The 1,045,116-nt window shown below is 38.6% G+C and overlaps 8 protein-coding genes and 5 pseudogenes across 25 annotated transcripts; 7 read left to right on the plus strand and 6 right to left on the minus strand.

Moving 5' to 3' along the window:
• Positions 1–3,152: 3,152 nt before the first annotated feature.
• LOC306644741 (mediator of RNA polymerase II transcription subunit 7-like) lies at positions 3,153–4,030 on the minus strand (annotated as a pseudogene). The gene has a single exon. The product of its transcript is annotated as a mediator of RNA polymerase II transcription subunit 7-like (transcript).
• Positions 4,031–120,784: 116,754 nt separating this feature from the next.
• ADAMTSL1 (ADAMTS like 1) lies at positions 120,785–501,842 on the plus strand. 3 transcript variants are annotated; one of them, XM_079113153.1, is made up of 29 exons: positions 120,785–120,982; positions 151,796–151,923; positions 172,400–172,445; positions 207,622–207,858; positions 246,018–246,144; positions 259,476–259,550; positions 262,969–263,126; positions 276,017–276,128; positions 279,574–279,712; positions 292,921–292,971; positions 297,445–297,649; positions 298,872–299,019; positions 301,570–301,654; positions 319,790–320,091; positions 326,152–326,281; positions 358,616–358,826; positions 382,865–383,044; positions 387,923–388,076; positions 388,904–390,026; positions 406,868–406,995; positions 425,493–425,621; positions 435,653–435,832; positions 439,349–439,483; positions 471,661–471,873; positions 473,538–473,718; positions 476,734–476,941; positions 496,787–496,896; positions 497,644–497,864; positions 499,338–501,842. In XM_079113153.1, exons 1-29 carry the CDS (start codon positions 120,920–120,922, stop codon positions 499,442–499,444), a joined length of 5,286 nt encoding a protein of 1,761 aa, XP_078969279.1. In that variant the 5' UTR covers positions 120,785–120,919; the 3' UTR covers positions 499,445–501,842. The 3 variants fall into 3 exon arrangements, with proteins under 3 accessions (XP_078969279.1, XP_078969280.1, XP_078969278.1); XM_079113154.1 differs by lacking the exon at positions 292,921–292,971; XM_079113152.1 differs by lacking the exon at positions 499,338–501,842 and having other exon boundaries at positions 497,644–499,327.
• A 16,117-nt stretch (positions 501,843–517,959) lies between these two features.
• SAXO1 (stabilizer of axonemal microtubules 1) lies at positions 517,960–612,818 on the minus strand (the record flags this gene model as incomplete). Its single annotated transcript, XM_079111958.1, has 4 exons — positions 517,960–518,963; positions 533,478–533,680; positions 541,923–542,102; positions 612,772–612,818. 4 exons carry the CDS (start codon positions 612,816–612,818, stop codon positions 517,960–517,962), a joined length of 1,434 nt encoding a protein of 477 aa, XP_078968084.1.
• On the plus strand, positions 529,369–530,081 carry LOC306644730 (small ribosomal subunit protein eS6-like; annotated as a pseudogene). The gene has a single exon. The product of its transcript is annotated as a small ribosomal subunit protein eS6-like (transcript).
• LOC306644729 (heterogeneous nuclear ribonucleoproteins C1/C2-like) lies at positions 561,567–562,616 on the plus strand (annotated as a pseudogene). The gene has a single exon. The product of its transcript is annotated as a heterogeneous nuclear ribonucleoproteins C1/C2-like (transcript).
• On the minus strand, positions 595,528–595,992 carry LOC306645220 (large ribosomal subunit protein eL29-like; annotated as a pseudogene). The gene has a single exon. The product of its transcript is annotated as a large ribosomal subunit protein eL29-like (transcript).
• An 8,183-nt stretch (positions 612,819–621,001) lies between the features above and the next one.
• RRAGA (Ras related GTP binding A) lies at positions 621,002–622,561 on the plus strand. Its single transcript, XM_079113220.1, has one exon. The coding sequence runs from the start codon at positions 621,250–621,252 to the stop codon at positions 622,189–622,191; it is 942 nt and encodes a 313-aa protein (XP_078969346.1). The 5' UTR covers positions 621,002–621,249; the 3' UTR covers positions 622,192–622,561.
• On the minus strand, positions 622,156–666,368 carry HAUS6 (HAUS augmin like complex subunit 6). Of its 3 annotated transcripts, XR_013759644.1 has the most exons (18): positions 665,957–666,368; positions 662,519–662,614; positions 660,471–660,549; positions 659,339–659,471; positions 653,141–653,288; positions 651,913–651,978; positions 651,522–651,570; positions 648,756–648,926; positions 646,635–646,828; positions 645,360–645,486; positions 644,124–644,226; positions 641,268–641,349; positions 635,719–635,785; positions 635,186–635,371; positions 632,485–632,620; positions 630,149–631,168; positions 626,694–627,956; positions 622,156–625,924 (listed from the first exon to the last, which is right to left on the minus strand). XR_013759644.1 is itself a non-coding variant. In XM_079113189.1 (17 exons), the coding sequence occupies exons 1-17, from the start codon at positions 666,082–666,084 to the stop codon at positions 625,893–625,895; spliced, it is 2,817 nt and encodes a 938-aa protein (XP_078969315.1). In that variant the 5' UTR covers positions 666,085–666,368; the 3' UTR covers positions 622,156–625,892. The 3 variants fall into 3 exon arrangements, 2 of the variants coding, with proteins under 2 accessions (XP_078969315.1, XP_078969314.1); XM_079113189.1 differs by lacking the exon at positions 626,694–627,956; XM_079113188.1 differs by having other exon boundaries at positions 622,156–627,956.
• Positions 666,369–668,526: 2,158 nt separating this feature from the next.
• Positions 668,527–690,538, minus strand: PLIN2 (perilipin 2). 2 transcript variants are annotated; one of them, XM_079113195.1, is made up of 9 exons: positions 690,475–690,538; positions 688,935–688,991; positions 688,653–688,848; positions 687,077–687,159; positions 682,130–682,415; positions 680,863–681,044; positions 679,777–679,911; positions 678,636–678,926; positions 668,527–668,914 (listed from the first exon to the last, which is right to left on the minus strand). In XM_079113195.1, exons 2-9 carry the CDS (start codon positions 688,962–688,964, stop codon positions 668,786–668,788), a joined length of 1,332 nt encoding a protein of 443 aa, XP_078969321.1. In that variant the 5' UTR covers positions 688,965–688,991; positions 690,475–690,538; the 3' UTR covers positions 668,527–668,785. The 2 variants fall into 2 exon arrangements, with proteins under 2 accessions (XP_078969321.1, XP_078969322.1); XM_079113196.1 differs by having other exon boundaries at positions 690,471–690,489.
• Positions 690,539–780,051: 89,513 nt separating this feature from the next.
• Positions 780,052–910,796, plus strand: DENND4C (DENN domain containing 4C). Of its 7 annotated transcripts, XM_079113145.1 has the most exons (34): positions 780,085–780,176; positions 790,867–790,902; positions 809,141–809,462; positions 814,523–814,775; positions 816,543–816,612; positions 818,770–818,939; positions 826,857–827,095; positions 828,225–828,291; positions 829,432–829,490; positions 830,811–830,955; positions 834,944–835,119; positions 848,133–848,233; positions 848,742–848,960; positions 853,480–853,625; positions 854,768–854,803; positions 854,888–855,018; positions 856,880–857,012; positions 859,218–859,424; positions 861,288–861,416; positions 862,734–862,878; positions 863,157–863,303; positions 868,630–868,752; positions 869,691–869,837; positions 873,507–874,672; positions 875,561–875,738; positions 876,583–876,692; positions 876,968–877,143; positions 885,735–885,917; positions 886,785–886,980; positions 889,456–889,701; positions 890,836–890,953; positions 906,024–906,174; positions 908,845–908,909; positions 909,198–910,796. In XM_079113145.1, the coding sequence occupies exons 2-34, from the start codon at positions 790,896–790,898 to the stop codon at positions 909,332–909,334; spliced, it is 5,898 nt and encodes a 1,965-aa protein (XP_078969271.1). In that variant the 5' UTR covers positions 780,085–780,176; positions 790,867–790,895; the 3' UTR covers positions 909,335–910,796. The 7 variants fall into 7 exon arrangements, with proteins under 7 accessions (XP_078969272.1, XP_078969271.1, XP_078969274.1 ...); XM_079113146.1 differs by lacking the exon at positions 790,867–790,902 and having other exon boundaries at positions 780,052–780,176; XM_079113148.1 differs by lacking the exon at positions 863,157–863,303.
• A 2,324-nt stretch (positions 910,797–913,120) lies between these two features.
• LOC306645411 (small ribosomal subunit protein eS6) lies at positions 913,121–916,482 on the minus strand. Its single transcript, XM_079113223.1, has 6 exons — positions 916,344–916,482; positions 915,683–915,814; positions 915,125–915,335; positions 914,859–915,005; positions 913,379–913,536; positions 913,121–913,275 (listed from the first exon to the last, which is right to left on the minus strand). Exons 1-6 carry the CDS (start codon positions 916,347–916,349, stop codon positions 913,180–913,182), a joined length of 750 nt encoding a protein of 249 aa, XP_078969349.1. The 5' UTR covers positions 916,350–916,482; the 3' UTR covers positions 913,121–913,179.
• A 52,119-nt stretch (positions 916,483–968,601) lies between these two features.
• On the plus strand, positions 968,602–1,007,028 carry ACER2 (alkaline ceramidase 2). 2 transcript variants are annotated; one of them, XM_079113221.1, is made up of 6 exons: positions 968,607–968,853; positions 978,517–978,631; positions 979,365–979,506; positions 986,671–986,808; positions 997,755–997,892; positions 1,002,651–1,007,028. In XM_079113221.1, exons 1-6 carry the CDS (start codon positions 968,746–968,748, stop codon positions 1,002,835–1,002,837), a joined length of 828 nt encoding a protein of 275 aa, XP_078969347.1. In that variant the 5' UTR covers positions 968,607–968,745; the 3' UTR covers positions 1,002,838–1,007,028. The 2 variants fall into 2 exon arrangements, with proteins under 2 accessions (XP_078969348.1, XP_078969347.1); XM_079113222.1 differs by lacking the exon at positions 986,671–986,808 and having other exon boundaries at positions 968,602–968,853.
• Positions 1,007,029–1,019,461: 12,433 nt separating this feature from the next.
• Positions 1,019,462–1,020,426, plus strand: LOC306644731 (oxidative stress-responsive serine-rich protein 1-like; annotated as a pseudogene). Its single transcript has one exon. The product of its transcript is annotated as an oxidative stress-responsive serine-rich protein 1-like (transcript).
• Positions 1,020,427–1,045,116: the final 24,690 nt, after the last annotated feature.

Genomic DNA, 1,045,116 nt, shown 5'->3' on the forward strand with positions numbered 1-1,045,116 from the left:
CTTCCCTGAATGAATTCTGTATTAGAAGCTAAGTTAACTAAAATGCTGAGACTGGAGTTTCTTGGTAGTTAGATATAACCTGAAATTGCCCTAGTTACTACATTGTCAATAATTGAAACAAATAATGGAAACTGACAAAATGCTGATTGCTGTGATAGAGCAAAATGGAAAAAAAAATTCAAGTAACCAAAAGAAAATAAATCAAATAAGCATAATATTGACATTTTAACCTCTTACTCCAAGAAGGAGTTGGGATAGATGCTAAACAGATTAATGTTCCACATATCAAAGGTCTCAAGCTAGCCAGGTGGTATCTGGTTGGCTCAGAGTCTCAACCATCTCCTCCCTAGGGAAGCCAGTACTTTTCTGTCAAACTGAGCTGCTGAGGGACCACAGCACTCCCACCTACTCACACATCAGGCATCCTGCCTCAAAGTGTTGGCTACAGCTCATGAGAGTCTTCTGAGGTCTCTCCTAAGTAAACAATCATAAACTCAGTTGTGTTTGAAATCCAATTTCTTATTTGCCTATTATAAGCTGACCAACATAACATATACAGGATATAATTAATTCTTTGGGAGGCAGCATGGGAAGAACCCAGGTTTAGAAGTCAGATTGATGTTCAGTTTTTCCTTCTTCTAAACTGTATGACCTTCAATTAAATGACCTAACTTTTTGTGGTTTGGTTTACTCATTCTTAAAATAGGAATAGGCAATGCTTCGCATTTTAAGGAAGAAATGCTTGTTAACCACTTGCCATAGAACTTGGCACCTAACGGCAGACAATATGGATGACCTTTAAAGTCTTGCTATGGTGCTTATGGGAGTCATACTGGTAAGGTGGCACATAGACCCCGTTCTGATTAGTGCTTGAGGAAGGAGAAAATCAGAGCTGACAACTCCTCCTTTCTAACGTGTTACATACCCTTAAGTAATATCTAGCAGCTTTGGTTCAAGAACAGATGAGAGATGAAAATTAAAGAAGGAAAAGGTGAAGGAAGGCAAAAAGCAAGGTAAAGAGGGTACAGAGGTGGCCTCTGGGAAACACTGATAGAGGAGAAGAGAATTAGGGCGGGGTGGAGAAAGGGGAACACAATTTCCAGCAACATGGTCCAAATGTCTGAGGTAGAAAATACCTGAAGATGTTGACTAAAATATTAAAATCATATTTTTAATTCATGTCTAAGTTGGAAATGAAAGAGGTCAGAAATGAAGTGAAAGCATGAATCCATGGGCAGGAGCCATCTTTGAAGCTCTGATGGCCTTCTGCTGACCAGGAGAAGAGACAAAGTCAAAGAGGAGAGGTCTGAATGGAGCCTCAGAAAGCTGGGGGACCCTGTCCTCCCAAATATCAGCCCTGTCCCTGGGGAAATCCATGTGGCAGAGGAACTCCTTACTTTGTCTTCACTTTGACTCTGAACAGAATAATTCTAAGATACCTCCTCATAAACTGAGACATGGGCCCCAAATTAAAGCTCAGATGACAGTTTAGGTTAAAGTGAGTGAATATTTTTAATGCCCTAAGGGTGGTAGAAATCCCAGTCCTCTCTGGAGCAATACAATTTAATCTCTGATCTTAAATAATCTCAAAGATAAAACTCCCAGGGACTTGAGTCACAATCAAAACTCACTAAATCTATGTAAGCCATCATGAAATGTAATCAGCAAAAGTAAAAACATAAAAAGACCCTCAGTGCAGATATTAGAATTATTAGATACAGAATAACATGCCCACATTCTATCCAAATATGTGCCCTTTGATAGACCGTGATATGCGCTCCTGGAGATGTAGAATAATATTCATATAGCAATTTTCTTAGTAACTCTAAACTCTAAGCAACTTCAGTTTCCATCAACAGTAAACTAGATAAGTAAGTTGTGGTATATTTATAAAATGCAATATTTACCATCAGAACCCACTCATAAAAATTAATGGATTATAGGTATACTTATCAATATGGTTTTATCTCAGAAACATTGAGGGAAAAGAGGGAAGTCATAGAAAGCTTTTATTAATTGTATATCATTAATTTCAAGTTTGAAAACTCACGTTGTTTAGGGATGCATTTATGTGTAGAAAAACTGTGTAAAAAAATCCCAACTATTGATTGACATAAAATTCAATATAATGCATTTCACAGATTGCAGAGGAAAATAGCGTTAGAGGAAAATATGAAGCCCAGCGAAGATACACAGGTGTTTGTTTTTAAAACCTTATTCAAATCATGCATGGATGTTGTATTCATTATTTGGATGTATGATGATTTCACAACAATAAAAAAAATGAAAGTAGGAATGAGAAGAAAGAGGTAAGAGGAATAAGAGTGATTGTTTAGGCTAGGCTGAGTTAGAGGGCAGAGTTGGGATTCTTAGAGTAGAAAGAAAAAAGTTTGAAAGAAAAATGGGGGAAGTGCTAGAGTTGGGACTCAGTGGTAGAGCGCTTCCCTAGCACATCTGAGGCCCTGGGTTTGATCCTCAGCACCACATATAAATAAATGAATAAAATAAAGGTATTGTGTCCATCCACAACTAAAAAGAAAAAAAAAGAAAATGTGGGAAGATGATATAAATTATTTCTGTGTGTTTTGAATATGGAGTTATTTTGAGAGATAGTAATAATGATATAATCTACTCTGTATTTATTTTTGCATACCAGAGTGAAGTTTCTTTGCAACCAAGAAGCAAGGGAGTTTAAATTTATATGAGTTACCCAGACTCTCTTTTCGCATTTGTGTGTGTGTGTTTGTATAAATTTTTCATAACAGAATTTGAGCCTCTCAGCTTGCTGATATGCCAGTGGTGCAAGTCGGCACCCAGCTTCTCGGTTCTTCGGGTGCCCCCCAACTTTAAATTGCAGTTCTGTTCTCTCCCCTCTTGGGTTATGAGTGCAATAACCCTTATTTATATGTGCATTTCTAAGAACCATCAGGTACCATTTCCTCCTTTCTGAGACACAGGTTTTTATATTGTAACACTTCAAAAAGTTTGTGGCATTTGATAATCAGCATGTATATTAATTATGGTATATTCTTTTTTTTTTTTTTTTACTAAGGATATCTTCAAACTTTTATTGCTACTCCAAAGATCAGAATATCCCGCGCAACAGCAAACCCTTTACGTTTTAAGGTGTTTATTCTTATGTAGGTTGGATTCATTTGCCTAAGCTTGTTACACAGTGAAATTACTGCCTAAGGCATCTCACCATTGAAAAACTGGAGTCAAGAAAAACAAATTCCTTTATATTTTTAGTTATACCTCTTCTAAGACTGTCCAAAAGAGATGAATATCTGATATTATTTATCAACATGAAAAAAGAAGAGAAATATCTTTCATGGTCTTTCATTCACTTCATCAATTAGAACACACAAAGCAGTGTCTTTCTGTATAATCTGGTTCCTTCTATGATGTGAATTTTCTCTTTGTTGTTCATTCTGTCCAGTCCAATTATTGTATCATCAGCATCCATTGGCTCAGTTTTTGCTCTCATCCCTGCTTCGGAATGAGGCAAATCATCAGGCAAGGAAGCCAAACAATTTTGAATCATCTCGATTACTCGTTCCAGGTGCTTCTGAAACCTCTCAGCTCTTTGAAGCCATTGATGTTTCTGTACCTCCATCATGACTCTCAAGGTCTCTCTTACTTGGTGGGGCCAGTATTCATTTATAAGATGATGCACATGTACAAATAGCAGCTTAAGATCTCCTAGCTTCTCTTCCTCTTTTATATTCCCAGGGCTCCTTATCAAGATATCTAAAAGGTCTGAAAACTTAATAAGGAGAGACATATTGAGTTTTCTCAGTTCCTTCTTGTGATCAAACAGCATAGGATGAAGCTGTGCAATGCCCTGACTTTCCAAAGGGAGGATGATAAGGTCATCACACTGGAACTGGTTGCCAAACATCATATAATTGTCTTTAATTGGAGGAGGCGGCTTGGGAGCTAAGCCTTCCTGAGTATTTTCATCTGCATATTCCTTGATGTACTGCATCGGAGGTGGTGGAAGTGCACTCACTTGTTGTGGTTCACACATTAAGTAAAAGGTCAAGAACCTCAACTCTCGGTTTACTCAGGCAGCAGCCTTTGCCACTGCAGCCAAAAAAAAGGTATAGTCTTTCCTCAGAGAAAAAAATTTGTTATTGATGGATGATGTCTCGTTAATCACCAACCACTTAGAGTGGGAAAAATATGAAAGTAAATCACTAATTCTTATTTTGTCTCACTCATGTGTAGGCAAATACACTGCCTCGTCCCTCAGTTCACTAAGTACTAAACTAGGAACATCTTCTCCCTTGTTCTTTTACTTCTTCCTCTTTAACCATCTGTGCATTCTACTCAGAAATCTGTATTTCTCCACCTACCAAAGCATTCTGTTCATTTAAAGATTTCTACCAATGTTCAAACTGTCAAAGGTAATAGCCAAATAATAATACTTGGAATAAAACACATGCAAATATAAGATTTTGAAACAGGCCTGAGATTGTTCACAGTTGCACAGTTCAAGCTTTTCCATTTGTGATGCCATAATAATTTAGTTAGGGGAGTTAAAGTATTTTGGGTAAGTGAATCTTTCAGATAACAGAAGATGAGTGTTGTTTTTTTTTTTTCCCCCTTTTCAGGGAGATTGCATGATATAATGGAAAGAACTGAAACTTGGTATGCAGCAACCTGCTTGAGTCCAAGCTCGTGGGTTGCCATTAACTGACTGTGAAATAGGGGTAGCCATAATCTCCAAGTCTGTTTCTTAATCTTTAATAATAATTTTAAAACATTAATAATATAAATACCTTAATGAACAGCTACAAGATACTAGCACCGTTATTCTAATCACATTACATAGTTACTCTTAATCCTTAAAATAACCCCATGAACCGGATATTCTGATTATCTTTATTTGGAACAACAGTGGAAACTGAGGCACCAAGAGAGTGAATGACATTCTTAGGACCAGAGTTACTCATTTAGTGTCAGAGCCAGGTTTTCAATCCAAGTGATGGATGGCTAGATGGATGAGCAGGTGGGCAGGCATGCAGACACTCCTCGAGATGAAGGGCCACCTTCCACATGTAAAAACAAGGTGGTCTTTCCAAAATGCATCACAAATGTTCCTTTCTCATGATAAGAAATCTCATGAACATCACTTGCTTATGTGAGCACAGGTTACTACTTACTGCTATCCCATAGAGATGTCCCAGTGGGGAGCAGATGGAAAGGGCCTCTTGTTCCCAGGCTGAATGCTGGTACAAGAGTATGTCTTTGCAGACCTTGACCAGGGCAAAGGGCAATGAAACTCATACTCCTTGCACCAGTACAACATGTTTCTGGCTGTGTGTCTACTTTTCTGCCTGTTTTATTTTTACAGGTTCTATTTCACTGTTTTGTAAGAAGGCTATTGAAACTCATACGGGTTAAGGAATCTGTCCAGTGTCTTAACTCTGGTAGAAGAGATAGAATTGGAGGGCAGAATCATCTGCCTCCAAAGTCTTTCTAGATTTTTATGCTTACATGCTACCTTCTTTAAAAAAAAAAAGTATTATTTGTAATTGGCAAATCATAATTTCATAATTGTATCACATGTTGCCTTCTGTGGTGAGGCCAGGCCCCTTTATTCTGGATTTGATTCTATTAAAGACCAGTGTATAAGTCCATGTGCTGTGATCATTTCAGTAACATTCATGTAGTGCAGATAGGGTGAAATTGTAGGTGTCAGGTACTAACAAGTTTCTACTGCTTGGTTCAGGATTTTATTAAGGAAAGCACAAAGCATAGTATTTCCCTGATGGTTCAAACTGATATATGGTCTTTAGATTTTGTCCCTTGATTAACTTTGTTTACACTCCAAACAAGAATTCCACTCTAGAGTTATTCTTCAGCTGCAAAATATGTCTAAATATGGCAATAGAAGATAGGAAACTAAGTGATGTTATAGGGTAAAACAGAATCTGATCCATTAACTTGTTTATATATAAAAGGGATTTGCCAAATTTAGTATCTTTAAAGGAGAGTTTGTGTTGTAGAAAAGGCTTATACTTGATTTACTAACTATAGCATAGGTTCTTGAGTCAGACAGTCTTGGTTGAACTATCAACTGCCACTTGCCATTGATGGGATCTCAAGCAAATTAATTAGCCTAAGCTTTAGTTTTCCTCACCCATAAAATGTTTATAATTGTTTCTGTGTCATAAGATTGTTGTATAAATGACATAACCCATATAAAGAACTTAGCCAGCTGCCTCAGGCATGCTAAGGGCTCAATAAATGATCGTTGCTCATAGTCATTAGTAACAGAATTTATGTTAGTACCAGAATTACTATACACTATTGTATTTATTATTACTTTATCTATAAGCAATATTTTCTCTTTTGAGTTGTGTTTGTATTTCATAATAAATTAGGTATACTATAGAGCATTTTATTTAAAAATGACTACAGCATATTTCCACAATCAATCCAACAATGTTAGTGAAGAACTGGGCATAGTTTTCTAGTTAGTTGGATGTAGATGAAGACCAAGGTATCACTCTTGCTTTTTTTAAAGGTAGAAAATTGAGGTATGTCAATCTCAAGTGATAATCTTAAATCATATATTTAGCATATGAGTTGAAGAAAATATTTACATGTAAATATTCCAGATAGAGCCAATTTTATTTATATCTGATTGTTACAAATGTCTACCTTGAGTGTCATAGTTTAAATGTGTTAGTTCTTAGTGAACCTCAAGTCCAGTTCTTTATTTACTGTACTTGGGTAGCAACATATCTATATTTAGAATATAAATTATTATTTAAGCATCACATGGCTTCAGCAGAATAAGGTTCTTAGTTTTGCAGCTCTCATACAATTTTTATTCAGGTTCTGATGCTTTGTATTTTGAGACATGTATGTGTATATGTGTTATCCACTCTGACCTTGTTTAGAGATCTTGATTTATGTTTGCTTTCTGATATAAAGTTCAGCATAGCTATCATGCATTCCATCATTAGAATAATACTTTATGATTATGCACCAAATGTCTGTCTCCTGCAGCTGGTATTTTAATAAGGGTGGAGTGCATCTGAAATGTATATCACATTGCAAGCTGCATATTTTGCCAAACCTTAAAAACACACTAAGCTCAAGAGGGAGCTTTTTCTTTTTAGTGGAATCTGATATTATCTGAGTTGTTACTCTTAGGTTTACTCGGTATTTTTATTTGCTTTATAAATATATGTTTGCTAAAGCATAATAGTTTTATTATTGTGATAGGTTTATGTAATTCTTTGAACATATATTGTTAAACACAAAAGGATAATAAAGTTATATATTAAACAGGGTTTTAGAATCATGAAATACATGCCACTATAAAATTTATCAACTTTTTTTTATGATGTCCTGAATTTTGGAAAATGTATTTCACAATCACAAATAAATGTGGGTATTAGGATGTGAGGAGGCAAAGCTTATTCTAGTTTAGAATCTCTCTTTGGAGCCAGATGTGGTTTTGATGAAACCCAGAACTTGCAGGGTAGATATGTTATATAAATAAAGCTGTTTCTCCCCTACAAGGGCTCTGGGCTCAGCTATGATATTATATCTCTGAGCACATATGATGTGTTCTTACCACTAAGGCACCACAGTAGGAATGAGGTTCCAGGTATTTCTGAAATAGGCGAAATTTTCTATACTTACTGACAACAGGAATTTTTAATTAACACAAGAATAGGATTGGACAATAAAGCATCTGGAAAGTCAAAGGGAATCCCTTAACTGCATTTCTCTGAGGACTGATTTAGAAAAATATGGGAACTTAGAAGTAGCCAAATAAGATTTGTCTTTTATTCAGCACTTAAAAAAAGAGGGAATGCATAATAAAGAAGACTGACTTAGAAATAGCACTCTAAAGACTAGTAGTACCTGCAATAAAATCACCGAATATCATCATTAGGATTTGGAGATGGAGACAAGAGGCATGGGAAGGACAGTATCTCTGAGAAGTGTAAACAACATGTCATGACTTGGGTTCTTTTTATGAGAAGAACAGGGACCACCTGATGAGAAAAAAAAGAAAAACAGAGGAAGAAAGAGGGGATACAGACTGGCCCAAGGTCTTAAAAATGGACTTGAACTGAGGTCTTCACACTCCTAGTCCAGGGCCCTTTCCACTACCACACGACCAAATTCCAAGTTTCACAAGTCTCATTTTTCCATATTAATTGTGTGTTCACCAACACTGTAAAAACATCCTCACGAAGCTCTATCATCAAGGTCTTTTGGTTTGGCTCTTAATGGAAGGCTTGCTCCCATCTATCATAGATATAATTCTGAATGGAAGGGTCTGGTTACATGTAGTGCCTCTAAAATATGTGTTTTCTCTACACATAGCCACTTCCTGATTTCAGATTGAAATCATAATAATCATAATAAAATCATAACCATCATAAAAATAATACTAAAATGGGAAAAAACAGCAAACTATGGAACTATCTCACCTACTCACTTTTTCACAATGCTTGGCCAGGAAACACATAAGTAAGATTCTGTCCTGAGGGTGGGATAACTCCTAAAATCAGAGTGGGGTTGGTGGGCAGAGAATCCTTTATCTTCTGAAACTTGCTGCTATAATTTCTAAAATCATAGGATTAGGTTAGATTATTTCTAGATTTTCTTCCCCATTCAATTTTAGTATTCAGTTACTTTTAGTTAAGATTCCCAGTCTCCAAAATTTTGAGCATTAATCCTTATGTCACAAAATGGCCTCTGAATCAACTGTCACTGCTGGCATTTATTGAAAATTTATTGTTGGCTGGACATTAGTCAAAGAGCTTCCCATTTTTCTTTGGGGGTTATCTGAGATTTTACATAGGATAAACATGCAAAAAAGTGTCATCATTTTATTAAGTTATCTGATCTTATTCATAAGCCTCCTATTCAGTTAGATAGATAATGATTGAGCTTTTATTTGCTTTATATTATTCCAGTCATTTTCAGTTTGTAACAGTCCTTTCAGATATTCTCTCCTTTTTTTTCCCCCCAAGATGCCATCTGAGTGCAGGGTGCTTTTGCTCTGTCTTTGGAGTTTGCAAGAGATCAGAAATTTGCAAGCTGTTTGTCCTCTATTACAATGGTATCTTTCATTATCCACCTTAGCATTGTCAACAGGGGCTCTCTTAGAACCAAGAGAGAATCTGGAGATCTAAATTTAGCATCCCTGCCAATTTCAGCAGCTTGACAATACCACACCAAAGATCTTCCTCTGGTGCAAGTGCCCGGGGCTAGAGCAAGGAAAACACAGCAAGGCAGTTCCTTTTGAGAGTGCCAACTTACAAACAGGGCAAACCCCCTCTTTTTTGGCCTCTCCTGCAGCCTAGGACATTCTCCCTCAGGATTTTCACCAGGGTTCTAGGAATAGTAGGACATGTGTGAGGCAATGACACACACTCCTCTCTCCTTGTATCCCCTGCCTCTGTCTTGAGCTCCAGGTCCTGAAGGGATGATAGCAGCCAACATATGTTGGGCAGTTTTCATAGACAAGAAATTGGGCTAACTGCTTTCCATCTGAGCAGTTTTCTACTCCATTTTGGAATTTTCCCATTCTTCCTCCTCTGACATGGACTTCTCAACCTTGGCTACAACTTGGAATCACTCATGGAATTTTAAAAATCGTAGATGACCTGTCCCATCCAAGGAGACTCTTTTTTAAACTGAACTTGAGTACAGCCTGAGCATCAGGAGTTTCAAAAATTCTTCACATGAATTTAATATGCAGCTTAAGTTTGGAACCACTGCCATTTGATATTGCCTTCTCCTCTTTGGGATAGCATTTACCCTGGTTCTTCCTTAGAGCAGTAATGAAAGATGGGATTCTGGAAAAGAGACACTGGCTTACTGATAAGGACTGTAAGCTGACAGATTTCACTTATATAAGACACTTATTCCTCAAAGGGAATCCGTTTTACAAATAAATGGAGTTATAATCATCCTAGTCCATCTGCATGATGTAGTAAAATAGGAATAATAAGTAGTAAGTTCCTAGAAGGATTTCAAATGTTTTTACCATGAAAAAAATGATAGACATTTGCAGATAGGTATGTTTAACCTGATTTAAACATTATACAGTGTGTGTGTGTGTGTGTGTGTGTGTGTGTGTGTGTGTGTGTGTGTATGAAAACAATACATGGTAAACTGTTAATATTTATAATTTAATATATACATATGCTTTTATGCCTAAGTTAAAAAATAAACAACAAATATTCTTTCAGTAAAAGAAGTCTTACACAGAAAGCAAAATAAAAAAAAAAATAGCCTTGCCCATACATTCAATACATTTTAATTAAAGAAGAAAATGGTACCAAAGGAACCAACCACCTATAAGTGACCCCCTTCCATTTTCCTATCACTCTTCCCAAGGTCATTTAACTCTTTGGGGAATTATCCCCCTTAGATGGATGGAACTGAAAATGGGGCCATGATTTAGATATTTTGGACATTTCTCAATGCTCCTGTCCAAGGAAAGTGGAGGAATCAGCCTGGGTCACCAAACATCCCTCAACTAAACAGGAAGAATGTGGCAACCATAGTTGCCTTACCCCTGACCAGTACAGAGACTTCTTGTGGTATTCCTCTCCGGTACCCCAATATGGCCGTTCTGTATCACAACAGCCCTCACTGCTTCCTTTTTCCTAAGGTCATTATATTAGAAGGAAGAGGCAGTGCTTAATTCTCACTAGATTATTATCTAAATCAGTTATTAGAAATAACTGATGAGTATAGACTAAATACTATTGGTTTTATTGCTTTACTTTGTCAAGAAGACAAAATATAGAGGTACATAGTTCAGTAATTTTATGCCTACTTTGTGCTGTCAAATAAAAGCTTTCTCTGATTCATTATACATTATCAATCTTAATATACTAACTATATGACATGTTTAGTATGACTTTTTCCTTGTCTTCTGTAGGAATAATATTCTGTAAAAATTTCCAGTGTAGTTAATGATACATATTCTTTGTTCTTTCCTTATTTCTCGTAGTAAATGGTCAAAAACAGAATTTTGAGAATTTTCTATGAATCTGAGTTTATGAGAATTCATTCATTTAAACATTTATTAAGGTCATGATAGTCTAATAGGAAAGATATCAAAACAAATATCTATAATGTCAGAAAGAAAATGGCAAGATTATAAAAAAGTTATTGGAAACAGGGATAGAGGTAGATTGGGAGGTAATGCCTGAAATCAGTGGATTAGAATATGGACAAAGGGGATCAACTTCAGAGGTATTGAAGAGAAAGAAACAGAAATGCCAACAGCTATTGACTTTAGTACAGCAAATATATGTAGTGGAAATAAAAGTTTAATGCTAAAGATTGTTTTGAGAGTCAACAGGACCTTTACCATTGGTTGATGATATGTCATGTCATTTTAAGTATGCTTTACAAATAATTAGTTAAAATAAAAATACATGTATTTATGACTTTATTTTACGCTTGCGACTTATCAAACATTATTGTAGAAATTTCATTTTGTTGCAAGAACATAACTAGTTTGTGAAAATAAATTTTCAAAATTCTCACATAGAGCATGATAGACTTTAATTTTGTAAAACTGAAATATAGACTGAGATAAAAATGAGACAGTGATTGAGACCATGGGCTCTGATATTGCATTATAGGGGTTCCAATATCCTCATATATCATTTATTAGCTGTGTGAACTTGAAAAAAAATTCATTTTTATAAAAGTTTCTGGTCTGGAAAATGAGAATAATAATTATAATTGTACCTATGTCTTAAGGTTATTGTGAGAACAACATGAGTTAACATGTCAAGCACATGGAATAGTGCCTGGCCACATTAGGCACTCGGTAAATATTAGTTTATTTCTCTAAGTCTTTTCTGATAGTATCATTATTATCTCCATCCAGATTTTGAGGTCTCTATTTTATTAAAAAGTGATTTTATAAAAACTTAAATTATTAGTTTGTATTCATTAAATCCAGTGTGGACACTGAAGTTTCTAAGTATAAATTCTCCAGGCAAGAGTTTGAGTTTGGGGGCAGTACTGTGTTTGAACTGTAGGGGAGTGATTGTCTTTTAGGAGTACATGTGGAAAGGCCTACTGTTCATAGACACCCTAGCGACAGGTCCATCCTGTGCCCCTGAGATGGGGTGGATGAGATGCTTCTCAGCACCCTGGAGGCTGCTAGGGGACCCTGCCAACGTCTTGGCACTCAGCCTTCAACAGCCCCCTGTGATGAAAACATGACTGTTCTCCCCACTGGGAAGTGAACTTTTCCCTCCCCGTCTTTGTCTTCTGAGTTGAAAGAGTGGCGAGAAAACACAGGAAAGATTGCCTTTGTTTCCTTCCATCTGCTGTCTCTACAGTATTCCTGCAAATCCACTCAACTAAAGAAGGGACCTTATTTTAGTTCTACCTTGAACTAGGAAATGAGTCTTCAACCAAATTAAAATGCAAGGATTGTTACTTGAGTAGTAAAGGAAATAGTGTGTGTGAAGCTCTTGTGTCCAGTACACAGTAAGCTCAATAAATGGTAGCAATTTTGAACCATTTTTCAAAAGTGTAATAAGAGTGAGCAAATAGAAATTCAGAAAAAGAAAGCCTTTCAAGAATTTTGGCATTATTATAACCAAAGAAGATATAGGATTAAAGGAGCTTGATAAATTTTATTTTTTCTATTTTTAGTTAACCATGGGAGACATCAATAGAAGCACAACTTCATGGAAGCCACGTCTCACACAGCAACAGTTTTCTTCTTTGGTGTCACATAAAAGGAGCACATTTAAATAGTAAAAATTGTCCTTATTGACATTTCTTATATGATAGTAAAGCAGGTCCAGTTTATTCCCTGGCAGTTTCCCATTTCTTACACTCCTTCCTCTCCAAAATAATCCACAATCCCTTCTTTACCTCTTCACTTTGGGCTTTCCAACCTCTTCCTCCTTTCTTCTAATTTCCCTCTCTCCACTCTAGTTCTTTGTTATGATCATTAATTTCAACTTTTGTGGGGGGGGGGTGCTACCAGGGATTGAACTTAGGGGCCCTTGACAACTGAACCACATCCCCAGCCCTATTTTGTATTTTATTTAGAGACAGGGTCTCACTGAATTGCTTAGTGCCTCACCATAGTTGAGGCTGGCTTTGAACTCAAGATCCTTCTGTCTCCGCCTCCCGAGCCACTGGGATTACAGGCATGTGCTACAGCACCTAGCTCAACTCTTTTTTAAAGTTTTATTGACATAATAATTGAACAAATTTACAAGGCATACATCTATAGGGGACATGTATACAGTATGTAGTAATCCAATCAGAGTCCTTGTCCTTAAGCATAATTTTGTGTGTGTGTTATTGGGAATTGAACCCAGGGTGTGCGGCCACTGAGTTATATTCCCAGCCTTTATTTTGAGACACAGTTTCACTAAGTTGCTAAGACTGACCTTGAATTTGCAATCCTGCTGCCTTAGTCTCCCTAGTAGCTGGAATTATGCCTGGTTATTTATTATTTCTTTGTGATGAAATATTCAGAATAAATTGTCTCTTCTAGATATTTTGAAATTCACAATCGAATCTCTTTTTCTTCAAGTCCTTTGCTTCCTCTTTCTCTCTGATCATTCTCTGACTAGTCCCATACTCATAATTTTTTTTTTAGTCATGAATTCTAATGAGATCAAGTCGGAGTTAGGGGTAAAAAAAATTATAGAGCAAGGTCCTTGGAAAGGATGGGATCCAAGAATCCAGGTAAAGGAACTAGCTTTGGACTTAGGATACTTCATCATGTGAGACCCAAGAGACCCAGGTGGGATGGCAGAGGCTCATGAAGGGTCAGGAACTTGAGGAAGCTCCTGACCAGTGCCTCTAGCTTTTTCTGTAAAGAAAGGGGTATTGTAATCTTCTGGGAGAAAAGAGGGTTATCACTGAGGTGAAAGACTTAAACAAAATGTTGTTAAGAAAAGCTGTATTAAAAATTATTGTAGGCCACTATTTGGACTGAGCTCCTGCAGTAGGAGCCAATGGCCCAGTCTACTTCAAAATGGAGTCACTTTTGCTAAGTGCTACATATGCAAACTGAAACTCTAAGGAAGCAGATGGATCCTGAACAGACCAACTTTTTCTTGAAAATATGAGATTCCAGTCTACCTGAGTCATCAAAATAAAGAAGTATTTTTTAACACTTACCACTAACCTAACATTAATCAATCAACTTTTTTCTGTAGTTGCCTCTTTGTTCCCACCTCATAAAACCCACTGTTCTGCCACTGCCGGGTGGGAGTTCTCATTCTTGTTTGTAAAATGAATTACAAATAATAGCCAATTAGACCTAGAAGTCGCTTGTTGTGATTTTCTCTTTGGACAGTGGGGATGAATAGAAGTCCCAGGACAACCATGTGTAGTGGAGGAGATAAAGCCCAAGGGGTGCAAAAGGATCTCAGCTGTCTGGAAAGTCCAGGAATGGGAAGAGGGAAATTGACTTTATCAGGGATGAGAGGATAAGAAAACATGAAAATGACAAATATGGCTTAAGCCAGGAACCATGTCATGTCATAGAACCAAAAGGAAAAACTCCATCACTACCAGGAGGTGTAGAGGAGTAGGAAAATCAGGAAAGGACAGCATCCCCTTTTTGGCATTCTTGGCCATCTCCTCTACTCCATCATCCCATTGGGGATTAAGGGCTTTCATTAAAATCCCTTTCTGTTTCCCCATTCTGTGGGCATAAAGCAATAAAGCACCTGCTGAACGAGATAGCTGGATCTGGGGAGTACCCATGGGCTGTTAAAACAGGAACTGTTAATAATACACTATTATACGATGAATGGATAACAGAAGACATCAGGAGGGAAATTAAAAAATTTTTAGAAGTAAATGAGAACAAAGAAACATCATATCAAAATCTCTGGGACACTATGAAAGCAGTACTTAGAGGAAGATTTATTTCATGGGGCACATTCAACAAAAGAAGTAGAAATCAACATTAAAGCTCAAAGCCCTAGAAAAAGAAGAGCAGACCAATATCAAAAGTAGTAGAAGACAGGAAATAGTTAAAACCAGAGCCGAAATCAACGAAATGGAAACAAAAGAAACAATTGGAAAAATTTACAAGATAAATAGTTGGTTCTTTGAAAAAACAAACAAAATTGATAAACCCTTAGCCACACTAACAAAGAGAAAGAGGGAGAAAACTCAAATTACTAAAATTCAGAATGAACAAGGAAATATCACAACAGACACGAGTGAAATACAAAACATAATTAGAAGCTATTTTGAAAATCTATACTCCAACAAAACAAAAAACCTCGAAGACATCAACAAGTTTCTAGAGACATATGAATTACCTAAACTGAACGAGGAGGACATACACAACTTAAATAAATCAAATTCAAGCAATGAAATAGAAGAGGTCATCAAAAGCCTACCAACAAAGAAAAGTCCGGGACCAGATGGGTTCTCAGGCGAGTTCTACAAAACCTTTAAAGAAGAGCTCATTCCAATACTCCTCAAAGTATTCCATGAAATAGAAGAGGAGGGAACCCTCCCAAACTCATTCTATGAAGCCAATATCACCCTGATACCTAAGCCAGACAGAGATACATCGAGGAAAGAAAATTTCAGACCAATATCCTTAATGAACATCGATGCAAAAATTCTCAACAAAATTGTAGCAAATCGCATCCAAAAATATATTAAAAAGATAGTGCACCACGATCAACTGGGTTTTATCCCAGGGATACAAGGTTGGTTCAACATCTGGAAATCAATAAAAATCAATCACCATATCAACAGACTAAAAGTTAAGAATCACATGATTATTTCAATAGATGCAGAAAAAGCATTCGATAAAATACAGCATCCCTTCATGCTCAAAACACTAGAAAAAATTGGGGTAGTGGGATCATTCCTTAACATTGTGAAGGCCATCTACACTAAGCCCATGGCCAATATCATTCTAAATGGTGAAAAACTGAAAGCATTCCCCCTAAAAACTGGAACAAGGCAGGGATGCCCTCTTTCACCACTTCTATTCAACATTGTCCTTGAGACTCTAGTCAGAGCAATTAGACAGACCAAAGAAATTAAAGGGATACGAATTGGAAAAGAGGAACTCAAACTATCCCTGTTTGCTGATGACATGATTATATATTTAAAGGAACCTGGAAATTCCACCAGAAAATTCTTAGAACTCATAAGTGAATTCAGTAAAGTAGCAGGTTACAAGATCAATGCTCATAAATCCAATGCATTTTTTTACATAAGTGATGAATCTTCAGAAAGAGAAATTAGGAAAACTACCCCATTCACAATAGCATCAAAAAAAATAAAATACTTGGGAATCAATCTCACCAAAGAGGTGAAAGACCTCGACAATGAGAACTACAGAACACTAAAGAAAGAAATTAAAGAAAACCTTGGAAGATGGAAAGCTCTTCCATGTTCAGGGATAGGAAGAATTAATATTGTCAAAATGGCCATACTACCAAAAGTGCTATATAGATTCAATGCAATTCCAATTAAAATCCCAACGATGTACCTTACAGAAATAGAGCAAGCAATTATGAAATTCATCTGGAAGAATAAGAAACCCAGAATAGTTAAAGCAATCCTCAGTAGAAAGAGCGAAGCAGGGGGTATCGCAATACCAGATCTTCAACTCTATTACAAAGCAATAGTAACAAAAACGGCATGGTATTGGTACCAAAATAGACAGGTAGATCAATGGTACAGAATAGAGGACATGGACACAAACCCAAATAAATACAATTTTCTCATACTAGACAAAGGTTCCAAAAATATGCAGTGGAGAAAAGATAGCCTCTTCAACAAATGGTGCTGGGAAAACTGGAAAACCATATGCAACAGAATGAAACTAAACCCCTATCTCTCACCCTGCACAAAACTCAACTCAAAATGGATCAAGGACCTCATAATCAGACCAGAGACCCTGCATCTTATAGAAGAAAAAGTAGGTCCAAACCTTCAACTTGTTGGCTTAGGATCAGACTTCCTTCCTTAAAGGAACTTCCTTCCTTTCTTCCATAGCACAAGAAATAAAAGCAAGAATCAACCACTGGGATAGATTCAAACTAAAAAGCTTTCTCTCAGCAAAGGAAACTATCAGTAATGTGAAGAGAGAGCCTACAGAGTGGGAGAATATCTTTGCCACTCATACTTCACATAGAGCGCTAATATTCCGAATCTATAAAGAACTCAAAAAACTCTACACCAAGAATATAAATAATCCCAGTCAACAAATGGGCTAAGGAAATGAACAGACACTTCACAGAAGAAGATGTACAAGCAATCAACAGATATATGAAAAAATGTTCAACATCACTAGTAATAAGAGAAATGCAAATCAAAACTACCCTAAGATTTCATCTCGCCCCAATTAGAATGGCGATTATCAAGAACACAAGCAACAATAGGTGTTGGTCAGGATGTGGGGAAAAAGGTACACTCATACATTGCTGGTGGGGTTGCAAATTAGTGCAGCCACTCTGGAAAGCAGTATGGAGATTCCTCAGAAAGCTTGGAATGGAACCACCATTTGACCCAGCTATCCCACTCCTTGGCCTATACCCAAAGGACTTAAAATCAGCATACTACAGAGATACAGCCACATCAATGTTCATAACTGCTCAGTTCACCATAGCCAGATTGTGGAACCAACCTAGATGCCCTTCAGTTGATGAATGGATAAAGAAACTGTGAAAATGGATTAAGGACCTCGGAATCAGACCAGAGACCCTGCAGATTATAGAAGAAAAAGTAGGTCCAAATCTTCATCTTGTTGGTCTAGGACCAGACTTCCTTAACAGGACTCCCATAGCACAAGAAATAAAAGCTAGAATCAACCACTGGGATAGATTCAAACTAAAAAGCTTTCTCTCAGCAAAGGAAACTATCAGCAATGCGAAGAAAGAGCCTACAGAGTGGGAGAATATCTTTGCCAATCATACTTCAGATAGAGCACTAATCTCCAGAATCTATAAAGAACTCAAAAAACTCTACTCCAAGAATTCAAATAATCCAATCAACAAATGGGCTAAGGAAATGAATAGACACTTCACAGAAGAAGATCTACAAGCAATCAACAAACATATGGAAAAATGTTCAACATCTCTAGTAATAAGAGAAATGCAAATCAAAACCACCCTAAGGTTCCATCTCACCCCAATTAGAATGGCGATTATCAAGAATACGAGCAACAACAGGTGTTGGCGAGGATGTGGGGAGAAAGGTACACTCATACACTGCTGGTGGGGCTGCAAATTAGTGCAGCCGCTATGGAAAGCAGTGTGGAGATTCCTTAGAAAACTTGGAATGGAACCACCATTTGACCCAGCTATCCCACTCCTTGGCCTATACCCAAAGGACTTAAAATCTGCATACTACAGAAATACAGCCACATCAATGTTCATAGCTGCTCAATTCACAATAGCCAGACTGTGGAACCAACCTAGATGCCCTTCAATTGATGAGTGGATAAAGAAACTGTGGTATATATATACTATGGAATATTACTCAGCCATAAAGAATGATAAAATTATGACATTTGCAGGCAAATGGATGAAATTGGAGAATATCATGCTAAGTGAGATAAGCCAATCTCAAAAAGCCAAAGGACGAATGATATCGCTAATAAGTGGAGGTTGACACATAATGGGGGGGAGGGAAGGGTTAGAGTTAGGGTTAGGGAGGGGGGCAAGTATGGAGGAAGGAACTACTGTATAGAGGGTAAAGAGGGGTGGGAGGGGTGGGGGGAAGGGAAAAAAATAACAGAATGAATCAAACAACATTGCTCTATGTAAATTTATGATTACACAAATGGTATGCCTTTACGCCATGTACAAACAGAGAAACAACATGTATCCCATTTGTTTACAATAAAAAAAAAAAAAAAAAAAAAAAAAAACTGTGGCATATATATACAATGGAATATTACTCTGCCATGAAGAATGACAAAATTATGGCATTTGCAGGCAAATGGATGAAATTGGAGGATATCATGCTAAGTGAGATAAGCCAATCTCAAAAAACTAAAGGACGAATGATCTGGCTGATAAGTGGATGAGGACATATAAGGGGGGGTAGTAGGGGTTAGGGTTAGGTTTAGGGTTAGGGATAAGGAGGGTGGTAAGAATGGAGGAAGGAAGGACTGTATAGAGGGAAAAGAGGGGTGGGAGGGGAGGGGGGAAGGGAAAAAAAATAGCAGAATGAATCAAACAACATTGCCCTATGTAAATTTATGATTTTTAATTTTAAAAAAAGCCTTAAAAAAAAAAAAACAGGAACTGTTGACCCCTTTCCTACTCTCTCATTTTTCTCATTCTTGATCTTTACTAGCCTTGTTTCCTTTCTGTTTCATTTCTTCACCTTTTTTTTTAATGGTTTCAAGATTTCTCGTTACTTATTTCAATCACCCCTCCTACGCTTATCATTCCCTATACTCTCTCTTTTTTTTTGTAATTGTAAACAAATGGGGTACAATTTTTTTCTCTGGTTGTACATGAAGTAGAGGCATACCATTTGTGTAATCATACATTTACATAGGGTCATGGTGTTTGATTCATTCTGTTATATTTTCCTTCCCCCCACCCCTCCCACCCCTCTTATCCCTCTATACAGTCCCTCCTTCCTCCATTCTTACCTCTCTCCCACCCCCCATTATGTATCATCATCCGCTTATCAGCAAGATCATTCATCCTTTGGTTTTTGAGATAGGCTTATCTCACTTAGCATGATATTCTCCAATTTCAACCATTTGCCTGCAAATACCATAATTTTATTATTCTTTATGGCTGAGTAATATTCCATTGTGTGTGTGTGTGTGTGTGTGTGTGTATCACAGTTTCTTTATCCATTGTGATATATTCTTATCCATTGTGATATATATATATATATATCACAGTTTCTTTATCCATTCATCAATTGAAGGGCATCTAAGTTAGTTCCACAATCTGGCTATTGTGAATTGAGCAGCCATGAATATTGATGTGGCTGCATCATTGTAGTATGCCGATTTTAAGTCCTTTGGGTATAAACTTAGGAGTGGGATAGCTGGGTCAAATGGTGATTCCATTCCAAGTTTTCCGAGGAATCTTCACACTGCTTTCCAGAGTGGCTGCACTAATTTGCAACCCCACCATCAATGTGTGAGTATACCTTTTTCCCCACATCCTCTCCAACACCTATTGTTGCTTGTATTCTTGATAATCGCCTTTCTAATTGGGGTGAGATGGAATCTTAGGGTAATTTTGATTTGCATTTCTCTTATTACTAGTGATGTTGAACATTTTTTCATATATCTGTTGATTGCTTGTAGGTCTTCTTCTGTGAAGTGTCTATTCATTTTCTTAGCCCATTTGTTGATTGGATTATTTGTATTCTTGGAGTAGAGTTTTTTGAGTTCTTTATAGATTCTGGAAATTAGTGCTCTATCTGTAGTATGAGTGGCAAAGATTTTCTCCCACTCTGTAGGCTCTCTCTTCACATTGCTGATAGTTTCCTTTGGTGAGAGAAAGCCTTTTAGTCTCTGGTCTGATTCCAAGGTCCTCTTTTTTTACTTAAATTTGTTGAATAAGAATTCAGAAAGACACCTGTAATCCCAGCACCTCTGGAGGCTGAGGCAGGGGGATTACAGTGTGAGGCCAGCCTGGGCAACTTATCAAGAACTTGTCTCAAAAAAAATTTTTTTTTTAAAGCTGGGGAAGTGGTAGGCAGAGGATGTAGCTCTGGGTAAAATGCCCTGAGTTTCAATCTTCAGTACTGATGAAATAATTCAGAAAGATGAGTATGGGGAAAGATAAGGTATAAAAGTTAGAGCATTAGAAGAAGTTAGCTAAATGAGAAATTGGAAGTTTTAGAATAAATGCATAATTGATAAAACAGAGGGTACAAAATGAGAAGGAAAACAAAAGATATGGAATAAGGGAAGACATAAGTATTAAGGAGTTAAGGGAATGATAAAATTAAGAATCATATACACTTTAAATGAACATTGTAAAACAATTTTAAATTTATATTTCTTCCCTCTCTTCCCCCACCAACCACCTTAATGGTTATTTTTAAGTTATAAATAATTTTTTACATGTTGATTTTACTTTTGTGGTCATCCCATCTGGGAAGAGAACATAAAGTGTTGCTGCCCACTCATGAGGCAAAGAGCAGTTTAATGAAAAACTTGGGGAAGGAAGAAAGTGCACATTTTCATAAATAAGCTTCCAAGTGACTCAGTCGATCTGGAGAGTTCACATTTTATATATTAGAGCTTCTTTTTTTTTTTTTTTTTTTTTTTAAGCATTCTCATGTTTTTCTCATTAAGGCTGAATTCACGTTCATTTCTCTCCATCCTCCTTCCCTCATTTACGACAGCCCTTCAGGTGAAAACCAGCGGCAGATCAAGGCAGCAGGAGCCGTGAGATAGCCGAGGGAGAGGAGCTGATCTTTCCCCACGCAGAACCCTTTATCTGGAAACAGCCATTGGCATCTAATAGGACTTGAAGGGAAGCCCATGTGGGCAGCATGTGGCTCCTCCAGTCCTTCTCCTTTGTCCCCCACAGTGTGCTAGCATATTCAAAAATTTATTGGGTCTTCCCTTGTTTTCTCTAGATCATTCAGTTCTCTTCCTGGCTGAAATCATGCAAAGGGAATGCACTTGAGTGGGTGGAAATAACCTGGGAGAAATGATAATGTCCTTACATTTGCTTAAATAATGAAATTCTCATTGAGCTTGAAGTGGTTCAACTCATTTTAGAACTTGACCCTCAGACCACCCCTTGACCCAATGTAAATTAGACTTTGTTCATATAAGTGGTTCTAATATTCAAAGAGATTGTTATTTGGTTTTTCCATTCGCCTTTTCCCTGGAGTTTGTAAAGATTGTTCCTGATGTGGAAAGAAATAATAGTTCTTGTTGTTTTTTTTTGAAGTATGATAGTAATATCAACAATAGCTACCATTTATTGAGTAGCTACTTTGTGCCAGGTATTATTTAGATAGTTAATCTTTAGTCTTTTTGGAAACTCTTTGATGTAGATATTGTTAATCCTTTTTTATGAATTATAAAGCTGAAACTTAGAAAAGTTAGGCTTCTTCCCTAGATCTCATGCCTACGCAGAATAAGGACTTACTTGAACCCAGGACATTCTGCCTTCTCCTTCATACTGGTGATTTGGGGGAAATAAAGCAGAGGGAAGAAAACAGTTTCTTATCTTTCAGAGAATGAGACATTCCCTTTAATGAGACATGAACAGAAATCTGGTACTTATTCTTGATGAAGGTTCATGATCTCATTGACTTTGTAAGGAACAAGGGAAAGAAAACTGAGCCCATTTAAAAAACTGTATCACTGAAATCTTATTTGAAACAGAGGAGGGATAATCATACTTTGATTCCCCTGGTAACGTATTTCTCCATAATTAGTAAGGAACTTTTTAAAGATGGTCAAAAGGGATGGGGATGTAGCTCAGTGGGAGAGTGTTTTCCTACCATGTATGAGGTGCTGGGTTTAATCACTAGCACTGCAATCCATCAATAAAACAAAAGATTAAAGAAAAAACATCAATGTTTGTACCTTTTATCTTAAGTGGAATGGTTTAAATGTTTCCTTTTTTCCTTCTATAACCTATGAAATACTGTTTCTAAGCTCATGAAATATTTCCCCTAAACTACATCTTGACTACTTTCTAAGGGCTTCTGCTTTTCCAGTGACTCCTGGCATACAAAGCTGATAAGCAGGACTTATACAGTGATTGTGTAGATCACAACCTGCTGACAGAGAATTTTGATAGGTGGCAGGTAGTCAATTGCTGTAAAAAAAAATGACCCCCTTTTCAAACTAAACACTTGCACAAATAAGGATGTGCTTTCTAGATTGGCAAACACAAAACAAGGCTCAAGGTCAAAGGTACATGAAATCTTTAGGAAGGTGATGAAGAACACATCTTCCTACTGTGGACTCTGGCAATGCTCATATTACCAATTGCCAAGCATACTGCCCAATGTCACAGTCTTACCTCCAGGGACTTTCCAGTTCAGAATTGTTTAATTTTGCCAGAAGCCTAGCAGGACAGATAACTCCAAAATGCATGTCTAAATTTAGACATTTGCCCTTTTAACCTTTTTGCTTTTTTAATAGTGAAAACTGCTTGAGATTGGGACAAGCGGGAGGCATGTTTGTTTTGCAGAACCTCTGTAGACACATAGAGTCTTATGGTAGAGCAAGGAAGGAGACATCAGTATTGCCAGAGAAACAAAGTCATAAAATTCAGAACCTGTTTAGGGATATGTTAATGGCAGGAAGGAGACCAGGGCTTCAGGATATGTCCCGAATATGTGCGAGACTGCATTATGAACAAGATCACCATGTACTACTTGTGGTTTTCTTGAAATTACCTCTCAGCCCTGCTGAACACCTACTGGAAAAAGATCCTTACTAACAATGTTCAAATCATCATTAACTATGCTCATTATAACAGTTCTGCAAGGCTGGCTCTCTTTACAGGATGGATTTCCAAAAGGCTGTCCAATGTCAATTAAAGGATGGCAAATATTCTGAAGGAGCATATAAACAGTGCAAGAGGGAGGTGTTGAGACAGAACATTAAGCTATGTCCTTAGACATTTCCTTAAATGAGGTACATACTGTCTTTTGGGGAATTACTTAAACATGCTACAACTGTCTTAATTTCTTAATCCTAAATTATAGGACTGTGGGGTTTTGTGTGTGGCTGGAGGTAGAAGAATATTAACAAAATTTACATGCAATTGTAGTGGGATGTTTTATTTTTTTTTCACAGTTCTTTTCATATTTTTTTTATTATTATTATTTAAACAAGTGCGATACATGTTGTTTCTATATTTGTACATGGAGTCAAGGCATACCATTTGTGTAATCATAAATTTACATAGGGCAGTGTTGTTTGATTCATTCTGTTATCTTTTTTCCCTTCCCCCCACCCCTCCCACCCCTCTTTTCCCTCTATACAGTCCTTCCTTCCTCCATTCTTACCACCCTCCATATCCCTAACACTAACCTAACCCTAACCCTAACTCTAACCCCTCCTACCCCCCATTATATCCCTCATCCACTTATCAGCAAGATCATTCGTCCTTTAGTTTTTTGAGATTGGCTTATCTCACTTAGCATGATATTCTCCAGGTTCATCCATTTGCCTGCAAATGCCATAATTTTGTCATTCTTTATGGCGGAGTAATGTTCCATTGTATATATATATGTCACAGTTCCTTTATCCATTCATCAACTGAAGGGCATCTAGGTTGGTTCCACAATCTAGCTATGGTGAATTGAGCAGCTATGAACATTGATGTGGTTGTATCTCTGTAGTATGCTGATTTTAAGTACTTTGGATATAGGCCGAGGAGTGGGATAGCTGGGTCAAATGGTAGGTCCATTCCAAGCTTTCTGAGGAATCTCCATACTGCTTTCTAGAGTGGCTGCACTAATTTGCAACCCCACCAGCAATGTATGAGTGTACCTTTTCCCCCACATCCTGACCAACACCTATTGTTGCTTGTGTCCTTGATAATCGCCATTCTAAATGGAGTGAGATGGAATCTTAGGGTAGTTTTGATTTGCATTTCTCTTATCATTAGAGGTGTTGAACATTTTTTCATATATCTGTTGATTGCTTGTACATCTTCTTCTGTGAAGTGTCTATTCATTTCCTTAGCCCATTTGTTGATTGGGTTATTTGTATTCTTGGTGTAGAGTTTTTTGAGTTCTTTATAGATTCGGGATATTAGCGCTCTATCTGAAGTATGAGTGGCAAAGATATTCTCCCACTCTGTAGGCTCTCTCTTCACATTACTGATGGTTTCCTTTGCTGAGAGAAAGCTTTTTAGTTTGAATCTATCCCAGTGGTTGATTCTTGCTTTTATTTCTTGTGCTATGGGAGTCCCGTTAAGGAAGTCTGATCCTAAGCCAACAAGTTGAAGGTTTGGACCTACTTTTTCTTCTATAAGATGCAGGGTCTCTGGTCTGATTATGAGGTCCTTGATCCATTTTGAGTTGAGTTTTGTGCAGGGTGAGAGATAGGGGTTTCATTTCATTCTGTTGCATATGGTTTTCCAGTTTTCCCAGCACCATTTGTTGAAGAGGCTATCTTTTCTCCATTGCATATTTTTGGAACCTTTGTCTAGTATGAGAAAATTGTATTTATTTGGGTTTGTGTCCATGTCCTCTATTCTGTACCATTGATCTACCTGTCTATTTTGGTACCAATACCATGGTGTTTTTGTTACTATTGCTTTGTAATAGAGTTGAAGATCTGGTATTGCGATACCCCCTGCTTCGCTCTTTCTACTGAGGATTGCTTTAACTATTCTGGGTTTCTTATTCTTCCAGATGAATTTCATAATTGCTTGCTCTATTTCTGTAAGGTACATCATTGGGATTTTAATTGGAATTGCATTGAATCTATATAGCACTTTTGGTAGTATGGCCATTTTGACAATATTAATTCTTCCTATCCATGAACACGGGAGAGCTTTCCATCTTCCAAGGTTTTCTTTAATTTCTTTCTTTAGTGTTCTGTAGTTCTCATTGTCGAGGTCTTTCACCTCTTTGGTGAGATTGATTCCCAAGTATTTTATTTTTTTTGATGCTATTGTGAATGGGGTAGTTTTCCTAATTTCTCTTTCTGAAGATTCATCACATGTATAAAAATCATTGGATTTATGAGCATTGATCTTGTAACCTGCTACTTTACTGAATTCACTTATGAGTTCTAAGAGTTTTCTGGTGGAATTTCCAGGTTCCTTTAAATATATAATCATGTCATCAGCAAACAGGGATAGTTTGAGTTCCTCTTTTCCAATTCGTATCCCTTTAATTTCTTTGGTTTGTCTAATTGCTGTGGCTGGAATCTCAAGAACAATGTTGAATAGAAGTGGTGAAAGAGGGCATCCCTGCCTTGTTCCAGTTTTGAGGGGGAATGCTTTTAGTTCTTCACCATTTAGAATGATATTGGCCATGGGCTTAGCATAGATGGCCTTTACAATGGTAAGGAATGATCCCACTGCCCCATTTTTTTCTAGTGTTTTGAGCATGAAGGAATGCTGTATTTTATTGAATGCTTTTTCTGCATCTATTGAAATAATCATGCGATTCTTAACTTTTAGTCTGTTGATATGGTGAATGACATTTATTGATTTCTGGATGTTGAACCAACCTTGCATCCCTGGGATAAAACCAACTTGATCATGGTGCACTATCTTTTTAATATGTTTTTGTATGCGATTTGCTAAAATTTTGTTGAGAATTTTTGTGTCGATGTTCGTTAAGGATATTGGTCTGAAATTTTCTCTCCTCGATGTGTCTCCGTCTGGTTTAGGTATCAGGGTGATATTGGCTTCATAGAATGAGTTTGGGAGGGTTCCCTCCTCTTCTATTTCATGGAATACTTTGAGGAGTATTGGAACGAGCTCTTCCTTAAAGGTTTTGTAGAACTCGCCTGAGAACCCATCTGGTCCCGGACTTTTCTTTGTTGGTAGGCTTTTGATGACCTCTTCTATTTCATTGCTTGAAATTGATTTATTTAAGTTGTGTATGTCCTCCTCGTTCAGTTTAGGTAATTCTTATATCTCTAGAAACTTGTTGATGTCTTCAAGGTTTACTGTTTTGTTGGGGTATAGATTTTCAAAATAGCTTCTAATTATGTTTTGTATTTCACTCGTGTCTGTTGTGATATTTCCTTGTTCATTCTGAATTTTAGTAATTTGAGTTTTCTCCCTCTTTCTCTTTGTTAGTGTGGCTAAGGGTTTATCAATTTTGTTTATTTTTTCAAAGAACCAACTCTTTATTTTGTTAATTTTTCTAATTGTTTCTTTTGTTTCAATTTCGTTGATTTCAGCTCTGATTTTAACTATTTCCTGTCTTCTACTACTTTTGGTGTTGGTCTGCTCTTCTTTATCTAGAGCTTTGAGCTGTAGTGTTAAGTCATTTAATTGTTGATTTCTACTTCTTTTGTTGAATGCGCCCCATGAAATAAATCTTCCTCTAAGTACTGCTTTCATAGTGTCCCAGAGATTTTGATATGATGTGTCTTTGTTCTCGTTTACTTCTAAAAATTTTTTTTATTTCCCTCCTGATGTCTTCTGTTAACCATTCATCATATAATAGTGTATTATTTAATCTCCAGGTATTGGAGAAGTTTTTGTTTTTTATTCTGTCATTTATTTCTAATTTCAATCCATTATGATCTGATAGAGTACAAAGTAGTATCTCTATCTTCTTGTATTTGCTAACAGTAGCTTTGTGGCATAAGACATGGTCTATTTTAGAGAAAGATCCATGTGCTGCTGAGAAGAAAGTGTATTCGTTCTTTGTTGGATGGTTTATTCTATATAAGTCAGTTAAGTCTAAATTGTTCATTGTGTTATTAAGATCTATGGTTTCTTTATTCAATTTTTGTTTGGAAGATCTATCCAGCGGTGAGAGAGATGTGTTAAAATTGCCTAGTATTATTGTGTTGTGGTCTATTTGATTTCTGGAATTGAGAAGGATTTGTTTGACGTACATGGATGAGCCAATGTTCGGGGCATAGATGTTTATGATTGTTATGTCTTGCTGATTTATGCTTCCCTTAAGCAGTATGTAATGTCCTTCTTTATCCCTTCTGACTAGTTTTGGCTTGAAGTTCACATTATCTGAAATGAGGATGGATACTCCAGCTTTTTTGCTGTATTCGTGTGCATGGTATGTTTTTTCCCATCCTTTTACCTTTAGTCTATGGGTATCTCTTACTATGAGATGAGTCTCTTGCAGGCAGCATATTGTTGGATTTTTCTTTTTAATCCAATCTGCCAGTCTATGTCTTTTGATTGATGAGTTCAGGCCATTAACATTCAGGGTTATTATTGTGATATGATTTGTATTCCCAGTCATTTGACTCATTTTTGTTTTGACATGATTTGGTTTCTCCTTTATTTGGCTATTCCTTTAGGGTAGTTCCTCCCGTTGCTGATTTGCATCGTTATTTTTCATCTCTTCCTCTTGGAATATTTTGCTAACAATGTTCTGTAATGCCGACTTTCTTTTTGTAAATTCCTTTAGCTTTTGTTTATCATGGAAGGATCTTATTTCATCATCAAATCTGAAAGTAAGTTTTGCTGGGTATAAGATTCTTGGTTGGCATCCGTTTTCTTTCAGGGCTTGGTAAATGTTGTTCCAGGCCCTTCTAGCTTTTAGGGTCTGGATTGAAAAATCTGCTGATATTCTTATTGGTTTCCCCCTGAATGTAATTTGATTCTTTTCTCTTGCGGCCTTTAAAATTCTGTCTTTATTTTGTATGTTAGGTATTTTCATAATAATATGCCTTGGTGTGGGTCTGTTGTAATTTTGTATATTTGGAGTCTTATAAGCCTCTTGTACTTGGTTTTCCATTTCATTCTTCATATGTGGGAAATTTTCTGATATTATTTCATTGAATAGATTGTTCATTCCTTTGGTTTGTTTCTCTAAGCCTTCCTCAATCCCAATAATTCTTAAATTTGTCCTTTTCATGATATCCCATAATTCTTATAGATTCTGTTCATGTTTTCTTACCATCTTCTCTGTTTGTTCAACTTTGTTTTCAAGATTAAATATTTTGTCTGCAGTGTCTGAGGTTCTGTCTTCCAGGTGTTCTATCCTATTGGTTATGCTTTCTATGGAGTTTTTAACTTGGTTTATTGTTTCCTTCATTTCAAGGATTTCTGTTTGTTTTTTTTTTCAATATCTCTAACTCTTTATTGAAATGATCTCTTGCTTCCCATATTTGCTCTTTTAACTGTTGATTGGTGCGATCATTTAATGCCTGCATTTGCTCTTTCATCTTTTCCTTCAATGCCTGCATTTGCTCTTTCATCTCCTCGTTTGCTTCCCTGATTGTTTTAATTATGTACATTCTGAACTCCATTTCTTACATTTCTTCTGCTGTGCTGTCATTGGGTTTTATTGATATAGTATCTAGGTTTGTTTGGGACATTTTCTTCCCTTGTTTTCTCATATTGGTCAGATGTCAGTGGGACTCTGTGATATTGCAGATTTCCTCTATTGGCTTATAGTGTCCCTGTAGATTTCCAGTGTATCACCTCCCAGCCTTCAGTAGCCTGAAGTCTTGGAGTAACTTGATAATGCAGTGCTTCTGAAGAAAGCTGCCCCTAGCCCGCTACTGGTTCCTGGGCTTGGAGCTGGTTCTGTGTGGAAAGGCACTCACTGGGGTGCCTGCTCCGAGAAGCTAGCCGTGTGGGAGGAGCCCACCACCGGAGTGCTCAGGGCTTCCTGGGGGAGACTCTAACTGCCCTGCCCTACTGTGATAAGCTGCCCCAACCCGACCTGCCGCCCGGACTGAGCTTCACCGGTTGGGTTGACTTACCCCGTGGCTCTATTTTAGTCCGAGTCTCTCAATGCCTCCCCTTCTTGACTCCTGGGTTCTGGAACGACTGGAGATGCAGTCACCCTCTAGTCCGCCATCTTGGATCACCCCGTGGGATGTTTTCAAACATGAAAAAAATATTTTTCTCCTATATGGTAACTTTCTTTAAATACTGTTTCGGGCTATGGACAGGGTGTTAAGGGGATGAAGACACCCTAGAATGATGACTTTTTTTTTTTCTCTGAGTACATTAAAGCCTTGAAATCCTGAATTTCATTTGCAAAAGGTAGACCCAGGATAGGGGACAATTTTTATGATTATGGAAAGATCAGCTGACCATAGAAATCAGTGAAGCCTGCTCAGATCAGAACTGCCCAGCAGATCCAAGAACTGTTTAAAATATTTTTTATTAAAAAGCAATAATTGGGACTGGGGAGATAGCTCAGTTGGTAGAGTGCTTGTCTTACAAGCACAAGGCCCTGAGTTAAATCCCCAGCGCTCAAAAAAAAAAAAAACAATAATTTTTTTGGCTACTGCACTCGAAGTCATTTGTCACTGAGCAATAAGTAACAGACGTGAGATTTCTGAAAGGACAGATCTGTCTGGTTAATTGTCCCCTTTGAGTAAAGTTAGATATTGATTTAATCAAAATGTTGTCCTAGCAAGACTGCTTGAAACTGAAACGGACTGCTCTGCCTGAAGGTGACAAATATAAAGAAGCTTTTGTTCCCACCAGAAGAAACTTGAGGGTTTCTAAATGAGGCAAGTTCAGGTCTGGAGAAATAAAGTTACAGTCCTATATTTCTCAATATCTATCCATGTAAGTTGAAAACAGTGCCCCTCAAATGTCACTGTGTGTTTAAATCACCTGGGGTCTGATTAAAGGCAGACTGATTCAGGAGTTCCTGCCTGACATTCTGCAGTTCTCACAAGCCCTCAGGCCCTGCTTCTCACCTCACTGCCCTGTGGATCACACTTTGAGTAGCAAGTAGCAAATGCTTGGTGCCTGGGCATGGTAGATGATCTGCAGCAAATGTTAGCTTGCTCCTTCTCCAATGCCCTCCTCTCACTTTTTCACAGTTACCCAGGAATTCTTATGTTAAGAGTTCTGAATCCATAAATGCCTTCACATCAATGGAGAATGAATTGTTCCCATGACTATAAAATATACATTTCCTTCCTTCATCTCCTGTAACCTCATGGGCCTGCTTGCCATTCACTGAACTGTGCTTGACTGTCTGAGGTTCTCCTGGTCAAATCCAATAGGATTATTGTTCCCTTTCCTGAACATTTCTGCTCTGTCACTGTTAATCACTTCTTTTATTTTTTATTTTTATTTTTTTTTACTTTTTACAGACCGCTCTTTGATTCATTGTACACAAATGGGGTACATCATTTCCTTTCTGTGGTTGTGCACAATGTAGATTAATATAATTCGTGTAATCATACATGTACCTAGGATAATGATGTCTGTCTCATTCCACCATCTTGCATACTCCCCTCCGTCTCATTTCCTTTTATGTAATCTAAAGTTCCTCCATTCTTCTCTCACCCGCCACCCCCCACCCCCATTATATATCATCTTCCACTTATCAGGGAAAGCATTCGGTCTTTGGATTTTAGGGATTGGTTTATTTCACTTAACAAGATATTCTCCAATTCCATCCATTTATCTGCAAATGCCATAATATTATTATTCTTTATGACTGAATAATATTCCATTGTGTGTGTGTGCATATATATATGATATATATATATATATATCATATATATATCACAGTTTCTTTATCCATTCATTTGTTGAAGGGCATCTAGTTAACCACTTCTTTACTCTAAAAATGTTCTCTTCTTCTTGTTGTGTTTACTGCATTCTCTTGGTTCTACTGACACATCTTCTGGAATCTTTCCTGATCTTTCTCCTTCCCTCTCTCTTCCTACGTGCCTTGTAAATGTCTTAAAGAGAACCATCTCCATGTAAATCTAAATCTGTGCTCTGGGCTTTTATTTCTCAATCTTTTTTCCTACTCAGTAGAAAAATTAATTGAACTCCTCTTGTAGTGCCAGTCTCCCCAAGAAAATAAACATAAATACTGCCTTTCTTCCCTCTGGAAGCACTCAGCCTTATTGGGGCAGGTTACAGGCAAAGTTTGAATGGGCAGGGGCATTTAAATGATGCTATGATGGACAACCTTATGCTATTTTTCTTTTACCCAACATGTAGAAAATGTGACCCATTAACTTCTCCACCTAAATCCTTCTCATACAGAACTTTTGTCCATTTCTTGGACATTTCCCTGGTCCTCTGGTTTTATCATCTATCCATATTCCCAGATTAGCTTCCGAGATCCAGTGTTGCCAATTCTTAGTCACCGATTGAGGGCAAGGGATGGTGTTACTCATTCTATGGTGAAATGAAAAGTGTCTCCATGGAAAATGAGGAATTTGATTCTCTGTAGCTTTAAAATATTTCCTCTTTTGCTCCTGAAATTATTTTGAAAAATATATTAGCAAAAGTGAATTTTTTTTTTTTTTTACAAAATATGCTGCATGCATGCTTATTGACTTTTAATTTGAAGAGTATGTGATAATGAAGGACCAAAGTTCCTGAGCCCTTCCTTTTACAATACCTTTTCCAACAGGAATCCCTAAAGCATTCAGTAATGTTAGCAGTAAAATGCATATTAAGTTTTAATCTCACTTAAGAAAAGAATAATTACCCACCTTTAAAATTTTGTCCCTCTTTTTAAAAAGCTCAAAATTAATTTTAACTCACTGATACATGTTGAATTGTGGTTTTCCCCCCTCCGGTAGTGTTTTCCTGACATTTTACTTTATGCCTATCACACTTATAGTCCCAAACTAGTAACACGTGTTACAGGAAGGGAGTTATAGGCTGTGGGTGGCAGGATTTGTTCTAAATGATGTGAGAATGTCGATTATTCACTCTTTTTTTTTTTTTTTCCAGGTAGCTTTCTCCCACTTGAATCCTCTCTATTCTGAGTTAAAATGATAATGATAATTTTATGGCAACATACAGATGTCAGCAAATTAAAAGAAAATATAATAAAATGTTCCCAAACTATTAATGCACAATATCTGTTATTAACTGTTTTTTTTTTTAATCAGCAAAAATATTATTTTAGTTCTAACTGCTTTCTTCTTTGTTATAGGAATATTTTTCTTTTAGGATTCACTAACAGTTATTTGATAAAGAGTATCCCCAAAAATGCTATTTTTGAAAAAGTTAAAAATACACTGTTGTTTCATGGAAAATGATCACTAGTTCTACCATTTCAAAATAAAGGCAGCAGAATGACAAATAGCTGAGTGTTGAACCTTCGATTTGATATGGTTCAGCTTTTTAGCCCTCTGATTTCTTAACCACAGTGGTTAGTGGTGAGATAATTACTGGAACCAGCATAATTAGGGACTATATCACATTAAAGACACTGGGACACAAGGGCTGAGAATTATTTATCTGTTCCAAGATAACAGCGTGCTTCCCCACAAATTTGCTATCGGGTTTCTTCAAGCAAAATTTTAAAATATTTATCTCCTTTCCGAGAATCTTGAGTTGACTTGTTTAATAAGGGGCCTCTGCTTTCCCTTTTCTTTCTTTGTTCCTTTTCTTCCTTCTTCCTTCTTTTTTAGAGTGGGATCTTTCCATAATTTTGCCTAGCTGTATCTAAAATTGCCTTTATTGCTTATAGACTTAACTAATAATCTGATCTAGCTTCCTTCATTTTGTAGAAGTAATTGTTTTACTTGGAACTGTGGTGTATTCCACCTGCACTTATTATTATATCCTTCTCTATTTCCATCTTCAACATTTTAGTATCCTGTAGACCAACTTGATAGGATTTTTTTCCTCTTTTGAATTTCTTCTCAGCAATCATTCTCGCTCACTCTTGAGTATTATGAGCTGAATTGCTCTAAAACAACATCATTTTAATAGTCATCTTCCTTTCTTTGCCCAAACTTCTTCCACAACTTAGTTACCCAAATTTTCTATGCACCCATCAACCAGTCAAGGTATCCAAAAGAGCAATGCGTTAGTATATATCAGAGGTCTCATAAACGACGTGGTAGATTTATTGATGTGGAAGAGTTGGTTTCAGGAAATATTGATCAGTAAAGAAATCATTTTAAAAATCAATATATATGATGGGATCCTATTTTCCATATATTTATATAGGACATTAAATATTTTAAATTCATAATATTAAAATAAAAACCTATAAACATGGAAATAAAATAATTTTTTAAAGGATAAGGGGTACACTTTTTAAAAACTTTTGTAGTTGTAGATGGACAGCATGTCTTTATTTGTTTGTTTTTATGTGGTGCTGAGGATTGAACAGTGCCTCACACATGCCAGACAAGCACTCTGCCACTGAGCTACAGCCCCAACCCCATTGTGTGAAGTATTTTAAACTTACATAATGTATAGAAAACATATAATATAAATAAGTTACGTAATGGTCACACATCTCTATAACCATTGCCAAGTTTTTCCATTCTTAACTATTTCACCACATTTGTTGAAAATGTATTTGTAGAACATGGTGAGGACGTCAATGGCGCCTCCTGTGTAGCATTTCTGTGTGTCATTCCCTCCCTCACCAACCATATCATGATCCTGAAGTTGGTCTTCATCATCCCGACATGCAATTCAAAACTAATACTAAATTTATAGTCAGTTTATAGACCATATATGATACTCCATTACCTTTACAATTTTTATTTCCTTAGTACCTAACATTACACAACTTGCTTTTATCTGTTAAAAATATATTGTTGAGATTTATTCATATTGACACAAACTTGTAGTCCATTTATATTCATTGTAGTATAATATTCTAATATATGGATATGCATTAATGACTTAGCAGTTCTACTATTAGTAAGCATTTGGGTTGTTTCCTGTGTTGTTGTTGGCTGTATTCACTGCAAATAAAGTGTTCTAAATCTTCCATACATGTTTTTATCTTCCTGTTCTTGGTTTTGGATTTTGTTGCTGTATACTCAATGAACATCATCTATGTGATATTGATTCTTTAGATTTTCTTTGAGCCCTATTTCAGGGTCACACAAGCACTTTTTGTAATTCTTCAGTGTAAGGTTGAAAAGTGTATTCAGAATCTAGAAGTTGGTTGGAGGAGTGTAAACAATTATTTGCATTCTCTTTGTTCTATATTTTTATCTTTTTGATATATTGATTAATGACATAGGTTTTTAAAATACTCCTCTAAAATTATCAACTTCTATAAATTCTGAAAACTTTGCTTATGTATTTTGAGGATGTAATATTAGGTACATAAACATTCAGAATTGCTGTATCTTTCTGATAAAGAATTTGTACCTTTTTTCATGTAACTTTTCTCCTTGTGCCTATGAATATTTTTTGCTTCAGCTCATTTTATCTGGCATTTAACATACTTAGGCCTGTTTTATTTTGGATAATACTTGCCAGCTCCCAGCTTTTCATCCCTGTATTTCAACCTTTCTATGTCCTTGAGTTGCACTCATTATTTTTTATAAATAAATTTCTGGATTTTGTTATTTATATGTAACACGGTAGTCTCTATTCATTTTTGAGGGGAAGTGGTACCAGGGATTGAACTTGGGGGCACTTGACCACTGAACCACATCCCCAGCCCTATTTTTTATTTTATTTAGAGACAGGGTCTTACTGAGTTGCTTAGTGTCTCACTTTTGCTGAGACTGGCTTTGAACTTGAGATCCTCCTGACTCAGACTCTAGAGCTGCTGGGATTACAGGCGTGGGCCACCACACCCAGCAGTAGTCTTTATTTTAAACAAAAAAAAAGCTTATTCTGCTTACATTTCTCTTTATTAATTATTTGTGGCTATCTGCACATTCTTTTTTTTTTTTTTTTACTTTTTTTTACTGTAAACAAATGGGATACATCTTGTTTCTCTGTACATGAAATAGAGGCGTACCATTTGTGTAATCATACATTTACATAGGGTAATAGTTTTTGACTCATTCTGTTATTTTTCACCTTTCCCCCACACCTCCCACCCCTCTTATCCCTCTATACAGTCCCTCCTTCCTCCATTCTTACCTCTCTCCCACCCCCCATTATGTATCATCATCCGTTTATCTTATCCGCTCATCATCATCTTATCAGCAAGATCATTTGTCTTTTGGTTTTTTTGAGATAGGCTTATCTCACTTAGCATGATATTCTCCAATTTCATCCATTTGCCTGCAAATACTATAATTTTATTATTCTTTATGGCTGAGTAATATTCCATTGTGTATATATACCACAGTTTCTTTATCCATTCATGAATTGAAGGGCATCTATGTTAGTTCCACAATCTGGCTATGGTGAATTGAGCAGCTATGAACATTGATGTGGCTGTATCTCTGTAGTATGCTGATTTTAAGTCCTTTGGGGATAGGCCGAGGAGTGGGATAGCTGGGTCAAATGGTAGGTCCATTCCAAGTTTTCTAAGGAATCTCCATACTGCTTTCCAGAGTGGCTGCACTAATTTGCAGTCCCACCAGCAATGTGTGAGTGTACCTTTTTCCCCACATCCTCGCCAACACCTATTGTTGATTTTATTCTTGATAATCGCCATTCTAATTGGGGTGAAATGGAATCTTAGTGTAGTTTTGATTTGCATTTCTCTTATCATTAGAGGTGTTGAACATTTTTTCATATATCTGTTGATTGCTTGTACATCTTCTTCTGTGAAGTGTCTATTCATTTCCTTAGCCCATTTGTTGATTGGGTTATTTGTATTCTTGGTGTAGAATTTTTTGAGTTCTTTATAGATTCTGGAGATTAGTGCTCTATCTGAAGTATGAATGGCAAAGATTTTCTCCCACTCTGTAGGCTCTCTCTTCAAATTACCGATGGTTGCCTTTGCTGAGAGAAAGCTATTTAGTTTGAATCTATCCCAGTTGTTGATTCTTGCTTTTATTTCTTGTGCTACGGGAGTCCTGTTAAGGAAGTCTGATCCGAAGGCAACAATTTGAAGGTTTGGACCTACTTTTTCTTCTGTAAGATGCAGGGTCTCTGGTCTGATTCCGAGGTCCTTGATCCGTTTTGAGTTGAGTTTTGTGCAGGGTGAGAGATAGGGGTTTAGTTTCATTCTGCTGCATATGGATTTCCAGTTTCCCCAGCACCCTTTGTTGAAGAGGCTATCTTTTCTCCATTGCATATTTTTGGCACCTTTGTCTAGTATGAGAAAATTGTATTTATTTGGGTTTGTGTTCGTGTCCTCTATTCTGTACCATTGAGCTACTTGTCTATTTTGGTACCAATACCATGCCATTTTTGTTAGTATTGCTTTGTAGTATAGTTGAAGTTCTGGTATTGCGATATCCCCTGCTTCACTCTTCCTGCTAAGAACTGCTTTAGTTATTCTGGGTTTCTTATTCTTTCAGATGAATTTCGTGATTGCTTGCTCTATTTCTGTGAAGTGTGTCATTGGGATTTTAATTGGAATTGCATTGAATCTGTATAGCACTTTTGGTAGTATGGCCATTTTGACAATATTATTTCTGCCTATCCAAGAACATGGGAGATCTTTCCATCTCCTAAGGTTTTCTTTAATTTATTTCTTTAGTGTTCTGTAGTTCTCATTGTCGAGGTCTTTCACCTCTTTTGTGAGAGTGATTCCCAAGTATTTTATTTTTTCGAGGCTATTGTGAATGGGTGGTTTTTCTAACTTCTCTTTCTGAGGATTCATCACTTATGAATAAAAAAGCATTAGATTTATGAGCATTGATTTTATATCCTGCTCTTTGTTCTCATTTACCTCTAAGAATTTTTTATTTCCCTTCTGATGTCTTCTGTTATCCATTCATCATACAATAGCATATTATTTAATCTCCAGGTGTTGGAATAGTTTGTTTTTTATTCTGTCATTTATTTCTAATTTCAATCCATTATGATCTGATACAATACAAGGTAGTATCTCTATCTTCTTATGTTTGCTAACATTAGCTCTGTGGCATAGAATATGGTCTATTTTAGAGAAGGATCCATGTGCTGCTGAGAAGAAAGTGTATTCGTTCTTTGTTGGATGGTATATTCTATATATGTCCAGTAAGTCTAAATTATTGTGTTGTTGAGATCTGTGGTTTCTTTATTCAATTTTTGTTTGGAAGATCTGTCCAGTGGTGAGAGAGGTGTGTTAAAATCACCTGTTATTATTGTGCTGTGATCTATTTGATTTCTGAAATTGAGAAGGATTTGTTTGACATACATGGATGAGCCACTGTTTGGGGCATAGATATTTATGATTGCTATGTCTTACTGATTTATGCTTCCCTTAAGCAGTATGAAATGTCCTTCTTTATCCCTTCCGACTAACTTTGACTTGAAGTCCACATTATCTGAAATGAGGATGGATACTCCGATTTTTTTGCTGAGTCCCTGGGCAGGGTATGTTTTTCCCCATCCTTTCACCTTTAGTCTATGGGTATCTCTTTCTATGAGATGAGTCTCTTGCAGGCAGCATATTGTTGGATCTTTCTTTTTAATCCAATCTGCCAGTCTATGTCTTTTGATTGATGAGTTCAGGCCATTAATATTCAGGGTTATTATTGAGATATGATTTGTATTCCCTGTCATTTGACTCATTTTTGTTTTTTGACACGACTTGTTTTCTCCTTTATTTGGCTACTCTTTTAGGGTAGTTCCTCCCTTTGCTGATTTACATCATTATATTTCATCTCTTACTCATGGAATATTTTGCTGAGAATATTCTGTAGTGCCAGCTTTCTGTTTGTAAATTCTTTTAGTTTTTGTTTATCATGGAAAGATTTAATTTCGTTGTCAAATCTGAAAGTAAGTTTTGCTGGGTATAAGATTCTTGGTTGGCATCCATTTTCTTCCAGAGCTTGAAAAATGTTGTTCCAGGTCCTTCTAGTTTTTAGGGTCTGGGTTGAAAGATCTGCTGATATCCATATTGATTTCCCCCTGAAAGTAATTTGATTCTTTTCTCTCACAGTCTTTAAAATTCTATCTTTATTTTGTATGTTAGATATTTTCATTATAATGTGCCTTGGTGTGGGTCTGTTGTAATTTTGTATATTTGGAGTCCTATAAGCCTCTTGAACTTGATTTTCCATTTCATTCTTCATATGTGGGAAATTTTCTGATATTATTTCATTGAATAGATTGTTCATTCCTTTGGTTTGTTTCTCTAAGCCTTCCTCAATCCCAATAATTCTTAAATTTGTCCTTTTCATGATATCCCATAATTCTTATAGATTCTGTTCATGTTTTCTTACCATCTTCTCTGTTTGTTCAACTTTGTTTTCAAGATTAAATATTTTGTCTGCAGTGTCTGAGGTTCTGTCTTCCAGGTGTTCTATCCTATTGGTTATGCTTTCTATGGAGTTTTTAATTTGGTTTATTGTTTCCTTCATTTCAAGGATTTCTGTCTGGTTATTTTTTAGTATCTCTCACTCTTTATTGAAATGATCTTTTGCTTCCTGTATTTGCTCTTTTAACTGTCGATTGGTGTGATCATTCAAAGCCTGCATTTGCTCTTTCAAGTCATCGTTTGTTTCTCGGATCATTTTAATTATGTACATTCTGAACTCCCTTTCTGACATTTCTTCTGCCATGTTGTCATTGAATTTTATTGATGTAGCATCTAGGTTTGTTTGGGACATTTTCTTCCCTTGTTTCCTCATATTGGTCAGATATCTACCCCTCTAGTAGTGAAACTCTATTGACTTATAGTGTCCCTATAGATTTCCAATAACTTGCCTCCTAGCCTTCAGTAGCCTGAAGTCTTGGAGGAAGTTGATAATGCAGCGATACACAAGGAAGCTGCCCCTCTATGAGTAGTGGCCTTGAGGTGGGGTATATTTCTTGCTGGAGGGAAGAGGCACCTCCACTTGTTGACTGGTGGTCAGTCAAAAGGGGGACTAAACTCCGGGCTGGGGCAAGGCTGGTCTGGGCCTGTGTCTCTGGTTTTACCACCCTGGTGGAAAAGCTTTGCCCGGCAGGGAAGACTCACCCGGTGGGGACTTCTCGCTGGGCAGCCCTCCTCTGCGACGTTCCCAGGGATCTGGACCTACTTTCTGGGCCAGGAAGCCTCACTCTGAGATTGAGACTCTAGATGGACAGCCCTCCTCTGTGACGTTCCCTGGGGCATGGAACTACCACCTTGTCTGGGGTCCTGGCCCTGCGAGGGACTCTCTCTCTGAGCAGCCCTCCTCTACGATGTTCCCTGGGAACTGGACCTACTGCCCAGGCCTGGGACCCTTGCTCTGCACTGAAGCCTCTCTCTGGGCAGCCCTCCTCTACAATGCTACCGGTTGTCTGGATTCACGGCTCCAGTGGGGGAGTCTCAGTGGGCCTCTCTACTCTACGAAGTTCACTGCATTCCGGGACTACTGACCTGTCGAGGGAGCCTCGCCCAGTGGGAGAGACTCACCCGGCTGCTCTGAGTTGGTCCTGAGTCTCTCAATACCTCCTCTCCTTGATTCCTGGGTCCTGTCAAAGGTCTTCCAGTCTCCTGGAGGTATCTTAGGAAGGGAGCCGCCCTTCCAAGGATGATGGCCACGCCCTCAGGAATAATTCAAATTGCCTGCACCAGCCTCCAAAGAAGCTGGGGAGCCCCAGCGAGGGTGTGCTGAGTCAGCACAGAGGCCATTGCAGAGTCCCTCAGCAGTAGGGGGGCAGGCAGGCAGGCTCAGCAGTGGTGTCCGACCTCCGTGTGGGGTCGGGCGGGCCAGCTAGCTCTGCAATGGCATTCTACCTCAGCTTGGGGAAGGCAAACAGGTTAGTTCCACCCGATGGCGTCCGACCTCTGCACATTCTTAATTTATGCTTTATAGTTGAGTCCTGGTTGCTTTTTTATTTTGCTTCCTTTCTAGTCTCTTTTTCCATATATTCACTCTTCTTTTTTCTTCTCTAATACTTTGAAAGTTAAATATTTAATTTCATATTTTTGCTAAATACCATTACATTCTAACACTTTTATTTGGCTTCAATAAATTTAAAATTAATAGGACTGGGGAGATAGCTCAGTTGGTAGAGTGCTTGCCTTGCAAGCACAAGGCCCTGGGTTCAATTTCCAGCACCAAAAAAAAAAAAAAAAAAAAAAAAAAAAAAAAAGGAAAGAAAGAAAGAAAAAGAAAAAAATCACTATTTCCATTTTTTTCAAATGATACAAATACTTCAGGTTTCTTTTTGTTTTAGTCATCCCCATTTCTATTTCTTTTTTAATTGAATAGAGATTAAAATTTTTTGCTTAATTATTAAAGCACAAAGACCTCTTCAGGGCTACATATCGGTCATGTCAATAAATTTCTATAATAACTGCTTTTTTTATCTTCTTGAAGATATAAAGTGATTAATGTACATAACCCAAGTCTCATCGCCAATTTTAAAATTGGTGCTAAAAATCAAGTATTTCCATAGTTGTATAAGTGTACTGAGAAATATAAGGGAGATTCCCACCCCATTCCCTCTCAAAATGGCTATTCTGTATCCTAACTATTGAAATCATTTCTTCCAGACATAGGTGGATTGCACTGTAGTTCTTAAGAATTGAATGCCATAACTCTCAGAGCTAGACCTGCATCATAGACCCAAAGAGTGGGGAGTTCCCATGCGATATGAGGAGATAAAACCTCATAACAAATCAAAGAGAAAAAAGATTTCAAATCACATGTTCTTCTCATTTGCATATTAGTTTTTGAATACAAAAGTTAATTTTTGGTGAGTACTTTACAAATAAAGACACAAATGACCACCATGTTATTATTAAAAGTTAAATGCCATTAACAGAAAAATAATTGAAATTATAATCATGTTAAATAATTTTTAGGAGCCTATCTTTAGAGACAATGGTTGAGGACTCTCCACAGAGAGGCAAAAATTGTATTCTCCTGGTCATAGCTCTGATTTTCTGTGTTCAAATTGCATTTTCCAGAAAAGAGAATAAAGAAGAACAACTATGATAAAAAAAATCTTAAATAACTACACAACAAAGTTTGAGCTATTGAAAATCAAAATTAGAATATTTAATTTAAGCAGGCATTTGCAAAATATCTGTCATGAGGTTCTGTATATTTATTATAAAAGAGAAGTAAATTTAACTCTATATTAGCAGCTAATGCAACGGAAGGTGAGACAAGAGATGGTTACATAGTAACTCTTAATCTCATGTATCCATGAGATTAAGAAAAAAAATGTTCAGGGCAAACATACCATTTCTGGTACAGAGACCAGGAAATGGTTTGTCTCCTGGATAATGACGAAACACTGAAAGAGGGATTGGTTACCTCACCAATGAGGCACAGTTTTGCAATGAGATGCACAGCATCTTCAGGGCACACAAGTGGCACTGTAGATCAACAAAGGCAGTCTGTGGTATTGAGTTCTAAATTGATCTGTATTGGATGGATTCTCTTTCATGCTGTCACCCCTTGTTTATGTCCAGTATGGCAATAAACATGAGATACCTTACTGGTGGTAAACATCTGGAGTGTGGCAGAATGCAGACCACATGCTGGAACAATCAACTGCACCAGGACTAACTAGCATCCTCTGGGGAGTACTGACAAACTCCCAGCAGGAATACACCAGGAGTAATCCTCCCCAGAACCCCAAGGAGGAAAACCAGAGTGCCTGTGTTCAGGACACAACTCAGGGACCACTGGAGCACACAGATAAAATGTATAAAACCGTGAGCCACTCACAATGGAGCATCAACAGAGCTTGAACTTTTACTTATGTAAGCAAGGCTGTCCAAGGGAGAACTCCAAGATAAACAGAGCTTGATAATAGTGTATGCTGAGATACCGGAGGTGTTAATTTGTTTATGGAGGTTAACTATAGGCTGAATGTTGAGGGTCATCTAACAGAAATGATTGCTTTGGCTGTAAGATGAATGATCTACATGAGCCCTTCATCCTGGCAGTCATGAGTGAGTTGGGTCTCTTGTCGATTCACACCATTGCTGTTTAATAACAGTAAAACCATGCCTTGTGCCTGGAGGTGAGGAACTCATTTATTTTGTTTGACCTGAAATATGGGGGGCACTTTTGATACCTGCCTTGGGTCTTTTTCATACCTTGAACCTGTCAAGACTCTTTATGTTTTCAAATCTATTTCCTTGGCCTTTTCAGATTTTAAAAATATTTTCAAAGTAATGACGAGATAAATTTTTAGTGTGAATTATATCCTTGCTAAGATAGTTTGACAAATTTTGTAAAATCATGTTTATTTAGAATAAATAGCTAGAATTCTGCAATTGAAATTATAAATACCAGGCAAAATGTTACAAAGCATAGTTGGTCCGTGTTTTAGACAGACATCCTGAATTTGTTTTTCATAACTCCCAAGAGAAATTACTCTAGCTCATTATTTTTGCATGATTCATTGTTAACATTTCATTTACACTTAAATGAACAAAATGGTTCTAATGAGATACTTCTTCCTTTCAAAGATCACTGTTATGATTAATGGAACCTAGTAGAGGAAACTCAGAAGATGAATAGAAATAAATTTGTTGTGTGCATGCTGGGACTGGCCACAGAAAATTTTCATCATTCCAGGTTTACTAGAAATCTTGGTTTGATGGTTCTTAGTGAAGGGCATAGTCTCTTCATGACAAAAGTTTAAAACTCCAGCTCTGGTTTCCTTTAGCAAAAGTAGAAATGTTTTCTTAGAAATATTTTAATTCCTACCCAAACATAAATACTAAAAGGATATTACTCAAGTTTAAAAAAAAAAAAAAAAACCACCAACTTTGTATGAAGAATATTTGAAAATTTTTTGCAAGAAAACAGTATTAAAATGTCAGATATAAGGAACTGAAATGTGAGCTTCTCTGGCCATCATATGCATTGGCACAAGAATTATTTTCATCCTTAATACTTCATGCCTCTTCCAAAATCAATGTTTGGGAGTACATTTCTGTCTTAAAAATCAACTTTCTTTTTGTTCTTAAGGATCTTTTAATTAGAGAATGTAGATCAGCAGAAAAGACAGTGACCAAGACTCAGATGATTTGTGTTCAAGTTCTGGATTGACTTTGGACAAGTCATTTAAATTCTCTGTGTTAAGTTTCTTTACTTGTTGCAAACATAATTAGCAATATCAGTACCACTACCTCACAGTTTATTGTAAAGACCAAAATGATATAATGTGTATAAAAACATTTAAACTATATAGTGTTATCAACATGGTGCTCCTAGTAATGTTTTCACTAAGGGGGCATTCACCGGCCTAGTTTTGTGGTATTGGAAAAAAGAACAGGGTGGTAAGATGTTTAACAAGCTTTCTGTGGTCCAGAGCTTGTCATGCACACAGTGGTACCTTCTGACCTGCCCTCAAACAAACTCTGCTTTCCTTAACACTATCTATGCTATGCCTTGGCTTGGTCCGCCCTGCAAACACCCTCCTTATTCTACTTTCCTGAATTTTCCTTGGTATTCTGACATTTTTCTTCTGCTGCTGGAAGCCCTTGTCTTCATCTCTGTTATTTGCTAGTTTTGAAACTTGGATCACTGGTTTTGGCATCCTAGACTTTCGTTCCAGTATACATGTTAAGACAACATTCCAAGGGGAAAATACTCTCTTAATTATGATCCAGAGTAGGAAATACCAGTCTTCTTTGCTTTTCTTCGCCTACCTACACTCTGGTACCTCTTTTCCTTTCCCACCTGAAAACCAGTCTTTGTCTCTGCTAATCTTAGGCTACACCAGAGGATGCTTTACCTTTTTCTACATTTGACTGCTCAATTCAGGACAATACTTACTGAGCACATGTCATATTCCAGACATACTGCTATGTGCAGGGGACACATAACTTCCCTCTTAGCGTGCTTATAGTCTACTTTTAGAAAGGATTTCTGCTTTGAGTATCCCATTCTGTTGAGTGAATGAGTGAATGAATGAGTAGGAGATTAAACAAGGAACCTGTAAAGTTCACTCCAACTCACAAAGTCTATGAACCTACAGTATACATATATGATAAAATTATTATTACAGATGACATATACATAGCATGTTTTTTAAATTTTTTTATTAGAATTTTCATTTGACTATTAAAAGTACTATTGCATTTCACTTAATTGCCTGGGAAGTGTTACTTATTCTACTTATTCAGGAGAGTGCATGGTAGCTTGGATCTGGGATGGAAGGAAAGGGCACCTCAGGTAATAACCTTCCCAGTTTGCTCAGGACTCACCAAGCTTAAGCATGAAAAGTCTCATGTCCTGGGAAACCCTCAGTTCTGGGCAAACTGGTATAATGGATACCCCATGATAATCAAATTTGTCCCATTTCCCTCTATTTCCCCCTGTATCTTGCATTCATCTAAATTAGTAAAATATCAGGGAAGACAGTATGACAAGCATTGAGGTTGACTTCTCACATCCTAACATCCCTTTGCTGGTGTCTGGTAGGAAGTGGGAGGAGCTGAGCCAACAGGGGTTGGGGAGATGTGGGGAGAAGCTTGCTAGGGGCTTCTGGAAATGGCAATTTCTTGTAAGAGAGAAATGCAGAAAGGTAGCTTTCCTCTCTTGTTAAATATCCCAGTATTCCTGGAAGTTATGCTACAAACCTTGAAAAGAACTAGGCTTGGAAGGAAATCAAGAACCAACAATGTAGACAGAGAAAAGAAGCAAGTCCCTTGGATGCATTTTTAATCTGTGAAATAAATGGACTCTGAAGCCCCTGAGCCTTAGACTCCTGGTTAGTAAACAGGTATTCTCCTGTGTAAGCCAACGTGAATCCGATTTCTACTGTGTTTCTTTGTTCCAGCTAAAGGCATTGCAGATGATGAACATGGAAAGTAATAAAGCCTTTAATTATTGGCTGTCCTGCTTGGGTGGAAAATGTAGCCTGATATAAAAAGAGGATTACATGGGGGCAGCAGAGCTCTATAGAGACAATTGCTTCAGCTTTAAAAGTGCCACTAGAACAAGAAATTTTAAAATAAGAAGGAGAAGATGCAAAACTATTGAATGGACTATTGAACAATATAAATCAGCTGGGGGCTGCAGCGTCTTAAATCCTGAAATTGATTGGTGAAAAGAATAAAAAGCTTTTAAAATCTTTGTGCTTTGTACAGGAGCCAAGATCCCCAATTCCAATAGCAAACTATCTGCAGCATAATTTTTTTGGTTCTTTATCCCACTAAATTCTTTACTGTTTTTTAGATGTTGTTTGTTGAATGAATGTAATATTCCTGACATTAGAATGTGGAAAGAAGAAAAAAGTATAGAGATGTTTTCGAAGGGACCCATTCTGTGAGAAAGACAGAAGTTGTTATGAACTATTCTGCTTTAAATTTATCACAAAAAGTCCATTTTTACATTACCAAACTCTAGAGACAATGAGCTAAAATAATGGCCTTAAGTGTAGATAAAAGAAAATTGATTGAAAATTCACCATGAAATCAATTATTCATTGTGTCTTGAGATTGCATTCACCGCAAAGGCACATCAGTCCAGAAAATAGTTGCAAAATCCCCATTTTAAACAGCATAGGACAGTAAGAAAACAGCAGATCTGAAGCAAAAGAAAGCATTCTTTGCATTACACTATTAAATGGAACACTTAATCAGCTTTTTTGCCAAGAGAAAACGTCCCATTATGCTTAGTTATAAATAGGGCTGTGGGAAAAGCTGAACCGCTGCAGAACAGGTCTGCATCTCTTGTCTTTGGTTGTTTCATAGAGTGTTAGCAAGTCAGCATTTGTCAGAGGGTAGCTCACAAAGACTCTTGGAAAGCTTGGTTCCAAGTCATTGTTTATCACGTACTCTGAGGTTTGATATCCCAGCTTGGTAAATAGTGCGTTTTCCAGAACAGATCTGTCAGAAGATTCTGAGCTCCCCTCTTCATTCCTGCTTTGTCTTTAATCTGTTTCTAGGCATGTGAGTATGATTACCACTTTCCTGCATTATGTCATGGAAAAGGAACACTAAGATTTGTAAACTGCATTTCAAAACCTGCCACACACTTAGACAGAGTTTACTCAGTTTTTTTAGAAATGAGGCAAGTGACCACTTGTGGCTTTAAACCTTTTTTTTTTTTTTTTTTTTTTTTTTCTTCCTTCTAGAGACAAAGAAATGAAAAACATGAGTATTGGTTGTTGCTAGGCAAGATTTTGACCTAAGCATACAGCATTTGGGGTAGAATTAAATTCTTGTGCTTTATTCAGAATCTCATCCATTGAGGAATGAGATCATTTAGAGGCAAAGTGGTTAGGCTACACCTTTTCTCCAAAAGAAGACTTTGGAATTTGTAGTTGTTTTTTTTTTTTTTTTTTTCCATTTTTAGTGACATAATGGAAGTTGACCCACTTGCTGACAGAGCATTAATTTGACAAAATTAAGTGACTGGATGGTTGAAAAGTCAATGCCAAATCAATTCTGACACCTCTCAAGCAGCCCTAGACCAATGTACATCCTGAACTGGGTCAGTTCAGACCTGTACTTCTCAATCAGTGCAAGAGCTCTGAGTCTGTGCACTTAAATTGAACAATGGTGGAGAGCATGGTATAACTAGTCTTGATTCAGTGAGGTTTAAGTGGACACATTTTAGTTTCTTAGGGTCTATGGCACAGATGACTATTGGGTGAGTGCTATGCTAGAAGCTAAACTAAAATTTACAAGTGTTCCGTTTCTCTGTATAGGTGATATGCACATCAAAGAGGAAATGCAAGATTCCTGTGTGCTGTCTTCTGCTCTCCAGATGTCCCTGGTTACTTACTCTTTTTCAGGCTGGCCTTTCTCTGGAAGAAAATCTCCAGTGCTGCTCAGCATTTGAATTAGACCACCATGGCCCGGAATTCTTGAGGCTGTATCTTGCCTCCAAGGAGGACTTTGATGGGTTATCTCCTGTAACCCATGAGGCAGACAGGATCTTCCTTCCAGCTGCCTCAAGAACACTCCACTCCTTTTCATTAAACTGTCAGCCTGCTTCTGAGGCGTTACTGCCCTTCCACCATTCCAGCTGATGCTAAGCCAAATGGTGCCCATGGCTGCAGATATTTAGAGCAGTATGGAATTAGTGAGAAGTTTGATTGCAGCATTCAGTCTGGGTGTTGGGTTTTTTTGTTTGTTTGTTCACATCTTTTGTTTTTGTGCTGCTGAAGATAGAATCCTGGAATGTCTGAATCCTCCTCCAGGACTAATCCAATACAAAATTAGATTCTGATTTCATTCAGAGGAAGTTCACAATTTATCCATAAAACCTGAATCTCTTGTGTTACAGATTTTAGTTTGATATTAACATTGCTTCATGCAAATAGTGTGTCAGTCTTCCTGTGTTTAAAAAAATTCTGTCCCTTGCACAAAATAGACCCTTGCTGTGCTGTGATGATCTTAATCATCAAGGTTAATCACTTACATGTTTTAAAGACTTCAAAAAAGAGTCTTTAAAAGTTCATTTTGTCACTTTTAAATTATAAGCATCAGAACTCCGCACATTCCTGAAGAAGTGTCCTAAGCACTGTGGGTTGTGCCTATTTGTATTTTAACACTGATCAGGTTTGTTGACTCTCTAGCAAAATCCCTGATGAAAACTTTTGTTTTCCATGCCAGCCATTCACAGTGATCCAGGGATCTGTTATTTTTCAAACCAAATGCATAAATTAGACATTATCACTAAATGTGGGTTTATTTAGATTCCTTATCCAACTTTTATTTCCTCTCCTTCCTCACTCTTTTACCAGGTGGTGTTCTTGAAATGATTTCCCAATAGTCTGTGAAATTAAGTTATGAACTTAATCTGAATTGCAAGTGCCGTACTTCCTTCTCAATGTGATATTATCATCCCAGAAGGATATTTTGCATTTTGGTGTTGCCCTTTCCAGGAGGAGAAAGGGGCAAAGTCTCTGAATTTTATCAGTATCATATTTCTTGAGCCCACGATGCCACTGGATCCATGAGGTCTTGATGCACGATGTCTCATTATAATAGGTGCCCTCCAATACAGAATATAAAAGCTCAAAATGATGAATCTAATAATAGACTTGTATCCAATAGTGCTAAACCTTTATGTGCGAGTAAACAAAGCAAATAAGAAAACCACTGTGTACAAAGGAACAGCAAGGAAACACGTTTCTCAACATTGGCACTAGTAGAGGAAAGGGAAAAAATTCTTCCATAATAATTTGAACCAAAACCCAATAAAGGTACAGACAGATTTTTGGTCTGAATTTATGAAAGTTATTGTTAGATGCCAATGGATTATAAGATATATCTCAATTTCAGATGCTGAGATATGTGAAGAAAAAAAAGCTTAATGAAATACATTCATTTAAATAGTTTAGAGTTTAATGTTTGCCTGTATTTTCTTAACTTCCAAAACATTTGGGTAAGCATGTATACCCCATTGTCCTCCTCCAAACTGGATTTCCAGATGTCTTGAGGTCATTCATCACTGAATAAACCTCTCTGGATTGAACTTGATGCTTTCTTCCAGCCTCCATAAAGATGGAACATTTTAGAGGCTAATGTCCATAATGAGGTGTGTACGTTTTAAAGACCCCTGGAGCAATGCAGTATTGTCTTGCTCAGGGCAGTGTACATCAAGATGCAATTGCAAATGTAAAATGACACTGAAAATATATTCAATCTAACAGCTGGCTTTATGGTATTGGTTTTCAACACCCTCCATCAGATTCACAATAGACTATCATCTTACTAAATTTCTCAAATTAAGTGGAATCAGACTGCTCATTCACATTAAATGGTAGACTCTCAACGCATACCCTGATGCTTCATGTAACATATGTGCGATTGAATTACTTTGCTACTGACCCATATGTCCTCCCACAGTGTCAGAAAAAAATAATGTTGTCATTATGATACAATAAAAGTATGAGATCATATCAAGTTAAAATAACTTAAAGTGGTTTTCTTCACACTAAGAATGACCTTTATATGTTCATCACATAGTAGATGTATGCAGGCTTTTCTCTACTTTGCTCTATATCAGGTTTTTTCTCTTTGGGCCATCAGTACAATGATTAATATTAATTAAATTTGGAAAATTCTGCATAGTCTGTTACCCCTCTTAAAAAGTCATAATATACATTTGAATATTAAATGCTCTGAGATTGATTTAACTTTTCAGTCATTTTACCATGAAACCATGTCTTTCATATAAAACTTATTCTTACTATGTTTTACACAGGTTTAGACAATGATAGACGTCCTGATTTTAAATTTTCACTCCATTAGCACTGATTAGAGGTACAGGCATAGTCAGATTGGTGAGAGCTAAAAGGCTATCTTACTGGGAAGCTATTGAAGGACTTACTTAAGGTATGATCTAATGTGGTGTACAGTAAGAGAAAAGAAACCAAATCCCCTTTTTCTACAGAAAGTTCATTCATCATTTGTACATTCAACAAATATGAATGAATGCTCATTATATGTGAAGTAATGTGTTAGACACCACAGAGTGAAATTCAAGTTATAAAGTAAATGATACAATGTAAAATGATAAAATGATAAGCCATCTCCAGGATTAGAATCTGAAGATAAAATGTTGAAGAAGTTTTCAGAATGAGGAAATTCAGTTTAATACCATTCACTATAGGACCATTTTTGTGCTAGAGAGAGTGTTCCTTCCTGGAGTTACAGAGATGGTTCTGGTACACTCTGGGCTGCTGGAAAGCAGATAGGTTTGCAGAACAAGAGCTGAAGAAAGCAGAGCAACCTTTGCCCTGAGACAATTCGTTAGCTTAAGTATTGAAGGAGATTATAACTGTCTCTAGTTCTATCCACTTTCAACAGTTGATCTAATATTTAAGTTCCCATTTTAGAATATTCTATGTGCTAGATTTTAGAAAGGATGTAGTTAATGATCGACATTTATATAAAAACATAAAAAAGAAAATTTGAGGAACCTGTTGCCATGGAGCTGACTTGCTCCAAGAGAGGGAAACCAAAGTTTCATAAGGTTGCCTTGGCTCCTAATAGATTTCCTAGTTTGGTTTCCAGCCCATAGAATAAACTCCCTTATTTAGGATGTAACTCTGCATATGCATCAATAAGTGCAATAACAACAAAATAATTATATACACTGCAGCACTATAAGTAGTGATAGTTGCTAAGAATGCTGTACTCTGAGATAAAATGTGATTTTTAACTGTTAAGTGCTAGATGGTGTCTTCCACTACGCCTTATATTTATCCTCAGTACCTCCATCATTTCAAAGCCCTTATGTTGTGGCACAAAAGCAACTTTTTAAATTAGTGTTGACCTGCCTCTATCAGACTTGTTCTAAGTATGTGGGTTGTATGTTCATTGATCACCCTGTAATAGTTCAACAAGTTGGTAATATATTTTAAAGCAAACATAGAAATGTAATTCGATCTTTTCTCCTGTATTGATAATCAAAACAATTTTATTTGTATTTTTTGATGTGCCTTTTATCTTTAGTACTCAGTGTTGGTAATGTCATGTAAATTTTTAGGATTGCTGTCAAATTTAGAAAGCCTTTATCATGATCTTTCATGAGCAGGATGCAGTGGTACAAGCCTCTAATCCCAGCAACTTGAGAGGCTGAGGCAGGAGGATCACAGGTTCAAGGCCAGCCTCAGCAACTTAGTGAGTCCCTCAGCAACATAGGGAAACCCTGTTTCAAAATAAAAAATAAAAAGAATTGGGATGTAGCTCTGTGGTATAGCATCCTTGAGTTCAATTCCTGGGACCAAAAAGAAAAAAGAAACAAGAAAGAAAGGTCTTTTATGACATGCTCTTACAGAATAGTTGCTTTTTTGCAGTACTATAATTTTATGCCTTAGAGGAATTCAAATAAATTTTATTTTGTACTTACCATTAAAACGTATGATGTGTTTGTAATTGTATATAGAATATGCTTCTAACAGTAGCAAATTTCCATTTTGACTTGGTGTCAGTGAAAACCAAATCCTCAGCTTTAAAATTTTTATATGCCTCATGAATGGAAGAATTTTCCAGTCTAGTATCTGGTTCTATACATTCCAAACCTTCTCTCTGTTCATTTCCCACATACTTCTGGTGTTCAGTGTCCCCTACATCAGGGTTAATCCCAATAAGATCTCTGGCCCTACACATTGTTATCATGAAGTATGAATCAGTATAGTGGGTAGCTAGAGAACTTCTAGAAACCCAGGACAGATGGGAATTACTGAACGATATCCTAAATAACTGTGAAGAACATAAATATACCTCACCAGATCCAAACTAAATCTACCTTCCCTAACTGAATATCAAAAAAATACTCATGATCCACTACGTGGAATTTGACCAGGGATAAAATAGAATGAAGAAAAAACTGAAACAAAGGGAGATAGAAGATTTAACTAATTGTGATATAAATATTTTATTTCTTCAATGGATAAGTAATAGTTTTCCTAAAACTCATGCTCGGTGAACACATTGCTAGGGTTGAGGAATAGCACCTTGGGAAATGCTCATAGAGTTGAGGGGTCAGGAACCTAAAACTTCATTAGCTCATCACTGGGTTTCAACTTCCTCCTGTTTCTAGATGACTTAAGCCTTTCCTATTCACACTATACCTACCTTATGTTGCATAGCTTCTGGTTACTTACAGTCTCTGTTAACTCCCATGGAATCCTTTCTACATCCAAATGTTTTTTACTGCATCTTTCAGCTTACTCTGTCCCAGCTTATTCCTTTTCCCTCTAGAAGTGTTGCTCTTGGTTTAAGCACCAATGCCTGCAACATTCACCTATCATCAGGGTATGGGATGGTTGGAGACAGTGTCATATGATCTAAATAGAACTGCTCCAAGGCACCATTATGTCTTAACATCTGCAAAGCAGGAATGTGAGTGAAGGAACAAGAACACCTGGGATAGTGAAATCTGCCACCCTTATTAATGATGAAGAGATTATATTTACAGTAATAGCACCTCTTGCTGACTGTGTTCCTCACAGTCTTTCCATCACAATGAATCCTTTTCATCAGAATATTAGTAACTGTCATATTGATATATTACCTTTAAAATGGTTATAAATGTATCATTGTGGGAGAATGTGTTTTGGGAGAGGAACCTGTTCCCCTGACCCTGTCAGCTCTGCTTCCAAGGGACTGTCACTCACTCTCACCCAATGGGACATGGGGGCAGACAGGATCCATGACTTCCCTTACTAGTGTAAATATATACTCAATTTGCTTGTATCATGTCAGATTTCTCATCTTGCAAAGTTGTTTGTATCTAAGGGAAAACATTATGAGCTATCTAGAGTTATGTGAACATCTATCTTCTCCTTCTGGGGTCATCACTGAAATTTCTGCCTCCACCCAGATCTTCCTCCTCTGAATTTCCCATGAAACTATCCAAGACTCATTAGTCTAAAGTCACTCTTATTCCAGATCTGCTTTTGCTCTCTTATTAATTTTCCCAGTGAATACCACCACTCTTTCTCCACTTCTGCTTTCTAATATACAAAGCTTGACTTGAACTTTCTCTTCTTGTTGAGTTGGTCAGTAATATTTATCGGTTCAAAGTCTGAATATCTCTTGAATCCATCTGTTCCTCTCCATCACACTGCCACTATCATTAGGATGACCATTAGCAGTGAATGATGAATTAAGGCATCAACTCTCCAGCTGGTCACTCTTCCACCCATTCTACCCCACCCTCATTTCTGTTGAAATAATTTTAAATTGCTACCAAATCATCTCTCTAAATCACTAATCTCTTCTTGTTATTCCTCTGCTTATAATTTTTTAATAACTCCCAAGAACTTTTAGGATGATGTCCAGTATTTTTAGCATTCCTTCCATACCCATTGGTCCTTTCTTACTGTTTTTTTCTACCATTCTTAAGACATTTCAGTCCATTAGAAAGTCTCTTAACTCCAGATCATTCTAGCTCCTGAAACACTCTCTTGCCATTACTTAGGTGCCTTCCTTTTCAATCCCAACAAGCAGTCTGACATAAGAACTCTCAGAACATACCTATACCTATGGCTGCCCATTGGGCAATAATCAGCATTAGAATTATGTCATTATCGTTAGTATTAATTAGACATTTACTGAATGCTGGATTCTCTTTCACTTAATCTTCACAAAATCTTATAAGGTTGAGTTCTTTAATTTTCCCAGGGTTTTGTGATATTAATTTGCCCAAGATGACACTGCTAGTAAGTTGCAGGGCTATGATTTAGTTCTGGGTTGACTTAATAGATTCCAAAGCTATTTCTGTTTAGTCTAACTCCTATCCATTTATCACATTTTCTTTTAAAGCTTTATTTTGTTATTTAGTTGTAAGTGGGCACACTACTTTTATTGATTTATTTTTTTGTGGTGCTGAGGATCAAACCCAGTGCCTCACACATGCTAGGTGAATACTCTACCACTGAACCACAACCTCAGCCCTATTTATCACATTTTTTTGATACAATCTTTTTCCTCATTCTTTCCTATCAAACTTTGAGATATTCCTCAAGGAGGCAATAGACCAAGCCTGATTTCTCTGTGTGAGCACCACCCAACATGTACACTAACACATGGAAAACTGTCACTTAAAAGTCTTTATTGCCTGAGTAACAAATAAACAATGAATTTATTAATAACTTTTAATAACTTTGGTGTTCTTTTCAAAAATGCATTTATTTTATTTATTTTATGTGGTGCTGAGGATCGAACCCAGTACCTCACATGTACAAGGCAAATGCTCTACCACTGAGCCATAACCCCAGCCCCCAACTTTGGCATTCTTAATGACATTGTTTAATTAGATTTAGAGATCTGTGGCAGGTACAGTTTGTCTCTCCTTACTATACTGTTTCCTCCATCTCAGGTTTCTGTTTCCCAGTTAATTGACACAATCTTGTCTTTAGTTCCTTCTGAAAATTTTCTATCTTTAAGTCTAAGAACATTTGTTATGATGCTCAAAAATATTTTAACCAATGTTGTGCTTTTCTACATTATTAACTTTGAGAATTTTTTACAGGAGAGAAAGGATGATGCTGATAACATGAGTCTTTCATGTAAAAAATAAACTTCCAAGGAATTTTTCAAGTGTAGCTTCATGGGAAAAGATAATAGAAATAATGAGGTTATGGCCTCCTGTTCTATCATTTTATGGCTTACAGTAAAATAATGCTATAATTTTTATAAGGGTAAGATTATATATTACATCTTTTTTCCTCATAGGAACCTCTCTCATGAATTCTGTTCTGCTCCATCACATTTTAGCTTCTCTGTCCATAAATCAACTTATGTCAATCATCTGAAATGAGCTTATGCTTTTAAAAAAATTGTTATTTTACCAAAATATTTTATCTTCTTACTTCATCTTCAATTTATCTCTTAGTTTGCATGATTAACTCTTGAACACTTTAAAGCCTTTTTCCTCTTATATTTCCAACTAATAAAATGTAATTATGGCAGATAATGGTTGTGAGGAATTTTACTAATATTTTATGACCTCATGGTCCCATAGCTGGAAGAATGCAGGTCTAACATTTCTGCAGCTGTCTTGAACCTACAGGAGCACAGTTCTAAAACACATGAGGGTTTTATCACCAGGTTCATATCAGCCTCTGAAGTGGTGCCCTGTTGATCTGGATCTTTCTCAGTTGCCAGATGATGAATTTATTCAGGCCTTCCTTTACAGCCACAATTCTCTCAACCCACCTAAGCATCTTTCAACAAACAGTCTGAGTATCTTAATCAGTTCTTCTTCTCTCTCATCACCTCTTCTGTCAGGACCCTGGCCTTATGCCCAGTGGCGTAATAAACAAAATATTTCCACTAAAGCTCATCAGTGAAATTTCCACTAGATTTCTAGGTGCCACCATTGAGAGCTGCAAAAATTCCCATTACAGGAGCTGGACAAACGAAGTATTTTCAATATTCCTGGCTCACTGAAATGGCAAACCAATGCTCACGCTTTTATCCATGCCCCCTTTTCCAAATTGTCTCCCTTGCTTCCTATCTCCTTTGATTCAACTCTTTCTTCTTCTCCCTTCACACCTTTCTTGATTAGAATTTCCCTGATATTCCCTCTTATTTCCAGAGCTAGACCTCCCTAAGGGACCCACCATGTTTGTTTCCTCCAACCTCATGAGGTAAAGGTTAAGGCTCTAGTATATATAGCTGCATCTTTTTCTCCTTGGTACTCTATAGTTCCAGCTACATTCAAAAATTAACAGAAAGTAGAAATCATTTCCCTCCTGTTATGGTTTAGATATGAGGTGTCCCACAAAAGCTCTTGTGTGAGACAATGCAAAAAAGTTAATGATGTGTATTAATTGGGCAGTAACTATAGGCAGGTAGGGTATGGTTGGAGGAGGAAGGTCACTGGGAGTGTGCCTTTGGGGTTTATACTTTTTCCCTGGTGAGCAGAGCTCTCTTTTCTTCCTGCCTGTCATAGTCTGAGCTGTTTTCCTACCATGATGTTCTGTCTTGCTTCAGGCCCAGAATTATGAAATTGGCCATTTATGGACTTAGACTTCTGAAACTGTGAGCACCAAATGGACTTTTCCTCCTCTATATTGTTCTTGTCCAGACCTTGGATAACAGTGATGAAAAAGCTGACTAAAACAGAAACTGCTATTGATATTTAGGGTCATTTGCTGTGACTGACCTAACCATGTGGTTTGGAAGCATTTGGAGCTGCTTTGTGGAGGAAGAATTTTGAAAAACTTAGAGATGCAAGTTGGAAAATCTTTAGAATGTTGTAAGTGGAGGTTACTGAAAGGTTCTGCTAGAACTTAGAGACCTGAATGTTGATAGAATTGTGGACAGTAAAGGCTGGGCTCATAAGGTGCCAGAGGAGGAGGACTTTATTGGAAATTAGACTAGAAATCATTCATGTTATATTTTGGCCTAGAAGTTATCTACATTTCTTTTCATGTCCTGAGACTTTCTGTGAGGCCAAATTTAAAGAAGATGGGCTAATTAGTGTGGTAGAGGAAATTTCAAGGCAGCACAGCATTGAGACCATGGCATGGATATTGCTGTCAGTTGTGAGCAAAGTTCACTATTATAATCAGGAGCAGAGCCATAAAGAAGAATAAAATTATGGCATTTGCAGGTAAATGGATGGAGTTGAGAATATCATGCTAAGTGAAAGAAACCATTTCCAAAAAACCAAAAGCCAAATGTTTTCTCTGATAAATGGATGCTGATAAATAATGGACTGGAGGGGAGGGTAAGGGAAGAATGGAGGAACATTGAATTGTGTAGAAGGAAATGAGGGGTTTGTGGGGGAAAGAAAAGGTGGTGGAATGAGACAAACATCATTACCCTATGTATATGTATGATTACATGAATGGTATGACTCTATATCAAGTACAACCAGAGAAATCAAAAGTTGTACTCTATTTGTGTGCAGTGAATCAAAATGCATTCTGCTGTCATGTATAACTAAATAGAACAAACAATAAAAAATAAATAAAAATAAAATAAAAATAATCAGAAGCTGAAAGCAGAGAAGAAACATATGAAAAATGTGAGTTACGCTGGGGCTAAGGAAGATGTAGTTGTTGAAGATATTATAGCCACTAAACAAATGGTAAGCTCTTTAAAAAGACACAATAGGAAAGATGTCTTGAGGGCAACTCAAGAATTGTCAAGACCCCACCCAGATTAGGCTCAAGGGTGTAAAAGTAAAAATTCCTTTGAGAAGAGACCACAGGGACACCCTGTTTGCACAGGGGTCCCTAGGATGCTCTATCACTCTGCTTAGCTGCCTAGGAATGCAGAGATTACTTCAGTCATGGTCCCAGGCATCTTGGCTACTGCTCAGGATGGTGTCAGACCTTGGCATCAACAATGTGGTACTGGTTCTGTAGGAACAGAGGATACTGGAGTTAGGGGATCATGGAAGCTTCCACCAAGATTTTAAAGGAAGATCTGAGAGGTCAGGCAAAGTGTGGCAGTTTCAGAGCCTCTGTGGGCTACCCCTGAGAGGATGATGTGTAAAGATGTGAGAAGGAAAGTGAAGTTGCAGTGGATACAACCAAGATTAAGGGATGCCAGTACCACAGGATGTCTGCTAAGGAAAACTGCAGGAAACATGCAGAAACAAACCAAGAGAGATGTCATGTTGGTTACAACTAGCAAGGCCCTAGGGACAACACTACATCAGCCCTTTGGAGAGAACATTACAATGCCATATGTCCCAGATACTGGATGTGGAGCTACAGGACTTTGCCTAACTGGATTTCGATCTTTCTTTGGTCCCATCCCTTCTTTTGATGCCCCTATTAGAATGGAAATGTTTACTCTGTGCCTTTGTATGTTGGATGTATGTAGCTTTCTTTTGATATTTACAGGAGTCATTCTGGGTTTGCCCAGAGTCTCAGAGAGAATTTTGGACTTGAACTTTTGGGTAATTCTAGAACTGTTAAGGCTATGGATATGCTTGAAAATAAACTAAATTCATTTTGCATTATGAGATGGGCATGAGTTTTGGGACCCAAGGGCAGAATTTTATGGTTTGGATATATAGTATCCCCAAAAGCTCAAGTGTGAGACAATGCAAGAGTTTTCAGACTTGAAATGATTGGGTTATGAGAGCCTTAATCTATTTAGGGATTAACTGGGCAGTAACTTTAGGCAAGTGGAGTGTGGCTGGAGAAGGTAAGTCACTGGTGGGGTTTATATTTTGTCCCTGGTGAGAAGAGGTCTCTCTACTTCCTTTTTGTCATTTTCTGAACTGCTTTTCTCTGACACATCAATCTGCCATGATGATCTCTCTCACCTTGGACCCGGAGCTATTGAGTCAGCCATTTATGGACTGATACCATTTCCTCCTCTATGTTGTTCCTATCAGGTCTTTTGGTCACAGTGGTGAAAAAAATGGACTAAAACACCCTTTAAGAGCAAAGAATCTTGTAACTTAAAAATCATGCCAACTACAGTAAATGCCTCTTGTTTACTACCCTTTGGCATCTACCACACACCTCAACACAGGTGTTTCCTTCTTTTACTTAGATAAAAAGTACCAAGTTGTCACCAAACCCACATGCAAAGGTAGGAATGAAGGACAGTAGCGATCACACAGAAGCATTTGGCACCAAGTGACAGGGGTACTTTTCTAAACCTCTGTGCACATCTATAGTTTAAGTCACAGAATCAACTTTACAGGTTTGATCTTGGACCACCCTGTGTGCTGGATTGTAAATTCCAGTCAGGCCAAGCAACAGTTGAGTTGGGAGGAGAGGCTCCTTTTCAGATGAGGGAAGAAAGTATGCCACCCTTGAGTTTCAGTACATTTTCCCTTTGTAGAAAAGAAAGGGGAGACTTGGGAAAAATAGAATAGAAAAAAGAGTTCTATATGGCTCAAGTTAATTTAAAACTAGTGTTGTACTACTGTAAAGATCACTTCTAGCAGTGACCAAGATTTTACACAATAGTGTATTATGTTTAGACGTAGGAGACCTTTTGAAAAGCAGAGAACACAGCACCACTCGTGTCAATTAATGTAATCTGGGGTTGTTCCTTGCCTGACAATTTCATGGCCCTGAATAGTGTGGTTTGGCTTTATTCCTTTTTGAAAAACAACTACTTTTGGAAAATATTTCTGCTTTCTCTAAAGGGTCTTAAGCAGAGAAAGTTACAGAGAAGTTACTGAACTAATTTATCATACGTAGCTTTGCATTGGGTTGTTTAGCTTTTGTTGAGAATATATAGTTTTGAACAAATTATATATCTAGTACCAATTTGCAAGACATGCAGGTTGAAAACAATTCAATCATGTTTTAGTTAGTTCTTCTAAACACATATTCTCTTCACCAATTTATGAAGGTTTGGGTTTACAGAGCAATCCTGTGTTCTCTTTTTATGAATGTGTGATAGAAGAGAGAAATCATTCAACTTTTGGTGAAGAATATCCTATTCAAAGAACATGTCCAATAATGTAAAAATTATATGACTTTTTGCTGTGAGTAACTTACTTTCTTCAATGAAAAGCTCCTGTTTTTGGTAGAAGCATTTAGCTAATTCAAATAAGCAAAAGTTATTATTCAGTGTCTGTTATAGTCTACTCACTTGTATTTTGCTCCACTACAGTGACTAGAACCCTATAGATATAGAATGAAGTTTTGAGTACATGTTCTTGATTTGCCACTTAATATATGTATGTTCATGGGAATGATTTGGTTTTCCTCATTTGTAAAATGGGGGTCACAATAATACGTTCTTCCCAGAATGTATTAATCAGGTTCACATTACTAATGAAATACCCAAGGCAATTAATTTGTAAGGAGAAAAGATTTATTTAGCTTGTGGTACTGGAGCCTCTAGTCCAAAATCAGGCAACCTTATTCATCCCTTTGAACCCACTTTGAGGGTACCAGTTGGCCATATGTGGAATACATGGCAGAACAAACCACTCACATCATCAATCAGGAAGCAGAAAGCTAAAGGATTGGTTGGGGTCTTACAGTCCCTTTTGGAGGCATATCCTCAAAGAGAAGTCTCACCTTCTAAAGGTCCATTGCACTACTCTGTGGACCAAGTTTTTAACACATATATTTTGAGCGACAATACCAATATTCATACCACCCACATCAGGAAGACTGTGGGGTTTGAATTTGAGAATGTATGTGAAATGTTTTATAACCAAAAATGTTTTATAACCAAAAAAGATTTATTTACTCATCCAAAAAACATATTTACCAAGTTCCTACTAGGTACAAAGTATTACCCTAAGTACTGGGATGGTAAGTGGAAATCAAATTCCATATTTATGGCACTTTGCCAAAAAGGAGAAGCCATATTTAAAGCTAAACAATGAAATAACTGTTATAATTAAAGTATACATGAAATGCAGGGAATGCAGAGGAAAGCACTCAACCCTGCCTGGGGTTGTCATAAAAGCTTCACAGAGAACATAGGCATTTGAGCTAAATTGAAGGATGAGTGAAATTTTGCCAAATAATCAAGGAGTGGGAATTGATCCAGAAAGAAGAAAGAGAATGTGTGCAGACCCGAAGGCATAAGGGAACACACTAAGGAGGGGTAAAGATGACTTCAGAGAAATGATGGGGAAGAAAAATGAGACACCCATGAAGAAGAATGAGAAGTAGCTGTCTGAGAAGTAAATGGGAAAACAATGTTTTTGAAATTAGAGAAGACAGTTCCAAGAAAAGAGTGGCAAGGGTGACAAATACAACTGAGAGATCATACAAGAAAAAGCCTGAAATATCTTCACTGGATTTAAAAAACTGGAGGTTTTGATAATATTAGTAAGTATCAATTAAGAGATGAAAGAAGTGTTACCACATTGTTGTGAAGGGTGAACAGGAAGTCAGAAAGTGAGAACATTTAAGTATTTGTTTGCCTTCGATTGAGAATGTATAGAAAAACTGGATCATGGCAGAGAAGTATAAGAAGTATTAGGGAAGGATGATTCTTACCTTCAGCAGCTTAGCTAGATGGAACCACATAGGACTATAACTAGAGAATGCAGAACTATTGTAAGGAATGTTTAAATTTGAATAGAAAAGACTGGAACATGTTTTATATTTTCACATATAACAAATTATAGTATTTAGAGAATTTTGAGTCCCTACAAAGGACATCTTGGTGGTTTTACAGATTAAGAAGTGAGTGTGCTTATCATAGAGTATAACTGAAAATAAATTCCAGAAACATGGGCCATTTTCTTTAAATGGGAGGGATTCAGTATTTCACTTAAGTATATTGAGCACCTACATGTGTGAGTCACTGAACTAGTTCCTGGTGATACATTGTGTTCAGGGGAGTCGTGGTCCCTGCCATTCTAGAGCTTATAGTCCAATGAATGAGGTAGACACCAAGGAAAAAATAAAAACAATTATTGAAACAAAATTATTTTCAGTTTCACCTTGTTTAAAGACTCTCACTTCCATCTTTCTTTCAAATTTTTCATATCACAGCTATTAACTAAATATCCCATATTGCCATCCACAAAGCTTTCTCACTTTATTTCAACAGATATGTAATGAAGCCTTAGAATAGCATAAGGCAATTGGCTAGGCATAGAAGGAAGTAAGGATTCCTAAGACACAGGTTCTGCCATGATGAAATTTAGAAGTAATTGTAAAAGTTGGGCATAAACCCTTGAAGGGTAAAATACAACATAGGATCACATATAAGAAGTTTAAATGAGAGGCAGATAAAACATTTTTATAGAAGTTCTACAGGTTTACTATGATATACATAAATGTAAATTTTATTTTTGTCATTTTTGGATTGACAAAGTACATATTGGATACAAATGATATTTCTAATTTATTGTATAATAATCAAATTAGAGTAATTAGCATATCTATCACCTCTATCACCTTAAACTATTATCATTTGCTTATTATTAATACATTAAGAATCCTCTCTCAAGTATTTTCAAATATACAATGCATTATTGTTAACTGTATTCTATCCTACTGTACAATACGACACCAGAAATTCTTGTTCCTAACTGTAACATTTTACTTATTGACCAATCTCTTCCCATTTCTTCTCCCTCTAACTGTCCCTGGCCTCTGGTAACTACTGTTCTCAACTTCTATTAATTCAAGTTTTTTAGTTACCCCATCTGAGAAATGATCTTTTAATTTATTAAGATGATAGAAAGTTAAAACTACAAGGATTCTTAATGATTGTGTAATCTGTGAAGCAAGAAGTATATGTATAAAATATAAAACAACACACAAATACTACCATTTGCTTGTTATACAACCATTAAAATCTAACGTGCAGATATTAATGAAACAGGAAGATGTTTATGATGCAGGATTTAAATTTTTGATTACTATTTTTCTGAAGTAGTACCAGTCATAACATGTTTTTTCCATTATTCTTGCTACTATGCATACTAAATGGTTCAGGGTGTAGTATGCATAGTAGTCAATTTGTGAGTTTTCAAAATAGACAGCTATAGTATATATTCATATGTGTGTGTGTGTGTGTGTGTGTGTGTGTGTGTGTGTGTGTGTAAAGTTATCATCACTTTCAAAAATTATCCTTTGTTATTCTTGCTTCATCTCCTCTTTTCCCAATTTCCCAATTTGTTTTTTAGAGTGATATATTTAAAACAAATCTCAGACATCAGGTCATTTTCCCTATAAATATTACAATATGCATCATTAACTGGTAGGTATTTTTGTAATACATTATTATACCCAAAAGGATAGATGGAAATTTCTTAATATAATCTAGTATCTATTTTATTTTGTTTTTCAATTTTTTGGTACCAGGGATTGAATTCAGGGGCACTTAACCACTGAACCACATTCCCAATCAGTTTCCTTTATTCTATAGAAATCTCTTATATACCCCCCACATACACACAGACTTCCTTTTCTTCCTTACAATTGACTTGTTAGGAAAAATGAGTCATTAGTTTATTCTGTATTTAGCCCAATGCTTATTCATGGTGTCATTTAACTTCATTTTCTAGTCTTCACTTTTCCTGGTAACTCAAATTCAGCTCTAAAAGCATTACTGAATTTAGGTTCAAGTTTCAGGCAAGAATATGTCATAGGTATTTCTTTGTACTTCCTAGTGCATCACATTATGAGGTAGCAAATATTTGACTGTCTCACACTTAGTGATGTTACGACTGATCAGTGAACTCAGGTGGGGTCAGCCTAACTCCATTGTAAAGTTCCTCTTTACCTAATGGTGTGAGCATCCATCCATGATTATTGCATACATGCATTACATGCATTATTTCATTATAAATTTCAGGTTGTAAAGTGGTGGTTTTCTAACCTGTCATTAATTTCATATGTGTTAACTAAATTCTTTTTCATGGAACTTTTTCTCATCAACCTAGTAGGTGTAAGAAAATAGAGCTCATTACAGGAAAGACAGGGTAAGTTCTTCATTTTTTCCTTATATATCAGTTTTCAGACTATGAGGTTTTGTCCTGTGGATGGCCAGTGGTAGCTAATGAGGTAATTTTGTTTTTGTTTTTGTATTTACATTTTCAGTGTTAGTATGGACTTAATGGATTTTGAAATTTTTGATGTGTTTCACTCCAATAGGATTGATTATTCTTTATGACTCTCAAATTGTCCTATATTGGACCCGTGGGAGTTCCTGTACAGTTTTTTCTGTTTTTTTATTGTTGTTTTTGCTTTTTTTTTTTTTAAACCTGATTTCATTCATGTTTAAAAATTTCCCTTCTTTCTGACACAACAAGATGTCCCAGGATAATGGAAGTACTGTTAACTTCTGTTATTGATTGGGTATAGTTTGATAATACTTTGTACATGATTTTTGCATTTAGGTTCAAGATTGAAATTGGAAATATACATATAGTCTTGTCATGAAGAATTTAGTAGCCTTGCAGAAAATTAAAGAGTGGTTCCTCTCTTTCTATGCTCTTAAAATAATTTGTGTGGCATTACCTATTCCCGAACTCTTTATTTACTTACTTATCAAACTTCTCAGGATAATGTTTTCTTTGTGAGACCATGTCTATCTATTGATTCCATAGCTCCTAAAATTATTTTAACACCAAATTAGGTATTATTTAAACAAAAGAAATAGTTTTGATTTTTTCCACAGCATCTTTAGATGTTTTCTCTTTGGAAAGTTATCTCAACCCATTTGGTGCAATATATTGATGCTTGGTTTTTGTTTTATTTTGTTTTTAAGTGAAAGAAAAGTGGAAGAAAAAGACCAATTACCCCAGAGCCTAACTCTCCATTCTCTTTTATTGAATTGCTGTGGCTTCAAAGTCTTGGTTGTAAAGTCTCTTTTCTCATACAACTTCCCGTCCCATTTTTCTTGCTTTCCATCATGGTAGAATTATTCAAGGCATGTTTATGGGATTTCCAACAGAGCTTTAAAATAAAAGATTGGCCACAGTATGATATCCTGGCTAAATTTTCTGTTTCTTAGATACTCAGAAGGCAAGGGGAACATAATGCCATCTAAACTGCTAAATCTTCTGGAAAATTAGAGAATCTGAATTTGTGGAGCATTAACAGTAAGTGTCAAAAAAGCAAAAATGTTACCAAGTGATCCAGGGCACTGAAATAGTAGGTATGGTTGGTATTTTTTAATTGGTTTTACAAAGATATTTTCTTTGCCATTGACTATTCAAATATGAGTGTAATAAAGTCCTTAAAGCTCTTATAGGATTCTGTCACTTCATTAATTTTAAATTCTAATTCCTCAAAAGAGGTTTATGCCACAAAGAAAATAAATCTGTGATGTCATGTGAAATATGCTGATTAATGCACTTATCAGCATCCGAAATATACAGAATGTTCTCCCTATTGATTGATTCAAAGAGTTAACTATTATGGAAACGAGCTCTCAACAAAATGAGAAATTTCTTAATTATATTCTAATGCAAAACTATTTTTATAATATTAAGCAGTTTTAAAAGGAAATGAAGGCTTGCACTTCTGGCCAAGATGGACTAAAAGAGAACAATTTACTCTCATACTTGAAGCAACCAAAAAAAAAAACAATAGTTTACAAGACACTGGATACTAGGCAGTGAAAGGCAGTGCTCTCAGGATGGTAAACCAATTAGACAAGCCCTGTGACTGTGCCAGCTTACCTCCTTGGGAGAGTTTCCAGGCTGTGGTGCAGGGAGGCAGAAAACTGTGCCGAGTCTGGCAGGTTCCCCCAAGTTAAACAGATGAGCTCTTAATTGGGAAGACCAAGACAGAGCTCACACAACACAGTGCTGACACAGAGAAAACTGCAGAGAAAGAACAGAAACCTGTAGAAGATCCCAATTTGAGTATCCAGTGGAGGACCAATCACTATCCACATGCCAAAAACCAAAAAATGCCCATTGCCAGGAAAATTTCCTAAAAGGATTATAGAAAAAAGTACCCAGCACTAAATAATAGGGAACCGTGCCTGCTCCCACAAACCATGCTGGGAAGCTTCACAATTTGCTGGCCTTTGAGTAGAGAGCTAGGAGAGGCTTGCCTCAGTAATGGAGAATAATTAGCCCTCATCTAAACATGGACTTTGGTCCTGCTTAAGAAATCCTCAAGTCAAGACCCAGAAAGATTAAACTGTTTCCAAGTAATTTAAATGCAACCTAGAGCAAAACTTCAGAATATTTACATGAATATAAAAATTTCCAGTACCCAATAAGGTAAAATTTACAATGTCTGGCATCCAATCAAAAATTAACAGCCATGCAAAGAGGAAAATACAACCCATAAAAAGGGCAAAATTATCAATCAAAACCATCCCAGAATTGTCACAGATATTAGAATCAGCACACAAAGACGTTAAAGCAGTTTTTTATAATTGTATTTTATGTGTTCAAAAAGTAAAACAAAGCATGAAAAATACAAAGAAAAAAGAACCAAATCAAACTTCTAAAGATTAAAAACTATAATATCCAAGATAATTTCCTAAATGGGAATAGAAACAGATTAGCTATTGCAGAAGAAAATAATATTCAACTAAAAGATATTCCAGTGGAAAGATATAAAATGAAATACAGAGAGGTACAATTTAAAAATTAAAAAAAAAAAACAGGTTTCAGTTAATTGTGATGCAAAATCAAGTGGTCTAATATGAGTTCCTGAAGATGGGAGAGTAGAGGGGAAATATTACTTGCAGAATTAACAACCATACATTTTCCAAATTTGAGTTTAAACAAAAAGAAATATAGAATCCCCAGGTCCAATAATCTCAAAAACTCTAAACACAAGAAACAAAGCAGGATACATCAAGGCACATCATATCAATGACTCAAAGCCTGTAACACAAAATCTTAAATACAGCTAGATAAAATGATATGATTTGTATGAAAGAGCAACGGTAACTATGTTAGCAGAATTCTCATTAGAATCAAGATATACAAGAAGAAGTGGAGCAATATTTTTAAAGTACTGAAAAAAGTCAATCTAATACTCCATCTACCCAGAAGAATATTTTTCATGTATGCAGGTGAAATAAAAACTTTTCAGACATACAAAAGCTAAAAGAATTCATCATTAGCTGATTCATAGTACAAGAAATATTAAAGAAAATTCTTCAAGCAGATTAAAAATTATATCAAGTAGAAATAGGAAATTACACAATAAAGAGCATTGGAAATGGTATTTACATGGGTTAAAACAAAATATTTTTATTACTTTAATGTCCATAGAAGATAATTGACTAAACAAAAACTCATGTAATGTGATAGTTATAACATAGGTAAGTAGTTACCCGTGAGAGCTAGTACCCCTTCTTTTAAAACAGACTGTGATTAGTTTAAGATATATACTATATACCCTAAAGCAACCCTAAAATAACCAGAGAGTTATAGATGATAGACTAATAAAAGAGATGAAATGGAATTATGAAAAAATTGTCAAAAAGGAAACAGAAAAAGAAGAAAATGTTAACTAAGAACAAATAGCACAAATAAAACAAGTAGCAAGACTATAGGTTTAAACACAGCCATAATTATGTTAAATATAAAGTTTATATACCAAATTAAAAGGCAGAGATTGTCAAATTGGATAAAGAAAGCATAACCCAACTATATGCTACCATAAGAAGTACCCTTTAAATAAAAAGATACAAATAGGTTCAAAGTAAAAGAATAGAAAAAGTTATACCATGACAATGTTCATCAAATGAAGCTGCAGTAGATGTAGTAATATCAGGCAATATGGACTTTATAGAAAAGAATATTACCAAGAATAAAGAATGTCATGTTTAAATGATAAAAAAAAAAAATCATAATAGCCCAGCTAAACTATGGAACCAACCTAGATACCTGTCAAGAGATGAATGGATAAAGAAAATGTGGTACATACACACAATGGAATATTATTCAACCTTAAAGAAGAATGAATATGGCATTTGCTGGTAAATGGATGGAACTAGAGAATAACATGTTAAGTGAAATAAGCCAATCCCAAAACCAAAGGCTGAATGTTTTCTCTGATAAGTGCATGCTGATCCATAGTGGTGGGGTAGGGAAGAAGGAAGGAACTTTGGATGTGCAGAGGGGAGAAGGGGACAGTGGGGCAGTGGGGATGGGAAGGATGGTAGAATGAGAGACATTCTTACCCTACAAACGTGTATGATTACATGACCATTGTGACTCTGCACCTTGTGCAGCTAGAAGAATGAGAAGTTATGCTCCATTTGTGTACAACGTGTCAAAATGCATTCTACTTTCATGTATAACTAATTAGAACAAATTTTTCAAAATACACAAAACATTATAACTCAGTGGTAGAGTGCTTTCCTAGCATGTACAAAGCCCTGGATTCAATTCCCAGTGCCTAAAAGAAAAAAAAAAAAAAAAAAATATATATATATATATATATAACTGGATAAATCTGTATGAGAAATAGATCCTCAAAAAAAATTTAAATACCTCTTTGTCAATAATCAATAGAAAATTAGCAAGATCTGAAAGACTTAAGTAACATAGTCAACTAATTAAATCAACACATAAAATGTTCTGGATATTTATAGAACACTCTGTTAGAAGACACATTCTTTTGAAGTATAAATGGAAATTACCATGAGAGACAATATTCTGGGTCATGAAGCAAGTTTTAATAAAGGTAAAAACTATCCAAGTCAACAAAGTATGTTTTCTAATTAGAAGTAAATTAGAGATGAATAACAAAAAGATCTCTATAACATTCCCAAAATATTTGGAAATGAAATAACCATTGCTAAATAAGCCATGACTCAAAGAGAAAAATAAAAGGGAAATTATGAAGTATTTTGAATTAAATGAAAAAGAACACAGAACATATTAAAATTTGTGAAATCCCACTAGAACATTACTTAGGAGGGGGAATTTAGAGCACCAAGAAGAAGGGCCACAAAATAATGAACTTAGCTTTAGAAAATTAAGGCTGGAATGAGATCTAAAGTAAGAAAAAGAAAGGAAATAATAAAGATTTGAACAGAAATTAATTTAAATCGAAAACAGAGAAACAATAGAGACCATCAATAAAAGTGAAAAGTAGTTCTTAGAGGGGAAAAACAATAAAATGGACAAACATCTAGCAAGATCAATACGGAAAAAGAAGAGTTAAATTGCTATGACAATAATAAAGGGAATATTCCAGACTGTGCCCAAATTAAAAGGATAAGGGGACACTAAAAAACCCTTGTCTAAATTCAACAACATAGATAAAATGGACTAAATCCGAGAAAACCACAATCGAAGTTCACCCAAGATAAAATAGATAACCTGAGTAGTTCTGTAATTATTAAAGGAGTTGAATTTGTAGTAGTCCTGCCAAAAAAGCAATTTACAGGTCCAGATCATTTTACTGGAATTTTCCATCAATCATTTAAAGAAGAAATAACATCAATTCTACACCATCTCATCCAGTAGTTAGAATAGGAGATAGATTTTCTCAAATCATTTTCTGAAGCCAGAGTGAACCTGATACAAAAAACAGACAAAAAAGATAAAAAATTTAAAAGGAATACTACAGAACACAAAATTTCTTATCAAAATGTTATCAAATCAATATGAGCAATAAAGAAAAAGAATAATATATAATACAACCAAGTGCGGTTTATCCTGAAAATGCTGAGATGATTATTTTGTTAATCAATCAATGCAACCCTCCACCTAAATTGTTTAAAGAAGAATAATGTTATCAACTGATGCAGAGAAAGCATTTAACAAAATTTAATATTATTCATGATAAAATTGCTCAGCAAACTAGGAATGAAAGGAAACAACTTCTACTTAATAAAGGACACCTACAAAATACCTATAGTTAACATCAATCTTAGTATGAAAAAGTAAATGCTTTCTTCCTAACATTGGGAAGACAGTAAAGATGTTCATTCTCCCCACTCAAATACAATCTTGTACTGAAATTTCTAGCCAATGCAATAAAGTAGGAAAAAGTAATGAAAATCACACAGATTGGAAAGGAAGGAATGAAACTATTCCTATCTGTAGAATACATGATTATGATTGTCTGTGTAGAAAATCTCAAAGGACCTAAGGAAGAAAGAAAAGAAGGAAGGAAAAACTCCTGGATGTTTATGTGATTTTATCAAGGTAACAGGATAGAAGATAGTCACACAAAAAGATGTAATAGTATTTCTGTATAGTAGCCATGTAAATTTTGAAATTGAAATTAAAAACTAGCACTAGTTAAGAATGGGGTTAAAATGGAGGGGAAATGACATAGGGCTAAATCTATCAAAGCATGTATAGGACCTGTCGGGTAAAATCCTAAAAACTAATGAATAAGATCAAAGAAGAACTAAATTAATGGAAAGGCATATGTAGTCATGAATTGGACTATTTAGTAATGACACTAATTCTCCTCAAATTGATCTATAGATTTTATGTTATTCTAATCACAATCCAAGGAAGGTATCTTGTATACAGAGATAAGTTGATTCTAAATGTATATGGAAAGGAAAATGAATTAGAATGGTTTTGAAAAGAAAGTTGGAGGAATTCCATTACTCAGTTTTAAGGTTTATTGTAAAGCTGTAGAATTCAAAACAGTGTAGTATTGACATACAGAGAAATGTATCCATTAATGGAACAGAATAAAGAACCCAGAAATAAATCCATACAAATATGACTGATTGACTTTTGACAAAGTTGCAAAGTAGTTCAATGAATAAAGAATAGTCTTTTTAATAAGCCCTGTTTTTTTAAAAAAATTAGATGTTTAGTGCAAAAACCAAAACAAAACAAAAAATGCGACAAAAACTTCAACCTAAACCTTGGTGCCTTATACAAAAATTAACTCAAAATGATCATTTATCTAAGTGTAAAATATGAACTAGAAAGCTTTTAAAGGGAAATGTAGGAGGAAATCTTTGAGACCTAGAATCAGGCAGAGTTCTTAGACATGACAGCTAAAGCACATCCATAAAACAAAAGATTACTAAATTGACTTAATCAAAATTAATATTTTTCCTCATAAAGTTCTACATATACTTACTCAATAACCCAGTATTCCTACTGCTGGGTATTTACAGAAATAAAAGCTTACATTTACACAAAAATGTTTCATAATTGCCCCTAAATTCACCAATATACCATGGAATACTACTGAGGAATTAAAAATGAACAACTTATAACATGTAATGACTTAGATAAATCTGAAAGGCATTATACTGAATGAAAGAAAACAGTTTCAAACTTTACATACAGTATAATCTCTTCTATTTGACATCATTTTAAAAAAATGTGTTGTAGAACAGATCAGTGGTTACCAGGTATTGGGGTAAGGGCCAAAACTAACTATAACTGGATAGCATAAGGAAGTTTTTGGAGGGACAAGGGAATTATTCTGTATCCTTAGTGTGGTGGTGGTTATACCAATCTATGTATGAATTAATATTCATAGACCTCCACTTCAAAATGTCATCTTTACTGTATAACTAAAAAATATCTTTAAATAAAAATTAATAGATAAATATCAACACTCAGAAATAACCTCCATTAATAGATTTCCCCTAAGATGGTATACACGTTTTTAACAAAAGTTAAATGGGATCATAAAGTACAGATTATTTGTAATTTATGTTTAAAGAAACATTTTTTTTTTAAGAAACATTTTTTAAAATCAGGGTCTTACTAAGTTGCTTAGGACCTTGCTAAGTTGCTGAGGCTGACATCGAACTTGTGATCCTCCCGCCTCAGCCTCCAGGATTATAGGCATGCACCACTGCACCTGGTAAGGCAACAAATTATTTTTTTAAAGTTTTAAAATTTGTTTTAATTAGTTATACATGACAATAGGCAACAAATTATTTTTAAGGCAACAATTGATTTTGAACATCTTTGTTTATATATACACATCTTTACCAAAAAATAGTTGTGCATTTTTAAAATGTATATGTCAATTATATTTATATAAAGCTATTATAAAAAAGTAAATGGCTGAATACCACAGACATGCTTGCTAGAAATATATGCATAATGTTTCAATAATGGAATATCATCCTCCCCAAACAAATGGTTCAGATGCAACAGGCAGAGAGGCATCTATAGTACTTTCCAGCAGTTGGGGAGGTCTTATAACTCAAGGCAAGGTGGCCAGTATCTGCATGGTGTGTGTGCATATGTACAGGTGTGGTTGGAGGTGCAAAGAGCAGGAAAGGAAGGTAGAAAGGATCATTCAGAAACTGTACTCATTGCATCTGAGAACTAAGGAAGAACAGAAGATGGATTATCATGAATAAATTGTATCAAGATTTTTGAAAGTCAAATTTTAAATGATAAAATTTGAACTCCTTGCCAGAAAACCATCCACTGGGGGCAAAGAACATGCATTACAAAAGGGGTGTTTCAAGGTTAATATCTAACTGTACAGCTATCCATTTGTTCTACAATAAATGTCGAGTGACTAACCTATGACCATTGTGGAATGAAGTGGAGAGGAGAGTTTACTACAGTTGTCTCTATGTGGTAATAAGGACTTTGTACTATGACCAGAACCACCATAGACCTGGGATCAGCACCAGGAAATAGAAGCAGGTGGGGTTGGCAAGGAACCCCTTGTCTACTGCTGGAGGCATCCTGCATACCACTCCAGTCTCTCCTCAGCCCTATGTAAGAAAGGCAGCAAGTCTACAGCCCAGGTTTCTCTGACCTGGTGGCTTTCTCCTTTCTCTCAGGCTGTCACTACCTCTAAACAGTGGGCATACCTCTGTGAGCAACTAGGGAGGCACTGGGGAGCTGTGTCACTGCAGATCAGCGTGGACCTGGGTGTGGGAGAGGGCTTGCAAAGGCAGGATCCCACCCCAGTGCCACAGATGCTCTTCACTTTGCTGAATGCATGAAGGAGTAAAATCCTTTGAGTTACTTGCAAAAGTGTGTTCCTTAAAATGCTTCAGATGAAAGAATTAGATGCCAAAAAAGCAACTCTCATGTCAAATGTTACCTAAGCAGATTGTTAATGACTGCCTGGGGCTCTGTGCTGAGTGGGAAATTGAGGCTGTGTTTGAGTCCCTGAAAAAATGTGCTGTGTGTAACCATCAATGTCTACTTAGATCATGGGAGGAGGAATGGAGAACAGGAGGCTAAGCAGAGTCTCAGCACAAGGTCAGACCCAGACTGAGACCTCAGCAGAGGGAGGAGTTGAAGCACTGAACATAGATGAGCAAATAAAGGAGACAATACAGCCAGCGAGGTCACATATTGCTGTAATATCTTTCCTGATCACTTTTCTCCCAGTTCCCAACTGCCATTAAAATGGGCAGGGTGGGAAATGTGGCTGTAGCTATTTTCTTTAGGCACATTTAATATTATAAGACTGATTACCAAGGATTACGTTGAGAGTGCCAACTTTGCAGCCGAGGTTTGAATTCTGGTTCTACCACTTACTAGCTCTGTGATATTGGCCAGGATTTTTATATTTATGAGCTAGGTTTCCTTATCTGAAAATGAAGTCTGTTATAAAATGGTATTCAATAAATAGTAGTTATTTCAAAGTTATTCAAATGCAATACTGTATTTAGCAATGGTATATTACTTTCCTATGGAAGTAGATCTTCACAAATGGTGAAGTATTAAGAACATGTTTGCCAGGCACGGTGGTACATGCCTGTAGTCCCAGCTGAGGCAGGAAGATCACTGAAGACCAGCCTGAACAACATAATGAGATCCTGTTTCAAAAAAAAAAAAAAAAAAAAAAAAAAAAAGATTTTCAAGATTTTTCTTTCATCAGTCTATCCTAGGAAAGTAATTTTAATCTTATTAGTGGTGTGCTGCTGAAACTGGTGATAGCATTGTGATATAGGATCAATTAAAATAATGGTAGCCATTTATACATTATACTACCTTTATCAGTTAAATATGTAATAAAATTGGCAGCTTGTCACTGCATCCAGCTCATCTCCATTTCATCTCTCCTTTGTCTCCTGTAAAATCTCCCTGGCAATTTTCTTGTTAAAAGTGTAGTGTGATCTGCCTGCTGAATAATGTCTTACACATCAAGCAACATTAAACATGGAAACTGTGTTTCAGATGTTTGCAATTTTCCAAGTTCTTAAAATCTCTAGTCATATCCAAAAGGGTCCCTTCTTTCTGATTTGATTCTCTAGCACCTCCTTTGAGTTCTTCATACATCTCACTGAATCCTCTCTGTCTGGATCAGGACATGGCCATTGACCCCTCTTTGGACAGTGTTCAACTGTCTTTGTGTGGCATTCAGACACATCCTTCCCATGGGTTGGGTGTGGTTTCTTCCTCATCCCTTTCTTTTAATAATACAGACCATGATCAGGCCCCTCTCTTCCTGAGCCTCATTTCTCACCCACAGATGTCCTATCTCCTGCTACTCCAACCATGCAGCCTGCTCCCTCATTTCTCCATCCCACTTGCCATTTTGCCCTCAGCACCCAAAATGCCTTTGATGGTTCTCATGAAAAGCTCACCCTTCAACGCCACATGAGGCATTCTCTTAGAAGCTTCCTGGGTGTTCACTGAAGGATGCGGGTCTTTCCTCTTCTCTGCCCCTATAGTGCCTAATATCTCCTCTTTCCTGGCCTTTATCACATTATTTCATAACTGGTTGCTTTTTTGTCCCTCCTCCCACCCCTAAATATAAGCTCCTCATGGATAAAGACTTATCTTGCTTCTTCCTGTATCCCTAACACCCAGGACAGGGTCTTCAACTAAATAAAAAACATTAAATGCTATTGAGCAACTAAATATAATATCTTGCCCACCCATGTTCTTCTCATGGTGGACAATGGCACTGAGTTATTAAATAGCATTAATTGTTGAGGCTTATGGAAGATCCCACTTGCCTTCCAGGCTTTGGTGCGTCCTGTGTGTAAGAGCTTTGTATAGGATGTGAAAACTCCCTCATGTTGCATTGGCCAATTTCTTTAATTTCTTTCCCCTTCCTGGAAATCTCTTTAATTAAATTTTCCAAGGCCTTTTGCTAGTGACCTAAAGGCCTCAAGGGATTACATGTGTAGGAACTAACCTGGCTCTGAGCCTAAAAATAGTTTATTGCTTTGGAGAGAGAAATTACTTTCTGGACAATTTAAACTAGATTTTTCTTTCTGTATATGCTTTAGATAATAATGGAAAAAAATCATAAATTAACCAGAACCTAGGAAAGAGGGCTTTAAACTTGTTATAAGGTATAGGTCACCTGGATAGGAAATGATCATTTTAAGATATGCCAACAAAGAACTGATTGCCCTGGAGTCTCTAGTTCAATTGATTCCCCCTTAAAGCCAAGCTCTTATGCCCACTAATAATCAAATGGGTAAATGTGTACTCACTCCATCTCTCTTTCTTTGATATTTCCTTAGCTTACATGAACACATTATTCATTAAAGAAACCTTTCTTAAGAAACTTTTAGAGCCAAGGAACTCTTCTAGGCACTTGGAGGAAAACATTTTCTTGAGGACAATACAGGCCCAATAGACAAAGTTAGGAAGCACATCTCAGAGTAAAGATGGCATTATGCCTGAGGAGAAGCACAAGATGTCTTGTGGAGGTCAAGGGAAGAAAAGGCCACATTTGCCTGAGCTACATTATAGAAGATTGGATGTCGAAGCCAAATCTACTGGTAAAATGTGTAAGAAAGCTATGTCTTATTTGCAATGTAAGGACAAAATCTGATCGTTTCCATGACCTTTTAAAAGAATTTGAAGATTTTTCATGTATACATATCTTCAACCATTAATATCTTATCTTCAGTTTTCCAGTCTGAGATTAAGATATATATGTGTGTGTGTGTGTGTATACACACACATATATCCTTTAATGGCATTCACCCTTCATGCTTTTATCCCACAAGCATTAATGGATAGGGTTTTGGTATGTTAATAATGTTTCTGAGTGAAGAGCAAAAATGTAACTGAGAACATTTGAGTTACTTATTCAAAGATATGCTAAAATTAACCTCAAAGAAATTATTACTTCAGTGGTATCACTGAATGTCTTCTAAAATAAGATCAATTTCCCTCTGTCTAGGATGTTTTAGATATGGCCTGACCTAATGGTGAGGGAGTAAACAAGAAGCTAGACATTAATGTTTCTTCCATTTCCAAGACTCTCTGATGACCTTCTCAGCCAATCAAAGCACAAGAGACAGTGGGGCTGGAAAATAATTGCCCTGTTGAACTCATGCTATGAAAAAATTCATGCAGTGCCCAGTGAACACATTCAGTGGACACTCTCTACTAAATACCATGCTTAGCTGGGAAGATGAATCCTGCACATTCTCTTTAAGATCTCTCACTGCTTAGTGGGACCATGATGAGCATACATTACCATAAATCAAGACAAAATAAACACACAATTAAAATGAAATAAGAACTGCAACCACAGGAAACCTACAGTAAGTAACCACAGGAAAGCCTACACAGAAATCATGGAATTTGATTGTATTGAACACTGAACCTCCATATTGGAAAAAGAGAACAATCAACACACCAAGCATACACAAGGGGAGGAAAGCCCTACTCACATGACCCTGTTTATTGCACGGAACCAAAACGATCTACCCACTCACAGTGTAGGGAAAGGTGCTCTGCTTTATCTTTCTGCTGGTGGTTTCCATTGAGCCATTCAAACACACCTACCCATTCTCATTTATTGTCAGGATGGGCCCTATTTTCCAGCAGAATCTTATGGTTTTGTGAGGAGTATTCTAGATCCACCCTTTTCTGACCCACATACTATTTCACACCACCATAGTTCTTAATACCTCATCATTAAAAAAAAGTTTGTGCTTTGGAATTTTGAAGGTTTTTGGTCTTCAGATGAATTCTTATTCAAATATCCATTCAGAAACTATTGGGACAACCATCGTGACTTGGGTATTAGTTGGCAGAAAACAAGGTTAAACTATTAAAGGAGTGACAACATTTAGAATGTTTAGACATACAACTAAAGGTGCTGAGAGGAAGGATACTGCTGAAATTTGGAGCTGATATCTGCTTTGCAGTTTTACTGTAGAGTCTCCCTCTCCTCTCCTCCCCTCCCCTCTCTCCTCTCTTTTTCTCTCTCTCTCTCTCTCTCTCTCTCTCTCTCTCTCTCTCTCTCTCTCTCCATTGCAAATTGCAAATGATTGGAGTTACAGCATTCCCCTTAGAAGGCAAAGCAACCTGGGCAATATGGGTATAAAATTCACACATGCCATCTTATCACCACCATTCCTTAATCAAATTTGCTACCCTAAGAATTCTCTTTGGCTGACACCCCATCCCTCCCAAACATACACCCTTAGCTAAGCACCAGAAATTCATTAATCCCCAAAGACTGCTAAAATATTCAGGACAACTTCAAATGCCTGAGACTCTGGCTGAGTAAAAAATTGTTAGTTTTTCAGCAACACTTCTATGTGAATTTAGAAAGAAAAGTTTATAGACTCTAAGAAAAAAGAGAGAAGTGAGGGACAGAGTGTTGTTTCTGAAAGATGAAACCATCAAATAAAATTTTTCCAGAATGTTCTTGGTCCTTTGAGTTAGCTCAAGCTTCAGTATCAACCATGGGGTGCTTATATTTTTCTCCTCATATACTCACCTTATTCTGTCAAAGTTGTGGTGACAGACATCCATCTTTGGTGGAGGGGTACCACCAAAGTTCTGAGAATGATTAAGAGATCAGATGAGGCAGCCTAATTCATGCAAGTATGTGGTTAAAAACAAAACCTCAGAGATGGGAGGGAGTCCACTGGCCAACTATGAAACACCCAGGAAATCTTCATGACCCAAGAGAGTGGGAGGCTGCAGCAGAAGAGAGTTGCTTTTTAAATAGCAACTCTTCATTTTATATTCAAGTTATTTCCCTTCCCTAAAGGAACACCTGCATATTCAACTTTCCTTAAGTTAAATTGGCAAATAATTCCCTAAGTATAAGAGAAGATGATGAAGTATCAAAGTGCTATAAACATTCAGTATTTCTTCTTACTTTGGTACTCAGCCTTTTAACATCCTTGTGGAAGTTTTCTACTAATAATAGCTATTATTAGTTCGTTGCTTGCTACAGATAGGAGTTTCTCTAATCATCATAAACACATTTTTTTCCTTCTAAAATCTCAAGTGATGAGAGTTTAGGTAACTTTCCTAGGGTCACAGAATTGTTACTATAGCTACATAGCTTGAGCCAAGGAGGTTCTGTACTCAATCCCAAAACCACACTCTCTCCTGTGACCCAGGAGAAACTGAGGCCCAGAGTTTTTCAATTGCCCAAGATTTCTTGGCTAGCTGGGTTCAAAGCCAAGCCTGAATTCAGAGTCTGAATTCTAAAATCTCTGTGCTGGTAGTCCAAAATCAGTAGCCCCAGTCACTAACCAAATAAAGAATAGGGAACAGTTTGCCCCTTTATTTTTCCAATGAAGGCTATTCCTTAAAGAATCAGATCAACATTACAAAATGTTTTATTACTGGGCTTGGAGAATCACAGTGTCTTGGAAGCATTTTTATCACTTGACGTATACATCTCATATAACACCTTGCTCTGAAATCACAGCTCTCTTAAAGGACTTTAAGCAGAAACACTATTTGGATGCTTCCAGGATTACCTTTCCCAAGTGGCTTTTTCTTCCAACTGCCAGTCTCGTCATTTAAGATAGATTTTGAAACAAAGTGAAAAAACTTGGAATTAAATATAATCTAGCTAAAACCCAGTTCACATTTCTTAATTGCTTAAATATAGATATGGTAATTATTAGCTTTGGTTAGTAAGAATTCCAGTTTAATTTTGTATTACTTAAGTTACTGAATATTGATACTCAGAATTGCTTTTAATGGATGCTCCCATGTATGTCATGGGTGTGTCATGTTTAGATATAAGGTGTCCCCTTAAAACTCATGTATGAGACAATGCAAGAAATTTCAGAGGTGACCCAATTGGGGTATGAATGCCTTAACCTAATCAGTGCACTTGAATGGATTAACTGGGTGGTAACTATAGGCAAGTAGGGTATGGTTGGAGGAGGCAGGTCATGGGGAGGTGTTCTTTTGGGGTATTTATTTTATTTCTGGTGAGCAGAGTTCCTGTTTTCTTTCTTGCTTACCATGTCCTGAGCCACATTCCTCCACCACATCTTTCCACCATGATGTCCTGCCTTCCTTAGGTGCTGAGGAATGCAGTTGGCCATCTATGGACTGGGATCTCTGAAACCATGAGCCCCCAAATAAACTTTTCCTCCTCTATATTGTTCTTGTCCAGTCTTTTGGTCACAGCAGTGAAAAAGCTAACCAAAACAGTGTGATTATTTTATTTTTGGCAGAGAGCAACCTGATGGGCTAAAAAAAAAAAAAAAGTAATCCACATATTTAATAATAAAACATTAGATAGGTGACTATTAAAGCAAATTATAAAAGTTCCCATAAATAGATATTAAATTATAAAATGTAGACAGAGTGGTGTATTGCAGAGAGAAGTATGATTTTTAAAAGATCTCAACCATTTTGCTCCTGTTGTCTAACCAATCTGCTTCTTTTACTGCAATTGAACTTACACTAGCATAGCTGCCTGGCTCTGCCTGCATTCTTTTCTTGCTCTCTTAAGATCTCAAGAGATGTTCATGCTTAGGCAGGCGCCCAGACCTGCCATGAGGCTGGAAGTTTCAAGAGGTTGAGTACAAAGCCCTCCAGGTTACATTTTCCTAAACCTTTCAATTAGGTAAAAAATTTTACTTAAGGCTTGTGGCTAAGGGTTGGCTTTCTATACTAAAATAGGGGCAGAGCTTGTTTTGCCATTCGAAATGAATTCAGAGATGATGAAACGCTCAGCCTCCACTCCTTTCCCATGACTGTGTTCAAATGGATGCATTTCGCACTGAGAACGTGGTAGAGTGGAGCGCCTCTTCCTTTTCCTTGCTAGTCCAGGTCTTTGATGTCTGATGTCTCCAAAGTTCTGCTCCACTAGAGCTGTCAGGCAATTTGCCACCCTCCTTATCCACCTATCCTGTACCACCACCCCCCCCACACACACAAGGTTATTTTTTGAGAGTTACCTTTTGTTTTAAACATCGCCCAGTCAACCAAGCATGGTAAAGCAATTTTAGATCATTATATAATTTTCCACAAAATTCTCTGAGCTTTCGTAAAATTTTTTATGTATCTGGCATTGTACCTGGCATTAAAGACAATACAAGAGATAGGCTACATGCTCCCTGATGGTTGCAAGGATTCTGTTATTTTTGAAGAAGGAGGAAGAAGAGGTGGGGGAGGAGGTAGGAGAAGAAGGAGAAGTTATACGTATATAATTGGCACACATCATAACTGGCAGCACACTCAAACAGCAATATGTAAATAGGAAAAGGTAAATTGTGCTATATATAAGAATGAGGCAATATACATGATTTTTGAACATTTTAGCTGTATATTTCTTTAATGTGCATAAATAAAAAGGCTCAGTTCTTTTGAATGCCTTCTTTCTTACTCATTCTGATCTTTAGTGTGTAATCCATAAAAGGCCATCGCTCCCTTCATAAATCTTCTTTAATTCAAAGCATAACTCTCCAAGTTCAAAAACTGAGCAGATTAGCTATTGCTGCTCCTCACCAAAATTGTCGGTATATAAACATCTCCCTGGAGTCACAACTACAGTCGGTGTAAAAATAAATCAAAAGTCAGCTATAAGTTCCAATGATTTATCAATGAGTTTTTTAATGGTGTGTGTCTGAATTATAGCATTTAACAAGCCCCACCACCAATTTCTATTTTCATTAGTTCACAGCATTTTTAGAGTTTATGTATGTACAGAAATATACATACATACACGTATGTGTATTTGCATCTATAAATTTTGTATTTCATGACATATTCCTTGCCACTAGATCAGCTGTACTATTTTTGGAAACATTACTCTCTCTACTTGGAAATCGTAACCTCTTAGTCAATCTAAATATGACTTCATAACTTTTACAGCTTTCACCCCATACTTTTGCAAAACCTTACTGTGACTGCAAAGTAGCTCTTTATGGTTAAAGAAAAAAAGAAGAGCTTCTCATGATGTACCCTAAAACTACTTTGGGTTTCTGTTTGGGATCCCGATGTGTCTAATGTGTTTGTGTAAACAAAATCTTTAAGGTTACATTAGGGAGTGTTTTGTTTTGTTTTGATTTGTTTTTTTAAAGCAAATCTTTGACTCTATTACTTCTCCAGTTGCTAATTAAATTAAAGTTGAATCACCCAGAACAATGCTTTCAACGTTCTCTGGAACCTGGAAAGAAGATTAACACTAATTTAAATGCTGAACATCATTAATTTTATTCATTAGACATAAGTAATTCACTTACTAATTCATCATTACCCTTTGGAGGTGGTCTAAAAAGTTTTGTTTCTGTTTTTTTAAGCACTCAAATTTTTTTCATGAAAAGAAATTTTATTTTGTTGTAATTCTTCACTGATCTAATGGAATAAAATTTAGAAACAGGGCTTCTTTAAGTTTTATATGTGTAGGAATCACCTGGGGATCTTGTTGAACTGCACACACTGAATGAGAGAGTTTGAAATGGGGCTTGGGATTCTGCATTCCTAATAAGTACCAGGTGATGTTCCGCTGTTGTTGGTCCATAAACAACACTTTGCACAGCAGAATTTTAATGTATCATAATCATGTATTGCAAGCCTTCACCAATAGCATTATTTGTCTATGAACTGCAATGGCTTCCTGGGGTGTCTGCCTGAATTAGCCTTCTAATGCTAAGTTCAGCATTTCTTTTTTTCTTTTTTCTTTTTTCTTTTTGCCTTGCTGAGATTAGAGGTTGCCAAGCTGGATGACTGTTTCAGTAAACCTTCTGTGGACTTGAAACTGATCTGATTCTAACTTTCCTCCAGGTGTGTGTTATACAGACTTTGAAAATGTTCTATGTAGAAAACTAAAGCATGCTGTAGACACATATTTTATGCATCTTAGTGGGTTTCAGGTAACTTAGTCTTAGGATTTCATTCCAAAATGACCACCTGTGCTGCGACTTTGACCCACGAGCAACACAGAAATAAAAGAAGTTCTACAATCTCATCTATACCAGAGAGAGTGAGAAAAGGTCAGTTCATTCTCTTTCAACTTCCCAGAAAACCCCTTGCCCTTGGCATACACCCCTTGAGCAGGAATGCAAATGGTTCATCTCAAGGGGATTGGTAAGTGTTTGCTTAATGAGAGTGAGTATAAGAGGCAGGAAGTGGATGTCACTGACGCTATTAACCAATACTCACATGTACTAAATAAAGAGTTAAATAAAATGTAACTTTTATTTATTTGTTTTTATGTGGTACTGAGGATTGAACCTAGGTAGGACCTCACCTGTCAAGGCAAGCTCTTTACCACTTAGCTACAACCCCAGTTCTTATATATGTACTTTTATATGTACTTTTTAATTGAGGCAGAAAGTAGGTTTGAATGGTCAGACCCATAGGATTAAGCCATGACCTACCTATACAGACATTAAACAGCAGGCTGAATGGGTCATGTGATATCATGTATATTAGGTCCCCACAGAAATGGTAGGGAAATGGTGTCAAGATGCCTGCTCTAATCAATGAATGACAAACTGACTACAGGGGCCAGATATGTAGAACAAGTGTAACGTGTCCTCCACTGGGAGAACACACTACTCCTGTGCCAAACTGACTGCCAGTCCTCAGTTACCGACTAGTCAGTATCAAAAGAGTAGATTTCACTCAAGATAGACCTGGGGGACCAACCCAAGTTCAGAAGTGCCTCAGATATGTTTTATTGGTTGGGATAGTGAATCTTTAAGTCCAGAATGCAAACAGAAATGAGCATTTTTAAATAACTTTTGAGAGTCTGGCACTGTCAGAGGCAAATCCCATTAAATATCCCATCGCTGGAAGAAGCTAAAAGTGTATCAGTGTGGTTCATTATTCACAAGTCTCTTTTGGACTAAGCTTGTGCATATCCATTCAGAGACAATTATGAAAAGCCTCTGTGATGTTTAAAGACTCTAGAGATTTGGAAGAAATTGCAATGGGGATGAGAATTTATCTATAGGATGCTATACCAGAAACTTCAAATCTTAGAGTTGGAAGCAACACAAAGGTCATTAGTACAAACTGCCACTCAAAACCAGAGTCCGCTGTGCCTCATTTCTTGGCAGATGGTCACCTAGCCTCTCTGCTTGAACATTTCCAAGGATGGGAAACAGAACTTTTTGAGATAATCCATACCCTAAAGACAACTCCAAATATTGTAACATCCTCCTTATTATAGAGCCCAAATATACCTTTCCTAAATTGCTACTCATTGATTCTAGTTCTGTTATCTTGTCTTGGCCTTTTTCAACCTTGGTGAAAAAATACCTTTCAGCTGTCCCAAATTCTCCACTTCAAATCAGTAGCCCCAGTTCTTCCAGCTTCTCTTCCCTTGACCACTCTTACATACCTAATGAGCTGCTGATTATTGAGATTCTTCTAAAAATCTGATTCCCAGGACTGGATATAGTGCTAAGATATGCTCTAACCAGAGCAAACCCAGCAGAACTATTGTCTACATTAGCTGTTATTTTTATTCAGGTAGCATAAAATTACCATTTTTTTTCACCAGCAATAAGCACTTCTGACTTTTGTAGTAAGTTTATAGGAAACTGAAAATCCATAGCATTTTCTCATAACACTGCTCTTCCATGTTGCATATTGGTGATAGATTTCTCTTTTTAACCTAAATCTAGAATCTGATATATCCTTTTAAAGAGGTCAGCTGATTGACTTTGATGTGTTCCTCAAGATTTTTTTTTTTTTTTTTTGTGGTCACTCTTCTCAGTTGGATACTTGCTTACTGCAAATGACATAAAAACTATCGCCCATGTTTTTAACCAAATTATTGATGAAAATGCTAACCGGACCAAGTATAGGGTCTTTCACATTTAACTTTATATTGGTATTGATTTACTAGCTTTGTCAACTTAGAGATCCCAGCACATAGTAAGTGTTCAATAAATGTTTGTTGACTTTAGTGTACATTTTTCACCTGTGTATGCTCAACGGAGTCTCATGTAGCTTACATTACTCAATTTTGCCCATAGAAAAATCACCAAGTGTTATCAAATGCTTTGCTAAAATCAAGCATAGTCATAAAGTAAAAATGAGCACTAGACTGAACCAATAGACCCAGATTCTTTTGTTGTTGTTCTTTTTAGATATACGTGATCGTAGAGTGTACTTTGACGTGTCATACATAAATGAAGTATAAATTTTCCTAACTGGGATCCCATTCTTGTAGTCATACACACGTGAAGTTTCACTGGTCATGTATGCACATAGGAAAATCATGTCTGATTCATTCTACTGTCTTTCCTATTCCCATCCCCCTTCCCTTCCATTCATTCCTCTTCGTCTAATCCAATGAACTTCTATCCTTCCCTTCCCCACCCTTATTATAGGTTAGCAGCCACATATCAGAAAGAACATTTGGCCTTTGATTTTTTGGGGGATTGGCTTATTTCACTTAGCAAGATAGTCTCCAGTTCCATCCATTCACTAGCAAATGCTATAATTCCATTCTTCTTTATGGCTGAGTAATATTCCATTGTGTATATATACCACATTTTCTTTATCCATTCATCTGTTGAAGGGCACCTAGACCCAGATTCTAATACCTGCTTGCTGAGGTCCTCAAATAATCTCTCTTAAAGTCTTTGTTTCCATTTTATTTTTAAAGCTAATTATCATTATCTGCTCTGACATTCATACATTGTGCAGAGCAAATGTGATAATGTATGTGAATTGGATCTCTGACTACACAAACATTGAGGCTTGTTAGGTTTATCTGCTGATCTGCTATCTACTATCATTTGTTCTTAATGAAGCCATCCTGATGCTAATGTTGTTCACTTTATTTTTCTCTATGCTCCCAAAAGACACTCAAATATGATAATTCTGATTCTGGAAATAGCTGTTATTTTGTTCTCAAGTTCAATTCTAATTCTAAAGCATGTCTTCTCTTGACCCCACTAAATTCATCCTGTTATTTCCAAGCAGATGATGAAGCTGGCAATGGATGTGTGTGAAATTGCTGCAGTACAGACAAGACTGCCTGATTTCACGTCTCTGATAGAGCTCAAAATTTTCAGTATTTTCAATATCAAACTCTTCTATGAGTTACAATTTATTCTAATACCTTTAGTTGTGGGCTTTGGTTTCCTCACATATTAATAGATGTCCGTAACTTTCTTTGTTTCCTGTTTTGGCTTACCTTTTGAAACCAGATGCTGGAAAATTTAGAAAACAGGAGGTTTCTCTTGGTATTTACTTAAAATGTGCCACATTATCAGTAGATAACGGGATTCAAGAGAGCACATTTTCACCATTCTCCTCTAATGTGGGCACTATTTTAAGTCTCTGAGATGATTTTGGCTACATTTTTTAAAACTGACAAAATTTCACATTTATTTTGTTTTAAAAAGAAGGGGAAAGCAGCAGCATGCACAACGAGGACAGATGAGCAGACTTTGGAGCTCTTTGCCTTGCCAATTAGAACTAAAACAAATGAGAAACTTCACTTGTAGAACTTCATCCCTCAAAGGTTGTGCACAATAGTAATGACTATAAATGCAGATTCTGTTGAAAGCCCATAATAACCAAAATGGTATCGATGTTTGTTTCTCTTTCCCCTAAAAGGACAAATACCTTTTTGAAATTATATTTAACAGAATTATTCCATATTCCCTCTGGCCTGGACTAGAGAATTTTGTTTATGAACTATAATAGAAATTATGGGACTTTCTCAGGGACTGCAAAGGATTGATTGCATTTAATACTGTCATTCTTTAAAAAACAATTTTGTACTTCTCTGATGAGCTTAAATTGGGGAAGCCAAATTGCTTTTAATAGGCCTGATCTGGATATATTTAAAAATGGTGATACACCTCAGAACCAACTGGGCAACTATTCAGAAAGGTCAAATTAAAGGCACAATTTGAAAAGGAAGCCATGATTTTATAACCAGTTTTATATTAATCCCAGAGATCTGAGCAGAAAACTCAGTTTATTCACACAAACCTAATTAAGCCTCAATACTGGCTAGAATCTAAACTACACACTTAACAGTAGACTAGGAGAATTTTCAAATAGTTCCACAAGTTTCAACAAAATGACTCATAAAACTCTAACAGACCTAGACCATAACGTGCATATGTCCTGACATATAGAACATGGAATTTCCACTGGATTCAACATAGACTATGTCTACATAGTGCTTTGCTGTTTAGGGGAATGTTAATTGCAATTCTCATATCTTTCCATCAATCCAAGGAGCTGTTAGGAACTATAAATTTTAGTGTTTCACACAGGTGGGTTATGATAACAAGTTGTCTGGCAGGGAAACGCTGAACCTTTGTGCAGCTTTTCCAATGGAGGAAAGGTAGTTGGTGGATCACACCTCCAGCAGGGCAATCACGGGAAGAGGCCACGTTTACATTTAACCTTGCTCTTAGTTCCTCAAGAGTCTGGGAGACTCTTTAAGTTCTCAAAGTCCTCTCTTTTGAGAGAATTCAGTGTCATAAAAGCTTTTGATAAGGACTTAGAAATCCCACTGTCATGAAAAGACAGTTCCAGAAGCACATCTCTTCTATTTCTCAAGAACAGAAATTAAAACTCAGTGTTGGCCAACTTGTGTGAATACCTACTTTGTGCCAAGAGCTGGTCTACATCCCCTATAGCAAAGAACATAATGGATTCCTGGTCTTCACGAAGCTAACTTTCTACTAGAACTGGAGAGTGGGACAGGTGAAAACAGAAAGTTAGGAGAGAAAATGTTCATTAGCCGCAAAGATTTTAGAGATCATAAAGCAGGTATAATGGAGTATCAGGGCAGTTCCTATAGATTTGGGAAGTCAGTAAAAAAAAATTCTCTGATAGGTGCCCTGTCTCCAAACCATACCCACCCTGAAGACAGTGATATTTGAGGAGTGTGGTTGGTTGGTGCCATTTCCAGTGTGATTGAAATGCTGAAGGAGATTTTACAGTCCCACTCATGACCCACTTGCACCACTCCACCTACCTCTCCCCTCTCATCTAATACCCTCCCCCAGCCTGCTATCATCACTGCAGTCAATATCGAACCCTATGAGTCTCAAGTTCATCACCAAGGTTGAACTTTTTCATATACCTAGTTCCTTGGTGTCTGAGTCCACTACTAGGCTAGGAATCCCTGAGACAGGGACCGTGTCTGGGGTTGCAGGTGGAAGTCTGATCTTGGTTAGCTAAGAGAATTGAAGTCCTAGGGTTCTGACAGAGTGTCCCAGGCAGAAATGAACGTGACTTGACTTTGACCTTTAAAGAGGTCTGTAAGGACAGAACAGAAAGCAAAGGAGAATGTAGTTAGATAATAGCTTACATTTTTATTTTCAAGAACAAGTAAACATGTTTAAACAGGCAACTCTGTATAAAAGCCAGAGGATAGGTCAAATAAATGGCAAAACAGGGTCCAGCAGTAATAGAATTGGGGGCCTCTTTGGGGATTGGTTTGAGGATTATATGCATGAAAGAGATTAGTGGGAGATAAAGGTTGAAATTCAGGTTGAAGAAAATCACACAGGATCTTCAGTGTTAAGAGAGGGGATCTGGGGCCAGATCAGGAAAACCTTGTCTAGCCTCTCACTTCTTCAATCCCCTTCACACCTCTCTGCAGCCAGTGTAAGAGAAAGACATGGCCCTGGATGGCTTCCCACCCTAACCTCCTCAAGTCTTCCTTTCATAATCTGCTCCTTCCTCAGGACCATCATCCTCTTTCTTACCCTTGACTCTCCGTCCTCAGCTCAGCTCTTTTCTGGTCAACAGGCCCTTGATCCTGCATTTTCCTTTATCTACCTCCTCTCTCTCTCTCAAGAGACAGGCTTAACGGTCGTCTACATCAGCTCTTCACCTCCCCTTACTCATTGTGATGAAGTCTCGCTGTCTTCTTCCCCATGGATCCTCTAAACAGCTCTTGTCAAGGTCACCCGTGAACACCTCTTTATTAGTCAGCAGATGCTGTCCCTCCCCTGTGTCACTTTACGACTCTATGGTGCTTGATACTGTGGACTCCTCCCTCAACTTGGAAAATCCCTCTTCAGTTTCCAGAGACACATCTTTTGTTTTTTTCTCAGTCTTCCTCATGGAATCCTTTTTCTCTGTGTTATCTTGTACAATGTTCCTTGAAGCAGACTCCGAGATGGAAGGTTGCCTGCTAAAAGTTTGTTGGGGAATACCCTTGGGAGACAGACCCATAAGGAAGTAAGGAAAGAGGAGAACTATAGGCCCACAGAGAGGTTTTAACCAGCCCAAACGGAAGCCCTGGAGCTTCAATAACCCTTCAGATTTGTCCCAAATTGAAGCCAGGAGGGGACTTGGCCATTGTGTCTGGACATCTGCCAGTCATTGGTTGTGGGCCACCATCTAGGAGGGTTGCTGTCTTGGGCCAGGCAGTTTCCTGTGACTGAGAGGGCTTCCCACGGAGGGGCAATGACTATGCATTTTGCACCTCAAATCTGAATTCACTACTTCCACTCCAGTCCTCCTGCAAATCTACTCTTGAGTTCCCAACTTCCTTAATGATAGCGGCAGCATCGCATAGCTAAGCTGCTGAAGCCAGAAACCAACTTGCTCATCTTCTCTTCATGTCCCTTTTTCAGATAGTCACCAACCATGTCCTATCAATTTTATAGCATTTTTATCCCATGCATCTAACCCTTTCTCTCCATTTCTAATGCTGCTGCTTTGCTTCAGACTCCCATTTTTCCATCCAGTTTCTCCCAAACTTCTTCTAGTTATGACAGACCGCCTTTTATTACTCTTTTGTACAGTGCTTAAAATCCTTCACTGCCTTCTCACAGCTACAGGGTCAAGTGTGAACTCTTAGGCCTTCACAGAAGTTCTTCCTGATCTGCCTCCTTGCCCTGTCCTTACCACTCTGAATTCTCTTTGAATAGTTGCTCCTAGTTAACTGATTTTCTAGTGACTGATTTATAGAGACAACTTTTTGATAGTATAGGAAGGCAGCCCACACCACTAGATCATATTCTATTTGGAAGCAATTTCTTCTCAGTGAGAAACAGAGCCCTTGACCCGGGGCAGTGATAAGCAAGGCATTTCATTAAATAGCAATATTAATCCCAGGAGATCACATGACCTTTTGAGCTGCCCAGCCTTGGCAAGAAGACAGCACAGCCCCTGCCTGCTAGCTGGGCTAATCTGAGCCTGAATGTTGCCACTAAATCCTTACTGAGCATGACTTATGCACCCAGCTGTTAACACCGATACATTCTCAGTGCCAAGACCAGGCGCCATTCCCCAGACACTTATACATCCCTGCCTGCTAATCCCCCTGCCTGCTGGGATGGCCAGAAGAGGAACAAGGTCACCCCCAAGTCAGTCAGGGGCAGGGGGACTCTTGCCACCGTGTGCTTGGTGGTGGTATGCTGTATGTTTTATTTATTCTGTACATCAGGCTAGAATAGAATATAAATTTTTCTTCATTGGCTTTATGTGATAGGAAAGCATTCATTGCACATTTCTGGTCTTAATCACAGAAAGAGAAAGGGGAGAGAGAGAAGTAGAGAAAGGAATTATAGGAGGAACAGAGGGAGAGAATCAACCAAACTTGTTATTCTTGAAAAATAACTGCTGGTGAAAACAGAGCCCCTCTGAAAAGCGCAACCACATTTTGCGTCCAGAGTAGGGAGCTCACCTTTTAATCTTTTGTGAGGAACCAACACCGCCAGGACAGCCACCCCCACGGACGACTGGACTGAGCCTCCCAGCCCCTTGGGTGGCAAGGGATGTTTGTGCTTTGGTGTCAGCGGGACCTGAAGGCAGTACTTTGGAACCACGGTTGGCTTCCACCTCCTCTCTCCGGCCCCATCTCCTCGCTCGGGTTTCAAGCGTGTCCCTTCCGCACTGCCCTCTTGCATTCGCTTTCTTCTTGAGCTCGTGAATGTTACCCTAGAGGGGGCTGCAGCACCGCAGGCTTCCTCCTCCCCGCCACCCTTTGCTGTTGTTGGCTGCAAGTCCTGTGCCCGGCGCCAGCTCCTCGGCAGCGAGCAAGGACCCTGCGCTCAGCTTACCCAAACAGACAGCCGGCACAGAGTCTGCACACGCCGGGCAGCCTTCTCCCGCCCCTGCCCCGGTGCTCTGAACGGCCGGGCGCTCCTCTCTGCTCATTGCATCAAATGTGCATTTCACCAGTGCACGGTCCATGGCACCAGGCATGTGCAGCTGTGATTCACACCGCGCAGGTGGCTCAGGTCCCAGCAGAGCCTTTGTACCCAACACACGCGTGTGCACACACCCCCACTGCACGTGATGAGCAGTTAGCAGGGTCTTTCTCTCTTTTTTTTCCACTGGATCCAGACTGGTTTTCTGCAAAATCCCTTTGGAAGTTCCCTGGACGTTGCATCCTAAAAACATCTTATAAAACAAAATGTCAGTGTCATTTTCACTAGGTCATGACTTGCATGACCCCCATTCGCAAATTCCACATCCCTGGAGCAACATGGTCTAGAAACAAATCATCCCTGGTGCCTTTGCCTTTGTTTTCCTTTAATGTGTTCCTGCAAGGCAGTGAAGAGTAATAGCTAACACTCTCACCACTGAATCTGCTCATTGTTATGCCTTCCTGGGAGTACTCAGTGTTTAGAATACATGGTGGATGTAAGTAAATGAGAAATGCCATCACAATAGCTAACTCTCTAAAAACTGAAGACTTACACTAAGACTGTAAAGCAGTGCTCGGCTCTTAGACACTGAACCGGTACTGACTGAACAAATGCAATGTGCTAAGCACTTTATGTTATTACCCCATCTCATCTTCACAGTCATTTGATAGATGACACAGTGGAAGCCTAGGGAGGCTAATTGTGTGTTCAGAGTCTTGTGTGTTCAGGGTCACGCATTCAGAAAGCAGTGAATCCCTCGATGTCTGGGCTTTGGTTTTTAATCATGACTACACTACTTCATATCATCCAGGAATTTGTGATTTCTATTAAATTTTAAACATTCCTCAAGTGTTTTTACTCTAGCATGAGCTAACTCACCACTGCAGATCATGAGTAGAGTTCTCTTTCTACAATATTCTCAGGCAGCCTTGCATTGTACTTGTTATTATGCTGTTTCTTAGCCAGGCTGTTCTGCTATAGTACAATGTGCATTTCTGGAAAACCTTGCATCCTGGGAAACATTCCCTGAAATAAGCAGGACTCATGAGAAAATCAGATGGAGGCAGACCCCTCAAAACCCATGCAAATTCATGAATAGAACACCCACAAAAATAACAGTGAATCTCTAAAAGCTCTGCCATGGTTTAAAAAGTGTGTTAAATTCCTAATAAATATTACTATTGAATATAGGACTTTACCTAAAAAAAAAAAAAAAAAAAAAAAAAAAAGCAAAAGTAGTTTAATGAAAGGGGAGATAAGGATGGGTTGAGATTGCTGAGTAATAAAGGAAAAGTCAAATGTACAAAGATGGCAGCACTATCAACAGGCACATGGTCTAATAGAGGTAGATGATGGGGTATGGGTATGTGGGCACAGTGTACAGCCCTCCCTCCACAGGTGGCTGAGTGCAGGTCTGTTAGTGCACCTGTCTAGGTCGAGGCCTGGGAAATTGTATACCAACCAGACCATCTGCTGTGGTGCTAATATGGTTCCACCAACTGGTTAGGTACCATTCTGCAGGAACATGATGTAGCAGGTCTCTTTCCCCCTAATAGAGGGTGCCTTATCATAAGGGCAGGGACCATATCATATTCTTTCTGCATCATCAGCACTTTTAACACTTTGCATATTCCCAATGCCTGGAACTCACTAGCTTTTCAAACCATGTTGCTTTGCATTTTCTTCTTTCATCAAAGAACATCTTCATGAACATGCACAGATTACTTTTATGTTATAATAAAGAAGCAGATATGTTCTACCATATATAATTTACATAATTGTCCTTAAAATATATTTGGGTCCATGTTCCAGAAGCTATACAGGAATTATTAGTAGTATCTTTTCCCTAGATACACTTTCACTTCATATTTTATGTGAAGTATTGTTTAAAATAAGTATTTCAAACCATGACAGGATATATTCCAAGTCAACACTACAGATTACTTTTATTGAAGGATGTAGTTTGATTTTGAACAGTTATCCATCTGTCCATCAATATATTCATTCAACAAGCCCCAGGAACCACAGTGAGCATTTAGAAGACAGCATTCTAACAGGCTGACTTCCTGGAAAATGTTTTAGATACAATTTTTAAGTAAATAAAGACAATATTTAGTAAGCAGTAAACAGTATCAAATATATTTCTTTAAAGTCAAGTGCTTCTTACTCTTCTTAAAAAATCAGGTTTTCCTAAAATTGTCCAAAATTTAACATTATTCATATCACCTTGAAGAGATATTTAAATCAATTACTTTTTCTAATGGTTATCATTGAGAAGTGAAAGCAGAAAAGGAGAAAATAGAAAAGTTTTGTTTTGTTTTTAAATATCAGACTGCTAGAAATTTATTTACTTAAAATCTATTTGGCCAAGCTATTAATATTTTAGCATATAGTTTTATGTCCCCTTGAGGCCATTCAAGACCCACATTTGCTACTTGCCCAAGAAGAGCAATAATTTATGATGGGCAATTAGAAAAGAAAATTTAGGAATATTGTTCAGCCATAAAAAGGAACAAAGTACTGATTATGCTATAATACAGATGAACCCTGAAAACAGGCTGAGAGAAGGAAGCCAGACATAAAAAGAAACAAATAATTCCATCTATATTTAATGTCCAGAATAAGTAAATCCTTAGGGAGATAAAGTAGATTAGCGGGTGTCCAGGAACTGGGAGCAGCAGGGGCAGAGAGGAATGGGGAGTAACTGAATTTATACAGGGTTTCTTTTTAGTATGAACAAACTGTTCTGGAATTAGGTGATGATCATAGTTGCACAACCTTATAAATAACCAAAACCACTGAATTCTATACTTTAAAAGAATGAATTTTATAGTATGTGAATTATATCTCAATTTTTAAAAAAGAAAAGAAAATGCTGATTCCATTCATTCTTCTATTAACTGAATCTCTGTGGGGAAATCCAGACTCATGGGAGATTTGTGCAAGCTGGTAAATATTAGTTCTTGGTCACAAAGCTGCTATACATTTCTTAACTTCTAATCAGTTTTAAAATAAGGCAGGATGTCAGATCTTAGTGCTTTCTTTCTGTTGGGGATAAAAAGGAAGATCTGGGAAATTCACTGTGGACTGGCTTGGGAAAGAAAAGAATTCACTACAGAAAATACAAACAAAGTTAAAGCCTCATGTGTAATGTCAGAAGATGAAGAATGGCATGATGCCTCTTCAAAGTCCTGCTGAGTTGGAAAAAGGAATCCACGCTCTTTGTATAATAGGAGATGCAAAGAAGACAAAACTTTAAATGTGTGTGTCCCAGGAGGCACAGACATAATGATCTCAGTCTGGGGGGGATAACATTTTGAAATACATTCTCTCCAAAAGGTTGAACGTAAAGTTTTGAGCTATGTTACCTGGAACAAAAGGTCTTCGGTTCAATTTTTAACTAAGTTTTGGTGCTGCACAAGTACACAAATATCTAAAAGGCAGAAAATATAGTAATAAATTTTGATGCCAAATAAAAAACTAAATCCAGTAAATGGCTACTTTGGAGTGGCCAGATGACAATGGATATTTTGCTAACATGCATACCAGTTATGAATAAATTTTGGCTATTGGAGAAAAACAGCTTTTCATTGTAGCCTTGAATATTAAAAGTTTTCCCTTCTTTAACACAATTGATATGTGGAACTCAAAATATCTTCTGAAGACACAAGCTAGGGTCTTATTCTAAAAGAACCATTGTATCAAAGAGTTTGGTTTAAATTTTAAAGGTACAGTTATACCACAAACTAGCTTAGGATGTACCATAATTGTGTATTTTTTATCTAGTAGCAGACTCCAAGCTTCTTCTTGTGGTAAGATTTCCAAAATGTGAGGAAAATATTACATATGGAGAAAACATATATAATCTGCCATTCTCTGAAAAATTGCCAAGTGTTTATTAAGGAGATTAATATGAACATCTAAGGGTTTGAGCCATATCTTCCATGTAGATTTTCAAAGGAAGTTATTATAAAAGTTCAAAGTTGGTAGCATCATGTTTTTAAAATGACTAAAGAAATTAGCAGAATGTATGTTTTGCTTTCTCCCAAAAGGAAGAGAGGGAAAAAAAATCCCTGTGCTCTCCATTCAGACCTTTTTATTTAATATTTATCAAATATCTTAAATGTGCTGGATATTTTTCTTTAAAGTCTTAAAGGAGGAGCTTACCTTCAAGATTTCAAAATGAATTTAACAGCTTACCTCCACCTGCTGTGATAAGGAGGAGATCCTGACACCTTACTCTTCAAACTTTTTGAGAGAATGGAGCTCCTGACAGGTGACTTGGCCATCTTCTATCAACGGGACGGTAAAAAGAGCGCCTCCTAGTGGCAAACAAATCTTTCGTTGGTGCTGCCCATGAGGGGAGAGAAGGGCCAAGGAAAAGCAAATCAGAATTGAGTTTAAATTCTGCCTTCTGTACCTGCAGCAAGGCTGCCCAGTCCCTAGTTTTATGGAACTGAATGACGGTTCCGGCTCCCTCCATGCCAGCCCCTCCCTAGTCAGGGCTGGTGTTAAACTGTACCTTTACAAGCCCTTGCTAGTAATTTCTAGCCTTGCCATTGCCATTGCCATCTGCTTAAAATGAAGGATTTGGGGGCCTGGATATACCTCTTTCCAAATGGCCAGTCATGCAAGACTTTGAAAATCTGGCCTTTGATGTATTTTATTGGGATAAGGAAACATATATTAAAGTCAGCTCTGCTCTACACACTGGGCCACATAACTGGGTCAATACTGAAGTTGTAATTTCATCTTCAGTTCATGGAGCTTAACTGTTCTAGCTTTCCTCTTGTTGATGACATCATAGGAAGTCACTGATGAGCTGACAACCTTTTATTATCTAGCTGAGGATACATTACTTTTTGTCTTTCTCCTTCAGTGTGTAATGAATACCAGCACTTATATAAATGTTAAAGAATTATCTGCAAGAGAAAACTGAAACTTCTCAGTTAGCCAGAGGAGGATTAAAAGGCAAAGCCAGTGAGGTATTCTTCCCAGGGTTTTATCTTCTGCTCCATAGTAAGCCATGGAGGTTATAGGGATAGAACTCGCTCAAAGTTGGAAGGTAGAGTGGGAGGAGTGTTTGTAAGAAGATGACGGTTAGAGATTATAGGATAGAAAACAACTTCATAAATCAGTTCGGGGTGAATCAAAGGTCTGGTTACTTTGTAGTCCTTTTTCATCTAGGTGTGTACTGATTTTTTTTCCCAATAGGGTATGGAGGAATCTGCTGAATACTTATAGCCCAACTCAAGAATTCAGTGTGCATGGCATATAGTCATGTATTATTAGAGAGGGGGAATTTCTATCTTAGTAGAGAAAAGCTAGAATGTTCTCTGTACATGGAATATAAAATATTACCAACATGCATTTAAATATATTATCTATGTATGCCATAAGCAGAAATGGATCTAAAGTATAAAGTAGCAAAGACTTTTTTTCATTAATGGATGAAATTGTGAAGTATAAATAAGTAGTTGTGAAAGGAAAGTCATTCTGTGTACTAAGAAGAGATGTAGATTATTTTCACATTCGAAAAAGAACAATTGTGCTTTTAGCATCTACATAAAAATAATGCTGATGTCAATGTGTGTCAAAGCCATTTTACTTGGATGGTAAGAGAACTGAAGACAGCTTGCAGAGGTTTACCATGGTATCAAGTATACACAAGAATGGCCTCATGGTTTTAGAGAATTCTTAGATGCTTTAGTTTCTGTAGTGAATAAGGAAAAAAAATTACTGAGACCTCCTAAGGGCCAGGCACTGTGCCAGGACCTTTATAAATGCCATTTTATTTAATCTTCACATTGATCTTGTGAGCTGCTGGGTAATATTTCCCTTTTATCGATGAGGAAATTAGAGCTTCCCGAGACTAATGCACTTGCACAAGTTCATGCAGTTACTAAGTGGTAGAGATGGATTGAACTTACATCTTCCTAATTCCAAAATATTTGCTCCTCCAACATTGACTGACATGTGAATAAAAGAAAAAACAATGTATTTGTATACATGTAAAATTCTACTAGTCTTCACTATTTTGAATTTTGGCCTTAAATGTCAAAGATGCAAACCTCAAGGACTGGCCACAACCAAATCCTTGATATTTTACCTGTGCATGCCTTTTCTGTGTTATAAGAATATTCACTTCTTGTGGGCAAGATTGTGTGTTTTGCCTTAATCTTAAATAACTGGTAAAAGGAGAACAGATGTAGGTAGTAATGGTAGCAAGAGTGAAGACCAGATTGATAGAACATAGACAGGAGGATAGGAAAACATCCTTAAAATTTTTGTGTAAGTGCAAAAATGCCATATTCAACGTTTTTCCTTCTACCAACAACAACAAAAAAAATGATCATGAATTTTATGAAAGGACTAATATCAGCTCTAGCTAAAGCAACGGAATGCTTCCTCTTCGTGCCAGGCACCTCTATACGTCATTGACATATTTAGTTTCTCCAAGTGATTCCCTATGAAAGGTACTATGAGGAACCTCATTTCACATGTGAGGTAACTGTGAGGTACAGAGTTTCTGTACCTTGCCTAAAATCAGATAGAAGGTTATAGATTCAGTATTAAAACCCAGTCACTTGAACTCCAATGCTCAACTTCTTAAACACCGATATTCTTCAACAGAATAAATGTATGTATCCATTTTCCTTGATAGGGGACAATTCTTTCTCAAGATGATTGATATTCTTTGGGATTGTTCTGGAAGTGATAACCAGATTCTCTTTTCACTAGCTTCATGGTGGTCTCCAAAAGTACAAAGTTTGGTTCCAGAACTGAACATCTATTACTACCATTAAGCACCAAGTATGTTTTATGCTCAGGAAAAAAATTAAGATCATTGATAGTAATTGCTTTAACTTTTCTTATTTAATTCACAAAAATAAATTGAACATTAGACTTAATAAGATGAAATTTTCTTAGTTCACCTAAATATAAAAGTGATATCCTTGTGGTGTATCTTTTAACCACAGTACATTTTAAAGAGTTCTTCAATATCCCATTATTTTTTTTAAATGAGAAGTTAATAGTGTGATCTTTGGCATTAGCTTTATGCTAAGGTTTCAAAGTTTTGTCATTCCATTGTATTGATGGAGAAACTGAAGACAAATATATTTGGTACAAACAAGGAATTAACAAATGTATAACAAAGAAGAAAATATTAACCAAGATGACTGTTGAAAATACTGAAAGCATTTGACTCCCTACCTAATTGGAGATATTTTGAAGTTTTTTGCATGAATTGAATTGGTATAAAACAATTTTAATTGACTTTTATTTGCATGGATGTAGAATATAGTATTTTTTAAAAGCTACTTTTATACTTTTAATAATAAAGAGCCAATACTTTTGTCAAATGCTGCTGCATTGAATTCTTATGGTAACCTTATGTAGCTCCCCACTCCCCTGTTTTATAGAAGAAACTGTGCTTCAAAGGTCAGTAACTTACTTAAGATCACACAGCCAGGAAGTGACACAGCTAGGGTTTGATTCCAGATCTGATCCTAGAACCTAAGACTTTTTCCTCTATTGCACAACACTCACATTATCCCAATTGTTGATTGCCTCCAGGAGGAAGGGAAAAGTTTAATAAACGTCCTATAGAGTAGAGAAAGGAAAAAAGCAACTCCACTATGATCTTTCAGGATTAGAGTTGCAGAAACTCTACATGTGGGCTGAAGTCTAAGATGGAAACTAAATCTCACTCCCAAATTCTCAGTGGGAAGGTATGTCCGAGGAGGAAAATGTTGACATAAATATTGTCTGAATTTGTGCTGGCATGTGTGCATGGTTTTCTCTAAGCATTTAAAGAGATGAACTAAAACTGCTCTGCTACTCTGGATTTATTTTTCTTTCTTTAAAATGCAAAAATAAGCAGGTATGGGTTTTATAGGCAGGATTTTAAATCGGTCAGAAGTCTACCAAATTATAAAAAATAGTCATCATAAAAAGTCAATGAGCAAGGATGCTGGCACAGAGTTTGGGCTGACATGTTTATTGTGATGTGAATATGCTGAAATTGCACCCTGCAGAAGGCTCAGTGGATCCGAGGCTGGACGATCTTAAAGGCAATTGAGGTACCCAGGGCAGGGTTGGTTCCTGAACTAAATGGAATCAGCAAAGCCAGGGGCATATATCTTCATATAGATAAAATGCATTTGGGTGCAAACACATTTTACTCAACACAGCTCTTAATGATATCTTCTTAAAACAGTCCTTTTGAACTTTGGGATAATAATGTTTGTTTTAGTGCAAAATTAGTTCCAATTTGCACCTTATCTAGAGAGGCTTTGGTTCCAAAAGTACCTTGCAAAGAATTGACTATGAGGTCTCTCTAAAAGGCAGGCACTGGTAGGGACTGAAGACAGTCCTAAGGGTGAAATTTGCTTTTTAAAATTTCAAATTGACTTCAACTAGCTTCCTCCCGCTCTCCCTCCCTCTCTTCTGCTCTTTCTCCCTTCTTTTCTCTCTCTGCCACCACCCCCCACCCTCTTTTAAACCAAGCTCCTTTTGCTGGAAGGGGAGGTGAGGCAATCACAAGATCTGGACCACACAATCCCTAGGCTGATTGTTTACATAGTTTTTGACTAGTTTGGAACAATGACAGTAGAGAGTGTTTTGAATTCTGTTTACCACGAGTAACAAAAATCAAAATAAATATTCAATTGGCTTCATAATGAAGCAAATATTTTCTGTATTATGTAGTAATGAAAGTCAGTGTACACTGTAAATAAAGTTTGCTCAGGGCTCTGTGAAAAAAAGGCCAAATGTGGAATGACAGCCAGAATTCTACTGCAGAGCAAAGCAAGCTTGGAAATTCGTCACGATCCCTGAAGCCCAAAGTTGCAGTGTGTTTGGTTTGGTGCTTTTTTATTTTGTAGAAAGGGGAAAGTGTAAAGCGCCCGGTAGGATTGGCGTCATGCCCTTGGTGTCGTTACTCACTGAAATAATGGGGAAAGCGAGTGCCAAACCTGAGGGGAGGAGGGAGGGAGGCAGACTCCACAAGACCTCGGTTTGGTATTTAAAAGAAAGGGAAGAAAGAGAGCCACCAAGGGAAAGAAAAGCAACAGCATTGTCTTGAGGGCAATTGGGCTGTTGGATTCAGTGGATGCAAAACAAAATTCCTCACAATCTTAAAGAGTGGGTTTGGAGACTTAGCAGGACATGGGGTGGATGTGCCCTTCTTTGCTAGACCCTTCCCGAATGTCCACTTGTGTTCACTCTATCATGAAATACAGCGTCTTCTTCCAGAGAGTCTGACAAATCTCTCTGCCCAGTGAATTTGCTTCCCGTCTCTACCTGCCTGCTCCTCAGGGGCCTGATGACTGGAGCTCTCCAAATGCAGAAGAGCCCAAACTTTGATGTATAAAAGTTGCAGCTGTCAAATACACACAGTTGTGCATTTGTGGGATGAGAGCAGTTCAGTTTGACTTGCCAGGTTCAGTCCAAAGCTTTGAAAACTTTGGAAAACACTTTTCAGGACCCCACCAAGACAAGCAGTGTGTGTGCTTTCTATCACTCACTTAATTGACCCGAAAACACGAGAGGACAAAAATTAACAAATAAAACTCCAAGCCTCAATAATGAATGCTTTTATAAATTTCTTACCCAGTTAAGAATCACTTGTGTGTTTTATTCTTTTATGATGCTCAGGAATAGCGTCAAGAGGGTCCTTGGAGAAAGAACTTTGGCAAGGAGAGCCAAGGGTCTGCTGCCAGGCAGCCAGAGTGGGAAAGACACAGGACACTGGATGAGCTAGTCAGGCACTTGGGAAAATTATTGCTATTGTAATCACAAACTGAGAAGCTTGAAAACTAGAACAATGAGATAAGGGCCAAATGTCACAACTGCTAGGGAGAAAAGGAGAAGAATTCTAAAGGTCGTGACCTACCTTTCAAAATTTTACTTTCAAATCCCTGAAAGAATTTAGAAAAATTATCTACCATAGGCACATTTTTAAACAGTGGATGTTTAAAATTGGTCATTGTAAGTTAAAATAGCTACAAAAGGTATAATATCAGGAGGATTATAGATCTTAATTCTAGATATTTCTACTGGACTCTAGATACCATACCAATTAGAGACTCATGATTATCCTTTAAATAAATGCACTGAATATTAATTCCATTCTTTTTTCTCTTTGGTTTTATATTATTATAATATGTAATGTAATGTAATACAATGTAATTTATTCTATGATTGAAGGTTTTCTCCTTTCTGCAAATAAAAAAGTATGATCACCCAATCATATATATATTTATATACATATATACATACATGTTTTCAATTTTTTCAATGATTACAAGTCTCTAAGATTTAAAAAAATCATTCTGGATAATGATATTTCAATTATTAGTATCAAGCAAATTATTAGTATCAAGTAATATAAATTTTAATAAGTAATATACTTTATTGAAAATATTTCTCTGAATAAAATATATAGAAACTTTCCTTTTTTCTCTAGGTGTCTATCATTAAAGTGAATAACATTACTTACTGCCAGAATGAGACATGGTTGCTTGTAAGCTCTATTTTAACTTTTGCATTTATTCATGTGAGTGCTAAAGAACACTGATTACATAAAAGAATAAAATATGGGTTTCAAGGAGGAATTCTATAATAATATAACTCAGTTCTTTGAAATCCTTTTGAGTTATATGCCAGAAGTCACTTAGCCATCAGACATCAAAATTATATTTAACAGTATATCAGCTAACAATTATATAATTTAAAAATAAAGGATTACAAGTAGTTTGGCTTATAAAATGATTTGTAGCACCATCATTAGAGCCATTTATGTTTTCAGTTTCTGGAATGTATGGTAAAAGTCTTTACCAAGACTTATCAAAAACTTAATCATATTTGCTGCTTTTCCTCTTAAAGACAGTCGTTTAATTTAAGGTATTCAGGAATAATTAGAAAAATCTAAGTACAGTTAATTTCCAATATAATACATTTTAATATATGTTATTATAAATCCTATGTTTTAAATATGTTATTGTCGAACTTTGTAAGGACATTTGTCCAGAATGTGTAAAAACACAACTCAGTAATAACAAAACAAGCAACTCAATAAATACTGAACAAAAGATCTAAACAAACGAAGAACAGATATGGGGGCAAATTAGCACACAAGATGATTTACAAACTTCTCAGTGATTCAGAATATACACATCAAAACCCACAGTGATACACACTATTACATACCCAGTAGTATGGTTGACATTTTTAAAACTTACTGCTGGCAAGGGTGCAGGAAAACTGGGACTCTCTTCCACTGTGGTGAGAAGGCAAAATGAGAGAGCCACTTTGGAAAATAGCTTAGTAGTTGCTAAGTTAAATATACACTTGTTAGTAGTAGTTAAGTTAAATATACACTTGCCATATAACCCAGCAACCCCATTCCTAGGTATTTATATAAGAGGAACTGAAAATATAGCTCCATGCAAATACATGTACAGGAATGTTTACAGCAGCTTTATTTATAACCACCAAAAACTGGAAGAAACCCACATGTCCATTAACCAATAAATGGACAAACAACCATGGAATGTCCATGCAGCATATGTATATTTAGTGATTAAAAGTGAAGAGAGTTATCAAAGGACACAAGGAAACTTCATGGGGTGGTGGAAATATACTGTGTCTTGATTGTTTGGGTGGTTACATGATTACATGTATCTACCAAAACTCATAGAATCACAAGCCTACAACAGGTGGATTTTACTCTATTCTATTATACCTCAATAAACCCAATGTTTAAAATGTATATTTTGTAGCTTCAGCTTTAACTCACTCAATTAAAGGAAAAATATTTGTCATATAGATTCATCAACAAGGTCAGAAAAAAAGCCAACTTCATTTTTCAGTTGAAATGGATGTGTCAATACTTAGCTACATGGAACACTCTATCTTTTTTAATTCTAGGAATACAGATGCAAACATATATATACATTTATACATATATATATTTATGTATGCACACATGTGCTGATTAGCTTTCCATCACTGTGAAAATTATCTGAGATAATCAACTCAGAAGGGGGAAATGTTTATATTGACTCACAGTTTCAAAGGTTTCAGTTCCTTGACCCTGTTGCTTGGACCTGTGTTAAGGCAGAACATTGAGGTGGGAACACAAGGTGGAGGAGGACTGTTCATGTGACTGGGAAGCAAAAAGAAGGAGAAGGAGGCACCAGTATCCTCACAGCCCCTTCAAGGGTATGCCCCCAATGACCTCATCTAGGCCCAATGTCTTAAATGTTCTACCAAGTCTCCATAGTATCACAGGCTGGGGACCAAGCCTTCAGCACATAGGCTTCAGGAGAACTCAGGATCTAAACTATAGCAATAAATATATACCACAAAGAGTTTTCTGTGATCTAGATAGAATAAGTTGATGAACTTTACCAAACTCATGAAAATCTCTTGACCTTGGTCTCACTGGATGTCCTCAGAAGTGATTCATGTTTTTGACAATATGCAGTTGGGTGAGTGGAAGAGAAAATACAGTTCAATAAAAATTGTTTTCATGCCTATTGTCCACTTTTCCAAAGTACATCCAAATTCAGAATATCCTTCCATAGACCCAAATACCCTATTCTTAAAAGCCATGCTTTGTTATTACAAAAAAAAAATTGTATAAAACAAGAAAAGACAAAAACCTTATATGGGTTTATGGGACTTTAATTAAAAGAGGCTTCACTGAAACTGATATTTGAATCATTCTTTTATTTGGTGTCCTGAGTCTTTTGCCCTCAGGTCATATGCTAAGGTAGATTCAGATACTTTTGAAAAGTCAAGGAACTATGTTTTACAAAGCAGCACTGCAATAAGAAGCCATGAAAACACACAATTGTATGTACTTTCTCTTGCAGTTTGGTTTTAGGAAAAAGTATATAGTTTTGAAAATATGGAAAATCTTCCCCTTAAAAAGACCATTTTTACACTCACCTTGGAAAAGCATTAGGTATTCTCATGCAGATCTTAATGTGAAGACCACATTGGAGTGTTAATTTTTGTGGAAGGAGAGTCATACTTACCAATAGCCTACTGTCATTATTATTTTTTACTTAGCTGAGCATTAGTTTAGAAATGATTTTACATCTATGATTTTCATAAAAATGAAGTACAACTTTGTCTCTATGAAGTTCTTTCTATGTACCGACATAATTACAATCATGTGAATTGGTAGAAAAGAGAATTATGTTACTGAAGTTATTATTCGAACAACCTTTAGCAAAGCTATTGCCATGTAACCTAAGTTCTGACTTCAATTTGTATGATTTAAATAGCTCTTGTATGTTTATCTGGCTACCCTGGAAATGAAATCTTAAAAATTTTAACTGTGTAACTAATTTACACCATCTAAACTCGCAAGCAGTTCTTCAGGTCTGAAAAGAGTGGAGACTAGGAACCTGATGCAAGATGTCTCAAATATGTCTCCGCATACACCTATCCCTCTCAGTATTTTCACAACACAGGCTTGTGCTTTGGGCTGTGAAATCAAGATTCTAGAGAGCAGAGTTCAAATTTCACTTTTTCTCCCCTTATTTCTGGTTCCCAATTTTTCTAGAAGTTGATATTTTTCCCCTTTCCTTTTAATAAGGGACCCAGGATTAAAGAAAATTTGAGATTTCATTGTATCTTATATAATAATTATTTGATTTAAAAATGAACTTATTGGGGCTGGGGTTGTGACTCAGTGGTGGAGCACTTGCCTAGCATGTGTGAGGCACTGGATTTGATTCTCAGCACCACATATAAATAAATTAAATAAAGGTCCATTGACAACTAAAAATTTTTTTAAATGAAATTATTACTCTTAGCAAATATGAAAAATGATTGCAAGCATATGCAAAACCAACTCCCTTTACCAAAAGTTACGCTTTTTAGGTTTCAAATATTGAGAGGAGGACAAAATAGAATTTTGTGCTTCACCTCTTTCACTAATACTGCAGATTCTCCTACCTTTGCATAATTTGTGGAGGGTGAATACTATCTACATGCCTAATCAATAATGATTTTTATTACATCGTTTCCTGTGGATCTCCTAAACTTATATTTATTGAAAACTGTTTAATCCATCAAGTTAAAATTACTGTTCATTGCAAAGTAAGCTTTAGGTATAAGAAATTTAATATGGAACCTGATAGCCTCCCACTTATTAACATTATGATTTCTTTCAGCATTTTACTGCTTGCTTATAAATACATTTTTTGTTAAAACAGAATAGTGCATTCATACTCATGATTGTATACAGGTACAAGTTGTTCACTTTCTCAAACATTTGGAAGAAATACAAACAAAAAACATGTGTTTTAAATATTCTACAGAATACCTTTCTCCATTTGCTCATATGTTGCAAATGTTTTTTAAGCTGGTACTATTCCAGAGAAGTACCACTTACCCCAGGTTTTATGGCAAGTATTCCTAAATATATGCATAAATGCCTTTTTCACTTAAATGTAATTTTTAAAATCTAGCATTAGACTACTAATCTCTCCCTCTCCTCTTTATTCCTCCCTCTCACTCTCTCTCCCTCCTCTCTCTCTCTCTCTCTCTCTCTCTCTCTCCCTCCCTCTCTCTCTCCCTCTCTCCCTCTCTCCCTCTCTCCCTCTCCCCCTCTCTCCCTCACACACACACACACACACACACACACACACACACACACACACACACACACACATTTTTATGGCAGCAGTATGTTCAGGTCTCAAAGTCTTCGAAGTAGTTCATAAGATGCCAGGCAAACTTGAAGAGTTATTGTGTCTACTGACCGAATGCTCTTCCACTGATTCAAACACGTGAGAATATAAGTTGGCCAGACTCATCAACTCTATGTGGAAGGAGTTCAAAGATCTTAGGTTAACAGCCACTGATTAAAAGTTTAATGAGGAAGACCCAAAATGTTTGCTAGGCAATCACTGTATTTTGAATGCTTTATAATAAGAATTCTTATCTCTAACCTAAAGTCCTCCCATTTCAACTTGTTCTTTCTGTTGAGGTCAACTTGTTCTTTTTGTTGTGTTAGTCACAATTACCTTCCATATTCTTGAGGGCCATATTAAGCCACACCTTGGATGTGTCCTCACCAAGATAAATAATCCTAGCTAAGTAGTTCCACTTTGGCTATACCTTTTCTCAGAGGCCCCATTATTCAATTCTTAATCATCTTCGTTGACTTCCTCTGAATAGTCTTCAAGTTTTCCATACTCCTCTGAGGTTAGTGGGGCTATAATTATTTCTTATACTCAAGAAAGGGTATACATAAATGGACTTGGTGCTTAACAAGCCTTACATAATCCACCAACCTGAGTGCGACCCCATGCAACCTTCTCTTGCCATGGTGGAAATCCCAAGCCAACAGGTGGCTGTGAATTTCATCATATATAAAACCTTTTAACCAGGCTGTCAAGTTTGTGAACTGCACTATCCAGGAGTACCAATTCCCATAATTCCAGGGCCATTACATGCAACTTGAAAGAGAGTGAGCAAAGGACCTTCCCTTAGTGCATGATGGAGCCATTTAAAATAAACTTTTGTGAGAGTCTTTAACTATCTAGATTTCTTTCTATTTTTGAAGTTAGCACATTTTGATTTCATTTTTTAAGTTAGAATATTTGAAATTAAGGGCTAATTAAATACTAGTGCTCATTTTTATTTGTCCTAATCACTCTAGAAACTCTGAGTACCTCCTTGTTCATTGAGACTTTGACTCAAAGATCACCCCTCAGTGACGACCTTGCTCTCCTTTGCTCCCCAACTCCTCCATGAGGTTACCCTGGCTTTCTCTTTATCATAGAACTTACCATTATCTGAAATTACCTGTTTATGTTTTTTTTTTTTTTTTCATTCTTTACTGACTACCATGTAAATACCACAAACAAAATCAGGAGTCATTTATGCCTGTCTCATTCATTTCTGCAGCATCTGCAACATTCTCTGTAAAAGTATACTGGGTTTTTTGTGTATATTTTTGAAAGAAACTGTTTCTTCCCCACTTACCATTTTGTCACCTCATTCTTCAAAATCTTTAAATTCCATGTCTGTATAAAAACCCCTCTATTTTTACTATGCACTTTATGCAAATCATCACTTAATATACCAGAATGGTGTGGACTTCCAAGTTATTGAGCTAATACTGAGGTTTTCCTCTTAAAAACACCAAAACCTGTTTTGATAAATATGAGGGAAATAGTTAAGACATCAGTTAAAATAAAATCAAATTACAGAAAAAGTTTTATAGGCATATAAAACTTACATAGACCTAGAACAAATAAATATACACTGAGAATTTCTATGCAAAGTATTTCTGATTCTAGAACATCCTTTCCTGTCTTCAAAAAGCCAGTACAGATGCTGAGAAATTCCTCAGACACACATGCAGGATGCTAAAGAAAGAGGGGTTGGAGAAAGCTAGGGTAACTTTTCTCTCCCCTCAGAATGGAGGAAAAAATTTCCTAGTTATAATTTACTCTATGCACATTGTGCTTCAATAAAAAGTTTTTAAAAATCCCTCAGCTAGCCTCTCTTCTGTCTTAGCTCTGACACAATCACCTTTAGGCATAGTTGACATCTACCTTCCACCAGGGACAGAATAGAAAATGTGCCTGTGTCTCCAGTCAAATCCATTAGATGGAGGAAGTGGGGGGTCAGTGATCCCAGTTTCTGGCATTCAGAATCCCTGGGTTCATACAGTGTTTCTTTCCTTTGAAGAATGAGCCTTTCCATTCCTGCCCTTCCTCTTGTCTGCCATTGCAGAGGATGCCCATGGGATCTTCAGGATTTTGTAAAAAGTAATTGAAATTTGAAGGAGCTTTGGAAAGCTATTTTCATCGAAATCAATAGTTTTCCATTTTTTTCAATGTGTCTATAGAAATACATGGTAACTCCATATGTATATCCCTCCTTGGAAACACACATACGCATACCCACTGACTTAGATTTCACCAATCAACAACACCCTTGTTGCCCAGTGCTTTCTGTCCTACCCTGAACAGAAAATGGAAAGAAATTCTTTCCATTTTGTTTTTAAAGCTGATGGTAACATACTAAGTTGTTTCATGCCCTAGTAGTGAAATCACTACCCACAGCTGAAAAATAAGGATTTCATCATTCCACAGAGAAATGTGTGTGAGATCAGAGCACATTTGCCTAGTTTTGCCCTGACCTTCAAGGACGTGAAGTATCTTTCCTCTTTTGGGTGTCAGATTCACAGACTCACTCATGGTTCATGATAGCTTCTCCTTGGCTTATTTCATAAGATTTCTAGAGCATTCTGAACAGAAAACAGCTTTATTAAGGCTTTATATATGATGAACAAGATTTGGGCCAGAAAATGCTGACTCAGTGAGGTGTTTCTGTCCAATGATGATGAAAAATCTGCGTGACTTACAAAGGTCTACTTCCCCATGGGAATTATTTTTTAAGCCAGAGTCATAAAATTTTAGAGCTAGAAAGGACGTTAGAAAATCTAGTCCAGCCCTTTGATTTTATGACAAAATCATGTTCTGAAGAGTGCAGAGTATAAGTCTTGTTCCATTATCAACAGTGACAGCATTTGCAGCCATGAGCAGATATATTTTAAACAAACAGAATCTTATAAAAATAAGTTTTCTAGCCTTAAAGTTTAAGAGGGGAAAAGTTGGTATCTTACTTCTATTTTTAAGTTACCTAATGACTGAGTTTTAGAAAATCTGGACTCATACCTCACACATCTGCTTGAGATAGTAGTCCTATGTGCTTGGATTTTTCCATTATTTAAACATTCAACAAATATTAATTGAGAACATATCTGATCTCAAGCAGCTTATAATGAAATATACATTTATGTTAAAAATTATGTTATCTAAGAAATAATACATCATAAACAATGTGTCCTTTGTATTTCATTGGTCAGACTTTTTTATTTTAACAAACTGCATTTTGACTCTTTGTACACAAATGGGGTACAACTTTTCATTTCTATGGTTGTACACAATATAGATTCATACCATTTGTGTAATCATACATGTACATAGGGTAATGATGTCTGTCTCGTTCTTAGTATTTTATTGGGTATATTTGATGTACCACTCTGGGTCTTAGTTTATTGGCATGGACTTAACCTTTTCATTTCAAGTCATTTCTTGAGACCTTACCTCATGTCTTATTTTATTCATTAATTCAGTATTAATAATATTTACTGAATATCTTAGAACAGTCAAGCACTGTTCTAGATGCTGGGGCTACAGAAGTGAGCTGAGAATGCTGTCTCTGCACTCAGGGAACTTACTCACAAAAGGGGTAATCAAGTTAATTAATCAAGTTGTTTAATCAAATAAGTTATCTAAGCCTGTCTGGCTTAATGGGATTCTTTGGGAATGTATTAAACTGTGTTAAATTTTGTAAAAATTGATTCCTATTATCTCCAGCAGAACTAAGGAAACCAGTGATTAAGAATGAACTCCTTAGATTATTTAGAAGTTGAGAGCAACATTATTAGGTGTTTTGGAGAGCAATCCCTAAGTATGGCTCTTCCCATTTAGTTTTAACCAATAATTGACAAAGAAACAGGGAAGAAAGAAAGGGAGGATGATATCTTCAGAATGAGGAGGCAAATAAGTACAAAATGAAAAGTACCAAGAATGCTATCTCAGTCACAAATGGACATAGTAATGAGAAAACCTACTCATGTTTCCCACTTGAGTAGAGTTGAACCGAGCAGAAGCGGTGGGAAAATCGTTGGCACTCTTTTTCCAGAATTGCATTGTTTTGATGTTCTGACTCAAGCCTTAAGCATGACATTTCATGATCAGCTAAGCCGCTGAGCAACCACACCCTATTCTTGGCAAAAATATATATCATATTACATTACAAAGGAAAGCACAATGGAAAGTTTTCTTAAAATAATAAATAAACACTGTATCTTATTTATAAATCTTGTCAAGATTTTCAAGGACTTGCCCAGCTCCCTGGCAAAACCCCTGTTTGTTTGCTATAGAAGATGCAGTGTGCAGAGTAGCTGCCTGAACAGCTAGCTCCTTTTCAATTTCAACTTCTGCAACCCTAACCAAGGGGGACTGTCTTCTTTAGTGGTAAAAGTAGATCCAGGTTTTATGGCTGGAGAGAGTCCAGGGCACTCAAAAGTGAAGCAGACGGTTGTGAAGAATTATTTATGGCAGATTGTGTGATGCCTATGTTGTTCTCTGATTTAATGGGGGAGAAAATGAAATCTGAAGCAGAGTGAATCCAATTTCCAGATTTTACTAGGTGTACACGTAGGTTTTACACCGGGATACCATGGTGACTCCCAGCTTCTTTACATGGTTTTCATACTTTGCAAAAGTAAGCTCTTTCTTAAACAGACCCTTGAAAATACTTCACTGGGTTGTCCACAAGAAGTCTCCAGACAATACTTTTGACTTTCTCCTGTAAGCAAAATAAATCTATTTCCTTTCTAAGAAATATAACACATAAATGCATATATTTGGGTAAATATCAGCATCAGATGTTATTATGCATCCTATTTTCATGTATTTGTTAATCAAGATATATAATTATTGATAAGAATACTTCATGTGCATCCTATTTTTCTCTTTAGTTTGGTGAGCAAATTAAGTCCTTACATTATTATACTTTTGTTTTCTGAATTTTTATTTATTATTTTTAAACACTTATTTTAGTTGACAAAAATTTTATTTATATACATTTACTGTTGTACCACATGTTCTTTAAAATATATATGTATTGTGAATTGATAAATCAAACTAATTAGCATACCTCACACACATCATCACTGTGGCCCTTATATCATTACAAATGCATATATTTAAAATATCACTTTTATTCATATGTAAGGTATGTGTCGAGGAATTTCTTGTGCCTTTTTATTTAACTTATCAATTTCTTTCATTATTAAGCTTGTATCCCAGAATAAGATTTACAAGAGAGAAGGGAATAGCACTTACTGGCAAAGCAATATCTCGTGCAAGCCTCATCTAGCCTAACACAGACCTCAAGTGTAAGAGAAGGGAGGGACAGAACAAGATGCTGAGCCACAGTAGGGGGTCTTTGGGGGAATAAGTAGGAAAAGGAGTAGGCAAGAGGAAATACCATTTTGTTTCATTAGTACCTTAACAGTTAAATGATAAATATATTTATAAAGATACATATACAAATATTTGTATGAAATCTGTGTGTTTAAAGTATCCATAATAAATGTAAAAATTTTGTATTTGTATGCATTTGTGTAAAGTACTAAATAATTTTTACATTTATTATGTAAGTCCACAAGTTTTTAACAAAACTGATCCATTTCAGTTTTGTTAATACTCTATCCTAGTATCCAGCACAGGGCTTAGCATATCGTGAGAGCTTAACAAATATTTGTTGAATGAATCAGTATTTGTTGAAAGAATGAATCCACTTCTACAAAGCAGTACTCAAAGACCATTATCCATTATGTACTTTAAGAAATTAAATGTCACTAAGATCTTTGAATACTGCTTTGTACAAATGGGTTTATTCCTCAACAAATACTTACTCGTTCAACAAATATTTGTTGAGCTCTCACAATATGCTAAGGCCTGTGCTGGATACTAGGATAGAGTGTTAAGAAAACTGAAGTCTCTCCCTCATGGAACTTACAGTCTAATGAGGGGGAGAGACATTAAATATGTCATCACACAAATATAAATACAAATGGAAATATAAAAATAACAATAAGCCATGATAAGTCCTGTGCGAGAAAGCATTGAAGTTGTAAACAATGCGAAAGCCAATCTAGAAGGCTGATCCAGAAAGGCCTCTCCAGAGCAAACCTGACTGTGAAGGCCCCCTGGAACACAGTTCGTACAGACTTCCGTTCACAGAACCAAATCCAGTGTACATGCATGAATACTCAATCCAAGACACACATGCCTAATTCCTGCTTTTCCTTTGACTCTGGGTAGCACTGCTGACATAGCATTGGTAAAACTTGTGATTTTTTAAAAAAAATTATAATAAATTTAATAATTAGACATGGTTATTTGGCCCAAGATTTAGGAGTTTACTTCAGGAGATTTAATTAAGATACGAGGATTGCTTTTTTTCTTCTTTTATATTCCTTTTTCTCTTCCTCAGAAAACAGTTGCATTATAGTAAATGTACACAACATAAAATTTACCATTCTATCACCACCAGCTGTGTTCAGAACCTCCTCATCTTCCTCAGCTGAATCTCTGTACCCCTTAACTTCCCATTTCTCCTCCCCCCATTCCCTAGCAAACACCTCTCTACTTTTTGTCTCTATGAATTTATTTCTAGGTACCTCAATAAGCAAAATCATACCTGCCTTCAGAGTTCATCCATATTGTAGCATGGGTCAGAATTCCCTCCCTTCTTCAGGCTGTGTAATATTCCATTGTATATAAATGACAAATTTCCCTATTCATTCATTTGTCAATGAACATTTGGGTTGTTTCCATCTTTGGCTAGTGTAACTCATGCTGCAGTGAACATGTGTGTACAAATATCTGTTTGCATCTCTGTTTTCATTTCTTTTGGGTTTATTCTCAGAAATAGAATTGCTGGATAATATGGTGATTCTATGTTTAATTGTTTTTGAGCTTGTGATTTTTAAATTTATGCATTTTCATCAAATGTTTATTAGATCCCTATTTCATGAAAGGCATCTGTGCCAAAAATTGGAAAAGAACAAGGCTCACTGCCTTTGAGGCCAAAGTGCAATGTTTAAGTAGTTCTCTCTTATTCTTTCTTTTGATGGTGATAATGATTTGCAGTACAGTTCTAATTCCCTTTCCCAGGATTCCTGCGACTAAATATAATAGCATACTTACATCTAAGTAATAAAGTAACATATTAATATTTGTATCAGTGAATGCAAGAGTGCCATCATAAGTCATGTTGGGCAAGAATTTTAGTTTAGTCACTGTGAGTATGAAGAAAAAAACTACTCATCATGAGTATAAAGAAAAACAGTTTAGTCACCATGGATTATAAAAAAAAACAATGTTTTTAGCACCATGAAATTACTCTGTAAAAAAAAAAATTCCACCATTTCCTTAAGAGGTCATCATGGCCAGCTTCCTTTTCATAATCACACCATTTTATTTGTATGTTTGTATTTCACTGTCTTCCAAACAAATTGAAAGATTGTTTAGAGTAAAAACTACAGTGAAAACGATTGAACTATTTACATGGAAGAACAGATTATAAAACTCAAGGGAGAACTGGTGAGGGGATTTTAAAACTATAGACTAAAGAAAGATTTGGCCACAGATTTTGTTCTGAGCTTCCTAGTAGCCAAAAGAAAGATGGCAACTTAGAGAATTACATAGCGCCTATCATCTAAGAAATAAAACATACCAGCCAATCAGAGTCACACTTTTTATATTTGACCATTATGTTTTGGGAATTTGCCATACAGGGGTTCTTATATTATTGAACTACATAAACAACATTATCCTAGATAATTTTATAAAGTCTCAAGTCCATTACATATATACATATCTCCAAATTGGCCAAGATGGCTGCTCTAGACTTCACATCATTATTCCAGCTACAAAAGGAGGAAAGAATGAAGCAGGGTATGCCTCTTCTTGATGGACATTACTGGAACTGCTGTTACTTCTTCCACTTACATCTCATGGTCACACAGAGCTGCCAAAAGGAAATGTTTTCAGTCTGGGTGGCCATGTATGTTGTTACCAAAGCAGAAAAAGAGTTAATATTTCTGCCACAGATAACTTATTTAAATGAACATTTTTTTTTTTAATCTAAAATGCAGACTGGAATTTAAAATCCAAGCTTTTGAGAGCAAAAGTAAATGCAAATGATCACAGTAAACATCCTTACAAGGCCATTCTGTGTCAGACAAGAGCACTTGCATCTTAGTCCAAGCGATAGAAAAGTTGGAACAGTGGAAGGGGTGGGAGAAACAAAGGGGAGATGCAGTAAGCAAAACCCAAAGCGAGGCCTATAGGACCCTTTGCACAAGGACGCGCATCCCTCTTTAAAACAGACTGTGGAAAAGCATCACTCTCGTGGTTGTGCCTAGAAACTTGCTGCTGCTTTATTTCGCCCATCTGGACATACCTCCAGTGGTCCTCTTAGGAATGCTCAGGAGGAAAGCAGGCAGGCACACAGCACATGGCCCTCCTTTGCCTGCCTGCCTCAAGTTCAAGGAACCTCCAGGCTGGGACCTGTGTCCCATCAAGCAGCTTCCCACTGGGTCCTGGGATCAGGTAACATCTTGCACTCATATCCTGGGATGAGGGTTTCTCCACTTTGTCCTTGGAACTCTGTTCTCTTTCCATAGTTGCTAGTTTCTGTGCTTTGAAACAGTTTTGGATTTTAACTCCCAGGAAATGCACATGTAAGAGATAGATCTCTAGATTGTTTTACCTAAGTTTCTTCCAGCTTTACCCTGTATCTGTCCCTCAGGACACCTACATAGCTGGTAATGTTTTGCTGTTGGCTTGTATTCAGTTCCCTATGTTTTTACCTTATTCCCCCCCCCCCCCTTTTTGCCATACTTACCAAGTTTCACATTCCTACATGAAAGTTTTTTTTCAAAAGAAAGGCCCACCACAGTTTCTAATAGGAACCATGTAATATCCAGTTTTCCTTACAAACTCCATCTCCTTTCTGGAAATGTGAGAAATAAGCTCTCTGCAAAATAGTCACAGTATGTAGGGCAATGAATATGTTAACTAACTTGATTTGGCCATTCCACAATGTAAATATGTATGAGTGTGTATATGCTTATATATATATATGCAAATATATATAAATGTAAATATATATATTTGCATATAAATATGTATATACACATATATATGTTTCAGATCATATTATATACCACAAATATGTCATTTTTATCAATTTAAAAAAGTAAATAACCTCAAAGGTAAACTATACTGCAAATTAATCTTATAAGTTCTTTCTCATGGTTTCATTACTTGATAGGTTTTGCTACTCCTTTGTGAGTGTATTTACAATAGTGATATCAGATAATCTTTTTAACTTCACATAAAAAATATAAACCTAGTTAGTGTTGGCAAATATAACAAACATGTAACAGGAATGAAATTGAAGATCACACAATGATCTGTTTTATTTCAGAGGAAAAGTATTCTGATTTTCCATGATTTAATTGCTTTTCCGAAATTCAACTTTATTTCAATCTTAACTTACATTTTTCTTGGTTTTCAGAGACCATCTTGGCTTTTGTAATTCTGTTTTTTTTTTTTTTCCCCCCTGTGGACATACCATATGTTAATTAATTCGCACATTAACAATTTATCTACCAATTTTATGTGTAAGATGCTGTGCTCTGTTCTGTGGGTGAGCACAAGACTGCATAATCTTAATATTTGTCCTCACAGAGAGGGAAGGAGAGAAGGAGACAGAGATTGATTGAGACTTTACTCACAAATAGTGGTGTGTGAAAAGTCAATCTGTGTGGAAGCAAATCTGTGGAGGTATGAAACAGAAGCAATCACTACCTGCTATTTAGACAAGTAAATATTATAATTCCAAACTAGAAAATAGAAAAAATGTTTACCACCAGTTAGGGGGAGGGGTGGGCCATTTAAAGACTGAAACAGTAAAAGAAATCAGAAATAAAAATCAATGGGCTGGGGATATAGCTCAGCTGGTAGAGTGCTTGCCTCACAAGTACTAAGGCCCTGGGTTCAATCCCCAGCACCGCAAAAAAAAAAGATCAATAACTTGCCGACAAGCTTAAAACTTCTACCCAAGAAAAACATCTACAAATAGTATTAATAAAACAACAAAGAAGATTTTTTCTGTTAAAAGAAGGGTCCTATGTGTGATGGCAAAAGAATGTATCCAAATATATAAAAACATTCCAGCAACAAAATGAGCAAAAGTTTAAAAAAAAAAAAAAAACAACAACAGTAAGGTTTCTGAATTTGAATTACATCTTAAAGGGTAGAAAAGACATTAGTAGGCAATGATAGGAAGAAGGACCATCCAGACAGAAGAGATATCCAGGATGAACAAACACACAGGACTCCAAGTACCTGGGGTATTCGGTGATGTAAGGAATTTCAGTTGGGCTGGTGCATGGCTTTCTGTTGTCCTGGGATTGGAATCAGATCAGGGAAGTCCTTGAATGCCAAGCTGAGGAATTTGGCTTTTGCATTTCAATCCCACTCTCTCTATATTGTCTATAAATCTGTTAACAGCCCTTCACCTTATTGTCTGGCTCTGGTATAATTATTTTATCTGTGGAGGATGATGTCATGGAAATAGCACAGAACTAGGAATCAAGGACCTTGGATTTATATATTACACTTGGGTTTAGTATATGAATATTACAACCATAATTCAAACCTCAGCAATTACATTGATAAGTCTCTCTATGTCAAAAAGGCTACAAAAGAGTTTCTCTGTTGCTAAAATTCTCTGTAGTGACCTGTCCTGCACACAGTAGGTACTTACGAAGCATTTGTTGAATCTAGTTGAATCTAATTCAGTAACAAACCTTTGGCATCCATAACATAATCCCACGCTATGTAGACAAAGGAAGAATGAAGACTGCAAATTTAAGGGTGGTAAGCAATTCTATTATCCCAATTCAATTTAGTGATCTGGTATGAGTTTGTTTGTTGGGAGGGGGGTTCCCAGGGTTAGAATCTAAATTGTGATAGTAACTTTCCCCAGAATTTATTAGTATTTTTAATAACACAGAAAAGTTGAAAAACAAGTACAATGAGCATTCATGTCCCATCCAGCTAGACAGGTAATGCTATAGTGGTCTCTCTGTAAACCACTCACTCTACTGCCCAACAGTGCTATGGTGTATCACTCTCATGACTCAAAAAATTAACCAACCAACCAAACAAACAACAACAACAAAATAACCCTTGGGCTCAGAAAGTTTTAGCCATTTACTTCCTGAAAGTCCTCTTGGTAACAAGTGAAACTACTCAAAAATCTGAGTTCTTTTCACTATCCCAAAGCAGTCTCCAGAATTCTTTTCTGCTGCTGACTGGAGTCACAGATTATAACCAAGTGCCTGCAACATGAGAAGCCCAGCAAATAGCATTTTAGGCCATAGGAAGAGAGAGAAACTGGGGACACAGGTGCTTTAGGAAGTGAGAGAGGAATCAAATCAAATTTTAAAAGTTGTTGAGCTCCTGCCATAAGTAATGTCAATTGCTGGACACTATGAGGAAAGAAGGAGATGATGGGGCAAAAAAACTTAAAATCATGCTCATTAGCCATTAAGCACCCTGTAGTAGTGAGTGAGGCAGGGTGAGCACCAGCAGGAGTCCCATGCTTGGTCTTTGGCTTCCTCTGTTCTCCAACACTTTCTAAGCCTTTCCTGGCTTCTTTTCATTTCTAGAAGCCTCTGTACATCTCAGGTCTTCTTCAGTTTCCACTTCTTCCATCTGGATCTCCTCACTGAGTTCTCCAACCATTGGTGACCTCTCCCTGCTCTGAACTCCTGTGGATCTTTGCTCCACAGACCAAGTATAGATTAATGGTTTGGGCACAGATTGCTTGGGCTCATATTTTGACCCTTCTTCTCTCTGTGTATGTGATCTTGGACAGGTTCTCTCATTTTTTTGTGCCTCAGTATTTCCCTCTCTTAAAGGGGGCGTATCAGTAAGAATTCTGTTACAGAGAATGGAATCTACTCTTGGGAACGTGAACAGAAAGCAATAAATTACAGGGTATTACATAACTTAGAGAATATTTGAATTGCCAAAGAAAGACTCTGAAGTTTGCTTTCTGAAGAGTCTTCTGGTGCTTTGCAGAAACAGACCACCACAGGGACTCCTGCCTCTTCTACACTCAGAAAGTTACCTGCTGAATGCCAAATTTGAATGGAAATGCTCCCCTTCTCCAATTCAACTACTAAAATGCACATCTCATGCTGGCTTCTTGATGCCCACAAAGTATGGGTGCAGGCAAATCATATCACTCTATAGATTTTCATATGCAGAGAGCAAAGTGTGGGCTCTGCCTCACTTCCTCCTTCCAAATCTTGTAGCAGTGCTTCACAGGGGCAAAATCTAAATCCCATCCATTACCTTAGCTGCAAGGGAGTCTGGAAATGTAGTATTGGGGTTTCTGGCCTCTGCATGTCATGGAGGCCCTGGTTGGGATGAATGTGGACTGCTAATCTACCATAAATAACACCCACACAAGGACAATAAGTTTACCTATCCTATAGGGTTGTGGAAAGGATTACATAAAATGATAAATATGAAGTACTTATAACAGTGCCTGACATATGGAGACTATCAATAAATAGAGCTATTTTTCAGTGAGTTCCTAAAACAGTGGTCTAGGGAAAATCAAACAGCCTTTGCTAGATCCCCAAAAGTTCCACCTGCTAATAAGTAACTTTAATGAACCTACTTATTATATAAGGAACCCTGTTCCCTCATCAGAACATTGAGGCAGAGAGTTTCTGCACATATATCATGTTAGATCATGTGCAAATGGCAGTTTGAGGATTATAATGAGTGCTCTGGTGGCTTCATTGTTAAGAGACAAGGGGGATGAAGGGAAGGGGGGAGGGGATAGGAAAGAGTAGAATGAATCAGACATGACTTTCCTATGTTCATATATGTATACACAACCAGTGTCAATCCACATCATGTACAACCACAAGAATGGGAAGTTATCCTCCGGGTATATATGATACGTCAAAATCCACTCTACTGTCATGTAAATCTAAAAAGGAGGAGGAGGAGGAGGAGGAGGAGGAGAAAAGGGGGCAAGGATAAAAAGAGGGTCCTAGGTGAATTGGAAAGTTAGAGTTGTATTCAAACAACTCTGTGTTCCACTTCTGCCCCTAAGAACAGCAGTCTACTTCCTGAGCTTTTTTCTTATCCACTCTTCCATCATTTCTCTCCCTTTGAATTTCAAAATTAGCCAGAGACAGCACAGAATTTCACCAGGTCCCCATGAAGGAAACAAGGCTCACATGCTGCTCTTGCCACCTCCTGATAGAGAGGATGCCCTCCCCAGGTCTCCAAAGCTCCTGAGCTCTTTTCAAGAGAACCTCTGTGCCCTCTACACCAGTTCCTGGAACTGAAGGGCCAAAGAGGCTCAACCTCAAGGAAGAGACAGGTGGCTCTGGAGCAAAACTTGTAAGGCATTCTCCCCAGGGAGAGAAATTCCGAAAGTTGAGCTCACTCTTTCCTGCCATAAAGCACACTGAATGTTAACAGCTTGCTGCTGTCCAAGCTGGTGTTTTTTAAATTAAGTATTGTTAAATCCATACCATTTGGAATGATGCTTCAGACAGCCCTGACACTCGCTCTTGCTGCTGCTTTCATTTCACCTAATATATTGTGCGTGGAGCCGGGAACCAGGATTACGGCTGCCACGGCTTCTGCTGCTGCCACTGCTGCTCCACAGACACTTGCAGACGGCTTTAATTTAGATACCTGAAGAGGAAAAAAGGAACTGGGCCAACGCCCTGCTCACATGCCATAAGGGGCCTTTCCCCAGCGGCCGTTAGCATGGGTCTAGATTACCTGGAGTTTTATGTTATTTTTCCCTTGGCACTGAAAAAGCTCTTAGAAATGACAAAGTTGGGAGACAGAGACACTGTAGGCTAAAATAAGCTACTTTCCATCATCAAGTAATGTACGCCAACTAAACCCTGGTCGCATGCCTTCTGCTCCTCTGCCCCCCTTTCAACACACCTCCCTTTGGCCAGACAGCCAACATCTGAATCTGTATTTATGTACAAATATACAGATACATATATGTGAAAATGAGATAAGAGTGAATTTCAAGTCAGAAAACTCTGTACAAAGGCCAGTTTTAGCCAGTGAGGCCTTAGGCAAGTCTCTTAGCTTCACTGAGCCTCACTTTCACATTTATAAAAAGGCACTGGCACATAACCAGCTGCACCAACTAGTCCAAAAGGTCAAACGAGATTGTAGATGTAAAAATCATTTTATAAACCTTAACAAGATCACATATACTTTGGAAAGTATCAAAATTAGCTCATCTTTAAAATATTCCCCATCACCCTTATCCAACTTGATTTTTTTCTCCTTCTAGTATTTTAAGCAAACTCAGAATTCCCCCTGCACTGTGTTAATTCTGGACCGTGCAATTGCTTGTGCAAGTGTCTCCGGATACACTTAACAGAAAAGATGGTGCTGTGAACATAGAGATCAGAAGCGTGAGACACTGGGGAGCGCTTCCTTTAGGTGTTCAACCAGTGATGGAGGTCTGGATTTTAAAGTACTATATTATTTGAGGACTTCATTGAAGGTACCATCTTGTTATACATTGGCATGCACCAAAAAACTCAGAAGATAGTATTGATTTCCAAAGCAGAAGAATCTAGCATAGAAGTGGCTACCAGTTGTTTTCTGACCTTGCCAATTTTTCTTCTCTACAAACGGGTATCTTATTATTAGTATACTAATGCTACTATTCTTTCTCCCACACCTGTTCTTCTCTTCAGAACCGCTTAATGAGTGGTGTTTATGTGTGAAGAGGTGCTGCATTTTGTAGAATTAGTTTTAGCTAATGATCCTGATTGGAGGAAAAACACCTATTAGGAAGCTCCAGGGCATAAGGACATGGGGGATGGGGGGGGGGGCGCTAAATGAACAGATAACAGTCTCAGACTGAAAGTTCATTTCAGTCAAGTTTTTTTTTTTTTTAAATGTGATGAGGATCTCAGATAGCAATCCAGTATTTTCACATCTACTTGTGAATATTCTTTAGCTTTTGAGAGTTAGCTAGTTTTTGAGAGATTAGTAAAACTAATCTTTCTGAAAGGGAAAAGCGTATTTCAAAAATGGGACCTCTTGGTGTGTATGTGAATTTGTACTGTCATTTTCCTGGTTCCACACATTTGGTAGTGAGGAGAAAGGTGAATCCTTGGATGCCCTTGACTTTTGTGACAGGTTAACAGGGGGAGTTTTAAAGATCCTCTCTCTTTAATTGATATGCCATAAGAAGTAAATAGCTGAAGTTGAACAACCTGCTTTTCTTCACCTTTTTGCAAAGCAACACTGCAGGTATGCGTATTGGCAGACCTGCCTGTATTCACTTGTCTATGGTGGCTAGATCAGGTTTTCCATATTCGTGTGTTTCAGACCTCTCATCCGTATTTTTTAATAATGAAAGGAAAGAACATTAAGTGCCTTCTCCCTCCACCACATGTATTTCTGGGCTATCAGATCTGCAGAGAAAAGCCTCCTGGTAATACACTATGAAAATGTATAGCTGGGTTTGCTATTTCATGCTTTGAAAACTCAATGATTTCCCTAGCAGATAAGGGGAAATATGTCCTTATTTGACACTTAACACTTTCCTAAAACTAATAATCTCCTCTGGTAGAGTCGAACCTTGCTTGCTGGTAGATTAAGTGGCCTCTGCGCTTCCCTTTGCTGCTGCCGACCTTGTCTCTCTTGAATGCTCATTAGTACTTCCTTCAGAGCTGGGCTGCACCTATGAGGTCAACCTGTCCAGCCCTCTGGTCAGCAAAGGTTTGCCCTCCGAGTACAGTAGCTCTGTGAAAGGATGAGTGTCAGGTGAAGAGGAGGTTGTAATTCTTGGTTAAAAGGTTTGGGGATTAATTGAGGATTTAATTCATCCTTTCTTTCCCTCCCCCTGGAAAGCAGATAGTTGAGAGCTGGCAAGGTGTCAAAACCAGGCAGTTCCTCAACCCCAAATTTCAGCCCCACTCTGTCTGGAGTCTTTGTTCAGGGCTTCTTTTTAAACCAGGGGTTCTCAATTTCTAATTGTGCCTTTAGAATCAGTAAACTTGGATGTTTCAAATTGTCACTTTACAAAGAAACAACTTGCTCCCCGCCCCCCATCAAGTCCTTAATACACAAAATAACTTATGCCGCTGTTAGGTTTAGTGAGGAGTTTTCGTGAACTTCTGTAGTATGCCTTTTCCTAGTCAAAGGGGAAAATAAAGAGGAACCTTCTGAAGAGGAGAAAAGCAGTTGCCCAGAATACGTTTAAAGGGCACATTAAGTCAGTTTTTGACTATGGTTCTCTCCCTTTATGGCATATGTTATATATTGACAGGGATTAAGTTTCTCTCCTGAATGGAACAATACATGGACACAGGGAGCTACTGTACTTTACAAAGCAGCAGACATCAGCACAGGCAAATGGCAAACAGAAACACATCTCACAAAGAACTGACCAGGTTAGGGAAAAGCCCAGTGCTTTGCTTCATCTTGTGCACTCTGCATCTCTGGCATTTCTCTTCTCGCTCTGCGCTCGCTCTCCTTTCTTTTTCGTCCTTTTCCCCCTTTTTTTACTCACACTGTTACACTTTCTCTGTCCCCCTGGCTTTGTTATTCAGCATGTCTGATTAGCAGGAGCCTGATTGGCTGGCTGCCTGCTCCGAGAGAGATTCCATTCAGCTTACCCCCCACCCATCCACCCACCCACCCCTTGGTCAGGAAATGTGAGCGGGGCTGATGGAAGCTGATAGGCAGGGCTGGAGTGTTAGCACCAGGACTGGATGTGACAGCAGGCAGAAGAGCACTTAGCAGCTTATTCAGTGTCCGATTCAGATTCCGGCAAGGATCCAAGCATGGAATGCTGCCGTCGGGCAACTCCTGGCATACCGCTCCTCTTTCTGGCTTTCCTGCTGCTGGTAAATGCCTTTTCATTTCAATATGTTACTATTGCCATTTAGTCTGGGTGCTTTTGGGGTGTTTGTGTGTGTGTGTGTGTGTGTGTGTGTGTGTGTGTGTGTGTGTGTTCATCTTAAAACTCCAGGTGAATTTATTTACATAATAGAAAAAATAGCCCAACTCCTTCCAAAACTTTAACCCCAACTTCCCAAGCTGAATAAAGTCTACAAAACTTACAGGAATTAGTTACAGGTATATGAAAATATTGTTACTGAGACACAAACTTTAGGATATACTGCATAGAGTTTGTGAGCTGAGGACTGCATAAATGGTTGTGTATATGCTTGGAATTTGGATAAGATGTCCTGAAATCAAACTCACTTACTGTGCTGTTCCTGGTATTTTTTGAAGAATAAGCTGTGAGGGGCTTCCCCCCCAGTGCCTTCTATGGATTACTTTTCTTCTGTACACATGTACTGTGGAACCAGGTAAAAGAGGGAGGGAGAGCCTTCTGTGCAGCCAACCCAGATTATAGCTCTTAATTACTGCACATCATTTATGGATACAAGTTAATGCTAGTATTTAGGAATTGAGGATTATAGTCTTTGATCTCAGATCTTCTTTTGAAGAAGAAGAAAAAAAATGGTGACTTTTTGTACGGTTGATTTCTACAGTTATAGTGATAAGATGCTCTGTTCTTGAACATCAGCACATACTGCATTTTTGACTCAAAGTAAATGTTCCGTTGTGACTCATACTTGGTTTTATGGGCAGAAAATGAACATTTACTGTCCAAAAACAATCTACACTCAAAATATTAATAGCAATGCACATTTTTTTTTAAACCAGAGTGTTCTGGGCAGGCAGTTTAGTAAACCTCATCTGAAGGTTTGATTCCAAAATTTGCACGCACTGATTCCAAACAAACGTGATCGTAGCTCTCCTTGTCACATTTATGACATGCCAGAACTTCCTCAGATGGTAACAAGGCAAGAAGGGAACAAGGTAAAAATGCAACCAGAATATAGGTTGCATTGCTTTGTTGATGCAGAAGGAATATTTTGTCCTGCTTTGATTCTGACAAATTTGATCTGCACTATAATTTTGAAGAAAGGAAGCAAGCCATTTGGTGATATCGAAAAGCTCCAGGAAGATTCATTGGCTAGCGTAATCAGACAGTGATTAAATATTTTATGCATTCCTATATCTTAATAATTTGCATCATTGTATGTAAAAATTACAATGCTGCCTTGCAAATCAAAATATATTTTCAATTTTTCATTGAAACTTAAAGGCAAGTGAAATTTTAATCACAAATAGACTTTAAGTTTTAGTTATGCTGAAGAATATAAAGAGCAGAATGTTTAGGTGTGCTTTATGACTTGGAGAGCAAGCAATTTATGAAAGGTGTCTCATTTTTTCCATATGGGATGTGTTACTTATATACATCATTAGTTTGTCTCGTCTTTCCTTCTTTGTGATTTTTTTAAAGTGTGTGTTATTTCCCCAGTAAATTGCATCATAAAGCAAATTACCAGTACACATTACTTTTTTTGATATTTTTGTATGGAAGTATGATCTCATTATACTTTAGTAATACTAGCCTACACAGGAATAGATTGTTTTCCTACCCATTTGGTAAATGCATTATATTCTCTTTGATATCTTAAAATCATATATGTATTTGACCATATAATTAGACTTACTTGGAAAAAAGGAGTGTTTGCTTATTTCAGAAGGACTTAACACATTTGGATTATAATAATTGTATTATGAAGTTGAAATGAAATCAAACCCAGGTTTATTTTATATCTGTGTTTAAATGAATTGCGATTCTGAAAGTTATGCTAGGAAGAAAAAAAAAAAAAAAAAAAAAAAAAAACAAGAAGTAGCTGTTGAGTGCCTAGATACATCCCATGCTGAGCAAGAACAGCATTAATAAGAGTTGTTGTGTGTTGTGTCTCAAGGTGGCAAATACTAGACTAGTTGTTTGAAAAACATTTCAGTGAACCCTCACAGTAATCTTGTAAGAAACTACTTTCAAACCCATCCTACAGATAAGGAAACCAGCTTACATATGAACCCAAAGGTCAAATAAGGGAGAGAACATAAATTGCTTTGCACTATGGTCATAAAAATGTCTGGCAATGATGAAGCAAGGGTGAGGGTTGGTCTGTGCTTTTTGTTGGAGACAAGCAGTCTTTTTGCATCACCTTGGCTGTTAAAGATATGTACAGTGTGGTGGATACTTGTTATACCTTCTCATTAACTGCCTCCGTTAGGTTTGCAGCCAAAATTAATTATTGGCTTAAGAGAAAGTGAACTTCAGTCTGACCCGTAGTTGACTTAGAACCAGAGGAAGTGTGACTTCATCGGCTTAACCTCAGGCTTGATAGAGACACTGAATTGGAGGACCATTTTTCCTATGAGTCTTTTACATGACACAAGAGTTCATCTAATCTTAGAATTAATTTAAGTAATTTCTAAAGGTCTTTTTAACTTAATTGGAAAACATCCTGTCTGTCTAGTGGCAGGTCCAGTTTTTACCACATCAAAATAGCCTTCATTTCATTGACAGCTAACTCACCTGTATCATGACTTGGTTCCTCGGTGTGTACACCTATTGAATACTATTGAGCCTTGGTTTTATTGAAATCTTTTCCTTCTGGAACATCATTCCCTAAAGAATTAGGTCCCAATGCCTTTCTTATCTATTTTAGATTGCCACCATATTTTCATGCACAGTGCACCCTTTGGAGACTTCTTTTTAACTGTGGACACAGTTGCACAGTAGTACCAAACAAGAGACTTCATCTTGATATTCAGGTCAAATTAAGCCACATAACACAACTTTCCCAATCTTCTCACCCTGTTCCCTCTTTTCATTCTCCCTCCTTTGTCTCCATTGTTTAACTCAAAAGAAATGTGGCAAAAACCATGACCGGCCATTGACACGTGTGTCCATCTACGCTTGAAGTCAAATCCCTTCTTGTCAGAAAGGCATTTAATCAAATTTGCATTTGCTTTTTGTTTCTTTTCAGTGGGTTTTAAACTCTTTTTGCCTGCTATTGTGAGAGTTGCAAGACTAACACTAGGAATTATAATAAAGTACATGTGTTTTTCTGTTGAATTTCTTTTTCTTTTCTGTATTAATTTATACATGGAAACTAGTCAAACACAATAGCCCGTTCCCTCCAGTTCCCCTGGCACTGTCTTCCACTATTATCTAAGTGGATCTATCTTGGATGGCGAGAAGCTCCATTAGCTTGTGGAATGAATGTTAAATCCCTTATTTACAGCAGATTGTGGCCTGTTCCAACAATGAGGGAGCATGTGTGTGCGTGCGTGCGTGTGTGTGCGTGTGCACACATGCACAAGCACTTCTCTATAACTTTCCACTCTGCATCTATTTCTTATTCTCTACCTATGCTGTCTTTAAATCAAGCTTAAGGATTTTCTCATTCATCTGTAGAGCACAGCAAGGCATTTATTTAAAGAGGATTTTCTTGATGTTTTTTGTGAAGTTTCTTGTATTTTGTTGTCATTGTTATTTTCTTGGGCTCCTGTTTATAGAGTTTCAGTCTGTTCAGGACCTCTTCCTGGCTCCCTTATTACTTTCATATGAACCAGTTCTGTCCCTTCATATAAGTTGAGGGAAGAATGTCCAATAGTGGTCACTAGTGAACCACAGAAGAATCCTGTTACAGGGGAAGTTTTCCTTGAATGATTCTATGGACGGTGAAGACTTGTAAGAGAGAGAATGAATAAATGAATGTGTGTGTTCATGTCTTATAAGATTCTTAGTCCATGTTCATGCCCCAAGTGGAAAGGGATGAGGAGATGCCCTAACACCCTGGGGTAGTCTTTTGCTCTAATTTGGAGTGGCACAAAGTTCATTCTTGCAGGCTAATATCAAAATTAAAGTCCGAGATTGTGGAAAGTTTTAATCAGTGAAGTGCACAAGCTACTCATCTGAAAACTCAGTTGATTTTAGCATGTTATGCATAAGAATTATATCAGGATGAGATATGGCCTGGTATTGGGGTCCTCTCTATTACTGTGGCTTTATCAAAATATAATTTTAAACTCTTCCAGGAAAATAAAGTGTCTTGTGAATTTCTGCATTTCCTGCAGCACCTAGTAGAGTGCATCAGAAATGTTTGTGAACTAAATTAAGAAAGGAAAGGACTCACAGAGACAATCGCATGGTGCCCTTACTCTTCACAGTTTTCTGTGTTTTCAGACTTCATTTGTTTAGTCCACTTTCTTCGGTCAAATGACAGTTCTGCTTTAAATTTGTGTGCATCTTTCAGGTTCCAGGAATGACACTTTCTCAGGTTCAGTTATCTAAGTTTCATCCTGCCCTTCCTCTGTAAGCATAGTCTACTGTTCTGTGGTCTCATGAGTAGGTAACCCAGGAGTGACCTCTTCTAGCATAGGGACTGGAGTCTTCTTGAGTGAGAGCATTGCTTGAATTCTCACAAATAACCTACTGGTTAAGTGTGTTGAGATAATCACAGGAAAATGGGTCTAAATTGAGTTTTACAGTCTTGCCATTGTTACTAATTTTCTTCTTCTAGAGGGCTGGCTTCAAACTGTGTTTTCACCAGAATGAGACAAATTCATGTCATTTTCTGTCTACATCATAAAAATCATACCATGTGGTTGAATTTTGGCTTGATTGGCAGTACTGGCTCATGAGCGGCTTAGGACTGGCATACCAAAGGTGATGTAAGTCCTAAAGGATCCTAATTGAATAGGCCAGCACAGCTGTGTGGGGAGCCTGCCTGCTAACTGGGGTGAGCTGTTGCTATCAACTCCTTCTTTCCATGAGCTCAAAATTAAATGACTAAATCTCCCCAATTCCCGAACTTCAAGATTAAAACCTACATTGAATAAAGCTTAACTGTTCTGCTTTGTAACTGGGGCACCCAGCATGGAAGGCAGTTAGTTAGTTAAAACTTTTCTGGCCATGAAGATGCCCCAATAGACGTAGTCTTAGTCTGCAGCCAACAGTGACCTCTAGTTTTTCACTTGTTTGATTTCCAAGAAGCTCAGAATTTATAAATTGACTCTAGCCTCCCTATAAAGCTGTGGAAGACAGCAGAAAGAATAACATGTTCCTCCTATTTCTATAAGAATATCTGATCATTAGATCTCAATAAATATTGTTGAATTAATGCATAAGTGGATAAAGAAGAATGACTCAGCAAGAAAACATAAGACGAGAGGAAAGCACAAGCAGGAAGGGAATGGGAACGTTCATTTCCAATGTAAAGCTTTTTTACTATTTCTAGTTTTGATAAGACCAAGTCAAAAGTACTGATAAATTCAAAAGAGCATATATTTTGTGTGTCTCTTTCTCTCTCTCTCTCTCTCTCTGAAATATATATGGTCACATAGTGAAGAGTCCCTTTTACTATTGTCAATTAGAAGAAATCAATATGCATGTTTTGTATATTTTTTATCCATTAAGTTCTCAAGTGTTTTTCCTTTCATAAAACTTGTCCTCAGGAAGAACATGATATTTACTTTAGCTACGGTTTTATAGAACTTGAAAGTATTTATAAACTCTCATTTGAGCAGAGACAGTGTTGTGGATTCACCGAAACGCCTTTCTTTTTACTACTGGGCACAAAGATAAACTATATTTCTCACCCCTCTCTGTGACTGGATGGTGCTATGTGACCCAGTTCTGGCCAGTGGAATATAGTTAGGCATGACATATGGCACTGCTCCGCCTGACCCCTCCGCATGATCCTACAAGCAACAAGTACTCTTGATCAGAATTTCAAAACTCTAAGGATTGGCAGAGACACCAAGTGCAAGGCCCAGGTCCCCGAAAAGCTACATGGAGCTCAGCCCCTCACCTTTGCCTCTCACAGACTTCACTGTGAATGTTCATTTAACCATAAGCAGAAAATAAATGTTTGTTATAGGAAAATACTGAAATCTCTGGAAATGTGTTATACTGGAAACTTAAAATAACATGAGCTTCTAATATACATGCTATGAACACTAGTACTTAAAGTACTAATACTAGTTTCCTTTTATTATATGGAAAAAGAGAAATAAGAAGATGCCACATCATCCTAATGGTAGCTGAATCTTTGCAATTGCAATTTATTGCATATTTAGTGTGTGCAAAGTAGTTGAGTGTCTGTTGGTACTGCAGGAAAAATGGGAACATGGGCCAGTTTTTCAAACACAGAATACACGAGTAGAGCAGGAGTAAGTAATGAAGAAAAAACAAAAGCAAAAAAGAGGCAGGGCTACAATAAGCCAGTTGGAATCTCTGGGAACAAAGCAAGACCATATAACCAGGCTAAGGGCACAGAACCACATGGATACAAGGGGAAGACAAAGGCAGGAGAAAAATGCACTGAGAAGCAGACACTAAGGTGTTCTTCTGAAGCTGCTCCAAGACAGAATATCAGAAAATCAAGGAATGGACAAGTGACAGAGAGAACAACAGACAGGCAAAGAAATATTTTTCACAGCAGCAGAGAAAGTAAAACAGGTTTTTTCAATATAACCAGTCTTGGACTATCTTTGACATATTTGGCTTGGCGGTGTCTCTATTTGTCAGCTTTTTGTCATGATAATAAAATACCTGAGGCAGCAGACTTAATAAGAGGTTTATCTAGCTCACAGTTTTGGAGGCTGAAAGTCCAAAATGGCATAGTATAGGCTTTGTGGGGAGGCCTCTCCTTGGCTTCATTACCTCATGGCTATGGAGGGTCATGGTGAGAGTGTGCAGGAAGCAAGCAAAATTGTGTCTTGAACTGGGAGCAGAAAGAGCCTGGCATCCCCCATCCCTTCTGAGGGCACGCCCCAGTGACCTAAGCACCTCCCACTTGGCCCCACCTCTTAAAGGCTCCACCTTCCATTAGCACCACCAGGGGTCCAGGCCTCCAATCACACTGCACCCTTGGGAGACACTCAAATCACATGTAGACCATAGCAGTGTCCAAGTATCATGAAAAAGCTTTGGGTTTAGAATGTAACTATCTGGGCTGAGCACTGAGACCAGCTCCATGCTCTTGACCCATTACAAAATTCCCTTCTGCTTCTATCTGTGTATTCATATACTATACCCATTGCATCCAACTCCCCATGGGTCTGGAACAGGTAAAGCCACCATTAAATGTGGAACTATTTTATAAACTCAAAAGACCAATAATGCTTCAAGTAATTAGTTTCATTCATGTGAAAAATCATTTGTCCATCACCAACTGTCTACACAATACAAAACAAAGATCCCCTGGAGACAGATAAAGCCTCTATGGAAGATAAAGACAGAGTACTTATAAGGAGGAGCTAGGTAGTTTTTCAGATATTTTCTTGTTTTATTTATTTATTTTTTTTAATATTCAGAAAAGCACCTCTTCTGTAGGCAACAGTTCTGTGCTGGACATTATTATTTTCAATTGTCCTATAAACTGCTTCATCCTATAAACAAACCTCTCTACCTACTTTGATGCTATTTGTTTAATGCTCTATCTATTTGTGAATATAAATTATGGCTTCCCACAGATTATGAAGGTTATTCCATGGATATTATTAGTCACTATGTGACTTCAAACATTAAAAATTACTTTTATAATCTCTATAGTTGAGAATACCAATTTGTACAACAAAACACACTGGGATGGTCTCTTAGTTAAGATTATTCCACAGGGGAAAATTTTTATCAGAGCAAATTGTTATCATCCTGAGAATTATCCTTATGTGTGACTATTATCTAGGAAGTTTTCACCTGTCCACGATTATGGGGTATCATGACAGATTTCAATCTTACATTTTTACTACATTGTGTTAACTTTTCAATATCCAAAATCCATGCAAAAAAAATTGCCTTTGGAATTTTATTTCTGTAAGTGCAATTACTATAGCAGGTTGCCTCTCCTTCATTAGAGTTTTACTTAAAGTTCTTATAAAATAATTTAATTATGATAAAACCAAAGATAGTTGAGAGAAAGGGAATAGCAGAAAAATCACGTGTATGAGACATATGCCATTTATAATGCAGATTTATTCCACTTCTGAGGCAAGAAATTTCAGGACTCTAATAGTTTCACCACCTGTGAATTATTTGGGTGCACCTCATGAGCGGGTTCTTTTTTCTATTTGTTTAAAGAAATAAGTGGTATGTTCGCCAATTCTACACTACATTAATTTTCACAGAGTTTCCATTTTCATCTTCATTGCTTTTTCAGATTTTTTTCCAAAGCTTCTGCCATTCTCCAACTAAAGCTTTGGGTATTTTCCCCTTCAATTTTTGTCCGGGGACTTTCTCTAAGTCAATTCAGTCTATTGGCATAAATGTTGGGACAAAAGAGTGTGATAACCTAAGACATCCTGACATAAATTCCATGAGCACTAAAGAAATGAGACAGGAAATTGTGAGCAATCTATAATAAATTCAAACTGTCCAATAAAATAAATATCCTTTACTTTGTTCTCATAGTAAAGTATGGCCGGGTGTCCGATTTCTCAACCTACTTGCCGACTGTAATCTCAAGTCACCATTTGAAGTCTGCACACGTACTATTCATATATTGTACTTCATCAGTAGAACCAGAAATGAAAAAGGGTTATGGAAACAATAAGATCTCCTACTGTTCAGGTGCTGAAGTGAGATTTGGAAGGAAAGTTTTCAGAAATTGCCTGTTCTTTCATTACAGTTGTTATAGCCATTGGTCACTGAGATCTAATAAAGTTCCCTGATGTGCCACACACTTTTACTTTTCATCTGGGGCTTGTAGCTGCTCTGAGATAACAAACATGCTTTGAATTTACTGTCAAAGAGTTAGCTTAATAGCATTGAGATTGCCAGGTTATACATGCAGGGTACTTTAGAATTAAAAGGAATCTAGTCAATTGACTAGGGTCTCTTACAAGGCAGGAGTTGGGTGTTACTTTGTCTTGGAAATCTTTGTATCTCTGGAAGTAAGTAGAATTTCAGTGCACAAGGTGCTTAATGTAAGTTTGTTGTTTGAGTAAATGAATTAATTGCCTCTTCTAGCCCTTTCATTTTGCAGATAATTGAATTTAAAATATAAATGTTTGCAAAAGATTTGAGTCAGATTTGCCAGGAACACCTACCAGGATCCTGATCATGGAATCTGGATCTTTTTCCTTTCAGTTCATTCTCTTTCCACTAAGTTCATTCTCTTTTTACTATACTGTGTGTCCTCTAAGGACCTGGAAACAAGAGCCATCAAACAGGTCTTGGTAGAAAGGGACTGGAATGTTGCAATATCATGCAGAAGGAGTAAACGAAGCTGCTGGAAAACAATCCTGAGCTAAAAATCAAGGATCATTGCTGGTTTGTAAGCCTCAAGGTGACCTGGCAAGAAGAGGAGACTAAAATCTGTAGAGCTTCTCTCTCTCCCTACACCTGTGTCATAGTAATAGGGTATCCTTACTCTTTTATCTACATCAGTGAAAAGTATGAATAATTTGGCAATATATATGAGCAAATAAGAAAACTTCATAAGAAAACTTGCATACAGTAGGTCTATGAGAAGTGTTAGCTTCCTTCTTGTCCCTCAGCACTAAACAGCATATTCCTTGAGGGCCTGTTGTATACCAGGCACTGTGCTGGGTGCTGCATATACTGTGTCAAACAAAACAGACATGGTTCTAAAGATGACTCCTCCTACATATAATATCACAAAGAATTTAGGACGGGGTGGGGAAGACAGGAATTAGTTGGCCAGCACTTTCCATTGGTTTTAAGTTGCTGTCATGATATTATTTTTTTTAAACTGTATATTTAACTATTGCTGATGTAAGGGGGTCTCTGCCTAAAGAAATAGACAAATTAATTCATTATTTATAGTGATTCAAGAAAGAATGTGTTAGAAAAACTCTGAAGATTTATATTTAAGGTCATTTTTTTGAGCTGTGCTTTTTTTTTCCCCCTGAAATTCTCTTTTTCAGTAATTCTGAAACCTAAGCTTAATGAGTGTATTGCTCTGTGTCTGTGTTTATTTGATACATAAACACCTGTCTTTTCAATCTTAGAGCTATGCTTCAGCACGGAAACCTTTAAACCAGCCCCTCATTCAATCGAACAAAAGGCCAATTGGCCAAATACAGAATGCTAATGACAATGGTTTGTTAACTTCAACTTGGTAGAGACTACTTACAATAGCATTGCTGTGGCTACAGTCTCCAGGATGTTAAGAAACTCATCCAGTAGTTTATGCTCATGTTAGAGTTGTAAATAACTTAAAGAAGCTAATCTCAGACTTTTGCATTTTATAGATTATTAAAATTTCAAAAACACATAAGGAATAATTTCCAGTTAGAAGTTATAGAAAACAAGTATAAAATTTCAAAATTTTATTTCTGTTACCTTTGGCCATTAATAAAATTTAAAGAGCTTAAGTTTTCTATCACTTATAATTTTATATATATATATACTTTTTAGTTGGCAATGGACCTTTATTTTATTTATTTATATGTGGTGCTGAGAATCGAACCCAGTGCCTCACACATGATAGGCAAGCACTCTGCCACTGAGCCACAACCCCAGCCCGTATCATTTATAGTTTTGCAAGTGAAATCAAAATAGTTAATACTAAAGAGAGTGCTTGCTTCAACATAAGAAACATTTTCCGTATATTAAATTATCTAATTATCATAACAACCCTATGAAGTAGTTACAATTATTTCTCCATCTTCGAGATGAGAAAATGGAGGCAAGGAGAGGTTATATAATGTGCCTAAAGTCTCTTAGCTAGCTGCAGCAAGATGCAGATTCAAACACACACAGAGTTCACTCTTGTCCCAACTCCACCACTGTGTCACTCATGCAAGAAATTAAAGGTCATTTGAAAAACCAAAAGTTCCAGGTGCATAGTTTTGGAAGAAAGAATTAAATATACAGAAGTATGGAAAACTAACCAGTGTTGTTAGTTTTCTCTTATTCTATGTATCAGTGAAAACTCTCGCAGACTGGTCTGTTCTATGTTAGTCAGTTTCTTTGAGATATAAAGATGAACAGGACCCAGGAAGCTCCCAGTCACTCAAGTTTAAGGAGATCATGCAGAGTGAGGCCACGTGCAGTTGCTGCAGCAGCACAAAGACGGAAGCAGGGAACCTGAAGGATGCTGGCATTTGCTCTATCGAGGACAGGAGGCAGAGGTGATGGAAGAGGGGACATCCCAGGTAGAGGACAGAAAGTGCAGAGAGGAGACTGCAGGGAACAGTGAGGAAGACCTGACAGCTGGAACATAGCCAGGTCATACAGGGCCATGCAGGCCACATCCAGAAACTTTGACGTGGTTGACCTGTTTTAGAAAGACAGCTGTGGGGGCCACGTGGAGTAGAAAGGTCTGGGAGAAGGAGGCTAGATCCAGCGCTAGACTCCCAGGAGGTGCTCAATAAAGGTTTTTGGAATGAAGGAAGGGATGAGTGAACTTTTTCTTTTTTTTGTATTTGGGGTTGAACTCAGGGCACTCTACCACTGAACTACATCCCCGACCCCCGACCCCCCCACACCGTCTTTTTTTCCCCTTTGAGACAGGGTCTCACTAAGTTCCTGAGGCTGGCCTTGAAATTGTGATCCTCCTGCGTCAACCTCCCAAGTTGCTGTGATTACAGACAAAGAGTGAATAATTTTACTTAAGCATCCTTGTTAAAAATTGTGATCTTGTGTCGGGATTATGTTTTCCAAACTGTGGAACGTCTTTGGGAGAAACAAATGCGTCTGGTATCCTAAAAAGTGAAGACTTTCTGTTACTCAGCAGAGTATGAATTTCAGGCCCAACCCTTCTGAAGAGATCAGCACACTGTTAGCCTTAACCCTTTATTCACAGTGAACCTTTCAAAATAAAGGGAGGGTATATCAAAGAGGCTGTCCTGTGTCTTCTAAAGGTTTTTAGACCCTCATATGACACAAAACTGATAACATGGAGTCATTTCTGCACCTTCACGTGATTACTGGAGTTTGAAGCTCCAGTCTTTTCTGGTGTGTGGTCATTTATCTGTTCTCTCATCAAACAGTGCCCCGTTCAACTCTTCAGATTCATGTTACAATTTGGATCTCTTTTGGGGACACCAGAAAATACCCTTGCCCTAATTCTTACAGGTGCTGCATTGTCTAATAAGGGCTCCACGTGTGCTGCTCACTTGGAAAGCAGCTGAAACTACCAAAAAAGATGTAGAATTAAAGGGTATACATGTATCTGCCCTGATTAAATATTCATTGTGGGCTTCAGAAAAAAAATCAAGCTATTTTAGTATAAAATGACTAATTTAAAATTTCAGATATGTCTGAAATTGCCAAATCATTTGCTATGAAAAACATATTTTGACCAAAAAAGCAAACTCAAGTTTTATTTAAAAAGTGTGAGTTAACGTCACATAAATTCTTCACAAATCCAATTGCTAGGGAGTCAGATTTTAAACTAGCCATAGAATCCTTGGTATATATAATTTCTGCTTTATGAACAAATTGTCTCCATTTGCATGTGACTCTTCATGCAGCATTAATATGAATCTGTTTATAGGTTGGTCTCACCTCATAACAGATTTACTTTGGAACAGCATCAAACAAGTACTTATGTTTTAAATCATATGGTCCTGCTTTCTTAATAATTTTGGACCTTTACCACTTTGAGTTTCCTTCACTCTCCCTAAAAATTAAGTAGAGCAGCATAAAAATCTCTTTATACTTAGCAAAGGTATACAATGTGATTTTCAGTTTCCTCCTGTGTGCCAAGGACTGTGCTGTTTGTTTATATGTTAGACAAGCTTCACCACAGCCCACTGTACTGATAAAAAAACTAGAGTATTAAAATCTAAAAGGTAGGGTGAATTTGTCTAGTTTTTGTCTGTGTGTATTCAATTGTTATAGCAAACAAATCATATTAAAGTATGCAGTGCAGATTATTTTCCATGTTGTTTGAACTATGTTTTTGGCCTCTTCTGGCAGGAGCTTCCCCAGTGTGCTGAGTGATTTCCACAATTTTAGAACCAAGTTCATGAGAGTTCACAGCTTGTACCGTATTTCATCGATCCTAGGATACACATGTTTTTTTTTTTTTTTTTTTTTTTTCCAACTTTAAAACTTGGATGCATCTTATAATTGATAGCAGGTCATAGTTTAGTGGGTGGCATTTTTAAAAACCTTACAATGGCACACAAAATAATAATGTGATTCAAACAATGGCATCTTAGATTTGATGGAATACTATATCAGGATATTTCCAATATCTAACAGATGGGAGCAAATCTAGGCTTAAGATTCCAATGCAGAAATGTGATTGGGGAATCCTCCCATTTGACACCCTTTGATGCAAATGGTTCCCACCTTTGTCAGCCTCTCCTGGTCTGAAACACTGGAGAGAGTTTGTACATTGAGCTTACCTTAGTTCTCTTCTGTTCCCTGTCAGGCTCAAAGCCCTTTGCTTTGGATCTCCTTTCTTAGACAATGTGTGCCTCAGTTTCCTTATCTCTAAGCAAGTGTAGTGTAAGGTAATACAATCATTCCTGATATTTTCCAAGTGTCAGAATTAACTGGGCATTTGTTAAAATGTAAAGACCCAGATCACTCCTATTTCAGGAAGCCTAGGCCTATTATATTAGCTCTCCAGATGATTCTGATCTACACCAACACCTGGGAACCTCTAGAGTAGTGGTTCAGAGCAATGTCTCTTGATCTAGACTGCCTGGTTTCATATTTTGACTCTGCCAGCATAACATTTCTATAATTTTCTGTGCCTCTACTTCCTTGCCTTTAAATAGGTGTCAACCATAGTGTCTATCTCCAGGGATTGTTGTGAAGTTTGTTAAAATAATTCGTGCAACCTACTTAGTACAGTAATTACTTAGCAAGTGCCTATTAACATCAGCAATTGTTATTACTCCCTCCCTATAAGGTTGAAATTTCTCTATCTCATTCCCATAAACCAATCTCTTATCTTTTCCTGGATTTAAGAGAGCTGATAGCTTTGCCTCACAACTACATCCTTATGTAAACTCAAAGAAAGGACTGAGAAGAAAAGCTGGGATTCCTTTTCAATTTTGGGGGGGTGGTTGTCTTGAGCCCACTGAAACCAGGAAGTATAAGCAGAATAAAGATGGAGGTCAGCTCAAAAGGGTCATTCATTCTCTGAATTTATTCATTCAGGGTTCTCAACCCTCCTCTGCATCGAAATCACCATGAGAACTCAGTACTAAAAATGTGAGGCAGCCACCAGCTTCCCTATCCTCCCCAAGAGGTTCAGGTACAATTGGTCTGAGTAGGGAAACGGACATTGGCAATTTTTCTGAAGTTCCCTGGTCATTTGAATGTGTACAAAGTTGATACCCACTGCTCTAGTTCTAAAATCCTTTCACCTGTTAGGGGATTTGTCTTATCTTTGAAGATGCTTGATAACCCCTTCCTAAAATATCCACAAAGCTTAGGGGCCCTTTCCCCTAGAATAGGGATCATGTTCAAGTTCCAATAACTCATCTAGTTGATAGAATGCACTTTGTAAATTGTAAATATGTATATGTGAGAGAGGGAGAAATAAGATGCATAATGTGAAGGTGATTGTCCTATCATGTAACAGGGGGCACAAAGAGTTCCAAAACTCTTCCAGTTAGTAGGATGTAATATAATCTATAGTATAATCTACAGTGTAATCTTACAGTAGATTATACTATAGTCCATTTAAATGTATAAACTTTTTATTTGAAAATGGTGACCATGAGCATATTAAATCATGGACAAGAAAGAAATTAGAACTTTTCTATGACTGATTTGAAAGAACAAAATAAAACATACTGGGGTTGTCCAGGCTTCTTCATTTACTAGTCTTCTAATCTTTATTTTTCTTTGTCTAGATTTCCTTTTTTCAGATTAAGTATTTGGTCTCTCTTCCCACTGCTCTCCTCAGACAGCCAAATTTAATTCCTGTCTGGATGACTTATCCTTACCCTTCCATATCCCACTTACTTAATTAGAACATGGAGAGATTCTAAATTTTGTCTTATCTGTTGGGGAAATAGTTGTAAGATGGATTTCTCCCTTATCCTTTTTACAGCAACTCTCCATTCCCCTTCTTTGTCTAAAATGCCCATAAACCTGCCATGCCTCATAGGAGCATTATGAGGATCAAATGAATATGTGGAAGTACTCTGAAAACTGTAAAACCTCAATCATATCACACCCAGCTCAAAACCCTTCATTGGCTCCAGCTGTCAGTCTATTCAAGGACCAATCCCTCAGCCCAAACTCAAGGCACTACCCCAGCCCACCATTCCAACCTTATCTGCAGCTGTTTTGCTGAGTTTGGCACACAGAGAGCCATGCTGCAGAGGAACTGACCTGGCCAGGGCTGGAAGACCAATTGTGTATCACGTCCACGACAACAGGAAGATTCTGCATTAGGGTACTAGCAGAAGAAATGGAAAAGAGGCAACAGAAAGGCAGTACATTACAGAAACAGAATATACGGTACAGGAAATTGTTCCCGTGCACATGTGAGGATGGGCAGGTGAATGTATGGGGGACAGGGTAGAGGAAGAAGGAGACCTGAGCGAAGGGAAATGTTTCTTAGCAACATTGTTATGTTTGTAACTGGTAGGGAGAAGGACTGCTAAAGAGTTTAAGCTCCAAACATTGAGTTTGGTTTTAGAAATGTTGAGTTTAAAGTTCTAACAAAGCGCTCAGGTGAATGGAAATAGTCTCCTGAAGATTGGAAAAGCAAAAGAGAAGAAGAGTGCAAGGGAGATACAGTGGATAAGGTCAACAGGATTGTAGGAGGAAGAGAGCAGTGGCTCAGAGAAAGAACCCCAAGGGATTCCAGCATTTACTAGTCAAGATGAGTAAGAAAGGGCTGCGGGTAGGACTGGCAAGTTCTCACTGCCAGCGAAGCCAGGGGAGCATATTCTGCAGCGAGATGTGAGGGAAGGTCATAGGATGTGGTGAGTTACAGGATCTGGATGAATTTCAGAGGAGCCACGTCAGTCAAATAGCGGGCAGAAGCCAGGTTGCAAAACGTTCAGGAATTTGGGGGTGTCAAGGAAGTGGGTTCAGTGGATGTGGATTAGCCTTTCAAGAAGCTCAGAAGTGAAAGGAAGACAGCTGACCGCTCACCCCCCACAGAGTGGAAAGGCAAGGCAGGAAAGCAGAGCAGGAGCTAGGAGATAAAAGTGAGCTTGGTTTTAATAAAAAGAGGAGAAAGTGCTTTCGTCTTAATAGCTCAAAGAACGCTGATAGCAGCCACGTGTGAAATTGATTTCTGAGGCCCAGCACCAGAGACAGGGAGGCTGTGAGGCAAATGGGGTAGTAAACCATGATTTAGCACCTTCGCTTACTCTGCTTATTACAAAACAAGCTTTAAAAAAGATGCCTGGGGTGTGCCTCTGCAATCTTGGTATTGTCTGTGGCCAAGATCCATTTTAATATATTCCTGAGGCATTTTAGGGACTATCACGCTGCTTCAGACATGAATCTATTAACGTTTCATATTGCTAAGCACAGTTAATGCAATGCACATAAATATTATTCCTCCATTAAGTAATATTGAATGATGCTGAAGGAAAAGGAATTCTTCTTGCTGAAAACAGAAAAATGACAGACTCAAAATTTTTTTACTCATTATTTATATATACAGAAATATATAAAATATAAAAATATTTTTAAATTGGTACATATTATTCATACAGAATGATGGGTTTCATTGTAGTATATTCATATAGTCATAAAAACATAATTTGATCAATTTCATTACTCCTGCCTCTCCTCCTCAATCCCTGGGTCCCCTTCCTAATGGTCTCATGGTGTTCCCCACACCCCATTTTTTCCTCTGTATTTTTCCCTAGCTTCCACATATGAGAGAAAACATGATACTTTTCTCTCTGAGTCTGACTTATTTCACTCAAAAGTATAGTCTCTAGTTCCATCCATTTTCCTGCAAATGGCATAATTTTGCTCTTTATGGCTGAATAAAACTCCTTCGTGTATATGCCACATTTTCTTTATCCATTCATCTGTTGACAGATACCTAGGCTGATTTCACAACTCGGCTATTGTGAATTATACTGCGATAAACATGGGAATGCACGTAATTTCTATGCAGACTTTGATTCTTTTGGATAAGTACCAAGGAGTGTTATTGCTGGATCATATGGTGGTTATTTTTAGCTTTCTGAGAAACCTCCACATTGACTTCCATAGTGTCTATACCAGTTGACATTCCCACCAACAGCACGTAAGAGTTCCTTTTTTCCTGCATCCTTTCCAAAGGTTTATTGTTATTTGTATTCTTGATGATTGCCATTCTATCTGAATGAGATGAAATCTCAGTGTAGTTTCAGTTTTCATTTTTCTGATGACTAGAGATGTAGGACTTTTTTTTCATATAATTGTTGGCCATTTGTAGTTCTCTTGAGAAGTGTCCAGTTTATTTGCCCATTTATTGAGTTTTTCTTTTTTTGAGTTCTTTACATATTCTGGATATTAATCCTCTATAGGAAGAGTAGCTAGCAAAGATTTTCTCTCCTTTTGGTAGGTTGTTTCTTTACACTGTTAATTGATTCCTTTGCAGGAAAAATAGAAGCTTTTTATTTTGAAACCATCCCTTTTATTGATTCTTGCTCTTATTTCCTGAGCTATAGGGATCCTATTCAGGGAGTCTTTGCCTGTGCCTATATATTGAAGTGTTTCTCTACTTTTTCTTATAACAGTTTCAAAGTTTCTGATCCATTTAGGACTTTGATCCATTTCAAGTTGACATTTGTACAGCGTGAAAGATAAGGATCAAGATTCATTCTTCCATGGATATCTAGTTTTTCTCAACACCATTTGTTGAAAGAGACTATCTTTTCTCCAATGTATGTTTTTGATACTTTTGTCAAGAATTGGGTGACTATAGCTGTGTGGGTTCGTTTCTGTGTCTTTTGTTCTATTAGTCTATGTCAGATACAGAATTCTCACATGTTGAAAATAAAAATTAAGCTTCATAAATTCTCAAAGTATTTCCTTCTGCTTTTTGAACACTGATAGGGAGAGCACACAAGAATCACAAATACCATACTATGTTTCATATGCTAATAAACATTTAATAAATGGTTTGACTAAGGACTCTGACATTGTCATTTAATTTACAGATGACAGAATATTGTGTTACTTTCCATATATATAATACTTAATGATTTTTCAGTTATGATTTTTAAAATGCTAACAGTGCATGGAATGAAGCCAGCTCAAAAACAAAAGTACTTCTGTTGAATGTCACAGGAAAAACAGGAAGAGATGACTGGTATATTTGTCCTTACTTATCATTATTTTTTCCCATCTTAGTATAACTAGCTTTGTACTGTTTACAGAGAATGAAGACAAATCATAATGGAATAAGAAAGACACATCCTCCTAGAGAACCCAAATCTTTCTTACAATGATCTAAAAGTAGGGACTTACACTACAATCTGCTGTGCATAAGATTAAAGAAAAAAATGTAGACTGTTACATTTGTGAAATAAATGCTCTTACAGGTAGAGAATGCATAGCCTGATTGCTATAGTTTCAATAAAAGCTATCCTGAGGCAGTAGTACTGGACCGTCAATTGCTACTGACATAGGATAATATGTGAAATATGTGGGGAAATATATGTATAAACATATATATATTTATTATATATTTATTTATATTTTATTATATATTTATATATATATACATATATATAATAATCACTATAATTTGTTGTAGAGAACCACAATAACAGAGTTTCTGTTCTGATATAAAAGAAGTATGTCATGAAAATTTTTGAAAGAGTCATTACAAAGAAACATCCTGAGAAGACATTGTGTGCTAAAACTAGGATGGGAATTAAGTCAATACAGAAACTGAAAACCTCCAAACAAGCTCACTTTTAGTTCATCATTTGGTAAACTTTTGCTTACAAGTACTTATTTGTTTCCATAGAAATAGTACACATTAATAAAAAGTACAGAGTATAATTAGCATTTCTTTTATTATTCAGAAGTTACTTCAGGTTTTGCAGTAAGTTCTGTGTGACGGTAGTCCCATAAGTAAAGGAAGGGTATCCTCAGTATAGAGTCTGTTTCAAGATTTACTTTTTAACTGTTTTGTTTTTAGGACTTTTAGCAATTGTACAGCTCGATACTATTTCAAATGTTAACACTTTCATTAAAAAAAAAAATCTTTATAGCAATTTTGTGAGTTAAACCAAACAAATGTTCATACACTCGTTTACAAGATTGGAAAACTGATCTGGAAATCAGGTGCAGGGTGCTTGCCTGAAATCTCAGTGACTGGAAAGATGAGGCAGAAGACCAGCCTGGGCAATTCTGAGACACTATCTCAAACATAAATTAATTAATTAAATTAATAAATAAAGGGCTGGAGAAATAACTCAGTGTAGAGTGTCCCTGGTACCACCACTACCACACACACACACACACACATAATTCTGATTTGGAAATGTGGTTCAATAGTTTAATTTACAATCTGAAATATTATTAAGGTTAGAGTTTTCTTAGAAATTATGTGGCCAAAATTCCTTCTTATGGAGTTGAGTAAACTGAGGCATAGATAATTAAGTTACTTAAAATGTAACAGTAGCAAAGCCAGGTTAAAGCAAAAATAGCTAAAACCAAATCCGGTTTCTCAGTCTGTGTCCTTGTTTAAGTTTTTGCTATCATCATCATCCATGTACACTCTCTGAAACATTTTAAAATGAAAAATGTTCACAAAAAATTATTAAGTACTAAACATCCATTGAATATTAATGTCTGTGTCTGGTCCTGTGCCTGAATATAAAGCTGACTTAGTTTTGTATCTTCTAGGGCTTTGTATTAATGTCACTGAATTTCCTTTAACATCAAACAAAGCTCTACCATTTGAATTTTTAGATTTTTTTCATGCAATTTTTTGTTCCCAGTCCAGAACCATTACTTTAAAACTCATCAAAATTTACTTCTATTTTTCCTAATTAATTCTGTTGAACTTCTATCATCTACGCTGCACTCATTTTTGCATTCATCAAAATACAATTTAATGAGCGTTCTTCATTCTTGTCTTGGTAGTGACCTGTGCCTTTACTTAAGTCAGGACTCTTACCCACCCACAGTCATTCCCATTCTGAGCTGCCCCTCCAAATCCCAGTACACTCAACTCCTAAAAGCAGGCTGCACAAGTGCTGCTTAAGGATGGATGGTTGTTTACTCAGTGACGAGGGCACTTTGGCAGACAGGCATCTAGGACTTGGATTAGACTAGATTAAGGCAAGATGTGGCAGGTGAAGCATCTTTCAACTTTAAACATTTTGCATAAATTTAGAGTTGGCATAAAAAGAAATGTGAATAAGCAGAAATGTGATCACCTCCCCATGATGGGTCAGATTTATTTTTGTCCTGTTCGTTTGCTTATCTGAAGCTGCTGCGTGTAGTTTTCCCCTCTGCCTTGAAGAATCTAAGTATACATGAACAAGAGCAAAAGCTGACAACCATTATGAATTAGGTACTCAACGCAACTTGTCCTAGCCTGCCTAGACTTCATTATTCATTCAATGAATATTCACTGAATCTGATTACATATTGTTCTACAAGGCACCAGGGATAACAAAAGCACATTTATCTTTATCGTGCCCTTAAGAAATGCACAGTGCATTTCTGGACCTAGGTGTGTAAATAAGTAACTACAGTGCAGTGACTAACAAATGCCAAGCCAGCCGTACGTATCAAATCCTAGCAATGTGTTCAAAACACAGTAGAGGTGGTGACTGATTCTACCTGGAGATTAGAGACAGTTTCACTAGAAGAGGGCGTGTCAGATGCATCTTAAAGCAGGAGCAGGAGCACACAAGTTGAAGACAATAAAAGGATGTGCTGAAGATGAGGGGGAGGGGAATCTAGACAAGATCACAAACAAAATACCAGCGAGCCTCGCAGGACCTCGTGCAGCCAAGAAGCCCTGACCTGTTTCTGCAGTGCAGAGGGCAAGTATGATCAGAAGCAGCAGAAATGAATCTAGAACATTGATTTAGGGCTCAGGTTAGAAAGGGTCTTGTCTGCCACTCTAACTAATTTGGGCTTTATCCTATAACCAATGGTTCTTTGCCTTTCTTGAAAATCCTGATGAAAGCTATGAATACTCTTTCCAGAAGTATAATAATAATGCACACATGCCCAAAATGTTACGTAAAGTTTCTGAGCCTTTGCAGCCCACCTGAAATCCATTACTAGAACCTACCAGCTGTAGGCAGTGGATCCACACACACTGTTTCTTACCAAGGAGTGAACAGTTCAACTGTGTTTAGAAAGATAAGGGGCAACCCTGCAGTGGACAGGCTGGTGGGAGGAGAGGCTGGCTGTGGAAAGATCAGATAGGGAATCTGTTGTAAAATACTGGGCATTAATAGGAGAACCAGAATTCAGGCTGTGAAAGTGAATTTGGAGGGGTGGGAGTGGAAGAAAGAGGAATTTCTGAAATGGAATTGATGAGACTTGGTGCTGAACAAATATCTTGTTGTTTATCTTCTCACTAAATTATAAATCTTCTAAAACACATCCATGCGCCAGTCTGGACTCCAAGAAGTGAGCCAAAGTGATAACAAGTATGTAGGATTAGAACTTCATATCCATGCAAAAGAACCGGGTCTCTCTAAAAGCCAAGCTGCAGAGGGCTATGGATTAGTGAGTGTGTTGTGGCTGATAGAGGTTGCTGGTAGACAGAAACTAATCAGGAGCTGTTGCAAATGGCCAAACTGAGTGGGAAGTAATCATTTCAAGGCAACAAGCAACTTGATGATTGCCATCCCTGGGCTTCCTGGGCCCAGACCATGTTCTGGATCTCTGGACCCCTGAATTGGTTTGCTTTATATTTATAATGAGAAAGTATTGCCAAGACCATAAGTAGACCCTCAGAATGATTCACTGCCTAGACTGGTAAAATGGTTTTAAGTATCCAAGTTGCTACCAAGTAACAGTTTTAAGTTAGAACTAGAGGAAAATGCTGTCTATTAAAAGTACAAAAATATAGCAATTGAGACAACTTCTGCTTTCTAAAACAAACTCATCTGAGTTAACAGGAGCAGAAATTTTGATGGGATTTATCTTGTGGTGTGAATGAGAGAGGTTTTAATTGAGCTGGAGAGCAGAAAACCAGTTGGAAATTTTAAGTAACTAGATATTTCTCATGCACTTTTGCCTCTGCCTTTCCTTGGGCTATGTACCTTTTTTTAATGTACATTTTTGAAAGATGAGTAACAAGTAAAGATTTAAAACAAAGCGTACTTACAAAACATTTCTTTATCTACTAAATATTTGTCAAAATCTGTATTTTCTTCAAAGTGGCATTCATAATATTATTTCAATTTTAAATGTAGGTAACTCCAAAATAAAAAGCATAACACCTGCTGTGAAAGGGTTTAAGGTCTAATTTGAAAGATAATTGTTATGCAGAATGATATTCCAGGACTTGGGGTGTAGCTCAGTGGTAGAGCACTTGCCTAGCATGCACAAAGCCTGGAGCTCAATCCCAAGTAATAAAAAAAAAAAAAAAAAAAAAAAAAAAAAAAAAAAAAAAAAAAAAAAAAGGCAGGATGATAATCCCGAGGAGCCACAGTCTTGTTTTAATGTTTTTTATACTAATTAATTGCAAATTGATAATCCATGAATAGAACATCAAAGAATTGCAGAATTGCAGGGTAAGCAGAGTTGTTGCAGTATTAAGAACTCACCATTCTGTGTTTTCTGAGAAAAGAGAATCTAATGTGAACAAAAGTAGAAGCAAAAACATAGAAAAGAAAAATAACATTGAGTCACTGAGAATACTTTAGATTTCAGTTCCAAACATTGATCCCACGACTTCTTAGAGGTGCTTGAGAAAGTAATTGATCGTGAGTACAAGACTGGAACCTAAATTACATTCAAAGTCCTACGGAGTTTTATTCAGAACCATTTCACCAATTTTTTTTTTTTTTCTTGACTCTGATCGCACAATGGTCAACCAAAGCAGAGTTGAGATAGTTCTGCTAAAACCCAAAACTGACTTGCCTGATAGTGACACAAAGCTAGTGAGTCATTTCTTCCTGCTTTTTTTTAATCATCAATTACAATTTGGACTTTTAAGCCATCAAAACCTAAGCCATATTAATTTATTAACTTTGCAGTTCCTCAACGAATCACAAAATGAGATTTTTTTTTCTTCACCAGAAATTCTTTCTCCATGATTCCAAACCCCAACATGTGCTTTCCAGAGCCTCAGATGTTTCCTTCGTTCTACAGATGTTTTGTAAATTCATTTCAGCAAAATTTGCCAATGCTGCAGAAAAGATCTGTGGCTGATTGGACTCACAGTTTGGACAGAGCTCGGAGTTAGATTAGATGGGAATGGAAACTGAAACTTCTCACTGGCTCACCAGGAAGTCAGGAATTCACAAAAAGCAGAGAAGGAATTTTGTTGGAAGGGGAGTTTCAAACATGTCTCTTTCAGGGAGTGGAGGGGTGTGGAAGCCCAGGGAGGTGACTCTTCACTGTTTTTCTTGGTGTTGGGCCTACATATTATTTTCCATTGGAGATTTCTTTTCCTTTTTAAGTATAGGGAAGAAACAACAGCAGCAGCAGCCAGTGGCCAGGGAGAAAAGCTTCAGTTTCAGAAGTCCAGGTAAAATAGCTAACAGTGAACACCTGAGGCCAACCAGTACAAAGATGTCAAAATAGCCCCACAGGGCAAAGGGCCATGAAGGTGATGACTGTCATTGCTAGTATGAGAGTAGCATGAGTTTTTGAAATGACCATACAGTTCTCTTACTGTCTTCCTTTGTAAAAGAAATGAAATTACTAACTTTAGCTTTCTATTTATAATTGAGCAGTGTCTAGATTCAGCAGTTAGGCAGTATTGTTGTTATAAGCAAATGTTACAGTGGAAAAAGAAAACCAGACTGACCATGTCTAGTAAAAATCTCTTTAAGTCCTCCAGACCATATATATCTATACACATACATATATAAAAACACATGTGTATGAATATAAAACCAAAACTAGAATTTGAAATTTCTTTCACAAAAACATGCCTAATACAACTTCTATTAATATTCTATCAGTATCATGGCAAAGAAAAGTGTTTCTATTTATCAAGTTCATGCTTCAGAAGAAACAGTGATAGAATATTTTAATCTATGACTTCCCGTGAGATAAACTGATCCAAAATATTCTGTGGCAGATCACAAATTTCCTGACTACTAATCTTTGTGCATATCAGCAATTACGGATTTTAATTCAACTGGCTGTGAAATTGCGTTCTGGTGGAGCTTTCCAAAATGCCCAGAGGTTTCTCAGCTAGAGAGCTGTAATCTAGCCTTGTCTTTGGATAGAATACAAAAAAATCAAGTTACCATAGTTCTGAAATGAAAATCTTGCTGAAGCACTTGACATTGAGCAGAGTCAGGTTTTTGTTTCCTAAAAAGTAACAGAGCTGTCTTAATTCTGTTTCCAAGTTGTATTCAAGGGTTCAGGAAGAGCACTGAGGACAAAATAATTTTTAAAATTTTTATAAAATAACTACATTAGTTTTTGTCACTTAATAATGAATTTGTATGCTGATAAATGCTGTTTGAATGGGAAAGAAAAGTCAAAACTTCAAATGAGAACAGCATAAAAGATGGTGAGGTATGGATATAAAACCTGGCTCTACCATGTATTAACTGTATGACTGCGAGTCGGGGGAGGTTTGTGTATTTGCGGCATGAAGATGGAGATAAAGTAATTAGAATATGCCAGAATCACACTAGGTACTTCACATTCATTCTCTTATTTATCTTCACAGTCTCCCTAGCAAGAGAAGGATCAGTGTTCCCACTTTGCAAAGGAAGAAACTATGTCTCAGAGAGATCTGGCAACAAGCCTAAGTCAAGTTTACTTGTGTATGATTAGTCAAGCCTATCTGACTCCAGAGCCTGCAATCTTTTCTTCGTACCATGATGCAAATTGTTCTCTCTCTCTCAGCCTCAGTTTTCTTTTTCATAAAATGAGGGGGGTGGGATTCCCACCTGACTGACTTATCGTGAGGATTAAATACAGTAATTTGTGTAAATCCTGGTACACTGCCTGGCACACAGGGACTTAATAAGTTACAGCTTTACCCCTCACCTCTACTAACGCTTCAGGCCTAGGGGCCCTTGTAGAAATATGCCAAGGGTGTGCTTGGTGTGCACAGAATCAGAGTGAAGGAAAATGGAAGATGGGTACCAAAAGTCCCCTTGACCTGAATAGCTTTTACACCCTGTTACAGAATCAACTTCTCTCTTCAGTAGCAAGGGACAGGCTTCATGCAGTGGCCTCTGAAAGACCATGCACTGTGTCACTGGCAGTTCATCATATCCCCCAACAGTGCAGCTGTGATAAGAACCAGATGATCCGAATTTCCTAAGCAAAACTAGCAGCAAATATCATCTGGGAAGGCGCATGCCTCAGTATCCATATGCCATGCCCTTTAAGAAAGTACATCAAAAACCTAATGGGCTTTTACAAGAGCCCAGTTACTGCTTAATGTCTGTAAGCGTTCAGGAGCAGGGACTCACCATTCCTACCACGCACAGTTGGCAGCAGAACCAGTATTCCAAGTTGTTAAAGGAGCCAAGGATTAGATAAGATTTATAGAGACCTGATGTATGTAGGAGAGCTAAAAATGGAATCTGCAGATTTGTCTCCAAAGCTTCATATGTACATGGGCAGGATGTTCCTGTGTATAGATTGCTCTACTTTGCATGGGCACACCACAGGAAAAATGGTTCTTTCATCATTGGAAGGGTTGCTCCCTCTTTTTAATTTAGAAGTGTGTGATATTCATTTTGTACAGCCACATGCACAGCCCCAGATGACTTATGCTAAATGCCGTCTGTCTGGGAGGAGAGGAAAACCAGAGGTTCAGGTACCTTCTTGCAAACACTGCTCTTTGCTTCATCTTGTAACCTATTTTGTTGCTTTTGAGGGTCTGTTGATTTCTAAAGAACACTTCTCTTATAATATAACTTCATCTGTTATATGACTTCAATTTTACAAATACCTATCAACCATTTCCTCAGCACCTACTTCTATTTTCATTTAGTTCTGCACAGCTTGACCTCTTGTTATAACATTTGCAAAAAATTTTTCCAAGTACTCTGTGTATGTGTACCTCTGAGCAAATATAACTCTAGAGACTTATTGCTAATTTGTACTTCATCCTCCGATCCCATAAGTCTTTGATAACCTGTCTAGGTTCCAGTGAAAGAGGTTTCTGGATAAAGTGGTACACAGGAGGTCATTCCAAGGTTAAGTGTCTATGGGACAGTGAAAGGCAGGGAAAAATATTACTTCATGTGATTGCTCAAAGCATTTAACTACCTGTAGCTGTCTACCTTGGATCTTTCACCTGAGACTTTGTTGGTGCAGTTGGGTCTGAAATCAGCCATTAAGTCAGTAATGGTGAGAAAGTGACACCATTCTAAGGCAGTGGAGGTCAGGAAGCTCTTCTAATATGTGTAGAATATATATAAAAATCTGCAGCCACAATCCATATTTCATGCAGTTGGCATTTGTGGAACTTTAATGCCTTTTGACTGGCCTGGAGCAATGGTTCAATGGCCTTGTGGCATTTGTTGAAGACTTAAATAGAGTCTTAAGTAGAGTCTACGTTTAAAGATCAATATGTGGCATCAAAGATCTAGAAATGACTATAATGTTTCTAAGTTGGATATCTCAAGATACACAATTTTCATAGAACCAAGACCCAGGCCTTTCTTCTCTTAGTGTTTGCTAGTTTCTTAAATGCTAGTTCAAAAATGCCCATTGTCCATTCTTACCCATCCAATAACTGTTATACTAACTATTATACTATTATTAATCCAATAAATATTATACTAAGACAGGACTTTTCCCTCAAATTCAATATCAGATCTGTTTTTGACTTTTAATGATAGATCTACTGGTGAAACACTGGCTTGCACAAAGAATTCAAAAACATCATCTCACACAATATGCTGCTGAAATTTCTGACTGTAGGGTTAGTGTTGATCTATTGATTGCTATGCTTAATAGCACCCATAATTTTCTTTTTGAGGCATTTAAATTAAAATATTCCACTCATGCGATAAAAATAATATTAATAAATATTGTCTCATTTATATAGAAAAGCTTAGAATTTGGGTTTCAGAAGCAATCAATATTGCTTTTAGGTAGCCCATTGCCTATTCCTTTTTTTTTCTTCAAGCCTCAGTTTCCCAAAATTGATACCATTTAAAGTTTATACTTGAAAAAAAATGCTTTTATAAAGTCAAAAAGACTGCACGTTCAAAAGTAAGAGGGAAATAAACATGAGTTCTACCCAGGCCAGACACAAAAGTTGTTTATGTTGAAGATCGTCTTATAGACTGAAATAAGCAAATACTCCTAGTTTTTAAATGAACTGAAAGACATTGTTAAAATGTTGATTCTGGTTTTAGATATAAAAGTCTGGCACAGTTAAAGAAGAGGAAAATCACTTTCTCTAACATTAAACATGGATTCAGTTGAAATGAATTATGTTTATTCCACTTACTAAAAGAAAACTTGGAATTTGTTCACTTTGAGAAGGAGGCCCTTTCTTTGTTTCTAGGATAATGTGAGATCTCTTTCAAAGAAATGGGGTTACTTACTAATTGTGCTAAATTTGTAACTTGTGATGAGGTGAGATATTTACTTAGCAAAACATCATCTTAGAGCTCTTTAGACAAGACATATGAAAAACACCAAGCAACTTTAGCAAAGAGTTTGAAACAATCCACTTTTGTAGAAAAACAAAATCACAACCATACATCATTTCCTAAAGATTTTACCCAGAGAACAGCCAGGAGAAACTTCCCCAAAGTTTTGGCATCCTGGTATTCCTATTTCATAGGGAAGTGCAGTTCATATGGAAATGCTCCTTGTAGAATTGTTTTTATACAGTTATAATTGTATAGCGTCAAAGTTTGTATTCATTTATCTCATTTCAATCACTGCACAAATCTAGCTTTCATGATACTGGTTTCATTTAAGTCATATTGAATTTGGATAAATAAGGAGAATTGCATTATACAAATATATGTTTGTCATATATTTAATAGTAACTTCATCAGGAAAATACTGAACCTCTGCCAACAGTTCCATCTTCCAGTCACACAGAGAAAACACAAAGGGTGTCAGGACATGTACAGTATACTTTTGTAAATCTGAGGAGTGATTTTAATGAGCTTCAGGAGAAGAGACTTGAGTACATGTATTTCAATGGCATAAGGACTTTTCACTAGTTAAACTCTTAAACCAGGGTACCTTACATTATAATGATAACAGATTACAGATTGGTTTGATTATTCCTAAAATTCAGGCTTTGAAGCTCAATATGTAATTCCTATACAAAGGATAGATTTTTTTATAGTAACCCAATACTACTGGCAACTCACAGGACCCTGGAGATGGAACACTGAAGGTGGCTGCAAGGTACCATGGTAGGAAAGTGAGGGATTTCAACAAGATGACACCTTAAGAGTGCAATGGCTCAGATACATTCAACAGAAGAAATCCAAGTGCCTTATCAGTGTACTTCCTGTAACCTTCCAGAGCATATGCCTGTTTACAAATACTGTTAATAGCACATCATAAATAATGTTGAATAATAATAATAGCAACACGTGTATGCAGTGCTTTTCAAAATGTATTTTTGTTGTAGTAAAATATACATAAAATAATAAACAAAATTTACTCTTTTTACCCATTTTTAAGTGCACAATTTAGTATCATTAAGCATTCACATTGTTCTACAACCATCACCACCCACGTTCATCTCCAGAACTTTTCATCTTCCCTTTAAACACCAACTCGTCATGCCTCATTCCCCAGCCCCCTGGTAACCATCATTCTATTTTCTTAGTCTATGAATGTGGCCATTCTAGCCACCTCATGTGAGGGGAATCACATAGTATGTGTCTGATGTGTCTGTTTTGTGTCTGACTTTCTGGCTTACTTCACTTAGTGTAATGTCTTCAAGGTCCATTCCCGTTGTAGCATAGGCCAATCTCCTCTTCTCTCTCTCTGTCTCTCTCTCTCTCTCTCTCTCTCTCTGTCTCTCTCTCTCTTTGGCACATGGGAGTAAACCCAGGAGTGCTTTACCACTGAGCCACATCCCCAGCCCTTTTTTACTTTTTTTGAAATAGGGTGTCACTAAGTTGCTTAGGGCTTCACTAAATTGCTAAAGCTGACCTTGAACTTGCAATACTCCTGCCTCAGCCATCCAAGTCACTGGGGATTACAGGTGTGTGCCACTACATCCAGCATCTCCTTCCTCTTTTAAGGTTTAGTAATATTTCATTGAATGTATATACTACATTTTGTTTATGTATTCATCTATCCATGAATGTTTGGGTTGTTTCTACCTTATATACTTTTAAACTCTTTTAATCCTCACAAGGATTCGGCATTATAGTTACCTTTATTATCCCTATTTTATAAGAAAACAAGAATAAAGAGGTTATGTGGGTGCCCAAGTTTAGGTAACTAGGAAGCTCTGGAGTCACCCCACCTGGCCCACCCCAGGCTGAGTTGATCCTCAGTTCATATTCCCATCTACCCTTTCAAATGATTTATGAATCTAAATAAAACATGTATCAGCTAGAAAACCATTTATATAAAACTTGGAGGCCAGGTTTCTGATTTCACTTGTATAGCTCTTAAAATATCCAAGAAGTCAATTGAACAACTGAGCCCCATAGCAACTATGTTACAAAGAGTTACATTAATGCAAAATAAAAAAATCAGTGCCTTGCTCTGGCAGTAGTTTGAGGCTAAGTTCATTTAGCTAATCCTCCTACATAAGTCATGCTTATAATATTACTCCCATTTTATAGAAGGTAAAAATGAGGCACAAGGGGTCGGTAAGTTACTTGGTTCGAGGACGCATAGTAAAAATCAGAATCCATACCCAAACTCAGTTTCTAACTCCAGAGCTTGTTCTAACTAGCTGTAGCACAAATGCAATTATTTTCTCATCTTTATGAGAAACATTAAGTGCAACATTGAGACCTGTGTATAACAATAATTATCCTTACAGTAGATGCAGATTTTTCTAGGAAGCCTATAAATAATAAGCACTTCCTGTATTTCTAAAATTATCTCAAAACAATTATTCCATTTAACAATCTGAAAAGAATGAATTGCTTCACAAAAAAAGTGAATTTTAGAACATATGGTTAGATTTTAGAAAGCAGTGCAGGTATGCACATGTTAAGCTTCTCAAAGCAGGAATACCTTGAGAGCAGATGCTTTTCACAAAGATAGGAAGAGTAAATGCATGAACCCAGGGGGAATTTGTGACTTTCCTACAATCAATCTTCCTTTAGCCCAGATTCCTATTTATGGCTTTCTTTTCCCTTTGCGTCATTAGTGCAATCTCTTGTTCCCTTCTGTCATGGCCCAGGATATTTAAATATTCCGCTCCCCAAACATAAACATATTATAAAATTGTTAAGAATTGGATGCAGAGCCAGGCGCAGTGGTGCATGCCTTGGGGCGCTGAGGCAGGTGGATGGCAAGTTCAAAGTCAGCCTCAGCAACATAGCGAGGCCCTAAGCAACTCAGCGAGACCCCGTCTCTAAATAAAATACAAAAAAAGATGGAGATGTGGCTTACTGGTTAAGTGCCCCTTAGTTCAATCCTTGGTACCAAGAGGGAAAAAAAAAAAAAGAATTGGATACTGGTTTTCAGTTCCAGTATGGCCACTATTTACAGACATACAGCCACCCACATTTCAGGATGCGTGTTTCGGGATTCGATGCGGACAAGATGCTGACCATCCTCTCATTTCTGGCAGAGTTCCAGGGCAGCACGCTCCGAGGAGGACCGGGATGGCCTATGGGACGCCTGGGGCCCGTGGAGCGAGTGCTCACGCACCTGCGGCGGAGGGGCCTCCTACTCCCTGAGACGCTGCCTCAGCAGCAAGTAAGTCCTTTACCCACTGCTGGCTTTGCGAGAGCCCGCGGTAGCCCGTTAAGGCACATTTTCGTGGTCGGGATGATACAGAGCATTCTGTTGCTCACAAGTCTAGATGAATGAAGGGAAGGTGCAAAGAATTAAGTTTTTGATTCGTTCTTATGTTCCTCTCCACTCATGTGAAGAGCAATATGCAATTTATCTCATTTGCCCAGCAAAATTTATGGTTTTCCTGTTAGAATTGGAAGGAAAACTTATTTGAAATGAATCATTAGCTCCATAATATACAGTATTTTTTTAACATCATTTTAACAATTACAGTGACGATAGCATTAATATTGGCATTAGTAACAAACTGAACTAATGTTCAGTTTCCAATATTACCTAGTACTTTGCAGATGAATGATATATTGGTTTAGTTTTATAAATGTTTTAAGTAGCTAGAAGTCAATCAGTTCAACTGGTGGAGGGCTGGAAGAACATAAATGTCTGTAGAAATTGTAGCATGAAGACAGAGGCATGAAGAAGACCAGTGGACATGCTACTGGCCTCTGAAAGGAAAAGTCCAGAGGCCTTAGAGTGGAAAGTTTTGGCTAAGAGTAAGAGTAATTCAAAACTGCTTCTTGAGCTGTATGGTCTATGACTAGGTTTGTCTCAGAACTATAAATATAAAGTACCATAGTAATATATTTTAATGAAATATATTATTTAAGTGAAAAGTGTTAAAGGCAGCAAAAAGGAGGCTTGATCAAAATCACTATGTGTTATAAAACATGAAACAGAAGAAGAACAAAAGCATCTTCTGATTCTCCTAGACTTACTATACACAAACAGCAGAAAGTAGTGGGATGCAGGTTCAGGAAGGTGCCAACTTACTTTAATAACAATGGGAATTGCTTCAAAGCTGAGTCTGAGTCCTCCTCTTTTCTGTTCTCTGCCCAAGGTCTGTGGAGTCTAACAGATATTAGGAGCTTAATAGATGGTTCTTCACTGAACCTGTTGAGAGCTAGAGATAATTTTGGTTCCAAACAGGTCTCATTGTAAATGTTCCTTGAGAAACATGGCCAAAAGGCTTATCCTGAAGAGACCAGATCAGTTCCAGTATTTGGGTGTGCATTGAAGATAGGTCTGTCAGCTTGTTGTCACTAGCAAGTTTGTCTTCTTTTGACACCAGCTTCATATCAACCAGGCTCTAGAGTTAAGAGAGGCTAGATGGTTTTTCCTTATAATTCACTTGTTTTCTTAATCCTAGGCATAAAAACTTTTTAAATCTGCAATATGTGATGCTACATGATGATAATGTAACTGACAATAATCATACAGAATAAAGCCAAATGTTCAAATTTGGAATGTTTCTGTTGTCCAGTTTTCTCAAATTAGCATCCTTGAATATTCTGTAGGAATGAGCAAAACATGTCTCCCAGATTAGTAAGAAATGTAGAGAAAGTTGCATATTATCTCAGTGATATGGGTATTACATTATGTTGGACTCTTTTACTGAGTGAGACATCAAAAATCAGTTTAAGGATTAAGCTAAAATCACAAAATTCTGTCATTCCACAAATAATAAAATATGTGTGGAATGCAATGTGTATGTGAGAATCAGAAATACCAATTTTGCCACCTAGTAAATTAAGGATCTAGTTGTTAGGATTTTATTAAAATACCATAGAAGATACCAGTTATCCATGTTCATAATGTATTCCAAATACATTATAATGATTGAATAAGTAGAATATAAATTCTTAAATTATACACACATAGAAGATATAGCTCTATTTCATTTTTAATTATGAGAAAATATATTCAGTAAACTCATACTAAACTGCACAAGAAGTAAAAAAAATAAAAAGTGTGGGGGAAAAGGGTGGGCCTCCCATTCTTTAAGAATCTGAAGAAGAAAAAATCTGCCAAATAGACGACATTTCCAACTTTTGCAAGAATATAAAGAACTATTAATGTGTGTCTTTATTTCCAGACAGCTGGTACTTAATGTGGACCAATACATTACACCAATGGATACTTTCATACTCTTAAAAGAATTCTAGTCATTCTTTAGCAAATTACAACTTGTTACCATCATTAAACTCTGGAACAATCTCCAGAGAAGAATGAAATGTACATTTTTTTAAATCATAAAAGGACTGTTTATATGTGCTTTATTGCATATTTCAATGCCATTGCTCAGTAGGGTTTATGTTGTTAGGTTTAGTCTGAGCTGTGCTGATTCCAATCATCTTTAGACAAATGACATGTAGGTTGACTCAGCCATTCAGTCCATGATTATAGTGGGTTTTCTGGGAAGAGCATCACAAGATAGGACTTCATTAGCTCATTGTGCCTTAATGACAAATCTCACAGCTGCAGCTTTTAAAATGAGCAAAACTAAGACTGAGTTATTGCTTCTGTAGGTGCAGCAATTCTAGAAAATCTGCACCTCCAAACAGTTAAAAGATTCACAGTGATAACATAAATGCCCTTGTGATAATACTATGTAAGTGTATTGTACCATTAAATGTTTAGAGATGTTGCAATGCTGACTTTTAGAATAACTTGGCTCTTATGTAAAGTGTGCTTATTTTTAGAAAGCACTTGATCATTTAGTCACAAAATAGGCTATCCTTAGACAACTTGTATAGTTTCTGCTATAAGTCAAGAAGCTTGTGTGTGTTGTGTTTTCAAAATGAGGCATTCATATACACATACAAATGTGTGTGTGTGTGTGTGTGTGTGTGTGTGCGCGCTGGGCCATGATAGAAAATACATATCATTTTTGAAAATCTGAAAACTGCTGTTGCAGAGAACTTACTCTGGTAGGGACTCTCTGTGGATACTGGTCAGGCCCACTCACCCAGAAGCAGCCCTCCCAATCAAAATTCAGTTTTCTTTGCTGTGGGATTATTATGTTTGAAATCAGAGATTCCTGAATGTTTGTGTGTTTGCTTGGCTTTCTCTCTCTGACATTCCATATCACTTCACAGGTTTTATAAATAGAATTTTCACCTCTCTATTTTCTATTTTTATGTGGAATGAACACGTGGAATAAGGCTCCTCTGGTACCTAAAGATAATCAAATATTCATTTGTCATGAATTCTAGTCTTTTGCCTACTTTGTTTAAATGTACTTAGGATCTGGGGAGGAAGTGTAATAATCTTCATCATATCCCAAGTTGTCAAGCACCTAAGAAACTATTTGTTTTCTTGGATTTTTTTTTTTTTTTTTTGCAGTCACAATCTTCTTTCACTGTAACAGCAATTCCTGAGATTCCAGCCTCATGTTCCAAAAAGTTAAATTTTCAGCAGTTCGTTTGTGGAGAGAGCATCAAACTTTTCAGTCACATATTTTATTACAAAATTTAATTTTCCTTAAAATATATAATCCTAAGCAGTAAGAAAGATTAAATAAGTATACTTGTGAAACAAAATGAAAAACATTCTAATATTTTCTTGTTAATACTTAACTGTAATTAAATTGTTGCTTAAATATGGCCCCAGATCTATCCCTCTACTGAATAGAATATATTTTACTCTTGTAACTTAGAAATAGTTTTGTTCTGAGGTCTGTGTTCAGCTTCCAGACTTAAAACCAATTTGATATAAAGTTTTCTTATTTTTTTCTCAGTAACCAGTACCATTGACTTTAGTTCCAGCTAGAGTCTTCTTTTACTCTCCCTAGATCCCTTGATCCTTAGTGCTAATGGAAGCTCTAATTGCTGTGCCCTTTATCCAGTAGCACAAGACTGTTGTATGACAGGGCTCCACATTGCTTGGCTAGGTGGTTGTATGATCTTGGATGGGTTGGATCACATATCACTGGCTGTAGCTGATCTGGGCTGACTTCATGTGAGATGACGTGGGGAACTGGGTTCTGCTCCATTTGTTCATCATCCTCCAGCAAGCTAGCCTAGGCCAGTTCTGCTGGTGATAGCATAGGTGCAAGAGAGAGCAAGTTCCAATGCCCATTCCAAGCTTGTTACAGCTATTCTATTGGCTAACTAAACCATCTGCCTATCAGAAAGAGAGAGTGGGAAAGCAAACTTGTTACATGAACAAGTATGAGAAATGGGGGAAGTAAAGAATTGAAATGATGGTTGCAGTTTAGCTTGAATAATTTTCTATTGTTTTCTTATTCATTTTTTAAATGGGCTTAATGAAAATAATGGGTTCTCTGTCATCTCTCCATTCCAGATTTAGGCATCTGAATTCAATTCATATACCTTACACCTTTGGGAATGATCAGAGGTTATGAATGTATATATCCCGAGAGACCCAGCAGTTAGCTAGAATGAGCAGAGTAGTCTAATGGTAAACATTCAAATTCAGTCCAAATAAATCCCATCCACCTGGCGAATTAACCTGCCAGGTCAATTTTCCAGCCGTGGTCATATGATCTCTTAGGTCACTTTCCAGTCTGAGTTTTTAAGTCTATCAATAATATTCTATTCCCAATATGCTAGTACTGTAAAGGGAACTAGATTGCCCTCATATTACAGAACAGATGACAACTTCTCAGCTTCTGGAGTTAATTGTGTTCTCTGGTGGATTCTTCTCCCCCATCCTTTTTTGGAGACTTGCATTTAAAAGTAGGCAATGTGTGATTTCCCCAGTGCTTATCATGAGAGCATTGATAATTGCCTTTGTTTGCAACCCTGGTTTAAGCAACAAAATAAGACACTATATAAACCCCTTCTATGAACTTTACTGATTTCTGTAAGAATATATTCAGTTTCATTCAGTAACTCGGATAATGCAGCTGTTGCTAATCATCTTTTTGTTTTATGTTAATTACAAAAGAGACTATGCCTACTTGCACTTGATGATGGTCCTTTATTTTATTCCGAGAAAATGAAATAATAGACCAACTATCTTGACAAGCTACTGCTTCTCTTTCTAGTTCTTCACCATTCCCACTAACTATTCTGAAAAAATACTTAGAGAAAACTCATTTGTCTAACCTTTTTGTTTAAATTTGATGTCAAAGAGCTATCTGTGAGAACTCTAGGTTTGTCTTTAGCTGGTTAATTTAGCTTTACACCCATAAGGAGTTCCAGATGCATAAGCACTTCATACTGTGAGTAACATGGTCTGTACCACTGTAGTAGGTGGATGCCAAGACGGAGGTCAAGAGGGCAACTGCAGCTCATTTGAGGTGGCAATGAGTCTGATAGCTGGATGCTCTTAAGTACAGTGTTAACCTTTGCACTGATGGCTAAGAAAGTTTTAAATGTCTTTTTACTTTCTCAACTGCCAAATTAATCTAGTTGATTAATCCAGGGAGGAGCAACTTAATACTATAAATTAATTGATTAAGTATATGACTATTTTATTAGTGGACTTGGCTGCTTATGTTTCCAAATAGGAATAAAAATAGTCCACTTACAAAGAATGACAGCATTTTTGAAAAGTTAATAATTTTTGAACTGAAAATTTGAGATGAATAAAATTATCAGATGAACAAGAGATCATTGCACTGTGGGGAGTGCCTAAAAACAGTAAGATCATGGAATTACTCCCAAGAGGTGAAACTGCCAGAGTGGTATCAACATAAGCACAGAAAAAATAACATAAATAACTGCAAGGAGTCTTATTCCCCAGGAATGGGGAAGATCATCCTAAAAACCTCATTTCATAATAATTGTGTGAGGGAAAGTATGCTAACTTCTCTGATTTTTAATTGGAACACAAATTTTTTTCCTATGTAAATATTGATACTTAGTCATATAGAAGTTAACAACTGATCTCTATGTCATGTAATAATAAATGCCAAAAGAAAATTGTCAATGGTGAGATTTGGCTTCTTAAGCACATATTTTTCTTCTTTGTAAGGCATCTCATCTCTCTCATAACAGCAAATTAAGGTTCACAGGCTTTATTTTAAAAGATTTATAATTTTTCAGCTCAAGTGAGCACCAAAGCAAGATTTATCTGTTTTTCTCCATCTAGTGTTGTATATTATCAGTTTTTTATTTTATTTTATTTTATTTTTGCAAATGCTTTAGTTTTTGTTTAAAAGAAAGATATACAAGTTTGGCATAAGTCTGACTACTCATGTCATTTATGTGAGGGGGTCTTTTCATTGTGTTAGAGGAGAGTGCTCATTTTGTTTAAGAGTTTGAGGTTGCCTTCCTTTTACTTTTTGAGTCAAAGCCTAGTGTAAATGTATTACCAGGTAATATTCCAGGCCATATATCTTAGCAGGGTGTTATTGTTCCAAGGTCCGATCTACTTTCAGAAGGACAATGCACTAAGGCCAATGACCAGACGTTTAGGAACAATTTGTAGTCTGGTTTATCTGATAAACCAATTTGTGGGAATAAAATATAGTTGGAAATGTGTTTGGTGTTCATAACCTTTACTTCCCCCATTGAGAATTTATAACTTAATTTTTTTCTGTGCACTTAAAAATTCCTTTTTTGGTTGTTCAATACACCCCTTCTAAAGTTTTTATTTCTTCTCAATTTTAATTCATTCAATAAATATTTCTTGTACTGCTACTATGTATTAGGAAAGTTGGTAGGTATAACTAAGAATATAAATGCCAAGGGACAGGAGTGGAATGGTTTGAAATTTACTAAATTATTAATTTGCCACTGAGTTTCTACTGATTGTAGTTGCAAGATATTTTGAGAAATAAGCGAATTTCCCAAGATTTACAAATAATATATCTGTAGAATTGGGGTTATTAATTGGTATTCTTATATATACTTCTATTCTGGTAGCATCATCTTTTACATCAATTAGGGGGATCCTTATTATTCTAATTAAGCCATAAAATTCCTCTTCTTTTGCATTTACAGTGTTCAGTACAGAGCAAACACTCAAATGCTTGCTTGATAATTTGCCTTTAAATTACATATGCAGTTTTGAAAGTATATGCATTTCTTTAATCTGTACTTCAAGGGGAAGAAGAAAAATGTAAACTATTGAACATGTCTGTTAAAATATCAGGAACCTTATCTTTATGCCACAGAACCAAGGTTGGTGAAAGTAACTGTGCCTTTGCAGAATTGAGAAAATATTCCATATTTGGACCTAGACTGAGCTGGCCTCTTTGATATAATACCTCCTCTTTTTTTTTTTTCTTTTAATCGTATGAAGAATTTAACAGGAGATCTATACTCAACAGATCTATAAGTATTATTAAGTATACTGACAACATTGTAACAGCAGATGTCTAGAACTTATTCATACTGCATATCTAAGACTGTATTCATTGAATAGCAACTCCCCATTTCCCAGAAACCTTTTCCTACTGTCTGTTTCTATGAGTTTGACTTTTCTAGATTCCTTGTATAAGTGGAATCATGCAGTATTTGTGCTTTGTGACTGCGTTATTTCATAACATGATGCCCTTAAATTTCCTCTGTATTGTTGCATATAACAGGATTTCCTTGTTTTTTTAAAGCAGACTAATATTCTGTTGTATGAATTTACCACATTTTCTTAATCCATTCACCTATAAGTGGACATTTTTAGGTTGTCTCCACATCTTAGTTCTTGTGGATAATGCTGCAAGAACATGAAATTCATGTTATTCAGATATATCTTTGAGATTCCAATTTCAATTCTTATGGATAAGAATCCAGATGTAGGATTGCCAGATCATATAATATTTCTATCTTTAATACTTTGAGGGACCTCCATGCTGTTCTCCACATTGGCTGCACTGTTTTACATTCCCACCAACAGTGTGCAAGGGTTCCCTCTTTTCCACATCCTCACCAACACTGATCTTTTCTCTTTTTGATAACAGCCATCCTAACAGGTATGAGGTGATATCTCATAGTGGTTTAATCAAATTCCCTGATGACCAGTGATGTTGAGTATCTTTGCATATACCTGTTGTCCATTTGTATGTCTTCTTTTAATAAATGTCTATTCGGAAATCATATCTATATTTAAATTGTGTTGTATTTCTGCTCCTGAGATTAAAGAGTTCCTTACATATTTTGGATATTAACCCCTTGTTAGGTATATAGTTTGCAAACATTCTCTCCCATTCCATGGGTTGTCTTTTTACTCCCTTTGTTATTTTCTTTATGGTGCAGGATCTTTGTAGTTTGATATAATACCACTTGCCTATTTTTGTTCTTGCGGCCTTTGGTTTTTAGTGTCATATCTGAGATATCATGGTCAAAACCAATGTCATGGAGATTTTCTTCTGTGTTTTACAGTTTCAGGTCTTTTGTTCATGTCTTTAATAGGTTTGAATTGATTTTTGTATGTGGTGAAAGATAAGAGTGAAAATTTTATTCTTTTGCATGTGAGTGTCCAGTTTCACCAACAGCGTTTATTAAAGAGACTGTTCTTTCCCCATTGTGTACCCTTGGCACCCTTGTCAAAGATCAATTGAAAAAATGTATATGTTTACTTCTGAATGTTCTATTCTGTTCCACTAGTCTAAAGATAGATGTTTTTATGCTGATACCATTGTGTTATAATTATAATAGGTTTGTCAGATATTTTGAAATCAGGAAATATGATGCCTCCAGCTTTGTTCTTCCTCCTCAAGATTGCTTTGACTGTCCAGAGGACTTCATGGTTCCATATGGATTTTAGGATTAGTTTTTCTATTTCTGAAAAACACTGCCATTGGGATTTTGAGAGGCAATGCATTGGATCCATAGATCATTTGGGCAAGTGTGGACATTTTAACAATATTAAGTCTTTCACTCTACAAAGAGAATACTTTTTCACTTATTTGTTTCATCTTTAATTTCTTTCATCAATGTTTTGTCATTTCCAGTATAAAGTCTTTCACCTAATTATTTCAGTTTATTTTTTTTTATTGATGTTATTGTATATGGAACTGTTCTCCTGAATACCTTTCTGTTAAGTTCATTGTTAACCTATAGAAACACATATGACTTTATGTTAATTTTGTTTCCTATAATTTGATCAAAGTTTTTATTCTAATAGAATTTTTGTTTTGTTTTTAGAGATTTCTATAATATAATATCATACCATCTTCAAAAAAGAGATAATTTTACTTTTTTCTTTCTTGCCTCACTGTCCTACTAGGAGTTCTATTACCCTGTTGAACAGAAGTGACAAGAATAGATGTCCTTATGTTATTCTTGATCTTAGAGGAAAAAACAATGAGTAAGATGTTATCTGTGGGCTTGTCACATATGGTCTTTATTTTCTTAAGGAAATTTTCTTCTATTCCTAGTTTTTTGAGAGTTGTTTTTTGTTTTTGTTTTTGTAATCATGAAATGTGTTGAATTTTGCCAAATATCTATTGGCATGATCATGTGATTTTATTCCTCTTTCTGTTAAGGAAGTAGTTCTTATTCTTAGCTGCACTTTAGGATCACTTGGGAAATTTAAATATAATTGAAAAACATGCATATACATAAATGTGGGAGTAGACTCCTCAATCAGAAATATTATAAAAACTCTTTAAATGAATTTTAATTTGTATCCAGGGTTAGAAGTGCTATTCTATTGATGGGGTTCATTGTGAAAAGATGAGGTTTGTCTCTAGTTCCCTGTGAATTTTGAATTGGATAATGAAGAAAAGAAGGAGTTTTCTGATAAAGAGACTTATGTGTGTCAAAATTCTTCATTCAACTTTCTATGAAATGATCCTGTCTGTTATGTGGGAGTGACAGCCTGGGTGCCAGCATCAAGATAAAAAAGTGGTGACTGCATCAGGTTCTACTGTGAGCCACAGGAATAACTTTTCTGAGCAGTTACATAGTTGACCAGTGTTAATCACCCTCAGCCTTGCCCAATGTATTAAATGCACTAAGCACTTCCTGAGATTTCCTTTCATTCCATTGTCAACTAAGCCTATAAAAATGATCCCAGTTTCCAGGGTTTCCAAGTTGGTAGTGATTGACCAAATGAATGTCTCAAAATCCTAAACCTTCCTATCCATAGAGTTGAGTTTAACTTTCCACCTTCCATTCAGCATCCATTCCAGTGGACCGTCTCTCCTCTGACAGCCAAAAAAAAAGAAAGCCTTCCTAAGGCTACCAAATTCTGTCATTTCCTTTGTTAGGGCCTTATTTGTAGGAAATAGAAGATATAATTGTTTTTCTTAGTTTTAATCAGAGAGGAAGAGAGGTGGGGGTGGAAATCATAGGCAGAGACTGAGACAGACACTGAATGTTAAGAACAACAAAGAAGGATATCAGAATTGTGTGCCTGGGGGGATGAACCTTTACCTGGTGGAGGGAGGAATAGCTGTAGAACACTAGGAGACATCAGACTCATGCACCATCATTACCAAAAACCATTAACTACATAGCTACCAACCTCAGATAGCTGTAGAGGTAGGCCCCATCTCTGGGCTGGGGATAGGGCTTCAGGTCAGGGAAGAATCGTATACGGGTGAGAGAGTCATGTTGTGGGGAGCAGAACTAACAATGAGTTTCATTGCTTCTGAGAACATTTTTATCTTACTTTGTAGATTATCACTTTTATTTTGAATCTTGTCCCCACTGCTTTCCAGTTGTGTGACATTGAACTGGATTTTAATTTCTCTGGGTTTTAATTTGCTCATCTATGAAGTTCAGTGGGCAGTGCCTGGAACAGAGTAAGAATTTAATAAATATTTGTTGAGTGAACACCCAAAATGCTCTTCAACCCTAAAAGTGAAATGTGTGACCCTGAAAAAGAGGCACTTTCTTATTCAGATAAACAATTGAAGCCCATTTTGCTGCTAGATAGGAAAAGGAGCAAAGGTTGCTCTTAATATAAATGGTTTTAAAGAAAAATGCTGTGATTCTCCAGAACCCCATTTTGCAATGGACATCTGGGTGACATGGAAGGATGAGAGAACTTTTGTCTCTAGCCAAAATAACTCATACATTTCCAACTCAAGGTTTGTATCGGGTGAGGTTGTTAGAGTCCTAGCGTTTCATAATATACATTTTCCTCCTGGGGAAGATGGAAAAGTTGGACTTGATATTGCAAAAACACATTTGTTTTTATTCTCATTCTTTGCCTCTTTTGGCTACTGAGCAAATATATGATCATTTGCAAACCTTATGGCATGTGTGTATGTATTATAAAGTGCACGTCCTTCCTGCTTGTGGATCGCAAGCCAAAGGCAGCAATCACCCGGCCCCCACCCCAGCCATCTTTCAGAGGGAGCAAATGCATTTCAGTGACAAACACAACTAGAATAAATAGATGAAAATAAACACATCCCTAGCAAGATGTGTTTAGAGCCAAGCATTTCTTCACTTTGGTAGCTATTTAGTTTCATTTTAAGCTTTTCCTCTTTAGCTTATTATAGGAAGATTTTAAACAGGTTTCAGGGTCCAAAAATTGGAACAAATATGAGGCCGAAAGTTCTTCCTGGCCTGAAATTACCTTGACAGCATTTCCTTCTGCTGTATCCTTTCCCTCTTCCTTTAGCCATTACTTCCTTGTTCCTTCCCTCCCTTCCTGTTCTTGTGAAACGCTGGTAGAGTGCTCCTTGCTAGGCACTGTGGCTCGATGCTCCTCCCTGCCCATGTTCACCAGTTAAATTCCTCAATGTTAATTAAAGCTACCCTCAGGCTCACGGGGGCTACCTTTGTAAGGTTTTTGTTCACACCCCTGGAGTCATCTTTGCATGACTGTGCTGACACTGTCCTCACTGGACTATCAGTGTTGTGGTGACAGGTGGTATCTTGCTTTTCTCTGTACTTCCCACCTTGCACATACTTAGTCTATGTTGGATGAATTTACTGAACAGCATATAGGAGGTATAAAAAAATATATATATAAACTATATATATAATATAGTATATTTTTATATATTAAATATTTATTATATATATAAACTTTTATATATATAATAGTATAATCGTTTGGGCAGCAGGGGGAGGGAGGGAGGGCTGATTCTCCAATTCTCTTTTTTCCATTCACATTCTTGGAACTCCTGCAACCTGTATAGAACATCCTACCTAAGAATCTCCTTTGAAAGTTATTTCCTTCTCATCTACCTCTCTCTTTCAAATCCCTTCTGTATTCAGTGTCCACACCATACCTATCCGTTGTTGACCAGCTTTTGCTGTGTTCTGTGTTCTGTGTTCTCTGATTAATGTGGATTGGCTCCAAACAAATTAGAGCTTTGATAAGAGTCAAGAGATGTCCTCATTTTTTTATCTTTCACAATGCCTTGCTTCATATTGGTTTAGACTGGATGTTCAATAAACGTGTTAAGGGCCTGTAAATCAGAAAGCATTGCACAACAGCTCGTTTACCAGGAAGCAGCGCCCAGGGGCTCCTTCTCACGGTGGGAGCTTATTGTACATTGTTTCATTGGATGGTCAAAGCCGTGTTCTCAGAGCAGGTTCTGGCCTCGTTAGAAGTGGTTTACGATGTCATGCTTTCTTTTTTTGATGACATGAACATACTCCCCATTTTCATAACCCTAACCCATATTTGTGAATACTTGATGCTTTGTTAGAACATGTCAGCCTTTGAAGAAGAGGCAGAGATACATAAAATCGTACTTGTTTGGAAAAAAAAAATTGGCTATGATTTTTCTAGTTGTAATTTAGAACATACCAAACACTCATAACAGCAAATAAACCAGCTTGAAACTCACAGAACAAACCCCAAAATTCATTGTATAAAATTCCTGTATGATCTAAAATTTAATTTAATAGCTCTAAAACCACCTAACTATTGCTCAACAATCTGTGAAAGTCCAAGACAGGTGTAGTGATACACGTTTATAATCCCAGCTACTCCGGGAGTGGAGGCAGGAGAATTGCAAGTTGAAGGTCAGTCTGGATGACTTAGTGAGACCCTATCTCAAAATAAAATAAAAAGAGCTAGAGATGTCGCTCAGTGGTAGAGCATTTGTCTTGCATGTGCAAGGCCTTGAGTTCAATCTCTAGTACTAAAGAAAAAAAAAAAAAAAAAAAAAAAACACTATGAAAAGTCCAGAGAACCTTTCTTAATTCCCTGTGGTTGAAAGGAGATCAAACAACTACAGGGGATGTTGTCTTAGAATATTTTCCCCAAATCTACATAATTTCCATTGAGATCAAATTTAGTTTCCACATTAGGTTTTAGTAACTCTCTATACAAAAGCCAGGGTCTCCAAGTTGGCAGTGCATTCAGTACATTTTATAATAAGAGATTATTATAGAGCAGAAGTGTTGAAATATAAAACTGAGGTCACAAAAATGTTATCTGTGCCGAAGAAGCACTTTCAAGTCTACTCCACAATTTATGGCACTATTTTTCAATCTGGGCCTTCACTATTCCTGAGTTGACTTTAAAGCTGACTCTTCTGTTGGCTCATTAGGCTACATTGGAGTCTCTGGCAGGTTGTGAAGGATCAGTGTGGCCCCTGGCTGTGTCTGTTCCCAGCCAGTTCCTGACAGATGAAGCCTGGCAGCACGCCTCCTTGTTGTTGGTTGTATTATTACAGCAGAAAGCATTTGCAAAAGCTACATTTATCAGGTTGTCATAATAGTTTGGCATGTGTATCTATCTGTTCAGAAAAAAAAATAAATCTCTCCCTTATCCCTAATCTGTTTGAGCCTTGTGATGTATCACATGCCATAGAAGCAGTGAGAAATAAACAGAGATTCTACATGGGATTCAGGGACCTTTCAACCAAATGCTTAAGGGAAAGGTATTTAAAAAAATTTTTTTTATTTGTTCTTTTTAGTTACACATGACAGTAGACTATATTTTGATATATCATACATATGTGGAGTATAACTTCCCGTTCTTGTGGTTGTACATGGTGTGGAGTTACACTGGTCATGTATTAATATATGAACATAGGAAAGTTATGTCTGATTCATTCTACTGTCTTTCCCATTCTCATCTCCTCTCCCTTCCCCCATTCTCCCTTATCCAATCTGGTGAACCTCCACTCCCTGCCCCTATTGAGTCAGCATCCACATATCAGAGAAAATGTTTAGCCTTTTTTTTTTTTTTTTTTTTGAGATTGACTTATTTCACTTAGTATAATAGTCTCCAGTTCCATCCATTTACTGGCAAATGCCATAATTTCATTCTTTTTTATGGCTGAGTAATAGTTCATTGTATATATGTATCGCATAGAAAGAGGTATTTTTTTCTGTGTGCTTTGGAAGTCCCAGAGCACCAAGGAACTCTCTCCTGTTCTAAAGCTACTTTTCTGCTATTGGGTATATTTTGGAGATGCATTATTTTCCCAGAATGTTAGTGGCTTTGTCTGATGAAGGAGCTTTAAACTCAAATGAGAAAAAGAATTAAGTGTGCCTACGAAGAAGTTCAAAGATACTTTTTTAACTATTTAAGATAAGTTTTTCATAGATACATATTACCACATTGTATATTACTTGTTATAGAGAACTTTATAAGTAAAACTGCTATTATTTGAGGTAAGTGGCTGAAAGTATATGGTGGCGTGGAGAGAGGCGGGCTCAAAGTCATTGTCTCAAGTAAATATACATTCATTTAATGTGTGTTAAAAACAAATTAAAATCTATTAAATATTAGTAGTACTCACTAGAGGCGCATACTAGGACATCTCCAGTTATTTAGAAACATGCTATATAAGAAAGATACAGTATAAATGTAGTTGTCTGTAGATATTTTTTGAAGAAACAGTGCAGAATGTATTCCTGTTGTTAGGATCAAGCTTCCCCCAAATGATGTTTCCATGTGAACAAGGTTTGTTTTGTTTTAAGACATGATAAATCAGAATTAACTATTGACTATGTTATATACGGGGTACAATATAAGTATAGGAATGACCTTTTAAGCCTGAGAGTGAACCAGAGCAAGGGAAAGATTAGAAGGTGGACTTGTAGAAGCCCCAAGGATGGCATGTCATTGAACTCCCTTTCTCCTCACTCCAGGTAAGACCTCAGCTACCCCTCGGTCACACAGACTCCAGCTGGATCTCCAGGTGTCCAGCATCCATTTTGAGCCATAGATGAGGACAGTGAGCATCTGAGGATAACTTTATATATGGGGTCCAAAGGTTCACATGGCTTCCTTTGTAGCAGCTAAATTGACTGGTAGCAGGTGTTGTTTCCTGAAAGAACCTCTTGCAATAATGTATCAACAACAAAAGAAAAGAAACCAGGGCTGCCCTTGTTCTTGGTCCTCTCAAGTGTTCGGAGAATTTGCAATTCCTCTTGAAGTCTTTGTAAAAAGTGCCCAAATGTATAAGTGTTTGGACTGGCTCCGGAGGGATAGCCTCCCTCTGGGTAACTCCAGCGAATACTAAAATGCCCATTCAAAATGAAGAACAATGGTGCCCCAGGATCCCGTGAAGTCGATCCTGCTGTAGTTGTGATCTGTTGGTCCTGTCTAATCCAGGTCCCACGGTCTAAGTGTCCCATGGTCTCTCTGGCTTGGTTTGTTCTCTTAAAAAGGGCTCATAGTTTTCTTTTGGATGACTGGAAGAAGAGAGATATGTAAGCAGATGGACTGTCCTATTTGGAAATTCTTTGCCTATGGCCACAATTGAAAGGTAGGTGCTGTTCAGCAAAATAATGTCATCTGCTCTTCTGCAGCAGCTTTCTTGGGTTTGAAAAGTCAGAGATAAAGCCTGAGTTTCATGAGGCTAAAACAAGTTCAGTTGTGCTTAAGGACTCTGAAGTTTTAAATGCAGTTACGAAATTTTCTTGAAACCGTCCAATAATGTCACCAGAAGGATCTGTTTGCTCAGAGAGGAAATGAGAAAAATTTTAAGATAAAAAAAAAAAAAAAAAAAAAGAAAGAAAGAAAGAAAGAAAAAAAACGAGAAATCAAATACAGCTCTCTTTCTCTTAATAAAGACTTATATGAGCAGGGAAAAAAAAAGAAAGAAGAGACCAACAAATTGCTGAAGCAATTAGAAAAAAAAAGTTTTAATTTTCTATGGCAATTCATCTCTTAAGGTTTCTAAATTATGATAATCAAAAACAAGATAGCACGAAGACTTTGGGAGTTGAAAGAGTCTAGATGGTTTTGTTATTTGTTAATGAGAGACAAAGTACATATACCTCAAGTCTACATTAATCTCATTTTAGTAGAGTCACAGTCTGAATAATTCACAAATAATGATCGTGATGGAGATAATCATTCTTTGAGAGAAGAAATTAAGTTCAAATTAATCTGTGACTGGTTAAGAGTGAAGTACTGAAATAAACAAGGAAATTTCTCAACAGATTTGGATTGGGATATATTTTGATATTTATGTTGTGCTCTTTCACATTTGAGGCAGTCCATAACTGGTACAGTACTTGACTCACTAAACACTGTCCTGTGTCTGTTGTGTAGTTTGCACTGGGAGAGGGCATCAACTTCAATCCTGTGTTATCAGTGCTTTGTTATTTTTCTCAGAAACCATTTTGGATTAAAGTTTCTGGTGCTTGTTTTTATCTCCAGAGGTGAATTTTTAAAATTTGTTTAAAATGCAGGAACCCACTCAGCTGTTTTATATTAGCAAACTTAAAAAAGAGAGAGCTTTCGTACTACTTGATTCTCAGATAAGGCTTTTGTGCCCAGATAAATATCTTGAATAAAGAAACTCACAGTTGGCAGGAACTAAAATCCTTGCAGTGGAATAGTCACTTTGCTACTTATATAAAATTTATATTCAAGTTTAATAAATTTGATTTTTAAAATGAGCTTCTCTACACTGAAATTCTTCCACATTGCAACTTACTGATGAGTATTTCTCTTGGAGATATTCCAGTGCATGTTTAGGTTTGCTTTACTGGAGGTGGATTTACCAGAATTAAGAAGCAGCTGATAAATTGATATAGTATCAATAAGATGCAGTTATACCCCAGGTCCCTCCCTGATCATCTTCCCAGATTTCTAGTCTCCAGTTCATCTTCAGGATATCTTGCTCCTTCACTTATTATTTTATCTACTTTCAAGTTGCCCAAACCAGATTCAAAATCTCTGGTGTTTTCTGTTTATGGAGTTTTAAGCCTCGGTTTCCTTAGCTTCAGTTTTCTTATTTGTTAAATAGGATTATTAATTTTTTTCAGAATTATTGGAAATATTTTAGTTAGATTTAATTAGAGTTAATGTAATAACACTGGGTTAGAGACCAATAGCCAGTGCTGAATATATAATAGAAGCTAATATTCTGTTAGTATTCACAATTGGATAATGTTTTTCAATAATGAGTGTTAGCCAAATGTAAGCACTAGCAATTTAATATTATATTTCAGTTAAATTAAATAAGCTGTCAATTAAAAATTAATATGATATAGTAAAGGGAAGATAGTTTAGAAATATAAAGAAATTATTTACAAATCAGTGTTAGGTGCTAGACAATTATAAAATATTCTTTGGAAAATATAGCAAGCATTTTTTTCTTTGCTTTCTTTTTTTGTTTGTTTTTACTAAGTAAGAAGTGTTTAAGTCGATCTTTTACATTCTATGCTATGTCTCCTGTTCCCAAGGATGCTTGTAAAATCCGTGTAGGTATTTAAGATTTAAAATATCTGGGGAAAAAGCACATTTAAATTAATGAAAAAGCATTTTTCTATTCTCTTTTGTTCTATTTTGTAAGTGACATCTCTATAATAATCCTTTGGCATTTGAACAGAGCTCCTGTATATTATCTCAGTTGGTGTTCACAACTTCATGCAAAAATGTTCCCAGATCCATTTGAGAAATGAGGAAGTTAAGACACTGAGATCCAAATGGCTTATGCAAGTACAGATGCATAATCTATAGCCCTGGTCTTCAAACTTCTATTCAGAATTAATTCCATTATTCATTTCATAGATATGATTTTAGGAAAAGAAGTTTTTTTTAAAGGATTAAAAAATAGAGTAGTATTTTCAGTAATAAATATGAGTTCATTTTTTTAAAATCAAGAAGTCATAATTAAAATTTTCCTATTTTAAAACCTTCAGTGAGTGGGTCCTCTTTGCCTATTATGAAATTCAAAATTGAAAGGTATTTCTCTCTACTGCAATTCCCCACACAAACTCTAAGTTCCAAAGACACAGATCTATTTGAAAATTTGCAAACATACCAAATCTCTTCCTGCTGCTTTGCCTTTCTTACAAATATATATATTTAGCCTCTATTTAATATCTATCATATTTTTATTTATTATGTAAATAATTAATATGTCACCTGGTTTCATAATGCTTACTATGACTTAGGCACTGTGTAAAATGACTTGCAGTTATTGACTTATCCTCATAATAATCTCAGGATCTAAGTAATATTATCCCATTTTGCAGATGAAAACAGTGAGGTATAGAATCTGAGGTATAGAGTCATGAGTCCAGAAAGAGAGTCTGTTTCAAAGTGAGTAATCTTATCTACTGCGTAGTGTTACATATGCACTAGCGATTTCAATACCATTGTCTATAATGGCAAGCTATCAAAGGCCCTGCAGTTGTAAACTTCATTATTTCAACAATTTACCACCATCCCCAGCCTAACTCTCAGGTTAAGACTCAGGAGCTTGATATTTTTTCAGTATTAACACCAAGCATAGATCCTTCTTTTGGGGATGGACTCACAATGACTTGACCCATAAGATTAATGTTTCAAACTGAGGTGCCAGTTTGTTTAAGCACAGCAAGGAATAGCATTATCTATCACCTGGACCATATCCTTGTCAACATGGCCAGCAGTAATGAAAATCAGATCATTCTTGGCTAGCAGCTTGGTCCACATGGCATCATGGTGGGGAACATTCCTCATTTGAGCTGAGCCCTGTTGGCATCAGCTAGATTTCCATGAGCCATCTGTTATCAACATAACGACCTTTCCAATGGGTCATGGAAGACTCGAAGTTCATTGGCCTTTGACTACGGCATCTTGGTCCTGGGCACTGACAACTGTGCATTTCTGTCAGTTCTTTTTTCTGTGATTTTAATGCCTTACTCGTCCTTTCATTTCCAACTTTAATGGGAATTAATACCATCAACCTAATTAAAGTCTTTAGACCTAAGATGGCCTTCATGTAATTGTGTTTTCAGATAACCTTTCCTTTTGTTAACATTCTCAAGACCTAACACAATTAGTAATAGCATTTTTATACTGAATTATAATTATGTGATTGATTTTCTTAATAGCAGAGACCAAGTGATATTCATTATTCTTTGTATTCCCCTAAGTAAGCTTATTGCCCAGCACATAACAGCAGTTCTATGGATGTTTGCTGAACAAAAAATAAATTAGGAGGCATTAAAGCATTGTGATTATGAGTGTAAGCTCTGAGACCAGATGGCCTAGTTTCAAATCTCAGCTGTGCAACTTAACAGTTGTGTGATCTGGGCAAGATACATAACCTCTCTAAGCTTTAGTTTTTTCATCTGTAAAATGTATGTGATGACAGTATCCCCCCTCTCAAGATTTTTGATATTAAATAAAATAACGCATTTAACAAATTTAAAATTATACCTGGACTTCTTTAACTATTAGCTATTCACGTGGTCGTTAAGAGTTCCACAGTATAGTTTTACTTTTTCTTTGTAAAGTGTGACTTAGTTTGAAAAGAGCAAAATACTGCTGTTCATGAATTGTAATTATTGGACGTTTCACCAAATATCGATTGTTTTTGTTCACAAGAATTCAGTAAAATGGAAACTCCCATGTATTGCCGGTGGGAGTATGTAATGGTACAACCTTTATGGAATGCAATTTGGCAATAGTTTTCCAGAGCTTTGCAAAAATTCATTCCCTCTAGTTCAGTAATTCCCCTTCTAGAAATTTATCAATTTTAAATACATAGTCAGAAACTTGGATAAAGACATATGCTTAGGGGTGGTTTATTACACCCTCATTTAGCAAACCCTGTGGAAATTAATTAAAGGATAATTAACAGAATAATGATTATACAAATTATGTTATACCATTTGATGGAATATTATGTAGCTCTCAATATAGTGTGGAAAATACTTCCAAAAAATTGTAAGTGGGAAAAAAGCAATTTGCAAAATTGTATAATTGATAAGATCTCATCTGCACTGGAAAGAGATAAATAAGTCAAAATCATAGTGATTATCTTTAGAGGAGGCCATTACAGGGAACTTTTTTTTTTTTTTTTTTCATTTTGGTAATCTATTCTAAAACCACTACAATGAGGATGTATTTTAGAAATAAAGAAAATTGTTTAACAATTATGTCTTTTCATAACCTTAGAAGACAGGCTGAATACCACGTTCACTTTTTATCATATTCAAGTTCTAAAGTTTTTCACCAAAATGTTTCTTTAGTTTTCTACCAGAAATAATGAAGATAACAGGAGTAATGTAATATAAACATTTTTCAGAAAACTTTTCCCTAAGATTTATTTGGTTAAATTCATACTAAGTACTTATTTTGAAAAATATTGAAGCAAGATGATTGCTTAATTTCAGCCCTTATAGAGAAATTGATTTATATATACATCTTCCTTAGATCTGCTCCATTTGTATTTATTGGCAACATCTCTATGAATCTACTTAGAAGAAAAGACTCTTCCACTACTATTAAGAGGAAATTGATTTTTTATGAACTAGTTCAAACTTTGATCCTTTTGTAGGTAGTAATGAGATTTCTCTTTTCTTTTTATGACTAGGAGCTGTGAAGGAAGAAATATCCGATATAGAACATGCAGTAACGTGGTGAGTCTGTGGCTTTTTGATTGCAATCTTGTATTTTTTTTTTTTTTTTTAAGCACTGAATAGCATTAAGAGGTTTTACTGCTGAGCACTATGGTGTACACCTGTAATCCCAGCAACTCAGAAGTGTGAGACAGGAAGATCACAAGTTCAAATCCAGCCTCAGCAATTTAGCAAGACCTAAGTAACAAAGTGAGACCTTACCTCAAAATAAAAGATAAAAAGGGCTGGGGTTGTGGCTCAGTGGTTAAATACCTCTAAGTTAAAGCCCCAGTACCAAAAAATAAAAAGAAGTTTTATGTATCCTGAGCAGAAAATCAATCAATTAGTATCTCACTAAGAATTATTTATCTCATACTCTACAGATTACTCAGTCATGTTTATTGTTTCTCAATATAAACTTAATCATTTGACCAGATTGAAACTAACTAGACTGTTTCAAAACAAGGACTCTGCATTTCCTCTCTGCTTTCTGCCTTTTCACAAAGGTCTCATGAGAAACCAGCAAGAGCAATGATAAAAGGGAAACATCACGAAATAAATATTAGTTAATCAAATTCAGATTTGACAAACTCATTCATTTGTTCAACAAATATTATTCAGTGCCAACTATGTGTGAGGCAATGCACTAGAACAAGGATAAGTAACATGTGGTCATTGTCTTAAAACATCTGTAATATAGTAAGGGGTGTAGAGCAAAAATAGATGTGCACATGACCACAATCCAGGACAAAACATGAAAAATGCTGGTAGAAAGCAATAAAGTTGATACAAAATTTTATTTTTTATCAACTTCATTCTGAAGAGAATTCTGAGGGGGTCTTACATGGGAAAGTGCCCTGAGGTAGGTAGGGCTTGCAGGGCTCTGGCTGGCCATCTTGGATGTGAGGGCATAAGAGACCAAAGGGAAGGGACGGACACATGGGCCACCTTGGAGGCAGGAATGTGTAAGGTGTGTTCTGCACACTAGTTTCAGCAGATTGTGCACAGACTATGCAAGGAAAGAACGGAAAGATATTTTAAGGTTACATCATGAAAAGATTTGAATGTCAGGCTTCCAAGTTCATATTAGCTCAGTGAATAGTGGGAGTCACTAGAGGTTTTGGAGTGAGAGTATGATGCAGAGTTTCCAAAGGTTAATTCTGTAGTGAGACAAGGGTTACACTGGAACAGGGAACAGATGGGGAGCAAGAAGTACTGAGCGCTTCAACCAGGAGGAAATGGGTTCAAGAGGAATCAAAATGAAAATCACGCTGCATGACTTGAAAGACATTTGAAATTAGAGCAATGGGGTGAAGTGAAAATAAAGGAAATAGGCATATACATATCTGGATCTCCTGTACTCCTTAATCCCTTTATTCAAAAAACTCTTTCCTCTGTATTTTGGCATTTTTGTCATTCGGTCTCAGCTCAATGTGTCCCTCTCAGAGTGTTCTCCTTGACCTCGTTGTCTAATGTTGTCCTGCTGCCCAACCCCATTCCTCAGAATAGCCATTCACTCTTTTTTTTTTTTTTTTTTTTTTTATTTTACTTACTGCATTTTGATTCACTGTACATAAATGGGGTATGACTTTTCATTTCTATGGTTGTGCACAATGTATATTCACACCATTCATGTACTCACACATGTACGTAGGGTACTGTCTCACTCCACCATCTTTCCTTCCCCCCATGCTTGCCCTCCTCTCATTTTCCTCTACACAAAACCATCCTTCCTCCATTCTTCTCTTACCCCCCCCCCATTTATGCATCATCATCCATTTATCAGAGAAAATGTTCGGCCTTTGCTTTTGGGGTATTGGCTTATTTCACTTAGCATGATATTCTCCAACTCCATCCATTTACTTGCAAATGCCATACTTTTATTCTTCTTTATGACTGAATAATAACCATTCACTCTTTACTCTCTTTACAGCACTTCTATCAAAATGTATCCTATTTGATAATTTTGCTGCCTGACTCCCCACTCTAGAACATAAGCTCCCCAAGGGCAAGCGCCTCATTCATCTTGCTTGCTTTTTATGCTCAGGGCCTGGAACTGTTGACCAACATTTATGAAACACACAGTGGATATTCGCTGGATGTAAAATGAGGATTCAGGCTTCTAGAAGGGTGGTGAATGACATATCAGAAATAATATAGTTGGGAGGAGTTTTTTGGAGAGAAAAATAATAAACTTGATTTAGGGGCACTATTGAGTTTGAATTCTAGGTTTGAGTTGTAAACAATATATTTAACTAGGCACTGGGGATTTTGATCAGGGAAAAAGGACAGGGTTGAAGCCATAAAAACACAAAATTAGAAGCATAAAGTTTGAAGATTTGGAAGCAGCTTGTTAGGCAGAGAGTATAGAATGATCAGAGAAAGGAACTTTGGACCTTTCTTGATTATCTGCATTCAGATAGAAGAAGGATGTGGAATCAGTTATGCCACAAAACACATCAAAAGGGAGGTAGAAAACAAAGTTGAGGGTTCCTAAAAGATACTCAGTAGGGAAAATGTGACCTTGAGGTTGAAGACTAAAGCAAAAAGGCCAATAGAAATCCATAGTGTATAAGAAACCAAAACAAGATCAGAGGGAGTAAGGAGGTGTGTTAATGAGGAATGGGGTGGATGACTGAGCTATTTGTCTTGGTGCCAGCAGCAGGAGACCTCTGTGCTACATTATCAAATGGCAGAGGGGAGAGTATGGCTGAGACACAAAAACTGGGTGGAACCCATCCATTTTGTCAGGAATCTACTCCTGCAATCACTCATCCACTCCCATTAACAGCCTGAATTCATTTCTTGAAAGCAGAGCCCTCAGAACCTGTCACCTCTTAGAGGTCCCACCTCCATACTGCAAAAATGGCAATCAAATTTCAGCATGAGTTTTGCAGAGGACATTCAGATCATAGCACTATTTATATAAAGTGTTTAACAGAGAGAATTCATTTGCAGAGTCATAGAAGGGTTGCTGGATTGTTGGTTGAGACCCCTGGGAGATAAGTCAATGTAGAGAGAGGACCTGATGGTGTGAAGAGGTAAGAGTACCTTAACACCAAGCCACAGGCCCCTGGGAGGCGAAGGTGATAAGAGGAGTAATCTTATAAAGGAAAGGTGACAGAAACAATATGAATGTCAGAAAGGGAGCTCAAATGACTGGAATGACCACTGAGGAAACTGGGTAAATGCTAGTAAAAACAAAATGGAAGAAGTATGGGGCAGTGAAGTGCCTGGCTGAGGTTAGGAAGGCTGATCTCACAGAGCATGGATGGGCAGGGCTTTACAACTTGGCAGAAATACTGAGAAACATTGAAATAGAAATAGAGCAAAAGCACATTGGAGGTGACCAAAGACCAGAATACAGATGAGACCAGAGAGACTGCAACTGATAAGAAGTCCTATTACATTTTCGAATGCCTAACTTGGGAGAGTACAAGGAACCAGAAGGCACAGTCATTGTGTAATTGTTCAGTGGAACATTCTGCCTAGTTTATTTGTCTATTTCTAGTTAGTATTCTTGATACCAGATACTACAACTTGTGTCATAGTATTCTCCACCCTCCTTCCCAAACATATCTCATTCTATTGTTGACTCATTTAAAAATGAAATAGCTTATATTTTAAAAAAAAATTTTAAATGGATATTGACAGAGTCTATCTTAGAAATGCTATGAAAATAAATATACTTTAGCTCATTGGTTTTTCTTACTATCCTTTTCATAATGATACCTTAGATATCAATGTTTTAAAAAGAAACCAGGCTGTCCAAGACCTTACAGACACTGCTGAACTTCCAATCCTTTTCTTTGCAGTTTTTAGATGAAAGATCTGAACCATCCTATATTAAATGAATATCTAAGGCATCATGAGGAAAAGTTTGGCTGCTCCCCATCCTCAGAATTCTTCAGAAACTGCCCAGAACTTCCTCACTGTTGTTATGCGCATTCCCAAGGACAGATACAGACTAAGACTCTGACCTAATATTACTTATGACCTCCAGCATTATCCAAGCCAAACCTTTAGAGCTTGTAGAATGAACCCAACACATTTTTTTTATGAGAATCTAGAGTTTTCACTTAGTTTGGAGATTTTTCTCCCCCTGGTTTTTTTGGCCCTGACAGAAGCAATAGTGCCAAAAAAATAAACAAAAAATCTCCTAAGAAAGGATCTTTTCATAATCACATTCCAATTTTTCAAACCAAGAAGTTCAGAACAGTTCAGTTAAATATTCCTCCTCAGTTGCTTGATTTGGAAAAAAAACTTGAAAGTCTTCTAGTTAAGCCCCCAGGGTCACTCCTAATCCCTGGACAGCTTCCTGGGATACTTCTGAACCACTTTGCCTCCAAAGATTCAATCTCTTTTTCTATATTTTGTAGAGTTGCTTTGGAGTACATTTCTTTGGATTCTTATTCCCCAAGACAAGCTGAAGAGTAGAAAATATCTCTCTTTTTTTTTTTTTTCTTTTCTTCCTTTCTTTCTTTTGCTTTCTTGGAAAATCAACCCACAGACTTTTTAAGCATTTGTTGCCAGTCCTCTGCAGATACAATGTATCAATACAAGAAAGTCAGAGTTCCCAGAATGTTTGCATAGTTCTTATAGTCTTGGTTCTTCCTCTCTTTCTAACTGGATCGAGAAGGCTATTTTCATTCCTAAAGATATAGTTCATCAAATCGTTTCCATTTTATAGTTCCCTGTTCTTTTCTAAAGAAGCAGCAAGGTCTTCTGCCTTTGGAAGGAAAGACCATTTTGGAAGGACACTACTGAGAGAAACAACAGATGTAACTAGCAAACCAATCGAGCAGGTCATTTAGGTCTCAGATTTCGTGCAACTGAATGATTTCAGGAGGCCCTCAAAAAGGTTCCCATAGGTCACATCTTCATGTTTACTCAAACTAAACTTCAGATCTGAACCCTTGGAACTTAATTTACATTCTAAATTGACTTCAAAAGTTTCTAGACCATGTACAAACAGAGAAACAACATGTATCCCATTTGTTTACAATAAAAAAAAAAAAAAAAAAAAAGAAAACCCAAAAAAAAAAAAAAAAAAAGAAGAGGAAAGGGTGCTGGACCAGTGAAGTGGAACTCTATTCAAAAAAAAAAAAAAAAAAAAAAAAAAGTATCTAGAGAACTGTTTTTATTACTTATGTACTTTTTTCTTCACTATCCTTCAACTTTCATGTGAGTTGGTGTTTAGGAGACACAGTGACCATAATTAGCAACATAATGGGCTAAGGGACTATGGTAGCCGTTGGTGTTCTTAGATTCTTTATTAAGATTGTGTTGACCACATCTCTAGTAATAAGAGAAATGCAAATCAAAACTACCCTAAGATTCCATCTCACCCCAATTAGAATGGCGATTATCAAGAATACAAGCAACAACAGGTGTTGGCGAGGATGTGGGGAGAAAGGTACACTCTTACATTGCTGGTGGGGCTGCAAATTAGTGCAGCCACTCTGGAAAGCAGTGTGGAGATTCCTTAGAAAACTCGGAATGGACCCTCCATTTGACCCAGCTATCCCACTCCTTGGCCTATACCCAAAGGACTTAAAATCAGCATACTACAGAGATACAGCCACATCAATGTTCATAGCTGCTCAATTCACAATAGCCAGACTGTGGAACCAACCTAGATGCCCTTCAATTGATGAGTGGATAAAGAAACTGTGGTATATATATACAATGGAATATTACTCAGCCATAAAGAATGATAAAATTATGGCATTTGCCGGCAAATGGATGAAATTAGAGAATATCATGCTAAGTGAGATAAGCCAATCTCAAAAAGCCAAGGGACAAATGATATCGCTAATAAGTGGAGGATGACACATAATGGGGGGGAGGGAAGGGTTAGTGTTAGGGTTAGAGTTAGGGTTAGGGAGGGGGGCAAGTATGGAGGAAGGAAGGACTGTATAGAGGGTAAAGAGGGGTGGGAGGGGTGGGGGGAAGGGAAAAAAGAAAAAAAAAAAAAAAAAAGATTGTGTTGACCAGGCATAGTGGTGTACACCTGGAGTCCCGTAGTAACCCTGGAAGCTGAGGCAGGAGGATCACAGGTTCAAGACCATCTTCGACAACTTAGAAAGGCCCTAAGTAATTTATCAAGACCCTGTCTCAAAATAAAACATTAAAATTAAAAAAGGGTTGAGAAGTCTCAGTGGCAAGACACCCTTGGAGGTCAATCCCTAGTACCAAAATTAAAAAAAAAAAAAAAAAAAAACAAAACTGTTCCACTGCAACATTTTACTGTTCTTAAAATAAACATAGTTATTGAGCAAGAGAATTGTTTTCTGCCTCAAATATTTTGGTAAACAAGACACATTTCTGAGGCTTTTGTTCTAATGAAAGAAGAGATTACAAACATGCAAACAAATTATTTAAAGGAAAAAATATTGAGTGGTGATCAGGGCTATGCAAAATATTAAGGAATTGGTGGCCACTTTAGAACTGGATGATGGGGGAAGTCCCCTGGAGCAGTGACATTTGATTGATGGGAAGAAACCAGCTATATAGATATCTACAGAAGAGCAATCTGGATAGAATCACAGACTCTGAGGTCTGAAAGAGCATGCGTGGTGTGTTCAAAGAAGAAAACCAGAGTATCTAGAATCTACCAAGAAAGGGGGAGAGTGTTGGAAGCTAAGAAAAAAATAAAACCAAAGGTGGACAGGAGCTAGATCGTACAGGACATTTCAAAGCGTTTAGATTATATTTTAAGTACAAAGTGAAGCTACTGGGGAATTTTGAGCAAGGGACAATAAAATTGGATTTATGGTTTAAAGAGATAGGTTTAGCTGCAGCTCACTCTGGAGAGTGAATGGAAACAGGGGGGAAACATAAATGCCAATGAGAAGTCTGCTGCATTAGTTCAGGTGAGCTAATGGCGGCTTGGACTAGAGTGGTACTGGTAGGAAGATTTGGGATATATTTTAGAGATGGATTATCTTTTCCTGAGCCACTTTGCCTCATCCTCAACTTGATACAATTCCCTTTGATGGTCTCCAACATCGCTGCTATGGAACATCTTACATGCAGCATAAAAGGAAACAGAGGCAGCAGCTACTCGGGCCACAGAGACCAGAAGGATCCTGACAAGTTTGTAACTATATTTGGGCCTCTGTTTACACCCAAACAATGGGAGGGTTGAACAGAATAATCTCAAAGTTCCCTTCTAGCTCTAAAATTATATAGTTTTTAAAAAACCTATGTGGGCTCTACCGAATTTGGATCTGAATACAGATCAGGTAAGATATCCATATTAGTGAGTGACCAGCCAAAATCTGGAAAGGAGTGAGGAGAGCCAGTGTGGACAGCAGCAGCAGAGTTCTCATCCTTGTGACATACCTTGAGCATCCATCTTGACTAGTAATTCTTGTCTTAGAGACTGCAAGTCCATGGCGTCCATAGAATTGTTCGCGTGGTTATTAATGGTAGACGTAAGGTGAATCCCCCTTTGGCCCATATATCCATTTTTCTCATTGGTCCTTTGGACAGCATGAGGTCAGGCTACATTGGCTGGTTTCTGTCAGGGGCAAATAGTAACATATAGAAGGAATGATGACTCAGCTACAGGTTTCCCTTGGTCATAACTTGAATAAAGGGTGGAACAACATCCAGAACAGGGACATAGCCCTGTAGTCTAGACAGATGCTGTATTAAATAATAACAACTGCAGTGTTCAGTCAGTGAGCCTGCACACTGGGCCCTTTCCAGAACCAGTAAGTGCTCAAAGGTGGGAAGGAGGTCAACTTTCTCATAATCTAGTCTTTGTTCTAGTGGCTGACAGGCGCATAGGGCAGCATCAGGACAGTTTAAATACTCAAGGAAGACACAGCAATGCTTGACATCCTGTGAGCGCTGCAGGGCCCTGCTGTATTCTTTTTGATGATGTTTCATCTTAGCAAAGTTGAGTTGGATAAGCAGTAACTGTGAGCTGAGCAGCGTGGGATGGGAAACCATGGCATTGTCCAGTCCGATTTTAGGCTTTGAGAAGTTGTGCAGAGCCAACAGTGCACATATCCCATTGATAAGTAAAGCTGGCTATTGAGGAAGGAGATTAGGTATTATTTTTCTTCCAAGTTACGTGTGTGGTTTCTTCAAAAGGATACTAAGTTGTTAGGGCATAAATACTTAAGTTGTGTAGACCTACCTACTTGTTTTTATTTTTTATCTATTACTTCTTTTGCCTTTTAGATCTTTTTCCCTCTTTTTTATTGGTTCTTTTTAGTTATACATGACAAGAGAATTCATTTTGACATAATTATAAAAGCACGGAATATAATTTGTTCTAATTCAGTCCCCAGTACTTCCCCCTTCCCTCCCCTTCTCCTTCCCCCTCCTTCCCTCCTTCTTTTCCCTTATCCCTTCCCTCTACTCTACTGATCTTTCTGCTATTTACTTATAGATTTTATTTTTTTTTAATTAGCATCCTGTGGATGTGCATGATGGTGAGATTCACTGTGGTGTATTCATATATGTACATAAGAATGTCAGGTCAGATTCATTCCACTCTCTTTCCCTATCCCAACTCTCCTCCCTTCCCTTCATTCTTCCTTGTCTACTCCACTGATCTTCTTTTCTTTTCTTTCCGTTTTTTTAACCCCCACCCCCCCATCTTGAATTAGCTTCTGTTTGTCAGAGAAAAAACTAGAATTTTGACTTTTTGGGACTGGCTTATCACTTAGCATGATTTTCACCAGTTCCATCCATTTATCAGCAAATGCCATAAAGGCGTTCTTCTTTATGGCCAAGTAATACTCCACAATTTCTTTATCTATTCATCTGTTGAAGGGCACCTACGTTGACTCCATATTGGACCTACCTACTAAATAATGGAACTAGTAGGTATTCTTTTTGGCATAAGGGGTCCATTTTTTTTTTTTTTTTTTTAAAGAAAAGAACAACAACATCCCCCCCCCCCCAAAAAAAAAAAAAAAAAAAAAAAAGATGAACAAGACATTTATGGTGCCATGAACAAAGTTTGGGAACTGGAGACTCTGATCTGATATGTCGCAGGCATTCAGCACATATAATGAATGAATGACAGCCTACATAGGGTGACATCTGAGCTGAGTCTTCAGAAATCAGATGGATTATTTTTTTAAGACCATGAAAGAAAGACTGTTTTGAGAAGTAGGGAATGGAATTCACTTAGCAGTAAAGCAGGACAATGTCTAGAGAGTGACAGAGGGGAGGTTCCTGGGCATGAAGAGGTGAGGAGATTCTGAGGTGGCATCAAACCTGGCTAGCATGTATGAAGTGTGAGGCATAAAGGAGCCAGGCCTGTTTTAGGCCCTGACATGTCTGTTTATGAGATGCAGTACAAGGTCTATTATGGGGAAAGAGGTAAGATGTTTATCTGAGCTGAAGAGTCTGAGCTCACCCTGAATGTTATTTTATAGGTCATTCCTAGTCCCTCCCTCAGGGTGATGGGCTTTGTTTGGAAAAACAGAAGGCTGACAGAAAACCGGGTGGTTCTACTACCCCTTCTGTGCACTTCTCTTCTCCCACACCTGAAGGCAGCCAATCTCAGACAAAATACATTAAAGGCAATGAGGGATTTCTTAACCTCAAGTAGGAAGTCTCTTAAGTAGCAAAGAAATTCTGAGTGAAAGAATGTTGTTTTCTTCCCAATAAATGTTCAGAATCCTCCGCCTACTAGAGGGGGCTTCCAAGGGCACCCTAGCATCCTGGCTGCCCCCCTGCCGCTGACGCACTGCCCTCAGCTCTGGACCAAAGAAATATGCTCCTTTCCAGATTCATCCCTGCTTCACTTCTTATTGTCCTGTCCAGCTGACAAATGGGAATTTTCTTTATACTGCAATTTTAACCAAGAAAGGGATTGCTCTCATTTTCAAGTCACCTAGGACATGTCTTCTGCAAGTAGCTTTATTATGCCTCATTTGTACTCTGATAGAACAAAGTTAGGCTCAAACTCTCTTATCCTTTAGATTCCGTATGCATTTTTGCATTTGTGCAGTCTCTGGGAGGCCATCAAGATACATGGTTGGGAGAAGAGGGAGAGCGATTTAAAGGACAAATTCCTCACTTTTTAATTCCTTGGACACTAAGGATTGAAAGTAGCATGTGTAACAGAAAAATCTTAGCCTTTCCTGAGTTCAGGAGCTGCCACTTACTGGTTCTGTGCTTTGGACTAAGTTCACTAACTTTCATACCTATAAAAATACATTTCATATATATATATATATAAACAAAGAATACGAATGCAGTATTTATGGTAGTTTAAAACTTGGAAACAAATGGAAGTATGCTAGTTAAAGAAATTGTGATATGTAAATAAAATGGAATACTATTTAACCATTTAAAAGAATGAAGCCTCTCTGTAAGTATTCTAATTTATCTTGTTAAATGTAAAAAGACTACAATAAAAATAAATTTTTAAAAAATGTAAAAAGACAAGTTGTGCATTAATGTCTATAATGATCTCAGCTTTTGGAAATCTCTGAACTGAAGTGTATGACGTGGTCACAAGGTCTTGGAGGACACACATCGTGTCAGTCACAGTGATTACCTAATACAGAGCTGACAGGGACTAAATGAGTGAGAGGATCATGATTTTTTAATTCTATATGACATTGTGATCTTTTCAGTTTTTTATGATGAGTGCATATTCCTGTATTAGTAGTATAATTTTTAAAATAAAGTGTAAAAAAGAAAGCTAGATTGGAAGAAAGCATCTTAAAAGTTATTCAGTGACTTTTGTTTTTATTTTTAATACACTGAAAAAAATCCTACCTCGTAGGTTTTTATGAGGAGTATAAGAGAAAATTCCAGAAACATCTACTCACATGGCGTGGGACTTGGTGACGTTGGCGCTACTCTTCCTTACTCCCTGTTATGGTTTGAATGGTGTCCTCCTGGTTTTATGGTGACGTCTTATCCCCCAGCAGGTCAAAATGTGACTGTGTTTGGCTTTACAGAGGAAATTAAGTTCAAAAAAGATCATTAGTTTGGGTTCTAATACAACAAGCCTAGTGTTGTCATCAGAAAAGATCAGGATGCAGACTCGTGCACTCAGAGGAGACCACGTGAAGGCGGGGGCTGGGGGTACAGCCATCCCCCAGCCAAGGAGAGAGGACTCAGAAGAAACCAACCCTGCCAACGCCTTAGTCTTGGACTTCTAGCCTCCAGAATTGTATGTAAACATATTTCTGTTGTTTAAACCCAAGTCTATGGTACTGTGTAAAGGAAGCCCTCGCAAACTAAGATACTACCTTTCTTCAAATCCTTCCCTCTTCTATTCTTTCTGGGAGATTACATTGCTTTCAAAAAGTGAAAATTAGATTGCTTTAAATTCTGAAGACCAGCCTACTCCATGGCATCATGAGGAACTTATGAGTGTTTTGCCAAATGACAAGTTCCAGGTATTCTAGAACAAGAGCACAGGACCTCATCTCTGACTGACCTGCAGACATCTAGTGCACCTTTCTTTGGAGGAATTATAGAAAAATAAACTTTCCATACCAGGTCCAGTTCTTGGGCTGGCATTACACCTTCGACCTATACTAGTTAATTCTTCTTGGCCAGATAAACACTTGTTGAGAATTGCTGTAGAGTCTCAGAATCATATCCCAGGGGACTGATCAATATCTACCATAAGAAGTCCACTTTAGCACAAACCTAGGACAGATATAGAATGGAAACTAAACTAGCCATAGGAAGGTGGTCCTTGTGCGTTTCTCCTTTTTGTCATTGAGAAGAATTTCTGTACTTGGAAGAAAGAAAAAATCTTCTTTAGGGAAAAATTTATTAAAACATGCTAATTTTCTGTATTTGGCCCACAGGGTTTTTTTGATATTACTATTTATGAGGAAATTAGGTAACAAATGAGAACAATTTTTCAAGAAAGAAACAATGAATGACTTTTATTTCTGAGGACAGAGTCCCTGTAGAACCTAGGAATAGCATCAGTACTAAGTAAGCATTGAGTATCTTGCAAATACATTAATCTCTGAATGTACACCCACAGCATGCCGTGTGGACAACTGGAGGCTGATGTGGTTCAAAACACATCATTTCTTTTTTACTAGTTAAACACTGAGCATTTAGAATAATGGTTGAAAATATTCACAGCAATTACTCTGGGAAAAAAATCCTCGTATTTTATGACTAACTGTTTTATCATTTGTGGCATAAAGAAATAAACATTTTTTAATGATTCACAGATTCCTCCATTTGGTGGACCTGGTGGCTGCAGATCTCTCTGCAGTGCTTGGTCAGGCAGTTAGCCAAGTTTATTGGGTGTCCCCCCACCCACCCCAGTAGGCCAGGCCTTCTGCTTTTCTTCTCCCCTCAGCCTTCTCCTGACTGCCGTCCACGTTTCTTTCCTTTCTTAATGCTTTTCCTGACATGTCTTTATTGAACTCTTCCTAATTTCCCCTACTTTTCCTTTCTCCTTAATGTGTTCTCAATTTCTTATCCTTTGCCTCAACCCTTCCTCTCCCTGGAGAGGTCTGGTATGAGCACAATTTAGTGGAAAGAACACAGGCTCAGGAGCTCTGAGATATACTAACTTTGTGGTCTGAGGCAAGCTCTTTAACTTCTTGTAGCCTCAGTTTCCTCAGACATAAAGTGGAAATCATAGTAATGTTCACTTTACACTACTCCTTTACAGAAATGGCAATAATGGGTTCTTTTTTCCATGTTACCTTGACAAAGATAAGTAAGTGGCAGCCTTATAGAAATAGGGACCAGTGAAGCAAAGCCCAGAGTATCCCATCAGCATTAACATTAGTTCATATTAAACATGTCCTTCCGGAAGCGCTAAATTCCCTAGCCAAAGACAATTTTGCTCTTCTCTGTGACACTGTCATAACGTAATATGAAACTTCAAATTGTTGGGAAAGATAAAAAGAAAATATATTGACATGACTGGCTTCTGCTTGATGGCAGCCTTCTTATGTATTTCCCCCTAAATTGATGATGCTTTGTTCTAATCCAGTGTCAATCCAGTGTTGACCTTCAGAGGGAGAATTGGCAATAGTTGAAAATGGCCTTTGAGTGACAGGAGCTGACTTTCCTGGACAGAAGAGTCATATCTTCCAGCTCACTCACGTGATGCTGACTGACAAGAAATCAAAGAGCCTCACATAACAACCATGTTCTTTTCATGTGGATGGATGGCTAATGTCAAGTGTGTTCTTTCCTAAGGCTCTCAGTACGAACAGGAAGGCCTATGTGGTTGACCCAGGATGCGTTTCCTATGATATTGCCGTGATCAGTTGCCACACTGAGACACTCTAAAGTGAATATTAATCTAGATCCTTAAGGCATGTATCTCTTATTATTAATGATACCAAGTTGACTTGATGGATTTTTGATGAAAAAAAAATCATTTCTCAGTTAAACTTTCAACTGATGAAGAGAATTGAAGGGCCAGTCCATCACTTTCTAGGGAGATGGGATAATTAAATTGAGAAAAGCTGATATGCACCCCATCTCCCAGCTAGCTTCCTGACCTTGTGCATATAACCTCTCTGCACCATGGTCCTCCTTACTGAAAGTGACAGATAAAGACCAAGCATGTCCATGAAAGGCTCCCAGCAGAGTCATAGACTTAGAGGATATTAGAACGAGAGAGGAGTTAGTATACTTTGAGTGTTTGACATTTGAGAGCCTTGGTGCCTAATGACTTTTCACCTCCTAACTCATTGAATTCTCATGACCGCCTTGCAAAACCAGTACACCCCCAATTTTACAGATAAAGAAATTTGTACATTTTAAGAGAAAACCAAAACTAAAAAAAAAAAAAAAAAAGTAACAGAGCTAAATTTCACCATAATGCAAGAGGGTATATAAGTAGGTGGTCTAGACTCCCATTCAGCAAAAAAACAAAACTAAGACAGAAAAAGATGAAGGCACATTTTTAAAATGAATGCTTTTTTAACAAAAAGAGATACTCAAACAAGTTTACTGTAGCAATTCTAATTCTACAAGAGTAGAAGTATGTGAACTGCTAAGAATTACAAATATGTAAATTAAATTCTGCAGAAAAAGCAATCCAAGAATCTTTGTGGAAAACACCCCAGATTCCCTCCCGTTTGAGTCTGTCTTCCTGTCAAGAGGATATAAATTTAAGCCCTGCTCCTCAGAATCTACTTTCCCAACATCTAGTTTCTGAATTTCTTAAGACTTACGCCGGCCTCTAGTGAACCAGATAGATGCTTGAAGCAGCGGGTTTGACAGTGATTTAGAAAGAAATGACTACTGCAGTTCATCCCTTGGCAGAGCGCCCTGTGGAATGAAACCAAACCAGCTGCCATGCACAGGTTGCTAACGGGTAAATACCTGCCTCTGCTCAGCCTGGCTTCCACGAGCCTAGAAATGATAAGCAGCATCAAATCTTCTGATTACACCAAAATGTGTTGAAACTCAAAGGATAGAAACACTTGGGATCTTCCCTCGGAGAGGCCACTCGCAGACTTCTGTGCTGACTGACTACTCTGAGCCAGGGCCATTTAGTTAGTTAACTAGCTTTAGTACTATACTGTGATTCTAGGAATCTTGTCCTTCCTGTGTTTTGCTTTGTGCTTAAAAATTCTTTTCCTTTTCAGACCATTTGCAAAATTTTAAGAGGGTGTCTTTGAGGTTTGGCTGTATTTTCCAGTATGATCTTGCTATGAGCAGCAGCCATCATGGCTTTTGGGGAGTGTTGAATTCAAATTTCCAAAGCAATTTAGGGTTTCCAGTGAAATATGGTCATCACAGAGGGTCAAGAAGCATTTTTTCGCTTCCTTTTTCTCTGAATTTTCACTGAGTAAATAAGCTTTACAGCTCTTGGACATTTATATCCAATAATGTATCAGCCTCCTTTCCCCTCGGTAGTATTTTATTACCAAAAAAACCGCTTGTTCCTTCCCCTGATAGAATGTTTTTAGTGATATATTAGTATATGTCATACAGTATCCATTTATAAGCATCTTAATTTTTCATTTTCTTCCTTAAGATTTTGCTAGGAATTATTTACTTTGAATTCTTTTAGATAGCGAAAGTAATTTAGATAAACTTCTGAATTCTTATAGAACTATAGTTTGAAAAGCACTTTTAAACTACTTTCTGGGCTTCCGCCATGATATGCTACCTGGGTGATGAAGGCCAAGCATCCAGGTTTCTAGCACGCCACTCCTGCTTCATCCAAAAAGCTCTGATTTTTCCCCTGCTTTGCTTATTAGCCTCCTGTATAAGATTTTGGCAGGAGAATAGTTCTGCAACAATGAAGAAATCTTCTAGTTTTCTGCCCGTTTTTTTTTTTTCCCCCTAGGGAAGAAACTATCTATCTTAAGTATTTTTGTACAATTCTAGTAGCCAGGAAAGTGTTTCTTACAATAAACTGATGTGTACTTTCGTATTCCTATCTGACTGAATTGCATTGAACTGAATTGACTGGGTACAAGGCATTGCCCTAGGAATAAATGAACACTTAAAGTTTATGTAGGATTTTCTACTCTCAAATGTTTTGAAATTGGAATAAGGAAGAGAAGAATAACAAAAATAAAGTTATAATCCAATACAGAATAAGATAAGCCATAAAAGAAAACAGAAGGGGAAAACTCAGAGGGCTTTCAGACTATTAATCCTCCCTTTTCTAAACAACTGGCAATCTCAGATAAAATATAAAATGATAAAATCAATGACATAGCCAGGTTCAAAAGCAAGATAAAAGTGTCCATGGACCAAAACTGGAGCATGAATACAAGCTGAACAGTGCTAATGTCACAGCTTTGGGGCTCTAAGATTGGAAATATGCTAAGATTGGCAGTAACTGGACCCCTGTAGGATGAACAGAAGCAGGACATGAGCTGGGTAGAGAACTCAGTATGAGAAGCTTAGACAAGGCTCTTTGTTGAGAAGAAAAAAACTGAAGAATCAGGAGGTGGAGGAGTAACCTGTTGCTTAGAGTGAAAGCATTATCTGCAATTGTGGGTCTAAAAAAGGCTGCTTGGTGGATGTAAATATCACACCATGAACTGAAACTCCACCAAGCCACCCTTCCCCTCTGGGTCTGTACTCGATGTTTCCTCCTTATGGATTAAAACTCAAAGTTCCAGTATAGTATTTGATTTTAGATTCGGGGCTGTGTGAACCACATGGAGATAATCATAAAACCATTAGAATAGGTAAGGGCAGAGAAGGAAGAAAACAAAAAAATCTGTCCACTTAAATGAGCATGGAAATAAAATTTCCAAGACACATGAAAGAAATATGATGCCAAGAAAGTCAGCAAAATTCATATTCATTCCAGATAAAATTGTGTGAAACAGTTTGACAAAGACACTAAAACTGATTGATCCATGAATTCTGATAATTGTGAATTTGTTACTCTCTAACATATATTTGTAACCCCCAAATCAATACCTGTGTGTACATTTGTGGTCATTCATGGACAAGCAAAGGGCAGTGAAAAACCTGAGTAGCCCAATGTGCATGTTCCCAGCTGTGGTTGGTCACACTCAGCCTTCTTGTTTCAGCCCTCATAGTGTAAAAAAAAAGTGTCCTTTTGTGGTCTAGTTAGTGTCAGGATTTCCACATCTATTTTTGTACTCTTTGGGTATTTTGTTACTTAAAATAGTATCCAAGCACAGTGCTGAAGTGTTGTCTCTAGAGTTTCTTAGCTATTATGTGCCTTACAGAGAAAAAAATACATTAGACAATTTTCCTCCTGGAGTAAATTACAGTGCTATTGGGCCTGAATTCAATGTCAGTGAATCAACACTATCTATTCAATAAGGTATCTTTAAATATAAGCACACATCAAACAAGGTTATTAATTGATAAGTTGACTAAAAGGTTGTCAACATTTTAAGGACCTGTAATTCTTCTAGGAGCAGTGGTTCAGGATTTACTGATTTAGTGTTCATGGCAACTGTATCGAATATAATTACCACAAATATTGAGAATTGACTAAGTAACAAAGATGAAAAATAAGGAATACATTGGGGGAGGCAAAATATAAGCAATAAGTTGATGAATAAAGAAAAGAAAGTACTAGAAATTTGTCATAAAATAATGTAGTAATTGAAATAAAAATCTCCCTAGATAATGTTCAATTGAGATCAGAAACAAGGAGAGAACTAGGGAACATTTGAAAATAGCAATTAGAAACTTTACGTAAAATTCTGGAATATATAATAAGAAAGAGCCTTTAGGAGGTAAAGAGAGTGAAGGAAAAGTTCCAATATGCATCTAGTAGAACTTTCTCAAGAGGATGGAGGGAATGACATTTAGCATATTCCAGAAAAGGAAAACAAGATTCCTCAGATGCTGAACAGGAAAAATAAAAATAGATTCCCAGACCTATATTAAGACAGTTCGATATTAAGAATAAGAGGGAAATTTAAAGATAATCCAAGAAAAGACAGATTAGTCACAAAAGAATGAAAATGAGACTAAAGGTGAAGCTTCTGAGTTATACTAGTCTAAAGATAATGAGTTAATGTTTTCAAAGCACTGATAGCATTACTGTCAGTATAGAATTTTGGACCCTCACAAATAAGGCAGAGTATAGGCCCAAAATATGTCCTGATATACAAAGATGAGAGTTTAGTACCCACAGGCCTTTGCTAAAGTAATTGGGCTACCCCCAGATGTTTGAAGAAGGAAAGGGAAAATCATAGGAAATGTAGATACAGAAGAAAATGGTGATAAGCCTAAAAGGGGTGGGAGAGTGTGCATGCATGTGCATTGCTGCTCCTCACTAACACTTCTGATCCTCTTGTCCTACTGAGTGTCTGGGATACGGAACTTTTCCAGCCCCGTGAAGTTAGGCATAAGCCACACTGGCCACAGAAATCTGAGTTGCAGTGATGGAAGTTACTTTCAGAGAGAAACAGTCCAGGGCCTGTGTGACTGTCTCCCAGCTCTTTTCCTTGCCCTCCTGACCAAGAGGGCTGTGTGTCCTAAAACCTTGCTTTTCAAGGGATATTTGAGGTCCAGCACCAGCCACACATCAGCTTGATTCCAGTGAGAAATGGAGAATCTTGGGTTCCATTCCAGACCTGAAGAATTGGAATCTGGAGTTTAACAAGATCCCCAGACATACAAGATGACTTTGTATGTGCATTGGAGTCTGAGAAGCACCATTCTATCAGATGGTGGTACATCCTCTTCCTGCCTGGACCACCAAGTTACCCATAGATGACAGATAATGTGGAAAGTCAGACATCACATGAGTGAAAACTAAATCTTTGCTGTGTTAAACCAAGGAGATTTTGGAGATTGCATTTTCAGAAACACCTTATTCTGATAGCTATGGTCAAGGGTGGTAGGCAGAATGGTACCCCAAATATATCTATGCCCTAATCTCTGGAACTTGGGGAGCTATATTATGTTACATAATAAAGAGGAATTTGCTGATATAATTAAGGTTACAGACCTTAAGACAGGGAGAATGTTCTAAATCATCCAGATGGGTTTAATCTAAGCACATGAAAACTTAAAAATAAAGAACATCCCCTCAACTGGAGGCAGAAAAATTGTGAGCAAAACAAATCAGAAATTCTAAGCACCAGAAGGCATTCATGGAGTACCTCTGACTCTGAGACGGAAGGGACAGAGGAAAGAATCACAGAGTGGCTTCTGGGAGCTTATGGTGACCCTTCCAAATGGCCAGCAGTAGAAAAGGGATGTCTGTCCCATAGCCCCAGAGAACTAATTTAGTCAACAAGCTAAATAAATTTGGAAGCAGATTTATCTCCAGAACCTTCAAAATGTAACTTGGCCCTTCCAACACTTAGATGTGAGCTTTGTGAAACTCTAAACAGACAACCCACTGAGCTGTGTTCTACCTAGTCTTGCATCCTACAGAATTGTGAGATAATAAATGTGTGTTGTTTGGAGTGCCCAAGTTTATCCCTTGTTATTTCAGCAGTGGAAAACTAATAATAAATCAACTGTTAACCATAATTTTGTTTTTATATAACATTTGTGTATTAAATATTGTCACATTGGGAGGAAGAAAGAAAAATAAAATAAATTTAGACTTCAAAAGAATTTTAGGAGCAAGGAATATTTAAAATTTTAAAGAATCCACAAACAGAGAAACAAGATATATCCCATTTGTTTACAATAAAATAAATTAAAAATAAAAAATAAAAGAATAGAAATATAATCTCTTGCTTCTAAACTAGCTGAAAAAATACTAGAAAAATAAAGAAAATCTTTGCAGTTTAATAGAAGCTAGGAAAGGAGAAAAAGAACCAAAGAAAAGGATGGTGAACAAAAACATACAGAACAAGACAGTGCTGGTTCAAGCCTAACACAGTAGTACAGAAGATTTCTGAAGGGAGTTCTTCGGCTCACTCCCCTAGAATCCTGTATGTCCTCTCTGCTCCATATCCTTGCCAATGCTTGATAGTATAAGACTTTTTAATTTTCGTCCAATCTTGTGGGTGCATTCTTGGAATATACCCAACTTGCTCATAATACATTTTATTGCTTACATACTTGTGATTTTGTTTTCTAATATTTTGTTTAGAACATTTCATCTGCATTTATGAGTTATTTTCTTTCTTGTACAGACCTAATCTGGTTTTGATAGAATGAATTGGGAAGTGTTCCCTCTTTTTCTGACCTCTGGAAGCATTTTCTTTAGGTTAAGATTGTCTATTCCTTTCACGTTTAGTAGACCTTGCTTGTAAATTCAAGAGCAAAGTATTTTCTTTATGGGGAGATTTTTAATTACTGGTTGAAGTTCTTTGAAAGATACGAGAAGCATAGTGTAGTAGTCAGGAGAATGAACTTAGGAAAACTTCTAGGTTGCAATCTCAGCTCCCATTTACCGTGTACATTTATGTGACCTCACTGTACCTCAGTTTATTCTTCTGTAAAGGGGCTAATTGGGTTGTAAGGATGATGTGAATTGACATGTATGAGCGTGTAGAGTACTGTCTGCATAATAAATTCTATATGAGCATTTACTTTTGTTGTTTCTCTTTCTTTAATAGAAAGAAATTTTTTCTCATGTCTAAGACTGGTTTCAAATCAAATGGCTTAAAATGGGGCATAGTTTTCAATTACTATCTCTTTGACCATATTTGCATTTCTCTCCCTGTTTTCATCCCCAATAGTGTTTGAGATTTCTTTTTTGTTAACATTATCATTTAATGAAGTTTGTCACCAGTTTGAGTATTTTTTTAGTCTTTTCAAGTAACAACCCTTGCCTTTGTTGAGGCTGTAAGTTCTATATTTTTGGTTTCTTTGATATTTATAGTGTTTTCTTTCATCTACTTTCTTTAAACTTATTTTACTTTTTGCAATTTTTTGTTCTTTTTCTTTTCCATCTTATTTGTTTTGCAGTGCTGGGGATCAAACCCAGGGCTTCATGCACGCCAGGCAAGAGCTCTACCAACTAATCTACACCCCCAGTCTACTTTTTCCAATTTCTTAAGTTTGATGCTTAGTGTTTTAATGTTTAACTAAATATTGTTTTGGTTGCATTCAGCTACGTGATAAGGAGAATTTTTATTATCATTCAGTTCTAGATATTTAAAAATTTCTATATGTTCTTCAAGTCATAAGTTATTTACAAGTCTGTTCGCTAAATTCTAAACATATAGGGGTTTTAATAATATCTCTGTTAATCTTTAGTAATTGCATTATAATTGTTTTTTGGTATGGGGGATTAAACTCAGGAGGATTTAACCACTGAGCTACATCTCCAGCCCTTTTTTGTATTTTATTTACAGACAGGGTATCACTGAGTTGCTTAGAGCCTTGCCAAGTTGCTGAGGCTGACTTTGAACTCACAATCCTCCTTCCTCAGCCTCCCAAGCTGCTAGGATTGCAGGTGTGTGCTACTGCGCCCATCTTACTCTGTCATTTTTAAAAAGTGGTCTTTTAATTCTATTTGAAATTTGCTAAGACTTTGGTGTATGTTCTCATAGCCGGGTGTTCTTAGAGAACATGTATTCTATGATCTGGAGGTATGGGCTTCTGTATGTGTGCACATCAAGCATTTCATGAGGTTTTTAGATGTCTTACTTGTTCCCTGATTTTTTTAAAAATTTACTTGGAAGGCTAATTTTTCAAATCTATTTCATTAATTTGCTAATTTCTCCTTGTGTTCTGTTTGAACTGATTTGAACTAGTCTCAGATAAACATTAAATCTCATCCAATCTTCCTGGGAAAGTTAACCTTTTTTCATAATTTAGTGACTGTCTTTCTCAGTATTAATAAGTTTGCCCTAATGTCTATTTTGTCTGATACCAATATAGCAAATACACCTTTCATTTGATTAGGTTTGCCTCTTACTCTTTTTCTATTTCACTTTTGATCTTTCTCTTGCTTTAGGCTAATGAGTATCTAGCATAAGCATATTGTTTTTAATTGCAATCTGATGATCTTTGCTTTCTTCAGTTTATTTGCACACAGTATGATTACTGATAAAGTAATTTATTTCTAACATCTTATTCTGTGTTCTCTAATCTGTTTTCCGTTTTTTATTGCCTGCTTTGAATTAGTGACAATCTATTTTGTTCTTATTACGATTTTTTCTCTTCTGGTTGAAAAGGTATATATTTATTTCTGTTCTTTGAGTGGTTACTCTGAATTCTAATTTATATCTTAAAGACTAAAGTTAGGTAGTTTCTATACCTTCCTATCAAATAATTCACTTTTCTTAGGACATTTTAACTCTGATTACTGTCTTTATGTGCTATTGTTCCCAAGTGTTTTAGGTTTATTTTTATTAAGCCCATGGGTTAGATATTTTAGATATTTTATATAGTGAAGATTTTATTTAGTCAGCAGTTCATCTTTATTAACCCCATAGATTAGACACATTTTATAGTCAATGTTTACTTAGATATACTTGAAAACACTCCATTTTCTTTGACCCCATTTTTTTTTTAGATCATAGATCTTCAAGAATCATTTTCTCTTTTAGTGAGGGGTCACTGGAAGTAATTGCTTTTGGCTTTTTATATTTTTTATTTTGTACACTAATATCTGTATTTGGTGTTTTTTATTAAAAAATCTTTTTCTTACTGTGAAACTAACTATGTTAACATTGCTCAACACTGCAGATGATCACTCAATGTCTTCTCACTTTCATTGTTGCTCTTGATAAACTTCTGTCATTCCAATTGTCTTTTCTCATTGATTAATTTATCATTAACTTTATCCTGCTAGCTGTGATCTGTGTAGTGGTAGATCACTTTTTTATCCTATTTGACTCTCATTAGTATTCTGACTCTGAAGATTTGTATTTTTGACTATTTCTAGAAAATTCTACAAATTATTTCCTTTATATAATCCATATCTAATTTTGTTCATATTTTCTGTGTCTTTGTTTCTACGTGCTGCATTTATATAATTTGCTTGATATTTTCTTCAATAATTTCCCTCCCATCTATAATATGTTTTTTATTCTACCTATGAGTTTCTAAAGTCATTTATATGTTCATACATGTGAATTGAATTCTATTTGGTTTTTGTTAAAACTCTTCATAATGACATTTGATCTGTGGTTATTATTTGAACTTTCTTTTGTTAAACTATTCATAAATATATTAAATTTTCTTATTTTATATAGTGTTGATAATTTCACTACCAAAATTCTTTGTAGATCTGATTTTCTTGTTTCTGCTGTCTCCTTTTTATACTACTTTATTTACTTATATGTTTTATGACATTCCTGTGTGCTTTTATGATTGTTGAAATTTAAGAGGGAGTTCCCTGTAATCTGGATTAAGATGTGTGCTTCCTGGGAGAATTTACATTTGGTTTTGAGAAAACTGATGTTGGATAGGGCGGTGTTCCAATACTAACCCAAGACCATTTTAAAGTAATCATATACTGTCCACGTGGAGTGAATTGTGTCCCAGACCCTCAGGACTCCTGTTGTTAGAAACTCTGAAGGAGTTTATCCAAAGCCAAGATGAGAAAGAGAAGCATCTTCACTGCTTCTCTATGTGGATCCAATTTGGATTTTGTTTGTTTGTTTGTTCATTTGTTTGTTTATTTGATTGTTTGTGTCATTGATATCGCCATTTACTGGTGACGAGTTCTGCTCCTTCTAATGTTGAAGATTGAACATCAGAGAAGCACGCCAAGGCAAGCATATTAAGCAGGTTTTATTTAAAGGTAATAGTACAGACTTCTCCCGGCAGGAAGAAGGGGGCCATGGCTGATGTTCTAAAGTCCCAAGAAGTGAGCAAACCCTACATCCTTTATAGGTTAAATTCTCTTTTGTTCTCCAGTTCTCTCCCCCCTTATCTCTCCTTCCTGCCTACGTGACTAGGCCTGGTTTTGCATTAAGTGAAAAGCCATGGACAGGGGGAGGGCCAAGGTGATTCAGGCAGGTAAGGGCCCAGGGGGCATTAATTAGCAGCTCCTTGCTTGCAGTCCTTGATAAAGGCAGGTAAATTTGGTAATCAATTGGCTCCTGAGATCCTTGACATTCCATTCTTCCAGGGGCAGTCTCCAACTTCCGGAGGCAGATGGCTTCATGGCTTCATTTCCTCGAATTGACCCAATTCCCTATTTCTACACTAACTACCTGTTCTTAATTCTGGCTTCATCATCCCCCTCTTTTATTCTTGATGCTGGGGCCTCCTGTACACTGGGTGGGTAAGTGATCTACCACTGAACTCTAACCCCAGCCTCCCCGCCCCTTTTTTTAAAGAAACTATTTTTAGAGCAACAAAATTGAACACAAAGTGCAAAAAGTTCCCAAATACCCATTGTCTACTGCATGCACAGCCCTCATTAGCATTATCCCCCTCCAGAGTAGTATAATTGCTATCATCAATGAACCTACGTTGACACATCATTATTACCTAAAGTGCAGAGTTTATATTAGGGTTCACTCTTCTGTTTTATATTCTGTAGGTTTAGACAAATGTATAATGATATGTAGTCACCATTGTAGTATCATACACAAGAGTTCTACTGCCCTGAAAATCCTCTGCACGCCTCCTGTTCGTCCACATCTTCCCCTTAATTCCTGTCAACCACCAATCTTTTTACTGTCTCCATAGTTTGGACTTTTCGAGTTGAGTGTTTTTTCTTTTCCTACTTCACTTCTTTTCCTAAGGATTTTGCCTTAGAATATTCACATTATGAGAAGATCTCAAACCTCTTCCAGAACTAGAAGATAGACTTCACTCCTTCTTCCCTGCTCTTGCTATTAAAATGGAAAATTCTAAGCCTCCAGGAACCAGCAGATGTCTGTAGAATCAACTTCTATCCACCTCCTCTCTAGATTTGTGCACTTAACAATTTTTAAGGTTTTGATTTTTTACTGAAATCTCGTTCTTTTTAGTTTTCTGTAGTTGGATGTTTCCTCAGAGTATCTAGACCTACATATTGTCACAAATGCAAGTCCCTTAATTCATTCTTTGACAGATGTTATTTAGTATCCATTTCATGTCAGGCTTAGGATATGACACAGTCTTTCATGTTTTCATGGTTTTGGAAGGGAAAGAAAACCACAAAATGTACTAAGTCCACAAAGGTATGCACAGGGTGTTATGGTATCTCAAAGAGAGTTTCTTCATATGCTCTACAAATAGGGAATTTTCAGAGAAAACCAAGTAGTGACACTAGAACAGTGAAGGAGTCAGGTGAATAAGAGAAGTCACAACAGATAATTCAGCCAGAAAAGGAAAGCATTGAGGGAAAGACAAATGTCCCCACAGAAAGCATGGGATGGATAAAGAGAAAATTGGAGAAGTGAGGTTAGAAAATGGGCAAAACTGGGTTAGCTCGCCACAGAAACTCCCTGAGATATTTGTGGTGTCGAACACAATATATAAAGGAGAAAATAAACAGAGGCTGCTCAAGTCTCAGGATCTGAAGGTAATAATACTGATGACTTGCAGGATGATAATAGTTTTTGCATTCCTTTTCCTTTCCTTGTCCAGCTTCCACCTTAAAAGGAGGCAAAATAGGAAGGAAAAAAGCCTTCGTTCAAAGCTAATCCTCCAAATTTGAGTTGTCTGCCACTTTGTCTATAATTATGTCATTAAAATCAAGCTTGGCTTTTATTGGTCTCAGCATCTTTCTTCATCCTTTAAATTTTAGGCATCATGTGAAGGCAAGGATGGTCATTGACTTTTTACTATAGCCTAGAACTTGATAAGAGTCTCTGAGGTTTTTGAACATATGCAAAATGTTAAGTTATTGAGCAGGATTAAGTGGAAAGCATTATTAATCACACAAACCTTACTCTAGATGTGTTTAATCAGTTTGCTTTACCTAAGTGCAGACTACTCAAGGAAATGGAACTTTTATAGGAAAAGGAAAGGAAAATTAACTGTGGAGCATAATATTCTTCAAGATGAGGCTGGTGGTGCTAAGAAGCCATGCTTTAAGTTTCAAAGGACAACCTAAAAACACTGGATTTTAGAGGTCATAAAATATATTTCCCTAATTCATTTTAGTTTCTTAAAATATGTCCACACTCCAAGATCAACAAACTAAGAAGTATGAGCACATATGAACAAAGTTGAATGTTGTCATCCATTAAACTTATAACCCGGTAAATTTGGCACATGATATTGTTTGATTAGACTCATATGTTAAGACATGCATATAAGTCACTTTAATTAAACATATTTAAACAACAAAATTAAGTAGTTCTTCAGGCAGCAAGGCATGGTTTCTAACATTTAGTTTGGAAAGTGGTTGTTATCATACCTATGATGAAGCTTTCAGAAATGTGAGGATTCTTCTTTTACAGGATGATTTCATGTGGTATTAACCATAAGGTTGGGTGTTTACAGTAGGAATTCTGACCTAGAAATTGGAAGGGGACCAGGGAAGGAAGAGAGAGCAGATCATTAAACTCTTTGTCATTTGGCCCACAGTAATCCTACCTCTTTCCTTCTTCCAAAGACAGTAAGGAAAGACCCAGTTAATCTTCACTGGTGTCCTGTAACAGTGTGAGAACACCTTGCTTCCTCTCTTTAGAAAGTATCATACAAAAGAGCACCTGACTCTTGCCAGGAACACTTGTGTTAAACACCAAGCATAATCTACTACCTGGAGAGGAATTTAGGCAAGAGGGAGACCCTGTTTCATTCCACTGATTGAAGAATAGATATCTTTCTCCATAGATTAAGGCCTTCTTCAGTGAACTGATTTAAAAGTGATAGTGATTTAAATGGTCTTGCAGAAATTGACCCAGGTTAGCCAGACATGGTGGCACACACCTGTAATCCCAAGCAGCTCAGGAGACTGAGACAGGAGAATTGTAAATTCAAAGTCAGCCTCAGCAACTTAATAAGACCCTGTCTCAAAATAAAAAGGGCTGGGTATGTGGCTGGCTCAGTGGTTAAGCACCCTGTTGAAAGAAAGAAAGAAAGAAAGAAAGAAAGAAAGAAAGAAAGAAGGAAGGAAGGAAGGAAGGAAGGAAGGAAGGAAGGAAGGAAGGAAGGAAGGAAGGAAGGAAGGAAGGAAGGAAGGAAGGAAGGAAGGAAGGAAGGAAGGAAGGAAAGAAAATAAAAGAAAGAAAGAGAAAGAAAGAAAGAAAATAAAAGAAAGAACGAAAAAAGAATTTGACCCAGATTAACATTAAATTATGTGCTACAAAAATGTTACCAAAGGTGTGCACAGAGGTATTACAAGTCATTCATAGTGCTGTTACATGCCTCCAAAAAAGAAACATCGTATATACAGGGCCAGGGAAAGAGATTGTCAAGATTCAGCAAGAGCCAAAAAGAAGCCTTCAGTCCACATCAGGTGGCTCGTTAAAAATTAGGAAGGAGAGAAAGTGATGAGAGAATTTTGGAGTCATCTCCAAATTGTCCAACATGGCATTTATCTTTGTTTTTGTTTTTTACTTCAAAGAAATCTTTTTATTTGATCCTTACAAAGTCAACAATTCTACTCTTAAGTTAAAAATATACACTAGCTAATATAGCTAATGGCTTTTCAGTATTTATCTGGATCGGGCTAGACCATGCCTTTTTCTGTTTTCTCTTTTAAGTGACTGACATAAGAACTACATGTTCTTCGGTTTCCATATTTGTGTTCCTTAATAAATCTCTAAAGCCTGTCATTTCCCACTTGGGCACAAACATAAAGAACTTGTTTTGTAACACCACTGAGCAGCAGTGACAGTGTTCATATGCTAACTTGTCTCACTCTACCTTCCCTTCCTGGGACCTGACTCTCCACTGCAAATATTTTGTTAAATGCAGTCTGAGAACACAATGCTGTATAATTGTGTGCTTATAAAATGAAATGTAACAAAAAGACTACAAATTATCCCTTCAAATATGCTAATGTGGAGGATAGAAGAACACTTTAGACTGTAATAAAAAATAGGAAAAAGTCAGAAATGCTGATTTAGGAAAAGATATTGCTAAATTGGAGCAAATTCAAAGAAAGGAACTAAAAATAATAAAAAGCCTCAAGGAATGAATATTTTCAAAATTGAGAGAATTTAAGAGTCTAACATGACAAACTATAACCAGTCTTACAAATACCTCTAGGGAATTAGATTCCAAAAGTCTGCATTGTTCAAAGGAGAAAAAATAAAAGCTCTGAAATAAAAACTACCCAAAGGAAAAAAAGTGAACTTTTAAAACTAAATGTTTTCAATATTTTTACTTAGATCAGCCCTCAAATGCCTGGAGACATTAAAAACTAGCCAGGCAAAGCATTTATTTTCAGATAACAAGCTATATGGATCAAGTAGGGTGGGGTTTCTGATTTATTATATCATACATTTTGTATCTCTAATGTCTGGACCTGAATGAACACATTGCAACAGTATTAAAGCTGTTGAATATACCTGTAACCAGTGCTCACTGAATTAGGCGCACAGTAGGGCACACCCAAACTTGAATAAATTAGAGTTCTATACTATTTTACAGGATCACAAAATTGTGAAGATATGTTATTGAGCATGAACTTGATTCATAGTGAGGCATGAAGATGGTTCATGATTCGTTTTCACAGGCACTCATTTCCCTTGAATATGCTACTCCCTCAAAGTATTAAGAGTTGGGAAGTGGGGGATTGGATAATGAAAACAAAATCTGTAAACGTTTTGTACCAGGAAAAAAAAAAGAAAGAACAAAAACAAGGAATTTTAAACTATAATATTCATGAAAGCATAGTGCACTGGGCCATTTAATATTGGCTTTGTAAAAAGTCTGTGAGTCTTTTCAAAAAGGAAAAAGGAGTCTTTACCTAGCATGGTACCACCCTCCAAACTCTACCACATTTTCTGTTCTTTGCACTCGTAGTGATGTATTAGAGATTTAAATATTATGCTCTTGAAATATAATAGAATTGTATCCATACAGACTGTCTAGACAGGGCAGGGACTATGTCTGTTTAATTTCATTTTACATAGCAGTGAGCAGTCTTGCACAAATAAATGCTTTTGATGATGATGTTGATGTTAGCATAAGCAGGTGGCCAAAATTTGGGGAATAAAGCTTGTTACCTTAACATTAGCACTTTATAGTGTATGCATATAACACTAAGTGTTTAATAAAACTTAAAAATGTCTGGCTATTTTTTGAGTAATAAATGATTTCAGCACACTTTATGTTTCTTAATATTGCCCAGTTGAATTTGTTTACATGGGTGAGGAAATATCAATCTGGCTATTCAGAAAGTAGGCAAAACTCCCTACCAAATTTTCCTAGTGTCTTAAATGTGTAAGTATTCTTGCAGCTTTATTTTTTTAAAAAGAAAGAATTAGACATTCCATAAATTAGAAAACTATCAAGATTTAAATTCCTGCAAGATTTAAGAAAACACAATTTGAGTTTACACAATGAAAAGTGTGACCTCTATTTCATTTATTCAATGTGTTAGTCATTATTTCAACACATATTTGAGTACTTGACATATAATAGCTAAGGTTGAAGTCCCTTGCCCTCCTGGAGATTATATTTTAGTGGGAGACTGACAATTAAAAAAAAAAAAAAAAAAGATTGTGAGCTCAAAGCCAGCCTCAGCAACTTAGCAAGGCCCTATACATCTCAGTGAGACCCTGTCTCTAAATAAACAACAACAACAACAACAAAAACAAGCATACTAATAAGTAAATTAAATGGCATAGTTGAAGGTGTTTCAGTGTTATGGGGTGGGGGACTGAGCAGGATAAAGAGGAATCGGTAGTGGGAGTGAGTTGCAGTATTACATAGATCAGGATAGGATGCAATGAGAAGGTGATATTTGAGCAGAGACTTGAGGTGAGGTAATTAGTTACTCAGAATCTGGGCAAAGAGAATTCTAGAGGAGAAAGATAATGCATGTGTCCTAAAGTAACAGTGTTCAGGAGGTGGCACGGAATCCAGTGTGATGGCTGCCAAGTGAGTAAGGACAGTGGGAAGTGGTAGACCAGAGGCAAAATGCGAGCCAGATCTTCACCTCTGACAGGAGGAGTTGAGCTTTAAATCTGAGTAAAGTGTGGAGTCGCCCACATGAGTTATAGCAGGAAGGTGACAAGATCTGCTTTAATAAGATTATTCTGGCTGCTATGTTGACAGAAGTCTCCAGAGATCAGTTATGATCAGATTCTGTACTTTAGGAAATGGAATCAACACTTCTGGAAGGCCGTGTACTCAATGTGTGGATACCAGTCAACATCACTGGCATGGCCTGGGAACTTGCCTGGGACCAGTACCAGTACCCCTGGTCTACTGAACACCAGCTTGTGTTTAAGGAGCCTTCCAGGTGATTTTGATACACATTCAAACTTGAGAACCACTGCTCTAAGGTTTGGGGACCTGAAAACAATGGAGTTGTCATTGACTGGAATGGGGAAGGCTGCAGGGGGATCAGATTTGGTGGGGCTCAGGGTTGAGTCTGGGGTCTAGGTGAGTATATGAGGCCTTAGACAAACAGATGGCAAATAAACAATTGTAGATAGAAGTCTAGAATACAGGAGAGGAGTCTCAGCTAGAAGCAGAAGTGGAAATCTTGGTTATGTTTCTAAAAACAAAATATTATACTAGATTGGGTTGTGTAAATGGTAATTTACTATTTAGTGGTTTCATTTTAACTTTCAATGTAAGAAACAGATAGTCAAGTAATAGAACACAGGAAAGAGGCAGCCCAGCATTTATTTAAATATTCTAAGAAACCAAGAGCTTTAGAGAGCACTGTTCCATAGCCTCTATCCTCTTACTGTAGAAGAACTTTTTATGGTAAACTTTTCCTGTTTTACTATCATTAATTTGAAGATTCTAATATTTTAGGTGAAAATTTAGAACCAATAAGATTTTTCCAGTATCACCAAATACGTGGTAAATATCTACTTGTTTTATCATAAATCCTGATCCAGCCTTATTGCAGGGTAGTATATATACCTTACTAAGCAATTCTAATTTTGTTTTTGTTCATACTAATGTTTATGGAGGGTGAGTGATTAGCACAGTGTGCACAGTGGTATTACATTGAGTAGAACAATTTTAGCAGGGGGAAATGCAGTGAAAAGGTAGATTTTTTTTTTTTTTTTTTTTTTTCCCAGTGACTACATTGCATATGTTTGGTCATCTGGATATAATTTCCAGTGTTTTCTTGATACTATCAGGCATTAATATTGACTATAAATAAAAGCATAGAATCAGAATATGACCTTTATACCATGACACTCATTTAAGATGTTAAATGAAGCAGCAAAATTAATAGACTACACCAGTTGTAGAATATTTAAGTACAGCGGTAAAGCAGAGGGATGTCCCTCTGAAAGAAAAATGTCTTCTTTAAAAAACAATGACAATTTTTAAACAGTCATGTTTCTCCTGACCCTGAATCCACATTCTGTATATTTTTTCAAAGCCATTTAAAGGTCTCTCATATGCTGCCACCTTAGCTGCTGAGACATAATCTTTTACATCTTGCCCAGTGAGTAAGTTCTGAGAAGCCTGACCCTCCTTTGTCCCACGGTGTAATACGATCTACCTATCATCATCAGGGTACATCTGGGATCCATCTTATCTTTCCCACTAGCTAGCTGATTAACCAGAAAATGTTTTGAATTAGATTCATATATGGCAGAACTCCACTGACTGTATGAATTATAATGGGAGCAAATAAAAGGTCAGGTTTTATTTTTGTGTTTTTAAAGAAGAAAGCTCAGACACAGTTAAGATTAAGTGCTTAAAAATTGGAGAGAAAAGCTGTTATATTAAATTGCTGAATGGTAATTCATGGGATCATCTATTACAAAGAAAACACATCTCCACAGAGTAAGGAAGTCCTAGCCCAGTGACCTGATGAGAGCTGTCAAGCCACAGGCGTGTGACAGCATATAAGTCCAGAGGGGAAATGCCTTCGATTGCTTTCTCTTGCTACATTTCTCCTTCAGGTCTTTCTGGAGATGTGTGAGAGGCTGGAAGCCAGGATCTTCAGTTCAGTTTCCCCTTCCTGCACCCTGTTTTTGCCAGGTTCGAGGTGAGGGGCAGGATGTTTTCAGTAGCTTTGTCTTTGTCATTATGTACCAAGTTCAATGTAAGAATATATAAATCATAATTCATTTATTTTCTTCTTCATTTTAGCCATCTCAGTTGAAAGCTTATTATTCCCACCATTAACATTATATGAGAGCAGAAATCTCACATTGTATATATTCGGTATCTTCTGCATTCGCTAAACCCAAAGGACAGTCATTATTCTGTGGCAGAACTGTGACTTGTGCTATAAAGCATCTCCAGAAGCTAATGTTTCAAAGATGATATCCAGAAAAAAGTATCAAGTATTTTTCACAGTAGTTAGAGCATTCATTTCTAGACCTGACTTTTAGAAGGTTCTGGGATTATGCTGGTTTAATGGACCAAATTATAATTAAAAACTAAAAACTTCATAGATGGTAAGTCTCTACAAATAACAATTATTCTGCTGCTGCTGTTGTTGTTGTTGTTGTTTTATTAGGACACTTGTGGGACAAGAAGCTACAATGTCTCTTCTTGAGTTTCCATTCCTACACCTGGAAAATCTCAGATTATTAGGGGTTCAATAAATGTCTTGAACTATGCTTGAGAAGTTTTGGGCTCAAACAGAGAATGTTTTGCCAAATTCTTCTTCCCTTAATTTTTAAGCACGTGTATTTCAAGGGAAATTCGATTCATATGTTTCTGATTCATTTACACTTAAATCATCAAAATGTTATTTTGTAAGAGCAATTTGATGTCCAAGAAGCTTTCTGAACCTGTTTTATAAGTTCTGTTAAGTCCTTTGCTTTAACACAGGAAGTTGCATTTTGCAGAGTACAAATAAACTCATTACAGAGGTTCAAGTTCAGGTTTCAACTATGAACTCCAGGTTTCAAGTGCATTTATAATTTAGCAAACTATATCTTCCCAGCCCTATAAATATATGAGCAAAAGGAGACACAGTAGTGATAAAAGTAATAGTGTTCTTGAGCATTATTATTCTCAGAGAGATTTTCTATTTATGAAAAATCATAAAACCTATCATAGGTATTCTTATTAACATTATGAGCAAGTGAATTGCAAACAGGAACACTTCTCTGCAAGCCAATTCTCTGTATGTTTAAATATGTTTACTGATTTGGTCACAGAAAAGAAAACAAAGGTCTTAACATTTTTACTTTTTTTTTTTTTTAAACAGTTTTACCTTTGACTGCCTTTGAGTCTTCTTTAGGAAAGTCATCAATTAAAAGCTCAATTTGTACACTTTTTTTGGAATTGTAAAAATGCAGAAAATTACCTGTAGCTCATACTAATACATCACTTAATTATATCTTATCCTTCTTACTTTAAGGCAAAAGTGATTCAGCCTGACCCTGGAATTCCTTTTTAACTGGTTCACTTGTATTTATAGAAAAAAAAAAAAAGAAGCAAAGATAATTATGAAAGGGATTGTTTGAGACTATTTCAAACAATTTCTTCAATGTTTATTGAATGCACTTCAGTATTTCTTCTACACAATTATTGAATGACTCCTAGGATGACAGGTATTATGCAAAAGAAAAGACTTGATTTAAACACTATTAATTAAATTATCAGTTTAACTGTGGAAGTTCCAATGTAGCGACCACCAGGGAAACTTGTGGACCCGGTAAAAGCTAGGTGTATTAATCCTGCTTAGCAAAGTGAAGACTCTGTTATTGTCTCAGATGGGATTTAGAGAAGTGCATATGAATAGTTTGGGGGCTATGGTTAGTAATAGGGCTGTTTTAGGGTAGAAGTTAGTAAGTGAAGTCTAGGCAGATTTTGGTAGAATTTGTAAACTAAGTGATTGTAATCTTTTTTTTTTTTTTTTTTTTAATATGAATCCACAAAGAGTTCGTGTTAATTCAAGTTTGTGCTTTTATCTTGGCACGTATGGTCTGAAAGGAGCTGATATCAAAACACTGAAATTTAGTTTGTGCTCCCTGCCATGGTTTGATGTGATTGCCCTGTTTTGTGTTTCCTAGCTTAATTTTGAAGATTTTTTGGTTTTTGTTTCATCTTTCACAATAAACAAGTAAATATCTTGTATAATACATGCATATCTACTATTTATTTATTTCTGGGTCTTTAAAAAATTTAAGTATCATTTAAGAAATTCATAAGCAGTGAATTCTAATTAAACTTTTCAATTAATATTCAAAATCACTAAAGCCTTATTGAGTACCTATGCATCTATACCTTTATTGTTTAGATTGTTCTTTTCCTTTACTACTATGTTTTATTCACTTTAAGAACACATACAACACTAACAGTAGAATATCTTTGAGATTCTATATTGTATTTTGAACCATTTCATGTTCATCCTAAATAAGTATCTAATTGTTTATATCCTACCTATTCTTGCCTGGAAAGAATTTGTGCTTCCCGGACTATCAGAACCTTATGTGCTACTTAATAAGTTTTGGAAGAGTCAAAAAATTCCATTTTATAAAATAAAGAACAATGTTGTTCTCTGAATGCTGATACGAATGTAAAGAGATTTGCAGAGAAAGAGACCTTGTTAAGAGAACTGTAGCTCAGTGATAGAGCACTTGCCTATCATGTGTGAGGCACTGAGTTTGATTCTCAGCACCACATATAAATAAATGAATAAAATAAAAGTTCATCAACATCTGAAAAATATTTTTAAAAATGATAATGTAGTGACTGGGAAGTATGAACCATCACATGCAAATCCTTTAGAACAAAAAATTATTTAAGAAGCTTCTCTATGCCTGGATAGTCTAAAATCTTTACAATAAGTATCATTCTGGAAACATATAGAATAAAATATAGTTGTTAAAAAAATCTTTCCAAAAGGATACACAATCTTTGCCTTTTTAAGACAAAAATCTTATCTGCTTTCACTGAGGTTTATCATTTATCAGATAATAGCCATTGTTACTCATGGTTTCACATTTTCAATTGCCCTCTATGAAATATATATTTAGGAGATTCTTATTTTCCATTGATCCCTGCCAATATAATTTAAAATTTAAATTGAGAGACTCTCTAAATTCTCTCTTTCTTTCCTGTGGCTTCATTGAATAATCATAGGACTTGGTAGGCCAGCATAAACTCATGAGCTTCTCACAGTGACCTTGAGAGCTCAGTAGTACTATTGACTCTGCTCTGGGCATGGGCAAAACCAGTCAGGGAGACCCACCTTATTGCTGCCATCTGAACAGGAAGTCCATGCTCTTACCCCTCTGATATACTGCCTGAACCTAAAGCAATTTATGTATAAATGACCATCTCTATTGTGTTCCCCAAGATTCATTCTAGATATTAGGTAGCTTCAATTCTAGAATAAAATGCCAAGCAACACCCAAAAAAAATTTTGAATGAAATTATCATAAATTTTTGCTGCTAGGTATTACAATAAAGAATCATCCTAGCTTTCAGTGTCTGGACCAAAGGGGACAAAGACGCTTTCAGCTAATTCCAGGTTCCACTTAAGGCACAAGGAAATCAAAATGCTATTGATGTGGAAGCATTCATGGACCAATGGACTTTTGTCAGAAAATGCATCTTGAGATGTTTACTTTCCCAACCAATATCAACCAAAATACCTATTTCAAACTGGTTGCTTTCTCATTTAACTTTAATTAGAAAATATATTTCCAGTAGATTTTTTTCTCAGGTTTCTTTATTTTGATCACCAAATAATCATAACCTGATATGGGCGGGACTATGTGTAATGACAAGGGCATTTGCTTTGTTTTCTACGACTTCAACAAACCACATAGTTGTTCCAGTTATCTGTTTGGGGTCATCCCCTTTACTTGTGTTTGCTCCTCTCCTTCTTTTGCAGGACTGCCCACCAGAAGCAGGTGATTTCCGAGCTCAGCAATGTTCTGCTCATAATGATGTCAAGCATCATGGTCAGTTTTATGAATGGCTTCCTGTGTCTAATGACCCTGACAACCCCTGTTCACTGAAGTGTCAAGCCAAAGGAACAGCCCTGGTTGTTGAACTAGCACCAAAGGTGTTAGATGGAACTCGTTGCTATACTGAATCTTTGGATATGTGCATCAGTGGTTTATGTCAGGTAAGTGCTGAATTCTTTCCATTTAATTTGTGTGAATGATTCTGGTGTCTTTGTTCTTGCATGGTTCCACTATCTGAATCATTTAATATTACCCTCTAGAGTTTATATATCTCTCTTTAGAAAATGGAGATTTAATTTCAGTGAAAAGTTCAAGTGTTATATTTTGTATTGGTTATCCCCAAAGTTGTGTGTGTGTGTGTGTGTGTGTCTGTGTCTGTGTCTGTGTATGTGTATTCAGAAGCATCATCTTTGCTTTATTTCGAGCTTCAGAACAGCTCTAATTTTTTAAAGTTACTCTAAAACTCCAAGTCAAATGTAAGAGAACTTGTAGCTTCTTCACTATAATTCCAAATGTATTAAGAAGTCAGATTCCAGGGAAATTCCAGGAAAGACATGATAGTGTAAGCTAGGTTGAGTTTCAGCCAGGTTACTCTTTATAACAGGATATCAAGAAGTTCTATTTCCTGGTATCAGTTCATCAGTGTCTACTCTGGAGAGTGAGACCGCAAAGGATTAGTAAGTTTGTACATACTAACCATCTTTATTTTAAGGTCTACCCTTTAGATTGTGATGATACATCTAGTTTTTGGAGCAAGCAGTTTTTCTCTGTGCTATTATTGACCGAATACTTTTATATTTCACAAAGTAGACATTTTAAAGAATATTTGCCTTTCCCAAGACTATATTGATTAAAATTTTCTCTTCAGAATCTGTAATATCACAACTAGCAATATAAAAAAATGTAAAATATGTTTCAGTAATTTGTTTTAAATTCTGTTTATTTAAAACTGAAATCCACATTCTGATATAAAACAACAACAACAAAAAAAACTAGTACAAATTACTCAAAAGATGTGAGACATCATGTACATTGTATATATGAGGGGAACAGATATACTAAGTCATTGTAATAATCAGAAGACAGGGAAACTAGCAAGTCCAAGGATTTATAAGCTATGAGAATAGAGACGATGTATATATATCTGAAGTTTTCTTTATGTATAAAATATTTGAATTTCAAGTATAAATTTGAATATAGAACTTTACTACTTTAAAACTAGAGAGGGCTTTAGAGATTATCTAATCAATACCTTAAAATATATTTGAACAATACTATTTGTGATCTTTTACAAATATTTGTAAGAATTATCTGTGATTATTTATAAATATCCTCCTTTAGGATCCTTGGTGAGATTAAAATGGACTGATGGCATCTGCAAAAGGTTCACCACAGGATAGAATTATAAAGCACATAGATACAGAAAAAGGACTATGTTTTAGGAAATGAAAAATAAAAGAATAACAATTCCTACGTGTATGCACTCTGAGTAAAGCAAGGAAGATTTTCATTTTGTAAGTGGAAAAAAAAAAAAAAAAACAAGGATGAGAAATTTGCATGATCCTCTGAAAGTTATATGGTTGGTCATGGCAGGAATAGAACTAAATTCCAGGTCTTCTAATACCCAGTTCAATGTTGTTTCTATTATATTACATTGTCGAATGAACCAAAATAAATAAGACAGGTCAGCAAATTAGGTTTCATTTGTTTCTGTTGCGTGGGAACTCAACGTGGCATGTTTTTTTTCCCGAACTACTCCTGCCAGCTGGCCACATGTGCCTTGGCAAGTGAAGGAAAGTCCTTTCTCAGCAGCTAAAAAATAAATTTTATACATAGTAAATATGAGGCAGGCGATGGTGCTAGACTTTGGATTACAAGTATAAGGATGCCTCTTTAACTTAGATTTGTGAGGTAGTGACTGGTTAGATTTGGGGGCAAATGTAAATTATACTATATTAAAAGAGAATTGTGACTTATGCAGAGAAATTATGCCTGGGTATTTATTTTCTTCATTTATTTGTCTTGTAAGAGACAATAGTATGGGAAGGTGATGGAAAAACTCAGGCTGCATTTGAATGCTAACAGGTAATTTAATTTTGCTGGAGACCACACTAACCCCCAGGTTCACCGTGAAGAGAGTGGTAGTTTGGGAGAAAATCATGGGGGATTGAGTTGCAAAAGGACTATAGTAAACAGTGGGAGGCCAAGGAAGGGTGTTAGTGGTGTAAAGATACAATCAGGTCTCTTTAGAAAGATGACTACATCCAAAAATGTATGAACCCAGGATGCAAGGAGACTCACTGAAACAGAGACTCTTATAGCAACCTAGGTGAGGAGAAGTACCAGCCCAGCCCAGGGCAAGACAGCAGGAACAGAAAGGAAACTGAGTCTAAAACTGAAGCTTTCAGTTTGATTATAACTAGAGCAGAGGGTACTCAAGGCATCAAAAACTATAACTTAGTATCAATTTATAGAGGTATTATTTTGGATCCTTCCTACCCTGAGCACCACAGCCTGTGTTTTCTTGATTAAATTCTACCAGAATTTTCCAAAATGAGTGGAAGGATAGAGGAGAACAAGATAACAGAAAAGTAAAGAAGGAATATATAAAGGCAGTAGTACTTCAGAATTATAAGGGTGAAGTTAATAAAAAAGAAAAAAAAAAAAAAACAGCATTCGCAGCTACTGCAAAGAGTTTAAATGTATAAATTCCAGTCTACTCATAGAATAATCTTTAATTTATGTTGCATCTCTTTATTGATTATCAGTATTTCAGACTTTGGTAAGAAACATTAAGAAATAAATTTTCACCTTTTAAAAAATATAGTCAGGAATCTTAATACTGATGCAATGATGCAGTTTTTATAAACCAGTTCTTCCAGTTTCCTGAAAAAAAAAAATTGTTTCCCAGCACCATTTTCCCTTATCTTCTTTTTCTGCCCTATTGATTAATGATTATTAACTTTTTCCTCTGGTTTTATTTTTGTCTTATTATAATTTGTTAAAAGCTGTTTTAAATACTTTTAATCCTAGGCAGATACAAATTATAAACTGTAAAGAAGCAAATATTTGGATTTAGACATAATCTTACCTTGATAGAAAATGACAGTGTAGCTATAGAGTTGTCATTCATAAATACAAATTTATTTCAATTATATCTGTTTAATACCCTTTTTTTTTATGGGGGAGGGTACCAGGGTCAGGGGCACTCGACCACTGAGCCACATCCCCAGCCCTATTTTGTATTTTATTTAGAGATAGGGTCTCACTGAGTTGCTTAGCACCTCGCTTTTGTTGAAGCTGACTTTGAACTTTCTATCCTCCTGCCTCAGCCTCCTGAGTCATTGGTGCACCACCACATCTGGCTGTTTAATACTCTTCTAACACTACTTCCTCAATACATCCTTTTTCAACTCTTTAATACAAGTATGCAGTTCCAAGCTTCTTAGAGCCAAATGATTCCCCAGCACATTAACAGATGTAGATATTTCATGAAGGAGAAAACTGAGACTATCACAAATAAATTATCTGTATTTGCTGTAAATTTGTGTAAGGAAAATTCTAGAATCTTTGCTATTTATAATATGTACCTATTTCTTAGTAATAATAGAACATCATTCTAGATAGTAACTCCATAGTAGCAGCAGTATTGATAGCTTCCATTTTTTAGAGACTACCAGATCTAGGTACTAGACGTATTATTTTTCAAATATTTACAATCTACATGTCAGATATCACTGTCTTTATTTCACAGATGCAGAAATTGAAGCTCAGGTGATCATATGACTTGCCCAGGGATACCCAGTTCTGTCTAAACCCCTCCCTTCATATGAGTACAGGTAGACAGAGGCAAGTACCATTGATAGTGGTACCCATATTTGCCTATAGACCAGAATCACCCAGAGAATTCTTATAAGACAAAACTCTTAGGCCCTGTTCTCCAGAATTCAAACTTATTTGTTCTATATATTTAAAACACTTATGATTCTATTGTGAGGCCCAATTCTTGAACTGCTTATAGATGGAAAACAGGTAGGATTCAAAGTCAAAAGACACGAGGTGGAATCTGACTCTTTAACAAACAGTATAATCTTGGTTAAGTTGCCTAATTACCTTAAACTCTATTTTTTTTTTAATCTGTGGAAAACGAGGTTGTTTTGCAGATCATAGAGCTTCAAAGTGATAAAGTTAACATGAAAATGTTTAACAAATTATAAAGATCTGTTGAAATGTAGAAGATCCTGAAACTTTTGAGTTGGAAAATAGAATAGTGGTTCTTTGTACAGTCTATCATAACCCTGTAACATTTCCCCTCCAAAATGTTTATAATTGAGATAACATAACCAACTTTTAACTGGTTAGGTGAGGACATTAAAAAATAAAGAAAGAAAGAACGGGGCAGGAGTGTAGTTCAGTGGTAGGGCATCTGCCTACCACGCACAAAGTCCTGAACTTGACCCCCAGAACCACCCTAACACAAACACACAGATGGAAAGAGATCTTCTACCATTTCACTATCATTATTTTACAATTGAAATGTTAAAATGTTAATAACAAAAAGATAATAAGACCCTAATTTCAGACTAACGAACACTTCTTTAACTGAATATGGTTTGCCTTGTGAGAAAGTTACTACCCTATACTTTACTTTTTCTCCAGGACACAGATGTTGTTCCCAACAGTGCTTCACAGACAGATTTTGGAAAGCACTGTCTTTGGGAGCCTCTTGCCCAGTCCCGAGAAATATGGCTGCACTCAGTTGTGTGATTTTTCCAGGAGTTCATGGCTAGCCAATAGCAGACTGGAAGTCAGGGAGTGGTAATGTTTATCAACATTTTAAAAATATGCTCCCAACTTTTTTCCTTCAGCATGTCCCACAGGTTAAGATTTTGTCCAGGTTTAATTCTGTCATTAATAACTTGAAAACCCTAGGTTTAGTGACTATCTTTTCAAACCACATTCTCCCTTTTCCCTCCCTCCCTCCTACAATTTAACAGTCATTGCCATGGGTTTATTGTGTTGGTGTCTCTTCTCATCTTACAGCTTAGTGTGGGAAACACTGGGATTTTTATTTGCTCATCATTTTAAACTAGATGAAGTTGGAGATAAGGTAGAAATAGGAGGCAATTGTCATAGTATAAATAGTTAAGGACAGAAGCATTGGAGTTATGCCCCCTCAATTGGAATCTAAGCTCCATCACACATTGGTGTATTGGAGCAAATTTCTAAGTCTCAGTTCCCTCACATAATGAGGATAGTAATCATAACTACCTGATAGATTGCTTTGAAGATTAAGTACTCAAATGCATTGAAAGTGCTTACAATGAGCTTTATAAATAATAGCTATTCATATTAATAGTACTGAAATTATGTCTTGTCCTTGTCTTTTTCCTCCTTGTGGTCTTTTTGAGTGTGTGGTTTAATATGGATATGCATATAAAAGGGAATACTGACTTCCCAATGAATGAGCAGACCTATTAATTTCCTATTGCAACCATTTTTAGCTAATAGCTCCAGATTGTAACATTATCAACTCCTGATCCAGGGCAGTGAATTGCATCCTGTATGAAGTTAATGAGCCATCACAAATAGGATCAGCTCTATTAGTACTGCTGTTATTCATTTATTTTCATTATCCAAATTACCTCGTTTATATTTGTTGTAAAGCACAAAGCTGGTTTCTGTTTTAAATATTTTTTTTAAAATGTGGATTAAAAACACAGATAGAACATGTGCTGCCTTTAAAAATAATGTTGAGGTTATTTTGAAAACAAATAAAGAAAAGTACATTTTATTTTCATAATTAATGGAATCCATCAGTTGATACCTAATATATGTGTATCAAAAGCAAATTGTGATTATAAATGAGCCTTTTCATAATGAATCAGCATATTTATAATATTGCTTATTGCTATTTCAGAAAATAAAGCATTTCAAACAGGAAAAGGAGAACTCCTTTTAAGTAATGCCTTATATAATGTTCTTAAATGGATAATACAGTAATGAAATAAACAACTGGGGTAAAGGAGTTTTGATATCTATACTTCACTCTGGCAACATTAAAATGAACCATACTCCCAACAAAGAAGTACTTTTCATTTTTAATAATTCCTGTGGTGAGTAGTTTGAAATGAATGGAATGGAATGATTATTTCTCCATCTCTGTCTGTGACCTGAGTCACTAGTATCAAATGTCCACCAGTTATTCCAGAGGTGATGATGTCAGAAACAAGGAGTTGGCCGTTTTTTCTTCTGTGTTTTATAATCTCATTCCATGTGGAAGCATTGTGCTGCTTAAAATATTTCATGCATAGTCTCTTTTTCTCCCATCTACGTGATACATTAAAGATAAAAGTAACTTCTCATTGAATTCACTTATTTTCTGAATTTTTATTTTTTTGGCTTTTTTTTTTTTTAGCTATCTGCTCTATGTTGTATAGTGATGATTCTAATTTTAATAAGCTCTCTTCCTTCAGGGATGATATGTTTGGAAGGCTTATCATGAAAAGTTCACTCACTTGTTTTTTTATTTATTCATTTAACCGATTTTTGCTTAGGAATTAATGGTATCTTATATACTGGAAATACACAAATGGACAGAAAAATAAAACAGTCCCTTCTGCCCCAGAATTTATACTCAGAGGGGAGATATGACATGTACACAGGAAAGTATACTATAGTCACTGTATTATATTTTCCTCACTGTAAATGGGATTCTCTTTAAAAGTGCAGATTTGACTTTTTTTTTTTTTTTTTTTTTTCATCTACTCAAATCATTTCAATGAAGGCATTATTTTGCCTTCAGGGTCAAATAAAACCCAAATTTCTTTACATAGTAGCTTTTGTTCCTGGGCGATTTAAGACAATAGAAATTTGTTCTCTCCCAATTCTGATAAAGTCCAAAATTTGAGTATCACCAGACCATACATCCTCTGAGCTCTGGGTAGAATCTCTGCTTGCCTCTTCCTTGGTTCTGTTACTGGCCCTTGATCCATGGAGTTCCTTGACTTCCTTGACTTCAGTCCCTGCCTCTGTGGCTACTTGGCTTTCTTCACTCTATGTCTCCCCTTTCTCCTTTAAGGACAGCAGATGGGATTGGATTAGAAGAATTCACCTTAAGAGACATTAAGACATTTGTTACGTCTGTAAAACTTCATTACATCCGTAAAGATTCTATTTCTAAATATCATACTCACAAGTATCAGAGTTTCAGACTTTAACCTATCAGTTTTTGGGGAGAAGGACACAATTCCACCCATATCCTGCCCTTTTGTCCCCCAAATTCACATCCTTCTCATGTGTAAAATATTCACCTGATCCTAACACACACCCTTGCAAAATTCTTAATTCATTCCAGCATCAACTCTAGTCCTAAAATACCATCTAAATATCATCAACTCCAAAAGTCCGAAATTTCATCATCTAAACCAGTTACTGGTAAGACTCGGGTGTAGTCCTCTTGGTACACCAGTCCTCCCCATCTGTGGACCTGTGAAACCAGAAAACAAGCTCTCAACTTCCAAAATACATTGATGAGACAGGCATAGGAAACGTTCCCACTCCAAAAGGAAGAAATAGGAAAGAAAAGGAGATCACAGGTCCCAAGCATAGCAGAACCCAGTTTGGCACATTCCATTTGATTCCAAGCCTTGAGAATAATTCTTGTGGCTGAATACTCTGTACTCTGTGCCTGCCAGGAAGTCAACCCTGCCCTCTCAGCCTGAGGAGGTCCTGGAAGCCCAGGGCTCTGCATCCATGCCTCTGTCCTCAGAGTCATTTGTCTTTCATTTTTGTCCTTTCTCTATTCATTTAATCCAAACTGGAAGCATTTCTCCTGTATAAAAGCCTCAGATATCATGTCAGTCTATCATGCAATTCACCAGGGTCCAAGTTATTAGACAAAAGGGTTCTCTGCAGATCTTTCCTGAATAAGGATCTCTATTCATGTCTCCTGCTGAGATGGTTGATTTGGATCCATGAGTCACCACATAACTCATTTTTTTTTTTTAGCAAATGATTGTCTAGCACCACACTTGGCCCTGTTACCAGAGCACACTAACTGGATAAGTTGAAGATTTTTGAAATCAACAAGTACTGGGAATTTTGTTTTGCTTAAAGTTCACTCCTCAATTTATCTCTTTCCTATACATTTGCCATTCCTACACATTTCTATAATGAAGAGAAATCAGGCTGTACCTTCTATACTTTGCTTGTAAATCTATTCAGGTAAATGTTCAAGTGTATTGCTATAAATTCTACTTTCCACTCAATAGTGGAACATATTTCAGCCAGGTTCTCTGTCATTTTACAAAAAGGAAACACCTTTCCTCTAATGTCCAATAGCATAGTTCATAACTTCCTTCTAAGGTCTGTGATGGTTAATTTTCTGTGTCAACTTGACTAAATCAAGGGATGTCTTGATATCTGGTGAAGCGTTGCTTCCGGATAAGTCTGTGAGGAAATTTTCAGAGAAGATTAGAATGTGATTTGGTGGCCTGAGTAGAAGAGGTCTGCCCTCAATTTGTCTGATCAGCTGGTGCTATATTGAACAAAAAGTTGAAAGAAGGGTGATGTCCCCCAGTCTCTGTCTTTGTTTTGACTTATAGCAGCATAACGCCAATCTCTGCCCCCCATTCACCTGGACTCTTCGCTCCCTGTCTGTGCATCTTTGTGTCTTTACATGGAATTCTCCTCCTGATGTCTTTTTCCTTTTTTTAGAAATGTAAGTGATGTTGGACTAAGACCATCCAAATCAAATATAACCTTATCTTATTTTGATTACATCTCGTGTCCCTCTTTGCAAGTAAGGTCAGATTCATAGATACTAGTGACTGGTCCTTCAACATATATTTTACAGGAACACAGTCCAACCCACAATAGCACACATCCCTGTTTATATGTGTATAGTAAAAATATGTACATATAGCCAGGCACAGCAGTGCATGCCTGTAGTCCCAGCAACTTGGAGGTTGAGGCAGGAGGATCACAGCTTCAAAGCCAGCCTCAGCAACTTAGTGAGGGCCTAAGGAACTCAGCGAGACCCTGTCTCAAAATAATAAAATAAAATAAAATAAAATAAAATAGGGCTAGGGATGTGGCTCAGTGGTTAAGTGCCCCTTGGTTCAATCCCAGTCCAAAACACACACACACACATACACACCATATATATATATACCATGTACACACATATATATACATACATATATGTACATGCAATGTACATATATTCAAATATATCCGTATTTGTATACTATGCAGGAGCCACAGTGAGAGCAGTATAGATGTATGATAAATAGGGAGAGATCTTTAACTGAGACATGGGTTCAGGGAATGCTCAGAGAAAGAGATGACTGAAAAGACAAAACTAGTGCCTAGAATTGAAGAAGGTGAAGAGATAGAGGGTTAAAGAGGTTGTCAGGGCTTATTGTCATGGAAACATATGTAATTTATATTACAAAGACTAGGGTTTTGTTGCATTGGGAGCAACATAGTACCATTGGAATAATTAAGCAGATGAACAATAAGGTAAGATGTATATTTTAGGAAGAATACCCTATCTGCATTGAGGGCAGTGGATTGGAAGGGAGGAAATTAGTAGCATGATAAAGAGAAAAGGAATGATTTTGAGAACAGATTAGGAGATAAAATTCATAGACTTGGTGATAGGTAAATGTAGAACAAGAGAAAGAATTGAGAGTTGAAAATGATGCCAAAGTTTCTATTTTGTGCAAAGTATGTTGCTACTATTCATTGGGATGTAAAACACGGGAAAAGAATCGGATATTGATTTTGGGCAATGAGAGAGGATGAGAAGATAATGCATGTACAGTGTAACATCTGCCATATAATATTCAGTAAATTTATATCCTTTATTCTTCCTTCTTAACTGTTTTAGTCAGCTTTTTTGCTGCTAAAAGATCTGACTTTTTTTGTGACTAAAAGATCTGACCAGAACAATTTTAGGAGGAGAAATTTATTTGAAGGCTCAGGGTTTCAGAGATCTTAGTCCATAGGCTGCTGGCTTCATTCCTTTGGGCTCAAGGTAAGGCAGAATATCATGGTGGACGAGTGTGGCAGAGGGAAGCAGCTCATATGAGATCAGGACGCAGAGAGACTCTACTCACCAGATACAAATATATACCCACAACCACACCCCAATTCCCACCTCCTCTAGGCACACCCTACCACTTCAGTTACCACTCAGTTAATTCCTATCAGGGGATTAAATCACTGATTGGGTTAAGACTCTTACAACCCAATCATTTCTCCTCTGAACCTCCTTACACTTCTGGGGGACACCTCACATCCAAACCATAATGTTAACTCTGTCTTCCCAGTTGGAAAGTTTGTTTCCACTAAGATTACATAATCACTGGTACATCGTGTACAACCATAGAAACAAAACAATGTACCCCATTTGTGTACAATGAATCAAAATGCAGTAGGTACAAAATAAATAACTAAATAATTAATTTTTAAAAAATGTGTGTTGGGTTAGTCTTTCCTATGACCAGTTAGGTAACAAGTCAACTTAAATGTTTGTGTTTTTTTCATGAAAAACTGAAGTCCAAGTAGTGTAGAATGTTTTGAAGATCCTAAAAATATCTTCTCTATTTGAATAATTAATGGATATAGAAAGTGGCATTCAGTAAAGACTCATTCATCACATAATAGTCCCTTCCTCTGTTCTCAGATGTCCTTTGCATATTCAGATATCAGCACTATTCATGGAAAGGATTCCTCTGCTGTATCACAAATTTTTTCAATCTTTATATTCAATTTGTGAAGTGGGAGAGTTTCTATGTCTTCCACAGAAAAACTTTTTAAAAAGTTATATCTATTTAATTTTTTTTCTTTCAAATTTAGCATAGACTGGGAAAAATAAAATCACTGATTTTGTTTTCAAAAAAGATTCAATAAAATAAACAAAACAAAGCAATCTGATTTATAAAAATATTTCAAACTTTATTATTTTTCGTGTTGTGTGGTTCATAGAGTATACTCACACATAAAACCTTGGGGTTTTTGTGTCAATTCTGTATAAATTTATTTCCATTTTATAAATAAGATTGAGGCTGATAGAACGTCTTACAACTAGAAAGAGGCAAAGCTACAATTCAAATCCTATTACTTCTGTTTATATGACACTCTTTCTCCAGGTAAAAAGATAATAATAAAGCATAGTATTAGTAAGCACATCTCTGTGTTAACAGAAGTATGAGTCTGCACCTTAGGTAGGGAACCAATGGTCTATGAATTCTGCATTCATTTTAGTTAATTAATACTCTTTTTAAACTCATTTTAATTAATACTCTTGCCAAGATCTAGCAGCTTTCTTGGTTCATCCCAATAATGCTTTCTTTCATTTATAGTCATTTGGGCCACTTGTTTTTAGAAACACTGAATATACTCAAAATTATCTAATCCCCTTTAAGAGTTGGCAACTGTACCATCTACATGCTTGGTATTTTCTAAGACCACTCTCACTTCTCAACACCAACTTCAAGTTTTAGAATCCCTAAAACCATCTTCAGGTTTGATAATTCCAGAGATTGATGAAGCTCATGGAAAGTTGTTGTACTAATGTTATACTCATATTAATCAGTCAAAAGATAGTGATTACACTCAGCCAAGGAAGAGGTGCGTAGGCCAGGATCTAGGAGAGTTCCAAGTGCACGGCTCCCAGTTGTCCTCTCCTAGAAGAGCTGTTGCATAATACTTCTCCCAGTTACAATCTGTAGCAGTATGCATGGGGTATTGCCAACCAGGGAAACTCACCTGAGTATTGGTATCCAGAGTTTTTATTGATGTTTGGTCACATAGACATGGTTGATCACCTACATGGGTGACTTTAGTCTACAGCATTTCCAGAGGTCACACTGGTAGCGTGTGGTCCAAAACTCCCACCACAAATCACTTTGTTAGAATAAGACTATTTGGCATGGTCCAAGACCCTGACAAAGACATTCTTATTGATCACAATATGACAAAGGCTCGAGATTACCTCTCAAGGACTGAGGGCAAAGTTCAAACCATTCTTTGAGGAAGTTAATAATTTACTGCATAGTGACTTTTTAGAACTATTCATTCATTTAAAAAAATACTTGGGTCTTAGTATTTGTCACCAGGCTATGTGCTAGGGTATGGATAACAGTAAAAGGACTCAACCCCTACCCATTATACCCTTAACTTTCTCTAGCAAAAGGAAATTTTTCTGATTCCCCACCCCCAACTTACTATTTCTAACTTTGGAGAATCATCTTATTACTGACAGGATATCATAAGGGTTAATGCAACATTCACCGCAAATAGCCTTTATGGGAATGTGTGTGGAGTGACTCTTGAATTGTGGTGCAGAATGATACAGCTGCTTTGGGAAGCAGTCCGGTAGTTCTGCAGAAAGTTGCATATAGTGTTACCCTATGAACCAGAAAAGCTACTCCTAGATATGTACCCAAGAGAATGAAATGTAAAAAAATTAAAAAACTACTTGTACTCAAATATGTATAACAGCAGTAATCATAATAGCAAAAAAAATTGGAAACAACCCAAATATGTATCAACCGACGAATGGACAATTAAAATGTAGCCTGACCATACAAAGGAATATTATTTCTAAATAAAAAAGAATGAAGTACATGAAGTTTCATTAAGTACAATGATGAAACTTCAAACATACTAAGTGAAAGAAGTCAGCAACAAAGGCCACTGTCTTGGTCTGGTTTTGTTGCTATAATTAGATATCTGAGATTGCGTAATTTATAAGAATAGAGGTTTATTTAGCTTGTGGTTCTAGAAGCCAGGAAGCCCAAAAGTATAATGTTGGCATCTACTCAGCTTCTGGTGAAGGCCATCTTGCTGCATTGTAATGTGGCAAAAGGCATCCATCACATGATGAGACAGAGCAAACATGGTAGCTCAGGTTTCTCTTCCATATATATGAAGCCACTAATACTGTTATGGGAACCCCCACCGCCATGACTTTATCTAATCCAAATTACATACCAAAGACCCCACCTCCAAATACCAACAATATGTGAATTTGGGGATTAAGTTTTCCAACACATGAACTTTGGGGGAACACATTCAAACCATACAAACCACATATTCTTTCATTCCACTTATAGAAAATCTTCAGAATAGATAAATCTATAGAGACAAAAAGTAAATTAATGGTTGCCCAGGGCTAAGAATTAGAAGGTAATAGGGAGTGACTGCTAATGGGCAGGGTTTTCTTTGGGGATGTGATAAAAATATTCCAAATAAATTTTGATGATGGTTCCAAAATTCTATGAAATTCTATACTGAAACCATTGAAATATATTTTCAATGGGTGGATTTTATGATATATGAATTATATCTCAAGAAGCACATTTTAAAAATGTAGTATAGTCACTCAAATCTGTGGACTAAATCTAAAGACTATTAACTGTGACAGTGACCTGTTCTCACTCTTTGGAGTTACATGAGACTACTAATCCATTAGTCTATCAGGTGTCTCCTTCCATTCATCCTTGCTCCTAGGAGTCATTTCTCTGATACTATTCTATGTATTAAAATTATTTGGAAATTGGCACAAAACAGATCTTAAATGAGCGTATGCTGAATAAATAGTGATATCAGGCCACAGGTTGAACATCTTAATATGTTTTTTTATTTGTTCTTTCTAGATATACATGACAATAGAGTGCATTTTGACATTTTATATATACATAGAATAAGTATAACTTGTTCCAATTAGGATCCCATTATTGTGGTTTTGTATGATGTGGAGTTACTGTATAAAGATAGGAAAGATATGTCCAATTCATTCTACTTCTTTTCTACTCCCATCCCTTCTCCCTTCCCTTCATTCTCCTTTGTCTAGTCCAATGAACTTCTAATCTTCCCCTCCCTTGTAATGGAAACTCTTTTTTTTCTTTTAAGGAACTGGGTTTGGATTTGAGAAAGTCTTGCTCTAGGGCAGTGAATTCTCAATAAAGCAGCATTATCTGCATAGCTATCTTGTATATTAATTAACTCCATTCACTTAATGATTTCTGAGAGGACAGTTTTGAAACTGAAAGAAATTTGAAATTTTGTAGTTTAATTTTGCATATTACCCCTAAGAAATTTGAAGCCCAAGTAGGTTTAACCAATTTCTAAAATAGGTCTGCTCTGTGGGTTCAATGGGGGATATAAAAGTAATCACCATGATATCCTGCCTGTAAGGATCTTATAATCTTACAGTAATAAGGCTCAAACTAATACCTATAATTAGCAGTGCATAAGTATGGGCTTAAGTTTTAGACTCAATCAGACATGAGTCTGAGGTTTACATTCTGAATTTACTATCTGTGATCAAGGACTAATTTATAATGTTCTTTACACCTCAGTTTTCTTGTTTGTAAATATAGAGGTAAGAGCATCTAATGTTGATAAGAGCTGATATTTGCTAAGCACGTTTGTGCCAGGCACTGTGCTATAAAGGACTTTACTTGTGTTTTTACTTCAGTCCTCAGATGAACCTCTATGTGGGGTGATATTGTTACACTTTTACAGAAGAGGAGGATGAGGTTTAGAGAGAGATTAAATACCATGAATTTATCCATTCAAAAAATATTTATCGAGCATCCACTAATGATGTTATGCTAAAATACTGGGAATGCAACTCTACATGCAGGACCCTATGGGAACTATAAGAAGAGCACTATAATTCAGTTTACTGTCTTGCTCTAAGGTGATTCTCTTCCTCAGACACTCAAGTTAAGTCCTTGAGTGAAACTCCCTGAGGAGCTAATATTCATCTCTCCAATTGGCCCTTGTTATTCTCCTGTCTCTTTTGTTTTATAATAAAGTCATGACCATCTAGCCAGTTATACTGAGACCTTCTCATTGGCAAAGAGCACAGTCAACTCATCTTCAGTTTCTTTTTTTTTTTTTTTTAATTTTTTCAGACTGCATTTTGATTCATTGTACACAAATGGGGTACATCATTTCATTTCTGTGCACGATGAAGATTCATACCATTCATGTAATCATACGTGTACATAGGATAATGATGCCTGTCTCATTCCACCATTTTTCATACCCCACTCCCTCTCATTTCCCTCTATGTAATCTAAAGTTCTTCCTTTCTTCTCTCACCCCCCATCCCCCACCCCTATTATATATCATCATCCACTTATCAGGGAAAACATTTGGCCTTTGGTTTTTGGGGTTGGCTTATTTCACTTAGCATGATATTCTCCAATTCCAGCAAAGGATACAATCAATAATGTGAAAAGAGAGCCTACAGAGTGGGAGAAAATCTTTTCCACATGCACTTCAGATAGAGCACTCATCTTCAAAATTTATAAAGAATTTACAAAACTCTACACCAAAAATACAAAGAACCCAATCAATAAATGGGTCAAGGAACTAGACAGACACTTTACAGAAGAAGACATACAGGTGATTAATAAATATATGAAAAAATGTTCAACATCTCTAGTAATTAGAGAAATGCAAATTAAAACAAGTCTAAGATTTCATCTTACTCCAATTAGAATGGCTATTATCAAGAATACAAACAATAATAGATGTCGGCATGGATGTGGGGGAAAAGGCACACTTTTACATTGCTGGTAGAATTGCAAATTGGTGCAACCACTCTAGAAAGCAGGGTGGAGAAGCCTCAGAAAAGTTGGAATGGACCTACCTTTATCCCACTCCTTGCTTTATACCCAAAGGACTTAAAATTAGCATACTACAGTAACGCAGCCACATCAACGTTTATAGCAGCTCAATGCACAATAGCTAGATTGTGGAACTAATCTTCAGTTTCTATATTGCCTTGTTCAATGTGACTATTGCACACATACATGGATCAACAAGTCAATAAATTTCAGTTGGTTATTTTTGTCCCTTCTTGACCAAACTTTTCCTAAGTCATTACAGAAATTATTCATCTTATATGTCTTTTTTAATCTTTTAATATATTTGGGTCTTGTTCTCATTTCTTTTAGTCTGTTAAAGTCTGTTTATGTGAGCTTGATGTTTTTGATATGTACTAACCTAGAAGTAATTTAGAATTTGGGGGCTCCTGCCATTCACTCCCTGTGTACCATGGCTTAGGAGATAGTCCAGAACTACCCAGAACCTTCTCCACCACAATAATGGCTCATTTGTTTAGTATATCTAGATCATTCCTGAGAATAAATGTACAAAATGTAAGGTTTCCAAAGGCCGTGAGTATTAATCAGTATGCTAGTGTGATATAGTTTCTTTCCCCACTGTATAAGAAAATGGATCTGGAAATTGTCTGCTCTTGCAGGATGTTCCATGATTAAATTTGATGATATTCCATCATATTTATTTCAATTAGTTCAACTCTCTCTATAATTTAATGTCACTATCAAGTTTTTGGTCATAAAATACTAGTCTTCCCAGAAATTTGAAGTACAAAGTTTAAGTATGTGAGAAATTTGAAACATTTGACAGTTTATCCTTGGCATTAACAACAAAAAAGGCAGGTCTACTAAAAACAGGCAAAATAGAATCAAGAAAGACTATGGGTATCTATGACACTTCTTTAAAAATGTTAAAAATGAAAATAAAAATAAAAATTAACAAAGAAAGGCAATTAATTGGTAATTATACAATTATATCTGGCTGTTAAATTACAAGGAAGATGAAGAGATGATTTTTTTTTTTTTTTTTTTTTCCCACACTGGAGATGTAGCTCTACCAACTGAGCAAAATTCCCAGTCCTTTTATTTTGTGACAAGGTCTTGCTAAGTTACTCAGGCTGGCCTCAAATTTGTTATCCTCCTGCCTCAGCCTCCTGAGTCTGTGGGATTACAGGTGTGCACCACTGCATCCAGCTGTCAACATCCTTTATAAAACAATTTAAAGCATCAGGTACTATCCAGATTTTGAGCCATGAACATTATTTTACCCAAGTATATTCGAGGCTGCCAGAGATTCCGCTGGAACAATCCTAATAAATGCTCTTTGCCAGAGTCAAGAAAATCCACCCAAGCACCTAAAATTAGTATAATAATACCCACCTGCCCTCTCCAGTACCTCTGGTTAGACTGCCCTGAGGAGCCCAAATCAAGACGGAACAGAGTGTTTTCACTGTATGCTGACTACTTGTGATCCAAGAAAACACTTAAGAATCTGAGAAATCTAGGGAGAATGGCAAGAAATTATCTCTGTGGTTAATAGAACAAAGAAGCCAAGACAAATTTAGAGGCTTTGGAAGATATTTTGAACCTCTCTGCAAAGCTAATCATGAACAGTGGCTCCAAAGGGACCTTAGGGAAATCACCAGCCAAGTCTCCTTATTTTTTTGATCAAGACATGGAACTTTGCAGCAGGAATGTGACTAACTCTAGGCCTCTCAATTAGCAAGTGACAAAGCCATGAAGACTCAAAACCAGGTCTAAATGCAGGGCTCTTTAATGTATAGTAAGTGAATATGTGTTTTTGTGTATGCATTTTTAAGAACCTTTAAACGCAAAGTTTAAAGTGTTTTCTTTTGGTTTGGATCATTTATTCATTTTCATTAGTCCCTTTCACTATTACTAAGTGCATTTCAGTCCCTGACTGAATTTCCCTCTCTTGTGGCCAAATTATCACAGGAACATTCCATTCACTTAAAAATAGTTGCATTATAAAAGAAAATTCAAGTGGAAAAGCTTGATAGCAATGCAACATTCTAAAAACATAATGCTCACCATTTTCATTTCTGTAGAAAGGCCAAGTGCAAACTTAGCGCACCTGTAGGCTGAAGCCATTCACAGTGGCCAGGAACTGGTGGCTGGCTTGTCTCGTGTGCTCTTGAGTTTCTTATTGTACTAAGTGAACTAAGTACAATAATGTAAACATTGTACTTCAACAAAACAAGTTTAGTTTCTTGGCCAGCATAATTAAAGGTGGTCTAAAGAAAGAGACATTTCAGGAGAGGGGAAGAGATACAATGGGGAGGGAAGCTTAGGAAGAAAGGGGCTGAAGTCACATGAGAATGAAGGCATATTCCCAGTGTTTTGTTCTTTCAAGTTTTCAACCATGCTTGATTGTTGTCTCTCTTTCTGCTCACAATAATTTAATGATGGGGGAGGATTTCTGCCTCCTCCTAACCCTGAGGCAGAAATGTCAGCATTAGTGTTGATTGATGGGTTTATTAATTTGTTCATCCATCCACCCAAGTCTTTTATTGAGCAACTCATATCATGTCTGCAGTCATTTCTGCTCTACATTTTCATGTGACCTAACTAAGGATAAAAGTTTTTTCTTTTTTCTTTTTTTCTTCTGTATTTCTTTCTTTCGTTTTTAAATAGGGGTAATAGGGATTTACTTACTGGAAGTAAAGGGTGTATTCTGGCTAATTAAGGAGGCAAAACCTCACTTAGTGGTGAAGCAGTATAGGTTTTCTGGTACCTATTTTATTTATTTATTTATTTATTTTAAAAGAAAGTACCTTGAGACAGGCATATGTGTAAGGTGCCAAGGAGTTGGGTTCTGCCAGGTTGGAGAACCACTGAGTCTTCTCATGCACTGCTTTTTTTTTTTTTTTTTTTTTTTTAATTCAAAGAAATATTCTTATGTTCATTTAAAAATCCTTTCTTAGGTAAAGGGTTGGTTGTAGGGTTTTGTCAAGGTTATTTTCTCCCATTTTTTCGTAGAATTTCCCTAGTTTAAAATTCAAAGTATAGGTATTTTACTTTCATCCCTGGATGATTTTAATGGTGTTAAAACAGAAGTTGCAAACTAATAGCCCTCCAGCCAAATACAGCCCATTGACATACTTAGTGAGGTTTTATAAAGTTTTGAACTAGTTATGAGTATTTGAGTATAATAGTTCCAAAACCATGTTAAAATATATCTTTTAAAAACTCAGATCTGGACATTTGGTCTGCATAACAAACCAGCCATCACATAATAGATGTAAGAACTATGACTGCCTTGAACTGTGCTCACACTCGGGGACTTCACCCTTGGCATAGCCTGTCCTGCATGCAGTATTTGTATTCTGATGCTTCCCCAAAGGAAGTGCAAGTTAGTTATTTCTAAAGGGAAGGAGAAAGAACGAGCACCATTTTCATGGCAATGATACCTTGTCCTTGTCCCCAGTGCTAATTCAATAATAAGGACAGGGTTTTGAGAAAAAGGAAAAATAAGTTTTATTGATTTGCTAGCAAAGGAGAAAAGCAGTAGACTGAAGCCTCTAAGCCTGTGATTCTAACTGACTAAGGGAACAGAGGGCTTTAAAAAAGGAGGGATTCAAGGACTGTTTTTCAAGTATTATTATCAGTAAATAAAATTAGCGTTCAACTTGTACCCTTGAGAGAGCTGTTGTTCCAGTTTCCGGGTCCAGAGTGTTTTTGTTCTTGGGGGCAGTGAACTGATGGACTGATAACTTAGTTTAGGACAGGAAGAAGGCGAATCTTGCTCTTTTTCCATGGTTAGGGAAGGGAAGAGAAAGAGAAAGACGGGTGGTGGGGGAATGTCAGTTTTAAAATAAGTCATCAGTGGTTGACCAACAAGATTTGTAGTTCATGCATGAAGAAGACCCATTACAGTAATGATTAGAATTATAAAATAGCCCTCCTCGTGTATGAGCACAAACCATGCCAGACACGATGTAGAGTACTTTACATACCAACTGAACTTAAACAGGAACCTCATCAACAGCCCAAAGTGTTCATTAGTTTGCTCAGTCATATCCTTGTAAGTGACTGAGGTAGGATTTGAATACAGACCTTCTGACCCTAAAGCCTGTGCTTTTTATTTTACCATATTGCTTCTCAACATCACATCTCCTTCACACATAACCCTGCCTGAATTGTATCTCTGTCTGGATACCAAGAACTGGGGGTCCTACTGGCTTCAGGTTTTCCAAATTCTATCAGGAAGAAGAGCAAGGAAAAACTTGGTTGTCAGTGGGGAGTCCCCTCTGTTTTGATATTAACCTGCAGCAGAGGAATAGCTCCTGATACTAAAGCATATGACTGTTCTCCTGGGTGAAAGGAACACTTGAGGAAATTTGTTCTGCTAAGTCAATGTGAAGGCACGTTAAAGGCTTTAAAAAGAGCATTATGTGATAAGAAGCAACTACTCAACGTTTTAGAATATTAAGACTTGAAAATTTAATTCTTAACCTAAGAACATGGTTATTTCCAAAGGGAAAATTCTCCTTATTCTTGCAATTATGTATCTTATTTATTTTATCTCTTCTCCCTTGATTCCTGTCTTGCTTCATCTTGAAAGCCTACTGCTTTTCAAATCTAGGACTTTATAGATTTTCTATTGATTTCCTTTGGCAGTTTTTTTTTTTTTTTCCCTTCTATTTCTTTTTCCTTTCTGATTTCTCAAAATCTTAAACTTATTCTTGGTTTTTCTCTCTCTTGTTTTAAAAACTTTGGGAACTCCTTAACAAAGTTTCCTTCACCTCCAGTGTAGGAAAATAAATGCCCTTCCTAGCAAAATGTTTTCTATTTTGTTCTGTTTTAGAACTCTTTAGATTATAAGGAACAGACATTTTGTTCTGCTTAGACTGATCTTGAAAGGATGGATTATTGAAAGAACAGGAATCAGTGACAGGAACATCAACTATTTTGAAAAATACTTACTGTGTGACTAGAATCAAAGAGAAAAACCTGATCAGGAAGCATGCACAGGACAGCTGTGAGATATTCATAGACCTGGAAAAAGGTAACTTAGCTCCATCCATAGTCTGTCTATTTGTTCTCTCTCTCTCTCTCTTTCTTTCTCTCTTTCTCCCTCTCCCTTTCTCCCTCCCTCTCTCCCTCCCTCCCTCCCTCCTTCCCCCTCTCTCTGGCCTAGTCTAGGAGTCCTATTATTGAATTGGTTAGCCACGGCCATGGGATGGAGCAACTAACATTCACCACCACTGGGGATTTCTTGGAGATGCATGGCATGGTTTTCTTGTGTATTTATAAATATATCTGAGCTTCGGTGTATACAAAGGTAGGTTTTAATGAGTGTGTGTAGTTTATAATCTAGCTCTGTATGTACATGGAGAGAGGAATTTATAGTTTCTGAAATACAGAACAATTATTTGACAGAACAAATAACAGAATTTGACAGAACAGAAAAGTTCTAAGAACTTTTAAAGATCCAAATTTTTGATGCTTAGAGATTAAGTCTGAGAAATACCCCATCTCTTTTTCTGTAATAGGAAAGAAGCATAATACAATAGTTGTGCACATGACATGAAAGTTCTACCATCTTCATGGTTGTTAGCAATGGAAACAGGGTAATACAGCACAGTCTCCTGCATAGGAAATGTCTTCCTGGTTCATAAATGGATATGATCAAGCTGCTGCCCGCTGCTGTGTATAACTCAAGTTATACCTTGAATCTTTTTCTCTGGCAGTGACTTACATCTTCCCTGCTTTGGTGAGTAAATGTGACAGCGCGAACAAGCTCAGAAGTTAATGTCGGTAGACAGGCCATGGAAAACCTCTGTCTTGGTTCATGCTAAAATCCTTTTGTACTAGGACAAGATGAACCTTCTGCTGCAAACATGAGCTTCTTCTCTTCTTCAGCCAAAAGTTCACCAAGGTTCAAACAATCTCTTAATGGATTCCAGCAAAATTTTTGTGGGGCTATAAGAAAGAAGTTTCTGGTGTGCAGCCTAGGAGAATGTGTCTAGCACAGTACCAGCACTGAAATCAGGACCCACCTGGATTCAGGCTCCAGACCAGGCTTTTAGTCTTGTTCCGATTTGTAGGGGGGACTTGGCAGTCTGCCTTTATTGTTCCAAAGTATTCCTGCCATTCTTTAATTCACAGTTCACATCTCACCTCCTCTATCAATATTCCCAAGTTGATGAGAAATTAGCCCCATCTGTACCCCAAATCTAATTCATAAGATCTTTATATTCTCCCACTCAAATAAGTATGCCAGACACAGGTAATTCTCAGTTGTCCATAGTGATAAAGGAGTATGTTCTACAGATAATCTGTTGTTAGAGCAAGTCTGTTGAGACTTTCCTTCCTTGTTGGGGGTTCTGGGGAGTAGTGCATGACACATGAAGATAAGTTGGTCAGACATTGAAAAGTGGCAGGACAGGAAGGCCGCTTGGGGCCATAATTAATGTGTTTGTCTTGATTTTTCTCTGAATTTTTGTACCTAGTCTCTGAAAATTTCCATTTTTCTTTTTTGTCTTAGATCAGTGGGCATCTTCTGAAATGACAAATTAAGCCACCTGCATAATGACTAATAATATTTTCATGCAAAATGAGAACTCAATTTTTGATATTTGAAGAATATCAGAGAATAATTTTTAGAAACACATACTACCTTGTTTTTCATTTCTTCAACTCTCAGAGTTTCATTTGTTGTCGTTATATTATAGTTAATAGTAATCATAGCTGCTCCCATTATTAAGCTCCAAGAGCTTTAAGTTCTTTCAGTGAATCCTCACAACTTTTGGAGGTGTGACTGGTACTATTTTATAGACAAAGAAGTCAAGGCATGGAGAGATGAATTAATATGGACAGAACCATGCAACCAATAAGGAACAGAACTTAGGTTTACATTTATATATATCTGGCTCCAAAGCTACATGCTATACCTACATTATACTACACTATGCTATGCGATGCTGTAACATATCACATGCCATGTACGATATTTGGATCCCTATAAATCTTGCTCAGTGAAAGAACAGCAAGTGCAAACACACGGAGCTTTGTCCATATCTAGATAGAAGGAAGCCATAGGACCAGCTGGTAGCAGAGTAAAAACATCACTACAGAGCTCCACACGAACAAACGAACATGACAGCATGTTTACTTTTATGTGTGTCTTTAATTACACAGTTCCGTCTGTATTCTTTGTGTGAATTATTTGTATGCCTATTGCTTTTGTGTCTCCTACTCTTTTTATTGTAGTAAGATATACATAACATAAAATTTACAGTTTGCACCACACTAAGTATATAGCTTGGTGGTATTAAGTACATTCTCATTTTGTATAGCCATCACCATCATCCAGCTCTGGAACTTTTTCATCTTCCAGACTGAAACTTGATACCCATTAAATACTAACTACACTCCCCTTTTCTCCCAGCTCCTGATAACCCCCATTCTACTTTCTGGGTCTATGAATTTAGCTACTCTAAGTACTTCATACAAAATTTGACCTTAGGTGTCCTGTTTATTTCACTTATTATAATATCTTCAAGGTTCATCCATATTGTAGCACATGTCAGACTGTTATTTTTTATAGTTGAATAATATTACATTGTATGCATATGTATTTTGTTTATCTGTTCATCTGTGGGTGAACATTTGGGATGTTTTCCTCTTTTGGCTACTGTGAATAATGCTGCCATGAACATGGGCATACAAATATCTATTTAAGGCCTTGCTTTCAGTGATTTTAGGGCTATACACAGAAGTGGAATTGCTAAATCACTGGGCATTCTATGTTTAACATTTTGAGGAATTCCCATACTTTTTCCACAGTGGACGCACCATATGACATCTCTACCAGCTCTGCCTCCCACTCTTATTCCCATACTTCTGGCTTATAAAGTCCTCTAAAGCACAGATGTGATTTTTGAGTCTTTTACCCTTTAACAGTTAGTACGATACCATTTCCATAAAGGGTGTTGGAGCAAAGGACTTGTCTTTTGTGATGGAGATCATGATGTTTAGACTTCTCCTTTTCCAGACAGATTCACAAATTTTTGAGCTTGGAACTTCTCTGCTCTGTATTCTTCCCCACTTCCCCCGACCTTCTGCTCCCAAACTCAGAAAATAACCATGAAAATTGTGAGATGCCTGTCTGCAAGGAAGAAATAAAAGAGTGACAGTACCTCTTTGCATACCAATGAGGTGTTTCAGAAAGTGGCAGCCTACTTATCCATGCAGATGTTGATTTATGATTGCAAGTGAAGGTTTGGCCAGCTGAAGTCACATCTGCAATTTAAATGACTACTTACAAAAAGGAGGCTTTTCCCCCTTAATATCTAATTAGACCCAACAACTAGCAATATAGTTGAGAAAGCAGTACGTCTAAAACAAAGTTCTAATCACTTTGGAACTGTCAGCTAAGCACTTGGCCCAAAAAGACAACCTTGATGCTATATGTATGTTAAAGCAGAAACATGTTTGTACTCAGCAACAGATTCTGTGCTTCACGTTGAAAAATTAGAACAGAAAGGATACACTGCTTTGATTCAATCCTTTGAGTAATTTTTAAATTTTACCTTTACTCTGGATCTTGCCCTCGACTGTGAGGGATCAGAGCTGCTGGTAACTGTTGGATGGTGGAACACACTGACACTGGAGACAGACCCAGGCCTTGCGTACATGTGGGATGAGCTTCTCACATAACTCTTCCTGGCTCATTCTGTACTTGCATGACTCCTGCTACTGTAATCGTGAACGCTTTGGAAGCTAACACTGCCAATTTTCCTGCTTTTGTGGAATCTTGCGAGATTCCCCAATAGAACCTAGTGTTAAAATACTCAGCTCAAGTGGTTTCCATGTGCTTGTAGTTTACCTTTGACTGAGAGGGGTCAGAACAGAAGGGAAGGTGGATGGATATTGGGATGCAAGCTCCTTGCCTTAGTCCTTGGGCCTTGACCCAGGCTGGGAGGTAGAAACAGAGATGTGTTCAAGCTAGCAAGCTTGAAATTAACAATGTGTTATTCTGGGTTTATTCTCCTTCCTTACACTGCGTGGTACAAATGAAAAGTGGGGTCATGATCCCTGGGTTTTGGCAGGGCCTGGCAAGATCTCTGCATGGGTAGGCCGCCCAGATGTGAGCCACATCTGGGCTCAGTTCATTTTGTTTCCTTTCTCTGGTCCATCACTCCTCCCTTCTCCTTCCTCAGCCAGACCCACTGCTGCTGGGGAGGTTTTTCCCTCTGTTTCAGGTAGGACAAGAAGTCAGTGCTGAAGCCAAGCTTTAGGCAAGCAGTGAGAATAAATTTGCAGGGGCATTATTTTTGTATCATTATTTTAAAAAAAGGAGAAGCAACTTTGGACTCTTTTTGATAGTTTTGGTCCTCTGGGAAACTCTCCTTTGGGAGCAATTTCTTTTTCAGAATGCCTTGGTTGGTGATGAGAGACAAGCTAAGTCAACATTATTGAGATGTTAAAGGTGAGCTAGGCTTTTAAACAAAATGCCCAAAACTTTCCCTCAAAATCATTTCTTTAAGCAGCAGCTGACTAAACCCTGTGGCGCTCCACATGCCAAAGACCTGGAGCATGCCCACTGTTGGCTTCAGAAGCCTTTGGTGGATCAGGTATAATGGAAAGGGTAATTCCAGTTGTGACATTTTCTAGGAAGCTGGCTTAGGAAGTTGATTAGTTTTGTCATATCTATAGTTGAAGGATTTGTTGTACAGGCCTCATGAACTCAGTAAAATACTTCACAGGTCTGACCTGTAGAAGGTGCCTCAGAAGCCCCACCTTCCTTTTGCTTCTCATTCATTTGTTGTTTCTTCTTGTCACCAGGTTTGATAAGGGAAAATTATGCATTGCATAGTCCAAATTTCCTAGCATAGTTTCCAATACTTCAAAATAACTTTGACGGCCAGTATTTATTTTCTACTTTTCTGCCAACTCAGATACAGCTACCATCCACAAGCCACAGAACAGGGCACTTCACAGACTTCATTGGGAAAGACCCCCCTTGCCAAGTCAAGCAACTACTTTTATCTTAGCGAGAAAGAAAAACAAGCAAACAATGAGCAGTCCATAAATGGTTTGCTCTTTACACACTTGTTGGAAAGAATTAAAAAATTGAAGCTGCAAATCATCCAAAACTTAATACCCAAATGTTCTAGGGAATACCATGTTCATAAAAATTTTCATACTGATATTAACAAATGTTTTTACCTACTCTTTGACAGATACTTCACTGAGTGGTTCTTGTAACATGCATGCAACTATATAAAACAGTTTGACTTCCAATTGTAGAATTTTAACATTGAAAAATGGCCAGAAGATTGGTCAACACTAAGCCAATAATCAGTTTGAAATAATAACACTTGAAAAAAATCTTAAATAGTTAAAAAAAAAATCTCGATGGTTAAGTTGTGTTTTTCCATTAATTGTGGCATTTCACAGACCCAGTCTTATAGAATTTGAGGACATTTCTATTTAGATTCCCATAGATGAATTGAAAAGGATAATTGCCTACTTTTAAAAACATAATATGATTATCTCAAATTATATGTTTTATATATAATACTTGTAGAAGAAATATGACATTTTATAGTATAGCTAAATGTGATTATTGTATGAGCCTTACTCATTTGAAATGCTTCTCTTCTTTGAAGCAGTAATTTGGGGCACAAAAACTGACAATTTGGAAACATTAAGAAGAATTAGAAAGTAGTATATATGTAAGCTTCTCATGTTAAGAAATAATTTGGGAAAAATAGGTAAAAATTATTATAACTATTATAAAAACTTAAGTTTTAAAATATTTCTAAATTTGAACATTCCTGTTACTGTGTGATTTAATTTCATACTCAAATTAGACATGGGCTGAGTGTTGCATTCTGTCAGATTTTAAATTTAGAGTTTTGGCTGAATTTAAATTAGAACCACAATAAGAAAGAATGAGAATTCATTTCTATGTATTTGAGTAGGTAGTTAGTGGTATTTTCTTTATCTTTCTGAATGGGAAAAATGTATGCAGTCATTGCTTTTTCTTTCAGGACCTTTGAGTGAATTTGCTTTTGTCTAATATGAGAAAAGAAACATTTCATTTTGCCATTATCATAATACTGCAGTGATTCAGCAAAACACAAGTGATTATCCAGAGTTCACAAGCCTAGAGCATGAAAGGGTGACCAAATTAGTAAATGTCAGCCTTTGTCCAACCCAATCTAATCACCACACCCAGCAGTGAACTTTTTATTTAGTTCAGGGAATGTGAAGTCCATTGAATCAGCCAGTCCACTTTTCTGTTAGGATTTACGACTCCTGTTATTGCTTTGTTATGAATTAATAAGCAAATCAAATTCAGTTTTAGGAATGCCACTGTAGAATGAAACAGACAGTATTACCCTATGTACATGTATGATTACATGAATGATGTGAGTCTACATTGTGTACAACCATAGAAATGAATAGTTGTACCCCATTTGTGTACAATGAATCAAAATGCAGTCTGTAAAAATAAAAGAGATCTTAATAAAAAAAAAAAGTAAAAAAAAAAAAAAGAATTCCACTGTACCTTTTAAAATTTTTAACTCATTTTTAACTTGCACTTTCATATTCATGAATTCTTCCCCATTAAATGCATTGTGAATATTCTCTACACCAAGATGGATCCCTTGAGAACCCATTTTGTTTCATTACAGTGAGTTATCATCTCAACACATATCATTGGCCACACCAGTAGAGGAAATAAGACCCTAAGCTTTTGTCCCAGCCTCTGAAAATATGACTTTCCCAGGAGCTCAGAATTTAAAAGAGCAAATTTGAGACATCTCTTTTTTATGTAAACAATACATTTACTGTTGTTACTTGCTTGGACATATTTGAAAATGGTCCCTGAATTAACTCTTCAGCAGTCCTGAAATTGGGTAACTAAAGAAGGAAAGTTTCAGTCTCAAGCATTCCTCTCTCATTCAGTTGGTCTTCAGAAGAGATGAATTGCTACTTCACAGCAATTCCAAAGTTTTCTTTTTTTTCTTTCATTTTATCTTTTCCTTAAAATTTCTCAGAGGCCCAATCATAATGTACCAATACAAATATGGGAAAAAATTAAAAATACAAGTTCTCAGACATCATCCTCCAAACCAGCAGCAAAGGTTCTTGCTCTTTCATTGACTACTTTAGCTGGGTAGAGAAAAGTTAAAAATAAATTCTCCAATGAAGCTCCATCCACTCTGAATTCTAAGGGAGAGTGCATTACTTCTGTAGGATCAGAATTGTGATCTTACTTCACATCTGTTGTCAAATTCAGAGTAGTTGAAATGTACATGAGCATTTGCAAACTTTACCTGTATCTAGAGCTATAGGGCAACTATCCTAGAGTGGCTCAGATTACAAAGGCACCCAGCTTCAGGTACACTTCACAGAGGTGTGATAAACACCTCCATTTGCACAAAGACTGCGTATCCCCCAAGATAATCAGCATGCATGGTTTGAAATTATGGGTACTATGAAACAGAAGACTTGTAACTAGAATTATCCCAGAAGTTCCAGAATATATGGTCAGAGTTTTTTTGGTTCTACGTAGTATATTAGATCTTTTTTATAAGTTATATTAAATTCTTACAAGTATATAAAATAGAAATGATTTTCTGATAATTCATAAGAAAACCAGATCTCATATTGAGAGTGTGTGATACCTTCAAGCAAGTGGTAATAAACATTCCATCCAAGTTGAGTCCTTTGTTGCCCTCAAAATGCCTTGTTCATGTCAAAATGGGTTATACAACATATAGATTTTTTAGGACTATAAAATACATAGATTCTTGGAAGAAGTAATGATATTCCAGGGAAGAAGGGGCCAGGAAAGTGAAAATATTGACAAAACACAGAGATGTACAAGGTCTTGTTAGTAATAAATGTAACATCTCTGGGGCTGGAGGGGCAAATGCTTTAGTCACTGTAAGTCTTTATGGTAGAACTAAGAATCACGCCATGACTCTATTTGTTCTGTGACAGAGTAAAAAAAAAAAAAAAAAAAAACTTTTTCTTAATAAAAGAAGCTTACCACCCCATTCAAATGTTCTGTTCTATGACTTATTCCTTAGGGAAAACTCTTAAATTAACCACCTTTGGCTTCTCAAACTGATTTGAAAATATAATACCTGGTACATGCATTTGAGCAGCGCAGAGGGAAGTTTAAAGTTATTTTGCAGATGATGTTTTTGCTTAACTCTGCTTTTGATCAATTTTCTTCAGGCTTTACCCTAAAGAGATCCAATGTGGCCAAACAAAAATGGCAATAGAGAATCCAAGAAGGGAAAACAATGTGAATGTATGGATGAGGTGTCGGGGGGTGCATCTTTGACAGACTTTGAAGCAGAATACTCATACTGCTATCCAAGAAGCTTCAAATTAGTATGAAATAATACATTGGGGGAAGTAACCAGGAATAGACTTGAGACCAAGGAATAGCAACAAGCCCTCCTAAATTGGATATCTGGGATACCAAAATAATTATTATAAGGTAATTGTTTGGGGACATAATCTCTCTTTTTTTCCTTTTTCTTTATCTATTGCCTTGACGCGCAAATACAGTCAGCATACTACTGCTTTTGGATTATTGACTTTAGAACATGTCCAAACATGTCAATGAGAGTTTTATTATGAGCAGAATTTTGTTCAATTGTGGCCCACATTTAGAATTTTGAACTCTTTAGATTTAAATGTTCACACAGTATCTCAGAGGTGTTGGGTGAGCGAGTCCCAATCCTCACAGCAGAATGGCAGCTTTGTGGTAACTTACTGAACAGACACGTTCCACTAAGATCCACATTTGTACCAAGGCAGAAGACCAGCTGCTATCCTTCCTTCTCAACAAAGAACTCTGTGTTTGAACAAAAACTATGTACTGTGTGCCCAGCAGCAGAAGGGAGTCTGAACAGTGATGTCAAAGTATACCATGATGTCACCACAACTCACAAAGAATTACAGTTAATGCCATGTGAAGTGAGGCCAAATTCAACACGTTCCCTCTTGGGTACTTCACAGTCTGAGAGACAGAAGCAAGGCCGGAGGTCAGGCCTTTGTATAATTTTGTTTCGCATTCTCCAGACACCCTAATTTTGGAAGCAGGGGAGGGAGAAGACAGCCAGTTCAAGAAAAGTCCCCTGACCATCCGCCGAGAATGAATTCTAGTGTCTCTATGTACAAATGTCTGTGCTAGGTTAATTCTTAGGATTTCTGCTGAAGACTACTAGATAAACACATTTAACTAAAAACAATATGCAAAAAAATAATTCCAGATGTGTTTACCAATAAAGTTACCCAAGAATTTGGCCTGGACCCTTAAATAAATAGAAAAGGAGAAAACTAAATCAGACTGGAAGAGCACCTGAAAGCTTTAATACATGTTGGAAATAAGATTTCCTCATCCTCTTTTTCCCTCTTTGTGTGTTTATCTAGCTATCAGATGGATTTGATTCCTGACCTCTACAAGGCAGTATAAGAAAATTTTTTTAAAATGTGTACAATCTAATAAATTTATCCCCCTTTCTCCTTTCATCTCAGGTCCCTAACATTGACATCTCCCTTTTATACCATTTGCTTTGTAATGTGAAAAGTTAAGCACTCCAGGGCCACTTTTCTCTAGAACTGCATGGTGAGCTTGCTAACAAAGAGTTTATTATAAACAGGATAGCTAGGATCCTATAAAAACAGCACTGTAAAATCGCATTCCTAAGCAACCGGTCCTCCTTTAGAATTTAACCACAGAGGTTTCTGAAGTTCTTTCCTTTTGGTGGAGGTAGGAATAGTTGACACTGGGCCAGGCAGATGATGAGCCAAAGGACTAGATCACATAGAATGATGGAGAGAGTCGGACCAGGGGTTGCCCAAACTGAAGTCCATTGGAAAGAGCCAAGAATCAAGTGCTCACAAGAGCAAGTGTGAGGAGAATCTCTAGACTCAGAGTTGTCAGAGCTAAGACATGAAACCCAGAGCACTATGCCCCATGGGAAAAGTCAAAGAGAGACCCACTTGGAAAAAAAATGAACATTTATACACTAAGGCAATTATGGAAGAGTGGACAGTAGACTGAGACAGAGCAGGAAAAGTAAGAGAAAATTAAACTCTCAGATTACAATACTTTAACATGATGCATGAGATATCCTTAGAGATATCTTTCCCCCTTTCCAGTTTTGGAACATGTTTTAGTTAGCTTTTTCATTCCTGTGACCAAAAGACATAACAAGAACAACATAGAGGAGCAAAAGTTTATTTGGGCTTACAGTTTCAGAGGTTTAGTCCATGATTGGCCTACTGCATAGTTCTGAGCCCGAGGTGAGGCAGAACCTCACAGCAGAAGGGCAAGGTGGAGTAAAACAACTCAGAACATGGCAACCAGGAAGCAGAGAACAAGCTCTGGTCATTAGGGACAAAACATAAACTCTGAAGGCACACCCCCAGCAACCTACTTCCTCCAGCCTTATCCTACCTGCCTATAGTTAATCCATTTTAGTGGATTAATAAACTGATTATGTTACACATCTTATGATCAAATCTGAGGAATCCCATTCACCTAGGTGGCAACCATGCCTACAACCAGTATATATTCCCCACGGCACCATAACACCAGCATAACGCCTTATATTCAGTTCATTTCATTTAATTTAAGTATAATCAACAGCTTTATGTGTTGCTATTCCCAAGGGTAAACAAACAAAGGACTGCATGAGTGGTTCTCAACTTTTTAACACAAAGCCATCTTTGTTATTTTTTTTCATATGGACTTTGTTTTGGAAATTTCCATCTACTCAAAACAGCATTATTAAGTAATAATTTGTTTTCCTATTTTATGATTTAAAGACCCGAGCAATTAAAATATAAATGTGGCAAAGATCAGGATTCAGCTTATTTGTATAATGAGATGGTTGGTGTTTTATGACCTTATGTGGTTTTATTTCAGGTAAATAAATTTCCATTAGGCTTTTGGAAAGAGTAAACATAGCTCATGGACCACTGTTAACACCTTTGTGAATGACAAAGGGATCCTACTTTTTTATATTGTAAACGAAACAAGTGGGTAAAGGAGGAAATTTGGGCACCTGAAACAAATCATGAGGGAGAGAGAGAGGTTTAGTGTATGTGTATGTGTGTGTGTGTATGCATGGGATGAGGAGGTGGTAGGTTTAGACTGGAAGTGACACCTTCCCTTTCACTTCCCTTATGTGCTTACAGATGAAACCACCTATTCATCCCTGGGCATACATTTAGCTCTGGCCATGGTGATCTTGATAAAAATGTTCAACCCAGTTATCACCACTCCATTGTCATACAAATATTATATAGTATGCTTTTTCATGGTTAATAGACACGCTAGGAAATGAAATTTTGGTATTGTTACTTACCAGTAATTTGATCTTAGGGAAGTTTTCTCTGAACTTCAGGGTTACAATCAGTACTTGAAATCATTCAAATCTTGAGATAAATAATATTTGTGGAGAATTGTCTGAAAGGGAGGCAGCCAATTCATTTCCCTGACTCTGGAGTGGTAAATTGGTTTAGTCTCCTCATATGACAACCATAGTCTATTGGATTTGGCTTCTAGAGTACAATGGCATAAAGGATCTGGGGCCACATAAAAGTTCAGTGGCCAAAAATGCTATAGTTGATTAGCAATGTCTGCTGTGGGTCTTGGCAGGAGAAACAGCTGCACATGTGCCTCATTTTTGCCAGCCTAGCCCAAAGTGCACGAAGATCTACCCTTGAACTAGGTCAGACTGTCACAGTGCTTTGTACCTGGCTGATTTGTTTTGAATTCTTAAAATTTGCTTTTACCAAAAGTTCTCTGAGCATTAGACTTTATCAGAGGTTATTGAAAGTCACTTCTTCAAAACTTGTTTTTATTTGCTCACACTGGAACATTCTTATATGGCACTGTCTTTCAGAAGACTCAAGATTTGGGTACTTTGAGTAAGTATGGTTCTTCTGAGCCAGTTTTTCATTCAGTCATTCCACTGATATTTATGATATATGCTACAAGGAACATATTACCTGTACATTTTTGGAAAGATTTGATAGATGCCTTTTTTTTTTTTTTTTCAATTCTTAAAATTGCTCATGTTTTCCTCTATTCTAAGAAGCTCAAATACAGATATGTGACACCCCCTTCCCACCTCTAGCAAATGAATAGAAACTTGTGGTGTGAGTTGTATGTAGTTCTCATGTCTGGCATTATCTTTATCCGTCTTTGATTTTCTCTTTGATCCATTTACCCATTTTTAGAATTTTTATTATATCCAAGATATATACCATAAATCTTTATAGAAAGGTTATGCATGAACAAATTAATATCTAAATCTTTGAAGAATAAGATTAGGTGTGTACAATCACCCTTATTTATTTATTTAAAAATGAGGTATAATGTGTGTAAGTACACACTGTCACCCACAAAGTTTTGTCTGAATTAAATAATTATAAGTAAGAGCAGCTGTGATCAGATTTGTAGAGTTTAGTTTTCCATATTTGTCTTTCCCAGTGCTGAAAATAGAGGGATTTAAAAGTATCTTACCTCATGGTGTTGGATCCAGAAAAGCTTGACATCATTGGCTCAGTATTTGATGCTAGAAGTTGAGGTCTTTATGGAAAACCATTTGAAATGCGGCCAGCATGAACCCATCTAAGAATGTTAGTCCAGGGTCTGGTATCTGCTTATGAATTATGTTTATTTACATTCTCCAAATTATTAGTGTGTGACTACTACTTTCTTCAGTGACTACTAGTGAAGATTTTTTTTTTTTTAACACGTATTTTGGTGTCTCAAGAATTTCAGTCTTGGCTTCTGCCTGTTCACTTGCCATGAGTTCTATAATGTGAAGGAAGAAACCCCTGTCAGCATCTACTGCAGGCCCAAGGCCTCCAATATGCACAACATGTTGAAAGGTTGTCAGCCAAGTTGGGTTGTATGCCGCGGTTCTCATTTTTGTTTGGGGAAGATTCTCCATTACCTTTTGTAAATCCTGAATATTAAAGAAAAATCAACAGTGTTAAATGCATGCATTCTACTCAAAAATAAGACAAAGGACTACAAGTCTCTGTACATGTATGTATATAAGAGAAGACACAAAAACCATTCATTTAAGATATAAAAGCAAAACTTCCTGAACTACTAATGGTGTCTGACAACAAAAATATTAATCTTGGAAAGTCACAGAGTGCTATTTTGTCTTTATCTAAATTGTTCTTAGAGCTTCTCACTTTTTATGGCACCTGAGATTAAAAAAAACAAAAACAAAAAAAACATGTAAAATAAGCATGATCTTTTGGATGGGAATGGAGTTAGATCTTGTATCCGGCTGACATCTAGTAGCAGAATACTAATAAGCCACATTAGGTAAAAACAGTTTTTTACCCTTTGAAAAAAGATTCCATGTAGTTGCCAAAGTCATGAGTGATTATTATTTCACTTTAATGTTTTGTCCAGAATGGGTGAGTCTGGGGACTCAGGGGCCTGAAAATTGCCTTTCATGACATTTTGCTAATGATGAATGTAGGTGCCTTTTGGAAATGGTCTCTAAAAAAACATTAGCCCTCTACAATAATTTTTGTTCATACTTCAGGACAGATGTTTAGATTTGGCCAATATTGTCACTTTGCATACGTGTATGTCATCAGTGACTGCAGCCTAAATATGACTATCTATAATCTACGTTTGAAATGTTAGCCAACCCTTATACTTGATATTTGTGTTTCATTGATTCATTAGCATTCATTGTGTATCTCAAATGTCAAACACTGTGCTAAGCCACAGTGATACAAAATTCAGTAAAACACAGGCTCTCAACTAGCTCATTTTCTGGGGTAAAGACAAACATGTTGATTGAATTCAGTATCAATTATATAGCAATTTGAATTGGGTATATATCAAAGAAACTCCAAACTAATAGACCAAATGTGATTCAAGAACAGAGTTCTGTCTCTTTCTGCTCGCGCTCGCTCTCCCTCTCTCTCTCTCTCTCTCTCTCTCTCTCTCTCTCTCTCTCTCTCTCTCTCTCTCTCTCTCTCTCTCTCTCCACCTCCCCACCCCCGGCCCCATCATCAGTGCAAAGCTCTCATTCTCAGGCTTGTCTTGTTTTTCCAAATGGCTGCTGGAGCCAGCTGGAAGGAAAGAAGCTAGTGGCAGAAGGGGGTCAGGGGGTCTTCTCCAGCTCTCAGCTTCTTTTAAGTAGCCTTCCCAGAACAAAAAACACGTTCACATTTATTTCACCAACTTCAACTTGGTCGCATGGCCAATAACTGGATATATTGCCATCTCAGGTAAAACTGGAGTCCTGCTACAGAGGAAAGTAGGAGAAGGTAGGTATTGGGTGGTAACCAGTGATCTCTGCAACTTGGAAGCATGACCAAAAGGCTGAGGAAGCATACAGCAATAAAGCAGTTAGCTCTGGAATCTAGAAAAGACTTTTTGGAGAAAGAGATACTTAATTTAGGGTTTGAAAGATAAATAGAATTTTTCCAAATAAAGAATTGGTCAAGAGAATTCTTGATAGAAATAACAGCATGTGCAAAGGCACAGAGGGTTCTGGCATTATATCTGCCAATTCTGCCCATTTCTGCATTCCTAGTTATTTTTATGTTATTAATAATTGGTCTTAAAGTAACAGTTTAATTTTTAATTAATCTAAGTTACTCAAGATCAACAGATTAAGATATGTGGAAAATGACTACCCTGGTATAATTGCAAACAATTTTCCACTTGGACCAAAACAAGAACATTTTATCTGATGATAAAGTCTTCCACATTTTAAAAATAATTGAGTTAGAATATTTTGGCATCTTAAAGAGGAATTGATACAGAGAAAAGAAAAAACAGTCGTGTCAGGGAGATGTTTGTCTTTTAAACACCAGAGTTAAACAACGTCCATTTAGAATTGTCTTGGTTCACATCCTGAGGTACATATACGCACACTGAGAGTGCTAATTCAGGGATCTGGAAAAGTTAGCCTTAAAGTATGTCACCTCCTATTTAGCTATTCTTAATATGACTGTTACTTTGGATCTGTGAAGTTGAATTGTTCTTTTCTTAAAATGGTTTTGGAACCCTAAGAAATCTTTAGGATTAGAGAGGGATTTTCATGATTATCTCCTTTGGCTCTGTTAGAGACGTCAGAGTCTGCAAAAAATTTTCCAGAGAAACTTAAATCTTTTAAGAAACCTGAAATTCCTATAATTTATGGAGTAAATCCCATTAGGTTTGAGATGACTGGGAATATAAATTCCCATGCCCATGGCCCAGCTTGTCCTTCCACATAGCTAAGGATCTTGTAAGATTAAACCCATCTCCCTTCAGTCTTGAGCAGCAGAACTGGAGGGTCAGTACTTCTTTGCTGACTAAATTAGGACTGTCGTGCTTCTTGAAAGGAGTCCACCCAATAAGGCAATCCAACGATTTTAGTCTTGTGACATTCTTTTATTTTTGCCAACTTTGGTTTTTCCTTCCTCTCCAATTAGCTAGTATCTAGGCATTTCTAAAAGATATGGCAAACCTCACAGCAACACCTCCCTCCAGCTGGTAACTCTTGACTTCTCGTTCACTTCTCAGCTCCAAAAATCTTTCCCTCTGTCAATTCCTCTTTGGTCTCTCTAACTAAATAAATTCTCCATATTTTATCCTCAGTGTACCATGTGCCTGTGTTTTATAGCTTTTCTCATCATTCTTGTTTTACTTTTATTGTGTGTGATGTTTGAGTAATAGCTGCCTCCTCCACTAGACTGTAAGTCTCAAGAGGATGGGCCCATATGTGCTTAAATCCCCGTTGAAATTTGCTCCCAGTACAGTGCCTGGCCCATAGCAGGTCTTCAGAAAATGTTGTTTAAATAATTTTTTTTTTTTAAATAGGTACTTCTACAATCCCATTTCACATTTACTCAAATACAGAGGGAATACAGTTCATATGTGGGTTCATCTACACATAAGAATTTTCAGAATAATTTCGCTATAGCTACATAGAAGCATACCAAACAATTCTTAAGCAGCATGTTCTTGGTTTTGCATGGATGAAACTTCATTGAATTCTGACGCAGCCTCCTTGCAACCTCTGAGTAGACCGAGGTGAACTGTGACTTGACCACCTCAAACCCACAGGATGGAGCCAACTTTCCTTTGCACCTCACTTCAGGATTCAGTACTATATTTTTCTGATATCTCTGCTTTCCAAAAAAAGTATTTATTGAAGGAGTTGTTGCTTTGTCATCTATTTTAAGACATGTTTGGATTTTTAAATGAAAACAATATGCATTACCACATTTTAAAAATAGAGTCTGTATATAACACAATGCTAATTAATTACATTTTTAAAACATTGGCTTAAATATATGCTTATAATTACTAATTAAAGGTACAAAAAGGAAAATCAAACCTCAAGGAAAGGCCAGATTTTTGAAAGAAGGATGAATTGTGAAAACTTTTTGGAGATAGACCCCTTCAAATATCACTCCAGTTCTCAGTAATTTAAATAGTTTGGAGTAGAATAAGTCTGGGTACTAACTCCAACTAGAACTAGAAGATGTATAACCTGGTATAATTTGGAGTTGATTCTTGTTTGTTTGTTTGTTTGTGGTGGTACTGGGAATTGAACCCAGAGATGCTCTACCACTGAGCTATATTCCCAGTCCTTTATAATTTTTCATTTTGAGACAGGGTATTACTAAGTTTCCATAGCTGGACCTCCTATATAACTGAGATTATAACCATGCACCACTTCTCCTGGCTGTATTTGATAGTTTTAAAAATCAAACATTGGAAAGAAAAGAGTAAAGATACAAATAAGTTTGCCCACTCATTTTGTAAAGGCTTGTGACTTTATCAAGTCTAAGTTTGACTAAGCATAAATCATTATGAGAAGCTTTTAGAACCTGGCTGCTTACTAGCCAAATGACCTTGAGCAAGATTAATGTCCTCAAGTATAAGATGGGGATATCTTAAACAATCACTGTGAGAATAAATGACATATTTTTATCGTGTTTGGTACAGGAGCAGCCCAGGCAAGGAACAGGCTCTGTCACCCTCTATACCAACCCTCCAGTTTCTCCATAAAAATTCACGGACTTTGTGTCTGATAGCTGGTTCTGTCTCTTTTTTCTTAGCTGAAATGCTAGCTAGAAAAGAAAGTATCTTCATTCTCATTCAGCAACACTTTATTAATCTACAGTCCACTAAACACTGTTCCAATTGCTTGGAATATATCACTACGCCCTACATAGGACCCCTACCCTTATGTAACTTACATTCTAAGGGACAGAGAACATGCAGATTATTCAGAAAGTGCTTCTTGCTGCTTACCCCGTGACTGGATATTTTGCCATTTCAGCCGATCATAATTATTGACACTGGGAAATATTTTTTAATTAAGTTTGTCATATAAATAGTTCTTCTTTACTTTCTCCCAATCCCTTTCTTTTCCCATCTCTTCCTTCTACCTTCTTTCTCTTTATATACTTGAACTATAAAAATATCTTTACCCATGTTACATTTTTTTTCTTTCTTAGCTTGGTTCAAACTGTTTCATCTCAGTTCCCTTCACAGAAAGTATGTTTTGGGCCCTCTAGAGATAAAGGGAGGGTCACTTGATGATGATTGACCTTACGTGGATCCCAGCATTGGGAGCAGCCTGGTTGAATGACATCTCTCTCTCTCTTGTTAGATCGTTGGCTGTGACCACCAGCTGGGAAGCACTGTCAAGGAAGATAACTGTGGGGTCTGCAATGGAGATGGGTCCACCTGCCGGCTGGTCCGAGGGCAATATAAATCCCAGCTGTCTGCAACTAAATGTAAGACACTACAGAGATGGGACAGTCTTTGGATTTGCTATCTTGGCTGGTTGTTCCCTGAGCAACCAGGGAAATAACACCCCCACTAAAGTGGAGAAGAATTTGAAAATGCTGAGGATAGCTTCATATTCTCACTTTGTGGATCATTTTAAATGGGTCCAAGTTAGGTCACTGTTTGCAACCTCAGGGAGGAACTCTTTCCTTCTGAGGTTCAACAGGAGTGAATTAGACATGCATCTAAAGACACTCACTGTGCAAACATGGAATCTTTCACTCAGTGCAAGGATGGGCTACATTTCAGCTCCTGCCTGGCATATAGCAGAGTGGGAAGACAGGCACCCCTCCACTGCCAAGACTGTGAAATCACATGATCTTCATCTACCAAGTGACCTTGGGTCAGTGCTAACACAGGGCCTTTCAGAATTAATACCTGGCAGTAATTATGTGAAGCCCTTTATTGATCTTTATGCCCTGAATTCTCTCCACCAGCAAATATGGGCTTAATACATATGCATGTGCTGAGAATTTTACCTGATCATCTCAGTTAATCTTTATAACAACCAGAAGAGCAAGGTAGTATTAATTTCCATGGGGTGGATAAGATGACTGAAGCCTAACTAGATTATGTGACTTTCTTAGAGTCACAGAGCTATAAAGATCCAGATAAGACCACTCTGATAACTCAAGGACATACATGTTCAGTATTATTTTATCCTTGTTTGGCCTACTGTCTCCAGATATTATCTTTATCCAGAATCCTTCAATAGATCTGCGATTCAGGATCTCTTTCCACATGTCTTCTCTAGCTCAGGAAATGAGAATGAATATCTTTGTGCTCAGTATGGTTTTGTTCTCCTTACTTGTCGATTTGTTGGAGGAGAACAATTGGCTTAAGGTGAGTTTGTGGCTTTAAATGGACTTGGAGGTCAAGAAGGAAGGTAAATGCAATTGTTCTGGGATGCACTGGAGAGCTATTCAGAGAAGTCCTAAGGCGACTTGCCAAAAAGGGTGGGCCTGGTGGAGACGGAGCAAGAAGACAGACCAGGGACCTTCAACACAGGAAAAAAAATCGGAAGCACCAGTTTCAGGAACTCTCCACCTTTCAACTCCCCAGAAGTAGTGAAAAATATAATTCTATAAAACATTAAAAATTAAAAAGACTGGCAGGCAGAAAGGAGGATGAGGTAACTTAGACCTTATTACAGTACATTCAGGTCAGATTTTTCTCTGGTAATGTGTTGTAACTTTTATAAGATGAAAAATTAAAGAAGTTTGAAGATAGAAACCAGAAATGAATAAAGGCATAATTCTTGGATTCATCTCTGAAGCTGTGGTTGGATATTTAATGAAACAATTACATTGAAAAGGTGACCCTTTTGACCAAGTAGCTCAGTGGTAGAGCACTTGCCTAGCATGTGTGAGACACTGGGTTCAATTTTCAGCACCTCATATAAATAATAAATAAATAAAATAAAAGTCCATCAACAGAAGAAGAAGGAGGAGGAGGAGGAGGAGGAGAAAGAAAGAAAGAGAAAGATAGAGAGAAAGAAAGAAAGAAAGAAAGAAAGAAAGAAAGAAAGAAAGAAAGAAAGAAAGAAAGAAAGAAAGGAAGGAAGGAAGGAAGAAGTGACTTACAGAATGCTGGAAAAATTAAAATCTATTCTTCACAAAATAGAGTCAGTGCTCATTTTCTAGGAATAACCACAGGCACAGAGGGGAATGACACGTATGTGTAGTAACTACTGTCTGGTGACCTCTGACTGTGTGTTTTCCTGGTGGGGATCCTTCTGTACTCTCATGCCCCCTTCTACCTTTCTGTTTTCACAGAAGAGCCAGAACATTGATCCAGTTGACATTCTTCTTGTCTTCCTATTAGGGAGTGACTTGTGACCCCTGGGCCCTGAATCACAAAGGTGTAACAAAGGTGGAGAAATTCTTAAAGAAAAACATGAAACAAATTGGGGAGCCATATGTCAAGTTCAGGTCTGCAAACAAATACATCAATGAAAAGTGCTCTATTCAAGACCGACAGTGGATAAATTATATAACACACAATCTGATGATTGCACATAATGACAAAATGCAATTGATTCTTTTACCTTAGCACTGATGATGCCTCATGACAAAATGATTTATATCAATAAAGCCCAGCCTGTGCATACACCTCACCACAATCTATAGCAGATGCTGACCAAACCACCTCACTTATGTTTTCTCCACCCCAGAAGAATCTTCTACCCTGTATTTACAGACTGCGAGACAGCCCACAGGCAGGGAAGATTAGGCTGCTCTGCAGGACCCAGTGTGCTGGCCAGGTGAGCTGTGCTCCACCCCTGAGGGTCTGGAGGAGTTCTGCCAGGTCTCTCCTCAAGTTCTGCCAAAAGGAGCCATAAGCCAGCCACATGCTCTTTTCAAATTCCTAGTGTTTGGATTCCCCACATTGAACTCATTTTCTTTCTAAATTTATATCCAAGGATTCTTTTTTTTTTTTTTTTTTTTTTCTTATGTTATCAAGATTCATGGGAAGAAAGAAAAAACAGAAGAGTGAAGAAAGACTAAGGTAGAAAATACCAGAAGGAAAAAGAAAAGTCAAAGGGACTTATCAAATGACTACCATTTACTGGTGAAGAAAAAAGAAACCATCTTTGTATGAAAGGACATTACAGTTGCTTATCACAAATACAGATCATGGAAATAAAGAAAAATCAAGGCTCTTCCCCCTTTTTTAAAGTACAAGACTATCTTTACATTTTTTTTTTCTGGTTACTTCTAGACTACCCAGCCTAATTACAAAAAAGAATCAATTTGTTAACATGACCTTGCTTTTGCTTCTTAAAATTTAAACATTTATTTTCCCACAAGTTTTATTAACTTTTACCATATTATGTCTTCCAAATACACTTAGAAAGTACTCAGTTCTAGAGTCAGCCTATTTGCTATCAATTTGCTTACAACTTTGCAGACCTCTCTTAATGTTTTGAAACCACCTGGAAATCCTAAAACTCTCTCTTTCTACCTTTCTTAAGTGGCAAAGGCAGGATAAACAAATTTATATCCAGATATAATGAATCTCTAATAATCAAGGATATGCTACTCAGACTGTAACTCATGCTGATTTATAATGGCTATGGGCTAACATATTCCTGGGCTATTACTCTGGTAGTTATTAATAATAAAACAGGTCCCTGTAAGTACAAAATACATATGATTTTTTTAAGACAGCACAAAGCAGTAAAGAAATTTCTACCATGTACCTGGATGCTTCAGGCCATAACCACAAGCCACTCAAGGATATATATTCGTTTGTTCAAAAGCAAGTACTTACTGGGTACCTGCTATGTGCTTAGGAACTGTTCTAGGTGCTGGAAACTCAGTAAAAAACAAAATGGACAAAAATCCTTTTGTGCATGTACTAGTATGAGGGGCCGAATGATGAAACATAAATAAAACGCATATGGTGTAGGAAATGTCACAAGGTGTAGGAACTACAGAAAAAGTAAAGCAGGGAGAAGCACATGAAATGGGGATGGGCTGCTAGCCAGGAGTGTTGGAGTGGAGTTGCCATTTTAATAGGCTACTAAGGAAATGACTCATTGATAAGAAAGCATTTGAACAGGATTTGATGGAGGATGAGGAGGTTATAATGCAAAAGTCATGGGGAAGAGAAAAAGCAAATACAAAGGTCCTGCATATGTACATTTGTGACATGTTTCACAAAGAACAAAGAAGCTGATGTGATTACAGTGAAGGTTGAGTTTCAAAAAGACTAAAGGAAATTATGAAGACAAGAAGGTCGTGAGGTGGGTGAAGAGTAGCCTGGGCATTGCAGAGTCGTATAAGGACTTTGACTTTTATTCTGAATGAGAGAAGTCATGGAGGATTTTGAGCAAGGGATTGAGTCCTCTTGATTTATTTTTTTAAGGGCTCACTCCACCCATGTTGAGAGTAGACCATAGTGGAGATAGGAAGCTACTATGGCAGGTCAGGGCACCAATGATGATGGCTGGACCAGTAACTGTGGAAGGGATTAAAAGTGGTCTAGTGGATATACTGTATTTCTTTGAATCTAAGACATCACTGATTGCAAGATGAACCATTATTTTATGTGCCACAGGAGATAAAAAGCTACCATGGAAACTAAGAAACTATGACTCAGTGCTTTCTGATCACTTAGGATTTTTACTTCAAAGTTTTTAGAAGATCTATTTTAAATTTAGAAACATTTTTAATCGTCTGTTACCCTTGCACACACAAAAAGTAAAATACAACTGAAATAAGTTGAGAAGTAAAACTAAGGCTTTTTCTCAAACAACTCTTTTAAATCACTTTTGATTTTGAACATCATCAGGAGCTCTGGTGATAGAGAATTTTGAAAAGAATCCACAAAAGAAATCAAATGTTTTGATACTGGCCCCTTTAAAAAAAAAAATACAATTTATTGAGCTATACTTAACATTTAATGAACAGCATATTTAAAATGTATAATGTGGTAAGTGGTAAGTTTTTTTTTTCCGTTTTTTCCCTGAACCCTATGAGGGACTTTTTTTTTTAAATTTTTATTTTTACAAACTGCATTTTGATTCATTGTACACAGATGGGTTACAACTTGTCATTTCTATGGTTGTACACGATGTAGATTCACAACATTCATGTAATCATATATATACATAGGGTTGTATGGTCTGTCACATTCTACTATTTTTCCTTCCCCACCCACTCCCATCCCATTTTCCCCTCTACACCATCCAAAGTTCCTCCATTCTTCTCTTGCCCCCCTAGAAACACCCCCCCCCCGTTATGTATCATCATCCACTTATCAGAGAAAAAATTCAGCCTTTGGTTTTTTGAGCTTGACTTATTTCACTTAGCATGATTTTCTCCAACTTCATCCATTTACCTGCAAATGCCATAATTTTATAGTGAGGTAAGTTTTGATACATGTCCACACCTGTGCAACCATCCCCATGACCAAGGTCATAAACATATCCATCATCTAAAAATTTTCTTGTGTTCCTTGTAATCCTTCCTGCTTCTTTCTCCACCAGCCCCATGGTAACCACAGATGTTCTTCTGTCACTACAGATCTGATTGCATTTCTGGAGTTTGCTATAATTGAATTTATACAGTACACACTTGTTTCTGGCTGGTTTCTTTTATTTCTTAATAATTATTTTGAGATTCATTAATATTTCAGTATGTATCAATAGTTCATTTTATTTTATTGCTGAGCAATAATTCCCATCAGGTAGACATACCACAATTTGTTTTCCCATCTGTTGATGGACAGTTGGGTTGTTTCCACATTGAGGCTTTTTTATAAATAAAGCCCTTATGAGCATTCACATATGGACATACACTTTGATTTCTCTAGGATAAATTCCTAGGAGTAGGATGGCCAGATCATACGGTAGGTGTATATTTCACATTTTAAGAAATTGCCAATTTTTTTCCAGAGTGGCTTACTATTTTTCATTTCCAACAGCAGTGCATAAGAATTTCACTTGTTCTGCATTCTTGCCATCACTTGATATTGTTGGTATTTTTCATTTTTAGCCATTATAATTGGTATGTAGTGGTATCTCACCATTGTTTTAATTTGCATTTTCCTGAGGTCTAATGATACTGAGTATCTTTCATGTTTTACTGGGTTTACAATTACTACTGTAGCAAATTAGCATAAACCTAATGACTTAAAGCAACACAAATTTATTCTTTTATAATACTTGAGAGTCAGAAGTTCAAAAGGGGATTCATTGTGCTAAAGTCAAGCTGTTAGCAGTCCTGTGTTCCTTCTAGAAGCCTTGAGGAAGAATCCATTTTCTTCTATTTTGATTTTCCACCTTCTGAAGACCATATGTGCACCAAGGTATCTTCAAACCAGCAACATAGCATCTTAAGGTTTCTCTCTGACTCTAATGTCTTCTTCCGCTTCCCTCTTCTATATTGAGAATGTTTTGATTCCATCAAGTCCATTCAGATAGTCCAGGACACTCATTTTATTTCAGAGTTATCTGGTAAGAAATCTTAATTCCATCAGCAACCTTAATACCTTGGCATGTGACATAGCATGCTCATTAAATCATGGTCATCTCTGATGGAAGACGTATTATTCAATCTAGCATACATGGGCTTATTTACTCTTTGGTATAGTGTCAATTCAAGTCTTTTGGATTTCATTTTGTTTTGGTACTGGAGACTAAACCCAGGAGTGCTCTACCAATGAGCTACATCCCCAGTCCCTTTTATTTTATTTTATTTTGAAACAGATCTCACTTAAGTGCCCAGGCTGGCTTCAAACTTTAGATTCTCTTGCCTCAGCCTCCCAAGTAGCTGAGATTACAAGTGTGCACCACCATGCCCAGCCTTTTGCTCCCTTAAAAAAAACAAGCTGTTTGCTTTAAAAATAGGTTGTACTGTTGAGTTTTGAGACTTCTTTATATATTCTAGGTATAAGTTCTTTGTTTTGTATGTGATTTCAAAATACTCTCAGTCTGTAGCTTTCTTCCCCCAAATTACTTATCATCTTCCATAGAATAAAAAGGCTTTATTTAGATGAAGACCAAGCTATCAAATTTTTCTTTCATGGATTAGGCTATTAATGTCATGTCCAGTAACTTCTTGACTAACCTGAGGTCACAAAGACTTTCTCCTATGTTTTCTTCTGAAAGTATCATAGTTTAACATTTTTACCTTTAGATCTATGACCTATTTTCAGTTCTTTTTATGTAAGGTATAAGGTTTATATCTAGGTTGATTGCATGTGTGTGTGTGTATGTGTGAGAGAGAGAGATGCCCAATTCTTCCAGCACCATTTGTTGAAAAGACCTCCTTTCTTCCCCCTGAATTACCTTGAAATCTTTGTCTAAATTCCATTGGTCATTTCTGTGCATCTATATCTGGACTCTCTATTTTGGTATATATGTATCTGTCTTTTCACCAATGCTGCATTTTGTTGGTTACTATATTTTAAAGTAAATCTTCAAATCAGGTGTAGAATTTCTAAAACTTCATTTTTGTTTTTGAACTAATTTTTGGTATTCAATTCTGCTTCTTTGCCTTTTTGTATAAATCCTATAGTCTGCTTACCCATAGTCACACAAAAAAATCTCTTCAGAATTTTGATTAGGATTCTACAGATTGATTTGGCAGGGAGGGGAATAATTGACTTCTTTACTATGTTAAGTCATTCAACCTATGAGGACTTCTTGTCTGTCCATTTACATAGGTCATCTTTGATTTCCTTCATTATCCCCCATTACTTTTCAGCATACAGATCCTTTATACTTTAGTTAGACTTATACCTCTTATACTTTTTTTTAGCTGTTGCAAATGTCATTATATTTCTTATTTCCATTCTGATTATATATTGCTGGTTTATAAAAACTTGATTGATTTTTGTGTGTGGGCTATGTACTTTGCAAATTTGCTAAACTCACATAATAGTTCTAAGAGATTTTTGTAGGTTTCTGTGAGTTTCTACTTAAACAATCATATTGTTCACAAATAAGGACCATTTTGCTTCTTTTTTTTTTTTTTTTTTCAATTTTTAAGTCACTAATTTCTTTTTTTTTTTCTGGCATTATTGTACTGGCAGGGCATGGAATACAATAGTGAACAGGATAGTTGGAATGGCATATTGATTCAATCCTAAAAGGAAAGCATTTCATTTCTCAACAGTGAATATGATGTTGATTGCAAGTTTTTGTAAATACTCTTTAGGGATTGAGGAAGTTCACCTCTTGTCCTAGTTTACTGAGTTATTATCATGATGTTGAATTTTATCAAATTCTCTCTTTGCCTCAAGTGATGATCATGTGATTCTCTTTTTCAGTTTTTTATTTTGATGTATTGCATTAGTTGGTTTTCAAATAAAGGAACAACCTTCCATTCCAGGGATAAACCCCATTTGGTCATAGTGATAAACTGGGATAAATGAGTCCTGAGATAAACTCTTCTTAGTCATTGCTGTTCTGTATCTAGATTGCTGTCTTAATTTGCCCACATTTTTGGAGAGGGTTTTTCATACCTATAATCATGAGATATACTGGCCTGTAGTATTCTTTTTTTGTACTGTTTTTGTTTGGTTTTGGTACAAGCGTAATACTAGCCTTATCCAATGAGTGGGTAAACAATATCTCATCTCCTGTATTCTGGATAAGATTGTATGAAAACAATGTTATTTCTTCTTTAAATGTTTGGTAGCATTTGCCAGCAAAATCTTGTGGACCTAAAGATTTATTTTGCAGCACTTAACTTATTTAACACATGGAATATAGTCATAATGACTATTTTAATGTCCCATTCTGTGTTTTGATTGATTGACTTTTCACTTTAGTCTCTATATATACACATACATACAACACATACATACATATATGTTTATTTGTTTCTTTATATGCCTGATAATTTTTGACTGGATACCAATCACCATGAATTTTTTTTTTTTTTTTTTGGGGTACTAGATATTTTTGTATTCCTATAAATAGTTTTGAACTTTGTTCTGGGAACAGTCAACTTGAACTTGATCATTTGGGTTCTTAAAAATTTGGTAGGTAGAACCAAAGCCATGTTTGGCCTAGACTTACTTCTGTCCTTCCACTGAGATAAAGTCCTTCTAGGTACTCAGTGCTCCATGATATATGGAGTTTTTAAGTCTGGCTGGTAGGGCAAGATGCTAGTCTCAGGCCTGTGTGAGCACCGTGTCCTCCTTTTATATTTCTATTGCCAGCCGAAAGCAGTTGCTTCATATCCATGGATTGAACAGTATGCTGCTAAATATATAAAGGGGATCATCTTCAATCTTCAAGTTCTCTCTTGTATACTCTCTCCTCTGGTACTTCATTCCACAAAGTCTAATTGGACTCTTAGTTTTGTCTCAAGTCATGGAATCTATCAGCCTCTACTATAGAACTTCTAAAGTCACAGCCAGGAAATTCTCAAGGCAATAATCTAGGACAATATTAGGACTTCATTTGTTCCCTGAATCTCAGTAATTGCTGTCCTTTTTGCCTGATGTCCGGGATCATAAAATCCTTGCTTTCATGTAATCTTGTCTTGACTTTTTGGTTGTTTCAGGCAGAATGGTAAATCTGGTCCTTGTTACTTCACAGAGGCAGAAGTCTTGGTGCTGAGCTCTTAACTCGCCTTTGAAATCAGGTAGCACTAAACAGCTTTCGACTCCATCTGTGGAAATGTTAAGCTCTTCTGATTTCTCATCTCCCTACAACCACCACAATCATTTGATTCCTGAGAGTAAAATGAGTATATTCTGTTGTTTTTGAATTTTCTTCTGAGCTGCCCCATTTCACAAGTTTGATACTAGTTGTTTTGATGTTAGCACCTGTGTAGGCAGAAAACCATAACCAATTACTGTCTGTGTGAGAGGAAATTTAAGCACTACATTGTGAGATATATTCTGATTTTATGTTTGTTAAAATATGAGCTGTTGTTCCTCTCAGAATCAATAAAATGTTTTTTTTTTTTTTTTTTTTTTGTGGTACCAGCGATCGAACTCAGGGCCTTGTGCTTGCAAGGCAAGCACTCTACCAGCTGAGCTATCTCCCCAGCCCAAAATGGGGTGTTTTGATAATAGGATTCTCTAAAGAATTAATTGGAATGAAATGAAATGAAAGTTTTTGGATTAGGCAGCTAAAAGTATAAAATTTCAGTTGGGGAAGGAGAGATCATCTTTTGGCCTGTGCAGCATACATACTCCATTATGCAATTACTGATAAACTGGATGAGGAATTGAAAGGCTGGAATGTTTAGCCTCTCTTCATTTTATTGGACACACACACACACACACACACACACACACACACACACACACACAGCACTGGGGATTGAACCCAGGAGGGCTCTACCACTGAGCCACATAGTCACAGGCCTTTTATTTATTTATTTTTTTTGGGGGGGGTGGTGAGAAGCATTTATTTACTATTGTGTATATTTAAGATGCACAACATGATGTTTTGATGTACATATACAGGGTGAAAAAATCACTATGGTCACATAAATTAACATATCCATCATCTCACATAGTTGCCTCTCCTTTTTATTTTTATTTTGAGATAGGGTCTTAGTAAGTTGCCCAGGCTGGCCTTCAGCTTGTGATACTCCTGTCTCAGCCTCCCAAGTTGCTAGTTAGAGGTGTGTGCCGCCACACCTGACTATTGGTATTTCAGGGGTAGTAAATTGACATGTAGATTTAAAATATATCATTAAATCCTGCCTCATTAACTTCAGAATTTTTTATATGTAACCAATTATATTAGCAACAATGGCCCTTTCATTTTAAAAAATGAAATTAAGGATTAGCCCCAAGGTTGAGAGAGAAGATTCTTTAAAAACATGAATTTATCAATATCCAAAAATAAGATAAACTCAGACATTAGGATAGGAAATCCTGTCTTTTCAAAATTTTAGCATTATCACCTTTCTCTGATATTCACATAGAACATCCACATATTGCAAAATATAAAAACTAATAGAAAATGTTCTATATAGAAAAGTATAACCTGGTCAATATAGTTTTTTAAAGAGCTGTGTCCCCAGCCTTTTCATTTTTTTAATTTTGAGACAAGGTCTCACTAAGTTCCCCAAGGTAGCCTCAAACTTTCGATCCTCCTTCCTTGGCCTCCCAAACAGTCTGGGATCTCTTAAACACCTCTTTGTATACAACACTGAAGTAGAAACCAAGTAGAAGAATTCCCCCACCCTGTCCCAAATCACCAAGAATTTATCAGCGAAGATGACAATTTTAATACAAATACAACTCAAAAAGAACAGCTTTTTGTCCGCATACAGAAAATGAAAATTTTAACTTTCTTTCCTATTTTGCTTTTTCTCAAATTAAGAGCATCATTTCCTAAATTATGCTTGGAGATATATCCAGTGATATTAGCAGCTGATATATAAGAAAGATTATCTGGATTAACATACGGGATATACCCTAGGTTAAACAGAGTGAAATAGTTTCAGGACTCCTAAGAAACTTTTGGAATTTTCCTGAGCAGGGTATAGCACGCAGGATTTCCCCACATATTTTTCCTCAGATTCCTTTTTCAGGGACCACCTTGCAGGGCTAATGGGTTTTCTTGTTTGTTTTGTTTTGTTGTCTTCTTTAAATCCATATTTCCTAAGATGGAGCATAACACAATTTAAAACTATTTGTAGAATAAAGTAATGAATTTATTAATTTTCTAATGGTCTGCCAGGAGTCCATCAGATCTTTTCTCAATAGAAGAGTAGGCTGTGAGTCTTCCTCCTTCTGTGCTGTGTTCCAACAGAAGCTCAAGTGTGCACCAGCCTGAGTTACTCCATTTTTCTCTGACTAGGCAAGTGCAGAGGGCAGCAGAAGATATTCTGTTTTTTTCCTGATCTACTTCCTCCTTCCTACCCTCTTCCCTGCGCGAACTTCTCGGTTCCTAACCCTATCATCTTCCTGGATCATACAAATGTTACCACAACAGCCAAAAACCAGGGTTAATGCCTTAGTGTGTGGAATGTGTTCCTTCTCAGCAAAGCAAGAATGAGGCCGCCCGAGTTGTGTGGGGTTCAGAAGACTGCCGCTGAGCATTGCGGGCCAGACAGCTTCCCATTTACTTGCACTTTATTTGACCTGTGGATAAACAAAGACTTTCTATTTCTAGAAATCCCATTGTTTTCACTGCTTTGAATCTCTTTTGCAAACTTAAAAATTCATGTCTTTATGCAAGGCATTTAAGGCTCTGTGGGCCCAGTTTGAACATTTTTGAGTTCCTCATCTATATTCCCCCCTTACATTTTTTGTTTTTATATACCAAAAATCTTAGCTCTCTGGAATTCAGCCTTTTCTTCAACAATGCATGACATTAAAAACAGCTATAAGGTTGTATTGTGAGTAGAATATTCAATATTGCAGCGAACTCAATAAATGTAACTTCTTTAGGGCAGGAATTAAGACCTGATTCTTTTTCTTCAATCAGTGGGTTATATGCTTGGGTCCTCCGTGTATTTAAAAAACACCCTAAATTCTTTCAGTCTCTATTTTGGAAGAGATTTGCAAAAGAGGGAGGAAAATAAAATGTACCGAATACTTACTATATTCCAGGCATTGCATCTATGTAGCTCTATCTGTCTTTATATCTTTTTGTGACAGTATTATAAAGTAATCGTTGCATTCTTTGTTTTACAAACAAGGAAACCAAGAATCAGGGAAGTTAGATAACTTCTAAGATTCACTATGTAAATTCTCCCCAAAATAAGATGATAATGTTAAGGTTTAGAGGAATTGGGTCACTCTGGGGATTCTTTTATTTAAACTAAATTGTTCCCATGAAAGCATGATAATTTAAAATATTGGAAAGTTTCATTAAGAACAGAAAATCCCATAGAGTTTCTGCATGTGCTGGTGAGTTTCTAAGAATAGGCCCTTCTTCTCCTCTGAAATACCTTTCTATCCATTTGACCTTGGACTTCATTGTGCTTCTCAGAGGCTGCATTTCTTCATCCTAGAATGGCGTGATTTAAGTGAAAGTGCAGCTCTGAAGTGACATGCAAATATGTCATTGCCACAAATGGAGTTCTGAATGATAGTGCCTGGGGTATAATTGGGGAACTTGTAATGTACCTCTAATCTTTTTTTAAAAATCTGCTTCTATAAATAATTTAGGCTCAATTGTTAAAGAAACTGAGAATTAATCTATTATAAAGATGATCTGTGATTCAGCCAACTGTAAAAAATATTTCAAAATAGAGAGGTTTTATGTCAAAAAATGCTAACCACCATTTAAGGAGTTCTCACAATATGCAGTATTCGGTGCGGAGAGTATGAAGAACTAGGTGGAACAACTAGAGGCATGGCTTCTGCCCTTGAGGGGTTTAAAGCACATGATCATATTTTCACCTCCTTTTATCTTTCCTGTTCCTCCAGAACACTGCCAGTGAGAAGTCCAGATTCTGACATAATAAATTCATCCTTCAAACTTTAGAATTCACTTATATTTTTAAATCCAACACAAATGCTTTAATCCAGGGAAATTTGATGGTCCAAGACCAAATTCCAAAATCAAAAAGGAAAATGTTCAAATCAATATGTTAACATATCAAAACTCACACTTTCTTTAAAAAGCCAAATTCCCACTATGTTAACCAGTGACTGGTTTCTCTGGCATATTTTATTTTGAAGAAGGTAAAATTTTTAATGCCCAAATATTGTATTTCTCATTTCAAACACAAAACAACTGTTAATTTTTTAAAAGTCACGTTAAGTCACTGCCTTTGTACAAGAGACAGTCAATAATTTTGTGTCAAATTATGTGCCTTTAAGATTTTTCTTTGTTTCTCTTTAGTGGATGATACCGTGGTGGCCATTCCCTATGGAAGTAGACACATTCGCCTTGTCCTCAAAGGACCTGATCACTTGTGTAAGTAAACCCAATGTTTTCCTTTGGGGACTGGGAATGTTTGCCATTATTATTTATTTTTGTTCCAGAAAGGATTAAAACTCAGGAGTACAAATCTCTCCACTCTATCAGAATATGATATTTTGAGTACTTTTATCTCTTGGCTACCTGATGAGATGACAGAAACCTCTGTGGTAATTATTTGTAGCTACAGTCATCCTGAAAAATACAAAATAGATGGTCCCAATGAGTTGTTCATGGGTTAGGCGCATACTTATGCTCTTCTTTCTGTTTAATCCATCTCATTCTTTTTTTTATCTCCTATCTTCTTCCTCCTTCCAACTCTTCCTTTCTCTCCTTCATTCCTTTTTTTCCTAACCTTAAATTCCATTACTTAATCAATCCAGAAAAATACAGAACTATCAAACAAGCTTAACAGTGTGGCATGTAAAGAAAACCATTGTGGGATAATTAACTCTCTTTTTTATTAAACCAGGGCCTTTTTGTATTGGAATTCAGGCTTAGAAGATAATTAGAACACCAAGGGTCAAATGATAGTTTGGCCCTTCCAAGGTTTGAGCAAAAATTGATCTCTAGTCATGCCAGGGCAGCAATGCACAGCCACATTATTTTCTTTATTACTGCTTAGTTCTTTTTAGATGTACATCTATACATTATAAGCAGAAAATTATAGACTATAAACAAAGGTGAAGGTGGGAGAGATTATGCTAGTATTTTCTAAGAAATTTGGTTTCACTTGAAGGCTTTCTCCTAACTTGGTCCCTTGAGTCCCCTAATCTCTAGTCTGATTGTTCCTAGAGTCCCACAAAGACATCTATCATCTTCTCTCCTTCTCTTCTCCCACACACATCTATGAAGCCAATTTAGGTAGTAAGCATTTTTTAGCAATTGGACAAAATCATACTATAAAGATCAATAAGAGGAAGACAAATCAGGGCCTGTGAAAGTTAATATAGCATACTCTAGTATTCTAAAAATAAAAATAAATACTTTTCATCAAAGAGGTAGGATATGAAGGGTCATGTGAAAAGAATAAATGAGGTACAGTTTGAGCAAAACCAAGAAGCACTGATAAGTCACCTTATATTGATCCAAATTCTTTTCTAATTCTAATTCAAATACTACAGATATAGCATTTGCATGCCAAAGAGAATATACTCATGTACACTATTCGCAATCAAATGATTTGTTTTTCCTCTTGAGAACAGGACAGTGATAATTGATGGTATAACAACCCCACTCAGAAACAGCATTTTTGTGAGCAGTGAACAAAGACTGAAACAAAATATTCAGACTGACATCACTCTTAAATGGGGGAATGACTCCTCATTGCAGAAAAAGATTTAAAAGAAAATTGATTTTTATAAATGTGTTAATCTCCCAAGTTTCCTGATTACATAATCACCAAGAAATTGAAGAATTGTCCTTGTTTGGTTTCATTGTCTTGAAGACTTGATAGTAAAGCCTCAGATAATATTCATAAATGATGAAAAGCAGAATGTGATCTGTTTTCATTTTTTCACCCAACAAATATGCTGTTGGCGAATGTAGCTGTTTTTTTGTTTTGTTTCATTTTATTGTTTGTTTGTTTGTTTGCACTTGGCATGTAACTCAGCAGAATATCTCTCCTGCATAGCTCTTTTGCCCTTCACTCCCAGAAGCTGGTTCAGTATATGAGGCTAACCTTAAATATTTAGTGCCAGATCAGAACAAGACTAGGTGATCTGGTCCAGCCCCAGCTCATCTTTAATCAAAAGTACATGGAGAAGAACAGCTGGGAGACCTCTTCATAAAATTGAATCAGATGTTCAGATTCAGGCCTAGACCTCCAGGATTTTTCCAAAACTATGTTAATTCATGTTCTGGAGCTATTTCTGCAACTGCACGTAAGGCAGCTTGAGGAATAAAGACTGGAGGAAGGAGATTGAGCACGGTTGCTCTCCTCTGTTGATGGCTCTGATTCCCCATTCCAGCATCCCCTTGATGTTCTCCTGTGGGGTCCTATGTCCCGTGGGGTTCTCTCCACCCTGGGGCAGGGTGGTCAAGCCTGACATGCTCTGTGAGAAAGACTCCACAGACTCCATCAGAGAGTCACTGTGCATTTAGTTGAACACCAACATTTTCCATGTTTGGTATTCCTTAGAGAATGTGAAGAAGACCATGTCTCTAATAATACAGTACAAATACTTTCGGTACTTGAGTACCTCCAGAACCCTTAAAATTGTTTTTAACTCAGAACCATCAGTAAAATATAGAAGAGTGGAGCCATTCTGATCCAAGCTGGGGTAGCTCCACACAAATCTTGTGACTTTCAGTTGAAGAGTCACTGCCAAAGCCAAGGGTTCTTGTGTGAGTTTTGGAAACCATTAGACTTAATCCATCTATCTTTCTCCATATACCAGACAATTACTGTAGATCCCTTGTCAGTCAGAGGAGAACAGAGTCTTCTCTGGCATACACATCACAAGCAACAGCATCCTAGCATGCTCTGATTTCCTACAACAAATGATGTTTCATAGACTGTATCATTGGCAAATTTCAGATTTAAATGCAACAGGAATCAAGCTTTCTTTTTGTATTATGTACTTATAAAATATCACCTGTGTGTTTAACACAGAATTAAGTTATCAGAAATGGTTTTTAAAAGAGAAAATATAAAATGATAGCCCCTGTCCTGAAGCCACTACTGTTTTGTTTTGTTTGTTTCTTATTTTTGGTAACAGGAATTGAACCCAGGGGAGCTTAAGTACTAAGCCACATCCCCAACCTTTTCTATTTATTTATTTTTTTAAATGTTGAGACAGGGTCTTGCTAAGTTGCTTAGGACCTCATTAAGTTGTTGAAGCTGGCTTTGAATTTGTGATCCTCCTGCCTTAGCCTCCCAAGCCCCTGGGATTACAGGTGTGTGCCACTTCTCCTGGCCAGTGTAGTGTCTTCATCCTGAGCGATAGCATATATGAATTAAGCACCCAGAAGGAATAAAGAAACTCAAGTTAAGGCCTGAATATAAAGCCACACAGATGCTGAGGCAACTGTGAGATGTACCTGCAATCTCATAGGACAAAAAGAAAAGTGGAGGCTGTCCCAAGCTGAGGGACATCCAAACCGAAATCACTAAGATGTGTATGGAAGATGGTTTAGTCAAAGAAAAAGGGTTGCAATAGAGTGGCATGCCCACAGGAGGTCATCTGGGAAAATTGAAGTATTTTTGTGACAAGAGCCTTGAATGCTTGGCTAACGAGTTTTAAAATGATTTTATTTGCAGTGTAAACTCCTATATGATCCAGAAATGCCTATACATTTTATTTGTATCACAATTTCCATAACTCAAAACTTTGTTATGTGAACTGTGCTTGCATGTGGTCTGTGGTAGCCCTGGGAACATCTCTCTCTCCTCTTCATGTGTCTGATTACATAGATTTGGAAACTAAAACCCTCCAAGGGGCTAAAGGTGAAAACAGCCTCAGCTCTACAGGCACATTTCTTGTGGACAATTCTACTGTGGACTTCCAGAAATTTCCGGACAAAGAGATTCTAAGAATGGCTGGACCACTGACAGCAGATTTCATTGTCAAGGTGAGCCCACTTAGGTATCTCATTTTCGAGCTACATCCAAGGAGAGAGAAAGACTTTAAGTTTTGGTATATATTTGGAAAGCCTGTTTGTTATTCAGGAAATGTTTAATTCAAAGTTATTGAGCTAGCTACATCTTAGACTTAATAAGAATATATTATTTTTAGGAATATATATATTTTTTTAGCTTTCAATTTTTTACAGACTGCATTTTGATTCATTGTACACAAATGGGGTACATCATTTCATTTCTGTTTGTGCATGACGCAGATTCATACCATTTGTGTAATCATACATGTACATAGGGTAATGATGTCTGTCTCATTCCACCATTTTTCATACCCCCCCCTCTCATTTTCTTCTACATATTCTAAAGTTCCTCCATTATTCTCTCATTCCCCACCCCTACCCCCATTATATATCATCCTCCACTTATCAGGGAAAACATTTGGCCTTTGGTTTTTTGGGCTTGGCTTTCACTTAGCATGATATTCTCCAATTCCATCCATTTATTTGCAAATGCCATAATATTATTCTTCTTTATGGCTGAATAGTATTCCAGTATATATATATATATATATATATATATACACCAGAGTTTTTTTTATCCATTCATCTGTTGAAGGGCATCTAGGTTGGTTCCACAATCTAGCTATTGTGAACTGAGCTGCTATAAACATTGATGTGGCTATGTTACTGTAGTTTGCTGATTTTAGGTCAGCGAGGAGTGGGATAACTGGGTCAAAAGGTGGGTCCGTTCCAAGTTTTCTTAGGATTCTCCATACTGCTTTCCAGAGTGGCTGCACCAATTTGCAACTCCACCAGCAATGTAAAAGGGTGCCTTTTTCCCCACATCCACGCCAACATCTATTATTATTTGTGTTCTTGTAGGAATATCTTTTATGTGTGTATATATATATATATATATATATACACACACACACATATATATGTATACATACATATACATACATGTATATGTGTGTTTAGTTTACTATTCACATATATATATATATATATATGTATATTATCAATAAAAATGACCCCACCTAAGAAGCCCAGTGTGTCATTGGTTGGAAGATATAAACTTTCTAAACAATTAGGATAGGGTCATTGACTCATAAGGTATCCTCAGCAGAAGAGAAATTCAAACAGATTATCCCAGGCATAGGTTTGGTCCACTAATCATGCTTGCAATGGCAAGTTCTGTTTTCTCTTTTCCTGGCAATAAGACTAACTTGTTTCCTTCTATCAGAGCTTCCCTGCTCTTCAAGGTAATATAAAACACATTGCTGGAAGCAACATACGCATTCTGTTGGAAAAATGCACACACTGGGAGAACATTTGGGAATCACAATAAAATAAAACATATTTTTTGCTTCAGTAGGTCAGGAGGACCTGAAGGATTTCAGCTGTAAAGCTGTAAAACTTGTAATGTGTCCAGGACTCCATAAATTTTTTTTCATCATGGGACTTGGAGCCAGAGGACATTTGATTTAAGCTAAGACTTGATGACCCCATGGCAGCTGGAAGTAAAAATGCATACAGGAAAATGTGATAGGCAGTGAGACCAGAATGGAAGAAGAGTTGCAGAATTCTGTCCTCTGTGCCTAAATGCATGGTAGCTCTTTTTAATCTAGTCCAGATGCCAACCACATGGACATGGACAAGAAGCTACAAACCATTAGAGACAGCTCATAATAGAAATTATGCTTTAGGAATTAAATTATTTCTGTTAAGCAAGCAAATTCAGAAAAGAAGTGAGATATATCTTTATTCTTTGCAGTCCTTAGAGTACTGTTGAACAGACCATGTATACCATAGTAATTTCCCCAATGGCCTTGAAGGGTTCATACAGAATTGAATTTGAATAATATTATACATTTTTTAATAGTTCATAGCACTGTCAAGTGCATTTCATGTATCGAGTTGTCTTCTGCATACTATTACTTGGATATCCTATAGACCCAATGAGCACAACATATTTAAAATTGAACTTGTCTAGCTCTTATAGATAAGAAATGCATTATCTATCCAGGCAAGTCAAAACCTTTGATTCACTCTGATATCTCCTTCTTTTATATCAAACATTAAACCTTGTGTGGTTTGCCTCCATACCATCTCTCAGGATTATTCTTTCTTCTTCATTCTTACTGTCTCTTAGTCAGGCCTTCCCATGTTCTCACCTGAGCTAATACCATGGACTCTGAATAATTTTCCAGCCTCTGATCTGTTATGTATGTTGCCTTCGGAATGAGTTTTCTAAAGTCATAATTCCCCTTTTCATAATCCTTCATAGTCCCTCACCTCTACTCACTGCTCTGAAGTTAAATGCAAATGCATAGCATAGCACCTGTTGGTTTAGATATCTGGATTCTGCCTACTCTTCCACCCTCACCTTTGATGTTGTCCTGTTTCAGCTAGCAGCTTCATGTCCCACACCCTCCTTCTCACAACTCAATGGCTTTGTAAAATGCAGTGTTCTCTACCTGGAATGCTCTTCTCTTTTCCTCTTGCATTCTCTTCCATAATTCCTGTTTTGTTCTTTAGGATTTCTTCTTCCAAAAGCATTCTAGAACTTCACCCCAAATTTCTGTTTACATTGAATATCCTCTATTCTGTGTTCTGTATGTGTATTCATATCTCCATAAGAAGAGACCAGTGAGCTCTAGCAAGCGCTGGGTGGATAAGGAATTTTGCACACGAAAATTGTTTGAGAACAGCAGATGCTGACATCTGTTTTACCCACCAGAAAACTTAGCTTCAGGGAGGTTGAGCGACTGGCCCAAGTTCACACCCATGGTAAGCCAGTGCTAGAAATCACATCTTCTTTTCTTCTGGCCCAGAGCTCTTTTCAGTATTCGATGTTGCTTCAGTATTCTATATTTTCTCTTAAGAGTTCACTAGAAATCATCAGGAGTCAAAAAAAAAAAAATGTAACCTTATTTTAAGATAAATTATGTAAAATTAAAGTGAATTCATGTCTTTGAAAAAGAGATGGATGATTTCAGAAAATAAGAAGAAAAACTTAGAAATTTTAATTTATTAGTTCCTTCTTTAATAAGAAGGAACTTGGGATGCTTCTGTCTCAGCCTCCCGAGTTACTGGGCTTACAGGTGTGCACCACTGTGCCTGGCTTTGGTGATTGTTTCATTTGCTGTATAGAAACTTTTTCATTTGACATAATCCCATGTTTTCTATTTTTGCTGCTTTTGAGGTCTTATCCAAAAAATCATTGTTCAGATCAGTGTCATGAAGCTTTTCCCAATGCTTTCTTCTCGTATTTTTATAGTTTCAGGGCCTATACTTCAGGTCCTGAGTTTTGTGTATGAGTTGATTTTTGTGTAGAGTGTGGGAGAAGAGTCTGATTTCATTCTTCTGCCTACAGATAGCCAGTTGTCCAGACACCATTTATTAAAGAGATTGTCCTTCCTCCATTGTGTGTTCTTGGCATCTTTATCAAATATTAATTGACCATAAAGGCTTGTATTAATTTCTGGGTTCTCTATGCTGTACTTTTGTTCTATTTTTATGCCAGTCCCATGCTGGTATGATTACCATAGGTTTGTAGTAGAATTTGAAAATAGCGTGATATCTTCAGCTTTGTTGATTTTGGATTAAGACAGCTTTGGCCATTCAGGGTTAAATAGTGAATAGTGCAAGTGTTCTTTTTTCTCTCTATTCTTGCCAACACTTTTTCTTTCTATTTCTGTAAAAAAAAAAAAAAAAAAAAAAAAAGTCATTGGATAGAAATTACATTGAATCTGTAGATTGCTTTAGGTAGTATGGACATTTTAAAAAAATTTTTTTTAGTTGTCAATGGACCTTTATTTTATTTATTTATTTATATGCGGAGCTAAGAATCAAACTCAGTGCCTCATGCATGCTAGGCAAGCACTCTACCACTGAGCCACAACTCTAGCCCAGTATGGACATTTTAATGATATTACTTCTTCTGATCCATAAACATGGGATATCTTTCCATTTATTGGTGGTCTTGTTCAATTTCTTTCATTGGTATTTTAGTTTTCAGTGTATAGACCTTTCACCTCCTTGGTTAAATTTATTCCTGTTTTTTTATTTATTTATTTTTTTAGTAACTTTTGTAAATGGAAATTATTTTTATTTATTTTTTGAATAGTTTGTTTTTAGTGTATAGAAATACAACTGATTTTTGTATGTCATTTTTGTATCCTACAACTTGACTGAATTCACTTATAAATTTAAATAGTGTTTTTAGTGGATGCATTGTGTGTTAAAGTAAGTAGTATCTTCTTTTTTAATATGATACACAGGAATCTGAAGGACTACTTGTCTATCTCTTCATGGAACTTTATTGCCAAAATACCATTCATGATTTTTTAAAAGGAAACCATTTTATTTTTTTCATAAAAGGGAGATTTTCTCACAACAAAATAAGTGTTACTTATTACCATTGGTTCCAAAATAATGTTTTAGAATCTCCTTTTCCAACTACCTTTAAATCTGGACCAAATTCTCATATTGCTTCCTATGGGAGCATTTCTTCCGAAAATTTAAACTTGATACATCGGCTGAGCAAACATTTTTGGCAATGCCAGTGTAGTGTGGTCAAATAGATAAGCACTCTAGAATTTGATATATTCTGCTGCTTACAGGTGTGTGACCTTGAGTATGTTGCTTTACTTTCTTGAGCCTGCTTACTCATTTATAAGATGGTACTATAATACTGCCCCTCTCAACAGAGCATTTGTGAGGGACTAAATGAGATTATATGTGTAAAAGTATATAGAATCAAATTTCTTCCTTCCTGTCTTTTTGAAATGCTTTAACCCCCAGTCTAACCAATCATAATATCCTGTCTACATAATAGAAGAAAGTTCTTTGAAGATGATCAGAGACCGATCAATTTACAACTGGTTTTCTCAGGAACAATTTGGCAGGTCTAGCCATTAGTATAAGTGGATATGAAAGATGATGAGCTGTGACATCTACCAGTGTATTGATCATTAGGGGTCATCAGGCTATTTGCTGGCTGATTGGCTGACTTAGTAGCCCCTTTCTTTTCTGCCATGCTCTGTGCATCTTTTCTGAAGTTGTAAGCTCAATGAAAGATCTTTCCTGGTAGAAAAGGGTCTTTCTCAGTCAGAAGTCCTTCCCTCATTAGCACTTCCAGCTTAGTTCTACTTGTGAAAACAGTTAAGATAATTTGTATGTGTTCTGTTTTTGTCCATTTGAAAAACTGAGTTGATCTAACTCAGTTAGATCAACTGAGTTAATCGAACCAGATTAGAATATGATCAAAGTATGTTACATGCTGTATGATATGCCCCAAGGAAACCCATTACCTGTATAATTAATACACTACTAAAAACAAATATGTATATGAAAAAAAGAATACCAGATTAGATAGAGAAGAAAGTGATGAGAATCCAAGTTACTGATGTAGTAGAGATATACAGTCAGAGAGAAAACAATAAGCATATGCAGAGTTAAGAACACTGACCCACAATTCATGCACTGGATGCTGGAGAACAGTTATTTCCTGAAGAGGACAATTTAAAAAATGCATTACATTTTTATAACTGGAGGATTTGGTTAGGAATATTGGCATCATCCCAACTGTCCCCAAAGAAGCATTTTGTATGTCTCTGTGTGTGTTTTATAAATAAGCAGATAACATTGTAGGTTTTTATCATGTACAACGTGATGTTTCAAAGATAAGCTGACCTAATTAACAAATGTGTTAGTTCACATAGTTATCATTTCTGTAGTGATAGTACTAGAAAAGGAGTATTCTAAGGGAATAAAAAGTTCATGGCTTCAGTTTGTATCAGTTCAAGTATTAGGCAGAGATAATATCCTTGGATTTTGTCTTGAACAGCCTTTAGCATAGCCCCGAAAGTTGTTTTTTTTGTTTTGTTTTGTTTTGTTTTGGTACCGAGGATTGAACTCAGGGCACTTAACCACTGAGCCACATCTTCAGCTCTTTTTTATTTTTTATTTTGAGACAGGGTCTTGCTAACTTGCTTAGGGCCTCTCTAAGTTGCTGAGGCTGGCTTTGAACTGATGATTCTCCAACCTCAGCCTCAGGAACCACTAGATTGCTCCTGACTCCAAAAGTTCTTTTTATTATTATTATGAGGAGAAGCCTTGAAAGAAATAACATTGGTAAAGTAATGAGAGTTCAGAGTTCACTTTTTCAGTAAGTTTATGGAATTTCTGTGTGAGTGTATATGTATGTGTGTCTCTCCATCCTTTTTAAAGAACTTTAATACACAGGACAGATTGACTGTCATATACGATATCTTCCCTCTCCTAGTTTACAATGTCATTTGGGAAATAAACACTGAATAGAGAAGCTTGAAATAATGATATATGTATTTGAGTGCTAAAGTAAAAAGGACAGGTGGTAAAAGCTACAGATATTCAGATATTCACTATGGGCTAAGGTGATTAAGAAAGCTTTTCTGAGAAACGGCAGCCTGTGAATCTTGAGCAAAATTAAAATAACCATTTCTTTTCTCCAGTGGAGGCTGAGCTTTGGCAAATTTTTAAGCCCTGATTTGTTTTGCCCCCACCACCCAGCCTATTCCAAATGGTCTCCCCATACCATGTAACCCATGCTCACAGAAGGAAAAATCATTGTCCTAGGGCAAGGGTTCTTGAGAGTAAAAGTTGAAATCAGCAGTAGGAAAGCAAAGAAGTAAATGGCAAGTAGTGATTCATTTTCCTACATAACTTTTACATGTAGTGATTCCCCCATTCAGGATTCTCCTTTTTGATGATAGGTTCCAATAGTTTTGAACTGAGAGTAGAGGATCTTGCATTTATTTTTGGCAATTTACTTGGGTAACACACTGTTTGGCCAATCACAAAGCAAGCTTTGAGATACAGAGCCAGAGAGATGATTTCTTGGGTTTTTCCTTATGACAGTGCAGACCCCTCTGCTATCCTACCACTTGGCTTTCTCTGGTCATTGCACTTCCTTACCCCTTCATCTGAACACTAGGATAGTCTTTCCAGGATCTGGTCTGCTCTGTTTCTCAGCATTTCATTCCTGTCCAATCTTTTCCACCCTCTTAGCTCCTTAGCCAACAGCACATCTGTTGTTTCCAGAGAGATATCTCTGGTCCACTGCCTATTGCCCAGGGTCCTGGGCACCTTCAGCCCTAACCAGCATCTCTCATGAGACCCTGAGCTATAGGACTATGGGCTGAACTAGTATGTTCCTAACTGAGGTCTGGAGTTCCAGGAGGACTAGAAAATTCTGTAAGAAGTACAAAGATGAAATTGAGTACTAACAACTTTTTTTTAATCTAATAATCTCTAATCTTATTATGTCCAACTGCTAAAATTATCAGGTATTCCAAAGAGTGTGATGATTGAATCTACGCTTCATTCCAGTAATAACTGGCATTTTTACAAGCCCTTTCCAGTAGACTAGACTAAACCAGACTAGACTAGACAAGACCATCCATTACCCTTAGAGCACTGTCACCAAGTCAATTAGCACTGTGGTACCAGCTCAGATGCATGGTAGTGGGTCACCTCTGCTCCCTTTTGCCCACCTGCTCTCATCAGAGCAGCAACTGAACTACAGCCATGGTGGATTAGGGGCACCCTTGCCACCTGCCTGTCTGGGCCAGAAGTTTCTACAATATCAGTGAGAGAAGGCAATTTACTTAGCTAACCAGAAGCTCACAAACTGCCCTTTACTCAATAGAAAAGAAAAATGCTTTTGCTGACCTTTATCTGGGAAAGCCATTGTGTACCTGCTGATGTCCTCACGTTTATTTTCCTTGGTTCCTTTGATTGAACTTGCCCACACACACATTCCCACTGCCCTCTAGCTCTCCCTTGACACTGCAATCAATTGCTGTGGACGGGGGCCAGTTTTCGTCTTCTCATCTGCTTTTAGGTGAGACGTCATTATATTGCATTAAAACACTGAGACATTGTAATTATAGGAAGAGCTTGGTTCAGAACATTCTTTATTCTTATTAGCATAGGGAGGTCAAAATTACATATGCCAGATGTGTTCAGCTCCTTACATCAACATTCTAAGGTGTCAAACTGAAGCTTTCAGCATGCTCTAGAGAATTAGCACGTGATGATTGAGGATTCAGGGTTTATGAAGCTACAAAACTAATGATAACAAGGGGCCAAACTGGCCAGAATTAAGAAAACCAGAGGAAAGGGCCATGGCAGGCTCACTGACATGAATAATATTTAGCCATCAGAATCAGCATCAGGTTAGCCTCATCTTTGTTATTTTAAGCATTTGTTTCTACTTTAAAATGAAAAATTAAGAAGATACTATGAAGACAGGTGCAAGGATACAACTAATGATAAATGCATGTATACATCTATCATCATAACACCACTGCAGAGATCGCATGATACTATGGAAAGCATGGCAGCTTTAGAGCTCTGTAGAACCATCCTGCTATCCCTTAGCTGTGTGACCTTTAACAAGTCACTGAAACTCTCTGAGCCTCATGTTTCCCATTCTAACTCAAATGTGGAAAATAATGTTGTTTTAGGATTAGATTTAATGTAAATAAAATATCCCTTACATGTGGTAGGCATAGAATAAGTGCTGGTTGTCACTGTTATCGTTAAAGAAAGAATGTGATTGTAGAGAAGGGGAAAGCAGGAATGTTATCCATGTGACCAAAACCAAGCAAGATTATGTGACCAGTGATTCAGATGCCTCCTAACTGGTTTTATCTATTTAAAGTAAAGAGATCCCAAGCCAACCAAGGTGGTGTGTGTCTGTAATTCCAGCAACCTGGGAGGCTGAGGCAAGAGGATTCCAAGTTCAAGACCAGCCTCCACAACTTAACTAGACCCATCTCAAAATAAGATATAAAGAGTTGGGGGTGCAACTCAGTGGTAGATGGCCTCTAATTCAATCCTCAGTACCACAAAAATAAATAAAGAGATCTTTTTTCATTTCTAATCTCTTCAAATGCAAGTATACAGCCTCAAAATTTATGGTCATTTCACAGAACTCACTAAGAGCAATATTCTTCCAAAGCAGCCTGTTTTCTTTCCTTCTACATGGTGTTTGCTAGCCCCGCCTTGAAACCAAGACTCCTCATTATCATCCCTTCCTTCCTTTTGGAGCTTTTCTTGGTAACCTCTAGGGAGATGAAAAAATACTTGCTCCACCTTTTTATCTTTTAACCAGACCAAAAGGCAAGTACTGGCCCCAATACGAGGCTTCTCCAAATATGGTGATGTTCCATCCTCCCGGCTTTGACCATAAGAAGCTGTGATCTCTCCCCAACACATACAATCTCAGGATTCAGTTTCTAGCATTGCAAAAAGAACCCATAGTGCAGAATAGTATCTCTGGGTTTAAATGAATTTTCTGACCCTTCCATTTTTTTCCAGAGAATGAACAGCTTCCCAAGTGTGATGACCACACATATCAAGAGAGCGAGAGGTTTTTGTGAGATGAAAAAGAAGAAAGCTTTCCAAAGAGTGTTATTAATTCTACAATTCTATATCCCTAAGACAGCAGAAATTAGGTACCCTTTTTTTAGGTATGCGGTTTTTGTTTTAAAGGAGGGAATGGATCATTGTCTATTCTCATTAGGAAAGACTTGAGTGCTCCATGAATCAGTTGCAGTGTTATATGATCTGTAAGTTTTCTTCTCTCTCTCTCTCTCTCTCTCTCTCTCTCTCTCTCTCTCTCTCTTTTCCTAACTAGCAGTCCTAGGCTTTCTGAGGAATATTTCCATATTCCCATCCAAACTCTAAAAGCTGACCTAGAGTTTGGCATTTACCAATTGTTCTTGGCCCTGTTTCCCTTACATCCTAGGTGTTTAGTCCACATGTCAAGATCAGTAGCAGAGAAGTGGGCTATCTTAAAATAACCTGAGGGCAAGATCCATCAGTTTACCCTTCATAAAAGGAGTTGGAACACTGAGCAAGCTTAGAAATGTTTAACAAAGACAGGCCCTGTGATTCAGTTGCACTTGATACTTCTTTATTTATAATGTAGCTGGAGTAAAGAGTAAGCCTCTCAATTGTCCGTGGAACTCCCTTTAATATAATAAATAGTCCACGTCTTGCCCAACAGTCTAAATATTGTATGGCGCGTCACTCTGTCTTCATGAGATTAATTGTTCATGTTAGGTACTTTTTCCTTCTCTTTCAGTTTTAGAATGTTTTCTCAACCTTATACTTTTAAGAGTCATTAAAGAATTATTGTCTCACATTACCCCTTTTTAAAAAGAGAAGTTGTAATTTCCGTAAGCACCCATTTCACTTGAAAGTAATTGTTTTTATAATATAAATTGGGGTTTTTAAAGTTTGGTTCTTGAACTACCTATATTTGAATTGCCTGGTTATCTGGACTTGTGATACCACCGTTTACCGGTGACTAGTCCTGCTTCTTCAGGTGTTGAAGTATAACGCCAGAGAAGCACACGGAGGCAAGCAGAGAGTAGAAAGTAAGCTTTATTAAAGAAAAGTAAAAGCAGACTTCTCCCGGGTGGAAGAAGGGGGCCCAAAGGTGGAATCCATAGGATGAGCAAATCTTGTCCTTTTTATAGGTTTTATTCTCCTGTTCTTTTCTCTTTCCTTCCTGCCTACACGATTAGACCCGGTTCTGCATAAAGTGAGAAGGGATGGGAAGGGGGAGGGCCAAGGTGATTCAGGCAGGTAAGGGCCCAGGGGGCATCAATTAGCATCTCCTTGTCTGCAGTCCCTGACAAGGGCAGGTAAGTTTGGTAATCAATAGGCTCTGCAGGTCCTTGACATTCCATTCTCCCAGGACTGTCTCCAACTTCCCGAGGCAGATGGCTTTCATGGCCCCCATTTCGTCCATCTGACCCGATTCCCTATTTCTACACTAACTGCCTGTCCCTAGTTTTGGCTTCACTTGGGCCCAGAAATTTGCATTTTAGCAAGTTTCCAACTGGTAGCTTTGTACATTCAAATATATAAATCACTAAATTGCTAAGAAGCCTCCTGAATGTGTCTAAATTAATTCTTGAGTTTTGTTTTGTTTTTTTCTTAACCACAGACATTATCTTTCATTTTGGGCAGTGTCTAGAATTTATAATTTTGTTAGAACAAATTGTCTATTTTCAGCCTACATTTTATTTATTTTAATTTTTAATTTTTTGTCCTAATTAGTTGTACATGACAGTAGAATGCATTTATACATTTTGATAGATCATACATAAATGGAGTATAAGCTCTCATTTTTCTGATTATACATATTGTAGGATCACATCTGTCATGCAGTCATATATGTACATGAGGTAATAATGTCTGCTTCACTCTACTGTTCTTCCTACCTCCATACCCATTTTCCTCCCTTCCCTGCCCTCTACCTAATATAAAGTAACTCTATTCTTCCCTATCCGCCCCCTGCCTTATTGTGAGTTAGCATCTGCATATCAGAGAAAATATTTGGTCTTTGGTGTTTGGGGTTTGGCTTATTTCACTTAGCATGATATTCTCTAACTCTGTCCATTTACCAACAAATGCCAGAATTTCATTCTTCTTTAAAGCTGGGTAATATTCCACTGTATATATACATATCACATTTTCTTTATTCATTAATTTATTGAAGGACATCTAGGTTGGTTCCATAGTTTAGCTATTGTTAATTGAGCTGCTATAAACATTGATGTGTTTGTGTCACTATAGTATGTTGACTTTAGGTCAGTTGGGTATAAACCAAGGAGTGGGATTACTGGGTCAAATGGTGGTTGCATTCCAAGTTTTCTGAGGAATCTTCATACTGCTTTCCATAAACGGTTGCACCAATTTGCATTCCCACCAGGAATGAATGAGTGGACCTTTTTCCCCACATCCTTGCCAACATTTATTGTTGTTTGTATCCTTGATAATTGCCATTCTGATTGGAGTGAGATGAAATCTTAGTTTTGATTTGCATTTCTCTAATTACTAGATAGAGATGTTGAACATTTTTCATATATTTGTTAATTGATTGTATATATTCTATGAAGTGCCTGTTCAGTTCCCTAGCCCATTTATTGATGGGGTTATTTGTTTTTTTGGTGTTAAGTTTTTTGAGTTCTTTATATATCCTAGAGATTCATGCTTTATCTGAGATGCATGTGGTAAAGATTTTCTCCCAATCTATAGGCTCTCTCTTCACATTACTGATCATTTCTTTGGCCAAAAAGAAGTTTTTTAGTTTGGGTTCATCCCATTTATTGATTCTTGGTTTAACTTCCTGTGCTTTAGGGGTCTTCTTAAGGAAGTCAGATCCTAGGCTGACATGGTGAAGATTTGGGCCTACTTTTTCTTCTAGTAGTCAAAGTGTCTCTGTTCTAGTGCCTGAGTCTTTGATCCGCAATGAGTTGAGTTTCATGCAGGGTGAGAAATAAGGGTTTAATTTCATTTTGTTGCATGTGACTTTCCATTTTTCCCAGCGCCTTTTGTTGAATAAGCTATCTTTTCTCCAGTGAATGTTTTTGGCACCCTTGTCTAGTATAAGATACCTGTGTTTATGTGGGTTTGTCTCTTTGTCTTCTATTCCTTACCATTGATCTGCATGTCTCAGCCTACATTCTAAAATGCACATGATTTTATCTGCTACATACCAGAAAGATTAGAAATAAGGAGGGAATGGAAATGCTGGCTTGGGATAAGATGGTACAGAATCACAAATTGAAATGTTACTGTTACCGTCCTTTATTTTTGTGGCAATAGAACTAAGGTGAGCACAGTGGTGACCCGGGCAAGGGCCGTTTGCTGGTCGTGTGGTAAGATAAACCAAGTTACCACTGCCACTTCTATCTGGAGGCAGAGTCCCTCACACAGCCCAGGTCCTTCAGTCCCTCCTCCTCCAAAGTTGTACTGGCATCCAGGAAGCACCATATAGTACACTAGTTCTTCAACTTTCCTGTTGTTTCCTGCAGATCCATGACTCAGGGCCTGCAGATAGCATGGTCCAGTTCATCTTCTACCAGCCTATCATCCACCGGTGGAGGGAGACGGATTTCTTCCCCTGCTCAGCAACCTGTGGAGGAGGTAATGGTGTTGATTTAACCTAGACACTGTGGGCTTCTGTGAGGAACCGTTGGCTATTATAAGAGTGGAATAACTTCTGCATGGAAGAAATGGACTGTTGTGTAGATCCAGTCCCTTCTTCTCCATGGAGCCAAATCCTGAAGTCTTCCCGTAATGCAGACCTCAGGGGAAATGCCACAGACACATCTCCTCCTAGAGACACCCATGAAGGGGAGCAATCTCTGCTTCTTTCCTTGATTTCATGGAAAGCCCATGATAATTTGGCAGCAGTATTGCCCTAAGGCATTTCTGGTTGAGGTGATGTCATTCATTCAGTTATCAGGTGAAGAGTTTGTCAGGCTGACTTGAGTAAAGGAAATAGTCTATTACTAGAACAAAAAAATCACTACATTGCAGACTTAAGGCCAGTTATTTTTTGGTTTCACCCCATCATCAATGCATTAAAGGGAATGCCATGACTTTATATGTTCATTAAAATGCATTTCTCCTAAAAGCTCATGAAATGAATTCCTGTCTCCACTTATCACATGGATGGTATTTTGTGTTACTGGAAAAGATTTTGTTTTTCTCTTCCATTTTCTGTTCTTTATATTTTTCCTGACTACATAACAATTGCTTTGAATATTTTTTACAATAATTTATGTTGTCATTTCCCTGTAACAGATCACTTAGGTCATTTAAATCTTTCTACTATTGTAACATAATGAATAACCTCATTCCTCAGTATTTTTCTTTTTTTTAGATGATTTACTTGGGATAAATACTCAATAGAAAGAACACTAGATGAAGGAGTTTCTGAAATTTTGTGGCCATTGGCATATATTGCCAAGCAGTATGTGAATATTTTATGAAAACTAACAAGCAGTATGTGAATATTTTAGATCAATTGCCAACTCTTATAGATTATCTTGTAAGTTTTTCTAATATAATGGGCATGAAATTGTGAATATATGTATATGTATATTCCTTTGAAAATTAGCATATCAAATACATTCTACCCTAGCTCCAATTGACTAAATAGTTTATCAACATAAGTATCACTAAATTATTTTGGCAAGAGATAAAAGGATGATACTGCAAAACAGAGACAAGTGATAATTCACCAATTTTTTGAGACAGTAAGAATATATGAAGTAGTTCACCTGTAGCTGTCTTATCTCTGTGCCTACCATGTGAATGAACCACTAGAAATGTGGTTCTACAGAACAGTGTTGGATTTTAGCTTAACAGTAGTAAGTCAAAATAGCATCAAGTGCTTTTACTCACTTGTTCAATAACTACTAATTCAACATTTTAAGCACTTCAGTAGAATAGCTTTTCTGGTTGCCCTATCTGTCCTGAATAGAAAATTGCTTTGTTTAAAAATAAACTGCCAATTACTTTGATGCTTCATAGGAAGCCATTATTTTGATATATTTATTAATAACTACCATAGAAAATAGTTTTAAAGAAAGCAATCCAAGGAAAGAATTTCTTTTTTTTTCTTTCTAAACAAATATCATGCTTTGTGAGAGAGAGCAATTCAATTATATGCACACTACACCAGGTTCACATAGAGATGCTGTGAGAGTATAGTTTTCATAAACCTGACAATAACTCACTATAAATAAGGCAATTAGTGTTAGATTCATATATATCCAACCCCTTTGGCCTCATTTTGCTCACATTTAAGGGAAGAAGCAGAACTGTGTTTTCAAATGTTTTCAGATATTGAACTCTTTGTTCAAAGGAAATCTTACTCAGGAAACCCAGATAAAAGGAAAACTTCTCTCAGTGAAGTTATGTGGGATGTGGAGACCTGCATTTATCTCACTTCATGGGTCAGGTTTGAAAATTACTAAAGAAATGATCTCTAAGATCCCTTTTCCACTTCTGGCTCCAGATTCAACTGGTTGTTCATTTTATCCAGTGTAAAGAATTTCTATTCCAAAGTACTTGTGAAACTTCAGAAAACATAATCATCTGACCACTCTGGTAATTGACTTCATGTTCATTCTAACTTTTCACGTCATATGCACTATAATGTATTCAAAGCAATGGGTTTAGGTTGGTAAATTATGGTTTTGAAAATCATCATCTCAGGTTTATAATTTTATTATCTGTATCCACATTTTTCTGCATGATAAATTCTGTCCTTGAGTATAAATTGTCAGGTGTATAAATTATAATGTGTTTTACTTGTCATAAAATTAGCTGCTTTGTAGTACAATGAATTTTAAAATAAAAATTACATTTACTCATCTAAAATATCATTTTGCTACTTGATTTTCTTATAAAGCAAAAAGTTTGATGGAACATGTGTTCTTACCCATTGCTTTCATTACTTTCCATGCTTTTCATCTTTCCAATAGAATTTTAAAAGGCCTTTTTTTAGGTCTTTAATGAACAATTAATTTTTGTGGGTGGTCTGAGAACACTGCCTCAAGCCAGGAAATCTGGCTTAAAAGTCTCCTTCTGATTTCCTAAAATTTTTTGCAAGTCCCTTAACAATTTAAATTCTTGCTTCCTAATATATATTTAGCAATAACAGTATTCAACTACTGGCCAGGGAGAATATACTTGAAGGATTGGTTAGGGTTAGAATGATACAATTTTTTTTTTAAGTCTGTGTGCACTTATTTTTCACCCCAGGAATCTAAGTCTTGATCACCACCCACCAGGGATGTACAGGACATTACAGAAGCAGGTAGAAAAGATAAAACACATGATAATAAAACTATTACTCAGCAACTTTTAAAAAGAGGCTTCTCTACAATGATTTCCATTATTAAATGTAATTATAATGTACCAATAAAATGTTGTTAAAAATAGGATTCTCTAAACAGTGCAGATTTGCAGATAGAGACTAATAAACAAGGGCTAGAGGCTTAATTTAAAGAGAAACGGCAAAAGATTTTGGAGAAGGCAAAAATTAAGCAGAGAGGGGATTTTCATTTGTTGTTTTTTTTAGTTTAAAGAAATGGGATTCATGGTGGCTATTGCTGGGATCTTAATTGTCCATTTACTCACATCAATCCATTTAGGTTGAATTTAGGCCAAAAAAAAAAAAAAGTTCCCTGGCACCTGGCAGAACTGACCCTATACCAATGGTCTTTTTTGGATATAAAATCTGTGTTCAATTTTTATATTACGCCAAAGAAATAAAAAGAATAGTTCTTCTCTTTTTACAAAGTCTTATAATCTGGCTATGCCCTCATGTAATTCAAGCTCTGTAATATAATTTAATTATTACAGTGAGTGGATTACTTGAAACAACAAAAAAAAAACACACAGTATTTGAGGCCTGCAAAAATTAATGAGCCTTCCAATTATGTGTCTTTTTTCCTGGAAATGACTGGGGCATTGGGGAATAATTTCCACTAATGTGAGATGGCCAAAACACATAAAGCAATATATTGCCTTGGTATGTGCCTTTAAACTTGCCTGGTTGGTTTGATCCTTGCAGGCTACCAGCTGACATCGGCTGAGTGTTATGATCTCCGAAGCAACCGCGTGGTTGCCGATCAGTACTGTCACTATTACCCAGAGAACATCAAACCCAAACCCAAGCTTCAGGAGTGCAACTTGGATCCTTGTCCAGCCAGGTCAGTCCTATCTACTAGTTGATTTATCATAAACATAAATCAGATCTCAAGTAAGCTTCTCAAATTCAAATGAAGTTTTAAATCAAAAATAAAATGACAAGTGCTGCTGTCAAGTGTCCCTTCCTAGTTTTGTGTCATTAATCCCTGGGCTCCTGCTGCTGTGTGAAGTCATCTCAGGGCCTGAGGACTTTCCTTTTGTAAGGTAGTATGTGAAGCACTTTCAGAGTCATTTTCTCTTCTGACTTCTTTGCATTCCACTTCATTGTTTCTCAGACAAGATCCAGGCCAGTGAACTGTTGGATGTTCTTAACCAATGTGATGGCACAATGCTGGTAGGATCTTTCCATTTTCTCTCTGTCCCTGATCAGGGACATGATCATCACAGACCATGTTTCAGGGTCAGAGCTGGCCCCTTCTCACTTGTAGGTAGATGGTTCATACTGATTAATTAGAGTCAGAACCAACCTTAGAAGAGTTCAGCTACCTTTGAACAAATTCAGCCTTTGCTGAATGGAAAGCAGGATATATTTCCAAGGTCATATTTTTTAAAGGTCTTTTTAATTAGAAGCTTTAAAAATTTAAGCACTTATCACTTTCACACATCATTGTTTGCTTTTTTGGAAATCCCAATTGGCCTTCAGATTATTTTCTGGATCAAAATTCAGCCTGGCCAATGAAATATCTCAAACAATGAGAAATCATGGAAAGGCAGATCAAGAATCCTGTCCTGACTGGAGCACTTGCTTTAACAACTACAACACTTTCTAGTGATTCTCTTTAGTAACAGTTCACTCACCCTTGATTTATGAGAGAGGACATAGAAAATTCTTCCCTATGAAAGTAATCGCAAAGACCAAAAGATAAAATATCCTTTTTCAAACTCCTTGGATTTCTGAGAAACACTGCAATGTGAATTTTAAAATCAGAGTTTAATAATTATAATGCATAAAAAGAAAATTTTGAAGAGTTACTAGTATATGAGCAATGCCAATGCTGATCACTCTATCTTGAGGTTATAAGTAAGGCAATTTTAATTTTTGTTTTCTGCTGTTACCTTTTCAAACTTTATGTTCTTGTCTTCTCTCTACCTTATATTCATGAATTCTAAATTCTCTAAGTGATATGAAATTGCTATTATTAATTAACTTATAGGAACCATATTACTGGCCTCATAAAAGTGAACCCATTAAAGAAACAAAAAGAATAGATATTTTATAATTTAGGTGAAGTTTAATTTCATATTATACCAGAATACTATATATTAAAAAGTTGAATATGATATAAAAACTAAATAAAGTATTAAAATTTGCCTGGATTTCATTATTTTGGAAACAGTTAAGCATTTGATATATTTTTAGCTCTGATAATTATAACCCATGCAATTGAAGCCTATGTGAAAATCATCCTGTTTTACATTTTTAACCATATCTGTACATAGGAAAACTAGTGTGTAGAAAGCATATATATCTCAGCTCAGACAGGCCAATTCAGCCGTAGACTGACATTGGAAGTCTTATCAACATATTTCCATTAAAATTTGTATGTATATTTCTGGGAGAAATGAAGAATTAATTCCCTCCTACTACGTAAAGTTTTCCCCACTAGGGAAAAAAAAACTTCAGCAAAGAAATTACTACAGAAGAAAATTGTGAATTAAAAACATTTTGGTAATAATTTGAAGAAAATGTTTATAATTAGAAATATTTACTCATTCTTTCTGGCCTCTGATTTTCACCCACTCTTCTCTGTGGGAGTAACATTTTTGGCCCATTTCTTATTACCCAAAAGCAAAAGGCTACATTCAAAGACGTCTGCGTGTGCAATTTATGCTTTTTCCTGTGTTATTTTAAAATATCTAATACAGCACATGTATAAATGTTGGGACAGGTGGCTACTTAAAAAAGAAGAAGTAGAAAGAAAAGTGAGAAAAGGAAAATGAAAAAGTAAGTCATAGGCAAATGTCAGGAAGCTGCTTTTTTACTGAAGAAGTAATTAGACAAAGCTGTAAAAATTAAGACTTACCAGTGGGAGAGGCTTAAGGGAAAACTCTTTTGGAAAATGGAAATGTACTACCCCAAGGTTGAGATATTTCAGGAATTGCTATGGAACTCATGGAACTCTTTTGAATACCTGAAGCAAAGGGAGAGTCTGAGAAAAGTAGGTAGAAGAGATTCTTTAATAGGTCTGCTTTCCCATCAGATGGAGAAAATCAGACCCTTAAAGTAACTGTTTGCTACCTACAGATGCAACTGTCTGATAGTAACATCAAGGGTGACACAGTGACATTAAAACCAACAACAACCATTTTTGTGTCCAAAATTAGAAACTCCCCAAAGGAAAAACATAGACATTCTGAGTACGAAGCTACATATTTTTGAACTTCATAAAAAATTTATTATTGAGATATTTACTCATTTTCTGTACTCACTGAGATTTTTTATCTCTTCTAGTATTTAGAAGGAAAATGCTATTCAGAGAGTCAAGCTTATTACCTTTCAAGATCAAGAAGCTTGTGAATAGCAAAAAATGACACTAAGTAATTAAGCCTAGAACTTCAGTTGTATCACTTTACCCTTCTGGACCTCAGTTTTCTTAGCCACACCAAGTTGGGAGTGAGAGGGATAGGATTGTTTAGTACATTTAATTATTGGTTTTCAAATACTGCCCACAGAATCTGTTGTTTCACAGGGTTGCTTCATTAAGTTTCATTTTATGTATTTTAAAACAATAATTCACAAAAGATAAATTCAAACATACTGAACAAGTGATTTTCACTGATTCAAGGTAAGTTAAATTATAAAAATCTTCATAGCAACTGCAAAAATATACTAGCAAAACAAATATTTTTTGTCCTCATCAAGTTCTTTCATTGTCCATTTAATTAAAAAATTAAGTATTCTAAGATTACAAAAGGAGCTATAAAAACTGTTACTGTTAGCAACTACTTCTCTGTGATAATAAAAATCTTCTTGTTATATATATCTAAAACCAAAGAAAGCAGAAATAAACTGGATATGACCACCAGTAGCATATCCCTGATACCCACCTTTTGGCGTTTACCAAAATAGCATCACCATTCTCATTATTTTGCTTTATAATAAGTAAAAGTTATACATTTGAACCAATTATCAAATTTTATGAGTATATACCATAGTGTCAGGTGTCAGGTCTTATGCATAATTTAAAGCCTTTCAATGACAGAATTCCAAAATATTTTTAATTCACTGCTTGTTCTTATGTCCATGGCCCCTTCCAACTTCCAACTGAATGTTCATTAAGTATCAGTCAATATTTTAGTTTTAGGAAGTTCACAAATCTCTTAAATAGGTGAACAACTGGAAATTGTCCTAAGTCCATAGAGATCTGGGATAGGCACAGATCACCATAGGCATGAAGAATCTCCAGAATAGAGAGAGGCATCTATCCATCCCTCCATTTACCATTTGTCAGGTTTGGGTTCTCATTATTTTCCTTTTTTCTTTGCTTTCCCATCTTGTTTTTTGTTCCTTTCCCCTGCCCCCATTGCTTCTCTTTCTTACACTTACAATGACATCCAAAGGCCACCATGGTTGTAGTTTAGTTCATTCAGTGATTCTTGAGGTGAAAGAGATTGTTGATATCTGGTCTATTCTTATCAAATTAACTTTTATGTTTTTCTGGCTTTTTTTCTGATTCTAAATGCTAACTTGGAAACACTGATGAGTTCAAACAATAGAACTCACTAATAATCACAGATGGCCATGTTAGTTCTTTTGCTGTGTTTCTTTCCAGTCTTACCTCTAGCTCATAGTCCATACAGTAGACACCTGGAATTCCAAGATCTGGCATAAACTGTTTCCACTCTTTGTAAGACTAGTTGGAATGGCCTTGACATGTTATAACTTGACCTTTTTCTGAGGCAGGGATTTGAGTCAGTTGCCCTGCAATACCAACACTGAGCTTAGCTAACTGCCCAGGAGTTTCATCCCAAGAGGACATTGTGGCTCTTGCTGGTGACATTTATGCAGTTATTTTTATGAAGTAATAAAAATACTTAGTTTCCTAGCCAAAAGTAGTCTCAAAAAGGGAGCCAATACTCGAAGCTTATAAGGGAAGTTAAGAGAAAATGAAGTATAACGATTTAATGACTTTTTGCTAAAATTACTAATACTTTTTCACTGGCAACCCAGAGCTGTGACATGACTAAGGCTGCCATACTCCCTAGGCATGATTATCATAGCTTCAAGTGGTTGTCCACACTGGAGCATTCTCGGAAGCCAAGAGACATATGCTTCGGGTTTATCAGAGTTCTGGTGCAAATTTAGTTTTCTGTTTTGTACTTTTAACACTATGTTAATGGGTCCTTTCCCATGTAACTAGGGGATCTAAAGTGAATTCCTCTCATATGCCTGCCATGCTATAATCATGGCTTCTAAGTTATACCAAGAGAAGTTTGTTTTGAAATTTGTGCAGTAGTCTGTGCCATTTCTATGTCTTGGGTGAAAGATCTAGTCTATCGTGTAGCCAGAAATCTTCACAGTGTGTCTATGCTTCAATAACAACTAAAAAGGCATCATTTTAATGCAGCTAATAAGCATGTTTTCAGAGCAGCTTCAAATGTGGAACATGCAACATTTGGCCTTATGTATTGTAGTCCATGAGACAGGTAGGACTGTTAAATCTGTTGGAGGAGGGGGGCATTGTGTAAGACTCTGGGAGAGGATCAGAGAACCACCTTTGCAGGTTTGTTTGGCACAGACCTTTAGTTTTCCCTCCAAGGCAGTAATGAAGGGGACTTAAAGTGGCAAGGCTTGGACAAGTCAATAAGCTCTCATTCATCACACTACCATGGTCGCAGCCTCTAACAAACAGATCCTTTCTTTGCTGGAGCTGCATCCAGATTCATCCTTCCTTCAAAGAATTTAGACCAACAGTCCTAAGCAAATGTCCAAACTTGTATGTTGCAGTGGTAGCTTTGATGGGTTCAAATGGATTACAGGGAGGGGATGCAGTTCCATTTAGTTTGATAGTAAATTGCATAAATTATTTCTGGCTAGGGACCCAATTGCAAAAAACAAGTCTCAGAACTGAATACCATTGTAACTATAAAGAAATATTCTGCATCAGGAGAGGTGGTTCATGCAGTAGGCATGTAAAAACCTGAATCTTCATGCTAACTTGATGACCAGCCAGTCAACAGTAATATAGCCAGATGGTCAGGAGTGGGAACTCTGGAATAAAACAGCCTGGCTTAAGATCCTGGCTCTGCCACTTACTAGTTGAGTAGCCTTTGGCAAATTATATATTCTCACTAAGCCTCAGTTTTTCATCCTGTGAAGTGAGGATAATAACCATACTTACCTCACAAAGTTGTCATGGCATAACACATTTAAAGAGCTTAGTGGAGTGCCTGACACATGATAAGCACTCAATAAATGGTTGCTGCAGCTATTATGACTTACGATCATGGCTATGATGATGTTGATGTTACCTCAGAGAAACTCCTAAACTCTCCAGAAATCAGCTTCCTCAACCATGAAAGAAATAGATGGAATTCTAATTCTCTGAGTCCCAGAAGGGTAGTTCTCTATTTGTTGTAACAAGAGACAAAATTCCTAGGAAAATATCATCTTGAAAGTAAATGAGATTTTTTAAATGTAATCATGAGAAATTAGGATAATTAGCAACTCCTAAAATCTCGGTTCACAAGTGTCTGATAACCCCACTTAACAAGCTGTGAGACATTGCCATGTAACTCACATGGGACCTACGCCATATATGTCTTCGAAAAGGAAAACTCAATATATGAACTAGAAAATGGCTGACTTATTTAGCAATTAATGTGTTATAAAATGATTTCATCATGGAGGTCATGTAATACCTAATTTTATTACAGCAGGTAAATGACTTAGAAAAGTATCACCTTCCTTCCTTCTGGTGAGTCTCATTTAAATATACTGTTCTGAGCAGCAAATGAGTAAGCAATAAGAAAAACCACCATGAAATCTTATTCCCACTTTCATGCATTATTTATAACAAGATAAATGAAGCAGTTCTGGTTCTTTTTAGAATGCATGAGCATTCCCTTCCCAAACTTATTGATACGTAACAATAATTTAGTTATCAGGGCAATCTAATTTTTCTACTAAGCCAGCTCATCAGTGGGAGTAAGTTCACATCTTATATTACATTTTGAAGTCTTAAAAAGTATAATTATTTGTGTGATTATTTTAATGAGCTTGTGAGTTAATTGAATAGGTATGGTCCTCATCCTCATTTTTAATCTCAGTCTTTTAGTTTTTAGCTATGTGACTTAACTAGCTAAGTAACCTCTCTGCTTAATGTCTCTAGGCCTGATTTTTGCCATATGTGAGATGAATATAATATTCCTATCAAAGAGTAACAGTGACAATTCTGTGAAATAATGCATATAAAGCTTTCAAGGTGCCAAGCCCTCAACACATCTCCAGCTATCATTACTAAATCGAGTCTCAAACTGGTAAAAGGACTTGTATAATGTCACTCCTACTGAAGTTTATAAGGTGCTTCCATCTGTTGTCTCCTGTTAGTTTTACAATCCCAAGAAAGTTAATGAGCTGGAGATTGTCATCTGTCTTACGGAATCTGAAACTCAGAAAGGTAAAGTGAGCTGTACCAAGTTGGGGTGGGCAAAAGCAAGCTGGAATATGGACGTAAGTGCTCCCAGTCCACAGGGGGAACCTGACCACCCCAAGTGTAGCACTCATGCTTTCATATCCCACAGTCGCCACTGCTCTGCACAGTGCCTTCGGCAACCTGTGAATTTGGTTCCATCACAACACAGACCTCCACAGCCAGCACAGAACCGCAGACAGTTTCAATGTGAAGTGTGGGTATTTGAATTGACTTCATATCTAGGTTAAGCAAACTATCTAGGTTAAGCAAGCTTCTTTCATATCAAAATGAATACTGGTATCTACTCATATCAAACAATGTCCAAATCACTCCGTAAAGGAAGAGGTAAACAAAATTTAAGGAAATATTAGTCCCAACTATTTAAAAGCAATTCAGACATTGCATGCATTAATACCAAGAATGTTGAAATCCAGAAATGGAGAGGTGAGGACAATTTTTATCACTTGCTCCAAAATAATACACTCAGGAGATTTTTTTTTTTTTTTTCTTGTCTTGTTTTTTGGTACCAGGGATTGAACCCTGGGGTGCTTAACCACTGAGTCACATCCCCAGACCTTTCTTCATTTTTTTATTTTGAGACAGGATCTTGCTAAATTACTTAGGGCCTTGCTAAGTTGCTGAGGATGGCTCTGAACTTGTGATCTTCCTACCTCAGCTTGGATAACAGGTGTGTGCTACCACACCCAGCCACGAGTTGGTTTTCTAGCAGAAAATGAATTTGTGTCTAAGAAAATGCTTAAAGATCTTGATAAATGAAGCAGACTCCTTTGGGTCCAGATCCAGGGCAGTCCAGGTAAATGAATATTGCTTGCCAGTTACAGGGCTTGAAAAAATTGGAACCTGTTCATAAAACCTTTTCTCATTTGCTGGATTCCAAGTTACCACTATAAATAGTGGGGAAATTCATTCCGTTTCAGGAAGTGTTAGAGGAGGAGGGATTCTGAGATAATCATTTCAGTTCAGTGGTTTTTGAGCTGTGGACCATAGAACTCTTGAGTTCTGCCCTCAGAACCACTAAAAAAGGAAAAGTAAAATGGAATCCAACAACTGGAGTTCCCAGGCAACTGTTCTTACATCATCTTAAAACTTCTCACTTCATCCAACACTTGGATTTTGTGGAAGACCAAAGAAAAAGTTCAGATGTGAGCAGAAGTCCAAATGTAAGGTCTTCAAGGTTCCAGGAAAGCAGCAGAGTACTGACCTTTCATCTTCTAGCTTCTCAGGTGTCCTTTCCCTCTTTGTGCCACGATCCTTTGTGCTCATAAAAAGGCAGAGTGCTTGTGTTCCTTTCCATGCTTTCTTAACTCTCCCTTATCCCATTCTGAAGTATTGCTTAGGAAGAAGTTGGTTTCTATTGCCCTGGAGTCACCTAGAGAAGATGAAATTCCCTTGTCTGTGCCAAAACTCCCTCTTTCACCCGTGATTTTATTCTTTAGAAAAAACATATTCCCTATCCTGTTTTGTGCCAGGTTTTTGCTTGGTGCCTTGGCAAAGGCAAAGGTGGATCAACTAGAGTCTGGCCCCAGGGAGACTGCCTGCCACAGGGAGTTGAGTTACACTGTTAGACAGCAGCATGATATCTGCAAGTCACAGGAGGAAAAAAGGGAAGAGGTTTTTATAAAGCTTCCAGTAGTTACTTCTGGGAGATCCCCAGAGGGAAGATTCAGAGTTAGGTGAGCAGGCTGAAGCACAGATGGCAGTGCTTGGTGCTTTCTCTGCCTCAGGTCAACCTATGTTTTAACCTTGTTTATGATCTTTGTTTTGCTGTAGTTTTAATTCTGGGTAGTAACCATATTGCCTGCCTTTGCATCTCCACACCAATGACACGGTGTCCTTCAGTGAATGCTTGCTTCTTGCCTGTGTGCACAGCTCTATCCAGAGAGTTATGAATTCTGTCCCATGGCATTAAATGAACAAAAGACTTATGCATAGTTTGAAGTTAATAGATAGTTAAAAATGATGAGCCAATTGAGTGTTATGGGTATTTGGAAGAGGGAGAGAGAATTTCTGACTAGATGTTGAGAGTGAATAAGGCAAGGTTTTTAGAAAAGATAGCATTTGACTAAGAAATTTCACTGTGTCTTATGAAAGCAATTAAGCCTTTTGAGTTGGAAGTAAAATATCAACTAGTAGTCCAGCCATGAGTCAACTGGAAGGGACTCACTACAGATAGAGAGATGTCAAGAGGCTGCTGTGAAAGGGTACAGCTGTCATAAAAAATGGACTTGGCAAATGTTGCTGAGTACTTATAGGCAACACAGGAAAGAAAAGAAGCAAAGGTGTCGCAGAGTATGTGGGATGATGGGAGAGGGGCAGTGCCCTGAACAGAATAGGAATGGCAGGAAGAGGACACAGTTTGCAGAGGAAGATAATGAACTGTCTGGGACACACTGATCTCAAAAAGCCTGGAACACATGAGGAGGCCAGAGAGTCTGGGGTGATGGATGCAATGCAGGGGAAGACCCAAGAGCTTGCTGTCTCTGAAAGGGTCTCCTTATGGTTCATTTCCATGATAAAAGCTCCCTCCCATAAATTAGGTGCTTATGTGATTAGTTACATTAAGATTTTTCTCAAAGAAAGAAGATTTATCACAATATGTAAATTCCACAAATGAGTACATTGACCTAATTTTGCTTTGATTTTGTTCTAAAGGAGCTTCTTAGGTCATTTCTGTGCAGACTCAATAATCTTTAAGTGTGTGTGGAATTTGAGGCGATGGTCTCATAATTCCAGATGTTCCTTTCTTATACCTCTTTTTTAATTTGAATTTTATCATACTTGAATATTCTAATTGCTGTAATCATTAAAGGTATTACTGTATTGGAAAACTTGGTAAACAGAAAAACATAAAAAAAAAAAAACAAGCAAAAATTACCCATAATCCTACCACCACACACAACTCCTATTAGGTGTTTTTCTGCTATATGTGCAGGAGTGCATATGTGTACATATGTACCTGTGTGTATACACATAGTGCATATACACAAAATTATTTATAAAAATAATTAGATGATATGTGAACATAAATTTTCTAATATCGTAAGTGGTATTTTATACTTTATTTCATATCCAATTTTTTTCAGTTGCCATTATATCTGAGCATTTCCCATGTCATTAAAAATGTTTCAAAAATGTTATGTTTATGTGCTACGTAATTTTGCATTATATACATCTCTAACACCATGAAAGCATCCTCCTGTCATCTGACAATTCAGTGGGGCACGTACTTGGAGAGGATGAGCTGAGATGTATTTTGCAATCACATTCCTCTACAGTGATGGCCTACTCATCATTACCTTCTCTTCTTACCAGTACTTCCCCTGATGCTGGAAGTTTTAGATGGAGTCAGGCCAGTGCTCACTGCACAAGCCCATGAGTGGTCAAGTAGTTAAGGACCCAGGAGTTCCACCCCGAAGCCAACTATTTCTTATATCCTCCTTTTGTGAACATTCTTAAACATAATTTGCCTGCTTCACCATTCCTCACTCATTCAGACATGTCTGGATGCCAGCATACAAACACACACACACAATCAAAACCTAAACACAGGGAGAATTTCTTCAAGTTCCTAAATTGATATTTTTGTCATTCTTTGTGATGTGCACTTTCCCTAAAGAAAAAGTGTCTTGACGGTAAGCAATAGGAAGTTTAGACAAGATTGCCTCCTCTGCTGTGCTAGTGTAGTGAAAGGCCAGGGCTGTGGCACCAGCCCCAGGAGAGAGCAGAGCCCATGCACACGAATATGCATTAGTAGGACTGGACAGAGCACCATTGTTTTGATATCTTTCTGTTTTCACAGGTGCCATGGAGTCATTTTATGAGTCTTCACTATGACCCATGCCATAGAAAGACAAATATAGCTACAGTTTTGCTGAATCCAGGTTGAAAGTTCCTTTTTCAAACAAAAACATAGTTTCTAAATCAGTCCAAAGCGAAGCTCAACATCTTGAATTCAGTGAACTCCCCCATTATTCCCTTCCTTCAGTTCAACTTGTTTCCTTCGATGTTACTGTCTCCATTTGAAATATCATCAGCTGATAAATCAATTGACAGTAATCTGCAGCAGTTCATTTTAATATTGAAGATGACAAATTATAGCCATAAATATTTTCAGGAGAGAAGGTAATGGTATGTACTTATGCATTTAGAAATTGATATAGACATGAATAGATACTAGGGTCAGGCAAAATATAACTTCAATTTGATTTATTCCTTGATTGACTGTCTTTAGATAACAGCATATGCCCAAGATTCTCAGAAGAACTTTGAGAAGTTGGTATTCTTTAAAATATAGTTTTTTAGAAAGAAAACTCCCTTAATTACTAGATGTAGCATTATTAGAAAGTAATCACATGATTCTAACAAAAGGCAGGAATAGGCTTTCATCTAATTTCTTGTCTGTCAGAAGAAAGAAGAAAAGAATGGGATGCTTAACTCCAGAAACAGAAACAAAAGTTTAATGTGGTATTCATTTCATGCTTGCATTAGAGTTCCATAGGGCATGCCCAAAGGCAGCATCCGGTTTCATGAACATTGCTATGTAAGGATAATATACATATACGTGTGTAGGCATGCATGCGTGCACACACACGAATTTCATTGTACAAAAGAATACACTATTGGTCATATAAATAAATACAGAAAATTTAGTCATGTCAAATAAATAAAATGAACTAGTGCTCCAATGATTTCCTTTCTTGGGAATAGATGTCTGCCTTCACAACTTGTTTTCTATTTTCTCTCATATCTCTTTGAGTTCTGACAATGTCTTCAGAGTCTGTGCAGGCTCTGTATCCCTCTTTATTCCCTCCTTACCTTTTATGATTTCCAGCCAGTGATAGTTTTTATCCTTTGGATCCAGTATGCCCAGCCCATTGTTTGTACTCACACACTTAGGTTTGTGAACCATATGAAAAGAACATACTGTAGTATCCTATATCAGAGGATGGGGTCAGAATGAAAGGCTTAACTGATTTAAATAAAAGTATAAACATCTATGTTGAATATATGAAATACATATATGTTTATATGTGAATTCAGCAAATTCCCCCATTCTCTTTCTTCCTTCAGTTCACCTTGTCTCCTTCAATGTTACTTTCTCCATTTTAAATGTCATCAGCTGATAAACAAATTGACAGAGATCTGTAGCAGTTCATTCTAATATTGAAAATGACAATAAGATAGATAGATAAAAGGTAGATAGATAGATAGATAGATAGATAGATAGATAGATAGATAGATAGATAGATAGATAGATAGCGCTATCTCCATCCATTCCAAGGACATAGACAGAATGCATGGATTCCTTCAATAGTCATTAGAGGAGCTTCCTGGCATTTTTCAGTTGGAAAGAAGCATCTCCTGCTTATGTTCTACCAAGCTCTGTGTCTGTATTGAGTTCTTTTCATCTTCTACTTTTGACAGAGGCTTTGTCACACTAACACTCTTATCCAAATCCCACAAGTCATAAATCCTCCACAAGCTAGGGAACAGGCCTCAGCCAGGACCCAGTCTCACCAACTGGAGGTTTTATTTGAATTGGATTTTAAAATATCTAATAATACTAGTCTCTGTGTCCATTGGATTTTTAAAATACCTAAAAATACTAATTCTGTGTCCATGCTTTCTCTTTGTTATGTAGATTAACATAATTTTGGAGTCCTGCAAACCTTCAGGGACTTCCACACAGCCTGTAATGTCGTGTACATCCTTTAACCTCACAGCATATAATGTCATTTTTTGTGGCTCCTTTAGCCATATTCTATTCTAGAATAGAATAGAATTCTAAACCTCACAGGTTTCCAAGGGTGCTAGTTATATACTAACAACAGTCACAACTGCCATAACCACTACCATAAAACTACTATATAACATTTTATAGACCCCCCCCCTTAAAGAACCCTTTCATATGTATGAAATTTTCTTAGCTTTATTTTAGTAGGGAATTTGCTTTTGCTGATAATTGCCTACTCCATTTGGTAGTTCCTCTCTCCCTTTTATAAAATATCCCAGTGGCTATTTCCCAGGTCTTAGGAAAATCTTTACATCTGCCAAGAGAAGAAACTTAGTTGCTCATGCATGCTGCAGTGTTGTCAATTCTGAGGTACATACTCTCATGCTTCAGTGACTTTCTCTTTCATCAGAAGTGAGACAGTAACTCTAATTGCTTGCTGAGCATCTGGAAGTAACATTAATAATGATGATAATAATAATGACCTCATAGGACATATAATTTGGGGGATTAAAGAACATTTACAAGCTTATTGTGTCATAGTTAATGATGAGGTGCCAAGTTTTCTTGCCACCACCCTTTCAAATGGTATTTCCTGCTTGGATCAGAGAACTAATTTAGTAAACGGTATCCTTTTGAAGAAGTTGCCCCATCTAAAAGCATATGCTAGCACAAAGATATTGAACTGTTTTAGTGTTGTTTTTCAGAGATGATTTATTAATGTTGTTTTGCATTTGTATAAAAATTGTATAATGTAATCATTTAGTGTTTATTTATTGTGTGTACCTTCTACTCAGAGGGTTGGCATTATTGTTCCTAACAGTGACGGATACAAGCAGATCATGCCTTATGACCTCTACCATCCCCTTCCTCGGTACGTAAATCTATCATCCTGATGTTAGAATTAGCAAATCAGTCTTCTGATGCTTTTATATATTTGTATATATAGACAATATAGAGAGAGATTCTGTGCTTTTCTATAAAAATAAGATGGTAGATGGTATATTTTGTAGTCCTTCCTGAACTCTGCTTTTGAGTAACACTGGCCTGCTCAGACTGTAAGCTTGTCATTCAAACACTGTTTTAAAATAGGCTTGATCATATTACATTGGAGTGGACATGGTAATTCACTCTGATTACATGCAGCGTATGGGCTTATGTTATGCCTTTCTGTCACTTGCCTTGTCTTTTTCTGTCTCCTCTGCAGTAGGACTCTAGTTATTAAAGCACTGTTGCTAACTATTAAACAAACCCTGCCCAAAGTATTATCACAAACCACCAATGTGCAAATTGCAGATGTGGTATTTTTCCATATACTGACTTTAAATGTCCTCTTTCTATTTTAGAGAACTAAGTACAAAAGGCAGTTTTTCTTAAACCTTATATTGTTCAGAACAATTTGTGGGGCTTTTTTTTCTTAAACATAAAATGTAATGTGCTGTTGTTTTAAAAATACGATCTTTTTTCAAAAATAGGAAAAATAATGAAAGTAATTAAAAAACCTTAAAAAGAACTTCTCATCTTTATATTTATTAGAAAACTGGAGATGCTGAAAAATATACTGAGTATATTACTTGATGCATTGGAAACAGCATTTTTGGTATCCACAGATACCAAAAATTAGAATTGGGTTTAAATAGATCTTTACTCTATTTTCTTTGCTTATTTGACCCTGCTATTTAGAAGCAAGAGTTCAAATCAGATCAGAAGTAGTTAGAATAATGTACAGTAGTTTTCTAAGTCCCAAACCTAGAAAATAATTGCATTTTGAACTGTAAAATAAAGCAAAGTTTAATTGAAAGTCTCCAAATCCCTAGTGAGTTAGTATCCAAATAGTGATGCCTAGAGATCATCTAGTTTTACTCCCCAGTGATGCTACATTCTTCTATTTTTTTCCCCCAACAATCACACCCAAATACCACAGATACATAAAAACATATATTTACACAAATCTTCATTCATATACATTTAATGCATATGTATCCACACATAACTCTACACACATATAGATATTTATATAATACTTATATACCAGGGCAAGTTGTCATCCAGTGTCTACTTACATACTTCAGTGACTGGCAGGATACTCACTTTTCACCCTCCAAATAGTAGCATCTAGGAATGGGGGATTTGATTTAGACTAGCTATAGTACTTGTTGCTAAGTCCTTCTACTAAACAGCCACCTCATTAGTTAGTTCTCTCACACTTCCCTCTGACTATATTGATAAAGACAATGAATGACTTTAAAATGCTCCTTGATGTATCATTTTGCTGATTTGATCCGGAATTCCTCCTCTCCTTGATAATTTAATGAAAATATCAAAAGATCAATTTAATGGAACCAAGATTTCATTTGATGATAATTTCCATATCTGTAAAACAAGCATTCATAGGACACATGCTTCTGTTTGTGTGAAGGTCATACATTTCAAAATAAAGGCAAAGTTGGGTGTCAAGAGTGAGTAACATCAAGTTTATGTTTTTCCTGTAATGGCAGTTCCTAGATTTCTGTCATATCTTCTGTGGTCTCTCTTGTTTATATTTCTCTGGCATAGCTAATGCCTCTCTTAAGTTAGACTTGATCTCTTAGAGAACTGTCCTTTCCCCAAAATGCCTTAAGGCCAGTGATACATAGAAATGGTCCTCCATGTTTGTTTGTACCATGTCCTGTGATATACATTTGGCAGGTCCATGTATCACAGTGGGAAAGGATAATTAGCAAATAAAATATACAGACTATTTCTTACCCCTTTAATTCCTGTTACTGATCTAGTTCTGAAGTTAGAAATTCTGTTTCCTGGCAAAGTACTAGTAATCGGAAGCTATTTCTACAAATGTGTTTTCATTTCATAAAAATAACTTAAGGCTCAAAACCGGTTCTCAAATAGCAGCTACCCACTAATCAAGTCAGAAAGCTTTAGTAATTTGAAGTATTTAAGTGGATTTAAGACCACAAGTGTAGGTACAAAACATTATGAATTTTTAGATTGTTATTTCCTACTTTCAGTCTTTGACTTTATATGTATCTGAACGTAAAAGTGTAGTCTGATAAATTATCCTGATTCATAATTGATATGTGTCACTTCTTAAATACCTTTTAATTTTGAGAATTTCTTACACTAAACACATTGTGTGTTTAAAAGAATTAAAGGCTGAAGGAGTTAAGGTACATGGTATACAAACTCATTTAATGTCTTACAGGACAGGATCCCAGGATGCCCCCTCTCAACTTTTATTATTTTTTAAAGCAGCCAAACATGTTTTGCTTTAGAAGACCATATAACCCTATTATTATACAAGGATTCATATGATAATATTTCACATGCAGAACTGTTGTTATATGCTGAAACCATACTATTAATTCTTAGAATAATATTAGCCTCATTTGTCTTTTTGGGATCACCGACATTGAAAAGGACACTTAATTCTATTTGTAAAGTTACACCATGATCACGCGTCCAAGTGTGAGACAGAAATTAATCACTCTCCCTTTAGAAGGATCAAATTTAGGGATTTTAGAGTACCAATTAGAAAATGTGCTCTTTTATGTCAACTTAACACCCTAAGAAATTAAATGTATATTAAAAAGCACATTCTGGATTGTCAGAGCAAATATGTACTTATATATTCAACCTGACTTCAGTCTGACAGGCCTTCTATCCACCACCAAAAGGAAGCCCTTCAAGAACATACATGAGAACTGGTCTTACCCTTTTAAAAGAGAAACTTTCTGCAGAGCTACTTTATTTTCTTAGAGGACATATTTTAAAGTCTCCCAAGGGGTAAACAAAGGGCCTTAGTGTCCCATAATGACATTTCTTGTGTGCCTTCTGGAGAAAAACACATATGAAAATATTATATGACAGCATCTCTTGACTCTTGGCAATGGAAATAACAATTGCTGCCTAAACTTGAACAGCACAGAGAAAAGGTGATGGAAAACTCTCTTAACTGAAAAAAACACATTATTCTGTCTCCTTCGGAAGAGAAATCAAGTTCACAACATACATGAAATCCTACTTACAGAGTAATTAAAATTTCCATGGAATAAATTTAGCTATTCAAGTGAAACAAGTGGGTGACATTTTGTTTCTCTCTCATTAAAATTCTCTTTCCTATTTCTAAGAGAAATTTTAAAGATCTGTAGCAATCATCATCAACTAGCAGAACACATGTAAGAAAGACAAGTCCAACTCATTCAGTCCTGATGTTTCTGTGGTAAGAAATTCCACATTCTGTAAATCTACAGGAGAAAAGAAAAGAATTAGGTAAAGACATCTCTCTGTCTCTGGTCCCAGTACTTCAATGGAATTCTCTTTAAAGTTATTGGCAATGTTGTTGTTTTCTGCCTTAGTTAACTATTTCTTAGATTCAGACACCATAAGCCTTTCAACCCAACTATTTCACTGTTCTCGGAGTTCTTTCCCTGAGGAACTCTAGCTGCCAGTACCCCGTAACAGTGAAAGACTAACTTGATGATGTTTATATGAGCAGTTTCCTCCTCAGCTTGATGATGGCTCAATCTGATCATCGAAATTGTGCTGAATCTCTGTAGTCCCTAAACTGATACAGACAGAGGCAAGAGGGAAAGAGCTTTTGCTTATGTTGATCTGTTATGAGTTTCTCCTATCCAAAGTGTCCAGAAGTAAAGTAATAAAATATTATCTTGAAAATAAAATTATTTTAGCTAGGCACAGTGCTTATAATCCCAGCTACTCAGGAGTCTAAGATAGGAGAATTGCAAATTCAAGGCCAGTCTCTGCAACTTGGCGACACCTGTCTCAAAGTAATAAATAAGAAGAGCTGAGGATGTAGCTCAGTGGTAGAGCCCACCTGGGTTCAATCCCCAGCACCACAAAATAAATAAGTGAAATATAATAAAAGCATCTTGCCCATGAGTTAAGCTATTAACTTTGTTATCCATCTTTAGTCTTGACATATATACTTTATGAGATTTGGTGAAAAATGAATAAGTTATAATATATAATTTATGAATAATACATATGTATATGTATAAAAATCTTGAAACTGTGGGAAGGACTGAGGACTGAACTTCATCTCTTGAGTAGGTTACAGACAGCACAGATATCCAGGAATCAGCTCCCTAAACAGTGATTTCTTACATGAGTGTCAAGTTCCATGGTGTATGGAGCGCTTTTGGCAACTTGGAATCCTTGTCTCCTACTCCTCAGATTGTAGGCAAGAGATATCTTTTGGTTCTCTGGACCATAGCCTCTGAGAACCTGATGATCCCGATAGGCCCAGGGAATGGGGTTGGTGTGACAGGTCACTGAGGAGCTTAGGCAATGTGCATGTCTGCCCTGATGACTCCCCTTGCTTCTGTAGGTGGGAGGCCACCCCGTGGACCGCCTGCTCCTCCTCGTGTGGGGGGGGCATCCAGAGCCGGGCAGTTTCCTGTGTGGAGGAGGACATCCAGGGGCATGTGACTTCAGTGGAAGAGTGGAAATGCATGTACACCCCTAAGATGCCCATCGTGCAGCCCTGCAACATTTTTGACTGCCCTAAATGGCTGGCACAGGAGTGGTCTCCGGTAACTGTGCCCTCTTTCTTTGTTCATTAGGAGAGTAAGTCCACTCTTCCCTCTCGCCATCATGCCTCACTGGGTACCCCGTGCGGCTCTACCCTTCTCCTCTTGGGGTGTCTAGAAGCCCATAAGCTTAGCTTCTGGAGTAGAAATGTCACCGATTCAGCATGGCCAAAAGCACATTAATTTTCAGTGTCTTTGTTTTTTTTGAGTTACTTCACGGAAGCCTCCTCTGCTCCCCTCTGTTGGGGAAACAAGTGCCTTTCAAGAGTCACTGAGGCTGAATGACTGATCCTAAATCTGCAAAAGCTTCTCTGATGGTAGAGCTCTGTAGACTAGAGTTTGATTTTAATCTTTATTTATTATACTCTATCCAAAAAGAGGCTAGTGGATTAAATTAAAAATGTGTCTAATATTCATTGGAGGGTGGATAAAGTGTAAACAACACAAAAATGCGTATAAAGTTGAATATTAAAACCCCAAAAATTGCAAACATTAGGAAACCTGCAATAATTAAGCCTCAAATGTTGTTCTGGGTTTCCTGTCTGCTCATAGAAAAGGGAAATGATACGCGATAGAAAGATGTGGAAGTAAATCATTGTTCCCTTATCCATAGAAATGAACAGAACTCCTCACTCAGCCTCGTGGCTTTGTGGGAACAGAGTAGAGCTGTGATGTCTTCTGATATCTAGACATGCTACTGGACATGCAGAACCATTGGGGGTGCTATCTACATCTGGCCATTGAATCTGTTCCTATAAACATTTTTTTCACTTTAATATAATCAATTAGATTGACCATACTGCAATATAAATTAGCCATGATGGCAGTTTAAGCTCATTTTATATCCACATGGGAGCTAACATTTCCCATATTTGGGGACATTGCAGTCACTTGCAAAATAATTAATTAAAAAGCAGTGTTGGTAATTAAACTTGAAAATACTGTATTCTAGTTTCTTTTCTCCTTTTTGGTGCTCCATTTGAGACTTTGCACACACCGGGTGCCTCAGGGTTGCTGACAGATGAATTCAAGCCTAAGCAATCCAAAGTGATGTAATTTTCAACCAGCTTCATCTCAAATAGCCAAACAGAACAAAGGTCCCATGACCAGTAAAAGTGTTCTAACTTCTTGGGGAGTTCTCACATAAAAAGTCTTAGTTGGGAAGTGAAGAAAGGGAAACAAGGCTTTGCCTATGAGTCTCTTCTCTCTTGCCATCTCTTTGCAGTGCACAGTGACATGTGGCCAGGGTCTCAGGTACCGTGTGGTCCTCTGCATTGACCACCGAGGAATGCACACAGGAGGCTGCAGCCCGAAAACAAAGCCCCACATCAAAGAGGAATGCATCATACCCACTCCCTGCTACAAGCCCAAAGGTAACTGGCTCTTTACTGGCCTAATCCTTGTGTGTATTCAGATGCAATTTTATATGGCTTTGAGTATCCCAAGTATTCTTACCAATGATTTTTTTTTAAAACTTTACTAAATGGGTTTGATTCTTTTTTTTTTTAATCTTTCAAATTGTTTTGATTTTAAATTTTATTAAGGACTACATATAGCAATTTGTTTATACAATGATCTCCCAAGTCATAAAGTTGTTTGAAGACTGTTGCCAAAAAATATCAGATATGTCTGCTTAAAGGGAGATCAGATTGTATGGAGAGATATGTGTAATTTACTGTCCACATTTCTTGCTGTTAAGAGCAAAGGAGGGAATCTAGTTGTGTACAAAATTCACTGGGAAGTCTCATACTTCAAACTGATGAAACAGAAAACTGTTGCTTTTATATTGGAAATTAAAACTTTAAAATGAGACTAAATTCCAGAAATATATTTTGGAGTGAAAATTTGACATATATCAAAATTCGATAGATACTAGAAATAATTTATTTTAAAAAGAAATTTTAGAAAGGTTCTTCTTAGTGAGCAAGTGGGTTATAATCCTACTGGACCTCTCAGATTAGCATGAATACTAATCTGATTTCTGTGCTAGTATTGTTACTAGTCTGTCAACGAAGCAGGGAAACCCCAAGTCACAAACCATTTACATGTAAAGAATTCTTCATTATAAAACTCTTCCAATTTTGAATGCTAAGTATGTTTTTCCATTCCTTTCTTAATTTATTTCTTAAGCCACTAAATATCTATGAAAATCAGCTACACCCTAGCTCTTTATAATACCTTTCATGTGAATGCATAGCATCAAGAAATCTAAATTAATGATGTAAAAGGAAACCCAAAGCCAAAAATATAGCAGAAATCCTGATTACTTTTAATAAATGCATCTCTCTCAGAGTCTCAGTTTTTTCATCTGTAAAATGGGGAAGGTCTCATTTACTCTCACTTAGAGCTCATGCAAGAGTAAATGAGATGTAATGTAATTATGATGCTCAGCCTGATGCCTGACATAAAATAAATGTTACCTTCAACTCTTGACCATCATTAGTGTCCTCAAATATCAGAGGAAGTCACCCTACATGAACTGATGGGACTCAGGTCAAGTGAACAGTAAAGTATTTCAAGTCCACTCTTTGTTCCAGAGTGAACCCTTGGTCAGGGAAAGACAGGATGTTTGTGCTGTCAGAGATGGCTTAGTTGACCAGTCAGAGATGGCTTAGTTGGCATTTATTAAAAGTAATCAGGATTTCTGCTATATTTTTGGCTTTGGGTTTCCTTTTACATCATTAATTTAGATTTCTTGATGCTATGCATTCACATGAAAGGTATTATAAAGAGCTAGGGTGTAGCTGATTTTCAACCATCTATCACTGGGATAGATGGGAGTTGTAAAATGATGTGTGTATAGGTTCTGTGTTGCTGGGTTTCACATATTAGCAAATCCTTTTGACTTTGGCAGTTTTTTGTTTCTCACTTTATTTTCTAACTATAAGCTATAGATGCACATAGAGGGCAAGTAGTGATGCTTTTACTCAAAACAAGCATTTACTAGTTCTGTCTTTAGCAAGTTACTCCAGGAAAAGAAAAGCAGTTTGTGGTTAACTATCAGGAAAAAAATATGGATTTTCACAACTAACTAGTGAGTCTGGCTCTCTAAATATTGTTAAAATACCATGTAATTCTATGGTGTGTGCATATACGGACATATTTCTTTCATCTTTATAATTATATGTTATAAAATAGTGGATAGAACTTGACTGGTTCATACTATAAAGGCAAATATGCCCATAAATGACCCTAATGAATATGTCAGGTTGGGAATCTTGGCAGTTACTTCTGTAAGAGCAGTTATAACCTCCCTATTTCTTTTTTTCCCTCCACATTTTCTCCCAGGAAGTAGTTAGGAAGCTTGTTCTGAGTCGTTTGGCCAAAGCTACATAAACAGGTGAAACAAGTCAAATTACAGGTTATGGGCCCAAAGTTCTATGTAGTCTAATTGTCAGTGAGCCTTGGTGGGGTATTGAACAAATCAGATAACTAAAGCAATGTTTTGTGAATTTCAGAGGCAGAGTTTGTTAGCTTTTGATGACTGGCATAGATAACACATAGTCAAAAGGAAAAAAAAATTAATGAAAATATTACAACCTAGTTTTTTTTTTTTTGCTTTGTGTTAGCATTTTTAAAGGTATGAAAAGAAGCTTTGATGATTCTTTATATGCATATTGAACTAGTGTTCCTAAAGCTGTGACTTTCATAATAAAAGGACTTTCCTTTGCTATTCAATGTAATAAAGGGGAAACATGTACACAGAGACTAACATTATTAATATTTTGAAAATCCAATTTCATTTTTCTTGATATAACCATCATCAGAAATAGCAATTTACCTAAAAGCATTATTTGCTATTGTCAACATAGTCACTTTGAGGTATAACATAAAACTGAAAACTGGTGAGAACAAGGAACTTGCCTGAAACCCCAGATTGGTTCTGACCGCCTCTCTTTTATGTGCATGCACTTGATTCTCAGAGAAACTTCCAGTAGAGGCCAAGCTGCCGTGGTACAAGCAAGCTCAAGAGTTAGAAGAGGGAGCTGCCGTCTCAGAAGAACCCTCGTAAGTTCTAAAGCACAAATAGTTCTTTTTTTTGAAAAGAAAGCAGTGTCCCACTGTCTGTGGCTTTCATGGGTGCTGAACCAAGCGTCAACATCTTCTCAAAGGTGAAGGGATGTTTCATGTTTGAACAATCAGAGATGTTTCAATTTCAAAGCATTGGTCAAAACCTTGAATTGAAATGCAATTTAGAAATTTCTAGATCCATCCTGTCTGAACCTAAATATTTTTTCAGTTTTGCCTGAAATAGAAAAATGCAGTGGATTGTTTGTTCTTGTCTCCAAAATCTGAGCTCTCTTCTCTTGGCAAGAGGCCAAATGTGAGGAAGCCCAGGCTGCATCTGATGATGCAACATAGATTAGATGTGCAAGTCCGGGCAGCATTTCAAGCTTCTTATCTTTATTTCCAGCTTTGCAGTATATCCACTCCAAGAAAAGAAAGGATGTGTGAAATATAGATGAGGGCAAGGAGAGTTTAGTAGCTTCCTTTTCCCTTTCTTGCTAGGTTTGGTATCAGAAGGAGACCCTGATCTTCGTTCCACTTGTTCATGGTCTCATAGCTGCTCAGTCTTATCAAAGCCAGGATGTTTAATAAGACCATTAGGCACAGATTTGCCTGTAGCATCAGAAGGAGAGATAAGGAAGAAGAAGGATAAAAGCAAAGTGGTTGATTGACTGATAAGTACATATTGATTCCACCAGAAAATACCAGTAGGCATATCTGCTGCCTTATTTTTACAGAAAAGGGAATATATTTTATTGAAAAATTTCATCTCTACCAAACAATTTCTTAGGTTGAAGATTTTCTAGATTAATTCATTTAATGTAAGTACTGGGTTCTGTGTTAGTCATGAGAACATAAGACATGTTATCCAACCTCCAAGTGTTCACAGTATCACATGCAGGATAGGAAATGGTTTTCAAGTCAACCCGTAGTTTAAATTTACCAGAGATATAAATGAACACTGTATCTATATCATTAAATACAATTTATGATGTTTTTTCAGATTAATCTTGTTTGAATCTAAGCCTGGTGTGGTTTTTCCAGATCACAAAATTGTAGTCTTTAAATCTCATCCAAAATAACAAGAGATTCAACAAGAAATTCAAAATGCAGATTTGTTCAAAAACTAAAGGTCATTTTAAAATAAATTATATTAAGTCACTTGATTTCACAGAAAAAAACAGTACTCATATTAAATAACACATTTTTAATTTAAAAGGACAGCTAAGCAAAACAAATTGTTCCTGTTCTATAAAGTTACTACAGCAACATTTTCTATTCTTTGAGAAAAGCAACTAACCAGGACAGAACTTCGGAGGAAAGACAGTGGTTAAAGATCACACAGTACAATCTTCAAATTTATTTTTCTTGCTCCTGCCTTTACCTAGTTTGACAGACCTTCCTGTTCCTGGGAGGAATTAAGCAGCTCATTTTGGAAGGGCATTAATTCCTTCATCCACTAAGGTCCTATTTAAGACACTGAAAGATGCTGTAGTATTTGGAGCTGATTACTCCTTGCATGTATTTTTTTGGTTAAATATATTTAAAACCAAACATGTATTATTTTTCTTAAACTATCTGCTCTCCTTTTACTTTATAATTTGGCATTCCCTCTGAAGCATGATATTATCTATAACATAGTATTCTGACCAACATTAAATAGTAGAACAATGCTGAAAATAAATGAAAACATCTTGCATCTATAATTGTACTCCTTTAACATTAGTATACACATCTCAGATGAAAGCTATAACTGGAGTTTAATACTTTTGCAGAAGCATTCTATAGACATCAGTCACCCATACTTTGTAATGAGTGTTTTCCACTGGTGTTCTGATTAAGATGATTTATGCTTAATTTTAATCTTAATAAAATCATTAAAGTAGTTAAACACATAGTTTTAGCTGTTGAACTATAGCCATATATTAGATCATTTAACTTTACTCTTGGTGTAATAGAACTGCCATTGTGGTATGATTGATCTGAGTTGAAGTAGATTGTAGTTGGAGAGCTAGTTCAGCGTAAAGGAACTGTACACAGTTATGCTCAGAACAACTATTATTTTTATACCAATGAAATAAATACCATCTGTAGAATAATGTCACGAAAGGTATATATTTCTGCATTTTAATACTTTTTACTGTTTAGTCTACTGAACCCTAGGAAGTGTCCTAAGTGTTATATTTTTAATTGATTCTGAATTTAAAAAACATAATTTTGCATGGTCTTTATTTCTTCTTTTTAAAAAACACAGACCACTCTCTATAGTATGTAGAAGCCTTTAATTACTCTCCAAAGTATAATGAAAAAAATGATATATTGTCAGCAAGTTGTTCCTCTCACCCCCCACCAAAGAGACTCACATTGCTTAAATTAAATTGTAATGTTTAGAAGCTGTGGCTGTCATTTCTGAACTGCTGCACTGAAGCAGTGTGTAGTGGTCCAGAACTATTATTTCTTGCATTAGCTCCAGCAAACATTGAAGGGTTCTGTAGAAAAGCAGCAAACATCTTCTGTTTGCCCATATGGAAAGTGAAAATATTATCAACAGCCTGTCTCATTAAAGAGCACAGGAAAATCACTATGTTTAAGTCTTTAGCATATGGAGATACCCTTATTGAGTGTTAGATACTTTTAGCAACCCCAAAATGTAAGAAAAAGATTAGTTAGCATTCCAGCCAAAAATATGTTAGAAAGAAACCTCTCTAAGATATGTTTAGAAGAAAACTATGATAAAGGACTAAACACAGACTTGCCAAGAAATAACTGAAATCTTTATAGAAAAGAAGAATACATAGACATTATGGTTCCCCTAAACTAAACACCACGCAGAACGTAAGAATACAGATATCAATCTCCTAGAATCACTGAAATAATGGTGCAGGTTGGGTCACATGGTGGTGAAATGCTTCTAGATTTATTATAGGAAGCTGCAGTTTCAATTCAGAAATACCTTAAGATATTACTTGTTCATTCAACAACATAATGGCTTACTTATGATGTATCTGATGCATGTGGTACAAAGATAGAAACATTTGATGAATATATTTTCTTGGTATGCAAAAATGAATTCCTACCCAGTTATGGGAGTCAAGCCCTCTGAACTGGTTTTTCACTGATGATCCTGGTTTGCCTGATTCGGGCACACAATTTTATCAAATTTTCCCAAAAACCAGCAGCAAGAATCATCAAGCAAGATTTTTTTTTCAAGTTGTTATCTCTACCATTGACTGGGACAATGCAAACAAGATCCAAACCCCAAACTGAGACAGCCAGGGAAAGGGGTTTAGCCAGGAAGCTCATCAAACACAGGCAATCTTATAAATAAATTAAATATAGTAAATTTGCTTCAGCAATTGTCAACTAGAGAATCCATAGAAATCCTTGTTACCCAGTTAACACAGAAGGAATTGTGGTTCAGAGACAGGCTTCATATTTTTCTGAGGGTAATAACAGTACTCTTAGCCCTAGAAAAGAGAAATAGGGAAAATGCTAATGGAATTTTTTTCTTACAATTCAAACTATGTTTCTGAATTTGCCTCTAACCTAGTCGATGAGAGTGTTGTTAGATTTAGGATACATCATTTATATGTCAGATTGAGCCCATCTGGTTCTTTCTACTGAAAAATACATGGGAATAGCTTTTAAACCCTCAAAGGTTCCTTTTATTTCCTGGTGGATTGAAACCGCAATGTGGTAGTACATTTATATTAGTTAGTTGGAAGCTAAAAGAATCGTTGACAGAGTTCCCATCTCTTATTTTTATATCTTATTTTCAGTCTTGTTTGAGAAGTGGGCACAAACGTCATTGTCACTTGGAGGTCAGTACACATTTATGACCTCTTTAAAAGGTTAATTTCTTGAGGAAAAATGATATAATGGTGATCTCTATGACATTTAAGGAAATGTTATTGAACAGGAAACCATTTAGCTGGTCTTCTTAAGAAGCCTGATCTGATGTGGAATTGGAAGGAAATTGTTCATTTCCTAACTCCTTCAGGCCACTAACACACCACCAGATGCCATGGAGGGTAATTTGGTAAAAGAGCCAGGCTAAGGAAAAAGGTATTGCCTGGACACTCCAGGTACTCTGCCTTTCTCTTTCCAGCTAGTAGCTAAAGCAACACATCCCAGTTAGAGGAAGTGAGAACTACCTGGGCACTCAGGGAAGCCAGGATCTTCCCAGGTATATTTCAGTTGCTGGAGTTCTTCAATAGTTCAGACTAAGCAATAGCATATAGCAGTTTCACTGGGGACTGTGTAGCCAACACAACTATTTTAACCAGCATCCCCTCACCAAATAGCTGACATTCACCAGATAGAAGTCCTTACAGATGCCATCCTCTCAAAGGTAAGATTGAGTAGCTCTTGTGCCTTGATCTTGCATTGTTAGCAATCTTGAGTTATCTTAGTAGATTTTCAGTCAACAGATTTGTATGGTTAAGAAGCCATTTGAACTTCAACATAATATTCAGGTCTTCAATGTAAGCCATGAAGGAAGAAGAAGATGAAGGAGGAGGAGGAGGAAAAGGAGAAAAGCAAAGCAGACAGACGGCAGCAATAATATCTGGATGCCAGATGGCATCAGGTTAGCAATGGGGCTGATGCAGTAAGGAGCAAAGGGAAGTTTCTGTCATGTGTCTGTGTGAACAGAACCCACTAGGATTTAGATGCAGAGAGAAGGACAAATAAGAGTCACCATAGTGATCTTACAGTCATTAAGTGTTCTGTTTTCCTTGGTGAAAATAGTATTTAAATATATAATATATAATTATATGTTTACATTAGTTCATATTTATACCTTGTAAATTGTCTGAGAATGTGGATGGCTTAACTCAGTGGTTAAGAATGTGAATTCATATATTTTTTAAAAAGTGATTAGAAATATTATCTGTGTGACATACATTTGTATTTCCCCCAAAGAATATGGAGATCAAACATCAGTGATGAACCCAGATAGTGTGGCTGCTTATATTCTTAATATAAGTTACCTGACTGTCATTCTCTTCATGAATCTCAAAATGGAAAATAACAAGGAATATCTCATATATGCATAGAAACATGTTTCTTCAGAATCAAGATTCATCTAAGATCAAGAAATTTAAAGTGTTTTCAGATCATTAAACCAACAAAAAAGATGTTCAAGCAGCACATTTTGAGCAAAGGAAATCTAAGACAAAAACTCACAAATGCATTCGAGTTCAAGAAATGACCCAGAGCAGAATAAAAACCTCCCATTGGCCAGACAGAATCAGCCCTTATCCTCACAATCCTCAGAGTCTTGACCTCTCTTGACTTCCAGTTCCTGACTTCCTGACCTTTTCCCCATCTATAAAAATCATTCTCATTCTTTATATTCTCTGCAACAGCAAATAGTGTGTTTAGTATAAATTATCTGGCTAATTATGTACTTTAGATGACTTTGGAGACGTACTGGACCTACCAATTTTTTATACCTAAATTCACCCACTCCATCTTATGGCACTGTGGCAGGTATTATGAAACCAGTACTCTTTGCCCTCAAAAAATCTTTAGTGCTTTCTTACCACAGAAGCAACAGGATGGTGACCTAAATCTTGAGTATTGATCATCAATCTGCAGATGGAGTAAATAAGCTACCTCTTTTTTAGAAAGGCCATTTGACATTGGGGCATGCACAGTGCGATTTTTAATGGAGTATAAGAGACTAATTGAATCCCCAAGTTCTTTATCACCATATTTTAGAATCGCATCTACCTCGGAGATAAAACACAGAATAGTTAAGCTAGTATGTGGCAGTGAACAAATAAAAGAAATAAGTGAAAGAAGAATGAAATATACATACTGAAAGAGTTTGAGGGGGATGTTGATGTGAACTGGTGTTTAGAAGATGATGGAGTTTATTTGAAACTGGCTTTGGCTCCAAAACTAGTAGTGGAGGAAAGATTATTAGATCTTCTTACATAATAAATAATCAAATTTTTATACCACTATTTGTTTCTCTGTGATTCCTACCTATATGTTGAAAACAGGCTTCAGATGATTTCAGATGATTTCCTAAAGTGATTTTTTAAATTCATTTTTATTGTAAACAAATGGGGCACATCTTGTTTCTCTGTACATGAAGTAGAGGCATACCATTTGTATAATCATACATTTACCTAGGGTAATAGTTTTTGATTCATTCTGTTATTTTTTTTCTTACCCCACCCCTCCCACCCCTCTTATCCCTCTATACAGTCCCTCCTTCCCCCATTCTTGCCCCCCTAAAGTGATTTCTTTCCAGCTACATCAAGTTACCAACTATGTAAGTTGGCAAGGAGTTAGACTATGATTTGTATGCCCCCAACAAGGATATAACCCTGCTAGGATCAAAGTAAAAACTCAACTTAATCTTCCCTCCATGCAGAACAGCTGTGTGCCCAGTGGTTAAGTGTGGGCTTCAGTGACAGACCATGTGTGAATCCTGGATCCCCATTAGCAACAGTGGACCCTGGGCAAGTCACTTCATTTCCTCATTTGTGAAATGAGCATAATAATACTCTCTATGTCCTTGGGTTACTGTGAGAATTGAGTTAGTGTATGTGCAGCGCCTGGTCTGCAGGTAGTTCTGCGTATGTAAGAACAGCTGTTAGGATTAGGCTTTCCTAGCATCATGTATCTACCAGGGAATCTTTAAGGCAGTTAAAATGAATAATAATCACTCAATATGAGAAGCTGAGGCAGATATTGTGTGTATCTACCGTACACATCATGTCTCTAATGGCATTTGAGCAAGAACCAAACTACTTAACCCAAAGCTCAGCTAGTGGTTCCCCACTAATGTAGTCTTACTGCCTCTCTTCTAGGCTTCTGAAACTCTTGGAAGGCTCATTAATTTAGCCCGAGTTTATTCCAAGGGACAAAGATTAGTTGTCTTTATTTAAGTAAAAATTGCTCTTCAGTAGATGAATGGATAAAGAAACTGTGGTATATATACACAATGGAATTGTGGTGTATATACTCAGCCTTAAAGAAAGGTAAAATTATGGCATTTGCAGGTAAATGGATGGAGTTGGAGAATATCATGCTAAGCGAGAGCTTAAGCCAGTCCCAAAAAACCAAAGGCCAAATGTTTTCTCTGATAAGTGAATGCTGATATATAACAGGATTGGGGTGGGGGGATTTGGGTAAGGGAAGAATGGAGGAACTTTGGATTGTGCAGAAGGGTATGAGGGGAGGGAAGTGGGAAGGGGTTCGGAAAGATGGTGGAATGAGGCAGACATCATTACCCTATGTACATGTATGATTGCACGAACGGTGTGACTCTACATTGTGTACAACCAGAGAAATGAAAAGTTGTACGCCATTTGTGTACAATGAATCAAAATGCATTCTGCTGGCATGTATAACTAAATAGAACAAATTTAAGAATATAATAAGATTTGAAATAAAATTCAAAGATGAGATTTTTTTTAAAAGTAAAATTTTATTATAAGACTCAAAAAAAGAGATTTATGGAAAATTGCAAATGTTGAGTGAGGAAAGTTCAGAAACTGCTTAGGTGGAAAAGCAACTCTGGTTTAAATACATTTGATTCCCATAGATTGCTTCCAGCATGCACAGAGACAGCACAATCAGTAATAAACCCAAGCAAGCAGATAGAGCCATTTTTATGTAGTCACTGGAAAAGCCTGTATTACAATCCAAGACGTTCTAAATTTGTCAGCCCCTCCCACCATTACTGCTGTTGCTCATTCCGTAGCTACTTTCAGAAAGCTAAATCTGAACTGTTGCTCAGCTGAGCCCTAGAGAGTGACAAAGACAAATTAATAGGATCCTTGTGTGCCAAAATAAAGTATGGACCTTGTCACCACCAATATATGTTAAGTCCATTAAGGTCATTTTTAATGAACTGAACTTTTCATTGGAAAGCTTTGCCAAACTTGTTGAATTAAGGGAAAGAAACCTTTACAAAATTGCAAGATAAACTAATTCCACTCTGTATGAAGAAGAAATGGTTCGTGAAAAGTATTTGAGTTTATACTATTTTTGATTTTCATCAAAGTCAGGGAAATAATCTGGATTTAAAATATGGAAATATTTTGGAAATAATATAGAAAATAATATGGCATTAAACTTACAACTATAAGTGTACTGATAGGATGTCAGTTCTAACCCATCTGGAGTCCCTTTGGGACTCGTCTTTTTAAATAGGCTACCCTCAAGGAAAAGCAAACTTTCAAATCATGTTCTCTTCCAGAAAGGTCAGAAAAGCACAGGGAAAGAAAGACATTCAAACAAATCTCATCCCTTTATTTTTCATTTGTAAGATTCATTTGGCTCCATCTGTATCTGCTAGATGCAATTAAGAGTCTATCTTCCTTTTTTCCAAAAACTTTGTATATGTTGAATTTTAAAGAGTAGATAAAAATGTAAGAGCACTCTCGAGTCCCTTTAACCTAGAAACAACTCAAAAATGCTCCAGAGCCTTTTCTGTTGAGTAGCTAGTAATAAGATAAGGCAATGTTTGACTGGAGTCATATACAAATTACTGAGGTCAGCATCTGTCTAAAAATTCTTGTTCTATAAAATAGCATTTCTATTGAGATTTTAACTAAATTATGATGGGAACAGGGCTTAAACTTGCCCCAAACTATTTGAGTACCCAACAACCCATCACAATGAAATGAGGCCAACACATACTGCCCAAGTTTAGCTATAAGAAATATAAATGAGTGTCTATCATAGCTACTAAATTTTGGTATGAGAGCTTTAAAAGACCAAAAGAAACTTCAAGAACCAAAAAAGTGTTTCCTAATGCCAGTGTCTGAATCAAAGAAGTATGATTTGATTTCTTAAGAGATTTTTAGTCCGTTGCTTCTTTTTCTAGTTTGGTTTCAGACTTTGAGCCCAAGAATAATCTGAATACCAAGTCACTCATAATAGCAATTATTGGTTTCCTAATTAGAATTCATTGAAAAAATTTATCAAGCACTCATGTTAAGTTCTGCCTTCACAGAGATTTGGTCTAATGAGAAGGTTATTGCATAGCGATCACACTGTGATTATCAAAGACTGGTAGCAATATGAGAAAATGAAGAGGCACTCTCAGAGAGTCTAACAAGAACCCAGCAGCTCTAGGGACTGGGAAAGTCCTCTCTGAGAAGGGACACAGAAGCTGAGACCTGGGGATGAGTGGGAGTTACTCTAAACCAAGAACCAGGAAGAGGGTCCTGCAGGGAGTGACCCACATATGTCCAAATATTGAGTCAGGAAAGAACTACACACTTTTGAGGAAGTAAAAGAAGACAGGTATGAGAAATGATACTCCTGATGTGGTACTCCTGACTTCAAGTGACACAGCCTATTGCTCTTGCCCTTGATGCAGGGCTGGCCTCAAAACTTGCTTTGACCAGTAGAATGCAATGGAAGTAATTAATGTCTTGGAACTTTCAAGAATAGGCCTTAATAGGACTTGAAATTTTGTTTTGTTTTTTTGATTCATTGTACAAAAATGGGGTACAACTTATCATTTCTCTGGTTGTGCACAATGAAGAGTCACACCATTCATGTAACCATACATGTATATAGAATAATAATGTTTGTCTCATTCCACCATCTTTCTCTCCCCCATCTCCCTCTATACAATTCAATGTACCTCCATCCTTCCTTCCCCCTATCAACTTATCAGAGAAAATATTTGGCCTTTGATTTTTTTGGGATTGGCTTATTTCACTTAGCAGGATATTCTCCAACTCCACTTACCTACAAATGCCATAATTTTGTTCTTCTTTATGACTGAATAATATTCCATTGTGTATATATACCACAGTTCCTTTATCCATTCATCTTTAGCATGGGAACAAATTAATGGGAGTTATTCATAGAGGTTAGGTACCACAGCATATATTTATTGAGTTCTTAGTGTAAGGAAGAAGGAGAGGGTGGGCAGAAAAAATTCACAAGTAATAAATTGGAAAATCCCTAGGATTTTAAACTTTGTAACCTTTCTGATGAAACAAAATAATCTAAAAACAAATATAAATCTAAATCCATTTGGAGGAAAATAGTTTCCTAGTGATGTTTTCTCACTAAAGACATTCTTTTTGAAAGACTAAAGAATGAGTCTTTTGCTTTTAACCAACCATTATTTAAAAACATTTCTGAGAAAAAAGATATGTTTTGAGATTGTTAAAAAAATATGATTTCAGGCTTTCTGGAATTAAAATTTATGTAAATTAAAAAAAAGAAGACAAGACAGGTATGACTAGAAGGTAGTGATGGGGGGGAACAGTGGAAGATGAAGGTGGAGAATGACTTAGTGTGACCGTGGACTGCGGGGGGGGGGGGCGTCTTCTTCTCTCAGCACAGCAGGAAACAACTAAAAGCTTTCCATTTTAAAATCCCCCTGGTTACACTGTGAAGAACAGACTGGAAAAAGGAACAGAGGAAGAAGACAGATTAGTGGCTGTTGTGGTTGTGTAGGGGACAGCGTTAGCCCAGTGGTCCTGGTTGACATGGCAAAGCAAGACACAGTGCCCGGAGGGGTGAAGAGCATGGATGGAGAAGCAACCCCCTCTTTCGATCCTGCCACTGCCATTTACTGAGCAGCATGACCTTGCAAATCTTGTGGGTCTCGATCTTATCAAAATTGGGATGAAGATTGTACTATAAAATACAGTTTTCCCAAAGGTGAAACCATGACTCTCATGCAAATATAAAATGGACACATGTCAAAATTTTTCTTTATGAATTATTCAGCAAACTAGTTAAGACACTAAAACTAATTCAAATGAAAATTGGATTTAGAAAAGTTTATATTTTCTAACAGACAAGATCATTTGCATTGACAGAAACAGGAAAAAATTTCCATCATATGGACAAGAACATCTGTATCATCACCAGCCTTTTACAGGAAATGTCTGTTTCTGTGAAGTTGCAAAAGAGACTAACCAAAGATAATATAAGCCTCATAATTCATAGAATTAGACCACCCTTAGAAGAGAACCAGACAATGCTGACATTTCATTGAAAAGACAACCAGAAATATCTTTTGTCTCTTTCATAGTGTATCCAATAGTACCCATCTCCCAACAATGTTATCTATGGATGCATGTGTACATATAGCATATATACACACATATACAATATTATATATAAATATACATAGATATAATGTTACATAGACATATATAATGTTATATGTCTGTACATGTATATATAATGAGTAATATGTGTGAAATACATTAAACAACAAGTGTAATTGTTAGCTATTATTATCATTGTTGTATCAATGATAGGTGGTGGCAGTGGAGATGGAGAGAAGTAAATGCGGTTAAGACACATTCCCAAGAAAGAACTGATGACTTTGGCAATCAGTTGCAAGTGAGGAGTGAGGGAAATCCATGGTTCATGAATAACTCCTGAGTTTTGACTTAGGAGGGTAGCTAGTGGAAACATTTGCTGTGATGGAGAAGATTTGAAGATGCATGGGTTGCTGAGGGAGTAAATCAAGAGTTCCATTTTGAATATTTTACATTGAAGATGGCTTTGAAACATAAAGAGAAAATGGCAAGAAGAGGTAGCAACCTGTAGTAGAGAGTGTGAAAGCTCGGCAGCTCTGTGGCTTGTTTCGACTTCCCCATCTGTGTACCAAGTGAGGATTCCAGTCCTTGTCTCATCAGGTTCCCATTAGGATTCAACAGCTTTGATTTATGAAGTACTTAGGATAGTGTCTGGCACATTAGAAGCCCTAAAGTTTTGATAAATAGACTAATTAGTATTTATTCATTTTCAAAGATAAAAGTTCTGAGATTAGAAATTTCTTGCACAATGTTGGTATTTGAAACTGAGAATCCTTGACAAACACATTGGAAAGCAGTGCAGAACTGAGCCTGGCACCTGGCAATATGTAGAGACTGAGAACAGAAGACGGACTGAGAAAAGGAGACTGAGAAGGCAGTGACCAGGGAAGAAAACAGAGAGCATGATGTCAGGTAGTTCAGGAGCAAAAAGAACTTTGAGAAGGAAGCTATGATCGAGTGTGTTGAGTACCACTGGGACATGGTAGATTGGATCTGTCAGGAATAGCAGAGAATATGAAGCTGATATTCTTAAAAACTGATCATTACTTTCCTGCTGGCTCTTCTCTTACAGTTAGAAAAGTGCAGCCTCATGCTCAACAGGTCCCTCCTATGTTGTCTGAACCAGATTGGAGGAAGACAGGCAGAACTGTGAGATGACTTTAACAAAACACTCAAAGATCTGACCTTCCTGGATTTGAAAGAGCCCAGTCATCTCTGGTCTCATTGGAACTTTCAGCAAATTCATCCCCCGCAACATTGTCTTCTAGTATAAAGTCCCTTTGAAAGGAGAATGTGCTCTTTGATGCAGTCAGCTTTTCTTCTACTTCTAGCATTAAGCATTTTCTACAAGAGGAACATTGAGGCATTCTTGCAGAGAGACCAGCTGTCTCTCAAAGAACCCAAAATGAATGTCATCATTATGATGAGAAAATGAAATTGCCACATGGAAAATGGCTCTAAATACAGTTCTCCTAACACTGTCATATGTGTTTTTGAATTCATTCCTTCCTTCAAGTTATTACTGCATAGTGGTGTTAGAAAGGCAGTCACTGATTTGTTGTTGTTGTTTTTTTCTTTTCAAATAGTTGGTGACTCTTATCAAAATTGTCATCTGCTATTTTAATTTCTAAGATCATTCTATTCTTGGTTCTACTATTGGGTTACTTTGCAGTGCCAAAGGTCCTCACAGACCCTAGTGCTTAAGCATTTAAGGAACCTGTGAAAAGAAGTGGTGCTCTCAGAGGTTTGTGGAGAGGTATCCTCGACACCTATGAAGAATTTTGCCTGGAGACCTCAATAAGTTGCATAACTAGTATAAATTATTTGCAGCTCCAGAGGGTTGCAAATAGCAATTGAGAAATATTTTCATAATTTCACATTCAGATCAAGTATCCTTAGCTGATGATCTTTCATAAGTTAGATACTCATTTATTTAGAATGATTCAGGGACAGTCCTAAGGGAATGTAGAGTGACATTTTGGGTAGATGTTGTCCTAAAACCTTAATGCTCCAGCTATACTTTTAAATAATGATTTTTAAAGTTACCTTAGAATTGTGGATTTTACAAGTAATTTTAAAAAATTCCTAAAGTCATTCAGTTGAAGAGTTACCTTCCCTTTGTAGCATTCCAAAGGTTTCTTGTATACTTACTCTGAAAGATTTTTAAGTTTTCCCTTTTAATTTCATTGAGAGATGTTAAATAATCAAAAATTTTTGAGACCTTCTGGTTGCATATGAAAGTGGGAAGCACATGAAGGTACAGGTAGAGAGAAGAATTGCCCTTCCCTATTCAAGTTTCTTTTCTTAGTCAGCATCAATGTTTCTTAGGTATCCAGATGCCTCTTCCAATGCTAATCTGCCTATCCTGGGTTGAAGTAACTGCCCCTGTCCTGAAAATTTTACTCTGTTATAGTTTCAAGTATTGCCCAGAATCAGAAGAACCAAATGTTCAGACTTTAAAAGATTAATAAAAAAGGAGATTGGTTTAAAAGGCAATATGGAATAACATTATTATCAACAAAGACCATGAGTTCTTTGCCCCCAAATGATAATTTGTGTAAAAGAGTTTTTGTTTAATTCAACATAGAATTACTTATATAACATTTTATTTTCTAGTTTCTTTTGTGGTCACTAGTTTAAAAAATTTTCATAAGGGGAAAACCCATAATTCTCATGCAAATATAAAATGAACATTTGTCAAAATTCTTATTTGCAATAGTCCCACCTTATCCACAGAAATACATTCTAAGACCCTCAGCGAATGCCTAAAAGTATACTACTGAATCCTATATATACTACATTGTGTTTCCTTATACATACATACCTATGATAAAGCTTAACTTATAAATTAAGTGTGGTGAGAGATTAACAACAATAGCTAATATTAAATAGAACAATTGTAGCAATATGCTCTAATAAAAAGTTGTTTCACACTTATGGATTATTTATTTCTGGAACATTCCATTTAATATTTTTGGACCATGGTTGACTGTGGTTAACTGAAACTGTGGAAAGTAAAACCTAGAATAAGGGAGACTACTGTGACTCATTGACTAACAAGGGAACCAGTAAAATGTTACAACCAATTCAAAGGGAATTTTTTAAAACCATGTATATTTAGGTAAATAAGAATGCTAAAATGAATTTAGAAATAGATACAAAATGGTTCTATCTGCAGGACAACAATCAATTGTGTTCCAGGAGACAGAGTTAATCCACACTTTTATGAGTAAGAATCATTTGCATTATCAGTGTTCAGCAACTGTAAGTGATAAAATGGCTCAAAATCAATGAAAAGCTAATATAACCAGGAAGGATGCACTTAATAGGATGGCCAATAATCTTTTGGGTCTGTTTTAAAGTTTTTCATAGTTTTTCCCTAAATTGTTCAATGTATTCCTCCTCTCTCCTCACTGTAATATCATGCCCCCACTTTCATACCTAAATATACACAAAGGAAAGAGGTAAATAGAAATCACCAACCCCTCTAGTTTCAAAATTTTAATAATACTGAAATTTACTAAAATCCAGTATTTCTAATCTGATTCCCTGCAAATCTGAATTTTGAAACCAGACCATGAGATTGTCATGCATCAAAATAACATACCTGCTAAGCTATTCTGATTTTGTATAATTCCCCCATTTAAAAAAAAAAAAAAAACATATAATATGGGAAAGCGAAAGGGAGGAAAGTAATGAGAGAAAAAAGGAAAGTTAATTGTTAATGTCTTTATAGACCATAAATCTATAAAATAGGGGCCTTGCTGTGGCTCCTATCTGTGGTGACATGAGACTAATTAACCAAGAGTACATTGTTTCTGTTTAGCATCTTTTTAAACAAAGTAATTGTTTTTGTTATTTCATTGAATGCTTCTGTCCATAATAGCCACTAATAAACTACTAGGAACTTGACAAGTGAATTTGATTGTTACTGTTTTCTATTTCATAAATGAGATTGTGGTAATAACTAAGTAAAACAAGCTTTGTGTTCATGAAATGAACAATTAAGCTTTCAAATAGATGACCAGAACAAAACATAGATCATTTGCCAGGTACTTTTTTTTTTTTTTTTTTTTAATTTCCTAGAGATGGGAAAACTAAATGTCAGAATCATATCATCCCTTCTGAAGCTTATACCCATCTTTTAAAGAACTCACTTGACCAGTCAGTTTTTAGCCATCTGGCAGTATAAGTGCTAGCAAAAAGAACTTTTAAATTACCCAAATTGAACTTCAGTAATAAAAATCTTTTATTGTATATTTTCACATCAAAATGATTAATATACTGATTTAAGAAAACAAAACAAAAATGATTGCATTCCATTTTACATGATCCACTTTAAAGGTTCTAGCCCAGCAAGTACTATTCAAGATGAAACTTCTGAATATTACATTTAAGCCTTGTAACTTGCCTGCCCTCTCAATGACCTTGCTCCCTCCCACTTGTGACCAGAAAATCCAAGATAGTAAATGCAGAGTTGAGAGACCTAGGGACATGGGGGAAAGCTTCATAAGAAAAACAGTTATTATTCATTTAGCCATTTGCACTATCAGATATTTTTCTTTTGAAATATAATCTCCTGCCTTCAACAAGAGAGAATATATTATATCATACAGTGTATGCACTAGAGAAATTAAGATGACTGCCAAAAGACAGCACCACTTAAAAATCAAATTGTTTTTAATTGGTGTGAACCTGACAAAGACCTACAGATAGTGGGTTGGGCAAAATGCCAGTGAAGCTGTTTTACATTTGATAAGACTCTCATTTTGGGAAACATAAAGCAGATGTTTATTGTTTTTTGCTCTTAACCCTAAATGTCCACATAGTCAAACTGCACATACACATAGATGCACGTATACATTATGTGTGTGTGTATACGTATATATACACATATACATATATATGTGACATATATAAGACATATCTTACAGATGTTGCTTTAAAATTAACATTTCACCTACTGCAACAAGTGCATGGGACTTCCGTAGCAGGTCTTTTCTACTTTGTGTGCTTTTGGTGCATCATCCTGGTTCTGGAAAGAGATCAAATGCAAAGTCATTCATATTGTAGACAAGGAGAGCTGAGGGTGCAGTTTACATATCAGTTTGTATCCTAGATTTCATCTGGGTTCTAGATTTCACTGGGACTTTGGAAGATAAAGCACAAATAAAGTTAACTACTTATAATTCTATAAGCTTATATATGTAGAAAGAGAGGGACCCTAAGACCTAAAATAAGTTTGGGGATTATCTTTAAATTTCAATGTGTTTGGCAATCCTACCAAATGTTCTTTTCTATAGCAGGGGTAGGAAAACCACATCCCACAGACAAGATCCAGACCCTTCCCTCATCTCTCCTGACTGCCCCATTTTAATAAGTAAAGTTTTATTGGAAGATAACCCCATTCATCTGTGTGCTTCTTTCATGCAACAGTTCTTGCAATGGAGACAGCATGGCCGAAATAATCTAAATTATTTTTTGTATAGCTCTTTACAGGAAAGGCTTGCTGATCCTTGTTCCAATGGTCATTAAAGAGGGCTATTACAAGTGATAGAGCAATATTCCTCAGGTAGCATTATTTAAGGAGAGAAGACCTTTTAATCCTTTAGGATACTATTTCTCCCCCAAGTTCTCTACATACCAGAAGATAAAGAGGTCAAAAACGGAAGGGGGAGGTGAAATTGTGATGACAATTTCTTGGGAACAGTTCTGGGTGGCCATTCCATTCTCACCCACCCTTCTGACAGGCCATGATAACCTTTGTTCTCTCTCCTAGTGGATTCCTCTTCAAAGGTAGCTGGGGTCAAGTCCTTCCTGAAGGGTCTCTTGCTAAGCCTCAGGGCACTGTGTAAGCTTTGGGAAAGATCATCTCTCCTAGCCAGACCACCTCTGTTGCACATAAAGCCCAGGTTCAGGCCAGCAAACATTTTTGTTGTATTCTTTGTAGTGTGAAAAGTTGGATTGGTTTGCTGTTAGAATTTCAATTTCCTTGAACTAGATATAAACCATTTGCACTTGTTAGGATTTCATGCTGTAACCATCTTATCAGTCTTTTCCGCCAAAGTCAAGGTTAAACCAGGTTTGCATGCCTTCCCAGCATGACTCCCCTGTGCAAAAGCATTAGAATCATGGGGAAAAAATTATCCCAAAGTTTTCTCCCCAGATTATTATACTAACTTTTTGGAAATGTTGTGGTTCTTTCTGGATTTTTTCCTGTAGGCCCCTCTCAAGGTCATTACAGTTATGGCCATGGCTGATTAATGGGGAGGAAAAACTTTTCTCTCTTTTTTTTTTTTTTTTTTGAATTTGGATAGTTTCCTACATTCTGGAGAAACTCAGAGAAAAACCAAATTCTTCCAAATGTAGCTTTTTTTCAGGGTGGAGGGAGGAGGATGTTGAACAAACTTGTATGAATGCAGATCCTCTCGTTTACTGACACATGCCTTTGGATTTAAATTTGTAGCATGGCTTTTCACTATGATATAAAAAGAATTGGAGATCAGACTAATTCAAAGAATGTGTGAGGAAGAAGACTGCACCATTCTTGGAAACTTACAAAAAAAATCTTTTTTATAAATATAAATAAATCTTAAGAAGCACAATGAATAAAAAGCAAAGAAAGTTACAGAATATGAGATCCAGGCTTTAAAAAAAAACCTTCCTTAAATATCTTGCAGGGCTTATTTTGTTATAGTTTTTAGTATCAGTATTAGTCTGCTTTAAGAATAGCCAGCATCATCGTGCAGGAAGCACAAGTGCTGGGATTTAGAGTGAGGAAAAGAATCACCAATTCCCTGCTCTGAAGAGCTACCACTGTGGGCAGAGCCCTGAGTAAGCAGGTGGTCTGGGGCAGGAATGTCTTGCAGCTGGGAGTTCACATGACATGAAGCAAGCAATCCAGAATCAGTAGCCAATGAGCTCATGAACTAAACTGAAGCTCCCATCACAGGACAGGGTGGAGGAGCCCTGAGCACATCCCGAGCCAGCCCTGGGCAGCAGAAGCAGGTGCCATGCATCCCCTCACAACCCCAGCGCTGTTCTGCTTGGAGCTTCTCATCCTGTCCTCTTGTTTGCTTGCTGACTGCAGGTTCATCCCAGAGGCCTGGTCGGCCTGCACAGTCACCTGTGGTATGGGAACCCAGGTGCGAGTAGTCAGGTGCCAAGTGCTCCTGTCTTTCTCTCAGTCCGTGGCTGACCTGCCAGTTGATGAGTGCGAAGGGCCCAAGCCAGCCTCCCAGCGTGCCTGTTATGCAGGACCATGCAATGGGGAAATTCCTGAGTTTAACCCGGACTCCACAGATGGGCTCTTGGGTGGCCTGCAGGATCTGGATGAACTGTATGACTGGGAGTATGAAGGGTTCACCAAGTGCTCCGAATCGTGTGGAGGAGGTAAGGAGAGAGCCCCTGGCTCAGACCCTGGTCCTTTTTCTGTCTCTTCTCTCCCTGCATGCAACTGTGTCACGTGATTGCCCCTATATCAAGAATGATAAGTGGGGGCAGGAAAGGAAGCAGACATTCTAAAGGTAAAGAAAGTTTAAACTGAATGAATGGATTTGATTTCTGTTTCTGCTCAGTGGCCCCAGGTTCTCAGCTGTGAGTGGCCTGTAACTGATGCCTTTGCTTTCAGTTGTCCTTCTGATGTTTTGTACTCAACATTGTCTTGTTTATCTGCACCCTTGCCTCAGTGCGTGTGGTGTGAACCAAGACCCAAAGTACAACAACACATTCTGCTGTTCTCAAGAATAGGTTAGGGTCTTTCTAGTTTATTCAGCTGGTTTTCCAAAGGGGAAGGGAGTGTAAAGGGTATTCAGCACAGTCCTTACCTGGAGCTGTAAAGGATTTTAATGATCAAAGTCGAACCTCACTCCATTGTGCATTGATATGCAAAAGAGCAAAGTGACTTGTTCAAGACCTCACAGCTAGAGAGTGACTGAGCTGGGTCTAGGCCAAGGCTGCTGCTCTCTGTCTACAACCTTTACATCCTACCACTCTTCAAGCACGTAGAGAATTCCTGGAGCTTTCTTATTATGAATATTCAACTAATGGCAAACATTTTCATGTACATTCATCTGGTTCTCTTGGGTATAATATATAGTGGTCTACAAATAGGTTATATGGTGAGTTTTTAATTATTAACCACTCAGTTACATTTGTGGGTACAATATGTTTCAATGTATGTATACATTGTAAAAATATTAAACCCAGGGGATTACCATCTCTCTTCAGTTAATTTTTTATTCCAGGTGTTATAAACAGAATTGTGGCCAAAAAAATTCAATTCTTCAAGATTGTGGTCTTTCTCATCACTGTAGAAAATGCATTAGATTCATGTTGTCACTCACTATCTCCCACATCTACTCCCAAGAGAGATTTTGATAGGTGAGGAAGTGCCACTGAGTTCCTATCACATCCCTCTTGCTGGCCATCAGTAACCCCTTTGGGCATGTTGAGGTTCTACATTCCCAGAAAATTTCTTCCTTCACTGGTGAAATAAAGTCTGAAAATCGGTTCCCAAAACTGTTTTCTAAACCATGACATTTGAGAAACTCTTCTAAAGGGCATCTTTTGTCATAACTGAGAATGTAAGAATAAATGTGCCCACATTGTTCACCTGTAGTTGAAAAGGAATGAACAGTGAAACAAGTACTAGCAAAGAATCAGTTTTCTCCAGCAGGTCTTTTTAAACTTTTAGTAGTCCTGACCTTGAAGTTCTTGCTTGTTTCTGCGTCTTCCATTTTCCAACCCTGGAATTGTGGAGTGTTTTAATGGAGAGCCCTGGTATCTTAAAACCTAAATTCTTCTACATAGTTCTGGAAGACAGTTTCTCAGAACTCAGCTGATGTAGCTGTATTCATGTGGTGTCCTTCACTCATTTTCAGGACATTGTTTCTTTCATGCCTAATGACAGAGTAGTGTGTTAAATAAGCTTTGGTGCTCTCTAAACCCCAGCAGGAGCTGAGAGTCTGGAGGAAAGGCTGTGGCTGTGGCCCTGGCCTGAAGGGGAGGCTGCAATTGTTCCTTTCTACTCTGAGCAATAACTCAGAGTTCAGATGGTTGTGTTTTTATCCCCAATTTCCAAGATCACCTGAATTGAACGATCATTATTTCTAGTCAAAAACAAATGTGCTTTGAAAAAAATTTTATTTATGGTCTCTCAGTTATGGCTCTCAGTTACAAGTCAAGCCTGGAACTTTATGAGCAGGTGGAAAAAATACATGCAGTAATGGAATATATAAATAACCGGATGCCTTTATCTTTAAGAGTCTATCCATTCTGCTGACCAACCAGGGGTTTAAAATTGAAAGTCTGGAGTGGAATGTATTAAATTAAGTGTTTTCAGAAGAATCTGATTTAGAAATAAGATTTAGATATTTGATATGCAATTGATCTCTACCTGTAGGATCTGAGTGTCTTGGTATAACAAAAATTGTACATCTTTTATATCCAAGGAAGGGTAATGTTACTAAAATTCCGTAGGTCTTTAACTGTCATCAATTGATCACACCTACCTACAGTTATGTCACTGTGCCAAGGTAATATATTTACACCTGAAATGTTAAGAGTTGGGAAAATTCCAAAGTGGTGAAAATATGCTTGGGTTATATGGTTGATGCAGTGCCCATATACACTAACAAATTATTTTAGTATATGGGTCATGTATATTCACGCCATTGTTTGGCAGTTAACATTTTATTGTATTATCAACTTTGATCTTTCACCAAAATATAGCCCACAAGATTATATATATATATATATATATATATATTCTTAAATCATTCTTGCTGAAACCAACCAAAACTGTACAGGATTAACAAATAGATATTAAATTACTTTGGGTTGTAAAGCCAGTCAGTTTTATTGTATTGTTTCTGTAATCTTGAAGAGATGAAACTGGCTAGACACAAATGTAACCTTTCACCTAGCAGAGGTAGCAACCAGAAGGAACTAGTTAGTGATTTACTCTGTAGTTGGTGGCTGCGTTTCCTAAGCTGTCATCAAATATCAAATATCATGTAACAATTATGCTGTTCTGGGGATGTAAACACAGAAAATCCCATTTTCTGGAAAACTGAAAGTGAGCCTAACCTGCTCAGATCTGTGTTCTTTGTCCTACCATTATCTCTTTTTTATATTTTAATTTCCCACATGTGAATTGATAGATGTGGTCAAGGGCAGCAGTTATGAACCAGAGCAGAGTTCAGAGTTGAACTTATAGATGCTGAAACTCAAATTAAAATCTAGCTGGGGGAACACTTGAAACTGACTTTAGCAAAACTGGAAGGTGAAGTCTTGGACCTGTTGCTCCTTTTTCCTTATGAATCTCCTCTCCTTTTGTTGTCAAGAAAGGAAAACCCATGTTGTGTGCACGTACAAGTATATAACAACAAATCCCATCATTATGTGCAACTATAATGCACCAATAAAAGGCATAGAAGCAACAAAAGAAAGGAAGGAAAGTCCAAAGGTGTAAGGAACTATATTTAAGCATGGGTTGTCTGTTCAGTTTCAAATGTCAGTTTCAAGGCATATGTTAACCCTTCTGGAAAGAACACAAACTTTGTGAGCTAAGCTCTCCCATCCTTGCCTGCCTCTCCTGTGCCAGCATAGGTGAACCCAAAGGTGTGCTCCTCCCCATTCTTCCCCCCCACATGCCCTTTTTCCAGGGCAGCTCCCTCACTCCAGGCTCCTCCCCTCCAAGATCCCTTTGCCTCAACCGTCTACTTGCTTAGAATGCCCTGCTCTTTATCCGTTGCATTTTTTTTCATCCTACAAAAATTTACTGGGTGCTGGCTACAGAACTGGTCCCAGATACTCCTTAATTATGACAAAACTTTTCTGGGTTCCCCCACACCTCAGGCCCCACCTAAGAATGCAGAGGCAGCTGGCCCGTGGCAAGAGATTTAACGCACAGTGTTGCAGGGGCCTCATACATTGTTTTATAATACCTTGGATTAGAATTTAGTAACTCTGGAATGCCTCTTAATCTCAGCACTTAGCCACCCCGCGGTGATCTTTATCTGTGACTATGATTAATGGTTGGCAGTAATGTAAGTTTGTGTTTTAGATATCTAAGAGAGGAGATTATTGATGCCCTTTTAGAAACAGCCCTTACCCACATCCCTTGCAGTCTTAGAAGAATCTAAATTCTATAACCAAAGAGTCCATCGCATGAAACAGTACCTCCCTCAGCCACCTGCCCTCATTCCTACAGTAGGCGTGTGACAAGCCCCATGGTCCCTTCCTGCCACAGCTGAATAAAGTCAAACTATATCTTATTTTAGAGCAGCATTTCAAATCTCTTAAACACTGGCAAGTAAGCAAATGAATAGAAAACTTCATTTCTAACAGCCACAGCTCTAGATTCCGTTTGGAATAGTAAGCTATATTCAGTGGCTAGTCATCATGACCTTGATACTGTACTGGTCCAATGGGAAATCAGTGATGATAGCAACAGTTTCTTGGGAGCTGTTTTGCTCCATCATCATACCATGAATTCCAAATGGTTCACCCAGTCACCGAAACCATCACATAGTCAGCATTACAGAATATGGTGGAGTAATTTGAATATCTAGTGTGAAACTCAAATGCTCCACCCTAAACTGTCTATCACATAGGCAATTTAATTTTCTTTGAAGTTGTAGGCATCAAAGCCAGGATCCAATTAAATTTTGAAACTATAAAAATTTAGGGAAAAGAAAATGTAAAGATCCCATCAATGCCATGAATAAATACTATGATTAAGACCAAAAACATGATTATTAGAAAAAAGAAAGTAAATTGATTTGGATCCTCGCTTTAGAATGCCATTTTTTAAATGATGGTGTTGCTGAGCAACCTAGATCAATTTAGCATCAATCTTGGAAGCATTATCCTGTCGAGTGGGGTGAGAATGACTTGGAGAAACCTAAGGCATAAAGCGAGAGGGCAGCAATACAGCTCACAAGCTTTGGGACAGTTGTATTGTGTTAGCTACTATTGGATGAAGAAATGCAGAATATAAAAAGAGATTGAGTGTGTATATAAATAACTACATGAATAGTCACACACTATGTTATATCGCTATATATGAGTGTCTAACTATAGATAGATAATCTTTAGATGTGTCTTTATATACATAACTGTGTATGGATGAAAGCAAATTAGCAGGAATGTCTTGTCTCGCCTCTTAAACTGAACTCTGCTGAAATGATTCCAGACAGATGTCTAGGTTATTTCTGAAGATCTCTAGGGAATCAGATATGGCAGCCTCTTAGTATTTTTAAATGATAATGTTCTCGGGCATTACTAAGGGCACAGTCAACCTCCACTTCAACATTTAGCAGCTCTGTGACATCAGACAAGTCTTTTTACCCTTCTAAGCATCAGTTTCCATTTCTGTAAAATGGGTATAAAAATAACACCTTGTGGAATCGCTGAGAGAGTTGAATGAAGTGTTCCAAGCCCTCAGCTGTGATACCCGACTAGTAAGGGGCACTCTGTAGATGTTAGCTATTGTTGTTATGACTGTAGGTAGCAGAATGAAATATTCCATCAATCCATGAATTATTTGTTTCTCTGCTCCATGAAAGTCTCCACAAGGGATCTGACAGACCACCTTGAAAGACTTGTGCCAGTCATTACTCAAAGTTCTATTTGACTACTGCCAATTCAGGTGTGCAGGTATGAGTGGAAAGATTGTTGACCATGGCTATACTTATTATGCATCTTATTCTTTTGTTCTAGCTTCCTAAGCTGCCTAGTTCTCTACATAAATGAACCAGAATCAAAAGGAAACCAGTAGAGGCTGATGTCCTGGATACAAGATCCTAAGAGCACAGTAGTTTACAAAAAGTTTAGATGTTAAGACATGGCCTTTGGCCTCCCTTCCATACAACAATCTCCTGTTGATTGAAATATAATGTGTGAAGATCTTAGAGCTTTGCAGTTTTTTGTTTGTTTGATTTGGGTTTCTGTCACCCTGTGCTCCTTCTACAATAAATTATCACATTTCACCATGGGTGGTTGCATAGATTGGGGGCATATTTTTAAGCACTTCAACGGTGTTTGTAGCCGTCTGTCTTTGGGGAGGAATTGCCTTTCTCAAGGGGCATACTTATAGAGGCCACAAACTCATGAGTTCCTACTTTCCGATCATCTGATACTTTTGTATGTGTGTGTATGTGTGTGTGGGTACATGCATGCCCATGCACGCGTGGGTGTGTTTTGCAGGAGATTGAACCTGGGACCTGTGCATGCTAGGCAAATGCTCTACCACTGAGCTACATTCCCAACCCTGGACAGAGTGATGGATGACAAGATTGGCAGTCCTGGGCTTTTAACTACTACCTCTCACATGCAGTGAGAGTCCTACTGATCACAGAGACCTCCCACCAGCTGCCTTGTCTACACTTCATCACCCCCACACACACCCCCTCTGCACTATGGCCTGACAGTGTGATCTGTACACAGGTGTCCAGGAGGCTGTGGTGAGCTGCCTAAACAAACAGACTCGGGAGCTCGCTGACGAGAACCTGTGCGTGACCAGCCGCCGGCCCCCACAGCTCCTGAAATCCTGCAATTTGGATCCTTGCCCAGCAAGGTAAGAGACACATTGCCTGCCCTGCCAGCCAGGAGTGTGTGCAGAACTGGGTGCATCTTTCCATGGGCAAGACTGGAATGCTTATTGTTACCCAATGTTTTGAAAACCAATTAGCATCAGTTCAAACTTTCAGTCAAATCCACTTAAATTTAATTGAAACCAGGGCTTTGGAATTCCAGCCCAATCAATGGTCATGCACAGCATCCAGAAGGCTCCATGCACTGAAGTGAGCCTTATGGCATGGCTGGTATGTGCACGTGCCACATTGTTGCTTTCCCCTAAAGGGAAAATGAACTGACCACAGACTTCGTGGACTCTGTCACCTTTTAGCCTGTGTTCCAAGCACTCATACCATAGTAATGAATTGACTTGTGAATTACAGGGTCTAAGAAACTGAAGCATCTGGGTGGTATAATTGACCCACTGTGAAATCTGTAGGCACACAGCATGCAGATTCATTACAGCACGCTCTGGGGTGTGTGTGTATCATTCCACATGCGTAAAATCAATTAGAGCATTTCATTGTTCAGCCCTGCCTGGGTCTCATTATTGCCCAACTTTGAGTCTTAGTTAATCAATCCAATCACTGCTTCAGTCCACACAATTTTATGGTGTCTGGAGAAATTTGCCTTTTAGATACTTCTTTTTGAGCAACTATCCTCTATGATTCTGGTTTGGAGACATTTAAAGAACCAAAGCCAGACTTTTGAATCTGCTGATGGAATGAAGAATGTGACTAGATGAGCTCATCTCCTAGATATGAAAGGCATGCTGTTTCTGAGTGATGTGTCTCCTCTTTCTTCAAGGTATATAAGAAGCAGAATTTGCTTTCAGGCATTAACAGTAGTTTGTTGGTCAAGCCTGTGTGCTTCTTGTCTTATTTCTCATCCCAGCTTGATCTCTTTCTTTGTGACTTCAAGGAGACAGATCACAGGCCTTTTCTAATCATATGGAGACATGCTCCCATAGTGAAACTTCTGCTCCTCATCAGAGTTGTTCAGTATATTCATCAGAATGGTGGTCCTGGACTTTCCCTTTCAAATACAGAAGTGGAGAGAGCCATTCTTGCCACACTGTCCATGGCAACCAGAAAACAGCCGGTTCTTTGAGCAGTAGCCCCACCCCACCATAAGGACAGCAGCCCGTGAAATAGAGTCAGGGACCCAAGCAAAACTCAGATCAGTACTTGGAATTCTAAGTGATCTTTTCTCTGTCATTGCCCTTATGTGGTCCTATGTCTCTATCCTAACCTCACGGTTCTCAAGGTCAGTGAGCACAAGACCTAAGTGCTTGAGCAAAGGGTGCAGACTTTTCCATTTGACTACAGTGGAGTGGATTCAGCATGGACAGCCTGCAAGGCCCTTGGCTAGAAGGTCAGAAGGCCTGGCTTATCACCCTACTTCTGTCACCAACTAGCCATGAGGCCTTGGAAAAGGTGACTTCTCTCTCTGTTTCCACATTTATATTATAAAAATGATCTGAGGTCACCATGTCCAGCTCAAGTATTCGGAGTCTTCATTTTTCTATAGGCAGAAGCATCAGATTGCTACTCCTGCTTCATTGTGCTGTTAATTGCTGTCATTTCTGTTCTTTTTATTTATCGTCACTTGAAAAACAAGAAGGGATCTTTTCTAACCTTATTCCAGTGTCATGGTAACATCCAAATACTGTGATGAGCTGAGATGTTGCCAAGGAGTTGGTACCAAGGACTTGTTGAAAACCTCTGGGTTTTGTGAGCCCTAATCTGCTCCTTCCTCAATTAATAAAAGGAATATGACAGAAGGGTTATTTCCCATCCTCAAAGTACTAACTGTGGTTAAATTAGATAAGCTAATTCACTTTGTGACCTTTTCATTGACTCATAGACAAGGACCATTGTTGGATTAGCAGGGTTGTGTTTGTTCCAGATAATCCAGTTCTTTGATTTCCCATCAGCCAACTATGGACACATAAGACCTCTCACAGCCAGATATTTCTTGGATCAACTTTGCACAGACCAGTATTTATAGAATGATGCTAATTAAAACATTAAGGAGGCCAAAGTAGAACAGTCTGATATGACTCACTGCCTTCATTTCCCACCTGAGAGCCAAAGTTGACTTTCATCTTAAAAGTGAGAAATGTAGAGTGGCATCTTTCCTGTGGAAAATTTTAGTCTAATATCAGGGGGAACGCTCTCTTTCTATTCTGCAAGATGTATGCAGAAAGGGAATTGTTTTATGTAGAGGCATAATAGACATTTTTCCATGTACCTTCCATCTAGAATGGAGTGATTTAGGTCTTTAATTCACAGTTTTTGTTCCACATGGTTCAGTGTTTCCTCTGTGTTTTGGTGTGTCTTCTAGGGGTCCCAACTTTACATACATGATCTTTTGGGCTCTTGGTCTGTGCTGATATCCATATGTTTTAAAAAGAAAGCATAACATTTTCTTTGGGACATTTAGAAATGTTGCAAGTCTTTTTTTTTTTTTTTTTTTTTTTTTTTTTCTTTTTCTTTTTGCAGTGCTGGGGATTGAACCCAGGGCCTTGTGCTTGTGAGGCAAGCACTCTACCAACTGAGCTACATCCCCAGCCCCTGCAAGTCTTTTTCTTAAAATTTATTCTCATTATTTAAACAGGAGAATGCATTTCAACTCATTGTACACAAATGGAGCACAACTTCTCATCCTGACTGTACACTGTGCAGTCATACATGTACACTGGGTAAAAATGTCCATCTCACTCCCCCATCCTGCCCACCACCACGTCCCCTCCCTCCTCTCACTTCCCTCTGCACAATCCAAAGTTCCTCCATTCTTCCCTAGCTCCCCCACTTTTGGATCAGCACCCACATATCAGAGAAAACATTTGGACTTTGGTTTTGGGGGACTGGCTTATTTCTCTTAGCATGATATTCTCTAACTTCATCTATTTACCTGCAAATACCATAACTTCATTCTTCTTTCAGGCAAGTCTTGGCTTTTGTCTCTGAGGTGGCCCTGAGTTAAGATAAGACCCTTTCTAGGCATTTATCAGTCCTACTGAGCACTATTGAGGAAGCCACTTTACCTCTTACATATGGCCAGAGTTATCTGATCACAAGGAGTGTATCAAGGTCTGGAGGGTGAGATCTGTGTTTTGGAGCTGTCTTTCCAAGATTAAACTTGACTTCTCCTGACTTACTCTGTGTGGTCAAAGCTTGTATCAGAAGCACATGTCTGATTTTTACCAGGTTTAGGCAGCAACATTCTCATAGGTAGTTATTCACAGCAGGAAGAGTGTGTTCTCAAGCTGGAAGGATTCTACTTTTTCCAGTCTGTGAGTATGTATATATGGGCCATGTGGGTGCATGTAAGTAAGGCTTACATTTTTAGGGTAATTTTAAAAATAGTGGTTTTCTACTGAAGAAGACTAGATTTTTTAAGACCTTGGTATCATCTTTATGTCTTGTTCCTCCTATATCCTGAGCATCTGGGAATTGACATATAGCAGGTGTTCATTAAGTATTTATTTAACAAGTGTATATGAAGGACTCAGGCCATATTTATAAGTAGCGATGATTATAGGCTCTATTATTGATAGCTGGAAGACCTCAGTGCTATCTCTTCTCTCCATCCTCTTTTTCTCCTCTTTTCCACTTTCCACTTGATGCTGAAAATTCCATTTTTTGCCTCCTTTCCTTAAGTGTGTGCCTTTAAATATCAAAACATAAGCTTTTATGTTACCAACCATGTACAGAAAGTATTCTCAAAGTAAGCATACAAGAACAATGGGGGAGGAGAGCATTGGAGGTTGAGGAAATTGCTAGCATTACCCAGGGAGGAGTGTGATTGTTAGGAAGGATGGATGGTGCTGGGTGAAGGATAGATATTAACCTCTTCACAACCTTGCCTAAAATTGGTCATAAGAAATCAGGACCACTTTGCCTGTGAATCACCAATGAGAAAGTTCCTTCAAAGTTGATGGCAAAGGAGTTAACAATACAAGGAGAAAAAAAAAATATGTGTACCTTTACCACTGTCTGAGGACTTTGTATCAGAAGCCACACCACTTTGCCAACCCCTTAGTGGTGACTTAGATGGGCTCAAGGGAGAAATACCCCCAAACAAATTAATATCCAAACAAATTGAGATCCATCATTGAGAAAGAAGCCACCTCCTATTCCTAATCAAAAAGTTGGCTAGTATTCTGATTATACAGGTAACACATGAAGAGTCTCATTGGTTAAAACTCAGAGCAGAAGTAATTGAAAAAAAAAAAAAAAAAAGGAAGGTGTATGTTCCCCTTTTACCTCCATACTCTACGTTCCAGTCCTTTCTTCTTTAGAGATAGCTGCTGCTAACAGCTTGGTGCATGTACATCCAGAGAGTCTCTATGAATACATACATGAGTATACACAAATACATAAAGTTTTATCCTTGTATCAATGAGACTTTTATAAATGAGATCTCATCGCATGTATTGTTCAGCAACTTGATTTTTTTTTTACTTAATAATGTGCGTGAAAGATTTTTCACGTCCTTAGGATTCTCAAAATACAAAAGACTAGAACCTAGATGTAGACACACAGTCAAGCCCTGCTCTGTCACTTTTACTGTCTAACCTTTGAGAGGTCATATATATCTTTTTGGATCCTCACTTTCCTTATCTTTAAAATAGGATCATAGCTGTATCTCAGGGAAAAAAAAATCCTTGTCTTCTCCTTTTCTTTAGTTTTTTTGGTGAAACACTTCTAGTTTAAAAAGAAACCATGATTTTTTTAAAGCTTTTAAGACTTAAATTTGATGATTTTTTTATTAACTAACTTTTATAAATTAAGTTTGTTAACTATCTCCCTGGTTTATAACAGCAGTGACATGAGCAGCCCAAGGAAAACCAGAAAGCACTACCTTTAAAAAAAAAAAAAAAAGTGCATGACTGTTATTAATTATAAGCATTTGATAGCTTGGCCAGCGTGTGTTGAAAAGATTTGGTAAATGTATGTGGAGGAGGGGAGCGGAGTAAGCAATGAGAGCCAGATGGCTGAAAATGAAGGAAATTCCAGGCAATTTCTACAGCTTTGTTCTAACATACTTTTTAAACTAAACTTTTATTTCTGTGCAACAGAGAACAGCTGAGTGGTACAGAATAGATAAACAGTCAGGAGGGACGAAAAGCCCCTAATTCCAGGAACAGTGCTGGGTTTCTGCCCTCTTCCCCACCTCACCTCAGTCTCTTCACTCAGACTTAGGATGGTTCTTACAACCAGCAAGAACCATAAAAGAAGCCTGAGAATCCCTATTTGGAGAAAATAAAAAGAGTTCAGAAAAACTTCTTAAAGGTCAGAGTCTCCTCTTTAAAAGCATTCTTCAAAATGCCCACTTTATTGTACACTAACAAAAGCCATGCACACTAGCAGCACATGATTTCCAATTTCAAATTTTCTTTTATATTAACTTAAAATGGCCAGAGCAGAAGGTGTTGCCTTTTAACACAAACACATTTTCATTTGGTTGGTGGAGCTTTTAAAGCTTTGTGGGCACCCTTGCCTTTGACAACTTGTTTTAAGGGTTGCTGTTTCAGCATGATCTCTGAAGATTGGTTTGTCTTCTGCTGTGCTCCCAGAGTTTCCATATGCTGCTCTTTGGCACTATTCATACTAACTTTTAAGTGCTTACAGCAAAAGCACACCAAAGCTCCCTAGCATCCACAAAAATTGAGTCCAGATTTGGAGGACATGTTCAGGCACCTTTGGCGGGTTACTGCTGTTCCTACTATCCTCCTCCTTGATAAATCCAGATGTGTTATACACTCTTTCCCTTTTCTTCTACTGATGTGTCTGTTTTAAAAGAAGAAGCTGCTTCTTAACTATGGGGATTCACTGAGCCAGTGGGAGCCTGTGTCGTTCCCCTACCAGGAATGTGTGGACCCAGAGATCAGAACTGTCCCAGCAGCATTTTGACATCAACAAGGATAAAAGTCTCATGTGCATTTGCCTCAGGAATAAAATTACTTTGCATGCTTAGAATTAGTTGTTGCATGAATGTAGAGTAAAAATCAAGGGATTGGATCTACCAGGTACCTTAAAGCATGTATGAGTCATTCTAAAAAGATAGGAACATCAGCTTTGGGAAAATCCTTTCCATTGAGTTCAGAGAAGAAAGCTTTTCTGGTTTCTCATGATGAAAATGGGCATCTTCATGTCCAGCAGTCTGCTTGTATTTGGTCTTCAGAAATAACAAGAAGACATAATCCTGTCATAAAAGAGTTACCAGTTAAGGACAGATTTCAAAACAACTTCTTTAAATAAGGTACACATAAGGTTGGGAGGGGGCTTGAGGCTGACAAGCAGCTTCCTGGAATAGGTGATGCCTATGTCGAGTGGTAAGGGGTCACTAGGATCATGCAGGTGAAGAAAAGAGGAGATGTGTCAGGAAGGACAGAAAGCATGAGCATAGAAGAAAGGTCAGGAGATAGAAGCCAATGGCAGAGGATGCGCAGAGGCCAGGTCTCAGGGAGCCCAGGGCTCTAAATTAAGTTGCTTGGACTATATTTCCCTCAGGCAATGGGGAGCCCATGAAGAAGGATAAGCAAAGGTGTGAAAAGACCACATTTGTTTGGAGAAAGATGATGCTGGTCACTCATTCACAACAGCTAAAGTGATCGTGATGGTTAGCTTTTATTACTTATAGGCATTTTTTTTTCTCATGTAGTCACAAAAAGTATGCTCAGTGATCTGTTCCTGGAAACCCAGTGACCTCTTATCCAAGGGATGTGACCAATACGTTTGCTTCCTCTGCCAACCCAGTATTTGTTGACTCGGCCTACTCCCCTGACAGGAGGATAGAGCTGTGGGTAAGGACGTCAGAAAGGAAGTTATGAATGTGCACCTGCCTGACCCCTGAGGCCACCCCAGCTCTAATGTCTGCGATTCTTTGAAAAAGAGTCTTTTTGTCCACAGAATCAAAGCTTTTCAATCAATAAAGAAGAGGTGAATTCTATTAGAAAAATGCCTTAAATTAAATCTAAGATGCTTTTATGGTTTAGTTATGAGGTGTCTCTCAAAAGATCATGTGTGAAACAATGTAAAAATGTTCTAAGGTGAAGTGATTACAGCTGTAATATAATCAGTGAATTAATCCACTTAAGCGGATTGACTGGGTAGTAACTACAGGCAGGAAGGGTGTGACTGGAGAAGTAGATCACGGGGGGGTATACCTTTGGGGTTTATATTTGTCCCTGGTGAGCAGAGCTCCTTCTCTGCTTCCTGGTGCCATGTTCTGAGCTATTTTCCTCTGCCACACTCTTCCGCCATGATATTCTGCCTCACCTCAGACCCAGAGCTATGGAGTCGCCAACCATGAACTAAACCATGAGCCAAAATAAACTTTTCCTCCTCTGACTGGTTCTTGTCAGGTCTTTAGGTCACAGCAATGCAAAAGTTGACTAAAAGAGATGCAGAACTTATGTGTTCATCATAAAACAGGAGCTGATTTTAACTATAAATTTAACAACTATGAAAAGTCTACAGGGGGAAAGACTTAAGTTTGCATAAGAAAGGTAAAAGCATTCAGACAGCAAGGATGGTTAAACATCAAAATGGTAAATATTTTTACAAGACCTTAATGGTGTTTGTTCATGTGAAGAGAATATGAAATATTCTACATTCCTCTACTTAAAATTTTATGATGCACTTAAACAATTTCTCTTTATTCAGTCTCCATTGAACAAATATTTATTGAATGCCTCCTTCGTGCCAGGCATTGTGCTGGGGATAAAACAATGAACAATAAGCTACATTGTGCTCTGAAGCAGGGAAAGCCAGAGTGGTCTTGGCTTTGTATTTTCTATATGACCATTGTTTTTGTTTGGGGTGTTTGTGGGGGAATTGAACTCAAGACCTTGTGCGTACTAAGCATACTCTGTGCCCCTGAGCTGTAGTTCCCTACCCATAAAACTTTCTTAAATCTTGAGTGTTTTATATGCTACTTTTTTCAAGATAGCTCTTAAACTAAGCACCTTACTGCCGTCCTCACTGCAATAAGAGCTGACATATCTGTACAAGTCATCAATCCCTTTGCTCATAAGCTCCCTGGAGACAAAGTACCACCACCAGATAGCTTTCTCCTGTGGAGATAGTGATGAAACATTGGAGTTTTACAGTTCAAAAATCAACAGCTTACAAATCAATCAACAGATGTGGAGTGGTGTCTCCCAAAATAAATCTTTTCTACTTTTTGAATTGTTTGTCTTTCCCGACTATCTAGTATCTCTAAAATCCTCAAGTAACAATATAAGAGCAGGCAAGGATTTGGCCCAAGCTTTAAAAGGATTATTATTGTTGCCTAAGCATACACAGTGCCTTCTTAGGAAATTTTGAGTGGGCCTATGCACAATTTGAGTTGAAGAACTTTTATACTGGCCTTAGGGTTGGAATCATGCTCTGCTCTGTTACTTAAATTTGGAAAACAAAGAAATAGGGAAAAGACTTGAGAAAGAGATACTTAAGAACATAGAAAGGAGGGAGTAAAAAGAGAAATCCCTTATTTTTGCCCAATCACCTGGGGAATATAGTTCATGAACAGTTCACCCTCTAAAAATATTATTCCTATCATGGCACTAGCGCTAGGCTGGGCAGTTCTTAGGTTATCTGCAGCAGTTAAAGAGAGGCCCATCACAAAGCGGAGCCCAGCCAACCACTTCCTTCCCCATGGGGAATCTGATTCTTCCTTCCCTCATATCTTTACCACCACATCTCTTTAGTCATTTGGTTAGTTGTCTTCACCTGGGGCTACTGTGGATTTTGGTGTTTGTGTTGATGACAGAAGGAAACCTAAGGCAAAGATGATTGTTACAGGGTTGGCACAGGTCCCCAGGATTAGCTGCTCATTGCTTTCTCATAGGGCTTTGAATTCTACTTGGGTAGTTACAGGCCTTGAGACCTAGCCAGATACATGGACTGCGTGCTGGAACACATTCTCTGTACCTTCAGGTTATTGACTCTGGTCTCTGAGTATGTGGACATAGACACCTTTTTGGCTGCCAGAGGAAGCTAGCCATATGAGTCAGAGAGCCAGGTAGCATCCTCTGTGCTGGTTGGCTATAACGTGATTACTTACTCCAGCATCAGTGAGGGTGTTAAATACAGAGGCCATAAATTGCTTTGCTGATGCACTTGCCTCTGGGAGAGACAGCACATCGTCATCTCAGCATGTCTTTTTCTTTTATTAGACAATGTATTTTCCTAATAGGAGGAATACTGGCAACCCTTGATCATGGGGAAACTCCAGGAGGACCAGAACCAAGAGACGCGGCAATGCCAAAGCTCTGTATTCCCCCGTCAGGAAGAGGGAGGCTGCTTGAATTAAGAGGGAAGTAATCAGGTTTGGAGGTTAGACAGATGTGGGGACTCTCTTATTTCCTTTGTGTCCTTGGACTGGCTACTTAAACCTCTTTAAGACTCTGTTATTCTTATCTGTAAAATAAAGATAATTATCCCATCCACAGAGGATATATTTTAAGGATGATCACATTTGTAAAGCACTCAGCTGGTTCCTACCTCATATGGTAAATGCTCAAAGAGATGGGGATCTGCCAGCTCTCTTAGTTTCCTATGCAGGAAGCCCTATGATATAAGACCCTGATGTTTATTTTATACTTATTGCAGTTTGTTCCTAACTGTCTTAACCAGCTAGTGTGAGAACACAGTGAAGGAAGCTAAGGATAAAACCTAGCTACAAGCCAGCTTTCTGCCTGGAAAGTTCTGGCTTTGTGCTAGATGTCTTGTGCTAGAACAGGAAGTAGGTCAGCTGCTCCTCATGGGGTTCACCAAGCCTTCAAAAGACTGGGCTTGGGGGACATTCCACTGGATCTTGACACCTAATCCAATAAGGTATATTTTTTAAGTCCTCTAAAGAGATGATTAAATGAGGACAAAGGAGCAAGTATCCAAATAGTCCTTAAAAAGTTAATATCCTGTGTGACATGACTGAAGGAAGAAAGGTCCTTGGGTAAGTGAAGTGTGTGCCTAAAAATGAGTAACACTGTCCGGGTAGTCAGAAAAACCTGTGATAAATCAGAAAGAAATCAGAAAACTTACAAAAAGTTGTTATGCCTAGCCAGTGTCTCCCCAAATACTTGTGAGAAAGAAGAGGGAAGGGAGGAACAATAACAGGGAAGAAATTTTTTTAAAAATTCAACTAAGGTATAGGGCATCTTGCCCCCATATTCCTGAAAACCATCACAGTACACCTTTGAGCAAAATATGGTTTCCATAATAGCCGGCATTTGTTTGCAGCTTATGATATGCCAGGCACCAGGGATGGTGCCTATCACTTTATTTACATAAGGTTGTCTAATCTTCCCATGGTTTTATAAGGATGATGCTCTTCCTATCCTAACTTTACAGCTAAGCAAGTTAAGTCTTAGAGAGATTGCCAGTGGTAGGTCCAAATTTGGCACAAAGTATGTTTAATTCCAAAGTAGTTATTAAGAGCTGGGGGCTCAGCTCCCTCCTTTTATCAATGATGTCTATAGATCTATCCATCACTCTCTCTCTCTCGCCTCCCCTGCTCTTGGCACTTTGCTCTAGGCAGAGGAATTACCACAGTGAAAAGAACCAATCCAGGCCGGGGTTGTGGCTCAGTGGTAGAGCACTTGCCTGGCACATGTGAGGTACTGGGTTCAATCCTCAGCACCACATAAAAATAAATAAGATGAAGGTATTGTGTCCATCTATAACTAAATAATAATAATAATAATAATAATATATATATATATTACCAATCCTAGTCTCCTCCTAGCTTATAGTCTTGTAAAGATCACAAACAAGTTAGCAAGGCCTTCTTTCTTCATCTCTAGCAGAGAACCTTTTTCTCATACTCTCAGTTACCAAGAGTAGAACTTGGCTTTTGGTGAAAGCTAGCACTTAGAGGACAGAGTCAAAAATTCATTATAGCACACACTTCTCAGGGCTGGGAAATGAAGCATGCTGAAAGAGGGATCAAATAAACCTAAATGGATATCTTAAATCCCAACACTGGGTCATTAGATGAAGAACTCATTTCCAAAAGAAAACCACATTTCTTATAAAGAAATACTAAGTCATCCAGAGAGAGGGAATCTGGAAGACATTGAAAGCTGTGTTAGAGTTTTGGATCTTTACTCTGTCACTACCAACAACTACTGGCCTGGTTTATGCTCATCTGTTCAGGTTATAAATTACCAACACTCTTTCTCATCCCCTCACCCCTTCCCACCACCCTGCAGCGCAGACCTGGTCCCTACTCTTCTGTGTCATTCTCTCTTCTGACTTCCCTATTACCTCCCTGTCTCTCCCAGAGGCTTACTCTCAATCACTCTGCCTTCTTACTTCCCAAATTCCTAGCAGTCCCTTCTCTGCCTTATACTACCTTCCTAGTTCTTTTAACCCTTATTCTCCCATCTACTCCATGTTCATTTAGTTCATTTCAACTAAGAATTAGGAAGACAAAACTACCTGAGCGAATTCATAAGGTGTTAAGTGTCTGACTTGTAGCCTTTTATTCTAATCTTAAGAGCATGAACTTGGAATTCACACAAATCAGGGTTAAAATACAGTTTATATAATTTATTAGCTCCTTGACTGGGACAGGCTATTTAAATCTTCAGAACTTCATCTTTTTTTTTTTCTTTAATTCTTTAATTTGTTGTGAGGATGTGTATGCTTAGCCCAGTACCTAGCACATACTAGGTAAATAGAAACGGGTGTTAGTTTGGGTGTTGGTAGGATCTTTTATATGTCTGTAAGAAGTTGTTCCTCATTGGAGGATGTGGGTAGTTTTCGTACATTTTAGAAAATTGTGTTTACCATCTCTGCCTGAGGAAAGAGGCACAGGCTCTGTTACAGAGAAAAGGGAGTACCCAAACTAAACCAAACTGCCTGGATGCTGATTGTGCCTTTCTCTTCGCTCTAGCCTTTGGAAGGATGGGCATCTTCTGCTGGTTAAGGAAAAATCCAGCTCAGTTCAAGTAACATTCTTATAGTGTTATAGACTCTTAACAAGTAGTGGATCAGCCTCTAATAGCTTATTTGGAGGCCTGTATACAAACAGATCATTACAGTGCAAGTCATAAGAGCCACATTAGAGACACGAATCAGTGTCTTATGAGAACATTATAAGAAGTTATCTAATCTAGATCAGAGAAAGTGACCATTCAGCTCAGTCTTTTGTTCTTAAACAGCACATTTCATCAAATAATCGGCACAGATTTTATGAAATTTTATTTTGCCAAAAAAAAGGTGGGGTACAACCATTATGTAAAGCTTTTTTAAAAAATTGTATTAATATGATATTACTTTAAAATTACTTATTACCAACCTGTGTTTGGTGCCAGATCAGAATGCCTAAAATGCTCATGAGTATACTTAAATGCAGTGGTGATGATTACACAGTGAAATGCAGTATGTTAAAATATTTTTTTCCTAAAATTCTAATAAGCATGTTATTAGTATATCTCTTAAATATTCCCCAAGAATCCAAATCCAGATTTTTCAAAAGCCCTCAGAGAAGTTTCCTGCCTTGCCTTCTGTCCCCTTTCATTCTCTCAGATGAACCTAAAAATACTTGATTCCTCTGTGTAAGTCTCTCTGGTTACTCTCAGTGACTAAGGAATAGATAACTTTTTGTCTGTAACCATCTAACACAATAACAATTATTCCAACATGTAAAAACGAATCAAATTAACTTACTAGAATTTTCACTGGACTTCTGTCCCTATGAATAACATGGATCATTGATCTGTAACTTCCATGTACCCTCCAAGATACTCTGTTGCCTTAGCTCTGATGATTTGAGAGAGACATGGGAGACCTCGAAGATAGAGCAACATGTTTGTGTTTCATCTTTTGGTAATGGTGGAAAACTATGGAAGACAGAAGGCCACTTGGCTCCTGCAATCCCAGTACCTTACCATCTTCCTCTGCTGTAAACTCTAGGATTGTGAGCTCTTGGATTAGAGATTTTGGCAAAGTTCTCCATGGTCTATGAAATTCAGTGTTTTGTAAACACAAGGTACTGAATTATTATTCTCTTCTTATTTCTTCTTTGAAATGATCCCTTCATCCCTTGCCACCTGAGATATTTGAGAGGGTTTGTTTTCAGGACCCTGCTATCTGATCAGTCTTCCAAATGCTTGCTTATTGTGCAGATGTCATTGAAAGATTTGCTTAACAGAGAGACAGCAATGTTACAGAGAAATCTTAGTTCAGAAACTGACATTCAAATTGTTTTGAAGTTTAAGAAAAAAAAGAATGCCAGGAAATTTATGCCCTGGCCTTAGTAAAATGCCACATGGATTGCTCCTTTATTAGTGTCTTAAGCGTATATGGGAGGATTCTGTAGATCATTCCTGAATATGCCCAGAATGGTCTTCAAGAAATTGCATCAAAGTTCTTAATGATACAAATGAAGCCTATGTTATAGATGTACTTACAGGGGAAATTTGCTGAAATTTAAAAAGCCATCTCTGTGGGCAACATATACCCCCCCAACACACACACGCACGTAGACACATACATGACCATTTATCACACTTTTTCTACCTCAACTCCTTCTATGAGAGAGTAAGCCTCATAGAAGGAAATTGAAGAAAGCGAAGCCCTAGCTTACAGTTTTAAGCTCCATCAAGCTATGGAAAATCACAGAAGGAAGCTGTTATGATCACAGTGTTTATGGATGTAAAATTCACCACAACTAGACAGATATCGTTTATCAATGTTCTTTTTGTGAGAAAAAAATGATGCCAGAATTCTAATATGGAGGAGAGGTTGTTACACAGCCAGATCTTCCCAAATGGGCCCCACGGTCAAGTTCAACTTTGCAGCTTTTTTATGGGTATAGGTAGCTTGAATGACAGGTCATTTGTTTGCAATTGTGGGGACAGTTTTGGGGCCAGGAAAGCCTCCATTCCTCTCTTTTTTCTTCCTTTTTCACCTGCTAAGGCACTTCCACAGGCCCGAAGTCACATCTCAAGCACACCTAGAAATACTTCATGTGAAAATGGGTACTGTCGTGCACTTTATCTTTAATTTAATGGAGGTTGAAGATAGAACTGACCCATGGCAGAGTGACTAAAACCACATGTGGGCTGGATTGACCCTCCCTTGATCTAGGAAAGAGTAAGTGCTGCTTTCCAGCTCACCCTGTATACTTAACTCCTCTGGGAGGGTAGTTCTGCAGAGCAAGTCTGGTAAAAAGTGGTCTGCTTTTTACCACACAAGTCCTTGCTGCAGCTGTGTGTTAGGCAGACAGAGAAATTGTTGGCTGGGTTGTGTTTCTATCTCTTGACATAAAGAAAAATAGTATGTTGAAGTCTGATATTCTTGGTGATAATATCTTGGTACATTTTTTTCTTCCTCAAATTTGTAAAATTCTCTTTCCATTGTGTCTTTGTGATAGGTAAACTCTACATGAAGCCTACCCCAACATTTATGGGGTAGTTCCATAAATACTTGTTTGCCACCTAACCCATTTGGAGAGCCCCAAAACCTTCCTTTGTGAAGAGATTAGTGTCTACAATGGATGGATATTCTGAATATTGAATGCGCCTATTTTTATTCAGATAATACTTTCTTTACATGAAGGTGAATTTAAAAGCTGGTTTTTATTCCAAAGCCCATACCAGACCATATTGATGGATCAAATCACATTACCAGTGAGTCCGCATTCCTCAAGTAACATTGGGTAACCTTGGTTCCAGCAGTTCTAGAAGCTGGATCCATTGATTTCTGGTGTTTGGGAGGTCAACTTAGTGAACATCAAATTTGCATTACTTTCCAATGGACTGCACCAGCACTATTAGTACTGTCAATACTAAAAGGCATAGGACTTTATTCTTTGTGCTCTAAGGAGCCAGAGAGTGGCAAGTTTTGGCTGATAGACTTATTTAGAATCTAAAAATTTGACAAATGAGTCTTCCTCAGTGACTGAGGTTGTAGAGTCACAGATCATAATTTGGTATAATTTTCTCATTTTTTTTATCTGCGAGGAAAGAGAAGCCAAAGGAATTAAGTGACTTGCCACTGGCTGGCAGATTTCAAACTAAAAGCCTGAAGGTCAATGTTTCTTAACTGTGAACTAAGTATTTATCATATACAGGAAAACCCCAGAAACTATTGAAATCAAAATATAGTCCCAAGAGTCAGACGTTTTATGTTCAAATCCTGGCTCAGCCACTTACAGACTGTGTTCTTGAGCAAGTCCTTGAACCCCACTCTGTCTTCATTTCCTTATCAGCAAGATAAGGATGAAATGCTGCTGGCAGCAGAGGACACAGGTCAGGACTAAAGAGGCAGACCACTTAGCTCAGCTCCTGGACCCCTTACTGACTCACTGTGTGGCATTGGTCAAGCTATTTCAGTTGCTCCATATGTAAAATGATACAATAATAGTACCTGTATGGTTGCCATGAAGACTAAGTAAATTAGTACATATGGAGTTCTTACAGAAGTGTTTGTATATAGCAAGCACCCAGTAATACTGGAAGCTGTTGTCATTCCTGTTGTTATTGTTACTGTCCCTATTTAATAAGCAAGTTGACATTCAGAGAGGATAACTTGATCAGAATTATAAAACACAAATAGAAGCTAATTCTAAGCATGGAATGTTGTAATCCAAATTTCAGGGCCAGTCTCGGTCTTTGACGTTATGCTTATGTGACCCATGTTAGTAAACATGGCTTGGGGATTAGGCATCTATCAAATCAAAGTGTGTTTAAAAATAGTATTCCAGGAATAGAAGTCCTACCAATAAATGAGCTTCAAAGAAAATAAAAAACAAACAAGAGATTTAATAAGCCAATATAAATCCTGATGTGAAGTTTTCAATTTATTCAGACATTACCCTAATAATAATCCTTTAACTTGTCCTAAAATCACTAAATATCAAAGAGTAAAACAGGTTCTATTTAGAGATCTTTGAACCTAACTGAAAAAATAATTTTAGGTTATTTTTGCATGATCAGATAAAAAAAAAGCATTTGAGAAAGTCCTCACTCTCAGTCCCCACATCAACATCCTTCAGGGCTGGAAAGAGCATGTGCTGCTGTTCCCACACTGTAAGCAGAACACCTGTGGGAAGAGAGGCACCCTGCTCTGCAGAGATTTGTGTGTGTCTGTGTCGATGTCTCTGTGTACATGTGTGTCAGTGTCTAACATCAGCGTGTGTGCGGGTCTCAATCTGTGTGTGTCTATTTCCCCATATTCCTAGATAGCTGTGTCCATGTCTGTTTGTGTGTATCTATGCCTCTATGTACATGTGTGTCTAATATCTGTGTTTGTGTGCATGTGTATGCTATGTGTGTGCATCTACTTCTCTATGTATGTGACCGAGTCTAATATCTGTGTGTGTGTGTGTGTGTGTGTGTGTGTGTGTGTGTTTGTCCCAGCACTGATGGAATTAATTACTCTGCATCATTAGCTAGCTGCTTCCTGTCCTGTCTCCTCACATATCAAACTCTTAGAACAGAGGCAGGGGCATCTCTCCAGGGAAAATTACTCTTTTGCTTTTCTCTGTAAGGCAGGCTTGAACTGGATTTATATTCTGATCAAAGAAGGTGAAGAGCCTAGATGAAGCACCGTGTCACCCTGTGCCGTGGTCCTGTTGGAATTCCCACTAAACTGACAACTCTTAGGAAAGGAGCATGTTGGCCATCTCCACCATTGGCTGATGGATTGGTCATATTCCATTCAAGAGTGTCCCAGGAGTTTGAAGTGCAGTGGTCTTAAGCCACCTTTGTCATAGGGGTTTGTCTGCACAATGTACCTCTGCTTCCCAGTCTCCCTTACACGCCCACATAATTCAATCAAAGCACACAGTTGAGTGAGAACCAGAGTTTTCCAAGGATCTTCTAGATTTTCTATTCAATATTCTTTCCAGCACTGAGTATGAAAACTTAAAAATGTAAGACCCCAAATGCCTGGTGCTTCTGCACACCTCATTCTGCCTGCAGAACTCTTTACTTCTACCTGGGCCTGGCTGCCTCTTCCTCACCCTTCCAGACTCACTGAACATATCACAGACCCCAGGAAGCCTTCCATGACTCTAATGCTCCCTCTTCCCTCTGAACTCCCACTCTATATTTTTTGTGCTTCTCTAACATCTCAAACTTATCTGTCTCATGGACCATGAGCCCCCAGGAAATAGGGTATATGCCTGTTTCACTTATTACTCTGTTTCCTCACTCAAGATTGGTTCACTAAATACTAGTTGAATGAATAAGTACATGAATAGCACTTATTGCAGTGTCTTATTGTTGTCTCTGGAAGTCCATAAGATCAAGAATATTTTTCAGGGCCTGTGCCTCAGTCCTCCTGATATTTTGGTACACATAGTACTAGATTTTCAACACATAGGTACAAGCACACATATGTATGTGACTGGCCAAATAGATGGGGGAAAAAAAAGGTAAGGTCCTGCATGACTGCAAAATACTTAGGATGAAAGGAAAGAGGAGGTAACTCTTGTAGAAGATAATAGAATAAACTCTGTGGATTCTGACATAAAGGACTGAACTTACTAGGCAATCCACTTGTAGAGAAAACTCATAAGTGTCCAGAAAGGTTTCTGTTTACAGGGTAAATGGACATGTTAAAAACTGCTCATGAGGGCTGGGGATATAGCTCAGTTGGTAGAGTGCTTGCCTCTCAAGCACAAGGCCCTGGATTCAATTCAATCCCCAGCACAGCAAAAAAAAAAAAAAAAAAAAAAAAAAAAAAAACTGCTCATGAGAACTGACTCAAGGAGGTATATTAGTTTGCCAGAGTTACTAACAAAGTATGAGCAACTTGGTGGTTTATAATAACAAAATTCATTCCAACATTCATTTCAGGTCTGGAAATCTGAAATCAAGGTGTGGAAAAGGATGTGCTGCTCCTAATTCTGCAGAGGAGGACACTTTTGTGCCTCTTCCTCTGATGGTGCCAGCTGTCTTCTGCATTTGTTGACTTGCAAATGCAGTCCTCTAATCTTCCTTGCATGGCCTTCTTCTCTCTGTGCATGTCTGTCTCAGTGTCTGGATTTACCCTTTCCCGAAGGACACCATTCATATTGGGTTACATTTTAAATTTTTTTTTTTTTTTTTTGGTACTGGGGATTGAATCCAAGGGCACTTAACCACTGAGCCACATGCCCAGCCCTTTTTATTTAGAAAGAGGGTCTCACTAGGTTGCATACAGCCTAGTGAAGTTGTTGAGTCTGGATTTGAACCTGCAATTTTCCTGCCTCAGCCTCCCAAGCCGCTGGGATTACAGATGTGTGCCACAGTTTCTGGCCTCATTTGCAACTATTGTTGTAAAGACCTTATTTCTAAATAAGATCACATTCTAATGTACTGAAATTAGGACTTAAGCTTCTTTTGTGTTGTTGTGTGTTTGTTTGTTTGTAGGAAGTATACAATTCAGTCCTTCACAGGGAGAAATACTCAGATTTGTAGGTTTTTAGTGAACAACATCAACTGCAAATCAATATATTGATAGAGATATTTATGTCCTGATTTGATGGATGTCAGTGGACTTTCTTAACATTAAAACACTTAATCTCAAATCTTAAAAGTCTTATAGTCTCCATGGAATGATAACTAGAGAAAAATGTCTAGGCAAATAGAATTGGTCAGATAAGATGCTCTAGCACTTGACTCAGAACAGCTAGGTTGTAAGTGTTGCAGAATATAAACAATAGCAAATATAATATAAACAGAAAATCCAACAAGCCTGCAGAGAGGGTAGGTACAGTTGATGCAAGCTGGATTATGAGAGGAAACTTCCTGAAGAGGAATGGCTTGAATCAGATATTCCAGTAGGAACAGGGAGAACATTTATGCAGGAAATGTTGGAAGAAAATTCACAGATGTGAAAAAGAAAATGATATATTTGGAAGCCAAGAAGCCACTAAGCCCAACAGAAGCTCTCTCTATGTGAGAGCAATAATTCTGGAAAAGGAAGGGGTTTCAATTAACAGAAGACCTTCAGTGTGAAGACATTGATCAATTAAGATAAAATGAAATAAACTGAAATAAAAATTTTAAAATGTTGTTAGAGAAGAAAAATAACAACAGATGACACTGTTTATGATTCAAAAAATTTGTGACTTTGACTACAACCCAAGTACTATTTTTAAAAAGAAATTTCTACCTAGAATTCTAGGCAAGCCAACTAAAATGTCAAACTCCTCAGAATAAAAGTAATAAAAGTAATTTTGCATATAATCTACCCTACTAATCTGTTTATGAGAAAACTCATCTCTGAATTATAACAGCCAATAGGAATTATCATTTCTAAATGTTTAATTGGCACATAATACTTGTACATATTTGTGGGGTTCAGCATGATATTTCAATACATGTGTGCAATGTGCAATGATTAAATGAGGGTAATTGGCATTTCTGTCACCTCAAACATTTCTCATTTCTTTGTATTGAGAATATGCAAAATCCTCTTTACTAGTTATTTTGAAATATGTATTTAATTGTTATCAATCATAGTTATCCTATTGTGCTATAGAACCTTTAAAGGTATTCCTCCTATCCAACTGCAAACCTGTGTCCATGAATCATCTTTTCTTTATTCCTCCCCCCCACCCAGTCTTTCAGTGTCTGGGATCCACCATTATACTCTTCATCTCTATGAAATCAACTTATTTAACCTAACATAATGTTCTCAAGACTCATCCATGTTACTGCAGATGATAGGCTTTCATTATTTTCTATGGTTGAAGAGTAAGGAATTCTACCTCCTTCTAATTGACCATCACCTAGAAGTTGGTGATCAGAGCTTGAAAGATTTCACTTAATGAAGCTATGTGTAGGTGAATGAGCATATGAGTATTTTCAGACAGAGAAATGTGTAGAGGTGAGAGAAGACTGAAGAGACTTTGTATAATTGGCCCTCATCTTGATACTTGTGTTAGCTTTTAAGTGCTGTGATCAAAATTCTTGACAAGAACAACTTAGAGGAGCAAAAGTTCATTTGGGTTCATGGTTTCAGGGATCTGAGTTCATGGTTGGCTGATGCCATTACTCTGGACCTTAGGTGAAACAGAACATCATGGTAAAAGGGCATGACAGAGGAAAGCTGCTCAGCTCATGGCAACAGGAAGCAAAAAGAGTGAGAGAAAGGAGCCATGGACTGATAATAGTGGCCTACTTCCTCCAGCATATCCCACCTGCCCACCCAGTAGTTCATTCAAACTGTTAATACATTAAATGGATTAATCTACTGATGTGGTTATATCTCTCATAATCTAATAATTTCAACTCTGAATATCCCTGAGTTGCCTAACACATGAGTTCTGTGGGAGACATCTTTAGATCCAAACCATAGCAATACTAGTCTACCCTTTGACATGCTCCAAGAAGGAAATAAGTTTAGAAACAAATGACATGCTAGTAATGATATGGCACTGTGTATCTTGCTACAAGTATCACTTTCTTGTTGAGATATTCATTAATTTAAAAAACTCAAGCTTGACAAGAGACATTTGTATTGTTAATAACCTTGGTTTATTTTATTTTTAGCAACAATTTGGATGGTGTGGTTAGTTGGCCTGAGTAACATGTTCACTTGACCCATGCTGTTCACAGGTGGGATGAGTGCCTTGCCACCTCAGGTGTTTGATAATCTTGGCTATAACTATTTTTGTGGAGCTAAAACCTCATGCCAAGCAGGCTCACTCTCAAGGGAAGCATGACTATCTCCTATTTCCTTGCTGTTTCATATAGACAGCCCTGTTTCACCTGGTGCTATTTATCATACATACTTTTGGTTGAGTTTTTGGTCTTCAAACACATCTTTAGTCTCTAATATCTAAACATCTCCTTTGATTTTATTTATTTATTCATTTGACCACATGAAGAATAGTGGTTGTAATGCCAGGTAGCACATCTGTTGCTGTAGCTGTGTGTTAGCTTTTCATCTCATCTTGTCTGTAGTCTGCTCTCTGGAGCCCTTCATGATTCAATCCACTGGTTCTTAGTGACTGAGGAGGGTAGAAGGAGTAACTGAGTCCCCATCCCTACTTTGGGGAAATGACCTCAGCTTGCTGATTCACACATCCAGGCTGACACACCTACTTTCTTACCTCAGAGTTAGGATGACTAGGTGAGACAACCTAGGCGGAGGGGCTTTGGAAAGCAATGGGTCACACGGATGCAGTGAAAATGAGTACCACACTGTGTGTCTGCTGACCTCCTGCATTCCCATGGTTCAGCCAAATAGTGCAGTGATTAGCTCATTACTATTACCTAACGCTTTCACTATGTCTCCTGGGTTTTTGTCAGTTCTCCCCTCTTTGCTGAAAGCTTTTTGACTGTGTTGAGCACCATTCCCACTTTTGGCAGTGAACGCTAAATAAGTTACATTCAGAAGGTCACAGATACCTTTTCCCTCAGCCTCTGACTCACTCCAGGAAGCCTTCTCACTCTGCTCATTTAGTCCCTGTCCTCACAATAATTATTTCTGCACTGAGCACTCAGTAACAGCAGTTCGTGTGAGCTCATGTTTATAGAGCCTTTTATCTGTGCCAGGCACCACGTTTAGCCCTTAACATAGAAGTTCTCACTTACTCTTCCTAACAACCCTGTGAAGTAGGTGTTGCTATTATTTCTGAGTAAATTGTTAAATAACTTCCCCAAGACTCTTCAACCAGAGAGTGGCAGGGCACAATTCATTCATGAACAATCTGATCCCAGAAGCATGGTCTACGTTCTGCCATCATACACCTTGCTGAGCATCTGCAATATACCAGGTGTTGTATTAGTTGCTGCACACACTGAGATAGATAAGGGTCCCCTAAGGGTCCCTAGTGCCCTTGTGGAGCTTAGTTTAGGGAGGGAGACAGGCCTGGAAACAAATGCCTTCAGCAGAATGGAAGTGAGCCTGAGGGGAGAAGAAGGTGCTACCACAAGGAGGAAACAGATGTTGGTATGCTGTGGAGGAAAAGGTCTGCCTCTGCCGGGTGGGAAGGGAGATCAGAGAAGTGTTAAGACTGGAGGGGATGTTCAGAATCCAACGGAGAGGACTGGACTCTACTGGAATTTGCCAGTACAGAGGAGGATGCAAAACTGAGTAGTGGAGCAACCTGAGACTAAACTAGAATGGCATTTCAAATTTGTGAAGCAGCTTACAAGACAGCCAAGGAGTTGACACATGAGTGATAGGGAGCCAAACTGATATATTTTTATAACCTCAGTAATTTTAAAATAATTTCAGTTTTTTTAAGTTGCAAAAATAATATACAGTGTTCCCCTGTGCCCGGTATCTCATTTCCTTATTTTTTAAAAATAATTTCAAACCATTGGAGAATAATTTGCGATGATACTCCATTGTATCTTAACGATTTGGAATATTTTTCCTAAATACAAGAATACTATCTTACATAACCACAGTATAACCATCAAAGTCAAGAAATGACATTGATTCAACATTTTACCATCTAATCCACAGACTCCATTCAAATTTTGCCATTTGTCCCATCATGTCCTTTATAGGTCCAAGATTCAATATAGAATCAACACAGGTTGCATTGATCATTTCTTTTTCAACTCCTCCATAATGGGATAGTTCCTTAGATTTTTTCTTATCTTTCATATCCTTCAACATTTTTGAAGAGTACAGGCCAGTTACTTTGTAAAATGTCCCTCAGTTTGGATTTGCTTGATGTTTTCTCAGGATTTTGAATTTATGACAGAAACAACCCACAAGTATGCTATTTTCTTCTTCATGCATTGGTATTAGTCAGCTTTTCATTGCAGTGACAAAAATACCTGACAAGAATAATAGAAAAGGAAAGTTTATTGGGGCTCACAATTGCAGAGGTTCAGTCCATGCTTGGCTGATTCTCACTTTGGACTCAAGGTGAAGGAGAACATCATAACTGAAGGGCCCTGAGGAGGAAAGCTGCTTATCTCTTGGCAGGGTCAGGAACCAGAGAAGGGGAAGAGGAGGGGTTGTAGGGAAGAGGCACCCTTCCAGGGCACACCCCAGTGACCCACCTCCTCCACCCATACCCCATTTTCCTACATTACCACCCAATCAGTCCACTCAAACTAGGCTGGATTCATCAGTTACAGCTCTCATAAACCAATCTTTTCACTTCTGAATATTCCTGCATAAGCACAGGAGTTTTGGGGAGATACTTCATCTCCATACCATAACAGTGTCATGTCAGGAGAAAGACAGTGGTCATATATCCTATTACTAGTGATGTTAAATCTTATTGCTTGATTAAAATTAGGTCTACAAGGTTTTTGTACTACAAAATTAATAAGTACATCACACCTATTAATAGTAACAAGTATTTTATGGAGAATATCTTAGTCCATTTGTGCTGCTCTAATAGAATAACAGAGACTGAGTGATTTTTAAAAACAGAAATATTTTCTCAAACTTCTGGAGGCTAAGAAGCTCAAGATTCAGCCACTGGCATCTTGGGAGGGCTGCTTTCTGCTTCCAGGGTGCTACTTGGATTGCTGTGTCCTCACGTGGCAGCAGACGGAAGGGCGATAAGGGAATGCATTTCCTTTGTCAAACCCTTTATAAATGGCATCAGTTTATTCTTATGACCTAAACACCTCAAAGGCCATGCTTCCAAACACTGTTGCGTTGGGGATCAAGTTTTCAACACATGAGTTTAAGGGGACACATTAAGACCATAGTAAGGAACGAATCTGATCCTAAATAAGTATCCTATTCCTTTTTGGCCTTTCACCCACCACATTTAATACCCACTGACTATTCTTACCTGAGTTCATTATCATGATGGCTGCTGAATGGTAGCTTTCCAAATTCCCTATTCCTTCTAGATTATTAATAGGCTTTCCACTGCCGTGGAACGTGCTTGCATTTATTTATTTATTTATGGATTTCTATTTTACTAAAAGGGATAAAATCTATTACTATCCATTCGTTCCACACATAGCAAATAGGAGTCCTTTTCAAACTGGCCCCCTCTGTCCTTTTGACACACAGTTCATCATTCTTTGAGCACTTCCCAGTTTTCTGGTATAACAAGATGTTCCAGGTCCCTTTTTTCTTCTCCCAGACCCTGACCTGGTGTCAGCCACTTCTACGGGAACTGGTTACTTTTAGTAGAGAACTAAATTCTCTACTAAAGGGATTCCAGGATGTGGACACATGATGTATTTAATGCTTCTAGGATGCCATTGCTTTTAGGCCTTTCAGTGGAGAGAGCTAGGAAGTACCACATATTATGGTTATATCATCTATAGCTGTTGTTATGTCTTTGTCTATCCATGTGTCTATGTATTAAAAACCATGAGTTCAATACCAATCCAATCTAGTCTTTTGATTTTCCGTATTTGTAACTCCCTTTACTGACAATAAGAAATCTGGCTCACATTATTTTTTAGATATCTATGTATTTTTTCAGTCCTCCCTGAATGTTTGACTCCCAGCTACCCTGGCCCAGTGTTGAACCCTGTCATGTGCCAAGGGGCCACTCCCAACCAAGCCACATGCTAAAGTTCATCCCCCACAAAGGGGAAGAAATAAGGAGGAGGAAGGAGGAAAAAAGCCAGTTTGAAAGTTCGGCTCCAGAACTATAGTGCCCCCCTCTCCTACTGGATCAAAGCTGAACCCCGCACATACTGGCTCCTTCCCCTACTGAAACTCAGCTCTGACTTTGAACGATGTTTTAGTCAGAGCAAGTAAAATGATCACATTTGCATTTGGACTGACACCTGTAGCTGTGAGCTGGGAATAGATTGGATACTAGCAGATGTGGAGATAAACTGGGAGACACTAGTAAGAAAGTCAAAAAACTGGAAGTGTGATGGGTCCCCTGCTGTGTCTATTTGCCTACCTTAAATTTTCTAGATTTGGCCATAGTCAGTGGTGTCCTATTTATTACTATTAAATTGTTCTCCACCTACTGACCTCAGAGGCATTCTAAAGTAAATAAGTATCTTTGGGGGACTCTTGTTTTTTAAATCACAGGATAGAAATGGTGTGGAGAAATGTCAAATTGGAGAGTTACATACAAGTTTAAGAAATGCTTTTAACAAAAAAACTAAAGTTAACGATGTTCAAACTGTACTTTAAATTACTGAATTAAAAAAAAAAAAAACAGGCAAACAAACAACAACAACAAAAAACAGCCTACTTTGCTGCAAAGGCCGAGGTAAGAGAAGGTTCTGAGGGCATAATAGCTTGGAGTGGGGAGAGTCTGCCATTAAAAATTAGGTGCCTTTATGCCAGGAACAATCAGTTGCTGGGAGGCAAAGGTCATTACCTTCTCTGAAAGACTAGGGAAGAGAAACCCTGGCAACTCACATAATGAGCCCTGTGCAAAGGAATGCAAAAATTCTTCCTTTTGAATAGCTAATACAAACACAAGCTGCTAAGAAGGGCCAGTCACCATGGACTCTTGATTGCCCACATTACCTCTGATGGCCACATTTAAAAGCAAACACCTCTCTGGGGGGACCACACACTGCCTTTGCCCGTATCACTGCCAAGGAGCACTGTTGCCTCATTGAAATCACAACTGCAAGTGGATGCATGGATGGCGTCCGTGTTTTTGTTTCTGTTATTAAGAAAGAGATCTGTCAATTTTGTCATTTGTCACTTTCTGAAGCTCAGCACGCTAGGGTGCCTCGCCTTGACCACTTAGTCACCCTGGCGTTAAGAGACAAGTAATGGTTAAGCATGCAGGAGCCAAGCTCCTGTGTTTGAATCTTGGTCTCTTGTTTACTTGCTGCATGACCTTGGACAGTTTACTTAAAGCCTCCTTCTGTTAGTGCACCTGTAAAATGGGGAAACTTAGAGTATCTTCTTCAGAGGATTGACATAAGTTGTAAATAAGTTCTTTTTTACCCCTATTTTTTATTGGAGCAATATAGTTGTACACAGGTTGGGATTTGTTGTTACATATTCACACACACAGAGCATAACAAAATAATTTGGCCAATATCATTCCCCAGTATTTCCCCTTTCCACATCTTGGGTGGGCTTGGTCCTGGGTTCTGCTGGGAACTCAGCAAAAGAAGAAGGGATACTGCAGAGCTGAAACTGACAAATCTGCTGTGCTGGCCCCTGTGATGGGGAACAGCTCCATTCTCAGTGCCCTGTGTCCACATCAGGGTAGACTTGGGTATGATGCAAGGTGACATTGAGCATCTGCCTACAGCAGACATTTGGGACCATGATTTGACCTCTCCATGTCTCAACTCTTCATTGTTAAATCCAGATGATAGTCATATCTATCTCATGGGGCTCTGAAGAGGATTAAAGGAAAGAATGCACATAAAGCAGCTAGCACAATCTGGCTCACAGTAAATGCTATGTAAGTGTTGGTTTGACTATTACTATCGCTAATCATGTGCAAGGTCATAGATTGCTCTCACATCCTGGCTTCTGACTAATGGCTAAAAGTTCTCTGCTCACCCATGGCCTGTGACTGGCCAGATCCAGGTAGAGTGACAGGACCAGTCTAGTTGGCTAGACTTTGGACAGATCTCCAATGCTATCAGGGAAATAAAGTGGGAATCAGGAAGCCCACTCTAATGTCTCAAATCCAGTTACAGTAACAAGTCAACTCTGGCACACCGCTTGCTGGGCAGAGGCAGCAGGCTGATTCCAATCATGGAGGAATAGGGTCACCCCCTGGCTCCTGCCTGCCCTTGGTCGGGAGTCAGTTGTTCTGGAAGTGGACAGAGTCAGGTCTGGCAGTACAGAGCACCAACTCCAACCCATCAATTCACAGAACCTCTCCTGCAGAAATGTTTTGACAAAAGGGACAGTAATATGAAGACGGGTTCAGAGGAAAGAAAAAGTATAGAAAAGAATGTGAGGGAAACTAGAGTCTGTCTAACATTTTGGCTGAGCTCCCAACCATGATTGAAACACCTAAAGCCTAGAAGTGCAAGAACCCTACCAATCAGCTTTACCGCCCTCCTGGTGCATAACCACAGGCCTCCAGCCAAAACCACGGAGGCAGATGTGTTTCAGAATTCACAAGTTTTTGTATTTTAGAAAGACGTTAGATGACTAAGACATAAATTATATAACCCCTCGCAGTTTCTGAAGGAAAATGCCATACTCCAACAGGCTAAAATTGCTGCAGTCAAATGTATAAATATTTACACAAAGTGGGATGCAGCCTATCAAAGCATGTCACATTAGGCACAGCTTTGTCACCAAAAGAGTTTATACCACACTGAAGAAAAATTTATGGTGTTCAGAGCTTTTGAGACTTTGAAATTGGGAGCAAGCAATTGGGTAGAGGACACTGCTGAGATGCTGACCAGCCAAGTGACTAAATCCAAAGGTGCACACAGTTCACCGCAAATTCAATTCCGTTTAAATGACCACACAGTTAACTATGCATCTGCTATGTTCCAGGCACTCTGTGAGGTGCTGAGGTTAAAGTGATTTAGTTTCCTAGGGCTACTGTAACAAAGTACCACACTGGGTGGCTTAACAAAATAGAAATTATTGTCTCACAGTTCTAGAAGCCAAAATCAAGTCCAGAATACAAGACCCACAGCCCATAATGGCAGCCTCCATGCAGGACAGAAATAGGGGAAAGTCCCTGCTTTCCCTTTTTTGGCCTAAGTTGATTAAAATATTTTTGACCCAGAATCAGCAAAAGTGCTTAATGTGCAGATAGTTTCTACTGACCTCCTTCCTTGAGAATGTAAAATGTACTTTTATCAGGGTAGGCGGAGAGGTCTGTTTTGTGAGTTTCTCTGTGCAGTGTTTAAGAGGCCTGATAACTGTCAAAATGCCTCTGCTTCAAGGTCCTGGTAACTGAGTTTCTAACAGGTGGGGGCAGGGTCCCAGGGAATGAGCATAAATCCTGTGCCCTGGCACACTGGAACCTCAGGGCAGCATTATCCATGCAGGCAGCTGCCTTATGAGACACACACAGAGCAGTCATCAGTATTGGGGTTTTTGCTGGACTTTGGCACCCACGACATTTTAGGATTTCACTTAAATTTTTTGAAACAGACAAACAGAAAAAATATACAAATCCTATACATAAGGCTTGGAGGTTTTCCATGAACTGGACCCAGACCAGTACCCAGATCTAGACAACATCCGGGAAAGACCTCCTCACCATGCCCTTCTTCTAGTTCCTACCTGCCAAGTGCAATCACCACCCTAATGCCTAACACCATGGATTGGTTTTGGTTTTTGAGCTTATATAATTGAAATAAAACATATCAATTTTTGTGTTTATGGCTTTGTTCACTCAGTTTCATGTTTAATAAGATTCATCCACATTGTTGCTTATTGCTATGGTTTATGCTCAATGCTTTATATAGTTTTATATGAATACATCATAATTTTTTATTCATTCACCTGTTAATGAACATTTATGTTTTTCTTCGTGTGGGGTGTTACGACTTGTGCTTTCTATGAATATTCTTATGTCTTTGGATGAATGACTATACATTGGAGAGGAGCGTATACTTGAATTAATTGTCTATTGCTGCAAAACAAATTTCCCTCTAAACCTAGTGGCTTATAACAACAATGAATGTTATTGAAAGTTTATCCTTTCCCACAATTTATTGAGTAAGGAGTTTGGAAGCAGTATGGGTAGACAGGTCTGGAAGAAGGCCTTTCCTGAGACTGCAATCATCTGAAGGCTAGCCTGGTCTGGAGGATATGGTTTGTTTGCTTGTTTTCTCCTAAATTATATTTTAATTTCTATTTAGTTTTTCAACATTTTAACAATGCATTGCATTACCCAAGTTGTTATTAGGCATGCAGTCCTGCCCTAGATATTGAGAATACTACAATGAGAGCAAATCATGGCTGCTCCCAAGGATGAAAACCTTCTTCATTTGCCCATTTGGATAGGTGTACTTGTGTTCACCTACATACAAGAAATGACATACTACCCACGAGTTTTGTAGCAATATGAGGTGCTTGCACTTTATATTTTGCATTAATTTTTTGCATTTTTTGCATTCTTTTTATTTGTTCTAATTAGTTATACACAACAGTAGGATGCATATTGACACATCTTACATAAATGGAATATAACTTCTCATTCTTCTGGTTGTACATGATGTAGAGTTACACTGGTCCTGATATATACACACATAGGATGATAATGTCCAATTCCTTCTACCATCATTCCTACTATCATTCCTATACCCCTTTCTTTCCCTTCACTCCCCTCTGTCTAATCTAAAGTACCTCTATTCTTCCTTAGTTTCCACCCACACTTATTGTGGATTATCATCAACATATCAGAGAAAATATTTGGCCTTTGGTTCTTTGGGATTGGCTTATTTTGCTTTGCATGATATTGTCCAACTCCATTCATTACCTGCAAATGCCATAATTTCATTCTTTAAGACTGATTGATATTCCATTGTGTATATGTACTACATTTTCTTTATCCACTCATCTGTTGAAGGGCATCTAGGTTGATTCCATAATTTAGCTACTGTGAATTGAGCTGCTATAAGCATTGATGTGACTGCATCACTGTAATATGCTGATTTTAAGTCCTTTGTGTACAAACTGAGGTGTGGGATAGCTGGGTCAAATGGTGGCTCCTTTCCAAGTTTTATGAGAAATCTCCATACTGCTTTCCAGAGTGGTTGCGCCAATTTGCAGTCCCACCAGCAATGTGTGAGTGTTCCTTTTCCTCCACATCCTTGCCAACATTTACTGTTGCTTGTATTCTTGATAATCACCATTCTGACTGGAATGAGGTGGAATCTCAGTGTAGTTTTAATTTGCATTTTTCTAATTGCTAGGAATGTTGAACATTTTTTCAAGTGTTTGTTGATCGATTGTATTTCTTCTATGAAGTGTTTCTTCAGTTCCTTAGCCCATTTATTGATTGGATTATTTTTTTTTTTAGTTCTTTATATATCTTGGAGATTAGAAATGCTTTTGATTTATGGGTATTGGTTTTATTGATTTTATATCCTTCTACTTTGCTGAATTCATTCATTAGTTCTAGAAGTTTCTGGTAGAATTTTTTTTTTTTTTTTTGGATCTTCTATATATAGAATCATGTTGTCAGCAAATAGTGATAGTTTGAGTTTTTCTTTTCCTGTTCGTATCCCTTTCTTTATTCTAATTTCTCTGTCTAGAGTTTCAAGGATGATCTTGAATAGAAGTGGTGAAAGAGGACATCTTTATCTTGTTCTAGTTCTTAGAGGGAATGCTTCCACTTTTTTTGGAGGATGTGCTTCTAAGGTACCTTATGCACATTAATGGCAAGTTGGGCTGACAGTGGTACAATTCTTCTGCAGGTGGACTTTCCTTAAGACCATCTAAGTGTCTTCATGATGTTTTGGCTAGCTTCTCCCCATGGATAAGCCATCAGAGAGAGCCCCATATCCTTTATGGTCCAACCTTGGAAATCTCAGGGCATCACTTCTGCCTCATGGTAGTCATTGCAAGGGTGCCTCTATGTCCAGTCCAGACTCAAGTTTCCACCTTTAGAAGGAAGGAGTAGGAAATGATATTTGGACAAATCTTAAAACCTTTCTAACACCACAACATTTTATAACTTGAAAACAATCCTGCTAGGGGATTAAAAATAAGAGAATTTTATAGAAATTCACACAAGGATCAAAAAGAAATATATTCCATCCAGACTCTCTTCTTCTAATCATTTGAAATTTTGTAATGATGATAGGAGGGTGTTCAAGGTATTGCCAGGAGATAGCATGGTACAATAGGAAGAACACAGGCTTTGGATTCAGATGCATACAAGTCCAAATCCTGGCTTCACTATTTGCAATTGATGGGTACTTGAACATGTCAGCATCTTGGACTCTCAGATTCCCTCAACTGTAACATGATCTAAAATCAATGAAGCCTGTCTCCCTGGAGAAAACCCAATAAGCTAATACATTCACATGCCCTGTGCAATGGAAGACCCTCTATTTGCTCATTTGTCAAGAATTTATTATCTACAATAACTGTCTACAAGGTAACCTGACGGACACTGTGAGTGTTACAAAACTGACTCAGACACAGGCCCAACCTCAGAAGGTCTGTACTCTAGCTGGACCATGGACAGACAGAACAACTATAATGCAATTGAGAAAGTGACCAGAGTCTGGAGCAAGTATGAATGCAGCCTTTAAAAAATGGGTCAAATCTGGATATGTAGAAATGTAAAAAGTTTTGGGGGATAGTGGAAAGACAAAAGGTATTCCAAATTAGGAATATGGCTTACATAAAGATGGAGCTAGAAAACTATGGGGCATAAGTGGATGTACCGAATAGTTCATTACAGGTATAAACAGTGTAGATGAAAGGAGGCAGTACAAATACGGATGGGACAGAAGGTACCTATTAGAAGAGCAAGAAAGATGAGAGTAGACACTTACTTGAACAGTCTGATGAAAATCATTAAGGCCAAAGATTTTTAAACCAATTTTCTGAGCTGGCTATGAAAATCAGGCAGACTAACTATTCTGGGATCTACTGCCATGCTTTTCTTGGCTAACTCCCATTTGTAGAATCTTTGTGTCTCCAACTGTAAACAGAACTTTCTAAAACTGATCATTAGAGAACGCTCTGACTCAGAGCCCAAGGAACTGAGCTTTGTACTTATCATTCCCATTTTGGAGGCTGCAACAACAGAGAAGTGCAGTTGGCTGTTTTTATAGGCCCTTAGCTCACTATAAATGTACTTCTCAAAACTCAGCCATTTAGAACTGGCCAATTCATGCACTCAACTCATCTGTGTGTTTGACTTCTATGTCCAGATAATGAGCCGCTCACTCCACTTACTTCCCTTCAGGAAGACTGATCTATTTAGCAGCCTCCACTTCTGTTACATTATCCAGTCCCAGGCAGTGATGATATTTATACATAAGACAGAGATGTTTCTGTGCTGTGATGGAAGTTTGAAGGAAGTTGGAACCAATGACCTTTCACTTTGAAGCCAAAGAATAATAAGCACAATTTTTTTTCAATCTCACTAAGAATGGGGGCTGAAGAAATTAGCACAAAGTCTTTTTCTAAACCCACCATTCAATATGTGATACCCAAACTTTTTATGTATGTACACAACTGATGTCTAACATAGCACCTTTATTTTGATGAAGCTTGCGTGTTCCATCAAAATAGACATAGTGGTAATCATTACTGGAGATTTTATAGGTGAACCTTGGCTGTTGCACTCTGTCACCCTCTTTGCTTTATTCTAAGGGAATACTAGAGCTTGAAGAGGAAGGATGGGTTCTAGGCTTAGATAGAATTCCTAGCCAATCTTTGGCTAGAACTTCCCACATTCCCAGTTGGAGGATTTTAATCAATTAACAACCCTTGAGTCATGGGAAATGTTTCGTGCATAGGAACTAAGGCAGTCTTTGTCCTCTCTAATTTCTTCTCAGGTGGGAAATTGGCAAGTGGAGTCCATGTAGTCTCACCTGTGGTGTTGGCCTACAGACCAGAGATGTCTTCTGCTCTCACCTGCTTTCCAGAGAAATGAATGAAATGGTAGTCTTGGCTGATGATCTATGTCGACACCCTAAGCCCAGCACAGTGCAAGCTTGCAACCGCTTCAATTGCCCCCCAGCATGGTACCCTGCACAGTGGCAACCGGTGAGTTCTGATATTACTCAATATTGGACCGTATGTTTGCAAGAGTTATTCAAGACAAAGGATTCTTGTCCCACTAAAGGAACGGTCAAGTGCTGCTCATCCCTCCCTTCTTAGAACTTCCCCACCTTATTCAAATCTAAAGTTGTTAATTATGAATACCATGTTCTTTCTACTGTACCACACCCCTCTTCTCTCCAAAAGCAACTCATATGACCCCTCTGTTAATCTGCCAAAATTGGAATCAAGCTAAGGAAAAATTTCTAAAATATAGATAATATGGTAGGTTTTTCATAAAGCTAAATTGTTTCTGAATCCAGGCCCTTTCTATTTTTTGCTATTTAAATATTCTAAGAAATAAGGCCATTAACATACCTCAACATTGTAAAAAGCAAGAACTCAAATTATCACTCTTTGCCGATGACATGGTTCTATATTTAGAAGATCCAAAAATTTCCACCAGAAAACTTCTAGAACTAACAAATGAATTCAGCAGCATAGAAGGATATAAAATCAATACCCATAAATCAAATGCATTTCTATATACCAGTGATGAATCCACTAGAAAAGAAATTAGTAAAACTGCCCCATTAACAAGAGCCTCAATAAATAAATAAATAAATAAAATACTTGCTAATCAATCTAACAAAAGAGGTGAAAGACCTCTATAATGAAAACTACAGAACACTAAAGAAAGAACTTGAAGAAAAAGTCCTTAGAAGATGGAAAGATCTCCTATGCTCTTGGATAGGCAGAATTAATATTGACAAAATAGTCATACTACCAAAAACATTATACAGATTTGATGAAATTCTTATTAAAATCCCAATGACATTCTTCATAGAAATAGAAAAGCAATCATGAAATTCATTTGGAAAAAGAAGAGACCCAGAATAGACAAAGGAATCCTTAGCAAGAAGAGTGAAGCAGGTGGTATCACAATACCAGACCTTAAATTATACTACAGAGCAATAGTAATGAAACAGCATGGAACTGGCACCAAAATAGACATTTAGACCAATGGTACAGAATAGAAGACAGAAACAAACCCACATAAATACAGTCATCTCATACTAGACAAAGGCACCAAAAACATACATTGAACTGATAGCCTCTTCAACAAATGGTGCTGAGAAAACTTGAAATCCACATGTAGCAAAATGAAATTAAACCTGTACCTCTCACCCTGCACAAAAATCAACTCAAAGTAGATCAAAGACTTAGGCACTAGAACAGAGACCCTGTGCCTAATAGAAAAAAAAAGTAGGCCCAAATCTTTACCATGTTAGCTTAGGACCTGACTTCCTTAACAAGATTCCTAAAGTACAAGAAGTAAAATCAAGAATGAAAAACTGGGATGGAATCAAACTAAAAAGCTTCTTCTCAGCAAAGGAAACAATTAGTAATGTGAAGACAGAGCCTACAGAATGGGAGAAAATCTTTACCACATGCACATCAGATAGAGTACTAATCTCCAGGATATATAAAGAACTCAAAAAAAAAAAAAACCCAATCAATAAATGGGCTAAGGAACTGAAGAAACACTTCATAGAAGAAATACAATTGATCAACAAACACTTGAAAAAATGTTCAACATTCCTAGCAATTAGAAAAATGCAAATTAAAACTACACTGAGATTCTATCTTATTCCAGTCAGAATGGCGATTATCAGGAATACAAGCAACAATAAATGTTGGCAACGATGTGGGGAAAAAGGAACACTCACACATTGCTGGTGGGACTGCAAATTAGCACAACCACTCTGGAAAGCAGTATGGAGATTTCTCATAAAACTTGGAATGGAGCCACCATTTGACCCAGTTATCCCACTCCTCAGTTTATACCCAAAAGACTTAAAATCAGCATATTACAGTGATGCAGCCACATCAATATTTATAGCAGCTCAATTCACAGTAGCTAAATTGTAGAACCAACCTAGATGCCGTTCAACAGATGAGTAGACAAAGAAAATGTGGTACATATACACAATGGAATATCACTCAGCCTTAAAGAAGAATGAAATTGTGGCATTTGCAGGTAAATGGATGGAGTTGGAGAATATCATGCTAAATGAAATAAGCCAACCCCAGAAAACAAAGAGCCAATATTTTCTCTGATAAGCAGATGCTGATCCTTAATGGGGATGGGGATTGGGGGTAGGGAAGAATGAAGGAGCTTTGGATAGTACAGAGGAGAGTGAGGGGAGGAGATGTGGTGATGGTAAGGAGAGTGGAATGAGACAGACATTATTATCCTATATACATGTATGATTACGCTACAGGTGTGACTCTGCACCGGGTACAGCCAGAGGAATGAGAAGTTGTGCTCCATTTGTGTACATACGATGTGTCAAAATGCATTCTATTGTCATGTATAACTAATTAGAACAAATTAAAAAGTAAAATAAAAAAAGAAATTAGACCATTAGGTAATGATTTTTTTTAGCTTCACTACTTAGCAAAGTAAGTTAGAAATCCTTAAGTCAATTTCAGATATCCATTTTCATTTTCTTGGGCCTATGAACTCTGAAAGTCTGGGAACCATTGTTTTAAAACCAGGATAGACAAACTGCAGCCCAGAAGCTAAGGCCTAGCCTGCAGTCCTTTTTTTAAATAAAGCTTTACTCAAACATACCCACACCCCTTCTTTTACTTAGCATCTGTGACTGCTTTTGCACTACACAGGCAGAATCAGAGCAAATGACTCACAAAACCTTTACTCTCCGACCCTTTACAAAAATGTTGATCCTGCACCAAAATATTACATCGTAATAATAAAAACACAACTATTCTATTGTAGTCATCTATCTAAAATTACTGTATATTTCTCAAGCTTGTTAAATTGACTTCTTGTATGCCTTTAAAGAATACAGAAGGATTTTTAACTGATCACTTGCATATCTCATTTTGCAATGTGCCCATCATCAGGATATCAGACTGAGCTTTAAAGTGACAAGAAATGTCACAAAAAGTAAGCCTGAAAGGTGGCAGGGACATACATCCTTGTCTGAGACAGTTTTAAACTTTCAGAAGTGTCCTAGTTTGAATGATAAGTTATATGGTCACCACCTGAGTAGCAAGGAAGGCCCCTTACAAACGCTTGCCTCAGTGCTGAGAAGGGGCTGCTACTTCCAGGCAGCCAAATGTCCTCCAGGCCCTTCCTTTCTTCCTTCCTTCTCCCTCTCCGTCTTGGAGTTGTGGGATAGTAAAGTACTCCAAGAATCAAGTAAGCAAAGCCCCAAAGTACAGTCAGCCCTCCGTATCCAGATTGTCCACATCTGTAGGTTTAAGCAACCACACATTGTATACAATCTGGTTAAGCCTGCAATGGTTGCCTTTGAGCTAAACATGTTAGATTTTTTTTCCTTGTCATTATCCCCTGAACAATACAGTATAACAACTGTTTACATAACATTTACATTATATTGGGCATTATTAGATGATTTAAAGCGTACAGGAGGATGTATGCATACATAGGTTGTATGCAAATACCAGCCATTTTTCATAGAGAACTGGAACTAAATCAGAAGAAGATCATGGAAGCAATCCCTTGCACACACTGAGGGACGACTACAAAGCAGCTAAAAACAAACTATGACTATATATTTTCTTTTCAAGCTTAAATGTATTATGGCTGATTTCATAAATTCTGTACCACTGTGTGATGGTTCATGGAAGTAAAGAGAATGCAATATAGCTTGAGTACTGATGTACCAGGATTTTACTAAGAAATATATATATATATAATATATATAAAATATATATATATATATTATTCCACATCTACCTGAAGTTAATTCTCACAACTATCCAGTGAAGATTAGGCTTTATTTTCCTCATTGCAAAACCTGGGGTTCACGCCGCTAGCAAATTTAGGGGTGGCCATCAATCTAATTGTACTGGGTACTTTCCACAATACCAAACCCCATCGTTGCAAGGCTGAAAGGGGTCTTGAGGGTTGTATATGAGCATTCTTGTTCTATGGATGATGTGCCCATGGCCTTCATGTGGCCTTGCTCAGGATTATGCAGTCTGAACCAGAACCAGTTTCCTGGTTTCTAGTGCATTTATCCTGAGCTGCCTCTAATTAGCATAAATTAACGACTATAAACTGTGCTACTAGCTCTAAGAAAAGGTGACGAGTAAGTTCAAATCATTTTCCACTGTCAGAACTACCAAGTCCCTGTATTACTAGTAGCTTATGCAGTCTTTAGGTCCAGAGTCGGTTGTGGATCAAATGTTTATTATATGACAAAATGAATGAGGAGATAAGTGTATCTCCCATGGGCCCTGAATTTCTGACTTTATGTCCCCCAGGTCAGACTCTCTCTAAACCGGAGTAAACAATAGACTATTCTTCTTATTTCCTAGATTCCTACTCCTTTAGTTAAGCTTTGTTAGGCAAAAATCAATCATTCCTAACCTCTACCAAAAAGGAAGTCATCTGTGCTGGAAGGAGGAGTAATTTCAAGCCTCTGAGCTGATTGGCTGTGGTCTTAGGACAGACACCTCCAGTTAGGATACCAACTGTTGATGCTATTTGCCTGCTTAGCCCACTGATTCTTCAGCAGGCCTTGGTAGGGTAAGGTACCTGGTGTGCACCCATGTGCTCTTTCCCATTTAGTTATGTGGTTCTGCCTGAGGTCTTTCTCATACCTCAACTGGCACACAGCCTTTGTTCACATAAAAGAAAAGGAGATGGGATCAAATCCTTCATTTAAGAAAAGACAGTCTGATGGGCATTCATCTGTTGGAGTAGAGATCTTTTCCTCTTTGCTGTTTGAACACAGAGTCGCCACAGATTTCGTGGCGACTTTTCTTTTCCTGAATAAAAAGCACAAATTACATGAATTGTCCCCTGCTAGACAGGAACACAACCTCCTTTATTCTTTGTAAAGCACTTGCCTGACAAATGGCAAAAAATCAATATTTATACATTCTGCAGGTCTGGCAGGAACCAAGTGTTCAGTCCAAGTACTTAAAACATTAAAATTTTGTCTTAGAAACAATTAAACAGAAATACAGCAGAAATCTAATTCTGGCTTTGGTTGTTAGAGGACCATTTTAGTTTCATTTCTACCTCATGTTCAATACTTCATCTCTTGGTTTTGATCTCTGGTCTTGTATGAAGAATTTATTTAATATTTGTCAATCTAACTTTAATATTTTGTTAGTTTGTATTTAGATGACTTCTGAATACTTACATTTTTCATGTATCATTCCTCGGCCTTTTTTCTAGTTTATTAAGCTCCTGCTCTTCCTTTCCGTCTTCATCTCCTCCCCTTCCTTCTCTATCTTTGGTGCCAGCTATAAATGAATTCTCAGACAGCACACCCTTGTATCACACTGGAGAATTACCACAGCATGATTGAAAGTCACTGCCTCAAAAGCCACAGATTAGTCTGAAACACTGATCACAACTGCCTTCTGCTAGGATATTTTCAGGGATTCTCTATAGCCATATCATAAAACCACCATGTGAAAGTCTGAAGCCTTCACCACTGCAGATCTGCCCCTGCCCCCTGCGTTCCTTTACCTGCTCCGCTCCCTGCCCACCTGCACTTTCCCTCCCCTCTGCCTCTCAGGGCTGAACCTGAGCCCTCCCTCCTCTGCCAGGATTCCTCTAACAACCCCCCACACTGAAACTACAGGATGTCCAGGATCAGGCCTGCTCACTGAACTTACACAGGCACTTTCTTGTGGCTTCTGAATTAGATCATAAGGTCAATGAAGGCAGAGACCAGGTCTCAGCGGAACCCATAATGCCCAGTGTAGGTAGACTAGGCCTAGAAGATGCTGCAGAAGAGGCACATGCCAGGTATGTCAGACTCATTTATTGATCATGTGCAACATCTTGGGAAGTTGCTTCTTTTTTTTTTTTTTTTTTTTTAATTTATTTTTATTGTAAACAAATGGGATACATGTTGTTTCAGTTTGTACATGGAGTAACAGCATACCATTTGCATATTCATATATTTACATAGAGTAATGATGTTTGATTCATGCCGTTATTTTTTTCCTTCCCCCCCACCCCTCCCACCTCGCTTTTCCCTCTATACAGTCCCTCCTTCCTCCATTCTTCTCCCCCTCCTACCCCCCATTAAGTGTCATCATCCGCTTATCAGTGAGATCATTCGTCTTTTGGTTTTTTGAGATTGGCTTATATCACTTAGCATGATGGTCTCCAATTTCATCCATTTGCCTGCAAATGCCATAATTTTATTATTCTTTTTTATTTTATTTTATTTTTTTATTGTAAACAAATGGGATACATGTTGTTTCTCTGTACATGGCGTAAAGGCATACCATTTGTGTAATCATAAATTTACATAGAGCAATGTTGTTTGATTCATTCTGTTATTTTTTCCCTTCCCCCAACCCCTCCCACCCCTCTTTACCCTCTATACAGTACTTCCTTCCTCCATACTTGCCCCCCTCCCTAACCCTAACTCTAACCCTAACACTAACCCTTCCCTCCCCCCCCATTATGTGTCATCATCCACTTATTAGCGATATCATTCGTCCTTTGGCTTTTTGAGATTGGCTTATCTCACTTAGCATGATATTCTCCAATTTCATCCATTTGCCTGCAAATGCCATAATTTTATCATTCTTTATGGCTGAGTAATATTCCATTGTATATATATACCACAGTTTCTTTATCCACTCATCAATTGAAGGGCATCTAGGTTGGTTCCACAGTCTGGCTATTGTGAATTGAGCTGCTATGAACATTGATGTGGCTGTATCTCTGTAGTGTGCTAATTTTAAGTCCTTTGGGTATAGGCCGAGGAGTGGGATAGCTGGGTCAAATGGTAGGTCCATTCCAAGTTTTCTAAGGAATCTCCACACTGCTTTCCAGAGTGGCTGCACTAATTTGCAGTCCCACCAGCAATGTATGAGTGTACCTTTCTTCCCACATCCTCTCCAACACCTATTGTTGCTTGTATTCTTCATAATCGCCATTCTAATTGGGGTGAGATGGAATCTTAGTGTAGTTTTGATTTGCATTTCTCTTATTACTAAAGATGTTGAATAATTTTTCATATATCTGTTGTTTGCTTGTACATCTTCTTCTGTGAAGTGTCTGTTCATTTCCTTAGCCCATTTGTTGATTGGGTTATTTGTATTCTTAGTGTAGAGTTTTTTGAGTTCTTTATATATTCTGGAAATTAGTGCTCTATCTGAAGTATGAGTGGCAAAGATATTCTCCCACTCTGTAGGCTCTCTCTTCGCATTGCTGATAGTTTCCTTTGCTGAGAGAAAGCTATTTAGTTTGAATCTATCCCAGTTATTGATTCTTGCTTTTATTTCTTGTGCTATGGGAGTCCTGTTAAGGAAGTCTGATCCTAAGCCAACAGGGTGAAGATTTGGACCTACTTTTTCTTCTATAAGATGCAGGGTCTCTGGTCTGATTTCAAAGTCCTTGATCCATTGTGAGTTGAGTTTTGTGCAGGGTGAGAGATAGGGGTTTAGTTTCATTCTGTTGCATATGGATTTCCAGTTTTCCCAGCACCATTTGTTGAAGAGGCTATCTTTTCTCCATTGCATATTTTTGGCCCCTTTGTCTAGTATGAGAAAATTGTATTTATTTGGGTTTGTGTCCGTGTCCTCTATTCTGTACCATTGATCTACCTGTCTATTTTGGTGCCAATACCATGCTGTTTTTGTTACTATTGCTTTGTAGTATAGTTGAAGTTCTGGTATTGCGATACCCCCTGTTTCATTCTTCCTGCTAAGGATTGCTTTAGCTATTCTGGGTTTCTTATTCTTCCAGATGAATTTCATGATTGCTTGCTCTATTTCTGTGAGGTACGTCATTGGGATTTTAATTGGAATTGCATTGAATCTGTATAGCACTTTTGGTAGTATGGCCATTTTGACAATATTAATTCTGCCTATCCAAGAACATGGGAGATCTTTCCATCTTCTAAGGTCTTCCTTAATTTCTTTCTTTAGTGTTTTGTACTTTTCATTGTAGAGATCTTTTACCTCTTTGGTTAGATTGATTCCCAAGTATTTTATTTTTTTTGAGGCTATCGCAAACGAAGTTGTTTTCCTCATTTCCCTTTCAGCTGTTTCATTGCTTGTGTATAAAAATGCTGTAGATTTATGCGTGTTGATTTTATAGCCTGCTATTTTGCTGAATTCATTGATGAGGTCTAGAAGTTTTCTGGAGGAGGTTTTTGGATCCTCTAAATATAGAATCATGTCATCCGCAAATAGTGACAGCTTAAGTTCCTCTTTTCCTATTCGTATCCCTTTAATTTCTTTAGTCTGCCTAATTGCTCTGGCTAGAGTTTTGAGGACAATGTTGAATAGAAGTGGTGAAAGAGGACATCCCTGTCTTGTTCCCGTTTTTAAAGGGAATGGTTTCAGTTTTTCTCCATTAAGAATGATGTTGGCCATGGGCTTAGCATAAATAGCCTTTACAATGTTCAGGTATGTTCCTACTATCCCTATTTTTTCTAGTGTTTTCAGCATGAAGGGGTGTTGTATTTTGTCAAATGCTTTTTCTGCGCCAATTGAAATAACCATATGATTCTTATCCTTAAGTCTATTGATATGATGGATTACGTTTATTGATTTACGAATGTTGAACCATCCTTGCATTCCAGGAATGAACCCCACTTGATCATGGTGCACAATTTTCTTAATATGTTTTTGGATACGGTTTGCCAATATTTTGTTAAGGATCTTTGCATCTATATTCATCAAGGATATTGGTCTAAAATTTTCTTTCCTTGATGTGTCTTTTCCTGGTTTGGGTATGAGGGTGATATTAGCTTCACAGAATGAGTTCGGTAGGGTACCCTCCTTTTCTATTTCCTGGAATACTTTGAGAAGTATTGGAATGAGTTCTTCTTTGAAGGTCTTGTAGAACTCGGCTGAGAATCCATCTGGTCCTGGGCTTTTCTTGGATGGTAGATTTTTAATAGCTTCTTCTATTTCATTGCTTGATATTGATCTGTTTAAATCATGTATGTCCTCCTGGTTCAGTTTGGGAGGAGCATATGCCTCTAGAAATTTGTCAATGTCTTTGGTACTTTCTATTTTGTTGGAATACAGATTTTCAAAGTAGCTTCTCATTATGTTCTGTATCTCAGTGGTGTCTGTTGTGATATTTCCTTTTGCATCATGTATTTTAGTAATTTGAGTCTTCTCTCTCCTTCTCTTTGTTAGTGTGGCTAAAGGTTTGTCTATTTTGTTTACTTTCTCAAAGAACCAACTTTTTGTTATGTCAATTTTTTGAATAGTTTCTTTTGTTTCAATTTCATTGATTTCAGCTCTGATTTTAATTATTTCCTGTCTTCTACTACTTTTGCTGTTATTCTGTTCTTCTTTTTCTAGGGCTTTAAGCTGTAATGTTAGGTCATTTAATTGTTGACTTTTCATTCTTTTCTGGAATGCACTCCATGCAATGAATTTTCCTCTTAGTACTGCTTTCATAGTGTCCCAGAGATTTTGATATGTTGTATCATCATTCTCATTGACCTCTAAGAATTTTTTAATCTCCTCCCTGATGTTTTTTTGTTATCTATGTTTCATTCAATAGCATATTATTTAGTCTCCATGTGTTGGAGTAATTTCCTTTTTTTACTTTGTCATTGATTTCTACTCTCAGTCCATTATGATCTGATAGAACACAAGGTAGTATCTCTAATTTTTTGCATTTCCTAAGGGCTGCTTTGTGGCATAACAAATGGTCTGTTTTCAAGAAGGTTCCATGTGCTGCTGAGAAGAAAGTGTATCCGCTCGTTGATGGATGGAATATTCTATATATGTCTATTAAGTCTAGGTTATTGATTGTGTTATTGAGTTCTGTGGTTTCTTTGGTTGGATTTTGTTTGGAAGATCTATCTAGTGGTGACAGCGGTGCGTTAAAGTCGCCCAGAATTATTGTGTTGTGGTCTATGTGATTCTTGAAATTGAGAAGGATTTGTTTGATGTATGGGGATGCACCATTGTCTGGGGCATAAATATTTACTATCGTTATGTCTTCCTGATTTATGGTTCTGTTAAGCAGTATGAAATGTCCTTCTTTATCCCTTCTGACTAACTTTGGCTTGAAGTCCACTTTATCTGATATAAGGATGGAAACCCCCGCTTTTTTATTGAGTCCATGTGCATGGTAGGTTTTTTCCCATCCTTTCACCTTTAGTCTGTGGATGTCTTTTTCTATGAGATGAGTCTCTTGCAGGCAGCATATTGTTGGGTCTTTCTTTTTAATCCATTCTGCCAGTCTATGTCTTTTGATTGATAAGTTTAGGCCATTAACGTTCAGGGTTATTATTGAGAAATGATTTGTATTCCCAGTCATTTGGCTTATTTTTGGTTTTTAAGTTGGCTTGGTTTCTCCTTTGAGTGGTTTTTCTCTAAGGTAGTTCCTCCCCTTGCTGACCTACATTGTTGTTTTTCATTTCCTCCTCATGGAATATTTTGTTGAGAACATTCTGTAATGCAGGCTTTCTATTTGTAAATTCTTTTAACTTTTGTTTATCATGGAAGGATTTTATTTCATCTTCAAATCTGAAGGTTAGTTTTGCTGGGTATAGGATTCTTGGTTGGAAACCATGTTCTTTCAGAGCTTGAAATATGTTGTTCCAGCCCCTTCTAGCTTTTAGAGTCTGGGTTGAGAAGTTGGCTGCTATCCGTATTGGTCTTCCCCTAAATGTAATCTGATGCTTTTCTCTTGCAGCCTTCAAAATCCTATCTTTATTTTGAATGTTAGGCATTTTCATTATAATGTGCCTTGGTGTGGATCTGTTGTGATTCTGTGCATTTGGTGTTCTGTAAGCCTCTTGTATTTGATTTTCCATTTCATTCTTCAGGTTTGGGAAATTTTCTGCTATTATTTCATTGAATAGGTTGTTCATTCTTTTGGTTTGTATCTCTGTGCCTTCCTCAATCCCAATAATTCTTAAATTTGGTCTTTTCATGATGTCCCATAGTTCTTGGAGATTCTGTTCATGATTTCTTACCATCTTCTCTGTTTGAGCGACTTTATTTTCAAGATTAAATATTTTGTCTTCATTGTCTGAGGTTCTGTCTTCCAAGTGGTCTAGTCTGTTGGTGATGCTTTCCATTGAGTTTTTTCTTTGGTTTATTGTCTCCTTCATTTCAAGGATTTCCGTTTGTTTTTTTTTTTTTTTTTTTTTTTTTTGAGAATCTCTATCTCTTTGTTGAAATGATCTTTTGCTTCCTGCAGGTGCTCTTTCAGCTTATTGGTATTATCATTCATTGCCTGCATTTGCTCTCTTATCTCATCCTTTGCTTCGCGAATCATCTTAATCATGTATAATCTGAAGGCCTTTTCTGACATTTCTTCTAACATACAGTCATTGGATTCTGTTACTATAGAATCTGGATTTGTTTGGATCATTTTCTTCCCTTGTTTTTTCATGTTGTTCACGTATCTTCCCCTCTAGTGCTGCAGATCTGGGGTATTGCAGATTTCCCCGTATAGGATTATAGTGGCCATATGGGTTTCCAAAACCCTTTCTTTAATGGGAGATCAATATTAGCAGTGCCCAAATCAGACATTATGCAATCCTAGACCAAATAGCCCCTATGGGGACAATAACAAAATTGTCATAATAAACAAAATGAGTTCAAATGTTATCTTCGGTAAAATAAACAGGTTTACAATAATGTCTGCAGTTTCTAATGGAGGACAAAGAGGATGCAGAGGGATGAAGAATATGGCTGTTAATGGGATAATAAAAGAATATACAGAAGTTCTAGAAAATAGAAAGGGTGAGAGTGTAATCAAAAGAAATCAGATGTTAGCATGTAAATAAGGGAGAAAGCTACTCTGAGGGAACAGGTAAACAAAAGGAAAAGAAAGCAAGAAACATAAAGAAATAAAAAAACTTAAATTTTTTTTTAAAAAGGAGAAAAAAGAAAATCTACTGTATAACAGTCATATACTAATGAAACCCCCCAGTGATCAGTAGCCTGATGTATGAGAGGTACCTGACAATGAGCTTCATGCCTCCAGCAGGCGTCTCAGGATGGGATTTGCCCCACCTGAAGATCGGAGCTATAGCTTCCAGAATTATCCAAGATGGCTGCTCTGGCTTCCAAATGTGTTGGCAAATGGGAGCTGCAGCTCAGGGGTGGACGTGGTCAGCTGGAGGTCCTGGAGACAGGATGCAGTTGGTCAGGCAGGGGTCCTGGAGGTCGGGTGTGTTTGGTGTGGTTGTGGGATCCAGGAGGCCGGGTGCAATCAGTCAGTCTGGGTTCCCAGTGATATGGCGCAGTCAGTTGGTCTGGGGGTCCTGGCGGCAGGGAGCAGTCAGTTGATGTAAGGGCCCCAGAGGCAGGGAGTGATTGGTCGGGCTGAGGGATCCTGGAGACAGGACTCAGTCAGTCCGGCCAGGGGTCCTACAGGGCCTGGCTGTTGTCTCAAAATCCACTTTTTAAATTTTGAGACACAGTCTCAGTAGGATGCTAAGGCTGGCCTCAAACTTGCAGTCCTCAAGTTGCTTCTTTTTTTAATAAGAGCAGTGCTCACGATGCATCACCTGCAGCTCTAGACACCTGACATCCTTGACTCCTTGATCTCACTCTCCGTGTGATGGTTACTAATAGTATCTCCATGTTGCAGATGAGAAGCCTGGAACACTGTGAGGTCAACATGAATTCCAGCTTCACGTAGAACTTGTCCTGTGGCTCTTGCATTTTCTGTTTTATTCCTCACAGCACCCTTGAGAGCAAACAAGGCTTATGGGGCCTGGGGGAGATGTCCCAACTCGGATAGCTAGCCATGGATAGCTAGCTTCTCATGCCCACTCTGCATGCAACCTATCTTTGCTCTGAAGTAGTAAAAGGAAAATTGAAAGCATAATAGCCTGAAAATTAGCAGTTTACATAAAAATCAGTATTTGATGCTTGTATCCAGGGCAGTTCATCTGTGTGTTAACTTTCTATGGATGTTGTAGCAAATTCCACAAATTTAGTGGCTTACAACAGGAATTTACTCTCATGTAGCTCTGGAGGACAGAAGTCAGAAATCAGTTTCACTGGGCTAAAATCAAGGGGTCAGCACACTCCAGGGGAGAATCTATTACATTTCCTTTTCCATCTGCTGGAGGCCACATGTTTCTTGGCTCCCTTATGGTCCATTCCTCTGTCTTCAAAGCCTACACTCCAGTCTCTGACTCTGTCCGCATATCCTCTCTCTCTGACTGACTCCTGCCGACCAACCTCTTATCAGGACCGTTGTAACCACATAGCTCACCAGGATCATCTCCCTATCTCCAGATCCTGAACTTAATTGCATCAGCAAATTCCATTTCACTCTGTCAGGTGCCGTGTTCACAGGTACTAGGGATTAAGACGTAGATGTCTTTGGGGTCATTATTCAGCCTTCTTCAGTCTGCTCCATTGTAGGCTAAGCACTTGGTCTCTACCAGCACAAATTCCACTACCTCTCCCCACCACTGTCTATGGCAGCTGCAACAGTATTCCTTTACTTTTCATTCTAAAAATTAGCTTTAAAAATGAACTAAGAAAACTAAAAGGAACCGAGCACAGTGGCACAATCCTGTAATCCCAGCAGCTCGGGAGCCTGAGACAGAAGGATCATGAGTTCAAAGTCAGTCTCAGCAAAAGCGAGGCACTAAGCAACTCAGTGAGACCCTGTCTCTAAATAAAATACAAAATAGGACTACGGACATGGCTCAGTGGTCAAGTGCCTAAGTTCAATTCCCAGCCCCCAAAAAGAGAAAGATGCTGGAAGGTTAAACTGAAATGCATTAACCCACTCTGAAGCATGATTTATATTTCTCTACACCGTGTATGTTTTATGTTCAGGATTGTGTCCTCCCAACTGCGCATACACATTGCACACATCTGTGCTGAGACAAGAGCAATCTCCACAGCTCCCAGCCCTCTCCACCAGCTGAAAACTATGATTAGATTGCCTTTCCCTTTCCCCATAAACCTTTTTTCATCAGAATCACAGTTCAGACTGCATATAGTTTAGCTGTATAAAAAAGCAACACAAGAGAGGAATATCTACTGGCAATATTAAGGAAAAAATTTTAATGGTAACTATAAATGCTTGAGAAATAAAATTTTCATGTTCTAGATTAAAACACGTGTGTATGCACACACACAGAACTATCTTGGTTTGAATTGGAGAGCTGCATTCTGTTAGAAAGTGACATTATAGTCATCTGTTTTGTTGTGTCCCAGTGACTAACATATAAATCTATGGAACTCTAACTTAGAAGCCACATTTATTTGAAATGTTGTATCTTGAGAGAAAAAAAAAAAATCCTCTTAGTATATTTGTGTATTTCTCTGCCCACACTGCTCTCTGCCCACCTGCAATTTTCCCTCCCTTCTGCCTCTCAGAGTCAACCAGGAAGCCTCCCTCCTCTGCCAGGATTTATTTTCAAGGATGTATTTCCTAAGAAAATGAACACTTGATTCTATCTTTAGACTCAACAATAAATATAGCAAAACAGATCAAAGGTCAAATTTCACATGTGGGTAGGGTTTTTAAAAATTTATTAGCAGAATGATCCTTGTCATAATTGCTCAGAATTTTAGTGGGTCTGTACTTTACAACACAACAGGAATACTAACCAGAAGGTACGTGGTGCAGGCCTTGTACTTCTGGGATTAAGAAAACTTAATTAATAATAGTGGAACAAAGTAAAGCTAATCCACAGACAGGTTGGAGTAAAAGTTCTATCTTCGTTCTAATAATTTCGTTTAGGAAGTGAGATCACAGTCCTCATTTTTCTTTCTCTGAGCCCTAATTTAGTTTGACTCAGTGGTGACTTCTGTTATATACCAAGCACTGTCTCCACCTGCCTTTGGGGCCTCTCAGTCTCCTATGTTGCCAAAATGCCTCTATCTCCAAAAGTCTGACGCCAAACTTGGTACACCCTGCCCGTGCCCTTCCTTAGCAGACCTGGTCTCCCTGCATAGATCTTTTTTTTTTAATTTATTTTTATTGTAAACAAATGGATACATGTTGATTCTCTGTACATGGAGTAGAGGCATACCATTTGTGTAATCATACATTTACATAGGGTAATGGTGTTTGACTCATTCTGTTATTTTTTCCCTTCCCCCCCACTCCTCCCACCCCTCTTTTCCCTCTATACAGTCCCTACATAGATCTTTATGGCAGGTTGTCACCACTCTCTGTCCTGTTCCCTACGGTAGTGGAGACATTCTCAGCCTCAGGTATCTGTCATACTCAACACCCATATCCTTTTTGTTCCAGTTTCTACATTCACCCCCCAGTGCTCTCTTGCTTTCTAATCCTCTTCCTGCAGCTTTGCCCACGTCCTTACCATCAAGTACCAACTATTAAACACAGCCTCTGGCTGAATGTCCCCCTGTTGTCCTGTGTAACTCTCATCCAGAGTTTCCAACTTGATAGGGTGGTTCTTTACTCCAGGCCCTTTCCTGAGCCTTGAAAATACTAATATGTGGTGAGAACCCCTCAAAAGGGGTATAATATGCAGCATTATCTAAATGTATCTAACCAAAATCCCTTTCTCCATGGCACATGTTAACGCCTCACAGGGCCGTATTCTTTGAAACTCTTTGGCCTATACTGAGTCATTTTCTACAAATTGGATCGTACTATCCCTGCTTTAAAACCACTTTTGATGCCCCATGATTTTAAGATTGGGTTAAAAGGCCTTTTATCATTTGCCCTTCTAATGTCTCAGTCTGGTTTCCTGACCTCTCTTCCTCATTAGTCCCCCCTCTCAGAACAGCTGAGTTCCATGAACATACATGTTCTTTCATACCTTGGATGTGTGCACACATGACTCTGCTGCCACTCCTGTGTCCCTGTCCAGTCACTCACCATTACCTCCTCTATAGCACTGCCCTAACTCTTCCATAAAGATTTAGTATCATTCTCCATTGTATCTACCTTTTGTAAAGCTTGTCACATTTTGCGGTAAATATTTCTCCCCCGCTGGACTGCAAATACCTGCAGCTTAGTAACCATTTTATTCATCCTAATTCTCCAGCACTTAATACAGGGCTTGGAACTCAGCAGGTACTCAATAACTGTTTGCTGAAAGAATGAATGAGTGAGTGAAGAAATGAGTGAAATGAGTTAGATACTATAAACAGAGTAGATTATGTTAAACCTGGAAAGTTGACCTTAGAAACAGAAAATAAGTTGCACTTTGTGTTAGATTCAATAATATGATTTGAAGTACTAAGGAAATGAACTCAGCTCTCCGTAAATTAAACAACTGAGATGAAACCAAAAGCATCAATACAGGCAGAATTTATTAACATGCTGATTATGGGAAAAATTTTTAAAAATATAGGTCACTTGAGCCATTGTATTTCTGTATAGGAACATAACTTTTAAGTGTTTTTCTTATTGCATATTTCTTACTTTTCTTATAAAAATAATGAACCCATGACCTTATATCATGAAACACATGTGGCAGTTAGTATATGCAATATAAATACTATTTTTGTTATTTATTTTTATTGCATATATTTAAAATAATACCCCTTACCAGAAATTTACCTCTTCATACCAGAATATTATTTAAATGATGATTCATAAGGCAAACATTTTTTCTTTAATTTTGTTAACTTTTCTCTTGCTGTTGCTCCTTTTGAAACATTTTCTTCTCTGCCTTCTGCCTTTGGCTGTCAGCCTCACCAGGTAATCTTAGCATGTTTACCAAGTTTTTACAGAATTTGGAGCCCTTGCTAATTTGAAATTTTATCTTCCATAATTTTTGAAGATTGACAAAAACATCTTTTCATCCATATAAGTACACTGGGGAAGATTTTTGAGCAAAGACAAGACAAGCAGTTAAGAGCAAGATCCCTGCCAGTATTCCCTCAGCTAGAAAGTTGTCTCCCATACTTGGAGGGTCAGAAGAGGCAACAGAGCATTCACTGCCACTGGCTCAGATCCACTGCTGACGTCCAGAGAGGCAGCTTCTGACTAACGATAAAACAGCCTCATAAAAGATGGATGATCAGCCCATCAGCTGGATGTTTGTTTTACATCTTTGAAACATCTGGATTTGGGGCTCTTTCATCCATCCAATCATCAATTCAGCAAACATTTATGAAGTGCATATTCTTTGCCAGACACTGCACTAGGCACTGGGGAGTATAAAAATGAATAAATTCCCTTTCCTCAAAAGGCTCCTAATCCTGTGTGCACAGAGGGAGGCAGAGGAAATTATCAGATGTGCACAGAGTCCTTGCTGAAGAGATACAGTACCCTTCCAGGCAAGGGTCAGATTCAGGTGGAGATGCAGGAGGATAGAAAAACTTTGCTGAGGGAGTAGCTTGTGAGCTTGGCCTTCAAGAATGTTTTGTAAGTTTTAGAATGAGCCAAGAGCTGAGAGGCATTGCTCACAGAGTGGACAACCTGGTCAGAGGCCTGAGCAGAGAAAGTATCTGCATGCTCAGGGAAGGGCAAATTGTCTATTATAACTAAAGTCCTGGCGCATGGCAGAATCTCAAGCAATGTTCCAGAAAACTCATTGCTGGTTAGGGTGTGAGGGCCCTGAAGGACATTCTCGGGAGTCTGGACTTTTATCTCTGGGCACTGAGAATCTCCCAGAAGCTATTTGTACAGGTCAAACTTCAAAACAAGATGATTTTTAAAATTTTTCCTTACAACTGTTTTGTCATCATGTTGTTACTGATTTCTGTATAAGACTGAGGGGAATTGTCTGAGATCTGTCCCTTAAATTAGGTCCTAGCTGCAAAGTGACAACCCAGCTGTGTTATCATGAGTGGTCACTCTATGGTATAATTTTATTACATTTCCATTCTTAAAACATCACAAATTATTTTCATCACCTACTACCTCAGTTTGAAAGAGAGAAAATTAACCTATATTTTTCCTTATTCAGTTACTTGTTTATTTTCAGAGGATTTATTCAAACTGAACAAAAACCCATATGCTTCATAAAATATTTAGAAAAAGAATTTTTCAGTCATCAAACATTGAAGCAATCTGTACTCCTGTAAAACCAACATCAATAGTGAAGTATCTAAAATTTCAGACCCCAAGTAGCAAACTTAGAATGTTCTTTATGACTGATGAACTCAGTAGGACTCATGGGGAATTTGTGAATTATAAACAAATGATTAAAAGAAAAGATGGCATTTTGAGGCTCAGAGGATAATAGTTTTATGAACCACCCATCACTTCTTTCAAAAATATACTACACTTTCAACAGTGTAAATATTATGGATCATATCAAAATGTCACATATCTCCAGAATTCATTATAAAATGTCACTCTACCATTTTACTTATACCCTGACCACTTCTTTATGACAAAACAAGCAAATCATTAGTTTTTTATTAAAAAATAGAAAAGAAAAAAAGATGTGGAAAGATGAAAATGAGTGATTGTGTTCTGAATGCACACTTAATAAGCTTTTAATATGAACAATCAGAGAAGCATAATCCCTTCCTTCATATACTTGATAGGAGAGAGGGTGGTAATTTCTGAAAGAACAAGCATTATTTAAAAGTGCTGTTAAAAATAATCTGAATAATGGAATAGAGACTGGCTTAACTACTCTGGTTAGGAAGATTTGAGATGACCTCTCCATGCAAGGGAGAATGGAATTAAACTTGAATGACTAGAAAGTCTTAGCCACTTGCAGACCTAAGAGAAGAATGATCCAGGTAGAAAGAAGAGAAAACACAATAGCCATGTGGGAAAACATGCTTGGCATGTCTGAGGAACAAACAGAAACAAGTGCAGGAATAAAGAGAGATGTAAGAAATGAGATTGCAGAAGTGTATGTGGATTCTGCCATATCATCAGGTAGCTGGAACCAGGCTTATTCCATGATTGGCATTTAATAAATGTATGTGGAATGAGTGAGTGAAGTTGGAGGGATTTTACTTCAGTGGAAGTACCATCAGGTCAGGACCAAAAAACATGCAGGACTTCACAGGGCAGGATTAAAGGAATTTAGATTTTAATTTTAATTGCAAGGGGAAACCATTAGGTTTTAAATGGGGGGATTTTGTGATCTGATTCATGCTTTAATTGAAATATTATTCTTTTTGTGTGTTCAAAATGTTGGTAGCAATAAATATGATTCCAGTGTACTAAATGTGGCCCCAAAATAAGTCAATAGGAAGACTCCCTGCATGCTATTATGTCTGAATTAAGATTATTCTATTTTGAAAGAATGTTGGAAAGAAATTAAAAACCTGCTGTGGCTCACTTCCAAGCCCACTGTGAACTGCAGAAATAACGACGTGCCTTAGCTTATCATCAGGAGCTTTACCAGTTGATCTCCCAGCTGGAGCTGCAAGATCCTTATTATCACCGTAGCATGCAGTCACAAGATCTGCAAACTGATAAGTGACAGGCTGGGCAGAAGCAACTGCAAAACAACCAACACAGAATGATAAGTACAAAAGGAAAGAGAAAAGCAATACCGCCTACCGTCAACACAAAGAGTTCATAGTCACAATTCTAAAATGTGAATGAATAGGACATTAGGAAAGGTAAAAAACATTAAATAGAATACTAAATCACTCCAGATGCTTGATTGTTTACAATTATTGAGCATATAGATGAGAAAATGACTCATCAAATAGAACACTAAGTGTTAAATGTCAAAAACAAATGAACCAAGAATGGTTGACATGATGCACTACCACATTAGAAACCCAGAAATTGAAAAGAAAGAAAGAAAAAAAGAAATAGAGGTCATAATTTTAGTATTCTAGAATGTGATAGAATATAGGTAAAATATAGTTGAAAAGAAATACTTGGTTAGTTATTATCTTAGTGTGTTTTGTGCTTCTAAAATAGAACATCACAGACTGGGTGTTTCATAAGGAAATTTGTTTCTCATAGTCCTGGAGGCTGGGAATGCCAGGATCAGGGTGCCTTTAGATCTGTATCTGTGTGCAGGGAGGACCTTCTTCCTGTTTCATGAATGACACCTTCTACCTGTGACCTCCCACAGTGGAAGGGATAAGGCAGCTCTCTGGGGCCTCCTTTATAAGAGCCCTAATCCCATCCACGAGGGCTTCATCACCCTCATGGCCTAATCACCTCTCCCAAAGCCTCCAGACTCACTTCCTAATAGCATCATCGTGGGAGTTAGGATTTCAACATATGAATGGGGAAGGGGGTCACAAACATTCAGACCATAGCACTGGGAAGCTAATTAGAAAGATTGCAGTAGTCCAGACAGGAGATGATGGTATCTTGACTTATTATGTATTTCAAAGCTACGACTTATTGCTTTGTAGTAAACCTGACAGCATTTGCTCATGAGTTGGGTGTTAGGGGACGGTGGTAAGGAAAGGGTTCTCCGGGGTACTGCCTAAGTCTAACCTTGGACATGGCACCTTTATGTGATTGGGGAAGACTGAGAGGGAAACAATTTGGGATGAAATTGGAGAAGTACCCACAGTTCCACTTTGAACATATATAAACACTTCCATTTAAGTGGACATGTGGAGTAGACATAGGGGAGAACCTACGACTAAAATTTTTGATTTGCCACAATAAATTTGTTTCTTTCTGGCAATTGTGGCTTCAAAAAAATTACATTAAGTTTGTGGAAAAATTTTAGTAATTCACAGAATGGAAAGTATTGTGAAGAATGCAGTCCCTCAGTTTGGCACATCCTTAAGAGTCAATAATCCACATGGTTAGTTGTCTAGTTATAGAAGAATGCTGAAAAAGACTGAACAATCAAAGGTTATAACTAATCTGATTATAGCATAACTGGCTGGTTAAAACACAGAATTTGACAGAAATAAGAGAAGGTTGAACCTAAGAAATCATGCAAAAGACTATAAAACTAAATTTAAAACCTTAGTTATCCAGAGTAACAAGGATTATTCTAAAAAAATTGGAATTCTTAGCCACGCTAATTTAAATTTCTCCTAAATACCAACTTCAATTCAAGGCCACAAATATTTGTTGAAACTTAAATTCGCAGATGGTACCATTCTAAGCAGGATGGGTACAATTGGAGTTAAAGTGATATTCTTTAATATTTTTTTATTACATTTAAATAAGAAAATTTTAAAAATTTGCTTCTGTAATAAATGAAAAATTCCAGGTAGTCACTGAAATAAGCCACAATGAAGTCACAGGTCTGATAGTATAGATTTTTCTTCTTAAGGGAAAAAGCCAGTAGAAAAGTCCTTGGAAGGAATCATTTGTCTCTATGATGAGTAATAGGGGCTCTGTAGATTCCCATGTATGGTCTAGTTTCAACACATTGCTTAGGAGTTATGTTTAATTATAGCCTTTCCACTCAAAAATCAAAGAATTTAGGGAAAACAAGTTTTCAGGATCACCAAAATGTAGATGAACTATTGTAGAATGTTGGTCCCTAACCTGGATCCTGAGTTATGGTTCTAAGAGTAGAAGATAAAACTTAAAAGTGTATAGCACCATCCCTCCAGTGGGATGAGAGAATAAGACCCCACTCTCCGCAGGCCTAGGCTCTTGATATGAATAATAGTATCTTCTATTGGTTCTGCAGGCAGAGAGGAGTTACAATCATAGGGGAGAGAAGTCAAATTTGGAATTGTTCTCCGGGTGTATCCAGGGCATGATGCTCAGTAGGAACTTAGTAAATGTTACACTGAAAGAAAATAAACCCGTTTCAGCACTTGTACAATCTCAGTCAGGCAATTTCATCTCTCTGAGCCTTTTTGTCTCTATCTGTAATGTAGAAATAAGATCTACATCATAGGGTGGTCTCACCTTTTTTGTTATACTTCAATGGTTAAGTAGGTATCTTAACCAGAGGAAAATGTACTTTTTTCCTAAGAGATTTAGTAAGGTGGTTTTTGTTTTGAAATTTTTTAAGTTTCACATACAAAAAGTTGTTTATCATATGTCTGGATCATTTGAAACACTCTAGAATTAAAAGGCTAGACCAAATTGCTGGCTTGTCTAATGTCATTGTCCAATAACTCTGTGGTCTCAAACCATTTACAACTGCAAACAAATGACATTTTTGTTTGGGTGTGGCCCAAACAACTATTGAGCCTAACACAGGTCCTTCTGGGTCCCAGATTTTTCTTCCCATGTTTATTTTATCCCATTGAGAATAGTGAAGAGTCATTTATCTGGAGAGATGGTTCTCAGCTCTGAGTGCACAATAGAATTATCTGGGTAGATTGAGTTAGAAAGTCCTTCCAAAAAAAAAAAAAAAAAATGGTACTTGAGATTCACCTTCCACAATTTCTGATTTGTTAAGTTTGGGTTTTTGCCTGCACATCAGTACTTTCCAAAATCTCTCCAGGTGATTTCAACGTGCATCCAGGGTTGACATCACCAAGTAAGAGAGTGAAATCTGGGCCCCAGCAGCGTTTTGACTATACCCTAGCACACTGTTGTCCCCACTGCAGCCTTAATGGTAAGCAAAAATACCCATTGCAATTAATTCTAAGTACAGCTGACCAGGCACAGCCTACCTCAAACTAGCAGTCACTGCTACAGCAGGGATGACTTCTTCAGTGCACACTTTCTGACTTTTTAAACCCATGCCTAATTTCTCAACAAGCCCATGGGCAGTGAGTCAAAGACAAGAGACTCTCCTGAAGAAAATAAAGCACTCCCTAAATTTTTGTTTTCGTTTTTTTCTTTTTTGGTACCAGGGATTAAACCCAGGGGCACCTAATCAGTGAAACACATCACCAGCCCTTTTTATTTTTCATTTTGAGACAGGGTCTCAGTAAGTCACGGGGGCTGGCTTTGAACTTGCCATCCTTCTATCTCAACCTCTGGAACTTCTGGGATTACAGGCATGCGCCGCTGCACCAGGTTCCCTAAAATTTTTTAAGTAAATTAGCCCTAAAACAGAATAGTGATAGGTTGATGTATTAACTAGGGTTATGTCTGACAATAGAAAACTCAAAATAACAATGGCTTCTATGAGTTAGAAAGTATTTCTTTCTCACAAACAGGTAGCCCAGGGCTGGTGTGGTGACTTCACAGTCAGGAGGCATGCTTCTTTCATCTTGCCTATCACTGCCCAATATGAAAGCTGAAATTTCAGACATTGTGTGAACAATCTAGCCCACAAGGAGGAGAGAGGGAAGGTGCCATGCTCTCTTTACACGCAAGTCCCTGACAGTGCATACAGCCCATCTGTTTGTATCCCATGGACATGCATTTAGTCAAATGGCCATGTTAATCTTCCAAGGAAGTTGCCCCATATAGCCTATGCTGAAAGCCATACACCCAGCTGAGGATGGGGGCTCTTTTGCTCTTAAAATGGAGGGAATAGATACTTGGAATCAACCAACAGTCTGTGCCTCAGGGGTCCCTCTCCTGCCTCATGCAGCTGGATTAGAACTATTAAGTTACATGTAGACAATGTGTTTTATTGGGGTCCCCCGAAAACCACTGACATGAGGCTATTTTTCTTATATTCTGAATTTCAACAGCTCTGGCTCCCACTGCCCTAAGAAATCACCAATCCAACAAGAAAAGGAGTTGTGCAGAAAACCAGCCCCTAAATCCAATGCCTGACCAATGTGGTAGAGTGAGTGCTCACACTCAGGGAAAGCACTATCCTCCCTGCACATTTTTGCAAATTGATACTGATGGCAGGAGCTTGCTCTTATTCATTCTGGAAGCAGCACAAATTATTTTCACTGGGTCATAAATATGTTGAACACTCTGTTATACTAACCTCTTAAACCAGTTGTTTTGAGCAGCTACAAATCATAGTTCAGGAGCAACTTTCTAAGATTCCAAGGCCCCTGACATTCCTGGATGCTCAAGTTAAATACCGGGGTTAATAAGTTAAGGGTATATAGATTTTGCTACAAAATTCATTTCAAAGAGAGGGGGAAAAATCCTTTGGCCTGATGCCTGGTTTGTCATAGTCATTTTTTTGTTGTTACCATTTTTGTTTGGTTTGGTTTTTTTTTTCTTTTTTTCAATTTTAATTTTTTAAATTTTTTAATTTTTATACTCTTTACTCAGCCAAGGTTACAGTGAGAATTGGCAGTCAAACTACCGTCCTACGTTGAAAGTCTCTTTCTTCCCTCCCCAGTGCTCCAGGACCTGTGGTGGCGGTATTCAGAAACGTGAGGTTCTTTGTAAGCAGCGCATGGCTGATGGCAGCTTCCTGGAGCTTCCTGAGACCTTCTGTTCAGCTTCCAAACCAGCCTCCCAGCAAGCCTGCAAGAAAGATGACTGCCCCAGTGAATGGCTTCTCTCGGACTGGACAGAGGTAGGATGTCCCCTAGATGGAGAGAGCAAGAAGCATGAGTAGGAAAAGTGACCCCAAACACACACACAGGAAAGAGAAAAAAAAACAATTCTCTGAACATTACAAGGCAGTATTTTGTAACCATTTATTCCACAGTATATAACTAGCTTTTAACTAGGCTGCAGGGACCTGTGCTATGTGGCCAGCCCTTACCCGACATTCGGAAGCTGAGGATTGTAAATGGGCTCCTCTTGGAACAAGACCAGAACTCGGGGTTCTTCTCCCTGAGCTCCACTCCCTCCCCCTCCTCCTGACCTCCCGGCACCTCCTACTCCCAGATGTTTCTAGTCTGCTCAGGGAGGGCAAAGCCTCTCTAGTTCTTCTCTTCCAAGTTACTGGACAATAAAGGATATGATTTATTAGGAAAAGAAGGCCAAGGAAATCCTGCCTCTTTACTGTGAGTTTCCTGGCTCTAAAACTTCAACAACTTCCCAGCAAGAGAACTTGATTTCCCCTGTTGCCCTGCATTTGGGGCAGCCATTGCCTCCGTATCACCACTCCCAACTTCCCCTCCCACCTCAGCATATACCTCCAACTCACCTGTTTTTCTAAATAATTATTGTTCTAACATCAGCATGGATTAATTCATTTAGACCCAGGTTCCGCACATTTGTCCTCAGCTCCTGTGGCTTCTTTGAGTTGCCTTGACTCCTGCAGTTCCCTAGCTCTGTCTTCCCTAGTGATTTCCTGACATTATGGGCTCACAGGCAAATTAAACCAAGACCAGGATCACTAGGCTGGCTGGAAGTAAGAAAACTCTCAGTGAAAAGCAGATTCAAGACCTTCTCCTTTCTCCCATATAAGCATTTGAATTGGCCTTCCTGACCCTTGGCCTTTTTTTATGTGGAGCTGCTAATAGTTGATATATATCACAGAGACACTTGCTTTCAGAGGGGAAAGCTGCTTATGAGAATTAAGATGCCAGCTCAATATAGGTCCTGAGAATTCTTACCCCACACAATATCAGCCTGTTCAGAGTCTAAGGATGTCACAATTGAAAGCAAACCTACATTACCACAAGTTTTATTGCTTGAAAGAAAAAGGATTTCTGGCAGTGTCACACTCCAGGTGTCCCAGAACAATAAACAATAAAACAAATAAATGATTAGTTTTTGTATTTTAGAAACAATTTGATTTCAGCAGGATAAAGGCTTAAAAGTGTAGAGAAGATGGACTTGTATATACTCAAGTATGTGTCGGTGCTCACACATGGACATCTGAGTGACCATTCTTCCATGGGAATATTGATTTGGGGTGTGACATATGCATGAAAAAAATAATAATAGCTAATCAGGAAAGAACCCTGATATATTTGCCAAGTGGCTCTAGGCGAGGACACGGTAAAGGTACTCCTCTCCTAAGTCTATAGGAAAATAGCCTGTTGTGAGTGGTACGCCAAGGAAGGGATTCATGTGTATTATCATTGTCCTCTCATCTTCCTGAGTTGGTGGCCTTTAGAAGATACAGTGCACAGAGAATTCAGAAAAGGAGTTCTTTTCTATCTGTAGCTTTGAAAGAGAGACACTCATGATCAGGCACTAAAGGAAGATCTGAAGTGAGGTCCCCTTTAGTAATGCAGGTCTTCAGAAAGGTGTCAGTATATTTAGGAGTTCAGACTCAAGAAAAGCAAACCAAGCTTCAAATCCTGAGTGATGGTTACTGGTTGTAAAACCTTGAGCTAATTATCCTTCTGGGTCTTCATTTCCTTGCCTGTAAATTAGAGATATAGTAGTGTCCACCATACAGGTGGGAGGCCTAAATTAACTGATGCATATAAAGAACATCATGCCTAGTAAAAGTTACCCCTCATTATGATGATGATTCTCTTCCATCTGGGCTCATTGTCAGCAGAGGAAGTCATAGGAAGCACCAGCCTTGACTGGCTAGACTCAGGGCCACAGCCCAGGTCTCCCACAGGCTTTGCTGGTTTCCACAGGAGGAAAAGATCATGCTTGGAGAACCAGAAGGAATTAACCCTTATCCAGAGAGTCTAATTATGTTCTATGCTATCTGAGTTCTGAATATTGGGGAGGGACCTGCAATGGGGGGAAGCAATCACCAAATCACTGGGGTTACTCTCGAGTCGTGCCAGGGAACAGTGCCCCTGGAGGCACTCACAAAGGCCCATGTTCACTCTGCCATCCAGAGGGCCGTCCACGGTCCCCTGGCTGAGATGAGATGTGCATTCCAAATGCGCCCCCCAACACATACACACAAGACTCCTTTGGGAGAAAAGAGAACCTGGATGATCTATGGGTGTTTTCATCCTCAGTTCTCTGGGCTCGATCTCATGGTTACTGCACAGAATTCCTCAGAGACAGAAGTAAGCCAAAGTTTTAGACGTTTCAAAAAAACATTACTTACAGATTCTATTCTGAAAGGAAGACCTCTCAAAAGGCTATCCCTCTCTTTAAAAGAACCCCTTCAATCTCCTGAAAGAGTTAGCTGCTAAATATTTTTAAATCATATTTTTATGGAAGTTGTCCTGCATCCCCTAAAATAAATTAAAGTCAGGGCAGTCCATTTGAGAATTAAAAGGAGCTTGGAAGATCCTGTAGTCTAATATCTCTCTTTTTAAATTAAAGCCGCAGGACCCTTTACACAAGTGAAATGTTACTATGAAGTCAAAATTCTACAGCAGATAAAATGAGAGCCCTTTCAGTTCTTCTGAAGCATAGATGGAGCCTTCAGATTTCCAATGGTTGGGTCTCCCCATCCCCTGAGAAGCAGTCCCTGAATCACTTCATCAACGTAGTTATGCAACACCGTTGGACAATCCCTGCTGTGGTTTAGCTTCCCTGTTTCAGAGATGTGGCGATTGAAGCTAGAGAAAGCACTAGACTTGACCCAAGCCATCACCCAATCTTCTGATCTGCAGAACTACTTGTCTGTTTTTTTACTTGGCAGCACTAAAATGACCAGGATTTAAAAATATTCAGCCTCTTTCTCCCATCCCCCTTCACCCCTGAGCTCAGTACTGTCATTTACAGTGAAATAAGTGATGGGTGGAATCTGGAACCCACAATCGTTAGGTAGCAAAAGCAACATGCTCGGTTGTCCTCTCTGTCTTTTGCCTCTTAAATTTCTTTTATAGCGTCCTATGTCGCAGTCCATTGCACAGATTAGTGTCATTTCAGCGTGCTAGCATATAAAACTTGAAAATAAAAGGTAACCCTGTTGGTTTTTACTCTCATTTTTCAAGTTAACATGGCCCGCTGCCACAACCCTAAGTTCAGGCCTTCATCATCTCAGCCTGGACCGTGTGTGACTCCTTCACTGACATCCCAGCCTCCCATCCTTCTGTAGCTGTTGCCAGATTCACCTTCTCAAAACACCTCTTTCATCATGTCACTCCCCTCCTCAATGGCTTCCCATTCCCCTGTGGACCAATTCCAAACCTTCTGCCTGAAAATTAAATAAGTCTCCAAAGTCTGGCCCTTAACTGCCTGTCAAGTTCCTCAGCACTCTTGGGGTAGCTCCTCTGTTCAAGCAGGTTTGGTTCTGTCCCCAAACCTGCCTTGGCCATCTACCCTGAATTCTTCTGCCTTTATTCTGGAAACTTCCCTGCCTCCCATGCTTATCCACATTGTGTTTCACCCATCCTCAAGTTCTAGGTCAGAACATCCTTAGTGGACCATAAGCATTCAATAATTGTTAGCATTCATTTCATAATACTTCGTTTGTTTTCTAATTGTATATTCTTACCAAATTCTTTACTTTCTATTTAGTCCTATAGACAGCTTTATTGAGATATAATTTATGTATTGTAAAATTACCTTAAGGTTTATCCTTGTTGTAGCACATGTGCGAGAACTGCATTCCTTTTTATGACTGAATAATATTTCATAGTATAAAGTACCAAATTTTATTCATTCATTTACCAATTGATTGACTTTGGGTTGTTTCCACTTTCTGGCTATTATGAATACTGATAGGCACATTTGCATAAGTTTTATGTGAATATATGTTTTTACTTTTCTTGGTTAGATACCTAGGAGCAAAATTTCTGGGTCCTATGGCAAATCATATTTTCGATAAACTGTTAAACTGCTTTCTAAGGGGGCTGTAGGAAGCTGTATCATCTTATGTTCCCACCAGCAACTTCATTTGTTTTCTAATGAAGAGGGTTCTCATTTTTCTACCACTTGCCAAAAATTAATATTTTCTATCATTTTTGATGTGGCCATCCTAGTGGATACAAAGTGATATTACATTGTCATTTTGATGCATATTTCCCTAATATACTCTTTCTTTTCAACAATGCATTTGACCCCAGCCCTTTCATTTAATGACATCTCCTTGAAACTAGCAACTATCTTTCTCCTCCTTCAAACAAAGCAGATTAGTAACACTTGTGTGACAGTAGGCATTAAATATTTATCTGTGAAGGATGGAGAAAGGGATCAGTATTAACTATTATTTTGTGTATGGCATTTTAAAATGCATTATCTCATTTAATTTCCAGGCTTCTAAATTAAATGTGAGCAATAGAAACAAACTTAGGAGATGTTAAATCCCTTGCTTTCTAATAAAATGCTGAGCTGGGGTTTGAACATGGTACTTTATACTTGTTACTCTAAAGCCCAAGTGATATAAATAAAAACAGGTAAAAATACTTAAAGGAAACTTTAGGATAGAAAAGCTTAGAGTAGAATGTGCCTCCAAGATGACATGTATTCCACATTGTTATATTATAATTAATATTTCTCTCTCTTTCAGTGGCTGTTGCTTTTCCAAGCCACTTTTCTCATGTTTTGGTGAGTTGGAGAGTCCATACAAAAAGCATTAGCTATAGTTCCCTGAATTTTTATGCATTTGGCCTCTTTCTTTCCCCACCAGTGTTCCACGAGCTGCGGGGAGGGTACCCAGACTCGAAGTGCCATTTGCCGGAAGGTGCTGAAAACCGGGGTCTCCACAGTTGTCAATTCCACCCTGTGCCCTCCCCTGCCTTTCTCTTCCTCCATCAGGCCCTGCATGCTGGCGACCTGTGCAAGTGAGTATGTCAGAGCTCTGGGGATGGAGATAGAACCCCACTGAACAGCAGCCACCATGCAGAGGCCTTCCCTAAACCAAGATCAGTGGCAGATTGTTGGGCAGCAGAGCCTTTGCAGGGCTGCAGGCTGGGGAGCTCAGCTGGAGGTGGAAAAGGAATCTTAATCACATGTGGCCAGGCTGAATTCTGTTCTCTGCAGGAAAAAGTTTGCAGGGGTAAAGTTCACTCACTGGCATACAGATCTGGAAGTTGGAGGCAGCATATTACTAATGAAGTCTAATGTTATCCACTCTGGGGTTTTAAACTACTCTGAACAGATTTGTTCTGTTCAATATTAATCCCTAGAGTTGTAACACTTCTGGGCTCTCCTCACTGTAATTTAGGGCGCTGGGGCTTTGCAGGACCTTAAGTAGACATTTAGTGCAGAATATTCTCCTCCTCTGTCCTCTGCCTCTTTTTATGATGCTGATTTCTTCTTTTAAATGCTTTTAATGAGAGGAACTGCCTTTCCCCTGGGCTCTGCTCCACCTAGAACCCCCGCACCTCAGCTTCCAGGACAGGAAGACCCAGCAGGTTGCTGCTTGGGTTGCCATAATGCCCCTCATTAGTTCTCTGTTTTGGGGTGATGGTGGTAACTTGATGGCCCACAGCTGGTAGCCAGCTTCTCCTCTAAGCCATGAGGTGTTAATGACAGCCCTGGTCGAAATCACTGCCTAAGAGCTCTTTCCTTTTTGTCCCATTTGTCCCCTCTCACGGCTGCATCTCACGGCGGTTCCTCTCTGCCCTTGCCTTCTCTTCCTCGGTCTCTGGCATTCCTCTCATGCCAGGGCCTGGGCGGCCATCCACAAAGCACAGCCCCCACATCGCAGCTGCGCGGAATGTTTACATCCAGACCCGCAGGCAGAGGAAGCTGCACTTCATCGTGGGTGGGTTTGCTTACCTGCTTCCCAAGACGGCTGTGGTGCTCCGGTGTCCCACACGCAGGTTCCGCAAGCCCCTCATCACCTGGGAGAAAGATGGCCAGCACCTCATCAGCTCCGCTCACGTCACAGTGGCACCTTTTGGCTACCTGAAGATCCATCGTCTCAGGCCCTCAGACGCGGGCATCTACACTTGCTCTGCAGGACCCGCCCGGGAGCAGTTTGTGATTAAGCTCATTGGAGGCAACCATAAGCTCGTGGCCCGGCCCCTGAACCTGCGGAGTGAGGAGGAGGCCCTGGCAGTGAGGAAGGGCAGCCCGAAGGAGGCCCTGCAGACCCATAAACACCAGAATGGTATCTTCTCCAATGGCAGCAAGGCCGAGAAGCGGGGCCTCCCTGCTGACCCAGGGAGCCGCTATGATGACATTGTCTCGCGGCTGCTAGAGCAGGGGGGCTGGCCTGGAGAGCTCCTGACTTCCTGGGAGGTGCAGGACTCCATGGAAAGAAACACGTCCTCAGAGGAGGACCCGAATGCTGAGCAGGCCCTTCTGCACCTGCCGTTCACCATGGTGACAGAGCAGAAGCGCCTGGATGACATCCTCAGGAACCTCTCCCAGCAGCCTGAGGAGCTGCGTGACCTCTACAGCAAGCATCTCGTGGCCCAACTGGCCCAGGACATCTTCCGTAGCCACCTCGAACACCAGGACATGCTCCTCAAGCCCTCCGAGCAGAGATTTCCCCCTGTGGCTGTCCCTCCTCATAAACACGTGTCTAGCTTCAGCAGCTCCTTAAGGACCTCCTCTGGGGAGGCTGGGGGTGGCTCTCGCAGGCCACACCGCAAGCCCACCATCTTACGGAAGATCTCAGCTGCCCAGCAGCTTTCCGCCTCTGAGGTGGTCACCCACCTTGGGCAGACCGTGGCCCTGGCCAGCGGGACACTGAGTGTGCTGCTGCACTGTGAGGCCATAGGCAATCCGAGGCCTACCATCAGCTGGGCCAGGAATGGGGAAGAGGTTCAGTTCAGTGACAGGTGAGCTGCTTGGAGGGAGAAGGGATGGGAAAAAGGGAGGGGGGCAAGGGGCCACATCTTGCCCAAACCAGGCTGTTCACTCATCCTTCGAGGTATTTCCAAGGGTAGAGCTAGAGCACTGGCCTTGGGAGCAACCTCCTGGGTTTCAGGCCTTCTCTCAGCACTGATGGACTGTTGGAGCAAAGACAAGGTATTTAATTTCTCTAAACAGTATGTTCTTATCTTTATAAGGCAAAAGCAACACTGCCTATTCACCCCTATCCCCATAGGATCCCAAAGATGAATGAGATACTCTGGATGATTTTGAAATTTTGGCAGAAAGATACCATTCGAGGCCAAGGCATATTATGTTTCTTTTCAGTGAGATGAACCACTGAAAAGCTTCAGCACCAGGATACTGTCTCCATGTGTGGTCACAGAGGGCTGGGGAGTGTGCAGCCAGCATCCGCTGCTCCCCATGAGGGAGCCTATCCTCTCTCCAGACTGGACAAGGCTATCTGTATCAGAAAGTTTTTATTCCCAGTTGGACCTTTGATCAATTATCTTAATATCTCTTGGTGTCATTGTTTTGATGTGTCCTTATTGGGAAGACAGAATCGTACCATTTTACTGGTCTCCCTGGGCCATGGCCATTCATATTGTTAAAACCAACAGTGGTAGTAGAAAAATAATAGCAATATATTTTAGCACAACTTGTACCAAGCACTGTGTCACACTTTCTAAATACTTTTTTTCTTTTACTGTCTGCAAGGACCTTGAGAACAACAGTAGCAGCTCCTACTATAACAGTCATTACTATCTACCAGGCAACCGCCAAGGTCCCTTCTGCCTCTGCCACCTGTTTACAGAGGGCTAAAACCCACGTGTTGATGGGAATGAGGGAGAGTCTTCAGCACAGTAACTTCAAAATTTGCTGCACAAATCGCTTCTGAGTACTCCACAAACCAGGGGTCCAAGGATCACATGAGTTCAAGAAGTGCTCAGTTAAAGCTAAACAGATGTATTTACTGCTGTATTTCATGTCTATTTTTAATATAGCACTTTATTTTTATTATAAAGGTAATAAAAGGGCTAAAGACCAATTCAAACGATATCCAAATCTATAAAGTAAAAACTGCAAGTCTCCCACATCCCTCCAATCCTATTCCTCAGAGGCGATCACTCTTAATAATTTGATATATGTCCTTTTAGAATTTTTATGTATTTTATTGTATGATATAAAAACATGCACACATAGGATTTGGATTTTTTTAATGGCATATTAGTCGTGTTCAGAAATTTGACTCGATTTTTATTTCACATGTCTAGGAGACGTCATCATAGTACGTCATCACTAGAGATCTCTGTCACCTTTTTAAACCCTGATTACTGTTCCTGAATGCATTTAACTATCCCCTACCTGAAAATTATTTTGGTTTTTCCATTTTTTTAAATTCTTTTAAGCATTCCAATGTGTGTTGTGACTTTCTAAGTGGACAATGGAGAATGCAGCGTTTCCAAACTTATCCTTTGATCACTGAACAATTTTTTGGCTTAATAATCTCAAAAACACCAATAATTCCAGAAGCACTTAGAAAACACTACCTTAGCCTTTTAGTTTGCACCTTAATGGGCATTGAGAGTCTAACCCTAACCCTAAGGTAGAGAATGTACAGCAGCATCTTTCTGGGAAAAGCAACACGGCAGCCAGCTGCTAAGGATATTAAAGTGTTGAACCTAAAATAATAGAGGACTCATTTTGGATGCCTGGTCACCCAGGACTTTGGTTGGGTGGTGGTGTAGCATTAAGAGAGAAGGCACCAGGGGACCAGGGACAAATAGTTTTTGACACCATCAAGATTTCATTTTCTAGATTTAGCCTTGAAAACACTTTTTAACATATGTTAATTGCTTGCAGTTAGGAAAAATAAGAGATTTCTGTTCTGATCTTTGGTATTATATTTTTCCATTTTCACTTGGCTGGCTAGTAAGAAATGTGACTGAAGCTTGGATTTCTATGCACTTTTCCAAATTCTGTTTGAGAAAAGAGAGCAAGCAGATCTGCTGAGACCATGCTGAAGGCACAGGCTGCCTTGGGAATGCCTTGCTGTGGGCTCTTGGTGACCTGCTCTGTGTTGGGTTTCATTGCTTGTCATTACTGCATCTGGTAGCAGTTCAGAATTACTGATTTATTTTCAAACAGAAAAGTGCCAAAATTCCCAGTTTTATGATTCAATTAGACTTTTTTTTTTCTTAGTGCCCAAGTCTACCTTTCTGTGAATCTGCAAGATTCAGCTGCCTGTTGGTCTGTAAGCCTTTGTACTTTATTAAGCCAGACTATAAGTAGCCTGAACTAGCAAGAACAGGTCAAGGTAGAAGGAGAGTGACTGAGAGAAGCCTACCATTTCTCTGACTTTTAAATATGCCAAAGCTTCATTTAAAAGAAATTGGGTTTACAAAAGGATCACTAACAATTTAGATACAACTATGTCTCATCATATGTATAATTTACTAGTTGAAATGAATTCACATGATTCTCAGAAGCATATGCCAACTTCTCAAGCACTAGTTTCTTGAGTATCCCTGAGTGTATTGACAGGCTGTTTCATCATAATCCCTACTTTCTTCTTCCTTTATTCCACAAATATACCAGTATCAGACCCTTTGTTTGATTCTGAGGAGAGAGGAAAAGAAGACTAAATTCCCTATTGATGAAATTCAACATCTAGTTGGGAAGCCAAAAAAACAAAGGCTATATTAGAAGTGCTGAAAGAGAGGCATGCATAATTATTTATTCCATAAGTATTTATTAAAATTCCTCCTATATGCCAGCTATTCATCAACTTACTGGGAACCTTGTGGTGAGTGAAACAGGAGAGAGTATTTTCTTGTAGTTGGATGCATTTTAAGTTCTGCTCAAATAATACATCAGAGAGAGCTTCCCTGATCATTGAAGAAGAGTACCCCTCATCACTCTTTATCCCTTTAACTCTGCTACTTTATTAGTAGAATTTATCATCATCTAATGTATTATGTATTTGCTGATTGCCTGCCCACAAGGACAGAGACTTTCTTCATCACTGTATCCCCTGTGCTTGGGGATCAAACCAGTCATAAGTAGTGAATGAACTAATTCATTAATGGAACAAACAACAAACAGAAAAATAAACAAGAAAATATCAGATTGTTGTAAGTGTTTGGGGAGAAATTTGGAACAGTGGAGTATAACTTGGTGACCACTTTGGACAGGTACTCTGCAAAGGTTACATGTAAATCAAGTTCTGAATGATGACCAGTTTCCAGAATGTGATGTCAGGAGGAAAAGCCTGCCTGGACAAGGAAAAAGCATTGCGGAAACCTTAAAGGGAAAGGAGTTTTGTGTGTGGAAGGAGCCTGAAAGAAGGTCACCTGACTCAAGTGTGGAATGGGATGAGACTATGAGGCTAACCAGAGTCCCAGAGAAGGAGTTAGGGTTTTAGTCTGAGTTCCAAGAGAAGATTTTGGAGGAAGTTAGGCAGAAAAATAACATGATCTAATTTTCATCTTTACAGATGGCAGGTGGATTGTAGAGGAGTATAAGTGGAAAGGGGGAGGCTGCTAGGGCTCCAGTGTGGAGTTCCCTTCAATGCCATAAATATTTGCTGGTCAACAGAGTGATAAGCACCAGGCAGTGAGATGCAAAATAAGAACATAGCTCTCCAGAAACTAAAAAACACTTTGAAGTGCTGGTGTAGAATCAAATCTGTGTGAAACTCTGGTTTGTAAATACTCCATCTGGCAGAATGCTTTCTTTAAACTTCTGAGCTTTTAACAACTGAACAGAGGGTGTTCCCAAATTCAATGCATATAATAATGACCAGGAACCTTTAGAATGCAGACTTTTCTGGCCCCAGAAAATCTTTCTGTCATAGAAACCCATAATGTACATTTAGACAGGTGCATCTGACAGTTCTGAAGCCAGCACTCCCAGGACCACCTCTAGGAAGTATTGAAAGAGAAAGGAGAGGCTGGTGAATCTCCAAGTAGAACTGTATGCTAGATTTTAGTCTTGTTTGAAGACTCTGGTGCAGGTAGCAAGTTTTGCTGCTGAAATGACACTTGGGAGCTGTAGGGCTCACTTTTCCAAGAACTCTCCTGTCCTTTACCTTCCCTCCCAATTGACTCAGGGCCTTGAATTGGGGAGAGACCTGACAGTGAATATGAAGTGTGTAAAGGAATCAGATAGGGTCAAAGTGAGGCTCCAAATCTACTGCCAGTTCTGTAAAAGTTCTAGGCTGGATGAGGTTAAGCTAGCTCTGTGTGGCCACTTGGTTCATCTGAGAACAAAGCAGCAGAACTGGGCTTCCTCAGCATAGCCATCGCTTTGAGTTGATAGTTCTCTTCAGAGGACCTGTGCCATCTGGTTTTGCAAACAAGAGAATGTGGCCTCGTTTTCTCTTTGCTGTCATTGCTGAATCCTCCCAGCTGTGTGGATCTGTAATTGACAGCTGTCACCATGTTGCTCCCTGCAAAGTCCACAAGAAGAGAATGTGCTAGACTCACGCCATGGGCCTCATGCACTGACAGTACCCACATAGTTTGAACCATTAATATTCCAGCCCTGAAGTAACCAACTTATATGCCCAAAATGGTTTACATGTAAAATTCTATTTTCTGTTAAACTCCCCAAGATTATTGATCATGGATGTTTTAAGTTCTTCTTAATATTTCTACTTGCCCCCCTCATGGTCTAAGGCTGCATGTACATACACTTCTCTTGGAAAAGTGCCTTCCCTCCCCAACAAAAGTGATTTCTTGTTTATTAAGAAGGAAGAAATTTGTCTCTGTATAAAACATCCCTTATCTGATTGGACCTCTCGGCATCATTCTGTACCAGCTAAGCCCCTCTTCTTAAAAACACTTCTTTTGCCACTTTGAAAACCACATGCACTTGGTTTTCTTCCTCTTTGCTTTCTTGTTTTTATGACCACTCTTCCTCTGCTTACCTCTTATCTAGAGTCTCACTCAACATGCAATAGTGATTTTACTAGCTGCTGTGCTCCCCTTTATGCTAATGATTCTCACATATTTAGCACCAGACCAAACCTCTCTTCTGATGGAATATACCACTGCCTATTGTCCCCACCCAGGTGCTCCACAAATAGGTCTGCTCAATATATCTAAAACTAAGCTCCTGAATCCCTGTCTCAGTAAGGAATACCCACATCCATCTCCCAGCCTGGACTCTCTGGATCCTCAGTAACCCTCTTGTCCTCTGCTTCCCTCTCATCTGGCCACCTGTGCTCAGGTTTGCCTGTGTCAACTCTGATTATTGCAACAACTACTTAGCTCCAGGGCTGCCTTCTTTAGAGCAGGGGATGGCAAATTACAGCCAGTGACTTTTATATCTTTTAAAAAATTAGTAAAAGAACCAATGAAATTGAGCACAGAGCTGTTAAGTTCACTTGCTCAAGATCTCACACTTAATAAGTGATGGAGCTGGGATTCGAACCTGGGTTATACAAAGGGTTATTAAAAGAATAGCTTTTGCATTTTAAAGGGGTTACTAAAAACAAACAAAAATTAGAATATAGAACAAGGACTGCAGGTGGCCCTCTATGAAGCCTGATGTGTTTGTTCTTGAATCCCTTTACTGCCCCATGTCCTAAACCATTCACCATGAGACCCCAGAAGACCTTTCCAGCAAACCTGTTCATATTGTCCCCAAGCCTAAACCTCTTTAAATGACTTGCCATCACCTGAAGATAAGGCCCAAATGCCTTGTGTGATATATAAGACCTTTTATCTTCTGACCTGTGCTTCTCTGGCTTCATCTCTTACCATATCCCCCACCTGTGACACTGAGCTCTGCCCTCCAGCAGTGCCCCATTACTTGCTATTTGTGAATTTGCCTGGGACCTTCCAACCCACTCTGTCTGCTAATTCTTCCCCTTCCTCACAGGAAACCTACCTCCACGGACCCCAAGGGTCCTGATGACCCCTCTGTGTCCCACATAGCACCCTGCTCTGTACTCCATCTTAGCCCTTACCACTGTGCATTTGAATTAGCTGTTTAGTTTTTTTAAATTACCTTCTGGATTATGTCAGTCTTCCTCCAGGGCAGATGTTTAAGAATATGTCTTAATCATATTTTCTTCAGAATTCTAAAAACAGCCACTCAACAGATGAAAAACCCAGGAATGAATAAACAAAGGAATGGATAGATGAATGCCAGTGTTTAGGAAAAAAGTTTCCTAATTACTGGGAGGCTGTGGTCTGCATGGCTTTGCAGACTTCCAGCATCTAATATGCAACCATGTCAGAGTTCCAGAGTAATACTCTTAAATAAGCATTTCTGCCTTGCCTATATGTTCTCCACTAGAGAAGTTTCAGGAAACGCCCAGATTCTATCAAAGTTGTACATTTTGAAAAGCATTGCCATAGAGTGAATAAGTATAAAGAGCAAATGCCTTACGGCATCCAGACCATATCTCCATCACAGCCAAACCCATGGAGAAATCTTCATGGTCATCACCATTATAGCTAACATTTATTGAGCACTAATATTGAGTTTCAGGTGTGCATATATTCTTACAATAATCCTTTAAGGTAACTATCCCAATTTTACAGATGTTGAAATTGAGGCACAGAGGTATTAGATTAACTTACTCAAGTTTTCAGTCAATAAATGTAGGGCTAGAGTTTGAACCCAAAACAGTATGACTCTAAGAAGTACTTCTTTTCATTGTTAGCTTAGTTGGATACATAGACTTGCCATCATTTTATAACAAAAGCTTTGGTGTCAAGTAAGCCTAGCATAAATTAACATTCAATATTCCAGTCAGATGGCTTCCAGCATATGAGGCTCTTATTTTCATTTCTGCATATTTGTTTTAGGGATGGTCTTTTCTTCTACTGGCAGTTCTACCTTAACATAACATCTAACCAGCTATAAATACACACAATATAAGGCACTTTGGGCACTCAGTTAACCTTTCAGTGGTCACAACTCTCTGTGTGTTTACAGTGTTGACAGTCTATGCATGTGTGTTTACAGACCAAGACCATAAGCAAAATGAAGCTTAAATTACTCCTTGCTTTCCAGTTTGGATAAATACTAAACTCATCACCACTTTTTGAGATTCAAGTAAAAGCTATCTCCAATTTGCATTTGGATACAACATATCCCACGACTCTAGCTAAAAATATCTGGTAAATAACCCTTCCCCATTCTACTACGATGAGACTTACATAATATGGACAAACACGTTCAGTATTCCTAAATCAAAACTCAACTCTAGAAAAAAATCCCTGTAAGGACAATGCTGACTATAGAAAAGAAAAGCCAAAATTGGCACCCTAGGTTGTATTACCACATTGGGGTGTAGATTGATCTTTTCCTCTAAAAAAGGTCTAAATATTGCTGATAGTATTTTGCTGGCAAGTGAGTCCTTGCTCAGTATGTATCAGGCCAAGACTGAACTGACAGTCATGGAATCACCATAGTTCAGTGATCAAGTCGTAAAGCATTTGCACAAAACTTTCCTTGAGCTTGTGAGATTTTTCAAAAGGAATACAGGTGAACATAAAAAATAATATGAAACTAGATACTGTGAAAAATACTTATTTCTTCTTAAGGATAGGATATAACTCATAGATGATGTTCTACTTACATGGAATGGCAAAAGGGCTAATACCAAGGATTTTCTGCCTTTTAATTCCTAAGCCTGGGCCTGTTTTCTTCCCTTTTTTTGAGTTTAGATGTTTCCACCTTATTTTCCCCTGCCCTCTTCACCTGGAGGAGCACCTGATGACATATCAGTTAACATAGAGGCCCACAGCAGTAGAAAACAGTAAAGCTGAATCAGAGCAACTTAGACATAGATCCTAGTTCTGTCACTTCATATTAGAGTTCACCTGAATCTTTTAGAACCTTGGTTTTCTTACTAGTTAAATGATATTAACAAAGTCAGTTGCCAAGTTTTATTCTTCCCTTCAAAATAACAAAGATGTGGATGTATTAGTCAGCTTTCCATCACTGTGACAAGATACCTAAGATGATGAAATTAAAAAGAGAAAAGGTATATTCTGGTTTACAGTTTTGAAGATTTCATTCTATGGTCACTTACTGCTGTTGCTTTAGGCCTGAGGCAGCACAGTATATCATGGCAGGACCACGTGGCAGAGGAATTTGCTCACTTCCTGACAGCTGAGAAGCAGAGAGAGAGAGGGATTCCAGTATTCACTTCAAATGTACACCCCAGTGACCTAACTTCCTCTCACTCGACTCCACTGCTTAAAGGTTCTGCCACCTCCCAGTAGTGCCACAGGCTGATGATCAAGCCTTTAACACATGGACCTTTGGGGGATTCTTATCCAAATCACAGCAGTAGAGAATAGAAATAGTGTTATAATGGATACTCATTTGTCAGTATTCATAATCATTATCAGTTCGACATAGGGCCATTGTATCACACCATCTTCCAAGACGTCACAAAGAAAGAGCTTTGCTATTGTTACAAGGAATGTTGGGCAGTTGTTTAAAGAGTTGGGGTAGAAAGGTATTGAGGGGAAACAATGTGAGGGGGATCGTCAACCAAATCTAGGCATTGGAAGAGGATGTGCACATCCTACTGATATTCTTTGCTATCATTTCTGATCCAGCAAGAAAGAGAAATCTGTAGCCTCTAAAGACTTATACTAGCCAGAAAGCTTTGGATAGGATTCCAAAATGGTGTTGAATAGGAGATGAATTAAGAACTATTTGGAAAGCATTAACTTGGTCAACTCAGAGTGTGCACAGATGGAAACTTCTCAGAATGGAAGAGAGAATCAAATGGGAAATTCCTCCAGGGTCAATTTCAGAGCCACAGTTGTGAATAATGCTATATGTAAAAGTCATAAGCCTCTGAAATGCAGTTTCCAAGTTTGCAGATAATATAAAAACTGGAGGCAGGGAAGATAGGGAGGGAAAAATAAACCAGTTTTAATTTGGTTTGGCTTGTTTCCTGTACAGAACTAAAGGAAATGGAGATGACAAATGTTTTTCCCAGTTGAAAAGTGTAAGAAAAGCAAGGCAGGGAAAAGGAACCATCTCAATAAATATATAAGCCTAGCACAAGGAAAGTGTTGAACTCAATGCAAAGGTCACAGAAATGGCCATCAGGCATGAGGTAGGTAGGAGCCTCAGAGGATACTAAACAATTCATGACAACCAACAGCACAAGTAAGGCTTGAAGTCAACACTGTCTAATCCCTGAAGGATTTGAGGATCTGCAGAGATCCCACTAGCAGTGTGCTTATTCTTCTAGAAGGGTGGTCTTAGCAAATGGCAGAGGTCTGATAAAATGGTTAAGTTGGGTGGGTATTTATTTTTTGTTGTTTTGTTTTTTGTTTTTCTTTGTCTAAATAAAGAAATTACTGGGACAAACAAAGTGAAAATTCTTTCCTGTTGAGGTCAGAAGTCAACAAGATGTTCTTATAAAGGGTCAACTAGTAAACATTTTTGGATTTGCAGGCCATGCTGTTTCTGTCCCAGTTCTGCCTTTACAGTGTGAGAACAACCATAGACAGTACTTAACTTGTATGGCAGAGTTCCAATAAAACTTTATTTACAAAAGCAGGAGACTGCTAGAGTTTGAAGATCCCCTATTCTAGGTGAATAGGAATTCCAGCCACAGTCATTTCACGCAGAGGTTTGGAGCTTGAAATGAATTACCAGCAGGCAGAAAAAACTACACACATTAGCAAATTCAAGATTTCATGAATTTCTAAAAAGAAAGAAGCTAAAAATGTTGGCAAAAAACATGAGGACAGGGTTAAGAATGTGTGGTCAGGTGGCCTTTTCCATTCCAAAAATATTTTCTATACTTCCATCTGAGCAATAGTGAAGCTTCCAGCATTAAATAACTTTTAGTTGGCAAGTACATTAAAAATAGCAAAGGTTAAAAAAAAAAAGTTGCCTTAGCCAAACAGTGATATGAAACTCTTCATGAACCTCAGATCAGTTCCCCAAAGTATCTGCATGAAATAAAACTTCCTTGCAAGCCTCTGGGCTACTATAATTTTTGGTTTCAGAAAAAAATATTCTTGCTCATAGAGGAGGTCTCACAGCATTCCTTTTACCTCATGCTTCAAACCATTTAAAATCCAGACTTTAGTGATTGTCCATTTCCTTGAGTAACTACATACCTTGGCACAAATTACCCCCCACCAAAAGTGAGGCCAAACCACATGTCTTCCTATTAGGCCCCAGTGGATGCCGGGATGTGGTCAGTTTAAGAAAAGGTCAAAGGTCATTCCCCCTGCCTGATTCCCCTCATGCACCAGCTGTGCAAATTACTTGTGTGAGCCTCCTCTCTAAAATGGGAAAATATCAATCTAGTAACTTGATAGTGAGAATATAAATGATATAAAGCATATATATAAGTATACATATATATATACTTATATATTTGGTTCCCATTCCCCCTTTGTGGTGGGTTTTAGCCTAATCTAAGGAATCTCTAAGCAGAAAAAGAAATCTTCATTTCAAGATAAGGAAAAGACATCTCTTCCTATAAGCAGGAGTTCTGAGCCAACGGTCTTTACTCAGACTGCTTTAAATTTGCTTATTTGCTTATGAGTTCACTGTTTTCCAACTCTCATTCTTTTGCTCTTGTTATTTATGTACTTTTCTGAAATTGCAGGATTCTGGCTACTTTTTTCGTGTCTAAAATTTCAGAATTTAGTTAATAGTGTTAAAACAGTTATAGAATAACTAGTAGTCCTTATTCAGGCATTCCTGAATCAAGAATAGAATTAAGGCAGTTGGCAATCCAATGTGCCCTGCGGCCTTTGTTCTCAGCAGATCTTTTCCTTGCTTTGGTTTCTCAAGCAGAAAACCCCTTGCACCTTCCCTGTATCCCTGATCTATATTGTTTCCCTGAAATCCCTACATTTCTCAGTCATTTACCTATGCCAAAACAGCTCCTCACCACATCCAGAATATGTAGGCTCCAGCACAAAGAATGAATTGTAATGATGGCAGTGATGTCAACAACAGCTGCAGTAACAAAATAATACCCTACACATCAGCAGCCTCAATTTTCCTATGTGCCTTAAATACATTAACTTGTGGAATCTTCATAACATCCCTAGGTAGTTGCTACAGTTTTCATTTTACAGATGAGAAGACTTTGTCACTGGGAAGTTTAATAATTACTGGCCCAAGGCATTAAAGCTACTAAGTAGTAGGCCTATGAACCCAGTTAGTATGGCTCTCAAATTTGAGCTCTGATCCACTATCCATTATGCTACCTTGTGAAAATGGTCACTTTCAGCCCCATTGCTTTGAAGGTAACTAAACAAGTACTGATTAAGTATTTAGTGGGCCAGCATCATACTGAACACTTAAGATGGAACTATGAAAGAAGTGAGAGAGTACCCACCTTTGAGGTAATAACTTATTCTCTAACTGAGGAAATGAGACGTTATATTTGGAAAGGGCTTTGTAGAGTAGCTTAGAACAACTGGAAGATCAGGAAAGGGATGGAGTTTTGTGGATCGTGGTGGCACAGAGAAATAGAATTTGAGTTAGTTCTTAATGGATAGGGATATTTTGGAAAGGTACACAGGATAAAGGACTGCCTGTCTTTTGCCCAAAGCTACTGACAAGGAGAATCGAAGAGACTGTTTTTACTAAAGTAAGAGATTTGTGCAAGGATGTGGAGCAGGTTAAGTTTGAAAACACATGGAAGCTACTGTTCTAAAGAGAAAGAATATACCTATGATTCCCAGCTTACAGTCTTATGTTGAGCCCTAAAATGTTTTTTAAAATGCTTACTTGTTAGGATAAGATGCCTAACGTGGCACAATATCATGGGCCATATAGTAGATGGCAATTCTGATGAGAAATTCCAAGGAAGCTACTTGGTTATCTCTGCCTATACCATTAAGAAACAATTAACAAACAATCAAAAAAAAAAAAAAAGCCAGTTTACTAAATCTGATATTTAAACAAGCCTTTTTCCTTGCAAAACAGTAAGAATGAGTCTATATATTCTTCACAGAAGCTCTCTGAAGTCAGTACTATCTCCAGTTTATACAGGAACTTAGAGGTTCACACAGTTGAATAGCTTGCCTGAAACCACAGAACTTCAGACCGGAGTCTGAGTCTCTTGATTCCAACTTTGGAAGTTTTTCTCTTTACACAGCAGTGTCTCATGGTTGGTCAGGGAGGTCAGTTTAAAAAGAGGGACTTGCATATGGCAGTGGTGTTCACACTTTAGCCAAGGATCAAAAAGACATCATGATGCCACTCCACTCACAGAAAGAAGTAAGATCCTTTAATTACTGCACATTGTAGATACAGAGGTGACTTAACCTCATGGAGATTGTATTTGGCCATGAATATCTCATCCATACCTTAACCCCATGTATGACAAGGATTTTTATTTATATAATGAAAACAATTTTTTGCACTCTCTCAAGTGGTCCTTACTTGACTGTAGAATGCTTTAAAAGACATGCTGCCACAGAGAAGCTTACATGTAAAAGACCCAGAAAAGCAAACTGCTCCTTTACTTTCTGGCAAAAGTATGGGCAAAGAAATAAAGCAATTGGGTTTAGCCCAGTAAACCAGAAGGGAAGCGAGATGAGGGGGTGGAAGGAAAGCAGGGAGTATTAGTATACCTAATATGACCACAGTACCATTTGCTACATAGGTCTTAATTATGCCCATCCCATGTCCCCTCATCTTCTGATTTCTTAAATTCCAAAACAACCCTAGAGAAATTTTTCTGGTTTTGCTTGGAAAGCAGTGCAATGCTTTTGTGCCTACACATTCTAAAACAGGCCCATCAAATTTGAAACCTAAATACAAAATGACAGAAATCAGCTACTAACAAATTAAGTTAAATTAATAAAGTAGACGCCTGGAATACAAGGAAAACATTTTTTTTCAGTAATCTTTCTCCTTTGATGCCAGGCTAGCTTCAGAGACTGAAGAAAACCTCCATTTCCACAGTAGGCTCTGCTTTTCTTTGCCTTGCTTCCTAGAGAGCCCAACATGGAAACATTCCAGAATTACTGCTCCCCCTAGTGGCAGCCTCCAAACCCCCATCTTCCAATTTAATGGGCATATTGCCACAACACAAGGAGTCAAATCCTCCCCTAGGCTTAAAAGGATGTATGCCTTCATAGATTGTTGGGAAAGGGACAGAATATTTGAATGGGCCAAATGTGCATAGGGTATACTTATGGACAGCATTCTGATGACAAGAAAGCTGTTCAACTAAACAGTTGAACATTATGGTAGTAGTCCCAAAGGTATTTGGCAAGAGGGAGGGGGCCAGGTGGTGCCAAGATCAAGAACGCCTATTTCAACTCCTGACTCTGACTCCACCTCCAGATAGCTATGTACACTTGAACTAAAGAACTCAGTTTTACAAATATAATTTATAGGCTTTATTCCTTGAATATTTTATCTTAAGACAATACTTAAGACTTTTATGAAGGCCAATATTATAGCCTCTTTATCTTTGCATACACAATTTATAAAATAAGAGCAAAACTGAATGCAAAAATCTCATGACTTATATTCCTTGCCTTCCATTTTCACTATTCGTAGTTAAATCCTTATGGTTTTGTGCCCAGTAGGCTGAATCACCTCCTTCTTTTCACCAACTCTGTAGTAATCCTTCTCCAGGCCTCAGTCCTGGGCAGAAAACACTGTGATTTACTCAGCAGTGCCATTGCCCAGAGGAACTAATGTAGTTATAAAAGCTGCTAACCCTACATAAGAAAAGGGGGAAGAAAAAAAAAAGAAGAATGAGTTAGGCCAAGTATAGGAAAGGGGTATATCTTCTGCTAGAAGTCAGACAGTTGCAGTAATTTTATGTAAAAAAACCATAATCTGAATATACATATCTAATAAATTAAGGGAGATGGGCCAGTATCATGTGCCCCTCCCTCTTCCCCAGGCTCCTTGCCTTCTCCCTCACACTCACCATCCAGGACCCCAGCATCACTAACAAAGGGCATTGGAAGTACCAGAGTGTAGTGTGGAAGTTCTCTACCTATTTATTTTAACAATTCCTTCGGCTCAATAGGAAAATATACTGGGTTTTAGAAGTTGATAAACTGAAATTTGGGAAGTGAAGAGATTTACTAATGACCATTACTTAAATCATGGCAGAACCAAAATAAAGTTCAAAAGAACTCTCTTCAAGTATCCTGCTCAAAGCGTTCATTTAAGAATGCTTTTTTCTAGGAAAAAGAGAGATGTTAGCTGGGCACATTGGTGCATACCTATAATCCCAGTAACTCAGAAGTCTGAGGTAGGAGGATTGCAAGTTCAAGACCAGCCTTAGCAATTTAGTGAAGCCCTAAGCAACTTAGTGAAACCCTATGTCAAAATAAAAAATAAATAAATAGAAAGGGCTAGAGATGTAGCTCAATGGTAAAGCACCCCAAGTTAAACCCCCAATAATCCCCTCCCCGAAAAAGTGAGATGTTGCTATTTGAAGGCAGGCAACTATCCTAATGGGTTTGGGGATTTAGCAAGTTTTAATCCCTGTCTTTTTAATGTGATGAAACTGAATAGTGATCTGTTAAGTTCAATCATCCTAAGTAATCAGTTCAATTGAAATTTGATTAAGCCCACTTTCATTATTCTTATTTGGTAATTATTATGGAAGCATACAGATTCTTGAGATATCATGAAGCTCTAAATCATAGTTTATTTTTTTTTAATATAAAACAGCTTGAACACCTGCAGAGGCTCAGAATGATATTGCATTATGTTGCATCTGATAAGATTTCTTTAGAAGTATTACATGACCTATCAACAAAAAGTTAGTAGTGTAATATAGTCTCTTTCTTTTATTAGCTTCTTTGAAATAAACTAACACATAAGTGTTTGCTTTTGGGGAAAACACAACTCTTGTTTGATGGATGAGTGAATGAACGCATGGGGGAGTTCCATCACGATCTCACACAGCTTTCCTTTCATCACGTGCTCAGTTCCAACCCTTACTCAATGCCACAGAAGCTCGACTGTCCCCTGTAATACTGATGGCTTAGAATGGTACTGAATCAAGCACAAATCCTCCAAAAGCTTCCCTTTAGCTGAGGTGTTCTATTTCCTTCCCCATCTTTACCAGCACTGCCTTACATAACTAGATTGATGGGATGTAAGCCTTGCTTCCCCTGCTGCCTGCCTTTCCTCTGGCAGGAGGTAGAAGTAAGCCATGCAGTAGGCCCAAGGCCAAAAGCAGAGCAGGGAAGGCCTGAGTCAGTGCCAGATCGGCTGCCCACTTCAGGATGATTGAGAGGTGACCAGAGGTGCTGCTGAACTGCAAATGCCAGAGAGTCTCAAGAGACCCAGCAAGATAAATAGAAAAGAAAGGAAAGAATTGTCTAGTGGGAGAATGTTGTGGGGCAGGAGATCTGACTAGTAGTCTTAAATTCACCACCCCGTCTTATGAGCTCCCCTGATTTGACTGTTTTCCTTTCTTTCTTGAAAAACAACCCCTATTGCCTGCTTGCCTCCTAGCCTCCTAGGGATGGATGTTAACATGATATTGGGTAACCAGTTCTTTGAGCTTTTTGAAACTAGGGAAATGGAAAGAATCACTAAGATGGAAATGATTGACTTCAGGAGCCCAGAAATCTCCACAAAACGTCTCTGTGCTGTGAATGCTCTGTCAACTTAATGCCCTGTGCACTGGCCCAGGCCCTGGATCTCCAACCCTGTCCTTACCACCCTCCTAGGTTCCCACCTTCATGTATACATTCCAGTTATTGTCAGTCTTACCAAGTCACCAGGACATCAGCTTCGAGCCATCATTAGTCATTAATCTGCTTAATTGCCATGATGAAGTAGGTAGTTCCTAGAAATGGAAAAAAAAAAAAAAATCTAGAAAAGGAAAATTGGTAGACTGAGATTGGAGTGCTTTTTGTTTTGTTTTGTTTTTGGTGGTGGTGCTGGGTATTGAACCCAGGGCCTTATTCATGCCAGACAAGCACTCTACCAACTGAGCTATATCCTTAGCCCTAGAGTGGGTTTTGAAGTTTATTTTAGGCACTTATGATTTGATTCTTATAATTCTTTTTGGGTAAAAAACAGTATCTGATCTAGCCTCTAAGTTTCTGGAATTGTTTCTTCCTGACACAAAAGGGCAAGTTTTGCTTTCATTCTGCTGGACACGTTTGTTACAGAAGGCCCTGTGTATGGGAAATCAAAGCAGCAAATAAGACCTGAGTTTTGTGCCTCATAGTATTTATAGGCTAATGAAGCTCGTGTGTGTGTGTCTGTGTGTGTGTGTGTGTGTGTGTACAGGGACACAAATATATATGCATACACACACACACATATATACATATATTGAGAATTGAGAGGTACTTATACAATTTCTTTCAAATGCGTGCATCAGATCCTTTTGTCAAGATCCCACCCCAAACATTAACAGATGTCTCTTCCATATTTGGAACCCCTGCCTTCTTTCTACCCCTGAACCAAGCCCACTCTTCCTTCATAACTTTGCATTGTCCTGAGTAAGCCTTCCATAAATCTCTCTGCACCATCTTTTTCTACCATACTCTCTCATCCCTGATGTTATGTGGGTTATATGTATTCAGCACACATGTCATCTGCTTCAACTATTAGCATTTAGATAAAGTAATTAATAAGCTACAAAAGCAATCAAAAGCCTCCTGATTTGAGACTGCAATCAAAATTACACCAATTGAAGTAGCAAGAGTGCCTGGTTTCCTGAATGTTCCAAATGGTCATTTAGTAGTTTAAACAGAGTTCTAAAATACCTCGAGGTTCCTTCCTATCCTTCCAATGTTGAATACCAAAAGGAGTCTGCTGACTTGATATTTCTTTTCTCTTACTCCAGGATTCTTCTACAGCCAGATGATTCCTTACAGATCTTGGCACCAGTGGAAGCTGATGTGGGTTTCTATACTTGCAATGCCACGAATGCCCTAGGATACGACTCTGTCTCCATTGCTGTCACATTAGCAGGTAACCTGAAAATCCCCATTCAGTTCTGTTCAAAAGACTGCTGAGTGAGTGCTTACAATATGTCACACAGGCCCAGGGACACAAAGGTAAATAATGTGACCCAGACTCTGCCCTCAGGGAGTTTCTAATCCATAATCATAATAGAAGGGAAATGTGAGGTGGAATGAAGTGGGTGCTGTAACTGATAACTGAAAAGCATGCAGACAGTTCCTCCCAGCTGGGGGTCTTCAAGTTGGGGTGGGTAGAATTTTGATAAGCAGAAATGAGGAATATTTATTTATTTATTTATAATATTTATTCTGGACAAAGAAAACCATGAGCAACGGTGATATGTGCAAAGTACCTAGTGTGTCAGGAACACTAATTGTGAACTATGATCATTAAATGCTGTTTAGGGATCCTGTCATTTCTCCTTGTTCTGCTTGTTGCAAAAATGACTTTGAGACCTACAGATTGCTGGAATTCTGTGGTCATGGCTTGGAGCAGGAATGTTATTCCAGAGAACTTCACTCTGATTCTGCTTTACTTCACCCTCTGGCCCTAATGCACCTGCCAACACTTGTTCTTTATCTGTAGAGTTTAAACAAAACATTCTACACACAGGAACTAAAAAGCACTACAGCTCAAGACAGTGATCCCAAGTCTGTGGTCTCGTAGCAATGTACTTTAGTAAAATCTCTTTACATGGGACAAATCCATGCCCTTGAAACTAAAAGAGACTTTAAATACCAGCTGGACCAATGCCCTCATTTCTCAGAAGCCAGCCAACCCGAGGTCACACAGCTGCCCAGCTAGTGCTGGAGACAAGAGGGGAGCTGAGGTCTCCTAATGCTAGCCTATTTTTCTCTTCACTGCCTCACTGATCCTATCAAAATAGGATCCTTTCTCTTAGATCTGGGCCATACAGTCCTTGTGGCAGTGTGTCGCATGTGTTCATATTTATTCTTTTCAATCACTGCTCCCAGCAGATGATTCAGTAGATGCTAAAACAGTCAACATCACCCTACACTGACCTCATCCGTCTGTGCTGGGATTATGCTGTCACACTGTACTCCAATCACACATGCTACTCCCTTGCATATCTGTTTAGCAACAGTATTTCTGCCCCCATGACCTAAGGCTGATCTGGGAAGGGACCTTTAGCAGGCAGCTTTGCAGGGAAGATGAAAGTCAACAGTGAAGAAGGCAAGCTAAGGGGCTCTGGGGCGGATTAAAGACTGATATTATTAATGCCTGTTTTTTGGTGGATAAAACATTTGCTTTCCTTCTAATGTATTCCAGTTGCAATCTTTATTCTCCTCTTTATACAGAGTCCAGATGCTCAGCACTAATTTTGTTAAACCTCTTCTGCCATCCACCCTCCACCCTCCCACCTGCCTTAGCGAGGGCACTGCTGACTTCCTTCCAATTGCTGGCAAATAGTGGCCTTGCAGAATTAACTCTCTTGTTTATATTTATCCAGATACGGTTCAGCTCTGTCATAGACTAAATACCCTTTGTTCACCCGAATTTAATACAATTAATGGGAACCTGTCTGGAATTAAGCAAGGCAATTGTAACATCAGGCTTGTCTTCAGTTCTTTGAAGAAGAGCAATTGAAGCTGCCAACAGGTTCAAAGCCAGCAAAGAGAAACAGAGCGGCCAAAGAGGCACCAGGGAAGGGGAGGAGAGGGGCCAGCTGATGAAGTATGATCACCAACACCACACCCAGGACTTAGGGAGCCACATCCCTGTACTTGAGCTGCTGGGGTTTGTTCAGGTCTGCTGGCAAATCTGTCCAACAGCCCCTCTGATGGAAAGCTCAAAATGCATGCACAGCCTAAAGATCAGGTTTGTGTCTTTATCTGGGATTATCTTCCACACCTGCATGATGTTTACACTCACAGTGGGAAGTGACTCATCAGTTACTGTTCTGATAATACCCTCTGCCAAGTATTGTGGGACACACAGAAAAGAAATACAAAAAACCTGAGTTTTGTGTTCTGTGATGCTTACAGACTAGTAAAGGCAATTGATGGACACGTGACTACCTAACACTGAAAAATCTCTACAGTTTACTTTAAATGCATGCATCTGGATCCTGCTCAGTAATATGTAAGATAGAACCTAAATTTAGGGTGGGCAGGTGAATGTCAAGCATTTCTGGATTGATTACCAGTTAGACTGCTTATTAGCTTTGTGATCTCGAATAAAGTGCATAACCCCATTGTATCTCTGATCTCATCTGTAAAAATGAAAATACAATTTTGTAAGGTTGCTGCAAGGTTAAAGAAGATCATGGCTGTGAAAAAGTGCTAGCCAGTCACATCATTCTTAATAAATGTAGCTTCCTATTCTTTTTGTAGCTCTTCTAGAATGAAAGATGTTGAAAGCAGTTCTAAGACGTGAGAAACTTAAGTCCAAATCTGCTGCCATGTATTTTGCAGTTTAAATATTAACACTGATATATTCCAAACATAGATTTAGTTTGCTTGCAATCAAATCCTCATGGTAAATTTCAATTTTAAAGAAATCACTAAGCTTTTGCCTTGACTTTAGTATAAATATAGACCAAAGAGAAAAAAGTATTTTTGAGGCTCAAGATAATCAGGTGTCCCCATGATTTCATAAGGAAAGTATGGTCTTCGGTCTTCCAGTGCACCTGACCAGATTCAGGGATATTTGTTAATAAGATTCACAAGAGCAGGCATAGCATGGCAGTTAAGCCTGTAGGATCTGGAGCGGTGGGATGCAGGTATGAATCATGGCTCTGTCACTTCCTAAGCTGCGTAACCCTGAGCAACTTCTTTAAACTTTCTGACTTAGTTTCTTCATCTGTTAAATGTACCAGATCAGAGGGTTCTTATGGGGACTGATTGTACTCATTCATAAAAAATGCTGAGACTTCTGCCTGACATGTAGCAAACACTCCATATTCTTTAGATATTATTATTAGGAGAATGCATAAAGCCAAAGTCAACTTACAGCAGGAGAGAACAGTGCTTCAGAACAGCTTTCTCTCCATGTCCCAGTGGCAACTAGGAAAGCTGACTTAGCCATCTGGAAAGTACTTGGAGCACTTGGATTCAAAGCAAGGGAGTTGACTTGTGATGAGAGCCACAGGGAGAGAGGCCTCATGAACTCTCACTGGCCCACAGTGAGACCTTTCCCATTGGGTTTGCCCATCAGGCCCCAGCTGCAATGTGCTGCAGATTCTGCCTCTCAGACTCATTTTACTTTCAGCACTTACTCACTACACAATTTAACTTTAAACACAAAAATACTATTTAGTTTCAGACACACTAATCCCATCAAACCTTCCTTGCTCTGCATTGTTTGGGCCTGCAAAATATTGTCTTTAGTATCTTTTGCTTCTCTCCAAATTCATCCACTGTGTGTTGAGTTTCTTTTCTGAGTCTCAGATTCAAGACCCCTTGCTGGAGATGGTACAGCCATCTATCTACCTCCGTGGTACAGCCCAGGAAATGCACAGCACACGTGTAGCCCCTGTGGCACACAATGCCTCTCTCCTGAGTGTACTTAAGTGAATGTCTGTTTCACTGCTCAGAGTGTAGTTGAGAGGGCCTACAGTGGAGGGCAGGAATTATAAAACTATCACCAATATGTCACAGACCTAACATTTTGAGTATGGATTATTGTGTCCAGACATAAATCTGGCTGAGTAAAGAGGAGTTTCTGATGTGTTCAGAGATTGGAGTGCCATCTTAGCCAGTTATATGTAGTACTCAGCCATGTTGCTCAGAAACCTTCCAAATCCGAATGGCATAGGCAGTGTTTTGAAGCAAAGCAGTAGTTTCCTGGTAAATTGCTTCAGCCTGGATCAGAGGTTAGCTCCACTTACCAGTGCAGACGAGGGCCTCTCCAGGTGTAGACTACTGATGAAGTCATAGCCAGAAGGGAAATGCTTTCGGTCGTAACTGATTTTATAAGATCACAAAAGAGATACTGTAAGGCCTGCCTGACATCATCAATGGAAAATGAGAAGAAGATGAGGGCTGAGTGTATCTTTCATTGAAAGGAGAGAACACAGATGAGCTCATCTGAGCTTTTAACAGGAAGGGAGAGAGAGAAGACTTCTTTCCTGGAATGTTTTTCTTTTCTTTTCTTTTCTTTTCTCTCCTTCCCCTCCCCTCCTCCCCTCCCCTTCCTCCTCTTCCTCCCCCTTCCCCTCCTCCCCTCCCCTCCTCCTCTTCCTCCCCCTCCTCCCCTCCCCCTCCTCCTCTTCCTCTTTCTCCTCCTCCTCCTCATCCTCCTCCTCTTCTTCCTCCTCTTCTTCTTCTCTTCCTCCTCCTTCTCCTCCTCCTCCTCCTTCTTCTTCTTCTCCTGTGTGTGTGCGTGTGTGTGTGTATGTGTGTGTGAGAAAGAGAGAGAGAGAGAGAGAGAGAGAGATATGAATAGTTAATACTTTAGCAATTAACAAAGAGATCAAAGACCTCATTGGGAACATATAAAGAAAAGGTGTTTTTTGAAATTCTTCCTATCTGCCACTCTCCATCATGATTTAGTAAGCAATAAAAGGCAAACCATTGTGTATGCTTTTCATAATATGTCATTTCAAATTGGCATTTCTGAATTTTTCATCCAGCATTCTATTAACAAGAGGTGAGTTTTCTTCATAGAGGGCTAGTTTCAGAGAGGGCCCTGGTACCAGTGGCAAAGGCTAACAAAAGAAAATTGTTCCAGTGCATTAGATAAAAGGGAAACATCGAGAGGTTTGACTGCATTCCTGATGTTACTCTGAGTCATGTGGTAATCATCATTGACTGAATGAAGCTACCATCCAGGGGACCTCATTACTGATATTATATTGAATAGCCAAAGGCCCATAAGTCTTCCTCAAGTACTGAAGTTTGGAATGTCCACCAGTGACCCCAAGCATTTAGAGAACTTACATAAATAGATGCGAGTACAGCAGGAAAGTCAAACTTACTCAGCTCCCCAGTGGACTGGAGGACATGAGGGAGTACAGTGGCCCAAGCAAACCCCTCTCAATCCCAGAAAAGAAGCTCCTACATATACCCAAGGGGATACAGAGAGGCTGGATGGTCAGACAGGTAGTGGGATGTGTGCCCTGGTTAGTGGTTTCTAAAGAAGACTGCAGCATCATATGACTGTACCCAAGCATGGGGCCCTGGTCTAGAACTCCACAAGAACACACAAAAGAAGTCATGAGACAAACACTTGCTGCCTTGTTCTGCTGGGGGATCATCTACTTCAACTAATAATTACAAGAGGTAATGGCAGAAAACTGAGTAACCTGACACACTGGCACCAAAAAAAAAAAAAAAAAAAAAAAAAAAAAAAAAAAATATATATATATATATATATATATATATATGGAGAGAAAGAGAGAGAGAGGGGAGAGGTGTCTCAGGCATTCTTATATATATAAAAGTCCTATGGCCAGGAATGTTCAGGAAAAGGCTAAACCCTACTCATTTCTTTAGGTCCTAAGGGTCCTGCAGTATTTACACTGAAGACACACTAGCTAAACAGAATTTCAAAGAAATTCTAACAACTCCTCATTTTTTGTGCAAGATAATCAGAGAATTTCAAAGAAATTCTAACAACTCCTCATTTTTTGTGCAAGATTATCAGAGGTCACAATATTGACCCTGAATGACCAACAAAATATTAAAACTGTTTTTTCATCTGTCTTGAGATATAATTTGTATATCATAAAAGCTGCCCATTGTGAGTGTGCAATTCAAAGATTTATTTAACATATTTATGTGACTTTGTCAGCATCACTACAACCTAGTGTTTTTTGACAGCTTCATTGAGTATAATTTATGTAACTTACTATGCCCCCACTTAGAGGACACAGTGCAATGCCTTTTAGTATATTCAGGGTTGCACATCTGTTCATCACCACACTTAATTTTAGAACACATTGTTATTATCCCCCAAACAAATGCTACACCACTTAGCTATGATTCCCCAGTCAGCTATGACCCCCTCATCTCCCCCAGCCCTAAGCAAACACTAATATACCAGTATCTCTATAAATCTCCCTATTCTGAATATTTCATTTCATATAGTACATGGTCCTTTACTACTGACATATTTCACTTAATGTTTTCAAGATTCATCCATGTTGTAGCTTGTATGCTACAATTCTTATAGAATAGTGTTTCTCTTTAGGGTAGAATAATGGTCCATTTTTTGGATGCACCATCTTTTCTTCATCTCTTCATTGGATGATAGATACTTGAATTATTTTCTACTTTTTGGTTATTATGAGTAATGGTGCTATAAAGATTCATGTACAAGTTCTTGTGTGGACATAAGCTTCCTTTCTTTTTGGTATATGTACCTAAGGGTAGAATTACTCAGTTGTGTGGTACGTTCACGTTTAACTTTTTAAGAAACTGCTGGCTCTTCCAAAATGGACACACCCTTTTACATTTCCATCAGCAATGTGTGAGGGTCCCAGTATCCCTACCTCCTCACCAACATTTATTATCTATCACTTTTGTTACCACTATCCTCATGATTGTGAAGTGATTTTCATGGTGATTTCTAACTTATATTTCCATAATGGCTAGTGACCTGGCAAATCATATGATCATTTATATATCTTCTTTATTGTTGTGATAACTTTGGTGATATAGACAGTGTATATGGTCTGTATATTAGTTTTCTATTGTTGCCATAACAGATTACCACATACTTAAGCTTAAAACAATACAAATATATTATCTTACTTTTCTATATATCAGAAGACTGGTACTGGCTGAAATCAAGATGTTGACTGGTTGTATTCCTTTCTAAAGGCTATAGTGGAGAATCCTTTTCTTACTCATTCAAGTTGTTGGCACAACTTGGTTCCCTGAAACCTAAGTTGGTGATCCTGTTTTCTTGCTGGCTATAAACTAAGTGCCATTCCCAGCTTCTGGAAGCCACTGAATTCTTTGGCTCTTAGTCCCTTTCCTCCATTTTTAAGTCAGCAATGGTGAATTGAGTCCTTCTCATGTTCCCTCTTCTGACATTCTTTTTCTCCGTCTTCTGCTTAAAATAGCTCAAGTGATAAGACTGAGCCCTCTAGATAGCTGAGGATAATCTCTTTATTCTTAGTTCAACTGATTAGCAACCTTAATTTCATCCACAACTTTAATTCCCTTTCAGCATTTAACAGGTTCCAGGATTAAGAAGAACATGGACATCTTTGTGAGGTCATATTCTATCTGTCATACCCTGTCAAAAGGACACAGTTCATTTTCATCTCACTGGTGCCAAAGGAAAAAAAAACAACAACAAATCAATGTTGCTAGACCTTCCAGTTTTTCCAGAGAAGCCAAAACCAAAAATATTTTTTAAACAATTTGTTTTTTTTAATCTTCCTATTTTTAACTGAACCCAACCAATTCAAATTTTTAAAAGATTTTTGGTGTAAACTATGTCTGTGCTCTGAACAAAGCCTGGAACCTACCAGTACCCTCTAGGCTTTCTACTTTCTATATCTCTGCTTATATAACACTTTATTTCTTAGAGATTAAGTATTACTGGAGAATTATCTCAATTTATTCAATTAGATTACACCAAATGAAACCATGCAATGGTTTGGATAAGAGAAAAACATTTATTTTTTACTATTACTAAAAAAGGAAGCTTACTATAATAATAGAATAAGATTCTAGGGAATGTATTTGCCTCTTACCAAATTTAGGAAGGATTCAGAACTATAAACCTATTTCCTGATTGTAAACAGAGAAGATTTAAATAGATGCACTCTTGGGTCTCTGTTAGACCTAAGAGTTCTATGAGTCTCTTACATACAAAGGACAACCATGCCACCTACCAGTACCAACTATAAACTCCTCTTACCTGAAATTCTAACATTGAAAATTGGCTCCATTTATCATTTGGGAAACAGAAGCCTAGATAACAAAGGAAAAGTACAGCTTTTGGAAAAAAACTGATGAGAGGAAGAGTTCTCTGAGGACCGAAGTTAAAAGAGTTGACTGAAAACTCCAATGCTAGCTCAGGGAACAGAAAATGGAAGTGAAAGATATTTTCTAAGAAAGGTAGCAGGACAACAAGGAGTTAAGTCCTGAGCTACTCAATGTGAAAGGCACTTGGAAGGAGAATCAGACTATTATTCCAGATTATTATCCTTGACAAAGCAACACTTGTTGAAATTGCCAAGTAGCAAGATCCTGAAAAGTTTCTGGCCAGTAAGGCATGGTAACTGGACATGAATAAGAAGTATTGATTATTATGAATGTCAGGTGTGTAAGATGTTGTTGATAAGGACTGATCTTGGTCCCTCTACCTTAATTCACAAGTCTTAAATTCTTCAACTGAGAATTCTCTTTTCAGGGAGTTTTGAAGGTTTAATTCCAGTGGTTCTTGCAAAAGACCTCTGAGGGCTGCAGTGAAAACTGAGGCTAGCATTTCTTAAGACAGGACTTTGACATACTCATTACAAGTTGGTAATTATTCATTTGTTAAATCTGGAGTAAACATAATTTGCTTAATTTTAGGTGTTGAAAGTATGTGAAATTTATAACACTTTGTTGCTCTGTCTAAATTCTGCTGTAAACTCAAATATTTAAATTAGAAGGCCCCACTATCTTCTTCACCTTTCCCTTGAATTGAGACTTGGCTCTGCCATGGATATCACAGCTGTCTTCCCAAATGGTCTCACAGGTGTACCAGAGAGGCAGCCTAGCATCTGTAGGTAAGTAGCTTCTGTGTAAATAGGGATTCTTTGACATCTCCAATCTGGCCAGCTCCAGTGACTTCCAAGCTTTTGACATTGTTCAGGTACTGATGCCACTTTAGGGAGAATCCATCATGTTTAAGTCATATCTTTGAATTTTACTGAAACCCTTAGAGTTCTTCAGAATAGAAGCAGGCTAGTTCCTTCTCACTGACAGACTTGTCCTCTCTCATCTGTCCTCTTCCTTTCTTTCCCTTAAACTTTTCCTTTCTGTGTGTTTTCTCATTTGACCAAAAGTTCCCAGCTCTGCTCTTCATACTGTCTTCTTTGTATTATAGTAGAGATAATGCTGATGATGGCAATATTTAGTGGAACTTTGTGCTGTTCCAAGGCACTTTTCCAATAGCTTTACATTGACCTAGCATTTATTAACATATTCTTCTCAGCAACCATAGATGTAGAAAACTAAGGTGCAGTGAGATGAAATGCCTTGCCTAAGTGTATAACTAAAGGATTAGTTATACACTGATGGAATCCAGACTCCTGAGGTGCAGGCTGTCACTTCTTATGCCTGTGTCTACTGCAGGCATCAGTAGTAGTTCATTTTGCATTTTTTCTACTCATTCCTGATGCACATAACCAAAATCCATATCCAAAGAGTACTCTAGAAAGATTTTACCCATTACCAGATTTGGTTTCAGATCTCCAACTGACTTGCCATTGATTTGGCCTCTCTGGAGCACTCAGTCTTCAAACCTCTCCTGCAGTTCTTGTTTCTGTCATTGTTTATTTTCCCAATCATCTGTAACAAGTCTCTTTTCTCAAAAATGAACACACGTGCACACTTCCTGGCCCAAGCTGCCGCTAGATGAAAAGTAAGAGTCTGAAGTCTTTGAAGTATAATTCACTTTTGATGCAAAGGATAGGGGAAAATCACTTTCAAATGACATTTGTGACCCATAATGTTGAAAGAAGACACATTTGATTCATTCAGTGAGTCAACAAATATTAATTGGCACTTGCCAACAGCTGTAACAAACAAGCCTATAAATATATGATAGCTGATACTGTTTATTTCTTGCTCATACAAAAATCTAAACCAGAGATTTGCACAAGAGAGTTTTGTAGTTTGGGCCAAAAAGTGGCATTCTCCACTTCTATTCCTATTGCATCTGCTAGAACTCAGTCCTGTGCTGCTGTCTAACTGCAGAGAGACTGGGAAATGATCTATCTGTGTACCCAGGAAGAAGAGGAAAAGGCTTTGGTTCATAGCAACTCAGTCTCTGTCATAAGTTTGAAAATGGAAGGCAAACAGTTTATTAGAGAGGCCTGGAACACAGCTCTGAGGGAAAAAAAAGTTACTTACAATTCTCTCTGCCATTGGCTTCACTTAAAAAACAAACCTTCCATCTCCTCTGGCTCCTCTCTCAGTCACCTTTACACTGGGCCAAGCAGATTTTCAAGCACATATGTCCATCTTTTTTTCCCAGTGGATTTAATTTGAACCGGAATTGCACGTAAGGGAAAGTGGCCTGAGCTGGATCCTAGTCCATGCAGAGGAAAATGTTTCTGGGCTGTAACTCCCAGGGCTGCCCATCTGTCCTTGCCTGTCTCCAGAGGCCCTGTTCCTTGGAAGCAGGGCATGCCTGCTTTGCAGACTCCTCTGTTTTAATGGGATCATGAGTTTGCTGTCCTTCCTGGGTAGTCTTCACATCCATGGATGCTGACACACACCTAGGCTTGCTCTTTGTGCAGAGGATGTCCTTGCACACCTGGAAGCCCCCATTTCCCCTTTTTTTACTTCTATGGAGAACCTCAGTCCAAAAGCCAAGGGTCATGCTGTGATCTAGAGGAATTGAGCAAGGATTCTCCCAATGCTTCTGTTTCTGTGTCTAACTCTCTCAAAGGAGTTGATTCCTCAGACTAGGCCTGACAAATTGAAATGTTTGCCTTTATCTCCATTTTTTACATTTTTTTCTTAAATTGATGCAGATGTAAAACTTGGCCTATTCTTCTGTGGATAGCTCTCATCCAACTATAAAATAAGTAATTTTACAGATTAAATGAAGGAATAATCTGTCAACTCTATCAATATTCCATAAATTATCACAAATTTAATCCTTAGCCCAATGCCAACTTGCTAAAACTGAATGGCTACTTGCAGCATGTCCATGGCACTGACCTATGAGGAGCAGTCTTGCTCCTGAGGACTCTGCCATGGTGACTTTGCTCCTGTGGCACTTTTTCTGTTTTGGCTACTCTGAAGGACTTTTTGGTACAGTGTACCATGATTATTTTTTAGTGTTCTCTTAGCACAGACATATGGCTTATCATTTCACTTCTTTTCCAACTCTTCACTCTTTTCTGCTTAAATTCTATAATTAAACTAGTTCTTGTTCATATCAACATGATCATAATCACACACACACAGGTGCTGGCATCCATGGCAGTCCTCATAAACCAATCCTCAATTGCCAGGTGATCATGTGACCTCGAATGGGCTGATGTTGAAATTTATTTTTTCAGTTGAACTTTGGATTAAGAGTTCCAACTTGAAGAAGAATTCTAATAGAGAACTAGTGATATCTCAGAAGAAATTCCTTGCCAGGAAACAAAAGAACCAGTTAAACAAAATTGAGATAGAGCCATGCACAGAACTGGAAACCTGGCCATGTATCAGCATCACCCAGGAGCTTGTTCCAAACAGAGACTGCAGATTCCACCTCCACCTGAGATTCAGATGTAGTATATCTAGATTGAAACTGAAAAACATATATAAATATTTCTCTAAAAGATGTGAGAGGATTGATTGGAAGCAATGTTTCCATTATAAATTTTTTTGATTGTAAATACCTGAGTAATCTCATGCTTTGTCTTAACAATGGCTCATGGAGGGCACAGGAACATATAAGTGGGCTGTGCTAACGACGACACCTCTACTGACAGGAAAGAAGGCCATTACTTTTCAGCAAAAGCGCAACATAATTAATTAAGGGCTGGATTTAATTCAGGGACATTTGAATTTTATAGCTATACACTTGCAGCTATAAAAACCACCTTTATTATTAAAATTCCTGTAGGAAAAATAACTTGGTAATTGTGAGTCTAAAACTCTGGTCCCTAACCTCATTTCCCCATTGGTGCAGTTGTTTTTACAACGCAATGAGGCGACTCTTGTGTTGGTGAAGGACAGGTTATGTTTTTAACAAGTGCCCTGGGGATTCAGAGGCAGCCAGTCTGCAGACAAGGATCTGGGACCCGCTGTAGCAAGCACTAGCTTCTAGGTCAAAGATCTGGTGTCCAGTTCAGGCTTATTATTTACTAGCTCTGTGGTTTTGGACAACCCATGGAGACTTTTTGAGCTTAAGTTGCTCATCGATATAGAAGATAATGTTTTACCTGCCTCTCCTCAGCATTGCCATGGGGCAAGGGATGGGGGGAATCCAGAAAATGCCCATCACACACCATATACATTCTTTCATTGAATAGATATTCATTAAGAACCTAGCATGTTCTAGGACTAGATAGCAGGCATGACGAAGAGGGCAAGATCATGTAATCTCCCTGCTCTTCTGAAGATTACATGATGAGGTACAGTGGGGGAAGAGGGTGTAGAGGACACACAGTGACATTTCTGATACATGTAGTCTTATCAAAAAAAGTAAGTTGTCATTGACATACATCTGTGCCAGAGCAGGGAGCATGCATTAAGGGGAGCAGTTGGGAAAAGTCATCAAAGATCTGAATGATCAGAAGAAGAGAGCCATGTAGACATCTGTAGGTGGAGGATGTCAGAGACAGGAAAGAAAAACAAGCTGCTGGGTTGGAGAAGAGGAGGAAGGCTGGAGTGCCTGGGCACAGTGGTTAACAGGGAGTGTGGTCTCAGTGAGATAGGGAGGCAGGTTGCGGGACCATATTGTGTAGGGGATGGTTGGTCATAGAAAGGAACTAGAAATTTTGTTCTGATGGCCCTGAGAAACACTGGAAAATTTGAGCAGAAAAGCAATGTAACGTGATTCACAATTCAGGATGCCACTCTGGCTGTCACAGGAAAAGGCTATAGCGCAGCCAGAATGGGAACCAAGAAGACCAGGCAGGCCATGCAGTTGTCCCACCAGAGCTGATGGTGGCATTAAATTATATCCCAGAGATGCAGCTTAGATATAGTGTAGATTTGAAGGTAAAGTTGGGTATCTTCCTAAGGTAGAGCTGGGAGGGAAGGTAAGTATGCCAATAGAAACTCAGTGCTACTCCATCTGCTTTCTCCCGTTATTGTCCTGCATTTGACACAGCATAGTAGTACTGAATTCCTCATCCTCCCTTCACATCATATATAATCTCATATGTGTGGAAGATGGGCAAAGTGAGGGAATAGGCCCCAGACAGCCATCGTGGACATGGGGAGCCCATGAACACCCACAGGTGAGCACTCTTATGCAAGTTTCCACCTTAAACACAGTTCTGATGAGTTTGGTGACCTACACCTGCAAGATAATAAAAAATGGGCAAAGAGGAGAAAGAGGGACAGCTTCTAACAGGAGGCTATATGGCCACACAGGAGAAATAAAGAATGCATAGATAAGGGAGACAACAAAAAGTATTAAAAGCAGGTGTAAGACTCCAAAGCGCATTTCTAAGTTTATGTTTCCTCCCACATTGAAAGAAGGCAGAGAAGAGTGGATACCATTGTAGAACGTCCCACCTAGAAAATCGTTAAAACAAAATTAAATCCATTTGACTTACAAAAGATTAAACTTGAGCTATATGAAATGATCTCATGTGGACCCTGATTTCCCCAAAGTGCTCAGTAAATGAATCTTTTCATTGTATTTTATGGTTGTGTGTGTGAAGTGCTGTATTTTCTACCCAGTTGATAAAAGCCTATTAAAACGTAACGTGCACAGAACTTCTACTTTTGGGAAGATAACCTAGATGGCTTAATTGTACTTTTTCCTATTCTTCCCATTAAGTACAACGAAAAACCCTGAACATTACATACAAAACACACATAAGAAGATTGCAAAGTAGAGAGAAGAAAGCAGATTGGCTAGGGACACTAGAAACTAAGTAACAGTTCACACAACTCACATAATTGCAAATTTGTTGAGCTTTCTTTTTGCCTCATAAATCCCAAATCTGGAGCTGAAGAAGCTGGCCAGTGTGTACTAGAAAGCCCTGACTGAAAAAAAGCTCAATGTTTCCAACTAAAGGATCAGGAAAGGGGCAGCATGGCAACACAGAAAATGCTTAGAAAATACTGGTCTTCTCTGGTCAAGCACCAGGGAAAACACTGAGACCCACCAGCATACACTAGCAAAGGCTAAGTAGGGAGCCTCAACCTCCCCTTTGGACAGACTGAAATAGGAACACCCATGGAGGTGGTGGCAGGAAGGGGAAAGATGCTCATCAAGGTGTAATGTGAACCCCACATGGGGAACCTGGAGTTCCACCTTTGCTCTCCAGTACCCTCTTTCCCAGGTCAACTGGATAGTGATAGAGAACCCTACTGGGGAATCAGGGCTTTTACCACATCCCAGGGGGTGTCAGTGAAGACCAGTGGGAAGCCAGAGCTCCCACTTCTGCCCTGCAGTAATGAGAAGCCCCTCACTTGAGTAACAAAGGAAGTTAATTGGAGAACCCGGACTTCTACCTCCTCTGGATGGTAATGAGGTAGTACCTTCCTGTTGCCATGCCTAAGTGGTTTCAGAAAAGGCCAGTTGAAACAGGCTTAAATAAGACCCAGAGTCATGTAACATAATACAGAAATCCCCAGGTTACAAGTGAAAATCACTCAGCATTCAAAAACCTACTTTCATTACCCTTGTTCAACACAGTGCCAGAAGATCTATCCAGTGCAATAATGCAAGAAAAGGAAATAAGAGGCAAACTGATTGGAAAGGAAAAAAATTAAACTTGACCCTATTGGCAGATGAAAGGGTTGTCTACATACAAAATCTCTAGGAACCTACACATACACACACAGAATGTTCTAGAACTAATATGTAAATTCAACAAAGTCACAGGTTATACAAAAAGCATTAGCTCAGTGGTAAAACACTTGCCTGGTATGTGTGAGGCATTGGGTTCAATCCTCAGCACCACATAAAAAAATAAACAAAATAAAGGCATTCTGTCCATCTTAAACTCCAAAAAAATTTTTTTAAAAGGCAACTTTACTTCTAAACATCAGTAATTGACATTGAAATTACAATACAATGCCATTTACCATCCCTCAAAAGAAAAACAATTAGATATAAATCTGACAAAAAATTAAAAAAAAACTTATTCCTAGAAATTGCAAAGCACCAATAAAAGAAACTAAAAAGATCTAAATTAAAGGAGAAATATAGATATACAGTGTTCTGCAGAATGGAAAATTTAACAAAGGTCAGTTTTTCCCTAATTTATATACTGGCTTAATAGAACTCCTCTCAAAATCCTAGTAAGATTTTATAGATGAGGACAAGATTTTATCAATGAGGACAATGTATATAAAAGGACAAAGGAACTAGAATAGTAGAGAAGAATAAAGAACATATAAAGAACTAAAAAAACTCAACACCATAACCCAGTTAATAAATGGGCAAATGAATTAAACATACTTCTCCAAAGAAGAATTATAAATGACTAACAAATACATGAAAAAAATGTTCAACATCATTAGCAATTAAGGAAATGCATGTCAAAACTACATTGAGATTTCATCTCACACGAGTCAGAAAGGCAGTCATCAAGAATACAAATAATACTCTCTTGCTTTTCTCTCCTACACACTTGCTTACCTTCTCCTCCTCGCTTTTCACACTCTCTCTAGCATGCGCCTTTTCTCTTTCCATTTCTTTTCCTCTCATTTTCTCTCTTACCCTGCAGGGAGACACTCTGTTTGCTTAATATACCCTCTTATGTGATTTCCTGTGTCCAGCGTGGTTTTCGTGGGATTCCTTACATTGGTGCCGCCACTCTGGATGGGTCCTTCCACTGTCTCTTAAGAGAGTGGAACCCCATCTGAGCCCCAGTGCCCCCGGACACAGCTCTGTCTTCCATTCTGCCCAGACGCTCTGCTCTGCATCCATCACAGGACTTCAGATTGAAGCACCCATCCCCAGATGCCTTTACAACCTGCTCTTCCCCAACCAGACTTCTACCACAGACCCCTCGATTGACTGGATTTCTAAAAAAGGAACTCTGAACTGCTTGCCCCACGCTGCCCCCTTCCAGCTCAAAGAAGCCAGAGCAGTCATCAACCCCCTTTCCTACAGCAGTAAAGGAGTTCCTAAAATTATAGGGGTGAATGAAGCCAGACTTGGGGACAGGGAATTAGTGTAGAAATAGGGGATCAGTCAAATCGAGGAAATGAAGTCCTTGAAAACCATCTGCCTTTGGAAGTCTGGAAGGAGAATGAACTTTTTACATCTCACCTGCAAAACCAGCCCCAGTCACTTCGGCAGGAAGGAGAGAGAAGCCTTCAGAAAGAACTGGAGAACAGAAGATTTTCTTATAAAAACGGAAACAGGGGGAATGTAATGTACAAAGCTGCTCTCCCCACCCTTTCCATTGCAGCCATTGCCCCACCTCCCAACTACTTGTCAGTCTGTGAACATCCTAGCTAGCTATTGGTTCATCAGTCAGCTTGCAAGTATCCTTCTCCATTATTGGTCCCCTGTTAGCCCAGTAGAATTCAACTGCTTCACAGTAGCTACCCTGCCATCTTTTCTCTCCTACACACTTGCTTACTTTCTCCTCCTCACTTTTCACGCTCTCTAGCATGCACCCTTTCTCTTTCCCTTTCTTTTCCTCTCATTTTCTCTCTTACCCTGCAGGGAGACACTCTGTTTGCTTAATAAACCCTCTTATGTGGGAAAAAAAAAAAAAGAATACAAATAATAAATGCTGGGGAGAATATGGAGCAAAAGGAACACTTTACACTGTTGGTGAGACTGTAAATTAATACAACTGATATGGAAATCAATATGAAGGTCCCTTAAAAACTAGGAATGGAACCACCATATGACCCAGCTATACTGCTCCCCAGTATCCTAAAGAATTAAAATCATCATACTGTAATGATACAGGCATACCCATGTTTATAGCAGCACAATTCACACTAGCCAAACTCTGAAACCAACCTAGATGTCTATCAACAGATGAATGGATAAGGAAATTGTGTGTGTCTGTATGTACAGAGACACACAAGGGAGTTTTATTCAGCCATAAAGAACAATGAAATTATATCATTTGCAGGAAAATGGATGGAACTAGAGACATTATGTTGAGTAAAATAAGCCAAACTCAGAAGGTCAAGGGTCACATGTTTTCCCTCATATATGGAACCTAGAGAGGAAAAAGGAAAAGAAAGGCAGGGCAATCTCGTGGAAGTCAAAGATCGGTCAGTAGAAGAAAGGGACCAGAGGGGGAGGGAGAGGAGAGAGGGGAGGAGCGATGGGGAGTGATGTAGGCCAATCATATTGTTATGTTGTATGCATGGGAAATATGTAACAGATCTCATCATTATGTACAACTATAATGCACCCATAAAAGTGGGAAAAAATAATAACAAAAGGGAAAAACTACAAATTGGGAGAATGTGCTTGCAAGCCACATATCTGATAAAGGAATATTATCTAGATTATAAAAACCTTTAAAATCCAACAGTAAAACTCTAATTAGAAAATGTTTAAATGACATTAATACACATTTCAGCAGAGGACATACATATGACAAATAAGAACATAAAATATATTCTGTGGCACAAACCATTAGGGAAATGCAAATTAAGACTACAATCGATATCAGCATATACATTTCAGAATGAATGAAGTTAAAAACTAGTGACAGCATCAACTGCTATCAAGGAAGTAGAGAAATTGAATAACTAGCACATTGCTTGTGGTAGGTGAAGTGGCATAGCCACTCTGACAAATGATTCAGCAATTTCTTTAAAAAGATGGATTATGTAATTGCCATTTGACCTAGAAATTTCAGTCCTTCCTAAGCCTTTATGCCAGAGAAATGAAAACCTGTTCCCACAGAAACCTGTACCAGAATGTTTATAGCAGCTTTATTAGTAACAGTCAAAAACTGGAAGCAACCCAGAAGTCCTTCAGCAGATGAATGATAACTAACTGTAGTGCATCCATGTCGTGGACTATTACTCGGCAATAAAAAGGAACAAAACATTGGTGCATTACAACCACGATACCACGTGAGACCTAGATGAATTTTCAGAGAATTTTTCTGACTAAAAAAAAAATTCAATCACAATAATTACATACTATACAATTCCATTTATATAACCCTATTGAAATGATAAAATTATGGACTAGAGACCATATTAATGTATGCCAAAGAATTAAAGAGGGACTGGAGACATCATGAGGGATCCTTGTAAATGATGGGTATGCTCTATAGATTAACCTTATCAATACAATATTGAGATCGTGATATTATACTCTGGTTTTGTAAGATGTTCGTATTAGGGGAAGCTGGGCAAGGCGGCACAGGATTGCCCTGTATTATTTCTTATAACTGCATATGATTTGACAATTTTCTCAAAAAGTTTTAAAAAATAAGCCCTAAAAATGTAACTTACAGGGTCATTTATTAATTTAATGATTAAAATGCATAAATCATCCCAACTTTTGTACCATGCTCTATCTTTAGACTCTTCAACCTTTGTTCTTTTTCTGACAGCTCCGTGGAAGGCTGGTCAGTGGGGGGGTTGATGGTTTATCTTGTGCAAAGACAATTTTCATCGTTGGTTAGCTTGTGTTTCAAGGAAATGCCCCACGGCCACACCCGTCATGTGACACCTCACACTCTTTCCCATCTTCAGGAAAGCCGCTGGTGAAAGCATCACGAATGACCGTGGTCAACACAGAGAAGCCTGCAGTCACCGTGGACATAGGAAGCACCGTCAAAACAGTGAGGGGAGCAAACGTGACAATTAACTGCCAAGTCGCAGGTGAGAAATTCATTCCTGTACTCAATCATTCAAATTAACGGCGTCCTGTGGAAGGCTGGGGAATACGGAGACAAATGAGACACAAATCCTGCTGTGGGGACTCAATCCTGGTAGGAAAGCCAAAGCAGGAACCTCAGTTACTCAGAAAGTGCAAAGTGCTATGGATGTTTAGGGAAGAGAAGGATAATTCTGTCTGGGACAGACAAGGTAAAAGAGATGGTAGGGGTTTTTATTAATATTATTTTAAGACACATCATATACATTTATGGGGTACAGAGTGATGCTTATAGTCCTAGGCGATTGAATCGAGCTAATTAACATGCTCATCAGCTTGCTGACCTCTCATTTGAGGCGATTTGGTTTTGGTTTTCACTCTTCAACTGATGGGACACAAACATGTGAAGATGAGGCCAAAGGTGCGGGGCAGGCAAGACTGTAGAACATCCATGGCCCTCAGGAAGCCTCCAGGCTGTACAGACACGTCGTGAGCTTCAGTCTGGTGGAGTCCCGAGGGTAACAGTAGCATGGAGGCTTTGAAGCTTGGCCAGGTGAGCTGGGACTTAACTGTGGGAGTCCATGAATGTCTGGCCAGGGAGGCAAAGGCAGAGAGGGCCTCTGAGGCACTGCGCCTCCACGAGAGTACGCCACCAGCAAGGCACGGAATGGCCTGAGGAAGAGGACTGGGAGGGAGAGGCCAGGTAAGACTGAGGGATGATTTTTTTGAAGGACCTTCTTTTTTTTTTTTTGTTTTTTAATTGTAATCATAAATTTACATACAGTAATGTTGTTTGATTCATTCTGTTATTTTTCCCTTCCCCCCACCCCTCCCACCCTTCTTTACCCTCTATACAGTACTTTCTTCCTCCATACTTGCCCCCCTCCCTAACCCTAACTCTAACCCTAACATTAACCCTTCCCTCCCCCCCTTTATGTGTCATCCTCCACTTATTAACGATATCATTCGTCCTTTGGCTTTTTGAGATTGGCTTATCTCACTTAGCATGATATTCTCCAATTTCATCCATTTGCCTGCAAATGCCATAATTTTGTCATTCTTTATGGCTGAGTAATATTCCATTGTGTATATATACCACAGTTTCTTTATCCACTCATCAATTGAAGGGCATCTAGGTTGGTTCCACAGTCTGGCTATTGTGAATTGAGCAGCTATGAACATTGATGTGGCTGTATCTCTGTAGTATGCTGATTTTAAGTCCTTTGGGTATAGGCCAAGGAGTGGGATAGCTGGGTCAAATGGAGGGTCCATTCCAAGTTTTCTAAGGAATCTCCACACTGCTTTCCAGAGTGGCTGCACTAATTTGCAGCCCCACCAGCAATGGATGAGTGTACCTTTCTCCCCACATCCTCGCCAACACCTGTTGCTTGTATTTTTGATAATCGCCATTCTAATTGGGGTGAGATGGAATCTTAGGGTGGTTTTGATTTGCATTTCTCTTATTACTAGAGATGTTGAACATTTTTTCATATGTTTATTGATTGCTTGTACATCTTCTTCTGTGAAGTGTCTGTTCATTTCCTTAGCCCATTTGTCGATTGGATTATTTGTATTCTTGGAGTAGAGTTTTTTGAGTTCTTTATAGATTCTGGAGATTAGTGCTCTATCTGAAGTATGATTGGCAAAGATATTCTCCCACTCTGTAGGCTCTTTCTTCACATTACTGATAGTTTCCTTTGCTGAGAGAAAGCTTTTTAGTTTGAATCTATCCCAGTTATTGATTCTTGCTTTTATTTCTTGTGCTATGGGAGTCCTGTTGAGGAAGTCTGGTCCTAGGCTGACATGTTGAAGATCGGGACCTACTTTTTCTTCTATAATCTGCAGAGTCTCTGGTCTGATTCCAAGGTCCTTAATCCATTTTGAGTTGAGTTTTGTGCAGGGTGAGAGATATGGGTTTAGTTTCATTCTGTTGCATATGGATTTCCAATTCTCCCAGCACCATTTGTTGAAGAGGCTATCTTTCCTCCATTGCATATTTTTGGCGCCTTTGTCTAGTATTAGAAAGTTGTATTTATTTGGGTTTGTGTCCGTGTCCTCTATTCTGTACCATTGATCTACCTGTCTATTTTGGTACCAGTACCATGCCGTCTTTGTTACTATTGCTTTGTAATAAAGTTGAAGTTCGGATATTGCGATACCCCCTGCTTCATTTTTCCTGCGAAGGATTGCTTAGCTATTCTGGGTTTCTTATTCTTCCAGATGAATTTCATGATTGCTTGCTCTATTTCTGTAAGGTACGTCATTGGGATTTTAATTGGGATTGCATTGAATCTGTATAGCACTTTTGGTAATATGACCATTTTGACAATATTAATTCGGCCTATTGAAGGACCTTCTTAAGAGATGAAATGCTTAGCTGTTTACTGGCCTCTCTAGTAAAGATCAGATGAGCACAAGAGAGAGAAGAGGTCACAGTAAGAGGAAACTAGAGCTTAGTCAAATCAGAAGTGGGCAGGAGTGGCTGACGACAGCCAATGTGTTAGGAGCTGTGATGCAGGCCTCGCCCTCCAGGAGGCCTTCCGCAGGCCACCCAGACCAGGAAGTCGCGGGACAGAAGGGCAGAGATTGTGCATAGTTATCCCACAGTGGACTGGCGCTAGGAAGGGCTCTTGTGCCAGGAGCAGCTCCGGTCCCCCTGTCACTCTGCTCCTCAGCTATGTCTCATGGGCCACCCACACCCAAATTCAAGCTCCCTAGTTACCTCCTGTCACCAAGGGACAAGCAGTGACATCCCCTGCTCTGGGGGTTTCTTCATCTTAGGTCTCATTTCCATCATCTACCTCCGATTGTAATTTGTAATGCCAGAAAACCCATTTCACAGTAAGTAGAAGGAAGATCTTACTCTGAGACATGTTGTTTCCAAAGAACAGCCAGGTCCGATTGTCTCTGAAATGTCCGGAGAGCTTTAACCAATCTGAAATAGAAATCTATCTTTGTAGCTGTGCATTAGTGCTTTGTAAAGCTTCCCTTGGCCTGTGCATTCAGCCTCATCAGGGAAGCTTCTAGAGCTAACCCTTTCAGGTTCTGTTATTCCCAGGTGGAGAGTAAGACAGTCTGTGACAGGGCTTGGCATGAATGAGCTGCCCCTCTGCAGGCATGAGCTGTGCCCACAGAGAGCATCACACCCACTGACCCCTGTGAACAGGCACCTTCAGCACAAACACTGTCCTAAGGCACAGGGACCTTGTATGTCTCCTTCTGAGACCTCTCAGAGAAAACAGGGAGCAAAACAAGGAAATGGACATTTTTTTTTTTTTTTTTTAGTTGTAGAGAGATCCAATTCCTTTAATTTAACCGGACATTTGAAGGACATTGAGAGAATCAGACCTCAGGTGAGGAGGTATTTCCACAGGGAATCTAGAACATTAAAAGCAGCTTTGACCCATTCTTGCATTCTGTCTGGGGCTCCATCCCCTGGATTTCATCCAGAGGCTCACTTGGTGATCCAGAACCTAGATTGTTTATATACAGTTTTTGCCTAACTATGATATTAAAGTATTTTTTTATTATTTTTATCCATAAAATGATTTGTTTGTAATAATCCTGATTAACTAAAAATAAATCTTTGTGTCTCTGTCATTTTGCCTGTTGTTCAACAAGATATTTATTCAGAGTGGGTGGGAAGAAGCCTGCTTTTGGTTAGACAGTGAACTTGCTAAACAAGGAAATCATCTTGGAGCTGAATCTCCAGTCACAATCCTGACAGCGCTACTAAATGCCAAATGGCAGGAGGAGCTACTTACACTTTCCTGCCATAATTGGCTTTTGCGGTCCTCTCCCTACGCTTGATCATCTCTACCAGGAGCTTAGGGACCTCCCAACTACTTGGATAAAATTCTCTAAGCCCCAGTAACATTTGCCAGGGGCTGACAATGAACTAGCTAGAGAATGAGCAAGCCCAGCCCTGGTTTTAGGCCGGAAAGGGACTTCACATGGGCCTGCTTAAAGGCTTCATGTCAAATTCGCTTGTGTTATTCCTTGGCAGTTTTTCATTGAATATCTAATCCAGGTTAGATTGGATGTCTTCTAATCCAAGAAGACAGAGATGAAGAAGGTAGAAATTTCAGGAAGCTCACTAGAAGGAGAAATATTAATAAATCCATAATTACCCAATGTGATATATACCTATATGTAGTTGTTGCTTTCTTATAAAATACTGAAGTATTGCAGGAACTATAGAAAACAGAAAAATAAAGAAAGGGTCAAAAAGGAAAGAAAATAACTTGTTCAAAGTCACACTGGCCAAACTCAACCACAGAGGACTTTGAAGCATATTTCCTTAATCATTACATTTCATCCTGCTTCCTTTTCACACAATAATAAACATTTGTCTGTGCCATGAATCCAATTTTAATGGATATATAATAGTCTAAGAATATTGCATGATCTATCTAGACTGAATTGTGTCCTTACATTTTTGCATTAACAGTTTTTCATTAAACAATGTTTTGCACACATGTGCTCTCAATTTATAAACTACAACTTCACAAATTCATCCCAACCCTCAAGCATTAAAAAAAAAGTGTTAAGCAATGAGTATGGTGGGGCTTATCCTTGAGGATGTTCCCTCCTACTGTACCACTTTCATCCTTGTTCTCTACTTGATAAGGGTTCAGAACCTGAGTAGGAAACAAAAGATCAAGGGAGGAAGGCACATTTCTATCAGTGGGAACAGAATGTGCAAAGGGCCTGAGGCAGAAAGAGAATGCCATGTTTAAAGAAGTGAAATATGGCTGGTGTGCAAAGTAGAGCTGGTAGTCTGGAGGGCAGAAAAGAAAGTGGCATAGGAGGCTGGGAAGTAGAGACCAACAAGAGCCACATCTTTCATAGATTATGGTACCGTTCAGTTTTTTTTTTTTTTTTTTTTTTATCTGAGGAGTGAGGGATACTTTTGAAGGATTTAAGGGATAAGATTAGCAGGACTAGTGGTGGAGACAAATGGTTCAGGAGCCAATTATTAGGTGGTATATTACTTAGAGGAAGTTGGATGGTGGAATCCCACAGTGTTATTCATGTCACGCTGATCCTGATGGTTCTCTTACCTTGAACACATGCCAGCAAGGTTATCTCTATCCTGTGAACCAGAGAGGGCAGAAACAGAGTAGAGGATGGTTGGGCAGGGTTTCAAGGACCGCACGTGGAAGTAGCACACATTCCTACTTCTCGCTTTCCTTAGCCACATGGTAATGACATGGGATGCTGGGAAATGTAGCCACACTGGGTAAAACAGAAGAGGACTGGTCTATGAATGGCCATGAGCGTCTGCCAGTCAGGCTAGAGGACTGCGAAAGGCCAAAGAAAACTTTCCTGACAGCCATGGTTCTGTAAAATCATTGCCAGAGCTGACATTTGAATGACTCCCTTTTCTTGCACCAAGCCACCCCCTGACACACACACATACCTAAGAAGCTTCTAGAACTTATCATGTAAAAGTACACTTTGGGATGCCCCACCTCAAGATGCTGACAAGCTGCCATGGTGCATGCGGCCTTCCAAATATAACAAATGGTCCAGTTAGCAAGAATATCCTGTCTGGGATGCTACCAAAAAAAAAAAAAAAAAAAAGAAGGAGAAGAAAAAAAAAAGAAAAATGGGGAGGGGGGGGCGGCATATTATAGCATCATGCTTCCTGGCAGCTCAGTGGAGATTAAAGGCACTAATCCTCATAATCGTATCCAGTTACAGCCCATTCAGACGAGACCCATTTATTGATCCTTTCAAGCAAGCAACAGGGAGAACATTGTGTTGTTGGAAAGATATGCCACAAGGGGAAAAAGCAAACACACATTCTTTTGGTTTCCTCTTTTTTTTTTTTTTTTTTGACACAAATAATACCAGGGAATCCAGTGTGGAGCCAGACCAAGTAGCTGGTCCAGAGCTTTAGACTTTGTTCTGTGATGGAGTGCATTTTCTACCATTTTTAAGGTGTTTCTTTCTATAGAGTGTACTGTCACCTTACAATTTAGATGACGACAAAAAGAAAGAAGAACGCTGCAGGACCTGACCAAGTTTTCTAGCAAGGGCAAACCAAGAAAACCAGCGCTTATGGATTCTGGAACCCTCTTCCTAACAAAAATAGTATTGTTACAATGACAGCAGAAAGACTAATTTTGAAATCAAAAAGTATTTAAAAGAATTTCACAGTTCGGAAATAACAACACAGGAGTTGGGATTTTCTCTAAAGAGGCTGTCTGATGTCATGGCGGGCTGTGCTGTAATCTGCTGAGATGGGGATCCTCTCAAAATCATCTTCTCTCTTTGGACCCCCCGCACTGCCATTATGAGTAATGGATGGGAAATAGGAGGACAGGGATTCTGCCCTGCTCTGATCCCTTAGAAATCCAAACTAATGTGACTTTAGGCAGATTTCTTAATCTCTTTAAGCCCTACTTTTCTCATCTATAAAATGGAGGGAATAATAGTACCTGCTTCATGGGATCATTGTCTATAAAATGTTTGGCTTATAGCAAATCTTTTAGTCAATATTATTTCCCCCCAGTGTGTTCAAGATACTTTTCCATAGCTCGGCACACTCACTACCTCAAGGGATTCTGAACATTAGTATTAGGCAAGTGTATCTGATTCCTTTTCAAGGGATTCCGTGGCACATCCAAGGCATAGTGAAGTTTCCTAAAGCATCATGTTTACCTTCCCTCCCTCCCCTTTTCCCTCCCTCCTCTTCCCCCCTCCTCCTCCCCCTCTTTTTCTCCCTCCCTCTCTCCCTCCCTCCCCTCCTCCTCCTTTTTCTTTTTCTCTCTCTCACAGGGGGAAGAGTGTACTGGGGTTTGAACCCAAGGGCACTCTACTCTTCAACTGCATTCCCAGCCCTTTTTATTTTATTTGGAGACAGGGTAGTCCTCAACTTGTCTCCTCCTTCCTGTTCCTTCCAAGTCACTGGGATGGCAGGAGTGTGCCCCTGAACCCAGCTCATCAATATTAGCTCTTAAGATTAAAAGGAAAATGAGCTCTATCATGCCTCAGCTGCTCTTTCTCTTTCCTTATTCCGTGTTCGCAATGTCAGGCAAATGTGTCCAAATGTCTTTTAAGTGTCATTTGCTGCCTAAGGCCCACCATCCCAGGTAGGAAATCCCCAAATGTGGCACTAGCACCAGTCCCTCATCAAACTCATGATGCAGGTCTGTGCTTGAGTGAGCCTGGGAGAAGTTTGCCAATAAAGACCCTGGGATTCCCGTCAGTCTGTGGTTCCAGTTTTACAGAGACTGCAGGTGTCTTCCTTCCATCGTTTTCTATCCTGAACATTTTCATTTCTGCCATGAACACCCCTGCTGTCCCTCCAGAGTTTAACCTTTTTGGTATATACTTAGTCGTCCTCTCAAACAAGCCTGATTTTATGGGTTCATGAGGCAAAGGGTAAAGCAGAGAAGGGAAGAGGTACCCAGCCAGTTCCTGAGGAAGTTGAGAAACAGCTCCCAGGTTTTTCTCCATCCCTGGGTTCCCTGGCTCCTTCCGCTCTCCCTCCTCCCTCAGTCTCACTTGTTCTTATTTTCTCTCTCCCCTGCATCTCTCTGCCTCTCAGGCCCAGGCCCAGACCCAAGGAGGACTCTGTGGTGAGCAGCAGGGAGTCCTGCTTCAGGACACTTCAATGCCACACCCAGAGGGAGCCGGGGTGTTGCCTGTGGAGACCCTCAGTCCTGCCCTGGGGGAGGAGTTTGCCCCCCTTTGCCATGGGAAACCCCCTTATGTTGAGAGAACTAAAAGCTCATTTCATTCAGTTCTCTCCTCTGCCTGCTTGCTCTAGAACCTGACTAGAGCCCTCCTCAAAAGAAGATGCCAGCAGGAAGTCCTACATCTGACAATTTCAAGGGAAAGGAGATGAATACTTGCAGAAAATGATTTGAAGGATCTCATTTCCCCCCTGTACTTTCAGGAGAGACATGACTGGGACTCTTTCTTTTTGACCTACTTTTCAGAGGCTTTCTTATAGATGCTGTAGTTTTGTTTTTGTTTTTTTTTTTTTTGTTTGTTTTGTTTTTTTTTTTTAATTGTAAAATCTGAGCTCAGGGTCTGGGGTCCAAGCTGTCATGGTCAAGTATCATGATGCTCTTGCTCTCCCTAGTGGTGCTACATTGAAAACTCAGCCTTTCTGCCCCTGATCACCTTTAGAGATGATGCCAGCCTGGCCCCTCTCACACATGTAAGCACCAGGCATCCCATTTTGAGCTGAGTTAGTCTCTGACTCTCCCTGATGTGATGAGGCTACAATATCTAAGTCTCCACCCCTTTTCATTAGTCTTCCAGCCATTTCTGAGGACAAGTATCAGGTACACAGGTAACTACTTGAAGACTTCAGTATCCCCAACATCAGACTGGCCAGTAAAGGCAACACTGCCCTTTGCCCCAGCGGCAAAGTCCGGCCCCATCTCAGGGAAAATACTGGACTAAAAGGTCTGCCTCTTTGGTTTTTCTTGGCATTGACCCCATTTTCCAGGATTTGACATTCTAAAAGTGCTCTGGAGACATGCCCAAGAGTTCTAGGAGTAAACTTCATGAACTGGATCAGCAAGCTGGGTGGTGTAAGGGATGAAGCTTTCTTCCCCTGGGAGACCTGTGAATCAATGCCATAGACTTTGAGTCTCCTAACTCACTCAGAGCCCAGCCTCCTACAGAGCCTCCTACAAGGACCATCTAGGAGGACTTACCTTCAACTGAGGCCTGCCTACCAACTCATCAACCACAAGGAAACTTCCTGAGGCATTCAGGCTATCCCAGAGCAGAGCCTGACTCCCAAAGACAGGCAGCTATCCCACCTAAGCACAGCCTAGCAGCTCTCACAGGCCATAGATGTGGATCGCAGTGGGGGCACAGTCCTCTCTGTTGGTCTATTTCCTCTTAGTGGCACTGATGCTCCATCTCTGTTCTCTCATTCTGAGAAGATAATATGTAGGCTTCCGTGTTAATCACCTCCCTGTCACTATAACAAAGCGTCTGTAATCGGCAACTTTTGAAGACAAAAATTGTAATTTTAGCTCACAGTTTTGGAAGTACTAGTCCATGATCGTTTGGACTTGTTGTTTTGGGCCTGTGGTGAGGCAGCACAGCATGGTGGGAGCATGTAGCAGAGATAAACCCATTCACCTCAGGACTAGGAAGCAGAAAAGAGTGAGGATGGGCCCAGGGTCCCCCCAATAATTAAAGACCTCCCACTAGGCCTCATTTCTTAAATAGCACCACACGGAGGCAAGCCTCTAATAGATGGCCCTTTAGAGAGTAGTTAAGATCCAAACTATAGTGGCTTCCAAAAATAGAAGCTTGTTTTGTCACCAAGTGTTGACTCTAGTAGGGATCTAGCAGCTTTTATTTGGGTCAGACATATATTTTAATGTTTTATAGCCTTTAACTTTTTTTTTTTTTTTTTAAATATATGTCTATGTAGGAAAATACACATATCATAAAGATACCGAGTAAACACTCCCCACCCCACCAACCAGGTCAAGAAACATTTCCAGTAGCCCAGCCCCTGTCCCCTTTCTCAGTCACAACCCCTCTGCCTCCATCCCACTTCCTTACTGGAATCACCACCTTGACTACTGACAATGTAGATTAGGGTTACCAGTTTGGGGGTTTTACTTAGAGAAACGAAATCATACTAGATATATATTCTTGTTTGTGGCTTTTCTTAATACTGTGTTGTCTCGTGTAGTCGTTGAGCCTTCTTTTCATGGATATGTAGATTTGGGTTTTTTTATTTTTACAAAGTCTTCTCCAAAGAATTTGGGCATTCTTCTACCGTAGCAAGTGCCCTTTACCAGCTGCCTGTTTCCTCTTCTTTTAATTGACCTCTCTCTTCCTGCCTCATCAGTGTAGGATTTAAAAGGCAAAAGATCTGGAGACAACTCAGAGGTCCAAGGTGTTATTTAGTTTGGCCAAAGGATACAGAAGACGCCCAGGCAGATGCTTCCTCAAGCAGCCATCAGAGGACCAGCCAAGAGGCTATAAACGCCTCTGTGTTCACCTGAATATGTTTGGCTGATGGATGTATTTTTTTTCTTCTTAGGTGTGCCTGAAGCTGAAGTCACTTGGTTCAGGAATAAAAGCAAACTGGGCTCCTCTCACCATCTGCATGAGGGCTCCTTGCTGCTCACAAATGTGTCCTCCTTGGATCAGGGCCTGTACTCCTGCAGGGCAGCTAATCTTCATGGAGAGCTTACTGAAAACACCCAACTCCTGATCCTAGGTAAAAACCTCAAAGCTCACTGCCTCAGTGGACCCCGGGGGTGACTATCCAACCCACTCTCTATCTTCAGTTTTTCCTAACTCAGTTAAAAAGGCAAATTCAGTATCTCTTCATTTCTCCCCACTTTCAGGCTTTCCAATAGAAAGCACACAGACCAGGGGCCAGGCAAACATGAACTTGAACCCTGGATCTGCCTCTTACTTACTTTGTGGCCTTGAGCAAGCCCCTGCCCCTTGCTGGTCTTAGTTGCTGGCCTCTACGTGGAGGCCTGCCAAACAAGGACCGCCCACATTGTAGGGGAAGCAGGGGTGTCAAAAAAGATAGCAGATGTATAGCAACTCGTCTGAATTCCTGTGCTGAAGATTTCTTAGAGAACCAGATGAAAACTGTGAAGTCCCCTCCAAAGAAATATTCATATAAGATTTTTGACACAGTTCCAAGAAGTTCGTAATCTAGTCTACATAGCCTCCCCACATGCATGTCCCAAATACAGGAACCCCTGACTAAAGAGTCTAGCATGGTTCCCGGCATAAAATAGGTATTTAAAAATAAGAACAAGTGCTAGGGCACCATCCACCAGCTGCTGTTGCCCAAAGCCAAGCACTGCCATCTTGCAAGTCTTTGCTTTTTTGGTTCTCTAGACTAGGAACTTCTCTTCTTCCCACTGAGTCTGGGGGTTAATGAGATAGAGAGGGAAAAAACTTTGGGCGGGGGGGGGGGGGGGTGTCTTACTCTTTAAAAAACAAATTATTAGAGCATTTGTGCTTGCTTTCTCACCAAGAAAAGCGAAAATATGAAAAATAGTTACTTGCCACACATACATATGTAAATATACCTTATGAACTTCCTCAGGGGAAAATAATTAAACTTTAGACTTCTGCTTTCATATCCAAAGTTGATGATATACCAAAGCACCGGTTCTCTAGCCCCCACCCACTCAGCTTTCATACCCCAAATGGGGTTTCATCTCACTAGTGGCTGCATAAACCTCCAGCCATCATAGGAAGCCACAGAAAATTGGCTCAGAGAAAGAAGGATGTCATTTGTTTTTCGTTGGGTTTCATCCAGCTGAGCTGCTAATGTGGAGCCTGGAGGCCAGGGACTATTGCCCCACACTGAGTTATGGTGCTTGTTGATGGTTTTTTTCTCCCTAGTAACCCTTCCATGCTATTTCTGCTAACAGATGAAAGTGTGAGATGGTGGCCGCTACTGTGGCATTGCCAATGAAGTATGTGCAGTGTGAGCCAGCTGCTTAGTTTCTACTGCATTCCAACCCTAACACAGTGTGACCATGAATATGGTGTTCAAAAGGCATGAAGTCTTCCCCATTTTACTCAAACTGGGTGGGGAAAAATCACTGTGAAAACTTTAGGACTTTTCTTGATCCAAGTCTTGATTTCTTTTTTTTTTTTTTTTTTCTTTTAGATGTTGATGTACCTTTATTTTATTCATTAATTTATATTTTATTCTTTAATTTATATGCAGTGCTGAGAATCGAACCCAGTGCCTCACACTTGTTAGGCAAGCTCTCTACAACTGAGCCACGACCCCAGCCCCAAGTCTTGGTTTCTTAATCAAAGATTATCAGTTTTTATAGGTACATTAGAAACACAGAAGACATGATTTGTAATCCACAAAAATATGGCTTAATTTTTAAAAGGGGAGTGATGGATAAAGCTGAAACTTCATGGCAAGTCCTGTGATTTAACCTGTAACATAAAGTATGCAGAATAATGAGACAAACTTTCATTCATTCATCTAGATGAAGTCATTGGATGAATATTCACTGAGTGTTACCTCTAAGTCCATGTCAGCTGGACTCTTGTAGAGCTTTAGGAGAAATGCAAGAAGTGTCCTCCACCCCTGAAGAATTTAGTTTCCCTGGAAAGATAAAACGTGCATGCACCAAAGAAGAGAAATACAGTAGAAGCCACAAAGAGGGGCTGATGTTTGACCCAAGGAGATCAGATTATTTTTCAGATAGGAAACAGACTCCCCTTTTTGCTTTCACTAAATAAACAAAGACTTCTTGAGTTTTAAACCTGAATATTAAGGAAAAAGGGAGGAAAAGAGACTAGCACTGAGTAAACAGCTACCATTAGTTCCAAAGATCTTGGTATTCCAGAGTAGAAAACCAATCTTGGAAAGGAACCCATATTACTGATGAGGAAACTAAGGGTAAGTGGGATTAAGTGACTTCCCAAGGTACTGAATGACAGAGCTATGTCTCAAACTGAGGATTCCTGAATCCAAGCATGGTGTTTTCCCTATACCTTTTGAAGAGGGTTTTTAAGAGTTCTATTTCATATAGGGATAAATAATCTCAGGTTCACTATTATTTTCTCTGTCTGATGGTTTTGGCAATCAAAGATGGAAAGACAGAAGGGATGTTTCTGAAGTAGACTTAGACACCACCAGGGAGTAAAATGGAAGTCTTATTTATTTACCATCCCGGGCAAGTACCTAACAAGGGGCCAAGCACGTGGTAGGGACCTTGCCAATCCCTGTTGAAATGACCATCAATTACAAGAGCAATACTTGTGCTTCTCATTCCACTCCACCAAGTGCTCTGGAGAAAAGAGAGTCATTTGGCCTTGGGAGTGGGAACAGCAGTGCTTCAAGAGATACAGGGAGAAGGACAAAGGGATTCTGCTGTTTCCCAGCAGAATCCAGATCATTCCACTACTAGGTTCAGTATGTAGTTGCCTTTTTATTTGTCTAGTAGAAATGATAAGCTACTATGTCTCCTATTTCTGTCACTTTTAGCTCTGGTTAGCTGTGACTTCTGATGGCTTTAGCCCTAACTCCATGTAAGGTTTTGAATGATAAGGCATTCAATGGAAACCTCCTCCTATCTTATTTATCTGGGTTCTACTTGGGCATAAAATTGAGACCACAAACAAATCAATTTTCCAAATGGATATTTTTCTTCATAGAAAAGCGACTCAGGTTCTTTTAAATAAGAAATTCCTGTGGCATATTTCTGTCTGTTGGGACAATAACAAAGTGCCTCTCTCTAAGAATGTTATAAGAATTAAATGAAAAACGGAATGAAAACTATTATCTCACAACTTGGCATATATCGAATGCTAATGTTATCTTTAAAAAATTTTTTTTATAATATGGTTTAACTTATCTGCAAAGTTATATGGACCCAGTGGTGATGTGACATAAAGTAAGGAACCCCTGAAGTTAACATGCCTGTTTTTTATTACCTCATTACTTCAGGCATCAAATATCAATTGTTTGAAATTCAGACTCACCTTGATAAGTATACCTCCTCCAAGGTAAAAATGATATTAAGAGTCAATATTAATAATACCTGGGGATGTGGCTTAGTGGTAGAGTGCTTGGCTAACATGCACAAGACCCTGGGTTTGATCCCCAGCACTGCAAAAAATGATAATTATAATAATAGTAATATCTGTCTTATACACACATGCCTACCACCTCTCTCTGTCCCTTAATACAGGCTATATGCTTCAACCTCTTGACTCACCATCTGTCTTCTTGCAGATCCCCCCCATGTCCCCACACAGTTGGAAGATATCAAGGCCTTACTCTCAGCCACTGGACCGAACCTGCCTTCAGTGCTGACATCTCCAATGGGAACACAGCTGGTCCTGGATCCTGGGAATTCCGCTCTCCTTGGTGAGCCCAACCCTCTGAAACATTGGGCAAAAATCCAGGGCTGGACAGGATTTATGGATGGGTGACTACTTGCAGGTGGGAGGAGGCAGCAGTGGGGGGTGGCCAACAGGAAATCACTAAATTGCCTACAGAATCCAGACTCACCAGTGGAAACTTGGCTGAGGTTCCATATGGAGTGAGTGCTGTTCTCAGTCTGGACTCTATAGCTTGTCTAGATTCCAATATGGCTCCTTTCTGAGTTATCTTGGGCTGATGCCGCAGCCCAGATCTTCTTGATCTGGGTGATTCAGTGAACTTTGAGAAAGATACAGGAGTAAAGGACTGCTGTCTCTTTTCCCATTCCCCAATAGCCCCATGGCCTCCTCCTACCTAAACAGAGCAATAATCAGCTTTCAAGGACAAAGCTGCAATGTCAGCACCTTTCTACAGCCAGTGATTCTGTTTGGGCCAGCCTTCTACAACAGCGTCTAAAGTTAGCCCAGTTGGACTCCTCAAGGCAAAACCTTCCCAGCACTTAGCATTGGGAACCTTCACCAAATTATTGCCTCTCAGACAGGTGCCCTCTGATAGCAGAGAATTGTGCAAAGGCATCTCAGTCCTCACACCAGAAACACGGAAATGCCAAAAGGACCTTCACACATGACTTCTGGAAATAATCAAGGTGGAGAAAAGAGTTCTTTTCTCTACCAAAGTGTTACAGGGAAAAATAAGCCTGTGCACATTAGGGGCAGGGTGCGTATGGGAAAGCTCTGTGCCTTCCTTTTGATTGTGCTGTGAATCCAAAACCTAACACTGCTTAGGAAGGAAAAGGAAAGAAAAGTTTTTCACTACTTTCTAAAAACAGTAAACAGTAACAACAAAGCCTGCAAAGTGTGGGAAATCTTCACACTAACTCTCTGTGACCCCAAATGTTGATAATTATAACTAGAATTATTCCCTTGGCTCAAAGTTTAAAGTTTTGCTACTCTTCTACCCACCAACTAACAAGTAACAAAGTCAAATGAATTCCTGATTATATTGGTGATGACTTATCAAGATGGCCAAGGAAGGACTTCACGAGTTTAGAATTAGAGCTCAGAGAGAGTGCTTTTAATTTTCATTTTCTGAAATTAACAGAGTCCTCATATTTATCAGCACATGAAAAAGACTTCTGATTTCTCTATTTCTGATGTGGATAAAAATAAGACCCAAATACAGTTAACAAGTAGCCATATTCTGTTTCTCATAACTTAGAAAAGCTTGGCGTTGAGTTTTTCCATATCACAACAATCAAAATTCATAGAAGTTTCAAATTGCATAGTTTCTTTGGCTTACAATTGATAAACTTTTTCCAAATTAAGTATGTGTATTATGAATTTCTTTTTAGTGGTGAGTCTAAAACTCATCACTAAAAGGAAACAGTCTAAAACTCATCGCTATAAAAAATTATCATCACTGTTCATCACAGCCCAGTCACTAGCAGGACAGGCAGCAACTGTTTAGTTTCAAGTTGTTTAACTCTTTTGGGTCACTCAGGTGCCATTCAACATGCTGGAAAAGTTAATCTGCTCATATTTTTCCATGATAGCTTTACTTTCTTTCTCCTTTATTCTGGAATAATATTTTGTCTCATTTTAGCCACGGGCAATAAGAATTTATTGTGTTTTATGCTCCTGCATTCCACTGCTAGTTTATGGTGCTTTGTTACCTAAGACTGGTATTTAAATTTAACAGTTAAAAGACACCTTAATATCCTAGTCCATATCCAGACTGCTCTATCTGAATGAGACAGTGAGTCAGTACCCATAAAGTCCCTGATCATAACCGCCTGGGAAAAATGGACTCTAGCAGTCAATGTCAGCATCATGTCAACACTATTACAGAACCAGGGAGATCTGCATGGGGTTGTGGAAACAAACTAGGGACTGATGTCAAATATCAGGACTTTGAAAAAAAAAAAAAAAGGTCATTTGAGACAGAATTTCTATGATGTTTTGGAACTGAGCACTAAAGGATGAATGAGATTGAAATAGGCAAGAAGGAAGTGAAATGGCATTCATGGTTTTTAAAAAAAAAAAAAAAAAAAAAAAGTCTTATGTCCTGGGATGAAAATGTGCAAAATACTTACCAGTGTTTGTTCAGAATCAGCTGTATACCTCCACTGCTTCAAGGCTGAGAACAGGCAGCTAAACTGTGGTAGAAACTACTCCATCAACACCAGCAAGCCTCAGCCAGAGTCGATCCACTCAGATTTGTCCCAAACCCTCACCTCAGCAGTTCTCACGCCCTCTCTCCACCTTGAACTTCCTAGCTAGTGACTCATTCTGGTCCGCTAGTCCAGTTGTTCCCAGTCAGACAGGCTACCATCCCTGGCTCCTAAAGATAGCCCTTTCAGACCAGAGTGTGTTCTAGGAACAAGAAATTGGCCAGCAAGACCCAAGAGGTGATTTTGTGCAGGGTCGCTGAGAAATAGAAATCATAAGTGGCATCAAATTGTGGAGGGCCTTGATTAGCAGACTAACGAAGTAGATTTACCTCTGTGGGAAATAGGGACAGATGTTGAGATGGTTTTTAAATAAGAAAATGATGTAGCAAAACTAACATGCAAGAATGCATCTGACTTTCCACGGGAATAATCAATGGGGGTGGGGGGGCATTAATGAAGAAATCCTCTGTTGAGGGTAACAAGTATTCTAGATCAAAGTGGAAATATGTGGCAAAGATACTGTTAATCACTCCTCCCACAGCCTAGGCATCCCTAATTATGATATTCTTCTTCACTCAGTCCAGGTACAGCCTTGAGATTCATTTTAACATTCCCACCAAGCCCAGTGGCAGTTGATATACAGGATGAAAATCATGTGCTCACTCTGTTGTGGCCAGTGAGTGGTGAGATTCTGGTGTATGTATTTCTCCCATGTGCAAGGGTAGCCAGCTGTGAAAGATTCATGTTCTGTAATGCTGCATGGTTCTGTGGCAGAGATGGCAGGCAACTCACGGACCTTAATTTTCCTGTTTCATGGGAGGAGGGGGAGAAAGGAGATTTGGGGGTCTTTAAAGCCAAGTCTCAGAGCTAACTCTTCTTCATTGAGACTTGAGTATTCAGATTCCAGTAGGTAACTTGATTCAAGAAATAGCTACTTCACTTATCAGACACACTGGCCTTGATTCCCCTTTAAGTCACAGCTAAAGCAAGAAGGAATGTTGACTGAGCAACACAGGCCTGGGCCCTTCTGGGCCTCATGCTCCATGACCATAAAATGGAAATTTGTGGCTCAAGTCCCTTTTACTCTCACACTCTGGACTACCTGACTTAGACATGGAAGATGCCCAATGGGGCCTTAGCCACATTGAGCAGATCTCTGGATCCATTGTCCTAAGCAAGATATGTGCTATTGTTTCCCTCAGAGAGGTCAAAACTGTCAGCTGCTCTGGAGGGCAAGTCCTATGCTATTACCTTTGGTGGTCGAGACCTAAAGCAACACTGCCCAGGGCTCCATTTTTAGAAGAGCAGCTTCTCCTGCCTCACTGAAGCACCCAAACCTTTTTTCAGCCTTCAGTTAAATGTTGGTTTTGGCTACCAAGGTCTAAGACTATTATTTCTTATAGTATTCATTTATAGGGTATTAGCATTGATTTTTAAAAATAACTTTTATTGAAGTTTTTATTATAAGTAATACATCTTTATTATACAGCAATTAAAAATAGAAGTGAAAAAAATAAAATGAAAATTATCTATAATTAACTAACTCTGAGATAAGCAGCGCAAATACCTTTTTCCTAGACATTAATATACACATTTTATATTTTTATCTAAAACAAAATATATTCTATATACTGCTTGTAACTTTTTTCACTTAATGATATATAACAAAACTTTCCATGTTGCTTCATATTTTTCTGTGGTTTAGCATTTAATGGCTGCATTGGCAGGAGATACCATGTTTTATTCAACCAGTTCTCTAAAATTGGGCTTTTAGGTTGTTTGCAATCTTTTGCTATTATTTAAAAAATAGATATGGTAAAGATTCTTATTTCTAAGTCCTGTTTACTCAAGATCAATCCCCAAAGGTAGGATTACTGTGTCAAGTGCTTTGTGTATTTTGGAGCTTATTATATGTTATCAAATTGCCTTCTCTTAAAGTTTTTTTGTTGTTGTTTTTGTTTTGGTACTGGGGGGTTGAACTCAGGGGCGCATCCCCAGCCTTTTTTATTTTTATTTTTGAGACAGATTCTTGCTAAGTTGCTTAGAGCCTCACTAAGTTGCTGAGCCTGACTTTGAACTCATAATCCTCCTGGCTCATCCTCCTGAACCACTGGGATTACAGGCATGCACCACCACACCCTGATCCAACAAAGTTTTATCCATTTATATGGCCCCCAAAACCAAATGAGAGATCTCATTCCTCCAAGGGTTATCAACTCTAAATATGGCCAAGAGTTGTTACATGTACCATTTTAACTGGTGAATACACAATAGTATAAAATACAATTGAAAAATGTTATAAAAACATTTTTATTTCTTTCTGTGATTTTAAATGATTTGGATTTTAAATATTTAGCAATCATCTATATTCATTTATGAATTGCTCATTCAGGTCTTTTGTTCATTTTTTTTTTTTCCAAATTCAAATGTGAATTTATTGACTCTGATAAGCACTTTAAAACTGCTTATAATAATTATATCAAGTAAAGAGATACAATTTAAGATAGTAATTGTATCAGTCTGAGATTACAGAATGATGATATTCCAATCATGCACAAGTAGGAAACAATGTCTATGGAATTATGGAATCATAATTATGTAAATATATTGTAGAATATAGGCTTAATGTAAAATATTAAATATTTAACAAACAATGCTTTATGTAGGACAAATTAAACAATGAATAAATATGATAAAATGTTTAAAAAAATTTTTTTAAAAACCAATATTTCCTGTTTGGCCTACCAAGTATATTAAGTATTTCCAAAGAGAAGAGTTATTCTCCTAGTTGTAAAAAAAAATTGATAATGATTTAACAGGATAAAATCTTAAACTTGAGTCTCCTAAACAAGATCCAGAAAATGGGTCTTTATTAGTCCTTGATTGGTAAACTGTTCTTTGATAAATGCCAGGCATGGTGGCACATGCCTATAATCCCAGCAACTCTGGAGGATGAGGCAGGAGGATCACAGGTCTGAGGCCAGTCTGGGCAACTTAGACTCTGATCACAGAGATGAGCAGCCCCGAAGGGTCTTTGCTTTTGCTGACTGTGCTTCTGTACTTCCCACCAGCTGCTTCTGCCGCCATCTTGGCACGGAGGGCCTTTTGTTCATTTTTAATAGATTTCTTTTTGTTGATTTATAAGATACAAATACATGTTTAATGTACATCTGACAATTTGATATTTGACATGCAATAAATAAGACATATTTAAAGTCTAAAGTTTTGTTTTGATATAGGTATATACTTGTGAAACCATCACCACAATCAACATGGTGAGCATATTCATCCCCCCGCAGAAGCTACCTCAGACCCCTTTGTAATTGTTCCGTGACACTCTTGCCCCCACCACCGCTCCTACCCAATCACTGATCTGCTTCTGATCAGTATAGAGTAGACTGCATTTCCTAGAATGTTATATAAAATGAACCAGACTATTAGGGTTGTTACTCCTTTCAGTCAGGATAACTATTTTGAGACTCATCTATATTGTAACATGTATCAATGAAATATTTTATTGCTGACTAATGTTCCATTTTATAAAACTACAGTTTTTTTTTTTAATCATTCACCAGTTGAGGAACTGAATGATCACTTGTAGCTTCTAGTTATTACAGAGAAAGCTGCTATAAAAATTCACATCCTAACCTTCACTTGATTAAACACATCTCACTTTTCTTGATTAAACACATAGGAATACCATGGCTGAATTATATGGCAGGTGTATGATTAACATTTTAATAAACAGCCATCCTGTCTTACTATGTGGTTGCATTACTTGGCATTGCCAACGGCAGTGTATGAAATTCTAGCCTCCACATCTTCACCAAAGCTTGCTCTGGTTAGTCTTTTTAGTCTTAGACTTTCTACTGCATGTATGGTGATGTTTCCTGGTTTTCAATTTTATTTTCCTAACTAATACTGTTGAACATCTTTTCATGTACTTCTTTACCACTTTAATTTCTTGAGTGAAATGTCTGTTTCATAATATTTCGCCGGGTTTCTTTTAAATTAGGTTGTTTACCTGTTATTGAATTTGAAGTGTTCATTGTATGCTTTGAAGACTGATCTTTTATCAGATATCTGATTTTCAGATATTTTGCCCATATCAGAGGCTGTCTTTTCATTCTCGTAACACTGTCTTTCAAAGGAAGAATATTTGTATTTTGGTGAAATTCTGGTTATTAATTATTTTCTATTATTGATAGTTCTCTTGTTGTGTTTAAGGAATTTTTGCCTAACCCAAGGTCTCAAAGATTTTCTTCCATGTTTTCTTCTAGTAGTTTTGTATTTTGGGGTTTTATAGTCAAGTCTATGATTTATTTTGAGTTATTTTTGTATACAGTGAGAAGTACATTTTGAAGTTTGTTTTTAAGCATGTGGATAGCCCATTTCTATACTACCGTTGTTGAAAGGATTATCCTTCCTCCAATGAGTTCCTTTTGTAGAATATCAATTATCTCTATTTCATTGATATATTTGTGACTTTACACCAAAACCACATTCTACTCAATGTCCTACGAATCATGAGGTTTCCCAGTCTGACTGGTGGCAACAGGAACTATATCCTACCCTGAGTAACAAGCACTGGTGCCATGTAGCCAGTATAGCACCAACCTTTTCTTAAGCTGTGTGACCACCAATTAACTTTCTAGGGTAATATTTTACCCTGCCTCAGGTAGTTTTTACTTGCATACACTGATCTCAAGTCAGCTGAATATTCAAGGGGGATCCTGCGTAGTTTTATAAAAACCACTTGTGTTTGTAAACAAAATGTTTTCATAACACAACCACACCATTCTATGTCTTGTCCATGGTTGCTTGCACACCAAGGAACAGAGTTAAATATTGCCACAAGCCTAATGCATTTTCTGTCTGGCCCTACACAGAAAAATGTTTGCCAACCCATGATCTGATTTCTCCACAATATTTTTTAGAAAGGATGCTGAGGTCTACAATGGTGATCACACATCCTGTTTCCACGGGTCATATTCTTTCCACTGTATCATTCTGCCTCATCACTGAGTTAGGCATTCTCCATGGGGTCGAAGACCTGGAAAGACAAAAATAAAAATTAAAATTTAAAAAAAAAAAAAACCTGCAAGAGTAGAAATTGTCCTTAGGAAGGCCAGGAAAGAAGGAAAGTCTATATGTTAAAGGCCCCAAATTTTTATTAGAATTAAATGACCTCAGGTGAGTCCAGCAACAAAATACATAATTTCATGTGGCTTAATTAAAGCAAATCAGCCAGGTGTGGTGGCTTAGGTGTGTAATCCCAGCAGTTCAGGAGGATGAGACAGGAGGATTGTGAGTTCAAAGCCAGCCTCAGCAACTTAGTGAGGCCCTAAGTAATTCAGTGAGACCCTGTCTCTAAATAAAATACAAAAAGGGGCTGTGGATGTAAAGTGTTCCTGGATTCAATCCCCAGTTAAAAAAAAAAAAAAAAAAAAAAAAGGAAGAAGGAAGGAAGGGAGGGAGGAAGAAAGGAAGAAAGAAAGGAAGAAAAGCAATTTAGTACTTTTTTCATCATGTCTTATATAGACCTTGAACCTAAGTAAGAGTCTCCTATAGAATATTCACCTAGGGTTTGGCGGCCCCCGCTCTTTTGCAACACACTCTCCTTTGTGAGTGTTTTAGTTGTTTTTTTGGTTGCTGTGACCAGAAGACCTGGCAAGAACACTCTTGGAGAAGGAAAAGTTTATTTGGCAGTCACCATTTCAGAGGTCTCAGTCCATAGGGAGGTGACTTCATTGTTCTAGGCCTGAGTGAGGCAGAACACCATGGCAGAAGAGCATGTTGGAGGAAAGCAACTCCAGATGTGGCAATCATGAAGCTGAGAGCTGCTCACCAGGGACACAACATATACCCCAAAGGCATATGCCCCATGACCCATCTCCTCCAGCCACACACTACCTGCCTAGAGTTACCACCCAGTTACCCACTATCCATGGATTAATCCACTGGTTAGGTTACAGGGCTCATAACCCATTCATTTCACCTCTGAATGTTCTTACTGGTCTCACACATGAGCTTTCGGGGGGTACCTCAGATCTAAATCAGAGCAGTAAGTGAGCAAGTTCCAACTCCCCAATGCAGGCACACCTTATAACATCGCTGCTTGGAGACATGTCACTCAGCCCCAGAGTCAAATGGCACCAACCTTTTCTCATGCTGTGTGATTTACCAAGAGCAGGGAGAGTCAAGTAGTCATTCAAACCTGAATTTGCAAAGTGAAACATTTCCATGAAATATATGTAGTCTGGCCCAGGACACAGACACACAGGGCACCCAGCCCATCAAATGCAGGGCCTCCCCTCAGCATAGCTGCTCCACTTCCAAAGCCTCTCCAAGTTCAAGAGATCAGGCAGCAAGGCCAACGCGCATACTGCACTCAGGCAGTACTGTTTCTGTTCTGACAAGCAGAGACAGGCACTTGCACAGTTTTGTCTCTGTTCATTTCTCTGCTGAGAATTGCAGAACCTGTCTGTCTCTGATAAGAACAATGATTTCTGATAGATCCAAAATCTCATGCTAAAAGATTGAAAATTATTTACTTCTCCAACACTGAAGTTAAGGCCAGGACATGCCTACTGATAATGTCACACTGGTGATGGAACTGTGGCTGGACTATACAAGACTCAGGTCTGGAGTCCAAAGGTGAAATTAACAGTGTTCATGCATAGACCTCCAACGTAGAAGGGTATATTAGAAAACAGTTCGACAAATATTAATATTTTATGTTGAAATTCCTAATAAAGGGTCTGACAAGGTCATGTCTTAAATATAGGTTCATTTATGTGTACACCAAAAATTTATTGAGTACCTACTATGTGCTGGTGACTGTACTAGGGTCAAGGATACAAGATAAGATAAACACAAACACAACCTTCATTCATTCAAGAAAAGTGTGTGGAGCATTTATTTACTGTGCACCAGGCACCATTCTTGATACTGAAGATACAGGAAAGGACAAAATTGACAAATGAACATTTCCTTGTGTAGTTTGGTTATAGAGGAGGCACATTGGTGAGATGACAGAAAAGGGAAGAACTTTCTAGCTAGGTGCTCTGAGGGCATATGACAGGACAAAGTCCATTGTCCGAGCTTTGGTCAAGCTTTTTCTGAGGAAGAAATGCTTGAGCAAGACTGGAAAAAGAGTAGAAGTAAACCAGATGAAAGATGCCTGACTCCAGGCAGAGGAAGCAGCAGAGATTCGAAGCAGGAAAACATACACATGGGAGGACCATTATAGGGAGAACTAAGGGGCACTAACTTGAGACAAAGCTTAAGAGGGACCCGGGAGCAAATTGCTGGTACTCTGCACATTGTAAGCCTTGCTTTTTGTTCAAAGTCCACTGGGAAGTCTATGCATGTTTTAAAGGCAGGAGAAAGATATCGTCTTATTTGTGTTCTTAAAGTCTTATTCTGGTTGGTTTCTAGAGGAAGAGACTCGATAGAGTACACTACTTGGGAAGCTTTCACAGTATTCCAGGTCAGAGATATCCATGGCTTAGAGGAGAGTGGGGGAGGAAATGGAAAGAAGTGGAGGGACTCAGGGATCCATCAGAGGTAGCATCGACAGGACTTGGTACATATTTCAAGTGAGAGGGAAAACATCATTAACCACAGAACCAACAGATTCTCAAAGGCATCACAGTTTTTAGGTTTTTCTCGTGTACCTCCTATGGGGCAATGACACATCCCATGCTGCTCCAGCCAAGTGTCATAGGAAATGGAGCTGCTCAGGTGCACCCCTGCAGGAAGGATCTTATGAGACAATGAATCATCCAGCCACAGCTTCTGCTGCTAAATTCCAGCTCACTCCCTGACACACCCCTGCTCAGCCTCTCCTGGATGCTAGTCTTTTGAGACCCTCCCCAACCTTTGAGGTGCTCGGAAGTAACCAGAGAGCCACAAAAGTCAATGAGTATGAGAAAACTCCAGAGAATTGCAGAGGAGGAAGGGTGACTTCCTTTGGTGAAGGGAGAAGTAGAGAGGGTTTAACAAGAGGTGCTGGAGCTCAATCTCAAAGGATGAGTGGCAGCAGTCCAAGCATTGCGGGCACACCGCATGGAGGTCCGGGCAGCACTGTTCTGCACACTGTTGAAGGTGGCAGAGAAGAAGCAGACAAAATCCCTCCTGTCTTAGAACTTAATCATAGTAAGAGACGTAGAAAATTAACAAAGCAGAAAATAGGATCCCATGTTAGAAGGTAGTAAATGCTATGAAGAACAACAAAAAGATAAGAGGGATGCATGATGTCTGTGGAAAGGAGGTTGCAAACTAAAATTAGACGGCCAGGGAGGACTCCCTTGATCAAGGATGCAAAGTGTGCTATTGAGTGCTCACTTTGATGTGTCTGAAGGAAGAGAAGCAAAGAACATCCTAGGTGCAGGAGAGGACAAGTCTAGTGTGTTTCCAGGAATCACAAAGAGACCAGTGTGGTTGTAATGGAGTCCCAGAGACACAACAAGGGGCTGTTGGGGGTGGGGGAGACTACAGAGGTAACAAGGCAGAGGGCAAATTGCGTAAGGCCTTGTAAACAGTCACATTAAAACAACAGTGAGAGAGAAATCTATAAATGCCCAAATATATAAACAGACTCAATATTGCATTGAGCATCATGAGCTTTTCCAGGATTAGCCAAAGGCAGGCAAAAGTGATTTCTTTTATTGGAAACCATGTGGCCAACTGAATGCTGTATAGCTGACTCTAGTAAAACAGAGGCTTATCAGGCTGGCTCTGGTACAAGCCAATATTGCTGACTTAATTTGACTCACATGTGTTGGGCACCTGCTATGTCTACCTGGCCCTGAGCTTCTGCAGGCACGAGTCTGGCCATTTCCTTCATCTAGCAACAGGATCCCAATTGGATAATCGAGCCACCTGGGAAGTTTTTTAAAAAAAATTCCAATTGAGACCAATTAAGTCAAAATCCCTGGAGTTGGAGCTAAACTTTAGCACTTTTAGAAATTGATTTTCAAGGTTTGAGTGGACTTTAAAAGTCACTTCCCTATCTCCTACTAATCATGTGGAATGGAAAAGTGGTATGCTTTATCATTTAAAATATTTTGGCTTAGCTCTCAAAGCTGTTTGCTATTCAGTCCTGCCCTTTCCATCCATTTGTCATCCCACTCCTACCTCTCCATACCAAACTTCTCCCTAGCCTTTGCCATGGCCTTGAGCCTTCTTTGGCTTCCTTGCCTGGAATAGTATCCTCTCCCCATCCTCCATAGCTAAATCCTATAGGTCTTCAAGGTGTCCATAAAGTTTTCTTGGAGACCTCCAGCCTGGAGGTCTGACCTCCTAAAACACTTGCCCTGGACCAGGTTTGATCAAACTTCTTATCTGAAGAACCAGATAGGGAATATTTGGGGCATTTTGTGCCATTAGGCTTCTGTTGCAGCTACTCAACTGTGTGATTACAGAGTGAAAATATCCCTAGACAATAAGTAAATGCATGTGGTTGTGTCCTAATGAAACTTCATTTGAAGAAACAGGGTCCTCGGCCCATAGTTGGTCAAACCCTGCTCTAGGTCAGGGTGACACTTAGCTTAGCTCACCTTGCATTATTGGAGATATTCTTATCTATGTCGTATCGCACAGCTATGTTCTAGGTCTTGGGAAAGAAGAGGTTGAATAAATCTTCTCAAGTTTTTTTAAAACAAGAGTTGGTAGCAGGACCTTGACTTAGGAGTCCTCGTGGATTATTTCCATCTCTCATTGCTATTGTAATTACAGCTTTATCATCTGTCCCCTCCACCCTCTCCCCACAAAAGCACATTTCCTGATCCTCCCAGTACAGACTGGATCAGGCACTTCCTGAATCAAGTTATGAGGAAATGCCCACAGTGACAGTCAGTGAGTCCTCAGGCTGTATTTTTGGAGAAGCCAATTTTCATCATGATCCTTTGGAAGACTAAGCTCATCACCACTTCCTCTCCAAAGATAGTTGTGGGAAAGCAAGTCCCAACGGTCAAAGGTTAGGTAAAAATTAATCCACAAAGGGGACCCAGCCCATAGGTGACAAGGAAAGTGATGCAGAGGAAGGGCAAGGCAACTGTGAGGGGAGGACCAGCATCCTTGATGAGAGGGAAAGGAAGAAGGTATTTATTCTGACTTTTTCAAAGGGACATGAGTTGGCATCTGTTTCCTCATTTATACTGGGAGGCTGAGGTTTTATGTCATAAGGAAAGTGCTTTTGATTTCCTAAAGCTTTGCCCACAAAGAGAATATGCTTTGCTATTAAGAAGAAAGGTCAGCATTTTGTGGTTGTTCATGGCACATGTTTATGTACTTTTGTATTTAAAAAAAAATATAAAGTAAAATCCAAAGTGGAGAATAGAGACCCCATAGGGACTAAAGTAGCCCATAGCACATGCAATGTAAAACTAAATCAGTATTTCAGAGGGCATTTATGAGGAAGCCACAGGAAGAAGTACAGCAGTTCTTTGGACTGGAGTGCACATCCATAAATATAAAAAGACACCAGAGCATAAGTGACACTTAAAATAGTTGGACAGAGAGAACAAGGTAGTAAATCTCCCTGCCTAGCCACTGTTCCAAGCCATAGCAAGCTTCCAGGCATGGGCTTATTTTAAGACTCCAGATAGTCAGGAAATGGGGACCTTGAGAAAACTCACTCACACTTGCCCCTGCCCTTTCCTGGCACCAGGACACAATTCCCAGGCCCATGTGCCCTCCCCACCACCACTAACAGGAATGACGTGAATGAGTTTCATGTCCCTGAAATAGACAGGTATTGAAAGTCCATCAGTGGGAAAATGAGGAACTCTACACTTTCCCTAATAAATCCTTCCTCAATCCTGAAATGGCTCTTGGAAATATCTGCTCTTATTCTGTGCCCCCTTGTGTTTGTGTGGTGCTAGAGTGGCAGTTTTACAGCTATCTCAGAGCCCAGAGACAGATGGTAGAAGAGAAGGCAGGATTACGGCCCAAGGCCTTGCTGTGATCAGCAAAAGGAAAAACAGTCCCTCTTGCCTCTGTTCCCAGGCAACTTTGTAGAGATGAGAGGGCCTCAAGTAGAGCACCATCTATGAATCCTTAGTATCTGGTTCCTCATTTATAAATAACATCCCTCTCTCAAAATCTGTTATCGTGAGGGTTCAATGAGAGGCCATATGCAGGGTGACTGACTTGTGCTTAATACCAAGTGAATGCTTGTGATAGCTTTTCATTGCTGCAACCAAAATACCTGACATGAACAACTTAAAAGAGGAGGAAAGATTTCTTTTGGCTCACGGTCTCAGACATTTTAGTCCATGGTCAGCTGGCTTTGGGCCTGAGGCAAGGCAGAACATCATGGCAGAAAGACAAGGCAGAGGAAAGCTGCTCACTTTATGGCAGCCAGGAAACAGATTGAGAACATGTGAGGAAGGGGATGGGCAAAAGATATACCCTTTGGGGGCATGCCCCCAGTTACCTGCTTCCTCCAAGCAGACCCCACTACCTACAGTTTCTCTCACCTACCACTAATGTCATCAAACCCATCAGTGAATTAATTCACTTTTGTGGTCATGGTGCTCATAATCCAATCACTTCCAAAGCGCTCTACCTCTGAACATTCCTGCACTGGGAACCAAACCTTCAACACAGGCTTTGGGGGACATTCCAAATCCAAATCATAACAATGCTAATATATGTTAATTTTTGCCTGGATCTAAATCTAGGAAGTCCATACTCCTCTTCACTGTGATCTACCACAAATTCCTCTTTAGATTATCTCTAGGATCAGACCCCAATTGCCACTGTGAATATAAATTACTAGTTAAGAAGGCATTTAGGAAACCGCTGACTAATTGGAGGGTTCATTCTATGGTGAGTTCTGGGTAAGAACAGAAATGTACTTATACAAGTGTGCCCCAGACATCAAGGAATTTCTTATTTGGAGGGAAAAGATCAATAGAGAAAGCAGTATAAGTAGTTGAGGAAGGGAAATAATGTCAGTACTAAACAGCTCCTCTGAATTTGTAACAAAAGACCAAGGCTCAGTTCTCTTCCCATCTACCCATCTAACCCCCATGCTATCTATTGGGGTCCGTTACACACATCCTAGGCTTTGCACAGCCTAGTGATCAGGAGCAATCTCTGGAGCCAGCATACCTGACTCTGCCACTTCCTAACAGTTGCATGACCTTCCGCAAGTTCTCTCTACTTTCAATTACAAAACAGAAGTAATGGTTGCATAAACATCCAGAGTTTTTGAAAGTAATAAACACAATAATATATTAAAACTGTTAGAATGGTACATTTGCACAAAGTACATGTCAGTTAACGTGAGTCACTATTATTCTGGCAGTACATGCTCTTACCCTATCCCTTCTCTTCTTGAAGTAGAGGAAGCTTATTATACTTGGGGGCCAGGTACTGAAGTCAAGGATAAAGAAGATGGGTATATTCAGGTCTCAGTTAGTCTGTCTTTTCATTAACTTGCCCATTTTATGCTATTCTTTTTTTTTTAATTATTGTTATGTAAATTAATTTTTTATATGTTTCCTTTGACAGTGTCAACCTATCTCAGATAAATTAAGCAAGAAAAGTGAATCTATTTTTCTCGCTACTGAATGAAAAGGATGAAATGAGTATGAACTTTGGCATAGTTCTATGGTCAACCTCATATCCTTTATGAGTCTTCCTTTCCCATTGGTAAAATGGGATGGTAACAAGCCTCTCAGGACTGATTCGAGAATCAAGTAAGATTAAGCATACAGAACATTTTGTAAACTCTAAAGCACTCTCTAAAACTCAGTAGCTACCTTATTGCTAGAGCTAGAAGAAAGAATGGCCATTTTTATTTCTAGGTCCCCAAGAAGCCAAAACTCTCAGGGAGATTCTGGACTACTTATGAATCCATCCCTCTAGCTGAGAGCAGTTTCCCTACTTGTTCTTTGCTACACACTGGAATACAGGTTGTTCTATTTCTTTTAGGGACCTTGGGATGGAGTCATGTTGACTGTTCTGGAGAGGATTGCTCATAAAATTCAGAGACCTCAAGGCATCTGAGTACACTTCCTGGGGAAATGAGACCTATGCAGCACTAGGAAGAACATGTGGGATTTAGACAGGCCAAGAAAGGGACCTCGTTGGGAATTAGACACCCCTGCTTGAGTGAATGGGAAGAACATAAGCAAAAGGACAAGAGTCTGTTCTAAGTCCAACACTTGGTCTATAGATTCCCAGTAGATTGGATCTACTTTTTTGTGGGTACAAAGAGTGGACTATAAGGGAATCAAAATTTAGCAAGACCTTGTCTCCAGTTACCTATTAGCACTGCTGGGGGTTTGCAATCCTCCACCTTTATATGTGCTCTATCTTACAATGTCTTGTTTAAGTTTGGAAACATTGAGTTTGCCTAATTGTAGAAATCTAGTGAATTTTGTCTCCTTCCATAATTAGCTGTGGTTTTGTCTACATTTTATGAAGCAGAAGAAGAAGCATTACATAGCTTCTGCTTTAGCATACCTTTGTGCCTTCTGAACAAGAGTGTCAAAATCACACCCACCACACACATAGCTTAACCTCCTCTCCTTGCTGTGCGCAAGGTATTCTAACCTGGGGATCTAGAAGATTCCTTAGACCGTAAGGCCCCAAAGTTAAAAAGCAGCCAAATATTTAATTGTGATTTTCCCTTGCAAGTAAAAAATGAAAAAGAGGAAGGTATGGTTTTCTTTGGGACATCAGTTTACATATGCTCTTTTTTCTCCCCAAAAAAAGCGCCTTCATGATACATAGGAAACTTGCAACTGTGTCTTGCCTGTAAGGAAAGGAACCAGGTAGTTGAGGGAAAGTGGTATGAAAAAGAATTCTCACAACATTCCCTTTTGGTATCTTTCTAATTTTGAACCAAGTATATGTATTAACTATTCAAGGATAAATGAATAAAATTGAGATTGGAACTCTAGATCAATTTCACTAGGATCTCTTGCACATCTACCATGTGCCAAGAAAGCAACCCTCAGAGTTTACAGATGGAGTCTCAGAGAAGAGCTAGAGGCTGGGAAAACACCCACCCTGTGATAGTAGAAAGAAGGCCAGAGAGAATGAGCCAGAATCACATTTTAACATCATTAAACCCCAGCAAGAAATGCACTGCAATGACTGTGTTTTGTTTTCATGTTTTATTCTGGGAGAGATTTTGCCAGCCTATCACCATGTGAGGGTTGTGGGTAACATGCATGAAAATAGAAAAGGACTTTCATTCTCTAAAAAACTATACAATTTTTAAAGGGTTTTTCTGATTCTCTGCTGTTCCCCACCCACTCTAGCCTGTCAAAACACATCATAGAAATTAGATCAGGCCAGAGGTAGGTTAGGCCAAGGAAAAGAATGATGATGATAATAATTGTTCTGTTCTCTTATTCATGAAATATGACCTAGTAATTGTCTATCTGCTTAAGAGTTCAAACTCTCATTCCTCGCCTTTAACCCCTTATCTCTGAAACGTATGTAGAAAGACAAGTTTAACTCTACAGCATCATTCTATCAAGAATCTTTTTATGTGAAAATCCATTATGATTATGAAATTCTTCATTTCTCTGCTGGCAGTGCCGTTCAGAAATAATGAGTTCCCTGTACATTTTGTTGCCAAGGAGATAAGACCAAAAATCCATTCACGGCCCTCCTGGAACCTGGCAGGGACCATTGTGCATAATGTGTGCCTCTTTGAAGTGGTATCAGAGAGATAAACCAGTTCAAGCCTGTGTGTCTGTTGTCCTGCCAGCTTCCTGAGCCCAGAGAACTTAGGCCCAGAAGAAAATGACCGTGGCATTCCTACATGCACAGTAAAGACTCTACGTCCCCATAATTCCTTCCTTGTAATCCTGTTGTTCTCCACCTTAATGAACTTTCCTGGCATCTCAGATTCTTACTCAAGGCCACAATTCAGGGACTGGCTTTTCAGTTCTCAGGGAGATTCAGAGCACCATGAGATTTTACTGAAGAGTTTCTTCATTTTAGGACATCACTCCTAAAATGGTACAACTGCATAGAGAAAAGGCATCATAAAAAGTTAAATTGTAGGCAGCACAGAAATGAACTCCGTCAGTCCAATTTTTATATTAATCAAATATTTTTATATTAATCAAATTCCTCTTAATACTTAAAATGGTAAAATGGTTTTACTTTTGTAATTACTGTACAGAAAATTTCAGGAGTGCTTGAATGCTTGTCATAATCAGGCCTTTTCCTTAATAAGTAGAGACATGATCATTTCCAGGAATTTTACATGAAAAAAATTTAAAAACATGTTTTGTGATTTGCAGTATGGACAGGGAACAAAATTTAATTTTCAAACATTCGTGTCTAAACTTTGTACAATGTAACATGCTCAACTTTCTTAATTTTTTGCTAATTTTTCTAAGATATATTAAAGGTGTTTTAAGGGCTGGGGAGATAGCTCAGCTGGTAGAGTGCTTGCCTCGCAAGCACAAGGCCTTGAGTTTGATCCCCAGTACCGCCAAAACCAAAAAAAAAAAAAAAAAAAGGTGTTTTATATATATATTTTTTGTAGTAAAATGGACCCAGCAAAAAAAATTAAAATGTCAGAACATCGTACGTTTTGAACTGTCTGGTTTAATAAAACAATGGGGTACAAAAAAAAAAAAAGTTAAATTGTGGGTCTGGGTGGCAGCTCAGTGGTAGAGCACTTGCCTAGCACGTGTGAGGCTCTGGGTTTGATCCTCAGCACCACATAAAAATAAGTGAATAAAATAAAGGCATTGTGTCCATCTACAACTAAATATATATTTTTTTTAAAAGTTGTGAAAAAGTCAAGTAAAACAAAGTTTCGTTCAGTGATCTTTGCAAAACTTTTTTTCAAGGATCTGATATATTCTACATAAAATTTGATTATAAAATGATGTTGTTTGATCTCTTAAAATAGACTATGCCCTCTATATTCATGAATTCCACCTCCAAGGATCCAGTCAACTGTGGATCAAAAATATCAGGGAAAAAAAGTCTATGTGTACTAAATTTCTACAGGCTTTTTTCCGTGTCATTATTCCTTAAAACATACAGCAAAACAACTGTTAAATAGCATTTACATTGTATTAAGTGTTATAAGTAATTTAGAGAGGAGGTAAAGTACACTAGGGGATGTACATAGGTTTATGTGCAGTTACCCTGTCATTTTAAGGGACTGAGCAGTCACTGCTTTCTGTATTCAGGGAGATCCTGGGATCAGTTCCCCATGGATACCAACAGACAACTGTTTGAGTATTGCTTATTCAGGCAATTACAGTTGGCCAATTCAACTTCATTTTGGAGAGCTTTTAGGTTTGTGATTAACAGAGCAATCAAATGACAAACTAGTTGCCAAATTTTAAGAACGATTTTTTTAATTAGAGAAGAAACCATCAGCCTTCACAGAAAATGAAGTTGTCGTGTTTCAGACTTTGAGTTGCCTGCAGTATTTAGTGACTAGAGAGGACACTTACTTTCAGAGCAGGAACAGGTAGAGAAAAGACTAGGAAGCTGTTCAGAAGTCATGGGGCCTGTGTGAGATGAAACTGAATAACAACCCCATTTTCTGAGCCCTCAACAACTTTGTCTCCTTGCTCATGTTTATCAGTTGCCGGATCCTCCAGATCCCTAGGTCTTGGTAGATACAGCAGTCTTTTCTCTCTCCTTTCCTATGTTGTTTTATTTCTTGATTTGGTATAAGATTTTTTGCATTTAATGTATTCTTATCTTGAAATAATCTCGACTTTACATAAAAAGTTGGAATTATAGTACAAAGAACTTTTGATGCCAAGGTGCTGACATATCACCCCATCCCCCAGAGTCTGATCCTTCAAGGGTTGTCAGTTATTCTAATAGTATTCTTATAGTAAAATTCAATCACACATTGCATTTGGTTGTCTCTTAATTCCTCCTCAATCTGAAATAGCTCCTTGGACTTCCCTTGATTTTTATGACCTTAGCATTTTCGAAGATTACAGCCCTGTTATTTTAAAAAATATGTCCCTCGATTTGGATGTGTCTGATGTCTTCTTATGATTAGATTCAAGTAGTGTATCTTTCACAGGAACATCACAAAGGTGTTCTCCTGGGCTCTTTTCATTGCACCCAATTGCATGACCATGATTTCTCTTGTACTGTTACTGCTAATGTAAATGTTCATCACTTAATTAAAATGCTAGGCTTTTCCACTGTAAAATTCTTCTTCTTCTCTTGTACTCAGTATTTTATGGGGAGGTGCTTTGAGAGATAGTAATATTCAGTTCCTTGTTGAACTTAAAATTTGTTTATATACACATGGACTCCAGTCTTCTTGCTGTCCTTTTATTTGATGTAAAAAAAAAAAAATGTTCCCATCACAGTGGCTCAGGAGGCCAGGAGGCTGAGGCAGGAGGATTGCAAAGTTCAAAACCAGCCTCAGCCACTTAGAGAGGCCCTAAGCAACTTAATGAGAACCTGTCCCCAAATAAAAAATAAAAAGGTCTGGGGATGTGGCTCAGTGATTAAGTACCTCTGGGTTCAATCCCCCGTATCAGAAAGGAAAAAAAAATTCCCAGATGCAACCAACAAGACTTTAAAATAATTCCTGAATCATGTCAAAACATGTCCATATCCTTCCTTGAGAACTTCATTACTTTCTGGGACAAGAAGATATTTTAGGCTCATCTTGAACTTTCCCTCCACTAGCCCTGGAGAATACTATTTAGAAATTAAGATCTCAATGTCCTGTCAGTTCATTGCTGTTGGAATGTCACAGTTCTTAGGGCACAAAAGTAAAGATCTATGTTTATCTGTAGATATATGCATGTACACACAAGCACCAATATAATCATTATTTATCTGTATGCTGAACCATGAGCCCTCCCTTATACCTCCACTTTTTATCCTATACCATAGGTTTGGTTCTATTTGTCCTTTTTCCATATTTGGAACCCTATGGCTCCCACTATTCTCAATATGTTTACTTTTTTGATTAAGCCCGCTGTACATAAACAGTCTCCTATCACTGCTATCACCAACACTTAGTCCATTTTATGTTGCTATAACAAAACATCTAAGACTTGTTAATTTATAAAGAAAAGAGGTTTATTTTGGCTCATGGTTCTGGAAGCTGAAATTCCAAGAGCACAGCACTGCATCTGGTCAGCTTCTGGTGAGAGCCTCTTGCTGCTTCAACTCGTGGTGAAAAACAGAAGCCCAAACAGGTACCTGTGGAAGAGAGGAAAGGTAGCCAAACTGGCATGGTATGTAGCCCATTCTCATAGGAAAGGCATTAATCTATTCATGGGATCTCTGTTCCCATGACCCAAACACCTCCAACTAGATCAGACCTCCTAATACTGCCTCATTGAGGAATTAAGGTTCCAACACATGAATTTTGGGGGATACACTCAAACCATAACAACAACTTTATGTAGATGTCCTCTTACCTCTTCACAGACTCAGTACCCAACTCTGGACTACTCTGGCTCCTTCCTCCCTGTGAACACAGCCTTCTTTAGTCTTACCCAGTGAGCTTGGACTGAATTGTTTAAGAAAGAAAGGGAAATGGATGAGAAACTTCTGGTGCAGGACTTTCTAAACAGGAATCACACTGCTTCAAGTCTTAGAAGCTGGAGGATGAAATAAGTAGAGAGCCCAAGGAGTGGGTGGTGGGCAACACCCAACCTTCGCGTGGGCTCCCTGTATCTAGAAGGAGCTGCTAGGTGCTCTGATTACTGCGGCTAAGCCAGGCCATTGTTCATCAGGTCTTACCTGGTTCCAACTGGAAAACACTCACATTTTAGGTTTATGACTTTGAATAAGAGAAAGTCATTACTAGCACCCTTTCCACTCTTGCTGTCTAGCTCCAGAGTTCTTAACCTGGTTCTGTGAGCTTTGGGGACTGTATAGGCACCTAGTAGATTGAAGATATGCTTTTATCTGATGCAAGTATCCAGATCTTTCTTCAGATTCTCAAAGAGATCTATGATTCAGCAATATTAACTACTTGCTTTGTGCAAAAGGTTGAAAACAGATTCAATATTATTGTAATGAAAGAAAAGCAAATTAAAACGAGATATTATTTGCTATATAGGAAATTGGTAAAGATGATAAGCATTTATGAAATCTGTATTGATTTCCAATTGCTGCCATAACAAATTACCACAATCTTGGTGGCTTAAAGCAATACAGATCTATTCTTTTTCTGTTTTCGAGGTCAGAACTCTAAAACAGGTCTTACTGGGCTAATGTCACATTGGACAAGCTGTGCTCCCTCTGGAGGCTCAAGGGGAAATTCATTCCCTTGTATTTGCCAAGAAAATGCAAGAAAGTCCTCTCTACTCCTTGACTGCAGCTCTTCCTCCCCTCAGGGATGAGAGCAGAGCACCTCCACATCTTTCTCCAATTCTATCATCTATTTTCCCTATTATAAGGACCCCTTTGGTTATACAGCAGATATATCAAAGATACATCAAGGATTAGGATGTGGGGAGGGGACAGCCTTCTGCCTACCAACCGTAGTATCTTAGAATTTAATAATATATGCTATCACGCATTGTTGCCCAAGACATAAATGAGTATAACACCTCCAGAAGGCAATTTGGCAATACATGCTAATATTTTTAAAATGATACTTCTTGACCCAAATATGCCACTTCAGTAATGTAATCCAAGGAGCGTTTGTACACAAAGATATATGTAATAAGAAATTCACCACAGCAGAGTCTATATTAATGAAAAATCAGAAATAATGTAATTATCTTATAGAGATGTGATTAAATAAAAGATTCTGGTGCATTCACATACAGAATCTTAAGCAACAATTTGAAAGGATATAGTAGATCTATATCTATGGATGAGAAGACTGCCCAAGATTTACTAATATATCTAGTGAAATTTACTAATATATCTAGTGACTTATGTGCATTTGTGTGATTGGAAGGAACAACACAGCAGTTATCTCTGAGTGGTAGGACCCGGGGGGAGGTTAATTGTTATGTTTTTCTGAACTTTTAATCTATAAGGAACATGCATTGCTATTTTTTAAAGCAGAAAGTTGAATCTTTCAACTAGGGAAGGAAGTATTGAACTTCCTTCTCTTGTGAAAATGTTCTCTTTGGAGGTAGAAATCTATCCTGTCCAGGTTTTTAGTGGTTTTACTGTATCATTTGTTCTCTGTAGACAGCAACCCTTATGATCTAATACATTAGACCAGAGGTTGGCTCTGGGGCAAAGTCTAGACTACCACCTCTTTATAAAGGGCTCCTACTCTCCAATGCCATTCACTTACATATTATCTATGGCTGCTTTCATGTTGCTATGGCAGAGGTTAGTAGTTGTAACAAAGACCATATGATTACAAAAACGGTATGCCTCTACTTCATGTACAAACAGAGAAACAAGATGTATCCCATTTGTTTACAATAAAAATGAATTCTTTAAAAAAAGACCATATGGCCCATAGAGACTAAAATATTTACTTTATAGCCCTTCACCCAAAAAAGTTCACCAATTCCTGCTTTGTGCTTTTACCAACAGTGACAAAAATCTTTCTAGTACTGAGTTTTTAATGAAATTTTAGACAGTCAGATATTAATATGTGAGCACCTTATAAACACGTTTCATTCAACCTCTGTCCCCCCTCTTCCCCACACATCATAATCCAAAAATGCATTTTGAGGGGGAAAACAATCTTATTACTATAGGAAAAAGTTGGTTTTTCCTCTCTATTTTCTAGTATTTCCCAACTTTACTCTTTAGAAAGATCTAAGAACAAAACTCTAATAAAATACTAGTTCCACATATTAAGGTGAAGTATAGATACCAAATAAGGTTGCTGAAAAACAAGCATTATCTTTCCCCCAAGTGAGTGTCCTTGCTCTGCCCAAGCCTGGACCTCTGGGCTTCCATTTCCTGCTGTCTTTGGAATGCCTTTGAGAAGCTCATTGGGAACTCCATCAGTTACACACAGGTCAGGTATGTATCTGTTTTTTAACATGCATCTTCCGCTCTAGCCTCTCAACCTTCCTGATGTGAGTGCTAGGGGGAATGGGGGCCCCAAAAAGAACAAACTCAGTTGAACAGCATGTGCTTTCCCTCATGCAGGTCTAGAATGCTCCAAATCCCAGGTTACCTGGGGAGGCTGTCTTGGTTTAGAATAGCTAAATCCAAGTATTTTTTTCAAAGATCACAGTTGGTCCAGAGATTTGAACCATGCCACGTTTCCTTTAAACCTTCAAGGAGCCCACTAAATGCTCCAGGGAAATCTCTGTGTATATAGTTCCAAGGCACATCTGGGAATTACACCCAAAGGAAATTAGGAGCCCAAAACAAATCAACACGAGAAATGTAGATGGTAAAACAAAGATCAGCCATTTGGATAGCTACTGTCTGCTCTTTAGATGCACGTCCCATTGTAACCATGGCCTTCCAGTCCAGGCTGTGGATTTCTGACCTCCTCCTCAGAGGACATCTCTATTTATGGGTCCTTAGAAAACCACACACTCTATGGGCTTCGCTGCAAAAAAGTCAGACATCACCTGCCAGATGTATTATTGTCCCAGCAAAGTCAGCCAGCAGCATCCTTATGCACATACCACAGACCACCTCTGCCCTCGCTCTTCATGATCCTCAACATGGCTCTCAGCCCTACTCCAGTTAGCCTGCAAAATTCTCTCCCTTATTCTCCTCACTCTCAGTGTTTATTATTTTCTTCACTTTGTTGAGAAGTTTCTGGAGCCTCAAGACCCAGGAGACTTATGTGGGAATAATAAATTCAGGAAAGGTCTTCATGTTGCCCCAGCAGCTCCACCCCTATAGCTCACTCTGGAATTCCTAGTCAGCAGTTGCTCCTTCCTGTGACTTGCCGCTGAACCCTGGGCCATGCCCCAGTGAGGCCTCTCAGGATACCTGCTATGGATATTAGCCATTCTTCATCTCTGCTGCTGTTCTGTGGCTTTGGTTCAGCAGAAGAGAACTGAAATGGGGCCTATACGGGGCTGGGAGTGAAGTCTCTTTCTTTGTGCATATAGGTTTTCATTTCTTTTGCAAAGGCTTTCACCCATAAACAGAACCAAACTTAGCCTGAGTTCATAAAGGCATGTTGGCTCTGAGCTACTGCTGGCCTGTTTCTTTTTCCCAACCTAATCTGGATATTTTCTAGCTTGCCTCCCCATTGGCTAGAGAGAGGGAGTGAGAACAGATATGTTACTCTAGGGAAGAATATGCACAGAGCCCCAGAGCTTTTACCCTGAAACTGCTGTTTCTTTCTCAGAGGAGTAGCACCTTGATTATTACAGAGTACCTATTGGAAGTCTTGAAGTAACGATTCCTTTCAGACCAAATGCAAAACATCAATCTCATTCCTTACTGAATCTAGACTCAGTGGATGTGACATAAATATGCACAAAGAGGGGAGATCTGACTTGGGCCCTTCTCAGCAGTATGGTATGGCCCAAGTATAGTCTACATTCTGGGATTCATTAAAACCCCATCTCATCAGTGGATTAAAACTCCTTCCTTAGTTCCAGGGAGCCTGCAGTAAGGCCTCCTGGGACCATCCTGGTCTTCTCTCCTGCAGGACAGGTAGCACCTGCCAGCAACCTGAGAATTCAATCAGGAACTTATAAACCCAGAAAGTTGGAAACTTTTTAAAAATGCTCATGTGTTTTTAAAAGATGTTTTTATGCCAAGATCCTACTGGCAGAACTCTTCATTATCTACTCGTGATAAGTTAAATCCCAAGCAAATTTTACTGTGAATTTTTAAAATTGGACCAGTTTCCTAGAGCCTACCTCCCTTCTCCCCCTCCCATGGTGTCCCAGTCAACCCTGGATAAGCATGCTGTTAAATGCCATCAAACTCTAGATTGACAATGCTATCATATTTTCATAGCCAAGACCACATGTGTATGTATCAGATGTGGGCATCTCACCTTCCTTCCCTGCAAAATAACCAGGTACTAGGGTATGGGTAAGGGCAGTCAACAAGCAGTAACTAAATCATTTTGGAGACGGTAAGGCCTTAATCAAGTCATAAATTTGGATGGAGCTACTTTTCATGCTGAGAAATATATCAAGTTCTTCCACCAGATGCCCAGGAACATGGGAGACATTACTATACCCCCTGCCAATGGAAACCCAAAGCTTGCCCTAGGGGCAAAAAGACATTTGGGGAATGGAAAATGGGCTTGTATAGCTCCATTTTTCCTGGAATGTTTTAAAGTTAGTTTTCTTTGGGCAAATGTACATGGGAATAGTCTTGGCCTGGTTATTTGACCAGCTTATTGGGAGGTCCCAGAAATCAGAGTAAAAATTAAAGTTGCTTGTCTTCTTCCACTGCCTTCTGGGGTCCAGCTGACAAATGGGGAGTAAGGAACTGAGTTTTTCCAATATAAATTAATCATTTCTCTCAGCCTACTGCCTGGTGCCAGCTCCCGCTCATTCTAAGCAGCTTTAAAGACCATCTCTGTTGCCCCAGGGGACACCAAACCTGAAAAGAGCAGGCACCAAAAAAACACCCTGAAGAAGCATCCCTTCTTTCCACAGTCACTCTGTGGCCTCAGAGAGAGCCCTGTGCACCCCCTTAGACCACTAGCACAACAGAGAGCCTTCCATAAATTTTAAAGGACTGAGTGTTTTCCAGTTTTATAAAATTAAATTAAGGAAAGGACTCCCAGACTGACTACACCAAGAGCCAAGTTTCATCCCAGCACACATCATTTTTATAGAAAGTTTTAACTCCGTGAAAAATACAGGATTATAATGAAAATGCTGACAGGCCTGGAGCCAGCTCATGAAGTAATCATGCCACGTCTTTAATATTTTTACACAGCGTGTCCTAATCTGCCACAGCTTTCTTTTCCTTTAGATAGCAGTTAAATAAGTGAAAATTCCCTGCATACTACTTTTTTCCTTCTCCCTTTCTGGGTTATATATTCCCACTTTTCAAACCTTTCTTCTTTGTGAATCTCTTTCAGTTCAGTTACAGGTATCATTGATTTATCAAAATTTAGCTGCCTTTGTTTAGCTATTTGGTCGGAAAGTGGAGAGAAGGGAGAGGATATGTACTCAGAAACCTTGTTTCTGCTCATTACGGCTAAGAACTTAGGAAAATCAACTATGAAGGTGTGGCTCACACAAGTGATAGACAGCTAATGAATGCCAGAGTTGACTTAATCTGTCCTCCAAAAAAACCCACAAGTCAAGCTGCTTGCAAAAAGTCCCGGTGATTTTCAGCCCTTTAAATAACAAAATAAATAAAAAGCTAAAAACTAAGTAGTGATTCTCCTGAGTTCAGAACTTCTTTTGAGACAAGTGTGCCAAATACTGCTCTATCCTACCACCTTTCAGGTTAACCAGCACTGTCTGTGAGGGTGCAAAGATGCTGGAGGTCAGGGCTGCCAAGTCTCCAGTTTTCTACCCCATGTTTCTCTCATCTGTCAAAACTTAACACTAGTTCCCTGAACCAGATTATTTTAGTTACAGAAACCAATGTAAAATCTGGAGAGAAGAGTAAAGAAAGTCCGTGAGGTCAATTTGATGTAAGCAAAGATGTCAACTGTGGCACATTACATGGTACAGCTAGGTAGATGACTTGTCCTTGCTAGGCTTGCTAGGGCCATTGGCTCTGCAAGGGCAAACAATGTTTGGGGCAAATAATAATGTGGAAATCCTTGCTTGGTCTTTGGACTCATATTTTCTTCAGTGTGAAAGCCCTGCTTCCTCTCCCCTGTTTTATATCAGTGCATTTGGGATGTGAGAACCACAAGGAGAGATGTTTCTGACGTTTAAGATAAATCAATCACAAATAAAAAGAGGAGGAGACTTCTTATATAATTTGATTTTCTCATTGGGTACATCTCCTCCATTCTAAACTTTTCTCACTCTCCAGTCAATGTGTGTTAAAAAAAAAAAAAAAAAAGTAAAGTAAATGAAACTAGGGAGAAAAAAAAAAGCCTCACATATGTGAATCACACCTGGCTTTGGCTCAATTTAGAACCACAGTGGGCCTAGGAATGGAGGCCTAAAGGCAATATTTTCTTTCACTGGTTAAGAAGGGTTGATGGAGAGAAGCTTTTTGCTGCCAGAACGCTCATTAGCTAGGCAGCCTTCCCAAGCCCGCTTCCTCCTCAGCCACCTCACCAACGTGAAACCTTTACTAGCTGAGACCCAAGGAGCAAGCACTGTCATCCTGCCGATTGTCCATTTCCTGGGGAAGGCCTTGAGGTTTGGAGGATGGAAATGGTTGGCACTCATGTAGCTGGGAGGAAATCAGAAGAAAGAGATGTTAGTCCCTCCATGAAACACTGTTAACTTCCTCACCAAAGCAAAAGTGGGGCGGGGAGTGGTTTATTATTTGGCCTCTTAGGAGGTGTGGAATACATTAGCACACAGTTTTTGGATGGCCTTATAAATGGCACACAGAGAGATTGCTCAGCTTCAAAAAATGATTGATACTTCTTTTACTTTAACAAATGAGAAATGTCCGTGACAGAAAGAAACCCTGCTACAAGCCAGGTTTTCTCATTAACAGTGAAACACGGATAATTATTCACTGGGAACATACACAGAGGGAATTCATGTTAGATTCCTTATTTTGACTATTGCTGCTGGCAATCTCAGAGACCACAGTATACACACAAAGACACACACATAAATATGTACATAAAAGCTCAGGGGTCTGCAGTACATGTGCACAAAGAAGCCACCAATTTTGAGTACAAAGGAAGTTTTTTAGAATAACCCATGTGGTCAGATAGAAGTCCAGAAAGAAAGATAAGCAATGGAAAAGGCAGACGATCAGTCAATTTTGTTCATTGACTTTAGTCGTATGTTGTTTATCTTGGTCTTTGGTTTCCTTTTGAAAGATATGAAAGTAGACTTTCCTAAAGCATTTTCAACCCAAGATGCATGATCACACATGTATTCTGGATGGTCACTCTCCTAACCTAAAGGAAAATATGATGAACTACACAGCAGATAGACATGGCCTCAGGAGTGACAGGGTATTTTAGGATTGTTGTAGTTAGTATATACATTCAGCAACTTGTAATAAAGACATCAAACAACAGGAACGTAAGGCAGAAGTGTATTTCTGTTTGAGTTAGCTTTTTGTCATTGTAAGCAACAAGAACAACTCAGAGGAAAAAAGGTTTATTCAGGGCTAACAGTTTCATAGGTCTTAGTCCACGTTCATCTGACTCGGCTGCTCTGGGCTTCAGGAGCCAGAACAGCATGGTGGAAGGACATGGCGGAGGAAAGCTGCTCTGATCACAGAAGCCAAGAAGCAGAAAGTGGAGCCAGTGACAAGATACAGTCCCCAAGGGCATGCTTCCAGTGACCTACTTCCTCCAGTCACACATCCCACCTGCCTATGAGTAGCACTCAGTAGTCTATTTAAATGGATTAATCCACTGATTAGGTTATAGACCTCGTGATCTTATCATTTCACCTTTGAACACTGCTGCTTTGCCACGTGAGCTTTTCAGGGGATACCTCATATCCAAACCAAAGCACTGCTTCAAGTCATGGTCTAGAGGAAGATATTCCAAGCTTGAGCTGTCAACATAGCATATCAATTAGGTCAGGTGGAATTTCTTCTAACCCCCATGACTCTGACATCCCTGAGTGTTGCCCTTCCTCTCCCGGGCCAGGATGGCTGGCTATACATACACATTCGTCACAGAAGGTTGGAGAAGGCAGAAAAAGAACCAGTTCTTTTCTTTTAAAGATATACTTCATAAGGTGTACACATCACTTTTCCTCTAGTTGCCCTGAATATAACCACATGCTTAACACCTTACAACAAGGGAAGGTGGGAAAAACCTCTATGCCAAGCAGCTACGTATCTAAAATTCAGGGGGTTTCTGCCTGGAGAACAACCAAATTAAAGTTGTTGGAATCAAGGGTGACAAAGTGCAAATAAAAGTCATCTCTGACTTCAGAGATGAATGAATGAAGGTGAGCCAGCAATAAATTTTTAAGTTTAATAAATTACAAAATATTTGGAAAATATTTGCAAATAGCAAGCAGGAATCACTCATTTTTTAAGCTTGTTAAAACAGTAAAGCAAAAGTATGGAGATGAATAAACAGAATAAATGAAAATCAATTAGACAATGAAGATCAATGATTTAAACAATGCAAACATGTTTTTATTATGATAACATCACACATAAACAAAGTAAACAGAGTAGTACATACAATGAATCTCCACGCCCTCATTCAGCTTCAGTAAACATTCTGCCATTCTTATCTGGTTGTATTTCTGCCCACTCTCCCCTCTCTCCCCTCTCTCCCTTCTCAGTGTTCTTGTGGGTAAATTTTATATCCTTTGAAATGTATAGACCTAAGTGTAAATTTTAATACCCATGTAACCACATTCTTATCTAACATACCTTTGATGGTATAAATTTTTTTGGTCTTTTAGCTCTTTTTCTTCACTTTGGCTTATTTCTATTACTATATCTTCAATTTCACAGATCCTTTTCTCTAATGTTTAATCTTGAACTGATCCTATTCAGTGGACTTTTCATTTCAAAAAACATATGTTGGGACTGGGGATGTAGTTCAATGGTAGAGGGTTTACCTAGCATGCATGAGGCCCTGAGCTAAATCCCTAGCACCACAGAAAAATCTATCTGTATAAACATATATATGTGTGTATGTATTTTATTTGTAGAAGTTCATTTATAATTTCCATTTTTTTTCTCCATGTATGCCTGTTTTCCTTTAAATACTTAAAATATTGTAATACTCTGTTTAATATCCTTATTTATAATTCATTATTATCTCTGCATTTCAGGATCTGTTTCCATTGACTTTTTTTTTTTTTTTCTAGTTAGAGGTCACATTTTCTTCCTGACAAGTCAAGAAATATTCAGTTATAGATTTTATATCATTAGATGTATATTTTACATCATTAAATGTCTGGATTTTATTTATCTTCCTCTAGAGATTGTTGGGTTTTCTTCTGTTAATCACCTATTTAAAGTTCAATTTGACCTTCTTAAGCTTAGTTAAGACAAGTCTCGAGCAGCCTTTACTCTAGAACCTTTTTAAATTTTCCATTGAATGCCCCAGGTGATCAATAATGACCTACTCTAGCTTGTCAGAACTTGAAGGCTTTCCGGCCTTATTTGGGCTCTGGAAAATGTTAAGCTCACAGTTCCCTGGTTACTCTTAGCTCAACCTTGTAGAATTTAGCCCTACATATGCATATACATCTTGGGTTGGACAAAGACTCAAGAGGAATTTATGTAGATTTCTAGGGCTTCTTTCTATCTGACACCCCCATTTCCAGAATTCTGCTCAAGAACTTCCAACTGCCTTAGTGTCTTTGAACTCTATCCTGAGCTTCATCACATTGCTTAGACTGTTGTGCTTTGCTTGGGATAGTTCTTAGAGTTGAATTGTGCTTCCACAAAAGATGTTGAAATCCTAACACCCAGTATCTGTGAAATGCCCTTATTTGGACTTGTGTCTTTGCAGATGATCAAGTTAAAATGAGGTTAGTAAGGTGGGCCCAATTCAATGTGACTGATGTTCTTATGAAAAAGTAAAATCTAGATGCAGAGACCAACTTGCACATAAGGAAGAACACCATGTGAATGTGAAATAAGAGAGCTCTGCCTCTTTTCATCTTACGTAACCTCCACGCATAACATCTCTCCCCTGAGCCCCTCAGTGGATATGACTCTTTTGCACTATGCATTGATCCAAGCCATGTGGATTAAAGAGGTCCACTTGGCTCCTATCACTTGACTGCATGGGGAAGGAAAGGAGGGGGTGAGGATGATGAGTTTGAGTTGATGTTGAGAAATCTTGGGACTTAAAAGCACTTTAGAGATCATTTCATTGGAACCTAAATGTACCTCAAAGATCATCACATGTTCTTGTCTACAAATTTGAAAACTGAAGGCATAGAACCCTATCAAAACCTAGAATTCACCTTGAGAATTGTGAGTCAGTGTAACTGAAAATAAAAGTAACAAAATTGGGTTTCTTACTTTCTGAAAAACTGAGCTTCACCCTGAGAAGTTTCAGAGAGGCTTTAGTGTGGCTTTTTAAAAATCCTACCTTAGCTGGGATCTCCTTGATAGTCTTAACTATCTTAACTGTCCCCAGAGCAGTAGGTAGAAAATAGACATTTTTCTAACCAAACTGAGAGAAGACCTCCAGTATCTTTAATTTTTAATGATTTCTCAGATATTTTAAACTTCCAATAAGTATACTATGGAGGATAAGTCACTGTGGTCCCAACTGTGAATTTGTCAAGCACTCTAAATTTAGACGAAATGTGTTTTCTCTCACAGCGGCAATCTGTCTTACCAATTCTGTGCTACAAATGGGTGGACCCAATGTCTCAGCTTAATACTTTGGAATTTTAGTGTATCTAAATATGTTTTGACTACATAACTGTAATATTGTACATATCCAATTGTGGAATGATAAAAGTTACCCAAAAACCAAAGTTCTTTACTTTATGGAAAAATGAGATCAATGTTTAAAATGTTTTTTCTAGTCTCAGGTAAAGATTTTTTTACTTTGAAAATCATATAAAGAGTAAAATGAAAGCAGATATTAGACTTCTACCAATTAACACTTGATTCTTAACTTTTACCATCTAGGATGTTATTTTCCAATGTATTACATTTGAAGAAGCAAACTTCTTTGAAAAATCAACATAGAAGCTAATTTGAAAAACTGTGCAATGATGAATGCTCATTTTATCTTTTTTTTTTTTTTTTTTTTTTTTTGCCAGTTAGTATAAGGGCATAAACACAAATAGGTACTTTATGTTCTCTAAGAATTTTTATAAAATTTAATGAATAATACTCACTCTTATAGAAGCCTAGATAATAAAAATATCACCTATTTGTTAGGAATGGCTAACAAGAAAAATGCCATGAGTAGGGCCACAGTATGTATATGCTTCTAGAGCCATGAAGATACTACAACAGCTCATCAGAATTGTGTCTCCTTTAGACTTTGCCAACGTCTTATTTCTCTTCTCCTCTCTTCTTCCAGGCTGCCCCATCACAGGCTATCCCACCCCCAATATCACCTGGTTCCATGGTGGTCAACCAATTGCCACCACCACTGGACTGACCCATCACATCCTGGCAGCTGGACAGATCCTTCAGGTTGCAAATCTCAGTGGTGGTTCTCAAGGGGAATTCAGCTGCCTTGCACAGAATGAGGCAGGGATGCTCGTGCAGAAAGCGTCTTTAGTGATCCAAGGTGAGAACTCTGACCAGGCTTTAGGGTGTCAACAAGAAAGCCCACTTGGGAGTAAAATTCACTAAGAACAATGTGATTTCTGATCTCCCGTGGTACCTAGACCATGAAAACCAAAGCCGAACTCTGTTTCAGTGCAATGAGATGCTACTTCTGCCAACGTAGCCCTTTAGAAGAGCCACCAGGTCCCACCGCAGGAGAACCTGGACATCTCAGCATCAGTGCCTCCCTAAATTGGTCCTTCTGATCAAATATTGCTGTTGCTCAAGACCAAGAAAACTTTATCAGAGTTAGTTCTCTTTTCTGTGTGCTGGTTTAACTAGAAGATATATCTCACACACACACGCACACCACACAGAGTAGCCTACTTAAAACTTCATCTTCCCTGTTGATTTGGTTAAAAAATACTTCTTGAGTGGAACAATTTGGTCGTTGTCTCCTGCTAGAGGAGGGGCTGGTGCCGTGCCAGCTGCACATTCTGAAGAGTCTTGGGCTGCAATCACATGCTGAGGGCTTTCCAGGCACCATTCCTTTGACCCTGGCAAAGAAGAGACTGAGAAGCCTGTGTGGCTGGTCTGTGAGCTTTCCAGGAATACAGGCAGGTCAGAAAGCCCATGGGTGGGGCCTGGCATTCACTGCACCAGGAGGGTTGTGAATGAGTCCAAATGGTGGGAAGAGAGCCCAAACTAGCCTTTTTATAGAAACTATGGGAGGCTTTGAGTTTTCCATAGGCTAGTTCTACCTGTGACCTTATGTGATATGCTTAAGGAAAGCAAAATTCTACTGCATGTATTCCAAAATGGAGGATTTTGTGGAAAGGGTTAGAGTTTTGTGCCAACATAGCACAAGAGGAGGGAGGAAGGAGAAGGAAGATTTTTTTGAGCACATAGGTTTTCCTCTTAAAAAGTTTCCTCTCCCATTTTGCTTTCCAGGCTCGAAAACAAACTTTCCATTTTCTTGCCAGCCAACTATTCTCTGCTAAAAACCAGAATTCAGTGCCTATCTGCAATTTTCCTAATACATGAGAACTTGCAAATAAGCACTCAGAGTTTACCAGCCCACATGTATTTTTAACAGCTTTCCTACCATTGAGTCCCAGACCACCAAATAGAAAAACCAGAGAAATAGGCTTTTTCACTGACATCATTGTCTCATGGAAATGAGAACTCTCTAAATAGGCTGTTCTTTATAACATTTACAAAAATAAAAAATAATTACAAAATCCAACTCGAATCTCTACTTTTAAATATGATTATCTCTGATATATTTTTATTTCTCTGTAGAAAAAAAAAGTCACTTTCTCATAAACCAATAAGAGTACTTTAGCCAGTATTTTAAGGGCAATGGCTGTTGAATAAGTCCTCTCTGTGTGCCCGGCACTGAGCCTGGCCCTTTACTTTCATTATATCCAACCCTCACGGTAATGTGATCAGGTGAGAGTTATGGTACTCATTTTTTGGAGGAATCATCTGAGGTTCCTGGAGAGAACGGGGCTTGCTCAATAGGTTGGGAATGGTGCCCACCCAGAGGCAGAGCCTCATTTATAATAACTTAGCCTACATGCCACCCCCAGCCCCTTCACATCTTCCCCTAACCCTGCTCAGAAGAAATGGAGTGAGGGCAATAACATTCCCTTCTCTTCACCTCTGATCCTCCTCTTGTGACAGATTACTGGTGGTCTGTGGACAGACTGGTGACCTGCTCAGCATCTTGTGGGAACAGGGGTGTTCAGCAGCCCCGCCTGAGGTGTCTATTGAACAACACGGAGGTGAATCCTGCTCACTGTGCAGGGAAGGTTCGCCCTGCTGTGCAGCCCATTGCCTGCAACCGGAGAGACTGCCCTTCCCGGTGAGTGAAGCTCCCACTCCCAGGATGAGTCCAGACTTACAGCCAAGTTGATGGCCTGCCCTTGTCTAGCAATGTGCTGGGAGAGAGGCAATCCAAGGTGCTATTCCTTCCTTTAGGCATGGGTTCATCAGGCCTCTCTGCCTTGCTGACAGTATACTCAAATGAGCCCACTCTCTCAGCTCTGTTTATTCCCTCACCTGTCCACCAGCTAATGACTACCTCTCAAGGACCTACAAGGCTCTGATCTGTTCAGGGAGCAAGTGTCTCCCAGGCCCTGGTTAGAGACATCTCCCATCCTGCAGTGATACACTAATTCTCTGGGCTTTTTGTAAGAGAAAGAAGTATCTTTCATTGACATGCTGAGGGGACAGAGGTTACTGGGCTCTACCCAAGCTCTCTTTTTGTCTGACTTTAGATACCTGTGCTAACCTGGTTTAGTTACAGAAATCTTCTTTTCTACAAATAGTTGCATCTCCCTAAAGTTGAAATAAATCTCTATTTTCTATAGTTGCCTTAACTTTGAATTTACATTCTCTACATTTAGGCCCCTTATATAGCCCAAGATAACAAAGAATCTCTGCCTCTTATAACATCTTCTTCACACTTCAAGAAACTGTGACTCCCACTGAGCACCCAACCCCTAGTCTTAAGAAAGTAGCTGAAGGTATGATGGCTAGACTTGGAGTTGGCACCCGCATGGCGCTCTGGGCCTACAGGGACTTGGCTTGGCCCTAAAATGCCAGTTTACGACCTATCTATAGGACTTTCATACGGTGCTCAGGGAACCGCTTTGTGTTTTGCCAGCTGAGTCATAAGGAGCAGCTGAAACCAGGAGAGACTCCATGAAATATGAAACACACTCATTAATATCAGCAGTTTGACTTGCTGACGGGAAGGTTTCCACAGGAATGATTAATGTCCTTTTATACCCTTCCTGAATGGGTAACATAGCCCATACCTCTCCTTTCTCAAAACCCCCACCCCAGCTCCCGAAAAAATCGCTGAAATGTATATTTAGAAATAAAAGTTGATTGAAATACAGGCCTGACATTCACCAGGGATCTAGAGGGCTGGAAGGCTGCCCCTGCCAAGCTGTGTGAAATGAAGAAGAGATCTTTGACGTGCCAGGAACTTTTTGATTTGATTTGGTGATGGTCAGAGTCAATCAGCCTAATTTACTTCTGCAAATGAAATAATAATGGCTATGTCTTCTTCGGTTTCAATGCCCCCAGGAGTTTTAAAACACCTCATGCCTGCTTCCTAAGTGGCTCTGCTCCTGTGGGCTGGAAATCTGCGTGCAGTCATCCCTCTCCAGGGCAAAGGAACAGGGAAATTGCCACAAAACTAAATAAGTCACAGATCCGGACTCAGGAGGAATTTGCTCCCCTTTCCCACTACACGCCTCTCCTGAAAGCCAGATGTAGCGTCACTTGGCTAGAAAGTACCATGGGTTCACCCTCCACTGGTCTTCCTACCAGGCTATTTGGGCACATTAGTTAGCATCCTTCTTTGCACACAAACAAGTATTGTTGCCCTGATCATCTTTCTGAGCAGAACTAGGAAATCCTCCTTTGTCCCAGGAAGCTATTTCAATCATTTCATGTTAGATAACACCCCCCAACCCCTGCAATCAGGCAATAAGAGGGATTTTTGCTGGGGGTGGGGGAGTTGTCCCCCCCCCCCAGATTGCATGAAGTGGCTGAACAACACCATGTCTTTCCTCATTTTTACAAACTCTCCCTATTCCCTTCTCTCTGAGAATTATCCTGGGGTATCCTCAAAGAGCACCCAAGTTCATTTATATATGGATCAAGGACTTCAAAATGTCCCCAGATTATACTTTGGCTTTATGAGAAAAGTCTTGGTCAGTCTCATTTCTAGGGAATCAAATTGTAGTTGGAGCCTAACATTCTGAAAACAAATATTTCTAGCACATGTGCAATCCTTTAAGATACATAAGACTTATAGTCTGCATCATGGTGATGGAAAATTGCCCCAGAAAGCTATTATCTTTGTTTCTGAAAGATTAAACAAATTAAATGGGATAGGGGTTAAGTTAAGATAGAAAGTACAGATGCTACCAAACAAAACCTTCACTCAAGTGAGACCCAGATTGCCTCCTGGGTCAAAAGGCAACAGGTTTGGCTCTGACTTCCCAGGAAACCATTCCTGCTCACACTAGGAAGTACCAAAACCACAGTATAGTTTAAGTAGCTAAAGGACTATCTCTCGGCCTTTTGGGCAGCTGAGGCAACTGACTCTCTAAATACTCTTTCAAGCTGCACATTTCTGGTCAGTGTCCCAGGTTTATCAGTGTCCTGAGGCTACCATAACAAATTACTACCACAAACTGTGACTTATTTAGTTTTGTGCCAATTTCCCTGTTCCTTTGCCCTGGAGAAGGATGACTGCATGCAGATTTCCAGCCCACAGGAGCAGAGCCACCACAAACAGTAGCTTAGAGCAACAAAAATTGATTCTCTCACTGTTTTAAAAGCCAGCAGTCAAAAAAAAAAAAAAAAAAAAAAAAAATTAAAGGTGTCAGCAGGGCCATACTCCCTGCAGAAGCCCCCTGCAAAGGCACTATGGTTGAACCATTCCCAGCCCTCCTGTCCCCTGGTGCCTTCCTTGTTTGTGGCTGCATGACTCCACCTCCTGCCTCCCTGGGTATACCACTTTCAAGGTCACTGCCTTCTCCTCTTTCCTGTGTATAATCTCCTCTGCCTTTCTCTTAGAACACCTGTGGTGGAATTTAAGGCCTAGCCAGATAATCTTTTCTCAAAATTCTTAATTATGTCAAGTCAAGATCTTCCCCGCCCCCCCCCCCCCCCCAATAAGATAATATTCACGGTTTCTAGGGATTTGACATGGATATCTTCCTCAGGATCATTTTTCCAAGTAAATACTGTGAAGAGGGTATGGCCCTCTAATTAGCATCTGTGTGGTGATGGGTACAAGGCTCCTTCCCCAAGGCCTGACCTTTGGGGCTCCTCTGATGCTCCTTCCTCTCCCCAGGTGGATGGTGACTTCCTGGTCTGCCTGTACCCGGAGCTGCGGCGGAGGCATCCAGACCCGCAGAGTGACTTGTCAGAAGCTGAAAGCCTCTGGGATCTCCACCCCAGTGTCTAATGACATGTGTACCCAGCTCGCCAAACGGCCTGTGGACACCCAGGCCTGTAACCAACAGCTGTGTGTGGAGTGGGCCTTCTCCAACTGGGGCCAGGTGAGGGCCAGACAGGCTTTTATTTGGAAGGTCATTCTAAAGGTATAACCCTGCCACAATGGGAAATGCCACCACTGCCATATTCTCTGTGACATCCCAGTTGTCCCTAACTAACCCCACCCTGTATCATTCCTAACACCCAGGGCTTCTGAATCCTTCTCTAACATGAACACACCTGTCCTGGAGCCCTCAGGCCACCTCTTGTCCCTGGTTGTGCTGGGATGACATAAAGGTCAGAGGAGGCTCCTCTGAGGACTATAGTGTTGCCCTTGGCCAGGGTTCTCCACTGGTCATGTAGCTATAAACAACCTGTTTAAACCACCATTGTCCCACCATACCTCCCAGAGTCTAAGTCACTTCCTCTGGGGTGTGATCAGGCTTATGTGATTTTTAGAAACTCCTCAGGTGATTCTGAAATACAACCAGGGTAGAGAACCATTGTTCTGAGCCCAGAAGATTTGATCACTCTGAAACAATCAACTTTCTTAATTCTCTGCCTAGAGGTGACTTAAGTCCCAGGTAAGCTTAATGGATAGCAGCAGCGGGGGCTTGTTTGACCCCATAAGCTCAATGATGGATTTCCTCTAGGTACAGTGGAGGGACCATGAGGACTCTACCCATTTGGAGTCAGAATTTTATGTGATTTAAAAAGGAGATTGACACAAACTGAGGACTCCCAGGGACTTAGGGAGCCATGCTGAGCAATGGCAGACATTGCACCATGACAGCAAGAATCCAGGGCACAAGGTCCTTGTTTGCTCATTGTTTCTATGCCAGGTAGGACTGAACCCCAGTCAAGAACTCTGATAGTCACTAGAGAGAGAGGTTTTCCCCAGTCCAGGTAGATAAGGCCTCTTTTAGGCATAGAATAGTTGTCCTACTCATCTTGAACTCTACAGTTTTGCAATATTATTGGCACCAAAGAAAATCAGGTGTGGAGGGGCTTAAGGGAAATGACATAATAGTACATACCATTTCTCCAAAAGTCTGTGTTCAAACCCTTCTGGAGAATTAGCAGGCATGAAGAACTGCCTACCGGGGTTGATATTCAGATTTGTCTGGACTGGTACTAATTAGCAGAGGGACTATTCTGACTGTTGAGGCATAGTTTCTGGCTGACCAACTGGGACACTCCCCAAATAATAGGCTTTACTGTAGGACCAAGGTAACAATGTTCTTGGACAATTAGCAACTTGAAACTTGTTGGAATTGGTTTATTCATGTTCCTCCACTGCCAGACTTCGGAAAACAATCACTTGCAACTTCCTGTTACACTAACATGCTATGTCAATCTCTAATGAAAATCAATCATTCCTGGCCACAGAGTAAAATTTGCAACTTAGCCAGTTGTACCTCAGGTAAGCCAGGGGCTAATGCTTAACTTGGCCAGTCAATGCATCTGGCCAGCCCCTCCTTATTTCCAGGGACATAATATATGTGCTTCGTATTCAAAGCTACATGAGCTCCATCTTGCTCCTACACCAGAGCAAGGGATGGTGGGGAGGTATCTTTCTCTTACCTGGAAAAGCCCACTTCTGACATTTCTCAGCACAACATAGCTCTGCTTCAAAGCCCTCAAGGCTTACTTGCAGTTTGTGAAGTTAGGATTGGGAACAGCTCTGGGGACACATGGGAGATGTCTCTGCATTTTTATCAAGGTCACTCAAGGGGACATTGAGTACGTACTTACTCATTCTCAGTGACTCCTTTTCCCAACAGAGAGAAGAAAGGATAGATCTTTTCTACATTCTTTTCCCTCAAACTCTTCATTCCTTTCTTCTAAAGTCCTCTAGGCCAGTGTATATAGAGATTTAATGTGAATCACCAGAGAATCTTAATGCAAATTCTGATATGATAGGCCTGGGTTAGAGTCTGAGATACTGAATCCACATTTTTTTACGAAAATAAAGATCTATTTTATTTTTTTACTTATTTTTATTATTTTTATAGACTGCATTTTGATTCATTGTGCACAAATGGGATACAGCTTTTCATGTCTATGGCTGTGCACGATGTAGATTCATACCATTTGTATAATCATATATGTACATAGGGTAATGATGTCTGTCTCATTCCACCATCATTCACATCCCCACCCCCTCCTCCCTCTGATTTCCCTCTACATAATCTAAAGTTCCTCCATTCTTCTTTCAACCCCCACCCAACCATCCCCATTATGTATCATCATTCACTTATCAGGGAAAACATTCTACCTTCGTTTTTTTGGGATTGGTTTATTTCATTTAGCATGATATTCTCCAATCCCATCCATTTATCTGCAAAGTCATAATATTATTATTATTTATGGATGAATACTATTCCATTGTGTATATATACCACAGTTTCTTTAGCCATTCATTTGTTGAAAGGCATCTAGGTTGGTTCCACAATCTAGCTATTGTGAATTGAGCTGCTGTAAACATTGGTGTAGCTGCATTACCAATATGCTAAATTTTAAATCCTTTGGATATAAACCAAGTAGTTGGATAACTGGTTCAAAAGATGGGTCCCTTTCAAGTTTTCTGAGGAATCTCCCTCCATACTGCTTTCCAGAATGGCTGCACCAATTTGCAACTCCACCAGCAATGTAAAAGTGTGCCTTTTCCCCACATCCATGCCAACATCTATTATTGCTTGTGTTTTTGATAATAGCTATTCTAATTGGAATAAGATGAAATCTTAGAGTTGTTTTAATTTGCATTTCTCTAATTACCAGAGACAAACACTTTTTCATATACTTATTATTTCATTTATTTATTAATATTTATGTCTTCTTCTATAAAGTGTCTATCCAGTTCCTTGGCCCATTTATTGATTAGTTCTTTATATTTTTGGTGTTAAGTTTTTTAATTTCTTTATAAATTTTGGAGATTAGTGCTCTATCTGAAGTGTGTGTGGAAACGATTTTTCTCCCGCTCTGTAGGCTCTCTTTTCACATTATTGATTGTATCCTTTGCTGAGAAAAAGCTTCTAATTTGAATCCATCCCATTTATTGATACTTTCTTTGATTTCTTGTGTTTGGGAGTCTTGTTAAGGAAACCTGATCCTAAGTCAATATGATGAAGATTTGAAGATTTGGGCTTACTTTTTCTTCTATTCGGTGCAGGGTCTCTGGTCTAATTCCTAAGTCCTTGATTCATTTTGAGTCGAGTTTTGTGCAGGGTGAGAGATAGGGATTTAATTTCATTTTACTACATTTGGATTTCCAGTTTTCCCACCACCATTTGTTGAACAAGCTATCTTTTCTCCATTATGTTTTTTGGCTCCTTTGTCTAGTATGAAGTAACTATATTTTTGTGGGTTTGTCTCTGTGTCTTCTATTCTGTAACATTGGTCTGCCTGTCTATTTTGATGCCAATACCATGCTATTTTGTTACTATTGCTCTGTAGTGTAGTTTAAGGTCTGGTATTGTGATACCTCCTGCTTTACTCTTTCTGTTCAGGATTGCTTTGGCTATTCGAGGTCTCTTATTCTTCCAGATGAAGTTCATGATTGCTTTCTCTATTTCTATGAGGAATGTCATTGAGATTTTAATTGGAATTGCATTGACTCTATATAGTGCCTTTGGTAGAATGACCATTTTGACAATATTAATTCTGCCTATCCTAGAACATGGGAGATCTTTCCATCTTCTAAGGTTTTTTCAATTTCTTTCTTTAGTGTTCTGTATAGTTGTATATAATGATGGGACTTTTTGTTACATATTCATTCATGTACACAAAGTAACTATCATTTGACCAATATCACTCCATTTTCCTGAAAATGACATAATTCCATTTTCTTTATGACTGAAAAAACTGCATTGTGTATATATGCCACATTTTCTTTATCCATTCATCTGTTGATGGACACCTAGACTGATTTCGTAGTTTGGCTATTGTGAATTGTGCTGCTATAAACATAGGTATGCATGTATCACTGTAGTATGCCAACTTTAATTCTTTAGGACAAATACTAAGGAGTGGTCTAGCTGGGTCATTTGGTGGTTCCATGTCTAGTCTTTTCTTGTTTGTTTCTTTGTTTCTAAAAATACTATTGTTTAATAGTGCACTTCATTAATGCTACAGAATGAGCAGGATCAGGGAAACACAATGGAAGATCATTCCTGGGGCCAGGAAAACTCAAGGAGCACTATCCTAACCAGCAAGGAGCACTCCACCGGGCTCAGGCCACAACCTTCCTTCTCTGGGTCTTTCTCTTTATTTGCATTAATCCTCCACTGCTGAAGTCAGAGGTGGAGTCAGGAGAAGTCGATTGCTGGGGCCAGATATTAGAGATGACAGAAGGCAGGACAGGTTGGCTGAGTGAGCTCCTCAAAAGCATCCTTAATAACTAGAGGGTGGGATTAAGTCACTTTTCATCACAGAAGTAGGAAGAGGGAGAGAGGACAGGAATCAGAGGCCATGTTATATGCTTCTGATCCATTCTCAAGTTATTCACTGCTTAGATAGACTTCCCATTCAGTCCCATTACAACAGGGAGGACCACAAGGGGTCTGCCCATTGCCACACAGCTCTTGGATTTGTGGTCTTACTGCTCCAAGAGCCTTGGAAGATACAAGCATTAAATAAATTCTTTTATCCCCCTCCTCAATAAAATAACAAATCCCTCAAAACCTAATTTCTGCAAGTAATCAAGAAACAACACAAATCTTAAAGCTGAACTGGGAAGCGTGGCTTTGAAATACAGCCCTCTTTTCCCTTCCCAGCGAATAAGAGGACCCAGAACATTCTTTCAGCTGCCTTCTGTGCTCATCATACTGACTCCAACTACTGGAATCCTTGGAATTTTGTTCCTACTAATCTTCCACCCCCTCCTTGGAAAGAAAGGCTCCTCTGATGCAAGAAGAATGGTTTAGTGCAATCTCCTTTCCAAAAAAGAGTGACTGGTCCCCAGGCTTTCTTCTATTCCCTGCACTTTTATCTGTTGCTTGCCTTAGTTTCAAGGCTGGTATCACTGCTGAGAAATCTGCTAGGTTACTGATCACCATGCCAGGATAACTTGTTCAATCTGCCCCATTCTCTAAAGTGAAAGGTCTCAGGTGGAAGGGACACATCCCAAGTTGTCCATACTTATCCAGTAAGGCAAGAGCTCTGTGACTCGGGGGAAGTGAGGAAAATAGTGTGTAGCTCCCTTTCATGTAGACTCTCTGATATTTCCATGTCTAGTCTTTTGAGGAGCCTCTGTACTGATTGCCATAGTGGTTGTACTAATACACAGTTCCACCAACAGCATAAAAGTGTTTCTTTTTTTCCTGAATCCTCTCTGGCATTTATTATTTGTACTCTTGATGATTGCCATTGTGACTGGTGTGAGATAAAAATCTGTTTTGATTTGCATTTCCTCATTGTTAATGATTTTGAACATTTTGTCACATACTTATTGACCAGTTGTATTTTTTCTTTTGAGAGGTATGTCTGCCATTTCTTTTTTTGTTTTAATTTTTATTTTTTACAGACTGCATTTTGATTCATTGTACACAAATGGGGTACATCATTTCTTTTCTATGGTTGTACACCATGTAGATTCATTTGTGTAATCATACACGTACCTAGGGTAATGATGTCTGTCTCATTCCACCATTTTTCATACCCCATTCCCTCTAATTTCCCTCTATGTAATCTAAAGTTCCTCCATTCTTCTCTCACCTCCCACCCCCACCCCCATTATATATCATCATCCACTTATCAGGAAAAACATTCGACCTTTGGTTTTTTGGGATTGGTTTACTTAGCATTTCTCAGTTGGGCTATTTGATTTTTTGGTGTAAAGTTTTTTGAGTTCTTTATATATTCTGAATGTTAATCCTCTATCAAAAGAGTAGTTAGCAAAGATTTTCTCCCATTCTCTAGATTCTACCTTCACATTCCTAATTGTGTCCTTTGCTATGCAGAAGCTTTTTTAATTTAATACCATCCCATCTATTAACTCTTGGCATTATTTCCTGAGCTTTAGGAGTCTGAATGAGAAAGTTGTTGCCTGTGCCTAAAAGCTGAAGTGCTGACCCTATATTTTCTTCTAGGAGTTGCTTGGTTTCTGGCATAATTCCTAGCTCTTTGATCTATTTTGAGTTGATTTATGTGCAGGGGGAGAGATAAGGTTCTAGCTTCATCCTTCTACATATGAATAACCAGTTTCGCCTGCACCATTTGTTAAAAAGGCTGTCTTTTTCTCTGAAGTATTTTTTTGACACCTTTGTCAAGGATCAGATGACAGATGTGTGGGTTTTCTTTGTCTTCTATTCTGTACCATTGATCTATGTGTCTTTTTGTGCCTGTACTATGCAGATTTTGTTATTATAGCTCATAGTATAAAGTCAGGTTGCTTTTTTTGGCTTAGAATTGCTTTGGCTATTCTGGGTCTTTTGTTCTTCCAAATAAATTTTAGGACTGTTTTTTCTAGTTCTATGAAGAATGTCATTGGTGTTTTGATGGGGATTGCATTGAATCTTATTGCTTTTGGTAGTATAGTCATTTTAACAATATTAATTCTGCCTATCTGTGAACATGGGAGTCTTTCCATCTTCGTATGACTTCTTTAATTTTTTCTTCAGTGCTCTGTAGTTTTTCATGGTAGAGGTCTTTCACCTCCTTAAATTTATTCCTGGGTGGTTTGGGGTTTTTTTGTTTGTTTGAGGCTATTGTGAATGAAATTGTTTTCCTGATTTCTCAGCAGATTTATTTTTAGTATATAGAAACGTTATTGATTTTTGTGTGTTGATTTTGTAACTTCCTTCTGAATTTATTAGCCCTAACAATCTTTAGATGGCATTTTTCTAGATAGAAGATCAGATAATCTGCAAACAATAATAATTTGGTTTCTTCCTTTCCTTTTTTTTATCCTTTTATTTTCTTCTCTTACCTAGAATGTCTAGCATATATTAAATAGGAATAGAGAGAATGGACAACCTTTTCTTGTCCAAAATTTTAAAGGAAATGCTTTCCATATTTCCCCATTTACCATGAGGTTGGCTTTGGACTTTTCATATATATCCTTTAGGATGTTCAGATAGGTTCCTTCTATGGGATGCAGAATTTCTAACAGCTCCCAGGTTATGCCAAGGCTACTGGTCCACCAGACTTAAGAATGTAGAAAGTTTACAACATTATGAATTACAATGAGTTGTTTGATGTCAGTCTTGTTGATGTTTTTCTGTAAATGATATTGTTAAAATGTGCTTCAAACTGTAGATTCCCCACTTCCAAACCTCCACAATGAAAATGATCTTTCTGACAAGAAAATCCTTTGGAATAGTGTCATATAAATCATTTGCTTACCTCCTTGAAGTCTGTGAAAACCATGCTGATTTTAGTCCACATGAAATAGAAACACCTTGTTAGCTCCAATAACCTGACTTGGTGTAATAATTCAGCTTCTTTTAATCCAACATACACCCACCTGTCTCAGATGGGAATGTATTCCATATAAGCACTTGTGAGGGAATAAAGGCAAAAACAGCTCCAGAATCTTTACAGGAAAAGTGGGTGAAAGGACAGAAATAGAAATATAGTGGAAACATAGCACCAAATTATGAAAGACCTTGTGGACTATAATAAGAGCTTGGATTTTATTATGACTGCCACTAGATTTTTTATTGTTATTTTATTTGCCATTTTAACATATATCAATTGTGCACATTAACAGGATTCAGTGTAATATTTCCATACATGCATACATGAGGCACTGATCAAATCCAGTAAACCCTTTCCCTACCAACCCACCCTCCCCAACCCCTAGTAATCTCTATTCTATTTTCAAATTGACATTTTTTTGAATTTCCACATATGAAAACATGAGATACTTGTTCTGTATCTGGCTTAATTCAGTTAACATCATGTCCTCCTGTTCCATCCATCCGTTTTGCTACAAGTGACAGAATTTCTTTCTGGCTTAATACTACTCCACTGTGTATATAATACCACCTTTTCTTTATCCCTTCATCTGTTGGTGGGCACCCAAGGCCCATTTCATGTCTTAACTATTGCGAATAGTGCCGCAATATACATGGGCACTCGGGTATCTCTTTTGTATGCCAATTCCATTTCCTTTGGATATGTACCCAGGCGTGGGATAGCTGGACCACATGGTAGTTCCAGTTTTTGTTTTTGAGGAACCTCTTTGCTGTTCTCCATAATGGCTTTACATTTCCACTAATAGTGTGTGAGAATTCCCTTTTCTCCAGGTCCTCATCAGCATTTGTTTCTTTTTCTTTTTTTCTTTCTTTCTTCAATAGCTGTCCTTAGGCTTTGACTGTATCTCAGTGGTACAGCATGTTCTTAGCACAGCATGGTCAGGGTCCTATGTTCAATCCTCCACAAAAAAAAGAAAAAAAAAAAAAACTGGTGTGAAATTTTATCTCATTGTCCTTTTTTTTGGTTTGTTTTGTTATGTTTTGTTTTGTTTTGTTTTGTTTTTGGTGCTGGGGATTGAACCCTGGGCCTTGTGCTTGCAAGGAACACACTCTACCAACTGAGCAATAGCCCCAGCCCTCTCATTGTACTTTTGATTTGCATTTTTCCTGATGGCTGATGATAACATTTTTTCCATATCTTCATGGGTCACTTGTGTTTCTTCCTTTGAGAATCTGTTTAGATCATTTGCCCATTTTGTAATTAATGTTTTATGGTTTTCTGAGTTCTTCATGTATTCTGGATATTAACCCTCTGTTGCATAAAGAGTCGGCAAATATAGTCTCCCTTTCTGGGGGTTGGCTCTTCAATCTGTTTCTTGTTTACTTTGCTATGTGGAGACTTTGGGGTTTGATATAAACCCATTTGTCAACTTTTGCTTTTGTTCCCTGTACTTTTGGGGTTTTATCCACAAAACCATTTTCTGCACCAATGTCTTGAAGTGTTTCCCCTGTTTTCTTACATAGTTTCAGAGTTCCATTCTTAAGTTTGGGTTTGACCTATTTTATTTTTGTTCAGGGTTATAGATAAGGGTACTATCCCAGTCTTCTGCATGTGGATATCCAGTTTTTCCAGGACCATTTGTTGAAGAGGTTTCTGGCACCTTTGTCCACATATGCTGGCTGTGGTTGCATGGGTTTATTGCTAGGAATTCTAACTTATTCCACTGTTCTGTGTGTCAATTTTTATGCCACTATCATGCTATTTTTGTTACTCTGGCTCTGAAACATGTCTTGAAATCAGGTGTTCTCATGCCCCTAGCTCTGTTCTTTTTGTTCAAGAGTGCTTTGGCTATTTGGGATCTTCTGTGCTTCCATATGAACTTTAGGACTGTTTTTTCTAGTTCTGTAAAGAATGTCATTCATCTTTTGATGGAGACTGCATTGAATCTGTAGATTACTTTGAGTGGTATGAAAATTTTAACAATATTCTTCCAATTCATGAACATGGAAGTGTTTCTCAGCCTCTGTAGGTCTTCAATTTCTTTCATTAGTACTTTATAATTTTCATTGCAGAGGTCTTTCTTTCCTTGGTTAAGTCTATTCCTAGACATTTTGTTTTTTGTAACTATAGGGAATGAAATTGCTTTGATGATTTCTTTCTCACCAAATTTGTAATTGGTGTATAGAAAACTTTTTTATTTTCGTATGTTGATTCTGTATGCTGTTACTTTAGTGAATTATTTTATCAGTTCTAAGAGTTTTCTATGGGATTCTTTAGGTTTTACTATGCATAGAGCCTTAGAATTTGAAAACAGGAATTATTTGGCTCCCCCTGGCTGAAACTTCTAATACTATAAGTATAAAAGTGAACCCCTTTGTCATATTCCTGCTTTTAAGAAAATGCTTTCAGTTTTTCCCCATTTGACATGATGTTGTACTATAGTTTAGATCTGGAATATCTCCCATAGCCCATATGTTAAAGACTCAGTCACCAGCCTGTGGCAGTATTAGAAGGTGGTGGAACCTTTGTAAAGTAGGGTCTAGTAGCAGAAAATGAGTCAATGTGGTATGACCTTGAAAGGGATATTAGACCTTGAGTCTCTCTCTCTCTCTGCTTCCCAGCCACCACAGGATGAACAGCTTTGTTTCACCATGCACTCCTTGCCATGATGTCCCGCTTTGCCGCAGTCCAAAGTAAAGTGTCAAAATAAATCGTTCCTGTTTTTAAATTGTCTCTGGTATTTTGTTGCAGCAACAGAAAGCTGACTAGCACAGTTACAGGGCTTTTCTCATGAAATGTTGAATTTGATCAAATATGTTTTCCTGCATCTATTGAGGTAATCGTTTTATTCTCATTCTGCTGTATTGTTAAACTACCCTTGCATCTTTTGAGATAAAGCCAACTTGAACATGGTGCATGATCTTTTAGATGTGCTGTTGAATTTCATTTACTATCTTTTGTTGAGAATTTTTGTATCTGTGTACATCAGGGATATTCATCTATAGTTTTATTTTTGTTGTTGTACCTAGTCTGGCTTTGGTTGCCTCATAAAATGTGTTGGAATGGTCTCTTCTCTTTCAATATTTTGGAGTAGGTTGAGAAGACTTGTCATTAGTTCTGTAAAAGTTTGGTAAAGTTCAGTAACAAAGCCATCAAGTCCCAAGATTTTTTTTTCTTTTTGGAGATACCTTTTATTATTCGGTCTCATTAGCCAGTATTAGACTCTTCAAGTTTTTCATGCCCTCATGGTTCAATTTTGGTAGGTCAGATGTGTCCAGAAATTTCTCCATTTTCTCTAGCTTCTCCAATTTGTTAATGTACCACTTTTCATAATAATTCCTAATAATCTTTTATATTTGTGGTATTGGATGTAATTCTCCCTTTTCATCCTAATTTTATTTATTTGGGTCTTTTTTCTTGGTTAGTATAGCTAAAGAATTGTCAATTTTGTTTCTCTTTTCAAAGAACCAACTGTATTTCTTTTCTGATCTTTGTTATTAAATTGTGGGTTTGGTTTGTTCTTGCTTTTCTGCATCCTTGAGATGCATTGTTAGGTTGTTTATTTGAAATAGTTCTATTTTTTATGTAGAAACTCATGGCTATAAACATCCCTCTTAGTATTGCTTTTGCTACATCCCACATTTTTATTTTTACATATTTATTGGTGCATTATAATTGAACATAATGGTAGGATCTGTTGTTACATATTTGTACAAGTATACAATATATAATTTGGCCAATATCATTCCCCAGTATTTCCCCTTTTGCATCTCACAAAGTTTGATATGTTGTGTTTCCATTTCTGTTTGAGACATTTTTAAATTTTCCTCTAGCTTCCACAGTGATCCACTGATCATTAAAAAGTGTGCCGTTTGGTCTCCATGCATTCTTAGTTTCTAAAGTTTCTTTTGTTGTCGGCTTCTAGTTTTATTCCATTATAATTAGAAAAAAATTACATGATTTCAATTTTTTTAGTATAAGACATTTTGTGAACTCATGTTTAGTCTATTCCATGTGTTGATGAAAAGAGTGTATATTCTGCAGCTGTTAGACAGAATATTCTGTAAATGTCTGTCAAGTCCAAATGAGCTACAGTATAGTTGAACTCAGAGGTTTCTTCGCTGACATTTTGTTCTGATGATCTTTCCATTGATGAAAGTAAAGTGTCGTCATGTTGGAGGACGTCTCTCCGTTTAGGTCTAATAGTGTTTGTCCTATAAAACTGGGTGCTTCAACATTAGGTCTTCTTGGTAAATTGATCCCTTGGTCATTATACAGTGACTCTCATAATTTGTCCTGAAGCTTATTTTGTCAGGTATTTTTCTCAGTTCCCATTTACTTGGAACATCATTTTCCATCCTTTTGCTTTTCATTTGTGTCTTTACTGGTAAAAATAAGGTTTTTTAGGCAGCTTATGGTTGGGTCTTGTTTTTTCTTATCCATTCGTCCAGCCTGTATATTTCAATTTGAGAAGTTAGTTCATTTGCATTCAAGCTGATTAGCAATAGATAGGAACTTGTTCTTCTGTTGATTTTCTTATTCTTTTTTTTTTTTTTTTTTTTTTTTTTTTTTTGGGTGCTGGGGATCGAACCCAGGGCCTTCTGCTTGCAAGGCAAGCACTCTACCGACTGAGCTATCTCCCCAGCCCCTATTTTCTTATTCTTGAATATTGTTTGTTCTTCCTTTCATTCATCTTTGTAATTTGATGGTTTACTGTCTGTGTACCTACTCTTCTGGTAGGATTTATATTTTCACATGCTTTCATGATGGTAGTTATCTTTCACTTCTGAATGTAGGACTCCCTTAAGCATCTTTTGTTAAGGCTGGTCTGGTGGTCACGACTTCCCTCAGTTTTTGCTTACCTTGGAAGGCCTTTATTTCTTCTTAATTTCTGAAGGATAACTTGCTGGGTACTGTAATCTTGGTTGGCCATTATTTTCTTTCTAGGACTTTACTCTGTTCTCTCCTAGGATTTCAGCTAAGAAATGTTAGTGTGAAATGACTCAGTGCTTTTCTCCTATAGATTTTTTAAATTTTTTTGTCTTGTACTTTGGGTGTGTGGTGCTGGGAATTGAACCTAGGGCTTTGTGCATGCTAAGCAAGCACTCTACCAAATGAGCTATATCCCCAGCCCTGTCTTGTATTTTTGATAGTTTGATAACACCATGGTGAAGATCTTTTTGTCATATCTATTGGAGTCTAAAAATCTCGTGTGTGGATGGCTGAACCTTTCCCAAGATTAGGGAAGTTTTCTGCTAGTATTTCATAGAATAGGCTATGTTCTTAACCTGTTTCTCCTTGCCTTCAGGTATTTGTTTAGTGGTGTCCCAAAGATCTTAAAAATTGTCTTCAAGTTCAGATGTCCGTTTTCTTCCACTTGATCTAGTCTATGGCTGAGGCACCAGCTGAAGTTTTTATTTGGTTTATAGAGCTCTTCATTTCCAAGATTTCTTTTTATCGCTGCTGAAGTTGCCATTCATACCCTGCATTTTCTTTCTAATTTCATATAACTTTATTCTCTTGGACCTCATTGAGCCTTATGATAGTTATTTTTTTTTTAAATGATTAGGCGTTTCATCCAATTTCTTCAGAACCTGTTGCTAGAAATTTTTGTTCTTTTAGAGGTACCCTATTACCTTATTGGTTTGTTTTTTGTTTTCATTTTCCCTGTGCTTCTACATTTAGATTTAGTGGATCAGACATCTCCAATGCCTTCTTGGGGTGACCTTATTAATAAGCAGCTTTCTCCTAAAAATGTGTCTGGGGTGTTGGTTTGTTATGCAATGTTGGCTTTGACTCTAGCTGAGCACTGTGATCTCCCTATGGTGTCTTTCAACTGAGGTTGGGCACAGCACATACTATGTCAGAGTCAGAGACTTACTGTCTCTGCAGACCACCTAAGAGTGGGGACACTGGCAATTCAGGCAGGGAGCTTCCTAGGTGGCTTCTCCTATAATGACAATGGTGGCCTTATCTGGTGATGGGGACTTTCTCAGACACTGTTAATGCTCGTTTTGCTACTAACAAGGCACTGGCAGCACCAGCAGTGGTGAAAGGCCTGAAGCACTTGTCCTCCAGTCAGTCAGTGGTGCAGGCTGCACAGGGAGAGGCAATAGCAGTAACTTGAACACCCTTGGTGTGGTGCTCACACCCAGCCCTGTTAGCAGTATGTGATCAGACAGTATGGGGGCAGCCAGCAGCAGGAACCATGTAGGTGCTGTGGTAATGTCCACCAGGGCACAGGACCTCAGTTGGAGCTGCACAAAGTTATACTCCACCTACAACATACATATATGCCTGGGTGGAGAAGACATGGCTGGAGTCATGGATTTGCTCCAAACTCCCTCAGCAAGCCCCTGCGGGGGTAGGCAACAGCGGTGACTACAGTGGGGAGTGTTCTCTCCCCAACCCCTCACTAACTGGCATCTGAGCTCAGTGCAGTGGGAACCTCATGGACACCTGCATTCAGTCCTTAGCACTGGCAGCACTTAGCACATGCAGCTGGTCATGACCTTGGGCTCAGATCTCCTGTATTTTTACAATGCCCTGCATTCCTGTCTGTTGCAACACCCATCCCAGGGTACCCTTGGATCAGAATCACTCTGCTGGGGCAAGTTGGTTGTGAGGGACCTTCCCCTCCAGCCAGTGAAATAGAATGTATGTGGAGCCCCAGAGATGGAAAGATGCAGGGGTTGCTGACTTCTACAGCAGCCCAAACTTTTCAAGATGATTAGCTGTAGCACCCTGAGGGTTGGCTGGTAGATTCTTTTCCAAATCAAGGGTACCCTGCAGGTTACTCACCTAAGTGGGCTACAAGCCCATAAGGATTATGAAACTTTCTGATAGCCAGAATTGACCAGCTTCTGCACTGATTTAGTTTGCTATGACTCTATCTTGCACCTTACCCCTGCAAAGAGGAGGCACCCTCTCCTTCCAGGAGTTGGGGTGTGACAGATGCCAGAGTAATTTGTTTCTTTATTATGCTGTTGTCCCAGGTCTCTGAATCTTACAAGTCTAGTTTCTCTCTTGCTGATTTCCAGTGTTCTCCATGGTCGCTCACTTAAAAATGTACCTGTACACCTGTTACTTTTGTCCATCTTTATGGAGAAAGAGGCAAGTGCTAGGCACATCTCTTCAGCCATCTTGTCCTTCTCCCCCACTAGAAAGATTTTAAACAGAAGTTACAAGCTCAGATTCTACTCTTAAGAGATTACCTCATCAGCAGTGTAGTGACTGAATTGGAAAGTAATAAGATTGGAGAAAGAGAAACCTAATGTAGGTAAGAAATTATGGTGATCAGAATGTATGCTTTGGTCAGTGGAAATGGACAAGAGATACTATGACAGTGTGATTCATATGGATTCAGTGAGCCATTGGAGATCAGAGAGAGGGAGGAAGCTAGGATAAATCTCAGATTTCTGGTGGAACAATTAGGAATATAGGAAAATGAAAATGGGTGTGATAAATTGTTTTGCACATATGTAATATGTTTACAAAATAGCCCAGTAGAGATATTCATTAGGCAGTTGGATGTTTGAATATGGAACTTAGAGATGTGCTGACCACAGTGTATTTGAATGTCATCAGCATCAAGCAATAACTAGGTGTCATGGGTGGTATCACCTTGGAGGAAGGAAGGATGATCTGAAGAAAGGACACAAAACAGAAACCTGGGCAACCCTAATCAAACTGGGCGAAGAAGGAGGTACAAAACTTAAGAACTAAGGTTTAGTATATTAAGAGCATGATCCAACTCTTTTGTCCACAAGAGACTCACTCTATTTAGATCTAAGGGGGAAAAGTAGAAATGAAAGAATGAAAAAGTCCATGTAAATTCTAACCAAAAGAGAGTTGGGGGTGTCTATACTAATATCTGACAAAGTAGACTATGTATTGAAAATAGGGTCAATGCACCAAGAATATCTAACAATTATAAACATGTGCACTAAATATCAGAACTCTAAAATATATGAATCAAACTTTGAATGGACTAAAAGAATATATAAATAGTTCTAAATAGTCAAGAAACTTTGCTACCTGCTTTCAGTAATAGAACAACTAAAAGGAAGATCATTTAAAAAAAATTTAACCAATAACCCAATGACCTCATCTAATCCTAATTATGTCCCAAAGATCTTACCTCCAAATGTCATCAACATATGAATTTGGGGATTAAGTTTTTGTTGCTGCCCGCAGCAACAATCCCGCGGTAATTTATCGGAGGTGGACTGGAACTGAACTACTTCTATTATCTTTATCTGGGCTACTTCCTTGCTTGTTTGTTTTCTAGTTTATAGAGGAAGAGAGGCTTTGCTTACTTTTAGTTTTAGAGGAAGAGAGGCTTTGCTTAAGAGGAAGAAAGACTTTGCTTAGAGGAAGAAAGACTGCTTAATTTTAGAGGTGCTACTTCTTAGAGTTCTGCTGCTTCTTCTTAGAGGCGCATCCTGCATCCTGCATCCTAAAGGTGCGTGCTAGAGGTGCGTGCTATCAGAGGTGCTTCTTAGTGGTGCGTCCTGTGACCTACGACCTAGAGTTGTCTTAAGCAGACTTAGTAATGTCATAGCCATCTTAGTGTTAGTACACTCTATGAAGTTTGCACGACAGGGAAATCCCCCAACAACTTTCTTAGATTGTATCCCCATCACTCAACAATAGATGACTATATACATGATGAAATATTATTCAGCCTTAAAAGAGAAAAGAAATTCTAATACATGCTGCAACATGTATTAGAAACACTGGACTAAGTGAAATAAGCCAAACACAAAAGGACAAATATATAATTCTACTTATGAGCTACTCAGAATAGTCAAATTCATACAGTGTAGTAATTGGAAGAAGTGGGAATTGGAGTTTCAATTTAGGATGATGAAAAAGTTCTGGAGATGGGTAGTAGCAATAGCTGTACCACAATGTGAGTGTACTTAATGCCACTGCATTGTACATTTAAATGGCATTGAGATGGACAGATTTATTAAAGATAACAGAAAGCAATCTGTTTAAAAATCAAAATGTGATTGGGTCTAATAGTGGAAAAATGTATGTTCACATCTAAGAAACTTCTAAGATTAATAACAAAGGTAACACAATAGTGAAGTGGGAAAATTTGAGTAGGCACTTCACTAAAGAAGCTGTCCAAATAAGAAATAACCCAACTAGAAGATGTTAAGCTTCATTAGTAACCAGGAGTATGTAAAATGAGATACAGCTCACAAGAATGCTTAAGATTTAAAATATATGACCGTGGCCATTCCAAAGTTTATCAAGGATTTAAAGTGGAAATCTTATACACCACTGGCAGGAGAAGAAATTGGCAACCTGTTGAATAGAATCTCTTAAATTTAAATATATCCACACCTATTTCTACTTCTATTTTTATACCCAACAAAAATGCAAGCATGTGAGTACCAAGGGACATACACAAAGATCTTTATAGCAATATAAATTTGTATCATTAAGTATAAAAACTATAAACAAATCAAGCATTAATCAAAAGTAGATGGAAAATTATGGTCTACTCATAAAATAAAGTGTTGAACAACAACAAAAATGAACACACTTTAATAATATACCTAATTCTCCATGAGAAAAAGAAGCCAGATGCAAAAGTAGACATGAAATATGGTTCCTTTATGTAAATTTCAAAATCAAGCATAAAATTGTGTTGAACGTTAAGTCTTGACAGTGGGTACGTTTGGAGAGGGGGAAAGAGTGAAGGGAGAGGCCCTCAAGGGACTTCCGAGTTGCCAACAGTGTTCTCTTTCTTCACCCGTATTTAGGACGGCCACATAATTTGTGGGGCTCAGTGCAAAATGAAACTGTGGGGCCCTCTCCACAACTACAAGGAATGAAAAGATTGTCAATAGAGCACTGAAGCAAGCAAAGCCCCCTTCTTTTCTAAAAATTTATTTATTTTGATTCATTGTAAACAAATGGGGTAAAACTTATTTCTCTGGTTGTACATGAAGTAGAGTCATACCATTTGTGTAATCATGCATGTACATAGGGTGATGATGTTTGTCTCAATCTGTCATTTTTCCCTTCCCCCCTACCCCTCCCACTCCTCTTTCCTCTATACAATCCATCCTTGCTCCATTCTTGCCTCCCTCCCACCCCCCCATCATGTATTATCATCCGCTTATCAGAGAGATCATTCGGCCTTTGGTTTTTTGAAATTGGCTTATCTTACTTAGCATGATATTCTCCAACTTCATCCATTTGCCTGTAAATGACATAATTTTATCATTCTTTATGGTGGAGTAATATTCCATTGTATTTATATGCCACAGTTTCTTTATCCATTCATCAACTGAAGGGCATCTAGGTTGGTTCCACAATCTAGCTATTGTGAATTGAGCAGCTATGAACATTGATGTGGCAAAGCCCCCTAACTGAGGGTGTGGCCATGCCATGCAGCTGGCCTTGCTGCTGCATTCACTTTGTAAGACCTCACTAAGATGTTCTTTGCCTGACTCACATTTCTCCATGCACGCTGTCCTTCACAGTAAGAAGTTATTTTCTAACATAGTTAAAACAAATTTTGTAATGTGTATTTTATCACAAAACAAAAAATAATTCTGATTCGTTGGTATCAAGGGACATTCTTTACATTTCCTCCAACCCCCATGTCTTTGTGAACAACCTTCACAAACTGAACCCTTCAGAGCCAGAAAGAGCAATCACTGGCCTGGACAGAGGTGTCAGCCCAGGAGGGATGCTTTTACCTTGAGTCCCTTTCCTTCAGTGGTTCTTCATCTCTGAGGTCCTGGATTCCTCTGAGCATCTAGTAAAAACCAGAAGAAACCTCTTGCTAGAAAATTTCAAAGCAAATGTTAAGAGTTAATATCCCTGTGCATCCCTAGAGATCTAAAGACTCCCAAGTTAAGATCCTATGTTCCAAAGTGATCATCTTCCACTCTCATAAAATAGAAAGGGACTGGTGCAGTGGAGGAAGGGGATGGAGGAGAGAAGGGCAAGGGGAGATACTGGGAAATGAAATGAACCAAATTACATTATGTGCATGTACAAATATGTAACAATCCCACTATTATGTATAATGAACCAATAAAAAATTAATGCTTCCTAGTTTATACCTAAAGGACTTAAAATCAGCATACTACAGTGATGCAGCCACATCAATGTTTATAGCCACTCAACTCACAATAGCTGAACTATGGAACCAACCTAGGTGCCCTTCAAAGAAGAAGAAAATGATGACATTTTCCAGTAAATGGATGGAGTTGGAGAATATCATGCTAAGCGAAATAAGCCAAACCCAAAAAACCAAAGACTGAATGTTTTCTCTAATATGCGGACACTAGTTCCCAATAATGGGGTGGGGAAAGGCACTAGGGAAGAATCCAGTTACTTTATATTAGGTAGAGGGAAGTGAAGGGAAGGGAAGAGGTACAGAGGTAGGAAGGATAGTAGAGTGAAACAGACATTATTACCTCATGTACATACATGACTGTGTGACTGATGTGATCCTGTAATATGCATGATCAGAAAATGAGGTATTATACTTATGTATGATTTATCAAAATCTATAAATGTAGTCTACTGTCACGTACAACTAATCAAAATAAAAAATCAATTTAAAAAATTAATGCTGGGACATAAATATCCTGGAGGAGTCCTCTCCAGTGTCCCCAGACATCATGAAACGTGATGGGACGGCATCTCCTCTCGTGTATCTTGTCTGCGCATTGGTTTTCTGGTTCCTTGCTCCCTTTATAGCACAATGTCTTAAATAGTCAGCTATTAATAAACTTCTCCCTAAACTTGAAAGAAAAGAAAGAAAGAGAGAGAGAGAGAGAGAGAGAGAGAGCGAGAGAAAGAAAGAAAGAAAGAAAAAGTTACCCCCCAGCAATGTGCATCCCCCTTGTGCTAACAGGGCGGGTGTTGGCTCAGGGTCTGCTGCTTTTGTATTTTACAGACATTTGCTGGGTTAGGGCCGGGCTTTGCCATCTCTGGGGAAAGCTTAACTATCTCCACAGGCACATGGCAAGAGAATAGAAGGAGGGACTGTACATACCTAAGTCTGTCTTTGTTCAGTCCTCCAGAAAACACCAAGGAAAGGAAAGAAAGGGTGGACATGGTTACTTGGATGAATTTAGCAAGAAAATAATAAGCCAAATTATCCTCCACACTGAAGGGGACACGGACTTATTTGGCTGCTCTAAATGTATTCCTAGCACATAATGCCAAGCTCTTTCATCTGGTTAATCTGGAAGTGGGTTGGCGTTTCGGACTGGCTCTACACGTCCTCTGACCTTTGCTAGCAAAATGCCCACAGACCACAGGAAAGCTAACTGTCCCACTGTGGCATAAAGAAAACAAGCCAGTGAATGTCCTTTAGTTGGTCCAAAGAGGGGTAAGATGAATGATCTGATGGCCTCCAACAAGACCTTGCAAAAGGATCCTGCATCCCCCGGGACCTGAAGATTGAACACCCTGCTAACATGACATGTATTCCTTTTCCTGCTTTGCAGTGCAACGGGCCTTGCATCGGGCCTCGCCTCGCTGTGCAACACAGACAAGTCTTCTGCCAGACACGGGATGGCATCACCCTTCCATCAGAGCAGTGCAGCGCCCTTCCCAGGTAAGATGCAGCCCGGGCCTCCTCTCTCAGCCCCTACGTCAGTAGCACAGAAACAAGTTGTGAAAGACGTTTCTTCTCCAACCTCCCACAGTGCCAAGGGTCAGATGCCCTGTCTGCTCCCTTCTATCACCCCAGGCCACAGTCACCCACCCAGAGACCCATGGGCCATCTTGTGCTTGCTAAAGGGTCCAGGTTGGGCTTTCCTCTCAAGAGGATGAAACATGCAGGGGTGTTTTTCCTCAGGGGTGGGGGGCACTGCACTAATCCCAAGGTGGGCAAGGAGCCAAGGTCTACATGGTGGCCCCACCAGCTCCTCATTCTTGTGGACCTCTCTCTAGATCTTAGGTTGAGATGAGGTGCCTTATCCCTGGATATCAACTTTTCATTCCTATCCAACCCCCAAACCCTATTGTATCTCTTCCTAGATGTCCCCTGAGAAGAGAGCTTATGGCCTAAGACTCCAGCCCCTGAGAACAGGCTTCAAGTTCTGCCTCTACCAGCCTCCACATGGCCTAGAGTTCATTCTTGAGCCTTGCATAGACATAGACATTGTAGAGAAGAGCAGATGGAGGCCCAGTCAGGGGAAGAAGTATTTGTGGCCATTCAGTAACAGAACAGAGATCAGAACCTAGGTCTGGTGATAATGGAAGTTCTTGAGGAGTTGACTGACATTCCAGGTTTGGGAGCATTATTTTCATATTTGGCCCCGTAGAGAAAGACCTTAACTCTGGCACCCTCTTCCTACAGGCCCGTGAGCACCCAGAACTGCTGGTCAGATGCCTGCAGTGTACACTGGAGGGTTAGCCTGTGGACCCTGTGCACAGCAACCTGTGGTAACTATGGCTTCCAGTCCCGGCGCGTGGAGTGTGTACATGCCCGCACCAACAAGGCTGTGCCCGAGCACCTGTGTTCCTGGGGGCCCCGGCCCGCCAACTGGCAGCGCTGCAACATCACTCCATGTGAAAACAGTACGTTCCAATCCCAAAGATCTTTCTGCAATTTCCCCACAGGGCATCGAGTGCAGAGGGCAATCCCTAGGACTGAGCCCGAACACAGGGCACTGGATCAGGTACCCCAAGAACTGTGAGCATTTTCAGGCAGGTGCATAGGTGTGTAAAGATGTGTGTATTCATGTTCTGGCCACAAAAATGGCAGGGTGTGTCCCAAGGTCTACCACCATCACCATCCTGGTCCAGAGAAGGCCAGGTATTATTGTACAAGATCTGGGTAAAATTGGCCTCTCGCTCACCTGCAGACTGGCTGGTGCCCAAAATGAATGACTAACAATGGCAATCAGGAGCCTGGCCACTAGAGAAAGAACTGTGAACTCTAAAACAGCTCGCAGAGTGCTTGCCACTCGGCCAGCTCCCCACCCGTCGCTGCTTTGCTTCTCAAGGAACAAGGGCTGCTGATCACCTCTCTCCTCTCCCACCCTGGGCATCCCTGAAACTGAGCAGAGCCCACATCCTTGGGATTTGACACTCATTTCACTCCCTCCTCTCTCAAGTCTGGAGTCTCCTCAACCCAGCATCAGCATTTGTGTCCCAGTTGGGTAGGGATCTGTTTTGTTTTTTCTTCCTCTGAATCCAAATCCCAAATTGGAGATGTTTCCTGACAAGGACAAAAAAAAAAAAAAAAAAAGGACATAAATAAATGTGGCAATGCAGTTTTCCCCAAACTAACCTTCGCTGAGCTGTGGATTCCCAACACTAAGGCAGATGCCCTGAAAGCACACATGCCTTTCCTTTTGATGCACTGGGGATGCATGATCTTTGGTGAAGTGCTGACCCATGTTGGTACCATTTGCTCACCGTGTGCAGAGAATACCATTGTGGAATGCAAGTAATTAAGACTGGCTGACCAAGTCAAATAGCACCAATGATTAAGAACCAACTAGTCTGCACCAGTACTGAGCTGGAATGCTATGGTGTTGTGGCTAATGCCTGGCAGGTAGAAGGAACAAGAAGCTTAGACAGAGAATACAAGAAAATAAACTTAACAGAGAAAGTAAGGCCTTAGGGAAAAAGGCAACCAGCCAGAGGCTCACTTCTATCTCCTTCCACATGGGCAGCACTGAGTCCTTCTGGGAACCATCTCAAGGAGGAGAGTCACTCACTAAAATACCAAAAGCCCATGGGAAAAAGCAAGCAAGGAAGTGAGGTAGTCCAAAGAGGAGGGAAGACGCAGGCAACATCAGGAAGTAGAGGCAACTATGAGGCAATGAGGGCCCAGAGATGGGTCCCGTCACTCAGCCAGAGGACTGCAGGCTGGTGCTGCCCCTGTTATTGGCAGCCTGGGAGGCAAGTGGCTAAGCTCTGCCAGAGTGACAGCCACCCAGAGGGGCAGGAGCACAGTGGCCAAGGCAGACCCCAGCAGCCAAATGCCGGTCAGCCTCTGTTTCACATCTCCCTTCTGTCCCCTCCCCACCCCTCCTTTCCCAGTGGAGTGCAGAGACACCACCAGGTACTGCGAGAAGGTGAAGCAGCTGAAGCTCTGCCAACTCAGTCAGTTCAAATCCCGCTGCTGCGGAACCTGTGGCAAGGCGTGAAGACGGGGCGCGGGGAAGAACACTACCCTGGCCACACAAAGGACTCACGCAACCACCTGGGACGGAACTTACGCTTTCTTTGTTTTATTTATTTATTTCCCCCTCCCTCCCACCACACCCCCACTCCTGAGGACCTCAGCATGCTTTCTCTTTCAGTTAGCTGGAGGATAGAATGTTGGGAAAGGAAGAGGACAGATGTCAAAAGGAGGTTGCAGAGCAGGCCAGGCAGATAGCAGCCAACCAGAGAGGCCTAGGAAGAGAAAGCCAGGGCCCCCGGAGACAGCAGGGAGCCAGAGGGTTTAAAAAGGATTGGTGCAAACATCAGACAACCAGCTGGTCTTTCCAGGAAGCGCTGTTGATATGGGTGTTGCTTGTTTGTCTCCTCCTCTACCCACCCCCGTCCCCCAGTGGTGGTAAGGACAAGGGCAGCGACACCATGCCAGAACTGGCTCTTCTCCTCCCATGTGGGACATGGAGAACTCAAACACAGGGATAGGTAGCAGTGAAGGAGACAATCAGAGTCAGCCTGTTACACACACAGATGCAGAAATTGACCCAGAAAGGGAAGGGACAGCAGTGAACAGAAGCCTGTGTCTGCTCATATGACAGGTGCTGAACCCCAGTGCACCTGACAGGTTCAATGATGGTGCTGGAGGATGGTCAGAGCTCTGCTGCCCTCAGAGTGCCCTTGCTGCATGGTAGAAGACATGTCCCTTACTGGGAGAAGGTAGGGACAGTGTGCACTCCCCATACTACCTGAGTGAACTGTCCACCTGTGCAGCAAAGCCAGCCAGAGGTCAGCACCTGACTGGGGAGTAAATCTGTCCAGCATCTCCTCTTTGAAATCAAGAGCCCCCAGCCCTGAACTACCTGCTGCTGTGGGCCCAGGGCATTTGATCAGGAGTAGGCCAGGTTTTCTGCCTACGTGGTCTTTGCTGCTCCACTTAAAAGGGCCAAGGACGGGGTTCCCTTGGTCAAAGTCAGTTCATTCATTAATTTGCCAGAGAGTAAGTATCAGGCTGAAGCAACCACTTCCTTCCAGAGCTGACTAGGGAACAGGGTGGGACAGTGGATTTGCAGGTACCTGCAGTGCACCCTGCCTAATTCAGCAGCCACCCCCAGGGGCTGTGGGTCCCTCACAGAGCACAAGAGCTGCTATAGGTAGTATTTATGTGGTAGGTCGGGGTGGCGTGATGAAGAGCTATGGCAAAGCCAAAGGATAGATCTAGACTCCAAGATGGTCCTGGAAGGCTTTTCAATCCACCCGCCCCACAAGGTGAACACTCCAAACCCCAAGGTAATTAACACACGCCAGCTGGGTCAGCTCACACACTGCGGCCACACCTATCAGCTGTGTTGAAATGGCCACAGCAAAAACACTTCGGGACTATTCAGCCAATTGCTCATTCAGCAGAAGAGCTTTGGGCGAGTGATTTTTTTTTTTTTTTTTCCTTCTCCCCGCTGAAGGGCCCTAGTTTAGTTGGCTGGGCAGCCTCCCATAAGCCACACCTCACACACTTGTGAGATGCCACTCACCCTGGGGCCACCATGACATCAGGGCTGCATTTCCAGTCCAGCCTGGAAGTAAAACTGGGGAGGAAAACAATATTAATCTGTATCCTCTCTAGGTGAGCTGTGGACAGTTAGGGTGGGTCTTTTTCTCCTCACCACAAACATAGGCTCTAAGAAATCATGTTACTAAAGATCAATGTAATGTTTATTTAAAATAAAGAGAATGTTTTCTATGTATATCTTTTGTGAATATTTATTAGGATATTGTATAAAAAAGTGCAATATTAATAATTGTACATTGTCATCCAGAAAAAAATATTGGGGGATCTTTTTTTATTAACTTCCTACAGCTGTGTTCCTATAAACTCAGTGGTGATCATTGTATTTTTCCTATTTTTAATAGAAGCTGGTGTTTAACTCTGGATCCATTATTCTCTTTGTACAGAACTTTGTAAAAGCTAACATGGCATGCGGGGGCAATAGGTGATCCATTTGTGTCACCATGGTGTTGCATGGACTGATAGACATCTTCTATAGTAGTCACGTGGTTAATTCTGTCTAGTTCAACAGCTATTGAAAATTGGCCAAAATTTACATTTCCTTAAAAAAAAAAAAAATGGCTGTCTTCCAGCTCCATCACTTGTCAGGGTGAGGAGTTGGAAGTGGGTTTCAGAGCAAGTTGGAGAGCCGAGGTAGGTGTGAGGTGGGAGGAGTGTGCTCCTTGCATGAGATGAATGTACATTTACTGTTTGTTCTGTGAATTGTGACTCAGCAGTACCGCAGATTATTAGGGCTGCTGGATAATGTGGAAGGAGGCATTTCCTCCTCTAAAACACAAAACTGTATTTATATTTTTTGTACAGATAATACAGCTTATTTATTTAAATCTTGTTGTCCGAGTCTCTCTTAAGCTCAGCCTTCCCATCATGTTTTATACTGGTGGTGGGGAGGGTTGTTGAAGAAAAGTCCCTGTCTGTTTGGTGGTTCCCTGCCACTTTTGTGTATCTGGCTGAAACCGAAGGATTGCAGTCTTCAGCTTCGCACGGGAAGCTCAGGGCCTGCCTCTGGAGGGCCAGCTCTCTGAATGAACCCAGAGCAGCTACACAGGTATACACACACACATTTAGGCTGAGCCAGTCATCTCATTTACAGCCATCTGTGGTGTCCTGGGACAGATGCAGACTTGGGTGTGGAAGTCCCCTCTCTTCAGGTCAGACTTCCTGTCAACAGGGGTGTGTGTGGTGTGAAGCATCTGCATGATGAAATTGTGAATACAGACTATTAATCAAGGCTAACTTTTATGGAGTACTGCATTTAATCTTCACATCAAACCTGTGATTATCCCCCTGTGCAGAGGGGTAAAAATAAAATCCCAGAGAAACCCAAGGTCACCCAACTGGTGGGAGCAGGATTCTCATCCAGGCAGTGTAACTCTAGCCAAAGCCTTGCTCCTCCCCACGGTGCTGCCTCCCATCCCTCTGGGCTACAACTGTCCGTGCTATTGAAGCCAGAACTGAGGACAGGCAGTTAGCGTAGAATAGGAAATCTGGTCAAATTGAGGAATGGAGGCCACTGGAGTCTGGGAAGTCGGAGGCCCCTGGGAGATTGGAATGTCAGTGTCTCCAGAGCCCTTTTGATCACCAAGGTCACCTGCATAACTACCCCCACACACACGCGCAAAATGCTGCACACAGGAAATTGCTAATTAATGTCTCCTGGGCCCCTACTTCAATCTCTAGTTGGCCCTTCCCCCTGCCATCTGCTGCTCACCTTTTTTGCTATGTCACCGGCAACTCCTGGGCCTAGTCACTAGGCAGGAAGGAGAGAGATAAGGAAGGAAGCGAACAGAACAAAGAAGACCCTAATCTATAAAAGATGTAGGGTACGCTCATTTCTTGGGATTTGAGAACATCAGCCATAGCCCCCTTCTCCCTCCCAGGAGAAGTCTGTATTATTACCTTTAAATAAAACCTGCTTAATATGCTTGCTTTGGCGTGCTTCTCTAATGTTCAAACTTTAACATTTGAGGAAGCAGAACTTGTCACTGGTAAACGGTGGTATCACCACGGCCACCGCAACACACAACTATCCTTCGCCCACTGATTTCAGGTTGTAGATGATGACAGTGGGGCATTTTACAGGAACTCTTGCTTTCTTCTGTCCTAAAATTAATTTCTTTGGTTTATAGGGCTCCTACCTTCCTATTTTTAAAGCATTTTAAATATAGAAATAAGGCAGAAAGATAGCTGCTGTAGGAAGTGCAGAAAAATCAAAAGTACCTTGGTAGAGTTCTTTACAAACAGGCTCTACAGACGGCATGTCCCCAGAGCCCATGTGATAATCCACACAGGAACTGATAGAGATACTCCTGAGCACCCAAACCCGAAAGCCAAGCTCTGGCCTGTTTTTCAGAAACTCACCCAACACCTCACACTCTCATTTAGCAGCATGAAAACTTACCCAATAGCTCTTCCTGAAATTCTAGTCATTTTCTAAGAAGTTTTACATTTTGCTTTAAAGAAATTCCAATGCTAGAACCATAAACATATGCCAGTGACCAAACAATATCCTACAGTGATCCCAGGGCAGGGGCGAGAACCCAGAGGTGCCAGAGCAAAAACTCAAGATTGCTCAAGTAGTGGGAACACACAGAAGTTTTTCCAGCCCAAATCATAGAACTCCACAGGGAGGAAAAAAAGATTCCTACCAAGATGCTACCAATCACAGTATAAATGTTTGGAATTTTTGGAATTTTAGTCACAGGTCAGTCCTGGGGTTGTAATTCTTTTATTTTTTTATTTATTTTTTTTTTTAAGTTGTACATGGACACAATACCTTTATTTTATTTATTTATTTTTATGTAGTACTGAAGATCAAACCCAGTGCCTCACATGTACTAGGTAAGTGCTTTACCACTGAGTTACAACCCCAGCCCACTGGGCAGTGGGGGATAGGGGTGTAATTTTTCATGTTAGCCAGTGATTAACCTCTTCAGTTTATAGGACTCTAGTAAGATGAATCCAGGAAATCTGAAAGACCAGAAGGACCAGAATAGTCTACAGTCAAAAAAGCCCATTCATGCCTCAGCTTCCTCATCTGTACAAGTAGAATACTACATAGGGTTGTTGTAAGAAAAATATTAATTCATGTTGAGAAAACATAAGGGTACAGGCATATCATCAATGTATGCATTGAATGTTCATTGCTATTATCATGATCCAAAATACCCTGATAGAGATGGGAGAGAAAGGGCAGGGCTGACACGTTAGCTAATTCATGCTATTTCCCCTTTGTTATCTTTGAAAGACTCTCTCTTGTATTTCTAGTTTTGGATGAGAAGGAAACCAGTCATTCTTTCAAAGCATAATACTATACAATAGCATCAATAACAGAGATTTTAATGAATCAAGTTCTATGTCTTGGAAAACACAGATCAGTCCACATATCCAACTCAAGACTCACCAGAATACCAGTATACCTCCAGGAAAGCTTCCCAGGACAAATGTTCTCTTATAACATATAACATATAACATCAGAGACACACACCTAATCCCAAGTCAAAACCCAACTGCCATTTCCTTTGAGTTAGTATAAAAAATGGAAAAGTACTCATTTCATGAGAAAATATACAAGAAAAAGCTAAAGTCAAGGGCATCTCATTTGCCAAGGGCTAGAGTTTCTCATAAATGATACACTATTATCCCTTTACTTCATCCTGCAAATAAACCCAAAGGAAATAATCCAATTTTGTTAATGGTTCTGAGCTAACAAGAGACAAGTTTCACCTCAGTAATCAATCTGTGAGGCTCCCAAAAGTAGTCAAAGTCACCAACAAAGGGCAGAGACAATGATGGGGTAGACAAAGAGATGGAGTTCTTGGGAAACAGTTCCATGAAAATAACCTGTCGGGTGAATTAACCAAGGAAGACTGAAATTCGGAAGCAAAATAAAACACAACACCCTTGGTTTTGTCTCTGCCCCTCATTTTGTTCAGAGAACCAACTATGAACTAAAGATTTCATGATTCAGACTCAGTATCCACGTGAGTTATGGTAGGAAAGTTATCTACCCATGTCACACACTACTGATTAGGAAAATATCAGTGATGATATAAGCCTTGAAGTAACACTAAAGAACTTGAATGCATGATAAATGCTACCAATTCTCAGAGTTTAACCCAAAAAGGTCTCTCCCTCCCACCCAGCCATCCTGTTCACTTAGAAATAAATGATGCTTTTACAGGTCAAATGTAATAACGCCTGTTGGAGACTAGTATCTCTAGCTAAACCTCAGCTTCTTATTCATAGCACCCTGAAACCTTCAACTGTTTTTTTGCTACCCCTGAATTGGAAGACAAATATTGGCAATCAAGCCTTTGCTAATAAGAACTGAGCTGTCCCCTTGTCCACTAGACATTTATAACTTCACTCATTTGGTTTCCGTGAAGCACCTGGTCCCAATCAACCACGTGTCACGCCTCTGATAACACAATATACAGATGTCACTCACCTCTCTGTTTTCAAAGGGCAAAACCCAACTTTGACCAAATATTTCCCAAGCTGCTCCTAAAGATATAGTTTATATATATGTAAACAGAAGTTAAATGTGCAGTTTTATGTGAGTGAAGAGAAAGCAGACAGAGAGGAATGGTTCTCCTGCCGAACATAAATAATATTTGTTTAAGCACAATGCTCAGGGCCTGAGACATTGCACGGTCAGCATTCTGAATGCCGTCAGCATGCCTGGGGAATCCGCTTTCTCCACGGGGAGTTTGTGATGGCCAGGTTGACCTCGTTACAAATTTCAGGTAGGTCAGTGGACAAATTGTGAACAACTCAGTTACTGGGTTAGCAACTCCAGAAAATGTTTGATGGTCAAGGTCAGGAGTGAGGTGATGAAGTGTGTCCTGGGCTTGGTTTTCTTCCCCTCCACCCTCAACATCACTTTTAAAATAACAATGAAAAGACCAAGAAATAACTTTGAGGTCAGTCAGTGAAGGATGTCAAAATTGTTCAGTCACCCATCTAGTTCTGCCCCATGGCTAGAGCTCACCGTGTCACAATGCCAGTGCATAGGAGAGATGCCAGCTCCAAGAATTCCCATGCTGACTTTCTTCAGCCTGCCCAGGCCCCTCCCAACCAGAGTAGAGAGACTCAAGGTGCCCACCTGAGAGTAGGGTCCCAAGATTGGAATCTGCCACCCCCTTGCACAATGAGGTTTGCTTTTGCATATGAGTCTATCTGGAAAACAACTCAAGTCCTCATCTGGTTCTAGTGATCCTTGCCTGCCAGGTGGGCAACCATCCCTGCTCAACTTCTCTTTTCTGTTTTTTTCTCATCACGAAACTTTCCTTTCCCTCAGAGCTAGACACACTCTTGCTAAGCACCAACTCTGGGTCCTGAGAACCTACTGCCTTGTCTTCAGGGAGCTTGAGGGTCCTGTATGTTCTGCCGCAATTGTGAAGTGCAGTTCTAGGACTCTCCAGCTCTTCCTCCTTATTTGGTTCCTTCCATAGTCAGTACCCAACAATTTCTCACTTTAGTCCTAATTCTCTCTCTGGAGCTTTTTCTCCTGACTAGTCTTCTTAAATCCATTCTGGTCTCTGCCAATCCTCTCTCCATGTAGAAGCTAGAATTGTTGTTATATTGCCTGTGAATACTTCAATATTAACTGATGTGTATTGTGTGAAATTAACTTAAATTTACATCCTAACGAGCTACATTTAATATACCCAATCATGAATCTACACTTCAGAAATGGCATAGTAAGCATCTCAGATACTTTTATCTAAATCTGCACAAGAGGGTTTATTAGTTACACAGAGTTCTTTACTTACACACAGGTGAAATGTGCAATGCTGGAGGATTAGGAAGAGTACACAGCACCCCTGTCCTTGCACGAATAATCTAAAATTCTAGCCTCCGTGGCTTGAATGTGTCCCTCTCCATCACAGATGCTACCAATGGGGTGATATTAAGAGATGATAATAAGGGTCCCTCTCCTCATGAATGGAATTAGGTCTCTCATAAAAAAGAGTTCCGTCTCTTTTTGCCCTTTCACCTTGTGCCATATGAGGACACAGTATTCCTTCCCTTCGAAGGTTGCAGTGTTCAAAGTCCCATCCTGGAAGCAGAGAATAGCCCGCATGTTCATGCCTTGATCTTGAACTTCCTGATCTCCAAAATTATGAAAAATTAAATTTCTATTCTTTATAAGTCACCCAGTCTGTAGTACTCTGAGTAATAGTATTACAGCACAAACAGACTAAGATGTCCCAAAACCCAGCAGCCTGAAACTCCCAATCCAGCTAGGGCTGTGTGCCCCACTCTGTTTGCTTGATCTGACCAGAGAAGTTTTGGGTTGATCTTACTATGGGAACGTTCACCTTGGAGAACTGTTTGCCAGTGTCCAGGGTGGGACAACAGAATTTATTCAAGTTCAAGAGGCAGGTTATACAATTGCTTTAGGTCATTTTGCTCACATTTCTGCATTTGTTGGACTTTGTCTCACTGCAATACACCCTGTCAGTGATCAGAAAAATGGCATACATCAGTTTTCAAAGATATTTTCTCAAAGGATGGTTGACTTGTTTTAAAACCTTCTACATCTTCCCACTGTTATTAAGAACCAGACTGCTTAAAATATCCTCAGGCACCCTGTGATGGCTTGGCCTCCTCTCTGGGTGACTCACATCAGTCCTGAGGGCTCCATTCCCTCCCTTCTTCACCTTCCCATCATCCATGACATGCCAACCACCATACCCACTACCATCTACTTTTCTCTGGTTAAGTCAGGGCAAGGTAAAAATGGAAGCTCTCAAATGTCTGTTACATGAAGCTTTTTCAATATTGCCCAATTTACAACCACTTTCCCAGCTGCTTTACAGCAGAGGTGGATAGCTGGGCCTCTCAGCTCTTTGATGGCATTCAGACTTGGATGCAAACTAAGATGCAAAGTCACTGTAGAGGGTAGGGAATCCTGTTTTCATAAAATTGTCTCCCTCCTTCCTTCTCTCTCTCTCTTCCCTTGCCCCACTGCACCTGTCCATTTATTTTTAGACCAGGTTTGTATTTGTGACTGAAAATTAAATTGCAATTATTTATAACTTTCCCTCTTCCAACTTAGGTGGATACCCGCCCCCCCCCAAAAAAATGATCTTTTACTTTGCTGAAAAGATGGTGGATAGAAATACTAAAAGTGTTCAAGAGAAGACTAAATTGCACTACATAATGAAAGGATGGGAAAATCCAGAAGGATAGCTCTAGGTAACCGGAGAGGCCAGGGGAGAGAAGATGGAGGAGGGAAGGAAAAGTGAGGTGGATCTCAGCTGACAGTCACAACCTCAGAGAAGACATCCCTGCCCTCTGAGCTAACTTGTGTCCTCTTCCCTCAAAGTACCCAGGACAATCACAGCTGCTTGTCCAACCCTGGCGCCTGACTTCAGAAAAGGCCTTTCTCCCTCAGGACCACGGGGAGAGAGGAGAAACAGAACAAGGTAGGGCTTACAGAAATCATAGTAGTGCAGTCACTCTTTATTGGGGACCACAGTGGGAGGCAGAAGGGACATGACTGGTTCTACAAAAGCAGCATGCAGGCTGCCCAGCATCCAGATGTCCTCCCCAGCGCTCCCCAATGTCAACAGATGGCAACTCCATCCTTTCTGTCCCTCCAGCCCCCAAATTCTAGAGTCATGCTCAATTCCCTCTCGTGTTCACCCCACATCCAATCAGCAACCACATGTGGCCTACCTTTTTGAAACATACCCAGGATCAACTCTTTTCATGCCCCACTTTTACTCCCCAGGCAGAAAGCCTACAGGGCCCTGCTTCCACCCAGACTACCTATGGCTTCCTCAATCAGTCAGGGGACCACAGTGATGATTTTCACTTAAACCCAATTATGGCACTCTCCAGTTCCAAGCATCATGTTTGCTCCCCTTGACTGACCTCCTTACTGTTCCCCGAACACGCCTATTCAGAAACCCTTTGCTCTAGCTGTTCCCTGATATCCTCTTGGCTACCTCCTTCAGCACCTCCTTTCTCAGTGACCCTTGCTGAGCACATTTCAACCTATAAAATTAACTACCATCTGTCCTTCCTAAGCTCCTGAGCCACTTCATCTCGATTACATTCCCCTTACACTTATTGCCTTCTGACATATCATATACTTTTTGGCTTTAATATGTATTTATTATTTTAATTATTTATTATATGCAACTGTTCATTGTTTATCATGCTCTTTATTATAAATGAAGGTCTATCTCCCTTGCTAGACTATGAGCTCCACAAGGGCAGGGTGTAAGTCTGGGTTGTTTTTGGTTTGGTTTGGTTTGGCTTGGTTGGTTTTTTTACTGGTGTAACTCCAAAGCACCCAGAACAGAGCCTGGCATCCAATATACATTTTCTGAAGGAACAAATGAATAAATCTATGTATTTATGTATGTGTGGATGGATGGATGAAGGAAAGAAAGAGGCAGAAGTGTGGTCAGTGCTTGATAGTGCATTCTGTCATCCCAGTGACCAGAGCTAAGACAGCCGTTTGGGGCTGTGGAGAAGGAGAGGAGGCATTGTGAGAGGAGGAGGAGGCAGCAGGGGTTCTGAATCACCGCCCATCACACAGGGAACTCACCTGACAAGCAGAAAGTAGATGCCAGGAAGAAGCTGGAGAGCACCTGAGGGCCACCTGGGAGAAGTCCCTAGGGCAAGAATGTGTTGAGGAGTGCCCCTGACCCAGACCCCAAAAGACGACTTACACAGCCAGAAAAGGGCACCATGACAGCCTCAAGTCGGGGCCTCTTGGGCCCACTGAAAGCTAAGGTGAGAGAATCATGGAGTCTCCATGAGCTCGTTACCCAAGAAGTCAAAACCTCCCTCAACACCATCGTGTAGGGTTTTATAATGAAACAAACAGTAGGTGCAACTGTGTGTTAGCAAGTCACAAGATGAAAATACCTTTTCTGTAAATCTCAAGGGACCATTTTCCAGAGTAAAAAGAATCCAGTCTAAAGTAATTAATGGTTTCAAACCAAGAGCTTGAAAATTTAAAGAGCCTTTTAAATAACCTTCAGCTCCTGGATGTAATCATAACCTTTTACGTGTTAGACTTGCAAGTAAACAAGTGTTGTATAAAGGAGCCTTACTGCAATCTCTTCAACGCTGTATTTGTGTGAGTGTGTGAGTGTGTGTGTGTGTGTGTGTGTGTGTGTGTCCAGAAAGGATTGTGGAGTAGGTTAGTAAGCTAACCTGCACTGGGCACAGTGGAGACTCACACACCACTGCCATGCCCAGAGTTCTCTCAGCTTCTTTACTTGAGTCATACACCTGCAAACTGCATGCCCTTTAAAAGCATCCCAGAACTTGTTCTTTTCTCTTAGTGTGAACACCTCTTGCTTCTCTCTAGCACTCTCCTTCCTCCATGGTGCCATTCAAAAACCTCTTTACTGTCCATGCGGTTTGTTTTACAGACTTCATTTCCTCTAACCTCCTGAGCAACCCTGTGAGGAATCTGCCTCATTATTTAACCTCTCTGAGCCTCAACTGCCTCCCCACCCCAGGGAGCAGGCAGGGGTCTCAGCAACAGAAATGGGTCATGCCGATTAAACAAGATGGTTATGTGCTGGGGCTTCCGTTCTTTCAAGGGCTCTACACTGGCAATATCCAAGTGGTTGTCCACTATAAGTGAACTTTCCCAGGACCCCTACATCCTGCCCTCTAGCTGTACCATAACCTCTCATTCATCAAGAAGCCACACCAATCTCAATGGTCAATGTTCAGGCTATGTCAACACTCAGAGGTGACCTTGAGGCCCTGCAGGATCCAGTGAAGTCTTTGAATCACCAAAGAAAGACTGAACCACGTTTGTATGGTTTGTGTATTTTACTGTATTCCAAACTATTTGAAAAAATTTGTGCTGAGTACTGAACAGTAATTCTCAAAGTGTGTTCAATAGGTTTTACACAATAAAAGGACTCTACTGTCTCCATTTTAAAATGTTGTTTCTGCCTGCTCAGCATTCATTCTTCCTTTCCCTGGAAGCTAAACTTGTGTTTTCTTTTGGGGAACCACCCTCCAGGCCTCCCGCTTTTTGTGCCATTCACATGGGTCCACCACACATACACAAGATTTGGTTCAGGGGTGGACCCCAGTTCAGGCCTGGGCAATAAGTATTTTCTATTGCCACAATGATCAGCTCTGGGATCTGCATGAGACTCAAGCCAGCAGCAAAAGACAATTCAGGGATTTTTACTGGAACCACTGGAAATGGGAGGCCCTTTTCCACTAAGATTGCTAGATAAGAGAATGTTATAAGCCTAGAATCACTCGAAATTACTATATGGCCACGGCCTGCCTTAGAAAGCAATATGGAGAAAGCAAAGCCAAAAGATGGCGACCAGGACCTCATTACATCATTGGAGTCCTTGGATCCAATGATGTCTAAAGCCAACAGATAACGGCGTCCTGGAGTGTTCCATTGCCTGAGCCAATAAATTATATTTTTTGCTTGAGCACTTGTGATTGCAAGAATGCTGGTTCTTACACTGAGTTTCACAACATTAAATAAGGTTTCTTTACTGTAGGGCTTCATAGAGACTTCAAAATATTAACATTCATTATGAATCTGCATCAGAGGATATAATATGAAGCATTTCCCAAACTTGTCTAATGAACTTCTTTTGGAAGACCCTACCATAGGACTTGTATTCCACAGAAAGCTCCTTAGTAAAGACCCATACATGTTACCTATAGGTTCACCTAATATTAAAATAGTGCAAATCCCCATTCGCTTATTATTCTGAGTAAATGAGACAAATGGGAATTCATTTATCCAACACTGTTGATGCATTTTTCTAGCCCTTAAAAATGCATGTGTATATTTTTTTATTCTTTTTACTAAATTGGGGTCATAAGCACAAACCATAATATATTTTTCCAGACTTAATAAAATGTGTGCGTGCATGTGTATATGGAGGGAGGGAGGGAGGGAGGGGGAGGGGGGGAGAGAGAGAGAGAGAGAGAGAGATTTCTTTATTATATTGGGGTCATAATTCCTGAGCTGCTTTATTTTCGAGTTCTGTGTTTTAAAATAGTGTTAGCTTCTCATCTCACTGCCAAGCTATCAGCTGTCACTCCTTTTTTTCTAAATGTGTCTGCCTCTAGCAATAGCCCCTCATACTCTTCTGTGGGCACAAACCAGAGAAGAGAAACTCATTGGAATTGTGTATTTTTTAAAAAGTTGGGGCAGGGCCAATATGCCCAGCACTCTAGCCAGGGTAGGTGGTATGCACTGAGTTCTGTTCATGAAATTCATGTCCATGGTGATCGTGGCACCTTCAGGCTGCTTTCTTTCCAGGTTGCTGCCTTAGTTTTATACAGCTAAACTTTCCAAATAACTGACCTTCAAATATGGGAAGTACTATCATACTTAGCCAAGAAAAGAACCACTCCAGCTTGAGAGTAAGCCCTGAACTTTGCTTAGAAACTGCAAAATGAAAAGTTTTTTTTTTTTTTTTTTAAACCAGGAGAACTCACAGTCCAAAAATTTCCAATTCTAAGTTTGTAAGTCATCCATTGGCACAGAAGTCAAATTTCAGACATTTTGTCCACCTATAACTCTCAAGTTGTTGTTTGCTCTTCCAGGGTATTTGTGGGCTTCCCTGTTTTATGATCCTATAATGGAATGGATGAGGATTTGGTAATACAGGGAGGTAAACATTCTCCCCCTTGTCACCGAGAGTGTAGCCTTGGCCCTGAGCAGGTAGGTAAGCAGGGGCACACACAGGCAGGCTGGTATGGGCAGAAAAAAATCACCAAAATCAGTGCTAGACTCAACTGGATGAGTGGGAACTTTATGAATACTTTTGATTAGAATCAAAGATGGTTTTCAGCCACACTTTGAGGCATGACAAGGAAAAGGCATTAGGACTTCTCCTGTCTGTGTCTGAAGATCCTGAGGCATGGACTGGAGGCACCTGTGGTCCAGTATATGGTGTACAGAGGAGCCCTGATGCCTTTTCCAGAATACACAGCAAATGTTCTGGAAGGTTCATAGGCTCCTGGGTTCCCCTTGCATCCCCACAGTGGGGAGAAGCCAGGCACCTGCTCAGACAGCCATGTGCGAATTTTGTGTCCGCTCTGCCAAAGAAAACACCCCTGCCTAACCCCCGCCCCAGAATTTAGACTCAGAAGGGCCTCTGTCTTCCCACTTAGAGGCCTGCTGACCAGATGTGGGCTTGGGTGATGGCCGGAGGGTCCAGGGGGCCCATTAATCTGCAATTAGGACTGTTCATGCCCTGACCTACCCCTCCTGCTTCCTCTTGACAAGTACACAGCTGAAAAGCACTTTTAGAGGAAATAGATCCTTCAGTTCATCTCCAAGATGTGTCACTTTGGAAATCATTGCCCTGAGGTCATTAGCTCCACTCCTGCCTTAGAAGCAGAAGCTTAGGCTGGGGAATAGTCATTCTTACTGTGTGTTTTATTTCAAACAATCTTGAGACAGTAAGACTATAACAAAAAGAAATTTAAAGGTCACCACATGAAAGAAAGGCCCAAAGTAACAGGGACTGCCTGCCCCACCAGCCACCCACAAAACAGGCCCACCCAGCACTGCCCTGATGTCAGAACTAGGCTGTGGTCTCTGCTCAGCTGAAGCTGCCCCTGAGTCCCTGGTGGTATTTAACAGGGATAGAGAAGATGACAGTGATAATAAGGATGGGGGGACAAGACAGCACTGTCTAACGCAGGCTGTGGGGAACTAGGGAATGGCCCTGGGGTTCAGATGTTAGTGACCCCCACCAGGACTCCCTTCACCTACAAACACTCCTTGGCCCAGTCCTGATTCTACACTGGTTCAGGTTTGCCCATCTGCTTGGCCAGGTGATGAAGTCATCCTCCAAGTATGTTGTGCATTTGAAAAACTAATGAAACTGCTTCAACTGGCTCCATGCAGGTGGAGGTGGGGAATGCCAACCTGCAATTATCTCCTTCCAACCCCACTCGCATATTTAAAAAATAATGAAATTATAAAATGCTTAAATGAAGAAAATAGGAGGAAGGTTCTCAATGGACAAGAGACTTCAAGAAGTACGATGATGGAATTAAGACTTACGTATATAGAAGAAGCCATAGGCTAGAAGAGACAGGTGCAAGAGAGCAGCAGGTCTTCAAGGCAGAATCCAGTAGGGACTCAGAGTTGAAAATACTAGGCACCCAGTAGGTGGCAAATGGTGGAATACACAAGAGAATCACTAGCAATGGACACATCTTTCCCAGCCTCTCATCACTGCTTGGCCAAAGAGCATGAAGCCAGACCATAAAAGGAAAATGATACAAAAGAGAAAATAATACAAAAGCAGTAGAGTGGAGAGTCCTTGAAGCTATTCTTAGTGCTATAATAAAGTTTAATTCGGAGAGGAGTTGAGGAACAAGTTCTTGATCCCACAGAACTGAGGGCAAAGTACTAGGATCTTCACTCTGGAGGTAGACCCACTGTAATGTGAATCAGAGAAAGTTCTGCTCTGTCCTCTTAGCCTACTGACCTCGTGGCAAACCTGCCCACAGCCCTCAGTAAGCAGACATCACCATCCCGTGAGGGATCTCCTACCCAGCAGATGCCACATCCCCTAAAACCAGCAGACCACTTCCACCTATCCCAACGTTTCCACACCAGTAAAGCCCACCTTCTCCTACCAATCAGACTCACTTGGAGACTGCTTTCCTCTGACAGTTTGCCATCTTTCAGCTTAGAAAGCTCTGCCCCATTTTCCTCCCCAGAACATCATCCCCAAGAATCTCCTGGATTAGTACCAGAGAAGATTTTCTGCACAGTCATAAAACTTTTCTATCTTTGATCTCTAATAATTTTTAATTTTTTAGCATATCTATGCTAGGCTACCATCGGTGACAGCTCCCACTTCATACTCATAAGTGAAAAATATACAGTAAAAATAAGTATGTACATAGTTTTAAGAGAAAACAATGTGTTTGAAGACTTCTACCACCAGGACTTGAAGAGGACTCCATCAGGTGTTAGAACATTGTGTGCACACACACACATGTGAGCTTTCAAAGCAGAACATTTTCCCAACAAACTCAACATGGACACCCAAATGAAAAAGAAGCTGCACTGATCAGAGCAGAAAGCTAAAACCATCTGCTCAGCTCTTTTCCTCCTCTTTCTAAAATCAAATTTCCAGGGAGTACAGTTAGCAGCTCCAACTCTGAACAATTAAAAAGTAATTTAGCAATATAGAAAAAAGTTAATATTTCATTTTGTAAAATGTACAAAATAAAAAACATGAGTGGTAACCCTTACCTGCATACTTGTGTCTACTAACCAAAGAAATCATAAGTAGATTCCACCAGTCAGAACTCAGCAATCTTTACCCCCACTTGCACTTCTGAGTGTTAACCATGAGCCAAGCTTAATTGATCTATGTATACTTAATCAATCAATCAAAACAACAAAACTACATGGCCAATATTGCCATTATCCATATTGCCGTTTTACATATTAAGCAATCTGACCCAGGCCTCATAGCTTAGTCAAGGCCAAGATGCAATCCAAGGACTGCGGGACTCCAAAGACCACGTATGCCTTTAGTACTCTGTTGTACTAGTCCCCATAATAGCTACTTGTATTCATCTTTATATGTTTTCTGAATTTTTTACTTGTATCAATCACTTTAATAATATTAAGGATATTTTAATTTGGAAGCAAAAATGAATGGGGGGGTTGGTTTTTAATGCCAAGGGAAGCGGGCAAGGCAAGAATACCCTGGGTGGCTCATCCCCCCTGCGGTCACCATAGAGATGACCAGAAAGTCTTCTCCTAACCACCACAAAGACGGGGCTCAAAGAAAACCCCAAGGCTCTGCATGCCTTAGTCAAGTCAATCCCATCCTTCAGCTCTGTCAATCAGAAATATTAGAGAAGCTTCTTATTCTTGATTTTACCAAACACTACTATATAATTTATACTGAGAAGGAAGAGATTAAAGGAGAGTGTACAAGAATTTAAAATCCTAATCTACCGAAGCAGACCATGTCTAAAACAGATGAATCACCTAGTATCAGTATATGCATCATTTTTTAGGAATGTGAAGAAAAGTGTTAGCCAAAACAGATAAAAAACAACAATTTAAAATTGTTCACCTTGGGGAAGTAATCAAGACAGAGGGTGGAAGAGCTGGCACATAGGGATTGCTGTGTTTGCAAAAGCATTTTAGCACTATTTGGCTTTCCAAATCAAGTCTAACATTTCACTGATAAAAAAAAGAAAAAAAGAAAAAAAGAAAAACCTACCTTCCTTAGTGTTCTCCGTTGGCTTACTGGATTCTGTAAGCTTGGATGCACCGTTTACCATGGTTTGTGGAGCCAGAAGATCTGAGACTCAGAAGATGCCAGGCGCCTACACCATCAGAAAGCAGATGAGATGGAGTCAGAAGACTTGGATTCTAGTGCTGGCTCTGCCACTTTGAGTGGTGTGGCTTTCGACAAGGTGTTTGACCACTCTGAGACTCCCTACCCCATAAGGACAGATATCTAGATCCCATATAAATAAAGAGAGGATTAAATGATGCAGATCTCAACCCAGGGATCAAACTAATTGAAGATGCAAGAAGTGGGGACTTGTATAGCCTGGCTCATGTAGGTGGAAGCCATGGACAGAGTCCCAGGTAAGGTAAGTTTCCCTGCTTGAAAACTAGGCCCTGAGAAGAAGCCCAAGTCTTTAAACTTGGGCTGAAATCTCACCTTCTTCACACTATTCTCAAGTTCCCTAGTACCATGAGTATATTTTAGGATTCTATGGATTCGAGAGAGGTTAAGTGTGCCAGATGTCAGTCTGTGTCCCTCTATGTGTGTGAGGCTCATCCCAACCCATAGGTCCACCTGACCCCGGCAAGGAGTTCCCTTGAACAATTTTCTTCCTCGATTCTGCTCAACAAAACTCAACTCCAAATTACTTGCTTTTGAAATCAAATTTGGTAAAACCTGGTGCCCAAGAGGAAAATGTCTACATCGGGACCTGGTCGTCACTATATTAAGCTTTGTCACAGATCTGGTCATAGCTATCATTTTAGGACAAGCAGGCCCAGAATTCCCAGAAAGCAGCACAACTTGGAGCAATTTGTTCCAGGCTCTAAGCATCTAGAAGAACCCATAGCTTCTGCTCACAGCCCAGGGACCAGTTCCCACCTGCCCAGGGTTCCTTTTCACCTCCTTCCCGTGGAATTAAAGCCTGCACTGGTTTGGGGGTGGGAAGAGGCTTGGCAGGTTCATGCACACAGGTCCTGGAACTGCCAATGACCTGTTCCCCTCCCTTTATCGCCCATGACTAAAGACACCCACACCCTACCAGGTGGCACTATTCTTGCTTGTATATCATGCAGGAAAGAGGAAGAAAGATGCCTGTGAACACCCTGGGCATAGAGGACCCAAAACAAGGCAACAGACCAGGCCCACAGAACCCCTACCAGTATGGGAAATGTTAGGAAGTTTAGCATAAAATTTCCCCAAAGATCTCAAGGAATAGACTGTTGTCTGCATGGACAACACATGAGGGTGAACACGTGACTCCCCCAAAATAAAATTTATTCTTCGACACTCCAGACTTGACAAGGATTGATCATTATGTCAATTCATACAATGATTAAATTACTAAAATACATCTGGAATCAGAAAAAAAAAAAAACCTGAGGCCACCTTTGATTCCATAATACAAGGTAAGGGACCCGACAGGGTGAGGAGACAGACAGTAGAGGGAGCATTAAGAGGGGATAATTAGTGATTAAATGTTATTTCCTTGAGTCAATGATTCTCATTTTATTCAAGTGTCCTGGAATTGGTGATGAAGTTGGGTTTTGTTTCATTTTTCTTTTTTTTCTTTTTTTTCTTTTTTTTTTTTTTTTCCATTTTGGGGAATTTGTTTTTTGTCCAAGGAATAATTCTCAATAGTTTGCTTTTAAAAGTATTGTGCAATTTCTAAATTAAAAAAATTTCAAAATCAGGCTGACACTGCCAAATCCCTCTGGTCAGGGTTTTCTGCATCAGCTACGGAGAGATAACTGTTCTGCCGAGAGCCTGCCCTAGAGACAGGCCTGTACATCCTGTGCCCCAGAGCATCCACTTCCTCAAAGATGTAGCCAGGGGGCTCAAGGTATGCAGCTGGGCACTTGCACATTTCCTTGGGAGTGAAGCTGATGGTATAGGTAGTCTGGCCCTCCAAAGGAATATTTGTTTGTGGACCAGACCACGGGGGCTTACAGCTTTTGGTATTGATAGGTGGATGGGGCACATAGTGGGCCCGACTGGTGGTCAGACAGTCCAAGGGCTCTGAGGGAAAGCTCAGTTGGGGGATGGGCTTGGCCATTTCTGTCCGTGTGCTGGCCCACTGCCTGTAGTCATCCTTGGTGGTGGTAGAGCTTTCAAAGCGGCAGCTCTTCTTGATCGGGAGCACGGGTCGGCAGGACTGAGCAGGGGCACCCTTAGGGTACGTATAATGGGCTTGCACAGTTGTCAGAAAATCCATCTTCTCTTCAGGAGGGACATAAGCAACTGGAGCTTTGGAGAATATCTGTGGCGTGGGCCAAGCTTGGTACTTATCTCGAAACTCAGTGGTGTTAGAGAAAGGTGTGTCAGTCCCGGGTGGCCTGGCTGGAGGCTTCGAGCTCTTAGCAGGCTCACCTAATAGACCCCGGTAGGACTCTTTGTGCGTGGTGAGGCTCTCAAAGGGGATTTCACAGGGTCTAAATTTCTCTGCCTCGTACACAAAGCGCTTCTCCACAGGGTGCGCCACATAGCTCATCTTGTAGTTGGTCAGGTCCTCCAAGGGGACGTTACAGAGCTTGGGCATGGCTGGGGGTTTACAGCTTCTGGTGTTCACAAGGCCCTTCATGGAGTAGTCATCCTGGTGTGTGGTTCTGCTTTCAAATTTGGTGGATGCCAGCCAGCGTTTGTGTTCCGGACGAAGTAACTCTCGTCTTGGTTGGTTCCAAGGTAAATAATCAGCTGAAATTAAAGCAGAAAAGGTAATTAATAATAAATCAGGTCACCCAACTAGGATGTATTCTAAAGGGTCTCAAAGCTATACGCCAGTTTTCCAATGAGGTGTTCTCTGAGACAAGGTAGTCAGACGAGGCTAGAGATGTAGCCCAGTGGTAGGGCACTGAATAGCAAGCATGAGGCCCTGGGTTCAATCCCCAGTACTACAAAAAAATTTAAAAATCTTCATACATCCCAAATAAATGAGCACTATCAACATAATAACTATTTTATAGATGTGGAAATAGAGGCACGGAGAAATTAAAGAATTAAATCATAGATTAAATCCAGATTGACTCATGGTCTGAACCACTCTACCCTGGCTTAACAAAGAACACTGACCATGACCAGTCCAGTGTGCTCAAGTCTTTCCAAACGTGATCTTGTTTTATCTTCATAATAACCCTTTGTGCTGAGTATGATTGTCTCCATTTTTCAGATTTCCAAAAGTAAAGCTGAGAAACTTGCCAAAAAGTCACATGGCTAATGAGTTAAAAATTGGAATTTTTAACTCATTTTTACAAATTGTTCAACATTTCTGGCCATCAAGGAAATGCAAATCGAAACTATACTGAGGGGCTGGGGATATAGCTCAGTTGGTAGAGTGCTTGCCTTGCAAGCATAAGGCCCTGGGTTCGATCCCCAGTACTGCAAAAAAAAAAAAAAAAAAAAAAAAACTATACTGAGAGTTCATCTCACTCCACTTAGAATGGCAACCATTAAGAATACAAATAATAATAAATGCTGGTGAAAGTTCAGGGAAAGGGGAACTGTCGTGGGAATGTAAATCAGTACAGCCACCATGGAAATATGAATGTGGAAGTCCCTCAAAAGACTACGAATGGAACCACTAAGTGATCCAACTTTATCACTCCTTGGTGTCTGTCCAAGAGCATCAAGGTTAGCATACTACAGAGAAACTATGTGCCTATGTTTGTAGCAGCACAATTCACAATAGCCAAGCCATGAAATCAATCTAGGTGTTCATCAACAGATAAATGGATAAAGAAAATATGGTATATGTCCACAGTGGAGTTTTATTCAGCAATAAGAATGAAATTGTGTCATTTGCAGAAAAATGGATACAAATGGGAGCATCAGGTTAAGCAAAATAAGCCCAACTCAGAAAGTCAAAAGTCATATGCTTTATTTCATATGTGGAAGCTAGAGGGGGAAAAGGAGAGATCTCATGTAAATAGAAGGGAGACCAGTAAAGCAGAAGAAGGGGATCCAGGAGAAAGAGGAAAGGAAGGAAAGGGAAGGTACTGGGAACGAAATTCATCAAGTTATGCTATATGCATGTATAAATGTGACACAATAAAAGTCACTATTCTGTACAATTATTATACAACAAAAAAATAAGAAAATTTTAAAAATTGGAACTTAAGTCATACACTTGACTCCAAAGTTATGCTCTTCTGACAGCCTGCTTCAGGTTAGGGGTACTATATTTCTAGATAGAGTAAAGGTTAAGAAACTTATCATTAAAGAGGGGTGGGGGGGAGGGAAAAAATAACAATGAATCATTACCCTATGTAAATTTATGATTACACAAATGGTATGCCTTTACGCCATGTATAAACAGAGAAACAACATATATCCCATTTGTTTACAATAAAAATTTAAAAATAAATAAATAAAATAATGAGTGTGTTTAAGTAAAAAAAAAAAAAACTTATCATCAGGGAAGGTTTGTAGGAAAACTTCAGAATGTTTAAAAAAATAAGAAAGATTAGCCAGCTGTACTAGGAGATATCCATCTCAAGAAGAAACTCTGCAGTGGGGCTGGAATGGCCAAGATGCACGAAGGCCTGGACCCAGAGAAAACCCCTGCGAGATGGCCCCCACAATCTTAAGGAGCAGACACTGTCCTCAGGCATCTCTGCAGGGGCTTCTGAAATGACTTTACCACACAGACCTTCAGGACTGCTCCAGAACTGAGTCCAGGTGAGAAAACTCCAACCGTAAGCATTGCAATTCAACCACCTCTGCTCTGCCGCCTTTCTTTCCAGAAGATTTGGCTCACAGCCACAACCTCCATTGCCCCATTGTGCCCATAAATTGCCAGGCCTGAGGTAACCCATATGAACCTGGAGAGCCCTCTGAATCCACAGGGAATCCTCTTACAGCTTTACAAAGATTCAGAACAAATGCGGCTTCCCAGGAGCGTTGGATATATAGAGTCAATGTTAGTGAAGTCCACAGGTACATTTTTGAACAGCTTTACTGAGGTATAATTTGCATAACATAAAATGTACCATCTAAAAAACCTTTTCCTAACCCAAGATGTAGATTTTAACTGTTCTGTATCCATCTCTCGTTCTTTTCCTTTCTCCCCAGCCCTCTCTAGTGGGGATGGAACACTAGGCAGTGTGCAGCTAGGCAAGTGCAGCACCACTAAGCAAAATCCCAGCTCTTGACCTTTTAATTTTTGAGTATGGCATGAGATAAAGGTCTAAGTTCATCTTTTTGCATGTGGATCTCCAACTGTCCCAGCATCATTCATCAATAAGACTCTTCTTCCATACTGAAATGCCCAGTCTTCATTGGGAACAATTGGCAGTAAATCTGAGGGTTTGTGTATTCTCAACACAGTTGCTTTGTCATTTACACCTGTCTTTCTGTTGGTACCACACTGTCTTGATTACTGTAGCTTTATAGGAAAGCTTTAAAATCAGGAAGAAAAAGTTCAACTTTGTTTTTATTTTCCAAAAGCATTTTAGTTTATTCTGATTTATTTAAAGTTCATATATAAAATGCAGAATTACCTTGCCAATTTCTTTTTATAAAAAAAGCACCTGGTATTTTGATAGGGGTTTGTTTTGAATCTATAAGTCAATTTTGAAGGAACTCCCTTTCAACAATATTGAATCCTCTAATCCATGAACATAGAATGTCTCACCACTTTAGATTTTATTTCTCTTTTCACTCTGATAATTTTCATTGTGCAAATCTTGGCACTTTTTTTTAACATATCTTTTTTTAAAATTTAATTGTTCTAGTTAGTTATACATGACAGTAGAATACATTTTGACACATCATACATATATGGAGTATAACTTCTCATTCTTCTGGTTGTACAAGATGTAGAATCATACCAGTCCTGTAATCATATATGTACATAGGGTAATGATGTCTGATTCATTCTACTATCCTTCCTACCCGCTTACCCCTCCCCTCCATTTACTCTCCCCTCTACCTAATCCAAAGTACCTCTATTCTTCTCTAGTCCCCCACTTTATTGTGAATTAGCATCCTCATATCAGAGAAAACATTTGTCCTTTGGTTTTTTGGGATTGACTTACTTCACTTAGCATGATATTCTCCAGCTCCATTCATTTACCTGCAAATGCCATAATTTCATTCTTCTTTAAGGCTGAGTAATATTCCATTTTGTATATATATATACCACATTTTCTTTATCTATTCATCTGTTAAAAGGCATCTAGTTTGGTTCCAAAGTTTAGCTATTGTGAATTGAGCTGTTATAAACATTGATGTGGCTGTGTCACTGTAGTATGCTAATTTTAAGTCCTTTGGATATAAACCAAGGAGTGGGATAACTGGGTCAAATGGTGGTTCCATTCCATGTTTTCTGAGGAATCTCCATACTGCTTTCCATAATAGTTGCACCAATTTTCAGTCCCACCAGCAATGACTGGACCTTTTTCCCCACGTCCTCACCAACATTGTTGTTGTTTGTATTTTTGATAATTGCCATTCTGACAGGAGTGAGATAACTTAGTTTTTATTTGCATTTCTAATTGCCAGTGATGTTGAACATTTTTTCGTATATTTGTTGGCCACTCATATTTCTTCTTCTGTGAAGTGTCTATTCTGTTCCTTTGCCCATTCATTGATTGGGTTATTTGCTTACTCAGTGTTAAGTTTTCTGAGTTCTTTACATATCCTAGAGATTAGTGCTCTATCTGAGGTGCATGTGGTAAAGATTTTCTCCCATTCTGTAGGCTCTCTCTTCACATCATTGATTGTTTTTCCTTTGCTGAGAAGAAGCTTTTTAGTTTGAATTCATCCCATTTATTTATTCTTGATTTTACTTCTTGCACTTTAGGAGTTTTGTTAAGGAAGTCAGGTCCTAGGCCTACATGGTGAAGATTTGAGCCTACTTTTTCTTCTAGTAGGTACAGGGTCTCTGTTCTAGTGCCTAAATCTTTTATCTACTTTGAGTTGTTTCATACAGGGTTAGAGATAGGGGTTTAATTTCATTTTCTTGCACTTATTTTTCAAATTTATTTCAAATATTTTATTCATTTCCAGGCTATTGAGAATAGAACTTTTTTCTTGCAATAATACTTTGCATGTGTGGTGCTGAGGATTAAACTAAGGGCCTTGAACGTGCTAAAGACATTATACCATTGAGCTACACCCCAACCCTGGGAACTATTTTCTTGATTTCATTTGGATTGTCAATGCTAGTATATAGAAATGTAATTGATTTTTATACTTTATTATTTAAGACTGATACCCCGATAGATTCATTTATTAGTTCTAATAGTTTGTGAATACTTGAGGATTATCTGTATATGGGATTATGTTGTTTGATAATAAAAACTGTTTCATATCCTCCTTTCTAAACTAGATGCATTCCTTTATTTCTTGAATTATTACACTGGCTATACAATGTTGAATGGAAGTGGTAAGAGCTGACATCAGAGCCCTGCAGTCAATTAGAGTGAAGGCATTTGTTCTTTCCACATTAAGGATCACATCAGCTAGAGAATTTTTTGTTAATGCACCAAAAATCAAATAACTCAATCAATAAATGGGCAAAGGAACTAAACAGACACTTCACAGAAGAAACACGAATGGTCAAAAAACAGGAGCCAGGCATGTTGGTACTTGCCTGTAATCCCAGTTACTCAGGAAGCCGAGACATGAGGATTGCAAGTTCAAAGCCAGCATCGGAAATTTGGTGAGGCCCTAAGCAATTCGGTGAGACCCTGTCTCTAAATAGAATTTTTTAAAAAAGAGCTGGGAATGTGACTCTGTAGTTGAGTGCCCCTGGGTTCAATCTCTGGTACTAAATTTTATATATATATGGAAAAAATGTTCAACATCTCTAGCAATTAGAGAAATGCAGATTTAAATTACACTGAGATTTCATCTCACCCCAGTCAGAATGGCAATTATCAAGAATACAAGTAACAAATTTGGCAAGGATGTGGGGAAAAAGATACACTCACACATTGCTAGTGGGACTAAAAATTAGTGCAACCACTATGGAAAACAGTATGGAGATTCCTCAGAAAACTTGGAATGGAACCACCATTTAACCCAGCTATCCCATTCCTCAGTTTATACCCAAAAGACTTAAAAATAGCACACTACAGTGACACAGCCACATCAATGTTTATAGCAGCTCAATTCACAATAGCTAAGCTATGAAACCAATGTAGGTTCCTTTCAACAGACGAATAAAGAAAATGTGATATATATATATATATATATATATATATATATATATATATATATATATATCTCACAGTGATATGTTACAAAAATGAGGCAATATATATAATGGAATATTACTCAGCTATAGAAAAAATAATGACTCTATGACCTTAGCCAGAATGGATGGATCTGGAGACTATTATGCTAAGTGAAATAAGTCAATCCCCCCAAAAAATCAAAGGTCAAATGTTCTCTTTGATATGTGAATGCTAACACACAAAAATGGGTGGGAGGGAGGAAGGGAGGTTCAGTGGATTGGGCAGGGTGGGGAGAATGGGGAGAGAGGAGGAGGAACAGGACAGTGGGATAAATCTGACTTAACGTTTCTATGTACGTAAATATATCACAGTGAATTTCCACATCATGTACAACCACAAGATTGGGATCCTAATTAGAATAAGACACACTCCATGTTTGCATTAAAATGTCAAAATATACTCTATTGTCAACTAAAAAGGATAAAATAAAAAGTTTTTGTTAATGCTCTTTATCAGGTTAAGAACGTTCCCTCCTATTCCTAGCTTCTTGAGAAATTTAATGAGTATAGGAACTTGCCAAATATTTTCTATCAACCATGTGGCTTTTGCCCATTACTTTATCAATGTGATATATTACATTAATTAACTGATGTTTTATCAACCTTGAACTCCTGAAACAAACCCCACAGTTTAGTTTGCTCTATAATTGTTTTTAAGAGAAAAGTAAACATTTGCCTAGTTACAAGTAACTTCATTTCTTTGTGTATTTATTTTACTATGTGTATCATTTCCTTTCAACCTGAGGATTTCCCTTAGTATCTCATATAAAGCAAATCAGCTTTCTTTTTCTGAAGATGTCTTTATTTGCCTCATTTTTCTTTTACAGACTGCATTTTGATTCATTGCATACAAATGGGGTATATCATTTCGTTTCTATGGTTGTGCACAATATAGATTCATACCATTTGTGTAATCACACATGTACATAAGGTAATGATGTCTGTCTCATTCCACCATTTTTTATACCCACCCCCTCTCATTTCCCTCTACGTAATCTACAATTCCTCCATTCTTCTCTCATCCCCCAACCCCATTATATATCATCATCCACTTATCAGGGAAAACATTCAGCCTTTGGTTTTTCAGGATTGGCATATTTCACTTAGCATGATATTCTCCAATTCCATCCATTTATCTGCAAATGCCATAATATGTTTGCCTCATTTTTTAAACATATCACTGGATATGAAATTCTTGGTCGACCTATTTTCTTTTAGTACTTCAAATAAGTCAACCCACTCTCTTCAGTCTTCCATCATTTCTGAAGAGAATCTGTGACTCTTGATGTCATTACCCTGTATAGGATGATGTATTTCTCTTTGCTACTTTCCAAATCTTTGTCTTTCAAGAGTTTGACTCTAACATGAGTGTGTTTCTATGTTGATTTCATTTGGATAGTATATGTTGGATGTAGAGCTAAATATTTTTCATGAAATTTGAGGAATTTCAGCAACTAATCCTTCAAATATTTTAATGCCCTTCTTTCTGTTTGGGAACCTAGTATGAATATGTTGGTAGACTTGATGTTATCCCACATGTCAGATCTTCTGTTCATTTTTCTTATTTTCTGCTCTTCAGATTGAATAATCTATATATTAATCTATCTTCATTTATACTGATTCTTTCTTCTGTCAGCTCAAATCTGTTGTTGAGCCCCTATAATGATTTTTAATTTGTTTTGGTTATTGTCCAACTCCAGATATTCATTATTTATTATTTCCTTTTATTGATATTCCCTATTTGATGAGTGATTGTTGCCATACTTTCCTTCATTTTTTTTCTTGGTGGTGCTGGGGGTTGAACCCAGTGACTTATTTGTGCATGCACAGAAAGCACTCTACCAACTGAGCTATATCCCCAGTTTCCCTTCATTTCTTTAAATATGACTTTCTGCTGTTCTTTGAATACATTTGTTCAATGCTTATCTGCTAGCTCCAACATTTGGGTTCCCTCAGAGACCATTTCTATTGACTATTGACTGCTTTCTTTCTCCTATTCATGGATCGCATTTTCTTCTTTCTGTTCATGTTGCCTTTTTGTTAATGACTTACATAAGATGCTGCAGCAACTCTTAATCCTAACCCCTCCATTAGATCTGTTTTTGTTTATGTTTAGTGAAATACTTACACTAATTTTATAGTCTTATTACTCCTTCGGTTTGTGGTCATTGATATTTTAGCCCATCTTTCAATTCTTTTTATTTTAAAATCTGACTTCTCCCTGTGTCAGCATAGTTTAGCAGTCAACCAACAATTTATCAAAAGTTATAATTAAGCACCTCAAACCAGTAAAGCTTCCACCATTTGCCAATGTTTCTATGTGTGGATTAGAAAACATAATCAAAGATCAGACAGCTTATAAGTCTGAACTGACTTCTATTTTCTGCTGAAGTTTCTCGTGTCTCTTCTGCACCAGCACTAGGCCTTATAATCAGCAAGGGAGAGACAGACCTCTCTCTGATCTCTCTTGAGCCTGCACACAACCTTGACCCTATGCATAGCCTTTCACACCACTAGGAATATGTGTGAGCTTATCAAGGTCCACTGTGTATACCTCATTCTCTGAATCTCCCCGTTATATTTCTAGTTTGTCTTTTTATCTGTTTCTCGCCACAATTAGTACCACAAACCTCAGACTACTTGCAGAATTTGTCTTCTCTGATATTTTTCCATTGAGATTGCTGGGGTTTTTTTGTTTGTTTGTTTGTTTGTTTGTTTTTTTAAATCAAAACCTTTTGGTATGCACTCTCTTCCAAATCAATTTAGACCTCACTGGCACCAAAGGTTTTGTCGTTTTGTTTTGTTTTGTCACAGCCTAACCTGCCTAGGCAGGACAACCCCACACATGCAATGGGAGGAGGAAGGCAGGAGGATGGAAGCAGCTCCAGGACAACACCCACAGGTGCCCACTGCTCCTAACCAAGGGGCAGCAGTTTCTCTTGAATAAATAACCTCCATTTGTCATTTGCTTTTTTACTACTTTTTTTTTTTTTTTTTTTTTTTTACTACTTTTACATTTGCCTTATTTTATCATTGTTTTTTGGGGGAGAGAATTTGCCAAGCTCCTTACTCCACCACTCCAGAACTCTTGACATTCCCACCCCCAGGCACATTCTTAAATTTACTTCAGGCCAGTAATACTACCAACTATTTATTCAAAATTGACTTCATTTTAATTGAAAATCTAATCTTTCTCCAAAAGCCATTAATGGCTCTATCAGCATCTTGAAAGCATTAGGGGTCCTTACAGCGAACCATCATGCTGAATACAAACCACATGTTCCACCTCAGACTTAAGGCCTCAATGAAATGGGGCATCTACCTGTAGATACCTGCACAGTGCCTCAGGGGTGAGTAGGACAGGGTTTTGCTGGCCTTCTGTGATGGATGAAGTGTTAAGAAAACAGGTTCCTAAGCTCAAAGTTGCCTCATGTGATTCCTGATACCCAACAATACAGTTTAAACCAATTATTCAGCCTAACTTCCTCCACCCAGCATTTATTACACACACACACACACACACACACCCCTCCACAAGGCCCTGAAAAACCTCTGAATTTTGAATTCCTCATGACAAAGTGGAATTCACACAAGTAAAACCCTTCGGGCCAGAGTGTCATGTGGGTAATTGGCAAGAACCTCTTTAAAAGGGATTCTGTGCTATAATGTGTCTTTAAAAAAACAGCTAAACCTAAAGCTGAGCATCAAGTAATTACACTCTCAATCTTTCCAATTGCACAGTGTTTTGGAAATGTCACAAATTACAACCAAATGCTGCTGAAGCATATTTTATTGGTGGTTTTCTGAACCTCAGAAAAGGTGCTGGTCATGAGTAGAAAGGGAAAAGCTTGAATATTTTTCTCACAGAACTAATGTAAGCAGAGCATATAGACAAAATATAGATAGCACCCATTGAAATACACATATTTCATGACCTTGGCCTTTGGTTTCACCCTCCTTCCTTTGGAAAGAGAATCAATGTATGGCCATAAAACACTAAGGTTGTTATGGGACTTACTAAGGCAGCAAATTTTCACAAGAAGTAAGTCATCCAAGGGACTATACACCAAAAGCTAAGGCAAGAGTATGACCCCTCATACATACATGAAGTTCTTCAGGACTGACCCAAGGGCAAAGTAAAGGTCATGGCCTTCCCCAAACCTCATCCTGCCTCTGGCCAGGACCTATAGGGCAATTGGATGGGTGAGAATTTGTGTAAATCTATTGCCACACACTGGCCCCTAGAGCCCTTGCAAACAATGGATCAGAACCATTCATTCATTTATTCCTTTATTTACAAACCTTTGAACTCCATTCCCTGTTGGAAGTGCTGGGAAGACAGATATTGGGCATTTAAGACCTTGTGTTGGAAGCCATGGTATCATAGGGCAATAAAGGAACGAATGAAACAATCATATTAATGAAACATAAATATTTGCTATGATCTGAATGTCCCCCAAAATTCATGTGTTAAAACCTAATCCCCATTGTAGTATTAAGAGATAGGGCCTTTGGGGAAATGAATAAGCCATGAGAGCTCTTCCTGAGTGGATTAGTACCTTATAACAGGGTTGGAAGGAAATAGTGTAAGCCCCCCCGCCCCCGCTTCATTTTCCCCTTTTCACCTTTCGCCATGTAATAACACAGCAATAATATGCCATCATGGAAAGAGGGACCAGGCCTTAACCTGCTGGTCTTGATCTTGAACTTCCCAGCTTCCAGAATTGTGAGGGGAAAAATTCTGATTTATAAATTACCCAATTTCAGATTTTTTGTTATAATAGCACAAACAGACTAAGATAGTCTTATTCAAAACAAACCATTAAGTTGTAAAGTTTTCAGCGGGCAATCAGCTGCTTCAAGATGAAGCTGAACATCTCCTTCCCAGCCACTGGCTGCCAGAAACTCGTTGAAGAGGACATGAATGCAAACTTCATACTTTTTACGAGAAGTGTATGGACACAGAAGTTGCTGCTGATACTCTGGATGAAGAATGGAAGGGTTATGTGGTCTGAATCAATAGCAGAATGACAAACAAGGTTTTCCCATGAAGCAGGGTGTCGTGACCCATGGCCATGTTTGCCTGCTACTGGTAAGGGGTACTCCTATACCAGACCAAGGAGAACTGGAGAGAGAAAGCACAAATCTGTTCAGGGTTGCACTGTGGATGCCAACCTGAGTGTTCTCAACTATGTTATTGTAAAAAAAAAAAAGAGGAGAGAAGGATATTCCTGGACTTACAGATACTACTGTGCCTCGTCTATTGGAACCCAAAAAAGCTAGTAGAATCTGCAAACTTTTTAATCTCTCTAAGGAAGATGATATCCACCAATATGTTGTCAGAAACCCAGGACCAAAGCACTGAAGATTCTCTCATTAATTCACATGTCTTACAGCAAAAGCATGGATGAATTGCTCTGAAGAAATAACATACTAAGAAAAATAAGGAAGAGGCTGCAGAATATGCCAAACTTTTGGTCAAGAGAATGAAAGAAGCCAAAGAAAAATGTCAGGAATGGATTGTCAAGAGACACAGGCTATCCTCTGTGAGGGCTTCTGAGTCCAGTCAAAAATAAGAATTTTTAAGAATAACAAATAAATAAGATCAGACCTTCAAAAAAATATACATATAGGTTGCAAACTAGTACCTATGAGTCAAATTTAACTACAAATGTTTCCTTTAGGTACATACTGATTTGTTTTAAAATCTGAATTTTAGAGGAAGACTATGAAATCCAACCTCAAGTTCACATGTACCCAGAACAAAAACCTTGCCCATCTATGCATGCCTGGTCCTGAGCAGTCCAGTTAATGCCAGACTGCTATTTGTTTATTAATCTGTTTAAGTAGGCAAACAGTTTACAGGTATCAGAAGGTTAAGAAAAATAAAGAAAATTGCATTTTCTCAATTTTGACTTTAGCAGTAAGAAAATGTCATCCATGATTTGGTTACAGCAGTGGAATACTGTTCTATGGTTTTCAGAGGGCAGTTTGAGGTGTAATATCACAGTGAAAGGAAGGGATAGGGGAAAGCTGGAGGTAGAGGAGATTAAAGCATGAGTGCTGGGTTGGTTTTGAGAGAGAAGCTGTGTGTTTACTTTGACAGATGAGTAGTTTGCTGAGAAGGAATAGGAAAGACTTGAGTAACGCCATTAGACTTGCTCCATTCTTGCAACCCCTACCCCAAACAAGGAGCAGTTCTTGTTCCCAGACCTCTCCCTGCACCTAGGATTGGGGGGGGGAGGGGACTGAATTGAGCAGGCAGGTGCTCTGAGGAGCCTCTAGCCACAGTGTGTTAGTCAGCTTTGTCACTGCTGTGAGTGAAAGACCTGACCAGAACAATCGGACCGGAAGAGAAGTTCATTTGGAGGCTCACAGTCTTGAGGTCTCCATCCATAGACAGTTGAGTTCATTCCTTAGGGCTCAAGGTGAGGCTGAACATCACAGTGAAAGAGTGTGGCAGACGGATGTGATTCACATGATGATCAGGAAGCAGAGAGAATTCACTCACCAGATACAAAATATATATCCCCAAGGGCACACCCCTAGGGACTCTCCTCCTCCAGCCACACCCTAATCCCCTTTTCAGCCACCCTTCAATTAATCCCATCAGGTAATTAATTCACTGACTGGGTTAAGGCTCTCATAACACAATCATTTCTTCTCTAAACTTTCTTTCTGCCTCACACATGAGCTTTTGGGGGACAACTTACATCCAAACCATAACATACACCAAGATTAACAAACCACGGAAACCATAAAGAGGATACGCAGGAGAGTTTGTATTTGAACCTGCCCTGTCAGCATCCCTTACTCCCTCCCTCACAGGAGGCAAGCACCTGCTCCCGTTTGATAATCGACCAAGAAAGCAAAAGGAGAGATCTTTTTTTTTTTTTGCGCGCAGTACTGGGGATCGAACTCAGGGCCTTGTGCTTGCGAGTCAAGCACTCTACCAGCTGAGCTATCTCCCCAGCCCAAGAGGTCACTTGACTCCTTAGAGCTTACAGTCTGGGCCAAGGAGACAAATGTTACCTAAAATGAGACTGTACAAAGAGTTACAAGACAAGGGAGTGCAGGGCACCCTTAGCTGGCAGGTCAGGGCAGTCTGGAAAGGCCTCTAGGAGTATGTGATTCAGCCACCAGCTAAAGAATGAGTGGTAGACAGAGGAAACAAGGAAGCACACGTGCTAAATGCCCTGCCACAGAAAAGAAGTGGAGGAAGGAAAGAGAAAGAGGGCCCTGAGGCCAGAGCAGAGGGGCTCAGGGAACAGGAGCCAGAAACTATAAAGCATTGGTGGAGTCAGTAAAAGTTTGAGACTTTATCCTAAGAACTGTAATCATTGTTTGAGGATTGGTAAGAGATGAACTGCAGTGAAGGAGCAGGGAGCAGGCTATATGAGCAGGGGCCAATGGTGAGAGAGAAGGCTGAGCCATCAACAGACCAGAGGCCCCAGAAAGGCCACGTTCTGTCACAGTGGGAGTGGAAAAGACAACTGGCCAGGACAGGCTATTGGGGTGCACAGAGGCTACAGAGGTGGGATAATTTCAGGCTATGATAACAGGCAGAATGCAGCTTGAGAGAAGACAGAAGAAGGCATTAAAGATAAGTATGGGGACCGTCAGGTTGCCAAAGAGGCTCATGCCAGTTCAGCCCTCAAACTCAGTTCCTGCAAGCAGCAGAAAAATCAACCACATGCGGGGTCCAGCCAAAAAAAATAGATTTAGAACTCCTTTAGGAGTCTTCTTACATCCCCCCCCCAGCCTCCCCACCTTCACTGCCTCCACCCACTAAAATGTTCCTCCTGCAAATAAAAGCAACCCTGATCACAGTCCCTGAGAGGTCCACAAGCATGTCATGCTTAGCATGCCTTGCCATGGTGACAGTGTACCTCATAAACATCAAAGTTACTGATTACAAACCTGGCCTCTGTTTCCTGGCCTCAGTCTTTGTGACTGTGCTCCACAGTGTGGGTGACTGCTTCACTTCTGGCACAACACACAGGTCTCCGCGTGTTGTCTCTCCTACTAGACTAGGAGGTCAAGGGCAGGTCATCATTCTTCTTTCACAGTTCCTAGGCCTATGCTTGGTATGTAATAGATACTTGATAAAACTTGTATTATGTGTTTCAAAAAGAGCTAGAAGATAGGATTTTGAATGATTTCACCATAAAGAAATGATAGATGTTTGAGAAAATAGATATGTTCTCCCTCATTTGAACATTATACCATGTCTTTCAGAAGCCCCATAAATTATGATGTGTAAATTTAAAAATAAGAATATATATTTTTTTAAAATGAACCAATCCCATTTATATAAGGTTGAACAATAATTTAAGATGCTAAAAGCTAGCATAATGGTTACATTATGGTTAGGGAGGTGACTGAAAGGAAGGAGTAGTCAGGTGATATTTCTTGATCTGGGGGTTGTTTTTTATCTAGTCAAAAATTTACTAGTCTATATAATCATGATTCATGCACTTGTCTGTATGCATGTTACAAGTTAATATTAAGTAGATGAATGAAACCATTGGTCAATCAGTAGTAGAACCCAACTTAAATTTGAAATGCTTCCCCGTTGTAGGATTCAGAAGGCAGGCTAAGGCAGGGGGTGGCCAACGTTTTCTATAAAGCCCTGCAGCCTGCAGGGTCTCTGTCATGACTGCTCAACTTCGCCACTACAGTGCAAAAGTAGCCATGGATCACGCCTGAACAAGTATGTCTGCGTGCCAATAAAATACACTTAGAAACATTGACCTCTGAATGTCAGGTAATTTTCATACTTCCTGAAATAATAATAAGCTTTTGATATTTTCCCAATCATTTAAAAACTTTAAAACCATTCTTAACTCTTCAGATAGACAAAATCAAATCACTGGCCAGATTTGATCTGCAGGAAGTTGTTTGGTGATCCTTGCTTTAGAACATGTTTCCCACCTGCCCTTCCCTACCCTGCTCCTCCACCACTCCCCCACCTTTGTAAGTAGGCAGACACTCCATCTTGTCACCACATGGATATTTACTGTCCCGAGGTTTGATGGGGTCCACTCGACAGACAGGGTAGGGATTGTAATCTTGTTTATAAGTCGTGAGTAAATCCATATTCTCTTCACTTGGGATGAACTGTTTGGGCTGGTGGGCTTTCACTGGTACTATTCTGTGAGGCCCAAAATCTCTCCTGGAAGGAAAATAAGGAAAGGTCATTGTCATCATTGCCTTGGAATAGGTTGTGTTTTCCAGTCAACCCACCTTTACAAACGTCTTCTGAGAAGCATTTTCCTACTCTGTCCAAGCAGCTGGTCTTTTCCTCAATCCCCCACTTGGAAGAAAGTCACCTCCATTCCCTTCTCATCCAAGCCAGACACCTGGCTGTCATTGTGACCCCACCTCCTCCATGGCCCCAGAGTCTACTATTCACCAGGTACATCCCCCTCCATCTCCTCAGATTTTCTTCCTCCCTTGATTCAGAGATACTGAATCGTTCTCACTTGGATCTTCCAAGTGAGACATCTTCCTCCTAGCTACCCTCAGCTTCCTCCTCCATTCTAGCCACTTCTTCGTCGATCCTCACAGTACATCTAGATTCCCCTGCTTTAAAAAAAAAAAAAAATCTTCCACATAACTTCCAACTTTCTAGAATGATTTATAAGCTGTGCTGGATCTGGCTCCTACCTTACTCCGCACCCTGCTATCCCCACTTCACCCCACCTGTCCATACTGCACCCTATGCACAAGGAACTGCTGAAAGAGCCCCCTGCACCTGCTCCCTCCACCTGCCTTCCACCAACCCTTCACTGTAGAGCTAACTCCTGTTTTTCAAGTACCCCACCTTTTTCTCTGTGATCCCAAGAGTTTCTCCTGCCAAAATTTATCTCCTTCCTCTACTTGACCTTATAGAAAATGCAGAAAAGAAAAAAGTACAACAACTAGAGACCCTACAGCTCTTGTTTCTTTACTCTGGTATCAGTGCCCCCATTATTTAGGGAGTAAGAAAACAGTAGGCTCAAAAAAGCAGGATGGTTTTCACTAAATCAAGAGAAGTGCCTTCCTAAAGCATTACACAGTTATAAAAGACCCAGGTGCCACCTATACCACCACCAGGAGCCACTCTGGCAACATCCAGCTTAGCGTGGGCTTGGATTGGCCACCAGGACAGTATCAACTTCCCACTTCTCAATACTAATGTCCCCCCGCCATGGGCTCCTGTTTTATACAATAGACTGCTTTTGCCTGGAACCCATTCATCCAACTGGACAAGGGAAGGTAGATTTTCCCTGACGGTGCTTGCCAGAACAGCCCCACCAAGGGAAAGGGAAGGTTTCCGGACAGGAAAACATTAGGCCCAAACACCAATAAAACCTACTTCCCGGCCAAAATCTGGAGCAGCATTACTGGGCCATGCTTGACTAGCAAAGGTAACACGCTCTGCTGTAACCTGTCTTGCATGAATTATACACAGGGTTGTCAATAAACCCGAATCTGGTCCTGAGAATGCTTGGACAGATGGGAGGAGGGAGTTAGGAAGCAGGAGAATTAGTCTCTCCAGGGCTCCAAAGGGGGAAATGGGAGATGCTTCAGTTGAACTCCCATACTACCCTCCGGGTAGATCTTAAAATATATCTTAGTGGCAGATACAGGGCCTGCAGCCTGGGCTGTCTTCCCAGGGGTTTGCTATTGGCAAACAGCAACAGGAAGCTAAGTGACCGGAGGCATCTGGAGCTGACTGTGTATATCTGGGCTTATGGAAGGAATCTGCTAAATGAGAATGAGAAGTCAAGGGTCAGCTCCATACTTCTAACCTTCTTGTGAACAAGTACCTCACCCTGGAGTCTGTTCAGTGCTCAATCAATGGCAGCAGGGAACTAGGAGAGTAAGGCTTTAGGCTACAGAGATAATAGAAAAAGACCAAAATCCAGTTAACTAGAAAGTTATCTTTTTGTGCAAAAGTTTATGTTCTGAAGGGAATTCCCCCAAGAAAAGTTGAGCTCTCCCCCACTCAGAAAGGCAGCTGTGGGGTTTCAAGGCAACCTAAAACCATAGGTCCCTAAACCCTCATAAACCCATGTTCAGTCATGGCTACCCAAGCCCACAGACATCTTCACTTCCAAGAAATATCAAGAGATACCAAAAGCAAGGAACAAAGCCAGATGCCTAGGCTACATACAAGTGCAGAGCCCTCCTGCCCAAGAGCACCTAGGAGGGCTTTCCAGTCAGGGACCTTCCACAGCCAGGCCCCGAGCTCAAGGCCACGGCTTCTTCTTCTGCTGTTACTCCTACCAACAAACAACTGTCTCTCCAGATGCTGCGAGAACCTTTGTTCAAGTGCACCAGACTCTCTGACAACTGAAGCACACTCACTGCTCCTAGGCTCCTGTGCTTCCACAGGAAAAGAGCAAATGAATGCTATCCAACAAGCCCACCAGCCTGCAGACTATCCCAAAGTCAACTTCTCAAAGACAGAAGCAGATGCAGTAAAATCCTTGCTCACCGCTTTAAAGAAATTGATAGTCTACTTCAGTACAAAATGCAAGTCCATTTGTAAATACGCACCTCTGTTGAACTCACTAATCAGCTATAACTAAAGCAAACAGGTATGGATGTTGAAGGGAGAAGTTATCCACTTCCAAAGAGAGAACAATTTTTTAAATCTAAAGTTTGATTCATTTAGATCTTACCCCAAAATGGTTACCATGGCTTACAAGTGAATCTAATCAGACTTTATGTGTTTCCTCATTTTGTTTTTATGTTGAGAACATTCACTGAAACATATTAACCACAACATAAATGCATGTCCCCCAATCACACATAATCTCACAGCCTTTAAGTTCATGTGAAAGAAAAGTCTTTATTCTTCCCAGAAATTGTTCAAATGTAGTAGTTGTCCCCTCCCCAAAAGAACGCTGAATTTCCCATCTCTTTCTGTGGTATATTCCCCAGTGCTTGTGTGCCCACTGTGACTATGAACCTAGGGAAAAAATTGCTCAAAGACCTGAGTTTCTTTGAGGTGAGTAGCTATAAAAGTTATAGAGTATGGAAGGCCAAGAGTTAACCTCAGAGTTAAGCAAAGGTTAAAGTGGCCCTGCTGGGGAAGTCATAACAACTTGACTTCAACTCATTTGGCAAAGCTAAAGAAAAGTGTTTGACAAGACTCTGAAAAAAGAGGAAATAGCATAATAGCTACCTAGGGTCACGAGTCTAGAAGTAGGAAATGGAGATTTTCACTACAACAAATAGGTTATGCTACACTTTTTCAAAAAGAAAACTTAACATTCATGTGAATTTCAGAATTTGTTATAGTTCCCAAGGAATCCATCATATTAAAATGGAATCCACATTAAGAGGAGTCCCTCCTCTTGCCAAAGCAAATCTCCTCGGCCTTTACCCTGAATCCCCTCCCTCTCTCTCAAGGATTCTTATCTGAGAATCATCTCCTGCACCCTATGTATTCACTTCTTTCCCTGATCTATCTCCTTTCTGTTCATTCAAACCTGTTCCCATCTCTTCCGTCTTAAAGAAAAGATGGCACAACCCTCATTGGACTCTATTTAGTCTTCTCCTCTCCTACCTGTCTTCTAGAAAGTGTTCTCCATGTGTGGTCTGCATGCCTTCCTCACTTCCCACTCAAATCTGATGCTACTCCTCACATTCACCAAAGCCATCAAGTACCACCTTATTTCCAGGTCCATCACTGTTTCTCATCCTTTTCCCACCAAGCCCTCCTCAAGGCCTCTATCCTCTCATTCTTTTTAATACTCCCTTTCCTGGACTTCTGTGATCACACTCCTCATGGTTTGTCCTCTTCTCTGATCTCCTCTAGGGGGGTTTCCTCTTTGTCAGCCAATTTATTTCACTATTTCCACATTTGATTTCCAAACTTTCCAGGGGTCAAAAGGCACCCTTTGAAGGAAGCCAATATGGTACCCAGGCAAGTTGGGGAGCCCTTTCTAGACCACTGAGAAAGATACCTTGGCTGAATCACAGTGCTAGAATCTTGGCTCTGATCCTGACTGGACACACTAAATCTTTCTCATCTTCACTGAAACAGATGGGATTCCAGGACATGCCCTCTAGGATTCAAATTTTATAGTGCCTATCTCCTCTTCTACCTTCAACCCCTCCAATGCTTCTACTGAGACAGAAGCTAACATCTGTCACCACTTCACAAACTCTGAGGGGAAAAAAAAAGTCTTCAACTACCTGAAAGCACTAAAGGGTGATCAAAATAGTCAGATTCTGGAGGAAAGCCAACAGGTGGGGAAAGGAATTGGCTCTGAACGAGTCTTCACTGGTTAAGTTTCCATTAGCTGCTTATGTTCAAAGCTCCCAGCCTGAAGGCAAGCTCCAGTCTCTGCCAAGTCCGGCAGCTAAAAGGCAAGTGTTTCTTTATTCTATTGACTAAAGAACAAGAGAACCAAAAGGGAGGCAACCATGAATCCTAGAAAATAAGGAAGAAATCCTGAAAAGGAGGAAACCAAGGACAGGAAGCCAAAATTCTGCATACAACTGTGCCCAAATCTCTGCCTGATCCCACTTGCAGAAGGCAGACTTTAAGCAACCATACTCAGGACAGAGGACTGCACTGATTTTTGAGCCACCACCCAAAACATGGAGTTCTTACTTCAAAGTCCAATCAAGTTATTACCTTCCTGACAAACAAGCAAGCAAACAAAAATGCTCTGCAGAGGAATGTAGAAAAACATCCAGAGTCTCCCAACATTGGCTCATGAATTTAATCAAAGATGCACATCATCAAAGATAATTCAAAGGCTCTGAAATAGTCCAAGCAAGGTTGAGAGCTTCCTCACATGTGTTCGTCCTTTCTCAGGCCCAACCTTTTCAAGGGGAATAAGTATGTTTCCAGTAGGATAGCTCAGGAATAGGGAAATAAACTGTCCCTGATCAGAAAATGTATAAAATCCAGTAAGCTGGGAAAACTCAAGCCTACTATCAACTTCCTTGTTTCTTTCATAACTTTTGGAAAGGATACCAAACACCCTTTCTCTTTTGGTGCTTCCCTCTCTTACTCTTAGTTTATTAAGAAATCTAATCAATAAAATGAAAGAGATGATGCTATCAACCCTTTATCCTCTGCCTTTCAGCCAAACCCATCCAGTCGAACCCAATTCTATTGCCCCTTCTACCCACGGTCCTCCCTTCTTTTTGGGATAAAGCCAAACACCACTGAAGAGTCACCTCTTTTTTCTGGGACTATACTTTTTTTCCCCCATCTTTAGGAAGCAGGTTTAGTTCACAAAAATAACGTCCCAAAAGGGGTCCCAAGTGTTTTTACATAGTGACATGCCTAAGGGGAAATGAAGCTCGAAGTGCAAACCTCTTATTCATAAATTGATCTAAGATCTATCTGAACTAAAGGTAAATCCTATGTGAGAGAATAACCAAGGGCTTCAAGAAACCATTTCATACTGAGGAGGGCTGGAAATCTCAAGCCCTCCCTTTACGGCACCTGCTGTAAATCCCCAAGATTTACGGTCAGTGAGAGTTGTGTGCAGCTGCATTCAGGCCTCATGCTGGGATGATAACCTTTCCAGAAACCAGGTGTTTTTTGTGTCTGGGCTTAATCACCAACCCAGCCAAGCCCTGGGCCATATGACTTTATCATTCAGCAGGTGAAAGCCCCATGTCCAGCTTCAGAAACTAAGCAGAGTTGGCCTTTAGATAGGAAGTGGGTGAGATGCTAAGGAAATAGGAGTCCTAGGGGCAATAGGTGACAATCTGTGCAGAACCAAGGCTATGCAGGCATAGGGCTGACCCATCCCTTCCCCCAGAAGCCTCTGGTGGAACACCCAGATAGCAGCTTCCCCACATTTCCTGAAAGGAGCAAGTTTTACTCAGTTCATGAAAATAAATGCCCAGAGTGGCAGGCGCAGGGTTGAGAAACAATGAAGTTAAGGTACCAGACAGAGAAGAGATGCCTTCGGCTCCTTTCCTCCTGACTTCTCTTTTTGAAAGAAATAGAGAGACCCATATCTGCTCTTTTCCCTCCCCACAGGTAACCTTGATTCTACTGCTTTTTCTTTTTAAAGCATTTATGATCGTTAATAACCTTTATAGAAATTCTTCCGATAACTTCCCTCCTTCCCTTTAGCTGCATCTTAATGTAAGTTATATTTATTGTTACTTCGGCTCTGGCAGGAGCATAGGGACCTTCTGGATAATGTGTTTATTATTGTAAGTGACACAAGGTAGGAATAATTTAGGACAGGTCAGAGGCTAAGTTTTGTTTCACAAAGCACCATCAGGAGAAGGAAGGGTATGTGGGATACACTGGGGGCCTCAGAGCTAGGCCATGGGGCAGGGGTTCTGTCCTAGAGTGAGGGCTTATCTTTGTTATCCTAAGCTTTGGGCCACAAACAAAAAGCATCTCCCAACTTCCAACCCTCAAAGCACACTTATGCTTTCAGGACAGGAAATAGAGTTCTAACACAACAATATCCGAAGCTGATAACTTTACATCCCACAAAGAGCTCTCGACTTCCTGAAAATTGTGTATAAAGAGATGAGAAGAGCCACACACAGCAGAGGATGATGCTGACAAGTCATCCCTCTCTACCAATCAAGGTCTTTCAGAGTCCTAGGACTCTTCACTGAAGTTGCCCATGTTTGTTCTTTTTTTTTATTATTCTTTGTTCTTTTTAGTTATACATGATAGTACAATGTATTTTGACATATCATACATACATGGAGTATGACTTCCCATTCTTGTGGTTGTACATGCTGTGGAGTTACACTGATCGTGTATTCATATATGAACATAGGAAAGTTATGTCTGGTTCATTCTACTGACTATCCCATTCCCATCCCTGCTTCCTTCCCCCAACTACCCCCTAACCAATCCAGTGAACCTCCACTCCTCCCTCCCCCTGCCTATTGTGAGTCATCATCTGCATATTACAGAGAACATTCAGCCTTTGGTTTGGGGGGATTGGCTTATTTCACTTAGCATGATAGCCTCCAGTTCCAGCCATTTACCAGCAAATGCCATAATTTTATTCTTCTTTATGACTGAGTAATATTTCATTGTGTATATGTACCACATTTTCTTTATCCATTCATCTATTGAAGGTCACCTAGGTTGGTTCCATAGTTTAACTATTGTGAATTGACTTAAACAAAATTATTTAATATATACTTAGTATTGACCTAATCTAGATCAAGTCTCAGACAAGGCCTTAGCTACCTCCTATTGTCAAGCTCCCCCTGTCCAGTGATTGCTACCAGGCTCAGAAATTCCTTGTCTTCAATTCTCCCCTTGTGGGTCCTCAAGTCCCTAATCCAGACATGAACTTCCTATGTATCTAGAAAACAGCAGCTTTTAGTACATAAGAATGCCTCCACCTCAAAAGTTCAATGGAGGATATTTCCAGTCCTATCCTGGGGAAAAGTTGTGATTTCACCTGGGCCATCTGGAATCTGCACTACAAGAGTGCAAAGTTATGAGGCAAAGGGCGAACAAGAAGAAAAGTCACCAGGTCCTAATCACCTATAACATACAAGCACTGTGCTGGAACTTTTAACACACTATTATCTCTGTAGTATAGCAAGTCTGCCCTTTAGAATGAGGAACAGGAAGGTAGAGAAGGCATCAATCTTCAAGTCACACCTCTAGACTAAACTGTACCATCAGAGAACCTGCCCAATTGTACTCAAAGATGTTGCTACCTTACTGAACCACCAGGCATCACCACCTGGAGGTCACTAGCCAAGTTGTTGATGCAAGACTCAGCTAGAATCTTGGAACATGTAGAAGGACACTCAGACTGAGCATTTTCCCCACCCGGTGCCCAATGCAGACACCTCTGTAGCACGCTGAGCCATGTTGTTTTACTTCTAAACAGACTCAGATCCAACCAGTCCTAATTTGAAAGTCAAAGAGAGGAAATCAGGAATATTTTTCAAAGAAATATATTCTTTGTTCATATTTCTTGAACATTCCAGGGGACCCCAATGCAAAATCTATAGCATAATTGCAAAGATGCTCAAGCTTTCTTTATTATCAATTCTTTTCCACCACCACCATCACCTTCCATACTGACCCGGAACCTCTCAAGAAACCCAAAACTTGTTTTTCTGCAGCAGCCTCCCCCATCTTTCCATCCCTTTATTACTTGACCTAACTTCCCTCATTTCATTACATAGACCATTTTGGCCTTCCCTGACCCCTACTTCAGCAAGCAAGAATTCTTTCTCTTTAAAGGGGGGTTTGGGGAACAACTACACAGGCTAATAAATGCAATGTTTTTTTTCCAGAGATATACTACATTTACATTACAACTTCTATACCCTGTGTTAATACTGCACATTAGTTTGCTCAGACTGTATACTACCTGAACATACCCGTCAGTGCTGTACATGACTGCATTAGTGCTGTACATTCAGACATCAGCAAGACTGGCTCTCACCTTGACGTGCTCAGGCCTTCCATTGGTATGGACCCTTTCTGGTACTCCTTCCGGGGTTTGAAGGACTCTCTGGGCAGGTAAGAGTGGTGGACAGGGTAGTTTTCGGTGTATTCGGAGAGAAGACATGGTTTCTCTGTTTGATCATAAATCTTGGTAGGGACATGTGGACAGTGATGCCGCCTATAAAAGACACAGGGAGTTACCTTCTTGGGAGGAATACATCCAGTTTAATAATGCCACATTCTTCAAATGTGACCCAGATATAAAATCTTCTGGTTGCCACCAATGAAAACCAGAACTTAACCCTCTGTTTTCCCTACTAAACTATGAAAAGTAGCCAGAATTTAAAAGATAGTCTCTAACTGCTGTTGGTCAAATACCTTGGATCATAGAATTAGATGCAATCATGGCTGATGTTCAGTTGTTACAAATGCCATTTTACTTGTATAAACACAAAGTATTTCTACACCACAACAGGCTATGGCGCCTGACCTTTCTGAGTGCAGCCCCACTTGCCACAGACCCTTTCTTAAGGCCTCCCAACAACCCAGCAACTACTTAGTACTGACCTAACAGGAAGCTTCAGGCTCTGCCTTTGGGTCCAGCTAGTGTCTTTGCTAACTGATTGGTTCTGTTCCATACATGTGGTACCGTGCAAAGCAAAACTGCCTCAGTTCTGAGTCCATCGAACACCACAGACTATGAAAACCATTTTCATAGTGAAAGTTTCATTCATTTATTCTTTCAGGTCTCACCTCAATAATGGCATTCTTGGAAACATTTCTCTTGATTATAACACCCCACATACATGCCCTCCCTCTCTCCTCCCTGCTTGTGCCTTTCTTGTGCCTTACTGTCATCTGCAACTGGCACATCTGTTTGTGATTTTACTTAATTGTCTATCTCATCTGTTGAGCTCAGGACCTTCCCCATCTTATTCACTGCTATGTCCCTAGCACTTCACATCCTGCACATAGTAGGCATTCAGTGAACACCTACTGATGAATGATCGTGTCTAGAAATGAATTAAGAAAATGATAAAGAGATAATATTTTATAGTTCATAATGAGCTTTTTCCATTTTATAAGCATGGTTAATAAATAAAACTAATTCTACTTACACCAGGACAAAGAGCAGCTGTTGGAGCTGTCAACAACTAAGGAAGCAGCATCTAAATTATTTGTGTGCTCTCGCAGTCCCTACAGGCCAGCTGGGGCACCTCTAGTCATCAGGAATCAGTACAAACTCCATGTTAGTAATTTCCAAATTAGTTGCATCAAGAAATGACATGAAATTGTTTTTACATTTTAATTACATAAATTCAAATATACAGTACTCAGGGGTAGCATATGGGGAGGAGGAGAGAAAATCAGAGGGAGAAAGAGACTGAGAACTCTTTACTGCTGAATGTAAAGCTATTTTCCAGGCAATAATTGACATGATGCTCCTGTTGTCACTAAATCCAGTACTTCCAACACTGCTGTTCTATGCATCTCTCCTCAAGCACCCCACCTTCAGAAAAAATTACCAATACATGTATGATCACCTGAAAAGACCTGCATACTAACAAGTACCTTTAGAGGTGCTCCTATTTGTTTTCTTCTCATTTGTAGATTTGTGTATAGGAAAAGACTTAAAACAGTACAAAATTGTCTCACTTTTATTTTTATTATGAAAATACTATTGATCTGTGGTAAATATTTTAGATATAGCCTTCCTCCACATGGACACCATCCAAGACCCCAATGAATGCCTGAAACCATAGACATTCCTCACCCCCATTTATACTGTTTTCTCAGACATAATATCTGTGATAAACCTTAAGCTACAGTAAAGAATTAACAATAACTTACTGTAGATCTTAACCTCAGTCTATGATATTTTTTCCTTATTAAGTCAAGAACTTTCACCTTTTCACTTAAAGGAAGCACTTCAAGACTTCTCTTCAGCATAATTGAATTGCCAACATCACTATTTTTATACTTTGAGGCCACTGTTAAGTATAATAAGGGTTCTTGAAAATAGCACTTCAATACCATAACAGTTGACCTGAAAGCCAAGACAGTTACCAAGTGACTCGAGGTAAGGCAATTCAGCAAAGCTAAAGGGTGAGCTATGGCCCAAGTAGGCCTAGTGGAGATGGTGATAGATTTTGTCACACTACTCAGAATGGCACATAATTTTAAATTTATGAATTTTTTACTTCTGAAATTTTCCATCTAATATTTCCATCTAATATTTTCATGGTTGACTGAGTAACCTTGGATAAGAAGAGACTACTGTATTCCTAAGTATTTACAGGGAAATCTTTCATATATATCCTGTCCTTATTGTATGAACACCTAAACTTTCCAGTATTAAACACAATCAATACAAGTTTAGTTTTCCTTTCTCGAAATGCACATCATTGGCATTTTATGTACAAAGTCGACAATATTTTACATATTTAATAAAATATCTTCTAATTGGTGCATAGTTAGTGAGTACTTTAACGTATCTTCTGTTCACTTGAGATAAATTGATATGTTCACAATCACAAACAAAACAACCATTTCCCGCTATATATAAATGTTAGATATCACCATTTCTGTGCTATTAGTCCAGTTATGTGAGATTTCAATCTGAGTTGGTTAGTACCCTATCATTTTAGGATTTCTACAAACCTCAAATCAAAAACCAAGAAATACTGCTTAGCAAAAAAATACCTCCCTCTATATTTTCTCCTCCAAGAGAAAAGTCAAGATTTCACTAAGGATTTCTTAGAATAAGGCATTTGCAATAAAATGGACTCTGAAGTCATAGCCATATTTTTCCTTTTCAGTGCCCCCATTTTTAAACCTGTACAATTTAAATTTTCATATCCCCTTTCCATATTGTTAATTTTTTAAAATGTAACACACTGGCTTATACTGAAAGAAAAATAAATTTAATTGCAAAATACTGTAATGCGGTACCCTGAGAGTGGAAGCAATAAGCTTCCAACCAGACACTGAAGTTCCATTAAATGGAATTATATCAACATATATTTATAGGACATATGTTATTTGACTTATTTGTTAACTAAAACCTTGCCTCACTTTGAAATATTTAAAACAATTATCCATAAATGTTCTTTGTCTGAGTTTGCTCATAGTGACATCTCCTTTTCCTACCTGTACCCATAACAGCCTGATTACGCCCCAAGACCCATGTTTATCCTACCTCTTAGAATAAAAATAAGTCTGAGATCTCCATGTCCCCAGAAGCTAGTACAGCATCTGATATATTTATTTAATAGTTGGATGAACAGACAGTTAAGCAGTATGTAGGAGAATTGGTAAAAGAAAGACGTTTAAAAGTCATTAGGAAAAGGAAAATGACCGATTTTTTTTCTATTTGTAGATTCAAAAGGAAAGACACTCAGATTCTTGATTTTTATGGAACAATTAGTGTCAAAAGAAATTTTGTGGAATCACCATACTTGGAGTATTTAAAAGTAGATTTGATGGCCATAAAGTAAACAACTGAGACTTCTTCAAGCTGAGACTAGAATCATTTTACCAGCTGCATTGGCCACCTCACTCAGGTGCATGTTCACATAAACCCAGATGGCACCAAGAGGCAAGCAATGAAAAGGGCAGGGCAGGGGTCATTTTAATCTACCAGAACTCTCTGAAGTCTTTCCACTCCAGAATTTATTACTCCAGAGGGACTTTCTCTGATACCTGGTAAAGGGAATAGTAGAAACCTTTTGATGAAACTCAGAAAAAGTTAGTAATAGTTGACTCTGAGCTTCTACTCCAAACTAGAATCATAGAACTTTAAAATTGAAAGGGGCCATGGACTATCTGATCCAATGTCTTCACCATGCAGACGGAAAATCGAAAGCTACGAAGGATGTTCATTACCTCACCATGGCTACAGGCCTCTGTCACATCTCAATGACCAAGTACATTCCTGACATGCAGCTAGTTTGAGCCATATGAGCCTCAGGTAACCCTAGAATGCATGACAGAACTTTTAAGGACTTTTTTTTTTTTTTTTATAGGTACCTCTAGAATGACACCATCCAATAAAAATAGAATGCAAACCATACAAGTCATTTTATATTTTCTAGTAGTCATATTAAAATGTTAAAAAGAAACAAGTGAAATTTTAATTATGTTTAAGATAGTCAAAATATCATTTCAACATGTAACCAGCATAAAAATTATTAATGAGTTACTCTTCAAACTCCAGTATATGCTATACATGTAGCACAGCTCAGTTTGGATTAGCTGCACTTGTACTGACTTCCCTATAGGAAAGGGCATAATTTGAAGGTGCAAAGGAACTACAAGCACTTGGGTGATAAAACTTTTCTCTAAAAAGTAGAGGAAAACAAAGATGCTTGGAGATATATTTGTTGACCAGTATAGTATTTGTCTCTTTCTTGCATAACCTGCCTTCATGTGATTCAATCAGAGGCATTAGAAGACATAAAAAAATGAAGTTTTCCATGATTCACTTCAATATGTAAAACCAAGCTTCAGTTTTATGCACCTAGAACCCTTCACATACCTGCTCACTACTTGCCACTCCACTTTACAGAAATGTGTCCTTTCCTTCAAGGCCCCATCTTGGATGCCACCAATTTTTTGTGCCCACCCCAGCTCCCTACAAAGCTACCTGATGATCCCACTAGATACTGTGACATTTTCTCTGCTTAGAGTGTGCACAGTGTTATGTCTCCACCTCTTTAGGTTTTTAGCCATCTTTATTTTCATCATTTAAACTTTTGATTTTTTAAAATTTTTTCATTGACACATAAAAATTGTACATACTTATGTATTAGAATATCATATTCTACCCCATATCATACAATATGTAATAATCATATCAGAGTTAGTAGTATATGCATCACCTCAGACTGTTGTCACTTACTTGTGTTAGGAACATTCCAAACCCTCTCAACTACTGTAAAGCAAGCAATGAAATATTGCCAATTACAGTTCTCTGCTGTACTATAGTGTCCCAACTTCTTCTAGGACCCTTTATCTTCTGTGCTTCCTTGCATAAACATAAGTGTTAAGTATTTTCATGGTTTTGAACGATGCTATTCATCAATGGACATGTCTTCTTGCCACCAACAGGCAGCATGAATAGAACCTGGTATAACTTTGGGGTTTTCAAGCAAATGAACTTCCAATGGTCTTTTAGAACCTACCTATTTGTAAGGAGAGCACCATCTGTGAATACTGGTAACTTGTCTCCAGCATGGTCTTTTAGAATTGCCTGACTGTCCACAATGAAGAAGAGGCAGAGCACAGAGTACAAAGGCAGCAAGATCCAGTTTCCAATGCTAGCTTGGATCCCAACTCCTTCATAATGCCGAGAAAATTACCTAACTGTTCTGAACTCCAAATTCCTCTTCCATAGTTATGTGAATAACAACCCCCCACTACTGAGTATCATTATGTGGATTAAATCAGGTACTGGAAGTAAAATGCCTAGCCTAGTCCAAGACAAGCATTCTATAATTAATAGGCTACATTTACAGAGCGATTACTATGCACCATGTGGGAAGAGTTTTATCTATTCTCCCAACTAAACTTCACAGCAAGGCTATGAGAGCAGCATTATTGTCATCCCCTTTTACAAACATGAAAACTGAGCCTTCGGAGATGTTATCATGCTCAAGGCCATATGGCCAAAAAGTGATGAAGCCAAGATTAGAACCTAGGTTTCAAGACTTGGCTCTTATTCACAGCCATGTGCTATGTGACTCAAGAGGATACCAGCCTATACCAAATTCAATTAATAGGAAGGTCTCTGACCTGTCACTTCCAAGTCACCTCAGCTACACTCAGAGACTCCAAGACAGCACATTGCCCCATTTCCTGCTGGCCCTGAAAAATTCACGTTACAGACCAACAAATAGATGCAACTCCAACAGCTCGTTGAAACTCTCATTGTTCCCTGGAACTAACTTTGCTGTCTAAACAAGAGACTGTCATTAGATAAAGTTAAACAGTAACAACCAGAAAAAGAACACAGAATGCTGGACCTAGAAGGACCCTAGAGATCAGTCAGCCCTACCACTTCATCATACAGATGTGAATGCTGAGACCAAGGTCACACAGCTGGTCAGCAGCAGGCTTCACCCCAGGGCCATATCACATCCCACATAATTGACTTCCATTTATAATCCCATTTAAAACACAAAGTTCAAACCCTTCAAGGATTTGCAGCCTATTTTTCCTTTTCCCCTGTAGATGAGCTGTCACAGCTGCTAGACAAGGAAAACACTGGGTACAGAAAATGCACCCTCAGTCTAGGATAGGTGGCAAAATGGCCAAGCCTTGAGTCATAAAAGTCATCATCCATGCCAACAGTTCAGGAAGACTCTAGGGTGGCTGGAACAGCAAAAACTCTGAGATGCTAAAGGCAAAGGCTTTTAAGAGGAGAACCCATGTTTCTAGAATTTTTTTTTTCCCCTGAAGAACTCCAGAAAACCAACCCCATTAGGAATGGGTAAAGCCAACACTTATCCTGAAATGCATGTGTATTTATCCATGATGTTTTATAAACCTTTTAAATATTTATTTGCTAAAACTTGCTCTCTTGTATTTATAATATACCGGGAGGCCAAGAGACAAATGAGAACACTTTTGTGAACTGTAAAATAAGACAACTTTTGAATATACACATAAACTTCATGCAAGCTTTGAGACAAGATGTCTCACACTCTCCCTGCCTTCGCCTCATCCATACAGATCTTTCAAGAATCAGAATGGGCCAGACATGGCAGTACACACCTGTAATCACAGCAATGTGGGAGGCTGAGGCAGGAGGATCACAAGTTCAAGGTTAGCCTCAGCAATTTACCAAAACACTAAGCAATGTAGTGAGACCCTGCCTTAAAATAAAAATAAAAAGGGCTTGGGATGTAGCTCAGTAGTAAACTCCCTCTGGGTTCAAACCCCAGTACCAAAAAAAAAAAAAAAAAAAAAAAAAAAAAAAAAAAAAAAAAGCAAACAAACCAAGAATCAGAACAGTGTGAGACATATGTACCACTCCAGTGTATAAGTTACTCCATGTGATTAACCAGGAACCTTTGGTGGTGTGGTAGTAATCTATCCTTGTGAAGAAAAGATTCTGGGTAACAGAAAGCAAAGCAAAACCCTTCAATATGTGTCAGAGAACAAGCAACTTTAAAGATTATCTACTGCAAATATGACAAACAGTTGCAAATGATGTACCAACTAGAAAAGGCTGCCTGGATGCCATACTGAAAATATTCTAAGAATATAATTTGAAGACTAAAAACACCTTGATTGATTAGCCATGTCTGCCAAGAGCAAGGTAAGGGGAGGAAGAATGGAGAGGAAGAAAATGGAATCCTGGTGGAAATGTCCCCAGGCTGTCAAAAATGATGACTTGTAGGAATCACAGGTTTGGAAGACATCTGGAATGACAATGAAGCCATAAAAATATGAATGAAGTTGCCAAGAAGAAAAAAAAAAAGAAGAAAAACAAAACTTTGGAAAACACCATATTTATGAATAAGGAAAATAACTTTTCAGAGGGAAAAACTGACAAATAAGAAAAAAACTAACAAGAGTAAAAATTCAAAGGTCAAAGAAAGAAAACATTTTAAGTGTTCAATAGTTAAATGCCACAGAAAAGTCAAAAGGTATTATGGCAAAGATATTTTATTTGATAGGACCAAGAAATTGGTGCTGTTGAAGATATGGAGTGAGAGATGAGAGACCACCATTCAGAAAAAATTTGTTGCAAAAAGCAAAAAGAAAGGTAAAGTAGGAACTCAAGATATTGCCCAGGAGGTACCCAAAAAAGATTAGCTATGTGATGGTCATCATGGGATTATGGGAAAAGAAATGAAGTCAGACCATCTTTGTAGGTAGAGAAACAGCTCAGCAAAGAGAGATTCTTTGATGAGCAAAAATAATTGATGGAGCAAGAGCCCAGAATGCCAAGGAGATACAATGAAAGAAGGAAGGTGAATGAGGTTAAAGAGAAAATTTGAGAGGAGAGGAAAGAATCCAGGAAACTAGTTGGAAAAGGTGCAGTGAACAAGACTTTGGCAATGACCCAATGAGTCTTAAAGGGAAGCACAGGGAAAAAAAACACCAGTCTCCAGGGTACCTTCTCTTTCCAACTCTTAGAGAACCAATCCGCTGGGGGATGGAATGTATTACCTTGGTCTTTGTTTATATGAAATTCTAGAATAAAAGAAACTTATATTTGTTGGGAGGGGGTGAATAAAGCAGTAGTCACCCCTAGGAGAGAAGTGGTTGACCAGGAAGGGGCATGCAGGACTCTGGCATGCTGGCAAAGTTCTTCATCTTGATGGGTATGTAGGTTAGATAAGCACAGGAATTTACCAAACCCCAGCAAACACATCTGAGGATCTGACATTTCATTGCAAAGTTTATTTCAAAAGGAAAAAGGAACTATAGTTGATAAATTAAATGCTGAACTATTGTGGGAAGTTTACTGATCTCCATGATTTACTTGGAAATATATCAAAATGCATGGTGACATGGATTGGTGGATGATGAATAATGGAAATAGATGGAGAGATACATCAACGTTCATGATAGAGTCTAGGTGATATAGCCGTTCACTTTTTAAATTCTTTCAACTTTATCGTATGCTTGAAATTCATAATAAAACGCTGAGGCAGAAAAAGGGGCAAAAGAAAAGCTTTTTAAAACTCCAAATTTTCAGATGTGATCATGTCACTGTGGTTATAGAAGTTCTTTTCTTTTAGAGAAGCATGGTGAGGTAGGTGGGGTAAAATGACATGATTTCAGACTCCTGGGACAGCTGAGCTAAATGGGGCAAAGCCATCATTGTCGGTGCTGGGATTTGTACACACAAGGTTGTTACTCTATTCTTTTCTGCAGATTTAATTTTTTTCTAAATTAAGGAAATATGGAAACAAATCCTAAGAGGCAGGGCCTACACAGAACCGGCGTGTATCCGCTTAAGCAAGAGCTTCCCTCGAGGCCAATACGGCTTCAGTCCAACCACCTGGGACTAAGCAGCCTCCTGATTTAAGCTGATGATAAGTGCAGAGCCAGCAACAGAAGGGAGCTTCCCTTCTCACACTCTGAAGCTGGTGTCAGCTGCGCTGGGCCTGTTCCCACATGGCCTTTCAGCGTCCTCCAGCCAAAAAACAGCAAGCTTGCATACTGGACTGGAGTTTCATTCTCTTCCCAAGAAATCTAGTACCCTGTGAATTTCAGAGAAACTCAGCAGCTGTGCTAAATGAAGCTTTCCAAGGCTCTCTTCCAGGCATGCAAAAACAACCAAGCCCTCTCTTTAATCCCTATTTTAAAACAAAAACTGTCTTTGACCCACCATCTCACTACTCAAGGTTGGTTGCTTGCATAGTACCCTGTGGTTAGTCTTATCACAGCATTAATCCCAATTTAAAATGCTTGGTGGTCACCCAGTCTAGGTTCCTTGCAGGGGTCAGGGTGTCTTGTTCACTATTAAATAACCAGCTAAGCAAAATGCCTGGAACACCTACACAAGTAATAAAATATTTTTGGATAAATGAACAATTTATAAAACACATACAGTTTTTAGAGCTTTGCAATGTGGTCTTGGTGCAACTCTGAGCAAATCAGAGCAGAAATTATGATCCCAAACCACCACCAATATCCCAGGCCCAGGGGATTAAGTACTTGTTCAATGTTAGAGGACAAAAAGTGGTAAAACCAGCACTAATGCCCGTTTTGCTGACTCCTAAAGGGATGATCTTTGTTAGGATCTTCATCCTATCAAATTCCTTTCTGAGAAAAACTCAAGTTGATAGCTCAGAATGAGACCCTCTCCTCTACCCGCAAGCTCCTAGCTCAGAGTGGGGATGTATAGCCTCTTGCCTAAGTTACGAGTGAACAGGACCCAGTGAGCAAGGATCTTACTTGGAAAGCAGGGAGCACAAACAGTTGGATGAATGCCACCATCCATAAAACCCCAGATGTTTGGCTTGACGTGCCAACATGTTAAATGTCTCATACAATTAATTAAGGTAGAAAGATAACAGTTATGCTAGACAGCATGTTAATTTCCACCAGCCATCTGACATCAACCACTCCACATGTATTAATTTGTTTCATAATTTTTCTCTATACAGGCCTCTTTCCCCATTTTGCTTAAATGACAAAGTGCTGTGCTTTCCACCCTTGGGGATGCTCAAGGACCAGCTAGGATAACCCTGATCTGCCAGCTCTGAGGTCAGAGAACCCGCAAGCAGTTCAGAAAGACTCCTCCTCCTCTTCCCCTAGCTTCAAGTTTGGGGAAAGAACTAGAAGCTCTGGGTGAGTCTATAAACATGACTTTGGCTGCAGGGACCACTGTCACTGCTTCCTCTCCAAATCCATCAATATGGAGGAGAGGCAGAGGAAATGGCCAATCTCAATTCCTGCACTGAACCAGTTACAACTTGAATGGACCCAAAAGACCCAAGTAAGAGGACTCCCAGGTCAGCTGTGTTCATCTCCTCCTGAAAAGCATCCCAATGTCCCACTGCCCTCTCTGGAGTACAATCATGCTTTATGTGTCCTATCCAGAGTTACTGGAAGGTCTGTGAGTCCACAGGTGCCTTCTGAACTATTGATCTCAAGCCATTTACTGGCACATTGCTGTGTCCATTGCCCTGAGCCCCAAAATCCACTGCAGAGTCATCTGACCCTCCATATCAGAGGTTCAGATTTTTAATACCAAGGATGTTACAATTACTGGGAGCCTTTCCACCTTTAAACATGGCCCTGTCTCATGCTATGGGTAATGGAGAGGAAATAGCTCTTGCATGCCTCTGGTCTTCCCCATCTTTCCTACCCAACAAGCTCCATCACTCCCTGACTAGCCACAGAAAGTAGCACTTTTCCACCAGGAAGTGGCAGAGCAAGACTCACAGACAAAGATCTAGACCCAGTAGCCAACACCTAATTCAAACAGTGGGGATTTTCTTCACTGCTCATAAGCCACTGACTTTACCATTATAAACTAAATATTCCCCATGCTCCATTGCTGCTTGCTTCAATTCTTGAGTCCTTCAGAATTTTAATTGATAGCCAAAATTTCAACAACTATTGTATCCTCCATCAAAAAAGATTTATCAGTGCTAATCTACATTTTTTTTTCCTCTCTGCCTCTACGGAGCTTTACAAAATTTGAGCCAAATCTCCTATAATGTCATTAAAGTAAAAGAAAAATAATTTAAACAATGAGTGGAATGATTTTAGAGAAACAGTCTTATTTCACAAAATTTATTCCTTTGAGTACAATAAATATTTTTAAACAAGTATTTGATTCTTAGGGACTGAAGTCACTGTTATAAGACACCCCCCACAAAAAAAAGAAGTAGAAGACTAGACTTCAAGTTTAATTATTACCACAGCTGACCAGCTGGAATGAAATTACTTCCCTGTGCTGTGTGTCTATAATTCAATATGTCAAAGTGGTCTCTGATTTCATTAATGATTTTTTTTCTCTATTTCTCCTCAGATGTTTAGCCCAAAGGGAAAATTTTAAATCACCCCTTTCCAACTGTACTTTTTCAATATATTCCCTCTGGAAATTAAAGTTTACTTATAGTATAAAACCTACTGATTCAATAAACACAGCATTGTAAAATGTTCAAGATGACCCCCTCTTTCCAAACAAATATCCGACTTTCCATTAACTGACCAATAACCAATAACAAAAGACCCAGGTTTTTGTTACTTGAAAAACACACAAAGATTTCTGGCATAAAGAACCAAGTTGAAAAAATTGTATTTTTTATATTTTAGCTAAAATCAAAACTTGTTAAACCCCTCGGGCTTCTGAAGAATGCAGAGGATTTAAAGAGCATTTCTTACTGGACCTCCCAGATGCTGGCAAAGTTTTAGGGGATGAGGAGGTGTTAGGAGAAAATAGGCAGATATATACACACAATGTGTGTTAATTCCACTTTAAATTTCTAGTAGAAGATGGCTCTTCTTTACAAAAACTAATATTCACAAAAATAAAATCCCCAGCTCTCTCTGATCTCTGCAAAGTAACCCACTTCTTTTCCTCATTTCAAATCACTGAGAAGACAACATACATTTCCACTAGACTTGCTGAAAACTGTTCTCTATGGGATCATCACCTTTTTGTTCATAAGTGTATAGAATTTACATGCCTATAGATCTGTATACCTTGGAGCATAATATGAAGAACTGCCATTTATTGAGCACTGTGTACCAGGCACAGTTCTGAATTTTTATTTGCATTATTTCACTTAATCTTCACGACAAACCACTCTTAGACCACGGGGCTCAAAAACTGAAGTTGGGAATCATGCTACCTAACAGTCTAGGGCTACAGGACCATCTTAGAACCAGCGCAGCCACAAAAGGCACAGAAAGTCCCCTGTGCGGGTGTGGACCTGGAGTCTGCATCCCTGAGCCCCTAAGCAGTCTCAAAGGTGGGCTTCCCTCAGCTTCTACCAATTTGATGTCTTTGCTCATACTCCCCGCTATGCTATTCCTGTCCTATGCCTACCTCTTTTCCTCCTCTTTGTGCCCACAATGTACTAAGCCTTGAACTTTCAGGCTTTAGGTCATGACCATTCCAAACCCAGAGGGCATACAAGGAAGTAAAGTCCACCTAGAGAACACAGTGTCAGCAACTGCAGATACTCAAGAATTCACCCTCAAAAAATAGGTAAAGGAAGAATGAAAAACACCCCACAAGACTTCTCACTGACTGGAGTCAGAAGAGCTTCAAAATCAAGTGTGTGCCTTCTTTAGTCACCAACAGTAGAAAATAGGCAAGAGAAACTGGGTTTGTAGAATAGTTTAAGTGACCACCTGACAATCTATTCTCAGAATGATTCTAACAAAATAAGACATTTTTAGGTATTGTCAATGGAGCACAGGTGGTTACCACGGTATGGGTTACTGAAAACTCATGGGATGATAATTGGTTTTAACTATGCAGTGAGCTAATATTAAGCTGCACACTGTTAGAGGGTATTCAATCATTCTCAAGCACTAGCACCTTTAGAGTAGCTAGCAACACCATTGCCAGAAAGTTGTACATCCCAGTAGAGCTGGACAAAGACAAAATGGAACACTGTAAGCCAAATAAAATGTTAAGAACACACACACAAATGTAGACAGGAACCATTCTCTCTGGGGTCTTGTCTTATAGTAGCTCTGTGATGGTTTGGATAGGAGGTGTTCCCCAGAAATTCCTGTGTTAATTCAGGAATGTTCAGAGGTGAAATGATTGGATCGTGAGAACTTGAACCTAATCAATCCATCCCACATTGAATGGAGTAGGTGGTAACTGTAGGCAGATGGGGTATGGCTGGAGGAGGTAGGCCACTGAGGAGGGCATGCCCTGGAAGGGTTCATTTTTCCTATGATCTCTTCCCCCAATTCCTCTGCTTCCTGGCTACTATGAATGGAACAGCTTCCCTCCACCACACCCTTCCCCCATGATGTACAGCCTCATTTTCAGACCAGAGCAATGGAGTCAGCCATCTATGGACTGAAACCTCTGAAACTGTAAGCCCCAAATAAATTTTTCCTCCTCTAAGTTGTTCTTGTCAGGTATTTTGTCACAATGATACAAAACTGACTCACACGAACACACCCTGATCTCAAACAAAATGAAGCAGCCAAAACCCAGACTGCTTTGCACTTGTTATCATCATTTATACTTCCTGGTTAAAGAGCCTTGTATGCCTAGTGCTGTGCTATATAAGAGACAAGCTGCTCTGTCCAGCAATGGACTCCAGACTCAATTTCCACTCAACTCATAAGGTGACTACAGCAGGTGTATCTGGTCCCTTTCCTCTGTAGCCTTCCAAAGCTGCTTGCCTGAGTAGGAAAAAGAAAAAAGACAAAAATCTTCCGAATAGAGACATCTGGGCGTGGTGGCACACATCTGTAATTCCAGAGGCTCAGGAGGCTGAGGTGGGAGAATCACAAGTTCAAAGTCAACCTCAGCAACTTATGGAAGCCCTAAGCAACTCAGTGAGACCCTGTCTCTAAATATGCAAAAAATGGCTAGGGATATGGCTCAGTGGTTAAGTGCCCCTGGGTTCAATCCCTGGTACCAAAAAAAAAAAATAGAGAAGATGCTTTTGCCTAATGTATTGTATCCCCATATTCTGATAATTCCTGTGTTATATTCACAAATAATGCAAAATAACTATGAATTGTTAACTCATTTAATTATTTACCCATCTTCATACATATGATATTTGTAAAGTTCCTATTATATGCCATGTACTGTGTTGGGCATTAGGATTAGAAAGAAAAATAATGAATACATTCCCCATCTTATCATTTTCCATTTCCGCTTTTTACACTGGTGTCCATGATGGCCAAAAATGTTGGAGGTTTCATGTCCTATGAGGACTCTGGCAGCAATGTACTCAATGGCTAAGAAAGTAGGCAGTAAGGGGTTGGAGGAATGGTGGTGGCAAACAGAAGAGGCAACCAGAATAGTTAGGAAGATTGGTTAAAGTGAACGAATAAGCAAATATATTGGAAATAAAAGTAGCCAAAGTTCTCACTCTGAGAAGGGATTTCTAATACAGAATTTCTAATATAGAATAAAGACTAGAAAGACTGCTGAGTGTTAGATGACAAATTGGAAGTATTGGTAAAAACTGATGATATTTTAATATGTATACACATATGGAAATTGTTCTTTTCCATGTATTGATATGTATGTGTGTATACATATATATTTCTATGTGTACGCGAATGAATCCAGTGAGCAATCAGATCTAGGTTTCTGAGCATCATCCTCCACTTAAAGGAATCAGACCTGTTAGAAAAAAAGTCGATTTCCTGGTTGGAGCAGGGAAAATACAAGATAAACCTTGGAACAGCTACGTCAGGAAGTCAGGAAATGCTTAATGAACGACAGGCTTACATTCAGACGGACAAAGAAGCCAGCTGGAAGTAGTCCAATAGAGAACAATTTGAACATTAAAATAAATGTTAGTAACATATTAGAACCTGTTGAACAAAACAGACCAGAGAGGGTATGCTGAAATAAATACATGCATAAATATAAAAGAAAGGAAAGTTCTTTCTTACAGTGGAATATTAAAGGTAGAAGATTCCTCCTCCCACCCACCCTTTACTATCTGAGAAGATGTGAACTTGATCAATTTGTAGGCTAACCATTTTTTTTTTAATGAGGCAATTTGGCATGATGGTTTAGAAAAGAGTGCTTCTCACACTATCTGTGGTGAATAGCCCATGCTTTATGTTTTCAATCTATCAAAGAATGAAACATGAGTTCCAACAGTACCTCATACTTCATGGTCTAATGCCAAGTCAACAGCCCTGAACTCATCAACCTACTGAATGAGAGATACTCACTGATCATGTACTTGGATGCCATGAAAATGTCAAATTACCAAAAATTCCAAATGCCTACTTTCAATTCCTGTACATACCCTGTCACAGACCAATAAGAAATAGTTCACATCTGCACTTTAAATGCCATTTTTGTTTCTCAAAAAAACAAAGGTCAAATGATATCGCTAATAAGTGGATGAGGACACATAATGGGGGGAGGGAGGGGTTAGTGTTAGGGTTAGAGTTAGGGTTAGGGAGGGGGGCAAGAATGGAGGAAGGAAGGACTGTATAGAGGGAAAAGAGGGGTGGAAGGGGTGAGGGGAAGGGAAAAAATGACAGAATGAATCAAACAACATTACCCTATGTAAATTTATGATTACACAAATGGTATGCCTTTATGCCATGTACAGAGAAACAACATGTGTCCCATTTGTTTACAATAAAAAAAATAAAAAATAAAAAAAGGGAAAAAAAAGATAGAAGTAATGATGGAAATAGATCATCATTTGGCAACAATGGTGGTGGTGATAGATTCATTTAATCATAGATAACAGCTAAGGCTGATGGATAAAAGTTTGATAAGGCATAGGAATTAGTATAATATCATAATATGTCTACATAATAATCAAATACAAAGAAAAAATGATATATTTACAATGGAAAAAATCTGGCAGGCTCCAACATGACCATATGATCAAGTTAACCCACCCCAGTGGTAAAACATTTCATCATGTGCCCCTTGAATGCACCAAGAACCCAGCATCGCCTCCATAACTTCCTCCCAAGAATGAATGTCCCGAGTCTGATGATAAGGAAACACTGAATGGACGCAGGTGGAAGGTTGTCCTACAAAAACAAAGTCCTGAAGTGCCCTTCTAGGTTAAGGATACTAAGGAGATGTAAACTAATGCTACACATGTTCCTACATAGAACCCTGGGCCAGAAAGAAAAAGGCATTGGTAGGACAGATTGTGAAATCTGAATGGGGTCTGTGGAGTCCATGACAGGCAGTGTTCTCTCATTCTGAACTCCTTGTTAGGATGGTGGCATGATGATAAAGCAAGAGGACAGGACCTTGTTTTTAGAGCTATTTAGAGTGATGATTCATGTCAGAAAATGATGTGTTATGTATGCATATTATATATGTTTATGTAGAGAGAGAGGGTGGCCCTGCAAAAATTAGATATTAACTATTAGAAAATCTGAAAGATGTGAACAGAATTTCTTATACTGTTTCACAACTTTGTAGATTCAAAAAAGGAAGACGTTGGCCTTGGAGTTACAATGACTTGAGTTTAAACTCTAACTCAATAATTTATTGATCTGACACTAAGGGAAAAATCTGAGTCTCAATTGTATCTTTTTTTAAAGTTCTTACCACACCTTACAGAACTGACCTAAAGATAAACTAGACGACCAATAATAAATCTACCATTTAAGGACTTGCTCTTATATGCTAAGACTTTACTATTTCTAAAACCCTAAATGGACTATAGTGTAAGGATTACCAATTTACAATATGAATAGTCTGAGACTCAATAACATATCCTCATAGCAAGAGGGCAGGGCTTACACCAGAGAGTCAGGTTCAAAACTCACACTCCTGTATTGCACTGGGCTCCCCAGATAGGCAGTTCTTCCCAGTGCATTTGAGTCATTGAGGAACTCACTCAATATTATTTTCCCCCCTGAATAATTGAGTAGGAAAGCAAACAAATGATTACATGATTGTAATACAATGTGTTAATGATATTACAAATGTACAGAATGCAATAAGTGACTAAAGAAAAGAAAGTAACTTGTGGGGTGTGGCTGAGGGGCAGAAAGGTAGAAAGGCTTCTGTGATAGTTTGGATCTGAGGTGTCCCCAGTAAAACCTCTTGTGGTAATGCAGGAACATCCTGAGGTAACGTGATTGGATTGTAAAGCTGTAACCCTATCGTCCATCTTAGTTTGAATGGACGGAGTGAGTGGTAACTGTAGGCAGACGGGGTATGGCTGGAGGAGGTGGGTCACTGGGGCATGCCCTGGAAGGTGCATCTTCCCTGAGGTCCCTTTTTGTCATTCTCTGTTTACTGGCTGCCAGAAGTGAGCTGCTTTCCTCCTCCATGCTTTTCTGCCATGATGTGCTGCCTCACCTAGGGCCAGAGAAATGGAGTCAGCCATCTATGGACTGAGACCTCTAAATACGTGAGCCCCAAATTAACTTTACCTCTTCTAAGTTGTTCCTGTCAGGCCTTGTGGTCACAGTGATGCAAATCTGACTACACAGCTTCAAAGGCAGTAATGCTTGAACCAGGTGTTGGCAGATGAGGCCACAATGGAGAGACAAGGGGCAAGGAACTTCTGGCAGAAGTTTGGCAAATTCAAAGCCCTGTTGGTGTGAGGGGACGGATGATGGGGAGCAGTGCATGCAGGGTGGTAAATGATGCTGGAGAGGTTGATAAAAGCCAGATCCTGGAGAGTCCAGTGTGCCATGCTTAGGTGTTTAGACTTTGTCCTCTTGGTGAGGGATGACATGGAACACCTGCTATCCTTCCCCCTCCCCACACGTCAGACCTTACCAATCACAGCACTTCATTACACTTCACACAGCCACTAACATCACCTGGAATTGGCACCTAAATGGCATCATTTGTCCTCCCTATTCCAGGTGCTGGGGGCTTTCTGGGGTTTTAATAAGTGTAATAAAGCTAGACCCTCTGCCAGTGATAACTGATCAAGGAATAGGCACAGTGACTAGCGAGAAGACCCTGACAACAGTCCCATTCACTACAAATCCAAGAGCTGCACCTCCACGCAAAGTCAGATTGAGTGGAACACCACACACTCTTGCCTCATCTCTGTCAGAGGCCACACTGTGGTAGAGGAGCACATAAAGAACTGTTCCAGCAAGACCCAGGGCAAGCTAGAGACGGTACTGAGAGGAGAAGGAGACCCAGGAGAAAGAGCGGAAGCCAGAGGTACTGGATGGAAATGGAGTTCACTCTTCTCAGGCCTCAGTTTCCCTGATTGACAAATGAGAGAATTGAAACAGTAATATATTCTAACAACCATGCTGACTCAGAACTTGCCCCTCAGAAGAAAACAGCAGCGTGGTTTGGGAGAGTTCTTGCGACACCGCAGCATAGGGAGGCTAAATCCTTCTGTGTGCAGGTCCATGAGCCCAGCAACTCGCATCCTAGCCAGGAACTTGGTAATACGATTGAGAAAACTGAAAACACATTGTAAGAGAAGGCCTGGGGAGCATCGAGCATTCAGCTTTAAGATGCTGACTGTTTTTGAAATAAAACTTTAAAACGTGCCATAAAAAGAAACTATTCCTCTGGGGAAAGAGAACCTAAAGCGTCTTTGATTGTAACGATGGGAAAGACTTTCATCTGCACTCTTTACGAGGTTAATTGTAACTCTCCCCCAAGCTCAGAAACCCTTTTCTCAATCTTGTGGTTGTAATCTTACACTCTGCGTGATAAACCTTCATTTTGCAACAGGCACATTCCAAAATGTTAAAACTTATGGCTCTGTAAGCAGTCAGATGAGCAAAAGCTGATAAGAGGGAACTTTGCTAGTGCCCACGCACACATATGCAGCCTGCTGTGCCCAGCCACACCGAGTCAAAGACCCAAGGTCTGTCAGGAAGAACCCTACCAACCCCAAACCTTAGCAAATGTGAAGCACTTAGCACCATGCCTGGCCCAGGGGAGACTCTCTATAGCTCATAGTGTTGTCAGCTCAGCCTTTCTCTTCATCATTGCTGATGGATTACAACTAGCAGTATGTAGCTGTCACTGTGAATGAGTTATTACCTTCCATGAGGTCACCTTCATGGACTATCTCACCACAGAAACCCCCATGGAACAGTGCTGTGGTTGCCTTCCTTTACAAACTGGCAGGACAAAAAGTGACCATAAATTTATTGTCTAACAGAGGGAACCCCCATCACGTTGTCTTTCACAACTCCTTTATATACAAAACCTCAACTCTGGGGCTAGAGCTGTGGTTCAGTGCTAGAGCGCTTGCCTGGCATGTGTGACACCCTGGATTCAATACTCGGCACCACATATAAATAGATAAAATTTAAAAAGAGCCACTGACAACTAAAAAAAATTTAAAACAAAACCCTCAACTCAAATCTGTGGTTCATACTTTCCTCCCAGATGCCAACAGATGCTACACTTTCCTGCCTCCCCTACCACAGGCTCATGAAGAATAATTGTGTAAGTGAAGAGACGAAGGCTGAGTGGTTGCGGCCGCCTTGCCGACCTCGAGCACGGTCGGCTTCTTCACATAGAATTGAATCTCTTCTCCCTCCCCCCTCCTGTGAGATTTTTTTGATCTTCAGCTACATTCTTGCACCTTTGTGAGGAACCATATTGATCACGGTGGCTAGCAACGTTACCAACAAGACTGATCCACGCTCCATGAATTCCCGTGTATTCATTGGGAATCTCAACACTCTGATGGTCAAGAAGTCTGACGTGGAGGTAATCTCGAAGTATGGCAAAATTGTGGGTTGCTCTGTCCATAAGGGCTTTGCCTTCGTCCAGAATGTTAATGAGAGAAACACCCAGGCTGCTATAGCGGGAGAGGATGGCAGAATGATTGCCAGCCAGGTTTTAGATATTAATCTGGCTGCACAGCCAAAAGTGAACAGAGGAAAAGCAGGTGTGAAACGATCTGCAGCGGAGATGTACGGCTCCTCTTTTGACTTGGACTATGACTTTCAACATGATTATTATGACAGGATGTACAGTTACCCAGCATGTGTTCCTCCTCCTCCTATTGCTAGGGCTGTAGTGCCCTCTAAACTTCCAGGGTATATCAGGAAACACCTCCTGAAGGGGCAAAAGTGGCTTCAATTCTAAGAGTGAACAGCAGGGATCTTCTTCTAAGTTTGGAAAGTTGAAAGGAGATGACCTTCAGGCCATGAAGAAGAAGCTGACCCAAATAAAACAAAAAGTGGATTCCCTTCTGGAAAGCCTGGAAAAATTTGAAAAGGAGCAGAGCAAGCAAGCTGTAGACACAAAGAATGATAAATTGGAAGAGGAGCAGAGCAGCCACTCACTGAACAAAGATGAAACTAATGTGAAGGTGGAGTCTGAGGCGGGTGCAGATGACTCTGCTGAGGAGGGGACCTACTGGATGATGATGATGATAATGAAGATGGGGGATGACCCGCTGGAGCTGATCAAGGATGAGGAAAAAGAGGCAGAGGAAGGAGAGGATGACTCTTAAGCACATAGTGGGGTTTAGAAATCTTAGCCCATTATTTCTTTACCTAGGCGCTTGTCTAAGATCCAAATTTCATCAGATCCTCTCCACTAGTGTCTTTAGCACATGCTCACTGTTCTATCTTTGTCCTTTCCATGTTCATTAATTCATATTGCCCTGTGCCTAGTGCCATTTTCACTTCCTTTGATGCTCCTAGGAGTTTTAAGTCTTACTCTGTAATTTTTGCTTTTAATTTTGATACCTCTTTATGACTTAACAATAAAAAGAATGTATGGTTTTTATCAACTGTCTCCAAAATAATCTCTTGTGATGCAGGGAGTACAGTTCTTTCCATTTAGACATGATTTCAGTAGTTGCTTCCCTAACTGCAAAGGTGATCTCATTTAGTTGCAGCACCTGAGGGCAGCTTTGAGTTAGAGGGATGTGTGTTATCCCCTACATAATAGTCCAGTGTGGGGCTGTTCAACACAAAGGTAACAATGTTTGTTTGTGAATGAGAGTTGGCATGTTAAATGCATCCTCTAGAAGAATAATTAGTGTACTAGTCTTTATTTGTTTTCTAAAGTTGATACTGTGGGTTATTTTTGTGCACAGCCTGATGTTTGGGATCTTTTTTCTCAAAATAAACAAGTCCTTATTAAACCAGGAATTTGGAGGGAAAAAAAAGAATAATTGTGTAACCATTTATTGATCATTTACCACATTCCAGGCTTAGTGATAATGCCTTTTTAAAAAATTCTTTTATCTTTACCTCAACTCCATGATGTGCTGCTATTATTCTCCTCTACGTATGAAGTGTCTACGGCTCAGAAAGGTTAATTTACCCAAAACCACTCATCTGGTCAATGAGGCACACAGCAGGCAAGGAGTAGAACATGAACTTGATCCACATGTTTCAGAATCTGATACCCATTGCTTACGTTTTCCATTAGATTGTAATTACTAAGTAAAGGACTCAACTTTGAATCTCTCCAATGAACTTCAGGGAATCTGTGAATGCCTTTGAATAATACATAAAGTGGTATGTGTACATATACATTTTCCTTGAAGAAAGTCCAAAACTTTTACCATATTTTCAAAGGAGTCTAGAATTCATTTTTTTGAAAAAGCATGAGAATGATTGTTCTAGACTCTGGCAGGACTCGGACTTACATCCTCTATTTTGTACCATTGCTGTCTGACATATAATAGAGTCAACCAATAGTCATCCAATTGACCCAATTCTCCTCTCTAGTCCTTTCTTAGATCCATCCCCTCCACAGCCCACTGGAGATGCAGTGAGAGTGATGAATATTTTAAAGCTGTTTTTCTTCCACGCACGTGTGAGAGCTCCATTAGCCCAGTTCCTGGACCAGCTGTTCACAGCCACTCACACTATGAAAAAGCAAGCAGAACGCTATCTTGCCTGCTCACCCCAGAATACCAAACATCTGTTTGCCCCACCTGAAGGGCTCACCTGCTGAGAGGCCAGCGTGGGACAGCACAGCACATCTGGCCCTTCCTGCATGAGCTCAAGCCCTGTTTTCAGGATCAGCTGTCAAGTAATCTGCCTTATATACAGTCTCACATTTTAATAAGAGCCAACTTTAAATAAAGTTGGTTTCATTCTGTAGCTGCACTTGCAAATGCCCCACTTCCTCAACCGAGTACGATAGCTATGAAAATAAGTGCCCGTTCTTGCATTTTGGGCCTGCCTACTATGTGCCAGGCACTGTTCTAGATGTTTACATCCATCATCCACAACCTGCACAATATCTTAGGCAGATATCATCCACAGAGAGGTTGAGTAATTGAGCCAGGAGCTAAGATCTGACCCCATGTTAGGACAACAAAACTTTTCCACATCTCCATCTCTTCATATTCCCACTCCTCACAAAATGAAATCACTCTCTTTTAAAGTCTTCTAGAGTTGGAAAAATAAGAAAGACTTTGAGGGCTCAGCATCTTAAGTGGGTGGAAAGGAACATCATTTCAGGGCACTCTACTAAAATGGGGTAGCACAGGACTATTTTCACAAGAAATAGAGGTAAGAAATAAGAATATTATATTCTTAAAAGTATTCTAGATGTTCATTAAAAGACATTTTTAAATGCCTACTACTCCATTACATTCAACAAATATAGGTTCAAGGCACTAGGCTAGTCATTATAAAGAAACCCAAACGTGTACAATAGTCTTAACCCACTCCATTAGTCTCACAATATGAGTAGATTCATATACAAAATAGCTTAATTTACTACTAAAGCAAAAGTGAAAAATCATCTCATGCTAAGTGGACCTAGAAGGATGGAAACAAGGACCTGGTGGCTTTCATATGAGGGGAAAGTGAATGGTGTATGATAAATTCAGACTTCATGAGGAAATGACACCTGAGGGTGGATTGCTTTTGCATGGGAAGGAAGAGTGGACAGAGGTGAAGAGAGACTGTGAACCAAAGGAAGGATCTGAGCAAAGACAGGGAGGAGAAGGCACAGGGCACTTGATGAGGTAGCCTTCCTCTGGTCACAGTCCCTGGACTGGCGTCTGCGTGAGGCTCAGAATTACACAGGGAAAGGTTTACTTCTCCACTTCATTAGGTGAGGGCAATAGGGAGCTGATGAAGGTTGTAGATTAGGAGTGACTGACCAGCTCAATGCTTCAGGAAGACCAATCTGGCAACAGTGTATGGACTGAAGAGATAAGAGGCTAGAAGCGGGCTGGGGAGATAGCTCAGTTGGTAGAGTGCTTGCCTTGCAAGCACAAGGCCCTGGGTTCAATCCAAGAGGCTAGAAGCAAGGGCTAATTACAGATGTCTGGTTGTGAGATAACAAAGGCCTACACAGGAGTGTGAAAGAGAGAAAGAAAAATGGTCCTTCAAGATCTTTCACAATGATTCAGTGATAGACCAAGGAAATGAAGAGCCTGGTGGCATCATTCTCTAAAATGGAGTGGTTAGAAAGAAAGTTTGCTTGAAAAAGGGAAAAATTCAGGTTTTCAAACATTCTGATTATACTTTATGATTAACAATTAGAAAGTTTAATTTACACAGAGGCTTGAAAACAGGGTTATTTAAGTCGTTTTCATGCTGTGAAGCTGCCCAGCTCATTCATAAAACTGTGCTTCTAGCACCTTTTGGCTTAAACCCTCAGACTCAACAGTAGAAATCAAGGCTTTGTGCAGTGTGTTGGAGCACACAAATCACAAGTAGAACAGGAGGTGGTCAATGGCTGTGGTAGGTCATCCTTGGAAGCTGTGATTGGAAAGGAAGCTTCAGAAGATGAAGAAATTGGGTTGTATCACCTCCTTAATCCTCCAGACCCACAAAGTTGGCATGTGATGCTCACTAAACACCCAACTCATAAGGAACTGGCTAGAAGCAAAGTCGTGTCCTACTTCTGTCCAGCTCTGAACAGCAGAGGGGAAAATGGAAAGGAGGATACTTACTGTGCTGGGGCTAAAGACAGGCTTCTCCATCCTGGCTGAGCCACGCCTGCCTCCTGGGATCCTCCACAGACACTAGCTGCTTTTGGTTAACCAGCAAGTCACAAATGTTCTAAATTCCTTTTTATGATATTAAATAAGAGCACCAAAATTGCTGTGTAAGAGGAAATGCATTTTTTTTTTTTTTTTTTTAGCAAAATGCAAAGCTTGAAAGCTTGGAAAAGACAGGAAAGTATCAAGAAAAAAAAAAAAAAAAGAGAGAGAGAGAGAACTCATGCAGAAGCCCACTATTTGCCCATCAGTTGACATTTCAGTATATTACCTTCCAGTCTTTTCCACTTGCATTTTTAACATAGTTGGGAGATTTTCACCTTTAAAATGTAGTTATTCTAGTAGAGCATTATCTAGAACTAAGGAATAAATTGACTCATGGACTTGTGAAATTCAAGTCTGGCCAGCACCTGACAGCAGAGCAGGTGGAATGTGTTAACCCAACTTCAAAGTCTTTCCTAAGAACATCCAGAAGTGGATACGATGATATTCACAAGAAACTGCTTTAACAGAAGTGCACCTTCTCCCTGCTTCTCTGTTCTTCCTGATAATTAAATAGCTGGATAATGGAAAGAAGGCCAAAGTGTTGAGAAAGAAAAGGAAGCAAAGTCCCCGTCCCCCACCCCACTTCACACCCAGTCATAAAATGCTATTTTGTAACAGTCTCAATAATATGTTCACATCTACATTGTTTAATCTCAAGACTGGTCCACACCCATGTCTCTGCCACCTGAGAGATCTCTTCATCCAGTTCAAACCAACCCAAACTCCATTCAGCCCAAACCAGCCAGAAGCCACAATACTAAGATGTCTGATGAAGATATGGCCATCCCCCAAACCTGGAGATAATGAAAACCCATTGGCCAGAAGTACAAGGCACCAAGAAAACATCTCATTACAGAACAGCCTGATGGATTTAGATGTCCCATTTATTGAATTCCATAGTCCACAGCAATTTGTATTGAGCTGTACAATACAAACCCCTCCCCAGAGACAGAACTCAAGCCTAAATCTGGGTCCCTGGCAGGAGCTCTAAAACATGTGGCAGTCAACCAGTCTCCTGGAAAAATAAATTAGAAGAACCTTGGAGAGAGGGAGAGAAATTTTTCTCTATTGGGAACTGTGTCCCTCTACCAAACCTAGTGGCATCTTGACCTATCTCTACCTTAACCAAAGTCAGTTTTTTCTCTTACCCCTCTTCTTTGCCTATTACAAGAACCCATTCCCAGAGGAAACGGTCTCCAAATCAAATCTATCCCACTGAGATCTTGCCCTTAAAAGCTGCAACAAAAGCATGCAGTTATAATAAGGGGGAGGGGGGGCGGAGTACATCGAAGGACTGCAGACAAGAGCTGCTGCCTCATAGTCCTGTGTCACTAGCCGACTTCCCATAGTCACCATGACAAGAGGGGTTGACCTGAGCAAAGCCTTCCTTCCTGTGACTACATATCACACCCCTGTAGAAGGGAAAGATCTATACAGAGATGGACAAGGCAATCTCTTGATATTTCATCAAGGTATCTGACCATTGTCAACAAAAGTCCTTCCATCGGCCTATATTAACCCTCTGGAATCACAGATGTTTGCTTTTTCAAAGAATTGGTTTTGAAGACTCTTTCCTTAATGTATTCTCTGAGCATCTACATATCAAGACTGTGGTATTTTATGGAAGTATAAATTAACAGCTACAGTCTTAGCCCTCAAGATGCTCAGAGTCCAATCAGGAGAAACAAGTATTTATACTAGAGTAACTGCTTCAATGGCTGTATTTACATAAAGCACCCTGAAAGCACAGAATGCTAACCACCTGAGTCAGTAGAGGAAATCAGGGCAGTTTCAAATGTGAGGTGGCATTAAGCTAAGCAGAGTCAGTCAGATGGACCACCAACAAAGAGGATACGCAAGGAAGAGCAAAAATACAGAGGTGTGAGAGAGCAAGGTACATTTCAAAACTGTCTTATCTCCAGGAACATAAAACAAAAGGTGAAAAGTATTGGGAGATTAGCTGGACAAAGCAGCAGAGGCTGATCTGGAAGGACCTTGAATAACATGCAAAGTAGTTCCCATTTAACACTGTAAGTAATAAGCAATGCTGATGGACTCTGAGCCCAAAAGGGAAAAAAATGCCAAGCTTTTAAACAAGATCACCCAGGACACAATATGAAGGACAACCAGAGAGCACAGTAAGTCCTGCTAGGAAGTTATTGCACCAATCCAGAAGGGAAATTTGTCAGATACTGAGTCAGACAGGGCTATGGGGAGTGAGGAACTGCAAAGAGAGATGTTAGAAAACAGTTGTCAGGACCTGGAACATCTGGATGCTTTTCAGTGTTTGCTGCTATCAATGCACCCAGACAGACCTCCCCTTAGCAGTGTTGGCCATGGAAACTGGATGCTGAGAGTGGGGCTGCACACTGTATGGCTGTAGTTGGATTGTCCACAGAGGTGAATTTCACTTTGTTGTCTGGTTTTTCAATGAACAGCAGCAACAGACTTGGGTTACAGGGCTCCCTGACTATGCTCTCCTAGCATGGAGAGGAGAGGAGATGTGGGCATTCCCAGCCACTACTGGCCTCCCTGCCCTGGCTGTTCCGGCAGCTGCATTCCAGAGACTAATGAGAACAAGGTGTAACATGATTTAACAATTTCAATACATTCCTTAACAAAACACAATTTCTCTAAAAGCATATAGACCACATTGCAGTGATTCCATCAGGCAAGACACATGTCAGGAAGAAAGCATGAGAAAATTTGTCAGGTATGTCTGATGTGTCAATAAATTAAACTAAGTTTATTTTCACAAAACCAAATGGTCAGACTTGCTCGTGGTTTCCTACCAAGGAGCAAGAATTACTCCCTAGGGAGAGTAATCAAAGTGCAATTAGAGCAGTCCTGGAATTTTTTTAAACATGCTATCCTTTCTTCACACATGATTGCTCTTTTCATTTTTAATATAGATCCTTAACTCAAAGAAATAGTAATGGACTTTCCTAGGTTTGGGTCCATGATCACATGCAATCATAAAACAGATTTTTGAAAAAAGTAATTGGTTTACATTAAGATTAAATGTCCTTCACAATGTATGCATTCATTAGTTCACTTAACAAATAATAGCATTGCCTATTGGGTTGGTCTATTTCAAATGCAGGCAAACAAAATCTTTTTTTTCTAATAGTGGCAATAATTGTTAGCCCCTGGGCAGGAATTTATCACTCTGAGGATATTCTATTAGGGTCCTAATTAAGTGAAAGATTTTTGAATAAAAAGGAACTATTATGGAGCAGTTTCAAGATGGCGGAATAGAGAAGGTCACTTTCCTGGCTGCTCTATGACATGAAACCAAGAAAGCAGAGGGGCAGCTTCTCAGTAAGGTGGGTGAACAAAAAAACAGGCAGGGGAGAGACTTTACTGGAACTTAACACTGGACATTCATAGCAGATGGAGGACTCAGGAGGTTGGATACAATAAGAAAAAAATCCCCAGTGCCACAGCTGCTGCTGTGGGCAGAGTCACCAATCAGAGCAGCCCCTCCATGAGCAAAGTGGAGGGATAAGGGAATTAAAGGAACCCACATTTTTAGGAGACCTCAGGCATGTCTGGGTACAGAGAGTTTAGAGACTACAACACTGCCCGACTAAACTGAAAGGCATGGTACACAATATCCTTGTGTGGTAAAGAAGATACCATCTCTCCAGCCTGCATGAAGAAGACAGAAGAAGAAACCATTTTGCAGCCACAGCATGGGGGCTGACAGCTGAGGGAGCCAATTCCTGGTGAACCCAAGTTTGTTCTGAAATACAGGCCTGCCAAACCCACACTGCGTGACATAGTGTGTGCCTAAGTGACCACAAGAAAATCAAACACGGAGAGAAGTTTACATAGGGGACTACAGGTAGTGAAAACCCACCCAACTCTATCCCCCACCTGTAACCTGGCTCCCTGCAGGGATGACTGGGAAAGACATGCCTGGCCAAGAATTCGAAGGTGGGGGAGAAGAACAGATGAGTTGGGAGACTGAATCAGAGACCAGGAAGCAAGGAGACTGCAGGAGATGTAAGGAACTAAGAATTGATTCCTCAACCACACAGTGGAACCCAGGGGAGATCCCTGGGGTGTAGTCTTTCAATTGCTGCAGACCAGCAATTGCTGGGCCCTGGGTAGTGTGCTGATTTAAAGTCTCCAGACCAATTGGCATCCAGCATACAGCCTGGAATACACCTAAGCCTAAAGACCACCTCCAGGAATTCCGCCTACAGGATTATCTCTCTCACCCCAGTGACCCCACCCCCACACAGCTGAGAAGGGAAATAGAATCTTTTGAACTTCAACAGACAAAATTCTTTTATTTTTCATTGAGACTTTTTTTTTTCTTTCTGTTTTCTTTTCTCCATTTAATTATGACCTTAAGGGCTGGGGTTGTAGTTCAGTGTAGAGCATTTGCCTAGTACATGTGGGGCACTAGGTTTGATCCTCAGCACATAAAAATAAAGAAATTTTGTCCATCTACAACTAAAAAAATATATTTTTTAAAAAATTGTGACCTTAGTGGTTCATGGGCACATATACATATTCATATTCAGGGTTTTTTTTTTTCCCCATTTCTAGCATTTTTTAAGCTGATTATTTTTCATGGATTAATACTTTGAGAACTAGGATATTCAATTACTATATTTCAATTTTGTTTTGCATTCTTTTATTCTTAATTTTTTACTTTATATATATATACTTTCTCTCACTTATCTGTTTTCCTTGATTCTCTCTTTTCTTCTGCTAACAGCCAATATCTATTGTTCTTTCTTTCACTCTTCCTTTAATTTTGTTACTTCTATCTTCTCTCCTCCTCCTTCATAATCATCACATCCTACATCACTTCTGTTCTCTCCCAGTTGACCATTCAAAATTGTAAACAGTGTTTACTTCGGCAGCACATATACTAAAAAAATTGGAATGACACAGAGAAGACTAGCATGGCCCCTGCACAAGGATGACATGCAAATTCATGAAGTATTCCATATATTTTTAAAATAATAATAATAATTAATTTAAAATTAAAAATAATAATAATTTATTTATTTAAAGAAACAAAATTGTAAACACTTTTACAAACAACTACTTTTACTGTGGGCAATAACTGATCATATCATTTGTTTATTGCAAGAATTAGCATCGTAGATGTCACAGTAGGAACTATTTGGTTCAATGCTGTATGTTGTTTGCATTGTATGTTGTTGTTATTATTTGTCTCTCCCTAAGCTGTGAAGTACTGGAAACCTTCAGAGACACTACAAGTCCGCTGGGTAGAAACTCCACTTCCTTGGATCCATACTGCTAGATGGATAAACACACAAATAACATGAAAAAGCAAGTGAACAAATTGCTCCAAACAAACCAGGATATTTCAATAACAGAATCTAATGACACCACAGTTGAAGAAATATCAGAGAAGGAATTTAGAATGTACATAGTCAAACTAATCTGTGAAGTAAAGGATGATGTTAGGGAGTGACATCAGAAAGAAAATACAGGAAGTGAAAGGTCACTTCAAATAAGAGATTATGAAAAATAATCAAGCAGAAATCCTTGAAATGAAGGAATCAATAAAACCAAATTAAAAATTCAATGGAAATCATCACCAACTGACTAGATCACTTGGAAGACAGAGTTTCAGACAATGAAGACAAAATACATAATCTTAGAGAGAAAAGAGGGGTGGGAGGAGTGGGGGGGGAGGAAAAAATAATAGAATGAATCAAACACCATTAACCTATGTAAATGTATGATTACACAAATGGTATGCCATTACTCCATGTACAAACAGAAACAACATGTATCCCATTTGTTTACAATAAAAAAATAAAATTTAATTTAAAAAAATACATAATCTTGAAAACAAAGTTGACTGTGGAGAAAGATGTTAAGAGATTATGAACAGAACTTCCAAGGAATATGGGATAATCTGAAAAGACCAAATTTAAGATTTATCAAGATAGGTAAAGATTCAGTGATACAAACAAAAGGATTGCACAAACTTTTCAATGAAATAATATCAGAAAATTTCCCAAACCTAAAGAATCAAATGGAAAATCAAATATAAGAGGCTTACAGGACCCCAAATATACAAAATTACAACAGACTTACACCAAGGCACATTATTATGAAAATACCTAACACACAGAATAAGGATAGAAATTTAAAGACTAAGAAAAAACAGCAGGTAACATTTAGAGAGAAACCAATCCAGATCTCAGCTGATGTCTCAACCCAGACCCTTACAGCTAGGAGGTCTTGGAATAATGTACACCAAACTCTAAAAGAAAATGGATGCCAGCTCAGAATACTATATACCCAGCAAAATTAAGCTTCAGAATTGATGATGAAATAAAAACCTTCCACAATAAAAAAAGTTAAAAAGAATTCACAAGAAGAAAGCCTGTACTATGAAACACACTCAATAAAATACTTCATGAAGAAATGAAAAATAAAAATGAAAACCAGCAAAGGGAAGAACTACACTAGAAAAATAATCAAGCAGAAATCCTTGAAATGAAGGAATCAATAAAACCAAATTAAAAATTCAATGGAAATCATCACCAACTGACTAGATCACTTGGAAGACAGAGTTTCAGACAATGAAGACAAAATACATAATCTTAGAGAGAAAAGAGGGGTGGGAGGAGTGGGGGGGGAGGAAAAAATAATAGAATGAATCAAACACCATTAACCTATGTAAATGTATGATTACACAAATGGTATGCCATTACTCCATGTACAAACAGAAACAACATGTATCCCATTTGTTTACAATAAAAAAATAAAATTTAATTTAAAAAAATACATAATCTTGAAAACAAAGTTGACTGTGGAGAAAGATGTTAAGAGATTATGAACAGAACTTCCAAGGAATATGGGATAATCTGAAAAGACCAAATTTAAGATTTATCAAGATAGGTAAAGATTCAGTGATACAAACAAAAGGATTGCACAAACTTTTCAATGAAATAATATCAGAAAATTTCCCAAACCTAAAGAATCAAATGGAAAATCAAATATAAGAGGCTTACAGGACCCCAAATATACAAAATTACAACAGACTTACACCAAGGCACATTATTATGAAAATACCTAACATACAGAATAAGGATAGAAATTTAAAGACTAAGAAAAAACAGCAGGTAACATTTAGAGAGAAACCAATCCAGATCTCAGCTGATGTCTCAACCCAGACCCTTACAGCTAGGAGGTCTTGGAATAATGTACACCAAACTCTAAAAGAAAATGGATGCCAGCTCAGAATACTATATACCCAGCAAAATTAAGCTTCAGAATTGATGATGAAATAAAAACCTTCCACAATAAAAAAAGTTAAAAAGAATTCACAAGAAGAAAGCCTGTACTATGAAACACACTCAATAAAATACTTCATGAAGAAATGAAAAATAAAAATGAAAACCAGCAAAGGGAAGAACTACACTAGAAAAATAATCAAAGGAGAAACTAATTCAAAGTAAAAACCAAAAATAAATCAAAATGACAGGGAATAAAAATCATTTTTTAATAATAACATTGAATGTAAATGGCCTAAACACATCAAATAAAAGGCAGACTACAAGATTGAATTAGGTAGAAGGGAGTGAAGGGAGGGGAAGTTATGGGGGTAAGAAGGATAGTTGAGTGAAATAGACATTATTACCTCATGTACATATATGACTACATGACCAAAATGATCCTACAATATGTACAATCAGAAAAATGAAAAATTCTCCATTTATTGTTGATTTGTCAAAATATATAAATGCATTCTGTCATATATAACTAATTAGAACAAATTTTTAAAATTTTTAAAAAAGAATAAAGACCTGATAATATGCTATCTTCAGGAGACTCACCTAACAGGTAAAGACATCCACAGACTGAAGGTAAAAGGATGGGAAAAAATATATCAATCACATGATCTTGTAAACAAGCAGGAGTTTCTAGCTTCATACCAGATTAAGTGAACTTCAAGCCAAAGTTAATCAGAAGGGACAAAGAAAGCCAATTCATACTGCTTAAGGGAACTATATACATCAGCAAGATATAATGATCATAAATATTTATGCCCCAAACAATGGAGCATCTACATACATCAAACAAACCCTTCTCAATTTCAAGAATCACATAGACCACAACACAATAATACTGGGAAATTTTAACATGCCTCTGTCACCACTGGATTGATTCTCTAAACAAAACATAAAGAAACTATAGAACTAAACACGAGTGATAATTTAGACTTAACATAGACTGTTTTATCCATCAATGACTGAATACACTTTCTTCTCAGCAGCAAATGGATCCTTCTCTAATATAGACCACATTGTGTAATCTACTACATATGTTGGCATATAATTGTAACATTAACTTAATATAATTTTAGTATCTATAAGGTTGTTTTGATAGCTCCCTTTCCATTGATATTAATTTTCCTGTTCTTGCTTTTTTTTCTTGATTAGATTTGTTTGATTTTTATCAACTTTTAGCTGTATTATTTTCTATTTCGTATATTTCTACTCCCTATTTTTTCCTTCCTACTACCTAATTTGAAAATAATTTGATTGTTAAACCAAGCTTATTTCTGATACAAGTACTGTAAATTATAAATATTCATCTGAGTACTGTTTCATCCCAGAGATTGATATTTCAAGCTTTTATTACCACTTAGTTCAAAGCACTTTTTATTTATTTTTCTTATGCTTTCTTCCTTGACCTGTGAGATATTTATAAGTGTGCCATTTCATTTTGAAGTAGTTGTAATTTGGGGGTGGGGTTCTATATATCTTAAGGTGATTGATTTCTAATGTAATAAATCATGCAGGAAACACAGTTTGCATGATTTCAACTTTTAAAAAGTGATGGAAATGTTTTTTATATTGATTGGTTACATATGTGTCAAAACATGTCAAAACTGATCAAATTACATACTTCAAATATGTACATTTTATTGCACTTGAATTTTACCTCAATAAAGCTATGGAAAAATGTTTAAAACAGGAACTATTGTAACAGTGTAATTCCATATTTTCAAAAATGGCTCAAATGGTTACACCAGAAACCAGTAGAAAGGTAGAGAGGTAGAGTTTTGTTGTTTTTTTTTTTTTTTTTTTCAGTACCACGGACTGAACCCAAGAGCATTCTACTGCTGAACTACATGCCCTGTAATTTTAAAACAAACTGGGATTGAAGATGGATGAGGGATCATCACTGCCTCAGAAAATGGCATAGAAATCTGACTATGAAAAATGATACTCTTCCTATGACCTAACAGAACAAAAAAATCATTCTCCTAAAAGGAACATCCTGACCATGTTTACAAAGAGGGGAAAGATTTTTAGTTGAGAATATATATGGAATTTCAGAAAGATTCAATAGTAGGAAGCAAGGAGGGAAAGAGCTGCCACATACAAGCTGCTTAGGTTGTGTACTAAACAAGAGTGACACATCTAGGAGACACTATTCCCTTCAGAGACATTGTGAATTTGTGTATTTATTGTGACAGTTTTTCCAGGAGACAGCAGGGAAGGATATTATTCTAAAAAAATCAGTGTAATAATTTCCTGAAAGATAGAAGTAAAATGCATTGAAAGAATGCCTGTTTCTAACCCACACAATGTTTCAGGTGCAATAGCAGTGGCTTTGATGAACAAATTATGATTACTGAATGAAACACAATCCAAGTGCTTCTTTGGGATGAATTACTGCTTTAAATCACTTTTTCAAACCAACACCTTACACACAAATATGCCATACATGTTTATTAAGCGAACAAAAAGTCACTAAGGTGACTGTCAGGCGTGATCAGCTCAGGTAATTAGCCAGGACGCCACTGAAGACAGTGTCATGATTTTATCACTGTTACAGTCCATCACCTCAATGAGAAGAACCAGGAGACTGTGTGCCTCAACTCAGGACCAGACACATATTTTCTCCCTTTTCTCATACCTGGAAAAAAATGAATGCCATGGCCACAGACTTTCAGGATGACAGCAGCCCTGACCTCCTAGTCGCTGCACTAAAAGAGTCTGATTTTATATGGTTGGTAAATAAATCTTTGTTAGAACTAACAAGATTTCAGGGTTTGTTATCGCAGCACAGACCAGTGTTAACTAACAGTTAGGCAAGGAAATGTGACTGTACTTTCTCCGTGTGTCTGTGATTGCCCATCTTCCCAGCCTACTGTGACCCCTGCTGCTACCACTGTGTTCAAATGCCATTGTAGGAGGAGAGCAGGAAAAGGCAAAAGTTTGAGAGTCTCTGCATCTCTGAATCCTCATACCTGAAGTCTTCTGCAAGACTACACTTTCTGGCTCTGTGACAGTTCAAGAGCGAACCCAACTTTAAACACTGCTCTAAGATCCCTGGAATAAATTTATCAGCATCTTTTTTACTAGGGGAAACTGTCAGGTCTTTATATATTTGCAACAGCACACAAGAAGGCATCAGAAAGATCAGGTTGTGCTACTTCCTAAGAGCAAAGCAGCCCCAAATGTACCAGCGATGGAGAACATTCAAGCAGTGGTAAGGAGCATGGCTGATGAAGAGCAGGTACCTTCCTGAGCATCTCCTCCTCAAGGAGATGATTATCTTGAAAGGTTATTATGAGGATTATGTTATGAAACACATATGCAAACACTTGGAAACAAAGCATAAAGAAATATTAATAACAACAAAAAATATCCAAACTTCCCTACATATCCTAAGCCACAGGTCACCTATACCTAAGTCCTTCCAAATTCTGAGAGCAAAAATATTACTAATTAAAGATTTAGGAATGTAAATATATATATATATATATGCATATATATATGTATTGTGTTAATTTACTTGCACAAGGCTAATGAATAAACTCACATCTTACACCTTACATCTATGTAGCACTCAACAGTAAGGTATTTCACATGCATTAAATCATGGCAAAAGTATTTTATATGCTGAATATGTATTTTATAAAGCACTTGGGCATTTCGCATAATTAATATACATACTATTATAGTAACTGGGAGTATAATACTATTATTTTAAATTATTATAGTAATGAGTATTGCTATATCTTTACTTTTATAATATTACTGGCCACATTTATGGTTTACATGATGCTGATCACTTTGCAGGAATAAAACCTCTAAAATTACTTTTTTATAGGAAAATATGATGTTTCATTATGCTTCACTTTACACTGGCTTCCAGATCATGTAGCACTCAAACCATGGGGTACCTGGACTTAGTTTGTAACAATAATCATCAGATAGACATGTAAAATTTTTCAGAATTTTCCTGTGTTTTGAACTCTCCCCTGTGGCATTTGCACCTTTTATTTTTAATAATAGAAATAAGATCATTTAACTTTAAGGGCACAAAAGAGCAGCCATATAATGAGTTATGTTGACTATAATGAGACACGAGGATCTCTCCTATCTTCTCTCATTTCTTTCATGGAAAATGGCAAATATCCCACCTCCTTTTAATGGAATCATCTAAGAATTCTTTGAGACCAGAAATTAAAAAAAAAAAAAAAAAAAAAAAAAAAAAAACAATAACAAAACATAACATTTAATGCCTCTTTCTTTCCCTGCACCATTGATTTTTAAGCAAAACTGGAGAACAGACTCCTCATCTGATACCAAATGACTAATTTAATTAAGCTCAAGCTGAAGTACTGTTTTATAAGGATATTAATACAGTCTGCATTGATGTTTATAAAAAGCTTTGAGATTTTTAGGTTATTGATGTTATCTGAACCCTAAGAGCTCAAATATCCATAGTTATTAATGCAGATTTATCATAGAGACCTTCAAAAATATACATTTAATTTATGGAGATGACCAGTTCATAAAGAACATGAGCTATAGTTAAATTTACTTTTTTAGCCATTATATACACACACATATGCCTGTCTCGTGATACTTCATTCTTTAAATATTTAGGACTTTCAGGTTTTTTTTTTTTTAATAAAAACTCATAAGCTATAAAATCACCAAAAGAACCAAGAAATAGAATAGTTCATTCAATTTAGACCATGCAGAAATAAAGCTTTTAATCTGAACAGTGTCACTCCAAGGTTCTTGCATACTGGTGAGCAGCTTTCAATAGAATACGACTTGAGGGGTACAACGAGCTCTTTACCTTTAAAAGTAATCTCCATGTCCAATGGCACTGGAGCTGTTGCTCTTGTCACCTGTTATGGTTGAGGATTCGGTGAGAGGTGAGGAAAGGAGATACTTTTTAATTACGTGCCACATGGGAAAGGAACTTCTTTTCCTCTGTTATCCTAGTTGAACCTCAAAACAGCTATTTGCATAGGTTTGGTCACTTTTGTTTTGCAAAGGAGAAAGCAGATGCTCTGAGCCTCAGCTGGAATGTCACAGTGTCAGCCTGGAGCCCACACCTGGTTTTATCCCTCTCCACAATTTTTTTTTGGCGGGGGCAGTGCTAGGGATTGAACCTGGGGCCTCGCACTGAGCCATATCTCCAGCCCTGACACCTGATTCCAGATCCTGCCTGCCCACACATACCACACAGGATTCAGACACTTGTTTTCTCCTAACTACTAAAATAATCCACACCCTGCTTCCTGTAGCCTACAATGACAGGCATCTAAAAGTAAGGAAATAGTAAGTTCCCAAAGGGCAGCATGCATAACAAAGGCTCCTGGTTAAATGGTCCCCAGACAGCATGCAGTCTGTTAGCACACACTGACTGTGGGAAGGGATAGTTTTGTAGATTTGCTTGTCGCCCAGTGCTCTGACAGCAATGAAACTCCTAGATGGAACTGGATTCCTATGGGGAGAGAGTGATTTGCTTCATACTGTCTTGTAGCACCTGTGGCCACCGAAGCCTGAAAAAGGAGAAATCTACAAGGGACTGCTGTACTGGAAGCCAGACCAGGGACAAGGCAGGCCGAGAGTTCATGGGACAGTAACACCATAGGGGCACCTTGTATGATGGTATCCCCAAAATTCTTGGTAAAATTACAGCCTCAGAAGAGCCCCATGAGTTACGTATGATTCCTCATATCATCCCATTCTACTTTTTTTAAAAAAAAAAGACTGAAAAAAATACAGAAACATGCCTCTTCCCACATGTATTATTTCCTGGGGCTGCCATAAGAAATTACCACAAACTGGGTGGCTTAAATTACAGAAATTTATTGTCTCCATACTAGGGCCTAGAAGTTCAAATCAAGGTGTCCACTCCTTCTAAGGGCTGAGACTTTACCACAGGCCTGTCTACTGGCTTCTGGTGGCCTCAGACATTGACTTGTAAGTGATATTCTCTCTTCACATCATCTCCTCTCCTCTGTACATTTCTGAGTCCAAATTCCCCCTTCTTTTTTTTTTTTTTTTTTTTTGGTGCTGGGGTTCGAACCCAGGGCCTTGTGCTTACAAAGCAAGCACTCTACCGACTGAGCTATCTCCCCAGCCCCCAAATTCCCCCTTCTTAATAGGAATACTTTTCATATTGGAGTGGGGCTCATGACCTCACATGACCTTCATTACATCTATAAAGACTGACCCTTTTCCAAATAAGATCACATTTGGCGGCGGTACCAGGGATTAGAACTAAAACATCTCTTTGGGGGGGGAGGGGAGGACAGATACACAATTCAATCCGCAACACACAGCTAGTAAGTAGTCAGGCTGCCTCCAACTAACTGCTACTCTAAACCTGGTCCTCAGGGAGGCCATCCTACTCAGGTAAAGAGCTAAGGGCGGCCTCCAAGGGAAGAAACTTTGGAGAGAGAAGGGATACCCTGGAAGTCACAGGGATGAGAGAGACCACAGGGATCACCTGCTGAGCACAGACTACTCTAATGACTAAATATCCCCACCCAAAAGGCCCTTGCCATAATTAAGTTTCTCTTCTTGTCAAAGATTTTTAAAAAGAATGTCAGTGAGATTTCTGCAGAGAGCATTGTGGTTTGAGGCTTCCTCTTTCTTGTAAGTGCCAGGTTTGCAAACAAAAGGTGTAATAGAGTCTACAATCAAGCTTGTGCAAAAAGATATTACCTCTGTTTTTTTGATAAAATTTTGTAAAACCTCTAGATAGCCTATGGGACAAAGAATAGCTGTTACGTTCCCACCCACTCCCACTGTCATGTAATGTCCCCACTGAGTATAAATCTAAAAGAATTTTCAAACCCACGGTCTAGAGACTTAACCATTAGCCCCTCTGGACTGCTGCAGCTTTAATAAACCTGCTTCCTGAAAATTCCTCCAGTGTCCAACTTCATCTGTCCTACATCAACTAAACCACATCCTTAGTCCTTTTTATTTTTTATTTTGAGACAGGGACTCATTAAGTTGGTGAGTACATCACTAAGTTGCTGAGGCTGGCTTTGAACTTGCAATCCTCCTAGCTCAGCCTCCCGAGCCTCTGGGAGTACAGGCATGTTCCCCCATGCCAGGTGAAAAATTTTAAAAATCACCCACATAGTTGTTGAGGGCTTGTCATGGGATGGCACTGTACCAATTTCCTATTGGGAACTGCAGGCTACAATCAGCTCAACCTGCAGCCTCAGACAGCTTTTAATCTCACAGCTCTGCTGCATAGACAGCATGTGGGTGCATAGACATGTCCCCTGTAATCACCATAGTGAAGGACATCACATCAAAGACGTTGTGGGAAAGTTCAAGGTGCAGCACACTATGAAAATACAGAGCAGTGTGATTCCCACTCCAACTCAGATGGCTTCAACAAAGAACAGGTTTTGCTGTGGGCAGAATTTTAACAGATGTCAGTATGAAATATAAATAAAGAAGGCAAAGAGAATCAACACCCACTAAGACTCCATACTAAGAGCTTCGTATGGAGACACGTGCTGGAAGTTCTCAGGTAAGTGATCATATTTGATCCTTATAATAACCCCATGTAACAGGCATTATCATCCCCAGTTTACAGGTAAAGAAACAAGTTTGGGAAATTCCAGGGAGGGGATCAAGACCAGAATCTTATCCCCACCTTGCTGGAAAACTTGAGGTCCCAGATGACCAAACATAGGTAGCTAGCTCTCAAAAGGTTAAAAAAAGTCAAATCTACAAAATGAGTAAAACCAATTCATCTTATCATTGTTGATATGAACACAAACGCAAAAGTATGGGCCAGAAAAAAAATGCAAAAATCAGAAAAAATTTTATTCCAAAAAGATCAAGTCTGCTCAAAACCACTGTAGCAAAATAAAACTGATTTCCATAGCCAAAGTAGGAGAAACAACCAGAAAGGCATACAATGGGTCAAGTTTAAAAAGCAAAACGTAGACTTGGGGTGTACCTCAGTGGTAGAGTGTTTGCCTAGGGTACACAAAGATATGGCAAAAAAAAAAAAAAAGAAAAAAATGTTACCATGCAGCCAGCTAAGGTAACTATGCATATGTGGTATGTTTGTGTACATGTGTTTTTACGTCTACTTTTTTCCCTTGAGCCACTAAAACCCTAGGAAAATTTTATGACAACAATGTGCCATGTATGTAAAAGATGGATGGGTTAAAGTTACTGTTTTCTTAGGATCTGTCTGGCATTTGACAACCATGCACCAGTGCACTATCTGGAAAGATTTAGGACTTTTACTGTAAAATTATTTATTAGTTGTTATTTATACTACGTGCTCACTGGCAGACCACCCACTGCTGTAACAATAAAAGCAGTCACACTGCATCTCTCCAAAACAAGCAAAAGACCAAGGGGGCTGCCTCTGGGTGTCACCACTGAAGGATGTGGCTTCCAGCAGGAAAGTGTGTTATGTGTTTTGAGGTGCTGCAGTCCTAACATAGGCCTAGGGAAATGGAAACCACCAGGCCCCCAGGAGATTGCTCTGCTTGGGATAAACAGTCCTCCTTTAGGGGCCTCCCATTCTGTCATCTATAACAGGAGGGGCTGCTCTGAAAGTCTCTCAGATCTCTTCCCCTCTGAATCCTGGATTTTTAAAAGACTGGAACCTGTTAACAGTTCCACACTAACCCCAGGATGTGATCTGGGGCTAATCTGAGTGCCTGGGGGCCCCAGGATCTGTCAGGCTGCCAGCATCTCCTCTGCCTACCAATTTGGCTTGTTAGTGAGCTAACAAGGCATGTTTGAACATTCCTGAAGGCCTCAAAAGAAAAGCTCATTGTACAGTGCTTAATTTTATTAAATATGTCAAGGTTGTGACTCCACTAAACCATCTGAGATCATTTTCCTTTTTTGAAATGTAGAAAGTAACTATAGAATGCCACATTACTTCTATTTATACTGATTTAAATAAATGAACACAAAAATAAATTAATTACTAAAGCAAGCTTCTCCTTTTCCCCTCTTAAAAAAATTATCTTTGGGAATTTGTCCTTATTTCCCTTGAGCAATTTTTCTTAAAAAAAAAAAAAAAAAAAAAAAAAAAACTTATCAACTTAATGCACAGACACAAATATCTTCTTCCATATGCAGGATTATTCTACATTAATCTTATTTCTAGTGATCAACATTAGTCTCTTGTTGAAGGTCTCATCAGCCAAACTCTGATTTGTGAAATAACTAACTCAGCCAGGGAGCTAAATGGTGGCCTTAGTTCAGCATCCAAGGATTGAATCCAGGGGTGCTTAACCACTGAGTCACATCCCCAGTCCTTCTTTAGATTTTATTTAGAGACTGTCTCACTGAGTTGCTCAGGGCCTTGCTAAGACTGGCTTTGAACTCGTGATCCTTTTGCCTCAGACTCCCAAGACACTGGGGTTACAGGCTTGCACCACTACATCTGGCACAGCATCCTTATTTTGCAAGGGTGAAATGACCAAGAGTTTCAGTTATCTGTTCAATCAAGACCATCTATACCTACTGGCTGAACTAGAACTTCTGATTCTAAGTCCTGATTTCACCCTACTAAAGTAGAATGTTCTTCTGGCCAGTGAAAGAGTATAAAGAGATATTGTTCCCATTCCCTTTCTTAAGACTTACTCATACTAAAGATTTCCAAACCTGGCTATACCTCAGTCACCTCTGGGGACCCAATGAATCTACACATGGGATCTACAGTTTTTTGAAAGTTACCTAATTTAGCTTTAGAAATCACTGCATATTCATACTAAGTACTCCTGAGTACTCAAGAACCCATTTAGTCCACTCCTGAAAGTAAGAAGAGCACTTTAGGCAGGAATGAGACATTAAGACATAAAGAACATAAACTGACTTTTTTCTACCTTGGAAAAAGCATAATATAGATAGATGCTGCAAAAGTTTGCACAATATTCCCTAAAACAAGAAAGTAAGTTAAACTAACCAATGGTTTTAAAATAAGAAAGATATTTTAATAACAAATAGGGGCATACAAACAAGAAAATAAAGAGGACTTTAATAAAAGTTTTTGCTTACCAAAATTTTTGTTATGCAAATTTCCAAACATACTCAAAAAGTAGAAATAACTTCACAAATCCCCAAATAAGTATCATCAATTCCTCACAGTCATCCATATTTTGCCAAACTTGTGTCAGCAATCCTTTTCCTTTAGTGAAGTATTATAAAATAAATTCCCCAAATCATTCTTGTATACTTTGATATGCATCTTAATAGAGAAAGAATTTGACAAAGTTCAACATTCTTCTTTGATTTAAAAAATACAATAAACTAGAAATAGAAGCGAACTTCTACAACACAATAAAGAACATATATGAAAAACTTACAGCACACATGATATTCAAAGTTGAAAGACTTAAAACTTTTCCCCTAAGATCAGAAACAAGACCAGGAAGCCCACTTCTACCACTTCTAGCCAGCATAGTATTGAAAGTTCTAGCCAGAGATCCTAGGCAATAAAAAGCATCCAATTGCAACAAAAGAAGTAAAATTAAATCTGATCACAAATATGATCTATATGTAAGATACTAAAACAAAGGGTTTTTTTTAATCTGTTGGAGTTAATAGATGAAGTTGCAGAATATAAAATCAACACACAAATCAGTTTAATTTCTATACACTAACAAGGAACAATTTGAAAAGGAAATTAACAATTCATGTTCTAATAGCATCAAACTGAAAACAAAATATTGAGAATAAATTTAACCAAGAAGTGGAAAGACGTGTACACTAAAAACTATAAAACATTGCTGAATGAAGTTAAATACAACACAGATAAGTGGAAAAACATCCTATGTTCATGGATTGGAAGACTTAATGCTGTTAAAAGGACAATACTAACTAAAGCAATCTACAGATTCAATTTAAGTCCCATTGAAATCCCTGAAATTACTTGCAGAAATAGAAAACCCATCCTGAAACTCAGATAGAATCTCAAGAGAATCCAAATAGCCAAAACAATCTTGAAAAATGAAGAACAAAGTTGGAGGACTCATACTTTATGATTTCAAAACTTACTAAAAAGTTACAGGGCATCATTGGGAGTTATTGTTTAACAGGTATACAATTTCTGTCTGCAATAATGAAAAGATTCTGGAAATGGATAGCAGTAGTAATTGCACTACATTGTGAATGTTTTGATATTACCAAATTGTACACTTAAACATGGTTTAAGTTAAATGTTATATTTTACAATATCATCACATTAAAATTCATTTCAAAGGAAGACACTTTCTTAATCTCACTTTCTTAAAAAGTGAGATTTCTTTTAAGCATTTGACTGTAAAAACCTCTAAACTAAATCTGATTCAGTGCTTCTTAAAATGTAGATTCTTCTTTCCCACATCCCACTCCAGAATCTCATATGTAACTAACCTCTGTCTTGAACAGCAAAATATTGCTTAGGACTTATTTCTATAAATATCATCTAAATTAAGAGTCAGCAAATTGTGGCCCTTGGACTAAATTCAGCTTATCACCTGTTTTGAGCCAAGAATAAATTTTATATTTTTGGTTGAAAAAATTGAAAGGAATAACATTTCATGATACATGAGAAGTATACATAATTCAATTTGTGTGACTTTATCTCACTGAAACAGTCATGCTTTGCTTTATGTGTAGTCCCTGTTGCTTTTGCATAGAGACAGAGTTGAATAGTTGTGACACAGGGTGTCTATGTGTCAATCAATTTTCCATCACTATAACAAATACATGAGATAACGAACTTATAAAGAGAAAAGGTTTCTTTCGATTCACAGTTTTAAGAGGTTCCGGTCCATGACTGGATGGTCTCATTGCTTCTAGGCATATATGGCAAGGCAGCATATCAGAGCACTTGGCAGAGCACAGCTGTTCACCTCAAGGCCTAAGTGTAAGAGAAAAAGGAAGAAACCCAGGTCCCACAATCCCCTTCCAGGGCCCACTCCCAATGATCCAAAACCTCCCACTAGCTCACTTTTTGAAGTTTCCAATACCTCCCAATAGTGCCACCTGGGGTCCAAAACTTTAATACATGGGCCTTTGGGGGACAGTCTAGATCAAAACCATGTCAGTTTGCCAACAGATTCAAGACGGCAAAGAGACTGCATTTCCAGTTGTTCCCATGGCTCTAGATTTAAGCAACAGAAGATATAAAAAACCTTATAATGAGGTGGATAAAGGAGAGAATTAATTGAAATTCAATATTAGATAGTCAGAGGCTCAGAGACCTAGATATTCAGGTGCATTGATTCAGGTCAAAGAGTACATGGGAGCCAAGCTGGTGGTCAAAGTGGCCCCAGAAGCAGCAGCACCAATTTGCCACAGAGGGGAGGGATAAACACCGAGAAACACAATGGCTAAATTTGGCACAGAAACACCTGTAGAAGGAAAAACTGTCTGAATTTAGCTGAACCAGAAGCTGCACAACAAGCTAGTATTTGGAAAGTGGATATATTTCTCAAGTGAAAAGTGGAGAGCTGAGGTGGGAGCCATCTTGAGGAGGTCACAATGCAGCTTGCGGCAGGAACCTAGGAGATCATAGAAGATGTTACCACACTGTCCCAGCAAGCATCTACCATGTAGCTTAGGGTATACCTAGCAGAATGTGAGTGAAACAGGAACGGAGAAGATTTTACCTAGGGGAAATCATATTACAGATACAGAGAAATGCAACTCACTTTCCTTTGAGTCAGGCAGTCCACATGATCAGCTCAAAAGAGTCAGGAAGCAGAACAGGTGGGCATTACACTCAGGGACTGAGCTTGAGAAGGGCACATTTGTGAGTGGTGGAGTTGTAAGACCTGTGGAGAGTTGACTCACCTGTCCTAGGAAATTTCCTGAGATCCAGATACCCAGCAAAAATGAGCATCTTCCAGCTCTAGGAATATGTTGATCTAATCTCTCTAGAGCAGATACCACCCAATAAAAGTCCTGCTTAAAGTTAAAACCCAGACACCAGAATGCTCTACTTAGAACTCTATATTACCCCAGTCCTTGGAGTGCATCCATATGTTTTGTCTGGACAAAACTCCAATCAACAGTAATTCCCATTCTGTCTTACCTTATACTGGTGAGAAAGGAAGCTGAGAGCTATTTCCAGCTTCAACTCCAGTTCACTTTAGCTAGCAGCTCAGCAACACAGAGGAGGAAGGATTTAACACCCCAGGTCAAGAAGAAATGGAAAGAAGGGCAGTCTGGCATAGGCACTGAACACCCATTCTTGTCAACAGTCTTGCCTGCCTCAGAAAATTCATTAAGATTGTTTTTCTTTTTTTCTTTTTTCTTTCTCTTTCTTCTGTGTTCTGGCTATGCTGATTGGTTCATGGACACACATGTGTACATGTCTTTCTTTTTTCTCATTTTTGTCTTTTTATGTTTGCTATCTTTGTCTTTTAAAGATTAGTGGGGGTTGTTTAGGGCTTTTGTTTCTCTTTCTCTCCTTTCTTTTCCTCCTTATGGCCAAATTCACTTGTTCTCCTTATTTATTTTGTTTCTTCTGTTCACTTTTTCTCCTCCTTTATGGGCATCCCCATCTATATCTCTTCTGCTTTTTTCTGTTCACATTTTGAAATAAACTTTCTTTGACCTTAATATTTCTTTTACCTTACTACCGCATTTTCTTTTTTCTTAATGAAGTATTGTTACCATTTTTTAGAACTCTTGGGTTTATAAAATTCTTGCACCCACCATTCATATTGTTACTGTTATCAATACAATATATGGTATAATTGACACCTGTTGATTACTTTAAATGCCAGATCTAGTTCACAGCTATTTATTATTGTTGCTATCATCCATCATAGGCCCCACCATTCACGTTTTGTGGTAATCAGTGTTGTAGATGTCATTGTAAGCACTGGATATTTATTGTAATGCTGTATATTGTTTTCTGCTATTATTTGTTGTTTGTTTCCCCATTTCTGAAAGGTGCTAGGAACTATTCGAACACTATGAGTTGACATGGTAAAGACTCTTCGGCAAAGCTGCACTCAAAACCCAGTCAAGGGGATTGAACCTACTTGGCTACAATATGAAGCTATGTTGTGCAGTGTAAGAAGCTGCATACAGGCCCAGGACTCAAGGCACTGAAGTGGAGAAGTACTTGCTCTATCGCAGCTGCTCACTGTTCCAGAATAAGACAAACCCTCAACTGTGGCAACACAGCACAGACACATGTGTATACTAACCAGGGGTTTAATATATATACAACTAGCATAGAAAATCTCAAAACCACATGTAAATCAAAACCAGAATGACAAGTGGTGGGAAGGGCAGAATTTGACCCTTTGGCTCATCCAATTCCCCAAATAAAAACAGAAATAAAGATTCATGCTAAAAAAAAAAAAAAAAAAAAAAAAAAAACCCAGTCAAGAGAGTGTACCTTGCTCTGCACACAAACCATGCTTAAACTTCAACAATACCTTAATATGAAGAACAGGGGAAAGAAAAAACCCCAAACATGTGGCAATGCCCCAAGTAGGAATGTCTATGGGAGCCCTTAGGCCCCACTCATAGATATTTACTTCTACTGCAGAAACAAGGAATTAATACAAAGACTGTGGACATTGTACTATATGAATCTCAGTTCAGATCAGTCCTATATCCCTTTGAAATGCACAGAGATATTAAGTGTAAAAAAGCAATCACAAAGAGTGTACCCCACATACCCTTCTGTACATAATCTCCAGATCTACAAGAAAGACCCCACTCCTATGATACCTGTAGGGAAAGTGGAATCATCAAGCTCTTACTCAGTATACACCATATAAAATACACTAATCATTGCTAAAGAACCAGCAGGAGAACAATACTACAAAAGTCATTGGAAATATATTGAAAAATTCTCAACAATCTGTTATACCGGAACACTTTGCCAAGAGAAGGCTGCATTCTAAAAAGCCTCTAACATTCAAGTGGAGGAGAAATCCATCCAAACAGATGCATAAAACCCAACACAGGAATACAAGAAATATGAAAAAACAAGATACCATGACACTCCCTAAAGTTCATGATTCACCAGCAACTCACTCTAAATATATTGAAGTGGATGATATATCAGGTATACCAGTCAAAGAATGGTTTTAAAATGATCAATGAATTCCAAGAAAATATAGAAAAACAACTGAATGAATTAAGAAAAGCAGCACAGGATATGCATGGGAAATTCTATAAAGAGATAGAGATATTGAAAAAGAACCAAACATAAATCTTGGAAATGAAATACAATAAATCAAATAAAATATCAAACTAAAAGACTAAACCAGGTGCAATGGCACCCACCTGTAATCCCAGTGACTCAGAAGGCTGAGGAAGGACAATTGCAAGTTTGAGGCTAGCCTCAGCAACTTGAAAATTTTTAAGAAAAAAAATAAGTAAAAGGGCTGGGGATGTAACTCAGTCTAACATATCAGGCAATAGACACAATCTCAAAGCTGTAGTACAAAGTGACTGACTTTGAACATTCAAACAGTACTTAATAAGTAACTAAAATCAAAATTATTACAAAAACTCTGGGACAACATTAAGAGACCAAATTTAAAAATCTTCAGATTTAAAGAAGATTGTGAGTTGCAGAATAATGGCATAGATATTCTCTTCAGACAAATAACAGAAAATTTTCCAAACCTTGGGAATGAGATAGACTTACAGATAAGGGAACCATTTAGAATTCCAAATAGACAAAAATCCCAAAATAGATGCTTCATGACACAATTAAAATGCCTAACATACAGAACACAAGAATAGAATTTTTAAAGCCACAAGAGAAAAATGTCAGGTCATATTTAGAAGCAAGTCAATCATAATTACTTATGACTTTTCAGCCCAAACTCTGAAATCCAGGAGTTCTCAGAATGATGTGTTCCAAGTCCTAAAAGAAAATAACTATCAGCCAAGATGGCTATAGTTATCCTTCAGAATTAAAGAAGCAATAAAAACCTTCCAAGATAAACAGAAGCTAAAAGAATTCATGACTGCTAAACAGGCACTGCAGAAAATACTCAGGGAAATGCTAAACACAGAATAAATGAAAAATAAACTCACCATTGGACAAATCTCATTGAGGAGTTGCTATGTAAATGAGAAATAGGATTAAATTAAACACTAGAAATAAATCAAAATGGCATGAATAAACATCTCTCTATAATAACACTGAAAGTAAGTGGTCTCAACTCTCCAATTAAAAGACATAGGGGGCTGGGGATATAGCTCAGTTGGTAGAGTGCTTGCCTCGCAAACACAAGGCCCTGGGTTCAATCCCCAGCACCACAAAAAAAAAAAAAAAAAAAAAGACATAGACAGGCAGAATGGATTTAAAAACAAAACCCAACTATATACTGTTTACAAGAGGAAGAGACAGCCACAGGATGAAAGTAAAAGGTGGAAATTGATATACCATGCAAAAGGAACCTCAAAACAAGAAGGAATAACTACTTTCATATCCAGCAAAGCAGATTTAAGCCAAAAATTAATCAGAAGAGATGAAGAAGGTCACTTCATACTGCGGCTTCATACAACAACTGTATACAAAATCCATAGCTTTCCTATACATCAATAATTATTCTGCTGAGAAAGAAATAAGGAAAGCAATCTCATTCACAACAGTTCCCCAAACAAAGCACCTAGGAATGAATCTAACCAAGGAAGTGAAAGATTTCTACAATGAAAACTAGAAAATACTGAAGAAATAAACTGAAGAACACAACACAAGATAGAAAGGCCTTCCATGTTCATGAACAGGCAGAATTAATATTGTTAAAATGGCCATATTACCAAAAGCAATACACAGATTCAATGCAATCCCCATCAAAATGCTAATTATGAGCTGGGCATGGTGGCACATGCCTGTAATGCCAATGGCTTGGGAAGCTGAGGCAGGAGGATTACAAGTTTGAAGCCAGCCTCAGCAACTTAGTGAAGCCATAAGCAACTTAGAAAGACCCTGTCTCAAAATAAAATATAAAAAGGATTGAAGATGTGGTTCAGGGGCTAAGTGCCCTGGGTTCAATCCCTGGTACAAAAAAAAAAAATACAATCTGCATAGTACTTGAAAAATCATTCCTAAAATTAATTTGGAAGAATAAAAGACCTAGAACAGCCAAAGCAATTCAGAGGAGGGGAATAAAAAAAACAATGCTGGAGGCATCATAATACCCAATTTCAAATTATACTACAAAGCTGTAGTCACAAAAACTGCATAGTACTGGCATAAAAACAGACACATAAACCAATGTTTCACAATAGAAGATGCAGAAAAACCCACAGAGATACAGTCATTTGATCCTTGACAAAGTCATCAAAAGCATATGGTAAAGAAAAGAGAGCCTGTTTAACAAATGGTTCTGGAAAAACTAGTCATCCATGTGTAGAAGAATAAGACTACACACTCTCTCTCACCTTCTACAAAAGTCAACTCAAAATGTATCAAAGATCTGGGAATTAGGCCAGAAACTTTGCAACAAATTGAAGAAAAACATAGGGTAAATACTTCAACATAGAGGCAGACATAGGCAACAACTTCCTCAATAGGACTCCTAAAGTTCAGAAAATACTAAGAATAAAAGAAATGGAATCCAATTTAAAAGCTTCTGTATAGCAAAGGAAATGAGTAAGAATGTGAAGAGAACCTACATGATAGGAGAAAATCTTTGCTCACTACTCTTCTGACAGAGCATTAATATTTAAAATACATAAAGAACTCAAAAAAAAAAAAACTTGATTGCCAATCAATAAATGGGCAAATGAACTAATCAGATAATTCTTAAAAAAGAAATACAAAGGGCCACAAATATGTGGGAAAAAATATTCAACATCATTAGCAAGTAGGGAAATGCACAAAACTACACTGAGATTTCATTTCACTCCAGTTAGAACGACAGTCATCAAGAATACAAACAATAGGATAGGCACAGTGGTGCATGCCTGTAATCCCAGCAGCTCACAAGGATGAGGCAGGAGGATTGCAAGTTCAAAGTCAGCCCTCAGCAATTTTGCAAGGCCGTAAGCAATCCAGCAGGACCTGTCACTAAATAAAATATAAAAAAGGGCTGGGGAGGCGGCTCAGTGGTTAAGTGCCCCTTGGTTCATTCCCTCATACCAAAAAATAAAAGAGAATACAAACAATAATAAATGCTGGAAAGGATGTGGAGAAAAAGGAACACATACATAGTTGGAGGGATTATATATTATCAAAACCACTATGGAAATCAGTATGGAGGTTCTTCAAAAGACTAGGACTAGAACCACCATATAACCCAGCTATACCACCACTCAGTGTTTATCCTAAAGAATTTAAGTAAGTGGTTGGGGTTGTGGCTCAGAGCACTTGCCTAGCACATGTGAGACACTGAGTCCAATCCTTGGCACCATGTAAAAATAAAGGAATTGTGTCCATCTACAACTAAAGAAATTTTTTTAATTAAAAAAAATCTAAGTAAGCATGCTACAGCAATATGTGCATACCCATGTTTACAGCAGCACAATTCACAATAGCCAAATTATAGAACCAGACTAGGTGTTCATCAATGAGGGAATGCATAAATAAAATGTGTTACATGTACACAACCAGTTTTTTAAAGGCATAAAGAAGAATGAAATCATGTCATTTGCCAGAAATGGAATGAAACTCAAAAACATTAAGCAAAATAAGCTAAATTTAGAAAATTAAGGATTATGTGTTTTCCTTTCATATATGAAATCTAGAGAGAGAAGAGGGGAAGAAAAGTTTGGGGTGGGAATTTTGTAAAAATAGAAGGGAGATCAGTAGAGGAAAGCAATGGAAATGGAGAACAATATTGATCAAATTATATTGTTATATTGTGTGTGTGTATATTATATGTATGTACAAATATGTAACATGGAATCCCACTATTATACATAATTATAAAGCACCAATAAAAATATGAAAAAAAATTGGGGGTTAAGGGGTCTTGCACTTATTTGAAGAGTGGACTGATTATGGCAGAAAATGCTAGACAGCCAACTCAGTATCTACCTCTTCTTCCTTTGTAAAAGAATCACTAGTTTTTAACTGGATCTGCTCAAAAGTCTTGTATGACACTTCTGTGAGGTTTCCTTAAAGGGTGTTCATAATATAGGGCAAAGGGAGATAACTCCTTCCTAATACCTAGTATATATGTAATGACTGGAGCTTAAATGGCCATCTGGAATCCCAAGGTGATGCATTAAAGGACAGCAAATCAACACAACAGAGTAACCTGGGTTCCTGATACTGTGAGCTGGACTTCTCCCAGGTGGGAGAAAAACTTGTCTATTTAAGCCAGAGTTATTTTAGGTTTTCTAAAATATGCGGCCAAAACTTATCCTAAAATAGACCCCCCCAAAAAATGGATCTCATTTAGGAATTAAGACAAACATACTACCTATTTTAGAAGAGATGAAAAAGCAGAGGCAAGATATTCACTTGGTCAGGGTCTTACAATAAGACTAAGAAAATGGGCATATAATATCTCCTTATAAATGTGAATCATAATATGTAAGCATATGCAGGTATATTTATACATTATCTCAGAAAAGTTTCATAAGAAATCAAAACAGGAATTGAGGGACTATTTGAACTTTTAAACCATGAACTTGTATTTCCTTTAAGACTTTTTTACTGATGAAATAAAAATGATAAATTGATGGTACATATGCTGCAAACTCAAGCATGAATTCCCTATAATACTTGAAATAATATTCACGGAAGATTTGGGAAGACTTGGTCATTTGTTTTAAAAACAGCCAAGTCGAATCGTTTTCCATCAATAAACTAACATTTGTTCATTCATTTACTCAAGTACTAATTGAAGCCCTACTAGGTGCCACTGTTCTAGGGACCAGGAATACAGAATTAATCACACATCGATTAGAATACAACATGAAAATAGCCAGAATGAACTCTGAAGTCAGGAAGGAAAGAAGGGACCTGAAGCCCAGGACACAGGGGCAGGTAGGACTGAGGTCTCAGTGTGGGCCTTTGGCCACTAGTCACATGGCACTGAACTTCTGAAGGATAGGGAAAGACAGCCAGAAACTAGGAGATGCAAGGACCATATGGGAGCTGGGGAAACATTTCCAAGGTCTCACCTCCAACCTCTCAGAGCCCATCAAGCTATCACACCAACCCACTCAGTCCAACTGCATGAGATACTGGATGAAGAACAGAAAAAATCATAAGGGAATAGTATGGTTTCAATGTGAGGTGTCCCCCAAAAGTTCAGTGAGATAATGCAAGAAGGTTTAGAGAACAGCTGATGGGGTTATAAGAGCCTTAACCCAATCAGTGAATTAATCCCCTGATGCAATTGAATGGTAACTAAAGGCAGACAGGATGTGGCTGGAGGAGGTGTGTCATTGGTAGTGTGCCTATTTTGTATCTGGTGAGTGGATTCTCTGTTTTCTGATCATCATGTGAGCCACTTTCCTCAATCACACTCTTCTGCCATTAGGTTCAGCTTCACCTGGAGCCCTGAGGAATGGAGCCAGCTGTCTACGAACAGACCTCTGAAACTGTGAGCCCTCAGTTTTCCTCTTCTAAAATCATTCTTGTCAGGTCTTTTAGTCTCAGCAGTGAAAAAGTTGACTAAAACAGGGAAGGAAGGGAGCTCCAGCCATTGCAGGGGACTTTTTCCAAGGACAGGTTCAGGAGTAGCTATCTAGTAATGAGGCCAGTTCTTGGGGAACATCTCTCAGCATGCTTGCCGCTTAGCAACTCAGTGAGGGGAATATTGGTCACAGCACCCAAAATAAATTAATCCCCAAACTGAAAGTAACTAATCATTCAGATAACTAATAGGTCAATTTAGTCAAAATGACCAAACTCATTCATGCATGCAGCAAACTATTTTCAAACAAAAACCCCCAATTTGCATTCAAACAAACAAATGCACTTCATTTTAATCAGTGCCACACAGCACTGGCAGACAGAATTCAATCTATTGACTATGGTTTTCCATCTCAGTGTCCAAAGACTAAAATAAGCAAATAAGACTGTTAAAACTATTTTCTATATCTACAGAAAAATTATCTTTAAGTGTTTTATAGAATCTGCCAAATTTAAAAATTATTTTTAAAAATCTCAGCAGAGCTCACAAAGGTAAAAAGGCAGATTCAAAAATTAAGTCACCTTCTGCATCACTGCAGAAAACCCTCAAGCTGGTGTTGGATTTTAAGCATGGGGAGTCCCGCCACTTCGGGGATTACAGCTTCAGTTGAAACTAAAAACTCAACCAGGAATACCAGAGATAGAGTGCTGATGACATAAACAGCTCAGAAAGAAGCCCCCGAGTTATAAGATGTGGCAAAAAGGGGGGAACTGCAGATGCTTTTTTGGCTCTGTGCAAACTCCTGAGACCCCAGGTGGAAACTGTGAAGTAATAGAAGCAATTTGGTATTTAAATCTGTGAGGCGAGGAGTATACAGAGTGAAAGGAACAAACATCAGGGAAAATTGAGACTTCTCGTGGTGCTATTCCCCAAGTGCAAGCACTCTGCCTACTAAAACAGCTGCGAGAATCCTGACATTCCTGCACTCTTTCATTACCAAAGCCACTCAGATTTTCCTTTACTCATGCAATTTCCATCACCTCAAAGAGAATATTCACCCTCTAAAAAGGTGAAGTCCATTAAAGTTTTTTTTTAACAAACATTTTTAACCGGCCCCCCACCCCCAGAATAAACCACAACCCTATAAACTTAAGACCTAGTAAGTTCATTTTCACTCATCCTGCACCTTACTCTTCCCAGGAGAGCTAAGCCTCCCCAGGCAGCCAGTGTCTGTGCTGTAGAAAGGCAGCCCTGGCACAGTGTCATGGTTGCATAATTAGGGCTGGAACACCACTTCCTGCTTCTGAATCAGTTTTTCCACCAAGTTCACTTTCTGATGGGAAATAAAGGTGATCCAGGGGCTACTCACTCTTTCTGTATACCTCTGATCCTACTAGACAAACAGCTTATTTAACCAGCTCCACACTTCTAGGAACCTCAGTCTTTTAGAGCATGGCAAGAAGGTCAGCAGCAAGAGATTCTGAGCTCCCAAAACAATGAAGTTGTCCCAAAGCCCTTGTTAATTAGACCTCCTACAGGTCTTTTTGTATTTTTTTTTAATAGATCCTGCCTCTGGATTTATTTATACAAACAGCACAGGAGGACACCAGTTCGCATAGACAGGGGATCAGGGGGTCACACCAGTCCTTCTGTCCTCACATTCACAGAGGTTTTTACTATGGAGCCTTCACAGGGACCTGGGCACCCTTGGGGGTGGGAGCCGGAGCCCAAGCCGGAGCCAATGCTGATACTGGAGCTGGCGTTGTAGCCTGGGTCTTGGCTTGGGCTTTGGCCGGCAGAGCCTGCACTCCCTGGCCACGTGGGCATGAGCACGCTTCCCATGCTTGGGATGGGCAAGCAAGGCAAGGCGATCAAGTTTGCAGCTGGCACCCTTTGGCATCTTGGCTTAACCTCCTTAGGCCTTACCAGGGCCTTGACAGCCTCAGCACGTGCACTCATGGCCTTGCCGTTGTTTGCCTGCATCTTTTTCAGGCCCTTCTTGTTGTGCTTCTTGGCAAAACACATATTTCTCAGGAACTTGGGGTCTACCACCTTAAGAGAGTCATATCTCTGTGATGGGGGTTTCTTGGTGCCATTTTTAAGGATTGGTTGTGCTTGGTGTGGTTCTTGGACTTGACCATGTCTGCACCATAAGCTGTTGCCCCCAGAGCGGTTGAGACCAGAAGAGCCTTTTTGTATTCTTTACTCCTTTGTATAAAAATATATTTTGTGATTGGCTAGCTCCCCAGAATAGAAGCATCTTATAAAAGACAGGAGTTGTCTATTTTTCTCTCTCCGGGTATTTGTTTTTTGTACTTAGGAATGAAGCCAGGGATGCTTTTACCCCCGAGATACAACCCAGCTGTTTTGGGTTTTTTTGGGGTTTTTTGTTTTTTTGTTTTGTTTTGTTTTGTTTGAGACATGGGCTCTCTGAGTTGCCCAGTCTGGCCTTGAACTTGCAATTCTCCTCCCTCAGCCTCCTGAGTCGCTGGGATTGTAGGTATGCACCACTGCCCCTTGCAAGACTGGAGTTTAAAAAGGAATTACAGATAGCACATTGATGGTGAGAAAATACCATTTTTGAGAAGATAGGATCAATTGGTCCATGTTTCTATTATCAGAAAAAGAATGCTTATCAAAGAAATCAGGGGGTTGGGGTTGTGGCTCTGTGGGAGGGTACTTGCCTAGCACAAGTGAGGCACTGGGTTCACTCCTCAGCACTGCATAAAAGTAAATAAAGGTATTGTGTTCATTTTTTAAAAATTTTTTTAAAAAGAAATCAGGGGGCTGGGGTTGTGGCTCAGTTGTAGAACACTTACCTAGCATGTGTGAGGTACTAGATTCTATCCTTAGCATCACATAAAAACAAAAACAAATAAAATAAAGGCATGTTGTCCATCTACAACTACCAAAAAAAATTTTTAAGAGAAATCAGGAAGATATATAATGGTATTTTAGAAAATTTTCTTTCAACATGATTAACAGGAAGAGTGATCATGAAAACACTTCCTTTCTCCATAAGACTGCATAAAGGAAACCTTTTATTAGACCCAATTACTATTATTATTACCAAATATTGAACATTCATCCACATGCCAGACTCTAAGCTAAGTACTTTACATATATTACCTCATATAATCTTTATAATATCTCCAATTTAAATATAAGGCTCAGAAAGATTTTTAAAAATCAGGTCTGTCTAACCCATGTCTCTAACCTCTTCACTACACTATGGCATCTGCTTTGCCAATTGTTTAAAGTTTCAGTTGCCCAGATTTTAAACTCCCTAAAAATAAGAAGTCTTCTACTTATCCTAATAGCACCATGAACCTAAGCCCTGTTCACAGCACTAAAAAGGCCTTTAAATACACGCTTGACTGCACTTTAGTACCAAATAACTCATTTTTCTAACTACCCCATTTCTCCAAATCCTATCAAACTACCTAATGAGGCATTTGAGTCCACGGCCACTCTTTCTGATGGGGAGGGAGAGATGGGCACAGCCCAAATGTCACAAAACACTCAGGCCCCCTCTGGCTCTTACACTGGGAACCACAGGGTCATGGATGAACTTAACAAAACATGAATGAAGGAGACACACCTGGGGCACATGAATAAGTATTTATTAAATTTTTTTAATAAGCACTCAAGTTCCTTGTGGGCCCAAGAGCTAAGTCCTAAATTGTAAGACCAAGGCTGAGTCAACATCCTTTCTGATTACAGGCAAATTAGTGGAAACTAGGGTCAAAAATCAAGATTCATAAGTGTGTGAGGGGGAGGGGGAATGTGTGTGTCCAATTCAGTATTTCTTTATTTAATGGAATATGGATAGGTTATTCAACCCAAATGGATACAAGAAAAAAAAAAAAAAAAACCTGCAAGTTTTTAACAACCAAAACCAGTTAAATAACCCAAGATTCGTGCATTCCATTTAGGAACCATTACAGGTCCTTTTCTTCCTCCTCTTACTTCTTTCCCATATTTCCACATTCTGATTAAACCATTTTGAATCATTCTAGAATTGAGGGATTTTTTTTTTAATAACAGAAAAAAATGAAGCAAAGAGATGTTTGTTTTGACCAAAGTCAAGAAAGAAAAGAGTTCGAAAGAAAGTAAAATCTGGGGTCTTTGTTTTCATTCATCTATACTTAGTCACCATCTAGTAGGAGTTGAGAACTAGTTTTATTTTGCAGTACTAGGGATTGAATCCCAGGGCTCACATATGCTAGACAAGTGCTCGACCACTGAGCTGTAGCCCTTTTTATTTTGAGACAGGGTCTAAGTTACCTAGCCTAGGCTTGAACTTGAGATTGTCCTGTCCAACCTTCTGAGTTATTTAGATTACAGAGGAAACAATTTTATTTTCTTGAATCTTTGAGATCTCTTTTGGTATACTTAAGACTTGTTAAGGGGCTTCACTCCTAACCTTCCCAAATTAGGACTGAATTATTAAGATAATTTGTAATAGATGAGATACGAAAGTCTCATCAGGGAAATGCAAATATAATCTAATTTTTGATGTCAGCATACACTGTGATCTAGACATATGGGGCAGGTGTGAGGAGGTGAGCACAGCACTCCTAGGAAGAGACTTGGCAGAGGCATTCCACCCATTCATTCCCTTGATGCAGAAGGACTTCAGAACATCACATTCCAAAATACAAATCATAGCATGCCCCTTGTTCAGGGCTTAGACAAGCAAACCGATTATATTTCAGCTTCGTTAATTTTTCTAAAAGGAAAGTATACTCTGGTTAGCACATATGAGTTTCTAGGCCCCCTCAGTAGATATTTCCTATTCTAAATTAACCAATAGGTATCTTGGTTTACACAGCAGTCTCCATAGGCCTGATTGGCATTAAGCCATGTTCTGGGGTAACTGTTCTAAGGGTGGTGACAAAAATCAAGATTCTAGAACTGGAGTTGAATCAGTGGTAGGGTGCTTGCCTTGTACATATGAAGCAGTGGGTTTGATCCTCAGCACATTAAAATAAGTTAAGATAAATAAAGATAATAAAGATAGTGTGTCCATCTACAACTTAAAATATACATGGTGCTGGGGACATGGCTCAGTGGCAGAGCAGCTTGCCTAGCACATGTGAGGCACTGGGTTCGATCCTTAGCATCACATAACAAAATAAAGACATTCTATCCTTAGCTCCACATAACAAAATAAAGGCATTCTGTCCATCTACAACTACAAAAAAACAAAAAGTTTAAACAGTTCTATTCCAACAAGAAGCACCATAGCAGAACATCAGAATACAGCTCCAGAAGTAGAAAACAAATGGCATGCAGTTCCATCAAACTGGTTTTCAGATCTTTTGGAGGGGACCAGGCCAAAGGAAAAGTGTTTACAAAAGTGTGACCAAGAAGAGCACACAGCACATGTACTCTGATCCAGGTGCAAAATGCAGGTGTGCACCTAACCAGGTCTTTACACTTGGGTGACAAAGCCAAGCTAGCAGTTTATGCAGTCCCTTTTACTTTTATTTTATTTTTTTAAGAGATTAGATTGCCCTCTTGTGGAAAAGAGGAGGATGAAGTTTCATGGTATCTCCGCTTAACTTTATAAACAGTTTGAGAACAGGACCCATCTCTAGGCAAGAGCTGGCCACTACCATTCAGGAACATGGTCACAGCACTGCCACATCTTTTGATTTTTTGGTACAGGGGCCTGAACCCAGGGGCACTTAACCACTGAGCCACATCTTCAGCCCTTTTTTTATTTTGAGACAGGGTCTCACTAAGTTGCTTAGGGCCTAAGTTGCTGAGGCTGGTTTTGAATTTGCAATCCTCCTGCCTCAGCCTCCTAAACCACTGGGACTCCAAGCATAGGCCACCATGCCCAGCACATCTTTAGATCTATCAAGAAAGTCTTCTGAAAGTTCAGAGGAGATTTTACACAATGTTAGCAATCAATTCCAGTTTTGGGGGGAAAAGTAAAGTGGGTGTGCTAATCTGCAGTATATTTTGGTGAATCTGGGATCTAGCTTGTCTGTATAATTAATATACAGGGTGTCAGGGAGTTGTAGTTAGTAGACAGGGTGTTACTGTGGGCAACATAGTTTGGTGAACTTAAAATAGAGGGTGTGTGGTGGGGAATGACTGGGATGGCAAGGACTTGCATAAGGCTCAAATTTATAATCAATGAACTATCAAAGGTAAATGACTATTTACAAATTGACAAACTCACATGATCTGAATGTTAGGGAAATTGCTGGCATAAATAACCCTGTGACTAGTCCCAGCTAGAGCAGAAAGAATGAACATAGAACCAAGTAGCTCAGGTAACACCCCAGGAGTGTTTACAAATCACAAGCAGCTTTGTGGGTGGATGGAATCACCTTGCTTATATGGAAGGCCACCTGAGAGACATTTAGAGACTCAGAAGGAGCACAGATTTCACAGGTATCACCAGACATCTCCTTCCTCCCATGCATTGTGAGACCTCCCACTATCGACGCCCCACAGGAGAAAAGTCAGCGACACTGACAGACACTTTTCTGTGCTCCTGCAGGGGTTGGGAAGTCAGTAAGACCATAAATTAGGCCAGCGAGTCTTAGAGCATTAAAAGCTCCCTGAGAGGTAATGCTGTTGGGGAGTGGAGAAGTAAGTTTCCTCTCAAGGCCTGACAAGTGAAAGTCAGAGCTCAAAATAAGAGAACACTTCATGCTGGTGGTGACGGAGGGCAATGAACCTGGTGTCACTTGTAGAAGCCAGTTCCAAACCTCCTGTGCTGACGGCACTCTAAGAACTGATAACGTCTTTACCTTGTTTCTTTTTAACCACTGGTTGGAAAGATAAGTCTTAAGACTGTACCTCTACTCTGAAACATATGCCTTTTGTTCTTGAGATTTCTTTATTACTTCACTCAATGAAGTAACCATGTTTCTTTTTTTAATATTTTGAGTTGTAGATGGACACAATGCCTTTATTCATTTTTTTTACAGACTGCATTTTGATTCATTGTACACAAATGGGGCACATCATTTTGTTTCTATTGTTGTACATGTAGACTCATACCATTTGTGTAATCATATATGTACATAGGGTAATGATGTCTTATTCCACCATTTTTCATACCCTCTCCCTCCGATTTCCCTCTACATAATCTAAAGTTCCTCCATTCTTCTCTCACCCTCCACCTCCCCTCCCCATTATATATCAACCACTTATCAGGGAAAACATTCAACCTTTGGTTTTTTTGGGCTTGGCCTATTTCACTTAGCATATTTTCCAACTTCATCCATTTACCAGCAAATGCCATAATTTTATTCTTCTTTATGGCCGAGTAATATTCCATTGTGTATATATACCATAGTTTCTTTATCCATTCATCTGTTGAAGGGCATCTAGGTTGGTTCCACAATCTAGTTATTGGGAATAGAGCTGCTATAAACATTGATGTGACTGTGTTATTATAGTATGCCATTTTTAAGACCCTCGGGTATGAACCGAGGAGTGGGATAACTGGGTTGAAAGGCGTCTCCATTCCAAATTTCCGAGGATTCTCCACACGGCTTTCCAGAGTGGTGCTGAGGATCAAACCCAGTGCCTTACACTTGCAAGGAGAGCTTTACCACTGAGCTACAATGTTTCTTAAAGTAGTGTCCATTGTGGCTAGTTTTGCAATCACCCATGTTAATTTTTCAAACTTGAAGATTCCTGGGTCTCAGACCCACAAAATCAAAGTAGATGGAGACAGGATCCAGAAATTTGCACCTTTCAAATAACTCTTCATTTGATTTTCAGGTACAGTTAAGGTTGAGCACACTGGGGTTTCAGAAATTCATATGCAGGTGCTCTCATGAGAAAAAGCTTTGCCTTACTCCAAAGACAGTAGAATGAGCTCCATTCCTGTGATAAAAACCATTATTAAATCATAATCTATGGCTTAGGGATTCCTCTAGCCCCATGACTCTCAATCTGGGACAAATTTGCCCCTCAAAGGACATCTGACAATGTCAGTAAACGTTTTTGGTTGTCACAGGCAGATGGAAATCACTGGAATCTAGTGGACAGAGGCCAGGGGCACTGCCAAACATCCTATAATGCACAGGAAGGACAGGTGGCCCAGGACAAAAATGTCCATGTATGGCACAGTAAGAATCCCTGCTCTATACTAAGTTGAACCTTTTATTTTCATAAATACAGAAATGTAAACATGAATTATTAACATTTATCTAGCCATATTTAGTTGCCTTATATCTGAGGTCCTTCCTATGTTTAGAAAATTCCTATCAAATCTTGTGGGAAACAGGGCCCACCTCCCACTACAGAAAACAAAAAGTGAGATACTCCTCTAGACCCCACTTCCTGTAGTGAGGCTTAAGCAGGTGACCAGTCCTGGTCAATCAGAAGTTCAATTCTGGAAATTTGAATGTCGAACAAGTGGAATAAGAAAATAAAGAAGAGCGGTAACAGTGAAGAGTTCATTACACAGGCAGGGGTCACTGACAGTGCAGGGGCCCTGCTGCAGTGGTGGCTGCAGCACAGAATGTCCAGTCTAGAGCAGGCACCAGCAACATACTCAAAAGGCAGTCTCTAAAGCATCTGGGCTACGGCTCTTGCCTCCTGACTTCTCCCCTACCCACCCATCTCCCAACTGTGGTTCTCCAGACCTCCCTGCAAATCTACAAACTGCCCCATCACCTTCCATTTGTTTAACCCTGCTTGAACCACCCTTTGTTCATTTCAGTGCCTTCATCCAAGAATCCTGAATAATATAACCATTCCAGGAGCTTTTGTTAGCACGAGCACCATTTGTTTAAAACACCCCCCTTAGTTCCCAAGCTCAAGAAGAACACCAACTCAAACTCCATCTATACATACTATGATCTGAAGCATGCATACATTGCCCTATTGCAATAGATGCCATGGAATACTCACCATGATTTTTTTGTTGTTGTTTTGGCTTGGTTTTTGTACTATATCATTTAAAGTTATTTATGATGCTTCAAATTCCTTTGGGGAAGAAAGCCTCTTAATAAAAGCCATTGCTAGATAGAGTAATGAAAGAGGAACAGAAAGGCTTGACTCATGGAGGTGTCAGAATTTCAGGACAACAAGGAACACGGAAGGCTTCCAAGACCAGAGCCCAATTGAGAAAATGCTGCAAGGTGGATGTGAAATGGGACATCAAAAGGAAAGAGGAATATGGGTGTTTTAGTCAGCTTTTTCACTGCTGTGACTAAATGATCTGACTAACGCAATTATAGAGGAGGAAAGATTTATTTGAAGGCTCATGGTTTCAGAGGTCTTAGACCATAGAAGGCCGGCTCCATTCCTCGGGGTTCAAGGTGAGGCTGAACATCATGGTAGGTGAGGGTGGCTGAGGAAAGCAGCTCACATCATGGCGATCAGGAAGCAGAGAGAGATTCCACTTTCCAGATACAAAATATATGCCCCATAGTCACACCCCAATTCCCACCTCCTCTAGCCACACCCTATCACTTCAATTAATCCCATCAGAGATCAATTCACTGATTGGTTAAGACTCTTACAACCCAATCATTTCTCCTCTGAACCCTCCTGCATTGTCTCACATGTGAGCTTTTGGGGGACTCCTCACATCCAAACCATAACATGGGTTATTGTAGCTTTGCATGGAATACATTTCCTACTGAAGTAGCAACTCACATAGTGGTGAAGAGTCCCAGGCTGGCCTATAAGAACCCCCTTAACATGAACTGCCACATGTAGACAAAAATCAGAGAAAGTTGTGGAAGCAATGAGTGAAGTTTTTCTTTTTGGTTATGCCACCCAAAGGTCATTGAAGGGCTCTCAGAAAAACAAGACCATCAAGTGAAAAGGCACATGCCATAGTGGCTAGAGACAGGAGGCTAAAGTCTGAACATGTGCTTTTCAACTTTAAAGATAGATGCTTATGAACCCTCTGAATTGACTTGTTTTTTCAGGCACATATGGATCTCAGCTTATTCTTCATAGCACATGCACCCACCATTCTTTACTCTGTAGTAGCCTTTCAAGTTCAATCATCATATTAAAATAAATGCTCTTCTCTCTTCCCAGAAATCTGTGTTCCAGTGTTGAAAGGGACCCTAGAGATCATTTTGTCAAACCTCCTGCCCAACACAGGAATCTGTTTCACAGCATCCTAACAGACATACGCCCAGCTTAAGGGTCACAGAAAGTCTACTTTGAGTCCTTATACTTCTGTTGAAAATTCTTCATTAGTATTGACCCCAAATCAGTGTTCCTAAAGTGACCACTCGCTGGTCTCCATTCTATCCTCAGAACCACCAGGACAAGCTCAAGCCCTTCTCTGCAGAATACAACCTTCAAACACTAGTTGGCCATCCATCCATGCCCTGATCTACTCAAGTTTTTTCAATTCCAGAATGTGTTTCCTGTAACTTGGCCATCCAGGTCACCTGCGGGTATCCTTAAAAAATAGTGTCTGACCAGGCCAAAGTTGAATAAAATAATTACATCTGCTGAACTGGCCCCCTATGTCCATTTAGCCTGATACTAAGTTAATGCTTCTTCTTAGCCACATCATACCATTGGATCATATTAACTTGTGGTTAAGTAAAAACCCAAAGACCTTTCCACGAACTATGGCCAAGACAAACCTGCCCCATTATGAATATGTGTAATTGATTTTTCATCCCAAACATAAAATTTCATGTTCACTCTTGTTAAGGCTCAGCTTGGTTTTGACCCAGCATTCCAACCTGTCAAGATAATTTCAAATCTTGATTCTGTCATTTATCATACTTGCTATGTTCTTCCCATTTGGTGTTTTCAGTACATTTGATAAGGACTATTTCTATGTCCTCATCCAAGTTTTGATAAAAAATGTTGAATAAGACAAGGCTAATGAAAGAGGTCTATGGCAGAGTTCTGAAGACATTGTTCCAAGTAGGCAAAAAATTGTCAATCAATACTCTCTGAGCCTGTAGTTCAATGAGCTGGGAATCTACCTAATTAGACTATTATCCAACCCATCTTTCACTAACTTTATCTACAAGAATATCTTGGCAAGAGTCCTCCGAAGGCCAATTGCTTCCTCTTCTAATCACTTTCCTCTCCCTATACCATACCCCTATTTCACAAAACAGCCCCCCTCCTCCAGTGACCTGGCTTGTCTTATGTAACCCCATGCCTCTCAAAGCTTAGCTAATTGGACAACAGAAAGGACCCTGAATACCAGAGGAACAACATCATAGGCTGACCCAACTGGCCCTTCTTTCCCTTGGAATCTGAAAACAGTACACTAAAATCCAATTTACCTCTTGGGTTAACTGCAGTAAGTGTGAGGCTTGGGTTGGGGTGCCCACAGATGACAGAAAAAAGAGAAAACCAGAATGCTCTGATGAAAACATGTCAAATGTGCCCCTAAAGTTCATAAGGCTCAAAGATTCACATCTTACCAGCCATTCAGTAGTTTCTGGGAAAGTCGGGAAAATATCTGTCCATCTTGAACTCAGTGAAGTATCATTCCTTTGTGCTCTTCTTTAAAATCATCGACAGAAGGTCCAGAAGACCTATGCAGACATATTTATAGCCCTAATATGGAAATTCTGAGCCTAGAAAAACATCACTAGAGAATAGGAGCTACTCATTGTCTGAGGATCATTTTTAAAAGCACAGAGATATTAAAGGACCTCTTCAGTTCACAAGGTTTAAAAGTCAAACACAGGACTGAAATCCAGATGCTCCAACTCACTACCCTCCAGTTCTTTCCCAAACACTTTGGCTGCCCTCCCAATTAAAGCAAAATAGAAGAAAGAAATTTTTCCAATTAGTTCTTTGCTTTTCATTTTGAGCTCTTGTTCACGGGTGTTATGTGGATTTTTACTTGGAGAACAGAGATGAAATGCATCATACTTGAAAAATAAAATGGATAGTTAGATTGTAATTTTTTAAAAATAATCATCTGTAAAAGATAATGTTTCTAAAATTAAGTAATTGACCAGCACACGCAGAAACTTAACTGATCCCTTACATTACAAACTCAATTTGTTAACATTAGAATGAGGGGCCTTTAGATATCTGGATATTCAAAATATATGAATGTATTTGGCTAAGTGGTTAACTTGACAGCCACTTAGAAACACTATCCTTTCCTTTTAGAGAAGCAATCATAAAGTTATTTTGAACAAGCTAGTAAAAAAGGTGATAAAACAAAATGACAGATCGTGCCATGCAGTAAGGATGTCTTTAATCCTCATTGTTTAAGTGCGAAAGCTCTAACCTGAATAAACATGTAATGTTTGTTAATGTCAGTCTGAACTTGTGATCATTGGACTCGCGTATAGGCATCCCAGGGAAGGCCCCAAGGCAGCAGGCCTGCCAGTGGCACATAAAGAGCAGGTTAAATCTTTGTAAACCATCCCTATCCTGAAAACTTAATCCAGCTCCCCAAGCACAAGTACATCCCCTCCGATTTAATTCTCTGTGAAGCATCTTGCATTATCTGCCTGTTAAACTTAACTCTCTTCCCTAGAACACAAGTTCCCCAGAGAACAGAGGCCTTATTCACCTCAACTCTCCTACGGCTTCCTTGCCCAGAACAGCCTGACACCTTTGCTTCTATTTATACAACACTTTCCTGTGCCTCACTATGTATGCCAGGCATTGTTCTATTTGTGTACTTAATACTGACTCAACCCTCACAAAAACTCTAAGAGGCAGACTCCACTACTGTCTCTATTTTACAGAGAAGGGCACCAAGGCAGATGGAAGACTGCACTAACAAGTCAACATGTCACAGCGGGGCCGTGGGAAGACCAGAGTTTGAACCCAGGCGGTCTTGCTCCCCCGTCTGTTCATCACTCTATGCTCTGCTGCCTCCTGTAGGAAGTCACACTCCATTACTTGTTGAATGAAGAAAAATACAAAATGGATTGCAGCTGAAATGTCTTCACAGAAATATTTGCTAATACAAATCCACGTAGAAGTTCTAAGCTGGGTGCTGAGGCACTCGCGTGCAATCCCAGCTGCTCAGAAGGCTGAGACAGGAGGATCACAAGTTTAAAGCCTGCCTCAGCAACTTAGTGAGGTCCTAAGAAACTCAGTGAGACCCTGTCTCAAAATAAGAAATAAAAAGGGCTGGGATGTGGCTCAGTGGTCAAGAGCCCCTGGGTTCAATCCCTGGAACAAAAAAAATATATGATGATGACCTAAAAAATAACAGATTCTGGGCTGTGGTTGTGGCTCAGTGGTAGAGCACATGCCTAGCATGTGTGAGGCACTGGGTTTCATTAGCAGCACCACATAAAAATGAATAAATAAGATTTAAAGTTGGTCCAATTCACGCATTCAGTATTTATTTCAATGGGGGGGGGAGGAAATGCCACTCTTAGGACTTTTAGGGAGAAGACCTTTTTTTTTTTTTTAAATCAGGGATTGAACCCAGGAGCACTTAACCACTGAGCCACATCCCCAGCCCCTTAAAAAAAAAAAAAAAAAAAAAAAAAAAAAAAAATATATATATATATATACACACACACACACACACACATACATACACATACATACATACACATATCTTAGAGATAGGGTATCTGAGTTGCCTAGGCCCTCACTAACTTACGGAGGCTGGCTTTGAACTCTTGATCCTCCTGCCTCAGCCTCCTTAGTGGCTGGGATTATAGGCATGTCCACCATGCCCAGCAAGACCATACTTTTTAAATCCATGTTACTACTCTGCTCAAAACCCACCAGTGACTCTTTGCTGCCTGAGTTCACACTGAAGCATTTAGGCCCCTTTGCAACTTGCCTCCACGGAGCCTCTGGTCTCCCCTCTGCAGGGTTCAGTGCTCATGTGGATACCTGTACCTCCAGGTCTGTGCTCCTCCCAACCTAATCCACATCCCACCTAAGAATAAGGTATGGCGACCCTGTTGGTCAGAAATAGTGAGTGACTGGCACAAGCTCACACAGGTAGGCAGAGCCAGTATTTGAAACTGGGATTTGAAATCCTGGTTCCAGCTTTGCTTTCCTAATAATCCCAGCAAATCACTTCCTTTTCCCCTGGCCTCCCTGTTCTCTCATCCCAAATTGACCTCTCCCAACCCTGAAATCTTCTGTTATTTTATGGTCTCATTAGAAAGTTGTTTTTCCCCAATGAGATGTGTCATCTTCCCAAAGAAACTATAAATCACCTGAAGGTCAGTCTAATATTTTAATAATCAATGGAGGAAATGGTATTTAAAACTGCCTACTCAGAATGGAATTAGACTGAAGATACTCTAAATTGATCTATTTCAGACTAAGGTTGAAGAGATCATTTTAACTGCTGTGATTTGAATTACTACAAAATTGTACTTCATAATTTGTCTGAAATTTGACAATTTACACTTATTTTCTAAGTTGAAAGGCATAGATGAACAGTTAAATCTTAATTATTTGATATAATTCAAGAGTATATAACTTAATATGAAAAAATGTAAACTGTACAGTAAAAATAATTCAATGTTAAAGTGAAAGAGTTTTGTGTTTTTTCTTGGCATCTCAATCTGAATTCTGCTAAGGATAAAAAGTCACCAGCAAATATCTGTGAAAGACTGTTCTTTGTCCTTTTTTGTTGTTCTTAATCAGAATTTATGAAGTCGATTTTATTTAAATTAAAAACAAGAATTCTCCTTGAAACATGTAATATCAAACCAAGTTCTCAATTTTTTTTTTCCTTCCTCTTAATTTGCAACAGAAACTCAAAGAAAATAAAATCTAAGGTTAAGGAAATTTCCATCAATGTGAAGAAAATATTTTCCAAAATTAAAATAACAAGTTCCTCCCTGGTTAACATAACTGATTTAAGTTGCAGATACATGACTGCCCCAGAGATCACCTTCCTCCCCAAGCTCTGTGAAAGGGCCGAGTCCACATCCTTTGCAGCAATTTGTGAGTCCTCTCTGGGACTACCTCTTTTATGAAATGCTGCACATACTACCAATGCTACATAAATATTTCATGATACATTACCCAGTCCTGGAATTTCCTGCAAGATTGGACAAAATCTTTTAAATGGTTCACTGTAAGCCATAAAATCATCAGATATAAAAGCAAACTATGTCAATACCCTCATTAACAACCATTTTTTACCAGAAGTTTAGAAAAAGTAGTGTTACTGCATTTTACTCTCAGGAGAGAGATTTGCTATTTATATTACTTTACTAAAAGCCTTTTAGAATTATACCTTTTTTTATATCAGATAATATTTCTCAATAGGACAGGAGCCTTCATATTATAATCTGTAGTCAAAAATGTCCCAGTGTGACTTGAAAATAGACCAGACTGAATTATAACATCTAGCTGTGTCTGATACACTGTAAAAGATGAATAAAATTTAATTGACCTAAATTTCACATAAAGCTTAACAAAATGTGTTCTCTTATATTAAAATTAAACCCAGTGCTTCAATTTCCTTATCCATAAGATTAAAGAGATAGAGACCACTAGGATCCCTTATACCTTTAAAAAGTTAACATTTTACTTTACCTTCTACTGCCACCCTCACCCAAGTTTCAGATTTAGCAATTTGAAAGAACAGTTCAATCAACTAAAAACATCCTCAAGAAAAACAGGCTAAGATCAAGGAATTGAATTTCCAAACTAAGCAACGCTTCCCATGTTGAAGGATCCCCCAGAATGATAATAACGTATGAGAAAATGCTTTTTAAATTTTCAAATGTAAGGTGGTGTTAATCCTGTAAAACTGTGAAGAATGGCACTTCTTTCAATAACCAGAAACACTAGGGATATTCAGATGAAATTGGAAACTTTATCCTCTTCTAAATAAAGGTGGGGGTCTCTGTTATCAAGATAATTAAGCTTTAGGTTGATTTAAACAAAATACTGACTTTACTATATTGTACAACTTATGAATATTTTTGCTTATTTGATGATTGTATTGAAAACAGAATATTATGGCATTTTGTGAAATATTCCAGTTGCCAGATTTTGATTGTCAAGGAAAGGAATGGAGAGTGTTGTACAGGGAGAGCCTGGACCTTGATACAGTGAAATAAGTCCGGTTTTCTTAAACCAGTAAAGCTCACTAAGAAGTTTTATGAGTGGTTAGAATCTTTAGGTTCAAATGTTTGAAACACCCCACACTTTTAATCTTTGATCTACTCCTGAAGGAATACCACCTTCCTGAATTTTGCTAGGTCCTAAACTCTAATTTTTCATTTTAGAAAACTTAAAAATCTATATTTTTAAAATAAAACTCAAGGAAAACCCAGAACCCCAGAGGTTTTGTTTTCCCCTTAGTTTAGTCTGATTAAACCAGCATTGAATTGGTTAGGAGAAGACTGCCATCTTGTGGTCACGTAAGAATTTGCTCCTAGATAGCTGCCCACTGGTGGCTTGTCCCACAGATCTAGCTGATGGAAGCCTTCCTATCCAGCCATACGAGCATCCCCAGAGTCTCTTCACTAAAAAGTACAATGTCATCAAAAGCTAAAGTTGACCCCCCAACACCAGGGGAAGCAGCTACAATTGGAAGTACAAAAAAAAAAAAAAAAATTCTCTGCGCTGGGCATAGTGGCCTATTTCTGTAATCCCAGCAACTCTCTAGAGGCTGAGGCAGGAAGATTATAGTTAAAGCCAATATCAGCAATTTAGCCAGATTTTGTCTCAAAATAAAAAGCACTGGGGATGTAGCTCAGGGGTACAGTGTCCCTGGGTTTAATCCCCAGTACTAAAAAAAAAAAAAAAAAAAAAAAAAAAAAAAAAAAAAAATTGTGTATATATATATATATATACACACACATACACACACACACACACAAGGTAAAGGAACCATAAGGTAAAGGGGTAAATACAGAAGGAGAAAAGGTGAAGAAAGAAACTCAAGACAGACTTCACATCTGATGGAAAATGACCCCTTTGCAGGGATAAAGGGGGATCAGAATCAGAGAAAGAACATCCAGACAAGTTGTCCCCCCGTGACAGGGGTTGGAAGGGCCTTCTCATTGTATGCTCTTTGCACCTCTTCAGAGAGTGTTCCTACCTTCCTACCTAAATGGTATACTGTGCAAAGATGGGCACTATGGACAGGAGGAATATAAAGAGCCAGGATGGGAAGCGGATCTCAGTAGTTCGAAAAATCAGCCCTAGGCTAGACACTGGTGTGGTTCCACCTAACAAAGCTTAAAAGCAAGACCTATGTTTGAACATGATAGAAATCATTAGTTTCCAATCTTGGAAAATGGTCAGGCTGCTCATGGGGCTATCCTTGGAGATCTTCGATTTAATAGCCTGAGAAACTGATACGCCTTTGAAGTTTCCCCAAGAGATTCTAATGAGCACCCAGGGTTGAGAACTGCTATGGTTTGGATACCAGGTGTCCCCCAAAAGTGAGACAATGTAGGAGTGTTCAGAGATGAAATTACTAGATTATGATAGCTGAAACCTAATCAGCAAATTAATCATTTGAAAGAACTACTGTACGAGGTGGTAACTGTAGGCAGGTGGGGTGAGGCTGGAGGAAGTTAGTCTGAGCGTCTGCCTCAAGGATGATATTTTGTCATTGGCTTTTCTCCTTACTCCTCTCACTCACCATGCCCTTCTGCCTTGCCCTGGGCCCAGAATCTCTGAAACTGTGTGTGTGTGTTGGGGGTGTGTGTGTGAATTTTCCTCCTATAAGTTGTTCTTGTCTTATATTTTGGTCACAGCAACACAAAGTTGACCAATATAAGAACCATTCATTGATGCCAGAGACCCCAAACCCAGTTTTTAGAATGCCCTTTAAATATCCCTACTAACACCTTTTTCTGTAACATGTTACAATTGGTAAGGTTGGAACCAGCAGATTTTCTGCAGATTTTGGGATACTAGCATGTTAAGCACAATCCACGTGCCTGTAGTAACATACATTATCTCATTTAATAGTCTTAACAAGGTAGGCTATGGATACAGATAAGGAAATTATGACCTGGAGAAACTCAGTTGCCTGCCCAAGATTCCAGTTAGTGACAGCCCAGGAGACTGGCCCACCCAGAGCCCACACATCTATTGTTCCTCTGCTGTCCCAACCCAGCAGCTCCCCAGTTGCCCTGGAAAGTAGGAGAAACATCTCAGATTGTGTGAAATATAGAAAACTAGTCAAACACAGAGCTTTCACTAAAGCCCACCATTTCTCCCTGGGACCATCTGCTTTTGCCATGTTTCATCTCCACGTGGTTCCTCAATGGAAACTGTCAGGGAGACCCCAGTGGTCAAGGACAAAACTATGCAACAATAATTTCCCTTCATTATTCTTGTTCAGTTTGACACAATGTAGAAACAAGTTTTACAAATATCTTAAACTTCTCTGCCAAAGTAACAATTGCTCTGAGAAATTTAGTTACATGAAAGGAATTCTCTTCCCCAACCCATCTCTCAAAGAATTACAAGCTGGGACTTGAGAGGCTGAAGGAGGAGGATCCCAAATTCAAAGCCAGCCTTAGCCACTTAGCCAGAACCTGTTTCAAAATGAAAAAAATTAAAAGGTTGGTTGGGGCTGTAACTCAGTGGCGAACTGCCCCTGGGTTCAATTGACCCAGTCCCACAAAAAAGAGAAAATATTTTTTTTTTACAAGAAGGCTGCTGGTTCCAACCTGACCAGGTGTTTTCTATTCTTGTCTGACACTTTCTGGACTGGCGGAAGGGAGTACAAACTGTTCAGGGGTGTAGCCTGCTCTTGACCTTCTGTAAGTTCTAAAGTGAAGGAACGTATGAAAAAGACCCGGAAAACAGCCACACGAATTGATTCAACTCAGTGTATTAAATACTTGTTAACAACAGGGCGGCCTGATCATGGGGACAAGTGGACTAATACACTGTGATAGGGCCTCACACTGCTGCTTAGGTGAGGCCCTATCACAGCGCATACCTTCCAGGAAAGGGGCCTCGCTTGGAAATTCTAGGCGCCCCCAGCCTTGCCCTGGGCAGAACTACCTTACCCGCAGCAGCACAGGTCACAGATGCACTTCCTCGTCATAGGGGCCATCCCGGATGCCCTGGTGTCCCCTCAGAGCATGCCCAGCTGCAGCCTTCTGGTGGACCCCAACCCGGTGGCGGGGTTCGGGCCAAGTTTCCAGGGCTTTCGCAGACGTTCTAAAAATTTGCTCAAAAGAAGACTTAAGCAGCCCTTTTGCAAAGTTCTGTCGTCTGTTCCCTTCCTGAAGCTGGCTTTGGGCGAGTGAGCAGCACCGAGCATGGACAGTGCGCCAGCCTGGGAGACCTCCTGTGGGCTGCCGCTCCTGCCTCTGCCTCCCGGACCCACCCACGCACCTGGCAGCGGCCGGCCGGGCCCCATGGAAGCCGCAGGACCCAGGACCCAGAGTCCTCTGTGACGTCTGCAGGGACAGAAGCGGAGTACCCTGGGGTAGCAATGACGTCACAAGAGCCGCTTGTGAGCTCTGAAAGTCCCCAGTGCCTCCCCTCACAGGTTCAAGACGGGGTTCCCCTCTGGACCTTAGAAGACAGAGGACACGACTAATTATTTGGAAATCTCGTGGGTTCCAAAGTCAACAGGTGCCATGATCACATGTACAAAGAAGGCTGAAAATTATGCCAGCACACTGGGTGACACTTTCCTACCTCTAGGATGCATGGTGTCCCTTCTGGTGGAACCACATCCCTGGACTGTCAAGAGGTCCAGCTTTGAATACCATTCCTGGATCTTCCTGTGGACATCTATGCCTTCCCACGGAGGTGTGAATTAGGATTGCTCTCTCTTGAGAACAAAGCAGTTGAAGAGTGCCAGGCCTTTATTGCTTATGGGGGGGGGGGGGGGGGGGGGGGGGAGCGTGCACAATCACTTCTCCAGGTGCTAATAATGATGCCTTGGAGCAGTGCTTCTCAAATTTTGGAGCAGTGCTTCTCAAATTCTAGTGAGCATCAGAACCACCTGCCTTGATAAAAACCAAATCACCTGCTCCACCCTCAAAGTTTCTGCTTTGGTAGGGCTGGGGATCATTTTCATTTCTTCCAAGTATACAAATAATGTTGATACTGCTGAACCAGAGACTACACTAGCTACTACTCTAGCGGTTGTTTGCCCTCTCTGACCTGCCTTCTCCTAGCACAGTGTTTTTCAGGTTACCTGGTCCTGAGAATGACTACAGATTTCTCTCCAGAGATGATCTGCATACAGACTCCAGTCTGGGAATCTAGTTATGAAAAGAAGCCAGGTGATTATGATCTTGCAAGTTCAAGAGACCCTAGAGACATGCTCTGGTAGGATGTTTGGATTTAAACACTGAAGTTTCTTGCTTAAGGAAACGGAAGCTTAAAGTATTGACAATCTTTATGCTTGATTTTCTTTGCCACACTTTCTAATTCTTTCCACTTGTTTTATAAATAACTGAAACATCTTGGACTGCAGAACACTTAATATTCAAAAGAATTTGAAGAGGGTTTTGTTGTGGTGGTGATTGTTTTGCTTTTTCTTCCACAGTAGACTCTATAACAGAGGTTAGCAAACTAATGCCTACCAGAAAAATTCAGCTGATCACCTGTTTTTGTATGGCCTCTTGAGCTCAGAATGGTTTTTACATTTTTAAATGTTGGAAACATTAACATTACATGACATATAAAATTCATATTTCAGTGTCTATAAAAATTCTTGAATTTTTAAAAAAAATTCTATGGAAACATTCCTAATTTTCTCTCTTGGTCAAATTATTTATAAAAGCTAAATGATTTACTATCTGACTTTTTACAGAAAACGTTTTCCAACCCCAGCTCTAGAAAAGTCAAAAAGGTAGATCCAGACAGGAGCAAAGCTTACTGATCATTTGTAAGAATAGTGGAGCTGCTTTCTCTTTGTCTTCCTGGTAGGAGATAAGAGCTCTAAAGGCAAATAGAGAAACTGGGGAGTGGGAAGAGGGGAGTTAGACAGAGAGGTGAGAGCTACTGAAAGCCAAAGTAAAGCCTTCATGTCCATTTCCATGGACAGGAACATTATGAGGTCTTTACAGAGGAACTACCATAATGGATGGTAGCCTTCTCTTGATAGCTGCCTAAATATTATCAACAAATCTTCCAGCAGAAGGAAGCCCACTTATGCCTCCTTGCATTCAAACCACCCTAGTGGATGTTGCCTTGTCAACAACCATGCTCTCAATACAAATTTTTAAAAGTTTTTTTAATTAAAAAAAAAAAATGCCCTCTACAGTTGATGGAGATCTTCAAAGATGAAGATGGCTCCAACAATGTCGTATCTACAGAGCTAGCGCTAGACAGTAGGACAATCTACTCCCCCTTGTTACACTTACTGCCCAAGTTTTGTTACTTTCCAGCCAACACTACACTAACCCATCTAAACACCTCCTTAACCTTATTCCCCAAATTTACCAGCCTATAAACTATGGTCAGTTTTTAGTCCAGCAAACCCTTCTGGACTTTTTCCTATAAACTATATCATCTATCTCTTAAAACTGCATAAACCTATCATGCCCATGTTACAAATCAAAACACTGAACCTGGGAGGTAAACTAAAAATCACACAGTTAACTAGATCTTAGATTCATACATACACTGGTCTTCCTTTGCAAACGTCTCCAACAAAAGAACAAAAAGAATGAATGGGTAAATTGGAGATCTTTGTGATCATTACGAGCAGTATTTTTTTTTTTTTTATTTAACTTTTGTCTGGGGATTTGATTCAGTGCTATAGCACTTGCCTAGCATGTGTAAGACCCTGGATTCAATCCTCAGCTCTGAAAAAAAAAAAAATCACATCTTAATATTTCCATCTTTGTTTATTTAATACTTTCCAAAAAATTTTTTTCAGTAAATTTTTCAGTGGAGCCGAACAATTTTTTTCTGTGACCCTGTAACCCATAAACCCCAAATTCATTATTGTATGCCATATAAAAACCTGCTCTTTTTAGAAGATTGTTTTTAAAAATTTTTAGTTATTCCTTTGGGCACAAAGCATTTTAGCAAAATATTGTGTTTCTAGCATCCCTAACTATTTAGAATAGCTAAACTTCACTGACATCAATAGAAATCTAGCCCACCATCACACACAAGTGATGCTTCTACCACTCCATTCATTCATTCTACATATTAGATCACCCATGATGTACTAGGCACTGTGCTGACTAATAGAGACAAAAGTCAATGCCCACATGGAACCTTGTCTATAGAGAGGATCAGAAAACAAAAATAGTGCCCAAGTGTATCATTAATAAATGATAAGTGTCAAGAAGGGAAAAGTAGGGGGGCTTGCTAAATTAAATCAAACATTTAAAAAAGAAATACCAATACTACACATAATCTCTGAGAAAGCAAAGAAAAACACTTCCTAATTCATTCTATGAGGACACTAATACTCTGATTTCAAAGCTAAAAAGTATTATTACATGAAAACTATAGTCTGATATTTTTTATGAATATAAATGTAAAAATCCTTTTTGAAAAGTTAGCAAACTCCCATGCATGTCTGAGTTTGTTGGGATGAACCCAACTACTATGTACAACCATAAAGACCCAATTTTTAAAAAGTAGGGGAAAAAAAGAATAAATAAAAGTTAGCAAACTCAAGCCAGCAACATATAAAAAGGATTATACATGATGACCAAAAGAGGTTTATCCCAAGAATACAAAGTCATTTTAACATAGGCAAACCAATTAATGTAATATGCTGCATCACGAGACTAAACAATAAGGACTACTGAATCTCAATAGATTCAGAAATAGCATTTTACAAAATCTAGTACTTATTCTTCATAAAAATCTGAACAAATTAGGAAAAGGGAATTTCCACAACTTGCTAATCAAAAAAGTTACAATTATCATGTTTAGAAGTAAGAGAATGAATACTTTTCCTCTTGGTATGAATGAAAAACAAAGACTAACTCTTCCTCCTTATATTCAACATCCCATTGAAGATTCTCAACAGTGGAATTAAAAAAAAAAAAAAAAAGAAATTAAAGGCACCCAGGTTGGAAAGGAAGAAATACAACTATCTTTATTTGCATATGACATGATTCTTTATGTAGAAGTTTCTAAGAAATCTATTTTTGAAAAAATACTACAAAATATGAGTTAAGCAAGATTGCAGGATGCAAGATCAATATGCAAAAAAAATCAATATACAAAAATAATTGTATTTCTGTGTACTAGCAAGAAACAATCCAAAAAAGTTAAATAACAAATTTGATTCACAATTTTTGATTCACAAAAATTAAAAAGAATTTATACCTTGATATCACATCGTACACAAATTAACTCAGAATGTGTCATAGACTTAAATATAAAGCCCAAAACTAAAACTGCTTTCTGAAAAAAAGCATTTAATAAAAACATTGTGACACTAAGTTAAACAAAGATATCTTAGCTGTACACCAAAATCAAGATCCATAAAAATAAATATATCAGTCTCAATTAAACTCATAATTTACTCTTTAAAAGATACTGTTTAGAGTACGAGAAGTCAAGTACAGTTAAAAAAATATACTTGCCACTCAGCTATTTGATAAAGGACACATATCCAGAATATATAAAGAACTCTTACAACTCATAATAACACAACCTAAGTGCAAAAGGTTTTAATGGATACTTCATCAGAGAAAAACAGATGGATGCCTAATAAGCACATGAAAAAATACTTGTGCAAAAAAGATTTAACATAGCAATCCTGAAACTGCTATACTTGGAACACCTGCTTACAAGATTGTCCCTCAGCTAAGAACTTGGATTTGGGAGAGCTCTTTCTCTACAGGAAGAGCTCACTGTACCTACAATGTTTGTACAAACATTGTGGTTCATGTTGAACACGTGCTTTCCTTCTAGGAATCTGGAATTTAGGTACATGACAGGCTTAGTGTGCCTTTATAACTGTCCCCAAGTAAAACGCCTGGGAACTGATGAGATTTCTTAGCAGATAAGATTGCACTTTTCACTCATTGGATGAAGTAAGCACCTCTTGTAGGACTCCACTGGGAGGAAGCTTGGAAGCTAGCACCTGGTTTCCTCCAAACATTTCCCCATGTGCTTTTTCCCTTTGCTAATTTCACTGTAAGTCCTTTCACTATTGTAAATTTTAGCTGTAAGTATGTCTATATGCCGAGTTGTGTGAGTTCTGCTACCAATTCATCAAACCTGTGGGTGGTCTTCGAGACCCCAACACAATGTATAACTCAATAATCACTAGAGATAAGCAAATTGTAACCAAAATGATTATAATCCTAACTTTTTGCCCAGAATGTGAAAAAGTGGAGTCCTCATAGATTGCTAGTAGAAGTGTACAATGATACAGCCATTTTAGAAAACACTTCAGCTATTTCCTAAAAAAATTAAACATATATTTACCATATGACCCACTCACTCCCAGGTATTTATCAAAGAAAAATGAGTATTATATCCACACAAAAATTTGAATATGAGGGCTGGGGAAATAGCTCAGTTGGTAGAGTGCTTGCCTTGCAAGCACAAGACCCTGGGTTCAATCCCCAGCACGGCAAAAACAAACAAACAAAAATTTGAATATGAATGTTACATAGCAGCATTATTCATAATAGCCTAAAAGTTGAAACAATCCTAATTTCCATAATCTGGTGAACTGACAAAACATGGTATTTGTACAGTTATACAATGGAATATTATTCAACAATAAAAAGGAATTAATACATGCTGCAGTATGGATGCACCTCAGAAACTTCATGCTAAGATAAAGAAGCCAAAATACAATCATTTGTATAAAATTTCTTGAAGAGGCACATCTATAGAGACAGAAAGCAGATTAGCAGCTCCCTGAGTCTTGGGATCAGAGCAGTGATTGAATGCAAATTGGGAAAGGGGAATTTTGAAGGGATAGAAATACCCTAAAACCTAATTGTGATGGTGGAATTCTACACTTATGTAAATTGTACTCAATTAAGCTTTTTCTTTAAAACTTCCTTGGCCTGAGGATATAGAAAGTGGTAGAACACTTGCCTAGCATGCATGAGAGCCTGGTTTCCATCCCCAGTACTGAAAATAAATCCTGGCATAAAATCCCTTTCAATATCATTATAAAATTATTGTTTTGAGTATTTTAGCTCAAGATTTCTCTCTTATTTTCAAATAAATTGGTAGAGTAAACACATGTATTTATCTTTCTCCCACATCCCCTCAAATAAGAATAATGGGATAAGAGGGCAAACACAAAGATGGAATTTTTGAAATAATCAAATTTTTTAGAAGCAGAAAAACACAAGGAAGAATAACTGACTTATAACTTAAGAAAGCTGAATCTTTAGCCATTAGTAGAAAAAGTAAAAGAGTTTTACCACAGAATCTCCTAACAATTCAAGAATTGACAACCTTAGTGGGGTGAAACTTGCACAATAAACAAGACAACTGATAAGACAAATTGGATTCCCTCCCCAGCTCCACACATTAGAGGGCCAACATGATTGAAAATTAGGGCTTCACAATTACAACTGTCATTTTCAAGACACCAGATGAGAAAACTGAACAAATTTTTAGAGAGGAAAACAAAAAACAGTTCAAATACAAACAAGCAGGCATCAGACTTAGAAGCTGAAAAACATTGGAGTAATACTTCCAAGACACTGGGGGAAAATTATGTCCAATCAAGTGTGAGGGTAAGAGCAAAGACAATTTCAAACAGGCAATGTCTTGAAATTTGTACAGCCCTCATGTGCCCCACCTTGGAACTGGGGGTTGAGTTTATGAATACTCTACTACTGAGCTTTATTCCCAGCTCTTTTTGTGTTTTTTTGAGACAGGATCTTGCTAAGTTGCAGAGGCTGATCTCAAACTTGCAATTCTCCTGCTTCAGCCTCCTGAGTGGCAGAGATTACAAGCATGCACCACCGTGTCCAGCCTGCCCTCATACTTCTTATCGGGAAACTACTGGAAAATGTGTCCCACCAAATGAGTTAATGAGCCAAAAGTGAGGTAGACATGGGCATCCAACTTAGAAGAACAGAAGAGAAACCCCAGAATGACAGAGAAAATTCAGAGCATCTAGGCAGTAGATTCAAAAGCTCTGGAACAACTGTCGCCCAGGAGGTGAAATTGAATTTAAATGTATTTAGAGGAGATTTGTCACACACTATTTTTGCATCACCTGCAGGTTTTATTTACACAAAATATCAAGGATGATTTCCAACTTCTTTTCCTTCTCACATTAACTACATGCCCTACACATAGTAGGCACTCAGATATTTTTTGAATGACTGGAAGAATGGGATGCCGACACTTGCACAGTATAGCATACAATCTGAAAAGGGCTTTATGGTAGGTATGGAGTATGCTAACTTAAGAGGCTTCAATATTCTAATGATGGTACTGATTCATTCCTTGAATAATACTGAATGACACTAATTCATTTATCTACATAAAGACCAAAACCAGAATCTCATTTATAGGAAGGCAATGTGGCCTATTGTTAGGCAAGCAAACTCTGCAGCCGGACTATATGAATCCAAATTCCATTTCATTTAATATCTGTGTAACTTGGAGTTAGTTGACCTCTCTGAGCTTTGATTTCCCAACTTGAAAACAGTTATTTATTCACATGGTTATTGTGAGGTTGGAGGTAATACATGGTGTTCCACATGACAGTTTTCTCAAGCTTTGGAATTCTGATTTAAAAGTCTGAGATTACAGGAAAATCAGATGTGAGAAAGAAACTAGCCTGGAAGTGGACAAAGCACTAACTAGGAGTTAGGATGTCTCCCAGTAGGTATGTACTACCATCTAGCTGTTAGCACATATACGAGAAATTCGTATAATTTCTCGAAATCGCCTTCCTCAACTATACAGTTCCTACTTGCCCTGCCCAGGTGATCTGAGAAGTTAGGCCCTCCCTCCACTTCACCTGTCTGCTGCCAATGCCCACAGCACATCTCGCTTTAAAGCGAGGTGGCTGTGAGTGGAGTTGAGGGAATTTTAAGCCACCAGGGGGCAGCATTCTTTCCACAGATCACAAACGTACTTCTTGCAACGCTAAGCCCAGCTTAAAGAGAACAAACGGAAGCCTTAGTTTTTTCCTTCCACTTTATCTCTCGCGTAGCCCTTGTTGGGTTTCATTTTGTAGAACATTTCCCCTAGGTAAATCCGCGGAGTGCAGTGTTCTCGCGATACCAACACCGGAAGTGGGTGTTGGCAGAAGAGCGGAACTCTCGCGATATCTCTGCGGGAAGTGGGTGGTGGCAGGGACGCAGCGTCTCCTCTCTGGAAGACGAGCGCTTCTCTCCTGCGATTGCAGCTTCTCGTCCCAGGTGCTCTCCTCTAAGGTAGAGGTAACCCTGCTGCAACCTTTCCAACCCTGAGCTCGCGCTCTTGGCTTCCCCGACTGCACAGCTGTACATCGGTGCGAGCGGTAGCCTAGCCTGCGGAACCCCCTCCCCAACCCTTCCTCGGTGCTGCAGTTAGGCCGCGCCCTCAGGCCCAGTCCGCGGCGGCTCCGGCGGGTGATGCCAAATACAGCCATGAAGAAAAAGGTGCTGTTGATGGGGAAAAGCGGGTCGGGAAAGACCAGCATGAGGTCCATTATCTTTGCAAATTATATCGCTCGCGATACCAGGCGCCTGGGTGCCACCATTGATGTGGAGCACTCTCACGTCCGATTCTTGGGGAACCTGGTGCTGAACCTGTGGGACTGTGGCGGTCAGGACACCTTTATGGAAAATTACTTCACCAGCCAGCGAGATAACATCTTTCGTAATGTCGAGGTTTTGATTTACGTGTTTGATGTGGAGAGCCGCGAACTGGAAAAGGACATGCATTATTATCAGTCATGTCTGGAGGCCATCCTCCAGAACTCACCTGATGCCAAAATCTTCTGCCTGGTGCATAAAATGGATCTAGTTCAGGAGGATCAGCGTGACCTGATTTTTAAAGAGCGAGAAGAAGACCTGAGGCGTTTATCTCGCCCACTGGAGTGCGCTTGTTTTCGAACATCCATCTGGGATGAAACGCTCTACAAAGCCTGGTCCAGTATCGTCTATCAGCTTATTCCCAACGTTCAGCAGCTGGAAATGAACCTAAGGAATTTTGCCCAAATTATTGAGGCTGATGAAGTTCTGCTGTTCGAGAGAGCTACGTTCTTGGTGATTTCCCATTACCAGTGCAAAGAGCAGCGTGACGTCCACCGGTTTGAGAAGATCAGCAACATCATTAAGCAGTTCAAGCTGAGCTGCAGTAAATTGGCCGCGTCTTTCCAGAGCATGGAAGTTAGGAATTCTAACTTCGCTGCTTTCATCGACATCTTCACATCAAACACATATGTGATGGTGGTGATGTCGGATCCATCCATCCCCTCTGCAGCTACACTGATCAACATTCGCAATGCCAGGAAACACTTTGAGAAGCTAGAGAGAGTGGATGGCCCCAAGCACAGTCTCCTCATGCGTTGAATATTGCCAAATGCTCTTTATGAAAATGCTGAATTACTTTTTTTTTTGCATCCTTTGTTTTTAATATTCATAATGTGTGCTTGAAAGTGGGCTTTGAAATGTGTGCTGCTTACTACTCCATCTCTTCCCTGTTCCCTAGTCTTTAAACGTTGGACGCTATTTACTCAGCTATCCAGTAGAGCTTCAAGCTGGCCTTTATGAAAAGTTGGTACAGTGTAACACTAATGTAGGTGGTTTGTGTATGTTCTGATACCTGGTTATAATAGATAAGCGCATCAAAGCCTTTACCAATATCCTCCTGTATTATCAGATTGCAAAGATGGAATGCTCCTATTTTATCAGCAAGGTATTAAAATGCATTTATAAATTCTTCTTGGCTTCAATCATGAATAAACATTAATTTAGCAATTTAAAACATGGTCTTATTTGAAATAATTTGAAGGTGCTTAGTAACTAAAGATTCTGACTGCCCATAAGTATTGCTTAACTGGAAAACAATTTTGTGAGATTAGCCCCCATTATTTTGCTGATATTTGTTAGCAAGGGTAGAATATGGATTCTGGAGCTAAACCACCTAAATTAAATTATTCGGGTCCTTTCCCGTACTAGCTCTAGGAACTTAGGCAAAATCCATAATTTCACCATGCTTGTTTCCTCATTTATGAAATGTGGGTAATATCACTTCTACAGGAAAGGATTAAATTAACAGAAAATATTCAAAATGGTACCTAACATACTCGGTACTATTGTTTTAGCTACCATTACTACCTACCGAGCCATTCCTCCCCAAATTACTATGAAGTCTAGCTAATTATTTGAGCCTAAATGCCAGGTATTAATATTTGATGGACATTTGCCTTATTTTATCGTCACAGCCTATGAGGTATTACTGTTATCTCAATTTTAGAAGATAAGAAAGTTGACATGACCTTAACCAAGGTCTTGAGACTTTCCCCACCCCAACCATTATACCCCACCACTTTCATTGACAGAAGTTAAACATCCTTGCTGCTTAGGTGATTATTACTTCATATAAATTCTCAATTTACATGCTGAAGTAACTTCTCTCAAGGAATAGTTTTAGTCATGAGCAAAATCACATTCCCATTTGAATTTATCTTGAAATTGGGTAATAGTCAAAGATTCTTAGATTGCCTGCTTTCAGGGAAAGATAGGGATTCCTAATTTGGATAGGCAATATGTTCTACGAGAATCAGAAAACAGACCTAAAATGTCCCATTCCAGTTCAGTAATGGCTTGTTTTATAGATTTTATATGAAATCTTAAGTATTTTAGAGCCAAGAGACTACTAATAAAGCCTCTTCATTTTACATGAAGCAATAGCTTCATAAAGAATAAATATAAGGGATAGGGCTTTAGAATTTCCAAGACTTTTTATAAAGTTACTTAACATGTATTAAACCCTGTAGCACCAGATGTTATGACAGGGATCCTACCCATGAAGAGCAAGAAGTTAAGATCTAGGATATAAAAATCACCTAATTACAGCCATTTGTAATAACAAAGAGCACATGAGAAAACTAATGGTGTAGATATACTTTTAAAAATTATTTTTAAATACTGCTGAGATTACAGGCAGGGTGGCACATGCCTGTAATACCAGCAGCTTAGGAGGCTGAAGCAAGAGGATCAAAAATTCAAAGCCAGTCTCAGCAACTTAGACCATCTCATAATAAAAACATTAAAAGGTTTGGGGGTGTGGCTCAGTAGTAAGCACTCCTGAGTTCAATCCCTGGTACCAAAACAAAAAACCTTTATGCAGTAAATCTGGTAGTTAAAATGGCAGTAACAAATATTCTTAACCTGAGTCACTGTACCTCTATTTTGTTGATCAAGTTATTAATGTTACTTTTGTGTGTGATCATTTTACAGTTTGCAAGGCATGGTTCTTTTTGATATTATATAGGAAATTCCAGACAGATGGTATAATATTGAATATTTATTAAAAGACAACATCGTATAGATATATTTACAAGTAGTCCCATAGAAGACTCACAAATACTCTTAACTTAGGGTATGGATTTGCCAGTTTACAGTGCATAAGGAAAAAGGTTATCTTTAGAGCAACTATGTAGCTGAATTTTGTGCAAAAGGATTTGACTTTAGCAAGTACTTCTACATTAAAGAAAACATCCATAATTTTTTTAAATTTTAGTACATTCAGAGTAAGGAAAAAATAGATTTTCATTTAAGTGAAGAATTCCTGTTTTTTCTTCAGATAAAACTGACTTCATATTTTATAGATAAGGAAAAAGTTTCAAAATACTTTGTTTTGTTTTCAGCTAAATCCCTCTTCAATTATTCTTTATTCTGTGATAACTTTTTCATGTTCAGCAACTTTACATGTTTGTCCTCTTTAAACATTTAAAGTAGTTAGGGGCTAACTGTTTAGCTCAGTGGTACAGTGCTTGTTAGCAATGTGCAAGTCCCTGGGTTTGAACCCCAGTTCCACACACAAAACAAAATAATAATAATAATTAGATCATATCACATTATCTAAAGTTTAAACTTGGTGAAGTCAGTTTACATACCTTTATATCTTGCAAAAAGTGAACAGGCACATTCTATAAACTGATAATGAGAAAAAATACAACTATAGCCATAAGCCCTCTTTACCATTACTTTTATTTCTTTGTGTAATAGGCAAACAATTTTAATACTTAACATTTACTAATGATGACACATGGTCCTTGGGGTACATGTATGCCTGTGGATGCATACACCCCACACACATACATATAGGTATGTACGTGTACATATAATTGCTATAATGAGAGCACATACAACCATGAAAAAGGTAATATACAATTAAATGAAATATTAAACCAATAACAAGATAAACCATAGATTTCAGAGAAAGGATAGGCATGTGGATATGGAAAGGACAAATTAAACCTTCAAAGTGGAAAATTTGTTCTGAACCTTAAGCTGTATAGCTGTAATAGCTACAACATAGCTGTAGAAGGGGAAGGTAGGTACTCCAGCTGCAGAATTGAGTCAAGATTTCTAAAGACCCATGCTCACTGAGGCATTTCAGTAAAGAATGGGAGATCACAGTGGAACAAGAACTAGAAGAAATTTATGTAAGAAATCTTATATGCCCTTAAACTCTTATAGAATTAGCAATGAAATATTAATGGGCTCTTAAGCAAGGAAATGACGTAACCAAAGTAGTTCCTCATGATCAAAAGGAGAAACTAGTTAGGGAAGAAGCTGAAGGCAAAAAGTTGCAAGCAAATACAGTGATTTTAAAGAAATGAAAGATTTGAGATTTTGTTATGGTATTGGCACAGCAAGGACAAGAATGTCAAAAATTTTCAGCCTATCACAGGTAAAACTCAATTATGTTTTTTTTTAGAAGTTCACAACATCCAGAACCATTTGATCTTTCGATTATCAGTAATAAGGACCTCCTGCACTTCATTGAACTGGACCTTTCTGATCAGTTAGCTCTCTTTACAGCAGTATATACACAATAGCGTGCCTGATTCATAAAGGTACCTCAGAGATAAGTACAATACTATCTCTTAGCAGAAGTTCTCAAGTTTTTTTACTGAACCTGTGAATTACCAGGAGCATATTTAAATCGCAGTTTCTAATTCCTATCTTAGACCTGAATTATTTAAGATGTATCTCAATGATTCCAACACAGCTGGTCTTCAAGTCCCATCTCAGACAAGTCATTTAAGCTCCCTGGCTTCAGTACCGTTATCTGTAAAACAGGCAATAATTGTTATCTAATACAGTTCTAAAAATTAAATAAAGCCAGGTGCAGTGAAGCACTCCTGTAATTCCAACAGCTCAGGAGGCTGAGGCAGGAGGATCTCAAGTTCAAAGCCAGCCTCAGCAAAAAAGTGAGGTGCTAAGCCTCTAAATAAAATACAAAAGAGGGCTGGGGATGTGGCTCAGTGGTTGAGTGCCCCTGAGGTCAATCCTCAGTACCCAAAACAAACAAACAAAAAGCATCAAGCCAGGCATGGTGGCACACATCTATAATCCCAGCAGCTCAGGAGGCTGAAGCAGGAGGATTGAAAGTTCAAAGCCAGCCTCAGCAACTTAATGAGGCCCTAAGGAACTTAGAGAGATCCTGTTTCAAAAGATAAAAACGGGCCAGGCATGTGGCTCAGTGGTTAAGCGCCCCTGGGTTCAATCCCCAATAGCAAAAATAAAAACTAATCAACAGTTCACTTGTTATTCTTGAACAAAGTTCAAATTTAAAGGCATAGAAGATCTCCTACATAGATTTCCTTTAGTCCCCTTTTCTACTGTGATCTCCCATTAGATCTGCAGAGTTCCTAATTTGGTGTATTAATAAAGACAGCACCTTAGAGGAGCTTTTCTTTTTTTGTCCACTGCAAAGAAGGTAATTTTATAAATGCTTTTTCCTGTCTATTCACACAAAAAGACTGTTCTTCAAATTGAGAGAAGACAAAGAGAACAGCAATACAAGATAAATGGAGATCAACTATTAAATAGCCCACCTACTTCCAGAACTCTTCCCTCCAACTTCTGTCAGTTTTTTGGGGGCTGGTGGACAGAATTTTGATGGTTATGAGCAAGGACTCTACAGATAGTACTGAAGATGATCACCCTTCCAGTATCTGTTCCATTCCTTCTAGTTCATGAGTTGATGGCATTTATTCACTTGGAGGCTAGAGACAAGCTCATTTCTATGTCATGTGACCTGATAGAATGAGGCAGAAGACTGAATGGAGTTACCAGTTACTTAAAGACAAGTTCAGTTTTCTCAGGTTATTTTGGAACTATTTTGTAGGCTTTGGGGAACTTTTATGATTTTTGAGCAGAAAAGTAAAATAATCAAAACTAGCACAAAAACAGTATCTCCCTCCCCTCCCCCCAGAAAAACCAACAATAAAACTAATAAATTTTTTAATTTATATTTTTGTTAAAATATAAACTAACACTAAATTCTCAGTCTAAATTAGACTAAATATAAATTAGACTAAATGTAAATACAACCCAGTGAATGGATTTATAATCCACTTAAGTGTTCCTTAAGTGTCCAGACATTTTCTTCCATCTTTTCCCTTTTTCCTAAATGTATTCTACCCATTCTTCACTTATCATATGTACCTGATTCCATCAAACATCATTTCTCAGGATCAAGCTATTTGAATAATTATGAAGCCTGTTTAGAGCTTTCAAAATCTTAAAACTTGTTATCTTCACTACACATCTCACAGTACTACCTTTATCACTTTTTTTGTTTTTGCGGGGAGGGGGAGTACCAGAATGAATCAATAAAAGTGGTTCACTTCTATAAAAAGGGAGATGAGTATATTCAGTAGCTATTATATTAACCACCTAATGAAAATACATCAAAAACTACTCCTCCTTATGTTAATTAACAAAATTATAACAATAAGTCCAATTACTACTTTTGTCATTCACTTAATGCTTACAAGATTATTCAGGCAATCAAAATGGCTTTCCATACCTTGACATTTGCTTGCCAAACACTTCACATTTCATCCTAATTCCTACAAAGAAATTCAAACATGCTTTCCTTACCTAAAAACACATAAGAGGCTAAAAGGCATTTAGGATTTTTTAGACCTTGAAAAAGAGTGTTACATTTCCAACCTGTACTTAAGTTATATATCAGTTTCTATTTTGTGACACAGCTTCAATTTAAGTGCATCATTGTTAAATTATCTGGATACTGCTTCATTTTGTCAAGTCATATTCCTTCACATCAAGGCTCTTATTCAAGATTTCTTTTTCTGCAAAATGATTTTTAAAAAGAAAGGGATAAATAAACATTACAAAGAAAAAGAAATTGGAAAGATTTCAAGTAGTAACAAATTCCTTTTTTTGTTATTATTATTGTTTTTCTTTCTTTCTTTCTTTCTTTTTTTTTTTTTTTTTTTTTTTTTGGTACCAGGGATTGAACCCAGGGCACCCACTGAGCCACATCCTTAGCCCTTTCTGTTTTGAGACAGTGTCTTGGAAGTTGCTTAGGGCCTTACTAAATTGCTGAGGCTGGCTTTGAACTCAAAATCCTCCAGCCTCAGCCTCCCGAACCTCTGGGATTATAGGCATATGTCGCTGTGCATGGCTTGCAAATTTCTTAATTTAACAAAGTTTCACATTTATGAAAAATACTCAAACTATGATAAAATTACTGTTTTGTTTTGTTTTTTCACTGAAGCACCTCATCTCCAGAAAGCAATACATTTCTCCTAGGATACTTTTCAAAATTACCAGTGTTTAATTATCAGGAGCACATCGAAGAGATGTGTAAATTAATCTTTATCACCAGATTCAAAACTGTCCTAACAGAGCTATTTTAAAACTCTTTATGATGAAACTTTTCAAACATACTCAAGTGAAGACAATTATGATTAATCCAACATATTATCTACCAGGTTTCAATAATGATTCATGCTAACCATTATGGGTGAATTGTGCCCCTCAAAAGGTATGTGAAATTCTAACCTAAGTAACCTTTAGAATGTGACATTTGGAAAAAAAAAAAAAAAAAGGTCTTTAGAGGTACAATTAGCTAAGGTGAGTTTATAGTGGAGTAGGGTGGGCCATAAATTAACTGAAATTACTATGTCCATATAAGAAGAGACAGACACATAAGGGAAGAAAGTTATGAAAAGATGGAGAGAGCCAGACGCAATGGCACAGGCCTATAATCCAAGCAACTCGGGAGGCTGAGGCAAGAGGATTGCAAGTTCAAGGCCAGCCTCAGCAATTTAACAAACTCCAATAAGGATCTTGGTGACACCCTGTCTCAAAAAATAAGCTGGGTGTGGTGGTGCATGCCTATAATGCCAGTGGCTAGGGAAACTGAGACAGGAAGATCATGAGTTCAAAGCCAGCCTCACCAACTTAGTGAGACCTGGGTACTGAAGATTGAACCCAGATCTCATATGTTAGGCAAGTACTCTACTACTCACCTACATCCCCAGCATCCCTAGAAAATTAATATACTGACCAACCTTTTTTGTTTCCACTTCCCATTCCCATCACCAAATTTATTTCACAACAAATTCCAAATATTATACTATTACATAGTGATACTTAAAAGAGTGTTTCTCAGTCAGGCATGGTGGTGCACACCTGTAATCCCATTGGCTTGGGAGGCTAATGCAGGAGGATTCTAAGTTCAGAGCCAGCTTCAGCAACTTAGCAAGGCCCTAAGCAACTCAGCAAGACCCTGTCTCTAAATAATATACAAAGGGGTTGGGAAATATGACTCAGCAGTTAAATGCTCCTAGGTTCAATCCCCATACCAAAATTAAAAAAAAAAAAAAAAAAATAGTGTTTCTCAGTATTTTTAAAACCACTTTCAAGCTGGGTGCAATGGCATATGCCTGTAATCCCTGTAGCTCAGGAGGCTAAAGCAGGAAGATCGCACGTTTAAAGGCAGCCTCAGCAAATCAGTGAGGTCCTTAAGTAACTTAGGGAGACCCTGTCTCAAAATAAAAAATAGAAAAGGGCTGCGTATGTGGTTCAGAAGTTAAGAACTCGTAGGTTCAAATCTGGTCACAAAAAAATACAGCTCAGTTGGTAGAGCACTTGCCCCACACGCATAAGGCCCTGGGTTTAATCCTGAGCACCACAAAACAAACGAATAAATTAATTAAATAAAACCATTTTCCATTAGACAAGAAGATTTCAAATAGATTTACTTTCAGTAGTTTATATTACAAAAACAGTTAAGTTTTGAGACTTGGGATTTTTTTTATATCTTTGACCCAAACCAGTTGTAAACTATATACACATTGAAAGGGATTCTGAAAGTACCTAAAGTGAGGGCTCACTCCTTAAACTCCAAATTAAAGAAAACAGAGCATATTTTATCACATTAACAACCAAGATTCTGCAGCATTCACTATGTATGATTTTTATAAAAAGTTGAAAGAAAACCAGTAAGTGATGCAAAGGTCTAGTTAAATCTTACCTTTTAAATCAGGTAGAAGTTCTCCAAGACTACATGGTACTGTGCTCTTCAATTTTTGCTCCACAGGAGAAAACTTAATTAGTGGTGATAGAGACCGTTTTCTTTCACCAAGGGATATGCGTAAAGATGGTTTTGTATAGTCAATGAGCAAATCGTCAGTATCCAAAAAGTTAAGCATATCATCTGCTTCCATATTTTTGGGTGAAGGGCTCGATTCTGGTTTGTGTCTTTCAAGAGCTTCAGGATTAAAGAGGTAAGATTCTTCCCTTTTCTTGGAAAGATATTTCTTCAGAGTCCCATAACTACTATTACTAGCCTGTAAATTGAAGTCTGATTCTGAAGTAGTCTGTCTTCCCACATCATCTGGAAAAATGTCACTGTACACAGGACTATTTGGTTCCAGTTTAAAATTGGCCTCTGAACTACTAGAACTATTAAGACTTAGGTGACCAACTTCTTCTGGAAGAGTTTCATGTAATATGCCAAAATCTGCATCCTTAAGACTCTTAGAACTAATTCCACTTGATAGCTGAAAAGAGTTCCATAACATAGTTTTATGTGTGGAAGGTTCATTATAAGAAACTTGTGAGCAGTCCAGTATTTTAATAAACTCCTCTTCATTTCTACCTTTCGCTTCTATTCTATTGCCCACAGTAGGGGAGAATATCTCCATCTGGCTGGTTTTTGAAAGCTTGGTTGGTAAAGCTGTACATTCTAAATCTTGCTTACAAATTATTTTCTTATTTAACAAATTTGACTGATCTTCTACTGGGGATTCAGCTTTATGGTGGGTCACATGTTTCTGAGGCGTACCCTTAAGGCAACATGACACTTTCTCTTCAGCCAAATGAGAATGGTCAAAATCTGAGAAAAAACTAGCCATGCTAAATTCTTGATTATGCAACACAGGTAGGGATCCTGACAATACTTCTCCATGTTCAGTATCCACTTGAATTGGTTCTGTACTTTTATTTTCTTCCACTTCAATTGCTTTTCTCCATGAGCTCCTAATTTCAGTTACTAATTAGCAGAGAGGAAAAACACAATTTACTAATATTCCCAAACACAGAGCATGCAATTAAACACTTTATTTCTAGTGATAAAAATAAAGCTGATTCAGTATATGTTCCAAAAATATGCTGGCTGGATGCCACGATTCCACAAAATACCAAGTTCCAACAACAAATAACTCCATATCCAACTGATGAAACACAGTAAAAACATGTAAGAAAAGACGTTCCTTTAATGTGAATATAGTTTTTACAATATATATTAATAACATGAATTAAGAAGACATTTTCTAGTCCATCAAGGCCAAGGTGTAAACTTTTTCTATAAAGGGTCAAGTAGTAACATTTTAAGTCTTGCATTCATCTGATCAGTCAAAACAGTTCAACTCTGCAACTAAAAGTAGCTGTAAACAATGTGTCAAGGGAAGGGGTTGAGGAAAAGGAAAGATAATGGAATGAATCTTCCTATGTTCTTATATGAATTACCACAGTGAATCTTTAAAAAAAAAAAAAAAAAAAAAAGTCAACTACTGAGCAAGTTGTGTTCATAATTTTTTTTTTTTTTTTTTTTTTTAACAGAACACAGTGCAGGACCAGATTCACAGAATGTAGTTTGCTAACAACAAATCTAGGCTGTGGTTCAGCTGAACCTGAATTAAATCGAATTTAACTATTTAACCAAGATGATTTTTCTCGAGGAAAACCAGTATCAGAACTTTGTCAGCTGGGTGTAATGGCACATGTCTGTAATCCTTCCAGCTACTCAAAAGGCTGAGGCTGGAGGATCACAAGTTTGAGGCCAGCTTAGGCAAGATAGCAAGACACTGTCTCAACAGTTAATTAATTAATTAATTAATTAAGAACTCTGCCTACAAATTATAGATTATAGGGGGGAAAAGGATCTGGTAATGTTTGGGGAGAGGTAAAGATCTGTACAGTTTTTGGCTAATGTGCGTGGTTGCTGACTGGGAAAAAACAGCCTCTAAAAATGTAGTCAGATCTGAATGCAGGAGACACTTTAAAAAGTGGTTAAGTAAAACACTTTCCAGGAAAAAAATCCATGTAACACAACAAAAACAAAACTGTGATAATATCATGGCAAATTAGAACTCTATATAAGTACATTAACATCACAAAATAATAATGATGAAAGACTGCTGTACAAGTGCAAGTACCCACACTGAATATCTCATTAAAATTCCCTTACATTACAACAAATAAACAGCCATTGACAACTAAGTTGAAACATACAGAACAGAGACCATAGGTCTAAGAGTTGTAATATATAAGACAGAGGAAATGGGATAGGAAGCATTATCAACTTACTTAAGTTTTCTGGAGTTCGGGGAATTTGTTTCCTTGTTAAGAAGGGGTTAGAAACTAGAGAATCAATTAGTTCCTCTAATTTTACTTCTTTTCCTTCAGAGAGCTGTGGTGAATCAGATAAAACTGCTCGGGCAACCTAAAACAGAAAAAGAAAAAATAGCCAAGCCCACTGGTCAAAACAACAAAAACTTCTTAAGAATAGTAAAAGATAAGTGCAATCCCTGCTACTCCTCTAGAGAAACTGAGGCAGAAGGATTTCAAGTTCCAGGCCATCCTAGACAATTTAGAGACCCTGCTCAAAATAAAAAAAAATTTTTTAAATTTTAAAAAAAGAACTGGGTTGTCTATCAGTGGTAAAGTACCACTGGGTTCAATCCTCAGTACTGAAAAATAAACAAAAATTAAAAAAATAAGCACTTCACAGTCAGCAGCTCCCTCCAAAGCAGATGGCACAAAAATAAGTAACGATGAGGCAGGTGCAGTCGCACACACCTGTAATCCCAGCTACTCGGGAGTCTGAGACCGAAGGACTGTAATTCAAGCCTACCAGTAACTCAGAGAGATTGTCTCAAAATAAAAATTACATTAAATTAAAAGGGCTGGGGAGTTCACTCAGTGGTAGAGAACCCCTGGGTTTAATCCCAGGTACTACACATAAAAAGCAACAATGAAACTTCAAGGTACTCTGTGTAGATCATCTAGAGTGAAATAAAACACAAAACAATTTTTTCAACATCTTAAACAAATAACCCAATATAAAAAAGTGTAGGTAAAGAGATTTATACTTGGGAAGATTTATTAGTAGTGTGGACAGTAATCAGAGCTACTATCTGCCACATCTTTGGACTTGACTACTCTATATCCACTCAAATGACTATTTTAAAGCAAACAGACACTTCTTATAGTCCATTTGCACAATAATATCTCTATTAACAAAAAATACATTCTGACAATATAATTCCTTGCCAAAAACCTCATTATCATATCCAAATTAGTGGACAATAGGGATATATTCTAAAATAAAGAAAAGAAAGTATATGAAATAGCACTCTTTATTAACTAAATATCAATAAAACTAAAAAACAAAAAGCATGCAAATTAAAATCTCTACCCCTTGAGATCACTACAAAATAACTTCCTGAAACCATAACCAAACTAGCTCAATAAAACAGAAAGCTTCTTGGAAATAAAACACTAAATATCCTTATCACAAATACCATTAAAAAAATTAATTTCACTGTACTTGCAGATTTTTATAAAATTTTAAGGCTTTCCTCTTCTATTACACTGCCTATCTAATCATACTACTGCCAATCTAAACTCCAGTAACCAGAAAATGTGTTTTCCTTACACAATTAGGAAAGAAAAACAAAATAAATCTGTCTATATTTTCTTTAGTGTAAAGTCAATAAAATAAACAACTTCAGGTACTTTAAAGTATTTATACACTATTAAACTGGTACTCACGTTACAAACAAAAAAAATGCCTGGCATCTAGTTCTCTTATTTGAAACAATCAATGCTCATTTAGTCTGATCAGGATTAGGATAAAGGATTTAGGTAACTCTGATACCTAAATTAATATATACTAAGTCAATTGTGTTTTTTTTTTTAAATTGCACAGGAATAAAAAGCACCTGATTATTTTCTAGTTGCTTAACCAAATTCAAATAATGCTAAGAGATGTTATGGAAAACATGTACTAAAAAATATCATTAATGTGGGCTGGGGTTGTGGCTCAGCAGTAGAGCGTTTGCCTCTCACGTGTGAGGCACTGGGTTCAATCCTCAGCACCACATTAAAAAAAATAAGTAATTATAAAGACATTGTTTCCATCTTACAACTAAAAAACATTTTAAAAAAATAACATTAACGAATGAATGGCAAGTAGCTGGTGTAAGCTGAGTTCTGTAGTACTGAGCAATGGAGGTATAATGTGTTCAATTACTAGTGAAAAGCTGAATAGCATTAAGGGATAGGGTTAGCTAGGAAAACTGAGTTCATGAACAGCAATTCACATAATCACTTTCAAAAGTTTTAGGAAACACACAGAAAAAAACTCTAAATATTCTTTGTTTTAATATTCAAAAAAAAGAAGTCAAGAAATAGGCAACATCAATAAAATATTTAAATATCAATTTATATAATGGTTAATCCCTAAAATACAAAAGAAGTATTATTTTTATACTTTTGGGGTTCTTTTGGTTTGGTTTGGTTTGGTTTGGTTTGGTTTGGTTTGGTTTGGTTTGGTTTGGTTTGGTTTGTACTGCAGATTGAACCCAGGAGCAATCAACCACTGAGCAAGACAGCCCCAGCCCTTTTTATTTTTTGAGACAGGGCATTGCTAAGTTGCTTAAGGCCTCACTAAGTTGCTGACACTGGCTTTGAACTTGGGATCCTCCTGCCTCAGCCTCCCAAGTCACTAGAATTACAGTTGTGAATCACCACCCTGGCATTTTTATATTTTTGGATAATATTTATAGAATGGAAAGTTCTAAAACATGGATGTAATCTTAGTACATTTATAAGTAATCTATTTCTACTTAATGATGGTGTCAATTTTTCATTAACCAAGATTTTTATTATCTGTGACCTCCCTTCCCCCAACTTCTTCTCCCAGTTACTCAATAATTAACTGATCCCAACATCACTGAGGGGAAAAAAGATATTTAAGTATACTTATCAACAGTCTCTTTCTAACCTCTTCTACCAGATGATCTTGCTCTTTTTGGAAAGGATCACTTTTTGGGGGGATCAGAGATGCTTCAAGTGCCCTAGTCTCTGTAGTCTTCACAGTATCTGATAATGAAGAATCTTTCACTTCAAATTCTGGGATTTTCTTAGATATTGTTTCATTTTTCTCTTTGGGAATTCTCATCTCCATATCCTAAAGAAAAGAGACATGTAATATTAAAAAAAATCATGGCTGATATTGAAGTTTTTTTTTAATTTGTTCGTTTTAGATATATTGAAGTTTTTTTCACTAAAGCTTCATGCATAATCATGAACCTAAAAAAGGTTGTTAATATTGTTATAAAATTATATGTTCACTAGCAGAGTTAAATAATTCCAACGGTCCCATTTGGCAAAAGAATATTTAAACACAAATGGTATAAAATATACAAACACTGAGAAATTAGAAAATAGAAATTAAATTTAATAAAACTGTTATAGCAACAAAAACAATATAATTTACTACAGTCAGGATCAATTGAAAATTGTTTTAGAATATACCTTTTCAAGCAGTGTGACACTGTTTCTATCTGATGATGAAGCTGGTTGTAACAGGAAAGAGGCAGGGCTAAAAGGAAAAAACAATAACAAATTCAAGTTACAAGTAGAAAAGAATTCCATTCACCTGATGTGTCTTAATATTTTAAAGAAATTGTCTGCCCCGTATCTGTCCGTTACGATTTCACTCAATTCGTCCCGGTCATCAAAAGGCAATTTATTCTACGGAGGTATGGTGACAAGTAGAGCAGTATTTCAGCCCAATTTGTGTATCAGCCTCCCAATTAACATTTTACATACTTGCTATATATTTTTTTAAGTCAATAGCATTTTTTAAAAGGGCGAAATGACCTGATGAAAGCTTAAAAACTTGAAAAAGGCTTAAAACAGATTCAATTTACTAGAATTGCATTATTACAAGGTTTACAGGGTCCAGACCATAGAATTTCATTTTAGTAGAGTATTTAAGATTCTCTTGATATTTTATGTCTCTAAAATCAATTTCTCATATGTTCAATATGACTTAACTGCAAATATGTAAATATAAAGTCATGAGTTTAATTCAAAGTTTTTGCTCCCTGCTATCTGTATGTTTATTCCTTAATCTTTTAGATTCCTTGCCTATTTGGAAGAATATTAAAAACTCATGTATATCTTCATGCTAATTATAAAATAACTTATTAAATTTTAAAACCTTAAAGGAAATTATAATTTTAAACTAACCATTTGATTTTTATCTCAAAAATCTTTTAAATTCAAAGGCCAAAAGTTTTTCTACCCTAGGTAATTTAAAAAATAGAATAACCACAGAGACCACTGTCAACAGTAAGCATGTAGGTACTATGCCTTTTCATGGCCATAAGTACAAAATTAAGAGCTTTTGCAAATAGTTTCTATAGTAGCAAATATGTTTGTGTATGTGTGTATGCGTGTGTGCACTCAAGCTTTTGTGGTGCTGCGGATTAAACCCAGGGGTGCGCTACCCTAGCCCAACCATTTTTATTTTTTATTTTGAAACAGTCTCACTAAGTTGCCCAGGTTGGCCTCAAACTTGAGATTCTCCTACCTTAGCCTCCCCAGTTGCTGGAATAACAGGTATATAACACCACACCCAGATTAATTTTTCAAAGGTTTTCAAATATGCACTCTTGGAATCTTCACTTATCTTCCAAACACAATTCAAAGTCACTACAATTGTTGAAGGTTCAATTTAGCATTAACAGGATATAATCCAGATATCAAAGGTAAAGGGCTATAATGTTTCCATAAATTATACATTAAAATTATCAAAAAGCTCTCTGAAACAGGGCCAATAATCTATGGACCAATGCCATTAAGATGCCAGATTGGTTAGAGGCAGGAAGACAAGGGGACAAAGATTTACATCCTTCCCAAAAGCAACTCTCAGATAGTAGAGTGCAAGATAGTGTAATATGTACGCATTAACTGATGCGTTGACCAAATCAATGAGTAAATATCATTTGAGAATAGGGTTCTTCTGTAGGTGACAACAAATGTTTCTATTTAAATCATTCTTGTGGAGTCTTGTAATAAAGTAAAATAGATCCGTATTTTACACCCTCCTCTCTCTTTTCTGAACTGGCATCATGCTATTAGACCCACTAACATCACAACCAAAGACAATGTTAAAGCAGCCCTAACTCAGTCCTAACTCGCTATCTACTTGTCATGCTAAGCAAGGCCCATAAAATCAGCACTGTAACACAGCAAAAGAAAGGGTATTGATCCCACCATGGCATTTATGCCAAAAGAGCAATTCCAAAAGAAAAAATGTGGCATGCTTTTTATAAGAGTTCTTTTTTTTTAAGAAAGAAATCTAAATGTCTAAAAACAAATATAATGGTACAAAGCATTAAGTGGAAATTGGTTAATATAATGGACATTAAACATATGCAAACACAAAACTGTTTACATTACTAATATAAAAACTTTGTATTTTAGAACATGACAGTATCCATTCTTTGATTAGAACTAAACTTACATGATTCTCTACAAACCCTAGAAAAGAAATTGAAAGAAAAAATGTGACAAGTGATTTCATAGAAATTTTAAGCAATTTTTTTCATTTTAAGTTACCATTGTTGTTACACTATACATACACAGCTGAGAAGTCAGAAATAGAAATTAAAAAAAAAGAAAGATGAGATTGGAGTTTGATTCAAACACTAACAATGTTTAGCTGACATACACTTAAGATCACACTACCCTCTCTTCAAAGTTCACTTAAGGAGAAAATACAGACATTAAGGGTAAAGAACTACAGTATGATCACCACTAGAAATAACATGGAAACCTCCCAAAAACCACTGTAAAGAAAAACAGTGCCTACAGTGTATAAAGAAGGAATCACCAATCCTTGAATTCCAGTTTTAAGTATGTTGCAGACTCCATCAGCTTACTCTGTCAAAACCAGCAATGACATTTGTGAAGACTGTTTTGATATTTGTAAATGATAACTGCATATGAAAGGGCCAATAATACACTCTAAAATCTACATTATTCCAGGTTTTTAATTGAATAGTTATATCAACTGTACTCACATAAAAACTTCCTAATAATGTAAGATGACAGCACTACAAATATAAAATTTTGAGTAAATGCTGAACTATATAGAAAAAGGGGTTTTCTTTTCATTCATCGAGCAGTCTATCCATATTACATATGAACAAAGTATAGAGATTGAACCCAGGAGTGATCAACTTCTAAGCTACATCCCCAGCCCCTTTTCTATATTTTATTTAAAGACAGGGTCTCAATGAGTTGCTTAGTTAAGCATCACTAAGTTGCTGAGGCTGGCAAAGAACTTGCAATCCTCCTTCCTTAGCCTATGAAGCCACTGGGATTATAGGCGTGAGCCACCTTGCCAGTCTCGAAAATACTTTAACAGTAAAGAATTTTGAGCAATATGATTACTTCCACATCCTAGTAACTCAACTCCTCACAGGTCTTCTGTTCTGCAATCTAACAATAATAACCTTTCACATCCTATTAAGCATTTTACCCCTCACCATGAAAAGTCTTCCCTAGCAGAGCTTGAGGGTATATGCCTGTAGACCCAGGGACTTGGGAAGCTGAGGCAGGAGGACTGCAAGTTCAAAGATAGCCTCAGCAACTAAGCAAGGCCCTGAGCAACTCAGCAAGACCCTGTCTCAAAATAAAAATAAATTAATTAATTAATTAATTTAAAAAAAAAAAAGGTGAGGGGTGTAGCTCAGTGGTACTATAGCTCTGGGTTCAATCACCAGCACCATCAAAAAAAAAAAAAAAACAAAAAAAAATCCTTTGCCTAAATACTCTTCAATATCCCCAACCTATAATTTTTTTCCCCCAGTGTTGGGGCCTCACACCTTCTAGGCAAGCACTATACCACTGAGCCTTATCCTCAGTCACAAACCTACAATTTTAAAAAAGTATCACAAGATAATTAAAAGATCTAGGAGATTAAAAGAGGACAAATGCGAACATTAAAGAATATTTAATGACAACTTTTTCCTATATTAAGATACTACATTTGGGGGCTAGGATTGTGGCTCAGTGGTGAAGCAGCGCTTGCCTAGCGTACGTGAGGCACTGGGTTCAATCCTCGGCACCACATAAAAATAAATAAATAAAGGTATTGTGTTCATCTATAATTAAAAAAAAATTTTTTAAAAAGAGACTGCATTTGAACTAAAATGTTAGGAGCTGAATGTCTATCTCCTATATAGAATTGATACAGTACAGCTTACTATACAATTTTTCAAAAAGGAATCAAGGTTCAACGGCATTCAGGAACAAAATCACTTTATATATTAGTCTAGTATCTCCATCAATTTATAGTTCAACAAGAGACCTTAGTTGAAATATTTAATTTGCTCTCTCAAGGAAAGAAGACCAAGAAAATAACTGAGACTGGTAAGCACCAAATATACCACTCTGGCATGCTATAAGAACATAAGGATAAAATGGGCAAGCTAATGCTTTACTATTTCTTCAACACTACGTCTTCAGAGATTTTATTATTTTTTACTTAGGTATTCAGAAAATAACAAATCCAAACTTAACAATAAAGACATAAATTTTTCATAACCTTGACCTCCTGTGAACAAGAAAATTATTACAGAGCAAATGCAAATGGCTCAATTTCACACAAAAGTTTTGACTCTAGTTATAACAGTCAACTTACTAATAACATATAAAATGAAATCTACTTCATGTGACATTTAGAATTTTTTTTTTTTTTTTCTGTAATATTGGAAATTGAGCTCACGGATACTCTACCCCTGAGCACCGCCTCAAGCCCTTGTTATTTTGAGACATGGTCTCACTAAGTTCACAAGCTGCCCAAAGTCACCAGAATTACAGGTATGTGCCACCACACCCAGCTTAAAAAGCTTTCTGGTTTAACTTTCCTCATCATTTTATTTTCATATCTGTCCCTCATCTACTCAGGGAAGGTGAACTGAAAGACACCCATTAAAGTCAAACGGCCAGGTGTCATGGCACATGCCATTAGTCCCAGTGAATCAAGAGGCTGAAGCAGGAGGATTGCAATTTTGAGACCAATCTCTGAAACTTAGGAATACCTAAGCAACTTAGCAAGATCCTGTCTAAAAACAAAACATAAAAAGGGTTAGGGATGTGGCTCAGTGGTTAAGCACCCCTGGATTCAACCCCTGATGCAAACAAACAAAAACAGTCAAATGGCAATCAAGGGCTGGGGATATAGCTCAGTTGGTAGAGTGCTTGCCTTGCAAGCACAAGGCCCTGGGTTCAATCCCCAGCACCGCAAAAAAAAAAAAAAAAAAAAAAAAAAAGGCAATCAAAAAAAAAAAATAAAAATTAAAAAAACAAAAAAAGGAATCGGTTCAGTATGTCTTTGTTTTACTGCTCCTTACAATGCTTAATCTCAATAAAGATCAAATATATTCCCCAAGTGAATTATATACATTTAGGGATTTTGTTTTTCTCCCTTATACAACCTGGCATCAGTTTTAAGAGCCAAAATGAGAAAACAGAAAATGGGCAATAAAGAAACAGGACTACTCCTGAAGGAAGCTGTAATAGGTTCAGGTTTTCTGTATGTTAAATTTGGGGGTTAGAGTAAATCAGAAGTCTCCCAATATTTTTTCAAAGCATGGAAAAATTTTTATCAAGTGGTTTGTCAAAAGCCTCAGTATACAATACAGATAAGTCAATCCCAAAAAAAACAAAGGTTCTCTTTGATATTTGGATATAACACACAAAAAGAGGGGGAAGGGGAAAATGAAGTTCAATGGATTAGACAAAGGGGAATGAAGGGAAGAGGAGAGGGAAGGCAATAGGAAAGACAGTAGAATGAATGGGATATAACTTTCCTATATTCATATATGAATATACAACCAGTGTTACTCCGCATCATGTAAACCACAAGAATGGAATCCTAATTAAAATAAGTATACTCTGTGTACGTATAATATGTCAAAATATACTCTACTGTCATGTAGATCTAAAGGAAATTTTAAAAAAAGAAAAAAAACAGGAAGTCAATATAAATATCAAATTTGTTTTACCTGTTGGCTAGATCACACACAGCTACCAAGGTATCAATGTCTGCTTTGCAATCCTTTTCTTCATTATGTGGCTTAGGCATATCTAAAGTATAAAAAAATAGTTTACTCTTATGTTCATACTTTATAATATTCAAATATTTCTTGAAATACTAGAACATTTTTTCAGCAGTGTTGGGGATTAAACTCAGGTCTTCACATGTTAGACGAGTAGACTATTACTAAAACTACACCACTAGCCCCAGAACAACTTCTAAACACAAGAAATCAGAAAATAACATAAACCCTAATAAGAAAAGACTTATCCAATTGTTAAGGTAAAGTGATAGGCAAAAAAGTAATAGAGAAAATCTAAATAGTAAGCTTTCATAAAAAGACTGCTACAGGGCTGGGGTTGTAGCTCAGTGCTAGAGCGCTTGCCTCAAATGTGAGGCACTGGGTTTGATCCTCAGCACCACATAAAAGTAAATAAATTAAATAAAGATATTGCATCCATCTACAACTAAAAAAATATTTAAAAAATGACTGCTACATGTGCAAGGCCATGGCTTTGATACCCACCAATGCAAAGAAAAACAAACGACTGAACTGAAATTCATACTAAAACAATATAACCATGTTTCCTGTTTAAGTACACAAATCATGCAATTAGCATATGCAACTAGCAAGGCCAAAATCTAGTCTTTAGCATATTTCAGCACAGCATTTATGCAGCAATCTATATATCTACTCATCATCTTATCACTGAATAACTATGTGCCACTACTGTACTAACAATGGGAGAAAGATGGAGACCATGCTTCCAGAGAGTCAGTCAAGTAATAAGTGAAGTGATATACTGCTGAAGTATTATTTTACAGAAGTATGTACAAAATGCAATAAGTCAGGAGAGACACCTAGCCCAAACTGGGGAGAGGGAAGAAGGTATGAAGGTATTGTGAGAATACGGTACTGTAGCATGGGGATTATGCCCCATGGTACTGGGCAGGGGGTATATACCACGGAGGCATGGAGGGAAATGAGAAAGTCAGGGCTATGTTACATAGGATTTGAAACTGCAGGGACTACTCCTCTTTCAACATGTTAGCTTCCAAAACACTTCCCTATTTGTACGTGTGTCTCAAGTATCACTGTATCAGAAGTCAGTGTAAATACTATGTAAAGTTTTCCTTTCAATTCATCATTATTAGTATGTCATTAGTTTGTTTTGTTTGCAGTGCTGGGGACTGAACCCAGAGCCTTGTGCATATGAGGCAAGCACTCTATCAGCTGAGTTATATCCTCAGCTAGTATGCCATTTCTTAAAACATTTTCAACACCTTCAGGCACCTACTAATTATAATGAACTGCTAATGCTTATACAACATCCCAAAAATAAGCACAAATACAACTCTACTACAAAACGAGTAGAAAAATCATAAAAATTGTTACGCACCACTATAAACACCATTATAGGGAGCCAGAGTTGAAACATTTATTCTAGCATGTAAGAAAGTTTGAAAGGTAAAAGCTGGTAAGCATTTCAAACTTTTCTCCCCTGAATATAAGAAGCCATTAATGTGTTTTATATCAGAAAATGAAAGGGATCATATTTACATTAAAGAAAGATCACTGATAGTCATTGTGAATATGGAACAAATTGAATATTGGAGGCAGAATAGGTAGCTTGACAAAACTATGGAACTAACCAAGATGCCCTTCAACAGATGAATGGATATAAATAAAATGCGGTACATATCCACAATGGAATATTACTCAGCCTTAAAGAAGAATGAAATTATGGCATTTGTAGGCAAATGGATGGAACTGGAGAATATCATGCTAAGTGAAATAAGCCAATTCCAAAAAACCAAAGGCTGAATGTTTTCTCTGATAAGTGGATGCTGATAGGTAGGGAAGGGACATGTAGGTAGGGAAGAATGAAGGAACTTTATTGTATAGAGGGGAGTGAGGGGAGAGGTGGGGATGGGAAGTATGGTAGAATGAGTCAGACATTATTACCCTGTATACATGTAAAAAACAATTTTAAATAAAAAATTTTTTAAAAGTCAAAAAATTAGAAAAGATAGCTAGCTTGAATACAATTTCAAGTAAGAAATGATGTGCTGGAGATGTAGTTCATAGTTCAGTGGTAGAACTGTTGGCCTAACATGCATGAGGTCCTAGGTTTAATCCCTAGCACAGAAATTTAAAAAAAAAAAAAAAAAAAGGCAAATCACATATAACTAAAAGATAATTAGTGAACTATACAAGAGATTTTTAAGGCCAAGCACAGTGGAACATGCCTGTAGTCCTAGCAATCTGGAAGACTGAGGCAAGATCACCTGAGCTCAGAAATCAAAGGGCAGCCTGGGCAACACAATAAGAACCTATCTCAAAAAACAAAAAGAAAATAAGGACTGATATCCACATTCATCAACATGGATAAACCTTGTAAACATGGCATATAAAGTGAAAAACTGTGTAAGCAACAAAGAGACACCAAAAAACCTCATACTGTATGATTTTATTTATGTGAAATATTCAGAAGGAAAATTCACAGCAACAGAAAGTATATTATTGGCTGCCATAGAGTGGAAGAGGAGGAAATGGGGAGTGATTACTTAATGGATAGGAAGTTTCCTTTTAAGATGATGAAAATGTTCTGGAACTAGATGATGGTGATGATTGCACAACTGTGAACTGACTAAATGTCACTCTGCTGGACACTTTGCAATGACTGAAATGGTGAATTTTATGTTCAGTACATTACCCCCCAATAAAAAATAATTGGAGGGAAAAAAGCAATAAATATAAAGAACTATTATAATAATGACAATAATGGAGGAGGTTTAAAAGAGAAAAAGATAAATAACCAACCTGGAAGTGAAGCAGGATACTGACAAAGAATACTCCTTGTATATACTTCCTCTGACACAGGATCAAATGAAAGGGGAGTCATAGGTGGTAAAAGATCCACAGCCTTTAAACACAGAATTCACAATTTTGAAGTAAACATACTAACTACCACAATAAAAATGATAATATACAAATGATTCTTTTCTCAACAAAAATCAAATTACAAAGTATATATTCCATACTGTTTTTAAACCAAAGAGTACAATTTTAGAAACAAGGCAATTACTTTGTACTCCAGCTATGTTGCAGATATCATAGTATCTCTCATGCAGTTTTTCTGGGTTTTTGTTTTGGTATTGGTTTTTCTGAAGCAAGTAACCCAGGCTGGCCTTGAACTTATAATCCTCTTGCCTCAGCCTCCCAAGTAGCCGGGTTTACAGGCATACACCACCCCACCCACCTTGATTTTCTTTTTAATATAGCCCTCTGAATTTAAAAAAAATATTAACTATTGTGATGGGCTGACAGATCTGGCTCCATGAGAATGTTATAGGCCAGACTATAAGGGAAATGACTAAAGAGACTCCATTTTGCTCTGAGACTCCATGTTATGTAGGAAATAAGTTTCTCCCATGGGAACACCCCACCTCTGTGCCCATAAGAAGTTACTTGGTGTGACGTGTTTAACAATATAAAATGACAATTCCTATGTAATGAAAAATTGCTCTCTTTTGATCTCTATTGCTCCTAACCAGTGTACCACGTAAGCAGTAATTGTGTGGTTGTTAGTAACCATTCTTTAGTTTGTACGGAGGTGACCTACTCCTCACTGCCCCCTCTGTCATTGATCTCATGATGTTAATGTGTAATTTCGAATCATAACAACAGACACTTATGATTAATGTAATTTTTGGTATAAGAACCCCTACAACCCTGTAGTCAGGGCTGTTCTCCCAACAGCCATTTTTGGGGGCATTGTGTGAGACAGCCAGCCAACCGGCAGGCTTAATAAAGACACTCAAATTTGGACTTCTCAGTGGTGATCAGTTTGTTCTTAAGTTGCACCCACAACACTTTAAATGACAATAGTAGCTTAATGAAAATTCTATTACATATTTAGAAAAATCACAGAAATCAAAACTTGAACTTTAGACTCAGATTCAGAGATGATAACACAGTGTTCCAAGGTTTGTAACATAGTAAATCAAAAGTTACCAAATTAAACTACTCTCTAAAAGGCAAATCAACATTACTTACTGTAGTTGAATCTTTAATTAGACTGAAAGGAGACAAACCAAGAAATTCTTCCCATTTTTTACACCATTCTCCTTGCTTTTTAATAACAGAATGTCTTATAGTTGTGAGATCATTTTTTATTTTATACCTATGATAGCATAAAAAAAAACTATTCAAAACATGAATACACAAAACATGGAGTAAAATTTCAGAAAAGAGCAACAGTAGTAGGTAAGGAGAAAAAAAATAACTGAAAGGTCAACCAATACAACACAACAACAATAAATCAAATAAGCTCTCAAGTGAATATTCAGAACTTAAAATACCTTTTCTCCTTTTGAAACCAAAAAGCAATCAAACATCTACTCCATCTCCATTTATCTTAAAAATACAATTTTTTTTCTTAGCTCAAAACTTCAGTGGGAAGTCTCCTCCCACATTCTGTTCTTTAAGGCAGTCTATAACTACCAGTCTTCTCAAAGATAAAAATTTTTCAGGCTACATTTGTAGTTCAGTGGTACAGTGCTTGCCTAGCATGTGTGAGGCACTGGGTCTGATCCTCAACACCACATAAAAATAAATAAAGGTATTGTGTTCATCTAGAACTTAAAAAAAAGAAATTCTTGCCAGGCACGGTGATGTGCACCTATAATACCAGTGGCTCTGAAGGCTTAGGCAAGAGGATTCTAAGTTCCAGGCCATCCTTAGCAATTCAGTGAGAACTTAAGTAACTTAGTGAGATCTTATCTCAAAATAAAAAATAAAAATGGTTAGGGACGGGGCTGGGGCTGTGGTTCAGGGACAGAGTGCTTGCCTGGCATGTGTGAGGCCCTGGGTTAGATCCTTAGCACCACATACAAAAATAAGCAAATAAAATGAAGACATGCTGTCCATCTATAACTACAAAAAAATAAATTCATTTAAAAATTTAAAAAAAAAAGGGGGGGGGCGCTGAGGATATAGCTTAGTGGTAAAGTGCCTTTGGGTTAAATCTCCAGTACCAAAAGCTTTTCTGAAGCTCAGTTTATTATTATATGACATACACACACATACACACACACAGGGGAGAAAAATTATTTCATAAATTATCACTCAGGGAAAATAATATATTTTATATAAAGAAAACACTACATTAACTTTCTACTTCATGTGTCTCTGTGAGTTGATTACATATGTAAAAATGAAAATTTCACACTTGTTTGTCAAAGCTGAAGAGTATTATCTATACAAGAATTTTGCTGAGAAAGCCACTCTATTCCTCCCACAGTAAAATAAAAAAAGATCTTTCTAGTGTACCTCATATGCTTCAGATCTGACAATCGTTCCCTCTGCAACTTGGTCTCTTTTTCAAGGTAGTGAAGGTCTATTGTCAATCTTGCTTGGTCAGCCTGACAACGTTCATATTTCATTATTTTCAAGACTTCATTTAACAACTGAATTACTGTTAAGAGGTTCAAATTTCCAGCCTCATAAACATTTCCTATATGCAACTAAAGATGCAAAGGGGGGGGGGGGGAAGAAGTAGAAAACTATAGGTTCTTTAGAAAATAAACTGTTACATAAATACATTTATGCTTTTTACTGATACATAAAAATCTCACCTTAAATATGAGTGAAAAAATTAAACACATCCAAACATAAAACTATATACATAATTTTAATCTAACAAACATGCTATCATGCTACATTTTTGTATCATGCAAAGGCTGAAAACCACAGGAAAAGAAATCAAACAGATCAAACAGATGGAAAGAAAAAGACTGAGTAGAAAGAGCAGGTTTGACAAAGAAATCAGGAATTCATTTTTTATCAAAAGTTAAAATCTGGCCTGGGGGTGTAGCTCAGTGGGTAGAGCACTTGCCTAGCATGTGCAAAGCCCTGGGTTCAATCCCCAGTACCAAATAAAAAATTAAAAAAAAAAAAAGTTACAAACTGATGACTCCTAAAAGCTACTTAAAAACTTGGGTCATGTTCATTTGGCCTGCAAAGCTCGAGTGTATGCCCTTTTTTTTACATTACTAGAGATTGAACCCAGGGTCTCAGGCATACAATGAAGTATTCTATCACTGAACTACACCCCAGTCCCTAGTTAACAGTATTTTTTAAATCATAAATTTCACCAGGAATATTACCATAATTTTCTCCAAAGACCTCAATACTTCCTACCTTCTCCCTATTGTACATAATTAAAGTGTACATAACATCTACTACCTTTACAGAAATCTGAGTTTACATATCTTGATTTTTATGTACTTTGAATTTGATGGGCCTATCATGTAACCTAGAGTAAAGCATTTCAGAGTTACAACAATATTGAATCTTTGTAATCCCTGTGTTATAATCAATATGCATATAGTAGATGCTAAATAAGTTGTGCATACTATAAGAAAATAAACTATCCAAATGGATTTTAGGCTGAAGGGGAGAAACTAGAAATATCAATTTGGTAATATTATTGTATGGGGAAACCATTGCATTATTAAGAAAATACAAATAAATCTATATTGAGGAGGGAAAAAAGAACAGGCATTAAAGAAACCATGGAAAACCTTTTCATTTAAAAGCTACATAGAGATGGGCACACCTGTATTCCCAGCAATGCAAGAGGCTGAGGCAGGAAGATCACAACTTCTAGATCAACCTCACCAACTCAGCAAGGCCCTCAGCAACTTAGGGAGACTCTGTCTCAAAATAAAAAGGACTGGAAATGTAGTTCAGTGGTAAAGAGCCCTTGGGTTCAATCTCCAGAGTGAATGAATGAAGAAATAAATAACAAGAAAGCAAGCTAGACAGAGAAAAAGGAACCAGTGGAAAAACTCTAACATCAGCAGGTGAAAAAAAAAAACGGGAAAAGAGAGACACTGACATCACAACACTAAAGAAAGAGAAATGCTTAGCTGGGTGCAGCAGTGTACTACATGGGAGGCTGAGATAGAAGAATCACAAGTTCAAGGCCAGCCTCTGCAACTTAGTGAGATCCTATCAAAATAAACAACAAAAAGGGCAAGGGATGTAGCTCAGAGGTAGGACACCCCTGGGTTCATCCCTAGTACCATGGGGGTGGGGGGGAAGGAATGCTTGATAGATAAAAGAGAAAAAAGAGGATGAAGACTTACGAGATCATTGTTCTCTTTAAGAGAATTTATAAAGAAACTAGTATAGTACCATTTACCTACTAAATAATCCTGTCCTCTCTACACTGTGTGATGTAGGACTGTACAAGGTACAGAAAAATAATATAGGTTGACGGTTATAAATAGATACACCTTTAAAAGTACCCTCTTTATGAAGGTTTTACTAGATATCTCCCAAAATTAAAATTTGAAAACAGTAGAAAAATATTTCTAGAAAACCAAACAATATATAAAATAATGACACAGAGTTTTTCCAAAAGCTTCCATAATATTAAAGGCTTACCTGACACACTTGTTTCTCTATTTTGTCAAGCAAGAGCCTTGGAATATTAATAATGACGTTAGTTCCATCTAAAGCATATTGATTAACAAGACTAAGGACTGAACTAACAACTTCTCTCTCTTTTTCCAAAACTAGGAGTGTTTCATTCACTGAAGTCCACAAAGACCGAACCTATAAAAAGAGACATAAATGAAATATAAAGTCTACACATAATTTATAAATATAGTAAGCAAGACATGGTGATGCACACCTATACTCCCAGTGGCTCAGGAAGCTGAAGCAGGAGGATCCCAAGTTCAAAGCTAGCCTCAGCAACTCAGCAAGGCCCTAAGCAGTTTAGTGAGATTCTGTCTCAAAATAAAAAATAAAAAGGGTTGGGGATGCAGTTCAGTGGTTAAGTGCCCTGGGTTCAATTATTGGTACCAAAAAAAAAAAAAAAAAAAAAAAATTATATTAAAGAAATGTAATCATAAATATTCGCTCACTCCTAGTTAACAAGCAAATTTCCCAGGATGATTTCTGGTGACAAAATTAAATTACTGAATTCTAATAGTTTAAAAGCATTGATATTACTTTCAAAGGGGCTTGAAAACTAAAGAATTTTTAAGAAGAATCTAGCTCATTATAATTTTCAAAGAAATCATTATACCAATATAAAATTAGCATTTCCTGTATTCTGACATGTCATCAATCTTAATGGAGATTTTTCAGGGAAAAATAATAAAAAGCTTTTCAAGAGAAAAAAATACTGCTAAACATTTATCTTAAGCCATTCAGATTTCAGAAAAGTTAAAACAGAAATATGCTTCTCTTAAAGGAAAAATTCTTAGACCTATATTAACCGAGGTTGACTAAAACACATGTGGAAGAATTTTCATAGAAGATTTATCAAAGTTTCAGTTAGACTAGAGGAAAAAGTTTTAATGGTTTATTGCACTGCAGTGGTGACCAGTTGTTAATAATATATCATATATTTCAAAATTGCTAATAGATTTCAACATTCCCATGACAAAATAAAATGATAAATTGGTAAGGTAATGAACACGTTAGTCACCTGACTGTCTCTTTCTATAATGTACCCAAAGATCAATGTATCACCTTGTACTCCATAGAAAAGCACTATCATTATTCGTATCAATTAAAATAACAAAAGAATATTCACAGAACTTTAATTTGTAATAGTTAAAACTGGAAACAAAGGTTCATCGAGGTTCAAGATTTGACAAACTAGATACTTATGATTTGCACATTTCTTTGTATTTGTTATATTTCAACAGAATTTTCCAAAGTAAGAAGGATATGGTAAGACATGATGACTACACCCATATTAGTGTGTGTCTTCCCATGATTCAAATAAGACAATGAATATCTCGAATTAAAGTGCTGCATAACAAGGTAAAGTTGGCCCCAAACAAAGACTTGGTTGGTGGCCTGGTGGTCTCACAGGATAGGTTTCCCTCCTAATTCATAATCATCCAATAACTGGTTTTCAATTTTTTCAAGTCTAGAATTCTGTCTTATCAATGACTCCAAGTTGATGGACTCAGGGAAAATGAACATTAACCACATTCAGGACACAATGATGTAAAATATTATGCTTCATACCAACCTATTAAATTTACAATCAGATATACTGCATTCAGTAATAAGAATGTTCCTATTCACTAAACTGAAAGATCTATGAAGAAAGTGACTTTGCCCGCATTCTTCAATGTCCTAGCCCTAGTATCCAGAAGATGCCTGGTACATAGCAGGTGACCAATAAACACTCGCTGGCCTGCTCGATGGCACATACCTATAATCCCAGCAACCCAGGAGGCTAAGGCAGAAGGATCACAAGTTCAAGAAGCAATTTAGCAAGGCCTTACACATCTTAGTGAGACCCTGACTCGAAATAAATGAAAATGGTTGGGGATGTGGCTCAGGGGTAAAGAGCCCAGTACCAAAAAAAAAAAAAAAATAAGTAAATAAAGAAGCACTCACTGAATGATTATTTCCTGAGGAGGGCACTAAACTTTTCTACTGACAAAGTACCTAGGAAGCCAAATTAATACCCAAAGCAGCTTGAAAATCACAGAATCGAAATAGAGCTTGAGAGAGATTTCATCCAAGCAAAAAGAAAACACCCTGAGCCCACATTAAAGCCAACTTCTGGTTGCCTCAGATACTTTGCATTTTCCAGATTCCTCCCTCCTGCCAAGTTGTCCTCAGTTTGACTTCTCATTTTTCCTAAACTGACAATCTTTCTTCAGTTAACTTATTTTATTTAGTTAAATTAATATCAGGGATTAAGTTATAATCAAGCAGAACTTTTCTTGCTGGAATGAAGACTTTAAATTCATTATTTAAAACAATTTCTGTGTGTCTTAATTGTATAAATTATAAACCACTTTTCTGATTATAGTCAAGTGTTTTACAAGCATCGTGTGATATTGTTTCATATATCATCTATAATGAGAAAAAAAAAAAAAAAAACAGTATTACTACCAAAAGAAATTGCAAAAAAAAAATAGAAGAATCCAGTTGCCAGGCATGGTGGCACATGCCTATACTCCCACCTACTCTGGAGACTGAGGCAGGAGGATCACTTAATTCCAGGAATTCAGGGCCACCCAGGGTAACATAGCAAGACCCTCCCTGTCTCTTGAAGAAAAAAAAGTATATATATGTATGTAGATATATATTAAAAGAGTCTAATTAATAAGCAAATATTGTATATTACGAAAGTCAAAAAGACTCAATTTGTCCCTTTCAAAGTTGTCTCACCTTTTTAATTTTCTCTTGTATGTTACCGTCATCATCACAGGGTTCCATTCTAGTAAAAATTAAATAATCTAATTAGTTGTAAGAAAATCACATGGTAATTTGATATCCAAAAAATCCCAAAAGCTAATTGGTCCCAAAAGCTAAACCCACCCACTAACAGTCATTCTAATTAAAAAATAATAAAAACAAAATTTAAGCTCAAAGCAATAATTTTTAAGACTGAATTATGAATAAGAACAAGGCTATAATCCCATCATCATCTAGCTACTGACATATTATTTTAATTAATGTTTCTGGGAATCTGTTTCTTCAAACAGATAAAATACAAGTGCTATAACATGCAAGAGCTAAATTAATATATAAACCAATTCCAGCTCTAAAAGTCACTTACTTTTTTATTTGGTTTTGCAGTCCTATACATTCTGATCTCAAACTGCGTATTTGCTTAACTGATAATCTGGAAAACAAAATAACAACTATAATTCTATTACAATTAGCCCACATAGCCTATTTAAATATATTCTCTTTTTATATCTTCACTTCTGGGGACAACCAATAGTCAACTAAGACTCTTTACTCCCTTCAGTAATGACATGAGGATCTAATATATAAGGTATGACTGAGATGGACCACAATTTGTAGGCCAGTATGCTGACCTCATTGAGTAGAATAGTGGATTACTCTGCTCTCTTATCCTTATATCACATATCTAGAGAGTAAACTTAAATATTATATAACACAGGCAACATTTCCATTTTAATTCAAAAGGTCTCTGTAGCATTAGTAACAACAATTGTTTGAAAAATTATCCTAAGGGAGCTGGGGATGTAGGTCAGTGGTAGAATGCTTGCCTTACATGCACAAGGCCCTATGTTTAATTCGGAGCACTACAAAAAAAAGAAAAGTTAAGTATGGAATATCTACTTGAAGAAATATCTACTTAATGAAATATCTACTGAACAAACTAATAAATACACATTAAAAGTAATACATTAGTGGACATGGTGGAACCCCAGGGGCTTGGGAGGCTAAGGCAGGAAGATTACAAGTTCAAAGCCAGCCTTGGCAACTTAGTGAGGCCCTATCTCTAAATAAAATATTTGTTAAAAGGCTGGGGATGTGGCTCAGTGGTTAAGCACCCCTGGGTTCAAAAAAAAAAAAAAATCATAATAATACATTATGATAATATGTAAAAATTTACACAATGAACTATAAAGACCAAAAAGGATACAAAATAGGATGACCACAGTTTCAGCTTAAAAATATATTTCCATATAAAAAAGAAATTGAATTTTTTAAACTAAAGTGACCTTTATTCTTTTCTGTAAACTTTCAGTTATAGTATGCCTAGAGTTTAAAAAATTTTATTCACAAGTTATCTGATTTCAAAATGTAAACATAGGATTGGGAATGTAGCTCACTGTAGCTCAGTGGCAGAGCTCTTGCCTACCATGTGTGAGGCCCTGAGATTAATCCTCAGCACTACAAAATTAACAGTAAAATGAAAACATAACAGCCAGGGTTTTGAAATAGGCATATTTCATATTTCTACTGAAGTCACATTTGATGACATATGTTCACAAAGAAAGAAAATTGCTTTCTATCAAAATACTACTTACTGTGCATTTTCCTGATATTGTTGGATAACACAATCTTCTCTTTGCAAAATTTGTAAAAATCTGTTACGTGAAACATGCCATCTGGCAATGCACTTGTGCATATCTTGTGGTTTTACATTAAATGTTTCCGTAAAATGTAGAGAAGAATCTACATGGAAGACAATATCAGAAAACAGACTTAGAAGCTAATAAATATCAAAAGTGTTCATTTTTTACCAGGTGCAGTGGTGCACACTTGTAGTTTCAGCACTCAAAAGACTGAGGAAGAATCACTTAAGCCCAGGAGTTCAAGGCCAGTCTGGGCAACACAGCAAAACCCCTTCTCAAAAAAATAAAAAATTTAATTTTAAGAAATAAATATCATGTAACTAACAATTCCTTAAAGGCTATTATACCACATACATAAAAAGACAAAACTAATGTTAATGAAACCAAGATGACCTTTTTAAAAACTAGCTAACTAAAAAAGAATATCTGAAGCTCAGTTTTTTTGTATAATTACCTAGCAGAGATTCTCTGAACAAACACATTGTTATATATGTGAGCTACTAGGCTTTCTAACAGGATCCTTTAACAGCAAAGGAAGAAAGTTAACTAAAAGAGATAAGGCTAGGGATACAGGTCAGATCACAGTATTTAACTAGCATGCTCAAGTCCCAGGGTTTAATCCCCAGCATAGCAAAAAAACAAAGAGAAAGAGATAAAGAGAGATGAAGAGCCAGGCACAATGCCCCACGCCTATAATATCAGTGACTCGGGAAGTTGAGGCAGGAGGACTGTAAATTCGAGACCAACCTCAGCCATTTAAGAACGCCCTAAGGACTTAGCAAGATTCTGTCTCAAAATAAAACAAAAAAAAAAAGGGCCAGGAGGATAGCATATGCCTATACTCCCAGCAACTCATGAGACTTGAGGAAGGAGGATTGCTAATTCAAAACTAGCCTCAGCAATTTAGTGAGGCCCTAAGCAACTTAGGAAGACCCTGTCTCTAAATAAAATATAAAAAGGGCTGGGGTGTAGCTCAATGTTGAAGCACCTCTGGGTTTGATCCCTGGCATGAAAATTACAAAAAATAAATTTTAAAAAAATTTTTAAAAGGGCTAGGGATGTGTCTCAGTGGTTAAGCAACCCTGGGTTCAATCCCTAGTACCAAAAACAGGAGAAATGAGGTAAAGTCAGGGGTGGTGGCATACACCTATAAACCCAGCAATTTGGGAGTCTGAAATAGTAAGGTCACAAATTCCAGGCCAGCATCAGAAATTCAGTGAAACCAACCATAACTTAGCAAGACCATGTCTCAAAATAAAATATAAACAAAAAGGGTTAGGCAGAGGAAATACTGTTTCTCTATGAGGTAGTCATTGCTGCCCCCTAAACCGCTGCTGATTACCCCATTCATCCACCCCGATCACCCACCATCTGCCAGCATATTGCCTGCTTTTTTTTTTTTTTTTTTTGTGGTGCTGGGGATTGAACCCAGGGCCTTATGCTTGCAAGGCAAGCACTCTACCCACTGAGCTATATCCCTAGCCCCTTGCCTGTTTTTTGAGTGCAGACTGCTCACTGACTGCTGCCTATCATCCGCCATTTCCATTTGCCTGCCTCTTGCCTGCCTGTCACCTGCCTTTCACCTATCACCCACTGCCAAACGTCCAACAGTCAATTGTCCGCCATTAGCCTGCAGACCACACAGAGACCACCAGCAGATCACCTGCTGTGCACTGTTACCTGGAAATCCACTGTCACAGTACCCACAGATTTGTTTACATATGGTTGCCACCATTTTGGGACAGTTTGCAATTAGAGAAATGCAAACCAAAACTGCTCTAAGATTTCATTTCACTCCAGTTAGAATGGCAATTATCAAGAATACAAGCAATAACAAGTTTTGGTAGGGATGTGGAGGAAAAGATACACTCATACATTGTTGGTAGGATTGCAGATTGGTGCAACCACTTTGGAAAACAGTATGGAGATTCCTCAGAAAATCGGAAAGGACCCATCATTTGACCCAGCTATGCCACTCCTCGGTTCATACCCAAAGGACTTAAAATCAGCATACTATAGTGATGCAGCCACATCAATGTTTATAGTAGCTTAATTCACAATAGCTAGATGCCCTTCAACAAATGAATGGATAAAGAAACTGTGGTATATATACACAATGGAATATTACTCCATTATGGCTAATATTTATTAGCCATAAAGAATAAAATTATGGCATTTGCAGGTAAATGAATGGAGTTGGAAAATATCATGCTAAGTGAAATAAGTCAATCCCAAAACACCAGAGGCCGAATGTTTTCTCTGATAAGTGGATGCTAATACATAATGGGGGGGCTGGAAGAGGGGGTAAGGGAAGAATGGAGGAATGCTGGATTATAGAGGGGAGTGAGAGAAGGGATGGGACAGGTAGGGATAGGAAGTATGGTAGAAAGAGACAGGCATTATTACCCTATATACATATATGAAAAAAAGTTGTTTTAATATTTATCACTGTCAAAAAAAGATAATGAAAAAAATTAATAAAAGTTTAAAAAAATGTTAAAGAATTAGCAAAGTTCCCCAGAAATTGCACTCCTAGATATAAACCTAGAAGACCTAAAAATGGAGACCCAAATAGATTCTTGTACATGAATATTTATAGCAGCATTATTCATAACGGTCCCAGAGTAGAAACAGCCCAAATTTAAATGGACAGATGAATATCAAAACAAAATGTGGTCTACCCGTACAACAGAATGTTATTCAGTCATAAAAAGGAATGAAACAGCTGGGTGTAGTGGCAGATACTTGCCATCCCAGCTACTTGGGAGGCTGAGGGAGGAGGATTCAAGTTTGAGGACAGTCTCAGCAACTTCTTGAGGTCCTATTTCAAAATCAAACTGAAAAAAAAAAAAGGCTGGGGATGGAGCTTAATGGCAGAGCTCTTGCCTAGTATATGTGAAGCATGTACACACAAAAGCAAAGAGAGCAGGAATAAAGCACCAAAATGTGGTACAATATGGATGAACCTTGAAGATTCAATGCTAAGTGAGAGAAACCAGACTCAAAGGATCACATGTTGTATGAAGCCATTTGTATGAAGCTTCCAGAACAGATAAAGCCATTGAGACCAAAAGCAGACTGCTGGTTACCAGGGAATGGGGGAGGGAGATATAGGAGTGATGGACTCATGTGTATAGTTTATTTCAGGGGTGAAGCAAATGTTCTGGAACAAGATAGAGGAGGAGTTGCACAACAATGTAAATGTAATAATGTAATAAATGCCATTGAACTTAAAAAAAAAAAAAAAGGGCTGGGGATGTAGCTCAGTGGTGTAACACCAGGGTTCAAATCCCAGAACAAGAAAAATAGAAGAGATGAGGTGGGATCACATCCCCTTCACTGCACTATCCGCTTACTTTCCCTCTTAGTAAGACCAACAGAACAAAACAACCACATAAAACCATTCTCCACTTCTCAAGCCTTTCTCGGTTGTTACTAATGACAAATGTAGAGCCTGAGAACAACCCATGCAAACATTTCAAAGTTCAGGTTTTTATCATAAATATTCTGGAAATGAGGGATTCCATACTACACTTAACATTACTTATCTACGTTCTAGCATACCCTAAAGAAACCCATGCGATTCCCAAATATTTAACAGGAAATGAGTTCAACAAATTTAGACGTCATCTAGAGATCAAAAATGCTGACTGGAGTCACTTTAAATCAAAAATAAGGTAACCAATGCTTAAAGGCCTTATGAACAACAAATCCTAATTAAATTCAAACATATGTTTCATATAAAAATTTGGTTTACATGCAATTGGAGTTGGTCACCTACTAATAAAAGAAACTGGCAAAATGCTTATGCTATATTAAATCTGAAAATACAAATGTTTATACAGCAGAATCATATGTTCTCAAAAATCACACATAAAAGATACACCAGGGAAAAAAGATTTTATGTCACATTACAGAGAAGGGGCAATAAGTTTTTATAAATGAAAAAGAAATAAAAAAGAAAATGACTAATAAGAAAAATGGACAAAGGACATGAACATAGATATGAAAAATGTATGAACTGCTCTTAAACACATTAAACAATTTTAACTTCACTAATAATAAAAGAAATACAAATTAAAACTTAACTGAAATTCCATTTTAGCCTATCAAATTGAAAAGATAATATCTGATCACAGGCCAGTCTAGGCAACTTTGCAAGACATTGTCTCAAAATTTAAAATTTAAAAAGGGTTGGCAGTGTGACTCAGTGGTAAAGCACTTACTTAGCATGCACAGGGCCCTGAGTCCAACACCCAATACCAAAAGGAAAAAAAAAGCCTTTGGGAAAACAGACACCTTCATACACTGGTGACAGAAATATAAACTGAGTACACGCTACAGAAACTAATCTGGTAATAAATAACTATCAAGTTACAAATGCAAAGCTCTTTTGACTAAACAAATCATCTTTTATGTATGCTGTATGTATATACACATATTTGAACATTGACGATACATGTATAATGTTTGCACTGTAACTTTTTTAATAGCAAAAGATGTGAGGAAAAAAGGCAAATGTCTGTGAGTAGAAGATTGACTACATAAATTACAGTACATCCTATTCATTCAATGTAATACTTAGCAGTTCTAAAAGGAGAGGAAAAGAATACGGAAGCTCTTTAAATTGATAAAAGATGATTTCCAAGATACAGTTAGGTAGAAAAAGATCAAAAACCAAGTTTAAGTTATTTATGTTTTATAAAGATAAAGAGGGGTATATGTGAGGCACTGAGTTCCATCCTCAGCACCACATAAAAATAAATAAAATAAAGATATTTTGTCCACTACAACTAAAAATATTATTTTAAAAAAAGAGAATATATACATATTTGCTCAGGTTACTGATTACACTGTTACTTCTAGAAAAGTAAACAAGGGCTGGGGTTGTAGCTCAGTGGTAGAGCACTTGCCTCAAATGTGTGAGGCACTGGGTTCAATCCTCAGCACCACATAAAAATAAATAAGTAAAGAAAGACATTATACTTCTATAACTAAATAATACTTTTAAAAAAGAAAAGGAAATAATGTACTTAGAGAACAGAAGTGGAAGACAGACTTGAGTTTTCATCTAAAAGAATATATTGTCGATTTAAAGTAAATGAAACCTGTAGATATAGTACGTATAAATATATATTTTTTAAAAAACAGTAAAAGGATATAAACCAGGGCTGGGGAAATAGCTCAGTTGGTAGACTGCCTGCCTCGCAAGCACAAGGCCCTGGGTTCAATCCCCAGCACCGCAAAAAAAAAAAAAAAAAAGAGATATAAACCAAGCAGAAATAGTTGTCTCAGGAAATTGGAAGACAGGGTTTTAGAGTTCAACTTTTCTGTCATATTCCTTTCTATGCTTTATAAGCAAACATCAATTAAACAGAGCAGCAGAGTTATTAAACTAGAAATAACGTTCTTATATTAGTTTTAAAAATCCAATTTTTTGTCTCAATAAACTTGTAAATTAATCAAATTCCTTGAAAAAAGAAATTTCCAACACATCACCAGGAACCAAAATAAATCTAACTCATTCAACACACATTTAACACCATGTATTAGAGGTCAATTATAACCTGCAAGCCTAATTTGGCCCACGGGCTATTTTTGATAATCCAACAAGGCAGGAATGGTTTCTGCATTTTTTAAAGGTTGTAAAAACAAACCAAAGAGAAATAAATATTCAACAGAGACCCTATGTGGCTCATGAAGCCTAAAATATTTATTATCTGGCTTTCTACATATAAAAAGTGTTTCCAAACTCCTGTATTAAGACATAATAAAGTAACATAAATAAAATAATGTAAATAGTAACCAAGATTCACTTTGAGATTTCAACCTACAATTCTAGTACAACATTAACTATTTACTTTTTGACAGTAGATTAATGTTTTAACTTGTCTTGCTTTATTGACAATCTCTCTATTTTAAAATTGTAAAGAAGAGTAACAATTTAAGAATCAAGCTGGACACATTGGCACAAGCCTGTAATTCCAACAACTAGAGAGGCTGAGACAGGAGGCTTACAAATTCAAGGATAGCCTCAACAACTTAGCTTAATGGTAAAGCACCCCTAGATTAAATTCCCAGTACCACAAAAAAAGGAAAAAAATTTTAAGAATTAAAACCAAATAAATTCCTACTATAAGCTTAACTTACTTTTAGAATTGGTTTTAATATATTTTAAAGCAACAAATCTTGCAAAATGATACATCAGATGAATAAACTTAGGACCACCAGGAGACAGAAACAGTGAACCAACAACTTGAGGAAAGTTATTTCCACATTCAGCCTATGAAGAAAAAGATAAGATGAGTTAAAAATCTTATCAAGAATACTCATATTTATATCAACTATTTTTTTAAAGAATGACAATCTTGTAGTCAGGCTGTACACCAGGAGCACTATACTTTAAGGGAAATAAAACTCAACCATCCGTACTGATCATTAGCACACCCTCCTCGTAGCACAATGGCTTGTATAAGTTCAAGTCCACTGCAGAGTGGAAAATGGGCAGAAAGGGTCAGTTACCACCCCAACCCACTCCCTCTTCACAGCATACTATTTTTGAAGAATAAAAAAATTTGCAAGAATTATTCTGTTTGAACCATAAATTGTTTGGTTTTTCTAAACTCTACATGTATTTGGTCAAAAAGATAATTATAATTAAATAAACCATAACTATTGATGCTATTTGGAGAAACATACTGAAATAATCTTAGCTAAAAAATATTCTGTGTAGTGGTTGGGTTGTAGCTTAGTGGTAGAGTGCCTGCCTAGCACATGTGAGGCACTTGGTTCAATCCTCAGCACCATATAAAAATAAATAAAATAAAGGTATTGTGTTCAACTGTAACTAAAAAATATTTAAATACATACATATACGTATATACGTGTGTGTGTTGTGTATTTCTGTTCCAGGCATGGTGATGTACACATATAATCCCAGTGACTCAGGAGCTAAGACAGGATGAACTTAAGTCCCAGGACAGTCATGTCAACTTTGTGAGACCTTATCTCAAAATAAAAAATAAGACTGAATTCAAAGCCAGCCTTAGCAACTTAGCAAGACCCTGTCTCAAAATATAAAAAGGGCTGGGAATGTGGCTTAGTGGTTAAGTGCCTCTGGGTTCAATTTCTGGCCAAGAAAAAGAACGAGGAAAGAAGGTCAGTGGTACGATACTCAATATCAATAAATAAAATAAAAAAGATTTACATCTAAAAAGTTAACATAGTTTTTAACACCTTTTAACTTCTTAAAGTCTGCATCTTTCAAAAGGAGAATACTTACAGAAATCTTTTTTAACCATTCACAGCAGTGTTTCCGGAATTCAGTGTCACTTTTTTGGTCAAATGGAGGCCAGCAAAATCTTTAAAAATAATAATATCATTAGACTCATATCCTCAAAAAAAAATCAAACTCAGAAAAATTTAAAATTACATCAAATTTATTTCCTTTACCGGGAACATTAAAGCAAAACAGATTAAATGTAACATTCTTACATTTTATCTAGACCAATCTGTGAGAAATTGGGTCTTTTTTTTATAAGTATCTATAGGGTTGAGTTTAGTGCAATTAATGAATATACACGAATAGCTAATGAATAAATATAATACATATAGGTGCAAATAATTAATAAACAGCTATAAAAGTACTGAAAATAAAGATAATGCTCTCAACAGATCCACTTGACCAAGGCATACAGATGGTATAAAATAATTAGCATATTAAGCCTGGGGGCAGAGGAGGACATTGCTGGAAAAAATTTTAATGTATCCAACATGATAAGCAAAGGAGAAGGAATGCATGAGAGTATGACTACTAGAAATTTATTTGTTATAATTTATTTGTTGCTTTTCTTTTTGCAGTGCTGGGGATTGAACCCAGGGCCTTGTGCTTAACAGGCAAGCACTCTGCGAACTGAGCTATATCCCCAGGATTAATTGTTGCTTTTCTATATAAGAAGTTTGACAGTACAATATAAATATTAACACACTTTGAACATTATTTCAGAAAGAAAAAATCCAAATCATATACAAAATGACATAGAACCTAGACTACTAGGTGTTTACATTTTTACAATCATCTTAAACTTAGAACAGGCTAAATTTAATAGGAATGCTTTTTGCCTGTAATAGCTGACACTTTAATACATATTACTGAACAAAAGAGTAAGTATTTCCAAAGAAATGGAAAGTTAAAATAGACAAAACAAATAATACTGCCCATAAAAGTAGTAAGGCTTGGGGAAATCAACATGAAAAATAGGGCAAGCCGCAGTGGGGCACACCTATAATCCCAGCAACAGGAGAGGCTGAGGTAGGAGGATCGTGAGTTCAAATCCTGCCTCGGCAACTTAGTGAGGCCCTAAGCAACTCAGTGACACCCTGTCTCTAAATAAAAATAAAACAGCTGGGGATGTGGCCCAGTGGTTAAGAGCCCCTGGTTTCAATTCTCTATAACAAAAAGGGGAGGGGGGCCAGTGGGCCAAAACTAAATGTATAAACAGATTGGTATCAGTTAATTCTTTTGCTTAATTAAGACTAAGAAGATTGTTAGAAACTAATTTTATGAAATAAATCTATATTATCTATGAAACACGTAATGATCATACCAAAAACAATCACCCATATATACAAAAATTAAGCATTGCTGGAGATGATGGCATATGCCTGTAGTCCCAGCAACTCAGGAGGTGAAGGCAGGAAGCAACTTATAAAAAATAAACATAAGGAACGTTTGATAAAGAAATAAATCTGTTGTTCAGGCATTATATTCATCTTTGATAATTTAGTCTTAACATTTTACCTTCATTTATAAGTTTTAAGTGCCTAGAAGAGCAGGTATATTTGAAACACTTTCTTAAAATCCCCATTATTAAGGTATAGGGCTTCACCAAATAAAAATAAGTTTTCAGAAATTTTCCCCTGATTTAAACCATTTAGGCTTGTTTTAAACATTTCAGGAAATACTGGAAATGGTGAGAAAGTAAGTCTCATCCTAAACCCACCAACCTGAGATTATCGCTGTTGACATTTCCTCCTTTGTCTTTTTTCCCTAAGCATACTTAATTTTTCTATGAATATAGAATATATTAAAGAAACAAAAATAGCTGGGGATATAACTAAGTGGTAAAGTATTTCTAGGTTCAACCCTCAGTATCACAAAAAAAAAAATGTTAAGCACTAAATTTCTAAAATTCAAACTTGAATTTTGTAATATCTTCAAAACAATAGTTAAACTCCAAGTTAAAATTCCGGGTTTACATCAAGACATAGTCCATTTTTACATTTGAGAATGACTACAAAAAGAAAATGAAATAAATAATTTTTCCTTACTTAAAAACTTCTTTGGTGAGTGACTGATCCAGGGTTTGAAACAAAAAATAAGAAACTATTTGAAAGGCATCACGGTTCAGCTTATCAAACATATTCCTAGAGGTTTAAAATGAAAAAGAAGTAGGAAAAGAAAAAGGAAATGATTAATAAAACATAACAGCATCAAAGGCTATGTAAGAGTTTGAGGTAAATTAGTATTTTTCATTCTCTTCAAGAGGTCAAGGCAAATTAATTTCTCAGTCATGTACATTTTATAACCAATTAAGAACAACATACAAGTTTTTAGTCCTGGTTCTGAAAATATAGATCCAACAGAAGAAAACTGAGATTATTTTATTGCAGTGAAAACACTACAGAAAGGGAAGGAAAACCTAATCAGACAGAGTGAATATGCCCTATGATATGAAGACAACACCAACCAACATTTACTAAATAACAACAAAAATAGTTAATATTTTTTGAATGTTTCCTTTTTGTCAGGCATTACTTTAAATCTCTTACAGGCAGTAATTCACCTAATTTTCACTAGACTCTAAGGTTAAGTCCTGTGCTGTTAGCTTTAACATGTATTATTTTATTTAATCCTAATGGTAATAGTAGTTTAATTAACTTCATTACACAAATGAGGAAACTAAAATTTAGAAAAGTTAGAATATTTGTTCAAAAAACTACGAGTGGTGCACTCCTGTAATTCCCCCCCACGTATATATATGTAGATATATATCTATATATACCTGTATATATAGATATCTCTAAGCATTAGAAAAGTACCAACTTGAAATATGTCCATGACCCAAGTCCAGGGACTTTACAACTAGATTTTAGTCCCAGAACCATCTTTATGACACAATGCTAGCAAATCCATTAAAGTTTTTATTATTCCAATTTCCCTAGTTAATCAAAACAAAGCCTAAAACACATACACATACACACACACACACACAATTTGAAAAAACAAAAACAAAAGATCTACTAAACCCCTTAAGAAATGTCACACAGCTGTAAGAAATCAAGAGTTAACATGGGGACTGTACATATAGTTCAGTGATAAAGCTCAACATACACAAGGCTCCAGGTTTTATCTACAGCAGCACACAAAAAAGTTAATATGAAAAGCAAAACATCACATATTTCAAAGGAATCAAATCAAGTGAATTTTTAACTTAGTATTACTATTCTCTTACTTAAGTGCCCATTCCTATCCACACGTCAAACCCTTCTGTCCTTTGAATATCTTAATTCCTCAAGCAATACAAATGAAGTTCCATCTATCCTACTTTCTTACCATCTCTAAAATCTGTTATTTTTCTCACAAAGGACACTGTTCTTGTCTGTGACACTTATCATAATCTATAATAAAACATTTGTTATAGATTTATTCACTCACTAGACTTAAATTCTATTAAGGGAAAATTCACATCTATTCTCTTCATCATTGTACACCAGGTCCAATATCATGTTCAAAAAATATCTGTTGAGCCAATAAATATCATGAGTTAATTTCAATAAATATCATGGTGGCTCATGCCTGTGATCTTGGCCACTCTGGAGTCTGAGGTAGGAAGTTTCCAAGTTCAAAGCCAGTCCTGGCAACTTACCAAGATGCTGTCTCAATTTTTTGTCTTTTTTTTTTTTTTTTTTTTTTTTTTTTCCTTAGGATGGCTGAGGATGTAACTCAGTGATAGAGAACACAGCTAGCCTGAAGGAGCCCCTGGGTTTGTTCCCCAGGAAAATAAATATCTGTTGAATGAACAAATTAATTATCTCTCTTCTTTCCATTACCACTGTCACCTCAATTCAGGCCTAGATAGGTACCTGTGACACCCTACTTCCCCCTCTAACCTACTGTCTGTAAAGCAACCAGCATGATTTTTCCAAAATGCAAATACTGTGGACTGAAACTGCTGGGTCATATATTAATAGTATGTTTAACTTTATAAGAAAAATAGTTTCAGCATTTAGATGCTCACCCAACTAGAATCTTACAGAATTATTGCAAACCAAAAAGAATTTTGCCACATAAGCAAATGGAAAAAATTAAAATACTTTTAAAGTAAATGTGATGATGCTACATTTGTGTTTAAACTATTTTACAGGGGACATCTATTGCATGAGATAGATCCCTACAATAACAGACAAAAACAACTCTAAAAACATAAGGGGGAACGACATCTATGAGTGTTGGACAGGGTAAAAAAAAATGCCATCACTGGACCAGAACCTGACATATTCTGCAAAACTTTCAAAGGCAGAATGCAATTGCATTAATGGATAAACCAGAGAAGAGAAAATTAAGATGGCCAAAACACTGAAAAGAAGGATGCACAAAAGCTGTTATCAGTGATGAAACCCTTAAAGAAGCTTCAAGCTTCTCTGCCAGTACAGAGAAAATGAAACTGTGTTGTGGGGCATCAAATCATATGAAATAAATAATTTATTAATAAAAACATCATCATAACCTGATAAATGCTACCTACTAGTAGTCAGTTTTTAGAATAGATTTCTATTCAAAGCATTTCATCTATGTTAATAGCATTAAGTTCTAAACAGTCACCAAACTAAACTTAATTACAGATCTAAACTTTGATAGCAAAAGTTAAAATACAACTGAAAAAAGTCAAGAGGGAAAAGGCAGAAAAAGAGGATGGAGGGTAAATGAACTAATTATTTTATAAATAATAGCTACATTCATTGTGAAATTACATAGTTGAGACTCAGATTTGAGAGATTGATGAATCAAGCCTAACCACATTTTTAAAACACTACAACTACATGAACAGAAATGATATAATTTACAAAAATCAAATAGACTGTGGAGGACAGGCGATGGCCAATGTATCCTAAATTCCTGGCCTTTAGCAGGGAAGATAACAGATACTGTCTAAAATTACTAAGCCACAGAACTATAAACAAAGTATTTACTTTCATGGTCACAACCATATCAGAAGTGGCAAAAGTAAAAAGGACCTTCTGTTCATTTAATAATCTCTCTACTGTTTTCTGCCAACTGTGGCATGCCTTAGCTTCCTGATTCAAAAAGCAAAAGTTACAAACTAAAGTTAACTCCCGTCAAAGACTCCCTTGAGTTCTAGAGACCTCTGCGTGCCCACTTCCCACACCCTTCCACTACCAACTCGCCGCTCTTCCCACCACTTCTCAGACCACCCACTTCCACCATAAGGCAGGGTTAAGTTGTCTCCTCGGTTTTACCCCAACTTCAGACTACTTCCCTACAAAGCCACTGGTGGGTAACTTATACTGTCAGTCTCTGCCACCAACCAGCAGCAATCGGGGGCAGGGGCTTTGTAGCAAGTGCCTGGCACATAGTAACCGCTCAACCGCCTCTGATGCATGGAGCCGGGGGTCTGGGAATAGGCGGGCCACCCAGCAGTCTCCCTGCGCAGTATGCCTCAGCCCCGCCGGCCCCCGCCTCCTTACACTCCGAGGTGCGTGTGCGACACGATCTTTCCGCAGGCGATGGTAGCGGGGCCCGGCTCGAAGCCGAGCGCCTGCAGATACATCCAGAGATGCTGCCTCTCAAAAGAAGCGCCCCAAGCAGAGCTCATCCTCACGGTAGTCTGGGTGACTTCAAAGGAAGAAAGCGCCGGCTCAAGCGACTGTGAGGCCCCTCAATATCCCTCCCCACCGGCAGCCTGAGGTCGCGGGGACCCCTCCACTGCCATCGCCTGCCGCTCTCTAGCCCGGAGCCATTTCGCCTCAAACGGCCAAAAGGACTCTGAAAAACGGAGCGTCAAAGGACAGGGCGGCCACAGCTCCCTAACCGAAGCCACCACAAACCAAGACTCCCGCGCTACAGGAAGAGCAGAGTGCACTGGCGCCGCCTAACTTCCGGGGGAGGAGGGACTTCCTCAGAGGACGGTATCTCCCGCCATGCAATGCGCCCTGTTCCCGGTTCTTCCGGTCACTCCCAGCGTGGAACTGCGAGGTCCCCACAGTGCATCTCTGGAAGTCACCTACTCTGCCGGCTCTGTTTTACCGATCCCTGTTCCCGCGCATTTCAGTCCTTAACGTTTGCGATTCCCACTACTGATGTGTGATTATTAAATAGACAAAAAGCCATAGAAGGAGTACTGCGGCCTCATGTAGTGAGAAAAGCACCAGGCATGTGAACCAGAACAAGTCCCCTAACCTCTAAGCCTGAGTTCTATCATTAGCAAAATCTTTACCATCAAATGCTGAATCTTCCCTTCATCTTATTGCTGTAACTGATATCTGGCTCTCTCCTAAGCATGCTGTATCCCCTGTAGCATTCTCAATTTTTGACTGTTTTCTTCGGTAGACCACATTTAAAACAGGCCTGGAACTGGGATGGCTATTCTACTTATTTCACGTTGCTTTCCCTGGCAATTATTGCCTCCTGCCTCATTAAAACCAGCTCCTTTGAAATTTATGCTCTTCCTTGTAGAGGTCAACTGTATGCTCTTAGGATCAATGGACCTCAGTCTGAGATTTACAGCTTAATCCTGTTTCTGCAATGTTCGTGAGAGTTTTGGGTGATATCAATATCCACGTAGGTGACCTTTTCAATACCTAGCCTCTCAGTTAATAGGCCTGCTTTCCAATAACCTTTTCTCTTGGAACATAACTGTAAAATCTGTAATTATCAACTACTGCAACACCTCCATAAATTCAATTGCAACCTCCATCTTCTAACTTTCCAGCACAATCCCTCCAAATCTTATTCCAACAGTCCTCAGATCACTAGAATTTCTAATCCTTTTGTCTCTACTTTGTCTCTTACTCCGCTCATGACATTGTAATCATTAACTTGAAGGCATCATCAGTTCTCTGACATCTTTCTTTGCCAGATTTATTTAGCAAAACCCTAATCCCTATTAAATCCAGTTCTCTGCCTACTGTGCACCTGCACTTCAGCATATAAACTTATTTTATCGGTTCTCATTCAAAATTCATAACTCAGGTGAGCCCGTAAGCCTACCCACTGACCACTACTCTTTTTCCCAAAGCTTACACATACACATGCACTTGCATGCATACTTAATTATGAACTCACAGATTTAAACTTAAGGAGTTCAATCTACAATATTTATTACCCACGTAGAGATCAAATTGTCTTATTTTATTTATTTATTCCCTGAGAGTTCAGGACCATCTGGCCAACTGGAAACTCTTCAAATTGGTTTTCAAGAAGTTCAAGGCTGGGGTTGGGGTTGTGGCTCAGTGGTAAAGTGTTTGTCTCACACATGAGACCCATAAAAATAAAATAAAGATATCCATCTAAAAAAAAAGTTCAATGCTTATTTTATACTTTTCTTGCCTCAGACCTAGAATTAGTCATTTTTCCAAGAAAACCTAACTCCTTTTAGTGGAAAATGGTATTTTGTGACTATAACCAGGCATTAGGGATGTTCTTAGCTACTGGGTTGGCCAATGTTTCTACCATTTACAGAATAAACTAGTATGTATTTAATGCTGATTTGTGGCAGGGATTGCTCTACACTTGTAACAAATGTTAACTCCTTAATCTGACCTTATAGATGAGAAAATTGAGGCACAGAAAAGTGAAGTAATTTGCTCAGGTCACACAGTAAGTGGCAGAGTCAAGTTTAAAAACTGGAGTCTGAGCCTTTATCCATCATGCTTTACTTGCTCCCAGTTGACCTACTTTTGTTCATATATCCATCTCTCAATTAAGGGAAAGCAATAAACCTTAACAAGCATACTCACTGGACCAAAAGAAGCAGAAATGAATCCTGAGAGTTCAGGAAAACAAGTGTCCAGTTAAAAAAAAAAATGGGTACAATGGTGCACACCTGCAATCCCAGTGACTTGGGAAGCTGAGACAGGATCACAAATTTGAGATCAGTTTCTGCAACTTAGTGAGACTCTGTCTTAAAATTAAATATATATATATATATATATTTTTTTTTTTTTTTAAAGGCTGGAAATGTAGCTCAGTGGTAGAGGACCCCAGGGTTCAATTCCACGCCCCCCCAAAAAAAGAAGAAAAAGAAAGAAAACACTGATCCAAGCTTACACAGTCCAATTTTTATTATGGGCATTTCAGCAATTAAACTTTGAAGAGATATATAAATTGATATATGGCACACAAGAAGATCTCTTACAAAAGTTTAGATCAATCAAAATATTCTTGCAATTAAGAGCAAGCAACCAAAAAACTACATTAACACCCTTCAAAAACCACAGGACTGAACACATGAGCAAAGACGAATTTTACTGTGATACAAATTGCATATTCAGCCAAAAGGAATTTTTACTTTTTGGTTAATTATTCCCTGAGAGTTCAGGACCATTAGCATGTGAATGATTTGCTCCATACTCCTCTTCTAAAGCTATAATATCTGGAATTTCATCAGTCTCTGATGTCAAGTCTATGATAGTGAAATCAATCACCTGTAAAAGAAGAATCTTGGGTATTAAAATGATCATTAACGAAGTGAACTGTTGGGCCCACGTGAGTTCTTAGAAACATTATGGTTATGGGTTGTTTTTTTTGGTTTTATGTTTGTTTGTTGTTTCATAATAGGGATTGAACCAAGTGGTACTTTACCACTGAGCTACATCCCCAGTCCTCTTTTTATTTTTTATTTTGAGACAAGTTCTCACCAAGTTGCTGAAAGTCTTGCTAAATTACTGAGGCTGTCTTTGAATTTGTGATCCTCCTGCCTTAGCCTCCCCAGTCACTGGGATTACAGGCGTGCACCATCATGCCTAGTTTGGTTTTGTTTGTTTGTTTGTTTTGAGATGCGGTCTCACTCTGTTGCCCAGGATGGCCTCAAACTCCTGGGCTCAAGTGATCGTCCTGCTTCACCCTCCCAAATAACTGGGAACACAGACATGCACCACCATGCCCAACTCCTAAAGACATTAAAGATCCCATGTAGGCCAATTTTGATTTGTCCAAAGCTGTACTTTTAAAAAAGATGCCTGTAGTTATTCCCATAATCCACTGGGAGCTCAGTGGCAGAAAGCATGCTTAGTATGCCCAAGGCCCTGAACTCCATCCCTAGCACTGAAAGGAAAAAAGGAAAAAGAAAGAAGGCGGAGGAGAAGATTAGTAAAATATAATATTACTATAATAGACTGCAGTCTTGATAGTACAGTGAGAAATGTCTGTGCCTAAAACAACTAACAAAAAATATCTCTTGGGCTGGGGATTTGGCTCAGTTGGTAGAGTGCTTGCTTTGCATGCACAAGGCCCTGGACTCAATCCCCAGCATCACGGGGGTGGGGGTGGGGGGGAACTCACCAGGCACTATAGCACATGCCTATAATCCCAGCAACTCCGGAGCCTGAGGCAAGAGGATCTCAAATTCAAAGCCAGTCTCAGCACTTTAGCAACTCAGTAAGATCCTGTTTCTTAATAAAATATTTAAAAAGGACTGGGGATGTGTCTCAGTGATTAAGTGCCCCTGGGTTCAATCCCTAGTACCAAAAAATAAATAAAAAAATAAAAAGGGCTGGGTATATGGCTCAGTGGTTAAGTACTGCTGGGTTTAATCCCCAGTACGGGGGGGGGGGGGGGGGGGGCAGGGAGTGGTAAGTATCTCAAAAAATACAGAAGAAAGGGGAATCATGAACTGAAATAGATTTTCATGCATGTATTTGTTTGTCAGGATAAACCCAACTACTAAATAAATAAAGAATTTTTAAAAAACGAACAGGGCACAGTAGAGCACACCTGTAATCCCAGAGGCTTGGGTTCAAAGCCGGCCTCAGCAACTTATCAAGACCCTAAGCAATTTAGTGAGACCCTGTCTCAAAATCAGAAAAGGGCTGGAGAATGCCTCCTGGTTGAGCACTTCTGGGTTCAATGCCTGGCACCAAAAAAAAAAAACCACACAAGAGAAGAAAGGGATTTATAAACTACTATTTATATTTAAAGTTAATATTTAACTTTATAGCATAAGTACACGGGTACATAATTTATGCTTGAATGATATAAAGTTGTGTAAATAAATAGTAACTTTGTCTATATAACGTTGTAAATATACTTTTTGTGTGGTGCTGGGAATGAAACCTAGGACTTATGCATGCAGAATACTTAATGCCAGTGAACTGTTCACTTAAAAATTGCTAAAATGGTAAATTTGATGTTGTATAGATTTTACCATCACCACAACAAAATAAGTTTTTAAAAAGACAAGAATAAAGAATCTTGATTTGTTCATCAGGATCTTTATCTGGTTGGTTGTGGTCCCCACTGTAATTTTCCCTAACAACTCAGGTGCTTAGAGAACTGTGTGATCTAATACTTTCACTATTTTGTACTGAGGCTCTCTATTTGGGGAAATCAAATTTTTTATAGTTCTCCATGCATGTTCACATTGCAAAGTTATGTCCAACCTGACATCCTCAAAAGCCAGCAACGGGATCCTGTGCTGTGCACACCCATAATCCCAGCTATTCAGGTGGCTGAGGCAGGAGGATCACAAGTTTGAAGCCAGCCTTGTCAACTTAGTAAGACTCTGTCGCAAAACAAAAAGTAAAAAATGTCCGAGGATGTAACTCAGGGGTAGAATATTTGCCCACCATGCACAAGCCCCTAGGTTTAATCTCAAGTGCAGTAAAAAGAAAAAAAAAATGTCAGTAATGCCTATACAACTTGGTTCAGGACATCAGTCAGAAAACTATTATAATTTTAGTCTTTTTAGTTTAAGATACACTTGTCTAGATTTTTATCCAAATTATTTCTGTTTCTTGTATATTTTAACATCCAATAAAATACTTGTTTTCAATATGTATTAATTTCTATCTATTTTACTATCATATTATTAAATTTTATCTACTTAATCACTGTTTTTATTAAAACAATGACACAGGAAGTTGCAACACAGAGGACTTAGGCTGAGAGATTTTCTAAGCAAGTTGCAGCTTCCTCCTATCAGAGGACTAGAGTGCTAGAATAGAAAAAAATATGCACTTGGACATCAGTAGCCAATGGCAAAGCTTCCTTCCTTTCACTTAACCCCCTCCCTCCCATTAGCCCCTTTCAACCTTAGTTTCCTTATCTCTCAAGTGAGGAAAATACCTAATTGATTTGGTTGTGAAAAATAAAAGTAGTATGAGCCTTGCTTTTGCAAGGTGCTCAATAAATGATAATTTTTATTCTGTTTAGTTTCTTAAATAGTAACATAGTAATGTGCATGTGTGCACATGCACACATACATACACACATATACAGGAGTTTACCTATGGACAAGTAACTGTTGTGCTAAAATAGATTTCTTTGCAAAATGGTGCAGGTTCCACATTCAGAGTTTTAGTCCCCACAACCACAACCCAAAAAGTACCTACAGTCCCCATGATGGCTTAAGAGAACCATATGAATAATTTGTTTTCCACATATCCAGAATGATTCAGTGTCCAATTTCAATTAGAATATCACCAATGTCGGGTTGTCACCAAACCCTACTGTGAAGCTATGGACTATAAAGGAAATAGGGAAGGGTGGGAAGCTAAAAGGTTGTCAAGTTTTCATGGTAAGTTTAATTTACAATGTGGTGGTTTTGCCTGACCATTTTCACAGAGTTTTTAAAAATTTGGCACAAGAGAAATCATTTCATAGATTTTTTAAAAATCCCTGTTTCTTTGACATGAACAGTATAGTTATGGACTATCACAGCAGGAATGTAAGCAGTGTCTTGCTCTGAATACCTATCAAGGATAAAAGCCAAAATCAAAATCAGATACAAATGTGATAGTAATGAGGTAACCAGACTCTCTGTAAGAACAAAAAGCCAGTAATACATCTTTTAAATTCTAAGTTTCTTTTAATTTTTTTTGTAACTGTAGATGGACAGCTTGTCTTTATTTTGTTTATTTTTATGTAGTGCTGAAGATCAAACCCAGTGCCTCATACATGAGAGGCAAGTGCTCTGCCCCTGAGCCACAGCCCCAACCCCAGTAATACATTCTTTAAAAAAAAAAAGGTTGTTCACCATGCAACCTGTAGGGGGCATCTCTCATATCATAAACTTCATAGATTTACATGTTCACTATGACAAATTTTCATTAGATGGCACTAAACACTTTGAGGATGGGGAGCCTTTTTCTAATTTTCATGAAGCTGGGCTAGTGGTGGCCCTGGGCCCTGGATAGGTGAGACTACAGGAATAGAAACACCACCTCTAGGGATTTAACTTGCAGGTAAAGGTAGGGATGCATACAATGCTGATAAATGTGCCACAGGACAGGATCAGGATATATGATTTATTTTGAAATACAAATGATAAATTGGGAAAGGCCCTAAATTTCACTTTGTTATAGAAAACTAATTTTAATGTTTTAGGCTAAAAATGGATTGAGCAAGTGGCAATAGTGAGCTATGTAACCCCAAATATGTGAAGACTAACCTCATTCAGAGCTCCATTTTTACAGAAACCTCTTACCATCCATAAGACTGTTTATGCAGCTTGATTGTATACTTGAAAGTTAGCGGCAGGAGCATCTTAGTTCTGCTCAACTCTATTTACCCTTTACAGAACAATTTGGAAGAACTGAGTGGGCTGGTGCACATCTCCTGTCTGAAAGTAAGATGCTTTGTACATAAACGTTTAGATTTTGTCTAATGAGTCTGAAGATGATTCAAACTCAGGCTAGGTACAGGTTAGCACTGATAACAAAATTATCTATTGTACAGGTTCAACTAATCAATGTTAATCCCTGTGTATTCGATTCATTTGAGCAGGGTTTGTTTGGGGGGTTTTTTGGCAGTGCTGGAGAATGGAACCCAGAACCTCACATATGCGCGGCAAAAGTGCTTTACCACCGAGCTACATCCCAGCCCTTTTTACTTTTTACTTTGAAAGAGGGTCTTACCAAGTTGAGGGCCTCACTAAATTGCTGACCTCAAACTTGTAATCCTCCTGCCTCAGCCTCCAGAGTTGCTGGGATTATAGGCAAGTGCCACCATACCTAGCTCAGGATGCTTTTTAAAAGTGCAGAAGCTTGGTTCTACCTCCAGACCTACTAACCAGATTCTCAGAGGGCGGGATCCAGGAATCTGTGTTTTATCGGTCTCCCCAGTTGATAATCCCTGGCATATGCAGAGAGGGCAGGGGAAGGCTTGCTGACAGATGAAGCTGTTTTATACATGCTGAGCTCTAATTTGGGCCATCTTACACAAGGGTGTTAGACCGACAGATATATTAGTTATCTCCTTAGTCAAGTGTTCCTGTGTCCTAGGTTGTGTAGACAATGAAAAAGACCCAGTTTAAGCAAACTAAGCTTGTGAGCAGACTCTCAGGTAATTCAGCCCACCCTGTTCCCAACCGCTTTCCTTTCACTCTGCCTTCAGGTCACCACATTGTCATCTCACTGCCAACCTTAACAAAAGATGCATTGTGTGAATCATCAATCTCATCTGATAAATTTAACAGGGCATATAGTCTGCCTGCCTCTCAACACCCCATCACCAACTGTGGGTGAGATTTTTCCAGTTCAGCCTTTTCCTCCTATCTCTTGCCCCTTTCTGCCAACTTAGCTCAGAGTGGACAGTGAATTAAAAGGCCTCAACCCACTTAAGATATGGCCTGGGTCTACCCCAGTGAGGCTTCAGTCAATAACTTCAAAAGTACAAGGTGAGAGCTGGGCATGGTGATGCCCACCTGCAATCCCAGCAGCTCAGGAGGCTGAGGCAGGAGGATCATGAATTCAAAGTCAGCCTCAGCAACTTAGACCCTCTCTAAATAAAATATTTTAAAAAGTGCTGGGGATGTGGCTCAGTGGTTAAGCCCCCCTGAGTTCAATCCCTGGTAACAATGTGTATGTGTGTGTATAGATATATAAAATAGGATTCCTTTTAGTATAGGATACCTGTTGGACCGGTGGGACACCTACAGCACAAAGGTATTATACCTTAAGACACAAATAACTTAACTTCCAGGACAAGGATGTCTCACAGGACCATCACACATGCAAGCCTCAAGGCTGGCTCACCCCTGCAGCTCAGTTAGATCAGAGGCCTAACTGGCCTGATCCCAAACCCACAAGAGCCAGGAACATTCAGGCTAGCAAGAAGCCCTCTTTTCCCTCCTTCCACTCTTGCTCTCCCAAAGCATCAGACCCAGTTTCTTAAAGATTTGTACCTATACCTGTCCTCCGGCTTTTTCCTTTTTGAGCTAAGTGCTACTCCAGAAGAGTAGAGGTATCTTTGATAAAATTTTTGTTGTTGTTATTTTTTTGGTACCAAGGATTTAACCCAGTGGCGCTTTACCACTGAGCCACATCTCCAGTCCTTCTTTTTGTATTTTTGAGGCAGGGTCTCAGTAAATTGCTTAGGGCTTCACAAAGTTGCTGAGACTGGCCTCGAACTTTGATCCTCCTGCCTCAGCCTCCAGAGTTGCTGGGATAATGGGATAAAAGTGATGTGCCACCATACCCGACTTTTTTCCTTTTTTAAAAAAACATATTTATTAGTTGATGGACCTTTATTTCATTTACTTATTTATATGTGGTGCTGAGAATCGAACCCAATGCCTCACCCATGCTAGGCAAGTGCTCTACCACTGAGCCACAAACCCAACCCAACTTTTTTCCTTTTTTATTTCATTAGTTCTTTGACACTCTGAATGCTTTATCAAAGACATATTTTCCTAATCATGACCTGGGTATTATCTATTCATACCTGAACTGGCAAGTTAAAGGTACTATATGTCACTGTCCTACAAATGATTTGCACCCTCTAGCACAAATCAGAAAGATATCTTAGAGCTGGGTGTGGAGGCACAAACCTATAGTCCCAGCTACTTGAGAGGGTGAGGCTGGAAGACTGCTTGAGCCAAGAGTTTGAGGTAAACCTGGGCAACATAGCAAGACCCTGATTCTTAAAAACAAAAAGAAGCCAGGCCCAGTGGTGCATGCCTGTAATCCCAGTGACTCAAGAGGCTAAGGCAGGAGGATCGAAAGTTCAAAGCCAGCCTCAGCAACTTAGCAGGATCCTGTCTCAAAATAAAAATAAAAAGGGCTGGGGATGTGACTCAGTGGTTAAGCATACCTGTGCTTTTGGGACAGTCCCCAATACCAAAAAGACAAAAAAAAGAAAAGAAAAAAAAAAAAAAAAAAACCACACACACAACACTATATCCTTGGGCTGAAGTTGTGGCTCAGTGGTAGAGCACTTGCCTCACGTGTGTGAAGCACTGGGTTCAATTCTCAGCACCACATATAAATAAATAAGTAAAATAACAACAGTTGTTGTCCATCAACAACTAAAAATATATTAAAAAAAAAAAAAACAAAACACTCTATCCTTAACATTTCACTTCCAATCATGGAGAAGTCATTAATCTTATCTAAAGTAAAATCTGTAAAAAATAAGACTAAGGTTAACAGTACACCATATTCCTTTGAGTTTTTGCCCAGAACTACAGAGTCCACATCATTATTGCATACAAAGGAAAAAAACCATCCATCAACATTCAGGCACACCATGCCAGACTTCATGTAGCCAAGGATTTATTAACCCCATGGTTAGATACTGTGTTAGCCTTTGTCATTTTTTTTCCCCAAGAGTTGGCCTCCTTGGACAAATTGTTAAACTAAATTTTCTGCTACTTTATGCAACAATGAAGCTTCAAGACTCAAGGACACCACACATTTTGCAACACACAGTGACAAGTGAATGAAGTGCATGTTTACACAAACTTGAGGTACAAAGACAGAGCCACAACCTATGCATAGCTCATGGCAAAAGCAGGGACTCTTGGTGTTTTGAAAGATGAAAGTAGCAGGGTGTGGTGGTGCATACGTAGGCTGAAGCAGGAGGATGGAAAGTTTGAGGCCCATCTGGGCATTCAAAATAAAAATTAAAATGGGTTAGGGTATAGCTCAGTGGAACAACACCCCTGGCCTCAATCCCCAGTGCTAGGAGGAAAAAAAAAAAGAGTCCCATTTGTAACTGGATAAAAAGTTTTGATAGCTCAGTGGTAAAGTGCTTGCCTGGCATATGTGAGGCACTGGGTTTGATTCTCAGCACTGCATATATAGAAATAAATAAAATAAAGGTCTATCAACAACTAAAAAATATATTAAAAAGTTTTGATAGACTCATTGACAAAGCAACTTATAAATTATAGCCCCTTCCTTGCTTCCATGGGAAGAAACAGGTGAGCCAAGGTAAAAATGAGACAAATTTGACTTAAACTCAGTTCTACTGAAAGTCAGCTCTACTCAGCTTTTAGCAGGGACTTTGTTTCATAAGTTCCATAATTTTGCTTTTGTGATCTTTTGTGTTAGGAGATTTACGATTGGTCCTAAATCACTAACCAGCACTAAAGAGCTAGAAGTTTGGAAACCCTAGTCAGGAGGTATAAAGATTCCTTTCTCTAGCCAGATGTGGTGGCGCATGCCTACAATCCCAGCTAGGGAGGCTAAGGCAGGATGATCACGAGTTCAAAACCAGCCTCAGCAAAAGCAAGGCGCTAAGCAACTTAGTGAGACCTTGTCTTTAAATAAAATAGAAAATAGGGCTGGGGATGTGGCTCAGTCGCCAAGTGCCCCTGAGTTCAATCCGCAGTAAACCCCCCCCCACCACCAATAAAGTGTCATTAAGATTCCTTTCTCCAACCATAGAAATGAAAAGTTGTACCCCCCAAAAAAATAAAAGTAAAATATATTTTATAAATAAATTTTAAAAAAGATTCCTTTCTCCATTGAGTCCAAAGTCTTTTTACTTCTAATTATTGTCACGATTTTCTACAGGCAACTCACCAACAACTGCAGTTAGTGACATTCTCTCAAAGTTAGAACACAGTAAATTAAATCCAGCTGAGATTGGACACAAACTACCACACTTTATGGATCACACTTTGGACCCTCAGCAAGAAAAACCTGCCTTTGTAAAACTTTTGCAAATACAGTCACTCATATTTTTTCAGTTTTGATTCCTTTTCAGCAAGGCAGTCATGACTGATTTGTTTTTTGATACCAGGAACTGAACCCAAGGTTGCTTAACCTCTGAACCATGTCCCCAGCCCTTTTTATATTTTATTTAGAGACAGGGTCTTGCTGAGTTGCTGAGCAACTGGCTTTGAACTCACGATCCTCCTGCCTCAGCTTCCTGAGCTTTTGGGATTACAAGTGCACCAACATGCCTGGCATGACTAGGTCTTTCTACTAGCTTAAAAATATACTCTCAGGAGTCCAGTTAATTGGCAAATGAAGGGAACAACTATCACCTAGAAAAATTGTAATGTACATATCAGTTTTTTACTTCATTTCTTTCCTGGAAATGGGGTTTCACTATGTTGCCTAGGCTGGTCTCAAATGGTCCCACCTCAGCCTCCCTAGTAGTTGGGACTACAGGGGTACCTCTGTGTGATTGGCCTCACATTAGCTTTTAATTTGTTTGAAGTCTGTTATCAAATTCCATTTGTAACATGCTATCACCCTACCAAATTCCCAAACAGGTCAATTGGAATTCATGTATGTATGTTACTAACACTGTCATGCAGATCAAGCAGCTCTATGAAAGCAACACACAAAGCACATGGAACGAACAGCATAACACTGATCTAATCTGCTATGAATTTTATTGAATTCAAAGGTGGCATTCCTTTAATTAAAAAAAAAAAAAAAAACTAAAATCAAATTGTACAAGCATGAGAGTTAAAGCAATGATACGGCCCGCTCAGACTACACTGGAGCAGACACCAGTTTATACCAGAGCCCACACGAAGGTGTTTTCATGCAATACAGACAGACATTAACATTAACAGTAGCAACACGATGGCCATAGTATGAGACCCTAACTGCACATAAACTTTCTGAGTTCTGGTGAAGCTCTGTCATGTCTATCATTCTTTTCTTACCAGCCAGGTAAACAGAACTCATCTGCTAATGCCAGAAATCTTAAGGCTCTTACCAGCTGGAAATGATTACAGCTGAAGGCCTTTTTCCTAGTTGGCTGCTTTTCCAGTTTAGAGTCATCTAGCAGGTTAATTTCAACATGACAAATGATGTCATCTGGATGGCTACAACATGCACTGGTGACAAGCAAGGTTTAATGAATTTTGTGCTGAGAATGCAAGACCTCCTGGCTGGACTTGTCCATATCTGCACTTTGGTCCTGAGCATTCTGAGACTCAGTCAGCTGAGGATAAAAGGGACCTACCAGCCAGTTGAGGGGTGTGTTGTTAACAAGATAATCCATCACATCATCTAAAGATTCCTTCATTTTCTGCAATTGCCCCTTGCTAGAAGTGAGGAAGCCATCAGACACTTCTTTAAAGGAGGCAGCACTGCGAAACACTGAATAGATGTCACCTGCCATCACCCCCAAGTGCTTGGCCTGATCTTGAATGTTCTGTGGTAACCCTTGGACGTTGGACAGGAGGGTGTGGCATGTGGTCTGGAGCTGCTGGGTCAGGTTTCGGGCAACAGCAAGAGTACGTGACTCGATGTGCTAAAAATAAGACAAACTTAAGAATTAGCAGTGAATCCAACAGTGGTATGTGTGAAACTAGTTCAATCACAGTAAGTTAGTTTTGTTTCCACCATAAATGTGGACAACTTGACATTTTAAAAATCCTTGTAACAATAGCTATGAACATCAACTTAGGGTTTAAGTAACTTGCCTAGTTAACAGTTGGAAAATAGTTAGCGGGGCATTGGAACTAGTGCCTGAGTCTCCAAACTTCAGCATCTTAAACTGAAGAAATATAACAGGCAGAGGAGACCAGATAGTAAAAACAAATTCCATGCTAGTAGTGTAATTTAAATAGCCCTCCTCAAATAAGATGACATGATATGAACCGTCAATACTGATTTCAAGGCAAATACACACTAGCTTTTGAAACACAAAGAACCACTTTCTAGGACTACCACATGCTATTTCTTCTGTCTGGAACATCAGTCCCCTTTCCAGCCTTTCACCTAGTTTATTCACCCTTTAGCTCTCAGTTTTGCATTCATCTCTGACTCACCCACCCCACTCCAGAGCACTGTGGTTAGGAAGCCTTCCTATATACTCTCATAACACCTGTTTATCCTGCCAAAAACCACTATGCCTGTATTCCCCATCATGCTGCACCCATGTTTCTCATTTGGGGTAACATGTCAATCTGCAGGTTGTAAGATAAAGTCACTGCCTCCCCAGTTTTTTCTGTCACAAAACCAACAACCTACGTATACAATATTGTTAAAACTTTTGACAAAAAAAGAGTATTCTAAGAGGAGTTATGTGAACACTGAAATGAGAAGTCTGATAAGAACTTCACGAACAGTAGTAAATAACTCTATCTGGGTCCACTTACCTCAGCACAGTGGGATTCATCCGTATCATCGTAGCCGATGCTCCTCTTCCAGTCTACCCATGAGAGATAGAGTTTATCTTGAGCATCCTGAATTTTCTGGTTGGCACTATGCACATTCTTTCTGGCTAATTCAATCTGGAATACAACAAAATAAGACAAGTGAACATACTGGTTAAACATTCCCGTCAGTCTGTTTGCAGCTCCGTGATGTAAATCCGGCAACATATAAACCAAGAACCATTCGACTCTAATGAGAGCTATCCTGATATCACTGTTATTTTTTATTAATGTGTGCTAGTCAACCAAGCAGAAGTAGCTCTTTACTGCCCCTATTAACTACTAAACCACTGACTCCAAATATACCTCTAGTTTAGTACATGTAAGACAACTAAACTAATTTGTATGTGTGAAGGATAAGTTAGAACTGGAAAAAGGAAACCAACCTTCCTCTCCTCTTTTGCCAGCTACCTACTTCCTCTTCTAAGAAGAAAATTTTTTTACAACTATACAGTACATAATGTCCTGTAATTTGGCAGTCCTTTTTTTTTTTTTTTTTTTTTTTTTGCAGTGCTGGGGATTGAACCCAGGGCCTCGTGCTCACAAGGCAAGCACTCTAACAACTGAGCTATATCCCCAGCCCGGCAGTCCTTAATAGCTACACAACAGTCTACTATGGAGTACTAATTTAGTTAATCCCCTATGGTTGATGTGTACTGTTACAGTCTCTTACAACTCTAAACCCATATATGTAGGAATTTATCTTCAGATAATACTGGTACAGGTATATTTAGAACTTTTCCATAACAATTCTTTGAATCCATCCCATTCTTGAATGTTCCAGAAGTGCACACTATTGTTCTTTCTCTACATCACAACCAAGAAGGATATCAAGAAGGATACTTGACATCTGAGTAAAATTACCATTTTATATTTTCAGTTATTTATATTTCCTTTTCTGTGAATTGTCTGTACACCCTTTGCCCACTTTTTTAAATTAGTTTTTTGCAAGGTAAGATTAAAATTTTTGAATTTCATGACTATATCTACTCTTATCCCTTGAGGTATCACAAATGAAGCTTTACTCACCAAGTGAACAGTAGAATGGAGCTGAGAAATGGTCTCTTGGCTCATTTGCTTAGCTTCTTTAACCCTGCTGAGCGCCTGCTGGTAGGCACGAGAGCGGAGCTTAGTAGACAGGGATCCCAGTCTCACATAATAACTGGGTTTCTGAACTATATCAAATCCTTCAACTTTTTTTGCTTCTTTTTCTGAAGTTAGAAAGGAATAAAAAACAACTTATGAGATCACAGGTATTAGTGCTAATGCCTAAGCTCTAACCTGGCTCTTCACTTTGTTGATTCTGCTCGCCTACCCACCTAGAAAGTATACTCTTCATTTTCCCAAAACTGCTCAAGCCTCCAGCTGTGCTTGACTGCCTGAACCTATCACTGTATCTGAAACATGTTACATATCTACACATGCTTCCTCCCACCAGAAAGAACTTGAGTAACAAAGTATCTGGCACACCATAGGTACTAATGTGCCTACATTAGGGATGATTCATTCTAATAATGATTCTGTAAAGCAGCCCACTAAAGACAACCCATTTAAGACAGGCACAGTGGTGAATGCCAGTAATCCCAGTGCCTTGTGAGACTAAGGCAAGAGGATTCCAAGTTCAATGGTAGCCTCAGCAACTTAGCAAGGACCTATAGCAAATTAGTGAGACCCTGTCTCAAAATAAAAAATTTAAAAAGAACCAGGGATATAGCTCAGTGGTAAATTGCCCCTGAGTTAAACCCCAGTACAAAAAAAAAAAAAAAGACAACCCATTTACAGAAATTTTTTTTCAAGGCAAATTTCTCCTGAAGTTTTAAAACTTACTATGTTTGGAGGGGAGGGAGAAGATTATCATTAAAATTTTTTTTTAAAGATCCTTACTATGTAGAATTCAATATGAAACTTCAGATTGTTTTAAGAAGGAAATTTATAAAGAAAGATTAGTGGTTCTGGGAAGGGAGTGAGGACTGACCACAAATAGGCATGAAGTATCTTTGGGGGACATAAGTCTGTTTTAAGAAACTGAGTGAGATCCTGTCTCAAAATAAAGACATAAAAAGCACTGGAGATTTAGCTCTGTAGTAAAGCCCCCTGGGTTCAATCCCCAGAAATAAAACAAACAAAAAAAGTTCTTAAACTGGACAGTGATGACGGCTATACGACTCTACATTTAGACTGAAAACAGGTGAATGTTTTTGGTATATAAAGTCCACCTCAATGAAAATAATCTTTTTAATCCTTTTTAAAAGTCTAGTTTAAGATGTAAAACATTTCAAGACAAAATTCCCATTACCTATTTCTTCCTCAGTGAGAGGAAGGTACTGGTCTACCAGCAGCTCGGATTTGCTGATGGCATTTTCTACTCCACTGCTCACAAACTGCGCCATCCGACTTCCCAAAACCGTGTTGATGCCGCCATTGACCACAGACTTGGTCTTCTCCACTCCGCCAGTCACCGCTCCTTTGGTCTTGTCCATCACCTCTGTGATCGTGCTGGCTACAGAATCCTTGGCCCCAGTCACAGTAGTTGTCACAGCATCTCTCGCCCCAGTCACAGCCCCTTTGGCACTGGCAACAACCTACCCATGGAAAAGCAGATAAATTGGCAAACAAGGAATATGGGCATAGTTAAACATTTAAGGTCTTGCAATCACTAAAGAGTGAAAAAGAATTCTGGCCCTTTCACTGTCTAATTTTAAGTCTTGGCTAAGTCACTAACATTTAATGAGCCTTAATTTCTTTGTCAGGTCCACTTGCCCTACCTGTGCCACTCCTCAAGGATTGTTATAGGTGCAAATGAGGGAAAAAATATGAAAGTTGTCAATCTGTCAAGGCAAGTTGTTGTGGGGGTCTTTCTGTTTTATTTCAGCGGGGAGAGTTGTTTGTTTTTAACTAGACAAACCTTTAGTACAAGGACTACTCTACAGAAGACTGGCACTTTCCACAATGGTATGCTTATACTGAGAGCAGCTCATGCTCATACATGGTATATAGCAATATGTACCATGCACACACAGCCCTTTGCACACAGTCCCAGAAGGCCAATACACAGGCAGTTCTCCATCCTGCTAACAGTGCTTTCAGATAGCTATCATTTATACAGGATCCTCTAAATCACCAGCCTTCCTATGCTTCATTCATGATACCTAAAGGTAACCCATGGGAAAGGCTGACTCACTATCTCATTTTGTTTAACTGTGAAGAAGATATAGCCAGGTGTGGTGGTGCAGACCTCCCAGTGGCTTGGGAGGCTAAGGCAGAAGAATCGTAAGTTCAAAGCCAGCCTCAGCAACTCAGTATGGCCCTAAGCAACTCAGAGAGACCCCATCTCTAAATAATAATATAAAAAGGGCTGGGGGTGTGGCTCAGTGGTTAAGCAACCCTGGATTCAATTTCTGATACTGAAAAAAAAAAAAAAAAAAAAAAAGATGCATACAAGAACATAGGATTCTTTTCTTTGTGCCTAAGCAACAACACAATTTTATCTTTATGTTATGGGCCCAGGCAATAACCAAACAGACTCCATTTTACCCTGAGACTCATCAAGTAAGAAATGCTTCTCCCATGAGAAAATTTCATCTCTACCAATACTGATCCTGCTCAGCACACCTTGCTTAGAAAGGCAAATGTTTCTGTTCTTCTTATACAATGTAAAATTGTTCTCTTTTTGTTCCCATTTTTCTTGGACAATGTACTCTATCAGAGAATGATTGTCTAGATATTAGTAACCGGTCTTTAACTTGTACTTAACTAGGGTCGTTTTGACCCACTTCCCCTTCTGCTCATGATTTTAGATCTCATCATGTTTGTTAGTTCTGAATCATAGCAACAGCCCCTTATGATTAATGTACTGACATGCTTTACTTATGATATAAAAGGTGTACTCTAACATATGAAGTCGGTTGAAGGGTGAAGACTTGCAACCTACCCCTCCGTTCTGCCCGCTGGTGAATAAAGATGGTTCTGTCTCCTGCTTTAAGATCAACTAGGTGATTTATTGCAATCTTGCCATAACATTTGCATAGGTGATTGGATTGAGCTCCCTTCAAATACTATATGAGTATTTTTACACTGAAGACAGATATAGACTAGAGAAATAAGCCAACCATTAGTGAGTTCTGAGTTGCTACAAGGAAAACAAAGCAGAAGCTGATTGGGAGAGAAGGGTCCAGACTCCCAATCCAACTCTGCTAATGTAGCTTTCTAAGTTGGAGTTGGGGGAGGAAAGGGAGTGAACAGAAAAGATTTCCTCAGGCATATCCCAGGCATAGAACATAAAGTTCCAAAGTCATTTCATAAACTCGAGACTTGTTCATGATCATACAAAAAAGGTGGACTAAAAATCTAGATCCTGGCTTAGTCCAGTGCCACTTTTTTTCTTTTTTTAAACTGGGGATTGAACCCAGGGGTGCTTTACCACTGAGTTATTTCCCCAGTCCTTTTTATTTTTTTATTTGAGACAGGGTCTCACTAAGTTGCAGACATTGGTCTTTAAGTTGCAATCCTTCTGCCTCAGCCTCCTGAGTTGCTGGGATTACAGACATGTGTCACCATGCCCAACTCCAGGGTGACTTTTAATATGAGAAGGATTAAATATGAGAAATATCATGGAAGTGGGAAAGGCTGTAATTGAGACAGAGATCACAGCACCACAACCCTTCCACCTGAAAATAGAATTATAAGAATATTTGTAGCTCTATAATTATAGTTATGTGACTAAATGGGAGGAAACAAAACTTTCTTTTCTCAAAACTGGGCTTCAAGCATGCTAAAGCATTCTAACTCTGAGTTATATGCCAGGCCTTTAAATATACTATTTGATTTTAAGATATTTTCCACTTATAATGAATTTATTATGATGTAACTGTTGAAAGGCAAGGGGCATCTGTATTATATACACAACAGAGATGGTAATTTGAGATACATTAGATTTAGCTGGGTACACTAGTACACACCTACAGTCCTAATTAGGCCACAGGCTGAGGCAGGAGGATCACTTGAGGAGTGTGAGACTAACCTGGGAAATACAGCCTGACTTCATCTCTCTCTTTTTTTTTTTTTTTAAGCATTTTTATTTTCAGTTGTCAATGAATCTCATATTTATTTATATGTGGTACTGAGTATTGAACCCAGGGCCTCACACATGCCAGGCAAGTGCTCCACCACTGAGCCACAACTCCCGCCCCTGATTTCATCTCTTAAAAAATTAAAAAAAAAAAAAAAAAAAAATGCACTTTTTAAATAGGGCTAGGGATATAGTTCAGTAATAGAGCACTTGCCTGGTCTGCACAAGGCTCTGTGCCCCATTCCCAGTATCACAAAAAAAAAAAATTTAAAAATTTAGAAGTTAAAATAAGACAGATTTCACTAGTAAGTCCACTTGGAACTTAATTACATGGGCTTGCTATTAAGGATCCCTACCCAAGATAAGTGTGAACTCCTAGTTCTATAAACAGTAGTTATCTGCTCTAATAATTATACTAGAAATAACTAACCCCATTGATTCTACTGCTTTGCCCATTTTAGTGCAACTTATTGAGATGTGCAAAATATCTCTTTTAAGTAAAACGCAGTTAGATAGGCTTTTAACCAAAAAGCCTATCTAACTTTTAATCAAAGCACACAAAAAAAGTCTGTAATTACTCATCAAATTCAAATAATTTCAAAAGATTTATAAATCTTTTAGAATCTTTAGAAGATTCATTCACTAACAGTTTATCATTAAAAAAAATAAATTAATTAAAAAAAAAAAACTAGGTGCCTTTGACTGGGGGTTTTTACCTAGTGGCCATATGCTTGCCTAGCCATGTTTGAGACCCTGAGTCTAATCCCCAGCATGACAAAAAGCAAACAAAAAACTAGACATCCACAGCGCTAGAGATGTAGTTCTATGGTAGAGCATGTGGTTTGCATGTGCAAGGGCCTGGGTTCAATCGCTAACAATCTCCCCCCCCCCCCCCAAACAAAACCAAACACACTAAACATCCAGTTCACGCCTCAAATGTCACTTCTGCAAGAGGAATATAGTGACAGGCGAAAAAGGGCCACAGAGTGAAGGTTGTAACTTGTTACCTGTTGGTGAGATTATATAGCTCAAGTCACATAAATTCAGCAAGGTAACTAAAGATCAAGCTAAACTTGATTGACACTCAAGGTACTAGCATACAGAGCTGTCTAATTTAAGAAGACACATGGAAAGATACAGGAGAGATGGTGAGTGGGTATACAGCCACAGGAAAACTGGCATGAAAACCTTCCCTAAATTATTTGTTACTTGTTACTATCTCAGGGGAAGGTCTTTTTTACTTTATTTTTATTTTTTAATTTATTTTTTCCCCAGTGCTGCAGATAGAACCCAGGGCCTCATACGTGGGAGGCAAGTGCTCTACCACTGAGATATATCTCCAGTCATCAGGGGAATATCTTGATTTACTAGAGCTTTGGGCTTCTAATAATCCAATCTAACTTCTTTAAAATAAGATAAATTGATTTTTAATATATACAAATCGCCAATATTTAAATACCCAAAATGGAAAATAATTCATTGACAGAAGAGTACAAAGCAACATAAGAGAAATTTTTAAACAGATATACACACGTAATTCTAAAGGTTGTACACTAAACTTATGTACTCAAATCATGAAAGATAAGGGCTGGAGATTTAGCTCAGTGATACAGCACTGGCCTATAGCATGGGGGGGGGGGATTAATCGTGAAAGACACAGAGCCAAATTTTCCTTAATTGGTATCATTGTGCCATGCTGTATTCTTAATCTGAAAGGAAGCTGCAGCACCTTATCTGAACCAAAGTATCACTGGGATGGATAAGCCTATCATTTCTGTCAACATGGGCTAGCTGTCCCTTATGCATGGAGGTCTCTAACAGCAATGCACCAAGCCAGTCTTCCATACACCAATAAAATCTTCCATATACCACTTCTGAATGTATCCAGCACCACACTGGAATCAGTTATTTGAGACCCATTTCATCATCTGCAGGAGCAAAGTCACAAACCAACAGACTAAAAGTATTCTACCCAAAGATGGCTAGTTCTCTGCCTCCTGAACACAACCACACAAAAGCTCAGAAAGTAAGGGAGTGGCCACTGTCTTTCAAAAATAGATCTAGTTCCAGAGTAAGGAAACAAATAAGTATTTTCCTGTTTATGGCATGAACAGCCTGTGCTAAACATGAAAACACTCAAGGTGGCAGACCTCATCACTTTTGTCCCAAGCTCACCTGCGCTGTTGGCTGATTCAAAATAGGCAATTTCTCCTCAATCCTGTCCAGCCCCTTGCAGGCATAGGTATTGGCAACTGCAACTGGAAAAATTACAAGAAATGTTGCTGAGATTATATAGTGAAACCAAACAATGTCAATGTAACAATGTTACAGAATGAACACACTAGTGTATCTTATACCTTTAGCCTTTTTACAACAAGACAGCCAAAATATTTAAAGTTTCACCACTATATGCATTATTGGCTGCTCTAGATCAGATAGATCAGGCAGGGTGCTAGCAGCTTTTTTTCCACCAGCAGGGAAATAAGAGGGTGTGAAGGAGGAGTAGGCAAAAGCATCAACAGGTCAGGCAGGAAGTTGGCTAAGAAGCTTCTTCGTCATCAACTGACCCCTAATGTTAATGCTAAGAGTGGCAAGGCTTTTGCTGAATCCTCATTCAAGGAATAAAGTGTGCAGAAACTCTCTCAAAATTAAGTGTTTCCATTTTAGTTTAATCCCTATTTAATTCATATACCTAATTTAGTACATGGCAGTACATTTTGGGTTCTCACCAGGAAACAGTATGCTAACAGCACCTTGGAGTTCTCTAACAAGGTTCAGATTTCAGTCCAAGGCTCCCCCTAAGGATGACTGAGCCAAGTACTCATACCAAATTCATTTGGAAATTGGCATTTAAAGGTTCCTTACAATCCTGCAAATTCATGACTTAATCCCCTTTGGGGGAATGATTTAAATTTTTATTAAAAGAAATTCATGCATGCTGTGGAGAAAACAGAAAACCTCCCACCCTTATGGTGGGAATGTAAAGTGGTATGGCCACTTTGGAAAACATTCTGGTTGTTCCTCAAAAGCTTAAACACAGGGCTGGGGACACAGCTTAGTTGGTAGAGTGCTTGCCTTGCGTGTACAAGGCCCTGAATTCAATCCCCAGCATCACACACAAAAAAAGCTTAAATACAAATTATATGATTCAGGAATTCCACTTTTAAGTATGTATCCAAGAAAACTGAAAACAGATCCATACAAAAACTTGTACACACAGAAATATCATCTCCAAAATGTAGAAGTAACCCAAGTGTCCATCAACTGATGAATGAATAAACAAAATTAAGTCTAACTACACAATGGAGTATTTTTCCACAATAAAAAGGGCTGATATGATCCAATAAAATGGATAAACTGTGAAAACATACAAAGTTAGCCAGGCATGGTGGCGCATACCTGATATCCCAGCAACTCAGGAGGATGAGGAAAATCACAAACTCAAGGTCAGCCTCACAGCAATTTAGTAAGACACTGTCTCAAAACAAATAATAATAATAAAAATATGCTAGGTGACCAACATTTTGATTTTGTTTTTCCAGTTCTGGTGATTAAACCCTGGGGCATTTTACCACTGGGCCCTTTCTATATTTTTATTTTGAAGACAGGGTCTCACTAAATTATCCAGGCTGGTTTCAAACTCAGGATCCTCCTACTTCAGCCTCCAGAGTAACTGGGATTAGAGGCAAGCCCCATGTGTCTGGTTCCTTGAGTTTAATCCTGAGGGAAAATAAAGTCAATCAGAACTCACTCTGTGGTTCTAGCTTCTGGATGATGGGCAGAGCACCTGTCACCGCTACAGAGGTCATGGTCTTCACACCCTTCTCTGCCATCTCACACACAGACTTCAAGTAGGGATACTGATCCTTTGTACTGACATAAGCCGAGGACACCAGGTCATATGTGGAGCTCACCAAGGGCAGGTTGGCCACCCTAGTCACCACACTCTGCAACCAAAGAGGGGTGGATGTTAAGTTATAGAAACATGTCAGGAGAGGAAGGAATCAAGATAATGGCTATTTAAAATTCATACCGGTTGAGGATCAACTGCAACCAATGCCATTTTCTTCCTGGAGGAGGGGGAAAAAAACCTGTGGAAGAGAAATTTATTTCAGGACACTGGGATGACTCCCACATTGGTTCCTCAACCCAAGCAAATGCTTATTTCAAGAGAAGAAAATTCAAGAGACGCTCAGTGTGGTCTCCCACACCTCTTCCCATCCTCTGAGTCCTCCCCTGGACAAGAAAGGTTTGGGAGCTTTTCTTCAACAGAAAAGAGGCTCAGCAGGAAAAGGCAAAGTTGTTGACACAGTTGTCTTGTTTCTCCACCAAGAAGCTAAAACGCCTCTCCTTAACTGCAGATTGAAGGGGTTCCACATATTACGCTAAGATCTACCACCGAGGTACACCACCAACCTTTTTTGAGGCAGGGTCTCCCTAAATTGTTGAGGCTGGCCCCAAACTTGCTATCCTCCTGCCTCAACCTCCTGAATCCCTGGGATTACAGGTGAGACCCACCATGCCCAATTTCACAAGTGCCTTTTTCTGCTCACAAATTGCTAACCAGATTAAAATCCATGTTGAGACTAAAGAAAAGATTCAATAGAAGATATTTTAGTCAGCGCTCTTTTGGGAACCACAGAATCAGGACAATCAAGTTGAAGCATTTTATGGGGACTTATTTTAACTCCCGTGTAAAAGGCCTGAAACTACTTTATGAGCAACCAAACTGAAGAGGAAGGAGGTGCTCTGAGGAATTGAGAAACACGTCAGGATGTGTTACGTGTGTATTTTCGCATCCCCAGTGACCCATACCCACACAAAACTGGCTCTCTGACCATCAGCAGACGTAGAAGCAAAGAACCAGCCCAGCTGGCTGCCCACACTTCCGGATGAGTCAGCCAGCCTCCCACCACCAAAGATCCCAACTGTACAAGAAAAGAGTAAGTCAGGCACGGTGGCGCACCCCTATAATCCCAGGGGCTTGGGAGGCTGCAGGAGGAAGATCGTGAGTTCAAGGCCAGATTTACAAATTTAACGAGGCCCTAAGCAACTCAGTGAGACCCTGTTTCTAAATAAAATATAAGAAAGGATTCAGTGGTAAAGCGCCCCCAGGTCAATCCCTGGTACCAAAAAAGAAAAAGAGAAAGAAAAGCAGAAGCCTGGAGCAGTTTCGACAGCTCTACTGTCACTGTGTACCCCATAAAACTCTTGCCTTACAACTCCTAATGCGTTTCTCTGTTAAATAATGTCCCTTCAGAACAAATGGAAGTTGTTTCCCCACAACCATCCACGCAGACCAAGGGCTACTTGATAATCACACAGAAACTACTAGGAGAAAAGGCTCTATCAACAAAAGCGCAGGTGGAGAGCACCGGTCGCGCAAAGCATGGGTCCCAGAGCCCGCCCCTTCCCAGCCAGGCCGGGGGACCACCAGCCCCAGCGGTCCAGCTCAGAGCTGCAATCGGAGCACTGCAGCGGCCCCCCACACCCAAGGAGCGCCCCCATCTCGGCGCTGAGGGCGCTCGGGGCAGCTCGCGGGTACAACCCGAGGAGGGGGCGCGCACGGACCGACCTACAGACCGCAGCGAAGAGGCGCGAAGCAGGCAAGTCCCACAGGCCGCAGGGCAACCCCGACACGCTCACAGCGCGGCTCCCAGGAGCCCCCGCTATATATGCCCCACCTCGCCCGCCCCTCCCCGCGCCTTCGCAACACGTGACGGCGGCCCGGGATGCGGAACACCTCGGGTCAAAGATCGAGTGTCGCCCTGCGTTGCGCCCCGGCGCCTCCCCGTCCGCCGCAGGCCAGCCAAGAGGAGTGGGGGTTCCAATCTGAAAGAGTGGTGAGAAGGACTGCCAGTGGGTAGGGACCTCCACCAGGTTCAAGGGCCCTGCCTGGAGGAGAGGGGCCTGCCGGGAGGGGCGGGGACACCTGCCTGTGTTAAGGGATCTCAACCTAGTCCGGGACTGTGGAGAGGAGAACGAGGAGGGTGTGTATATAGTGGAGCCCCACTGTGAGCAAGTCGGGGTTGCTGTACTGTACGGTCTCTGGGCTCCCCCATCTCCTCCCTGACTCCTGAGAAGTCAGTGGCAAGTGGAATGGCGAAGGTGCCAGATGGTTTTGGAAAAACGCAAATGAACACTAAGTGATAGAGCACCCACGCGCTAAGCCCTGGGTTCAATCCCCAGCCCAGGAAGATGATTAACACTTACTTGATTAGCGTGAATCCTCAGAATAGAATTCTTAAAAAATGGCATTCCTGGCTGCGTTTTGGCTGATATTTTTAGCAAACAAGTAATTTCTAAAGTTCTATGAAATTGTAACCCAACCATGTGCTTGGGAAAGTTCTTTCTCTGCTCTTTTGATTATTAAGAAAATTTGTCAAACATTTTTCTAAATTAAAGGTGAATAGGAATTTTCCAAAAGGGCCTTGGGCCGCCTTCTATTGTCTTTCCTCCTCTTCCTCATCTTCCTTTTTCCCAAAAAAACTTAATTCTAAATCACTATGGAATGATATGTCCTGTACTTATGCAAGATGGCCAACTTTTTTTTTAATTCATAGTTTCAATTTTTTTTTCTACTGGTTACAGAGCTGGGGCCTTCTGAGAAAGTGAGGCAGTGTGAAAACCCACCCTTCAAACCTGCATTTTTGTGATGAAGTCAGATTTCAGACATGCCATTCAGAGTAACAGGAATGAATTTATTGAAGAGATAAAGAGAAAGGAGACACTCTCAGAGAACAGAGGAACAGTGTGCCTCTCCTGCACTCCAGTTTTATTGGATATCCCAGAGATGTTTCCCAAAAGTCCTACCCAGTCTTTGCTTTTGACTGACAGCAAGATGACATCAGACTTCCAAGTACCCACTGCTATGGCAACTCTTAAGTCACCATGGCCTATGCTGATCCTTTCTAATTGGATTCTTAACCATACAGTGTTACAGATTTTATGGTTAGTTGGAACCATCCATATCTCCCAGACTTTCAGGATATGCTCACAAAAGTCTCCCCCTTCAGAGTAACTTATCAATATTATTTTGGGCCTTCCTTTCTCCTGCAATTAACAGGTAGTTTGCGGGAATATTGTGACATATTCCATCCACTTAGGCTAGGCAGGGCTGCAGGTAAATTGCTTCTTGGTAAAGAAGGATGTGGGGATCAGCACATGGGCCCATTTTATAGAATTATTCTCTTAACCTCATGTTCCCACTATTCTCATTTGTCTTTGCCACTGAACTACATTCCCCAGTCTTTTTATTTCTTCTTCCCCCCCACCCCTCCTGGAGATTTAACCAGAGGCACTTTAACCACTGAATAACACCCTCAGGCTTTTTTTTTTCTTTTTTTTTTTTTTGGTGAGAGACAGGGTCTCACAAAGTTGCATAGGGCCTTGTGAAGTTGCTGAGGCTGGACTTGAACTTGCAATCCTCCTGTCTCAGCCTCCCAAGCCTCTGAGATTACAGGTGTGCACCACATCCAGCCTCTAGTCCTTCTTAAATTTGATTTTGAAACAGGGTCTCCCTGAATTGCCCAGGCTAGCCTTGAACTTGTGAAACTCCTACCTCAGTCTTCCCAGAAGAATTACAGGTTGGAACCACCAAGGCCAGTACTGCTTTTTTTTTTTTTGGTAAGAAATCTAAATTGTCAATTTCTGAGTCTCAGTTTTTTTTGTTTTTGTTTTTGTTTCTGTTTTGTATAAAATTCAGGGGCTTGAATCCGTTTATTTTAGCACACAAGTTGTACAGCTGCTACCACCGTTGACCGGTGACTGAGTTCTGCTCCCTCTAATGTTGAAGTTTGAACTCTAGAGAAGCATGCCAAGGCAAGCATATTAAGCAGGTTTTATTTAAAAGTAATAATACAGACTTCTCCTGGGAGGGAGAAGAGGGCCATGGCTGATGTTCTAAAGTCCCAAGAAGTGAGTGCACACCTACATCTTTTATAGGTTATGGTCTCTTTTATTCTCCAGTTCTCTCCCCCCTTATCTCTCCTTCCTGCCTACATGACTAGGCCTGGTTTTGCATAAAGTGAAAAGCCATGGGCAGGGGGAGGGCCAAGGTGATTCAGGCAGGTAAGGGCCCAGGGGGCATTAATTAGCGGCTCCATGCTTGCAGTCCTTGATAAAAGCAGGTATATTTGGTAATCAATGAACCCCAGCGATCCTTGACATTCCATTCTTCCAGGGGCAGATGGCTTTCGTGGCTTCATTTCCTCAATTTGACCTGATCCCCTATTTCTACACTAACTGCCTGTCCTTAATTCTGGCTTCGCAGCCACCTGAGGCCAAGTGTAGGTTCAATGGATTTCTTCCCTGGAGAGAGGAAAGGGATCTCCAGGTGCGGTTGCCACTGGCTTTGGCTTCCAGCCACTTGGAGCGAGTAGTTGGAAGGTACCAGCTCCCTTCCCACCTTTAGAGTAGAGGCAAGAGGAGAGGCGATAGCTGCTGGAACTCCACTGACAAGCTGTTTGTCTAATGGGTCTAATATCTAATGAGTCTTAAACTGTGAGAAGCCTAAAAGGCATTCACGTCAATTACTTAAGCAACGTGGTATGCAAATGAATACTGTTTATCATATTCAGAGCTCCAGATTGACCCATAAAAATATATCCCTAACTGGATGTGATGGGGTTCACCTGTAGTCCTGCCACCCAGGGAGGCTGAAGTGGGTAGAGCCCTTGAGTCCAGGAATTTGGTACCAGCCTGGGCAACATAGCAAGGGCCCTGTCTCAAAAAATTAAAAAAAAATCCCTTTATTTAGCCAGACTCAGTGGTGCACCCCTGTAATCCTAGCAGCTGGGGAACAGGAGGATCACAAGTTCAAAGGTAACCTCAGCAATGTAGCAACACCCTGTCTCAAAAAATTAAAAAGGCTGGGGATGTAACTCAGTGCGTAAGCACCCCTGGGTTAATCCTCAATACCCCCCAAATTTCTATTTAATTGAATTTAATTAATATCTAGAACCCCTTTTCAGCATCCTAGATTTTTTGGTATTTTTGAAATTTACTGAAAAATAGAATGATTTTTTGGTATTTTTGAAATTGAGGACAACTTCCTCAAGCTGAAAGTAAAGACAAAAGGGCTAGGAGGGCGGGGCACCACCCATCCTGAGGAGCATCAAGGAGACTAAGAGTGGAGATTTTCCCCTGCCTCACCTGTCCAGCACAGGTTAACTAAATCTGCATGTTTATTTCATGAATTTTTTCTCAAATTGCCACCTCTTCTCTATTAAAAGTTTTCTTAATAGAGCCACACAGCCAACAAAGGTGGAAACTGATTCTTGTGTTTTGTTTGTTTGTTTTTGGTACCAGGGATTGAACCCAGAGGCTTTTTACCATTGAGTCATATCCCCAAGACAATCTTTTTTTTTTTTTGAGACTGGGTCTTGCTAAATTGCTTAAGACCTCCCTAATTGCTGAGACTGGCCTTGAACTTGTGATCCTCCTGTCTCAGCCTCCTGAGTGTCTGGGATTGCAGTCATGTGCCACCACACCCAGACAAAATGGAAATTTTGAAACAAAAATTTTTCTCAAGTTAACTTTGAATAAAATCTATTTTCCTGCTAACTTGATTCTAATATTTGTGAAATAATGAGAGGTGTAGCCTAGCCTCTCCAAGCAGCAATAGTATCATTAGATAACGTTACTGAAAGCTCGATCCTTGTTCCTGATGCCAATCCAATAATGAGGACACAGTTTTGAGAAAAAGGAAAAAGAAGTTTTATTGCTATGCTAGCAATGAAGAAGCGCAGGGGATTCCTGTCCCAGAGGCTGTGATTCTGCCCTTCAGGGGGAACAGAAGACTTTTAAAGAAGTAAATCAAAGGTTGCATTCCACATGTTCTCTGTCAGAGTTGTAATTCACTTGTTAATTTGGAAGGTAGTCATTTCTGGATCTTCTAGTGCCATCCCCAAGTCTGAATTACTTTGTTCCTGTGGTGGGTGTGTGCTCAAGGACAGATAACTCTGCCTAGGATGGGGAAGAAAGGCAATCCTGTTTCTCCCGAGATTAAGGAGGAGAAGGAAGAGAAAGAAACATGTACTTTTGATAATAAGTCACAGTGACACAGCAGTAGGGGCTAAAATGGACCACCGTTACAGTAACACTCCAAGTAATATTCTATTATTACTCTACCCTTAGTCTATAAATATTTCTCAGTAATCTGTCAGGTTTTAGGTAGGAAGTAGCTGTCAATGAGCAGTGAAATGTATGGCAAGGTTGTGATTCTGCCCATCAGCAGCAACAGGGGCTTTTAAAGAGGCGACTCAAAGGCTACACTCCATGCGTTCGTTCTCTGTTGGGGTCGTAATTCACTTGTTAATTTGGGAGATAGTCATTTCTGAGATCTTCTGGTGCCATCCCCAAAGTCTGGATTACTTTGTTCCTGTGGTGAGGGTGTACTCAAGGACAGATAACTCTGCCCAGGATAGGGAAGAAAAGTATAAGGAAATCCCATGAAACCATGCCAGACACGGGAAATCACATAAGGGAATTTATTAAGCAAACAGAGTGTCTCCCTGCAGGGTAAGAGAGAAAATGAGAGGAAAATAGAAAGGAAAAGAAAGGGCGTGCACTAGAGAGAGTAGAAAGCCAGGAGGATAGAGAAAAGTGTGTAAGACAGACAGAAGGAAGGGAAAAGATGGCGGAGAAGCTACGGTAAAACAGTTGAATTCCTCCGGGCTGACAGGGGACCAATATCGGAGAAGGATACTTGCAAGCTGACTGATGAACCAATAGCTAGCTAGGATGTTCACAGATTGACAAGTGATTGGGAGGCGGGGAAAATAGTTGTACCTGATGGGCGGGAGAGCACCTTTATACATTACAAAAGGTAATCCTGTTTCCCCTGAGATTAGGGAGCAGCAGGGAGAGAGGAAGAGAAAGAAACATGTCCATTTTAAAAATTAAGTTGCAGTGTCCAGCAGCAAGGGTTATTATATTCAAAGTATAAAGTGGACCACTGTTATACTGCTAGCTCAGAATGGGGTTTCTTTAGTGTCACAGAGGCAGTAAGATAACCTCTGACTAGCTACTGAGCCCAATGCCCGCATTAACATGGGATTGACTTGCAGAGGAAGCCCCCTTAGAGATAGGATGGCCACCATGACAGTTCTGGAGAGGACCAGCCAAGGTCAAAAACTCCACTGCCAGATGTGAAGGAGGAGTTGAACACCTGACGGGCAAAGAGTACAGAAGGTGGTCCTCAGTTCTCCTGGTAAACATCAAACAGCAATAAATTTGGAGACAGCATTGTTTCCTTTGTGGTTATCTGCTTGGAGAAGACCTACGCCCTCTTGAGTGTGCTCTCTGCTTGAGCCTAACTTCACTTCTTCACTTTTACTTTATTGTCACCTCACTTCCACTCTACTGTCACTTGTAATAAAATTCACTTGCATGATTTTTCGTGTCTGACTTTAAATTTTCTTTCATTACAGCACAAGAACCAAGGTTGGAGTTTCAGCTCCCTGCTTTCCTGTGATGATAGTAAAATCAGATAACACTCTAAGCAAATAGTCAACCTGTCTATTATCACTCCACCCCTACTCTAAAGATTTCTCATTAATCTGCCGGGTGTGAATGAAATAGAGACTGAGTGTTGAGCTGTATTTTTGTACACAAAATAGCGTGGCTGAGCAGTCTGAGCTATTTTCTGTAGCACTGTAGAAACAGTGCAACATTGTGGAAAGGCTGTGAGTTAGGCACCTCAGATTCTGCCAGCTGTGGTGCCATAGACAAATAACTGCTTTTTCTCTCTGTAAAGGAAGAGTCTGGGCTTGAATGCAGTGTTTCTCAATGTGGAAATGTTGCATCAGAATGACCTGGGCAACCTTTAAGCATTTCTGGATTTGTCATAAGTCAAGTGAATCAGAACCTCTGAAAATGAACCCCAGAATCTACATTTTTCAGCACACGCTATGGTCACTGTCAAGCACACACAAGTACACAGAGACTCACTGATTAGGACCCCCCAGGTTCTCTTCCTACTTGAAATTCTGTAATTATCATAATCCAAATTTAGTTAACTCTATTTTTGTGTGATCCAAGCAAGAAAGAAGATAACAAAGGTTAAGATCCTACTGTTTGCCTGGCACTGTTTGGACCCCTATATACATTTTCTTATTCTTGGAGGTATACATATTCAAAGATGGAGCTCTGATTTCAAAGTTAATGATTTTCCCTCTGTACTGATGCTCCATAAACTGCAAAAGAGCTTATAGCAATTGATAAGCTCCAGTGTAGCATCTTATCTGCTTACAGATAAGATGCCCCTGTACCCAGCCTTTTGTTTTCTTTGGTTTCAGTTACCCACAGTCAACTGTTAACAAAAAATTCCAGAAAAAAACAACTTTTAAGTTTAAAGTTGTCCAAGATGAACTCTCTGTCCTGTTGCTCTGTCCCATCCTAGATATGAGTCATCTCTTTGCCCAGCATATCCATGCTGCAAAGCAGTCTTCCCCCAGAGTGACTGAGAGAGACAGAGACAGCAATAACATAATCAATTTTTATTTATTTATTTATTTATTTATTTATTTATTTATTGGTACTGGGGATTGAAAACCGGGCACTTAATCACTGAACCATATCCCCAGGAAACAGGGTCTTACTAAGTTGCTTAGGACTTGCTAAATTCCTGAGGCTGGCTTTGAACTCAATCCTCCTGCCTAGCCTCCCACGCTGCTTAAATTACAGGCCTACACCACTGTGCCTGGCTCTCCATGGTATTTGGAGTGGGAACAAAAGAAGGAGAACAGAAGATCAAGTTCAGGAATGACTAGGAATATAGAGTAAGTGGTTTATGCAAGAAGCTGTTCCTCCTGGTGACCAAGTTGTATGCAGTTGGAATTGGTTAAGACAGAAATCATCTGGCCTCATGACTTCTTACTTATGGCATTATTTTGTTTTCTGATCCCTGAGAAAGGCAGTTTCATCTAACGCAGATGAAAAGAAGAAACGAACAGAGGATTATCTCCCCTGTATTTGAATAGAACTGTCTTAGGATAAGACAGTTTTTTAAAAGTTACCTGTCTGGCTTGAGATAATCTTTGAGGAATGGGCACTGTAAAATCACATACAATGTAAGGTACATTTTTGTTGTTGGCCTGGGGGTGTGGCTCAGTGGTAGAGCATTCTCCAGTATGCATAAAGCCCTGAGTTCAATCCCCAGGACACCATACACAGATTATATCGTAGTGGGGTAGAAAGAAAATAAATGATTAAATAAATGTTATTTTTTTAAAATGTTGTTCCTGCTTCCATTGAGATAATACAGCTGGAGGCTGGGGATGTGGCTCAGTGGTAGAGTGCTTGCCTAGCACGTGTGAGGCTCTGGGTTTGATCCTCAGCACCACATAAACATAAATAAATAAAGGTATTGTGTCTATCTACAACTAAAAAATTTTAAAAAGAGGGATAATACAGCTGAAAGGAACCCTAGATATAATCTCATCTAATTTCTTTATCTAACTGAGGACTATACTAGTCAAAAGTATTTATTGTTCAAGAACACACACTAATTTGAACTAAGCAGTGTACATTGGAAAGTCAGGCATACCCTGTTTGAAGCCCAGTGCTGCCTCTTACTAGTTTATGTCTTAGGGTTGGGGGATATTGGCATCAGATCTGCCATTTTATTGCCACCAGTATTCTGCTCCCCAGCACCATTTCATAACCTAGATTGCTAGCCCATGAACTTCCTAGTCAGTCATTTGTTCACATGGTTAGCCTGCGAACCTCCTCACGAATCATTGGTTCAATTGCTATTAGCCCCTGAAATCCACATTTTCTTCTCCTCCTCCTCCTCCTCCTCTTTCTCTTCCTCCTCCTCCTCCTCCTCCTCCTTCTTCTTCTTCTTTTTCTTTCCCTCTCCCTCCCTCTCTCTCTCTCTCTCTCCCTCTCTCTCTCTCTCTCTCTCTCCCTCTCTCTCTCTCGCGTGAGTTCCTGCATCTGGATTGGTTTCTGGGTGCTTTCAGGGGACATCTCAAAGAGGTAAAGAGTTGAGTCATGCAAAATAGAGTTTGCCAAAGGGGTAGGTTGTTCCAGACAGAAGGAACAGTATGTCCAAAGATTGTGGAATAGAGGGAGGGCAATCTGCACAAAGGAAGAGATTTGAAGAAGATTCTGGAATGGAACTGATGTACATGGTGCTAATAGGGGAGGGAGGAGAAATGCTGGGGGAAGCATTTGTCTGCCAAATCTGACTCAAAAAACAAAACAAAACCAAAAAAGGGCTGGGCAAGGTGGTACATTCCTGTAATCCTGGTGACTCAGGAGACTGAGGCAGAAGGATTGCAAGTTCAAGTCAAGCCTGTGATCAACACACTCACCTGTCCAAGCCCAAAGAATGGACTATGAGACACAAGGTCCAACAAAATGCAAGGCTTTACTTGAATGACTGTCTTGCAAGATCGGGTGCCTTGTGGTTAGGACACACAGATTGAATGCAACCACATTTTAATCCCCTAGAGTGCAAGATCCCACCTCCGGGTTCCTCAATGGCTGAGTGCTCTGAGGTGCACAATCCTCCCAAAGGTTACCTAGGTTTTATGGGCTCTTAATGGGTTATTTAAAGAAGTCTACCTTTTGCTATCCCCACCTCCCTTTCTCCTCTTCTGGTGGGAACATCCGCTTGGACTGAGTGCCTTTTGGCATATGCTGTTTAACTCTGTTGGTTAGGTATTGGGGGGGGAGGCCCTTCCTTCTCACCTTCTGTTTAGCAAAGGGCTTTGAATTTTTACACTGTAATGTTAACTGCTTCTAACTTTTCATTTTGTTCTCCCTCCAGCTTCTTTTCTTACATCCCAAGTCATTTTACATTTAAAGCTAAATACTGTATTCTGAAAGTGGACCACTTTCTATTTCTCATAAGCCTCAGCAATTTAGGGAGTCCCTCTCAAAATAAAAAGGGCTGGGAATGTGGTTCAGTGGTAAAGTACTCCTGGGTTTAATCCCAAGTACCAAAAAAAAAAAAAAAAAATTCCCCCCAAACAAAACAACACCCTGGGTAGCTTCAGTAGGTCTGGGATGGGAGACAATATCTCACACTGTCAGTGATTCTGATGCACCAGTCAGTCTCCAGACTACACCATGAGAAATCACTTTTTCTTAAAAAAAAAAAAAAAATGGTTCTCAAATTTTAGAGACTAACAGAATTACCTGGATGATTTCTTAAACCACAGATGATTATGCTAGGGTTATTCCTAGAATTTCTGATTTACTAGACTTAGGGTGGGATCTGAAAATTTCCTTTGTAATGCTAACACTCTTCATCAGGAACCCCACTTTGAGAACCACAGATGAAAAGCATTTACAAATGTTAAGTATGAGTCCTACTGCCCATCTTGATAATCCATAAAATTTTTGGTTCAGAGTGACTTTTGGGGGTGGGAGTGTACTTCAGTGGTAGAGTGCCTTCCTAGCATGAGCAAGGCCTTGGGTTCAATCCCCAGCACTGCAAAGGGGAGGGGGGGGGGAAGTAACTTCTAAGAAATAATAGAATGATATTAATGACACATTGATTATGCACAAACTTAAATTTAATTCAACTACCATTTATTGAACACCTGTTTCGTATTGCCATCTTGTGCGTGACGGGTTATAACAACGAAGAACATAGAGAACTTTCTTGACCACAAAGGAAAAAAAGAACATGCAAATAATAAAGCTGGATGTGGTGGTATGTGCCTGTAGTTCCAGCTTCTCAGGAAGCTTATACTGAAGGATTACTTTTGTTATGGACCAAACTATATGTGCCTTGACCAGACAAACTCCATTTTACCCTGAGACTCCATTTCATATAAGAAATGTTTCTCCCATGTGAAAACCCCACCTATGTAACCCACCTCCTGCTAAACACATCGTGTTTGGAAAGGCATAACAGCTAAAAAGTATTTCTGTTTTACTTTTTAAAAAATTTTTTTCTTAGTTGTAGATAGACATAGTACTTTTATTATTTATTGATTTATCTTTATGTGGTGCTGGGGATTGAACCTAGGACCTCACAAGTGTTAGGCAAGCACTCTACCACTGAGCTACAACCTCAGCCCCTCTGTTATTCTTTTTTTTTTTTTTTTATTAAGATCCTTTTTATTTTTACAGACTGCATTTTGATTCATTGTACACAGATGGGGTACAACTTTTCATTTCTGTGGTTGTACACAATATAGATTCACACCATTCATATAATCATACATAAACATAGGGTAATACTGTTTCTATCTTTCTGTCCCCCACCCCCTCCCACCCCATTTTCCTTCAAAGTTCCTGCATTTTTCTCTTCTCCTCGCCACCCACAACCCTTGTTATATATTGTCATATGTATATTGATATATATATATGTGTATATATATATATATATATATATATATATATATATCAGAGAAAACATTCAGCATTTAGTTTTCTGGGCTTGGCTTATTTCACTTAGCATGTTATTTTTCAACTTCATCCATTTACCAGCAAATGCCATAATTTTGCTCTTCCTTATGACTGAGTAATATTCCATTGTGTATATATACCACAGTTTCTTTATCCATTTGTCAATTAAAGGGCATCTAGGTTGATTCCACAATCTAGCTATTGTGAATTGAGCTGCTATGAACAGTGGTGTGGCTGCATCACTGTAGTATGCTGATTTTAAGTCCTTTGGGTATATACGGAGGAGTGGGATAGCTGGGTCAAATGGTGGGTCCATTCCAAGCTTTCTGAGGAATCACCATACTGCTTTCCAGAGTGACTGTACCAATTTGCAACTCCACCAACATTGTATAAGTGTGCCTTTTTTTCCCCACATCCATACCAACACTTATTATTGCTTGTATCCTTGATAATAGCCATTCTAATTGAAGTTAGATGAAATCTTAGGGTGGTTTTAATTTGTATTTCTCTAATTACCAGGGATGATGAGCACTTTTTCATATATTTGTTGATCACCTGTATATCTTCTTCTGTGAAGTGTCTGCCCATTTCCTTAGCCCATTTATTGATTGAGTTCTTTGCAATTTTGGTGTAAAGTTTTTTAAGTTCTTTATAAACTTTGGAGATGAGTGCTCTGTCTGAAGTGTGTGTGGAAAAGATTTTCTTCCACTCTGTAGGCTCTCTTTTCACATTATTGATTGTTTCCTGTGCTGAGAAAAAACTTTTAGTTTGAATCTATCCCATTTATTGATTCTTGCTTTTATTTCTTGCACTATTTGGGTCTTGTTAAGGAAGTCTGGGTCCTAAGCCAATGTGATGGAGAGTTGGGTCTACTTTACCTTGTGTTCCGTGAAGGGTCTCGGGTCTAATTCCTAGATCCTTGATCCATTTTGAGTTGAGTTTTTTACAGTGTGAGAGAGAGGGGTTTAATTTCATTTTACTGCATATGATTTCCAGTTTTCCCAGCACCATTTGTTGAAGAGGCTATCTTTTCTCCATTGTAAGTTTTTGGCACCTTGGTCTAGTATGAGGTTACTGTACTTATGTGGGTATGTCTCCGTGTCCTCTATCTTGTACCATTGATCTACCTGTCTTTTTTGGTGCCATTACCATGCCATTTTTGTTACTATTTCTCTATAGTAGAGTTTAAGGTCTGGTATTGTGATACCTCCTGCATCACTTTTCCTGCCCAGGATTGCTTTGGCTATTCTGCTGCATCTTTTGTTCTTCCAGATGAATTTCATGATTTCTTTTTCTGTTTTTATGAGAAATTTCATAGGGATTTTAATTGAAATTGTGTTAAATCTGTATAGCACCTTTGGAAGTATGGCCATTTTGATAATATTAATTCTTCCTATCCAAGAACATGGGAGATCTTTCCATCTTCTAAGGTTTTCTTCAATTTCTTTCTTTAGTGTTCTGTAGTTCTCATTGTAGAGATCTTTCACCTCTTTGGTTAGATTGATTCCCAAGAATTTTATTTTTTTTGAGGCTATTGTGAATGGAGTTGTTTTCCTCATTGCACTTTCAAGAAACTGAATTTGCTTGTTGATGGATGGAGTATTCTATGTATGTCTGTTAAGTCTAAGTTATTGATTGTATTATTGAGTTGTATGGTTTCTTTGTTTAGTTTTTGTTTGGCAGATATATTCAGTGGTGACAGTGGTGTGTTAAAGTCACCCAGAATTATTGTGTTCTGGTCTATTTGATTCCTGGAATTGAGAAGGATTTGTTTGATGTACAGGGAAGCACTGTTGTTTGGGGCATAAATATTTATGATGGTTATGTCTTCCTGATTTATGGTTCCCTTAAGCAGTATGAAATGTCCTTCTTTATCCCTTCTGACTAACTTTGGCTTGAAGTCCACTTTATCTGAAATAAGGATGGAAATCCCTGCTTTTTTACTGAGTCTGTGAGCATGGTAGGTTTTTTCCCATCCTTTCACCCTTAGTCTGTGGATGTCTTTTTCTATGAGGTGAGTCTCTTGCAGGCAGCATATTGTTGGATCTTTCTTTTTAATCCAATCTGCCAGTCTGTGTCTTTTGATTGATGAGTTTAGGCCATTAACGTTCAGGGTTATTATTGAGATATGATTTGTATTCCCAGTCATTTGGGCTTATATTTTATTTAAATTTGATGTGGTTTCTCCTTAGATTGGTTTTTCCTTTAAGGTAGTTTCTCCCTTTGGTGACCTACATTGTTGTTTTCATTTCCTCCTCATGGAATATTTTGTTGAGAATATTCAGTAGCACAGGCTTTCTATTTGTAAATTCCTATGACTTGTTTATCATGGAAGGATTTTATTTCATCTTCAAATCTGAAAGTTAGTTTTGCTGGGTATAGGATTCTTGCTTGGAAACCATGGTCTTTCAGAGCTTGAAATATGTTGTTCCAGGCCCTTCTAGCTTTTCGAGTCTGGGCTGAGAAATCTGCTGATATCCGTATTGTTTTCCTCCTATATGTAATCTGATGCTTTTCTCTCACAGTCTTCAAAATCCTAACTTTATTTTGTATGTTAGGCATTTTCATTATAATGTGCCTTGGTGTGGATCTGTTGTGATTTCGTGCATTTGGTGTTCTGTGAGCCTCTTGTATTTGATTTTTCCATTTCATTCTTCAGGCTTTGGAAATTTTCTGATATTATTGCATTGAATAGGTTGTTCATTCCTTTGGTTTATGTCTCTGTCCCTTCCTCAATCCCAATAATTCTTAAATTTGGTCTTTTCATGATGTCCCATAGTTCTTAGAGATTCTTTTCATGATTTCTTACCATCTTCTGTGTTTGGGCAACTTTATTTTCAAGATTAAATATTTTATCTCCATTGTCTGAGGTTCTGTCTCCAAGTGGTCTAGTCTGTTGTGGATGCTTTCCATTGAGTTTTTTTATTTGGTTTACTGTTTCCTTCATTTCAAGGATTTCCATTTGGTTTTTGTTTGAGACTCTCTCTCTCTTTGTTGAAATGATCTTTTGCTTCCTGCAGTTGCTCTTTCAACTGCTTATTGATGTGATCATTCATTGCCTGCATTTGTTCTCTTATCTCATCCTTTACTTCTCGAATCATCTTAATCATGTATAATTTGAAGTCCTTTTCTGACATTTCTTCTACCATTCTGTCACTGGATTCTATTAATATAGAATCTAGGTTTGTTTTGATTATTTTCTTCCCTTGATTTTTTATGTTGTTCATGTATCTTCCCCTCTAGCAGTGCAGATCTGGGGTATTGAAGTTCCCCCCCATGAGCTTATAGTGACCCTATAGGTTTCCAAAACCTCTTCTTTAAGGGGGAGATCAATATTAGCAGTGCCCAGTACGGACCATATGCAGCCTGATACCAAATAGCCCCTATGAAGATGTTAACAGTATTGTCATAATAAACAGAATGAGTTCAATTATTATCTAATATAACAAATAGATTTGCAATAAGGCCTGCAGTTTCTATAGGAGGACAAAGAGGATGGGGAGAGGTGTAGGATGTAGCTGTTAATGGGATAAGAAAAGAGTGTATAGAAGTTATAGATTATAGAAAGAGTGAAAGTGTAATCGAAAGAAGTTGGTTGTTAGCATGAGAAAAGGGAGAAAGAGACTCTGAGGAAACAGGTAAACAAAAGGAAAATAGAGTGAGAAAAGTAAAGAAATAAAACCTTAAAATTTTTCAATAAGGAGAAAAAAGAAAATCTATTTTATAATAGTCATATAGTATTCAAACCTCCCTCCCAGTCTTCAGTAGCCTGATGCATGAGAAGTACCTGACAATGAGCTTCCATTCTCCAGCAGGCATCTCAGGATGGGATTTGCCCCACCTAAAGATGGGGAGCTACCGCTTCCAGGATAATCCAAGATGGCCACTTTGGCTTCCAAAAGTGTTGGCAAATGGGGAGTTGCAGCTCAGCTGTGGGTGTGGTCAGCTGGAGGTCCTCGAGGTGGGGTACAATTGGTTGAGCAGGAATCCTGGAGGCAGGGTGTGGTTGGTCTGTTTGATAGATCCTGGAGGCGGGATGCAGTCAGTCTGGGGGTCCTGGAGTCAGGAAGTGGTCTTTGGGGCTGAGGGGTCCTGGAGACGATGCTCAGTCTGTCTGGCCAAGAGTCCTACAGGTCCTGGCTGTTGTCTCAAAATGGCAGCAACCACATGTAACCAAACCTGCAGGTACTGTGACAGTGAACTTCCAGGCAACAGCAGGCAGCTGGCTATCCACTGGCAGTCTGCGGTTGGTCTGCTGGCTGTCGGACAATCGGCAGGTGAACCTCGGGCGATTGGGTGATGGCTATGGGAAATGTAGGCAATGGGCAGGCAAGAAGCAGACAAATGGCAGATGATAGGCACCAGTCAGTGAGCAATCTGCACTCAAAAAATATTCAATATGTTGGCAGACTGCAGATGATCACAGTAGACAAATGGGGTAAATAACAGGGGATCGATAAGCAGAAAAAACTGCCTCACTGAGAAACAGATATCCTCTGCTTGAAACCTGAGTTATGGAGCAACAAGGAATGCAGCCTCCCTCTAGTCTGCCATCTTGGATCTCCTTCTCTTATACAATGTAAGATGTTCTCTTTTTATTCTAATTTTTCTTAGGCAGGGTACTGTACCCTAACCTGGGTAATTCTGACCCCCTCTTTCTACATTGCTATGGTTTTGACTTACTGGTAGCTTGTGGGTTTTAACTATGTACCCTACCTTCTGGAAAGGGTCGAAGGTTGCAGAGGTGACTTGCCAGCTGCCCTTCTGACCTGACATTGAATAACAATTCCAAGTCTTGTTTCAAGACTGACTGGGTGATTTCTTTCAAATGCGCCACAACACTTTGGCTCATGATTTAAAGACCACCCTGGGCAACATAGTGAGAACCCACCTAAAAAAGCACACACAAAATCCCAGCGGCTCAGGAGGATGAGGCAGGAGGATCTCAAGTTCAAAGGCAACCTCAGCAAAAAGTGATGTGCTAAGCAACTCAGTGAGACCCTGTTTCTAAATAAAATACAAAATAGGGCTGAGGATGTGGCTCACTGGTAGAGTGTCCCTGAGTTCAATCCCTGATACCCACCCCAAAACAATACACACACACGAAAAGAAAAGAAAGAAAGAAAATAAAAACAAGTAATATTGAAGCTGGGGGTATAACCTAGTGGTACACTGTAGATACACAGGAATCCTATGCAAATAGATATTTGAGGGACTATAAATAAATCTTTATGGCTGTAGCTCAAAGTTTAAGACAGGTAGAGATCATCAGGAAGGAGATTGGAAAGAGACGAGCCAAATTCTGAAAGGCCCAGATGCCATGAAATGAAGCTTAATAATAAAATGCTGGAGGGAATGAAACAAAACCCTGAACCTTCCAGGAATCTCAGGTCTGTCCTATCCATGGTAATGACCTCACAATCCCCAGGACCATCTCACTGCACACAATGTACTTTGGGAGCTATTTTTACCACTAGTTCCAGGCTCTCACAGACTCAAGAAACTTAAAGAGAGTTGAGGATGCAAGAATTTGATGTGCACCCTACTTTGCTGGTTTGGAGAGTCTAGTTCTGTAACAGGAGTTTCTTTTATGTAATAGGGGTTCACTTTATGTTTTGAATGTAAACCTTGCTCCTTGACCACTGGTGGCTTATTTTATTTTTTTGGTACTGGGGATTGAACCTAGGGGCCCTTAACCACTGAGCCACATCCCCAACCCTTTTTATTTTGAGACAGGGTCTCGCTAAGTTATGTCAGGCTTCACTGAGGCTGGCTTTGATCTTGTGATCCTCCTGCTTCAGCCTCCTGAGTTTCTAGGATTACAGGCATGTGCCACTGAGGAGATTGGCTGGTGTATTTTTATTTATTTATTTATTTATTTTTATTTTTATTGTAAACAAATGGGATACATGTTGTTTCTGTTTGTACATGGAGTAACAGCATACTATTTGTGTAATCATACATTTACATAGGGTAATGATGTTTGATTCATTCTGTTTTTTCCTCCCCCCCACCCCTCCCACCCCTCTTTTCCCTCTATACAGTCCCTCCTTCCTCCATTCTTGCCTCCTTCCCACCCCCCATTATGTGTCATCATCCGCTTATCAGCAAGATCATTCATTCTTTGGTTTTTTGAGATTGGCTTATCTCACTTAGCATGATATTCTCCAATTTCATCCATTTGCCTGCAAATGCCATAATTTTATTATTCTTTATAGCTGAGTAATATTCCATTGTGTGTGTGTGTGTGTGTGTGTGTGTGTATCTCACAGTTTCTTTATCCATTCATCAATTGAAGGACATCTAGGTTGGTTCCACAGTCTGGCTATTGTGAATTGAGCAGCTATGAACATTGATGTGGCTGTATCTCTGTAGTATGCTGATTTTAAGTCCTTTGGGTATAGGCCAAGGAGTGGGATAGCTGGGTCAAATGGTGGGTCCATTCCAAATTTTCTAAGGAATCTCCACACTGCTTTCCAGAGTGGCTGCACTAATTTGCAGCCCCACCAGCAATGTATGAGTGTACCTTTTCCCCCACATCCTGTCCAACACGTATTGTTGTTTGTATTCTTGACAATCGCCATTCTAATTGGGGTGAGATGGAATCTTAGTGTAGTTTTGATTTGCATTTCTCTTATTACTAAAGATGGGGAACATTTTTTCATATGTTTATTGATTGCTTATAGATCTTCTTCTGTGAAGTATCTGTTCATATTCTTAGCCCATTTGTTGATTGGGTTATTTGTATTCTTGGTGTAGAGTATTTTGAGTTCTTTATATATTAGTGCTCTATCTGATGTATGAGTGGCAAAGATATTCTCCCACTCTGTAGGCTCTCTCTTTGCATTGATGATAGTTTCTTTTGCTGAGAGAAAGCTATTTAGTTTAAATCTATCCCAGTTGTTGATTCTTGCTTTTATTTCTTGTGCTATGCGAGTCCGTTAAGGAAGTCTGATCCTAAGCCAACAAGTTGAACATTTGGACCTACTTTTTCTTCTATAAGATGTAGGGTCTCTGGTCTGATTTCAAGGTCCTTGATCCATTGTGAGTTGATTTTTTGTGCAGGGTGAGAGATAGGGGTTTAGTTTCATTCTGTTGCATATGGATTTCCAGTTTTCCCAGCACCATCTGTTGAAGAGGCTATCTTTTCTCCATTGCATATTTTTGGCACCTTTGTCTACTATAAGAAAATTGTATTTATTTGGGTTTGTGTCTGTGTCCTCTATTCTGTACCATTGATCTTCCTGTCTACTGTGGTGCCAATACCATGCCGTTTTTGTTACTATTGCTTTGTAGTACAGTTGAAATTCTGGTATTGCGATACTCTCTGCTTCATTCTTCCTGCTAATGATTGCTTTAGCTATTCTGGGTTTCTTATTCTTCCAGATGAATTTCATAATTGCTTGCCCTATTTCTGTAAGGTACATCATTGGGATTTTAATTGGAATTGCATTGAATCTGTATAGCACTTTTGGTAGTATGGCCATTTTGACAATATTAATTCTGCCTATCCAAGAACATGGGAGATCTTTCCATCTTCTAAGGTCTTCCTCAATTTCTTTCTTCAATGTTTTGAAGTTTTCATTGTAGAGATCTTTCACCTCTTTGGTTAGATTGATTCCCAAATATTTTATTTTTTTTGAGGCTATTGCAAACAAAGTTGTTTTCCTCATTTCCCTTTCAGCTGTTTCATTGCTTGCATATAAAAATGCTTTAGATTTATGCATGTTGATTTTATATTGGCTGGTGTTTTGTTTCTTTTCTTTTCTTTTCCTTTCCTCATCTTCCTCTTCCTCTCCCTAATTTTGAGGGATAGGGTTGGGGAAACAAGATTAATATTCTTCCTGCTCTAAACTGAGTTATCTGTCCTTCCACTTATTCCCCACTACCTGAACAAAGCAACTCTGAACCTGGGAATGGGAAAACAGCTGCCTCAAGGATAAAGTTGAATATTAATTACATCTATTAACAATATCTGGGAATCATCCCATGTACTCCCCTTTTTAAAGCCCTCAGTTCCCCCTACAAGTTAGAATGGCAGCTTCTGTGACATGAGTCTGTTGCCTTTCTTCTGTGCTAGCAAAGGAATGCAACTTTTTCCTTTTTTCTCAAAGCCTTGTCCTTTTTATTGGATCAGCATCAGGCACAATGACAGAGCTTTCAGTATGAGCCCCAGATTTGTCCCTGGTATCTTTTCTTTCAGAGAAAAATAAAAGCAAAAGGAAACTTGCTCAACTTTGAAGAAGGGAAGTGACTCACAGGCTTAACATAGGAAAAAATGGAGACATTCTGTAGGTGAAAGGGCAAGAGTCTTCTGATGCAAAATAAGAGGTCAGAGTGAAAATTCTTTTTTTTTTTTTTTTTTTTTTTGTTGTTGTTGTTACTGGAAATTGAACCCAGTGATGACTTGCCCCTGAATCCCATCCCCAGTCCTTTTAATTTTTTTTATTTTTGAGACAGGGTCTCACTAAGTTGCTTAAGGCCTTGCCAAATTGCTGAGTCTGGCCTTAAACTTAACAATCCTATCTCAGCCCCTGAGTTCAATTCCTGGAACCCCTCCACCACACACACACACAAAAAGTCAGAATATTAAAGACTTGTTTATTTAAGTCCCTTCCTAGAGGTATTTCTAAGTTAATTGTGTGTATAATAATTATCATCATTATTATTATTTGCAACTGACAAAGTAAATTCTCATGAAAAGCAGGAAGAACATGGTTTTCCTAATTTGTGATCTGACTAAAAGAGGTTATGTCACTTGTTCAAGATTATCTACTTTTCTTTATTTTAGGGAATACCAGGGATTGAATTCAGGGGCATTTAACCACTGAGTCACATCCCCAGCCTATTTTGTATATTATTTAGAGACAGAGTGTCACTGAGTTGCTTAGTGCCTTGCTTTTGCTGAGGCTGGGTTTGAACTCATGACCCTCCTGCTTCAGCCTTCCAAACTGCGGGATTACAGATGTGTGCCACCACACCCAGCAAGATTACCTACTTTTAGATTGCTTGCCTTGCAAGCACAGGGCCCTGAGTTCAATCCCCAGTACTAAAAAAAAAAAAAAAAAAGGTTACCTACTTTTTAAGTATTATGTTGAATCAAAGATCCTGTCTGCAATCTTGAAGTCAAAGATCCTTCAGTTAAATCAAACTGTTTCTGAGGGATTGATAACTCAAGGCCCCCTGGGGAATGTCTGTTGAATGAATATTGAAATAAATAGCAACAGCAATTGATGTAATGAAAAAGGAAAAATAAAAACTGAGGTTTATTTCCTTAGGGAACCAGAAGAGAATTGTTCTCTGTAAGAAAACACCACCCCCAACACATAACCACACTCATACCATATATGTACCCCTTCTCCGATGTACTGCCTATGTGTCAGTCCTCAGACTTAATGGATTCCCAAAGGAATCTGTTAATAGTGTGTCCATTTCTTTATTTCTTGCTCTTTCTCCGGAATTAAGAATCACAAAGAAAAAAAAAAAAAAAAAAAGAATCACAAAGAGTGCCAGGCTCTCACAGCTAAAATCCCAGTAACTTGGGAGGCAGGAGGATTCACAATTTTGAAGCCAACCTCAGTCACTTAGAGAAGCCCTAAGCAACTTAGCCAGAACCTATCTCAAAATAAAATTTACATAGGCTGTAGAAATGGCTCAGTGGTTAAGTGGCCCTGGGTTCTATCCCTGACACAGAAAAAAAAAAAAAAAAAGAGAACCCCAAGAGGGTCAGGTGAAGTGGCACACAGGAGGTGAGGCAGGATGCCTGGAAATTTAAAGCCAGTCTGGACAATTTAGCAATACTCTGTCTCAAATTCTAAGAAAGACTTAGGTATGTAGGTCAGTGGTTCAATCCCCACAAGGAAATGAAAGAAAACAGAATCACAAGAGGTAGAAAACCTGTTAGCTTAGGTAGATTTGCTAGAGATGATCAGGAATGGGAAAAGGAAGGACAAAAGTAGGTAGCAATTGTCAAAAGAGCCCCTGACTAGGAATTGATCCAGAGGTACCAGCCTCCTTTCGTATTGCAGAAAGAGGCTATTTAGATATGGTGTCTCCCAAAAGCTCACGTGTGACAAAATGCAAGAAGGTTCAAAGGACAAATGATTGGGTTATAAGAATCTTAACCCAAAAAGTGAATGAATCCTCTGATAGGGATGAACTGAGTGGTAATTGAAGTGGTAGGGTGTGGCTGGAGGAGGTGGGAATTGGGGCGTGGCTTTGGGTATACATTTGTATCTGACAAGTGGAAATGCTCTCTGCTTTCTGATCACCATTGATTTGAGCTGTTTCCCTCGGCCACACTCTTCCACCATGATATTCAACCTCACCTCCAGCCCCAAGAAATGGAGCTGGCCTTCTATGGACCAAGACCTCTGAAATCATGAGCCCTCAAATAAACTTTTCCTCCTCTACAGTTGTGTTGGTCCAGTCTTTTAGTCACAGTGGTGAAAAAGCTGACTAAAAGAGAGGCCTAACCCTGTCACCCATATTTACTGGCATACCTTATGATCCTGTTGCAGGAAACAGACTGGAGAAGCAGCAGGCAGCACTTGGAGAGGAGAACTCCAAACTTTATTTTACGTGATCCCAGAGGAAAACAAATTCTGAGCCCTGGTCCAGTTTTTCACAACACTTTTGGGTTATTTGGCGGCATCTTAGACCTATCCTATCACTGGGGCTTTTTCCTCTTTAAAAAAATTTCCTGGGCTGGGGAGATAGCTCAGTCGGTAGAGTGCTTGCCTTGCAAGCACAGGGCCCTGGGTTCGATCTCCAGCACCACAAAAAAAAAAAAAAAAAAAAAAATTCCTAATCTCTGTGGCTGAACCCCTCATGCAGCGTCTCTAGAATACTTACAGAAACAGATACTTAGAGAAACAGATAGGCTCTTTTCACAGGCATCTGTTACATTTCAAGAGGGAGTAGTCAGACTCCTAGGGCAGTTATTTACAATCCAAAAGGTAGGGACCCACAGTTAATTAGACTTCCTGGAGAAAGACTGAGAAAGGGGAGGGGAACAAGGGGAATGGACCCTTTCCCCAGACATTGGTTTCTTACCATAACGTTTTTATAATTTCATTTCACAACCAATTCTGATTTTGCCATCATAGTCCCAAGTCCACACATGCTCACACAAGCTGCTCCAAGGGTCAGTTGATCATTATGTACATGATTTTCCACAGGCAGTGCTAGACCAGAAAGGGCAAAACCACCCAAGTACACAGGTGCATGCCCTCAATTTTCACATAAGGCAGACTTAACACTTCCTCCAAAGGAAACAACTACACAAAACAATGGGCCCCAAAGGGTGTGGTTACCTGGCACTCCAAGATTTCCTGTCTCTGCAAGCCCCATCACCTATCAGAACAAAAGGGAAAAACTTAACCACGTTGGTACATTTTGGCCCCTAGCCAACTTGCCCATCTCTTCCTCTCTGGAGTATGTCCCCCTTTTTTTGCTGTTCCCTCACCTTACAATAAACCTTCCTTAAACACTATCTCTGCCTCTTTGTATATTTCAGTTTCTGAACTAGGGTCATTCATTGTCTAATCTTAGGCAAATTATACTCAAAGACTGTGAAACAAATCACAATGCTCCACAGTCAACAATCAACTGGATCACCACCTGCTCCTTTGGGCATAGAAATGGCCTGGGCACAGGTTTTCAGCCAAGAAAAGAAGAGGTTGGAGCCAGAGGTGGTGATGCACACCTATGATCCCAGCTACTCTAGAGGCTCAGGCAGAAGGATCGAAAGTTGGTGACTGGCCTGGGCAACTAAGTGAGATCCTGTTGCAAAAGAAAATAAAAGGACTGGGACTATAGCTCAGTAGTAGATTGCTTAACATGGGCAAAGCCCTGGGATCGATATCTAGCACCACATAGACACACACACACACACACACACACACACACACACACACACACATTTAAAAAAAGATCAAAGCAAACTGATTTATTATCTGCTCCTCAATCTACACTAAATAGGAAAAGTTTCATACTTCATATAGAAACATAATCTCTATCCCTAAGTTGAAGTAAGAAAGGAAAATATCTCTCATATAAACATAAATTATCAATTTTTGGAAACTTATTAACAAATGGAGATTTCAGAAGGAAATATAAAGTATTGTGGTTATCACTTAGCAGGATTATAGCTTGTTTTTATTATCTGTATTTTTTATTTTCTTTAACTTTTTTGTACTGGGGATCTAACCCAGGAGTGTTTTACCACTGAACTACACCCCCACATCCCCAGCCCTTTTTTATTTTTATTTTTTAAATTTAATTTTGTTTGTTTGTTCATGTGTTCCAAAGAACTTCCGGGATGCTTGGGCAGAAACCACACCTAGGCCACCATGTTTTGGGGGTTTGTTGGTTGGTTGGTTTGGTTTTGCTGTACTAGGGATTGAACCCAGAGATATTTTACCACTGAACTACAGCCCTAGTCCTTTTCATTTTTTAATTTAGAGACAGGGTCGCTAAGTTGCTGAGGCTGGCCTCTAGAGCAACTGTGATTATAGTTCTTTGCTACTGCACCCAGCTTTGCCTACCATATCCTCTTTATTCCCTCAGACATTTTTTATTGGTGCATTATAGTTGTACATAATGATGGACTTGTTCTTACATATTCATACATGCACACAATATAACAATATAATATGGCCAGTGTCACTCCCCAGCACTTCCCCTGTCACTCCCTACTTCCCACCCTTTGGTCTCTTTCCTCTACTGATCTCCCTGTGATTTTCACCAGATCTGGCCCCACTTTTCCTTTCCTTTTTCCTCTCTAGCATCTGCATATGAGAGAAGACACAGGTCCCTTGACCTTCTGAATTTGACTTATTTCACTTAACATAATGGTCTCTAGTTCCACCCGATTTTCTGCAAATGACATCATTTGCCTGACATATTCTCTACAGCTCTCTAACAGATGAGAATATGAGGTTCATAACCAGTCCTTGTTTGTTTGTTTTATGAACTTGTGGGTAGATTCTAATTAGAGCATTCTGTGACTAAATATTAACATAATTCATGTTAATAAATTATCCGGTTAATTCATAACATACTTAAAAGACAAAATAAGAACTGAGAAATATTCCCAGAAAAGGGAAGGAATAAGACTCCAAATAGGGGCTGGGGAGATAGCTCAGTGGGTAAAGTGCTTGTCTTGCAAGCACAAGGCCGTGGGTTTGATTCCCAGCACCACAAAAAAAAAAAAAAAAAAAAAAAAAAAAGAAGACTCCAAATAGTTGACAATGGTGATCTGGAGTAGATGGGCAGGGATTGCAAAAAACTTCCACTTTTCACATGATGTATTTACAACAATGTTTGAAAATGTTTAGTGAGTTTGTATTTCTACTTTCGTAAGCAGGAAGTATCAGAAAAATTTGAAAAACAAAGAGTAACACGCCTTATGTCTTATCAGTGGATCAAATATTAACATCGCTAGCTAATGTCATACTTTAATTTTTGTTTTCTTTTCCTTTTTTTTTTTTTTTTTTTTTTTGTACCCAGGGTTGATTCCAGGGGTACTTAATCACTGAGCCACATACCCAGATGTTTTTAAATATTTTTTTAGAGACAGGGTCTCACTGAGTTGCTTAGGGCCTCACTAAATTGTGGAGGCTGGCTTTGAACTCATGATTCTCCTTCCTCAGCCTCCCAAGCTGCTGGGATTATAGGCATGTGCCTGGCTCATGTCATAGTTTCTTGTGGTAGTCCTGTGGTCTATGAGAATTTCTAACTCCAAATCTCCAAGCTACTGTGGCATTCCCTGAGATTTGGCAACTCTTTTCCAATCCTCTGAATGACAAGAAGACATGCAGATATGAATCTGGGAAAAAGAAAAAGCCCCAGGGCTTCCTTTTCTTCTAATTCCTTCCCCAGGATCTGTAGGAATAGTCACCACCAGCAGAGTGAGCAGTTTCCCTGTGGGTCCTCTTCAACCCCCTCACTCCTATGAACATTTTTCTTATGGTTGATTCCCCAGGCCTCTCTAATGGCCACAGAGGTTTAGCCTACTATTGACTCTTGGTGACAACAATTCTCATGATTCGTCGAAGTAGCATCTTAGAAAAGGACTTTTAACTAGCGCTCTCAAAATGAGTGAAAGAAGGGTGGAGGTAAGAAGAACTTTTGTGTTCCTGGGGATGCAAATTGTTTAGCACAGTGTACATTGCCAAAGACCTGTTTTCCATAATGCCCCAAAGAATTATACACTGTATTGGAGGAGGCCCTGCCAAATGTGCAGCTCTGTGCTGGCTATCACGGGGGATGCAAGAGAGGTAAAATTCATGACCTCTGTTCCTGAAAAACTCAACATATTTTGTTAGTATTTGAGATCTCTGACTGTTATGAAGAGGCAAGGTAATATTTTGTGTGTGGGTGTGTAAGGTCCTGATTCCTCACTAGACTAAGACCAGCTAATTACTTATCTGCTACAAACACAATTTCTTGAGGACGTTCTTCATTTCTTCATTGAATCAAGTATTTCTGCTTAAGCTCTTACTTTATTTGGTCCTCTGCCTTTGGCACTCTCCTCTCCAGCAACCCTTCCTGCCCCAGTGGGAACATATGAGCAGAAGGTAAACTATTAAAATGTTCTGATCTAATGCCCAGGAGGGCTGCTTTCACACAACCCAGTTTGCCCCAGTTGGTTCAAAACCCTCTCCACCACTCTTGCTCTGAAGTCTTTCTTCCATGCATCGCATCAGGATCAACCACTGTTAGAATATTGGCCCCTGAGAGGTTCCTGCTTCCTTTTCCAGCCACTAATCATTCTGACAAAAGAGTCTGTTTAGTCAGTTTGAACTCCCATTTGAGGGCTGGAAATTCTTGAAATAACCACAGCCAGCCAGGTCACTGCCAGCCAATTCCAGGAAGAGCCCAGAAGTAATAGACTGCTGGTTTCTCTGCCTCCTCCCTACCCTTCACTGCCAAACTACAAGGGTTACCTGCAAATGGAAGTTCCTCAGTCCTGCATAAATTCCCAGAATCCCTACGTTGACCATGTAATTACAAACCTCCGTGCAAAATTAGTAAGGACAATGAAAAGTAGAGACAGAAAAAGGGAAAGGATAAATTATCAAACAAAAAACAACTAAAACCCTCAAAATTTGCATTAAAACTAAACATAAAGTCTTGTGAAACTGAACTTTTAAGTTTATATAACTTAATATAAAGTAGAATTACTTTGTTTTTGTTTCTGGTTCTGGGATCAAACCCAGGGCTTCAGTGCATACCAAGTAAGTATTCCACTACTGAACTGTACCACCAGCCACAGAATTACATTGTGTGAATGGGTACTTGGGATTGAACCAGGGGTTCTCTACCACCAAGCTACATCCCTAGTCCTTTTTTGGGGTGGGAGGGTGAAGACAATTTTTAACACCTGTAGTCTCAGCTACTCAGGAAACTGAGCCCAGGAGTTTGAGGCCAGCTTAGGCAGCAAAGTGAGAGTCTTTCTCTAAAAAACAAAAAAACAAACAATGCAAAACAAATTATTTCTACACTGATATAATATGCCAGCTGTAGTGATATGTATTTTATATTTTAAATAAAGTATCAAAAACAACAACAAAGCCAAGAGCAGTGGTGTACACTTGTAATCCCAGTGACTTGAGAGGCTGAGGCAGGAGGATCTCAAGTTCAAAGCCAGCTTCTGCAACTTAGTGAAGCCCTAAGCAATTTAGCAAGATCCTGTCTAAGAAAAAAATAAATAAATAAAATAATTAAAATGGGCTGGCATGTAACTCAGGGATTAAATGCCCTTAGGTTCAATCCCTAGTACCATAAACAAATAAATAAGGATATGTCCAACTAGTAACTCAAGTTGAAGTGAATTTCTGAAAAGAAAAACAATATAGTACATTGATTGAAAGGACAACATGTAATCACCAAGATCCACATTTGATGCCAAAACAGTATTAAACTTTCAGGAAATGTCTGTAAGAGAAAATGGGAGGAAGCCAGGAAAAACTAGCAGAGCCAACAGATCATGATGCAGGTCTTTCCCTGAATGAAGAAGAGAGAAAGAGAAAGGTGGGTGGGTGAATAGAAGCCTGTTAGGTTACAGTGTGCTCTAAAGAAAGTTCAGGAAGGGGCCTGGGCATATTGCTCAGTTGGTAGAGTGCTTGCCTCAAATGCACAACACGGTCGGTTCAATCCTCAGCACCGCAAAGCCAGTCTGAGCAATTTAACAAGGCTCTAAGCAACTTAATGGAGACCCTGTCTCTAAGTAAGATATAAAAAGGGTTGGGGATGTGGCTCAGTGGTTGAGTGCCCCTAGGTTCCATCCCCAGTACACCCCCAAAAATGAAAACTTTTGGGGAATACTCAAGTCCTCAGAAGAACCCCAAAATCTTGAAAGAATTAGCCGGACTGATACCTGTGCCGCAACAGTCACTGGCTGGGAGCATTTGAGCCAAAGCTCAAATACAGCCAGGGGCTCTGAGTCATTTACTTCCTGCAGCTAGAAGGACATCTCAAGGTGTGTGTCTCATGGTCACCATACGCACCTGTTTCCTCTTCAGTGAAACAGGAAAAAACCCTTTGCTTTCTTACATCCCAGGAAAGTTGTGTGATTCAGAGGAGGTAATGTTTATGCACATTTTGTGAATTGTATGGAATATATAAAATATTACTTACACAGAACTATACCCCAGTTACAAGGTATAACTCTTCTTTCCCTGTTTACCTCCTTAAATGCAAACCTACAGTTTGCCCCTGAAACCTCACTCTTCTGAGTTACCCAATCAGATTACTTCCTCAGCCCTTCCCTATTGGGAAAGAAGGAATGGAATATGCAGTCCTTTGGTTCATAGCTAAGCGCATCCTAAAATATAGCATGCCACTTGAATGCTGATAGGTCAGTCCGGCCCTGCAATGCCCCACCTCATGAAGCTGGACATTGGTTTCTTAGGTAACCAAGAGCCATGTATAGCAGCTTCATTTTTATAACATAGGTAAATATGTATGCATGATCTGATTTTAAAAGTTACAAGAGGGAACAGGTGAAAAGTCTCTCTTCCATTCTTGTCCTCTAGCACAAAATTCCCACTCCCTGGAGGCAATCAATAACATGTTTTGTTTTGTTTTTTTTTTTAGTATAGATTTAACTCAGGGGCACTTAACCACTGAACCACATCCCCAGCCCACTTTTATGTTTTATTTAGACAGGGTCTTGCCGAGTTGCTCAGGGACTCACGAAATTGCTGAGGCTGGTTTTGAACTGGCAATCTTCTTGCCTCAGCCTCCCAAGCTGCTGGGATTCAATTCCAGCATTTCAATCAAGATCCAAAGAGATGAACACTCCCTGAGAATTTAAATGTGGTTTCTTGTGTCCAACTATGGTCTGCAGATAAGCCCCACAGAGCACTCGTCTTTCTCACTTATAATTTCCCTACCCATTCATCCCCCACTACTGCTCCTCTCCCTGATGAGCTTCATCTTCCCTTAGCCAACCTTGTTCTTCTCAGAAGCATGATAGTTTTTAGACAAAAGAGAAGCAGGCCAGTCAGCCCAGCAGACCCATACATCTTTGTCTTAATAGCCTATCTACATGGACAATTAATGGTTTCCTTTTTCTTCTTTCTCTATTGTAAGCCTTGAGTCACTTACCACTGTTGAATACTCCAAGGGTAAATCATTAACAGCTGTTCTTCTAGATGATTTTATTATCAATGCTACCTTCATGTGCTCACAAGAATAAGTTCTTAGTAGTATGTAAATTTTATTGTATGCCAGTAGTGTGTACCAATGATCTTTCTAGATCAGTGTTATCCAATAGAACTTTCAGTCAGCAGTGAGGGAAATGTTCTTTATCTGTGCTACCCATAAAGGACTTGTTAGGCAGATATGGCTGTTGAACATTGAAATGTGGTTGATGTAACTAAGTAATGGAATTTTATTTATTTTCCATTAATTTAAGTTTATATAGCTACACGTGGTCATTGCTATCATATTGAACAATGCCACCCTAGAATATTTTGGCTATATCTTTCAGTAAACTTGATTTTTAATTGTGTGTGTGTGTGTGTGTGTGTGTGTGTGCGCGCGCGCGCGCTGCTGGGGATCGAACCCAGGGCCTTGTACATGCTAGGAAAGCAAGCACTCTACCAACTGAGCTATATCCCCAGCCCCATGTTTTATTAACTGTACTACACCTGTTATTTTGACCTCCCTCATAACAAATGATTTAGCAAATGTTGCCTGGCATTTCCTTGATTCACAAGAAATAGGCTCCTCAGGGCATTTCCAAGGAACATTATCTGTTAGATACCTTAGTAGAATCTCCAAAGGGATATAAAAATGAAATAGGTAGTAGTGTCAGTCCTCATTATTATAAGAGCCTACAGTCTATTGGAGGAGGAAAAATTGTAAACAACTAAATGCACACTATGAATGTTGCAATGTGATCTAAGCAGAGAATCAGATATACCACACCTTGAGGAGACAGCTAAAGAAGCAGCTTTTTCAAAGCGGGATGTGGGGACAGGGGAATCACTACTGTAAGGAAGCTCTCACAAAGGAGGTGGCTTTGGAGTTATTGGGATTACAGGTGTGCACCACCACCACGCATGAGGTAGCCCCTACTCATTCTCAAAGACCTGCTCCACTGCTTGGGAGGCTGAGCAGGAGTATCACAAGTTCAAGGCCAGCCTGGGCAATTTAGCAAGTGACTCTGTCTCAAAATAAAAAATTTATTTTGAGGGGCCAGGGAGCACCAGGGATTAAACCCAGGGACACTTAAGCACTGAGCCACATCCCCAGCCCTTTTTTATTTTTTATTTTGAGACAGGGTCTTGTTCGGTTGCTTAGGGCCTCACTAAGTTGCAGAGGCTAGCTTTGAACTTGTGATTCTCCTGCCTCAGTCACTCAAACTGCTGGGATTACAGGCATCGGCCACCACACCTGGCTTCAAAATAAAATTTAAAAAAATTAAAAGGGGCTGGGAGTATAGCTCAGTGGTAGAGCTCTTGCCTAGCATGCTCAAGGCCCTGGGTTTGATCCTCAGTACCAAAAAGAGAGGGTGGGGAAAGTAAGTGAGGAAAAGAGCAACTTGCGATGGCACATGCCTGTAATCCCAGGAATTTAGGAGGCTGAGGCAGGAGGATTACAGGCTTGAGGCCAGCCTCAGCAATTTATCAAGACCCTGTCTCAAAAAAAAAAAAAAAATTAAAAATGCCTGGGGATGTAGTCTAGTGAGTCTGAGATGGAGGGTACACATTGGAAGGCCATAGGAGATGAGGCTAGAAGGGTAGATCTGGTAGAACCTTAAAAGACATGTCATGGATGCAGGTGAGAGACTGCAGCTCTGCAAGGGAGGGAGATGAAACAAGGGTGATAATAGGCAGGATTGGAGGATTGAAGAAGTTCTCACCAGGATTACATGGTCTCTGGCAGCCATGTGGAAGATGGATTAGAGAGGGGTTGCTGGAGCATTCAAGACAGATTTATAAAGGAGAGATATCTTAAAAAGAAGAGCTAGTTTTGTCTGGTTCTCACTCTAGGAAGCCAGAGTGGGTTCTTCCTTCTAAAGCTGGTCTCCGCCTACCTCACACTGGATGTCATGAATGATGCCCTCCCTAGAACACAAACCTATCCCAAGACATGGTTGCCTCCCCTTACCACCTATTTTGGCCTCTGTACAAGGACTGTGGCACTCAATGAAGCATTCTCAACTATGGATTGTTAATATTGTCTTTCCAGTTAGGTAATCATGACCTTCTGAAACATCACTGAATTGGGCGGCTCTGTTCTGACAGCTGGTTCTCCAACTCAGCCCCGCCAATATTGGGCTAAGATGGTGGAGGGTAGAGGTGGCAATAAGTAAGATAAAAAGACAATAAAGGCTCTTTGGGGCAGATGGGAAGTGCCAATTGCAGTATGAGAGATGGAGGTCTTTGTTTCTCAACTAGTTGGTGGCATAATGAATGCAAGGAGTTTGAATCTCAGTTTCCCTATCGAATAGCTATGTTACCTTAGGCAAGTTACCTACCAAGTCTGTGCTTCAATTTCCTTACTTATAAAGTGATGATGATGTTGGTGATAGCAAAAGAACCCACCTCTTGAGAGCATTTAATTAATTTATTTATTTTTATTTGTTCAAGTATTTTTTTAGATGTTGATGGACCTTTTATTTTATTCATTTATTTATATGCAGTATGCAGTGCTGAGAATTGAACCCAGTGCTTCACACATACTAGGTAAGTGCTCTACCCCTGAGCCACAACCCCAACTGACAATTTTTTTTTTTTTTTTTTTTTTTGTACCAGGGATTGAATTCAGGGGCACTCAACCAACTGAGCCACATCACCAGCCCTTTTTTGTATTTTATTTAGTGACAGCGTCTCACTGAGTTGTTTAGGGTCTCACTAACTTGCTGAGGCTGGCTTTGAACTCACTATTCTCCCGCCTCAGCCTCCAGAGCTGCTGGGATTATAGGCATGCCCCACTGTACCTAGCTTCAGAGCATTTCTTAAAGGTCTTAGTAGGACAATGCCTGCCTTGAGGTAAGGGCTCCAAGATAAGTAGTCATTATTATTAGGGCTCAAGGATAAGTATTCATCATTATAAGTGATACAGGATAAAAAAGAGACAAATGTTTTCTCTGGCTGAGATGGAAAACAGTGGTTTAAATGTATGTGTTAATAATGTTTATGAGGGCTGGGGAGATAGCTCAGCTGGTAGAGTGCTTGCCTTGCAAGCACAAGACCCTGGGTTCAATCCCCAGTACCGAAAAAAAAAAAATAATAATAATAATGTTTATGAAATATTTAGATATATCAAATATCAGAAGAGTAAAAAGAATTATTAAGCCTACCTGCAGTACTATTAATAATTGCAGGGAATCAGATATCTAGGTGAAAGTTCACAGGGGAATGTATGCCACTGCAAACACAAACCAGAGCAAAGTTCAAAGCTAGACAGCATGGCTGTTATTCATCCATCTGATCATAAGACCAGTGAACCTTTTAGCACCATGAGGTGAATGTAGAATTTTAACAGGAAATGACTCAAATCTAGAGCAAAGTTCCCACAATGAAAAGTTACACAAGACAAAACGATCCGTGTGGAGTATCACACATGATGAGGTGATGTGTTGCACAAGATGCTAGTGTGCAGTCAACCTTTGCAGCAGTCAGATGGTTTTCCTTCAGGAACACTTTTCCACTTGCCCCAGATGGACAATTTCAGATGGACAATTTCACCTTCTGGGCAACTTCCCAAAGTACATTTACTGTAAACCTATAAGTAAAAAAAAAAAAAAATCTTGCTCAAGTGCTCTGAGTTCATCATTCTCCTATCTTAGACTACTGTCAGAGTCATCCAAGGGTGGATGAGGTTCCCAGAGAAGATTGCCTGAGGAGACGGAATATTTCTGAACTCTACAGGAATTCAGGAGTGGCTTCACCTATGGCTGGAAGCTGAGTTCACAGGGGTTAAAGCGCAAAATATGCTAATAAAATTGAGAAGAGTTAAGAATCATCTCAAAGCAACTAATGACGTACTAAGCAGTGTGGTGTAGAGTATAAGTGGCTTAAAAGTCAGGCAGATCTGTTGTAACACCAGCTTTCACCTTTGCAAAATGGCTACGTACAGCCAGGCACAGAGGCACATGCCTATAATCCCAGCAACTCTGGAGGCTGAGGCAGGACTGCAAGTTCAAGGCCAGTTTGTGTAACTTAGTGAGACCCTGTCTCAAAATAAGAAATAAATAAAGGGCTAGGGATATAGCTCAGTGGTAGAGAGCTCCTGATGGATTCAATCATCAGTATCAAAATAAATACATAATATATTCATCCTACTGTGCTATAGAACTAATTTCTCCTATTTAACTTTATTTGCGATGAGGTATTAGGGACAGAACCCAGGAACATTTTACCACTGAGCCACATTCCTGTCCCTTTAAATGTTTTATTTTGAGACAAGTTCTCACTAAGTTACTGAATTCTCTCCAAGTTGCTGAGGCTGGCCTTGAACCTGTGATCCTCCTGTCTCAGTCTCCCCAGTTGCTGGGTTTACCCATGTGTGCCACCACATCTAGATCGAACTGTATTTCAGTACCTGTTATCCAGCCTCTCTCTATTCCCACTGCGTCCTACCCTTCCTAGCCTGTGACTACTGTGCCTCTGGAGACTACGATTCTACTTTCTCTGTTTTCATCCTTTTTAGCTTCCACATGTGAGTGAGAATATGCAGTTTTTGTGTTTCTGAGACTGGCTTATTTTACTTAACATAATGTCCTTCGGTTCTATCTATGTCACCACAAATGACAGGACTTCATCCTTTTTTTATGGCTGAATATTCTACTATGTGTATATACCAAAGTTTCCTTATCCGTCCATTGACCACCACCTTGTTGGACTCCATTCCTTGGCTACAATGAATACTGCTGCAATAAACACAATGAACGTGTGAGTGCAGCAATCTCTTCCACACACCAACTTTGTGTCCTATGGATACTTACTGTGACTTTTAGATCATGAATGTCCTGAAAAGGCCCCTATGGTTGCCAGTCTGTGGCACTACTAGGAGTGGAAACTTTAGGAGGCAGGGCCTAGAGGAAGGAAGTTTGGTCCTTGTAGGGGAGGTGCTTTTAGGATTCTGGCTTCTTTCTCTTTCTCTTTTTGCTTCCCAGCTACTCAGGTGAGCATCTTTGCTCCACCATGCTGTCCTGCCATGATGTACTAGGCTACCACAGGCCCAAACCAGCAGAACCAAGTGACCGTGAACTGAAATATCAGGAACCCTGAGCCAAAATAAATCTTTCCTCCTTATAAATTGATTATCTGAGATATTTTGTCACTGCAATGGAAATCTAACACATAAATTCAATAGTAGTTTTGCTGGATCATCTGGTAGTTCTCTTTTTGTGTGATAAAGAAACTCCACACTGTTTTCTATAATGGCTATGTTAATTTGCATTTCTACCAACAGTGTATATGGGTTTCCCTTTTTCTGCATCCTCTCAAACATTTCTTTTTTGCTTTTTTGTAGAACTGGGAGTTGGGGATTGAACCCAGGGCCTCACTCATATTAAGCAAGCACTCTACCACTGAGCTTTTCTATAATTTTATTTTGAGACAGGGTCTCACTAAGTTACCCAGGCTGGCCTCAAATTTGCAGTCCTTTTGCTTCAGCCTCCCAAGTCACTGGGATCACAGGTATGCGCCCCTGTATATGGCTTGGCATGCATTTCTTTTATTATGAAGGAGATTAGAAAATTTTTCCAGAATGGGAGAAAGGGTTTGTAAACAAACACAGTACAAAACCACTGTGATAGTCAGGTATGGTGGTGCATGCCTATAATCCTAACAACTCAGGAGGCTGAGGCAGGAAAATCAAAAGTTCGAGGCCAGTCTCAGCAATTTAGCAAGCCCTTGTCTCAAAATTTAAAAAGGAAAAAAGGACTGGGGATGGAGCTCAGTTGGTAGAGTGCTACTGGCCTCAATCTCCAACACCAAAAAAATAAAACAAAACCACTGTGACAAAACCTTCTTATATGCCCAGTGCAGTGGTGCACACCTGTAATCTCAGTGACTTGGGAGGCTGAGATAAGAGAATCACAAGTTTGAGGTCAACCTCAACAATTTTGCAATGTCCTAAGCAACTTAGCCAGACCCTATCTCAAAATAAAAAATAAAAAGAACTGGAGATGTGGCTCAATGGTTAAGCAACCCTGAGTTCAGTTCCTGATAACAAAAATTTTTTTAAATAATAATAATTTTAAAAAGCATTGGGGATGCAGCTCAGTGGTAAAGCACCCCTGGGTGCCTTGGGTTAGAAAGGAAGGTCAGCAAAGTGTCTGTATATGAGCCACATCCTCTGCAGATGAAGGTTGTCTGGCCACTCTGCCATGGAGTACATTGATTCTCATGTGTAATATGTCAAATGCTGGACAATTAGACATTGACTTAAATGACAAAATGAAGACATTTGGAGAACACATTTTTCTGGATGGCTGAGGAGACTTTTGGTTATATTAAGAAAGACACTGGCAAACAAATATTAGTACATGACAAAGAAAACCACAGATTCAGATGGTGGAACTGGGTCAGCCCTAGAGCACAAAGCAGGAGCTTGGAAAAGTTCACCTGGTTTCTTCCACTTTCCAGATGTTGAGCGACCTCTAATGGCCAAACAGGGAAAAAAGTCTACAACGTATTTATTTTTATTTGTTCTTTTTAGTTTCACATGACAGTAGAATCCATTTTGATATATTTGTAAAAGCATGTAACATATCTTATTCTAATTAGGATCCCAGTCTTGTGGATGTACATGATCCTGAGATTCACTGTGATGTATCCATATATGTACATATATGTACATAGAAACGTTAAGTCAGATTCATTCAACTCTCTTTTCCTATCCCATCCCGCCTCCCTTCTCTTCATTCCCCTTTGTCTAATCTACTGAACTTCTATTCTTTCCCTCCCAGACTCGTTGAGGATTAGCATCCACATATCAGAAGTAGTCATGTTTAAGAAACCACATATGCAATTTTAAAAGAAAGCTTACCTCCGGATTTGTGGAAAGACTGAGTTTTATTTCTTCCCCATGGGGAAAAAAAAAAGAGGAAAACTGAATAAAATAAAGGTGATTAATTCATGTGGTCTGATACACTGAATGAAACAGGGGAGAGCGGGGCGCAGTGGCGTACACTTGTAATCCCAGTGACTCTGGAGGTTGAGGGAGGAGGATTGTGAGTTCAAAGCCAGGGTCAGCAATTTAGTGAGGCTCTAAACAGCTCAGTGAGACCCTGTCTCTAAATAAAATGTATAAAAGTTCTGGGAATGTGGCTCAGTGGGTAAGCACCTCTGGATTCAGTCCCCATTACCAAAAAAGAAGAAGAAAGAAAGAAAGGGGGGGGGGGTGGAATGATAGAATTGGAAGAGACCTTAAAATTCAATCTCCTCATTTTGTCGATGAGGAAATTCACTCCCAGAGAGAAATAATCGTCCAAAAGCCACACAGCTAGAGAGTTAGTAATGCTCTGATATAGTTATGATTTTACTACAATAAATAGGAGAATAGTGACTATTTACCCTTACATTTGTAAAGCACAGAGGAAAAAGACAAATACTTTCTAGAACCAGGAATGTGACTCAGTGGTAGATCTCTTGCCTAGTAGGTGCACGCTTTGGGTTTAATCTACAGTGGGGAGAGAGGAGATAAATGCTTTCTTTCATATATTTATTTATTGGTTTTTATTTTTGTGTGGGTTTTTAATTATTATTTTGTAGGATACTTTTTAATTATACTAAAACCCATGAATTTATAATCGATGGAATTCATGGAACTCAATGTCTACAATATTTAAGATAGTATAGTCAGTTACTAGCCATTAGGTTCCTGGCATAGGATATTTGATTTTTTTAGACCAGTAGAGGACTAAAACAGGAATGTTCCTGCAATGCCAAACTATATTTTAAAAATCCCACTCAAAGTTTTGACCTTTATAACATAAGAATTGCTTTCTTAGTTTTTGTCACATCTCACAAGAGGCCAAAGTGGAGTAGGAGATGAGTATCAAATCACATCATTTTTGTAAATGGGACACAATACTTTTATTTTATTTATTTTTACATGGTGCTGAGATTCGACCCCAGTGCCTCACACATGCTAAGCAAGCACTCTACCACTGAGCCACAACCACAGCCCAAGCCACATAACTTAATTAGCCAACCCTTAAATGCTTACTGATCTCCTTAATATGTGCACCATCAAAGGGACTGGGCACAGTGGCACATGCCTATAAACTCAAGGAAGATGACTCAGGACAACCACAAGTTTGGGACCAGCCTGGGAAACTTGGTGAAACACAGTCTCAAAATTAAAAAAGAAAAAGATTAGGGATGTAACTCAGTGATAGAGCACCCCTGGGTTCAATACCTCATACCAGTGGAGGCAGGGAAGGACTGTAGGGGACACAACACTGTACAAATCAGAGAACAAGTCACAGTGAATTCAATTCCCTAACCCATGATCTGAGTTAAATCAAAAGCAGCTTTGAAGAGGAAAGGAAGTTACAGCAATACAACAACCACCCTGGGAGATATATTTACTCATTGACTTTTTGACTTTTTTTTTTTTTTTTTTTTTTTTTGAGCATCTACTATGCAGTAGTGCTACAGACTACAGAGATCAAGACCCAACTTTCATGGAACTTATAACCTGGTAAATATACACTAACAAGTGTGAGAAGTGTGTTATGATTTGGGGGATGTGGGGTGTCCCCCAAAAGCTCACACGTGAGACAATGCAGGAGGGTTCAGAGGAGAAATGATTGAGTTGTAAGAGTATTAACCCAATCAGTAAATTAATCCCTGATGGGATTAATTGAAGTGGTAGGGTGTGGCTGGAGGAGGTAGGAATTGGAATGTGGCTATGAGGTATATATTTTGTATCTGAAGAGCGGACTCTCTCTCTCTGCTTCCTGATTATGCAAGTTGCTTCCCTCTGCCACTCTCTTCCGCCATGATGTTCTGCCTCACCTTAAGCCCTGAGGAATGGAGCCAACTTTCTATGGACTAACACCTCTGAAACCGTGAGCCCTCAAATAAACCTTTCCAACTCTATAATTGTGCTGGTCAGATCATTTAGTCACAGCGGTGAAAAAGTTGACTAAAACAAAGTGCTACAAAAAAAGGAAGTTCCTGGGGCTTTAATTATATAAAGCAGCCATTATTTAAGTACTTGCTACATACCATGTACTATTCTGAGCCCTTAGCACATATTAAATTCTTTAGTCCTTGCACAAATTCTATAATAAAGGTTCTTTATCCCCATTTTATAGATGAACAGATTGAGAACTGGAGAGGTTGCCCCCGCCCCGCAGTAAGGGGTATTGAACCCAAGGCCTTGGGCTTGCTAAACATGTTCTCTACCACTGAACTACACCCCAGTCGTAAAGAGATTTTTTACTTGCTCAAGGTTAGAGTTTCATAAGTGGCTGTGCAGCCTTGAAGAAAACGAAAGTATCAAGAGGATTTAATCCAGGCTGGGGTTGTGACTCAGTGGTAAAGCACTTGCCTAGCATATGTGAGGCACTGGTTCAATCCTTAGCACATGAAAATAAATAAATAAATAAAATAAAGGTATTGTGTCCATCTATGGCTAAAAATATTAGAAAAAAAAAAAAAAAAGGATTTAACCTGGTCAGAATAAAGAGTGTAAGTAATGAAGAAGCATGATTACTACCCATCCAAAGGTTGACTGCATTTAGTACTGCTGAGGTCCCAATCCATGTGTGCCATTTCCATGTGGATGGCCCAGAGACATCTTAAAATCAACACATCCAAAGCCAGATTTTTCCTTTCTGTTATTCCTATGCTTTTTACCTTAGTAAATATACTAATCTTCACACAGTTTAAGGTGAAAACTAGGCATTAATTTTCCTCAACATTGATTTTGAACATGGGCAAACACCAACACATGAAGAAGGCAAAACAAAAAATGAAAAAAATTAACAAAACAAAACAAAAAACCCTCTTCATATTATTATTAAAATAGTTTTGATCTTGAAGTCTCTCCTGAAAGTTCTAGAAGACCTCCTGGGTCCATAGGCCACCCTTTTAAAACAGATATTATAGGTTGGTGAGGTGGCTCAGTGGTAGAGTGATTGCCTAGCAGGTATAAGGCCCTGGGTTTAATCCCCAGCACAGGAGGAAAAAAAAAAAAGGCAGTGGGGGTGGGGAAGTGGGGGGGTGGGAAAGAAACAAACTGCTGTCCTAGTATTGATTGTTTTTTAAAATTTTATTTATTTGGATCATGCGCATGTGTGTGTGTTGGTGATGGTGGTAGGGATCAAACCCAGGGTCTGAAATATTTCCAATAGAAGAGTCTTACTTTTTTCTTCTGTGGTACTGGGGATTAAACTCAGGGGTACTCAGCCACTGAGCCATATCCCCAGCCCTTTTATTTTGAGACAGGGTCTCTGTTGCTTAGGGCCTCCCTAAGTTGCTGAGGCTGGCTTTGAATTTGGATTTTCCTGCCTCAGCCTCTGGAATTACAGGTGATACTAATAGTATTACTTTAAACCCCCACCTGCTGCTTATAGACCACCTATTTTTAACCATTTACATCAAAAATAGCTATTATCAAGTATTTTTACTTTTTTTTTTCGTATTTTTTTTTATTGTAAACAAATGGGATACATGTTGTTTCTCTGTTTGTACATGGCGTAAAGGCATACCATTTGTGTAATCATAAATTTACATAGAGCAATGTTGTTTGATTCATTCTGTTATAGTATTTTTACTTTTGTTACCTGGACATTGGAAAACAGTAAAAGACCTTTCTATCTTGAGTGATCAAGGAAGATTTCACCCAGTAACAATATTGAATCGGTCCTTAAATATAAGTAATGCATATAGGACAATTCAAAAATGGGAAACTTTTTGGCATATCTGAGGAAAAAAGACCAGTAAGCCAAAACAGGTAGGTGAAATAGAGCTGCTTAAGTCAGCCTAGGAAAGTGAATTGAGGCCAGACGTTCCAAGGCCTGGAATACAAGGTGAAGGAGTTTAATACACAAGCATTATGCTGAAGTGTTTAAACACGGGCATGACAGAATGACATACTAAAAGCTAGTCTCTAGGAAAGTCCATTAAGGACAAATTTCTGGCACTTGACAAGTCACTGTGCATTTATCCTGGCCGTTTTTTTTTTTTTTTTTTTGGCGGTGCTGGGGATCAAACCCAGGGACTTGTGCTTGCAATGCAAGCACTCTACCGACTGAGCTATCTCCCCAGCCCCCATCCGGTTTTCTATACTATCCTTGGAATGCAATAACTAGGGTAAAATGTAGCCAATGCCTAAAGAATTATCACTTCAGCCTAGCATGCTATAATCCCAGTGATTTGTGAGGCTGAGACAGAAGGCCAGCCTCAGCAACCTAATGAGACCCAGTCTCAAAATAAAAAAAAAATAAAATGCACTAGGGATGAAGTTCACACCCCTAGATTCAATTCCCTGCACCACAAAAATTAGTTAATTCAATGGAGGTAAGCATCCAGACCTATATCTGGTAAAGGAAAGCTCCAACAAATTATGAAGATGTGTGATCTTTTCCAAATCTAGAGAAATGGCTACTGAATATTGATGACTTCATATTCCCAGCTAGGATAAAATTATCCCTGTTGGTAGGAATGGATTTAGTGTGGAAAGACTGTGTTCAGTAATCTGTGAAGCATGGAAACGTTTTTTCCATCGTTGGTGTGCAACCAGATTGTTGGCCTTCTTCAGTGAAACAGGCCCAGACAAAATCTCAGCAGGCACTTCTGGACAGCATTTCTGCACTAAAGAAATTAGGTCAAAGAGAAAATCCAGAACAGTCTGAAGATGGGAGGAAAAAAAAAAAAAAAAAAAACCTGTAATGCAACATAAAACTAGTGAGCAGGGAGGGGGTGCAAGGGACACATCTCACCTGCTTTGTTTGTTCTGGTGAAGGCTGGTGGCTTGTCACATGAACCTCAGCCCTTCCTGTTCTGGGCAGCTGCCTTCTTAGTCACTGCAAGCAGTAGGGGAGGGCCCTCTAACATCAGGGAGCAAAATCACCATGTGACTCGAGTTGAGGCCTTCATGCCAGGCCAGTTTAAAAATTAAAGAGTTACTACATAGAAGAGCAACTGCATCGTTGTGGATTCTCATGTACTTTAAGAAATTCTTTAATCTGGTTTGTCGATGACCGTAAATAGGAGAACACACACACACACACACACACACACACACACACACACGCACAAAACAAGCTGGTAAGTAGAATTCACATCTGCTAAATGAGAACTGGTGCCAGTCCTATTAGTCACTAAGATCATTTAAGGGTGGAGTGTGCAACTGGGGTAAAATTTAAACCAAATGCAATACTTCCTTGTAACATTTGGAGTTTCCTAAGAAATCTTTAAAATGAATATCTAGAAAGCCCAGTAAGCAAATACTATATTTAGAAAAGCCAGTCTTTACTTTTCTCTTTCAAATATCCTCAGCTGTTGGGGAACATTGTTGGATAGACTATGCTCTATAAATTAAGCTTTTTCTATTAATCAGGTTTAAATTGTAAAAGGTGCCCCCAAATTTTATGACTTTTGGTCCTTAAACTGAGACATTCAAGTACCACTCCATTATGTGCATATATGAATATGGCACAATGAATCCCACTATTTTATGTAATTATAATACACCAATAAAAGACAAATTTTTTAAAAAGTACTCCAAGTAACAGAAACAACACTGAGATGTAATTTAGTCAAACTTGAGGCCTGACTATTTCCCTTAACCCAATGCCTGGTTGCAAGAAAGTGTTCAATAAGGAGCTGGGGATGTAGCTCAATAGTAGAGCTCTTACTCAGACCTCAGAAGGCCCTGATTCTGTCCCCAGCATCACACACACACACACACACACAGAGTGTAAAAGTGTTCAACAAGGATTTTAAACTGCATGATCATTTAATAATTATACAATGATTAACTTCACTGAGCCCTTGTTTTAAAAATTATAATTATTGCCGGGTGTGGTAGCACACACCTGTAATCCCATCAGCTCAGGAGGCTGAGGCGGGAGGATTGCAAGTTCAGAGCCAACCTCAGCATCTTAGTGAGAACCTGTCTTAAAATAAGCAACTTAGTGAGAACCTGTCTTAAAATATATATATATATATATGTAAAAAAAACAAGCTGGGGATATGGTTCAGTGGTTAAGTCCCACTGGCACATACACAAAAAAATTAGAATTATTAACACTATTCATTGCACAAATTAATAAGATTCACTATATTTCCATGTACGTATACATTGCATATTGATCATGTCCATCCACCTTGTTTTCTTTGGTGGTGAGCATTGAACTGAGGGATGCTTAACCACTGAGCAACATCCCCAGATCTTTAAAAAATTTTTTATTCCACTTTAATTTTGAACTTTGCTTTGTTCTTTTTAGTTATACATGACAGGATGTATTTTGACATATCATACATACATGGAGTATAACTTCCCATTCTTGTGGTTGTCCATGATGTGGAGTTACACTGGTCTTGTATTAATATATGAACATAGAAAAGTTATGTCTGATTCATTCTACTGTCTTTCCCATTCTCATCCCCTCTCCCTTCCCCCCATACCCCCTGTCCCAATCCAGTGAACCTGCACCCACCACCCACCACCACTATTGTAAGTCAGCTTCCACATATCAGAAAGAACATTAGGCCTTTGGTGTTTGGGGATTGGCTTATTTCACATAACATGATAGCCTCCAGTTCCATCCATTTACCTGCAAATGCCATTATTTCATTCTTCTTTATGGCTGAGTCATATTCCATTGTGTATATGTAACACCTCTTTAAATTTTTTTTTAGAGACAGGTTCTCACTAAGCTGCTTTGGACCTTGTTAAGTTCCTGAAACTGCCTTGAACTTTTGATCCTGTTTCTCCCTCACAAATTGCTGGTATTACAGGGGTGTACCACCACATTCAGTTTATCCACCCTTTTTTTGAGCATTTATTTTTATTTCTCTGATCAGAGAGGAAACATCTTCTGCCTACTTTACAGGATCAAATGAAGTAACATATATGGAAGTTTTGCTTCCTCATGTCAAAAAATTGCATGGAATATCTTTGAAAGGAAACCAAGAGACCAGGGTCATTGCTAAACAAAAGATTTTCTTTACAATGTATATACAGTACTTTTTGCCATATGGAGTAAAAAAAAAGTATGTATCAGAATGGTTACTATAAAATTTAGGCTTTTTTTTTTTTTGATGCTGGGGATCAAACCCAGGGCCTTGCTCAGGCTAGGCAAGTACTCTACCAACTGAGCTATCTCCCCAGTCCTAAAATTTAGGCTTTAATAAAATTTTCATGAAAACAGAGGCATGCTATGTATTTTATTTACATTTCTATGCTACATCAATTGTGAACATGTTAGGAATGTATTATCTCAAAATATGCTAGATTAGTATATTGATTATTTTAAACCATGATCAGTTGAGGAACTGTAACTTCAAATTGGTGGGCTGGGGTTGTGACTCGGTGGTAGAGTGCTTGCCTAGTATGTGTGAGGCACTGGTTTAATTCTCAGCACCACATACAAATAAAATAAAATAAAGGAACATGGACAACTAAAAAATTAAAATTAAAAAAAAATATTTAAAAAGGTGGGAGGGCATTGGTCCTCTCTTTCCCTACATGCAAAAAGCTATAAAGATTCTTTTGGGAGGGATGTCTTTTACATACCGAGGCCGGAAGAGAGCCTTGATCATCATAGACTGGTAATTTGGGCCGCAGGGAACCTGAATAAACAAACTTTTTGAAGTAACCCTTATCTTCCGCTAGCTTCCATGTCCCCTTGCCCCACCACCAAATATCTTTTAGTAGCACCACTAGAATTTTCTTTTTTTTTTTTTTTTCCTTCTTTTTTGGGGGGGTGTGGGGGAGTACTAGGGATTTCACCCAGGGTTACTCTACTGAGCTATACCCTCAGACCTTGTTTATTTTTATTTTAAGATAGAATCTTTTGCTAACTTGCCCAGGCTGGCTTAGAATTTGGGCTCCTCCTGTCTCAGTCTCCCGAGTTGCTGAGGTTGCAAGAGTGCACCACTACATCTGGTTTAGAATTTTCTACCCTTGTTCAGATGTTCATCTGGGGCTGGGGAGATAGCTTAGTTGGTAGAGTGCTTGCCTTGCAAGCACAAGGCCCTGGGTTCAATCCCCAGCACCACAAAAAACAAACAAGCAAAAAAAAAAGCAGATGTCCATCTGTCCTCTAATTCCTCCACAAAGTTATTGTTCTGTCTAAAAGTATAAAATCATCCCACGTTGGTCATTTCTTTGGACTTCATTCTTTTGTGAAGATCCCCCATATATATGTAAAATTAATAAGCTCGTATTGATTGGATTCCTAGATTCAGCCAGAGAGTCTACAAAAGAACTAAGGGGGCTAAAGGGCCTTTCTCTCTCCGCTACAACTACAACGCCATGTAACAAAGTCTGATCTAGGTGGGCTTTAAATGAGAATTAAATACCAGATCCAGGTGCAGTGACCTATTCCTGTAGTTCCAGCACTTAGGAGGCTGAGATGGGGGATCATTTGAGACCAGGAGATCAAGACCAGCCTGGGAAACAGTAAGACTCTTGTCTCAAGAAATATATATCAATTAAACAGTAGGAAGCTACAATCATATTTCTTATCTGATAAAATCAATTCCCTTATATTATTTTATACAGGTCCAGGGATGTGGCTCAGTGGTAGAGTACTTGCCTAACATATCTGAAGTCCTGCAATTGATATCCAGCACTGAAAAAAGAAATCCATATAATGAAAACATTCAGTTCAGAGACAGTTGAAAAGATAAGATGGAAATAATGGCATGGAATTCATATACTAGAATAGTACTTGTAAACCCAACTCCAAACTTTTTAAATTTTCCTTTCATAATATTGGGGATTGAATGTAGGGATACTCTATGGTTGATCTATAGCCCCCATCCTTTTTTATTTTATTTTGAGACAGGGTCTTGCTATGTTGCTGGCTTTGAACTTGCCATCCTCCTGCCTCAGTCTCTTGAATCACTAGCAATTCAGGAGTGTACTACCAATCTGGGCTTCAAATATTTTTAATTCTGGAAAAGTCTGAAATGCAAGAAAAACAAGACTACTGTTAAATGCTTAACCCAATAGAAAATACATCGTAAATTTATGTGTCAAAAAATTTCAGTCATTTAGCATTTTAACATCACACAATCTCTTTATAAAAATTTTTCAGAAATATTTATTTTTAAATTGACAGATAAAATTGCACTTGTGTACAAAATTATATATGTATACTTATATATACACACATACACGCATTGTGAAACAGTTAAGTCTAGCTAACTAACCTATATAGTTATCATTTTTTGAGAACACTGATCTCCTCTCAACATTTTTCAAGAAGGTAACTATAGCTGGGTGTGGTAACATATGCTTATAATCCCAGCAACTCATTCCTGAGCCAGGAGGATGGCAAATTCAAGGTCAGATTTCAGGGAGGTCTTAATCAATTTAGCAAGACCCTGTCTCAAAATAAAAATTGAAAGAACTGAGGATATGGTTCAGAGGTAAAAAGTCCCTGTTTTCAATCCCCAGTACCAAAAAAATAAATAAGTAAATAAAAATAACAACATCATATCACTAATTATACTCATCATGCTATAATAATAGATTTTTAAAACTTTTTCTTCCTATATAACAGTAATTTTGTATCTTTTGACCGACAACTGACATCTCTTCAACAACCTTTCCCCATTACAACCTTTTTTTTTTTTTTTTGATACTGGGGAGTAAAAATCAGGGGCGCTCTACCATTGAGACACATCCCATAGCCCTTTTTTTAGCTTGAGATAGGGTCTCACTAAATTGCTTAGGGCCTTGCTAAATTGCTGAGGCGGGCTTTGAATTTGTGATCTGCCTGCCTTAGCCTCCAGACTCCCTGGGATTACAGGCAGTACCACTGTGGCTGGCTACCTCTTTTTGATTAGAGTTTGAAACTGATTTGCCTAAAAATTAGAACTATATGAGAGAATTGTATCTGAAATATACAAAGCCTCATCTGGATGCCTCATCTGGATGTTTCAGTAATATGTCAATAACCACCCTTTAGCCATTAAAAAACAAATCTGTGGTAAAAGTGATAATGAAATCTCTCCTTAAGGTCCTCTTTGACTGGGCATAGTGCATGCCTGTAATCCCAGCCACTCAAAGGCTGAAACAGGAGGATCATGAGTTCAAAGCCAGCCTCAGCAATTCAGCTAGACACTGTTTGTAAATAATAATATAAAAAAGGGCTGGGGTTGTGGCTTAGTGGCTAAGCACCCCTGGGTTCAATGTCCAGTACTAAAAAAAAATAAATAAAAAGTCCTCTTTCTCAATAAAACTTCAGTTACCCAGAAAAGGATTGGGTAATAAATGTGATCATCATAGACTGGGTAGTCATCAATACTGTTCAAAAGAATGCTTGCTCCTTAAATAATTCATAATTCAGAAATAAACTAAGAAGCAAAAATACAGGATTTGTTTCCCCACAAACAGAACATGAGAATGATTGAGCACTAATCATTTGAAGATCTCCCATTGGCTCCAAGAGACACTTACATCTTTGCCAGTCAGGAGACCTAGAGGCGGGTCCTGACTCAGTGCCTACAGTCATAAGTTGATCTTATCCCAAAAAAGGTTTGTCTTTATTTTGAAACCATAACAACAGAAACAGTATGAACTTTGCAAAATCATAGAATCGTGACTTGAAAGAACTTTAAAGATTATGTTGTTAAGCAGTTTTTGTTCTTTTAAAATATTTATTTATTTATTTATTTATTTATTCATTTATTCATTTATTTATTTATTTATGTGGAAGTGGGTTACTGGGATGGAACCCAGGGATGCTCTACCACTGAGCCACTTCCAGCACCCCCACCTTTTTGGGGAGATTGGGGATTGAACCTGGGGTGCTTAACTGCTGAGCCACATCCCCAGACCTTTTAAAAATTTTGTTTTGAGACAGGGTCTCACTAAATTGCTGGAATTTGTGATCTTCCTGCCTGGGTTTACAGGCATGTGCTTCAGCACTAATCTCTACAGTACAACTTTACTGATTCACAGATTAGTAAAACTGAGACCCTGAAATAGTAAAAGACTTTCTCAATAAAATGAGAATTAATAGATTCAGGAACCTTTGTTCCTTGTTGTATCTATAATAATAACAATATTTATTGAATGATTTTATTTGGACTTAGCACAGTTTCATTTGTATTATCTCACCAATTCCTTGCAATAGCCCTCTGAAAATAAGAAGGTACCCAGATTGTTCAAGGTCACACAGACACTATACTGGTTTTTTTTTTTTTTTTTTTTTTTGGTACCAAGGATTGAACACAGGGGTGCTTAACCACTGAACCACATCCCCAGAGCTTTTTTTTATTTTTTATTTTAAGACAAGTTCTCACTAAATTTCTTAGTGCATCCCTAAATTGCTAAGGTTGGTTTTGTAATCCCCAGATCCAAAAAACAAAAACAAAACAGTAGCTAGGTCAGATAATCTGTTTTTTCCTTCCTTTTTTCTATTTTTAAAACAAGCTCCAACAAGTTATATTGAAGAAAAATTTTGGCCAGTTCCAGGGTGCACACCTGTGATCCCAGTGGTTTGGGAGGCTGAGGTAGAAGGATTGCAAGTTTGAGGCCAGCCTCAGCAATTTAGCAAGATCCTAAGCAACTTAGGGAGAGCCTACCTCAAAATAAAACATGAAAAGGGCTGGGGATGTAGCATCCCTGGGTTCAATTTTCTACACCAACAAATAGACAAACAAACAAAAATTTTGCATAGTTTACTTTTCACCAGTCTGTTCTGGCATGCTTCTGATGACATCAGAATTACCTGAATCAGTGATAGCTAGTATGCACAGTTTGTAGAATTTTCTGCATACCGTACCCAATTCAATAGTATTGCCAGTGTAGTGGTGAACACCAATTTGGCCAACATGGCAAAATACTCTATTTCAGATTTCCTCAAAGCTGGGCAGTTGTTAACAAGGGATGATCAATTTCCCTTTGCCCTGTCTGATCATCTTCAGAGTCTACTTGTATCCAGCATGTACTTTCCACTTTTCATAACAAGCTGGATCCTAGAGTTAATGGGACTCCATAGATATTTTTCTCCAACTTTGCAGCCACCATCTTCCTGCCTTAGGTGCAGGAACCAAGAGCAGCCACCAGGATGACCAGAGAGTAAGAAAAAGGTGTGTCAGAGAATTCCTAAAGTGCATGAGAGTGGGCATGTCTAAAATTTTATAGCCATGGGCTTGGAAATGTAGCTTGTTGGTAGAGCTCTTGCCTAGCGAGCATTCCTGTAATGCCAGGGACTTCAGAACCTGAGGCAGGAGGATTGCTAGCTCAAGCCAGTCTCTACAATTCAGGGAGACTCAAAATAAAAAATAGAGAAGACTTAAAATGTAGTTCAGTAGTAGAACATTCCTGGGTTCAATCCCCAGTACCAAAAATATAAAAAATAAGATAAAATTCTATAGCCATAATTCCAAGTTGTAAGACTGGTTCTTCCACTGTGAATTTTTCCTTTGGAACCCGTGACATTCCTCTGAGATGCTTAGTTATTTGAGGCATGTAGAGGGACATTTTAAGATGCAATTACTTCAACTCATCAATCAAGCATGCCTAAAACTGTACACATGAAGAAGCACAACCATTTAAAAAAAATTTTTTTTTGGTTGTAGGTGGACACAATACCTTTATTTTATATTTATGTGGTGCTGAGGATCAAACCCAGGGCCTCACGCATGCTAGGCAAGTGCTATAGCACTGAGCTACAAACCCAACCCAGCACTACCATTTTTGATGCAATAAATTGTAAGGGATCAGAATGGGCCACCTTCAAGAGGCCACTTTGGCATAAGGATTATTTTGGGTTGAAGACACTTGAGAAACAGCTCTTCCCCTATTTGACTAATAGCAGGACATAAATATCTATTTGTAGATTGTCACTTTCTCCTACCCAGGAAAAGGAGAATAACTAAATCATTCTAGACTCTTATCAGCCCTGAGATCAGACATGGCACAGAGAGGCCTCTACAAAACAAACTCTAATTTTTTATTCTTTTTCACTAGTTTCACCCACGTATATAGCTTCTCAAAGTTTACTGTCCCTAAAAACTTAAACCCCTTTTCCTTCATCTAGTCACTTCACTACAAATGAGTTGTTCTTTATTAAGATGCTAAATAAGCCCCTGATTTTGTTTTTGGTTTTGGTTTTGGTTTTGTGGTACCAGGGGTACTTTACCACTAAACTATATCCCTAACGCTTTTCATTTTTTATTTCGAGTCAGGGTCTCACTAAATTGCCCAGGTTGGTTTAAAACTTGCAATCTTCTTGCCTTAGCTGGCCCAGTGGCTAAGATTATAGCTGTGTACCACCACAACAAGCTACAAGACCCTAGTTTTATTTTTCTTTTTATTTCTTTATTTATTCAAGGCTGACCTCAAATCCTCCTGCCTTGGCCTCTGAGTTGTTGGGATTACAGGCTTGTGCCCCTGTGCCCAGAAAAGTCCCTAGTTTTGACTAGCCCTGTGAGTTATTCATCACTGAGTTTTTCCTGTGTGTGAGCTATGTTGTTTTTCTTTTGTTTATTTGTCTTTTGCCCATATAATATCCAGGGCCAGCTAGAAAACCTAGGAGGGTAGAAGAAAAATGTTTTTGTTTTGTTTTGAAACTTCTCTATGGTTCCTAATGGTGATAAAAAGTATGGGTTTTGGTCTTTGTGGTCAGAAAACAAAGAAATAGGTGGTGGGAAGAGGTGGGACAAAAGGTTTTCTTTGAGATTATTTAGTTGCTGGGCAAGGTGTAATCCCCAAACTCTGGAGGCTGAGACAGGAGTTTTCTAACTTGGAGGCCAGCCTCAGCAATTTAGTAAGACCCCCATCCCAAAATTAAAAATGAAAAGGACTGGGTTTGGTTCCACAATCTGGATATTGTGAATCAATATCCAGATTGTGGAACCAATCTAGATGCCCTTCAATTGATGAATAGATAAAGAAACTGTGGTATATACATACAAAGGAATATTACTTGGTCATAAAGAATAATAAAGTTATGGCATTTGCAGGCAAATGGATGAAATTGGAGAATATCATGCTAAGTGAGATAAGCCAATCTCAAAAAAACCAAAGGACGAATGATCTCATTGATAAGTGGATGATGACACATAATGGGGAGTGGGAGGGGGGCAGGAAGGAAGGAAGGAGGGATTTTATAGAGGGAAAAGAGGGGAGGGAAGGTGGGGGGAAAGGAAAAATAACAGAATGAATCAAACAACATTACCCTATGTAAATGTATGATTACGCAAATAGTATGCCTCTACTTCATGTAAACCAGAGAAACAAGTTGTACCCCATTTGTTTACAATTAAAAAAAATTTAAAAAAATTAAAAAGAAAAAATGGACTGGGAATGTAACTCAGTGGTTGAGGACCCCTGAGTGCAATCCCTGGTACCTCACATATACAAAAAAATGCAACAACAATAAGCAAAGTTTTTGTTTTACAACCAATTTGTCTAGAAAGGTAACTTTTTCGATAGAAAACAAAAATTACCCCAATAATTGTGGAGCTGTGGTGATGGCTTTTCAAAGAGGAGAGTAATACTTCTATAAAGATAACCAGTTCTTGAACTTTGACTCAAGTATTTTCATAGAGATGATTTCATCTGACATCAAAGGAGCAAGACTCTTTAATCTTCCTCATTTTATTGTTTCAAATAACATTTAAACTCAAGGACAGTTCACTACCTCCCCCACTTTGAATTTCCTACGCACAGTGTTAGATTTCTTATCTCCCTATGTATACATGCCAACCTAAAGAAGGTTTTTTCACTCAATACGTAAAACTATGTGATTTTTAAAAAAATTTACATTACAGGACTAGGGATGCAGTTCAGTGGAAGAGCACTTGCCTGGAATGTACAAGGCCCTGCCTTTGATCCCCAGCACAGGAAGAAAAACAATTGACATTAGAATTCTGTTCTGCTTTGGACTTCATCTTACCTTCCAGTCTCATCTCCTCCGATTCAGTTTACCGTTTGATCCAGTAATACCCAATTTCTTTTATTTTTTCTTATACTCTTTTTTTTTTTTTTTTGGTACCAGAGATTGAAACCAGGGGAGCTTAACCACTGAGCTACATCCTCAGCCCTTTTAATTTTTCTAGACAGGACTCACTAAATTGGCCTAGAACTTTCAATCCTCCTACCTCAGCTTCCTGAGTCACTGGGGTTACAGACCTGTGCCACTGAGCCTATAACAATTGACTGCCCAATTGCTTAGCGTTCTCCAATTCACCCGTATACTCTGCAGCTCTCTAACTTGGCACATACCGTTCCCTCAGATTGGAACACTTTCCTTTCCTGCAGTTCCCCACCCTGGAGGCCACCCTCAGCTCATCTCAGCTCTGGTATCACTTTCTATTGGTGACCTTTATCCTATTATTAAACTGCAGTGAATATCTTTGTATACATATTTGCCCCTGTACATAAATTTGAACACCTCTCTGCTTATGTCTTCAGTGGAAAATTGTCAGGAGTGTAGTTACTGTGATGAAGATTATTTATAAGAATCTTAAAGCAGGTTCCAGGGCACCTGCCTGTAATCCCAACAGCTCTGAAGGTCAAGGCAGGAGGATTGCAAGTTCAAATTGCCAGCTCAGCAATGAAGGGAGGCCCTGAGCAATTTATTTTTTTAATTTTTTACTTTTTATTAAAATATTTTTATTTTTACAGACACATTTTGATTCATTGTACACAAATGGGGTACAACTTTTCATTTCTATGGTTCTATACCATGTATATTCACATCATTCATGTGATCATACATGTGTATAGGATAATACTATCTGTTTCATTCTACTGTTTTTCCACCCCCTCCCACCCCTTTTTCCTCTACACCATCCAAAGTTCCTACATTCTTCTCTTCCCCTTGCCACCCACCGTCGTTATATATTGTCATGCACTTATCAGAGAAAACATTCGGCCTTTGGTTTTTTGGGCTTGGCCTATTTCACTAGCATGATATTTTCCAACTTCATCCATTTACCAGCAAATGCCATAATTTTACTCTTCTTTATGACTGAGTAATATTCCATTGTGTATATATACCATAGTTCCTTTATCCATTCGTCAACTGAAGGGCATCTAGGTTGATTCCACAATCTAGCTATTGTGAATTGAGCTGCTATGAACATTGATGTGGCTGCATCACTGTAGTATGCTGATTTTAAGTCCTTTGGGTATATACGGAGGAGTGGGATAGCTGGGTCAAACGGTGGGTCCATTTCAAGCTTTCTGAGGAATCGCCATACTGCTTTCCAGAGTGGCTGTACCAATTTGCAACTCCACCAGCAATGTGTGAGTGTGCCTTTTTCCTCACATCCATACCAACACTTATTATTGCTTGTGTTCTTGATAACAGCCATTCTAATTGGAGTTAGATGAAATCTTAGGGTGGTTTTAATTTGCATTTCTCTAATTACCAGGGATGATGAGCACTTTTTCATATATTTGTTGATCACCTGTATATCTTCTTCTGTGAAGTGTCTGCCCATTTCCTTAGTCCATTTATTGATTGGGTTCTTTGCAATTTTGGGTGTAAAGTTTTTTAAGTTCTTTATAAACTTTGGAGATGAGTGCTCTGTCTGAAGTGTGTGTGGAAAAGATTTTCTTCCACTCTGTAGGCTCTCTTTTCACATTATTGATTATTTCCTGTGCTGAGAAAAAAACTTTTAGTTTGAATCTATCCCATTTATTGATTCTTGCTTTTATTTCTTGTGCTCTGGGGGTCTTGTTAAGGAAGTCTGGTCCTAACATGATGGAGACTCAGGCCTACTTTTTCTTTTATTTGGTGAAGGGTCTCAGGTCTAATTCCTAGATCCTTGATCCATTTTGAGTTGAGTTTTGTACAGGGTGAGAGATAGGGGTTTAGTTTCATTTTACTGCATGTGGATTTCCAATTTTGCCAGCACCATTTGTTGAAGAGGCTATCTTTTCTCCATTGTAAGTTTTTGGCACCTTTGTCTAGTATGAGGTTACTGTACTTATGTGGGTATGTCTCCGTGTCTTCGATCCTGTACCATTGATCTACCTGTCTATTTTGATGCCAGTACCATGCTGTTTTTGTTACTATTGTCCTATAGTAGAGTTTAAGGTCTGGTATAGTGATACCTCCGTCACTCTTCCTGCCCAGGATTGCTTTGGCTATTCTGGGTGTTTTGTTCTTCCAGATGAATTTCATGATTGCTTTTTCTATTTCTATGAGAAATGTCATGGGGATTTTAATTGGAATTGTGTTAAATCTGTATAGCACCTTTGGAAGTATGGCCATTTTGATAATATTAATTCTTCCTATCCAAGAACATGGGAGATCTTTCCATCTTCTAAGGTCTTCCTCAATTTCTTTCTTCAATATTTTGTAGTTTTCATTGGAGAGATCTTTTACCTCTTTATTCTCAAGTATTTTATTTTTGTCAAGGCTATTGAGAATGGAGTTGTTTTCTTCATTTCCCTTTCAGAGGTTTCATCACTTATGTATAGAAATACTTTAGATTTATGTATGTTGATTTTATAACCTGCTATTTTGCTGAATTCATTCTTGAGGTCTAGAAGTTTTCAGGAGGAGTTTTTTGGATCCTCTAAATAGAGAATCATGTCATCAGCAAATAGTGACAGCTTAAGTTCCTCTTTTCCTATTCATATTCCTTTAATTTCTTTAGTGTCTAATTGCTCAGACTAGTATTTCAAGTACAATGTTGAATAGAAGTGGTGAAAGAGGCATCCCTGTCTTGTTCCCATTTTTAAAGGGAATGCTTTCAGTTTTTCTACATTAAGAATGATGTTGGCCATGGGCTTAGCATAAATAGTCTTTACAATGTTCAGGTATGTTCCTACTATCCCTATTTTTTCTAGTGTTTTCAGCATGAAGGGGTGTTGTATTTTGTCAAATGCTTTTTCTGCGTCAATTGAAATAACCCTATGATTCTTATCCTTAAGTCTATTGACATGATGGATTACGTTTATTGATTTACAGATGTTAAACCATCTTTGCATTCCAGGGATGAACCCCACTTGATCGTGGTGCACAATTTTCTTAATATGTTTTTGGATATGGTTTGCCAATATTTGTTAAGGATCTTTGCACCTATATTCATCAAGGATATTGGTCTAAAATTTTCTTTCCTTGATGTGTCTTTTCCTGGTTTGGGTATGAGGGTGACATTAGCTTCATAGAAGGAGTTTGGTATGGTACCCTCCTTTTCTATTTCCTGGAACACTTTGAGAAGTATTGGAATGAGTTCTTCTTTGAAGGTCTTATAGAACTCGGCTGAGAATCCATCTGGTTCTGGGCTTTTCTTGGATGGTAGGCTTTTGATGGCCTCTTCTATTTCATTGCTTGATATTGATCTGTTTAAATTGTGTATGTCCTCCTGGTTCAGTTTGGGAGGAGCATATGTCTCTAGAAATTTGTTGATGTCTTCAGTATTTTCTATTTTGTTGGAATATAGATTTTCGAAGTAGCTTCTCATTATGTTATGTATCTCAGCGGTGTCTGTCGTGATCTTTCCTTTTTCATCATGAATTTTAGTAATTTGAGTTTTCTCTCTCCTTCTCTTAGTGTAGTTAAGGGTTTGCCTATTTTGTTTACTTTTTCAAAGAATCAACTTTTTGTTTTGTCAATTTTGTGAATCGTTTCTTTTGTTTCAATTTCATTGATTTCAGCTGTGATTTTAATTATTTCCTGTCTTCTACTACTTTTGCTGTTATTCTGTTCTTTTTTTCCTAGGGCTTTGAATTGTAATGTTAGGTCATTTAGTTGTTGACTTTTTATTCTTTTCTTGAATGTGCTCCATGCAATGAATTTTCCTTTTAGTACTGCTTTCATAGTGTCCCAGAGATTTTGATATGTTGTATCATTGTTCTCATTGACCTCTAAGAATTTTTTTTAATCTCCTCCCTGATGTTTTAACTTTTATCCATGCTTCATTCAATAGCATATTATTTAGTCTCCAGGTGTTGGAGTAATTTCTGTTTTTTATTTTGTCATTGATTTCTATTCTCGGTCCATTATGATCTGATAGAACACAAGGCAGTATCTCTATTTTTTTGCATTTCCTAAGGGCTGCTTTGTGGCATAACATATGGTCTATTTTTGAGAAGGTTCCATGTGTTGCTGAGAAAAAAGTGAATTCATTTGTTGATGGATGGAATATTCTATATATGTCTGTTAAGTCTAGGTTATTGATTGTTATTGAATTCTATGGTTTCTTTGTTTAGTTTTTGTTTGGAAGATGTATCCAGTGGTAAAAACGGTGTGTTAAAGTCATCCAAAACTATTGTGTTGTGGTCTATTTGATTTCTGGAATTTAGAAGGATTTGTTTGATGTACAGGGATGCACTGTTGTATGGGGTATGAATATTTATGATCATTATGTTTTCCTGATTTATGATTCCCCTAAGGAGCATGAAATGTCCTTCGTTATCCCTTCTAACTTTGGCTTGAAGTCCACTTTATCTGAAATAAGGATGGAAACCCCCCCTTTTTCACTGAGTCCATGTGCGTGATAGGTTTTTTCCCATCCTTTCATATTTAGTCTGTGGATGTCTTTTTCTATGAGATGAGTCCCTTGAAGGCAGCATATTGTTGGGTCTTTCTTTTTAATCAATTCTGCCAGTCTATGTCTTTTGATTTATGAGTTTAGTCCATTAACGTTCAGGGTTATTATTGAGATATGATTTGTATTCCCAGTCATTTGGGCTTATTTTTGATTTTTAACTTGACTCAGTTCCTCCTTAAAATGGACTTTTCTTTAAGGTAGTTTCTCCCTTTGCTGACCTACATTGTTGTTTTTCATTTCCTCCTCATGGAATATTTTGTTGAGAATATTCTGTAGTGCAGCCTTTCTATTTGTAAATTCTTTTAACTTTTGTTTATTATGGAAGGATTTTACTTCATCTTCAAATCTGAATGTTAGTTTTGCTGGGTATAGGATTCTTGGTTGGCAACCATGTTCTTTCAGAGCTTGAAATATGTTGTTCCAGGCCCTTCTAGATTTTAGAGTGTGGCCTGAGAAATCTGCTGATATCTGTATTGGTTTCCCCTATATGTAATCTGATGCTTTTCTCTTGCAGTCTTCAAAATCCTATCTTTATTTTGTATGTTAGGCATTTCCATTATAATGTGCCTTGGTGTGGATCTGTTGTGATTTTATATATTTGGTGTTCTGTAGGCCTCTTGTATTTGATTTTCCATTTCATTCTTCAGGTTTGGGAAATTTTCTGCTATTATTTCATTGAATAGGTTGTTCATTCCTTTGGTTTGTATCTCTGTGCCTTCCTCAATTCTGATAATTCTCAAATTTGGTCTTTTCACAATGTCCCTTAGTTCTTGGAGCTTCTCTTCATGATTTCTTACCATCTTGTCTGTTTGGGCAACTTTATTTTCAAGATTCAATATTTTGTCTTCATTGTCTGAGGTGCTGTCTTCCAAGTGGTCTAATCTGTTATTGATGTTTTCCATTGAGTTTTTTATTTGGTTTATTGTTTCCTTCATTGCAAGGATTTGTCAGTTTTTTTTTTTTTTTTTTAGACTCTCTATGTCCTTGTTGAAATGATCTTTTGCTTCCTGCAGTTGCTCTTTCAACTACTAAATGGAGTGATCATTCATTACCTGCATTTGCTCTCTAATCTCATCCTTTGCTTAGTGAATCATCTTAATCATGTATAATCTGAAGTCTTTTTCTGACATTTCTTCTAGCATGCTGTCACTGGATTCTATTAATATAGAATCGAGGTTTGTTTGGATCATTTTCTTCCCTTGTTTTTTCATGTTGTTCATGTATATTCCCCTCTAGCAGTGTGGATCTGGGGTATTGCATTTCCCCCCCTTAGGCTTATAGTGACCCTATAGGTTTCAAAAACCTCTTCTTTAAGGGGGAGATCAATATTAGCAGTGCCCAGTTCAGACACTATGCAATCCTATCCAAATAGCCCCTATGAGGACAATAAGAATATTTTCATAATAAACAGAATGAGTTCAATTATTATCTTCAGTATAACAAACAGATTTGCAATAAGGTCTGCAGATTCTAATGAAGAACAAAGTGGATGTGGAGGGGTGTAGGATGTAACAGTTAATGGAATAAGAAAAGAATATAGGGAAGATCTAGAGTGAGAGTGTAATCAAAAGAAGTTGGCTGTTATCATGAGAAATGGGAGAAGGAGACTCTGAGGGAACAGGTAAACAAAAGGAAAATAGAGCAAGAAAAGAAATAAAAACTTTAAAATTTTCAATAAGGAGAAAAAAGAAAATCTACACTGTAACAGTCATATAGTATTCAAACCTCTCAGTCTTCAGTAGCCTGATGTATGAAAGGTACCTGGCAATGAGCTTCCATTCTCCAGCAGGAGTCTCAGGATGGAATTTGCCCCACCTAAAGATGGGAGCTACCACTTCAAGGATAATCCAAGATGGCTGCTCTGACTTCCAAATATGGTAGCAAATGGGGAGCTGCAGCTTGGGGTGTGGGTGTGGTCAGCTGGAGGTCCTGGAGGGGTGGTGCAGTTGGTCAGGCAGGGGTCCTGGAGGTGGGGTGTGGTCGGTCTGTTTGAGGGATTCTGGAGGCAGGGCACAGTCATTCTGGTGGCTCTGGTGGCAGGGTGCCGTCATTCTGTCTGGGGGTCCTGGTGGCAGGGAGGAGTTAGTTGGTCTGGGGGTCCCGGAGGCAGGGAGTGGTTGGTTGGGCTGAGGGGTCCTGGAGACAGGGCTCAGTCAGTCCAACCAGGGGGCCTACAGGTCCTGGCTGTCTCAAAATGGTGGCAGCCACGCGTAATCAATCCTGCAGGTACTGTGATAGTGGACTTCCAGGCAACAGCAGTCAACTGATGATCCACTGGCAGTCTGCGGTCAGTCTGCTGGCTGGCTGGCTGCTGTTGTATGGGCAGGTGAACCTTGGTCGGTGGGTGGTGGGTAGGTGAAAAGCAGGAGATGGATAGGCAAGAGGCAGGCAAATGGATGATAATAGGTGCCTGACAGTGAGCAATCTGCACTCAAAAAGGAGTCGATATGCTGGCAGACTGCAGGTGATTGCAGTAGACAAATGGGGTAAACAGCAAGTGATCGATAAGAAGAAAAAACTGTCTCACTAAGAAACAGATATCCTCTGCTTGAAACCAAAGTTACGGAGCAACAAGGAATGCAGCCTCCCTCTAGTCTGCCATCTTGGATCTCCTGGCCCTTAAGCAATTTAGAGAGACTCTGTCACAAAATAAAAAGGGCTGGGCTTGTGGCTCCTTGGTAAAGTGCCCCTGGGTTCATTCCCTGGTACCAAAAAAAGAATCTTTTCCTGTTTTAGAAACTGCTCCATGCCCCAACCCACCCTCACACAAACCTACACCCCCTTACACGCCTCTTTGCCCCCTACTGCCCATCCACGGTTGCTCTGGAGCTGTCCATATGCCTTATCCAACTCTCACTCCTGTCAAACACAGGCACTAGACTGCAGAATGTGAGATTAGGAGGAAGCAAATGGTCAGACTTCAAGAAATTCCAGGGGCCCTGGGGCAGTGATTTCCTTTATCAGTGACTTTCAAAGTGATTTTGCAGAGTTACTTTAGGGGCTTCTAAAGAAAGAGAGGGAAGGAAAGAAGTCCAAAGCCAAAGCTCAGGGTTTCCCACTCCTGTACTTCAATTAGTATCCGGTTTGTCAGTGTGGTATGTGCTATAATGTTTTGTTTAAGGAGGAAAAATATAAATAAGCAAATGAAACTTCAAGGCTTATTTATTATTAAACACTTATTTAAAAGTGTTTGGGGCTTTTTGTTTCATTTTTGTTTTGTTTTGTTTTGGTGCTGGGAATCAAATACAGGGCCTTTACCACTGAGCTATATTCTCAGCCTAATTATCATGATTTATGAGTTTGCCAAGTACTGGTATAACAGTGTTCCACTTTATGCTTTGAATATAACCCTTGCTGCTCTGCCACTGCAACTTATATTTTAAATGGACATGTTTCTTTCTCTTCCTCGCTCCCTGCTCCTCCCTATTCTCTTCCATCCCTAATCTCAGAGGAAACTGGATTACCTTTCTTCCCCATCCTAGGCAGAGTTAGCTTTACCTGAGTACACACCCACTAAAGGAACAAAGTAATCCAGACTTGGGTATGGTACCAGAAGATCTCAGAAATAACTATCTCCCAAATTAACAAGTGAACTATGACTCCAACAGAGAACAAGTGGAATGTAGCCTTTAAAAGTTCTGTTTCTGAAAAAGCAATCATGAAATTCATCTGGAAGAACAAAACACCCAGAATAGTCAAAGCAATCCTGGGCAGGAAGAGTGATGGAGGTATCACTATACCAGACCTTAAACTCTACTATAGGACAATAGTAACAAAAACAGCATGGTACTGGCATCAAAATAGACAGGTAGATCAATGTACAGGATAGAAGACACGGAGACATACCCACATAAGTACAGTAACCTCATACTAGACAAAGGTGCCAAAAACTTACAATGGAGAAAAGATAGCCTCTTCAACAAATGGTGCTGGCAAAATTGGAAATCCACATGCAGTAAAATGAAACTAAACCCCTATCTCTCACCCTGTACAAAACTCAGCTCAAAATGGATCAAGGATCTAGGAATTAGACCTGAGACCCTTCACGGAACACAAGGTAAAGTAGACCCAACTCTCCATCACATTGGCTTAGGACCCAGACTTCCTTAACAAGACCCAAATAGTGCAAGAAATAAAAGCAAGAATCAATAAATGGGATAGATTCAAACTAAAAGTTTTTTCTCAGCACAGGAAACAATCAATAATGTGAAAAGAGAGCCTACAGAGTGGAAGAAAATCTTTTCCACACACACTTCAGACAGAGCACTCATCTCCAAAGTTTATAAAAAACTTAACCCACCTCTCAGCACAGAGACTGGTGCCCTTGGGTGAATATCACACTTGGTAAAGAATCCAGAGAGAATGGTGGAACAGAGCTTGATGCCAGCACCCCAGCAGAGCTGGGCTGGAAGGCAGTGCTGACCATCCTTTTGGCCCATAAACAGTCTAACCAGCCAGCTGAAACAGACTCCATGAGTCTCTCTGAAAAATCAAGAAAAGTATTCTGAATATTCCGGCAGTGGGAATCTTTATGCTCATCCTGAAGATATTCCAGCCCATTCCTGGAGAGAACTGAAATGAGAGTGACTTTTTGAAAAATAAAGCCTGAATTCTCTTTGGGTCAAAAAAAAAAAAAAAAAAAAAAAAAGAACTTAAAAAACTTTACACCCAAAATTGCAAAGAACCCAATCAATAAATGGACTAAGGAAATGGGCAGACACTTCACAGAAGAAGATATACAGGTGATCAACAAATATATGAAAAAGTGCTCATCATCCCTGGTAATTAGAGAAATGCAAATTAAAACCACCCTAAGATTTCATCTAACTCCAATTAGAATGGCTGTTATCAAGAACACAAGCAATAATAAGTGTTGGTATGGATGTGAGGAAAAAGGCACACTCACATATTGCTGGTGGAGTTGCAAATTGGTACAGCCACTCTGGAAAGCAGTATGGCGATTCCTCAGAAAGCTTGGAATGGACCCACCATTTGACCCAGCTATCCCACTCCTCCGTATATACCCAAAGGACTTAAAATCAGCATACTACAGTGATGCAGCCACATCAATGTTCATAGCAGCTCAATTCACAATAGCTAGATTGTGGAATCAACCTAGATGCCCTTCAGTTGATGAATGGATAAAGGAACTATGGTATATATACACAATGGAATATTACTCAGTCATAAAGAAGAGTAAAATTATGGCATTTGCTGGTAAATGGATGAAGTTGGAAAATATCATGCTAAGTGAAATAGGCCAAGCCCAAAAAACCAAAGGCTGAATGTTTTCTCTGATAAGTGCATGACAATATATAATGACGGTGGGTGGCAAGGGGAAGAGAAGAATGAAGGAACTTTGGATGGTGTAGAGGAAAAAGGGGTGGGAGGCAGTGGGGATGGAAAAACAGTAGAATGAAACAGATAGTATTATCCTATACACATGTATGATTACATGAATGATGTGAATATACATTGTATAGAACCATAGAAATGAAAAGTTGTACCCCATTTGTGTACAATGAATCAAAATGTGTCTGTAAAAATAAAAAAAATATTTTAATAAATGTGAATTTTATTAAAACAAAAACAAAAACAAAAACGCCCCGTTTCTGTTGATGGGTAGAATCACAGCCTTTGGGCCAGGAGTCACCTGTGTTTCTCCTTTGCTAGCAAAGCAATAAACCTTGTTTTTTAATTTTTTGTTTGTTTGTTTGTTTTTTCCTTTTTCTCAAAAACCATGTCCTTGTTATTGGATTGGCATTGGAGACAAGGATGGAACTTTCAACCAAGTTGATAGGCTGGCCTAGGAACCTCAAACTCACCACTATCTTTTGTTTTTGGTCTCTTTGGGAAAAAGCATTCATTCATTCTTTTCTTTTTCCCTTGTTTTTTTGGTACCAGAAGATTGAACCCAGGGTTGCCCAACCACTGAGCCGCATCCTCAGCTCTTTTTATGTTTTATTTTGAGACAGGGTCTCCCTAAATTGCTTAGGACCTCACTGAGTTACTGAGTCTGGCTTTGAACTTATGTCCTTCTGCCTCAGCTGCCAGAGCCCAGGAGCGCTCTACCATTGAACTCCACACCAACACTTTTAAAAAATGTTTTGAGATGAGGTCTGGCTAAATTGCTGAGACTGGTCTACAAACTTGCAGTCCTCCTGCTTCAGGCTCCAGCATAGCTAGGATTACAGGCTTGCATCACCATGCAAATTTAATTGGATCTTGAAAGATTTCAGAGATTATTATGCAAGAAAGGGAGAAGAAGGAAATAAAAGTAAAAGTGCAATAAAATTAAGACTATGGGGCGAGGCACCATGGCATACACCTGGAATCCTAGCAACTTGGATGGCTGAGGTAGGAAGATCACAAATTCAAAGTCAGTCTTAGCAAAAGTGAGGCTCTCAGCAACTTAGACCCTTTCTCAAAATTTAAAAAATAAAAATAACTGGGGATATGGCTCAGTGTTTAAGCCCCTCTGGGTTCAACCCCCAGTACCAAAAAATCAAATAAAATAAAGGACTGTGGAGTATAAGAAGAAAGGTGGCTGGAGTCGCTACAGGGAATGTATGCTAGGGTCAAATAAGGACCTTCATACCAAAAGAAGTCCATATAGTATCCTCTAATCTCTAGGAGTTATTCAATGTTTTTCAACAAAGATGTGCTGTCACAGATAAAAGAGATAATTTTGGTGACAGATTGAAAATACCTGGAGAAGACAGAAATCAGACAAGTGCTTATAAACCTGGTGCAAGAGGGTGAACATAGCCTGGCCCAGTGGTGCACACCTGTCATCTCAGCAACTACAGAGGCAGGGAGAGAAGGATAGCAAGTTTGAAGAAAGTCTTGGCAATTTAAGGAGACCCTATTCTCAAAAGAAATAATAAAAAGGGCTAAGGATGTACTGCAAAATAAATTTCCAGTACCACAAAATAAATAAATAGAAAAATAAAAGAAGGTAAATACCTAAGGAAGTTGTTTGAAAGGTATTCCTAAAGTATGATGGACATGACTGAGCCAACAAGTAGATAGGGATATGAAGTAGAATGTCTTCCACAACACCTCCAATTCCCAGTGGAATATTCACCTGATAACTCAAACCAATGCTTTAAGAGTCAGCATCAACCATTCATGGTGGTATAAACCTGTAATCCCACCAACTCAGGAGGCTGAGGCCGGAGGATTGCAAGTTCTAGGCCAGCCTCAGCAACATAGTGAGGTCCTAAGCAATTTGGAGACAACTTGTCTCGAAATGGAAAATAAATAAAAAGGGCTGGGGATGTATCTCAGTGTTTAAGCACTTCTGGGTTTAATCCCTGGTATGAAAAAAAATAAGTTTAAAATGATTTTTGTTTTAGATATAAAACCTGTTCAAATAAAAACTAGATAGGATTTTTCCCCCACTCCTGGTACTGGAAATAGAATCCAGGATCTTGCATATGCTGGGTAAGTCCCATCCCTAAAATCTAAGATAGAAGTCTGATACTTAAAGCATTTTAAAGTCAAAAATATGTTGCTTTGGAGGAAGCATGGAGGGAAGGAAGCCTTTTTCTCCACCCTGCCAAACAAAAACAGCACAGGCAAGTTGAAAGCTTCTAAGTGTTTCATGGGACACAATTTTAAAGGTCTAGGAGCCAGGCCAGTGGCACACACACCTAAAATCCCAGCTTCTCAGGAGGTTATCAATTGAGCAAGACCCCCTCTCAAAATAAAAAATAAGGGCTAGGGATGTAGCTCAGTGGTAGAGCACTTGCCTAGTCATTCATAAGGCCCTGGGTTCAGTCCGCAGCACTGCAAAAAATAACAAGGCACAGGGGACTCAGCATCCCATCCTGGTCCCAATTATGTAGGCTTTGCTAAGGTCCAGAAACTCCATGGAACTAAAACTTGTTGAAAGCCTCTTCCTACAGTGAAAGTTTACAATTCTATGGCACTGAGACAGCTAAAATAAAGACCAGTAGTTACTGGCTTTTGAGATGTTTACCCATCACCCCAGAGTTTAAGGAATTGGAACAAAGATCAAAATAAGCCTTAGGCTATAACCACCTTTCCCAAACCTACAAAATAAACAACAAACTTTGGATGCAAATGAAAGAGCAGGGTCAGGCTTATATCAAAGTGAAATGGTCTGAACAAAGGGCAGCTGGTTTCATTGACCTTTCTTATCTCTTAGATAAAGGTAGTTAATGGGCCATAAATACAAACAAAGGATCTAGTTACCAAGTATCCCAGGAAGAGGGATCCAAGGCGGCAGTATCACTGCACATGGAGTGTGTGGGGTGGGGAAAGAGACCTCCAAGAGAAGCAGCACAGAAGGTCCTTTTTGAGAAGAGAAGCAGGCCCTGGCCAAGCTGCTGTAGGGCAGGCGAACATTCTCAGTCCTCAGGAGAAACCTGTTGAAGAACTGGGGGTGGGGTGGAGTGGAGATTGTCCGAGGTGAGGAGAGGTTACACTGACTGAGGAACAAGAACAACCTTCACAAAAACAACACCCCTGAGGGAGCTAAATGCCTTGGTACTCAAAGTGGGCCCCCTGGACTATCAGCATTGGCAGCACTGTGAGTTTACTGGAGGTGCAAAATCGCAGTCCAATCCACATTTAATGAATGACAATCTACATTTTAACGAGATCCCTAGAGATTGTGCATTAAAGTTTGGGTGGAACTGGAACTCTCGCTTCAGAAAGATATCAACTTTGTTGGGCTGTCCTTTGTGACAGGGAAGATATTTGAACACCTAAGTCATAGCAGCTATTAGTTCTATTCATAGTTTTTTCATTTTATTTTTTAACTTGTTCTAATTAGTTACACATGACAGTTGTAAGGAATCCCATGAAAACCATGCTGGACACAGGAAATCACATAAGGGAGTTTATTGAGCAAACAGAGTGTCTCCCTGCAGGGTAAGAGAGAAAATGAGAGGAAAAGAAAGGGAACCAGAAAGGGCGTGCTAGAGGGAGTGGGAAAGCCAGGAGGAGAAAGCAAGCAAGTGAGTAGGAGAGAAAAAGCAAAAGAAAAGATGGCGGGGTAGCTACCATGAAGCAGTTGAATTCTGTCGGGCTAACAGGGGACCAATAACGGAGAAGGATACTTGCAAGGTGACTGATGAACCAATAGCTAGCTAGGATGTTCACGGACTGATAGTAGTTGGGAGGCTGGGAAATGGCTGCAAGGGAAAGAGTGGGGAGAGCAGCTTTGTACATTACAACAGTAGAATGCATTCTGACATAATTTACACAAATGAAGCACAACTTCTCATTCTTCTGGTTGTGCATGGTGCAGAGTCATACCAGTCATGTAATCATACATGTACATAGGGTAACAATTTCCGTCTCATTCCATCGTCCTTCCCATCCTCCCACCCCTTCCCTCCTCTCTGCCCAATCCAAAGTTCCTCCATTCATCCCTACCCACCTCCCACTATGGACCAGCATCTGCTTATCAGAGAAAAATTTGACTTTGGTTTTTTGGGTTTGGCTTATTTCGCTTAACATGATTTTCTCCAGCTCCATCCATTTACCTGCAAGTACCATGATTTCTTTCTTCTCTAATGCTGAGTAATATTTCATTGTGTATACATACCACAGTTTCTTTATCCATTCGTCAATTGAAGGGCATCTAGGTTGGTTCCACAATCTAGCTATTGTGAACTGAGCTGCTATGAACATTGATGTGGCTACATCACTGTCGTATGCTGATTTTAAGTCCTTTGGGTATAAACTGAGGAGTGGGATACCAGAGTCTAGTTCTATTCATTTTAATAAGGAAGGGAATAAAGGTTAAAAAGCACTTCATATGCCATGTGTGGTGGCACATGCCTGTAATCCTAGCTGCTCTGGAGGCTGAATCAGGAGGATCAAGAATTCAAAGCCAGCCTCAGCAAAAGCAAGGCGCTAAGCAACTCAGTGAGACCCTGTCTCAAAATAAAATACAAAATAGGACTGGGGATGTGGCTCAGTGGTTGAGTGACCTTGAGTTCAATCCCTGATATCCACCCCCACCCCCACAAAAAATAAAAAGCACTTCATACTAAAAGTGATTAAAACAACAAAACTCAGCTGGGCTACTGGCATACATGCCTGTAATTCCAGTTACTCAGATGGCTGAAGCAGGAGGATCAGAAATTTGAGATCAGCCTGAGCAACTTATTGAAATCCTGTTTCAAAATAAAAAAGGGCTTTGATGTAACTCAGTGAGGGGGCACTTGCCTAGCATGCACATGGCCCTGGGGTCAATAAATTTAATCTTCAATTCTGGGAAGAGTCGATATAAGTATAGATTAATTCTGTTTAAAACTGGTATGTGATAGGTAAAAATAATGTGAGATTAGACAGTGGAAATAAAGAAGCTGAATTTCAGCATTCTTACCATCTAATAAATCTTACCTGTAAGGCACATGAGGGTTAAATCTATACTTATTTCACTTATCCAACACAGGGGCTTACAAGTAATCAACACTCAGTAAGTAGTTGGAAGCTAGAGATGTAGCTAGTGGTTATAGGCTTGCCTAGCTGCATTACTGTAGTGTATAAGACCCTGAGTTTATAATCCACAGCACCTCAAAAAAAAAAAAATTATGATGATATAATTGGTAGTTTAAAGGAAACTTTTTTTTCTTCTTTTTTGATACTGGGACTTGAGCTTAATGGTGCTATACTACTGAGCCTCCATCTTTCTTTTCCCTTTTTTTTTTTTTTTTTTTTTTTTGGTGTGTGTGTGTGTGCCATGAATTGAACCCAGGGGAGCTTATCCACTCAGTCACATCCCAGCCCATTGTATATTTTATTTTGAAGCAGTGTCTCACTTGCTTTGGGCCTCACTAAGTTGCTGAGGCTGGTTTTAAACTTGGAATCCTCCTGCCTCCTGAAACAATGGGATTACAGGTGTGTACTGCAGCACCCAGCTTTATTTTTTATTTTGAGACAGGATCTCATTAAATCCTTAGGGCCTCCATGAATTGTTGGGGTTGGTCTTGAACTTTCAATTCTTCTGCCTCAGCTGCCCAGTTACAGGTGTGGGATTACACTGGAATTACAGGTGCGGACCAATGTGCCCTGCTAAAGGGCAAATTTTATAGTGTGTTAATGATAGTTTTTTAAAATATATGTAATTGGTAAGGTGGTATACCATCACATAGTACAGTGCGACTTTTTTTAGGACAGAATCCTAGCAGCTTGGGAGGCTGAGGCAGGAGAATCATGAGTTCAAAGCCAGGTTCAGCAATTTAGAGAGGCCCTAAGTAATTTAGTGAGAACCTGTCTCTAAATAAAATGTTAAAAGGGATGGGGATGTGGCTCAGTGGTTAAGTGCCCCTGAATTCAATCCCTGGTACCAATAAATAAATAAATATTCCTGGGTTCAATCCCCTGTGCCTCCTCCCCCAAACACACAGAAAAGGAAGCAATCATACTGAAATTTCTAGTCACCAAGCTGAAACTAAGCTTTTTTATCTGACTTTCAGAGAAATCAGGAGAGTTAACAGCCGAATTTCCCAAGCAGGCCAGTTTCACTCTGTGTGATAATGAAGTTCTCTTTGCCTTAATCTTTATACACAGAAGAGGAAACTTGAAATAAATTAATCTTAGCTAATCAGTTATTTTACTATTTTTTCTCTCTCCCTGTACTGACTGTAACAGTGGTCTACTTTATGCTTTGAATAGAGCTATTGCTACTCTGTCACTGTGACTTATTTTTAAAAGGCACATGTTTCTTTCTCTTCCTCTCCTCCTCCCTTCCCTAATCTCTCCTCCACTTTAATCTCAGGGGAAACAGGATTGCCTTTCTTCCCCATCCTAGGCAGTTATCTGTGAGCACACACCCACCACATGAACAGAAATAATTCAGACTTGGGGATGGCACCAAAAGATCTCAAAAATGACTATCTCCCAAATGAATAAGTGAATTACAACTCTGACAGAGAACACGTGGAATGTAGCTTTTGAATCTTCTTTATAAAAGCCCCCTGTTCCTTCTGATGGGCAGGATCACAGCCTCTGGGCCAGGAGTCCCCTGTGTTTCTTCTTTGCTAGTAAAGCAATAAAACTTCTTTTTCTCAAAACTGTCCTCACTATTGGATTGGCATCAGGAACAAGGACCAAGCTTTCAGTAACACATCTGGTAAAAAGTCAGACTTGTATTTTTCATTTCTGCCTTCTTCAAGCCCTATAGAACAAACTGCTTGCCAGGTGTGATGGCACAGACCTATAATCCCAACTATTTGGGAGGTTGAGGCAAGAGGATGGCAAATTCAAGACCAACCTGGAGAATGTATCAAGACCCTCTTTCAAAATTAAATAAAAAGGAGTCAGATGCAGTGGTGCATGCCTGTAATCCCAGCAGCTTGGGAGGTTGAGGCAGGAGGATTCCAAGTTCAAAGCCAGAATCAGGAATTTAGCAAGACCCTGTCTTGCTAAAATAATGATATAAAAAGGCTGGGAATGTGGCTCAGAGGTTAAGTGTCCCTGGGTTCAATCCCTGGTACAAAAAAAAAAAAAAAAAAAAAAAAAAAGCAAAAGAAAAGAGAAAAATGAAGCCAAAGAGCTTTAGATTTTTTCTCTTTTACCGATTGAACTCAGTGCGATCTACTACAGGGCTACATCCCCTGCTCTTTAATTTTTTTATATTTTGATACAGGTTTCACTAGATTGCTGAAGTTGGTCTCAGATTTAAGATCCTCTTGCCTCAGTTTCTGGAGTAGCTGGGATTACAGATGCGTGCCACCATGCCCAGTTTAAATTGAATTTCAATAGTTTAAACTTTACTATAACATGGGTAGTTTTTTCCATAATATTGATCTTTTTGACATTTTAGTTTCTAAAATATTTTTAGAAATTCTACTTAAATAGCAGTGTTAGCTATAAAGAAGTCCCTCTAGCTGACTGCAGTAGTGCAGGGCGGTAATCCCAGCTACTCCAGAGGCTAAAGCAGGAGAATTGCAAATTGAGGCTAGCCTAGGTCATCTAGCAAGACCTTGTCTAAAAAAAAAAAAAAAAAAAAAAAAAAGAGAGAGAGAGAATCCAGTGGTAAAACTTCAGTGGTAAAACTGCCTGGGGTTCAATCCCTAGGACTGAAGAAAAAAAACAAAACAAAACCCCTTTTTAGGATCATTTACCTATTTCTGAAGGTTCTGGCTTCTAGCTACTTGGCATTGATGTTAAAGGTTTGAGAAATATGCATTGAAGGACATGCTACCTGATGAGTAGGCTTTTTTGTTTTACCCATTCTTAGTGTATAGAAAATTTAACAGCGGGGTATGGCACACGCGTATAATCCTAGAGGCACAGGAGGCTGAGGCAGGAGAATCACAAGTTCAAAGCCAGCTTCAGCAACTTAGTGAGGTCCTGAGCAATTTAGCAAGACCCTGTCTCAAGATAAAACATAAAAGGGACTGGGGATGTGGCTCAGTGGTTAAGCACCCTTGGGTTCTATCCCCAGTATAAAAAAAAAAAAAAAAGAAAGAAAGAAAATTTGACATTTTTTTTTTTTTTTCTGATACTAAAGGTATATTTGCTCATGGCAGGAAATTTTGAAAATAGGGAAAGTGTGAAGAAAGTAATATGTAATAATTCAACAAAGTTCTGATAATTACTATAAACATTTAGAAATACATACACACATGAACACATTTTTAAAAAATTTTATGATACTAGGGATTGAACCCACAGCCTCACACGTTAGGCAAGTGCTCTACCACTAAGCTATATTTCCAGTCCTTATTTATTTATTTATGGTATTGGGTATTGAACCCAGAGGCATTCTACCAATAAGTTACATACCCAGACATTGTTTTTTTGATTGTTTTTGTGGTACTGGGGGTTGAACCCAGAGTTTGGCATATACTAGGCAAATACTCAGTCACTGAGCTACATCTTCAGTCCTTTATTTTTTTTTTTTTTTTTTTTTTTTCCTTGCTGGGCACAGTGGCATATGCCTGTAATCCTAGCAGGCTTCAGAGTCTGAGATAGGAGGATTTAGAGTTCAAATTCACCCTCCGCACTTTATCAAGTCTCCAAGCAATTTAACAAGAACCTGTCTCAAAATAAAAACAAAAAGGGCTGGGGACATAACTCATTGGTAAGTTGAGATGTTCCTGCCAAATTGCTAAGACCTACTTTGAATTTGTGATCCTCCTGCCTTAGACTTTAGAGTTGCTATGATTATAGTCATGCACACACCTGCCAGTTTATGAGTATATTTTAATAGTTATTTTGAGTTCCTTTAAGATGCAAATATATAAGCCCACTAATTTGTTTGGAATTAGGTCTTTTCAAAGTGCATCAAACCAAATATTTTTATTTCCCAGAAGACAGCATTATTTTGATACTCTTAGACACTCAGAAATTAAGTAGTTCAACAGGGTATGGTGGTACACACCTGCACACACCTGTAATCCATTACTTGGGAGGTTAAGGCAGGAGGATTGGAAGTTGGAGGCCAACCTGGGCAATTGTGTGAGACCCTGTCTCAAAATAAAAAGACCTGGGGGTGTAGCTCAGTGGTGGAGCACTCTTGGGTTAAATCCCCAGTACCAAAAAATAAAAAAATAAAAAATAAATAAAAATAAAAAGGGCTGGGGATGTAGATCAGTGGCAAAGCATCCCTGGGTTCAATCCCTAGTACCAAACAAGGAAAAGAAAGGAATAAGTAGCTCCAGACTTATAAGTATTAATAATTTAACATTAGAGGGTTGGGAATATGGCTCAGTTGGTAGAGCACTTACCTTGCATATGCAAGGTCCTGGGTTCAATCCCCAGCACCACACAAAAAAAAATTAACATTATACTTCAAGCAAATTGGCATCAAACTCACCTACAATAAGATTTTATGAGTGTTCAGTCAAATTCATGTCAAGTGAGTTTATGCCTGGACTGATGGGAGGTGACAGCATCAGGAAAGGTTTATAGCCAGACAAAACCAGACAGAGCCAAGGTACAGGGAAACCTTAGTTCCTCCTCCTAAACTGTCTGTGAACCACACAAAACTGTGCAGGTAATCAAAATGCAGTCTGTAAAAGATTTTAATTAAAAAAAACAAAAAACAAAAAACACTGCAGGTAAGCACAGCTGTATCTGGTGAGCAAATGAAGGGATGAGCTCTAAATGAAAGACAGGTCTCCAGTGTGTATCACATGAGTATCTTTTCTTCATTCAGTGAAGGCAACTAGTCTAACAGGTTCTTCTTGTCCCCCTGGGGGGAAGGCCTGTACAAACAGATAACTCTTGCACAATGTCTTTTGTACGAACAAATTCAGGATTTTATGTGGCAGCCCCTTCACCTAAGAAGTGATCGTATGTAGAGACTAATAAAGGCGATTTTCTAACTGAGCTGATATTTCCTCCATGGTTTAAGGCTGTTTCGTTTTGCTTTTGTTTTTGGTACTGGGATTGAACCAGGGGCTTTTTACCTAGACCTACATCCTCAGCCCCTTTTATTTTTTATTTTGAGACAGGGTCTCCCTAAATTGATTAGGGTCTCAATAAATTGTTGAGGCTGGCCTTGAACCTGTAATCCTCCTGCCTCAGTCCCCGGAGTGGCTGGGATCACAGGTGTGTGCCACTGGGCTCAGCTTTCCCTGAGGTTTTAGTCTTTAGGATTTGAGCAATAATCTCTCAGTTCAAGAGGTGTGTGGGTGGAGCTTGGTGGTGTCAAGTTCAGGAATTTGAATTAGGTACAAGCTCCGGTTGCATCAAAAGTAGAAAAACATGCCAAAGGTAGGTTCTACAATATAAGGAAGCAAATAAATTAAATTCAGACTACAAAGAAAATATAACGAGACTGATGTCACATAGTAAAGCTTGTGTATATTTTTCTAAAGAGGACTAAAAATGTAAAGGTGCACTTACATGAGTGAATCCGGCAAGGCTGGATGGGAGATGAGGTCACTTCATCCCTCATTTGGCTGCCAGCCCTAATACCTGGCCACATGGTATGGGATGGATTAAATCAGCCAATCTAGGTATTTAGCAAACAATGTTAAGCAAATAAATTAGTATATCTTACATTTGTTTAAATTATTATTACTGAGAAATAATTTTCAGTTGTGAGGACTATGCTAGAAGATTATGTGACTCTCATTGTCTCATTGAGTTTGTTTGTTTGTTTGTTTTGTACTGAGGATTAAACTCAGGGCCTTGAGCATGCTAGGCAAGTGCTCTACTACCCCCACCAACCAAATTATGTGACTGACTCTCTGGGAGGAAGTCATCACTTGTATGTTTATTATAGAACTATCATTTGTATACTATAACAAGTCATTGCCAAAAATCTAACAATAATAGTCCAACCTTGCAAAAGCCATTTGCCCATTTATCATGTGCTTAATGGTTTTTAAAAAAAATTTTTTAGTTGTTGACAGACCATTATTTTATGCATTTATTTGTATGTACTGAGAATCAAACCCAGTGCTTCACATGTGCTAGGCAAGTGCTCTACCACTGAGCCACAACCCCAGCCCCCTTAAAGTTTTGATGGTTTTGTTTTGGATAGAGCTTTAGGTTTCAAGTTTAACATTCTGATGACTGGTTATTCCTTTGGATTTTATAGCTATACATTATGTTTGAGTAAGAGCTACATGGTCCCAACAGCTGGACTTTGGGAATAAAAATGGTTAGCCACACAAGGCCCTGGGTTCAATCCCCAGCACCGAAAAAAAAAAAAAAAAAAAAAAAAAAATGGTTAGCCAAAAGGTAGCTTAACATCTGTACCTTCTTCCTCTAATACAAAAATACAAATCCCAGCTACTCTGGAGGCTGAGGGAGGAGGAGCTCACATTTCAGTCCAGCTTTGGCAACTTAGCACAACCTTGTCTAAAATAAAATTTCAAAAAAGACTGGAGGTATATCTCAGTAGTAGAGCATTCCAGGTTCAATCTCGAGTATTACAATTTAAAAAGGGAGAGAAAGGAGAGAGAAAAGGAGAGAGAACTAATATGAAAATATCTATAAGGCTATTACTAAATACCATGTTTGAATCATGCTTTTATGAGGCAAGTCTTACTGAAAACACACAACAGCAAACATGATACTTTTAAATATTTCAAAATAAATCCATCTTGGATTTATGTACAGTCAGTATAGGAAAGCCTCTTTCTAATTGACCCTGGATATAATTTTTATAAGGGTTCTCCTGTCAAGAAGATAACCACACTTCAGACCAATGTAGTCTCAAAATTGCTGGTAACATGAGCTCAGTGAAGTTTTTCCCCATCTTAATTAAGCCCAGAGTATTCTCTTGCTACACAAAATGACTTCAAGAATGAATTAAGGTTTCCTTTTCTTAGCCCCACCTTCACCCCCATCAGCCAAAGTCCTTATCGGTTTCTTCTGCTTGCTTTGTTCTCTTTCCACTTGGCATAAGAATAAAGAAATGATAGTTACAAAAACACATGCTTATGTTGACAGAGTAAGTCCTGGATCTGCAGGGAGTCTTTTGCTATTTTCTTAAAAAGAGCAAACTTTCTCACCAATAGAAATTTAGTTGTCTATGTTTGCTTTTGTTTCTTTCAATCTACTTCTTGATAGCTGTCTTTTTTTTTTTTAACTTATACCAAAACTTACTCTTAATTTAAGCATTTTTTCAATTTTATTTAATGAGTATAAATGTGTTCATTGGAAATACAGTTAAGGAAACTGAAGAAAATGACTTATCCATGACCTTGTAGGTTTTTTTTCTGCACATATGTTTATGCATATTGAGATTCACACAAATATTAAAAGAGATCTTTTTGCTGAGGCTGGCCTGAAACTTACAAAGGACCTCTTTGCTTGTTTCTTTTCTGTTGTACTGGGAATTGAACCCAGGGCCTCATGCATACTAGGCAAGCAAACACTCTATCACTTAGCTACATTCCCAGCTGAAACTTGTAATCCTCCAGCCTCAGCAATTTAGCGAGGCCCTAAGCAGTTTAGCGAGACTCTGACTCAAAATAAATAAATTGATTAATATTATTTTTGCAGTATTGAGAATTTAACAGAGGTGCTCTACCACTGAGATACACCCCCCAGGCCTTTAAAAATTATTTTTACTTATTTTTTATTTTAATATTGAGACAGGGTCTTGCTAAATTGCTGAGGCAGACCTCAAATTTGAGATCCTCTGCTTTAGCCTCTGAGTTGCTAGGATTACTGGTGTGTACCACATTGCACCTGCTCTATCATAGCCATTTTAAAGTTGCCCCTGCTCCTACTCTTCCCTTTCAGGTAGTTTACTCTGGCTCCTGAGATTTCCCACAAGGGATAGATTTTCTCCTTTATGTCTTTTTTATTTTTTTACTTTTTTTTTTTTTTTTTTGTTTCCAGGGATTGAACCCAGGGGCAGGGCACTTCATCACACATCCCCAGTCCATTTTTACATTTTATTTAAGGACAGGGTCTCACCGAGTTGCTTCAGGCCTCGCTAAGTTGCTGAGGCTGGCTTTGAACTCACGAGCCTCCTGCCTCAGCCTCCCGAGTGGAGCCACTGGGATTAGGCATGCGTGCCACGCACCCAGCCTCCTTTACGTCTTTAATCTATTTACTGAGCACTTTCCACTTGACTCTCTCGCCTGAATTCTACCTTTTTTTTTTTTTTTTCTTCTTCTTTTCTTTTTCCTTTGGGCAATTCTGGGGATGAAACTCTGGACCTTATGTATGTGAAGCAAACATTCTGCTACTGAACTATACTGCCAGTCCTCCCCTTAATTCTAATTTTTTGATGAAGTCTTTGTTTACCACTGTCTTGTAAGGGAGGCTGCATCTGTAAGTCACAAAGTTCAGTCTCTATTCATTCCATTCCTACTGTTCCTCTCTTTTTCTTTCTTTCTTTCTTTTTTTTTTTTTTTTTTTTTTTTTTGTAAAAGCTTTGCTCCCCTGGGGTTCCAGTCTTTTATGACTCATTTTCCAACCTTGCTTGTCTGCTCTTTCTGGCTGTCTGAGTAGATGGAAAATCAAACTAACTTTGTTGGTCTCCTCCAGTACAGACATTGGCAAACATTTTCTGTAAAGGATCAGGTAATAAATATTTTTTGTCTTTATGGATCACGTGGTCTCTGTCACAGCTCTTCAGTTTTGCCATTGTAGTGCAAAAGCAGCCACAGACAATATTGAACAAATAAGCATGGATATATCCCAGTAAAACAACTTATAAAAACAGGCATCAGAGCTAGTCGTGGTGGCCCACACCTGCAGTCCCAGTGACTGCCGAGGCTGAGACAGGAGGATTGCAAGTTTGAGGGCAGGCTCAGCAACGTAGCAAGACCTTGTCTCAAAATTTAAATAAATAAATAAATAAATAAATAAATAAATAAATAAGGCTTGGGATGTCGTTCAGTGGTCAAGGGTCCCTAGGTTCAATCTCTAGTACAAAAACAAAAAACAAAAACAAAACAAAACAAACAAACAAACAAAAAAAAATAGAAAACATGCATCAGACTAGATTTGGCCCAAGGGCTGCTAAACCCCTGTCCAAATATATATCACTGTCATAGAGGCTTTATATAATCTACCTTATGGAAAAGTACAGTGACATATTCCCTGTAGGGTTGGAGAGGTGGGCAATGAAAGGTAAGCTCCTAGTGTGTTGCTGGCCTATAGTGGGTATTTGATGAATAGCTGCTGAAAATAATAAACTACTGGTGAAATGAAACCTGCCCCTCCTGACCAGTACTGGGGATTAAACCCAGGGATGCTGTGCCACTGAGCTACATCCCCAACCCTTTTTATTTGAATCAGGATCTTGCTAAATTGCCTAGGATGGTCTCAAACTTGCAATCCTCCTGCTTCAGCCTCCCAATTCCCTGAGATTCTAGGCATATGCTACTGTGCCCAGCAGTTTTTTTTTTTTTTTTTTTTTTTTTTTTTTTTTTGGGTACTCGGGACTGAACCCAGGGCCATTTAACCACTGAGCCCCAGTCCTAGCCCATTTTTTAGATTTTATTTTGAGACAGGGTTTCACTAAATTGCTTAGGGCCTCACTAAGTTGCTGAGGTTGGCTTTGAACTCACAATCCTCCTGCCTCAATCTTCAGAGCCACTGGAATTTCAGGCGTGTGCCACTGTGCCTGACACAAGATGGGTATTTTATTCATGAGGAAACAAAGGCTCAGAACATTAAATAACTTATCCAGCTGGATGTGGTAGCACATTCCTGTAATCCCAGCAGCTCAGGAGGCTGAGGCAGGAGGATCACAAATTCAAAGCCAGCCTCAGCAACTAGTGAGTTGCTAAGCAACTTAGAGAGACCCTGTCTCAAAAAAATAAAAAGGGCTGGAGATGTGGCTTGGTGATAGAATGCCCCTGGGTTCAATCCCCAGTTTAAAAAATAAATAAATATATAAAGGAATTTATCCAGCTAATAAGTGAAAAATGCAGTGATTCAAAAGCCTGCTATATACTTTCCAGTGACTGAAGTTCTGATTGAGTTTGAAATGTACATTGGGTTCCTGTTCCTACAGTCCCCACAGTGCCCCCATCAGAAGGTCAGATTACTCATTGGAGGTGCAGTACTAAGAAATAAGTACTAAGTCCTAGGATATATAAATCTAGAGCTGAGGTGATTCATAGAAATAGATTTAGAATATCTGCAGAAACCTGCCTTCTTTTGGTTTTCTAATTAGCAACTCTCATTAGGAGCTATTAGCACATCAGAAGAGTATTAATAGCAATTAACTTGGTGACTAAAGTAAACACAAATACAATTTTCCTTTTGACAAGCTCAAAAAAATACTCTAATAATTCTTAATGAGTGCAGTGGGCAGCTGTAAATAAACCATTAAGTTGAGAATTAACATGTCATTCAAATTAGTTAAGACAGGATTCGTTGACTTGCTGTTCTCTTTCAGGCGTTACTCAGCTTATGCTTACTGCTATCATAAAAGTATCCAAAATTATATTTAATGCTCTGGACCCAATCCTGTCCCCTCTTTTTTTTTTTTTTTTTTTTTTTTTTTTTTTTTTGGTTTGTTTTTGTGGTATTAGGGATTGAATCTCAGGCAAGTGCTCTACCACTGTGCTACTTTTGTTTCAGCCCTTTTGTTGCACAGGTTGGCCTTGAACTTGTGGTCCTTCTGCCTCAGCATCCTGAATAGCTGGGATTACTTGTGTGCACCACACCCAGCTTCAAAGAATTTTTTTACATGAAGTGCACAGGAAGAAATATAGGTAAAGAGGTTTGTTCTCCCTGTGGAGATGGCCCTCATTCTCCCTTGAATGTGTATTTGTTTTCCTACATAAATCTGTGTTTCTAACTGGTGCATGCTGAAGTTCTTTTCCATGACGAATGACGTAGACCTCAGTTGTCTTAAGTTGAGGTTCCTCTTTTTGGGAACAAGGACCTCCAGTGACATCCCTTCTTCTGGTTCCTAAATATAGGATTCATTGAGGTAGTGACTCTGGAAAAAATAGCCAGTATTTTGGCCTTTGCTCTCCAAGGTCAGTCAGGCCCCAGGGAAAGATTGGATCCCTCTAAGAGCCCTGAAGCTACAATGAATCATTGACCCTTCTGATGTGGGGATTGTGGGGACTGTAGGGAAAAGGAACTCGATGTACATTCTGCAAAGAGGGGGGTCATTGGAGAAGGAAATGTTCCTAATGCTTCCAAGGGAAGCTACCTGTGGTTAGCCAGACTCTGATCCTTCTTGACAGATGGCACAGCTGGCAGAGAGAAAAACTAAAGGAGCCAAGAGGCTTCTCACAAGTTCCTAAAAGTAACCCCTGAAGAGTCTCAGCAGTCCTTAAGAGTAGAAAATAAAGAGTTGATTTTTGGCCAACATAGGGGTCACCTACTGTGTGTTGAATGCCCGGCAGGGAAGTATAATTAAAGACAAATGTAAGAATGTATGGGTGGAAGAAAGTGCAGCTATGCCTGAACATTTAAAAGAGAGATAATAGTCTTAAATGTAACTCGAAATGTGCATTTGTGTCAGTCCTACCAAAAAGTAAGTAAAGTTGAGTGTTTATGGAGAAAGGGGTCTCATGTATATGTCTGATAATAACTATCAAAAGAAACTATGCTAAAATCATAATTTTGATCTAACAGACATGCTTTTTTTTTTTTTTTCCCCTGTGGTGCTGGAGATTAAACCCAGGGCCTTGTGCACGTGAGGCAAACACTTTACCAACTGAGCTGTATCCCTGACCCACAGACATGCTTCTGAAAAAAAAAAAAAAAAAAAAAAAATCCAGATTTTTTTTTTTGAACTGGGGATTGAACCCAGGTGCATCTTACACTGAGCTACATCCTCTACCCTTTTTATTTTGAGACAGGGTCTCAATAAACTGCACAGGCTGGCCTTGAACTTACGATCCTCTTGCCTCAGCCTCTTGAGTCGCTGGGGTTACAGGTGTGTGCCACCAAACTCGGTTGTTGTATGTAATTTTGTTAAGACAAATTATATGCTTTCTGGCTAAAGAGGAGACAAAAATAAATACATGCATCCATGGTTATAGGAAAGGAACTGGTAAGGGAGACATAGAGACTTGTCCTTTTAATTTTATTATAGACACTCTAACTCATGACCATCAACCTGACAAAAAAGTGAGTTGAAGATCTCACATGACCTTCATTCACCCCTATTTCAGGGTAGGCATAGGCATTTTTGAAAAGCTCTTTGTTCCAGCTGGTTGTAATTACCAGGAATATTGATACAGGGAATGATGAAGAACTTCACTAAAAGGAAGATAGCCTGAGTTTCACTGAAGCAAGAGCTAGAGCCCTGACAGGCCAGTGTTCTTATGTGGTTCATGTAGTTTTCTTGTAACCATGACTCAGAGAATGAGGACAGTTGGGTGAGGGTATGAAGTATTATCTGCTGGTAAACATGATGGGGTGGTTTATTCATTCACTTACAAATGTTGAGTATCTTATGTGCTAGAATGTTGTGAGTTCTGGTGAATAAGACCAGGTTCTGGCTCACAAAGCTACTTTGTAAAGGGAAGTGGTGGTTTCACATCTGCCCTGTCCCTCCCAAGTGTTATCACTAAGGCTTTCCCTACTACACCATAATTGCCCTTCTGGGTATCAAAGTCGCCCGGGCCTGAAACCTGGAAACTAAAAAGGAGGACTTGTTTGTTTCCTTATCCTTTTGCATTGCTCTGTTTGAATTTAGGGCCTTAAGCTTATCATGCAGGTTTCTACAACTGTGCTACATCCAAAGCCCTTTTTAAATTTTATTGAGACTAAATTGTCCAGGCTGGATGAAAACCTGCAATCCTGTCTCAGTCTCCTGAGTCACTGGGATTACAGATGTGCACCACTGCACCCCGCAGGACAATTGTTTATATGGACAATGTGGTTCAAGACTCAGGACACAAGCCAGGGAGCAGTGGTGCACACCTGTAATCCCAGTGGCTTGGGAGGCAGAAGGATCGTGAGTTCAAGTCAGTCTCAGTAACTTAACAAGGTCCTAAGTAACTCAGCAAGATTCTGACTCTAAATAATATATTTAAAAAGGCTGGGAATGTGTCTCAGTGGTTAAGCACCCCTGGGTTCAATCCCAGCACCTAAAAAAAAAAATACTCAGTACACAGGCTTACGTTCTTTTGGGGGTAACTGGTGATTGACCCAGGGGCACTCTACCAGTGAGCTAACATCCCCAACCATTTTTAATTTTTTGTTTTGAGACAGGGTCTCACTAAATTGTCCAAGCAGGCCTCAAACTCAAATTTGTGATATCCTTCTCAATCTCCTGAGTTGCTGAGATTATAGGCATGTTCTACTAGCTGACCCTTTCTTTCTTTCTTTCTTTCTTTCTTTCTTTCTTTCTTTCTTTCTTTCTTTCTTTCTTTCTTTCTTTCTTGCTTGCTTGCTTGCTTGCAATTAGCATTGAACCCAGGAACTACAGACAAGCACCATACCTCTGAGCTACATCCCCAGCCTGCCTTTTACTATTTTAAAGTCTAAAATTCAAAGCTGTGTGTCGTGGCAAACATTTGTAATCATAGCCACTCAGGAAGCTGAAGGAAGGATTGCAAATTCAAGGCCAACCTGGGCAACATAACAAGACCCTGTCTCGAAAAAATAAAAATCAAACGAAGTCTACAATTCAGTAGTACTGAAATCATTGACACAGTTGTACAATCATCACCACAATCAATTTTAAACCATTTTCATCATTCCACAAAGAAATGCCATCCTGTTAGTAGTCAGACCTGAGCTCCTGGTAACCTTGAATCTATTTTCTGTTTCTATGTATTTGTCCATTCTGAATATTTCACATAGTGGATTCATACACTCTAGGGACTTTTGCAACTGGCTTCTTCCACTTAACATGTTCCTATTTTTTTATTAGAACTTCATAGTTACATTTAGTACTTGGGTTCTTACCAACACAGCATGTTATTTTGATACATTGTAGAATGTATCAATGCTCTGTTCCTTTTTATTGCTAAATGCTATTACAGTTGTTACATTGTATGAAGATACACATTTTGTTTATCTGTTCATGAGTTAATGAACATTTGGATTATTTCCACTTTATGGTCATTACCAATCATACTGTTACAAACATCAATGTATAAGTTTCTCTTTTTTGTGTGTGATATTGTCGATTGAACCCAGGAAGGGCTTTACCACAGAACTACATCCACAGTTCTTTTTATTTTTGTTTTTAGACACTAAGTTGCTGAGCCTTGCTAAATTGCTGAGATTGTCTTTGAACTTGCAATTCTGTCTCAGCCTCCTGAATGGCTGAGACAACAGACATGTACCACTGTGCCTAACTCCATGGGTAAATTTTTGTGTGGCCATATGTTTCCAGTTCCTTTGTTGCAGGAATCAGCGCTAGAAGACTGAGAGAAATCAAACTTTATTTTATGCCGGCAGGCCCAGAGGACATTGGCACTCCAAATTCTGAGTGCCCCTTACCAGTTTTTCACGTTTATAGACTATATAGTGTCATAAATTTCCTAGTCTAAAATGATACATGGTTGTGCACAGGGTTTCAAAAAATCATATATAATTGTGTGTAAGCGTTTTCAAGTTAGAAGTGTGTTTACAGAGAAGAGGCCATCCATAAATCTCTAGCCCTGGGTGCAAGAGCCGTCACAGGGGCCTTTACACTTCAAAGAAAAGTACTTAGATCCTAGGGAAAGTCTTTTACAATCAAAAGGTAGACTGTTGCTAATTAGGTTCCCTGAACAGAGCTGGCTGGAAAGGGGAGGGAGGTGAACTCTCCCTTTCCCAGGAACTAATTTTCACAGACAGTGTTCTTAGTTTATTTTGTATCCAGGCCTGGGTTACATTTTTGCATATGTATCTAGCAGTGGGATTTCTGAGTCATACCCGCCCCCGCCCCCTCTCTTTCTTGTTTTGTGATATACTGGGGATTGAACTCAGGGGTGCTGTACCACTGAGTTACCTCCCCAGCTCTTTATTTTGAAACAGGGTCTTGGTAAATTGCTTAGGGCCTTGCTAGATTCCTGAGGCTGGCTTTGAACCTGCAATCCTCCTGCCTTAGCTTCCTGAGTTGCTGGGATTACAGGCATGTGCCACCATAACTGGAAGTCTTGTTTTTCTTGAGATGATCGTAGCATATACAGTTGGGCCTTCATATCCAATGGTTGGGCATCCACAGATTCAATAAACCATAGATCAAAAATATTCAGTAAAAAATAAATTGTGTGGGGCTGGGGAGATAGCTCAGCTGGTAGAGTGCTTGCCTTGCAAGCACAAGGCCCTGAGTTCGATCCCCAGTACCAAAAAATAAATAAATAAATAAATAAATAAATAAAATTAAATAAAATAAATAAATAAATAAATTGTGTGGGCTGTTGATATAGTTCAGTGGTAGTGTGCTTGACTAGTGTGTATGAAGCTTTGGGTTCAATCCTCAACATGCTAAAAATAAAATAAATAAGCAAATGAATTGCTTCTGTACTGAACACGTACAATTTTTTCTTTGTCATTATTCCCTAAACAACATGGCATGATAGATATTTACATAGCAATTTTCATTGCACTGGGTATTATAAATAACCTAGAGATGACAAAGCATATGGGAGGATGTGAGTAGGTTAAATGCAAATATTACACCATTTTATAGGAAGGACTTGAGCAACCACAGATTTTGTAGTGCAGGGGATCATGCAACTAATCTGTAGAACCTGAGGAACCACCATACTGAAATGAGATAGTTTAAAAAGGAAACATTTTTTTTGGGGGGGGGGGAGGTACAATGCTGTTAAGGAAGGGAAAAAAGTATTGTGCTTTGCTATTTAGACACTAGAGAAAATGACTATAGCTTGGGGTTAGAGAAGTTAATTTGGGAGTGAATAGTATTAACACATTGAGATGAATGAGTTTCCTTAAAAGTAAAGAGGTTGAAACTAGAACAACAAAGAAAGGTTGAAATAGTTCTGGTTTCTACTGATCCATTTTAGGGATATCTTTAAATTCATGTTTTCCTTTTTTAAAAAAAATTGTTTTTAGATGTAAATGAACACAATACCTTTATGTGATGTTGAGTATGGAACTCATACGCAGGCAAGGCAATCACTCTAACACTAAGTTACAACCCCAGCCCAAGTCTTCCTTTTCAATGTGAAAGAGATCATAAAACTGGGTGTTTTTTGGTTTTTGAGTAGATATTAGATCAATAGATCACCTTTTTTTTTTTTTTTTTTTTTCCCCTAGTGCTGGGTATTGAACTCAAGACCTCCTGCCTACTAGGTAAGTCACTCAGCTCCATCCCTAGACTTTTATTTAATTCTTTGGCAGTACAGGGGATTGAATCCAGGGACACTTTACCACAGAGCTACTTCTCCAGCCATTTAACATATTTTACTTAGAAACAGGGTCTCACTGAGTTGTTTAGGGCCTTGCTAAGTTGCTGAAGCTGACCTTGAACTCATGCGTCTACTGCTTCAGCCTCTTGAGTTACTGGGATTAGTGGCTTGTGCCACCATGCCAGGCTACTTTTGAGATTTTTAGAAAGTCTCTCATTCTTCCATCACAGAGTCTTTGATTTGAATAATGAACCAATTAGGGTGGGGAATTTTAAGGAAATGGTCCCTACCCTGCATTCTGTGAAGCATGGAGGAAGCTGGAAGAAAGGACTGGGACAGCAAGATTCCAGTTCACCAATCAGAAAGGTATATGGCAAACTCAAATCCAGCAAGAGTTGTATCCAAAGGAATAGATCCATGATTGGGAAGGGATGAAAAATGAGATAATATCAATATTTCTTGGTTCTTTGTCATTAAACACTATGCTATCACTAGGGGCCGGGGTGTAGGTCAGTAATAGGGTACTTGCTTAACACGAGCTTGACCCTGGGTTCAATCCCCAGGACACCAAAAAGTAAATAAATAAATTACTATTAATTGACATTTTAGTTAAGAATGAATTTATAAATGATTGTGTGAAGAATGACTTGTAGCCAGGTATAGTAGTGCAAACCTATAATCTCAGCGATGGGGAAGGCTGAGGTAGGAGGATGGCAAGTGGGAGACCAGTCTCTGCAATTTACAGAAACCCTGTCTCAAAATTTTAAAAAGCCCTAACAAGGGCTGCAATGTTGCTCAGTGTTAAGGTACCATTGGGTTCAACCTAAGTAATGCAAAGAAAAAAAAGAAAAGAGTGGCCCTGTGGTTATGTTTTTCAAAAGTCCTTATATTTTAGAGAAACACACTGAAGTGTTTACAGATGAAATGATATGTATTTGCTTCAAAATATTCAGAGAGCAATGAGGAATAGGTACAGGCACACAGGAAATAAGATTAACAAGAGTTAATCATTAAGCAGGCAAGCTGAGACACACCTGTAATGTCAGCTCTTCAGGAGGCCAGCCTGGACAGCTTTGGTGAGGACCTGTCTTAAAATAAAATTTAAAATGGCTGCGGATGTAGCTCAGGGGTAGAGCAGTTGCCTCAAATGTGTGGGTTCTGGGTTGAATCCCCAGTACAGAATAAAAGGTAATCATTAAAGGTGGGTGATGGATAGTGGATTCAGAATAGTTCATCATACTACTACAATTGTTTGTTAGTTTTGATACTGGGGATTGAACCCAGGTGTGCTCTACCACTGGGTTACATCCCCAGCCCTTTTTATTTTTTTATTTTGAGAGTCTTGCTAATTTGCTTAAGGCCTTGCTAAGTTGCTGAGGCTTGCCTTGAACTTGTGATCCTCCTCCCTCAGCCTCCTGAGTTGCTGGGATTATAGGCATGCACCACCATGTTGGACGCCCCTACTCTTTTTTATGATTTTTTTAGGATACTGTTCTCAGTCAGGATCATTTGCTTTCCTCCAACATAAGATGAGAAGCCAGTCCTTCCCACTCCTAGCCCAGTTGTGTTTTTTCTTTAGGCCTAGAAAAGAAATCTATTGAATAAAGAATGTGCTGAGTAACTCCAAGAGACTCTCAGATGAGTTCTGCCCCCGCCTCCCTCCACGGAGCGGAGGCAGAGTGCCAGCCTGATAAGGTATGGGAGGAGAACACAAAGAGTGTCACCACTCTCTGTGGAGACTGGGAAACACTGGGTCATTTCGATATCATAAGAACAAAGCAGAGTGAGTGTTTCTTGATGTTATTCTTACTTAAAACACTTTGTGTGTGTGTGTGTGTGTGTGTGTGTTACTGGGGATTGAACTCAGGGGTGCTCTACCACTGGTCTATACCCCCTGCCCTGTTTTTTTTTTTTTTTGGTACTGGGACTTGATCCCAGGGGCATTTAACCACTGAGCTACATCCCAGCCTGTTTTTAATACTTTATTTAGAGACAGGGTCTCACTGAGTTGCTAAGTACCTCCCTAAAATTGCTGAGTCTGGCTTTGAACTCATGATCCTCCTGTCTCAGCCTCCCTAGCTGCTGGGATTATAGGCATGCATCACTGAGCCAGCCCCTGGTCCCCCCACCAGCCCTTGTTTAAAAAAAATTTTTTTTTGAGATAGCTAAGTTGCTGAGGCTGGCATGAATTTGTGATCCCCCTACCTCAACCTCCCAAGGTGCTGGGATTACAGGTGTGAACCACAGCACCTGGTTTACAATCCCCCCCCATTTAATTAAACATTTATTCAATGAAAGGATGTATAAAAACTTACAAATCTGAAAATTTGACTACATATATAATAGGATGACAGGATATTTTGCTTTTAACATACACATACAGTGCTGGTTGTAGTGGGCCCCCCTCCTGGGCTCCCCCCCCCCCCCCCCCACCCTCCGTCTGTAATCACAGCCACTCAGGATTGCAAGTTTAAGGCCAGCCTCAGCAATTTAGCCAGGCCCTATGCAACTTAGTGAGACCCTGACTCAAAATAAAATATGAAAAAGGAGTGGGGATGTGGTTCAGTGGTTATGTGCCCCTGGGTTTAATCCCTAGCCCCTTCCATCTGCCCCCCCCCCAAAAAAAAAAACCCAAAACATATACATACAGTAATACACTATAGGTATTAACTATTCTCCTCCTTCCCTTTCCCTTTCTATTCCTATTTCTGGTTCCTATTTTGTCCTGTGAAACTATTCTCTTATTGACATAAGAGAAGATTAATGGACAATTTTAATTGCTTTTAGACCACTGGACAAAATCTTAGGTGTTGAAAAAAACAGATCCAGATCAAAAAATTTTCCCCAGATAGCAATTAGATTTTTTGTCCTGACTTCTCTTTGCCATTTTAGATATTTCAATGAATATTGCCAGTGACATTTAAAGCTTTTAAACAAAGGCTAAGAGCCCCATTCAGTGTGAAACTGCAGTTACAGGTACTATATTTTCCAAAACTTATGAGTGGCAGACTAGAACCAAATAACCTGCCAATCCTCAAGTGGGTCATACGTCAAAATTGCAGACTAGGAAATCTAAAGCAAGTTATTCTGACTGACAAAATAAAGAGCTATGAGTTGAGCATGGTGGTACACAACTGTAATCCCAGTGACTTAGGAGGCTGAGGCAGGAGTATCACAAGTTTGAGGCCAGCCTGGGCAAATTAAATGCTATCTCAAACTAAAAAATAAAAAGGGTTGAAGGTGTAGCTCAGTGGCTGAGTGCCCCTGGGTTCAATCCCCAATATCCATTATAAAGAAAAATTTAAAAATAAATGAAGTTATGAATTTGGTACTTTGTTCTCCATACCCAAACATGAAATCAACAAAAATGAGACCAGGAAACTCTGGGTATTATGGTTTGGATTGTAAATGTCCCTCAAAGGCTCATGTATTGAATGAAGCCTTGATCCTCAATGTGGCAGCATTCAGAGCTGTGGTTGTCAGGAGGTGATGGATCACTGGGCTCTGACTTGATAGCCTAATGGGTTATCAGAAAGTGGTGGAAACTTTAGGAGGCAGGGCCTATTGGAAGAAGCAGGCCAATGGGGTGTCAACATGAAGGGGCCCTTCCTATCTCTCTTTGTGTCCTGGCTGTCATGAGGTGAACAGTCACCTCTGCCACAGGCTCCCACTGCCATGATGTTCTGCCTCATCTTAGGCCTCAAAACAATGGAGCCAAGTGACCACAGACTGAAACCTATAAAACTGTGAGCCAAAATAAATCCATTCTTCTTTAAGCTAATTTTCTCAGTTGTTTTGTCATAGTGACAAAAAGCTGCCTAGCACACTATGTAAGTAAAAAAGTTTTGCTGGTGTTTTAGTCAGCTTTTTGTTAATGTGACCAAAATACCTGACAAGAACTTAGAAGGAGGAAAAGTTTATTTTGGCTCATGCTTTCAGAGGTATAGTCCAGAGTCAGCTGACAGAACATCATGGTAGAAAGGCACAGCAGAGTAAAGTTGCTTAGTTCATGGCAGCCAGGAAACAGAGAAAGAGTGAGGTGCTAAGGACAAAATATGAACCCCAAATTAAGCCCCCATGACCTACTCCCTCCAATTACCCACCTTTCCTGCCTACAGTTACCATCAAGTTAATCCATTCAAGTGTATTAACCCACTGATTGGGATACAGTCCTCACAATCAATTAATTTTACCTCTAAACATTCTTGCATTGTCTCACACGTGAGCTTTATTTATTTATTGTACTTGGGATTTAACCTAGAGGAGCTTCACCACTGATCTATCTACTCAGCACTTTTTATTTTTTATTTTGAGGCAAGATCTTACTAAATTGCTTGGGGCCTCACCAAATTGCTGAGGCTGGCCTGGAACTTGCGATCCTCTTCCTTCAGCCTCCTGAGTTGGTGGGATTACAGGTGAGCACCACCATGCCTGTCACATGAATCTTTGGGGGATACCACATATCTAAACCATAATAGCTGGTCTCTAATTTCCCCATCTAGCAAATGAGTTAATTAAAATAGATGATCTCTGACAGGCATGGTGGCACCCATCGGTAATTTCAGTGACTCGGAAAGCTGGGGCAGGAGGATCACAAATTAAAGTTCAGCCTAAATAACCTTGAGGCCAATGGACAACTTAGCAAGGCCCTGTCTCAAAAACTAAGTGAACTGGGGATTTAGCTCAGTGGTAAAGTGACCCTGGGTTCAATTCTAAGTACCAGGAAAAAAAAAAAAATTAAAGACGAGCCAGGTGTGTTGGCACTTGCCTGTAATCCCAGCAGCTCAGGATGAGACAGGAGGAGTTCAAAGCCAGTCTTAGCAATTTAGTGAGGCCTTAAGTAATTCAGTGAGACCCTGTCTCTAAATAAAACATAAAGGATTAGGGATGTAGCTCAGTAGTTAAGGGCCCCTGGGTTCAATCCCTAGTACCAAATACATACATACATACATACATACATACATACATAAATAAACTCTTAAAATTCCCTTCAGCATCAAGCTTGTGAATTCATGAAATAATTAAAGCAACTTTTTTTTTTTTTTTTTTTTTGGGTATTGGGGATTGAACCTAGGGTCATTTAACCACTGAGACACATCCCCCCAGCCCTTTAGTTATTTTTTTATTTTGAGACAGGGTCTTTCTAAATTGCTCAGGGCCTCTCTAAGTTGCTGAGACTGGCTTTGAACTTGGGATTCACCTGCTTTAGCCTCCCAATCTGGTGGGATTACAGGTGTGTGCTACTGCTACTAACTTTCAACTTTTTTTAAATGATGGAAAATTTTTAGAAGATGTCAAAATAAAGAACAATGTAAGAAATTCTCAAGTACCAGTAACTGCATTTCAACATATGTCCAATCTTTCTTACCTATAATTCCTACTTTCTCTCCCCAACCTCTCAACCTTACTGCATTACTTCAAAGCAAATTCTAAATATAATGTGAAACACTCTTTTTTATTTATTTAATTTATTCACTTATTTGGTAGTGGGGATTGAACTCAGGAATGTTTTACTATTGAGCTACATACCCAGTATTTTTCCTAAATCAGGGATTGAGCCCAGGGATGCTTAAGAACTGCTCCACATCCCCAGCCCTTTTAATTTATTTTTTATTTTGAGACAGGGTCTAAGTTGCTGAGTGCTGGCCTTGAACTTTTTCTTTCTTTTCTTTGTGGTGCTAGGGATTGAACCCAGAGCCTTCTGCATGCAAGGCAAGCACTCTACAAACTGAGCTATATCTTGAACTTTTGATCTTCCTGCTTCAACCTCCTGAGTCACTGTCACTGGGATTAGAGGCAAATGCCACCACATACAGCTATGTGAAATGCACTCTAGAAGTTCTCCTACATCAAAGATACTCTATAAATAACATCAGATAGGGTCAGTCTTTTCACTTTTTCTGGATGCTTTCTTGTATTGCAATGGAAACAAGTTCATTAAACTTGATATCAGCATTATAGGATGCTAAATCATGTGCTGAATGAACTCACTAAAAGAAGAGCTACCAATCACAAACATTTACTATCTTTCAGGCACTACTGTGTTGTGATAGTTATGTACTGCAGTGTAACAAATCACCCCAAAATTTTGCAGCTGGAAAGAAGAAACTATCTCATGGTTTTGGTGAGCAAAGGGTCTGGGAGTGCATTAGTGGTGTAATTCCGACTCAGGGTCTATCAGGAAGCTGCAACCAAGGTGTTGGCTGGGGCTGCAGTCATTTCAAGATTCGTCTTTGAGAGGATGCACTTTTAAATTCATTCAAAGGAATGCCTGATGATATGATAGCTGGCTTCTCCAAAACTGAGTCATCAATCCCGCAGGTTGAGACAATCCAAGACTGAAGTCTTTTTTCTAAGTTCATCTCGTTAGAGAGACAGCATTACTTCCAATGTGCAAAGTTAGCCAATAGCCTACCTCACACTTAATGGGAAAGAACAACACAAAAGCATAAATACCAAAAGGCAGAGATTATTGTAAACATGAATCTTCCTGTCACATATGCTGAGTATTGATTACTGAACTGTTCTATTTAATACTTACAATTTATTGTAATTGCTGTGGCTGGCCTGGAATTTGAGATCCTCCCACTTTTGCTGGGATTACAGGGGGGCGCAATGTGTCCACCTGTTGTGCATTTATTTGTTCTTGAATCTATTGACTGCTAATGTGGTTAGGAAGGTTAGTTTGTTACTGAATACAGAATTCCAAAAATAAAATGACAGTAAGGAACTTATGATCTAGGTTTAATATCATCCATTTCAGCAAAAATATAGACGGAATGAGACAGTAATACTCAGGAAAATGATCATTATGTACGCGAATACTCACCAGACATGCACAAATCTTAACAGGTCTAACTTTGACTTGCCATAGAATCTGTGAAGTCACTCGCCAGTTTATTGAATTATTTTGGGGGAGGAGACCAGGAGGCAAAATATTCTAATTTTTCAAACCATTTGCTTCTTCTTCAATAATTACTTTACGACGTTGTGGAAAATACTTTGCAAAATGTGCATTATGGAGAAACGACTCTGAATGAGTATGTGCAGATAAGGAAGCGACATTTAAGGAGGCAGGAGGGTACCGATTATTTAAATGAACAATTTCCGTAGTTGGAGCTCCCATCCCAAAATCTCGGCAGAAGTAGCGAAACCGTAGCAGCCAAGTACCCTCATAGTGCCGGTCCGCGCGGGTCTCTACCGGGCCTCCGGACTCCTCAGTCACGGGTGGGAACCGAGACTCCACGACCCTCGGGGCATTCTCCTCGGCGATCCTGAGCTACTCAGCATCACTTTCCCTATCTTTGAAAACCCCGAGAAGAGCAGCCGCCACCTGCCTGAGGCCAAGGCAATAAACGCACTTCGCACGACGAGTCTGAGCCCCGCAGGAAGGGTGCCAGCAGCGCTCAGAGCTCTGGCTTTCCGCGCAGCTCGGAGCCCGCCTGACCCGCAGCGTGGAGGCGGAGGGTGCCCCGGCCGGTCAGCCGCCGACCCCGCGGGGTCGCGGCGAGGGTGGGGAGCTGGCGAAGGAGCGCGGGGGCCGCGCCGCGCCGGCCCACCTCGGGGGCGGGGCTCGGGCTGCCCCGCCCCGGGCCTCCCGCCACTCCCCTCCCCTCCCCCACGCCCTTGTCCTCCGCCCCCGCAGTAGGAAAGGGAGAGGGAGGAGGGAAGAAAAGTGCTGTTCTGTGGAAAGGGGCGGAAGGAGGGGAGGAAAAAAAGGGAACAGAAACATGGCGGTCAGCTGTAGGGTCGGCCACGCCGCCGGCAGCTCCTAGGCCACCCTCCGTTCACCCAGTACTGCTGCCCCGAGAGCGGCGGTGCCGGCGCCGCGGGTGCCCCAGGCCGTTACCCCTAGCTGCGGGCGGCGCCCCCGGAGACCCGGCCGGCGGAGCGGCGCAGGCGCAGATCCGCCGAGGCGCTGGAACGAGTCCCCGGCCCTGCCCTTGCCTGCCGAAGGCGCCCAGGCCGCGAAGCCGGCACCTTCATGCCCTAGGACGGAGCTGACGCGGGAGCCGGCTGCAGGTGAGTCTGCGGCGCGGGGCCTTTCGGGGGGTGACTCCGCGTTGCTCCTCCGCAGAGCTGCGCTGCCAGCCAGACGGCGCCGGGCAGGTAGCAACTCCGAGGTTTGAGTCCCGACTGGCCCGCCCGCAAGGCGCCGCCGAGGAAGCGGAGAGTGGTCTGGGAGGGCATTCCCGGCCTAGTTTCTCCATTTTTCGGGGTTCAGGGAGTCCCCACAGCCTCGCGGTGAGCTGGGGGAGAGGCTGTGACTGAAAGGGCCTTCTCGCGCCGCCGCCCGGGCTCTGGAGAATCATTTGCGTGCCGGCGCGAGGGGCCTGGGCCCGAGGGACCGCCCGGACCTCTGCCGCCTGGGTGGGGAGCCAGGTGGTGGTGGGGGGGGGCTGGGATCGGAGGTACCCGGGGGACCGAGAGCTCCAGCGGGTGACGGTGTTTGCAGCGAGGTTGGGTACGGAGTTGTTCAGGGGAAAGAGCGGAGGTGTCGGGGCAGGTGTTACAGGTGAATTAAGGGCATTTCCTCCTCTGCAGTGCGGTGGCTGATCCCTAGGGCTTCTTTGTTGGGGATGACTTATAACGAAGGCAGCATCCAACTCCGGAGTGACTAAACACAATTAAAGTCAACTAATGGGCCTTTAGTGCTGACTCCTGTAAAGAGCTGTAACTTTTCTGTATTGAGGATGCTCTCATGTCCTTTTTCTGCTTCCGCGGTCTTCTCCCTCCCAAAAACCGTGCTGCATCAGAACAAATAAAGAATGACCCAGTTTTTAAATGGTCTTCCCTGCCCCCCCGCCCCCCCGTGTGTTTCTTCCACACGGGACAATTTAGAGCAGTTACCATAGTTACTTGAGCAAATATGAGTAGTGAACCCTCGGCTGCTTGTGTGCTTGTGCCTCGGAGATTGTCTAGTACTGTAACCTGAGAAATTGAACTCCTGAGTCTGCTTTAATTGTGTGCAAACCCAAGTTAAGGTGTTCTTCCAAACCCCAATTTACGGTAGGAGTAGATCTTCCCTTCCGGTTTCCCATTTTAGAGGGCGAGGAGCATAGTTCTGAGGTGCTCAGTTACTAAGTTCTCAGTAAATGTTTGATTTGCGGTGATTATATGTGTTAAGCTACCTGAAATGCAGAACGTTTTGTTTTGTTTTGTGATTTCTTTGGTTTCTTTGACTCGAGTGAAATTAATTGCAAAAGGAAAACTTCATCTCTGTCCATTAAAGGATACACATTCTCTCGATCACTATAACTTAAAAAAATATTTTTCAAAAATTAATTTTAGTTGTAAATGGACACACAGTGCCTTTATTTTGTTTATTTATTCTTATGTGGCACGAGGATACAACCCAGAACATGTTAGGCAATTGTTGTACCACTGAGCTACAACCCTACGTTGTTCTTGTATTACTGTTAGAGAATTGTAAATTGCCTTTCTTGGTGTGAGACTGGGGACTCAAAAACAGATTTGTATTCATGAACATGATCTCTCATATAGGCTTACTTTTACTTGTTTTTAAAGAAGTGTCAGAGTTTTTTGCCACTCAGTCCACATTCTCTTGGTATCCCCGCTGACCATTTTGCAAAATAGTTGATTGAGATTAGGGGTCTAATCTCAGTTAACTTTGTACATTACCTAATGTACAACCGTTAAGGCGTGTTAATTTGGATAATAAAAAAGCTATGATGTTAGAAATGTTGCAGTTGTGTGTTGGAGCAACTTACTCCTGTATAATTTGTAAATGAATGCATTCTGTTGTTGAGAGTAAATATAGTATTTGTAGTATAAACTTGAGCTTTTAGCTGAAGAAATTGGCAACAGAGTTGGTGTTCGGAACAGTTCTTAAAAGCAAATGTTTTAAATTACAAGGAATTGCAATGATGTGTGGGCTGTACAATTCAGGATGCCAGACTTAGAAGGTTATTTGGGTGAGGAACTCTTTCTAAGGACACATGCAAATTCTGTAACAAAAAAGCTAATTTGTAGCTATATGCAAGGATTTTGCATGGTAAATAATAACTAGTCGCCTTTGCTCTTCATATATTGGCTAGTTAAGACAAAACTTCTCATATTTTCATTGGAGTTTCCTGCCAAGACAAATTCTGGTTTTGCATTGCCTTTGCTGTTCAGTTTGAAAATTAGGTTTCAGTCTTGTGCTTACATCTTAAGTACAGGTTATAAAGTGAAAAAGAAAGCTGCTGAGTCAGTGACAGGTTGACTCATTTGATTTTTTCTGATTTGGAAAACAGTTTGTTATAATTGAATTTCCAATATAATATACTTGCTGAAACTTAGTAAGGTCAAATAAATTTTACAATATGTGAATTATGTTATCTGTAAGCTAATACCACAGATTGTACCTCCTCCTTCCAGTTGTCATGCCAGTTTGACAGACTTGTATTAATGGGGTGCTTCGTTGTAATGGGAAACTCCTTGAAGAGTTAAACCTTGGGGGAAAAATGCAAATAGTTTACCTGGTATAAAACCGTAGATCTTTAGCATCAGATTGTAGAAATTCCAAAATTAGTTAATTATATTATTTGAAATTTACAATTTAGTGTTTGTGGGAAGAAGGTAGCTTATAAACTTAAAATTTCTACATATATGCAGGTGTATGAATATAAAAGAACTTTCTGTAGTATTTGATGAGTTGGTCTTTCTTTTTTTCCCCCTTTCTTCTTCTTTTCCTTTCTCTTTTCCTTCTTTCTTTCTACAAGGTATTGGACCCAAGGCTACTTAACCACAGAACCACATCCCCAGCCCTATTTTATATTTCATTTAGAGACCAGGTCTCTGTGACTTGCTTAGTGCCTCCCTTTGAACTCTATCCTCCTGCCTCAGCCTTCTGAGCTGCTGGGATTATAGGCATGCGCCACTGCCCCAAGCCCCAACATTTTTTTTTTTTTTTCTTTAAACACTTTTAGTTGTAGATAGACAAAATACCTTTGATTGATTGATTGATTAAGTGCTCTGTGGTGCTGAGGATGGAACCTAGAGCCTCACACAGTACCAGGCAAGCACTATACCACTGAGCCACAACCCCAGCAGCAAACTCCCCCACCTCCCACCCCTTCTTTTTCTTTTTCTTTTTTCTTTTGAGACAGGGTCTTGCTGAGTTGCTTAGAGCCTCCCTAAATTGCTGAGGCTGGCTTTGAAATCACCTTCGTTCTGCCTCAGCCTCCTGAGTCCCTGGGGTTACAGGTGTGTGCCACCATGAAAACTTTTCCTTTTTTCTTTTTTCTTTTGAAGGGAGGGTACTGGCGATTGAACCCAGCCGTACTCAATCACTGAGCTTATCCTCTGCCCTTTTTATTTTTTATTTTGAGACAGTTGCCCAGACTGGTCTTGAATTTGTGATTTGTTTGCCTCATCCTTCAGAGATGCTGGAATTATAGGCATGTGCCACCATGTCTGGCTGAAAACTTTTAATTAGAAAAAAATATAACATCAGCAGGCGCAGTGGCGCATGCCTGTAATCCCAGTGGCTCAGGAGGCTGAGGCGAGTTCAAAGCCAGACTCAGCAAAAGCAAGGCCCTAAGCAATTCAGTGAGACCCTGTCTCTAAATAAAATACAAAATAGGACTGGGGATGTGGCTTGTGGTTGAGTGCCCTTGAATTCTACCCTCCTACCAAAACCAAGTTGCTGAAGTCAAATTTGTGATTTTCCTGCCTCAGTGCTCCTTCCACCCCCCAATTGCAGGGCCCTGCTTCATTTGTTTCTTAATTTCTTCATTATTTCTGAAAGCATTAAATGTTACATCTTTTTTAAGTATGGAAAAAGGATCTATTAAATAGTTGCTGTTCATTTAAATTCTCAGGGAGTGTTCATCTCTTTGGACCTTGGTTGAAATGCTGGAATTGAATCCCAGCAGCTTGGGAGGCTGAGGCAAGAGGATCAACAGTTAAAAACCAGCCTCAGCAATTTTGCAAGGCCCTAAGCAACTCAGTAAGACTGTCTCAAAATAAAAAAAATTAAAAAGGACTGGGGATGTGGCTCAGTGGTTAAGCACCCTTGGATTTAATCCCTGGTGCCAAAAAAAAAAAAAAAAAAAAAAAAAAAAGAGAAAAACAAACAAACTGCATTATAGGGAACAAAGAGCCAGTTAAAGGTTTGAAACCGTTATATATTTTTTACTTCATTTTTTGTTTGTTCTCAAATTTTTAAAATTGGTATGTTATTATATATAATGGTGTGATTCATTGTTACATATTCATAAATGCATACAATATAACAATATAATTTGGTCAGTGTCACTACCCATTATTTCTTCTTCCCATCTCCCTGGTCCCTTCTTCATTCTCCTGGTCTCTCTTCTATTTCCTTTTCCTTTTTCCTTTTTTGGCAGTACCCATGGGCTCTGTATTGCTGAGCTTTTTAATGTTTTGAACCCTTTTTTAATGTTTATTTTGAAACAGGGTCTCCCTAAGTTGCTGAGTCTGGCCCTGAATTTGTGCTCCTTCTGCCTTAGCCTCCAGAGTTGATGGGTTTGTAGATGTGCACCACCAGGTAGCCACCCTTCTATTTTCATGAGATTTCCACCTCCATTTTTTTGAGTTTTGTATTTTTATTTTTCTTCTCTAGCTTCCACATATGAGAGAAAGCATATATTCCTTGACTTTATGAGTCTGGCTTATTTTGCTTATCATGATGCTCTAAAGTTTCATACATTTCCTGCAAATGACAGTTTAATTCCATTTCGAAGGATGGATTGGGAGAGCAGCTTTTATGAGGTTGCAGGTTCATCTGTTAGAAGATATTGAAGGCATTTGGTGAGAATTGATAATAGTACTGATAGGGTGGGGTGTGGGGAGGATACATTTTGAGAACTTAATTTTTTTCATATGGCCCATGGGCCTTATCTTTTTAGCCTTATTTTCTCCTTATCCACTGTGTACCTGTTACACCAACTTACTTTCAAGTTCTTTCCCTCAGAGCCTTAACATATGTTATTACATTTGCATGTTACCTTTGCAGAGATCTTTCCTGATCATGAGATCTAGTTAGGGAGATCAGTTATTGCCTATCAGAACAAATTGCTATCTGTAGAATTTTTTTCCTTCCTTTTTCACATTTGTTCTACTTATTAATTTGACAACTATATGCAGTCTGTCTCCTTTTTTACAACTTTAGATGTATTTCTGCTCTTTCTGTTCCGTTGATCTTTATTTGGGTTTAATTTTCTCAGCAGTGTTTTGTAACTTTTATTTTACAGGTTTTGCACATATTTTGCTCAGTTTATCCTTAAGTATTTCATATTTTTTGATGCTGTATATTGCTAATGATCCTGTATTTAAAAATTTTTTCCAGTTGTTTGTTGATGGTGTATAGAAGCACAATTGATTGTTTCGTATATTGACTTTATATCATTACTTTAGCAAACATACTTTTTAGTTTCAGTTGCTTTTATATTTCGTTCTTTTTTGTGAGGGGTGTGGTACCAGAGCTTGAACCTGGGGTGCTTTACTCCTGATCTTCATCCCCAGCAGTTTTTTGTTTTCTATTTTGAGAGAGGGTCTTGCTACATTGCCCAGGCTGGTCTTGAACTTGTGATGCTCCTGCCTCAGTCTCCCAAGTTGCTGGAATTAGAGTTGTGTGATACTGCTCCTGCCTGCTTTTATTTATTTATTTATTTATTTTTGCGGTATTGGGGATCAACTCAGGTCCTTGTGCTTGCAAGGCAAGCACTCTACCAGCTGAGCTATCTCCCCAGCCCCTGCTTTTATATTTATTAGTGTTTTTCTTTTTGTCGTACTGGGGTTTAAACCTAGGGGTACTTTACCACTGAATTACATCCTTGTTCCCTTTTATTTTTATTTTGAGACAGGCTGTGCCACCATACCAGTTTCTGAGTATTTTATTTCCTCCCTTCCTTCCTTCCTTCCTTTCTTCCTTCCTTCCTTCCTTCCTTCCTTCCTTCCTCCACACACCTCCCCCCTCCCCCTCTTTCTTTTTCTGTTGGTACAAAGAATTGAAACCAAGGGGTACTTTCCCACTGTGCTACATCTCCAGCCCCCCCCACCCCCTTTCTAAATCATTTGGAGATAGGGTCTCATTAATTTGCTTGAGGCCTTACGGAGCAAGGCCTATCCTTGCCGAGGCTATCCTTGAATTTGCAATCCTCATGCCCCAGCCTCCTGACTTGCTGGGATTACAGGTATGTACCATACATCCTGTCTGGCTCTTAGTGTTTTCTTCATATACAATTTAAAAGAAAGCCAGTTTTAACTTCTTCATTTGAAAATTTAAAATTTTTTTCCTGCCTTATTGCTATAGGCTAGACTACTGTTGTCCACTAGAAATACAATATAAACCACATATGTAATTTCTTTCTTTTTCTTTTCTTTCTTCTTTCTCTTTCTTTCTCTATCCTTCCTTCTTTCTTTTCTTTCTTTCTTGTACTGGGGATTGAATACAGGTCCTCATACTTGCTGAGCTTGCAGTTTGCCAGTGAGCTGTACCCCAACATACGTATGTAATTTAAATTTTTCAACAGCCCCACACACAAAGTAACGATAAGTGAAATTTTTATATATATAATATATATTATATTATATATATAATAATATGCTGTAATAACCATAAACAGGGTAATTTCAAAGAACAGACATTTTTTTCTCTCACATTTCTGGAAACTGGAAATCTGAAGTCAAGGAGGTGGCTTCTTATAAAGATTCTAGGGAAGACTATTTCTTTTTCCTATTTCGGGTAGTTGCTGGCTGTCTTTTTAGATACAGGGGTTATTTAGGTTTTTCTTTTATCAATTTTAGTAATTTGTGTGTTTTAAAGAATTTTTTCATCTAAGTCAACTTGTAGTATTCCCTTTTTAACAAATTTAAAAAATATTTTGATCGTTTTTAAGAGATGGGTCTTACTAAGTTGCCCAGACTGTCCCCAAACTTCTGGACTCAAGGGATCCTTCTGCCTTAGCCTCCCAGGTAGTTGGCAATTGGTGTGTGCCATCATGCTGGCTTCCTTAAGGCCCTGCCCACATTAGGACAGGACTGTACCAGTGAGCTACACATCCCCATTCCTCTTGCTGGCTTTTTGTTTGTTTTTAATTTCTTAATGATCTGTACTGTACCTTCTTTTGTTCATCATATTGGTAATTTCTGCCTCTTGCTTTTTTCTTGTACCAGAGGTTGAACCCATGAGTGCTTAACCATTGAGCCATTTCCCCCCTTTTTAATTAATTAATATTTTTGGTACCAGGGATTGAACCTAGGGGCATTTATCCACTGAGCCACATCCCCAGCCTTTTTTGTTTTGTTTTGAAACAGGGTCTTGCTAAGTTTCTTAGGGCCTTTGCTAAATTGCTGAGACTGGCTTTGAAGTGGTGATCTTTCTGCCTCACCTCCCAAGTCTCTGGAATTACACATGTGCGCCACCACACTTGGCTTTATTTTTTATTTTGAGACAGTTTCACTAAATTGCTTAGGACCTTGCTAAATTGCTGAGGCTGGCTGCAAACTTTTGATCTTCCTCTTTTACTCTCTCAAGTAGCTGGTATTACAGGTGTGCCCTATTATGCCTAACTTCACTGTTTTTTCTCTCTAATCCTCATAGTTTAATATGCTTTTCTTTTTCTAGCTGCACCTCCACCCGATCTCATGTACTGGGGATTAATCCCAGGGCCTCACACATGCTAGGCAAGTGCTCTACCTCACAGCTACAACCCCTACCCTTTTTCTAGTCTAGGTAGGCATTTTTATCTGATTTTACAACTTTCTTTTCTAATATTAATGCTTAAAACTATGAATTTTCCTGTATTGCATTGACTGCATTTCACAGATTGCTTTTTATTATTTCATTCATTTCAAAACATTTTCTAATTTTTCTTGCAGTTATCTAATTTTTCTTGCAATTTCTTATTTTTATTTTTAATTTAATTAATTGTACATATTTATGGGGTACAGTGTGATGCTTCAGCAATATATTCAGTGTGTACTAATCAAATAAGAGTAATTAGCATTTGTATCTCCTTATCATTTCTTTCTTTTAAAATTCTTTTATGAGACTGCTGTGCTTTAGTACCTATTATATAAGCTCTCTCCATCTCCTTCCCCTTGACTCTTCCTAGCCTCTAGTATTACTATTCTGCTTTTTTCTACACTGAGGTAACTTTTTTAGCTTTTACATACAAGAGAGAATAATCAGTATCTGACCTTTGAGTCTGGGTTATTGCACTTAATGTGATATATTTGTAACTTCTTTTTTGATTCATGAGCTATTTAGAAGTGTACTGTTTAATTTCTGAGTGGGAATTTTATAATGTATCTTTATATTAATGATTTTAAATTTAATTCCATTATAGTCAGAGAATATGTTCTGTGTAATTCCTGTTCTAAATCTATCTAGGCTTGTTTTATAAGCCACCAATTTATCTTGGTGACTATTCTGTGTGTACTTGAAAAGAAAGTGTATCTTAACTTTTGTTAGGTGGAATGTTCTATAAATATCAATTATATCAAACTGGTTGATAATGTTCTTCAAATGGTATATATCCTTACTGATTTGCTGTATTCTTATTCTGTGAATTACTGAGCACATGAGGATGTTGAACTCTGTAATCATGACTCTCTTTATTTTCTTTTTTCAGGTCTGTCGGTTTTGTTCCATGTACTTAGATGATTCATATTTTCTGTTTTTTTTTTTTTTTTTTTTCTTGTGGTACTGGGGATTGAAACCAGGGTCTCTCACATGCTAGGCAAGCACTTTACTATGAAGTTCCAGCCTTTAAAATTTCATTTTGAGACAGTCTTGCTAAGTTGCCCAGTCTGGCCTCAAACTTGAGATTCTCTTGTCTTAGCCTTGTGCATAGCTGGGACCTGGAACATTCTTTCTTTTCTTTTTCTTTTTTGAATATACAACATTTTATGAATATGTGTGTTATCCTTGCACTGGGGACCATGCGAAATCTTCTCCCTGTACCATTCCAGTTTTGCTGTATGTGCTGCTGAAGCAAGCATTGGAGCATCTTTTACTATGCTTGTTGGTTATCTGCATATCTTCTTTGGAGAGGTATTTGTTAAGGACTTTGGCTCATATTTTCTCATTCTTTTTTGGCAGGGGAAGTACTGGGGATTGAACCCAGAGGTACTTTACCACTGAGCTTTATCTCCAGCCCTTTTAAAACTTTTTATTATAAGACAGCATCTCACTAAGTTGCTTAGGGCCTTGCTAAGTTGCTGAGACTGACCTGGAACTTGCAATTCTTCTGTCTCAGCCTCCTGAGTTGCTGAGATTATGGGTATGCTCTGTTGTGCCTGGCTTAATTTTTTATTTTGAGATAGGGTCTTGATAAATTGCTGAGGGCTTTGCTGAATTGCTGCGGCTGCCTTGACTTGAAATCTTCCTGCCTTAGCCTCCTGAATCTTTGAGATTACAGGCATGTGTCGCCAAGTCAGGCAGGATCTGCTTCTTTTAAAGACTTTTTTTCCCCCAGTGCTGGGTAGCAGGTACTTGTGCTGCTAGGCAGGTACTCTACCGCTAATTTACATCCCCAGTCCCTTTTTATTTTATTTTGAGATAGGGCCTTGTTAAATTGCCCAGGCTGGCCTACAAATTATGATCCTCTTGCCTCAGCCTCCTGAGTGGCTGGGATTACAGGTATGTGCCACTTTGCCTTGTCTTTATTATTTTTTGGTTGAGTCACTTGAGAATCAACTCAGCATGTATTTCCTAAGAACAAGGACATTTTCATACGAAGTATAATGATTAAATGTAGGAATATAAACATTGTTGTTTCTTTTCTTCCTCCTCCTCCTCCTCCTCCTCCTCCTCCTCCTCTCTACTCCTCTTCCTCTTCTTCTTCTGGTGCTGGGATTGAACCCAGCAGCACTCTGACACTGAGCTACATCTCTAGCTTTTTTTGTTTTTGAGAAAATGTCTCTCTAAATTGCCTTCTGACCTTATGATCCTTCTGCCTCATCTTTCTTGGTTCCTGGGTTTCCAGGTATATATCACTGTGCTAGGCCAAAATATTATTGCATGTATAATCTGCATTCAAATTTTGTCAATACAGTGCCTTACAGCAATTTTTTTTTTTTTTCTGTACTTGGATCTTTTCTAGGTTCACTTTTTGTTTTATTTAATAATCATTTATTTGATAAGCTAGTTGGATTTTCTACATAGTTGTATCCATGAATAGGAATAGCTTCATTTTTAATTTTTTTTGTTTTTGAAATGGGGGGTTGCTTTACCACTGATCTCTATCCCCAACTCTCTTTAGGTTTTATTTTGAGACAGGGTCTCACTAAGTTGCTTACAGACTTGCTGAGTTGCTGAGGCTGGTTTTGAACTTGCGATCCTCCTGCCTCAGCCTCCTGAGTTGATGGGATTACTGGAGTGTGCCATCACTCAACTAGGAATAGCTTTATTTCTTGTCTTACCTTTATGAGTTCCTTCTTTCTGGTTTCTTTGGATTTGTTTTTGTAATTCTTCCTCAAGTTTCTTTCTTTTTTTTTTTTTTTCTTTTTGTTAAAGGTGAACCTTTAAAAAATTTTTTTAGATGGACACAATATCTTTTATTTATTTATTTATTTATTTATTTATTTATTTATTTATTTATTTAATGTGATACTAAGATTGAACCCAATGCCTCACATGTGCTAGGCATGCACTCTGCCACTGAGCTACAACTCCAGCCAGCTCCTCTTTCTCAAGTTTCTTAAGGTTGAAATCTAGATTTTCTTTTTTTTTTTTCAATTCTAGAGCTTGAACCCAGGTCTGTAGGAATGCTAGGTAAGTACTCTACCACTGAGTTACATCCTTAACCCTTTTTTCCTTTTTTAAAATTTGAGACAGGGTTGTGTAATTGGGTGTGGTGGTGTACTCCTGTAATCCCGGTGGCATGGGAGGCTAAGGCAGGAGCATGGCAACTTCAAATCCAGCCTGAGCAATTTAGCAAGGCTCTACGCAACTTAGTGGGACCCTGTCTCTAGGTAAATAAGAAGGGCTGGGGATGCGATTTAGTGGTTAAGGGCCCTTGGGTTCAATCCTGGGTACCAACCAAATTGCCCAGGCCAGCCTTGAACTTGTGGTCCTCCTGCCTTCTGAATTGCTGGGATTACATGCATGTGTCATCACGCTAATATGAAGTTTAGACTATTGAATTGAGATCTTGCTTTATTTTAGAGTAAAGTGTTCAGTGCTATACATTTTTTCCAAGCGCTGCTTTAACTGAATTCTACAAGTTTGGTATGTTATCTTTCCCTTTAGTTTAAAACATTTTGTAATTTCCTTACATTTCCTTTTGAACCCTGAATAATTTAGAACTGTGTTTAATTTCCAAGTGTTGGGGCTGGGGATGTATGTAGCTCAGTGGTAGAGTACTTGCCTTGCATGTGTGAGGTCCTGGGTTCAATCCCCTGTACCAACATAAAACAAAACAAAAAAACAAACAAACTAAACAACAACAATAACAATTAGCTCAGTAACTTATAAGTAACAAAGTTATTTAAAACAGTTTCCATGTGTTTGGACATTTTCCTGTTATCTTTCTGTTGTCACTCATTTTAGTACTCAAATTTGAATCTTTAGCTTCATATAGTACCTCAGGCCTCTCCACCTCCCCGCCCCCGCACACTTTTTTTCTTTTCATTATATTAACATTTTCCCAGAATTCTGCCCTTTACTTCGGGCTTGCCTGCTTGGCCCTTCATGATTAGACTAAGGCAGTGTATTTTTGTTGATATGTCATATCACTACTGTGTTCTTATAGTACATCCCATTACAAGACATATTGTATAAGTCTGATCAATTATTAGTGATATGAGCTTTTTTCCTTTGAGGTTACATTTTATTCCTTTGTGATTATTGGTATCTCTAGGAAGTAATTTGAGATTTTGTATCTGTTCTATTTTCTAACAAACTTCTACCAAGTTTTAATAACCATTGATAATTTTTGGTTGAATCTGAATATATGATTGTAGAATGGTTATTTTCTAACATTCTGTCTACATTTATCAGTAGATATTCTATTGTAAAAAAACCTTTCTCCCCTCTCCTTCACTCGTTTGTTTTATTATATTGTATCAGCATAGGCTCAGGGGTTTAAAAACATCAGTGTTGGCTGGGGATGTTGGCTTAGTGATAGAGCATTTGCCTAACATACATGCACAAGATTCTAGGTTTCATTTCCACCACTCACACATACACGGGGGTGTATGTGTGTGGAAATAATGGCAGTAATATGTTATCTCTTTCCCCTCATGCTGGGGATTTAACCCAGGGCCTCATACACTAAGCCTGCCCTCTACTGCTGAGTGCAGTATCCCCAACACCTGCCATTCATTTTCATGCATGAATTGTCCACATTTTGACCAATGGGATACTCTTGAGGCTAGTTCCATTGTCCTTTTGACAGAACCACATTAGTCTTTGAAGTTTCTTTTTTTTTTTTTTTTTTTTTTTTAAGGGCTAGGGATGTAGTTCAGTGGTAGAGTGCATGCTGGCATGCATGAGGCCCTGGTTCAATCCTCCAATGCTCCAAAAAAGTAAATAAAGATTAAAAATGAGACTGGGATTGTAGCTTAGTGGTAGAGCACTTGCCTAGTATGTATGAGGCCCTATTTGCCATCCCCAGCATCCCCCGAGAAAAAGCCAGAAAATAAAAATAAAAAATGAAGAAAGATTAGTGATCCCCACCCCCTTGCATATGATGTTCCGTGTGTATCTTGAACTTTCCTTGCCCTGTCCTGTCATTTTTTTAAGGACCTCTGGTATGTTTTAGTAGAGAATGATTTTAAGAAACAAAGTGTTAGGTGATAGGTATGTTTGTTGCTGGTAGGTGACACTGTTCCTAGGGTTCTTTTAGCAAACGGAGCTAAAAGAAGCATACACACATTGCAGCTCGTACCCGCCCCCCCCCACCCTGCTACATATCCCTGACTCTTTTATTTGAGACAGGGTCTTGCCAAGTTGCCTTCACTCCAGTTTATTTTTCCCTTGCCTCAGCCTCCCAAGGGCCTGGGGTTTATAAATTGTATCACTTCACCCAGCTTTTTTCTCATGTTTTAAAAGTTAGAGATTTACACAGAAATACTGAGTTCTGACTTTTCTTTTTCTTTCTTTCTTTTTTTAAAATTAATTTTTAGTTGTAGATGGACACGATACCTTTTTCTTATTTATGTAGTGCTGAGGATCAAACCCAGTGTCTCATGCATGCCAGGCAAGTGCTCTACCACTGAGCTACAACTCTAGCCCCTGGCTTTTCTTAAAAAGGCAAAAAGGAAGTTCTGTGTTTTCCAAGTTTTTTGGCAGTTAACTACTGAATGGACCCTAGTGGCAGTGACTACCTGTGCTCATAGGGTTCTTATATCCTGCCTGACCTCCTTTAGGCATTTGTGGTTGCAACCTTTTCTTTTTTGGGGGAGGTGGGTACAGGGATTGAATTCAGGGGCACTCACCCACTGAGCCACATCCCCAGCCCTATTTTGTATTTTGTTTAGAGACAGGGTCTCACTGAGTTGCTTAGCATCTTGCTTTTGCTGAGGCTGGCTTTGAAATCGTGATCCTCTCTACCTGCTGGGATTACAGGTGTGCACCACAGTGCCCTGCATAGTTACAATCTTTTCTAAAGCACTTCTTTGTGAAACTTCCAGTGGTAGACATGACAGTAGAGGAATACTTTGGTTTGTGTTCAAAAAGAGGAATTGAGGGCTGGGTTGTGGCTCAGTGGTAGAGCACTCGCCGAGCACGTGTGAGGCACGTGTGAGGTTCGATCCTCAGCACCACATAAAAATAAATAAAAGTTATTGTGTCCACCTACAACTAAAAAAAAAAAAAAAAAAAAAAAAAAAAGAGGAATTGATTTCATCTGAAATGACTTCATTTCTCAGGTTCCCTGACCAGCTAGTGTAACTGACCTTGATAATGTTCTCTAAAAGGAATCATCAAGTTTCTTTTCTAAATTGTTTAAATGTAGCAGATAACTTTGATAAAACTGTATTTTGTGGTTTAAACAAAATTCATCCTTCATTTCCCATGGTTTGATGTACCAAGGAACAGACAGGCATTTTTGAAGTTTTAAAAAGAATATTTTTTTATTATGATGAGAAGAATTGTGTGAAGTACATTTAGTCTTGTAAATTGTTTTTGATGTTAATTTATTCATTGGAATGTATGCCATTATGACTGGTAAAATGACATGAAATTGATTCTGAAAGATTATCTTCATTATAGTTGGAAAGGAAATTTAATTATTAAACTATATTTCTAAGTTTATTTTTACAAATAATTTTTTCTTCAAAAGCTTTTGTCAACACACAGTATTGGCATGGGTGTAGAGAATACAGAAACTTTGTATACCTAGGTAGGAATATGGTTTGTGATGATCATGTGGAAAATAGTATGGAGAGTCTCCAAAAAATTAAAAATAGAACTATCATATAACCCAGCAATTTCTCTTCTAGTCTGCATCTGAAGGAAATGACATCAGGGTCTTGAAGCTGTATTTGCACTCCCAAGATCATTATAGCATTTTTCAGGTCAAGATGTGAAAACAACTTAGTGTCCATTAGTGGATGAATGGATAAGGAAAATATGAGATATATATATATACACTTACATACACATACCATGGAATAATATTCAGCCATAAAAAGGATAGGATCCTATCACTCACATCAACATGGGTAGCCCTGCAGAAATAAGTCTCATACAGAAAGACAGTTAACTCGTGTTTTTACTGTACTAGGAATAAAAATGTAATACCTGAATTAATAAAACTAAAACGCAGAATAGTGGTTACTAGAGGTTGAGGAATATAGGGGAGAAAGGGAGGTAGAGAGATAGGTGAATGGAATACAAAATCACTGCCAGGGACTGGGAATGTAGCTCAGTGGTAAAGCGATTGCCTAGCATGGATGAGGCTCTGGGTTCAATCCCCAGCACCTCAAAAAAAAAAAAAAAAAAAAAAAAAAAAATGACAGCTAGACTGGAAGAACAAATTCTAGTATTCTGTTACACAAAAGGATAATTATAGTTATTAATATTGTATTATATAATTCAGAATAGCCCCAAAGAGAGGATTTCAGTGTTCTGTGTGTGTGTATGTGTGTGTGTGTTTGTATGTAGGGGATTGAACCTAGAGGAACTTAACCCCTGAGCCACATCCCTAACCTTTTTTATTTTCTATTTTGAGATAGGGTCTCCATAAGTTGCTTAGGGCCCAAGTTGCAGAGGCTGACTTTGAACTTGCATTGATTTTCCTGCTTCAGCCTCTCGAGCTGCTGGAATTACAGGTGTGCTCCACCACTGCCTGCTCAAATGTTCTTATCACAAAGAAAGAAGTGATAAATGTTTTGAGATGATCATTACCGAGTGTATAAATGTTCTGAAACATCACACTGGACCCCATGAAAGTGTACAATTATCTGTGAGTTAAAAAAAATATGGTATAACTGGGTCTGGTAGTACATGTCTATAATCCCAGCAATTTGGGAGGCTATGGCAGGAGGATCCCAAGTTAGAAGTCAGTGTGGGGCTTCATGAAATATTATTCAGCTGTTAAAACAAGGAAATCCTTTTATTTGTGATAATATAGAAAACCCTGTAGGGGCTGGATGTGTTGGTACATACCTGTAATCCTAGTGGCTCAGGAGGTTGAAGCAGGAGGATTGCAAATTCAAGGTCGGCTTCAGTAATTTAGTGATGGACTAAGCTACTTGGTGAGGCCCCATCTCAAAATAAAAATAAAAGGAACTGGGAATGTGACTCAGTGGTTAAGTGCCCCTGGGTTCAATCCCTGCTACCAAAGGTGGTGGGGGGTTGAGAAAGAAAACCTTATAGGACATTATCTAAGTGAAGTAAGCCAGGCACAGACAAATACTGTACTGTCTTACTTAAGGGTTGTTGCGAGGTCCTGAGGAGGAGAATGGAAATGGTGAGATGTTGGTCAAAGTGTGTAAACTTCCAGTTCTAAGGTAAATAAGTCCTGGGGATGTATGTAACCATGATGACTATTTTTACTAATATGGAATTGTTTCCTTGAAATTTGATAAGCAGATTTTAAAATGTCCTCATACTCTTATCCACAAAGGTTAACTATAGGTGTTGATGAATGTGTTAGTTAATTTGTGGTTAACCTGATGTATGTTATTATCTGTATACCACTGATGTTTACAATCAACATTTTCATATATTTATTTTAGAAAAATCTGAGTATATTATATATATTTTTATGTGAGAAAATTAATAAATCTGAAATATAAATTTTTTTTAATGCAGACTCCTTTTTACTAAGAATAAAGGATAATTTTTTACATCACTCTATTGTACTTTCTCATTACTTCATATAGGTGGAACCATATATTGTTTGTATTTTTGCGACTGGCTTATTTCATTTTGCATAATGCTCTCAGAGTTAATCCATGTTGTAGTATGTGTTGGAATTCTACACATATTCCACTGAATGTTTGTGCAACTTCTTGGCTATTGTGAATAATGTTATGTGACTAGTGACTCAATCATCTTATTGTGGCTATTTGTATCTCTTCTTTGGTCAACGTTTTCCCTAAACACTGTACTGGATGTCTGATAAGACAAGAAAAAGAAAGTAAAAGGCATATACTTTGGAAAGAAAGAGGTAAAAATTATCTTTATTCACAGACACATTGTCTATATAGAAAATATTATGGACCATACAATAAAGTTCTAGAGTTAAGACAGTTTAGCAAGATTATAAGATCAATATATAAAAATCAAATGTGTTTATATGTAATAACAATAAATGACTGGAAATTGAATTTAAAAGAAAACAATAGCATTTATAATAGCATTTAAAGTATTAAATTATTAGAGATAAATCTGACAAAGGGGTGTGTATATGTGTATTTAGTTAGCTTTCCATTACTGTAACAAAATATCTGAGATAATCAGTTTAGGGAAAAGATTTATTTTCATTTACAGCTTCAGAGGTTTTAGTCCATGGTCATTGGGTCTTGTTGTGTTGAGCCTGTGGTGGTACATTTCATTATGGCAGGAGGTCATGGCAGAAAAGACCTGTTCTCATGACAACCAGGAAACAAAACAGAAGGGATCAGTTGTTAATGTCCCTTTCAAGGGCATTTCCCAATCAGCTAACTTCCTTTCACTAGGCCTTACTTTTTTGGTTGTTACTAGGGATTGAACCTAAGGGTATTCCATTACTGAGCTACATCCTCATCCCTTTTTATGTTTTATTTGGATACTGGGTCTCAGTGAGACTGCCTCCCAGTAGTGCCATAGGCTGGTGACCAACTCTTTACTTTATGGGTATTTTGAGAACACTTCCCAAACTATAACAGTATGAAAGACCTGCATGCTACAAACTGTAAAACATTGCTGAGAAAAATTTCAAAACATCTAAATAAATGCAGAGATAAACTTCTTTAGAGATTAGAAGACTCAATATTGATAACGTCATTCTTCCTTAAATTGACCTGTAGATTCAAGATTCATTAATTCAGGATTAATTTAATCCTAATTAAAATCTTGGTAGACTTTTTTTGGGGGGACGGCGTACTGGGATTGAACCCAGGAGCACTTAACCCTTGAACCACATCCCCAGCCTTTGTTTTTTACTTTGAGACAGGGTCTCACTTAGTTGCCTATACCTTTGCTGAGTTGTTGAGGCTTTATTTGAACTTGCCATCCTCCTGCTTCAGCCTCCTGAGTCACTGGAATTACAGGCATGTGCCATCATACCTGGCCAGGTGCTTTTTTTTTTTTTAAATTGATAAATGAATTTTAAAAAGCTTATTGAAAGCAAAGGACCTAATATAGTCAAAACAATTTGAAAAAGAACAAACTTGAAGGCTAACTGATTTTAGGACTTTTCTTTTGATACCGGGTCTTGGTATGTTGCCCAGGTTGGCCTCAAAGTCCTAGGCTGTGATCCTTTCCCCTCAGTCTCCCCTTTAGCTGGGACTACAGGTGTGCATCACTGTACTAGGCTCCATATTTCAGACTTTTTAAATTAGATAGTTAAAATAATCAAAACCATGAGCTGAGAATGTGGTGGCACATGCCTATAATCTCACCTACTTGGAGGCCGAGGTAGGAGGATTGAAAGTTGAGGCCAACCTGGGCAATTTAGCTAGAACCTGTCTCAAAATAAAAAATTAAAAGAGCTGAGAATGCAGCTGTCATAGAGGGCTTGCGGGTTCAGTCCCTAATATCATGAAAAAGAAAAAATAAAAACCTTGCCTGTATAAGGCCCTGGGTTCAATCCCCAGCACCACATACACAAAAACCCCAAAACCAAAAAACAACAGAACACACACACACACACACACACACACACACAAATCAAGACAAAACCATGCAGGAGCTGGTCTAAGGAAGTAGCTCAGTGGTAGAATACTTGGCTTGCATGAGCAAGTACCTGGGTTTGATCCCCCGGCACTGGGGGGAAAAAAAATAGGCCTTTAAAAATTTTGTAATAAAAGCTGGGCAAAGTGGTGTGCAACTGCAGTATTCTCTGCTACTCAGGAGGATGAGGAGGGAGAATTACTTGAGCCCAGGAGTTCAAGACCATCTTGGGGGGGTTTCAAGATGGCGGCCTAGAGGGTGGCTGCATTTCATGTTGCTCCAGGACTCAGGATTCAAAAGAGGAGAAATTGAGAGACTTGGGACCAACTCAAAGCAGCTGGGTGAGTCTCTCCCGTTGGGGAGGCGTCCCGGATGGGTCGGTAGTCCCGGAACGCAGGGAACTGTGTGAAGTAGAGCTGCCGGCGAGACACCCCTCCCCCCGCTGGAGCAGTGAACTCGGACAACTGGGAGCATTGGAGAGGAGGCCGCTCAGCACAGCGCTGGGACTCGGAGCAACCACTGGGGCTCCGGTGGCTGCCCAGGGGAGGAGCGGCGAGGAGAGCTGTGTGGACTCAGAACACCGGGGCCTGCCCTGAGGAGGAGGAGGAAGAGCGTGGCCGCTTGGATTCGGAGTGACTACACCAGAGCTACAGGCAGTAGCCAGAGGAGGAGCTGCGTGGCGAGCTGTTTGGACTCAGACCACTTCTGAACACCAGGGCCTGCCTGGAGGAGTAGGAGGGGGAGGAGGAGCGCGGCGGGTCGTTTGGACTCGCAGTGACTGCATTAGAGCTCCAGGCGGCTGCTCAGAGGAGGAGGCGATTGGTGAGTTGTTTGGACTTAAAGCGACCGCTCCTGAACACAGGGGGGCTGCCTGTAGGAGAAGCACGGTGGGTCGCTTGGTCTCAAGTGGCCGCACCAGAGGTCTGGGCGGCTGCCCAGAGGAGGCGTGCAGCGGGTCATGTGGATTCAGAGCCACTCAGAGTGACTGCTCCTGAACACCTGGGGGTTACCTGGAGGAGGAAGAGGAACGGGGAGGGTCACTTCGACTCGGAGTGATTGATTGCCCAGAGCTACGGGTGGTTGGTGGGAGGAGGAGGCACACAGTGAGTTTCTTGGACTCCTAGTGACTGCACCAGAATACTGGGCGGCTGTCTGGAGGAAGAGGCGTGTGGTGGGTCTCTGGGACTCAGAGCGATTGTATGGGGCCGCATAGCCAGGCGATTAGGTGCAGAGCAGGGTCCCAGGATCTAGGAGGCTTCTTGGTGGAAGAGCCCCACAGAGACACGCTTAGGGGCGGAGCGAAGGTTCCAGGACGGCGGGCAGATTCTCTGAGGAGGGGCAGCCTAAGGAGATTCATCTGCAAAGGGTGAGGCTCCCAGGCCCAGGAGGTAGGGCCGAGCCCCTGGGAACTTTGCAGAGGAAGGCAGCCCAGCCCAGGCGGTAGCTGTAAATTGAGGGGAACCTCTAGGAGGGAACTGACCAGCGAGACCTCCCCACCGGGTGAGTCTTCCCTGCCGGGTGAGGTTTCCCCACAAGGACGGTAAAACCAGAGACTCAGGCCCAAACAGGCCTTGCCTCAGCCCGCAGCCTAGTTCCCCTTTGGATGACCATTGGTCAACAAGTGGAGGCACCTCTGCCCACTAGCAGGGAATATACCCCACCTGAAGGCCACCACTCCTAGAGAGGCAGCTTCCTTGTGGAGCACCGCATTATCAACTTCCTCCAAGACTTCAGCCTACTGAAGGCTAAGGGGGGATATATATAGAAATCTTCAGGGACATTGTAAGTCAATAGAGGAAATCTGCAATATCTCAGCAGTCCACTGATACCTGAACAATATGAAAAAACAAGGAAAGAAAATGCCGCAAACAAATCTAGATGTTACATCAATAAAACCCAATGACAGCATGGCAGAAGAAATGACAGAAAAGGAGTTCAGAATGTACATAATTAAAATGATCAGGGAAGCAAACGATGAGATGAAAGAGCAAATGCACGCACTGAATGATGAGATGAAAGAGCAAATGCAGGCATTGAATGATCGCACCAATCGACAGTTAAAAGAGCAAATACAGGAAGCAAAAGATCATTTCACTAAAGAGGTAGAGATATTGAAAAAAAACCAAACAGAAATCCTTGACATGAAGGAAACAATAAACCAAATTAAGAACTCCATAGAAAGCATATCCAGTAGGATAGAACACCTGGAAGACAGAACCTCAGACATTGAAGACAAAATATTTAACCTTGAAAACAAAGTTGAACAAACAGAGAAGATGGTAAGAAATCATGAACAGAATCTACAAGAACTATGGGATATCATGAAAAGGCCAAATTTAAGAATTATTGGGATTGAGGAAGGCCTAGAGAAACAAACCAAAGGAATGAACAATCTATTCAATGAAATAATATCAGAAAATTTCCCAAATCTGAAGAATGAAATGGAAAATCAAATTCAAGAGGCTTATAGGACTCCAAATACACAAAATTACAACAGACCCACACCAAAGCACATTATAATGAAAATACCTAACATACAATATAAAGACAGAATTTTAAAGGCTGTGAGAGAAAAGAACCAAATGACATTCAGGGGGAAACCAATACGGATATCAGCAGATTTTTCAATCCAGACCCTAAAAGCTAGAAGGGCCTGGAACAACATTTTTCAAGCCCTGAAAGAAAATGGATGCCAACCAAATATCTTATACCCAGCAAAACTTACCTTCAAATTTGACGATGAAATAAAATCCTTCCATGATAAACAAAAGCTAAAAGAATTTACAAAAAGAAAGCCAGCATTACAGAACATTCTCAGCAAAATATTCCATGAGGAAGAGATGTAAAACAAAGAAGCAAATCAGCAAAGGGAGGAATTATCCTAAAGGAATTGTCAAATAAAGGAAGAAACAAGTTGTGTCAAACAAATAAATAAATAAAATTTAAAAAATGAACCAAATGACCGGGAAACCAAATCACATCTCAATAATAACCCTGAATGTTAATGGCCTGAATTCATCAATCAAAAGACATAGACTGGCAGATTGGATTAAAAAGAAAGATCCAACAATATGTTGCCTACAAGAGACTCACCTCATAGAAAAAGATACCCATAGACTAAAGGTGAAAGGATGGGGAAAAACATACCATGCGCATGGACTCAGCAAAAAAGCCGGAGTATCCATCCTCATTTCAGATAATGTGGACTTCCAGCCAAAGTTAGAAGGGATAAAGAAGGTCATTTCATACTGCTTAAGGGAAGCATAAATCAGCAAGATATAACAATCATAAACATCTATGCCCCAAACAGTGGCTCATCCATGTATGTCAAACAAATCCTTCTCAATTTCAGAAACCAAATAGACCATAACACAATAATACTAGGTGATTTTAACACGCCTCTCTCACCACTGGACAGATCTTCCAGACAAAAATTGAACAAAGAAACCACAGATCTCAATAACACAATCAATAATTTAGACTTAACGGACATTTATAGAATATAGCATCCAACCAAGAGCGAATACTCTTTCTTCTCAGCAGCACATGGATCCTTCTCTAAAATAGACCATATATTATGCCACAAAGCTAATGTTAGCAAATACAAGAAGATAGAGACACTAGCATGTATTCTATCAGACCATAATGGATTGAAGTTAGAAATAAATGAAAGAGTAAAACACAGAAACTATTCCAACATCTGGAGATTAAACAATATGCTATTATATGATGAATGGATAACAGAAGATATTAGGAAGGAAATTAAAAAATTCTTAGAGGTAAATGAGAACAAAGAAACATATCAAAATCTCTGGGACACTATGAAAGCAGTACTTAGAGGGAAATTTATTTCATGGAGTGCATTTAATAAAAGAAGTAAAACTCAACAAATAAATGACCTAACACTACAGCTCAAAGCCCTAGAAAAAGAACAGACCAGCAGCAAAAGTAGTAGAAGACAGGAAATAGTTAAACTCAGAGCTGAAATCAATGAAATTGAAACAAAAGAAACAATACAGAAAATTGACAAAATAAATAGCTGGTTCTTCGAAAAAATAAACAAAATTGATAAACCTTTAGCCACACTAACAAAGAGAAGACGAGAGAAAACCCAAATCACTAAAATTCGGAATGGACAAGGAAATATCACAACAGACACGACTGAAATACAAAACATAATTAGAAGCTATTTTGAAAATCTATACTCCAACAAAATAGAAAATTTCGAAGACATCAACAGGTTTCTAGAGACATATGAATTGCCTAAACTGAACGAGGAGGACATAAACAATTTAAGTAGACCAGTTTCAAGTACTGAAATAGAAGAGGTCATCAAAAGCCTACCAACAAAGAAAAGTCCGGGACCAGATGGGTTCTCAGCCGAGTTGTACAAAACCTTTAAAGAAGAGCTCATTCCAATACTTCTCAAAGTATTCCATAAAATAGAAGAGGAGGGAACCCTCCCAAACTCATTCTATGAAGCCAATATCACCCTGATACCTAAACCAGACAGAGACTCATCAAGGAAAGAAAATTTCAGACCAATATCTTTAATGAACATCGACGCAAAATTTCTCAACAAAATTTTAGCAAATCGCATACAAAAACATATTAAGAAGATAGTTCACCATGATCAAGTGGGTTTCATCCCAGGGATGCAAGGTTGGTTCAACATCAGGAAATCAATAAACGTAATTCACCATATCAATAGACTTAAAGTCAAGAATCACATGATTATTTCAATAGATGCAGAAAAAGCATTTGATAAAATACAGCACCCCTTCATGCTCAAAACACTAGAGAAAATTGGGGTAGTGGGAACATTCCTTAACATTGTAAAGGCCATTTATGCTAAGCCCATGGCTAATATCATTCTAAATGGTGAAAAACTGAAAGCATTCCCCCTAAAAACTGGAACAAGGCAGGGATGCCCTCTTTCACCACTTCTATTCAACATCATTCTTGAGATTCTAGCCAGAGCAATTAGACAAACCAAAGAAATTAAAGGGATACGAATTGGAAAAGAAGAACTCAAACTATCCCTGTTCGCTGATGACATGATTATATATTTAGAGGAACCTGGAAATTCCACCAGAAAACTCTTAGAACTCATAAGTGAATTCAGTAAAGTAGCAGGTTACAAGATCAATGCTCATAAATCCAACGCATTTTTATACATAAGTGATGAATCTTCAGAAAGAGAAATTAGGAAAACTACCCTATTCACAATAGCCTCAAAAAAAAAATAAAATACTTGGGAATCAATCTCACAAAAGAGGTGAAAGACCTCTACAATGAGAACTATACAACACTAAAGAAAGAAATTAAAGAACACCTTAGAAGATGGAAAGATCTTCCATGTTCTTGGATAGGAAGAATTAATATTGTCAAAATGGCCATAGTACCTAAAGTGCTATACAAATTCAATGCAATTCCAATTAAAATCCCAATGATGTACCTTACAGAAATAGAGCAAGCAATTATGAAATTCATCTGGAAGAATAAGAAACCCAGAATAGCTAAAGCAGTCCTTAGCAGGAAGAGTGAAACAGGGGGTATTGCAATACCAGATCTTCAACTCTACTACAAAGCAATAGTAACAAAAATGGCATGGTATTGGTACCAAAATAGAAAGGTAGATCAATGGTACAGAATAGAGGACACGGACACAAACCCAATTAAATACAATTTTCTCATACTAGACAAAGGGGCCAAAAATATGCAATGGAGAAAAGATAGCCTCTTCAACAAATGGTGCTGGGAGAATTGGAAATCCATATGCAACAGAATGAAACTAAACCCATATCTCTCACCATGCACAAAACTGAACTGAAAATGGATTAAGGACCTTGGAATCGGCAGAGACCCTGCAGGTTATAGAAGAAAAAGTAGGTCCAGATCTTCAACATGTCGGCTTAGGATCAGACTTCCTTAACAGGACTCCCATAGCACAAGAAATAAAAGGAAGAATCAATAACTGGGATAGATTCAAACTAAAAAGCTTTCTCTCAGCAAAGGAAACTATCAGCAATGTGAAGAAAGAGCCTACAGAGTGGGAGAATATCTTTGCCAATCATACGTCAGATAGAGCACTAATCTCCAGAATCTATAAAGAACTCAAAAAACTCTACTCCAAGAATTCAAATAATCCAGTCGACAAATGGGCTAAGGAAATGAATAGAAACTTAACAGAAGATCTACAAGCAATCAACAAACATATGGAAAAATGTTCAACATCTCTAGTAATAAGAGAAATGCAAATCAGAACCACCCTAAAATTCCATCTCACCCCAATTAGAATGGCGATTATCAAGAATACGAGCAACAACAGGTGTTGGCGAGGATGTGGGGAGAAAGGTACACTCATACATTGCTGGTGGGGCTGCAAATTAGTGCAGCCACTCTGGAAAGCAATGTGGAGATTCCTTAGAAAACTTGGAATGGACCCTCCATTTGACCCAGCTATCCCACTCCTTGACCTATACCCAAAGGACTTAAAATCAGCATACTACAGAGATACAGCCACATCAATGTTCATAGCTGCTCAATTCACAATAGCCAGACTGTGGAACCAACCTAGATGCCCTTCAATTGACGAGTGGATAAAGAAACTGTGGTATATATATACAATGGAATATTACTCAGCCATAAAGAATGATAAAATTATGGCATTTGCAGGCAAATGGATGAAATTGGAGAATATCATGCTAAGTGAGATAAGCCAATCTCAAAAAGCCAAAGGACGAATGATATTGCTAATAAGTGGATGATGACACATAATGGGGGGGAGGGAAGGGTTAGTGTTAGGATTAGAGTTAGGGTTAGGGAGGGGGGCAAGTATGGAGGAAGGAAGCACTGTATAGAGGCAAAAGGGGTGGGAGGGGTGGCGGGAAGGGAAAAAAACCAGAATGAATCAAACAACATTGCTCTTTGTGAATTTATGATTACACAAATGGTATGCCTTTACGCCATGTACAATCAGAGAAACAACATGAATCCCATTTGTTTACAATAAAATTAAAAAAAAAAAAAGAAAAAAAGACCATCTTGGCCAACATAGCAATACCCCATTGCAACGAAATAAAGTAAAATAAAATTTCTACATGCAGTACTGACATGTAGACAAAGAAATTAATGAAACAAATGGAGACTCTGGAAATAAACCCACACATATTGGCAATTGATTTATGGATAAAGGTACAAGAGCAGTATGGTGCAGAAAGGATGGTTGTTATAACAAATGGTGCTGAAAAAATGGAATATCCATATGAAAAATTTGAATCTTTTTTTGTGGGGGAGTGGGGAGCCGGCAGTGGGGATTGAACTTGGGGCACTCAACCACTGAGTCACATCCCCAGCCCTATTTTGTATTTTATTTAGAGACAGGGTCACACTGAGTTGCTTAGGGCCTCACCGTTGCATCCCAGCTGTAAAATTTGAATCTTGATTTATATCTTATACTATATACAAAAGTAAACTCAAAATGGATCCTAAACCTACATGTAAAACCTAAAATTATAGAACTCTTACAAGAAAACCTGTGTGATCTTGGATTATCCAATGAATCATGCATAAAAGAACACATTGATAATATATACTGGGCCTGATGGCACATGCGTGTATTCCCATCTACTTGAAGATTAAGGCAGGAGAATTGCCAGTTCCTGGCCATCCTGGGTAACTTAGCAAGATTTTATATCAAAATGAAATTGAATTTTGAGATGTAGCTCAGTGGTAGAGCACTTTGTCTAGCTTGTGGAAGGCCCTGGGTTCAATTTCCTAACAACTGCCCCCCTCCCAAAAAAAAAAAAAAAAAAAGTAAAGACCCACATTGATCATTTGTTCTTCATTAAAAAAAAAAAAAAAATCTGCTTTTGAGAAGACACAGAGAATAAAAAGACAAGCCACAGACTTGGACAAAATATCTGCAAAATATAGGCCAGATGTATGACTTGTCTTTAGAATACAGAAAGAACTTGCAAAACTCAATGAGATGTTTAAAAAATTGTTATAAGATTTGAACAGAAATTTCACTGAAGAAGTATAGATCATAATAAGTATAGTCACAGGTTGCTTTTCATCAGGGATATATTCTAAGAAAAGTGTTGGGGATTTTTGTTGTACAAACATCATTAAATATGCTTTTACAAACTAAGATGATTACAAGGTTATTATGTGGTATAGTCTTAGGGAACAGCAGCATATGGGGAATCATTCACTGGTAACCACAATGTGGTTATGTGGCATATAACTGTACATTGTAAACATACTCAGCATTATTAACAGAAAAGATACAAATTGAAACTACAGCTTGATATCACTATAAACCTAATATATAGGTATGTGGAATTTAAAATGTCTAAATTAAAAAGACCGAACCTCTGAAGAGTTGAAGAGAATACGGTGTAAATGAAACTCTCATATACCGCTGGTAGGAGTTTAAGATTGCACACTCACTTAAGAAACCAGTTTGGTAGTTTTTTAGAACTATATATACCCACTACTGGAAAATCCATCCATTCCATCCTAGAAATTTACCCCAAATAAATGAAAGCTTATGTCTTCAAGGTTTGCATAAAGGTGTTCAGGGCATCTTTATTTGCCATAGTCTCAAACTAGAAATAACCCAAGTAGCTGTAATAATATGGGTAAGTGGATAAACTATTATAGTATATTCATACAGGTGACTACTACTCATCAGTAAAGAAGAATGAAGTATTGATACAGGCCACAAAATGAATGAATCTCAAAATAATTATCACGAGTAAAAGAAACTAGCCAAAAAATAATACATATTGTATGATTTCCTTTATATAAATTCTAGACACTAATTTATAGTGAGAGCAGGTCAATTGTTGCTTGAGGAGGAAGGATAATGGAAGAATATTTTGAGTTTTGAGTATTGATGGATGTATTCACCTTCTTGATTGTGGTAATGGTTTCACAGGTGTATACATTTGTCAGTTCAAATTATACAAACATTTAAAATATGTTCATTTTATGCAAATTTATGTAAATTTGTTATGTAAATTTAAAGTTTTTAAAGTACATAAAACCTATGGAAATAGTTAAAACTTCAAAAACTTGATTTTATTTTTAGAAGTATTGAGTTTAAAGAAAACAAATAGGTGTTTTATTTTTATTTTTATTTTTTTATGGTACCAGGGGTTGAACCCAGGGGCACTTAACCTTTGAGCGCATCCCCAACCCTTTTTTGTATTTTATTTATAGACAGGGTCTCACTGAGTTGCTTAGGGCCTTGATAAGTTGCTGAGGCTGGCTTTGAACTTACGATCCACCTACCTCAATTCCCAACCTGCTGGAATTACAGGTCTGCACCACTGACCCCAGTGAAAGTAGAAAATTTAATTCAATGTTCTTATTCTGTAGGTTCCTACCATGTAGTACTTAAGTCTCTTAATGTATATTTTACATCTTATTTTTTTATTTGTAGTTTCCACTGTTCTATTGAGTATTTATAAATGAAATATGTCTCTCTCTCTCTCTCTCTCTCTCTCTCTTTTGTGATGCTGGGGATTGAATCCAGGGCCTTGTGCATGTGAGGCAAGCACTCTACCAACTGAGCTGTATCCAAGCCATGAAATATGTCTTGATTCCTAAATTTAATTATTCCATGATGCTTATATAAAGTTTGTTGCTTATAAGTGACAAGAGTCCTAACTGGATTGCTGAGAGATTGTTTTAATTATATTTTGTTACCATATCACTTATTTTTTATTTTTATGTGTGCATGTGTTTTTTTTGTGTGTGTGCTGAGGAGTGAATCTAGGGTCTTGCACATACTAGATGGTGTTCTATGATTGTGTTACATCTCTCGCCCTTTTTATTATTATTATTTTTATTATTATTATTATTATTAGGTATCAGGGATTGAACCCAGGGGCCCTTAATCACTGAGCCACATCCCCAGCTCTTTTTTTTTTTTTTTTTTTTTTAAGAGACAATCTGCTGAGTTGCTTAGGGCCTTGCTAAGTTGCTGAGTCTGGCTTTAAATTCAGGTTCCTCCTGCCTCAGCCTCCTGAGCTGCTGAGATTACAAGTGTATGCCACTACACCTGGCTCCTTTTTAGTTTTATTTTCATTTTGTGATGGGGTCTCACCAAGTTGCCCAGGCTGTTCTTGAACTTGTGATCCTACCTCAGCCTCCTGAGTATATAGGATTACAGGCATGCACCATTTCACCAGTTTCAATTTGTTGGTTTAAATGTGAAGTTTAGCTCTAGGACTTCTGTAGTGTAAAAGAGAATGATTTTTTAGATGTTCTGAATATTGTTCATTAAGTGTATTTTGCTTAAGGGAAAAGCGTCCTTCTCTGAAAATTTGATAGTTCTTTTTTTGGAAGGGGATATTAGGGATTGAACTCAAGGGCATTTTACCATTGAGCCATATCCTCAGCCCTTTTTATTTTTTATTTAGTGAGACAGAGTCTCACTAAATTGCTTAGGGCCTTGCTAAGTTGCTGAGACTGGGCTTTGAACTTGCAATCTTCCTTCCTCAGTCTTCTGAGTCCTTGGGATTATAGGCATGGGCCATTGTGCCCAGCTCTGACAATTTGGGAAGTATGGAAGTTGATTATTGCTAACTCAAAGATATTTTAATTTTTAGTGAGTCATGATACAGTATTTTATTTAATTGATGCATACCTGCTCCCCCACTCTCTCTTTTAGGAAGTAGAATAGCAGCCATGATCGAAGACAAAGGACCAAGAGTGACAGACTACTTTGTTGTGGCAGGTCTCACTGATACATCTACTCTTTTGGACCAAGAAATAAATCGTTTAGATACTAAGTCAACGGGACCTAAAGCTCCAATTACAGACATTGCCATTATTATCAAATCAGCTGGGGAAACAGTACCTGAAGGTTACACCTGTGTTGAAGCCACTCCATCAGCTCTCCAAGCAAATTTGAATTATGGAAGTCTAAAAAGTCCAGAACTTTTCTTGTGTTATAAGAGAGGAAGAGATAAACCACCCCTTACAGATATTGGGTATGGTAACTTTTCTTTTACTATAGTGAGTTGGAATAAAATTAATGTAAGGTACATAGTGGCAGAAACTAAAAATCCTTGATGGTTTTATTGTTATTTGTTACTTTAGTATCAAGTATGTTCATATTTTATACACACACGCACACACACAAACACATATATCTGTATGTATATATCCTTACTGAATTTGTTTACATTGCAATTGAATTGTTAGGTCATTTCCTTTCAAATATTGAACCAGGTACAGTAGTATAATCCCAGCAATTTGGTAAGGCCAAGGCAAGAGGATCACTGTGCCTGGCTCAGTGTACATATCTTTTATGTCTAGATTACTTTTATTACTAACTGCCTCACACATGTAATCCCAGCTGCTTGGGAGGATGACACAGGAGAAATGCAAATTTGAGGGCAGTCTGGGTAACAAAATAAAAAATAAAAAGGGTTAGGGACTATAACTCAGTGTTCTTGGGTTCCATCCTCGGGAAAAAGCAAAACAAAATAAATATAGGATCATGTCATCTGCAAACACAAATAGTCTTACTTTTTTTTTTTCCCCACTTTGGATACTTGTCTATTATGACTAGAATTTCTAGTACAGTGTTCAACTGTAGTCGTGAAAGTAGGCATATTATCTCATTCATCTTCGGTGGAAAGATTTTAGTTGTTTACCATGATATTAATAATATTACTTCATAAGTGCCATTTATCTTGTTAAGGAAGTTTTTTAGAGATTTTTATTGTGAAGGTCTGTTGAATTTTGTCAAGACTTTTCTTTGTCAATTGAGATGATTGTGCCATTTCCCCCTTTGTTCTATTAGGGATGTTTTATTGATTTTTTTTTAAGTCTCTTTTAATAATACCCATAGTACCACAACTTAAAATGATTAATTCCTTAATATCACATATCCAAATTTCTCTGAACCACTAATTTTTCTTTTAAAGGATTGATTGCTAGAAGTGCCCCCCACCCTGACCCTAGTACTAGGGATCAAATCCATGGGTGTTCTGCCACTGTGCTAAGTTCTCAGCCTCTTTTTCATTTTTGTTTTGGTACTGGGAATTGAACCCAACATTTGCTCTCTACCACTGAGCCACATCCCCAGGTCTTTTTATTTATTTATTTTTGAGACAAGGTCTTGATAATTTGCCCAGGCTGGCCTTGAACTTGCTATCCTTCTGCCTCAGCTTCCAGGGTCCCTGGGATTATAGGTGTGTGCCAAGACGTTGGTCTAGTGCAGATACTAATAGGTAGCAAGCCACAGTATTTGACCATCACTTGTTAGGCTTATCATCGTCTTCACTGGAGTAGAGCTCTGGTGAAATTGTTATGAGGTCCTTATTTTGTTCATATTCCCAAATCCAAGGGTGATTTTTCTTTTTATAAGTTGATCTTAAGTTGATCTTTATGCAGTATCCATCTAACTATTTAATATTGCCCTCCCAGTTTACATCTGTTTCTTCTTCAGATCAATAACAGTAACAACAACAACAAAAAAAAAGGTGACTGGATTGGCTTTTAATGGGAGCATTTTTTTCCTCAAGAAGGGGAAAAGAGTTTCGAAAAAGTATGAATACCTTATTGATTGCCTCTGCCAGGCACCATGGTGCACAGGGGTAATCCCAGTGGCTTGGGAGGCTGGGGCAGGAGGATCACAGTTCAAAGGCAGTCTTAGCAATTTAGTGAAGCCCTAAGCAACTTAGTGAGACCCTATCTCACTCAATTAAAAAAAAAAAGGAGGGGGGGGGCTGAGGATGTGGCTCAGTAGTTAAGCACCCTGGTTCAATTCCAGTATGAAAAAAAAATATTTTTTTAACTGGTGTTTTTTTTATAATGAAGAGCCTTCCTATTTTCTCTTAATTTTGTAGTTTGGAGTATAATTGAGTACTTGTGGATTTTTATTTACATGATAAAAATCAGTTACATTCTGAACTCTTTGTTCAAACTCTCCCAGATTTGGCCAGTGATACCCTTTTAGGCTGACCACAGGGCAGAGCAAAATCTGGATTTATGTATCTTCATTGCTTTTCTGGTCCTTTTTGGTAGATAAATCTAGGAAATATTTTATAAATATGTGTATATATTTAAAACAATGAGTTTGTATTAATATTTTAAGTTTAAATTTAACATTGAAGAACTTTTTGTAACTTATTTTGAATTGCACCTTGTTTCTCTTAAACTGAACATCTTGGTTCCCAGTAACATGAATGTTACTTATTGCTTTATCTATTATACATCATGTAATTTCAAAGTTACAACAATATTACTGCCAATAGTAGGCCTGTTTACCAAGACCCCTTCCTAGACACTGTTCCCAAATAAGCATTATACTGTGTTAAAAAATTATATGACATAGTTTTTAGGTGAGCACATTAACAATTTGGTATGTAGTTAGGTTTACCTGTTTCTTTTTTACTTTTTTTTTTTTTTTGCCACTGAGGACTGAACCCAGGGTGTTTTACCCCTGAGCTACATCCCCAGCCTTTTCTATTTTTAAATTATTTTTTGATACCACGGGTTGAACCCAGAGGTACTTTATCATTGAGCCACATCTCCAGCCCTTTTTATTTTTTAAAATTGAGACAGTGTCTCACCAAGTTGCTTAGAGACTTGCTAAATTGTTGAGGCTGGCCTGGAACTTGTGATCTTCCTGCCTCAGCTTTCTTAGCTGCCAGTATTACTGTTACACACCATCATGCCTCTCATTTTAATTATATCCAAACCATCTGATGTGAAGTTTTATCTCATTGTGGTTTTGATTTGTACTTTCTTGTACATGTGGGGTGTCTTTCAAGTGCTTTTGGCTGTTTGCACATCTTCTTTGTTTTGTTTTGTGTGGAACTGAGGATTGAACCCAAGGTGCTTTACCACTGAGCAACTTAAAATTTAAGTTGCTTAGGACCTTGCTAAATTATTGAGGGCAACCTTGAACTTTTGATCCTCTTGCCTCAGCCTCCCAAATCACTGGGATTACAGGTGTGTGCCATTGTGCCTGGCTTGCATATCTTCTTCTTCTTCTTCTTCTTCTTCTTCTTCTTCTTCTTTTTATTGTAAACAAGTGGGGTACAACTTGTTTGCTTATCTTCTTTAGACAAATGTCTGTTTATATTTTTTACCCACCTTTTAAAAAACATTTTATTTCAAAATAATTTTAATTTTACATAGTTGCAAGGATAATATAGTTCCCATATGTCTTCCTAAAACATGTGCCTATTTTAAAATGTGTTGTTTTTATATTGAGTTATGTAAGTTCTTTATATATTCGGAAAGAATTCCCTAATTAAATATATGATTTGCAAATGTTTTCTCACCTTATTTGGATTGTCTTTTCACTTTCTTGGTGGTATCCATTTTAGAATGGACACTTTTCATTTTTGTTTCTTATTTTTGTTTTTGTGAAACTGGGGATTGAACCTATGTGTCTGCTACCACTTACATACCCAGACGTTTGAAATTTTTTATTTTGAGACAGGGTCTCACTAAATTGCCAAGGCTGTCCTGGAACTTTTGATTTGCTTTCTCAGCCTCTAAAGTAACTGTAATTACAGCATTGCCACCATGTGCAGTGAACATTTTTAATTTTGATGAGATTCAGTTTATTCCTTCTTGTCTCTTGTACTTTTGATGTTATATTTAAGAAGGCTTTGTTACAAAGGTTTTACAGGGTTGACTAAACCTTAATCCTATTTATTTCTAAGATTTTAAAAATTTTAGTTCTTGTATTTAAGTATTTGATGCTGCTGGGCATGGTGGCACATGCCTGTAATTCCATCTACTTGGGAGGCTAAAGTACAGGGATCCTAAGTTTGCAGCTAACTTGAACAATGTAGTGAGACCCTCTATAAGAAAAAAAGTAATTATTTGACCCATTTTGAGCTTTTTTTTGGTTTGTAGTAGTTTAAGGAAGGGAGTCCCAACTTCATACTGCTACATATAGATATCTTGTTGTTCCAGAACTGTTTGTTGAAAAGTCTGTTCTTTCTCCATTAAATTGTCTTGGCAATCTTTTTGAAATGAATGGACTGTAAGTATAAGTTCTTAATTTTGGGCTCTTCATTGGATTGTATTGACTTTTCTGTCTTTTAAAAATTTTTTTTAATTGTAGATGGACACAATATCTTTATTTTTTTATTTTTATGTGGTGCTGAAAATGGAACCCAGTGCCTCACATTTTCTAGGCAAACCCTCTACTGAGCCCCAGCCTCAGCCCCTGCCTGTTCTTTTTTTTTCAGTTGTAGATGGACACAATACCTTTATTTTTATGTGGTGCTAAGGATTGAACCCAGCACCCCACACATGCTAGGCAAGCACTCTACCACTGAGCCACAACGCCAGTCCCTGTCCATCTGTAGTTAATGCCAGTGCACCTTGTTCTGATTACTCTAAATCCATAGTGAGTTTTGAATCAGGGAAGTATGAGTCCTCTAACTTTTTTTTTTTTTTTTTTTTTCCAGATTGCTTGTGCTATACCAGGACTCACATTTTCTATAGGAACTTTATAATCAGGCTGTCACTTTCTACAAGAAAAAACAGTAACAAAACAGTAACTAAAGCAACTGGAACTTTAGATAGGAATCACGTCAAATTTGTAATCTATTTGGAAAATTCATTTGTGTTACCAGTATTGTTTTTTTATCCATGAGCATGGGCTTTTTAAGTCTTCTTTAATTTCTTTAAATAATGTTTTCAGTCAGAGAATATTTATTTTTTATTTATTTATTTTTTTAGTCAAAGTGTTTAAAGGTAAAAATTTGACAGGAATTTGGAAGGAAATTTTTTGAAAGCATTTGAATATTTGATGAAATTTCTAGGAATTAATCTTGAATGTTTGTGGTATTACCCCTTTTTTTTTTTCATGGATCTTGTAATAAAAGTTAAGTTGTTCAATCCTATTTATCCTATTTATACATCTTAAATTAAATGCTAGCTTTTGAAAAATAATTCAGAGATTTATAGTTCCTAAAGCAATAATTTTAGTTTTATTTTGCAATAGGAGAGATAAAATTTTTGTTTCAAAGAAAGAAAACCAGCATTAACCTAAAATCTCTTTGTCTCCCTGCAGAGTTTTATATGAAGGGAAAGAAAGACTTATTCCAGGATGTGAAGTGATCCAAGCCACGCCCTATGGTCGCTGTGCCAATGTCAACAATAGTTCAACTACTTCACAAAGAATCTTTATCACTTATCGAAGGGCTCCTCTAATTCGACCCCAGAATTCCTTGGCAGTTACTGATATCTGTGTCATTGTAACCAGCAAAGGAGAAACCCCTCCTCATACCTTCTGCAAAGTTGACAAAAACTTAAATTGTGGAATGGTAAGAGTAGTCATTTCATTTTCAAAGTTTCATTTGAAAACAAACCCAAAGGAATACTTTTTGAACTTCTTACTATTAGGTGTATATAGTTTATTCTCATTTTTATGATTCTTGTTTTTATTATTTTCAGCTGTAATTTTTATGATTCATAATCATAAAATTTTATTAGATAATTTAGAATAAATTCAGAATGAAAATCCAGAAAAAGCATACTTTAAGTCAGGACTTTTAACTTATGATTATTTTTGGGTAAATCCTAATATGGTCTGTTACATCAGCATGGAGATTTCATTAACTTTTGGGTTTCAGTGGTGTCTTCATGGACAAATTGCAAAGAGTGGGTGAGAGCTCTCTCTACATTATTTATTTAAATATTGTGGGTGGGTCTGTCTGTCTATCTACCTACCTACCTTTGCTCTACCACTGAGCAATATCCCCGTTTCATAAATTTGGAGACGGGGTCTCACTAGATTGCTTGCAGTCCTCCTGTCTCCGCCACCTGAGTTGCTGGAATTATAGGTGTGTGCCACACACACACCTGGTTTATTTACTTACTTACTTACTTACTTACTTATTTAGTACTGGGCATTTAACCCTGGGGCACTTTACCACTGAGCTACCTTCTCAGCCCTTTTTATTATTTTGAGACAGGATCTTTCTAAGTTGCTAAGGCTGATCTCAAACTTGCAATCCTCCTGCCTCAGCTTCTTGATTTACTGGGGTTATAGGCAGGTGTCACTATGCCCTGCAATATATTTGTTTTTTAAAAGAACTTGAGTGAAGAAAAAAAATTAGATACGCATTTTCTTTTCTTTCTCATTTCTTTCATTTTTTTTTCTTTTTTTGGTGGTACTGGGGATTTATCCCAGGGATGCTCTGCCACTGAGCTATACCCCCAGCCCTTTTTCTATTTTTATTTTGAGAGAGGGTCATGCGAAGTTGCAAAGGCTGGTCTTGAACTTGTGATCCTCCTGCCTCATTCTCCCAAGTTGCTGGGACTTTAGGTGTGTGCCATTGATCCTGGCTACATATACATTTGATTTATAGTTTTATGATACTGAAATTTACTGTTGCGTCAGAATTTTTTAAAGAATATTGTTTGTGTGTTTTTAATTTTTAATTTTTTTATTGGTGCATTATAATTATATATATTATGGGATTTATTTTTACATATTCATACGTACACACAGTATAGTTTGGTCAGTTTTGTTCAGGACAGATTTATTTTGAAAAAAAAACTTCAGGTCAGATTAATATTTGCTAATGTTATATGGGCAGAATCGATGTGCATCTGACTATTAGTGAAGATGGGGTGGTCTCTGAAAGTGATGTCCTTATGGCATCCAGTGACCCAGGTCTTCCCTAGCTTGGGTTTTACTGCCTAGTTCACTTCATGCTGTCTCTTTCAAGTGGAGACAGTCTCTGGATCACTGGAGAATTCTAAACTTTTTGTAATTGCACTGTTTTTTTTGCTCCTTTTCTTTTAGTTTTCTCTGTAGGGCTTTGCTGTGTTTTACACTAATTAGTCTGTTCTGTAAACACATTTTTTAAAAACAATTGTTTATTGGCACTGAGTATTGGATCCAAGACCTCACACATGCTTAGCATGTACTCTATCACTGAACTGTATCCCCTTCCCTATAAATGTAGGTTTTAAATTGACTCTCCTGACTAATCAAAATTTTTAGATTTTGAATCTTTAGATTCAAGAAAATCAGTTTTTGTTCACTTTTTTTGTCTTTTGTAAAACTTATTCATATTTTGCAGTGGGGTTCCAGTGTATTTCTGTGTTACAAGAAGTCTGTGCCTGCTTCAAATGCAATAGCATATAAAGCCGGTAAGTGAATTAAAGATTTGTCTCTATTATTACAGTTACAGGTGCACATTAACATTTGTCTAGAAGAGACAAAGTATGTCCCCTTATGTAGTTTGTGGAATTGATCTATTTATAAAATTGAATTCCCTATAATTTTAGCATGTAAAATTTCTTAAATGCATTATGTACCACAAGATAATGCTCCCTTCCCACACAAAAATATGCTGCTAATTAAGTGTAAACTTTTTTTCCCCCAATGCAAGCATTATGTGAAATAAATATTGAAGCTTTCAGTCTATACTAATAGAGTTAACATTTTAATGGGAAACTGCTTACTCTCTGACCTTTTGTATTTTGGCAATCAGGAAGGTGTCAAACTTGCATCTTTACTTCTTATATTTCCTTCTCTTATCTTTGTGTGTCTTATTTGAAACCACATGTTACTTGCCATGAAAAGTGGACTTGCTTCCTTTCTTGTTGCAAAGAATCAGCTATATGGAGGAGAGGAGGGCCTGAGAAACTTTTCTGCCATGAAGTTTTTGAGAAATCTATCGCCACATTCTTACTGCACAGTAAAGTGTCAAGGGCTGTAAAGATTTAAGTGTGACCTCTTCATCCCACTGGTATGGTGGGATAAAAACTGAAAATACAGGTATGCTCCAGTTGTAAATAGAAGAAATACTGGAATACTTCTTTGTGAAAAGCAGCAGTGCCAATTACTTTTTGACCATGCGCAGTTTTTGAAATGAAATCTACTTCAGGGGCATCAGGCAAATCCATATTGAAAACTTGATTGTCCTCATAAACATTCATACTAATGAATCAAACAGTTTAATTGATACTATAAAAATAAAGGCAACAACTATAAAAATTACTGTGATCTTAAAATATGATACTGCTAATGATTGCTGTAACATGTCAATTGTACATGATTCCCTAAAATGTTTTCTCTTTTTTGATGGGGAGAGGGTATCACTTAAAAACAAAAACAAACAAACAAACAAAAACTAGTTGGGTGTGGTGGCACATGCCTGTAATCCTAGCGACTAGGAGACTGAGGCAGGAGGATTGCAAGGTTGAGGATAGCTTCAGCAATTTAGCAAGGCCCTAAGTAACTTAGTGAGACCCTGTTTCAAAGTAAAAAAATAAAATGAAAAGGACTGAGGGTGTAGCTCAGTGATAAAGTGCCTGGGTTCAATCCCTGGTACCAAAAAACAAAACAAAACAAAACAAAACAAAACAAAACTATGAGAGTATTTAGATATTTGATATGAGACGCTTATTTTAGAATAGAGAGTTTTGGGACTGAATATGAACTCAAAATTCTGCTAGTGATTTTCAAGTTTTTAACTTAGAAGTCGTTAAATTAGAGGGTAATTAATGATGCCATGTAACTACTTGGTTTGGTTCTCTTGGTGTTCCTGCTCCTGCTTTCTGGGTTTTACACACTCTGTACTCAGTCTCAGGGGTTTCTGTTTTGTTTACTTTTCATGTTGCATGCCTTTTGCACTGCTTCTCCCTCAACATGAGTGTAGGAGCTGTGATAATTTCTGTTGCCTTGACATTATTTCATAACACTTTGTACCTTCCTTGAATTTTTTTCCTGAAGACTAACTGAAATAGTGAATTTCCCTTTATCTTTCTTACCATTCTTTACAAGGTGTTGGCATATATAGAAAAAAAATACATATATGATTGTGATTAAGTTGATTGAATAGAGTCTTGAGTAGTATATTTAATACATTTCCATGTTATACTTCACTTCCATGGGTAAAATTTAAAGGGTAAATTTGTTAGTTTAATTTCTGTTATAGCAGGAGAAAAATTGATTCTGAGCTAGGGGTGGCATATGCCTATAATCCCAGTGGCTTGGGAGGCTAAGTAGAAGGATTTAAATTTAAGCCCAGCCTCAGCAAATTAGTGAGGCCAAAACAACTTAGTGATACCCTGTCTCGAAATAAAAAATAAAAAAGGGCTGGGGATGTGGTTTAGTGGTTCAGTGCTCCTGGTTTCAATCCCCAGTACTCAATCCCCTCCCCTCCCAAAATAATTGATTTTGAAATTTCACAAGTATTTCCATGAAATTTGGTATTAAAATTCCTGTTAATACATATCATGTATCATTTATGGAAAAGTAATTCTCAAAGAAAATTCATCATTATCTCCTTTCCCCAAAAGGTTTGATTTTTAGGTATCCAGAGGATGACTATGAGTCTTTTCCACTCTCAGAATCTGTACCTCTTTTCTGCCTTCCTATGGGAGCCACTATTGAATGTTGGGATCCTCAAACCAAATATCCACTTCCAGTTTTTTCAACGTTTGTCCTGACAGGTTCTTCAGCAGAAAAGGTATATTTTTGTCTCGTTGTTGAAATCTATTTTGTCCTTATTTCTAATTCTGTAAAGTGGTTAATATGATGTAAACTATCTTTGGATGTTAGCATTATTTGGACAAAAAACATTTAAATTTATTCTATAATGTCCAATGTGAGTATCCTTGTATAATGTCCATGGTACCCCTGGAGTTTCTGAGGCTTTTCAGAGAAACTACTCAAAATAAAAAATAAAAAGTGTTGGGGTCATAGCTCAGTGGTAAAGTGTCCCTGGGTTCAATCTGCAGTACTGCAAAGAGAAAAAAATCGTCCTTAAAAGTAAAAGTTAGTGAATAGATTAAACAACAGATAAGACATAACTAAAAGAATAACTAGTGATATTAAAAGAATAACTACTGTTATTAAATGTGCTATACTAAAATGGTAGAACATATAAAGGAATTTAAATATGTGGCAGAGAGAATCAGAAGGTTCAATATGTATTTAATGAGTTCCAAAAATGAGAAACTAGAAAAATGCAACATTCTAAGTACCATTGGTTGAGTCTTCCAAAGTTGATGAAATTGTCTTTAAAGGTGTGCTTTGAATTTTTAGCAGAAAAATTAATAAATAAGTAAATTCACTTCTTCATATAATAGTAAAATTGTATATAAAATGATACTTAAAACATATAATATATAAAAAACCTACATATAAAACTAGTACACCAAAGACAAAGGAGATTGTTTTATATAAAATATGTATTGTATAAAACAGTAATATTGACATAAATAATAGATTAAAATAAAGGGAGTGCTTGCCTGTGATTCCAGTGACTCAGGAGACTGAGGTGGGAGGATATTAAGTTTGAGGCCAACCTCAGCAACTCAGGAAGACCTCTGTCTCCAGGTGAAAAAAAGTGGCTGGTAATATTGCTCAGTGGTAGAGAACCACTGGGTTCAATCCACAGTACTGGGGAAAGACAAACAATAGGATCAGAGAGAAGCCAAAAATTCTTGTAAAAAGCAGGTAACAGTGGAAATTGAAAATTTCCTTAGGAAATTTGATAAAGAAGCAATTTTTATTGAAAAAACATCTCACCATTAATGACTCATGAGGCTCAAACAGTATATGTGTGTGGTCTCATGCTGTAAGTTTATGACCTCTGTGTTAAAGTATCTTGCATAATGTCTAGAACATAGTACTCAGTGAAGATCAGTACTGTGTTAACTGCATTACCTGCAACTAAATTAACTTGTTAGCTTAATGATCATTTACAGTTTCTCACTGAAAGTTGTTAAAAAAACTGAAAATTTCAAAATCTTTAAATGCTTAAGAGTTACCTGGCTGGGCAAGGTGGCACATGCCCGTAATCCCTGTAACTCAGGAGACTGGAGCAGGAGGATCAAAATTTTGACGTCAGTTTCAGCAATTTAGGAAAACCTTCAGTTTTGTGTTGCTGTGACTGAAATAGCTGACAAGAATTTAGAGCAGAGAATATTTATTTGGGGCTCATGGTTTCAGAGGTTCAGCCCCTAGATGGTCAAGTGCATTGCTCTGGGCCCAAGATGAAGCAATGTGTTCATGGGCCCTTTTAACCTCTGATCCACATTCCCAGTGGACCCCCCCCCCCCTTTTCTTTTTCATAAACCTTATTTAGAAAGAAAGTATAAGTTATTCAGGTTGACTGAACTCTGTGATCCTCCTGTCTCAACCTCCTGAGTCACTGAGATTACAGGCATGTGTCACTGTGCCTCGTGTGATTACATGTTTAATTACTAATAGTAAGATTTATGAAGTATAGAGAGAAGGACTGATTAGTTTGGAGGAGGGGATGGGTATGATGATAGAAATGCTTCATTAAGTATTCACAAAATACCTTAGCAGTATTTTGAAAAATAGATTAGGAGGAAGCACCAAAGCATAACAATATGAACAGAAGGCACAAAATGAAATGGTATATATGCCTGGTATTGTGTTTAGGTCTGTATTGCTGAGTAGGAATTGAGAACATCATACCATTTACATGGACTGTGATATATCACCTGTAATGGGGAGCTTTTGATGGATGAACTTATTAACTCAACAGATCTATGGCCAATGTGTTATCCACTCAAATATTCCCTTTTCTCATTGATACCAATTAGTGTTAACTGTCGTCGTTGCTTTGAGATGTGGTGAGTCAAAGTGGAATTGAAAGTTTCTGGCTTAGAGACTGGGTAACTTGAGACTAAGTAGTATGTTGTCACTGAATGAGATTGGGAAAAAAGTGTGTATGTAACAAATTCACTCTTTTTTATTTATTTATTTTGATTCATTGTACATAAATGGGGTACAACTGTTGTTTCTCTGGTTGTACATGAAGTAGAATCGCACCATTCGTGTAATCATACATGTAATAGGGTAATGATGTTTGTCTCGATGGTTATTTTTCCTTCTCCCTACCCCCTCCCACACCTCTTTTTCCTCTGTACAATCCATCCTTCCTCCATTCTTGCTTCCCTCCCACCTTCCATTATGTATCATCATCTGCTTATCAGAGAGCTCATTTGGCTTTTTGTTTTTTGGAATTGGCTTATCTTACTTAGCATGATATTCTCCAACTTTATCCATTTACCTGCAAATGCCAAAATTTTATTCTTTTTTTTTTTTGGTGCTGGGGATCGAACCCAGGGCCTTGTGCTTACCAGGCAAGCACTCTACCGACTATCTCCCCAGCCCCAAATTTTATTCTTTTTAATGGCTGATATTCCATTGTGTATATATACCACAGTTTCTTCATCCATTCATCAACTGAAGGACATCTAGGTTGGTTCCACAATCTGGCTATTGTGAATTGAGCAGCTATGAACATTGATGTGGCTGTATCTCTGTAGTATGCTGATTTTAAGTCTTTTGGGTATAGGCTGAGGAATGGGATAGCTGGGTCAAATGGTGGTTCCATTCCAAGTTTTCTGAGAAATCTCCACACTGTTTTCCAGAGTGGCTGCACCAATTTGCAACCCCAGTAGCAATGTACGAGTGTACCCTTTCCCCCATATTCTCGCCAGCAACTGTTGTAGCTTGTATTCTATAGCCATTCTAATTGGGGTGAGATGGAATCTTAGGGTTTTTGATTTGCATTTCTCTTATTACTAGAGATGTTGAGCTTTTTTTCTTATATCTGTCTGTTCATTTCCTTAGCCCACTTATTGATTGGGTTATCTGTATTCTTGGCGTAGTTTTTTGAGTTCTTTATAGATTCTGGAGATTCGTGCTCTATCTGAAGTATGTGTGGCAGAGATTTTTCTCCTACTCTGTAGGCTCTCTCTTCATATTGCTGATAGTTTCCTTTGCTGAGAAAAAGCTTTTTAGTTTGAATCTATCCCAATTATCGATTCCTGCTTTAATTTCTTGTGCTTCGGGAGTCATGTTAAGGAAGTCTGGTCCTAAGCCGACAGGATGGAGATTTGGACCTACTTTTTCTTCTATAAGGTGCAGGGTCTCTGGTCTGATTCTGAGGTCCTTGATCCATTTTGAGTTGAGTTTTGTGCAGGGTGAGACAGGGGTTTAGTTTCATTTCACTGCATATAGATTTCCAGTTTTGCCAGCACCATTTGTTGAAGAGCCTGTCTTTTCTCCATTATATGTTTTTGGCACCTTTGTCTAGTATGAGAAACTGTATATATGTGGTTTGTCTCTGTGTCCTCTATTCTGTACCATTGATCTACCTATCTGTTTTGGTGCCAATACCATGCTGTTTTTGTTACTATTGCTCTGTAGTATGGTTGAAGGTCTGGTATTGTGATACCCCCCTGCATCACTCTTCCTGGATTGCTTTAGCTAGTCTGGGTCTTTTATTCTTCCAAATGGATTTCACAATGGCTTGTTCTATTTCTGTGTGGTATGTCTTTGGAATTTTAATGGGAATTGCATTGAATTATTACTTCCAGGCAACAACAGGCAGCTGGTGATCCACTGGTTGTCTGCGGTTGGTCTGCTGGCTACTGGTGGACTATCAGCAGGTGGACCTCGGGTGGTGGGTGATGGGTAGGCGAAAGGCAGGCAATGGGCAGGCAAGAGGCAGGCAAATAGCAGATGATAGGCGCCAGTCAGTGAGCAATCTGCACTCAAAAAGTAGTCGGTATGCTGGCAGACTGCAGGTGATCACAGTAGACAAATTGGGTAAACAGCAGGGAATCGATAAGCAGCAAAAACTGCCTCTCTGAGAAACAGATATCCCCTGCTTGAAACCTGAGTTATGGAGCGACAAGGAATGCAGCGTCCCTCTAGTCCACCATCTTGGATCTCCAGAATTGCATTCAATCTGTATAGCACTTTTGGAAGTGTGGCCATTTTGACAATATTAATTCTGCCTATCCAAGAACATGGGAGATCTTTCCATCTTCTAAGGTTTTCTTTAATTTCTTTCTTTAGTATTCTGTAGTTCTCACTGTAGAGGTCTTTCACGTCTTTTGTTATATTGATTCCCAAGTATTTTAATTTTTTTGAGGCTATTGTGAATCTTTTCAGAAGATTTATCACTTATGTATAAAAGTGCATTAGATTTATGAGCACTGATTTTATATCCTGCTACTTTACTGAATTCATTTATGAGTTCTAGAAGTTTTCTGGTGGGATTTTTCGGCTCCTCTAAATATAGAATCATGTCATCAGCAAATAGGGATAGTTTGAGTTCTTCTTTTCCTACAAATTCACTCTTCACAATGTTTTATGATGCCTATGGGACTTTCAGGTAGAGATATTGCCAGGTTATTTAGAAATAGGTGTTTGGAGTTAAGGAAGATGCCAGGCAACTAGAGAGAAAGGTTTGTGTTTTGTTAGTTTAGTTGTTGAATTCCTGATGTTGGGCATGGTAGTGCATGCTTATAATCTTAGCTACCAGGGAGGGTAAGGCATGAGGATCCCAAGTTCAAGGCTAGCCTCAGCAATTTTGGGAGACACTGTCTCACAAGAAAAAATATAATGTGCCAGGGATTTAGTTTAGGTGTAAAGTGCCCCTGGGTTCAATCCCTAGTACCAAAAACAGAAAACAAAAACATCAAAACCCTGAAAGAATGAAAATTTCCAAATAAAATTAGAACCTTGGGAAATGCCCATACTTAAGTGTAATAGAACTGGTTGTAGTGTTGGATAGAAAAAAGTAGCCAGAAAGATAGCAAAAGATTGAGGAGTTTTAACACAGAGGAATGTTAGCTCTACTTTATGTTATAGAGAAATTGGAAGAAATTTAGCACTGAAAGTCTTTGGAATCTTCATTAGAATTGTTTTAATGGAATTAGAAGGGAGACTGTAGTAGATAGAGGTGAAAAAATGGAGGTACTAATTGTTGAAAATCAAAGACGCCAATAGGTTCTTGACCAAATTGTCTAAGAAAAGAAAGTATTAAAGCCATCTAGTAGGGGCCCATAGATTGAAAGAAAGTGAAAAGGGATAAAGGGAATCAAAAGTATAGATGTGACTGACAAATGTGTGTGAGTGTGTGTCTGTATGTGTATATGTACATACATATAGGATATATAAAAATTAATTGAAGGCTAAAGTGATAAAGTCCTTGCCTAGCATGTGCAAGGCCCTGGGTTTAATCCACAGCATCACAAAAAATCAAGGAGTGAGCAAGAGAACAAATATACACATACAGGTATACAATACTCAAAATGTGAGAGAAGAATGGAGGAACTTTAGATTATGTAGAGGAAAATGGGGGGAGTATGAAAAATGGTAGAATGAGACAGACATTATTACCCTATGTACATGAATGATTACAGGAATGTTGTGAATCTACATTGTGTACAATCATAGAAACAAAATGATGTACCCCATTTGTATACAATGAATCAAAATGCAGTCTGTAAAAAATTTTTAAAAATAAATAATTAAATTAAAAAAAAAAACTCAAAATGTATCAAAGACCTCAACTTAAGAAGTATAAAGCTCTTAGAAGACAGCAGAGAGGAAAAATCTTAATGACATTGGATATTGGTGATATCTGTTATGACATCAAATACAAAATCAGGGCAAAAGAAAAAATGGATAAAAGGTACTTCAACAAAATTAGGGACTATCCATCTAGGAACACTATCAAGAGAGTGAAAAGGAAGAAAATATTTGCAAATTATATATGTGATATTGTTGTTTTGTTTTGTTTTGTTTTATGGTACTGGGATTGAGCCCAGGGCCTGACAAATGCTAAGTAGTAGCAGCTGATAGAGTGTTTACACCCAGGATATATAAAGACCTTCTACAAACAAAACTGAAAAAAGGACTTAAATTGAAATTTTTCCATAGAAGTACAAATTGCAATAAGGTCACAGAAGATGTTCAACATCTCTATTCATTCGGGAAATGCAAATGAAAACAACGAGATAACATTTCACACTTATTAGAATGGCTGTTAAAAAACAGAAACCCAGGGCTGGGGAGATAGCTCAGTTGGTAGAGTGCTTGCCTTGCGTGCACAAGGCCCTGGGTGTTCGATCCCCAGTAACGCAAAACAAAAACAAAAATAAAAAAAAACATAAAACCAGCTGTGGTGGCACAAGCCTGTAATCCTAGATATTTGGCAAGTCTGAGGCAGGAAGATTCAGGTTTGAGGCTAGTCTTAGTGAGACCCTGCCTCAAAATGGCTGGGAGTGGTGGTGCACACCTATAATGCCAGCTATTCTGGAGGCTGAGGCAGGAGGATTATGGGTTTGAGGCCAGTCTTAGCAATTTAGTGAAATCCAGTCTCAAAATAAATAATAAAAACGACTTGGGATGTAGATCTGTGGTGTCAGAATGTCCCTGGGTTCAATCCCTAGTACCACAAAACAAATAAAACAAAACAAAAAAGAAAGTAAGTATTGGTGAGAATATGGAGAAATTGGAACCCTTGAACAGTGCTAATGGGAATGTAAACTGGCTCTGCTGCTGTGGAAAACAGTTTGGCATTTCCTCTAAAGAATAAACATAGAATTATCATATAAGCGAACAGTTTCATTCCTAGGTATATACCCAAAGTAACTGAAAGTAGGGACTCAAAACTTGTACATCAGTGCTCACAGCGGCATTAATCACAATAGCCAAAATGTAGAAACAACCCTAATGTTTTTAGTTGGATGGTTGGATAAACAAAATGAGGTATATATGCACAATAGAGTATTATTCAGCCTTAAAAAGGAGTAAAATTGGGCTGGGGAGATAGCTCAGCTGGTAGAGTGCTTGCCTCGCAAACACAAGGTCCTGAGTTCGATCCCCGGTACCGCAAAAAAAAGAAAAAAAAAAAAAAAAAAAAAAAAAAAAGGAGTAAAATTGGGATATATACTGCAACATAGAAGAACTTTGAAAACATGCTAAGTAAAATAATCCAGATACAAAAAGGACAAACACTATGTGATTCCACTTGTAGAAACTACTGTTAAAATAGGAAAATTCATAGATACAAAAACTAGAGTAGAGGTTACCAGGGAGTTGGTTTGGGGGTAAGGGAATGCCAAATTACTGTTAAGGGGTATAGAGCTTCCCTTTGGAGTGCTAAAAAAGTTCTGAAAATGGGTAGTGGTAATGGTTTGTATAACATTGTGAAGGTTAATTCCACTGAATTGTACACATAAAAATGATTGAAGGGTTAAATTTTGTTAGTATATTTTAGCCCAGTGCAAAAAAAAAATCACAAATGCAAGTTGAGTGAGGTCATTAGGGTACATTCTCTAGGGTAAGTGCTAGGTAAAACATTTCACTGTGTGGTTAAAAATGAAAACATAAGAATTTAGCATCTACTTTTGTATATGCTTGAATGTATAATTACAGTGGAAAAAATTTAAAGGAATTTCCATCAAAATTTGGTTATCTCTTGGATAGGATTTTGAGTGAGATGTTTTTATATGCACTCCCAGCAAATATTTCTTATTTCATAAGAGAAAAAGATTAACTTTAAAAAATAAATTTGAATCTTATCACAATTCTGTTACTCTAGGTATATGGAGCTGCCATCCAGTTTTATGAACCTTACTCTCGGGACCTTCTTACAGAGAAACAGCTTATGCAGCTGGGCCTGTTGACTCCTGTGGAGAGAAAAATGATCTCTAAATCCATCAATTCAAACAAATGCATTTGTTTACTCTCACACTGGCCTTTTTTTGAAGCCTTTAGAAAGTTTCTTATGTTTATCTACAAACTTTCTGTGTCTGGACCACATCCTCTTCCTATTGAAAAGTATGTATAATGATTAGATTGAAGTCTGGTGGAAAATATGGATTTATATGAATATGTTTCATTGTTTATTTAACTTTAGCAGCAAAATTGAAAGGGGAGGAGAGTCACAGTCACCCTGCTTTTTACTTAACTCCCTTTTTCACCTGAGTCATTGACTGATTTAAAATTGAAGAGTGGCAGTAAGAATGGCCAAATATGAATCTTTCTGAGAGTACATGTGAGGAAGTAACTGACATAAATTGTGTTGTGTGTGTTTTTCTACTCATTCTCTAATAACCAAGACACACACAAGGACACCCTTTATACAAGTGGCCAATTTAAGTTCTAAGTATAAAATATTTCTAAACAGATGTAGAAATTAGTAAAGGTGAGTTAATTGATGTGTAATGTAAAATTCAGGTTTTAGCATCAGAATTCTTAATGATTTTCCTTTAATTGATGGTTCTTTTTGTCATGGAAATCTCTTGTAAGCAAGAAAAACAGATGTGGAGCTGTTCTTTTTTCACCCCCTAGTGCAGGGAATTGAATCCAGAGCTTCTTGAATGCTAGGCCAGTGTTCTACCACTGAGCTACATCCCCAGCCCTATGAAAACTATTTTTTAATTTATATTTTCCTGGTAATAATAGGAGATATTTATATGGACTTTGCATCAGAGACTATATTGTACATTTCAGAAGTTTAATGGACATTTACTTATATTAAGGAAATTTGTTTGGGTCTGGGGATGTAACTCAGGATTAGCATGCATGCCTAGCATGTGTAGAGTTCTGGGCTCAATCTCCAGTACACAAAAAAAGGAAAAAAAAAAATTATTTGCATTATAAATTTTTGAATCCAGGGGTGCTCTACCACTGAATTACACCTCTGCCTCTCCACTTTTTATTCTGAGATAAGGTCTTGCTAAGTTGTCCAGGCTGACCTTGAACTTCTGATCCTCCCATCTCAGTCTCTGAGTAGCTGGGATTACTTATAGGTGTGTACTACTATGCCTGGCCCCAAAATGTATTTCCTTAGCATAAATTGTAAATTAATGGCCTTGTCATATCTGGGATGGTGTATAGAGATATTTGATATTTGTTAAAATCTATGAAGAAGTAGTTATGATCTTTATTTCAAATTCTTTTCCAGGCACATTTCACATTTTATGCAAAACATCCCTTTTCCTTCACCACAAAGACCGAGAATCCTTGTACAGGTAATCAAAAGAAGTGCATTTTGAGAGAGCTCTGTAAAGGCCATTCTGGTCATTGCAGAGTGGATCCCATGACCCTTTGAATATAGAAGCAATATGTATTCTTAAAGTTCTTGAATTTTCATCATTTAGTAGCTTTCCTGAACATTCTTTCTTATGGCTTTTTTTAAGATCCTGAGTATGCAGAATTGGAATAATTATAATTTTTGATTCATGACATTGTTATTATGGTCCACACAAGGCCTTTATGTAGCTAACTTTAAAATAATATAAAACCCTGAATTACAATATGTTCCTAATTTTAGACTGATAAATGTTGAAAATGAACTGAACCATGATTGGAATGGGAACTGAAACAGGCTATAATAGTGCTTTTTAATCTATCTATGCTCAAGACTGGTTTCTTTTTCTTCCCGATAAGTGGCTGACCTAGGTAGGTATATAGCTTGTGACATATGCAACTTGTCATATGAGATCAGTATAGAAATGGACAGGTGTGTGTCCTGTCCATAGATGTTATTCCGTGTATTATGTGCTCGAATGTGGGAGCACAATCAGATTGCCCTAAACGTTGCTAAAGATTTTGCTTCTCTATGTATATATTATCTTTATATATACATTATAATATATGTATAGTTATAATATATATACATATTAATATGTACTCTATACTTACTATTTATATTGTCTTTTTCTGGCAATAGTAGTTTGCATATGGCACTTGAGTAGCAGTGGTCTGTAGAGGCAAGCTATTTAATATTTTTTCCCTACATATTTTAAACACATATATGTAGCATTAAGACAGATACTGTTGATCTTGAATGTATTTCAGTTCAACGAGTATTAATATACATGAAGCAAATACAAAGTGCTTGCCAGTTTGTTGAGTAAATAAATTTAAGTCTTTTATATGAAAGCAGTTATTCCAAATTTTTTTTAACCAGTTAACTGAATTGAAACTCAAATTAACAATTTAGTTAAAAAGAGATAACATAATACCTCTGAATAAATACAGTTATCAGTTTATATCTTAGTATGTTTAAAAAAACATGTCTGTGTATTAAGCTATTTTCCATTTTACCCTTGATCTAAATATTTAGATTTCAGAATTGGTTTGGTTAATTTATTTTTCTTTTTTTCAAGCTGTCAGTCCATGATGCATTAGTATTATCACAGCCAGTTTCTACACCTTTACCACTAAGGTAATATTAATGGTATTTATTTGTTTGTTTGTTTGTTTATTGAGGTGATAGGGATTGAACTGAGTGCCTTGTGCACGCCAGCAGAGTGCTTTATTGCTGAGCTGCCCACCTCCAACCCAATTAATGGCATTTAAAATGATATATTTATTTACTTGAAGCAGAATACTTTAAAATATTTATGGGTTAGAATAACAAAGTTATGTGTTATCTTAAAAATAGGTAAGGATAGCTTTAATTTCTTTTAAGTATCAGCAGTTGAACTCAGAGACACTTTACCTCTAAGCTACATACCCAGCTCATTTTATTTTTTATTTTTGAGAGAGGGTCTCCCTAAGTAGCTGAGAGTCTTGCTAAGGCTGTCTTTGAACTTATGATCCTCCTTCCTCAGGTTCCTGAGTCTGTGGAATTATAGGCGTGTGCCAATGCTCCTGGCTAACTTTAATATTTCTTGTCTTTGATACCTGGAAGGGTAGCGGTGATATTTTAAAATGGTTATACTTAAGAGAGTTGCAAGATTAGATGTAGGAAATACTTACTTTTTCCTTTCATCATCCATTCCCATATCCAATTCATAACTAAATGTTCAAAGTGAACATATTTTAACATCCATTTGTTTCTCTTTGTATACATCACTTGTCTGGGCTAGCATGATCTGAACTCCTTTATCCTTTATTATTAACTAATCTTTTTACTCTTGTCTTCAGTTCTTTATCTTCCCTGCAGCCAGTGTACCCTTTTGAGAATGATAATTGTGTCATTTCAGTTTCAACCTAATCTCATGGTATTTTTATCCCCTTGCCTTCTTTTCAATACCTTGATTTTAACACTAGCTTTATTGATTTATATTTTGCTCCAGGGCCTTTGCATATGTCATCTTTCCCCATTCCCCCCATCCTGCCTCTCTCTCTGCCTCCATCCTTTTGTGTGTGTGTGTTATTGGAGACTGAACCCAGAGGTCCTTCACCACTGAGCCACCTTCCCATTCCCATCCCTTTCCATTATTTTGAGAAAAGGTCTCACTAAGTTGCTGAGACTGGCTTTGATCTTGAGATTCTCCTGCCCTAGCCTCCTGAGCTAATGGGATTATAGGCATGTGCAACTGCACCTAGCCTGGCCTATTTATTTATGTTTTTATTGGTGCATTCTAATTATATACAACAATGGGATTCATTGTGATATATTCATACTAGCACATAATTTGTTCAGTTTCAATTCCTAGTACTCCCTCCCCTGGCCTCTTAGGAAATGATTTAATAAGGAAATTTTAATATGGTTTAGCAAAGTAGTTCATAACCCTTTCTTTCTGTCTTTTTTTCCTAGTGGAGCCAACTTTAGTACCTTGCTGATGAATCTGGGTCCTGAGAATTGTGCAACACTGCTGCTCTTGGTTTTACTAGAGAGTAAGATTCTGCTGCATTCTCTTAGGCCAGCTGTGTTGACTGGGGTAGCTGAAGCTGTTGTAGCTGTAAGTAATAGCATTTTCCTTTTAGAATAAAATTGTTGGTAGAGAATTTGTACTCTAAAAAGAAATTTCCTTCAAAGAAAGCAACTTTGAATATTAACCAGCCCAGTAATAGTTTAATGTAATCAGGTTGCAAAGAAAAATAGGAAGTATATAGGGGAGAATGGAGGGAAGGGAGAACGAATGGGAATGGGAAAGACAGCAGAATGAATTGGATGTAACTTTCCTAGGTTCACATATGAATATGTGACCAGTGTACCTCCACATCAGGTACAACCCCAAGAAAGGGAAGTTGTACTCCACATGTGTATAATATGTTAAAGTACACTCTACTACCATATATAACTAAAAAGAACAAATGTATAAAAAAATTTAAAATATAAAAAGAAAAAATAGGACGTATAGAGAAAACAAAGGTGGTTTCTGTTTGAAGAAAAATGTCAATTTCTAACTTTTCATATTTTAAAATCTTTCAGTGAGAAACTGCGTATTTGCATAATAATAAAACTTATAAATGATGTGAATATATTGAGAAACTGGCCAATTTCAGCTTAAATTATACAAATGAATTACGTTGTTAGTATCCATTTTAATTTTTAATCCTTGTATCCAGTAATGGATAGAATAATATATAAATGCTCAGATCTTGTGTAAAGCACAAATAAAAATTAAATCAAGTACACTGTATAAATCTCTATGATGGCTTCTTATTGCACTTAGAAAGAAATCTGATCATGTAGGATTTCATAGGCCATAGTATAGAACTTTGGATATTGCATTTCTCTAACCCTGTATCCCATTTGTTATTTAATTTAAAGTAGTTGATTTTCCTCTCTTCCTTAGTCTCTTAGAAGGGAAGGACTTAGTGTCTTGTTTACTCCTATATTTTTTGTACTTTTTCCAGTTGCTTAGCATGGAGTAGGCACTCAGGAAATAAATACTTGTTAAAATAACTAGTGGAATATGTCTCCGAGAACTTAATTTGTTTTTTGTTTTGATTTTGTAGTTCTGGGGATTGAACCCAGGGCTTCCACCCACCCATGTTAGGCCAGGTACCTAACTAGCTACCACTGAGCTACCCTTCTGAGAACTTAATATGATCAGAGAAATGCCACTAGAACTGAAAACAATAATATCAACTGTATGATATGGTTATTCATTATTACTTTTCTAGGTTTCTACAGTTGCATGTGAAAACAATAGTTGTTGTAATGAAATGTTTGTTAATATACTGACAGTATTAGCAAGTTCTCACTCAAATATTCTTTAAATGTTAGTGCTTATCCATACTCCTTTGTCAGACCCATTGTTGCCTAGGATGATCTCAGCAATACAGTGCATGAATAGATAAAAAAAAGTGCACATTGAAAATAGTCATCTTAGGAAACTTGCAAGACTGTGTAAGGTTTATGTAGCTGATAGAGGAGACCTGTCTGAATTGTGTGCAAAACTATTGATAAATCAGAATTTGATGGTTAGGCAAGTTAACATTTGAGGAAGAAAAAACTGAAAAAAGGATGAAGGTGACAATAATTGATCAAAAGGAAAGTGATATGAATATCAAAGAACATTAAAAAATGAATGGAAACCCATAGTAAAGATAGATGAAACCATGAATGTTTTCTAAAAAGTGACTTTATTTTGGTGTTGCAAAAGTGAAAGGTGAAGAGAAGGATGCCTTATGTTGTCATGTAGTTTTGTTCTAAGATTTCTTAGTTGCAGGTATAAATTATCTTTCATTAAATGAAAGGTAGATTTCACTCAAGGGAATCTTAAGTTCTTTTAAGGTACAATGGGAACGACTCTTCCTCAGCAGTCTGATCTCTTTTTCTGCTACTCTTCCCTTTGCTCTCTCTTGCCACCACAAGAGCGGTTGCTACTTCTGGAGCAGTTCCCATCCTTATGGCCTTGCCCCAGCTGTTCCTTGCTTTTAAAGAACTCTCTCTAGATATCTTGCCTTGGCTTAATAAGTGCCTTACCTTCTTTAGGTCTCAGCTTGGCTGTCACTTTATGAGGCCTGTCCTCTTTTTCCTAATATGTCCTGCTTTCCCTCTCTCCTGCTTTGAACTCTAATTACTTTCATATGGCTATCATTTTGTTACATAGTGTATATATTTTACCTTTTATATCTTTTTTGGGGGGAGAGGTACTGGGGATTGAACCTAGGGCATGTAACCACTGTGCCAAATCCCCAGCCCTTTTTAATTTTTATTTTGAGACAGGGTCTCACCAAGTTGCTTAGGGCCTCACTAAGTTGCTGAGGGTTGCCTCGAACTTGCAGTCATCCGCCTCAACGTCTAGAGTTGCTGGGATTATAGGTGTGTACCACTGTACCCGGCCTTTTAAAATTTTCTACTGTTTCCTGTCACACCAGTTGTTGACAAACCATGTCCGAATACTGTTTACCAACTGTTTTTGCAAATAGTGGAGTTTTATTGGAACATAGGCCATTTTTTACATTTTACCTAAGACTATTTTCATGAACAGAAACAGTTAAGTAGTTGTGACAGAGACAATATGGCTTATAAGACCTAAGATATGTAGTACTTTTTTATATAAATAATTTTTTTATAGGAAAAAGTAGATTAAAATCCTAGACTATGAGGATTAAACAATAGGGATCTTTGTTTTATTCACTACTATGGTCTCATCATGCAGAACAGTGTTTGGCACTTATTAAGTACTCAAATATTTGTAGAGTAAATAATGATTGAAGACAAAAATCCAAATCCTGAATAACCATCTGTAGTAACTGATAAAGATAATTAAGTGCTGTGGATATTTCTTTGGGGTATGTGATGATGAGTAAGGGTGAAAATTAAACCAGGTCTTAAGAAAGCAAGGATTTTATAGAAGAGAAAAATTTTCATCATCAGTGATTAAAATTTAAATTTTAGCTGATTATTAAAATTTGTTTTAATTATCAAAAACATCTTTATAGCACACATGATACAATTAAGATTTAGCTTTGAAAATAAGATTGGAAAAGATTCTTGAGGAATATATATATATATATATATATATTTTTTTTTAAGTTGAGACTTTGTTTTATTTATTATTTATATGTGGTGCTGAGTATTGAACCCAGTGCCTCACATCTGCCAGGCAAGTGCTCTACCACTGAGCTACAACTCCAGCCCAAGGAATGTATTTTTAATGACTTTTAAGATGTTACATTGCAGTGAAATTGGATCATTTTAAATGTTTATTCAGTCAGGAAATTCTTTGTTGAGATCATCAAGTGACTTTTACTATTCCCAAGAGAATCATTAATTTTTAAATATACTATCGTTTTTTAATGTGGTCGAGATCAAAATCAGGGCCTCACACATGCTAAGTACATGCTCTACAATTGAGCTATACCTCCAGCACTACGTGTGTGTGTGTGTGTTTTAACTAGAGATTGAATACAGGGGTGCTTAACCACTGAGTCACATTCCCAGCCCTTTTAAGGTTTTTATTTTGAGATAGGGTTTTGCTAAATTGCTGAGAATGACCCCAAACTTGGAATCCTCCAAATAGCTGCAATTAGGTGTGCACCACCACACTCAGCCCCTACATTAGTATTTTTTAAATCCTTGGTGGTCTTCGTTGGATTTTGATCAGAGATTGTTTGACATTTAACAGGTGGTTGAAAGGCATAAGCATTAAAAAACTTGTTTGTTTTATGATTTTTTGGATAGTTTTATCTCTGCTTTGACTCCATAAAATTGGAATGTGGGTTTTATATAGGTATTAGAAGAATTAACATGCAAAGCTGTTAGCATTTTTATTGTCCTTATGATGGTTGTCATACTTAAAATTTTTAATCACATTGGCTTACAATATTGCTTAGTAATATTTTATAGTCATTTAGTTTTGGAATGAAATTTAATGTTATAAAAATAGACTCCACTGCTTTTCAGTGGTCCCTTTTCAGTAATATTAGTTAATTATATAATTTTCATTGCAAATTTAAAATTTGATTAATTTTTTGTAACTTTTTCTCCAGATGATCTTTCCATTTCAGTGGCAATGCCCATATATTCCACTTTGTCCTCTTTCACTGGCTGGAGTGCTTAGTGCACCTTTACCATTTATAGTTGGAGTCGACTCAAGGTATTTTGATCTTCATGACCCACCACAAGATGTTGTTTGCATTGACTTGGATACGAACATGTTATATGTGTAAGTTGCTTCATTTTGTATTATCTCCCATTTATATTTTTTACTATACATAGTTACAGCTCTTAGAAGACATATTGTAATATGCTGCTTTTGAAATCTGTTAATAAGTCTTCATGTTTAATATAGTCATTCTGAAGCAGAGCAGGTATTAGAATCTGGGAAATTTGTGTGGTTTACAAAAAGTTTAATATTAAAATACATTTGTTTATTTTAACAGTAGGCAGGAAATATTTAGGCTTATAAAAAGAATATGGATTTGAAAAAAGTTTAAACAGCATTTTCAGAGCTTAAGAGATGATATGCTTTCTAGTTTTGATTAAAATGGGTTTACCTGTTTGAGGTAAAATTTAATTACAATTTAGGATGAGAAGCTATTTTCTTGGTTGTTAGGATTTGAATTTTCTAAGGTTCTCTTCCTTACTGCATAGAAATTGGTATCAGAAATATCAGTAGTGGTATATAGGTTCAGAGCATAGCATATCACATTAATAAAAGATTTAACTCTGGATAGATCCTTGAGGACTGGTCCCTAACTCTTTTCCCCCAAAGTGGGAAAGGGCAGGAAGTATTGGAAATTCTCTTTAATTTCTTCTAACTTCCTTAGGTCCTGTAGCACTTTAATTCTTTGCTCTTTGGGATTGATAATGAATAGATAAAAATCTTGGGCGAGCCCTGAGTAGTCACAACTGTGGAGTTGGTTGGGAAGATACCTGTATTTGAACCAAAAGAATATCTTCAGGAAGGAAGAAAACATTTTCTGTAACTTAAGGAAATAATTTTGAGGGCTGGAATTGTGGCTCAGTAGTAGAGAACTTGCCTCACATGCATGGGGCACTGGGTTTGATCCTCAGCACCACATAAATAAAATAAAGGCATTTTTGTCCATGTGCAACTAAAAAAAATCATTCTGAAATAGAACTACCACTGTATTTTGAAATTATATAGCTGTAGCTCCTTATTGGAGCTCCTTACTGGGTATATTTAGATTTGCTTACAGTATGTTAAGTAATGACTATTTGTATGAATTAAATATTTCTAATAGTACACATTTTGTTGTTTGTAAGCTGCTCTGAAAAACATATATTTCTGGTATGTATCATTGTGGTCCTTCTAGAAATGACTATGAAATTGTAACTCAGATTTTTGCCTTTATTTATTATTCTGAATTAAAATATTACTGTAGAGATTCCAAATATTGCCATTTTGAATAATTTGCATTAATGAAAATAGTGTTTTCTAAAGTAAATTTAGACTGATGAGTTGTAGAGAGCCAGGTGTGGTGGTGCACACCTACGATACCAGCAACTTGGGACGCTGAGGCAAGAGGATCGCAAAGTTCAAAGCTAGCCTGAGCAACTTAATGAGACCACATCTCAAAATAAAAAAAAAGGGCTAGGGATGTGACTCATGGGTTAAGTGTCCCTGAATTCTATTCCTGGTGGAAAAAAAATAATCATTGAGAATAATGTAAATAATATGCATTTATCTACTACCCAGACCAAGAAATAAAATATTACTAATTTAATTTGAAACCCCTGGATAGTCCTCCACAACCAAATCTTTCTCCCCTTTCTCAGAGGTAACCATCATCTTGAATCTGGTGTTTATGTGATTCCCATGTGTTTCAAAAGCATTTTTTATATATGTATTAGTCTAAATGAGATTTTGCTTGGCATGCTTTAAACGTTTTTTAACATATAATAGTTTTCTGTTTATCTCCTGCTTCTTGTCCTGGGGATTGAACCCAGGGGCACTTCATCACTGAACTATGTCCACAATCCTTTTTATTTTTATTTTGAGACTTGTTTAGGCTGGCTTCAAATTTATGATTCTGCTTCTTCAGCCTCCTGAGTTCCCAATATTAATATTGATGGACATTTAGGTTTTATCTAGATCTTTGCAACTATCAATAGGGTTTGTTTGTTCATTTGTTTTTCCCTTTGTACCAGGGATTGAACTGAGAGCTTTGTGCATATTAGGCAAGCACTTTTACCCGTGAGCTATATTCCAGCTTAACAATGTCATTTTGATTATTATGGTACATATCCTTAAGTACCAGGGTGAGAATTCCTCTGAAGCTTATCCCGGGAAGAGCTGATTGGTTGGGTTGGTGGGGAATGAGTATCTTCAACTTAATAGTTAAAACCAAAATTTTCTCTCAAGTTTACCTTTTCTTCAGCAAATCAGATTCCTCTTTGTTATGGTCAGATTTTAATTTTTTTTTTTTTTTTTTGCTAATTTGACGGTAATGGTATTTTACGATGGATTTAATTCAAAATTCTTAGCTCAGTAGGAAAGTGAGCACTTAAATTTTTTTCTCCCTTTGATATTCCTCTTATGAATTGAATATTCTCCCTTTTTGGTGCATTTTCTTATTGGGTTATGTGTCTTTTTGTGTGTTTGTGTGTGTGTGTGTGTGTGTGTGTTTGTGTGTGTATGCTAGGCAATTGCTTACCACAAATTACATGCTCAGCCCCCACCCTTTTTAAAAAATGAGACCGTCTTTCTGTGTTCTTCAGGCTGGCCTTGAACTCTTGGGCTCAAGTGTTCCTTCTGCTTCAGCCTCAGTTTCTCTTTATAGATTATTGTTTTGTTTTTGGTGGTGCTAGGGATGGAACCCAGGACCCCATGAATACTAAGTATATACTGAATCGTGGACTATATCTACCCAGCCCTTGATTTTGGTTCTTGTATATTAAATGCTATGCCCTGGGGTCATGAAATATTATCCTACATATTCTTAAAGTTGTAGCATTGTTTAGGTTTTAAATTCAGCTAAACCTGATATTAGTGTATGATGTGACACAGAGATAGCATTGTTTTTTTTCCTATAGATAAGCAATTGCCATACAGACTTTTATTGAATACTCAGTTCATTTGTTACCCATTGGTCTTCAGTGTCAATGGTATTACCACTTTATTTCTGTGGACATGTTTCTGGATTTACTCTGTTTGTTTGATCTATTTTAGTTTCTTACCAGTATTATACTTACCTTAATGACCTTAAAATTAAGTTGTCTAATCCATCATGGTGGTGCATACCTGTAACCTCAGATTAATAACAAATTGCTTAATAACAAATTTGAGGAAATTTCCTTTGACTTTTAGATGATTGAGTTTTTCTTTTAATTATAAATAGGTATTTAGGTTTATAAATACTTTTTATAAAATCTTGAGATGAGTGTTAACATTTTCTCTTTTCTATTTTGTGTCATAGATTATGTCATATAGTCAGTTAGTAGTAAACAATTCTTTTGCATCCCTTTAATAAATATTATTATGATCTTACTGTTTCAAATCCAAGTAGATTAAATTTGCTAAGAATTTAAGATGATACCATTGATGTTTATAAATGGTTGACCTGGTGTGTAGTCTTGGCTACAGGCCATGTTTGATACATAGTACTTTTTTCTTTTTTTTTTCCTTCTGGAGATTAAACCCAGGGTGCTTTGCCACTGACCGATGTTCCCCTCCCTTTTTATTTTTCATTTTGAGACAGGGTCTCTCTAAATTGTCAAGGCTGTGTACTAACTGGAGATTCTCCTGCCTCAGCCTCCTGAGTACCTGGGATTACTGGTATGTGCCACTGGGACTAACCAGAGTTTACTATTTTAAAAATGCCAACTCAGTATAATTCTGGTCAGAACATGTAGTATATGTTATTGACTATTAATTTATTGAGGTTTACTTAAATGAAAATATATGGTCAGTGTTTGTAAATATTTCAAAAGAATGAGTCCCTAGAAATAAACAAAAGACCAATAACTTAATAGAAAGTAAGCAAGGAGCTGAGTGCAGTGGCTCATACCTGTAATCCTAGCTACTGGGGAGTCTGGGCAGAAGAAATGCCAAGTTTATGGTCAGTCTGGACAACTCAGCCAGAACATGTCTCAAAGTATAAGGTAAAGGGGTGGGTGCATGAAATATATTAGTGGTAGAGTATTTGCCTAGCATGCAAAATACCGTTGGTTCAAATCTAAAGATGACTGCTTTGGCAGTAAAGGGTGCCCCGGCTCTGTGTATGAGTATTGGTTGTCTTTATTGATTTTGGTCAAAAAAAATTCCTTGTACTGCAGCATCCTGTGAGCTGAGAGAACCCTTTGCTCAATTTGGTCATATAGAAAATTGCCTGAACCTTTTGACAAAAAGACTGGATTTCACAGAGGTATGGGTTGGATTCAGTTTGTTTCAGAACTGCAGTCCAAAAGGAAAACCATTTACAAAGTGAAGCTCCATGTTCAAGTTCAAAGACGAGAAATGTTGCAAGGCAATCAAACGTCTGATGAAGACAAAGATTTCTGATTAAATAAACATAACCGAGAAAGAAAAAAAGCTATTGGTTTGACCCCTACTGTCATTTAAAAAGGGGGGAGGGGGGAAGGAAAGAAAGAAGGGCAAGATTATGAGGTCTTTTTGTAGAAAAATATATAAAAAATAATTTGTGAACATCTCACCCATAATAGGAGAAATGCTATGCTGCATTACCTCTGCACTTGGACACTGCTTTTATACTTTCAGATTGGGAAAAAAAAAATCCAAAACGAAATGCTTAATAATACTTTATTCATTTAGATTATTTGGGGCATATATTTACTATCGTTGTGTCTTCCTGATTTTTGGTTCCCTTAAGTAGTATGAAATGTCCTTCTTTATCCCTTCTAACTTTGGCATGAAGTCCACTTTATCTGAAATAAGGATGAAAACCCCTACTCTTTTACTGAGTCCATGAGTGTGGTAGGGTTTTTCCCTACCCTTTAGTTTGTGGATGTCCTTATCTATGAGATGAGTCTCTTGAAGGCAGCATATTGTTGGGTCTTTCTTTTTAATGCAATCTGCCAGTCTGTGTCTTTTGATTGATGAGTTTAGACCATTAATATTATGGGTTATTATTGAGTTATTATTCCCAGTTATTTGGGCTTATTTTTGGTTTTTAACTTGACTTCGTTTCTCCTTTGATTGGTTTTTCCTTTAAGGTAGTTCCTCCCTTCGCTGACCTACATTACTTTTCATTTCTTCCTCATGGAATATTTTGTTGAGAATATTCTGTAGTGCAGGCTTTCTATTTGTAAATTCTTTTAACTTTTGTTTATCATGGAAGGATTTTACTTCATCTTCAAATCTGAATGTTAATTTTGCTGGGTATAGGATTCTTGCTTGGCAACCATGTTCTTTCAGAGCTTGAAATATGTTGTTCCCAGGCCCTTCTAGCTTTTAGAGTCTGGGTTGAGAAGTCGGCTGCTATCCATATTGGTCTCCCCCTATATGTAATCTGATGCTTTTCTCTCGCAGTCTTCAAAATCCTATCTTTATTTTGTATGTTAGGCATTTGCATTATAATGTGCCTTGGTGTGGATCTGTTGTGATTTTGTGCATTTGTTGTTCTGTAGGCCTCTTGTAGTTGATTTTCCATTTCATTCTTCAGGTTTGGGAAATTTTCTGCTATTATTTCATTGAATAGGTTGTTCATTCCTTTGGTTTGTATCTCTTTGCCTTCCTCAATCCCAATAATTCTTAAATTTGGTCATTTCATGATGTCCCATAGTTCTTGGAGATTCTGTTCATGATTTCTTACCATCTTCTGTGTTTGGGCAACTTTATTTTCAAGATTAAATATTTTGTCTTCATTGTCTGAGGTTCTGTCTTCCAAGTGGTCTAGTCTTTTGGTGATGCTTTCCATTGAGATTTTTATTTGGTTTATTGTTTCCTTCATTTCAAGGATTTCCATTTGGTTGTTTTTGAGAATCTCTATCTCTGTGTTGAAATGATCTTTTACTTCCTGCAAGTTCTCTTTCAACTGCTTATTGGTATTATCATTCATTGCCTGCATTTGCTCCACCTAAAGATGGGAGCTATTACTTCCAGGATAATCCAAGATGGCCACTCTGGCTTCCAAATGTGTTGGCAAATGGGGAGCTGCAGCTCAGGGTGTGGGTGTGGTCGGCTAGAAGTCCTGGAGGTGGGGTGTGGTCGGTCTGTTTGAGGGGTCCTGGAGGCGGGGCACAGTCATTCTGGTGGTTCTGGCAACGGTGCCGTCATTCTATCTTGGGGTCCTGGTGGCAGGGAGCAGTCGGTCTGGGGGTCCCATAGGCAGGGAGTGGTTGGTTGGGCTGAGGGGTCCTGGAGACGTGGCTCAGTCAGTCCAGCCAGGGGTCCTGCAGGTCCTCGCTGTCTCAAAATGGCGGCAACCACTCGTAATCAATCCTGCAGGTACTGTGACAGTGAACTTCCAGGCAACATCAGTCAACTGGCAGTCCACTGGCAGTCTGTGGTCAGTCTGCTGGCTGCTGTTGGACGGGCAGGTGAACCTTGGGCGGTTGAGTGATGGGTAGGTGAAAAGCAGGAGATGGACAGGCAAGAGGCAGGCAAATGGATGATGATAGGCACCAGTCAGTGAGCAATCTGCACTCAAAAAGTAGTCAGTATGCTGGCATACTGCAGGTGATCGCAGTAGACAAATGGGGTAAACAGCAGGGGATAGATAAGCAGAAAAAACTGCCTCACCGAGAAACAGATATCCTCTGCTTGAAACCTGAGTTATGGAGCGACAAGGAATGCATCCTCCCTCTAGTCCACCATCTTGATTCTCCCATTTAGATTATTTGATACAGGCAGCCTTAAAGATATTGCAGGTGCGAATATATATGATCACAATGTCTGTGAAGATGTAGTTGATGATATTTGTCAAAATCACAAATGTATATTTGCGTGATTTAGCACTTTTGCTTCTAGGAATGTATCAAAATGTTTTATTTCATGTGAAATGATTGTTGTATAAATTTACTTACTATAGCATTTGTTTAATCTAGAAAAAAAAAAAAGAGTTATCCTTGCTATGTTAAATGGTATGCCCATATGATGGAACACTGCTCTGAACAGTATAAAATGAGTGAGGATGCTTTGTATGTTGGGAAAGATCACAAAAGATAAATTATTGAATAAAAAAAAAAAATAAGGTGTATAATTACAAATTTCAGTGTCCTGCTACTTGTGCAAAGAAACAAAGGTAGAGGATAGATATGTACTTATTTGCTGGCTTTGGAATGAAACATTTTAAATGTCTACAAGAAATTGGTGATTATGTTTGGAATGGAAGGGAACTGAGTAGATGGGTAACAAAGGTATGTTCATGTTTAAATTTTTTTTTTCCTTTACTAAGGTGGTTTACCACTGAGCTATATACCCAGCCCTTTTAAAGTTTTTTATATTGAGGCAGGGTCTTTCTAAGGCACCTAGTGTCTCACTAAGTTGCTGAGGCTGGCCTCCAACTTGCAACCCTCCTGCTTCAGTCTTCTGAGTTGCTGGGATCACAAGCATGAGCCATCATTGAAGTGAGGTCATATTTTTAAAATGCCCAGTGGTGTTTTGGACTTTTGCATTATTTATTAAGGCTTTGTCATTAGGTGTACTTTAATTCAGAATTGCTCTGTTTTTCAGTTAAATAATTTCTGTCATGTAGTTTAAAAAAAATGCCCGAAGCTCTTTGTGTTAGTCTGTAACATATTATAGTTATGTTTGTAACTTTTTCCATACTCTTAATTTCATATTTTCTCTCTATATTATATAATTAATATTAAAACTCCGGTGTAACACAGGTACTATGGTGCAGACCTGTTGCATAGTTTAGGTCAGTTTCCTAGGTCTTTGATCTATTTTGAATTACTTTTGTGCAGGGTAAGAGATAAGGATGTATGACTAACTCTTTTACATATGGATAACTAGTTTTCCTAGCACCATTTGTTAAAAGCTGTCTTTTCTCCAATGTATGTTTTTGGCACCTTTGTCAAGGATCAGATGAAAAAACCAGGTGTGGTGGCTCATACCTCTCAGCTGCTTGAGAGTTTGAGGCAGGAGAACTGCAAGTTTGAATCCAGCCTCAGCAACCTAGTGAGGCTCTGAACAACCTTGTGAGATCCTGTCTCAAAATAAAATAAAAAATAAATAAAAAGGGCTGGGGATGTTTTCAGTGGTTAAGCATCCTTGGATTCAATCTCTAGTTACCACCCCCCTGGCCAAAATCAGATGACTGTAGCTATATGGGCTTGTCTCTGTCTTCCGTTCTGTACTGTTGGTCTATTTGTATCATGCAGTTTTTGTTACAATATTTCTGTAGTATAATTTGAAGTTGGGTATTGTGATTCCTCCAGCATTGCTTTTTTGGTTTAGAATTGCTTTGGCTATTCTGGGTCTTCTAGTCTACCAAATGAATTTTAGGACTGTTTTTCTAGTCCTGTGAAGAATGTCTTTGGTATCTTGGTGGGGATTCCATTGAATCTGTATATTGCTGTTGGTAGTGTGGCCATTTTAACAATTTTAATTTTGCCTGTCCACAAACATGGAAGGTCTTTCAGTCTTCTTATGTCTACTTCAGTTGCCTTTCCACAGAAACAGTATTTCTTCAGTGTTCCATATTTTCCTTGTAAATGTCTCATCTCCTTGGCTAGATTTATTCCTAGGGATTTTATTTTCTTGTAAATAGAATGGTTTTTCTTATTTCTTTCTTAGAACATCATATTTTATATAGGAAAGCTGTTTATTTTTAAAATTTTTATTTTGGAACCTGCTATTTGGCTAAAATAGTTTATTAGCTGTGGAGGTCCTCTCTGTCATGTCCCTTGTGGAAGAGAAAAGGGTTAACTGCCGGAGGAGGATGTTTGCGGTTTTTCTATTACCCAAAAAACTTATCTAGCAGTGTGGAGATTCCTTAAAAGACTTGAAATGGAACCACCATTTGACCCAGCTATCCCGTTCCTTGGCCAAAGGACTTAAAATCAGCATACTTCAGTGAAGCAGCCACATCAATGTTCATAGCTGCTCAATTCACAATAGCTAGATTGTGGGACCAACCTAGTTGCCCTTCAATTGATGAATGGATAAAGAAACTGTGATATATATACACAATGGAATATTACTCAGCCATAAAGAAGAATAAAATTATGGCATTTGCAGGTAAACACATGAAGTTGGGGAATATTATGCTAAATGAGATAAGCCAATTCCAAAAAACCAAAGGCCAAGTGATTTCTCTGATAAGTGGATGATGATACATAATAGGAGGTGGGAGTGAGGTGGGAGGGAGAAAAGAATGAAGGATGGATTGTATAGAGGAAAAAGAGGTGTGGGAGGGGTGGGGGGGAGGAAAAATAATAAAATGAGACAAACATCATTATCCTGTGTACATGTATGTTTACACAAATGGTATGACTCCACTTCATGTACAATCAGAGAAACATGTTGTACCCCATTTGTTTACACTGAATCAAAATAAATAAATTATTTTAAAAAAAGACATTAAAAACTTATCTACTCAATAAACACACAAGAGTTAATACTGTTTGTATTAGAGGGGGTGTGATGGGTCTGGCCATACCAGCTCTGGCCTCTTAAAACAACATGGAGTCGCCCAACTCTCTTTCATTTATAATATACAGGTAAATGGGGCAAGGAGCAGCTTCTGTGATGGACAGTATAGGGTGGAGTTAGGGAAGCTATCTGTTAGGGGAAAATTCCAGAAGGAGACAGGGAACCACTCCCACACAGTGCCACATACTTCCTGGCAGTTCCTAAAAACCAGGACTGCGTCCCATGGCTCAACCTAGTCTGATTCTGCTAATTAAGGATGGCTCCCCACAATTAGCTTTAGCAGTCTTTTGGTGAAATGTTTTTGATCAGCTAAGTATAGAACCATATCATCTGCAAATGGTGATAATTTACTTCCTTTTCTATTTTATCCCTTCTCTTGCCTAATTGCTCTAGCTAGAATTTCTAGTACTATATTAATAGTAGTGGTGAAAGTGAATATCCTTGTTCCAGATTTTAAAGGAAATGCTTTCAGTTTTTTCCTATTCATTATGTTGGTGACTTTGGGTTTGTCATCTATAGCCTTTCTGATGTTGAGGTAGGTTCCGTCTGTCATTAGTTTCTTATTTTTTTTATCATGAAAGGGTTCTGAACTTTGTAAATGTAGCGTATTTGTATTATTGTGTGTTATTATGTATTTCCCTTATTTTTTATTTAATGTGTGTGGTGCTGGGGATTGAATTCAAGGTCTTGCGTATGCTAACCTTCCATTCTCTCACTAATCTTCATCCCACTCTCCCTAAACATTTTAATATGGATATGTAATCTTAAAAGTTAATATTTGCTTTTCATTCAAGCAGTAAACTTAAGTAGGCTTTGTTTATTGCAGTGTTGAGGATTGAGTACAAGGCCTTATCCTAGGGAAAACTGTAAACACTGAACTATATCCCCCCACTTCCCCACTTTTGAATAAACTTTAATTGGCAACATCCTTTCACTTTTTTTTTTTTAAACTGGGGATTGAATCCAGGGGTGCCTTTTTTTGTATTTATTTACAGACAGAATCTCCCTGAGTTGCTTAGGCCTCGGTGAGTTGCAGAGGCTGATTTTAAACTCATGGTTCTTCTGTTTCAGCCTCCTGAGCCACTGGGATTACCAGGTGTGTGTCATGTGCCCAGCCATCCTTTCACTCTTATTGGTACAAAAACGAGTGAGTTTTATAATTGGTGGTCCCTTAGATCAAATGAAATGCATTTTATCACTTCACAATAACCCTTGAATTTCAGGTACATTATCGTCCTCATTTTGCAGATAAGAAAATCAATAATTGCCAGTTGTGATGGCTCACACCTGTAATCCCAGCTGCTCAGGAGGCTCACGAATTCAAAACCAGCCCCAGCAAAAGCAAGGTGCTAAGCAATTTAGTGAGACTCTGTCCCTAAATAATATACAAAATAGGGCTGGGGATGTGACTCAGTGGTTAAGTGCCCCCAAGTTCAATCCCCAGTATACCCCCAACCCCCAAAAAAAGAAAATTAATTGAGTTGTACAAAGTCACACAGATGGTAAATGTTAGGATCAGGTTACAAATTGATGATTATTTGAATAGTAACAACAGTTTGTAAGTTGAGAGGTTAAAAAGCACTAAAATATTAGAGGTTCATAAAACCAAAGAAATTGATCAGGGTTAAATTTGACATGCTGTCAATTTCAAAACATTCCTGTTTGAGAGATGTTAAAATATATATTTTGTGCATAGTAGTGTTAACTGTTTTATTAGCTGGCTGTCCTTCCCAAGAGGACGTGATTACTTCTGTGCTGATGGCGTTAACAACCAGGGAGTACTTGAAGTTTTACTTTGTGTTTCTTGAAACATGCTGGTAATGTAGTCAGACCCTCAGCCTATGCCTTAAAGCGGGCAGGCCTGTAGTAATGAGTACTCAGGGGGAGATGCCTCTTCCCCCTGTTGAAATCTAAGGTGAGCCAACCTTAGAAGGGCCCCAGTTTTATTTGAAAATCTTAGTTCTCATAACCTGCTTGATGGACCAGAACTGTTTCCTGTCCTATGAAGACTTCTTCTATTTGTTTCCTTTGGTACCAGGAATTGAACTTGGGGATGCTTACTACTGAGCCATGTCACTAGCCCTTTTTCTTTTTTCTTTTCAGACAGTGTCTCACTAGGTTGCTTAGGGCCTTACTAAGTTACCGCAACTGACTTTGAACTTGCAATCCTCTTGCCTCAGCCTCACGAACTGCTGGGATTACAGGTGTTTGCCACCACCCCTGGCTTTCTGAAGACTTTTAAAAAGATAGCAAGTTAGAGTCCAGCGTCAGCAACTTAGTGAGGCCCTGAGCAAGTGAGTGAGACTGTTTCAAAATAAAACATTAAAAGGGTTGGGGGTGTAGCAAAATGTTAAAGCACCCTGGGTTCAATCTCCAGTACCAAAAAAAATTTCTCTTTTAATCCTGGCCATGGGATTGGTGTTACTCTGGGTTTCTAGTCACTGAAGACTTCCTCAATTTTCTTACCAGCTGAGCTGTAAACTTAAAAGAATAAGTCTAACATTTATGCCAACTTTTTTATGAAGAGGGTTTTTCAGGCCATTTTATCCGCTGTATTCTGCTAATAAAAAATTTGGGAAAGTAAATTTTTGTTAATGCTTTTTAAAGTGGTCATTTCTAGCAGGTGTGGTGGCACATGCCTGTAATCCCAGCAGCTCAGGAGTCTGAGGCAGGAGGATCTCGAGTTCAAAGCCAGCCTCAGCAACTTAGCAAGGCCCTAAGCAATTCAGTGACACCCTGTCTCAAATGAAATACAGAAAGGGGCTGGGGATGTGGCTCAGTGGTTAAGTGCCTGTGGGTTCAATCCCTGGTACCAAATATATAAAAATAAGTGGTCATTTTGTGAGTTTGTATATTTAGCATTTTATGATCATAGATTATATTGAATAATGGTGTTGCGATTGATTTATCTTTTAATGAATGAGAACTGAATGAACTAAATGTACTTTTAATCCTCACTTAAATTCCTGTTAAATTAAATTAATTAGGGTCTGGGGTTGTGGCTCGGTGGTAGAGCACTTGCCAAGCACGTGTGAGGCACTGCGATGGATTCTCAGCACCACATATAAACAAAATAAAGGTTCATTGACAACTAGAAAAAATTTTTTAAAATTACTTTACTCATTTTAGTACTGGGTTGAGCCAGGGCCCTTTACTACTGTGCTATATCCCCAGCCCTTTTTAGTTTTTATTCAGAGACTAAGTTGCTTGCTTAGGACATTATTAAAATTGCAGAGGCTGGCCTTGAACTTGTGATCCTCCTACCTCAGCCTTCCAAGTCACTGGTATTATAGGCATACACCATTGTTTCTGGCAGGCACATAATATTTTAGAATAGGCTTATGGTAACTTGAGGTCTCAAGTCAGTCAGAGCCAACACTTTAAATAGTATAATTCTAAAATGTAACTTTTGAGGGAATACTCTAATTCAGTATTATTTTGCTAGCTACCACACTGAAAAATCTATGTTGGAGGGTTAGAATGAGGTAAACAGATTTTACTGAAGCAAACAAATGAAAAGTTCCTTGAAAACCATTTATTCCAACTCTTCAATATCAATCATAACTTCAGTAAAAAGTCCTTTTTCTAAGTTCTTGTTTAGTAAAAGCAGATTATAAATAACAAATCTTATTAATTGTGTTCTTATTTAATAGATCAGATGAAAAGAAGAACATGAACTGGAAACAGCTGCCTAAAAAGCCATGTAAAAATCTACTTAGCACCTTAAGGAAACTGTATCCTCAGCTATCTACAGGTAAATGTGAGGGTAAAAAATTTGGGGAGAGAGGTAAGTGTTGGGATTAGCCCCCAAAGTAATTTTTTTTAGTGAATATATTTTACTCTGAGGGTCTTATTACATAATAATATTTTAGTAATAAAAATTTATATGTAATTAATGATTTTATTTTTCAGCACTTGGATTGAACCCAGCAATATTTTGCCACTGAGCTACATCCCAGGCCTTTTTATTTTTATTTTGAGACAGGGCTTTGCTAAGTTGTTGAGGTTGGCCTCCACAGGTGTTGCTCAGATTACCGGCAAGCACCTCCTCACCTGGCTGATGCATGATCTTTTGAACACATTTTTGTGCACTGCCTGCTTGAGCCTTTCTGGTTAGCCTCTGTCATTGATTTCTTTATGTTAATGCAGAGAGGAATTTCAAGAAGCCATAGGCTTTATTTTGACTATTTCCTTAATCAATCACCAGTATGTAAATAGATTCAAATATTAATGCCAGTTTTGTTTTTACTTCCTTTTGTCAGTTCACCGAAAAACTCAAGAAGGTTCAGCCATTGAAATGACTCCAATTGAAGCAGATTTCTCCTGGCAGAAAAAGATGACACAACTTGAGATGGAAATTCAAGAGGCATTTTTGCGATTTATGGCATCTGTTTTAAAAGGATATAGAACATATCTCAGACCAATCACAGAGGCTCCTTCAAATAAAGCCACAGCTGTAGATTCATTGTTTGATCGACAGGGTGAGTAGCATGGAAATTACAGTTGCTTTATTTTAAGTGAACGATATTTTCTACTATTTTGTACTGCTACTGAGAAGTGTTCACTAAAATTCTTAGGAATTCATATTAAAATATAGTGAACGTCCCTGTATTTGTACTATGGATGGAGAAATTCTTTTAATTTTTACACCCCATTATTTTCCTGAGAAATCCGTTCCTCTTCTTTTTCCTTCTTCCCTTCCCCATAGGGTATCATTTTTTCCATAAACTTTTTTTTTTTTTTTTTTAAAGAGCATTTTTATCCTTTTATTTTTTTATTTTGGTACTGGGAATTTAACCTGGCGTACTTTACCACTAAACTGCATCCCCAACCCTTTTAAAATATTTTTATTTTGAGACAAAGCCTCCTTAAGTTGCTTAGAATTCACTAAGTTGCCGAGGCTATCCTTAAACTTGTGATCTTCCTGTCTCAGCCTCCTAAGATCCTGAGATTACAGGCATGCATCACTGCATGTGGCTGTAGTAGAGCATTTTGTGTGACTTTAGTTTTTATCCTCTCTTAGAATCTGAGGGGGCTATGTTTACTATTTGCTGTAGGTAGATGCCAGAGGTTCCAACTTCTCTAGTGCCCTTGTTTTTTTCTCTGTTCTTGTGTTTGTGTCCCCAATACCAATTCAGTAAAGAAGACAAAGTTTTGAGAAAGAGGAAAAAGAAGTTTTATTGCTTTGCTAGCAAAGGAGAAACCAGAGGACTCCTAACACAGAGGCTGAGATTCTGCCCATCAAGGGGAAAAGAGGGTTTTTAAAGAAGTACTTTCCAGGTGTGTCCTGATGATACCACCATTTACTGGTGGCTAGTCCTGCTTCCTCAGGTGTTGAAGTATAACAGCAGAGAAGCAAGCCGAGGCAAGCATAGAGTAGAAAGTAAGAAGCTTTATTAAAGAAAAGTAAAAGCAGACTTCTCCCCAGTGGAAGAAGGGGACCCAAAGGTGGAATTCCTTCTTCCATAAACTTTTGATTCTTGAATTTGCTGGGTTTTTATATGGTTTTGGCTGATTGTATCCTAGTGTTATTATTTAATATTTCTGTTATTACCTGTATTTTCTGTAAACTTAGGGTAGGATCAAGAGCTTCACTGTCCAGTAGAAATATAATGTGAGCACATACATAATTTTAAATTTACTAGTAGTCACAATAAAAAGGTGGAATATTAATTTTAACAATAATTTTTTCCAATATATCCAAAATAGTGTCATTTCAACATGTAATCAAATTTCAGCGCGTGTGTGTGTGTGTACATGTGTGTGCGCATGTGTGCATGCACATGTTATTGGGCATTAAACCTAGAGGTGCTCTACCACTAAGCTGTATTCCCAGTTCTTTATATTTTATTTTACTTTTTTTGGTGTGACTTCAAATTGAACTCAAGCACTCTGCTACTGAGCCACATCTCTAGCCTTTTTCATTTTTTTATTTTGAGACAGAGTCTCAAGAAGTTTTTCAGGTTAACTTTAAACTTGAAATTCTCCTGCCCCAGCCTCCTGAGTCACTGGGATTATAGGCATGTGCTGCCATGCCTGGCTAAATTTAAAAAGTTAAAGCGTTCTACCAACTATACCCCAGCCCTTAAAAAGTTTTTAATGAAATATTTTATATTCCTTTCTTTCCCTACACTAAATCTTTAACATGCAGCATATCTTTTACACTTAGGGCATGTCTCAGTTGGATCAGTGGCATTTTAAGTGCTGAATCACTACATGTGGTAGTGGTCACTGAATTAAAAGTACATATCTAATCTGAACCAGATTAGATTCTGGTTCAGTTCTCAAGACAAGTAGCATTAAAACACATGGTGCTCGCTACTTGCCATTACATCATATTGGACATGTCCAATTGTCCCTTTGTAGTGTTCCTGGAAATATTGTTAGGCTCATGCATTTATTATAGTCTCTCCATCAGCCTTTCACTCATTTGTTTTTAGCAACTCTTGCTGGTTATTGTCTAGATCCATTTGAAGAAAAAAAGACATTGCTTTACTACATACCTATATACTCTTAGATATTAATTTCTTTTTCTTTTTTTCCCCCCTGTGGGAATTGAACCCAGGGGTACTCTACCACTGAGCTACATCTCCAGCCCTTTTTATCTAGAGACAGAGTCTTAGAAGTTGCCCAGGCTGTCCTTGATACTTCTGCCTTAGCCTCTGAAGTAGCTGGGTTTACAGACCTATACCAACACGACAGTCTATTTATTTCTATTTTATTTAATCATTTCTATACTAAGTAGTATTTCTAGGTGGTGGGACTGAGGACCACACTTGTGAAATTCCCTGAGGTATAACAAAAAGAAAGTGTAGAGAGAAAGTGACTCAAAACCATGTTTTATTTTGGATTAGACAGAGGGGAGTGAAGGGAAAGGGAGGGGACATGGGGGCAGGGATGATAGTAGAATAAATCAGACATTATTACTGTATGTGCATATATGATTACATGACCTGTGTAACTCTACATCATGTAGACAAATGAGAAGTTATATTCCATATTCATGATGTGTCAAAATGCACAAATGTATAAATTATTAGAACAAAAAAACCATTTTAAATGGGAAAGGCTAGTCAGATTATGGAGGATCTTTTAAGATTAGTGAAGGTTTCAGTCTTTATGCAGATTAATTGGAAGCCTTTGAAAACAGTTGACTTTAAAAAAATCTCGTAGACTTCTATGATGAGATAATATTGGAGGCATTGAAGACTAAAATATAAATGTACTAATGAGGAAGTTAATGCATTGGTCCAAGTGATCAGTGGAGATGACTTGGAATGATTGGTGGTAGTATGAACAGAATAGTGATTTTTCAGAATTAGATTGAATTGAACTTGGTGATTTGAATGTGGAAAGAAAGGTAGAAGGAGAGGTCAAAAACACCTTTGAAGTTTTTATCTTGAACAACTAAGTGGATAGTGATGTCCTTTATTGAGAATTGAAAAAGGAGAAGGATTGGATCATTTGTTCAGGAAAAGTTTTTTCTTTTTCTTTTTTTTTTATGGTGGTGGGGATTGAACTCAGGGCCTGGTGCATGCGAGGCAGGCACTCTCTACCAACTGAGCTATATCCCCAGCCCCAATTTTTTCTTTTGAAGATAAAAAAGAGAGAGATTTGAATTTGTTGATGAAATGTAGCTAACAGAAAGGGAGACTGTCCAGAGAACATTGGAGTGGTCCCAAGCTTATGTAGTGGGCTTATCCTTAGGTAGAAGGAGACACATAAAAAGAAAGATGGAATGCATTATAGTTGTAGAAAGATTAATCAGTTTTTCTAGTGAGATAATATAGATAGTTCTCATTTAATTATTTTTTTTTTTTTTTTTTTTTTTTGCAATACAAGTTATGATCATTTGGGGATGGGTTGAGGACATAGAAGGAGAACATTTAAAAATAAGAAATAATTGTGAAACATGAGCAAAAGGAAAGTTGACTCCAGAACTGTAGTAGTATTGTTGCTGGTAAGGGACAAGGGCATAATTCTTCTGATCTGCCTATTTGTGGAGGTTTTTTAACTTTGTATTCAGCCATGCTGGTATAAATTTAGAGAAAGCTGGATTATGTTAAGTGGGTTTGACCAAAAAGAGCACAGGAGTTGAGAGTATTGACAAGAAAGTAATTCAAATGATGGATATGGACATGGAATTAATATTGGATAGGCAGGAAAGTGAAGACAGGAGAGTATAGGTGGAAAGTAAAAGCTACAGTGGATTGGAGGATTCATTCACTGTACCCCACCCACATATCCTCACCAAACAACAACAACAAAATGTTTGGTACAGATAGCTTAACTTTGTAGAACCAAAACAGATAGGCAAGATACTCTTGTAATGGACTGAGAGTAATTTGAAAATATGAGATAATTTTGGAAGCAGGGATTTTCTGAATGGTAGCTAGGAAGGAAAATCCATTGAGGGTGGGATAAGTGATAGGAACATTGAAAATAAAGGAATGAAGAACTCAAAGTATTGCATTGTTTGTGCGTGTGGGTGTGGAATATGATGATGATAGGAAATGGAAGGGACTTAGAGTCAAGTGTCCTGTTTTTTCCTTGAATGAGGGAGAATAGCCTTCTTCATCAACAAATGACTGATTTAAATAGGGGAGAGGGTGGATTAGACAGATGCTTGAACTTTAACTGAGCAGAAGTTTTTACAAGACATGCAGGTATTATGATCTGGTGGCACTGCGGAGAGAGAACATTAAGCTTTTGGATATTGACCATTAGCTCAAGAGTACACAGTGTAAGCTCAGGGAGGAATTTCTCCTTGAGAGCCTTGGAGCTGGAGGTGCCTCAGAGGCATTCAGATTTCATTGAAAAGATTAGTTTTTTTTCATGGTTGAATCTGGAAGAAAGAACTTGGTGTCGGAACTAGAAGGTTCTATAAATGTGGAGTTAAAGAGAATATAATATAGATAAGTAAACGTTTAAAGTAATGTTGAATATAACTTTTAGTTCTACTTTAAAGTTTAAATTTAATTATAATTTTGTTTTCTTTAGGATTTTTAAAAAGTCGAGATCGAGCCTATACAAAATTCTATACCCTTTTATCCAAAACACAGATTTTTATTCGTTTCATTGAAGAATGCAGTTTTGTAAGTGATAAAGATACTGGATTGGCATTTTTTGATGACTGCATAGAGAAGGTAATATATATATATATATACATATATATATACCAATCCTAAGAAAAAAGTTTGGTTTCACTGAATAATCATCATTATTAGCCCTAAGTATCTTGAGGAGGATAATAGAGGCTGTGTGTGTGTGTGTGTTTGTGTGTGAGAGAGAGAGAGATGGAGGGAGGAAAGTATTGATTAATTGATTCCAGGCTTCATATGAGTCATTTTCCTTTGTGGTATCTAGTTTCTACCATACAGTTAATTTTTCTCTTTGAATCCCACTTTGGATTTGTAACTATTAAGTTCTAAGAACATTTCCTTGAACTTCTCAATTCTTGTCATCATATTTTTATTTAAATAAATAGGATATGATTTAGTTTTAATTAAAATTAGTTTTATAGGTAATGGATGTTCCTGTGTTCTTTGTTTTAATGTTTTTTCAAATACTTTTGCTGATTTTTCTTTTGTCTTAATGGAGGATATTTGGAAGTATGTTAAGTTTTAAAACTTTGCTTATTCATCCTAAAGAAGTTTACTTTTTAACAGTGATGACTTCTTCATATATGTTTTCTAATTTTCAATAGGGTTTTTGCTTTTGCTAAGTAGATTTTTGGGGCCGATTGTTTATTAACTATAGATTATATGAAAATTGAAGTTATATTCATAAAATGTAGAATACTATGACACTTTAATTTTGGGGACCTTAGTGATTTTTTATGACTTATACAACACTTGAATAATTTCCTCCCTTTCTGTCAATGTGTTCTGTAACTCTAAAATATCCAACGTTTCTTTTTATTTATAACATTGATATTCCAACATTTTCCAGTTAGATAGGAAATTTAGATAATGCAGGACTTATTTTTTTGAGAAGCCAGATTCCCTTTATGTTTGGCCATGTTTTGTTTGTGAATAAGGGCTATGAAAGAACTAATCAAAATAACTTGTTTTATGTTGTTAGCCACAAGACAAATGTTATGCTTTAGCCTAAGAGTTTAGGATCTAAAAATATATATTGTGAAATATTTTGTATCTGCCTGGTACTGAAGAAAAAAAAAAAAAAAATTTTTTTTTTTTTTTTTTTTTCCAAACCAGGATTTAAGATTAAAAACTTATTAAATTCACAGTGGACATTTTTACTATCAATCTTTTTTCTCCTTTTCTAGTTGTTTCCTGATAAAGGCACAGAGAAAACAGAAAAGGTATTTTTTTTCCCTTAAGTGTTGAAATTTCAGAATTAGATATTGCTTATATGCAAATTAATTGGAGAAAATAATTATTTTCAGGTTGATTTTGATTTAGCAGAAGATACCAAATTGATAGAACTAGATGATTCACAGAAAAGTGAACATACTGTCTTTATAATGCCACCTGAACCACCTCCTGATGATGGAAAGGATCTGTCACCAAAATACAGGTAGAAAAAAATTTTTTAAAGAACTCTTGGGCACAACTTAAATAGTTTATTTCAATTTCTTCTCAGTATTAGTGGATATGTATATTAGTAATTTGTAATTGTCATGTTTTATATTAATTCACTGATCTAATAGGGATGAATATCATATGAAGATACCAGCAGGTATTATAATTTAAGAATTGGATGGCCTTGTTGGAAGAGAAACGGGGTGTTGATTATTATTCTCCTAAATGTTTAACTATAATGAATCTTTAACAATTTCAGTTCTGAAGAAGAAAAAAATTAACTTTTTGTTAGGTTTCTCACTTCCTTTGGGAGTTCTCTTGCTAATGTAAATAATGTGACAATCATATGAATTAGTAAGATAGAGAAAACTTAAAGGAATTGAAATCATTCTTTGTTAAAATAAACCCAAAGAATAGGATTTGAATGTGAACCTTTAAGAAATTAGAATGGATTTTTAAAAATTATTATAATCATAATACACAGTTTAATAAACTTAGAAAATCAAATGCAAAACATTTAATGCATCATTTTAGCATCCATGCTTATATGTCTTAGAAACTGTGTATGTGTGTATGCATTGTATGTTACGAGTTCATCTTATACATAATCTTTTTAACCTGTGTTTGCCTTTAAGGGTCTGAACACTTTTCAAAGGCATAAATTTTTTTGTGCCTTATCATTTTTTAATGATCACATTGTATGCAGTTATTATGACTTATTTAACTAGTTTCTTGTAGACTTGTTTATAATTCTTTGCTGTCTGTATCTTTGTGGACATACACAGTTATTTTCTTAGGCTGCATTCCTGAAAGAGTTCTTATAAGGGAAAGAATAAAATGTACCTTCCTAAAATATGAAATTAATACATAATCATGGTAGGACTATATGAGAATATATGAGAATAAAGAGTGTATATCTGGAATTGAGTGACTTAATTAAACACTTTTAATTTCATGCTATAGAATTCTTTTTTACTTTTGGCTTAACTTCTGTCAGTTAGAATTCTGATTATTTACACACAAGGTGAAATCAGATAGGGAAAGCCAATATTTTCTGGAAGAAAATAAACCAAAGAAAATTAATTTCTAAGAAGAAATCCAAAATCATTAATATGAAAAAATGTTCAATTTTTCTAGATAAGAAATGAAAACCAAACTGACAGGAAGAAGCATTTTTAACTTATCTGATTGAGGATACATTATGTTGTGGTTATAGTATATGTTAAAGTTATAATCTCTGGAAATAATTTGATAATGATCACATAATCTTTCATCTTTTGATAAACATTGACCTAGAAGACTCTGTTATTGGTATTTATCCCAAGAAATTAAGCAAAATGTTCACAAAGGTGTGAATACAAAAAATTTAATGGCAGAAATTCAGAAGTAAGCTAATAATGTCCAACAGTGAGGAATTTGTTAAATTATAGGACATACCTAAAATAAAAGTATTATGATTTTTTTTCTTTCAAATATCAATATGAAGTAATCTTAGGAAGAAAAACTTAAAGATTACAAAGTATATTAAATATTACTTTTACTGTAAATTATCAAACATAGATTCTGTTGAAGGAGTTATTAATTCCTCTGTTAAGTAAGGTTTCAGGAGTTTCTGTTTTTCAGGAATTGGTTGAAAATAACAAATCAGGTAGGGAGGAGCCAGAGTTTCCATGTAGGCAGTTTCTTGTATCTTATAGCTATATTTTATATTTTTGGAAAAAAACTCTTCCTATACGGATTTGACGAAATAATACTGGGTGCTATGGGAGGTATAGAAATATTTACCTAGATACTGGACTACTATGAAGAGTTTATGTATTTTAAATTAGCAATTCTGTTTTTGTTTTTTATTTTAGTTACAAATATTTTCCAAGACTGGACCTTAAACTTTTTGACAGACCACAGGAATTGAAACTTTGTTTTAGTAGACAACCTACTGGGAATAGCATTACAAACAGTCCAGCTCTCATGGCTAAAAGAACTAAACAGGTCAGACATTCTTTATAATACATGTTAATTTAGAATGTGAAATATGTATATGTGATATGCACCTTTTAGTATACTATTGACATCCATGCCAACCATTTGAAGACCTACTTAGGTTGTTATTGAATTTAACTAGATTTCTTGCAAACCTATTTCAAGTATCGAGGCTAAAGTTTTTAAATGCACGTGTTTATGCTTTAAGGGAATCCTTGGGAACTAAACATGCTTAAAAGAACTTTATTGAGATATAATTCACATACCATACAACTCGCCCGTTTAAAGTATATGATTCAGTGGGGTTTTTTGTGTTTTCACAGGACTGTACAGCTACCACCACAGTTAATTTCAGAACATTTTCATCACCCCAGAAAGCATACTTGCATCCCCTCCCTCCCTGGACAACAACTAATCTGTTTTATTTCTCCACGTATTTGTTCATTCTAGGCATTTCACATAAATGGAATTGTTCAATATGTGTTCCTCTGTGGTTGCCCGCCTCCCTCCTTTCCTCCCTCCCTCTGTCTTCCTTCCTTCCTTCCTTTTGGTGCTGGGTACTGGGGATTGAACGCAGGGGCACTTGACCACTGAGCCACATCCCCAGTCCTATTTTGTATTTTATTTAGAGACAGGGTTTCACTGAGTTGCTTAGCACCTCACTTTTACTTTGTACTCTTGATCCTCCTGCCTTAGCCTCCTGAGCCACTTTCTTTTTTTTTTTTTTCTTTTCCCTTTCCTTTCCTTCACCTACCTACCTACCTACCTACCTCCCTACCTACCTACCTACCTTCCTTCCATCCTTCCCTCCTCCTTTCCTCCCTCCTTCCTTCCTTTCTTTTTTCCTTTTCTTTCTTTTTGGTAAGGGGTACCGTCAGTTGAACCCAGCCCTTTTTATTTTTTATTTTGAGATAGGGTCTCACCAAATTACTGAGAAGGGCCTTGAACTTGGGATCTTCCTGCTTCAGCCTCCTGAATCCCTGGGATTGCAGGCGTGCACCACCATACCTGGCTGTGGTTGGCTTCTTTTAATTAGTAATGTTTTCAAGGTTCATCCACTTCGTAACATGTATCAACACTTCATTTCTTGCTGAATAATATTCCATTTATGGACATTTCACATTTATTTATCTGTTCTAGGACACATAGGTGGTTACTACTTTTTGACTATTAATGAATAGGCTGCTGTGAACATTTATGTACATGTGTTTGTGTGGATGTATGTTTTTGTTTCTCTTGGGTATGTATCTGGGAGTAGAATTGCTATGTCATGTTGTAACTTCAAGTCTAACCTTTTGAGGGAATATTAGGCTGTTTTTCAAAGTGGCAGAACCATTTTACATTCCCACCAGTAGTGTATGAGGTTTCAGTTTTACAGTGTCCTTCTTAGTTATTGTTATTATCTTTTTGATTATAGTCATCTAGTGGTATGAACTGGTTTATTACTGTGATTTTGATTTGCATTTCCCTGGTAGCTAATGAAAATGTACATTTAGTACATTTTACAATGTACAGATAGTACATTCTAAAGGCAATAAATTTAGGACAATTCAAGTATCTTGCTTTACTACTCTATCTGATTTGGTATAGGGAATTGAGCTATGTTTAGGTGCATTAAAATTGAACATCCTTTTTACATACCCTGACATTTTGAGATTCTTCAAAACTTGGAAAATTTAAGAATAACATTCTTAGTTCAGGTTTTACTAATTCCTGGATAGTCTTCCAAATGTTTGATCTCTAATCTGCCTAAGTCACAGTGAAAATCAGATATAGAAAGCATGGCTATCAAACTGTTAGGAAGATCTGTGATCTTTCTCTGACTATGTTAACCACAAAGGAATAACACTTTTAAAGGAATTAGGGAGAGAATTAACAGTCCAGAGAAGCAGGGCTGAGGGGAGATTGTGGTAGGCAATGGTCTGTTTTAAACTTTCTTAGAGTGTTTTTTTTTTTTTTTTTTTAAGAATTTTTAGTCTACTAGAAAATGTGCATGCAAGCAATACTTGCCGAATAGTATAAAATGTTACTGTAAATTAATGTTCAAGGAGCCATGTGACCCAAAATAGGAAGTCACTCATAAAAATAAAACTATGAAATAATTGATTTTGGGTTCAAATTTTACATTAAAATTATTTTCCCCTTTCCTTTTTGCTTCTCCCCCCCCAATAGGTTTTAGTAAATGCTGTAACATTTTATTTATCCTCTTTCTAGGAGATAAAAACAGCTCATAAATTGGCGAAGAGATGTTATACAAATCCACCACAGTGGGCCAAGTGTCTGTTCAGTCATTGTTACAGTTTATGGTTCATATGTCTCCCAGCCTATGTTAGAGTTTCTCATCCTAAGGTCAGAGCACTTCAACAGGCATATGATATACTTATTAAGATGAGAAAAACAGATGTGGATCCACTGGATGAGGCAAGTATAATGTTGAATAATTTTTAAAAGAAATTTTTAAATTTTTGTACTGTTAAGAAAATTTAGTTTTTAGTTGCTTTTAAGTATGCTTAAAGATTTTCATTAGGCAAGAAAAGTAAACTATTACTGTTTCATAAAAGCTACTTATTTGTTTTAAAATGTATTCATTAAAAATTACTACTTTGGAATGAAAACCTCCTTCTTAGGCCAGATTGTTTGTCTTTAATGGATAGAAAATAATACTGATTTCATTTTATTTTAAATATAACTTTTTTAGGGAACACGTAGGAAATAGGCTTTTTGCAAGTGGTTCTCTCCTTAGGACCACTGTCCTAGGATGAGTTACATAACTTGTTTGTGTTTCAGATTATTCATCTGAAAATGCAGCTTCTAGTATTTCAACTTTGGTACTGTTAGCATTTTGGCCCACATAATTATTTATTTTTTTGGGGGGGCCTGCCCTGTGTATTATATTATGTTTAGCCGCATCCCTGGCCCTTACCCACTAGATACCAGTAACACGCACCTCTTCCTTCCACAAGTTATAACAATCAAAAATGTCTCATTGCCAATTGTCCCCAGTAGAACAGAATTGCCCCTGGAAAACCACTGATGTGATATTCATAGTTGCTAGCTTCTTTATAAGGTTAATTTGAAGGTTACTTGATTGATATACATATAGGACTGGCTCAGATAACACTTTCAGTGAATGACATGCCTGACATTTTCATGCATTCTTTCTCTTAAGCCTCAAAATCATCCTAAGGGGTAGGTACTGATATCATCTAGTTAACAGTTAAGTAAACGAAGACACTTATTTAGCTTTTGTCTTTGCTATTTTTCCCTTTAGAAATCATTTTTAGTGTTGTTATAATTAGCTATCAAGAACTAGCTATTCAGGTATGGTGGTATATGCATATAATTTCACCAACTTGGGAGGCTGAGGCAGGAGGATCACAAATTCAAGGCCAGCCTCAGCAACTTAGCAAGACCCTAAGCAAAGCAACACCCTGCCTCAGAATAAAAATAAATAAATAACAAGGGCTGGGGATATGGCTTAGTGGTTAAGCACCCTTGGGTTCAATCCCTGGCACCAAAAAAGGAAATAAATAAAACGAACTAGAATTAGATCAGAATTTGAAATGAAAAGTTTTTGCTGATACTTTTACGATGTACCTAATTTTCTTCTCATTCTTTTTAAGACATGAGTTTTTGAATCCTAAATGGGCATCCTTGAACTGCATAGAATACAAAGCATAGTGATTGGGGAAGACAGCTATTTTAATCATATTTGATTTTAGAAATGAATTCTTCCTAAGTTATGGAGAACAATAGTCATTTTCTTATTTACTCAGATGAGATATATGTACCTGGGTCTTATTTGATATAGCTAATAATGCTAATGAATAGGTTTAAAAATAAATTATCTTAGATGCTCAAATCAAGCTGGGTGCGGTGGCACTCGCCTGTAATCCCAGCAACTCAGGAAGCTGAGGCAGAAAGATCTCAAGTTTGAAGCAAGCCTCAGCAATTTAGTGAGGCCCTGAGCAACATAGTGAGACCCTGTCTCAAAACAAAAAGGGCTAGGAATGTATCTCAGTGGTTAAATGGTCATGGGTTCAATCCCTAGTACAAGAAAGAAAGAGAGAGAGAGAGAGAGAGAGAGAGAGAGAGAGAGAGAGAGAGAGAGGGGGGGAGGTAGGTAGGTCGGTCGGTCGGTCGGTCAAATTAGAATAAAAGATAAAATAGTGCTTAATAACTTTTTGAAAAGATTTGAATAAAGTTTTTGTTTGTTTTAATCTCTACAAGTCATAGATGGACTAACATGCTACCTTGTAATGGTTCAATGTTATTTCTTGTTAGGTGTGCTATCGAGTAGTAATGCAGCTTTGTGGACTTTGGGGTCATCCTGTTTTAGCAGTGAGAGTCCTATTTGAAATGAAAACTGCTAAGATAAAACCAAATGCTATTACTTATGGTTATTATAATAAGGTAAGTAGGATTGATATTAGGCAATATATGATACTTAAATTGTTGGGATTAATATTAGGCAATACATATACTTGTTGGGTGTGGTGGCACATGCCTCTAATCTCAGTGTCTTGGAAAGCTGAGACGGGAGGATCACAAGTTCAAGGCACCCTCAGCAATTCAGTGAGGCCTTAAGCCCCTTACAGAGACCCTGTCTCAAAAAATAAAAAGGGCTGGGATGTGGCTCAGTGGCAACATATCCCTGGTTTCAACCCCCAATGCCTATATAAATAAATAAAAATTAAACTAAAAAATTTTATCTCTTATCATTCATAAAAGTTCTCCTACAGGAGGTTTTAGGAGCATAATTTTTTGTTTTCTCCCCTAATTGACTAATGAAAATTGTATATATTTATGATATACAAAATGATGTTTTGAAATATGTATGTATATATTGTGGAGTGACTCAATCAAGCTAATAAACATGCATTTTTTCACTTAACATTTTTTTATAGTGAGAACACTACTCTTTACCAATTTTCAAAATATAATGCGTTGTTATTAATTGTAGTCACCATGTTGTACAATGGATCTCTTGAATTTATTCCTCCTATCTACTGAAATTTCATATCCTTTGACCAGCATCTCCTCAAACTCTGTCCCTACTCTCTACCCCTGTAACTTCTATTCTGTTTTCTAGAATCCACATTTAAGGGAGATCATGCAATGTCTTGCAGTACCTTTTGTCTTTTTGTGTCTGTTTCATTTCACTTAACACATTTTTAAGCTGATGGACACTGAGTTTGTTTCGATATTTTGGCTTTTGTGCACAATGCTACAGTGAACATGGGGGTGCAGATTCTCTCTTTGAGATGCTGATTTCATTTTCTTGGATATATATCCAGTAGTGGGATTACTGTATCATTTGGTAGTTTTATTTTTAATTTTTTCAGGAATATTCCCACTTTTCTATAATAGCTGTACTACTTTACATTGATACTAATAGTATACAGGGGTTTCCTTTCCTCCACATACTTCCCATCACTTCTTTCTTCTTTTTTTATAATACCCATTTTAACAGGTGTGAAGTGATATTTCCTTCTATTTCTCTGATGATTAGTGATGTTGAGCAGTTTTCCACATGTCTGTTGATGATGTAATTCTTTGTGTTCATATGTATGTATACAAACATAATTGGTATAATTCTTTATATGTGTATATGCACATGTACATGTGTATATTTTATACATATACAACATTCACATTTGTATGTATATATGTAGTTTTTAAATCAAATATTCTTAATGAACATTATTTTTACCTTTATTTTACCTTTAGGTAGTTTTGGAGAGCCCATGGCCTAGCAGTACTCGCAGTGGTATTTTCTTATGGACAAAGGTACGGAATGTAATACGTGGCTTGGCACAATTTAGGCAACCGCTTAAAAAGACCATTCAAAAGTCCCTGGTCTCCTCAATATCAGGTAATATATGTGATTGGAAAGATGCTTTCATTTTGAACTATAGCTTTATAGGCATAGGGATTTTTAATTACTTGAAGTAGAAAGCTCAAATGAAATTCTAGTTAATATTTTCATATACAATGGAAAACAGATTACCTTAGTCCAAAATTATTTTTGCCTTTTCCCCTGCAGAAATTTAGGAAGTGTTCTATGATTACAAATAAACTGTGGGTCATTCTTATTTAATTTCAGAAATTATCAGTGCATGAGTTATTGAATTATATTGTCCTTATCTTTAGCTCCTCAGAATGCCACAGGTGGAAGTGATGGGGACACGGTGAGCCACGGTAGCGTGGATAGTTCTAATGATGCTAACAATGGGGAGCACACAGTCTTCGTCAGAGATTTAATCAGGCTTGATTCCATTGATAATCACTCTAGCACAGGTACTAGAATCTGGATTTTACTAACCCTTCACTTAGTATTATATATTGTCTTTTTCAAAAAGTTTTGCCCTCTTTAAGTTTGTGCAATATGAACACTTTTGAAATAGTGTATATTTATAAGAAAAGAAATTACACCTCTGCACTTCTATTTCCTATAGTATAAAATTAACTTTGGAGTGCTGCACACAGTGCTCTAGGATTGTCTGTCATTGTATATTTGTTCATTATTAAATTGTGAAAGTGCATGACGTGTTAGGCATTGTGATCTAATGAACTTGACCATTAGTGACACAACTGGCAAATCTTTTTTTCATTAAATAGAAAATATATCTTAGAACTTTGAGATTATGACTGTTAAAGAAGGAAAATAAATGTCACATACCATGAGAAAATGTATTTTGTTTATTTTTTAAAAACCTGAGAGGCTACTTGTATGTGCATAGTTCCAGGTATCACCTCAGACCTCTGAAGTTACAAATAAGTATGATCAAAGTAGCACCTTGGGCAGATAAGTGTGTGTTGCACATCCTTCTTTTTGTGTTGTTTTTTGTTGTTGTCGTGGTGGTGGTTATTATCTCAAGCCTTCCTTTAGAAAGAATTCTAATTCCTGTGCTTCATCTGATAAACTTGTCTTGATGACTGAAGTTTCCTTTTCTCTGCTCTTTGTTGCTCTGCTTTTTGCTCTGTGCTGTTTCTTGGTGCTGCATTTGTCCTTGGCTGTCATGGTGTGGGGTGCAGACAGACTTTTATGACGTGAAGCTATGGATACACGTGTGCGTTAATTCTACCCTTGAATGTTAACCACTTCAGGTAATTTCCCATTTATTAGGTTAAATTTTGCTGACAAACAAGGGTGGGGGAAAGGACATTTTGTTGTATTTTAAGAATTATTACAGGTGGAAAACAATTTTCAATTTCTTGGCTTTTCTCCTTCAGATAAGGGTAATCCTATTTAGACTCTCCTGAAGGTATCCAACTAACATTTTATGGTCAGCTTGCAAAAAACATGTTTATCTTATTTTAAAGTATATTGTACCTTGCGATAATTCTTACTTTGAGGTTGGTTTGTGGCATCATTGTGTTGAATAACATTATGGGTGTTAATTAATTTATTATTCTAGTCGTTGAGCTGGTTATTGCTTTCCAAAACTAGATAGATTGCTGCATTTTTGTGCTGAAAACTACTTTTCTATAATTACAGGGACATATGTACATGCATATATACATGCCCCTGTAGTTTTTGTACACACACACACACACACACCACACATCAACATAAGGGTGTAGGTGGCAATCTTGTTTGTAATTACCTTTCTTAGTTTTCAATTCTATTTGTAAATTAATAAGTAGGAATTTTTATGAGACTTTTAAAATTTAGCCAACTTATTTTATTTCCACTGTATATTTTCCTAATACTTAGGAAGAAATGGACTTTGTGTGTTAAAACAAACAAAGCAAGCAAATAACTTTTTGGTGAATAAAATAGTTTACCAGCAATGATAATAATAATAAAAGATACTCACCCCCTCCTTAATTCTCCTTACTTTTAAGCTTGTCTCATTATTAAGGGAGTTTTGTCTTCTAACAGAAAATAGGCTCCTAGTAATTCCAGGTGATTGGTGTAAAGATTCCAATATTTTGGGAAGAACCTTTGGATGAGTTTATACTTTTTTGGGGGGGGAGGGGGTACCAGAGATTGAACCCAGGGGTTCTTAACCACTGAGGCATATCCCCAGCCCTTTTTAAATTTTTACTTTTGAGACAGGGTCTCACTAAGTTGCTTAGGGCCTTGCTAAATGTCTGAGCCTGGTTTTGAACTTGAGATCTTCCTGTCTCATCTCCTGAGTCTCTGGGATTATAGGCATTTGCCACTGCCCTCGACTTAGCTGCATTTCTAAGACTGAATCCCAGATACTGAATTTGCAGTCATCATGGATCTCTTCTGTAAGGCTTCTGGTGATGCCGTTGGATATTTTTGGTGTCTTCCAGTCCAGATGCTTAAGTTGCTCATTTCATTAAGGATTATCTTTTGGAATCTTTCTACTTGGTACATGATAGTGGATCACTAAGCTCCTAGGGGCATATCTGGGTTTAATCACTTTACCCTATTCCTAGTTTTTTGTCTTAAACTAGGTTGCTATACTGGATATTCTGAAGGGGCCAATAAAAAAACAACTGAAGTTAGCCATTCTAAATATTAGTACTTAGAGAAGGTTAATTCTTTTGTTATATAGCAAACCCAGTCTGGGTGGTTGTATAGTAATAAGTTGTAGGAAGTGGAAGTACTATGTATTTTTATGTCTCTTTCATTGATATCTTCATAACTGATTTCTTGAGTAACTGGTCTTAGTTTCAGTTTCAAATTATAGAACTTTAAAGCCAAAACAGAATTTCAGAAACTTTATTTTGAAATAATTTTAAATTTATAGAAAAATTTATATACTTTATAATCTATATTCTAATTTTGTCAATTGTCCTAATGTTCTTTATTACTTTGGTACTTTAATTCCCTCTCATTCATTTCCTTTAACCTGGCACAATTCCTCAAGCTTTCTTTATCTATATGCTCTCCCCCCATGCCTGCCCCTAGTACTAGAGATTGAACCCAGGGGCACTTTACCACTGAGCTATACTACCAGCCCCTTTTTATTTTGAGACAGGGTCTCACTGATTTCTTGAGACTCCTCCTGCAGCCTCCCCAGTAACTGAGATTATAGGCATGCACCACGGTGCCTGGCTGACCTTCGCCTTTTGAAGAATTCTTTTTGGTTCTTTTGTAGAACGTTCTTTAATTTGGATTAGTCTGATATGATACTTCCTTGTTACTAGGTACTAAAAATGTGATGTACCCTTCTCAGTTTATTACATCTTACAGGCAAATATCACCTACATCAGGGGTACTTTTACCACTGAGTTACATCCCCAGTCATTGTTTATGTTGAGACAGGGTCTAACTAAGTTACCAAGTCAGGCCTCAAACTTGTGATCCTCCTACCTCAGCCTCCCTAGGTGCTAGAATTATAGTCATGTGCCACCATGTCCAGCGATGGTTAATATTTTACCTCTTGCAGTTTTTTTTTTTTGGGGGGGATTGAACCCAGGGCCTTTTTTAGGCTAGGCAAGCACTCTACCAACTGAACTACAACCCCAGCCCCTCTTGCAGATAATAAGCTGTGTGTGAGGGAATACTCTTGAGACCATGTGATAATATTCTCTTTCTTAGTACAGTCTTAAAGTTAGCATCAATTGATGATGCTTGCCTAAGACAAAAATCTTTAGTACAGTGATTATAAAGTGTGATGTCACTACTTCCACATTTAGAAGATGACATATAGTATATGGAAGAACTTCCCTTCTGTTTTTTCTCTTTTAGTATGGACTTTTGGATTCCTATTTTACTCAGTGGATTATAGTCTCTTACAGTACTTATTCGATACTGCAGTTATCCCAGTGCTGACCACTGGGAGCTCTTAAGCTGGTTCCTGTGTTCCTTAGACATGTTCCCATCATGTTTTTTTTTTTTTTTTTTTAACATATTTTTGTTTTTGATGTCAATAAACCTTTATCTATCTATCTATCTATCTATCTATCTATCTATCTATCTATCTATCATCTATCAATCTATATGTTGTGCTGAGAATCAAACCCAGAGCCTCACACATGCTAGGCAAGCACTCCACCACTGAGCTATAACCCCAACCACCCCATTATATTTTTTGAGCTTTTCCTTTCTGGTACCAAAAAATGATTCCTGGCTCATTTTTATACTCTCCCTGCTTTAGCTTTGGAATCAGCCATTTCTTCAAGGATCCCAGGTTTGTTTTAATGAGGAATAAGCCAGGATCTGAGCCTTGGTTATGTCCACTGTCACCAGGGTATTACTGCTTCTATGCTTTTAACAAACAGAGCTGGAAAATGTGTGTGTGTGTGTGTGTGTGTGTGTGTGTGTGTGTTAGAAATACCTTGAATTCCAAATCAACCTCATAAGATTCTTCTTTACCATCCCTCAGCCTATTTTTTTTTTTAAATCTGCCTTCTTCCACAATAAAAATCTTGTCTCCCAACAACATTATCACATTTACTCAATGATTCAGTCCTACAGTATACATAAAATAATTTCAGAATCGTCACACTCATCCATGTGAAAAACAAACTTAAGCTGTTCTAGATTTGACTATTACTCCAAAGCTGAAGGTATATACTCAAAATAATGTGTTCAAAAGTTAACTTGAATTTGTCCTCTTCTGACCCTTTCCATGTGGTTATTTCATAGGCAGTATAGTTAGTTGCTTTCACTCATTTTTTTTTAATTTTAATTTTTATTATTGTAAACCAATGGGACACATGTTGTTTCTCTGTACATGGAGTCAAGGCATACCATTTGTGTCATCATAAATTTACATAGGGCAATGTTGTTTGATTCATTCTGTTATATTTTTCCCTTCCCCCTACCCCTCCCATCCCACTTTCCCCTCTATACAGTCCTTCCTTCCTCCATTCTTACCACCCTCCTTATCCCTAACCCTAAACCTAACCCTAACCCTAACGCTAACCCCTCCAACCCCCCATTATATGTCCTCATCTGCTTATCAGTGAGATTATTCGTCCTTTAGTTTTTTGAGATTGGCTTATCTTACTTAGCATGATATTCTCCGATTTCATCCATTTGCCTGCAAATGCCATAATTTTATCATTCTTCATGGCGGAGTAATATTCCATTGTATATATATGCCACCGTTTCTTTATCCATTCATCACTCATTTCTGTTTGCATTCAATTTTAAAACCCCTCCCCATTTTGATTTAATTATTTTGAATATATACAAATATATTACATCTTTAAAAACAGTACAATAAACCACATGTAAAGAATTTTCTTCCTTTTTATTTTTTTCCCCTCCTATTTTCCTCCACCCCTTGTAGGTAACTATTTTATTTTTTCCTGATTTATCATTCTTATATTTCTTTCTGCAAAGGTATCAGGTATAATGTGTGTTTGATTCTTTTTTCTTTCTCACACAAAAGGTAGCCTTCTGTGGACATTCTCCAAGAGACTTTTCAAAACATCTTGTCCAAATCTCTCTCATTTACAGATGAAGAAATTAAGGTTCAATATTTTCAAATATGGAATGATTTTTCAGATTCTGATATTCTTTTTCTGTTGTTAATTTGCTTCTTATCATTGTTTAAAAAATGTTCTGTGTGCCTTGAGTTTTCTTTTCTTCCTTTTCTTTAATTGTCTAGATCAGTGGAATTTTCTTTTGATATTTTATAAATGGGTTATAAGTATACCAGAACATTTATAAGCTTTGCATTCTTTGTAACAGGTGGTCAGTCTGACCAAGGCTATGGGTCTAAGGATGAACTTATAAAGGATGAAGCAGAAATTCATGTGCCTGAAGAACATATAGCATCAGAGTTGGTAACTAAAATGAAAGTGCAAGTAGAAGGTTAAGTACTGATATTTATGATCTTTATTTGGGAAAAATACCTGTATTAATTAGACATTTATTTTAATAATTTTGGTAATTATTCTCAGGAATGTAAGGTCTAGCTAACAACATACTATGTACTATTATTGAGTATATAATACTTAATAATAAGTGTGTAGTACTTAACAAAAAGATACTGTATACTGTTATCATAGTCTCTGGAGTTGGAAGTTTAATAGGCCTTTAGAGAGTCTGTGGTCACCATTAATGTTTTAGGAAAGTGCAACCCTGATGTTTTCATTTGTTGAAGTTACTGCCTACTTAGCGACAAAGCCAGAACTAAATTTGACTCATCAAACTTGTATTCGACTGATCAAATTTGTATTCCAGTGTTCCATTTATTTTAAAATGCTTTTCCACTAGAAATCCTTCAAGTAGCTTCGTGGATGTTTTTCATTAATATGGCAAAAACAGTCTGCATACTTTTTCTGAGTTTTACAAGGCTTATTGAGGTAGAGATGATTTGTTGTAATAATTTTATGGGACCACAGAGGAACATTTTGGTTTATGGTAACAGGATGTTCTTTCTGTTCTCTTACACAAAAGTACACCTTCTTTGTTGAGATGTCATTTATTTTATTCTCCCGAGTTACTTAGAAGCAAGCCCCTCTCATTTTCCAAGTGATGAGAAGTAGAATTGAAGATCAGAGGCCAAAATTGATTCACTCAAGAGCACTCAATATAGTATTATTGAATGCTAAAATAAAACTTTTATTTCAGTCAGTGCTGTGACCTTTATAACCTAAGGTCAGCCAGAAACAATAAGTCAGCAATAAAACAGTTATGTATTCACCCCCACTTGATGAAAAAATACATACATAAATGTAAATCTGTATAAGATTTCTGTTCAGTATGAGCAAAATTAAGAATGATAACAGCCAAATACTTATTTTCAGAGGTGTGTGATGTATCTGCTATTGTGGAAAAACATTCACAACCTAGTCCAGAGCCTCAGAGTCCTACTGAACCTCCTTCATGGGGCTGCAGTATTGTGAAAGTTTCGTCTGGTATATTTGATGTCAACAACAGAAAAAGTAGCACTGGTGAGTTACTTATATTATTAAATATTTAGAATATAGTCTACAGATATATATGTCTTCACTGATTTTAAATTGTCAATTTAATTATAATGATCATGCTGAAGAGCTAGAAATGAGCCCAAATCATATAAATGGTCTGAAGAAAATATTAAATTGTTATTTAAAGATACAGTTGGATCAGACATGATAATGCATACTTATAATTCCAGGCACTTGAGAGGCTGAGGCAGGACTATTTCAAGTTTTAAGCCAGCCTCAGCAACGTAGTGAAATCCTGCCACACAATAAAATAGGAAGGGAGGGGACGGGAAAGACAGAAAAGAAGAACTAGGGCTCGTGGTAGAGTGCTTGCCTAGTATGTATGAGGCCTTGAGTTTGGCCCGTAGTACCTTCCCCCACAAAAAAAGAACAGTGTGTTCTACCTGTCCATATGTTCTCCATCCAACCAATCTAGAGACTGAAAATAGAAAAAAATTGCATCTATGTTGGACATGTACAGATTTTTTCTTCTCATTATTCACTAAATCATATAGTATAACAATTTACATGGTGTTAGGTTTTTAAGTATTCAGAGATGATTTAAAGTATACTGGGAGGGTGTGTTTAAGTTATGTGCAAGTACTATGCCATTTTATGTAAGAGACATGAACATCTAGGTATTTTAGTACATTATAAGGGGTGGTCATTCATGGAACCAATATCCCATGGATAGGAAGGAAGACTTATATTTAAAATTTTAAAAGACCTATATTTAATATATATGTTATTTGGAATGCATTTCTTATTGTGTCTGGTCTCAGGTGGTCATTATTTCTCATTGTAGACAGAGTAATGTAGGGCCTCCTATACTCACTGAGAACAATGATATGATGAAATCCTAGCAGGTTTATGTATGGCTGGGATTTCCTATCACTTCTGCAATGGAAATGGAATAAAGATTCATATCACTTGAATTCTACAAAAATGTATGATTTACATTTTTGAGGTGAGGGTAGAGGGTAATTTGGGGGATTGATCCCAGGGCCTCACTCATGCTAACTTTCCATTAAAGGCAAACACTTTACCACTAATTTACATCCCTAGCCCTGGTTTTGTTTTATTTTGTTTTTTAAAGAAGGTCTCACTAAATTGTCCAGGCCGGCCTTGAACTTGTGATCCTCCCAACAGCCTCTGAGTAGCTGGGATTACAGGTGTGCAATACTCCGCCTGGCTTAAGTATATGATTTTTTGTGGGGGATACTGGGTATTGAACTCAGGGACATTCAAAACTGAGCCACATTCCAAGCCCTTTTTTGTATTTTATTTAGATAGAGGGTCTCACTGAGTTGTTTAGCATCTTGCTTTTCCTAAGACTGGTTTTGAACTCGAAGTCCTCCTGCCTCAGCCTCTCAAACCGCTGGGTTTATAGGCATGTGCAACTGCACCTGGCTTAAGTATATGATTTAAAAGGACAATGAAATTGACTGGTGTCCTTTACCCTTCCTTAGTGGTATCTACAATTCACTTCTCTCAAGTTAATTGTAAATGTATCTATTGTGTAACTTTAGAGAAATTAATTTAGTTCGTTTCTTTAATCAATGTAGGAGCACTGCTTGAAGAATTTTTTCTTTGCATATATATGCTGTGATGCCAGTATAAATGATTATGGGCTTTTTTGGGGGGTTAGTGTTCAAGAGATGGTGCTAAAAACTTTTTGAGAAGATAATTATCTGTGCGAACACACACACACACACACACACACACACACACACACACACACACACACACATATTGTGAGTCACGTTTTCCTAGCCTGTTGCTAACAAGAGAATAGGAAAAAGGAGAGTAGTAGTTTCCTTCAACAAGGGTTTAGACTTCTTTTAGAATATTAAGATGAAAGTAGTCTGGCTTCTGGTGTTTTTTTCTTCCTGTTATATCCATCTTATTTTCATCATGATCTGGGAAGATTTATTTCTTTAAAAAAGGAGAACCAACTGTAGTGATGCATGCCTATAAAACCAGTGATGAGGGAGTCTAGGGCAAGAGGTTCAGTTTGCAAGTTCAAGGCCAGCCTAGGCAACCTAGTAAGACCCTGTCTCAAAATAAAATTTAAAATAAAAATACTAGGGATATTGCTCAGTGATTGAGCATCCCTGGGTTCAACTTCCCACCCCACCCCACATCTTCCTTTCTTTTTACAAAAGAAAGGAAGGAAGAAGATAGGTAGATACCTGTGTGTGGTGGCACATATCTGTAGTTCCAGCTACTCAAGAGACTGAAGCAGGATCAATGTAAGTTCCAGGTCAACCTAGGTAGCTTAGCAAGACTGTTTCAAAATAAAATAGCTGGAGATATAGTTCAGTGGTAGAACACTTGGCCTAGTGTGCAAGAAGCCCTGGGTTCAACCCCTAGTACCAGAGAGAGAGAGAGAGAGAGAAAAGATTGTAATGGGGCTTTTCATAGTATCAGACAATCAAATTCATTTAAAAATTAAAAATAAAATGTGCCACTAAGTTCCTAGAAATAAGATAGCCAGTAATATTTGCAAAGATCTGTTTTTCATATATTAGAAATAGTTTTCAAATTAGATATACATTTTGAAGTTGTAAAATAGGTTGATTTAATTACCCCCAAAACTTCAAAAATATTTCAAAATGCTTATTAACTAATGAACTGATATGACTATTATTATCAATTAGTACTAATCTGAAAGACTAAAAAGAACCCTGAAACCATTTTGAAAGATTAAAAAAGATTGAATCAAAGACAACTTTTTTACTCAAAGCTTCCAGATCATTATGATATTTATTTATTTATTTTGAAGTACTGGGGCACTTTACCCCTGAGCTGTATCCCCAACCCTTTTTATGTTTTCTTTTGAGACAGGGTCTCATTGAGTTATCCATATTAAACTCAAACTTATGATTTTCCTCCTTTTGCCTCACAAGGAGCTAGGATTATAGGTGTAGACCACTATTCCTGGCTTCATTATGCTTTTTTTAAAAAAGTAATTCAAAATCCTAAATATGAATGGATGGTATTTTAGTTAGTTGGAGCTGCTGTAACAGAATACCACATGACGAGGTACACTATAAACAACAGAAATTTATTCCTTATGGTTCAAGAAGTTAGAAGGTTCAAGATAAGGGTATCAGTGTAGTAGATTTTGCTGGGAGGCCCTCTTCTTGTTACAGACTGTCAACTTCTTGCATGACAGAATGATATATAGATGTGTGTGTGTGTGTGTCTGTGTGTGTGTGTGTGTGTGTGTGTATACGCACACACACATACATACTAGATCCAGTTGAAGATGCAGTCTTTGGTGAAGTTTCTAATCCCAGGAAAAATGGTGATAGAGAAGAAAAGGACAAAAGCATTATTCAGAGAGGAGTTGTAGTTTTAGTTCTGAAAGTTGAGTGGAAATGCAACTTTAGAGCAGTTTAGATTTGAATTCAAATACAGGTTGTACGTTAAAGTGTTATTTCTGAAGACAGGGTTGAGTAGGTTCTTTTTTGGGCGGGGGGTATTTTTTTCTGTATGTTTTCTTTATACCTTCTGAATTTTCTGAATCTTTTGTTAATCTTTTCTAACCTTTTACTGTCTTACTTTCATAATCAGAAAACAATAAACATTTTTATATAAGTGTTATTGGAAAGTAGAAATTTATTTTTAATACTTTACTCTCCCTTTTAGGTAGTACATCAAATGTTTTATTTTCTACACAAGATCCAGTTGAAGATGCAGTTTTTGGTGAAGTTTCTAATCTCAAGAAGAATGGTGATAGAGGAGAAAAAAGACAAAAACATTTTCCAGAGAGAAGTTGTAGTTTTAGTTCTGAAAGTCGAGCGGGAATGCTACTTAAGAAGAGCAGTTTGGATTTGAATTCAAATGAAATGGCTATCATGATGGGAGCAGATGCCAAGATTCTTACAGCAGCACTGACATGTCCTAAGACTTCTCCACTTCATATGGCAAGAACTCATAGCTTTGAGAATTTTAGCTGTCATCTAGCTGATACTAGGACTTGTGTGTTTGAAAGTACTTGGGATTCTGAGCACAGATCATCTCCTGTGCTAGAGATGCTTGAGGAAAGCCAAGAGCTCCTAGAGCCTGGGGTTGATGATAATGCAGATAAAACTAGTACAACAGAGATGACATATGACGGTCAGCAACATGATAGTAATAGTGATCATTCCGGAGACTTGAAAGCAGGATCCAAAGATCTGATGAATAAGAGAAGTAGTGTATATGGTGTTGCTAAAGCTGTTGAAAGGGAGGATGTTGAAACTGGGCTAGATCCTTTGTCTCTCTTAGCCACTGAATGTATAGAAGAAAAGCCCCCTGATTCTGAAGACAAAATGTTCTCTCCAGTTATTGCACGTAATCTGGCTGATGAAATTGAGAGCTACATGAACTTAAAAAGTCCCCTGGGTAGTAAATCTTCTAGTATGGAATTGCACAGAGAGGAAAACAGAGAATCTGGCACTACTACTGCATTTATACACCCTTTAGAGAGGAGATCAAGCCTACCATTAGATAATAGTCCATTGGCACAGGAAACTCCAAAAAGTGAAAAGAGTTCTCCAGCAGTGTCCAGGTCTAAAACTTTTACGGGACGTTTCAAACAGCACACTCCCTGTCGGACTTACAAAGATCGTTCAACTTTATCAACGTTGGTTCGTTCTTCACCACATGGCTCATTAGGTTCTGTAGTAAATTCTTTGTCGGGGCTAAAGCTGGATAATCTACTCTCAGGGCCCAAGATAGATGTCCTAAAATCTGGTATGAAACAAGCAGCAACAGTAGCCAGTAAGATGTGGGTGGCTGTAGCATCTGCATACAACTACTCAGATGACGAGGTAAGGAAGTTTTACAGGTATACTCTATCTGATATGGGGTTTTAGGTTAGAATGACTTATGGAATTATAAGGTGATCCTGATACTCTTTTTTACATTATGAATTTTCTTTAATCACTTATGGTAATTAGCAGCTAGATTATGGTTTTTGCTTCTAAAATTATTGTTTGTTATTCTGAACAGATTTCCAGCTGAAATTCTCAGATCAACCTTGTTGGAAAGATCTCTTATTATCCATATTTTCCAGATGATATAATAATTAAGAGTTAGAAAAGTAATTTCTGTAAGATCACAGACCTAATAAGTGATAAAAGAGCCAAGATTATAAGCTAGCTGACTCTAAAGCACCTACCATAACTGTACTGGCATCTGATTCTATTGGAGACAGTGAGCTCCTAGCATTCCTTTATTTTATATTGAGAGGCACTAGACCCCAAACTGACTTGCACAACACAGATTAAATATTATAGGTCACTTCTTGAATATCTGTAGAGTATGGAAGGGAAGCCTCAAATAATAGTGAAAAGAGTTCATGGTTTTGAAAAAAATTGGAGCCAGGCATGTTGGTGCATGCCTGTAATCCCAGCCACTAGAGAGGCTCAGGCAGGAAGATTGCAAGTTCAAAACCAGCCTCAGCAACTTAGCAAAGCCCTAAGCAACTTTATCTCTAAATAAAATACAAAAAAGGACTGGGGATGTGGCTCAGTGGGTAAGCACCCTGGGTTCAATTCCTGTTGTTTTTTTTAAATTTGTGTGTGTGTGTGTGTGTGTGTGTTATGAATGGTTTGTTTTAACGTGTGGAGTTTAATTCTGATAATGGTGGAGTGAGTATATTCCCACTGGAAAAGCTATAGTTTATGCATGTGGGGTTTTATTCTCTTCAATTAAAGGAGGAAACTAATAGAGATTACAGCTTCCCAGCTGGCTTGGAAGACCATATTTTGGGGGAAAATGTATTGCCTAACCCAAGTATCTCAGGGTTGGTTCCCAGTGAACTTACCCAGAGCAACACAAGCCTTGGCAGTAGCAGCAGCAGTGGAGATATTGGAAAACTGCATTATTCAACAGGTAGGGAAAGGATTTTCCTTTCTTCATTTAGTATCTATTTGTTTATTTATTCATTCATTTTTCTGTACTGGGGATTGAACTCAGGACTTCATGTGTGCTGGGCAAGTATTCTTCCAGTTTCAGTTTAAATGCTTATAACCCTCTACTTCCAAAACCCCATTTGTTGAGATTATCTGATAGATTTTTTTAATAATAGGCACACCTTACTATTAGTCTAATTTTGTATTACCTACAAGTATAACAGTCACCTATTTTAGTTGTATTTGTGAATTATATCATTAGTTTTCAAACTATATCATGCATCAGAATCATCTAACAAATTTGCTTAAAAATATATGCAAGTATCTAAACCTTAACCTAAAATTTCTAAGATGGAATTGTGGGTCTGGTCCTTGGAGATGTACATTTTTATATCTTTCTCCAGGTAATGCTTGTTTGAACCACATTTTAGAGATCTTGGGTTGTATCATTGAAATTTCTGAGCTCTGTTCTATTTAAAAATTGTAACCTTTTTTTTTTTCTTTTTATTATGAAAAATTGCGTATGTCCTAAGAAGTTGAAAGAATTTTGTAATTCTTGTAATTCTGTAATTCTTCTGAGGGCAATTATGTCCTCAGATTTAATTAACTGTTATTAATTTTCTCTCCCCCCTTCCCCCGCTCTCTCTACACACACACACACACACACACACACACACACACACACACACACACTTTTTATATTAAGCAAATGGAAAATGAATTGCAGATTTAATAATATTTCCCCCCTAAATACCTTAGCACATATTTTCAAAACATAAAGACATTCTCCTATATAATGTGTTTTGGTGCTTATTTCTCTCCAGGTGAAGTTCCATTTCCAAGAGGCATAAAAGGGCAGGACTTTGAAAAATCAGACCATGGTTCATCCCAAAATACCAGCATGTCTAGCATCTATCAGAATTGTGCAATGGAGGTACAAGTACTATATTCTGCCCATGATAAAGTACTATAAACATTTTTTGATTTAACAATAGCATTTAATAGGTTTTTATGAAAAACAATGATAAAATAAGTCATTTTATTGAATTCACTTGATTAATATCTTATGTAAGACAAAAAAATTAACATAATGGAATGATTAATTCCAAATTTGCCTAGTAGAATAACTAAAATTCTGTTTATTCTAGAGAATGGTCTATTAAGGTTCATTTTCAACAGAGAGTCTCAGTGTTCTTATTTTCCTATCAGGTTTTGATGTCAAGTTGTTCACAATGTAGAACTTGTGGAGCATTGGTTTATGATGAAGAAATTATGGCTGGATGGACAGCAGATGATTCAAATTTGAATACAACATGTCCATTCTGTAAAAGCAACTTCTTGCCTCTTCTCAATATAGAATTTAAAGACTTGAGAGGCTCTGCAAGGTTAGTATTGTAAAAGCTCCTTCAAGAGGTATGTGCCCCGCAAAAGGTGTAACTCCTGGGGCAAGAATAAATCACAGTATGCTTCAGGCTTGCCTTTCACTCTTGTCCTTCACCTTCAGTATTTGAGGAGAAATTACTAATAATATAGGAGATTAAGTTTCTATTTTATTTAATGTATGGTTATCAGTAGTATTTCATTTATAGAACTAAATTTTCTTTATGGATAATTCAAAACTCTAATGTTAGGCTTTATTTCAGACCTTCTGCCTTGGTGACATTATGTTTTCAACTCTTGTCACTTTTTGCTGCAATGAAAAGCAACAGAAAGGAGACTAGCTGGTCTACAACCAGTCATTATGTAATTGAGAGTTTGGTAGCTGTATGCTGACCTAACTAATTATAATTAATATTTTATTTGTTTTATGGATCAAGTAAACTTTATATTATTGTCTGCCTTTAGTTAGTTTTTTGTTTTTTCTTGATCACTGGGAATTAAACCCAGGGCTTCACTTGCACATGCTAAATGTGTACTCTGAGCTACACCTTCAGCATTGCCTTTTTTGTTTTTAGATACCCTTTTAAAAAACAAACAAACAAACAAAAACCAAAAAACTTCAATTCTGGTGATGTTTCTTCTTTATTTTGTTCTTATAGTTTCAGGCATGAGGACAAGTCCAAACATAACCTTAAGACTTTTTTTTTGATATTGGGGATTGAACTCAGGGCTTTTAACCACTGAGCCACATCCCTAACCCTTTTTAAATTTTATTTACAGACAGGGTCTCACTGAATTGCTTAGGGCCTCACTAAGTTGCTGAGACTGGCTTTGAACTTGTGATCCTCCTGCTTCAGCCTTCTGAGCTGTAGGGATTACAGGTGTGCACCACCATGCCCAGCTCATACTCTTAATTCCTGATGCACTATCGTGATTTTTCTGAACAAGGCCCTCTTTTTTATTCTCTTTCCTCCATTTCCACCCATTCCTTTATCCATCAAAGATACCATCTCTGCTGTGTGTGATATATCCTTGAATATATATCTTATAAAATATATAGGTTGCTTTGTATGGTTATCAATTTTTAATGTAGATAATTGGAATGCTGAAAATCTCAATTTCTTTTCAGTCTTTTGGAAGTACTATAGTACATTCAGTTTTTTCCTTTTATCTTGTAGGAAGCTAATGCCTGGTTTTAGTCTCCATTATGCTAGTATTGAACATTTGAGTTACTTTCAGTTCTTTATTATGCCGTTATTACTGCAGTGATGCAGTAAACTGCAAAATACATATCTTCTTTTAGACTTGTGAAGTACTTTGTCTCAGAAAATTTATCTTAGAAATGAAGTTACTGGGTTATTTGTTTTATGTTATTTCAGTATATGCCAAAAAAATTGCTTCCCAAATGTTACACTGTTACTAATAGTACCCAAGAATTCCCATTTCTGTACAAACTTACCAGCAATTGGTATTGTCATTTTTCTAATTTTCACATTCTAATAAGTATAAAGTGTTATTGTCTTTGTTTCAGTTTCTCTGAATACTAGTAAGTTTGAGTCTTTTCATTACTTGTTAGTTATTCCAACGTTTTTATGAATTGCCTGCTTATATTTCTTGCCCATTTTTTCCATCAAGTTTCTTTGTTTTTGTGGTTGTTTAATTGGGTACATTATAATTATACATAATAGCAAGATTTATTGTTACATATTCCACATGCACACAATATAACAATATAATTTGGTCAATATTGTTCCCCTTTTCTCCCCTCTTTCTTCCCCCTGATCCTTTCCTCTACTCTGCTGGTCTTCCTTCTATTTTCATAAGATCCTCACCCCCATACACACATCTTTTCCCCTTACTTTCCTATCTAGATTCCACATATGAGAGAAAATACATGACCCTTGGCTTTTTGAGTTTTGCTTATTATGCTTAACATAATGTTCTCAAGTTTCATCCATTTTCCTGCAAATGACAGTTTCATTCTTGTTTATGATTGAGACTTGATTGTGTGTGTGTGTGTGTGTGTGTGTAATATATACATAGCTCATATTTTCTTTATCCATTCATTTGTTGATGGATACTTAGGCTGATTCCATAATTTGGCAATTGTGAGTTGTGCCGCTGTGAGTATGGTTATGCGTGTATCATTATAGAATGATGACTTAAATTCTTTAGGATATATAACAAGGAATGGTATAGCTGGGTGGTATGGTGCTCTTCTGAGTCTTTTGGGAAACCTCCATACTGATTTCCATATTGGTTGTGTTAATTGACAGTCCCACCAACAGTGTAAAAGTTTCCTTTTACCTTACATGCTCTCCAGCATTTATTATTGTTGGTATTCTTTTTTTTTTTTTTTTTTAATACCAGGGATTGAACCCAAGGGCACTTAACCACTAAGCCACATCATCAGCCCTTTTTTATGTTTATTTTGAGGAAGGGTCTTACGAAGTTGCTTAGGACTTCACTAAATTAATGTGGTTGGCTTTGAATTTGTAATCCTTCTGCCCAGGCCTCCTGAGCTCCTGGGATTATAGTTGTGTGCCACCACACCTGACTGTATTTCTTCTTTTGAGAAGTGTCCGTTTAGTTCATTTTCCTTTTTTTTGTTGTTGTTTTTTTTTTTTTTTTTTTTTTTTGGTTTTTTGTTTTTGGGTTATTTGTGTGTGTGTGTGTTTGGTGGTAAGATTTTTGAGTTCTTTATTCTGAATAGTAATCCTCTGTCAGAGTAGGTAGCAAAGATTTTCTCTCACTGTGTGTTCTCTCTTCACACTTTTTAATTTTTTCCTTTGCTGTGCAGAAACTTCTAATTTGATGCCATTCCATTTATTAATTCTTGGTATTATTTCCTGAGCTTTAGGAGTGTTATTGAGGAAGTCATTGCCTATGCCTGCATGTTATAGTGTTGACTCTACTTTTTTTTCTAGGAGTTGTTTAGATTCTGGTCTAATTCCTCAGTCTTTGATCCATTTTGAGTTGACTTTTGGAAAAGTGAAAGAGATAAGGATCTAGTTCTGTTCTTCTATATATGGAAAACCAGATTTTCCAGCACCATTGGTTAAAAAGGCTATCCTTTTCCCAATGAATTTTTTTGTCTTCTTTATCAAAGATAAGATGAGTGTGTTTCTGGGGTTTTTTGCTTTGTTTTGTTTTTGCTTTTGTGGTATGAGGATTGAACCCAGGGCACTATCCCAAAGCTACATTCCCAGCCCTTTAATTTTGAGACAGGGTCTAGCTAAGGTGCTCAGGTTGGCTTTAACCTTGTGATCCTTCTGTTTCCATCCAGTCCCTGAAAAAAATCTTTGGGTCTTCTAATCTGTTGCATTGCTCTGTGTGTTTTTATGCCAGTACCATGGAGTTTTTGTTTGTTTCAGTAGCTCTGTAGTATAATTTCTTTCTTTCTTTGGAACCCCAGGGTGCCTAACCTCTGAGCTACATCCTCAGCCCTTTTTCATATTCTATTTAGAGAAAGGGTCTCGCTGAGTTGCTCAGGACCTCACCACGTTGCTGAGACTGGCTTTAAACTCTTGATCCTCCTGCTTCAGCCTCCTGAGCTGCAGGGTTTACAGGTATATCGTATAATTTTAGTCAAATATTGTGATGTCTCCAGAATTACTTTTTTGCTTCAAGCTGCTTTGGCTCTTCTGTGTCTTTTATTCTTCCAAATGAAAGTTAGGATTATTTTTTTCTAGTTCTGTGAAAAATATCATTGGTGTTGTGGTAGGTAGGGATTGCACTGAATCCCTGCATTCCTTTTGATAGTATGGCCAACCTTAATGCTGCTTATCCATGAACATGGGATGTCCTACTTGTGTCGTCTTCAGTTTCTTTCTTCAGTGTTCTGTGGTTTCCACCCACAATGTTAGATTTATGCCTAGGTTGTTTTTGTTTTGAAGCTGTTATGAATGGAATTGATTTCTTCCTCAGCAGATTCATCATTGGTGTATAGGAAAGCCATTGAGTTTTATAATTCTTTAAAATTTTTTTTTTTAATTTTTAGATATTGATGGACCTTTATTTTATTCATTATTTATATATGGTGCTGAGGTTGAACCCAGTGCCTCATACATGCTAGGCAAGTGCTCTGCCACTGAGCCACAATCCCAGCCCCTGTAATGTTTTGAATCCTGATGACTTGAGGGTTTTGTTTTGTTTTGTTTTGTTTTGAGGTGGTGGTGCTGAGGATTGAACCACCTGGGGCCTTGTGCATGCTAGACTGAGTTATATCCCCAGTTCCAATGAATATTTGTGATACTCTTTCCTCATAAGTTGTGCTTTTGTAGTCTTGTTTTAAAAGTTGTTCATCATATCTAGAACATTTTGATTTTTCTCCCTGAATATCTTTATTTTTCATTGCTGAGGGTTGAACCCAGAGCTTTGTGCATGCTAGGCTAAATGTTGTAGTTGGGTCTTCAGATGATCTAGATTCTACTTTCATGGGTGATGGTAGAAATTGAAATCTAACTTTTATTCTTTCTCCATATAACAAGCCAATTATATCAGTATCATCTACTACACTCTCTGTTCCTTACTGATACATGGTATCACCTTTATAATATATCAAGTTCCCAAGTATACTTCACTCTGGTTGTACATTCTCTTCTCACCCCCAATACTCTGTTTTTATTATTCTATTTGCATTATTTCACATAGGTTTGTAGATTAATTTGGTGAAAATGTCTTTTATATTAATTATTTATGAGCATTATATATCTCAATATTTTTCAGATCTTCAGGATTTTTAAGTTATTTCCCATATGTCCCGTATTTTTTTATTTAATTGTGGGGTTTTTGGGGGCTATTGTGGCAAGAACCTTTTACAAATATTTTATTATTAGATATAGTGAAACACTATTGATTTTTTTTTTTTTTTTCCAGCCCCAGTGTGTCAATGTGGAAAATTTCAAAGTTTATGATTTTTAGGGGAATGAAGAGTGCTGGAGAGCAAATATAGGGCCTTGTGCACGTTAATAAGCGTCTTTTCTACCACTGACCTATACTTCCAGCTAAAGATTTTTTTCTTGATTTATGGTTCCCTTAAGCAGTATGAAATGTCCTTCTTTATCCCTTCTGACTAACTTTGGCTTGAAGTCCACTTTATCTGATACAAGGATGGAAACCCCTGCTTTTTTACTGAGTCCATGTGCATGGTAGGTTTTTTTCCATCCTTTCACCTTTAGTCTGTGGATGTCTTTTTCTATGAGATGAGTCTCTTGCAGGCAGCAAATTGTTGGGTCTTTCTTTTTAATCCATTCTGCCAGTCTATGTCTTTTGATTGATGAGTTTAGGCCATTAACGTTCAGGGTGATTATTGAGATATGATTTGTATTCCCAGTCATTTGACTTATTTTTGGTTTTTAAGATGGCTTTGTTTCTCCTTTGAGTGGTTTTTCTCTAATGTAGTTCCTCCCTTTACTGACGTACATTGCTGTTTTTCATTTCCTCCTCATGGAATATTTTGTTGAGAACATTCTGTAGCGCAGGCTTTCTATTTGTAAATTCTTTTAACTTTTGTTTATCATGGAAAGATTTTATTTCATCTTCAAATCTGAAGATCAGTTTTGCTGGGTACAGGATTCTTGCTTGGCAACCATGTTCTTTCAGAGTTGAAATATGTTGTTCCAGGCCCTTCTAGCTTTTAGAGTCTGGGTTGAGAAGTCGGCTGCTATCCGTATTGGTCTCCCCCTATATGTAATCTGATGTTTTTCTCTCGCAGTCTTCAAAGTCCTATCTTTATTTTGTATGTTAGGCATTTTCATTATAATGTGCCTTGGTGTGGATCTGTTGTGATTTTGTGCATTTGTTGTTCTGTAAGCCTCTTGTAGTTGATTTTCCATTTCATCAGGTTTGGGAAATTTTCTGCTATTATTTCATTGAATAGGTTGTTCATTCCTTTGGTTTGTATCTCTGTGCCTTCCTCAATCCCAATAATTCTTAAATTTGGTCATTTCATGATGTCCCATCGTTCTTGGAGATTCTGTTCATGATTTCTTACCATCTTCTGTGTTTGGGCAACTTTATTTTCAAGATTCAATATTTTGTCTTCATTGTCTGAGGTTCTGTCTTCCAAGTGGTCTAGTCTTTTGGTGATGCTTTCCATTGAGATTTTTCTTTGGTTTATTGTTTCCTTCATTTCGAGGATTTCCGTTTGGTTGTTTTTGAGAATCTCTATCTCTTTGTTGAAATGATCTTTTGCTTCCTGCAGGTGCTCTTTCAACTGCTTATTGGTATTATCATTCACTGCCTGCATTTGCTCTCTTAACTCATCCTTTGCTTTGCGAATCATCTTAACCATGTATAATCTGAAGTCCTTTTCTGACATTTCTTCTAACATACTGTCATTGGATTCTATTAATATAGAGTCTAGATTTGTTTGGATCATTTTCTTCCCTTGTTTTTTCATGTTGTTCATGTATCTTCCCCTCTAGCAGTGCAGATCTGTGGTATTGCAGATTTCCCCCTATAGGCTGATAGTGGCCCTATAGGTTTCCAAAAACTTTTCTTTAAGGGGAGATCAATATTAGCAGTGCCCAATTCAGACACTATGCAATCCTAGACCAAATAGCCCCTATGAGGACAATAACAAAATTGTCATAATAAACAGAATGAGTTCAACTATTATCTTCAGTATAACAAACAGATTTGCAATAAGTTCTGCAGTTTCTAATGGAGGACAAAGAGGATGCAGAGGGATGTAGGGTGTAGCTGTTAATGGCTAAGAAAAGAATATGCAGAAGTCTAGATAATAGAAAGGCTGAGAGTGTAATCAAAAGAAATTGGATGTTAGCATGCAAAAAGGGAGAAAGAGACTTTGAGGGAACAGGTAAACGAAAGGAAAAGAGAGCCAAAAAAAAAAAAAAAAAAGTAGAGCAATAAAAACTTAAAATTGTTCAATAAGGAGAAGAAAGAAAATCTACACTGTAACAGTCATATAGTATTCAAACCTCCCAGTGTTCAGTAGACTGATGCATGAGAGGTACCTGACAATGAGCTTCAAGTCTCCAGCAGGCGTCTCAGGTTGGGATTTTCCCCTCCTAAAGATCGGAGCTCCGGCTTCCAGGATTATCCAAGATGGGTGCTCTGGCTTCCAAGTGTGTTGGCAAATGGGGAGCTGCAGCTCAGGGTTTGGCCGTGGTCAGCAGGAGGTCCTGGAGGCAGGATGCGGTTGATTGGGCAGGGGTTCTGGAGGTCGGGTGTGTTTGGTGTGGTTGTGGGATCCTGGAGGCCGAGTGCAATCAGTCGGTGTGGGGTCCCAGTGATAGGATGCAGTCAGTTGGTCTTGGGGTCCTGGCGGCAGGGAGCAGTCAGTCAGTATGAGGGCCCCGGAGGCAGGGAGTGATCGGTAGGGCTGAGGGATTCTGGAGACGGGGCTCAGTCAGTCTGGCCAGGGGTCCTAGGGGGCCTGGCTGTTGTCTCAAAATGGCGGCAGCCACGTGTAATCAAACCTGCAGGTACTATAACAGCGAACTTCCAGGCAACAGCAGGCTGGTGGCGCTCCACTGGCTGTCTGCGGTCAGTCTCCCGCAGCTGTCGGAGGATCGGGAGGTGAACCTTGGGTGGTGGGTGATGGATAGGTGTAAGGCGGGCGATGGACAGGCAAGAGGCAGGCAAATGGCGGATGATAGGTGCCTGACAGTGAGCAATCTGCACTCAAAAAAGATGTGGATATGCTGGCAGACTGCAGGTGATCACAGCAGACAAATGGGGTAAACAGCAGGGGATTGATAAGCAGCAAAAACTGCCTCACCAAGAAACATATCCTCTGCTTGAAACCAGAGTTATGGAGCGACAAGGAACGTGGCCTCCCTCTAGTCCGACATCTTGGATCTCAATTTTTTTCTTATTTTCAGTGAATACCCAGTGTCTACTCTTGAATTCTTAATTTACATTTTACTATACTTGCTTTATCATCTAGACCTCCATATCTCTTTTACTCTCATGGACTAATTTACTTCCCTCTTATGTCTTCAGTATACATATTAATTACTGTTCAGTATTACACACAATAAATGTACAGGACTCAAACACACCATTTGAAAAGCAAATACATACATTTCTGTAAACAAAGCAGCCCTTTTCAAGATACAGAGTACCTCAGAAAGTTCTCCAATGTCCTTTTAGAGGCTTGACAAAGCCTTACCCAGTTTCTACCTAAAGGGAAAACAAAAGAGAGAAGATTGAAATAAATAAATAGAGCAGAAATGACTAGAGACAAAAATGGAGATTTTTAAGTGGGGGAAAAAAGGGTGTTACTATCAAGAATTACAGGGTAGCATATTAAAATGCTTCTGTTTTTAAACTTAGGAAATGAATAAAGTATTTTGCTTTCCTTCTTAGCTTTATTTAATAATTCTCAAAAACTGAAGCAATCTTATGTTGGGCTACTCTAGAACTTTTCATTTGAAAATTTTAGGATAGGAGGGGAGAAAGAATGAGAACAGGAGTGTGTATATGTTTCAAACAGATTATTTCCCTTACGGATCACCTAATACATTAATGACTGCTTTACAATAAAGTAGTAATTGTAAGTATGTTGAAATTTTGGGACTCACAGATTCTTTTTAAACAGGCTTTTTTTGCCCTGTTCCATATTTAGCTTTTTCCTGAAACCAAGTACCTCTGGTGACAGTTTACAAAGTGCCAGCCTTCCGCTGGCAAGTGAACCCTTGGAGCACAGACCTGTATGCAGTTCAGCAGAACCTGAGTTGATTAATTTTGTGGATTTCCCAAAACATAAATCGACCATAACTGAAGAAACAAGCTATGCAGTTGAATCAAGGTATCATAAAGTGCAGAGAACTCTATAATAAATTAGTTATCTTTGTAAGAATTCTATCTTTAAAGACTACCTGACTCTTGCAGGCATAAGTTTTGACATTTAAAAAATTAAATCTTCACGTTTTACTACCTCTTAGTATTTAACTAACCAATGAATCAATCTGATGGTAAAACAGTTTTTGAACTAAGTTTAATGTTTTACACTGGTCTTTTACAAAATGAACTTCTCAACAGAGGAAAATATTTACCTTGTTAGTATAGTCAGTGGTAATTTCCAGAATATTCTTTTTAATGTAAAGTGTAGATTTTACTCTTAAATGTTCTGAACCAAACATTTCTTGAGAGACCATTGTTTCTAAGCATTATGCTAAGTACTAAGAATAAAAAAGTAAATGAAATCTGGTCTCAGTCCTTAAGTGGATCATGGCATGGTAGAAATTAAATATCCCTCCATGAATCTAGTATACCTCTTTGCATGTAGTATACTTCTAGGTGATTTTGTTTAATAAAGATGCAGTAATGTTTGAATAAAGCAAGGGAATAGGTATTTCGTTTTTTAAAGTCATGCCATATATCCTCTTCCCAACCTCACCAATCATCCACTTCCTCTGTTCTGACTAGTTTTCAAAAATGTTTGAAAAGAATTTAATTCTTTTTGGGGGGTGGGAGGTGTTGTGGGTGTGCCTGTGAGGCAAGTGCTCTACCCCTGAGCTGTACTTCCAACCCAAATTTAACTCCTAAAAGGCAATGCTGGTTTTTCTCAGCTATCTAATAGATTCAAAATTCATTGTAGAAAATATACCCTTATCTCCCCAGATTTACATTATTTTTCAGAACCAACATAGCATTTCTTCTTTATTTCTTAAAGCGATGAAATAAAGAAAATTAGTGGAGATGTTGAAACTATGAAAATTTCATCTGTACCTAATAGTTTATCAAAGCGAAATGTACCTTTGACTCGAAGTCACAGTGTTGGAGGCCCTTTGCAAAACATTGACTTTTCCCAACGACCATTTCATGGCATTTCAACAGTTAGTCTTCCAAATAGTCTGCAGGAAGTTGTGGTATGTAAATCAAGTACTTCTTGTGAGTATGCATTAGAATCCTACATAATTCTTGTATGATAGACTCTTTCTCTCTCTCTGTCCCCCTGCCTTTTTTTTTTTTTTGGTTGGGGGAGTGGGGTAACTGGATCTTGAACCCAGGGACTAACCCAAGCTAGGCAACTGCTTTGCCACGCAGCTATGTTTCAGCACCTTTTTAGTTTTTGAGGCTGAGTCTTACTTAGTTGCCCAAGTCGGCTTCAAACTTGCTATCATCTGCTTACAGGCATGCTTCCCCCCAGGGGTAGACTTATTTTAATAATATGAAGTGATAAATAAGAATTTTCCATAAAGAAAGAATTTATAGATTTTTTTAACACTGAGAATTTTAGATGTATATTAAAAATCAGCTGAGGAGTGTAATGAAATACCTTGATCCATCACCTAGCATCAGTAATTTTCAGCCTATGGCCATTCTTTTATGCAAGCCCTCATGCAATTTCCCTTTCCTATATTATTTAGAAGGAAATTTCAAACAACATGTATTCTGATTGTTAATATTTAAGTATATAACTCTAAATAATAAGGTATTTTAAAAAATATTATCACAATGCCATTATCATACTAAAAGACCGCCTTCTAAATAAATAACACCATCAGGTTAGTCAATCTTTGTTCAGATTACTCAAAAGTGTTGAACATATGTGTATGGGGTTAGTTTGAATTATAAGGCTTAAACTCCATTCCTTGCAATCATTTGGTATGTGTTTTATCTTTTTAAATCTGTAGACTCTTTTTTCCCCTTGAAATTTGCTTTTTGATAAAACTAAGTCATTTTGTCCTTTAGACACTAGTTCCCACAATCCTGATTTGATTGATTGCAAATCTATAGTATCTAAAAACTTGTCAGATTCAAGGTTTTTATTATTTATTTGTTTAGTTTTGCAAGACAACTTCATGAGTGATGGTATATTCTCCTCCAGTAGGAGACATGAACTTATCTTTGGGATATTAGTAATTATTAATGTTTTAATGCCTATATAATTAAAGTGATTCATTGGAAACTAAAACAGTGATAGTCTAATTCCGTCATCGTTTTCTTTATTATATGGAATGTATCTATAAAGAGAAGCTCCCTAATGTCTTCTATTTGGTTATCTAAAGATGCAAAGGATATTGGGAAGACAGTTTAAAAAAAAAGAAAATTGGGAACTCTAGTGTTCTCCACTAATTTGGGGGAACTAATTTGTTCTCAGTTAATTTGGGGGAATAGGGTATTATTATGAACTTCTTTATTTAAGCATTTTTGTTTGAATCTATTGCTGTTTAGCAGGGTGTGGTGGTGCATGCCTGTAATTCCAGAGGCTTGGGAGGCTAAGGCAGGAGGATTGCAAGTTAGAAGCCAGCTTTAGCAAATTTGGGAGGCACTAAGCAACTTTGTAATGAGATCCTGTCTCAAAATAAAAAATAAAAAGTCCTGGGGGTGTAACTCAGTGGTAAAGCACCCCAAGGTTCAATCCCCATTTGCCCTCTTCCCCCCGCCCCCAGCCAATCCTATTGCTGTTTATGTCCTTCTTGATGTTTGTATTATTCCATCTTTGGCTTGTTAATCCTTTCTAGTAACCTTTTTGTTAGATTTTAAGGCTTCCATGCTTTCTTGTATGACAAGATGTTACATGCTAATATTATGTAGTTCTTTTCTTAGACCTAGAATCAGCCATTTCTTTGTTCCCTTTTAGAGGGAAATGGTATTCAGAAACTAGATCTGGATACTAAGGTGCTAATTTGTTAATGATTTGGTCACAAACATTTGTATAACTTATGAAGTCTGGGTTGTACTTTTTTTAAAATTCCTTATTTCATTTGAATTATACAACAGTTCTTTAATTCTTTTTTAATTTTTGTTGGAATCAAATGTAAATGAGTTAGATATAATTTTAAAAGTAGCCAATGACAGATATTAACAAAAAATTACTGCATTTGTTGTAGTTATGAAAATTATGTCACACTTTTTTTGTCTGTGAAATGCAAATATTTCTTACTAAAAATCAAAAAATGAGGGCTGGGGATATAGCTCAGTTGGTAGAGTGCTTGCCTTGCATGCTCAAGGCCCTGGGTTCAATCCCCAGCACCATCCAAAAAAAAAAAAAAAAATCAAAATTGAGTCATATATATAAACTGTTGTACTTACCAACATGATTGAAAAGCTCTATTTTAAAAGATCTCTTATTATTAAAAAATAAATAAAGGGTCTGTTAAAATATGGACAATATGGACTACTAATTTTCTTTTGTATTGATTTAAGTGTAATTAAGTGGTCTTTTTAAGGTTTTTTTCCTTTTCATTCATTAGGATGTTCTGCTGTATGTAGCAGTGGTTCTGAAATAAGTGATTTCAATGGGACAGAGAAGCATAATCTCATTGAACAGTATTGGTAAACATACAGAATTAAGTAGCTAATATTCACTTCTTTTTGTATTTTTTTTTTTTTTAAAGGATCCTTTAGGAAAAAGACCCAATCCTCCCCCTGTTTCTGTACCCTATTTGAGTCCTCTAGTGCTTCGTAAAGAACTTGAATCTTTGCTAGAAAATGAAGGTGATCAGGTGATTCACACATCCTCTTTCATCAATCAACATCCAATCATTTTCTGGAACCTCGTTTGGTATTTCAGACGTTTGGACCTTCCTAGTAACTTGCCAGGACTTATCCTCACATCTGAACACTGTAATGAAGGTATACAGGTAAGGTGCTAACTTTATACTTATACCACATTGGAATGTTAGGATGAGGTTTATCTTCAAGTCTCTGAAAGTATACAGCAAGAGTAGCTTAAGATAAGAGGTTTATTTCCCTCTCAATGTAAAAGTTTGGATAGGTGGTCCACGGATGGTACAGTTTTAGGGACCTGAGGTCCTCTTTTTGCTTAGCTCTGCTTGACCTTCATGTCAAAGTTCAACTCCTTGTCCAGGAGAGCTGATTTTCTTCAAGCTATCACATTCACATTCCAGCCAAAAATAAAGAGGAAAATGAATGACAAGGCTCATGGAGTTCATGATATTTCCACATGTATCCATGAGGTCAGAACTTCTGGTCATATCTAGCTGCAAAGGTGAACTGTAATTTTCCCACCTTAAATTTCACGACTTTATTTGAAGGAACTCATTATTTTTATTTTTTCAGATAATATAATTAAGAGTTAGATAAGTTAAATGATTTGTGTAAGGTCACAGGCCTAATAAGTAATGGAAAACTGCTACCTGACTCCTAAAGCATCTCTCCAAAATACCTGGTTTGGGATCCCTGGTTCCAGTGGAGACAGTGAGCTCCTAGCATTCTTTTATCAAATTGAATATTGAGAGACACCAGGTGCTAAACACTTTTGAGGCAACACAATCTTTTTTTTTTTTTTTTTTGGCGGTACTGGGGATCAAACCCAGGGCCTTATGCTTGCAAGGCAAGCACTGTACCAACTGAGCTGTCTCCTCAACCCCAACACAATCTTAAATTATTATAAACTCTTTAAGTTGACTCATTATTTTGGGTATTAGTAGTTGAAACAAAATTAGCTGGTAGGATAGTAGAAACTCTTACACTTTGTCTTACCTTAAAATTTGTCATAATGTTAACCTCTCTTGTGATGATGTGCCAGTTACCAAGTTGACATTCCAATACTTCACAGACAGAAACCTATACATCAGAAAATGACAAGTATATTTATCATTAGATGTTAATAAAAATTAAGATTTTTTTTTTCTCAGAATTTTAGAACTAGAGTTTTGAAAGAATTCATTGACTTTATGTATAATCAAGTTTTGCTGGGTCCACTGGTAATGATTATACTTAGGAGGCTAATATTTTCTATTGATCTCTTTTAGCTTCCTCTGTCATCTCTGTCCCAGGATAGTAAACTTGTCTATATTCAGCTCTTATGGGATAATATCAACCTTCATCAAGAACCAGGAGAACCTCTGTATGTCTCTTGGAGGAATTTTAGTAAGTAAAATAGAATTAAAGACGTGAAAGAGTTAAAATACATACAACCCAAATATCCTTTTGTATATAAATGGATGAGCAAATTTTCATACAATTCTTGTATATGGTAGCAACAGAGAAGAATGAAGAAGAATAGAATTAAAGAGATGGTGAAAGTGAACCATTAGGCTTTGTTTTTAAAAGTTTAATTGATTCAAATTGATTTGTTATTGTACTGACCTGTTTAACTATGTCAGGTCTCAGCTATGTTAAGGAATAAATTTTTTTTTTGATAGGTTTTTGTTAAGTAACATTTTGGGTGTTCTGAGAGTAAATTCTAGTGGAAAAGTAATATAGATGTGTTGGTATAGGATTATAATTTCATTTAAATGGGTAGGTATAGTCTAAAAGATTCTGGCTTCATTTTCATCTTTTATATTTAGGACATATTATTACAAAAGTTTTAAAGGATCATCATACTTGTGTTTAGAAGCCTTTTAAGTCATTAAGAACAATACAACATGGTAGTGTATGCCTGTAATCCCAGCATCTTGGGAGGAGGCTAAGGCAGGAATCACAAGTTCACCAGCAACTTAGCGAGGCTTTAGGTAACTTAGTGAGACCCTGTCTCAAAATAAAAAAAGAAGGGCTGGGGATGTGTGGCTCAATGGTTGAGCACCCCTGGGTTCAATCCACAGTAACCCCCGCCTCTCCCCCCCCCAAAAAAAAAGAACAATACAACCAAATAAAGGAGAAAATGATATTAATAGGTAGTTCATGGGGGAAAAAAAGTGGCTTACAAACTGTAATAGTGTGCTTGGATTTTCATAACAAAACACCAGTCTGGGATGGCTTAAACAATAGGAATTAAATTTCAAGAAATTTGCAAGGATCAAGTCTGGAACTACCAGTAGGATTGATTTTTACTGAGGCTTCCCTTTTTGGCTTGCAGTGGCTACTGCCTTACTGTATTCTCATGTAGCCTTTTCTCTGTGTGAATGCATGTATGAACATAGGCATATACCTAGTTTTTCTTTCTCTTATAAGCCTACCACCATTCATATTGGATTAAACCTCCCGCTCTTATGGCCTTATTCAGCTCTAATTATTTCTTTTTTTTTTTATTATAAACAACTGAGATACATGTTGTTTCTGTTTGTACATGGAGTAACAGCATACCATTTGCGTAATCGTACATCTACATAGGGTAATGATGTTTGATTCATTCTGTTATTTTTTTCCTTCCCCCCCACCCCTCCCACCCCTCTTTTCCCTTTATACCGCCCCTCCTTCCTCCATTCTCGTCCCCCTCCCACCCCCCATTATGTGTCATCATCTGCTTATCAGCAAGATCATTCATCCTTTGGTTTTTTGAGATTGGCTTATCTCACTTAGCATGATATTCTTCAATTTCATCCATTTGCCTGCAAATGCCATAATTTTATTATTCTTTATAGCTGAGTAATATTCCATTGTATATATATACCACAGTTTCTTTATCCACTCATCAATTGAAGGGCATCTAGGTTGGTTCCACAGTCTGGCTATTGTGAATTGAGCTGCTATGAACATTGATGTGGCTGTTTCTCTGTAGTATGCTGATTTTAAGTCCTTTGGGTACAGGCCGAGGAGTGGGATAGCTGGGTCAAATGGTGGGTCCATTCCAAGTTTTCTAAGGAATCTCTACACTGCTTTCCAGCGTGGCTGCACTAATTTGCAACCCCACCAGCAATGTATGAGTGTACCTTTTTCCCCACATCCTCTCCAACACCTATTGTTGCTTGTATTCTTGATAATCGCCATTCTAATTGGGGTGAGATGGAATCTTAGGGTAGTTTTGATTTGCATTTATCTTATTACTAAAGATGGTGAACGTTTTTCATATATTTGTTGATTGCTGGTAGATCTTCTGTGAAGTGTCTATTCATATCCTTAGCCCATTTGTTGATTGGGTTATTCATATTCTTGGTGTAGAGTTTTTTGAGTTCTTTATATATTCTGGAAATTAGTGCTTTATCTGAAATATGAGTGGCAAAGATTTTCTCCCACTCTGTAGGCTCTCTCTTCGCATTGCTGATAGTTTCCTTTGCTGAGAGAAAGCTATTTAGTTTGAATCTATCCCAGTTATTGCTTTTATTTCTTGTGCTATGGGAGTCCTGTTAAGGAAGTCTGATCCTAAGCCGACATGTTGAAGATTTGGACCTGCTTTTTCTTCTATAAGATGTAGGGTCTCTGGTCTGATTTCAAGGTCTTTGATCCATTTTGAGTTGATTTTTGTACAGGGTGAGAGATAGGGGTTTAGTTTCATTCTGTTGCATATGGATTTCCAGTTTTCCCAGCACCATCTGTTGAAGAGGCTATCTTTTCTCCATTGCATATTTTTGGCACCTTTGTCTAATATGGGAAAATTTTATTTATTTGGGTTTGTGTCCGTGTCCTCTATTCTGTACCATTGATCTACCTGTCTATTTTGGTGCCAATACCATGCCGTTTTTGTTACTATTGCTTTGTAGTATAGTTGAAGTTCCAGTATTGCAATACCCACCCCCTGTTTCATTCTTCCTAGGTTTCTTATTCTTCCAGATGAATTTCATGATTGCTTGCTCTATTTCTGTAAGGTACGTCATTGGGATTTTAATTGGAATTGCATTGAATCTGTATAGCACTTTTGGTAGTATGGCCATTTTGACAATATTAATTCTGCCTATCCAAGAACATGGGAGATCTTTCCATCTTCTAAGGTCTTCCTCAATTTCTTTCTTCAGTGTTTCGTAGTTTTCATTGTAGAGATCTTTTACCTCTTTGGTTAGATTAATTCCCAAGTATTTTTTTTTTTTTTTTTTTTTTTTTTTGAGGCTATTGCAAATGGAGTTGTTTTCCTCATTTCCCTTTCAGATGTTTCATCACTTGCATATAAAAATGCTTTAGATTTATGTGTGTTGATTTTGTAACCTGCTATTTGCTGAATTCATTGATGAGGTCTAGAAGTGTTTTGGAGGAGTTTTTTAGATCCTCTAAATATAGAATCATGTCATCAGCAAATAGTGACACCTTAAGTTCCTCTTTTCCTATTCGTATCCCTTTAATTTCTTTAGTCTGTCTAATTGCTCTGGATAGAGTTTCGAGTACAATGTTGAATAGAAGTGGTGAAAGAGGACATCCCTGTCTTGTTCCGGTTTTTGAAGGGAATGCTTTCAGTTTCTCTTCATTAAGAATGATGTTGGCCATGGGCTTAGCATAAATAGCCTTTACAATGTTCAGGTATGTTCCTGCTATCCCTATTTTTTCTAGTATTTTGAGAAAGAAGGGGTGTTGTATTTTGTCGAACACTTTTTCTGTGTCAATTGAAATAACCATATGATTCTTATCCTTAAGTCTATTGACATGATGGATTACGTTTATTGATTTATAGATGTTCAAGCATCCTTGCATAGCAGGGATGAACCCTACTTGATCGTGGTGCACAGTTTTCTTAATATGTTTTTGGTATGGTTTGCCAGTATTTTAAGGATCTTTGCATCTATATTCATCAAGGATATTGGTCTAAAATTTTCTTTCCTTGAGGTGTCTTTTCCTGGTTTGGGTATGAGGGTGATATTAACTTCATAGAATGAGTTTGGTAGGGTACCCTCCTTTTCTATTTCCTGGAATACTTTGAGAAGTATTGGAATGAGTTCTTCTTTGAAGGTCTTGTAGAACTCGGCTGAGAATCCATCTGGTCCTGGGCTTTTCTTGAATGGTAGGTTTTTAATGGCTTCTTCTATTTCATTGCTTGATATTGATCTGTTTAAAATGTGTATATCCTCCTGGTTCAGTTTGGGAGGAGCATATATCTCTAGAAATTTGTCAGTGTCTTTGGTAGTTTCTATTTTGTTGGAATACAACAGATTTTCGAAGTAGCTTCTCATTATGTTATGTATCTCAGTGGTGTCTGTCGTGATCTTTCCTTTTTCATCACAAATTTTAGTAATTTGAGTTTTCTCTCTCCTTCTCTTTGTTAGTGTGGCTAAGGGTTTGTCTATTTTGTTTTTTTGTTTTGTCTTTTTGTTCTGTCAATTTTTTGAATTGTTTCTTTTGTTTCAATTTCATTGATTTCAGCTCTGGTTTTAATTATTCCCTGTCTTCTACTACTTTTGCTGTTATTCTGTTCTTCTTTTTCTAGGGCTTTGAGCTGTGATGTAAGGTCATTTAGTTATTGACTTTTCATTCTTTTCTAGGCATGAGCTCCATGCAGTGAATTTGCCTCTTAATACCGCTTTCATGGTGTCCCAGAGATTTTGATATGTTGTATCGTTATTCTCATTGACCTCTAAGAATTTTTTTATCTCCTCCCTGATGTTTTCTGTTATCCATGTTTCATTCAATAGCATATTATTTAGTCTCCAGGTGTTGGAGTAATTTCTGTTTTTTATTTTGTCATTGATTTCTACTCTGAGTCCATTATGATCTGAAAGAACACAAGGTGGTATCTCTATTTTTTTGCATTTCCTAAGGGCTGCTTTGTGGCGTAACATATGGTCTATTTTTGAGAAGGTTCCATGTGCTGCTGAGAAGAAAGTGAATCCGCTCATTGATGGATGGAATATTCTATATATGTTTATTAAGTCTAGGTTATTGATTGTGTTATTGAGTTCTATGGTTTCTTTGGTTGGTTTTTGTTTGGAAGATCTATCTCGTGGTGACAGTGGTACATTAAAGTCCCCCAGAATTATTGTGATGTGGTCTATTTGATTCCTGAAATTGAGAAGGATTTGTTTGATGTACAGGGATGCACCATTGTTTGGGCATAAATATTTACTATCGTTATGTCAGGAAGACAAAATCCTATCTTTATTTTGTATGTTAGGTTCCCTTAAACAGTATAAAATGTCCTTCTTTATCCCTTCTGACTAACTTTGGCTTGAAGTCCACTTTATCTGATACAAGGACGGAAACCCCTGCTTTTTTACTGAGTCCATGTGCATGGTAGGTTTTTTTCCATCCTTTCACCTTTAGTCTGTGGATGTCTTTTTCTATGAGATGAGTCTCTTGCAGGCAGCATATTGTTGGATCTTTCTTTTTAATCCATTCTGCCAGCCTATGTCTTTTGATTGATGAGTTTAGGCCATTAACGTTCAGGGTGATTATTGAGATATGATTTGTATTCCCAGTCATTTGACTTATTTTTGGTTTTTAAGATGGCTTTGTTTCTCCTTTGAGTGGTTTTTCTCTAATGTAGTTCCTCCCTTTGCTGACATACATTGCTGTTTTTCATTTCCTCCTCATGGAATATTTTGTTGAGAACATTCTGTAGCGCAGGCTTTCTATTTGTAAATTCTTTTAACTTTTGTTTATCATGGAAGGATTTTATTTCATCTTCAAATCTGAAGATCAGTTTTGCTGGGTACAGGATTCTTGCTTGGCAACCATGTTCTTTCAGAGTTGAAATATGTTGTTCCAGGCCCTTCTAGCTTTTAGAGTCTGGGTTGAGAAGTCAGCTGCTATCCGTATTGGTCTCCCCCTATATGTAATCTGATGCTTTTCTCTCGCAGTCTTCAAAGTCCTATCTTTATTTTGTATGTTAGGCATTTTCATTATAATGTGCCTTGGTGTGGATCTGTTGTGATTTTGTGCATTTGTTGTTCTGTAAGCCTCTTGTAGTTGATTTTCCATTTCATCAGGTTTGGGAAATTTTCTGCTATTATTTCATTGAATAGGTTGTTCATTCCTTTGGTTTGTATCTCTGTGCCTTCCTCAATCCCAATAATTCTTAAATTTGGTCATTTCATGATGTCCCATCGTTCTTGGAGATTCTGTTCATGATTTCTTACCATCTTCTGTGTTTGGGTAACTTTATTTTCAAGATTCAATATTTTGTCTTCATTGTCTGAGGTTCTGTCTTCCAAGTGGTCTAGTCTTTTGGTGATGCTTTCCATTGAGATTTTTCTTTGGTTTATTGTTTCCTTCATTTCAAGGATTTCCGTTTGGTTGTTTTTGAGAATCTCTATCTCTTTGTTGAAATGATCTTTTGCTTCCTGCAGGTGTTCTTTCAACTGCTTATTGGTATTATCATTCACTGCCTGCATTTGCTCTCTTAACTCATCCTTTGCTTTGCGAATCATCTTAACCATGTATAATCTGAAGTCCTTTTCTGACATTTCTTCTAACATACTGTCATTGGATTCTATTAATATAGAGTCTAGATTTGTTTGGATCATTTTCTTCCCTTGTTTTTTCATGTTGTTCATGTATCTTCCCCTCTAGCAGTGCAGATCTGTGGTATTGCAGATTTCCCCCTATAGGCTGATAGTGGCCCTATAGGTTTCCAAAAACTTTTCTTTAAGGGGAGATCAATATTAGCAGTGCCCAATTCAGACACTATGTAATCCTAGACCAAATAGCCCCTATGAGGACAATAACAAAATTGTCATAATAAACAGAATGAGTTCAACTATTATCTTCAGTATAACAAACAGATTTGCAATAAGTTCTGCAGTTTCTAATGGAGGACAAAGAGGATGCAGAGGGATGTAGGGTGTAGCTGTTAATGGCTAAGAAAAGAATATACAGAAGTCTAGATAATAGAAAGGCTGAGAGTGTAATCAAAAGAAATTGGATGTTAGCATGCAAAAAGGGAGAAAGAGACTTTGAGGGAACAGGTAAACGAAAGGAAAAGAGAGCCAAAAAAAAAAAAAAAAAAAAAGTAGAGCAATAAAAACTTAAAATTGTTCAATAAGGAGAAGAAAGAAAATCTACACTGTAACAGTCATATAGTATTCAAACCTCCCAGTGTTCAGTAGACTGATGCATGAGAGGTATCTGACAATGAGCTTCAAGTCTCCAGCAGGCGTCTCAGGTTGGGATTTTCCCCTCCTAAAGATCGGAGCTCCGGCTTCCAGGATTATCCAAGATGGGTGCTCTGGCTTCCAAGTGTGTTGGCAAATGGGGAGCTGCAGCTCAGGGTTTGGCCGTGGTCAGCAGGAGGTCCTGGAGGCAGGATGCGGTTGATTGGGCAGGAGTTCTGGAGGTCGGGTGTGTTTGGTGTGGTTGTGGGATCCTGGAGGCCGAGTGCAATCAGTCGGTGTGGGGTCCCAGTGATAGGATGCAGTCAGTTGGTCTTGGGGTCCTGGCGGCAGGGAGCAGTCAGTCAGTATGAGGGCCCCGGAGGCAGGGAGTGATCGGTAGGGCTGAGGGATTCTGGAGACGGGGCTCAGTCAGTCTGGCCAGGGGTCCTAGGGGGCCTGGCTGTTGTCTCAAAATGGCGGCAGCCACGTGTAATCAAACCTGCAGGTACTATAACAGCGAACTTCCAGGCAACAGCAGGCTGGTGGCGCTCCACTGGCTGTCTGCGGTCAGTCTGCCGGCAGCTGTCGGAGGATCGGGAGGTGAACCTTGGGTGGTGGGTGATGGATAGGTGTAAGGCGGGCGATGGACAGGCAAGAGGCAGGCAAATGGCGGATGATAGGTGCCTGACAGTGAGCAATCTGCACTCAAAAAAAGATGTGGATATGCTGGCAGACTGCAGGTGGTCACAGTAGACAAATGGGGTAAACAGCAGGGGATCGATAAGCAGCAAAAACTGCCTCACCAAGAATCAGTTATCCTCTGCTTGAAACTGGAGTTCTGCAGCGACAAGGAACGCAGCCTCCCTCTAGTCTGCCATCTTGGATCCTAATTATTTCTTTAAAGGCCCTATTTCCAAATATAGTCACATTAGTGGTTAGGGCTTCTGTGTATGAATTTTAAGGGATGGGGCACAATTCAATCCCTAACACAAGCATGGAAAAATGCTTAATCACATTAGTTTTTAAAGTTTCGTGAAATATTACTTTATGTTGAATGTAAACTTGTACCTAACAAGTTGGCAATAATTTTGAAGATTAAAATGTGGGGGGAAGCCAGGCGTAGTGGTGCATTCCTGTAATCCCAGTGACTGGAGGCCAAGGCGGGAGGATCACAGGTTGAAGCCCAACCTCACCAATTTTGTGAGACCTTCAGCAACTTAACTTGACCCTATCTCAAATTAAAAAGATCTGGAGATGTAGCTCTGTGGGAAAGCACTGATTAGTTCCAGCCCTAGTACCCACTCCACCTAAATGCTGAGACAAAGAACACTGATACACTGTTAGAAGTATAAAATGATTTATTTCTGAAGAGCAATATGGCAAACATTGTCCAAACTTAATATGTTAATATACTTTAACTACTCAGGAATTATAACAATGTTTTCATTATTTATAATAATGAAAAACTTTAAATATTCAGCTGGAGAATTGTAGTAAATCCACCTTTTGAAATATTGGCAGTCAAAAATATGAGAGTCATTTGTATATAGGTGCCTGAAAGGTGGATGCCCATTTAAATTTGAGTGAAACACAGTTGCAGAACAGTATATAAGCTTTTCTTTTTCTTGTAGAAAAACAAAACCAAACTGCTAATACTAACTAGCTACTTAGTAATAAAAAGAAAAGGTCATTGTTTTTTACTATTTTGTATATTTCCAATAATATATCGCTGTTTTCCAGGTTTCTATTTTTTTTTACTTAAAAGTGGAAGAAAACCATCTGATGCTTTCCCTTGAAATATGCCTTTCACAACGTTTTGATTAAATATAAGCTATTTTTGCCTTTATTTTTAAATTCTAGTCGATGACATTTTAATGCTTTTGAAGCAGGAGAAGCAGAGCAATTTATGCTAGAAAAAGATAGAATTAGCTGCCATTTTTTTGTTTTCCTGTATTTTTTGAAATAGGCAGATAGTTTTAAATGTTGTGTAACTGGTGGAAGGAAAAAAATTTAGAATTCTCAAGAACAGTATTTTATTTTTTAATTTTTTAGTCTTAATGGCTGCTTTGAATGATGAATTGATATATAAATAACTGTAAAAAGACATCAGAATTGAGATATGTCTTCCGAAGTGGCCATAATGAACTCCTCTGTACTCCTCAGTTAAACAACCATAACTGGTAAACATTATTATTATCATCATCATCCTAAGACTGTAGAGACAATAAAGAAATAGTTATTCATGAAAATTTGATAAATCTCATAAGACAGCAAGTTTCTTTGGAAGTCGAGCCACAGCTTGCTGTTCCCCTCCCAACTCCCAGGCAAGATCTATGACTACGCTCTGGGAAAGGTAGGCTGCCAGCACTTCTTATCACTAGTTGCTAAGTTTCAGATGAATGTGACTGAGAGTTGGGGAACTCAGTTCCTCTGTCCAAATGTTATTCATATGGCGGAGGCTCTTCCTCAGTTGCAGCAACTGAGAATAGTGTGTCCCTGATTATTCTTATTGTAGCTCACTGATAGGGTGGAGGTGTTTGATGTCAGGAGAAGCAAGCTGAGAAGACCAGAAAGTCACATCAAGCACTTTACTCATAAAGCAGGAGTACCACTCTAATGGAAAGACCACTGTTCTCAGCCCCAGCTCCAAAACAGTGCCTTAGAGATTCTATTTAGGGGAAGAGGTAGACCTCAACATCATTTCTCCTAAAGGAAATGACTTTGTTTGGAACAGAATGTGGAGAAGGTCAAGCCTAAGAGTGTTCTCAGAAACAGTGAAGAGCTAGGCATGGTGATGCACGCCTATAATTCCAGCAGTTTGGGAGGCCGAGGCAGAAGGATTGTGAGTTCAAAGCCAGCCTCAGCAACTTGGCAAGGCCCTAAGCAATTCAGTGAGACACTGTCTCTAAATAAAATATAAAAAAGGGCTGGGGGTGTGGCTCAGTGGTTAATGTCCCTGGGTTCAATCCCTCGTACCAAAAAATAATAAAAATAATAAGTGAATTTCAATGAGAAGGTCAGTGTTACCCTGATATAAAACCCAAAGACATTATCAAAAAAGAAAGTTAAAAATCAGTATACTTATAAATATAGACATAGTAGTCCTCAACAAAATATTAGTCAAATCTAGCAAGATAGAAAAAGGTTGTATACCATTTCCAAGTAGAATTTACTCAGGCATGCAGTTTTAGTTTAACATTTAAAAATCAATGGTATAATACATTATATAAAGAATAAAATCCATATGATCATCTCCATAGGCACAGCTGAAGCATTTAGTAAAATCCATTATCCCTTTTGTGAAGTACTCAAAATGTTAGGAATAGAGAGGAACTCTCAGCCTGATAATGAGGACCTATGAAACTCTGCAGTTAATATCATTCTTAATAGTGAAAAATACTCACTTAAATTATTCTCCCTCTAGAACCATAGTGTCCCCTTGTTCATGACTCTGTTTTCTGTAAGAAACAGACTGCCCTGGAGGTCTGGGCTCTGAGAGACCTGAGTCTGGGGTGGGGGGTCTTGATGGGTGTCCCATTGAGGGAGTGCTACTCAGAGAGTTTAGGCTCTCCCAAAGGTCTTAGAAGTCTGATGAACATTTTGGGCACTACACTGCACCTGAAGAGTCCCTGACCCTGCCTGGTCTGCAGGAAGCAGACCTGTAGCTATACTGATATTCTGATATCTTGGTGACTGCTGAGCCCGTAATGCCAGAAGTCCAATAAATTTTGAACAATGTTTATAATAATATATTGCTAACCTTTTATTTTATTATTTTTGTTAATCTCTTACTGAGCCTCATTTATAAATTAAAATTTTATCCAAGTATGTGTTTATAGGGAAGAACATTGTATATATAGGGTCCTGTACTATCAGTGGTTTCAATCATTCACAGGGGATCTTGGAACACATCTCCCTCTGATAAGTGGGAGTGGCAGCTACTGTACTTAGAAAATGGGAAAAGAATGTCCACTTTCACCATTTCTGTTTAACATTTTATATGAGGTTTTAGCCTAAAGCAATTAGGTAAGGAAAAAAAGGTATACATATTGGAAAGGAAAGTAGTAAACAACTGTCTTTGCAGATTTTATAATCATACACTATATAGTCTCCCCTTTTCTGCAGGTGATATATCTAAGATCCCCAGTGTATGCTTGAAACCATGAATAGTAATGAAACTTATGTATACTGTGTTTTATTCTCACCATACATCTTAAACAACCTCAGCATGCAGTGTTTTTTCATATTAACTTGAGAACTTTCAACTTTTCACTTGAAGCATTTTATGGCTTTTCTTTGGCATATCCAAATTTTCAGCATCATTGCTCTTGCACTTTGAGGCCATTATTAAGAAAAATAAAGGTTATTTGGACATAAGTACTGCAATACTGCAATAATCAATCTAATCAAAACAGCTACTAAGTAATTATCAGGCAGATAGTGATACACTGTGGATATTTGGAAAAAAGGATGATTCATGGGACAAAACAAGATGACATGAGATTTCATCATGCTACTCAAGATGGTATGCTATTTAAACCTTTGTGAAATGATTATTTCTGGAATTTTCCATTTTGTTACTTTGGACTGCATTTGACCATTGGTACTGAAAACCTTAGAAAGTAAAACTGAATAAGGGGGGAGTACTTTATATGGAAAATTTTAAGGAACACATATACTGAACATGTTGGAAGTAATACATTCAGGAAGAATGTATTAGAATGTTGCAGAACATAAGATCAGTACACAGAAATCAACTATTATTTCTGTATATTCAGTGAACAGTCTAAAAGTAAGACAAATTTAATTTAGAGAAATTAAAAGGAATAAAATACTTCAGAGTAAATTTAAAAAGAGAAGTGTAAAACATAACACTCTGAATACTGAAATCATTGTTGAAAGAATTTAAATGATACCTAAATAAGTGGGAAGAAATCCCATGTTCATGAATTAGAAGAGTTAACATCAAGATAGTTGTGTTGCAAATTTATCTACAGATTTGGTGCAGTCACTATCAAAATGCCAGGTCGATTCTTTACAGAAATTGGCAGGCTTATCCTAAAATTCATGTGGATATTCAAGGGGCCCAAAATAGCCAAAGCAGTCTTGAAAAAGAACAGAGTTGTCAACTCAAACTTCTCAGTTTGAAAACTCACTGTAAAACTGTGATACTGGCATAAGAATAGATATATAGTTATTGGTATCCATGGATATCGAAATATAAGACAGCTCAGGTTTTTTATAAAGTAGTATAGTATTTGCCTATAACCTATGCACATCTTCCTGTATACTTTAAATCATCTTCAGATTACTTAAAATACCTAATTCAATATAAATGCTGCACAAATAGTTGTTAAAGTATATTCTTTAGGGAATAATGACAAGGGGGAAAAGCCTGTATATATTTAGTACAAAAGCAACTTAAAAAATATTTTCAATCTATGGTTGGTTGAATCAGTGGATATGAAACCTTTAGATATGAGAGCTGACTATATGGATCAGTGGAATAAAGTTGCAATTCCAGAAACAAATCCTCAGGTGTATGTATGGTCAGTTGCTTTCAACAAGAGTGTGAAGACCATTCAATAGTAAAGAATCATCTTTTCAACAATTAGTGCTGGGACAATAGCAGCATTTAAGAAAAATGAACTGGAATTACTACCTGAAATCATACATAGAGATGAACTAAAAATGCATTATAGTCCTGAATGTAAGAGCAAAAACCATAATCTCTTAGAAGAAAATATAGGAGTAAATCTTAATGATCTTGTGTTAAGCAAAGCTTTCTTAGATACAACACTAAAAGCATAAGTAACAGAAGAAATAAACAGGTAAATTTGACTTAGAATAAAACTTTTGTGCTGAAAATTACACCATCAAAACATGAAAAACATGGGAGAAATACTTACAAATCATATCCTAAAAGGAATTTGTATCCAGAATACATAAAGAACGTTTTACAACTTAGTAAGACAACCCATTTTTTTTTTAATGGGCAAATGATTTGAATAGACTGTTCTTCAGAGATGCACAAATAACCAAAGGCACATGAAAACATGCTCAGTATCACATACAGAACAAAATCACAAAGAGAGGAGTTCATGCTTTGTAGGATGACTGTAATAAAAATACAAATAATAATGAGTTGAGGTGTAGAGAAACTGGAACTGGGATACACTGCTGATTAGGATATAAAAAATGATGCAGCTGCTTTGAACAGGTTTCATAGCTTTCAAAATGGTAAGTAGAATCACCATATGTCCACACACAAAAACTCATACACAAATATTTGTAGTAGCATTTTTCATAACAGCTAATAAATGGAAACAAATGTTTATCATTTTATAAGTGGATAAAGTATGGTATATCCATACAATGACCTTTTTTTTCTGGTGGTAGGGAAACTGGGGATTTAACCCAGGAATGTTTCAGGGATTTTTTTTTTTTACCCCTGAGCTACATCCCCAAGCCCTTTTTTTTTTTTTTTTTTTTTTTTTTTTTCTTTTTCTTTTTAATTTCTTTTTTTATTGTGAGACAGGATCTCTCTAAGTTGCTGAGGCTGGCCTTGAGACTGCCATCTTGTCTAAGCCTTCTGGGTTAGTGGGATTATAGGCAAGCGCCACCACCTGCGATGCCATGGAAGTTTTTGGCAACAGAAGGAGTAATGAATTACTGATACATGCTACAATATGGGTGAATCTTGAAAATATAATAGAAGAAGCAAGTCACACAAGAGCACAGACAGTATAATTTCACTAAAATGAAATTTCCAGAATAAATAGATTATATATAGAGACTGAATATAGATTAGTGGTTATGACTGTGAATATACTAAAAGTCGTTGTACATTTTAAATGGGTGGATTTTATGACTTAGAAGTTATTTCTTAATAAATCTGTTATTTAAAACATTGAGTTAAAGGGGAAATGTTGCCTTGCTTATTATATTTGAACTGGGCTCTAAAGTCACAGTAGAGCATGAAAACTATGCAAAGGTCATCACTTAACTGGGAAAAGAGCTGAGACAGAAAAGCATATCAGCCAGAATTTTCTTTTGTTGTCATATTAGAGAAAGGTGCTAATACTTTGGTTGAACATAAATAATTACTAATTTATTTTGGGCCAGACATGGTGGGCCTCAGCCTCCTAGTGATTGCAGAGGCTGAGGCAGGAGGATTGTGAGTTCAAAGCCAGCCTCCTAAACTTGGGAAGGCCGTAAACAACTTAGAGAGACCTTGTCTCAAAATAAAAAATAAAAAGGGCTGGGGATGTAGCTTAGTAGTTAAGCATCCCTGGGTTCAATCCCTGGTACCAAAGACAAAAACATAAACAACAACAATGAAAGAAAACAATCGATTTTGGAGCTATATTATATGAAAAATACAACATTACTTTATGATAGTATTCAGAATGAGTTCTATATTAGATATATACGTATCCCCATCTCATGGTAATAAGGGTATAAATAAAATGGTGGAGTTCCTGGAATTGCCTGTATCATTACAGTATTCCCTTTTTCTGGGCCAAGCATACATTTTTGAATTTGTATATATTTGATATTAGAGTATGATTCAACTCCATTTCTACTACTTGAAAAACTTTTATCATTTATGAAATATGACATCTGTATTTTTTTCTTTTTCTTATGGTATTTGTGATGGAACCCAGGGGCACTCTACTGTTGAGTTATATCCCCAACCATTTGTTTTTTATTTTAAGACAGTGTCTCACTAAGTTGCCCAGATGGCCTTAAACTTGCTGTCCTCCTGTGTCAGCCTCCCAGGTCTCTGGATTACAGGTGTGCACCACTGCACCCAACTGTATAAGTGTTTTTAATAATTGTGGACATATGCTGTATTAATTAAGATTAGATTACTATTTTTAATAGAAAATACCAGGCTTAGGTAAAGATTATTCTCTTACATGTTATAAATTATGCTATAATATGTACAATTTTTATTAGCTAATTAAAAATAAAATTAGAAAAATTAAAAAGAATTTATGAATTAGCAGTCTAGGACTGGTAAGTACCTCCTCTGTCATCAGAATCTAGGTTCCTTCTGTTATATCCACTTTACTTACTATCAGTAAAGATTGCTTTGTGGTCACATCATGGCTGCTGGGATACAAGCTTTCACATCCCAGCCTCAGGCAGAAAGCCATAAGTTGGAAAGAAGAGCAGGAAGAATGTTTTAGCTGGCACATTGTCACATAATTTTATGTGCAAAAGGGAGTTCATATTGAGTAGACAAACAGTGATACAATTCTGGGAAGAAACTTCATTAATAATTGGGAAAAACTAATTCTTATTTATTATACTCTTATTAGATTCTGAAAAGAAATTGTCCTTCCTGTCAGAGGAACAACAAGCAACAAACACTTTAGTTGAAACTATCAGGCAGAGTATTCAGCATAATGATGTTCTTAAGCCCATCAACCTGCTGTCTGAACAAGTGAAGCCAGAAATGAAAAGACAAAGGTAATATCCAATATATTTTACTTGATACCCTTGATTTCATGTTTTTAAAAAATACCTTTTTTTTTTTTTTTTTTTTTTTTTTTTTTTGCAGTGCTGGGGATCAAACCCAGGGCCTTGTGCTTCCAAGGCGAGCACTCTACCAACTGAGCTATCTCCCCAGCCCATATACCTTATTTTTAAATATATATTTAGTTGTAAAAGAAATGCTCATTGCCAGACATCTGATTGTTTTGATAAGTGCTACCCAAATATATACATTTATAATTGAACACAAATATATAATAAAAAATTCTGTCTGGTAGAATTGATTAAATTTTAGGAAGTCATTGATGTCTAAAATGTACTGTTGTATTTTGGAAGCATTACTGCTCATCAATGGAGACCTGTGAATTTATCAACGTTGATATATATAAGTACTACTGTGTAGGTCCTATGATACACAGTTTTTCTCATTGAACCTAAAGGAATTAGAAGTAAAAAACCATTTGGAATGTGATAGAAACAGTCAACTACAATAAGATATGAAGCAATTTTTTTTTTTTTTTTTTTTGGGAGCCGGTAGGAAAAAAGTTTTGTACATCAGATCAAACAATATAAATTCAAAACTTACAGAAAAGGGTTAGCTGTATCACTCATCTCTTTAAAAAAAAGTTTATATGAATATCCAGTCAAACCCAACAGGGTCTCTCCTTTGAAATGTCATCTATATGGATTTCCACATATTGAATGATAACGTGCTTGAGTCAGTACTCAACCCCATCTCAGCATGAGTGAATTTTGCAGAGGAAGTTTTAGAAAAGGGAACATAATTATATGGAGCATTACTAATGTTTCCAGAGTCCTCTTAAAGTCTCCTCAGTCATTGTATCTTTAAAGATAATCTCAGAAGTTACAGGGCAAGAATTGATAATGAAACTGAAGGGATCCACTTGTAATCTTAACTGTTAGAGATGAACTCAGTCTGAGGAGGAGCTTGCTTCATATATCAGTAGTTTAGAGGAAGAAAGTTATACTAGAAATGTCATGTTATAGCTTCTAAAGCATCTAAAGAAAGCTATGTGAGGTGAACTTAGAATTAGCATTACCTCCCAATTTTTTCCCTTTGTAAATCAGTTTAGTTCTTAAGTTTTCCCCTCATCTTTGCACCATTTTTGGAGGTACCGGGGATTGAATTTAGGGGTGCTCAACCACTGAACCACATCCCCAGCCCTATTTTGTATTTTATTTAGAGATAGGATCTCACGGAGTTGCTTAACCTCTCTTTTGCTGAGGCTAGCTTTGAACTCATAATCCTCCTGCTTCAATCTCCTGAGCTGCTGGGATTACAGGTGTGCACCACCATACCCTCTGCTCATCTTTACTTTTAACAACTGCATCATGAAGCTTATTTTTAATGTTTCATTTTTGATATTTTTATGTTCACAAACCAAATAAAGGTGATTTATCCTTTTCTGTTGGATTAAATAGGAAACCATACCACCTTTCACATTGTGTCCAAGGGCTTACCTGATTCAGAAAATTAATCTCTTACTTTATTGAGTGGCAAAACATCAGGAAAAGACTCTGCTTTTTAAAGTTTTAATTAAAAATTAGAGCTAAAATAGTTTTTTTTTTTTTTTTAATTTCTTAAAATATTACTTAAAAAATTGTGGACTGGGGACATAACTGTGTAAAGTGCTTGCCTAGCATGCTCAAGACATTGGGTTCAGTCTCCAGCATGGAAAAAATAAATCAGCTGGGTGTGGTGACACATGCCTATTATCCCAGTGATTCTCAAGGCTGAGACAGGAGGATCAAAAGTTACAGGCCAGCTTCAGCAATTTAGTAAGGCCCTAAGCAACTTAGTGAGAATTTGTCTCAAAATAAAAAAATAAGAAAAGGGCTGGGGATGTGGCTTACTGGTTAAGCACCTCTGGGTTCAATCCCCAATATAAAAGATAATAATAATAAACAGAAAAAAAAAAGTCATCTTTGTTTGTAGGTAGGTTTTGTTTGTTTTTTGCAGTACTGAGGGTGGAACCTGGGGGTTCTGTACCACTGAACTATATATATCCAGCCCATTCTATTTTTATTTTGAGACTGCTAAGTTGCCCAGGCTGGCCTTGAATTCAGATGTACCACTATGCCCAGCCAACCATTTTTTTTTTTTTCCCAACTGTTTTTCATTGTGTATTGATTGTATATTGAGTGGAGTTTTATGTCCATTTGCTTTTTTCCCCCCTTTTCCTTTTTTTTTTTTTTTTTTTTTTTTTGATGGTGCTAGGAACTGAACGCAATCCCTTGTGAATGTTAGATAAGCACTCTATTACTGAACTGTACTCCATCCCGCACTCCTTTTTTTTTGGCGGTGCTGGGGATTGAACCCAGGGCCTTGTGCTTGACAGGCAAGCACTTTACAAATTGAATTATAGCCCCAGCTCCTGCATTCACTTTTTAAAAAAATCTACAATTTGAAATACTGGACATCGCAAAGTTTAAGAATTCAGTGTACCTTTCACCCAGTATCCCTCAAAGATCTCATATACCTGTAGCATATCCAAGCCAGGATATTTATACAGGTACATAAGTAGATTTGTGGAATTTAATGTTTTTACCATTAAAAAATAAAACCCTATGTTTGTATTTTTATGCTATTTGCCCATCAACTTTTAAAATGTATTTGTTTTATAGGAGTTTATACAGAGAGATACTCTTCTTATCATTAGTGTCTCTTGGAAGAGAAAACATTGATATTGGTAAGTTGGTTAATGAGGGATTACTAAAAGTGAGTCTTAATTTTCTAAAATGTTTTTTAAATATACAGCTGGTGGGCTGGGGGGTAGCCTAGTGATAGATCATACTTGCATAGTGTGTGTAAGGCCTTGGGTCAGTAGTGCTGCAAAAAAGGGCAATACTTGCCTTTAAAGTGATTTATACTGTTAAATATGCAGTTTAAACACATATAATTTGACTCAGTACCATTTTAAAATGCATAACTTTTGTTTTATTAATAAATTGACTGCATTTTTGGAAATGTTTTCCAGAGGCTTTTGACAATGAATATGGACTTGCATACAATAATCTATCTTCAGAGGTTCTTGAAAAGTTACAGAAAATTGATGCCCCACCAAGTGTCAGTGTGGAATGGTGCAGGAAATGTTTTGGAGCACCTCTCATTTAAAGAGATTCATTAGAATTTTGACATAGTGCTGGAGAATAGATTGAAAATATTCAAGATTCTTTCTATATCCCAAGGATTGGTGAAAACCAAAATAACTCTTGGGGACAATATATGATAAATTGTAAAATATATTGAATCATATCAAAATGTAAAATCTCATTTAAATGCCCTGAAATTTGATATTGAAGATTTTCAACTCCTGAACTGTTTCTCTGTGCTGAAACTGTTTTGGATTTCTCTGTAGTTTGATAGAAATGAGAAACCATGTTCATCCCAGGCATTTGTTTATATTTAAACTGAGTTTAGGGAATGGAAAATGAAACTTGCCTAACCCCTGAACAAATGAAATATCTTAATTGTAAGAGCACCTATTTGTGTATGACTGTATATGTGTAGGGTTGTGTAGGTATGTGTATATTATTATAAGTGTGTATTTATTAAAACTTAGATTGCATGTTGCAATAGATTTCTGAAAGGGGTTTCGTTGTTAAATAAATGACGACTACTAAATTCATCTGTAGTCATTAATCTCAAAATTACCTGATCTGATGTTAAATTTAATATATACCTTCACCTTTTATATTATGTATTATCTTGCTTAATGGATATGTTAAATATCCATCTACTTCCTTCATCCTCTTCCCATACCATGTTAATTTGCAAAGGCTTTAAAATTAGAAGTCAGATAGTCAAAATGAAATTAAATAAACTTCGTAACTTATGAAGCTATTTGTTAAGTTTTGAGTTATGCCGAAATGCAAAATTATATGTTGTTTTTAGTCCTGAAGTCTTCAGGCATGTAAATTGTTGCTATTGGTCACCTTTGAAACCTGTGGGATAAACTTGCACTGCACCCTGAAATTTTATTCTTGTACAATAGGTTTGTATGCCTGTTGAGTAAAAATGTGCATTTGTAAATAATTTTTTAGGTTGAATCAATTAAGTCTTATAACTTTAAAGCTTGAGGATGTTGTCAGTGGGTTTAAGTAAATCATGGCCTCACTTTGACATTTATCATGTTTTTTGTTAAAAATGTCCATTACGGTAAGTTTGCCTTAACTCTGCATTGTTTAAAAAGCCAGTGGTTGTGCGTGTGCTTTTACAATTATGCAGACTAAATCATTTGATACACAAAAAATTACTTTCATATAGTAAACAGATTTTTCTTCTACAGTGGTGAAATCTTTAAAAAATTAGCTGTTGTATCCATCTTGCAACATTTAAGGGTTAATTTGACATGCAAATTTCTAGTCTGAATTTATTAGTAAAGGGCTAAGTGAAAAAACTTGACATTATGTAAAATCATTACTTTCAAAATGAAGTTTTGCACTATCTCGAGTGTATATTTTTGCAACTTACAACTTAACACTTATTGATTCAATAAATTTTGGCATTACCTTGCATATAACAGGTTGAATAAAATAAAAATAATCTTAAATTTGCTATACTTGTCTGTTATATTTTTAAGTCTCTTGTGTTTAGTATGAATCTTTGTGATTAGAATTCTAGTATCATTTTGCTGTTTTCTGTCTTTAAGTTTGAACTAAATAGTTACTTACCAAAGCATTTCATGTTTATAGTATGCTGAAGACCTCTTTACATTTACATGTAACCAGATCAAATTACAAGTTTATAATTTTATTTTACAGTACTGGGGATTGAATTCAGTTGTGATTTTCCACTGAGCTATATATCCCTAGTGCACCCCTCCCCCTTTTCTAAATTAAAAAATATACATTTTCTTAGTTGTAGATGGACACAATACCTTTAATTTTTATGTGGTTCTGAGGATCAAACCCAATGCCCCACACAAGCAAATACTGCTCCACCACCGAGCTACAACCCCAGCCTTTTTTCTAAATTGATACAGGTTCTTGCTAAGTTGCCCCTATTGGCCTTGAGCTTGCAATCCTCCTGCTTTGGTCTCCTGATTATCTAGGATTACTGCACTTCGCTTTATAACATAATTTAGTTATTATCTTAGAACCAGTCTGCTTCTTCCATTTAAATCTATAGGGACTAATTTTTCAAATCTAATATTAAATTATTTACTAGTATTAAATGTCTTGAATTTGTTCAGTACCTACACAAAAAGGACACTTGAAAAATTTACAGGAAAAAGTAGCACCAGGAGTCTGAAGTATGGAAAACCTTAGAAATGTATGGAGTAACTTTTGGAGCATCTTAACTTAATCCTTGTGATGTCTAGAAGCAATCTTTCAAAATTATTTAGTCAGATCTTACATTGATATGACTTATGTTTAGTTGTATTTTTGTAAGTTGATCATAGCATGGTTGATGTAGAAGCATAAGTAGGCTCCCATAATTCCTGGTACATGTATTTAACACAAGACACTTTTTGTAATTAAGTATCTGCAGCATCCTAATCAGAAATACCCAGTTAATCAGCTAGAAAACTAGGGGAGCCAAATCTTTCTCATGGTTGTGTTCCTTGAAAAAAAGCCAGGTTATTGCCTGGCATGATAGTACATGCCTGTAATCTCATGTAACTCAGGAAGCTGAGGCAGACTTGAAGTCTTGAGGCTGCAAACAACTTAATTCTGGGTCACATAACCTTGTAACTGTTATCCTACTATTGTCTTTTGTTTTGGAAACTTAAAATGCTGCTTACCTTTTCTGCTTGTGTTCTTCACCCTACATTAATCTCCAAATAAGATTTCTTCTGTTATGGGATATCATGTATTAAAAGTAATGAAGATCTAAGCAAGTCATGGGAAACCAGAAATGATTTACAGGCTTCACTAAAGGTGCTTAATGTAGAATCTGGGGCCCATCTACTGAATCATCTGCCTTTTAGAAACACTGATTTAAAGTCAACCTATCAAGATACTTGGGGGGGGGGGATTCTCACCTGATTCAATATACTATACTCCAGGAAAAATCATAACCCAATGTACCTGCTTAAGCTCCTGCTACCCCATGCTGGGTATAATGACACACACCTGTAATCCTAGCAACTCTGGAGGCTGAGGATAGCAGATTCCAAGTTCAAGTTTCACTAAAACAACTGAGTGAGTCCCTAAACAATTGATAACCTGTCTAAAAGTAAAAAGGACTGGCCATGAGGCTTAGTGACTAAATATCCCTGGGTTTAAGCCCCAGTACCAAAACTAAATATTAGAACTAAAATAAGTCAGTTATTATAGAAATCAACCTGTGTCTAACTGTTGTGTGTAGTGCAGATGATCTCAGGGCCTGGAGCATGCTAGGCAGATGCTCTAGTGAGCCACAGATGCTCTAGTATGCCACCCTGCAAGTGTTCTTATATAGGGAGTTAACTCCTTTTCACAATATGAGAAAGAGTAAATGACAACCAAGAATTCACTAGCTGAAAATTTTAATGCAGATTTGCACTGCTTTTTAAAAACTTAAGTGTTTAAAAAATAAGCCATCCACTACGCCTGTCAAGTTTAAAACAAGACAAGATGTCCATCTTCATGGACATACTTTTTATATCGTGTATAGACCTTTAAGAAAAACTCAAAATAAATTATACAAAACAACTTATAGTGGTAATTATTTACCCCAAGTTACACCTTTCTGCAAAGGTAATGTTTTTATAGTATCCTTTTATATTATCTTATACAGGGAGTTAACTCCTTTCCTCAGTCACTCATTCTCAAAAAGAAGCTTTTACTGCCATCTAGAATCATGGTGCAGTGTCATGTCAGTCTCCGAATTGAAAGAATATAATTACATTTCTCTCTTGTAGGTAGACTTCCCTTTTGTATGACATGTTTTTCCACCCCTTATCTAGTTACATCAATAAAAAGTCAATAAAGTTTGAAGGCCAGATCTTATTTATTTGTTACTCTTAAAAATTCTTATTTTTGACTGGACTCAGACTTAGAAGTAGAAGCTCTCAGAGAGGACAGCCTGCGTCTCTTGGCAATCTGTTCCTGGCGTTTTTCTTTGGCTTCCTAAAGAAAACCAAAAAAACACAATTAAAGCTTTGTCTAGGTGAAAAACGCAGATCCTAAAAGCCAATCCTGCCTCACCCTACCCCAAATCAATAAGACTTACTTTCATTCTCTTAGCCAAAAGTTTGGCATATTCTGCAGCCTCTTCCTTATTTTTCTTAGTACGCTGTTTCTTCAGAGCAATACGCCGGCGTTTGTGTTGCAGGACACGTGGAGTAACAAGACGCTGAATCTTCGGTGCTTTGGTCCTAGGTTTTTTACCTAAAAATTCAGATAACTGAAATCATTTCTCAGGAATACCTTGTTGGATCAGAGTATAGCTTAGAAGGCAGGCAGGCATGGTCAGTGTATACACCAGCCCTGGGTTCAACCCACCATACAGATACAAAAAACATATTACTTTCCACATGTAGTAAAATGTTAGAAACGGACTTATGTCTGATCAAGTTTGCAGTGTCTGTGAAAACATACTTTTGAGGCCTTAAAAATCCAAACCTATTCTACAACTCAAAATACTGACTGCCCCCTCAACAAAAACATTTAAATAATGCGTGGCATGTTGGAAGAGTATCTTCTAAATTGGCCTTTCTGACTTGTACTACAAAATTCCCTATGGTTTATAGATATGCTTGGGAGCAGAAAGATTCTCAAATGTAGTAGTTTTAGTTCATGGACACTTTGTCGAAGTGACAGCTCAGGTTCTAAGAATAAATGTTCAATTGTCCAGGCTCTACTAAATAGTTAAGCCTACCCACTACAAAGGACAGGTGAATCTTTTTAAACACCTGTCAACTACATATATTTTCTACAGAGATTAGGTTTCTAGGGGTGTGACTGTATGGGAGTACCAATTACATGTTCTGTAATATAAGCTTCCTGAAGGTAGACTGTCAATTTATACCATATCCTCAGCACTTAAGGTAGCACCTGGTACATGGTGGGCGCCCAAATATTTGGAATTATATATATGCCAAGTACAGATATCCTGAAAACCAAAATCCAAATTTCCACTGTCAAGAAGACTCAACAGGATATTCTATTACATGAAAATATTATACCTTTGACTGAAGAAATGACAATGTTATGCATCACTGATGCTTGGACCTCAGTGGTGATGGGCATGTTGCTTAACATACGATATGTATGGAATTCCCAATTGCAAACACTTGTTCCTTTGTATTTTGGATTAAGAATTTTTCTAACTTCTAATTTTCACAATTTACTTTTTATTCTTTACAGCCCAAAGGGGAGGAGTCAGAGGGCCAGAAGTTGAAGTAATTTCAGTAAAGAAAGCATTTATTTTTTTTCTGTAGGCCAAAAGAAATAATTTAGAATCTCTAATATATCAGATTTCATACGAGTGTTAAGGTGAGAATACCATCATTCAAAGTCCCATAATTTTTCAACTTTCACATTCCCTCCCAAGCCCAAAAGCAATGAACTTAAAGCCTGGTACGTTATTTAAACTCAGACTCCAATTAACGTCATATTTCAAAGGAACAAATTCTACTTTCTATATGCAAGCAAAATGTTAGTGACAAATTACTAAAAATTAAGCAGGTCCAAACTGCATTATCTCCTACCTTCCTTGTTTAAGGGTTTTCTGACAACATATTGGCGGACATCATCTTCCTTGGATAGATTGAAAAGTTTGCGGATTCTACTAGCTCTTTTGGGCCCCAGTCTACGAGGTACAGTAGTATCCGTAAGTCCAGGAATATCCTTCTCTCCTTCAAAAAGAAAATTGAACAAAGATATCTTAAACCAACAGCCTCCTTACACTGCAAGTGAAAACGTAGTGAAACAATCACCTAAGTTAATTTTAATAAAAAGCAAACACAAGTCTCACCTTTTTTTACAATAACCAAGTTAAGAACGCTCAGATTGGCATCCACAATGCAACCTCGAACAGATTTGCGCTTTCTCTCTCCAGTTCGCCTTGGTCTGTAACAGGAGTGCCCCTTACTCAGTAGCAGACGAACACGGCCATGGGTCAAGACACCCTGCTTCATGGGGAAGCCTTGTTTGTCGTTCCCGCCACTGATTCGGACCACATAACCCTGCACGAAAATACCACACACATAACATTTCTATTCCAAATTTATTAAATTCTGTATTATGGCCTTTAATGAGCCACAGTTCTTTTCCCCAGGAAGTATAATTCAGTAAGACCTATCAGAACTTTTGATCAAAATTTTGTTTACATTTCCAATTTTCCAAGTTCATTAAGCAAACTCATTTACATAGTACATAACTCCACCATATGATAGATCTACTTCACAAAGTGACATTCAGAAGTAACTTACCCCATGTCAGAAGACCTAGCCGGCAGTTCCAACCCCATTCCAAATACCAATTCCCAGAGCGTTTATTGGGACAGTTTGACAGTTTGACAGTTTACTTTTACCTTCCATTCTTCACCCAGAGCGTCAGCAGCAACTTCTGTGGCCATACGCTTCTCATAAAAAGTACGAAGTTTGCGTTCATCGTCCACTTCAATGAGTTTCTGGCAGCCAGTGGCTGGGAAGGAGATATTCAGCTAGGATTAAAAGTAGGAGAAAAAATTAAACAGATGATAGCAGAACCACCCACAACGGCAATTCTATCACAAAAAGCCTTTCACGTCAATCGCAACCAGAAAATTTGAGATGATGATTTTACTCATAAGCACACATTAAGATAATGCAAGACAAGCAGAACGCTTAACAGGGCACGTTTTCCCTGCGGCCCTGAGGCATGACTGCGCGGCCTGGAGGACGGAGCCCGACTAGGTAAGTGAAGGTTAAAAGCCACATGATAGGTCTGCCGCAAACTGAGCACTCCGCCAGCATCTGTTCGGGCTAGGCGCGGGGACGCCACCATGGCGCTCCCAGGACTAAGCAACTCCGGTCGTAATCGTCCGCCATCCGCTCTCCCAAAGCGCACTGGCCCAAGAAGTGCAAACGTTATCCGGCCTTACACCCTTCTCCACCCGGAGGCAGAACCTTGGTGGGATGGGACTGACGCACTGTTCTGAAGCTCGATCCAAGTTCCTAAAGCCTAGATCGACAACCGCCACCACAACCTACCTTCATTTTGGAGCAGCTGATCTCCCACAAGGCGCCACGAAAAAGAGGTCTGACTTCCGCTTAACTCAGGTCACATAGCGCTTTCAGCACTCGCGAGATTAGCAGATGCCTGGGTGAGCGGAAGTGAACATGCACTTCCAGGGGCGAGGTTAATCAGCGCCGGGAAGGGCGGCTTGCGGGTCTGTGATGGGCTCCAGTCGGTTCGGTGAGGCGCACCCTTTCTTATTAGTGAGAGACCTTTCACCGCCTCATCTTTTCTATGCTTGCCTGGGCTTTGTAGCTGGGCCACCACGGAGCCAGCCCGGAAGGTTTCCAGTTCCCGAGCGTGTCCTTCCCAGATAACCTGCCGTTCACAGCAAGAAATTCTGAAAGGGTCGCTTTGTCATTCCTTTAAATACTGGGTCATCCGCTTGGTTTCTCTAACTACTCTGTATCTTCTCTTTCCTATCAGAATGACACCTCAGTCCCTCTATCGCGTAACCAGCAGCACGATTACCCCAAGTCCAGACAACATCGGATGCCTCCGATCATTTTCTTTTTTTGGGGGGTGGGAGGACGATGGGTATTGAATCCAGGGCTTCCATACTAACTAAACAGTGTCTACCACCGAGCCACACAGTCTTTGCGATCTTTTCCAAACGCAAAATTACCTGACTTCTCTGCTGGCAATGCCCCTTTTACTTACCCACTGTACTTACTGTCCACATTCCTTACCGTGGCCTCATAGACTTTACCGTCTCAACTGACCTTTTGTCACCAGCTAATATTATGCAGGATTTTCAGATTAAAGATGGACTTTTATGAGAATCCTAACCACACTACCTGAAATAGGACTCACCCTTATTCTCTAGTATAGAACTATTTTTCTTTATAATACTTAATCATGATTTGGAAGTGATTTGTTTATGGTCTGTCCCCTGTACTAGGTAATAAATTTGGTCAGGGTTCATGTCTTTACTTCATTCTGGTACATTCGAGATGCAGCTAACTGCATGGCACATAATAAGAAAATACTCAATAAATATTTATTAAATGCTTACAATCCTGACTCAGGTGTGCATTAGTTTAGTGGGATGTGGTGTTATGGAAAGAGCCAGCAGAGGGAGAATAAATGAAGTAAATCCTGAAAGAGCAATGATGCAACTCATAGTAGTACAGAAAGATGTGGGGGAAAAAATATTGTACATTTGATTAGTCTTCCAGAACATTCCTGGGAGAATAAGGCTGGGAACCCAGGTGATTTAACTCTGAAACCCACACTTTTAATCAGTACCCTGGAGGAAGTAACATTGTACTTTGTACTTTTTTCTTCGAGGAAAAAAAACTACATTCTAAGTAAACAAAAATAATTTTTGTTTTCTAATATTATTACATACTGTCTTCTGCTTATATATCACACAGTTTGGAGTTTAGGCCTGATTCAAAGTGGAAAGATTTTACAGAATCCTATTTGGTCATTGACATTGATGTAAAGAATTTTGGTGAAGTTACACATTTTAAAAAACCTGTGTATGTAATTTTTTTTGGTTTTGAGGTGATAAAACTAACATGACAAATTTTTATTTTTTACTTTTTAAGTTTTGGTGTTTTTTTTTCTGTGCTGGCAATCAAAACCAGGGCCTCACAAATGCTAGTTTACAACCCCAGCCAGACAAAATCATTTTAAAGTGAAAAATTCATAATGTGCATCCCCTACCTCTATCTAGTTCCAAAATATTTTCATCACCCTGTAAGGAAACCCTCATTAAGCAGTTACTCCCCATTAACATCTTCATCAGCCTGTGGTAACCACTATGAATGTTCTGCCTGTAAGGATTATGGATTTACCTAGTCTTTATATTCCTTATTACTAGAATCTTACAATATTTAGCCTTTTGTATCTAGCTTCTAATGTTTTTGAAGTTCACCCATGTTGTAGCATGTATCAATTTCACAGTCCTTTTGGTGGCTAAATAATATTACACTATGTGTATAGTCTACAGTTTATCCATTCAATCATCAATGGACGTTTGGACTGTTTCCATTTTGACTATTGTGAATAGGGTTGCAATGTTTGTATACCACTTTTCAGTACTTTTGCGTGCATAACTTAGGAGTGAAGTTGCTGAATCATATAGTAATTCTATGTTTAACTCTCAGAGGAATTACAAAACTGTTCCACAGCACCTGAACCATTTTACATTCCCACCAGCCACATATGAGAGGCTCTGTTTTCTCTAACTCAGGGCCAGCACTTGATATTTTGTTTTTGTTTTTGTTTTAACCATATCCATCCTAATGGGTGGAATAATGATACCTCATTGTGATTTTGATTTGCATTTCCCTAATGACTAATATGTTGAGCATTTTTTCATGTTAGTCATTTGTATATATTCTTTAAGAAATGCCTACTCAAGTTCTAACTTTCCCTTTTTAGCTCTAGGTTTTGTTTTTTGTTTGCTTGTTTGTTTTTGTGCTGCGGATTGAACCACTGAACTGCGTCTTAGCACATCTCTCCCCCACAAACATACCTTTAAATGTTAAGACATGGCTTCACTAAGTTACTTGGTCTGGTCTCAAACTTGTGATCCTCCTGCCTCATTCTCCAGGGTAGCTGGGGTTATAGGTATGTACTGCTGTGCAGCCACTTGGCTCTAGTTATTTTTATTGAAGTAGTGATAGTTAACGTAAGGCAAAGAGCAAAGTCTAAGACTTATGTCTTGATTTTTTTCTCTTTCTTGTGGTGCTGGAGATCCAACCTTTATTTCTTTTTTTTTTTTTTCTTTTCTTCAGTACTGGTTTTGAACCCAGGATCGCTGTACCACTGAGTTGCATCCCCAACCCTTTTTATTTTTTATTTTGAGACAGAGTGTCATTAAGTTGGTGGACTGGAATTTGTGATCCTCCTGCCTTCACCTTCTCAGTCATCGGGATTATGGGCGTACACACCTGGCTCTTAAAAATCTCTAATGCATTTTTAAAGAATTGTGACAAAAATACATAACATAAAATTTTATCATCTAAATCATTTATAAGAGTACACATCAGTAATGTTACATATATTTATGTTGTAATGAAAATGTTCAGGAGACCATTTCATTGCCAGAGGGAAACTCTGTATGCTTGCAACACACCTCCTTCTCTCCCAGCCTCCCTTGCAGTCCTTGGTAACCATTCTCCTTTCTTTTCTTTTCTTTTTTATTTTTTTTAGTTGTCAGTGGACCTTTATTTTATTTATTTATTTATATGCAGTACTGAGGATCGAACCCAGGGCCTCACACGTTAGTGCTCTACCACTGAGCCACAACACCAGCCCCCACCGTTCTCCTCTCTGTCTACAATTTTGATTACTCTGAATACATCATGTAAGTGAAATCAAACAATAGTTGTTTTTTTTACAACTAGGACATTTCACTTAGCATGAAGTCTTCAAGGTTTATCCATACTATAACTTGACAGAAATTTCTTCCTTTTTAAGGCTGAATAAATTCTGGGGTGTCTGTGTATATGGTTAAGGTGATAAATTCTGTGGGGTGTGTGTGTGTGTGTGTGTTATACGTATACATGTAACATCTTGTTTATCAATTCATTTGTCAGTGAACATTTGGGTTATTACCATTTACCACCTGGCTGTTATTAATATTGTGAATAATACTGTTATGAAAATAGATGTGAAAATGTCTATTTGAGACCCTGCTTTCAATTCTTTTGGATATATACCCAGAATTGTGATTACTGGATTAAGTGGTATTTCCACTTTTAACCTTTTGAAGAACCTCCATATTTTTCACAATGGCTTTACCAATTTACTATCCTACCAAAAGTATGTAATTGTTTTAATCAGCTCTTTTGCTGCTGTGACCAAAAGACCTGACAAGAACAATTTTAGAGAAGGAGAAGTTTATTCGACACACGCAATTTCAGAAGTCTTAGTCCATAGATGGCCAACTCCTATTCTCTGGGCCCAAGGTGAGCCAGAATATCATGGTGAAAGGGTGTGGAGGAAGAAAGCAGCTCAGAACATGGCAAACATAACAGAAGGAGCAAGCTGTGCTCACCAGGGACAAAATACCCCAAAGACATGCTCCCAGTGACCTACCTCTTTCAACCACACCCTACCTGCCTACAGTTACCCTACCCATTTAATCCATCACTGATAAGTTTAAGGCTCACATAACTCAATCAATTCACCTCTGAAAAGTCTTACATTGTCTCACATTAGCTTCTGAGGGACACCTCATATCTAAACCATAATAGGGTTTTAAAATTGGGAGTATTTGTCTCATTGAGTCATAAGAGTTCTTTATGTCTGCAGGATACTATAAACCCTAGATATATGATGTGCAAATATTTTTTTCCCATTCTGTAGATTATCTTTTTACTTTCTTGGTAGTGCCCTTTGATGCACAAAAGTTTTTTTAATTTTGATGTACTTCTTTTTTTTTTCCTAATTTTTATTATGGATCATGCTTTTGGTATAATTTAATAATACATTGTGTAGTGTACTATGTATTTTAGAGAAGCTAGAAGAAAGGGTATTGAATGCTTTCATCACAAAGAAATGCTGTTTGAAGCCATAAAAATACCTGAGGGCTGGGGAGATAGCTCGGTTGGTAGTATGCTTGCCTTGTAAGCACAAGGCCCTGGGTTTGATCCCCAGTACTGAAAAAAAAAAAAAAAAAAAAAAAAAAAGAAAAAGAAAAGAAAAAGAAAAAATGCTTACCTGATTTGAACATTATAACATGTATGCATGTATTGAAGTATCACATTACCCATAAGTGTGTACAATTTTGTGTGTCAACTAATAAAGTACATTGCTAAATTTATGATCATAAAGATACATCCTTACACTTTTTTTTTTTTTTTTTGTACTAGATTGCTTAGGGCCTCACTAAATTGCTGTGCCTGAGTCACTAGTATTGCAGGCATAGGCCACCATGCTCAGCTCTAATCTAATTAAAATATATCCCTATCTTATGTTTTTTTTTTTTTACTTTTACTTATTTTTTCATTATCTTTTTTTGACAATGATAAATATTTGTAAAAAATGGTGGAATGAGACAGACATCATTACCCTATGTACATGTGTGATTACACAAATGGTATGAATCTACATTGTGCACAACCATAGAAACGAAATGATGTACCCCAATTGTGTACAATGAATCAAAATGCAGTCTGTGAATATAAAAAAAAATTTTTTCATACATGTCTATCTCAATTTACCATCCTTCCTATCCCTACTTCCCCACCCCTCCCCTATCTTATGGTTTTAGTTCTTACATTGGGTCTCTGAGTATTTTGAGTGTGCTTTTGATACAGGATCTTACCATGTTGCCCAGGCTTACCTCAAACTTCTGTATTCAAGCAGTCCTCCTGTCTTAGCCTTCTAAATGAACTGCAGGCATGTACTATTACACCCAGCTAAGTTAATTTTTTAATGTGGTGTGAGGTAGGGATGTTACCGCAAGCTCAGTCCTTGTCCCTGATGCCAATCCAATAACAAGGACACAGTTTTGAGAAAAAGGAAAAAGAAGTTTTATTGTTTTGCTGGCAAAGGAGAAACACAGGGGAGTTCTTCCAAAGGTTGTGATTCTGCCCATCAACAGGAACGGGGCTTTTAAAGAGGTTACTCAAAGGCTACATTCCATGTGTTCTCTGTTGGAGATGTAATTCACCTGTTAATTTGGGAGAGAGTCATTTCTAAGCTCTTCTGGTACCATCCCCAAAGTCTGGATTACTTTGTTCCTATGGTGGGTGTGTACTCAGGTACAGCTAACTCTGCCCAGGATAGGGAAGAAAGGTAATCCTCTTTCCCCTGAGAAGAGGGAGGGAAAGAGATTAGGGAGAAGCAGGGAGAGAGGAAGAGAAAAAAGTCCATTTTAAAAATAAGTTTCAGTGGCAGAGCAGCAAGGATTATATTCAAAGCATAAAGTAGACAACTGTTACATTTCCCCATTGTCAAATTTTACATTCCATTTCTATGGAAAAAATGGGCAATGACATCTCCAAACTCTTTCCTGCTGAAAGGGGGTAGAGTTGGGGGAAGTAACCCAAAGTCCTTATTCTCTATCAGTTGGGGCATGGACAGCATCAGAGCAGTCCAGAGGTCCACAATGGCAGATGGCAGGTGACTGGACAAGGCATACATAGGGCAGGGATCATGCTAAGGCAACAATAGACAAGACGGCAAAACATTCCTTTTTTGGTAAATAATTAGTACAAAAACAATTAGTATTTCAGCCTGTCTCTGAAAACCATGAAAACAGTTACTCAAACTTATCAGTGAAAAACAGATCACATTCATCAATGTAAGAGGTTACGCAGATTTGTAGGTCTATGAAATCAGACTCAATTCAGGACAAATTTATGACTCATCATTATTATTAGGCACTCTTACACAATAATTCTTTTATAGCATCCAGCTTTACTTACTTTTTGGTAGAACTGTCACAAGTGTAAATCTTAAGTTACATTTAAAAAAAAGTTTTTCCTTTTTTTATTTTTTTAAATTTATTTTTATTGTAAACAAATGGGATACATGTTGTTTCTGTTTGTACATGAAATAAAGGCATACCATTTGTGTAATTATATGATCTACATAGGGTAATGGTGTTTGATTCATTCTGTTATTTTTTCCTCCCCCCCTCTTTTCCCTCTATACAGTCCCTCCTTCCTCCATTCTTGCCCCCCTCCCACCCCCCATTATGTGTCATCATCCGCTTATCAGCAAGATCATTCGTCCTTTGGTTTTTTGAGATTGGCTTATCTCACTTAGCATGATATGCTCCAATTTCATCCATTTGCCTGCAAATGCCATAATTTTATTATTCCTTATAGCTGAGTAATATTCCATTGTATATATATACACCACAGTTTCTTTATCCATTCATCAATTGAAGGACATCTATGTTGGTTCCACAATCTGGCTATTGTGAATTGAGCCGCTATGAACATTGATATGGCTGTATCTCTGTAGTATGCTGATTTTAAGTCCTTTGGGTATAGGCCGAGGAGTGGGATAGCTGGGTCAAATGGTGGGTCCATTCCAAGCTTTCTGAGGAGTCTCCACACTGCTTTCCAGAGTGGCTGCACTAATTTGCAACCCCACCAGCAATGTATGAGGGTATCTTTTTCCCCACATCCTGTCCAACACCTATTGTTGCTTGTGTACTTGATAATCGCCATTCTAATTGGGGTGAGATGGAATCTTAGGGTAGTTTTGATTTGCATTTCTCTTATTACTAGAGATGTTGAACATTTTTTCATATATCTGTTGATTCCTTGTAGATCTTCTGTGAAGTGTCTGTTCATTTCCTTAGCCCATTTGTTAATTGGATTATTTGTATTCTTGGTGTAGAGTTTTTTGAGTTCTTTATATAGTCTGGAAATTAGTGCTTGATCTGAAGTATGAGTGGCAAAGATTTTCTCCCACTCTGTAGGTTCTCTCTTCGCATTGCTATAGTTTCCTTTGCTGAGAGAAAGCTATTTAGTTTGAATCTATCCCAGTTATTGATTCTTGCTTTTATTTCTTGTGCTATGGGAGTCCTGTTAAGGAAGTGTGATCCTAAGCCTGACATGCTGAAGATTTGGACCTACTTTTTCTTCTATAAGATGAAGGGTCTCTGGTCTGATTCTGAGGTCCTTGATCCATTTTGAGTTGAGTTTTGTGCAGGGTGAGAGATAGGGTTTAGTTTCATTCTGGTGCTCCAGTTTTCCCAGCACCATTTGTTGAAGAGGCTATCTTTTCTCCTTTGCATATTTTTGGCACCTTTGTCTAGTATAAGAAAATTGTATTTGATTGGGTTTGTGTCCATGTCCTCTATTCTGTACCATTGATAAAAGTTTTTCCTTTTAAATGTCCATGTAGGACTGTGCTTTTAGGCTATGATTTCCTGCCAGGTATTTAAGATCAAGTTGGTCAAAACTAACCTTGTGCCTGCTTACTCTTAAGATTCAGCTGAGATTCCTCTCTCTTGGAAACATGTGCAAAGCCTCCTTTCTCCTTTAGCTTTCCTTTGCCAGTGGTGCCACTTGCCAGGATGGGTCAGGGTCTGACTGACCATATGTGGGTTCTCTTGGAAGCATCAGGGACATTTCCATCTCCAATGACCCTCCTTTTTGCAAAATATACACTAGTTGTCTTCTTGTTCTCTGGGGTCCTCTCAATCTCCCTGATCAGCAGATTGGGTGACTCACCAGAGTTGCAGGGCCCAGAGAGGAGTTCCATCATTCTCTAGGTCCTGACTGACCATAGAGGGCAAGGGCCAAAATGTTGACTACTTTTTCCTTGACCCTTTTACTTCCTTGACTTTGTTCTCCAAGTTTTTGGTTGTAAACACCCAGTAAGCCAGTTTCACCAGTAATAGGTTAACTTCAATATCTGTAATTCTACAGATACCCCTTTCATTTAATTGAGGTTAGTATTAGTACTGGAAATCAGCATTATATACTATCTGTCCTGTAGGTTATGGCTTATTATCTCAGATTAATCCAGGTTGGTTTTGTTTGTTTGTTTGTTTGTTTGTTTGTTTGTTTTAGAAGCAGTACCTCTGCAAAACACTAATAGGCAACATTATCAAGTTTATAAGGAAAATACAAAATGAAATTAACAGCAAAAAACATTCAGTTTGTGTTATAGCTATGAACCAAGAAAAATGACTTTTCAATCTTGAAACTTTACTTAATTTCATATTATATTCCCTATTTGAGATCACAGTAATCTTTGCAACAGAAATCAATCTTTTGAACACAATTTTAAATGAACTGAAGGCTAGCCTATTTTGGAGCCATTTTAACATGGAGTAAAGTAGGAGGCAGAGCCTTATCTCAGGTAAGGTAAGGCAAATATCACAATAATATCACAAATAACAATACAATATTACATCTGAAACGTGAATCAAAGAAAGGCTAATAGAATTTTTGACTTTCTTTTTGTGGAAAAAGTGGCAAAATGCTCCCATGCTTTACAGTGTCACTTTTAAACAGATCAGGATCTCCTTATTAAATTCCAAAACAGCATTTAAATTCCAATTCCAGTGCGAAGAGTAACACAAAATTGTATATATATCTTATTAGCAACAGGTGACTTTATTCAGCTTATAGAACATCAAATGACATGAATAAATGCCAGCCAAATTGTTATTTTTATACAAATCTAAGACTTTTGCTGTAGATAATTTAGTTTAGAGAACACCAATTTGGCAGAGTGCTCTCTTAAGTTTACATTTACATAAGTTTAATTTTTAAAATACAATTGGGAATCCACAGTGTATGGTAACAATAATCAGAGGTCTGCATGGGTTAACAAAAATCGAAGGATCGCCTTAAGTCTCATACGTTTAGTAAACTGTGCTAAATCATCAGAAATTGAGTTAGTCAAAGCAAACAGATATAAGACAGGTCTTTAAATGCCAGTGTGTCCCTCCTATGTCAGATGCTATGTATAAAAGAGCACTTATTGGTTATCTTGCCAATAAACTTTCATTTTATAAACTTTTACATAACACTTAAACAAGGCTTAGACAAATAGTTCTCAGATGCATACATATACCTTGTCACATATATTTTGGGTGTCAACAATAGTGTTATAACCTAAATAACAGTTTTTCGTTTAACTAGTTAAAAAGTTATCCTTTAAAACAGGTATAAACCCTAATTCCTTTAAGACTTAGTTACCCCAAGTAATAAAACCTAACAAATATAAGAAGCTTATCTTACTGTAAGAGCAGACCAATGTTTCATTTTGCTTCATATCAGTACATTAAAAGTCAAATAACTTTAACTGACTACTAATTTTAACCAATTTAATTAAACACAAATTTTTTGAGATTTACCTTCCATAAACCTTCTACGACTTACTAAAACATTCACAATTTCTTTACATTCTTAATTTTGTCCTTTTTCATCTTGGCCTTTAACCCAAGAATATTACTTTACCAGACAAAATACTTAATCATCCAGAAAAAATTCTTTAACCTTCTAATCTTTCATACTAAAATATATTTCCATACGTGTAGCTTTCTTTTATCTTTCATAGTTTCACACCTTTTCTTAAATTCATATTCTGAAACAATCCTTATGAATATTATCTGTGCATTTAATTTTCACAAAAAATTTCATCCCAGGAGGGGGTTGGACAATCCAGCATATACAAAAACTGTGCCTTAATCTTTTTTCTCCCAGGTTGCATTTAAAGGGTTGAAACACAGGATGTGTTTGTGCCTGATCTGTCTCTGTTATCATTATCACAATGCCATCAACTTTAAGTGAGTTCTCCACTGTCAATTATACCCAGAGGCTTCTTTTGGACCTTTTTCTTATACGAGGTATATTGATAGGCAATGGAAGAGGCCCTTTCCATCCTTTTCTTTAGGTATCCTTGAGATCCCTTTGCAGAGGCTGCCTACAAAACACAGGTTGGCATTAGTTTCTGTCTTTCTTTCTGGGTGCAGTTATTTATTCTGCCAGTCTCCCCAGGCATTTAGTTTGATGGGATACTATTCTGGCAAGAATTGCTTTGCCCCAGTGATGAATATCCCCTGGCCAAATGATGTCTCCTGTCAGATCTTAAAAAGGGAGACAATTCCTGTTCCCAGGTCATAAACTGACAATGCTGGAAACTACTGCCACATCCTTTGTGGCCAGCAGCCTCTACCTTCCATGAGCAAAAGGGATTGGAAGGCAGGGCAGAGGCCAGGTTCTCTTTGGCCATTGTGCTACAGTCCAGGCAGATTTTCTGAGATTTTTTTTCCCCCCAGTTTAAGGCTTAACCCACAGTGAGATGATCTCTAGCTGCCTGGAGCCAGGCTGAGTGTCAGGGCTGGGTTTAAAAGATTTAAATCTTTTTAACACTTTCTTCTGGTGTCCTGCTGTCCTTGCACACCACAGGCAGTGACTTTTGGCACCTTCAACTTAGTTCCTGATGGTTCAGACTCTTTATCTGCATAAATGCCTGTACATACAGAATCTCTTTCATATATTTTACCCCTGACAAACCAAATTCAATGTCAAGAGTGACTAGTAATCCAGAAAAAAGCATTTAAAGTCCAGATTGTGTTACAGTAAAACCTGTTTTGCTTAGATAGGCTTATACCTATAGATGGCCCATGCAGCCAAAATCTCTCTGCTCAAGAGACTACCAGTAAAATCAAAGCAGCATGGTCATGTCTTAAAGGGTCAGTGACAGACAAAAACAAAACAAAACAAGAACAACAACAAAATAAAACAAAAACAAACAAACAACAAAAAAAAAAAAAAAAAAAAAAAAAAAAAAAAAAAAAAAAAACAGGCAAGAGAGGATCACCAAAACCATGGATGACAGATGGGAATCTTTAAAACAGACCTGCACATATAAATTTCTTCCACTTACTTTATCTTTGATAGACCAAATCCAACTGCAAGATTGTATAATAATCTAGAAAGCTATTTAAAAGCCAGATCATTACAGTAAAACATCTGAGACACACTTATAGGTGTCCCTTTCTTAAACTCACTTTACCTCTGAAAGACCACTCCAATTACTAGATTGTACAAAAAAGAAACAGAGAAGGGGCTAGGGATATAGTTCAGTTGGTATAGTGCTTGCCTCATAAGCACAAGGCCCTGGGTTCAATCCCCAGCACTGCCCTCCCCCCCCCCAAAAAAAAAGAGAGAGAGAGAGAGACACACACACACACACACACACACACACACACACACACACAACCAAAGATGAACCCCCCCCCATGACTAACACCCAGCCAAGCAAGATCTTTCTTAAAAGACTACCTATAGAGTCAATGTTGTACTGGCCATATCTTAAAAGAGGCAGTAACAGATACAAACAAAACAGACAACCAGAGGGAATTCCCAAAAGGGAGTACATATCCCTAGGTTCTCAAGTCCCACTTAACTGTGACTCTTACACCAGTGGTACCACTGATGTCCCCAGGAAGAGGGACCAGATTTTCCCACAAAGAAGAACCAGGTGTATGGAATCAAGGGTCTCACCATGCACACAGGGGACTTACCAAATGGTCAAAGTTGTTGCGACTTTCCTGAGTTCATTTTCCTTTTTTTCAAAGTGAACCACAATGGAGCAACCTGTACCATTCAAGGACAGAACGTGGGAGTTCCCAGAAGCAAAAGGAGTTTTGGCAGCTGCTGGGATTGTCCCCCAGTCCCTCCCTTTACTCACAGGAACAGCTCCTCTGGTTCGACCCAAGGCAAACAAGTTACCCTAATATGGTTATGAAATGTTCCTCTTTATCTCTGAAAATACTTTATATTTTATATTTATGTGTATAATATATTTTATATTAATGAATCAACTTCAGATTTCTCATGCTTATTTTCCCCTTCTTTTGCTTTTAACCTTTTGGTGTATTGATATTTAAAGTGTGATATAAGTATAGAGCATATAGTTATTATTTGCTTTTTACACATATTGAACATTTATATCTTTTAATTACAATATCTACATCATTTATATTTAAATTAATTATATAGTGTTAAAAAAACACCTGACGTGAAGGTTAGTGGAATATTGAATAAATCATAGTTTTGATGATATAATAGTTTGGAAAATAGGTTGAATAATCCTGCTGTCTGACTTAGAGAGAAGACTGTTGGAATGATTTTGTTGCAATTATTCTTTCTCATTTATCATATGGTACACAGCAACAGATTTATTGTTTGCTAACACTTTATTTTGCAAATAAAAATAATATATTCATATATATGCATGTGTGTGTGTGTGTGTGTGTGTGTGTGTGTGTGTGTGTGTGGTATATATATATTACCACAGGCCATCTCTTAGGTATCCCTTTATGGTTTTAATGTGAAATTCTCTAACAACAACTAATGCTGAGTATTTTTTTCATATGCTTATTTGCCCTTTGATTATCCTCTTCAATGAAATTTCTGTTTAGGGTTTTGTTTATTTTTAATTGCATTATTTGCTGATTGATGAGTTTTCCACTCTTTGTATATTTTGTAAACAAGTACATATATTGCAAAAAATAAAAGGAATAAAGAATGAATTCTGGTTATTAGGGTCAACAGTTTCCTTGGGAATGACTGGGAGGCATGTAATACATAGTCATGTGGAGCCTTGTGGAGGAACAGTTCAGATGAGCTGCTGCAAGTGATTAGTGTCTGGGTCAGTCCAGGTGAAGGCAAAAAGTTGGCATGAGGCAGGATGAAGGGGAATAGCAAAAAAGGCATCTTTCAGGTCTAACACTGAAAAATGTGTGGTGGAGGCTGGGCTATAAAAGGGTTTAGGTTCTACACTACAGGTATGTGGGGACAACTGCCTTATAGATTTTCCTGAGGTCCTGTACTAGCCAGAATTGGCCATTGAATTTCTTTACTCCAAGAATGGGAGAGTTATGAGAGGAGTGGGTTGGTATAAGGAGTTTGGCCTGTAATAACAGAAGATGATGGGCTTCGAACCTCTGAGAATTAAGGGGGTTAAGGGATATTGGGAAGAGTAACATAGTGAGTGGGGTTTTTTAGTTGAATAAGAACCAGGGAATGATGTTCAGCAATGTTAGGTTGAGAGGTATCCCAGACTGTGGGGTTAATCCCAGCCAGCAAAGAACATTCAGGAGGTTTAGGGAATGGGAAGACCAGGTCCAGGCCAGAATGTATTAAAAAGATGGTAGTGAACCTTAAAGGGGGAATAATGATGGAAGCTTTTAATTTGTGGAGAAGATCCTGACCCAGTAAGGGAACAGGGCAACTTGGCACAACTATAAAAAATGGGATAGTGAGAGGAATCCAAATGTGCCAAAAATGGGGAGTGCCTTTAGTGGATATGTAAAGGTCCCTGAGACTCCCATAATAGGGATATCTGCCTTAAAAGTAAATTGATACCACTGAGTCAATAATGACCAACTCACCCCAGAGTCGATCATGAATGATACTGCATGACCATTCACCATCCCTATGTCCCAGGGATGTACCGTCTGAGGTGATGGGGCAGTGGAGTTGGGGCCCCCTCATTCTAGCAACTCAGTGAATGGGGACTTGGGAAGTGCGCAACTGTATCAAGGGAAGGGGTGTCCTTCCCTGGGGATAGTCCATCCTCCAGTGTCCCCATTGTCCACAGTTGGGATGGGGCTTGGAGGGGGACCTCAGGTTGGGGCAGGTTCTTGCCCAATGTCCAGTCTGCCCACATCCTTGTTGAATTTTTTTTATTAGTTCTAATAGCTTTATTAGGGCTTCTTTGAGTTTCTACATATAAAATCATGTCATCTGCAAATAGAGATTGGTTTTACATTTTTTCTTTCCAATTTGTATGCCTTTTATTTATTTTTCTTTCCTAGTTATGGCTAGAACTTCTAGTACAGGTGGAATAACAGTGGTGAAAGTGAGAATCCTGTATATGCAGACTTGATTATACATTTTAGAATTATCTGAAAAATTTTAAGGAATATAAACAATAGCTGGCATTTCAATTCCATTTTCTATATGGTCTTTTCATTAATATAGCTGGAATTTTTAAAATAAAAGCTGCATTTGCAAATCAACTGAAAGCTTTTAACTGATGAATATTTTGTACCTGTGTATTTTCTGATACATAAGTGGCTTACGCCAAACTTTGTCTTGAAAATTGCCATTGCTCCCAAGAGACTTGGCCATCTGTACCATATTTAATTGTATTTTTTTGTGTGACAGGCAATCTTGTGCGAAATGACAACTTTTTATTTAACAATGCATAATAATGTAATAGTTTTGAACATATGTTCATCAATGAATAGCAGTCTAGATTATATAAAATTTACTTCATGTCACACTGCTTTTTCAAATAACAACTGCGTTAACAGAAAACTATGTCACAACTTACCTCTCTGCCTTGTGGTTGATAAATTCATTTGGCACTGCTTTAAGATTGGTTTTGATTTTTTTAAATGCTAAAGCTAAAGGAATTTGAGGTTAGAATTAAGAAAACATGGTATGTTGCAGTAAAAAGAAAAGACAACAGCCTGGGTGCAGTGATGTGCACCTATAGTCCTAGCTACTCTGGAGGCTGGCTCAGGAGGATCACCTGAGCCCAGGAGTTCAAGGCCAGCCTGGGCAACACAGTGAACCCTATCTCAAAAAATTAAACAACGTAACAAAAAAGAATAATGACAGTCTCTATGAATAAACATGTGGGGGTCTCTCAGCCATGCCCCTTAAGGATGAGGAAAGGGTTAACTGCTGGAGGATGATGTTGGCTATAAGTCAATGAATTACCCATAAGCTTATCTACTCAATAAACACACAAGAGCCAATACTCCTTTTAAATGAGCAGGGGCATGATGGGTCTGGCCATACCAGCTCTGGCCTGTAACAACATGGAGTAGCCCAACTCTCCTTTATTTTATAATCACACAGGTAAAGGGGCCTGGAACAGGAGGGGCTTCTTCTGTGATGAACAGGATGCGGTGGAGTTAGGGGATCCATTTTCTTAGGGGGACTATCACAGAAGCAGACAGGGAACCACTCCCACAGTGCCACATACCTCCCCAGCAATCTGGGACAGACTTCCCTATCTGCCAGTTCCTCTGCGTCGTGAGGCTTGACCTAGTCTGATCTGCTAGAAAAGGGTGGCTTCCCACATAAACATGTAGTCATTTCCCAGGTATATTGTCGAGTAAAAAAAGCCAAGGTACCTTTTTGTAAGAAAGAAAGTGGTTAATAAATCAGGGATGTATTTATTTCAAAAGATACCTAAGAAGGATAAAACAAACTAAGTTGTTTGCCTTTAGTGACTATCAATAGGATTCAGTAGATAAGGATAGAAACAAGACTTCCCTGAGTATTCCTTTTTTAAAGTTTGACTTCTATATAAATGGTTGTAAACCTTTTTTTTCCAAATAAAAAGGATAAAATATAAAAGCATAAAATTGAATATAAAAAGAAACAAGTTATTCTAACAATGTATACCAAATTTCAACATAATCAGAAGAAAATAAATTTTAAGAAACTTAAAAAAATTTTTTTGAGTTGTAGATGGACACTATACCTTTATTTTATTTATTTTTATGTGGTGCTGAGTAGCGAACCCAGTGCGTCACACATGCTAGGCAAGCACTCTACCACTGATCTCCAACCCAAGTCCAAGAAACTTTTGAATATAGTATTTTGACTTCCCTAGTGGGGGATATATATTCTAAGAACCAAAAGAACTGCAAGGGTATCATAAACGTTACTCAGTAAATTTATTAATTTTAGCTGGGTTAGTCTTACAATTCTGAAACTTTTTTGTGTATTACAAGACAGAGCAAATAATTGATGTCTTTGGAACCAAAATTTCCACTGTGGTACATAAATATATAGATGATACTGTAGAAGTCATGTGGTGTTGGATTTGAATCAACATTGTCAGTCCATACTCATATTTAAAAAAATAAAATTATATTGTTCTTAGCTTGTTATTTAATAGGACTTAGCAGCAATTAAACCCTAACAGTAAGCACATCTAGCACCCGAATCTTGTTCTTCAAGTACCATGCCTCAAAGAATAAGAGTTCTTTAGAGAATTTGGTTGACTGGGGCAAATAAAGAATAAAGTGAATCTAGAATACGTGTGTGGGAAAGAAAGAAGTATCTCAAAGACCAATAATTGATATCAAAAGAATGAATAGGTAAATGTACTCTGACTCTAAATACAAGGAAAATTATCAGACAAATAGAGAATATGGGTTCTTTTACAAGACAACTGACATATTATTTATTTATTTATTTATTTATTTATTTATTTATTTATTTATTTATTTATTTGTGGTGCAGGTGATTGAACCCAGGCCTCACACATACTAGGCAAGCTCTGTACCACTGAGCTACATCCCCAACCCAAGACACTGACTGAGTCTTAAAAATCAGTATCATAAAAGGTAAAGGAGGGGAAGGGATTGTCTTAAATTAAAAATATCTAAAGGGACGTAATCAGTGAAACACATTTTCATTAGATTGTGGATAGTATAGGGATGGGAAGGAAAGCTTAAAAAGACATTTTAGGGACAATTGGTAAACATTAAAATAGGGCTGTATATTAGATTGTATTACCAAAATAAATTTAAATTTTAGGTGCAATTATGATTTTGAGGTTATGCTCAGAATCTCTCTATTTTTAGGGGATACATACTTAAGTACTTAGAAATTAAATATCGTGGTGTTTGCAATTTGCTTTCAAATGGTTCAGGAAAAAATAAAGATAAACAGTTGTCCCTCAGTATGTGTGGGGGACTGTTTCCAGGAGCCCCTGTGGATAACAAAATCCATGGATGCTCAAGTTTCTTACATCAAATGGGATAGTGTTTGCATGTAACCTGTGTATTTTAAATCATCTCTAGTTTACTCTTAATAATCTAACACAATGTAAATATCATGTAAACAGTTGTTCTACTATATGTTTGGTACAGATGCACTGTTTTCCACATATTCAAGGTAGTTGGATCCAGACATGCAGATTCCAGTGATAGGGAGAGCTGACCATAAATAGAAAGAAAATCATTAACATATTGCAGATTTTGCAAAGTGTTCATTATGTTCTTTCCACTTTTCTTTGGTTCTGAAATTTTCAGTCAAAAAAAAATTAAGAAATAAAGATTTAATGGATAACACTTTGTGATAGGAAAGGGAATGGAGAGAGGATAATGTCCAGAATGACAACTAGATTCTGGCTTGTCACGGAGGTGCCATCACTGAGATGGGTGGGGAACTCTGAAAGAAGAGCAGGTGTACAGAGAGCAGTGAGAGATTCTGTTTTGGACACACTGATTGTGAAGGATCAGGAGATAAAGTAGAGACATCCTGTAGGCTGTTGTTTTACTGGTTTAGAGGTTGGGTGTTTGACACAATGAGTGAGGTGGAATAAGCAAAGGCCTGTGTAAGTTTGCTAGGGCTACCATAAGACTGTATCACAGGCTGGGTGGGTTAAACAACAGAAATTTTATTTTCTGACAGTTTGGAACACTAGAGTTCCAAGATTAAGATGTCAGCAAGGTTGGTTTCTTCTGAGGCTTCTCCTAGCTTGCAGATAGTTATCTTCTCTCTGTGTCTTTTTGTTTATGGTTCTTACTCCGTGTGTCTGCATCCTAAGTGCCTTTCTTTCTTTCTTTCCTTCTCTCTCTCTCTGTTTCTTTCTTTCTTTCTCTCTCTCTCTCTCTCTCTCTCCCTCCCTCCCTCCCTTCCTTCCTTCCTTCCTTCCTTCCTTTTTAAATAGTGAATTAAGTCCGAGCCCCGCATGGCCTCATTTTAACTTTTGTTTGTGTGAACATGGTGTTGGGGATTGAACTCAGAGCCTCATGCGTGCACTCTTATCACTGACCTATACCCTGCCCCCTCATTTTAACTGAATTACCTCTCTAAAGACCTTAGCTCCAAGGCCTTAGTGGCCTTCTGAGGTACTGAGGGTTACAGCTCCCTCCTGTAAATTCTCCGGGGCGAGGGGCAGACATAATTCAACCTATAAGAGGGCCTGAGGGCAGAGTTTCTCAGTCACAGTATGTTGACTAAACTAAACACTTTTCTGTATTAAATAGTGCTGTTGAATAGTCTTAAAAGCAATCAGTAAAGGTCAATTTATCCCTTTAATTACATGAGTTTTTTCCCAAGTGTTTTGTAAAACAGTGAAATCCTTCAAAGAGAGGTAGAAATACAGAAAGGAAGACAAGTAGTAAGGGAGGAAATGAATTTGTGAGTTTTCAATAAACTGTCACCTTTCTGGCCCAAGTCAAAGAAACAGGAAGAAAAAAAATCATTTTACACAGACAAAAAAAAAAAAAAAAAGAAAAAAACTAAATTTCAAGGACAATTTCTATTTGTAAGGAAGAAACATGCCACACTGTGTTTGAAAACGGAAGTTAAATCAAAGAAACGAAGCTAGGAAAACTCTTGGCTTATTTCTGCAGCTATATCCAGGAGCAAAAATTACAATGGATTTTTTACCCTTGGATGGGGAACTAAGGGATGCAGAGTTGTGGAAAACAAGATCTGGCATATATTTATTGAAGACTTGGTAGTGGGCAGGAAGAAGGGATGACAGTGAAGTGGAAGAATGAATTTTTAAATCATATCAAGTCACTATATCTTGGCAATCTTCTGTGTTTTTATTTCTTAACTGTTTTGTGACCTTGGGCAACTTATTTTTTTTTCTGTGCCTTATCATTTTCCAGATGGAGACGATACCTTCTTAGTAAAACTCTTGTCAGGGATGAATGAACCAATACCTGAAAAAAGTGAAACAGTTCTTGGTACATACTAGACTCTCAATTATCAATTAGTGAATATCAATTATCTTCATTATCCCCACCACCACCGCCATCGTCATTGCCTCAGTGCCATGACTTTGCTCGGGCTGTCTCTGTTGGCAGTGCCCTCCTTCCTTTCTCCTCTGCATTTTCCTGGTTTAAGTTGTGCAGCTTCTGAGGATTCCAACCCAAGTTGACCTTGCAGCAGGGAGGGGGATGGAGGCCTGAACTTGGTGCTGAGATATTCTGGATTCATTAGAATGGTGGACAGCCATGAGGAGAGTCCTCAACAATGCTAATCCAGAGACATGTGCTCAGCACCTCATTTATGTCAATACCAGGCTAGGAGCAGGAAAAGGAGATAAAAAGTAATGGTCTTTGCTTTCAAGGAATGTTTTAGCTCATGGAAAAGGAAACATATAAGCAGATAGATACAATAGAGGAATTTAGGTGTATTGCTCAGTGGTCAGAGCTTCCGCATAGCATGTGTGAAACCCCAGGTTGGATCCCCAGCAGTGGGGTTGCGGGAAACGTACAATAATATAGCAAAAGTCAGGCAACAGCCTAAATATCTGGATCACTCCCCATCAGCCTAAAAATATACTGGAATATCTCCTATCTTCAAAAATTCCAGGGCTGGGGAGATAGCTCAGTTGGTAGAGTGCTCGCTCTCCCTAGCACAAGGCCCTGGGTTCTATCCCTAGCACCGCAAAAAAAAAAAAAAAAAAAAAAAAAAAAAAAAAAAAATTCCATTGTGGTTCCACAGCCTCCTCTTTACTATTTTTTGGATAGTGGTCCTCACTCTCATTTTTAGTAAACTCATAAAATAATTGCTGAACTTATTATTTTCACCTCTCATTCTTGTAAATAATTACACTTCAAACTTTAAATATTATGAAAGGATATGTGGCTTTCTTACCCCACTTTCTAGTTTCCATCTCTTTTTTTATTTTTTATTTTTTTGTGGTGCTGGGGATCAAACCCAGGGCCTTGTGCTTGTAAGGCAAGCACTCTACCGACTGAGCTATCTCCCCATCCCTCTAGTTTCCATCTCTTATGCCACATAGTCTTCCAGCATTATCAGCTTCTTGTTTGTAGATTCAGTCATTTTTGTTGGTACAAATGTATTATTTCTACCCTCCTTTGACATAAAATCTCCCCCCTCTCTATATACATACATACATACATATACATATACATATGTATATATATATATATTAAGCTGCTCCTTGTTAATGTTCCATTAGCAATGTATCAAGGAGAACTTTGTCTTTTAACATATGAAAAACTTCCTTGTTGCCTTTTCTTTTTAATTTGTTTTAATCAGTTGTACATGACAGCCCTATTGCCTTTTATTGGTCTTTTTCTAATGGATATTTAGGTTGTCTCCAGTTATTTTCACTTGCAAATAAAGCTATGATTATGTGAATGGCCCTGCCTGTAAGTCATTTCCCATGTCTGGGAGTATAAATGCAACAGAGTTACTATAAGTAGAATAACCTGGTCAAAGTGTATGTGCAGTTGTGATTTTAATAGTATGCAAAATTGTTCTCCATAGAGTCGTTCCCATTTATATCCCCACTAGCAATGAGTGAGAGTGCCTGTTTCCCTGAGTCTTGCCAAATATTACCAAACTTTGGGATTTTATCATTTATTTATTTGTTAGAGAAAATAAAAATGATTTCAATGTGGTTTGTAATTAAATACCTGTGAGTAAAGGATCTTTTCATGTATTTTTTTCCCTATCTTTTACCCATTTTTTTTGTTTTGAATTGTTAACACTTATTATCTAAAGAAAATTAGCCCTGCATAAAAATTCCACATTTTTCCTAGTGTGTCTTTAATAGTTTTATTAAAATATGATTGACATACAATACAATTGACTCCTGTAGAGTAAAAATTCACCATTTCAGAGTTCTGCAGCTGTCATTGTAATTTAATTGTAGAACATTTTCATAACCCCTAAAACGGATCTTATACATATTAGCACTCAGTCCTATTGCCATTCCAACCCTAATTCCCAGCTCCAAGCAACCACCAATCTATTTATATCTCTATAGATTCACCTGTTTTGGACACTATACATAAAGGGAATCAAACAACATGTGGTCTTAGGTAACTAACTCACTTTGTTTCCATTCTTTATTAAATCTGTTCTAGTAAGGATTTTGTTTCCACTTAAAATATCCTTCCAAAGGTCATTAAGCTATAGTTTTCTTGCTTTCTTCTGTTTTTCTGCTATCTCACCTAGCTGGGCCTTCTCAATCTTCCTTGCTAGTTCCTCTTTCTCTTTCCTCTGGAAGGGAGCCCTCAGAACTCAGTCCTTGCTCCTCGTTTCTATCTGCACCTCTCATCCACTCAGCAGGTCCCTTGGTGTTAGAAAGACTACTAGCTTGCTATAAAAACTGTGCCCCTATAAAATTATGCTTCCAGGGATATGAAGTAGACATATTTTTCCTATTCTTTCAGCTAAGTATAACTAAAATCCTGGCCATTATATATAGATCAAACATTTGAAAGATGGAGAGGAGACTTAGAACTGAATAGTTCAGCAACTTGAAATGGCAGCAGGAATAGACTAAACACATGGCCAACCAGAAGACCCTGCTTTTTTTGTAGTCTCAGAACCAGAAAGGGGGCAGCCTAGAAGGACAGAAAACTTTTAGATAGTAACCATCTACTTCAGTCAAACACCACAGGAAAAAAAAATATTATGTCACCAACCCCAACCATATAAGCAAAGACTGAGAGGATACCTACTTCCATCCTTATGAGGCTATTAAAATGTGTCTCAACAATCTTGCCAGTGGTGTATTAAAAGGAAGCCAAGCAGAGGACTGAACTTTCTGGTTTGCCAATACTGAGCTTCCATTTATTCCCTATGATGTCATTGGAGATTGCAGGGAAGGATGGACTTTCTTCCCACCCATTAGTAGAAAGGATTCTCTCCTTGGGTATCAGGGGGCAATTTGGATGTCAATCTGCATTGGGCAGTTATGAGTTGGTGTCCCCCTCTGCTTTCCTTACTAGAACAGTATCAGGGGAAGTCAGCTAAAACAGAAGGTTTAAATGAGATTCAACTTTGCATAACAAATGAAAATTCCAAGTTGCAATAGAAAATCACTTGTCATTCCAAGATCCAGGAAGATCTTTTAAGTGAAAAAATGAAATCAATAGATGCCAAAAAGCTGGGTGTGTTGCACATGTCTGTAATCCCAGTGACTCTGGATGCTGAGGCAGGAGTATCAAAAGTTTGAGGCCAACATTAACAACTTAGTGAAACCCTTTCTCAAAAAAGAAAAAAGGGCTGGGGAGTTTACTCAGTCTTAGAAGATCCCTAGGTTCAATCCCCACTTGTGGAAGAAAAAGAAAGGAAGGAAGGAAGGCTGACCAACTTGGAGATGACAGATGTTAGCCCTACTTGGTAATTATTTCTAAAGCAGCTATGATAAAAAAATGCTTTAATGAACATCTAAGAATTTGCTTGAAATAAATGAGAAAAATGGACTTAGCAAAGAAATAGAAAGTCTTTGTAAGTAATACAAACTGTAAAGGAGAGCTGAATGAAAACTTTAGACTTGAAAATTACAATAATCAATATAAAAAGCACAGTGGATAGGCTCAACAGCAGAATGGAGGGGATAGATGAGAGAGTCGGTGCTCTTGAAGATAGAATAATAGACATAGCCTAATCTGAACAACAGAGAAAACAGACCTTGGAAAAATGAAGAGAGAGGCTGGGACTGTAGCTCTGTGGCAGAGCACTTACCTAGCACATGTGAGGCAGTGGGTTTGATCCCTAGCACCATATAAAAATAAACAAATAAAATAAAGGCATGCTGTCTATCTACAACTACAATTTTTTAATGAAGAGAGCATAAGGGAATAGGACTATAAAAGAATATCTAAAGTTTATGTCATTAGGGTTCTAGAAAGAGAAGAAATCAAATATGATAATCAGAGAAGTAATAGCCGAAAACTTCTCAAATTTGGCAAGGGAAATAAACCTGCAAATCTTAGAAGCTGAGCAATCCCAAATAGAATAAACTCAAAAAACTTCACATTAAGGTATAATATTACAATTAACCTTTTTTTAAATTTTAGTGTGGATTGAACCCAGCGTGTCACAACATGCTCAGTATTTGCTCTGACACTGATTTACACTCCCATATATAAATCTCTGAAAACCAAAGATAAAAAATTTTGAAAGCAGCCGGAGTAAATTGACATCTTAAATATACAGGGAAAGCAATTTAAATTACAATATATTTTTAATTTTTGGTACTGGGGATTGAACCCAGGAGTACTTAACCACTGAACCTTATCCTAAGCCCTTTTTATTTTGAGATGTGGTCTTGCTAAGTTGCTTAGGGTCTCACTAAGTTGCTAAGGCTAGCTTTGAACTTGGTGATCCTCTTGCCTTAGTCTCCCCCGTAGTCTGGGATTACAGGTGTGTGCCACCATGCCCAACGACTGTAGATTTTTTGTCGGTGAACATGGAGGCTACAAGAAAGTAGCGTGGTATTTTTTTTCAAGTGCTGAAAGAAAAAAACAAACAAAAAAATCTCCAGAATCCAAAACTCAATGAAAACATCCCTTATGTTTAAGGGGAAACAAATACATTATCAGATGAAGAAAAATTAAAATAATTTATTGCCAACAGATCTACTCTAAAAAAAAAATGACTAATGAAGTTTTTCCCTAAACAGAAAGTAAGTAAATGATAAAAAGAATGAATCTTGGAACATCAGGAAGACACAGAAACATTAAAAAAATTAACACATAAAATTCAGAAATGTATGTAAATAATTATATATCATGACTGGTATGTTTTATTTCAGGGATGCAAAACTGTTGTAAGGCCCCCGAAAAGGAGACCCCAACTCTGTCCCACGGATCGACGGCAACCCCAATCAACCGCAGGAGGCATCACTTGATGCAAACTGCAAGAGGCTTTTATTCCAGCATGCTGGGACCCAACTTGTGACTCACGCAGGAGTCGAGGAGTCGAGTCCCTAGCAGAAAATCTTACAAATTTATAAAGGCAGAAACCACACATCGGGAGGGGTCGCACGTGAAAGGGAGAAAAAGGGGGAAAAAAAGGAAAAAAGGGGAACAAAGCCGGCGGGAAATTCCAAAGGGGGTCTGGGTTTGCTGATAACATACAATATGCTTCACAATGTTTTACAACAGGGCGTAGATTCTGGTCAACAGTTTCTGGTAATCTTATATCCTATATATCTTAACTGTCTGAGTACTATCTTGCTCAATTTACTCTTTTACTCTCTGTTTGGGGCTGTTTCCTGGAACAGCTTTAAGGGCTTTGTTCCCATCACTGGGAGAGAGACTTTAGGGAGTTGAGATAAAACAGACAGCTTAAAAAAATGTCCATTCTTTCATTTCCCCATTTTCTTTTTTGGTAAGTTCTAATCATGGAACTTCTGTCTCTATATACTCTTCTCCAAGCTATTTCCTTGGCGGAGGGACTGGTATTGTTGCCTGAGCATTAGTACCTGTACAGCACTTACTCTCTCCCTGATGAAGGTGACTAGGCGATTTAGGATGCAGGGCCCAAAAGTGAGGAGTAAAAGCAGTATAACAAGGGGACCCATCAGGGTGGACATGAGGGTGGTGAACCAGGGGGACCGGCTGTACCAACTCTCAAACCACCCTTGATGTGCTTTCTCAAGTTTGGACATGGAATCTTTTATTACACCAGAGTGATCTATGTAAAAACAACATTCTTCTTTTAGTGAAGTGCATAATCCCCCATCCTTAAGGAATAGGAGATCTAAGCCTTGCCTATTCTGTAGTACCACCTCGGATAAAGAGGTCAGTGACTCCTCTAGTTTTGTGATTGATTGCTCTATAGCCTTCAGATCCTCATCTACAGCTGCCCGTAACTCTTCGATGTACTGGGGAGTCTGAACAAGTGCAGTGGTCCCTGTCCCTAATCCAGCCGCTACTCCAAGGCCCAGCAGGACAGCCAAAGTGAGTGAGATCGGTTCCCTTTTCTGTCTACGGGGCTGTAGGTCGAACTCAGCCTCAAAAGAACCTGCCTCATGGTAGATAACTCTAGGTACAAGTTGTACGAGGACACAGTAGTCTTTGGTGGTGTTGAACACTGATGAGGATACACATGGGGTCAGTCCTGTACTGCAGGCCCACCATCCGCCTACGGGGGGAACCAGATAGTAGTTGGTAGTTGTTTGAGGGCTCTCTATTGTCTGGTTGCACAGATGTCTACAGTTTGCAGGAACTGTACCTAAGCAAGTGCCTTGCCCAGAGACTTCTGTAAGGGTGAGTCCCATAAAGGATTTCAAAAGGAGTTAGCTTGAGGGAGCCAGGGGTATTGCACACCCAAAACAGAGCAAAGGGAAGGAGGACTGTCCAGTCTGTTATGCCAGTCTCTAAGGATTATTTAGTCATGACCTCTTTTAAAGTTCTATTCATTCTTTCTACCTGCCCTGAGCTTTGGGGCCTATAAGCACAATGTAATTTCCAATTAAGCCCCAGGATTTTGGCCAGTCCCTGACTTACCTGGGCAACAAACGCAGGGCCGTTTTCTGACCCGATTACCTTGGGCACCCTGAACCTCGGGAAGATGTCTTCTAGTATTGTTTTGGCCACCATCTGAGCAGTCTCCTTCTTGGTAGAAAAGGCTTCAACCCATCCTGAAAATGTATCTATGAATACTAATAAGTATCTGTATCCATACCTGGTTGGTTTTACCTCAGTAAAGTCCACTTCCCAGTAACTCCCAGAACGGTCTCCTCAGAGCCGTTTGCCATGAGGTAGCTTGCTGGACTGGGCATTTACCATCTGGCAAGACTTGCATTCTTTTACAGTTGTAGCTGCAAGCCCCCCGAGCTTCATGGTGTAATATGGTGAAGACTGGACAAGCGTTTTTAAATGTTTTGGGCCCAGATGAGTTAATTTGTGAAGGTGTCTGAGAAAAATGATTGCCTGGTTTTCAGGGAGAATTCTTTTTCCTTCTGAGATTTCCCGAATCCCCTCTGGAGTCTCTAGGCAAAATCCTAATCTGTCCATTTCCTCAAGGTCTAGTTCTGAATATTCAAAGTTCCTAATAGAGGGGTATACCACCTCCTTAGGGTGAGACATCAGTTTTTCTCCCGACAAGGATAGGATGTTAAGTCCTTGAGCCGCCCCCTTGGCTTCCCTGTCAGCCCTTTGGTTCCCTCTGGCAACTTTTGACACCCCTTTTTGGTGTCCGGGGCAGTGAATAATTGCTACTTTCTTAGGAAGGTGAACGGCCTCTAACAGGCTTAGAATTTCTTCTTTATTTTTGATTTCCTTCCCTGCCGAGGTCAGCAGCCCCCGCTGCCGGTAGATGGCCCCGTGGACATGGGCAGTAGCGAAGGCATACCTGCTGTCAGTGTAGATGTTAATTTTTCTCCCTTCTGCTAACCACAGAGCCTGAGTCAGAGCTAGTAACTCGGACTTCTGAGCCGACGTCCCCTCGGGTAGGCTGCTTGCCCAGATAGTTTGTTCATCATCCGCTACCGCCGCCCCGGCTACCCTTTTACCTTCTATTTATGTAGCTGATTCCATCAGTGAACCAGGTAAGCTGAGTGTCTGGTAAGGGCTGGTCTTGGAGGTCCCTTCGGGTCCCTGTTTCTTCTGCTAGTATCTCTTGGCAGGTATGCAGCACACTCTCCTGGGTAGACGTGTCAGGTAGTAGGGTAGCTGGGTTGAGGATGGCAGGTGGCCCGAACTGGATCCTGTCTCCATTCAGTAGGAGACTCTGGTAATGCGTCATGCGGGCGTTGGACAGCCACCAGTCAGGGGGCTGTCTGATGATGCTCTCCAAGGAGTGAGGGGCAATGACCGTTAGCTTTTGTCCCATAGTTAATTTGTCAGCATCTTTCACCAGTACTGCCACTGCTGCCACAGACCTCAGACAGGCAGACCAGCCACTAGCAACAGGGTCTAGCTTCTTGGAGAGGTAGGCTACCAGCCTCTTCCATGGCCCTAGAGCCTGGGTCAGCACCCCTCGGGCTACTCCCTTCCTCTCATCCACAAATAGGATGAAGGGCTTTGCTACGTCCGGCAATGCCAGGGCTGGGGCAGACAGTAATGCCTTCTTGATGTCATCAAAGGCCTGCTGCTGGTCGTTACCCCACTCAAATGAGGCACCCTCTCTAGTCAGAGGATAAAGGGGAGCTGCCAGGGTAGCGAACCCGGGGATCCACGGGCGGCAAAACCCCGCAGTCCCTAAAAATTCTCGCACCTGGTGGGGTGAGCGAGGAACAGGTATCTGAGTCACAGTTTGTTTTCTGGCCTCCGTTAGCCATCTCTGCCCCCCTTTGAGGGCGTACCCCAGGTACATTACCTCCTTTTGGCAGATCTGGGCCTTCTTGGCGGAGGCCCGATATCCTAAGCGGGCAAGTTCTTCTAGCAGTAGTCCCGTGCCCTGTTGGCATTCCTCCTCTGTGGCCCCAGCCAGTAGCAAGTCATCTACATACTGCAGAAGTGTTACCTGGGGATGGCTGGCACGGAAGTGGGCTAAATCTTGGTGGAGAGCTTCACTGAAGAGGGTCGGGGAATTCTTGAACCCCTGGGGTAATCGGGTCCAAGTCAATTGTCCTGTTGTCCCAGAGTCAGGGTCCCTCCACTCGAATGCGAAGATGTTTTGGCTGGAAGGGTGTAGTCGCAGGCAGAAGAAAGCGTCCTTTAAGTCCAAGACAGTGTACCAAATATGATCCGGGGGAAGAGAGCTCAGCAAGCTGTAAGGGTTAGGTACAGTGGGGTGGATGTCCTGTACTTGCTTGTTTACTTCTCTTAAGTCCTGAACTGGGCAATAGTCTCCTGTGCCAGGCTTTTTAACAGGTAATAGGGGAGTGTTCCATGGTGACTGACACTTCACTAGGATACCTTGCTGAAGGAGGCGCTGGATATGGGGCCTAATTCCTTCTCGGGCCTCTTTAGTCATAGGGTATTCACGTACAGCCACAGGAGTAGATGTGGCCTTAAGCTCTATAACTATGGGTGGTCTTTCTGCAGCTAGTCCTGTTCCAGCTCTTTCAGCCCATACCCCTGGATACCTGTTCAACCGGTTATTTATGTGACATATTTTTGCTCCCTGTCTCTCAAAAAGTCTGTGTTCATCATCCAGGCGCATAGTCAGGGCAGTTGTTATTCTCTTGCTTCGGGTCACCTCTGGGCCATCAGGGGTGAAGGTAATCTGAGCTCCCATTTTGGTTAGGAGATCTCTCCCAAGTAGAGGCGCAGGGCACTCAGGGATGACTAGAAACGAGGGGGTTACCCGTCCCGTTCCTAAGTCTACGGTTCTTTGGGTAGTCCATGAGTACTGCTGGTGCCCTGTAGCTCCTATGACCCACGATTTCTTGTGGGAGATGGGCCCAGACAGTTTGAGTAGGAACGAGTGTTGAGCCCCAGTATCTACTAAGAACTCAACTGGCTTCCCCTCCGCCTCTAGTGTTACCCTAGGCTCGGGGAGGGGTTCCGAGCCCTGTCCCTGCTCATCTTCTTCTAGGGCTACTACTTTCTTGGAGGTTCCGGTCTTCTTCTTAGGACACTCTCTAGCCCAGTGACCTCTCTCCTTGCAGTAAGCACACTGATCCTTGTCTAATGCAATGCGGTTGCCCAGGTTACCTGACCCTTTTCTAGCCCTGCCTTGTGTTTGTTCCTGGCCTTTCTCACCTACTACTGCGGCCAAAATCTGTGTTAGGTTCTTCTCCTGCTTATGATCCCTTTGGTTTTCTCTTTCCTCTCTCTCCTTTTCTTTCCTTTGCTCCTTCTCTTCCTCAGTTTCCCTCTTATGATACACTTTCTCTGCCTCCTTAACTAAATCCTGTAGGGTATAATCTTGTAACCCTTCTATTCTCTGCAACTTTCTCTTAATATCTATTGCTGACTGCCCTATAAAAGCCATGGCCACGGAAGCCCTTTGGCCCTCAGAAGTAGGGTCAAACGGGGTGTAGCGCCTGAAAGCTTCCATTAGGCGCTCGAGAAATACTGACGGGGGTTCCGTGGCCCCCTCTCTTACCTTAGCCAAATTAGTGGGGCGTCTCGCTGCCCCATGGAGGCCAGCCACTAGAGTCTGGCGATAGACTGTCAGTCACTCCCTACCTTCTGCCGTGTTGAAATCCCAGTCAGGCCTGGAGAGGGGAAAGGCAGTCTCAGTGATGTTGGGGAGCTGGGTGGGTCATCCATCTGCTCCTGGTACATTCTTCCTTGCCTCCAATAAAATCCTCTCCCTCTCCTCAGTAGTGAAAAGGGTCTGCAGTAGCTGCTGGCAATCATCCCATGTGGGCTGATGAGAGAACATTAAAGACTCCACCAGCCCGGTTAAGCGCTGGGGGTCCTCTGAAAAGGGAGGATGATTAGTTTTCCAGTTATACAAGTCTGCGGAGGAGAAAGGCCAGTACTGGAGCGGCTGAAGAGGAGCCGGTCCACCATCCGTTGCCACCGGCGGGGGCCCATAAGCCCTTAGGGGAAGGGCAACGGTGGTGTCAGGAGTTATCCTGCTGCGGCTCCTGGTACCCCGTGCAGGCCCCGTGGTGCCCTGCGTGGGCCCCGGCAGAGACTCGTTAGGGGGAGCAGAGAGGGCAACTGCAGGGGCTGGCGGTTCTTCTGGCTCTTCCTGACCCCCTATGGGGACCAAGGCAGGAGGGTATGGGGGAGGTGAGTCAAGGAGAAGGTGGTCAGCCTGGGTTTCGGGATAAATCTTCTTGGGGGGGGTCTGAGCGACTGGATTTCCCCCCAGAACTGGGAGATTGGGCAGCTAGGATTTGTACGGCTGGCCGGGGCTTGGGTTTTGCAACCCAAGGTCGAATCCAGGGGGGTGGATTTTGCACCAGATCCTGCCAGACCACGATGTAGGGCTCCTGATTCGGATGGGCTCCAGGTTTCTTCTGAAAAACAATCTCTTTAACAGAAAGAATGACAGGTAGCTTAAAGGTCCCTTCTGCTGGCGATCCTACATTAAAAGCAGGCCATTCTGAGGAGCAGATAGGTCGCGACCTCTTCCCTTAACTTTAGCCCAATGGTCTAATGTCAGACTAAGAGGGGTTGTCACAGTCTGTCCCATCGTCAGTTCGTCCGTCGTTAGAAACACAAACAACAAAAATGCTACAGACACAAGGACCCACTTACTCCACCTTGTCCGCCACAAACATGCAACAGAATCAGACGGGCGTGATCTTGACAATCTCTGATCCAACAATTGAACCCTATCAGCGCCCATACCGTAGGAGACTACCAGGCATCCCTGGCCCTCCTCCACCCTTGGGGTGTCCCCCAGGGCTGCAACCTGTGGCCCTCCAGGCACATCTACCGACCACTGTTCGGCCACTCTCACGAGTCGCCGAAGGGCTGCGAAACCGAAGCCGAAAGCGCGCTCACAGGACCAGACCAACTAACAAAACACAAGACAAAGACAGACAACCTTGGGGTATACCTTCTTACCTCCAAGGTTGACTCCGTGGATGAGGGGGGCCATCAGATCCCGGACGAGCCCCCAAATGTTCAGGGGCCTTAACTGTCTGAGTACTATCTTGCTCAATTACTCTTTTACTCTCTGTTTGGGGCTGTTTCCTGGAACAGCTTTAAGGGCTTTGTTCCCATCACTGGGAGGGAGACCTTAGGGAGTTGAGATAAAACAGACAGCTTAAAAAAATGTCCATTCTTTCACTGCTTGAATACTTTTTTTAAAACCAGTGAAAACCATCATACTAACAGGTAAAGCAGAAAAATTATATCGCTCAATGCAGATAAAACATTTCACAGTTAAACTATTTATGTTAAAAATTTTGAGGAAAATAGAAATGGTAGGGAAACTTCTTAATTTGTTAATGAGTATCTACAAAACACAAAACAAAACAAAAAAACCCTACAGTTAATATTATGCTTAACGATAAGACTGAATACTTTCCACCTAAGATCAGGAATATGGCCACAGTGTCTTCTGTCACCACTCATGATCATGTACTAAGAAAATTCAAAGACATTTACAGACTCCTATAAATAATAAGTGAATTAATTTAGGAAGATCACAAAATACAAGATAAAATATAAAATTCAATTATATTTCTAGGTACTAGTAATAAATGTGAACACTGAAATTAAAAATGCAATATCATAATCACTCAAGGAAATTAAAATTAAAACTAATAAAATATGTACAATACTTAAATGCTGAAAAGCATTCAATGTTAAAGAAAGAAATCAAAGATCTAAATTCATAGATTGAGTCTTAGTACAGTAAAGATGTCAATTTTCAGGCTGGAGCTACTACTCAGTGGTGGAGCTAGCATGCATGGGGCCCTGGATTCCTGGATTCAGCCCTAGCACCACGCACACAAAAATCTTGTAGATGTCAGTTTTCTCTAATTTGTGTAAGGTTTAATTGAATTCCTGGTAAAATCCCAGGAAGTTTGTTTATAGATGTAGAAAAGATTATTCTAAAATTTATATGGAAAGGCAAAGAAGCTAAAATAACTTATAATTTAAGAAAAGAATAAAGTAGGAAGAATCAATTAACCTAATTTTAAGATTTTTGCAGGGTGGGCACTATGTGCATGCCTGTAATCCTAGGGGCTCCCAAGGCTGAGGTGGGAGGATCACAAAGTGGAAGCCAGCTTCAGCAATTTAGCAAGGCTATAAGCAACTTAGTGAGAACCTGTCTCACTGGGGATGTGGTCAGTGGTTAAGTTCTTCTGGGTTCAATCTCTGGTACAAAAAGAAAAAAAAAAGAGAGAGAGAGAGAAAGGCTTAAGCTAGGTGTGGTGATGCATGCCTGTAATCCCAGCTATCCACAAAGCTGAGGCATGAGGTTTGCAAGTTCAAGGCCAGCCTCTGCAATTTAGTGAGATCCTATCTCAAAAAGTAAAAAGGACTGGAGATGTAGATCATTGGTAGAGTATCAATTCCCAGTACCAAAAAACAAAGCAAAACAAAACCTTATTATAGCTTCAGTAATCAAGACTCTTACTGGGAGAGAGACAAATACTTAAGTCAATGGATAAAAATAATCCAGAAATAGACCCAGATAATTATGTCCCCCTCAAGCTTTATAAGTTGCAAAGCAATTCGATGGAGAAAAGATAATCTTTCAATAAATGATGCTAGCTAGAGTAATCGGGCATCCATAGGACAACAAAGAGACAGAGAGAGAGAGAGAACCGAACTTCAGCCTAAGCCTCACACATCTCACAATCTCACACATACAAAATTAAATCAAAATGGATCACAAACTTAAATGTAAAATATAAAACTTAGAAAAAGCATGGGAGAAAACTCTAGATATAAGGGTAAGAAAAGAATTTTTGTTTTGATAACAAAAGCACAAATCTGTGGTGGGCGAGACCCAGGGCCCAGGGTCACACCACATGCATCCAAAGATGGCGACTGGCAGAGAGCCAAACGGCATGCTGAATGCACCTTGAGAAAAACAGGAAGCGTCTACCATTGGCTGTATGATAATTAGTTCAGCCGCCTAGCGCGTGGACAGATATATCTTGCAAGTATGCTTGAGCTCGTGATCGCTTGACCTTTAATGGGATTGGATGGACATATGGACATATCTGGTTACAATTGCTTATGCATGAGACCGCTTATATATTGAGGGTGTTATCCGAATAAAGCGGAAGCTGCTTCATGAACTTCTGAAGAGTACGTGTCGTTTGTCCCGCTGGTCGGCGGCAAGCGGCACAAATCATAAAAGGAAATACTGTTACATTGAATCTCATAAAAATTAACAATTTTTACTCACAAAAGACCTGTTAAGAGAATGCACAGACAAGCTATAAAGTGGGGGAAAATATTTACAAAGCATATATCCAAAAAAGGACTAGTATCTAGACTATACAAGCAACAAAAAAGTTAACAGTAATCTTACCTATAAAGGAATTAAGAATCATATCAGAATGATTGTCTTCAGGAATCATGTAAGCAAGAAGAGAATTACCCTAACATTTAAATTGTTCAAAGTAAAACCTACCAACTTAGAGTTCTGTATTTAGCAAAGTTATCCTTCAAAAAGTGAAGAGATACAGATTTTCTCATCTCAAACTGAGGGAATTTGTCAACAATATACATGTCTTAAAAGAAATGTTAAATTCTTCAGAAAGAAAATTATATAGATCAGAAACTCAATTTCACATAAAAAAGAATTATATAAAGAACAAATGAAAGCAAAATAATTTTTTTCTTATGTTTAAAAAAATTAGAACATGAACAAAAGTTATGAAGAGACATTTTCACTGGAGGAAATATCCAGAAGGTAGATAAGTACATGAAAACATATTCAATAACATTAGTGATTAGAAAACATGTATTGGCCATTTGCCTGCCTCTCACCTGTCCATCGCCTGCCTTACACCTATCCATCACCCAATGCACGAGGTTCGTCAACAAACTGATTGTTGAACACCAGTGGAGCACCAGCTGCCTGCTGTCGCCTGGAAGTTCACTGTTACAGTACCTGCAGGTTTGATTACACGTGGCTGCCGCCATTTTGAGACAACAGCCAGGCCCCCTAGGACCCCTGGCCAGACTGACTGAGCCCCGTCTCCAGAATCCCTCAGTCCGACTGATCACTCCCTGCCTCTGGGGCCCTCACATTGACTGACTGCTCCCTGCCGCCAGGACCCCCAGACCAACTGACTGTGCCCTATCACCGGGACCCCAGACCAACTGATTTGCACCTGGCCTCCAGGATCCCACAACCACACCAAACACACCCGACCTCCAGGACCCCTGTCTGACCAACTACACCCCACCTCCAGGACCTCCTGCTGACCACGTCCCTGAGCTGCAGCTCCCCATTTGCCAACACATTTGGAAGCCAGAGCACCCATCTTGGATAATCCTGGAAGCCGGAGGTCCGATCTTTGGGTGGGGCAAATCCCATCCTGAGTCGCCTGCTGGAGACTTGAAGCTCATTGTCAGGTACCTCTCATGCATCAGGCTACTGAAGACTGGGAGGTTTCATTACTATATGACTGTTATACTGTAGATTTTCTTTTTTCTCCTTATAGAAAACATGTATTAAAAATATAATAAGATATTACTATACAACTATCAGGATGTTAAAACAAAATTTTTTTTCAACACCCCAAACTGGTGAGAATATGAAGAAACTGGTTCACTCATTCACTTCTGGTAGAAATGTAAAATGTAAAATGGGATAGCCACCCTGGAAACTTTGTACCTTAAAAAAATAAACATGGAATTACCATATGAACCAACAGTTGTACACCTGGGCATTTATCTTAGAGAAATGATGACTTATATTTACACAAAACCCTGTACATGAACATTGATATCAGCTTTATTTGTAATAGTCAAACTCTGGAAAAAAAAAAAAAAACCTACATGTTCTTCAGTGGATGAATGGTTAAACAAACTGTGGCGCTTTCATACCATAGAGTACTAATTCAACAACAAAAAGGAAGAATAGTGATAGATATAATGACTGGAATGTCCAGAGAATATGCTTAGTGACAAAAACTAACTCCCAAAGTTTGTAGTCTATGATTCTGTTAATATAACACTTAAGAAATGACAAAATTATAGACATCTTAATCATGCAAATGGTCCCATCCTCTTGGGAGAACTAAGGCTACCTTGGGAGACCCTTTGGGGCCTGACAAGCAGATTGTAATTCTAGCAGTAATTGTTCCCAGGGTTCCAGCAGATTCTTACACAAGTGAAGCTGTGAGTGGGATTTAATCTGATCAAGCTCATCTTCAGGCAAGAACCCACACAGAAGCCAGGTGCAAGGAGGGCAGGGAGAGTTGACGCTCAGAGACAACAGGGCCTCATCCACTTCTTGTTCCTGATTGGTCAGAAAAGTGGGCATTTTGAAAATCCATGACTCTTTTTAATTAGTTTGCATTTGTGAGAAGATGCCCAAATTCTTTCCTAGAAATATCGTGATAATCCTGACAAAGGATTATTCTCATTGTTCTAATACATTAGTAACTTTTTCATGTGGAGGGAAATCTAAGTCCCTGTGTTGTGTCCATTTTGAAAACCATCAAATATTTCTAGGATGAGATTTCTTCAAATTTTTACAGTTCAGAAGAGAGTAAACTCTATATACTATACAATTTGTTCCCCAGGACTGCATTGCTGATGAGAAAGAGTAAAGCTCTGTTTGAGATTTTTTTTGGGGGTGGGGGTGGTAGGGAGTACTGGGGATTGAACCCAGGTATGCTTTACTACTGAGCTATGTCCACTTTTCCTTTCCTTTTTTTTTTTTTTTTTAACAGACCTTCTTATGTTTTATTTTGAGGTAGGGCTTTGCTAAGTTACTTAGGATCTTTACTAAATTGCTGAGGCTGTCTTGATCCTCCTGCCTCAGTCTCCCAAGTTGCTGGGATTACAGGTGTGTGCCACCATGCCCAGTGTGACTAAAGAAATTAGTACAAAAGGATGACCTTTGTACTGGTCACAGTCTTTTCCATTGTTTTCAAGGCCTCGATCTCATGCTTATGACTCACATTTTCAGTAGAAAAATATTTTCTCCAACTTCTTTTGGAAGTGTGAACTGCTTCATCTTCTTATTCTCAAATTATGACCAAGGTTCATAGGTATGTTCTATATCCCCCTCTTTCTTAGCATAGAATTCTGTTAAGAGATTTGATTTTAAGTCACAGAAACTGAAACTCGCTTAAGGGAAAATGTGACTTCACTAAAACGGAACATTTGTGTGAGGCTGAATCCCTGGTCACAGCTGGAACCAGGGACTTCTTTCCTACCTGAAATGTCCCTTGCTTATATGGCTTTCTTTTGACACTGCTTCATTATTCTCCCTTCTTCACCTATTCTGACTACTCCATTCCATCTGGTATAACCAGTAGCACCCAGTAGCACCTTCACATCTCCATTTCATGAGACAGCTGGTTGGAACTAAAAGAGCTCAATTGTTTCCAAATTCCCACCAAATTCCCACCAGTATATTGTGATTAGCCAACTTGAGTCAGGACCCACTTCTGGACCAATGACTCTAGCTAGCGTTGGGTCACAGTGTATTACATGGCTGTTTCTATGGTAGCTATCTGGATGTGGTTAGGGGTTCCGGGAAGGTGGGAGGTGGGCAGTCCCCACTGAAGAAGGAGCAGGTCTCAGAAAAGAACCCGGGAGAGGGGGCAGTGCCAGGATAGACAGAACATAACATGTCATCCCTTCTCTCCAGGTAAATTGAAAGAGTTTTAACCCATCTCTTCCCATCTTCTTTAGGACCTAGTTTCATTAACTATCCCCCTTTTCTTCTTACACATTTTGAATCTGTTTCTACTCAAGTTATTTTTCTCTGGGCTCACATTTGCTCAGAACTCTCCTATACCAAAGGGATGACCCATAGCCCTTCTTTAAATTCCCACCCAATCTATGGACCTTTTTTTTTTTCTGCCAAATAAATGTCACTGGCCCCTTAGTCAAGCTTTACCCTGATCTGGTCTCCTTCCTCTTCATGTCCTTTGATGCCACCTCCATTTCCCTGAGGTATTTCTTGGTCTCTGAAAGGCTGAGGAAAGGGCAGGGTGAAGGAAGCAAGAGATTTGTCCGCCACTGTGACGCAGCCCTCCTGGAACCAGGAGGTATGATGGTCTGATGCGGCCCAATCCCAGGAGACCCCCTGGATTGTGGATGGTGGCACTGACCTATCCCTGACCTTTCTAGTGTCCTGGTTCCAGAGAGTCTGTGGCCACTGAGCCACCTGGACCTCACCCAGGCTGCTGATAGCCAGCTTGTTTATCAAAGCTTCCCAAGTTCCAGGCCCTTTTCCTGTAGAGCGGGTGGTGCATTCTCAGAGATGTTTGCCCTTTGCTTCCTCACATAGGGCTCACCTCTGGTTTCAGAACTGCTCTCTGGAATGAAGCAGAAAGGTGACAAGTACAAGTTGGACCAGAACTGTTTTTTTTTTTTTTTTTCTTTTTCTTTTTGAGTGTACTGCTGCTAAAAGCTAAGTCTTTAGCACTCACTCACTACTTTAAATTTCTTTATCTTGGCTATATGTGATTTTTGGTTCAATCTACTTCATTAAGCCCCTTGCTGCATCTTTTTTTTTTTTTTTTTTTTTTTTTTTTTTTAACATTTATTATGGAAGTTTAAAAAGATGTATGAAGTAGACTAGTTCAATGTATCTATCACCCAGTTTCAACAATTATCATCTCTCTCCCTCTCATCAGTCAGAACCTGGGCCTCCTTGTAGCACCGGCCTCTGCAGATGTCAACATACCCAAAGAGAAGTCTGATGTTCCCAGCTCCCTTTCCTTCCTAGTACTGTGTTCAGGTATCTCATTGGTCCTCAGGATTCACAAACATCTCTGATTCTGACCTGTCTTTATTCTCCTAACTTATCTTTTTGGTTGTCAAGAGAATTTTTCTTCTGAGATATTCATTCTGCACTTGGAAGTCAACAAATCATACTTAAACCACTATTTTCCCCGTTTTCCCTTTGACTTGGTAACCAATTTTCTGACCACTCAGGCTAGACTATTTGAAGTTGTTTTCTATTTTTTCCCACTCTTTCATGTTCTACCTTCTAATTAGTAGTGTAGCTTTATTAATTCTCCTGTATTTGTCAGCCGTTGTTGAGTCATGTGGGGGTAAGAAATAAGACCCCCTGATCTCAGTGTTTTAAGACATAAATTGTTATTTTTTGTTCATGTTGTGTATCAGCTGTGAGTTGACCAGACCACTGAACTGTTTTATGAGTTTTCTTCATTCTAGGACCCAGGCCAACGAACCACCCCAATTTGAGATACGGCAGAGGGAAAAACAAATGGTAAAGCTGGAGATGGTTTTTAAAGCTTGCTCAGTCACGGTGCAAATCAATTCCATGCACATTCCAGTGGCCATAGCAAATGACAAGGCCAAGTTCTATGCCAATAGGTAGGGAAAGTGGGTTCAAATATGTGGAATCAATATACAATGTGGAGGAACTTTAGATTACAAAGAGGGAAATGAGAGGCAGGAGGGAGTGGGGTTATGAAAGATGGTGGAATGAGACATACATCATTACCCTATGTACAGTATGATCACACAAATGGTACGAATCTACATCGTGCACAATCATAGAACAAAAAGATGTACCCCATTTGTGTACAATTAATCAAAACTCAGTCTGTAAAAATAAAAAAAAATTAAAAAATAGTACAATATGTCACAACTCCCACTTTGTGGCTCTGTTGCATCTCTTATTTCAAGTCCCTGAACTTCTGCCTTAAATTACACTTTTTGGGCTTAGAATCCACTTCCTCAGAAAGTTTCCCTGATACCCTCAGATGAGAGTCATACCAACAGCTATCTGCTATCATGGTACTTGTACTTTTCCTTCAGGACATGTGGCACAATTGTACTTACTTGCAATCATATTTAATTTCTGAATTTCCCCTTAGACTGCAAATTTTTTGAGGGCAGAGACAGTATCTGCTTTGTTCAACATTTTATCCTTAGCATCTAGAAAAGTATTTGGCATGCAGCAAGTATTCAATAACTATAAGTAAATGAATGAATGAGTGCTTTAGTTATGCCCATATCATCCTTCACCTGGGGGTACTGAAAGACCATACCAGTAGGGTTTGTTGTTGTTTTGGTATTGAATCCAGAGGTACTTTACTACTGAGTCACATCCGGAGTCCATATTATCTTTTATTTTAAGACAGGGTTTCACTAAGTTGCTTAGGGCCCCACTAAATTGCTGAGGTTGGCTTCAAATTTGTGATCCTCCTGCTTCAGTCTCCCAAGTCTCTGAGATTACAGGTGTGTGCCACTGTGCCTGGCTCTTACCAGTAGTTTTGGATATGTAATTTATCCTCCCATCATCAGGAGTTCCTTCTTGTTGACTAACTTTTGTGTGTGTGTGTGTGTGTGTGTGTGTGTGTGTGTGTGTGAGAGAGAGAGAGAGAGAGAGAGAGTGAGAGCGAGCATGCGCTGAGGTTTGAACCTAGAGGTGATTTACCACTGAACTATACTCCTAGTTCCTTTTTATTTTGAGACAGGATCTCTCAAAGTTGCTGAGGCTGGCCTCAAACTTGTGATCCTCCTGCCTCAGTGTTCTGAGTCACTGGGATTACAGGCATGTGCCCAGCTCCTAGCTTAATGACTCATTCTTTTTTTTTTTTTTTAATTTAAAAATTTTTACAGACTGCATTTTGATTCATTGTACACAAATGGGGTATAAATTTTCATTTCTATGGTTGTACATGATGTAGATTCACACCATTAGTGTAATCATACATGTACATAGGGTAATGATTTCTGTCTCATTCCACTATTTCTCATACCCCCTCCCTCTCATTTCCTTCTACATAATCTAAAGTTCCTCCATTCTTCACTCACTCCACACCCTCCACCCCCGTTATATATCATTCTCCACTTATCAGGGAAAACATTCGACCTTTGGTTTTTTTGGAATTGGCTTATTTCACTTAGCATGATATTCTCCAATTCCATCCATTTATCTGCAAATGCCTTAATATTCTTCTTCTTCTTCATTGCTGAATAATATTCCACAGTTTCTTTATCCATTCATCTGTTGAAGGGATCTAGGTTGGTTCCACAATCTAGCTATTGTGAACTGAGCTGCTATAAACATTGATGTGTCTGTGTTACTGTAGTATGCTGATTTTAAGTCCTTTGGGTATAAATCGAGGAGTGGGATAACTGGGTCAAAAGGTGGGTCTATTCCAAGTTTTCTGAGGATTCTCCACACTGCTTTCCACAGTGGCTATACAATTTGCAACTCCACCAGCAATGTAAAAGTGTGCCTTTTCCCCCATCCACGCCAACATCTATTATTGTTTGTATTCTTGATAATAGCCATTCTAATTGGAGTAAGATGAAATCTTAGAGTTGTTTTAATTTGCATTTCTCTAATTACTAGAGATATTGAACACTTTTTCATATCATTATTAATTGCCTATATGTCTTCTTCTGTAAAGTGTCTGTCCAGTTTCTTGGCCCATTTATAGATTGAGTTCTTTGTATTTTTGGTACAAAGTTTTGAAAGTTCTTTATAAATTTTGGAGATTAGTGCTCTATCTCAAGTGCATGTGGAAAAGATTTTCTCCCACTCTGTAGGCTCTCCACGTTCTCAATTGTGTCCTTTGCTGAGAAAAAACTTTTTAGTTTGAGTCCATCCCATTTATTGATTCTTGCTTTGATTTCTTGTGCTTTGGGAGTCTTGTTAAAGAAGTCTGATCCTAAGCCAACATGATGAAGATTGGGGCCTACTTTGTCTTCTATTAGGTGCAGGGTCTCTGATCTAATTCCTAAATCCTTGATCCATTTTGAGTTGAGTTTTGTGCAGGGTGAGAGATACAGGTTTAATTTCATTTTACTGCATATGGATTTCCAGTTTTCCCAGCACCATTTGTTGAACAGGCTATCTTGTCTCCATTGTATGTTTTTGGCTCCTTTGTCTAGTATGAGCTGACTGTATTTATGTGGTTTTGTCTCTGTGTCTTCTATTCTCTACCATTGGTCTACCTGTCTATTTTGATGCCAATACCATGCCGTTTTTGTTACTATTGTTCTGTAGTATAGTTTAAGGTCTGGTATTGTGATACCTCCTGCTTCACTCTTCCTGCTCAGGATTGCTTTGGCTATACAAGGTCTCTTATTCTTCCAGATAAATTTCATGATTGCTTTCTCTATTTCTATGAGGAATGTCATTGGAATTTTAATTGGAATTTCATTGAATCTGTTCAGTGCCTTTGGTAATATGACCGTTTTGACAATATTAATTTTACCTGTCCAAGAACATGATAGATCTTTCCATGTTCTAAGGTTTTCTTTAATTTCCTTCTTTAGTCTTCTGTAGTTTTCATTGTAGAGGTCTTTCACCTCTTTTGTTAGATTAATCCCCAATTATTTTTTTCCTAATTTCTTTTTCAGAGGATTCATCACTTGTGAATAGAAATGCATTATACTTATGCATATTGATTTTATATCCTGCTACTTTGTCAGCATTTGTTAGTTCTAGAAGTTTTCTGGTAGAGTTTTTTTGGATCCTCTAAATATAGAATCATGTCTTCTGTGGAAGACATGATAGCTTGCTTTCTTCTTTTCCTGTTCTTATCCCTTTAATTTCTTTGGTTTGTCTGGTTGTTCTGGCTAGTGTTTCAAGGATGATTTTGAATAGAAGTGGTGAAGGAGATCATCCTTGTCTTGTTCCAGTTTTTAGAGGGAATGCTTTCAGTTTTTCTCCATTTAGAATGATGTTGGCCATAGGCTTAGCAGAGATAGCCTTTACAATGTTGAGGTATGTTCCTACTATCCGTATTTTTTCTAGTGTTTTGAGCATGAAGGGGTGCTGTATTTTATCAAATGCTTTCTCAGCATCTCTTGAAATAGTCATATGATTCTTAACTTTAAGTCTATCGATGTGATGAATTACGTTTATTGAATTCCAAATGTTGAACCAAACTTGCATCCCTGGGATAAACCCCACTTGATCGTGGTGCTCTATCTTTTTAATATGTTTTTATATGTGATTTGCCAGAATTTTGTTGAGGATTTTTTTCATCTATGTTCATCAGGGGCATTGGTTTAAAGTTTTCTTTTCTTGATGCATCTTTGTCTGGTTTTTGGTATCAGAGTGATACTAGCTTCACAGAATGAGTTTGGAAGGGTTCTCTCCCTTTCTCTTTCCTGGGATACTTGGAGGAGTATTGGAATGAGCTCTTCTTTAAAGGCCTTTTAAGTTCTCAGGGGGCTGAGAATCTACCTGATCCCAGGCTTTTCTAGGTTGGGAGGTTTTAATGGCTTTTTCCATTTCAGCACTTGAAATTGATCTGTTTAAATTGCATATATTTCTCTGATTCAGTTTGGAGGATCATATGTCTCTAGAAATTTGTCAATGTCTTCGATATTTTCTAGTGTGATAGCGTATAGATGTTCAAAGTACCTTCTAATTATGTTACGTATTTCAGTGGTGTCATGATCTTTCCTTTTTCGTCATGAATTTAGTAATTTGAGTTTTCTCTCTTCTCTTTGTTAGTGTGGCTAAGGTTTTATCAATTTTGTTTACTTTTTCAAAGAACCAACTTTTTGTTTTGTCAATTTTTTGAATTGTTTCTTTTGTTTTGATTTCATTGATTTCAGCTCTGATTTTAACTATTTCCTGTCTTCTACTACTTTTGGTGTTGATCTGTTCTTCTTTTTCTAGGACTTTGAGCTGTAATGTTAGGTCATTTAGTTGTTGGGTTTTTATTGTTTTAATGTATGAGCTTAATGCAATTAACTTTCCTCTTAGTACTGCTTTCAGAGTGTCCCAGATATTTTGATATGTTGTCATTTACCTCTAAGAATTTTTTTATTTCCTCCCTGATGTCTTCTGTTATCATTGCATCATTCAATAGCATATTATGTAGTCTCCAGGTGTTGGAGTAGTTTCTGTTTTTTATTTTATAATTGATTTCTAACTGCATTCCATTATCATCTGACAGAATACAAGGTAGTATCTATATTTTCTTGTATTTGTTAATGGTTACTTTGTGGCATAGCATATGGTCTATTTTAGAGAAGGATCCATGAGCTGCCTAGAAGAAAGTGTATTTGATTGATGATGGATGAAATACTCTCTATATAATAGTCTATTAAGTCTAAATAATTGATTGTATTATTTAATTCTATAGTTTCTTTGTTCAGTTTTTGTTTGGAGGATCTATCCAGTGGTGAGAGTGGTGTGTTAAAGTCACCCAGTATTATTGTGCTGTGGTCTGTTTTTTCCCTGGAATTGAGAAGGATTTGTTTGATGTACATGGATGTGCCATTTTGGGGGGCATAAATATCTACAATGACTTATTCTTTTTATATCATCCGTTACTCTTTCAGGTCAGCCTCATGCATGAAGTTTCCTGAATGTATGTGCTTTCTCACACCTCTTTTCTTTTGCATATGCTACTCCTTCTGTAGAATTCCCTCCCCCTCAGAGCTCTGCCTGTTAGAATCCATTCATTTTGTAAATCTTAGCTCCCAGACTCAGTCCTCTGTTTAGCCTCCCATGACTCTTGGTGCAGACTTGACCCCCAGCCCTCTGTCTCCACATTGTATGTATTTATACACCTCCATTGTAGTAATCATGTTATAGTCTAATGGTTTATCTGTGTGCCTCTACTAGACTAAGTCCCTCAAGGATAAGAACACTATTTGGTTGGTCTTTATGTTATACAGCTTTTATAATGGAGACTCGCACAAAGCAGATTCTCAGAAATTGCTTGTTACATATTTGCAAGCTATGTTAGTTAACAAAGCAACACCTTCTCTATCTAGAAACAGCAGAAAAACACACAGAAACAAATCCTATGCTCTTCAGGCACAGGCAAAGTTTCAGGAATCCTATCAGAATCCACTTACATTTATTATACCCCCAATCCTGACATTGTTTGTAGTTTTCCTGTGCAGATTAGAGAAAGGAGAGAGGCACTTCTGAATAGAGGCCTATGGACAACAGCTGAAAAATGGTGCCTGAGGGCTTGTCAGTAAATAAGTACGCGGCACCTGACTCAGCAAACATGGGCACCTTCTTCCATGGCTGCAGTGTGTTTCCCTGGAAAGGTCCTGCTTCCCAAAGCTCCCTCCTTGAATCTTTTATTTTTGGGGCTGGGGTTGAACCTAGGGCCTCCCGTATGCTTAGCACACACTACCACTGAGCTACAACTCCAACCTCTCCTTCAATTCTGAGGAGACTCAGATTAAAAAATGAACAAACACACATTCAATGATTTCTCATTTCCCTCTTAGCTAAAAGGGTGGGGGCAGACTCTGAGCCCCTAGTGATGAGCTTGAGAAAAGGATGACTTTCTCTCTGGGTTCCTTCCTCCTCCTTTCCTTGGTGGCAGCAACAGTATTTTTTTTTTAAGTTGTCAATGAACCTTTATTTAATTAATTCATTTATTTATATGCAGTGCTGAAGAGTGAACCCAGGGCCTCACACATGCCAGGCAAGTGCTCTACCACTGACCCACAACCCCAGCCCCAACAATAGTCTTGACTTGGATTTGAAGTTCTGAGGAAGCAAAGTGTACAGTCAATCATGAAATTGTGCCTCTTCACAGAATGGTTCTCAAACTTAAGCAAGAGTCAGAATCACCTGAGGACTTGTTAAATCAGATTGTGGACTCCACCCCAGTTTATGCTTTAGTAGGTCTGAGGTAAGTACTGGACAATTGAGATTTTTTTTTTTAAAGTTCCTAAGTGATGCTGATTCTATAGTCTGGCCTTAGAAATCATTAGTTTAAACAATGGGCCTCGAGCAAGACCACAGTGTAAAACTCCAAACCCGAAAATACATAAAATTTTGTTTTTAATCAGGCATGTCTCGCTTCATTTACTCAGGTGCCTGCATTTTTTTCCCCAATGATTTTGTGACTTGATAATTTCCATTTGTGGAACCAGTTGAACTAGATATTTACCATCAGATATTTACTTAGACCAAATAAACATTGTTATACACTATGTCCAGGAAGTAGAAGGTATGGGCATTCTGACTTCCTTGCAAGGGTCATTCTCCAAACCAGCTGTCCCATGGATCTGGATCAGTATATGATTATATATATACGGTTATTTCAGATTGAAATCACTTGAAGGAACAGTAACTTCAGAATTCTCTTAAAAAGAATCATTTGGCCTGTCTTTCCCTATATGCAGCAAACATAAAGATTGTTTTGGGGATGAGGTCAGTGATCAAGTGCTTGCCTAGCATTCTTGAGGTGGGTTTGATCCCCTGCACCATAAAAGAAAAGACAAGATAATTTTGGGAGGACTGTCCTTCACACACCAAGGCTGAAAAATAATCTTGATCAACAAAGACTGGTGCTTGGGTTGCAGTGAACTTGAATTAACAATCTCTTTGAGTAGCCCTTCTTCCATTAGCTTCTATATCCTTCCACCCCCACAACAACTCCAGAATTTACTACTCTCATCCAGAGATACATCTCTCCTGTCATTCCTTCACAAAGTTATTGTTCTTTATTTAAAAAGCATAGAAGCATCATGCTTTGGTCATTTCTTTAAACATCACTCTCTTGTGAAGATCCCCATGTACATGGAAAATCAATACTTTAAAAATACTTTTTCTTATTCATCATGTCTTGTATTAACTAGACCTGACCAAAGAGCCCATATAACTAAGGGTGGGGAGTAAAGAGGATGTCTCTCTCTCCCCCACAGTGGAGGACTTTGATTTTAAACCAGAATTGTGACTGACAATAAGAGTTCCTGTGGCAGGTAAAAAAAAAAAAAACCCAATAGCCCCAAATTTCTTTAGCAAGAGTTGGAGAAGATGAATTACTTTCAGTGAATCTCATATTCCACTGGTACTAAAACTCACATTGTTTTGTGTTGTAACATCTCTGAAATCCCAATGCATTTTACAATGTGTTTATGGTCATAGTTGACCAGGTGGTGGGTTGTGGTCCATGTCACTGCCTGGCACGTACAAACCCAGTGGTGCTTCTTGATGGGATGACTTGGGAACTGTACTCTCCACATTTCTTTCAAAAAGTCATATAAGGATTATTTTGAAAAGGAGTATGCTGCCTGTTGTTCCAAAACTTCCATTGATACTTCCAGGTAAGATCAAGAAAGTTCCAGCATCAAAACTTGTAGAATAGTCATCAGCACCTTGCAAGAGAATAGTAGTGGAATATTCCTAAGAAATATTGCATTTTCAGCTCATGGTAATTAAAGTATAGAGGACACTTCTGTGTATAACAACACGGACATCAAAGACTGTGAGTTAAAAATGATTCATGGGACTGGGGAGATAGCTCAGTCGGTAGAGTGCTTGCCTTGTAAGCACAAGGCCCTGGGTTTGATCCCCAGCACCCCCCCCCCCCCAAAAAAAAATTTAGAAAAATGAAGATTAACAGTGAAGACTTATAGGAATTCCTTAATAAGTTTATTTTTTATTTTATTTTTCTTTCTGTGTATGCACAAGAGTGTTGTATAACAAATGAATAAGTCTAATAATACTCATTCCATAAATATTTAAAATTCTAAATAATGAAAAAGTATTACAAATAACTCAGTTGGGACTCTCTTTTCGATAGCAGCTCTCAATCTTTTTGGTTGGAATTTCTCTTTTATACTCTTAAAAACTATTGAGGACCCTAATTAACTTTTGTTTATATTATCATAAATATAAATTTATTGGAAATTTAAACTGAGATTTTTAACAGTGAAGAATACATGAACACACTTTTCATTAGGTGTCATATCATATATCACATCAGAGCCTCTGGAAGACTAAAATGTACACTGGTAAGAGAAGGAGAATAAAAAAGGCAGATGATGTTACAATGTTATGACCAGAGTTTCGACTTTGTGGATCCCCTAGAAGAGGGACCACATTTCAAATCACATTGGCATAAGAAATAATGCTGTTTATATTATTAGAGTTGATGAATATAGATACATTTATATCTAAACTATCAGGAGAAATAAAATCTTGACTAATCATGGGAGATTCTATTGTTGAACAGTTAGGGGGACACTGTGAGACACTGAGAAATTAGCAGCTATATTTTTCTTTTGTGGTTATGGGGAAAAGCCCTTGTCCCAAGTGTCCATTTACACTGGGTATCCTGCATTTTGAGGTATTGGTGACCCTGGAAGAAGCACTAAGTTCCAGGAGGCAGTGGAACTTGCTGTCTAGGAGAAAGAAGAGATAGAAATCAGGACAAGATGAAAGGAGGAGTGGTTTGGTCCTGGGGAACGAAGCTGAATTTTCTGGAGACTGGGAAAGGAGATGGACTTACAGTTCTACCAGTGATGGAGTCCTGAAGAGACGTGTCAATGGCAGTGCACATACTTATGGAAGACAGACACTTTGTGCACAGGGCATCTAAGCTCCAGCCAGAGTTCCATAGGGTATTCAGGGTCAAGGGAAGGCAACCCCTGGGAACTGTTGGCCTTCAGGATACCAAGAAGACCTGAGCAGGGAAATTCTAATGATATTCTCCATGGATTTCTGACCAAGGCCTCTTCTGCCACTGTCCTTACCTGGAACTTCCCAAGGAAGGAGGCCAGGAGCCAGCACCAAGAAAAAAAAGAGGTTAGCTTTTTCCAGGAATCTCAGGAACCAGTTAGATTTCATTAAAAAAAAAAAAAAAAAAAACTGCAGAATTTATTGTTATATCGTGTGTATCTATAATATGTAATAATGAATCCCATCATTATGAACAATTATAATACACCAGTAAAAATATGGAAAATCAAAAAATAATAAATTGTATGGAATAATCATAGAAACAAAGCAGTTTTGTCCAGATCTAAGGTCATTCTGCCTGAATTTGATTTCTAGCTTTGCCACTTACTGGCTGGAATGGGGTTGCTAATAGAAACCACCTCCTGGGATCCCTGCCAGGAACACTGAGCGAATATTATGTAGAAGCTCTTCAAACAGTGCCTGGCACATATAAAGTGCTACGTATATGTGTCATTTTCCCTTGTATCTTTATGCTACAGGCCTTATGCCTGCCCCACACTGTATCTTCTGTGCGTTAGGTTGACTGAAGTTTGACTCTGCCTAAGCACCCATATCAAAGACCCATTAAGTCCCAAGTTTTCAATTTTTCAAATATTTCAATGACATGATGCATTAAAATAGTTTGGAAATCATACTATGCAACTTATATGTCCTTTATTATCAGAAAAAACCCAAGTAGTTCTATAGATAAGACACTGGGACAATATATTTTCTTTTATATACACACAAGCTGTCCTATTAACAGGACATTGGGCACACATTACATAATATACAAAAAGTGACTTCCTTGACCTATTCAGCAATTATTTTTGATGAGAAGGAGCAAAACATTTCAAATGAGAGGTTACATTAGATTTTAGACAGTATGTTGTCATGTCTGTGTGTTTCCTATGACATGGCTTGTTTTTACATCATCATTATTGTTTAAGAATTTGGCCTCTTATGACAAATTGGATATTATCTGAGGCAGGATCACAGATATTAGCTTAGGCAACTTAGTGAGACTCTATCTCAAAATTTAAAAAAGATCTAGGGGATACAGGTTGGTGGTAGAGCAACCCTGGGTTTAATCCCCATACTGAAAACAAAATTGTATAGTGTCTTGGACAGCAGAAGGTCTGGGAGTACTAAGTGTTCTTCCTCCTGATGGGTTCTTACTGCATTGTTTCAGGGATGCTAAGCAAATGTCTCTTTTGAAATCCAACAAATTTATGAACTCTTTCTTGTGTTTGTTCACAAGTTGGTGAATAATCCATGCATTTAAGATACACATAATGATTATGAGAGTGATCAAAGGCCAATACCAAATTTTACTTCTGATAGAAGTGGAATATTTGAAAATCAAACTATTTTGTTTCTCCATCCCACCAAGTTGTTATGAGTACCTATTAATTTTTGTTGAGACTCATTGACTTTACTCTCTCTTTTTTCCATTGTTGAATTTACCAAGTGATTCCACTGTCTCATAGGTCATTCCAACAGTGACACATTTACTATCTAACCATTTTACAATGAGAATTTCATTATTTGTATTGAATCTTCAATTATAAAAATCTTGTTTGCTTTTACATCAATGTTATCAGTTTCAGAGGACAATTTTTTAGTTCATTTCTCCTTATTATGCCTATTGCTTGGAATCCAATATTTCAAAGGTTTACCAACAAGTATGTCATAACCAGTGAATAAATCGCTGAAAAAAGGAGTGTCTAATTGTGGATTCTCTACCACTTCAAGCATTGCTCCCCTAAAGATCATTGTTGGATCCTTTTTGAGTACTTTTCCCACAGTGCAAGTCAGAGTCAGAGCAATATCCCAATACTCTGCACAGTGCCCAGAATTTATAACTAAATCTTATGTTTTCCTTTTTTTTTTCCTTTGAGGGTACAAGGGATTGAACCCAGGCACTCAGCCACTGAGCCACATCCACAGCCCTATTTTTTATTTTACAGGGTCTCACTGAGTTCTTAGCACCTCGCTTTTTGCTGAGACTGGCTTTGAACTTGTGACCCTCCTGCTTCGGTCTTTGAATCGCTGGGATTATAGGTGTGTTGGGCTGGGTTTCCCTCTTATAAATTGTTTCAGTGGATTGTGACTGTAATATCTGATAATCACCTTCATCTGTTGTCACATATTCCTCAAATATATCAAATTTCATGCATGACTTTTGAGTGATATTTACTAGAGAATGAATTTTAAGTTTTATCTTCAATAGTCTCTCTCTCTTTCTCTCTCTCTACTGGGGATTGAATCCAGGCGTACTTTACCACTGAGCTAAGTCCCTCATCCTTTTTATTTTTTATTTTGAGATAGGGTCTCACTAACTTGCTTAGGGCCTTGCTAAATTGTTGAGACTGACCTCGAGTTGCCACGATTATAGGCATGCACCATTGTGCCAGCCTTCAATGGCCTCTTGCTATTCATTATTGTTGTAAAAATGTATGATGCTTTTTAGGTCCTGAAAATTATTTCTGGACATTGCATTTTTAATGACATATTCAAATCTTCATCATTTGACCAATAGTTTTTTATGGAAGGTAGTTTATGATAACCTGAAAAGGCAAGAATTCAAAAACTGTTTTAAACTTATTTACACTAAGTACTCAGATGTATTCTCACTTTCTTCAGAAAAGCACACAGATTCTTTTGCAATATAATCATATATTTCAGGTATCAATATTTCTTTTAAAATCTCCACTGAGTTTCAATATGCCAGGGAATTCCTTATTTTTCTCAAGTACTCGGAATAAATGTTTTCTCTAATATCTCTGGAATATTGGGGAACTGTTGACCTTCAAGCAGGTATGGAATCACATACTTCTTGCTTCTTACCTAGTGATGTCTGCCTAATTTTCTTTTTTCCTGAGAACAGACCGGAATATTGGTAATGATAAATAATATCAACATCTTCTGTCTCATCCATACTTTCTATTTCTGCAACTTGGTCAGATGTTCCAGTATGTAATTCCAGAGGACCTGGAACATCTTTCACTATTGATTCAGTGGTTTTGTCATCAATTTTACCATTATCAGTTATATTATTAATGTCCAGTGGAATAATTATGCCAGCTGCTTCAATATTCTTATCTTCAGAAGATTCATTCAATAAGCCCTCAATTTCTTTTGGTATTAGCACTTGAATGTGTTTTCTTGACATGTGCAGCAAGATGAAGTAAAAAATGATTCACAAAATATTCATTCAAATCACATCACATTTTCTATGTATTTCTAGAACAAAAATAAAAACTATATATTGTGATCATAACTATTTATATGACACTTTATTACAATCTTCAGTGAATCTGCTCCACAGGTTCATCGGCTCTTGATGAGTGCACAATAATGAGTACAAGAACTGTTTAGGAAAAACATGAAAACACAGGTTACAACTTGTCAACAACCACAAGTAGCAAACACATTGGAGTTTATCAGGCAGCAGTGCAGTACACTCCACATATGAAAAAGAAAATGTATTGTGAGTAGACAACTGGAAATATCCTCCTATGCATCCATTGTACTTTTGGTTTATCTTTGTTATAGCACTGGGCATAAAATATTGTTTATTTATACTTTTGACTTGAGACTATTTCTCAAATTTGGTACACTAGCCAGGGCTTCAGCAGAAAAAGAATGGCATACAAAAGGGGTGTTTGAAGGGAGTGTAAGAAGGAACTATTTACAAAGGTACAGACAGGATTATGGCAATTATCCAGATATGGTCAAACACCCAGGAGTTACCAAAATATGGTGGCAATTATTACCCACCTTATTATTACTATCAACTGCTAGCAGAACCAGTGAGTGCCAAGCCGCAGAAGCTGTGTCTCTGAGTATGGATTCCGCCTCAGCCAATTTGCAGCTTGCTACATAGGGTCATGGAGAATAAATACTCTGACGTCTCATTTCTGGCCGTGCCTTTCCTTGGGCAAGTCCAACATGTAACTAGAAGGAAAACAAAGCCCTGTTGACATGACCCTCAGAGATCAATCTCTTAAATCTCAAGGCAGGGTAGAGAGGGGCAAAGATTAATTTTGATGTACAGAGAATAATGAGGTCAGGTGTCATTTCTGCTACCCATAATATTCAGGCAGTATACTGCACATTACTATGCAGTATACATTGTCCCATTTATAGGACAACTATTTTCCACCATTGATAATTTGATATACTGTGGATTCCTCAAAATGACAACCTAATCCTAGATAATACTTTCATAGATGCTCTTCTTAAATACCACACATATGTTATGTAATATTTTGTTCAGTTGAACATTTAGTAGAACTTCTGCAGCCAAGTTTATGCCATTTTCCCAATGAATTTAAAAATACTTTCAATCGCTCTAATCATTCACCTATTACTTTTCTCAAAAAAATAGGCCTCCAAAAACATAATTGTCATTTTAACGTTACCATTAAGTGGTATATTTGTTGCTCAATTTAATTTTTTATAGGTGTCACACATCTGTGACAATGGGACAAAATGGATCCAACTCTAACGCTGGCGCCTCAGAGATCAAGAGCAGAAACATACTGCTAACTGCAGAAGTTCTCCACTGGGAAGTGGGCGGCCGAGTCTGTGTGGGATTGTCGTTGAGCTTTCCTGAAGACAGGAAGGTTTTCCTGTCCCAGCGACTACAGCAAGTCGTGTTAAGCAAATCCCTCCCGGCTTCAGGGAGACCGAGGGCACTTCTTAGGCGTTAGTACGCAGTCCCACGCAGGACCAAGCCAAATCGGTGCAAACTCCCTTGGAGTTCAAAGGGTTCTAGGTTCTCCTGCATTTCTCATTTTAATTTTTGCCAGCGAGGGCTTTGGCTTTCTTTGCAAAACGCAGGGGCGCCTGTGAGTCTGCGCCAGGGTGCGCTTGGAGAAGACGATTAAGACCTCCGCCAGAAGCGCAGAGCAATGGTGCCTGCAGGTGTCTGCAGGAAGTAGGTCGCTGCTTCTCCGCGCCCCTCCTTCCACGTGGACCCCGCCTCCGGTGGGCGTGGCCGCTGAGCTTCCGAGGGCTCCTCCCCAGAGGGCGGAGCCGGGGGAGGGGTCTGTGAGCCGGTCTCGTCTGGCCAGCCGAGCCAAGCGCCTGGAGGCCGGCAGGGGAGGCGCCACATCCGGAGGTGCTGGGTACTGCATAAAGCCGCGGCTGCGGCAGTTTGCCTCCGACAGCAGATCTGGGCTATTCTCAGCTACAGGAGCAGCTGCTCCAATGCCCCAGGGCGGCCATGGGCGCCCCGCACTGGTGGGACCAGCTGCGGGCTGGCAGCTCGGAGGTGGACTGGTGCGAGGACAACTACACCATCGTGCCTGCCATCGCCGAGTTCTACAACACGGTGCGGGTCGCGGGAGAGGGGATGGCAGGCGGGCCGGCGGGAGGGGGCTGTCCCCACGCGCCGCGGCGCCTGGAAGCTGGACGTTCGCTGTGTGTGTAGGAGCCATTCTCGCTCCAGGGCCAGAGTTGATCCACGCCCCCTCCTTTGAGCGCTCCTTTCAGTTCTCGGTCTGTTCTCCTCTTCTGTCCCTAATCTGGACGTCTAGGCTCATCCTCCTCCGCCTGTCATTTCCTTCTGATGGCTCTATTGTCTTGTTTGGTCTCCACACGTCCCGGAGCCTGGAGTCCTTGTCAGTACATTCTTCCAGTTTGGGTCAGTTGGGGGCGGTGAATCCCCTGGGACAACTCCCTTCCTCCTCTAGGATATCTGTGGCGTGACGCACTTGGGTCGCATTGTGCGTTTTTACCCTGAATACCCGCTTTCTGAGCACTGGGAATGGGGAAGTCCCCGGCAGGTCTTAGGGGCTGGACCTGCTCCCACCACGCTGATTTGCCCCGCCCCCAAGAATATGGCAATCATCAAGTTATTTTTGTCCAGAATCAGGTTAATTACTACAAGTTCTTTTTTTCCTTCCCTTTAATATTCCCACTCTTGTGCCAGTTCCAAATTTATCTCCTTCAGGCCTGTGCTTTTTCCAGTTCTTTACTGTAGGGGTGAAAGGGAAGCTTGGAAGTGGTAGCATGCGGATTTTCTGGACTTGCCTGTGTCCCTAGATACAGGGAAACAGAAACTTCTCCAATGCAGAATCCCGGGGTTTTAGTCGTTGTGGGAGCGAAAAGTTGTCCCTGGAAGAGGAAATGCCTCTGTTTTTCACTGTGCCTGTGGCTCATGATTCTGGTTCCGAATTTAGGACTTTGCTCGGTCATTTCTTTGGCTTATCTTTTCACTGCCCAAACACAGAAAACAGGAACTCTGTGTTTTGAGTCATTGTGAGTTTGAGGTTGTTATTTAGGATTTTTCCCCTTGGATTTGCCAGAGAAAATGTCCTTGGCAGGATTCAGGTGCTTATTGCTTGGACAGATCTCTAGTTCTTGTCTTTTTATTCCTATGACCAGAAAACGAGACTCTTGAGAGAGCTGTCATCTCCACATTGTGGTATGTCTAGGGCCACAATCTTGAAATCTTGACTCTACCCTCAATGCTGAAATTCATGGCAGCCTTCCACACCAGCACTACTACTTCTCCCCTCCTCCTCCTCCTCCTCCTCCTCCTCCTCCTCCTCCTCCTCCCTCTTTTCCACCTCTACCTCCTCCTCCTCCTTCCAGTTCTTAGGATTGAACTCAGGGACACTCTACCACTAAGCAAAAAATTATTTTGAGACAAGGTCTGACTTCATTGTCCAGACTGGCCTGGAACTTGCAATTCTCCTACCTAAACCTCCCAAGTAGCTGGGATTACAGGCATGCATGGCACCCAAACTCCTTCTACTTTTTATGGCTGGGTGAGTTGCTCAAGAAAACTAGGCCCTCTGCTGTTCAGAGATACCATGAAAAATGCAGTTAGTCAAGGTGGCCACACTCACTATTATACAACTGGGTGGGCATGGTATTAGGTATAGACAGGTGCACACAGAGGATGGGCTGGAGCAGGGCTGGACACATTCAACCAGGAGAAACAGCAGCAGTAACTGATGTCTCCATTTGTAAGTGAAGAATACTGGGAAATACTAAGGATTTCACCAGGATTAAGGAACAAATGACAGATTGGTGATAGGTTTTTACATATCCTGCATGGTAGTTATCTGTGGAGTCAGAGGTCTTCAGAGAGTGTCAGACCTGGTTATTTAGGACAAAAAGCTAATGTACAAGAGCTCTGATCCCGCCTTGAACAGTCCAGAGTAATGGATGAGGGAACAATTAATTGATTTTGTCTTTACTTTTAATTTACTCCCATTGGAGCTGTTACTACATAGTGAGTGTCAAAAGCTTTTTGAAAGAAATGAACCATTGAAGTTCAACTACAGTGTATGTGACTGATTAGGCCAGCCGATACATCCGACAGACCTATTCTTTATTTTATTTCATTTTATTTTTGATACTGGGGCTTAACCACTGAGACAAATCCCCAGCCCCTTTTTTTTTTTTTTTTTTTTTTTTTTATCTTTTTGAGACAGGGTCTTACTAAGTTGCTTAGGGCCTTGCTAAGTTGCTGAGGCTGACTTTGAACTTTCAGTCTTCTTGCCTCAGCCTCCTGAGTCAGCCTCCTGAGTCATTGGGATCACAGGCAAGTGCCACGACACCTGGAGACCTTATTTTTTAGAATATTTGCTCTGGCAATGTGAAGAGTATTTATTCTCTTCTCAGAGAAGAAATCGATCATCTGACTATTGAATGTAAGTTCGAAGAATTTAGCAAAAACTCTTTCCCATGGCTCTCCCTTATCTTCTGATGCTATCACAGGACACACTTGAGTTTATCTTACTCCTGTATGGAGGAAGACAGTGATAAACATCTTGTTTGATAAAGAACGTGTTGATGAACATCTCCTTCAGTCCTCATAATATGACAACAAACTAATTATCAATTTGAAGAAAAAGTTAAAGGAATTGATGATGTCACATCAGGAGAAGACTGGAAAAGGGATCTAGAACCTTCTTAGCCGGCCTTAAGGGTAGCACACTAGTACAAGTTCAGTTACTACTGGCTACTGTGAGATTTTTGCTGTTTGTTGAAGCTGTGCTGTGTACTTCACACTCACCCTACGCAGTGGTTGCTACTTTTTATATTCACTTGCTAGAGGAGGACATCAGGGCCTAGAGAGTTTATGGAGCTTGATGAGGTCAAGAAAATGGAAGAGTTAGAACTTATTCATATGAACTTAGTTCTCTTGAAGCATAAATGCCACTGCAAGTACCTTAGATTTGTTTGTTATACTATAGGTATTTATTATCCAGTCATTCTTTAACTTAAAACTCCTGTACTGGGACCATTTTGTCCACAGAATAAAATTCATGTTGTTTGATATGAAAAGGTTTGTTTAAAGTAGTTTTCGGTATTGTGTATTATAAAAATAATAACATGATACATGGTTAAAAAAATTCAGAGTACAGAAGCTATAAAGTAAAAACTTCTCTCTCTCCTGTATCTTTCCAGACATTTCTTAGGCATGTAGGACACACAGGTGTTTGCGTGTCCACATAAAATATGTATGTATAGTGCATTCACAAACACTCATTTTTTTTCCAACCCAATTAAGATTATACCATCCTAACCCTCTACATCTTGCTTTTCTCCCTAAATATGTCTTGGAGATGGTCCCACATCAGCTCAGATAGAGATGTCTTCCTCTAACAATATCCATACATTTTTTCATTTAATGAATTGGCTGTAAGTCATTTAACAAGGCAACCCCTTATCAATGAACTCTTAGAGTAGTTTGTTTGTTTTATCATTTTCATTTTGGTTTTTGAAGAGTCATGTAGTGAATGTCCTCATACCTGCATCTGAATGCACTTTTATAAGTCCTAATTCTGGTTGAATTGCTGTGTGAAGGAGAATGTTCACTTTAAATGCTGATAATTGTTGCTAAATGGCCCACTAAAGAGACTACATTGATGTAACTTCCACAGTGTTTGGCTATTGCCTCAGATCTTTTCATTATTCTTTGCTTCAGCCAAGAACAAATATCTTTTCCAAGAACATATCATTTTCTTTCATAGCATTTTACTTATGCACCTTTGAACCGTTTTTTCCACTTATAAATTTTATTGAATTGATTTCCTTTTTATGTTTGAAGCCTTAAGGCCCCAATCACATAGACTAACCACTTTGGAGAAAAGTGGAGTCTGTCTTTTAACCACTGGACTTGGCCTTTGGAGATTCTTGCTGGGCAGAGACTCAGGCAACTGAAGGCAAAGTCTAACAGCATATAGGTTCATGCATAAAATCAGCCTATGATCTCTTACCTTCCCCTCAGCCCCCCAATATCTTCAACATAAGCAAAGTATATGCTCTCTTTATATGCCCACATCCTTGTCCCACCATCTGTAAGGCAGAACCTGTTTGCCTCTCTAAGCATTTAGATACTATTTAGCGGGCACACTAGTGTGTGCCTATCTCAGAGACCAGATCTGGAAAATGTCATCTGGGTGGTGAGGGCCATAACGTAACAGTGGTGTGTACAGTTTGCTGAGGGTGTTTTTAGCACTCTGCATTAGTGCACCATGGGCAAGGGTAAGGGGGTTTTTCAAGATGCTTTCTGAGTAGGGTAATCGAACGCATCATGGTTTTTCTTGAAACTTTCCTGATTTTAAAACTGAAACTCCCGTGTCCTGGGAACCCTTTCAATGCCAGGCAAACCACAACAGTTGGTCATGCCAGAGGCAGGAGTGGAATGGTAGAATGGAGAGTTAGTGATTGACATACAATTACAATGCACAATTTATTCAGGCAGGGAAACTACTGTTCAGAAAGTTTCCAGCCTGTGATTTTTTCAGTATATATGTACCCTTTTTTTCTGGGAAAGTGCACATTCCGATGCCTCACGATGAGATTGCAGTGTGTTCTTGAGATTATTTTGAAGCAAATGTTATGTTGGAATTCATAGAATGAGGAACTTTTAAAGGAAATAATTAATACATTTTGAAGTTGTGGTTTTCTTTTAATTTAAAAAGAATCTGCAAGCATTAAACAAACCAGTTCTCCAAAGGGCAATCCAACAATAAACTTTTAAAAACATGCCCTGGCTGAAATAATTCTGCAGAGTTTTGAAGGAAGGTTCTTTTCTCAATAGAGATGGAGCCATTGAGTTTCTTTCAACCATGACTCATTTGCTTTTCTGCATTTCTTTTGGTGTTCCTTCCTCTTTTTGGTTTGAGGAGAATCTCTCTTGAATTTGGGATTTCCTTTACATACATTGATGTCTTTAAGAGGGTCAGTGGTGACCAGCAGGTCTTGGTAGATGGTCTTTGCAGAAGCAATAGTGTGATTTTAGTGTTACTTGGGAGCATGTGTTAGAATAGTGCTCTGAATGGAGGTCTATATATGTGCATTTAAAAATGATGTTGAAGTGCCAAGGACCATGGCGCATGCCTTCAATCCCAGTTACTCCAGAGACTAAGGCAGGAGGATTGCAAGTTCTAGGCCAGCCTCAGCAACTTTGTAAGACCCTGTCTCAAAATAAAAATTAAAAAGGGCTGGAGATGTAACTCAGTGGTAGAGTGCCATTGGGTTCAATACCCGGTACTGGAAAAAAAATGTCGAAGTATCTTATTATACTGTAGATGTAGTAAATGACTTCATGCCATTGTGAATACTATATCATATATTTAAAAGTGATTAATGTATGAATTGCTGGTGGTAATATAAATTGATAGAGTCATTTGGGGGACAGCTTGGCAGTAGAAACCTGTCTTAGTTGAAACAAAGGAGATTGAAGCAATGAAGATATACTGGGGTTAAAGTCAAAATACATTATATTTTCCAACATGGTAGGTGGGACTGTAAGTTGGTGCTCCTTCTCCTGGAAAATGGCTAAATAAACTCAGTCATCTACAGAACTTGTAACAAGAGAGCTAACTCTATATTCATTCAGATGAAAAGGTTTGCAAGGCATATGGTCAATGAGAAAATAAAGTCCCAGAATGATAATGTTAGAAGACTCTGAATCTAGAACATTGGTTATTTCTGGGGAGCAAAGGAGACTTTAGGTCTATAACATATTTCTTTCTTTTTTTTTTTTTTTCTCACAAGCAGACCACATTCGTGTGTATGAAGGGAGAAATATTAAATTACCTATGGTATAATAATCCCATTTTTCTTTTCCCTTTTTGAATTCTCCCCCATCTTCTTCTCCCTTTGTCTCCTTTTCTTCCTTCCACTTTTGTGCTTAACAAAAGAAAGCCTTGCTTTAAATCCTGTAATGGGTCATATGTGCAGATTGCACGATGCAATTTGCAATGTTAAGATATCAGTTGAAGAGATAAGATAAGGGGTTCAGAATGTGGGTGGGTGGGTTGGAGGGAGGAGCCAGGGTGGTGCCATGGGAGGAGCCAGCTGGCTGTCCCAGCTCTGGGTGATTGTCTTTCTGACCTTGGTCAGCCTTGGACCCTTTCTGGGCCTCAGTTATATAGAAAGCAAGGGGTGGCTTTGAAATCCCTTCATTTCAAACCCACAAAGATCCCTGATTTTTTTTTTTTTAAATGATTCCATTGAAAATTAAAGGCTTGTGATCATAACAATGAAAGAAAATGTACTGTGTATGTCAACCTTTGTCCTGATTCTTTCTTCCTTCCTTATTGGCAAATGAAAACTGGCTGATTTCCAAGACTGAAAATTTCAGTGCTGGGAATCAAACCCAGGGCTTCGTGTGTGCCAGGCCAGTGCTCCACTTCTGAGCTACACCCACAGCCCTTAGTCCTGGATTTTAACCAAAGGCAGTAGCCCTGTCCCCATCCTGCCCTGACAAAGGATTTTGTTCTTTTCTCCTGTTGTATTTCTCTTCACTAGTTTTATTTCTCTTCTACCCTGTCTGTCTTTCCTTTCTAAATACTGTGTCACATCCAAGGTGTTGACTCCTGAGTTCTGGGATTTGCTGAAGCATTTTATTTAGTTGTACACCAGCGTGATTCCCCAACTCCAGGAATGCTCTCTGCCTGGTGTCCCTCCAGCTCAGGCTAGGAGCCCATTCTCAAGGTTCCTTTGAGATGTCCTCTAAGTGACCTTCCTGTATCATCCAACATGGATGAACCCTCCTGTATTCTGAAAACCCTGTGCATGGGCTTTCCAGACTTCATCTATCCATCTCTGGAAACTTCTTTTTTCTTTAAGTATTGCTTCATGAACACTCCTGCTCCATCCCCATTGATAATGCTCATTTGGTGGGGGGATGTCCTATCAGGGATTGAACTCAGATAATGCTCATTTTGACTCAGTTGTTGTCTTCACCTTCTATGCACTTCCTTTGTGGGCAGGGTCCTGGGCAAGGTCCTCCTCATTCTGCAATTAGAGATGAGACTTCAAACACTGAATGTCCCTATCTCTGCACATCTTCCAGGATGGCCTTAGTTTAAACACCGAAAACCAGAATATAATAGGTGTTGGCAAGGCTAGGCCCTTGTGCATTGCTGGTGGGAATGCAAAAAACAAAGCAAAACAAAACAGAACCAAGCACACAAGAAGCAAAGCCCACCTGCTGTGGGAAACAGTTTTGTGATTCCATAATCAATTGAACATAGAATTACCATATTGGGTGATATGGTGTCTGGGTCTGTTCTTGTGCTATCACAAAATATCTTAAACTGGGTAATTTATAGCAACAGAAATTTATTTCTCATAATTTTGGAGGTTGGGAAGTACAAGATCAAGACACTAACAGGGTTGGGGAGATAGCTCAGTTGGTAGAGTGCTTGCCTTGCAAGCACAAGGTCTGGAGAGGGCTCTCTGCTTCATAGCTGTGCTGTGGCTTCCTGCTGTCCTCATGTGAAAAACTCTCTGGGGCCTCTTTTTTAAGAGTGCTAATCCTAATCCAGAGGGCTCTGCTCTCACAATTTGAGCCTTAAAAACATCATGCTAAGTGAAAGAATCCAGACCCTAAAGGCCATATGGTGAATGATTCCATGAATATGAAATATCTAGACTAGGTAAATTCATGGAAACGAAAGCAGGTTAGTGGTTGCCAGGGATTCAGGGAGAGGGAAATGGAGAGTGGCTACCCAGGATTTCTTTCTGGGTAATAAAAACATTTTAGGTAGATGTAATGACTGATACTATGAATGTGCTAAATTCCACTGAATTATATACTTTAAAATGATTAGTTTTATGGTATGTGAATTTTACCTCAATTTAAAAATTGCTGGAAATAAAAGCTGACTGTGAGTTCCTAAACAGTAAAAAAAATTCAAAATCAAATAAACAATAAATTAAAAATGAGAGGTGAGGTTTTAGAGTTATGCTTTCCAATATGGCAGTCTGTGACCACATGTGACTTTGAGCACAGGAAGCGAGGCTAGCCCAAACTGAGATTTGCTGTATGTGTGAAGTGTACACTAGACTTTGAATCCTTGCTAGGAACAAAAGAATGTAAAGTATCTCATAAATAATATTTTATATTTGTTTATTTTTAATTTAAAACTATTTTTTGAGATAGGGTCTCCCTGAATTTCTAGCTGGTTTCAAACTTAAAATCCTGCCTCCTGCCTTAACCACCAGAGTAGCTGAATTGTAGACATGTGCTACTCTGCCTGGCTAATGATATTTTAATAATGATTGCATATTCAAACAATAATAATTGGAATATATTGTGTCAAATAAGATACATTATTAAATTGAAGAAAAGAATGCTCAGTTTATCTTTTTTTTTTTTTTTTTTTTTGTTTCTTCTCAGTGCTAGGGATTAAACCCAGGGCCTCATGCATACTAGGCAGGTACTCTACCACTGAGCTACATCACTAGCCCCTACAATGATCCCATTTTAAAGTTGGGAAGAAAATTACAAATTTGATCTTTACCTAAAAATGTTTAAGGAGAGAAAGCTGAAAAAGGGTGACTAAAGAGAAACCTAGAGATTTCACATCATGTGAACCTGGGGAAAAGGGCTGGTCTTGTTGGCAAAAGATCGATGTTGGGAGCAGCAGGACTAGGTGACCCACACTTGTAATCCCAGCTGCTCTGGAGGCTAAGGCAGGAGGATTACAAGTTCAAAGCCAGCCTCAGCAACTTAGTAAGGCCCTAAGCAACTTAGTGAAACCCTGTCTCAAAAAAAGTGTGGAGGATGTGGCTCAGTATTTAAGTGACCTGGGTTCAATCTCTGGTTCCAAAGGAAAAAAAAAAAAAAAAGATTGTTGGGAGCTTGAAAACGTCTAGTCCTTTTCACTCCTTGCTCAAACTTTAAAAAAAAAAAAAAAAAAAATCATTATTTAGTATAGACCTTATCTTTAAAATGGTAATTGTAGGGCTGGGGATATAGCCCAGTTTGTAGAGTGCTTGCCTGTCAAGCACAAGGCCATGGGTTCAATCTCCAGCATCGCAAAAAAAAAAAAAAAAAAAAAAAAGATAATTACAAGTAAGAATGCTTTGTAATTAATCCGAGTGCAAACAAGAGTTATTTGTTCTTTTAATCAAGAGAAGAGCCTGGGAAACTTTCATAGGTTGCCGTCTTAGCCTACCACCCCCTGGAATGGGCTGGGGATTGAACCTTAGTAGGCATGCTAGGGAAGTACTTTCATTCTGAACTACATCCACAACCCCCATTGTGGTGTTTATAGTGCCTCCTATGATCAAAAGAGGCAGCAAGGGAGCAGACACAGTGGTTCACACCTTCAGTCCCAGCAATTTAGGAAGCTGAGGCAGGATAATCACAAGTTCAAGGCCAGCCTCAACAACTTAGTGAGACCCTGTCTCAAAATAAAAAATAAAGAGGGTTGGAAATGTGTCATAGAGCACTACTGGGTTCAGTACTGAGTCCTAAAAAAAAAACAAAAACCAAAACCAAAACAAACAAAACAGGAAAAATAAAAGAGGCATCAAGGAGCCCTTAAATGATCGTTAAGAAACTTTGATGTTTTTGTTTTGTTTTTCATCTGCAATCAAAAATATTGCAAGCCCTTAAACAGTATATGGCCACATGCTTCCCAGTTTGCGCAGGACACATTTGGAACAGGCTGCTTCATATTTTGCATTTTTACTTAACATTCATCTTTTGGTTTTGCCATTTTTTTCCCTCCAGATCAGCAACGTCTTGTTTTTCATTTTACCACCCATCTGCATGTGCTTGTTTCGTCAGTATGCAACATGCTTCAACAGTGGCATCTATTTAATATGGACTCTTCTAGTCGTAGTGGGTAAGTGGATTCATGTGGGAACATGGACTGAAAGGGAGGAAATGGGATTCTGCACATTTCCTGTCCCCTTTGAACACAGTGTTTTATAAACCAAAGTCACTGTGACGTCTTAGCAAACTCTTTCACTTGTTTTGCAGCAAAAGTAGGAGTCAGGAGTCTCAAATGAAGGCTTGATAACAAGGCTGGCTGTCATTTCATGACTGCATTTGAGACTTCTTTGTGGATTAGCCATTGGTGTTATGCCAGTGCAATTCTCTGAAGAAAGTCATGTGAAACAATTAAATTCTGGTGAGACTGACTGTGGTTTCCAATGCACTTAAATTCAAATAAAAAGTAAAAAAATTAGACATTTTGTCCCTCATTGTTCTGTGAAATTCTTGTGCAATTTCCATTTCCTCTGCTAGGCAGGTTGGGAATTCTTAACAGTGAAACAATGTTGACTTTTATTTATTGCCTGTTCCCACGAAGGCTCTGTGGATGAAAACAGTGTGCTTAACTGTGCAATCATTACTATTCGGATATGCTGGTATTTGGATTCTACTTGAAATTCTCTTTCTAGAGTTGAGTGAGGTCAGCATGTGTGGGTGGTATGAGTTTCTTTCTTCAGAGAGATCGTGTGATCCGGTGATTCTGATAACAGAAGGGCTATCTTAGGCAGTGTATTGAATTTGTAGTCTGTTCTTCTGTGGTGACCTTTTTTTTTTTTTTTTTTTTTGGTTGTAATTGGCTATAGGAATTGGATCTGTCTACTTCCATGCAACCCTAAGTTTCCTGGGTCAGATGCTTGATGAGCTTGCAATCCTTTGGGTTCTGATGTGTGCTCTGGCCATGTGGTTCCCCCGAAGGTATCTACCAAAGATCTTTAGGAATGACAGGTAAGCTATGTTGAACACTTTTGCTCTTAGAAAAATAGCAAATGATTGAGCTTAATCCAGTGATCAACTTATCATATATTTGTTTAACGTCCACTGATTTTTATGATCTGACAGTACAATTAAACTGACAGATAAAAAACGGCAATTTCATATTGCTTGGGAAAGAATTTATATAATGGTAGAGACAAAAAGTCAAGTATCTGATATTTGTCTGATACAAGCAACAGTGGACAGACTTTGAATGGGAAAGCAATATTTGGATAATAGCTCAAATACCTTTGATTTCCTACTAGAAGTTTTTGTTGAATACAGTCCAACTCTGACAGTGTTATACATATGAAGTGGAATCCACACTGATTATTTGATTCTTGGAACTATAGAGCTTGTTTTCAAATTGCATTGTTATTTGCTTCTGTTCACACACACACACACACACACACACACACACACACACACACACATCTCCAAGCTGGAAACCCAAGGATTTCAGGAAGAGATGCATTTTAATATCCATTGTGTTAAGGCTTTATAATAATTTGACCAGTAAATATTTTCAAATATTTATTTTGTACCATGCATTTTCCTAAACGACTGAGAGGTAGCAGTGGACAAAATGACACTAAAGAACTTGTGCTGAAGTTGGGGAGCTTATCAATCAATCAATAATGTAATGTGAGAGTGTAGTAAGGGCTGTGTTGAAAAAGTGAGGGTGGTAAGGTTAGCAGTGACTTGGGGTGCTGACTTAGAGTCTGCTCAGAGAGAGCTCTGCTGAGGGGTCCTGTGAGGTTTGTTCCTGTCTGTGGGCAGAGGAGAGTCAGGCTAATAACGATGAGAAATGTCCCCCAAATATCACCCACACATTGCTCTGCGGAACATGGTGGTTAGTCAAAATACTAACCACCATAAAATATGGATTCATGAAGCAAGCTGTGTGCCCAGGGAAGATTTATGCCAGGAGAACAAAATAATTCATTCTAGTTTTTCTGAAACTCTGCGAAGGAGCAGGAGCTATGCAGCTGTTGAAGACTAAGGCTGCTTCAGTGGGCTGAGGTGGAGGAGTGTCTATGAGAAATACTGGCTGCAAAGAGCACATTCTAGAATTGTGTGTCACATATCCTAATTTTAGAATGAATGGACTAAACTCTTCATGAGTGTGTTTTTGTATGTGCACAAACATGCTTGGGAGGATGAGGACACTGTGCTCCTGCCATTGGCTATTCTTGAGCACTGAGGTACAGAGGAATTTCCACTTTTATCTTTAATTTGAACTGGCTTAGATTTTTTTTTTAAAAAAAAACAGGGAGCATATGTTAATTTTAGTACTGAAATTTTATTTTTAAATGAAGTAGGGAGAAAACACGCTTTAAATGGATTAGCTGTACAATCTTTATCCTGGGAAGTAGGATTTGAATTACATAGGGTTATCTCTGAGTATCATCTAACAGATAGAAATACCCTCAAGAAGTTTACTTATCAAAAAATGAGAACAAGTCCTGTTCTTAATGAAATGTGGTCTTTATCTTGCTGAAGCTTTCTAGTTAGCAGAGAAAGGATGCTTAAGGGTTTTTGTTGTTTGTGCTAAGAATAGAACCCATGCACATGTGTTGCACATGCTGAGCATCTATATAACCACTGAGCTATAGCCCCAGTACCAGAAGGTATGCTTTAGAATGTACCCGGGTTGGTTTCAGCTATCTCCAGTTCGTTGTTCTTTGGTTTTTTGTTCAGCTTTGGGAGAAGCCTGGTGAGGGCAGGGAGAGGGTGTGAGCAGCAGGCAGAGTCAGGAAGTGTTTTTGTAGGCAAGAACTTTGTCACTGCCTGAAAAGCAAACCATTTGCCTTTTGGCTCTTCCTACCCTTTCACAAGGTGCCTGCCAATCGCTGTGTCTTTGCCTTGAGCCTGGTGTGTTAGGCTGAGAGCCAAGGAATCATTTTTCCTTCCGAACTCACCTAAGGTCCTGGGGTCCAAGTGAGAAATTGACGAAATGGGAATAAGGGTTTTGTTTATTTATTTGTGACATTCTGGAGGCCTGGGTTGAGATTCCCAATGACAGGGGTTGGGGATGTAGCTCAGTAGTAGAGTGCTTGCCCACACACCCAGTGTGAAGCCTTGGGTTCAATCCTCAGCAACACACACACAAACACATACACACACACACACACACACAACCCAAGTGACAGCTTTTATTGTGTTAATTATGTAAAAGTTTTTCTTTTTCTTTTATTGTTTCTTGGAGGTAGGAGTAGAGGAATGGTGTTATGAACAGGAGAAAAGAAAATGGGGCAATGACATTGGTAATTAAAGCATCCCAGCTGTAATAATGAAAACATATCATGAGCCAGAGATGTCTGTGGCCACGTGGGATTTTTCCATCACTTGTACCCTGTGGCATTTCTCTGGGAAAGAGGTAAAGATGTGACTTCTCTGTCCTCATAAGGGGAGAGTCCTTTAAGATGCTGAGTCCCACATACGTATGAATCCCTGGCTCTGGGTACCATTCAGGTTCGAATGCTAGCCTTACTGCTTACAAACTGTATAGCTCATCTTGACTACTTTTTCATCAGTAATCGTAGGTAAAACGGTACTAACCTCAGGGTTCTTGAGGATGATCCTGCTGAGCACTCCGTACAGTACTAAATGACATGGCCAGCACTCAGATTAGCTTTTATTGCTGCCAATGGCAAACAGAAGAGAGTTCTGCCTGTTTTGCCATGTACACAAATGGAGGGAGAGAATAGGAATGGAGAATTTTTATGAGCAAAGGAAGAAACGGCGCATTATAAGGGAGGATTTTCAGCCCAACTTGTCTGTCTTCACTTTGCCAATGGTGGGGAGAGAAAAAGGCCAAACCTCTTTGTGTGGGCTTCACTGCCCATGGCCTGGGATAGGTGGAAGTTCTGCAGTAGAATAAAGTGGCAGGTCAGAAAAAGAACTCATCAAAAGCAAGATTTCTGTAGACCAGAATTGTCTGGGTTGGCTGCCTGAACTTAATAGATAGTTAATATTTATTTCCCAGTCTCATTGTTTTTTCTTCTGTGTGATCTAGACTTTGCTGGAATAGTTCTAACACATATAAAGAGTAGTTCCAACTGGATGTAGTGGTGTAAGCATGTAATCCCAGCTATGTGGGAGGCTGAGGCAGGAGGATCCCAAGTTTGAGGCAAGCCTGGGCAACTTAACAAGACTCCATCTTAGAAGAAAAAGTATAAAAGGGTTGGGGATGTAGCTTAGTGATGAAGTACCCCTGGAATTTATTTCAGTAGTGGAAAAAATAAAGTAATTCCAGCATCAGATTTTTAGAGAGGAGGTTGTAGAGTACAGTGGCTAAATGAGTTTGGATCAGACAGACAGACATGTATTTGAATCACAATCTACTTTTTTTTTCCCTGTAGAACTCTTGTACCTCATTTTGCTCATCTGTAAAGTAGAGATAATAAAATTAGTTACTTCATGGGATCAGAAATAAAATAAATGAGAAAATGAAATGATGTATATAGTATAGTGGTGCCTTATACAGAATAAGAACTCAATAAGTACTAACACTAGCCATTAGAAAGGTTGGACGAATGTTTGGGAAATAAGCATGTTTAGAACAGTAGGAAAATTATTAACATCCACTTTGTCAATAAAATTGGTGGATTAAAAGAAAGACTTCCTTTTATCTTGCTTAGAATGTCCCAGAATCTTTAGTATATACACTCAGCTGTTGATGGTTATTAATAATTTTTAGATTTTTTTCAGAAAATATAAGAATAAGAACATATAGGTAATTGTCTACTTTCTAAATAATCTATCTTGATATGTACTTTTTATGACTTGCCTCCACAAAATCTAGGGACAATTCTCACTTTTATAACCCACTTCATTTCTGAGTTGTGAATAGCAAGGGAGCAGTTTGAGATCTGCCTGTTCTTCTGTATAGTTGCCAGATATCCTGGGGCCAAAATCTTAAACTTTCTGGGCCTTAGCTCTTTACTTTTAAGATGACAGGGTTGGACTTTTCTCATTGAGATCCCTTCCAGGACCAAATGCTGTATACTATAAATATCAAGACTTTCTATTATAAATAGGTTATGCTTTGGTCCTAACAGGTAGCCGATCCTAACCAGGAATATTTCCTTCTCTTAAGGGACATTTGGGAAGTTTATGGACATGTTTTTGTGGTCACAATGATGGCAGGTTTTACCATCCATAATTCCATATCATTTCAGAAGAGTAAAAGGGACATTACCAAATATTTAATATAAAAAAGGAGCATAACAGGGTTTGATAGGGTTGAAAATCACTGCTTTAAGGGTAGCTAATGATAATGGTTACAGCTTTGTAATTATAATATTATGTAATGGCCTGGGTTGCTAGATTTTGGTTTGAAGAAGAGGTACCGTGGGTTCTCCGACCTCGTATTCCAGTGTGAGACCCTATGGGCTGGAAAGCTGAAAACAGGATTAAAAACTGTGGTTGGATCTCCTGTCATCTCAGTTTAGAAAACACCCTGTCAGGCCCCTCTTCTCTGGAAATTTCTAGCTCTCTTGTACCAGGGCCTCTGATGACTTGGGTCTGCTGGGCTGGCTGGCTTTCTGCTGGCCACGTGATCTCTGTTTACTTTTGCTGGTGGCAGAATTGTGTGTTCACAGGATGTCTTCATTGGCCAGCACATTCCTCCACACCCTCTGGAACCGATGTGGGGAGGTGTCTGTGGATGGTCCCCTTAAAAACATGTTTCGTCAAGCCCAAGCCTTTGAACCATTTGGCAGCGTTATACAGAGCCCCCGGGGATTGCAGCACAGGCTCAGCCAGACTCTTGCTGAGAGCATGATATTGTCAACAAGAGTAATATTTTTAAAATAGTATTTATTCTCAAAATGATGATAAGGAGAAAGATAATAATGGTTTTCTTAATACACAACATGTACCAAGCACTGTTAGGTGCTTTAATGCTTACAAGAATACCGTGGGTACTGTGCTTTGATTTTTTTACATGGGAAAGACTTGAAGAGTTGTTACTTGCCAAAAAGGCTCCACAGCTACTAAGTGGTTGGGGCGGGATTTGAACACCCATCTGTCTAACTGAAACACCTGTGCTTTTAATCACCGTATTCCCCAATCTTACCTCTGAGTCCTAATCATTAGGTACAAGGACTTGATGCATTTTTGAACATTTCTGCTCATGTGTTTATCCAATCAAAATAAAACAAAATATGTTTAAAAAGAATAGAGGAAATTTCAGATGAAACCCAAAGTGGGGCAAAAAGGTGGAAAATGTACAGAAAAATGTAAGGGACTCAGGCAATGCAGTGAGAAGGCAAACAAATACACATAATAGGCATCCCAGAAGGAGAGGAGAAAGAACGGAGTAGAAACTAAAATAAAAAAAAAAAATCCCACAAGGCCAAATAGGATGACTTGTCAGAACCTCAACCCAGTGAACGAGTCCGTTTTTTGTCCCCAGGGCCAGACACATGATGGCCGTGGGTCGTCATCTCAGACTGCAGCAGACAAGAACGCAGCCGAGGCCAGGAGAAAAACATGATTCTTCTGAGGATTTGCTGCCTGGATCTTTTCCAATATGTATTTTTTCCTCTGGTAAAAGTTCAGGGCTACAAGGCGTGTTCATTCCTGTCAGAAAGTTGGCAGCTTGATCAATGAGTTCCTGTGCCTTGATGATAAATGGTTTTCCTATTTGAGATAAATTTGTATTTTGAAGGTTCAATGCCCTTTGATTTCTTTATAATAGAATTTCATTCCAATTAGTTTCCTAATTATGACCTCTTCTAGGGCTCTTGGCCAAAGTAAATCCTGCTAATGGGGAATAATAGAAATTTCAGGAAAATCATGTGCTCCTCAATTTAAGTCACAGATGAGGCCTTGGAGATCCTCTAGTCTAGCATTTCCATTTTATAGATCAGGAAATGGGGTCCCCGGGAGGGAGGAAGGAGCATGTCCAGGATCACGTCGCCACTTCCAACTCTTTCCACTGAAGTGACCTCTGCTGAGGAGAGTAGCACTGACTTTTCCAAGGTTTGTCATGTCAAGAGCCTGTCAAGACAAATTCTAGTGCCTACCAGATTGGTAGGTTGTCATAGATATATATACTATTAGAATTTTTCATAAAATTTTCAGTTTTGTGTACTAGACATAGGACATTTTTTCCCTCTTAAACTAGGAAGCTCTATGGTTTATTAATAGTCTCTGCTTTTCTCATGAAAGTCCTATATGTTCACTTGGTAGAACAGAGGTTGGTGAACTATGCTCTGTGGACCAGATGGTTCTCACTTTTGCAAATCAAATTTTATTGGCACACAGAAATGGCCATTAATTTACATATTGTTATAGTTTGGATATGACAAGCTCCTATGTTAATGTGGGAGGTGAAAGGATAAGACTATGAGAACCATAACCTAATTAGAAGATTAGTACATTTCATGGCTTAATGATTTGAATGGATTACTGGGTGGTAACTGTAGGCAGGTGGGGTGTGGCTGGAGAAAGTGGAACACTGGGAGTATGCCTTTGGGGTTTATATTTGTTTCTGGTTCCTCAACCTCTCTGTTTCCTGGCTGTCATGGGCTGAGCCATTTTCCTCTGCCACAGTGTTCTGCCTCACCTCAGGTCCAGAGCAGTGGAGTCAGCCAGACATGGACTGAACCTCTGAAACTGTGAACCCAGAATAGTTTCCTCCTCTAAGTTGTTCTTGTCAGGTATTTTGGTCACAGCGACACAAAGGTAACACATGTACGTTCTATTATGGCAGAGTGGAATAGCTATGACTGAGACCTCAGGGCGTGTAAAACCAAAAATACTTACTACCTGACCTTTTACAGAGTTCATTTTCCAAATCCTGATGCAGAGCATCTGAAAATATACAGGAAATTCACACCAGGAAAATGATTATCCATATCTCACCCCCAGAGATTGAGGTTGATTCTAACTTTACCATTGTCATGGCTAACTATTTTGAGAAGCTCTGATTATATCCTAAGAATAAATTCCTAGAGATGGTATTGCTGAGTCAGTGAGTGTGAATGGCTTGCACACCTGGGTTCTTTGAGCACAACTTCATTTTAGCTCACGTGAATAGCAGCAGCTGTACTTGGCCAGTATTAATCAAACAAATGATCAAGAACTCCTTTGCTAATGGATTTGGTTTTGTTTCCATGGATTCAGGGGCAGGTTCAAGGCAGTGGTCTGTGTCCTGTCTGTGGTTACAACATGCCTGGCGTTTGTCAAGCCCGCCATCAACAACATCTCTCTGATGACTCTGGGGGTTCCGTGCACTGCGCTGCTCATCGCAGAGCTGAAGAGGTGGGTGCCACTGTTCCCGCCCACCCTTTGGGCTGTCCCTATAATGGGAACACTCAGCTCTGTGTTCCTTTGTTCCCTCCAGCCTGGAAGAGAAACGTTCTGTATGGAGAATTAGTTCCTGACTGCTGGATTGGAACAGGTTTGATGCTTTGGTACAAAATGATCTCATTTTCAGAAAGAGGGAGCAGCCGTCTAGTGGCTGTCATGCATCCTAATGATCAAAACCTAGCTCATCAGGAAAATCTCAATGCCAAGACTGAGCTGTTGACTTAATTCTATAAAAAGGAGAGTAGATTAATCCATATGACAGGTGTAAGGAGAACAGAAAAGTAGGGATCATTGTGTTCACACACACAGGAAGAATGGGTAGGGAGCAGGGAAAGTGACTCTGTATACTGGAAACGACGAACTTCACGAAGGGGCTGTGATATTTTCTCAGGCTCAGTGTCTCCGAGGCTCAGGCTCACTATTTGCATGAGCATTTTCCTTTGGGAAGTTGTAAACCCAGGGTGCAGGAGGATACCTAGAAAGGTTTTAGTTTAGCACTTGTGTGTAAGTGACTATTCTTCTTGCCTCCATCAAAGTACAAGTAATCACTGCCCTTTCGTTAATTTTTGTTGGAAACATTTCTTTTTTTTTTTTTTTGCAGGGGTGGGGATTGAACCCAGGGCCTTGTGCTTGCAAGGCAAGCACTCTACCAACTGAGCTATCTCCCCAGCCCTGGAAACATTTCTTTTTCTTTGCAGTCACTTAAAAAAAATGCATTTTAATTCATGCTTTTCTCATTGTTGTGGACATTGAGTTTGTTAATTGAAGTCTCAATCTATCTCCCTGTGTGCACTAGTTGCTCTGTGTAATGTGTTTAGTCAGCTTTCTGTCCTTGCTTAGAGAGGAGGTATTCGTTGCTTTCCAACTTCTTGCCTCCAGGGGTTGCTTTGCTGGGCAGCAGTAATGCAAGATCTGAGTTGACTGATGAGGGCTTAGAACTTGCTGTCTGGCAGGTAAAGATGCCATCAGATCTCTGGTTGACTTCTTTGAGTTGCCTTTAAGGACTGGGGATGTAAGAGACCCATTTCAGAAACAGGCTGCAAGTTGATCCTGGAAGAATAACTATGATAGTAAGTGCTAAGAGTGAAAAACCAGAGAATTGAGTAAATAACAAAGGGTTTAGTCCCTCTGCCCTAATAACCTTAATTTTAAAATTCCCCTTTCTGGCTGGGGGTGTAGCTTGGTGGTAGAGTGTGCGCTCAGTGTGTGTAAGGCCCTGGGTCGATCCCCAGCACCAAAAATAAATTAAATCAATAAATAAGTAATCAACTTTCTATTTCATTAGTGTCATATTGCTTGTTAGAAATAGAAGGGTTCTTAGCAACCTCAAATCTGCCTAGTCCTTATTCTCATTCTACAGTTGTTTTACTAGTGTCAGCTATCATCGTTCTTGATGGGAGAGTCGTGGGAACCACTCAGGCAGTACATTTGCAAGTAGGATGCCGGCTCTGCACATGCATTGCATTGGTTTTGATTTGGGAGGTCAATGGTGGGGGCTGGGCAGCTGTAGATTAAAAAGACACAAAACCTGGCTGGCTGGGGCTGGGTGAGGCTAGGGGTGGCCTGGGCATGTAAGGAGGTAGTGGGGTAGGGTCTCTGCTACTATTAGCAATATGACTGCTAATATGGAAAGGGTTTCTTTTTAGAATGTTAGAAATGAATCCTAAAACTAGATTGTGATGATGGTTGAACAACTCTGAATAAACAAAAAGTGAACTTTAAATATTCTTTAAGTGGGTAAATTTTATAAGTATGGAAAATATAGTTTAGTAAAATTATACACCAAACAGGACAAAAACAAAAACAAAAAAAACAAACAAAAACTGTCCAGCATGTGCCTGGTGATTCTGTCTGGTGTCTACCTCTCTTTGAAAACAACAGACTGCTCTGAACTGCACATTTCAGGAAAAGGGTGTTTAGCCTTCAACAGGAAGCACTTTCCCCACTTCTGGGTAGCACACTGGGATCAGATCATAAAGACACATAAAGGAGAGGAATTTGTGGTCTTTCATAAATAAATGGCCATCTTACCAACAAACTTGATGCTGAATAAGTCTAAAATTGCATAATGCCATTAAGCCATGTTTCTTCTCATGGAGGAAGTTTTCAGCAGCTCTCTAACCCTTTCAGGTATTTAAAACTCTGCTATCACTGAAGCCTTTGTTTGGAAGCCCCTTTGCCCCTCTGGCTGTGTGTTTGCCAGAGCTGAGCATATCTGCCCACTGGCCTTGATGACTGGCTGAGATCCCGACTGCTTGCTGCAGCCGTGGGACAAAGTGATTTGCTTCCCTGTCCTTTCATGATCAGGTTTTTGAAGAGCGTTGTCTCTACCCATCGCCCTTCCTTCATAGCTACTCATTTTCAAGTTTCTTGTAATCTGTCTTCCCCTCTCTAAAATCTTGAGTCTGAACTCTTAAGGGTTACTAATGACTCTTCTAAAAAATTAATTTTTTATCAAGTAACTCATATTTCATTGTAGAAAAGCATACAGACAAATAAAAAGATAACCACTTTTATTGAGTAAAATTTACATGTGGTAGTACTTCCAACAATGCTTGGTGCGTAGCACTAAATAAAAATAACTAAACCTGTCATCTGGTGATAATGACAATTCCCCCTGCCAGGAAAGGTGGTGGGTGGGGCTGGGGGGAGGGGGGAGGGGCCACAAGGAAGATGCACCTTCCACACCACACCTGCCTATTGTTACCACCCAGTCAGACCATTCAAACTAGGAGGAACTGATTTGGTTACAGGTCTCAGAATCTGATCATTTCAACTCTGAATATTCCTGCAGAAACAGAGGACCTTTTGGGGACACCTCATTCAAACCATAACATCACTTTTCCCAAATCCTGTTTAAAAATTCCCCGAATTATTTTAATGCTGTCACTGTTTCCAGTCCTTCAGATGCGAAACCTCACAGTCATTATTGGGCTCCTTATCTCCTGTCACCTCAAACCACTAAATTTGATGGAATCTTCTTCAGTGTCTCATCTGTCCCCTCCTCCCCCCACTCCTATTGCCCCACCCTCCCACCTCTCCAGTGGGGACTGCGTTTGTTTTATAATTGCTCTCTTCTTTTTCCAGTCCTCTATCTTAAGAGGGGCCTTTTTTGTACCTCCCTGGTACAAAAGTCTTCAGTGGCTCTGCATTGTCCAGGATTCCCTTAGAGACTCTTCTGCCTCTGGCTCCTTATAAATACCCCATGGCCCGCCAGTCTGAATAGGCTCCTTGCTTTCTTGCCTTTAGGTGTCCCCTCATATTTTCTTCTCCCTTGGGAATGCCCTTCCCCACTACTACTCTGCAGAGCCCCTACCCACTGCAGTGCCTGACCCACATACCAGCTCCTTCTTGAGGTCTCCCCTGACTCCCCTCCTCAGCCACATGTGATCGTTTTCTTCCTAAACTCTTGGTGCTTTTATGTTGTGTTTAGAATATTCTCCCTTGAATGTAGATTTGTGTCTCCACTGTTCCTTCTCTTCTTCCTCTCTGATGTTGTCTTGTTCGAAGGCAGAAATTATACTTTGTTAATCTGTGAGAGTCCATTACGCTGAAAATTCAAAAGTTTTTATTTTAGCACCAGTTGCTTGCTAAGAAACACTAACTTCTCATTACAGAATCCATCCCTTCCGTGAAAAGTATAGAAGGAATATGGGTTTGGGGGCTAGAGAGCTAAGTTTGAGTCTTGGTTCTGGAAATCCTCATCATTTACTTCATATACTCTGGTCATATTGTCCCTATTGATATGAAGGGTATTAATGCCTAGCTCTCATAGATAAGATGTATTTAGGGGCAGGGGAGGTGCCTTGGTGGTAAAGTGCTTGCCTGGTATGCATGAGGCCCTGGGTTCAAATCCCCCAGCACCAAAAAAAAAAAAAAAAAAAAAAAAAAAAAAGATATATTTAGTCTAGTATCTGTCACATGGTAAATATGCAACAAACACTAGTTGCCTTTTTTTTTTTTTTCTTGTTTCTGTTTCAGCAAGCAGAGCTCAATTAACTTAAAGAGAAGTATCCTCCTCTTCTTTTTTTTATTAAAATATTTTTTTATTTTTATACTTTGATTCATTGTACACAAATGGGGAACAACTTTTCATTTTCTTGTTGTATACAATGTATTTTCATGCCATTCATGTAATCATACATATATACATACATATATATATATATATATATATATATATGGGGTAATTCAGTATCATTCTACTGTTATTTCATCCCCACCCCCTCCTACCCCTTTTTCCTCTATACCATCTAAAGTTCCTTCATTCTTCTCTTCCCCCTGTCACCCCCCATCGTTATATATTGTCATGCACTTATCAGAGAAAACATTTGGCCTTTGGTTTTTTTGGGGATTGGCCTATTTCACTTAGCATATTTTCCAACTTCATCCATTTACCAGCAAATGCCATAATTTTATTCTTCTTTATGACTAACTAATATTCCATTGTATATATGTACCACAGTTTCTTTATCTATTTGTCAATTGAGGGTATCTAGATTGGCTCCACAATCTAGCTCTTGTGAATTGAGCTGCTATGAACATTGATGTGGCCGCATCACTGAAGTATGCTGATTTTAAGTCCTTTGGGTATAAACTGAGGAGTAGGATAGCTGGGTCAAATGGTGGGTCCATTCTAAGTTTCCTGAGGAATCTCCATACTGCTTTCCAGAGTGGCTGCACCAATTTGCAACTCCACCAGCAATGTATGAATGTGCCTTTCCCCCGCAACCCCACCAACTTATTATTGCTTGTGTTCTTGATAGTAGCCATTCTAATTGGAGTTAGATTAAATCTTAGGGTGGTTTTAATTTGCATTTCTCTAATTACTAGGGATGATGAGCACTTTTTCATATATTTGTTGATCAGCTGTATATCTTCTTCTGTGAAGTGTCTGCCCATTTCCTTAGCCCATTTATTGATTGGGTTCTTTGTATTTTGGGTGTAAAAAATTTTAAGTTCTTTATAGACTTTGGAGATGAGTGCTCTGTCTGAAGTGTGTATGGAAAAGATTTTCTCCCACTCTGTAGGCTCTCTTTTCACATTGTTGATTGTTTTCCTCCTCTTCTTGTTTATTAGGATCTTCTAGCAATCCTACCTTTATTATCAAGGAAATCTTCCTGGGGTACAGATGTTAGTTAAGTGACTTTATTTTTTTCTGTAGTGATCTTGGACTGTGAATGACTGGCCTTGAGGTACCTTTCTCTAGCCAATCCTGGATATGAACAGATCTTGAATTTCTTTGGGAACCACATGATTAAATTGCTAGTGAAGATATTTGAAGTGGCTTTTCATTTGTACTGTTTGGTCCAGTAGGGCTGACTTATATCAGGCCTGAAGTGAATAGAGTGTTCTGAATTTGGCTGGGTCTCTTCAGAATTCACCTCAATATAGTTTTATTTTAACTTTCAAATCTAATGGTATTTTTAAGTCTATAGTTTTACTAAAAATAGCTTAAGAAAAGGGAAAATATTTTACGTTCATAGTACCTAATTGAGCCAATGGGGGAGACAATTGATTAAGGCAGACAGTTATAGGAATTAAATAATTTTTGTTTCACAATTGTAATCTTTGAACAGGGAAACACACTTGTCTTTAATACCCTAATCTTTGTAAGTAGTTACAAAGGAAATAATTTCTGTTGCATGCTTAAAATCTCCCACCATGGAAACACTAGCCATTACTATAGCAAACTGGACATCATCGTCACGTTAACAATTGCAGCATTACCCTCCTTTCCATCTGGGGTCAGTCTTTCCCCCTACTCATTATTCCCTCTACTCTCCTGTACCCATTTTGCTCCTATAAATTGTCTACTGTGTTGTCTCTCCCTCTGTACAGGTCCTTCCTCAGCCATAAACACATTGGAGTCTCTTCCAGTCTCCCAGCAACCAATCTGCACTCAATCCATGTCTGTCCAACACTGTTCTTTATCCCACTTGGGCTCCACAGCCAAACTTCTTTAAGTCTTTCATTTACTCTTCAATCCACCCCAAACTGGCTTCTGTCTCCACTTCAAAACTCAAACCCCTCTTAGTATGTTGCATATTCTGTAATCATTTTTCTGCCCTCCTGTAACCTTTGCATTGTTCTCTTAGGTGTACGCACAGTTAGCCTTCCTTGAAATGCTCTTTCCCGTGGCTCTTGTGGTACCCCGTCCTCCTGGTTTTCTTACTGATTCTGGGCAGCTGCTTTCCTGTCTCTCACATAGACTCATTTTCTATACAGCTGTGCATGGAGGAATCCCTTCAAGTACATCCTGGCTCTCTGCTTGCCATGGTCTGAGCTCTTGTGCAACCTCAAATTCGTATGTTGGAAACTAATCACCAAGGTGATGGTATTAAGAAGTGGGGACTTGGGGGAAAAATTGTCATGAGGGCAGAGCCCTCATCAATGGGATTAGTGCCCTTATGCAAGAGGCCCCAGAGAACTTCCTTACTCCTTCTACCAGGTTAGGACACAGTGGGAGGGCACCATCTATGAGGAATGGACCCTCACCAGACACTGAATCTGCTGGTGCCTTGATCTTGGACTTTCCTAGCTTTTTGAATTGAAAGAAATAACTGTCTGTTAATAAGCAACCCAGGCTATGGTGTTTTGTTATAGCAGCACTAATGGACTAAGGTATACTTTTCTCCTCTGTACCTCTCCTTGGAAGATCTCATCTACTCCCCTGGCTTTAATTACTGTACATATGTGGATAACTCCTCAAATTTATATCTGCAATCTAGTCCCTTTCTAACTCTACCATTATGTATCTGGCTGCCTGCCTCACCTCTCTAATTCCAAGTAACATAGGCATCTAGAATTCAACTCATCCAAAGCTAGGTTCCTGATCTGCCTCTCCCACTTCTACTTCTCTTCCTAACTATTTCCAGCCATAGTAGACGGGAGTACCATTTATACAGTTGCTCAAGTCAGAAATCTGGCTCCCTCTTCCTTCCCTGAACATCCTACATGGTCGCAGTCATTTTTCTATTAGTTGACACTGCAAGATAAAGGTAAGAATCTTCAAAAGTCCCTGCCTGCCCCAAGGGCTGACCGCCCCCCCATGAGACTCCTGTGTCTTCCCTTGGGCTCAGCTCCTGCCAGCCCCAGGCCCTTATTCTTACTTCTCTCCCGACATTCCTGTGTGACTAACTCCTCCTTCAGTTTGGGGCTCAACTGTCCATGTGTTCTGTTACCACCCTGAACTTCTTTGTGGCACTCATTCCTACCATAATTAGAAAATTATTTGTGTTAATTTTTTATTCAGTGTCCACCCCTTTGCTTGACCCGGACTCTGTTGGGCAGGGATGAGATCTCTTCTGTTTCCTGCTGTGTCCCCATTACCACCCCTAGTCCCAGCGAGGAAAAGAAAAGATAATTGTTTCCTTACTTTGATAAAATTCCGGGACAAGAGGCCCCCCTTGGCGTTCTGCGTTTCCTTCTAGTATCTTCTCTGTTTGTCCTCAGCATGATCTGTAACGTCTAAGTCAAATGTTTCTTATTGCACTCCCTTTGCTCAGAAGATATAGAGGAAGGACTGTTTTTAGCTTTCCATTTCTCTTTAGCCTTCATTCTGAAAACTTCTGACTGGCCTTTTCATATTTTTGCTGTCTTGTCTGAACCTTCCTCATACTGTGAGAATACAGAAGTTTATTCTGATTTGGGGTCATGACCTCACATGTATTGAGATTTGTGGTGTTAAGTCACATTGCCAAGAGACTTGGTTGCATTTAGGACATGTTAAAATAAACTCTTTTCTGATTATAAGAGTGATATTATTCTTAAGAAAAACCTCCACAATACAATAAAGGTTCAATACGAGAAGAAAGAGACATTTCGCTCGGATTTTTTTTTTTTTAATCCTAAAATAGGGTCCTGTTGTATGTATGATTTTTGCCCTGCCCCCCCCTTTTTTTTTTAACTTAACCTCGCATTGATATTTTGATAAAAGCCTTAACAATGAGACAAAAACCTAAGGGAGCCCAGGTTTGTGCCAAGTGCAAGTCAGCCCAGTCAGTGGCTTCTAGTAGGACCTGTGTTCTCTAGAAACAGAGGAAGGGGCAGTAACCGACTGCCCGGGGCCCCTCATTCTGTACTGACTTTGCCCTGTCTGTGGGCATCTGCCCTGCCCTGATCTGGCCTGGCCCTCATCCTAATAGCCTGACATTCTGCTCTCTGTTGATGTACCCCACGCACTTAGTCTCCAGGACATTGCTCTCTGTCTGGTGTGCTCTTTAAGTTAAACTTTCTACATTTAATTGCATTGGATGTTCATGGAACCTCTTGTAGCAGACTAATTGTTCATCGTTTGTTGAGATGTGTTGGTGTCAGTTTTTCTTTTATCTTTTAAAATTGTAAGGTAAGAGGCCTTTTTATTTTATCTTTTACTGTGCCTATCATGGACTCTGAGAATTTGGTACCTAATCAATAGGGTTACTCTTTTTTTAATTTTAATTTTTTGGTTTTAGGGATTGAACCCAGGGGTGCTTAACCACTGAGTCACATCTCCAGCCCTTCTTATGTATTTTATTTATTTTTTAAAATATATATTTTTAGTTGTAGATGTACCTTTATTTGTTGATTTTTATGTGATGCTGAGAAACAAACCCAGTGCCCCATAGACCCAGTGCCCCACAGGTGCTCGGTGAGTGCTGCACCACTGAGCCACAACCCCACCCCTCTTTTTATTTTTTATTTGAGGCAGGGTCTCATTAAGTTGCTTAGGATCTCACTAAATTACTGAGGCTGGCCTTGAATTTGCGATCCCCTGCCTTAGCCTCTAGGGTTACTGGGATTACATGTGTGTGCCACTGCTCTGGGCTAATAGTTTTGTTTGCTTGTTTGTTTGTTTTTTACTCTGTGTGAAAAAAACACCTTAAAAAATGTTCTGCTTAAAATGTTGTAGAGTCCAATTAAAATGGCCCTTATACTTCATAATTTTGGCCTTCATTCAGCAACATTTATTTGACACCTCTTCTGCACCAGGAACTTGCTAGGCACTGGGTGGACATTTGTGAAGAAAACAGGTGTGGTTCCTACTGTGGTCTTCTAGACACTAAGCAAATAATCACATAAATACATGCGTAATTTTTACCTGTGATGTGTTCATGAGGGAAAATGGCAGGGGGTCCTGAGAGAAGGCAGTAGGAGAGACTGCCCTTAGAGGGCACTGGGTGTCAGAGGACGCCTATTCAGGAAGTATGGAAACAGACTTGAAGAGCAGCGAGCCCAGGGGAAAGAGCTCTTTGGGAGAGGGGATACTGGTCTGCAGGCCAGTTATCTGAAGTAAGTTGTGGAAAAGGTGAACAGGGGAAAATGGGAATTTCCATTTTCTCATTTTAACCAGAGTAAAGTTGGAGTCTCTTCATGTCATGAACCTTTATTAATTCTCTCAAGAGAATTTTCAAAGGATGCATTTAACCCTCATACAGAAGAGTATTTTGGTTTGCTCTTTGAGCGGGTCTTCCTGAATCTAGTGACCTAGCCCCTTTCAATTGACACATTTGCTCATGTTCTTATGAGGCAACTGGAAAGTAGAGCAAGACAGGCTTCTGATACCCACCTGTTTGTGTATTCTTTTTTTTTTCCCATGGTGCTGGGGATTGAACCCAGCCTTGTGCTTTAAGGCAAGCCCTCTACCAACTGAGCTACATCCCCAGCCCCACCTGCCTGTTTGATGAACTAAGCTTCTTGGTTGCTGTTGTACTGGATGTTGTACTGGAATCTGGGCTCTTTAAGAGAACTTGACTGACCCAGAACTGTTCCACAGACGGAAAGAGACCCTGAGGGAAGGGTTCAGAAGGACCCTTGGCCACCAACCGTCTCTGGGCATTCCTCGCCAGGAGTGGAAATCTCCCATTTGATGACCAGCTCCATGATAAGGGGGAAAAAGCCACTGAAATTTCCTTTGAGCTGTTAGGATTTGTTTCTGGAGAACATTTTGTCCCAGTGTGTGTAAGAATGCGTTCCTTCATTCAGTAAACATTGAGAACCTTCCCTGTGCCTGTCCAGGTGCTGGGGACACAGCAGTGTCCTTGTGTGGGGGGAACACAAACTATGAACAAATGAAAAGTGACAGAGAATGTCAGAGGGATTGTAACTGCTACAGGGGAAATTAAAGGAGGGAGAGTGGTGAGAGGGAGGGTGGCTTGGGAGGAGGAGACGGTGGTCAGGAAAGGGCTTACTGAGGCATGTTTGAGCAAAGACTTGACAGTGGTGAGCTACGTGGATATTTGGGGGAACAGCATGTGCTTAGGCCCTGCAGGACCTATTCAAACTAAGGCCTGGGATGTTTGAGGAATAGTACTGGTTCCACCATGTGCGAGTTCAAGAGGATGAGGGAGGAGGACAGAGGTGAAGAGGAAGGTGGAAGTCTACATGTGGGGCCTCACGGTCATAGTGGGTACTTTATGACTTTCTATCCGATTAAAGGGGAAGACATTGAAGGCTCTGAGCAAAGTACTGAGAATTGACTGTAGGGGCAAGCACTTCACAAACTGAGCTCTATCCCCAGCCCCGCCTGCCTGTTTGATGAACTAAGCTCCTATAGAGGAGACGCTGATGGTGGGGACCCAGGTGAAGGTGGGAAGAGGGCAGATTGAGGATGAATTTTGAAGGTAGAGCTGAGGTGCTGGATATAGGGTAAGTGAGAACGAGAACAACTGGGAAAAGAATAGGTCTGGGGCAGGGAGATTAGGAGTTTGTGAGGGAAGAGGGACTTTGTGAGTCTTGTGTGTACACCTGGTATTTACATCCAGGAGATGATGGAGTGATAGTGTAGTGATAGTGTAGGACTCTAGTGCCAAGGGGAAATAAGAGAAACCAGAGAAGGAGAGAGGGGAGAGGTGGCTGGCCAAGTAGCAAGAAACCGGGACTGACGTGGGTGCTCTCTCTCTCTCTCTCTCCTGTAGGTGTGACAATGTACGTGTGTTTAAGCTGGGCCTTTTCTCGGGCCTGTGGTGGACCCTGGCCCTCTTCTGCTGGATCAGTGACCGGGCCTTCTGTGAGCTATTATCATCCTTCCACTTCCCCTACCTGCACTGCGTGTGGTAAGCCCCTGTGGTAGGGAGTTGGCTGTGAGGCAGGTGCCTGTGCTTGCTGTGGGCTGTGTGCAAGGAGCACCAGGCTGGCGCAGAGCCGAGCTGCCTCTCTCCTCCTATAATGTTGTCAGACATTTTCATTAGAAAGTATTGCAAAAAGTGAAATTGGCTCCCAGGAGCAGGGTTAGGCAGAACAAAAAGACCTAATTGTTAGGCTGTGGGGCCTGCAGTCTCTCACCTTTAGCTCCATTAATAACACACAAAGGAGCTTGAAAACTGAATCTGCAACCTGAGCTCTGGCTCCATGGGGGCAGGGTGAGGGAGCTTGGGAGAGAATTGATGAGGGGCCTGGAATGGTCCTCAGTAGGAAGCACACCTTCAGGGCTTGAGTGACCAGGGAAAGCATGGGCCTCACGGGCATCTGGGGACAGTCTCACCTGTTCTTTGTATTGGTAGAGTTAGAAGATCTACTTGTTCAGTATCACCCACTGGTTTATATAAAAGTAACCTCAGAGTTGAATAATAGCAAATTGGAGCATCTGTGTTTTGGGATGCTCATCTACTAAAGTAAAAAGTACAGGTCACAGGACTACTTGCAGAATCCTACACTCCAAACTGAGGGGGAAGGAGAGTGACTTTCTTCCGAGGAGCTGCTTCTGTTTAAACCCAGGGTAATCTTTCCTTCTTTGCCCTCCAAGATTTCTGATTGTAAAAGATCACAAGGAGCAGAAGAAATCCACTGTCTCTGGTCTTTTGTAGCTTGACAGCATCCAGGGATGAAGCCTAGTGCTTAAAATTTGGAGGCTTTGAGGTCAGATCCAGAGGCTTGGCCTCTCTTTAGAGGTGGCATAAAGATACTCAGTTTGAAAGACTTGGCTTAAATTCCCTTGCATAGATGAACTTGTATTATTTATCATGAGACCCATCCTGTGCTAAGGTTTGGGGGAACTTCCAGATATGTTTGCAAAAGAAAACAAAACAAAACAGCACAAGTTGGGGTTTTCGGTTTTAGGATCAGTTGCCTGCAATTTCTGAGGTTTAACTTCAACTCATACGAGTGAATTTGTACACTTAATATATTTGTTGAGTTAGAATTCATAGATAATAAAATGCACAGATTTTAAGTGCACACTTTGATAAATGCATATAGCTTTATAAATATGACCTCATTCAAGGTGGTATATGTTTTTATCAAAGTACAAATTTAGATTTGTGATAATTTTAGCAAAAACTTAGTTTGCTTCTGACTTTGTTATGCTTTCAGTTTTTCATTTCAAATTTGAGCCGTCTTTTCTTCCTAGTTAGAAAGTGATGTGTATTTTACAACAAATTTAAACAACATGCAAATATAGAAAGTGGCTCTCATAATTCTACCTCTTCAAAGAAAGATAATTGTTAATGTCTGAAGTGTACCCTTCAGACATCCTTTTCTCGTATTTATGTATTTCTCTCCCACTTTTTATTTTTAAAAATATTTTATTTTAATTGATACATAATAATTGTACACATTTATGAGCTACGTGTGACATTTCAGTACATGTATATAATGTGTAATGATCAGCAGAGTAACTGCCATGCTATCACCTCAGATATTTATTATTTCTTTGTGTTGGTAACATTCAAAATCCTCTCTACTAGCTATTTTGAAATATTCAGTTAATTATTGTCAACCATAGTTACCCTACTGTACTAAAAGGACATTACAGATGTTTCATCCTATGCAGCTGCATTTTTGTGCCTGTTAATCATTCTTTTTTTTTTTTTGGTACTGGGGGTTGAACCAGAGGTGCTTAACCACTGAGCCACATCCCCAGCCCTTTTTATATTTTATTTAGAGAGAGGGTCTCATGAGTTGCTTAGGGCCTCCATAAGTTGCTAAGATTGGCCTTGAACATATGATCCTCTGCCTGATACTCCTGAGCAACTGGGATTACAGGTGCGCGCCACTGAGTCCAGTCATTCTGCTTTTTAGAAACAAGAATAATATCATTCTGTAAACGATACAAACTTGTCATTTTTTTAAAAAGATATTTTCTTTTTTTTATATAACTTTATTTTATTTATTTACTTTTTTATGTGGTGCTGAGGATGGAACCCAGTGCTAGGCAGGTGCTCTACCACTGAGCCACAACCCCAGCCCTTCATTTTTTTTTTAAATTTTTTTTTTTATGTGGTGCTGAGGATCATACCCAGTACCTCACACATGCTAGGCAAGTGCTCTGCCACTGAGCTACAATCCCAGCCCAAACTTGTCATTTTTTATAAAATCAACTAATAGATCATGGGCACCATTCCTTACTTATGCATATATATTAACTTGATTTTTTTATGTTTAATATACTTCATGATATGGATGCCTTAGAATTTAACCAAGCTATTTCTTAATGGATATTCTGTTTGTAGTTTTTCACTTTTGCAAACAAAATAATAAACATCTATAATGATTCTAATTCCTGAATATTTCCATAGGTTAATTTGTAATCTATATTGACAAATCTAAAATGATGGTACCAGTTAATACTTTTACTAAAGTTTGTAAGAGAATGACTTTTACTCATATTTTCGCATCTAGAAATCGACTCTTTTAACTCTTTGTAACATGATTAAAAAAAATTATTTTCATGTCTTTAAAACAAATTAGTATTGTTGGTCATCTTTTCAAATGTAAAATTGCTATGTGTATTTCCTCTTTTGAGGTGTGCCTTTTAATTTTCTTTGTTTTCTCTATTATTTCTATTTTTAAAAAATGTATATTCAGCACTTATATTCAGCACTTATGTATATTCAGCCTTTCACATTGTATTATCTACATAACTATATGCCATTTATTATGTAAATTTGCAACATTTTTCAAAGGCCCAAAGAATAGCACATGGAGCCCCATGTAAGCAAACATCTAGCTCCCATAATAACTAGCATGAGGCCAGATCTTGTTCCTAACACCCTCACCCACTCCTCACCCCCATGTGGATTATTTTCAAGCACATTCAAGACAGCATATGAAATAATCAAATCTTTTCTAAAAAAATGCTTTTATTAGGGCATTATAGTTATATGTAATAGTAAGTTTCATTTTGACATAATCATACATGCATGGAATTTAATTTTCTACATTTCAGTCTCCAGTCCTCCCCTCCTCCTTTCCCCTATTTCCTTTCTTCTACTCCACTGGTCTTTTACGTTTTTATATATTTTAATTGGTGCTTTATAGATATACATAAAGATGGAATTCACTGTGGTACATTTATACATGTACCACACAGCATAATTTTGTCAAATTCATTCTTCATTTCCTCCCCTTTCCTGTTCCTCCTCCCTTTCTGTCAATCTCCTTCTACTCCACTGATCTTCCATCTTTATGATATCTGACACCCACCCCACTCACTTTCCCCCCTCTTACTTTGTACTAGCTTCCACATATGAGAGAAAACATTCGACCCTTGACTTCTGAGTCTGGCTTATTTCATTTAGCGTGGTGTTTTAGTCAGCTTTTTCACTGCTGTGACCAAAAGACGTGACAAGAACAGTTTTAGCAGGAGAAAATTTGGGGTTCATGGTTTCAGAGGTCTTAGTCCATAGATGGCTGCTCCATTGCTGTGGGCCCAAGGTGAGGTAGAACATCATGGTGGAAGAGTGTGGTGGAGAAAAGAGACTCAGAAAGGAAAGAGAGAGAGAAAGAGAGCTCCACTGTTCATAAACAAAATATGTTCCCAAAGGCACACCCTCAATGTCCCACCTTCTCCAGCCACACCTTACCTTACTTATCCAGTTAATGCCTATGAGGGAGTTAATGCACTGATTACAAGGCTTTCATAATCGAATCATCTCACCTCTAAACTTTCTTGCATTGCCTCACACAAGAGCTTTTGGCAGATACTTCATATCTAACCCATAACACATCATGTTCTCCAGTTCCATTCATTTACTAGAAAATGTTGTAATTTTGAAATAATTAACTTTTTTAGTGTTCTTTGTAATGCAGGGATTTTTAACTATTTATCATAATATGCAGTCATTTCCTCCTAGGTTCCTGTTTGTCTTTTAGTATGTTAATGGTATTTTTATGCCACACTGCCTTAAATTTTGTCATATCTGTCAGTCCTTTCTTTAGGGTTTCTGGACTTTGTGTCATTAAGAAAGTCTTCCCCCACCAAAATTTATGAAAATACATATTTAAAAATATGATTTAGATATATATTTTAAATATTTAATTAATCTGGGATTAAGCTTCATTAAAGGATGTAAGGAAGGATTGCAAGTCTTCAAATGATCCATTTCTTGGTACAGATTAATATTGAAACTTTTATAGGCACAAACATTGAAATTAAAAGCAAAAAGGATCCATCCACAACACTGCAAACACATTTTCATCAACATAAACTAATTCCTGATAAAGGGCATAGATGATCCATGACTGGTCATTACACTTAAAAGGCAGGATCTAGACTGATTTGTTTCCATCTTGGTACCTTTAATTTAAATCTTTGGGCCTCAGTCTTGGTAGAGCCTCCAAAGCATTTCCATGTTTGTTCAGTTACCAAGTGGGAATATTTTAGAACATTCTAAAATGGGGCTCAAATTGCTCAAGATTGCCATTATGGGATTGCTCAAATTGCCATTATGGGATTGTTGGTCACCCTCATCCCTTCCTAATCATGAGATGAATGTCATTACAGCAGGCGAGATGGGTACCTGGAGGGAGGGGCAGGCTGAGCTGCCTGCAGCAGAGACTTCCGCTCAGGTTCTCACCCCTATCTCCTTTTGCAGGCACATTCTCATCTGCCTTGCTGCCTACCTGGGTTGCGTGTGCTTCGCCTACTTTGATGCAGCCTCGGAGATCCCTGAGCAAGGCCCGGTCATCAAGTTCTGGCCCAGTGAGAAATGGGCCTTCATCGGTGTTCCCTATGTGTCCCTCCTGTGTGCCAGCAAGAAGTCACCAGTCAAGATCACGTGATGGCAAGGCAGTGACTGGCTTCTCTGCTTGTTTTCCTTCACCCACTGGGCTTTGTTTGCTAGCAAGGGCAGTCAAGGGGGTTCTAAGAATTGGTGTGGGGTGTGTCTTTTAAAAATTCTGTTCCCTTGGGCTCTAACTAGTGTGTCTCTGGACTGCTAGGGTCCACTGTGCCTGGGGAAAAGATGGAAAGCAGAGGGCAGAGGGACACGAGGTGAACCTTTCTTAGCATCACTTCTAGATGCTCTGGTTTCTTGGGCTTCATTGTTCATGGTGGTGGCAGAGCAATGCCTTTGGGGGGACCAAGGGCCACCCAGTGCTTCTTCCTGCAGAAGGCTGGCCTGCTGCAGATGCCACCCTTCCAGGCTCTCTTGGAGTAGACTCTTGACAGACAGACACTGACAGGTAAGACCCTCTGACTCTGTGATGGAAGGTGTCAGAGATGTTCGTTTAAGGGAAACTGTTGTTCGACAAAACCAAACAAACAAAACACATGCAGGGCTGTGGCTCCAGAGGCTAGTCTTTCACTTACACCTCTCAACTAACCCTGGTTTCACATGTACTGTGAGTCATTTTACTACTACCTCTACTGAGAGACGGCGACTTAACTTCAGAGAGGGTGAAGCTAATGACTACAACCCTCCATGCCAAAAACTGCACTCCACTTTAAGCTGTTCTCAAAGATGAGCACAACTTTTAAACGTTGACACCGGGTGAGCCCAGTGGCTTCAAATACACAGAGAAGAAATAGCTATGGTGTGAAGACTCCATACACCCCCCCTCCCCAACATTTGACCTCTCTGTAAGACTACCAAAAGGGCTCCATGTAGTTTTTTCATACTTTCTCATTTAAAGTCTCCAGTATGCTATACTATTCTGGAAAGTACCTTCAAGGATGTCACCTCTTATTTTCTCTGATATATCCTGTGGGAATTATGCTCCACACTCTCACAGTACACGGTGCTGCCTGTGGTTTTTTTTCAAAGCATTTTCTCACTTTTCTCAGAAACTGGCAATAATTCCACACTGACTGGCTGGTTGGGGTCACTGGTGCAGAAGGGGCAAATCTTGCCTTTTGGGTTTTCTCACCTGGCTGCAGTGAGTCATTGTGCACCAATGACTCCAAGACTGTCTTCAGGGCAGGAGATGGGCATTACAGTCTCAGGGATTCTCATTTTTAACTCAGGCATCCTCTGCTTTGTAACATTCCTGGTTGGGAGAGGATAGGAGAGATAGGTCCTTCTGTCCTTTTCCTATGGATAGGAATCATGTCATTGTGTTAAGGGTCTAAATGTTGGGAGCAGCAGTGTTTGGCATGTCTAGGAACTCTTACACTGGTTAGAGTTGGCACAGGATTCAAAGTGCAAGGCCAATACACAACTGAGTCTAGAGTTTAAAAAGAATAATTTTATTTCACTTGGGTGGTTTTCAAATTTTATATGTAACTCACTGGATTATTTCTGGTTTCTTCCTGTAGTAAGAAATATTTAGGGAACTCAATGCATGAAATAAGTTCTATTTTATGGACTTAAATTTAAGTTTAAATTTATAGCATTTACTAAATAACATATCAGGCAGTGAAAATGTAAATTAACAAATTGGTGCTTTCCAAGGCAGAAAATTTTATATTGAATGCATGTACATTTTACTATATTATGATTTTAAAATATATTTTAAATCATTTTGAATTGAATATTTACAGAACCCCTAATGTGCTTCTCTAAATCCTGCTGGTTCATGGACTAGAACTGCTGTTAAGTCCTTTGGGTTTCAAGTCTAGAATTTTAAAAAGAGAAATAGCAAACCATCCCAATTTCAGGTTGACCTTACTAGGTGTGAATTCTAGTTTCATCAATTCTACTATATAAAAATGCCATAAAATAGATGATTTAGCATATTTAAAGCTCAGTGGTCTTAGTATAGAAGCATGGAGCAGGAGAAGCAGACTGTAAGAAATGATTCTTTTGGTGTAAGTTTAATTTGTCCTGCACATTCCCTAGGAACAGGAGGATTGCCCTAACAGTCAAGGAGGAACCATTTCTCTTTACCAAGAAAAGGACATATTCCCTGGGGGCTCTGCCTACACTCCCACCTCCAGACCCTGGAAATAGGGATAAAATATTACACAGGTGGGTACATTTGAATGGGCCTGTGAAAAAAGAAAATAGGTCACCCTGACTCATGGGCTATTTCTCTCCCCATTCTATAAGAAGAATGACTTAGGCAAAGATGTCAGAAAGAGTGGTTGTGCTATGAAAAGCAGTATGCCCATCTAGAGATTGGTTCCAAAGAGATGAGACTGAGGGAAAAAAATGGAATGGAGTTTATTTGAGAGGACAAAGCATAATTCTACTTTTGAACAGAAATCACTACAGCTTGCCAGCATGGGATGATAAATCAAGAGAGCAGAAATATCCTCATTTTATTTTCAGTTGGGTTTAGGACATCATTCATATTTATATCAAAGCACTACATGCTTTTTAGAGAAAATTGGACAACTACAGAAAAGTTGTAGAAGAAGAAAATAACCCATATTCTTTTGCCCAACTACAACTATTATTAATATTTTGGTATTTGAATATATTTCCTTATTGTCTTCTCGTCTTCTTTTCCACGGTGTAGTTGTAAATAGGTATCTTTTAGCATGGACAGTTTATCCTGTAGCTTGAATGGAATGTGAGTGCCCAGTGTGTATTTTCATGAAGAGCAGGTGTGAAATACGCTAGTTAGCTAAACACTGGAATACCTGTCATTGGGTCTAAGACTTTCTACTGGATCTTCTGTTTTAATCAAGCCTGACATGAATGGACCTAAGAAATGATGAACTGAATTCTATTTTTTGATGTACTTCTGCACCTGGATCAATGAGTCATAGAAGCAGCTGTTAACTATGTGACTTCATAGATTTTGAAGTGTTCAGATTTTTAAAAAAATGAATAGCTTATTTCATTAATTATTGTTCAATCAAGAATCTCCCTTCCTCCCTCTGTCCATTAGACTTGATGTTTAGGAGATTGGTCATGATGGTGGTTACTCAGAATTGCTGGGTTCTGTTCTGGTTAGAATTTGCCTGAGATTTATTTCTAGGAACTGGATTTAGGATAGCAAAGCCCGATAATGCTACCAATTGATCATTTTGCCCTGTGATTCTTCTCTTATAGTTTGATTGATCACTGATTATTAGAAAAAGAAATATTTCCTCCCCTTCGTGGTTATGTTGTAAAGTAAGCACGTAGGTGAACACACTGAAGTTGTGTGGGGATGAGATGTCTGAATGGGCTACATATCAGGGGAACTCCGCCCATCCAGTGAAGAGTGCCTGAAACATTAATTATAGATCAGAGATACTCTGGCAACAAAGTTCCATGCTCATCACAGCCAGGCTTTGTAAAAACACTGCCACCTCTTTTTTTTTTTTTTTTTTTTTTTTTTTTTTGTGGTGCTGGGGATTGAACCCAGGGCCTCGTGCTTGCAAGGCAAGCACTCTACCAACTGAGCTATCTCCCCAGCCCATTGACACCTCTTCTGTTGATTGGATTTCTCAGCTGTGTGGAGACTTCTCTTACCAGTTCCTCAAACTTCCCTGAGTCAGGGCCGTGTTGGGGTCTCTGGGACTGGGATTTGGAACTTCCTTGGCTCTCTTGTCTTTTGGGGCCATGACACCATCTCTGGGGGACAGGTGAGGGTGAAGCTTGCCCAGTAGGGCCTTTTCCTGAGCTCCGCTCCAGCTGCACTTTGAAACCTTTCCTAGGTAGGCTTGACCTGGTATCGTAGTTTCAGCTGGTCAAAGAATCTTCCTGGGCCAGACTAGAATTCTTAGTGGGTTTTATAGACATTATTCTCCTACAGACTTAAAAATATGGTCTCCCCTTGAAAGGGCCCATTGTTGTATCTTTTCCTACGTGTTAAGCCAGATTTAAAGACCATTTTATAACCACAATATGTACTTAGAGAAAATACAGTATTTTCAGATTATATCCTGTTTTATACTTCATAGAGGTGTGCCGTGAGGGTGGCTTGCTCGCTGGCTGAGGGAGCGTTTAATCTCCATTGCTTTGGGAGTGACTTAAGGCTTTTTGAAATGGAGCTTTTGCACTTTATGCTGTTTTTGTGAACTGACTCTGATAACTATGTTTAATATTAAAGCTGTAAATGGCATTTTTCTGTGAATAAATTTGTATTTGTTTTTGTCTATTTCCAGAGTGGTTTCTGAAGTATCTAAGGTGAAAAAGCATTTCATGGATTATAGAGCAAAGCACATTTGCCCACATTCATTGGTTAATGAATTTGGATAACCTTGTTACTAAAATACTTAAAATATTGTGTCTTTCATTGTTGGTTTCTTCTCAGAGCTAGGAAATTAATACATCTAAATATCCCTAGCATAAAGTACCTATACTTTTACATTTATTAGAAGTTCTATAATTACGTTGTATTGATATAAAATCTCAAGCAGGGGTAACAGTTCATTTGTGAATTTCTTGTAACATTTCAAAACCAACCATAAATTATTTCAGCAGGAGAATCCAAATCTACCTATATATTTTGCTTAATTTCTTGTGACAGTTCTTTTTTTTTTTTTTAACTAAACAATTCATTGATCATCAGATTAAAAACAACAATAATATGCTCATCACAGAAGGATGGGGCAAACATTACCAGTCATTACAATGGTGTGTTTTAGACAAACCCCAGGGCATACCTACTCTCTTCCCTTGCACTCTGACTCTGTCTTCTCTCCCTGTGGGTATCATCTTGTTCTGGGTCTGGTCCAAGGGAATACAATTTCTACAGCTCCCCTTTCCCAACCTCCCTGAAAGACCAGAGCTGGGACTTCCATCTCCTGACTCTTCTCTGTTAAGGACTTTACATTGAAAGACTCTAAATTACATTAAAAGGTTACACATGGGTATATATCCAAAGAAAATGGTACTGGTATATCAAATATTGCAGAATATTTACAACAGCCAAGATATGGAATCAACCAAAGTGTCTGTTGATGGATGAATGGGTGAAGAAAACGTGGAACATATGCACCACAAAATATTATTCATCCATAAAAGGATTAAAATCCTGTCATTTGTGGCAATATTGATGGAACTGGAGGACATTGTGTTAAGTGGAGTAAGCTGGGCACCAAAAGACAAACACTGTGTGTTTTTAAATATGGAAGTTAAAAAAGCTGATCTTGTGGAAATAGAGTGGAATAGTTGTCAGGTACCAAAGTACAGTTAGAAGAGGAATAAGTTTAGTGTCCCATAGCACAGTAGGGTGACCACAGTTTTCAACAACTTATTATATATTTTATAAAGCACTAGAAGAGAGGAGTTCTCAGTCCCCCAACACACAGAATTATTAAATGTTTAAGGAATGGAAATGCTGACTATCCTGATTTTATCATTACATGGCATATACATTTATTGAATTATTACATGTACCCCATGAATATGTACAATTATTATGTGACAATTGGAAAAGGCTATACATAACATTCAAAGACTTTACATTAAAGGACTATTCTTGAAGGGACTGGAGAGAGGCAGGCCTAGGGTGCTGGTAACTTACATCTTAGGAGGCTTCAACAAATCGGGGTTGCAGATCTTTCTCCAGGCCTCTTTGCAGTTTATAGTCTCATACAATCCTGAAGATGATATCTCGATTTGGGTTTGTCATACTATTTTATCTACTTCTGTATCATTGCATTTTTTTAAAATAAAAAGTTCAAAAATACAGTATTTGGGTTTTTGTTCTCTATAGTCGGGCAGGTCTCAGCCTCCAGGCCTGTCTTATTATTATTTTTTTGAAGAGGCTGGGTCTTGCCATGTTGCCTCAGACTTATGCTCAAGTGATGCTCCTGCCTCAGGCTCTGGAGTAGGAGAGGTAACAGGCATCTGCTGCTGCGCTAACCACTGCCTCGCTCATGCAGGCCAGCAGCTCTTTTTCCACGGTCTTTGTCTTAAGTGGGGCTTCTGTCTCTGACAATTTCCAGGCTGGAGACATGCAGTTTACCTGGGAGGTCTCTCTGGTATCAACTCACAAAAAGGAAAAGAATTAACCTCACATGGGTTTTTGGTTTTTTGCAACTAATCAACTGAGAGCAGAGACAATAACACTATTTAAAAGTATAACAAGTAGCAGTAGAATCAATAGAATTTATTTTTATACTAGGTGATGAGGAAGTGGTTAAAGGCAAGGCCAGGAGCACAAAGGAATAGAAAATATACAGTGATATTGATGATATTTGTTAGGGATTCCGATGAGCAAAGCAAGCAAAGTCACTAGGGTGGGAGGGACCCGAAGAAACTCCCAGAGTGATATTACCATCTCGTGGTCATTTTGGGTATTGCTATTGGTGGCACAAGTGAAGGTTTTGCCAATCTTTGTTCTTCCCAGAACACACGGTAATTGTCTCAAAACTCCCACAGGTTATTTAAATTCTTTCAGGGCCCAGGATGTTTCCCTGATTTTTTCATGGAATCTCTCTTCTAGAGAGCCTACAGAGTGGGAGAATATCTTTACCACTCATACTTCAGATAGAGCACTAATTTCCAGAATATATAAAGAACTCAAAAAACTCCACACGAAGAATACACATTAACCCAGTCAACCAATGGGCTAAGGATATGAACAGACGCTTCACAGAAGATCTACAAGCAATCAACAGATATATGAAAAAATGTTCAACATCTCTAGTAATAAGAGAAATGTAAATCAAAACTACCCTAAGATTCCATCTCACCCCAATTAGAATGGCGATTATCAAGTACACAAGCAACAATAGGTGTTGGACAGGATGTGGGGAAAAAGGTACACTCATACATTGCTGGTAGAGCTGCAAATTAGTGCAGCCACTCTGGAAAGCAGTGTGGAGACTCCTCAGAAAGCTTGGAATGGACCCATCATTTGACCTAACTATCCCACTCCTCGGCCTATACCCAAAGGACTTAAAATCAGCATACTAGAGTGATACAGCCACATCAATGTTCATAGCTACTCAATTCACAATAGCCAGACTGTGGAACCAACCTAGATGTCCTTCAAGTGATGAATGAATAAAGAAACTGTGATATATATGTGTGTATATATATATATATATATATATATATATATATACACACATACACACAATGGAATATTACTCAACTATAAAGAATAATAAAATTATGGCATTTGCAGGCAAATGGATGAAATTGGAGAACATCATGCTAAGTGAGATAAGCCAAACTCAAAAATCCAGAAGACGATGATCTCACTAATAAGTGGATGATGACACATAATGGGGGGTGGGAGGGGGGTAAGAATGGAGGAAGGAGGGACTGTATAAAGGGAAAAGAGGGGTGGGAGGGGTGGGGGGGAAGGAAAAAATAACAGAATGAATCAAACGTCATTACCCTATGTAAATGTATGATTACGCAAATGATATGCTGTTACTCCATGTACAAACAGAAACAACATGTATCCCATTTGTTTACAATAAAAAAAAAAAAAAAAAAAAGAATCTCTCTTCTGCCATTTTCCTCTTTCCTCAGTAAATAGTTCTCCGCCCCCTAGGTATTTGATCTTGAGTTTTAAAAATCTGCTCCATGTGGTAAGGCAAAAACATTCATGCATGTAAGCACAACTTTACAGAGATGTGATCTAGAGGAATTTTTTAACCCACTGGAGCTAAATTGAACTTTTGGGATTAGTAGCTCCAGTCAAGTGCTCTTCTGGCCCAAATCTCGTGCTACTGCATTTAGTTTACTTATTTATTTTGTGGTGCTGGGGACTTGAACCTAGGGCTCTACCTCTGAGTTATATCCCCAGCACAACATCAGCATGTGCTTGCTTCACATGGCCTGTCACAGCAGCAGCAGAGGGCTGCGTGGAAGGAAGGAGACACCCTGCTGAAATCTTGCAGGAGGGGAGTCAGGAAGGAGAGAAGAGAAGTTGAACTCAGAGGACTTGCATTTGAAAAGTCTAGGTTTTAACTTATAGTCCATGAACCACATTAATTATACAGAGCCTCAACCCAATGAAACAATTGATAGACTTCCTAGGAGTATTATTTCTTACAAGCAAATCTTATTTGAGAGTCCATTATATCAATTATATTTCATCTAGATTGCCTTATTTACTCCTCAGAGTTACTTTGTAAGGTCAGCATTGTTATTATTCCATATTTCGTATGATACAATCAAGGCTTAGAAATATATTTTGACCACAGTGGTTAAGTGGCAAAGCTTTTGACCCTTAGGTGTAGTTCTCTTTCCACGAAGGATTTAATTTCATTTTCAAAATGGCAAAGGAGGTAAAGTGTTTTGTACAGATGGGCACCAAATTGGGGTTATCAGGTTCAAAACTGTCCTATTAATACAAACAATTAAGATCTACGGGAGCAGTTGGCATCCAGTAGATATTCAGTAAGTAGCAGCTAATAATCCAGATAATTTCTTAGCTAGATGACATGCCCTGGGTAACAGTATTTTTTGTGGCTTTAGTGAGAAGCCACACTCCATTTCTTGCATCTTGCTGCGGTGGGGGGTTTATGTACATACAGACCCCTTCTTGTTCTGTTCCTATAGTCCAAGTGGTCTCAAGCAAATGTACTGCCTGGCCACCTCCACTGGACGTCCAATAGACACCACACATTTACTTCCACTTCTCAACCCAGAGCCTTGGCCGCCTCAGTGAGTGGTACACTTTGCATTTAGTTGCTAGAGGAAGTCCCCACCTCCCTCAGTAGTCTATATCCCACTTCTCCAATTTCTCAAACCAGAGTGGTCTTTCTAAAGAGGAATCTGACCACATTCCTGTCTGCTCAGTACCACCAGGTCTTCCCGTGACTCCCAGCACCAGGTACACCTGATGTGACAGCCTTAATCTAATGGGCATGGTCTGTCCTCACCTTCCTCCAGTCTTGTTTTCAGTTTTTCCCCTGTCCCTGATCCAAGCCTTTCAGAAGTTTGTGTAGTTCATGTGATCTTTCATATGGCCTTAGGACCTGCATTAAATGTTCATTGAATATATTTAAATAAATTATATTTTAAATAAAAAAAAAATGTTCATTGAGGTGTAACAAATAACCCCAAAGTTTAGCAGCTCCAAGAGATTTATTCTCTTACAGTCCAAGAGGCCAGAAACCTGAAATGAAGTTGTCTGCGGGGTGTGGCCCTCCTGGAGGCTCTTTGTGAGATTCCTCTGTGCTCCTCTCCTAGCTGCTGCTGATTTGATGACACTCCTTGTATCTTGTCTTGTAGATATATTTCTTTAATCTCTGCCTTTTTCATCACATGGCTTCCTCCCTGTGTCCCTGTGCCTAAATCTCTTTCTCCTTTATCCTAAAAATATGCCAGTCATTTGTTTTAGTATCCAAATCTAGTTTGACATCTTAATTGATTACCTCTACAAAGACCTTATTTCCAAACAAAGTCATATTCTGAGATTCAAAGTGAACTGTAAATTGGGGTGGGGAGACCCATAACATTGTCCCATAAGTTGTTTCCTGCATCTGCCCTGAATGTGGGATTCCTTCCTCACAGTTAGTAAAGGAACCAGAATTGATTTTTGTCCCAGTTCAATGGGGCTCCTCACTGTGTACATGCACACACACACACACTCACTCACACAGTATGACATATGCAGGGCCTCCTTTTTCTCTTCTCTGATCTCTATTGAAATTTTTTTGCAATTGCTTTACATGCTCCTGGATTTTAAAAATTTGATTGTATTTTATTTCGAGACAGAGTCTTGCTAAGTTGCTGAGGCCGGCCTTGAACTTGTGATCCTCCTGCCTCAACCTCCCAAGTAGCTGAGATTATAGGTATGCACTACTGTGTCTGACTCATGCTTCAGAATCTGAGCTAGGGAGTGTATGCTCCTATCCACAACTAGCTGTGGAAGGATATCTTGAGAAACAAAGTGAGGGGTGGCATCATTAAGAAGAGGTTTGCAGTCTGAGTTAGGAAAGAGTGGGTTTTAGGAAGCTTGCCTGGGGGTTCAGTTGCCAGGAAAAAAACCCTTCTGAAAGTTCTGGTACATTGGGGTATCTGGCAGGATAAAGACACCAGTCATATACCTCCCACCCATTCCCACCGTGTCCTTATGTGTGCATCCTAGAGACAAGTCCGGATCCTGATTTGTCAATCAATGCTTGGGAGGTTGAATCTAAACATTAATTCATCAATCAGTCAATTCACAGAACCATAGACACTCAGAGTATGCTGGGAATACCTTGCAGGAGCAAGGAAGCCTTCCTGGGTAGGAAAGTGATCTACAAACAGACCTAAAGGGTGGGGAGGACAGCACCAGGCGAACACCTCAGGGGTGGGAAAACTGCTCAGAGGACGGCGCCTCTCTTAACTGCTTCTTGTTAGATCCATCAGCACAGATGGTCACGTGTGCCTCTGCGTGTTTCTGTCGTGCAAGGGAATCGTGAGAGATGTCAATAGGAGCCATGTTCAGTAGTTTAAAATATCAGAGGGGCTTGACTTGCAAGACATAATTATTATGATTGGGCTGTGTTACCACATCAGAGACAAGCCTCTAGCCGGCTGGGGCAGGCCGAGAGATAGGGGTGTACTTCTGTCCGTGCCTAACGCTGGCGGTGGGGAGGTAGATGGTGTGTGGTATTGAACAGGGTGAGTACCGTGTTAGGAGTCATCCGAGAGGGGAGACTGATCTGGGCTTGCGAGGAGCGGGCGGTGCTGCCCCGGGAGCCCACCAGGGGGCGGTGCATCCAGAGCAGAGCGCAGAGGCCGGGCGCCTGGGACCGCGGACCGCGCAGGCGGGAGGGGGCGCTGTGCGGAAAGTTTCCAGAGGAGCTGTCACCGCCGAGTCCAGGTGCAGAAAGCGCCCCAAAGCGAAAGCAATGCACTTCGCGGGTTCCTGCTATCTGGGGTGCCGGAGACTGGATTTACGCTGAAGCTGATGACACCAAACCCCACTTGCAGGGACCACGTCAAAGCCTTGTTTCTGTTTTTAAAGAGATGTCCTGAAAATGAAAACGGGGCTGGGCCTCTGGGCTCCAAGTTTGTTTGGTAGCTGCCTTGAGGGTCTCAAGCCCTGACTTCCAAGAACCATGCACACACCAAAGGACTCAGAGGCAAATGTGTGTGTGTGTGTGTGTGTGTGTGTGTGTGTGAGAGAGAGAGAGAGAGAGAGAGAGAGAGAGAGAGAGAGAGAGAGAGAGAGAGAGAGAGAGAGAGAGAGAGAGAGAGAGAGCGCTCGGCACATAGTCTAACGCTTATCTATCTGTAGATCGCTCCTCCATGAATTAGTTCCCTTTGTCCTATGACATTTTGGGGGAAAATCGCTATTTCGCGAGCCTCTGATCTTTGCCCTAAAGGAGTACTCAATGGGGTTTCTTAACCTCAGCACTGTTGAGCTCTGGGCTAGATAATTCCTTATTGTAGGGGATCTTCCTGTACACTGTAGGATCTAATCACCTAGGTTGTGGCAACCCCAGATATCTCCACACACATTGCTACTTTGTCATATGTATTCTGTAGACCTGAGCAGGGGGGAACCACAGATTTAGGCATATTTCTAAAATATGGAGGTCAGGGCTTTAGAGTATGTGACCTTGGTCAAAATCTTTAAGACTCAGTTTTTTCATCTGTACAGGAGATATAAATTAGTTCATAATGTTGGAAGATTAATGAAATAACCCTAGTATGGCCGAGAAGTTCCCCAATAGCAGGTCTCCCTTCTTCTTGAAATAGAAGCTGAAATATTTAGTTAGGAGTTTGGCTGCCTGGGAAAAAAAGTCTACATTTTCTCTTTTTCATTTTTTGGAAGCCTGTTGTTTGAAGAAATATAGTAGAGGTGGTATGTGGCAGTTTTCAGGAAATTTCCTTTGAAACAGCAGTATCTTCCATTGTTCCATTTATTTGTTGTCTCCTCTATTCTGCTTCCTGGAATGTGGGTGTGGTGGCTAGAACTCTAGTTGCCATCTTGCATCTCAAAGGTGTCAAAGGTGGCTTTGGGATGCCTGAATGAGGGATTGGAAAGAGCCTGGGGTTCTAAAAGCTTTGTGGAACTGCCACACTAACTCTACTGCCTATTTAATAGAGAAATAAGTCTTTTATTTTGTTTAAGCAAATGTTCTTTCGGGTTTTTTGGTCCATGTAGCTGAACTGAACATTCTGCCTAGTTACACCTTATCCTGGTGATCAGGAGATGCTCAGCACACTGGTAAACATTTTGGTGATTCAATGCTGAGGGCAGACCAGTCAACTAAAACTCACAACTTGAATGTGGAGAGAGTAAAGGAAATTGCTTGGACAGTTGACAAAGATGTCTGGGCCAGGGCACCTGGATCTCAGTTTCAGCTCTTCTGTTTTAGCTTTGTTTTCTTTTCTATCATGGTGAAGGGCTGGACTAACTTGGGGTATTCAAGCTTTTTATAGCCTGGAAACTGTTCTTTAGATGGAAGCCAATGTATAAAACAGATCCCAATGGAACTTCAGATCCATTCAGTCCTGGTTCCCCTTCAAACTGCCATGGGTGACTTCTAAGGCATGCTCAGGTTCTTTAAATGAGCCATACTCTGGTCTAAGGCAGATGGCAAGCCCTCCATAGCCTGGGTCTCCCAAAGCCTCTTGCCCTAGTGTGCTAGCAGGCCTATGCTTCATTGGGCAGAGCAGGGAAGCACAGTGACACACAGATGGCCTTGGGAGCCATTCCCCTTTGCAGTCCTGGCTAATGTAATGGCATAGAATTAGCCAGAAGTTGGTAGACATCATCAGAAGCAATGGAGGGCATGAGAGTTCATTTTACTGGCACTGAGGGATCCATGCCAGCTCCCTCTGGTCTGCTAAGCCACTGACTTAGCTGAAGGAATTGTGCCATAGATCAAGAAATAGGACCAAAACATTAACTGGTCATTTGCAAATTTTTCATTACAGACTTTGCTGCAAAACCTGAACATCTTGGTCCCCATTGCCAGGGTCACTTTTTTTTTTCTTTTTTTTTTTTTGTGGTGGCGATTGAATCCAGGGCCTTGTGCATGGTAGGCAGGTGCTCAGCCACTGAGTACACCCTTGTCCTGCTTTTATTTTTTAATTTTCCCTAACAGTTTCTTTTTCTTTTTAAAATTTGTTCTTTTCAGTTATACATGACAGTAGACTGTATTTTGATAGGTCTTACATACATGGAGTGCACCTTCCCGTTCTTGTGGTTTACATGATGTGGAGTTACACTGGTGGTGTATTCATATATGAACATAGGAAAGTCATGTCCATTCATTCTACTGTCCTGTCCTGCTCCCCACCCCCCCAGTTATGAGAACTTTTGATAAGAAAGTTAGCCCTTTGAATATAGTATTTATAGCAAATTTCCTCTTAATTCCTTGTTTTAAAGTTCCAGTTATTATTATTGTTACTTGACAAATAGTCAGACCTCTGTTTTTTTTTTTTTTCTTTCTTTTTTTTTTGGTACTGGGGATTGAGCCCAGGGGTACTGTACCACTGAGCTGCATCCCCAGGCCCCCATTTTCAGCACCCTTACTTCTACTCATTCTGCAGGACTTCATGTACATATCACCTTCTCCAGGAAGTTTTCTCTGACACCACCACGGCCACATCTGGTTCATGTGCCCTTCCTGTGTTTCTATAGCAAATTCTGGGGCACACTGCACTGCATTTGTCTTTACCAGGGATGGGAGTCTATGTCTTGTTCATTTTTTTTTTATCTGCAGAGCTATAGGTCCTCACTAAGATTCTAGGACCATTGGACACTTGACAGCACATGCTTTCCCCCACCATATGGACTAATGATGCTAGGGTTGAGGCTCATCCTGTACCAGTGGCATGATTTTGAGCCACTCATTTTACTTCGCTGAGAATGTTTGCACAGATGGAAGAGAGAATGACAACACCTGGGGCCTAGTATAGTTGCCATGATGGTCATGGGGACCTACTGACAGCAGAGAGCTCAGTGCTTGGTATCGAATAGGGGTGGGATTACAGTATTCAACGTGAGGTGGCTGATGTATTATCATTAATACAGTCCTAGATCCAGGACACCGAAGGGACACTATTATTTGCCCTGTGGGTCAGGCCCATTCATGTAGGCCTTAAGGAAAGGTCTTTGGCTCATAGCATCTCCCTGTAGCTTAGAATAATGCCTGGCACAGGATAGGCACTTGGAGACCCTATGGGATAATTAGATCTTGGTGGCCTATCCAATGACTCCCTGGCTCAGGACTTCTTAATTACCTTAAAATCAGACTAGTTTGTGTCGTAAAGTGCATTCTCTCAGCCCAAAATAGAGTTCCAGACGTTTTGCCAAGTATTTCTTTGTTGTAAGTTTAAAGAAAACGTTATTTCCTGTGAAGAGAAAGTGAAAAGGGAGAGAACGACTTGTCTGAACCTCCAGGGCTGATGGAGGACACATGCACGCCCACGGGGCTTGTGTCCTGGGAGAGAGGCCCCGGGACGTGGCATCCGGAAAACCCCAGGTCAAACCAAACTTATGTCAATCCATTCCCTGTTCCTCTGTGTTTCCTTGTAATGAAGTTTCACAAGATGACATTTCCACCCAATTTTATGCCTTTTCTTCTATACAAACAAAACTTCGATTGAAAAAGAGTCTTTAGTATCCAGTCAAAAAATTTCCTAGCTCATAGCCCAGCACTGTCCTCTGTGACTTTCTGTGATGAGGGAAAATTTCTGTGACCAGTGTGCTGCTGGTCACAAGTGGCTCCCAAGCACTTGAAATATGGCTGGTGCAACTGACAAACAATTTTAATTTAATTTAAATAGTCGCATCTGACTGGGGGCAACAGAGGGCAGTGGACAGTGGACAGTGTGGCAGACATGGCCAAGGGAGGTGGATGTCAAGGGGCACCAGGCAGGGTCTGACCCTGGAAGTCCTCCCTTGGCTTTTTTTGGGACTGGAATCAAGAAAAGGCTGCAGGCCTGTCTTTTTTTTTTTTTTTTTTTTTTTATCACAGGTGCGTCTTGACAGCTTAGAGTGATAATTGAGGTCACTTTTTTGGATACTCAAACCATATGACTTGAGGGTTCCTGGTGCCCTTATCTACCACTTTCTTCAATGGCCCATAGGACCCCTCCTGGGAACCCTCACAGGTACTCTGGGTGCTCCCTAGGTCCAAGGTCAGTGTGCTTTACTCTGCTTCCAGGAGAGGAAACCAGAAACCCTGGCTTTCACCTGCTGCAGCTGTCTTGACCACTAGGTGTCACCAGTGGACCCCCAGTCTACGGAGATGGGAGGCAGCCATCAGGTCCAGGTCAAGGGACAAAGCGGCAGGATGCTGGTGGACGGGGAGAGAGGTGGCCCTTGGACTCGGGACTGTATTAGAGGGACTGGATCAAGTGCTCAGTGGGGGAAATTTGCACAAGAAAGCAGGATGGGGCTCTGAGACCTTTGGGCTGTGAGTTTTTATACTCCCTATTTACTTGTCCAGCAGAACATTTCTACCTACCTCCTGCTGAAAAAGTGGCTCTCTTGCCTCAGTGGACCTCAGTGGCAATCCTCCTAGGAAAGGTACTAGGAAAAGAGATCGTTTGAGGTCAGTATGTGGCCCAAAGTCTGAGCACTTAATCTTCTCTGTGGTTACCCAGGGTCACCTGAGAAGGGTAAGCAATCTCAAAGCAGAAGCGGAGGGTCTGGGTCCTGGTCCTGGCCCTGCCACCCACTTCTTGTGTGACTCAGCCTCTACCCAGCACCTGTACTAGATAGAGAAAGAGGCCTGCTACACATTTTTGCAACGTTTTGCTCTTGAGCCCAAGATGAGATGTTTAGTTCCCGGACAGCTCAGTGAATAGCAGGGGCTCATATACTTGCTTGTTGAACCTGTCCTGGGTTATTAATGTGGGTAGGTGGGAACTGGATTTCTTTCCAGTGAGATTCAATAATATTAGCTCCACCTCCAACTTTCTTTAGTCAGAGAGACTGTGGTTTGATTGTAGCCTGACCTTTGACCAGAGACTGAATTGGATATGTCACTTAATTTCTTCTGTTCTCAGTCTCCTCATATGTAAAATTAAGACATTATCTACCTTCCAGATGGATGAAAATTAATTTTATGTCACCTTGACTGGACCAGAGGTCAAACATTATTTTGGGTGCTTCTGTGATGAGGGTATGTTTGGTTGCGATCAATGTTTAAATCTGTGGACTTGGAGGAAAGCAGATTGCCCTCACATAATGTGAGGATGGACTTTGTCCAATAAGTTGAAGATCCAAATAGAACAAAAACCTAACTTTTCCTGACAAGAGAAATTCTCCAGCAGAATGCCTTCAGGCTTCATCTATAATACCAGGTCTTCCTGGGTCTATAGCAGTAGGCCTTTGTACTCAGATTGGAATGCCAGCTTGCCTGGGCACCCAGTCTACAAGCCATGACTGGTACTGCAGCACTGACCCTTCTGGTTCCCCAGCCTGTCAGACCACCCTGCAGATTTTGGGCTTGCCAGCCTGCATAACCATGTGAGCCAATTCCTTATCATCTTTATCTCCATATGCACATGTTTTTGATTTTGTTTCTCTGGACAACCCTGATTGATTGAGCCATGAGGATCAATTGAAAGTACAGTGTTTGGGTCAGTCAGGCGTGGTGGTCGGGGAGAGATGATCTGAACTGATGGGACGGATCACCGGAGTGCCCCAGCTGCGGGGAGTATTAACGGGAACATCTATAGTAGTGAAAAAAGTTTCACAATGAAATCCGAAGCCAAGGATGGAGAGGAGGAGAGTCTACAAACTGCTTTCAAGAAATTAAGAGTGGATGCATCAGGATCCATAGTATCGCTGTCTGTTGGAGAAGGCCCAAGCGTTAGCGCATCAGTCAGAACAGCAGCAGATGATACCAAACCTAAAACCTCATGTGCATCTAAAGACAGTTGGCAGGAGCAGTGAGAACCCAGCGTCCTTGATGTTCTAAGACTCCTGTCCTTCATCCTCCAAAGTTCATACACTGCAGTACAATAGCATCTCCTTCCAGCAGCCAGCTCAAGCACAGAAGCCAGACCGACTCCCCTAATGGCAGCAGTGGGCTGGGAATTTCAACTCCTAAAGAGTTCAGTGCAGGAGAAGGCTCTGCTTCGCTCGATGCCAATCACACAGGGGGAGTCGTTGAGCCTTTGGGAACCTCAGTTCTAAGGCTGTCATCAGAGAGTAAGACAGAAGACTCCTCTGATGCTCCCCAAGTCTCCTCCACAAGCTCAAAGCCAGCAATCTCTCTGACTTCCAATCTGTTTCCAACCTAAACCAGGGCAAGCCATATGCATGCATAGGCAAGGAGTGCCAGTGTAAGAGATGGCATGGTATGGAAGTGTATTCTTTTTCAGGCCTGCAGAACGTCCCTCCCTTAACCCCAGAACGAAGATCCACACTTGAGGACTACTCTCAGTTGCTGCACACCAGAACTCTGTCTGGCTCTCCCCGTTCCTGTTCTGAGCAAACTGGAGTCTATGTGGATGAGGTGACCATTGAGGACCTATCAGGCTACATGGAATATTACTTGTATATTCCCAAGAAAATGTCCCACATGGCAGAAATGATGTACACCTGATAGCAAGAAGCTAATTCACATGCTTTAAACCAATGAAGGGTTGTCAAAGAGATTTAGTTAATGGCAGACCTTGTGGCTACTGTGTGTGAGAAGACATCTTTCTGCTCACTGTGCTTGCAATAAAGACTTTTCTTGACATCTCAAAAAAAAAAAAAAAAAAAAAAAAGAGAGAGAGAGAGAGAAAGTACAGTGTAAAAGTCTCTAGTAGGTGTTCAATAAATGCTACTTTGTTATCCAGCTTTCCAATTCTCTTGGTCATGCTTTGACTAAGGAAAAATGAAACTGAAGATCTGTTGGTTAGTCTGCCAATATTTCCCACTTTGAACTGCTTGAATTCTGTCGAATTATTCTTGTGATGCAAATACTTACCACTTCTCTTCTTCACCTGGCTCTAGTCTCCTGCGCCTTGGAACAAGAGGCATGTGGCTTTCTTTGTTCTCTGTCATTAATTGTTTCTGGGTGGGGAAGAGTGGGAAGAAGGAGACGATTCTTTCCTCCTGTTCTCATCAGTAGTCTCTATTAAGCCACTCATGTATTTGGAGCCTGAAAGATGTGGGGGTGGATTCATTATATTTTTTCAGATACATGAGACCTCTTTTCAACTGAGTACTTCTTACCAACTGATAGCAATTAGTAAAGTTATTTTTAGCATATTTGAAAACTTTCTTGTTCCCACTGCACTTTGGAAATCTAGAGTGCTTAGCTACTGTTGACTTCCCCCCCTATTTATAATTAACATTATAATAAAAAGCTCACAAGATTGCATTTAGGTCATTTTAAAATACTTTATTATTGTTCTCACAGCTTGGAGCTTGGCCTGTGTATTAGCTTTCGATTGCACCATAGCAAAATACCATGAGCTAGCCGTTTAAAACAACACCTGTTTATTTGGTGCCAGGAATTAAACCCAGGGGCACTTAACCTCTGAGCCACTTCCCCATCTCTTTTTAATATTTTTTATTTTGAGACAGGGTCTTGTTAAGTTGCTTAGAGCCTCACTAAGTTGCTGAGGCTGGCTTTGAACTCACGATCTTCCTGCCTCAGTCTCCTGAGCTGCTGGGATTATAGGCATGTGCTACTGTACCTGGCTATAAAACAACACATATTTATTATCTTCTACCTCTGTAGTCAGGAGTCTGGGCCCCTCTGCTCAGGCCTTATGACACTGACAAAGTGTGGACAGGCTGCTTCCTCACCCAGAGCTCTGTTTCCTCCTGGGATCATTCACATTATTGGAAGGACTCAGTTCCTCATGGTTGTGGGACTGAGGGTCCTGTTTTCTCAAAGACAGTCATTGAGGGACTGTTCTCATTTCCTGGAGATCACGTTTTGATCTATGGCCTTCCCCATAGTCCCTTGTTCTCTCATGTTCTGACTATCTTTTAGGAAAGGAACAGCCCTTTCAAGGGCTCATCTGATTCAGTCAGGTCCATCCAGGACAATCACCCTTTTTATCCAAAAGTGATCAGTTTACTGATTAGGGACCTTAATTGTATCTGTAAAATCCTTTCTGGCATATAGCATTATAGCTCAGGAGTGACATCTATTACATTCACAAGTCCTGCCCCCCCCCCATTAAAGGGAGGGGCTCATAAAAATGTGGATGCCCAGGGAAAGAAATCTTGGGTACTGTATGTTTCCTAGGGCTGCTGTAACAAGTACCACAGCTGGGTGGCTTCAATAGCAGAAATGTATTTTTAAAGTTCTGGGGCTCAGAAGTCTAAGACTGGGGTGTCAGCAGGGCTGGTTACCTTTGATTCTGTAAAGACCCTGTATTAGAGGGTTGCTGGCAATCTCTGTTGTCCCTTGGGGTGTAGAAGCATCACTTGATCTCTATCTTCATCTTGATATCTGTGCCAAATTTCCTCCTCTCATAAGGACACTAGTCATATTGGATTAGGAGTCAACCCTACTCTGGTATGACCTTATCTTAACTAATTACATCTGCAACGACCTTCTAAAGTACTAGGAGTTAGGACCTCAACAAATGAATTTTGGAGCTCACATGCAGCAAATAAGAGGTGGTATCTTTGAAACATTTTCAAGTTATTGGTTCTGGGATCCTTCTGATATGATCCTAATACTTTTCAATAACCTTCTTGAAATTTAGTAAGACAATGTGTTCCAGGTTTATCATTTCTTGCCCAGATCTAGACTCAGCCATGACTCCACATTTGTTTGTTCTGTGTCTTTTATTTCAGTGAGAAACTGTATAATCTGGGTATGGGAACACTCGCTGCTACTGGACTCTGGGTTTCTAGCCCTTTTCAGTGGACATGTTTGAAAGTCATGAGAGGGGCCAAGATTTTCTTTCTGTGAATGACCCAGAACACCGAAGACCATCAGCTCTTGCTGTTCTTTCAAGTTTCCCAAATTGTTCTCCTTGGGACAGGCATCAGCTCTGCCATCTGACCAAACTCTGGTCATAGTTTCTGCCAACCTAAATTCTTCGTTACAGCTGTAGTTAAAAATAGTCAACTTCCTCACTCCCTGTTCTCAGTTGCCACATGGTTGTCTCATGGGGGCTCACGTGGAGGCTGCATGCCCTCTCAGGGTGAAATCATCTGCGTGTCCTCAGAGTCCCTTTACCATCAGGTCATATCCTACCAAATATTAGCACTGTACCTGCTGTCCTATGCTGTCCTGCCCTGCAGTTCCTAACCTGCATTCTCTAAGACCTATGTCAGGTCTGTGGACTTTCCTTGGACTACTGAAGCCTCTATGTTTCTCAGTGTTCACATCTGTGAAATGGAGAGATTTGTATTCATCCCATCAAGCTGTGAAATTTAAGTGGATGACTGAGTAGAATAAGGCTGAGTACAGTCAACTTGCATTTTTATTCTACCCTAGTCCAAGAATTATCCAGCCTACCTGCATCTTAGATGTCTGAGGAGATTTGAAAAGAAAATAGCAATGCCGATGCTTTGTCCCTATCCTCAGAGATTCTGATTTAATTGTCAGGGCAATTAGAATTTTTCAAGTTCCTCCAGTGACTCTGGAGCAGGAATTGGCAAACTAATTACCACCTGTTTTTATTTTTAAAGGACTTCATTTTTTAGAGACGTTTCAGGTTCACAGCAAGATTGAACCGAAGGTGCAGACATCCCAGATGCATCCATATGCCTGCAGAGGCTCCCCATTGTTGAGGTTCCCCTACGTTCCCCCACCAGAGTTGTATGCTTGTTACAGTGGATGAACCAGCAGTGAGACATCACTGTCACCCACAAGCTGCCATTTGCTATAGTGTTCACTCTTGCTGTTGTACATTCTACGTGTTCTGATACATGTATGACACTATGTATTCACCATTTTAACATCGTAGTTTTACTGTAGTATTTTTAATCCTCTGTGCTCTGTCTATTCATTCCTCTCTCATCTTTAACCCCTGCAATCAATAATCTTTTTATTGTCTCTAGAGTTTTCCAGGGATGGGTGAGGGTACAGAGGACAGATGCCCACTCCTTAAGATGAGCTTACAGTCAGGTGTCATCTTTGTGGGTGAAGGAAGGCGAGTTTAGAGGTTCCACTCCATTGTGGGCTTCATCTGCTTCTTCCTGCTCACCAGTGAGATTGAACCTCTTTGTAGAAGTCGGCTGGTCCTTTCTGCTTCCTCTGCTGTGGAGGGCTGTGTGTCCCTTGTGTGGTTTTCTATTAGGTCATTTGTCTTTTCTTTTAGATTTATAGGCCCACTGGTTTTTTTTTTTTTTTTTTTTTTTTTTTTTTTTTTTTTAATCAAGGTGAATGAGGTTCAATTGGTCATTGGAATCGAGTTAAAGGAATGGAAATCCAAAGGACTACATATATCTAGGGATGGAAATATCAAACCACAGAGGATAGAATGTCTTGCTACACAGTTGCTTTAATCTTGCTACCTGAAAACTGCTAACATTTCAGGCTTCAAAAAAAGACAACTATCATTGTCTACTGCTTTCAAAGTGTGGTCCCTGGACCAGCAACATCAACATTATCTGAAAACTTGTTAGAATTCAAATTGTTGCTCCCCACCCCCATCCCACTGCCCACATTTGCTGAAGATGAACCAGAGTCTCCAGAAATAAGACCCTGCAATCCAACCTGAGTTTTAACAGCCTCACAGTGGATTCTGATACATCTCCTTTCAGAACCACCATTCTGCTCTGTCTCATTGTCCCACCTATATGGGAGGAGAACTGACCATGACCTATCATTACATAAGCAATCACCCCCATTTCCCCAAATATATAGCAGAAATTGTGTTTTAAGAAAAGAGCAGATATTTGGGTCCTCAGGAATACCTACTGGTTGGGTTCACATTTTCAAGTTAGAATTTAGGGAACCCTGGAGTCTCCCAATATGTTCCTTTCAGAGGTACTCCATCAGCCGAAGTGCATTCTAACTTCAAAACTACCTAAAGGAGCTATTAAAATGAAAAAGTCAAAAAAGAGAAGACTTCCCACCTGTTTGCAGGATGATGATGTCCATGCTGTTTCCTTGAGGTCTGCAGATTGAGACAGTTTCTCTGCTTTCTATCCAGGAGAGCATTCCTAGTCTCATCCCACTCTGGAAGGGCTGGCGGAAAGCTTCCTCTGCTGTTTTTCTCAATCATGTGCCTTTGAACTAGTGCTGGTAATGAGTAATAACCAGAATTCTGCCACCTGCTTCAGGACATGCTTCACCAATATCTAGGTTGCCCTTTCTGGATTCCTTCTCTTTGAGGCCTCTTAGAAAGGCTGCAGTGGCATCTCGGGTGATTCTCAGGGCTCACCGTGGGGTAGGGTCAGTCATGATCAAGTTTAAAAGTTTCAACTATGCCTGATTACACCCGTTCCAATACAGTCACATGAGTCTTCTCTGGCTGCCAAGTTGAGAAGCTCATTGCTCATTCAGGACTTTCAGGAAAGTGACTTCAGGAGTGATAACGGATGAGACCCTTCCTCATCTGTGCACATGGAATGGGGACAGAGGAAAGGACCAATACAGGATACATGAAGGTCAGGTGATATCTTGAAAACCTGCTCTGGGCACTATTTGGAGTGCCTCTTAAAGCTTAAAACGATTCCTGTCTCTTATCTGTTCCCCTCACACACAGCAACTCTCAAACTCAGCAGCCATTTCACCATGTCCAGCTCCATGCCCCTAGCTGATTGGATCAGGAATTATCCTGACTCATGTTGGGCCCATCAGCATCCTGTCCCAGGAATCTGGGACTGAGGGAAGTGACCAGTGCCTGGAGTCGCCTGCTGTGTAGTAGCCATCTTCTCAGTCCATGGCTTGCTACAAGGGAGGAAAGGCATGGTGAGATCTGTAGAGGGGGAGGAAACAGGATCCATGATCTGAAATAGAGGTTGCCAAGCTGGGAAAATCTTGACAACTTTCCAATTGTTTCCTGAAGTCCTGTTCCATGGTGACCTTTTGTGTCTTGGGAAGTACATACTCCTACACTATCTTAATAAATGCTTGGAGACTCTAGATCAACCTGGGTTCTGTTACTTAAAACCAAAAGAGGACTAATGAATACTGGATTAACCTGTAAGAAGAATTACTGGGCAGGGTTAGGTCTTAGGCAATGCTGAACTGGGAAAGGAGCTTCCCCGCCCCCACCCAGCTGTCCCCTTGAAGGCTGCATGCAGGGTGGTGATGACGCATGCACACCTGTAAAGACCCATCTGTGGCTTCATTTAGTAATGCATTTCCTTTCCTTCCTGCATTATGTCCACCACGTTGGAGAGAAGAAAAATCATAAAAATTTATCTTCCTGACTCTGTGCCCCCATGTTTGAAGCCACCACTGCAGCAGCTAACAGAAGTGTCTTTACGAACGCTGTCCTCTGTTCTTTTGGAGAAATCAAAGAATTAGTAAAAGAACAGCCAGCTGCTTGTATTGTCAGGAGAAGGAGGGGAGCTTGTCAGCTTTCTCTCTCCTTCCTTCCTCAGTGGAATCACCCTCATCTTCCGCTTCATATTTATTTTGCGCTCAGTTTCCCTGGTCCAGGAACATGGCGGTTTTGCACCTCTAACTCTGGGAAGACAGAACAGCCCAGTCCCTCTTCCTCTGTGCAAACCAGCTGAACTATAATGCTTTAAGCAAACCTGACAGTAGATTAACTCTGCTTTGACTCATGAACATTTTGTCGATCTCTCCCTTTCACAGATAAACAGATTGCTTGATGTTCCAAGATTCATCTAAACAGAAGTCTTGTGAGCATTCAGAGCTTCTGGAAAAGAGATGAAAGATGAGCATTGAGGTCACTGGTTATTATCCTGCATCTCTGGCAAATCCATGCCAGCTTTGTAGACTGAATTTGCTAAATGGAACGATCTTGGGTACCTTATTTTATCCTGTTAAGGTTCCTTGTTCTCATTTGCACAGCTGAGATCATGATGGGGTCACTTCTTGGGGATGTTGTGAAGATTAAATGAGATTGGGCTGTGGGTCTCAGACTTGAATGTACATTAGAATCTCTGGAGGAGTTTCAAAAGTCCCAGTGCCAGGAAGCACCCAGAGCAATTAAATTGAAATTTCTGGGCGCAGCAGCCTGCATCAATATTTGAAAGCCTCCGTAGGTAGTTCCCATAGTCATCCAGCATGAAAGATAGTGAGATAATACTTATAACAAGCACTCAATGAATAATAGCTACATTTATTAATATAATTAAAAATTGATGAGAATCTCCCAGATTTAATAGGCTACAGAAATTGAAGACTTACTAGGACCCAAAATTCATTTCCTCTTGAATTTATCCATCCAGCAATGACTGAGAATTTACTATGGGGTAGGCTGTATGCCAGAGTCCCCTTGTCTGATTGAAAGTGAAATCATATCACCTACAAGATGAAGTTCAAGTATTTTAGAACAGACTGACTTTCCCATCCTCTTTATGCCCTATTGCCTACTACTGGTACCATTGCCTGCATGTTGATAAGCCTAGTCACTCAATACTACTTGGAATCATTCCAGGCGCTCTGTCTCTGTGCCCTTCTGCATCCTCTTCCACTTGCCTAGCAAGTCCTTCCACAGTTCTCCTTCTACGTTTCCACCTGACCTACCTCCTAGAATGGAGTTCCTGGGAGAGAACCTGAAGAATAGATGGGTACCCAGCATTGACTGGCAGTCTCCACGTGTCTCTCTGATGCACCAACGAGCACTAGCCGGTGTTCTCTCAGTTTCAGGACTCCTTGGGCACCCTCAGTGAGTGAACGATTAGTGCTCAAGGTCTCTTGCTGCAGGAAGGCCAACATCTCTGACTCTCTCAGCTTTCTCTCAGGCCTTATTCTGGTGGAAGACTGTGCAGGCCCAGGCAAGCTTCCTTTTCCTTTTCTTGCTTATCTGGCTGTAGTGTTCCAGGACCCCATGGAGCTGTACTCCAGGACCCCTCAAAGGGAGACTCTTTTTGAACTGTCCATGAGAGCAGGATGACTCAGATTTATTACAAGGAGTAATCTGAGAAGCTGGAGGCTGGCTCTCCACTGCATGAAATTCCATGAAGTTGGCAGCCCCGGGGGCATAAAATGATTTTATGACCACAGATGTCATATGATGACCTGATGACCGGTTTGCTACTAACAGGAGAGAGAGACCCTCTGTTATCTCTGAACCATAGGTACCTAACGGGTGAGGGGCTATGGAGGCTGCTGTATCTGTTTTGGCTGAGGCAAGGATTTCTGTTAGGGACCTTCTGGACCCATCCTTGCCATGAGCTGTCTTGTAGGGTGGCCCTGCTCAGAGAGGTCCCAGTGTGTTCTGTTCATCTCTGGGTCCATCAGGAGATGGCTTCAGGGTATAGATTTGCATGTCTTCTCACCAGGCCACAGTAGGGTCTGGCTGGAAAGGCCTTGCTCAATGTTCTAATCACATACCCACAACTCTGGCTCTTCTAGCCCTAGACAAGTGCAAAGCAATGCCTCTCTGTAGCTTTGGAGAGGGCATTCATCCTTCAAGATTTCTATTCTGTCACTGGGCATGGAAAAGGGGAGAGGAACCACTATTTAAGCACTTTTTACGTGTGTTATCTCATTCAACTTTTGCAAAAACCTCATGTATTTGGGTAGTTATCCAAATCTTTCAAAAGATAAAGATTATTCCTAAGATAACATTGTTAGGATGTCAAGTAGATTCTGCTATGTCATCCCTGCCCACCTTAGTGGTTTAAAATGACCATAACTTGTTTAGCTCACAATTTTAGGGACTGTCTGGCTATCAGAGGGTCATTGGAAGGGAAAGCACAACTGGCTACGTGATCTCTCTTGTCCTCCTGTAGGATTGCCTGGGCTGTTTCACAGGGTGGTTTGGTAGGATTTCCAGAGGAAGGATGGAGAGGTCTTTTGATGCCTAGGCTTGGATCTGGCACTGGATCGCTTCTGCCACAATCTATTGGCCAAAAAAAATCATGGGGTCTGCCCAGATGTGAGGTATGGTAAAATGGACTCCATTGCTAATGGAAAGAACTACAGAGTTATTGCAAGGGACATGAAGACGGGAGGGCTGAGAACTGATTCCACTTTTGCTCTCTACCCCAGTTGTTGAGTAGTAAATATAGAATTTTACTTTTTAATTATAAAAATAGCATATGTATATGAGAACAACTTGAATAGGGAAAATAAGGAAGAGAAAGGGTTATTCTTAGTCCTGGGGTGCAGTAGCCCTAGGATGGCGGTTGGCGTTGGGTCAAGAGGTGGCGCATAATTAGTGTTAACACGGCGTGATCTACTTTTGCCTGATTAGTTAACGTCTTCTCTGTGCTAGTGGTTAACAGATATTCCTCATTCTTTTTTGATTGGTACCGTGGCGCATGCTCCAACCATGCTACTTAATCCTAAGCTGATTGGCTGCCTTGGGGTGTATAAGACATTCTCTTCGCCTGGGAGGAGATGGCAGAATTCGGGACTAAGCACGCATCTCCAGATGGCAGAATGAGGGTCACAGATCGCAGGACGGGGAACTAAGAACACACCTCTAGATCGCGGGTTGCAGGTCACAGGACGCACTACTAAGAAGCACCTCTGATAGCATGCACCTCTAGCGTGCACTTTAGGACGCAGGATGCAGGAAGCACCTCTAAGAAGCAGCAGCTGACCTTTAAGAAGCAGTAGACCTTTGATAAGTGTAGCCTCTCTGAAAGAGTAGCACCTCCAAAATTAAGCAAAGTCTTTCTTCCTCTAAAACTAAAAGTAAGCAAAGTCTCTCTTCCTCTAAGCAAAGTCTTTCTTCCTCTCAAAGCCTCTCTTCCTCTATAAATAAACAAACAAGCAAATAAGAAAGAAAGTAGCCTAGATGAAGATAATAAAGTCGTTCAGTTCTAGTCCACCTCCGATAAATTACCACGGGATTGTTGCTGCAGGCGGCAACACTGGGGTAGGAAAATGCATTCTAACCTAGTCTTTTCCTCCCTATGTAAACACTGTTAGGAATTTCTTGTAGCAGGTGTGGTGTTTTGCACCTGTAGTCCCAGCTACTTGGGAGACTGAATCAGGAGGATCAGTTGAGTGAGGAATTCCAGGTCATACAGGGCAACATAGCAAGACTCTGTCTTGTGTACTCTTTGTGCACAAACTTGACATAATTTTTTTTTTTTTGGTGCATATACACAAATGGGAGTCTTATTGCGCACAATGCTACACTTGGTTCTTCCACTTTAACATATAGTCAAGAGCTCTTTCTATTGCAGCACAAGAAAGAGTTCATTCTTTCTAACATCTACAACAGTTATCAACTGAATTAATGTACCATGATTTTTCAACCACATTCCTTGCTGGACATGTAGGTTGTCCAGCAAGTTTTATTGTTAAAAATAATGCTGCAATGGGGGCCAGGGCTGTAGCTCAGTGGAAGAGCTCTTGCCTTGCTTGTGTGAGGCACTGGGTTTGTTCCTCAGCACCACATAAAAATAAATAAAAAATAAAGGTTATTATTGTTAGATAGCAAACTGAAGATCTTTAAAGTGTTGACTTACTAGAATGAGGAAGTAATCTTATCGTTCAGAATTCTTCACTTAAAGGTATTTGCAGTTAAGTGTTTCTTTATTAATGTATAATACGGATAAACTACACTTCATAAATGAAAAGAATACCTATGTAGTTCAGCATTTGCTCTAAATTTTTATTTGCAATGCTATCATCTTACATCAGGAACAATGTAGTAAAATGGGAAATACATGTGAATATGATTGATTTAATTATTCAATTAAAAACCTGGAAAGAATGTAGATTTAAGAGTGTGTAACTGGCCCTTTCATATGCAGTTATCATTTACAAATAGCAAAACAGTCTTCTCCATAAATGTCATTGTTGGTTTTGATGCAGTGAGCTGCTGGAGGCTGCACCATACTCAAAACTGGAATTCAGTGATTGGTTATTCCTTCTCTGTACACTGTGGGCTCTGTTTTTCTTTACAGTGGTATTTGGGAAGTTTCCTTCATATTTCTAGTGGTGATGATGCTGTTGTTTTTGACCCTTAATGTCTACGATGTCTCCTTTAGTGGACTTTGAAGATAGGGCTATATGATCTTGCATGCATGCTCCACTCAGGTGCTTGCTGTTTGAGAACAAGCATGCCACTTATGCACCTCTCTTCTACCAGGTGAATCACTGAGCAGGAGGAGAAAACCTTAGGTGAGTGCTTCAACTTCCATGAGCCTTAAGATGGGGGGATGGATAGAAGTCATGTTGAAAATGATATTCCTTCAGGAAGCTGAGGCAGGAGGATTGCAAATTCAAAGCCAGCCTCTGCAGATTAGTGAGGCACTTAGCAACTCAGCAAGACCTTGTTGCTAAATAAAATATAAAAAAGGACTGGGGTGAGAAAAAAGGACTGGGGATGTTGCTCAGTGGTTAAGCACCCTTGAGTTCAATCCCTGGTACAAAGAAAAAAAAAAAAAAAGAGAGAAAGAAAAAGATATTCTTTTATCCTACCCTCTACCCCCATGTTGCTAATTCTCCCAGGTAATTTTTACACAGGTAGGTCAGGAGCACACTCTGAGGATCAGTGCCTTAATGTTTGAGAAGGATATTTTAGGTTCAGAAACAAACCTTGGGGTGGGGGCTTCATCTTATCAGGTTGAAAGAGCCAGTTCTTGATCACCTGAATATTCTGACATGAACTAAATTTACCAGGAAACTGGGGAAGTTATAGCAGTAACTCATTCACCAAGGACCAAAATGGCTTTCTTTCAAAGCGCCCAATCTGTCAACCAGGGGAGTGACTGCAGCCGTGATTTGTGGATGGGCACACAGTGCTTTGGTTGACTTTTCTCTAGGTTTGCAGAGCTCTACAGTACACATGCATGAAGAGAATTTGAGGCCACCTCATTAAACTCTTTCACGTTAAAGAAAAACTGAAGTAAAGGGTCTACTCTAAAGTGGCAGAGATGCAACTATACCCAGGCCTTTCAATTCTTTCAAATTCTTAGATTTCTCAAGAAATGTAGTGTGTGCAGAGCTCATCTAAGCCAGAGAGTCCTTTGGGTGCACATTCTCCATGAGCAGCCAGACCAGTGGGGAAGAAAGACTCTCCCTAAGAATCTTCTTAGTGCCCTTTTCTGGCAGGGGTGCACTGAGCTGGAGTCTGGGTCTGACTCTTTGGGCCAAAGCCAGCCGGGCAGTTGCCTCAGGCAGTAGAACTTCATTTTGAGTGTGCTCTGAGCTATGCCATGGGGGTGCCCCTAAACTGGGGTCTGAGAGGAGGCAAGACAGCAAGATAGTCCTCGCAGCAAGATGTTCACATCTGCTTAGCATCTGTCCCATGCTGGCTATGCTGCCACTTCCCCCAACCCGCCACTAGAACTCATTAATCCACTATGATAGTTGTTCCAGCAGAGCAAAACCTGGTTCAGAGTTCTCAAGACAACTCTGTGGGCAACCAGTCAGTGTGAGGGAGGAGACTTGTTTGCAGTCCTGCTTCAGGAGACTTCACCTGAAATCAATTCTAAAATTGATGTCTAAAGAGTAGGGCTCAGAAGATGTTGGGGAGGCAGAAGGCACAGAATTGGGGCTGTTGATGACTGGGCTGTCCTTTGGCAGCCCAGTTAGAATGAGCTGGGCACATGATAGATATGGTGATCTCTTCCTCTTCCACTTGTATTTCCCTTGACGTGTGTATGTGTGTGTGTGTGTGTGTGTGTGTGTGTGTGTGTGTGTGCAAAACACAAGATAACCTGCCAGAACTGTGGGTTCAACTTGCAGCTGTATACAGAGTGATTCTACTAATGGAGATCAAACTGAAGTTCTGGGATTGTCCTGGTGTGATTCTCAATCGGCTGAGCCAACAAAGGAAAATCAATAGAGAAAAATAAAGGCTCCATTGTTTGAAATGGTCTGAGGATCAGCATGTTGACTTTCCTGGGAACTTGTGAGAAATGCAGAATCTCAGTCCTCACTCCATACCTACTGAACAACATTTTAAAATCTAACACATTTTGACAAGTCACACAGGGGATTTACATGCATATGAAAGTTTGAGAAACAGTGCCATGGAAAAGACTATAGCACAGTGACCACAGACTGATTATATTTTAGGGGTCTAATGTGTGCCCAGAGGGGTGTGGACTCCTTGACTGATATGAACCAAACATATGAAGGTTCTGTCTTCAAGGATAGTCCAGTGCATGTAAAGCCATCATGCAGAACACAGACTGGATTCATCACGTGTGTTGTGCTGGAGAGAAAACCCTGTTCTTGTTTTGTGCCTCCTTTTACGTTTCTCCTTCCCTGTGCTAATCTTTCTTTGTTTCATGTTGCTCTGCATTGCCCTGGCTCTCATAGCCAACTTTCAGAACTCCTCCTAGCTCTCTTGGTGGCTTTGGGATTGTCCGGGACCCTCTGCTCCTCACTTTCATTATTTACTTCACCAACTTCCTTCTGGCTCAAGATTTTAATTGAAACCCTGGTTTTGCAGAATACACTGATGAGGTTTTACTCCACCTCAGCTGTGGTTTTCTGTTGAAAAGCGCCCTGAACCTTAGGCAATTCAGAAGGCATATAATAAAATTTTGGAGTAGGATTGCATGATGGATCCTGTTTGCTATTAAGACAAAGTCTGATTTAATTGTTCCTTTAGTTGGGAGTCCTTCTTTTGTTCTGGGACTTATTAAACATGACCTTGGGTTGGGATTCCCATCTAAACGGGCACTGAATGGCCAAATGACAGATGCCAGTTACACTAACCTGATGATATACCCTGTTATCTTCTCCACCTGCAGAAGGCTGAGTAATGTTAGATTACTATTATCACTGCCATGTTCATTGCTACTGGTAAAACTCAATGGTGTATGTGGTATGATTATGTCCTTTTTTTTTTTGGTCCTGGGGATTTAACACAGGGGTGCTAACCAGTGAGCAACATCCCATTTTTTTATTTTTAATTTTGAGACGAGGTCTTGCTAAGTTGTTTAGGGTCTCACTAAGTTGCTGAGGTGGCTTTGAACTTGTGATCCTCCTACCTCAACTCCTGAGCTGTTGGGATTACAGGCATGCACCACTGCACTTGGCGATTATGTTCTTTTAATATTAAGAAGAACAGTGATTAGAATGAATAAGGCAGGGTGACTTTAAAGTCTGTCAAGTGACTACAAGATGACCTGTGGGAATGGTTCCATTAGCTTCACTGCTCTCCGTCCATTAGCTGGTGGCACAGGGCACCTGGCAACTGCCATCCCTGGCTTCTGCTGGCTTCCCACTGCAGGAAGGCAGGCTTCTTTAAATCTGAATAACTCAGGAGGTTTCAAGATGGCGGCCTAGAGGGTAGCTGCATTTCATGTTGCTCCAGGACTCAGGATTCAAAAGAGGAGAAATTGAGAGACTTGGGACCAACTCAAAGCAGCTGGGTGAGTCTCTCCCATTGGGGAGGCATCCCGGATGGGGCGGTAGTCCTGGAATGCAGGGAACTTTGTGAAGTAGAGCTGCTGGCGAGACACCCCTCCCCCTGCTGGAGCAGTGAACTCGGACAACTGGGAGCGTCATAGAGGAGGCCGCTCAGCACAGCGCTGGAACTCAGAGCCACCACTGGGGCTCCGGAGGCTGCCTAGGGGAGGAGCGGTGAGGACAGCTGTGTGGACTCAGAACACCGGGGCCTGCCCTGAGGAGGAGGAGGAGGAGCACGGCCGCTTGGATTCGGAGTGACTACACCAGAGCTACAGGCAGTTGCCAGAGGAGAAGCCATGCAGCGAGCTGTTTGGACTTAGAGCGACGCTTCTGAACACCGGGGCCTGCCCTGAGGACGAGGAGGAGGAGGAGCGGGGCCGCTTGGATTCGAAGTGACTGCACCAGAGCTACAGGCAGTTGCCAGAGGAGAAGCGGCGCGGTGAGCTGTTTGGACTCAGACCACTTCTGAACACTGGGGCCTGCCCGGAGGAGTAGGAGGAGGAGGAGGAGGAGCGCGGCAGGGCGTTTGGACTTGCAGTGACTGCATTCGAGCTCCAGGCGGCTGCTCAGAGGAGAAGGCGAGTGGTGAGTTGTTTGGACTTAAAGCGACCGCTCCTGAACACAGGGGGGCTGCCTGGAGGAGAAGCGAGGTGGGTCGCTTGGTCTACAGTGGCCGCACCAGAGCTCCGGGCAGCTGCCCAGAGGAGGCGTGCAGCAGGTCACATGGATTCAGAGCCACTCAGAGCGACAGCTCCTGAACACCCCGGGGGGTTACCTGGAGGAGGAGGAGGAACAGGGAGGGTCATTTTGCCTTGGAGTGATTGATTGCCCCAGGCTACGGGTGGTCGGTGGGAGGAGGAGGCACGCAGTGAGTTGCTTGGACTCCTAGTGACCGCACCGGAATACTGGGCGGCTGTCTGGAGGAAGAGGCGTGTGGCGGGTCTCTGGGACTCAGAGCGATTGTACGGGGCCCCAGGTGGCTGCTCAGAGGAGGGGCCACATAGCCAGGCGATTAGGTGCAGAGCAGGGTCCCAGGATCTAGGAGGCTTTTTGGTGGAAGAGCCCCACAGAGACACGCTTAGGGGCGGAGCGAAGGTTCCAGGCCTGAGGGCAGATTCTCTGAGGAGGGGCAGCCTAAGGAGATTCATCTGCGAAGGGTGAGGCTCCCAGGCCCAGGAGGTAGGGCCGGGCCCCTGGAAACTTTGCAGAGGAAGGCAGCCCAGCCCAGGCGGTAGCTGTAAATTGAGGGGAACCTCTAGGAGGGAACTGACCAGCGAGACCTCCCCACTGGGTGAGTCTTCCCTGCCGGGTGAGGTTTCCCCACAAGGATGGTAAAACCAGAGACATAGGCCCAAACAGGCCTTGCCTCAGCCCGCAGCCTAGTTCCCCTTTGGATGACCATTGGTCAACAAGTGGAGGCACCTCTGCCCACTAGCAGGGAATATACCCCACCTGAAGGCCACCACTCCTAGAGAGGCAGCTTCCTTGTGGAGCACCGCATTATCAACTTCCTCGAAGACTTCAGCCTACTGAAGGCTAAGAGGGGATATATATAGAAATCTTCAGGGACATTGTAAGTCAATAGAGAAAATCTGCAATATCTCAGCAGTCCACTGATACCTGAACAATATGAGAAAACAAGGAAAGAAAATGCTGCAAACAAATCTAGATGTTACATCAATAAAACCCAATGACAGCATGGCAGAAGAAATGACAGAAAAGGAGTTCAGAATGTACATAATTAAAGTGATCAGGGAAGCAAACGATGAGATGAAAGAGCAAATGCACGCACTGAATGATGAGATGAAAGAGCAAATGCAGGCATTGAATGATCGCACCAATTGACAGTTAAAAGAGCAAATACAGGAAGAAAAAGATCATTTCAATAAAGAGTTAGAGATATTGAAAAAAAACCAAACAGAAATCCTTGACATGAAGGCAACAATAAACCAAATTAAGAACTCCATAGAAAGCATATCCAGTAGGATAGAACACCTGGAAGACAGAACCTCAGACATTGAAGACAAAATATTTAACCTTGAAAACAAAGTTGAACAAACAGAGAAGATGGTAAGAAATCATGAACAGAATCTACAAGAACTATGGGATACCATGAAAAGGCCAAATTTAAGAATTATTGGGATTGAGGAAAGCCTAGAAAACAAACCAAAGGAATGAACAATTTATTCAATGAAATAATATCAGAAAATTTCCCAAATCTGAAGAATGAAATGGAAAATCAAGTTCAAGAGGCTTATAGGACTCCAAATACACACAATTACAACAGACCCACACTAAGGCACATTATAATGAAAATACCTAACATACAAAATAACGACAGAATTTTAAAGGCTGTGAGAGAAAAGAACCAAATTACATTCAGGGGGAAACCAATACGCATATCAGCAGATTTTTCAATCCAGACCCTAAAAGCTAGAAGGGCCTGGAACAACATTTTTCAAGCCCTGAAAGAAAATGGATGCCAACCAAGAATCTTATACCCAGCAAAACTTACCTTCAAATTTGATGATGAAATAAAATCCTTCCATGATAAACAAAAGCTAAAAGAATTTACAAAAAGAAAGCCAGCATTACAGAACATTCTCAACAAAATATTCCATGAGGAAGAGATGAAAAACAAAGAAGCAAATCAGCAAAGGGAGGAATTATCCTAAAGGAATTGTCAAATAAAGGAAGAAACAAGTTGTGTCAAACAAATAAATAAATAAAATTTAAAAAATGAACCAAATGACCGGGAAACCAAATCACATCTCAATAATAACCCTGAATGTTAATGGCCTGAATTCATCAATCAAAAGACATAGACTGGCAGATTGGATTAAAAAGAAAGATCCAACAATATGTTGCCTGCAAGAGACTCACCTCATAGAAAAAGATACCCATAGACTAAAGGTGAAAGGTTGGGGAAAAACATACCATGCACATGAACTCAGCAAAAAAGCCGGAGTATCCATCCTCATTTCAGATAATGTGGACTTCAAGCCAAAGTTAGTCAGAAGGGATAAAGAAGGTCATTTCATACTGTTTAAGGGAAGCATAAATCAGCAAGATATAACAATCATAAACATCTATGCCCCAAACAGTGGCTCATCCATGTATGTCAAACAAATCCTTCTCAATTTCAGAAACCAAATATACCATAACACAATAATACTAGGTGATTTTAACACGCCTCTCTCACCACTGGACAGATCTTCCAGACAAAAATTGAACAAAGAAACCATAGATCTCAATAACACAATCAATAATTTAGACTTAATGGACATTTATAGAATATACCATCCAACCAAGAGCGAATACACTTTCTTCTCAGCAGCACATGGATCCTTCTCTAAAATAGACCATATATTATGCCACAAAGCTAATGTTAGCAAATACAAGAAGATAGAGACACTAGCATGTATTCTATCAGATCATAATGGATTGAAGTTAGAAATAAATGAAAGAGTAAAACACAGAAACTATTCCAACATCTGGAGATTAAACAATATGCTCTTATATGATGAATGGATAACAGAAGATATTAGGAAGGAAATTAAAAAATTCTTAGAGGTAAATGAGAACAAAGAAACATCATATCAAAATCTCTGGGACACTATGAAAGCAGTACTTAGAGGGAAATTTATTTCATGGAGCACATTTAATAAAAGAAGTAAAACTCAACAAATAAACGACCTAACACTACAGCTCAAAGCCCTAGAAAAAGAAGAACAGACCAGCACCAAAAATAGTAGAAGACAGGAAATAGTTAAACTCAGAGCTGAAATCAATGAAATTGAAACAAAAGAAACAAAACAAAAAATTGACAAAATAAATAGCTGGTTCTTCGAATAAATAAAATCGATAAACCTTTAGCCACACTAACAAAGAGAAGACTAGAGGAAACCCAAATCACTAAAATTCGAAATGAACAAGGAAGTATCACAACAGACAGGATTGAAATACAAAACATAATTAGAAGCTATTTTGAAAATCTATACTCCAACAAAATAGAAAATTTCGAAGACATCAATAGGTTTCTAGAGACATATGAATTCCTAAACTGAACGAGGAGGACATAAACAATTTAAATAGACCAATTTCAAGTACTGAAATAGAAGAAGTCATCAAAAGCCTACCAACAAAGAAAAGTCTGGGACCAGATGGGTTCTCAGCCGAGTTCTACAAAACCTTTAAAGAAGAGCTCATTCCAATACTTCTCAAAGTATTCCATAAAATAGAAGAGGAGGGAACCCTCCCAAACTCATTCTATGAAGCCAATATCACACTGATACCTAAACCAGACAGAGACACATCGAGGAAAGAAAATTTCAGACCAATATCCTTAATGAACATTGACACAAAAATTCTCAACAAAATTTTAGCAAATCGCATACAAAAACATATTAAAAAGATAGTGCACCATGATCAAGTGGGTTTCATCCCAGGGATGCAAGGTTGGTTCAACGTCAGGAAATCAATAAACGTAATTCACCATGTTAATAGACTTAAAGTCAAGAATCACATGATTATTTCAATAGATGCAGAAAAAGCATTTGATAAAATACAGCACCCCTTCATGCTCAAAACACTAGAGAAAATTGGGGTAGTGGGAACATTCCTTAACATTGTAAAGGCCATTTATGCTAAGCCCATGGCTAATATCATTCTAAATGGTGAAAAACTGAAAGCATTCCCCCTAAAAACTGGAACAAGGCAGGGATGCCCTCTTTCACCACTTCTATTCAACATTGTTCTTGAGACTCTAGCCAGAGCAATTAGACAAACCAAAGAAATTAAAGGGATACGAATTGGAAAAGAAGAACTCAAACTATCCCTGTTCGCTGATGACATGATTATATATTTAGAGGAACCTGGAAATTCCACCAGAAAACTCTTAGAACTCATAAGTGAATTCAGTAAAGTAGCAGGTTACAAGATCAATGCTCATAAATCCAACGCATTTTTATACATAATTGATGAATCTTCAGAAAGAGAAATTAGGAAAACTACCCCATTCACAATAGCCTCAAAAAAAAAAAATACTTGGGAATCAATCTCACAAAAGAGGTGAAAGACCTCTACAATGAGAACTACAGAACACTAAAGAAAGAAATTAAAGAACACCTTAGAAGATGGAAAGATCTTCCATGTTCTTGGATAGGAAGAATTAATATTGTCAAAATGGCCATAGTACCTAAAGTGCTATACAGATTCAATGCAATTCCAATTAAAATCCCAATGATGTACCTTATAGAAATAGAGCAAGCAATTATGAAATTCATCTGGAAGAATAAGAAACCCAGAATAGCTAAAGCAATCCTTAGCAGGAAGAGTGAAACAGGGGGTATTGCAATACCAGATCTTCAACTCTACTACAAAGCAATAGTAACAAAAACAGCATGGTATTGGTACCAAAATAGACAGGTAGATCAATGGTACAGAATAGAGGACACGGACACAAACCCAAATAAATACAATTTTCTCGTACTAGACAAAGGGGCCAAAAATATGCAATGGAGAAAAGATAGCCTCTTCAACAAATGGTGCTGGGAGAATTGGAAATCCATATGCAACAGAATGAAACTAAACCCATATCTCTCACCATGCACAAAACTAAACTCAAAATGGATTAAGGACCTCGGAATCAGCAGAGACCCTGCAGATTATAGAAGAAAAAGTAGGTCCAGATCTTCAACTTGTTGGCTTAGGATCAGACTTCCTTAACAGGACTCCCATAGCACAAGAAATAAAAGCAAGAATCAATAACTGGGATAGATTCAAACTAAAAAGCTTTCTCTCAGCAAAGGAAACTATCAGCAATGCGAAGAAAGAGCCTACAGAGTGGAAGAATATCTTTGCCAGTCATACTTCAGATAGAGCACTAATCTCCAGAATCTATAAAGAATTCAAAAAACTCTACTCCAAGAATTCAAATAATCCAGTCGACAAATGGCTAAGGAAATGAATAGACACTTCACAGAAGAAGATCTACAAGCAATCAACAAACATATGGAAAAATGCTCAACATCTCTAGTAATAAGAGAAATGCAAATCAAAACCACCCTAAGAGTTCATCTCACCCCAATTAGAATGGCGATTATCAAGAATACGAGCAACAACAGGTGTTGGCGAGGATGTGGGGAGAAAGGTACACTCATACATTGCTGGTGGGACTGCAAATTAGTGCAGCCACTCTGGAAAGCAGTGTGGAGATTCCTTAGAAAACTTGGAATGGACCCATCATTTGACCTAACTATCCCACTCCTCGGCCTATACCCAAAGGACTTAAAATCAGCATACTAGAGTGATACAGCCACATCAATGTTCATAGCTGCTCAATTTACAATAGCCAGACTGTGGAACCAACCTAGATGCCCTTCAATTGATGAGTGGATAAAGAAGCTGTGGTATATATATACAATGGAATATTACTCAGCCATAAAGAATGATAAAATTATGGCATTTGCAGGCAAATGGATGAAATTGGAGAATATCATGCTAAGTGAGATAAGCCAATCTCAAAAAGCCAAAGGAAGAATGATATCGCTAAGAAGTGGATGATGACACATAATGGGGGGAGGGAAGTGTTAGTGTTAGGGTTAGAGTTAGGGTTAGGGAGGGGGGCAAGTATGGAGGAAGGAACTACTGTATAGAGGGAAAAGAGGGGTGGGAGGGGTGGGGGGAAGGGCAAAATAACAGAATGAATCAAACAACATTACCCTATGTAAATTTATGATTACACAAGTGGTATGCCTTTATGCCATGTACAGAGAAACAACATGTATCCCATTTGTTTACAATAAAATAAAAAAAAATATTGTAGATTTTAAAAAAAATAAATCTGAATAACTGAGGCTGTGGATTAATTGTCTTTAACTCAGACAGTGTTGATAAGAATTCTGCCAGCATTTCCATTAAGAAAAGTTTAATGAATGATATGACAAACTGCTCAGATGTTTGCTCGTTTTCCCCCTGAGGATTATTTTGGATAAAGATTTCCACTCCTATGGCATTTTTATACAACACTGTACAATCCTCCACTGTGCAATGGAATAACCACTAACCCCATGAGGTTATTCAAATTAATAAAAAATAAATGAAAGATTTATTTCCTCTGTTGCACCATCTGCAACATTGCAAATGCTCTGTTATGGTTTGGATGTGAGGTGTCACCCAGAAGCTCATGTGGGAGACCATGCAAGAAGGTTCAGAGGAGAAATGACTGGGTTTTAAGAGTCTAAACCCAATCAGTGCATTAATCCCCTGGTAGGGATTAACTGAGTGGTAACTGAAGGCTGGTGGGTTGTGTCTGGAGGAGGTGGGCATTGGGGCATGGTTGGGGCACCTGTTTGTCTCTGGCAAGTGGAAACTCTCTGTCTGCTTCCTGATCATCATGTGAGGCACCTCCTTCCTCTACACTCTTCCCCAGGAGTCCTGAGGAATGGCGCTGAACTTCAATGGACTGAGATCTTTGAAACTATGAGACTTCAAATAAACTTTCCCTCCTCTACAGTTGTTCTGGTTGGGTCTTTCAATCATGGCAGTGAAAAAGCTGACTAAAACGTGCTTTGTAGCCCTATATGGCTAGTGGCAATGGAGAAGGAATATTTCTATCATCACAGAAAGTTCTATACTGACAATGACTTGGTAGCATTTAGAAGAACATGGCCTCACGAGTCTTGTGGGCCTGAGTCCACAGCTCATTTCTCCTATTAAGTAGCTAGATGACTTTGGGCAAGTCATTTGACCTCCCTAAGGGCTCAGTTTCTGCATTTGTTAATAGAGTAATTCTACCTGCATGACAGGGTAGTGGTGAGGTAAATGAGTGACTGGTCTAAGTGCTCAGGGGGTGTTAACCTCCTCTCTCCTGCTCCTTCTGTGAAACAACCTATTTGTCTCAACCCCTAGGTCACCTGCCTGACTGGAAAACCAGTCTGAGCTTGAAGGCCTGACCAGGAGCAGAGAGAATCACCTTTTCCTCAGTGGTACCCAGGGGAATTGTGATGTCTTTGAGGTTCTAAGATTGTGATACCTGCCTAGGCAGGGAAGGGATGGGCTGTTTCTTCTGCTCACACTGCCTTATATATTCACTCCTCTAAGCTTATAGTCATTGCCTGAAATGAATAGGTGTGTCCCAATCAGTAACATTTGTTACTTACATGAGACACCTAGATGATGATTATGTTATATAGATGGATGGTTCTTAAATTTTAATGGGCATCAGAAGCACCTAATGGACTTAATGAAAATTGCAGGGCTCCACCCCCAGAATTTCTTGTATTGCATGAAACTTGCTTTTGCATTTGAACTCCCAGGTGGGAGTCTGCAGCTGCACTTAAGTTCTGGAAGTAGGAACACCTGTGGTGGCAAAGATTAAGTTATTTGTATTCCTGGGTTACACTAAGAAGGCCTAAGGCATATTTTTGAGGGTATGAGAAATCTTTATAACATTGCAACAATTGTGATTTAATTCTCAAAATAAAAAAGACCTCTTTTGGATCAGACCTCTTTTGGATCACAGATGACCATCTCAAATTCAACTGCATATGTGACTTCGGTGCCCGTTTTTGCTTTTATATTTACTGTCACATTATTACCAAGTGACTTCCAGAACTGGTGAAATTACACTTTTGATCTAGTATTTCTGCAATGGGGTTCTGTGGAGGTTGTTGGACATATGTAGAAGTCCAAAAGTTCCTAAATTTGAGGAAAAGTGAGTTGGTGGGGTCTTTTGCCCAACAAAAACAAGGCCTTCTAAGTGCCTTTCACAGGGGGTTTGAAGAATTTTGAGTGAAGAACTTTTCCTGGTGGGACATTTAATTAGCCTTGTCTATTGAATGCCAGGTGATGCACCAGAGTCAGATGACAGCCCCAAGTCATTTGCATACATTTTTGAAATATATTTCCTGCGGGGGGGGGATTTATGCTCTTTTTATTAATTTATTTTGTGAGAATCCTGGGGTCCTATAGGCAATCAGGTTTGACTTAAAACAGTTTGATCTCTGCCTGTCTGGTGACCCTATGGCTGCAACTGGATCCCTGGGCCTCTTGGTCCTTGCTTCTGTTCTTGGGACTTCCAGGCCACCTAGTAAGGAAGTGAGATAGCCCTTTGTGGAGAAGGGGGAACATCACAATCTATTATTTTGCCTGTAGAGGGCAGCAGTGCTGAGGATGTCCTGGCTACATTTTAAATGTGAATAGTCAATCCTGAATCTCTGTTCCCTCTGTCCTTCGTCTCACCTTGCCCTTCTTTTTGGCATTAATATCGAGAGGAGATATTTTCAAAATATCCTGCTGCCCCAGTTGGTGGCCTGGTGTTGGCTGGAGGCCCACCTGCTCTTTGGATATGGTTTGGGGTGCTACCTGTCCCCACAGCCTAAGTGTCTGCAGGAGGAGACTGGGAAGCCAGTGCCTGCTGCCTGCATCTGGGGCTTTGCTCACACAAATCCTCTCTTGCTTTCTTATCCCCAAATGCCTCTTCCCAGAGAGAATCTGAGTCAGCCACTTGTTATTAAATTAGTTCTTGCCAAACGATGACGACAGATGTCAATGCAACTGATAGAAAGTTTATATCCTCCCTGTCCCGCTTCTACAGGGAAAGGGGGTAAAGAAAAGGGCGGGGGGTGTGGCACAGAGGGAAGATGGTTGTCAGACACAGTTCCAAGGTGGCTCTATTTTGGTGGCTCAACAATCACTTCATACCTCCCTGCGAAGACGCAGGAAAGGGTCCCACTTAACTCCTTGTCTCATAGCCCTATGCCTTTGGATTTCATGTTGTCTCAGAAGGAGAACATTTTCCCTTTTATGGTAAACATCCTTTGGCTTGGCCTGCATGCTTGTAAAAGTGACGACTTTTCTGAGGAAGATTTCTTTTGGTCTAGTGCTTTCTTTCCTGTATGAGCTGCTCTCGCTAGCTCATGCATACAATTTCAATTTATGTTCTTTCTCCCAAGCAGGCAGCACCTGTCCTGACTCCTGGTAATCCCTGCTCCTAGGGCTCACAGAGGCCGATTCTCTCTGGACCTCTGGAGGTCACTCTGAAGTGGCCCTAGGGGTCCTCTTGGCTTGGGATCCTCCTGCAGGAACACTATTACTTCTCTCTTTTTTTTTTTTGGCTTGGGACGATTTTGTTTTTATTGCCATCTTAACCACTTGTAAGCATAAATGCAGTGTTGATTACATGCATATTTTTTGGGCAACAGGTTTCTAGAATTTTTTTATTTTGCAAAACTCTGACTCCATTAAACATCTCCCCGCCGCCCCTCATCAGCTCCTGACAAATACTAATCTGCTTTGTTTCTAAGTGTTTATCCTATTCTGGGCATCACATGTAAGTGAAATCATGCAGAATTTGTCTTTTTTGTGACTGACTTTTTTCAATTAGCATAATGTCTTCAAGGTTTTCTTTTTATTTCGCCCATGGGCTTTTATTGGTGCACTTCTACAGGTTATAGAAGTGCTATCCATGGTCCATAACCGGGAGAGCAGTATGGAGGGGTTGGTGGCAGGGCACTGGGAGTGGATAGGGCTGGGTGTTACATATGTAGTTTGAAAAAAACTTCTAGATGTTTCTGATTTGCCCTCAGATACAGCTTTTTGGCTGGTAATTGTTGAGCTGGAGTGTAAGGCACTAAAATGAAATTCGAGGCCAGAGCCTAAGGATGGAGAATGGGGGAATCTGAGGATGCTGTGAACAGTCAGGGACTTTGCTCCACCTGCCAGCTGTTCTAAGGACCACACTTTAGTAGGCCAATGTGAATGAATAGCAATATTTTCTTTGTGGAAAACATTTCTTCTTTTTCTGTTTCCCCAAGTCCAGCGGAACTGCTACTGGGGTTGGTAACACATTTAAGTGAGCTCTTAGAAAGAAACAGGACAGTCAGAATGTTTACATCCTTCCCTGGCCTGATTTTGTTTTAATGACATAG

This window comes from Sciurus vulgaris, assembly GCF_902686455.1.
Source record: "Sciurus vulgaris genome assembly, chromosome: 15".
NCBI classification, from domain to species: Eukaryota; Metazoa; Chordata; class Mammalia; order Rodentia; family Sciuridae; genus Sciurus; species Sciurus vulgaris.

What these genes read in the sequence shown, in the direction of transcription:
- ADAMTSL1 (XM_079113152.1), top strand. Translation starts at nt 120,920, where the DNA reads ATGGAATGCTGCCGTCGGGCAACTCCTGGCATACCGCTCCTCTTTCTG. An exon ending in CTCAGCAACCTGTGGAGGAG is followed by an intron (nt 276,129 to 279,573) that starts GTAATGGTGTTG and finishes TGATCCTTGCAG; the next exon opens with GCTACCAGCTGACATCGGCT. An exon ending in TTGGATCCTTGTCCAGCCAG is followed by an intron (nt 279,713 to 292,920) that starts GTCAGTCCTATC and finishes TGTTCCTAACAG; the next exon opens with TGACGGATACAAGCAGATCA.
- RRAGA (XM_079113220.1), top strand. Translation starts at nt 621,250, where the DNA reads ATGCCAAATACAGCCATGAAGAAAAAGGTGCTGTTGATGGGGAAAAGC.
- HAUS6 (XM_079113188.1), bottom strand. Translation starts at nt 666,084, where the DNA reads ATGAGCTCTGCTTGGGGCGCTTCTTTTGAGAGGCAGCATCTCTGGATG. An exon ending in TCAGATCTGAAGCATATGAG is followed by an intron (nt 645,487 to 646,634) that starts GTACACTAGAAA and finishes ATGCTATCATAG; the next exon opens with GTATAAAATAAAAAATGATC. An exon ending in GTGTCACACTGCTTGAAAAG is followed by an intron (nt 635,372 to 635,718) that starts GTATATTCTAAA and finishes TCTTTTCTTTAG; the next exon opens with GATATGGAGATGAGAATTCC.
- PLIN2 (XM_079113195.1), bottom strand. Translation starts at nt 688,964, where the DNA reads ATGGCATTGGTTGCAGTTGATCCTCAACCG. An exon ending in CCAGAAGCTAGAACCACAGA is followed by an intron (nt 687,160 to 688,652) that starts GTGAGTTCTGAT and finishes TAATTTTTCCAG; the next exon opens with TTGCAGTTGCCAATACCTAT. An exon ending in TCCATTCTACTGTTCACTTG is followed by an intron (nt 679,912 to 680,862) that starts GTGAGTAAAGCT and finishes GTTGTATTCCAG; the next exon opens with ATTGAATTAGCCAGAAAGAA.
- DENND4C (XM_079113145.1), top strand. An exon ending in GCACAGAGAAAACAGAAAAG is followed by an intron (nt 854,804 to 854,887) that starts GTATTTTTTTTC and finishes AATTATTTTCAG; the next exon opens with GTTGATTTTGATTTAGCAGA. An exon ending in CAACAGAAAAAGTAGCACTG is followed by an intron (nt 869,838 to 873,506) that starts GTGAGTTACTTA and finishes TCTCCCTTTTAG; the next exon opens with GTAGTACATCAAATGTTTTA.
- LOC306645411 (XM_079113223.1), bottom strand. An exon ending in AAAACCCTTAAACAAGGAAG is followed by an intron (nt 913,537 to 914,858) that starts GTAGGAGATAAT and finishes CTGAATTTTTAG; the next exon opens with GTAAAAAACCTAGGACCAAA. An exon ending in TTTTGGCTAAGAGAATGAAA is followed by an intron (nt 913,276 to 913,378) that starts GTAAGTCTTATT and finishes GGTTTTCTTTAG; the next exon opens with GAAGCCAAAGAAAAACGCCA.
- ACER2 (XM_079113221.1), top strand. Translation starts at nt 968,746, where the DNA reads ATGGGCGCCCCGCACTGGTGGGACCAGCTGCGGGCTGGCAGCTCGGAG. An exon ending in TCGCCGAGTTCTACAACACG is followed by an intron (nt 968,854 to 978,516) that starts GTGCGGGTCGCG and finishes TTTTCCCTCCAG; the next exon opens with ATCAGCAACGTCTTGTTTTT. An exon ending in GACTCTTCTAGTCGTAGTGG is followed by an intron (nt 978,632 to 979,364) that starts GTAAGTGGATTC and finishes AATTGGCTATAG; the next exon opens with GAATTGGATCTGTCTACTTC.